Here is a 1153433-nt window from a genome sequence, read left to right on the forward strand (position 1 = left end):
ACTGGCTGAGGCAGGCTTGGCCTATAGGATGATTAAAACATGCTGGTCGGCCAACTCAGTGGCCACTTGCCCCTTCAGGACATTCCAGGGGAGAAACGCTCTTTGGAAAGCAAGGGATCAGATTATTGTGACCCCAGAACCTAGCTACTCTGCACTTTAGGATATAAATGTAATCCTTAGACTGTTAGAATCATGGTAAAGGAATGACTTCCTATCTCGCAAAAAGCTAACCGGTAAACTATCAATTTTACTACGTCTTGTACCATGTAAGCACCCCTTCGATGTGAGAGCTTTGGATAACACTACCAGAATGTTTTAATGGTCTTTTACCATTTCCAGAAGAACTAAATTTAATACAAGGATAGTGCAGTATCCAGTTTTTCTTTATACTTGGAGCAATTCTAATGCTAAGGCAGCCATACAGAATATCATCTTGGGCGAGACAGAGGTTTCTTTTGATGCTCCAGCTATATACTATACATGTGTTTGAGTTAGCTGCATAGGCTTACAACTTTTGACATTCTGAATGATAATGGATAGGAGTTGATCTGGTGCCCGTGCTCAAATTACTTACAATTCCTAGCATTGTAAGAGCATTATTTGCTATTTTGCACTTGTTGTGAGGATTTCCACTTGGTACAGGGAATGACTGCTGTGTCCGGGCGATGACCAATGAGAAGCCTCTAACTTATTTTTCCTTGAAGCAGTTGCCCTAGACCAGCATATTAGGGATACTGGTACGTTTTGGAAACATGTTGCTAGGGCAGGTAAAAGCATGACAAGATTATGTTTGTAATACCCCTAAAATCACTTGCTGATACTTTGATCTCCTAATTTTTAGGTCTTGCTCATCGACAGTTTTAGTTGTCTCATGTTGAAGACCTATTGTTTCTAATATAATACACAGAGTGGGCTACGAGTCAGTGTCTTGCTCATGATTGCATGGCTTGTTATTTCAGAACCATAAGCCTGGTGGAGGGGCGTGTCTTTGCATGCTTCCCCCCCCCCTCTCTACCCGTTCCCTCAAGGCTGTTTTTTTATTCTGCCCATCCCTGCTTTTAACATTTTATTCTCGTATTTTTTTTAATTTACATGGGTGCGGCAGCTACAAATTGCTGTTGGGCTACTTAATCCATGCCATATATAAGGACACAGCAGCAACTCCGTTACTGATCCGCTCGCTTTTTTTGCTTTATTCTAGCACGCTCACTTTTTGTTTTAGGTATTTAATTTACTGTTTGAAAATGTTAGTCTGCCACCTTCGACCGATGAATTAAACTTAAGGTAAATTGCAAAAGGTACAGTAGTGTGTTATGACACAAACACCGGCAGACATCTTGGAACACATTTTCTTTGACCATCTTGTAATGATGGTTTTTACTGTAGCATATGCAGGTGTCAGAACATCACAATGAACTTGCAGGCCACAGCAGCTGTCTTGAAATGGTGGTTTCGCTCAGTCACCTGTAGGAGCAAATATATTGTGATGTCAAGCGGCATGCATATACCACAACATCGAAGAACAGAGTTTTCTACAAAAAAATGCATTTCAAGATGGCCACGCTGGCGTGGAAATGCATTTTACCATCAAGACGCATATGCATGCATCAGTGGTCAAGGTAAAAGCAAATAAGCATTGGCAAAGACACCAACATCATGCATATTTCAAATACAAAATAGATTAGCTTTGCTAATGATTGCTTTTATTGGAGTTGGGAGTTAAATTAGGTCACCAAGAAGAACCGTATAAAAGCTTGTCCTATTTCTCCCAACTTGAAGAACCAAATGCAATAGCATGGGTCTAATACGTTACGATGGTAAAAGTGCCACCTCCAACCATAACATTTAACATAAACATCTTTTGGGGAATTTGCCAACAAAATGTAGATATTTCCTTCCTTCCCTCGTGTAACGCGTTTTACAGTATTTTCTACTTGCACTTTTATTTAAACTTCACTAAGTCAACAAAGTTGGCAAAGATCTATAAACAAGCACTGGTAAGATCAAGAAGTCTAGCAGGGGGCATCGATTTGCCACGAAACATGGCAAATGCATTTAGTTGAGCTCCGGCATATTGTATTGTAAAGCAACAAGCAATGGAGGGCCACATTAGAGCTTGGCAGAGCAGACACTGAACCTAGGTTGTCCAGTCAACACTTTCATGAGCCGGATGAGCGAAGCGGTCCTATCAGTAGGGCACTCCTGGCCTACAGTGGAGACTACAACGATGGACCAATAACCATGCAATGGGACTGGAGAGCCTGTGCTGCTTCATGAGGCTTTCAAAGCAGCATACAGGAGAAGGAGCAGGTGTGCAGAGACAAGGCCCCTGCGGAGTGAGCTGAAGGTCAAGAGTACCTGGTGGCCTGGACAGCATCAAGCCATACTGGGGTGGGGGGGAAAGAGGGGATGCCAGCAGACCAACCCAACATGAGGAGTGCAGCCTGGTCACAACTACCATATATTGGGAGACCCAGTTTGAAGCAGGGTATCAAAGGGAGCATGCAGTGGGGGAGAGCTAGGCATCCGATCAGCCCAGCAGTACTTGAACACCTAAAATACCATTGAGTGCCATGGGGTGTATAGAGTGGTAGGAGGGGTACTGCTCATTTGTCTAACCTCACAGCGCCAACAGGAGGCCCTGTTCATGGTAGCCGTCTGTCACCTTGCATGTGACACCTCTGCATGGCCTGAAGGTTTCCCAGACTACTGGAGATCATCTTCGCCACCCTCCAACCCCCCTCACACAATGTGACTATTAGTAGGCCAGGTGGAGTAGCCTGGACAGTTTTCACCTTCCATGATGCTCGTGGTAGCGTGTACCTGGGAGACTTACGCTGTTGCATGCACTGCTGTCCAATTGGTTCATGATTGAGAGGGCCATGGAGTGCTGGCTAAGTCTACCCCACCTGGCACCATGCCCAGACGAATAGTGCCCAAGATTCTCAACTACAGATACAGAGACAATATCATTTAGAATTCACTTTAGGAGAGGTACTTGATTGTCGGATCTGGGAAGGTCATGATCTTCCCAGACTGCACATTAGCGGTCCAGCACCACAGAGCTAACTTCACTGTGGTGAAACACAAACTGTGAGAGATTAGCCTTTGATATGCGCTCCTCTTCCTTGTTAGGCTAAAGCTCATGTCCAAACAGAAGGCACTTTTCTGTATGTATTTTGTATGTATGTATTTTAATGCTTGTTAAGCGCGACTGTCACCCAGAGGGTATCCTGGCGCTGAGATCAATTCAGCCATCTGGTGTACGCTTAGACTGCTCTTGGAAAGAGATATGTTTTGAGATCCCTTTTAAACGAGACCAGATCTTGTCTGCTCCTCAGTGTCAGAGGTAGGGTGTTCCACATTGAGGCGGCTGTGAAACCAAAAGCACGGCCGCCCATTCTCACTCTATTTATCCTCGGAATTCTCACTAGGAACGCCGAAGCGGATCGCAAAGGTCTGGCGGCCTGGTACCACGAGAAGAGATTTTGCAGTGGTATTGGTCCTTGACCATGCAGAGCTCCAAAAATCAGGCATAGAGCCTTATAGGAGATCCTCTGCTGGACCGGTAACCAATGCAGGTCAGCCAAAGCTCCAGAGGAGGAAGCCGAGCATGGAAGGGACAAAGCTAATTTAGCCGCCATATTTTGAATCCTTTGTAACTTAAGGATCAAGGTCTTTGGAGCTCCCAGAAGTAGTGCGTTGCAGGAGTCCAGCCTACTGAGAATGGTACTACGCACTACTTCTGCTCTAGCTTCCCGAGGAAGAAGCGGCAATATCTTCCGAAGAGCACGGAGCAAACCCATACAAGTCCCTACAGTCCTGTTTACCGAGACGTCAAGTTGTAAATTTGATTCGAATACGACTCCCAAGTTGCGAGCCGATTCTGCAGCCTCCACCGAGCCTGGTATGGAAGTAGGCCAAAAGTCTTCCGGCAAGGGACGAGGGAGTCGGTCTAAGGAGCAGTGCAATATCTCCGTCTTTGCGCCATTGAATTGGAGTGAGTTGGCTTGCAACCACTCTGCTGTGGCCGACATACACTGATGAAAAGCGTCCCTCGAAACTGCCTCAGAACCCTCAAAAGAAAATATCAGTTGAGTATCATCGGCATAGTTAATGACTTGTATGCCAAATGACTTTATTAGTTGTATCAAGGGTTGGAGGTACAGATTAAAAAGAATCGGACTTATCGCAGAACCCTGGGGGACACCTTGATTCACCTGACGTATGTCAGAACGAAAAGGTGGTAATGCTACTGCCTGTTGTCTATTGGCGAGATATGATGTTAACCAGGATAGAGCCAAGCCAGTTATTCCCGCATTACAGAGGCGGCCCAGTAAGATCTCATGGCTCACCGTGTCGAACGCGGCTGACATGTCAAGCAGCACTAAAAATGCTGACTTGCCCCTGTCGACACGCGTTCACAGATCGTTCAGCACGGTGACCAGAGCAGTCTCAGTACCATGGGCCGGTCTGAAGCCAAATTGGCTGCGTCCAGACAGGAGTTGGTTTCCAGGAAGTTGGCCAAGGCTCTCGTAACCCACTTCTCTAAGATTTTTATCGCGAATGGCAAGAGCGAAATAGGCCTATAATTGGCTGGGCAAAGGGGGTCCAAGGTAGCCTTTTTTAACAAAGGTGTTACAATTGCCAACTTCCAACAGTCTGGAACAGATGCAGTAACCAACGATTGGCAACAGATTAGGTGTAGCGGGGGAAACAACTCGCCATGGAAGGCCTTCCAAATCTTATGCGGCAAGAGGTCTAAAGGTGAGCCTGAGGATACACAGTTGGCCAGAGCACAAAACTCCTCCAATGAGGGGATAGGGAAACTTGGCAACTGACAGGTCCTCTCCTTGTTCTTACTCTCCTCGGGTACCGGATGAGCAAGGGATACAGAGGGAGAGGACAGGGATGGTATATGCTGTCTGGACCCTTCAAGTCCCTTCAGAATATTCCTAATTTTGTAATCAAAAGCGAGGGCTAAGGAGTCGCAAAGCTCCTGAGACACAAGGATGGAAGGTACAGCACATGAGGGGTTGAATAAGCTCTTTACCAGTTTGAACAAGGTCTGCGATTTATTAGATGCTTTTGCCAAAGACTCTTCCAAAAATCTAGCTTTAGCATTTCTTAGCTGGAGCTTATATTCCAATAGAGTAGCTTTATAAGCAGCCCTGTCCTGCTCTGTATACCCTCTCCTCCATGTGCGTTCCGCCTGTTTACAGCGAAGCTTGGACTGGCCAAGTTCCTCAGTGAACCAGCCGTTATAGTCCCTCTGGGTCTGTCCCTCACTTTCCGTAGAGGTGCTACCTCATCCAGAGATGTCAGAATTTGCTGACAGAGGGCAGCGTAGCTCTTATCTACACTGTCCTCCATTTTCTTTACCACTCTAGAGGAAGTATTGGATTGGATTGAAAAGTATGAGGCAACAAACCCTGCGGAGAGGGATGATATTTCACAGCGGTCGTGGACCCGAACTGAAGTACAGAGATTGAGCAAAGGCTGTAGGAGGCTTTGCCGTCCAGAGCCTACCTTAACCTAGCAGGCCCTCCAACAGCAGAGGGAGTACGTAGCAGCAGTTGGGTCCTTCAGATGATCACCGTCTTCAGACAACATGGGTAGATTGGGGCCACATACACCGGAATCAGAGTCTGATACCAGCAACACCTAAACGATTATACTGATCATTAAGCCACAATCATTAGAATAATTTATTTAAGCACCTCATCCTCCACAGCAGATGGCGGTCAGCGAGCCAGTAGACTAGTCGTCATCAGGATTATTAATGGACATGCATTATCCTTTCATTATACCTACAGATTTGCAACCAGGTGGCTCTACGTACAGCATGGCCCCTGTAGCAAACTTCAAACGGCCTTGGGTCTCGCCCGGGCAGAGTAAAGAGCAGCTTGGCATCACTGGACCCTTTTCACAGCTATCTGACCACACTGCCAGCCCTATACCCACCTTGATCTCAGCCGAAGACCAGTTATTATCTCACTGTGTGCCGATGACCTGCTTCTCTAACTTAGAAATGCTGAGGCCAATATGGTTGACGTCACCAGAGAGCTGGGCAAGTTTGGCAACATATCGGGACTGCGGATGAATTGTAACAAATTCAGCATTTTTGCACTGCGCCCGTGGGCCCCAGTTGCGTGGGACTGAACCACAGCTATCCTTCTGCAATAGGAACAAAATACCTTTAGCTACTTGGGGATATGGATATATTATGCCCAAATGGATATCATCAGGTAGAGGGCGGTAGTAGCCCTCCAATCGCAGGTCACCATTTGGCGTTCTCTTCCATTATCAACATTGGGCAGGATAGCGGTGGCCAAAATGGTCATGTTACTTAGACTGCTCCATTATTACACAACATTACCGTATATACTTCCTCAAAAACATTTTAGAGAACTAGACAGTCAACTGATGGATCTAATTGGGAACAGAAGCTGCCCAAGAGAGACCATAGCCACACTGAAACGGCATGTGAATTGAGGGGTGATAGATTTAAGCTCTACTACCTCTCGGCCCAGACCCAATGGCTCTCTTGGTGGTTAGCCGGCTTAAACCTATAGGAGGTTGGCAGGGATACAGACAGGACTACGGTCCCTTCCTGTGTGACTGGGTGGGTCCTACACCACTCAAGACCACTCAATGCACAACTTAGGCTTTTAAGAGAGGCATAGCAGTGCTACTGGTGGATCCTAGTTCAGAAAACCACCATAGTGCCCTACACCCAACATCCTGCTCGCTTTACTATCCACACTCATCCCTACCCTGAGCAGGCTGACAACAGTCTGGTGGTCCCAGACTGGCTTGAAGACAGTTGGAAACCTCTTTGAAAACGGGGTGGTCTCGCCCTTTGACTCCCTATGGAACAGCTCTAGCTTCCGCCCCGGGGAGTTTGACCCGATGGATGCTCCGGGCCCAGATGAATAAGCTCTGGCACACCATCACCACCACCACTAAACCACAAATGCACACATATATGCAAACATTGTTTAGCATAGGCCCGGGGTGCTGATTACATGCTTCTACAGATCATTTACGTCCCTTCATGGCTCCCACCTGACTAAACTATGGTGGGAAAGAGACCTAAGAATCTCAGTGGATGATAAACATGGGACAAAATACTGGAAAACCCTTGGTAGGTATCCCAGAATACCAAATTACAACAAATTCAGTACTTTTAACTCCACAGAGCAAATTTACCCCCTCACTTGTCCTCTCTGCCGAGCGTCCGCCACAGACTTTTTCCACATGATGTGGAAGTGCCCCAAAGTAGCACGGTTTTGGCAAGGGGCCTAGACAATTACGAGAAATGTCACAGGGAGAGATGGCTATACCAGCCCAGAATACTGCCTCGTGGGCCTCGCACCATGACAAGAGCGAGTGAAAGCAGCCATTAAGCTCATGGACCTCTTGCTGATCTTAGCAAAATGTGTCATCCCGGTGCAGTGGAAATCCTCCACGGGCCCCCTCATGACAATGATTAACAGTTGTTAGCTGAATCCTTCGCCTGCAAAAGTACGGCCTTGCATAGGGAAGAGGTACAAGGCCTCTGCAAGTTCCCTGTTGATAATGGCTGGGGTGGGGTAGAATAGCCTGATGTCTCTCTGAGAACATATTTATGCATTTAGTACAAGACATGGCTGGGCAGTTCGGGCTGGACTGTTCCCATGAGGCACAGGGTTAGACTGATTTGCATATAGCCATGTCTGAACTGGGGTGGCTGAGTGGGCTGGAGAATGGTGATGGATTAAACCCAGATCAGTAGACTGGGGGTGAGTGTTTGATTTGCTCAAACGCTCCGTCCATCATCCCCTTTTGTATCGCTTTGTTCGCCCTAAGTGTGGCAGGGTATGCTCAGACGTGAGTCCCTTGCTCACTTGGCCACTGGATTCAAGATAGCCTGGCTGATGAGGATTATGAATCCGAAACCGGTCCCAGGATGCTTGTTTCCGGTCCAGGGAAGACATGGCTTGGCAGTTCGGGCTGGACTGTTCCCATGAGGCACAGGGTCAGACTGATTTGCATATAGCCATGTCTGAACTGGGGTGGCCGAGTGGGCTGGAGAATGGTGATGGATTAAACCCAGATCAGTTGACTGGGTGTGAGTGTTTGATTTGCTCAAACGCTCCGTCCATCATCCCCTTTTGTATCAAGAGAGACCCTAGCCACACTGAAACGGCATGTGAATTGAGGGGTGATAGATTTAAGCTCTACTACCTCTCGGCCCAGACCCAATGGCTCTCTTGGTGGTTAGCCGGCTTAAACCTATAGGAGGTTGGCAGCGATACAGACAGGACTACGGTCACTTCCTGTGTGACTGGGTGGGTCCTACACCACTCAAGACCACTCAATGCACAACTTAGGCTTTTAAGAGTGGCATAGCAGTGCTACTGGTGGATCCTAGTTCAGAAAACCACCATAGTGCCCTACACCCAACATCCTGCTCGCTTTGCTATCCACACTCATCCCTACCCTGAGCAGGCTGACAACAGTCTGGTGGTCCCAGACTGGCTTGAAGACAGTTGGAAACCTCTTTGAAAACGGGGTGGTCTCGCCCTTTGACTCCCTATGAAACAGCTCTAGCTTCCGCCCCGGGGAGTTTGACCCGATGGATGCTCCGGGCCCAGATGAATAAGCTCTGGCACACCATCACCACCACTAAACCACAAATGCACACATATATGCAAACATTGTTTAGCATAGGCCCTGGGTGCTGATTACATGCTTCTACAGATCATTTACGTCCCTTCATGACTCCCACCTGACTAAACTATGTTGGGAAAGAGACCCAAGAAACCCAGTGGATGATAAACATGGGACAAAATACTGGAAAACCCTTGGTAGGTATCCCAGAATATCAAATTACAACAAATTCAGTAGTCCTCTCTGCCGAGCGTCCGCCACAGATTTTTTCCACATGATGTGGAAGTGCCCCAAAGTAGCACGGTTTTGGCAAGGGGCCTAGACAATTACGAGGAATGTCACAGGGAGAGATGGCTATACCAGCCCAGAATACTGCCTCGTGGGCCTCGCACCATAACAAGAGCGGGTGAAAGCAGCCATTAAGCTCCTGGACCTCTTGCAGATCTTAGCGAAATGTGTCATCCCGGTGCAGTGGAAATCCTCCACGGGCCCCCTGGTGACATAATGTTTAACAGTTGTTAGCTGAATCCTTGGCCTGCAAAAGTACGGCCTTGCATAGGGAAGAGGTACAAGGCCTCTGCAAGTTCCCGGTTGATAATGGGTGGGGTAGAATAGCCTGATGTCTCTCTGAGAACATATTTATGCAATTAGTACAAGCACTTGATAGTAACTAAACCAGTAAGGCCCTACTTAGAGACTAGCAAGGATTATCAGAGTGCAAACATTTAACCTTAAGAGCTTGTCAGCTGGGGTAACCAATACCAAAACCCTTGTCTGACAAGGGAATCTGTGATATCCAATGTAACAAAATACATGTGTACATACAGCCCTGCAGCTTTTGAATGTAAAGCTTCATAATAAACAGTTTATATCTATACCATCTGACATAACTTTTCCCAAAGTCCCAATGAGGTCTATAGCTTTTATAGCTAGCTTTTCACCATAGTGAACTCGAGCTGCTATGTTTAGCATAACGTTCCCACAATGCAACCACCAGATATGCAATTAGAAAATTACAAAAATGTCCAAAGCTACAGTAGGCAAACCAATACACATTCCCTCCTAGAATGGCTTAGCATTGCTTATCAATTTGTAAGTCTTTTACGCCAGGGTTTATTAGAAGTAGCAATCACCAAACTCCTTGCCTAATACAGTGATCTGTCAGATTCTATGTAACTAAATACCAGTCTCTGGCCTTTAGCACAGTGTAATATAACAAGAATCCACAATTAAAACACCTATTGGCTTTAACATAGACGTTTCACAATACATAAGTCTGGGTGCCGAATTTGTCATAATACGTTTTCAGAATAAGCAGATCAAACCCATGGCACTGAAATAATTTTTAACAATTAACCATTAAAGCCAATAACTTCTATCACTGGCTTGTCACCATAATCAACTTGGGCCGATTGTACTGCACATTTAGTGGGAAATTCAGTCATAAATTACAAATAAGTACAAAAATACAGTTGATGAAACAATATATTACACGTCTCACAAACATCAAACAAAAATAATCACATTGCCATTGCATACATTTAACACCCAAAGGGTGTGGGGGGAGAACCAACACCAAATCACTGTCTACTATGGTGATCTGTGGTATTCCATGTGATAAAATATCCCTCTACAGACATTTAACACAGTCATAACATGCCACCATTAATGTCTATTGGCATTAACGTACGCTTGTCACAATTATGTCAGGCCCAAGTCATTTTTTGTACATTTCCATAACAAATAGATCAGCCTTATCGCATCTGAAATAACTTTTCAGAATGAATTAATCTTGCAGCCTTTATCATTAGCTTGTCACTATAATCAGTTCAGGTCAACTGTATGGTGTACAATCCATAAACCATTTGGCATACAGTCATAACATTACAAATGTCTAAAAAACGGACACTTTGCAAAACAACGTACAGCCCCTCCAAAAAGAAGCTAACAAGGATGATCAACCCCTCTCCGTTCAGAATTGTCAGAGGGGATAACCAACACCAAGACCCTTGTCTACCACAGTAGCCTTTGATAGTCCATGTAACAAAATACCGTTCAACAGGCTTTAACACAGAGTAAATAGCAATGTACCCCAACATGCCTATTGGCTTTAAAATGTGCCTCTCATAATAAACACAACAAGCCAACTGTCTTCTAATGGGTTTTCATAATAAATGGATCAGGTTATATCCCTGATCATTGGCTTTTCGCCATAACCATCTCACCCTGCTGTACGGAGCTTAAGCTTTCCCACAAGGAAAAACGTGTAAAACAAGCACTCTCTCAGCGGAAGCACACAACTTCTGCCCAATCAAAGGCTGAAATCAAGGTGATCAATATGTGGGCTAAAAGTTATTTTTCTGTTGATCGCGTAAGGATGCTGGAGTCCAGCTGTGAACAGCATGTTTAATGCAATAGGCTGTTTTACTCCAATATCTTTGATCCTCGTAAAAAAAAAAAAAAAAAAAAAATTACTGGGCGCCAGGCACTAGATCAAGGAGCTGAAGAAAGACTCTCACCCTCTACTGAAACGTACTAACTGCATTGCAACACTGCAAGGACAAGATAAAAGATTACGCTCAGGCTCAAACTGAAACAATCAAGGTTAAAGTGGTTATGTGGGAAGACTGACACCAGTCAACGAAAATATGTCCTGGAAATTCAGAGAAAGTGTTGCACTTACAATTTTACTGGATTAACAACTAATTCTGTGTTCTGGAGTAGCTTGCTACTGGTCATAAAGCACTTCTGAAAGGGCAGTTAGTAACTCCATAAAATGCAATTACAATACAATGTAAATTAATGTGGTTGTTGCTTTACTGCAACTTAAAGGAAATGTGTTCGCCTAACTATTCCAAACAGCACAAATGTTCAGGAAAAAAGGCAACCAGCGCAGTTGGAATTATTCGAACATCAGTCATTCTATTTACTTCAAAATGCAGTCGGAGAAAGAAAGCAAACAAAACACACGTAGCCTCTTACCCTCACAGTATCCATCCTTCTATTTCCTACCTCCTCTATTCCAATTTCCACCCCACTTATAGAAACATTTTATCCACTGAAACACAGCTAGCATTGTAACATTGTAACGTCTATGGCAGTAGCCAAAGCCTGAAACCAAATAATCTCCTCTTCATAGAAAATGAATTGGAAAAGCCGAATGTGGGTACGGAAATGGTTTGGCCATTTTGCTGATGCTGGGAAAATATAACGGAAACCCTTTTTAGTAATTCCACCTCACTCAGTTGAAAAAAAAGCTATTTTCTCACTACAAAAGTTAGTGCCATCATGGCATTTGGACACTGTTATTACAAGATGATTTTTGGGATAATCAAAGAGGCCACATAAAGAAAAACAGTTTATTCGGGGGGTGCTGGTGATTCCTGCCAACGCTGCCCCGCAACAGCCGCAGATAATAACATCCCCAAAACTTGTGCTGCCACCACCCTCCCCCTGGCTATGCCACTGACTGTGCCTGGAGTGGTGAAAAGCTTTTGTTAATTTTCAGCTCGATGTGTAAGACACGGTTCTATCCTATGCTTGGAAAACTCTGCTAGAGAAATAGACAGGTCAGGTGAGCAGATTCAGATTGTCAGTGGTGTTGTAGGGTGCTCCATATAAAGGAGCTGCTCTTCTGCCTATACTTGGGGCCTACGCAGAGTTCCCTGCTTCCTTTTTTGCATCATTTAAGCGGCACTCTAAGCAAGGCTATTGTGTTGAGATATCTATATATATGCAAACATACAATTATATTCATTACCATTTTTTACTATCCCTGTGCATTTTGAAATGTTTCCAGGTTACATTAATCCACAAACAATCACCCTAATGTGTACAATCACTTCTCAAAAGAAGCCTCGCTAGTGATAAAAAATAAAAAAAAGAGACTCCGGGGAGAGCGGGACGACCAAGTAGGTTCAGAGGCAGCAGGTTACCCATGACAAATGTGTGACTACAGGGGTATGATCCCCCCCTACTCCAATGTGGCATTTTTTTTTTTATTCATCATCATCAGGTATAACATTTAGGAATACCTTTCATTATACCATTGTTTCACAAAACTTCTACGATAAAATCATACAGAAAAGAATGTACAGTAGATCTCAGCATGGTTGATCAACATAAAGTAATCGCCAACCAAGCTATCTGGATAAGACCGAAACAAAACAGCTCTCGATTATGCCCCTTTTTAGCCATTTTCGAGCCTCTGTTTCCATTCTGCTACAGGGGCCCATATCCGTTTCCCCAATTTCTTTGTCTTCCAGCCCTTTTTGTCATATAACGGTTTCTCTAGTACATATACCGCTAATAACCGTGATAACCATTGTTGGAATGTTGGCGGATTTGGGTCTTTCCACAGTGTTGCGATGCATAGCCGACTTAAAGTCATCACTAGGTACATAAACTCATACTGAGGGATTTCTACACTGTCCCTGGTTACCCCTAGAACCATAACTTTGTTTGTTAAACTGTGGCATTTATAAATTCCCCAGCAGGGAAGCAAAACCCACTGAGGCCATTTGACGAGGCTAGTAGTATCTCACTTTGCATGTATGAAAATAACAGTGCATGTTTTGAACCAGGGCAGTGTGTTTATTCTGTCCTGATTAAAGCATGGGGCCCCAGTGTCCATAATTAAAGGGCTGAAAGATCTCGACTAAGAGTTAAGGGCCGCATGACTATTATATCTTAACTTCCGTTCGTTGTAAGTTAATTTTAAGCATACCCAAACAATTGTTAATAAAGGTTGTTTTTAGGTATATTTTATCTTTTCAGGTAACCCCGTTAGGATAAATATTCAGAGGGCTCCCTGAAACATGGTCGAGCCCATCATGGTTTTAAGGGACCAGGATATACCGGATAATGAAACATGCCTTTACTGGAGTGGGTGAGGGTCTATCAAAAAATACGGGAATTGCCCTTTTTCTTCACTAGTGAGGCTTCTTTGAGGAGTTGCTGTGTAAGGTTTAGGCATGGGATACTCTATTGTTATTGTTGGTTAGAATAGAGAGTGTATCCACCTTTCCTGCAATTCAAAGTTATCTCTTCCTGTCCCGGGAGTAGGATACAGTTGGATTCTGCCAAAGGTTGATTTATTTGTACATACATTAATCCACAGCCCGTATTACCTTTTCTTTGCACCCAAAAGAAACTTATTTCTTGTGATTCGAAAAAGAAAAAAAAGTTTATGTACCTATACTATACATATACATCTGCCAGGAAGCACCCAAAATGTTCTATTAAAAACAAACCCAATAGAAAAATGAACTGAGTTTCAATTTTTTATTTCAAGCATAGGGGCGATATGCATGTTTCTTTGGGGGGTTTTTGGAGCATTTTTTTAAAATACTGCTGCATCAACTTGCAAAGTCCAGACTACATTGCTCTTTCTGTGGACACCCACTGTCAGCTCTGGTCTCCCAATCCCCAGTAAGCTCTACATTTGAGGTGCTGAGCTTAGATGCCTGTGGGCAGGTTGCGTTGGTTTGGTATGGGAAAACTCAGGCATAATGGTGATGAGATGAGGGTGGTAGTGGAGAACATTGCCCAGGCCAATAAAAATTCAAGAAAGATGTGCCACCCGGCTCAAAGACAGTGCTAGAGGTTTATTCAAAATAAGTAAAAGAAGATGTATGCCTTCGTGAGAGGTCTTTAGTGAGGAGTGCATTTGATGTACATGGTACTCATAACATAATCAATGTTACAGCAAAGCTATTGCTGAACACTAATGATGATAGTTATCGAAGAAATTAGTGCAGACCAATCGGAGGGACAATTCTGCTACACAGAGGAGAGAAGTAATTAAAAACAGGAAAGTATGCGTTCTTTTAAAAACGTCAGTTTTAAACAGTGCTATTGGATGTAACCCCACATTTCCTCTAAGATTTTTCAGTTTTTCCATTTTTTTCACAGGCAATCAATCTTATATCATTAAAAGGGCACATCATTAGAACCAAAATAAAACCACACAAAATAGTTGGTTGCCCCCCTGCCTCCCAATTCAACTTATTAAGTAGGCACTTGTTCAGAGAAACAAGACAGAACATTTTTCAACAGGTCAAGTACTAGAATACCAGTTTCAACAAAATTGCTCAGCAAGTACCTTTTCTTTTTTTCATTAACATTTCTATAGTGAGGTTACCATACCCTTTTGGATGTTGAGAGTTGTTACATAAAATGGACTTAGGAAGGGTACACATGTGACTTGAAACATCGACATAAGATTACTCAATTACAATCTGGCTACCATAGTGCTTTACATAAAGAGGACAGGTTACAGAAAACCCGTACAAGAGATAGCTTGTATGACAAGAGCATGGGCAGTACTAGACTAACAATCAAAATTTAACACAACATTCAAACAGAAGAAGAAACGCTATTGCAAATTAATGAAATGAGGTGATTTCAGTATAAAATAAAATAATCAAATGATGGCTAACTAAGTATCCAGAAACACAGAGCCTTAAGCCAGCAGTTCTTAACCTTTTAACTTCTGTGGACCCTCACACAATCATTACTGGAACCCGAGGACCCCCACTGAATCACTATTGGAATAAGGGGACCTCCACTGAGTCATTACTGGTAGATGGGGACCACAACCTAAGCAATTACAATGATTTGTCAGGTAAAACAATACACACAAATAAGAAAATATTCATCAAACAAGTACACAAATTAAGAAATATTTTATTTAATTCACAAATATATATATATAAAAAATTATTGGTAAGGTTGTAGCTTTTCTAAAAAGGCCACCTACTGTCCTTACTATATTTAGTTTGATGCACTTGCACTGCTCCTTGAAATCAATTTGCGGACACAAACTTAAATTTAAGAATCCAAAATCAAATTTCTTCAAGTATAAAGAAAGTTCAATTCAGATTTGGCTTCTTTACATACACTTTAGTAATCAGTTATTATTTAATTTTCTTAGCAGTACCAGACCCTCTAGCAGGCGTCACAGACCACCAGGGGCCTGTGGACCACAGGTTAAGAACCGCTGCTTAAGCCAGTCGTCTGTCACACACACTTAAATACTGAAGCCCTATCTGCTAGGGTGGTTGAAAGCGGTAAAGAATAAGTCAATCAGAGAAATGCTCCTTTGACTTTTGAAGATCTGAACAGGAGTAAGGCATTTCCTCGAACTTAAAACCTTACGCAAAAGACGATGCTGTAAGCAAAACTGAAGGTTATCATCCATGGGGCAACACCAAAGTGACAAAGGCAGGCCTGGCCCTAGAGGTCATTAAGATTGTATAGACTAATAGTACAAGTTTGTAAATCTTGCTCCATTTCACACTTCGCTGCCTGGGTAGCCGTACTCCTAGCACCTGACGCCCTTGCAAGTGCTAGGTGCTACTTGGTTTGCCCTAGGCCTCGCCTCTTAGGTTCAAAATCATATTCATCATTCACCCTCTCACTCTAATGTGGTCCACTGGTCGGGAATTCAGCTAGAGACACAATTTACTCTGCGTGGGTTCTAAGTAAAGTGATAGCCAAGATACCCAACAGGAAAACACCACTGTAATTGTGCAATTACAGTAGCAATACTCCTGCCTAACAGCAGAGAAACTGTGGCAGAAGGGGATTGGTCCAACTTTAAATGTCTTCAAGCTTCTAACATGCAACCTAAAGCATTTACTGTCAGACTGTATTGCACATTAAGAATCAATGTACCAAAATGTTCCAATCTCAAACCGTACGTAGAGAATTGCAGTGAGTTTCGGTGCGCATATCTTTTACCAAACAAAGCGTCCTGGAAAAAACTAGCTTAGAATGCTTAGTCTCGAAACCTTCAGTTACTTACACAGCTTATTTGCAATTTCACCGACCATAAATAAGCTGGACACTAACAGTTCAGCACGTCCCTTTCGAGCGGTTTCCATAGCATGGCCGTGCTCAGCAGTAGCAATGCTTCACAATAAAGAAAGAACTCTTTCTGCAAAGTTCGCTTCTAAGTAAGCTGGGAATGTGGCTTTCACCCCATGACATCGGTGGGAAACTCTTACAGTACTAAGAAAACTGCTCAAATAAGTGCTCGACTGATGACGTGCAAACAGAAGGGCTGCGTTGATCAAGAATTCAAGTACTGCACGTTTCTGGGAAGAGCAAGTAATGCACACATTTCCCAACTAATGCTATCTATGTATGTGTAAACTTCCCAAGGGTTGGTCATACATACAAATAATTACACAGAAACTGTATGCAGAGGGGGATCACAGGTCTATTATCCTGTCCAAAGGCTCATTTCACTTGTACTTTGGCAATTTTTTTTAACAAAAAAAGTGCAATTTTTCCTATAGCACAATAGCACACACAAGAACGCACCTTGAAGCATGAACTATCATCACTACCATGCCAGACTTCATTTGTGCTGCTCGAGAACCTCTCTAAATGTCTTCTCACAACCCTCTATTATAGATGCACACATTTGTTTAGGTCCATAATATCTGCCATACTCCACCCTGAGTATTTAATATGCTGAAAGCTTCCACTGGAGGCACCACAAAGCACAGTGTCCAAGCACTTGAAAAATGGAGGTGAGACCGAATATTTAATGAAATGTTGTGGAAACCACAGGGTTGTAACAAGTACCTACTGTACAGTCTTATCGAAACAAGGTCTCTGCACGGCTACAGAATAGAACTAGTTTGTCCTACAAGGGAGTTATGCCTGTTGACACCTTCAGTAATTCGGTTTAGAGCATATTATTGATCCACAACAGAAGTCATTTCGTTCCTAACTAAGAGGTTTAATACTGCTCAGCAGTCTAAGTTTATATTGCACATTTAGGATCACCTTGTGAATTTGATCCTCCAAGGAGTCTCATAGGATACCCAGAGTTTACGTTTTCAAAAACGTACCGTTGAAATGATTGACTGCAAATTACTGAGAACAAGCCCCAGATATAATATATTGCCCTAGGAAGTCGCAATTAGGAAACTTTATCATCTGAATTTTTCTCATCACTCGGTTAGTGTTCATCCATGTCGGAGAGAGCTGTGATTGTTTGTGGGTGTTATCACTTGTATTGATCGTGTTAAACAACTCGCTGACCATCACCATAGTAGGTTGAATCCCATACACAGGCAAAAGGAGGTTACAAAGAGTTAAAACATTCAACCTGAAAAGTAGACAATATTCTAACTGCATTTGTAAATGTACTTGTATTTAAATACCGCATACTACCCCTGACGAGGCATTAAAGGGCTTTTCGGGAGTAGCACCCTACTCTGGAACCCAAAGTTGATTAGTGGTGGGTTAGTATAGGTAAATCCAAGTTGCTAATTCGTGCAGTGGACATTTGAGTCTGTTAATTGGATTGAATATGATAAAAGGAGGGGCAGAGAAAGGAGGGGTCTCGAAAGGGTTATTAGGGAGATCATAACAGTAAAATGAGGTTTGGATGAGTCAAGGGAGGGATAGAGGAGGGAAGTCTAGAAAGGTTATTAGGGAGAGGATAGTACAATGAGGTTTGGGAAAAGTCAGAGAGTGGGGGTAAGGGATATATTGAAAGATGTACAGAATGAGACAGTAATGAATTAGAGAGAGTTGAAGGTCTTTAAAAAAAATGAAATTCTTCCTTTCTACCGTAGGAGTTGAAGTAGGAGATTGCTCCATGTCATCCACTGATCAACGGCTCGGAGGCAACTGAAGATACTGGAGTATCCAATGTCTGTGGGTCTTTCCAGTTTAAGACGTATTTGAGCGTCATCTGCATAGTCATAGCATGTCAACTGAAATTTATTGGTCATTGCCAGTAATGATTTCAAGTAGATGTTGAAAAGCATGGGTGAGATTGAGGTACCAGAATCGATTCCTGATCACGTAGTATTGATAATCGATATGTTAGGATTAGCATGGTGTCACTAAACTCACACTGTAGACATGCATAATTAGTATTTACGGTATTTACTTTCACTTAGCTTCACACCACGTTACGCTATATGAATACCATATTATGGCCTTCTTTAATATCGTACATGCACAGGCCTTATTCTCCCTTAGCTCTAAAGCCCTGCTCTTGGGAAAGAAACCAACTGTTGCAGAAACTGCTGTTTCAGCTCGGTAGCCTCGGCAAGGTCGTAGTTAGCCGAGGAAGGGCCGATGAGCACATTCCGGGAGGGGTGCAGGGTGGTTTGTCTCTGAGAAGACAGAAGGGAGTCACCCGTCTGACCTTGCTGCCTGAGCGAAATCAGGAGCTCTTTGTGTGCCTTATATGGGTTTTCCTATTACTGTACTAGCTTGTACCAATTTGTATTTTTCCATGTTAGGCCATGCCGGTGCCAACGCAATTGTATATATGTGATGTGCTGACAATGTGCCAGCAGTCTTCTTGGCGGACCTTTTGGGTTAGGTCGCAAGGAGCTCCTCTGGCAGAGTTTGTGTTTGTCTAATAAACGCTTGAACCTTCTACACTGCCGACCGACTGCTTATTGGTAATGGTAAGGGGACTTGGTAATGTAATGATTATTGTTGGGAGGGGATCATATAATTTTCGGTACTTCAGTTGGCGACTCCGCCGGGACTCCGCGTTGGGGTCGTCCCTGTGTAGCCACAGGCGACATCGAAAGGGGTCCTCTTGATCGGGAGAGTTGCAGACCAGACGCATAAGAAATTGGGGTTTTGCTCTGCCCTCCCGGTCCGGAGGGCTTCAGCTGCTAGTAACCCCACGCCGGAGTCCTTCGGGTGCAACCCGAGAACCTGCAGCGCTGATATTGGGCAAACGTCGGCAGTGAAGAACGTTCCGGCAAACCTGCGTGCACCAGGTGAGTGTTGTGTCTCGTTATATGTTGAATTGCATATGCAGGTTTAGATAGCGGGATCTAAGCATTTGGTGGCCCATGGTCACGGAGAAACTCTGACTTTGCATTAGTTGTCACAGAGAGGATCTGGTCGGAGGTTCGACGGGGGCAGTGTGGAACTGCACGTGCGAACGCTCTGGGTACACTAAAGATAAGGATTATACGCCTAGGGGAACTGCGGTTCCTGCTCGGCCGGACTGTTCTCGGGAAAGCCGATGGTTGAGATTGGGTAGCACCCGGACAAATCTGGAGCGGCGCTTAAACGCGGGCTTAGCCAGAACAGTTCGGGAGGTGAACCATGAATGCTGTCGGATGGCCTGTAGACCGGTCTGTGGTTTAAAACCTGTGTAACTATCTTTAGGCAGTCTGAGGACGAGACTGTTGTTGGACGTGTTTTTGCAGCCTTTTGAATAAATTAGCAGAAGAGTTCTCCACAAGTGGGAGCCGACGGGCTCCACTTTTTGATTACAATTGCTGGAATTTATGTGTTACGTTTTACGTTTGTCTGATGTATAAGGAAAATACGGATGTGAGGATGATGGGTGTCATGGCCATGAGAATGAAAGCACAAGGATAACGTGATATTTAATTTTGTTGAATTTGTACTAACGGAGAAATTCCTTTTCAGCCAGAAACGAGATAATACGATATGCCGTGCCTTAGCAAATTGTGTTTTGGTTGTGTCCGTAGCGACGAGGGGAGGTTAGACGAGAGTCAGCCGACCCCACCAGAGGGGACACCTAGCCACGATATGTATTGTAAGCATGGTATTGGCCCCCTCATCTTTAACTCTTTGTGGCATAAATACACTAAGGACAATATAGAATTACAGTGGCCAAAAACCGGGTCTTTCGAAGAAAAAAAACTGGCATATTTACAAGAACGTCTTTTTATTAAACGCAGCCGGCAGTCGATGTTCGACACCCTTAACAAATGGCAGAAAGAAGCAAAGAGACGACGCATTCGATCTGAAAAATTAATGAAGATAGAGCAGGGACAGACTATCACTCAGAAGGCTATCGCATATGATAAAAATAAGGTAGAACGAAATATCGAAATTGCAGATAGGCGATTTAAACTTCAGGTAGACCAATGTTATGTAGCCAGAGAAGGGGCGGAAGATGAGATCGAGGAATTGTTAAATGCAAGGCCTCCCCCACCATATGCCCCGGAGCGCATATACCCTGCAATACCTGTCCAGCCAGAAGCTAGACCACGGGCATCTGCGCCCGAGGAACGGGGCTCCGTTACCCATGAACAAAATAACGGTGTTTCCTCTCCTCAAGGTGGGGCCTTGGTTACGCTTGTCCCCGAGTCTACACAACTGATCACATCCCCTCAGACGCACTTGAGTCTCCCTATGCCGGAGATATCTTCCCCCCGAGTTTGTATTACACCCAGGGGGTTTGACCAGACCCCGAGGGGAGCTGTAGGGGGCCTAGATAGCAAGCGATTGTTCACTAGAGCATCTGTAGAATATGGCGAAAAAGAAGCATTAGGAGACCAGGCTATCAAGTGGGTACGGAATGAAGTGTATACCCTGATTGACATATGGAGTACTGTGAAGGATTTAGAGCCGGTCATGCAACAACATGTGCTATACGAGATGTCTAATTCGCTTATTGGGTCTTGGGAAATAAACTTTAGGGACGGGACAGCCCCCCAGATCCTGTATACTATCAGAGATTGGGCCCATAAATTTAGCCTAACACCGGAAGAAGTATTTAAGAATATAGACACTTTGGTACAATATCGCGACAGATTATTCTTGAAAAGTCCACAGTGGACTACGCAGCACCCTATGCGAGAAGTACATCCAGTCTATCATCCCGAGATCCCCGAACAACGAGATGGTAATCAGGCGATCATACGACAAGGGGTGGCGGCTCGGTTCCAGGAACAGTGGGTTTATACCCCATGGAAAAGAAGTGAAGTACTGGCGTTGAAATCACAGCTGCCAGATCCCCGAAAGAATCCTACTGCGTACTACAAAGAATTGACTGAAGCAGCTGCGTCCGCTGTAATGACTTTAGCCGATGTTGAATTGTTCTTTGGACTACTAGTACCGGTTGATATATGGCGACAGGTGCACGATTCTAATCATGCTGAATTTGGTGGCACGTGGGAGGAGTTAAGGGGCTGGGACCAGGATCGCAAACCGGGGGACAAACCGAGAGTAGAAATAACTTCCCTTCCAGTGAAAATAATAGCTTTCATGCATACCCTGATACCACCCCGAAAAGTTGACTGGGACAAGCTGTCCGCGTGTAGACAAAAGAAAGATGAAAGTGTGTCTGACTTCTTCACCAGGTTCGAAGAGGTTTTCATTGATTTTAGTGGGCAAGATTTGGCCACAGAAGGGGGCACAAGGTTGTTCGTTAACAGGTTCGTTACGAACCTGGCTCCGGAAATTTCAGCCCGACTAGAGGCAGCAGAAAGTACCTGGACTACCTCTTCCCCGTCGGTAATCCTAAGTATGGCCCAGTACTATGAGCATAGAGAAAATGAAAATAAGGATAAGGTGGATAAAAGGGCTAAGGATTTGAAGACTCGAGTCTTGTTACAGCAAGTGGTTCGAGGGCAAGGAGGAGGTAGGGGTAGTCGGGGCTCGATGACGAGAGGGGCGGGGACTGGCAGGGGTTCAGGGGGAGCCCCGTCAATAGGCATCAACCAGTGTTCCTATTGTAGAGAGGAGGGACACTGGAAGGCTCAGTGTCCATACTTGGCCGCCCAGAACGCAGCGATTCGTGGACGAGGTAGAGGACGAGGGGGCCCCGACCGAGGTGATATGCACAGAGACGAGCACAGAGACGATCAACAAGGCAGGTCAGAAAGGAATCATTTTGATAATCCCCAACGCAGACAATACTACCATGGTGACTATGCCGAAGGGGATGATGATGAATATGCCCCAGCATAGGATAGCCAGGGACAGAGGGGGGGCCATGTGTCAATTCCGGTCAATCAGAGGGGACCCTACATCAAAGGGGAAGTGTTGGGGACATCTGAAAATTTTCTAATTGACACAGGAGCAATGAACAGTTCCGTTGCTCGATCATTGGTTCCAGGGGCAGCTCTGTCCGGGCAAAACAATGTTTCGGTGGGTTTTTCCGGAGTCCCCGTTGTAAGCCCCATCTCTAAACCTATCCCCTTTACGATTGGTCCAGCCACTATGGACACTCCTTTCTTATTGACATCGAATTGTGGAGAGAATCTGTTGGGATTGGATATGCTGAAAAGATTGAATGCTACTATACATTGTTCTGCGGATGGGGTCTATTTAACTATACGTCCCTCTGTAACACCTGTTAAACAATGTTTTACGAAAAATGAACGACTCCCACCGGAGTTCGATGGCGTCCCAACCTCCCTTTGGGCGATAGGGGACGCAGATGTGGGTAAACTGGACATACCCCCAGTTCACATCACGTTGAAGCAAGGCGCAAAACTACCACGCATCCCACAGTACAAAATAGCACCGGCGGGGGAACGGGCTTTATTGCACATCATCCAGGAACTGATTGACAAAGGGGTTGTAGAAGAAACAAACGCCAATATTTGCAATAGCCCGATCCTCCCGATTTTGAAAAGGAACCATGACCAAGGGGAGATGGGTGCTGCCTATCGTTTTGTGATTGATTTGCGATCCGTTAACAAAATTGTGGTACCACAGTATCCTGTGGTGACCGATATCACTACCATTCTCACCATGATCCCTCCGACTGCACAGTATTTTTCGGTCATTGACCTGAAAAATGCTTTCTTCAGCATTCCTATCCACCCTGATAGCAGACAGATCTTCGGATTTTCAATATCCGGTCGCAGCTTCCGCTTCTGTCGCGCTCCTCAAGGCTACACTGAAAGTCCGAGTATATATAGCCAGGCTCTAAAGGCTCTGTTGGATGACTTAGAATTGCCGGATGGCAATGTCCTCTTGCAATATGTAGATGACTTACTCATTGCATCTGACACAGAGGATGGATGTAAAAAAGCTACGGTTAAATTGTTGCACCATTTGGCTGTCAAGGGGAACAAGGTATCCTTATCTAAATTTCAGTATTGTCGAAAGGAGGTGACCTACTTAGGTCATCTCTTATCGAAGGAGGGTAGACGACTAACACCTGAACGTATTGCTACCATTTCTAACATGTCTGTACCTTGCACGCAGCGTGAAGTCCGCGCTTTTCTTGGCATCACATCTTACTGTCGCCAATGGATACCTAATTTTTCACTTCTGGCTAAACCTTTGTTGCATTTGACTACCAAAGATGTGCATGAACCCCTACCCTGGACGGATGAATGTCAGCTCTCTTTTGACTCTCTAAAAACTGCTTTATGCTCTGCCCCTGTTCTGGGTACTCCAGATTATCGTAAACCTTTTTGTACTATATGTACACGAGGTCGACGGTTGTTCATTATCTGTTTTAACGCAGGCCTTTGGAGGTAAGCAAAGACCGTGCGCCTATTTATCAGCAACATTGGATAATGTTGCAAGAGCACTTCCTAGCTGTCTGAGAGCTACGGCTGCAGTAGCGGTGGCCATCCGGCAGTCAGAAGGACTCGTTTTAAATTCCAATTTGACTGTAATGGTGCCGCATGCAGTAGACACCTTGCTAAATAAAACAAAAACGCAGCATCTTACGAGTGCACGCCTTACTGGGTATGAGCGGACATTATTTGCACCACATATTACGATTACTCGATGCGCAACACTGAACCCAGCCACATTGTTACCACTCCATACGAGTGAACAGGACACTAATTTACATGATTGCATATATCGCACAGAGGAAGAGACCAAGGGTAGAATTGACCTCACAGACACACCCTTAGATCAACCCCAGGGAGAGCTATATGTGGATGGTTCCTGTTTCAAACTAACAGATGGCACAACGACAGCTGCATATGCGATCACGACCCTGAAAACAGTTGTTGAAACACTCAGACTACCCCACCGATCAGCCCAAGCCGCTGAACTTATGGCCTTGTTACGAGCCTGTGAGCTGAGTGAGGGACTAGAGGTCAACATCTACACGGACAGCCAATACGCCTTCGGCGTAGCCCATAGTTTTGGGCGGCTGTGGAAAGAAAGGGGCTTCCTTACTTCACACGATCAGAGAATACAGAATGGACAGCTGGTTTTGAGGTTGTTGGATGCTCTCACTCTCCCGAAGAAAGTGGCTATCATCAAATGTAGTGCTCACAAAGCGATTGTGGATGAGGTGGGAGAAGGCAATGCTTTTGCAGACCAGGTGGCCAAGCAGACAGCTCAGTCGCTGATGTCACCCATGTACGTCCATTCCTCTACTAGATGGGTGGGGGGAGACTGTGGATTATTTGATAATACTATGGAAAGTGTGAGAATACTACAGAAGGAAGCCACCTCAGCGGAATTAGAGAAATGGGAACAAGAGATAGGGAGATTGGATGAAAATAATTGTTGGATCGACTTGACTGAAAAGCAAAGATGGCTACTGCCCAATGCATTAGTACAGGCTGTGGTAACAATGGCACACGGACCAGCACACATAGGAGCAAAAGGTATCTGTGGGCTCTTAGATCCAGTTTGGAATAATCCGAATATCCAACGGACGGCTGTCCGTTTGGTCCAATATTGCATGGTCTGCTTGCAGCATAATCCAGGAAAAGGAGAAACTGTTTTGGCCGGGAATTTCGCACCACCTGCATTGCCTTTTGAAGTGCTCCAAATGGATTATATTCATATGGACCGCGTCAATAATCTCAAATATGTACTGGTTGTAGTCTGTGCATTTAGCAAATGGGTTGAGGCATACCCTACTAAGGAGAACACAGCATTGGCAACTGCAAAAGCTCTCCTGAAAGAGTTTGTGCCTCGCTTCGGATTGCCTCGCTTGATCTGGTCGGACAACGGGCAACATTTCCATGGGGCCCTTGTGCGGCATATCTGTGAGGGCTTACACATACAACAAAAGTTTCATGCTGCCCGACACCCCCAATCAGCAGGGCTCGTGGAGAAGTACAATGGCATTCTAAAATTGAAAATGGCAAAAATAAAGGAGAGCACGGGGTTGAACTGGCCTGACACTTTACCTCTAGCCCTTATGTCTTTACGTGTCACCCCGCACTCACGTTCGGGTCTCTCTCCATATGAGATACTGTTTGGGAGGCCTGCTAACGTGTGGGGGGTACCTCGACCTCGTTCTTTTGCAGATATTGAATATCCTATGTTGATTGATTACCTGTATGCTTTGACTAAAGACCTTCGTTCTGTTCATCAGCAGGTAGCTTCTGTACTGCAGCCACTGCCAGAGGGCCCCAGTCATCGTTTGCAGCCCGGCCAGTGGGTACTGATAAAAAGGTTCGAGCGGGACACCAGCTTGGCTCCTAGATGGTCTGAACCACGACAGATTTTGTTGGCCACCCGGACAGCTGTAAGAGTGGTTGGCCGTAAGCACTGGATTCATGTTTCGCATCTGAAACGGCTACCACTTCCACTCCCTGGTGAGCGGTCACGTCCAGGGGAAATTCTAACACAGGAAACTGAAAGAGCTGATGCATTCGTGCCCTTTTCTGACGCCTGCGGAATAGAGCGTGGGCCACAGGAGGGATCGGCGAGATCAGATGACTTGGTCTCCACTGAAGTTGCGAGTGAACGGGCAACGGCTCTAAATCCTGTTGCAAGTACCCCAGACGACCAAACATCACAAGTACGGAAAGCCCCGGGTGTGCTCTTTTCTGACCCCGAAGTGTTGGGTCGTGAGCGATACAATCTTCGGCCCAGAAGGCCGACACACGGCGCCTCAGACCACATTGTCAGGAGATAGGGAAGGACTTCATTGCATAAGATAGGGTTTGCTAGACTACAGGTCTGGGCGCTGAGCAAGACACTGGACTGAACTCGTTGAGAGCTGGAACTTTTGATCATTGCGCTCTGTTCAGAAAGAAGATTCTGTTCAAACAGATACGGCTTCTACTTTGGAATAGGGATACGAGTCTGCCTGTGAGACTCTGACGGACGCAGGAACGAAGAAACCCTCTGGCAGGTCGGACTGCTAGGCCTATTTCTGGACTTTTAGCTAGCAATGTACCCTTTTGGTCGTGTAATCCTAGAAGAAGAGTTTCCTATTGCGCCTAGACGCATACCTTTTTATGAGCCAATGTTTTCCACATGGACCACGAAGGTCAAAATAGCTTTTGTTGTAACTATAACTGTTATAGTAGCTGTGTTCATAAGTCTGTTTGTATACCTAGAACATAAATACCCATTACAAAAGTTTTTGCCCACTACTGCCGCACCTCCCGAACATTTCCTGTTTACCCTAGCGCCCCACAAAGAAAGACATCGCCAAAAATATGCTAAAAATGTATTCATAGAAATGTTGCATCAGACGCACAATGTTACTAACACCACGGATTGTTGGGTTTGTGGACTCCTGCCTACTGTGGTGCGCAATCATGATCTATTTCTCTCCCGCCCTCTGTCTTATCTAGGTAGTTGTGAAGCATGGTACAAACTGTTTCTGGCGATATACCGGCATGGGAGTGAGCATTTTAGGGATCTTGATGTCAATGAGCATAATATTATTCTTGATTATGTTCGAACGCACTATGCTTATAATAGAACAGGACATGGGAATCAGGTGATAATTGACCCACAAGGTTGTATACAGCTGTATTTAGCGGAAATGAACAAAACTTGGTTACAAGATGAACTGTATGATTTTAAAGACTTTAATGCCACTCAATACTTTCAGATTTTCATCGAACGAAATGTTACCAGAGACCGCACTGTACCCATCCCTATTTTGAATGTTTCTGCAGGATTTTGTGTGCAAGGGATAGGTAAGGTACAAATGGGGAATAGCATCTGCAATTATACCTATCGACTGCGAAAACGTATTAGCCCCCCTTTGATTACTCCCCACAATGTGTACTTCGTGTGTGGGGAACATGCATACACTTGGCTACCACGAAACTGGGGGGGACGCTGTTATCTGTCCTTTCTGTTTCCCCCTGTTTATATGGCTCCCTCCAACTATCATAAAACGCATCAGTTATACCCGATGCGGTCGTATCATGGGAATACAGCCGCTCCAATCACAAGCACACCGGTAGCAAGCTTCACCGAGGTGACCTCGAGCCATTCCCGTAGTACACTCTTACACAGATCACGTAGACAGTTCGATATGACTGAAGTTGATCAGACAGATACTTCATTGCAGCAATTTACGGATTTCAGCAAGGGTCTACTACCCTTTTGGGGGCCTATTTTCAATAGTAGGGAAATTAGGAGATTGTCTAGAATAGTGGAGAATGTCATTAATATCACTACTGATATTTTAACAAACTTAACGGTGGAAATTCAGGCTACTCGGCTCGTAGCGCTTCAAAATCGAATGGTTCTAGACGTTATCTTAGCTGATCGGGGTGGGGCATGCCGCGTCATCGGCAGTTCTTGTTGTGTATATATTCCTGACTCCGCCCCCTCCGTCCATCTAGCCATCCAGAAGCTGCATCGCATTGCCTCTGAAATGCATGTTGACAATGGGTCCTGGTCATTGTCAGGTTGGTTTTGGGGACTTCTGGCCACGTGGGGATGGAAGTTAATGTTAATTTTAGGAGGAGCTGCTGCCATCATTTTTACGTGCTGTGTCTTGATGCAGTGTGGTCCCGCCTGCTGTTCTTACTGTGCTTCCCGTATCACCACTCTGTGTGTCCCATCCCCTATCGCTGTTAAAGCCCAAATGCTGCAGAAAGAGGTACATGATATGATGGCCATCGATGAAGAAATATTCGAGGAGTAGATGTCTGTTGTCATTTAGCGCCACCACGCTAAAAGGAGGGTTTGAGGTACCAGAATCGATTCCTGATCACGTAGTATTGATAATCGATATGTTAGGATTAGCATGGTGTCACTAAACTCACACTGTAGACATGCATAATTAGTATTTACGGTATTTACTTTCACTTAGCTTCACACCACGTTACGCTATATGAATACCATATTATGGCCTTCTTTAATATCGTACATGCACAGGCCTTATTCTCCCTTAGCTCTAAAGCCCTGCTCTTGGGAAAGAAACCAACTGTTGCAGAAACTGCTGTTTCAGCTCGGTAGCCTCGGCAAGGTCGTAGTTAGCCGAGGATAAGCACATTCCGGGAGGGGTGCAGGGTGGTTTGTCTCTGAGAAGACAGAAGGGAGTCACCCGTCTGACCTTGCTGCCTGAGCGAAATCAGGAGCTCTTTGTGTGCCTTATATGGGTTTTCCTATTACTGTACTAGCTTGTACCAATTTGTATTTTTCCATGTTAGGCCATGCCGGTGCCAACGCAATTGTATATATGTGATGTGCTGACAATGTGCCAGCAGTCTTCTTGGCGGACCTTTTGGGTTAGGTCGCAAGGAGCTCCTCTGGCAGAGTTTGTGTTTGTCTAATAAACGCTTGAACCTTCTACACTGCCGACCGACTGCTTATTGGTAATGGTAAGGGGACTTGGTAATGTAATGATTATTGTTGGGAGGGGATCATATAATTTTCGGTACTTCAAGATGATAGTGCTTTGAGGGAGCACTGGTTTAGTGAAGTACAGTTTGGATGAGAAAGGGGAAGTTTTTATTTGTTTGCAGATTAAATGAAGTTTTGAAGTAACTCCAGTGGTGTCCTGCACCAGTAACTTTAGTTAACCTGCAAATAAATGCTTGCCCGCTGATTTAAAAAAGTTTTAGACCGCCTTACACAATCACTGATCCATCCTGCTGGCATCAGTGCGGTTCTCGGTCACACCACAGACCATACTTGGTGGCCCCTGGACAAAAGATTGCGAGTACCCATGTATTAGAGTGTCATGGTCAACTGTGTCAAAGTCAGCTGAAAGGTCCAAGAGAAGTACTACAGTGACCCTGTTGTGGGCTACTGTGTTTTTAAGGTCATCCCATATGGCGATGAGGGCAAATTCTGTTCCTCTTGCTGGGTGGAATCCTAATCGGAAAGTATGGAGTTGTATTCAATGAATTGTGACATCTGAGTGAAAGCCACTTAAACAATTTGCCCAGGAAAGATCCATTTTGCACGATTTTGGCTCTGACTTGGCTTTACAGTTAAAGGTATCGACTAGAAACTCTTCCTTAACCTCCCACACAGCACTTGCATCACACCATACCTCTGGGAACTCACTGGCTCCTGATACATAAACGTGCCCAAATCAAACTCCTCACATACACATTCAGGAAATTACACAACTCAGGCCCCACCTATCTGAACAGTCGGATCTCTTTTCACCAACCACCCACACACACACCTGCGCTCCGCAGGGCTCCTACTCGCACACAATTTGCACATAACAGAACAAGATCAGGAGGAAGGAAAACTTACTCTTACATCACTCCTAGAGCATGGAACTACCCCCACTCCACATCAGAGCTGTCTCCTCTCTTCTTCAATTCCACACAGAGCTGAAGACCTGGCTTTTCAATTAGCCAACATATTATAGGCAGGGATAGGCACACATACCTGCTTAGCACCAGGATACCCTCATAGGAGATACTCCAACTTACAAAATACACATAATACAACAACATAACAGTGAGGATGAGTGCGGACTAATCGTTCAAATATTAAGTGGCATAGCGAAGAGAAGTTTTAATAAATACTGGTCCCATTTTAGGACACATTTCTAAGTTTGGAATTTTTTTTATATTGAAAGACGGATGCTTATGGTCTCCCGACAGGTCAAGGTAACTTATTTATGTACATTAAGAGTTTAAAAGCAAATATTATATTGAAGCAACATTTCTTTTGTTTATAAAACTAACAAAAGAGAAAAGAAGAGCACAATTACAGTCTTTTTAAATAGAAAAAATATATGATGCATCATATTTTTTATTTATTTCAGTGATAATTGGGCTTTAAGTACATAGACTGTGCAGGTCAATAGCCTTTAGGGGTCTAGAAAGGCGGGAGTAAGCTGTGCAACCCCATAAATCTTATGGAACGAGACAAGAAAATGCGGACCCTGGTGAATGAAGCTGAGGGAGGAGGTGAGCAAGCTTTACAGAGGAGTAAAATTAGTAGCCTAGAAAAAAGTTTTAAGTAGGAGTCCCAGAAGATGTATCCTGTCCTTTAATTCATCCCCCAGAATGTTATTTATTTGGGTATGAGAAGGACATCCATATCTAAGCCATGCTTAATTTGTGCAGGATGTTGCAGGTGGCCAGAACAGTCACTCATTTTTGGGGAGCAGGACATTATTAGACTTTGACCAAGAGGTAAACGGAGAAAGAAAGGCAGAAAAGGAAGAAAGAATAAGACAGATAGGAACAAAGGGCCTTATTACGATGAAAGTGGGACCGCCACCGTCAGCCTGTCGGTGGTCGTCCCACTATCATCGTAATACTGATTACCGCTCGCCACATTTGGATCGCGGGAGGATGGTTGTCGGTCAGAGAGACAGACCGCCACAGATCCGAGGGGCTCAAGGAGCCCATCAGTTGACTTGTATCCCTACAGCAGTGGCGGTGCCTGCCAGGCACCACCGTAGGGATTACAATGCCACTTCACGCCGGCCATTTCATGGCCATTTACCAGTCATGAAAATGGCAGGCGGAAAGGGGCATACCCCCCCTTCCTCCTTGGCCCTCCTAAATGGCCCCTTGTGGGCACCTATGGTGCGGCCGAACATATTCCTGCACCGTGCGGCAGGCACCACATGGTGCCTGCCACATAGTGCAGGGATATGCACGGGGTGCATATTTTGTACTGCGGCATGTGCTGCAGCCAGCAGCTCCCGCCGCAATACAAAATATACACGTGGTTGCATCATGATTCAGGGTGCGGGACCACCGACAGCTTGTCGTGCGGTCCAGTTTCCCACCAGGATGGCTGTCTGACGCAAGTTCTACCGCCATCCTAATCATGCCCTAAGTGACAACTGGAGAAAGTCTGGATGGGAAAGAACTGGCTAGAGTGAAATAAAGAGACTGGAAGTGTAGGGTGCTGGCAGAAAGATGCTTTAGATGGATTTATAAATTAGGCAACCAGGGTATTCAGCAACCCTGGCATTCTGCAGTACTGGCATTGAATTACTAAGGACAACACTGGGCCCGAGCACATATTTTTAAATTATTTATTAGTTTATTCTACAATTTCTTCACTGTAGAAAACAATGGCGAAGGTAGCAGTTCCAAAAAATACAGAAACGCATGGAAAAAGAAAAATAACAAACATTGGCAAAACCAATAGCTCTGGTGTTGGCTGTTGACCTTTCAGCAATGCCTTGTATGAAAGCCTTGTCTTACAGGCTAAATACATGTATTTTATGCAAAAGTACACATTGCACCAATATAGTCCCTGGCACATAAGGAGACAACTTGCTGTGCAGATGTGCACATTGTGCAACAGCACAATGCTGTCACTCAGTTAGGTAAGCTAATGGCTTAAGTGGGATGACCCTGCGACCCATGCTATAGTTTGTAGAAGTAAAATATGAATGACACTAGAGCAGACCAATGGATGAAGAGGGCAGACGGAAAGCCATGTAAATGTATGTACAGTTTATATTTCTTTGAATTACCAGTGCTTTAAATGGGCATCTACTGTCAGGTACAGAGTACCTGCGCTTCTTTGATTTGACAATGAGAATATCTGCACTTTTTATCACTACAGTAATAAATTCAATGGGAGAGTACCAGCACTTCACACGAGAAAATTGGGATTCTATGAACAGAGAGTACATACAAATGTCTCTAACCTGAATAATAACCATTTATAACAAAATAATGCATCTTCACCGTACTCCCTAACCTAATATCCTAACCTAACTAGCTCTGTCTAAACTAACACACTCAAACAACCGTAGACTGACTGAACAAAGCAAAACTAAAAAATATATATATTTATTGAAAATATTTTTAAGCACAAAATTCCTAGAATAACGTGTACTGCAGCTTCTTCAACTGCGCATCACACTCTATGATATAACTAAATTACTAATAATAACTGTACTTACTCTAAAAGTGGGTTCCGAAGTAACGTACTAGTTCTAGAAAAGCACTTTAACGCCTTATCAGTGGCATTAAGTGCTATATAAATGCCATTACAATATAACATCTATTCTTCCCCCCCCCATACCCACTCCCACTGCTTGACAGCAACTCTCTGCAAGCTGACGTCGTCACCTTCGTACCAGCTATGCATCTTCTTGCTAGGAAAAGTTCACAGACCCAGAAGAAATAAGATGTCACATACCAAGTCCAGAGGAGTCTGTAAGAATGAAAATGGTTGGGATCGTACACGTATAGAAAGTGTGTAATGTCATTGAATAAATCCAAACCATAACTACAATTGAAAATATTATGATTCTACGTGTAGGGTAAGCAAATAAACCAATAACTTAAAACTCACGCAGATCTCAATCATTTCAGTGTTTTGCAAATAGGAATTTCAGATTCACTCAGATTCCGAATTATCTGGAAGAGGAAAGATTCCACCAAATTAACCCTCTAATGGTTATGAAATATTTGAATGGCTGAAATTATTCTATTTTGAAAATCCAGTACATAAAAACTTGTGGTAGCATAAGCACACCTCAAAAAATCCAATCGCATAGACAATGTTAGGCCTGGGTGGTAAATTCCGTACCGCTCGCGGAATTTGGGTAATATCGCATTCCGTGGAGAATGCGGAATTGCCAAAAATTCTGCCAAACTCCAGAGTTTTTTGCTTGTTTGCGCTTTCAAAATGCGTGTTTGCATGATATTTTTCCCCCCGAGCACGCAAACAGCGTTTGCGAAGAGGAAAAAAGCATGGCGAATGGGCGGAACAAAGCATCGCGAATGGGCGGAACTAGCAATTCCACGTGTTCGCAGAACTTTTGCATGCTCGCGGAGATTTTTTACCTTTTCGCGGTGCAATGCTTAGCGTGACTAAACAAATTCCACCCACCCCTAGACAATGTATCATCTGCGTAATTATGGATGTACAACATTTGCCACATAAATTGCTCTAAATTGAATATTTCAACAAAAAATAGGTTTCATGATCAAGCTGGTCGGAAATGATCAAGAACAATCAGACACTTATGTTAATATATCTGCAACAGGTGAAAAGAATGCTTTATTCCTTTTTCTGAACTTCTGTTAAGGTCAATAGTCATTCATTGCTAACGATTGGGTCTCTAGTTCTCTGGAGGTTTGTGTAATTAGGGGTCAAATATTGGTGTAAAGTAGAAACTTACTTCACTGAAAGAGGGCTCAAATAAGGTAACCATCTCGTACTATTGTAACTCAGGTGACTTTCTGGAGATCCCCTACTTCTATGACAAAATCAGCAATAGAAAAAGCAAAGCAAGCTGACTGCAGTAAAGCAAAACCCTGCAGGTCTGCATATTTCTGGAGATAGGCTATATATTATATTTAAGAAGTGGAGTTTACTCATTCGCAAAGAATTCAAATGAATACAAAGCAAGATTTCCTTATGCTCGGAATGCTATTTTTAACAAGGTATAACGTGACTTTTGCTTTTGGGGATGAACAAACAAAATGCATCAATACATGTACTTATCGACGGCCTTATTTCATCCTACTCGGACAGTAAGTGCCATCCATTATAGCCATGCCACAATTGGATTCACACATAATGTAGACACTTTAAAATGGGTATCTAAATCAAAGTCTCTCTCCAAAGCAGCCCTGTCAACGTCCTCTGAGGCATTTGGTCTGATGAAAGACATGGGATTAAGAAAAGAAGCAGGGAACCAGTTTAGCTTCTAACAAAAGTGAAGAAAATATGTAAACACAGGCGGGGACAACCTTGAAAGGTGATAATGGAGCTACAAATTCAGGAGAGTCAGCTGTCTGTATAAAATTAAAAGCAAAACACTACTCTGTACAGCAGTGCACCTAAAAGCAACAGTCAAGTGTGCACCAAGGATGCATTACCAAGTACCGTCAAGCAGGGGGTTTTCTGGATGATTTATGCAGATCTGTTAATACTCGGCCGGGAGTCGAATCCAGCTTCAACGCAGAATGAGTATTGAAAGGTAAAATCCTGTATTGGTCCATATTTCTATGAAACTTTAGTAAATATAGAGCATGTGCACCGTTGATAAGCAGACATATAGTTTTAGACCCATACCATCAATAACATGGTGTACGAACAGTCTGTTTTCTTGGCAGAGAGAGAGTCTAGGATTTGAATATCCCGGCAACCACGGTCAGTTTTCAAAGAGAAGAAACCCTGCATGAGTAATAAACACAAAAACAAAAAAATTTGATCAAGGTCAGTCGTGATCAAAATATCTAAATGTGTTTGTCCCCTTTGTAATATTGCCAAATTTCTGAACGAGAACCTTGACAGAAGGAGCGGCATGCCCCATTGACTATACAGCTTTTCCGCAATCCTTGGACTGATCCTGGCTAAACTACGAATAGCCATCAGCTGGCTGAGCCCAACAGCTCATTGGATGGCTGAATGATTTGAAGGAATGGGCTGGGGTTGAGGAAGCACACATGAAAAAGGTGAGGCCATTGCGCATGACCTAACTGACGGTGCTGCGGTTGTCTCCACTACTGTGATGAGTGACCGTGACGAAGAACCTATTCAGCCATCACACTCCCAGACTACAGTGTGGGAATGATGAATTGCTTGGTAGGATTGATATTGCTAATTAAAGTTGGGAATCGCTACAGGGTTAATGTTGGTTGCTTTGAAATGTTGGGCAACCTTTGGAACGCAGACCTTGTAAAGACCAGAGCATGGTATTGGGGGGAGGGGGTTAAATACATTGGCTTATGGGGATTTTAGAGATTGTGTAACACCAAATGCTGTACAGTCATTTGAATGCAAGGAGATGACAATAGCCTGGAAGACCCACACAGCGATCTTGCTCATATTGTAGGGTGCTATGTTGCTGGTTATGGATTTGATGACTGGCAATACTGTGCATGCTCTAGATATGTATAATGCCGTAATCCAAATAAAAGTGTTTTTGTTAAAGAAAAAGTATACAGCTTTTCCACAAAATCTGATTTGATAACGAGTCACAGAAGCTGGGCCACTTGAAATGGGCAACCTATGCAGAAACCTGCAAGGTGCACCCCCATTAGCGCATCAATATGACCTTTACATTAAGGGATTAAGGCAAATGAAGAGGCAGGAAGTCAGAATAAATGGTCGTGGATCTATTTCCGAAACACAAATACATCACTGGGAACAGTGTAGGGTTTTACCAGTTGCACTAGGTCATAATCAAAAGTAGCCTCAGAACATGACTTTTCCATTATGAACAACTATTTGAGAAGACTTTTCAGTAGGGAAAGCCATAAGCTGGAATTAGGGGACACATATTTAGTGCTACATATAGAGTAGTAAAAAAAAACTGATCAGACAAAGCCCCTACCCAATTCACACAGCTTCTCCCCAAAAAATGTTTAGGGGAGGAAATGCTGATTTACAAGTCAAGCACCCCTGTAAAAAGTGCATCTTTCCTCCTAGGACAGCTCTGATCAGTCAAGGGGATGCAAATGCAAACCTCAAGACCCAAGATCAACTATACAACATCTCCAAAAGACAGATTCGGATTAGAAGGATTACCCTAAAGTGGGCTCAAGATGGTGCATTATCAGCTCATTTGGAGTACGATAGGGCATAAATGCTAAATAAGCCTTGAAAAAGGATGAGCCTATGCTTGCATCACTACCCTCAGTGGGAATACTTGAAGTGGCTACTCGCTACTCAGTCAAGAACACTTTCAGCACACTGTGAATAATGGAAAATGACTTGTTTTGTTAGATATTGTTGGGAAGGTAACTAGACACAAATATGTTGGAGGGTAGGTAATCAAAATGTATAGTATTATACGGAAATATTGTTCTCAGTTCATTAAAATGCCTAAGAAAGCACCTAGCTGAGCTTTGGTTCGATTAACAAAGTTACATGGGTTATCAATCTTGGCTCAACTTATGTTCATATATTTTGTTGTTTGAGAAAAATTGAGCACTAGAAAATATAAAGAAAGAAGATAGGCGAGGCAACACACAATAACAAACCAGAAGTTGTAATAAACGAAGTGCCACGGACAGACGGGAGTGTGACCACTTCTGTGTTCCCAGGGCATTTTGGTGCAACAAAGGGTCTACAGATACTTGCACGCGCCTCCGGTAATACAAATTGTGCTGGCCCTCCCTGTGTACCAGCAAGATCTCAAGGGTAAGTTCCATCATTTGCATGAATGGCGTGCCCCTGGGACTGTGCCATATTACAGAGGGAAAGGAGTCATCAGAAGTGCCGCTTTAAAGGTGGAAAGTGGGTCCCATGAGCCCACTCCATCCAGGCATCCTCCTGCAGGCAAGTGTTGTCACTCACTGCACCCACCTACAGGGGAATCTCTGCCCTCTTTTAAATGCAGGCCTACAGTAGACTTCAAACAGCCATTCATTTAATGCGCTGCACAGGGCAGTGGCAAGTTTGCAGCACCGCTGGGGACAGCACATTTATTGTAATATGGCACGCTGCTCTGGATCTGCAACTTGTGCACCAAGTTAAAGGTGTGCCATGACACGGACCGAATAAGTGCACCTTCTCTGTAATACAGACCTCAGAGTCTAAATAAAGAGGCATCCACAAAAGAAGGGCAAGTGACCAAGACCATAACCTGTTTCCAAATGAACAAAACATAAAAAAGCAGTACATTGACATTGACATTCATTGCATGCGGACATGGATTCAGGTGCATTTAAAGCTTAGTGGTGCAGTGGCAACTAATGGACATGTCACCTTCACATCTTTCTCATGAGTAGTTTTAAGACCTAAACTCAGCATTGTTTTGTGGCCTCACTCCAGCTATCACATTATGACGTGCCGAGGATGCTAATCATTTATACTTTGTCACCCGCTACTGGATCTCCCTCAGATAAGTTGATCAAGTCATCTCCACTATATTTGTTTTAGCCATCAAAAAAAGCTAAAAACATTCCTAATATCTTTTGGTTTGCGCTGGGGATGCTTAAGGGTTAGATATGTCCACCGTTTTATTACAGTACACCATATCAATAGCCCACATTCGGAAATATCAGCCATCTGGCATTTACCCAACAATAGTGCTATTCACAATAGTAACAAATTTAACCTTGGGATTACAGTGATAATATAAGTATTTGTTTTAAATTCCACAAATTTGAGGCAGCTCATAGTAGTGTGTCAAATGTGGGCATATGTAGGTCCTTCGGTCATACAAAGAAGATGCAGTTATTACTTAGGACCCAAGCAGTTCGGCTTTGCCTTTATCCAAAACCACGAATTTCGAAAGGCAGGAACACTTTGATGCAACAGCTGCGAGGATTGTGCCAAGACTGCAACTTCAAGGGACTGCATGCGTTGCTTTATCTGAATATTAGGAAGACTTCTCCCCAACCACTTTAGAAAATACATTTTGGGTGCAGTTTCTGGTTGCACCCCAGGTGGTCTTCATCAAGTTATCTTCTCAAAATCTGCCGAACCTTGTAATTCTTGAATATTTAGTCATTGCTCCTAATCAAAAACGCTCACACCCCTCTGTAGAAGTAATTTAGGATTCTGTAACGTGTTCATGCTTTGGATGCGCCATGCCATGCTTTCATCTGGCTCTGTACTGTAGCAGTGGCATAATCGGGGGTGGGGGTGCTCAACAGGCCTGATAACTTTTTTAAATTCCCAATTCTCTAAGAATGCAAGTTGCAAGTATCACAAAGTCATAGGTAAATGTGATTTGTACATGTAACTACTGAACAACCATTCGACAACAAGCTTAAGGCAGTTCCAGTGTTGTGACGACAATGTAAAACTTGTAGCGCATTTGCAATCTTACATTTTATTGCCAGCATGTTTTATGATCCTCTGTATGCTTTGCGCGGTAGTCAAACAAAACGAATACACAAAACAAGAAAATGAAACACCCGAATGAAGCAAGGCTCCTCCATCGGTCAATACACAAAACCTAGATGCAACCACTCCTTTTATCAACAAATACGTAATGCGCGAAAGATGACTAAGACATTTCCACATTTTCGAATACCAGGTGCACAGGAATGGGATAAATGGTCAAGTATTATGCTTTGATGTAGCAGAGCACAACAAAGCAACAAAAATGTCATTTATAAACATATTTGTTTACTAAGGCGTTTTGTAAAGTGCTAATTCTCATTTTACAATAACAGATGCACTGAGAAGTATGAAAGAAAAAAAAACTTGATAAATAGTAGGCCGCGAGTCCAGACCGAATAAGTGAATACCACAAACTAGCATTACTTACAGACCTTAAAACTAGTATTGCATAGCATTATGCAGATAAATGGCCTTTGCAGGCAATCCAAGGGGTGTTGTATTTGCCTCTGGCCATCTACAATGTATTTCTGCTTCGAGGGAGCTTCCTTTCGGTCATTCAGCCAGGCTCCATAAGTGCTGTAATCACAAAAGGATCATATGTACAAATAGGCTCCTCCACATCACCAGTCTTTGTTGCGTTAGTAAACTCGAATGATGACAGAACAGGGCTGTGGTTAAGTGTTTAAACCCAATGTACCTCACCTGTGCAAGAGCTTCTCTTTGAAATTCCTTTATTCAGAGGTTGTGTTTATCCACTCCTTTGAGTCAGCAAGGAATGACAGCCAAAACTACCTCAAGGACCTTTTAGTGGCTAGGTGAGGAAGAGGACAGGACTAAAGTTAAGCAGGCAGAGGACTAGTTAATTTTGGTGTTAATATTGCTAAAATCGATGCCAATGTTTTTACTGATACATTCATACGTAAAAATGAAATAGCATCTCTGACATCGAATTCACCCATGATAAACTCTCCATCAACCCAGACTCAGAAATACGTGGTCAGACAGGCGCTGAGACTTAGGCCCGAGGTTACTGACTGGCAGGTTACTGACTGGCAGGTCACAGGTGGGGTGCCACATAGCGGCAGACAAACTTGTGAAAAGGAAACTCAGGTCAATCCCCCAGATAAGCGCAGCGACACCACAATGGTCCAGGAGATTGGCACCAATAAAGCACATCTGGCCGTAGGGGAGCCCGCTTTTCCAAAAAAATCTTTCATTCAGATGTCACATAAAAATTAGGAACACACAGCCAATCAGTTCACAGCACATACAGCACACGCAGGGATCACATGTCTCTCATGCCGGACATCTGAACATTTTACCCACTGGCCTCCATTGTGTCCACGCAAGGTCAAAGTCCACCTACATTTGTTATCAGGGGCATTATTTAAGACTCTAAATGCAAAGGCCCGCGTTCTTTTACCAAACAAAGGTTGACTGAAGCACTTTACGATACCCACAGAAATGTATGAAACCTTATCCAGATTGATCGTGCTTTGAGACAGTCAACTGACACTATGTGAGGGGCTATTTTAATGAGGTCCCTTCCACAAGAAGCCAGTTTCCAACTATTAATCTAGAGAACTGCAGATGAGGAAATGTTCTTTTAAAAGCAGGTTCTACGTCACGGGGTGCTTACTCTATGTTTGTTGCATCCTGATGAGGCTCAAACAAGCATTCTAAAAAGTACTTCAGTGCACCACTATTTCAGATCCAAAATGATGCTGCGTTGCTCTTAACTCAAATTTCACAAGCTCGGCATCTACCCCCTGCCCTGGTGAAAAACTAAATAAAAAAGGTTATTCCTGGATTAAACATCACAAGGCATTAATTTCAAGGCATTCAATGATGAACGTAGTGCCCATTGAGGAGCAATTACAAAGTTCACAGTGCACATCTACAGCACATGAAAAAGCACCACTAAGCTTGTTCAAGAAGGAATGCGCTTTATGTAATAATGCACGTTCTGGCTGGACGTTCTCTTAAATCTAAGGAACCACTTCAATAATAATTTTGTAATATTCCTTACTCTCGCAAAATGTTTTTAACTTCCCAGATCAGCATGCTGTTACCCTTCAGAACTTTACAAAAGTAGGACTTTTAGCCACCTCCTTTCCTAGGGCCGCTATCTCCAGGGATGACCTATAAAAAAGGGATATGCTTTATCAACTTCCTGAAACGTTATCAACACACTTGGATGCAATTCTGCAAGGGAATATGACTAGTAGGTAAGGGAGAGAACTGATAATCAGAGTAATGCATATTACGGGTATCAATCAAAGAGTTAAGCTTTTTGCAAGAAAAACAGGCACTGGATTGGGCACGTCCCTCCTTCAGGTGCCCTGCTAGTGTGTAAGAGCCCAATAGACTGAGGAAAGTAATTACTTATAAATTCTTCAGGAGTTAGGGAAAGTCTGCCTGCCTCACGATGCAACAGCACTTCAATAAGAAACAACGGAGATAAGAAAGGGGATGAGGAAAAGATTTTATTATATCCCCATGGTCACAAACTGATGTAGGTCATGTGATTTAAGGGTACAGACTACTGTCCCTCAATCTTTTTGCTACGATGGCCCGCAATCCATACTGGCGGAACCACAACTTCGGTTTGTGAATTGGCCTTTTTAACAGCGTTAACAAGTCCAAGAGTTTCTTAAGAAAATCGGAACAGGGAATTGAAGGTTAAATCTGTATAGTCTGTGAACAAAAGTCCTTGGCAGCAGGAAGGTGAAAAAAGCTACACTGTTGTGCTCAGACTCGTCCTCTGCCAAAGAACAGCACGTGTGACCCACTGATGGACACTGCAAAACTCGCACCCTTTTGCTCAACTCCAGAGTTTATCGTAGCTCGTTATTAACTCCTGGGGGCGGCTTAGTTTGCATGAGTAAAATGATGCACACACAAAAAAAACAAAATATCCTGAAATATTTAACCCTCTTAGAGAATGTGAGTTTAAATAATGGTGAAATATCATCGATCAGTGTTTTAACCATTAAAGTTAAGGGCATGAAATCAGGGGCTGGTGGGGGCCTGTTTAAATGTCCGTTTTTAATGGACATTTAATCACTACTGGGTAGGAGACCCGGCCCACTTAAAGCCCTGCAAATAATATAGGTCTCCCAATTAGACGATGTGCATCGAAGGTGTATGTAACAACTATGAAGCAGTGTTTACGTTACTCCCTAATGGAAATTAACCATGATGCTGGTCTTATGTCAAGACTTAAAGATGGGTAGCTCATGAGATGCATGAACAGCGACAACTGCAACACAGTTAATTGCTTCCTTCTTCCGCCGAAAAAGGTGGAAGAGTCAAAATACAGCCTTAATTCAACAGCAACCAGTTGCCATAAGTTTTACAAACATAAAACATTGTGTCTCCCAATATTTGTTGTCGGACAACCAAGCAACTTGAGACGAAAAATGTTCGCACAGTTCATTTATCACATTAGGAATCGGCACACAAATGAACAATCTCGAGAAAAGTAAATGTAAAAAAAAAAAAACACTTTTAATTAAACAAGTAATTACATCACACCTGTGCCAACATTTATTTTAGGGAGGTGACCCCAATTGGCTGTCTCCCAGGAAATTTCTTAACATGAAACGGAAATGCTATGGGCCTCCAAGAGAAACCCTGCTAATTCCAAAAACAGCTGTTCTGGGAAAAACTCGGAAATCTTCCCGTTGCAGTATGCCTTTTCAGATGTAACGTGGAAATATAGTCACTTGCAGTGGTTGCAGAAGCCCTAAAATGAACTCTGCATAAGGCAATATTTCATTATATTAGCTGCTGCAAACAATCGTGAGTTATTTCATCGTTCTGCCTCGTGGCACTATCAGTTCTTCCACCTAAAAGGTCATTTCAGAAAAAAACATATGTTGCCCCTTATTTGCTATTTCAGCGAGATAACAACGGACATATTCTGTCTGTACTATAGAAGAAAAGGCATACTGGGTTGATGCCAGTATGAAATACTAGCACTCGGGGCCAACTGTGACAGATAACTAATCTGGCCAGCGCCACATACTGCTGTCCTCACTCCTGATATTCAGCCGCGCGCCTCTTCGCGTCACATTGTCTGTCAGCCACACTCACTAAGCCCCGGATCTCTCAAATTGGATGCGTCGGAGGATCTTCAATCCCCTCTTGGCAGTGTGCCCCCTTAATCCACGCCCCACTCGGTACAGGATTCAAAATAACAAATGAAAAGACAGAGCCAAACAAAGAACCAACTTTTTTCCAAATGAAATATCGGATTGGTCATTCAATGCAATGTGCTTTTTGGTACTAGGGCACGAATTGCCCTCTTGTAACAATTTTCAATAGTTTATTAGAGTAAATACACTCAAAATGACCAGAAACAGTAAAAGAAATAAATAGTAAATAGGACTGCCAACACTTTTTAGGATTAAATTCTGCCTACTAGGGTTTATTATATTCGAAAATTAGTACACATTGTGTTGGATAGTGTGTATCTATAAGTAATGATTAATTACAACACTAAACAGGTGATAGTAACAGTTAGCTAGCACACCTGTCTTCTATGATTTCTTTATTGTTGGAAAATATTGGCTCCTTTTTTCATAAAATTTCTTTGAAACAATAGATGACGCAGATTGTCATAAAAACATCAATTGTGACGAGCAAAAAAATTACAATTGGTCCCGACTACTTAAATAAATTGCTACCTCAGCAACATATGAAAGTTCCTGATGCACAGTGGCTCAAAGCAAAAAGCGGTCTTTAAAACCGATTTGGTTAAAACAGGTTGTTTTATGCAAGCTGTCGGTTTAACCGCTTTTGCCACATACAAGTGACTATATCTGGACTGTGAAAATAGGGTAACTCGAATACTTGCGTTAAAGATGCTCGAATCTCAACTGCAGACTTTACTTGCTTGCAAAACGAACCAGAAAATGGAAACAACAAACGGTGTCAAGACCTGCAACAAGGTCAGCCTAGTTTGAAAAACAGACAAATGGAGGCCCTGTGCCAGCAGCGCTGAGGTTAGTAAACTTCCTGCGTCAAATCCAAAAACAAATCTCTACCAAATTTTAAGCAATTCAGTTAAAAGCTAGGATCTGCTTAAAATTACCTGGCTGATAATCGCTACCTGAAAAAGGAAGAACCAGAAAAAAATGTAAATGCTAATAACGCTTTTTTATTGCTTTTCGACGATTTTCACTACAAAAAATAAATATTCTGCAAACTAGATTTAAAATTGCGTATATTCTGCTTATGGTGGGCGCTGGGAGGATAAATGTTCAGTTTTGACGGTCCTATCTCAGCTTCCCAAATGTCTCTTTTGACACATATCTTTTGGGGACAGATTTAGAAAGAGTTTTTGAAGTTGCAAACCCTCCAATTCTGTACAATACAGGGTTTTTAAACCTGTTCTAAAACCATTTTGAGTTTCAGAAACTATTTTTCAAATATTTCTTTTCTTTACTCGGTTCATAGGTAAAAACCATAAAAGCATGTATTCAATAATACATTTAAGTAATATTATATATAAGTTTAAAAATAGCAGATAACAAGCACAGGAAAACTTCACATTTCAAACAAATTCAAGACCAAATACCTGATATCGTTGGCCAAAGTGCAACCAATACAATAAAAAGACATGCATTGATGTAAAAATCATGTCAGCTACAAAGATAGTGACTAGGCAGAAGGGCACACTTCGTAAAAGAAATCACACCTAGGTGCAAAGTGGAAAGCTTCCGCAAAAATTAAAGTGCTGGGATATGTGTAGTAACAGAGGCACCTTTAAGGAGCAGAATTAAAAAACCTTTGAGTAAAACAGTAATAAAACTTGCCGAAGAAAACGAAATGTGGCAGAGTTTGCAAGGAGTGTGTTAGATTTGGGGGTCTCTAGTTGGCCTAGGTAGGTACCTGTGACAAATAGGGAACCTTGCATCTAGTCAGGGTAAGGGATACACTCCTAAAATAAGCCCTGCTCACCCCCTTGGGAGCTTGGCACGAGCAGACAGGCTTATCTCAGAGGCAGTCTGTAAAGCATTTGTGAACAAATACAGTAATCAAGTGACAACACTACAGATGGACGCCACACAAGTTGGATATTAAAAATAAGTATATTTTATATAGATTTAACACAAGACCACAAACTACAAAAATCCACAATACTGTACTAAACATGGTATAATTAGCTTAGTTCTCTTTAGATTTTAAAATGCGACACTTTGAGTCAATGTACCTGAAAATGCGTAACACAAAACAACAAAAGTGTTGCAGGGAAGGTGAGGCGTTGGTTCCTTACACGCAAGAACGGTGATGCGTTGGTTCCCTACTGCTGCGTAGGGGACAGTGATGTGTCGGTTTTTCTCTGCAAGGGGAGGTGATGCGTCAGTTTCTTACTGCGCTTCCGTGGCGATGCAGCGAGCAACGCCGTGATGCGATGAAGATTTGGTGCAAAGAAATAAAGAGGTTGTCTTCTTCTTGGTGCGATACGATGCGGACCGCGACATGCCCTGCAACACGCTTCCCGGTGAAGCGGCGGCGTCTGCTGTGACATCGATCCTCTTCTCCGGCGATGCGAGGCGCTTCAGGGGCTCTGCGATGGCTCAGCGGTTCTTGGGGACCGGGACAGGCCCTGCAACAAGCTTCCCGGTGATGCTGCGGCATCTGCTGTGACGTCGATCATCTTCTCCGGCGATGCGAGGAACTCTCGTGTTGTGAAGCAACAGCAGCAGTTTGGCATCTAGCTTCTTGCTCGCGCTTCCAGCTCCTTGCGATGCGCAGTTCCTCAAAAAGTCCACCCCAACTGCAGGCACTTCTAAACTCTTGGGGAGCTAGTGGGGGAAGTCCGTTGTTCCTGAGACTTCAGCAGGAGGCAAGCTCTTTTCTCAAGCCCTTGGAGATCCTTACAAGTTGATGAAAGTACTCAAAGTTCCTCTCTCCTTTCTTTGGCAGTCAGGCAACCACTGCAGGCCAATCCCCCAAGCAGCACTTCAGCTTAGGGATAGTCGCGCCTCAGTCTCTCTGGTTCCACTCCTCAGCCAAGGTTTCTTCTTGTCCAAAGGGATATAATTCTCTGGGGTCAGGGTCCCCTCTTTTATACACAGTTTCGCTTTGTTCTCTGAAGGCAGAGGCACCTTTGCCTAGTCCAAACCAGTTCTGGTCAGTCCTGGAGCACTCCGTTTACATGACTCCTTTCCTTTCACAGTGCAGGGCAGAGACATCAGATGCACCACAGGAAGTGGAGCCAGCATTGTGGAGTTAAGGCACAGCCCTATTCAGGTCCCAGGTGCAACTCCTCCCACCTAGATGCAGATCTCTCTATTCAGCCTGTGCTGACTCACCCTGTCTCCTGGAATCCCCCAGCCCCTGTCACTCAACTCCAGACACGGAATACACAACCTAGCAGAGGCAGGTTTGGCTGGTTAGACACGAAAATACCTACTTTCTAAAAAGTGGCATTTTCAAACACAGAATGTTAAAACCAACTTCACTAAAAGATGTATTTTATCATTCTGAGTTCAGGCATACTAAACTTGAATTTCTACCTAGTTCCCCGAGTCAGTTAGGGTTAAAAGATGTAATAATCAAACTGCCCGTTCTGGCCTAAAGGGGATAGGTAGCCTTGCAATAGTGAAAAACGAAAATGGCTGTAATTCACTATTAGGACATGCCACATACATCAGGGCTTGTGCCACCTTATACTTACAATGCACTCTGCCCTTGGGCCCACCATAGGGGTGTGATGAAAAAAAGGGTGGTTTAGGGACTGGCAAGTGGGTGCACTTGCCCTGTCAGCATGGCAGTACCAGACTGCACACAGGCTCCGCAATGGCAGACCTGAGACACAGGCTTACAGGCTGCTTCTGTGGGTGGCACAACCAGTGCTGCAAGCCCACCAGCAGCATTTGGTTCACAAGCCCTGGGAACACTCAGTGCACTGTACTAGGGTCTGACAAGTAAACCAAACAAGCCAATCATGGAATCACTAATCCAAACATCAATTTACAATAGGGAGAGCATATGCACTTTAGCACTTATCAGCAGTGGTAAAGAGCCCAGAGTCATAAAACAGTCAACAACAGGTCAGAAAAAATATAGGAGGAAGGCAAAAAGTTCAGGGATGACCCGGCAAAAAGTTCAGGGATAACCCTGCAAAAGGGCCAAGTCCAAAGAGCGGTTGTCACAGGGACAAACCAAGATAGAATTAGGATCCTACTGGGAAAACAATGAGATTGGAGAGAAGGCCCAGGTTCTCGGATAAAAGCCAGTGGGCGGCAGAGGACTTGCCAAGATAGAGGCACAGCATAATCCTGTGCTGCGGCTAAAACAGCAAGATAGTGACCAATGTAGAAGTGAGCAGAAGGTGCAGGTGGTGGAGCAAAACCCCACCCTGACCTAAAAAGATATTGTGAAGACAACGGCTGGCGCAGGCTCAGAGAGCACAAGAGCATGTCGGTGGTAAAAGGAATTCACAGAGCTAAAGGTTGGGCGCTCTCTGCAGCTCCGCAGTGCTGAGCATCACTGGATTTAGCACCAGTGGGAAGTGCTGATGTGGGTGGCCCCACACAATTTGCCTTGATCAAAGTGAGAGGGTGTGCTTGGCCTGCGTCAGAGGACAGACACATTGACCTGCTATGGGGGCAATCCCAGGAGCAGGGCTCAGCTGGAGAGTGGCAGAGCAGATTACGGGTTTGAGGAACTGAAAGCCTGGGAGGCAGGACTAGTGAATGCCACTGCAGTACAACACAGCCAAAAAGGTACCAGCATTGCTCGAGCTGGCGGAAGTCAATGACAGGCAACAGCATGGGAAAATCCAGGGCAACCAATCCACACCCAACCAAGAGTCCTACTGGATAACAAATGCACCTGCGGCAGAGGATAGGGTGGGGAGGGGGGGGCGGGAGGGGGAGGGGATGGCTGACATGCTCGACCATATCCTGGTGGCTATCTAGGATACTGGAACTATGATGAACGGCCAAAATGGATACAATGGCAATCTAATTCGCTGAGGGCAGACAAAAAGAAAACGGCGGACAGCACATAGCAGAGGCTAAACTGAAGCTTACCATTGTAGAGCTGAAATCTTGATAATTAAACAGTAACAAAATAAAAACACATGCGCGCGCACACACACACACGAGATAAACCACTTCACAGAGTACTCTGCCGAAGAGTAAGAAGGGAAGGTCAGGTGAGACTTCCAGAGAGGAAAGATTCATCATAAAAATGCATGTGTTATAAAAACAGAATTAAATAGAATACAAATCTTCTATACATACTAAAAGACATCAATCAAAAGCAAGGTGTCCAAATAGCAAGATATAGTGAAATGGTGTCCTGAGAGGGGTGGCTTTTAAAGATGACCAATTATACATTTGACACGACTAATCCAGATTGCCATTAGGAATTTGGCAATCCAGAACACCACAATAAGATTTGTATCTGTCTGCAGTATTCTGAACACCTCCTGGTGCTTACTGATTTCCAGGTTCCTACAAGGAGGGCTTTCCATTTACCTCGGGACGGTCTATACAAGGGACAAAAAAATACAACATGCTTAGCCTTTTCGCCGCGGTGCGAATTCTGTTGCGGCACGGGTGGGGCTAGGGGGTGGTGTGGCGCTCTCGTACTTAGGATGGCTCCACGCCGTCATAAGTCACGGGTAGCGTGTGCTCATGATGGGGTGGAGCCGTCATGACCCCGCCCACTCACTAATTCGCCCGTACAGGGGGGGAATCAGTGCCGCGTGGGCAGAGCGCCAGTTGCATGACGGCTCCATGCCGTCATGAGCACACGCCGCCGGTGACTTATGACGGCGTGGAGCGGTCATGAGCACGGAAGCGGTTAAGTGTCTAAGGTACTCGTTAGCAACAGGTACAATGCTCATTCACCATATCCATATCTTTATGCCACTTCCTTCTAAAAGCATGTATGCGTAGACAACATACCTAAACTTTAGATATAGCTTCCTTGCTAGTGGTGGGACAATCCTATTAATGGTACTCTCATACAATGGAGTTGGTTTAAAATCCCCGTTGAAGTTCACCTTCTGAGCTCACAACATGTTTGGGCTTCCTGCCAGGGAGAGGTAACACCTCTTCCAGCCTCAGGCTCCTTTTGCGTCCTTTACTGGGTCTCGTTCACACCTCTCCCCAGGCAGGCAGTAGGCAGTTTCATAGCCAGTCACAATAAATGGCCAGTGGAAAATAGGGGCAACAGAGTGCAAACTTTCTAAAGTTGTGATGGACTCGGACCTCTCTTCAGGGTCACCCCCAAACTTTTTACCTTCACTGTACTGTTTTCTGCACCAGTTATTTTTTGGCTTTTAGCACAGCTAACCAGTGCTAAAGTGCTTGTGCTCTCTCCTTTAAACATAGTAAAATTAGCTTATGCCCAATCAGCACATTTAATTTACTTGAAAATTTATTTATTCAAAGTTTTATATAGCGCGAACAAGATCCTTACAGATATCAGAGCGCTTCACAATGACAGGGTAGGGGCAGTAGGAATGAACAGAGGTAATGGGAGCAGTGTAGTAGTCACTAACATGAGAGGAAAATAATAACATACATAAAACATATCAATATACAGTACGGTAAACAAGTAATATAACACGGCACAGGTCATTGATCCAACTACAGAGGTGTTCAGGTACAGGCAATGCAGAGTCCCTGATCCAGCACCTATAAGGTTCAGGAGATCTTGGCCAGAAGGATGGTTTTCACCTCTTTCTTGAAGAGTGCAGTGGAGGAGATACGCCTGGTTTCAGGAGGGAGCGCATTCCAGATCCTGGGTGCCATTCCTGAGAAGGAGCGCTTGTAAGTTTTCTCTTTCCGGAATCTACGGGGTTTCAGGAGTAGATTTTTTGAGCTTCTATTGGATCTCGAACCTCCTGATATAGACAACTTTTGAGCGAGGTAGTTGGGTGCATTGTGGTGTACGGCCGCGTGTGTCATAACTGCAATTTTTAGTTGTATTCTGGCTTCAAAAGGCAGCCATTTTAGGGACTTTAAGTCTGGTGAGATATGCAAATGTTTTCTTGAGCCAGTAATGAGTCTTGCGGCAGCGTTCAGGGAGGCTCTTAAGGGTGCTGTTGTGGATAGCGGGAGTGCGCTGAGGGCCACAATTCCGTAGTCTATTCGAGGGATGACTAACGCTTGTACAGCAGTTTGGAAGTCTTCAGCAGGGAGGAAGGGTTTAATTTTCCTCAGTGTGTTGATTTGGAAATTAGCTGCTTTTGTGGCTTTGCTGACGTGCTGCTGCATGTTGAGCTTGGCGTCCAGTGTGATGCCTAGGGATTTCGCTGAGTCCACGATGGTGGGTTGGACATTGAATGCTGTTAGGCTGTTGAGCCATGTTTGGGTGGTGGAAATTTTCGCTGGGGGTGAGATGAGAAGGAACTCAGTTTTCAGAGCATTAAGTTTGAGGTGATTATCGGCTAGCCAAGATTGAGTGTTGATAAGCGTGGAATTCAGATGTTTGATATCTTCCGGAGATTGAAGCTTTAGGTACAGTTGTGTGTCGTCTGCGTACATATGGAATTGGACATTGGAAGCTTGGAGCAAGGTGGCGAGCGGTTCCATGACGAGGTTGAACAATGTGGGGGAGAGGGAGGATCCTTGTGGAACACCTAGATCTGCAGGCACAGGTGAAGATAGCACATTGTCGATCTTGAACTTCTGAGACCGGTTGTGAAGGAAGGACGAAAACCATTTGAGAACAGTTCCCGATAGACCCATTCTAGTGCTTAGCAGCTCCAGCAAGTTCTCATGTTTGACCGTGTCAAATGCTGACGAGAGGTCAAGAAGGATGAGGAGGCAGGACTCATTGCGATCAAGAATTTGGAGGGCGTCATCAATTATGTGTGTCATAGCTGTTTCCGTGCTATGTTTCGCTCGGAAGCCTGATTGATGAGAGTTGAGGAGGTCAAATTGGTCAATGTGTCTTGTTAGTTGGAGTTGGACACATTTCTCCAGCAGTTTGGCCAGGGTGGGGATATTGGTGATGGGCCGGTAGTTGTTTAGGTCAGACGGATCAGCTGTAGGTTTCTTGAGTATAGGCGTGACTTGCCCCACCTTGAGCGAGTCTGGAATGAGGCCTTGTTGCAGGGAGCAGTTGATGATTTTGGTCCAGAGAGGGAGGAGCAAGGGGATGAAGTCTTTTACAGCATTCGCAGGTAGAGGGTCTGTGAGGTGATTAGAGGGCTTCAAGGTGCAGAGCAGTTTGTGTATTGTTTCTTCCAAGTAGGTATCGAAGTACAGCCAAGATGCCATGTTTTTAGGTTGAGTGTTAGCCATTCTGGTGTGGTTGGGGAATCGGCTTACATCCATGATGAGGTCATTTCTTATGTTGTCAGTCTTTAGCTTAAAGAAAGCAGAGAAGTCTTCACAGTGTGGTGTGTCGCTTGTTGTGCTATTTGATTGTAAGGGTTGTGCCTTTGTTTGGGTCTTGATTAGTTCGAACAGTTTTCTTGGCCTGTTTTTTGCTTGGTCCAACTGGCGGCTGAAGAAGTCCAACTTTGTGCGCTTTATTTTCCTGAAGTAGGCATTTCTCTTGTTTTTAAGCCTTTTAAGGTGCAGTGCTGAAGGGTCCGATCTCCAGGTGCGCTCTGCCATTCGCATCGAACGCCTGTCGTCATTGAGTCTGTCGTCATACCAGGGGTTAGAAGTTTTGGTGGAGATTCTCTTCAGTTGCAGTGGGGCGACTTCATTGACTAATGTATTCATAGATTCAAGGTAGTGGTCAGTCAGTGATTGGACATCCGAGGCACCTGAAGGGGGAAGGAGGAGATTGCCGATGTGGGGAGGCAGAGTGGAGGGGTTGAGATTCTTCATGTCCCTTTTCCATGTTTTGGATTGGATTGGTTGAGCCGGGTTAGGTTTAACTTTTTCATTGATAAAGAAGGTGATGATGTGGTGATCTGACCAGTCGCAGGGTAGAATCGTCTCCAATTGTGTAGAGTTCTCTTTGGCAATGATGAGATCAAGTATCGAGCCTTTGTCGTGTGTTGGTCTATCGCATAATTGGGTAAGGTCAAGCGCATTAAGGAAAGTTTTGAGACTATTCACCACTGTGTCTTTCTGATCGTTCCAGTGGAGATTGAAGTCACCCAGGTAGACTTGGGTGGTCTGCCGACCGGCATTGGAAGTGAACATGTCCATGAGTTGTTGGGTGAATATGAGATTGTCACCAGGCGGGTGATAGATGATATGTAAAGCACAAACTTGTTTGCCCTCGCTGGTGATGTCGAGGCAGAGGAGTTCACAGGAGGAGAGGGAGGGGGAGGTGACTTTAGTAACGGAGAGGTTGCTCCTAAAAATGCATGCAATTCCCCCGCCCGTCTTGTCTGAAGACCTGTCTAGCCTAATGATGCGATAGTTAGGGGGGACTAGTATGTCCAAAATCGGGGTAGAGGCTTCAGTGAGCCAAGTTTCTGTTAGAATGGCTAGGTCCAGATCCCTAGCTGAGACGAGATCAGCGATGTCGGAGGAGTGTCTCTGGGCCGATCTGCAGTTGAGTAGGATGCATTTGAGTTTGGGAGAGAGAAGGGTGGTCGAGCTTTCTAGAGTGAGGGGAACTTTTCTGAGGTTGTTAGGGACGGAACCTCTGTTGAGTGTTGGGAGCCTCAGAGGGTTTGTAAGAATTGTGGGTATGGGGATGTGTGTGCTGGATATGTGTTTTACCGGACCTGGGCCATAAGAGCGTAGGAGAGAGCATAGGTCGCGTTCCGACAGTGGGTTGAGGACACGGCGGGGGCGGTGGGAGTTGTTGCGAACGGGGATAGTCGGCCAGCGCGGATGTCGTTGGAGGCGAGGGTATGAAGGGCGGGTGCGTCCTTTGTAGGGTAGAGGGATGATGGGAGGTAGACTGGGCTGTGCTGAGAGAAGGTCTTTGATTGCGTGGACGTCTTTTTTGATTTGTAGAATATCCTCTTTGACTTGTTGGAGGGTGGTTAAAGTCAGGTCAGGAGGTGCATTGGGGATGGCGTAGGTGGTGAGAGCCATTGGTGAATGGTTGTGTAGTGAGCTGGAAAGCGGGCAGGGTATCGAAGGGGGGGATATACTAGCGTTGTTGGAATGTTCTGCGGTGCATATGGATGGGATGGCATTGAAAGAGTGGGCGTGTTTGTGGGCGGGGGGTGTGGGTGAAGTAGGCGGTGAAGGCGGTGGGTGGGAGGCATAGGTAGTGCCGTCAGTGGGAGAGGGTGCCGGTGAGTGGAAGAGTGAGTGAAGGCTGAAGACAGTGGGGGAGACAGGAGGGTAGTGAGGGCTGAGAATAGGTGGCGGGAGAGAGGGGGATGCTAAGGTAGGGAAGGTGGTATGTTCTGTGTGTTTTGTTGGGAGGGTGTGAGTGTCGTGGGCGGGAGTGGGGAGGGAGCTGGGGGGGGGGGGGGAAGAGGTGTCCGCCGTGGGGGGTATGGGAGGGGGGGTGTATAAACTCCGAATGGTGATGTTATCAGATGGTGGCGTGTTGTGAGTGAGAGTTGTTCTGTCAGGTGTGAGAGTGTCGTGGGTGAGAGTGGGGAGGGAGCTGGGGAGTAGAGGCGTCTGTCGTGGGGGGGATGGGAGGGGGGGTGGATAAACTCCGAGCGGTGGTGTGTTCAGGTGGCGTGTTGCGGGTGCGGGTTGTTATGTCAGGGAGGGGAGGGATAGGGGGGATATGGGTGGGGGTAAAAGGGATCATGTTAGAGGGGCGGTTAGTATAAGAGGTGGCGACATTTGTGTCTGTCCTTGGGGAGAGTGGGGCGTTGACAGCAAGTGGGCCATTTACTGGGGTGCTGGGGGTGTCTGTCCTTGGGGAGTGTGGGGTGTTAACAGCAGGTGGGCCATTTACTGGGGTGCTGGGGGTTGAGGTGTTGTAGGTGGGGGCAGCGACGTCAGGGGTGATAGTGTTGGTGGAGATCTGGGTGGGGGACCGCAGCTTGGAGAGGTGCTCTTTTGAACTTGGGGAACAGGTTGTCTAGTAGTTCCAGGTTCTTGTCCGTGGATTGAATTAGGACAATCCCGTTATTATAGATAGTAATGGTAGTCCTGCCAGGGAAGAGGTGGGAAGGTGTGATAGAGAGAGTTAGGCCATGGGTTGTTTTCCTGGTGGAGGAGACGGTGAGTAGGGTTAGGAACGCTTTTCTCCATTGGGCTCTGCGTGAGGTGTGGAAGATGATATCGGTATTCAGGGCTCCATTGCCGGGTGAGAAGTAGGTGTCGGCAAAGGGTGTTTCAGGGTGCGACCTCAAGAAGTTATGTTTAAAACGTTATGTGGCTTTTTTGGTGAGGGTCGAAGGGTAGTTAATTCTGAAAGTGTGCTTGCCGTTGAGCTCCATTTTTTAAAAAGGCTGTGATGTTGGGTGTAGGAGATAGGGCGACAGTAAAAACTGACAGCCGTAAGTTAGAGGGCAGAGGAGTGACACTAGTGAGTGACCAAAAGTATAAGAGGTAGAAGTCAGTGCATCCAGGAACAAACTATCACAAACTCGCACAAACAGTGCGAAGGTGCAGCTTACATAATGTATCCTATATGCGAGGTAGCAGTCAGCTTACACCATGTACAAAATATGAGAGGTAGAACAGGTTAGGTGGAATCAAATTTACACATCAGAATGTAAGAGGTGGCAACGTTGTAGTCTAGGTGTAGAGAGTGGCTGGGAGTTGGCGTTGGGAGTGGGAGGAAAGACAACAATAAAACTGTCAGTCGTAGGTTACAGGGCACAGGAGTGACACTAGTGAGCGGCCAAAAGTAGCCAAAAAGAAATAAAATAAAATATAAGGGTAGCAATCGGTGCAATCTGGGAACAAACACTGTGTAGGAGCAGCTTGCAATAGTTCACAAAGTACAATATCTGAGAGGTAGCAATCAGCTTACATCATGTACAATATATGAGAGGTAGCAACCAATTAGGTGGAACCATATTGACACATCATAGTGTAGGAGGTAGCAACGGTGTATTCCAGGTGTAGAAAGAGGCTGGGTGCAGCTGACAATATTAACGAAATATATGAGGTAATAATTAGTGCTTCATGGTGATAACAGTGGGATGGGAGCAGCTTACCAGACTGAAACCGCCGAATGAGGTAGCGATCATTGAATAATGTGGATAAAAGTGAGATGGGTGCCGCTTGCAACATAGACAGTATACAAATATGAATAAAATACTAGTGAATTACTGGAGCCAATATACCTGCAAACAGATGGCTGCAATAAACAAACAAATATGACAACAATAAACAAACAGATATGACATTAGTAAGCAGCCTGTAAAATATGATATATATAATCCCTAGTAAGGTGATACTACCTGTACCCAGAGCCAGCCTGCAAATTAAAAACTACCAGTGTGCCTGCAACAGTTAATGTGCAATCCACTTAATTAGCCTTTTTAAAACATATCTCAGGCCTGCCATCGCAGCTTGTGTGTGCAGTTTTAAACTGTCATTTCAACCAGGCAAAATATTTCTTGCAAGGCCAAAACCTTCCTTTGTAATACATATAAGTCAACCCTAGGGTAGGCTCTAAACAGCCTACAAGGCTGGGTGCAGTGCATTAAAAAAAAAGTTGGACATGTATTTCTAACTTTTACATTTCCTGATTGTGAAAAACTCTTTCATTTGTTTTTCACTACTGTAAGGTCTGCTTCCCCCGTAAGATAATGTTGGGCTACCTTATTACATTTAATAAGTGATAACTTTCGTTTGGGAGCAGGTAGGAAATGTCGAGTTTGGTCTCTAAAGAATTGTAATTTAAAACCCTCTTTAATAGCAAATTTGGGTCTATGTCATAATTCTGAGAAAGTCACTTTTAGAAAGTTGCCATTTTATTGTCCAAACCATTTGGAGCCTGCAGCCTGTATCACAAAACTAGGTGTTGCTGGCAGTTGGTCTTGGTGTATTACTTCCAGACAGTGAGAAAAAGAGGTAATAGGTGTTGGGAGGACAGGCCATATCGGACTTGATAGGGGGGTGGAGCTGTCACCTACCACACATGACCATCACAGAGGCTCTGCCTTAGCACACACAATTTTACACTAGTCATTTGAGCCCTTAAACAAGCTAGGGACAGGGCAGGAAGCAATTAAATTCCAAACACCTTTGGGTAGACCTCTATAAATGACTCCTACTTCAAAGTGGGCACCAGGTATAAATATCTGACTAAACTCTTCAGTACACGTGTGGACCTGTGGAAGACTCAAGACTGCTGTGCTGCTTTGCAGCAAGAAGGACTGCTACGCTACTACTCTGTTGCAGTGCTGCTGAGAGAGAAGGACTGGACCTACATCTTGAACTTAGGACCACCAGAGTTTCTCCAAAAGCTAGATGGCTGGCCTCCTGATCAGACCCTGAGAAAACAGTCCAATCACCTTGAACCCAGCACCTGGACTGCTATGCATCTTGCCCCCAAGTGGTACCACCCGGTCCTGGCAATAACACCAGCACCTCGAGGGGAAGAAATTATGTAATATATTTATTACCTACTGGCGGTCGCCAGTAGGCAGTTATAGTTAGGACCTATTTTCCATAGGAAATCTGCAACATTCTATTTGGAATAACTTTGGCGCCGGTTGATGAATCTTCGCAAAATTTTCAAAACGAATTATCAGCTCTGGTCCGCTCCTATCCTGAAAGTTTCGGGATGATTCGTGCCGTGGGTGCCTAGAAAAAAGGGGAGTCCCAAAACATGTTTTCTCCATGCAATTTTCCATAGGACCTTTTGTCGTAGCTACAGCCCGAACTGCTGAATTGATTTATACCAAATTTGGCAAAGAGGTAGTCCTCAGTTCAGACTCGTACCTTTGGCTTAAATGGTGTCAATCTGTTCAGTAGTTCCTGGGAAATTGACAGTTAAAATCATTTATATATCTATGGCCGCGGTCGATCCGCGCACCCTGAGCGCAGCATGAGTGCAGCATAAGCACACCCTTCCGATCACGCGCTGAAAGCTAATTGGCTGTCAAGATTCGAAACCAGGAACTGTTGGCAGCCATTTTGTGCCTCGGTAGATGCGAGACTGAAGAAGTCAGTGCAACAAGTGTGAAAACGTACAAAGGGGGCGGGTAGAAATATTCTGATCCTCTAGACCTGTTTAGGGGACCCCCAGGGCTCAAAATTAAACATTTTTTTTAAACGGCAGGAGAGCTCAGGGTGTGGGATTTTGCAGTCAAAAAAAAAATATATATATAACTGGGCTTCTTTTATAAATAGCCCCCGGGGGGCCAAATCCTGGGGCAAATCTGAAAATGTATGGGCCCCCTAGTCCCGGGGGGGCTGCAGGGGGGGCTCTAAGGCCTCCCCTGCAAAATTTGTGGTGAGGGGGCCTCAACGACCCCCCCAAGCCCCGGGGACCACCACCCCGGGGCTTTCTGTATGGTGGGAGTGGGGCTGCGTGGCCCCCCTCCTGGAGCCCTCGAAGGCCCTGGGGACCGGCACGCCCCAGGGCCGGCTCCTGCAGTGTCCTGTGGTACCTACCCCCGTGACACTGCTGTTTGCTATGAGAGAGCGGGAGTCTCGCGGCTCCCGCCCTCCCATAGCAAACTTGGTTTGGATTTTGAAAGAGAGCAGGGAAATCTGTTCTCTCTTTCAAAATCCAAACCAGATTGCTTTTCCACATGGAGAGCTGCATGTTAGCAGCTCCACACGTGGAAAAGCAATGCCGGCTCGCAAACGCATAGAAGTTGTGCACCAAACGCGCTGGAATCGCGCCCCCCTCAGATTATGAGTCGTGCATCCAACACGTGCATACTAGGCCGCACTCAGCTCCGCGCTCGACTTATAATTTTACCGTAAAAAAATAGCCCCCATCAGTAATTTCGAATATCCTCGGGGACCCCATCCCCTGGGGCTTATAAAAAACGTTGTGGATCGTGGGGCCACCACGGCGCGCCGGCTCCCCGCGTCTTTCGGGAGCCAGCATTTCTTTTCCACGCGGGGAGCTGCTAACATGCATGTGGAAAAGCAATCTGGTTTGGATTATATTTATTAAGGGAAAATTCAGTAGTCAAAAGCCATTACCCACCAGTGCGGTCTGTCCGGACCACGCATCGTAATGCTATTACAACAAAACGTTTACATCGTATATTCCATTACAATGTATGTTATTACAATGCATGCCATTACAACGCTTATTAAATTACAACGCATGCCATTACAACGCATTTTTTTTTTTAATGAAAATAAGTATTCGCTTTAAAATTAATGCTTAGTTATTATTGTATAATATACAATTTAGTTTAATAATGCATTAGTGGAATTAGTTAAAACAATACTCTGGTATAAATTAAAATACTCGATAAATAAATGAGAGTACCTCTTGCACGGGATGCAGGGAAAATAGGGGTTTTGGGTGGGGTAGTGTATTCAAATCAAGACAAGAACTATAAAAAAAGATTATAAATATTAGATAAATAAATGTAAGAAAACACGGATTAATTGAATTATACTAATTAATACTAGGGTATGAATTAAAATAGTCGAAGAATAGAAGAGTATCTCTGGCACGGGATGCAGGGAAAATAGGGGTTGTGTATTAAAATGTAGGCAGGAACTATAAATAAAGAATATAAATATTAGTTACAGTAATGTATGAAAACACTGATTAATGGAATGAAATAAATTAATACTCTGGTATGAATTAGAATACTCGAAGATTAACAGAGTATCTCTGGCAGAGGATGCAGTGAAAATAGGGTTTTGGGTGGTGAAGAGTATTTAAAAAAGTTAGAAAAAAAGGCAGTTAATAGAATAATAAGTCAGAAAAAAAGGGGAATGAATGTAAATCCTCCTATAAAAAAAGAGAGTAGCCTATAGAAATGCTTTTATAAGAAAAATGAGTTTAAATAAAGCATTTTGGAAATTATTCGAAAGTTAAAAAGTATGGAAAGAGGCACGTTTACATAAACACGTGACATACTAAAACAGTGGAAATGAGAGCACTTGTCAACTGAAAAACGTGAGTTAAAAGAGGTAGGAGCAATAAATTGATCCCAAAGAGTGTTAACAAACAAAAAAGTATGCAAACCAAACCCGTGGGATGATTAGTTTCGTTTCAGAGAATCAATAAGGGTGAAGAAACTACGAGGAAGGTAATGATACGGGGCTGCAGAAGCATCTTGAGAATATCTTTCATTTCTTCAGGAGGGAACATATTGTTAATGTATATTTAAAAATGCATAAAACATTATGTCCCCTCCAGAGGAGTTGGATGAATTACGACGGAGTAAGGAAAGAATATCGAAGAGAGGTAAATTATGTGAAATGGTATATGTTTGATATTTTTAAAAAGAAAGCAAAAATATTTAAATGATTATAGAATGTATTATGTTTAAGTTTAAATGGAATATAATAACGAGTTAAAGAAAGAACCATTACAAGAAATATAGGTGAATTAAGGAATTACTTCATTCAAGGTAATGATTCGGAGCGATGGTATCATCTTGAGTTTATCTTTCATTTCCATAGATGGAACATATTGTTAATGTATAATTTAATTTACATTCAACTTCATGATCCCTCAAGTGGAGTTGGATGACTTTCAACAGAGGATTTGAAAGAATAATAAATATTTTTTTAAGAATGCAAGTATATTATAATGATTGGAAAATTTACTATAAATACACTATTGACGCAAAAAGGAAATACTTTGGAATAAAGGAGAATACTCTTTATCTTCTAGAGTGATAATGGGTTAAAAGTATTGATATTGAGTAGTGCTTTTACCAATTTTCACTCGTAAAGAACAGGAGATTATCTTCGCAAGCACTTTTTTTGAAAAAAATAATATAATTGTGCCTTCAAATGTTAATTAATAATGCTTTTCTTTTTTAAATAGGATTGTTAAATGTAATAATGAAATGTACATAAAAAAGGAAAGATGAAGTAGTGAGGGAGTGTTTGTCGTAGCACTCCTATTCTACCTTATCTGAAAGTAAAAAAAGCCCAATGATTTAAATAAAGATGACGGGGCAACACTTATATAATGTAAACATAAGGAATGAGTGCTTATGATAAAATAAAATAAAAAAAGTGGTCCAACGTGTAATACCAATGAATGAAAAAAAGATTTTGCAACTCACCCATGTGATGATTTAAAAAGACTCAATAAAAATATTTGTAAAACTTGTGTATTTTTCTTTCAAGGATGGTTGAAAGAATTATACATTTAATGAAATGGCACAGTACACCAGGCTAAAGGAGAAAGGTTGGCACAATTATGATAGAATAGAAATTAGAAAAACATTTCTAAATACCTTCACAGTCAACAAACTTGTAAGCAGAGTAGACAGTACAAGTTAAAAATACCCTACCACAACTTGTTTTTTAAAACGCATTGTAAAATAAAGTGCATTTCAAAGTGGCTTTGTACATGGTGAGGGTATCATAGGGTCACATATAAAAAAACAAGGCAATCAACATTAGGCTCAGGAAGCTACAGTTAAGCACACAACAGCCAATGAAATGGACGGGCCATCACAGAGCTTGCGATGGGAGCAACTGTATAATGGCGTAGAGCACGTGCGCCCCGTCTTTTTTATTGGTAGGGTCACGTGTGTAGTAACACATGTGATGGCTGGGTGTGGTGTGGGTGTGTACCAAGCATGAGGGAGTGTGTGTATGCCGTTCTGACAACTAGACCTGGAACTAAGAAATCAGTACAATGGAAATCTGGGCAATGTTGCATTTTAGTTTTTTCCTGGAAGCGTAAGCGGAGTGGGCTGGCCGGTGTATATAATTGTGTAAGTGAGTGAATGGAAGTATGATTAATTATTTCATGAGTACGTAGGATGACTGCATAACCAACTAGGATGACTGCTGATGTGTCAATGTCTATATATGTGTATAAGTGCATTTCATAGTGTTCTATTAATTAGTGACTGCATGTATAAGTGATTCTGTTGTTGAATGGGTAGTTGTGTGTGTAAACGTAGGAATCAGTGAGTGGGTATGTAGTAACTGGTATTGTTGTGTCATTGGTTTCAAATATGGTACTCTGTATTTTACAGTGAGTGATAAAAGGTTATACTAGTGTATGACGAGGTGTATCAGATTGTCACGTGGATGATGTCATCAGTGATGTCATCAGTGATGCCACTGACCATGTCATGAATGATGTAATATGTGACATCATCAGCAGTGCATTGCAGGCGCATGAGTTATAGTTAGCAGAACTAACTATAACGGAGGAATTTCAATGGTTTTGTATGAGTGAAATGTCCAGTTAACTATAACACCCCTGAAAACTATGTTTTTTTCAGTGAATTTCTAAGGTTTTTAAATGATAATTCCTAACTATAACCTGCTTGAAACCTATGGTTATTCTGCGATGGGTGTTCCAGTGAATCAATTCTTGGTAATTCAAATCTTGTCCTTTCATAACACTGTTTCAACAAGTGATCGGTAGGCACGCGTAGCTCGGGTTGGATAACCACTTGGCCAGTATATTAGGCGGTGGGGATTTCAATGTGGAACGTTGCAAGGCTTATGGTCAGGTTTACCCTTTGTAATCTCTATACTGGGGCTAAACAGTCAATGTAGCAGAGCAGTTATGGTCTTAGACTCTGAAGTTTAAGTGTTCAATTACTGGTGTTTCTATAGTTAAAAACTGGGAAAACATAAAAAAAATATATATATATTTAAAAAGAGAAAAATAATAATGATAGAATGCAGCACTCCTTCAGTTCTCGTGCCAAGACATTTTTACCTGGCTTTGTTCCACCTGTGCAGATCGGTTATATCCTGGCTCGGGCTACTCATGCCAAGGTGTAATGCACTTCTAACCTTGTTGCAGAGCCACATTCAATCTCATTAGAGCAACTCATGGCGATCAATTTTAACATGCCCTTTCTCTCTGTTTCGCGTAGTAGGGTGCTCGGGGAACAGCATCTAATCATGCGCTTTTTCTAGGTATGTGACACCCGTTTTAGATCATGGTCCAAAAGCGAGTTCGTCTCCTAGGGCACCACAGCCACGCAAAAAGAATTTCGGTTACTCAGCGAACTCTGGAAGGTGGCAAAGACACATGGAACTGGATGGACCCTGCAGATGTTGTCCCAAGGTCCCAAGAAGGAGCACAACAGGTTGCTCCCCTACCTAAGCAGCAAAAAAAGGTCCTGGCGTGCTACAGAGTGGCCCTTCCAGAACCCCTGCAAGCAAGGGTGGGCGTACATTCAATGTCTGAGCCAGCAGGTGAGGAAGGGAGTCAGCAGGCCATCCCCCAGCAGTTTACTGTGAAACCCTGGTGACCAAGCTCAGCACAAAGTGGGGGAGTTGTTGGGCAGAGAAGTGGGGTCCATTTTAGCACAGCATATAGCGAGGGTGTTCCTCAGTTAGGAGCAGCACCTGCAGTATCACAGCCACTTAGGGGGCTCCCATGCAACACACCTTCCCCCATCTTTAAGCACAGCCATGTTCAAACCAGTGGCCTCTGCAGCACACATTGGGGGGGACAGCGGTGGTACATCCCAGTGGTCAATTCCTACTGCCCCATAGCACAATTAAATGGCTTTGCTGCTCAAGTATGGTCCAATCTTGGGTGGCAACCACCCCACTCACCGCTGGCGCCTGCACGTCACAAGCTGCTTACTGGCAGCTTACCCTCAAGAACTGGGTGACATGGTTTTCTATTTACTCAGCGATCCAGTCGGAAAAGTTCCCGGCAGTGGTCCCACCAACATTCCACTCAGAACACACACACAGGCTGAGCAGCTAGAGAAAGGGTAACATAAGAGAATAAAACAACATGGAAGAATACTATATATCCCTATTGAATAAAAGAATAACTGAAGCAAACATAAAACTATAAGGATGAGAGAAAACTATAAACACTAAATCAATGCAAGAATTTATATACAAAAAGATAGGGCAATCATAAATAGTTCAAAACCCAGGGATGAGAGCAAAACCAACTCACATAAGGGATAGAAATAAACAAAATGAGTAAAGCCCAGACCCAGGGATGATGGAAGCACCACACCACGAGAGGGTACGGAACTAAACACAAGAGGAAAGATGGATATAGAATTCCCAATCCATCCCCTTCCTCCAATAATAAAAAATAAAAAACGTAAAAATGTAGATTCTCCATGTAAGGAGATTAGCCATGAGAACAAAAGGGACTAAAAACCCAATGTCCTATCCCAAAAATAAAGGAGGGACAACGTGTAAAATAATATGTGCTCTTCATGTAGAGACAAGTCACGTGAACAGAAGGAAATGAAAACCCACTGTCTTGCCCCAAACTAAAATAAGGCACTCCAATGTAAAATCATGTGCCCTCTCATGTAGGAAGGCAAGTAATGTGGACAGAAGGGACTTAAACCCAACGTCCTGCCCTTACCCTAAGCCGCAGCTTTCCAAACTGTTCATGTTGGGGGACACACTTTTTGGAGATGCATCATTTTGGGACACAGGAAGGCAGTGTCGCGAGCAAGCGTAGCGTAGCGAGCCCGAAACACCTAAAGGGAGTTCGAGGGGTTCTCACTCACTCTGTGTCTCTCTGTCTCCCTCCTCCCTCTGTCACCCTCCTCTGTCTACCGCTCTCTGTCTCCTTCTGTTTCCGTCCCTCCCTCTCTGTTTCCCTCCCTCTCTGTTTCCCTCCCTCTCTGTTTCCCTCCCTCTCTGTTTCCCTCCCTCTCTGTTTCCCTCCCTCTCTGTTTCCCTCCCTCTCTGTTTCCCTCCCTCTCCGTTTCCCTCCCTCTCCGTTTCCCTCCCTCTCCGTCTCTGTCTCTGTCTCTGCCTCCATCTGTCTGTCTGTCTGTCCCTGTCTGTCTGTCTGTCTGTCCCTGTCTGTCTGTCTGTCTGTCCCTATCTCCCTCTCTCCCTCTCTTTGTCTCCTTCTCCATCACTGTCTGTCTCTGCCTCTGCCTCTGCCGGTCTGCCCCTGTCTCTGCCTCTGCCTCTATTTGTCGGTCTGTCCCTGTCTGTCTCTATCTCTGTCTGTCTCTATCTCTGTCTGTCTCTATCTCTGTCTGTCTCTATCTCTGTCTGTCTCTATCTCTGTCTGTCTCTATCTCTGTCTGTCTCTATCTCTGTCTGTCTCTATCTCTGTCTGTCTCTATCTCTGTCTGTCTCTCTGTCGCCCTCACTCTCTCGCTGTCTCCCTCCCTCTCTATCTCTCTCCCTCCGTCTCACTCACTGTCTCCCTCTATCTCTCTCCCTCCCCTTCCGTCTCACTCACTGTCTCCCTCCCTCTATCTCTCTCCCTCCCCCTCCGTCTCACTCACTGTATCCCTCTATCTCTCTCTCTCTCTCTCTGTCTACCTCTCTCTCTGTCTCCCTTCCTCTCTTTGCCTCGGTCTTCCTCCCTCATGTCTTCCTCCCTCATGTCTGTCTCCCTCATGTCTGTCTCCCTCATGTCTGTGTGCCTCCCTCTGTGTGCCTCCCTCTATCGCCCTCTGTCTCCCTCCCTCGGTCACCCTTCTCCCTCCCTCTGTCTCCCTCCCTCGCTCTGTCTGTCTCCCTCCCTCGCTCTGTCTGTCTGTCTCCCTCCCTCGCTCTGTCTGTCTGTCTCCCTCCCTCGCTCTGTCTGTCTCCCTCCCTCGCTCTGTCTGTCTCCCTCCCTCCCTCGCTCTGTCTGTCTCCCTCCCTCCCTCGCTCTGTCTGTCTCCCTCCCTCGCTCTGTCTCCCTCGCTCTGTCTCCCTCGCTCTGTCTCCCTCGCTCTGTCTCCCTCGCTCTGTCTCCTTCCCTCTGCCTGTCACCCTCTGTCACCTCACCCCAGCTTACAGGTATCTATATCATAGATTACTTCGACTCCAAATTCTCCTCTTTAAAACGCGTTCACTCACCCACCCTCTTCTGAGACCTGACAAGCATCCCTCAAGTGCATTTCTAGGTAAATAAACACCCCAGCCAAATTCATATTTTAGTGCTTCACCACTGACATAGCACCTTCCTCAAGGACCTGGATTCCAACTTTATAACAACCCGCTCTCATCCGCCCCATACTGTGTTTGGTGGCTTCATCTTGGATCGTAACAGACCACACTATTCATCTACTCTTACTGGACAACTCAATATCCAGAACACACAGGCTGCCCTCACATTTTCAAGGAAATATTTTCAATATCATACTAATCCTTAATCCACCCCCTCACCCAATATAAAGTCCTCTCATCTGACCGCTCCTTAACTCACATGCTTTATGCTTGTGAACATATGCACCCGAGTACTTCGCAGGTCTTTAAAAGACCATTTACATGTTAATGGAGCTTTAATGTGAATCGTGGGCCCCCATTGAGCAGAGTGTCTCGGAGTCCGCGCTGCTACAGCAGACTCAGAGACACTCTTTCAAAGGAATGCCTCTTAATTAGCAGTAGTTATGTGCTAAGGGCCCCATCATCCTGCGACACACCCATCACTTGCAGGCGACACAGTACTGTGTCGGGACACACAGTTTGGAAAGCTCTGCCCTAAGCAAAGGAAAACGTGTACGTGAATGAAGACAAGAGGGACTAATACCCAATGTCCAGCCCTTGCCAACCCAACAGGGACAACCAGAATGTTAAAAAAAAATTAAAACCCTGTGCAGCGCAAGGAGTCTTATGCACATAGGGATCCACCCCTGCAACAAAACCTCGTGCAGCGCAAGGCTTCTTATGCACGCAGGGACCCACCCCTGCAACAAAACCTTGTGCAGCACAAGGCGTCTTATGCACGCAGGGACCCACCCCTACAACAAAACCTTGTGCAGCGCAAGGCGTCTTATGCGCACAGGGATACACCCCTGCAACAAAAACCCAATAATCAACCCCAAAATTAGGTCACAAAATGTAGAACAGGGGGGAAAAAACAAAAACGTACCCCCCATGTAGGGCCAACCCTCATGTAAGGGAGAACTTAAGGGGCTCTGAAAAGGGACTGTAACCCCATGTCGACCCACATTAAAGGGACATTATGAACACAATCCACAAAAAGTGTGGTTACGCAACCATTACACATGCATGTAACCCACATAAGAAAATGACTAAAGTGTAAAAACATTCACTTTGTAGCAAAGTAAGAGGATGTCCAATAAACAAAAGATCACTTTGGCAGCATAGGAACAGTCTATTCAGAAACCATGTGCAAATATGAAAACTACAATTGGTGGATCCTCAGCTTTGTAGATGACACGGCGACAGACATAAACATGTAGAAATATACCTTTTCTTCACAAATCAGAGCGGAGCAGTCACAGGAGCAGCCTGCTAGCTGCTCAGCCCCATTCACCAACTGTCACTCCTCATCCAGTCACCCAGGCATTCTACACATAGCCCACACACCAACATTCCACTCAGAACACACACACACAGGCTGAGCAGCTAGGCAAAGGGTAACATAGGAGAATAAAACAACATGGAAGAATACTACATATTAAGTTCAGGCAAATTAAGCCAGTCCGGCTGGAGAGGGCTTGGGATCAAAGGGAAATCAACATCTGGCATTCAGAGATTAACATGCCCTGGCAGACACAAAACCCCCACAGCCCTTTTGGTCTGAAAAGAGTGCAGGGGACAAAATCCAGGTGTGCTGGCAATATAAGAAGAATGAATGCAACAGAGTGTCCTCCTGCAAATTCAAACACCTGTGCTCCTTTTGCAGGAACCAAGGTCACTCGGAGCACGTGCTTCAAGAAGCAGGGAAGACCAAGAGAGCAGCACTCCCCAAAAAGCTGTTGTCCTCACCCAGCCTAGGAAGATTCCCATGCCCATTAATTTGCACGTGCTCGCTCACCTTCTTGGCAAATCTAAATCTAGGCAAGGCGCTCATCGGTTATATCATGGCTTCAAGAACAGGTTCCGTATTCCATCCAGCGCCCCACCCCATCTCCAGTATCCCCCTATAACCAGTTGTCAGAGTTGCGACATCCTGTGCTTGTTAGCAATAAATCTTGAAAGAGGTGTGGGCAGAGAGGCTGGCCGACCCTTTGAGTAAGCCCCATGCAAGGATCTGGTGAGTTCCCCACTGGGTCTGGTCCCCAAGAAGGAACCAGGGAAATTCTGCTTGATTCATAACCGATGGTTTTTGACAGGTCCTCGGTTAATGAGAGTTTGAACCCACAGCTCTGCATCATGAGGTATATCACTTTTAATGAGGCAATCCTCAAGCTGCCAAGGTTGGGGAGGGCCACCTTCCACCTCTTGTCAGAGCACCCGGATGAAACTCGCTTGCTGGGCTTAACTTTGAAGTAAACTACTTTGTTGACCTCTGCATGCAGAGGGGGTGTACAAACGCTTGCTCCATGTTTGAGACCTTCAGTAGGTTCTCGGGAGTGGGCATTTAAGGAGCTAGTGGCATCCCAGGATGTGGTACACTACCTGAATGATTTTTTCTTCTCGGGCCCCTCTGGCTTCCAAGCATGTGAAAAAGCCCTGCTAGGCTTCAGACAGCTGGCACTGTCCCTGGGTGTTCTGCTAGCAGAGGAAAGAAATGAGGGCCGGTTTACTTGGATTGCTTTCCTGGTCATTGAGATATATTTAGTGGCCTGGGTGTGTAGGCTCTCGCAGGACACATTTTCAACATTTATGGCATCAATTGAAGCACACCTTTTGTACCGCTTTGTGCGCCATAAGTTGGCAGGGTATGCTCAGACGCGAGTCCCTTGCTCACTTTGCCACTGGATTCAAGCAAGCCTGGCTGAAGACGGCTGTAATGCCAGAAACCGGTCCAAGGAAGGCATGGCTTGGCAGTTTGGGCTGGACTGTTCCCATGAGGCACAGGGTCAGAATGATTTGCATATGGCCCTGTCTGAACTGGGGTGGCAGAGTGGGCTAAAGAACGATGATGGATTAAACCCAGATCTGTTGACTGGGTGGGAGTGTTTGATTGGTTCAGATGCTCCGTCCATCACCACCCCCTTTTGTACCGCTTTGTTTGCCATAAGTTGGCAGGGTATGCTCAGACGTGAGTCCCTTGGCTCACTTTGCCATTGGATTCAAGCAAGCCTGGCTGAAGACGGCTGTAATGCCAGAAACCGGTGCTAGGAAGCTTGTTTCCGGTCCAGGGAAGGCATGGCTTGGCAGTTCGGGCTGGACTGTTCCCATGAGGCACAGGGTCAGACTGATTTGCATATGGCCATGTCTGAACTGGGATGGCAGAGTGGGCTAAAGAACGGTGATGGATCAAACCCAGATCTGTTGACTGGGTGTGAGTGTTTGATTGGTTCAGATGCTCCGTCCATCACCACCCCCTTTTGTACCGCTTTGCTTGTCAATGTGTTCTATTATGCAGGGATGCCCTAGGTGGAACTCTGGGGACAGTGCAAGTTAGGGCCTGCTGCCACAATGAGCACAGGAGATTTCACTACAATGTATGTGTTCTTGATGAATTCTGCAATGTATATCTAATGTAAATACTTTATTTTGTCTAATATAACCTTCTGGCTTATTGCATCTAATTATCTTTTACCTGACTTTAAGAAATGTCTTGATGATGCTTAAGTTTGATGACCAAAGTTTAATGTGAAGTTGTGAATAAAAGACAATGCTGTAGACGAACCACAAATCTGCTCTGTCGCTAAGGGTGATCATAGGGGTGCGTTGGGTAGTGGGCGAATCACATATAAACATATTATTCCAATACATAACATGTACAATTCAAACTAGCATCAAAGAAAAGCTCTGCAAGCCAGAAGGCACAAGCACCAATCAACAACATTGCTCTAAAGAAATAAACCTAAGCATGAACTTAAATGAGGTGATCAAATCATCAGTTCGATTGCCAATCGTGGTACAGGAAGGAGTAACGTTATAAAAAAAAACACACATTCAAATGTGAAATCACAAACGCATATTTATTTTGGAAAAGCAATTTTCCCATTAGAAATGTCTCATCAGTTTTTGACTGAGCAGTTTGTCCTGAATGAGATTAAATTCGTGCAGCAACCCCAAGCACTTTAAAAAAACAAATTAAACTGATCATACTGCCCTCCTCGCAAACAATTGGGTAGCAATAACTGCAGCGTGTAGTTTGCATAGTGTGCACGCCTGCATTACTCAGTAAACATTGCGTGCCACGTAAGAGTGGTGGAAGAACTGCACGTTCTGTTGAGTGACTTGATCCTTTTATCTCCTAATTATCCTAATGGCATGTGTCTCAAGAAACAGCACTGCTGCTGGAAGCAGCTGTCAGATGCCTGTGATGAGGAGGAACGGTAGGTGAATTCAATTTTTAAAGAGATGCTGAAGAAAGATGCACGGAAATGGTTAACGGAGACCAGCACTGACACTCACAGCAGCTTCTCTTGACCTTGGGCTATTAATTTAAAATATCTAAAATAACCCTTTAGGTTTTCATTTGAATTTTCAACATTTAGCAGTTATTTGCGAAGCATTTACCTTATGACACGAATTTATCAGCTGAGTCCCCAATAGACATTGTACATGTAGAAAATGAGAGCAGATTTTTGCAGCAAGCATATCTAACCTGCCTATAGAGCAAGAAAATTACCTTCCCACAATGCTTTGCTTCACAGGCCCACCACTAAGTATCCACATGACATCCTAGCAGGGCCAGATAAAGACATCCAGATTCTCTAGGCTTGCCAGTTCTCGTACCTCTTCCTTCAGTGACAACCTTTAGCACTGCCAAACATTAAGAAAGGTGAACAAGGACTAGCTCAAAATCTCCCATGCTAAAGGTCCACGTGCTTATTAATCACTTCGGGGCATATTAACAAGGACTGGCGATAACATTATCGCCGCTTTAGCGCGAAAAGAGGCAATAATTTTATCGCCATATCATCAAGGACACGCTATTGCGTGTTTCCTTGACTTAGCGCCTGTTTCCAGCACGCCTAACTTCACATCTCTAATGAGATGCAAAGTGGGCGTCCCTGGGCGAACCCCTGACGGATAACCTTATAAAATATCGCAAAATGTACATCACGATATTTACAAGGAGATCCACGCATTTTTGCAGACGTTAGTTTTTAACGTCTGCAAAAATGCGGACTTGCCTATACCTAACAATGGGGGAGGATTATGCTGATACGACCACACGGTCGTATCAGCAAGGTTATCGCTGTTTTCCATGGAACATCGCTGGAAAACAAGCAATGTTCCATGGAAAACACCGCTATTGCTGGATTATTATCGCCATTGCGCTATGCGTTGTTAAGACAGCGATAGCATGGCGATAATTGCCAGCGATAGCCGGTGATAAAAAGAGCTCGCTAAGAGCGGCCAACGATAAATATCGCTGACGCTTGATAATATGCACCCTGTTCCCCACTAAAGAGCTGAAATGTCAGAGGCATTAACAACATCAACACAGTAAACAAACAACACTTTGGAGGATCGAAAAGGTGGTGGGTGAGGATTACTTAGGTGCTGGTGCCAAAAGTAGAATAAATTCCTCTTCACATCCTATTTTAGAGGTGTCTGTTTTTAGGTCGACCTCTGCCAATGTGCTTGCGCATTGCAGATGTCGATCTACTGTAGCTGAAACAAACTCTTTAAACCAAGCGCGGATTCGGATTACATGCAGTTCATGTGCCCGTGCACGCGCTTCAGCCCCGCCACAGCAATGCCGAGAGAGCTTCACACTTCAAAGGTTTCCTCCCACCCTTCCGACTAAAGGCATTCAGCGTGAATTTTCCCCAGCGCGCAATGCCGAGGGCTTGTTGTTTTTACCAGCATCCTTCTATGCCACATGCCTGGTTTTGTACAGCGTGCGTGACACTGCAATTGCAGTTGAAAGGACCCTTTCTTAACTATACCGTCGCTGTTCTTCCCATGTGTGCATGCATCGAGCCATTCAGAAATGCTAACAGCAATTCTTTAATGGCAAAACAAAAAAATAGAAACTGCCTCACGCAGTTATATAATGATGTCCGCGTAGCTTTTCGGGAGAAACTGAGTGAGTTCGATTAAAAAAAAAGCCCAGTTTTGTATTCTTCCGACGGGTTCCCTTATTTCTGTTAATAGCATTAGCTGACGTGTAACGTGTGTGATTCACTTTCATACGTATTATACGGTAGATTAAGCACCTTGGTGAAGGGGGGGCAGCTGAAACAATGTTGATGTATGTGTCGAGAAGTACTGTTGCTAGAACATGCTTATAAATAACCCTTGTTTAAACAAACAGGAGCTAAAATGTCAGGAGCATAAATTATCCATGAGGTTAGTGTTTTGCAGTCACTTTTCTTTTAACTCGTGTTCACTGCAGTCTGGGCAATATATCCTTTCCCCTTGTTAGTAAACGTAGCAGTTCTGTGGAAAAACGTGTACACAAAACAGGCTTTAGCGTCCATGACACTTGCCTGAAGCGTACATATTCCTGGAACGAGAAGTAGCCTGCGGCATCTTTAAATCTGTAGGGTTCTATGCGTCGAGAAGACCGGTTGGCATTTCAGTAAAAAACGCACATGATCTGTCCCACTGCTCAGTTGTTTGTTCTCCAGTTAACATGCCACCTTTCTTAATTCAAATTCAAGATGTGCGAGGCCATACTAACTTATTAAATATTCATTCCAAGATGGTCCAAGATGGTCTGTCCTAGTTTTTTATTTAGGACCGGTACATTGGATTAGATTTAGACGTACAGAGAGCCCTTTATCGTTTAACATTCTATTTTTTTTTTTTTTTAGAATGGCATTTTATGTAACGAGGCAACTGATCATGCAGGTTTTATGCTAACTCTGGATGATTTGCAGGTAGATGTATATAAGTGAGCAAAGCGTTTTCTCTAGTTGGTTTCTTTAGTCACTTTCATATGTTTGGGCTATAGCTGTACATCTTAAAAGGTGAAGTCTGTGTAGCCTTGGTGTCACAGACTTTAATACTGCCATAATCACATTGGCCATCTGTGAGGAAGCGCCAACATCGGACCCCCAGACGGACCTGTTTCCCCCTTACCTTCTACCGTCTTCCTTTCTCTGTTTTCAGAGCATCCCCGAGTACTGTACCTTTAAGACCCCAGATCTATCGCATCACGTGACGGAGTCACATGACCGGGACTGGTTCAAAGGTGGAGACGAGGAAAGAGGAAGCCGTTCGCCAGGACCCATCGTGGAGATAAGCCGGGAGGAGGAGAAGCGAGTCAGAACCTTCCTTGTGCCAGCCCGGACCGACGGTGAGCCGAGAACCGAAGAGCCCGCCCAGCGAGAAGAACCGGAAGAGAGAAGAAACGGGCAGCCAGACCCAACCTGGTACCGCGCAGAAGCCAGCCACGGCCCAGGAGGGACGTGGCTAAACAAGGTACGGGCCGCTTTGGGTTTCGCTGGGGCAGCGTAACTGGGGAGTCTAATGGGGGGGGAGGGGGTGAAGGGAGAGCAAAGCCTTAGCCTAGAACGGAGCCTGAGAGTCACTGCGGCATAGCGCTCACATAATACTGGTGAAGGTTGCGGTGTACGTATTAAGTCCTCCCTCACTTTGTCACCCCCCCCGGCTTCCCGCGTCAGTCCCTACAGTTCCGGAGTCCTTTCTAAGACCCGTTTTCTTTTCTTTCATGTCCCGAGCCACCGGCCTGACCATTGGGAGCAGAACAGGAACACTTCCGGACACAGACTGCATACACCAACACAAGGGAAGAAAGAACACCTGTCCTACAGTTCCCAGAAGTCCCTCTGTTAAAGCCTACGGATCCCAGAATTCCTTGTGTTAAGCCAAAAATAAAAACACACTCCTTAAACCACTCTTCTCTGGTCCTGGTCTGCTTCTCCACCGCGCCACACCATCCTACCAATGCTGTTCGTGCCATAGGGCAGTTAAAAAGAGCATAAATCATCTAGCATAGTAGTGCTGTCTGTGGAGGACTTTAAGGATCTTGTGAAAGGTATGCCATCATGTACGTAATGCTTACATTCGTCCTTTTAGGAGTCAAATACATTGTATAAGCCTTGAATTATTTTCGCCCGTCTGAAACTAAAACTCCGCTACATTTCATGTCTTACTTACTGGACTGAAAATATAATGCAACCCTGGTTCAATGCCCTCCGAGTCGCTGCCTCATTCAGAACAGGAAGCATTTTCATTAATCAGCAACTATGCTCCAGGAATAAAGCAGTATAGGTGACCAAATGTATTGCTTTTACTAAGTAATTTTATTTATTTCTCCACGTAGTTGAAGTCTGTTTCAGCGCTCTCACAAATATCACAACAGCGTAACAGCAGGTACAGAAGTGTTCGTATAGTGCTTGCGGTAGCCCCTCTGCGACGGCTACCACATAGTGCCAGTATATGGAGCCCTTTCCCGGCACTTAGTTATATTGGGTACTAAATGTTCGAAAGGCAGGTAATATCAACCATTAAAGCAATGCGCACACACGTTCCCGCTAAAGTTTTTATTCACACCGACGCCTTTAAAAGTATGAAATATGATTAGCAAAGAGAGTGCGGAAGAAGGAGTGCCTGTGTGACAGAATCAATTAGTCCGGGCCATTAGAATTATGCGATTCTGTGCCTGCACCGTTTTCCTCATAACTGTGGATTTGCTGCATCTACCACATAATCCATCACATGATTCATAATCTGCATGTTTTAACAAAAAAAAGCGTTTCTAGTTCAAACAGATCAAAAGTTACTTAAAACGTTGCAACGTGTTCCTTCGCAAAAGTTAACAGGTAATTTCTCAGTTGCTAATTGCTCCATTTGGTTACTAAGCAGGTACTATTGAGGTGAAATATTTTCCCATACAGTGTTACGATGAGTAAAAGTTGCAAAATAATGAAATAATACCAACACAAAAAGAGCTGCCTTATCCTACATAATTTTCCTAACCTTGCTGGATAATTTTATCCTCACCGACTGCATAATTTTGTCCTCACCGACTGCATAATTTTGTCCTCACCGGCTGCATAATTCCAGTAGCCCTTCCATTAGGTTAAAGTACAACCCAGCATCACTCAGCGCCACCACATCATCACTCAGCAGCGCCACTCAGCAGCGCCACTCAGCAGCAGCACCACTCAGCAGCAGCACCACTCAGCAGCAGCACCACTCAGCAGCAGCACCACTCAGCAGCAGCACCACTCAGCAGCAGCACCACTCAGCAGCAGCACCACTCAGCAGCAGCACCACTCAGCAGCAGCACCACTCAGCAGCAGCACCACTCAGCAGCAGCACCACTCAGCAGCAGCACCACTCAGCAGCAGCACCACTCAGCAGCACCACTCAGCAGCACCACTCAGCAGCACCACTCAGCAGCACCACTCAGCAGCACCACTCAGCAGCACCACTCAGCAGCACCACTCAGCAGCACCACAGCACCACTCAGCAACACCACAGCACCACTCAGCAACACCTCAGCAACACCACAGCACCACTCAGCAACACCACAGCATCACTCAGCAACACCCCAGCATCACTCAGCGCAACCCCAGCATCACTCAGCGCAACCCCAGCATCACTCAGCGCAACCCCAGCATCACTCAGCGCAGCCCCAGCATCACTCAGCGCAGCCCCAGCATCACTCAGCGCAGCCCCAGCATCACTCAGCGCAGCCCCAGCATCACTCAGCGCAGCCCCAGCATCACTCAGCGCAGCCCCAGCATCACTCAGCGCAGCCCCAGCATCACTCAGCGCAGCCCCAGCATCACTCAGCGCAGCCCCAGCATCACTCAGCGCAGCCCCAGCATCACTCAGCGCAGCCCCAGCATCACTCAGCGCAGCCCCAGCATCACTCAGCGCAGCCCCAGCATCACTCAGCGCAGCCCCAGCATCACTCAGCACCACCACAGATCCCTATAGTCTTGTGTGAATACCTCATGCATGCCCGGCTGTGTGTGTGTGTGTGTGTGTGTGTATGATGATGCCAGTTCCATCTCGTATGTGCATAGGTGGACTATCCCTGCTCTGTACCAACCAGGCAAGCAATCCTCCAATTTCCCTCCCTCTGTATGACCTTGAGCTATGTATTTCCGGTATGGAAAGGCATTCACTCTTTCTAAAGTTAGTGGTGTATTTTTCATGGTCTGCCAATACTCGAGCTCTAGCATTTGGGTTGTTTACCTCCTCTCTTTCAAGTTCATGGGTATTAGGATCCATGCACACTACACACTGCTGCACGCCTCACACTGCTGCACGCCTCACACCTCACACTGCTGCACGCCGCACGCCACACACTGCTGCACGCCACACACTGCTGCACGCCACACACTGCTGCACGCCACACACTGCTGCACGCCACACACTGCTGCACGCCACACACTGCTGCACGCCACACACTGCTGCACGCCACACACCGCTGCACGCCACACACCGCTGCACGCCACACACCGCTGCACGCCACACACCGCTGCACGCCACACACCGCTGCATGCCACACACCGCTGCACGCTGCAGGCCACACAATGCTGCACAGCTCACACAACTATCGCCCTCACTCTATCGCCCGCACTCCATCTGTCTATCGCCCGCACTCCATCTGTCTATCGCCCGCACTCCATCTGTCTATCGCCATCATTCTATTGATCGCCCTCACTCTATTTATCTATCTATCTATTTATCTATCTATCGCCCTCACTCTATTTATCTATCTATCGCCCTCACTCCATCGCACCACAGCATCACTCAGGGGCACCACAGCATCACTCAGGGGCACCACAGCATCACTCAGGGGCACCACAGCATCACTCAGGGGCACCACAGCTTCACTCAGGGGCACCACAGCTTCACTCAGGGGCACCACAGCTTCACTTAGGGGCACCACAGCATCACTTAGGGGCACCACAGAATCAGTCTGTGCAACCATTCAACAACAACTGGTTCAAATATGTTCTCTCAATGTTTCAAGCTTTATTACAAATGTCACAAAAAGATGTTAATATTTCACTTCTTTTCTTGGACTTTCGTCACAATAAAATACACTGAACATAATCGTCACAAAAGTTATTTACAAAAGTTTAAGCTATTGCCATTATAAATTACAATAACTTTTATATAATTATTTAAAAAAATTAAAAGCCATTGTTATTTGTAATCAATACATCTAAGTAACTTAAATACAAAACATGTTGCATTACAAATGGTATAGGTGTCACATTTGCAAAAGTTAAAAGTATTGGCATTGTAAATGACAAAGCTATTAATTTCGCTTTTTTCAAACTCAACACATTAATAAAAAATGTGTCATTTACAAGACCAATTGCTCAAACTTTCCTAATGCGAGACCTATTCCATTGCAAATGCTTGTTTTACAACTGGCAAGCAATGACTGTGGTCTGCTTCAAGCATTCGCCTCACACTTTTAAAGAAAAAAATCCCAGGTGTTTTATCATTTGTAAGGCGCTAATGTTTTCCTCAACTTTTTCTGCATAAAAGTACTTTTATGTTGCCAAAGTTGGCTAACAAAGGTATACGACATCTTTAAAGTTATAATATGTGCCAAACGAGATATGTACAGTATACACTGTGTTAGGGAATATTTCTGTTCTGCCATCATGTTATATACAACCTACAGAGAACCTGTTTGTTTAAATGTGTATGGATTTGGTAGCTGCACATTTTTCATACTTTACAACTTTTTGTAAACACCCGCCTGCACTTTTGAAATCAGCAAGTATCACTATGCAACCTTTCAAAAGTATAAAACTTGGTATTTTCAAATCTACCTAAAAACACAAAGTTCATCCACATAAGGTGTACGTACTTCTCTGGGTGTTGGTATTTTTGTTTTGCTTTATGATACTTAAACAAGTTTTTTCTTTTAGTACTATTGTATTACAGTTTTTAAATCCACAGTGGAGGCGTTATCATACAAACTTTCTGTGGAGGAAGTGTAATAATTGGATCTGATATTGCTTTATATGGTATTGCATTTCGTCTCTTATGAAAAACACAAAAGAATTAGCCTAGGAAAATGAATGAAAGAGCGGACACTCCAACAGGCTGAAGAATTCAAAACTTGCTTTCTCAGATTAAGGGTCTTGTTCGAAAAATACTAGACAGAAGCTCGACTGCTTCATTGGAGCCCACCCTCTCTTGTTGCCCTTCTCTTTAATTCACTGTATATTATTAGTTATTGGGTACTCTGAAGTACCCGAAAGGAAACAGACAAGGGTGCAGGAAACTCACTATAAATCAATAAATGTACTGGGAACACCAAAATCCAACAGATTCATCTGGACTGAAGCTCCACGCACAGGACACGAGCCATCACAAAAAAGCAATAGCCACGTTTACAGCACCAAAGCACCGGTTTACTTTTTAACCCTATTCAATCCAGTGGCTATGCTGCAAAGCTGGCCAGTGTCACGACTCCCGCTCATCCCTGGGCTTCAACCCTACAAAAATAAAATAAGGTTGATTCCCTTGCCTCGTATTGGATCAGCTAGTGTAAGAGTCCCTTTGCAGGTTAGGTGTGGCTTGCAGAGAAACACAATAGCAATTAATTCACAGACATTCCACATCAGCGCACTCTGGGTATCATGGGCGCCCGGGATAACTATGCACCTGCTCGCATGCGAGAGTTTTCAGCAAGAAAGCATTGGGTGCAGCATCCTAAGGTACAAATGGGATAGCTTCAGAGCTCTGCGCCAGAGGCATCACAAAAGGCAGCCGTTGTCTCAGGTCACTCCTTACCCGCTGCCCAGAAGCAACAGAGGACATGGGAACAAGGGACAGACAGGGCGTGTGAGGGGACAAGGCGGGGTCCAAAGAGAGCCCAAGTGTAAGCTTTTCAGCCTGTCCCTCAAGTCGAGGATACTAGAATTTGAATGTACTGGGGGCTGAGTTCAGTCCGAGGCGCCGGTGTGTAAAAGCGGTGGTATCTGCACGTGTTCTAAAGCAATTCATTATACTTGCCTAGGGGATACTGAAAACAAAATGTGCATACCATGACGTTCACTCTTTCTTTCGCGTGTGAATCTCGTGCATTTTATTTTTAAGTCTTACACAAAATACAAATGGGTTGTAAGAATGTTACAGAAACCGTTAGGTTGTGCATTCTTTTACACTGGTCAACGGTGGCTGAGCAGTAACGGGCTGGGTAGGGTGACTCCTAACTCTGGGAGCCCAGGGCGGCGCATTCGCCCCTCGGGGGTGAAGCAGGAGTGGGGCAACAGAACATCAGCATCTCTCAAATCCTGGGGACCACTTAAGACAGGAACACTAGACACACCCTTCAGGCGCACACTGTGGCAGCTCCGGTGTGGGGCTGTGCTGATGCCTCACCTTCTGAGAGTCCATTGCGGCGGACACCGGGCTCCACAGGGTCCTCCAGTGACTTGGGTAAGTGACTTCAGCTGGGTGAGGACTGAGGAGCGGCGGCCGAGGGCCTGTCACCCCGCCCCGCCCTCTGCTGCTGTCACACAGTCCCTCCGCCCTCAGGGCCGGGAGTCAGTAACAGGAAAGAAGGACTATAAAGTTAGACGCGCGGGGGGGGGGGGGCGGTAGGCGGAGTTGAGACTCGGGGGACTCGATTCAGTTGAAGGCGGCCATTGCAAAAAAAGGGTTTTTCTTACAATGATCTGCCAAATCAATCCCACGTAATTACTATTATCGTTTCAATTACTAACTAACTACTAATAAATTTAGACGGTCATCATATATTCACAATGTATTGATGTAGCTTTGTTTAACGCTAACCTCAAGTTTACCAGCTTAATGACAATTAATATTCACACGCTATACTCATGTACCTTATTTTCAGGGCTTAGCTCCTGTTGCATTGTACAGGTGACAAATACAACCTGGTTTCTGTCTTTACGTTCTGCTTATCACTGAAGACGAGCAAAATAGTGCTACACGTTAAATAGACATAGAGAGAGGACCACTGACCGATCTGCCATAGTCTCCGCCGAGATAGGCAACGGAGGCCGCCATCTTGCAAGTGTCATATCAGTTTGCTTTTGTTTTAGTAACACCTGTCACACTAATTTGTTTCCCACCAGGGGAACAAGCCCGAAAATTAATAGTCACTATATTTTGAATGTACCCCAGAAAATATTTTCAAGGTCAGCCTTTTCTTCGCAAACCTACGAAGAGCATCTTCGTTTGCATAACGGTTTTGAAAGCTGTGTTTGGTTTCGAATTCCCCTTCACTGAAAAGTAACTCTATTCTGTTTTACAATCATACGGGCAGTCGTACTCCTGGACCCTCGAAACTTAGCTCCATTTGAGTGGCTATTTAGTTCTAGTTGTGAGACTTTATTGATTAGTGCGCCCCCAAGTGACATTGAGAGGCACGGACAGCCGTTCAGGGCGTGGCAGCAATGAAGCATTTCTACTAAATACAAATAGGAAACTGAAGTCTGGTTGCTAGGCTTTATTGGCGGACACACGTCGATACTTTTACATAAACAGTTTTTCTGTATCGTTAGGTTTGTCTGCATTTACAAAGCAAATCAGTTTGGAGATACAATAACAACTAACCGCAAACATGCCAGCACTCTAAACTTGCTGCTCTACTGTCTGAGTAAATGGGGACATTTAATTCCCCTGGGCTTTTTCCACAAATCTATCTTCTAGGGGCTTCCTAGGGGTAACAAATGTACCGTTTCTTACCTCTTGTATTTTGTTTGCTCACAATTGTCACTTTTGCCTCATGTAACTTAACGTTTGCTTTTGTGTAATTTGTTCTCATGTATCATTACTGTTCCTATTGTGCAGTTCGGTTAAAGTCCGCGCTATATAAAAACGCATAAATAAATAAATAAACATCTGCATGTATGAATAAACATACATGCCAATATTTTAGATAAGGATAGTGGGAGAATTAAAAAAAGACGTATGGAAGCAGAGGCAATTTCAGGCAGGAGACAGCAAAAACAAAGCCATTTTTGATAAAAAAAATGTGTGTCTCTGTCGTACACGTTGTACTTGTTGTGGGGCAAAAGGTTATGCTTCCAGTATGTTTTCCCTTTCCTTTAGGTAGCGTCACTCAGTGTCACCATAGAATGTTCAGAGTGTATTTAAGTGACGTCACTGTGATCTGTGTGACAGATGACAGCTGACGCCCGTGGTGACTGCTAGCTACACCCGCTCCCAGCGGGCCCTTGTACTTAATAAATCTTATTGTTGACAACTCTTATTCTCATGTCATGTTGTCACACTACAATTGGCGACGAGGACTGGTGGAACAAGGGCCTGCAGAAGTAAATCGGTGGATCAGAAAAATTGAGTGACTAAGCTTGTGATTGGACCGAGGAGCAATAAAGTTAAACTGAGTGAGTACACTGCGGAATATGGTGAGCGCTGGTCGAATAAAATTTTTTAACGAGGAAACAGCTTAACGCGAAGAATATCGGCAGCGCGTAAAATAAATGATAAGACTTAATTACGCTAAACAAGCCGTATGGAAGGAATGAGCATGTCGACAGAGAAATTGAATTAAAAAGTGACAGCTTTTAAATCCACCGCTGTACCTGTGAGATCGATTGTGTATAACTTCAGTTATCGGTGCGCTTCGGTGTCAAGGCAACAGTTGAGGCGTCTTTCAGTTACCTCAGCTGTGCCGCGTGAAGCATGCCGGGAGCATAAGCTGATTGGTCCAGGACAACGCACGTCACCGTGCGGGTACAGCGTGCGGCCATTTTGGAAATTGACTAACTAAACTTAGTCGAGTGAAAAGAGCTTGGAACACGCAACTAAAACATCGCGTTTGTAAAAGCATAGGATCTGCAAGCAAAAGAATCATCGCGTTTAGTTAGGCAAGGGGCCTACAAGTAAACAAGACAAAACTCAAGTAAGCAAGGCGAAAAGTGAAGCGTATAAGCAATAAACGCGAGGCAATCCTAATATTAAATTTGCAGTGAGGTGAAAAGTTAACTAAACATATTGTGAGTAACATGGCCGAAAGCAATAACATATGCGCACCTCCTCGGTTCCTGGATGAGCCTGGTAAGCCCACAATGAAGTGGAAAAAGTGGGTGAGGGCATTTGAATATTACATCGTTTCAATAGATGGGAAAGCCTTTGATGCAGAAAGGAAATGTTCTTTGTTGTTTGGACTGTTGGGAAAAGCGGGTCAGGACATTTTTGACAGCCTGCCCGAATATGAGAGTCCACCTGGAACATTTGTGCCATTAAATGAGTATCAGGAAGCACTGAAAAGGTTAGAAAGGCAGTTTGATGAGGAGAACAATATTATGGTTGCTAGACATAAATTTGCCCAAAGGAAACAACAGGAAGGGGAGGCTATTGAAGACTACGTTGCATGTCTAAGGGTTCTGGCAGTAGAATGTGAATATGAGGAGATGACAGATGTGTACAAAAAGAGACCAAATTGTTTTTTATTGCTACACAAAGAAGGTGCAGGAAAGGCTCTTAGCATGCAAAAGACCGACCTTACAGGAAGTCATAGACATTGCAAGGGGTATAGAAAGGTCTCTAATTTCCACTAAAGAGTTATCTTCAACGGGGAATAACACTAATGTATTTTATTTACAGGAAAAGAAGAAGGTTGATGGTAAGGCGTATGACAAGAGTATGAGTGAAAGGAAGGTGGGAGGTAAGCAGTTGTGCTGTTTCAGATGTGGATCAAATGAGCACTTAGCTGATTTTAAAAATGGTCCTGCAATTGGTAAAAAATGCATTAAATGTAAAAGATATGGTCACTATTCCACCTTGTGTAAAACCAAAAGAATGAATAACAGTATGGGTATAAGTACTGTAGGCAATTTTGATGAGGAAATGTGCGCGAATATAGTTTTATATGTTGAAATAGAGGAAGGAAGGATAAAAGGTCCTGTCAGTGATGTGAAAATTGGTGAGGTTGAACTAAAATTTACTGCAGATTCAGGTGCGCCCATAACGACTATATCTGACACTCTTTTTGAAGAAAAATGGAAAGGTATACAACTGACAGAATCTGATATAAACCCGAAAGCATTTGGAGAAAAGGATATAAATATGCTGGGATATTTAGTTGACACTGTAACTTTCAAGGGAAGAGTAATTGAAACAAATATTTATGTTGCAGAGAAAGGAAGGATACTAGTAGGATGGAGAGATCTGGCCCAACTAGGGGTGATACTGGTACCTGGGGCTAAGGATCCAGTGATTTTGAGAGAGGAATGGATGAACAGCATATGTATAGAGAAAAGAGAAGAAGATTTAGAAACAGTTTTTGGAAAACACAAGGAAGTGTTCAAAAATGAAATTGGTTGTGTGAAGGGGTTCAACCATGACATCAAACTAAAGGAGGGTGCTATACCAAGTAAGCACAAAGTAAGATCAATACCATTATCCATAAGGAAAGAGTTGAGGGAAGTGCTCGAAAAATTAAAGGAAGAAGGTGTGATTGAAGAAGCAGAAGAATCTGAATGGGTTTCTGCAATTGTAGTATCAAAGAAGAAAAAGACAGGGGATATTAGGTTGTGTGTAGACCTGAGGTCGCTTAATAAAAACATTATTGTAAATTGCCATCCCCTGCCCAAAATCACAGACATTCTTCAGTCAACATCAGGTTCTAAATATTTTTCACTGATCGATTTAAGAGCCGCATATCATCAGGTGTGTCTGTCAGAAAGGTCTAAGAAATTGACAACTTTCATCACGCCGTTTGGAGCGTTCAGGTATGTGAGGCTTCCCTTTGGCCTGGCATCATCTTCAGGGGTTTTCCAGAAACTCATGGATGTCTTGTTTGGGAAAATGAAAGGGGTGGAAGCCTTTCAAGATGACATTCTTTTACATTCAAAAACTGAACAAGAGCACATAAAGTTGACTGGAATGGTTCTAGATGTATTGGAGAAGAAAGGCATGACAGTCTCAAAGGATAAGTGTAAATTCATGACAAAGGAGATTGAGTACCTAGGGCATGTCCTAACAGCTGAAGGTATCTTGCCTAAAGATGATTTAGTATGTGCAATAAGGGAGGCCCCGGAACCAAGAAACAAGGAAACCCTCAAGTCGTTCCTTGGCCTCAGTGAATATTATGCAAAGTTCATACAGAGATATGCGGAAAAGGTGGAACCTCTCAGGAGACTGCTGAAAAAGAACGTAGCATATGAATGGGAGGATGAACAAATTAAAGCATTCAGGTTAGTCAAGGAGGAAATAGCGAATGCACCTGCACTGAAACCTTATGACCCACAACTGGACAATGTAGTGACTGTAGATGCAAGCAATGAGGGAATAGGTGCTGTGTTCTGCCAGAGAAAAGGAAGTGAAGAGAACACAGTTGCTTTTATTTCCAGGAAGCTTAATGTCACAGAGGTCCACTACAGCACAATTGAACGTGAGACTTTAGCTTGTGTGTGGGCAGTGCATAAACTGAAAGACTATTTGTGGGGGAAGAGCTTCACACTTGTAACCGACCACAAACCATTAGTATATATGATGGATGGTAAGGGTAGAGGTAATGGAAACGCAAGCTCTAGATTGATTAGACTGATGTCTAAACTCCAGGAATTTAATTTCAAGATTGAGCACATAAAAGGAGGAAAAAACAGTAGAGCGGACTGCTTATCGAGGTTGCCAATAAAGGAACAAAAAGTGGAGGAACAAGACGACACGGAATGCGTAGTAGCGCACATTGATGCCACTGTTATGTGCGAAGGTTCGATATCGGACAAAGAATGGGATGAAAGTATGAAAAAAGATGCCATCTTGTCCAAAGTGAAAAAGTATATACAAACCAGTTGGCCACATATAAGAAATCTCCCAAATGAACTTAGGTCTTACCAGCAGGTGAGCGATGAACTGACACTGGAGAATAACTACTTAAAGAGAGGAGAAGTTTTTGTGCCGCCATTTGAGCTCAGACAAAAGATCATAAAAATGGCTCACAGAGGGCATCCTGGCACCACAGCCACAAAAAACGTTCTAAGGATGCACTATTGGTGGCCAGGTGTGGACAGCGAAATTAGGAGTCATGTAGACAAATGCGAGGAATGCTTAAAATCAGATAAACATTGGAGAATTGAAAAGAATGAACTGCAGAAGGTGGAGATTCCTGATGGGCCCTGGGCCAAAGTAGCAATTGACTTTGCAGGGCCTTTCAACATTTTGCCTGACGCATGCAGGTACCTAATAGTTTTGACAGACTACTATACTAAGTGGGTGTGCTACAAGTTTGTAAATGTAGTTACAACTGAAGTGGTCATAACATTTCTTGAAAAAGTGTTTGAAAGTGAAGGACAGCCAAAGGTCATGGTGTCGGACAATGGTTCACAACTGATATCACGAATGATGATCGAGTTCTTGGAAAGACATGGAATTGTACAGGAAAAAACACCCCTATACAGTCCAAAGAGCAATGGCCAAGTCGAGAGAATAAACAGATTCTTTAAAGAAGGAATCCAAATGGCCATTGCAAATGATATGGATGTAAAAGTATTTATGAAGGAAAAGATCAATGCGTATAACAATACGCCAAAAGATGCAACTGGGTATACACCGTTTTTTCTAATGAGGGGAAGAGAATGTAACAATATCATGACACCAAAAATAGGTGGTTGGAAAGGAGCAACAGTTGAAGCAAGAGAAGTGTGTGAAAAAGAACTCAAGGTAAAGGAGAACATAGAATATAAACAATTGAAAAACAAGGTGTATTCCGATAAGATAAACAGAGCTAAAGACAAAAGCATAGCACCTGGAGACTGGGTGTTAGTAAAGAAACCTGGCTTGATAAGCAAAGGAGAGTCTAAACTCAGTAAACCCATGAAAATTGGTAGGGCGTCAGGTGGTGCAGTATTCATAGAAGGGGAAGGATGGCGCAGTAAAGACGATGTGGTAAGACTCAAACATGGGCAAGAGAAAATAATAATGAAGAATATGGAAGAAGGAGATGTAAGTCTGAATGAAAGTGTCCTGGAATGGGACGACATGTCTAATGGCACAGAACAGTTGCACATCAGTGTCAGCCCAGGATGTTCCATGACATTGGGAGACAGTTCTAGAAGTTGTTCTGTGGATAATGGGAACATTGTGTTGACTCAGGAAGACTCTATCTTAGAAAACAATATAGAGGGAACTGGATCTAAGGTAACAGGCATGAGGTACACTGGAATAAATCTCACTGGGGGTTTGTCTTCCAGAGGGGGCAGAGTTATCAACTTGCCTACAAGGTTTAAGGACTATGTTATGGAATAAACTCATGTTATGTTTTTTGATGGAGAAAGGGAGATGTCGTACACGTTGTACTTGTTGTGGGGCAAAAGGTTATGCTTCCAGTATGTTTTCCCTTTCCTTTAGGTAGCGTCACTCAGTGTCACCATAGAATGTTCAGAGTGTATTTAAGTGACGTCACTGTGATCTGTGTGACAGATGACAGCTGACGCCCGTGGTGACTGCCAGCTACACCCGCTCCCAGCGGGCCCTTGTACTTAATAAATCTTATTGTTGACAACTCTTATTCTCATGTCATGTTGTCACACTACAGTCTCCTGCCTGAATCGGGTCTATTGGCATGTATGAAGGACAACCGCTTGTTGGGACGGAACAGTCCTCTTCATGGTAAAAGACTGTACCCCTGCCGTGAGTGCCCACTGTATTGTTGTCTGGATCCCTAATGCTGATTTTTATTGTCATAGGCAAACGCAGATCATGCTTGTTCACCATGACATAGGCCTATGTCAATGATTGCATCTTGGACTGGCGTAGCTGCCAAGGTTTCAGATTGCTATGTGTGACATTTTAATATTTTAAGAGTAATTATGAGTGACATTTCAATGACTATGAGTGACACTGTCTCGTGAGCAAAATTAAGCAATGAAGAGGAGGGAAACAATAATTCAGAAATTGCACACATTTGAGGAACGAGAAACTAAGTTAACTGCTGCAAAAAGTAAGAAATATAAACGACTTCCATTGATCAGACTAGCTAAAATTGTAGAAATTAGATAAAGCAGCTTGGAAGTGGTTCAAAATGTCATTATAATCAGCTGAATGACTTGCAGTCTCACTCAACAGCCACCAGTGACCTGAGCTGTAATGCAACTGAAAACCAAAGCAGAGACATACTGTGTGAGTGACAGGGGCACAGGCAAACTCAGAATAAGTCTAGAATGGAGTGGTAGGCACACTTCACACACAGAACTGGGTAAGCTGTCAGGTATGTTTGCACTGACTGTTTTCATGAGTTTAAATGGTTAAAGTTCTCTGCAGTTTAAGATGCCCTAATAAATCAAAAGTAATCCGTAGCATTTAATTGGACGTCCTGAATAAACACGGCACAGTGTATTCTACTTCATAAGAAGCTCTAATAAATATTGGTTCGGTAAAGGAGTGGGGTATGCTTTGCTGTGCTAGCTGCCCTGACCCGGGCAGACTGAGTTTCTGAATAAGTGAAGATCCGCTGTGGCCTTCATGTGCTGCCTCTTATCTCTTTTCCTCTACTCGTGAGGAAGAGAGTGACGATCTGAACAAACAAGGAGGCCCAATGAGGGGGTGGGTGGGGGGGCTCCTTTACCAAGCAATATAAAAAAAAACTTTCCAGTCGCTCTAGAGCTCTGTGGCCTCTCCCAAGGCTTCACCAAGGAGAGATAACCGAGATGCGCCGGAAGAGCTGCACGTGGGGGCTCAGGCCAGCATCTTAACTTAGCGCGCACAGGCTCTCTCTCCCACTGTCCACGAACATGAGATGATAGCAAAGTTTCACTGACCTCACAGAGGAAGGGTCCTCCACCTCCAGTCTGTCCAGGCGGCCCCAGTGTCACCGACTTCTTTCCATCGGCTACAGTAAAATATTGCATGATTTAATGGGGGGCGGAAATAACAATTTGCACGTTGTGCCCGAGCCGATGCAAGCTGGCGGACGGTGCCGTAATTATAAATAGTGCTCCCTTTAACCATGAACATCATGCCGTGCAGACCACAAACTATAGAGCCGCATCGAGCGCCCAAAATAAACTGCGCGCGCTTCCACAGTCACTGAGTCAGTGACGTCCCGCCGCGATGACATCAGCCAGTAAGACCCGAGGAGCGGCAGTGATTCAGCCAAGATACAGCCTGCTGGAGCAGCGCGCATAAGCCACGGGATGCGTGCTGCCACAGACTCTCAGTTTAAATCAGGCTTGACAGTCCCTCAGGCTAGTGACATCCTCAAATACTGGTAATTCACTCAGCTTTTAAATACGCTGATTTGCGTGACAATCCTTTCACATGCGGTAATGCGGTAATGAAACTTAAAATGCGTTAGTGTCACTCTGGATGTGTGACACTTGGCAGGGCTGGACTGGGAGGGGCACCCAAAGTGCCACACTCGTAGTGGTAGAAGTTCAGGAGCTAAGCAGCACAAACGCGGAATTGCCAGCATACTGTTTAGTGATCAGTAGGAGTGAACAGGTCCTTTTCACCCTGGGTCACTGGAGTGAGGCCTATCGGCTTATTCACCTTTTTAAAATTCAGCTGCTGTGTGCTTAATTTACTCTTGGCTTACATCAGGTAATGTAGAGTGCTGTGCAGCGCAGGAGTAGTGACTGTGCTAGAGATATGTGTGTCTGAGAAGGGTACAGTACCGGGATCAAGGGTGCAACTGGACCCGAACTTCGGGGGGAGGCTAACACACCCAGCCAGGGCTGGCCCTAGCACTGGTCACACAAGGAGCAACAGTCTTTTTTGGCGCCCACTCACCCATTTCCTCCTTCTCCATGAATTCCCTCACTACCCCTCACCAACAATGCACCTCATCTCTCTACTTTTATATTTTAGCAATGGTCCTTAGAAAAACACATACATGACAGGAAATCAAATATGGACAAAAATGGGCACTATATTCCGTAATGTCCAGCCGGACACCGAATTTAATCAGATAAATACATTTTCATCATTTTGCAAGAACAACAAACAATAGAGTGGAACCCAGTCATGCATCCAATACAGAAAACAAAGAACAAATATACAAACAGTAAGATTTTCAGGCAAAAGACAACGGAGGTTTTGATTCAATTAGAAAATTTGACAAGCTAGCCATAATAGTATTCACATTAATATTACACAATGGTTTAATGTGTGGAACTATTTAATAGGTCGACGACGTTGTAATCCCTTTCAAAGGATAATGGAATCATCATCAGGATGGTTCAATTACAAGCCTGAGTATGAAAACACTCCTGTGGAGAGAGAGGGGGGGGGGGGAGACAGAGAGATCTATAGTAAGAAAGTAGAAACGCTTGCTTAAAGCCTCGATAATCGCTGGGACCATGCAGTTTGTGAATTCAGTGGGGTTGAGATTTTCTGCTGTGACCCATACGTGAATGCATGGGCGAGTGAGATAGCAGTACAAGTAAATATACGTAAGCTACAGAATACACTGAATAGGCAAATAAAGATCAATATTGGCGGTGAATAAAATGCTGGTATCCGCAGCAGTGTGAAAAAAAGACAATGGGCTTGTGCAGCAACCGATGCTGGAGACAGTGATGTGTTGAGAAGGAGTGAATCATATAACCATGCAGCGTTTCCAAAGGTCAACTTAGTGCTAAAGAGGTGAGTGATTAACAATTACTCGATTAGCCGTGCCTGCTAGGTCGTGATCGAGTAAATACAGGGATTGTATCAACCTAAGAACAGCGTAGGCCATGGGTACTCACAAACGTTCTCTCGGGGGCCAAATTTACAGTGTGGTTTGTGGCCGAGGGCCGCACTGGTGGGGGCGGGTCAGTGGGGGAGGGGCGGGACTAGAGCAGCAAAGAAAAACTGAACATGAGGTGCAACACAGGCCCTTGCAACAGACGCCTTCGTCTACTGAGCCACCAGATCTGGCATACACATCTCTCACACTCACACACTCACACACACACTCACTCACTCTCTGTCTCCCTCCCTCTTTCTGCCTTTGTCTCACTCTGTCTGTCTGTCTCCCTCCCTCCCTCTCTCTCCCTCTGTCTGTCTGTCTCCCTCCCTCTCTCTCCCTCTGTCTCACTCTCTCTGTCTCCCTCCCTCTCTCTCCCTCTGTCTCACTCTGTCTGTCTGTCTCCCTCCGTCTCTGTCTCCCTCCGTCTCTGTCTCCTCCTCTCTGTCTCCTCCTCTCTGTCCCTCTGTCCCCGTCTCTATCTCTGTCTGTCTCTGCCTCTATCTGTCTCTGTCTGTCTGTTTCTGCCCCTATCGGTCTCTGCCCCCATCGGTCTCTGCCCCTATCGGTCTCTGCCCTATCAGTCTCTGCCCCTATCTGTCTCTGCCCCTATCGGTCTCTGCCCCTATCGGTCTCCGCCCCTATCGGTCTCCGCCCCTATTGGTCTCCGCCGCTGTCAGTCTGTCCCTGTCTCTGCCTCTATCTGCCCCAGCCTCTATCTGCCCCTACCTCTATCTGTCTCTGCCCCTATCTGTCTCTGCCCCTATCTGTCTCTGCCCCTCTCTGTCACTGACCCTCTCTGTCTCTGCCCCTATCTGTCTCTGCCTCTATCTGTCTCTGCCACTCTGCCCCTATCTGCCCCTGCCTCTATCTGTCTCTGCCTTTGTCTCTGCCACTCTGCCCCTATCTGCCCCTGCCTCTATCTGTCTCTGTCTCTATATGTCTCTGTCTCTCTATGTCTCTGCCCCTATCTGTCTCTGCCCCTATCTGTCTCTGCCCCTGTATGCCTCTGCACCTGTCTGCCCCTGCCACTGTCTGTCCCTGTCTGCCTCTGCCCCTGTCTGTCTCTTCCCCTGTTTGTCTCTCCGGCAGTGCACACATACTGTGTCTACACGTCCCCGTCACCAGCCCAGAGTCAGCCCCCCACCTTAATGTAAAAGCCAGCTCGTTTTCTTTCAGAATGTGCTGCTTTGTAGGGTTTGTGTCCCACCACTTGGCCTGGGGGTCACAGCTGTCACGGCACCCCCGAGAAGTCAGATCAAAGCCCCCTTGGCGCCAGTCACCGGAGTACTTCACAGGCCTTTAAAAGACCATTTAATTGTTAATGAGACCTTGTTGTATTTGACCTCTTCTTAGCGCCCCTGCATCTCCACTCTATGCCTGAAATCACCCGGCCCCCATAAATCAACAGGGGCGGTGTTCGCAAGATACTTTACTAAAAAATAAATATAACACAGGTACATGTCTGCAAGGTCCGCGGGCCGCACAGGAAGGCTTGCCGGGCCGCTGACGGCCCGCGGGCCGTACTATGAGTACCCGTGGCGTAGGCTCAAACATTACACATCCGGTAAAGGCGATAAAAACCGAATGGGACAGGGGTGCCTGCTGAGGAAAAGCGGAAGGTGTCAGGTAACCTGTTATAGTGAAATGGAAAAATGCCTCGGTATAAGCACTGGCCTCATCTCTCTACAGCACCTTTCTGATAAAAAAAAAAATTTTTTTGCACTCTTCCTAGATTACTCACACTCAGTTCTGTGATCTGCATGGTACACGTTCTTTGTAGCAGGTACATTAACCCTATGCACTGTGTGGGTGGCTGGAGTGCCCATGTAAGTGCACGGTGAGCGATGCGACAATGTGACAGTAGGGTGAGAGGAGTGACTGCAGGGTGAGTGAGGTGACCATATGAATTTAGGTGCGAATGTATGTGCAGAAGGGAACGAATGAATACATGGTTAGTGATGGACTTGTTTGAGTGAGATTGCAGATTGAGCAGTGAGAGGGACAGGTAAGTAAAGTGTCACATGAGTGCAGGGTGAGTAGTGTGCTCATGTGACTGCAGGGTGAGGTACAGGGTGAACAGCTCAAGTGCATTGTGAGTGCAGAGTGATCACTGTGAGTGCAGGGTGAGTGGGTGAATGGTGTGAGTGCATTGTGACAGCTGTGAGCATAAAAGTGAAGGACGAGAATGAGGAGTGATTTGTCTGAATGCAGGGTGCATTCACACACACGTGAAGTAACTCAGCATGTTATTGACGGCGGCGTAGGGTTTCAGATATGAGTTAAACTATTGCTATTATGGCATTAATAAGGGAGCAAGGGTGGAGGAAATAAATAATGTGTTGATCCTGCAACAAACTTCCAGTATTATGCTTAGGGTTGCCAGCTTATTATTGTGATGTTCCAGACAGTACAAAAGTAAGCAGTCACCTAAAGCTCTATTTTCCGCACTTATCTGTGTATACTTCAAACAGCAAATATAAATAGAAAGCACTTTTAATTGTGTCTAGGGCTGTCTGATTGTTCCATGACTGATAATTAAAGGGAACAAAGACAGAAAAGTCACATTACAAATGAATACATACTTTTTTTATTTATAACCCTATTTAGTGTCAAGACGAGGTCTTTGCGGGCTCTTTAAACAATACATGGCTGGCATTTTTCTTTTGGCAACCCTACTTTGAATTCCTTTTCATGAAATGCATTCTCACTCTATGGCAGTAAATGAAAAATACAATTGTAAGGAATAGGCAGAGTGGGGGCCCAGGGGTTACTGGAGTGAGAGAAAAAAAACTACGCCTCGGCAACCAGTTTACAAAGGTATGTAAATATGCAAATGGTCTTTAACTTGGGCGTGCCGGAGATAAGACTCCAGACACTGCCCAGCCGAGATCACAGCAGCTCAAGCTGCAGCAGCGCAGTCTGAGACACACAACTGGGGGGAGGGGGGGTGTAGTGTAGTTCCTATTATCCCAATAGGCTCTGCGCATTGGAATAATACCTTCAATAGTATAGGCCTAGACCAGACGTTAACTAGGTCTTCTATTCTCGATATTAGACTTAAAGTTTTGGGTTTGCCAGCTAGCTCAGAGTTCACTAGAAACGTTCTCGAATAGGCAAGGAGGGGTTGAACCTCCCTGGATAGACAAGAAGGGATTTCGTTTCTGACAACCATAGAACATGACAACTTTGCTCTCCCCTAATCAAGAGTGTATCTCTAGAGTCATGTGAAAACAAAAGACAACTTATTTTACTCAGTCAGTACGTGCATTCTTAGTCTCACCAGATTGTAGAGAAAAGGAAGAGACCGGCGTGTTCAATAAAAGATGTTATTTATTGATCAGTCTCTTTTCTCATACAAGAGAAATGGATCGATATTATCGCAATACTTATGGTTAAGTAAAGTGCATACAATAAAAGCAGAAGTATAAAATAATACTGTAAAAACATTTATATGGTTTCTAAGCCATAAGGTGGTTTAAAATGGATAAAATAGATACATACACATATACATTTGACTAATCGTACTCAACTGGTGTTTCTAACTACGCCTACCCCGGTGTACCTGACCTAAGCCTAATACGTGGGCGGGAATAGAAAGTAGCAGTTTAAGTTAAGTTTGTTTTGCCAAGTGACTGACTCAAGAATTCTCTGCAAGGGGTTATTCAGTTCTGTACCTTGAATCTAGGATGAATGAGGGATGGTATCTCTCGTCTCTGGTCTCGATATTCCAGGCTGCCTGCGAGGGCTACCCGGAAGCGCCGGAGCTGGATTTCTCGGCAGGAGAAAGCAGCGTCTCGTTCTCAGCGCGTCAGGAAGGCGGGGCTGCGCCAGCGGGGTCTGCTCTGCTCTGGGCTTCGGCAAGTCTGGCTGCTCCGATCTCGTCACCACCGCGTGTGTTTGCTTAAGGCAATACCGGTAATATTTATACCTGTAAGGTGCCGAGATTGACGTAAGGATGGACATAGATACGTCAATAAGGATGTCATACGACTTGGTCGTTAGCACATTCTTTTGCTGAAGTTCTCGATGAAATCAAAACAATGGCCGCAGGGTTTTTCCCAGGTTGTCATAGGTTTGATTTGTTTTGAGAACTCTGTATGCCTTATCAGGGGCTGGAGGAATATCGCTTGTCTAATTAGATGGCAAGCGTTATGACCTAATCAGATAACACGTTCCTGTGCTGTAGTGTGGCTTAATCAGATAACGGTTTCTGCATCATGGGATGGCTGCTAGTTAACTTGTTAACCAGAACAGGGTCAGGAATAGGGGGATCGATACAGAACCTATAAGAATACATCACACCCACTCCACGCTAACTATGGCCATGTTTACGAATCTAGGCATAGTAAAACATACTGTAGAGTATCGTGTATACCTTACCACCCCAAAATACATATAATGCATTTCGAATAATGTAATATACGGAAATAATATTCACATGTACTATATGCACTCAAGCTGTAGCATAATGCTAAAGTAATCACGCATATGTATACATTATTTCTAAATGGTATATGAGAATTTACACATGAAATGGCTCTTAATACAGAAGAAAAAAGGTTCAAGACCATTCCATCACAGAATAAAAATAATTATGAACATACCAGCGGGCAGCTAATGTCTATAAAGTTTCTAAAAATAGGAAATTTTAGTTCTCTAAGAATAGTTTTTACTTTAAGCAGAAGATAAGTGTCCCGAAAAATCGTAAAAATATTTTGGGGCTGCTGAAAAAATCGCTGTCCGTGAACTGGAGGGAAAATTGTTCATGTAATTTTATCATTAAAGTTGAAGGCCAAATTCAGGGTGTTTGGAACGCCGTGTGCTAGCTTGCTCAAAAGTCTCTATTTCTGCTCTGGTGAGAACATCATATCATTTAGACTGTCGAAAAAGCTGTCAACAGCTTCCTGGGAGAGTTCCACTAACTCGGAAAAAGATGTAACCATGCATTCGTGCGCATGATTGTCTCCATTGACGTTTTGATTAGTATTGCTGACAGAAGGTCGTACCTGATCGATGCTGCTTTCATCTTGAACTCCACTACCCCTTAATCGTAGTGGTGAAGTTTCCACGAATGCCGTCATCAGGATTGGCAGCCGTTGAGGGCAGCACAAAGCATGAGCCGTTATTGGACTCAACAATGTTTCTGCATCCATTGGCGCATCTGATTGTAGCGTCAGACAGGTGTCCAACACGCATTCTTCTCCGCACAGCAAGCACCTTAATACAGGTAAAACACATCGATGCCACATTGGTCGAAATGAAAGAAACCAAGTCATGTTCAGGTCTCTAAGCCGGGATAGTCCCAGGATTTTTGATATCCGGTCCCGGTATCCAATGGCTCGGATTGTTTCTTCCCTTGTCGCAGGTGTTTTGTCTGTGACATGGTCTGCCATAACGAAATATTAGGACCAAGAATAGGATTCCTGCAAGTAGTCCCAAAATGAGGGGAAGTCCGCCAAAAATCGAATGGACGAAGTCTGGAAAAATACCAAGTATGGCTTTGAATGGTGTTAATGTCATTGAAAATACTGTCTTAAATACTTTTGAGACTCCACTGGTATCAGAAATATTTAAGATTTCATTCAGGATTTCCGCGAAATGTATGGGGGAATTAGTTGATAACAATGAGTGAATCTCTGCAGTCGTCCTTGCGACTAGGAGATCATACGTTTCTTTTGATGACGTGAGTCTGGTCGGCGTCTGAAGAAGCACTGTTTTCATTCTGCTTAAAGTATCTATTCGAATAGAAGTAATTTTTAAGTTAGGCCATGCCCTTGCCTCCCTGTCTGGAAAGGAGCTGGGGAACAATGAGTGTCCACAGCACATGACCTTCGCAGTCGTAGTTACGAGATAAGGAGTCCCGGGCATAAGACTACAACATCTGCGATCCACAATTAGAATGTAACTCCCGTTATAGAGTCTTTTAAGGAATGGTTCTATCTCCGTTGCAGGTGTGCCTAGCTGGTGACATGAAAGGTTATTTGAGTTCCCTTCACAGGCTCCATGCAAACTAATTCCATTACACAGAAGTGTACCGCTTAGTGACATCGCACAATTATTGCTTCAATCAAAGGAGAGAGTAAGGGAGTTTGTTCACTCAGAGGTGAACTAGAGATCACTCCTATTCCCCTGGGAGGAAATGTATCAAAACAATGAGAGGAGTATCCCCTATGAATTTGAAGAACAGACGTATCTGGAGGGCAGGATTTTGGCAAGAAGGAGAAAATTCATCCTGCCCTCCAGATACGTCTGTTCTTCAACTTCATAGGGGATACTCCTCTCATTGTTTTTGATACATTTCCTCCCAGGGGAATAGGAGTGATCTCTAGTTCACCTCTGAGTGAACAAACTCCCTTACTCTCTCCTTTGATTGAAGCATTCCTGGCAGCGCACAGCTGCGAGAGTTTTTTACAGCGGTTTTTACACTGTCTTTTATTCCTTATCACCGTAATTTCTGAGAAACACTCCTGCAGCCAGCATGGCCGAATACACAGGACTCACATACTCTACTGATGAGATAGACTCCATCATGAGTGATCTCAATGTCTTTGCAGACGCCAACATCAGTAACACTATATCCCAAACCTGCGAATGGGAAAAACTAACGGAAATGAAACGGAACCGTATCAGGACAATCCTGCATGGGACAATATTAAAGGAATATGTTACCAACAAGATAGCACCCAAGGGTCTCTTGGTTACCAACGCCCCACGTATCTTCCTAGACGACCCCGAATTTAGAAAAGATTGGGCACTCATCGCCTGGCATTGTACCCACGATTGGATAATACTAATTCTAAAAACGGCCATACGGCTGTCAGAAAAAATCCAAGTGGAGATCCAAGTTACCGAGTCACAAATTAAAGCAAGTATCACCGGGTACAAAAAAAAGCTAGATGATTTAAACAAGGAAATAACTGAATACAGAGAAAACCTGACCCAACAAAAGGTCCCAAAATTTCAGAAAGATCTGAAAAAATTCTCTTTTGTAAAAGTTTACCCGTACTCGGACCCTGATTTCAAAGCCACGGGAGTCCCGGACCAGGACTCAGATGTATCGAGCAACACCTCCAACAGCTCAAATAACAGCGGGAGCTCGAACAGCGGGACTCCAAGACAAAGACAACAAGGGGGCTACAGAGGGAACTTCAAGTGGCCACAATTCAACCACCCCCCTCAACATCCATTCCAACAACCGTTGATGCATCCTTACCAACCCCCTCCACAGTACCCAATGTTTGGTTGGCAACCACCCTTCCAACAGTTCCCCTTCCAACAAAACCAGTTCCGCCCTCCTTTTCAGAACAGAGGCAGGCGCGGAAGGGGACGCAACAGACGAGGGAACAACGTCCATTGGGAGGAGGAAGACACAACGGGCAGCGTAACCAGGAGCAAATCGGGAGCAAACAAAGCAGGCCCCAGCACAGCGAGGAGCTAGTGACCAACTTATCTTCGCATATACTGACAACCACATAATCCAATGTACTAAATAAGGGTCTAGGTTTCGTGCCCACTGCAGCCTTAGACAAGTTCAAATTACACTGCGAGCTGGCCTCTTTCTTTCGGAAACTTAAACTGAAAGCATACTTTGAAAAAATCGCCACCACTGATTCTGATGAAATTCAGAATGAAACGGGTCTCAGATTGCGGTCTACCTTCACGCCCCCGCCACACTCGATCCCGGTGGAAATCAACACCTTCGAGCAAGCTGTGTTCAATGACATCGAAGCACTAGCAGTCACCAAACAATACCATAACAACAGCCAATTGGAGAACAAAGCCATAGCTGACCTGAAAAACGATGACTCGATCATAATAAAACCAGCCGACAAGGGAGGGGGGCTGGTTATAATGAATAAGACCGACTACGACACCGAATGCCAACGTTTGCTGGGGGACACCACAAACTACAGAAGGCTAACAGCCGACCCCACTACAGATCGAAGGATGGAAATAACCAACATGGTGGAAGCAGCAGAGGCGGCAGGACACATTTCCAAACAAGAAGCGGACTACCTCTGTAAAACAGAGGGTAAGATCCCCTACTTCTATGTGGTCCCTAAAATGCACAAAGGCAAGATCCCTCCACCTGGCAGACCAATCGTGTCAGGCATAGGTTCGCTCTTGGAACCTTTATCACGCTTCTGTGACCACTTTCTTAAAACAATTGTACAAAATACTGCAACTTACCTGAGGGACACCAAAAGCCTATTGACAATGTTGGCAGATATCAGGATTGAACCGGACCACATCCTTGTAAGTCTAGATATAGAGAGCCTCTATACTAATATACCCCAAGACGCCACCATTACTGTACTAAAACAAACATTGGACAATTCCACATGGGAGTATAGAACACCCAAAGAGTTCATCATAGAGTGTGCAACCCTTGCCCTCAAAAGAAACTTTTTTGAACATGACGGCAACCTATATCTCCAAACAGGCGGGACATCTATGGGCAGTGTTTTTGCCCCCAGTGTGGCGGGCCTCTACGTGTATGATTTTGAGAAAAAGCATGTCATAACCAGCAACAACCCCTACAGCAATCACATCAAATTTTGGAGACGGTACATAGACTACGTCTTCACGATCTGGCAAGGACCTCAAGAAACTCTAATGGAATTTATCACGTGGCTAAACACCTGTGACCCAAACCTACGGTTCACACATTGTGTTGATAGAGACAAAATGGTCTTTCTTGACATTGAGATCGAAAGAGACAATGACAGGCTCAAGACAAAAACCCACTTCAAGCCTACGGCCAAAAACAATCTGCTGAGATTTGACAGTTTCCATCCCCGCCCCCTGAGGGAGAATCTACCCTATGGCCAGTATCTCAGGCTTAGGAGAAACTGCAGCGAACTAAAGGACTATAAAACCCAGGCAGAAGACCTAACGAATAAACTAACAATCCGGGGATACCCTGAAAAAATCACTAAGAGATGCCAGAAAAGGGCCAGAAACCAACCGCGACAAGCTCTACTAGAGGACATACCTAAACGAGAAGGGGAGATTCCACTCACATGTGTCACCACATACAACGCGGTGTCCAATCAGGTGAGCAAAAGCATTAGAAAACATTGGGCTATACTGCGCACGGGAAATCATAAGTGGGACAAGCCACTTTTTTCCTACAAAAAGGCTCGCAGCCTAAAAGACACTTTGGTCAACACCAGACACAAAACGACGATGGCAACAACCCAACAAACCATTACCAACGCATGGGGTTTACCCCCAGTAACAGGACACTCCAGATGTGGTGACTGCAGTGTTTGCCACCTCACTAACAACACAAAAACTTTGAACCTTGAACAAGGGAAAATCTGGCAACAAAGATCACACACAAACTGCAACAGCACGTTTGTCATCTATCTGATCCTATGCAGCTGTGACAAACCCTATGTTGGGATGACTACTAGAAAAGTCAAACAACGAATAGCAGAACATCGAAGTACAATCCGTTGCAAGAAGACCAACACCAGGCTCACTGACCATTTCCTCACAGCACATCACACTCCCAACGATATGAGATGGACAGTGATTGAGCAAATCCAACCAGGCCCTAATGCACAAGCCCGTCTGTTTGAAAAGGAGCAGCGATGGATCTATCGTCTGTCCTCTCATAAAATTGGGCTGAACGATAATATTCCGTGGAATTCTGTGCTAAAATGAAATACCCCCGCCCAATGTCGACCTGACCAGTGACAAGGAACACTCCGAACGCATATATGCAACTAGAAGTGTCTAGCATCTGTCCATGCCTTGTATTACCGGGCAAATGTTATAGTGTGCCCCATCATGCAATATGACTAGACCATCGCCACATGTGCTGTCCCATTGCTCACCCCGATGCATAATGTGCCTCTGGCCCACGCGCCACAACACATCTATGTGTGAATGCCTCCACATGACCTAATCCTTATACATACTCAATGGCAGCCTCATTGAACTCAACACTGAGACTTGTCCTTTGACGACCCTACACCGGTCAACAATCCAGTGTCTGCTCCTCCTATTTGCTATAATAAGCATTCCACTTCTTAATCACCAGCCTTGGTAATTTTACTGCCTCCTTGCCCTCATGCTCCGATCCCCGTTTCACGAGTAATTCCCTGAGCCACGCTGTTTACCATTAGCTCCGCGGCTCCACCTATCCCGCTCTGTGGCATCATGCTACCTAACCTCCCTACTGTTTACAAACGGTAACCTAGCTACCGCGAGCACGTCACTGCGCACTGCGAGCCACGCCCCTGACTCAGCCCTGGCCGCGCCCCATCCCGGAAACGGCCAACTCCTTATTACCGCGACCTGCTGCCGGCGTAACCCACTAGCCGAGCAGAGGACGCTAGGAGTAGGTCTGAGCTGATCTTGTTGGCCTGTAACTGTAAGTAGATATTCTCTGTCAGTGCCCCGGTACACATTTATGTACCGGGCCAACGAGGGAGCCGCCCCCCATTGTCAGGGCTCACTGAGCTGTACAGAGGTTTAAAACGCTCGCGCTTTCTTTAATCTTTCAGAATATGTTACGTGTAAGGCATTTAACCTACGCCCTGCCCGTTGAAGCCCTGTGAGCTCATAATCGAGTAAGCCTCCATTTATACCATTTGAGCTCTAGTTTGTTCCTCATTGTTACGTGTGTGTTCGTTTTGTATGTACACTTATTGTTATTCACTCTCACGTGTGGGTCAGATGCTGTCAAATGGTTATAGCACTACCGAGATACCGATATGCCTTATGTCACCCCACTGCATATTCACCAACCATGGCAGAGCTACCGCAGGTATCCTCTATCCTGCTAGGAGCACAGGCATCACGTGATATCCACAATTCAGCTCAAGTTGGCATGCTTTAACCAATACTGGCACTCAAAATACTGAATGATTAGACTCAGATATGCCGCATTCACATCGCATGCAACCCGTGTGTACCATTAATTGGCACAGATGTTGATTAGTATCTCACCCCATCACCACGGTATCAAGATATTTGGAGATCTACCCCTTTTGGCACCATATATTATCCCACTGAGACACTGCACGACGTTACAGGAGAGTAAGTTAACATTGAATCTGATCATTTTTACCCTCCCTTTCTTTCCTTACAGGTCTCTTTTTCACTCTTTCATCTGCTCACTTATTTTAATGAGCAGTATACACCACTGGCCGTTTTGCCAGTAGGTACACAGGGGATCAAGGTACGGGTGTGCTTTTTAGGGAGCACACACCCCCTGTCCACCTGTTCTTCTGGTCCTGATGAATACCGGGCGATTGCCCTTAAGGTAGAAACATGTTGACCACTCAACACATATAGAGATCCTTTTGGCCGTAACTTCCCTCCCAGGATCTCGCCAGTATTTTTTAAACATTGTTCAGTTGCTCTACAATTAAAACTATATTTTTGAGTACAACCAGGACAATTTTTAACACTTTTTTTCACATTTACAGTCACAACCCGCGCCACTGTAGTACAGGTGTCGCAGCACACCTCGGTGTCGCTAGGACGCCAAGGTGGACCCCGATGATGAAGCATGTCACCACTAGGTTGGTGAGTGAGGGATTTTAAACAAAAGGAGGAATTTTCTCCTTCTTGCCAAAATCCTGCCCTCCAGATACGTCTGTTCTTCAACTTCATAGGGGATACTCCTCTCATTGTTTTTGATACATCGCACAATTATTGCCACTAAGAAACACTTTCTGTCCTTTATTACTGACACATGCATGTGAATAGGGCAAGTTCCATGTTGTCTTAATGTACCCTTTTCCCAATTTTTCGTACATGCCAGCCTGTATATATTTTTGGCAGTATTGAAACCTGAAGGTTGATATTGGAATATTAATGATCCCATGTATTATCCATTCACTGACAGGTCGTTCTGACATTGTCACTGGTAATCGCTCGAGTTTCTCAATGCTCAGGATTGTATAATCAGCACCCTTTTGTGCCATACTGATTTGTTTATCAGTAAGGTTAAAGATATTGAATAGTGACGTCGTGTTGATTAAACGCCAAGGCACATAGCCTGAACGCAGATTTTGTAACGTCCAGCCAAGCTGTACAATAGAACGCAATTGAGACTGACCGTGTTGTAACAACAGTAAGTCTTGCGATATTATGTCGATTGCTGAAGACACAATGCTGTCCAAAGAAAAAATTCTGGAGGACAGAGTCATTAACCCATTGTCCACTACAGAAAGTGATTTTTCCAAATTAATACGGTCAATTTCCCGTATACTTTCTGCTGTCTCAATTTGAGTTACCTTCCAGGCCTCGTTGTAAGCTGCATATATAGAGGCTGCTATGAAGCGTTTTTGACGCTGTTTGCGCGGTCCCATAATGAAATCACGCAAGTCAGCACCATCAGTAAGTAAAGTTAGGTGTTGCTTAATTTCTGTCAGTGTGGAAGTTTGTAGCCATTGAAGGCATAATTTGCCCACACTGTAGGTGGTTATTATCCCTGGGTGTTGTCTTTGGGAATATCTAGGGTCTGGCCTGGTCAATTTGAACCCCTGTTTTTTGTTCAGGAATCTGTCTTGACAGTTATTAGTATCTGTGGGCCAGATCAACCACTGTTTCCAATCAGGATGTGTTCTGTTTTGGTTTAATATATAGTTTACGTCTATCTCTTCATCTGTAGAGCTATTGCTGTCCATTGTTGGCTTTGGAATAGACGGTTTATTTAAGTCTTTGATTTTGGCTAAGCCAAGACAGGTGGTTTGTTGAACAGTGTCATTTAAAAATATAATTTGTTCTGGGATCATGCAGGCTCTAAACAATGATTCTATACCTTGTACTTGCCATTCTTTTGTACCCCAAACACTTTTAACTTCAACATTTTTGTCCCAATAATCAAAACCAAAAGTATTCATTTGTTCAAAAAATGACTCTGAATATATCAATTTCGTGTTTGTTAGCATGGTCTTTGTCCCTGTCTTATTTGACAATTTGAAATAAAATGTTTCAGCATTACTTGTGTTAAACCCTGAAAAGTATGAATATTTGTCGTAAAAGGTTCTTGAGCTTCCTTTTGGAGGGGTTGCACAATGTTCCCATTGATTATAATTTAAAACATTTCTAGGTTGTGCAGATTTATGTAGAAAATGGTTACCATAGTGGTTGTAACAGTACATACTATCATAATTAGTCGAACCCTGCAAATAATCATGTTTGGTAAATTTAGCAGACATCACTAAGTCAGACATCATATTATTTATACTTTCAAAGTCCCAATCATCAGCAAATGAGCTTGTTTTTACAAAGTCACTCAACGAGATCTTAATTTGGTGTGGATATTTCAGGATCTCAACCGGACCATAAATTTCGTAGTCAGTATTGTCCCATGCTACCCCACCCGGTATAGGATTGGCTGTGAAGTTGACTGAAGAAAGTTCTCTTTTCTCGACGTGTGAAGATGTGTGTGGTTTGAGGATCAAGTTGATTTTCTGACTTGCTGTGTCCATTTTAGCATATTTTCCCTCAATGAAGCGTCCCAAAGTTAGTACCATGATGAGCCAAAGTATGAGGATAAATGCACCAAAGCCCACCCAAAATTCAATCCATGGAGAAATCAGATATGTTTCTTTCAGCTGTTTCAAAAGTTCTTTAGCTTTATCTTTAAAGGTTTTTGTTGATGGCTGTGTTTTTGATTCACTTAGGTCTTCAGAGGAATCATCGAAGTTTATGAAGTAGCCGGATGCAGTTCTGTCAATTGTTCCAATTGCTTCAGGATTACTGTTTCTTGCATATTCGTTTGTTACTTCATTGTAGGTTGGTGTGTCTCTACTAAATGTTTTTATTTGGGTTTTCAGAGGTTTAAGTTCCAATGCATTGTTGCATAGTCCTTGTTGTTCTTCTGTAGGCGTTTCGAAAGTGATTAGCCTCTTAGTTTGGACCTCTGTATTGGTAGCAAATCTTGGTGTTCTACTACTTATCGGGAGTCCACTTGGCCTACTGTTTGTTATCGGCCACATGATTGTGGTTTTACCAGGTCGATGGATACAACTTGGTTCTCCTTTTTACCAGCAAGCGGCGGTAGTACAACTGATCTTGTCCCGTTAATAGACAAGACAGGAACTGCTTTTCTGTAAGAAGGCCCAAATTCCTTCTTTACCGCGATCTTTTCTCTGACTAGATCCCCGACTTTTGGAATCCAGACAGGTCTTGCTGGGACAGGTGGTGGTTCTTCAGTGGTTGTTGGCTGCTGTTTCAACTTTATGTTGCTCAGGTCTTTTCTTGTTTTGTTTAAGTCCTGCAAAATAGCCAAACGATCTTTGATATCAAAGCTTTTTTCCTTTACCACTGAAGTCTGACTGTCAAGATCTAAGACTAACATCCTAGTTCCAAACAATAATTCGTACGGACTGAATCCCTTCAGAGAATTTCTTGGCAGGTTATTTAGACTACGTTGGACACTTATTAGATGTTTGACCCACCCAGCTCCCGAACCTAATACCCTTTCCGTTATAGATAGCTTTATGCCTTGGTTTTTTCTTTACACCATCCCGTATCCCTCAGGAAGGAAGTGAGAAGAATCCCGCTGTGCTATGCTCATTTAGCCATGTTTCCCCACAGGCTTGAGGGCTAAAGTGAAAACATTGGTCAAACGTAGCATGCTCCTAGCGTATATGCCATTTAGACTCGCAAATCTTTGTATAACAGTCCAGACGTCAGCCGAGTGCTGGGGATCTACATTATAAGTGGAAACTAGCCTGTATATGTTAATCGGACGCTCTGCTTTTTACTGCTGATCCTTTCTGGAGTAAAACGCCACGGTAGTATACCGTTTCTCTCGCCACTGCGATCTCTGTTGCAGTCCGGGCATTTTTTTACAAAAATATGATGCTGCAGGCTCATGCCTGGCCACCAGTACACTGATTGTAATTCTTCCAGAGAATCTTTTAGTTTGAGGTGTCTGAGACCCTCGCCCATATGTGCGTCTGCAATTAACAAAGTTCTCCTGTCCATGTTTGGAATTACTCTATCCCCCACTCCAGGGATTCGAGCAAAAGGGACGGAGTTTGCATCGATTATGTATGTATAATTGAGTGGATAGTTGATCGGTAGCGCTGAGCAGTCGCCTTTTGATGACGTTTTTACCGCCAGCATAGTTTCACCGTCAATGTATTTCATTGTACGCTTTTTTCTAGCTACGGAAGCCGATTTAGTTGCTACCGCTGTGGCGGTCTCAGCCAATGAATTCCCTGCAACGTGAACGCCATCACGTTGATGACTCAGTGAGTGTATCACGTGAGTCTTTGGTTGTTCTTTTTGTAAAAGAACTATTTGTTCCCAAAGCAGTTTTTGCTTTATTGTTGCACCTGTGTCATCTTTGTAACCGTTTTGAATCCATTTCTGCAAATCGCTGTTATATGATTTGACGCAGTAATACGAATCGGACACTATAAGTGTCGGGAATTCGCGATCTGCATTATCTAGCGCCATTTTCAATGCTATTATTTCAGTCTGCTGTTCTGAATTAGTTTCTACTGAGTGTGTTTTTGTTAATAGAGGTCTTAGTTTACCTCCGCGCCACACTTCTTTTGTGATCTCACACGTGGGGTTGTATGCTTGTTCTCCCCAAACTGAGGGTTGAGCATGTCCGTCTGTATAGATTACACAAGCGTACTGTCGTAAGGGCAGAATGTCGATTGGCAGAGGGAATGTTCTTTCATATTCTAGATTTTTCAATTCTTTTAATTCTGGATCAAAGTAGTATTTTACTTTGTCCGTTGTAATTGAATTCACCCATTGTATCCATTCCGGATTCAATGCAGTTGTTGGTAAATTACACGGTGTTGTTAATGCCTCAAAGGCTGATTCTGCTGTTCTGACTGTGGTGTGTCTACCGTCAGCTTTATCTTTTTCTCTAGCTATTGCGGTTTGAACTGCATGAACAATGTTTTCTTTAATGCTGAATTTCTTTTCAGCTTCTGTGTACAAGTGTTATTTGAATGCAATTGGTACCTTTTCTCCCTCGTTAGAGGTCAGGTATGTGAATCCGCATCTTCCTGGGATGACTCGAATCACAAGATTGCGTGTGTTATCACGTGTTTCTAATTTTGTTTTAATTAACATGTCTGTTTGTAAGGATCTCAAAATTTCTGTGTGTATTTGAGTCCAATTGGTTCTTTTAAAATCTGGTTTTATTAGATCATAAAGGGGTTTGACCCTTTCTGCGTAATTTGCAATGTATGTTCTTCCGAAATTTAGGAAGCCTAGAATTGACTGTAGGTTTTTTAGTGTTCTAGGTGCTTGGAGTACGGCACATTTCTCTAGGAAATTGTCAGCCAGGCTTTTGCCTTCACTTGATAATTCATATCCTAAGAACAGGACTGTTAGATGGGCAATTCTAGATTTTTTAAAGTTGAATTTGTAACCCTCTGCTGCGAACCCAAGTATTATGGTGTTCACTCTCTTCAAGTGAGTATCCAAGTCATCATCTGTTAGGTATATGTCGTCGACATAAGATAATGCTTCGTCATCATATGTTTGTAGTAACTCTGTTACTCTCGCTGAGAATAATCCTGGGCTGTTCTTGAACCCTTGGGGTAACCGACAGAATTGTTTTTGAGCGCCATTTATTGAGAACGCAGACAAATATCTGCTCTCTGGTGCTATATTTTGACAAAAGAATCCATTAGAGATGTCTAATGTTGTTTTGTATTTTTTGCGCACTATGTTATTCATTAGTGCTGCACTATGCAAGTTTTGCACTGCAAAAGTTTTGCAACATGAGTTAAGGTGTCTGTAATCCAAAACTAGACGATATGAATTGTCTGGTTTGGAAACAGGAAACAAAGGGTTGTTCATTTGTGAGGTGCAAGTTTCAATCACCCCCTGGTATTCTAGTTGATCTAGGATTTCTTTTACCTGTTTTTTAGCTTCTTGCTTAATTGGGTACTGTCTTTGTGCAGTAGGTTGTGATTTTAACTGGATTTTGTGAGGAGGAGAGTCCTCATCCCATCCTACGTGATTTTTATATAAAGCAGGAGCTTGAGCTACTGCCCACTTTCTAGCAAGTGTGTATTTTTTATGTATTGGGATATGATTTGAGAAGGCAGGCATTATTATTTCTTCTCCATGAGGGCAGTCCCTGACAAACTCTGGTGGCCAGTCTTTTTCAGCTAGAAGGATGTCATAGCCCTTGGAGAGATTATCCCAAAATAGTCCCCTTATTTTTCTAGTCTTATCCCCTTCTATACGTAAAGTTATTTCATATATTTTGTGAGGTTTGCTAACTCTGGTGTCTGCAGTTTCCACTTGAAGATATTCATTCGTGTCCACTGTCTCCAGATGATTCATAAGGACTTTGCGAGCTATGCTCACTTCTGCTGCGCTGTCTAGCATTGTCTGAGCCCATTCTCCGTTTTTCAGTTGTGTCCTCAGTATTCTCGGCATTGTTAACTACTTTAATACTGGCTACCTTCTTTTTTGGAAATTGTAATTTCTTATTTGGATGAGCAGGTTCCTTGTCTTTGGACTTGACGTGCCCTTCCCTGGGTTCCGATCGTCCTCTTCTTTCCGATTTCTGCGAGGAAGTCTGAAAAGATTGAGAGGGACGTGTATCAAAATCTTGATATCTATCCGGTTTCTTTATATTATCCCTATTTCTAAGGTTGTATTTTTTCACAGAGGGCTCACTTTGGGGAGACCTAGGTCCTTGGTCCGGAGATTTTTCTCTCCGCCGAGGAGACCTTCCTCTGGACTGGAAATTTCTTTTCTTTTGGATAGGATTGTTTGTTTCCATCCCAGTTCTTCTTTTGACTGTTTAGATTATTTTTAATAAATATTTTTTCAGGACTTTCAATCAGTTGGGGTTTTTACTGGTATTCCACCTAAACTATCTCTACCTAGTTCCTCATAGGATTTTTCTATAATTCTGGCAATTTCAGCTGGTTGGTCTGCTATATCTGTTTCTTTTAACCTTTGGCGGATCGCCACGTTTGCTGCTTCTCCCTATTGGCTAGTAATATAGCCGAGACCTGCTTGAAGTCTTTCAGTAATTTCATACCAAGAGTTAAAGCGGGTTCTGGACCGTATTCGTCTTGAATTTGTTTTAGCACATCTGGTATTACCGAGATGGATGGTACACCATGCGTTTTTGTGTAAATGGAAGCAAAGACTGTACCCCAAGTGTCACAGTCCTCCACGTGTGGTGCGATTCCCATTGGAAGACAGATAGTCAGAATCCTGTGTTTATACACCGCCTCTATTTGGGTGATTTTTTGTGCTAACCAGAATGGTATTTGTTCCCTTTTAGCTGGTACTTTACCTAGGCAGGAATGTGTTATTTGTGTTCCCCTGATGAGGGGTCAGCTGTGGAATTTTAATTGCTGGTTGGATTGTTGAAGTCCGCATTACATATTGGACTAATTGTCTATGTACTTTTATTAATTGTATTAGTTGTATTAGAAGATCTGCTGCAGACATTCTTTCGATGTCTGGATGTGGTGTGTATCCGGCTAGGACCGGCCACGTTGCTCCTGGTCTACCTAATGGACCGAGCCTGGTGATGTGATTGTTGTGTTTTAGGGCGCCATTAAACAAGAGCAGGTGCTCTTGAAATTTAAGTGGTACTTCCACCTCCTCGAAAGGAGTGTATTCTTCAGGAGGTTCCTCTGTTTTGTAATGGTGGAAGTACTTTGTTACAGCGTTTGCTGCTGGAAAGTTTATCCATGAATAGAATACCTCTGTCTGCCGATATTCGTGTGCCTCTATTACGAATATGACTGTGCCACCTCTAGGTGTCAGTCCATTTTCTATAAGTTTTAAAGTTATAGATTTTCTTATGTTGACCGGGATGTGTATTAAATCCGGGTCTGCTTCTTGCATAGTATTATCAGCTGCTACGAGTTCAGCTGCTACTCTAGCTATCTCTCTTTCTTCTTCAGTGTCTGACATTCTACTGTCAGGAAGGTTATTTTGTTTGTTTGCAGATCAGGTTTCTTTGGAAACAAAGATTAGATGCACAATATTTTGGAACAGTGTATCCTTCAACGTTGACTTAAACCAAGAACCATATATAGGAGTTTCTTCCTGCGAGGTTTGGCGGATATGACCTTTCACCCACTCCAGACGTCTTTGGAGTATTATGGGAAAAAAAGGGGTCTGAGTGAAAAAGCACGACTGAGTTACTCTAATGTCTTGCGTTAGTTTTATCGCCTTTCCAAACGTTTGGGCGCCATGTAGTGTAGTTCCTATTATCCCAATAGGCTCTGCGCATTGGAATAATACCTTCAATAGTATAGGCCTAGACCAGACGTTAACTAGGTCTTCTATTGTCGATATTAGACTTAAAGTTTTGGGTTTGCCAGCTAGCTCAGAGTTCACTAGAAACTTTCTCGAATAGGCAAGGAGGGGTTGAACCTCCCTGGATAGACAAGAAGGGATTTAGTTTCTGACAACCATAGAACATGACAACTTTGCTCTCCCCTAATCAAGAGTGTATCTCTAGAGTCGTGTGAAAACAAAAGACAACTTATTTTACTCAGTCAGTACGTGCATTCTTAGTCTCACCAGATTGTAGAGAAAAGGAAGAGACGGGCGTGTTCAATAAAAGATGTTATTTATTGATCAGTCTCTTTTCTCATACAAGAGAAATGGATCGATATTATCGCAATACTTATGGTTAAGTAAAGTGCATACAATAAAAGCAGAAGTATAAAATAATACTGTAAAAACATTTATATGGTTTCTAAGCCATAAGGTGGTTTAAAATGGATAAAATAGATACATACACATATACATTTGACTAATCGTACTCAACTGGTGTTTCTAACTACGCCTACCCCGGTGTACCTGACCTAAGCCTAATACGTGGGCGGGAATAGAAAGTAGCAGTTTAAGTTAAGTTTGTTTTGCCAAGTGACTGACTCAAGAATTCTCTGCAAGGGGTTATTCAGTTCTGTACCTTGAATCTAGGATGAATGAGGGATGGTATCTCTCGTCTCTGGTCTCGATATTCCAGGCTGCCTGCGAGGGCTACCCGGAAGCACCGGAGCTGGATTTCTCGGCAGGAGAAAGCAGCGTCTCATTCTCAGCGCGTCAGGAAGGCGGGGCTGCGCCAGCGGGGTCTGCTCTGCTCTGGGCTTCGGCAAGTCTGGCTGCTCCGATCTCGTCACCACCGCGTGTGTTTGCTTAAGGCAATACCGGTAATATTTATACCTGTAAGGTGCCGAGATTGACGTAAGGATGGACATAGATACGTCAATAAGGATGTCATACGACTTGGTCGTTAGCACATTCTTTTGCTGAAGTTCTCGATGAAATTAAAACAATGGCCGCAGGGTTTTTCCCAGGTTGTCATAGGTTTGATTTGTTTTGAGAACTCCGTATGCCTTATCAGGGGCTGGAGGAATATCGCTTGTCTAATTAGATGGCAAGCGTTATGACCTAATCAGATAACACGTTCCTGTGCCGTAGTGTGGCTTAATCAGATAACGGTTTCTGCATCATGGGATGGCTGCTAGTTAACTTGTTAACCAGAACAGGGTCAGGAATAGGGGGATCGATACAGAACCTATAAGAATACATCACAGGGGAGTGCTGAAGCCCTTTTAGCCCTATGGGCGTGGCGTGCCTGACAGGGATAGAGCAGTGCTGTGCAGTACATGTATGGTTATTGCATGTACTTAGTGTTTGTATGCCTGAGAGGAATACATTACATAAGAGATGCAATGCTACGCTGTGCATGCAAAATGAAAGCATGTGCTAGGTGTATGTGTGTTGCACAAGTGCAATACAATGAAGAGTGAAGTGTTGTGCAGCATGCACATGGTGAGTATGTGCGCTGAAAGTGTGTGTGTTTGTAAATAGTACACCCTGGTACAATACAGAGAGGCTGCAGTACTGAACAGTGCACACAGGTGTGTGTGCTGAATGTATGTGTATCTGTAGTGTATAAACAAAATGAATCCACTTTTTAGTATGGAAAGGTTTCCCTACGATGGTTGGGATCACCAAAGTTGTTAAAATACCCCTCACACACCAACAGGCCCCTTGGTGTCATGCTTCATCATTGGGGTCTTGGCACCCCTCTTCAGGATGCGGCGTGCTGCGACCTACCATTACGCGGGAGCACTTATAAACGACTATGTGTGGTGTGTGTGAGGATTTTTGTTTTATGTGTGTGAGTGGTGAGGTTATCGGCGAGTGATGTTAAAAAGTGCCTGGCTCGTGGGGTGAACACAAAAAACTTTAATGAGCCCCCGGGCTGGCGCTGAGGCACTCTCAACGGAGCCGCGTATGGGGCAGTCAGGAGGCATTCTCTCGCAGACCTCGTAGCGAACCAGCACGAGTAACCCCTACGTTTCCTAAGGCTCATGAGGCATTGGATTCAATACAAAAACAGTCAGCTATTAAGCGACAAAAACGAAAAATCTGTAGGTACATTGCATAACCTGCACTATATCTCACTTTTTGTAAATAACACTTTTTTTAAAGTAGAGAAACGTGAGTAAGGTGGGGATTTGTGTACCCCAGTCCTGAAGAAGGAGTTCCAACTACGAAACATGTTGACACACACACACACAGGAGGTGATGCACATTGCCCTGCAAATCCTACCTCCTCTCTCTCACCCTTTTAACACGCCAGCCCGGGGGCCCATTAAAGTTTTTTGTGTTCACACCACGAGCCAGGCACTTTTTAACAGATTTTACCAAGTGTTACTCCTTCGAGCGGGAAGATTAAGCTAGTCCCTTGTCTTCTGCATTCCCCTTCACTAACTTTCCCGCTTGATCTTATTCCTGGCATGCACCTGGGTGGACACATTCTAACAAGATTGTGGCAGGTGTCTTCACCTTGTCTGCCGCCAGAGGAATCCACCAGTCTTCACTCCAGGTCTTCTCGTCGTCGTCCTACTCACCGCCCTGCAAGTCCTCTTCTTCTAGTGTCTCTTTAACATGCTCTCCACTTCTGTTGCAGCTATTGGCATTATGTCCTCTTCTCTTTAGAACGTTCCCCTCCTCTTCCTCTGGATGTTGCGTTTGATGTATCGCTATCTCCTAAAACAAATGAAAGCTCTACTGGCATCCAGTATCAGTATTCTTCCCCTTACGATTTTATTGTTCCTCTCTGGATCTGGTCATTCAGTGCAATTCAAAATCAAATAACATTTCAGAATTAAACGTCAAGCACATTAGGTTTTACAATAAAGACTGACAAGTATTATAATGAGAAATATGAAGGTTCATTAAAAAATGAAGACATTACAGAAAGAAAAATCAATGGCAAAGAGTTATCCAGTTAGTCATTTGTCATATAAAAGCATGAAGCTCAGAATAAAATGTAATGTATGGGATAGCAGAACAGAGTATAAGTCAGCTCAAGTAAAGTCATAAATCAGAGGTCAGACCAATAGTATTGCCTTCTAAGGGAAACATCCTTAACAACTACTCCGGAACAACGAGTTCCGGAGTCATGCAAGCCGAACAAGGACTTGCACAAACAATGATTTATCCTGAACCACGCATGTGCGTGGTTCAGGCTAAGACAGTCTAGTGTTCGTGCAGGTCGCAGTTCAGAGGAGTGTCGGACAGGAACAGGTAAGAGGGGTTCGTGGGTGGAGGGGGGTTTGCGGTAGTTTTTAGGGGGTGGGATGGGATCAAGTTCGTTTTTAGGGAGTGGGGGGTTTGAGTTCGTTTTATGGGGCTGGGAGGGTTTGTGTAAGTTTTAAGGGGGTGGGAGGGTTTGTGTAAGTTTTTAGGGGGTGGGAGAGGTTTGAGTTCGTTTTTAGGGAGTGGGAGGGGTTCGAGTTAGTTTTTAGGGGGTGGGGATACAGGTTAGTATTTAGGGGGTGGGAGGGGTTCAAGTTAGATTTTAGGGGGTGGGAGTTTGAGTTATTTTTTAGGGGTTGGGGGTACAGGTTAATATTTAGGGGGTGTTATGGGTTCAAGTTAGTTTTTAGTGGGTGGGGGTTCGGGGTAGTTTTTAAGGGGAGGGGGAATTTGGTGTGGGTTTAAGGGGTAGTATTTAGGGGTAGTTTTATGGGGTTGGGAGGAGGTTGATTTGAATGTAGTGGTTGATTGTGGAGTTTGTGGTTCAGTAAGTCGTGGTAAAATAGTTATTGGTTTGGTTTTGGTCGTTGTTTAGCCTTCGTGGTCCAGGCACCTGTGATTTTGTAGGTAGTTGTTTTGTCATACAATCACCTTCTAAAGGTCAGAGGACAGTGAACACAACACCCTCAGTATTGGGTTCTTCTTACAATGAAAAATGTAAAGGAATCTCTACATGAATACAATTACATTAGGTCCTCACACATTAAACAAATCAGATTGAAGAATGAACATTACAATTTCTCAATGAGTAAATAAATGAATTAAAACAATTTTAAAGCACACAGCTACTACAGTAGTGTCCTGGCGATAAGGGAAAGGAAAAAGGGGAATCTACCAACTTAAAGGTTAGCTGTTTCCAGAAGGTGGTTTCATCTGGGATACACCTGAGTTGGAGGGGGAGCTCGTTCCAGTGCTTGGCCACCAAAACAGAACAGGCCGAACCACAAACCTTCTTTCGCTTAGTTTGTTGAATGACTAGCTGCCGGGCAGCCTGCAAGTGTAAGGCCATGTGTGGGCAGTATTCTTGTAACCTGTTTGTCAAATATTTAGGACCTGCCTTGTCAAAAACTTGGAAAGCAATGGTAAAGGCTTTGAAAATAATCATTTTCCTCACTGGTAGTGAGTGCAGTTGGTTGCGTTAATAAGACATGAGACACATTTAGCGAGTTTCTACAAAAGGTGGATTGATGTATTCTGCACAAATTGCAGCCGATGGATTAAGTAATCCAGAACCAAAAGATACAGAACATTGACAAAATCTAATCTGTAAAGGGTCTGGGCTCGGACTACTTATTTCCGAGCTTCCCCAACAGAACAATCAAGACATTTTCTTAACATTCAGAGTGTTCAACAGGAGACCTTTACAACTGCTGGGAAAATGCACCACTAAATTATTTGCCACCTCCGTTGGGGGAGGAGGCAGTGAGCAGCTGCTCAGCCAGGCACCCGACCAACTGGGAAGAGGTTGAGGGCTAAAGTGCAGGATCTCAGTTTTGTCCAGCTTACATTGTAGGCAGTTGGCTCTGAGCTACCTCATCACCACCACAATGCAGGCTGAGAAATTTTCTTTGGCTCATAGGTCATCAATAGCTGGGTGTCATTTGCATTTGAAGTCACATTATTCAGTTCGTCCCACAGATTCACATAATGCACTTCCCATCCCAGCGCTCCTGCGACACCTTATTAATCAGCACAAAAATCACTATATTGATTGTTAAGTTTTCATGGGAATCACATTGTGGTCGTGTTGGAAATGGCCCTTTTTTCAGAGTTATCGGCAGACTTTTTGCTTCGTCCTCCTATTTTTTCCTGGCCTGTTTGTGTTGGTTTTAGGACTCTGGGCACGTTACCACTGCTAATCAGTGCTAAAGTGCATATGCTCTCTGTGTAAATTGTTATGGATTGGTGTTTCCATGACTGGATATTTGATTTACTTGTTAGTTCCTAGTAAAGGCCACTGAGTGTGCCAGGGCCTGTAAATCAAATGCTACTAGTGGGCCTGCAGCACTGATTGTCCACCCATGCGTGTAGCCCTAAAAAGGTAACTCAGATCTGCCATTGCAGAGTCTGCGCACAGTTTGTAACTGCCATGTCGACTTGGCCAGTGCACACACTTGCCAGTCCCTAACCTTCCCTTTTCTTACATGTCAGGCACCCCTAAGGAAGGCCCAAGGTACCCCTGTGGGCACGGTGCAGTGTTTGTGAAAGGTAGGACATGCCCTGGTGTGTGTGGCATGTCCTGATAGTGAATTACAGCCCATTTAGTTTTTCCCTATTGCAAGGCTACCTCTTCCCCATAGGACAGAATGGGAAGTTTGTTTATAACATCTTATAAACATAACAGGCACTGGGAACTAGGTAGGAAAATAAATGTTAGTACGCCTGAACTCATAATCTAAAGATGCATCTTTTAGTGAAGGTGATTTTTACATTCTGCTTTTGAAAATACCACTTTTAGAAAGTAGGAATTTTCTTGCTCAGTTATCCCGTGTGCTTCTGCTGGAATGTGGATTGCCTGTCTGGGTTTTGGATGACAGAAGGCTGGGGAGCAGGAGTGGCTCCAGATAGTCTAGGTAGGGTCAGGAAAAGGCTGAATAGACCTGGGCTGCAATGGGGATGGGGGAGATTTTCTTGAACCTCAAAGGGCCTGGTCTACCTCTGACAATGCCCTCTCCACCTCCTGCCAGGAATTCACACCAGAGAAGGCAGAACTGGTTCTGGCTGAGCACAGACACTCTCTGCCTAAGAGATCAAAGGATTTTGGGATATAAATAATGGGGGCTGTGAGGAGGAACTACCACTTTGCTGTGTGCTTTGCTGTGTTGGCCTGCAGTGGCTACTTCTGTCTTGGGCAGTGAAAGGACTGGACTGAACTTTCTGCAATCTACTTTTGTGAGTTTCTCCAAGGGCTTGAGGTAGAGCTTGCCCCCTGTTCAAGAAGTCTCAGGAACAGCAAAGACTTCAAGCTCTTCTGCCATCAGCACTGGGGACTGTGTGTTTTGTGCTGCAACAGAAGAAAAGCAACCCGACGACGTCTACGACGCCGCTGCCGACTCCGTGTTCTGAAGGCACCGCAGAGGGCACTGCCGCAATGCCGCAGTGCGATCCTGGTCTCACCGATGACGCCTGCTGATGCCGCCACTGAGCCGCTCCTCGCACTGCGACCTGTGGGCACCACTCTCTGCACCGCCTCACTTCACGACGGCACTTTGGCACCACAGAGCGCACCGCTGCAATGCCGCACCACGCCCTTGGTCTCACCGACGACGCCTGCTGATGCTGCCACCGGGCTGCTGCTCGCAACGCGGCATGTGGGGACCGCACTCCGGACCGCCTCGCTTCACGACAACGCCTTGGCCTCCCACATGATGCCGCTCCATGCCGAAATCTACAGCGCTGCTTGCACCGTGGTTCGAGGACACCGCTTGTAAAGTTACATGATGCACAACCCTCATCCCGCACCGCTGCCTTGGCCTACCAATGCCGGCGCGATCGACTCCAGTTCATCAGCCGACTACAGCACTTCAGCAACAACGACACCGCTACTTGCACCGAGACCTGCCAGCAACGTGACGATCACCGCCTTCATCTCTCACTGCGATGCTGGTCTCACCGACAATGCCATCTGATGCCGCCATCGAGCCGCTGCTCGCACTGCGACCTCAGGGCACAGCACGCCGCCCCGCTGCACTTCGCACCACAGCACAGTACATCTGCTGACGCCAGCGCTCCAGACTCCAACAGAGAGGAGATCGACCTGCAACGTGTGTGATTTCAAGGGCCACGATGACTCCTGCACCGACCTCCGGAACTGACGGTTGCGGACACCATGTTTTCAGAACCTCAACGAGAGCTCCCCGACGCCCTGCATTTCTAAAAGGTACTGTTTGCGGGTCTTCCCGACACCGAAGCTGGCCCGCGAAGCCTCGGTCAGCCGGAACTGTTTGGAGTTGTCTGCTCACATTGCCATGATAGCCCCGGGCGGAGTTATCAACATCAAGGAACTATTTTTAAAGCATATTTTGTTAACTGTGGACTTTTTATTACTGTATTGTGGATTTTTATCGTTTTTGGTCTTGTCTTAAGTATATAAAAATATTGAATATTTTTCTAAACTGGTGTGGTGTCCTTTTCTAGTGCTTACACTGTATTACTGTTGGTTATGTGCAAATGCTTTACACACTGCCTCTAAGATAAACCTGACTGCTCGTGCCAAGCAACCAAGGGGGTGAGCAGGGGTCATTTTAGGAGTGTAACTCCCTTATCCTGACTAGAGTGGTGGTTTCTGCCTGGCTGTGGCACATGCCCTACCCTGCCAAAAATCCCATTTCCAACAGGTCGCAATAGAGGAGTGTGAGAAATTGGGGTACTTGTTTTTTTTAATTAATTGTTTTTATTAGTTACAGCAAATCATGTGCATAACAGGACATTACTTTACAACTTACACGAATGTCAGACCTGGACAGTTATCACACAGCAGTTATACATTACATCGTCTCTACCCTTTCCGTACTTTTTCGCTTTTCCAATTCCACCGTTGGGGACACCACAATATCCCCCGATATGTATTCCAGCTTGACCATTTCCGGTCCCATTTCTTGGGGCACCCCCTCGCTACGAAGACCTCCGTTTCCGCCAACATGCACCTGTCAAACTCATTCGTCCAAACAATGGACGCTTGGTATGGTTGCTCCTCCCACCCTTTCGCTATCTCCCGTTTTACCAGCGTATAGCCAAGCGTCGTAAACTGTTGCTCCACTTCCGTCAGATCAGTTGCCTCCCAAATATTCAACAAACCCAGTCGTGGCATCAGGACAATCTCCTTATGCAGGGCTTTATGCATGTGTCCCGAGGCCCCCTCCCACAGGGCACGTAACCCAGGGAAGCTCCACAGTGTGTGATAAAATGTAGCCTGTTGGCCACATCCTCTCAGACAAAGATCCTCCGATCTAGCACCTATTTTAACCAGAGTCTGTCCCGTCATATACGAGCAGTGCAGTATCCGAAGTTGGATCAACCTAAAGTTTTGCGTGATAGCAGCCTACCGAGGGGACATCAGGGCCTCCTGCCACTCCTCATCGCTAATCAGTCCTATATCCTCCTGCCACCTTTCCCTGAGTCTTGGAAAAGCATCCGGAAGGTTGTTGCATAATTTCTTGTATGTGAGAGAAATGGCTTTTGAGTGCAAAGGCCCGTCTAACAACCTATCGTCGAGCGGTGAAGACTCTGGTATGTCTGTGAAAGACGAGAAGGCTTCCTTAAGGGCATGGCGAATCTGGAGGTGTCTATACGTTTCTCCTTGAGCTTGTTGATATTATTTCTGGAGTTCCTCAAATGTGAGTATAGCCCCTTTTTTGACCAAATCTTTTACTACAGAGATACCTATAAGATCCCACTTGTCGAACCCGGGCTGGTGACACAGCATACCCAGTTTCTGCGTATACCAGAGTGGAACAACCTTAGTAAGGATGCCAGCCCATCCCAGGTGAGAGTTCACTGTCCGCCAGATCTCCAATGTTTGTAGGGAAGGCCCAAAGTATCGCCCCTTGTTCTTCTTGTCGTTGACATATAGAGCCCTCAAATATCCGGATCGATCAGTTTGATAGCGGTCAAGAACATATGCGGGGTCTTCCAGAGGGCGATATATCCATCGATTGACCGTCATTAGTTGTGCTGCCCAAAAGTAGAGTTGTAAGTCGGGGAGCGCAATGCCTCCATCATACCAACTCTTCGGTAGCTTCTTTTGTGCCACACTTGGGGCCCTCCCATCCCACAATAGCGTACGGACCTCCCATTCCACCGTTTTGAAATATGAATCCGGGACTTTATAAGGGTCATTTTGAAGGATATACAAGAAGCGAGGGAGTGCCAGCGTTTTAAAAAGCGCCGCCCGGCCAATCAGAGAGAGCGGGAGGGATCGCCAATGCTTCACGTGGAGGGGCTAAATTAGAGCTGTAGAACAGATTGTGATTCAACGTAACATACACCCCTAAGTATCCAAACCCATCTTTCTCCATCACTATGGAGCAGCCCGGCGGAAGCCTGGGGACCTGTCCCCACAACATATACAACACAGACTTGTTCCAGTTAATCGCATATCCTGAGTATTTGACGAAATTCATAAAGATGTCGAGCACTACTAATATTGATTTATATGGGGAAGCCAAGAATAACAGTATATCATCCGCATATAGAGATATGCGGTCCTCTACGTCATCCGCCCACCTCATCCCCCATACCATGACATCTCGGTGTATGCAAGCTGCAAGGGGTTCCAACTGAAGGCCAAATATCAACGGGGACAGAGGAATTGGGCTACTTGTTGACTGGGGTGTGAGTCCTGGTCAAGCAGCAACCACAATTCTTGTCAAGGTGAGACACAAGCCAACCCTAAATTAACCTGTACTCAACCCTATGGTAGCTTGGCACAGACCAGTCTGGCTTATCTTAGAGGCAATATGTAAATCATTTGTGCAACACTACAAACAGTAAAACTGTGAAAATACTACGCAGAAAGTTGCCACACCAAGTTAGGAAAATAGAACAGAATGTAATAAATAAAACAAGAGCAAAACAACAAAAATCTAATCAGCAGAACTGGAGATATGATTTTTAAAGTCAATATAGCACCTTAAAGGCATAAAGTGCCAACTTGGGATATCTGGTCACGCTGGACCGGGTCAAAGTTCAGGCCGACCATGATAGAGCATAGGTCGGATACAGTCTCAGCTAAGTCCCGCTGAAGTTTTATACTCTCAAGTTTTGTGCCAAGAGTCTCGATCGTGTTGGAGAGGGTGGCGAAGAGCAAGGAGAGTGTGGCGGGTGGTGGTGGGCTATGTATGAAGAGCAGGCTGGGCATTGCGGACGGCCAGGCTGGTGCTTCGCATTGGCTGGAAATTTGGTATCCTGTCAGGAAAACAAAGAGCAGCAAAGAAAGTTGCCAGATATCCTATTATTGCATGATCAAGTTCAAAACGGACAGTTGAATACAAGGTTGGACTCCGAGCAGAACCCTGAAAGAGATCGAAAAAGGTACATTGGAGAAATGAAGATCCCTTTTTAACTAAGAGGAGGCCCATGGAAGCCATCTGTGCTGGAGGGAAGAACACAACACACAACCGTGACCTCCACCTTGACATGAAGGGAGAGACAACTGCTGAGGCCCTACCACTCCTTGGCCTGCCATGACCCACAGGAGAGTTGTGACTGCCCAGGTGTGTCTGTGGTTGGACTTGGGCTAAGAGAAGTTGAATCATTGAAAGTGGCAGGGTAAGAAGTTGTGCAGTTTTCGCTTGTTTTCGCACTTCTGAGTTCATTACGGGACAGTTTATTTTTCTCTTTTGTAATGCGCCAACTGTTCCCGTTTTCCTAAAGGGAAGGAGGAAAAAAAGCAAGGAAACAAAAGGCTCGAGAAAGCTTGAAAGCTGCAACAGGAACATTAGTAAATGGAACAAAAAAACTGAGGAAAGTTTAAAAGGCAAGGAATGAATAAGAAGCAGGGGTACAAGGGTGCCACATGAAAAGGCTGAAGAGAGCTTAAGAGATGTAGACAAATAGGATAGAGAATGAGGAATAGAGAAGGGACAGTTGTTCCTTGTTAGAAAGAATATTTTTTCCCTTTTCCCTTATTTTAATACTTACTTTGTTTACTTCAAGGGTTTTGACATGGGACGGGCAGCTGGAACGGTACATCTGAGTCAAACCCAAAAGGGAGGAATAGGAGAAGAAACCATGCAATCTGTTTAGCCCATAAGAACCCCTATACGTCATGTGACTCTGCGCCTTATCTGGGAACCCATGCTGCCGAGGCCCCAGTCACTCAAACGCGGTTCTTGGCCAAAAGAGTGGAACTCCCCTCCCTGTTGGAGAGGTTGAGATGCCTAAATTACAAGGCGCACTCTGCCTGCACGCACATCACAGCGGACGGTGTGGGCTGCCTGTTGACCTGGCTTGTCCGTCAGGATGATGCCCGATCACCCATTGCCGCAATCCGCTCTCCTGGTGCCAATCTAGTGTATACTCAAGTTGAGATACTCTGCAAAGTTAGACATCATTATCAGGGGCTAAACAAATTCATAGCTTTGTCCTCCCCAGCAGAAATACAGCAGTACCTAGCATTGGTTGGTCTCCCTCGTCTTACCCCGGAGCAAAGACTGGAATTGGATGAACCGATAGCCGCAGAAGAAATACATGCCGGGATTCTCTCCCTGGCGATGGGAAAGACCCCCGGTACTGATGGTCTTCCAATAGAGTTTTACAAAGCCTATGCCACCCTATTGGTGCCTCAGTTACAAATGGTATAGGACAATGCGCTCTCGGATTCCTGCCTCTCAGCCTCGCAACAGGAGACACTCTTAGTCTCCCTCCCTAAACCGGACAGGGACGTAACTGAGCTAGTGTTATATAGACCGCTGGCAATGCTTAACACAGACTACAAAATCTTAGCCAGTAGTATCGCGGCCAGGCTGGCTCCCTTGGTCCCTTCACTTGTGCACCCTGGCGAAAACAGTTTCATACTATCCCGCAACACTTCTCTAAACATGCAGCGGTGCTTTACACTTCAAGAGTACACGCCCCAGGTATTGCCTGATTCGGGTACCTTGTCCTGGACCTGGAAGAAGCTTTTGACTCACTCGATTGGCGCTATTTATTCTCGGTCCTCCACCAATATGGGTTCGGGGAACGGTTCATACAGTTAATGCGGTTGCTATACATGGATCCCCTTGTCAGGGTCCGCATCGGACAACAGATATCTGAGCCCATTCCCATTGGCACCAGGCAGAACTGCCCGCTCTCGCCTATGCTGTTTTCATTGGTGTCACCAACGCGTAGGCAGGAGGGGGTTTGGGAGTAGGGAATGAGTTCTAGGCCAATGAAGTCTTTGTGAGTTCTTTTATTCTTAAACAAAAAAAATACAAACATCCATCTGATGTATTTGGGTGGAAGGATCTGTTGTTCCGGTAATCTGGGAAGGGAGGTGTTTTTGCCCGGTCCTGGAATTATACACAGCTTCGGTGCCTCAGGCCAAGGATTCCCCGATGTTTCTCCGGCAACAACCAAAGGAAAAAAGAACAGATGCCACATTGTTACTTTCGGGTCCAGACTCTAAGTGTGGAAAGAGGGGGCGGGGTGTGAGGGTTCACCAGGGGCTACCACCATGTCTATACGAAAACGGAAACTGCCAGAATGAGGCGGGAGTGTGTAAAAAGAAAACAAAACACAGACACAGTCCCGTGACCTCCCTCAACGACTCCTACCCGGTCCCTCCCCGTGAAAATGCAAACTGCAGTATGCGGTCCCGTACCTTGTCCAGCCACACTTCTCCTGAAGTGTGGCGGGGCGAATCGCGATGTCGTTGGCCTCCTGGCTTCTCGGTCCTCCGGGTTCCAGGATCTTCGGTTTCTTCCTCCGTCTTCCTGTTCGTCTCGGGGGGATCATTTCTCAGCTCCAATGTCCAAACGCTAGTTCTTCCACCGGTTGTCGCACCGCTGTCTTCCTGCTTCGGTCTTTTGTCCGCCTCCTTTGTACCTGATTGGCTGACGGCTGCTGACGTCATAGGGGATACCTCCGCCCCCAGGGAAGCTCAGGCCACGTTAAAGTGGCAGTACTGGTCCTGTGGACGGGGTGGAAAGGAACACTCATTAAAGTCCTCACCCTGTCCCTGTCCAGCAGTGCCCCCGTGACAATTGGCAATAGAGCTATTAGCAGAGGAGCTGAGAAAAAGGGGTGGGGAATGGGGAATCCCCTTAGGAGATGGCATACACATCATGTCTCTGTATGTAGACAACCTGCTCCTATACCTGAGAGACATCCATAACGTCCCGGTTGCAGTTTCGGAGATCCTACTGCGGTTTGCCCAGCTGTCGAGACTTGAGGTTAGTTGGAGGAAGTCTTGCCTATATCCTTTCAATCCTCATACGCAGGAGCCAGGACTTATAGTCAACGGGGAAAACATACAATGGCAACTGACCTCCTTACGGTATTTAGGTATTCACATCTACCAAACCACCGAGGACATCATTGATGGCAACTTCATCATAAGATCTATCAGATCTCAGATGAGGTTCTGGCGGACTCTTCCGCTGCCTGTTACAGGCCGCATTGCGCTTCTAAAAATGATTGTGTTGCCCATGTTGCTATACTATTTGGCAATCTGCCAGTATACTTCCAAGCAAAAACTTATCGCGAGCTAGAGCAATACATAAGGGAGTTCATTTGGAATGGAGCAAAACACAGGGTGGCATTACGGAAACTGTACGCACTGGTGGAGCATGGTGGAATAGCCGTCCCCAATCTGGAGCTCTACTACCTAGCCTCCTAATTACAGTGGGTATCGAAGTGGCTGGCGTGCCTGTGGCTGGAGGACACTGCGACTTTATCCCCAGCATTGACGCTGACTAACATATATCATCTATTCCACCCCGCAACTAGGGTGCCCACGCCGAGGCCTTAGCTACTGGCTATGGCCCACTGCTGTTACATGCGCAGTCTGTACCTTATTCGGGGGATGGCCCCATATGCGCCGGTGCTCCCACTGCACAGCGCCCCAGGGAGCAGGGTAGTTACCTCGGGGACAGACCAAGTGTCATGGCACGCAGCAGGGATACAAACGATGGGTGACTTATTCGAAGATGGAAAGTTGCTGACATATGAGGGCCTATCACAGGGATCAGACATTCCTCCAGGTCAGTTCCTACTATACAACTCGCTAGTAGCCTCACTGACACGGGTCTGGGGAAACCTAGATACTGAATCCCGACAACATCTGGTAATACAATATTTACATGTGATGGAGTCAGGCAGTCTGGTTGACTGAGGTATTGTTGGTACACTTGTGGGACCCGCTTGTCTTCCTGCGGGGAAAGTAGGAGATGGATAGAGGGAATCCCTGGACGGTCACATAATGGGACAGCGTTCTGGCCAGTGCTACACATATACCACGGAATACTAGGTTCCACCTTATTAAGTGCTATACCATCCACAGGGAATACCTCTCCCCCGATAATTTAAGTAGGTACTTTCAAATGAGCTCTGCGGCCTGTCCCTGATGTGGCCTGGGTGGTGCCGGTATCCTACACATGCTGCAGTCATGCAAAGCTCTGTTTGAATACTGGCGGGAAGTAACTTCCTGCCTAGCCACATGTACAGAATGAACAAAACTACACTCCTGGGAAGAATGTATATTATGTTTGTTCCCAAGATCCAAGAGCTAGAAAGTAAAGTCCAGGTTCCTGGATTTGGGTCTGGTCACAGCTAGGCGATTAATTACACTCAGGTGGAAACACCAACTCCCTCCCCATCATTAGGCATGCAAACAGTCTCTCTTAGTATAGGCGCACGCGGAAAGCACAGCACTGAACAGGGAAGATGCCTTGGAGCTCAGAAAATACCCCATAGCAAAACATTGGACTCCATATTAGGGGCATTACAATGCATCACTCACCCGTAGGATGAGGACTCCACAGAAGGGGACACTGGATTGGAATAGAGATGGGGATACCAGGACCTCTTGCGGGTATTTCTTTTATGAGTGGTTGGGCAGAGGGCACTTCACCAGGGACTGACGATTAAAAACAAACGGGGCGATACAGTGGGCAACGGGTCGATACAGTGGGCAGTTTGGGAAAAGATTCTGCAACTTTGCAAGGTTTACTTTGTATTTGTTTAATAACACAATATATCTGGCAAGTAATTCCACAGTGGGTTTGACACCGGTCAGGCTACTACAGCTTGGAAATGATAGCTTACTCGTTATTCATCAGAAGTTTGACATTCAGCCTCTATTCCTGAAATGCATGAAATATATCTCTCAATGGACCAATGCATTGCTGGGCATTAGTCTGCCCCACACCCATTCTAAATGTCTATATTTTGTCCTCTGGTATTTACTATTAATGTCAATATTCATTTAATCAGCTTCATTTATTATACCAATGCATGAAAAATAATACATAAAATGCCAATAAAGAAATTTTTTTTTAAAAATGAGACTCTGTGGGTTTTCTTGGATACATTTATGACTAACCGTGCCTACAAATTATTTTTGTTTGGGGAAAGAAACAAATAGGCAGGCTCTATAGAGAGAAACAAGACTGGTTTCATACCATAATTTCTGGTGAAGCTATCCCCAACATCTAGGCACCCTTTTCAATATGGGCTAGTAAAGAAGGGGAAGGCATTTTGTTAAGAGAAGATTTTGTGAATGATATGTGCAGATATGGTGGGACATATTTTCTATTTAGAAGTGTCAGAGAGCTAGCAGAAAGGTTTTTGGTGAAATGATTTGACGATGCCAGGAGAATGCATGGTAGGTTCCCTGGCCAAGGCCAAAGCATCACTTGTGCTTCATTTGCATGAGGGTATAGACCATTTGGAGGTCAACATGGTTTGGCTGGGTTTTTCTCCCAGCAACAGAGATCACGGGCATGATCTAACAAAGGGGATCGAAAGGTGGGCGACCATTCTGCAGCACACATAGAAAGTGGAATATGCCTCTAAGGGTTGTTTTTGTGCAGGAAGGGTCAAATAAACCCGCTGTAAAGCCAGTACCCTTGCACTATGGTGACCGTCCTGACTCTGTTGGATACGGTCGCTCCCTCCTGCCCTGCTCTTTCCTGAACGCTGGCTGGGTATCGTTAGCGCTGCTACAGTGCCTACATTGATTGAAGCATTATTTTACTGCGCCTCTGCTCGATAGAATTTGCTGTATTTCGTTAGCGCTGTGAGAGTGCCTACACTGATTGAAGCATTATTTTACAGTGCCTTGCTCGTTAGAAATAGCGCTTTGTTTGTCTGCTTGACTGTTCTGCGCCCCGCTACTCACCACAGAATAACTAATTTACTCTATCTCCCCAACCCGGTCGGCTATTCCCTTTGAACCGCCATTACCTGTGTTGTTGTTGTTGTGACCGGAGCCCGCCCCCTACACCACGCACCCGCCTCCCAGCAGCTCCTCCCTCGCCCCTCCCCCTCCACTATCCATATATGATGGATGCATTAGCGCGCAGCGGTCACGCGCAGCGGTCGCTCCCCATTCGCGCCGAAGGTGCGCCAAAGGTAAGCCCGTCTACGCCCGTCCGCGCCCGGACCGCGCCCAGCGCCAGACCCCTTGGCCCTCGCCCCACCCGCATTACATACGACGCCACCACCCTCTTAGCCCTAAACCCCGGCCGTCTCCCCAACTGCGTCCAAGCCGCTCCTGGACACACCCATGGACCCTTCTCTTGCTACTCCTGCAAGTTCGACGGCACCAAATCCAACTCCTCATCCACCAACACCAAACAGAGACCTGACACCAACCACCTAAAATGCATCCTGCTAAACACCCGCTCGATCCACAGACACGCCATCGACCTCTGGAATCTACTAGACACCATCTCACCGGACGTCGCCTTCCTAACGGAAACATGGATGAATGCCTCTTCAGCCCCAGACATCACCATTGCCATCCCGGAAGGATACAAGATCATCCGTAAGGACCGCATCAAGAAAACAGGAGGAGGCATCGCTATCGTCCATAAGAACTCCATCCGCATCTCAACCAGCTCAGACGTCTACCTTGCCAGCGCCGAACACCTCCACTTCCAGATCCACACCGACCCCAAGACCACACTCAGAGGCACACTCCTCTACCGGCCCCCAGGACCCCGTGCACAATTCAGTGACGACATCATTGACTTTATAACCCCACACGCCCTCCCCTCCGAGGACTACATCCTATTGGGAGACCTCAATTTTCACATGGAAAAGAGCAATGACAGCAGCGCCACCACCCTTCTGGACAATCTCGCCAACCTCGGACTCAAACAACTTGTCACTACCCCCACCCACATTGCAGGGCACACACTAGACCCTATCTTCACCTCCAGCAAACATGTCTCATTCAGTCACACCACAGCTCTTCATTGGACGGACCACAGCTGCGTTCACTTTATCTACAATAAGACCACAATCCACAACCATCCTTAACCCACCCTGCGAAGAAATTGGAACAAAATCACCATCGACCAGATCTCCTCATCGCTTCTTCTAAACCCCCCCGCCCACTCCTCAAACCCCGACCAAGCAGCCATTAACCTCACCCAATGGCTATCCAACAGCGCCGACATCCTAGCACCGTTGAAAAAACGTCAAATAAAACTAGGCAGCAAAAACGCCTCCTGGTTCAACGATGATCTTAAGAAATCGAAGAAACTCTGTCGCTCCCTCGAGAAGGCCTGGAAAAAAGACCCAAACACCAACACCAGAGACGCCTTCAAAAACGCCACCCGCACACACCACCAACTTATCCGGTCTGCCAAGAAAGCCGCATTCAAAGACCGACTAGACAACAACGCCCACAACAGCTAGGAATTATTCAACATCGTCAAAGAATTTACCAACCCATCAGCCAACTCCAACGACATCAACCCCTCCCAAGCCCTCTGCGACTCCCTAGCTTCCTTCTTCCACAACAAAATCGCAGACATCCACAACAGCTTCGACAACCGACCCGAAGACCAACCCACCCAACCTCCTGCAGGACCTTCACCCCCCTTGAACGTCCTTAACGACTGGAACCCAATATCCACTGAGGACACCATCCGCCTGATGAACTCCATCCACTCAGGATCCCCAACTGACCCATGCCCTCACCACATCTTCAACAAAGCAGACTCCATCATAGCACCACACCTCCGAGATGTCATCAACTGCTCCCTCAACTCCGCCACCTTCCCGGAAAGCTGGAAACACGCAGAACTCAGCGCCCTTCTGAAAAAACCCACAGCTGACCCCACCGAACTCAAAAACTACCGCCCCATCTCGCTTCTTCCATTCCCGGCCAAAGTCATCGAGAAAGCTGTCAACAACCAGCTCACCGCCTTCCTCGAAACCAACAAATCCCTCGACTCCTCACAGTCCGGCTTCCGAGCCAAACACAGCACTGAGACCGCACTTATCGCAGCAACAGACGACATTCGAACTCTACTGGACAACGGAGACACAGTCGCCCTCATCCTCCTCGACCTCTCCGCTGCCTTCGACACAGTCTGTCATAGCACCCTTCTACAGCGCCTCAGAAACGTCGGAATCCAAGGAAAAGCACTGGAATGGATCACCTCGTTCCTCACCGGAAGAACCCAGAGAGTCCGCCTCCCACCATTCAAGTCAGTGGCCTCTGAAGTCATCTGCGGCGTGCCACAAGGATCGTCACTCAGTCCCACCCTCTTCAACGTATACATGAGCCGCCTCGCGGCCATCGCCCGCCAACACAATCTCAACATCATCTCCTACGCTGACGACACTCAACTGATCCTCTCACTCACCAAAGACCCTAACACCGCCAAAACCAACCTACATGAAGGAATGAAAGAAGTAGCCGAGTGGATGAAGCACAGCCGTCTGAAACTGAACTCAGACAAAACAGAAGTCCTCATTTTAGGCACCTACCCCTCCGCCTGGGATGACTCTTGGTGGCCAACTGCCCTAGGAAAAGCACCCATCCCAACTGACCACGCTCGGAACCTGGGCGTCATCCTGGACTCCTCACTCTCGATGACCAGACAAGTCAACGCCGTTTCATCATCTTGCTTCAACATTCTTCGCATGCTCAAAAAAACATTTCGCTGGATCCCCACCGAAACTAGAAAAACGGTCACCCACGCACTGGTCACGAGCCGCCTAGACTACGGAAACACCCTATACGCCGGTACCACCGCAAAACTCCAGAAAAAACTCCAACGCATCCAGAACGCTTCAGCCAGGCTCATACTAGACATCCCGCGTAAAGAACACATCTCTGGTCACCTGAAAAACCTCCACTGGCTCCCCGTAAATAAGAGGATTACTTTCCGCCTCCTAACCCACGCACACAAAGCACTTTACGAACTTGGACCCGTATGCCTCAACTCACGACTGTCCTTCTACACCCCCTCCCGTCAGCTACGATCCTCCAACCAAGCCCTTGCCACTGTACCTCGCATCAACAAAACCACCATGGGAGGTAGATCCTTCTCCTACCTGGCAGCTAAAACTTGGAACTCTCTTCCCACTCACCTCCGCCTTACTCAGAACCACCTAGCATTCAGAAAGCAACTTAAAACTTGGATATTCGAAAAGTAAGTCCCCATCCTTCCTCAAGCGCCTTGAGACCCTATGGGTATGTAGCGCGCTATATAAATCTCTTGACTTGACTTGACTTGACTTGACTTTGACGCTAGGCAGCACAAAGTGCACCAGTACAAGAAGAGAGAGAAGAAATGCTCCATATCTCTGTAAATATGGAGCATTTTCCTCTCTCCCTTTCACACAACAAGCACTCCTGCTGTTACATATTGTAACAAAGACTATTTTTTATCTAAACTTCTATGTTCCCCAACTTTGACAAGATGGGTTAAAGAAATGATGAAAGAGGCTAGTGTGGATGTACAGCAGTTTTGAGCGCATTCTGTGTAAGGTGCTGTGGCAAGCAAGGTTGTGTTCGTGGGTGGCATCCTGGGTGATATCTTCAATTCAGCGGATTGACCAGGTAACTACCCATTTAAAAGGTTTGACTTTAAAACTATTAATAGTGCTGTGGAAAATGTTATGGTTAAGCTTTGAACATGCACGGGATTGCCCACTCTGCCTTGGCATAGAGTGCAGATTTTTTACAGCACTGATGGGAAGAAAATAAGGATTTTATTAAAGACACAGAAGCTATTATTATCTAATATCATCTCTATCATCTCATTTCCTCCTAATAATTTGTATATTTCTTTTGCGTCTATGCTGCTCACGTTTAAGAAGAGAAGAAGAAGAATGTTTGATTAGAGTTTTGGGGAATTTGGAAGACTTGGTTTTCGAGCAAGGCGCTTCAGTGTTGGGGAAGTACAGTGAAGACTGTTTATTCTCAGCACGAAAAGAAGGAAGATGGTTGCGGGTTCCCTGCTTTTCTGCATGTTCTAGCTCTTTACGGTTTTTATTTTACACATGAGAATTTAATCTATGTTGCTGCTGTGTATGAAAGCAGTAAAGGAGGTATGCAGAATATTAGCCCCATGTTTCAATAAAATCCTGATTGTCTTACCACCAAGGCTGTGGAAAATCTGCATTATATTCCCCTATTTAATCTTGTAACTTTACATGTCTTGGATTTCATGTATTGTGCATTCCTGTATGGTGTATTTTCATGGTGTGTCTGTTTTATCTGGTAGAACACTCTGTGGCCGTCATAAATCTCGTTCACACTATCCAAAGCCAAAAAGAAAATAGTAAATAAATATATAGTTACAAGTTTAAATTACATGTATTAAAAGGTCATTTGTGAGTGCAAAGTCCAATATTCCAATTCAAAGAATTTGATTCGAACAACATTTTTACCCAGGCAAGTAATTTATTAGAATGGAAAATCTGCAAGGTCGGCATATTTTCGTGCTAAAATGAGACCATTAACACCTTGGCTGCTAGGGGGTTTTCCCGCTGGGCGCTGAATCCTCCATTTTCCCATTGTTCATGACAAGGTCAACTCGTCATAAGCACAGGGCAGGTAAAACCCATGACGAGTTGACCTTGTCATTAGCACTGGAGGCAGCTAACATTCACAAACCCGAAACTTTGCGCATATTTGAAAACTTAATGATTTTCATACTCAGTTTACACAAGTAAAATGAGTGTAAAGTGCATTTGAATGGTACACAAGCACACCCATATTTAATGGAGCTGTGGTGGACGAAATATCGCCACAGCCCAAATATTACACTGTTAAGAAAGAAAAAAACGTGTAAAATGCCCTTGCATCCTGAATGTAAACATTCTACAGCTTTGGGGTAAGTCGTATGCATGGGTCTTATAGGAGTCGCAGCTATGAGACCTGGCTTCTCCTTTGTGACCCCTGGCATTACCCTTGAGACCTCTTGCTCAGCTTTCGTCAGAGAGGCATAGCAGGGGGCGTGGAGGTTGGTTTTTCCTGGGCGGTGCGAGTTTTGGGGCTGCCGACCCCCTCTTACCTGCGGGCGTCGCTGTGCGGCAGATGCAGGGACTATTGTTTGGAGGATTTTGCAAATAGTATTTCTCTGTGGTTTACTGTAAAGGGGCATACAGTGAAAAGAAATAGCGCCTCTCTCTTAATCAGCCATATTTCGCTAACATTAAATCGCTTTAAGAATTCTAGAATGTTGCTTTGTTTGATGACATTTGCAGTGCTTTTGAGATCCATTGTGACACCATTCACTGCAAGCCCCTTTAAATGTTTATGTGGGTCAATGTGCTGACAAAAGAGGCAAAGAATGTGTAATTTCCAGTAATGTCCCCAAGGTTAAAAGTTGGCTGTCACTTCCTGTGATGTTGTTGTGGTCTAAGGTAATGCAGGTTCACTTCCTGTGATATGCATTGGGAGTCATTGTCACAGTCTTCTGACCTGTGATGTCACTTTCAACACCACTGGCATTTTGGTGAATTGATGTGCATATATTTCCATGTGCAGCTCTAAAGAACTTTGAGAATCTGGTAGGGACAGTAAATATGCATTTATTTTAGTAGAAAGTCTATGATGTGGAGATGTTTGGAAGTCTGATTCATTGTTAATCAGGCCCAGGGGGCTCTCACTTAGGCTTACCTATGTAGATTTCACTATTTACCACTAGATGTCCCCAGCCCACTTTTATAGAGCAATACTAAGAGGGGAATTCTTCGTGCAGATTCTAAGCATACATGTAACCCTTTTCTCTTTTATTAAATATTCCAGCACTTTTGTGGTGTACCAAATAGACCCGATCCCTCCAGATTCGTGAGGCTGTCTCAACTCCTAGCAAAACTTTGCAAACATAAACGTGGCAAAAGAGTGTATACTTCAATTTAATATCAAGAAAAATTGGCTGTAGCCATATGTAATATAGTAACATAGCTTGATCTGTGTATGCAAATTCCCAAGGCACCTTATGTTGTTTTCTTAGGTTTTTGTAGATGTATATGGTATGTTTCTTCACTTGTACCTTCCACCTCTATCATTTTCCCACCCGCCCCTTCCTCAGTAATTTTGTACTCATAAACGAAGACCCAGAATCTACTTAAAGGGAATGTGGTGGGGAAATTAAAATTAAGACATCTCATAATCTGTCAGAAGTTCCGGGTTATACCTCCATTTTCAGCAGGACTATGGGTGAGCTGTAAATGGCTGCTCTCTGTCAGAAGTGGCATAGTGGTTGAAAAATGACACACTGTAGTGCGGCCCGAGAAACTGGCACCAGCTGGGACTTTTGCAAAATTGCACTCATCACCTTTGTGATTTTTGCAATTCAATTCCCTAAAGGCAGGGTCCTGGAATAATGCGATTGTGCGGCATCGACGATTTTTGCATAATTATAGATTTGCCACATTTGCAACATAATTCATCATCTGGTGCATAATCTGCAGATGTTAAAAACAAAGAAAAAAATGTTCTACCTCAAACGGTTCAAAATGTCCTAAAAAATTCAGCGACACGGGTTGCAGTGCAGTGGAAGCCCTTTAGCAAAGCTGCACTAGTCACCTTTCTGTTGCTTATTGCTACATTTGGGTATTAAACGGGTACTAATGGGGTGCAACTAATTCCCAGACAGTTTTACCAAGTTAAAAAAGAATGAAATAAGGAAGTAATACTATTACAAAATGTGCCGCATTATGCCGCATAATTGGCCTTTTCTTGCCACATAATTTAATCAACCTTGCAGCATAATTTAGCCTTCTTCGGCCGCTTAATTCCAGTGGCCCTGCCTAAAGGTAAGGGGTATGTTCAAACAAGGTTCTCGCACTTCCTGTGCCATAGGAATCAAATATAACTCATTGATGAGGGTTAACAAGGCTGAAACTTTTCTGGGGTAGTTTGTGTTCCTGTTTGGCAGGCAGGACCGTTACTACTGGAGTATGATCATGACTGTGTTGTGTATGGCCGGTCTACTTCTCAAGTAGCATATTTCTTAAAACAGTGGATTGGAATCTGACGCAGGGCAGTGACATACTTTTGTTAGCATGGCAGACCGGACATCAAAGACTTTCTTGCGAATTTCTCACTTCGCCAAACTCTTCAGAATTTCTCACTTTTTTTTATTTTTATGTTTTAGAGTTTTATATAGTGCAAACTTGACCCGAAAGTATCGAGTATGAGAGCGCTTTACATGAGCACCAGTTTCGTTACAGATCGACACATTCATTTTTGTTATGCGTGGGGAGATTACGTGATTAGCCCAGAATCACAGGAAGTTGAGCGTCCCTGCCGAGACCCGAACCCGGCTCCCCAGATTCGAGGTCGACTGCTCTAGCCATAAGGCTACATCCTCTCCCCAAACTCTTGTGAATTTCTCCCTTCCCCAAACTTTTGCTAAATTCTCACTTCACCAAACTGTAAATCAGGCCCTTAATGTTTGTGCTGCTTGTCTTCTATGTCTTTCTTCTGAATGTATGTCTTCTCACCTCCTTTTTTCATGCATGGTTGAACCCTGTAAGACTGTAAATATTTAAGTTTGTGGGAATAAATATATGACCTTTCTCTTATGCAAATTATGAATCTAATCTTCTTGCCTCCTTCCTCGACCAACGGAAGCAAAGGGTCAAGCTAGGCGAGCATATGTCATCTGTCAAGGCCGTGAAGTGTGGGGTCCCTCAGGGCTCCTCACTGAGCCCGACGCTCTTTAACATTTATGTCGCTCCTCTCGCCAAGCTTATAAGATCCTTTGGGCTGGAAGTTCTTTCCTACGCCGACGACACACAGATTATGGCCTCCATCTCCCAATCTGTGAGCTCCACTGCGCATAATTTCAAAAACTGCATGGAGTCGGTCGCCGGATGGATGGTCAAGAACTTCCTTAAACTGAATGGCGAGAAAACGGAGGTCCTTGTTTTTGGGGGAAAAAGTGAAATTTGGTCCTTGGACTGGTGGCCGTCTGCTCTTGGGGCTTGCCCTGTGCCGACGTTCTCTGCCCGCAATCTTGGGATCATTTTGGATACTTCCCTCTCCCTGGGCAAGCAGGTTAGTAGGACTGTGTCCACCTGTTGCAATGCCCTGAGGATCCTTAGAAAGATCACTCATTATCTCTCCCCTGGGGCACGCAAACAGGTGGCAATAGCAGTCATTGCCTCCAGACTTGACTACTGCAATGCCCTTTACCTCGGCATTAGCAGCGGTCTTATCCAGCGCCTCCAGACCGTTCAGAACGCGGCTGCCCGGTTTGTTGTAGGTGCCCCTAAACGTTCCTCGGGCACTTCCATCAGAAAAGACCTGCACTGGCTTCCTATGCAGGCAAGGATCAATTTCAAGGCCCTATGCCTTAGTCATCGTGCCCTGAATCAATCTGGACCGGAGGCAATTCGTGCCCTTGTGGCCCACTACGTCCCCAGTAGAACATTGCGCTCATCCAGCAAAGGCCTACTCACTGTCCCCCGTATTGCCAAAGCCAGATGGGGTGGAAGGTCTTTTCGCTTCCTTGCGCCCAGACTCTGGAATACGCTCCCCAATGACCTCAAGGGGATCTCTTCTCATATACATTTTCGTAAGGCACTCAAGACGTGGCTATTTCAAGAAGCCTATCTCTAACTCTTCCCTGGCTGATATCTGAGCATTCTGGTTTTCCATCCTCAGCGCCTTGATGCCTCCGGGTTTAGTTGCGCTCTTTGCATATAAATTTCCTTTAATAATAAAGTAACATTATCACAACACACTAATAATGGCTACATATAAAACAGCTATCCTTCGAATTTATGTTTGTGTCTCCCAGTTTGTGCTGCAACTCCGGCTTGAAACCCATGCCTGGTTCCTTGGTCTCACTGTTGGGCAAGAGTTTATCGTTTCATTGCTTTCAGCGTCAGTGTCAATTGACTGCACATGGTATTTGTTCTTGGATCCTGTCTATGGAGGCTTATAGCTCTTTTGACCTTGGTCCATGCCAGGTCCAAAAACATGACTCTAATGCTTGGTTGCAGCATCACGTTTGAATGCATAACAGAAGGGATCACTAAAGCCAATAGATTTTCAAAGACCAAATGTATTTTTGCACTGCTCAATGGTGCGCACATTGTAGAAGCATCCAAGGAAGTCTAGGTGCTTGCATTGGTTTGATATCCACTAAGGTGGCATCTTTTCTCTGAACTTTCCTTTCATCCACACTTACCAGAGACGATCCGAAGTGGTTCATTTGAATGAGGACCCACTGTTCCCTGCACTAAGCTGTGGAGGGAAAAATTACTTTCTTCACTTGTCCCCTTTTGTTTTCACCGAACAGAGAAGTTCACAGATGCAGTAGAATGTGGGTGTTATCTTCAATTCATTCCTCAATTTTTCCCCAGGTTCCCCTTATTGTCAAATCTTGCTATTTTTAGTGTTTCAACAGTCGCAAAACGAAATCTTTTGTATGCCTTTTGCTTTTTGAAACTTCAGCTTCTCGCTCTTGTCCTGTATAAGCTCAATTACTGCTCTTCTCTGTATGTGGGCCTTTCTTAAGATCTCACTACTCCTCTGCAGTCTCTGTTCCTACACACTCCTCTGCTTTTTCTTAAGTATAACAATTATGATGGTTACCTATTTTCTTTCGATGTAATTTTCTTTTTGCTATGTATTGCCATTAAATGTTATCACTTTCTCGTCCTCTCCCTATTTGCCCACCCTTATCTTTCCTTATGTTCTCACCTATACCCTATGTTCTACTTCTGCCTCATTGCTAGCCACCCCTCAATCTTATGTTATGTTAAACGAATGTATAAAGCACAACGGTTACCCAAGGGTGTCCTGGCACTAGCTTGATACATCAATGGACAGAGGGAGGGATATGACGAGGTTTGGCCTAGTTTTTAAAAACGAGTAAACACAAAGAGTAGTGGAGGGCCTTAGGGGAGATTGTTTTTATAGACCTACTGGTGCCTTGTCCCCCAACTAGACAGTAAAACACGCGAAAGGTACCAGAAGTCTGAATTCGTTGGTGTACTTGATTGGAACCTATAAAGTGTCCCCTCTGGAAGACAAAACCAAAAGGTTAATGTACAAGAACAGCATTAGCAAGGCGTTAATGTGGAGAAACACAGGAGAACAAGATACATAATACTAAACTAGAAAGTGTCCCCATCAGCCCACTCAATAGTGGAACTTCGTCATCTGGGTTTTGTGATTGAGATAGTGGTGTCCAGTATGCCCTTCCTCGGGACAAACCCGGGGCTAGCAGATCTTGGACCCCACGGTTGACCCTCAACCAAAGAAGATGACCGAGTATAGGCTAGAGGAGCAAAGTTGCAGTGCTCAAAATTTGTGAAAAAAGGAAAAGAAAAGAAATATAATCCAAGTGTCTAAAAATACCTATCTTGATGTCATAAGAAAACTTTATTGGGTCTGTCCATCAAGGTGGTATGGTTAAAAGCAGAGTGATAGTAGCATGCAAGGATTTGCTATTCACCATGAGTGTAATCTGGTCAACATGTTTCAGCCTTTATAGGCTTTTGTCAGGACCTATGATGCACTACTGCAACACTTACTTAACGTGCTGTGAAAGACAATCTACAGAACATATCCAATTTCTCAATGAAAAAATTGGTGTATCTTCTCCTGTATAGACGATAAGGAAACAAAAACAAGAACAAAGAAGTAAAAGTTAAAGTGTCCTCAAAGACTGTCATGTGTATTCATAAAGTATTTGTCACATGATGTTCATCTCACCCAAATCGTAGGGAGGAAAGACCTCACCTCACCTGGCAACTGCTCAGGGTAAAGGAGGCCACGCACTGAAAAAATTAGAGCATTGGTATTAATTCATTTTAAATTTGGACTAAATAATCCAAAGAGTATTTCAACAGTGATACAAGGGGGCAGTCCAGGGGGTCAGGGGCAGGATGACACTCCTGACATAAAAGTAAAGTTAGCTCATCTCAAGGTGATTAGCAGCTTGCTTGAGTTTGGAGCAGTCGACTGAATCTGGCTAAGCTGCGGTGAATTTCCCTTTGAGAAAAGTACTTTACTGTTAGTGATTGATTATGTCCATGAAAGTCTAGATCATTTTAAACCAAAAAGAAGAAAGGGGGAGTCATATAAGGGAGAATGGTTATCTCTTTAGCAATGAAAAGGAAGTGCTGCTTTGCAATCCTCTCTATTATCTGGGGACTACGAGTCATTCAGCAGGTCGACCTCGCATCGCCTCGCATACACAGCGCGCTCTTACCTCTCCGTCGTTGCCTCGGTCCTGGAACTGAGCCGAGGGGGAGGTAGAGACGCTGTATCGTTCGAATTACGTGTATCACCATAGCGAACCAAAACCGGACGTCTGCAGAGCGGACAATTTGCCGCGTCTGCATTGGTGATACATGTAATTCGAACGATATGATTGGCTGATATCTTTCAACTACAGAGCCAATCACTGAATCACCAAAGACGGTTCTCCCTCTGGTCCGCAGCGTCTGTATAACTGTTTGTACCATACACAGCGTCTCTACCTCCCCCTCGGCTCAGTTCCAGGACCGAGGCAACGACGGAGAGGTAAGAGCGCGCTGTGTATGCGAGGCGATGCGAGGTCGACCTGCTGAATGACTCGTAGTCCCCAGATAATAGAGAGGATTGCAAAGCAGCACTTCCTTTTCATTGCTAAAGAGATAACCATTCTCCCTTATATGACTCCCCCTTTCTTCTTTTTGGTTTAAAATGATCTAGACTTTCATGGACATAATCAATCACTAACAGTAAAGTACTTTTCTCAAAGGGAAATTCACCGCAGCTTAGCCAGATTCAGTCGACTGCTCCAAACTCAAGTAAGCTGCTAATCACCTTGAGATGAGCTAACTTTACTTTTATGTCAGGAGTGTCATCCTGCCCCTGACCCCCTGGACTGCCCCCTTGTATCACTGTTGAAATACTCTTTGGATTATTTAGTCCAAATATTAAAATGAATTAATACCAATGCTCTAATTTTTTCAGTGCGTGGCCTCCTTTACCCTGAGCAGTTGCCAGGTGAGGTGAGGTCTTTCCTCCCTACGATTTGGGTGAGTTGAACATCATGTGACAAATACTTTATGAATACACATGACAGTCTTTGAGGACACTTTAACTTTTACTTCTTTGTTCTTGTTTTTGTTTCCTTATCGTCTATACAGGAGAAGATACACCAATTTTTTCATTGAGAAATTGGATATGTTCTGTAGATTGTCTTTCACAGCACGTTAAGTAAGTGTTGCAGTAGTGCATCATAGGTCCTGACAAAAGCCTATAAAGGCTGAAACATGTTGACCAGATTACACTCATGGTGAATAGCAAATCCTTGCATGCTACTATCACTCTGCTTTTAACCATACCACCTTGATGGACAGACCCAATAAAGTTTTCTTATGACATCAAGATAGGTATTTTTAGACACTTGGATTATATTTCTTTTCTTTTCCTTTTTTCACAAATTTTGAGCACTGCAACTTTGCCCCTCTAGCCTATACTCGGTCATCTTCTTTGGTTGAGGGTCAACCGTGGGGTCCAAGATCTGCTAGCCCCGGGTTTGTCCCGAGGAAGGGCATACTGGACACCACTATCTCAATCACAAAACCCAGATGACGAAGTTCCACTATTGAGTGGGCTGATGGGGACACTTTCTAGTTTAGTATTATGTATCTTGTTCTCCTGTTTTTCTCCACATTAACGCCTTGCTAATGCTGTTCTTGTACATTAACCTTTTGGTTTTGTCTTCCAGAGGGGACACTTTATAGGTTCCAATCAAGTACACCAACGAATTCAGACTTCTGGTACCTTTCGCTAGTTTTTAAAAAGCCATGTTTTCAAAGCTTTCCTTAAAGTGATCAAAGCAGGAGAGGATTGGATGTGAAAGGGAAGTTGATTCCAGGCATTGGCAGTACAGATGACTCTGCTTCTGCCGCCCCAAGTAGCTTGATTAAATTTAGGGAGTTAGGAACGTACCATTTGAAGCTCTACTTGCGATAACGAGGGCCACAGTCATGTAGTGCCTTGAAGGCAGTGCAAAGAGCCTTGAAATTAATATGCTGCCTGATCGGAAGCCAGTGGAGCTTTCTGACTTTGTTTTTTACAGACTAGAACTTATCTATATGCCTGTTAAAAGACTGGCTGCAGCATTTTGCAGCAGTTGCAATTTATTCAGATGCTGTTGCTCCATATTGATATATTGACTATTACAATTGTCAAGTTTTGACAAGCTGAGGGAGATTACTACTATTTATTTACATTTGCTGGGTAGTAAGTGTAGTATATTTTGTATCTTCCTTAGTGTAACAAAAGTGGATGACGTCACTGCATTCACCTGCTCCCCAAAAGTGAGTCTATTGTCCATTAGGACTCTAAATGTTTGACTTTTTTGACCTCTGTCTGTAGGACCCTGATTGGTCTGGCCACCACATAGGAGACATAGGGATCAATTCCATCACACCTTTTTCCATTTCCTGTCTTTTGAACTACTGGCTCCCTTGCTGTGGAACTGACTGTCTCTACCCGTCAGATTGGCTCCTACTTTGTCCCTGTTTAAATCTCTGTTGAACAGTGCTTAATTTGAGCCAGTGGTTTCCAGTGATTGGCACTGGCACTTAATTGTCAGTATCAGTGCTTGTGACAGTCTGCCTCAAGGTGGCGTTGTCCGGCTACTTTAGAGATGACCACAACAACAATTATTAATTCTTTATACATTAAAAATAACTATTACCTGCCGTCCAAGCCAATCTCATAGCTTTAGGGGCCTAAAATAGTCCAGGTTGTCACACTTGTAGGAGTGTGATGTTAGTAGTTGTGTTCTACTATCAGTGGCAGCATGGCAGGCCAATGTGTGGTGCAAGCTGCAGTGGCCTCCTGATGACAACCCTGACACTTATCTTTTTTTACTAATTAAACACTGCTGTTGAAAGACCACTTATTGTCAACTTGTTCTACTTCTCAAACGTAGCTGTGTCCGTCCTGATCAGTATTTCAATTATATTGTCTCTGCTTTTAGACAGTGCTTTAGATAAAGTGCCATAGTATTAATAATATATATTTGTAAAGCGCAAACATATTGCTCCTTAAGGTTTTAAAGCGCTGGGGGCCGTCGGGGAGATTAAGTGAGCTATTGCCCAGAGTCACATGATGTTGAGCAGCCCCCAGCGATCGAACCGTGACACCCCGTGGTCCAGAGTCCGCTGCTCTGGCCGCTGCGCCACACTTCTCCCTATAATACATGTAATAAGGTACACCCTGCCGTACATGCTAAGATATTGAAAGTCACCTAGGAGTTCTATGATAATATTGATTAACAAGGCCCTTATAGGGCCATGGAACTCCAAGGTGACTTGCAGTATTTTTTTAACGTAGGTCAGAGGGTATTTTCTTCCTTATTTTATGCATGGCCACGCCATCGCTCTTACTACAAACCTCATAAATCCTTGGGGTCTCGCCCTTTCCTGAGAAAGTTGCTGACATGAAAAAGACAAACAAAATATGTTGTGCGAAATTAAACACAACAATATAGTAGGTAGTAATTAGTTGCATGAACTTATTAAAATCTGTTTTATGTCAATCAGTTTTTAAAAAGTGCTCAGAATGAGTAGTAACATTGAGATGCTTTCTTTCTGATAATGAATTATGTGCAAAAAATTAACACGTTACCATACATTTCTCCTTTCTGCTGAGCACGGTTATTTTAGAGAAAGAGACAATAAGAAAGTGAAACCACTTTTCGACTGAAATAAGGAAATTCGAGACATGTTTTTGTACTAGAATTGCAGGCTTCCATGTATTATAAATAAACAAGTAAGATAGTGTGAAGCGTGTTTATACATCACGGTTCTCTCATTTCCTTCTAACAATGGGCAAATGGGGTTGCCTATGTAATAAAATTGAATTTTACAATTGAATGTTTAGACTGGCGATCAACAGTAGATACTGGGAAACTGAGAAATAGAAACAGAAAATGATCTGACCCAACTCAAGCACATTGGAAGTAGACAGTGGCCAAAGCAACACCAGGATTAAAATATTGTTGTGGAAAACCAAAAAGAATATAACACATTCATGTAATAATAACTTATAGCGCTACTGCTGTTTACAAGCGCTCAATACCAGATGGCAGGCCACTGTTACCCACCCCTGGTGCTCAGTTTACCGACTTTCGGTTGGAAGGCTGAACCGGGATTTGAACATGTGACAACCGTTCTGTTGGAGTGGCGAACTTTTAGCTCATTGTTGTGACGTCCTTCTGGTTTAATAACGATAAAATGATGTAAAAAAAAGTGCCTGAGATCCTTTAGAGAAGAATCAGGATGCGTTACCCCAACATAAGTATGAATTTCCGAAAAATGAATAATATTTCGCCAAAAGAGACCCGGCTGAAAGTGTCATTATTGCCAATAAGCACATTTTTTACCATATTTAAAAATATTTTCATTTGTTTTCTGCATTGCTGAGTTTGACCAAACGGTGTAAGCCTACACAGTCCTCACATGATCCGCTGCGCCTATTTCTACAAGCTCTTGAATTCCGAAAAACGGAGCTTTTGGCTGAACATAAAGGGGTCGGGTGCACAAACATGTGTAAATGTATGTATTGCAGACTCATGTACAATTTGCACTGATTTCCACAGGTAGCTGATGCACAAAATTTAAGAGGAGTAAACATGAAAGCACATTTTTCTCCTTGTCCACAATGTGTAGTTCAGCAGTGTATCCACCTAGGCCCATGCACGTGGCAGTACTGTGCAAAAGCACACTCCTTTCATCGGAAAACGTTCCCCTGTGGAAAAAAAACGTCTTCCCATGCATTCTCCTGTAACACTGAGGCTGACCTTGCCGTTGCCCACAGTTGAGAGACAGAGGCTCCAGCTGTTTCACAGGTAAATATACCCGCATTTCCAAGGTGCAAAACATCCTGGAAACTGTTGTTGAGTAACCACAACGTTACATGTTAGTTTGTATGCACATTGCCAACATCCCCCAGGTGAGGATAGGTATTGGGGGTCCTCACGGGGAGCACTCGGAGGAGACCTCTCAATCCGTTCCAATAAAATGGGATAACATCTGGTCCCATAGTGGGGCAAAGGGGTGGCAGCAGAGACCACTGGCTTCCTCCCTATGCAGCGTTGTCACCTCAGCCTCCGTCCGGCGTACCATCGCCGCTCTCCAGATCGCAGCTCTGGGGGCAGGGGGGGATAATGTTGTCCCACTTTTCCATCGCATGGTCACAGAGTGCTTCACCAGGGCTAGGGCAGGGGCCAGTTCGATGGATCGAGCCTCCATTGCGCTGATCTCCCAAGTACCCAAAGGTGGACAACCAATCAATCAATCAGAGTACTTGTAAAGCGCGCTATTTACCCATGAGGGTCTCAAGGCGCTGAGGGAAGGGGGTGCCGCTACTGCTTGAAGAGCCAGGTCTTGAGGAGTCTTCTGAAGGCGAGTAGGTCTTGGGTCTGCCGTAGGTGGGTAGGGAGGGTGTTCCAGGTCTTGCCGGCGAGGTAGGAGAAGGATCTGCCGCCGGAGGTTGTTCGTTGGATGCGGGGGACATCGGCGAGGGCGAGGCTGGCGGAGCGGAGCTGGCGGGTCGGGGTGTAGAAGTTGAGTCTGCTGTTCAGGTAGGCTGGTCCGGCGTTGTGGAGTGCTTTGTGTGCGTGGGTGAGGAGCTTGAAGGTTATCCTCTTGTCGACGGGGAGCCAATGTAGGTCTCTCAGGTGGGGGGTGATGTGGCTGTGGCGGGGGACATTGACGATCAGTTGGGCGGAGGTGTTTTGGATGCGTTGTAGTCGTCGTAGGTGTTTGGCTGGGATTCCCTGGTCCAGTCTGCTGCTGAGGGCCTGTGTCACCGTTCTTCTTGTTTCGGTCAGGATCCACTTGTAGAGCATGCGGAGGGTGTTGTAGCAGGAGGAGGAGACGGGGTTGACCTGTTTAGACATGGAGAGGGAGGAGTCGAGGATGAATCCTAGGTTGCGTGCATGGTCGGTGGGTGTCGGTGCTGTTCCCAGTGTGGTCGGCCACCAGGAGTCCTCCCAGGCTGAGGGGGTGGGTCTGAGGATGAGTATCTCCATCTTGTCCGAGTTCAGCTTCAGATGGCTGTTTTGCATCCAGTCGGCGACGGCCTTCATTCCCTCGTGGAGATTCGTTTTGGTGGTGTGCGGGTCCTTGGTGAGGGAGAGGATGAGTTGGGTGTCGTCGGCGTAGGAGATGATGTTGAGGTTGTGTTGGCGGGCCACTTGTGCGAGGGGGGCCATGTAGATGTTGAACATCGTTGGGCTGAGGGATGAGCCCTGGGGGACGCCGCAGATGATGTTGGTGGCCTCGGATCGGAAGGGCAGGAGGCGGACGCTCTGGGTTCTGCCAGAGAGGAAGGACGTGGTCCAGTCAAGGGCCTTCTCTTGGATTCCGCCTTCTAGGAGGCGTGCCTTTAGAGTGCGATGACAGACCACGTCGAAGGCGGCTGACAGGTCCAGGAGGATAAGGGCTGATGTTTCGCCGTTGTGTAGTTGGCGCCTAATGTCGTCTGTGGCGGCGATGAGGGCTGTCTCGGTACTGTGGTTTCGACTGAACCCGGACTGGGACGGGTCCAAGACGTTGTTGTCTTCCAGGTGGTGGGCCAGTTGCATGTTGACTATTTTCTCGATGACCTTCACTGGGAACGGGAGCAGGGAGATGGGCCGGAAGTTCTTGAGGTCCTTGGGGTCCGCCTTGGGCTTCTTGAGGAGGGCGTTGATTTCAGTGTATTTCCAGCTTTCCGAGAATGTCGCTGTTTCGAAGGAGATGTTGATGACCTTCCGTAGTTGGGGTGCGATGGCAGCGTCAGCTTTATTGAATACGTGGTGTGGGCACGGGTCTGATGGAGATCCTGAGTGGATGGAGTTCATGACCTTGCGTGTCTCGTCGCCATTGATGTTGGTCCAGAAGATCAGGCGGTTGGCGCTGGTGGTGTTCACAGGGGGGGTGGGGTCTGGCGTAGTCGGGGTGGTCATGGTGTTGAAGCTGTCATGGATGTCAGCGATCTTGCGGTGGAAGAAGATGGCTAGTGAGTTGCACAGTTCTTGTGAGGGCGGTATGTCGTTGGCGTTGGCGCTGGGGTTGGAGAGTTCCTTTACGATGCTGAAGAGCTCTTTGCTGTCGTGTGCGTTGTTATCTAGGCAGTCTTTGAAGGAGGATCTCTTGGCTATTCTGATGAGGTGGTGATATCTGCGAGTGGCATCCTTGTGGGCTGCGTGGTTGTCCGGAGTGCGTTCGTGGAGCCATACCTTCTCCAGTTTCCGGCAGGCACGTTTCGAGGTCTGCAGCTCATCGGTGAACCAGGTGGCTCTCTTCCTGGCGTGATTGTTGGAGGGCTTCTTGAGTGGGGCGAGGGTGTTGGCGCAGTCGTCGATCCACTGTCTGAGGTTGCGGGCTGCGGCGTCTGGGTTGGTGGGGTTGGTGGGTGGGTTCTGGGCGAGGGTGGTGATCAGCTGGTCTTCGGTGACTTTGCTCCAGTAGCAGCAAGGCAGCTGTTGGCTGCGGTGTTGCGTGGTTGGTTTGTTGAAGATGAAATGGATGCAGCAGTGGTCAGTCCAGTGGAGTTCGGTGGTGTAGTCGAAGGCGACATGGGTGCCTGTGGAGAAGATGGGGTCCAGTGTGTGGCCAGCGGCGTGGGTGGGTGAGGTGACGAGTTGTCGGAGGCCGAGGTTGGCGAGGTTGTCGATCAGTGGGGCGGAGTTGGCGTCATTGTTGCGTAGGCTATGTCCAAGTGGACGTCCTGCCAAAATTGGGTAATTTGCGGGCAATCACAGAGAATGTGCTGATGGTCAGCCCCTGTAGCCCGCATTTGGCACAAGTGTCCGGGCTATTGGCATGATGCGGTGGATTCACTGCGGGACAGGTATGCTCTATGTAGGATATAGGATTGGGTTATTTACAGCCTGGCATTGCAGGAGATCTTGTGTGGGTACATCAGTGCTCTCTGCCAGTCCTTGCCATGTAGAGTCTAACCTTCGTGCTTTTGTATTCTGCTTGAGCATTTTTTTTGCTTTTTAAAGTTTCTAGGAAGAAGCTATCTTAGTGTTAAGGATTATTTAGGTGGCAGCAACCAAAGCATAAGAAATGAAAGTGGTTTTTGATATATGTAACAGGTAAAACATTTTTTAAAAACGCGCCCTTTCTGCAGAGTCAACACAGATTGGTGCTTTATGTTGCTAAACTCGTTTTTTGCTGGCCATAGAATTCGATGCACTTTACCCCTGCTAACCAGCAGTAAGGTGCTTGGTAAGTGCTTGAGCTCTCCTCTCTAAACTTGTTAAAATTGGTATACACCAGGCTGGCACATTTAATTAATTTACTTGTAAATCCCGAGGTTATGGTACTGCATGTAAATTAAATACTGTTAGTGGTCTGCAGCACACATTGTGCCACCCACTGAAGAAGCACTATAAAATATGCCTCCAGGTCTCCACCTGCAGCCTGGGTATGCAGTTTTAAACTGCCAATTCGACCTGGCAAAATTTTGCCAGGCCAAAAGCTTCCTTTTTAATAGTTACGAGTCATCCCTTACTCTGGGCCCTAAATACCCATAGTAGAAAAAGTCAATGGGATAACCCTGTGTCCCTCAGAACCTGGGCAAACATACAATAAACTACAAATGGTCCTGTTGGGTGGAGCAATTACTTTGAAATCATATAGTATTAATCATGGAAAAACATGGTTGATAAGAACAATACATTTCTTATTTGATTTGGAATGGAACTAAAATGGCAAGCAAGATTTTTTGGATATGAACATTATTTTTTACTTTTTACATTTTTTCCCCTAAGAATAATAAATGGCTGTCACAATTCAATAGGCAGCAAATGACATCAGTGACAAGGAGTAAAGTGAATGGGATGACAAGGTGACATAAGTGACTGGGTGAGATATCTACATGAGTGATACTAAACATACAATTATATACACAATAAACTGGAGAGTCGGGTGTGTCTTATACAATTCTAAATATAGTATTTCCGGTGGACATTAAATGCTTTTTTTCTGAAAGCCAGTAAACCTAAAGGACATAGACCAAAAAGGTATGTCGACATTTCGACACTGGTAAGTGCGCAAATGGGAAGCGTCACAGCAGGTCTTCTTCAGGACAGGCAGACAACGGAGATAGACAGCAGAGTACAGACACTCTCACAACGGAGTGAGTGCTGGAAATGAATTCGCCATAAGTCAATGTCCTTTAGTGTGGAGGTTCATTTACTGAGGGCATAGCAAGGAAGTACAATAACTATCCATGCTAGAAATGTTGAGTTTCCCTGCGATGTATCCAAGCGGCAGAGACCCAGTCCATCCAGTACGATTTGCCCACATTAGAAGACACTTCATCATTATGTAAAAGTAATAAGAATCTAAGAGCAGGTCTGCATTGATATAGGCCATAACAGTACTTTTTTAAAATAGGGGTTAAAAGTAACTTGAATTATTGCAAGTAAAATTTGCAAAAAAAGAAAAAATGAAGCATAGTCTGTTTAGAAACATCATCACACCTGCAAGATATGGAATCAAGATGCTTTGTATAGCCCAGGGGAAAGTATAACATGTATTTAACAGTCCCTGTTCTAAAACAAAACAAAACAAAAGTGAACATTCCCATCTGCTAAAAGCAGTCCATATATAATTGGTGATGTTGTTAGTGTCATATAAGTCCAACTATCTTATGACCATTGGACATGTCTGTACACTCTTAAGACCCTGGGACTCCTCGAGCTTGGAAAAAGCCTCCGTTTAATTAGTGAAACACAGGGCGTGGATCCCAGAAAAAAATATACGACTATAAACGGTATTAACATAACCAATCCAGGATATTTATAAACCTTTATCCAGGGAGAGGCAGTCTGGTAATATGTCTCTTGTTAGGGCGGACTCAGGGTTTTTCCATATTGATAACCAGAGCAGGGTTGGCTGGACACGGACCAAGTCTTCCAGGTTTCACAGCCCCAGTTCTTCATGATTTATGTAATTGGCAGCAGAGATGGTGTTATATTTCATAGGGTACCCCAGTATAAGCTTGAGTAGTCCCCTAACCCCTCACCTACATTTGCCGTACCATTACACTACATAACAGGTTTTGGTATTGACCTTTTACCTAGTTAAGTGTTGCATAAAAGTCGTGTGGTTTTGAAATTCTTTTGCTCTTTTAGAAAGAAGGCTGTGGGTTGGTGTTAACACTTACTATACGAAGGACTTATTATGGCTCATTAAGGTAATTCTCAGTTTTCCACATTTTCTATTGTAACAGGGAGGTTTTTGCAGTAATATTATTGTTATTTCTAGGTGCTATGAATATAGTTAAATCTCCGGTACATTGACTAGACTACCATGTTCTTTCCAGTTTACTTAGCTTTTTCCTTTTTTCCAGCAGATCATTAGAGAATGAAGGACGTGTTGAAACTTTGTAGCTCTTTATAGGTTTTATCAGACTATCTTGTTTATTGCAAATTGGATCACTTCATTGTAAGTGTATAAGGCAGAATTTACCTCTACATAACATTTAAGTACCAGAGGGTCAAGTTTGGTAGCTTATGTTTGAATGGATTCTGACATTGTATTTGGTATTCTTTTCAGTGTGCTTTCATTGTCCTGTAACCAGAATTTACATCAAATGAGTCAGTAAAACGATAACACCATTCTTCTTTAATATGCTTGATTTGTTCGACTTTCTTGAGGTTGGTAATTGGTAGGTCAAGTGTTCTGTCTTTAATGCGCATAGAATAAGAGAGCAACTGTTTATGGTTATTTAAGTCTAAAGCTTTTAAAAAATTGCCTGCAATTTGGTTCATGGTTTTTCTCCAGAAAGTCCTGCCATTTATTTGTCTTCCATAGAGAGTTTGCTTAGATGTGTTGGAATAGTTTAACTTCTCAATAAAGGCTTTTTATGACTTGACTTAGAAAGGATGGTAAATTTAGTGTAAGTTGATGGCCTCATTGTCTGAAATATTTCATGCAATTCTTGTAGATTTGAAATGACGTAGGAATGGGTGTTTACTGTTTTGTTTACAAGGATGTTGTGGGGGATTAGATCACTTCTCTTCTAAACCTTTTCTATATGTTTGATCTAATGACCTAATACCTGTGAGCAATACCAAGATGCCAATAGTCTCCCGCAAATTGCCAGGAGGCGCATTTGCAGAGTGGTGGAGAAAAGAGGCATAGCCTCTGACAACCTCTCAGCCATCCCACTGTGTGGGACTTACTGGAGGTAACACGAGGGGTAGTTGGCGTCCAAGGACCCTCAAGAGCCTAGGTGACTTCATCCTCCAACTAGTAGTTGACCAGGATGCGTGTTTGCAGCACAGTGGTAGAAGGGAGCAGGGCCTTCAGCGACTTCCGCGTAAAACATTTCTTTTTTCAATTTATTAAAGATGGGAGGTCGCATGACCAGTTGAGATATACTGGGCCCCAGGGGAGTGTGTCCCCCGGGGCCGAAATTGGCCCAGGGAGGGGGCTGTTCGGACCCCCTCTCCATGTTAAAAATAAATTAAATAAAAAGCCGGTCACCGGGGCCGAGGGGACTTCATCCCCCAACTAGTAGTGCACCTTTAGCGACTTGCCTGGTTGTTTTTGTTTTTTAAATGTTGTTTTCAATTTATTAGGGGAGGGAACGTGTATGACGAGTTGAGGAATCCCGAGCCATGGGGTCCCCAGGGCCGAAATTGACCCAGGGAGGGGGGCCACGCGGCTCCCCTCCCTTATTAGAAATTGGTCGGGCCCTTGGGGATGGGGTTGTGCATGTTATAAAGTGGCTCAGTTTTTAGCTTAGCTGTGGTATTATGAAATGCTACAGACAACGCATTAGGGCCCTATGTTTTCCCTAACTGTAGTTGCATTAAGGCCATCCCAAATTCCTCCATCATTATCTCTTCTTTCAGGGTCAACTTCTCCTCTTTGGTGAAGTGTCAGGTAGGACAGTCTGATACCAATTTCAACAGTTCTATTTGGTTACCTATAATTTCTGAAATGTAGACGTTCTGAAAGTAATCTGTGAACACTTCTATGACATCAATATCTCTCTCTCTACCCTCTGCCATTATGTGCGTTGACTTCAATTCTCTTCTACTACACCTGGCCAACAGCTTTTCAGCCTAATCTTTTCAGGTCATTAGGCACCATGGAGCAGGGTACCAGGCCCTGAATTGTTTCTCATTCCGCTTATACCCAGTTACCATGAGGGGTGAGTAATCAGAGATTCTCCTGGCTGTGCGTTTTGTATCTATGAAGTATTGGCTGTTACCTCTGGTGTAAGGAAGTAGTTGACAGAGTAAAAATTGTGGGCCCCTGCGTAACAGAAGAAGCATCTTTCAGTGATGTGCAATCAATCAATCAACCAATCAATGTACTTGTAGAGTGCGCTATTTACCCGTGAGGGTCGCAAGGCGCTGAGGAGAGGGGGGGGGGGAGTGCTGCTACCGCTCGCAAAGCCAGGTCTTGAGGAGTCTTCTGAAGGTGAGTAGGTCTTGGGTCTGCCGTATGTGGGTAGGGAGGGTGTTCCAGGTCTTGGTGGCGAGGTAGGAGAAAGATCTGCAACCGGAGGTCGTTCGTTGGATGCGGGGGACAGCGGCGAGGGCGTGGCCGGCGGAGCGGAGCGGAGCTGGCGGGTGGGGGTGTGGAAGCTGAGTCCGCTGTTCAGGTAGGGATGTCCGGCGTTGTGGAGTGCTTTGTGTGCGTGGGTGAGGAGCTTGAAGGTGATCCTCTTGTCGACGGGGAGCCAGTGTAGGTCTCTTAGATGGGGGGTGATGTGGCTGTGGCGGGGGGTGCTGACGATCAGTCGGACGGAGGTGTTTTGGATGTGTTGTAGTCGTCGTAGGTGTTTGGCTGCGATTCCTGCGTAGAGTGCGTTTCCGTAGTCCAGTCTGCTGCTGACGAGGGCCTGTTTCACTGTTCTTCTTGTTTCGGTCGGGATCCACTTGTAGATCCTGCAGAGCATGCGGAGGGTGTTGTAGCAGGAGGAGGAGACAGCGTTGACCTGTTTAGACATGGAGAGGGAGGAGTTGAGGATGAATCCTAGATTGCGTGCATGGTCGGTGGGTGTTGGTGCTGTTCCCAGTGCGGTCGGCCACCAGGAGTCGTCCCAGGCTGAGGGGGTGGATCCGAGGATGAGGACCTCCGTCTTGTCCGAGTTCAGCTTCAGACGGCTGCTCCTCATCCAGTCGGTGATGGCCTTCATTCCCTCATGGAGGTTGGTTTTGGCGGTGTGTGGGTCCTTGGTGAGAGAGAGGATGAGCTGGGTGTCGACGGCGTAGGAGATGATGTTGAGGTTGTGATGGTGGGCCACTAGTGCGAGGGGGGCCATATAGACATTGAACAGCATCGGGCTGAGGGATGAGCCCTGGGGGACGCCGCAGATGATGTCAGTGGCTTCAGATCGGAAGGGTGGGAGGCGGACGCTCTGGGTTCTGCCGGTGAGGAAGGACGTGGTCCAGTCGAGGGCCTTCTCTTGGATTCCGGCTTCTAGGAGGTGTGTCTTTAGAGTGCGATGGCAGACTGTGTCGAAGGCTGCTGACAGATCCAGGAGGATGAGGGCTGATGTCACCGTTGTCTAGTTGGCGCCTGATGTCGTTTGTGTCGGCGATGAGGGCTGTTTCGGTGCTGTGGTTTTGTCTGAATCAGGACTGAGACGGGTCCAAGATGTTGTTGTCTTCCAGGTGGCGGGCCAGTTGCATGTTGACGATTTTCTCGATGACCTTTGCCGGGAACGGGAGCAGGGAGATGGCCCGGAAGTTCTTGAGTTCCTTGGCGTCTGCTTTGGGCTTCTTGAGGAGGGCGTTGATTTTGGCGTGCTTCCAGCTTTCAGGGAATGTCGCTTTTTCAAAGGAGATGTTGATGACCTTCCGTAGTTGGGGGTGCGATGGCTGCGTCTGCTTTCTTGATTACGTGGTGTGGGCACGGGTCAGACGGAGATCCTGAGTGGATGGATTTCATGACCTTGCGTGTCTCGCCGTTGTTGACGTTGGACCAGGAGGCAGGCGGTTGGCACTGGTGGTGTTCACAGGGGAGGTGGAGTCTGGCGTAGTTGGGGCGGTCGTGGTGTTGAAGCTCTCGTGGATGTCAGCGATCTTGCGGTGGAAGAAGATGGCTAGTGAGTCGCACAGTTCTTGTGAGGGCAGGATGTCGTTGGCGTTGGCGCTGGGGTTGGAGAGTTCCTTTACGATGCTGAAGAGCTCTTTGCTGTTGTGCGCGTTGTTGTCCAAGCGGTCTTTGAAGGAGGATCTCTTGGCTAGTCTGATGAGGTGGTGGTGTCTGCGGGTGGCGTCCTTGTGGGCTGCGTAGTTGTCCGGTGTGAGTTCGTGTTGCCATGTCTTCTCCAGTTTACGGCATGCGCGTTTGGAGGACTGGGGCTCGTTGGTGAACCATGTGGCTCTCTGGTTGGTGTGGCTGTTGGAGGGTTTCTTGAGCGGGGCGAGGGTGTTGGCGCAGTCGTCAATCCACTGTCTGAGGTTGTGGGCTGCGGCGTCAGAGTTGGTGGGGTCGGTGGGTGGGTTCTTGGCGAGGGAGGTGAGCAGCTGGTCTTTGGTGACTTTTCTCCAGCAGCGGCGAGGCAGCTGTTGGGTGCGATGGTGCGTGGTTGGTTTCTTGAAGGTGAAGTGGATGCAGCGGTGATCGGTCCAGTGAAGTTTGGTGGTGTGGTCGAAGGTGACGTGGGTGCCTGTGGAGAAGGTGGGGTCAAGCGTGTGGCCGGTGGTGTGGGTGGGTGTGGTGATGAGTTGTCTGAGGCCGAGGTTGGTGAGGTTATCGATCAGGGTGGCGGATTTGGCATCATTGTTGTTCTCGAGGTGGAAGTTCAGGTCCCCGAGGAGGATGTAGTTTGTGGAGGTGAGTGTGTGGGTGCTGGCGAGGTTGGCGATGGAGTCGCTGAACTGAGCCCAGGGTCCGGGGGGTCTGTAGATGAGTGTTCCTCTGAGGGTGTTGTTGGGGTCGATGTGGATCCGGAAGTGCAAATGTTCGGCGGTGTTGAGGGTGTCGTCTGCGTGGGTGGCGAATTTGTGGGTTGACTTGTGGATTATGGCTATTCCTCCTCCGATTCCATTGGCGCGATCCCTGAGGGTGATCTTGTAGCTGTCTGGGATGCGATGTCAGGCGCAGAGGAGTCATTCCACCAGGTCTCTGTCAGGAAGGCCACGTCTAGGGCGGAGGTGTCGAGCAGATCCCAGAGCTTGACGGCGTGTTTGCGTGCGGAGCGGGAGTTGAGGAGTATGCAGCGGAGGTAGTTGGGTCCAGTCCTTGGAGGTTTGGTGTTTCTGTCGCAGGTGAAGCTACAGGTGCGGCAGGAGAAGGGTCCGTGGGTCCGTTTTGGGGTGGCCTGGAAGCAGGTGCAGTTTCGGCCGTCGTTGAGTGCGTGGATGGTGCTGGCGTCGTAGTGGATTCTGATGTTGTGGCATTCACGGGGTGCAGGGGTTCTGGTGCTGGGCGCGGTCCAGGCGCAGACGGGTGCAGACGGGCTTGCCTTTGGTGCGCCAGCGGCGCGCCCGATTTGCCCAGCCGCTTCTCAGCATGCATATGAGGATGCTTGGGAGGAAGGAGCAGCTGGGAGGCGGGAGCGGGGAGGCCATTGGGTGTGCTGGGGGGCGGGGCCGCAGGGAGGCAGCGGTAGGAAGGCTGGGACGGGAGCGGTGGGGGGCGCGGGGGAAAAACTGGAGCGCAGGGCGAGAGAAGCCCAGGGACCAGGAGGCGGCAGCAGGGGCACAGGAATCAGCCGGTCAACGGGTGACGAGTGGCGGTGTGGGGCGACTTGCCTGCAAGCAGGGTCAAAGGTCGCTCCCGCTGCCGTCACTTGGCCTGTATTTCAGGAGTCCTGGGAGGGAGGAGCAGCTGGGAGGCGGGAGCGGGGAGCCAATGTGTGTGCTGGGGGGCGGGGCCGCAGGGAGGCAGCGGCGGGACGGTTGGGTCGGGAGCGGTGAGGGGCGGGGGGGGAAAAACTGGCACACAGGGTGAGGGAAGCCCAGGGACCAGGAGGCGGCATCAGGAGCACAGGAATCAGCCGGCCAACGGGTGACGAGTGGGCGGTGTGGGGGCGACCTGCCTGCAAGCAGGGTCAAAGGTCGCTCCCGCTGCCGTCACTCGGCCTGTATTTCAGGAGTCCTGGGAGGGAGGAGCAGCTGGGAGGCGGGAGCGGGTAGGCCAATGTGTGTGCTGGGGGCGGGGCCGCAGGGAGGCAGCGGCGGGAAGGTTGGGTCGGGAGCGGTGGGGGGCGGGGAGAAAAACTGGCACACAGGGCGAGGGAAGCCCAGGGATCAGGAGGCGGCATCAGGGGCACAGGAATCAGCCGGTCAACGGGTGACGAGTGGGCGGTGTGGGGGCGACCTGCTTGCAAGCAGGGTCAAAGGTCGCTCCCACTGCCGTCACTCGGCCTGTATTTCAGGAGGCTTGGGAGGGAGGAGCAGCTGGGAGGCCAATGGGTGTGCTGGCGGGCGGGGCCGCAGGGAGGCAGCAGCGGGAAGGCTGGGACAGAAGCGGTGGGGGGCGCGGGGGAAAAACTGGCACGCAGGGCGAGGGAAGCCCAGGGACCAGGAGGCGGCAGCAGGGGCACAGGAATCAGCCGGTCAACGGGTGACGAGTGGCGGTGTGGGGCGACCTGCCTGCAAGCATCTCCTTTTGTCAAGCATAGGGATTGGGCAAATTCCTCAAGCTTAGTGTAAGTTTTACATGACAATTGCTTTGGGTTAGCTTTGTCCTGTGTATTCATTACCAAATTAAACTCAACGTCCACCAACGGCACGGCCAATGGAAGGTCCGCCATTAGTGTTCCCAGGATTTGTAGTGCATCACCCTGTATGCCTGGGGGTACCTAGGCATTAATCGGGAGTATTTGTTCCTCTTCCTAAGTCCCCAGGGCTACAGTATATTTTCCCACACTGTTTGTCCAAATTTGGTGTGGGTGGAATGGCACTGACTTCATAAGTGTTGCCGATCCAGTAGTGTACTCCGAGTGGCACTGCACCGTATATTTCTCCCTTGAAAGCCAATGGCACTGGTTACCTCTGCCCTGATTTTATATTCTCATATGACACGGTGCATTTCCTGGAAGTACAGTATGTTGCCCTTATGCCTAGAATACATCCTTTGTAGTGACCCTCTGTTTCATTAATTAGCTAGGCCACTGATGTCCACATCAGCTGTGTCAGCGAAGGTGCCATTTTAAGGGACAATAACCAGTTAAATCGATTTCCCTATAGTGGAGGGTCAGCCTAATTCGCCCCCTGCTCTTCTCCATCAATGTTGCTACTAGTCTCACAGGCAGCCTATAATAGTGAACTACCCCTTGCCCTACAGCATCATGCAGTGGACCTCAAAGTACCCAATGCACCACCTGCCTTTTGGCCGAACATTGAGCAATTTAGCTTTACTACCTTACAGTTTTTTTGTCAAGCCCCTGTGTGCTAATGTTGCATGCCTTCTCAGGGAAAGTCCATTGCTGATCATCCCTATCCCTGCCAAGCCTTTGTTTTAAATTGTTCAGCTTGCCATGCAGCCAGTCTCGCCCTCCTAGTGACTCTGACTGGGCCCAGACAAAGGCCAGACTAAGGCTGCAGACAGTGTTTGGCTCTCATCCAAATAAAGTGGGCTGTCTTCACCAGATAGCCATTCCTGATGTCTGGGGTCCCTCCTTCGGTCAAGACGTGGTCCGGTTGCGTCTCCGCTCTGATCACCTCTATGTACTCGGAGCACCATGGTTCCATACACTCCGCTAACAACTCCTTGCTAGGTTTCTAGGTATTGGTGCAACCTGCTGTTGTGCACTGTACGTGGCACCCTATTCAGAAGGCGCCACTGCCCCACAGCTCCAGTTACTCTCACGCTTTGTCTGGATTCTACAAAAGTTGCTCTTTGCCCCAATGTAGAACTTTGAGTTTCAGTGGATACATAAGCATATATCTCAAGCTAAGTGCTCTGAGCTTTTGTTTCACAACTTCAATCTGCGAGGCCCCTGTACACGTGTCATGTAGTTTGGAAAAATCTGAATTGAGAGACCCTCATACTTTGGAATGACTGATTTCCTGACATGTTGTAAGATAGTTTGTCGGTCTCTGTGGTTGAATGGTCTACCTATGATGGCCCTAAGAGGAGCCCTACACAGCGCCCTACACAGCACCCTCCTGAGTGCCTTTAGATTGCGAAGAACTAGATAGTCCCCTATGTTTAGTGGAGTTCAGGATCCAGTTCTATAGGAATGACTCTGCAGACACTACTGCTGCCCTTTCTAGGCACCCTATGAACCTTAGATGTTTCTCCTTGGCTGGCCCAGTGTGTCTTCAGTGCGTCCTTCCACGGTATGTGTCCAGCTTGTCAGGGATCTAGCTTATTCCTGCAGCTGTTTCAATTCACTTTGTAGGTGTTGTGCAGACTCCTTTGTAGCTTGCACTCTCTGACACCTTTCTGATATCTGCTCAGATTCACCTTCATGGAGACGGTGTCCATATTAATCTCCAATGCTGTCCTGGAGGTGTGCGTTGCCAACATTATGTCTCTTGCTGTAGATTTCATTCAATTTCCCCCTGCTTCCCTTGTTCCATCTTATGGGTCCGTCAGGTCTTGCCTAACCCCTCAGTATATTGATGCACGTTATTGTTCTGAGAGTGTTTGCCATTTGTCTTCGTTCATCACTGCCTTTATCGTTCACCTTGCTAGGCAAGTTCCACAACACTTTTCTAGCTGGGTTGGAGCATGGCTTAATGTCCTCATAAATTACTTTTGTATTTTACTCCTCCCTGGTGGGTGGATGCTAAGTACTCCTCAGTCCGATCACAGCACCACTGACACAACAGTGCTTTTCTGCAACCAGATGCTGTGCATGAGGCAGCCTATCTTGTGGTCCTCCAAAGGGTTATCAGTTTCATATCCTGTTTTGGCTTTCATTTTGTAGCCCTCTGGTGTATTGTCACTCTGAGCCTGCTCAGCTAGGTTGTTGGGGTACAGGCCCCGCGCCGATCTTCCGTACCAACCCTGCCCGCTGACCCAGGCTCTGATCTTAATATTGTGGTAGAGGGGGGTTGGAGTGAACCAGGGGCTGATCCTCTTCTGCCTCCTTGCTCTTTGACTGTAGCATTACCTTTCTCTGGGGGTTCTTCTGCCCACGGTCTTCAAGTACCATATGTCTCCAAGCATTCGCCTGCAGTCAGGACGATCAGCCTGGGTGAGGCTAGCTTCCTGACCTCAGTTGTCTACTGTTTCTATGAGCATGCAGGGCACACTGTCCCTCCCTATGGGGTCAAAATGCCAACTCCTTCTTTTGTAGGCCTCAGGTCTGAGCAGCCATCTTAGATTCTCCATTGTTCAGCTCTTTCCCTCCGCCCACTCGCCACATCTTCTGTATATCTCTTCCCACCGCTGGGGACTGGACGGCAGACAGGCAAGGACACCAGCGGGAAGACATACAACACTCCAACAGTAGTCCCAGTCTCCGGCCTCCATGCTGTTTGCTATCCAAAGGATCCGCTGGGGTAGGGGCCAGGGGTTGGCTCCCTCCTTTTCGTTTTACACAGCTCTTGGACAGCTCCTCTTTCAATGTGCACAGGTAGTCAATCAATCAGGGGTTTGTAAAGCGCTCTACTCACCCCTGAGGGTCTCAAGGCGCTATGTTAATTAGGTATTATAACACCTGCTGTAGAAATCAGTGAGGATGTCCTACATCAAGTGCCAATGCTGTAGGAGATTGCTTCAGTGGGCTCAGAGAACCTCACCAGTACACGTCTCATCTCCATCCTTTCAGGGCTTTCCAGAAATGTCCGCCGTGGGTTCCAGCTAGCCAGCATCATTCCAGAGATATCCACAATATAACATGAATTACCACACTTGTGGCAGGTATCGGCCCCATCAATCTAAATATGCAGTATTTAAAAAAAGGTTTATAAGAATTTCCCCCCAAAATATCACCCCTTAACAGTAGAATATCTGGAATCCAAAAGCACCGGATAATGCTACACAGATACTTACATCTCAAAGTGCCTCATAATGCATCACTTACGCAACAAATTTGTGTTGTACAATACGTTTCGGCCCCATATTGCAAACCGAGAGTAAATCTGAATCTAAAGATGCGTCTTAAAACATTAACCACCATGAACAGAATAAAAGAGAGCATCTTTCATTGGCATAGGTGTGTCAAAATAGGCTTGTTTTCGTTTCTGTAGAGCAGACAAGACCTGAGGTTATCAGAGCACTCCACATAAGAACAGTTACAGTACATAAGCAATTAGGGTTCTTTAGTTAAAAGGTACTGAGAAGGGAGAGGCTGTAGGTGGGACACTAAGGATTTCCATGGGAGCCATCATCTGAACAGTTACACTTGGATGAAGGGCTGCTTAAGGAGGAAGGGTGGTTCCTTCCTTAAGAGCTGCAGTCCTGGAGCTTGCCATATTTATGTGCACAGGGATTTCTAGATTCTCAGGTGAAGTCTTGGTGGCTTTTTCTCTCCACACAACAGGTTCAGGGAGGAATGCTTGCAATAAGTCTAACCGCTGCCAATCACTCGGTTAGACCTGTTTTATTGCCCACTAGGCCTCAGATTAGACCCAGCCATATCCAAATCAATATTGGTCCTACTCCAATAGGAATAGCCCACCATTGACTACCAGGCACATCCTCTCTGAATCGAAACACAGGCAACCCAAGACTGGTGTCAGCCTGATTGGGCCTTTTCAGTCGGGTGTAGCTCGGTTCCAGTGGCACAGTGAGTAAAAGAACTATGTTTGGGCATACCCATGGCTAGTTAGGGCATGACATCAAACATATAAAGGGTGATGGGAGTAAGCCTGCAATATGCCTAATCACTGGCATGGGCTCAGTAGCATTGCAAACCATTGCTCTTTTGCCCACCAGGCTACCTCAGACTGGACCCAGCTTTACACATTTTCACACCATTTCCTTTCATTCCAGTGAAGTTGCTGCTTCAAGTATCAGGTTATCCAGTGAAGACACTGATCGTATTTGCCAAGTATATAGCAGGGTACTCGCGTTTATATCCTTATAGAATATGCAGTGGACTCTGAAGGTGATGTGCTCTTGTAGAGGTCTTTGAGGGTGGTGAATTCTTTCAAACGTCCTAAATTGGAAGACACTGGTTAGAAGCCTTGTGCCATCCTACTCCCCACCGTCTAATTCTGATTGGCCCAGTATATTTTCCTGTACAGGAGACTCATGCCACAAGCGTTTTGATTGGTCCAGTCCACACACTTGGGCAATTGTTCACTAACAGAGTACGAGATTATGCAGTTCTAGAGGAATACACCCAAAGTGGTACCCCATTTATCATGGGCGACTACCATTCCAATCTCTAGTAATGTTGCCCCTGGCAAAATGTTGGTAATTGTTAGCATTTTTAGAATACGTGGTATAATTGTGGTAACTCATATCATGTTGTGGGCATCTCTGGAATTACCCTGGGTATCTGTAGCATACTGTAAGCATTTCTGACAAAACTGATACTTTCAAAAAATAATGGGGATATTCCCTCGAATATTAGAGTTACTCCCGGCATGTAATTGTAAAACATGACATGTAAGACAATTTTGTTCACGTAGGGGCAGTTACAGATGATGTAAACGGAGGTTTTTGGGAGTAATACAAACAAACATGAGCATTTCATAACAAATAGTGTTTGCCCATGTAAAGTACCAAAAGCTTTTGCTGTGGGCTTTATTTTCACAGAATAATTAGCTAGAATCACAAAATGTGCACAGGTTCAGATTATGACATACTTATGCTAGAAGACAAAGTGACTGCATTTCATAATAGATTTCAAACTGCCATTTAACTTATCAAATAAGGTGAGTTCAGTGAAATTATTGCTGACGCTTCCATGGCGACACAGGGCACTTGCTGATACTTCTCGACTTGTGTGCAGTCATTTCATCATCTATTTTGAGAGATCTGGTTGTACCATTACCTCTATGCCTATATAGATAGGCAAGTAAGTGGTAGCACTGCTTTTCTTTATAAGCCTTTATATCGTAGTTCTTCTGTCAGTGGTCTGGCATTTTGTGAACTTTACAACTTTTTTTCCACCACACCCTTTCCAAATAGATTCTCATTCATAACATAAGATTGAGGACTTTCTTGGAAGGAGCAAAATAAAAATGTGAAAGGAAGTACGTAGTAGTGAAGAAACATGCTATACAGATCATGTAATTGATATATCTTATGAAATTACATACCTATGGCTTTTTATCAAATTTCTAGGGTAACTTTGCTGACAAAATCATCATTTTGCAGCCACCATTTTTTGAAAGTTTTTGTGAGAGGGTGAACTCCCCCATCACCTCAGTGGAAAATCAACTATTTTTGGCAGAGCCTTCTATCACAACCCGTGATATTTTAGTTAGTTTTAAGGAACAAAGGGGCATATTACCAAGCTATAGAGATAATTATCGGCAAGCTTGGTTAGCGGGTATAAAAATATCACCGCGCTCCGGCGATTTTTACCGCTGAGATACCTTGATATTATCAAGGTTTATCTCAAAAGCGGTAAAAATCGTGGGAAATGCATGAATATCGCTGTAAAATCAGCGGTTGCAATAAGTCTAACCGCTGCCAATCACTCGGTTAGACCTGTTTTATTGCCCACTAGGCCCCCAGCCATATCCAAATCAATATTGGTCCTACTCCAATAGGAATAGCCCACCATGAACTGCGAGGCCACGTCCTCTCTGAGTCGAAACACAGGCAACCCAAGACTGGTGTCAGCCTGATTGGGCCTTTTCAGTCGGGTGTAGCTCGGTTCCAGTGGCACAGTGAGTAAAAGAACTATGTTTGGGCATACCCATGGCTAGTTAGGGCATGACATCAAACATATAAAGGGTGATGGGAGTAAGCCTGCAATATGCCTAATCACTGGCATGGGCTCAGTAGCATTGCAAACCATTGCTCTTTTGCCCACCAGGCTACCTCAGACTGGACCCAGCTTTACACATTTTCACACCATTTCCTTTCATTCCAGTGAAGTTGCTGCTTCAAGTATCAGGTTATCCAGTGAAGACACTGATCGTATTTGCCAAGTATATAGCAGGGTACTCGAGTTTATATCCTTATAGAATATGCAGTGGACTCTGAAGGTGATGTGCTCTTGTAGAGGTCTTTGAGGGTGGTGAATTCTTTCAAACGTCCTAAATTGGAAGACACTGGTTAGAAGCCTTGTGCCATCCTACTCCCCACCGTCTAATTCTGATTGGCCCAGTATGTTTTCCTGTACAGGAGACTCATGCCACAAGCGTTTTGATTGGTCCAGTCCACACACTTGGGCAATTGTTCACTAACAGAGTACGAGATTATGCAGTTCTAGAGGAATACACCCAAAGTGGTACCCCATTTATCATGGGCGTCTACCATTCCAATCTCTAGTAATGTTACCCCTGGCAAAATGTTGGTAATTGTTAGCATTTTTAGAATACGTGGTATAATTGTGGTAACTCATATCATGTTGTGGGCATCTCTGGAATTACCCTGGGTATCTGTAGCATACTGTAAGCATTTCTGACAAAACTGATACTTTCAAAAAATAATGGGGATATTCCCTCGAATATTAGAGTTACTCCCGGCATGTAATTGTAAAACATGACATGTAAGACAATTTTGTTCACGTAGGGGCAGTTACAGATGATGTAAACTGAGGTTTTTGGGAGTAATACAAACAAACATGAGCATTTCATAACAAATAGTGTTTGCCCATGTAAAGTACCAAAAGCTTTTGCTGTGGGCTGTTGTGATGTTAGCGACTGTTTCCAGTCGCTAACATCTTGGCACGCCCACTACGCATGTCATTAGCGATAATTATCGCTGACATGCATAGTGGGCCCCTAAATGCCCGCTATCGCCTATTAGCTGTCGCTAACTGGTGTTAGCGACAGCTAGGTAATAGGACGATTAAATTATCGCCGCTTTAGCAGGAAAAATTCCCGCTAAAGCGGCGATAAGGCCCTTGGTAATATGCCCCAAAGTGCTGTAAAATACACTACTTGCCCCCCAGAGGTGGCGGGGAGTTTAAGGGGAGTACAGTTAAGAGCCACAAAAACATCCTTGAATAAAGTCAAGCTTGTTTGCTTACTCGTGCAATTTGAGGGAGGGTATTTACACCCCCACCACAATTAATTCATCAGCTGGTTCTTGTACATTGGAACACTGTAAACGTCTCAGTGGTGGAAAAACTGTGCCTACTGCTGGACAGGATATATCAGCACCATCGTAAACATGAAAATGTGTCAGTGTAGGCAGTGTATCATGGGCCTTGGTGCAAGGAAGGATATAGGCCCGATGCCCCCTGTTTGAACTGTAAAATCCAGCATTAATAAGGATTCAGCAGACACTTCAAGCCTCGGGGCTCCGGCGTCACTACACATGCTTCACCAATAGAAATTAGGCCTTGAATGCTGGAATATCATAGTATGGTGTAAAACAAAATCGAGGAAAATTGGAAGAGCTCTAGGCACCTCTTATTTTGTAACAGATGCACATTGTTGGTAAGTCATGCATACTTTGCTCAGTTCATGAAATGGAAAATTAGAAGTGCAGGTACTCTATACCATGCTTTTGAGAAGTGCAGGTACTCTCCCTCCGAAAACAAATAAGTGTTAAGTACTCCTCAATGCCGAGCCATTAAAAGCACTGAACTCACAGCTTTTTGAGAACGCCCTACTGAAATATTGGAACAGCTCCCTATTGCTCCTTCAGAACTGACTATGACACCTATGGCTTTTAGCACGTATATATGAAAAATTGTAATGTGAAATGCACCCTTTGGCGCAAATCTCACTGCATCCCTAAACAACATCTACACGCTCTCCGTGCTTACAGTGGGACTGGTATGAACATTTGGTTTTAATTTACGATTTATTTATTGATTGCTTTAACATGGCTTCCCACTCAGACTTTGGATACGGGCAAAATGTGCAACTAAACCTCAAACCACATCAGATCAATTTTTCTGATGTAGGAAAGTAAATACATTCTCAACACAAGGTGGCACTACAGTCAAGATTGTGTAGTAGACGCGCCCTGCTTTTAAAGAAGAAACGCCATGTATGTTTACAGTAATCTTTAATTTACAAATTGTCGAAGCATTGCCGAACGTGCGATTTATTTATGTAATTGGTATGGCATTTTGTAGAGCTGATTTATGCTTGTAGGAAAGTGGAATATTATATAGTGAGGCTGCATTTTGTAATACTTTCACAATGCACCAAAAATGGTCCTTGGATTCACACTAATAATTACTTAGCTTAGTCCTTTTAGTGTGGCAAACATTCTTACTACAGGAACATGTGTTAAGCATTTCAGAGTAGTGACACAACTCGAAATATATTAGACATCGGTTTATAAAAAAAATAAGCAGTTTTTTATATTAATTTAGACACCAAAAAGAAGTAAATTGGATAAGTATAATCAGAGTTATGGATTTTTAAAGGAAAAATAGATCAGGGCAAATCAATACTACAGAACTTTAGCATTGCGGTCAACGTACTGGCAAAAAGCACCAGTGACAATCGATCACTTGCAAGTCGAGTTGCGTGGAGCCCACTGGGGGTTAAGGTGATGCAGATCCCAGGACCAGGCCACAACAGTCAGTTGAATTTTACCTGGCTCGTAGGGCATGCGAGCAGAGTGGCTCTGGCTTTCCCTGGTGCTGAAGCGGGAGCTGCCGGGGAGCTGGTTTTACCGCTTAGATGGTGAGTAAATGGGTGCAAAAAGCAGGCAACGGGATCACTGCTGTGGTCATGTGAAGGTGCTGGGCAGTTCACTTATGTTGTAGTACAGCTAGTGATAGCCAGACTGGCCACCAAGAAGTCTTGGCAGCAGTAAGGTCAGCAACAAGTTGTTTCGACGTCCGCAGGTCCAGGAGAAAAATGTAGCCACCTGGAACTTGCTGGAGTTCAGGACTACATTTCCCACAATGCACTAGACCATCTTCTTTTGGGCGATCCAATGGGCAGCTATTATTTGGTTCCAGGGCTTTTTTTTTACCTGTGGACTGCAGGGGACGACTGCCACTATACCAAGGGAGTCTGGAGTTGGCTTTGGCTCTCAAAATGGTCCCTCTGTCTGGTGGAACTAGTCTTTGGTCAGGGACAAGTCGCAATCATGCAGTATCAGGATGGCTGGCACAGGTGCAGAGTATCACACCTTTGTTTTGTGCAGGACCTGTTGTCACAGACTCGGGCCTCTTCTTTATCCTCTTGCAATTTGAGTCAGAACTGAGGTTCTGGTGCCAGGGGTGCCCCTTAAATCATTATGGACATGCTCAACAACTAGGGATGCCAAACTCTGAGCCTTGCCTGGAGCCACAAAGAGGACTTCGGCCTAGTCGTTCCTAATCTTCTTGAGAACTCTGGGTAGTAGTGGTATTGGCAGAAAGGCGTACAGGAGGCCGGAGCGCCACTCAAGACAAAAAGATTCTCTGAGTAAGAGCCTCCTTAGAAACTCCAGCACATAGAATGGATTACATTGTATATTCTTGGCGATGACGAGCAGATCTAACCAAGGCTCTCCCCACTGCTGAAAAAATCCCTGCATCCCCTCTGCTTGAAGATGCCACTCAAGAGCACGCAAGGTGTTGAGCCACCAGGGAAATGTCCCGACTTTCCAGCCATGTCCAGAGATGCAGGGCCTCTTGACAGAGTGTCCACAACTCCATCTCACCCTGTTTGTTGGAGTACCACATGGGAGTGGTGTTGACCATGAACACCTGCATTCGCCTTCTCTTGATAGAGGGTAGAACGTTTTTCAATGCCAACCCGATCGCTTGGAGCTCCAACATATAGATGTGGAGTTCAGGTTCTGCCACAGACCAGCGTCCTCTGATCTCCAACTTTACCAGATGGCAGTCCCAGCCCAGGAGTGATGAGTCTGTCAGTACCATCCGATCTGGTTGGGGAAGGGCGAGAGGTCTGCCGCTGACCCAATCACATTTTGTCATTTACCACTGCAGATCTTTTGCAGTGCCCTCTCAGAATTCGACCATGTCAGAGAGATTTCCTTGATGCTGCATCCAATGTAACTTCAAGACCTACTGCAGAGCCCTCGTATGCCACTGGACATGCATCATAAGCAGGATGCAGGAGTCCATGAGGCCCAGCAGCCTCACACTCAGTCAGTCTAACCAAAATCCTGGATAGAGGCTGAAACGTCCATATCATAACCTGAATATCCTGGGCTTGCCGCTCGGAGAATAAGCCAGAAACTGCAGTGTGTCCAGAATAGCTCAGATCAAAGGGAATGTCTGAGAAGGGATCATGTGTGACTACAACACATTGATAGTGAACTCCAGCCAGTGCAGTAGGCCCGCCGCAGTCTGGAGGTGAGAGATGACCATCTGGGGTGAGACCACCTCCAACAGCCAGTTGTCAAGATAGGGGAAGATTGGCACCCCTGATCTCCGCAGATGAGCTGAAACCACTGCCAGCACCATGGTTAACACCAGAGGGGCGCTGGTGAGGCCAAAAAGAAGCACAGTGAATTGGAAGTGCTTGTGGTTCACTATGAACTGCAGGTAATGTCTGTGGGAAAGATAGGAAAGTGGAGTATACGTCCTGCAAGTCCAACGCCATTATCCAGCCTTCATGGTCGAGGGCAGACAGGACTTGAGCGAGCGTGAGCATTTTGAATTTCTCCTCCGTCCTTTTTGGGCAACAAAGTAGCAAGAAAGACAACCACAACCTACTTCTAATGTCGGCACCCTCTCTATGGCCCCCTTGACCAAGAGAGAGAGTAATGAGATGTGTTCATCTGTTGGCCATTTGTATGTGGGTGGCATGGTGGGAGGTAGTGAAAACGGGGAGGGAAGCGGCAGATGTAATTGACTTCCAGTGGTGCAGATGTTGTATTCTGCCTCCCGGGGGGAGCCCATGATGGTCAGAGGGCAACCTAAAGGGGCTTGGAGGCAATAGTGGCTGCGAGGGAAGGGAGCACGGGGTGGACTGGCCCGACCTGGTTACCTGACACACTAGGCCTGTGGGTGCTGCATCCTCAGCCACGCAAAGATGAAGGCGGCCGGTCAGTTGGAGATGCAGCTGGAAGCCCCTTCCGTGATCATGAAAGGAGTGGAAGGCAGACAGTGGTTGGCAAGTGGTCATGGAAAGGCCCAAGGACCTGGATGTAGCCCTGCTGTCCCTGAAGCACTCCAGCGTTGAGTTCAAAGAGACTGGAGCCATTAAAGGGACTGTCTATGAATGAGCTCTGGGAAACCACAGAAAAGCCAGTTGTGCTCAGCCAGAAATGAGGGTGTGAGGCCACTGACGATGAAACCACTCTGCCTAGCTAGTCGGCCGTATACAGCCAACAGCATACGGTGAACTTAGCTGCATCTCTGTAATTAGCAACAGCTTGAGAGAGTATGGCTCGGCCTCTTCCAAGCCCATAGGCAGCAACTGAGCAAATGCATCCCAGAGAGAGTGGGCTTACCAGCCCAAAAGGCACACATTGTTCACCAAATACAGTGCAAGGCTGGTGGAAGAGAACATCATCTTCCTTAAGGTATACAGCCTGTTGGATTCCCTGTCCAAGGGAGCGGAAGTTAATGCACCAGGTTTTAACTTGGAAGTGGAGGCTTAAACCACCAAACTCTGCGTGGTAGGGTGTGTTGTGAGGAAAATGAGGTCCCCGTGGCGCGGCAATGGTGGTGGGAAAACAACTTATTCACAGGAGCTCCATGACTTGAACCAGGCCTCAAGCAGGACATCTGAGGGCTTCTCTAAACAGTGTAGCACCTCAGTGAAGACTGACACAGTAGGCAGCTGAAGGTTTAGGACTTCAGTCGCCCTACACCAACAAAGCGAATGAGGCTCCTTCCTCTGTAGCCAGGGTAGGAGGAGGAACCAATCCAGTATCTGCAGAAGTATGAAGACCACTACCATCCACCAGATCCTGACACTAGGTGTCCTCAGTGACATTTAGTGGCTGGTATTTATCATGCGCCAGTGTCCTTCCTCTGTAGCCAGGATAGGAGGAGGAACCAAGCCAGGATCTGCAGAGGTATGAAGCCCACTACCATCCACCAGATCCTGACACTAGGTGTCCTCAGTGACATTTAGTGGCTGGTATTTATCACGCGCCAGTGTCCCCTCCCAGTCATCCACAAGTCCTAGCCCTAAGGAACAGGGCACAGGTTCCGACCTGGGTGTTCTGCCTCCAGTTGGCGCTGAGAATCTATGTCGGATTATGCCCATCCGTCTCTGTATCGGAGATGAGTACGGTGACTGCGCTGCCGGTGGGCACCATCGTCAGTGGAGCTAATACTAGGGAAGGTCGAGGTGGCTCGACAAGAACTGCTCTGAATTGATTCATGGATGCAAGGGGCACCAGGTGTTGAACCTGCTAATGGAAGACCAGTATGGCCCTCTCCCAAGCCTGCAGTGCCAGAGGGCGCTCCAGTGGGATGGACAGCCCAAATATGAGGTGCATGGCCTCTTAAAATTCATCAAGTTAAGACAGCAACCACACACAGGAGAGGCTGGACGAAGTGGAGAGCTGAAAAAAGGACTCGCACACTCCTTGGCGCTATACTGGCAATGGAACTATAACTGAAGCAGACTCTGGAGCAGGGGGAGCTGTTATCCTCCCTGGACTTACCGCTCCCAAACGTGCAAGTACTGTTCATGGGGTTGGGTAGTAAGCACTCTGCTCAGTTGGGGTGGCGGGCAGTTTTGAGTCTGCAGGGCAGGGAGGCAGGGAGGGGTTCGGGGAGGGTGGGATTGTTCTATGTTTATTTTAACAATGTTTTTTTTAGGTATTCACACACGGACAGCAATGTTGAAACATGGCTCATGGAGCATGATTCTTATTTTATCCTAACTGAGGGCGTCAAAAAGGATGGGAGTGGCGGGAATGTCATCCAACAATATAAGGCGGACTTAACCTTTGAGGGCCACTGATACAATGCGGCCTCCTCTCTCACTACTGATATGGAATGTGAGGGGTCTAGGAGACAAGATAAAGAGAGGGGTAGTTTTGCAGAATAGCAAGAGAACGGGTGCAGCGGTGGTATTGCTGCAAGAAACACACCTCACCGGTACAGCCAATAAAGCGATGGATAGATGGGGATACAAAATGATGGACCACTCAGAATTTACGTCGGGCTCCCGTGGGGTAGGCATACTAATGAAAAAGCAGTTCCCATTGATAGTGCTTAGTACTAAAACGGACGCACAAGGGAGATTTGCTGCGATCAGTGCGCAGTGGGAGGGACGTCCCCTTAACATTGTCTCAGTCTACATTCCCCCGGCACTACATACTGTGGCTCTGCCGGACCTCAGTGACTTCCTACTTAACCTTCCAGAGGGAGAACTCCTTATCGGTGGGGATTTTAACACGACATTGCATGATACCTTGGACAGATTCCCGGGGAGGGTGGGGACATCTGGGGGGTCGCGCATGCAGAGTTTTCTGGACGCAGTGGGCCTAATAGATCTTGGGAGATGACACCATCCCACAGAACACCAATTTACGTATCATTCCGGGGTGCACAACAGCCTCACTAGGATTGATTACTTCTTCGGCTCCTTGGAAAGCCTACAGAATCTAGACAGTATAGAAATCAGACCCCGGGGCATCTCCAACCTTTCCCCACTCTTACTTCAGTACACATATCACCAGCATGCGCGCCGCAGGGTGTACCCAATTCGCCCTGAATATTTACAAATACCACACATTAGGAGAGAGCTTAAAAAAGGGATTGACCAATATTTCACTGAAAACGTGGGCTCGGTAACGTCCCCTGCAACCCTCTGGGAGGCCTTTAAAACAGTGTTAAGGGGTAGAGCCATCTCTTCTATAGCTGTACATAAACAGAAGGGGCAGGCAGACTTGCGCAGCTTGAATCAGACCTATGTGTAGCAGAGGACTCTCACGCTAGAAATCCCACCCCTGCTACAGCTGCTGAACTCAGGCGCCGGCAGCTCCGATATAAGGAACATCACACCACACTATCTAAGCAACAGATACAAGCCACGCGCCATAAGATATATGAGGTCGGCGATAAAGCAGGGAAGTTATTAGCCTGGTTAGACAGAAGGGAAAAGAGTGACAGATGGATAACGCAGCTCCGTACTGGAGTGGGAGACATTACAACTGATCCACACACGATAGTGGACGTGTTGGCACATCACTTCCAAACAATTTACTCTTCTGACTCGGCCATGACCGAGGAAGAGGCACTGACTTACATCCAAGACCTACATATGCCCAAACTGACCCCAGAAGCGGCAACCGAATTGGAGAAAGGTCTGACGATTGACAAATTTACGGTGGCAATGAGGGCACTGCAGTGGGGCAAGGCGGTGGGACCGAACGGGATCCCGGTTGAAGTATATAAAAGTGCAGCTGAACACCTGGCGCCTCACATGCTCAATATGTTCTTAGATAGTTTGGAAAAGGGTGAATTACCCCCAGACCAGCGCACGGCCACAATCGTAGCAATTTTAAAACCCAGTAAGCCAGCGGAGAACTGTACCTCGTACCGACCCATTTCACTTATGAATGCTGAAGCAAAAATCCTGGCAAAACTGTTAGCTAACCGAATCACGCCACACCTCACAACTCTCATACACCCAGACCAATCCGGCTTCATGCCGGGTAGGAACACGGCATTGGCCATGGAGCATGTCACTGCTAATTGTCACATGACTTTCCTCTGGCAGGGGGCACGCGTCAGAGCTGCCCGCTGTCGCCGTTACTTTTTGCCTTGGTCCTCAAGCCTCTGGCAGCATGGCTGCGGTGGGAACCAATGATCAAGGACCTTAAATGGGCGGACGACTGGGAGGACCGAGTGTCCCTCTACGCCGATGACCTATTGCTTTATTTGACCAACCCGAGGCGCTCTATATTGACCCTCCTAGATGTATGTGCGGCCTATGGTAAGGCTTCGGGATACACCATTAACTGGTCAAAATCCATCCTCTATGTGCTTCATGGCCCTCCGCCACTCCTCCCTGACGGCTGTCCGCTTACGATGGCCGGCAGCTCGTTCAAATACCTGGGGATTAATGTCACTGCCGATGCTAGGGAATTCTACACTAAAAACCTGCAGCCCCCGCTAGAACGGCTCAAAAGAGATGTGCGCCACTGGGAGACGCTGCCGCTCACTTTGTTGGGAAAGGCGGCACTTTTCAAAATGATGGCATTGCCCCGCTTCCTTTATGTTCTGGAAAACGCCCCGTATCAGGTGCAGCCTCCCTACTTCAAAGCCATTAAAGCACAGGTCTCTAGTCTCCTATGGGGTAACAAACCGCCACGCATAGCTCAGGTCAAGTTGGTGAGGGGATGGTACGATGGTGGAATGGCACTGCCTGATATCCAACTCTACTACTGGGCAGCGCAGCTTAAGGTAATTAATCACTGGCTACACGTCCCACACTCAGACCCAGAGTATAAGGCAGACAGGGCACAACTCGGCACAAGCACCATGCTCTCTCCCCTCTATGACAAGAACTTAGCGCTAACAATGTTCGGTCCCCTAAGGCATACGCTGATGCTATGGCATGCTGCACAGACAAAACTGGGGTGGAGGGGAGTACTGACGCAACTTACTCCGTTATGGTATAACAAAAAACTGGGAAAGCTCCGAAACAGTAAGGGCTTCGCCCATTGGGATGACGTAGGGATATCTACAGTGGGTGAAATGTGGCGGGGTGGAGAAGTGGTATCGTTTGAACGTCTCCAGCAATTATATGATATGGCGCCCTCCGAACACTACAGATACATACAGATCCGACATGCCCTGATGTCGGTGATTCCTCCCGGCTCTGATATTCCGGAAGCATCCCCTATGGAGGATAGACTACTGACAGATGTTATGTATAAGAAAGCTACATCATACACATATCAGAAATTGATAAACAACTTACCCGACCCCACGGGCCTGCTCAAAGTCAAGTGGACACAAGAAGTAGGGGAGATGGATGAATCCGAGTGGCAGGAAGCGTTGGCATCCCCGAGGGAGGCGGGAGTACCCTCACGTATCAGATTGGTACAATTAAAAACTTTGCACCGTTCATACTACATTAGACTAGTCTTACACAAGATGCAGTGAATAGAACACCCCTTTTGTCTCAGAGGGTGTGGAGATGAAGGAACATACTACCATACGATATGGGACTGTCCCAGAATAACCGCATACTGGACCCAGGTAACGCGCACTATGTCTCAGGTACAGAAGGTCTCGCTTGTGCCTGACCCACGTAGATGTTTGTTAAATATATGGGAGCCCAATGATCTTACATGCCACGGGCAAACTTGGGTCACGTTCGGTATGATGAAAGCTAAGAGAAACATAGCACAGAAGTGGGGCGCAGTGGGGGTGCCTTCCCTCTCAGCATGGAGCATAAACATGGATGAGGCTATGATAACGGAACGGGCAGTGTTTACTAATAGAGGGTGCCCCAAAAAGTGGTCTAAAATTTGGGGAGCTTGGAATGATTACAGAGGGGGTATTTGTGATCCACCTGCGGACAACGGAAGTGATGGCTCAGATGGGGATTGGGAATGAGGGATGGGGGGAGGTGGAGATGACCGGAGGGCCACTGATAGACAATCTAAGGGATAAAATATGTGTAATAATTGCATAAATATATAATGATGTATTAGGATATGCTCCAAAAATGCCGTAAGTACAATTGTTACAACTTGCTGAAGTGACGAAAACAATAAAAATGTTTTTTTTTAAAAAACAAGTTAGGAGGGGTCGCTCAGACTCCTGGAAACTTGGAGATGGCCCCACCTCAGCCTCAACCGCAGAACCAGGCCTCAAATGCCGACACTCCCTCGACGACTTCGACGGATGGGGCAAAGTCGAAGACCTCCTTGACTTCTTGTTATTCCTTTTGAGGGACTTACTCAAACGGCAGGATGACTTTGACTGCGATGAGCAGCGCTTTGAATAGCTTTGCGACTGATCCTGGAACCTTCCCCTCGATTGAGATCGAGACCGTTGCTCCATCGCATGTCAAGCAGCAAGAAGCTTGAGGCACCGCTCCCTCAAGGCCTTGGGGTACATGATACAACAATCGATGCAGGCCTTGGCGTCATGGCTGCTCGCAAGGCACCAAAAATAGATGAGCTGTGGGTCTGTCATCAACATTTGCTGGTGACAGGCACCACAGGGCTTGAAACCAGATTTCCTTGTGGTAATCCCTACCACACCAGGAGACAAAGTCACAAAAAGTTGTTGAGAAAAAGTAGATAAAGAGTCAGTCAAAAAAGACTAGGGATAACTCTTCTCCGGTACAGCGCTGACCTGCGCAGAAAGAAATTAATGGATGTCAGCTCGCTGGGGTGGTGCAGATATAGGCACTGCGCACGTCACTTCCGGCACTGATGACGCAGCTCGGAGCCCAACACCACCACCTACCGGCACACAGGGATAATGCTTATAAAAAATCTCCGGATTCTGTCAGATGCCTGGGGATAATTCTAACGAAAGGAATCTATGGCTAGAAGTCACTATAAAATACAGGCTAAATCCCTTAGGGTCTAGTTTGGTACGGAACGCTGTGAACCAGTGGAGTATGAGGGCCATGTCTGGTACTAAACAGTGAAGAGCCAGTGTTGAGACTGCATACTGAAGGCACTGTGCTAGCACTGCAGGGTAAGGGCACCGTTCTAAACCTTCATTCGGGGAGCCCAGTGCTGGCCCACCTTGGTAAATGGGTAATTGCTGGCAAAGCATGCTTAGGGTCCTCCTGAAGAGGTGGTGGCCACAGACCACTGGTAATACTTGCAGTGAAGTGGATGGCACACTCCTGGAGGTGTTTCCTGAGACTGGGCAGGGGCCAACTGCATGACTGCTTCACTTGTCTGCTAACATACAGAGCCTAGTCTAGTGTTAAACAGTCCCTCGGCTGAAAAACAAGTGCCCAAGCTTCCCATCAAATGAGCACAGGTCAAGCTATGTGGAGAGAGCTAGGACTAGCTAGGAAACTATTAAGTCAATAATAGTTCGACTCACTCAGTCTCTGGTGGTGACTGGATAATTTAAGCAACCACATGATTGACTGCAGTGCCGGAAATAAAAAAACAAATGTACTCTGGGATCCCATAATTTGGACCTCAAGGCGTGGTGGCAGAAAATGTGAGGAGTTACGAAGGGCAGAGCCATGAAAAGCAGAATCTGACTTCAACTCATACATTTATTAAAAACTCTGCCGCACTGAAATTGGCAATAAGGGCAAATGTGACAGTAAATCTGTTCTGGCGTAAATAATGACATGAAATGAAATACCAGTATTTGTAAAGCGCACAGCTACCTCCGAAGTGGTGTCCCGGCGCTGGGGGCCGTCGTGAACATTAGGCGAGCTATTGCCAAAAGTCATATGGTGCTGGGCTAACCTGCCACCGGCACCGGGGATCGAACCACGAACCCCGTAGACCGGAGTCAGGCACCCTGGCCGCTTCGCCACATCTCTTTCACGCGTACTTAATCGGTCACAAACAGGCTGACTTTTAAAATATTTTTATGGGATTTCAATCAATCAATCAAGGATTTATAAAGCTCAGCAAACCATCTGTAAGGGTCTCAAGGCATTGGAGTTGCTAGCTGCTTCGTGGTGACATGTTCATTAGAACAGTCAGGTCTTGAGTCATTTCGTGAATCGCTGGAGCGATGACGCGATCCTGAGGTGCAGGGGAACGTCGTTCCAAGTTTTGGCCACCAGGTGTGAGGAGGAGTGTCCTCCGCTGTTACCTCGGCAGATCTAGGGGGGTGTCTTTCTGGACAGCGGATCGTAGATGTTTGTTCGGTTGCTGGAAGGTCATGCGTTTGTAGATATATGCTGGTCCTTCGTTGTGCAGGGCTTTGTATGGGTGGGTCAACATCTTGAACTGGCACCTCTTCTGGATTGGGAGCCAGTGTAGCTTCTTGAGGAGGGTTCTTGCTGCAGAGATCTTTGCATGCCGAGCAATTTTCAGATTATAACAATAATAGTACAATAACTCTGGTGGTTCATGCACATGCTGAGAAGTTTTTTTATCTTGGCACAGTTTTGACTCATAATAAAACACCATACATGGTTAATGTACTTGTTGCAGAGCACAATGTGTAACATGTAGGTCATAGATTTGTTTTTTGTTTTGTTGTTGCTTGCAGCTCACAAGTAACAATGTTAATATAGTTCAGTGAGCTATTAACCAACATCAAGGTGCTGCATACAAGCTGCAATGTATAGGGTGAGAACTTTATTGGTTTTTCTCAATCTTTCGTTATTTCAAAGTAGCTAAAAGGGTTATTGTGGGTAGTAATCTAGTCTTATCAATACAGACAACTCCAACTACTGCATTACATCCTAAATCTGAACTTTGGGGGGTTCCAGTTCAAGCACTTCTACCATATAATGCCTGCTGTTGTGTAACTCTTACACCTTGTAACCTTCATTGACGTATGTAACATTTCCTATACATTGATTTACATACTTGTATGATTCATTCTCTGTATAACGTGTGTAATGTAAAGTGATATGACACTCTACACTGAGATGAGTAGGGCTATTAGATAAATTAAATAATACATCCATAAGTGCTATTTAATTTGTGTAATTCCCACACAGACACACATCTGACATTCTTACAGGGCATGCACGTCTCTTATCTACAGGGGTTGAACAAAGTAAAAAACATACCTCCAAATAAGAGTGTCTTGTATGGGTGATGACAAGCTGAGTACCTTTGTTTCCCTCCATGGCACTGGAATCTAGGTCTTAGGCTCCAGAAAGCTCTCAGCCAGGATGGGATGCCAACAAAAGAAGTGTTGATGGCCCTTTTAGGCTTTTTTAGGCTTTTGTATTGGGCCCAGCTGAAGCGAAAATAAGAAATCCACCCTCGCAGATTGCTTTTTGGAAAGCAAAGCAGACAATGTGCAAGTGCTGCTGAATGTATTCAGCATCATTTACAGCTAGATCCCGCTCATCTAATCCACCGATTGGCTATCAAAGCCGCTTTCAGTTTAGTTCAACAGCTTTAAAATTAAGGACAAACACTGTGTGTAATAAGAACATTTATGGACAACGGACATTGGTCAGAAATCAAGGACAGTCCGTGTAAATAATGGACAGGTGGCCACCCTAGGTTACTGTTTAAATAAGTGAAACATTCAACACAACACAGTTGTAGGAGTACTAATCAGTGAAAAAATGGAGGTGCTTCAGACTCCTGCCGGCGGTATGGCCATAATTCCTACTGGTGTCATCCATGGACCGCATGAAGTAGACAGAGCAGTATTTTAAAAGACAAAAGGCCACAGGTCTATTGCACACCTATGTTATAACATGTCGTTCCCTAATTGTCCTTTCTAGTTCTTTATTACTATGGATTTTCAGGGTAACTTCAAAATGGCTCATGCCCAAGATGCACCCACCATGCACTCCCACCAGGAGTTAGAAAGAATGACTTCAGCTCTAATTTAATCAAGGAACATGGGCCCCTTGCTCCTTGGTTAGGTTGTTGAGATATCGCGTGATTTGAAGTAAATTTATTCCAGGAGGGAAGGCAGCTTAACAACGACCCAGCTGGCCGTCAACCATCCTTTCCAGAATGCCCCTCATAGAATCCTCCCACGACATTCCCTATTACACATTCTCCATTCTAAGAAGAACACCACAGTAGTCAGCTTGGCCTTGATTGGGTTTCAGAGGGTTGCGCACATTCATGGGTCCCAGTGCCACTACACCAATGATAGCTATACTGTTCTTCCAAACTGGAATTGCCACTATAATGAAAGAGTCTACCATGAAAGGCAGGAGCTGCAGAACAGCTCAAGTTTTAACATGCTTTAGCTGAATTTCCAGAATGGCCAAATCCAGAGTCTTAGAAACAGATAAGACAGTTTTCTTATCACCATTTGGCTCACCATTAATTGCGTCATTCAACTTTAGTGTTCAAGGAACACATATAAATCAGTAAGCACGAATACAATAAAAGCATGTATGTTTCAGGTAATGTTATTTGCAGAAAGCAAACTTATTGGTTAATGCTCACAAAAATGGATGAAAAAGAAATGAGGAATAAAATGTCAGAAAAGCTCTTATGGTTGTTTAGAATGAACCTTTAAAGTATATCTACTTGGTAAACAAGTTACTTGGTAACAACCTTTCTGGTACAGACTATCTAGCCTCAGATTTCTCACCTTTTCGTTATTCCCAGGTGTCAGACTAGATCTGAAAACTTTTCAGCAGTACATCTGTGCACCAGTAGGTGCCACTGTCCAGCCCCGCATTAACGCTGTTCCACTATGTGCAGACCATTTATAGGTGCCATTCCCACCTGTTGACGTCAGTTGTATTCAGGACTGTTTGGGTCCCCAGGTGCACAGCCTTATAGCAAACTGAATGTGACCAGTGTGAAGATTCCTAGGCTTGGAATCTTATTAATGGACAAAGTCCAATCACAGGATAGGGAGGATGAGAGAAACAGTTTTGAATCAACGGCTAGGTAGTCTATACCTGAAGGAGCTTTACCAAAGGTAAGTAATTTGTTCTTCTGATAGAAGCATAAACACTTCTAGCCTCAGATTCTTCATCGTTTAAATACATACAAAGCAATACCTATTCTGAGGTGGGTCTGTGACTGAACCTAAACCAGAAAGTCCTAACGGAACAAGCTGGCAATATGCCCCTCTCAGCGAACCGGACTGCCCAGACAATAGTGTTTCTTGAAGGTATGGATGTATTCCACATAGCTGCCTGGCAAATGTCCAGGACAGAGACTCCACGTGCTAATGCATTGGTTGCAGCATTGGATCTAGTAGAATGAGCACGCAACTGTAGGAAGGTGGAATCTGACTGCATGGTTGCCCCCTTTTGTTTCCTGGTGTTTTGATGGTTTTTGACTTCGTTTGGCTGGGATCCTGCTAATCAGGGCCCCAGCCTAGCTGCTTCCTCTATAAAATGATTACATGTACTTTAGGTACACTCCAGATTGGTTACTGGGTTACCCTTGTGAGTCCCTAGTATATGATACCTTAGGTACTAAGGGCATATGTATCCCAGAGGCCTACCAGGGGCTGAAGCATGTATTATGCCACCACTCGGAAGCCTTCCAAAATGGCACCACAGGTCTGCTACTGCAGCCTGAGTAAGGTGGTGCATGCACCCCTTACTAAGATATAGGTTACCTATATCTACCTTTAATTACTGACACATATAAACCTATAAGTCACTCCTATTGCAGGCCTTATCAATCCTGAAGGCAGAGTGCTTGGTTTTGTGTGAGATCGTGCCTATGCATGAGCAGAACCCCTCTGCAGCTTTCGGAATCTATTCTCTGTAGCTGCTCTGTGATGCAGCCAGACCATATACTCTTAAGTGCATTATAACCTCGCGGTAAATGCTAACTTTGGAATGGCTGCATGTAAACATGTTGTCTTTGGTGTCAAACACTTTGGAATGCTACCCCCCACCAGTCCTGGTGGCGGGGGTAGAATTCCACCCTTCTAGAGGGAGAGACATATACACACTGACCTAACCGGTAATAGTTTAAAAGAGCCCTGGCATCACAAAATGGATGCAGCAGCCACATACAAGGGACTGACCTGCTGCTGGACGAAACTCCAGCAGGGGAGTACTGAACAATAGGTTTCCTGTCACAGGGAGTTGTAACCACCTCCCAGACAGGCTTTGGTGTATTGGGCTGGGTGGGTGCATTCAGAGAATGCTATTCAGACCGTGCTGGGGGCACACTTGGTGTCCTTGTGCATATCCCAGTTCAAACCGGTTGCAGTGGCACTCAGCCCCTGTTCTGGCACGAAACTGGACAACGGAAATGGGTGTCACCACCCCTCTTCCCAGACCCTCCCATAGGTGGGTCCCCAGAGTATGTCCAACCTCCTTTCTTAGTATAAGTATGGGACCTCTGTCCTTAGGACTTCAGATTACACCTGGACAAAACTCTGATACATATATCCTGGAACTTCGACATTCTACACGACTAGAAGAGGGAAGAATCGCCCTTGGGGTCAAGGAGTGACTCCCCTGTTCAAACAGACACCAAAGAATCATCTTGCCGGTCTGCATTTCCAAGGCTCCCGCCGGACTCCGAAGTATTTGCGACTCAGGACATGGACTTCCAGACTTCTCAGAGTCCGACACAAGATTCCAGCAAAGCTGAGACCCGCAACGCTCACAAGTGACGTTGGACCGGAACTCCTGGACAATCAATCAATCAATCAATCAATCAAGGACATTTATAGAGCGCACTACTTACCCGGAGGGTCTCAAGGCGCTTGGGGGGGGGGGGGGGTGCTGCTACTGCTCGAACAGCCAGGTCTTGAGCTTCTTCCTGAAGGAGAGGTGGTCTTGGGTCAGGCGCAGGTCGGGAGGGAGGGAGTTCCAGGTCTTGGCGGCCAGGTGGGAGAAGGACCTTCCTCTTGTTGCCGTTCTTCGGATGCGGGGGACGGCGGCGAGGGCGTGACTGGCTGATCGGAGGTGGCGTTTGGGAGCGTAGAAGTTGATGCGGTTGTTGAGGTAGCTCGGGCCTTGATCGTGTAGGGCTTTGTGTGCGTGGGTGAGGAGACGGAAGGTGATTCTCTTGTTGACGGGGAGCCAGTGCAGGTCTCTCAGATGTCTGGAGATGTGGCTGCGTCGGGGGATGTCGAGGATGAGTCTGGCTGAGGCGTTCTGGATCCGCTGGAGTCTCTTCTGGAGCTTGGCGGTGGTTCCGGCGTAGAGGGCGTTGCCGTAGTCCAGTCGGCTGGTGACGAGGGCCTGGGTGACCGTCTTCCTGGTCTCGGTGGGGATCCACCGGAAGATCTTCCGTAGCATGAGCAGGATGTTGAAGCATGACGAGGAGACGGCGTTGACTTGTCTGGTCATGGAGAGGGAGGAGTCCAGGATGAAGCCCAGGTTGCGTGCGTGGTCTGTCGGTGTGGGTGCGGTGCCCAGGGCGGGGGGCCACCAGGAGTCGTCCCAGGCGGAGGGCGAGGAGCCCAGGATGAGGACACTGTGCACATTTGCTAGTGCATCCACTTCCCAAGCTTTTCCGAAGTTGTGCATTGGGCTACTTGTAGTCTAAGCCCCGAGCATCATCTGCACCGAAGATTGTGGGCCTACACTCCACGAGTGTTCCGTGAGCCCGCTTCTAGCATTTCTGCCTGAGGCCCCTTCGCGATCCCTGGTCTGTCGACTGGTGGGTCTCCCCGAAGGTAACACTTCTTTCCTTTGGGCTTCCCTGGTTGCTCCAAACGTGCCCTGACCCCACCAAGGGGTGAGTCCATCAGACCTTGCTGGTCTGCACCGACTACAATCTCTGCTTTCTGCATGGGTTGCTGTTGCCAAGGCTTGTTGGGACCAATCCAGAAAGCAACACCGCAGCACTCGACATCCTTTGTGGGACAGCTAGAATCCAGCACCTGGTTGTCATCAACGCCTCCTGGTCCTCGTGGCTGAAGTGTCAAGCTTCACCTTCTTCACCTGAAATTACCTGACATCGGTGGGCATCCGCTCATCGCCTTCCTGGTCACTGGCAAGTGACCCAGACTCCGTCCCCTCTGCTTTCAGGTTTTTCACATCTCCGATCCACCCGAACACTTTTCACTTGGTCACCAGCAGCACTTTGCAGCAGCTCGCCATTGAAATCTGCGACGAAATCCGAAGCAAAAAGACACCTATGCACCCCACTTCCCTGGGTGAGGTAACTCAAGTACTCTGGTGCTCCCGTGGGTTTTGACTCTACAACCTCCTAGTTCTAAAGGGGTTTGCTCCAAATCCTCTTCTAAGTGTCCTTAATCTTTACATTTCCAACGCGACTTTCCCCATAGAGGTTAATGGTGATTTGCGGCTGTGTTAATGGTGATTCCCGTGGGTCCCCTGTGTCACTACCTTGGGTGGTTCCTGATGACCCCAGCAGTTCTAAACGCTCTAAGCCTTGTATCTATGTCAGTCTTGGTTCTTATACCACTTTCTTAATATATGGTTTGGTACACCCCTAGGGCTCAACGTATATTGTGCTAATTTACTGTGTGCTATTTAAGTTTACTGAATGTACTTTTGCCTCTAGCCTCAAAGAGACAAGAGCGATGTGTTTAGAATAAATACATATATTTGATATATATACCTGGTGTGGTTTTCCTTTCATTTGGTCATTCGTGAGATTATAGACTGGTAAAACATGCTGCTTTACATTCCTTCAAGACTTAGCCTAAAGGCTGCTCTCCACAGCTACCACTAGGATAGCTTTCTATATAGGTTGTCTTTAAACCTACCATCAATAAGGGTTGTTTGGACTGGTGCAAGGTGCCCACTAGACTAGTGGACAGCATATGCCAGGCCAACTTCTCACAGCAACCTTTCCAGAAGCTGAGTTTTTAGCCAGTGCGTAGCAGATCTTAATGCAGAGCACAATACAGCGGAAGATGGTTCTCTTTTGCACAGCCTTGCCTTTTATTTTGTACGAGAGACCCCACAAAGAGATCATCGTCTACCCAGTGTTCTTTGGTATAATCATTATAAAAAGCTTAGAGCTCTCTTGGAGTCCAAACAGTGGAGTCTCTCCTTCTCCTTAGAGGAGAGAGGCAGAGCATAAAATGACAGCAAGGTGATATTGTGGCCAATGTGGAACTGTATCAAAACTTTAAGACAAGAAAAATGCTAGTGTCCACAAAACCAGCTAGTCTGGGAAGAAGGTGGTGTACGGTGGATTGACACAGAGCTTGAAGCACACTCACATTGTGCAGACGCTATGGCAATGAGAAAGATTCGCTTGAGGGTGAGAAACAAATATTGGAATACTTTCAAGAAGTGCGTAACAACTGGACATTTAAATAAGGAAGGCTGATCTGGCAACAGCAGGAAAGCCGAAAGAGAGGCCGAGACCCTGACGGCGGTTGGGTTGGAGAAGCCCAAAGAAAAGAAGGCCTACCGTCCGTTCCAGAGACGGTGCAGGGCTCAGGGCAGAGGGCGAGGGCAGGCTTCGGGACAGCAGCAGCAACAACAGGAGCAGGTCCGGAGGCCCTTCCAGAAGCGCCAGAAGGGTAGAGGCGGCCAGCAGTCCTCTACAGCGAACAAAGGCCCGGCTGGGTCTCGACCCTGAGCGGTTACTTCCCCTACATCCGTTACCCGCTCCGGTGGGGGGAAGCCTTCAATTTTTTCTGGCAGAGTGGAGAAAAATTACTCAGGACAAGTGGGTGCTGAATATTGTTTGCGATGGATACAGTCTTCGGTTCACCAGCCCGCCTCCATCAATTCCACCAGGTGGAGGCCGATATCCTGTTAAGGAAAAGGGCGATAGAAGACGTACCTCTGTCTCAAAGAGGAAGAGGTCTGTACTTCCGGTTCTTCCTGGTTCGCAAAAAGGACAAGAACGAGTTCAGGCCCATTCTGAATTTGCGGCAAGCAAACAAGTGGATTCGCAGGGAGAAGTTTCGCATGCTGTCGTTGCATCAGATTTATCCTCAGCTGCAACAGGGAGACTGGCTATGTGCTATAGACCTACAGGATGCGTACTTCCATGTGCCCATTGCACACAAACACAGGAAGTTCCTGCGATTCCAAGTCGGCGCCAATCATTATCAGTACACAGTACTGCCATTCGGACTGAAGTCTGCACCCAGAACATTCTCGAAGTGCATGGCAGTGGTAGGTGCCCACCTAAGGAAGAACAAGGTGTTTGTCTACCCGTACCTGGACGATTGGTTGATCAAGGCCTCCTCCTTCTCGGAAGCTCAAGCACACTTCCAGAAGACGTGCGTTCTCTTGAACAAGCTGGGGTTGCACATTAACATGTCCAAGTCGGTCCCGACTCCGGTCCAGTGCATACAGTACTTGGGAGCCTCCATCAATACGCTGTCAGCAGGCGTGTCTCCTTTGGAGAAGCGACGATTATCACTCCTTTGGAAGGCTCAGGCTCTTATGACCACTCCATCTACAACAGTGAGGACGGTGTCTTCTCTACTGGGATCGATGGCCTCTTGTATCTTTCTCACGCCACACGCACGGCTGCACATGAGACCATTGCAGGAGTGCTTGGAGGATCAGTGGGATCAGAGGAAAGGATCTTGGGACGACAGGATACGGCTGTCTCTGCATGCTCTTCAGTCTCTGAAGTGGTGGTGTTCGGCGGAGAATCTCCTGAGAGGGGTTCCCTTCCACAAGGACATTCCCACGCAGACTATCGTGACAGATGCGTCTCTTCACGGCTGGGGGGCGCACTTCAGAGACTTACAGATTCAAGGGACGCGGTCCCAGACGGAGTCCACGTACCACATCAATTTCCTGGAACTCAGAGCTGTTCACTTGGCGCTGAAGGCCTTTCTTCCGTCCTTCCAGACCAACTCTCTGCTTGTGCAAACGGACAATACGACCACGATGTATTACCTCAACAAGCAGGGAGGCTCGAGATGGCGCACCCTGTCGCAGGAGGCGCAGGCGATCTGGCACTGGCTTCTAGCCAGAGGACTGACGATAACGGCTACCCATCTACCAGGTGTGCAGAATGTTCAGGCAGACGCACTGAGCAGACTGATTCAGGAAAACCACGAGTGGGTCATAAACGACGAAGTACTAGGAGAAGTCTTCGCAAGGTGGGGGACTCCAAACGTAGATCTGTTTGCCACCGCCGAAAACAGCAAATGCCGAGACTTCACCTCCAGGTACTACCAGCCAGGGACGCTGGGGAATGCGTTATGGATCAACTGGTCGAACAGCTTTCTGTACGCTTTTCCACCCATTCCCCTGATTCCGACGGTGCTCATCAAGCTGTCCCGGTCCAGGGCGCGGATGATCCTGATTGCCCCGGAATGGCCCAGGCAGTGGTGGTTCACGGACCTGCTTCACCGGTCTCTCCTTCCTCACATACGGCTGCCGTGCAGGCCGGACCTTCTCACGAAGTTCGGGGGGCAGATGTTGCACCTCAACCTCTCGACTTTGAGTTTGGCGGCATGGCTCCTGAGATAGTGCAATATGGCCATTTGAATCTACCTGAAGATTGCATGGACATACTGAAGGAGGCTGAGCGACCTTCCACTCGGACTTCCTATGCTTACAAGTGGAAGAGGTTTTGCATCTGGTGCAAGTCCAAGAACTATGACCCAACAACGTGTAAGGAAGATGTCATCCTTCCGTATCTTCTACATTTGACGCAGTCTGGCCTTAATGTCCATTCCATTAAGGTTCATCTTGCTGCGCTGACTGCCTACAGGAAATGCCCTTCACAGACTTCCTTCTTTCAGATCCCTGTGATCAAAGATTTTTTGGAAGGCTTGAAGAAAGTGTTCCCTCCTGTCCAGCTTCCTTCGCCTTCATAGGAATTGAATGTGGTGCTGTCCAGATTGATGAAGGAGCCTTTTGAACCTATTCATAAGGCTTCGTTGCAGCACCTGTCCTGGAAGGCGGCGTTCCTCGTGGCCATTACATCGGCCCGCAGGGTGAGTGAAATTCAGGCGTTGTGTTGCCAAGAACCTTATACTGTATTTCATGCTGCTAAGGTTGTTATGCGTACTCACCCTAAATTTCTTCCAAAGGTTATATCTGACTTTCATGTGAACCAGACCATAACTTTACCTACCTTTTTTCAGAACCCTTTCTCTCCAGCGGAAAGGTCCCTGCATTCCCTGGATGTTAGGAGGGTGTTGAAATTGTCTCTGGATAAAACCAAGGATATCCGTAGGTCAGACCAATTGTTTATCAATTATGGGTCAGTCAGGACGGGTCTTGCTACCTCTAAACAGTCCATCTCTCAGTGGATTGTGTCCTGTATACAATTGTGTTACCAAAAGGATAATAAGACCTTAGGAGGTAAGCCTAAGGCTCATTCCACCAGGGTCAAAGCTGCCTCGACTGCTTTGCTCCGTAATGTTCCAATTGCAGAGATCTGCAAGGCGGCCACTTGGAAGTCGGTCCATACCTTTGCTAAGCATTACTGTCTGGACACGGATGCTAGGGCAGATGCTCAGGTTGGGCAGGCTTCACTGCGAAATCTGTTCGCACAGTAGTGGTGTTTTTTCTCTTTCTCCACCGCCGCTTTGGTGTGGGGATGGGCTTGCCATTCTATTCACTAGATTATGACTATACACAGAGATCCCCTACTACAGAAGGAGCAGTTTCTGTCCTGTAACTCCAGTTCTGTAGTAGGGGTATCTCTGTTATAGTCATAAGCGCCCGCCCTCCTCCCCGGTGGAGAGAGATGTTCATGTAAGGAATGCTACAGGTCTGGCGTGTTCTGCCTTCAAAAAGAACTGAAAGTAAAAGGGACCTGCAGTGCATTCCGGGATACTGTGAAGTTCTGGAAAGTTCTCTTAAAGGCACAGTATCCTGTTCTGAGCCACATAATGGCAGCCTATGGGGCTTGTCTGTCCATGTCTTCCTCTCTATCATTCCAGAGGGTTTTTGCTGTTAAAGCAAGGGAAATCCGGACAGGCTTTGCTGTGTGTGGATTTTTGGTGGAATTTCTAGTTGAAGTACTGGACAGTGTAGCCTGTGGATATAGGCTGCATTATCGGTCTTTAATTCTCTCTTAAGTGTCTGTGCAGTTCTGCATTTTTCGACACCTTAAGAGATTATTTTTGATTGCTCTGGGGTCCACGCACATGGGCGGGACTATTCACTAGATTAGGACTATAACATAATAATAATAATAATCCACATTTGTAAAGCGCACAATCACCCGTAAGGGTCTCTAGGCGCTGGGGGGCCGTCGGGAAGATTAAGCGAGCTATTGCCCAGAGTCACATGGTGCTGGGCTAACCTGCCGCCGGAGCCGGGGATCGAACCCTGATCCCCAGATTCCAGCGTCAGTCGCCCTGGCCGCGGCGCCACACCTCTCCCTCATACAGAGATCAGAGATCCCCTACTACAGAAGTATGATTTTTGTACTTCAGGGAAAGGTGACATGGTTTTAGAAATGATTTACGGAGTAGCGCTGCAAGAAGGCACACTTTATAAAACAATTGATTTTCGAAACACCATGTTTAAAGTTCCATCATGTTACTTGAAATACAAATACATTGATTTCTTTAGAAATAACAGGTCACTGCATGAAAATAAACCCAGTTGTGCTCTGTAAAGATTTAACGGAAGGGGTGCCAATATACACCCCTCTTAGCCCCGTGTTTATCTTTATTTGTGATATGCTCGTCATCTATTTTTTGCCACTGCCCCGTTCATAGTGTAAAGTTGTTTTATACCTCTTAAAAGAGAAGATGGAATATCTTGCTTCACTGTTTTTGACCAGAGAATATTTATTTTATGAAATGCCTGTGAGTAATCCAATATACAAAGAAGAGGCCCGATTCACCAGCTGCATTTTGTAGTACATAAATTAGTTCAGCAGTATTACGACTTACTACAAAAGGGAATCCACAATCCTGCAAGTGTAAATTTCCACCTATCAGTTTGTATAATTTATTTCTGAATCTTTAGACTCAGAGCAACTGACAATTAATGATAACCCGTACTTGGAACCAGTGTTCTCTCTAAACGTATTTCTCCATGTGCAGCAAGAGACTGTATGTGTGCACACTTCTCTCATCCATGTGCAAAACTAAACTACATAATGGCACTGGGTCAGCAACTTATTCCTTTCAGGCTATGCTTAGTGTGGGGTTCGGCACAGGAGAGATGTCCCTCAGCCATGTATTTTTGTACAAAATGATGACATTTTAAAATACTTTTATCCAAATTAGTTATAAAAAGAGGATATCTTTTAAACACATAGATTGACACATGGTATAAGAGTGCACAATTTAAATGGCCTTGCTTTATTGTCGCAGACATTTTTTAGCTCTCACCCCAGAAAAGATATTAGCCTTTTATTATTAGTTGCCCAGTAAATGGTCCAGATTTTCCCCATTCCCAGAGTTACCCATAGTAGGAGTACCAGTAATTCTGGAAATGGTGACTAAGCGGCCCATTATATATCACACACTGTGAATTATGTGTCTTTAATATTTAATAGCGGCGGGAGACTGTATGATGCCCTTAGCCATCAATAAAGAATCATCTCTAGGCACTGGAGTTTCCTGGTTTCTTTTTTTTCTCTTTTTTTAAAGACAATCATATAGTCATGTGATATTTTTTGGATGATTTAGGTACCAAACATTTTAGGACTCTGCTTCAACAGTCCAGGCACACACTTGGCATAACTTTAGCTCGGATCTCACTGTGAATTTGTTGGCTCAACCATCCTTAGGAAGGGAAGAAGTATAACGAGAGACTGGCCTTGTTAGGAATTGTAAACTCTGAAAGATGAGAAGAAACAAGCAGAACGGGCCTGGACAGGACCACCAAAGACTAGAAAACACCATAGAGGGAGAGAAAAGCAAAGAAAGACAAACAGAAGACCTGTAAATCCTATGGAAACGAAGAGCAAAACAGGTGTGGCCTGCTTAGGACTTATCTAGCTGCAATGAAATATGACAAAAGTAGGACTGGCCTGCCTCCTTTTAATCGTTTCCTCCCTTCCTTTTTCCCTCTGCCCTTTATCATTCTTTAAAATAATTACTTATGTTTTATATAGTGGTACCTACCATATGGATAGTGTTTGTAAGTGCTGTAAATTCCAATGTATGGAACTCCCATTGCTTTTTTCTTGCCTTTATGGGACTGCTCTCTTATAACAAGACAGTGTTCTCTACTGTATTGCTAGTAGTAATTTTAAAACACATACACTTTGGTGAGTGTGTATACCTCTACACTGCTGCTTATGCCTTTGTTTCTCAGCTGAACACCAGTGACAGTGTACTCAGTGATACGAGAGGGAACGTTTTTTGACGCATTAAACAGTCTCTTATCTCCAGGCAGCAATCAAAATATTAATTGTCCATCATTTTCCACGGACTTCCACTAGGGTGAACATCTGTTTGGTTTTATATTGGCATGATCGTTATTTTAATGTCTTTGCCGGTACAATAATAAAAAATAAAACAATCCCCGTATGAGTACATACTTTAAACAGTAAATGTAAGAAGGAAATAAAGTTGCTTTGAGTGGCAGTCCACCATACTGCTCCGGAGGCTGTCCTTTAAATATCTGGGGATTTGGATCGCCCTTCTTCCTGGGATGGGCTGGTCCATCAAAGTGGCCCCCCTGGTTAAGAGGGCGAAGGAGGACCTCCGTACATGGAGGGCACTGCCTTTGAACACCCTGAGGAGGGTCACCTTGTTTAAAATGATGATCCTCCCCAGGTTCCTCTACATCCTCTAGAAGACCCCCTTCTGTTACTCCAAGGTCTGGTTCAGAGAGCTGGACAGTCTCGTCACGAAGTTCCTCTGGAGTGGTGGTAGGACCCGGGTGACTTTGTCTGTCTCTCGGATTCCTTCTTACGATGGGGGCATGGGAATGAAACACCTATATCTGTATTTCCTAGCGGTACGCCTACCAGTGATACACGATTGGTTCAATGGGGGTTGGTCGGACCCGGCCTACAGGCTTGAGCTGAGCAAAATGGGGATAACGGGCGTCCAAGCCATGCTATACGGGGATCCCATTCCGACCCGACTCCCTGAGGTGATGTGCTCAGTGCTCTTGGCACGGCGGGCATCGCTCCGGCACACGGGGTGGAAGGGTAGGTTGACCCAGTGCACCCCCCTGTGGCAGGGGGCCTGGCTTCGCGAAGTCAGTGGGCTGCAAGGTTTTAATTAGTGGGACCTTATTGGTATCTCCCAATTAGGGGACGTGTGGGGAAAAGGCCAGATGCTGCCAGGAGCTCCAAACCTGTTACTCTTTTCACACCCCTCCCAACACTACAAATATCTACAGTTGAGACATGCCCTCCTCACACACATTACAGGTGGTATGAGGCTCCCTGAATACAGCCCCTCTGAGGCTCAGACGCTGATGGGTGACTTGGGCAGGGGGGGTCTCACGAATTTACCGTACTCTAGTCTAGAACACCCCCACATCGCTGGGCAAGTTGAGGGATCAATGGGTAGAATGGGTAGGTCCTCTTGACGATGTGGACTGGCGAGACGCCCTTATGGCCCCCAGAATAGTCACTGTCTCCGCCAAACTCAAGCTGATTCAGTTATACTACCTACATGCAGCGTATCTCATCCCCTTGAGCCTGCACCAAGCGGGGTTGCGCCCAGATGCGGCCTGCGCCCGATGCCAACATGTCCCAGCCGACTTCCTCCACATGGTTTGGTTGTGCCCCCGCTGGGGGCAGTACTGGGGGTCCATTGAGGGAGAGTTAACGGAGGTGTTACACTGGGAGGTTCCCCATGACCTGCAACACTCCTTGTTGGTAATCACCGATGGGTTGGATGGGTCTAGGTCTGACAAGTTGTTTTACAACACAGCTATGATGGTGGCCAAATGGGACATTGCGGCGGCCTGGTTAAACCCTCATCCTCCTGCCCTGGAGAATTGTCGAAGAGGGGTGGACTGGTGTGCAACCCAGGAGAGAGCTATGTACACAGCGAAGGGGCGTGCTACGAAATTCCGTAGAGTGTGGGGGAAGTGGTTGGGGGTGCTCGAGGGACCTGATTGACACGACTCCAATTTTTGCTAGGGTTTTTAAAAGGATCTTGATTGTGGGGTATAATGATGCAATGAATGTATTTCTGGGGTATAATGATGCAATGAATGTATTTCTATCTATGATTTCCATGATCTGGCTGATTTGTTGTTCTTTCTCTATTTTCAAAATAAATAAAATTTGCTTATCAAAAAAAGAAGGAAATAGTGTAAAATGTGTTATACAGCTGTTCTAGTGATCGCTAACTAAACATTAAAGGAAAGAAAGACGGAAAGGCCATGTTAAAAATGTATAGATCATTTCATTTAAGGTTATACTTAGGAATCGTGTCTGGGCCTTTGCAGAATCTTAAAACGTGAACAGGCGACTATATTGTTTTCTCTGGGAAAGGGAGCAAACCTAACCTCCACCCCTTTGCTGATGAAATTGAAGTAAAATTAGACCCAGAAATGCATGAAGAACGCACTAGTTCTCAAAACAAATTAAGGAAAATTAACTGGTTGGAAAACAAACTTTTCTTTCTTTCATTCCTTTACCCACGTTCCTATCTGGCACCTATATCTCCCAAAAACAATGTATACGTTTAAACCCGCGCGCCTCAGTCAGCATTTTGATTCTCAGTATAGAAGGTGAAAAACATTGTTTACATTCAAAGGTCTTGTCTGCAGTGGATGATGACAGAGACATCAGTCTGAAGGACTATTAATCATGCCCTTTGCTTTCCCCTGCTCTCGGCACAGGAGGGAGGGAAAGGCTAGTCTCACCAACACTTCAAACGGGAAACTGGATAAGGACGATGACACGATGATTTTCAACAAGCTTAGTAGATGTGTATGCGCGCTCAATGAATTGGAATGTGCGGTACTTGAATAGGAGCTGCGCAGACGACCAGGCACGCACTTTAGAGGGAACATAGCTTGGAACCCTATTATTCTTTTTTCTTTTTGTTAAGAAAGCTTTATTGAAAAAAGCAAAAGAGCAGGGTACCGAATTATAATAATAGTCATAAAACACAGATGCAGAGGATAAAAAAAGATACATGAGAAACAAAGGATGAAAACTTGATATATCATACCTTATCAAGAATACCAATGTTAAGAGCAGAAATAGATAAAAGTGTACCATAATAAGTTAGCATTTTTACTTTAATTTGTTTAAAAAGATTAGAGGGGATAAAAGAAAAGAAAAGAAGGAAGAAAGAAAGAAGAGAAAAAGGAAGAGGCGAAGGGCAGAAAGACAAGGGAAGAAGAAATAAATAAAAGTGTACCATAATAACTTAGCATTTTGACTTTAATTTTTAAAAAAAAGATTAGAGAGGGGATAAAAGAAAAGAAAAGGAGGAAGAAATAAGAGAGAAAAAGAAAGAGGTGAAGGGAAGAAAGACAAAGGAAGAAGAAATAGATAAAAGTGTACCATAATAACTTAGCATTTTGAATTAAATTTTTTTAAAAAAAGATTAGAGAGGGGATAAAAGAAAAGAAGGAAGAAATAAGAGAAAAAGAAAGAGGTGAAGAAAGACAAAGGAAGAAGGAAGATTATCCCTATTATTCTGACAAGTCCGCTCCACAGAATGGGTTTGGGAATGGACATGCGGAATCTAAGGTTAGAGGGAGTATACCCTAGAAAGAGCCTTACCAAAGGCATTAACTTGTTCTTTTGCTGCTTGGCACGTCAATTACAGGAACAACTATTCCAAAGGCCGTAATAGCGGCCTTTGCTCTGGTGGAATAAGCCCTCACAGCACTTTATGTTGTACAAATCAATGCACACCTTGATGCAGAGATCAATCCATCAATACAAGGTCTACTTTCCTTTCTTTGCACCAGTGAACCAAACGAATAGTTGGCCATCCTGATGGTACTTCCTAATCCTTTCAATATAGAAACCAAGTGCCTGTTTGGGGTCCAAACTGTGTAATCTTTCCTCCTCCTTAGAGAGATAAGATGGAGAAAAAATTTGGGGAGCACAGTAGCCTGTCACACATGGAAGGGCAATGCAATCATCGGGAGAAAGAATGCCTGAATCCGAAGCACTAGTTTGTCATCATGGTACAACAGAATGTATGTTGGATGCACATTTAGTAAGCCTGAAGCTCACTGACACGCTGTGCTTAAGTGATTGAAATAAGGAATACTATTTTAAGTATAAATATTCTCAGAGTGTAATGTTTCATTAAGCATGCACAACAGAAAAGTATGAACCAAATTAAGGTCCCACTGTGGCATATCAGAGGGCAAAGGAGGAAACATTTACATAAAGGGTTTAAAAAAAACACATCACAAGGGGTGAATTAAACCAAAAGAGCTGATACAGCAAATGCAGAAAGGGCAGAAAAGATGACCCTAAAAAGTGCCATCAGCAAGACTACGCCAGGCCAAAGTACAACAAACAAGTGAACATCAGATCATGTAGCTTGAAGGTAGTCAGGGTGTTGGTTTTGGCACCAGGCCCAGCGGCCTGAGAACATAGACTTCATATAAGGCCTGTGAACCACCAAGATCACATCCACAAACTTTGCCGGCAAATCGAAACCATTCTCCTGGTTCCACTCACTCTTCACGCATGGTGGTGTTGATTGTGGATGTTTAGGTGCAGGACCCACCCATACTAACGGGACTGTATGGTCTTCTAAAAAAGAAGTCAGATTGTAGGGCACAGGCTCAGTTTCAACAGGTCGGAACACCAACTCTCCGGCCCAGTTCGGCACTATTAGGCTGAGCTGCACACAGTCCAGTTTGACCTTTGTCAGACTCAGCGTAACAGGCAGCAGCAGTGGAACTGCTTAAAGGAATCTAGAGTCCCAGCGATGACAGAATAAGTCTCCCATATAACTTGAATAAGAAATTCTAAGGTGCAAAATGCCTGACAATGTATGTTCATGGTGGTAGAGAAAAGATATTATCGATGTGCCCTAATGGGAGAAGACACCATATGCCACCTCCAGGTGCAAACACCACTTGTGATCAGCAAAATTAAGCTGAATGAGAAGCATCCACAGACTTTATTTTTATTTATGCCTGGATTCACTTCGAATTATCTGTCGGTTTCCTGAATCATTTGCGCTCTGATATCCTTCAGGATCTGGTTCGCGCTATATAAAACTTTATAAATAAATACATTTCTACTCGACATAGGGTACAACTTTACTGTTATTTCAAGGTGAATTATTCACTTCATCCCATTCCAGAGATTCCACTCACCTGAATCTTCCTGACCAGTGAAGATCTTTCTGGCAGCCTGAACTCAGGGAGGGACGCCTAGGAATACTTCCCATTTGCTGGGCTGTCTTTTGTCCTGAAGAAGTCCCGCTCTGACACCATACTAGAGCATTATGATGGTCGAAACGTCGATGATAACATATGGCTCAGTCTTAACAAATCTTTGGGTGTACACTAATGAGCGGCCCGGTACAACCAGAGATATTGACTTTGCTGTTGTTGTTCTGACCATTATTCAACCTGTACACATTTGTATATAGCTTCACTCTTGTATATATTCACTGGGCACCTATTGTCACTTTACAGTTATGCCTCACCTTGACAGCCCTTGAAAATGTATTTTTAACATTTTGAAAAAATCAAAAATAGAAAATAATAATTTTTGCAAACAATTTGGAGTTTCTTTTGTTGTATTTTGTGTTCCAATATTCATTTTGTTGCGCGCTGTGATTCAGCCCACTTTTACTCTCCGGTATATTGGTTAAGCAGAGAGTTTATTTATTTGAAAGTTTTATATAGCGCGAACAAGACCCTTGCAAGCGCTTTACATGTCAGATGTTAGAAACAAGTATAAGCCTAGCGAAGTACAAGTATAGGTGATTCAGATACAAGGTGCTCCATAAAACATACTAGTAATTAAAATACATTATTAAGTAAGTAAGTCACATGAGTTTAGCCATTAGAATTGCTTTCACTTCTTTTTTGAAGGAGGCAATGGAATGGTTCAGTGTTGTTTCTGTGGAGAGAGCATTCCAGATCTTGGAAGCCATTCCAGAGAAGGTTCGGTTGTAAGGTTTTTTCTTGGCAAATCGTTGTGGTTTCAGTAGAAGATTCCTGGAGCTTCTAGTTGTATAAAATTAGGTAACAAGATTCATCGTCATTTGCAATGTAATTGTTTTTCTCCCCGACAGAACCACTGTAGCTTTACTTATACTTACCCAGGTTGTGAGGGATACAGGGTTTCCCCATTGTATCTTTATGAAGGCTATGTTAGTTTGCCATTATGTTAAAATCTCCTGGCAAGCAACTGAGTACAAGGGAAATTCTTTGAGGGGCCAACCACTGCCACAGATACAACGTTGTAGATAGAGAGCTTGAGACCCCCCACTATCCTGTTTGTTGCAGCACCACATGGCAGTCGTGGTGTCCTCCAGGACCTAGACTGATATGCTTTTGATGGAAAGCAGAAAGGCGCAGAGGGCAAGGCAAATCGCTTGCAGCTCTAGAAGAATGATAAGGTGCAATTGTTGCACGTATGACTAGAGGTTTCTGACGATCTTAGAATTTAATTTACTCCCTGGCCCAGATACAACACAAATGTCACAACTGCGAGCTCCAGTGGAGGGTAGAGAAAATTGTCATATGTCAGGTCGACTTCTCCCGGGCTGCCATTTCCGAGATATGGATGTGATATGAATGTGATCTGCAAAGCGCGTCCAATATTGGGCCTACTGCAGAGCTTGCATATGCTTGCAAGCATTAGGCACTAACAGGTTGCATGAGGCCAGTCTACCAAGCCTCAGAGCCATCCAATAGAGAACAAAGGCTCATGCTAAAAACATCAGATTCATCTCTCAAATGTCCTGGACTCGTTGCGGGCGTCCGAAATGCCCTCCAAACCACTGTCCATGACAGATCCTGTGAAGGGATCTGCTGTATGGGATGAATATTAGACTTTTGTACCTGGATAGAAAAGCCTACAGTGGACAGTGTGGCTCAATGGTTAGAGCTGCAGACCCTGATGCAGAGGTCTAGCCCGGGACCAGAGTTCAATTCCCCGCCTCGCAGGTCTTGGGCTCAAAATTCCACGGACCTGATAATTCTCGACTCGGTGCCTATTCCAATCATGGAGTCCCACTCTGCAACTCTGGGCAATAGCTTGCTTAATCTCCACAACGGCCCCCACAATGCTAAGGATGCCTGGCCTCCACCTTGGGGGTTCCCAGGAGTGGACACCTCACAGGGAAAGCCAGGATGGGTTCCACAGCGGTATTCGTACAAGCGCCTTGAGACCCTTGCGGGTGAGTAGTGCGCTATACAAGTATCAATTTACAGCAACAAAACAGTAGATTGTAGGGGTTCCAAGACTAGGTCTGGAACTAGTCTTCGAATTAGAGGAATATATGCATCATCCCGGACCTGTGAAGAAGGGTCATGCCCCCCAACATCACCTTTGAGAGGGGGGAGGTATACTTGATTGGCAGGACTGTAACTTGATAATGCTCACCCCAGACCATGAACCAGAGGTAATACCTGTGAGACTTCCATATTGGTAGATCATAGTATGCATTCTGCAAATTCAAGGACACCATCCAATCAATGGATTCCAGGGCCAACAGGACCTGGGCTAACGTGAGCATCTTAAATGTTCCCTTCCTAAGGAATGTGTTCTGCAGTCTAAGATATAAGACAGGGTTATACTCAGTCTTTCATAGGGACCAGAAAGAAACATGAGTATCTGCCTGTACCCACTGGTTCAGTTTCAATCTCAGTTGCACCCTTGAGTCGCTGAGACCAAATCTCTGCAGCAGCACGATTCTCCATCACAGAGGCGCAAACGGAGGTTGGGTGGAGGAAATGAGGCCAAGTGTAACCCTCTTGAACAACTGGAAGGATCCATTGGTCTGATGTAATTGTGCACTAGTAGGGCCACCAAAAACAAAAAGCCATGCCCTTCTGGCACCAGGTGACTTGACGAGGGTAAAGTCGCTTGGCAGCACCTGCAGCAGATGAGGAAGTAGAGGAATGCCGGCCTTCGTGCTCATAATGGCTTCTGACACCACTCCCTTTATTGGATCAGTGAGAGGGCTGCGTGAGCTGCCGCAGTCATTATGTTAGGGCCTCCTAAAATGGCACAGAATTTTCTGTGCTGGTGGCAAAACAGGCAAATGGAAGCTCTCAGCCCCAGAGAGCACGCAGCTTCCTCCTGTTGTTGAAGCACTCCAGCGCAGAATGCTTTTAACTGAAAACCCTGATCCATCAACTATTAACTATGCTAGGGCATCCCCAGAAAATCCAGTTCTCATTCAGGAGGGTCTTGGAATAACCAAGCTGGTGCCCACAGCATGGGCCACACAGTCTTCAGCATCTAGGTAACCCGGCAAGTCGTTCCTGGCTGCATTCAGACGGTCATGCACGGTCTGTGCAAATTAATTCCTGAAGTTTTGCAGCAGAGTGGACAAAATAGCACTTGCCATAGCCCCATAGGAATGCCTGTATTCGCTCAAAAAGCACTCCACATTCAAAGAGTGAATAACCAACAAAGCAGAGAACACATGTCCCCCTAAGGCAGCAACTACTTGGAAAGTCCAGAGTTATTCAAGGAAACGTGTAAAGGTTACTCGCAGAAGCCTGAATGACCAGGACACACAGTCTGTGTCAAAAAAACAGGTGGGTCTCCAGGAGCAGGCCTTTGCTGGGCGGGTGACTCACTGCCAGACCAGAACAAGGCTTAGACAAAGCCACCGCTAACCATCCATCAATGAATGGAAGTAAGGGTTGGAAGCAGACAGTCCGGTTTGCAAGATATCAGTCAGTAAGCTGGTTTTAGTGTACTTAGTAGGCAGCTGCAAGTCCAGGATCTCTGCAGCCTTGCTAATTACCACTACAAAGGAACCATTCGCCTCTGTAGAAGGACCCGAATTGGTAAAAAGATAATCGTTCACTGTGCCTACGGGAAGGCCTTGCCACTCCAAAGATAAAACAGGAGAAAACGAGATAATGTACCTCGAAGTGGGTCAATATGTCAGACGTCTCACCAGGCCACAAACCTAGCCCGTTGGCTAGAGAAGAAAGATGTCATAAAAGGGCTGCTAAGATCACAACCACTAGCGGCAAATTAAAACCACTCAGGAGATTCCACTCAATCTCCACGCATGAAGGTGTAGATTGTCGACCTCAACTCGCAAAATACAGTTGTAATTAGATGCAGCAGAACCATTGTTTATTATTAATAACTCCCTTTGGTCAACCGCATTTTTTTTCCCACTTTTTCTAGCTTTTAAATTGAATGTCCCATTCTTTTTAAATGTAGACAATCCATTAACCATGCCTCTAGGATGCAAATATTATGATGTATAAAATCCCGGTGGATTCAGTTGTGTTGCATACTTTTTCTTAAATCCTACAATATTCCAGGGTAACATGCATACCACATATTTATTTAACCTGGAGCATTATAACCTATCGAAGGTAGATAGGTGGATTTGGTAGATGCTACTGTTTGCTTGAAACAAAGCATCTGCTAGCCAGTCCCATTCTCGCTTTGATTGATGGCCCCTTCTTACAGTTTTAAGCACTTCATGCCTGTGCCCACCTGAAGGGGGTTTTGTGTTTTGCTTTGGGATGTAATTGGTGTGTAAGTGGGGTCAGAGCCTAGAGTATTTCTCAACAAGAAACAAGGTTACCTTCTTTCTCCATTCCTCTGATGCAGCGGATCCCAGTAATAAGACATATGGTTATGTCTGTACAGGTCATTGGCACATACATGTTTCATCAGAATTCTAATATCTTCTGCTCAATGAGAATTAAGTTAAGCACGAACTAACCGAGGATCAGAGGCGTATTGGTCCCTAATGTGCCTTAATGAGGTTGTCGTCCTGTATGCAACGGTTCTGTATGATTATGTGCAGAAAACAAGGACCCCCTGAAATAATAGGTACAACAAGTCCTAGGTCAGGGAAAAACAGCGTGCTAAATAACAACCATGGCACTTGATTCAGGAATTCTATCTGATCAAATCAATAAAAATAAAGAAGAAAAGTGGAGGTCTGTACTCAAAATTTATTGTTAACTTTGTCTAAAAATATGACATACAGGACATACGTAATAATTATCAGTTTACACAATTTCCAATTACTCATAAAAAACATAAAACACCCTTATTATACAAAAAAATGAAAACGAATCACAATTTTAAATTTTTTTACAGCAATTAATTGAAATATTAAAAAGGTGGCATAACAAATGGTTCTCTACGCGCGTTTCGGCGACCAGCGCCTTCTTCTTGAGTAGCCACGTATCACACGTTCTTAGTCAAATTCTGTTTTTATTGGACGATCATGCGAAGGGATTCTAGTTTGATAGTGATGAAAAGGTTTTTATCAGCGGTGCAGCATTCGTGTGCCTTGCTCCCAGTCGAATTAACTCCAGAAGTAATCTTTTAGTATCGGACAGAATAAAAGAAATTTTTCCACATCAGGAAGATTTCCCATCTACAATTTATGCATCGTGCTCACTAATTTTTAAGTACTGGAGAAGCTACCAAATACGCTATTAATCATACACACTGGGAAGCGAGGCAGGATTCCTTGTCTAAGTTCAGACAGAATCTGTGAGAGTGCCAAGAACAGACACTTTTTGCAACAGAGATACATGAAGCTGTCCATTTATATAAATTCAGTTTATCCTTTTCATCACTATCAAACTAGAATCCCTTCGCATGATCGTCCAATAAAAACAGAATTTGACTAAGAACGTGTGATACGTGGCTACTCAAGAAGAAGGCGCTGGTCGCCGAAACGCGCGTAGAGAACCATTTGTTATGCCACCTTTTTAATATTTCAATTAATTGCTGTAAAACATTTTAAAATTGTGATTCGTTTTCATTTTTTTGTATAATAAGGATGTTTTATGTTTTTTATGAGTAATTGGAAATTGTGTAAACTGATAATTATTACGTATGTCCTGTATGTCTTATTTTTAGACAAAGTTAACAATAAATTTTGAGTACAGACCTCCACTTTTCTTCTTTATTTTTATTGATTCGATCAGATAGAATTCCTGAATCAAGTGCCATGGTTGTTATTTAGCACACGGTTCTGTATGATGCCACAATTGGGGGGAAATGTTTATGTTTTATTTGCATACTCAAAAATAAAGTTTATATATAAAAAAAACAGTTAAGCACGAACTGTAAACCCCAACGTGTCTCGTTGATTCTACTAATCCAAACCCATCTGAATTAACAAATTCTATTTATATTAAATTATTGGATGAAGAACAGTTGGTTATTTTGGCCAGTAGCGTTAACATCTCTGTGCAATGTACAGTATAATGACCACCCAGTGATATATAAAAAGGTATACAAATTAGAATTGTGCTTCCTTCAGCTCTGTTTTGGTAAAATACATTTGAGCCGCTAGCCTAACTCTCCTTTTTAGGGCTCGGGCCTACGTCACACTGCGTAGCAGTGTGGGCGTGGCCCAAGAGTCCTTTTCTTAGGGCCTCCGAAAACCTACCTAACAAATTCCTGGCTGCTCGTGCTTTTTCGTCTTTTTTTTTGCCAGCTGCATTTCAATTGGCCTTCTCGTGCGTGTGTTTTTGGAAGAGAGCACGCAATAGGCCATAAGCGGTAGAGTAGCTCCGCCTATGGCATATTGCGTGCGGTCACGCGCACCAGAGGGCCATATTTCTGCAATTATCGCGGCTGTCAGGCCCGCGGTAATTGAAGACAGATGCTGGGCTATCTGGCTGCAGCCTTCTGCGGCTCGCCCAGCTCTAAAAAGGGAACCTCCCTCCCTCCCCGAACAGGGAAGTTGGCTTGTATGATTGCGTATTTCAAGAAAGACCTTAACGGCTTTCTTGTTTGTAACCTCGCCTGGCACGTTTTGAAACGAGCAGTTTATTTTTTATCTTTATGTAGTCAAGTTGGACTTGGTAAAATGCACCAGCCATGAGGTGGAAGAAGCTTATTCTTCAAGCTTAAAAGCGTTGCTTTTTCTCTTCACTACATAAACTGCCTTTTGGACAAGAATATTTTTATCCGTGATTAACGAGGTTTATACGAGTCGGAGCACTGTCATTCCCGAGTGACGAAACGAAACCGCCAAAGTCCCGCCACACAACGCTCATGTGTCCCGTCCGAAGTGCCAGCCTGTCACACACGTGCAGATAACCATCACTCGCATTAACCTGAGACTGTATGCCGTACTGTTGCCCATCACCTCCCCAATCTTTCCGTCCTTTCCGAAATAGCAGACGGTAGTCATCTTGCCTACACGTCGCGAATATTTAAGCCTGTCCCCGTCTAGTCCGTAACTAAGTCGTTTCTTGGGAAACTCCACCTAAAACCAATGAGTGATTGATTCACGTTATGCTGTACCATGCGAGTATCCGACTCTAAGAGGGCTGACCAGACACAGGCACGTGCGGACTCGACAGCAAATGAGCACTTCGGAATTAGGAACGGCACACTAGAATTGGCTGGTGTGCACCCCACACCTCCAATACTTGGCCACTTTACACATTAGCAGCACTGCCCCCTCCGTGACACTTCTTGAATACACTCAGCCTTGTGATTGGCTGTTTTACGATCAGGATGTGCTAATAATACAGACATACGAGTAGTGACTCCCGTTCAAAGAATAAATGAGAAACGGACGACGGGGCGGACATGAACCTGAATTCACAGACGTCAGTGTAAGTAGCGGAGAGGTGGCCACTGCACCGCTTATTGGTGGACAGTGTTGTAAAACTTGCTTAAGCATAATGATTTGCAAAGCCTATCAAAGATCTGGTGCAGTTGCTTAGATTTGTACTTCTGTGAACAGTTCGAGGAGTTAATGTGAGATTGTGCTGTTGAGTGCAGAGTGCTGTGTCCTGTTGAGTGCAGAGTGCAGAATGCTTTTGAGGGCAGAGTGCTGTTGAGGGCAGAGTGCTGTGTGCTGTTGAGTGCAGTGTGATGTGTGCTGTTGAGTGCAGAGTGCTGTTGAGTGCAGAGTGCAGAAAGCTGTTGAGTGCAGAGTGCTGTTGAGGGCGGAGTGCTGTTGAGTGCTGTTGAGGGCAGAGTGCTGTTGAGTGCTGTTGAGGGCAGAGTGCTGTTGAGGGCAGAGTGCTGTGTGCTGTTGAGTGCTGTGTGCTGTTGAGGGCATAGTGTTGTTGAGGGCAGAGTGCTGTTGAGTGCAGAGTGACTGTTCCAGAGAGAGCAGGGTATGCTTGTGCGCTTACATGGTGCACTGACACACAGGAGCTAAAACAAAGAACAGCTGAACACGTGTGTTGGGAGCTTCATTGAGGCAGCCGGCCCTCTGTGAGGGAAGCAGCAAGGAGGGGACGCCTCAACCAATCAAGCGCAACTACTCACAACCTACTGTACGATTACAACACAGGCCAAAGGGCAGTGCTAGGTCTTTTCGCATTACGTAGGGTAAGCAGTGTGTGAGTGTGTAGTGTGAGCAGTGTGTGAGCATGCAGGGTGAGCAGTGTGTGAGTATGCAGGGTTAACAGTGTGTGAGCGTGCAGGGTGAACATTGTGTAAGCGTGCAAGGTGAGCAGTGTGTGAGTGTGTAGGGTGAGCAGTGTGTGAGTGTGTAGGGTGAGCAGTGTGTGTAGGGTGAGCAGTGTGTGAGTGTGTAGGGTGAGCAGTGTGTGTGTGTGTGTAGGGTGAGCAGTGTGTGAGTGTGCAGGGTGAGCAGTGTGTGAGTGTGCAGGGTGAGCAGTTTCGGTATTTCTGAAGCCTAACATCACTAGCTCAAAACTGGTTGATTCCTTACTCATAGCTGTTCTGATCAGTGCACACCTTTACCAGAGGACGCATATAGTTATGTTTTTAATTTTCACAACATTTTTTAGATTTATGTGGTTTTACAAACTCTATCTCACCTGCTCCATCTCTGCTAGTCTATACAAAAATGATGGTAATACATGAAGGAAAGTAGGATCTGTGGTTCTGAAATTCTCAAACCTGTCTGCATTTTAATCTTGCCCTTACGTAGGCCAGTGCTGTGGGCCCAACGAACAAGTGGTTTTCGTGCATATATTAATTTGGGTTTCTCTGTCTCTGAATGAACTGCAGAGAGTAACCTTTTTTTCACCTGGAACTGACCTTTTGTAAAACTAAGTTTCACTAGCTGATGGTTGACTGAGTTTTCCAATTACTGATTAGGACCTTGTTAACCATTAAGTTTCCTTGATCTTAAACAACATCTAAATGTTTTCTTTTCTTAAAGACTTTCTCTTCTGAAACTTGGGTTTTTGCTATGTGTCGTGACTGCCATCTAGTGTTGCTTTCTATGTAGGCTTCAGAAGTTAGTTTGTGAGCCAAGCAATCTGACCTGTTGTGAATCACATATACACATTAACCAGGGATTTTCTTCGTGCGCTGGAGTTAATTTTAGAAGCTGGCCTTTCACCTAGGAATTGACCCTGCCAAGCCAATTTCCCTGCAAGATCGTTATTTACTTTTTCCAATCACTATTCAAGACATTTGTTAACTTTTAAAGTTTCTTTACGTCTTTGTTAATCTTGCATATTATCTGAAACTACTTTTTTTATTGTTCCTTCATTTCATGGGTTACGCTTTCAATTAAAGGTTTGTGTGGGCTTTTCAGATTAATATTTTAGATATGCCTAAATATTAACTTGTGGGTTGGGACACTGTAAAATGAGCTTTACTGTATGATGCTGTGTGATGTCATGTACTTTCTATTGGTTGAATTTTGGTGCAGGGGTGTGCATTTTAAATGTACCTTTTTTTGTGTATAAATAGGGATGTCTCGCCTTAGTAAAATTGAGCAGTTTCTTGAGTTGTACATCGTGCTGTATTACTGGGATTTCTGCTACTAGCTGCAGCTAATAAATATAATCTCTGACACCACCAAGAAGTATTCCGTGTCTCTGTATACCAAGGCAAGGGAACCTAGAGGACTCTGGGCGTGTCCCTGACGCCGCTGGGTACTTGTTAACCCGGTTCTTCAGTTGGCGCCCAACGTGGGGCTCGACTTCAGTGGTACCGGTCCAAGCCCGAAGTTTGCGAGGAGCCACGTGAGGAAATTCTGGAGGAGGGCCCCCACTTCATCGACCCCTGCATGTCGGCGTGGACCAAAGGACTTTTCTGCGAGGCTTCCCGCTTTCCAACGGCTGCGAAGGACTGCTGCCCTGACTGTCGCCTTGTCTTGGACCCTCCGATTGATGTCTGTAAAGCGAGACGATAGACGGTCTTCTGGTGGCGTGACAGATATTTAGTTAAGTATAAGTGGGTCGCTCCCATGACTTTGTCTGGTTACTTGGTTTTGATTTGATTGGTTTTGATTTGGCTGCTGCAGTATCCAAAGCCGAAGGGCTTGTATATTTACAAAGTATATCATTTTTTTTGATTCCCTTTGAAGTTTGAAACCAGACTAGTGAGCAAGATGCCTAGTTTTGGTAAAATTGGTAATTGGTTTGTTTGTGGTAGTAACAGGGATTCCCGATTGGAGGATTCATGTCCGATACCTCCGGTTGGAACTCCGACTTATGAATTGTACTCAAAACATGGAGTAGGCCCTATTACTTATAATGAAGTATGGGTCCGCTACACTAAAAAAGATGGTGTTTTACAATGGCCCCCACATGGTAGTTTTGAAACAGAGATTTTAGACAATCTAGAAATTAAGCTATTTAAGAAGAAAGCCCGGCCGGCAATGTTTGACTCTTTCCGCCTTTGGCGTAAGGAAGCCAAACAGAGAGAAATTAAGCAAGCAAAGAGAGATAGGAAAGATAAAAATATGTCAGTACTACAAGGGTATACACCCATTACAACGCATTTTTTACAACGCACTACCATTACAACGGAACTTTTACAACGCAAATACCATTACAACGCATTTATTTACAACGCATGTTTTTACAACGCAGGTACTTTTACAACGCATACCATTACAACGTAAGTATTGGTAAGTATATAATTATATTTAAAATGTTATATGTTAGGTTTTTTTAAAAGGGGTATTTTTAGGGTTCAGGGTCAGTTTTGGGTTTTTGGGTAAAGGGGTATTTTTAGGGTTGAGGGTCAGTTTTGGGTTTTTGGGTAAAGGGGTATTTTTAGGGTTCAGGGTCAGTTTTGGGTTTTTGGGTAAAGGGGTATTTTTAGGGTTCAGGGTCAGTTTTGGGTTTTTGGGTAAAGGGGTATTTTTAGGGTTCAGGGTCAGTTTTCAGTTTTTGGGTAAAGGGGTATTTTTAGGGTTCAGGGTCAGTTTTCAGTTTTTGGGTAAAGGGGTATTTTTAGGGTTCAGGGTCAGTTTTCAGTTTTTGGGTAAAGGGGTATTTTTAGGGTTCAGGGTCAGTTTTCAGTTTTTGGGTAAAGGGGTATTTTTTGGGTTCAGGGTCAGTTTTGGGTTTTTGGGTAAAGGGGTATTTTTAGGGTTCAGGGTCAGTTTTGGGTTTTTGGGTAAAGGGGTATTTTTAGGGTTCAGGGTCAGTTTTCAGTTTTTGGGTAAAGGGGTATTTTTAGAGTTCAGGGTCAGTTTTGAGTTCTTGGGTAAAGGGGTATTTTTAGGGTTTAGGGTCAGTTTTCAGTTTTTGGGTAAAGGGGTATTTTTTGGGTTCAGGGTCAGTTTTGGGTTTTTGGGGTACAGGGATACAGGGTAAAAATAAAATAAAATTAAATTTAAATTAATTTAATTAAATGAAATTAAATGAAATTAAATTAAATTAAATACATTTACATTAAATTATATTAATTTTAAATAATATACAATTAAAAAATATATATATACTTACCAATACTTACGTTGTAATGGTATGCGTTGTAAAGGTACCTGCGTTGTAAAAAAATGCGTTGTAAATACATGCGTTGTAATAGTATTTGCGTTGTAAAAGTCCCGTTGTAACGGTATGCGTTGTAAAAGTATGCGTTTTAACGTCATACATCCACTACAAGCTGCTAGACAGTTTAAGGAAGATGGAGAAGAGCGTGCGAGTGAAGTCTTAGATAGACAGCGTTGCATGGCCATAGATAAATGTTATCCGGCCTTGCCGTCTTCTCCTCCGAAAGTGATGGAAGACCCTGAAAAAGATCCTTTGATCTCTCATTTACTGAGATTGCCTCCTCCCTATGTGCAGGGTGCTACTGCGCCTCAATTACCCCCGGTTGTTCCACCCTTTGTTGTTCAACCTCCTGCTGTTGTTCAGCCACCCGCTGCTCCACAGATGGTTTTGCCTCCTCCTGCGCAGCCCATTCTAGGGTCGCCAGTTTTGTTATCAGCTTTGCCTCAAACTCCTTTGCCTTCTGCTTCTGCATCTTCGATTTCTACTGTTCTTGTTCCTACACCTTCCTTGCCTCAGAATACTTATTCTCCTGTTCTTATGTCTGCTTCTTCTCCTTCTGTTCGAAAACGAATGACAGAGACTGTTTCTAATTTGTTGTCACCATTGTTTGGGTCACTGAATATGACCCCTGTTTCGGAACGTAAGCAGAGTCGTAGTCAGTTTCCTAGTTCTGAAGAACGGACAGTGTTGGATTTGTTGGCTCGTAGGTGGATTTTAAATGCTTCGAGGTATAATTTGCCAGCAGTTATGGATGTTTTCTTTCAGGGGGAACCGCCTAAGCAACGGTATGTTTTTGATGTAATGTGTACTTTTCTGCATCAGGAATGGGAAGATAATGAGTTGGGTCCGATTCCGCAGGATGTGCTCGATGTTCAGTCAGATTTTGCCAAAGGGATGATAGTGGAATCTGATGTTACAGATGCCGTAGAGACAATACTTGCTTTCAGATCTAGACTTCTGCCTCAGACATTGTATGAACCTGATTCCTCTGTTAGGAGGAAAGTGAAACAGTACCCTATGAGAGAAGTTCCTCCAGTATGGAAAGAAGCAGTTCAGGCTAATGTAAATCAGGGTATTGTTGCCGCTCCGGCTCATTTTCAGCGAGTATGGGTACATGTCCCTTGGAAGAGAGCAGAGGTCTTGGCTCTTAAGCAGACCTTACCTGACCCTCGTACGAATCCTGCTGGTTATTACAAGGAGTTGTCCCAGACAGTTGAAGCGTGTATTATGAATTTAGCTGACATCGATATGTTGATGGGTAATGTAGTCCCTCAACCCTTGTGGGCGAAGATTCGTCATGAGAATCATGCTGCTGAATTAGGTGATACCTGGGCGAATATTGTTGCTGCAGATGGTAGACAGGAGGGAGGTGCTAAACCTGAACCTCTAGTTTCAGAATGACCAGGTAGAATTATTAATCTGATGAAAACGATGATGCCCGCTTTACGAGTGAATTGGGATAAGTTAGCAGCATGTAAGCAGAAGAAAGACGAGAGTGTATCTGATTTCTTCACTAGGTTTGAAGAGACGTTTATTGATCATAGTGGTCAGGATATGAGTACGGAGGGTGGTCAAAGGTTGTTTGTGGATAAATTTGTCTTTAATTTGCTTCCTGAACTTTCTAATAAGTTAAAGGACTCTGAGAGTTCATGGGCTGTCTCTTCTTCGGCCCAGATATTGGCTACTGCACAATATTACGAGAATAGGGATAAAGATGAGAAGGATAAAGTGGAGAAAAAAACTAGAGTTAAAGACAAAAGTTCTTTTGCAGCAAGCTTATCCGCCTCGTCAGAATCAGCCTCAGTTTCAGCAACCTCCACAATTTCAGAGATTGTTACAGAAGCCCGAGCCTTATGTACAGCGATTCTTTCCTGGCCCTAATCAGTGTGCTTATTGCAGAGAGGAAGGTCATTACAAGAACAGTTGCCCGGCTTTGTTACAGCGTGCGAATGGTGTATCTGGTCAAAGAGGTCGTGGTAGTTTTCAGCAAGCTCCTAGGGGCAGGGGACGTGGTGTGATCCCTCAGACTGAGCGTTCCTCTTCCCTACAGAATTCTGCAAATTATTTTGACAGACAGAATGTTCCGAGTGGTCAGTCTGCCCAGTATTATGTTGAGGATTACTATGTCGAAGGTGAGAGTTCTGGTTATAATGATAACTAGGACAGCCAAGGACAAAGTGAGGGAGTAGTGTCAGTTCCAGTAGACCAGAGTGGACCTTATGTTGAAGTGAATACATCAGGTGTGGTAGAACCTTTTCTTTTGGATACTGGTGCGATGAAGAGTTCTATTATGCACTCTAAACTTCCTGGCGCACCTTTGTCTGGCTTGACCAATGTTTCAGTAGGATTTTCAGGCGCCCCAGTTCGTAATCCGGTTTCTAGTCCTTTTTCCCTTTCGATTGGCCCTTGTGAATTGGAAGCTCCACTTATTTTAACGACTGGTTGTGGTGAGAACCTGTTGGGTTTGGACTTGCTGAAAAGATTGTATGCAACATTACATTGTTCTCCTTCAGGAGTACAACTTACCCTTGGTAGGAAAGTGATTTCTCCAATGTATTTGTCTAAGGATTGTTTGCCACTGGAATTACGTTCGCTTCCTGATACACTTTGGGCTACAGGTCCAAATGATGTTGGTCTTTTGCAAATTCCACCTTATGTTGTCACACTTAAATCGAATGCTAGGCTACCTCGTATTCCCCAATACAAGATCTCGAGTGATGGTGAGAGAGCTCTTTTAGCGATTGTTTATGATCTGGTTGAGAAGGGTGTAGTTGAGGAAACGAGAGGTAATGTTTGTAATAGTCCTGTTTTGCCTATCCTTAAACGTACTGATGCTTCTCAGCCACCTGTGTACCGGTTTGTGATTGACCTTCGAGAGGTAAACAAGATAGTCGTGCCACAGTTTCCTGTGGTACCTGATATCACTGCTTTGTTGACTTTGATTCCTGCTTCGGCAGCTTGGTTTTCTGTCATCGATTTGAAGAATGCTTTCTTCAGTATTCCTATTGCTGAGGAGAGCAGGGATATTTTTGGCTTCTCATTAGGAGGCCGAAGCTTCCGGTTTAAGAGAGCTCCCCAAGGTTATTGTGAAAGTCCCTCCATCTATAGTCAGGCGTTGAAAACTCAGCTTGATGGTTTTGTGTTACCTGTTGGTCCTACTCTTATTCAGTACGTTGATGACTTGTTGGTTACTGCTGATGATGAACAGATTTGTAAAGAGGCTACTCTTTCTTTGTTGCGGTATTTGTCTGACCTTCATCATAAAGTGTCACCTTCAAAGTTACAGTATTGTCGCCAAGAAGTGACCTACTTAGGTCATCTCTTGTCGAAGGAGGGAAGGAGATTGACCCCAGAACGAATTCAAGCGATTGTGCAAATGAATGTACCATCCACACAGAGAGAAGTGCGTGCCTTTTTAGGTATTACATCGTATTGTAGACAGTGGATCCCCAATTTTTCACTGTTGGCGAAACCTTTGTTAGCATTGACTCTGAAAGATACTCCGCATCCTCTTCCTTGGTCTGACGAATGTCAGAAAAGTTTTTCTGAACTACGTGATGCATTGTGTTCGGCTCCTGTGTTGGGTACTCCAGACTATTGTTAAAGCTGAGTCGGGTCGGGGACAATCGATATTTGCCCGGCGGTATTGCCTCTGTGGCCCTCTAGTTATTTAATCAATGAAGAGGCAGGCGCTGGAGACTGGAAGGCAGGAAACAAGGTTTTTATTCTCTCCGGAGGAGAACACCACAAAACGGGCAGAAGGTATCGTCCTGAGGTGCTCTACCTACATTTCTGAGACCTGGCCTCTTATACACTGTTTTATGACTTTATTGCAGATTACATATTCATGTTAAAGCTTTGATGTATGGAAAAGACATTCCCGGAACTCCCCTTTGGGCCCGTTCCCACACACATTTACAGTTGAAGTCCCCACCCTAGTCGCAACAGGTGATGAGTATCGCGCAGCTGGGTATTCCGCCGATTCACGGAATGTGGGGGGTTTGATCGGGTCTCATGGAGTGGGGGCTTTGATCAACCCGGGGATCCTTTGATGGGGGAAGCTTTCTATTGTACGGGGAGGGGCAAGGAATGGTATCGGCAGAGCTGGGTGTCGGCCTGGGAACGGGGAAGACAAACGGGCACACGGGGAGAAAAGGGGGTTTGCAGCTAAGGGCCGGGGATCATGAAAGGGAAGAAGGGAGGTGTCGCGCTGGGAACAGGATGAGGGCCTGGGGCAGAACAGCGCCGAAGAGGGGTTTATGGTTCAAGGCAGGTGCAAGCAGGGGGTTGGTCAGCGTGCAGGCTTAGTGAGGGCGAAGGGCTATATCAGGGGCCAGCGGCATGCAAAAGGGTTCGCTCTGATCAGGGAATCTTAAAATGGCGGGTGCGCACGACAAAAGTGTGGCATCAGGGGAAGAGGCAAGATGGCGCAGATAATGTTCACCAAACCGTACTAATTTTCAACAGTCCTCCCTTTAACATATCCAAGACATCTTGCTGGTTCATTTTCTACTCGGTTCTATTGTGGTGGGCATGAGAAAGAAAACGGTAGGAACCCTAGATGGAAAGAGTTGTAAACAATACAATTTAACATTTCTAGTTTTGGGAGGTGGACCTATTTGATAAACTTTGATCAATTTGCTTAGCAGGAAAGTCATAGGAATGCAATACAAAAACGATTCTGTAGCGAGAGCAGCAAGTACATTTCATAACGTGGACTGGTAGGTTATCACATATATCAGATTCGGATTGGAGCATGATCAATACAATGGCGGCTGGGAGAGAAATGAGGCATAGCGGAAACGGCGATTGAGGATGTCAAATGTTTGAAGTTAACGAGTTCTCAGTGTTCTTTGTTGTCTTTCGTTGGCGCTGTGGAGCACCGGCGGTGGAGTTACAAGTCCAGCTCTATTCTAAGTTCTGCGTTGCAGGGCACGACCCTTTCCTCGCGTTTCTGGTCGGAAAGGTCCTTTTCGCCCTGTGTCCTTTGGGGTGATTGTCAGAAAGTTCAGATGGAAGAAGAGCGTACAAAACAGTCCATAGGGTAGGTCGGAGAAAAAGGGGGATGGAGCAAGGCCAAATTAGGAACAAACTAGGGGAACGAGAGACTTCAGATGGGCGGGCTCATGACCGAGTCTAGAGAGCGGGGACCTTTTGGCACACATTCGAACATAGAGCGGGGGCATCAGGTTAGCCCTTTCTTCTCACTTTGCTGGAGGTAGTGCCTCGTCCTGTAGCTCTGTTCTGTCGCGGTCTCGCCTTGGCCCATGTCATAGGTGTTCCATAGTCTGCAGTCAGGCCTCGTGCTCCCACATCCGGTCCTTCTCTCTCCTGACAGTCGTACCCTTAAACGAGTTTGAAAAGACAGTCTTTAGAGAATTTGCAGAGGAAGGTAATCACAAAAGTCTATTTCTCTCCCAGCTTCAGATAGAAATGAAAACGTCCGTTATTTTAGGGATCACAACTAACATATAAATGACCGATGACGGGTCTGTTGGAGGTACTATGGCTTTCCTTCATAATTATTTATTACAGTTTCGACAGTTTATCTGATGGGGACCCACCTTCATAAGACGGGCTTGACAAAGATATGCCGTTCTCTAGGGATTTATATTTACCAAGGGTACTGTGTGCTATCAACATGGTACTAAACAGATATTTTGCTGAGGGACGAACATAGGCTAAACAGTTCTTTTTATCAATGCGTCCTGTTTTTCAACTAAACATTTTTCACTTTCGGCAGGGTTCATTTCAACGATTTCTTCACTTTGGTCTAGTCTTTTAACCTTGTAACACATCATTCTGGTTCCTACGTAGCTTCCTACGGCCTGAGTACTTAGTCAGAAAAGACAGGGGTTTTATGGGAAACAACTAGGGTCATAGAAACTTGTGGTAAGGGTGTAAATCGACCCATTCCTCACAACCGGGAATGAGGGGTAGTTTCATAACTCCATTTTGGAGCGGCTGATACAGGGGATGTAACAGGGGTGATCATTTTTCCTGTTTGGGTATTGCGACAATTCGGGACGGGGAGGGTCGCGTATTCTGAGGTCCTTGTTTTATACCATAGGAGCCGTTGACATGTAGTTCCCTTATTACGGGCCAGATTAGGGGACCTCTGTCGTCTTACCTGTCCTTTCCCTTACGGCCCAACCTCGGCTCATTGACTTCTAGCGGAAAAGGAGAGGTAATGACACGGTCTCAGGGTGATTGTATTAAAGACAAGTTTTTGTGCAAATACTGACGGTATTTGAAGCCAATTAGGTGGTGCGCTAGGGGTGGCAGTCTGCCAATTTCGGGGCTAATCGCTCGGAAGAGTGGGAGTGCAAAAATAGAGAGAGAGAGAAAGAGAGAGAGAGAGAGCGAGAGCGAGAGAGAGAGAGAGCGAGAGAGAGAGAGAGAGAGAGAGAGAGAGAGAGAGAGAGAGAGAGAGAGAGAGAGTGCAACGGCAGGCTAAATAGTACACGTGCAATCAGAGAGGGTGGCAGTGTATTCAAGAAAGGCTATTTAGTGCATTACACAGTAAAGGACATTCACGGGTCTGCGTTAGAATCTTGTAATCATGCAGTTTGAGCATTAGACAGGGTAGAGGGGACGTGCTTTGAGAAAGGGAAAGAAGAAAGGAGGTACCATTTTGTCGCACTTTCTCGCATTCTCGGTCCTTCGACCAGTTGGGTCAGTGCCTCGGTCACACACACACATTCTCTCATAGTTTCGCATCATACGTGACATGGGTTCATTCGTCCGGTCTGGTTTAAGGGTGATCACTTTTTATCGGGTCGTGCTAATTTTTCGGGTTTGTTCGATACGTGAGTAGCTTGCAGGCGTGCTTAGGCACCACCTTGCGGCGCTAGTCTGCTTCGTGTATTAGACATGGCAAGGCTTCAGATCTTCGCCACACCTCGGCTGTAATCTCTGATGTAACCTGCAGAGGGAGGGAAAAAAAAGGGGGAGGGGAGGGAACAGCATTCGCGCATATTTAAATACATGTATCCAAGAGTCCTTTACTCACCTCTTACTCGTCTTCCCTCCTCGGGGCAGAGTCCCCGGGGTTATGGTTTCTGGAGTCGGGGGGGGGGGGCAGTGTGTCCATATAGGTCGTGTGCGGGGAAACGTGAAAAGGAAACCAGAGATGCCTAGTGCGAGGTATCCAGTCAAAGGATGTATCTCACTATCGGGATCCATAAACCTCCTTCAACGCTGTGGCGTTCTAAGGTTCTTCGGTTCTTGGGTCAGCCCCGTTCCCTGATACCTTGGAACGTTGTACTTTATAACATTTACATCATTTCATTTCACCCTCCTTTTACATTCCCTCATTTACACCGTTCGTTTTACCCATTCTTGGAAGTCAAGGTCTTCCTCCACGCGAGAGTTCATGAGTCAGTCGCGTACTTTGAAGGCAGAGTGTCGTGTTGTCGATCCGACCTGTCCTCCAGGGCTGGGCAACCATCTTCTTTCAACCTTAAAGAGAGAGCAGAGTAGGGTGCACAGAAAAGAACTTTCCCACCGATCCCACATTTTTAAAATAAAGCATGCAATACCCGTCCATAGTTTCGAAAACCTTTATTTCTCAGAATCATTTCAGTACGTGGATGATGAGGGTGCAGTCGTATTTGGTCGGACATGGTAACGGCTAAAGCGCGTACGGTGGGAGTGTCGTCTTGCGGCAATAAATACATTGGAAAGTTTTATTCATTCATTTGTAAGAAACTAAAACGTCTATTAATTGGCTGGGGGTTCGGGGGCATTTATGTTCATAATTTAGAAGCATAATCATAATAGTTGCAATCAGATTTCCTATATGCATACCGTATGTGTGCGTCGTAAATGAGGTTATACATCAGCTATAAAAAAATATAATACCGTACATTTGCAAATCAACATTTTTAACGGGACCCTTTCACACTGTTCGTCGAGTGAGCTCTCCTTGTCTTTTCTAGCCAAGTGTACAAAGGATCATATAAAGTCTCAGAACATCACGTTTATATTAGTGCGAAGGAACACCACGAGGTGTTCGCAAGTTCCTCTTGATACCGGCGCCATTTTGGGCGGGGCCGGCTCAGTCCGGAAGTAGCATCAGGGGGAAATGTTTCCCATTACTGGCAGTTGGACCAGAGTCCTTTTCGGCAGTTCTAGAATTCATGCTAACAGAAGGAGTGGCAATGTCATGTTTGTTTCGTTGGCGGTCAAGGCAGCCGTCCCTTACCGGAAACCTGCGGAGGCCGAAGGTTCCGCCGGGGACCTTTGTAGGATCTTCAAGGCTGCGGAGATGCTGTCGGAGATGGGGGCTCGTGCCCCAGTGGGCAAATGTCCGAGTTATATTGTTGGTCAAAGTTACTCTAGTGGCCGGGGCCCGCCTTCCAGCGGACCCAGACGCCATTTTGAGGCCCTACAGGGGCCACTCTCGTCGAGTTTGCAAGAGTGGAAGAGATCCTTCGGAGTGAAAGGAAGAGGTCTCTGTTGTGTGAAGGCGGGACGTTCGGCTGGGGTGCAGCTGTGATGCCCCCACCTGAGGGGGGGCAGAAGGTAGACTCGTTCGCGCCGTCTCCTTCTCCCGGTGCACTCCATGCTGCTCTTTTTCATCGCCCCGCATGAAGGTCTCTCCACATCCGGTGTTCCCCAAGTCTTGTGCTCAGTGCTGTTGGAGTATGGCCACCTGTGGCGCGCATTCGGCGCGGCACGAGTATCGGTGCAGTCATTGCAGGTTCGGTGTTCCGAAAATATGGCCACCATTGCACGTTCGGTGCTGCGCAAATACTGGGGTGCCACCATGGTGTGTTCGGTGCTGTGCAAGTATTGGCACCATCGCCTGACTGGGGGTGTTCGGCGTTGGGCCGGGGGCTGGGAGACCTCCTATCGGTGGAGGTGGGAGAGGTTCGTCCGCGTCGCCTCTCCCTCCCAGCCCGACCTGGACGCATTCCTGCAGGGGTATGGACAGGGCATCTGCCGCCCGGAGCTGCTGCGGCTGTCGCGGAGGAGAAAAGGAAGAGGTGCCTCGCTCTTCTCTGGACATGTGGCGGGACTACTTAAGTCTATCCAGGCCCGTTGCGGCTGGGTCGAGGAGGCATGTGGCGGGACTACCGGCAACTACCCAGGGCCGTTGCGGCTGGACTCCGCTGGCCCCTGCCTCTCCTCCGGCTTCCCGATATGTTAAGATTTCCTGACCAAGAGTTGGCAGCGGGGCCCGCCTTATATGGGTTGCCGCTGGTTGGGCGTAGCCGTAACCCTGCCCTACTTTGGAAGGTTCCAGAATGGGGGGGGGGGGCGAATGTTCTGTTTGACTTTCATTTTCTACAGTTTACCGTTATTATTTCTTGTTTGCTGTGTTAAATTAAAAGTTCAAGTTCATCAATGGTCTACGGATTTTGTTGTACCATTTCTTTCTTTCCAGGTTGCTTTTATGCTAAGTTTCTGCTTAACAGAGGTTGAGTAACACGGAAACATGTGTAGAGGGATGACGCAGATTCATACATTACATACACACAAACTCAGACGGGGGGGGGGGACAGTACAAGCACGACATACAAAGACCCAAGACGAATATAAAACAGTTATTGGTCATAATTATCTCTTTCCGTCTGTGCATTTTAAAGCGAGGCTGGGTTCCCGTCTTGACGTTGCCCGACCTAGGAGAACTTGAGCATGCCGCTGAAATTGTCCTGGCGAAATCTGTGCCATCGGGCATAATCAAACGTGGTGGTTCTATCTGGTCTGTCTATGTAAGTCGGGTTCTTCTTTGTCTCGCGCTTTTTCTCATACTGCCGATCTGTCGTTCCTGTCGGCCCTTTGCCTTTACTCACGCTCAGTAGAGTCGGGCATTGGGCTTTCCAGTGTCCGACATATCTACAAAAAGCGCATTGGTCTGGCCCTAAGTCTGGTCGTCTTTTGCGTAGTGTCGGGGGATAACTTGTGGGTAGCGGTGTCCTGGGGTTGTCCTGTCGGTATATTTCTCTACTTGATTTGTCCTCGTTTTTTCTCTGTCGTTGCATAGCCTCTCTGCGCCACATACCGAGACTGTCGAGCATAATAGGCATTGTCTTATTATTTCGAAGGGCTATTTCTAACGTTTCTATTTTATCAAGGTCAAAGGATCCTGCCAGTGGCCACTGTTTGTCTTGACTTTCTTTGGTATACCTGTGCCACAATTTATTATAGGCTATGGTAACTAATCCATAGTTTATGAACATGTCCTTATTAGGGGTGCCTTCTAGTGGAGCTATATGGTCCACCTCTAATACACGGTCCGGGCTGAACCAATTATCAATCAATGGGGAGAAGACAGACATGACGGCTCGTAACGAGGGACTAATAAGTCAGCAGTGCCTATCTTATCACTAGGTGCAAAGACTAGACAGAATATTCCTATTCTACGTTGTTTGCAGGCAGTGAATACCTCATGAACAAAAATAAAAAAAGAGTAACCAAGAACGCGGAACAATCAAGCAATTAATAAATAAATAAATAGGATAGAAAAAGGACAATGGGGAGAGTAAGTAGGGCGCAAAAGTCTGCGTCCTCTACCCTTTCACTAACCGCAAAGAGGAAGCTGTTGTTTCCGGTTTGCAGACAGAGAATCTCCAGAAGACAATCTGTGACCAGTAGTTCGGGGTTAAAGAACCCAGTTAATCAGTGAGGGAGTGGGGAGTCTCCCAAAAACCGTTAAGAAATAATAGAGTCAGTGGGGGAGAAAGATAGGCGCGACGGTTACGTTACCTATCCTTCACCGTTTGCAAAAGAGAAGGAGCCTACTGTTTCTCCGTGTGCAGACAGTGAATCTCCAAATAGGTCAAACAAAGAGTAATACTAGTATTTTATAAATAATCAAGCAATCAAACAATCAAGCAATCATTTCGCAACTTGTCGTGATTACACGACCTTACCCGGACCATGTGGACAGTTTCTTGTCTTCCGAATCCAGCGCCCGTTCGTCCTCTTTTTCTCGTATTTCTCACGGCACTCCTAATGGTTCCCAGTCAGGACCGTAGATCACTCGAGAGAGGTCTGTTCGGAACTAGTGAAGTTCGGATGATCGGCTGCCAGACGAGGGTCTATTGGGCAAGAGCTCTCCCGATCGTTGCAGTCGTTCACTCTGTCGTCGGGACCTCTCCCACTGGATCCACGAGTCGCTGATGGGCCCCACGCTTGGGACGCCAATTGTTAAAGCTGAGTCGGGTCGGGGACAATCGATATTTGCCCGGCGGTATTGCCTCTGTGGCCCTCTAGTTATTTAATCAATGAAGAGGCAGGCGCTGGAGACTGGAAGGCAGGAAACAAGGTTTTTATTCTCTCCGGAGGAGAACACCACAAAACGGGCAGAAGGTATCGTCCTGAGGTGCTCTACCTACATTTCTGAGACCTGGCCTCTTATACACTGTTTTATGACTTTATTGCAGATTACATATTCATGTTAAAGCTTTGATGTATGGAAAAGACATTCCCGGAACTCCCCTTTGGGCCCGTTCCCACACACATTTACAGTTGAAGTCCCCACCCTAGTCGCAACAGGTGATGAGTATCGCGCAGCTGGGTATTCCGCCGATTCACGGAATGTGGGGGGTTTGATCGGGTCTCATGGAGTGGGGGCTTTGATCAACCCGGGGATCCTTTGATGGGGGAAGCTTTCTATTGTACGGGGAGGGGCAAGGAATGGTATCGGCAGAGCTGGGTGTCGGCCTGGGAACGGGGAAGACAAACGGGCACACGGGGAGAAAAGGGGGTTTGCAGCTAAGGGCCGGGGATCATGAAAGGGAAGAAGGGAGGTGTCGCGCTGGGAACAGGATGAGGGCCTGGGGCAGAACAGCGCCGAAGAGGGGTTTATGGTTCAAGGCAGGTGCAAGCAGGGGGTTGGTCAGCGTGCAGGCTTAGTGAGGGCGAAGGGCTATATCAGGGGCCAGCGGCATGCAAAAGGGTTCGCTCTGATCAGGGAATCTTAAAATGGCGGGTGCGCACGACAAAAGTGTGGCATCAGGGGAAGAGGCAAGATGGCGCAGATAATGTTCACCAAACCGTACTAATTTTCAACACTATAGTAAGCCTTTCACGTTGTACGTGCACGAGAGAGAAGGTTGTGCGTTGTCAGGGTTGACACAGACGTTTGGGGACAAGCAACGTCCATGCGCGTATTTCTCCTCTACGTTAGACCCAGTTGCTAAGGCGTTGCCGAGTTGTCTGAGAGCTACAGCTGCAGCGGCTGTTTCTATCCGACAGTCTGCTGGTTTGGTATTGGACAATATGTTGATTGTAATGGTCCCACATGCAGTGGATACCTTATTAAACAGGACTAAGACACAGCACCTTACTAGTGCACGTCTTTCAGGTTACGAGCTGACACTGTTGGCTAGCCATGTTCACATCAAACGATGTAATGTGCTGAATCCAGCCACGTTGTTACCGATCTCTACAGAGACGGATCCTCAAGAAAAGCATGATTGTTTTCTTCGTACAGAGGAAGAAACGAAAGCTAGAGTTGACCTAAGGGATACTCCCCTTACGAATGTTGATGGTACCCTATGGGTGGATGGTTCGTGTTTTAAGCTTCCGAATGGTGAAACGACTGCAGCGTATGCTATTACAACTTTACATACAGTTGTTGAGACAGCACGCATACCACAGAATTCTGCGCAAGCAGCAGAATTACTTGCCTTGACTAGAGCGTGTGTGTTGTCAGAAGGAAAGCGAGTGAATGTTTACACCGACAGCCAGTACGCGTTTGGAGTTGCCCATAGTTTTGGGCGTTTGTGGAGAGAGCGTGGGTTCCTTACTTCGCACGGAACCAAAATACAGCATGGGCAGTTGGTGAATGAACTTTTGGAATCTCTCACTCTCCCGAAGCAGATTGCAATTGTGAAGTGTAGTGCGCATAAGAAAGTTGTGGACGATGTTGGTCGAGGGAATGCGTTTGCGGATGAAGTTGCGAAGGAAACGGCGAAAGACATGATGAGCCGTATGTATGTTGCAGGCCCAGCTAATTGGGTTATGGCTGGTGGAATGTGTGAAGACACAATAGAAAGTGTGAAAATGATTCAGGCTGAAGCGACTGAGAAAGAAGTGAGTATTTGGAGAGAAACTACGGGTATGTTGGATTCAACAGGTTGTTGGGTTGAGTTGTCAGAACACCAGCGATGGCTGTTGCCGGATGCGTATGTGCTCCCAGTGGTTACAATGGCTCATGGAATGGCCCACATAAGTTCGAAGGGAATATGCAAGTTGTTGGCTCCAGTTTGGCAGAATGCTGGAATCCCGAAATGTGCAGAGAACGTGGTGAAACATTGTATGATTTGTTTGAAGTATAATCCTGGTAAGGGAACTCCAACTCCAGCTGGTCATTTTGCTCCTCCTACGTATCCGTTTGAGGTGATACAGCTAGATTATATACATATGGAGAGATGCAACAATTTGAAGTATGTCCTTGTGGTTGTTTGTGCCTTTTCCAGGTGGATAGAGGCCTACCCCCTAAAGGATAATACTGCCTTGTCTACAGCCAAGGTTTTGCTGAGAGAGTACTTCCCTAGGTATGGTTTGCCAAGAATCGTATGGTCGGACAATGGGAGTGAATTTGTGGGTCAAATCATGAAGAAAGTATGTGCTGGATTAGGAATAAATCAGAAGTTCCATGCAGCGAATCACCCCCAGTCTGCTGGACTTGTTGAATGTTACAATGGTACCTTGAAGCTGAAATTAGCTAAGGTTCAAGCAAGCACTGGCCTTACATGGCCGGATGCCTTGCCGTTGGCTCTTTTGTCAACAAGGACGACTGTGCATTCTCGAGTGGGACTTAGTCCGTATGAAATTGTGTTTGGTCGTCCTGCGAATGTTTGGGGTGTGCCTCGTCCTAAAGAATACAGCAGTATTGAGTACCCTATGTTGGTGGATTACTTACATGACTTGACTGCTAAATTACGTGTTCTCCACCAACAGGTCTATGACAGTCTACCAACAGCAACTGCGGATCCAGGACACACAATTCAACCCGGCGACTACATTCTTACGAAGAATTTTCAACGAACAAAGAATCTGGAGCCGAGGTGGACTGGACCGCATTTAGTTTTGTTAGTGACTCGAACTGCTGTTAGAGTAGCTGGCAAGAAAAACTGGGTGCATGCCACCCATACAAAAAAAGGTTCCATTGCCCTTACCATATGACAAGTGGGTGAGGGAAGGTATAGCCGATTCTGAATGTGAAAAAACTCCTAGGTTTGTTCCTTTTAGTGATGCTCATTTGACATGGACACGGTCAGAACGCGAGGATGACAATGTGCTACAAGAAGCTGTTCCTCCACGTTTAAGATTGGACAATACCGAATCTGAACTTTTGTTTACCGACCAAAGTGTGCAGACTAAATCACGTTACAACCTCCGATCTCGAAATAAATAAAGGGACTTTGAACATTACATTTTTTTTTCTCTCCCACACTGAGACCAAAAAGAGACAATTTCTTCAAGTATTTTGTATTTGAATTTAGTTTTTCTTTTTCTCTTGCTTTTTCTGAAATTGTATTATGGTTTTCTGTTAAATTTTTGATAGGTTACCATTTGCCAGTTGCAGGGTCATGTAGGAGTACCAACGGTTCAGTTTGTGACCTGAGTAGTGGCAGTAGGTCTGCAGGACTTGCAGTGTCCCTATGACCTGCTAATAATCACAGCTGAAGTACTCTATCAAGATTGCGTGAGCGACATTAGAAAATGGAGATTGTATTGAGGAATGACGATAAAAAGCAAGAGATGAAAAACCGATATTACAGAATGTTGTTCTCTAAGTGTGGTATAGCTTTATCTATTTTAATACTTTTATGTATTCTATTAGCTACTATATTCTGGTTTGTTTCTCCTACACAATTGACGTCTGCACCAACTGCTCAACCTACTCTTTCTTTTTCTACTGTTTCTTCACATGAGTTTCATACGTTACACCTGAACATGAACAGACACGAAGATCAGAATTTGTGAACAATTCGTTTATACAGATGTTGCATCAGCATCAGCTAGTCATAAATACCACGAATTGTTGGGTGTGTGGTCTTATGCCACATACTACAGATAAGGGAATGCCATATTTGGTTTTGCCTTTTTCGCCTAACGGGTCAGTTTGGGCACTCCAATCAATGTTTATCTATGCGAATGAAGCCTCTCCTGTACGTTCCGTCAAAGACAATGCAAGTAATAATGCCTTGATACGGGGAATAGTTGATATGATTAGAGATATCGATGCGTATAACGCTATCCCTAGAGATGAGGTGCGAGCATATGTTGGTTGGAATAAGACGACATATAGAGTTAGCTTGACGGAGAAAGAAAGACAGCGAAGGTCCCCTCCTATTTGGATTGTACCCCACCGAGGTCATCTTTGTTTGCAAGGCAATGGTCAGAATCCGAGAGCTCAGCTTGGTAAGAGTGTGTGTGTTCACACATACGTTTATACGTCCCAGAAATCCCCTCCGTTCGTGCCAGCTAAAGGCACGTATTTTGTTTGTCATGATAGAGCATACACATGGTTGCCATCTGATTTTTCTGGCACATGTTATGTGGCATTTTTGCTTCCCCCTACATACACTGCTGTTTTCGACTACCATAAGACAAGATATGGTAGAGGTGTAATCGATGCGAAAGATACTGTCGCACAAGAAGCTGGAGACTTCTTTAAGGGTTTCCTACCCTTTTGGGGTCCTATGGCTAATAGTAGGAATATTCGTCAGCTTACGAGAGTGGTTGAGGCCACTATAAATGAGACTGCAGGTGCCCTTAGCAATATTACAGCTGAGCTTCAAGCGGATCGCCTTATGACATTACAGAACCGTTTTGTTTTAGATATTATACTTGCAGATAGAGGTGGGGTATGCAAATTGATTAGATCTAGTTGCTGCGTTTTCATACCAGATAATGCCCAGACAGTGTACCAAGCCATCTCTAGACTACATAAGATCTCTGAGTCTATTCATGTGGACGAAGGAGACTGGTCATTGATGGGATGGTTATGGGAGTCGTTGTCCAAATGGGGATGGAAGATTCTGACGTTCCTTGGTATGGCGTTAGCTATCCTTTTCTCGTGTTGTTTATGCATCCAGTGTGGTCCCACCATTTGTAGTCTTTGTGCTATGATCTGTGTGAGAAGACCAGTTCCGAGAGAAGTGAAGGATAATAAGATGATGTTACAGCAACACCTTGATGACCTGATGAGAATAGATATAGACCTAGATTCAGATTGACATGAGTTTAGGTTATTGCCTACGTAATGGCAAAAGGAGGGTCTGTGGTTCTGAAATTCTCAAACCTGTCTGCATTTTAATCTTGCCCTTACGTAGGCCAGTGCTGTGGGCCCAACGAACAAGTGGCTTTTCGTGCATATATTAATTTGGGTTTCTCTGTCTCTGAATGAACTGCAGAGAGTAACCTTTTTTTCACCTGGAACTGACCTTTTGTAAAACTAAGTTTCACTAGCTGATGGTTGACTGAGTTTTCCAATTACTGATTAGGACCTTGTTAACCATTGAGTTTCCTTGATCTTAAACAACATCTAAATGTTTTCTTTTCTTAAAGACTTTCTCTTCTGAAACTTGGGTTTTTGCTATGTGTCGTGACTGCCATCTAGTGTTGCTTTCTATGTAGGCTTCAGAAGTTAGTTTGTGAGCCAAGCAATCTGACCTGTTGTGAATCACATGTACACATTAACCAGGGATTTTCTTCGTGCGCTGGAGTTAATTTTAGAAGCTGGCCTTTCACCTAGGAATTGACCCTGCCAAGCCAATTTCCCTGCAAGATCGTTATTTACTTTTTCCAGTCTTTGTTAATCTTGCATATTATCTGAAACTACTTTTTTTTATTGTTCCTTCATTTCATGGGTTACGCTTTCAATTAAAGGTTTGTGTGGGCTTTTCAGATTAATATTTTAGATATGCCTAAATATTAACTTGTGGGTTGGGACACTGTAAAATGAGCTTTACTGTATGATGCTGTGTGATGTCATGTACTTTCTATTGGTTGAATTTTGGTGCAGGGGTGTGCATTTTAAATGTACCTTTTTGTGTATAAATAGGGATGTCTCGCCTTAGTAAAATTGAGCAGTTTCTTGAGTTGTACATCGTGCTGTATTACTGGGATTTCTGCTACTAGCTGCAGCTAATAAATATAATCTCTGACTCCACCAAGAAGTATTCCGTGTCTCTGTATACCAAGGCAAGGGAACCTAGAGGACTCTGGGCGTGTCCCTGACGCCGCTGGGTACTTGAAAACCCGGTTCTTCAGATCTTTCTGGCACAGATACCCCACTTATTGCCTGATGTCGGTGTGTTTTGACTGTAGTTCACTGGGATGCTGCTAATCAGGACCCCAGTGGCAGTGCTCCCGCCTCTAAATTCTATGATAAGTACTTTGTACACCTCACAATTGACATACTAGGGTACCAAGTCCCTAGTATATGGTAATGAGGTAACCAGGGCACTGGTTCACCAGGGGTCGCCATTGGGCTGCAGCACGAATTGGGTCACCCATGGTAGCCCAAGCAAACTGTGTCTGCAGATCTGCCATTGCAGTCTGTGTGAAATGGTGCATGCACCTTTCACTTTAGATATAAGGTTGTCCTTATATCCCGGTCACTGTACTTTTAACCTATAAGTCACACCTAACGTAGTACCTTCAGTCCACAGGCAGGATGCACAGTTTTAAGGGTGTGGGTACCCCTGCACGAGCAGAGGTATCCCTACAAACCCCAGACTTAATTCTCTGGGCTTAGTAAGTGCGGGGCAGCCATTAGAAGGTATGTAGTGGACACTGGGAAGTCGAGATGTCCAACAACATAGTGGTTGCTCCGAAACTGGTCATATTTGGTATCATGTTGGAATCATGCTATTACACCTATTCCAGTGTATGTTACATGATACCATGTACTGGGGGGCTCCTTAGAGGACCCCCAATACCTACCTGCGCAGCCTTATAGGGTCTGCCTGCTAGTCTGCGGTGCTGCTGACCCTAGACAGTGTCCCCCCCACCCCCCCCCTCCTGCTGATTAGCTTAACTCGGGCAGGGGAAGCTGAACAAAGGATTTCCTCTCCTTTAGAATTAGGTAGGTGGTGGTGCTTCCGAGTGCAACCAGTCTGCATTGAAGTGCACATTTGGGGCCAGAGGTACGACCCTTACATTTTGCTACTCACAAATTGCGTTCTTTTGCAACTTGCAAAATGCAATGTACAACAGTGTCACAGACACTGTTAGAAATTCCCAAAGGGGTCAAAAATTGCATGCCGCATCAATATTCATGAGGCAGGCGCAATGTACGACCCCATTGGGAATGGCTAGCAGTCCCAGGGATTGTGGCCTGCTGGGGTCAGCAGACCACCATGTCTGGGACTGCTTTTTAAATAAAGCATTATTTTAATTTTAAATGCAGCCTGCTATCCTTAAAGGAAAACGGGATGCATTTATAAAATCGAAAAATGAAACTTTTCAGTTTCATTTTTTAAGAGCAGGCAGTGGTCCCTGTGACTAATGCCTGTTCTTAAAAAATATTTGCGCTCACACTCACAAACGGGGAAGGGGACCCCTTGCCATTTGCGAGTGGTTTACCACCTCCTTGAAGGAAGTGGCAAACTGCGAGTGTTTTGTAGCCACAAATGCGGTTGCAAAACAATAGTACATAGCAGTGAGTCTTGCTATTAGGCCCCTTCCTAATAGCGAGAGTTGCAAACGCTATTTTGTTAGTCAGTTACTCGCAAAATAGCGTTTGTATATGCAGCTACCCTTTTTTGCGATGGCAAACGGGCCGATCTCCCGTTTGCAAGTGCAAAAAAGGGTCGTACATCCTTGCACTAACCAGTTTTGTCCAGTTCAGGAGCCCTTGGGTCCCGCTCAGGCGCAAAACTACACAAAGGATAGGGAAGTGTCCACCTCCTCCCTAATGAGGTGCCCCGAACTCCTCCAGGTGGCCAATGGATTCTGCCATGTTGAATCCTGGCTCCTGGGAGCATCTGACTAGCTAAGACAGCTGAGTAGCATCCCTGACCCCATCTGATAGATGGGTCACGAGAGAAGAGGTCCGTCCCCTTTTTAGGGTTACTTAAGGGCTCCCTTGAGATTTGTCCCAGCAACTCCAAGACCTGACTGCCTGCCGTCTGAAGACTGTTCCAAGACTCTTCTGATAGTGGACACTGGAAGTCTGCTGTTCGTCAAGCCAGGACCTACAACAAGACTGCTCTTGTGGGAAAAGTCCTGTTGCAGCATTGTTCCTGTGCTTCAAGTTCAGCAACTCCGTGTTCGTGCGTCCTCCAGTCACCAAGCCTGCATCCAAACAAGAAGGATTCTCCCTTGGAGTGAAGGAATCCCTTCCCTGCATCCGCAGATACCTCTACGTCTATGACCGGTTTGCTGATCATGTTGTCCCATGGACATTGCCTGGCTCTGCATCACAAGTGGTGGTTTGTTGCTTCTCTAGAGGCCTGACCAGTCTTCAATGCAACTTGAGCGACTGTAATCCCTCTCCAGCCGACGTGAACCGCCTCCCTGTGCACAAAGTCGGTTTGCCACTGCCAAGGCTTGTTGGCTCTCTCCACAAAAGATCTTCAAGAAGCCCCAGCCTCAAGCATTGCCAGCTCCAAGAACGACGTGCCGCCTGCATCGTGGGTCTTCACCTCCTGTGTGCTGTTGAGGCTTCTCTGCGACTCCCTGGGCCTACTGCCAGAGGGTCTTCAAGGGGGCTCAATTGATTCCTACTGGCTCTAATGCGTGCAGAGGGCCAGGCCCGACTTACCCTTGCAGGCTCAGTCCCACAGACCTTCCTCGTCTGCAACACAGCATCTTCTCCCGCAGACCGGTGTTTGTGTTTGCCAAGGCTTGCTGGTGGTCCTTCAGGCCACTGACCTTCCTGTACTCGTCAACCGGCATGGGAAGGCTCGTGGATGGCTCCTGTATCATCGTCCGGGCTCCACAACTGCTGCTTCAACCTCACTGTCCTATAGCAAGAACCTACGACGAGGGCTGGTATTGTGCTCCTGGTCACCTTTGGTTAGTTTGGACTCTGTCCCCTCTGCTTTCAGGTTCTTCTCGTCTGGATCCCACGTCCTGGTTCCACCAGTCTGGTCCATGAGACTCTGTAGCTGCTGTTTTTCCACGATCCTCCATTGGCGTCTACGGGCATTCGCGACACCACTTCATCCCTATGCACCCTAGCTCCCTAGTGTAGGTATGCTGGTTTCCTGGGTATCCACGGGTGAAGTGGCTCTCTACCCTTCCTTGATCCAAGTGGTTCCGTCTGTGTCCTTTGGAAAGAGTCCTAGAACAGTAAAAATCCAACTGTGACTTACCTTGTGTTATACTATGGATGTTTGACCCGGTGTAACTACTCCGCACCTGGGCGCCTTGTGGTCCCTGGGTACTAACATTTGGTGGCTCCGTGCTTCCCCTGGAGTCCTCCATCTTTGGGTGCAATTCCCATTTTAGTAACCTTTTTACATTCCACTATTTTAGTATACTATTTGGTCCGCCCAGTAGGGTCCTATGTGTTTTTCTATGCTACTGAAGTTTTTCTTGTGTGCATTTGATATCTCCGATTAGGAGATTATACCAAGTTAGTGTCTAGTGTGTGTTTAATAAATACAAAGTATTTTTATACTCGCCTGGTGTTTTTTCTTGTGTGAAAGCCTGCTGACGGACTATAGTGGTAAATGCACCCGCTTTGCACCCTCGTGAATAAGCCTTAACTGCTCTACACAGCTATGCCTTGAAAGCTTTGCTTTTCCGGGAACTAAACGTTATTACTAAGGGTTGCCTTGACTCAGTGCATGGTGCCCCACCATAGGTGGACACCATATACTGAGCCATCCTCCTGCAATACAATGTCTCAAACTGGGGTCATTAGGTAATCAAAGAGAACTGCTGGGATTAAATTTCAGTTACGTGTATTTGATCATAATATGGGTCACAACTTCTTAATGTTTCTGGAAATGCACAAAAAGAGCAAGTTACTTTCCTTTGGTAACACTTTTTTCTGGTGGATGCTCTAAACTATTCACATATTTATTAGTTTCATTCACAAACTCACCTGTGCCCTCAGACTCGGAGCCCATCGAACTGAACAAACCAGTCTACAGAATCCTAAATTGGGATTTTTTTAATGGGAAAGACCATACCACAGTATGGGGAGGTGGATAGGGAAGAGGAGATGAGGAATCTGCAGTTAGATAGTGTATCCACCAGAAAGAGAGTTACAGTAGGTAAATAACTTGTTCTTCTGATGGATACTTAAAACCACAGAATAACCACCTTGAGAATAGATACCAAAGCAGTACCTCCCAAGGTCATGGGTGTGTGGAATGGCTAAGACTAAAGAATGTTCCAGGACAGAGCAGGAAACATGCCTACTGTGAGGGACATGGCTGTCGAAGTAGTATTGCTTAGTGAACATAGGAACTGGTGCCCATGTACCAGCCTGACTGATATGCACGACAGGCAGTCCGTGTGCTGATGCACTAGTAGCAGCCTTAGTTCTGGTGGAGGGATTTCTGCTTAGACTATCTAGATGTGGCTTCTCAGCCAATGAATAGCAGAGTTTAATACAGCGGACTATCCAATGAGATATGGTTCATTTCTGCACCCCTTGCAGGTCCTCGTTCCAGAGAATCCAACAAAGAGCTGATCGTTCACCTGATGTTCCGTGGTGTAAAACCGGAGTACTCCCTTGAGGTCCAAACAATGGAGTCTCTCTTTCAAAGCATCAGGTGGAGCAAAGAAGGCGTAAAGGGTGATGGATTGTCCAACATGAAAAGGAGTCATCACCTTCGGGAAGAATGCAGCTTAAGTCGTTAACACCAGGTTGCCCAGAAAAGAGGCTGTATAGGCACGCTAGATCAAAAGTGTCTGAAGTTCACTCACTCAGCATTTGGATGTTACCAGAACCAGAAAGCCTCCATGCAATAGACAACTGTGCATGGATTCAAAAGGTGTATACATAAAAAAGTGAGAACAAATTTAAGTCCCAATGTGGCATCCAAACAAATGTTGGTGGAAACATATGCTGTAAACAATTTCGTAAATAAATCACTACAGATTTGAATAAGGATGGCTAGTCCTGTAAACAGAAAAAAGGCTTAACAGGCCAAAAGGTAACCCTTAACTGTGCCCAGAGTAAGACCTTGCTGGTCCAAAAACAGATACAACATATTTGTCTGCCACAGGTTCCAACTGGTGGAGGCTACCACAGCAAACCACAAATTTGTTCCAGGACCCTGCATACAAAGATTTCGTTGAAGGGTGCCTGGATGCCAAAATGACTGCAACAACCTCAGGAGGAAGATGGAAGATCAAAGGGGATCGACCTTTGCCGCTCAGTATTAGGCTTGGAGATGCAGGTATTGCAGGCTCGCCTACTATACCTTACTCTGCAGCTTTGACAGAAGATCCTCCAAAATGACAGGCTTACTACAGGATGAATGCTCAAGCCGAGAAGTTCTGGGTTCCACACTTCCTGGCAATTCAGGTGCCAATAGGATGACTTGGGCCCAGTTTTTCCCGATCTGCATCAAAACTCTGGGCAGCAACGGGAAGGCATACAGGACTCTCTTGTGCCACTCTAGGCGCAATGAGCCTTAGAGAGAATGCATTCTTGGGAACTACAGTGTGCAAAGGTCCCGATAATGCACAATCCCAGCTGTGACAAAGCGATCAAGCAATTGTTCCCCCTCAATTGTCAGAAGATGACATGTGCCACCTCTGGGTGTAACTGCCATTTGTGATCGGCTAGGCATTGAGTTAATCCCCTCTGGTGTTTGAAGATCTCATCAGGTGATGTAAATCCAGGAAAATCCTCTGAAGATTTAGCCAGCTACAGAAGCAATGGGCCTCTTGGCTCAGGACACAGGACTCTGTCCCACCCAGCTTGTTGCAATACCACATGGCAATAGTGTAGCCCCAGCCGTCCCTTGATGGAAGCGAGAAAGGCCCTCCGCACCAAGCCAATCCCCACAACTCCAGCAAACTGATGTGGAGTAAGGTCTTCCACTGATCTCCACCTTTCCCAGGCAACTTACCCAACGCAGAAGAGATCCACCCTTCACCACTGTCAACTCTGAGTTGGGAAGGGGGTCCATTTGCAAGTGAGCAGACACCAATGCATATCCTTTGCAGTCCCCTACAACACCTGAAGGGAATCTGATAGGTTCCCTTGGTGTTGAGCCCACTGAAACTTCAGTTCACACTGCCAAGCTCTTATGTGATATCTGGCACGGTCGCTGAGCAGGATGCTGGTTGTCCAAAAGTCTCAAAGCCATCCTTACTGAGAACCACAACAGAGGCTGGAACATCTGGATCATGGCCCAAATGTCCTGGACCCATTTATTTATTTATTGAGTTTATAAAGCGCGACAGCTACCCAGAAGGGTTTCCTGGCGCTAAAAGGCAAAGAACAACAAAGCACTAGCAGAACAGAGATTATTGATTAAAGAGCCGGGTTTTGACGGCTCTGCGGAAGCGAGCATGACAGTTCTCAACGATAATGTCAAGGGGGAGAGAGTTCCAGAGTTTAGGCCCTAAGCACGAAAAGGAGCTGCCACCAATTCTAGATAGTCTGTGCTTAGGTACGCAAAATACATTTTGTTTGGAAGAACGGAGAGAGCGAGAAGGAGTGTAGATTTTGACAAGGGACTGCAAATAGGGGGGAGCATTGCCGGTCTTGATCCTATGCATGTAGCTCAAAGCCTTAAACTTTACGCGACTCTCAACTCTGAGCCAATGAAGCTCACGGAGGCGTTCTGTGATGTGGTCAGTTTTCCGGCAGCCACAGAGAAGACGGGCGGCGGCATTTTGAGCCAGTTGGAGACGACGCGTGACTGCCTTGGTTGCCTCCAGGTAGAGTATGTTGCCATAGTCCAACCGGGAGGTCACCAAGGCGTTCACTACGGACCTCTGGGTGTCGGACGGCAGCATCCAAAAGATTTTTCTCAGCCAGCGCAGGATGGTGAAACAGGTGGCTGCTACTTTGTTGGCCTGACATTTCATTGTTAGACCATTATCTATGATCACACCCAGGTTGCGCACATGCTCTGAAGGAGATGGAAGTGAGCCCATTCCAACTGGCCAATGCCTAGAGCTCCAGAGATCAGGATTTTTCCCAAGGACCAGGACCTCAGTCTTCCCACCGTTTAGTTTGAGCAAGTTGAGATTCATCCAATCGGATATCTCACTAAGACCAATTTGCAGGGGAGAGGTCGAGGCTTGGTCAGATAGGGATAGAGAAAAAACGATTTGAGAGTCGTCGGCGTAAGTGTATAAAGTCAGCCCAGAGCGTATCGCGATATGAGCCATTGGAGTAACATAGAGATTAAAAAGGAGGGGGCTCAAAATCGAGCCCTGTGGCACACCATAGGGAGAAGAATAAGTTTTGGAGGAGGAGGAGTGAGAAAAAATTTGGAAAGTCCGGTCCGTCAAAAACTATGCCAACCAGTCCAGGGCTGTGCCACCGATACCTATGGCAGCAAGGGATCTGAGGAGTATGTTGTGGGAAACAGTGTCAAAAGCTGCACTGAGATCGAGCAATATCAGTGCAACTGTATCACCTCGATCCAACAAGAAACAAAGGTTTTCTGTGACGCCAAGGAGTGTGGTTTCGGTGGAAAAACGAGGACGGAAAACGGACTGGGAGGACTGCAATAAGTTATTTGCCGCCACAAACTGAGACAAATGTTGGTGGATGTGCTTCTCTAAGACTTTGGAGAAGGCTGGCAGCAAAGAAATAGGGCGGAAGTTGGAAAGGATCTTGGGGTCAGCAGTAGGCTTTTTCAGCAATGGGGTGACCATTGCATGCTTCCAGCAAGCAGGGACAATGGCAGTGTTAAGTGACTGATTAAGTGTAGTGCAAATCATAGAAAGCTGAGGGGTATCCAATAAGCGCAACATTGGAATGGGCAAAGGATCAATCGGAGAGCCCGATTTCATCCTATACAAAATGTCAAGAAGAGTTGTAGGGTGAAGATCAGGCCAAGACAAAAGTGAGGCAGGAGAGGAAATAGGAGGATAGCTAGAGTCCCAGGAATTGATGGGCAATATAACAGGGGTGTTGCTACCTCTTTGGGCAGAAATATCTTGGTCAATTTTATCTATTTTCGTGAAGAAAAACTGGGCAAGTTCATCACATTTACTACTAGATAGGGGTGGGAGTTTGGCTGTGGTCTGAGAGCCGGCAAGATTTTTAACCACACTAAAAAGTACTTTAAAACCATAACTGAAGCAGTAAATAAGTCTAGAGACATACTTGGCCCTAGTCAGGGCACAAGCTTTATGGTAGTGCTTCAACTCGTTTTTATATATGAGACCTGCCGATGGGGAATAATCCCTTCTCCAAGTACGTTCAAGTTTTTTACAACGAGATTTATACGCTTTTAGTGCATCGTTGTACCAAGGTGCAGGTGTTTTATGAGTTGTCACCTTCTTATGAGAAGAAGGAAGGCAAATATCAATGGCTTCAAGAAGCCAGGAATTGACAGTACTGGCAGCTGTTTCTATACCAACTGAGTTGAATAAGCTGGTAGGTAAGTGAGTGGCAAGAACTTTGTTATGAAAGGCAATGTCCAGCTTTTTCCAGTCTCTTTTGCTAGTCATCGATGGAGCTCTACAGTAAGGCAGTGCTTCAGTGGCAGTAAACATGAATTTAATTAGGTAATGATCGGACCACATGACAGGTAGAGCAGGAGAGCAGTGTAAGTGAGAGATATTGGAAAAAATGGGGTCAAGATAATGGCCACCACTGTGTGTAGGGCCCCAATTATGTGAAGTGATGTTCATGGACTAAAAGTCGGCAATTAAATTGCTGCTTATGCTGTTCTTAGGATCCTACAATTGAACATTAAAGTCTCCAACAACCAAGAAATTGCTGGAAGTTGTAAGAACCGAGGCTATATAGTCAGAAAGCTGTATCGACCAGGCGTTCGCAGGGCCAGGAGTCCAGTAAGAGTGGCCCTAGGATGAAGGGCAAGCTTAAGAAACGCTGCCTCACAATTGCTTAAAGTGACAGGGTCAAGTTGGCATTGGTGTGGATAAAAGAATCGAAAGTGCAGCGTATTCAGGATGGCTTCGATGAAGGAGAGCCTCTGCAAAGGAGTCAGGTGTGACTTAGTTTGACTGAGAATCCCAGCGGGAGGCTTGCCGTTGTCTGGGGGTGGTACACAACTAACTGTGGCAATCCTGAAATCAACAGCCAGTTGTCAAGCTAGGAGGGAGACTAGTTACGTAACCTCCGAAGATGGACTGCAACCACTGCCATTACCTTTGTGAACACCCAAGCAGCTGGTGAGGCTGAAATATGCACACGGAAAAGTAACAGTGCTTATGGCCCACCTTGAACTGTAGGTAGTGTCTGTAGGCCTGCAGTATGGGGATATAAAAGTATGTGTCCAGCAGGCTTAGCATGACAATTTGGAGCAAATCACTTCACAGAGAGGAGAAAGGGGAAGCGCTCTGGACCTGTGGCTGAAGCTGACATCTGTGAGCATAGGCGGGGCTTCGTTTATCAATACCAAGCAGAACAACATCAATGTGGAGTAGCAAGGTGCGACCAGAGTGCAGGAGCACTTCTTTTTGAGTATTCCGGATCCAGTCTTGCACAAGGTAAGGAGTCTGCAGTTAAAAGCATCCATCAGAAATTCATCATTATCGGTACCATAGAAGTGATCTACTTCTTGAACCCACTGTTTTAATATACACACCATCTTGGACAACCCATATACCTGGAAATCCCTACTACTACATTATGTACCAACAGTTATTACAAGAACGTATTGCTTGGCAAGAAGCACAACATTTAGAGCAGATTAAAACATAGAATTAGCAAGGTGTGGTCACTTGGCTGAACTTTCACACATGTACAGCAACCAGAATATTGGAAACGAACTGCCCAGTCTGGTATTTTGAGGGAAGGGGTTGACTACTTAACAGCACCGTTAAATAGAAGCAGGCCATTACCTCAAACCACTTCCGTTGTCGTAATTTAGCAGCGATTAGATTAAGCATTAGCAGAAGACATCCTGTATTTAGAGACTATCTTGTCTTTCTATGGAATCCATTTTGTATTTGGCAGCCATTTTAGATGGCCATGTGCTCACCATGTACTCAGTCCTATCTTGCTGTTCTCTGCTCGGTATATTTAGCCTCTTCCTCCTACTTTGCACATGCTCAGTTGTGCTTGCAGCTGCTAATATTCTGTAACTGTCAGGATGTGCTTGCTAGCATTGGCAACACTGTTAGCTCCTCCTACTTGTCGACTGTGCATTTTCTGTATGACCATCTATGTGTGTAACTCTTCTTATGTGCACTTGTACTGCCCTTTTTTAGCCCCTGTGAGGGTATATAAGAGATACTGTGGCCTTCAGTCCTCAGACCATCTCATACAGAGTGCTGCGGCTTCTGTGTGACATGGCCTCACTTGTTGTAATTTAATAAATATGTTTCTCTTGATTACAGATTCTGGGCCAACTTTTTCATGCTGCTTTAAAGGATCAGGTGTTAGTGCAAACCCCCGAGATGGGATTTTTGATTTCCTTCATTTGGCGCGCCAACTTGGGGCTCATCAGAGCGGTGACTATCTGAAGGAGCGGTCACGAGACAGAAGTTTACTGAGGAAGACAAGGCAGGATTCTACTAAAGGAGGTACCACTTCTGGGGGTTCTTAGTCTCTGTAGCCCAGTCTACTTCTGATCTTACTGATTTTTGATCCTCCACATGATGGCACCCCTGACTGAGAACATTTCTGGCGTGAATATTTTAAAAGAAAAGACTGTTAGGTCATTCAAAACTTGGCAGATAGAATCTGGACGCTCGTGCTTGGTAAGAACCATTGTATGGTAATTACTGTGAGCTTATGGTAGCCAGTGACTCGCAAGGCAGTTTTAGGATACGCTTGCTGTGGCTTATGGATATGGATATGGATATGTATGGATGATCGATCATATTTATGATATGGATTATGTGATATATGCGTTGCAACACATGTAGGCAGGTAATGTGGAGATGTTTCTCCATATATGGTTATGAGCGGCGCAATGATTAAGTGCCATTTTAGATTATGATAATGCATATTTTGCATTATGTTTGTTTGCATGCCTGTTCCAAACTCACATGTAAAATGTGTAGTTTTATGAGAGGTACCATAGTGAGATATGAATTGAATTAGCCGGCTTCCCCTAGAGGGAAAACTTAAAATAGGTTTTAGGTATGAAAACATATTTCTTCCTTGGTGAAATTTTTCCCCAGGGAATTTAAATATGCCCATAATACACATGAGGATCCTTTGTTCTCTGCAATTTTATGAATGAAGATATGCAGAGCGGTTTTTGGTGTTCTGCCAGCCTGAATTAGTGAATTGAGAGTATTTCACTTCAGTTTTTAGAATACTGTTGAGAATAGGGTTTCTCCTTGTAAATATGACTTACAACTGGAATTTACACAGGTGGTTTGGATGCAGTCTGTTTTGTTTCTGGCTTTAGTGTTGACCCATGGTTTAAAAGGTGTGTTTAAATGTCTAGCTGGTTTGTGGGTTTTTCCCCATTCATGTAACTTTTGCTTGTACATTGCGTTGTCGCTATTTACGAAACATGGCTAAAGCGCGCTGTATTGTGTGTCTTTTGTGTTTTACCCCTTTTCTGTTTATGTCTGTACTGAGCTCAAATGTATTTTTGTGGTTATTTTTGATGTTTTCAGTCTGTTCAACATACTGTTAGATTAATTAATATTGGATAAAAATTCGATAGAAATTCAGGAGTGACCTATGTGATGTGCTAACATAACTATATGTTGCTCTTTAAAGTTATAGGGTAAGGAATAGCGCATATGTACAACTGTTAAATGTTTAAGGGATGAAACTAAAAATTCTTATTCACTAGGAATATTAAAGGCCTATAGCAGAAAAATGAAATTGTGTGTTTTTGTAGACGACACTCTCATAACATGTTTACTCCTATACATCGCATTAGATGTTAACGGACAAAACAGTTTAGCTGGAGTGAGTTTTTCTGAACTTAAAATATGTATTCTTAAACACGCATTTCAAAGCTTGGAATGTCTGTTTTTAGTAAGGCTGCCTCCAGGAAATTTAACACTGGGTAGGGCCTGCCGTCAAGGGCACAGCTGTTATTTTCGCAGGCCTCGTTTATTTAGCCAGGACTTCTTCCTTAGTTAAACGTGCAACTTTGCATTTCAGAGTGTTATTTTGGAAGCAAGGTTTACAAAAATAAGGTTAATTATTTGTATCACAGACAGACATTTCAATTTCGGTTTTCCTTCTCTTTTAGCATTTTTCTCGTCAGCACATGTCTGGCTCTGTTGCTAAAATCATTGTCCTTTTCAAACAAAAGTGGCGTGAAGTTGTCGTATATTTAAAATTGAGCTTATGTACTTAGGCTTGTGAATAGTTGCTCTAAAAACATAAGCAAGGGGCAGATTTATGATAGGGATGCAGCTTGGTTTTAAATATAGGATTATTACAAAAACGAAATATGGAGAGTAATTTTTAATTATGACATAAAAAAATTCTTTTTGAAAAAAATAAGGGCTTTTTAAAATCGTTTTTTGATATTCATAAAGCTTAATACTCATACTGTGACCTCCTAGCATTATAATTTAATTTAAGTTGTGCAGTACTGCATAATGAGGACATTTATGTATGGGACCTTCACTTGGCGCAGGCGTAAGAAGTCATTTTTTTTAAAGATCTATATGAGATATGTCTAAGTCTGATTTCTGCAATCTGTAAAGAACAATCTGAGGATGATTAATATGTAACACAAGTATAGGTTATTTATTTTTAAGTACCTCAAATTGCAAAAACGATATTGAGTTAAATAGACCATTTTAAAAGGCTTTCTTGCCATTTAAACTAGTTTTATAATGCCTTAGGCTTCAGTGAATGCATACATTCAAGTATAATACAAATGCGCACGTTTGCTTTTTCATAGCTTAGTGAGTCAATGTGCCCAGCGCAGAGGCTTATGTTTAATATCAGGGTTGAAAGTTTTGACTTCAGCGGGCCTACTGAGCCATTCATTCATTTAAGGTTGATAAAATGTGTAACATTGCATGGCACAGTGACACACATTTATTCTGAAGCTGGTATGGTGTGTTATGTTCCATAAATTATTCACAGGCTCTGAGAATAAATAAATTGTAGTTCTCTAAAAGAAGTAATATATTTAAAATGTCTTTTTTTAAATAGGGTTGATTATTGCACAGACTTGCAGAGACTTATTGTCTTTGTCAGTTTCCCAGGGAGGTTACAAGAAAGCTTGGTGCTCCAGCCAGATTTTGACCTTTAGGTCAGTGTGGTGGGGGCTTAGGAGTATGTGACAACAAATGGTGAAATGATTGCTTGGAAAAGCGTCACGCAAAGGAGCCATTCACGTCGACATTTGAAGAGTGCATTCCTGACACGGCTTTTTATAAACAGCAGGGCCTAAACTGGGGGGTTGGTGTAAGGGACACGCAGAGGCTGTGAAAGAGTTATTGCTTAAGATATTTTGTACATTTACAAAAGCTGGGTGGTTCCACTTGAGATTTTGCGTGTTATGTGAAGTATTGGCTGTATGATGAAACAAAGATGTGTTTTTATGACTTCTTTGAAATGAATTATCTGTGCATTTTCATGTTTTTTGCATTTCTTCCATGAATTTTCCCTGCTTTTCCTGTGTGTCTGACGCGACACAGTAAGTTATATTTGACAGCTGATCTTCCCTGACTGCTTGATCTGCTGTCAAAGGGGTGAGGATGGATTAAAAGAAGGTGTTATTTAGGTATAAGTCTGACAAAATTAAAATGGGCCCGAATGTTTTTTTTTTATGTTATTGGAGTGTTTATTGTGCAGAAAGTGCATGAAATGGTGTTGCATGCTATTGTGTTTTTTCTGTGCTTAGGTATACAGCAAAGTATATCTGATGGCTTGGCATGACATGTCCTATATTATGTATGTTTGTGATCCATGTTGGTGCTTTTGTAAGTTTTGCTGTGTTGTGAAGGGATGACATGACGATGTATATCCTTTGAGCAACATTGGTTAAAACTTGTTAAGTGGTAAAACTTGCTGATACTAAATTATGATATATGATATTGTTATATTGTGAGCAAGAACAGACAGCACTTCACCAAGTGCATGCCTATGTGGTTATAATATATACAGCAAAGTGTGTCACCTTTACTCACGTTACTGCTCTTTTCCCTTAAGGAAAAGGCAGCCTCACATTTATATTTCCTTGATTGGACCTAAGGAAGCAATTATAGATCTGTGACTCTTATGCAAGGTGACCTAATTTCTATATAGTATTAGTTAAATGATGTTCTGTCTTAAAAGGAAACCAGGTTTCATTTTCCCCGAGAAAGGAAGGAATGGGATCACTAGCTGAGATTACCGTAGATGGTGTAGTGGCCAGCGGTAGAGTTATAATATGTGTACTATTTTTGACTTTTTTGTATCACCCATGCTCTTGGCATTATGTCACAAACTTGATTGTCACCCAAGTCATTTTTTTGTCCTTCCTATAGATTTTTCTTTTGCTGCTTCTCCCCTGATTGATGTCACATTGTGCCTAGTTTTTGGGGATTTTAGCTGTGTTCTAGTCCTATTTTCTTTTTCGTTTTTCTTTCACCATTTAGAGGTTTACATTTCCAGACTACAGTGATGTATCAGGTTCCTCTATAATATGTGTAATTCCCTTTTGTATGACCAAACTGGTTTTCAAAATTTCTTTAGGCCTACTCTGATGTTTTCTAGTCTGACTGTTAGGGTAGTGATAGATTATAGTAAGATCAGTTGTCCACCTCAATAGGAGATACTTTCACGTGTATTTAGTATGACAAATTCAAATGCCTATTCTAATTTGGTTTTTAGTTCTTTTCCCTGCTGCTTTAATTTTTGGTGGGATCAGATGTGTCCTAATCATAGAAATACCAGGACTCTAGTTCTTGTCTGTTGTTTCTACATTGCTATTAGCTTTTGTATTGTATAGTCCACCTGACGTACAATTAGTCTACATGTCCCTGATAATCTGTATTATGTGATTTCTCTTTTTGAGGTGTTCTAGATAAGGAATTTAGGAACACCTGCACTTAATAATTGAGGAAAGTGTGCTTACCCCCTTAGACAATGCCACTATGTGTGAAGACATCCATTATGTAGTTGTCTACCTTTAGATGGATGAGGGTATGCTCTCACATGGAAACCCAATTGAAGAGGCTAGAGGTGCTGTTTTGCCTACTACCTTTTGTCTCTGAAGTCCCATGGTGTATGGCCACTCCTTTGAAGATTGCAGGCCACCTGCTTGCAAATCCCCTGCAATGAATTGTTTTTTGTATACTTGCCAATATGTCCAGCCTGTGTTTTTCTTTACTCTCACATAGATAGATGGAAGTGGTTCTTGGGTGCCTTGCTAATATATGGGGCATCCCAAGACTAGGAAGTATTTTCTAACACTCTGTTGATAGACTGTTTCTGTGCCTTGTCTAAAGACAATTTGTTCTGTCCACCAATAGATATTTGCTGCTGTACAAACCACTACCAGAGGGGCCCGGACATCAGATTCAGCCTGGGGAGTCAGCGTCAGCACCAGTGCAGCTTGAAATCAAAGTGAAGGTAACCAGCACAAGCATTGCTGGCAACTAGGACCTCAGTGAAGGCGGAAGCCCTGTGATTAAGTGTGTACCCCTGCCACTGTTTTGAGCGAAAGACGGGGTCACAAATCAGAAAGGAGAAATCGTGGATCATGCCCAGCTGAGAGTCACAGACCGACCAGAATGGCAAGGAGGTTTTGCTTGAGGTGACCCCTTCTGAAACAAGGGTTGCTTCAGAGATCCTAGAATCAGGCCTCTGATTTCTGGTCCTAAAGTGAATACAAGTTTGCACCTTTGTTTGTTGGTCAAGAGATACCTGGGTACACTGGATGCAAATGTGTAGCCCCAACGAATGAGCAGTGCGCCAGCAGAGCAATATAGGAGATAGGGAAGGACTTGAGATTAGGGTTCAAGTGCTGTGTCTCTGGTGCCTGTTAGATTGAAGTGAAGAGAAGTGGTGCACTGTTTGAGACACTGGACAGGATCGCTAAGAGCATTTGCCTGTTGGGTGACTGCCCTATCCTGAAAGAAGAGACGTTTTTTCCTTGAAACTGGACTGTGATTCTTGAGTTGCGAGTTGTGCAGCTCCACCGTGGAAACAACAAGAGCCTGCCTGTGAGGCTCAAACGGACACAGGGAGAAGACTCCCCCTCTGGTTGGTTGTACAACGGCTTCAATTTCCCCAAGGACTTCCTCTTTTTTGTCAATAATGTATCCCTTTAGTTGTCCCATTTTTGAAGAGCAGTCCTTTGCAGCTCTTGGTCCTAATTCCTATGGCCCTGTGTGGTCCTCCTGGTCCCAGATATGCTTGATGTTCTAGCCCTCATAAAAGGAAAATGTAACAGTCAATTGGAAAATGTTTTTATTAGATATGAGCTGTTAGCTGTTCTGAAATTTAAAATGAATAGTCACTGAAATGCATAGGAGCCCTGAAAATGTCTACTAGATGATTTTAGGATTTGCTTTAGCTTAGGCCAAGAAAAATGATAATTCTGTTTATAATAGTGGCCATTGCTTTCTCCTACTGTCTGTATGTTTATTATGATCCAATGCCCGTTTTTCTTGGATTTCTGCTGATACCCTTAGTGAAATGTTTAGACTGGAAAATGCTCCCCTAGGAATAAATTAGGATATTGATAAATTGTGAAAATGAATGTACAAATATTTTCTATGTTCTTACTGGATCATGGGAATGTCTTCAGCTAATGCTGAAAGGGTCGTCTGTCGTAATTTAGCAGCGATTAGATTAAGCATTAGCAGAAGACATCCTGTATTTAGAGACTATCTTGTCTTTCTATGGAATCCATTTTGTATTTGGCAGCCATTTTAGATGGCCATGTGCTCACCATGTACTCAGTCCTATCTTGCTGTTCTCTGCTCGGTATATTTAGCCTCTTCCTCCTACTTTGCACATGCTCAGTTGTGCTTGCAGCTGCTAATATTCTGTAACTGTCAGGATGTGCTTGCTAGCATTGGCAACACTGTTAGCTCCTCCTACTTGTCGACTGTGCATTTTCTGTATGACCATCTATGTGTGTAACTCTTCTTATGTGCACTTGTACTGCCCTTTTTTAGCCCCTGTGAGGGTATATAAGAGATACTGTGGCCTTCAGTCCTCAGACCATCTCATACAGAGTGCTGCGGCTTCTGTGTGACATGGCCTCACTTGTTGTAATTTAATAAATATGTTTCTCTTGATTACAGATTCTGTGCCAACTTTTTCATGCTGCTTTAAAGGATCAGGTGTTAGTGCAAACCCCTGAGATGGGATTTTTGATTTCCTTCACCGTGCCAGTCCTCCACTTGTGCGGCACCAGATACACAGGACATTGGGGGACATACAATTTCAAAATCTGCATTTTGATTGTTTAGCTCTGAGTTTCAAGCTGATAAATCCCCCTTGAGTGAGTCTAGAGAACCTGGACCGCACATGAGACTCTGCCACGGGGACAAGAGTTAGAAGACTGATGTGGCAGAAGCAACCATGGTAGAAACCAGATGTTGGAGCAGGGCATGTCCAAGGTGTCTATGGCAGGACAGACAATGCAGTTTTGCGGGTAGAATATGGTGAAAGTTAGGATAAGCTGAGCATGCTAATGGAATTGGGAGGGACAGCAGAGTGTGACTTAGAGGTACGGTGCTGAGAGCTAGGTCGGGTACTACAACTGATGGAGTTGGGTAGGGCAGGACACGACAACACTGGGGCAACAGGTCAGTAGATAAACAGGGACTTCATAATCATCATCAGTGCTTCATCCAATGACCTAGTTGTTTATGCGCACTCCAGTATGCCTTGTTTGTAATGTAGAACCCAATAAATTATAATGACCAAAAGTACAAACATGTCTGTCAGCTAAAGAAGACCTCACTGAAGATGCTTTACAGTTGCAGATGGATCATCTCAGAATGTGCATGTTTAGTGTGTAGCACACAGCAATGGATGGCTGTTTTGCTCTGGAGTCGGTTTGGGCAACTACAGGAACCCAACTACACTATGCATCTTCAGACTAAATAACAATCTGAGTTCTGCTTAGTGTGGAAAGGATTTACATTGTCATCATCAGGAGGAAAGGTTTTCACTGGCAGCATTTGCTCCAAGGGCCACCACTGATCTGTTCTGGTCTAGCTCCCATGTCTCTCTCTTTCCAGAAACCAGACTATGTTAGGAAAATTCAATTTGTAATCACTTGCCTAAAAGTTATTCCCCTTTAAAACAAAGGCTCTCCCTTTTGCATGACGTTGTTTGGCAGCCTTTCATGGAACACAGGTAGCTGTCTTAGGATCTGATTTTTTTCTCGACAATACATTTTCATCTACTTTAAAATGTGATGCCGTACAAGGAAATACTACAAGACAATTTCAAAGTGGTTTAAAGGGAACTAGAGTATTCGGAGTAGGAATGGTATCCTTCAAATTCCGACAGTGGAGAGGTTCATGTGTTGCTTGTATTATTTTCTATGCCTGCACAGCAGTAAGATTCAGGGAGGTCACTCATTATCCACAGCCTAGTAACCAATACTTCTGCGAAGCAGAAACTTCCTGAGTTTTTTCCATTTATAGTCACTCACAGGCATGCTCAGCATGGGTGGATGGAAAAAATACGCAGCAGCACATTGAAGAATAACAACCACCAAGGAATCAATCTTGAACAACGTTTCCATACAAAAATGTTTTATTTGTCACATAAAAAAATCTATACATTTTGTAGGCTAAAATACAGTTCGCTTCAGTACGCTGAGAAACAGTAAGTCTGTAGAGAAAGTCTTAATAGAGCAGTACTGATCACTTTTTTATTTACATTTCGTATTACAAAACGTTTTAACTTCTTAAACGATACCACCATTTTAACTAATTCCATTGGAAAAACGTACAGAATGCTCTCAGCACAAAAAATACAGTCAGATCTATCAGCAGTGGCCTCAACACCTTCTAAGACATTCAGTGCAAATACACATGTGAGAACCACAGGACGGTAAATCCTGCAGGGCGGTAATGGCGGTTATGTCTGTCATGGAAAGCCTGTTTTTATACTGCAGCAAGATATGAACTTTGACAAATTTATGCAACACCATAAGCTTGTTTCAACCCTGCACCACTGTGCACAGCTATGATATTAGGATCATCACAGTTGATGAACCCATGACAATTATAAAAATGGTCTGCAGTGTAAAAAAAAAAAAAAAAAGAAAAGCATTAGAACCGCACAGCAATTTTTATATCTAGAAGTTTCCTGTTTTTTATAAGAAGTGCTCAATTTTGGGGGCATCAAACCAGCAAAACATGGTATGGTCATTTTGCAAAATGGATCACGTCTTCATATATGAATCTGAAATCGGGACCATTCATTTCTGAAAATAAAATGCAATATTTGTACTAACTCTGTTGTTCCAATAACTATGTCAACACTAGCATCATACAGAATTCTTCCACAGAATGACTCCACTGAAAGGAACCTTTGAACATTAGAGGGAAGATATAGCAACCATGTGTATTTACTGGAGTATAAGGAATTATGTTGTTGTTGCGAAGTTATTATTGTTTTTTTTTTTTTAAATAATGGTCTTGTAGAACGAGAACAAGCATTACTATGAGTTTCCACAGTATGGGTAGGTGATACAAAACTGCACAGTTGGGAATTAAGAGGTGGCCGATGGAAATGCTTCTGAGCATCCTCTATCATGGATTAACTTTTAAACACATTTTTAATCAAACCAATGTGGTTGGGCTCCGGGACAAGTGCATGTAATCACTCACTTTCCCCATATCAGGCACCTACCGATTGGCCTGTGTGCATAGCATACGATGTGAAACATCACGTGATTTCACAGAAAAGAAAGTAACAGTATCACATAAGTTAAATTTGAACTGTACAATCTAGCCATATAAAAAGTGGACCATCATTATCTTAAATAGTTTAAAAACAAAAACACGGAATTACTTGGTGAACCGTTACAAAATGTGTCCGTGCTATGCCACATCATACAGAATGCGGTACCAAAGTCAGTTCCTGTGTGGAGATAAGTAAAAACAAAAATTTAAAAAACACGTGCTCCCTTTCTCAGAAGTAACACAATGATGCTTAAGTAATAAAAAGCGAGCAGGAGCCACCAGTTCCTGTCAAAGGCTTGGCCAGAGATGCTCAATGTGGTCTTAAAATGGATTTTCTACGGTGCAGCACCATGTTGTGGAAGCAAATCCTTCAGCATTGTAAAGATGACTTAGATCTGAGTTGACGAGTCAATAAAATCCCTTCAAGACAAACAGTTTATCCACAAATCAAAAGCTTTTGAGCACAGACTGATGGAAGTAAAATAAAAATAAGAATAAAAAAAGTTTGTTTGTTTGGCTGTCCCACATCACCGGAACATCGTTGCCACTATTTACTCTTGTTCGACGTGCACACTATCTGCACATGGTCCCGTTGATCTTTATTGTCAGCTCATTGTGCAGAAGCACGAAGCTGTGCTCTTGTGGTTTGCCCAGTTTAGGATGAAGATGCCTCATGCAGCAGTAAATCAACACACACAGAAGGGAATCACATTCACAGAACAGCAGTATCCTATCGCCAAATGTGTACAAGATGGTGCAGCATGGTTAATGTAGAGCAGCTGAGGTGCAAGACCATTCACCTTTTTCCATGTCAAGGGATTGTCGTTGGCTCATGCTTGGCCATTCTCTGCTTGGGTAACCAGTCTTGCTTAGTCTTCATTAAACTGAGTCTGACCAAGAGGTGATGGCAACATGGCGCCTGCGCAGTGCTGGCCATCAGAATAGTCATAACGTATCAAAGCATTTGTTTATAGATTTCTGATATCCTTTCAGGAAAAGTAACAGTAAGGAAGCGCTCACCTCCTCAGCTCTTATATGTGAACCTTCGACTGTCTCAACAGGGGAAAAAAGTATTGCTACAGGTTTGTTCATACTTATTTAACCATGAGGAATTTCCAGCCCAAGAAAGATCCAGGATTCGGTCCCAAAAGATTTGGAAAATTAAGCTTGTTGGACAATATGTAGAAATAAAAGTATAACCTGTAGTTAGCACAACAATGAGACAAGGTTAGATAGTCAATTCATCTTTGCATTAAGATTGCTGCTTACATCTAGTGACAAAAAAATAAAAAATCAATAAAAAAGATTAGTGTTAAAAACTGTTGGACTAGATGAAAAAGTAGTATCTTTTGCGTTTTATCGCTGGGTCTCTCCTAGAACAATTGGTTCCACATCCTTATTTCAGTCTCATAATATGTCCTACTTTCGCATCTCTTACGAGTAGGACCTGTCAAAAGACTATTATACATGGAAATAAGTCATGAAATACAGCAAGCATGAACTACATGAACTGCTGCGATAGCAAAGAGGTTTTTTTCAGCATCTATCCACTAACCTTAGAAACAAGGGTGTTTACTTTTGGTTATCCTTGATCTGCCCCAAAACCAGTGAATGGCTATGAATTGCTGTTACCTTCAAGAAGTATCACTGCTCATATTTTTATCGTGTTGGCTAGGTTCTGACACAAAAGTAGTATTCATACTTTTCTTCTTGCAAAGAGGCCTCTGTAGTACTCCCGGGACTTCAGGAGTAACACACAACTACTAAAAAAGGGGTGTGAACCATTCTCTAAACAGGCAATAACATTCATGTATATTAAGGGACTGTTCAAAGGGACTTGCTAATTTAGCCCATTAAAGGTTCATATTAGTTAAGTGGTTTCTGCTGTTTGCTTCATCAGTTAATTCCATCTAACAGTAGCCACTTCTGCCACATAGAGAAAAATAAATTGGAGCATTCTCTTGTAGGACCCACTACCACTCTGCGCATATATATCACCCTAAAAGCACTGCTACAGTTGTTGTTGTTGACTTTGCTTAATTAAACATGATGGTCTCCTAATGCCAAAAAGAAAAAAAACATTGTGTGACCTTTAATCTCCATGCATGACTAAGCCTTTGCAGAAAAATGTGAGATGATTTTAATATTAAAATGTTGAAAACTGAACTAAGGCCTTAGATAAGGATCAACAGACAGTTCAAAATATCACACGCACAAGACAAGGAGTGACTGGGAACGACTCTCTTAATATAATCTTGTAAACGTCAATGGGCAGGCACATAAAATCAAGAATGCGCTAATGCCAGAGGACACACCAATCCTATATGAAACCTTCTTAACTGGTTAACATGTCACTTCTTTAGGAATATGTACAGCTGTTACAAGCAGGTTTCTGTAGGGGCTCAAGCGGCAAGGGGATAATGATCTGCAAATTGAGTTCACGCCACAAAAAACATGGACAGACTGTCTGTGATGGTTGTTTGGGGTGGGGGGTAGAATTTAAACTTTCTGATGCATGTCATTTTAGGCAGCTAAATCCAACTTCACAACTAAAAAAGATACAAAAACTGCAAGGGTTGTGGACTCATGGATGGGCCAGCCTGTGGAGGGTAACACCTGGAGACGCACAACAGTTCTCTTTCTGCTCCGGGAAGTATGGTTACCTCTTGCGTATTGACTATTTATACATCCCCAAGAGGGCCTCCAATCTGGTGTTGCTCAACGAGTGGGCATTGTCTCTACAAGATGAGTCTGCCTACAGAATTGATGGGGGCATTATATGGATTAAAGTGTATACCTGATAATGATCTATTGAAGATCCCCCTCCATTACACTGCACTGAGTCCATGATCACAGTCAGGCTGGTCTGGAAAGCAGAAACAAGATCGATAGGCTGGGAGGGCAGGATAGGATAAGATGATAGAACCCCACCTCGCAAAGACTGCTATAACCTGAACGACGTTATATAAAAGACATAAGAAGACCTGGAAGCATCATTTGGTCTACATAGGATCCAAATCTTTAAATATCTACTCAGACATGCCCTGCACAAATTTAGGGAGTGTCTTTTGGACGTGCAGGAGTGCTCCCCTCCTGGAAATAGAGTACTAGCAGAGACCATGCTGATGAAGGCAAAAGCACCAATCTACAGAAGACTGATCAATAACGCTACCGACTGCAAGGGACCAGTTAGGGATAACTGGACAGGAGACCTGTGGAGTTTAGACAACTTTGAATGGGGATGGAGATGTGAACAACCAGAACAGTTGTCATGAAGGCAGGTTTTCACCAGGTACATCTTAAGTACCACATTCAGCATACTACACATATACACAACTGAAAGCCTTAGTTTCATTCGACTAGATCCGTCGCAGATAATGTGGATACAGGGATGACTATGGGCACATATGGTGGGAATATCTACGAATCAAGGTGTTTTGGAGGAGGGTATGCCCACAGCATATCTGGATAGATGACGCTGCAATTTTCAAGGAAGGCAAAACAATGAAACTGAGCAAGAAGTACGGCTCATGATAATAATTTACCAAAAATGACACACTCACTATGCTTATTTTTATATTGTGTGGGCTCGCTTGGCCCCTTAACATCTTTGGTGCATAAGTAAATATCTGTGGTAGTTGGTTATCCCATCCACCATACTATAAGTGCTTTAGGATATGCATTTGTGTAAGGGCAATTTATCCTAATGCACTTGTAAGAGGATGAACGGGATATCCAAACTCTAAATCAAGCCCCTACTTTTTTCAAATCCATTATTTTCTTCAGGGCTGCAAACTGACAGATTAACAAATCACTACCTGTATTTGAGGTATTCTGCAGGTATATTCTGCTTCATTCAGTCAAACGGTCCCTAAAACGCAATGGTCTGGTTTGTGGACATTTTCATTGCGTCTATGTCCTGATGAAAGTCCACTACATTGATGTTTAGGACTGAAATGTTTAAAAAAATAGTTTGAGTTGTCTGAAATATGCAACTGAAGACACATTTAAAAAAAATCCATGAGAGGTAACTACATCACCTACCCAGCTACAATTCCTTAATTATTTTCTGTTTTGGTCCACGAATAATATTCACTGCTTGTAGCTTAGTTTGGTTTATAACCTCTACCCACTCTCTCTCTGATGAGGTTGGATTTGAACTCGGGGCTGGTCGAGTAGATCATGCGTTCTCTTTAGCCGTTTATGCCAGCAACAATCTGAAAAGCTTAAATAAATCTGGCAGGATAAAGTACATTTGTGCAACTGATCCCAGACCTGATTTTTGCTGCGCATCTTTGGGAACAGGAGGACACAGAAGAAAATAGCAACAAATCTGTGGGGGTGTAGACTTGAGCATAGTTTCGCCACAAACTAGTGAAGAACAAACAACAATACATATTTTCTAACTAAGCCCCAACTGATGTTCACCTGTGATTTCTGTTTTCAAGAGCAAAGTTTATCCAGCTTTCTTACTCTGGATTTGTAATCTGTGAACTTTGCCTCATGCACATTATACCAAAACCTCTTTCTGGACCCAATTTTTACAGGAAGTTCCCAAACGACAAAAAGCTTCAATTTTAGGTTATAGTGTTCTACGTGTCATTTGATCCAGTTACATTTGGTTAACATGGATCACCATTATAAAATTATGACATTGTCCACAATTTTGTGCGAAAAACTGTGGCATTCAAAAGAAGTATTTTCAGTTATCTGCGAAATAAAAAACACAGCATAACAATGGTAATGTCACATGTAGTGTCACCCGTATGAAGAGATCACATGATTAACCAATGCCAAAAGAGGATCAAAACCCTGGTTTGTGATGTTGACAATTTTAGTTTGATTGTGTTGGAATGTCAGGGGGTTCCATGGCGGCTAGGTGAGATTCAAGCAGAACTTGTCCCAGAGGCCTAGAAAAGAAAGTCACATGACACAGGTTTAGAAACATTCCTTCCAAAGAACAGAGAACAACTGATGTCACAGACGGGAGCAGATTGAAAACACACACACAGCCCACGTAAAATTTCTACCCATTTTGAGTTTGGGTCAGACCGAGCCTGTAAATTTTAAATGCGCGACTGCTGGCATTCGTTAACTTGTGGACTAGATGTTTTTTCAGGGCAATGTTTTTAAGTCTAAATAGAGAACCGTTTAATTTGAGGGTAAATTTCTCGGACATTGTGAATTAAGTGATCTATCAAAAGATTTAATTTAAAATAACATTTGTAAAGTTACTGGATTTATTTTTATGAACACCAAAAGTTAATTTTTATTTTTATTTGGAATGCCTACTCATATTAAGGTGCGATTTTCCTTTTTGGTTGGAATGTATTCTGTAGAATTGCATTGTAGTGCTGTATTACAGTTGATGTGTCCAGATACGGTTGTATATAACTGTATGGCACTGTAGAAGTATAGCTAGTTGCAATTAAAGAGGAAAATCTTTCCCCCAAAAAAATTACCTATTTTAACCACTCAACCTCTCAGTTGTTTCAATGCTTTGAGAAGAATTTGGAAAGGAGCTTCACTGTTCTACTTTGGTGAGAGATCAAAGTGACTAATTCCCCGATATGTGGAGTTAAGACATTTAGGGTCTGATTTAGATCTTGGCGGATGGGATACTCCATCATAAACATGACAAATATCCCATCCGCTATATTACAAGTTCCACAGGATATAATGGAATTATAATAGGGCAGACCGGATATCCGTTACGTTTGTGACGGAGTAACCCGGTCCGCCAAGATCGTAATCAGGTGCTTATATTTTAGAAATCCTTAAATTATTTTTTATAAATTATACTTGTGGGTCATTTAACTTCTCCAGATGCAAAACAATTTTGTTCTGTGGCACATCACGAAGCCAACATCATAAATGAGCCATAATACTTTTCAACGAACTAGTTAAGTACCACAGATGGAAAGATCTAGGAGTCCTGAAAATGCACAAATGGTGCAACCTGACAGAAATAGGTCTTCGGTCATGTACAGGGCGAGCTTGCATATCACCAAGACCATTAACACTGTCTGAAAACTGGGGAATATGAGTGTAAGTCACCATGGAATGTTTGGTCCCAATGTCAGTATCTCTTAGTCATGGTGGATTAATTCTGCCATTTATGGAGGTTCTGGCTCTACCCCACAACTCAGCAGAAGTATTTATTTCTAAGGTGATTTAGAAAATGCACCTTAATAGCACATCTTCATCTACAGGAATATTATAAAAAGGGAGTTATGGTAGGTTTGGTTACAGCACAGAAGCAGGAAAATCTCCAAGTCAAATATGTACAGAAGTACATGTAAAATTAATATCTTAGATGAGTGCATAGTTTACATGTGCTAACCTCACTAAATAAACCTACATCGTAAATAGTGCCTACAGTCACGGTCATCCGACAAAGGACTTAATTTAAGGTGACGGTAGCCCAATAGCTCCCATCCTTACAGTCAAAACAACTCAAAATCACTATAAAGAATTGAGTTACATTTCCAGCACATGTTTTAAGGACTGTGGAAGTTGTTTTTCTCAATGATTTAGGTTACAACTTTATATGAAGCCTTTCTTCCCTAGAATGTAGCTTGACAGTTATGACTAATTAAAGCATTCTTTAAAACAGTCAACATGCAAAAAAGCTTACTGCAATATGTATCCAATTGATTGTTCTAGTGAAATTCAATCTTCTCAAGAAAGAATCAAGTCCCATGCTGAGATATGAAATTCCCCCAACCGCCTTAAACCCTGGTCATCATAACAAGGCACACTAATCTTTCTCACTTTCGCACCTGGTGTCACTGCTTTCCTGTAGTAAAGCAGCAACTCATCATCAAAGCTGAAAAAGCGTCCCGTACAAAAGTGCCTTTCTCAAGACCACCGGAGCGTGTTTTATCTGTATGGTTTGATGCAACTCTTCACGAAACAAGGAAGAACAGAAAAAATAAGCAAGGAAGAACAGAAAAAAATGAACAAGGAGAGAACATAGAAAACTGAAGCAAGAACACAATATCAACAAAAGCGCGTTTGGTACAGATGGAAGAGAAATATGTTTCCAGTCAACTGAAGGAAGACCACGTTTCAGTCCACATAAAGACGTGCAATGCATTTTTGCTAGGAGGGTTATTGGTTAATAACATGACAGACCTTTTCCTCATAAGGGATTTCTTTTTGCTATGAGTGTTAAGAAATCTCTATTGAAGTCTGTTTTATGTTACAACAAAAATATCAATCATTATTTCTTATTTTCAACAATTCTTTATATTTTTATAAATTCTCAAAATGAACTGCCAAAATCATAACTTTTTGGGAACAAAATAGATGGCGTCTGCATATGCTGAAATAAGGGCTTATAAACCATCTTGCTGCAAATTTAAGAACAACGTGGCTCCTTTCAGCTGACTTTTACAGGAGATGGTCTTAGCTGTGATACAAACTCTGCCGTCCAGATGATTGGCAAGCAAACACATAGAAAAAGCAGAAAGTCTTGAGTGATGCAGAGAGCAAAGACATCACCCGAAGCCACCCAATCAGTGAAGACAGAGAGAGGTAGAAAGTAAAAATGAAATTCCTGGAGGACGGCCAGTTGGTGGTCCGCACCTACCATCGGTTTCAACTCTCTGCCTTCTGCTCCACTACCTCGGCTGTTATCTTTCATCGATTTTCTACTGCTCTCTACAAATTCCTGAAAATCAAAAACAGGTAATTCAAGCAAATTCAGTTTTACCAATTTATTAAAGAAATGTATTTAACATATATTTTTAAACATCTCTTGTCACAGCCATGGACTTTTCCTGGCCCACAAAAGTTCAACTTTCCATTAGCAGCTTGAATAAGGAAAATGCTACTTACCAGTATGCATCTGTTCTTGGCATGTAGAGCTGCAGATTCTTACACCGTGCATTAGATCACCACCTGGTGGTGGGCTCGGATGATTGCATGTTGTTGTAGTCTTGGAAAAAGTCTTTGTAGTCACTAGATAGGTGACTCCTCCCTTGGACGATAGTGCGCATGGGCATCTGCTCCATCCTTAGATTGTTTTTCGCCATAATGGGAAATGATGTAGTTTGTAGAAATGAAGAAGGGATGTCCATGCGTGTATATCTAATTAAGATAGAACTGGAACAGATACAGGCCCCGGGGTGGATAGAGGGCGTGTAAGAATCTTCAGCTCTACATGCCAAGAACAGATGCATACTGGTAAGTAGCATTTTCTGTTCAAGGCATACGAGCTGCAGATCTTACACTATGCATCGATTGTACAGTTTGTCTCCCCTAGCCATGGTCACCATCTGTTGCAGTAGTTTGAAAGAGGGTTTTGAGGGCTGCTTGGCCTACTGCAGCTTGCTGCTTAGCTTGCACATCAACACAATAATGTTGCTGCCTTGCAGATGTCTTCTAGGGGGATATTCCCTAAGAAAGCCACGGAGGCTCCTAGTTTACGTGTGGAGTGCGCTCTAGGAGGAACTGTTAATGTGCGTTTTGCCTTGTGATAGCATATTTGTATACATTTCACAATCCACCTTGCAATTCCTGATTTAGAAATGGAGTTGCCTTTATGTGGTGGAGAGAAAGCTACAAACAGTTGCTTTGTTTTATAAAAGGATTTGGTCCTATAAATGTAATAGAGAAGAGCTCTTTTTACATCTAGTGTGTGTAGAGCTCTTTCTGCTACAGAGTCTGGGTTTTGAAAAAACACTGGTAACTCTACTGATTGATTTAGATAAAAAGGAGTAATTACTTTAGGAAGGAATTTAGGATTAGTACGTAGAACAACCTTGTTACGGTGTAATTGTAAAAATGGTTCTTGTATAGTAAAAGCTTGAATCTCACTAACTCTTCTAAGAGAGGTAATAGCAATAAGGAAAGCTGTTTTCCATGTGAGAAATTGCAGTTCACACTTATGTAAAGGTTCAAAAGGGGGTCCCAGGGAGAGGTGTGGCGCCGCGGCCAGGGCGACTGACGCTGGAATCTGGGGATCAGGGTTCGATCCCCGGCTCCGGCGTCAGGTTAGCCCAGCACCATGCGACTCTGGGCAATAGCTTGCTTAATCTTCCCGACGGCCCCCAGCGCCTAGAGACCCTAACGGGTGATTGTGCGCTATACAAATGTGGATTATTATTATTATTATATGAGCCTTGTAAGCACAATGTTTAGGTTCCACACTGGAGATGGTGGTAACCTAGGAGGAATGATTCTCTTTAATCCTTCCATAAAAGCTTTGATTGCAGGTACTCTAAATAACGACATATGTTGTCTGTTTTGTAGATATGCTGCAATGGCTGCAAGATGTAAACGTATAGATGAATATGCTAGATTACATCTTTGAAAATGGAGAAGGTAACAGATGATATTTTGGATGGAAGCATCTAGAGGATCGATTTCATTGTTAGTGCAGTAAATGGCAAATCTCTTCCATTTTGCAGCATAGCAAGCTCTAGTAGTAGGTCTTCTGGCTTCTTTAATTATATTCATGAAGTCTGGTGGCAGGTTAAGGTAACCAAACTCTAAGACTTCAGGAGCCAGATCGCCAGATTCAGTTGACTTGTATTTGGATGCCTGATGTCTCCATGGTTCTGCGTTAGCATTGATGGTGTCAGACACAGTCTTTGGTGTGGAACTAGAGAGCGTTCTAGCAGTGTGGTGAACCACGTTTGGCGTGCCCATGTGGGAGCTACCAGGATCAGTTTGAGAGACTGTTGTCTGAGCTTGCATACCACTAGTGGTATTAGTGGGGTTGGCGGAAAAGCATACGCAAATCTTCCTGACCAGTTCATCCATATCGCATTGCCCTTGGACAACGGGTGTGGAAACCTGGCAGCGAAGGTTGGGCATTTTGCGTTCTCGTGTGTGGCAAACAGGTCTATGTCTGGATGACCCCACTTGTGAAAGAATGGTTGAAGAACTTGCAGATGTAGTTCCCATTCGTGAATCTGTTGTGTCTATCGACTTAACAGATCGGCTATCTGATTGTGAACTCCTGGAAGGTGTTCTGCAAGCAGATATATTTTTTGTGGAATGGCCCATCTCCAAATCTTTTGTGCCAGCTGGGACAGTTGCATGGAATGTGTGCCTCCTTGTTTCTGTATGTAGTACATGACTGTCATGTGGCATGTCCGGATTAAGACAGCTTTGTTTTGTATGTGTACTTGGAAGGACTTTAGTGCCAGGAAAATCGCCAGCAACTCTAGGTGATTGATGTGAAGCACCTTTTGTTGAGCAGTCCATCTTCCCTGAGTTGTGTGGTGGAGCAGATGTGCTCCCCATCCTGTCAGGGATGCGTCTGTTGTCAGTACTATCTGTGGAACAGGCTCGAGGAACGGCCGCCCTCTGGACAAGTTTTTGGTGTTCCACCACTGTAGAGAGCGATGTGTGCGGCTGTCCACCAACACCAGGTCTGTCAAGTGTCCTTGAGCCCGATTCCACTAATGTGCTAGAAATTCCTGCAATGGACGCATTTGCAGTCTTGCATATGGTACATTAAAAATGCCTATTAGTTGCATGAACACTCTGGCTGGGAGAGAGTGTTGGTTTTGAAACCTTGTGATTAAGGCTTGAATGCTCTGCATCCTGACTGGACTGGGATAAGCTAGAGCTGTATTGGTGTTTACGGTAGCCCCTAGGTATTGATGTACATGAGAGGGCTGTAGATGTGACTTGGTGTGGTTTATTGTAAAACCCAAGTTGTGCAGTGTCTGAATTGTGTGAGATGTGTGTTGAACACACTGGTTGAATGACTTGGCCTTTATGAGCCAATCGTCTAAGTATGGGAAGACATGGATCTGTTGTCTTCTGAGATGTGCTGCTACTACTGCTAAGCACTTTGTGAACACTCTTGGTGCTGTTGTTACCCTGAATGGAAGGACTTTAAATTGATAGTGATGTCCTTGTAGCACAAACCTGAGATACTTCCTGTGAGAAGGATGTATGGGAATGTGAAAGTAGGCGTTTTTGAGGTCTAGTGTAGTGAGGAAATCGCCTTGTTGCTATAATGAGAGCACTTGTTGTAAAGTGATCATGTGAAAATGATCTGAGTGTATATACAGATTGATAGGCCTCAAATCTAGAATTGGTCTTAGTGTCCCATCCTTTTTGGGTATTAGGAAGTAGAGTGAGTAGACCCCTGTTCCTTGATGTTGCAATGGAACTAGCTCTACTGCATCTTTTTGTAGCAATGAGAGAACCTGTTGTTGGAGCAGCGTTAGATGTTCTGTGGACATTGGACGCTGTCTGGGTGGTATATTTGGAGGGGAAGCTGTAAGCTCTAGGCAGTAACCATATTGGATAATCGGTTTTACCCACTTGTCTGTTGTGATGGAATTCCAGACAGGTAGGAGCTGTGTTAATCTCCCCCCTACAGGAGTGGTATGCTGTTGGGGCAGCTGAAGGAAGTCACTGTTTAGTGGTGGAAGAGGATCGATTGTTGTTGTTACCTCGACCTCTTCCCTTATTGTTATTACCTCTGAAGCCTCCTCTAAAGTATCCTTTATTAGAGGATGCTTGTGTATTAGTTTTAAAGGAAGCTGAATTGTCTGCTCCAGCTTGTTTGGAGCCTCCTCTGTAAAAGGAGCAACGAAAGGAGCCTCTTGCTTGGGTGGACTGCAAAGCTCCCATAGACTTGGCTGTATCAGTGTCTTTTTTCATTTTTTCAAGAGCTGTGTTTACTTCTGGACCAAACAACTGCTGTTGGTTGAATGGTTGATTTAAGATAGTAGTCGGTACTTCTTGCCTAAATCCTGAAATGCGTAGCCACGCGTGACGTCTAAGAAGGACACTGGTGTTTATGGCCCTGGATGCAGTATCTACTACATCTAGTGCGCATTTGATGGAAGCATTAGATATAAGCTTACCCTCTTGTATGAGGTCATCTCTGCTTGTGCCTTATATTGATCAGGTAGATGTAAGAGCTTCTCTAGCTGATCATAGAGAGCCCTGTCATATCTTTCTAGTAGGGCCTATGTGTTAGCAATGCGCCATGCATTACTAGCTTGGGCAGCTATTCTTTTTTCCTGAAGCATCTATGATTTTGGATTCTTTATCAGGAGATGGTGCTTCTCCTGATGTTTGTGAGTTTGCTCTTTTCCTAGTTTTGAAACTACTAGCGAGTCTAAGGGTAGCTGTCCCTTAATGTAAGCAGGATCTCCAGGAGCTGGTCTGTACTTTTTTCTACCCTTGGGTTTATGATTCTAGCTCGTACAGGATCTTTAAACACTTCTGGGGCATGTTTAATAACTCCTTTAATCATTGGCAGTATTTGTACAGATTTTTGGGAATGTACAAAAGTGTCTAGTAAAAAATCCTCTTCTGCCTCATCTGAATGCATGGTGACATTGTGATAGATGGCAGCCCTTTTAATCAAGTGTCCAAACCCAATATTGTCTTCTGGAGGAGAAGGTTTAGATGGATATATATGTGGGTCAGGAATATCTGGTATATCCTGTGGGTTTGGATACTCCCAGTCTGGTGAACCTGTTGGATAGGGAAAAGGATCATCTGGGTCTTTCCCTCCCCAATGCTATACTGATCAGCATCAGCATCCTGAGGAGGTGTATGTGTGGAGAATGAAGAGGAGAATTTTGAGGTGAAATGTTTAAAGGGAGAGCAGGAGCGGGAGATACAGGAGAAGAAGGGTGTATAGGAGATGTGGCAGAGTCCTTCTTCTTGACAGGCACTGGAGGTGTAGATGCTGTATCTGACTTCCTCTTCCTGTGTGGTGTGATGGAAACATGTCCTGTTTCTGGGTCTATGTAGATCCCCCTTTGCAGAGGATCAGGTCTGAAAAGCTCTTTTTCTTCAGACATTGCTTTCGGCACCAATTTTTTCGGCTCCGGGCCTGGTTTCTGTTTGTCTTTAGCCTTAGGAGTTGTTGTATAGTCCTGTGGCGTACTTTTTGGCACCAAAGGTATTGTTTTTGGAGTTGAGGCCTGTTTGAGGGCTTGGAGGCATTGGAAACAGATTTAGTGGGTTTTGGCACTGAAGATTTTGAGGTGGAAGCAGGTATTATTGCTTTCGGTGCGGTATTGTCTTTAGGAGTCGACGGTTTCTGGGTCTTTATCGGAACCGGGACTTCTTTTGGTTTCGGTGCCAAGGGAGCTGGGCGTATCGGCACGTGCGATTTGCTCGGCATGGAGCTACCGGAAGGCTTTAATATTTTCTTCGGAGCCGGGCTCGATGGCGGGGCTTTCGAAGCAATGTCTCGGTCTCGACTGGGCCCCGAAGGCAGAGTTTTGACCTTAGCCTTTGGTTTAGGTGGTTGGGTTGGGGTAGGGGCAGTTGTACTCGCGCGTTGACCTGATGGTATGGAGTCATCGGAGTCGTCTGCCTCAGATACGATCTGTAGATCATCGGAATCTTCCTCGGGGGCACATGGACCTTCGTCGCAGATATCCACCGGTTCCGGAGCTGATCTCTGCATGTCGCATCGATGGGCCCTCCGATCTCGAATGGTCTTCTTGGATCGAAAGGACGCACAAGCTGTGCAGCTCGACTCGTCGTGTTTAGGTGATAAACACAGGTTACAAACCTCGTGATGGTCGCTGTGTGGAAATTTGGCTCCACACCCGGGGCATCTTTTGAACGGTGTCCTTTCCATGAGGTGTAGACCTCACCACGTGGGTAGGCCCGACGGCCCGCGTCGACGACCGGAATCGAAGTGATGAGGTTGAGTCTATGTATATTTGAGTAAAAGTTTGTTTTTAGGAAGTTTTGCGCGTCGAAGTCTTCGAAAAGTCGATTTTCGGAGCGGAAAAGTTGCAGCCGAACCCAGTGGCGGAAAAAAACAATCTAAGGATCAGCCGATGCCCATGCACACTATCGTCCAAGGGAGGAGTCACCTATCTCGTGACTACAAGACTTCTTCCAAGACGACAACAACATGCAATCATTCGAGCCCAACACCAGGTGGCGATCTAATGCACAGTGTAAGATCTGCAGCTCATATGCCTCAAACCTAACTTTACTCTTGCTGGTACTTACATGAGCACCCACGGAGTAGACCCCACTTACAATATAGACTAGGATTTTTGGTGTTTATTTTGTTTATATTATAGTGTGCAGGTCTGACACCCAGGGACAAAGGACTTCTTTACACAGCAAAGGGACCTGGGTCCCAAACAACGCTTGGAAACACAGAAGCACACAATCTATTACGTAGCTCAAACCATATAGACAAGGAGAAGTGATCATAATTAAAAGAGTACGCCCCATGCAATGTTTTTATAAGGCTCCCTGAATGCTCAATACAACATCCCTCCCATAGGGGAAACACTTGTTTGGATGGAATGCTTGAATGATGGACTACTATGTCTAAATTTCTGAAGAGAGAAAACACACCATGTTTTAATACACCAGTCACTGTTTGTTTTTACAATATGGATGGACTATGGAAGATTCTAATAAAACATATTGAGATAGAACTTTGGACCACATGTCACCATAGCGGAGGGATTTTCTTGTGTGACAAACTTAGCCCTGAAGAAGTTCCATTATAGAAAAGAAATGAAACATGTTGGCTGTTTTTATTTCAAATGGAATGAAGAATAAAGCAAAGCTTTAAATAGAACATGGGGCTCTTGGCTTGAATTCTGCATGTCACATACCGAATGAGTGCACTTGAAAGTACTTATTTAAAAGAGTATGGTGAGAAGGCAGCACATTACATCACCCAAAAAAGAAGTGAAAGCAGGCAGGGTTGGTTCAGGTCAATTAAGTTAACAAGGTGGAAATCGGTATTGTGCTTGCCAATGAGGACCTCGACGAGTTACTTAAATGACAAGTAGTCTCTCAAAGTCTTGGGAAGGGGACTCAGTCCTGTTAAAGGTTCCTGATTTACCTCAGCGCTTTGTAATCGCTGTTACTATTTGTACTGTTAATGTTAACCACAATACCGTGCAGTGCTGACTCTCTGCTACAAAGCTTCACTTTCAAGCTTGGCATTAGTCAGCAAGAATTAGCCTACTCAGCACTGAAAAGCTCATGTTTGTATTAATTTGAAGGCTGAACATTCTCGGTCTCGCAAGTTTCTTCCACACCTGCTACACCCTCTTTATTTCAATTTGTGCCAGGAAATCTCCATTGGAGCCTTGTGTGTAAGGATCTTTATATGTGTTTATGAATATTTGTGGTTTAGCATTTTATGCTCAGAGGATGCAAGTGGGAATTGTTGTCGCACAGCTCTACTATTCAGACCATAACATTAATAAACTTGCTCAGACCACAAGTAGGAATGTGAGCAGATTGCCTGCGCCACTCCAGAGTGTTAAAGCAGAGGCTAATTTTTGGGCGGTACTCCCCACTGTGACTCTTCAACACCTTTATCTGTGCTCTAGAAGACATCTAGAAACATAAATCATGGAATCATAAACAATGTATCCCAGATAGGTGCTCTAGCGGAGACGACCTTGTGAGGAGGCGGGGGATACAACATTGGCAGTATATCAGTACAGAGGAAATAACTAAGCTTAGATAACAAAAGGTCATTTGTAGCCATCCTCTTCCAGTTAACACCATGGGCAAGTTTTCCTATCCTACTTTTTAAAACCCACGCTAAGTGGAGGGCTTCTACAGGGCTTCTTTCTTAAAACTGTGATATTGGTGCGAGCAAACAAGGAGTACACTCTTTACATAAATCCAGACTTCATATCATCTTTAACATCCAACATGTATCTCTCTTGGAGCAATGTTTGCCTGTTGCTTCAGCAAAGAGGCAGTTCCTCAATCTTCAACAGCAACATGGCACCACAAGTGCTTCAACACACTTGGAATAACAACCAGATCTAACAACTTCTTTGTACAGTAGTATCGTGAAAATACAAAACCAATCTCATTTTAGATGCCTATTTCTCACACTGTCACCATCATGGTCTATTTCTAAATGCCAAAGGACCAAGCCAATGTTTCTACATTGTATCAGTCTCTATGTTAAAAATTACACGCTGGGTCTATATATTTTGTCAAAAGGTTAACTTTCAAGAAACAAATAATATGATTGAGGTTTGGGTGGGAAGGAAAGCAGCCGCAACCAGAGAGCTGGACAACCATAAAGGGATAGCTGAAAAAAGGTAGACTACATTCCATAATTTGCTCATGCTAAGAGGAAGACATGCACAAGTTAAATCTCACAATGACTTTAAAATGCAGATGGGGCACATAGTAAGGATAAATTACTCGGATTATAGGTCATTGTGAATAGGCATTTCAATAAGGGACAATATGAGTAAGCTACCAGAGGTTTGTTTTCCAATCCATTTCAAGGAGCAATAGAAGAGGCAATTGATGATTCTATGTCAGGACCGGAGGCTTCAGATTATGCTTTTCCTTCTTCGCTGTTGAATATGTACCAAAAACACAGCAGCCCAGAAAAGCTCCACAGAAAAATGCTTGTAAATCCAAAACACAGGAAAAAGCATTTAAAACAATAAACAAAATGACTTCAACAAAATCAACTACAAATCCCATCATTCCATAATAGTCCGAGTAATATCAGTCCTTCCATAGTGTCCATGACCAGTAGATAGGGTGTCCATCTTGTGTCTTCTTCCCCTTTCTTCGCTGCTTCGCAGCCAGTTAAGTGCTTGTTTCCTTGCTCTGCATGACATTGTGTTTTTATGATTTATCTGGTGTTTATGCATGACGGTGCATCTGTTTGTGCTTTCTGGGGGGGGGGGGGGGGCTCTGATGTTCCTCGACATTTGTATGCCGTTTTTCCTTTTCAGAGCCCTTTCGTGATCGCGGGGACGTTTTTCCTTCCTTTTCGCGATTTCCAAGTGACAGCCGCGGCTTTGATTCCAGCCACTAGGGGGAGCCCGTCCGTCTCTCTGATCCCAGCGCAGCTTTCCTCACAGTTCGGAAGCCGCACTGAGGACAGAGACACTTCGGTGCCTTGCCCGCCGCCTCACCTGTACGCCCTCGCTGTGGGGGTCTGTATTGCCCTGATTTCTACACCCGGAAGGGTCTGTGTAGCGGTATTACCGCGTTGCCGCCTGCGGGCGTTTTGTAGCACTCGATTGCGGTTTTTACCGCGTGTGGGCCCAGTGTTGGTTTTTACAAGGCCTTGCAGGGTCCCTTAAGGAGCGCACGTAGGGGGGCGGCAGTGACCAAGTCCTTGGTGAGGGTCTGTGTGTTCAGGGGTTGGTGCTGCCCTAATTCTGGTTTCCAGCCAGGCATTGATCTTTGCGGGCCTCAGACCTGTCCATAAGTTGGTGCTTTAGAGCTTGGGCACTGTTTTCCCTCTTTTTTCCCCGGGGTCTTAGGGTTCCCCTATTGACATGGAAGGGGAGTACTATGAAGAGGAGGAAGAATCCCATCACTATCTTAATGATGAGGAATTCTAGAACGCAGTGGATAGTTCTATCTACCGCTGCGTTACAGACATTGTAGGCCCAATGGAGGAACGCCTCTCCACTCGGATAGTGGAGGAGTGCGCCATAGCGCAGGTGCATTTAGGGGCCCCTGGGTCGGAACCGGGTCCATCTGAGGGAGATCCACCTGCTCCTAAGCGACCTTGCAAGGAGGGGAGTTCGGGGGGGGGGGGGAGGGGGGCGCAGGGTGTGGATAGGGATGCCTTTGAGCATCTGCGTGATGCTTTTCTGGCGAAGGCAACCAACCCCACCCCTGCGCCACCACCTGCATCAGCCCCGTCTTTGGGCACGGCTCCTTCTTCCCCGGGGGGACTGTCTCCGGTTGATTCTGACGACGATGAGGGTTCTGTGGGCTCTTGGCGTCCGTCCGGCTCCGCCGCCGAGTTGCCCCAGGACAGCTCGGGCATGTTAGACCCGGACGATATTATTCATCCGCGGTCAGCTGCTTGGGTGCCCGGGGACAAGGTGGCGAAGTTTGTGGCGGGACGCCTCCGGAAACCCTTGGGGAATGAAGCGAGAAGCTGCCTGCGGTGAGAGTGCCCACGCCCGACGTTAGAGGGAAAAGTCGCCCAGACACCGGAGCTAGATGCCAAGATGGCTACCTTTATGGCTAAGTTTGTTAAAGATCCGCGCAAAGGCATAGACAGGTCCTGGCGTAGCTGCCAGGACAAGTTGCTGGACGCCATAGGTCCTATTACTAAGATTCTGGACATGGCGGAGGAGGCAAAAGGTGTCAGGGGCAACCATATCTCCCGAGGTTTTGTCCAATTGGGCGCAAAGAATTGTCATATTTCTGGGGAATGCCAATTGCACGCTCTCGACGGAACGTAGGCGTTCCCTCTTGATCAAATTGGACCCGAAGTTAGGTGATTTGGCCTCCTTGGAGGCAGGGGCTGTTGCCCAAGGGGGCCTGTTCGGGGATCCCTTCATAAAAGAATTGGGCAAGTTTGTTTCAACTTTTACATCTCTTGACAAGGCCCAATCCAGTATCAAGCGAGTGTTTCAACAGCGTTTTTCCCGGGGGGGCGGTCGCGGTAGGGGCCACGCGACCGGCCGTGGCGGTCAAAATTTTGCCAATAAGGGGCAAGCCTCCGGAAGAGGTCAGTATAATACCTCAGCCAGCTACACAAACTTCTACCCTACGAGAGGCCAACGCTTCAGGGGGCGAGGCGGCTTCAAGACCAACGCCGGCAATAACAACCCCAACGGTAAGTCTAATATCGCCGGACCAGGTTCAAATTGGCGGCCGACTAGCGGCCTTCCCAGAGGCTTGGGCGGCAATTACTGCCGACGCATGGGTCCTTCAGACCGTGCGCGGTTTTCATATAGAATTTTACGATTAACCCCATCAGAGGAACCCCCCTCGCCCTATAGTTTTTTCCTTGGCCGATGCGCAGTTGATCGACGAGGAGGTCTCAGAGCTGCTCCGCAAAGGGGCCGTCTGTCAATCAACTCGCCATCCCTCGGGTTTTCTCAGCAATATCTTCCTTGTGGAGAAAACGGATGGGGGCAAACGGCCAGTCATCAACCTCCGGGAGTTCAATGGCTGGTTGACTTATCGTCATTTCAAGATGGAGGGGATCCATCTCCTTCTGGATGTGCTCCTTCAGAACGACTGGATGGTTCGTTTGGACCTGAAGGACGCTTACCTGGTGATCCCTATCCATCCACCGCATCGTCGGTTTCTTCAGTTCGTCTGGGACGGTCAGGTGTTCGAGTTCACCGCCCTTCCGTTCTGACTTTCCTCCGCCCCCTGGTGCTTCACCAAGCTCCTGCACCCGGTGGTGGAGGTTCTGCGGAGCCAAGGTATCAGGATGCTTGTTTATTTGGACGACATCCTCTTGATGGCTCAGTGCCCCGAGAAGCTAAACATTCAGCTTCAAAAGACGGTATCCTTGTTACAGGGGCTGGGTTTTGTCATCAACGGAGACAAGTCAATGCTTTCCCCGTCCCAAAGGGTGGTCTTTCTCGGCTTCGTCGTGGACTCACTCAAAGCCTCTTTGAGTCTTCCGTCCAGGAAGGTGGCCAAGATTCGGCATGTGTTACGGCAAACGATGGCAAAATCACACTCTTCCCGGCGGCAGATCGCCAGGGTGGTGGGACTACTGTCCTCTTCCATTCAGGCGATCTTCCCGGGACCCCTCCATTACCGGGCCCTTCAACGCCTCAAGGCGCATCATCTCAGGCGCGGCTTATCGTACGATCAGTTGGTTCCCCTTACAGAGGAGGTGAAAGGGGAAATGGCTTGGTGGCTCGCTCATATGGAGGCCTGGAACGGCCGGGCGATCTTCGGTGCGGCACCGGATCTGGTGATAGAGTCAGATGCCAGCAGGTCGGGCTGGGGCGCCCGCTGCGGAGAATTCTCCACAGGCGGCGCCTGGTCGTCCGAAGAGCAGGAGTTGCACATAAATTGCTAGGAGCTCCTGGCGGGGTCCTTTGCGATTCGTTGCTGGACCAGGGACTCGGCGAGCTCATGTGTTCTCCTGAGGATGGACAACGTCTCAGCCGTCCGATATGTCAATCACTTGGGCGGCCCAATGTTTCTTTGTTTTTGAAATTCTGGTTTTAAATTGTTATGGTTTTAACTAACTAAACAATAAACTTTGATTTGATTTGATCACTGGCGAATCTAGCAAAGGATTTTTGGGACTATTTTCTAGCCCACCATGTATCCGTGACGGCGGAATACTTGCCGGGCCGGGCAAATCAGGTGGCCGATTGGCACTCCAGGCATCTTCGGGATTCCAGTGCTTGGCAACTAGATGTGCGATTGTTCCAGCGGCTGAACGATCTTTGGGGGCCGTTCTCAGTGGACCTGTTTGCGTCCCGTTTGGATTACCAGCTCCCACTATTCTTCAGTTGGAGGCCGGATCCTCTAGCGGAAGCCACAGACGCTTTTCTCCAAGATTGGAGTCGGGAGAGTGCTTATGCGTTCCCGCCCTTTGCAATGATCGTCCGGATGGTGGCCCAGATTCGCCGCCAGGGGGCGGAGGTGGTGGCGGTGACGCCCGTTTGAAGATATCAAGTTTGGTTTCCAGTTCTTCTGGAACTTTCTTGGGATTCTCCAATCCTACTCTCCCAGGTTCCTCATCTTCTCCTCAATCCGGAGGGGGAACCGCACCATCTTCTAACGCAGGGAGCTCTCTGCCTCATGGTGTGGCGGCCTTTCGAGATCAACTGAGGATCTCTTATCAAAGGCATGGGCACCCAGCACCGCGAAAAGATATCGATCCGCTTGGACCGAGTGGGTGCGTTGGTATTTTCGACGGGATTTGGATCCCTTGGTCGCAGGCGTCGTACTAATTCTGAATTTTTTGGCAGAACTGGCCTCCGATGGCCTGGCGTATCGCACCATCAACGCAATGAGTTCTGCGATCTCAGCGGCTCATGAGCCGGTGGAAGGAGCCCCTGTTGGGGAACATCCTTTCGTATGTAGGCTCTTGCGCGGGGTTAGGCTGTCATTACCCCCGGAACCACGGTATTCCGTTCTTTGGGATGTCAATCTCGTTCTAAATCTCTTCCTTTTATGGCAACCAAACAAGTATCTTTCTTTGAAGGAATTGTCTGCAAAATTGGCCATGCTTTTGTGTTTGGTGTCTTGTCGGAGGGTTTCGGATGTGCGGGCCCTCGACATTTCAGCGAGAGTTTTCTCTCTCGATGGTGTGACCTTTACGGTGGGCCGTCGTACTAAGTCCGCTTCTCGGACGATTTCTTATCCGGCCTTTGTAGATGCACCCAAATTGTGCGTAGTGCAATGCCTCAAGGCGTATGAGGAAATGACAACAGAACTCCACCCTCCGGGCGAAAGACAATTGCTCATCGCTTTGCGAAAGCCACACAAGGCTGTCTCCTCCCCCACTATTACTAGGTGGGTGCGTTGGGTGTTACAAGAAGCAGGCATTGATGTGAAGCAATTCGGAGCTCACTCAGCTAGAGGAGCGATGGCTTCCAAGGCTTTTTCTTTGGGTGCTCGGCTGGAGGACCTGATGCGTGTGGCGGATTGGTCCTCGGATTCCACGTTTAAAAGGTTTTATTTCAAGCCGGTGGTGGACATTGCGCATTTGGTTGTAAGTAAGCTTTGAACTAGCATAATCTGAAGCCTCCGGTCCTGACATAGAATCGAAATTTGCCTAGCATAGTAACGGTAAGTTTCAATTCTATTAAGGACACGGAGGCGAGGATTATCCCTCCCAGGACTTCCTGGGGTAAGATTCCCGCCCGTACTTCAGTAAGTAACCAGGTTTTGGTTTCTATTATGTTTTCATTGTTACAGTAGTACTTGTTTTACAGTGTTTGAACTGTTCGGCTGAACTGATTCTTGTTTTTAGGCGTGAGGTTTTTGTGTACTACGCTTACGCTATTGTGTCTCTTCCGCTAGGGAATGAGGGTTCCAAGCAAGACTGATGTGATGTCGGCATGACTCGCGCGAAGAAAGAGGGAGACGACACAAGATGGACACTCTATCTAATGGTCATGGACACTATGGAAGGACTGATATTACTCGGACTATGATGGGATTTGTAGTTGATTTTGTTGAAGTCATTTTGTTTATTGTTTGAAATGCTTTTTCCTGTGTTTTGGATATACAAGCATTTTTCTGTGGAGCTTTTCTGGGCTGCTGTGTTTTTGGTACATATTAAACAGCGAAGAAGGAAAAGCATAATCCTCGCCTCCGTGTCCTTAATAGAATTGAAACTTACCGTTACTATGCTAGGCAAATTTCGATTCTAATGTATTTGGCTTGAGAGCTATAAAAGGTGCGGACAGTGCTGAAAACAAAAAGTTCATTGTTGTAAACCAGAAACTTTCCCGAGCCTAAAACATTTGAAGATGAGCATGCTTGAGCCTTACTGAATTACTTTACACACAATACATCAGGAAAATGTAAACGTTGACTAGAGTCCAAGATAAGTATGCTACCTCACTGAGCAGAGGAACATTGTCACGCAACCCTTGCTGGCACAGGGACTCGAAATAGCAATTAGTTTTAGTGCCGCCCTTCAAGTGACCATTTTGTAAACAGGCCCTTACTTGCCAGTCCTGCTAATCTCTGTATGCAGATCATGACAGACCTAAGTACATAGTCCAATTCAACACAGACTCAGCCTCTTCGTCAATGTTAAGCAGAGCATTTCCCTGAAACGACTGCTGCTGATGTGTTGGCATAGACTAAGTGATTTCTGAATGATTAACAAATATGGGTAATTTGCAGCATTCATTCCAAACACAGGAGCACAAAGCAAAGCATCAGATGTTTACCATTCACACACACAAAGGTGAGATGAGACGTTTCAAAGTTCCCAGATATATTTATGAAAGAAAAGAAGGAGCAAATCTAACATGGCAGCTAAGTTCAGCATTAGAACGGCAAGAGTAAACACAGGACTGTCTGAATCGGGCAATACATATCCAGCAACATTGAAGATTCACCGTCTAATCAGGTCACCACCTGCACAAGACCAGCTAAATATTTTTTTTTCATTAGTATGTGGACCACAAAGAGACATATGTATTATAGATTTGAATTGATACTTTCCTCATGACAATTTGGAGCACACACAGTGCTCTTGCAGAAAGATGTCACTCCAGGCTTATTGAAATGGCAGACGGTGTGATAAAGCACACTTTTACTAGGTGAAGCAAAAATGCGATTGATGGAATACTTGGATGAATCTTAGCAACTAGTAACAGCTCGGGCTGTATTCCAGTCATTCGTTTTTCACATATAATACAACTCTAGATAGTGTCCCCCTCACTTTTGCAAATCAGTACTGACCAGGCTCCTCATGGGTAGAGTCCATCAAAAATGCCAGGCAAGCTCTCCTATTTGACATCAATAAGGCATAGCTTGAGTCCTACAACACTATGAGCACAGGACCCATTTTAGGCCAATACCCATCACACTTAGAGTGTCAACTACGACAAACATCAAGGTGATGATTTGAATGCTCGAATTAATCTCAGCCACAGGCGATCGCTCATGGCTGCATTGCAGTCCACTTTTTTTCACCCACCATACCACACGACAGAGGTGTCCACAATGGGCAAAGACACAATGGGTAGGAAGGCTACCTAGAGTGACTGCCATTAGTTGGACTATTTGCAAGCATTCCTCCCAACACCTCTGTGTGATTTAAGTGGCCAATGATATGCCGAGACGTAATCCCTTACTCATTGTATCATAGGATCTGATCTAACCTGACTGTAAAGGCCTAATAAGACCGAAACCTATTTTGGGCTGCTTGCAGTTCGTTCTGGACCGGGCCCCGACTGGTCAATTTCAATGATGAGCAGGGCCAGCACTTATGTACATAAGGTGGATCTCTCAAGAGTTGCACAATGGGCGAAAAATGATGAGTTTGAATCCTACTCAGTGATTGCCAGTAGTTAAACTATTTGAAAGCATTCCTACATTCAAGGTTTGAATGTTCAATGTAAATTTTATTCGGGATGTTTCACTTTTAGGCTTCAATAGTTCTACATTTTCCACATTGAAAACAAGCATACCCACAAATTCTACTTGTACCTCAAGTTTAAAGTGAAATCATTACAGTCTCAGGTCATAGGCACTTTTATCATCTCCTAATAGTATACAAAATGAGGATGCCGTCAAAACTTTAATATGCTATAGACACAATAAATATTAAGCAATGGCACTTTATGCATAAGGTGGAGAGGAAGATTCATCTTACTATTGGCTCTTTAAATTTCATGGTCTCAATAGATGTTTTACAGCTAGAAACAGGATCGATGAGCACTTACATAAGAGAACTAGCCACCATTCTATGATGGTATCGCTGTATTCTGCAAGCAAACGAAAGTCCCTAGGGAGTCTCAAGGCAACGGAATGGCTCTTCAACTATAAAGGCCTCTTTGTTTTTTAACTAATGTTTTATCTGCACTTCAGCACTTTTGCCTGACTAGAACAGACATTCAGAATGAGTTATGTCCAACTCAAACTTTTTTTAAAGCTTGCCATGGCAACATTATCGCTGGATGATGATATGGTTATATGTAGTGTGAAACCTCGTTTCCAGTGTGTCACCCAATCATGTCAGGCAAGAGTTCCTCAATGTATTTGAACTGGAACCTGGAACACACGGTGCAAAAGTGTATATTGCTTGCAGGTTGAAATATTTACCATTAAAAACTGTGACAGATGCATGGCAGGATGTAGTTTGGGAGGAAGGAACTTGCACTTTATGTTATAATGGTGTTCAGACTATCGAACATGTTATATTTGTCTGTCCCGTTTTAAGGGTCTACCAACAAAGATTTTTAACACAATTCTTTTAAAAATATGTAATTACAACCACTAAAGCTGCTATGGAGATGATCAATTGTCCTGTCAATGAATTGATATGCTGTAATATTTTTACATTTTTTTTGCTCCTTCTTCTTCGTATTAATTGATGCATTTTACATATTGTAGAAAATCTCATTGCCAGATCTAAATCTCTAATAAAAAAAACCTTGATGAAAATTGACTGGTGTAAATCCTAGTCAGAGTGATTTCCAGTAGTTAAACTCTTTGAACGCATTCCTCCATTCAAAGTTTGAATGTTTAATGTAACTTTTACTAGGGACGATTCACTTTTATGCTTTAATAGCTCCAAATTTTCCCCAGTGAAAACAAGCATAACCACAAATTCTACCTGTACTTCAATTTTAGAGTGAAATCCTTTTAGGAATGGCAACGGTATGAGGAGCATAAGGAGAAGGGTGGTGTACAGATGATTGTGGGGAATGTATCAACAGCCCTTTATAGTGAGTGGTCCTACACTACTCTTCATAATTCTCATTGCAATGATAATGAATGATATGTATGTAATAAGTGAAATAGCACGTACCATGAGAATTTTATCCATGTAGAATTCTTTGCCAGGACTGCCGTCATTGTACTTGGTGTCGATGGCGAAGCAAAGGAAAAGGACATCGACGACCATCTCGTAGATGGACAGGAAGCAGTGGGCGACCAGGAAGGCAAAAAGGCAGACGATGATGAGCGGCAGTACCCACACAGTGTAGTCGCGCTGGTAGTTCAGCAGCATAACCCCTGCTAATCCAGTGCTGCATACTATCAGAATCTGGAGGAAGGAGTCAAACATGATTGGGAATTAATACAGTGAACTTATCAAAAACATCAATATCATTCTTGATAAGGAACACCAGATTTAATAGGATATTGGTGTTTACAATTAAAGATGGTTTTTGCTCTTTAAAATACTGAATTACTCCTTCTGTGCCCTCCACATGGCTAGCTATATCTATATTGTCATAGCTCTGGTGGGGACACTGTGCCCACCACCCTATTTCCTGTACAGCCCACACCTGGTTCTGAATCCATGATCGACCCACTGCCAGGTGTGCCTACCACCTAAAATGTAATGTTTTTTTCTACCCAAAGTAACAGTCTTTCATTAGAACAGCTTTGTAGTGCGGTTAGCTGACCAGATGAGAACAAGGGGAAATGGACAGGAAAACATTTGAGACTTGTACAAAACACCTCTCGAATTTGCATATATTATGTTCAAACTAACATTGTAGCATACTGAGTATATCACAGCTTCCACAAGAAACAGGTCAACAACATTTGGAACCACAATCTCCGAACACACCACCAACATCAAGTCCAATTTTCCCAACTGCATGACAGACTACATCGCCGACTGGATGAAGGACAACTTCCTGAAGCTCAACTCGGACAAGACAGAGGTACTGATTTTCAGAAACAAAAGCTCCTCTTGGGATGCATCTTGGTGACCCTAAGAACTTGAACCTACAGCTACCACCACTGACCACGCTAGGAACCTAGGCATCATTCTGAACAACAAGTTAAACAGGTCAGCTCCGTCACCTCCTCCTGCTTCTTCATCCTCCACATGCTTCATAAGATATTCAAATGGCTACCCCGAGGCTCAAGAGACACCATCACCCAGGCCCTCATCTCGAGCCGACTGGACTAAGGCAACACTCTCTACGCAGGGATCGCAGCTCACCTCCTCCGGCTACTGACCATACAGAACGCCAAAATCAGTCTCATCCTGGATCTCTCTGATGAACCCAAATCTCACCCTACCCAAGGCAACTCCACTGGCTCCCCTGCAGAGGAAAGATGTCAGTTCAAGCTACTAACCCATGCATACAAGGCCCTACACAACTGCAGACCCGCCTACTTGAACCACAGCCTGAACTTCAATCAGCCCACCAGACAACTCTGTTCCGTGTCTCTTTCTGTTTCCGCGTCTCTTTCTCTAACCCTCACCCCCAGCATCCGACATAGCAGATGCTGACACAGCTCCTTCTCCAACCTAGCAGCAAAGACATGGAATGAACTACACTTTCATCTAAGGACCTCCACATCTCTTTCAGAGTTCCGAAAGTCCCTGAAGACCTGGCTATTTGGCTAATCTTACTGCCAGCACCTGGATACCCTCAAGGGTGAAAAGAAGCGCTCTACAAATCTACTGACAGATTGATTGATTGAGAGGGCATTACATAAGTGGTTATTTGACTATCACAGGATCCCAAATTCTTGGGATGCACCCTAAATTAAGGAAATCATGTGAAGCATAGGAGTGGAAAAAGGTACACACAACCTTCAGCTTACGAATCTGATGCTTAAAAAGTTTTTAATGATAACTTATGGGAGCAATGTATACTAAACGTATTTATTATATTGCAATTGTATTTGTTCCTTGCAATGCATTCTGTAATAAGTGACAACAGTCAACACCCTACATATTAACGTATTTCTTCTGACTAGACTGTCTTCCTAATACCCCACATCCCTAACCCTTTGTGACAGACTTAATAGTCAGAATGTTTTGCTTACCTTGCCAAGAAATAGCACAAAATCTCCAACAGTATTGATGGTGGCCACCCGCAACACATTCTCCACCAGGATGACAAAGGCATCCTTAGCTGATGTGCAGAAGTTGGTGCTGTTGATGGCGGTGGCCGTATATGCATTCTGGAATAAATATTAGCCCATTGTTAGACACACCGGAACATGGTAAGAATATCCAAGTGGACTTGTGGCGTTTCAGTCCAGTAAGCAAATAATTTACAAATGGGAACCAATTGTTGTAAACATCAAACCACAATATTGGACCATTAAATGAGATATGCAACATATAATAAGAGTAAATTAAAGATCGGGACAAGTAATTTTTTTTTCCTTTTCACATACTAGCACCGCCATGGGCCTTCTTCTCTGCAGGGAAGAATATGCAGCAATGGAAATCCTTTATTGTTCAGTTTTCAAACAATTACTGTACAAAATTAAAAGTCACACACATCAAATTTAAAACCAATTTGTCGTGGACACTCACAAGAACCACAATAAGAATTCATTAGTTCTGGTCCAAATTGCCAGATTTTTTAAATTCAATTGGTTGACAAAAAAGCCATCATTTAGCAACAATGTAATTCCTAATAAAAATCCTCAACTCTGACAAGTTATTTACGATTGAGAACATGCGTATTGCAAAACTTGTACTACAATATTCTCATATTTTTTTTCACTAGCAAATTATTGAATCAATTCATATATGTAAGTGTACAAAAACAGTTGGATCAAACATCAAAATTAACCAGCAATCAAGCAGCAAAATATGCTACGAACACAAATGTATCAACAGGCGTGCAATAATGTACTGTCGTCATCTAGAAATGGGACACCAAAATATACAAATCTGAAGTTACCCAGTTAAATAATAAAAAGCTGAAGCCTTGCAGATACCTATTAGCATTTTGCAGTCTTACCTGATTTAAGTAACTGAGGCACTTTTCAAGGCACCATAGGCAGCAGATGCAGGATTTCAGCATGCAACGGGCGCATGCGTTTTCCTAGAGATAACATAACATTTATAATCAGTAAAAAAGATAAATGCAAAAAAAAAATCACAAATGAGTGTGATAAATCAACGACTGCATAACTGCGTTGCTCATGGTCCTTTATACTGTTTCTGAACGAAACATCAAGCTATATACTTCCAGCCAGCATACTTTATCGAACTGCTAGACGAGAGAATTACAGTGTGTATTTAGCTCTGTTAATCAAGGTTTCATTTCCAGCGCCTTGAGACCCTCAAGGGTGAGTAGGGCGCTTTAAACCCCCTTATTGATTGATTTCCTTAACTAGTGTTCAACAGAAAATGTCCGGTACATGGTTCACAGCAGTCTGGTGTAGTCCTTCCTGACTGGTAAAATATCTATTTTGGATTTTTGACAGGCACAAAAGAATCCATCATAAACCTAATGAAGGAGTACCCCTCTAACCGTACTCTTTTGAGGCTAAGATCTGAAGTCTCAGCGCTAGAGTAACCACCCTGAGCAATAAGCACTAGAGAACTATGGATGCCGCTCTTGAACTACAGTAAGACTGTTAATCTTTGAAACACAAGGAAGTGTATGAAGAAGCATTCGCAAATAGTTAATCAACGAGGCACCTTGGGCATTTCATGGGCATCGTTCAGTGATTTGGCATTGCCCCTGGTGGAAATGAGATATTTCACAGATTTTAAAACACCTAATGGGAGACAACAAGACCACAAATTATAAAATACGCTCAATCGGTTTGCCGCTAAATCGATTACTCTGAGATCAGTTGATAATGGCTGGGTGTATTGATAGAGGAGCTACAGGAGATTAGGTATTTTTATGTTATAGGTGTACAATTTATAATCTTTGAAATGAGGTAAGGACAATACACAGAAATATAATAAATGGGATTAAGGCAAAATGCATATGATTTATAGTCGGCTGTGCTCAAGAGGAGTCATGCAGAGGATGGGAAATAAAGGAAGGTTCATTAGAAAGAAAAGAAGGAACAACATTTGGTAGTTTAAAATCAAGGACATTTTTTAAGGGAATACAGAAAAGGCTTTTGGGGCTGCATGCAACTGGAGGATGCAAAACTGCAGAAAGAACAATGTATTTACTTTTGAGACAGTGCTATTTGGCAGTACTTTTGATAAGCATCAGAATTAGGATAAGAGTGTGCGGGGGGAGTATTTCCTTTGGGGTGCATCCTTTTCCAAAGTTCATCAAAGCAGGTCTAAAAGGAGACATTGAGAAATCAAAGTTACTTTGAAAGTACATCTGCACTCAGATTTAAATGGATGAACTAAGCCGAGGCTCACTCTTATCCTCCCTCTGGCACGATGGGATAAATCAATTTCTCGGAGCCCAAGGACTCTCTGGAACCACCATGCAGATAGTATTGCTGACAAATGTGAAAAAGGTTTTTGAGGTTAACCCCCCACTCCAGAAAGGCGACCCATGATTGAAACTATCCAGAACTGGCCTAATGAATTATAATCTCCTAGCTTAGTTGAGCACTAGGCTGACATACATAGGCGAATAAAGACTTGCAGTTACACAACCATACTGCATAAAGTGGGTTTGGTACAAAACAATTTTGGATCAGTGACAGGGCAGACACCTGCAAATGTTTCACGATGCAGAAATCTGGTAGGGGTCCCCGATTTCTATAATAAATCAAAACTGAGTTTTGAAAATTTAGAAAATCTCTGGAACCTATTAGTACGTTCAAAGCAAAGAAACCCCATGCTCAATTTAAATCTGGGTAATTATCACTAGACTGTCATTGGGGAATACAAATGAACTGAAAAGGCCCAGCTTTAATAACACCAGGATTGAGTGACTAGATTACATATCAAAGATAAACACGTTGTATCCCGAGCAAATTAAAACAATCGTTTTATACAAATCAGTGATCCAAAATGAAACATCGTAATCCAAATAAGTGTCAATCTTCTTCTTTAATGTTCACAACAGCATCCTTTTGAGTTCTAGCCAACACGTGTTTCGTCTAATTAGTAGTATATGCATACAGACTTCATCAGGGCAACATATGTATTATAATACTGGCAACACCACTGACTACCAGTTCCAAGTGGCGCGTTAAAAATAAAGCCAAAGTTCAAAGTAGACTCCACGAAGAAGTAGCACTTCAGGTTTAAAAGTTATCGATACCCACGTCAGGGCATAATCAGGTCACGCAATCGAGTAAATTCCGTGTTTCAAATGCGGGCGGCAGCACGAGTACGGCACAGTAGTGGTGTTGTATTATGTTTCTCCACCGCCGCTTTGGTGTGGGGATGGGCTTGCCATTCTATTCACTAGATTATGACTATACACAGAGATCCCCTACTACAGAAGGAGTAGTTTTTGTCCTGTAACTCCAGTTCTGTAGTAGGGGCATCTCTGTTATAGTCATAAGCGCCCGCCCTCCTCCCGGTGGAGAAAGATGTTCATGTTCGGAATGCTACAGGTCTCGCGTTATACGCCTTCAAAAAGAACTGAAAGTAAATGGAACCTGCAGAGCATTCTGGGATACCAGGAAAGTTCTGGAAAGTTTTCTTAAAGGCACGGTATCCCTTTTTGAGCCACATAATGGCAGCCTATGGGGCTTGTCTGTCCTCCCATTCCTCTCTATCATTCCAGAGGCTTTGTTGGTAAATGGGGAAGTTTTTCTCTATGAAGAAAACTTGACAGGCTGTGCTGTTTGTGGTTGTGGTGGAATGTCTAGTTGAAGTACTGGACAGTGTAGCCTGTGGATATAGGCTGCATTATCTGTCTTTAAATTCGCTCTTAAGTGTCTTGCAGGACTGCAATTTTAGACAGCTTGAGAGATTATTTTTGATTGCTCCGGGGTCCACGCTCATGAGCGGGACTATTCACTAGATTATGACTATACACAAAGATCCTGTATTTTTAATCAACAAAATTGGACACTTGTAACACTGCTCAACCTTTGGTTCAGTGTAGATAAGGAAACCCTCAAAGAAGTCAATGTTTTGGTGGAATTGCGGTATATTTGTTTCATCCGCCCCTCATTGACATTCACGCAGTTATCATAGGGTTATTCCTATTTGTGTGTACTGCTTGCCTCATCCAGAGGCACCTCCAGTCTCGAGTGCAGTGTCCAGAGACAAAAAGGATTTACCCACAGAAGAAGGTGAAAAAGAAATAAACAAATTACTTTAAAAAATGAAAAAAGTGCCAGATAAATGTATTGCAGGGCAGGTTTCCATTGGTTAAAAAAGATTTATATATACTAGATTTAGGCCGAGTTACTGGGCCATGTAGTATTGCAAAGTGAAGGTTGTCGACATGTTTCAGCTCTCTGGGCCAGAAGGTCTATAGAGCTTTCGTCAGGACTTACAAAATAAGATAGACATACAGTTTACACATAGAATACTACTCACACATCTTGTGCGGTATTCCCTTTCTCATAATGATTTTATGAGAAGTATGCTCTTCATAATCTGCTGTGTAAGAGTACACTGCTTCCAACGGGGGACCACTTCTTAATAATGGAGAGCCGCGTGGATGCTACGTTCTAGCCTTGTGCTGACTCTGCCCCCGGAGTAGTATATATAAATCTTTTTTAACCAATGGAAACCTGCCCTCCCTGTTGATTAACCGTATACACAAAGATCCCCCTACTACAGAACTTATTGTACTTAGTCCAAAGGGAGGACTCTTGATATTAGTAGCATCAGACCTCAGTAGAAATCTGTGCAAAAGACCTTAAAAACTTGTAAATCTACTTATACATTATGAAAATCCACGAAGCTTAGCCAATGCCAGGGTTGCTCTGCTACCAGAGTATGTGCTCCGGCAACAATTGGGAATTTTCTTGGCATCATAATATAATTCATAATTTCTCCAAATGGTCCTAAACCTTCAGTCTTTTTGAGATACTCCTAAATTAGGGCCAGGTGACCAAGAATATTTTACACTACTGGTGTTTAACTATTGGACCACACACGGCCCTCTGGTTTTAGTCCACATTTTACAGTATATTGCTTTAAAGCAGTCAGTGTTGATTGAATTATAGAAAACACTTATGCTATTAGTCAGTTTCACTTAGACGCTAGTTGGTTGTGTAAGGAAATATACTCACAAGATTAAAAGAAGGCCCTAACATCATTAAGCAACTACCGCGTAATTATTTTTAGCAATGTGTCAGACACTGAGGCTTTGTTTAAACCTTTATTTAAATAAATATAACAGGCATCATAATAGGCAGCCACACCACAGACAACACATGACTCCTGCGCTTCATCATCGATGGCTGCATTGATTTGTTCTCCTGGTGCACAAGTCTTGTAAGACCTGTACAAACATATACGATTGCATCAACTAGAGCATTTCCCTGTCTGGCATGAATTCGGGTTCATATGAAGCACTTATTTCTCCCACAATGAATATTTCATGGGGTGGGAAACTTATTTTATAAAATAATATTTAATCTGCAATACTAAACGGTGATTGTCAAAAATTATGAAATTATAGTACAATTAACTACACCAGCAATTGTTTGGACTGCTGAAAAACTGAAAACAATTGCCTGGGCTGCAGGAAAGAGAAACACTTGGATTTTCATTTCTAAGTCTCGCCTACATACCACTTTTTTATTGTCTGTTGTCAATGAGCTATTGTGGACAATATCAATACTTACTTTTTGCTTTTGGCCACCCCATTGCTTACCACTGGTTGACTTTCTTACCACTGATTTGCTTGCTTCAGATTTGACCCCTTCCATTAATTTTTTTTTAGTTTGTTCCCCAGAACATAGCTTCTTTACCATTCTTTTGACTGGTTGGCTGTATCCTTCTCACAGTAAAGGAACTACTATTTTCTTTTGACTTTAGCACTCCATGAGAATGCTTGTTTTTATACCGTCGTCACTATGTGCTGATTTCCTCTTTATATACCCACCTTTCACGTTCTCCAGGTTGTCCTTCCCACTTATACCCTTCCCTTCACACTCTCCTCAGCTTTTTGCTCTTTTTATTCTTGTAAAAGTTTTTTTGTAACCCCCCCCCACTTCTCTGCATCTCCCTCCACTCCGCTCCAAGTTATTCTCGCTGCTTTGAAGGCCTTTACCTACCCCCTACCTACTCCATCGCATTTTAGTGTCTTAATAATAGGTTCACAATATATTTGCCAGTTTCTACAGACCGTGTGTTCTGGACCGGCCTTCAACTCTCATGGCTTTGGTACACAAATGCTGTAATTTATTAGAATTAGTGAACTTATGACAACAGGCTAAAACATGCACCAATAATAATTAGACCAAGTATTTGGTTGATGCATCCATCATAACCAATGTCAATTAGACTGAGTGATCTCTACTATACAGTCTAATAGTATTTCAGATGCATCCATCAAAATGTACCAGTTTGGTGACTTGGTCAAACTCGGCTCCCCAGTAAACATAACATTTGCAAATACACCCCAAACCAACACCAAAATGTGACTTGGTGTATAGGTAAAGGACTAAATGTCAGGAGTCTTTCCTACCTTCATACACACTGATGAAAATCTTTAGTATGCTCATTCTGCTAACCGTAAATCACTAAATATTCAATCTAGACATCGCAAAGAACTGAAAGACAACTGCGCTTACAGCATGCATGATACAAAAACCTTCTTTCCAACAGCATCTCATGGGTGGCCAGTGTCTCAAGAGTGAACCAGAAAACCGTGAGCCACTTAGCCTATTCTCTTACTTTTCCTTTGAGTTGGCTGTGAATGTACATCAGGATCATTCGTGGGACCTTCACCAGTGTTATTATGAAGGCTCCCTTCGCCACTGTGCCAAGATGGTAACGAAGAAGGCGGTTGACGGAGCCCAGGATAGGCATGAACGGCAGATGACTTTTATCCCTGCAGAAACAAATCATACACAAATGGTTACAAGTGCTACAGACAAAAACACCTAAAGAGAAAGTGGGCTACAGACAGATTTGTCATCTGGGCAGTAAAAGCTTCTGAACCAGTGAATGTTGTGCCTAAAAACAATAACTGTTGAAAGTTAAACTATGAATCAATGTAACAATTAAAAATAAAAATAAATGGTGAGCGTCCTACTCATTCCCAAGCACCAATCTCAGGATCAAGTCTTTCTGGGCACACATCTTGAACATCTAGCCTTAACCCACAATTCAACCTATTTGCACTGTACAAAAATCACAAAAACTAAAGCAGTATGTAATTTTTTTAATTTCTTTTTATTTTTCAAAAACCTTTATTTGTTCCAAGTGATTACACAGCCCAAATCGCCTACAACGATATGGCCGGCGTCAAATATTGATAGATTAGCTAGTAAATGTAAATGTGTTGGACTTGTAAAGCGCACAGCTGCCCGTGAGCGTCCCGGCGCCGAGGACCGCTGGGGAACCCGTCCTGGCTTTCCCTGTGAGATGGTCCCTTCTGGGTATCTCCAAGGTGAAACCAAGCATCCCCGGCTCTGTGGGGGGCCGTTGTAGAGATGAGGCAAGCTTAATGCCCAGAATTGCCGAGTGTGATCCCTGGTTAGAGTAGGCACCGAGGCGAGAATTGTCGAGTCCACTGACCCTGGTCCACGACCCTGCCGCGTCAGGAATTGAACCCTGGTCCCGGGCCGTTCTCTGCTTCCGGGTCTGCCGCCTCTAACTAGTGAGCCACACCTCTCCACGACTCATGGGTGACAGTAGTTCGCTATAATGTTCCGTTTGAGTGCAACAGTAAAGTATGTCTCGCGCCCAGCGTGTAACTGTAGGCAGTGGTCCCCTCATCCAGCAGAGCGCCAGCACTCGTCGCGCTATCAGTAACCCCATATCAGCCAGACATCGGATCGCCACCGGAAGACCCCTTGAGTATCCTATGAGGGCCAACGCAGGATCTGGAGAGAACTCCACCTCTAAAATCTCGCTCATTTCTGTGAAAATTTTCGTCCAGTAGTCCTGTATGCCCATGCTAAATGGAGAAAGTCTGCAATTGGCTACTGGCATCTCTCGTATGCCGCAGACTGGCGGAGGCCGTACCTGTGCAGTCTCTCAGGAGTATAATATACCCTTTGAAGGAATTTGCAATGTATCAACCTGTGCTTTCCGTTCAGTGAGATTTTCCTGGTGCTAAGGCAACAGTAGAGCCACATTGCATCGTCAATTGTTACCGCTAAATCCCTCTGCCAGGCCACTCTGGCCCTCATGAGCCGATGCTCTCCATGGGACTGAGCAATCCTGTATAAATTGGTCACAAGTTTGCGTGAGGATTCCGTTGTTATCACATATGTTAACTCCGGGACCTCCGGGGGTTCCGCCAGGTCCGGCCCCAGTAGCTCCAGAAATGCGCTACGGAGTCTATGGTATTGGAACCTGTGCAGCAATGTCAGGTCTCCCCTATCGCCCACCATCACCTGTTCCCATGTTTTTACCGTGCCGTCTTTAAAAAATTCACCTGCCAAGTGTATGCCGAGGTGTTGCAAAGTGCGCACTACTCCCTGTTCACGCACAGGGGGCAACCACACTGTCCAGTCCACTGGCATTAGAGGCGAGTAGAGCAATACGCTCCCAGTGCCTCGACAGTAGGGAGTGCCACGCATGATTAGTAGCCGTGCTCGAATCTAGAATACCCGTCCTGCGGTCCAAAGGTTGGAACACCGCCACCGGAAGAGCAAGGGGCTCCACGAACAGTGCCTCCATAATCACGTGCGGGATACGTTGTTCCCCATGCACCCAGGTATGCAAGTGCGCTGCTTGTGCCGCACGATAGTAGAGTTCAATATCAGGGGCTCCAAGGCCTCCCATGCTATAAGGTAATGTAAGGGTTGTCCATTTACTCTGGGTTGTTTACCCGCCCATGCGAGGTGAATCAGCAGTTGCGTTAAATGCTGGAAAAAAGCCTTCGACAGCACCACTGGAATTGCGCTAAACAGAAAGAGGAGCTAGGCAAAACGACCATTTTCATTATGGCTATTCGCCCCATGAGCGAGAGAGGGATCTTATTCCAGACAGCTATGTCATCTTCCAGTTTGCTAATCGCCACTCCGTAGTTTCTCTAAGAAGCAGCTCTGGGTCTGTGTGTAGACGTACACCTAGGTATCTGACAGGGTCCTCAGTCCACTGCAGAGGGTATTCCATATCAAACCTCTGGGTGACAGGCATCAGGGGGAATGCCAACAACTTTGTCCAGTTTACCTTGAAGCCCGACAAAGCGCCGAAGTGGACTACCTCTCTTAGCATTGGCGAAAGGTTATTCTCAGGGTCATGTACATATAGCAACGTATCGTCCGCGTACATGGAGACAACTATATTATATGTGGGGAAGCGGATACCCTCTCGGCTTATAGTAGAGCGCCCCCAACATTTGAAGGAACGGTTCGCCCAGTCCCATTCTCCGCAGCACTTGTCTCAGGAAGGGCCACTCGACCGAATCGAACGCCTTCTCCATATCGAGGAAGACAGCAATAGCCTTCGTATCCTGTTTGACATGCTGCATCGCACCCAACACTGTGCGAATATTATAGACAAGGTTCCTGTTAGGGATAAAGCCCGCCTGCTCCGGCGCACCAAAGTAGGTGCCTGTAATGCCAATCGTGTCGCTAAGACTTTAGCATATAGCTTGGTGTCCACATTAATCAAGGAAAGAGGCCTGTAGGAGCTGCATTCATCATGCGTCTTCCCAGGTTTCAGTATCGTAACTAATAAGGCTTCTCGCATAGACTGTGGCATACTGCCCTCTACACATATGTCATCAAACAATGTTAATAAATGGGGGGATCAGTTGTTCCCTGAAGGCTTTATAGAATACCACCGTAAGCCCATCAATTCCTGTTTTTCTGCCAGTTCTCATTGACATCAATGCCTCTGCTATCTCATCCTTTTCTATAGGGTGCATCAAGAATTCTCTATGGGCGTTTGAGAGCACAGGCAGTTCTATGTGCTCCAAATAGTCTTGGATCTCATCAGTTAAGTCGCCGCACTGCGAAGAGTAAAGGTCAGAGTAGAAACTTCGGAACTTGTTTGCTATTCTACATTCGTCCGTAACGACCTAGTCACCGTCAGTTTTTAACTCAGTCACCTGCTGTTTTCCTCTCCTGCCCTTCAATATATTGGCCAGAGCCGAGCTAGGTCTCCCGCCTTCCCCATAAGTGCGTGCTGTGGCGTGGCGTATTTGCCCATATGCTTAACTTCCCTATCCGCTTCCTCGTGGTATTCTGTAAGAAGGGACTTCATTTCTTCTTCAACTACTGGATCTGTGCCCCTCAGTTGCCTCTCTTCCAATTTCACCAAGCGACTCTCCAGGTCAGATAGTCTCTGCCGAATGGATTTAAGGACACTGGAATGTTTGGACATGGCGATCCCGCGTATATAAACCTTAAACGCTTCCCATAGTGTCTGGAAACTGTCGACCGATCCCACGTTAGTATAAAAAAAGACGTCTATCGCCTCCGCAATCTCACCCCTGAATAAAGGGCCCAGGAGCGAGTACGGCGGGAAACGCCATGTAAAGGGGGGATGGTCTTCACTGGAGTCACAAGGACAAGTAACAGCGGTGAATGATCTGACAATGTACGCGGCAATATCGTACACTCTCTTACCCGGTCCATCACGCTGGAGGAGGCCAGCCAGTAGTTTATTCTAGTATGAATTGCGTGAAAGGCAGAATAATGTGTGTATCCCCCTTGTGCCGGGTATCCGATCCTCCACACATCCTCCAGGCCCAGCCTTAGAATTTGCGTGTTGAGCAGCTGCGCTGCCGCAGAAGGCCTGCGCTGAGGTCCTGCAGATCTATCCAACACTGGATCTAGCACTAAATTAAAATCTCCTCCCCACAAAATGTTTGCAGTGTCTTGCTTACTAACAAGGTCTACTAGAGATTGGTAAAATGCCGGGGAATCATAATTTGGGCCATATGTGTTAACAACGATAAAGTCCATCCCCTTCCCCTTGCAGCGTGCAATCACAAATCTCCCCTCCGCATCCACACTTAAAGAGGTTGAGGTGAATCTCGACTTGGGATTCACCCAGATCAGAACCCCTCTGGCATGTGTCGTAAAGCCTGCTGCCACTACATTCCCCTCTAGACATTTACTGTGTAACATTCTACTGGTGAGTGGCAAATGCGTCTCCGGTAGGAGAGCTATATCCACTTTCTGTCTCTGTAGATAGGCAATCACCTTCCGCAGCTTACGGAAGTCATGAAGTCCTCTTACATTCCATGTTAGTGCACAAACTGTTACCGAGTTATCGTGGTCCCCCCCTGTCAGGCGCAGTCAGTGCAGGCATGAGTGTGATAGTGTGTTACTGTGTGATATACGTGTGGACCCATCAAAGCCAGTGTGTGGTAACAGCATGCAACCCCTCCCCCCGATCCCCATTCAAAACTGAACTCAACAACCATAGCCTCCCCCCTCCCACAGCAGACCCCCCCCCCCTAACTGGGCCTTGCAGAAAGCGATATCCTCCCTCCCTCCCCCTTCCCCTGCCCCAATCAAAAAAGTCTCCTTGGAGACCGTTAGGGTGCAGTGCACGCGGGGGACGAGGTTACCTGGCCGTCTGCTCTGGGATCGCCTTCGCTACCGCCCGCATCAGGGTATAATAAGCACCAGAGTGGTTATACTGAAGTTCACACATGTTACTACGACCCAAGTGACTTAATAGTTAAACATCGTATTCTGTGGTATCAATATTCCCTAGGCACATTGCAGTCCGGCTAACTTTCTTCTTCTGGGGCCCACCTGCAAAGTAGTAATAGCCCCTGCGGTGGGAAAAAACACACCCCAGTCTAAACAAAAACAGGCCGCTAGCACAGCAACAAGAGTAACAATGCCCCAAACGAGCTTCAGCAATCCCACCCAGCAGCCAAAGTCTCTTGGTGGCGCCACACAGTTTCAGCGTCTATCTGCAGGCCCATCATCTTACCAACTCCTGCAGACCTAAAGTATCAGGCAGTCAATCTTGTTTCTCCAGCTGACTCTCCCCTTCCACAGCCTCCGTAGAAATATTCATCTCCAAGGGGTGTTCCTTTGACCAGTCCTTCAATGCATGTTTCAATGCCTTGGGGTCAGTAAACAGGTGCGAGTGTCCTTAAAACGCAGTTTCGCCGGATACAGCATGGCATAATCCAGGCCCAGGTCTCTCAGTTGTCTTTTGAATGGAGCAAAGTGCTTATGGGCTTCCTGCACTTTGGCAGTAAAATCTGGATAGAGCGAGATTTCCGAGCCCTCATATTGCAGTGATTTCCTCTCCCTAGCTTGTCTCGGAGCCGCATCCCGGTCCCTATAATTCAATGGTTTTGCAATAATGGGGCGAGGGGCGGCCCTCGGGCGCGGACGCAGGCCCAGCGACCTGTGCGCTCGCTCCACGACAAACATCGGCGAAAAAGTTTCCGTTCCAAGGAGGGTGGTTAGTAGCTTCTCAATGAAGTGTTCCATATTCCGAGTCTGTGTCATCTCCGGAAGACCAGTTATTCGGAGGTTGCATCGCCGCGACCGGGCCTCCAAGTCCTCCTTTTTGTTCTGCAGGTTCTGCATTAGCTTGTCCAGCCTTTTATGGTCCGAGTCGAGCTCAGTTTGCGCCTCCTCTGCCTCCGTCAGCCGCCTTTCGGACATATCGAGGCATTCCGCATGTTTGTCTATGCGTTCCGCCATTCTATAGGTGAGTGCGTCCATCTTTGATCCTAACGACGCAATGCTGGCTTGGAGGCCTTTCTCCATTGCAAGGAGCATGGTCTTAATGTCCGCACCACCCGCCATCTCGTCTTCCTCCCGCTCCACTGACTGGTCTGTTCCTGTGGGGCCCAGTGATCTCGACCGCCGCTGGTCAAATGTAAGTTTACTCTGTATCGTATCACCTTTGCCCATTATGCTGCGGGTATTGTCAATGCAGTTATTGGAATCCGACTGCCACAAACCGCCAAGTGATAAATCAGCCCGCGGTCCCCTGCGCAAATATCTTCTAGGCTGTTCTTTCGTCAGTTCAGGCTTAGTCCATTGACATGGCTCTATCGCGATCCTCTCACACTAGCCGTACAATATAAGACAATGCACGCCAGGTGGTCAGTTGTTGGTAGGCCAGATATCCACCGGCCCCCGGGGGCACCACCTCCTAGAGGTCGGTGCAGGGCAATCCAGGTGCTCTCCGCCGCTGCAGGCCACGGAGCCCAGGATGACCTTCAGTATGTGTGGGGGGAGGGGTGGGCCCCCCTCGAGCTAGTCCCCACGTACTCTCCCTCTGTGGTCACACTCTCACCCGGGTCGCCGCAACCGCGCGGGGCATAGCCCGGGACCCAGCAGTACGCCGGCCCGGCCACGTGCAGCAGCTTCATCGGTGTCAAGGGCCCCCAGCCCCCCCAGTGTATAGCTAGCAGGCCGCATTGTCTCGGCACAGGCTCACCGTCTCCCAGTGGGTCACTCCCGGCGGTGCCTCAGGTCCTCCGGGCTTTTTCCTTCGCTTCACCAGGGGCTCTCCCCGCCCCAGGCAGCATCAATGTCACTTCGGGGGCCGCAGTATCCCAGGCCTCCGACCGCCGCGTCGCAGTCTCTTGTCGCACCGGATATTTATTCCCAGTCCTCAAGGATAGGGGGTGCCCCGGACGCGTCTCCCGCTCCGCCACTCTAATCCCCACGTCGCTTCCTTCAGGAGAGGCCTCTGCTGTTTACGCTGCGGGGGGCCCAGGCGCCGAGCCCCGGGTCGCGGCCTGACGTCTGCCGCACGCAGAGTGACGTCGCCCGGGCTGCAATACTGCCACAGACCGCGGCTCAGGGGCCCAGCTCGCCGCCGACGCCCCGTCTCCGGAATCTCCCCTTGTCCGTGAGGGATCCGGCGTCAGGAGGCGTCGCGGAACTCACTGATCTCTCCGTAACATCCGGAGCGGTGCGAGGGTTAAAGTTCGCCTCTCTGGCGCAGGATAAGTGCAGGATTGTGAAGATGCGGGCAGGAGCCTCGGGACTAGGCAGCCATCTTCGCCGGTGGCAGGCTCCGCCCCAACTAAAGCAGTATGTTATAGTAAGTACCTGTTAAGTGTTAAACTGCTACCTCAATATTCAAGGGAAATGCACAGGTTCATAGGCACCAATCAATCATGTCAGTTGGCTAACCAATGTGCAGTTACCTTCCTTCTCTCATGGTAAACTTAGTTTTGAGTTCCAGCACCAAGGAAGTAAGCTCTGTTTCAAATGAAGGGGCCATCCTAGTATAGGAACCCAGCAACGTCTTCCAGGTTGATAAAGCAGGGCAGACCAAGCAACTGTTATTCCCCTGCAATTCTGCCTTTATTATTGCATGAAAAAGTGGAGAACCACACTTTCTGGAACTAGTGAGGGAGGAGCTGTTCTGCACTCCTGAAAAAATGCCTAGGAAACAGGTAAACCTTCGGAACTTGAGGGCAGGCAAGGAAGTGCCTCTTGAGAAAAGGCAAGAAAGGCTCAAAACATCTCTGCTGGCACTCATCAGCAATTTTGGCTTGCTCCAGCGAGGACTATGAGCTGCGGGTTGTCCTCAATCTAAACACTATCCATATTATCTACAGGAATTGGAAATCTCTCCCACTCCCTGGGACCGTTCACTGTGGACAGGTGTGCCACAATGCAGAAGCATTAAATGAAGTGCTACTGAAGGATGGGAAGAACTGATCTTCCAATGGTGTAACTTATTAAAACGATCGCTAATAACCGAGAGTCGCAAACTAGGAGGAAGGAGCTGCTTTGATGGACCGGAAGGGACAGCCTGTACTGGGGAGAGGTGTGTACTGGATTGCAAGTTAGTAGGGATTTCAGTCTAGGTACGGAGTGTATGAGGTAAGTCCTTATGTGAAAGACTTGGTGTCTTATCTGAGACTGTCTCAAAAAGGCTGAACACCACAAATGTTGCCATAGTCTAGGCTTGTCAATGAGATATTGTTGGTTGTTCATGAGTACAAATGCTAAAACAGTAGGTGAAATCAAATATTTTGGATGTGCTGGTAATTGAGAAACCGGAAAACATTAAAGCATGTAGTAGAAGCTAAATGTTCTTATGATCCTCGATAATAATCTCCAATTCCTAAATGACCCAGTGGTTATTTCTCAAAAGATTTCACTTCATAAAATTAAAGCACATGTAGTATGTGAGGGAATGGTGAAACACTCAAATAGCAGGCAGCTACAATTTTATATAAACAATGCTGACATTCAAGTAAGAGATAGAACATACATCACCATCTATCTGGGGACCCAAAGAGCAGATCAAATAAATAGATTGATTTCAAATTAATATACGGAATAAATACAATTAAAATAATTTAAATCAGCTTTGTCTCTGAAGAGAAAAACATTTTTATTCGGAAGTAAACAATGTTCACAGGCTTTGTATAGTCACTGAAAGAGAAGTGAGACAATATTTAAAGTGGGCTGTCCGACTGCCCCAAGCTCTATGCTACGGTGAGTAGAAGCATATTGTGACTGACAAATTAATTGACAAATGGAAAAAGCCCTCTGACCAAAAGCACTTCTAATTAGGTATATTACGTACAGATTTTTGGAATATCAAATATTTGGCAAGAGGACTAAAGCTTTTTTAAAGACTAGAACCGAAAAACACAGTAAATGAGATTCAAGTAACCATAAATTAATTGCTTTGTAGGTTTCAGAAGGCAAAACTTTCACCAGACGACTTCTAGAAAAACTAGAAGTCTGGGCAAAGAAATAACCTCTTAATTTCAACCTGGTTGTTAGACTCTTGACAAGATCTTCACCCTCCTTTCACTGGTCAAAAGAAAGTTAATTCCGGCCTTAACAATAAGCTAATTATGGCTTGTTAACTATAGTTCCGCATTCAACTGGGATGATTGTGTGTAGATCTGGTGCACTTTTCAGGTCTTGGCATTGAGGAATCAATATTAAGTCTAATCGTACGATTTCACACTGAAATGTATGTTCGGACAAAAATAACATCTGATGGCAGACTCGCACCCAAAACAACTAACAGTCTCAGACAGGGATACATCTTGGCTCCTGTGTACTTTTGCTTATTTGTCTCTGGCCTATATACATCGGACCAAAAAGAACACTTATCCACCTAAACTGGTCCCACACCAGATCGCCAATTTAACATATGTGGACGACCTAACTTTGCAATCAACTTCCCCAAATGGCCAACAGAGACTTCCCAGCAACCTAGCCTACTACATTAACTTGAACTTTGTACAAATAAATATTTCATAAACAAAACTTCACAAAAACAAAGTAGATCTTAAGTATAAAATAAATAAAAAATGTATTAATTGGTTTACCTCGTGTAAATTACCTAGGCAGGACGATGTAAAACACGTGACATTATCAAACAGATGCAGACACATGACAAGAGGACTGAAACGGTTTCTCTGCTCAAATGGTGACCATACCATCTCAGTGGCTCCAACTGCATTTTCAACTAAAGTTGATCCCGTAATGTCATAGTATGTCATTTTTTGCCAGCTGTCGAAGTAACATTTTAGGCATAATTCAGATAATCTGAGTGCAGCAATTATTAATTATTCACCAATCCACTTAAGAACACCAAATACACCTAGAAATAAACCTTATGGCAGGCTCTGTAACTAGCAACAAATACTACTAGTCCTATTACAGAGCCTGTGCCGGAGCTGCCCCTATGACCCTTAAAGCTGTACTTTTTAGATGCTGGTTCAAGTCAGGGAATAACCTTTTTTTCTTGCCATAAAACCATGATCGACCGACTACTGGAACAATCAAAGTAGCAAGCTAAGAAACATTGCAGACTTTATACAATCTTAGGTGGAAAAAGTGTTTCAAGAAAAATACGTAACAATGGCAATTCAAGTTAGATCTAAATAAATCGATACTGAACTAAGGATCAGACTACCTATTACCAACATAGATTACTGGCAGACTTTCCCATTTTACATCTTCTATGGAAGTTCTTCTAAAAAACGTAACCTTTTTAGCTTACGATTAGCGAGCATCTCTACTTTGAATTTAGTGGTTCCTTGACAGAACCCTTACACAAAAGGGCCTTTCTAGCCGCTCTATTACATGCACAGACACAGTTGACCACTTAATCTCCCCTGCATTGCAAGAACTTTCCAAAAAACGTATCTGCACCTAGTGACAGTTTCTGTTTTAGGGCTATTGAGTTGTGCCCCTCTGAAATTTCGACATCTCTTCTGCAAAAAATATTAAATACGTTGACGATTTATTTAGATACAATGTCAGATAGTATCTCTAAGTAAATCAATGTATTTAAGTCTGGGCTGCCTGTCCCAGGCTGTTTGCCCTGCCTCACTCTGCACAAGGAGCTGGAATTCAGGCAGTTAATCAACTTTCTTCAATTTGACACAGGACACAGGTCTTACCTTTCTAAAGCCCTTCAGTGCCATGGAAGTCTTTGGCGATACCTACTGTAGGCTAGCGGCGCGGCCATCACAGTTTCGGGCATTGCATCCCTGCATGAGGCAGGATGTCATTGACAGGCATAGATTCCACCCTTTCCCATTGTCACAGGTTAGGATTTGATGTGAGCACGGTAACTGAGATTTGGTGCTTTGTCCTTGGTAATTGTAAGTGTTAATACTAAACTTGTATCAGTTATATTATCCTCAGACACCTGGTCAATCGGAACTCCCCCACTGTGACGACACCTCAGGGCGTGGCTGGATGTTGCTGGCCCATTAAGAAGTGGAGCTGCTGTATTTGGTCCCCAGCGAAATTGATCCAAACGTTGTGCATGGATTCCCTGGCTAAGTTGACCTAATGTCCTCAGCTTTTGAGGGAGTCAATCTCAAAGGGATAAGAAATGTGTGCATATAGTGTCCTGATTTGTGGAATACCAGAAAATGCCCCGAGTATGCATGTCTCGAATATGGTGTGCATACTAAATGGTTATTCAGGTCCGGATTTATGTAAATTGAGCAGCACAATGGTCCGATAATGTTTTATCCCTATTTTTTGATTTTAAGGACAGTTAGTACTGCTAGATGTTAGATGCAAGATGTTTGTGGCTGCGTAATTCTGGGGTTCTGGCTCAGTCATATAGCATTAAAACAGACTTTGAAATGGTCCCGTTAGGCACTATATTCATGCCCTTAACATAATGCCAAAAACACTGATTTATAAACAATAAATGTTAAAATATTAAGGTAAGGTATGTCAGCGATTTAGCTCCTGTTTCTATTTCACTTGTTTTACCTAATCTTGTATTCCCTAAGAGTGTTAGCTAATGCCATCATGTTGCGTTTGTGTTTTGCATCTATTTACTCTTGTATTGTGTCTACTTTGAACCGCGTTGCACCAGGTATTTAGGACGGGCCACAATTAAGAGCTCTGGCACTGAGGCTGAAGACAGTGCAAGATTCTCACAGTGCCTGTCAGTAGGTTAGCCTCTCTGCAGAGCACACAGAGCAGTGGTTAGGAATTCCAGTTGCAACTGAAATTCTGTGCAAATGTGTGTGAAAGGCATGCAGAGTTAAAATGTTGACAAGGCAAAAGTAAAAGAAAATTAAGTGCTTACACGTGAGTGAACGCAGTCTATGTTTGGGGCTGTGAAGTGAAGGAGATTCGTGGAAGTGCAGTCAGGAGAGAGTGAAAATAGGGCGCTAAAGCGGAAAGAGATGAGGTTTAAAATATGCAGAGGGAGGAGATGTTGAAAGAAAAAGGACTAACACGTCTAACAAAGAGCACTTAACTGAAAACCAATACTCTTTTCCACAGTTCTCAATAGCATTTAATTCACGGTCTCACAATTTCAGATTTGAAAGATTTTCAATATTATTTGCAACAAAATCATAATTTGTACTCCTTTATCTTGAGCAGCTAATATTGCAAAGCCAAAAGTCTTGGCAGGTTTTAGTTGTATAGTTCAAGTTCAAGTTCAGGCATTTGTAAAGCGCACTACTCACCCAGAGGGTCTCAAGGCGCTAGGGGGAGGGGTTCATTATTTGTCAAATAGCCAAGTTTTAAGTTCTTTTCTGAAGGAGATGTGGTTCTGAGTAAGGCGGAGGCTGGTGGGGAGTGAGTTCCAGGTCTTGGCAGCCAGGAAGGAGAAGGATCTGCCACCCATGGTGGATTTCCGGATGCGCGGGACTGCGGCGAGGGCTTGATTGGACGATCTTAGTTGGCGGGTGGGTTTGTAGAAGGACAGTCGAGTATTGAGGCATTCGGGTCCTAGATTGTAGAGGGCCTTGTGTGCGTGGGTGAGAAGGTGAAAGGTAATTCTTTTGTTGACGGGAAGCCAGTGGAGGTCTTTTAGATGTCCGGTGATGTGATCTTGGCGCGGGATGTCTAATATGAGTCTCGCTGACGCGTTCTGGATGCGCTGGAGTTTTTTCTGTAGTTTTGTTGTGATTCCGGCGTAAAGAGTGTTACCATAGTCCAGTCGACTCGTGACCAATGCGTGGGTGACAGTCTTTCTTGTCTCGAGGGGGATCCAACGGAAGATCTTTTTGAGAATGCGAAGTACGTTGAAGCAAGAGGACGAGACGGCGTTGACTTGTCTGGACATCGAGAGAGAGGAGTCTAGGATGAAGCCAAGGTTACGAGCATGGTCTGTGGGTGTGGGTGCTGTGCCCAGAGCGGAAGGCCACCAGGAGTCGTCCCAAGCTGAGGGGGAAGATCCTAGTATGAGCACTTCCGTTTTGTCTGAGTTGAGTTTTAGGCGGCTCTGGTTCATCCATTCGGCTACTTCTTTCATGCCTTCGTGAAGATTGGTTTTGGCGGTCTTGGGGTCTTTGGTGAGGGAAAGGATTAGCTGGGTGTCGTCGGCGTAGGAGATGATGTTGAGGTTGTGTTGACGCGCGATGGAGGCGAGAGGACTCATGTAGACGTTGAAGAGGGTGGGACTAAGTGAGGATCCTTGAGGTACGCCGCAGATGACTTCGGTGGCCTCCGAGTAGAATGGGGGAAGTTGGACACTTTGCGTTCTTCCAGCGAGGAATGAGATGATCCAGTTCAGGGCTTTTCCTTGTATACCGATGTTGCTGAGGCGTTGTATAAGGGTGTTGTGGCAGACTGTGTCGAAAGCGGCGGAAAGGTCGAGTAGGATGAGGGCCACTGTTTCTCCGTTGTCCAGGAGTGCTCGGATGTCGTCAGTCGCTGCTATGAGGGCGGTTTCGGTGCTGTGTTTGGCTCGAAACCCGGATTGAGATGGATCAAGGGAGTTGTTGGATTCAAGGAAGGCGGCGAGCTGGCTGTTGACGGCTTTCTCGATGACTTTGGCCGGGAATGGGAGGAGGGATATGGGTCGGTAGTTTTTAAGTTCAGAGGGGTCTGCTGTGGGTTTCTTCAGGAGGGCGCTGAGTTCGGCGTGTTTCCAGCTTTCTGGAAAGGTGGCAGAGTCGAACGAGCAGTTTATGACATCGCGAAGATGGGGTGCGATGATGGAGTCAGCTTTGTTGAAGATGTGGTGGGGGCAGGGGTCAGAAGGCGAGCCAGAGTGGATTGAGTTCATGAGGCGAGTGGTGTCTTCAGTGGTGATTGGGTTCCAGGCGCTGAGGTTGTTAGTTGGCGGAGTAGGATCTGAGGGGGGTGGGGAGGGTTGGACGCTGGGAGCATTCTTGAAGCTGTTGTGGATGTCGGCAATTTTGTTGTAGAAGAAGGAGGATAACGCATCGCAGAGGTCTTGGGAGGGGGTGATGTCGTTAGATGCTGCGGTGGGGTTGGTGAATTCTTTGACGATGTTGAAGAGTTCCTTGCTGTTATGAGTGTTTTTGTCGAGACGGTCCTTGAGTGCTGATTTCTTGGCGGATCGAATCAGTTGGTGGTGTTTGCGAGTGGCTGTCTTGAGGGAGTCCATGTTGTCTGAGGTAGGGTTTTTTCTCCAAATCTTCTCCGGGGTGCGGCATAGATTTTTGGACTTTTTAAGTTCCTCATTGAACCAGGGAGCCTTTTTGTTGGCTGATTTCATCTGGTGCTTTTTCAGGGGTGCTAATTCGTCAGCACTGTGGGTAATCCATTGCCTAAGGTTGGTGGCCGCTTGGTCTGGGTCCATTGAGAGGGTGGGAGGGTTTTTGTTGAGTGAAGTGAGGAGTTGGTCGATGGTGATTTTGTTCCAGTTTCTTCAAGGAATAGGTTGTGGACGGTTGTGGGTCAGGGTGGTTTTGTAGCTGAAGTGAACACAGCTGTGATCCGTCCAGTGGAGAGCTGTAGTACGATCGAAGGAGATATGCTTGCTGGAGGTGAAGATAGGGTAGAGCGTGTGTCCGGCTGTGTGGGTGGGGGTGTCAACAAGTTGTTTGAGTCCGAGATTGGCCAGGTTGTCCAGAAGGGTGGTGGTGTTGCTGTCGTGTTTGTTTTCAAGGTGGTAGTTGAGGTCACCTAAAAGAATGTAGTTCTTGGAGGCGAGGGCATGTGTGCTGACGAAGTCCGTGATGTCATCGCTGAATTGAGTTCGGGTGCCTGGAGGCCTGTAGATGAGGGTGCCTCTAAGTGTGGTTCTGGGGTCGGTGTGGATCTGAAAGTGGAGATGTTCGGCGGTTGCAAGATTGTCGTCGGAGCTGGTTGTTATTTTGATGGTGTTTCTGTGGATGATGGCGATGCCTCCACCTGTTTGATTGGTGCGGTCTTTTCGGATAATCTTGTAAGTGTCTGGTATGGCTATGGCGATGTCGGGAGCTGATGATGCGTTCATCCATGTTTCAGTAAGGAAGGCGATGTCCGGTGACGTAGTGTCGATTAGGTCCCAGAGTTCTGTTGCGTGTCTGTGGACCGAGCGGGTGTTGACCATGATGCACTTTAGGTGGTTAGAGTCGGAGTTTAGTTTGGAGGTTGTGGATTTGGTGAAAGTTCTGAAGCAGTTGAACTTGCAGGAGAGGCAGGCGAATGGGCCGTGGGTGCGTCCTGGAGTAGCTTCGCAGCATAGTGGTGTACGTCCGGGGTTGAGGGCGAGGAGCGTAGCGGTATCGTATGTGATTCTGGAGGGTTGGGAGCGGCGGGGACCAGGGGGTAAGGCACTGGGCGCGGTCCAGGCGCGGACGGGCGCAGACGGGCTTACCTTTGGCGCACCTTCGGCGCGCATGGGGCGCCACCGCTGCGCGTGACCGCTGCGCGGATATGCATCTGTCATAAGTGGATGGTGGAAAGGGGAGGGGCGAGGGAGGGTCAGTAGGGAAGGCGGGAGCGGGGTGGAGACCCGGGCAGGGCGAGACAATAACAACAAACAACAAAATGGCCGGCGGCCCTACACGGAGTTGTACAATACTTAATCAAATGTCACAGTGCAATACGACGCTTATAATAATGCAAGCCAGCAATTCAAATGCCCAATTACAGTGAGAGCAGCGGGGGTGCGCTAACAAGATGCAAAGCAATAAAGCAAAATCAGCAATATCGGTCACTGCAGCGGGGGTGCGCTATTAATATTCAAATAAGCAACACAAGATCGGCAATATCGGTCACTGCAGCGGGGGTGCGCTATTAATATTCAAATGTGCAATACAAATTCGGCAATGTCAATAGATCAGCGGATGTGCGCTAAGATACCAGGCTGTGAGGTGAGGCGAGGCAGGTCAGGGAGCTGCATGGTGGAGCGACCGCGTCAGCAGATAGCAGGGCGGTCACAGCGCGAGCTGCAGAGAGCGACTCAGATAGTCTTAGTGGGAGGGAGGGTCAGCAGGGAAGGCGGGAGCGGGGTGGAGACCCGGGCAGGGCGAGACGATAACAACAAACAACAAAATGGCCGGCGGCCCTACACGGAGTTGTACAATACTTAATCAAATGTCACAGTGCAATACGACGCTTATAATAATGCAAGCCAGCAATTCAAATGCCCAATTACAGTGAGAGCAGCGGGGGTGCGCTAACAAGATGCAAAGCAATAAAGCAAAATCGGCAAGATCGGTCACTGCAGCGGGGGTGCGCTATTAATATTCAAATAAGCAACACAAGATCGGCAATATCGGTCACTGCAGCGGGGGTGCGCTATTAATATTCAAATGAGCAATACAAATTCGGCAATGTCAATAGATCAGCGGAGGTGCGCTAAGATACCAGGCTGTGAGGTGAGGCGAGGCAGGTCAAGGAGCAGCGTGGTGGAGCGACCGCGTCAGCAGATAGATAGTATGTCAGTTGTTGAGTTATATATCCGAGTACAATAACAGAAAACTCAGAAAGACACCAAAATACCAGTCAGGTGACACTAAGGAAATCACAGAAATGTAATTTACATGTTTAAGCCACGTTCCTTGTAGAGATGCTCACTTCTTTCATCCCACTTAAAGCCCTATCTGTGCATATGTCTATATGACTGACTGCAGCCAGCAGGCGTGGGTGCTTCCCCAAGCCCTGTTAGAGCATTTTCTTACAAAGTCGATGCTGCACGCAGGTCAAGGCATCAGGCAAGCACACACTTTAAAGGGCATGAAGTTGTCGCACTGTACACTTTGTACATTACAGCAACTGTTGAATATGTTAATGCAGTAAGATATGGGGCAGTTTTTAATGTGTTTAAATACTTCAAGACTACACGTTCACAATTGCTTTATAAATTTTCTTCCCTTTTCAATAAATTCTTAATTAAAATTTGCTTTCAAATAGAGCATTTTCCAATACTTTTAAAAAACTTTTTCTTGGGGTGGACTCCACCGAAGCCCACGTTTGTTCATTGAGCTTCCTCGCTACATAAAAGTCATACCCGACTTTAATGCACAACTATTTTCAAATGTCACCATCCGCCACTGCCAGCACCTAATATTAAAGAAAGAAGGAATATGCTACTCACCAGTATGCATCTGTTCTTGGCATGTAGGGCTGCTGATATTCACATCTTATGCATAGATCGCCGCCTAGTGTTGGGTCCGGATGATTGCACATTGTTGTCCTGGAAGAGTCTTCGAAGTATCACGAGATAGGTGGCTCCTCCCCTGGACTACAGTGCGCATGGGCATCCTCTCCATCCTCAGATTGTTTTTCGCCATCGTGGCAGGGATGGAGTATGATACAGTAAGTGATGTCCATGCTAGAGAGTAATTTTGAATGCTACAGCTGCTACAGGCACCGGGGAGGAGGGAGGGCGATGTGAATATCAGCAGCCCTACATGCCAAGAACAGATGCATACTGGTAAGTAGCATATTCCGATCGAGGCATGTGGGCTGCTGAATTCACATCTTATGCAAATGTCACCATCCACCACTGCCAGCACCTAATATTAAAGAAAGAACTATAAATACAGCTGCCAGCACTATGTTTCTCTGGTAGAAAAAATAATCAAATTATCAATTGCTTTATTAAGTGCTGGCAGATTACTGTGTAGAGACTAGACAAAGCACGCTTGCTGGAACGTGAATTGGAAACCTACCTGTGTGTTCGCATAAAAAAAAACTGGGCTGAGTAATGACCAATACAAACTTGGTCTTCGGTGGAAATAGTCAACTTGTAATTTCAGTTAGGAATTTTAGACTGTTTTAATATTTTTACATCACCAAGAGAAAAATCAAGATCACATTTAAACTTGCTTTTCATTCTTCCCTTTTTTAAAAAAAATGTGTATTGTGATTTTAATCAGACACTAGAAAAGTATTACTTGCTAATTGTTCAAACCTTTGCTGTTCATTAGTCAACATCATATTTATATTATATTTTTTGAGCATTGGGGCCGATGATCACTCTAAATAATGGTATAACGAGAACACAAATAGAAGGAAAAGGGTCTGAACTGAAATTAACATTCATATCAGGACAATTTCAAAGCAAACTGCTTAAGAAAGAGTGGCACGTCTCAGCCTTCCTGGCTTTCCTCATAAGTATTCCAAGCTCATTGTTAGAACGTTAGTAAACACCGCGCGTGCCTCTGGTGCACTTAATGATGTCCTTTCTTTAGTTTTTTGCATGCAAATAGCAACCAGTGCATGAACAAAGGTTATTTATGTAAGCCGCTAACATGAGGTCAAAAGAACAAAGTAGGAGGAAATTGTTCACAGCACTGCAGTGGACCCAAAAGGTTCTATGAATTAGAAAAATACCACATTACTTTCAGATTCGTGCTCCTCAAACACCATAAATTATCATTTTGAGAGAGCTGCCATACTATGTCAAGCAAGATCATAAGAAGTCCAGAAAAAAGATACTTCCAACTTTCGAGAACTCCCAGGTACAACTCTAGAACCCCTGTCTCCAGACCTCAAGGCATTCCAACTGTATTCTACTGCGGTCTTAAAACCTACTGACTTTACAAGCACATGCAAGTGCGGTGCAATTTTCATGAATGGCATTTTTGTTAACTTAGGCTTCCGTTCCAGCTCAGGAAAAAGAATTAAGAGTTAGTCAGAATTTGGGCTAGTTTGGTGCTGTAGCGGAAGGAGGATGGTTTCTAAATTGTATCCATAAAGGATGTGGTAGTCAACACCAAAAGGGATTTTGCAACAATTTTAGAGGTTTTTAATACTGTACTAAATACCAACTTTGATCAAAATCCCACAAATAGAAACAAGACCAGGCAAGTCAACTGGCTTTGCCATACTTTCTGTTTTAGGTTAGATGGCTGCTGTGAATGCGTATGCATGCAGCCACAACAGCCATCTCTGAAAATGATTTCTAAAATGTAAAATAAAATGATTTCAAAGATGACTGCCACAGATGCACGCACACCCATTGTGGCCATCTTTGAACACATTTAATTTGCACATCCTGTGATAAGAGATTGGTAGTGGTGTTCCCCAATGGGGAGTAACCGCACCTTCACGTTTAAACAGTAGAAAGAAAATTGTATTAGAACTATAGTTACATAAGATAAATGTGATCAAAACAGAGTGCTATGAGGACCACTGTCACTCACTACCCGGGGTGACAAATGCCAATCTAAAGGACTAGCAAAAACAAGCATACAAACAAAGGGGTCTAACAAGCACAATCCTAAATACAGTATAAGGCAAGTGACTTATTAATCACACTCGTTGCAAATCTTGAAGTTGGCAAAGGTATAGATAATATCTTCAACAGGTCTTCTTTTCTAAATAGGATATCGAAGCCAAAGTCCTTTTGTGTTCATCATTCCATTTATTCAAGAATCATCAAAGGAAACAGCAAAACATCAAAGGAAACATGTGGTATCGGATATCTGCAGACAGACTAGCTGGTGTGCATCCCACAAGAACCGTGGTAATCACTGACAAGTAGTTGGTAACCACAAATAAAATATGGCAGCGTCGAGTACCATACAATATAGTGTAGCTGGTAAAACGATATCAGAAGTATAGATGCAGCGCCGAACTGTTATTTGTAAAAGCAATATCCGATACCACATTTACACATCCTGTTCAGAGACGGCCACCATTGATGCAGAAACAACCATAGCAGCCATCTTTAAACGGGTTTTATAAAAATAAATAAAATATGCACCCATGTGTTTGCTTACATGGGTTGGTGACTAAAAATTTGCAAGGAGGGCTAAGAAGGCAGTGGATGCTTGGTGTCAGGACTGAAAGGGGACAGTGAAAGCAGGGGGCTTGCCAAGAAGTGGAAGAAAGAGGGGGACAAAAGATTCTTTCTCATTCACTGCAATGCAAGGTGTGACATCAGCAGGGGAAATATGATCACCAATCATAAGGCTGCGTGACCTAAATTCTCCTAAGTGCTACAACCACAAAAATAGGGAGGAAAGCCATCATATCTGGAGCAGGGAAGTGAGATAGATACAAAATACATCCTGTTATGTCAAGGTACTGAGCCAAAGCACACAATGAAGTTATAGTCGATGAGATGGTAACCACTGAGAACGAGGTGCCCATTGACAATGAAGTTAAGGGCTGCTGCCCTTGGAAGATGATTTTGACAGGAAATACATCAGAACATCTGCTGCAGCAGGTTTTTCATGTCACTTCTGCTGGTAAAGGGTCAAAATGCTGGGTGGTTGAATCAAGAGAAGAGGTCTGCTTTTTTGTAACAGATATTTTATTCTACATGGGCTTCCTTGGTGAACTTTTTTAAGGACCTCCTAGTGTTTCCCTTTTATACCTTTGCAGTGAAGTTGCTAGTGGGTCACTTGTCGCCTAATCATCCCCTCAGGATGGGACAGCCTCAGAAGTGGGAGAATCTCTTCTGCCCTTGTAGTAATGAGGCTAGAAGTTTGTCTCAGTCATGGAGGGGCTTTAAAGAGAAAGTCTTACAGATATTGCATTTAGACGCCTTAGGTTTTGGATGAAGGCTGCAAGTGACGTGGTGGTGTCCCTGAGTGATGTGGTGGTGTCCCTGAGTCATGTGGTGGTGTCCCTGGGTGATGTGGTGGTGCCCCTGAGTGGTGTCCCTGAGTGATGTGGTGGTGTCCCCGAGTGATGTGGTGGTGTCCCCGAGTGATGTGGTGGTGTCCCCGAGTGATGTGGTGGTGTCCCTGAGTGATGTGGTGGTGTTCCTGAGTGATGTGGTGGTGTCCCTGAGTGATGTGGTGGTGCCCCTCAGTGGTGCCCCTGAGAGATGTGGTGGTGCCCCTGAGTGATGTGGGTGTCCCAGAGTGATGTGGGTGTCCCAGAGTGATGTGGTGGTGTCCCCGAGTAATGTGGTGGTGTCCCCGAGTAATGTGGTGGTGCCCCCGAGTGACGTAGTGGTGCCCCCGAGTGACGTGGTGGTTCCCCTGAGTGACGTGGTGGTTCCCCTGAGTGACGTGGTGGTTCCCCTGAGTGATGTGGTGTTGCCCCTGAGTGATGTGGATGATGTTCCGGAGTGATGTGGATGATGTTCCGGAGTGATGTGGTGGTGTTCCGGAGTGATGTGGTGGTGTCCCAGAGTGATGTGGTGGTGTCCCAGAGTGAAGTATTCTCTTAATAGACCTGTAAACAAAACCCTCGTTATGTATATAACATTGATTAACAAAGCATGGGATGTGTTATGAAGAGAGAGGAGTAGGCACAGATCAATACTGCAATGATTTTCTTAGCCAAGAATGGAAGTATGTCTGCGAGACGAAGAAAGAGTGGTAAATTGGATGAGGAAGATAAATGAATAGGAGACAGGAACAGTAAGCGTGGGAGAGGCGAGGTAGAGAGGAAAGAGGAGGAGGGGCCGAGATCCAAGATAAGCGAGGGAGGAGGTTGGAGATAGGCCAAAATTCATAGGAGTAAAAGCAGCGAGCAACAGAAGTGAGCCTGTATGGAAGAGAAGAGTCAGGGTAAACAATATGAAACAACAAGATTGAAAGCGAGAGAGAGGGGAAGAAACAGAGGTAAGGAGAGAGAGAGCTGGATGAAGACCAGACCATGAAAACAAGTAAATAAATAAAGGCTCACAAGAGCGAGGCCAGCAAGTTCGGGAGCGCATTCCTTTGAAGTCTGATGGGGGGGGGGGAGCGGCTTCCTTTGAAGTCTAATGCCGAGGCTCAGACAAATGGTGGTGTGCGAGCGGGAGCGGCTTCCTTTCAAGTCTGATTGGGGGGGGGGGGGCGAGGAGCAAATGGTGAGCGCGTGCCCGGCGCACATGCACTGGCCATAATCCGCATTCCAAAGCCCTCCGGCAGGCATTCCTAGAGCCCCTACATAAGTCTCGCCGGCGCAATGCGCAAGCGCATTGGCTCAGCGAGACCTAAAAACGATTCTCGTGCTCAGCTGCTCCAGACAGACATTCCCAGACCAATAAAGATCATTAGCAGAGAGAGGCTTGGCCCATTTAGCCTATCAGCACACGTTCTTCTCAACCACTCAGATATAGGCTTACATGTAGCTGCTTCCTGAGTGGATATTTTTTCTGCGTGATTGTCCGGCGCCCCGCTTTTGTGAAGCTGGCAGGATGGATTTATTTATTTTGTACAGTGATACTGGTAGTACAACAGGGGAGACAAAGTTATGCTCAATAACAGTGGGGGCAAATACCCCCTGAGTGTCTGGCGGTCTGCTACAGGCATATAAACACTCTCTTTAGTAGGTGGGAGTTAGGATTTTCATTATGAACCAGCAGCTGCCTTTCGTTTCAAATGCATCACTGGTGGCGACGAGGCGGTTATGTGTGAATGGAACTCCCTGGATCTGGCAGTTCGTCGAACAATGCGTGGAAAATCCGTAGGACTGTTGGAGCGTTGTTGTGGGGTTCGTTTCCATTGTGTGCTTCCTCCTTGCTGTGTTACCATAAGTGTCAAACTCTCAACATTCTTTCTCGCGCTTGACACGTCTTGGATCGTCAGGAATGCATTTTGTTAGTTGAAGGTGTGTGCCACGTCACTTCGGTGAATACTGGATGATCTTGTAATTTAGGGTTCGTGGTTTGAACAAAAAAAATGTATGTTTTATAACAGTGTGTTTGTAGACAGTCATGGCCGTGGGGTATTATTGATTCGATTTCCAGCTTGCTCCTCAATTTCCCATTTGTCCCTGGTATGCAGTCGTTTGTGTTCGGTTATGCATTTTGAGTAAAACAAATTATCCCCCCGTGCTGGACCACTATTATCAATATATTTGATACCTAAACTCATTCATTCAAAAGAGATGCCGAGCCAAAAAAATTGATTTACTTAGAATGAATATTGGACATGTACATCAAGTCATATTGAAAATGTTATCAAAAATAGGCCAAACCTTCCTTTTGAAAATGTTAAGTACGAAAAATAATGGTTTTGTTTTGAGTCGTAGCACACAGATGCCATTTCGTTCTGTTGCCATGGGCTGCTGAAAGCTCCTCGGCAATGCAGAGAAACATTACACCGTTAATATGTGCACGTCTTCCTACAAAGTATTTCTTTATTTAGGGCATAATAATTTTACAAAGCGATGCAATGTTTTAGGATAGTCAATCTATTTATACCCCCTTGAAATAACTGCTGATTTGAGAATAGTGTCTGTGATATAAAAGTTAGTGTACGCGAAAAGTATTGCAAAACCTTTTGATTGCAGGGAAGGTATACTTTTTCCAACTCTGTTCCGCCATAGAGGCTTTTGTTTCTTGCTGCAGTTGCTTCGTGCCCTAGTGAATTTGTGATGTTAGTGTTATTGTATTGTCTTTGCATTTACATAGCACTTTAGAGTCCCTTGTGGTGCCCAAAGTGTGTTTAAGGTAGACAATTAAGTAACTGCTCTATTTATCATTCACGGTTGAAAGTACATTGGTTATGATTTTCAGAATAAGATGCATGCATGGTGTTGCGGGATGTATGGCATGACAAATTGTAACAAGCACTGGCATAGCCAATAGGTCTCGCTTTTGGGACCTTAGAAGTATTTAGTTATGCAGCACAATATCCTTGGTGCAACAACATCAACAGTTGCAGGGCTAAACACTTATAAGGTCCCAAAGGCGAGACCTATTGGCTATGCCAATGCTTGTTTAATAGGTAGCCAATGGTGTTTATAATCTACTGCCGCAGCCCCTTGACAGCTCTCACACTACTAGGAGGCAATAGGGGATTATCCGCAGCCGGCAGCTACGGGTAAGAGGGAATGTCATAATGCAATTTTCGGGCTAGCTACCATCATGCTTTGCTCATCAAGGCACGCATATCCATGTCTTGTTATGCCATTCAGGGCAGTGCACAGATACGACTCACCAGTGAGTGTGTTCTAGCTCTTGTTTGCCAACCCTGACGTGCAGGGGTGTGCAGTGAGCTAGTGTCCAGTATTTTAGGTAATGAGTCTGCGCCACCAAATAAGATAGGTAAATGTTGGGTAACCCAAGCCCACCTCACTGATTAGGGAGTGCCAACACTTCCCAGCACATACAAGGTTGGCCCCCATGCCATATCCGACGCAATCGCCAGTAAAAGTGATGCAGGAAATGCACAGGGATGTTAGTGAACTGATATAAAAGCTAAGGTAATATCACCATCTTTATGAAGAAGATCCTCCCAAAGAGGGGCAACGGAAGCTGAATCCACCTCTCGGTACTCAACTCAATTTAGTCGATGGTGTACCATAATTACTGTACATCAGGTCATCCGCATCCAGGGTGACCAAGATCCCAAGGTATTTCACCCCTTCAGGGCTCTATCTCAGAGTGTTCTAGTGTGGGTTCCTTACAAGTGTCAGTGAGAGGGAATACCTCTGATTTTCACAAATCAATTTGTAGCCTAGAGTAGCCCCCAAAGTGAAACATTCCTCGGACAAGAGGAGCTAGATTAATCTCCGGCTTCCTCACATACAGGATAACATTGTCAGTATGCAAGGAGATTATCAGTTATGTATTGCCCAGGGATAGTCCGCGATGCAAATGCAACTCTTGAATGAAGCAAGCTAAAGGCTCTATAGCCAGTGCAAAGATAAGAGAGGACACACCTGCCAAGTGCCCCAGCCGACAGTGAACAAAGTAGAGTGTAAGTGTAGTGAAGGTATTGTAGTGTTTATTAAGCGATAAAATGTAGGGCCCTATACCCAGTCAACGAAGGACCTTACTCAAACAACCAGTATAGTGAATCAAATGCTTTCTCAGCATCTAGTAGTACAGCGCTCGAGGGAAGCGGAGGATCTACTATGTAATATAGCCGTTAAATGTACGGAGGTTGAATGAGGTAGATAATTGGGGGATGAAGCCTGACTGGTTGGGTGATGAAGCCAGACTGGTCGGATAAGCCTAAGAATTGCATTAATGGTTGTAGTCTCTGAGAGAGGATTTTTGCAAATATCTTACTGTCTGTGTTGAGCAGGCAAATGGGGCGATATGAGGAGCACTCAGTGGGTTCGTTGTTGGGCTTGATAAATACTGTTATAGTTGCCTCCATTGAAGAGTGCAGAAGGCTCCACGATTCAATGTCTGCAGTATACATATCAAGGAGTTTGGGGGACAGTATATCAATATACGATTTATAAAATTCAATAAGTAGACCATCGCCACCTGGAGCCTTGCCACTAGGGAGACTAATTATGGCCCTCTTAATCTTATGACCCTCTTAATATCCTCAGGGGTAATGGGAGAGTTCAAAAGTTCCCTAACTTCACAATCCCGCCAGGTAAGTGAACCCTGATCAAGGTACCAGCCTGGTCCGCTTGAGATGTGCATGCATAAAAGTCCTCATAGAAGTGCGAGAAGTCTGCCAGGATAATGGTGGGCTCAGTGGTGATGTCCCCTCCTGTTCAATGAATGCTGCACATACCTACACCTCCCGTCGCACCTGGCGATCCAGGCCAGCGTTCTGTCTTCTCTATCACCCTCACCATGTGCCAGGTACAGCACTTTGCCTTAAGCTCGTCTCTGAATTCCTGCACCGTGTCCTGAAGCTGCGCTAAAAGGGACTTTTCTGATCTAAGACATAGCTGTTTTTGAAGTTCTTGAGCCAAGTTTCCAAGAGTGAGAGGTGCCTGGGTATCGATTGTAGCACTGATGTGCATTCAGCAATACATACACCTTGAATGTACACCTTGAAAGCCTCCCAGGTCGTAGCTACAGTGGTCACAGAATTCTCGTTGAGTTGGAAATACTCCAAAATAGCCTCCCTGATTTTGGTGCAAAAGACTTGATCTAGCAATTCTGTGCCTTTCAGCCACCATGAGTAGAACAGTGTAGGGGGGCTTGGATGGCTGAAAGTGAGCTGCATTGGGAGGCGAGTGATCAGATAGGCTATTAGGGAGTATGACTATATCCCAAGTCTGCGGCATCAGCTTGTCTGAAATGAGCCACTTATCCAGCCCAGAAAAGGGCCAGTGTACTGGGGAATGAAAAGTATACTCTGCAGCTCTGGAGTGAAGAAACCGCCAAGCGTCAACTAGGGCGTATGTCAGCATAATGTATGGGAGGGCGAGACTTTCACGCAAGTCTGACTGCAAAGCTGCAGTTGATCTATCGAGGGGCGAGGGGCGAGGGAAAAGTGCGGTTAAAATCCTACACCAAATTGCTGGCCATTCCCTATATTTCGAACTGAGTTGTAATACGCTATCAAAGAAGTCCGGGTCATCAACATTTGTGCCACAGACATTAATAGCCAAGTTCCAGCGGCCATTCAGTACTCCAGCCATCACCATGCCGGCCGAATCCTATTGACTCTCCACCTGGAAGAAACTGTAGGAGTATAGCCACCCTTCAGGAGTAAGTGTAGTAGGAGGAGAAATAGCAGCGTGCTTTCCTTGACGTAGCAAAAGTCGCCTAGTCATTGGGTTGCAATGGGATTGCTGAAGAAGGGTGATGTCGATATGATGCTGGGCCAGGTACACCGCTACCCACCTGGCCTTGCTAGGGTTGTTCAGTTCTCTAACATTCCATGTTGTTAGGTTAACCATCAGTGTGTATATCAAGTGTAGTGGGGATGCTTAGGAAGCAACGCCATGACCCCATGAGACCACGATTTATCTGTATGCAATGATGGTGTTTTGATATATCTATTTATGCCTATGTCATGAGATAACCGCGTAATGTAAAAGTCCTTAACAAACAACCCTCTCCCCCCCCCCCCACCACCGAGTCAACCCCAATTGTTGGTGAATCTCCTAGACATCTTGTAAGGGATCACAAACAAGTAAGAAAAAACTGTAGGGCTGAGCAGCCCTGGGGTACATGGCTTCAAGAGTGTGGGTGCCAAGGGAGCAGATCCCTGAGTGGTGTCTCAGTACGTTAATTAGTGGTGTATTGGTAACCTCACAGCACATGGGTAGCGTCAGGCTCAACTTTAGTCGCAATCAATGATACCCAAATTAGCCAGGTTGTCCCATTTCAGCATAACGTCCACCAGTCTGCAGCTATATCCTTTCTAACTATATCACAGACATCAACAGCATACAAGCTAACTGCAGAAACTCAGTTTGAAAAACATGACAGAACTATACATCACACAGATCAATAGTGACCAATAATCAAATGCAGACATCAATCATTATTGCTGAGAACAGTGGTGCTCTGCCGCCAGTCTCCCACACATAGCCGATGAGGTAGAAGGAGACTCTCCCTGCCTCGATTTGATAAAAGTCTAGGGCAGTACTGGGATGGGTAAAGAAATGTTCCCTTTAAATTCAAGACACAGCCTAGCGGAAAAACAGCATGGAATACTTAAGAGACAGACCGTGCAAGATCTTGACCTCCATAAAGAAACACCAAGCTTCTTGGACGTTTGGTGGGAAGCCAAGGTAAAAAGAAATCCCAGAGACTTTGTAGCATACTTCAGGCGTGTCTCTGTTGAGTTGCAGTATAAATTCCCTGTCCTTATAGTGCAGCAATCGTGCAGTGATGGGGCTTGGATTTTGGCCAAGCTTAGGTGCCAGCATGCGATGCACACTTTCTACAACAAAAGCAGTGGAGAACCCATCACCGCCAAAGAGAGTTGCCAACAGTTTCTAAAAAAAAGTCCTCCATATTGTTACCGCTTGTAGATTCAGGGATCCCTAGGATCCAGACGTTATTTCTCCGCGACCTGCCCTCCAAATCAGTGTCCTTTGCTTTAATGTCCTTGAGCTCACGCAGGGCCAAGGTCAGGTCACTCTCCATTGCGCAGTGGGCATCTTCTAGATCAGAGATACTGGTCTCTGATTGCACGGCCTTAGTGTCTTGATGGTCCACTCGCTGGTGAAAATTATCAAGCTGGGCAGATAACATGCCTATCTTTAGGTTAATATATTTTAAACTCCGACTTTGTTAATCATTACAGCCATATGTACACCTTCTAGCTCTTGACCGTTGAGGGCTCGTTGCTCCATTGGCACTGTGGATTTGTGCTTATCAATGTAATTTGGCCTGTCGTTGGTCTGGCTTAAACATCGTAGTGGAGATGGCAGGAAAATTAAACCCTAGTGCAGATCCCAGGGGGTCTTTTTCAAGACAGGAGTGGGGGGGGGGGGGGGGGGGGGGGGGGGAGAAGGGAGTTATAGCTTTTTGACAGTTTCTAGTGTCCAAGCCGGGGACTCTCAGCCTGAACTTGTACAGCACAAGGGCTGGTGTATCCGAAGTCTGGGATGACGTAGGAAAATGACGGCGGTGTGGTTACTCATCCGTCCGCTGTTGATGAATCTATGCTACTTCTGTCTTGAAAAAGGCCCGCCGTTACCACCGATTGGGGCACCTTAGGGTCAAAACGCCACTTATGCTGACAATCTACCCATGTACTGTATGACATCAATGAATGATGTAATTCTGATAAAAAGATACAGTACAAACCAGTCGATTTTATGACTTATTTGCTAAATTATAAATTTCTGAAGAAAGTGTGTGCAGGAGAGCTTCTGCCCTAGATTGCATGCGCTAGCAGTGTCAAAAGTAATTTTGTTTTACCCAACAGAACCAATTGTTTGTTTAACCCCTATCAATTCAGAGCCTTACTCGTTTTTATAAAAGTAATTTTCTCTTTTGAATGTGTCATGGTGAGTATTGCCAGTTTTGTTCAGCTACTGGTTATTTAATACATAGGCTGCCTGGCAGGGGCGGATTGGCATTGCGGGCACTCGGGCATGGGACGAAGGGTCGGTGTCTCAGTGCACTCTGTGGGCCGGTTTCTCCCCCCTTTACCAGTCCACAGAGAGCACTGACAGGGAGAATAAAGCAGCTTCCCTGCGCGGTCGGCCGTTCAGCAATGATCAGCTGTGGCCTCTCCTTGACCCCCTGCCCTCCCGAGCAATCATGCTGATAGTGGGCTGGGTAGAGTTGATTGTGTGCCAGAATCGGCCTCCCAGGGGGCCAGGTGTTGCTCAGGCCTATGAGCCATTTTCACCTCGGCCCCCTTGGGGCTCACGCAGCCCAGAAACAGTGCTTGCATTAGTCCTCGCCCACAGCCCTTCTCATTCAGGGCGTAGTGGGCAAAGAAGAATGGGTCTCACTATGGGGGCCAGGTGATGTGGGCAACCCACACCATCTTCACCTTAGCCCTCCCATCCCCATGGATGGCTCAGAACCTGTGTTTTTGCTTTAGCCCCTCTCCTGTCACGCCATTGCACCGAGGCAGTTAAGGCCTGGGGAGGGTTGAGTAATTTACAAATAGCTGGGGCCTCCATGTTTTTCAGGTGCTCCTGCACTGGAGGGCTGGGGAATCATTTTTTGAGAGAAAGGAGTCTCGCCCTTTCCAGGTGCTCCTGCACTGGAGAGCTGGGGAATAATTTTTTGAGAGAAAGTGGCCTCACTGTTTTTCAGGTGCTCCTGCACTGGAGGGCTGGGGAATCATTTTTTGAGAGAAAGGGGCTTCGCTGTTATCAGGTGCTCCTGCGCTGGAGGGCTAGGGAATCATTTTTTAAGAGTAAGAGACCTCGCAGTTTTGAGATGCTCCTGTGCTTGAGGGCTGGGGAATATTTTTTTAAGAGAAATGGGTCTCGCAGTTTTTCAGGTGCTCCTGCGCTGGAGGGCGAGGAATAATTTTGTAATAGAAAGGGGCCTCGCTGTTTTCAGATGCTCCTGCGCTGGAGGGCTGGGAATAATTTGGTAATAGAAAGGGGCCTGGCTGTTTTTCAGGTGCTCAGCTTGTAGGACATGATCCCCTTGGCCCTGTGTCCTTCTCAAGAACAATATCCTTCCACTTACATTCCTTGTGTGTTTCATGAAAGGGCACGCCGCAAATGTGGGCCACGCCTCGCGAATGTGGGCCACGCCCCGCAAATATGGGCCACTTTTTCGTCAGTTCCCGGGCCAAATTGTGATCCCAATCCGACCCTGCTGCCTGGTCCATACCCTTTAAGCCACTAGAGAGGTTTCTACCTACCACTTCAGTCACAGCAAACAGACCGTAAACTTGATGGCCCAATGCCACAATATAATCCAATTTAATGGACCTGGATGATGGTTGTACAACTGAATATCGTGCCCAAGAACATCGACATACAAGAATATTGTGGACAGAGAATTGAGGGACAAAATATCGAAAGAAAAGTGCATGTAGGTAAGTATAGATTTGCTATTCCGAACTCAACATCTACATACTTTGAAAATATATGCATCACCAATGTCCATATATATGTACATATATGCAGAGTTCGGTATAGAAAATCTAAACTTACTGTTTGATATTTTGGATTTGATATTTGTCTTACATATTTGCATGCCTCAATATTCTGGATTCGAAATTTAGGATGCACACCCTGACTGATGAATCATTGTTCTGAAATCACGGTCTACTTCTCTTTGACCTTACATGGTGCTGAAATCATAGTTTAGTTCTATTTGACATCACATGATGCTTTCACAGATGGTTCAAGAAATACAAGTCAAAGCATGTATTGTGCACAACATTGTTCCTTGTCGGTAGCCAAAGGAGGTAGTGATGAAAGATCAGACTGTTTTGTGAGGGTCTTACCTGGTGAAGTAGTACGTCACTACAGCCCCAGCAATCGCCATCTGCTGGCAGGCCAGAATGAATTCGCTGATCCATACGAGACCCACCAAGTGGTACCACCACATGTACTGCAGCGGTCCTGCCACCTTGAACTCCACATAGCCTCGGTCATTCCTCACAGGGTCACCTGACGAAGAACAATCAATCACGAATTAAGGTGAACAGAAGGATAGAAAATACTAGTTTTAAATACAAGCCCCCTCGCCCACTTTAAGAGGCTGAACTTTACAGCTGGACATTCATGGAATAGGTTTTACTTGGCTATACCACACCATCTGGATTATCAACATTCTAATGACGCATGCATCTGGCTGAAACAGATAAAGATTGCAACTTTGCCAACAGACAAAGGGGCTCTGTGCAATAAGCACTTTGACCAATCTGCATCAAAATGCTTCTCAAGTTTACCACCATTCCACAGTTGCCACAACGCAGATAATTTAGCAGTCCAGATCACGGGAGTCGAACAAAAGAATCAATGGCAGTGGATTCTTAATACCAGCCAGCACCTCTGTTTTGTTTGCACAGTAGTCAAATGTAAACAATTTGTTTTAGGCGTGCTTCATGCCACTACACCATGCCATCCGCAGTGCTAGTTGTTATATTCAGAATCCTCTATATATAAACAATATTACAAAGAAAATAGCAGAGCACCACCAGTACAAGTATATATTTGACTTAAAGTAGTCAAGAAAATTATTTAATATACAAAATTAGACAACATGTAACACTTTGTTCAGCGTGTAAGTCTTTGCTCCTAATGCCCAGTTGTGTAGCAATGATACAGCCGACACGTGTTTCGTCGTAATTAACTACTTTTTCAAGGCTGTTGAACACATAATATAGTTGGATTTCAGTTATATTACATTTCAAAACAACTGCATAAACAATATCTTGTTCTAAAAATCATTTTTAAGTGCTAAAAAACCTTAAACGTCGGCTGTATCATTGCTACGACAACTGGGCATTAGGAGCAAAGACTTACACGCTGAACAAAGTGTTATATGTTGTCTAATTTTGTATATTAAATAATTTTCTTGACTACTTTAAGTCAAATATATACTTGTACTGGTTGTGCTCTTCTATTTTCTTTGTCAGATCAAGGGAGTAGCCAGAAAAATAAAAGACTCACAACTTCGAACCATCTATACCTATAAATGTGCAAGTAGAGTGAGTGACACCAACTCTTCCTATGAAGTGGCATGGGAATTGTACCTTTGAGTAAAATGTGTTCAAATTGGTGCAACATTACAAATCTTACATTAGAATTTAAAGGAATTTGGCCATAAAACACACATTTACCAGTACTGGCTTATTTCTCTCATGTATACATTCCATCTTCTTTCTTTCTTTTTATACTTTCCTTCCTTCTTTCTATCATTTTTCCTTTGTTTTTATGCATATCTGATTTTTTCTACCTTTCTTTTATTCCATCTATTCTGCTCTCATTCCATCGGACCTTTTTCTAGTTTTCAATCTTTTTCAATATTTTTATTCATATCATGCTTATGTTGTTCCTTCACACCATCTTTTCATCTTTTCTGTTTGCATTCCTTCCATTAATTATTTGATCTCGTCTTTCTTTCAGTCGCCCATCCTTTTGTCTCATTTCTTTATTTCAGAATATTTTACTGCCTTCCCCTTTTCTCGACTTTCATTTTCTCATTTATTTCGTTGTACCTTCCCTTTCTTCTTTCCACCCTTTTTCTTCTTTGACTCTTTTCCATCTTTTTTTCCCAATTCCCATGTACTTTTGAACTCTTTTCGGAATTCTTCTTTGTCCTTCGTTCGTTATTTCCAATTTACTTTCTTTCCTTTAGGCAGTTTCACTTCATTTGCCTCTATCTTATGTTTTCTTTGCCGTTTTAATATTTTTCTTTCTCTCTGTCCCCCTTTCTCCTTCTGACTTAGGTTGACCTGCGAGCCCGAGATAAAAGTTAAGAAGGGTCATAAAACAATAGAATCTGTTTCTGTAGAATCCAGTATAGCGGGTGGTGAACTACGCCCATGGTCCAGATAACACCATTATCAGATCCAAATGTTGTGAAGCAAAATAATTAGTAAATGCCATGATCACTGTGTGTCAAACAACTCACGTTAGGATGCTGTGTAAAGCGATTTCACACTTTCAAATTAAAACTAATACTATGAATATCAACAGCAAAATCAACTCAATGCTTCTGACTCTTTTAATATAAAAACTAATGTTCACATTTGCACTCCATCTCTGGCACGTTTCAGAAGACATGACTGGATTTATCCTATCTAGTGGTGAAGATATCCTGGGTGAGGGACATTACACCTGCAATTGATTCACAGTAGTTACAGCATTCAGATATGCTCACCTTTCACTATAGGGTATCATGGTGCTAATGATCTTAAACATACCACTCATTCACCGAAAACAAGATCTGATTGTTAAACTTGCCTAAAACAACTTTTTACAGAAATAAGTAAATTCATTTTGTGCTTGTCCAAAACAGTTACAGAGAACTGAGATATGGCACTGTGCCAGAGTTAAAAATTCATAGTTGCAGACAGCTTAGACTACTGCTACATTTGGTTTAGTTTGGGAGTTGAAACTAAACTGCGTAGTAAGAAATATGCTACTTACCCTGTATCTATCTATTCGTAGCATGTAGTGTTGCAAATTCCAATGCTCTGCAAAGTCCTGGCATCTAGTGTTGGGCTCCGGTGTGTGCAACTTGTTTTTCCTCGAATAAGTCTTTTGAGTCACGAGGTATAGTGACTTCTCTTCTGACTGGTAATGCGCATGGGCAGCTGCTCCATTGTTTGACTGTTTTTCGCAGAGCAGGTGAGGATGAGAATGGAGCATAGAAAAGAAAAGGGCAATGGCCATGCAAAAAGATAGGAGGACTTCTGCAACACTCAAAGACATTCGGGTAAATGGGTGGGTGCATGTGAATCTAGAGCACTAAATCCCATGAACAGATGCTTACAGGTTAACATATACCGTTGGTGGCATATGTGGCTGTAGATACACATGTTCAACATAAACTGTAAAGCGGTGGCTAGCCTGATGATGTTGCAGAGAACTGAGAAAGAATATGTAACACAACTTGGCCGACTTTCGCTTGTTGGCGTGCTAAGACTTTCACAAAGTAGTATCAGGTAAACATGCATATAGTGGACAAGGTAGCTGCTTTAAAAATGTCAGCTATGGGGATTTTGACAAGGAAGGCTATACAGCCCCCTTCTTGTGGGTGGAGTGTGTCCTGGGTGGGTAGGCAGATGCCTTTTGGCCTTTGTGTACTAAGTACGAATGCACTTGCTGGACCCACTTTAGAAAGAGTACAGCCTTTATGTAGTTTAGTGAAAGCAACAAAGAGTTGCTCACTTTTACAAAAGAGCTTGGTCCAGTCAATGTAAATACAGGAGGGCCCGCTTAGCATCTAGTGTATGAGTGTATGATGGGCCCTCTCTGCCACAAAGTCTGGCTGCTGGAAGCAAACTGGTAGCTCAATGGTTTGATTAAGATGGAAGGGGATACTAGCTTTGGGGAACATTTTGGATTAGTCCTAAAGATGACTATCAATGTGACCCTGAAAGAAGAGCTCCTCTAATGTAAGAGCTAGGAGCTCGCTCACACCCCCAAAGAAGTGATAGCAACGAGGAAGGCAACCTTCAATGAGAGTAACTGTAAGGAGAGGCACAAGAGAGGGACTCAAAATGAGGGCATGTGAGTCGAGTTAGGACTACATTGAGGTTCCAAACAGGGGCTGGAGGCACCCTGGATGAAACAACCCATTTGAGTCTTTCCATTAAAGCTTTGATGACGGGGACTCTGAATAAGGAAGAGTGCTCCCTGTTTTATAAGTAAGCTGCAATTGCAGCCAAATGTAGGTGCAAGCAAGGCCTGATGGCTGAAGATGAAGAAGGTAACAGACTGTCATAGACTGACTGAGTCACTCAATGTGTTTGGAAAGGCAGCAGTGGCAAACCTTTTCCATGTTGCCACATATGAGGTCAGTTTGGTAGGCCTACAGACCTCTTTAAGGATAGACAAGCATTCCGAAAACAGATGCAAGTAACCAAGCTCTAAGGGCTCAGGAGCCAAATTGAGCTGCCTGCTGTTCGTATGCCTGATGATGACTTAGTTCTGCGTGAGATCTGGCCAGTTGGGCAGTTTCTCAAGGGGAACTACAGACAGGTCTAGAACAGTTGTGAACCAGGGTTGTCTGGCCCAAGTAGGATCCACCAGGGTGAGGCTGAGGGACATTTGCAGAAGCTTCCAAACCACATTCTGTAGGAGTAGGACAGGAAGAAAAGAGTATCCCTGACAAGTTCATCCACAATGCATTGCCCATGAACTGTGGGAACCTGGAGGAGAAGCTTTGGCATTTGTGAATAGGTCTAACTGAAACCCCCAACAACAGAAGTATGGAAGTAGAAACAAAGGGTTGAGTCCTCACTCATGGACTTGTTCCCCCTACCCTGCTTAGTAGGTCAGCAAAATTGTCCACTCCTGGTATGCACTTTGCAAGCAAATGTATCTTGTGGCGAAGTGCCCAATGCCTAATGTTCTGGGCCGCCACCGACAGCTGTGGAGTGTGTGTACTTTCTGAAGGAAAAAAGTTGACGTCATGTTGTATGTTTTGATGAGGACTACCTTGTGTTGGACCCGGCGTTAGAAGGCCTTGAATGCTAGCTGGTTGGCCAGCAGCTCTAAGTGATTGATACGGAAACAACGTTGATGTCATATGGTGGAGATGCGCCCTCCATCCTGTGAAGCCAGAGACACAGAGCAAGCATGGCTTTTAAGAAGGCCACTAGAGTTGATACCTTTAGCCAAAGTATCAGCAGTGTCAATGGCACACCTGAAAGCGGTGTCTGATATTAATTTACCCTCAGAGAAGAGCTGATGGCCACACTGTCTGTATTTCTCTGGGAGGTGCTGGAGAAGTCCCTCCAACTCATCCCAGTGGGCCTTATCATAGCAAGAGAGCAAGCCGACTGAATTAGCAATCCTCCATTGCGAGGCCAATTGCGCAGCAACTTTCTTGACTGCTGCATTCATTTTCTTACTCTCTTTATCTGGTGGAGTTATGTTATGTTAGATTATATTTGTAAAGCGCCAATCACCAAAAGGTCTCTAGGCGCTTGAAGCATGGACCAAGAGCCCGGAAATCCCTTAATCCCGCTGATACTCAGTACACAGTAAGGTGGATTTATCCATATGCCTCAGTAAACAAGATGGTTTTGAGTTTCCGCCTGAACGGAAGAAGGGTGGTTTCCCTGCGCATACTATCCGGTAGCTTGTTCCAGATCTGGGGAATCACAACTGAGAAAGCCCGCCCCCCCCAATGTTGCTCTGTTAAAGTGCAGGCAGACCAGCAAGCTAGACTCAGATGACCCGAGACAACGTGCGGGCACGTAGGGCTTCAAGGGATCTTTGATGTAATTGGGCGCTACTCCATATTGTGCTTTATGTGCAATGCACAGACCCTTGAACCTGACCCTGTGCTTGATTGGGAGCCAGTGTAGCTGTTGTGGCAGGGGGTGGCATGTGCTCTTCTTGGCAGTTTAAAGATCAGCCTTGCTGCATCATTTAAAACAATCTGAAGTTTCTCCAGGAGTTTGTCAGGAAGCCCTGTGTATACTGCGTTACCATAGTCCAGGAGTGGCATCGCCAGTTCCTTGGGCATTGGTATGCTTATGGGGTGTGTGAGTCACCAGAGAATCCAGTAGGAGTTGTCTGCTGATGTGGGATGGGTCGGTAGGGAGGGTTTGTATTTTGTAGCCACCTTTTTTTATCTACCTTTGGTGTAACCCCCCTAGTGGTTTTCTTGGTGGTGTCAAGTGAAGTTTTAGGCAATCCCTTGCAAATATGCAGAAACTGCAGGGTGCGCTCAGTGGTGGACAGCGTCTCTATCAGGAAGTCATTGTCTTTCTGGACGGTATGCAGATCAACCTTGTGGAAGGTGGCAACCATGGGAACCACCTCAGGTAAGAAGTAGTGTATCATGAGGGGAGGATTTGCCGGGATAGAGATCTGGAACCCTGTCCCTCAGGGGAATCATCATTGTGGTCGTCCCAGGGGTCGTCTCTAGGGTCAGGATAAGAGCGGCTCTCATGGAATTCAACAAGGTACTAGCGGCTGTTACCTCCATAAAAGGAATGTGGCAAGCCCTGTGGAGAAAGTGACGGCAGTCGCTTATATGGTGATGGCACCCGAGGAGGCGGTGGGGGTAGAGGAGGAGGAGGAGGTGGAGGTAGAGGAGGAGAAGGAGCTGGGGACTAACTTGAAGTTGGCTAGTGCACCTGTCCTGATGTCTCCTGTTCTTGAGAGGAGGCGGAGGCTCCAAGGAAAGCTGTTCCTTGAAAGTCAGTTTCCATCTTCTTGAAATAGCATTTTGCACCTTAGGTGGCAGTTTGTCGAGATCTTTACTGTCTGTGGATGGATAGTCTCTTGTTGTGCGTCCAGCTCTCCCTGGAGACGCTCAGAGATCAGCATCTCCATATCCTCTGACACTACCGATGACAGGGATTTGGCACCGAACGACTATTTCAAAGGGGTCTTTTGGTTTGTCAGCGGCGGATGATGCTTAGGAGCTGAAGACGTTTTCAATGCCGTTTGGTGTGTCTGCATTGATGGAGCAGTCAGCATTGAAGAAGGCAGAGGTTTGCGAGGCAGCTTTGGCACTGGTGTGTTGTTTGTTATTGGCTCTGAGGTTTTTTGTTGGTGCCAATTAGGGCCTGCAGGCAGCGGTGGACTGGAGGCCCATTGACTGGAATTGAGGCCTGATCAACACGGAAGGGTCGCTCGGCCTGTGAAGGAAGACAGTGTGCAGCCACAGGGAGGGTATACTCATGGTGCGCCTCCAGATCCAACTGCTCCTCAGTCTCGGACTCCAATTGGAAGCTAGCCTTGTGGTCTTCAGAAGGGCCAGCCTTTGGCTCCTCCTTAACATCCCTTTCCCCAAAGGTGTTGGGGGTGTCATCTCCTTCATGGCTCTACATTATGCGTCGAGCAAGGTTTCGATCCTGTTGATACTGCAGGGCCTTCTTGGAGCGAAAGGCAGGCTGAACACAAACATGCAGCCTCATTGTGATCAGGGGAAAAGAGAGGTTGCAGGCCTTTTGGCGATTGGTCCAAGGAAACAGAGTGACACTGGGGGCAGTATTGGAAGGGAGACCTTTCCATCACTGTGTGATCATCAGGGACAAGAGGAACCAAAGACGAGGTACTAAGGCCCACGAGGGGTAGGGCCCCAAGAAGCGACATCGAAAGAAACGCTGTCATCGAAGGCAGACAGACGCGGAGACCAGGGGAATTCAAATGGAGTAAGTATTTTCCATGCCAACGGGAGAGGACAGGTGGAAGAAGTCTGATGATGAATACCTCAGCCTGTGACCCAGAATTGGTAATAAGTCTGAACCTGACGGCAGAAAAAAACAATCTAACAATGGAGCTGATGCCATGGGCATTACCAGTCAGATGAAGTGTCATTACACCATGTGACTCAAAAAAGTTCTTAGACAAAAAAACGATTTGAACACGTCTGAGCCCAACACTTAATGGCAGGAGTATGCAGAGCATGTGATCTTCAGCTGCACGTCACTAACCTACATTTTCTTATGGTAATTCTTTTTAAAAGCATGAACTGTTTATGTTCCAGAGACATGTTTTTTAATATAATGTTTTTTCTACTACAGCCTTTTCCATTTCAACGGATGGTAACAAACAGGTGTCAGAGTAACACAACTGAATTGTATTTAATTAATCAACTTTAAAGAGATGAAAGACTTAGTGGTCTTGCTGGCATTCAAAATTGTAAGTGGCCAACCCACACATCTGCAGCAAAAGCTGAGGAAAACAAGTGATGAGTGGGTTACTTATCAGACACTGGTAATTAGTCTGGATTGCAATCCAGTCCATAATTTTTCCCATTATGCCACCTCTGACCAGAGCCAGCCATATCCAAATTAATATAGACCCTTCTGCAATAGGACAGTCCAGCTTGAACAGACAGGACTGGTCTTGTATGAACAGGAACGTAAGCAAGCCCAGACTGGTCTTGGCCTACTTGGACCTCAGCAGAAGGTAGCTTGAGTCCTATGGTACAGGCGCAGAAGACCAGGCCTGGCAGTTTTGGCTTGACAGTTCTTGCAGGTACAGTACTGAGACTGATTTGCTTATGGCAGTTCTCTATCTAGAGTGCATTGAGGGAGAAAATTATGAATTGGAATGTACGCCCAATTAAAATACAAGTGGATGAGATGAAGTCAAGCTTTCCATCCAGCACCTAGTTTGCTGCAGTTGAATGCCCAAAGACAGGCGGGTATGTCCAGACATGGATCCTGTGCTCACTGTGCCACAGGACTCAGCTATACCTCCATGACAAGGCCTAAGGAAAATGAAACGGACATGTGGTAGCTCATGTTCCCGTCTGAAGGGGACCTAGCCTGGCAGTTCAAGATGGGCTGTCCCTATTAGAGTAGGGCCAAGACAAATTTGCATATGGCAGGTCTCTCTACAGTAGAATCATGGGTAAAAACATAGCATTTGAATGCAACCTGAGTGATTGTCAGTAGCTGAGGGTATTTCAAGCAATCCAGGCATCACATTGTTAGCTGTTGCAGCAAACAATGAATTTTTAAAGCCATCATTTGTATTTCTAGTAATACGCTAGTCTGAGATTTTATTCATACCGTGGTAAGACACTGCCAAAAGTAACATGCTTTGAATGTTTCTCTTCAATTGCAAACCAATACAGGACACAAAAGACAAAGCAGCATCAGATGGTTACCCCGCCACTCTATTTAATTCAATACCCAATTGAGGTAATCCAGGGCTGACAATTCGAGTTGCAAATATGGACGATATCATGGTTGGAAGCAGTGGATAAAGGAATAACTTAGGAGCAAACAATCTACTCAGCGTCAGGGTGATTTTAGAGAATGAGACCCTACCTGCGGTTCCGAGAAGAAGCAGCACCATGATCCAGTAAACCCAAAAGAGGATCAGAGCCAAAAAAGTCCAAAAAGGCTGGAAGACTAGCAGTGGAAGATGGATGAAGACCTTCCCGGCCACGTGAAACAAGGCAATTGTGAGAGCCACTCGTTTGCGCATCACAAACATAATCAACAAAAGAATAACCTGAAAGATGGAACAAAAGAAGGGAAATTATAATTTCAGACTGCAAGACCTTTTTTATACATCAGTTGCTGGTAACAAAGTGACAACTTGCATGTACGTTCTGGTGATGAGCCGGAATGTCAATAGGATCCTGGCTCTTCAGAATACAGTCTTGAGGGGATTAAGGAATGCTAAATGATTGAGCAGGAACACTGTTCAATGGTTCATAAATCTAGGGTTGACCAAATGCTGTAGATATATTGCTGAATCTAAATATTTTAAAATGTTACTGAGAATATCCACACCAAGAAGTACCTGCCACACATATTTCAGTGTAATCTTTTAGCAGCCTTAAAAGAAAAGTGCCAGAACCTATAAGACACCAAACATAATGCAAAAATCAACACTTGCCTAAGGAAACACAAACATACATCATCTACAAAAAATAAATGCATAAAACGCATTATAAGGACAATTGTTTTCAGCCTGATGAATCTATTTTAAATTATTGTACAGTGAGGTAGTCTATGATGAGGCTTAACAAAAATGGGGTAACTCTGTGCCCCTCAGAACCTGGGTATTAGTGGTTAAACAAACAAATGGTTCTGTTGGGTAGGACAAATTGCTTTGAGAAATGCTAATATATGCAAATGAAACAACAATAAGAACTCTCTGATACACATAGGCAATTGAGAAATTAATGCTCAAGCCGAAAACACAAAATAAATGATATAGCCAGGTATTGAATTCATAAGTGTTTATATTTAGAATTCAATTTTGTTCATGCTGAATTACTTCATTCAGTGAAAAAACAATGAAATAACAATCGGTACAAAGTACGACCATCACACATAAATACAGTTCAGTGACAGTTGGTGAAAGAAGTGCTCAAGTGCTGTGGTATATATACAGTGAAAATGAATAAATACAATTATATACATGGGTGATAGATAGGACAACAATTAATTGATCTCCAATGAATCCTGGTGTATTGTAGAGGAGTTATGGAGTGTTCTGGACCTGATTAGAGCGTCGACGTTTCGATCCTATTGCGCCCCAGTTGGTGGTCGCTGCGGGTCTTTATCAAGACAGGATGCGGCCGCTAACAGTATGGATCAGGAATAACGATTAGCCTGATGTGCTGCCACTCATTTGCTGGTCATATCCGTCGTAGAGACGATCGGATAACACTTGGTCCAAAGCGACTTGGTCCAAAGCGACTCCCAGTCGCTTTGGACCAAGTGTTATCCGATCGTCTCTACGACGGATATGACCAGCAAATGAGTGGCAGCACATCAGGCTAATCGTTATTCCTGATCCATACTGTCACCGACCGCATCCTGTCTTGATAAAGACCCGCAGCGACCACCAACTGGGGCGCAATAGGGTCGAAACGTCAACGCTCTCATTATGTCCAGAACACTCCATGACTCCTCTAAAATACACCAGGATTCATTGGAGATCAATTAATTGTTGGCCTATCTATCACCCGTGTATATAATTGTATTTATTCATTTTCACTGTATATATACCACAGCACTTGAGCACTTCTTTCACCAACTGTCACTGAATTGTATTTATGTGTGATGGTCGTACTTTGTACCGATTGTTCTTTCATTGTTTTTTCACTGAAAGAAGTAATTCAGCATGAACAAAATTGAATTCTAAATATAAACACTTATGAATTCAATACCTGGCTATATCATTTATTTTGTGTTTTCGGCTTGAGCATTAATTTCTCAATTGCCTATGTGTATCAGAGAGTTCTTATTGTTGTTTCATTTGCATATATTAGCATGTACTAGTCTATGATGAGGACATATTCTGAAAGGCAAGTGGTGTTAATCAAATTCAGAAGGCAGTTTTTTTTTCTTCTGTGACTGAGCATATTATATCTGCACCAGTGGGATGTTTGGATACACCTATAAAAATAAGCTACTTAACTTTGGTAACGTTCTTTCTGATGGACATGACAGTTTATGCAGATTTTTTTGTATGGCAGATGCCAAATTGAATCAATTTTTATCCCCACAATAACATATCACAAACATTAGTGCTACGGAACTAGGACAGTGAAAGTGATATCAGAGGCATATATAATGCACCAAGGGTGCCACTGATGTAATTTCTGCCCCAGTTTATACACGCTTCATAGAGGATAAGGACGCAGAGGGTGGATCCAGAGTAAAAAAGAAAAATAAAGCAAGAAGAGTACAACATGCATCCTCAAGAGGGCCAACAGGAGGGCAATCAGGGATCTGCTGGAGTCATTATATCCATCAGAAGAAATATCCAAATGTAAGCAACAGATTCTGCAAATGATCCCCCGAACAAGCAGTGCTTAAGGTCTTATTTTCAATATAGATCAATAAACTTTGAAGCACCGGTCTCCTTTGCAGTTTGTCCAGCTCATTCAGACAGTAGTGCTTAACAAAATAATGCATAGGCCCAGGCTGCTTCCTAACAAGAGGCATTAGATTGGAACTCCTAAGATGTGGTAAATACGTTGCACCTCAAAGAAATATGTTAGTGAATCTAACTAATAACCAATTGGCATTCGTAGCTCAAATGCTAATGTGTTGGAGACACATTTCTGGCTATGATGCATCTATGTCCTAGCTTTCTGGAGAAAGAAGTGAGGACATAAAAGGTGGGACTGAGTGAGCTGTTCAATACTTTCCGGACACCTACTACGACACTGTAGAGGTGGACTTAGGTGTGTCCCAAGTCTCTTAATTGCAGGGGAACAGGGACTCTCTGAAAGGAATAACGGGTCCATAGGTTTGGTTACCCACCAGAATTTCTTTAAGCAGAGAGGACTCTGGCTGTTCTTAGGACCCAGGGATCTCCAAGGTTTTCGCTACATGCTTAATGACAACTGAAAAGTGGGCCTTACTCCAGATATATAACCCTCGAACTTGCAAATTTAAAGGCTGGTGTCAGTCTGTAGAAGAGGAAGCAAAGCATTCACTCAGCAACGATCATCCTCAACCCTATGGATTACCACATTTTCAAATTGCAAAGAGTCAGACCTAAAAAGGTGGTTTATCCATGCAAGAGAAACCTGCTTTGAAATTAGATTGTTTGAAATACTCAGAGGATCTTTTCCTGGAAGAACAGAGTGAGGACTGTTTTCAACATCAGGACCGACTTGCCTAAAGCCTGAAATGGTATGGATGCCACCGCCCAAGCAGCTTATATCAGTGTTGAAGAGGAAGGAACCACCAGGGAAGTGGAAGCCAAGGCCATATCCTTTGAATTCTAAGGGGACTTTGCCAGAGTTGGGGCCAAAATCACTGATAGTGCAGAGAAAATCAAAGGTGTTTTCGGCATAAAGAACATCTGTTGACCTGCAAGAGTGAGCTGCGGGTGATTCTTCTGAAATACAGCTATCATGGCTTTCTAGAAGACTTCAATCTATGCCTAAGACGTTACAATTAAGAAACAAGCGTACTTGTCCTTCAACAAGGCAAGGATGGGTTTAGAATCGTGCAACCTGATGGCGCTGGGATACATTAGCACACTCAAATCACAGATGACACCTTGTGCGAGAGGCTTAAAAACGATGTAATATTTATGAGATGAGATTAGGTGTGCAAATCGCTGAATTACAAGTACAAATACCTGGTCTGTCTTCAAAATTTGTGATTTTACATTTGCAAACGGAGTTGACATGTAAAATTACAGTGTCATTGTGTATCTCGAGAATTGTTTGAGAACTTATAATAAAATCCTCCAAATTAAGGGGTAACCCTACAGCAGTACCCTGAGCCCAAGAAGCCAGCAGTATTTTAGTACATGCTTGGTTGCCTGTCTGCTCCATGTACTGATTTGAAGAGGGTGTGGCCTGTTATGAGGAAGTTTTCAGATCCATTCATTCATCTTAACCTGATATTGGTCGAGATTCACACATTATTTCATGTATGAATTATCCTGAAAATTAGGGAGCACTTCACATCACCAGATCATGGTGAATGAAACACGCTAAGGACAACATAAGGTGATCATTGAATACAAATGTTAGGAGAAGAGAACTGCAACAAAGGGGAGGAGAGCTAAAATCCCACACAAAAAACCATAACAAGCGTTTTTTAAATCCCTCCCGCAGTCGCGGTACTCTCTTTAAATCATGCATTTAAGACTTTGATCCATACAGAGACACAAAAAAGAAAATATAAAGCACTGTGATCTACAAACAGTAGGACTGAAGACGAGACAAGAAGAGTCACCTGCTAGTTTTCTACTAGTGAATGAGAAAGGTTTCCAATTCTATGTGCTATATAAAATCGGGAAAATAATAAGAGAAACGGGCCAGAAAAAACACAAAACACTGCATACACTTCACCAATGCCATAGTACCATACCTTACCTTTGAATATATCACTACAATTCCTGCATCAACTGAAAGCACATACTTCTGCTCCTCTTATAGTAAAAAAAAAAAAAAAGAGGGAAAATGCCAGAGAAAAGTGTACAAAGTGTATCTGTGAAATGTATTGCGGAATCAGAAAATGGATGAATGGAAATGCTCGAACGAATCTGAACCACTAGTAAATTCCATTCTGTCGTTTTAGCCATGCTGAACATCAGCCACAATGGTGTACAACATGGCTCTACATACTGGCGAAGCCAATAGCTCTTGCATAGGCGAGGCCTATTGGCTTTGCCAATGCTTGTTAAACTCACCTGTTCTATAATACAGAAGACACAAACAAATGAAACTCCAGTTTTCCCCTGACCCCAAAAGGGGCAACCTGCACCCAAATGCTTCACAACTTCTCTTATGAACGAGAACACAACCCCATCAGTCGGCAAGTCTCGGCGTCATCATGTAAGAATACAGAAATAGGCCTGTCTTCCTCAATCACTGAGCACAAGGAAGAAGGCAAAGGAAAAGTACCATCTTCTCCTTACTGCACTAGATACCAACCAGCACGACTACAAACACTTACAGTGAAGACAGTGGCAGCAATGGCATAGATCAAAAGAGCCTGAAGGTTGTCGGTGGCGATCTGAAGCTGATCTGGAGGAAGTGCGTTATTGAAGGTTTTTTTATTATCTGCGTACAGCCACCACAGAACACCTGTGCCTCCTGAACAGGAAAGAGAAAGAAAGGAAGGTCAATCGTGTCTACTTTATATAGGTTTAAATAGTTTATAGCATAAGTAACACAAAATATCAACAAAATAAATATCACTTACAGATTGTTTTCATTATCACTATTACCCCAAAACCATGTCCAAAATAAATATTTCAGTACCTCACAACTTAGCTTCTCCCACATCACTTGATCACATTTTTTGCCTAACACATGTGCACACAGCGGTACACTTACTAGCCAATGAAATTACGGTTTACACGAATTGCTGCTACTACACGTCATATTTTGTCGGATGCTTACATTGAAATTACATATCACTGAGGAGATTGTGTATTTGCGAATTTTTATTGATGAAACTGCTATATTTTTAACACTGTACTTAGTACATTCTGTGCAGATTTAAGGATTTCTTGATCTGAGATTTATAGCTATAATCTCAGGCCAAACTAATTCAAATTGTTTTTCAACTGTTGGCTCCCTGATTCTTCTGCTCGGAGTCAGACTGGCCTATAGGGTAATATGGCAGTGCCAGAAAGGATGGTCTAATTGATCAGAGTAAGGCCTTTTTTTGGGGCATTTTATTGTTTGACACACCAGTTTTTACTGTTGATTTCCCTGATTTTACCACAGACATTGCCTGAAGCAAGATCAAATACAGTATCTAACCCCACCGAGCAAAACACCTATTCAGAGCGTCCTTTAAAGTTCAAAACTGCCCCGATTTTCAATTATTGGCACCTTTTTTAGCTATCCGATTTGCTCCTGGGGGCCACTTTTTTCGATGCCCAGACCTATTTTTATATTTTGAAAAGTAAAAAATCACTTACCTGTGTATGGCAATTGCCTCTCCTCCATCCTCTTCTGTTCCTGATGCCTGGCAGTACACCGGCTCCCCCCCCCCTACAAGTCAATCACGACGTGGCTGTCATGGTGATAATAGTATTACCAGCATGACAGCAGTGTCCTGATTGGTCTGAGCAGCCTGGTTTGCCGCTCAGACATTGCCTGGAACTGTTCTGCACTTTGCTGTGCAACACAGCCGGGTGGAGAGATGCTAAGTGCTCATAATGGTTTGGCCATCAAACGACAGCCGTCAAAAACTGGCATGCGCACTTATGGTGTCCATCACTACTCCTTCCTGCTGGCTACTGGTGTCCGTCAGCATAGCACAGCCCGGCCCCAGCGCTGAAAAATAAAATGATAATAACATTGTGTTATTAGTATTTTTATTTTTCCTTTTAGCACTGCTCAGAGAGCAGTAGGGTGACACTACTCCACCGTAACAGAGGAGCCATCACTGTCTTTCACTCAGCCGCTCGACTTTCTGATATGGACGAGTAAGATATTTGACAATTTATAGAAAATGTATCATCATTTTAGAATTCTAGAGTACTAACTGTAATTTTTATGGCAAAATGTCACCCAGCCTTTTGTTAGTTTATTGCAGTCTTCTCTATAGGAACATATTTCAATTCTACAGCTATTATAGCAACAAGGCATTCAGATGTGCCACGTTTTTGCTCATAAAATAGAATGTTAGAGGTCTAGTTGTCTACAGGAACTCTATGGTGAAGCAGCTGTAGAACATCATAGCATCAGCTGACATGCTGCTGCTCCTGTGGGAAACACATGTTTTCCTCAACATGTCAGACTTAATTCTCACATTGCTGAGGAAGATATTTGTAAATTTATGGAAAATGCGTCCTCATTTTACCTTCCGGAACACTTCTCATCTTGTCCACGAAAAAAATCACGTGAGAAAAAGATGTTCACTCAAACATGATTCATAAAATCCGAGCAGAGGGTCAGCATTTCCACATAGTGTAATCACCCTAGAGCTCATCTCAATACTTAAAACTTTGTGCGTCACCACCAACAACGAATCTAGGATTTATATCGTAACTAAAATACGTTATCACCGTATCTACTGCTACCTTTTTGTAAACTTCAAAACCAGGCTTTCACTAAAATGCATTTCAATAGAACAACAAGCATTGGTATAGCCAATAGGGCTCGCCCTTGGGACCTTTTAAGTGTTTAGGCATTGAGCACATGCAGAAACAGGAGGAAGGACTCGGACAGCGATAGGGGTGGGGGGAGGGAGAGAGCAGGAGGCAGAGAAAAAAAAGGAGAGTTAGAGGAAGAAAGAGGAAAGGAAAAGAAAGGTCCTGTAAGATCGTGTGAAGAAACATGCAAATTAGTGACATCCCTCCTGAGTTGGCGAGCAAACAAGGACAAATTAAACTCACCCTTGGTTAGTAGGTCTCACCAGGCCTCAGTCGTGTTTCCCTACACTGGACAGGCTCTGCCAGGTAAGCATCTGCAAAGTGTCCATGCCCTGCTGATACCATATTAACATAAAGATGAATAAGCCGTGGTTGCAACCAAGCTACTCCCCCTTTATGCACAGCCCCGGATGAGGCGGGTTTGAAACTGAGCTCTGCCACAACCGGAGCATAACCCCATAATCCAACCAGTAATCCATTGGAGTAAGTGAGTACGAGGCAAAGAAAGCCCCTGGTATATCTGAGAAACCGGCAGACCCGGAGTGAGGTTTGCGAAGGGACCACTCAGCAGGGGAAAAACCAAAGCCTAAAGAGACAGCGTCATTGCCATTGCCGGAGGGGAAGATTAAGTAATTTGCCCAGAATCACAGGATGTTGAACCAACGCCGAGACTTGAACCTGGTTCCAAAGGTAGGAACTCGGCAGCTCTAGTCATTACAACACATCCTCTCCCCTCTTTCATGGTTAGTATTTGGTTCTGTTTTAGGCGGCGCTAACAGGAGAAATGGGCTGGTGCAAGCTACCCCCTGACAGGAGGTACAAAGGACTTTTTTTTTTTATAAATTAACCACTGCTGTGGGGAGTAACTTCTCATGGATGAATGAACTGAATATGGCGCTTTGACATATAGAAGCTTCATTATGGCATCTGCTATTTATACCTGGCTGGTGATTGCCGACTTCAGGGTTGTTGTGACACCGGCTCTTTAAGGCTACTCCTGTGTGAGATGCTGCTGTAAGCCACCCTGACGAGGGACGAGCATCACTGCGAAAGGTATACTCTTTATTGCTGTTACACAGCCTCATGGGGCAGTTTGATGCCTGTTAAAGCTTGGTGACCGCTTTCCCACTGCGGTGTCCTTGAATCCTTAGCATCGGGGTGGTAATGGAACGTTGTATTCGTTAACATACGATATGAAGAGCATTTATGAAACGTTTCTTTACAGCAGTAGGTCTCCCAGCACTTTATAGCAGATGTTTAATTCTACACGGTGCAACTGTACTCATTTTATAGTCCTCGGGGAGTGAAAGGCAGGGTTATAACCTGTCACCATAGAGTGCGGGGAGGGGGCATGGGATGTATTAACCAAGCGAGACATTATACCCTTGCAATATAACACCGGGCGTCGTCACTACTAGGGGCTGCGCCTCTAAAGGGGAAGCTGGGGTCTCGGCCAGCTTCTCCGCGTGTCCCTGCTCCCACCGCCTGCAGGTTGGGCTTACCTGCAATGTCTCAATCGAGACTAGCGGAGCTTAGCTAAGGACGGGGCTGCACTCCTGTCTCTCACGTCCTGGAATGACCCTGAGAGACACATTCAACCGGTGCAGACTCCAGCCCAGGAATGAAGCATATGGAGCCTGCGCGCTCTCGCGGACGGTGACCTCATCGCGGCATTACGTGCTGGGGAATTAACCACATCCTTAGACCTGACTTAGAGGGCCAGTGAAAGAAGTTCTCCATAAAGCACGCCAGCATAAGCGCGCCCGTGCACATCTCTTTACAGGGCGGACAGAAGATGTGCACGCGGGGACTGGCTTTACTGGCGGCGCAAAAATAGTCCACTGAGTATCACGCTCCCTGTAAAGGGGCCAATACCCTCATGCACATCTTCTGTCTCGTTTGTCTCCCCGCGTGCATGCTGGAATCGTATCGATTCCAAAAGGCCTGTCATGGGAGGGCAGCGCATGCGCTGTTTTTGCCAGGCCGAGACATAAAAACAGGGCATCTGACTACTAAAAAAAAAATCCAACAACTGAGCTTTTTGTACCCTTCCATTCAAATACTTCCATGAAAAGCATAATAACAAACAGCTTTGTGAATTTAAACCAAATTTTAACGGTCTGATTTGCAACAGAAATATTAACCAAGGAGGAAGGCACTCCCACGTTTGTGGTGGAGTAGGGCCTGCTGCTTTGCCTCTGGATCTCTGACTACACCCTGGTGGTCATGAACTACCTGTGAGTGTCCTTCCCTTTTAATAACATTGCTTAAATAGTACTCCTATGCTAAAAGTGCTCGGTGAGTTTAGCACTGAGCTAGAAATAATTCCAATGGACTCTCTCTCTTTCACTGTAGCACTCAATGAAACCTTATTAAAACTTAACAGGCTTGTACAATTGCATAGGTGTATCGAACACCTAATTTGGCAGTGGAGAAACTTGGTTGTTAAACTTAATTTACCACTTTATCTTAAATGCTAAAAACGTGGGGTTCCTTGAACACCTTCATAGAAACGTTTTTGACCAGTCCCCACACAAAGGGACTATTATTAAACCACCTTCATATGCATTGCAGAGGTCACTTGCCTGATCTATTTTTTTGTTTTGTTTATACCTCTGGCTAATTTATTCACAGATGTTGCTTTAACACTTACCTGGTTGGTTAATTTTGACCTTCCCTGTAGGATTCTAAGGCCACGTAACCTGCCTTCGCATAAAGTTACCATGTCAAAAGCTAGGAACTCAAAGAAAAGAATGTAGCCCAGTTTAATTAGCCTCTTATACAGGAGTCAACACAAATGTAGACAATAATTCTATCGCTAGTGCTTCCATGTACCCTTTTCAATTTACTGAAGCTCTGCCTCATGTCTTATATAAGCTCCCTCCTTTTCAGGCAGGCTCAGAGATTCATTCCTTCACACATGTTAACAACCCAGGTTTGTCCCAAGATCTTGCCAAATTGAAACCAACTGTTAACTAGAAAGGGCCTTGCTATCTACAGAAGATCCAACAAAAATATTCTCTCACTATATAGTCAACAGAAATCTTATTATAGTACTCAAACTGCACCGCCAGACAACACCTCTCAGACTTTTTAGATTGGTTTCTGATATCTACCAATCCTCAGATTACAACCTTCTCAACATCGGTCAAAAGAAACGTGCAATGCCCTCTCTGGACTCTTTTGGAAAAGGTGGCAGGCATCTGGAATTGCCTGAAAACTTGGTCTTAAAGCCCGCAGGCTGGAAGTGGAAGGTGGTAGGGTCAGAGCACTAGTTGTATTCAACCTTTCAGCAGCCTTTGACATCACCACCTCCTGATGCACATATTGCATGATATTGGCTGCCATGGTAACCCAAATGGTGTCAATGAACCTTTACACATCTTATGTGAGCAAGCTAAAGTGAGAAACCTTCAAGGGGCCATACATTCACCTTTATTGTTCATGATGTACGTACCTGTGGCTGTACAATTAGACAAGCGTAATATATGAGCTAATACACTTGTTACTCTACAAGCTTTGGCCCCAAACTGACTACTGTTCCCGCCCAATGCCATTAGCCATGACCAAGGAAGTGACAAAAGTAGGCCCTTTCTGTTTGTCCACAATACCTCTTATTCAAAGCCAACTATAACACTTTATGACTCTAGTAAATGAGACCAATATGCTGTTAATATGATGGAAAAGCAATAAAAATTAGTTTAAAAAAGATTCTAGCCCAACTATTCCTAGACACTTTACATTTATTGTGGCTTTGAGATAAATTTGGAATATGTATAATGAACATTTGTAATCATATCTCACACAATTCACTCGGTCTTGTCTTCAAATTAGCCTACAGATGGAAGATGACAAATCAAGCAACATCTCAGCACAATTCAGAACACTTCCTTTTTGACTTTATTGAGGGCTTCCTGTGCTTTCCATCACCTCAATTGATGGTGGAGGACTTTACTGGGGTCTCATAGAACCTTTGTCTCTCTACAGCCTTTGAGCTACAGCAACAAGACCCCTTCCTGTTCTCCCAGGTCACTTGTATCCCAAGGGAAGTTCTCACTCCATTCTCTGGGAGCACAACTGCAGTGTGCTTCCATGCTCTAGGAGCCATTTGCCTGGATAGAGGCATGGGAGTGAAAAGGGTGTCTCTCCGTTGGTGGAACTCTGGTTCCAGGCATAGGCAGGAGGTGAGTTAATAGGGTGTTGCCCCTTCATGCAAGAATCCACGTCAAATTGTGCTGCGTGATCTAAAGGCACTGTACTTGACTATCTTGCCTCTAAACTCAACATACCTGTAGGCACCCACACAGCTCTGAGCACATTACTGGCTGGGCTGGAAATGTAAAAACGTCATAAAACATGCAAGCCAACATGCTTTTGTTGTGTAGACTAAATGCTGGAACAACCTTTCTTTGCACATCAATGTCCCTCTTTTGTTGATACAATTCAGGAAAGGTCCCAAATCACGCCTCTTTACAAGCTTCTTACAATCCTAGTCTGTAGTCTTGACCCCTCCCCACCTCACACCACTGTGATGCTGATCCCTCCTGCATTTATTTACTCCTACAGTCCTCAGTTCACATTGTAATGGACCTTCTGTATTCTCACATGTTGGCTCTGTAATCTGATGCTAAATTAGGCACTGCTACCAGAGTCAGATAATTTGCAGAAAATAAAGGACAGATGGTGCGAAGATGCTTACTTTGAAAATAAAAATGGTGATGGTTCTAAAATTAAAAACAGGTTTGTAAGTTGATGGAATATTGGACATGCTCACCAACTTGATAAGCGACCGATGGGATTGTGAATTGGCTTTCCTTTTTGAGCCAAAACTTTTGACTGACTTTTTAGCCCTGTTAAGTTGAACTCAAGAGGTGTCCATCCACATCTGGATTGTGCACAGAAAGTCTAGCAGCAGCGTCATTCGTGACTATAATATAAAATTAGGCGCTATCAGGATAAAACCTCTATACTAATGCACTGATATTGCAAATAGATGCATTAAAGCATTCCACATAGATACATATATGATTGCCATTGCATGGTGCAGACACCATGACTTTTGATTCAATAGTTTGTCTCTGTTGTGTCTTTAACACAGGATGGGAATCTTGGCACCCCAAAAAATATATAAATGTATTTTTGGCACAGTGAGAAGCCAATCTAAGTCCTGCCTTCACCATTTTGGGTAAAATGCTGACAGACATTGCTGACAAATGTTAAGTTGAATTTCATGCACAGAGGCCATACCCAAGAAGGAAAATGAATCGATGAAATTAGAGGAAACACAGAAATGTTGACATGGTGACAAGCATAGATAAAGAGGAACCCAACATATGGAAGCTGGAGTATTTGCATAGACTAGTGGGACTCTCCAGAGACTTGGGGAATACCAATGCTACCTGGAAAGTGCCTTTTTTAGACAAAACACTCTGCTGTCATAACTGAAACTGCAGCAGAATTGAAAATTAAATGCACAAGTACACGCATGCTGTGAATTAAAGACAAAGTATTCCCGACCAACAGAAGCGTCATCATCACTCGATATAACGAGGCCTGGGTGGAATTTCAATTACGTAAAGTAAAAGAGTAACGTGGAATTTGCGATAATAATGCAAATACGCCCAGATTCAGCAATTTTAAGTAATTTTGTGGGGATAAAATTCTACAGCAAGGACATATATAGCGACTGCAAGTGGCTGCTCGGACTGCGTTTATGCTCTGTTGCATTTAGTGCTATTTTCTTCACAACCATTTTGGACACCAGGGTACATTTTGTGCTAAGAAACTAGCTCTAAGAAACTAGTGCTTTGCGCTGGGAGCAAGTTGGGGGTGGTGAAGGGTAGATTCCACCCCAAGTGTACATTTAGCACGCACCAACTCGCAATTCATGTTCTGTTGCATTTAGAGCTATTTCTTTGCGCAAAAAGCATCCTCTCGTCCATTTTTGACATGAGGGGGCATTTTTGCTCTAAGGAAATAGCACTGAAAGCAGAATTGTTCCTCTTGAGAAATTCTGACTAATCTTGCTGAATTTTTGGGTAATTCTGCACAATTACGCTACATTAAATTATGCGAGTTACGCCCGGCCCTACAGATTACTCTTTGTAACCAAACATTTTATTTAACAAAAACATCTGTACAAAACAAAAATGCTTGATTTGTCCAGCAAATTTGGAGTCCTGAATTGATCTGTAAAAATCCACACTGGCATATTTAATATAAACTCATCCTCATTCAGTAAAAAACATGAAAAAAGTTCAAGGCTTCCATAAATTCCCACTAGCACCACAAACACTGGCCATGCCACCAGCCCATTCCTTTTGCCAACCACCCCTTAACATCTCTTCCACAAACTGCCCTAGGATCATTCAACCCCAAATCCCCTCAATGGTCCTTCCCACAAACCCAACACGTCAGATTTCAGCACTTTAATTCGTCCTATAAACCTTGTCAATACCTCAAATCGTCTCTTTGAGCCCTTCATTCAGAATCACCTTTGCATTTTTTATACAGCCATGGTGTAGATTTGCCTCTCTACTGGCCCCGCCCAGTGCTTACCTTGTTCTGCAGCTTCCCAAAGGCCATTCTAAAGCTCCCGCCCAGTGAACACACACGCTGCTAAATAAATATTACCACCTCCTACGTGTAATTTAGAAAAGACAGCGATCCTCCATTAAAAAAGAAGCTGTGTTGCACTTCTCCATTTCCAAATACCCATCTCCCTACCACACAAACATTTTGTGATACGGTCTTTCTCTGGCAAACCTAAACAGAATTTTCTGCAGCAACAGCCATATGTTCTGCCATGATTGTTTATTTTGTATCACAATGATGAGTATGGTTTTTAACAAAGACTGTGTCTACTGCATGGCATCATGTTCCCGGGAACCTATTTGCATTCTTAGGTTTTCCAAAACACTGCAATCCGGTTCTTACGACAAGTTAGTGCAATGGAGGAGAACTTGACAACAGCTTAGAGAATGTATTATTTTGTTAAATACATTTGCAGAAGTAGATACAGTGTTTTGGCAACAGGAAATGAAACTAAAACCCTACCAATGAGCATGCTTATCAACCTGAGCCCTCCTTGTATCCTGAATGCATCAGTTATACGAGCTCCTGCCTGGTCCGGCCTAACAGCACAGGCTGCTGACCAGAGCAGTGAAAAAATTTACAATGTCCCTAAGGTCAGGAATACCTGAAGGGGGTACACACCCACAATTGAATCCTCACTGTACTAATATGATTCATAGACACAGCCACCAGGTACCTCAAATAGCGTTTGCCTGAGTTACATCAAGTAAAATATATACCAATTTTCATGCAGCAATATGGAACACTCTAAACACACAAAAAAATTATTTTCAGTGACAGGTTAAAGACACTACAACACGAGCAAAGTTTTCTAGGAATTTTTTTTCATAGATTTATTACAATCAAGTTAAAACAATTTATGTAGTTTTAAAATACATCATATTTAAACACTTTTTATACAATTATTGCACAATACATTAAAAATGTTCATGAGAACACAAGTCGACGCAGCGTTTCAGTTAAAAAACCTTCCTCAGGACAATTTCTAAAGAGGAAACAGATAATTACTATACAATAATGGAACATATGCATATTGTCTAAACATTATTTATCTAATGATGTCACTGTCACGGATTGTATAAAAAAGAAAGAGTTGTTCCTATCATGAATTTTATCCAAGAAGAGTTGTCCATTCTATGGGCCACAGCTTCCAATTCCCACTGGACTGTATCACTAAGCATTCCTAAATTTTTATTACAGGTCAAACATTCCGAAATTAACAATTTCTAACACATGACGATATTTATATTTACATTGTAATTATGGTGAAACATACTTTGTACTGGTGGTTGTGTCAATCCTCACATGGACAAGTGGACAAGCTAGAGAGTTACTTGTGTATCATGGAATATTCAAAAGTTATATTAACTTTTATGGTCGTCATTCTATCTACGACAATTTGTATGCCAGGGATATCTTACCTCAAGATGCATATAACTATCGTACTTCAGATATTCATTCTGAGGTCTGTTACTTTAAAGACGAGAGGGGTATCCTGTTTTTTGGTCCACACTCAAACTACATACATCCCTATTGTTCCATGAGGGTATAGTAGTAGTTGATATTATCTATGGAGTACAACGAGATAGGGAAACAGAATACATTAAAAGCGACCCAACACCTTCTCATAATTTTATTACTTAAAGACTATTTGTGGGCACAGTATACCTTCTTATCAGGTCTGTCAATCTTTTACTGTGCCGGAGGGGCCACCGAATGGTATATGTACACTGAAAATAGAATATAAAAGAGACTATGATAACTATATAAATTGTATTTCTAAATATAAACAAATTGGCTATCTATGACTATTGTTTATAGCTCAACTCATGTTTATATTTTATTTTTTATTTCAAGTCCCTCTGTTGTATTTGATCATACAATCACCTGTGTCACTATGGCAGTTAGTCTCGTATAAAAGTTAATCTTCAATGCTAATGGTTCCAAAATATTCATTGTTGATTGTTCTATGTGTTCAGTATACCTAATGCTAAATATAAGAGAAAGAATACTCACCCTACAAATTAAACACTGTCACGTGTTAAGTTTTTATACTGAACACATCAAATACAACAGAGGGACTTGAAATAAAAAATAAAATAAAATATAAACATGAGTTGAGCCATAAACAATAGTCATAGATAGCCAATTTGTTTATATTTAGAAATACAATTTATATCATAAGTATGAATTTATCAATTTGCAGACACTGAGAACGTGGAGATTAAATTTAGCCGACGAAGCATATCTAGCACGCGGTTACAGCGACTTCTCAAGTAGTCCATTTGGTGAGTTCCACAAATTCCGGGACCGTTGCATACCTATTATCCAAACTAAATTATACATAACAGTTATCATAGTCTCTTTTATATTCTATTTTCAGTGTACATATACCATTCGGTGGCCCCTCCGGCACAGTAAAAGATTGACAGACCTGATAAGAAGGTATACTGTGCCCACAAATAGTCTTTAAGTAATAAAATTATGAGAAGGTGTTGGGTCACTTTTAATGTATTCTGTTTCCCTATCTCGTTGTACTCCATAGATAATATCAACTACTACTATACCCTCATGGAACAATAGGGATGTATGTAGTTTGAGTGTGGACCAAAAAACAGGATACCACTCTCGTCTTTAAAGTAACAGACCTCAGAATGAATATCTGAAGTACGATAGTTATATGCATCTTGAGGTAAGATATCCCTGGCATACAAATTGTCGTAGATAGAATGACGACCATAAAAGTTAATATAACTTTTGAATATTCCATGATACACAAGTAACTCTCTAGCTTGTCCACTTGTCCATGTGAGGATTGACACAACCACCAGTACAAAGTATGTTTCACCATAATTACAATGTAAATATAAATATCGTCATGTGTTAGAAATTGTTAATTTCGGAATGTTTGACCTGTAATAAAAATTTAGGAATGCTTAGTGATACAGTCCAGTGGGAATTGGAAACTGTGGCCCATAGAATGAACAACTCTTCTTGGATAAAATTCATGATAGGAACAACTCTTTCTTTTTTATACAATCCGTGACAGTGACATCATTAGATAAATAATGTTTAGACAATACGCATATGTTCCATTATTGTATAGTAATTATGTGTTTCCTTTTTAGAAATTGTCCTGAGGAAGGTTTTTTAACCGAAACGCTGCGTCGACTTGTGTTCTCATGAACATTTTTAATGTAGTGTGCAATAATTGTATAAAAAGTGTTTAAATATGATGTATTTTATAACTACATAAATTGTTTTAACTTGATTGTAATAAATCTATGAAAATTTTTTCCAAGAAAACTTTGCTCGTGTTGTAGTGTCTTTAACCTGTCACTGAAAATAATTGTTTTGTGTGTTTAGAGTGTTCCATATTGCTGCATGAAAATTGGTATATATTTTACTTGATGTAACTCAGGCAAACGCTATTTGAGGTACCTGGTGGCTGTGTCTATGAATCATATTAGTACAGTGAGGATTCAATTGTGGGTGTGTACCCCCTTCAGGTATTCCTGACCTTAGGGACATTGTAAATTTTTTCACTGCTTTCCCCTGGTCCCAGATCGTATCTCAGGGGGCCTCCTATACTTTCTTCGTGCTGACCAGAGCAGCCAGTAAGGAAACCAAGAGCGAGGTTTTGAGGGCTTCACTAGGCTAGAAGTTGAATTAGCCAAACCTTCAGCACCCTCTGTTGGGCTCACAACCTAACACAGTTTCCTTTGCCCTTTTTAAGAAACTAAGCATCTGAGGAAATAAGGTAGTTTCAGTACTCTCTCTTGCCTCCTTCGTTTCTTTCAGTTTGTGAACACACAGATAAATCTATGTAGTACGGAAAGGACACATGATAGGATTGGCTCTTGGCAATGTGGAGATGAGAAGAAAGCATTCCATTGACTCCTAGAGACATTCACTCATGCCTCCCTATCATCTCCTCAACATGACTAAGATCAGACGTATCTGATTTCTCTCACCATTACCCGCACTATAACTTCCAGACTTCCACTTCCTTCCAACTCCAACCAATACCTCCCCTGCTACATCCATTGCTGACAGTAAGTCAGCTGCCTAGGCCCGCTACTGAAAATTAAGTACTGCTCAGCCCAAAGTGGAACTGTTTTTATTGAAGACCACTCCACAGTGTCTTCTCAAATCCTCAGTTAAGGTGCCTCTTTTTCATCCTCTCCACTCTCCTCCTCAGCAACCTATAGCAACCTTAAAGGTAGAAAGCACAATACAAGTGAGCAAAATATTATTTTCATAAAGCGAAGCCCTTTCTGTGTAAGACAAAAGTGCGTACAATCTTTATTAGAGTGACGCATTATTTCTTGTTGCATATTACTGTATCCCTCAACATTCCATGTATACGGTAACTATGATACATACGAAAAGAAAACATGAACACTTCCTTATTCTCTTCTCCATTATCTTCAACTGGACTAGGCTTTTTCATGTTTTCGTTTTTGATGAATCATAGTTACCCAGTACGTGGTATTCCATGGCGTACTCTAATGCGGAACAAGAAACAAAGCCTCATCTGTATGTTCAAAGTAAACCATTATATTGTTCCACAAAAAGCTATGCTACAGCTGGGCAAGTGTTTTTATAGTTTTATCGATGAACAGAAGGCAGCCATCTTGTTCTGAACATTACTGAGAGATCTGGACAATGTAGTCCTTTTTTCTTTTAAATGTATTACACGATGCTAAAAGGGTAACGACACAGCTTGAAATACAGTAGATGTCACTAAGGTATTACTTACCAATTGATCCCAGTATGACCAAAATTGTTATGATCCAGACGAGGACTCTAGAAATATACCTGATTATTACCATCAAGATCATTGATAAAACTGCAAAGAAAAATAAAAGAAGAAAAAGGTTCAGCGCCAGTAGAAGAGGCACACAAAGTGAGCACACTTGTATCATGGTCTAGAGCATTCAACAACCCCATTCTAAAGATTACTAGCCTTCACTGCGTAGGATATGCATTTACATGATAATGAATGATTTGGGCATTAAAAACAGAGTAAACGAAGAAATACTTTGGTGACAAATCCAGCTGATCAATAACAAACTTTCTATAGTTGATAGAGCTACCAGTACAATGGAGTTTGGACTAATAATGAACTCTTTTGGTAAAATTCGTATTTACAATTTTGGCCTAATGACAATGTGTTATACTGGTGTATAATGAAGTTTACTGGTTTCAATTGCTATTGGTTTTGAAGTAGAACATGTTCTCCTAGTTTCATCATCACTTATTTTTTATTTGCCTGAAAACTTGTAGGCCACAGGAGGGTCCAGGGAAAACCATGTGTAATGGGTCAACTTGAATAAGTACCGGGGCAGATATTCCTTTCTCAAGCTATATATATGTACAGTAAAATCTGGATATTATTGGTCCACTTTGAATCCCAACTAGAAATTCTGGTTTGTACAGGACACAAAGCAATCTTTAAGGTCCATTCATCAGTGATGTGAACAGGCCATATGCGCCAGCTAGGGCATTCATATATAACCTCACAGAACTTTGGGACGTTCTCATATTCAGAAGGAAAGGGGATTTGGCATTCTCAGTTCAGGCCTAGCGAGTTTGGAACAATTTGCAGTTGAATCCCAGGGTGAATGAACAGCATTTGCCGATATGAAAGGAAAGAAACAGAAAACTTGCCAATCCGAAGTGTAACATTCTCTAGTTGGCAGTGTTGACCTGTTATGGGTGTTTTTTTCCAAATAAATTGATGTCTTGGAGTTAAGAACCTCTATTCCAACAAAACATAAGAAAGAACTTTAGCAGAGAACTGATCCAAAAATGTAGTGTTCGAACAGTTAGAGGAAGTTTTAAAATCTGTTTAATGATCTTGCCCCAAATACTGGGTTGTGCAAGTCACAGGATGGCATTGGTCACATTGAGCTCTACGTGGTGGGATTTGGCTGTGTATCGCCCACCTCCAGGAGTATGTGCAACACACCCTGATGTAACTGTCCAAAAGCAGAGAGCCCTAGACTGGAATCCTTCAATGGTGGATGCAGAAAGGCAGTACATCGGCAAACTGCTGGGCCAGCTCTACTAATTAAGAGCCAGTGCAGAAACCGTGCCTAAAGGGGGAACTAGCAATTCAGCGTTTATTGTGACTTTACACTGTTAAGTTATGATTCACTTTAAGGGGAGGTAACCAAAGCCACTTACTGGAACTTAGCCTGTGTGATGCACGTGCTGGTAAATGTATATAAACGTATAGCTCCAAAACAAGGAATCGCTAGTTTTAAGCAACCACCAAAAATGTCTAATTCCAGTATGAATATTAAAGCACAATACAGAGCGAGACAGTGAACGGGTTAGTTGATAAGTTTACTTTTAGATCAGGCGACTCTATAAAGGGTGACAAATACCTGTAATGTTGACATTTCGTTGCAGCACACCATTAATGCATCCCTTCTAAACACCTGCTACCCCAAAATGAGATCTCTTTGAAGAACAGGCAGTGCGTACAAACACAAATACTAAAACCATCAAAGTATTTGTATTATCTTCTGTATAAGTGCACCGATTAGGTACCGAACTCAGGGGGTTAAGGTGGTGACAGAGTAGGACTGGCAAACTGATTCTAGCTCACCCATCGATGGCAGCAATTAATCACACTCCTCTGAATGGACACGTGCATCAGCTTTCGCAGAAGATTTCCTTCTATTTTTCTACTTGAAAGGAAATTATTTATTTGTATTATAAACAGTTCCGTCCCAATCATTGGCTCTTCAGACCAATCATATTTTTTAGCAGTTAATGATTTTCTACAAAGATTAGTGCAGACCACCTCCAATCATGGATTCCTATGCTTCGGAGCGTTGTTTGGGGAACATGGACCCTGTTCATACAGATCAGATAAGTGGGACATTCATAAGAGGCTCCTTCGTAGGATGCCTGCATCAGATTAAAGTCATGGACCGACTACTGATGAGATGTGTGGTGTACCCTGGTGCCAACTACAGATAGTCAAGCGCGAGTTTGTACTGGGTGCAGAAGGATCAAGCTACTGAATGAAGTTCAGTAACTCTAAAGTTCCCGACTTGGTAATTGCCTGTCCTATTCCCCAGGCGCTAGACCTATAAGATTATCATAACAACTCTCCGGCACATTATACCACTTGGTCTATAAACCACATGTACCCAATTTCTAAATTTCCTTTGCTGGGGAAGACAGGCCGTGCCTCAGGTGCCCTATGTTGCTTGATTCCAAATCAGTACGATGAAAGCATTTCTTAGGGGCCGACATTCAAGTGTAAGAAGGATCCATGCTGCTAGAATATGGACCAAAGTAAGCAGCCTGGAGTCTGGAATCAAGATGTGGCTACAACCACCACTTCTTTCAGGTATTGCAGAACTTCCGTTCGAGGCAGCTATACTTCTACAACGAAGGCCTGTTATCAAAGATCCTTTTCGATCGATTTGGTACACGTGAATCTCAGTTGAACATGTAGCGCTGTCTAAGTGCTTGTAAACTCTGGCTGAGATTAAGAAGAGATCACAAGGAAAGATTGATTTTCTGTAACTCAAGTTAATATAAATGACCATATAGGTTTTCATGTGCTCCCTGTACGTTTATGAATGTGATTAGCCCAGGGTGCTCCCTGTATTGCAATCAGAGAGGATTTTGAAGAGTGGTTGAGGTGTTAGAAAGGTGACATCAGGTGTTGCTCATGGTAGGTAAACCTGCCCTACCATATAAAGTTAATCCTTGCAGCATTAGTATGTCTGAATGAATAGTCTGAAAATATATTTCCCCCTAACAGAGTGCAATAAGTCCATAACTCATTCTTTGACACTGCCTGTAGAAGATTTGTGGTCCATTTGCAAGGTTCTCCATTAGGCTTTAGCATTATGATTGCTCAGGCCTACACAAGGGATCAGCTACTTTTTGAGCTAATTTCTTTCAAATTTGTGCCATTTTATATAGTGTAACCCTGCAGCCTGAATCACATGCAGGAGCTTTTGCAGACAAACAGAAAGACCTTCATTCAGCATAGTTTGATACACATGGGAACTGTTATTTTGAAATCCGGACGGCATGTGTTTCGCAGTAGAAAGAGCCAGTTGTAGCATAGTCCCATGGGTAATAAAGCAAGGAATCGCATGGTCTGGTTCTGAAATAACTAGGCAGTGGATTAATTACGCAATTTAATTTGAAAACTAATGGGGGCTGAAGAAAGGAAATGTAAAATGTTACTCACCTGTAACCATGGGTTTGAGCTTATTCTAATGTGGATTCACAAAATGTGCACTCTCTTGCCATCCAGTGTTGGGTCCACCATATTACATCTTTTCTAAAAATTATTACGTTAAAGCGTCAGGCATGACAAAACATAGGAAATTATGTAATGGAGTTGAAAATTGTTAAACAACCACAAGTACTCCCTAATCTATGGTGCCCCTGTTTTTAATGATTTTTAACCATATTACATATGTACAAGGAGAAGATTTAACAATTTATCCGGTCCCTCAGCTGATACTGGAGTGCTCTAATGAATGTAATTGGACTCTGGATGTTATTGTCATTTTCAGGATTATCCCAGATTTTTGGGAGAAAAGAACTTCAACACAAACAAGAGCATGGACTATTTCAGCTATGGGTTTGAAGAATAGCTGTTTATGGAATTAAGATAATACTATGGTGAAAGTGTTTTGTTTAGGTTTCAATATTTGTTTAAGTTAACTTTTTGGTGATCATTTACTCCAGGATTAACCAAGATGTTCTGTGAACTTGTCAACTGTTTGTAGACTACCGAAAGATTAACTGAGCCTGAGGAGGCCATCGTTTTTTTTAAAAATCAATAGTGTTGTTTCTGATGAGGAAACGGAGTCTGAGGCGCCCGCTAAAGGGGAACAGGAGAGTTTTGCCCAATGAAGAATCCGACTCAATTGACAGAGAATGTGCTAATGTTAGGATAAACATACTTGTTAGTTTCCTTTTAGTTCTGGAAATGACAAAAACTGGGAACGTCTATAGGATGGAGGTTTGGGGGAGGTGGTGTAAACACAGAATCAAAGGGGTGCAGGATGAAATAGATTTGTTCAGTAGAACAGAAAAATGTCAAGGGATACAGTTTGTTTGATGGTTTCGAACACTAACTTTTTAAAATTATATCAGTGAACGTATGCTCAGTGGATAATGTGTTTTTTTTTGTCAGGGCTGCAGCCCTCTTTATAAGGATTCAGATGGACCAAACTATTCTGGATTAGACACTTTCAACTACTGAAGTTCTCTCTATAGAAAACTGAAACCTAGAGCAGTAATTGCATTGAATAAAATGATTGAACAGTTAATTTACAAAATCGGTCATGGAAGTTGAGATTGGTCTTCTGGGATGCATCTAATGACTGGGGAGCAAGACACACTTAGTTGACAGGACAGAAATCATGATTCCAGAGCCTCAATTAACTTGTATGTATGTATGTATGTATGTATGTATGTATGGGGTCCGCAGCATGGAAGAACTTTACCATTCTATTGCTTGAGGGGTGCACAGGGGTAAAAACCTACTCCTGGATTACAATTAAATTCACATACGCGTTTCACAGTGGAACACCACCACTATACATCTGAAACCAGTGTTGCACAATTAATAAATTATAGATCTTAAATAAACTCCTGGTAGTGCAATTCTAGAATTGTGGCTAAGAAAAAGCTTGTGAAAGATGTCTGTTTTCATAGGTTCAATGCCAAGTATATGCTGCCATTTCCCCAATACAAACATTCCTTTATTAGTAGGCCAACAACAATCTAAAAACATGTTTCTGATGGTTCCAGTTACTACTGCCTTTGTATGTACTGTGGTTAAAAGCATATTAACAGTCTCCTAATGCAGTTCTAAGCGATAAACTAAGAATCAGAAAATACCATTACCTAGCGAAAACAAGCAAAGTCCCACAATAATTTCTTTGCTGGTCATTACTCCACTAATCAGCCTGTGAAGGACACTATTGTCACTGACAAAAGTGATCAGGGCTTCTGCAAACTTGGCATAGCAGGAAATGTTCACAGGAGCACAGCGATGGAAGAATGGGATAGGTGCACTGGTGACACAAGAAAAAAAAAACAAAATCAGAAAAAAAATTACTCTGGTGTAGTATAAAATGCCACATCAAAGACACACAGATGAAAGGCGGAGAGGGTGGGGTGGGGGCGTGCTCCACATGCTTAACAACAGTGCACTGGTGCTATGCAGTCGAGTTTGGACTGATCCTACCGCCCAGAGGCAATACTTCACTTTTGGTCTCTATCCCATTTTTATATATAAAAGCCAGAGATCTGGTGTTGCACTGAACATCTTGGAAAATGGATTTCAATGTTTAATGATTCAGGACAAACTCACATTAGTTAGTAAAAAAAAAAAAGAATAATTTTCACTTCAACATTCTGGTGCATTTGGAGACTGCTTTAGAAAGAGAAGCCAGAGTGTGTATTGATAGTGTTGGCAATTAGGTGCTGCTGAGGTGTGTGTGTGCAGTAAAGTTCTTGTGTACATTTTGGGAAGGAGTTTACTGCATGTGGCAGTTGTGAGATGCCTAGGCATTTCCAAACTGCAAACAAGAGAACTTCTATTTTTGAAAGACATGCCTTACCTTAATCGGGTCACGCTTCCAGGCCCATTTAGAGCACCTTGGTAAGGGCTAAATTATCCAAAAATTAAATGTTTAACATTTCAGGCCCTGGTAAGGGCTAAAATGTTCAATAATTACATTTTTAACATTTCAGGCATTATATAGCTCTTTATCAGTTATGCATCAGTTCACAGATATCCCAATGAATGGCTATCACTAGCAGAATGCTGGTGGTAATGTTGAGCAAAAATCTGTGAAAAAAGGTACAATACAGTATGTGAAGTTTTTGCACCCATTATATCATACCATCAGTGTTTAATATGAGCTGGCGGTTGCAGGTGGGGCAGAGAGGCCCTTGTGTTTGAGGACCAGCGGGAAAAGACAGAAAAACAGTGACAAAGGAAGAAAGCAAAAGCTTAGTAAAGGAGCAGGGAGTGTCTTGTGGTGGATTAAAGAGGCATGATGTGGAATCAGAATACCCTCGCTCGGTATTCTGTGCCAGTGTCAGCCAAGTGCATATGAGCAAAACTTTGGGTCCGACACACTGTTTTTACAAATTAAGCACTGCAACCATTTACAAATCTTTATGCCGAAACTAGAAATCCTATGGCAACAGCACACTTACTTGAGGTGGATTGGAGATATTTATGACTACATTTATTTTTTCCACATTTTAGATCATTGCAGGAAAGAGAATCGGTTCCTACACATTCTGAGCATTTGTTTTCTGACTTTTAAGAGTAAAAGGATTCTAACATCTTTAACAACGTTCTAATGCTTTTTAGTGTGATGAATTCTGAACTACGGATTCTACTTTTATTCTTTATGACTTCAAACATATCTCTTTCATGTGAAAGAGCAAGACACCAATGATTTAAGTGATGATTTTGTCACCATGTATTATAAGAAATAGAAGTCCCTCTGCTGTATATTAAAAGAAAATTTCAAGTTATCTCGGAGTACAATGTCCATATAAAGGGAACTTGGTCTTCAGATCATTCCTTTATATAGTCACCGAACATCTTGAGGATTTGTAATAGCTTTATAATGTATGGCAGAGGGCACCCGATACCAGATATAATTGTAATGTAACATTCTTATTGCAGCCTAGTAGTGATGTCAAAACTAGCCTGCAATAAGAATATCACTTGAGGATTATTCCACAATGAAAAAGGGACATCTGATAGGACCAAATGTGAAGCAAAGCATGATGCAGGCGTTTAAGTAACAGGATGAGGGCAAACTCTCAAGCATGTTTTTGAGTGAGGGGCTCACCCTCCCCAAAACATTCCCAAGGGATTGGGACAATGGCAGAATGAAGGTGGTATGTGCCATGGAGGTGAATGAAGAGATGAAAAAGCTTAGATACTGGAAAGGTGTGTGCAACAAACATGTTAAAAAGTGTTGAGAATGCATGGGAAACACTGGCACACCTCACCCCATTCCCTGCACCTTATCAACAAATACAAACGCGATTACCTTCCTCTCACAATATATATATATATATATAAATGTAATCTTTTGTGTATTCAGGTGGTAATTTTACACTTGTACTTCTTCAATGAAACACGTGTTCATCAATTAGAGATATGCAAAGACTGGCTATCCACCTTTTAAAACACAAGTTACATACACTGCAGTAGGTGGGGGCCTTTAGTCAACATTTATATACACCTCAGTAACATCAATATTGGTGATAAAAAGTCAGCTTGTCAACCCAGCCTACAGTTCCTTAGCCCCCTGGGTCTTTTCTGTTAGTCCACAATGAATACAGTAGAGCCAGTCACCAGTTTCACGAGTGTGTGGGCCGTAGGATGCAAGATAATCAGAGGAACAAACATGGAGGGGTTGCAACCTGAAGGTTCACTTTTCCAGAAGGACAGCCCCCGGCGTAGGCAACAGCAAACAGTTCATAGAAAGAGATCCCTAGTTGAATGAGCAAGAATCATGTAGTCGAAAACAGTATTTTCATACAAAACATAGTCACTAACAAGGAAGCGCCGGAGGGACTCGGCAGCGGTTACTCACTTCAAGGAGTTTCCACGACGGACACGTGATCTTTGACACGTTGTCTTTTGATGCTCGATGGTACGATTACCACAGTCGAGCAAAAGGTCCTCACTAAAATATGGAGGATTGAGAATTGAGACCCAACTACGTACCCTGACGAAGTTGCCAATGACAAGGCAATGAAACATGTCGGTCCAGTTACAATGAATCAATGGTATTAATCTAACCATTTTTTAATAGTGAAGTTTGGCAGCACCAGAATAAAATCGACCCAGCCAGCCAAACCTCACTTGTTTTATATTTGTTGGTTGTAGGCACTTGGTATCTCTTTCTTAACACCTTTTTCTTTCCTACAAGGTTGTGGATGTGTACACTCCTTATCTGTCTCTATCGATTCTCTTATGTGCACATCTTTTTTGCACATACTTCATCCTCTCAGCAAGGAAAGTAACCGATGATGAGAAGTGGGTATACCGGTAATTATCAAACCGGGAACCCCCTCGGGTGTTACGTCCGTGAGGTACTTTCCTTGCTTTCTCACATATTTTCTTTGTGGGTGTAGCTGTACACAGTTTTTTACGTTTTAAGGTATGGTCTGACCTGTAACACAAGATTGATTAATTTTACCTAGGTGAGCCAATAAAAGATATGGCCCCAGTAGTTACAGGGCTTTGTGACTTTAACCATGCAGGCTGATTAGGGCTCTTTGTTTCATAGTTGTTGAGTGGGGGGCTGCCCTATATTGCCTTTCCTCCCCCTGTCATCCCTGTTTGATTGATGCATTTTGGGAAGTAACAGGTTGTTGCATTCAATCAGAAAGCCGCAACAGAAAATAGTTTTGCACTCTGGACTGGGTGTTTTAAAAGGATGCAATGAAGTAAATATCGTACTTCACTGGGTTTGCTGTAAGCACAGCAGGTGGAAGTGTTTTACAGGCGGTGGAAGGTAAAGTCATATTTTTTTCCTTCTGTAAAGTAGTCCACAGCGATTTGCTCGAGCATCAATCTGAAGCATTTTCTGTCAGGAATCGAAAAACGATGCCCCACATGCGATTTTCAGTAATTCCTCATTGAATATTCATGGATTGCTGGCACTGGAGAGCATTTCCAACCATCTTAAATTGATCAGGACACTCCTGCGGGCTCTCTCACCATCTCACTTACTTTAGGTAGCCGCAAATTGAGAAGAAAACACACAAAGTAGGAAGTTCATTTGAGGTATTTTAGGGACTGCGAAGATTACCAACTCTCATGATTTGCCCCAGGCGCCACAGATGGATGGCGGGAGACTGCTTGATCATTAGTTTGTCATCCGTCTATGCCAGGCACAGATGGGTATGGACCCCTCTCGGCAGTCGGTAGGGGTGCCTTGAATCACAAGTGTTGAGTGTGTCCTCTGAAAGAACAAACATTAAGGTATCCTGATATTTTCACTTCTGCTTCCTCACTCCTTGATGCAGAAGAATTCAAAATGTACAAGTGCAATGTGTGTGCTATCCTAGGAAAAATACAGGTTTGCGTTCACATTTATCTTACAGATACACGAGCGCTTTTAGCTTATAGGAAGCCCCTCATTTCACATACATCTTTTCTTGGCAATCAAGCCAGGAATTATGGTAATTAGCAAAGTGTCAGTGATCTAGATGTATTTACAAATTACAACGAGGTATGTAATTGTATATCTGGATCTTTTTAAATACAGGTAAGCAGCGTTTTTATTATGCGAGTGAACTCAGATTATTATCTGACACACAGTTCACAAAGTTTTCAGCTTCTTTCTACTCTGCACCCTAGCGTTGTTTAACCTGCAAATTAGCAATAATCCGTCACGATTGCAAGCTGATTTGAAAACCAAGGAGTTGCTTTGGGCAAGTTTGCTTGAAAATCGGTTGCAAGCAAAGACCTATGCACACCTATGGGAGCCGAACCCTAATATTTACCTGCACCCCAATATTTTGATCACCCCAAAATCTACTTCCAGAAGCTTGGTCCAGACCCCTTGATCTGGCGCTAGGAGTCACCAAATCAGGCTGAACAAACTGCAGAGTAGATTAATAAGTGATGGGGCTCACTCAATAACTGAGTTCTAGATAGACAAAAAGTTAAAGAGTTTAATACAACATTTCAAAATGGAAATATGGAAAACAGCAAAGCAATACCAAGAAGACTCCGATTCAGAGTACACGGTCAAAAATCAAAAATTATCTCAAGTCCCAATAAGATGTAAAAAGTCAAAGACCTAAAGTGTCAGATTCTTATGAAACACTGACAGCTTCTCTAGGGGAAAAGGAAAAGTCTCTGGCTCACATCCAAAACAAGGGTTTTTATACACGCTGTACATACAAGTAATAAGCAAAAAGTGCAACTTCAGCATAGCATGACTAGCGAGAACACATTGGACAAATCAGAATTATGATGGTCATCAAAACTATTACAACACTCAGTAGCCTGGTCACTGTGTGACGTGGCCTGGTACACGGGAGGGAATGGGCCACCTGGGGATGGTTTCAACTTTTTAAAGTGATCAGTTCCATCTTAAGGAGAAGCACGTTTGGAAGGCAGACACGGGAAGGCTACTGTCTCTTGGCACGCAGAGGTGCGGCTTTGGAAGACACTAACAACAGGCCTCAGTTGTTTTACGAAGGTGTATTTAGTACTACCTACAGTTACCTTCAACCCATGCACTGGCCTTGATGCCTATCTCGCCGTTACCATACTGGCGAAGGCACTTAGTAGCACAGGGACAAGTCATCACTGGAATATTTCTCACTTTCGTTTTTACATTGTGTTCGGTAAGAAGCTTTCTCAAATTTGCTCAAAAATGCACCTTTACCCACTCCTTTTTCAAAGTTTTATCGGGGGAGAACCCCCTCCCGAATGCCAGTCGAGCTCGGTTACTACGCTTGCTCGCCACACTCACTCGTCACAGTGCACTCAGCTGCAACTTTTACACCCTACCATTTTCAAATGTCACCAGCCGCCACTTAGCACCCTTGAAAATCCACCAGATTCAACTTGGCACCCTTGAAAATCCACCAGATCAAACAAAATAGCAAAAAGGCTCCTTGGTTCAACGATGACCTTAAGAAATCCAAGAAGTTATGTCGTACCCTCGAGAAAACATGGAGAAAAAACCCAACCACTAACAACCTGACCACCTTCAAAGACGCCACCCGCAAACACCACCAACTGATCCGATCCACCAAGAAATCAGCATTCAAGGATCGACTTGACAACAACACCCACAACAGCAAAGAATAATTCAACATCGTCAGAGAATTTACCAACCCCACCGCCGGCACCAACGACATCACCCCCTCCCAAGACCTCTGCGACTCCCTATCCTCTTTCTTCCAACACAAAATCGCCGACATTCATAACAGCTTTGGAAACCTGTCTGAAGGACAACCCACTCCACCCACCTCTGAACCAAAACAGCACTCTCACAACCTTTGCGCCTGGAACCCAATCACGACTGAAGACACCATCCGCCTGATGAACTCCATCCACTCTGGATCGCCAACCGACCCATGTCCCCACCACATTTTCAACAAAGCAGACTCCATCATCGCACCCCATCTTCGCGATGTCATCAACTGCTCCTTCAACTCTGCTACCTTCCCAGAAAGCTGGAAACATGCCGAACTCAGCGCCCTTCTGAAGAAACCCACAGCGGACCCCTCTGAACTTAAGAACTACCGCCCCATCTCACTCCTCCCCTTCCCGGCCAAAGTCATCGAGAAAGCCGTCAACAGTCAGCTCGCCGCCTTCCTTGAATCCAACAATTCTCTGGACCCCTCACAGTCCGGCTTCCGAGCCAAACACAGCACCGAAACCACCCTCATCGCTGCTACAGACGACATCCGAACGCTACTGGACAACGGGGAAACAGTTGCCCTCATCCTACTTGACCTCTCCGCCGCCTTCGACACAGTCTGTCATAGCACCCTCATACATCGCCACAGCAACATCGGAATACAAGGAAAAGTGTTGGACTGGATCATCTCGTTCCTCGACGGAAGAACCCAAAGAGTCCGCCTCCCCCCATTCAAATCAGAGGCAACCGAAGTCATCTGCGGCGTACCACAAGGATCATCACTCAGTCCCACCCTCTTCAATGTGTACATGAGTCCTCTCGCATCCATCGCGAGACAACACAACCTCAACATCATCTCCTACGCTGATGACACCCAGCTGATCCTCTCCCTCACCAAAGATCCTAACACCGCCAAAACCAATCTACACGAAGGAATAAAAGAAGTAGCCGTATGGATGAAGAACAGTCGCTTAAAACTAAACTCGGACAAAACGGAAGTCCTCTTATTAGGATCATCCCCCTCTGCATAGAACGACTCATGGTGGCCACCGGCTCTGGGCACAGCACCCATACCTACAGATCACGCACGTAACCTGGGCTTCATCCTAGACTCCTCCCTATCGATGACCAGACAAGTTAACGCCGTCTCATCATCATGCTTCAACATCCTACGCATGCTCAAAAAAATATTCCGCTGGATCCCCACCGAAACAAGAAAGTCAGTCACCCACGCACTAGTCACTAGCCGACTAGATTATGGAAACACCCTCTACGCCGGAACTACAGCCAAACTACAGAAAAAACTCCAACGCATCCAAAACGCCTCAGCCAGACTCATACTGGACATCCCCCGCCAAGCTCACATTTCCGGTCATCTGAAAAATCTCCACTGGCTTCCCGTCAACAAGAGAATAACTTTCCGTCTCCTCACCCACGCACACAAGGCCCTCTACGACCTAGGACCCGAATGTCTCAACAAACGACTATCCTTTTACACACCCACCCACCAACTACGTTCATCCAATCAAGCGCTCGCCACAATCCCGCGCATCAATAGATCCACCATGGGAGGAAGATCTTTCTCCTACTCAGCGGCCAAAACCTGGAATTTTCTCCCCACTCACCTCCGCCTCAGACAGAACCACCTCTCCTTCAGAAAGCAGCTAAAAACCTGGCTTTTCAATATATGATACACCCACCCTCACTGAAGCGCCTTGAGACCCTCTGGGTGAGTAGTGCGCTATACAAATCTCTGAACTTGAACTTGAACACTGCGAATTATGGCCCGCACCCTCCCCACCTCCTTCTGAGAAAGCCCTTGGCTGAAGCATTCATTTGCAGAGGGAGATGCACTGTGGGAAAACTGGGAACCAGGCACATGTTCAGAGAAATGCAGGTATTGACAGGAAATCGAAGGGGGGGGGCCAAACTACAGCCACCCGCTCACCTCTCATTTGGATAGGAAGGAAAGGAGAGCAACAGTCTACTTGGAAACATATGACAGGATCATCACAGGTTAGAATGCAACCATTGACACTAAGCTCTGAAGTAGTGAGTTTAGCACCGACCACACACACCGTCAATCATTTTTAGTTATAGACTGCCTATCTCAGCGTCACTCAAATGACACACCTCAAAATGATGAAAGGCTACAGCAGCACTGCATCAAGCATCCAGTGTCTTGGGAGACGGCCGTCCGTGCTCTGCCGTGTTCAGCATGCAGACATCTGGGAGCCAGCTTCCGGCTGCCGGAAATCTGCATGGTGAACATGGCAGAGCACAGACGGCTGTCTCTCGAAGACTTTGAATGCTTGAAAATTGCCCCCTATTTCTGATTTCAATCTATGTTGAATTATATTGCATTACTCGTATAAGTGTGATGCCCATTTCCTAGATTCTGAGCGCTCAAGTGGGGCTATAATACAACTTTCACGACGGAGTCAAATCGTTTTAGCGCCTGTAACTTATTTTGGTATGTAAATAACTGTTCTATGCTGTAGAGTTTGCATTGCATATTATATGGCCTGCTTTTGAGAGGCTGGCACAAAGTATTTTATTCTAACAAAACTGAGGGAAAAAAGACTTGAGAGCCATGTGGTGCTTCACCTTAATGAGCAGTGCAACAAATGACCCTGACGCGAATGAGCTGCATGCTGTGTTATCACTCATGTAAATCACAGCGGTCCAGTTATGTATAAGGTGCATAAGCGGAGTAGTGCATAAGGTGGGTAGCACCAGCACTCCACGTTAACGATCATGATCATTATGGAGGCCAGAGATTAGAGCCTTGTTCTCTGGTGGGTTCTGCACCTAACCTTGTGAGCATGCTCCCCTCAGACATCCATGAGTCTACAACAGAATCTGCAATGCCCTACAATATTCGGACTCCCAGCAACCCTTAATAAACTAGCATAGCCATATTCACTCATCTATGTATTGTGCTGATAACATTGTCACTTCCTTTTTTTTTTATTTCCGTAATTTTTTATTGTAGAAAAAATATATATTTACATGGAGCATAACATATACATGGGTGAAAAAAAAAGAGAAAAGGAAGAAGGAAAACGCCCGCGAGGGGGGGGGGGGTTGGGCGGAGGTGGACTTGTTCGTTCCCTGCTTCCAGTCTCATTGGAGTTCGTCCAAATCCCGTCGTTCGAGCGCGGCTTGTCCTTCTGTTCCCCGTCCCCAAGTTGCATTGATTGTCCTTCTCTGTCCCACACCCCAGCCGCAAGCGGAAGAGATAGATAGAGGAGATAGAAGAAGAAGAGGAGGAGCGTTGCGCTTCCCTGGTGTGTGCCTTATCTGGAGGTCTGCTGCACGGCTGCTGTTAGTGGGTGGCTGACATTGCTGCCTATGGTGGTTTGTGTGATGAGAGGTAATTGTCTAGGGACTCCCACATGCTTGACTGCCTGTGTGTTTTGGGTGAGTGTTTCGCTGTGATGGTGTCCGCCCCCCTTAGGAAAGTGACCCAGTTGAGCCATGCTTTAGGTGTGGCTTTCCCTGTGTCTTTCCAATTGTACAGAACTGTTTTAACTGCTGCTGTCAGCAGAAGATCTGTGAGGTCGCGGTCTTCTTTGGTTGTTATTGAGGGGGATGTGAACCCCAGTGCCAGGCTGTGAAAGTCTAGTTGCATGGTGGCCCCTCTGATCTCGTTTATCAGTGTTTCTATTGTGTTCCAGAAGGTTCTAACTTTGGAGCAGTGGAAGAGTAGGTGTGCAAGGTCTCCCTTTTCTTTGTTACAGTTCCAGCAGCAATCGCTGTCGCGGATACCCATGGATGACAGGCGGGCGGGGGTCCAGTATGCCTTGTGTATGAGCCAGAATTTAGTCTGGTTTAGAGTTGCGGTCACCTTTCCCCTGGAGGTGGACCTCCATAGCTCCGCCCTTTCCTTCTCACTCAGTGCTCTGCCCACTAGTGTGACCCAGTACGTGTTGACCTTATCGTTCAGTTTGGTGGATTTTGGGCATAGGGCTTTGTAGAGGTGTGCGACTTGGTGTCCTAATTTGTTGAGGTTAATGGCATATTGTATGAGAGATGGTGTTAGTCCGTTCAGGTTTGCCTTCCTTATAGCTACCTTAATCTTCAGGAAGTTGTGCAACTATATGCTCTCTAGATTGTGTTCAACCTTGAGTGTGTCGAAGGTTGCGTTTGTGCCTTGTTTCAGTAGGTCGCTAGTCGTTGTGATGCCGTGTTTATACCATGTGTGCATGTTTAAAGTCTTGTCCCTGTATTTTATATTGGGGTTGAACCATATGGATTCAAAACTTTTTTTTTATGCTTGTCCCCATTAGCTTGTCTATGCCTAGGAGAGCTTTCTTTGTGCTGCTTAGGATGGGGTTTTCTTTGGTTGCTGGGTGGCGGGTGGCTGTAAGTAGGGCGATGGGGTTCATTCCTTTCAGTAGTTCGCTCTCCAGTGTTAAGCCACGCCGGAGTATATTCTGTGCTTGGTGCAAGCCAGTATAGACCCTGTCTTGCTATGCACGCTGTTTGGAATCTTCTGAAGTTCGTAATGTTTAGGCCTCCCTGGTCTTTTGTCAGCCTGAGCTTGTTTAGGCTTATTCTGGGCTTTTTCCCCCTCCACAGAAAGGTATTCAGCATTTTGTCTAGTCTCTTGTGGAAGACTTCTGTATTTATCAATGGTAGCATGTTCAGCATGTAATTCACCATTGGTGTGAGCATCATTTTAATCGTTTCTACTCTGCCCCACCACGTGGTGAATTTGGGAGACCAGCCCTCCACTCTCTCCTTTATTTTGTGTAGTATGGCTTGTTCATTGTGTTCTAGTGTAGATCTAAGATCTCTTTCGAAGAGGAGGCCAAGGTATTTGATGGGTTTCTGTTGCCAGGTTAGGCCAGACTGGCTTAGTACCGTCTTAGTGGTGTGAACGTTCAGAGGCTTACACTCGGATTTGTCCCTGTTTAGTTTATATCCCGAGACCTGGGCGTATTGCTCTATCGTTTCCATCAGTGCCTTGATTGATTTTTCTGGGTCTTCGGTGATTATTAGCACATCGTCTGCATATGCCGCTAGCTTGAAAGTTTCTCCCTCTACTGGTATACCCTTTAAGTCTGTATTGGCTCTAATCATGTTTAGGAGGGGTTCTATTGCTAACAGGAACAGGGCTGGCGATAGTGGGCACCCTTGTCTGGTCCCCCTGCCTAGATGGAGTATTTGTGAAGTCCCTCCGTTTAGTACGACTCGTGCTTTGGGGGCATTGTAGAGGGCCATCACCATCTTCCTATAGTTGGGTCCAAACCCGAATTTCAGCATGCACTGGTCTAGGAAGGGCCAGGACACTCTGTCGAAAGCTTTCTCAGCGTCAAGGGCTATCATGACCGCTGCGTTGCTGCTCTTGGAGGAGTGATTTATTATGTGGCATAGCAGTCTTGTGTTGTCATGGGACATTCTGTTCCTAAGGTACCCTACTTGTGAGCAGTGTATGAGCTTGGGTAGGTAAGCGTTTAGTCTGGTTGCTAGAATTTTGGCATAGATTTTACAGTCTACGTTGATGAGTGAGATTGGTCTGAAGTTCTTTGCTTCGTTTGTGTCTTTACCCTCCTTCGGTATTACTATTATATTGGCTTCCGCGATGGTCGGGGTCATGCGTCCTTGCTGGACACATTTTGTGTATACCTCCTTCATTGTGGGTCTAAGAATGTGTAGGTACTGCTTGTAGAAGCCGGCCGTGAAGCCGTCTGGTCCTGGTGCCTTGTTGTCCTTGAGACTCGCTGTGGCTCTCCCTATCTCATCCTCTGTTATGTTCAGTTCTAGGGTGTCTCGCTCCTTATCTGATAGCGTTGGTGTGGCTATGCTTGCTAGGAGTTCTTTGCCCCCATCCCCCCGTAGGGTTTCATACCTTGTGTAGAGTTCCTCATAGAAGTCTTTGAAAACCTCCAGGATCTCTTTGTTTGCAGTCTGGGATTTATTGTTCTGGTCTTTGATGGCCTCTATTGAATGCTGTTTCTGTTTCCCTTTGAGGTAAGATGCCAGGTTTTTCCCTGCTTTGTTTGCTGTACACAGTTTGATACCTTTGTATTTATTTATCCAGGTGCCTGCCCTCTCACTCAGGATTTTGTTTAGTTCGTATTTGCGTTTGGTTAGGTTTGTGAGGGTGTTCCTGTCCTCAAGGTTAGCTATGTGGCCGTTTTCTAGGTTTTTAATTTCTTTTTCCAGTTCGGCGATTTTTTTGTTCCTGTCTTTGTTTATCCTCCCTTTTATGCCCATGACTGTCCCTCTGACGGTGGCCTTTAAGGCATCCCATAGTAGGTCTCTGTCTGTCTCGGGGGTGTCATTAATTGCCAGGTATTCTTTTATCGCTGTTTCTATCTCCGCCCTGGTTGAGGTGTCGCTAAGCAGATTGTCGTCAAAGCGCCATCTGCGGGTCGGCTTCTCATTGTGTTTCCCTGATAGGGTCAGGCTTATGTGTGAGTGATCTGAGATGCTCCGGGGGCCGATTTCCGTGTGGTCTATGAGGTGGGTGTGCGTGTCAGATATGAGGATGTGATCTATCCTGCTGTAGGAGTTGTGAGGGGTCGAGTAGAAAGTGTACTCTCTGGCGTCCGGGTTTTGGAGACGCCATGGGTCCCTGAGGTTGAGTTTGGAGCAGAGGTTTTTCAGGATGTTCCCCTTGTGTGACCTATGGCTCTGTCTGTGCGGGTGCTTGTCAATGGCTGGGTCCAGGACCTGGTTCATATCTCCTGCAACCACCAGGAGCTCTCCTAGTGGCAGGGTGTGTAGCTGTGCTCCTACCTTGTCCCAGAAGTCCCTGTCTTCGGTGTTGGGACCGTATATATTGGCCACGTGTATCGTTTCTCCGGCTCTCCTTAGACTCGTTACTAAAATTCTGCCTTCTGTGTCTGCCTGCGTGTTCACTAGTGTTAGCTTTGACTTCTTACTTGTGAAAGTGACCACCCCGTTCTTTATGTTCTGTGCTGCTGACCCCCATACTTCGCCTATCCAGCTAGTCTTGAGGCGCTCAATATCCTCTGATTCTAATCTTGTTTCTTGCAATACGTAAATATCGCTTTTGAGTTTCCTCAGGTATTCTAGTACTTTCCTTCTTTTCACTGGGCTGTTGAGGCCTTTAACGTTTAAGGATACTATCTTGATATCAGTTGAGAGGTTGGTATGCGGGTTGTGTGTCTTCTGTAATGGCGTGTCTTTGGCGATCTGTGTGGCCTTGGAAACCGTGGGGCCCAGTGGCTCCCTCTCCCTACTCTTTGGCTAGCTTGTGCACTGTTGTGCTTGTGCCTGTGCTTGCTGCTCCTAGTTGAAAGTGTGGAAGAATGAAAGATAGAGTGGTAGAGATAGAAAAGAAGAGTGACCCCATGTGTGTGCTCCCCGCCCCCCCTGCCCTCTGTGTGCACCCCTTCCCCTCCCTCCCCCTCCCCCCCTTACTTGCTGAGTGAGGGTGCGACGACAAAGTTCCTTTTGCTCCGCAACCTCCCTGAGGTAGAGTTTGTGCGTTGTCCATGGTAGAGTTCTGAATGAGGAAAAGAAAAAAGCGTCCTTCTTGTTGGATTGGATGTTCTCGTTTGGTCTTTCTCACTATTGAGGTAGATTCTTCCAAGCATGTAAACGTTGCTGTTTTGGCGGCAGGCTTCTCTCTTAGTGACGACAGGCCAGGGATCAGCTGTGCTGCTACTTAGTGTACCGTCCGTGCGGTGGCCGTCACTTGGGAGAGTTGCTCGCCTGAGGTAGTCATTTTGTCTTGTTGTTCCGGGCGGTCTTTACTCCGACTGGGCAGCAGCGTCCGGTGAGGCACTTCTTTTGGCTGCTCCTGGGGGTTTTGTATCCATCTCTTCCGTCGGTGGCTTTTGCATGTAGCGTCTCAGGTCTTCTGGGTTCTCAAATGTCATTGTTCTCAGTTTGTCTGTAATCCTGAAACAGGCCGGGCCTGCAAAACTGAAACTGATGCCCTTTTTGCGCAGTGCCTCCCTGAGAGCTAGGAAGCCTTTCCTAGTCTCGACCGTTTGTTTTGAGTAGTCTTGGGTCAGTACGATCTTGCTGCCCACCCATGTCAGGTTCTGATTCTTCCTGGCAAAAGCGAAGATGGCATCGGTGTGGGATGTTCGCAGTGGGTTGCATATTATAGGTCTGGGACCCTTTCCCGTTGTTGGTTTCCCTGCCGGCACTCTGTACGCCTTTTACACTTCAAACCTCCTGTCAAAGCTTATACCTGTTAGCTTGGGATCATGTCTTCAAGCATGTTTGCACACGAGCCCGCTGTATCCTCCATTCCTTCTGGCACTCCTAGGATCCTCACATTGCCTCTTCTGGCCCTGTCATCCTGCTCCGCAAGTTGTCTTTGTATGGCTTTCGTGGCTTTTTGACATTCCGCTATTACTTTGGAGTTCTCTGCGGTTACATCCTCCACGGAGCTGATGCGGCCTTCTGCTGCTTCCATTCTCATGTTGGTGCTATGCAGGTCGGCCCTGATTGCTGCCAGTTCGAGATGCATGTTGTCTATCTTTAGTTTGGTTTCCTTAGTCACTGCGTTCCCTTCGTTAATCTTCCTGAGGATTGTCTCTAGGGTTGTTGTTTCGCATTTTGTCTTCAAAGGGGAGTCCGGGGTCTCTTTCTTTGCTTTTTTCGGGTCCCCTGCTGTTTTGCCTTCGTTGTTAGCCATTGTTCCGATCCCTCTTCTCGATAAGATGCTGCCCAGGCGCCCTTCTTTTTGAGCGTAGGTTGGGTTGATCGTTGGGGTTGTCCTGGGGGGTGGTCCGCTGCGTGGGTTCTATACCTACTTGGTTCTCTGATGTGCCTTTTTCGTGTCTTGGCCTTTGGTCCTGCCAGCGTGTGCTTCGTCTCGTTCGCAGCCAGAGCCGGCTGCCCTTATCGAGACGCAGGTCCTCCCTCTGCTTGGCTCTGGGCTATTTGCTCATGGCTCTGTAGGCTGTTTGTGGCACTTGACTGTCCGACCTCTTGCTCTTGGGGGCTGGTTACTGGTGGGCCAGGGCGGCGTGCGACCGCAAGCGCGTGTTCGTGTGTTCGCTTGCCTTGGTCAATTGGCGCACCTTCCTCTCAGCGTGCCTCCAGTCCCTGCCCCTTGCACGTCCCCCCTCCTTCGCTGGACTCTCCCAGCGCTGTTTCCTTCTGTGGTCGGGCCTACTTTTGGCGTGCCCGTGCGGTGACCTTTCTTCGCTTCCCTGCCTCCGCGCTGTCCCCTCTCGCCCTTAGCGGTTAGCTTGCTGTTTACGCTGGGCTGCTGAGCATGGAGGCGGCGCACGGAGCTCCTCTCCGTGCTCCCTTATCCCCTTGGGCGTTCTCCACTTCCGGCGCTAGCTGTTTACTTGCTTCCCTGTTTCCGGTAATGGCGGCGCCCTAGCGCGAGGTTGGTTTCGCTTTCGCCGGTCTTCGCTCTGATGGTGTTTTTAATGCGCTGGTAGATCAACTGCCGGCTTGGGGCCCTCGCTCTGCTCAGCGAGCCTCTCCGTGAGCCTTCCGGTGAGCTCTCCGCTCACGCGCCAGCCCCGTTGCTCCTCCGTTTCCAGTCGCTCTCCCTCCCCTCTGCCTCTCCCATCTCCCACGCTCGTACTTGCCGGCTGTTGTGCTGTGGGAGCCCGGTGGGGGGTGTTGGTACCTGGCTAGCCTCCTGTCCTTCTCTCCCCTTGTCTCTGTTCGGTGTCCGCAGTGGGGTTTCTTTTCTTTCTTTACTCGCTGGCCGCCATTTTGTGGTCCGCTCGTCTTGCTGGGGTCCGGGGGCTTCGAGGTCAGATCTCTCGGTTAGCACTGTTCCCTTTCCCGCGATTCTTCATTCCGCTTGTAGCCTTGCTCTTCCCATGTGCGAAACTCGTTCTTTTGGTCAGAACAAACTTGTTTGGCGGGTGGTTATGGCCGTAGTTCGCCTCAGGGGTGCGGAGCGAGTGGACTCAGACGACCGTCCACATTGCCGTCCAAGCCACGCCCACCATAACATTGCCACTTCCAACCACTCTTTGTAGATAGTCCTCAAATTCCAAGGAAGACAGAAGCCATACTCCGAGGATCTTGAAATGTCATTAACCTGGAAAGCGCTAAACGTGAAGTGCTTCTCATCCCAGTGCAAAACATTTCCCCTCAGTTGCTTCTTTTTTGTGTTTAAAATGTGTATTTCAATTCATTCTCATATTCTGAATAATATGTTGAAACAAAGGTTCACTGTGTTCCTTAGGAAGGGAGTGAATCCAGCACAGAAGGTGTTTTCCAAGAGGTTTGTAGGAGCTTAACAAGCGACGCAGTGGAGGCTGCTTCCTGCTCACCGATATCCATACTAATATAATAAAGAGAGAGACCAAACCTTTGAGGCGGGTAAGCTCCGGAACCACAGCGCCAACCGGAGCGCCGCATGCAGCCTTGGAAAGGTGCGGCAAAGCAGATGGACATAGGATATACACCGGCGCAACATATACTTTTGGAGGGGACAAAGCACGTTGTGTGACAAAATAGTCCGTTGGAAGCCTGCGTGTGCGTACGTTTGGAGTGTGTGAATAGCGTTCTATCACGGCGGCTGAGTACGCCGTCGGGTGACGTTTGGAGCGTGTGAATAGCGTTCTATCGCGGCGGCTGAGTACGCCGTCGGGTGACACTGACGTGGCGTGTGGCGTCTCAGTGCATCACGCCGTGTTGTGGATGCAGAGCCCAGGCATGATATGCGCGGCAGGACGGCAAGAGGCACATATCGCTGGGGCAGACTGTGAGGCAGAACTTCAGAGCAGGTACACACGCGTCGGCGCCTGCACATATCGCTGGGGCGCATTCTAATTGCAGACATGTCTGTCATACCCGGACAACATCAGGACGGGCAACTAGTCCTATATACAGGACAGTAAGTGTGGGCCCACATAATCTGTAAATCCCGTACCTTCTGCACATTAATCCTGAGCACAAGCCTAGCTTACTGTGCTGTAAATTCACGATATCCAATGATTTTGTTTTTGCTCTCTCCCAGAGTTCAATTCTTATTACTCTGAGGGAAAAGGCATACAATCTCCCTCTTCTTGTCTTTGTAGAACTTGTCAGTGAGGTCTGTGTTCTTCCTGCAGAATGAACAGGCTCAGCACCAGCACCTTACCATAGGAAAGTGTGAGAAACTGGGTTGTTGGTTGAGGAGGGTGTGAGCCCTTCTCAAGCAACAGCCACAATCCTCACCAGGGCGAACCACAGTCACTAAATGATCCTGTGCTTAACCCACTGGTAGCTTTTTGTGTCCCTGTAACTAGGACCAGGAGGCTAGCTGACTAGTCCTTGGAGTCACTCATGTAGACTGGGATGAAGGAAGCCGGTCCGGACTTCCTTCTAAGACAGCATGGCAGTCATCTGGCAGCAAGGCAGTCCTTCTGTAGTACCCACAGGTCCAGGAGTGTACTGAAGAGTGGGTCTGAGGGTCCCATTTTTTATAAATTTTTGAAGTGGAACTTCTTTCTGGAATTCTCCCTACAACATATACACAGAAGTGTCTAGAATGCCCTTCCTCCCTGCCCCGGTCCCAGTCTGTTTGAGAGCATAATAGTCTAGTTCGAAGTTCTCTGTGAGTTTGCTGGGGCAGTGCCTTTGAGAAGTTCATGTGTGGTAGGTGACAGCTCTGCCCACCACCCCCACATCCTGCCTTGGATGGGCTATCCTGCATACACACAGTCCCTCTATTGTGTAACTGTCTGGAAGGAATACACAAAGGCCAACTACCAACTACATCGAGGCATGTGACCCAGGTTTCAGGCACCAAATGCTTAGGACAGGAAAATGCAACATTTCGAAAAATGGCATATTGAGTATTGTGATTTCCTGTATAGGGCCTACCCTAGGGATGACATATGTATTAAAAACGAAGGCTTAGGCCTGGCAAAATGGTTATTTTTCCCGGTCGAAATGGCAGCTTAAAACTGCACACAAAGGCTGCAATGGCAGGCCCTTAGAATAAAATAAAAGATTACTTAAGTGGGTGGCAAAATAGATGCTGCAGGCCCACTCGAAGCATTTACTTTACCAGCCCTGGGTGTATGGCATACCACTTCACGAGGGACTTGCAAGTAAACTAAATCTGCCAATTGGGTGCAAGACAAATTTACCATATTCAAAGGAGAGAGAAAAAAAGCACATTAGCACTGGTTAGCAGTGGTAAAAGTGCACAGAGTCCTAAAGCCAACAAAAACATATCCAAAAACAGGAGGGGTGTAGGCAAAACGTTTGGGGGTGACCCTACAGAGAGGGCCAGGTCCAACAGGAAGTATCTTATCCCAAACTCCCACGGGCTGCCTGACAGGCACCTTAAAAAGTGTTTGTAGGATTGTCTCACAAGTATGACTGAGAGTAAGTCAGCCAATCGCTTCTTGCAACAAGAAAACAATTGTTTTGGGGAAGATTTTATGAGAAGTCTCCAATAAGTGTGTTCTTGTTTATACGTCCATACATTTTGATTGGGTTTCCATAATAAACATGAAGCTAAATGAGGTTGGGGTGCTAATTAAGTGTACCAAATACTCTAGTGCTCGTGTACTTTAGAGTGGGTGGCGGGGTTTAGCTGGTAGGCCCAGGAACTGCCTTTCACATATTCCTGTCTGTAGCCTTCTCTCTGAAATCATGACATTCACTGAAAGCACTAATGGAGGAATATCAAGGTTACAAAACCTGAATACAAGTATATTCAGTGCATACAGAAGAACACAGTTAAAAATAAATGTATGCGCCTGACATTTACCATGGCAAGATATGTTGTTCGACACAATCTTAAGAACTTCAGATCTGTGAATCAGATGACAGAAATACGCGGGAATGAACCAAGAGCTGTGGAGCATATTTTCTGATCCCAATTAACAGCTCTTACATTTATACACGGAGAGGCAGCAGCTGTGGTTTCCATAACCTACTGGCACATGTAAAGGAATAACCCTATAACCAAGTAGCAGAGATCTTGTGATCACAAACTAGGCAAAGTAAAAGAAAAAAGTAGGAACGCAAAAAGCTAGTTGCTGGAGTATATCAGGACCTGCCCAATATCCTTATTATCTTGTTAACCAGCCTTTTTAACCCATTGTCTTACACCCTTCACCTAGGATAGGGCGGCAACATTCTGTGCATTCCATTCTGCAGTGTGACATAACTGCAACATGCTTCTGTAGCTTTTCTGGTAAACAAGGTGTTACTGATAAACCGAACCCGGCTGTAACAACATTTTTCTTTGCCAGTAATGGTAATAAAAGCATGCATACTGGTTTGTGGCCATACTGAGAGGCGATGAGTGTTATTTTATAGCCTGGACGACATTTAAGGCTTCCTGAAGCATAATCCTTAATGCGATTACCACTCCGTCGTAAAAAAAATAAACTAATCCTCTGCAGTCAGCAAATACTTAACAGGCAAGCAGTAAACGCCAGCCAACATTTTTCTTTTTTAGGTCTCGGGCAGACAGCGCATGCGGTCTTGAAGAGACATGTTCTGCTTAATCTGTGGGCTTTCCATTATCTGTTTCATATCTGTCACCATTTGTCCCTGGCATGCATGCTGTAATTGCATAGACACGTTTCTCTTGTGCGAAATGATTTAACTGTTTGCGTCTCACCTTGTTGCTGCTCATTTCATAGGGCTGGACTCTATTTCTTTAAATTGTCCCGTTGGGACACTTTCTCACTTTTTCTGCATTCACTGGTGAAGTGTTTCTGTGGAACATTGTTGCTTAACTTGAATTCTCTTCAAATGAACCAGGCTTAGTCTTGATGTCCTCAGTGTCCATGGCAAAAGTAATCCTTATAATGTGGGTGCTGATACAATGTATTTCCTCATGTTCGCTACTGTAATCCAGGCTAACACTGTGATTCTTTGTTTTTTGTGCAGTTTTACATAGCCTCAACACCACCCAAAGGTAGTGAAGCACTTTATATTAGCACTAGTTACTTTTTTGGTACAGTTTTTATAGTGCCAACACCACCTATTGGAGTGCTTTACATTAGCACATTTTCCTTTAAATAAATAAAAAAAAGACATTCATTTTTGTAGGCACAAGGAGATTAAGTGATTTGCCTAAAATCTAGAATGTTAAGCAGATGTCGAAACTTAAAACCAGTTTACCAGCTCCCTAGTCAGCCGCTCTGGCCCCTACCCCACATCATCTTCTTAGCTTCTGCGTCAGTTCCACATTTTGTGATTACGGATAAACCACTTAATCTTCCAATTTCTAAACACAACAAGCATTGGTAAAGACGGTAGGTTTCCCCTGTGCGGAATCTATTGTTTTTAGGTCTCTGCTAGATATGCTGTCTCGAAGAAACGTCTTGGGTTCTACCTGTGCACCTACAGGCCGCCAATCTCCTACCATTGGTAAACTTTAGAGTGACTCATTTTCTTTGATGCCATTAGACAGGGCGTGCGGGCGTCATGCCCTCTTGTGTTTTGCTCCCCCATAGTGCATGAACCAAGTACATGACTCCATACACTGCTACCTGTTTACAAAGCTATTTTTTCTTGGTTTTCAAGCACTCCATAGGAGTTCTTTTGTTTTCAGATCATCTCCCTAGTACACATACCACTAAAATTTATGTACGTGTACATAAACGAATGCACTTCTTAGAAAGGTGTTAAAACACGAACAACACTTGTTAATGAATTTTTTTGCATGGTCCGTCTTGCCATAGTACAAACACGTGCCAAAGGTATTGGAGCTCTTTAAGTGCTCACCAGTTACATCCCACAATGACACATTCTTTTTGCCGCTGATCCTGCTTCAATTAAAGCATTTTTTTATTCCTTCATTGTTGCTTCTTCCTGCCCTCTCTGGTCATTGCTAGCCCATCTCCCCATCGCCTTCTGCTTCCCTGCTTGACCCATCCCCCCACTGCCTCCCTTGTTGTTGCTGCTTTTATTTCTTTGTATGATCCGATGGTATTGGAGCACTCGTTCCGTCCTCCGTCTTGCCATAGTCTCCCCTATACACATACACACATACCACTAAAATGCATGCGCGCGTACAGGTAATGTAATGTAAATTAGTTTTATATACTGTGATTATACTATGCTTGATTTGTATGTAACTACACATCATTGGCCATATGTCTATGTATCTGCGATAGGTTGATTCTATTATCCGTGATTTTTATGGAACTGTAGGTTACTTACCATATGCCCATGTATCTGCGATATTTACCTTGTAAAGCGCTCTAATACCCGCAAGGTCCTTGTTCGCGCTATATAAAACCTTCAAATAAATAAATAAATAAATAAATATAGCACACAAATACCCCAGGGTGTCTTAACGCTGGCGGTTAGACGTCAAATAAGAAGCAGTAAAGCAGGAGCTGGGCGACTGCACTTAACTAAAAGATTCAGTAAAGAGCCTGGTCTTCAATTGCTTCCTGAATGCTCAAAAGCTGGGTTGGCAGTGTAGAGTTAAAGGTAGAGAATTCCAGACTTTCCACGCACAAATAGAGAACGTCCTTCCACCCCATCTTGCTTTATTTATTCTGAGGACAATTATCATTTTAGCTGCGCCGGATCTTAAGTGCCTATTGGGGGTGTACCAAGTAAACAGATTCTGAAAGTAGACAGGACCAGCCCGGTGAAGCGCTTTATGTACCAGGCAAAGTGCCTTGAAGATGATCCTCTTCCTGACAAGTAGCCAGTGCACGCCTTGCAGCGACTGGGAGATCAATGCAAACGTAGGAATTTTAAGAAGCATTTCGGTCACTGCATTCTGTAAGGATTGATGCTCTTTCAGCTGTTGTTTCTTGGTGGCCAAGTATAGGGCATTACAGTAATCAATCTTGGAGTTAACGAGTGCTACCATCACTGTCTTTTGTAAGTTCTGAGGAATGAATGGGAAGATCTTCTTAAGGACCCTAAGCAAAAAAAAGCCTGAAGAGGTGATTTGATTTGTTCTGAGATGCCCAGTTTAGTGTCAAAGATGACACCCAGGTTTCTCACTTTTTGCACTGGCAGCGTGCCGAGATCAGAGGGCCACCATGACGAGTTCCAGAAGGTCGTGTCCCTTCCAAAGAGCAGGACCTCAGTTTTTTCTGAGTTCAACTTTAGGCAATTCCTCTGCATCCAGCTTGCAACGCGAGTCATGCAGTTACGAAAATAATTTGCCTCCTTTTTGACGTCTGGTGATATAGATACCACAATTTGCGTATCATCGGCATAAGAGAACACTGCAAGACCATAGTTACGGATGAGATTGATCAAGGGGGTAACAGATGTTAAAAAAGTGTGGGGCTAAGAGATGAGCCGTAAGGCACCCCACAGGGGAGAAAGAAAGGAGCAGAACTAACTTCTCCCATCTCCACTAGCTGTTGCCTGTCACTTAGAAACGAGCTCAGCAAAGCCAGAGCGGAGTCCTGAAAGACAAGCACTGGAGCTGATTTATCAAAAGCATTTGATGGACCATGTCAAAAGCGGCAGAAATATAGAATAAAATCAATGCAGCTTTGCCTCCCTTGTCGATCACCATCTTCAGATCTTCCGATGTAACTACCAGAGCAGATTCAGTACAGTGGTTGAATCTGAAACCGAACTGTGAGGGATCAAGAAGCTGATTTTCATCCAGGAAGGATAACATTTCCTCATCCATCACCTTTTCTAATAACTTTTCTGGAAGGGGGAGGCAAGATATAGGCATGTAACTCTTTGCCTCTTTAGGGTCCAACTAAGGTTATTTCACCAGAGGCAGGATGGAGGCCTTTTTCCATATACTCGGGAACTGCCCGGCATGGTAGGGGTCTGAAGGAGCTCCTGATTTAATGGACTTACTAAGATTAATCAACTTTTCTTCGGTGAATGGGATGAACTTCCACATTTTTTTAATATCTGGGGTCTTATGGACTTCTAATGGGCCCAGCTCTTCTGTCAGGGTTGAAACCCCTCCTATATTCCCGGTCTTCTGAGTGAGATTAAAGTTTTGAAAAATAGAGGCGACTTTGCTCTGGAAGAATTCCGCCATCTTATCACAAAAAGATTGGTCAGGGTTGAAAGTGTTGCTGTTACACCAGTTTGACAAAGACTTGACGGTTTTCAACAGTTCCCCAGTGGAATTTTTTGCTGAGCTAATCCTTTCCATGAAGTGTTTGGACTTTGCAGCTCTAATTAGTTCCTTACACTTTGCCAGTAGTTTTTTATATTTAATCTTTTGCTCTTGACAATACTCACTTCTCCACCTGCGCTCTTGGGATCTACATTTCATCTGCAAAGCTTTTAATTCTTGTGAGTACCAGGGGGCTGATGGCTTTTTCCTGTAACACTTTATTAATTTTTCTGCCACCGGTCTAAGAACTGCTGGTTCTAGTCAATGTGAATAGTTGGTCGCTGCAATATCCACGTTTTTGTCTAAAACTGGGTTCCAGTTTGAAAGAGTATCCTTCAGCTCGTCAACATTAGGCTTTTTCCAGGGTCGCACCTTAAGGTTCTAAGTGCATTTGTGAGGGGCCGTTGTTGGGGGGAACCTTGAGATCATACTAGGGGCAGGACCATATCCACTCTTACATCTTGATTATTTGTGAATACTTCTTCCAATGTGTGGTTAGCCTGGTGGGTAGGTTTCTCTATTAGCTACTTTAAGTCAAAGCTCTTGAGATTGTCCACCAGGTGATTTGTGTCGCGATTATTTGTGAGTTCTAAGTGAAAGTTAAAATTGCCCACAATAGTAAAACTGGAATAATTGACACATGATTCAATAAAGTCCTGGATCTACTGGGTTAACTTGCCCCTGGGCCTGGTGGCTGAAATATCAATAGTCCCCGAAAAGCTGAAGTATTATTCAGTTTCAAATTGAAACTAAGTGCTTCACAATCAAGGGGGAAGACGTGCTGGAAGTTAGCTCTGATCAAATTAAGATAGGCAATTGCGATTCCCACGCCCTTTTTATCTGCTCGATCCAGTCTTTCGATGTTATAGCTCACTGGGCTCCCAATTTTAAAATCTGGTTCTGAGTAATTTTCTGCCAAGGTCTCTGTGAGGAATATAATGTCAGGTTTGTGTTGGCACATAAAGTCAACAAACACATATTTGTTTTTAATGAGAGTCCTCATGTTGAGCCCTATACAAGTAACCTCCCTCCCTGGGATCAGCCTCTCTGTTGACTCTGCCGGGGTTGTCATGAGAATGGTAGCGCCGTATGGGATGTAGGGGTCTTTCTTAAATGTAAAATTTGACATTTAAAATAATCAGAATTAATGTTCCAGTTATGGGTCTGGCAGAGATTACTCTTGCCAGTCCGGTTGATACCAAAAGGGGTTCTCTGGGCTAGGTATGCCTTGTAAAAGACGCAGGTGGTCTGGCGCTGCCCAATGCATGGACAGGAGCAGACAGGCTTGCCTTTGACACGCCAGCGGCACGCGTTTGGGTCTGCTCCGATTTTTATATCCTGACCTCAGTAATGGCAGCAGGCGAATATTAAATGCGGGAGTGAGGCTTTTACCCTTTGGCTTTCTCAATGAAAATGGGCGAGCCCACGGCAGACCGGAAAGCCAAAGGTCCAGTGAAAGGAGTGCAAAGAGAATAATGCTGCTCAAAAAGTTAAGTAAAGAGACCCCATCAATCAGAAAAAGTAATAAGTAATAAAACATGAAAACGGATATTGTTAAAATATTTAAGAATCTGGGTCCGACCTCGCTGTGTCTAAAGATCACCGCTGCGCGCCCGGGTCTACATCGATTTTTATAACCTGAAGCACGGTACGTTAGACCGCTGACCCCAGTAATTGCAGCGGGCGAGGATTGAATGCGGAAGTGAGGATCTCCTCTTTTGCTTTCTCCGCGCAAACGGGCGACCTCGCGACAGACGGGAAAGCCAAAGGTCCTGTGAGAGGAGCTAAATAGCAGATGTGCTGCTAGACAACATAGCTAAAAGACATTCGCATTGACAAAGTCAATAGCTCGGGTATTGCTGAGATCTAGTAGCTTTACCAATGCTTGTTATTAGAGGTCTCCTTACACTGAAACAGGTCCCTTGTCTTAGTTTACAGTTCAGTCGGAGGAATGATAATCACCTTTGCAAAGGCTACCATCAGTGAGATTTACTTTTATGGGCCTGGCACATCCAGGTCTAAAGTATGGTAGTGCTGGATGATTAGAAGTTGCAGAGGCAGACCCAATCAATCCACTCCTCACACCACAATATTGTTAGGGGCTAGCAAAATGGTGTCAATCCTTCAATAGACTTGCACTGGGAGACTCCTGCAGAAAAAGATGCTTGGAAAGATAGCCTTTCATTCCAAATTGTACGTAAATCTATGAATATTTATATTTTGGGTGCAGTCTGAGTCGAGCACCTCCTTCCTCAAAAATTCACCTTCAAGCACTACAACCCTTCAGATCGACAAGCAAATCATGGTGAATTGCCTACCTGCAAAACAAGCATTTGCAATGCACTAGGGCTCGCATTTACACGTGTTTAAGCTATTGGCATTGTAAATGACAATGCCTTTTATTTATGTTTTAAACTAAAACATAAATAAAAGGCATTATCAATTACAATGCCTATAGCTCAGACTTGTGTAAATGCGAGACCTATGGCATTGCAAATGTTTGTTTAATGAGCTCATGGTTGATTGTTTTGTGTGCGAGGGAGCATGTACAGTGTGGCAGAGATATCTTATGAGATAAAAGGTAATCTCTTTGCCGTATTATTTGGTAAATGAATTTTGGAGAAATGGCTTGCGGCTTGGTATTTGCAGTGATATAGAAAACAGAGCAAGATGATGGACGGAGTGATGAAACTTTTCAACTTCTCACCCCCAGTCACAGATCTGGGTTGAATCCATCATTGTTCTTAAGCTCACTTTGCCACCCCAGTTTGGACCCAGTCATATGCAAATCAGTCTTGACCCTGTGCCTCATGGGAACAGTGCAGCCCAAACTTCCAAGCCAGGTCCTCCCTGCACCGGAAAACAGGCATCCTGGGACCGGTTTCGGGGTTTCACTCCCCATCAGCCAGGCTAGCTTGACTCAGGTGGCACAGTGTGCAGTGTTATAACGTGCCCTATGTCTAAGTTCAAGTTGTACATGACATCTTCTGTTGGGTTATGTTGGCTACCGTGGTTAATGCTATATTATGAGGTGTAGTTGCATGGGTGTTCATCGAAGGAGAAAATGGTGTGGGTACAGTGTGTGCAAAAGCGCACTGAGTGAAAGGAGATTGAGGCACGCAACAGAAATCGAGACGTATGAGACATCATAAGTCAGTTTACTTGACCTGCAGTAATGGTGATGAGGAGAGTGGGGGGGGGGGGAGAGAGAGGGAGCGAGAGAGAGAGAGCGAGAGAATGAGAGAATATGAGAGGTATATTAGAAATGTGAAATTCGTGAATAACAAATTGAAGCGTTGCCATAGAAATGCAAGAGGAGAAACGAGTGAATTTGAGCTTCCTTTAAGTAACACCCCAAGAAACAAGCTGGCTCCGTGGAGTCAACGGGGGCAGTTGAAGGTGTGTCATTAAACTGAAACCAAGGGTAGCATATTTCGGCCGCGCTGTGTCTCCACAGCATGAAGTGATGAGATAAGGTTTGCTGTTTTGCAGAGAACGCATAGAACTGCCACGGGGAGGAAAAATCCTTCCCAGAATTCAAAATGATTTGGGGCAGGCTAAGGGGAGTAATCATCATGGTGAAGGCGCTAAGGCCGAGCTGAAGTCTAAGCAGTGGCTAGGGCCATGCAGGCAGTGAGATGGGCAGAGTCACTGCGTTCCGGCAGTCATGCTCCTCTCTCAGCTTCCTCGAAAAGGAGCCCACACTCCCTAGAATTCTTTCCTGCCGACATAGGACCTGTAGCTGCCACTAGAGGCCGCTCTGTCTCCATGGAGCCGCCTAATACACGGAGGTGATCAGACCGGTGTCTCCAGCAAGGAAGATAAAGGGTCAGATTTCACCGTGTCAGACCCCAGCAACGTCTTACAACCCGCTTCTCTTAGTTTTAAAGCACTAGTTGCATGGGGGAGAAGAGACTGAAGAAATTTCGCCCTGTTGACTAATTAAAACGAGCTCTTATAAGAGATTTACGGACGGGTCGGACGCGGGAACCACACGAGGTGAGGAACAAGCGCGCGGTGGGAGCGTGCCGAGTTCATGTTTTGAAGGGGAGGGAGGGAAAGTGAAAGCGCGCCATGCGCGCGCTGTGTTGACGCGGGGACACTCGTACGGAGTGCACATCTCCTGTACGCGCGTGCACTTCTCTTGTCTCCCTTCCAGCACCAAAGCGGGAACAATAGAGTCTCGCTAGCGAAGCAGCGCATGCGCTGCGTTCGCACGCGAGACCTAAAAAAGGTATACGGAAGTCAGAAGGAAAGGGTCTGTAATTCTTTTTTAAGGATTATTTGCTTTGTAGCAGCAGATTTGTGGTTGCCGCAGATGGAGAACTTGTTAGAGGTTGTATTACAGAAAGCACCCACTTAGGCATAACCGGCATTTGCACAGATTTTAGCACCACCAGCCTACTTGATGATTTAAGAAGGCGACACAGACACCTGCGTGGCTCCCTCTGTAATATGAATCGAACAAGCACATATTTTGCTCCTGTGGCTTCTTAAGTGTGTGATACCAAGCAAATGAGGGAATCCTTTTGTCGCTGTGCCCATAAGTCTTGTGACACCATGGACACAAGAACAACAAACCAAGATTCCAAGTGACAGTGCATGGCCATCTCAATCACTTTCCAAGGCACATTGTGTCCCAAATTACCTACCACCCAACAGGGAAGTACGGTCATGGTCCTAGTAACAGCACTGACTCTAGGTAGATATTTGCTGATACTGCTTTTGGAATCACCAGCAGCCTGTTCAGTGCCTACCAGGAAATTCCTAGCTACACCAAACAGAATGCTGGGTCCATATCTTCAAAAACAAGTTGTATGATGCGAGAAAACGTTTACACAAACACTTCACGTCCACACAGCAACTTACAGTTGGCAGGGTCTTATGAAAACAAGCAGATGTGAGCACCGCAACCGTACCTCTTTGGCACTGGGAGCTTGGGGCACAGCTCAGAGGCCCTCTGGTCTGAGGTGTACTGATACGGCGTCAGTTCATAATCACAAAGGAGAGATCCTGAAAAGGAAAATTGTGTCATTACTTGTACAATATTTAGAGAAGGTACAGCTTTATTCATCTTGCATCAACAATGTTTAAAAAAGCAACCTACACTCAAGAGAAAAAATATTTAATAACATTGATAACAATATTTTAAATGAGTGAGAAATTCTATAGTTGGCTGGCCGACGTTTACATATGTGGGACAACAAGGGTAGACAAGAGGTGGTTAGCTAAACTGGGGCGCTGGTCGTATGACTCTGCAAATCATGAAGCTTAAAAAAAAAACATGTTGAGATGCAGCGGGTCTGCAAGGGGAGCCAATGGTTTTCCATCAGTATGGGCTCTCCATACCTTCCTAGTGAGGCTCACACTGTACATATATCTTTATGTATATCCATACAAAGTGGGCAATATGACAAATGTTGGATAACACTGTGTTCCATCATGTTCTGCAGCTAGTTTCTGTGGCCCATGTGGTATGTAGCGTCTCGCGGAGGCATTTTGCGCTGTACCCAGCACGTTGATGTCTCCGACCTGTTAGCATGTAAGGCATTGTTTAATTGTGGTTCCATGATCGGGTTCAGAACGATGCGTGCCAGGACTCTGTGAACTTTTGTCAGTTGGCAGGATATGGAGATTGAGATCGTCTCAAGAGGTTTTTACAGATATAGGAGAAGCATATTGTAGTTAAGCCCTCAGAATAACATTGTCCATACGCATAGATAGTAGTAAATTTACTTTGTTCCAAACCCTGCTAGGGATCCACAGCAAAACAGCTTTCCCAGAAGAATGACCCCCAACATTCCTATTGCCTCTTATGAATATACAGAATCTAGAACATGGAACCACACCAGTATACGTTCTACACATTAACCCTTTGACAAGATACTACACATATACATTTCTACTGGTTAACAGTATGTTTTTAGAATGCAGACAAAGGGACTTCATCTTTACTTAAGAGTGCTTGCTATGACCAATGTACCATGCCATCTCGACTAGGATAATGCATGGTACCTTGGACTTCCAGTCAACCCACTTACTACGCAAGCTCCTAGGAAGCTGCTTCCAAATCTAATCTCAAGAGATTATTTAGTCTAATAACCATCTGAATTTCACTGGCTCCCAGCAGAATAATCTTAAAAACACTGTGCAAATCCAGAAAATGGCACTCAAAAACATTTTAAAGTCTGTTTCCTCACTCCACTATCTCACACTTCCTAAGACTATTTTGCTTAATAATAAAAACCCAACCACAGACATATTGACAACTTCTTCAGACACCCAGACTTTTGAAAAGCCAAAACATGACCCTTTACTGCATACTTAGGTTAACAATCAAGCTTTTACTGACCTAACAGTCTTCCAGTCACCACAACATAAGCACCAGGAATAGACCATCAGCAATAGGCCATTCTCACGATCAACAAATAACAGAAACTTCACATATTCCTTCTGCTCTTAGGTTATTATGACCAAACATTCTAGAACCTGCACTTGAATATAGCCAATAGGAATATTCATATCAGGCGGAACAAGTTTCCCAGAGCACCAGAGTTCTCTAAAAGAAATTAGGACATTACAAATTTAATTTGGTGGCGTCTGATCGCCTAAGATATGCAAAATCAAGTACAAAACTAAATGGAATGATACAGGTTGTGAATAGGCTGCATTTGGACCATAGACGTTCCTTGTTGGAGAGGTGCGGGAGAAAGCATTACATCTTTTAGGTATAGGCTGACCCAACCCAGTTTAGCACAAATGCACTCACAGGATATGAGCAGTGGTTGTCGATTTCACCACCTAACCGCTCCCTAAGCCACAATTTTTCACTCAAAAAAGAGTGTAATGGTAAACGCTGACACTAGTTATATTCCCATTCGTATGTCTGAACAGCTTACAGAGCTGTACTTCGAGGCTGAAGGAGACTCATACGCACTTTACTATTGTGTATGCACTAGGCCAGTGGTTCCCAAACGTTTTAGAACCGCAAATCACTTTTTAGAATGACAAACTTACGCATCCTACTGACCTTTAATGCCTGTAAATACTGCATGGTGTGATGGTGCATTGTCCTTTACAGACAGCACATTTTCCATTAAAATGGCCGCTCACTTTGCACAGACATCCAGTTTTACGGATAATAAACTATATAGCATACAGCACTCAAATGATAATGTACAGAAATTGGGTTTCTGTGAATATCATTTGTGCATCACCAATTAAAGCGGCTTTGTTAAGATCCTTTTAAAATCTGTTTCCTGCACCCTACAGATTTATAAAAAAATATTAATCTTTATTTTAGCTTTCCTAACTGCTGAATGCATACAGTTCATTTACAGGTATTTACATTTTATTGTGCATTGCAAAAAACACAACCCAAGATTGTCCCATAATTCACTTTATAAACTGCTCTCACTTTGCAGTCAAAAAAAGAAAAGTAAAACCAATCCCAAGAATGGCACTTTTCCACAGTCTAGAGATTGACTCAACCTAGCGATTTTTAACTGCGTATTGTTAATAAAGTATATTGTAGTAGGGTCTATTTGAAGCTAGTGTAAATAGTGCATTTTATGTCTCTCTAAACACTGTTTTAATGACTACTTGCAATGTGTGATATTTTTTGGATATGTTGACATCAGAATACACAGTTCTAATACTTATCAAACAAAGTTAGTGACTGAAAAGGAGTCTTTAGTTTTTTCTCAAATCGGTGGTAGGTGTGGCTAGTTTCAAATTTGGCAGGCGCTAGTTCCAGAGTCTAGAACTGTGGCTGGAATAGGTTTGTCTCCTTGTTCTACATTCTCTTCTGTTGATCTCTAGTTCAGACAAGGCGGCGCTCCATGTGGAGCAGAGTGGGTCACAAAGACAAGGCCTCAAACAGCAGAGTGAAAGTTAGCAGCTGTCAAAAAATGATGCTGAAGTTGCTTGGTTGAACTTGCACTGCCAGAGTAGTTTTGGTCATATAATCCTTCATGGTCCCGTTGAAGTCTACTTAAAAGCTCAACCATTCTTCGCAGTTATTAAGCAAGTGAGATAAGCTCCCTAGATACAAATCAAGGAGGCATTCTTGGAACAGGACATGTTGTGGAGCAACATTAATGAGGGTAAACAATTTTAAGATGACTTAGTGTATAGTAGGCATATGCCATTCCATGCCATGTCCAGATGGTGTTGAGGCATGTTTGTTGTGAACTAGTGGCACATTGAAATGGCGTTAACGGTTGTCAGCATATTAAGACCACATAATTGTTAGAGAGCAGGGCCCCAGGGGTTCTATGCAGAGATTAAAGATCACAGGTGACAGTAATGCAGTCTGGGAGATTCTACAAGCAACAACTGGAGCTGAAGGATTTGGATGCCTCCATCTGGATGAATTTGTTCTATCAAGCAGTGATCTCCACTGCTAGCAATCCTAAGGGACAACCACCTAGATAGCGCTGTAGTAGAAGAATGTCGATTCTTAAAGGTTTACAGAATAAAGAATCACAATTGTATTAAAGACAAGGAGGCCAGCATTATGCATAGACTTTTAATTACTTCGTTCTGAGCAGCAAATGTTTTAAGTTTCAACAATAGAACTCAAACTGCATCACAAAGTAAAACTGAACTCTCAAGTCCATAGAATTCCCCCCATGTTCCCTATTCTTCCTCTTTTGTTTGTCTTTCCCCAACCTATCCTCTTCTTCTGATGTCTCATATGGTCATCTCTTTACTGATCTGAAAGATACACCCAACACAAACTGCCAAAACAGTAATATAACATTTTCATTCTTTACAGTACACTTTCCATTAAAGTCGATCCCACCTCTCCTCTACTTACCTGTGAGGGTGTGATGGGAAAATGATAGCCTCCTTGTCTTTAATAAAACTGTGATTCTTTATATAGTGAACCTTTAAGAATCAATATTTTATGGCAAGACAGAAGGCCAACATCATGCATATTCAAAGTTTCTCAAAGCATAGTGTGAAACTTGATCTCTTGGTCTAAAATAGATGCTTTTATACGTATCTGCATTAGACCATTCCGCTGCCTTCATAATGTCATCCAACTTTACCCAACATAAAGGTTTTACTTTCCATGGCACCCCTTACCGAGTGAGCTGTAAATTTAGCCATATCTATACCTGCCTCCTTCATAGCAGGCTTCACCCATCTTACAATGGTGGCATTCGTGACCTCATGATATGGTTTAAGATACAAAATCAGTAATTGATCCATTCCTGCACTCCTTTTCTCCAATATACGTCACTCATATTCTCAAATATATTTAACTACACATAACTTAGGCTAATCATCTAAACTTTGAGAAAAAATTGATGTAGACATGGTTTTCGTTCTTTTTAAAACCTTAAACAGAACTTCCATTGGTTGATAATACCTGTTCGTCACTTCCAAAGCCCCCAAATCCACCACCCTTATAAAGGATATTAAACACAACAAAGTCGTTAACTTTCAGGACATCTCTCTTATACCCAGATACTTATTACTAGGCCAATCTTAAAATAATTGAAACACTAAATCTATGTCCCAAAGTGACTGATACTTAGGTTTCAGTCCTCTCTTCAACCTTATTCCTTTCATCACACTACAAATTAAAGGTATCTTGGTTCAAGATGCCTTGAACCAAGGAATATCCTGCTGCAACTGCTGAGCAAGGACAATTGACTGTTCTGTAAGCCAGACCCTTATCAAAAAATTCTGCAAAACAATTTGCAACCTTCATCTCATCAGCCTCCACTGGACCCAAGTCACTTGCCAAGCACCAACGTAACCAGACTCCCCATGCACTTCTGTATCTTTTCTTAGTCCCTGGGGCCCAAGACTCGTCAATCAACCCTGCAGCTGACTCCGAAAGTCCTGTGAATCTTCCTGATTCCCTGAGATTTTTCCAAACTAGAAGGTTGAGCAAACCCAAAAGAACTAATGGATGCTTTCTCTTTTCTACACCTTTTACCAATCCCTTATTGGACCTTATTAAAGAAGGACTCTCTATAGCTAACTCAAAAGCAGTTAGGAACCATGCCTGAGTCTTTTAAAACAGCGTCACTAAGACAATCCTGACATTTGGCTTCTGCACTGCAGCAAAACCCGCTGAATCGTAGAGAAAGGGATAAACGCATAGGCTTTCATCTCTGACCAATCCTGCATAAACGCATCCAATGCGACTGACCCCAAATCCGGTTTCCAACTGAAATATTCTAGTAATTGGAAGGTCAACCTGGTTGCGAAGAGGCCCACATCTAGCGGACAGTTGTATGATAGAAGCACGAATGGCTAAACCACATGTGCCTTTACCACATTGCCCCAACAACGAATGCACCTTAACGCCGGATTCATTTACCATGCATGCCTTTACCACGCAATTTTGTGGTGAGGACATGATTGGTAAAGGGATATGTGTGGTTAAGATCACATCCCTGCCCGTCTGCCCGCCCTGAGCGCTAAAACCCAGCCCCACGAACTAAAAACTACCCTGACCCGCCCTTGAGCCTTAAACCTGTCCCGAAGTCTGAAAACTATCCTTTTTTACCCTGAGCTCTAAAACCTGCACTATAAACACCCCCCCCCCCCGAGCCCTACAAACTACCCCCAAGCTCCCAAAACCGGGCCCCAGTCCAACTTACCAGACCACGTCCTCTCCCAATCCTTCCTCTTCTTGTGCCCGCCCATCTGCTCTTCTAGACCATGCACTGCCTTAACCACGCATATACCTTGTTTAGGCATATGCATGGTTAAGGCAAGCGTGGTTCCACTTGCTGGTAAATGGCACGCATTTAAAGGCCGTTTGCCCAAGTGGAACCAGAACATTTCGAATCTTTTGGAAAAGACTGGCTTCCAATTTCTAATCGCTGACATCTGTCTGGTTCCTCAAATACCAATCAGCCATCATATTGTGCATTTCCGGAAAATACTCCCCTCTGAAACCAATTTTATATTGCAGACAAAAATCCCACATTTCTGTCTCTAAGTCAGCCAATCTCTTTGACCTGCACCCTCCTAGCTTGTTTCTAGAAGTCACTGCTGTCACATTGTCCATGTTCAACAAGACTAATGTTCCATGCAAGTGTTTGAAACTGTGCAGGGCAAACAAACCTGCTTTTAACTCTAGATAACTGATAAGGTATGTCCTCCCTAACATATTCCAAATGCCAATGGTCTCCTGACCTGAGCAAATTGCCCCCCCCCGATCCTGACAAACTGGCATCTTTTTCCAGAACAAAGTCTGGGCTTCTTCCAAAAATTGCACGCCCATTCCATGCTTCCAGATTCTCCATCCACCATCTCAACTCTTCCTTTGCTTCCGTATTCAGTGTCACATTGTCCCCATACCATAAGCCTCCTGCCAAGGTACCTCTCTTCAACCTCTGTAAAGCTCTGTTATGTAAGTCCAATAACACGCACCAAATCACTTAAATTTTTGTCTTCTTTCGTCATCACTTTCATTACCTCCTCCTTTATTTTCTTTATCTTCCTTAGCGGAAGTTGTAACTGGCTCTTCAGTGTATCCATCACAAAACCCAAGAACTCCAACATTTGACTTGGAATAAACACAGACTTCTCTACATGGACTATGAATCCTAGTCATTCCAAAAAGTCTCATCATCAGAGGCTCCCTCATCTCTTTATTTTGACTCATTATCAAAATATCGAGCTAGATATATGATCTCACACATTTTTCTCTCAAATAACCTACCACTGGTCTCAATATATTTGTAAAACACCAAGGTGCCGGTGACAGGAGTAGGATATACCGGTAGGATACACTCCTAACGGTGTATCGTGAAAAAGTTCACCTTCCTCCGGTTGATCATCTCCGTCACTTTCTGCCAAGTCATCTCTGATTGTGACTATTGGCGGGGAACACATTTTTTGCACTGCAGGTGTAGACTATGCTACTGGTGCTTGAGTCTGAGCCACTGGAGCGGATGGAGTAGGGGCATTAGCCTCAGGGAAGCAACGGTAGTAATCGTCAATCATATGATGTAAATCTGTTACTAGTGATAAAGGCATTGATATAGCTTCTTCCCTTTCTTCAGCCTGTTGCTCCTCTTCCTCGTAGTCACAAGGCTCCTGAAATGATTCATACCTCATCGACTTGGTCTGAGTACTATCTTTAAAGGAGTATACTTCCTCCTCATCCGTCTCTTGACTCTTGATCTGCAACTGGGATGGACTATACACCACCCCTGAAGATTCTTCATCGACCGAATCCTGCATTTCTAGTAAGTTTGATGGAGGTAGCGGAGATATCTTCGTCCATGCTGTGAACTCAGAAGACTTTCCTACCGTCGACGGACCCGTCGACGAGTGAAAAGATCTGATAGAGATCAAGGTCTTTGACTTCGGAGATTTAAAAGCCTACGTCGACGGAGCCGCCGTCGACGGGATGCGTATGGTCGTCGACGAGGTCATCAACGGGATTGCCGTCAACGGTACCGTCATCGATTGTTTCGTCGACGGAGAAGTAGCCAGCCCTGTTGACGGAGTCGTCGACGGCGTAGATTTGGTACCCGTCGTCGACGCTATAGTCGTCGTCGAAATAGTAGTCGTCGACGTCTTCACAGAGGTTACAGATGGAGACACCATAGTTCTGGTCGGCGGAGCACAAGACACTCCTCTATGACCTGAGGATTTCTTCAGAGGAGTTTGGGGAAGAGAATAAGTCTCTTTTCCCTTGGTTTTCAGCTTTTTAGTATCCACAGATTCTTCTGGATTTGAAGATTTCCTCTTTTTAGAAGGTTGGCTTGTGGATTCCTCCTCTGACTCAGAATCTGAGGTGGCCTTCTTCTGAAGCCTCAACAGAAGGCGTGCCTCTCGATCCCTCAATGTTTTAGCAGAAAAGGTTCCGCAGTGTTTGCAGTCCTTAGCTACATGTTTGGGGTGATCGCAATATAAGCAGTCCTTATGTGGATCCTCTGAAAAAAGCCTAGCTTTTCCACAGGATCTGCAGGGCCTGAATAGCCTCTTTTTAGAGCTTTCAGCCATTATACGGTACAAGATGAATCACAGTACCTTAAATCCAGTAGAGAATTCAGCAGTTGGAAAAGTCAAAAGCTCACACAGGACAAACTGAGCAGAGCTCAGGGGGACTCCTTTCTCACACGTAGGCGGTTGGAAATCTGAGGTAGGAGAGATCTGCTGGGGAGTGTGATGTCAGGGCTTGCTGCTGATTGGCTGAGTTTTGGACCAAACAACAAGGAGGTCTGATTACCAAATAATTCCTTCCCTATGGGGTTTTCTATGCAGTTTCAATACTGGAGAAAGTAAGAAACTAACATAAGCGATCGAAAGTGGCGCCTATATGGGCCCACATGTTATTTCCGGAGTAGAGCAACATCCGTGCAGAGAAACACAAAACTACCTTCTGGTGCGCAGAGGTATTGCTGAAAAGTTTCTGGATCCAGTCCGACACCTGGGAAGTATCAAAAGGTGAGGAATCTGCAGCTAGAAGTCTATCAGAAACAGAAAGCGCATGCACATTTATTGTACTCCGACGCAATCACAGTTTCACAAGATATAACACCAAACTGCAGTAATAATAATAATTTTAATAATCCACATTTGTATAGCGCACAATCCCCAGATGAGTCGGTGCAATATGCCATTTAAAGGTCTTGATCAAATTTATTGCAAGAGGAGAAATATACATTTTTCAAAAAACTAAGCTAAATAATTGACTCCAAAGACTTGGCTAAAGCTTCTTTTGAGCAGAAAACATACTATTGAAGCACCATCAAATTAGCTGATCCCATATGAAATGTATCCCTTCAGCAACAAAACAACTAGATCAGGCATTCAAAAGAATCATGTCTGAGCTGTTTTGTGACAAACGGTCTTTATTATCAGAACAGTCATTTTCATAAATATGAAAGAATACATCTAGCTGACAGATATTGATCTGTTGTTGTACTTAGCTGGCACACAACAAATTGCTACCCTCCGGGTACCTTTTAGGCAGCGTTGGCTTTTCGTCAGACAGAGTGCCAAATAAAACACAATGTAACAACAACTCCACACAGGCAATGTCGCCATTCCACACACATTTAAAGGCAAACTCAGGTAATACAAAAACTAAGAATTACTACTGCAGTGTCCCACATTTATACAATTGAAAAAAACATTTGAAGTCTAATTAAAGAGGTTGCAACTGAAGCCCACCTTACAACCCTCCACTTTTATGTTCAACGCCTAACTCGATCAAGGGGCACAAACTTCTCATGATTTACAGTACTCGGAAGTAACCGTAATGGTAAAGATCATTTTTGAAAACTTTCAAAATAATAAACAAGCTGAAAAAGTGCTAGTATATCTTGGGCTGGAGCTTGGTAATATTAAAAACAGACAGTACATGTGCAGTAATAGTTACTAATTGGTGGAGCGCTGTTTTTCGAACTAATGACAACTAAAAACAAGCACATTTATTTATTTAAACTGTACTTTATTGGTTTTCAGGATTGACAATCCACAATACCCATTTACAGACCTGCTAATTAAAACAAAAATTTCACTGAGGAGGGGCGGAGCCTCATGCCTAGAAATACCTAGGAGGCACTTTTGGCCCAACCCCCACCCTTCATAAATAAAAAATAAAAAAAGCACCAAAGCTTGATAAGGCTGGTGTCAATGTCCTGGTGTGTTTTCACATCTCTCAATGGACGTCAGCAGTTCAAGGCCTCTGAAAACGAGATGGAAATCCAATGTTTATAGTGGATTATAGCTGGTTTCCCTGCCATCGAGTGATATTGATTCCTCACCAGGTTACCATGTGAAGTGAGCCAACATCAAGTGTCACATGGTGGCAGTGTGTTGGTTGGCTGGTCTGCACTTATTCTCAAATAACCAAACAAGAACACCCTTCGCCACCCCCCCCCCACCACTAACTGAGACATATAAACGCTGAGAGTATCAAGCAATAGTGAACATTTGCTGTCGTTTCAGAACAAAGGCAAAAACAACAGAACAAAGAGCAGGGCTTACAGTAGACACAGTGCGAGGACTATAATCCATCCAAGCAGATGCTTTACATCAGTCTCAGTGAAGACTGAAACTGGGTACAAAGCAACAGTAGCCTACCCCCGACAGATAGTCCACCAGTGGGTGCCACTGGGCTTCAAATTTGGTGCTCAAATCATTCAAATCCCACATCAGCTTTCCAGTCGCCAGCACTGACCACAGTTTAGTGGCCCATTCCTGCATTGAAGGCAGATTTGCTGTTTTCCAGTGGAAAGCCAATCACTGCTTGAATGCAAGGATCAATTTCATGGCTATTCTCCGGTCAATCAAACATATCTTTAATTTCGCAGGGCCCGATTCCCTGTATAGTTACAATCAGGTCCATTCTAATCAGATAAACGAGCACCCCTTCTATATGACTTAGGATCTCCTTCCAAAACACTGTCACAGCTTCACCCAGGGTGGGGAGCAGGCGGCTGCCCAGTTTCCCAGGTGCATAGCCCAATGGCATAGCTGAAAGTATTGGCGGCGTTCCCCTTCCCACACCTTAAACTTCTTCTTGCACATACTGAAAGATGTAATCCCCCCCCCCGTAAACAGAGCTTTGAGCATTCTGCACACCACCCTCCTCAGACCAATTCTTGAACTCCTGCCCCTCCACCCTGGTGAGAAATCAGGACGGTCAAACAGAGGTGTGCATGGGGATGGGAAAGTTAATAGTGTGTTCCCTTTCGAAACCCTACACCATTCCAGATCTTCAGTGGTTGGTGCAGCACCCCAGAGACATAACAGACTGAAGCTCTAGCTGGCTTCAGCAGCCAGGGATTTGCCCAGGGAGCCTGGTCCATAACCACCACGTCCATTTGTACCCAGTGTCTTGATTTTCTCCCTGGTCCACCTAAAGGTTGTCATTCTAGTGAGTTGGTCCTTCATGGTCTCGGAGAGTCCCCCCAACCTGGAACTACGATTTGCTGAGAATAATTTTGCAGTCTGAGCACTGGCTCTAGAGGTCAATACGTTTCAGTGTATTGGGGATAGAGATGACCGGTTCTACTACTGTCAATCACATATCATCTGGGGAAATGTGCACTTTGTGCATGTCCCCCTTACCCCCAAAAGGCATGCCTGAAATACCCGAATCTTGACTTATGCACGCTGCCAAGGGCTAGATGACCAGGGCAAAAAGTAAGGGTGGCAGCAGGCACCCTTGTCACGTGCCCCTACATAAGTCCAACGGCCCCAGCACCTAGAGACCCTAACGGGTGATTGTGCGCTTTACAAATGTGGATATTTATTTATTTATTTGATGACATCTGCCATAACACCTTTGACCAGGACTCTAGTTGTTGGGACTCTGGTAATTAGCTCCTATCCAGGTTGGCATGCAGTGCGCCAGGTCGATCGCCTCCAGTAAAAAGCGCAAGAAAAACTACCCAACAAAGCCAAATGCCTTCTCTGCATCGAGCAACAAGACGGCCATCGGGATCTTCCTGAAATTAGGATGCTGTATAAGGTGCAACACCCTTCTGATATTATCAGCTGCCTGCCAATGTGGAATAAAACCTGACTGGTCATGGTGGATGACAAAGGGTAGATGGGGCAGGAGCCTAATCATGAGAATGTTTGTGAAAATGTTGGTGTCTGTATTAAACAGTGCAAGTGGCTGGTAGCTATCAGGCTTTCCTGCTTTATGCATTATTGTTTTGGTGGCCTCGTACATCGTGGGAGTCACCCTTTTAGCACTTAGGAATGAGATGTAGAGGTCTTCCAGTGGGGGCACCAGGTCAGATTTAAAGTGTTTACAACCACATTTTTAGACAGAAATGATTTATTGGTGTGTCTTCTTGGGCAGCCGCTACACCAATGTTGGCTTAAGACCCTGGTACAGTAAACTAATTCTCCAAATATTCAGATTCTGTGCTGTTACTTAGGCAGTTAACCAAAAGCTTGAATATTCAATGGCATCAAATTCCAGGTTTATAATGGTAACGATCCTCTTGTTTAATGTCGTACTAGGCCAGAACCAAGAGTTGCTGGTAAGCCAACTGCAGGGCCTTTGCAGCCATTGCAGGTGGCATTCCTAATTCCTATTTAACATTTTATTATAGCTAGTGGCCAGAACCCATGCAGAGCAGATGTTACTATTTATTTATTTATTTATTTTTAAGGTTTTATAGAGCGCGAACTTGACCCGTAAGGGTATCAGAGCGCTTTACATAGTCAACGGTAGTATAGAGCGTAGTATATCATAGGACCTGTACATCGAAGAGCTTACAGCAATTGAGGGGTCATAAGGTAGGCAGGAGCATCCAACAATACTATACATTTAGGGAAGGAGAGATTGTACAACGGGGCATTTTACAGAAAGCAAGAGACATACAATTGGCCGGAGGTCACACAAGTACTGTACAATGTCGCAGGATGAGGCAATAGTCTCTAGGGTAGCTGAGGAGCAGGTTTAGCCAAGGAATTTACCCATGAGGAAGGATTTGGTCTCTTTTTTGAAGCGTGCAAGGGAGCCATGGTCATTCCCTGGGGACGAAGCCCTTCTGGTTGGCCTCTGACGCACTGGTTCTTCCACTGGGGACTCTTTCCCCCTCCCAACCCTCCATCTGGACTTCTGTACCCTCCCAACTGGAGCGGTACTGCCAGATACCAGAACTACTGGAGCTCTGCTTACAGAGTCTCCACGGTCTCTAGATACTGGGAGATCCTCCTCAAATGGCCTACAAGTACAGCCTAGGCCCTTGACCTGGTGTTCCCTTAAGAAACCATCCAGGCCCTGAGACTGGGTTTCGGGTACCCTGGGACAGATCCCACACTCACTCCTCCTCCTCTGAGACAGGACGTGATCCCCTACACCCTTCCCAATACACTGAGGCCTAGCTGGGCTACACTGAACCCCTTCCATCACACAGGACTGGAAGTTACCTGAGCCACTCTTGTTGAAATCACTCCCCAATGCTGCTTCAGACCCTCTGGAATCCACCAAAGGGTCAGCCTCCAATGTGAGCTCCCTGGGGTCAGAGAACTCACTCTCAAACAGGTGTTGGCATAGCTCTGGAAAACAGGGACTTAAAATATGCTCTCCCAGAATTGGATCACACAGCCCCCTACAAGGGTCAACCAAACTATCCTTCACCTCACCATCCAGTGCTTCACACCCATACTCCACATCACTCTCTTGAGACTGGCAAGATAGTATCTGACTGTCTCTGTCCCACAACCCAAACTCTTCTGGGCGGTCTCCATACTCACATTCCAGGACTTCAACTATGGGGGAATCCCTCCCACCACTAGGACTGTGAACCCCTGCGCCAGTCACCCTATTCCCTTCAGAGACGCTGCGCACTACTGGAGCTACCTCATGCCCTTGAACCTCCTGGTGTATGTCAACCCACTCCAAGTCAGGTGCCACATCTCTGGGTGTGTGTACTACTCTCTCAGCACTAGATACCTGAATGTTGCTGCCACCATCTGAGCTGGACTCCACCTCCAACTCAGCAAAGCTCACTTCCTGAGCTGCACACTTTTACTTTTTAGCTAAGGCTCGCTCAATTTCCTTGCACTCTCGGTCTAGCTGCCTCAGCCTCCGGTCACGAGCACGAATCCGATTCCTTTCTTCACGAGCCAACATTTCCCAAAATCTTTCCTCCTCAGGCTGGGGATTCTCCTCCTCAGATTCCTCCTCAGAGTCATCTGTTAGTGTTACTTCCCAGCGCAGCATTCCATAGCGATACAGGACTGCCTCAAGATCCTTCCTGGTAGATCACTTCTCCACAGGCAGCCCCCTCTCCTTGCAAAATACTTTTAGCTCCCCTATCTTGTAGATGTACAGGTGAAAAAAGTTGACTTCCATTTTGACAAGGCCCAACAGGTGCAACAACTAACCAGAGTTCCAAAAACCAAATTCCAAAGGGAAACAGGGAAAAATAGTACTTGGTTGCGTTATGGTCTGAACTCACTACGTGTTGATCAATAATTACTATACATAAACCATAAATGCACATTCAAAATCCTTTCCGCTGCCACCAACGTTAGATTTGGGGGTCTCTGATTGGCACAGGTATGCACTTATGACAAACAGGGACCCTCTCCTCTAGTCAGGGTAACGGACTTACTCCTTAAAAAATAACCCCTGCTCACCCTCTAGGTAGTGTGGCGCGAGCAGACCAGGCTAATCTTCAGGGCGTTAGTTGAGTTAAGCATTTATGACCATATACAGTAATAAGAATCACCCACCACAAATGGACACCAGGCTGTGCTTTATAAAAACATGTATGCTTTATATAAATATAGGTAACTCTTATGCAGACATATGACAAGACCATAAATAACGTGTAGTCTCTGATGCACACAATACTGTAATATTAAAACAAGTTTTCTTGTAAGTAAGCTTAAGTTCAGGGTTGCGTAACTCCCAGGTACTGGGATGGCCCTCTGCTAGTGAAAAAGGACTGGAGAGCATTTATCAAACAAATGGACTCTCTGGTCCCCGATGGGCACCCGTGGGTGCGATGCACAACAGTACCTGGTTGCTTGGGGGGCAAGTGCGGGCAAAAGGAGATGTTCCTCTGCAGTTTCCGTAGGGATGTCCGGCTGTAGAGAGGCGCCGCGGTGCGGGGTGTCCTAGCGGGACTTCGTGAGGCACTGTGGAGGGAGCGACTCGTAGGCGATCCTTGGTAACAAGCCCAGATCCTCGGAGGCGACAATGCGGCACGATGCGTGCAGCGCGGCCTCGGGGGGGTGTCACTCAGTACGGGGCAGTGCGCTGTGAGATGTATGCACCATACCCTCGTGGAGGAAGCACCAAGGCTGGAGTTTACATAGGCGGCTTACGCGCCGTATCTCTTCTTGCGGGCGGAATCCCCGGGGCGGCAGTGCGGCACATAGCGGCCCTGTACAGACCGTACCGGGCGGCTTCACTCGTGCGGCGCGGCCCCGGGTGGCGGAGACACAGTGCGATGGAGTACGCTTCAAGCGTGCGATGGAGTACGCTTCAAGCGTACGCGTCGTACCTCTGTTCCCTGAAGCGGCGGTCGGCACGTTAGCAGAGATTATGTGACGTACTCGGTATCTTCACCTTCGGTGCGGCTTCGGGGGCTATGGAAACCCTAGTCTATGCTTTTAACACCCTTGCCTTCAAAGCATTTCCATATCGAGAGGTACCGCCCTAAATCGACACACAGTAGTAAATGTCAAATGCGCTGCTTTGATGCTAACATGTTAAGCGACAGTTGCAATTCTTAAATTGACCACGCACCTTTCTACCTGTGCAAATCTTTCATAAAAGACAATGTAAAGAACCCACGCTATCAGGTATTCACTGCTCCTCCGAGTGGCCCGCAATATATGTTTTTAGAAGAAATTTCACACCTATAATCAAGGCTGGAGGTATTCGTGAACACACAGACTCAAAACATCTACTTTTTAGCTTTAATGCTTCCCAGTCAGTGTCAAGATTAATGCCATCATCTAAAGTAATTCAATACACATCAATACAAATTTGCAATTTTTTAAAAAGACAAAACTCAAGTAGGATGTCCACTATTAGACTAACTAATACTCTGACTGCCAGCTTACAAGCTCACACCTGTCCCTTTGTCAGAAAGGTGGAGATACCTCACTGTCAGAGGAGTGACTTGGGCGACTCCCATCAGAGGAGGGACTTGGGCGACTCCCATCAGAGGAGGGACATGGACGACTCCCCACAGAGCAGGGACATGGACGACTCCCCACAGAGGAGGGACTAGGGCGACTCCCCACAGAGGAGGGACTAGGGCGACTCCCCACAGAGGAGGGACTTGGGCGACTCCCCACAGAGGAGGGACTTGGGCGACTCCCCACAGAGGAGGGACTTGGGCGACTCCCCACAGAGGAGGGACTTGGGCGACTCCCCACAGAGGAGGGACTTGGGCGACTCCCCACAGAGGAGGGACTTGGGCGACTCCCCACAGAGGAGGGACTTGGGCGACTCCCCACAGAGGAGGGACTTGGGCGACTCCCCACAGAGGAGGGACTTGGGCGACTCCCCACAGAGGAGGGACTTGGGCGACTCCCCACCTAGGAGGGACTTGGGTGACTCCCCACAGAGGAGGGACTAGGACGACTCCCCACAGAGGAGGGACTAGGACGACTCCCCACAGAGGAGGGACTAGGCCCTCAGAGGAGGGACTAGGACGACTCCCCTCAGAGGAGGGATTAGGACGACTCCCCTCAGAGGAGGACGACTCCCCTCAGAGGAGGACGACTCCCCTCAGAGGAGGGACTTGGACGACTCCCCTCAGAGGAGGGACTTGGACGACTCCCCTCAGAGGAGGACGACTCCCCTCAGAGGAGGGACTTGGACGACTCCCCTCAGAGAAGGGACTTGGACGACTCCCCTCAGAGAAGGGACTTGGACGACTCCCCTCAGAGAAGGGACTTGGGCGAGTCCCATCAGAGGAGGGACTTGGGCGAGTCCCATCAGAGGAGGGACTTGGGCGAGTCCCATCAGAGGAGGGACTTGGGCGAGTCCCATCAGAGGAGGGACTTGGGCGAGTCCCATCAGAGGAGGGACTTGGACGACTCCCATCAGAGCAGTGACTTGGGCGACTCCCCACAGAGGAGGGACTAGGACGACTCCCCACAGAGGAGGGACTAGGACGACTCCCCACAGAGGAGGGACTAGGACGACTCCCAACAGAGGAGGGACTAGGCCCTCAGAGGAGGGACTAGGACGACTCCCCTCAGAGGAGGGATTAGGACGACTCCCCTCAGAGGAGGACGACTCCCCTCAGAGGAGGGACTTGGACGACTCCCCTCAGAGGAGGGACTTGGACGACTCCCCTCAGAGGAGGACGACTCCCCTCAGAGGAGGGACTTGGACGACTCCCCTCAGAGAAGGGACTTGGACGACTCCCCTCAGAGAAGGGACTTGGACGACTCCCCTCAGAGAAGGGACTTGGGCGAGTCCCATCAGAGGAGGGACTTGGGCGAGTCCCATCAGAGGAGGGACTTGGGCGAGTCCCATCAGAGGAGGGACTTGGGCGAGTCCCATCAGAGGAGGGACTTGGGCGAGTCCCATCAGAGGAGGGACTTGGACGACTCCCATCAGAGCAGTGACTTGGGCGACTACCCACAGAGGAGTAACCTGGGCGACTACCCACAGAGGAGTGACCTGGGCGACTACCCACAGAGATGAGTGACTTGGGCGACTACCCACAGAGATGAGTGACTTGGGCGACTACCCACAGAGATGAGTGACTTGGGCGACTCCCCACAGTGGAGTGACTTGGGTGACTCCCCACAGTGGAGCGACCTGGGCGACTACCCACAGAGGAGTGACCTGGGCGACTACCCACAGAAGAGTGACCTGGGCGACTACCCACAGAAGAGTGACCTGGGCGACTACCCACAGAAGAGTGACCTGGGCGACTACCCAGAGATGAGTGACTTGGGCGACTCCCCACAGAGATGAGTGACTTGGGCGACTCCCCACAGTGGAGTGACTTGGGGGCGACTCCCCACAGTGGAGGGACCTGGGCGACTCCCCACAGTGGAGGGACCTGGGCGACTCCCCACAGTGGAGGGACCTGGGCGACTCCCCACAGTGGAGGGACCTGGGCGACTCCCCACAGTGGAGGGACCTGGGCGACTACCCAGAGATGAGTGACTTGGGCGACTCCCCACAGAGATGAGTGACTTGGGCGACTCCCCACAGAGATGAGTGACTTGGGCGACTCCCCACAGAGATGAGTGACTTGGGCGACTCCCCACAGAGATAAGTGACTTGGGCGACTCCCCACAGAGATGAGTGACTTGGGCGACTCCCCACAGAGATGAGTGACTTGGGCGACTCCCCACAGTGGAGTGACTTGGGCGACTCCCCACAGTGGAGTGACTTGGGCGACTCCCCACAGTGGAGTGACTTGGGCGACTCCCCACAGTGGAGTGACTTGGGCGACTCCCCACAGTGGAGTGACCCGGGCGACTCCCCACAGTGGAGTGACCCGGGCGACTCCCCACAGTGGAGGGACCCGGGCGACTCCCCACAGTGGAGGGACCCGGGCGACTCCCCACAGTGGAGGGACCCGGGCGACTCCCCACAGTGGAGGGACCCGGGCGACTCCCCACAGTGGAGGGACCCGGGCGACTCCCTTCAGAGGAGGGACCTGGGCAATTCCCATCAGAGGAGGGACTTGGGCGACTCCCATCAGAGGAGGAACCTGGACGACACCCATCAGAGGAGGGACTTGGACGACTCCCCAAAGAGGAGGGACTTGGACGACTCCCCAAAGAGGAGGGACTTGGACGACTCCCCAAAGAGGAGGGACTTGTACGACTCCCCAAAGAGGAGGGACTTGGACGACTCCCCAAAGAGGAGGGACTTGGACGACTCCCCAAATAGGGGGGACTTGGACGACTCCCCAAAGAGGAGGGACTTGGGCGACTCCGCATAGAGGAGGGACTTGGGCGACTCCGCATAGAGGAGGGACTTGGGCGACTCCCCAAAGAGGAGGGACTTGGGCGACTCCGCATAGAGGAGGGACTTGGGCGACTCCGCATAGAGGAGGGACTTGGGCGACTCCGCATAGAGGAGGGACTTGGGCGACTCCGCATAGAGGAGGGACTTGGGCGACTCCGCATAGAGGAGGGACTTGGGCGACTCCGCATAGAGGAGGGACTTGGGCGACTCCGCATAGAGGAGGGACTTGGGCGACTCCGCATAGAGGAGGGACTTGGGCGACTCCGCATAGAGGAGGGACTTGGGCGACTCCGCATAGAGGAGGGACTTGGGCGACTCCGCATAGAGGAGGGACTTGGGCGACTCCGCATAGAGGAGGGACTTGGGCGACTCCGCATAGAGGAGGGACTTGGGCGACTCCCCAAAGAGGAGGGACTTGGACGACTCCCCAAAGAGGAGGGACTTGGACGACTCCCCAAAGAGGAGGGACTTGGACGACTCCCCAAAGAGGAGGGACTTGGACGACTCCCCAAAGAGGAGGGACTTGGACGACTCCCCAAAGAGGAGGAGGGACTTGGACGACTCCCCAAAGAGGAGGAGGGACTTGGACGACTCCCCAAAGAGGAGGGACTTGGAAGACTCCCATCAGATGACTAAGTTGGATGACCGCTATGATTGATTTGGCCGAAATGAATCAGATGAATGATTTCCACTTAGGGCATTTAATACATCCTCTGTAATTATTAGTGTGCCAGCTTGCTTCAGGAGATCTCTAGCCATATGATGACCCATGCACAGGTGGATGAGCCACAGTCATCATCTTCAAACAACGCATCCCAGTGTGCTCATGGCTGACCAGTACAGTACAGTCCAAGACAGAATAATCACAGCTTTCGGTTTTTTACACTCATGTCAATCCTATGCCAACGATTAGGAAAACTAGGCCAATAAATAAGTCGATAACCTTTTAAGTCACCTCAGTAAGTAGTAATTTCACAGCTTGGCACCTAAGCCCAGAGAGTTTTACAAGAAAGGGATAATACCCTACACACTGCTATGAAAGCAGGAGTGTGACTAACACACACTACAACCATGCTAAGACGTCACAAACTACGCTCTTGAATGCCTCCGTTTTACGCATTTACCACAACAAAGACATGCATGACAAAAACTGTCTCATGTTATAATGTGTGCATTTGGTTTCGATAGACAAAATATACCTTTATATCATTTTAAAGGAACACATTTGATCATATTCTTGAAAATGCAGTTAAACTAAATATAGGTCTTATACCAGAATGGCTGCGAACTGACACGTAATTTAATTAAATACTTCTGCACGTGCGAAATGGACGTAACTAGGAGTACGGAACGTCCTCCTTTGAAGTGAAACTACCTGTTCCTCTGCACGTCAGTGACGCAGTGATATTAACTCGGCACCATGCTGCTGCCAGTGCTTATCTGTAAAAGAATAAGAATTCTTGGGACTGAATGTTCTCTCTTCTGAGAGAGCCGCTGGCACTGAGAATTTAGGGGTCACCGAATGAATACAACCTATTATCAGCAGGAAGTCAATGGATACATCACAATCAGCCATAAAAAAATCAGCGACAACTATTGCAAGCGAAAGAGTGACCTGGACAGCACGACTCTATTTAATCCCATTTTTATCCACACCATTCACTCCCTGCCCCTTTATCGCACTCTTGCAGTTTCTTTTTCATCGCTGTCGACTTCCTTGAGCACTGGTTTTCCTGTTTCTCTTACTTTTTCGTTCCACCTTTCCTGCATGCGTCTCTCTTGTTCTGGGACACAGACTTGCAGCCTGATTCATCATTCTCCCGTTTTGCGAGCCCCTAATAGCGATTCATAAGGAATCGCTATTAAGGACTTGCAAAACGGGATTCATGTAGAAATTGCATATAGAAATGCGATTCCTACACATTCCTTATTTGCGATTAGCAAATAACTCCCCATGCATTCCTATGGGCCTACAGGCCCATAGGAATGAATGGGGAGTTATTCCTTATTTGCGATTAGCAATTAGCTAATCGCAAATAAGAATGCGATTTCAAGGGTGCAGGGGTGTCCAAAGGACACCCTGTAGCACCCCTGAAATGTAATCTACATTGGTGTTGCGCACACACATGTCCAAAGGACATGTCTGTGTGTAACATGCAACTTAGAAAAATGCATTTAAATGCATTTTTCTAAGTTTTCGCTATTTACCACGAGCTTTGACCTCGTGGTAAATAGCGGTCCTAAATTACGAATTCGTAATTTTTTTATGTTTCATGAATAGCATTTAAGGAATCTCTAATAGAGATTCCTTAAATGCTAATCCTCGCAATTTAGCGAATTCTTTATTAGCGATTTTTGCATTTGGGATGATGAATCCCAAATGCAAAAATTGCACTCGCAAAGGGCCAGATTTTCAGAATCTGGCCCTTTTGCGAGCGCATTTCGCTTGATGAATCAGGCTGTAAATGACGTGAAATCTGCGAGTCCCACCCGCAACCACCGGCTCAAATTAAGGACTGACTCTGCCCGTGCTCCCACACCATTAACAACCTTGTTACAAGTGGAATGCAAAACAGCCCGATATTCCCCTCCCATGGGAATCATCAATAACTCCAGAGACAAGGTAATACCGTGGCATTATTTGTGGTACCCCAAGGTTACCCTAAAAAAGAATTACCAGTGAATCAGGAATTATTACCCCCCTCAGGGTAATCGCCCATTTTCCCCCAGAGTTTAACCTACACACTTTGGCTGCTTTTAGTAAATCTGGCTACCAGCCCCATCGGTATCAGCATGGGATTTGTAATGGCACCCTACATGCATTCACCATCTTCCGCTTCACAAGGTGCATTGTAGGTAGGAAGGGTTGCGGTCACCTTTAAACAGGTCATGTACACCGACATTATATTTTCTAACACGCCTGGAATTTAAACAAATGATCAGCAAGAGGAAGGAATCGCTCTGGAACTGCACTGGCCTTGTATTAGGGAATGCTATCCTATCCCAGAAAAAAATACAATTGTATAGAACCCAGAGCAGAGGAACACACTTTTTATCACCCTTCACAGTCTTAGCAATCAATCATGAGTACATTTCTGCATTCAGATAAAATAATAATTTGGCTAATTAGAAATCAGGGCTTTGGGATATCTGTTGCTAGGATAAAATAATAATTTGGCAAATTAGAAATCAGGGCTTTGGGATATCTGTTGCTAGGGTCCCATCCAAGTTTGCCAGGGAGTTGTAAAGTAGGGAACTTCAGTCGGTGCCCCCGAATAGCTGGTTTTTAGGTCGAGCCTAGGCAGCGTAGGAGCTGCTCTGTGAGGCATGCTGTACTCGGGTATGGACTTAATCTCCACCCATCTTATCAATTGGATCCTGTTGCTGTCCTTTCTAAATGGTTGCTTCTTATTCTTTAATAGGATTGTTTGTCCCTCTTTAGTACGCCTTGTCTGCATTTGTAATCTACCATGAGGACTGGACTTTTTACTTCTGTAGTTACACAGTATGTTTATTTTGTCCGGGAACACTATTTTCTTTAATTATTTTTGTGCTGCTGCAGACACAACTTTCCTGCAAGGGTTTTAAGATGTGTTCGAGGCACCTTCCGGTTCGAGAACAGCAGCCACTTAATTATTTTGTTATGCGCAGCTACCAAATGAACACAAACTCACTAATGGCGCCCGTGGCTTGTAGCCCCTCATCTCCGCCCCCGCCCCTGAGCACCGCACTTCACATTGCTAGCACGACTTTCGCTTTAAGACTAACAACATGGGCGCCCGCTTTCTTTGCCACCAATACACATAACAAGCATTTGCAATGCAATAGGTCTCGCATTTTTGAAACTTTGGCCTATTGGTATTGTAAATGACAATGCCTTTTATTACTGCAGGTTTTTTAAACAAAAAAAATGCATTGTCATTTACAATGCCAGTAGCTTAAAATTTCACTAAAGCGAGACCTACTGCATTGGAAATGCTTGATGTGATTATAATTGGGCTATGAAAGGTTCTTACATTAAGCATTGTGCTGATGAGCCGGGACTTCACTTGGTGTGTTGGTAAATGATTTACAAATCTTTGTACTAGTCCAAGTAAAGAATGAACTGCCCAATGTACAATAGGTTTGAAGAACCTGTGCTTAACAAGAGACACACCAAGTAAAGTTGCCACTGGTGATAATCTCTCTTTAGAGAGACTCTCTGAAGATCATTTAGAGATGAGAAAAGGCCTGTCTGGACACTACTTTGGTCCCCACTCATATATATTATGATCCATTGTTGTATCTGAAAGCAGAAATAGTTACTATGGGACAACATCTCCACTCCAGGCTCTTTACACAGCGAAGACTGCATTTACACACTCCACAAACTAGATCCTATGAGTTGGAACCCCTTCAAAAACAGGAAATGAATACAATTCTATTTTCTGAAACCAACATCACCCACTGGTATTTGCAATTGAAGGATGGCGACCCTAGGTATCTAACCCTAGGCCACCATCATTACACTTGTCAACTGTGGGCTTGCCACAAGAAAACTCCCTCTGACCCTCACACAGGCCACCATTACACCTCTTCTGGAGAACACGGCATATACCCAGATAGTCCAGCCTAGGTCAGTCCTATTTTGCACCTACAAGCCTTGCTAAGGTCCTCAAAACAGATATCACCAGAGACCCCGCAAAGCCCAAAAATAGCCCCACACCCTAGCCCTGAGCAAAAAGGAATTGATGAGGTCCCGCTGCAGAATGTGAAGGGGGCAGCAGAGTCTCTCATATCTCATAGATGTTCATTGGCTTTGTGCTGAAAGGGGGCACCCTGAAGGGTTGGGGCCTATGCTGAGGGCTCCACATCTGGTGCAGTGGTCTTTGTTACGCCATTGTATTCTACAATCCGCTCAACCAAAGGAGATCTACTGGATTCTGTCACTGACAAAAATCAGTGGATGTTTGATTTCTAGATATCATTTGCAAACATCACGTTAAAGCTGTGATAGCAAGTGTCTCACCTCACCTCCATTTATAATGGAGGAACCTCCACCTGCAGAATCTTCCACAGTGAATCGTTGTGGTCCTAGCTGTTGTAAACTCAAAACTGGATTTTTGCAACAGCTTGTACAACAGATGCCAGCAAAAATTACGCAAAAACTCCAAAATGGTCCACCCAGAACTACACAGCTCATATCCTCAGGTTGCACCATTTAGGTCATAAAATGCCTGTACAGAAGAATCAGTATCAGCTCCCAATAAGGGAGCGGTTGAAATGCAAAATCTTGTGTGTGGTCCAGACAGTTCTACATGGACAGCACCTGGCACTTCGTCTAGGCCTTCTGGCAATATCAAGGACCAAACTACGGTCAGCCTCTATGAACTTTACTATTCTTTTAGCCAAATGAAAACAATTGTACAGTATATCCTTCAGCAATGAACGGCAACATTATATGGAATTTACAGTTCAGAAAAATATGGCTTCAACCCCCGGCAGCGCGATGAAGAAAGCCACATCCTCCTGTTGCCAAAAGTAGTTGATGGACTGATGCCTACAATAGATCACCATTCATATTCTGATAATTTGATGGTGATATATGCATATGAGTGAGAATACAAGACCTCGGATCCATGAGGTTGATTGGGGTTCTGAGGTCACCAAGGTGAGGCTGCAAAGGAATTTGAAGGGTTCTAAATGGATCTGGTCTTAGGAACACATTTCTGTGATCAGATAGGTAGTGTTGGATATGCTTCATTCATCCTCAACTTCCTTCCTGTGTGAAAGGATTTATATATCGTCCTTCCTGCAAATCTCTGTGACCACCAGCATATCTGCTTTGTGTAAATACAGATCCGCCAACTTCACTATGAGAAAAGGGGTGGAGCCTTTGAGGAAGAGGGGCTTTGAGCAGGGTTGGATTGGGATTAAAAATCAGCCCGGGCACGCTAAATAAAAGTGGCCCACATTTGCATATTGACTTAACGCAAAACACTGCTTTGGTGAATTTTTTAAAAAAAAGGGGGTAAAAAAAATACATGGATTAGTTTACACTGGTGAAGCACCTGAAAACAAGTGAGGCCACTTCTGCTAAGGCCCCTTGCCCCCGCTCAATATGCATATATTATTGGCCGGCTCAGTGAGTGAAAGGGAGCGACACCTCTGCCCGTTGAATAAAGGAGGTAACGGACGCCCATGTGCCTCCAGAAAGGCCACTCAGGCACCCACTGGGCCGCTGGTGGTATCCGAACAACGCAGAAACCTCCCAAATCTGCCCCCCCAGACTGCTCAAAAAAGCAGCCCACCGCTGGAACTGGACACCGGCCCCTCGGGCATTGCCCAAGTGCCCGCGTTACCAATCCCACCCTGGCTTTGTGCAATACACATTTTGAGGCACTTCTACTCACCGCCACCCCACGTAAAAAAAAAAAAAAAACTTCTGAGGCTGTAGCTGATGTTTTAAAGGGTTCTCGAAGCCCAGAATGGACATCAGTCGGGTGTGAAGAGCCTCCAAGCAGGACCTGGAAACCCACTCTCTGCAGGAGTTTCCGACTTGGTTTGTGTTTCTCATTTGCAATTTTGCCTTTCACCGGGAGACTGTATGAAGGGAGCCAATATCTTGGGACACACGGTGGCATCCTTCGAGTAGTAAAGTCTGTAAATAGGTAAACAGACCATGATACTGAACTTTTAGCTCGATGATCTCCATGCAGTATCCACCCACAAACTACTGATGCTTCAAAAAAAAAATATAACATTTAAAAAGACCTTTTTTTTTTAAAGAAGTCACTTGATTGTGTACTGATTTTTTTTCCTCCAGAAAGTTGCAGCCATATACATTTCCCAACGAAACAGGACTTGCCAAGAAAGCCTTCACACTGTTGTCACAACATTTCACATTCCAGGTACCGTGTGATATTCAGAAGTGCCTTGCAGTCATGAAACTCGTACGTGCGAACATAATTTACAAGCAGCTGCTGGAAAGCACATCTACAGAACGCACAAGACACTATGAGCAAATAAAGAAGCGGGGGATGCTATTTTATGTGGTCTTCAAATTTATTTTTGATTTTTTACACAAACGATGCACATTTCGGAATAAAAAAACAACATTACGGCTTCTTTGCTTTCTTTTTGTTTTTATGTATCTTACAACAGATAACACTTTTGTAAGATGATCTGTATGACCTATGGTCAGGGGCGCAACTAGAGCAAAATTTCGGGGAGGGAGGGGTGGAGACTAACACTTTCTGCAATGTGTCTCCTTGTATAATGTAAATGGTGCTCATGCAAGAGTGCCTCAATACCTTCGGGTGGAGTTCGAGCTATAAAAAACTGCAAAAAAAAACAAAGCTTAAGGTTACTTTTCAGGAAGTGCGTTCTCACACTGTGGCAACCAAGATCATTTACAACTTTAAGGAATAGGCAGAGTGGAGATGCAGGAGCTCTAGGAACAGGTGAAAAATCAACACAGCCTTGTTATCAAGTAAATGGTCTTTTAAAGAACTGTGAAATACTCGGGTGCGGCTGCGATAAGGTGCAGGCCAGCCAGCTCACAGCAGCTCAAGAAGTGTGAGAGTGTGTGTGAGAGTGAGTGTGTGTGAGAGTGAGTGTGAGTGTGTGAGAGTGAGTGTGTGTGAGAGAGTGTGTGAGAGAGTGTGTGAGAGAGTGTGTGAGAGAGTGTGTGAGAGAGTGTGTGTGTGAGAGAGAGAGAGAGAGAGAGAGAGAGAGAGAGAGAGAGAGAGAGAGAGAGTGAGTGAGTGAGTGAGTGAGTGAGTGTGTGTGTGTGTGTGTGTGTGTGTGTGTGTTGCGATAAGGTGCAGGCCAGCCAGCCCACAGCAGCTCAAGGAGTGTGTGTATGTATGTGTGTGAGAGTGTGAGTGTGTGTGAGTGTGAGTGTGTGTGAGTGCGCGTGTGTGTGAGTGTGTGTGTGTGTGTGCGAGTGCGCGCGTGTGTGTGTGTTTGTAGGCTGTCTCATCCCGGGCTGACACACGCGACGGGGGTGAGGGGCTGAAGCCCTTCGAACCCTATGTGCGTTGTGCTCCTGCCTATGGTGCATACATACACCTGAAAAGGCTTATCGCTGTGTGCTTCAGACAATATACAGTATGGGGGAAGCCCGTGTAATTAAATGGATCTCTAGGGCCTTCAATCAACAATTGGGCCTCACCCACCAAACACTGCGGGATCAATACTAAGCCGATACACTCGGACCACTACATGACAAGATGGACAAAGATCCTAGCGTAAGGCGCAATTTAAGCTGCTTCAATTCCATACTCTTCACAGCTTATGTCCCCTACATGATCTGGGCCTGAACCTCACTGTAACTCTCCTGGGACTGGGTCACACCAACTCTAACTCAGGGCCATCGGATGTGAAGTTCAAAATACACGTGAGATCTGCATATTGGGTCTTCACCCACACCCTAAATATGACACCGCATTAAGCAGGTTTGTAGACCTGGCTGTATTTTTAACGCGCTGCACGATTACCATAAACTAGAATATTACCTCACTCATCGACTGTAGGCTGCCACCAAGCAGCAGCCATGGGTAAACATCAAGAGTGGACACCTCCACAGAGAATAATGGGAAGACCTGAGGAAGAATGTCATAGCCCAAATCTGGGACACTAGCTCGAGGCTTTTCAATCTGATAATAAAAACAAGCATCTGCAATCCAATACGTCTCGCATTTACGTGAGGTTGAGCTTTTGGCATTGTAAATGGCAATGCCTTTTATTTATGTTTTGATTTTTAAAGCATAAATAAAAGGCATTGTCGTTTTCAATACAAATAGCTGAAATTCTCCCAAATGCGAGACATATTGCATTCCAAATGCTTGTTTAAAAGTGTGTGTGTGAGGGTGGGGGGGTTGCAAACAGAAGGTAGCAGAAGGAACACAGACGGGTAGTGTGTGGGGAAGCAAAAAACTGAGGGTGTGGGGAAGCAAAAATGATAGCGCAGTGGCACAGAGGGCATATTTATTTATTTTGTTTTTCTTTTTTGGATCCATTTAACAGAGGAACAAATTGAGAAAAGACAGTAAGAGCCCTTTCTTGAAGTCACGGTTTTTAGCAAGGGAGCGGAGGAGCAAACCTAAAATATTCACGTTTAACATAGATGTTTGTTCAGAAAATAAATACAACAGATCTAGCGGAATTTGCATCAGGCACCTTTGACCTCCCTAAAGGCATTGCTGAGTTGCCCCCTTCTGTCTCCCTTGGCCCCTGAAGAGCTTCCCGTTTTCTACGAGCCAATCAAGCCAGTGGTCACAACTGCGCATGAGAGACCCTCCTGCAGTAAGAGAAACTCATTAAAGAAAATTGTGTTTAGAGAACGAAGAAGACGTACCGTGTAACAACCGTAGTAAAAGGGCCAGTCCTCATGGGAGGTTACAAATTAAGACAAGACGGTACTAAGGAGGGATTAACAAGCCTATTAGCAAATCAGAAGCCAGCATTTACAAAGGACAATTACAAAAGCCAATGACAAATATGGGCGGAGAGTGGGCAGGGCTACAAGTACATATTCCAATACAGAATGGCTCACAGAGCAGCGCGTGCGCTGCCCAGGCTCGACCAAAGGATGGACCAAATTGATCCCCGGACACATTTCAGTGCCTACATTCATTTTTCAGATATTTTTATTTTCACACCACTATTCACATGGTATTTTATGACTGACACTGTAAAGCTGTGCAGTACTCCTATGTTGGCCATGCAAAACCTAAGTGGAGGGACATCAAGCTTGATGACGGAACTAAATTTATGACTACCTTGCTACGGGGCAAATTGCGCAATCTCAACTATTCAGACGAAGGATTGGGGAGGGACGAAAACGTTTAATATATTTATAGCACATTTATATGTTGAAAGAAAACGTTATGATATAGGGTATCAATATACTAAAATATACTAATGTGCAATAGGCTCAGTATTGTATAACTGGCAATTTGCAACTTATATGACTGGCTAAGTATTGTAAAACGCCTTTAATGCCCGTGCCAATAAAAACATATTTTGAAAAAGGTGTGCGCAGCACAGATGACATTATGATTACCATACAACGTCACAGACTGGGGGACAAGATTAGCCATCTTATTTTCTTTTTTACCCAACGTAATTATGACCTCTTGTATGTCATTCTTTGATCTCAGGTCCCATACATGTTCTCCATGATCCTTAATTTTTTGGAAACTCTGCGAACACTTCCTCCCCTCCAGGCTACCTTTCCTGCTTTCGTGCCTATGTCAATGCGTTGAAGCCACAGTTCCACAGTCTGCATTTTTGGCACCTCAGTGCTTCAAAATATCTTTTGCAACCACCCAGCACAGGCAGGAAAAAAACACATTGTCTTGAGCCTTGAAAGTGAGTGCTCACTCTGAATCCCCCAATATGACACTTTTGGCGCAAACTTGAACAGCACTTCTCTGATATTCCTTTCATTACATTCCCAGCGCTTCTTACCTTAGTTACACTCTCAAAGCCCATGCATGAGGATACCTTCTTCCATGCTACATTTGATGCGGGAGTCCGAAGGGGACAGGCTTATTTTGTAAAGTCAGCTACCATGATAATAAGCCCTGTGTAGCATTTTCAACTGAATGAATTTGAAGTTTCTCCCGATGGCAACTTCGCCTGGGTGCCAAAGTGCATCTCCCTAATCATCACTGTATCTCTTCCAAGTCTCTATGCCATTTGTCTCTAAGTTGTTGTAGGTGGTCAGGGATGTTACTGAGAATTGCTTAGTATAAGGGCAACAATGTTCCTTTTGCTATTCTTCGCGGAGCAGTCGTCCTTCCAGCGAGGACCCCTCACCAGGAATCTCCGTCCAGTTTTCCTTAGTGTCTGAAGGCCGTGCATCAGTTACAAGTACTTTTTTGTTGTGAAGAACAGAGTTAATATTCTTCTTCAAGCTGTGTGATGCTTATTATTAATTTCCCTCTCCATAGTGTTTTTTTTAAAGTCCTAATTTTATCCGACCCTGTAGCCGCTGTTATCTTCCAGACATTTATCCCTACTCTGGTGCTACGTTATAATAGCCCTATACTGCTGACATTTTACGAGTCATAGAATAATTATTTTTCTTCTGTTTCTTCTCAGTTAAGTACACTGGGTGGGTATTCCAGACCATAGAATTCCCCAGTTGTTAACCACAGCAGCCAAAGAGGCTCAGTGGTATCCGACATTGCGCATTGCTATCCCTCCCATAAATGTTGTTCTTAAGAGTTGATAGCATTATTCGTGGATTACCAAGATACCACAGCAGTTGTCTCAGTTCACCCTCAGTTCCTTAAAGAACGGATTCATGAGATAGAATGGGGTATTTTGTTACATAGGGTAGGGTGGTGGTGAGAATTTTGAAGAGTGTTGCTCTTCCCTGCAGGGACAGTAGTTATGCCCGCCGGGGTAATGTCCCCTCCCTTAGACTATCTAGGATAGGCTTCAGGTTCTGAGAAGTCTGTGGCTAGCGAGGGGTCGATAGCAAGGTCCTGAAGCATCCTCTTTCCCCCTTGGTTTGGACAAGATCAATTCATCACATCTGGGCCCTAACAAGTGTAGATTTTGGCCAGTTAACTTTTTATCTCAGTATTATTTGGAACTCGTCAAACTCCTTCATCAAAATTGGTATGGTGGTTTGTGGTTGCTTTTTATATATGAGGATGTTGACCATGTCTGTCCTCCCTTTCATATCGCAGCATGAAGCCTTGAATTTTCCTACAGTCTCATTCAACAAGCCAAGGGTTCCACTGTCAGGGCAGAAAGGACGATGGGGCATAGGGTATCCTTGTCTCATTCCCTTTTCATTGTACCGTGCCATTCACCCTTATCACCAGTACTGGGTGGCCATACAGGAGCTACACCCATGCCCAGAATTACGGGCCTATGCCGACCTTTGTGTTAGCCGGTAGAGGTATCCCTATTTGATGGAATTAAATGCCTTTTTGGCGTTGAGCAATCGTATCACTTTTGGTTCTTCCCCCACTCCTCATCTTTACAGTCAAATCTGTACACTCTGATTATTTATTCTGGTGGATCGCCTCAGGATAAGAACCATTTGACCTAGGTGTACCATTTTAAGGATAACTCTTACTAGTCCGTTTGCCAGTTTACTGGCTAATATTTTGGTGTTTAGGCGGGAAATAGGTTGGTAGAAGGAACACTAATTTTTTGCATTACCCTCTTTAAGTATCATCACAATTGCCAAGAACAAAAAATAAAAAGGAAGTTATGACGTTATATGCTGTATCGTTGTCATTTTTTTAATTGTAAAATGAAAAAAAAGTTTAAAAAAAAAATCATCATTACAATTGTTGCTTTTCAAAGATTGTGTTTAAGCATTCCGATCGCCTTGCTTCCTTAACCCGTTGGCTGCTGCCGTCGGCCAACGGTCGTCGCGAGCACTACCTTGGTAGTGCTGCGCACGTCCGTTGGCCAACGCTGCCCCACCCATTTTTCGAACGTTCAGCACTGGAGCTGAACGTTCGACGCAGCCAACAGTTTAAACATGAAGAGAGGATAATCTCTTGTATAATTTTTCTGGTATACCATTCAGAACTGGGGTTGTTCCTGAGCCCAGCTGTTTGGATGCCTTTTCTACTTCGTCCTGCTCTATGGTCTATCCAATTCTGCCTCTGTTTCACTCATCAGTTTTAGCATGTCTGTGTAGTGGAACAGGGATAGGTGGTCAGTCTCTTTTCCATTCCTATCCTTGTCTACAGATCAGCATAAAAGTCTGCAAACGTTTGGTCTATTTTCTTGACCTCTTGAATCTCCCATCCTCACTTTTTTTTAAATGCTGGTGTCCATGTCAGACCATCTTCCTTTCTAATTAGCCAGCTATGAAGCCCATGATTAATAAATCCTTTGTTGAGTGCTTGGGTATCAAGTCTTGGCTCCAGTGTTTACATGGGTCTTATAATTCTCTCTCTTACATTCAACTTTTTTCAGTGTGAGCGGATCATTACTGACGGTGTGCGTCTCTTCAAGCTAATTTAATTAATATCGCATGGTTCTCACCTTTTCTAATTTCTATTTTTTCTTAACATGGTCTATGATATCGCCTACCTCTCTCATTACTGCTTTAATTCTTTCCCAAAATATCTCAGCCTACTCTATTTAACCTTTGGGCATTTCAAAGTATAACTTGCTGGAATTGCATAATGTCTCCATCATCTTTTTGGCATTGAGATCCTCATAGTGATGGATATCAGTGTCACTTCCATTGACTTGGAAAGGATGAAAAGTGAATGTACTTTTCCGTGAATAGAACATGTGACCTTTAGGACCACATATCTAACACAGCGAGCACCAAATTACCAAAAGAGAATTTTGAAATCACTTTTTGATTATTACAAGGGTGATATTACTTCAGTCATCTCAGGTTAGCTCCTGGATGTTTTATTTCTGTTAGCCCCCTACGTTATTTCTGTTATTGGACAACTGGATGCCCTGATGTGTCATCTACAAGGCACCAACAAACAGCAAGCTACCCTACCTGCCTCAAAAAACATCACAAACTCCAGTAGTCAATGCAACATATAATGAAATGACAATAACAGATTAGAAATGAATAGCTGCAAAAAGGAATAGACCTAAACAAATATCGTAATTAGGATTGGCTAACAGCATTTAAAATAAAATCCCTCCACTGAACTCTAAATTCTCCGATCCTCCTGCTCTCAAAACAAACGTTTCCAAATAACAGTTTTGTGGCACTCTGCCTCCACAATACTGAACCACAGTGCTTGATTGCTACTCAGGTGGCTACATTTGCTGGCTGCTGCGACGATTTGAGAATAAGTTGGCGTACTAAATGAGTAGCCCATGTCAGATGTTTGGCGAAAAAAAACGGACTGAGCACGTCCTCTCCTTTACCACGGGCCTTAACAACATACACCACCGGCAGAAAGGACTATAGTGGAAATGAAATATGGGAGGAAATTCAATATCACTAGCTCTACAGAAATACCACCAACATAAGGGTAAAGGAAATGCCTAAAATCCTAAAAATAGACAGCACTCAACGCCACCAAGTCTTCCCTGAAAAGGCAGATGCCTTACAGCACAACCATTCAGTTACACAATGGTAGAATATAGCAAATGACTGGAACAACATTCACACCTTCAACCATCACGAAATCAAGAAACCCAGCTCCAGGCAGAGCAAGTGGGCAATCGCAACTCACAGTCCATTACCATTCAACTGCTCCGAATGTGCTTAGGGGCAGGATCAACATGAAGCGTCAAACGTCCAAGGTGGGTCAAAATCATGCTAAGCTCTATAGAGCCACTCTCCTCGCTGTCTTTGATTTCCTAATGACAACTGGGCCACAGTGATGCACCACTAGCACGGGCACCGTTATTTTGCTGTGTGCTCACCTGTTGGGACAGGAATGTGCTCTGCACAGTGGATTCGCATATACACCTGCCCTGAGGGCCCCACTGCATGTGAAAAGGGTAACCTCAATTATTCTGGCCCTGGTGTTAACGCTAATCAAATGTATGCACAGAAACCTAGGCCTGTCCCTGACAATACAAGGCTCATGAAAGGTCATGTGACCTGGTGGGGGCCACCAAGCATGACAACATGGCGGATTACTGTCCCTGTCTTGGGAATATCACATAAGTAGAGGCAACATATGTGTTTTGTAAAGCCTTAATATGCCCTACTAACCATACTAGAACAAAGTTCCGCTGCAATGTGAAACGCAGGTCCTTGCACGCTGACCTCTCTCATGTTTACGTTGAGTGTGTATGCACTTAGCACACGTGTCTGTAGAATTCAGTGTATGGGTGAGTGAGTACTGAAGAAAGTGGTATTAATTTCCTATGCCACTGACTGTAGCATGGCACAAGATGGAGGGTGAGTATAGCTTTCCCAGACAGTGGAAGTGCATTGCCTGCATTCTTGTGACTGGAGCGTGGAGACCTTGGCACCAAAGTGAGGAGGATGAGAAAAGGGCAACCTTTAGAAACTTCATGAAGACTTTGTTAGAAAAAGGCGGCTGATTAGTTCTACCTAAGTTATGGTATTTAGTAGAAGTGGAGGGAGGGACCACAGTTTTGATTGTTCAAGGTGAGGACGTTTTTACGCCAGGCCTACCTTTTTGTCTGTCTGATTACTGGTACCGAAAATCTGACCGCTAGATGCGGAAAGCTCACACTTCACTGTGTCCATGTGGTGGGTGCTCCTCCTTAGACACAGTTCCAGCGCTATCTCCTTTCAGAAGCACTACTTAATCCGAAGGCTGTTACTGGAGAGCAGCCTGAGAAGACACTTGAAAGAGAGCCAGCCCAACATGGTTCTGAAGTTTGAGAAAGGGGATTCACATCCTCAGTCTGGAAAATGTGTATAAAGAGATTGAAACCAGCCCACTTTTATTCATGTCTCAAGTTCTTCTTCACCAAGGAAGGGAGAGCTCCACAGAGCTGCTGTGTAACCTAGGTAGAGATGTGGGGACATCACATGAAGCCAGCACTTTCGTCCATGGGAGCTTGGGGGTCTGCCTGAAGTGCATATTAGTGTGCCTGCATATTGAAAGGGTGGAGTGTGCCTGAATGCTGATGGGATAAGAGGAGTGCCTTGCCCTGCAGGATGAGAGGCCCATGTGTAAGGAACTACTGAACTGGAATGCACATTAAAGATGTGAAAGAACTGCACCTGAGCCCAATTCCCACAGACAGGTGGGGCGGTAATAGCAGGAAATGTAACACTAGCAGGAGAAGGAGTGTTAGAAGGAGTGAACTGTGAAAAGTACTTCAATGATAAAACACAGCATTCTGAAACCCTGCAGTCATATACATTAAACTGTGCAGTATTTAGTTTTGATGTGGATTTATAAAGTACTTAATTTATTTTTCACAAAGATAAACACTTGGCAAGGCATTACTTCATTGCAATCTTTTCAGTTCCTGCCACTACAGTACTTCCCTGAGAAGCCTGCGACTGCTCGCCCTCTGCCAAATAGTTGTGGTCCAGTAGCCTATGTCTGCCCTGTGCCCCCACCTAACAGGGCGTGAGGTAATTACACTTCAGTGATGTTTTCAGCCCATAGGTATCAAAGATATTTGGGCCCCAAGAATTAAACACAGATCCAGATTATTTGACTGTCTATGGCATTGTTAGCATTAGAGATGAACTTGGCAGATTGTCGCTGGTCATTCCAGAAGAGCAACACATTAGGGTGAGGAAAAGGGAGGCATGTAGAGAGACTTATGCATTAGAAACCACAAAGATTTTGGTACTACAGCAGCACATCCCACAAAAACCTTATTTGTGTACTGCTGTCCCTGTTATATTTGCGTCATCCAACAGCTTTAAGCTTGCTATTTTGACACAATCTCTACTGCACCCACATGTCGTGTTCCGAACCGAAGTCGTTGAGCTTTGGGGTACTCCAAGGGTCAGCACGGAGTACGACACTCTTTAATGTTTATATGGCTCTCTTGGCGATCCTTGTTGAATCGTTCAGAGTTTGAAATTGATTGGGACCCAACCTGGGAGTGAAGTTGGACAGCTCAGCTACCTTTGCCCCCCAGGTAGCGAGTGTTGTCAGTGTCTGATTCAGGCTTCTAAAAAAGTTCCTATACCCTTCCCTACCCCGCAGCGAAAAACAGTGATCTAAGAATGGATCACCTCAAGGCTGGATTACGCCAACTTCCTTTATTTAGATCTAGCAGCCTAACTTCTGAAAAGACTACAGCATGCTGTGGAGCGTCTTCTTTTAAAGCTGCCCAGAAGAACTTACATCCAACCTCACTTGAGAAAACTTCATTGGCGCCCCCATCAAAGGGTGAGGGTTAAAGGATTCTTGACACAAAACCTTTTATCACTCTGGGTCCAAGATCTATCTAAAAAGATCATTCCCTATCTCCCACCTAGTTCACTCCGCTCCTCTAATTCTCTTCAGGTGGTGATCCCCAACTTTAGAAGGAAAAGATCGGGTGGCAGCTCCTACTCTTACCTAGCCGCCAAGATTCCAATGCTCTTTCACAGCAGTTGTGGGCAGCTGAGGATATCTCCGTTTTTAAAAGATTGCTCCAAACCTGGCATTTCAGTTCTGCTTTTCAAACTACATGACACACAAGGATCTGTAGCCAATATAGCGCCAGGACACTAAGAGTGGCTGCCGTGCTGTATAAATACCCCAGATAGATAGTAGGGGTGTGAATCTGCGAAACACGTAAAGCCCTCATGATATAAACCTCAGGACGCAATATTACTAATAAATCTTTACAACGAATGCACTAAAAACCCTCAACACATCTCCAAAAACAAGAAGTAAAAATCAGCAAACTGTTTTGACGATTTCCCCCAAAATGAATGGTGGTATTATTATAAATCTTCAAGAAATTCGACTATGCGGGAAACAGAGTGGAACCACATCAATTCATGGCTTTATGTTAAAATGATACCACAAACCGGTAGAAGGTTTATAGCAACTGTGTTACTGCTGGCAAAAGTGTAGGGTAGCCATACACTGGGAGGAGGGAGGGGGTGATGTGCATACCTAAGAAAGATGATTGGATAAGGGACTTGATCATGTGTAATAAACAGTATGAGATATGTACCGAATTACAGCCCTTAGCTTGCAGGCCCAAGAATATATGGGATCCGCTCTAATGAATTCCTGGCACAAGAGGCGGGGCCACGAGGTGGGTCTCAGGAACATTTACGGATCTGGAGGATTCGGTTATTAATAACAGACATTTGTAGAGCACAACGTTTACCTTGAAGTTACCCTGATGCTATAGCATCTTCACCTGGACTTTCACACAGCACAGTAGTAGCTAAATTTCCCTTGTAGCAACACTGGTCCCGTTACCTTAAATGCCTTATATACTACACACATTGATTTAAAGAACAATCCTCTCTTCCACTGGAAGCCAGTGGAGCTCTCTGTGTGGCTAAGGAAGAGTCATTTTGTTTGAATATTTTTTATTTTTATTTTGCATTTCGTGCATGGGGTTACATGAGAATTACAAAGAAAACAGCAATCGTGTTAATCAGTACACTTATTGTTCCTTATCTATATCCGTCCCTTATACCCAACAAGAGGAAGAAATATGGCAAATATATCAAACATGGCTGTGTAAGGATATCCATAAACATCAACAGTTTTCTGTAATAATCACCATTGCCACATGGAACCTGTAAAGCAAACAAGCGGGTTAAGGCACCTTTTTCTACAAACAGGCAATATGGGCGCAGTTTAGAGCCCTTATGGTCAAACAGATACACCTCCAACAGACTTGATCGGGTACACTCCGACTAAAAGGCGCCATCACAGCCAGAAAGTGTGTTGTGGCAAATGAGGCCTGGGCATTTTGAGTCTCGTCCATCGTACTGCAATGTCCCCGTTCCCAATGGTGTGCCTCCCGTTCATTGCCCAAGTAAAGCACACTAGCCTCTGGGTGCCGCAATGTATCAGCATATCGCAATCCGCAGAAGCGGCCATCGAGCGGGGCCCAGAAGGATCTATGGCTGAGCCAATATTCAATACCTTTCATTCAGAAAAAAGAACCATGGAACCGAAACTCATAAAAGCAAACGGGAGATAACACGGGTAAGCACGGGTGTGTATGAGTCTCCATCAACAGTGTAAATCGGCCAGTGTGACGGTACATTGTCACGACGGGAGCGGGGAGGGGGGGGGGAGCACCACTGGAGTCGCATTGCTCAGGGCTACGCAGGTGTGTCTGTGTGAGTGCCTGTCAGTAAGATCTACCTCCCCGTGAGAGTACAAGTGCGGACATATCACAAGGGGCGGTCTCCTGCCTTAGTGTTATTACTGAAGTGGTAAGTAAAGAGACGTGTGCCTAAATGATACCTCTCTGTAAACACGCCCGGTGGTGGCTGAGGAAGAGTCATATCTTGATTTGTTCAATGCTAACTTTGCTGTAGCTGTTTGAACCTATACAGTCTCTTAATCAAGTAGTCAGGTGCTCACAGAAGAAGTGCACTACAGTAATCTATTCTGCACAAAATTGTTCATTGGACTACTGCCTTCTCATTGGCTGAGGAAATAATGGCTGGGTCCAAAGAGGGGTGCCATAGTGAGCAAAAGGACAATGAATTAAACACAGATCTCTTGACTGGGGGTGAGTGTTTTAAATGTTTCAGCACTCTGGCTATCATCTTGTTGTGTTTGTTCTGTTTGCCCTTAGTGGCCAAGGTATGCCCAGACGTGGGTCCCTTGCTCGCGGTGCCACTGGCTTCAAGCTTGCCTGGCTGATGAGGTGGTGATACTCCCAAACCTGTCCCAGGATGCCTGTTTCCAGTCCAGGGAGGACCAGGCCTGACAGTTCAGTGTGGACTGTTCCCATGAGGAGCAGGGTCAAGAGTGACTTGCATAAGGCGAAGTTAAAACTCTGTGACATAGTGAGAAAATCTCTTGACTGTGGGTGAGTGGTTGAAAAGTTTCAGCACTCCGTCCATCATCGTTGTGTTTGCTGAGGCAATAATGGAACATTTTTACTGAGGTTCCTTAGTATACCAAATCATGCAGCTGCTATTTTATTGATATGAGTTTTCAACTAGCAATTTCATGTAGGCAGGTATTGGGTTCTTCAAAGGGGTTGTGGCTACTTTTGTTGAGGGACAGAATTAGCCGCTTATCAGCATAATGCAAAAAGGAGATCCCATAGGATATAATCAGGGTCAGCAAAAGACGTAAATATATATTGAAAAGAATAGGGCTCAAAGCTGATTCCTGTGGTACCTCTAGTTCTATTTTCTTAAACTTGGAACAAAAAGAAGGGAGTGAGATTGGTTGGTATTTTTCCGACAGGTATGATCCAATCCATTCCAGAAAGGATCCCTCCACTCCTATCTCTAAGTCTGAGTAACAGTATTTGGTAGTTGACAGTGTCAAAAAACATCTGTCAGATCTAATAATTTCAGAACTGCTGTTTGGCCTCTGTCAACCGCCATCCTCAATTCGCCCATGCTCAAAAATAAAGCAGAGTCTGTACCATGCGCTGGTCTAAAACAATTCTGTTCAATCTTCAAAATATTGTGATTTTCCAGATAGTTTGCAAATATGTTGCTGATATACTTTACCAATATTTTAGCCAGATAGGGAGGTTGAGGAATAGGGCGATAGTTATTAGGGTCATTTACATCAGCAGTTGACTTCAATAACGAAATGGCCATAGCTTTCTTCCAGGTCTCTGGTACAATGCTTGTCCTCAGAGATTGATTACAAACTTAATAGGCTTGGAAATAGTTCTTCCTCTCTCTCTTTCCACACATATGGAGGTAACGGGTCAAGCAGGGAGCCAGAGGAAATGGTCAGGGACAAAGCTTTCAAATCCTAAACTTTCATCAGTTATATTCTATATATTATATTAGTTTTCTACTAATTGCGATATACCGTCTCCTCATCTATAAGTAGATCATTGACGAGTGGGTCATTGTTTATATCTTCTAAGAAGAAGTCAATTGCATTCTTAACGTATTCGGACAGGCTATCACACAGCTACTGTGAGGAGTTCACATACTGTTTTGTACAGTCTGGCTTTGCTAAGTTATTTACCACACTAAATATTCTTTGGGGAGTTATTTGTAGCTTCTGTGATTATTTTATTGTATTAATTTTCTTTAGCTTTCCTAATTTTATTTTTGAAATTATAGGTAGGTAAGCCCTCTGCCATTGTTTTTTTAATTTCTTACATTTACTTTTACTTCCTTAAAGGATATCCGTAAACCATGGCTCTGACGGTTTCCGTCACTGAATCACATTTTCCAGGTATTATCTTAGCTAAGGATTCCTTGATTGCTTCCTGTAGGTATTCATAGTTCTTGTCCACTGTTGCCACTTCCTGGAAGCAAATTAAATGATCAAATATCTTTCAACTTTCTTTGTTTGCATAAGGTTCTACATTGGACTACCTTTTTAGCAATTACCTCCTCCTCCTCCAATACTTTGGACTACGCCATTTCAAAGGTTACTAATACATGATCTGACCAACTTAAAGGGATCAGGTTTTCTACTATAATTAGGTTGGTAGGGGCAAATATCAAATCAAGGGTGTGCCCCAGATGAATTGGGCATGTTACCAATTGTTCTAAACCTAAAATCTCACATGACTTTAGGATTTCTCTACCCTCGGTGAGTGGAGAGTCTTCGGCCCAGATAGGAAAGTCCCCTAATACAAAGACATTGTTGTGAGTTAGTGCAAGATTTGTAGTCCGTTTCGGTTGAATGCAATTATTTTTGGGCCTAGGTTGCGTGTAGCATAGAATTCCTGTGGCAGACGTTCCTTTTTTTAAAGATAATTACCACTTAACTTCCTCTTACTTCTACTAGAGTAGAGGGTGACATGCTTTAAAACCTGCAGAGCAAGTAGCCACCAGGTCCATCTCGTATTCTGATGGAATCCAAGCCTTCGTAATAAAGAGAATATCCCAATCAGTTGATTCTAGAAGAACTATAATTCCACTGCGTGCCAAATGTAATCTTCTCTACCGCTTCCTTTACATTTGGCAATGTTGTACTTGTAAATACCTTGCACTCCACGTTTTCTCCCCACATTCATCCTTAGCTATCCTTAGCCTGAGGATTATTAACTCCTTACTCGTATATGGAATTCAATCCTGTTGCCGGTTTCCACTAGTACCAAAACCGACAGCATGGCTGGCACTGTTCGCGGTTGGTGTACGGACGGATGCAGACTGGCTTGCCTTTGTTGCGCCCGCTGCACGCAGTATCGCCAGCTTGCTTCCTTTATACCCCTCCTTCAAGTCCACAACAACTAGACCACTCACCACTGTGACAGAAATGGTGGCAGTCAAGTTGTTTCGGTCCCAAAACAAGGTAGCTGACAGCTTTATTTTATTTTTTTCTTAACTGCTTTTCCCCAATTTTGCTTTTAAAAAGCAGTATTTTCGTTTTGAAACAGATTTGTCTAAAAAACAGTAATTCCCCCCTATTCCCTGTGCAAAGCAGAGCTGTAAATGCATTACTACATGACAAATGTAACTGATTTATATAAGTCATACCACCAATAAGGTGCACCAATTGCAGCTAGAACAATGTGCGTGCAAGTAATGGGTAGCATATACAGGCTGGGAAAATAAAGGTTTGAGTGATAGACGATTGCACCTTTTTTTACTAATGTTTTGGGAGCCCTAATGGGAAACTATTGTGGTGTTGTAATGACATCATCTACCTCGAACCTTGGTCTATGCTGTGTCCACGATGAACTCTGTACTTTGTAATCTGTAACTTGCAATAAAAAATTTAATTAAAAAACAAAATTCATGTTTGCTTATTGCGCGTTGAAGCTCTTTATGCCAGGCAGATCACTAATGTCTTCAGTGCAGTATGAGGATGCTCTCTAGTAGCTGGATAAACTATCTTCTCCCAGCTTATATCCTTATTGGCCATATCGCGTCTCTTGTATAAGCGCACAGGACAAGCTGGGCTAGCAAACTTAAGAATCGTAACATAGCTGTAGAAACAAGTTGGTCATTATTGTCCAACAGGGTATGGAATCCCATCCAATTTTTACGCCGTTAATGTACGTACACATTTCTGAAAACAGCGAGGGCCATTAATAGCATGAAAGGAGATAAACCTTAGAAAGTGCTTGCGAACATCATTTGGCAGCAACAGTTTGGGCTAACTGAACTTCCATCCTCCTGCCATTATGTCACAGTTCCTTGAATATTTTTTCGTGAACTGGAAAGCTACATGTAATGGCAGGCAATCATAATGGAACCCTGGTTTTATTTATTTATTTTAAATCAACATGCATACCAATTGTTCACTTCTTGTGCCCTCCCCCAACACTGTCCTTCCCTAAACTCATCACACCAGTCTCTCTCTGGTCACTGTTCAAAAGTCTTTGAAGAAGCGTCTTCATTTCCACGGCCTTGAAATTTTTTACCTGGACTCCTTGTAAATGAGTGAGCTATAAATACTTTAAGATTTTTGTGACTTTTCAATCAACCAGTGGGTTTTTGTAGAGCGCAGCTTGTCACCCCGGGTATCTCCAGGCGCTGGGTTTCTGTGAGCCTCAGTTGAAGAGCCAAATCTTGAGCTTTTTATGAAGTCTTCAAGTGATGGGGAGGTGCGTAGGATGAGCAAGGCGTTGTTCCAGAACTTGGTTCCGAGGTAGGAGAAGGAACGCCCACAGCAGCGGCTAAGACGGATGCGGGAAACATGAGCCAGAGTGAGGGGGAGGAGGAGGGAAATCTATGGTTGGCGGTGTAACATCATGCAGTTGTTGATGTAGGCGGGTCTGTGATTGTTGAGGGACTTGAAGGCATGTGTGAGGACTTAAAAGAGGCATCTTTGTTGGACAGTAAGCCAGTGGAGAGCTTTGAGGTGAGGGGTGATGCTGGTTCTTTTGGGGAGGTTGAGGACGAGTCTTGCTGTTGAGCTTTGGATGGTCTGGAGGCAGTTTAGGAGCTATTTGGTGGTTCCTGCGTAGAGTGCATTGCCGTAATCAAGGCGTGTGGAGACGAGGGCTTGGGAGACCATCTTCCTGGAAGAGATGGGATCCATCAGAAGATGTTGCGGAGCATGCGGAGGGTTTGGAAGCAGACAAAGGAGACAGCATTGATCTGTTGCCTCATGGTCAGTTGGCTGTCCAGGACAATTTCAAGGTTGAGTGCGTGGTCGGTGGGGGTTGGTGCAGGGCTGAGTGCGGTAGGCCACCACATTTCATTCTAGGGGATAAACTTGTTTCCTAAGATGAGATCTCCACTTTATCCAAGTTGAGGCAATGTCGGACATGGTGTTTAGGAAATTTGACAAACAGGCGGGAACCATCGAAGGTCATGTAAATCAGTGAATACTGATTATCTCCAGAGAACACAGTGGAACTTAACTAGGCATAACAAAGCAGTTCCACAGTAGAAGCCATGGCTCTAACCAGGGAGTCCATGGTGTACAGTCCGCACTGGCTGGCAAACGTCTACACATCCCTGCCGCCCACCAAAGCCTGTTTGGGGCAGGCACGGCCTTCCATGGGTAGCATGGGAAGCAACTGTGCAACTGAATCCCACAATTCCAAGGACTATTGGCCTAAGAGGCATGTGATGTTCATGAACCACAGGGTAAGTCTGGTGGCAGAAAAGATGTGCTTCCCAAAGGTGTTCAGCTTCTTGGATTCCCTATCCAGTGGTGTGGTGGGGAATGCGCTTGGGGAAGCCTTTGGGCTCTCATGGGAGGGATGCTGGGCGAGGAAGGCTGGGTCTCCAGGGGCAAGATGGTGCTGACAGGCATACAATTGGTGTACAGGAGTCCTTATGCAAGGTTTTACCCAGGCCCCAAGGAGCACGTCGGTGAGGCCTTCATTAAAAAGGAGCTTGGGTTCAGAAGCACCTCTGTCAAAACACTGGCCTTGATCTTGAAAGCCATCAGCTGGAGATCGAGAACCTCTGCTGCCCTGCGCATCAGGGTAAAAGATGCACTTTTCGCCGAATCCTCTTGCAGGCGGGTAAAATATGGCAGAGTCTGGGAAGGCATCCAGGCCTCTGGCTTCACCCAGCTCTTCAGACCAATTATCATCAGGGTCCACCAGGACCTCCTCATATCCTCCTTTAAGAGGGCATGGTCTGTCAAGGGCTGGAAACTACAGGGGATGTGGTGGCATCAACGGCACCTGGCATCAACGTTGAGAGGCGCCAGGTCAGCAATGATAATCGTCTCGCCGGAGATTGAGCTGGGAGGGACACAGCTGGGGTGGAAAAAGGCACCTGTGGTGGTGCTGGTCAGGATCCGGGGACAATCCAAAGGTCCTGGCTGGCTTTGAGGGCGGATCCGCCGACAGTAACCCAGCAGGGATATCTTTGTGCCCAAAGCTGCTCCAGAGGGAGTCGGTGGCCCAGAGATAGCATGCATGATGTCATTAAATTCTTTGAGTTGGGAGGACTTCAGGCCTGTCACAGGGAACCTCAAGGTAGTGGGGAGCGAGCCCTGACACTACCTCAGAAGGTGGACTGCGGGAGTGGCCTGGGCTTGGAAGCACGATGTAGAGATACAGGAGACAAACAGTGCTTCGATTAGTTTTTGGATTTACCCAACTTCGACAAGATCATGGTGGAGCAGGAAGACAATAGATAGTGAGATCCGCTCTGGGAACAGTCCAGTGGTCTTACACGGGATGGAAAACAGGATCGGGAGTGGCATGGAGCCGTCTTTTGCAAACACACAGAGATGATGGGCGGAGCACTAAAACTTTTCAGATACTCACTCCCAGTCACAGATCTGGGTTAAATCCATCATTCTTCTTTAGCTCACTTCGCCACCCCAGTTCAGACACAGCCATATGCAAATCAGTCTTGACTCCTTGCCTCATGGGAACAGTCCAGCCTGAACTGCCAAGCCATGTCTTCCCTGGACCGGAAACAAGCATCCTGGGACCGGTTTCGGGATAACCACCCTCATCAGCCAGGCTAGCTTGAATCCAGTGGCAAAGTGGGCCTTCTTTTGCCATGCCGACAAGCTTCATCGCCTACTGTTGCATCACGGTCGGGTGCATCGACTTGCACTTGAAAGTGTCCCGACCCCACGCACAAACCAAGTGAGAATCTTATACAGACATCGGCATGTGGCACATAACAAAAAAAACTAATATCAGCAGGCTGGGGTGGTGCCCTCACAGGCACCGCTAAATCACTTCCGACACAGATGCGGAGTCTAACGGTGCCACCTACCAGTGCGCAGAGGTACTGTTCAAGATTGTCAGTCTGACGCCTGGGGAATATTCTAAGGTAAGAAATCTGTGGTTAGAAGTCTCTATCAGAATTACGTTTTCAAAATCCCCTCCATGCTCAATAGGAATGTGTATTACAGGGAACCATGCAGAAGAAGAAGGTGAAATATGCAAGTTTAAAATACAAACCTTCCGTTCAACTCTGGTAGACTATGGTTTAGTCATTAAAATGCATGGGGCTGTAGTACAGGTCTCACAGTGATCTTTAACAAGCATTTGCAATGCAATAGGTCTCGCATTTACGCAAGTTTGAGCTATTGACATTGCAAATGACAATGCCTTTTATTTTTGTTTTTATTTTTAAAACATAAATAAAAGGCATTGTCATTTGCAAGGCCAATAGCTTAAACTTGTGTGAATGCAAGACCTATTGCACCTTTTTGTGTCTGATCCCACCCTGGTCCCTGGATAGTTGAGAGCAGTAATCTTTGCAAACGCACACTGCACTTGAAAGATCTACGTAGGTTTAACGCCATGAATTTGGTCCTTGCTTTATTTGTGGACGCGCATGTTCTCTCTACAGAAGTGTGAAAAACGATTTAATAAACCCCACTAGTACTGTACAAATATGATTTAATCTCCCCCTGGAATGGATCCGAGTGAACCTGGTTATAGCGGGCGGAATTCCCTTTTCTGGAGGTGATTAACTCACATGTTTACTACCTACCTCTGTGAGCTGGGGTGGGGTTTGGCGGGTGTTGGGTGCTTGGAGGGGTGATGAGATGGAATCGAAGGGTGCGACTGATAGCGTTGGGTATGGGTAGGGAAGGGGAAAGGGTACCGGGGTGGTGGAGCGTGATGTCCCACCCCCATTGCTCAAAAAATTGTCTTCGCTCACCCGGGAAATCGGAGTGTGTGAACATATTCCCACTCTTGATGGGCGGAGTACAATCCCATACAGTAATCCCACTCTGCTCTGCTAGTAATTGACCCTCAAAGGTTCGGCGTGTCATTTAAATTATCTTGTAGCTATGCTACAATCTGATTTATGTAAATTATAAACAAACAGGGGGGTTCGAATCTGAAGAATTCCGATTTTCGCGTCCCCTGTCCATACACGTGGACCTGCCTTATGAAAAGCTTCTGGTAACAACAACTGTGTTCTGACATCTGGTGCAACATTTCATTTTTTTGATTGTAGTTAGCTTTTGATTTTAATAATTTGCGATTTGGAACTGCTGCCAAATAATTCTTCTTCTTTTGATGGCAGTGAAGTTCTTTCGGGCCTCATTTATGCTTTTATTTGGAGTTAAAACCTTTGTTCATTAGAAATGTCACAGTGTCTAATGGAAGATCGCTAGTCATGTTTGCTTCCTTAGAATGTTTCCCATGACCCTTTCTCTTTTCCATGTGTGAGCCTTTCTTTTATCTATTTATTTGGGTATCAGAGCGCTTTACATAGCACCAGTTGCATTACATGAGGACACATTCATTTTTTGTGAGGCACAGGGAGATTAAGGGATTTGCCCAGAATCACAGGATGTTCAGCGTCGTTGCCGAGACTCAAACCCAGTTCCCCAGATTCGAGGTCCATCGCCCTAGCCATTAGGCCAACTCCTCTCCACTGAAGCTAGACTGTCGGCATAGCTGCCAACTTTGTAAATAACTTCCAATTATGTTTAGTTATGTAAATTTATCTTATACAGTGATTGATAACTGATGCCACGGGGCCTCTGGTAAAGGTTTTAATGTTCCAACCCGTCTAAAATGAATACACTCTATAAAACATATCCATAGTACTGCAATGCTCATTTATTTATCTTGTACATTCCCAGGATGAAAGCGGGAGGGCACGGCCTCCTCCGACCAGAAGTGTCTTCGCCCTCGGCCCTGTCCCGCATCCATGCTCGGTTCTGCTCAGTCGAGACTGATGGCTCTCCGAACTAGGATGAGTGACAGGAGCTCACTGCTCACTGACCATAGATCCGTAAAGGTCGCTGCCAGGGCCTAAGCAGGGCTACCCGGGGCCCAGCGGAGTAGTCCACTGTGTTATCTGATTTGTATTTGCAGCACAAAGTACACACTGCAGATTCTGAATTCGCCCCTGGCTGGTAACTCACCCACGGCCCCTCACCAGTCTAACATACCCACCACATACTATGTTAAAATAAGCACAGCATACACTGAACATTCCTGGTAGAACAGTCCCACGCGTGTTCACAGCAATGTTATGGCGGCCAGTCTAGTGTCCCTTTTCTCCCTCTGATGCTTGTTTCCTGTCTGTGACATTCCGGGGAGCTCAGTCTCTCCGGCTCCTTCACACACTGACTCCCACAGTGCGCACAGCATGTGAGGCACCCCAGAGGAGCAGAGGGCCACCTTCTGTTTTCACTCACCACTCTCCCTGGCCCGTCTTTTCAGGCGACGGAAATCAATTTCCTGCCGGTTTAACCGTGGAGCACTCAGTCAATTCCTCTCTGAGTGACTGCAATAATGGTGTGAAACTTTTTTCTCTAACGTGTACAGGGCAGAGGCATCTATCAAACCATGCTTCCGAATTCTGGCTCACAACACCGGCTTTGAAATCCTTGCGACGAGGCAACACGAAAAACAAGTTAGGTTATGAAAAAAACTCACCGCCGCAGCCCGGCTTGAACAGGAAGCCAGGCAACCTGTGTTGGGACGGGGGCGGGGCTGCAAAAATACAGGAAGCTGACGGGAGCCTACCCTGCGCTCTTGTGCCCGCAAAGCCATCTGGAAGATTTGCGTGTCAGCTAGCGGGGCTCCCGTGCTCGTGGAGAGCCCCTCCTGCTGCCGAGAAAGACCCGCTGGCTGCTGAGGGAGAGAGGGACACGCGAAAAGAACCCGGTGAGTGGGGTGTGAGGGGGGGATGTGTGCGCGCGCGTGTGTGTGCGAGTGTCTGTGTGTGCGCGTGTGTGTGTATGCGTGTATATGTGCGTGTGTAAAAAGAGCCCGATGACTGGTGTGGGGGGGGGGGGTGAGGGGATGTGTGCGCGAGTGTGTGTGTGTGTGTGCTTGCACGTGCGTGTGTCTCTGTGTGCTGTAGGAGCTAAGGCAGACAGGAGATGGTGAACGCGCGCGCGACCTGATCCGATTACGGCAGGCGGTGCGTGCACATCTCTTGTCTCCCTTAGCTCCTTGTAAGCAGAACCGGTCACAATAGGACTCACAGAGACATCGCTTCGCGATCGTCGCAGGTGCGAGACCTAAAACTGTAGCTTTTTACTAATATACATTTATCTTTCAAACCTTGATGGAGTGCAAAGAAGAGTCTGTTATTTAAGGTTCAGTTCAAAGAGAAAAGTTGGAGATGAGAAAGGGCAAAGACCTATGGAAAGAACTGCCAGGCCAGGGCCTGATCAGAACTCCGATCAGAACTCTCAACATATCATTTTATGGTAACAGACCTAATTGTGTCAGTTGTGAATATTTACTAGAAGACCAAGTTCAATGTCTAAGCAAACGCAGATTACCGCAGAAAGTGCACGGCATCACTGAAAGTCAATAATCCAACAGTAACTGAGGGCAAATAAAAAAGAAGGTATTTAACTGTTTTTTTAATACATGTATTCGCCAGAGCCAAAGATATTTATAGGCTGAAAGCAAAGCAATTATTCAGATAGCGAATAATGGTTTGTTTTGATAGTTTTATTGAAAGAACTGAAGCGAGAAGAAATGAAGTATAAAAGCATGCAGGAGCAACAATTACTGTGCTTAATATTATGGATGAAGTCTTCTTGGCCAGGAAGGTTTCAGAATTTTGCATAAATAGTGACATTATTTAACAGCAACACAGAAATGTAATTAAACACTAGGCAAGGACTGCATTAATTACAAGCAACTGTCAAAAGCTTACAATAAGAAGATTGTTCATATATGTGTAACGAATGTATAAACAGAAGAGGAACGTCAAATTCTAAAGCAGACTGAATTGTTTACCTGTGTCTGTATATTTTAAATGATGCATTGCCTTCATGAAACATTATCCATCCCTTACAGTGACTAAAAGCAAACATAGTGGAGGCACCACAGTGAATTTTAAATGACTTCTTGGGCATATGATATACTACACAGACATTCTCACAATACAAGCCAAGTTATTCAAGAGCTCTAGTTCGCTTATGTTTCGAATACCAAGAGAGTGCCTTACTCCTGTAATAGGGGGAGGGGTGAGGGAGGGACAGAGAAACAAGCAACATCATCGATGACAGGAGAAGAAACAACAAAAGTACCTCAATCCCAGCATGAACAGCGGAGGGACACTAATCAAAAAGAAGCAATCTGTACTTTGTCCATGCTCCACCAAAGGCAGAAACAAACGAAGAGAAAGTGAAATCAGCCAGCGCTAACTAATCAAGAGCCAGGAAATAAGAGTGACAATGAAGCCAACGAATGGTAAACATGGGTGGCTCCAAGCTCCCTTTTAGTTCATACTAGGTCATGGAAGTGACAGCACATGCGAGGTCTCAGGGAAGACCAAAATAAAATAAAATAAAATTGTACACCAACTTATGACTCCAGCAAGGCTCGAATCACACATCTCATAGAAAAAAAGGAACATACTGGCCCGTAACGCCAGTCTTCGGCTGCCTCTGTAGACGATCATAATCATAATTAGACTGTTTAACTACAGGGCCACCTACACAATCCTGGATGCCAAAAGACAAATGAATAATGTGACACAGTTCTCAGACTCTTTCCGGACTTTACATCATATAACTCTTTCACATGGGGGGAGGGGGAACACATGTAGCGGCAGGTCAGTTAACAAGACTCAAATTAAAGAACAGACAGTACAAACAATAAATCAATATCCAATTCAATAATCGTTTTGATAGGAGAAAAAATGATTTTATTTTTAACTCTACACATGCAAAGGTAAACAACATTCAGAAGCAATACCACAATCAATCTTGAGGTCAGGGCTTTAGTAGTTATCGGGCAAGTCCCTGTTCGACCCTCATTTGTGAAACATGCTCGGTGTTATTCCCCAATTACTGGTGCTGCATTCAGGGTATGCAAACTATTAAGCCGTACTCAAGAGATCTCCCTTTGACTCTTTAGGAATTAGTCAAAAGTGTCTATGGTGCTGCAGCACCGTTTGCATGAATTCCCCTTGGGCCCCAAAGGACCAGTTCCAGTCTTACCTGTTCCGGCGATTCAGCAGTGCAGAGACTCCCCTCTCCTGGAGCATTTATGAGTCTGGATCCTGTATGGCGAAGTCGGGTCAATGCAGCAGCACCCGACGGGGCAGTCTCCCTCTGTCAATCAGCGCTGCTGGTCTGTTCCAGTGATCGGAGCTGCTCCTTTTCGGTGAACACGAATGGCAAATTGCCCCCCTCCACCGCCCCTCCAACAAAAGGAGGTCTTTCTGTAGCCTCCGGCTCCCAAATGGAGCTCCAAGGAGGGTGTGGTGTTTTTGGCTGATTCTCGGTGAACCTCGGGGACTCTGTCAGGAGCAGATCACAGCATGCGGGCTCGACCCGCTGGTCACAGCAATATTCTTTGATCCAGATGATGACCAGAACCCTAGGCCAAAGTGGCACAGGCAGACCCTCGTGGCAAACAGGGTTGCAGAGGTAATCGCGATCCAGGCACACATTCTCCTTATGCGATTACTCTCACTATGGTGGCCCCTTAAGTCAAAAAGGGTTGCTGATTTTGGCAATCACAAGTCCTGTGATTCTTGCTCAAAACCAGTTCATCTGTGACCCCCTCTGACACATGGGGTCACTGCGGTGCAGTTGTGCAACGTGATGCTTTCTGCCCAACGCTTTGGATACAGCTCAGAACAAGGCAGCCTTGTCCTGCCATACGAGGGTTGCAGAGCCGATGTTGCACACGAGTAGCAGTCTGATCGGTGCATAGCCTCACACCGTGCTCAGGGATTCCTTGTGCAGGGCTCCCACGAGGACCTCACTCCCTCCCATGCTCCAGCAGGCCTTGGTCCAACAGTCGTGGTCACAAGTAGAAGTCTTGCATAACTTTCCCTTCTCACACAGATTGGCTGCTTGGCGGATGACACATTTTTGGGGACTCCACCCCCCCCCCCCCATCTTATGGTCCTTTTCTAGACACCAATTGTGATTTAGGGTCTGAGCCTTTAAAATTTAACGTGGGGTTCTGCATCTTTTGAAGTGGACACTTTCTCTTTCGTCTTTCTCATGAAAGATGTCTATCACAGCAGGCAAGATTCTGAAGCCGAGTATCCTCCAACACAATTCAGGTAGTGACCAGAGTTCACACCTGGATGTCAGCCACAGTGATATGTTAATCCCAGAAACCCCCTCAGCCCCACTATTTATGATTCCCTTATTAGTTACCTTCCTGAGATGATGCCGAGCCCCTTCCTTGAGATTAATCACTGATTCAAACACCAGTTTTTTTGAAGTGTAAAGGGAGTCTCTATCCTTTCCCTACAGTGTGTTTCCCCACCCAGATAACAGGAATGCAGCAATACACATATCTATATGGGGGGTTTCCTATCCTCCTCATGTCTTCACCAGGCAGGCCTGGGCCCCCCAAAATGGAACCCAGGGTCCTCCATATAATGTATCACTGCAAGCACACTTAGTGCTTATTCACAGCACACTTTTGGACCAGCACTGTTACCTCCATGCATTATACCCTTACATGTACAAATGCATCGAGTACACATACTCAATCTACGCGCAATGGTCAAAACTGAAGCTTTTCTCTATTTAACCAGAGTGTGTTATTTACAAACACATACACTGCAAGAACACACTCTTCATGTGCGCACTGCAAAATACTTAACCCTTCATGTATTGTACTTCCGGTAAGCACACATGCACCCAGCACATGCTTTCATTGTGCATGCACTGCCCAGCACTACATCTTTCATTTCATGTACTCATCACAGGCATACATACACTCAGCACATGTCCTAATCTCACATGTACTACACAGTACTGCTCTAGCACTCTTTTGTACTCTTCCCAGGTACACATTGAACCAAGCACAATAACTATTCCAACGCTATGCAACACTACACATCTACCTGATGTATGCAAAGGTGAGTTAAGCACACAGCAGTGGAATCTTTAAAAGGTGAGTGAGGTTGTAGGCCTCAATCTAGTGGACATGGTCAAAAGGTTGTGTTCACTACAACTTATCCCTACAAGGTATGCTGCCACTACCACGTTCATACAACTAAACTCCCGGTGAAGGCTTCATCCTTCCATCACTATGAGAGTAGCACTTTGGGCACCCCTCCCAGTACAACAAGACCGCAGTCTGGAGACATGCTTATGCCATGGCGCACATGCATGATCCATGTTTGCCTATGAGGACAAAAAAAAATCTGCATTAGGAATCCAGACAAAAGGACAGTTGGGCACTCAGTGAAGGGGTACACATCTTTACCATACAAAGGACTTTTCTGTCCCAACACAATCCCAAAATATGCAATCCTCATTCAAATGAAGGCTTGTAGTAGATAAAAGACTTCTTCACTGATCCACAAACTGCTGTACTGTTTTCCCAAGAGATGACCCAGAATTGAGACACTGTGCATATTGCTCGGAACACAGACATAGTGCTTACAAAAAGCACTGAGCACTAATCCTGGGAAGAAGTAGGGCTGACAGAACCCCAAAAAGGAATTAAGGCATCAATTCTGATGGGGAAAAAAGATAATTATCCAGTTCTGCCATCTCTAACTTCACCAACAACAGGCATTCCAGAACATTCCTCCATTTGGTAATGTCTACTTGGGTTTTAAGACCTATTGTGTCATCATTCTCTGGATGGCCCCTTCACAATAAACAAGGTATCTGGGGTGTTTACAGTGTTATGGCAATTTTTGGTGACTTTCTTTTGTATACTTATGATCAATGCACAGGGGTCACTGGGGTATTTACAGTACTAGCTTGTGCAGATTTGTGCAATATGGCGACACCCCAACAAATTATCCAACCACCACCATTTTTATCTCGTCCAGGGAAACCAACCAGTAAGTTGTCACATTGGCTAAGACTTTTTGCTTCAGGTGTGGTTCTAGGACCCACATCAGTAATTTTACGGGGTGTCCAGCCATGGGGAAGTGCTGTTTGTTCTTTAAAAAAAAAATCGACATTTTTAGTCAGTGTGTAGGAGTAATAAGAACACAATTAGAATTAGAAGTGCGGATACTGAAATCAATACATGTACAGAGTCTGTCAATAATGTGTTAACCATAGAGTGTAACTCGATTTCTACATCATTTAAGGCTCCCACGTGTGAGGAGGTGGTTGATGGTATCATGTTACAGGTTATGGAAGATTCAGGATCTCCAATCACCATCCTGAGGGATACTACATTTTTTGTGCACTGGACAAGATTGTCGACACCTACTGCATCACAAAGCATTTGGCTAGAAAGACATTGAGATGCTGGCTTTTTTCATATCCAAAGTGGGTTGTATAGGTAGAGAAACAGTCTCAAAGATCTATGAAGCTGGTAAAGAGAAACCATTTTGGGGTGGCAGGATCTGGCAAAGATGGGTTTGTTGTTGAAACTTGGTGCTGATGTCCTAATCGTTTTAGGATATTTGCCTGCGGACTATGCCTGTAGCGTAGTTGTTCCTGTAAAAGATATACTGTGTGAGTTCAGTGTGAAAGGTTTCTAGCATTGCCTTAGGCTCAAACCACAAGCTCAACCGTTAGTTCACAAGTTAAGACTGGTCCCCTTGAAGTGTCAGAGGAGTTAAAACTCACATTACAAAATCTGTGTTCACAAGGTATAATTGAATCTTGTAATTCATCACTCTGGTTTGCACCAAACGTGGTCGCACGCAAGAGGTCTGGGGAGATCAGGCTCAGCACTGACTTGAAGAGTTTGAATGCTAACATACTTGTGGATTGTCATCCTTTTTCTAGGATTCAGGAGCTGTTAGCCAACCTAGGCAGTTGTTTTCATTGATTGATTTAAGGTCAGTGTACCACCAGGTGGCTCTGGCAAAGGAGTCACAGGAGTTGACTATATTTGTCATAATGTTCTGTGCGTACAAATAGGTTGCCGTTCGGTCTGGGGTCCGTCACCGGTGTATTTCATGGACAATCTATTCGGCAATCTCAGTGGTGTACAAGTCTATCAGGACAACATTCTGACACCATGGAGGAGCGCAATAGCATTTTTAAACAAGTACTACTCATTGTAACAAAGGGACATGACGATCAGAGAGAATAAATGTAAGTTTGCTACAAGTGAGTTAGAATACCTAGGCCATACTATTTCAGCACCTGGAATCAAACCTAAATGTTCTCTCATCAGGGTCATTAAAGAAGCAGAAGCATCCCCTGACAAGGATGCTTTGGGCTCCTTTCTCTGTCTTGTTGAGTACTATACTAGGTTTGTACCAAGGGACGCGCAAGCTGTAGAATCTTTGCTAAGAAAAGGTAAAAAATGTCTGATCAGCAGACAGAAAGAGCGCATTCAATGTTGTCAAAGTTCTCAATGAGATGGCCCGTGCGTTAAGTGCCTTTCAGGGAGGTTAATCCTCTATTATCACCGTAGATGTCAGCCAGAGGGTTTGGGACCTGTTTTAAGCCAGAAAGTGTCAAGAAAAAAACATACAGTGGCATTTGCGTCTAGATCACTCAAATAGTATAAGAAGCAATATAGGACCATTGAACGTGAGGCTCTAGCCTGTGTTTAGGCAATTCATAAGTTCACGTATGCATGGGGCTGAACATTTGAATTGACTACAGATCACAAGTCTTTGGTCCATATTTTCATGGTGGGTTCAGGCAATAATGTGTCAGCCAGACTTACCAGGATGGTATCAAAGCTTCAAGAATTTGTGTTTGTATGGGCGTGGCTAGCGCCCGAAGAAGATGGCGGTGCTTCCCTAGCTCTCCCGGACGGCAGAGGAGGCGGCGTTCCTACGTTCCTAGCGTGACCCACCACGACATGTGAATATATCTCGCTGACGGTAATGGCGTAGGAACATCTTCAGACTCGGAGGATTCGATTTTTGGAACTTTTACCGAACTGTTTCATGCCTTTTATGCCAAGTAAGTGTGGCGCGCCGTTCTTGCTTTCACTGCCGCCATTTTGTATATACCGCTGACGGGGCTTTGCTCCAACGCGGTATTTTCATTCCTCACGCGTCACTCTGCCTCCTCAAATTTGACCTGCATACTTCTTCATTCCCCTTCAAATGGGCGTTTCCTCTATTAATCTTCTGCCTGCAACCTCATATCCTGCTGCTCTATAATGTTGAAGTGACTGCCGCTTTTATGTGACACAACGCTGAGGGAGCTCCCACTCCTAAGCGGACCACACTACTTTATGGTTCAGCACCACTGCTGGTTTTTAGGGCTCGGCCTCCGTCACCACGAAGTGGGGCGGAGCTCCGAGCTCCTATTGTAAAAGAAAAAAAGTGTCTTTAGGGGTCAGGGCAGCCACATTCCTTAGTGCGCGAGCTTTTTTATGGCATGTTCTTAGTGATTCGTCTTCGCTGTGCTGTCTTTTTAGTAGCCTTGACGCCATAGGCTATATTTAATTTCCGTCCGCCATTGTTGGCATTTTCATGGCATTTTCTGTGTGGTTACGCGCACGGCAGACTATTAATCTTAATTAGGAGCTGTCAGAGTGCCCGTGTAATGCAATCCAGATGGTGGGAGCGCGTTCACCATTCAGCATTGCATTGCATGTATCAGGCGCGCGTGTAACATGTACCTTTCGCGCACGGCAGTCCATTAATTTTTATTAGGAGCTGTCAGGGTGCTCCTCCAAATGCAATCCAGATGGTGGGAGCACGTTCACCATTCAGCATTGCATTGCATGTATTATGAGGGCAGGAGGCCTTTTGTTTCTGTCAACATACTTTCCTCTCTTCATTTACGTTACTAATTTCACATTCTTTGAAAAGTACACTTTTGTTGTGTTATGACTTATCTAAAATGTTAAAGAAACATTACATCGCCTATCCTGCCGTTAACATAAACTTAATAGCTGGCTTGGAACTTTATACATGTCTTTCACTATTTTTTATTAAGAATCTTTTGCATTTTGCAAAGTTATTTGAGTAGCCTTGGGCAATGTGTCCCACTCAGCATCCACATGCTAACACAGAACAATAAATTGGCAGGGCAGGCATAATTCCGTATGCACAGTGTCATCTGATATGAGCACAGTAATCAATTAGTGGCTAACCTATGGTAGAACACTTGTGGTGGCTAGCCTTTTCAGAGCCATTCTGCACACAGGCTGCACTAACCCAACTCCAGGCATAAAGGTGGGCACCAGCATGCAGACATTAAGGGGCACATTTATGAAGGCCTTGTGCCGCCGGTGCGTCACTTTTTCCCATGTTAAAAATGACGCACCGGCGGCGCAAGGCCTTCATAAATCTTCCCCTAAGTTTACACTTAATTTCAAATCCTTTGCCCTCCTCCCATCGTAGCATATTGCGTAAAAAGGAAACCTCGACGCCTGTAAGAGCAGATTTACCTCAGTCATTAATTCATGTATACATTTTTTCTTTTATAAAGCAGGCAAATTCAACGTAGATTCAGGAAGTTTAGATCCATGCCATATTTTTAGGATAAGAACTTACTAAGTAAATCGTTTGCATTTAGATCAGTTACATTTATATTTATTTTATATGGATGTCATCAAAATCTGACGTGTATCCGACTCCAAACTGATCTATAATGGCTTCCTCTGACATACATTAAATATATTAACCATGTATATATCAAACTCCACAAACTGAACTGCTTATTCGTGCTTAATTAAAAGCTGTTACCCAACAGAACACATTATTTTATTTTAAACCTGTGCACCTAGACATAGAGTAGTGAGTTCAGAGTAGTGAGTGCAGAGTAGTGAGTGCAGAGTAGTGAGTGCAGAGTGCAGAGTAGTGAGTGCAGAGTAGTGAGTGCAGAGTGCAGAGTAGTGAGTGCAGAGTAGTGAGTGCAGAGTAGTGAGTGCAGAGTAGTGAGTGCAGAGTAGTGAGTGCAGAGTAGTAAGTAGTGAGTGCAGAGTAGTAAGTAGTGAGTGCAGAGTAGTGAGTAGTGAGTGTAGAGTAGTGAGTGTAGAGTAGTGAGTGTAGAGTAGTGAGTAGTGAGTGCAGAGTAGTGAGTAGTGAGTGTAGAGTAGTGAGTGTAGAGTAGTGAGTGTAGAGTAGTGAGTAGTGAGTGCAGAGTAGTGAGTAGTGAGTGCAGAGTAGTGAGTAGTGAGTGCAGAGTAGTGAGTGCAGAGTAGTGAGTGCAGAGTAGTGAGTGCAGAGTAGTAAGTAGTGAGTGCAGAGCAGTGAGTGCAGAGCAGTGAGTGCAGAGTAGTGAGTAGTGAGTGCAGAGTAGTGAGTGCAGAGTAGTGAGTAGTGAGTGCAGAGTAGTGAGTAGTGAGTGCAGAGTAGTGAGTAGTGAGTGCAGAGCAGTGAGTGCAGAGCAGTGAGTGCAGAGCAGTGAGTGCAGAGTAGTGAGTGCAGAGTAGTGAGTGCAGAGCAGTGAGTAGTGAGTGCAGAGTAGTGAGTAGTGAGTGCAGAGTAGTGAGTAGTGAGTGCAGAGTAGTGAGTAGTGAGTGCAGAGTAGTGAGTAGTGAGTGCAGAGTAGTGAGTGCAGAGTAGTGAGTGCAGAGTAGTGATTGCAGAGTAGTGAGTAGTGAGTGCAGAGTAGTGAGTAGTGAGTGCAGAGTAGTGAGTAGTGAGTGCAGAGTAGAGTAGTGAGTAGAGAGTAGAGTAGTGAGTAGAGTAGTGAGTAGAGTAGTGAGTAGAGTAGTGAGTGCAGAGTAGTGAGTGCAGAGTAGTGAGTGCAGAGTAGTGAGTGCAGAGTAGTGAGTGCAGAGTGCAGAGTAGTGAGTGCAGAGTAGTGAGTGCAGAGTAGTGAGTGCAGAGTAGTGAGTGCAGAGTGCAGAGTAGTGAGTGCAGAGTAGTGAGTGCAGAGTAGTGAGTGCAGAGTAGTGAGTGCAGGGTAGTGAGTGCAGAGTAGTGAGTGCAGAGTAGTGAGTGCAGAGTAGTGAGTGCAAAGTAGTGAGTGCAGAGTAGTGAGTGCAGAGTAGTGAGTGCAGAGTAGTGAGTAGTGAGTGGAGAGTAGTGAGTAGTGAGTGCAGAGTAGTGAGTAGTGAGTGCAGAGTAGTGAGTAGTGAGTGCAGAGTAGTGAGTGCAGAGTAGTGAGTGCAGAGTAGTGAGTGCAGAGTGCAGAGCAGTGAGTGCAGAGCAGTGAGTGCAGAGCAGTGAGTGCAGAGTAGTGAGTGCAGAGTAGTGAGTGCAGAGTAGTGAGTGCAGAGTAGTGAGTAGTGAGTGCAGAGTAGTGAGTAGTGAGTGCAGAGTAGTGAGTAGTGAGTGCAGAGTAGTGAGTGCAGAGTAGTGAGTGCAGAGTAGTGAGTGCAGAGTAGTGAGTGCAGAGTAGTGAGTAGTGAGTGCAGAGCAGTGAGTAGTGAGTGCAGAGTAGTGAGTAGTGAGTGCAGAGTAGTGAGTGCAGAGTAGTGAGTGCAGAGTAGTGAGTAGTGAGTGCAGAGTAGTGAGTGCAGAGTAGTGAGTGCAGAGTAGTGAGTAGTGAGTGCAGAGTAGTGAGTAGTGAGTGCAGAGTAGTGAGTAGTGAGTACAGAGTGCAGAGCAGTGAGTGCTGTTGAGTGCAGAGTGTTGAGTGCAGAGTGCTGTGTGCTGTTGAGTGCAGAGTGCTGTGTGCTGTTGAGTGCAGAGTGCTGTGTATTGGCAATGTAAATGACAATGCCATTTATTTATGATTTAAAGAAAAAAAAAGAAATGTCATGAGCAATGCCAATAGCTCTACCTTTAATGATGCCAAGACCATTGCATTGTAAATGCTTGTTTTTTTGGGCATCGTTTTCCTACACAGTGATTTTTTCTTTAATGAGGCTGTGGGCTACAGAGCATTCATGACGTTTTTGCTCATGTGTTTTTCATTTTTCCTCAAATGAACTGCATTTTTCAATTGCTCCCTGCTACAGGCTCATACGACTATCATTCCTGACAGCGGTGTATGCTCGAATGGTCTCTAAACACTGTTGAACACTTCTCCCCAATTCCTTCAATGGATTCCTGGACCGCATACAGCCAACATATCCAGCATACTCAATACAATAACTGATTACTAACTTTCCGTTGTGTCATTATACTAACTTTTATGCCTTCGGAGGTGGTTGCTTTACCTCTTGATACCTGCTCTCATGGTTTTAATACCTATTTGTGGCTATCGTTCTTTTTTGTGACAGGATGTACATGGCGTAATTTGTATCTAGTATCTTATTATCAATCTAGTATTGATGCTTTTATGACATGTCTCTTTCCTCTGATCTCTTTACCTGCTAATCTCTTTTCCAGATATGTTTATTTACTTATACCATTTATGCTTACAATACTTGGCTGCATATGTATAACATGGTTTCTTCTTGTTAGAATCTGCGCCTCATATGCCTTTGAATTCACTGACTCTGCACCTGTGGCACTTCTGCCATAGTTTTGGCCTATGACCTCTGTTGTTTTACTTACCATATGTTTACGGTGTCTTCTACACTAGATAGACCTACTTAGTTTGTTAACTGATTGTAATACTATTCTAGTAGTTGTGAATTGTGATTTCACTGCTTTTTTCCTATATTTTTTGAACTGCTCACCTTCTTTATAGGAAGGTTATCTAAGGATTTACATAAACCATCTCCCTCTTCGCGTAAATTCTTAATTCACACGAGCTCTCGATATCAGCGTCTCACAATGGAGGACTCACTTGACGCATCACCTAAAAGTTCATCAACATCCTCTGCTACGTCAACGTCTTGTGCTAATAAGGGCTCCATCAAAAGGACCCTCCTTCTCCTCCCAAGCAGCCTAGTTCGGTTACAATGGATATTCTATTAGATGAAATTAGGGCCTTGCGCCCTTTTATTGAGGAAACTAAAACCACACTCCAAATGCTCTCTTAGAAGTGGTCAAAAGTCGACGAACGTGTCACCCTTTGGAACAAAATGTTGCTTCTCTCAACTCTTCTGCATCCAAGGTAGACCCACTATGTGCACAGGTTTCAGCTCTCCATAAGCAAATCGAAAATTTGGAAAACAGAAACAGAAGAAACAACCTATGCATTTATGGTCTTCTGGAAGGTTCAGAAGGCTCCGACCCGCCTTTTTCAAATCTTTCTTACCAAAAGTTCTTCAATTACCAGAAAGTACCACTCTTAATATACAGAGAGCACACCATCTGGGCCCTCCTCCTAATGCGTTGTCTGCTTCTGCCGCCAAAAAACCGAGGGGTGTTATCATCTACTTCCTTGAATACACTGATTTGCTTAAAATGTTGTCAATTGCCAGAGCCATGAATCGAATTACCTGGTCAGGAAATCCTCTCTTCTTCTCACAAGCCTGTGCTAAATCTACTGCAGACCGACGCAAAGAGTTTCTATCTCTCCGACCACAGCTTCGCTCCATGGGAGCACGTTTTGGGCTATTTCATCCTTGCCTTTTCAAAGTGACTCTCAATAATAAAACCACCACTTATGATGACCCATTAAAGCTGAAGAGCTTTCTTTACTCTGACACTGTTGTCACAATGGATATTGCCTCTACATCGAGCTCTAAGTAACTTCTTTTTGCTGATGGTTCTTGACCTTGCTGAGCTCACAGTTGTTGTTTATGATTGTTACTTATAAGAAATGTCTCACGATGTACACTTAATCTATTTCTTTGCTCACTAATGTTGTTATTCATTGTTCTTTTCTTCCTCCATACAGGTTTCCCTCCTACGTGTTATCTCCTTCCCTTATGTCTTTGGAGTCCGTTGGGGCCGTTTTCCCCTCCCGCCCTCCTTCCTGAGCTTTGGACCCGTCATTGTTCTATGTGGCCTCCATCCTCCCACCCCTTGTATGTTTTGGACGTTATGCAAGTTGATTACTCCTTCCATTATCTTATTTTATTATGTCTTCTTTTTCCTTCTCTGTCTCTTTCTTTCCTCATGTATCTTCTTTGACCATCATTTCAGCTTCACATTCTCCTCTGTTCTACCTCTTTTTCATATTCTTCAATTGGTATCTTCTTACTTTCCCTTTCTTCTCTTTTCCTCCTTCTTCATCTATTCTCCGTTATTTCTTATCACATACAGTTTGAATATTGCTGAATACAGCCTTTATCTTTTATGATATTGTTTTAACTGGCCTTTAATGTATATTCACAGTTTTCTTGTATGCCTCTAAAAATTATATCTTGGAATGTCAGGGGTTTACATTCGCCTATTAAGAGACAGAGAGCTTTAACACATCTTTCAAAACTTGGTGCTGATATTGCATGTATACAAGAATCACATTTGTCTGCCGAAGAATCAATCAAACTAAAGAGAGGTTGGGTGGGGGAGGTTCTTTTTTCCCCTGGGTGATCGTAAACTAAATGGCGTCCTCACTCTGTTTAGGAAATCCCTCTCAGTTAAGATAATAACACATTCTACAGACCAAATAGGAAGATGGGTTCATGTTAAATTCAAAGTAGACAATGTCCCTATTTCCCTTTTGAATCTTTATGCTGCTACGACTGGTGACGCCTCCTTCTGGACCTCCCTGGCTCCACACATTACGCAGCACTATGACGATAATTTCATATTAGCAGGCGACTGTAACGAGGTTTGTGACCCTTGTTTAGACAGGCACTCCTCTAGTCCATTCATACCTCATAAGTCTCATAAATCTTTCACACAAATCATTACTCAATATAAACTTATTGATGCATGGAGGCTATGTAACCCTTCTTTGAGAGAATATTCCTTTTACTCACCAACACATCACACTCAATCACGGCTAGATTATATTTTCCTTTCTCATTACCTCTCCCAATCACTTATAGCTGCGGATATTGGATCCATTTTGATCTCCTATCACGCTCCCGTCACTGTACATTTGGATGTACTGCAAAAACCCACACTTAGTCGTAAATGGCGCTTTAATAATTCTCTACTTCTGGACTCGGTTTTTACAAATTCCTTTACCTCTTTCTTGCAGGAATATTTTCTTTTAAATCAAACAGACGCTGTTTCTTTTCCTGTTGTCTGGGATGCATTCAAGGCGTCAGCTAGGGACTTCATTCTCAGATATGTTTCTCACAAGCGGAAAAAAGCGCAACAAATTTCCAATGGCCTGTTGTCCAAAATCAAACGCCTAGAACGTTCTTACTATTCATCTAAGTTGAACGAATCCTTATCTGAACTTATTCAAACTAAATTTCAATTTAATAAAGAAACTACAAATAATGCTTCCAACTTCCTGTTAAGATCTAGTGCTGAATTTTACGGTGGCCAGAACAAAGCTGGGAAATTGCTGGCCAATTACCTAAAGGTCAAACAGAATAAACTTAATATAGTCTCTATTTATGACCAAGCTCACTCACTGAAACGCAATGATGATGAGATTCTAAATGAATTCCTTCACTTTTACGAATCACTATACTCTTCTGAAACTCTTTCCTCTGATACATGCTTATCTCAATTTCTCTCCAAAATCCAACGTTCCCCGAAGACCGTCCTGATCTTTCATCATTGGAGACTGACCTTACACAGAAAGAACTTCTTGCTGCATTGAAGACTCTTAAAAAAGACAAGGCTCCTGGACCGGACGGCTTTACGGTAGAATTTTTCACCCACTTCTCGCATTTACTTATTCCTAAATTGCATATGCTTCGGTCAAACTTTTTACAATCAGGTACCTCTTCGGGCTCTTTCTCAGATGCTCTTATATGCCTCATTCCTAAGGAGGGTGAAGATGCGCAATTCTGCAAGAATTACCGACCCATCTCCTTGGTTAATATTGACTACAAATTTTTTTCTAAAGCTTTGGCCCTACGCTTGGAATCCTTGCTCCCTGACTTATTGGGTAAGGAACAATCTGGCTTCGTTAAAGGTAGACTGCTTACGGACAATACTCGTTTGTTTTTTGACATCCTTTCTAAGACCTCACATTCCTCTCATCCTCTGGCAGCCATAGCCCTCGACGCAGAGAGAGCGTTCGATAGAGTTGAATGGCCCCATCTCTTTCGTACATATGATTGGTTTGGTTTTGGCCCAAAAAGCTCCACTTTAATTTCTATTTTGTATTCCCTTCCTAGAGCAGCGGTTTAGGCGAATGGTGGCATTTCTCCATATTTTTCTCTTGGTAGAGGAGTACGGCAAGGATGTCCACTTTCTCCCTTTCTCTTTAATCTTGCCCTAGAACCATTTTTGTTAAGACTACGCCAAAACGACAAATTTCACGGCTTTAATTTTCAGAAAACTGAAGTCAAAATGGCAGCTTATGCTGCTGATGTTTTATTATTCTTATCTCAACCCCAATTATCTCTTCCTGCCTTCTTAGATGAGGTTAACTCTTTTGCGTATGTCTCGGGATACAAATTGAATAAAGACAAATGTGAAATTCTGCCTCTCACCAAATACACTTTTAAAACTGATTTTGCAAATTCGGGTTTTACATGGAATCCCAAATCCATCAAATATCTTGGTCTTCACTTCACACCTTCTCTTTCCGGTACAGTTGCTTGTTGCATGGATGATTGCTTACAAAGATTAACTACCCTGACTACGAAATGGCACCCTTTATATTTTTCTTGGTGGGGTAGGTTGGACACTATTAAAATAATGCTTTCACCTATAGTCCTCTACACGATCTCCAATATTCCACTATCCATTCCTTTAAAGCATTTTAAGAAAATTAATTCTATCTTGTCTGCTTTTTTATGGGGTCACAGAAAATCACGGATGTCCATTTCAAGACTAATTCGGCCTAAAACAGAAGGTGGGGTTAATTTTCCTGATTTTCTCATATATCATAGGTCTTTCTTACTAAACCAAGCGTTAAGATGGTTTTACGAACCTTCCGCGAATTACCCCCTTTGGACTACTCTTGAACAATCATATATTTCTCCATTTTCTTTTAAGGAATATCTTTCCTTTTCTCGTAAAACACAATCCTTGTCTACCCCTATTCTTAAGTACACTCCTAAGCTTCTTCCACCCCCTCTTTGCCTTCATTCTTTGACCATCCTATCTGGCATAATACTTCTATTTTAATAAATAATAAGCCAATTTTTTGGAAATCCTGGAGACAATGCGGCCTTATTTGGGTACACCAGCTCTACAATCAAACTCAAGATCAAACTATCTCCTTCTCACAGGCTGCTACCGCCTTTCATCTTCCACCTAGTTTTTGTTCAAAATTTCTTAAGTTGTTACAGACACTACAACAAGCTCACACTAATCACATTACTTCCTCCTCTGCTCCTTGTCCTGAACCTACACATGTAACTGCCTTGCGACCCTTATTACTCCATGATGCTAGCGCTTCCAAGATTTATAAACTCCTAAATAGTCCATCTGCTCCAAGAATCAAAACCAAGACTGAAACTGCTTGGGAGGAGGATTTGACAGTTTCTTGGACTGTGGAACTTTGGAATAAACTTTGGCTCAAGCTACGCAATATGTATACAATCGACTCCTATTGTCGCCACTTGCTCTTAGCACAAGACACCCTGACACCTCAGACAAATGCTGGACCTGCTCCTCACCACGTGCAGACTTACTTCACTTACTTTTTAAATGCACTCTCATCCATCAGTTTTGGACAAAAGTGTGGTCTCAAATTAACTATTTTTTCTTCTGAACATACTTTCTCTCTTACTCATATTTTCTTAGGCAGTGTTTCTCATATTTGGGCAGTTTGTGACTTTAACACTAAAATAATAGACTTGCTATTAGCAGTGGCTTTCCAACAATAACTACTAATTGGAAAGACCTCACCAAGTTATCATATCAGGCGTGGTGGTATGCCATTTGCTATAATCATTGTCTAGATACGACTTTTGTCTATCCACTCCATTTAGCACCAAAAGGAAGAGATCTTTGGGACCCAGTTACGTTATTCATCGATGCCAGTGCTGGACGCTCTCTCTCTCTCAAACCCCCCTCCAGCAAGAAGTACCTAAACCCCCATGACTTCCCTCAAGTTGATACGTTTTAACTTTATCTATTATATGTCACTCCCCATTTTAAATCTGCTTAATTCCTCATTATTTACTACCAGTTTTTTATGGCATATTGTTATGTTTTTTCCATACTGATTTATATGCTTGCCAATTTTAATTGCTGTACTGTATGTTCTCTCTTATTAATTTTTTAACTATCTCTTACACATTGTTAACTTACTTATATCAATAAACTTACCTTGAACTTTAAGAATTTGTGTTTGAGATTAAGCATGTTCCAGGAGGCAAAACCTTTTGTGCAGACTGTTTGTCACGCATGCCAATTGAGGATACTAATGATGATTGTGTTTTAGATGATTATGTATATGTAGGGGGTGTGGATTCTGTCAGCGGGGCGTACAGTGCACGTCTGAGTGGTTGACTGCTTGTCAGAGTGATGTAATAAGATCAAGGACTCTGTTGTCCAAGGATGGCCCAAGAAGAGATATCTGGTTGGGGAATTTAGGTCACTTGGCCAAGTGGAAGAGGAACGATCAGTGGAGAATGGTTTACTTTTAAGAGGGGACTTGCATGTGCCTACCATTAAACTGCATGAGACTATCATCACACCGGCACATCAAGGTCACCTAGGTGCTACTAAGACCATCATGATGATTAGACAGTATTACTGGTGGCCAGGTACTGATGCAGAAGTTAGATTTCAGATTGACAAATGTCCAGAATGCTTGTTATCTGATAAAACACTGGAGGGTGCATAATACCCTATTACATCCTGTGTGCATGTGAGAAATGGGGCCTAGATTTCAATGGGTCATACATCCTATCACCAGACAACATGAGGTACTTGGTTCTGATTGTGGATTACTACTCAAAGTGGGTGTACTTTTCTTTTGTTAAATCACTAGACACAAATTCGCCAAAAGAGTTCTTGGAACAGGTGTTTAACTTACCAGAAGCGTTAATACCAACAAAGGTACACATTTAACCTCTGAGCGCATGTCTAAGTATTTTAGAAAACATGATATCACACATCTGCAAGTAGCTTTGTATTCTCATTCTTCTAATATGCTAGTAGAGAGAGGTAACAGAATTATCAAGAAGGGGGTACAAATTGCTTTAGCAGCTAATCTGGATGTGAAATTATTTCTAAAACAGAAGATGTGGTGGTATAATACTACACCACACTGTACTACATGTGTGACACCATTTTTCTTGCTTAGGGGCATTAGTGCTCACATTACTCTTTCCCATCTGGCTGGAGAAACAAATTGAGAGTGTTGAATCTAAAGGTGCTGCGAATAAATAGGAGGTTGTTTCAAAGGTTATTGCTAACCAGATTAATATGAAATAGAATTTTGACAAAAAAGACAACAACACAACAGATCCTGGTTGGATATAAATGAAGGTGACTAGGTACTGATCAAACGTCCAGTCAAAGTAAGGAAGGGCGAGTCTATTTACTAAACTCCTGTCAGAGTGGTAAAGCCTGGCAAGGGTGCTGCGTTATTTGAAGGCAAGGGGCGATGAATAAACGCCAGCTGGTGAAACTATCTGATCAATAGGCCAACATCATACTGAGAAAACTTAGACATGTGGTGGAATCTGATTGGGCAGCTTGGGTACAACCCACGTTGGTTACCTTGGATGAGTGTGAGCATGCTGAACCGGTTATGGATGAGTCTTTAATTCGATCTAGTTCTGCTGTCGTAATTCGATCTAATTCCGCTGTGGTACATTGGAGACCAGGGCCACATGTCATGCCAGAGTACTTTCCTGGCTTTGTGATGTATTCATCTAAAATATATTATTTGTGTCTTTTGGGGGTGAGGGGGGGTCTCTTATTTGTGTTGTTTTTAAGGGGGAAGGTGGTGTAATGAATATGTACATGTCTGTCACATAGTTTATCAATGCACAGGCAACAAACAAGTAGTTATTTTGAAGCGCATTCTCACGCTTTGTTATTTATTGTAGTGGAACGTATTTGAGTGCCTCAGGTGCCCTGCCAGCGGTGAGTATGGATTCCACTTACAGTTGCAGCGTTTACTGCTGGTATCCCTGCTGGTCAGTTGCAGTGCGCCGTGGGCTTTAGAACAAGGAATAAACAACTTTGTGTGCACATTCACGAGTCCGCCATTTATTACAATGAGTCAGTGCCTTTGTTCCTCACCCTAAGGCCACCTGATGGAGTCACTGAGAGTAACTAATGGAGACCTCGCTCTTTGTTGGTTGCTCCCCTCTTTCGACCGTTACTGCAGCAGACTCTTGGACCACATAATGCCACCCCCTCTCATTTGATTTGATTTATGGAATATAGGGCACCAGTAGGCCCATTATGCTCTCTATCCATCTAGTGGTCCATTAGCAGTGAAAGTTTTAGCTGCTGGATGCCAAGAATGTTCTGGAATCTGTTGAGTAGGACTGTTTACCAACCAATATGCTTTTTTTGAATAAACAAACTCCTAATAGTTCTATACTATGCATCCTCGGCCCCAAAAGTGATGCATGTGCACAAACAACAAGGTGATGGACGGAATGCTTGAATTAATCTCAGCCACTGATAATCGCTTAGGGCCGCCGCATCCCACTCCATTGTCTTTTGCCCACCATGCCACCTCAGTTTGCACCCAGCCATATGCAAATCAGTCTTGACCCTGTTCCTCATGGGAACAGTCCAGCCCGAACTGCCAGACCAGTTCCTCCCTGAAGCAGAACACAAGCAACCTTGGACCGGGTTTTGCCCTAGTTAGGGCTCTTCAGGCAGGTACTGCTTGGCTCCAGTGGCACAGTTAGCCCGGGACCCCCATCTCTGCTTTCCCAGCACACTTAGAGCCGCAATTGCAAAAACAACAAGGTGATGGATGGAAAGACCCAAGGCACTGTCCTTAGAACAGCTGTTCTTGAAGTACTCCAGGGGCTGAGTCCACCTGGTCTCCAAAGAGACGAGAACATCAAAGGGCATGTCCAGAAGTGAAGTTTGTAATCCCCTGAAAAAACAGTTGTCCTCAGCCAGATGTGGCACTGTAAGGCTAATGACAAAGAAACAGCTCTGCCCAACGAGTCAGTTGTGTCCAACCCACATCTGATCCTGAACTTAGCTGTGTCTCTCCTGTTAGCTACAGCTAGGGAGAATATGATCCGTTCCTCCCCTGGGACTATATGCAGCATTGTCTCTATTCATGGCTGGAACGTCATGGCATATCTATCCCTGGTGGTTCCACATCGAATCCCAAAGGGAATGGGAGTAACAGCCCAAATGGCATGCAAGTGTTCTTAGACCGCAATGCCAGGCTGGCGGAAGAAAACATTTTCTTACCCAAGGAGTCCCGTCTTTTGGCTTCCCTATCCAGTGGTGTTTAGGTAATGCACCAGGATTTATTAGGGAAGTGGAGGCTTGCACCACCAAACTCTCTGCAATGAGGTGCTGGACGAGGAACGAGGGGTCCCCTCGGGCTGGGCAATAGTGGCCGCAAATTGTCCTGTTCACAGGCACCCCTGTGCAGACCCTGGACCAGACCCCGAGCAAGACGTTCGTTAAGGCTTCATTAAATGAGAGAAGTGGTACTGAAGGGATGACTCCTGGCTGAAGCACCTCCATCAAGTTGTTAGTCTTGACAACCACAGAGGGCAACTGAAAGAGCAGGACCTCATCTGCACTACTCACCACCATAGCAAATGTGCAAACCTACTCCATAACCACGGTAGGAGGAGAGACCAAGCCAGTATATGGGGAGGTATCCAGTCTAGTGACATCTGCCAATTCCTCACACAAGTCCATATCAGGGTCTAGGGGCAGGTATTCTTCAGGGTGCAGTGGCCCCTCCCAATCTTTCCCAAGTCCAAGCCCATAGGAACAGGGCTCATGCTGGAGGGAATGGTCTACTTGGCGCAGGAGTAAGACAGCGCCCCTTCAGCTCTGTGTCAGAGTCAGGGAGAAGAATGGTAACAGCAGTGGGATTGGCACCAGGGAAGGTCGAGGTGGCATGACCGTCACCAGTACAAATCCATCTGTTGATCCATTGTCCCGACTGGCGCAGAGGGTGGAACTGCCATCGAGGAACCCCGCCGCTGAACCCGCAGGGCCAGAGAGCTCTCCAGCGAGGACAGGCCACCCAAATATGAGGTGCATGGATTCTCAGGATTCTTGGACTTGGGGGAGGGAGTCACTCCAGCTCCCAGAAACTCAGGTGGGGTGGAGACGTCCAGGCACAGGTTCAAACGCGGAGCCAGGCCTCTAGTCACAACACTCCCTCGTCATGTCAGGTGACTTCGACAGATGAGGGTAAGTCGAAGACCTCTTCGATTACTTGCTTTTCTTTTTTTTGTGGGACTTACCAGAGTGAGACTACTGTGATGAAGATTAATGGTTCCACGACCAATCTTGGGACCTTTCTCTCAACCTGTATCAAGACCTTTACGGCGTTGCACATCGAGCAGCAAGGAGCATGAGGGATCACTTCCTCAAGGTCTTGGGGTGCATGTCGCAGTTACTGATGCATGTTTAACATTATGGTCACACTCAAAGCACCAAAGAGAGATGACAGGCCACACCTGTCACCAACATCTGTAGGTGACAGGTGTGGCCGGGCTTAAATCTAGCCTTCCTTGTTAACATCCCTGCCACACCTGAAAAAACTTCAACAGTTGAAAAAGGGCAGTAAATAAATCACATGGGGTAGCTCTCTCTAGGTCTGCGCTGACTAGCGTGGCAAGTAAAGTGATGTCAGCCCACTGGGAGGCACCTATAAAGGTACCATGCACGTCACATTCGGCAGCGACGACACCACACGGAGCCAAATGATGCCATATGCCGGCGTACAGGGGTACTGCTCAATAAAAAATTCTGAATCTAGTCTGATGCCTGAGAATAATAAGTTCAGGAATCTGCAGCAAGAAGTCTCTTTCAGATTACATATATACAGGTTTGACCATGAGGAGAATAAATGTACCTTTCACAATAACAGTTAAGTTATACATGGGGCGAACAATGTAGTTCAAGAATAGCCAGAATAAAGCAAAACTTTCTGGATATCGGTATAAAATTATGTTACATGCACTGAACCTAAATGGAACTCAATTGTCTAGTCAGCAGGCATCCAAAAAAATCTAACTTTATCCGGTTTTGCTGTACCTACTTAGGACAATCCGATGTATAATAATTAATTAGTCCATCCAGCAATAATAAAAGGGAGAACTATGAACCACCTTTTAGCGCGGATTCATCGTACACCACTATCTCTTGTCAACAGTTAAGAAGGACTAGTCTTTTCTCTGTGTAACCCAACATAAACTGCTAAAAGGAAATTTGCTTTCACAACCACAGACCAGTATATTGTACTGTTTTGTATTCAAGCTTCTAGTGCCTGTTACAAGTACAAGGGTGGCCCTGAAGCGCTGTGCCTCACCTATCTTGTCTGTTTTGTACCAGTCCTCTGCTTAGGAGTATGGTCAGAAGAGTGTAGGTTTATGGAGTGACCAATGTGAGAAGCACCGGATGCTGTGAGTGATTGAAAGAGTGTTGCTCCAGTCTTTATTGCTGTGGACCTGGACCTCCATTAGGCTTTTCAATGTGAAGAGTGACAATGATGATAAGAAAGTACTTTATTAGTACATACCCCTAATTAGCTATCAAGCTAAAAGCTTGTAAATAAAACTCTTCTTCCATTTTAGGTTATCTGGGTAATGCATTTTTTCTTGAACCATCTCCTATGTGCAGTACCTGGATCGTCTCTTGTTGCATGGTGAAGCTCATATAGAAAGAGGTGACTTCTAGGTATACACTACTCTCCAGAATTTCAAATGATTAAAGAGCTTTCTTATTCAAATTGGGAGTGCCACGTTTGGCAGCCTGTACCGAATAGGTCCAATCCACCCACGCAAAAATGTTGGTACCCGGAAATGGTCAATACAACTGATGCTTTTGATCTGAGCCTCCAAGTTAAATGTTGGGTTTGAACTATGTCTTGATTTTTGAGCAATACTAAGGGCCTTATAGGAAATATGTCTGATGTCAGAAGCCAGACAAAAGATTTTGGAGCTGGTGAATTGTGGTCTCATCTATGTTCCAAGTTGAAGGAGGAGTCTGGCAGTATCCTGGATCCATTGTAGCCAGAGTCTGGAAGTAATGACCTGAATCCATTTTAGCAGGAATCTCGCAGTAGTAGCATGACCCCATTGTAGTTGCTCAGGAGTGACATTGGAGCGCTGAGGTATACTCTTTTGGCACAGTACATGAGGGGTTAGTTTACATATTAATATAGATATCGATGCATTTGTCGACAAAAATTATCTTTTGTCCTTATGAATAGAATCACCCGTTCTGAACTCTACATCTACCTCGGTACACAAGTATGATGTCAGGCAGTCCCTGAGGCTTAGGCCCGGGATTACGGATTGATGGGCCAGAATTGAGAGGGTGCATAGCTGGCAGGCAAAAACCCAGGCAGGAAACTTTTGATCAATTCCACAGATTGTCACAGGGACATTACAATGGTCAGGGGAGCTCACAGCAATAAAGCACACATGGCACGTGGGGGTACTCGCTCCATAAAGTCAAATGCCACAAGAGTTAGGAACACATAGCCAATCAGGGCATAACACATGTTCTAATCATGTGCTCCCCATGATGGACATCTGGACACATTCACCAATGGCCACAGTGTGTCCGTGCATATCAAGACCCACTCCTGTAGTAACCATTGAACATTAATGTAGGACCCTAAAGGCAGTAACCAACATGCCTCACCCTACATGGTATGTCGGACACCTTTTATTGCTGTTGTAATATTGCATACAAACAAACCTCAAACTTGATGTAAATTGAGACAGCCATTATAGCTAGTACCCATAACTGTTCTCCTGGCCTAACTGTTTAGTAAAAAAAAAAACCAAAAAAACCTGGAGGAGGGTGGGTGCACACCGCCTCGCATCCCAGCACTCAATTTGCCCCGATGCATCATAGTAAATGCAGATGACCTTCAGTAGAGAGCAACACATTCTTTTTGGGGGTGCAGGATGAATCTGTTGCTCTCTACTGAAGAAGGACAACTATCCTGAAACACGTGTCTAGAGATACACAGCACTGGCTGCATCAGCAAGGGTGAAAAACTAAAGACTGACACAGAATTACGTGTTTTCATGCACTGCAATTACTATGATGCATCGGGGCAAACTGAGTGCTGGAATGTGAGGCAGTGTACGCCCACCCTCTTCCTGCTTGAAAAGGCTCCCTTGAGTTGACGAGCTCTAGTTAATGCACCTACGCCCAGCGAGTGGTACAGAGACTTGAGAAGACTTTGGGCACCATTTCCAGCACCCCCCAAAAAGAACGTGTTGCTCACTACTGGAGAAGGACAACTATCCTGAAACATGAGTCCAGAGATACACAGCACTGGCTGCACCAACAAGTGTGAAAAACTAAAGCCTGACACCTAATTAAGCATGCACTGCATTTACTATGATGCATCGGGGCAAACTGAGTGCTGGGATGTGAGGCAGGGTGAGCCCACCCTCCTGTAATACAAAAAAACTATTCCTGCTTTGCCAAACGCCTCTTCTGTTTTTTAAAGAAATCTGATTCGCACAACATACGACCCAGCTCCACAGTAATTACAAGCTTCCTAACCTTACTGGTATAAGTCAGGGCATGGTTCACGTTCTTAGTGCCACTGCGTGCAAGGACTGAAGGTGGACCATTTTCTGCAGGCTAGGATTTCTATTTTGGTGTGTTGAGTTTCGGTGGTTCATTGACACCCAGCTGTCCATTGCTAAAAGGCTGGTGCCGGCAGTGGGGTATAGTGAATTGCCTTGGCATGAGATGCTGAAGAAACAGAACAGGTTTGTTGAAGGTACAAAAAGGGTTGCCATGCCTTATTAGGAATGCCCGTTAAGCTGTCGCTCCAGAACTCTCACCTTGGCCAACAAGCTAAAGTTGTGCCTCCAAGATGCGAGGCAACAATAGGACTTAACATTGCACAGGTACAAAGGGAAGACAGGAAAAGAAGGAAAGAGGGTGGGATGGAAAGCAAATGGAAACCACTAACTTGGTAATGATAGGGTGTTACATCATATCCCTCTTTTGTCAAAATCAGTTTATAAAGTAATCTTTGTACATGCCACGTGGTTCCATATTACATGACCTGTGGCAATCCAACATTTCTAATTTTTGTCAACCTTTTACTTGAATCGGTCAAGATATCCTTTCCTTCCACTTCCAAAGGAACCTGTCTGCAACAATCAATAAAAGATGCACCACTGGGCATGGGTGTCATTTAGAGAGTCGACAGAGATCGCAGCTGTGACCCCAGTAGGTTACTTGTGATCACTTCCTTCATGAAGAATAGCAAATAATGGTTTCTTGCAGTGCTTAAAGCTGCACAACGCTGGTATTTCTCTCGCTTTTTTTTTTTGGGTGATTTTCTAAAATCATGTTCTGGCTGCCCATTTCAGAGGCAAGACAAACAGTGGGAGCACTGCCCCGATTCTAGCTTGAACTGGCATTAGCACACTTCCATCTGGGCAAAGGAAACCCTGGTGTCACGTCTTCTGCCTGTCATGATTAACTTAAGCCGATGGGGTCAGTCATGCAGGAGTGTGCTGAAAGAAAGCATGAGGCAGCAGCGGAGAGGCAGCAGCGGAGGGGCAGCATGATCCCAGCAAACTCGAGCTGCTCAACTTCATTTTGGTTAATTGGGGGTGGCATCTCTACAAACAGGTGAGAGGGGCTAAGTGCACCCTTATCTGAGCGTGCCAGGTACACAAAGATAGGCTAGGAGCACTCCTGTAATAGGTGCTATGTTTATGATAGTGATACACGTCTAGTTGCACACAGTTATAAGGGGCAAGGTGTACACAGGAGAAGCTCACAGGTTAGGTGTGACTGGGTGCTCACAACTGAGCATGTTGTTTATGCGCACACACCTCTAAGATGGAACACTGGTCCCTGAGAGTTTGGTTCACACAGGTAAAACATGGCTGGGTGCTTAGGCTTAGAATTAAAAAAAAATTAGATGTATATGATGTTCACATAAAAAAAACACAAGAAACTGATATGAATGCAAATCATTTAGACTGTCAGTGGTTATCCTAACGATCTGGCATAGATCTAGCCATTCTGGATCGATTGTGGATATTCCTGATGTATATACAATAAATCCACTATAATTGTCAATATTCACAAGCAAGGTGTTTGCAACATAAATGAGCGATTAAACTAAATGCTCTTTCCCAAATAGGCAAGTTTCCTGTGCACGCAGTCAATTGTGTTGGGAATGGCAAAGGACAAGAAACTGTGTGTGAGCCGTGTCTGCATTTTTTGGTGCCCTGTAGTATCTTGAAGGAATGGAACAAGTCATGGAGTAATGTATAATACAATTTAATTGAATAAAGGGAAAAGCAGGAACGAAGGAAACAAGCAGCTCAAGTGTAGCTGACTGCACATCCAATTGGATCATAACATTCTTTAGAACAACAAGCACAGAGATTACATATACAACGTTCTATAACTAAGCATTCTATAATTACATGTACAGTGTTCCTACAACATATCCCATAAAAGAAATGCCATCACTACACATCCCCTTTTCTTAACAAATTTAACAAAAGAGCAAAAGAAAGAACCCAAAAGAAATAAAACACAATAAAATCAAAAACGAACGTAATCTTGAAATTTCTTAGGCGTGATTACACGTCTTCCACCCCTAGTGGATTTGTTAACAACCTCACCATCAGAAACAACCACACCTTCCCCGAATGTAGACTCCTGTCTTGGTAAATGAACCTGAGAACCATCATGATAAAATTCACTACCGGCATGGTTGTCAACTCCCATATCACTAGAGGAAGAATCCACCAAAACACCACCATGTGCAGGGAGAGGATCTACCGGAACTAGATCTTGCATTTGACTCTCTACAGAAACTCCAGACTCATCCCCTTTCTCCAAATTCGGTAAAACTTCCAACCACCAGTAGTTTCTTTCCTTAGCACAAGCATCCTTTTTAATAACTGTAGACTTACCAGACAAAGCAATACGATTCAAATGATGTATGGTACCATCATCCAATTCAACCGTGTTCCTCATAACTCTGGTAAGAACCCTTGGGCTGGAAAACTTAGACTCTAATTTTCCAGACTTCCTACTAGACTTGACTCTAACACATTGTCCCACTTTGACACTCACTTCTCTGGTACCATGTTTCGTGTCAAAGTACAATTTATTCTTATCTTGCGAATTAATGATGGCTTGTTTAACAAGATCAGGATCCCATTCATACTTTTTACTCCTGCCAATCCATCCTGGATTTAATCTACAATGAGGAAACCTACCTCTCATCAATCCAAAAGGACTCTCTCCAATAGTATCATGAACAGTGACCCTATAAGACCAAATGAATTTGTTAAGTTCATCATCCCAATTCTTATTTCCCTTCTTTGCCAATTGCAAAAGACCTTTCAAAACTCTGTTCATTCTTTCCACCACAGAATTCCCTCTAGGATGATACAGGGCTGTAAACCTTTGTTCAATCCCTGTATAACACAAAAATTTCTTCATAAGTTCAGACTTAAACTGCACACCATTATCAGTTAAAATTGAAACTGGAAAACCTTCCCTTAAAAAACACTTGTCCAAAAAATTGATCACCACTTGTGTGTTAACACTAGTGACTACCTCAACTTCAATCGACCTTGAAAACAAATCCACAAGAACCAAAATGTACTTTGAAATGCCATCTTGCCAAATCACAGGACCCATTATATCAAACGCAACATGCTCCTAAGGTAAATTTGGACAACCTAACGAAGACATAGGAGGATTAAGAGTTGTTTGTGATTTGTCTGCACTCTCACATTGGATACAGTGTCGAACATGTCTTTCAATATCCAGATCCACCCTGGGCCACCAGTACAAAATGTTAATATTCCTTTTGGTGCGAGAAATACCTTGATGTCCCTCATGACCCAAAATTACAATACTGTCTCTTATGCCTATAGGAGGTACAATTTTCCCAGCTCTACACAAAAATGCACCATCAACACTTAACTCATCACGGACCTCCCAAAAAGGTCTTAATTTAGGATCCAATTTACAATCCTTACTCCAACCTTGAATGACTCTGTCTTTTACAGTCTGTAGAAGTTCATCCTTTATATTCTCTTCATCCCACTTGTCCTTAGACAAACCAGGAGTATCAGTAAAGACTGCAGCTACACACATATCATTCCAAGGATCAGGATCGACCTCTTTGAGAGGCAAAGGAAGCCTACTGAGGAAATCTGCAATTACATTTTTAGCCCCCGGAACATATTGCACGTCATAAACAAAATCCTGAATCCTCATTGACATTCTTGCAATCCTCGCAGATGCTTTGGATAAACCCTCCGTGGTGAGCAATTTTGTTAACGGTTTGTGGTCTGATCTCAGCAAAAAACCTCTTTCCCCAAATGAACTTCCTAAAATGTTCCATGGCCCATACACATGCTAATGTCTCCCGCTCTATTACTGAATACTTTGCCTCAGCAGGAGACAACGAGTGGGATGCAAATGCAATGACCACTTCACCTCCTTTTTCTGAGATCCGAGATAATACACCCCCCAAACCTGTCCCACTGGCATCAGTCGTGACAATATTCTCTGCACGAGGATCAAAACCCTGCAGTGCAGGTGCATTCGCAATTGCATTCTTGATGCAATCAAAAGATTTCTGACAGCCCTCATTCCAAAGAAAAGGAACCTTGTTTTTCATTAGTAACCGCATCTCATAAGTCTTCTGCGGAAAATTACAAACAAATTTCCCATAAAACTCGGCCAAACCCAAGAATGAACGCAAATCATCCTTTGATTTGGGAGCAGGGGCATTGAGAATAGCTTCCACTAAGGAACTTTTAGGTTTAATACCATCGCCTCCAATTTCATGGCCTAAGTATGTGACCGACCTTTCTGAGAACTTACTTTTGGTACCCTCCGCTACCAAACCATTGCTCTTAAGAATAGACAAAACCTCTCTTAATAAAATATTATGCTGGGCTTTGTCCTTCCCCATAATCAATATGTCGTCTTGAAAAAACACAACATCTTTGATATGGCCAAATAGATTAGACATAAGCCTTTGAAAAACGGCCGCAGCCGATGCCAATCCAAAAGGCATACGTCTAAACCTATAACACCCGAATGGTGTACAAAAGGAAGTAAACTGCCTGCTATTTTTGTCCAGCACCACTTGATACGCCGCAGAAAGGTCCAACGTTGAGAACCATCTTGCACCACGTGTCAAGGCAAGCATTTCATCTATTCTAGGCAGTGGAAACTGGTCAAACAAGATGTTATTGTTCGGATACCTAAGATCCACACATAAACGGGCCTACCATTGGACTTACGGGCTACGAGCAATGGAGAAACCCATTCGGCAGCTTCTATAGGCTCAATAACCTTGTTAGCAAGCATCTTGTCAAACTCGCCTTTGACTTCATCCCTGACAATGAAAGGGATGTTCCTAGCCTTATGAACTTTAGGACATGCCCCCGCCTTCAAGCGAATTTGATGAGTGAAGCCTTTTAATTTACCCATGCGACTCTCAAATACTTCCGGAAACTCCTTTAAGACCCACTTCTTAGTGTCTACACTTTCACAAGAAACCAGTACCTGCTCCTTGCTATTGGGATTAAGAATTATGTCTAACATCTTCTGGTCCTTCCATCCCAAAACTGAAGGCCCTTCCTTGGATATGTACAGTTTACCAGTGCATTGTCTTTCCTTAAAGCGGAAGATTAAAGTTCTATATCCTAACATTTCTATGCTTTTACCAGTGTAACCTTCAGCCGAAATGTCATTTGGTTCCAACCATTCTCTTATGCTGTTGACAAATTTACTCCTCCAGACATGCTGTGACACAATTGTAAAAGGTGAACCAGAATCAGCGGCTAATTGTATCATAACCCCTCCCAATGAAATGTGAAACAAAGGTTTAGAAGAGACATCGCTAGTGATATTCAGTACTACTTTCTTCAATTGTACCAAATTCACTTGCAAATCCGTGTCACTTGAGGATGAGGAGGAGTCTTGTACATACGCAACTTTACCTTTAGAAGGTTTCTTGCTTTTACGATTACAAACCCTAGAAAAATGGCCAACCAAACCACATTCTATGCATTTTGCAGCTTTTGCAGGACATCTATCATACGTAGCAGAATGAGAATAACTGCCACATCTGTAACAAATCACAGTGCTAAACTTTTTCTGCCCTTCATTACTCTTCTTATCAGGAAAAATCATTTTCTTTTTCTTGAATTTTTGTTGCTTTTATACCCCACTTTCAGTAATTTCCCAAAAACTTCTTCAGGACCTTTTTTGTCTTGAGAAAGAGTGACCTTATATCCCATCCTCGTCGCCAAAAACTGTAGTATCTTGAAGGAATGGAACAAGTCATGGAGTAATGTATAATCCAATTTAATTGAATAAAGGGAAAAGCAGGAACGAAGGAAACAAGCAGCTCAAGTGTAGCTGACTGCACATCCAATTGGATCATAACATTCTTTAGAACAACAAGCACAGAGATTACATATACAACGTTCTATAACTAAGCATTCTATAATTACATGTACAGTGTTCCTACAACACATTCCATAAAAGAATATGCCATCACTACATGCCCCCACCCCCGCACACTTCTTTTGGGGCTAGGCAGGTGCAGACTTTGTGCAGAATGATTATGATAAAGGCAGGCTGCGTAAGTGTACCACCGAGGGCCAGCCACCAATTAGAGATAATCTTATGAAACATCACTGGTCATATGGAGTTGTGCCCGGATGAGTATATGTTGGTTTTGCGCAGGCAAGTGGTGCTTTTCCCTGGGCTTTTGTGGCTGTAGCAGGGCATCAGAAGTTATGTTTTGACATATGTTAGCTGTGACTAAACAAGTAACTGTTGGTCAGACAATGTAAGCAGTACCTGGGGATTTTAGTCTTTGTGTGAACATTTGAAGATGCATTTAGGACTATGCCAATAGACTGCGGAGCCCCAGGAATAGGATTATTATATGACGGTCTTTTCATAGCTGTGCCCCTTGGTATTTTAAAACCGCATGCTTGTAAATTATGTGGTTGGTAAAAAAAGTACCATTTTAGCTATAATTTATTTTTTATTACTTACTGAAGGTTTGTTGCCTTTTTTTTAACCTTTGGTGATGTTATTTCCAGTAATGCCACAAGGGCTTTATAGTGACTCGTGATGTTACCTAGGTCACGGTTTTATGCGGTCCCTTTCTGTGATGTAGTTGGGTGTGGGTGGGGGAGGCATCAGATGCAGCACTCTGCTATTCCCGGCGTTTTGGTGAGTAAAAGTCCATATCCACTGGGCCTCCTGTTGTGGTTGCATTCTATGGCAGAGTTCAGTGACATATTCATGTTCTACTTTATGACCAGTTCATGTTCTATTATAAGGTTCCAGCTAAGTACTGCTTCTGGACCTAGGACACATGTTTCCTGCATTTGGATTTACTTATTAAAACAAAGGTTTTCAAATACAACTGCGTGGATACTGGATTATGTACCAATAATTTTGGCAACGAGCGGAGGACTTCCTACAAACTCTGCACCCATTGGATTATAAGCATTATTTTTTGTTTTCCTTGTGGTGTGAAGCACAAGTTACTACTTGTGTAACAACATATCTGTAAGAGACATTAGTTAGTGATAGATTCCTTACCTTAGAATATTCCCCAGGCGTCAGACTGGATCCGGAAAGTTTTGCTTAGCAGTACCCCTGCGCATCGGTGGTTGGGGTTGTGCGGCTTCGCATCCGTCACTAGCGTTGTAAGCGCCGAGATGACGTCACGGAGACTACTTAGGTGCTTCCATGCACGCTGACGTCAGTTCTGTACACGACTTTCCGCGCCGAAACGCAGAGCCATACAAGATACTGACCAGTGGTGCATAAAACGAAGGCCCTAAAAGGGGATGACCTTAACCCTAGTAATCAATTTGCAGAATGGGGAGGATGGGTGGGGCGGTAAGGAATCTATCACAAACTAATGTCTCTTACAGATATATCGTTACACAAGTAGTAACTTGTGCATCTGACAGAGACACGTTAGTGATAGATTCCTTACCTTAGAACAGATACCCCAGCAATACCAACCCCGGTGGTGGGTCTGCAAACAAGATCAGAAAGTCACGGAGCACAGAACGGCCAAAGAAGCCGTCTCTCCGAACCTGACTGTCAAGGCAGGGGTGCTTTGTAAACGTGTGCAGCGAGGCCCACGAAGCTGCCTGACAAATGTCCTGCAAGGGAACGCCGCATCCCAAGGCAGTAGTAGCTGCAGTTACCCTAGTCGAATGAGCACGCATCCCCACAGGAGGCTCTTTCTTGGCCAAGGAGTAACATGCTTTGAGGCACAGAACAACCCACGGGAGATGGTTCGTTTGTGCACAGCCCAACCCTCTTTGGCACCCATTTAACTAACAAAAAGCTGATCATCCACCCAGAACTGGTGTATACGCTGCAGATAGAATGCGAGCGCACGTTTTGGGTCCAAACGGTGGAGAGACTCTTCTTCCCTTGAAGGATTCGGAAAGAAGGTGAGCAAAGTGATGGTCTGCCCGATGTGGAAGGGCGTGGCAACCTTTGACAGAAAAGAAGGACGGGTCCTTAAAACCACCTTGTCCGGATGAATAGAAAGGAAAGGAGGTTTGGAAGAAAGGGCCTGGAGCTCACTCACTCTTCTGGCAGAGGTGATAGCAACCAGGAAAGCCGTCTTTAACATGAGAAGACGTAAGGGACAGTTATGAAGGGGCTCAAAGGGAGCGCACATCAGAAAAGTCAAGACAAGATTTAAGTCCCACTAAGGCATCATGAAGGGTACGGGTGGAAACGAATGCCTAACGCCCTTAAGAAAACGGTTAACAACCGGGGACTTAAAAAGAGAAGGCTGATCTGGAAGCTGTAGAAAGGCGGAGATGGGCGAAAGATTACCTTTGATAGTACCCAGAGCAAAGCCCTGCTGGGCCAAAGAGAAGGAACAGAAGAACCTCAGAAAGAGGGGCAGAAAGGGGATCCACAGCCTTTGCTGCGCACCATGCCACAAATCTGTTCCACCTGCATGCGTATACCGTTTTGGTGGAGGGACGCCTGGCTGCCAGAATGACATTACTGACTTCGGGAGGAAAATCGAAAGGGGTCAATTGTCGCCGCTCAATCTCCACGCATGGAGGTGGAGGCTGGACAGGTTCGGGTGGAGGACCGTCCCCAGCTGCTGAGACAGAAGATCCTCCCGAAGAGGCAGATGGATCGGGTGATCGATGCTCATACTAAGTAGCTCGTGATACCATACCCTTCGAGCCCAGTCCGGAGCCACAAGAATGACTTGAGCCTGATCTTCAGCACTCTGGGCAGAAGTGGTATAGGTGGAAAGGTGTACAACAGACCGCAACTCCACTCGTGACGAAAAGCGTCTCCGAGCGAGTGCCGCCTTGGAAATTCCAACGTGCCGAACAGATGACATAGCGAGTTCTCTTCGGTGTCGAATAGATCTAACCAAGGCTCTCCCCACTGCAGAAAGAGACCTTGCGCCACGTCCAAGTTCAGATGCCATTCGTGATCCACCATGCACCGGCGTCCTAGTTCGTCTGCCCTGGCGTTCAGAGAACCGGCCAGGTGTTGAACCACCAAGAAAATGCCTTGATGTTCCAGCCATGCCCAGAGGCGCAAAGCCACATTGTTGCACTACCACATGGAGGTGGTGTTGTCCGTGAACACCTGCATTACACTTTCCCGGACAGAGGGAAGGAATGCCTTCACAGCAAGTCAGATCGCCCGCAGCTCCTTAAGGTTGATATGGAGCCGGGACTCCGCCGGAGACCAGAGGCCTCTGATCTCCACCTCTCCCATGTTGGCTCCCCATCCCAGGAGGAACGCATCCGTCACCACTGTGTGCTCCGGTTGGGGAAGGGAGAGGAATCTGCCACTGACCCAATCATGATTCATGAGCCACCACTACAACTGTCGTGCAGCGCCCTCTGAGATCTGGACGCGATCGGACAGGTCGCTGTGATGCTGTGCCACTGGAACTTCAGGTCCCACTGCAGAGCCCGCATATGCCATCTGGCATGCGTCACCAGCAGGATACAGAAGGCCATCAGGCCCAGGAGCCGGAGGGCCAGCCTGACAGAAACCCAGGATAGAGGCTGAAAGAGCAGAATCATAGCCTGAATATCCCGGACCCGCTGCTCGGGAGGATAAACCCGAAACAGCGTTGAATCCAGAACTGCTCCGATGAAGGGGAGCTTCTGAGAGGGACTCAGGTGCGACTTCAGCACATTGATGGGGAACCCAAGCAAATGCAAGAGGTCGGCCGTAGTCTGGAGGTGGGAGACGACTGCCTGGGGCGAGCCCGCCTTCAACAGCTAGTCGTTGGGGTAGGGGAAGACTGACACCCCTGACCTGCGCAGATGAGCTGCGACCACCGCCATCACTTTCGTGAACACCCGAGGGGCACTGGTAAGGCCGAAGGGGAGCACGACAAACTGAAAATACTCCTGGCCCACCGTGAACCGCAGGTAGCGCCGGTGGCCCGGCAGGACAGGGATGTGAAAATATGAGTCCTGCAAGTCCAACGCCACCATCCAGTCGCCATGGTCTAGGGCAGTCAGGACCACAGCCACATGTCAGCATCTTGAACTTCTCCTTCCGGAGGAAGCGGTTGACGTCCCAGAGGTCCAAGATGGGGCGCAGGCCTCCCTACTCCTTCTTGGGTACAAGAAAGTAGTGGAAATAACAACCACTCCATACTTCCAGACCGGGAACGCGCTCGATGGCCACCTTGGCCAGGATGGCCGAGACTTCCTGGGGAGAAGAGTCAAATGATCTCCCGACATGCTGTGGTACCGAGGTGGCATGACCAGAGGGAAGGACAGAAAGGGGAATGCGTAACCGTGGCTTATTATCTGCAGCACCCACTTGTCTGATGTAATTTTGCGCCAGTGGTGGAGGAGGTGGCGGATCCTGCCACCCACCGGCGTCGGGTGCTCCTTGAAGCTCGGATTAGGAAGACTTTGAGGCAGAAGCAGCGGGGGTGGAAGTGGACTGACCCGCGCGCTGGTTTCCAGACCCGTCCCCTGCGGAATCAACGGCCGTGGCGAGACTGGTTCTGCACAGGCTTGCTGGAAGAGCGTGCCTTGGTGCCCCTGCCCTGGCCACGAAAGGAACGAAACCCAGGCGTGGCAGGGTTCTTTGTGGAAAGACCCAAAGACTTGGCCGTGACCCGAGAGTCTTTAAAGCCCTCCAGGGCATTGTCGGCCTTATCGTCAAAGAGGCGGGAGCCATGAAAGGGCATGTCAATGAGGGAACTCTGGACATCGTGTGAGAAACCAGTGAAACGCAACCAGGCGTGGCGCCGCAACGCCACAGTCTTAGACATCGCCCTGCCCAACGAATCAGCGGTGTCCAAACCACACCGGATTGCAAACTTCGCCGCATCCTTACCCTCTGCAATTGCTTGGGAAAGGACAGCCTGGACCCCCTCAGAACACTGAGGCAAGACCTGAGTTACAGAATCCCACACCGCGCTGGAGTAACGGCCCAACAAGCAGACCGTGTTAACCGACCGCAACCCCATGCTGGCTGAGGAGAACATTCTCTTGCCAAATTGGTCAAGACTTTTAGAGTTCTTATCCGGCGGAGCCATGGGAAAGGCACTCTGCGATGTCGAGGCCTGAATGACTAGGCTCTCAGGCGTGTGGTGAGTGGTCAAGAAGGCGGGATCACCAGGAGCCGGGCGGTGACGCCAGGTGACGTTTTTATCCACCGGCGCCCCATTGTCCGGCCGCAACCAAGTGCCCAAGAGGGCCTCATTGAAAGGGCGCAGCGGCTCCGACGACGCAGACGCCGTCTGGAGCACCTGCGTAAGGAGGTTGGTTTTAAGGGCCACGATAGGGAGGTCGAGATTGAGATCCTCCGCAGCCCGACCCAGCACTACGGTGTAGGACGCACCCTCCTCCATAGTAGGTGGAGGAGAGGCAAACTCCAGGTCAGAAGACACAAAGTTCACCCACATCTTCAAGATCCACCCAATCTTGCTCGGAGTCACACTGCCGGGCAAGGGGTTCCTCAGATCCGTCCCAGTCCTCGTCCGGCTTCGGTGTAGAGGGAGCCGGTCGCGGCAGCAGGGCCAGAGCCGGAGAAGGGACAAGCGGCGTCGGGAATGGCGCCGGCAGGGGCTGAGCCGGAGCCGTATCCCAATTCGGATCCCAGGTCGGAACAAAATAGTCCGGGGCAGGGGTGGGATAAACGGTACGCAGTGCGGCGCCTGGGGCAGAGCCAAGGGCGGCTCCGGAGCCAGCGGCGCTGCACCTTGTGGCGCCGGGGCCAGAGCCAGCGGCGCAGGATCCTGTGGCGCCGGTGGCGGAGCAGCCGTGCCAACAGGATCTGGACACGGGACCGCGGGCCCGAAGATGCGCCAGCGGGAGCCCGGGGCCTAAAAAGGGAGTCCATGGCAGCAGGAAACTCTTGCATCTGTTCGGGAGTCGCAGACAGACCCAGGTAGAGCGGGTAGGCCGCGGGACTCCCTGGCTTCAGAGGAACCTCAGGGGCGGAGCTCCTGTCCCCCTCGTCAGCCTCCGGGAAGCAACGGGGGGGACGTCTTAGAGCAAACACGCTTCTTCAACTTCTTTTTATGGCGTTGCTCACCGGAATCTGAAGGCGAAGACTTCGAGCCCGAGGAGCGACACCTCCGGTCCCGCGAGCGGTCCCGTGAACGGCCCCTAGACCCGGAGTGGCGGTGAGAGGAATGCTGGACCTCCAGCAACTTCTGGGGCTGCTCCCGCAAGGCCTTCGGGGCCATGGCTCGAAATTCTCGACAGTCCCAGGAGTCATGGTCGGTCTTCAGGCAGTAGAGGCACCCATCGTAGGGGTGCGTCACCTACATGTTACCGGCACGACCCACAAAACTTAAATCCGGGCATCTCTACGTGCACCAGGAGACAAGAGGAGACAAAAAATCTCAAAAGAGAAGTCAAAAAATAAATGAGGTACGTGCTCAATCCGGATCTGCGCTTTTGGCGCGGAAAAAGAAAGAACTGACGTCATCGCGCATGGGTGGCACCTAAGTAGTCTCCGTGGCGTCATCTCGGCGCTTAGGACGCCAGTGACGGACGCGGAGCTGCACGACGCCACCTACTGACGCGCAGGGGTACCTCTAAGCAAACTTTCCGGATCCAGTCTGACGCTATTCTAGGGTAAGGAATCTATCACTAACGTGTCTCTTTCTGATTTTTACCATATTGAGACTTTGGCAGCTGAATGTTACTGTGGGAAGATTCCTGGGATTTCAACCATCAAGGCGCATTGCTTTTGGAGAAGATTTTTGGTACAACTTGGGATCTACCGATCCGTTGTACTCGCCGTTTTTTTTTATTGAACAGTACAGCGGTTGGGCATAAGTTGGGGGCCGCGTCATTCAAAGTCTGCTCGAGCGTCATCACGCCTTTTGGATGTTTTCAATTCAAACAAATGCCATTTGGCCTTGCTTCAGCTGCGGCTGTATTCCTAAGACTAACGCACACATTGATTGGAAAGAAAAATGGTATATTGTTTTTTCAAGATGACATTTTAATCTTTGGGGAGGATAAAATCAAGCATGATGAGAAATTGCATAAAGTGTTGGGAATCTTAGAAAGCAAGGGACTGACAATTGAGTTTAGCAAGTTCAAGTTTGCAGAAAGAAGTGTGTCTTATTTGGGCCATGTGATTAGTGAAGATGGTGTTAAGCCTAAACAGGCTTTGATACATGTTATAACAAGAGCACTGTCTCTCACGAGTAAGGATGAGGTAAGGTCTTTCCTCGGAATGGTTGAATATTGTGCCAAATGTATTCCTAACTTTTCTGAGAGGGTGTTCAATATCAGACAACTTTTCAAGAAACATGCAAAATCTTGCTGGGATTCCCTGTGTGGAGAAAAATTCCAATACATTAAGGAATTTTGGGAAAAAGTACCATGCTTGAACAGTTTTGACCCCAATTGGATCGTTTTATCACAGTTGATGCTAGCAACAAGGGTCTTATGGCAGTTCTCACTCAAAGGGATGGACAGGGCAAGGAAAACATCATCCTGTTTGCATCCAGGTCTCTATCCCCCTCAGAGGAGAAGTATCCCATCATAGATAGGGAGGCATTAGCGTGTGCATGTGCTTGATCACTTCAGAGCTTTTATTTGGGGAAGGTATGTTGTCATTTGCAGTGATCATAAACCACTCAAATTCAAATTCAAAAGATCTTTATTCGGTTATTCAAACAAACAACCATAAAAGCACAATTCAATAGACAATTTTTTTAAAAAAAAGGTTAAAACAATCTAAAGCTCTCTTCCAAAATTAAAAAACCCCAATTCATCATATACAATACAGTGTTAAAAACAATTTAAAACATTTAACCATCCATGCTGTTTCTAAATTTTAGTGCTAATTTTAAAAAAACGGTTACATATAAAGTACAATCGTGGGTTAGCAGCTGTAAATAACAAAGTGCAGGTCTAACCTGTGTAAAATTCATATTTTTGAGCAGGGGCTTTAGGTAGAGCCTCCGAGGTATGGCATAATAAGGGCAAATAAATAAAAAGTGCACCAGGTCCTGCGGAGACACATTGTCGCAGCCGCAGGACGGTAGCACTTGTCCTCGGTGGCTCCCCTTGGGAACAGCAAGAAGTAAATGAAAAAAGACGGAACCTTGTTAGCAAAAATCTATCAAAGCCCGACAATGGCCAAGACAGATACGGTTCCATACTAGGTGTAGATTTTATTACAACATATTTACGGACACTGCTTTTATTCAGTTCCACCTCCTCTCGGTACAGATACCGAGAAAGGAAAAAAAATTTCCTCACATATGCAACATCAGATCTGCTAATGGAATCAGGTCTTATAAAGAGCTCAGGACGCCCCAATTCTGAGAAGCGGTCTTTCATATATTTGAGCCACGGGATTTTGTGCATATTGTCCCACGATAAGGCTTCTCTCAGAAGTTGGTGATTAAGTGGCAGCTTTTTATTTAGCCAACTGTTTAGCCAGCAGATTAGAGGTCGTAGGGCTACAGTATCGCTTAAAAAGGGGACGCCCAGTTCTTCATGCACTATAAAACTAGCCGTTCCCCTTGGGACCCCTAGCATTTGTTTTAGGAAATTATTTTCTGCTACCGCCAATTCATTGATTGCCGTGTGCCCCCAGAGCTCACTCCCATAACAGGCTAACGCCACACTTTTTGCCTGATAAATATTTAGCAGTGCAGCATTTGGGCGATTGCCCATTTTCCTAGCAAAGCTAAAGATGGCCGCGTTAGCCCGAGTTAACACCCCCCTTTTCCTTTGTACTGCAGGACCCCAATTCAACTGGTTATCGAACAAGACACCCAGATATGAAAAAGTTTTTGTAGTTGGGATCTTCTCCCCATTAACATAAAATGAGAATGTCTTTTTGTGGCCCTTCCCTACGTTCATCACAAAGGATTTTGTGTTTGTTAATGGCGAGATCTCGGGATTTCATGAAGCTGTAAAAGGAGTCAAGTAACAGTTGAAGCCCTTTTGTGGAACTTGCCAACAAAACGGCGTCGTCCGCATAGAGTAAGACGGGTAGACCTTTGCGCCCAACAAAGGGATAGTCTGCTCCATTGTTTAAAAGGTTCTCCTCCAAATTGTTAATATATAAATTAAAAAGGAACGGAGCTAAAATACAGCCCTGTCGGACTCCCCGGTGCACCCCGAAATCCCTTGTTACCTTTAACTCTTGGGAGTAGCGTACATTTGCTCTTGTGTCCTGATGCAAATCTGCCAACAAATTAACTAGATTTTGCTCCACACCCATGTGGCCCATGGCCTCCCAAAGCTTAGCCCGATTGACACAGTCGAAGGCTGATGTGAGGTCCATAAAAGCCATGTGTATTGTCCCCTGACGTGCCAAAGTGTATTTTCCCAGGACCATATACAAATTGAGACACTGTGAGATGGTGGAATGGGCCTGGCCTGAAACCGTATTGGATCGGGGAAATTATGTTATGCTCTTCCGCCCAAGTTGTTAATCTGTTCAAGATTACCCCCCCCCCCCCCCGCTACTTTGACCACAGAATCGATTAAAGATATTGGTCTGTAACAGGACGTACTATTACGGTCCCCTTTCTTGAACACGGGAACTATCGTGGAAACTACCCATGACCTGGGGCATCCAGATACAGCGGCTGCATCAAGCACAGCAGTAAGGACAGGCGCCCACAGTGATGTACATGACTTAAAAAGGTCCGGGAGCAAACCGTCGGGCCCCGGAGCTTTATTACTTGTTAAGCCCTTGATTCCCTTTTCAACCTCATTAATAGAAAAGCACGGGGGTTATTTTCTAAAACACCATTTTTAAATTCTGCTTGTGGTAGGTTACTATTAAAAATAGAGCTAAAGTGAGAGACCCACTCTTCCTCTGGTATGTTAGAGCCTACAGCGGAGTTACCTGTTAATTCAAAAAGAGGTTTATTTATGATTTCCCAAAACTTTGCACTATTTCCAAGGATTTTGGGATCTAACAGGTTTTTCCAAATTGAGGCCTTCACTTCTGATTTGCGTTTCGCTAGGGCCTTGTTATAATGGGTGCGTGATGCCCTGATTCTTGCCAGGTCTCTAGGCCTGGCCTTTAAGGCCGCCTTTAAATCGCGACTTGCCTTGGAGCAAGAATGATCAAACCATTTCGGGCCACTGCGAGCCGGCCCCGTGCAGGGCACGGTTAACATTGCCCCAACTTTAGAAATGATACCGTCAAAAGCGGAAAGGATCTCCAGGGGTGGAGGTGCCAAAGACACACAAAGAGATAACTCAGGGCCACACGTGTTATTAAATAATTCGTATAAGTGGCTCGAGTTTACCATTGCCCACTTTAGACGACGTTTGCCATCAGTACATTTTAGGACGCCACCATCTAACCTCTTCTTCGCGATTCAAGTATCACACCACCCAGTTGAATACAAACTGGATTGTGGTCGCTATGTTGGTTCTCCTGAATTTTAAAGTCCAAGATAGAGGTACCAAGGTCACCAGAGAGAAGTATATGGTCGATGTAGGAACCCCCTGAATTACCTATATAAGTGGGTACATCATGGAGGGTATGGTCAGCCACCTCAGACATGGCCGAGGTTAGATTGAATTCATTCAGGAGGTCGTTCAACAAGTTACCCCGCCTTGTGTGATCAAAATGAAAGCCTCTCTGTCTGTGGCAACCCAGTGAACCCATTACAGTATCCCCTGGGTTCCCACAGGGGTGTGCGCTGAAGTCCCCTACAATGAGTATTTGGTGTGGGAGGCTTTCCATGTTACTCCTAAGAAAATTACCCAGATCCATGAGTCTACACTCGCCATTATGATTTACGGCATTGTAAAAATCTATCAGGGTTAGTGAATCTTTCCCTTTCTTAACCAACAGCACTTGGATATCAGTGTTACGGAAGGAGTACCTTGTGACTGTGCATATTAATGCTAGATCAATAAACACAGCCAAGCCCCCTTTGGCTCTACCGCTACGTGACGGCTCCGCAGATACAAAGAAACTTTTATACCCTTCTATGGATGAATCATTCCCGACCAGCCATGTCTCTTGGAGACATACCACTGCAAAAGATCTTATAAAGGTTACCCAGGTCCGATCACTAATTTTGCCTTCCAGCCCAGCGATATTCCAGGAGATTATATTGAGTCTAGGGGTCGGCGATTCAGTAGGGGCCATCACACATGCGGCTAAAGCTGTTTCTGGGGGAGCCACAAGACTCGTTTCAGTGCTGACCCCTGCGATTATATTTGCTTTAATATCGTCTCTCTGGATAGTTTTTGACACTTGAGTGGGTTCGCAGGTTGTTACGAGGTGTACTTTATCTAGGCCTCTGTGATTCAGGGGGATGTTATCTGCCACTAGTTGCCCTAAATGGGGCTCAGCCACGTCAGTTGCCCTAGCTGGGTTATCTATGAATGGAATAGTCATATCCCGTGCAGCGGTTAGAAAAACCGGATCTACCTTCATTTGTTCCCTGTATGCTATCCCACTTCGTAATTGAGAGGAATTGTAACTGTCGGGGAGCGGAGTCTATGCACAAAGTAAATCCACTGCTTCAAGGTCTCCCTGAGAGTGGAAGGCATTAAATCGATTAAAAATAGGAACCCTGTATAGATTATCAAGGAAATCGTGGTACCTATTTTCATGGGTATAGTTTTGGTACAGATTACCATTAGTCCTGTATTGATAATCGTAGCGATCATAAAACCCGCTTTCCTTTGTATAATGTTGGGGCTTATTTCTTTGAGTCAATGTGGTTGGTGGGTAAAAGTAACTGAGTTCGACAGTTTGAATCCTACTTTCTAGATCGCCTTCACTCCAGCCACTGATATAGCTTACCACGCACCAACTTTAAAATTTATGATGACGCAATCGCCATCTGAGACCTTGTTTCTCTGGCCCACCCAATTTACCCTTCTAACATTAAGTATTTGGCCGTTTAGGTGTGAGGGAATTGGTCTATATTTGGTTAACCAATGGCTGACTTTATTTTTTAGTTCACTATGATTTTCCAATTTCCCCTCTCCTAGTGATGGTACACCTATCATGACCACGGTAAAAGGGTGGGATTCAGGGGGTAGATCTATGCGCACATTCTTATTAACAGGTCTTGGTCTTTTGGGTTGCTCTAGCTGACTGTTGATAACAGTAGTGGACGAGCCCTCTGCCGCCCACTCACTCCCATCCCCCCCATTTCCGTTTTCTGCTACTGCTTCCCTTGGCTGTACATCTAGAGGGTGCAACACGACCCTGCTTTCGCCTCAATTGTTTTGAGGCTCCTTGTGATTTCTATCTGGAGGTATCTGTGTCTGTATCTGTTTAGCTGACTTACGTGTATCCAATACAGCATCTTGGGTGTTTTTGTTGTTTGGTGAGTCCGATGGTTTAACATTATGTTTATGTTGAGGCTGTGGTTTAAGGGGTTGGATACATTTTGTCAAAATGTCATTTGTGAGGAAGAGTCCGCCCTTACCCGGAATACGCAGATGCATCCGTGGTGTCAGCAAAGTCCCATGGAACTACAACGCCCATGTTCGTCTCCTGTGTTTCCACAGGAGGATGCCGGTCATCGGTTTGACCCGGAAGTCCAACCCCCATACCCCCGGAAGGGAGAAAGGAGAGCCAATGATAAGTGCGCCGGGTCGGGACACTAAGGAGAACGCGGAAGGAGAAGGAGAGCGAGGTTGTGCGACGGAACAGAAGAGAGAAGACGCGGGACCCGGTGGAGAAGACGCGGGACCCGGTGGAGAAGACGCGGGACCCAACTTGGAGAATTCCGAAGCGCCGGACGACGTCGAGGAAAGCTGGTCGGAGGATTGGTGGTGTCCGGAGGAGGCTGGAAGGCGGCCGTAACTCGGAGGAGAGTTACGGCGGGGTCGGTGAGTGTAACCGACTCGGGGACACAGAGGGAGGGGGAGGAAGAAGATATAGCGGGAGGGTAGAGCACCACGGGACATCACGCAGAATCTGTGTACTATACTATGTATACCTGGAAATAGACTACACGGCCAAACACATGTGGTTCTCTCTTCCTTAGGCACTTAAGCTCCCCATCCCCACGTTCATGTTAAAAGTCTTCCCTAGGCACTTAATTTCACCATTCCCTCGAACCTGTATTAAGAAAGGAAAATTCGGTGCCATCCTATAACTGTGCTAATCCCTGCAAAGTCACAACGGTGTGGTGAAGGGAAAAGAAACCCTATGTAAAAAGAATTCCATTCTGACAATACCCCTATTTTGTCTATCTCTATCCTTCTATGAGCCTCCGGAAAAACCATCCCGGTCCAGAAGAACCAGAGGGCAAGAAAACAACTTTGCAAGCCTCAAGTTCCTCCGGCTCATCTCAGGAATCGTCAGAGGAAGAAGAAATCCGAACTCCCCAATCCTTTCCACTTCCCCTTTCTATTAATAAACCTATTTCTAAACCATTATTGCAGCCTTCACGCCTGTTTATCAAGCCAGCACTCCCACATCGTTATTTTGCTGTTGTGCTACTTCTAGTTTCTCCAGTTTCTCCCTTATTATTTTTATCCTTTCATGAATGGGGAGCATGAGAGACCTCATTAGGTGTTCCATTTTTTCCATGAGTGTCTTCACACCAGTAGAATTATCACAGACCTGGTTTGCTAATTCGGTGGTGTCTTGCTCTGTGAGTCCCTGTGTGTGTACTATCTGGTTTTGGGCTGTTATTGTATTAGGTTGTGGCACCCTGTGGATAATCCTCTGTGTATGGCTCGTGCTTCTCCTCTGCCCGGGTCTAGGTTTGTGCCATGCAATCTTCGGTTTTGCCCTGGGTTTACTGGCAGCCCTCTTAGTTCTTCAGGGTGACAAATTATCTGTGTACTCTTTCCCTCTCGAGCCCTCATTTGGGGGGCTCCCTTTATCAGATGAAGTACAAACTTCATTAGAGATGCAATCGACAGTCCCTTTAGAGATGCAATCGACAGTCCCTTCTTCTCCGTCTAACGCATGAATGAGGTTGGAGGGTTCTACATTTAACTGCAGGCTAGGAGTCAATGACAACCTGCTTTCCCTGTTGTCAAACTTGGGTGGTAAGGTTTGATCTAACGTAATTATCTGGTTGCTATCTATTTTTGGGAGACCTGCGAATGATTGCATGAGGATAGAATCCTGTGAGAACACGGTAGTATTAGAGGTATTAACATGCGTAGTGATTTGAGTTGACCGATTGGCTAAACACATGCTTGGAGGTAAGGAGAGGCGCCTCTCCGTATTCTCAATCGCATTGACCACTACACCTATTCTCTTTTGAAGCATTCTATCAATTGCGGTGAGAGTTGGTAATGGGGTGGTGACTTGCGCCTTTTTCCTAGAGGTGGATCTGGTCGACATTGGCGTATTTTTAGACTTATCCATGTTATGTTATAATTCCTTGGCACGGCTACAAGTATAGTGTACAGTACCCCCCTTAGATACAGTTATAATACAAACACAAGATGTAGACGTGCAAATAAATGGCAAAACAAATGTCGAAAAATGGAAAAGTCAAAAGTCACCTTGAGCGCTGTTACGGGGGGGACAACTAAGGGGGAGTGGCCCAGCCCGGCCTCCTCGAGCCTCTGAGGGCCCGCCCTGTGCCTGGGCTTGGCCCGCGCGCGGTCCCGAGACGCGGGAGATGAGCGGAATTTAAAGCGCCTTCAGGTGCGCGGGTGGAGGTGGCGGCTTGACCGCAGGTGTACCTGGGTGATGAAGTACGAGCCTTCCACACACATCGGCCGCAGGGCTGACAGCTGCGGCGGCGGGAAGGCTGCTACAGGTTTGTTGGGGGGCCACGGGACACCAGGAGAAGTCCAGATTCAGCAAAAAATGCCCCAGAAATGCGCGAGCTGCACTACTCATTACGTTGCTCACTACAGAAGGTAGTTTGTCTGCATCAGCGAGATTGGCCAGGTTGTCTATGAGGATGAAGGACTAGGTCTACAGTATAGTATATGTTCCAGGGAAGGAAATTTAATTGCTGTTTGTTTATCCAGGTTACCTAATCCGTTAGAGGTGGGGTGTGAGGATGATAAATGGAAAGACTTCAAGGTAGCATTAATACAGGATTCTGGTTTGCCGGCCATTGAGCATAAAGTTTGGGAGGATAAGCACTTGGCGGACAAGGTCCTAAGCGAAATCTTAAGGTACATGTCTGAGGATTGGCCCAAGAAGGAATTGTCTGAGGAATGTGGAGCTTTCAGAGAAATTAGAACAGAACTATCTGTGAACAAGGATATCGTGTTTAGAGTTTGCAGTTTAATTCCACTGGTGGGTTTATGAAGCTGGATATTGGAGTTTTGCCACCAAGGACACTTTGGCGTAGTGAGAACGAAGAATGTGGTTAAGGAGTCCTTCTGGAGGACTTGTGTTGACAAAGCTGTAGAGAGGTGTGTTCGCAGTTGTGTTGTTTGCTCTGTCTCAGAGAAAACCTGAAGTACATTGAGACCTCCTATGTCGGAAGTTGATATTCCTAATCAGCCATGGCAGAATATTGCCATTGTTCTGATGGATCCAGGTGGTGAGTTGCAGGAGTATGTAATTGTGTTGATTGACTTATTGTCTAAGTGGCCAGTAGTGGATGTTATGGAAAAAGTGACACCACCAGAGTACTAGAATTTTTGGATAAAACTTTTTGGTCAGAGGGTATTCCTGCCACCCTTTTGAGCGATAATGGTGTGCAGTTTACTTCTTTGGCAGCCAAAACATATTTTTGCCAAAGTTGGGGGTCAAACACAAAACTACAGCACTTTACAATCCTAGCGGAAATGGCACAGTCGAGAGGTTTAACGTGCGGTTAAAGGTGTAATTCAAACAGCAGTTACCAAAGGAGTAGATTGGAAATTAGCTGTCAAGAAAGCTATGTGGGCGTATAGAATTACCAAGAATGATCTGGCAGGGTTATCTCTATTCGTGATGATGAGATGTAGATCTCCTATGTGTAAATTCGATCCTGGTTGGTTATGTGACACTACTGTTTTGGAGTGGTCGTCTGGAGTGGTGAAGGAAGAAAATCAACAAAGGAGTAAAGAGTATTATGATTTCCGTAACAATGTCAAATTAGTTCATGTAGAAGTTGATGATTGGGTTAGAATTAAAAAAAACCTGTTCAAGTTGCCAAGGACAAAAGGACATTTTTTGAACCATAAAAAATTACTGAGGTTCTTAGAAATGCTGTCCGTTTAGAGAATGGAAGAGTATGGAATTGGAAATGTGTCGCCTTGTGTAAGAAGAGGCAAATGAAATTAGAAAAAATAATAGACCCCCTTTGGTCTTCCGATATCAGTGAGATTAGTGTACAAAATGATGGCAGGAGTAATCTTGTGGGCGATAGTACCGATGTGGTGGATGGCAGAGTAGATGATGGCATGCAGTATGGAGCTGCTTGTAAAGAGTGGCAGGAAAAGGAATTTGCCTGCATGGTTAAAGGACTTTGTAGTGGCTTAACGTTTTTTGTTTTGTTGTGTAAGGGGGTGGGGTGGTAGTTAGACACATATTTAGTTTGTTTATAAGGAGGGGTATGTGTTGGGGTTGCATTCTCTTCCAGAGTGCAGTGACACATTCATGTTCTACTGTATGACCTGTTCATGTTCTATTGTAAGGATCCAGCTCAGTACTGTTGCGGCTGCTGGACCTGGTACACCAGTTTCCTGTATGTGTATTTACTTATTAAAAATGAAGCTTTGCAACGACTACTGCGTGGATACTGGACTATGTAACACAACACCTCCATATAGAGACTCACTATCCAAGTTCACAGGGCCACTCTCATAGCCCTTGCAGCTCCAGCAGGGGAGGGAGGCGGTCAACCCTTGAAAGGGCCCACATCCTTCAGAGAGGCCACATTCCACCTAAGGCCAATGAACGCCTGTCAGATATGGGAGACTGGGGTCCCCATCATTTAATCTCTCACAACATGGGAGTTATTCAACCATTTCTATGCTGAACGGTAAATCCATTCACGCACTCAACTAGATGGGCCTCTTTGAAATTGATTCCATCCATTTAGTTACTTGGACACTTCGCTCCCCCTTCATCAGGTACTATGACCCTTATATCGGTGGCAGTGTATTTGGCATCATGTCTTTTCTTAGTGACTTGTTGCTACTGAAAGTTACTAAGCACACTGCACTGCATTAACTGACCTTACATCAGGAGCCCCGTATCACAAATTCATGTTAAACAGTAGCTACAGAATTCCCGACTCTAACCATGCCCAACATTCTAAAGCTGCATGAGCAACGAACAATGGCATGTGCCAGTGCGCGAGGCCCAAGGGAAACAGCACTAAACCAAGTAATGGCCCATAAAAGCATGCCACTAAACGGAGTCATCTTCATTTGTAGGCTTTTCCAGGTTCGTTTGGTGCTTTGCATTCTCGCCTGAAACTCCTGGCAGGGTTAGATCAAAAGAAGGCAGTTATGCCCCACTATCACAGGTACCAAAAAGGTGGATTCCCTCTATTCTTTGGGGACCACTGTTTGTAACATCAATTTTTTGGGTGAAGGGGGGGGGAGTGGGGGAGTCAAAACAACACAGGAGAGGGCAGGGGTGGGAAAGCAACACTGAGGGTGCAAGTGGGGATAAGCAACTGAGAAAAGCACTTGGCCGACAGATAACATGCGGGGTGAGAAGAATATGAGCTCAACCCTTCGAAAACACATGCACTCTCAAGAGTGTGATTAACAGAAAAAAAGAGTGCTTTAAAAGCAAGCAGTGGAAGCAAAGACGCCAGCATTTCACAGCAACGGTAAAGAGGCAATGCTCCATGGGAAGGAGTACCATAAAATAGACAAGCTAAGACACAAAGAAGAAGCTGCAAATGAGTGATAGGAAAGCCAACTAATTGTAAGCAGTGGACGGGCTCCAAGCCTCTTTATGTACCTGATTAGACACAATAAGCCTTGCAACAGACTGTGGCTGCGCGGGGTAGTAGGTTCGACCTAAAAAGACGTCTTTGGCATACTGACTATTGTGTGAAAAACAACAGTTGATGGACAGAATGCAGAACAATGTCATACATTCACCCCAGTACAGAGATCTGGGCCTAAATCCATCGTTTTTTTGCACTCCACACCAACCCAGTTCAGACATGGCCATATGCAAATCAGCCTTGACCCTGTGCCTCATGGGAACAGTCCAGCCCGAACTGCCAAGAAATGTCTTTCCTGGACCGGGATCAAGCATCCTAGGACCGGTTTCTGGCTATCAGCCGTCTTCAGCCAGGATAGCTTGACTCCAGTGGTGTGGAGAGCACCGGTCCTCGGAAGCTTGTTTCCGGTCCAGGGAAGGCATGGCTTGGCAGTTAGGGCTGGACTGTTCCCATGAGGCACAGGGTCAGACTGATTTGCATATAGCCATGTCTGAACTGGGGTGGCAGAGTGGGCTAAAGAACGGTGATGGATCAAACCCAGATCTTTTGACTGGGTGTGAGTGTTTGATTGGTTCAGATGCTCCGTCCATCACCACCCCCTTTTGTACCGCTTTGGCCGCCATAAGTGTGGCAGGGTATGCTCAGACGTGAGTCCCTTGCTCACTTTGCCACTGGATTCAAGCAAGCCGGGCTGAAGACGGCTGTAATGCCAGAAACCGGTCCTCGGAAGCTTGTTTCCGGTCCAGGGAAGGCATGGCTTGGCAGTTCGGGCTGGACTGTTCCCATGAGGCACAGGGTCAGACTGATTTGCATATAGCCATGTCTGAACTGGGGTGGCAGAGTGGGCTAAAGAACGGTGATGGATCAAACCCAGATCTTTTGACTGGGTGTAAGTGTTTGATTGGTTCAGATGCTCCGTCCATCACCACCCCCTTTTGTACCGACTATTGTGTGACAGCATGTAGCCCAGAATGCTGAAAAAGCAGAATGGCTGTAGGGCTGTCAGAAGGAACGGCTGAAGGGAAGGTCAAAATAGAAAAGGTGGTGGGAAGAGTAGGGAAATTTGTACAGTTAAGTAAAGGGAAGGGTCACCACTTTGGCTATTTGGCAGAAAATGGTGGAACACTGACTGAGTTAGAATACAAATTGGTTACTAACACAATATTTCCATTATACCATTATTATAGACACTGATCCTGGTGAGAAAGAAAATACCATGTTTTAGGACAAACTGATGTCCCTTAATCTGCTGCACAAAAATCAGTGAACTTCCCTGTAAATTATTAACTTAACAAAGAGTTAAAGAAAATCAATGGCCATGATTTAACGTTTGCAACATTTTGACAACATAGAAGATCATCCAGAATGTATGCATTAACAATGCTAAATAAATTATTGATTTCATAAATCATATATTTGACCAATGCAATAACAACACATAGGCAATCTGTTGACAGAACTTATGTCAGCTTGGAACTGCTCAGCAGTAGCAATGTTAACCGACCAATAACAATCGTTATAAAAGGGCAGCTATTCAGCCATTTCTACCTACAGATATTTCATGGGAGGGACTGGGAGAAATAAAGAGGTTGGATGAAAGGGCTGGGGTGAGGGAGAGAAAGAGGCTGGCAAATAAAGGCATGGGAGAAGAAGAGGGTGGATGGAGAGAAGATGGGTAAAAAGGGTGGAGAGAGAGTGGGTTGGGAGAGAGCATGAGGAATAAAGGACCCGAGTAGTGAGGCAATCTTATAATCAAGGCGATAAGTAATGCTTCAATGTCACATGTGAGGTTATGAGTATCATTGGTGGTGGATGTGCTGCCATTGGGGTGTGTAAGAGAAAGTTATTTGAGTACCTAAACTCAGTTTAGGTAGTCACTGCTGATGGCAAAACCCTAATTCTGCTTCCCAGGTAACAGATTTGCCAATGTTACCCTCTAAAATGTGGTTCACAAAACACAAACAACAGCCAGTATGATTAATGTCTGCATTAATACATTTATAGTTAGTGGAGGGCTTGAGAACAACAAATTTTACCGAAGGCTAAAGAAATATCTAAAAAAGGCAGCACATGCTGCCCACCAGGAAACAGCAGGACTCAGGCCCTACACATATGGGATGGAGTTGCAAATGGGATGGAATTTAATACAGACTTGGAGCAAAAATACTACAACCGATCATTAAGATTTGTGTGCAACTCCAACTCCTGACACTGTAGGATCTCCAGTACCATCATTGTGCTCACAACACTTCCCACCAGGCCATGCCACACACTAAAGTACCATTGCACACAGAGAGAACCAACCTGCATCCAACACAGCACAAGCAAGCCAAGGTACCCATCACCAATAAAAGCTATTCCTTCCTATCCCCATCATTGCGGTCACAACATTTACCACCAGGCCATGCCATACGAAAATTAGTTACTTACCTGTAACTGTAGTTCTCCAGCATTGGTATATTTCATAGATTCACATGCTTGAATCAATCCCCATTGTCGAAGTGGGATTCCCACTGTAACATAATAAAGCAATGTGTATCACTACAATAGGACATAATGGGAATGAACCATAGGTGTTATAGCCTATACAAGTCCTTTTTTTAAAAGGACCAAACTATAAACTGTAGCCAAACCGGTGACAGCACCCTCTAGAATACTACCAAGAGAGGCTGAATCCATCTAGCACAAGTGGACTACATTAGTCTTAGAAAGAAAGGAGAGCCTCTCAGGCGAGGAGGGTGAATCACATGTTAATCTATGAAAAATCTAAGAAAGATACCAATACTGGAGAACTACAGTTACAAGTAAGTAACTAATTTTCTTCTCCAGTATTGAATCTTTCATGGATTCACATGTCTGAATCAGAATAGTTATCATTAAACCATGATAACATAATAGCACAGCAGACATTGGGAAAGAAAGGTATAAAAGGCTCACCTTTTTAAACAGATGTAATAATACTGCTTGTCCCACAGCTGCATCAGTCTTGTCAGCCACATACAGGCCATAATGCCTCGCAACCGTGCGCCATGTTGCTGTACGGCAGATGTGCTGGATGGGCACACTAGCAAAAAGAGGTGGAGACAGCTCTGATGCAGTGGGCTTTGACTTTGTCTTGCAATGGGTTTCATGCTGTCTGTGCCAAAATTGAATGGTGGATGTAATCCATCTGGCAATGGTCTGTTTAAATTCTGGGAGACACTTTCGCTGGTCTCCATATGCCACAAATAACTGATCCACCTTGTAGATTTGATGGGTCCTATGTAAATATAATTTGAGACAACTTTTGACGTCTAAAGAATGCAATCACTTTTCTGCAAGTTTGAGGATTTGGGAAGAATGGCAGTAGTACTACTGGCTCCTTCAAGTGGAAGCCAAATGTACCATTGTGATAGACTTATAATTGGTCCGAAGTATTACACTGTCTGATTTGAATTGAAGGAAAGGTTAGATTCAATGAGATCAGAGAAAAAGCATAAGCACAAATCCCTGACCATCTCATCAAAAACGCATCCCCCCACGATCTCTACTGTGGATGCCAACTTGCAAAGAATTAAAAAAAATTGTTGTCCCTTGTCGCAAACAAGCCCAAGTTTGGCTTGCCCAAACAATGGAACACGTTTTCTAGAATGTTTTGCTCAAGCTCCCAGTTCGGGGCAGGTGATATGGGTTTTGGTCGGCCAGGATGTTTGAAACTTCTGAGATGCTCTGCTTTGAGCGTTATCTGGTGTTGAAGAGACCAATTCCAGATTTCTTGAGCTTGAAGAGATAGTGCTCTTGAGAGTGTTCCTTCTTGCTTGTTGATATAAAACATGCTGGTGGTATGTCAGTACGAATTAGCACCAATTGCTGTGCTATCTTGGGGAGAAAATATTTTAATGCCAAGGCAATGACTTTCACTTCCAGCAGATTGATGTATATTTTTGCTTGTTTGGAATCCCACTTAACGCAGATTTTTAGGACTTCGAGTTGAGAACCCCAAAATTCCAGGGATGCATCCGTTATGACATACTCTGGGATTTGTGCCAGATATGATAGACCACTGGATAGATTTGATGTTTATGTCCACTGTATCATGGCTTTTTTCACTGTTGGAGTTATTTGAATGACATCGAACCCCAGGGCCTGCAGCCAAAGTTTGTCAAATTCCACGTGAAGTGGACGCATCTGTAGATGGCAATTCAGAATGAAAGGGTTGCAAGAGGAAATCATTCCGAGGAGCGATTTGTAAATACAGACAGAAACTGAATTTTTTGCAGCCAATTTCTGTGCTAGCAGTCAAATCTTTATCTGCCTGTCTTGGGATGCCAAGGCCTTGTTCTGGACAATGTCTAGGAATCCTCCCAAGAACGTCAATGTTGTTTTCAGATTTAAATGAGATTTCTGATGTTTGACTGTGAGACCTAGTCTGTTGAATAATGAGAGATATGTTGCCGAGGCCTTTGCGGCTTGCTGATGTGTGGGTGCTTTTATCAGCCAGTTGTCCAGATATGGTAAGATCTGAACTCCACTCTGTCTGAGACAGGCCACCACTGGAGTGAACATCTTAGTGAAAATGTGTGCAGTACCTCATATTTCCCCCCTCTTCTCCGTCTTCATTTGTGAAAAAGCATTGTCAGCTGGGGGGTTAGCAAGTGTATCACCCAATGTTGGTATAGGGGTTGCAAGTGTACCTGTATTAGGGTATAATCGGTATAGATGTACAATGATACTCTGATGGATTTAACCATTAAGAATGATATGTATTAAGTTGTGCGCTGTTCTATATTGTAACTATTGTCCTGTATGTTTTTAAACTTTGATAATACACATTTGATACATGTGTTTCTTTTTCTTATATGTGTCTTTTTATATGTGTGATTTATATTATATGTATTTATGTTTAACTTTCAGCCCTGAGGAAGCTCCCTGTACGGGAGAGAAACGCGTTGGCTGATCAACTCTTTTTTGTATATGATGAAACCAATGGACTACTGCACTCAACAAATTTTTGTATAAATTAATAAAAAAAAGGACTTTGGAAAAATAACCTGCTTGTTCTGGACTTCATATTTGTGCGTCCCCACCCAAGTTTAAAAAGGGGTTGCAAGTGTTGTAAACAATAGGGATGACCGTGGGAACGGTGTGCGAATTTAAGGAGATGGCATTGGTTTTGGTGTTTGTGGCATTGGAGTTGCAATCGCAGATGTTGGAAATCTGCAGTAGTAGTCTTGGAGCATACTTTGTAAACTGCTCACTAGTGGTATAGGCATCTGAATGGATGTTTCTTGTTGATCATTAACTGAATACTCTTCCTGGTATTGTTCTGAGTGTTTTCCAGAAGTATAGTAGTGTTCCTCTTAATACTGCTAGGCATCGTCATCCAGCCATTTCACCTGAACCTTAGACAAACTATGAGCCACTCCAAAGGGGCCCCCATCATCAGTCATCATCATCATCATCATCCAATAGCTGCTCAGGATGGTAGGGCAACACTTTGCTTGAGAGTATGTGGGCTGGAAGAATTGTCTCTGTAGTCAATTTATCCTTTGCATGCATTAAAGACAGTGGGAGAAATGCTGTTTTTAAGGAAATCTTTGTTATCGACGTCGTCCATTTTTCCGTCGTCAACTGTTTTCTCGTCGACGAGTCCTTCATCGACGGAGCCTTCGTCAACTGTATCATCGTCAATGGCATCCTTGTTGACGGATCCGACAGACTGTTCCTTCGTCGGCGATAGTCCTATCGACAGCTGTGATGTCGGCGTTATAGGGTGTTGCGTTGGTGGTGACGGTCACTGACTAACCTTTTCTTTGACAGCAAGTCTACCGTTGTCGCTGGTGGAACTGGTCGATGGCTGTTTTAATATTCTTGCTGTTATGATTGTCGTCGATGACAGTGGTGAAGAGGAGATGATCATAACCGATGAAGCTGTAGTAAAACGTCGATGTTGAGGTAGTCGTCATTGTTGGCGCTGTCGTCAACAGCACAGTCATCGATGAGAATATGAATGTAGAACTTTGAGTCATCTTGAGAGACTTGATTGTCGTCGATAAAGACTTTGAGGCTTGTTTGGACTGAGCTTCTTTAAGGGAAGGAGCATTAGGTTCTGAATGAACCTTTTCTGGAGATTTTTCTTTTTTTGAGGCTTCTAATGCCTCTTTAAGTGAGGAGATTATCACAGGCTCAGAAAATGGCTCAGAGGAAACGTTTTCAGTAGATCTATCGCGTTTGTGAGATGTTGCAGTCTTTGAAGACTGATCACTGTCCTACTCATACAAGAGGCACTCAGTCTTTCATTTTTGGAGCTGTATTAAAAGTCTACCTTCCTTGTCTTTCAATGTTTTCTGAGAAAAGATGCAACAGATTCTGCAGTCTCTCACCTTATGTACGAGATGGAGGCAATATATGTATTCTTTATGTGGGTTATCCAAGTGCAGCCTCTTTTTCACACAAGTTACACAAGATCTGAATAATCCATTTTTGTTTGGATGTGACATGCTGATCCAGTCAGAATATCTGTAGATATTTGCAGAAAATAACTTTCAGGAAAAAAATCTTCTCAAGAGCTTAGAGAAAATAGTATATTGATCTGAGCTCAAGGAGACGGTCAGAACACGACATACGGTAGAAAATGAGAGGGATCCCACCTCTTTTGGGAGTATTCTAGAGGGTGCTGTCGCTGGATTGACTAAAGTGTATACTTTAGCGCTTTAAAATAAAAGGCTATAAAAACTATCTTTCATTGTCATTATGACCTATTGTAGTGTTACACATTGCTTTATTAAGGTACCGCGGGACTCCCACTTCGACAACGAGGAATGATTAGAGGATGTGAATTTATTAAAGATCCAATACTGGAGAAACTAAAGTACCATTGAACACAGAGAACCAACGTGCATCCAACATAGGCAAGCCAAGGTACCCATCAAACCATCAGCAATAAAAGCTATTCATTCCTATCGAATGTGCTATAACCATTAAAAACAATCAGGAAAAGTCTTTGTTCTCATTCCGGTTCAATAGAAAAATCATGCTATCAAAGGTCAATGAACTTGACACATTCACCTAATGGAGGAATGGATATATACAGATATTACTGGTTTATTCACCACAATCTAAATCAGACTGCAAACCTCAGACAGCGATGCAAGGCCAGACCAATCGCAGAATGTGCACTATATAAATGCCTCCAACATACAATAACATCAGATGTCACAATCAAGTTTTCACACTGCAACACAGTTTGCATTTGAAATTAATTTTGAATATGATTTGTATGGGGCGCACATGTACTTTTAATATTTATAGATACCCCTGAGGAAGGTCTGAAGTTAGACCAAAATGCATTGGGTGAAAATATGCAGGAGGAATGGAGACAGATGACATGTCTGGGTATAGGCCCGGATGGGCAATTCCAGTGTCATTTACAGTGCTTGAAAAAGTTGTTTTCCATTTCCTTGACGTAACGGATAAAACTGGATGAACTATGCAAATAAAATTTGGATGAACTTTGACAAAATTGTTGGGTATGTGTAAATATTTTGCAAATGTGCAAAAGGCTGTGCAACTCACTGTGACACGAAAACTTGTGTGTCACAATTTTGGGATGATTATTTCAACACACACTTTTGGAACGGAGCGTGAATGAGTGTATGCACGCCAAACTTGAATTCGAGCAAAGGAGCGAAGTTTGGAAAAAACAGGAGTGCTTCAGCCCCCTTGCAGTGATTATAGTAACCACGCTCCACTTCTGAATGCACCCACGTGGATGAATTGCGATTAAACTGGCAACAAAAATACAAGGTTTCTTCAAGGATTCTTCCTAACAGATGTCATCTGGACAGAATAAGACATCGAAACAAAGACATTTCAGACTATACGAATCATGGAGGCATTTTTATTTTTATTTTTGATTACAAAGGTGTTTTACAAAGGGATTGAATGATGTTTATATAAGGAGTACGCGACATTTTTTTACCACCACGGTTTAAGTTCATTGGTTGAAAGATCAGGGGGGTTGAACGATTATGGTGATTGCACGCAGGGTGGAGCTGGGAAATCACATGACAGGAGTGATTACAGGTGGGGCTGAAGACGTTCGATTTAAAAGAGGGGATTTCCTGAGATGACGGGATATTAAAAATGGTGGTTCAGCCGGGAGGTTGTGCGGTCAAGACGACAAAGATACTGCAGGTGAAAATTGGGCAGGCAGGGATATAATAAACGGGAAGTTGGAGTTGGTAAATTGGAGAGATTATATCTCGAGGGAGGGTGTTTGAGACATAGGGAACGGGGAGTTGGGGCATGAGTGAGATGGGCGGTATAATTGGGAGGTTGAAAACTGTAGCGTGTGGGGATTGAAACGATGGGTATTTTGCTTGGGACACGGAGGAGTTTTGAGTTAATATCACACTGGTAACCTTGAAGGAAGGGGCTGCAGGGGGATATATGGATGGGCACGTCTTTTTACAAAGGCTGGTTTATATTATGTGACATAGAGCAACACAAAGTTTGCGTTTGAAATTAATTTTGATTATGATTTGTATGGGACTGACGTGTACTTTTTTTTTTTAAAACAGATTTTATTCGTCAAGTGGCACATATCAAGCAGCACCCTGCAATCCAGAGGCAACTGCACAAACATTGCAACAAATTCACATTTGCCCCTGACTGTTCGGTTCAAAGTCTTTCAGCGCCCCAGGAACTTCTGCCCCAAAAACAGGAGCATGTAAAAAATAAACCCGCCCATACCCCCAACTCCCCCCTCACCCAACTCCCCCCGAAATCCCCCCCCCAGTCACACAAGTCCACAGTTCCATATTCACAGTTATGCAAAATAGCCATATACAGTAAGGCACTCACGGTCCACCCCACCAACCCATTGGTACAGTTCTTAGTATCCATATGCAGTCTCCCCCTAGCCCGGCAGTAACTACTCATCCGCCACAGGGGGGTTACAGTCACAATCCCCGATATTCTGCCCACCTGTTCCAGATTTTATAGTGCTTGCGTGGATACCCCCTTGCCACAAAAATAGGCTGCTCCATGCCCATGCAAAAATCAAGACCATGTTTCCAGACCGCCACCGACGGTGCCCTCGTCGCTTTCCATGCCTGTGCAATATCTCGCTTTGCTAAGGTGAGCCCTAACAAGAGGTGTAGTTTGCATCTGTTGCCACCCACCCCCTCCATTACGTGTAAAAGGGCCAGCTGCAGTGTGCGGGCTAGCTCCCACCCCAGGACCTCCGAGAGGCATGCAAAGACCCCCCCAAAAGCACTCTAGTGAGGTACAGTGCCAGATCGTGTGGATAAATGTGCCATCCACCCGATTGCAGTGCAAACAGATCGGTGAGGAAATCATCCCCGCCCGCCAGAGGCGCATCCTAGTAAAGTAAACCCTGTGAAGGTATTTAAATTTGACTAGACGAAGTCGCATTGCAATGGTGGCCCCCCGTGGGGACGCAAGTGCCTCCTCCTCCAACACACCCACATCAGCCTCCCAATCCCCCCGAAGCTTCTGAAGTGTCGGGGAGCAATGCCTCACTGGGGGTTGGTATATGCACGAAATCTTCCTGTTTCCCAGATCACCCATAAAAAGTTTTGCCTTTATTGGACGGAACTCTGGGATGTCCTCCAGACCCCGTAAACTGGGGGATAGCGCGTGTCTCAACTGTAGGTATTGATAGAACTGTGCCGGCTGCAATTGGTATTCCTCCCGTAGATTCCGAAAGGACTTAATAGTGTTATCAGCCCTGACGTGTACTTTTAATATTTATAGATACCCTTGAGGAAGGTCTGAAGTTAGACCGAAATACATTGGGTGAAAATATGCAGGAGGAATGGAGACCGATTACGTGCCTGGGTATAGGCCCGGATGGGCAATTCCAGTGTCATTTACAATGCTTGAAAAAGTTGTTTTCCATTTCCTTGACGTAACGGATAAAACTGGATGAACTATGCAAATAAAATTTGGTTGAACTTTGACAAAATTGATGAGTTCGCAAATGTGCAAAAGGCTGTGCAAAAGGCTGTGCAACTCAGTGTGACACGAAAACTTGTGTGTCACCATTCTGGGACAATCAAGTTTTCACAGTTGGGAATGGGAAGATTACGTATAACCACTGAATGAAATACGTGCCAACTCCAAATGACACCCTGTGGTCTTAGATACCTACCCAGAATTATGTTTTCATATTTTAAGAAATTAAAAGTAGCATAAAAACTGAAGAACTGCTTAAGCGGCATGACTCGTGTTCAGACTTCGAGACATTTAAAAGGCCTAGTTTAGAGACCAGGGAACATTCAAAATTTTGTGATAGGACTAGGGTGCAAAAGATTGGCTACACTTCAGGACAATAGCAAAGGAACATTTTTGTTAAAAAATTATATAATTGATATATTAGGTCAAACCTAAGATTTTCTATTTGCTCAGTAGACTAAATATTAGTGAGTGAACTCCACGGAACACTCTCTATGACTTCTACGTGGATACCAGCGGGCGCCTTAAGTACTATAACATCTGTATTTGTAAAGTGCACATTCACTCTGAAGGGTATCTTGGCGCGGAATAACAGATGGTTATTGTTACCCGACTCAATGGTATTCATTTTATTCACCTTCGAAGGATGAAAGGATGAGTGGACCCACCAGGATTTGAACCTGTGGCCATGTGATCGGACGCAGGCCCCTACAGTGGATACATTAGTCCACTGAGACACCAGACCCGGCATTGTTAAGCTATAATAAAACACCCATGGAACCTGTGGGTCCAGAGGTGTCTGCAGGGTGGCCATGACCCAATTACTCATAGGGAGTATCACATACAGCAATTGAAACTAATTATTTTAGAATTTCACTTGAGGGTTACATCCATTTTGTTGAGGAATCTTGGCTCGGTCACAAAGTGCAATCACGAAAATACCCAATGTGCAATCACGTGGAAACAGACATAACCCAACTTTGTGGCTTACCGTTGGTCTCAGCAAATTTCTGAACATCAGATAATGTTTTTAGTTCTTCTCCCGGACACGCCGACACACACAAAGCAACAGACTTGATCTTTCGATGAACCAGGTCCAAATTGCAGGGATCCAAGAAGAAGACATTTCTACAAACACAATTATAGAATACAGGGTAAGGAAAACAGTTAAGTGGGTCACAGATACAAAAGAAGCTAACTCACAATTCAGCCTGAACAAGCATGACAGACCATGGAAGAGTGAGCGAATATTGCTCCTAAAAAGCACTGGTACAACAAATACCACAAAGGAAGAGTAGCCCATGACACCTGGTCCTGTGTGCCCCTCCCCTTGCGCTGCTGCCCAGCTCACGAGGAAGGATTTAGCCTCCAACCCTCTATTTTATCCTCTAGTGAGGTAAAAGTACTTTAGCTTCCTGTTTTTTTGTTATTTGGTTACGTTACATTATTTTATGGTTATTACTGCGATTGTTGTAATGCTTTTACCACCCCCGCCCACTCCCGCTGCTTTCCTACTACCTGCTTTCCCACCTCTGGGACAGCCCCTCCCACCTCCCACGACTACTTATGGAGGCCGTTGCACGGCTCAATTGAGTAGCCCTTGTCCTGTGCGCCACTCCCCCAGGGCTGCTGGCTAGCTCGACGAGGAAGGACTACACTCCCAGCCCACAAAGCCTCCTGTTCGGTCCCCGCTGTCGGGTGACTGCTTGCCGCCACATTCCTTTTGACCCCAGGCTGCCAGGACTTTTCTGTTATTTGTGTTACTTGGGGACATTACATTATTTCTTGTTTATTACTGCGATTGTTGTAATACTTTTACCGCCCGCCTCTTCCTGCCGTTTACCCACTTCCTGTCTCCCAGACGGGCCCTCCCATGTCTACATATTGAGGATGCTGTGCGGCCATTGGCAAGCCCATCTGTGCCTTCCGGGCCGGGACGATGCCCAGCGCCAGGCACCCTGCCCCTCGTACTCCCACAGATACTCAGACACAGATCTCCGTGCCCTGGATGCAACAACTGCTGCCTTGCCTCTACACGGGTCCTTTTTCCTGCGTCAGATGCTAGTTTACTGCCACTCTAGGACTGACTGCCATCACAGCAACCAATGCAAAGCCATCCCCACAGACCGCAACACCCCCCAGAACAACTTGGCTGCCTCCTGATCAACGCTAGCTCACTATGCAAACATGCCACCAAAGTCTGGGACACCATCTGCACTCTTGCCCCAATGTGACCTTCATCACAGGGACCGACTCACCCAAGCATCCACCCCAAACATCACCACCGCATCACCCATTGGCTAGAAGATAAACACTGCAACCGCATCAACAGGCATGGAGGCAGCATCGCCATCATACATAAAGAAACAGTCGTCTGCACCACCACCGACAACAAGACCAGGCCGATCATAGAACACGTGAACCTTCCAGTGCCGCACAGACGACAAACCCACCATCAAACGTACCCTCGCCTACAGATCCCCAGGACCATGAACCAGTCTCAGCAACACAATAGCTGAATTCATCACCCCGCTCGCCATCTAATACAAATACTTCGTACTTTTGGGAGACCTCAACTTCCACCTTGACAACCCCACCAATACAAACTCCACCAACCTCCTGGAAAGACTGGACAACATTGGCATCAAGCAGCTGGTCAAAGATCCCATGCACAAAGCAGGACACACGCTGGGCCATATTTCACGACCAGTAACAGAATCAGGTATAGCCACACCCCGGAACTCACCTGGTCAGACCACTCCATTGTACACTTCACTATTGCCGGACATCCCTGCACCCCCCCCAACGGCCAATGCGCCCTGTTCTACAGCTGGACAAAGGTCACTCAGCACCAATGGACAGAAGCCCTCAGTAATACCTAGTCCACCTTCACCACAGACCTGAACCAGGCGGAGAGAGAACTTAAACGCCTTGATCACTTAGCACGTCGAAACGCAGATGTCCTGACAAACCGGATCGAGACCAGCACCAACCAAACTAAGGAACTCTTCACCATTGTCAGAAAATTCATCTGCCTGTCAGCCAACAAAAACTCCTCGTAGGACCTCTGGGACGCCCTCGCTGACCACTTGCACAACAAGATAGCAATTATCTACAAAAACTTCGAACCTCAACCCACCGACCTCCTCAGCATCCCATTGACCACTGCCACTGACCAGCCCCATATCACATGAGAGCAGCTCAGTACACCCAACACAAATACGCTAATGAACTCCATACACTCTGGAGTACCCACCGACTTATGCCCCCACCAACTTTTCAACCTTGGAAGAGACCAAATTAGCCGCCAGATCACCACCATCCTCAACATCTCCATCGCCACAGCCACCTTTACCAACTCCTGGAAAGATGCAGAAGTCAGACAAACTCTGTGCAGACCCCAAAAAAGCTCCAGAACTACCGTCCCATCTCACTACTCCAGTTTCCCGCTTAAGTCCTGGAAAAGGCCATTAACCTCCAACTCACTGAACACCTGAAGAGAATCAACCTGCTGGATCCTTCCCAATCAGGATTCAGAGCCAATCACAGCACCGAGACAGCCCTGATTGCTGCAACAGGCGACATCCGCACCCTATTTGACAGAGGAGAATCAGCCACCCTGAACCTGCTTGACCTTACGCAGGCTTGACACAGTCTCCAACCACACACTCATCGACTGACTAAATCAGATCGGAATCACAGACACGTTCAATTGGATGGCACTCTTTCTCATGGGGCACACCCAGAAGATCTATCTCCCTCCCTTCACCTCTCAACCAAAGCACACGACCTGCAGCATCCCTCAAGCCTCGTTCCAAGCCTCTTCAACATCTACATGACACCACTTGCGAACATCATCTGAACCCACAAAATCAACATCGTCTCCTACCTCGACAACACCCAGCTCGTCCTCTTACTCTCAGCTGACCCTGCCACAATGAATACCAACTTCCACAACTGCATGAGTAACGTCTCAGCATAGATGAAGAACAACTGCCTGAAGCTCAACATGGAAAAGATGGAAGTACTGATCTTCGGCAGATATCTCCCTCTGGAACGACTCTTGGTGGCCATCAGAAGTCAAACCCACCCCCACCCAGAAAGATTATGCCCGCAACCTCAACATCATCCTGGACAGCGAACTCTCAATGAAACAGCAGGTCAACGCTGTCTCAACTTTGATCCACACACTTCGCATGCTCCACAAATTCGTCAAGTGGCTCCCCATCAGCACCAGGAAAATTGTAACGCTGGCCCTCATCACCAGCCGGCTGCACTACGGCAACACACTCTATGCAGGCACTACCACCGAACTCATGAGCAGCTCCAGACGATCCAAAACTCAACCTGCCTAAGAGGACCCACTTCACCCTGCCCCTGAAAGACCTCCACTGGTTCCCCATCCAGAGAAGATGCCAATTCAAGCTCCTGACCCATGCTGACAAAGCCCTCAACGACCAAGGACCCACTGACTGAATTTCCATCTTCCACCCAGAAACCTTGCTCCGCTCACCTCACCCTCGCACAGATATCACTCATCCGCCTCACCAGAGTATGCTCCTTCAACCACCTTGCTACCAAGTCTTCAAACACCGTTACTCCCCACCTCCACACTTAACCCTCGCTGACACTTCAGGAAGGGACTCAAGACATTGCTCTCCGACTGTCACTACAGCAGAGTGCCTGGATACTCTCTCAGGTGATAAGCAGCGCCATACAAATACTGCCTGATTGACTGATTGTTTAAAAGGCATTTTATGAATTGTTGTGTGTCTTTCCCTCTGATGTCAGGATGGGAGCATAAGCGAATATCTGCACTGAAACATGTTGATGGATTCCTGGAAGGAATTGGTCAGAACAAGCTCTATCTCTTGAAGGAAAAAACAGCTTATGTGCCCTAAACATTTAATACATCAAGACAATTTGACTTCATACACAATTGGTGGATTTCTGTCTCAAGCTTTTTGAACAGACTTGAACGCAACTAGACCAAAGGACTAAGGAAACTCTGATAGAGCTCTCATGAGGCAAGATTTTATCATGCTGCATCAACAAACTTGGGAAAATGAAAACGTGATGGGTAGATTTCTTGAATAATTCTCTTTCAGTGGTAATTACTCTTGGCCGCAATTCAGTCAATTATTTCCATGTCACCTCATGCAGATAACGGACACATCCAAATCAGAAATAGTCCTGCCCAAACAGGAACAGTCCCTCCCGAAGTGTACAGACTTGCAAACAAATATATTCACAGATCACCGTCTGTGTTTCACTTTTGTTTTAAAATGTTATGATGCATGTATGAATGGCTTTTACTACTGTAATTTGGTGACTATTCTTTTAACTGGTGAACAAATAAGACTGATTGCCTCCCAATACAAATATGCAAAAGATGGACAGAATCCACTCCTCCCTTTTTCTCAGATTGGCTGACTTCAGTGGTGGCGACCTCTAAGCTGGATCTAGCCAGTGGAAAGAAGGCAGCATTTTGGGACTTGTTGCAGTTAAGATTGGGTTCAGATTTAACACATTTAAAAAAAAAAAATCTCTTTTGAGTCCCATGATTATGCTGCCTTGATACTCTTCGGACTAAGTCGGTTACTCCCAGTCTCTTTTGGAAGTATTATGACGAATGTCATCAAGCTCATTTGAACTTTGCTGAAGAGTCATCTCATCTGATTTCATTAGCACCCAAGTCAGTCATGATACCTGTTGGCGGGTCTTCCCCTTGGTTTCTACTTCCAATTGCCTACTTTTCCAGCTTGCTGAGTAGAGGTATAGACAGCTTGAGTGCGAAGTGTAGTGAGGTTGGTGGCGAATGAGGATACAAAAAAAACAACAAAAAAAAACGAATTGCCTCCATCCTGTGAAAAGGCAATTACTTGGTTTCAACTCCGTTAGTACCAAATATGATTGAATCAACATTACATTAAATATAAAATACGTCACAACTTAACCCCTTCCATGCTCATGACGAGCTCGGGCTCGTCATGCAGTACAGTGCTCCTGTGCTCATGACGAGCTGAGCTCGTCATGACCACACCCGTTTTTATTGCTGTCCAGCAAAGCAGGGGAATCGCTCTAGCAGCGATGCGGTTAAAGAACATAATCAAATAGCCTGTTGAAAAGTGAAAACAACCAAATAAATGTTCAATTAAAGAGTAACACAAGAGAAAAAAAGACCCTAGTGAGAATGGATCTATGCCCAGGATTGTAGTCAAAATATTTACTACTGACAAAGCTGCATTTTATTTTTAAACGAGGCTGAGGGTCTACCTACTTGGAGGAACTATCACTGCTGTGTCTCACTCCAGAAGACAGTGAGGCACTGGGGGCAACAGTGAATAAACAAGGATTGTTAGTTGCAATAAAGGCCCTAAAAAACACAAAAATGCCATGAGCCGTTGGCCTCCCAGCAGTTTAACAAGTATTTCCCAGACACTCGTATAAATTATTGATGATATGCAACGAGGCATTAGAGAAGCAGAACTTCCAGTCAATGAGGGAGACCTTAATAGTGGTAATTCCAAAGCCAGGAAAGGATCCCACAAAGGCGGGATCATACAGAGCCCTCTCTATGCTAAATGTGGACCATAACCTCCTCAGTCATGTGCTGGTGGCAAGGCTGCTACCCCAATTCCCAAAGATAATACACTATGATCAAGGAAGGTCCATTCCCTAGAGGAACACAGTACGCAACCTACGAAGGCTTGCGCATGTTATGCATGTGCCAGAATTACCCTAAGAGCTATACACTTTCGCCTTTTTAGATATTGAGCAGGCCGTTGATTCTTTGTGATGGGAATGTGTGTGGCAGGTACTCTATAAGATGGACATAGGATTCTAGTTTGTGAACTGGACTAATTTACCAAATACAAATCCATATGCGAGTGTGTGTATGGGACATGTCTTAGCAGAGATAGCCTTACAGTGCGGCATCAGATAGGGATGCCCCCTGTCCCCATTAATTTTCACTATCGCAATTGAACCATTGGCCTGTCACTTTATAGTTTCATTGTACGCTGATGATGCTATGGTTTACCTGAGAGAGCCAGATCTATCTGTCCCAATACTGCTAAACGTGCTAAGAGAGTTCTGGGAATTCTCAGGCCTACAGATTAAGAAAACCAAGTCACTCCCATTTCCGCTTGGTTAGCTCACAGGATTGCCTGTGGAGCAGCTGCTAAGGTCCAATACTTAGGGATATATATCACGCCTGGCATACCTGGCAGCTCAATTACAACATGCTGTACACTGGCTAGAAGGGGAGCTCAACTGGGAGAGGTCCCTGCTGAGTGGCACTTACGATGGACACCAACTTGGTATACCCTTGATGCGAGTGGGAGTGGAGGCTACCTCATGATTTTCCCTATTTGATTTGCCTGCTGACCAGGTTGTGGGAACGGGCAGTGCATATAAAGCGGGCATCCAATCTGCCTGACCTAGACATCTGGATTAAAAGTCCTTTTGAACAGATTACTTGGCTTATGTCTGTTGAGAAATGGCTGGAGGGGGGGAGGAACTTGTCTGATGCTGTCATCAGACAATCCCCCCCTGTGATGTATTCCTATAGGTCCTGAATCGATCCCCCTATTCCTGACCCTATTCTGGTTAGTAAACTAACAAGTTAACTAGTAATCAGCCCATGAGGCAGAAAATCCCCATGATGCAGATACCGTTATCTGACGCAGTCACACTACGGCACAGGAACGTGTTATCTGATTAGGTCATAACGCTTGCGATCTAATTAGACAAGCGATATTCCTCCAGCCCCTGATAAGGCATACGGAGTTCTCATAACAAATCAAACCTATGACAACCTGGGCAAAACCCTGCGGCCATTGTTTTGATTTCACCGAGAACTTCAGTAAAAGAATGTGCTAACGAGCAAGTCGTATGACATCCTTATTGACGTATCTATGTCCATCCTTACGTCAATCTCGGCACCTTAAAGGTATAAATATTACCGATATTGCCCTATGCAAACACACGCGTGGTGACGAGACGGAGCAGCCATACTTGCCGAAGCGAAGAGCAGAGCAGACCCCGCTGGCGCAGCCCCGCCTTCCTGACGCGCTGCTTTCTCCTGCCGAGAATTCCAGCCCCGGCGTTTCTGGGCAGCCCTCGCAGGCAGCCTGGAATATCAAGACCAGAGAGAGAGATACCATCCCTCATTCATCCTAACTTCCAGGTACAGAACTGAATAACCCCTCACAGAGAATTCTTTAGTTATTCACTTGGCAAAAACAAACTTAACTTAAACTGTAACTTTCTATTCCCGCCCACGTATTAGGCTTAGGTCAGGTACACGGGGTAGGCGTATTTAGAAACACCAGTTGAGTACGTTTAGTCAAATGTATATGTGTATGTAATATATTTTATTCATTTTAAAACATCATATGGCTTAGAAACCATATCAATGTTTTTACAGTATTATTTTATACTATTGCTTTTAATGTATGCACTTTACTTAACTATAAGTATTGCAATAATATCGATCCATTTCTCTTGTATGAGAAAAGAGACTGATCAATAAATAACACCTTTTTATTGAACACGCCCGTCTCTTCCTTTTCTCTACATTCTGATGAGACTAAGAATGCACGTACTGACTGAGTAAAATAAATTGCCTTTTGTTCACACGACTCTCGAGATATACTCTTGATTAGGGGAGAGCAAAGTTGTCATGTTCTATGGTTGTCAGAAACTAAATCCCTTCTTGTCTAATCAGGGGAGTTAATTCTTTCCTGAACATTCGAGAAAGTTTCTAGTGAACTCTGAGCTAAGCTGGCAAACCCAAAACTTTAAGTCTAGTATCGACAGTAGTAGACCTAGTTAACGTCTGGTCTAGGCCTTTACTATTGTAGGTATTATTCCAATGCGCAGAGCCTATTGGGATGATAGGAACTACACTACATGGCGCCCAACGCGTTTGGAAAGGGCGATAAAACTAACGTAAGACATTTAGAGTAACTCAGTCGTGCTCTCTCACTCAGACCCCTTTTCCCATAATACTCCAAAGACGTCTGGAGTGGGTGAAAGGTAATATCCGCCAGACCTCGCAGGAGGGAACTCCTATGTATGGTTCTTGGTATAGTCAACGTTGAAGGATACACAGTTCCAAAATATTGTGCATCTAATCTTTGTTTCCACAAGAAACCTGATCTGCAAACAAACAAAATAACCTTTTGGACAGTAAAATGTCAGACAATGAGGATGAAAGAGAGGCAGTTAGATTAGCAACTGAACTCGCAGCAGCTGACGCTACCATGCAGGCAGCAGACGAGGATATAATACTCATCCCGGTCATCAAAAGGAGATCTATAACTTTAAAACTTATAGAAAATGGACTGACACCTAGAGGTGGCACAGTCATATTCGTAATTGAGGCACACGAATATCGGCAGACAGAGGTATACTATTCATGGATACATTTTCCAGCAGCAAATGCTGTAACAAAGTACTTCCACAATTACAAAATAGAGGAACCTCCTGAAACGTACACTCCTTTCGAGGAGGTGGAAGTACCACTCAAATTTCAAGAGCACCTGCTCTTATTTGATGGCGCCCTAAAACATAACAATCACATCACCAGGCTCGGTCCTTTAGGTAGACCAGGAGCAACGTGGCCGGTCCTAGCCGGATACACACCACATCCAGACATCGAAGGGATGTCTGCAGCAGAGCTGTTAACACAGCTAAAACAATTAATAAAAATACATAGACAATTAGTCCAATATGTGATGCGGACTTCAACAATTCAGCCAGCGATTAAACTTCCACAGCTGACCCCTCACCAGGGGAACACAAATAAAATTACACCACAGAACATCCAGTCCTGTCTAGGGAAAGTACCGGCTAAACGGGAACAAATACCATTCTGGTTGGCACAGAAAATCACCCAAATAGAGGCGGTGTTTCCTGACAACACCCCATTAGAAAAACACAGGATTCTGACTGTCTCCCAATGGGAATCGCACCACACATAGAGGACTGTGACACTTGGGGTACAGTCTTTGCTTCCATCTACACAAAAACGCACGGTGTTCCATCCATTTCGGTAATACCAGATGTGCTAAAACAAATTCAAGATGAATATGGTCCAGAACCCGCTTTAACTCTTGGTATGAAATTACTGAAAGACTTCAAGCAGGTCTCGGCTATACTATTAGCCAACATAAAAGGAGAAGCAGCAAACGTGGCGATCCGCCAGAGGTTAAAAGAGACAGATATAGCAGACCAACCAGCTGAAATAGCCAGAATCATAGAAAAATCCTATGAGGAACTAGGCAGAGATAGTTTAGGTGGGATACCAGTAAAACCACAACTGATTGAAAGTCCTGAAAAAATATTTTATAACAATAAATCTACATCACCAAAAAAGAACTGGGATGGAAACAAACAATCCAATCCTAAAGAAAAGAAATTCCAGTCCAGAGGAAGGTCTCCTAGGCGAAGAGAAAAATCTCCGAACCAGAGACACAGGTCACCACAAAGTGACCCCTCTGGGAATAGATATAACCTTAGAAATAGGGATAATATAAAAAAGCCTGATAGATATCAAGACATTGATACACGTCCCTCTCAATCTTTTCAGACTTCCTCGCAGAAATCGGAAAGAAGAGGACGATCAGAACAAAGAGAAGAGCACGCCAAGTCCAAAGACAAGGAACCTGCTCAGCTAAAAAAGAAATTACAATTTCCAAAAAAGAAGGTAGCCAGTATCAAGGTAGTTAACAATGCCGAGAATACTGAGGACACAACTGAAAAACGGGGAATGGGCTCAGACAATGCTAGACAGCGCAGCAGAAGTGAGCATAGCTCGCAAAGTCCTTATGAATCATCTGGAGACAGTGGACACGAATGAATATCTTCAAGTGGAAACTGCAGACACCAGAGTTAGCAAACCTCACAAAATATACGAAATAACATTGCATATAGAGGGAGATAAGACTAGGAAAATAAGGGGACTATTTTGGGATAATCTCTCCAAGGGCTATGATATCCTTCTAGCTGAAAAAGACTGGCCACCAGAGTTTGTAAGGGAGTGCCCTCATGGCGAAGAAGTAATTATGCCTGCCTTCTCAAATCATATTCCAATTCATAAAAAGTACACACTTGCCAGGAAATGGGCAGTGGCTCTAGCTCCTGCTTTATATAAAAATCACGTGGGATGGGATGAGGACTCTCCTCCTCACAAAATCCAGTTAAAATCACAACCTACTGCACAAAGACAGTACCCAATTAAGCAAGAAGCTAAAAAACAGGTAAATGAAATACTAGATCAGCTAGAATACCAGGGGGTGATTGAAACTTGCACCTCACAAATGAACAACCCTTTGTTTCCGGTCTCCAAACAAGACAATTCATATCGTCTAGTTTTGGATTACCGACACCTTAACACATGTTGCAAAACTTTTGCAGTGCAAAACTCACACAGTGCTGCACTAATGAATAACATAGTGCGCAAAAAATACAAAACAACCTTGGACATCTCTAATGGATTCTTTTGTCAAAACATAGCACCAGAGAGCAGATATTTAACTGCATTTTCGATAAATGGCACTCAAAAACAATTCTGTCGGTTAGCCCAGGGGTACAAGAACAGCCCGGGAGTATTCTCAGCGAGAGTAACAGAATTACTACAACTATATGACGATGAAGCATTATCTTATGTCGATGACATTTACTTAACAGATGATGACTTGGAGACTCACTTGAAGAGAGTGAACACCATAATACTTGGGTTCGCAGCAGAGGGTTACAAATTCAACTTTAAAAAATCTAGAATTGCCCATCTGACAGTCCTATTCTTAGGATATGAGTTATCAAGTATAGCTTGGCTGACAATTTTCCAGAACTAGAAGAGTTGAAAATCTAGAATATGAAAGAATATTCCCTCTGCCAATCGATATTCTGCCTTTACGACATTACGCCTGTGTAATTTATACAGACGGACATGCTCAACCTCCCGTTTGGGGAGAACAAGCATACAACCCCACATGTGGGATTACAAAAGAAGTGTGGCGCGGAGGTAAACTAAAACCTCTATTAACAAAAACACACTCAGTAGAAACTAATTCAGAACAACAAACTGAGATAGTAGCTTTGAAAATGGCGCTAGATAATGCGGATCGCGAATTCCCGACACTTATAGTGTCAGATTCATATTACTGCGTCAAATCATATAACAAGGATTTGCAGACATGGATTCAAAACGGTTACAAAGATGACACAGATGCAACAATAAAGCAGAAACTGCTCTGGGAACAAATAGCTCTTTTAAAAAAAGAACTACCAAAGACTCACGTGACACACTCACTGAGTCATCAGCGTGATGGCGTTCACGTTGCAGGGAATTCATTGGCTGAAACAGCCACAGCGGCAGCAACTAAATCGGCTCCCGTAGTTCGAAAAAAGCGTACATTAAAATACATTGACGGTGAAACAGTGCTGGCAGTGAAAACGTCATCTAAAGGCGACTGCTCAGCGTTACCGATCAATTATCCACTCAATTATACATACTTAATCGATGCAAACTCCGTCCATTTTGCTCGAATCCCTGGAGTGGGGGATAGGGTGATTCCAAACATGGACAGGAGAAACTTGTTGATCGCAGACGCACATATGGGCGAGGGTCTCAGACACCTCAAACTAAAAGATTCTCTGAAAGAATTACAATCACGGTACTGGTGGCCAGGCATGAGTCTGCGTCACACCATGTTTGTAAAAAACTGCCCAAACTGCAACAGAGATCGCAGTGGGGAGAGAAACAGTTTAATACCTCATCGTTTTACTCCGGAAAAAATCAAGAGTAAAAAGGAAGGGTTGCGGTTAACATATACAGGCTAGTTTCCACTTATAATGTAGATCACCAGCACTCGGCTGACGTCCGGACTGTTATACAAAGATTTGCGAGTCTATATGGCATATACGCTAAGAGCATGCTACGTTTGACCATTGTCTTCACTCTAGCACTCCAGCCTGAGGGAAAACATGACCAAATGAGCATAGTCCAGCGGGAATCTTCTCACTTCCTTCCTGAGGGTACGGGATGGTGTAAAGAAAAAACCAAGGCATAAAGCAATCTATAGCGGAAAGGGTATTAGGTTCGGGAGCTGGGTGGGTCAAACATCTAATAAGTGTCCAACGTAGTCTAAATAACTTGCCAAGAAATTCTCTGAAGGGATTCAGTGCGTACGAATTATTATTTGGAACTAGGATGATGATCTCTGACATTGATAGTCAGACTTCAGTGGTGAAAGAAAAAAGCTTTGATATCAAAGACCGTTTGGCTATTTTGCAGGACTTAAACAAAACAAGAAAAGACCTGAGCAACATAAAGTTGAAACAACAGCCAACAACCACTGAAGAACCACCACCTGTCCCAGCAAGACCTGTCTGGATTCCAAAAGTCGGGGATCTAGTCAGGGAGAAGATCGCGGTAAAGAAGGAATTTGGGCCTTCTTACAGAAAAGCAGTTCCTGTCTTGTCTGTCAACGGGACAAGATCAGTTGTACTACCGCCACTTGCTGGAAAAAAGGAGAACCGAGTTGTATCAATCGACCTGGTAAAATCACAACATGTGGCCGATAACAAACAGTAGGCCAAGTGGACTCCCAATAAGTAGCAGAACACCTAGGTTTGCTACCAGTACAGAGGTCCTAACGAAAAGGCTCATCACATTCGAAACGCCTACAGAAGAACAACAAGGACTATGCAACAATGCAATAGAACTCAGACCTCTGAAAACCCAAATAAAAACATTTAGCAGGGACACACCAATCTATAATGAAGTACCAAGTGAAAATGCAAGAAAAAGAAATCCTGAACCAATTGGAACAATTGACAGAACTGCATCTGGCTACTTCATAAACTTCGATGATTCCTCTGAAGGCTTCAGTGAATCAAAAACACAGCCATCATCAAAAACCTTTAAAGATAAAGCTAAAGAACTTTTGAAACAACTGAAAGAAACATATCTGATTTCTCCATGGATTGAATTTTGGGTGGGTTTTGGTGCATTTATCCTCATACTTTGGCTCATCATGGTACTAACTTTGGGACGCTTCATTGAGGGAAAATATGCTAAAATGGACACAGCAAGTCAGAAAATCAACTTGATCCTCAAACCACACACATCTTCACACGTCGAGAAAAGAGAACTTTCTTCAGCCAACTTCACAGCCAATCCGATACCTGGTGGGGTAGCCTGGGACAACACTGACTATGAAATTTATGGTCCGGTCGAAATCCTGAAATATCCACACCAAATTAAGATCTCATTGAGTGACTTTGCAAAACCAAGCTCATTTGCTGATGATTGGGACTTCGAAAGCATTAATAATATAATGTCTGACTTAGTAATGTCTGCTAAATTTACCAAACATGATTATTTGCAGGGTTCTACAAATTATGATAGTATGTACTGTTATAACCATTATGGTAACCATTTTCTACATAAATCTGCACAGCCTAGAAATGTTTTAAATTATAATCAATGGGAACATTGTGCAACCCCTCCCAAAGGAAGCTCAAGAACCTTCTATGACAAATATTCATACTTTTCAGGTTTTAACACAAGTAATGCTGAAGCATTCTATTTTAAATTGTCTAAGAAGACAGGAACCAAGACCATGATAACCAACACAATATTGATTTATTCAGACTCATTTTTTGAAAAATTGAATACCTTTGGTTTTGATTATTGGGACAAAAATGTTGAATTGAAAAGTGTTTGGGGTACAAAAGATTGGCAAGTACAGGGTATAGAAGCTTTGTTTAGAGCCTGCATGATCCCAGAACAAATGATATTTTTAAATGACACTGTTCAACAAACCACCTGTCTTGGCCTAGCCAAAATCAAAGATTTAATTAAACCGTCTATTCCAAAACCAACAATGTTTAGCAACACTTCTACAGATGAAGAGATAAACGTAAACCATATATTAAACCAAAACAGAACACATCCTGATTGGAAACAGTGGTTGATCTGGCCCACAGATACTAATAACTGTCAAGACAGATTCCTGAATAAAACACAGGGGTTCAAAATGACCAGGCCAGACCCTAGATATCCCCAAAGACATCACCCAGGGATAATAACCACCTACAGTGTGGGCAAATTATGCCTTCAATGGCTGCAAACTTCCACACTGGCAGAAATTAAGCAACACCTAACTTTACTTACTGATGGTGCTGACTTGCGTGATTTCATAATGGGACCACGCAAACAGCGTCAAAAACGTTTCATAGCAGCCTCTGTATATGCAGCATACAATGAGGCCTGGAAGGTTACTCAAATTGAAACAGCAGAGAGAATACGGGAAATTGACCGTATTAATTTGGAAAAATCACTTTCTGTAGTGGACAATGGGTTAATGACTCTGTCCTCCAGAATTTTTTCTTTGGACAGCATTGTGTCTTCAGCAATCGACATATTATCGCAGGACTTACTGTTATTACAACACGGTCAGTCACAATTGCGTTCTATTGTACAGCTTGGCTGGACGTTACAAAATCTGCGTTCAGGCTATGTGCCTTGGCGTTTAATCAACACAACGTCACTATTCCAAATCTTTAACCTTACTGATAGACAAATCAGTATGGCGCAAAGGGGTGCTGATTATACAATCCTGAGCATTGAGAAACGTGAGAGATTACCAATGACAATGTCAGAACGACCTGTCAGTGAATGGATAATACATGGGATAATTAATATTCCAATATCAACCTTCAGGTTTCAATACTGCCAAAAATATATACAGGCTGGCATGTATGAAAAATAAGGAAAAGGGTACATTAAAACAATATGGAACCTGCCCTATTCACATGCATGTGTCAGTAATAAAGGACAGAAAGTGTTTCTTAGTGGCAATAATTGTGCGATGTCACTAAGTGGCACACTTCTGTGTAACGGTATTAGTTTGCATGGAGCCTGTGAAGGGAATTCATACAACCTTTCATGTCACCAGCAAGGCGCACCTGCAACAGAAATAGAACCATTCTTTCAAAGACTCTATAATGGGAGTTACATTCTAATTGTAGACCGCAGATGTTGTAGTCTTATGCCCGGGACTCCTTATCTAGTAACTACGACTGCGAAGGTCAAGTGCTGTGGACGCTCGTTGTTCCCCAGCTCCTTTCCAGACAGGGAGGCAAGGGCATGGCCCAATTTGAAAATTACTTCTATTCGAATTGATACTTTAAGCAGAATGAAAACAGTGCTTCTTCAGACGCCTACAAGGCTCACGTCATCAAAAGAAACGTATGATCTCCAAGTCGCAAGGACGACTGCAGAGATACATTCATTGTTATCAACTAATTCCCCCATACATTTCGCGGAAATTCTAAATGAAATCTTAAATATTTCTGATACCAATGGGATCTCAAAGGTATTTAAGACAGTATTTTCGATGGCATTAACACCATTCAAAGCCATACTGGGTATTTTTCCAGATTTCGTCCATTCGATTTTTGGCGGACTTCCCCTGATCTTGGGACTAATTGCAGGAATCCTATTCTTAGTCCTTATTTTTCGTTATGGCAACCCATGTCACAGACAAAACTCTTGCGACAAGGGAAGAAACAATCCTAGCCATTGGATACCGGGACCGGATATCAAAAATCCTGGGACTCTCCCGGCTTAGAGACCTAAATATGACTTGGTTTCTATCATTTCGACCAATGTGGCAAAGATGTGTTTTACCTGTATTAAGGTGTCTGCTATGCGGAGAAGAATGCGTGTTAGACACCTGTCTGACGCTACAATCGGATGCGCCAATGGATGCAGAAACATTGTTGAGCCCGATCAAGGTTCATGCTTTGTGCTGCCCTCAAAGGCTACCAATCCTGATGACGGCATTCGTGGAAGCTTCACCACTACGATTGATGGGTAGTGAAGTTCAAGATGAAAGCAGCATCGAACAGGTACGACCTTCTGTCAGCAATGCAAATCAGAATGTCAATGGAGACAATCATGCGCACGAATGCATGATTACACCTATTTCCGAGTTAGTGGAACTTTCCCAGGAAGCTGTTGACAGTTTTTTCGAAAGCCTAAATGATATGATGTTCTCACCAGAGCAGAAATAGAGACTTTTGAACAAGCTCGCACACGGCGTTCCCTGAATTCGGCCTTCAACTTTAAAAATAAAGTCACATGAACAATCTTTCCTCCAGTTCACGGACAGCAATTTTTCAGCAGCCCCAAAATATTTTTTCATATTTTTCGGGACACTATTTTCTGCTTAAAGTAAGAACTATTCTTAAAGAACTAAGGTTTCTAAATTTTAGATAGCTTATAGACATAGCTTATAGACATTAGCTGCCCGCAGGTATGTTCACAAATACTTTATTATGTGATGGAATGGCTTCGAACTTTTTTTCTGTATTAAGAGCCATTTCATGTGTAATTCTCATATACCAAATAGCAATAATGTATACAAATGCGATTACTTTGGCATAATTATACAGCTTGAGTGCATACAATACATATGACTGCAATTTTTTCCGTATATTTGAAAAATTTCAAAATGCATTTATGTATTTTGGGGTGGTAAGGTATACACTATACTCTATAGTATGTTGTACTATGTTATACTATGCATAGATTAGTAAATATGACCATAGTTAGCGTGGAGTGGGTGTGATGTATTCCTATAGGTCCTGAATCGATCCCCCTATTCCTGACCCTATTCTGGTTAGTAAACTAACAAGTTAACTAGTAATCAGCCCATGAGGCAGAAAATCCCCATGATGCAGATACCGTTATCTGACGCAGTCATACTACGGCACAGGAACCTGTTATCTGATTAGGTCATAACGCTTGCGATCTAATTAGACAAGCGATATTCCTCCAGCCCCTGATAAGGCATACGGAGTTCTCATAACAAATCAAACCTATGACAACCTGGGCAAAACCCTGCGGCCATTGTTTTGATTTCACCGAGAACTTCAGTAAAAGAATGTGCTAACGAGCAAGTCGTATGACATCCTTATTGACGTATCTATGTCCATCCTTACGTCAATCTCGGCACCTTAAAGGTATAAATATTACCGATATTGCCCTATGCAAACACACGCGTGGTGACGAGACGGAGCAGCCATACTTGCCGAAGCGAAGAGCAGAGCAGACCCCGCTGGCGCAGCCCCGCCTTCCTGACGCGCTGCTTTCTCCTGCCGAGAATTCCAGCCCCGGCGTTTCTGGGCAGCCCTCGCAGGCAGCCTGGAATATCAAGACCAGAGAGAGAGATACCATCCCTCATTCATCCTAACTTCCAGGTACAGAACTGAATAACCCCTCACAGAGAATTCTTTAGTTATTCACTTGGCAAAAACAAACTTAACTTAAACTGTAACTTTCTATTCCCGCCCACGTATTAGGCTTAGGTCAGGTACACGGGGTAGGCGTATTTAGAAACACCAGTTGAGTACGTTTAGTCAAATGTATATGTGTATGTAATATATTTTATTCATTTTAAAACATCATATGGCTTAGAAACCATATCAATGTTTTTACAGTATTATTTTATACTATTGCTTTTAATGTATGCACTTTACTTAACTATAAGTATTGCAATAATATCGATCCATTTCTCTTGTATGAGAAAAGAGACTGATCAATAAATAACACCTTTTTATTGAACACGCCCGTCTCTTCCTTTTACTCTACATTCTGATGAGACTAAGAATGCACGTACTGACTGAGTAAAATAAATTGCCTTTTGTTCACACGACTCTCGAGATATACTCTTGATTAGGGGAGAGCAAAGTTGTCATGTTCTATGGTTGTCAGAAACTAAATCCCTTCTTGTCTAATCAGGGGAGTTAATTCTTTCCTGAACATTCGAGAAAGTTTCTAGTGAACTCTGAGCTAAGCTGGCAAACCCAAAACTTTAAGTCTAGTATCGACAGTAGTAGACCTAGTTAACGTCTGGTCTAGGCCTTTACTATTGTAGGTATTATTCCAATGCGCAGAGCCTATTGGGATGATAGGAACTACACTACACCCCCCCCCCCCCCCCCCCCCCCCCAAGATCGGTCCAAGGTGCATGCAGGGGTTCAGGGAGTAACGGTGAGTGCTAGGTTCAAACAGATACAGTATAATATTCTACATAGGACCTACCTACCCCCCAAATAGCTGCACATTATATATGCATGCAGAGATGGGCGCTGTCACTGGTTAGAGATCCTGACGCAGCTTAAGCGTGCAACGGCATGGAATGTCCCGCACAATCGATAAATGTTTGCTAGGGCTTCTCCCAGAAAACCCAAATCAGCAATTGAGTAGACACTTTAATGTATCAGGCCTTATGGTGGCGAAAAGGCACATAGCAATACACTGGATAGGCCACCAGCCCCCGACTAGGGAGGCCTGGGATAAAGACCTGCTGGAATGGGCAGGAGCAGAAGAGCGCATATGGGAAGGACCAGGAAAGATGATAAGGCACAGGATGCTCTTACTCACCTGGAGTGCAATGATTCAGGCACTGCTGGAGCCCCCTGGGCAGACTCCACCTGCACTCGACCAGTTAAATAGTTAATGTGGACAAGGGATGGATCTGCTGGGAACCATGGCCTTAGCCTATAACACAGATGCACATGTGCACACCGTCACAAAACACTAAAGACTGAGAAGGGAGTTTCTCAAGAGCTAAGAACTAGTACCTACATGAAAGCCTCGGGGGTGGGGGGGCGGCTAAGGAGTTAATTGGAATAGTTGTCTGGCAAGACTGTTCATTTACCTTTTACTAATGCATGCTGCGTTGTCATATTTTATCCTACATGAAAATAATAATTACCAATAAAATACAAATAAAGGAAATAACAGATATATATTGAAATGGCAATTCTGCAATTACAGGATTGTATTCTCATTACAACAAAAGGGATCATCAGGATCAGTGTTTTAAAAAATCCTTGAAACAAATAAACAGGGGATAGACAGATAAAACCAACAAAAACGATCAAGTGAGGCAGTGTCTCATGTAAATGGACAGTCGAACTGTCTCAAGTATCGAAGAGACAGCATACACAAAGGAGGGACAACCAATTCGGTTTTGGGCATCAGGATCTAAACAGCATATTACAATATTTTACAGTGGGTTGGATCTGCTAATCCAGAAGGTTTACAGAATCCTCCTGACTGGTTATGGGTAGTAAATGTGTAATCATTTCTTTCTTCTTGCTACTATGTGAGTATTAGTAGCATAGAACCTTGAATTCATGGTGGCCAGTTGTCATCTTTAACATGACTGCAGAAGGCAATAAGAATTTTGTCCCATAGACGGGCTATTAAGGATTTTCTCAGCTCCTTTTCTCTTCTGTATGTTGAGTGGTACTTTCTGCCTCGACCCAGTGCTGCATAGCCTTAATTAAGTCATCTAGTTGGGGATCCAGGGGTAGGAGCCTTCCATTCCATTGATATGGCTCTGTGTGCTATTTTTAGAACAAGATCTACGATTCTGGATTCAGCGCTGCTCTTTTTAGAGCATTCAAACAGCCCTAGGATGCTATTGCGGTTAGTGTATCGGTGACCACCTTCTAGAACCAGTCCTTGGACTATCTGTAGTATTTTTACATGATGTTTTATTCCCTATGTTTCTCTGTCCTAGCTGCTCAGCCTGTGTGTGTGTCTTCTGTATGGAATGCTGGTGAGTGGACCTTGAGTAGAATGCCTGGGTGACTGGATGAGGAATGACAGTTGGTGAGAGGGGTGAGCAGCTAGCAGGCTGCTCCTGGTGGGGCTGTTGTTTTTGATGACTTACCTGTTGATAAGGACTTACTGATGTTACCTGTGAATAAACCTACTTGGATTACAAGTTACAGCGTGTCATCCTTTCTACACTATCCCACAAAATGTTTAAGAACCCGGCCTGCACAAAATGATACCGTAGGCACGTCAGACATCCAAGAGTAAAGTTTGCTAAGGTTGCTCCTGGTCAGATACGCCCTATGCAAAAGGCTGAATTATATATATTTGATTCTGACATTCAGAGGCTAAGCTGGGGCCCACTTCCATTCATCATTATTGAATCTTCTACCAACGTCAGTTTTCCATCTCTCATGGAGGGAAGTTAGGTGTGCTGCACTAGGTCCAAGTAAAGATTCTTCTATCCAATTGAATAGTTTTCCATCTGTCTGCATAGTGCAGTGTCTGTATTAATGAGTGTGTTTGAAGTTCACCATCAGTTACCTGCCAAGAATCGCACACACTGCCTTAGACAGTCTTTCATGTTCTCACTGAGTAGCTCACCTACAGTTCCCACGTTTTCACCTTTCAGCAGTTCCTCTGATGTGTAAAACCATGTCTAAGTCAGAATGCCTACCAAAGGGATAGCAGGGGCGTAAGGAATGACGTGTGGCATTTAGGAGGAGAGTGGTGAAGATGAAAGATGTTGTTCAGAAGCCCCTCTTGTATCAAGGGTGGCAGGAAACCTGTTTACAACTAGTGTCACCCACCAAGACACCGGGCCTTCCCTATGGAGCTGGGCCACCAAAAAGTATAGTTTTAAATTGGGGGACCTCAAAGCCCCCCCTGCTCGGTTTGATGTTTCATCTTCAAAAACGCAATGCTCACGCACACATACCCGCTGTCTCAGTGATGCTGACTAGGGGTGGGCGGAATTTGCGTAGTCGCACTACGCAAAGCTCCACGAAATGTTAAAAAATCTCAACGAGCACGCAAAAGTTCAGCGAACACGCAGACTTGCTACTTCCGCCCGTTCGCAATGCTTTTTTCCTGTTTGCGAACGCTGTTTGTGTACTCGTGCAGAAATCTCGCTAGCACACATTTTGAAATCGCGAACAAGCAAATAATTCCACAAAGCCGCGGATCACGGAATTTTTGGCAATTCTGCGTTCTCCGCGGAATGCGAAATTACCCAAATTCCGGAAATTCCACAAGCGGAACAGAACTTCTCGCCCAGGCCTAATGCTGACCCCCTTGCTTACCTTTTCTTCTCTCCCCTGATGTTTTATCCCCTCAGTTCTCTTCCCCACCAGCCCATGGTTGTCTGTGGCTTTATGTGTTAAAACTTTTCTTCGTTGAACAGATTTGAACCATAAAAAGATTGCACAGCAACAGGACTAGCTCTTAAGACAATTTTCTGGAGCGACGGGAGGTTAGCAAAGTAGTATAAAAGTAGAAGCATTACAATTTTAGATAATTCTATTCTTAGCACCACTCACACATCCTCTCCCCACCAATGGTTTTTCCCTGGTTTCCTTCTAGAAGGTCAGGCTCAGCTGTATATTGTGCATCTTTAAGAGTGGAATGTTGTTTGCTCACGTTTTATGTCACCTCTGCCTAGGTCAACTGTGTTCCTTGCTCTACCTTGGCTGGTGGGAAATATACTGGATTTTCAGTGCAGATACTCCTGCTGCAAATTCTTCTGGACCTGGACAATCCACTACACATTGAACCTAATATCCCTTATGAACCTTAAGCATATTGTCAGTATAGAATGGCATTGCATTGACTGCCCCAGTTAATGGTATCCCCCATTATGTCACTCACAATCTAGCTGCGAATGGTTCCATGGCTAGAGAAAATAGTAGGGGAAAGGTGTGGGCAACCCTGCCTCGTGCCTTTGCCCACCTCATATGAAGGGGAAATGTGTTTGCCCAGTCTTGCAGTAGACAAAGGCCTAGCATATAATAGTTTAACCCATTAGATCATGTTCCTGCCAGTTCCAAACTTCGTTATTCCAGAGAACACGTATTGCCAACTAACAGCAGAGAATGCAGCATAGGGACACTGATGGGGACCTCCCCCAGAACACGAAACAATTGCCTCACATTTTGGCATGTGCTACAGACTGAGACTATATGTATTAATCTGGTAAATCTTGGCCGTATTTTATAATCTATGATTTTGTTGGCAATTTAGTACTCCGTATTATATATAGCTAATAAGCTGTAAGGTGGTTTCATCCTGGCTTAAGTAATGACACTATTAGGACTTCACTAGTAGTGGTAGGCAGGTAACCAGTCTCCTATGCAAACACCCACAGCAGCTAGCCTCAGGGCTAATTGGAGGCATACATAATGTAGAATTCAAGTGTGAGGGCATCCAAACCTGGGGTTTACACAGGAGCAATCCGAACATCTCTTGAGTAGCTAATGGGCCCTCCTATGCTCAGGGATCACTACAAGAATATTAGGATTCCTCAGGAAGGTTTCTAATATTCCAGCAGCAGTATCACCAGTATTATATTACACCTTGAGGTAGTAATTGAAGAACTTTGACGGCGACAAAAGTAGAGGAAAAACAAGGAGTAGTTAGTTTCTTCCACCAGAACAAGTACATAAATAATAAGGAGATAAAAGTGAGCATGCTTAGTGAAAGAAAAAGAACCCTCAGGCACCAACAGAAAGTCGGTAGCCAGTTGTCTTCATTGGGTTCTTGTTGGGAAATTAGTATCAAAAAGTGTGATAAGCTAAAGTGAATTAAAAGGAGTGTGGTCTACTCCCCAAACCGAAACATTCTTTTAATAAGAGGGTAGCTCTAACTCCATTAAAATCAGTGATAGCGGACGTATAAATGGTTGTATTAATTTGAACCATAAAGTCCTATGAATTAGTCAGAAAGAAAGAAAGAAAAAGTGGGTCGACATGTTTCTGCTTGTGAGCCAATAGTCGGCTCAGCATTCGTCAGGACCAAAGAAGTCCTCACTCCGCGGTTGACGCACGCTAAGGCGCCAGACCCAAGGGTGTGGGACATAAAACTATACAACCTTATGTGTAATAGTTGCACAGGTATTGTCTCCTATGGCCTCTCCGGATTTCAGGAGACAGGGAATTAGTCAATCGGCAGTGCAGGTGCCCCATAGGCTTGTGGCAGGGGGAATCCTTCACGCCCAGTGTATTTGCTACTGGGCGACTGCCCGGCGTAAACACCTATAGCGTCCACATCCACAGCCTGCAACAAACAGGTACAGGCTGTGGATGTGGACGCTATAGGTGTTTACGGCGGGCAGTCGCCCAGTAGCAAATACACTGGGCGTGAAGGATTCCCCCTGCCACAAGCCTATGGGGCACCTGCACTGCTGATTGACTAATTCCCTGTCTCCCAAAATCCGGAGAGGCCATAGGAGACAATACCTGTGCACCTATTACACATAAGGTTGTATAGTTTTATGTCCCACACCCTTGGGTCTGGCGCCTTAGCGTGCGTCAACCGCGGAGTGAGGACTTCTTTGGTCCTGACGAATGCTGAGCCGACCATTGGCTCACTAGCAGAAACATGTCGACCCACTTTTTCTTTCTTTCTTTCTGACTAATTCATAGGACTTTATGGTTCAAATTAATACAACCATTTATACGTCCGCTATCACTGATTTTAATGGAGTTAGAGCTATCCTCTTATTAAAAGAATGTTTCGGTTTGGGGAGTAGACCACACTCCTTTTAATTCACTTTAGCTTATCACACTTTTTGATACTAATTTCCCAACAAGAACCCAATGAAGACAACTGGCTACCGACTTTCTGTTGGTGCCTGAGGGTTCTTTTTCTTTCACTAAGCATGCTCACTTTTATCTCCTTATTTATGTACTTGTTCTGGTGGTAGAAACTAACTACTACTTGTTTTTCCTCTACTTTTGTCGCCGTCTAAGTTTACATTGTCACTCTTCTGTTGATTGATATACATTATTGCTAAGGGGTACAAGAGTGACTTTTTGACCCTTTCTCTCTTGTTGATTGCAAGTAATTGAAGAACGTCAAGTTAATTTCCTTGGAGAAGCCTAGAATGGTGTCTGGAGCTACCATGATTGAAGTTATGGGATTAACCGAGAAATCTGGTTAAATTAGTTTTACCAGTAAACTGCCTAATGTGTCCCCTTCTATATCCGTTTGACACGTAAGAGGAGTATTCTATGCATCTCAGCCTTTCAATCAAAGTGGCAGGGTTCTCTTATTGCTAATTGTGTGGGGTCAAGCATGGCTTTGCTTTCTAGGTAAATAAAGGAGTCCACCACCACCAAGAAATTCTCTTTCTATAGTTTTACAGGCCCCAACAATCATGTGATTTCAGTGGTTCTGATGATTGCCTTAAAGACATCCCATTCCACCAGGGGCTACAAAGCTGGTACCTTATTATCAATAAAATATTGTTGATGGCCTCCCCTATTGACCTTTTAAAAGCTGGGTACCAGAGTGTGCAGTATGGCATCCGTCGTGTAGGCATAGTTACTCTGCCCCACTGAATAAACATTTCTAGCGAATTCTGGTCAAAGATTGGTCTCCACATATTTTTTTGTTGAAATGCAGCCTATAAGGACGTTGAACAGAGTAGTATGCGGTCCAACCTCACAAGCAAATCATGCGCTGATAAAAAGTAATAATGCGCCCTGACTCCGAAGTGATGAATATAATGATGGGAAATGGGGCAGTGCCTGACTTTGGAATAAGGGAGGATCTTGAATCTAAAGCCCAGAAACCCAAGCATTTACAAAATAGAAAATAAGAATAAGTAGAATCTTTGCAACATAGGTAAGGGAGGGAAGGGAGAATTTCTATTTTACTTACATAATGTGGAAAATACCTGTATTAATACTGAGATAGTGAAAAAATACAAATGTTGAACAATAAGTAAAAACGCACAGTAAATTCAAAACAACAAAATAAAACGGGAATAAGATGCCGAATAACATGTATATTAACCATTTTAAATGTAATTAAAATATGATGGTCAGGGTCACAAAAATGAAAAGAAGAATCAATGGGTTGAATCAGAATATATAATTAAACACTTGAAATTATTTTCAATTAAATATGATGGCAGGGTGATAGAGTGGGATTACAGTGTTTATCTCTGCCTTGTAAAAAATCAAAATAAGGAATGTGACAAAAAATAAGCGCCTACCCTAGAACAGTATTTCAGCCTTTTCTCGTTTTTAGAGCCATGATTTGTGGTAAAAGTTTCAACATTTTGGAGTCACAGGAATACACTTCAGCAGTCTTTGTTTTCACTTATTACCTCACCTCTACACATTTTATGGAAACAAACAAAGATGTTGGTATGGTCCATCACTGTCACGTAGATTCGTAATCCACATTTAATAGGATATTGTGGAGATGCTACTGTCATAGATCAGAACTACTCTCTCCAGAAACAGCAGAATAAATTACACTTATGTGGAGATCACAAACTACGTCAACGTTGATATGGAGCGATCTGTCCACCCTGAGCAGAGAGAGTTGGCCCCAAAAGAATCCATCATTTCTCGAAATGAAATCTAATGAATCTGCTACGTTAAGAGGAGTTGAATTGCTTTCTTTTCTCCCCTGAGGCGGAAGCCGGGGGCCCTCTACGCTATCCCTGTTGCCCACGGGCATTTAATAAATCGATTTGCCGGAATTATTTTTAAAACTTTGTAAATATTTTAACCTGCTCATTTTTATTGGCACTCACCCCTGACCCCTCGGTGGGAGAATTACATCGTACCGAGGCCCCTCGCAGCCGTTTCTTGACCGGGACAGCCGATTCAGGTGCTGACGCCGGAAGGCTAGGAGGGGGGACGCCATCTTGGGGGGAGGAATAGGGTAGCGGTCCAGCAGTAGGACGCTTTCCGCCCGCCCAGTTTACTTAAGGGACGTCTTGGCATGGTAGCTTAGAATTGCTTTCTTTTCTCCCCTGAGGCGGAAGCCGGGGGCCCTCTACGCTATTCCTGTTGCCCACGGGCATTTAATAAATCGATTTGCCGGAATTATTTTTAAAACTTTGTAAATATTTTAATCTGCTCATTTTTATTGGCACTCACCCCTGACCCCTCGGTGGGAGAATTACATCGTAACGAGGCCCCTCGCAGCCGTTTCTTGACCGGGACAGCCGATTCAGGTGCTGACGCCGGAAGGCTAGGAGGGGGGACGCCATCTTGGGGGGAGGAATAGGGTAGCGGTCCAGCAGTAGGACGCTTCACGCCCTCCTCTACAGAGGATAAAAGATGACGTTTTCCCGACCGCGCAGCGAGCGGGCGTGCCAAAGGCAAGCCCGTCTGCGCCCGTCCGCGCCTGGACCGGGCCTAGGGCCATCCCCCCTGCATCGCAGCCATCAGAACCCAGGTATTATAGCGTGGAAACCCTTCACAGTTTGAGGCCTCTAGAACCTGGTTGCTGTTCGAACTCCTTTTATGCCCTGGAGCTACCAGTGTCTTGCCCAAGGTGTAAAAGGATCCTTAAACCAATGCAGCCCCAGGAAGCGAAGCAGGACTACTGCATGCTATTGTTGAACTGTAGATCTCTTCCGAAACATAAGACAGAACTCGCTCTTCTGTTGGAAGAACGCATGCCAGATGCAGTCTTTCTCACAGAGACATGGCTTACGACGGACTCTGACCCCGATATAGTGGCAGCCCTTCCCCCAGGTTTTCAAATTACGCGGCAGGATCGCCTCGAGGGGAGAGGAGGAGGCCTAGCCATCATATATAAAGAACAATATCACTGTCGAGTCATCCCTGAATCAATTCCAGACTGCGAGAGTCTAGCTTTCAGTCTGGAATTTTCCCCTAATAACTGCTTTTCTGGTACTGTTGTATATCACCCTCCCGGCCCCTCTAAACAGTTCCACAGCCATCTTCCAACGGTCCTAGCAGAACGAGCCAGAATTGCCTCTAATTTTACTTTGCTAGTTGACCTTAATTTTCATTTTGATGACACCTTGGACTATACTGCTATGTCACTTATAGATGACCTAGCGGCAATACAGCTAGTCCAGCGAGTCAAGGCTCCCACCCATATCAAAGGTCACTTGCTGGACCCAGTGTTTAGTAATTGTACAGAGATCGCGGTGGGATTGCCAATTTCCCTCCCTTGCACCGATCTATTGGTGCCTCTCACTTGGACTATACCCAAGGTAGCACCCCCTAGATCCATTGTAAGGAGGGCTAGAAGCTGGGCCAAACTACCAGTCGAGTTATGGACCAGTAGACTTAAGATGGGCCAGCCCTCCTACGACGAGGATCCATGTGTAGCCAACCAGGAATTCGAAGACTGGATTGCACAGTCTATCGATGTCACTCTACCCCTTAGCAAAATTACAGTGAAACGTTCTCAAAAAACCGCCCCCTGGTTCTCAGAGCTTCTTAGGGATAAAAAACGCCAATGTAGGAAAATGGAAAGACGTTGGCGTTTAGGCTACGCACTGGACGATAAAGCCCAATATAGAGAGGCAATTAAAATCTATAAAGCTGAGGTCAAATCTGCGCAATCTATATACTTTGCTGATAAAATTATACAAGCTAAGTCCAAGACTAAGGAGATCTTCCAAATAATGAAGAAGTTGACCAAACCCCCCTCTTCCGTCATGCATTTGGATAGATCCATAGCCCATTGCAACAACTTGGCAGAATTCTTTTCACAGAAAGTCACCCAAGTCTATTCTTCTCTATAGCACCTCGGACCATAGCCCAGGACCAGACAAGTTGGGAGGATACACCATCCCAATCTCCTATCACGTTAGACCACTTCCCGCCATTAGACCCTGAATCTTTAGCTTCCATCGCTAGCAAAGTAAAATCTGGATCTCCATGTGATCCAGGACCCCCAGAAATCATGATGCTGGCACCTCAGGTTATTTTGCCGACCATCTTGAACCTTCTAAATGCCTCCATCACTTCTTGTTGTGTGCCGCATGCCTGGAAGCGGGCCATGGTGCGTGCTCTGCTAAAAAAAACGTCTCTGGACCCCGGTGACTTCAGTAGTTATCGCCCTATTTCTCTGCTCCCTTGGGTAAGCAAAGTTCTCGAGAGGCACATCAATGTCCATCTGATGCATTTCCTCGAGAACAACCAACTCTTAGATGCTACCCAGACGGGCTTTAGACCCAGGCACGGGACAGAGACTGCCCTACTGGCAGTCACCGAGGCAGCCAGAAAGATCTTGGATCAGGGAGGGTCAGTGGCAGTGATCCTCCTTGATCTAAGCGCGGCATTCGACACGGTCAGCCATGACATCTTGCTGGGACGCCTGTCGAGTGTCGGAATAGTTGGCGGAGCATGGCTATGGCTCAAATCCTTTTTGAGCGATAGGTCTTTCCAAATCTTTGATGGGGATTTGGTATCCTCAAGCAGGCCCCTGAAGTGTGGAGTCCCGCAGGGTTCCTCCTTAAGCCCTGCGCTTTTTAACATCTACATGAGACCACTGGCTGAGGTTGTTCGTCCATTTGGCATTAAGATCATATCCTATGCGGACGACACTCAGCTAGTGGTCTCCTTGGCGCAGGAGCCGGGCTCACCATCCCCAGGTGGTCTGGCAAAATGCTTAGAGGAGGTGAAGGGATGGATGACTTCCTCTCTTCTTAAGCTGAATGGGGACAAAACGGAGTTGATGCTCCTGGGTCCAACTAACTCCATTTCTGTCAACCCCTTGTGGCCCTCATGTCTTGGTACCCCCCCAACACCCAGAGACAATATAAAAAGCCTTGGGGTTTGGTTGGAAAGTCTCTTTCTTTTAATACTCAGGCCACCAAACTTGCGGCCACTTGCTTTGGCCTCCTAAAGTTCTTCCTCTTCTTCCGATGGAGGCCAAGCAGGTGGCCATTCAGAATTTGATTCAGTCCCGCTTGGATTCTAACAACGTTCTCTATCTTGGCGCTCCAGAATATACATTGCGCAAGCTTCAGATTGTGCAAAATTGTGCGGCTCGCACCGTGCTCCAGCTGCCGCGCAGGCTGTCAGCCAAACCTGGTCTGAACAGCCTGCACTGGCTCCCAGTGCGACAAAGAATCGCCTTTAAGGCATTATGTATATTCCACCAAGCTTTCTGGGACACGGGCCCGGCCATTACTCGGGACCTAGCAAGACAGTACCAACCTGGCAGAATCCTTCGTTCTAGCCAGGCATGTAATGCTACAGTCCCCAGAATAAAAAAGGCAAGAGCTGGCGGCAGGATGTTTAGTTACAACGCCGCCAAGCTGTGGAATTCACTCCCATTTCAACTTCGATCTAACACAAACCTTTCCACCTTTCGGAAACAGCTGAAGACTTTTCTGTTTAACGCTTCTTTCTAAACTTCTTTTCTGCCTTTTTAAGCAATTTTACAGCGCTTGGACGCCCCAGGGCAGCAACCGCGCTTTATAAGTTGACATTTCATTTAATTTTATTCATTTCAGTTAGTTGTCCAACCGGCACCTGCATCTTGTGGGATAGAACTATGTCCATAGATGCAAATATGGATATCTCTGTAACTGTAATGTCTAGTAATGAATTTCGAATTGTTCTACAATCAGTGCACCCTCTTCAGCTACAAGAAATGGCCCATAAGCTTGTGGAGTGAAGCAAGCTGCCTTTTGGCCAGAGATAGAAGACAGTGGCACTATATTGGCAAGATACACGTCTAGAACGGTGAAGGTGTAAGCTTCTTGTGATACAAAAGCTCTTGTGCAGCTTCTCAACCCAATGACACTTCTTGGTGCCCGATTTCTTCTGGAGCAGTTTAGTTTCTCAGTGAATCCTCAAGTAGATTCTCCAGTTAGCTGGGCCTTGTGCAAGTCTTCCTGTGGATCAGGCTAGCTCCTCCCGCAAGGTCCTTCTGGTGTCCAGCTTGTTGGCTGACCACATCCTTATGGCCCAGTCTCTGATGCTCTGGATTGAGATCATGGCCCAAACCTTACGGTTCAAGACTCTGTAGTATTCCCTACTTCTCAATACCAAACACTAATGCGCAGCAAGGTCCACATTCAGTACTTCTGTGGCTTCTATCTTAGGGACTGTGAAGAGACATGTTTTTTGGCTACCAGCTATTCCCCTCCTCGAATGATATGTACATATGTTTGCAGAATAAATAAGTATTTTCGATCCCTGTGTACAGATGATCTTTAACAGCATATGTATGAGAGACAGTGGTGGAGTAATCACAACAGCAAACTTCAGATCAAAGGGAACACACAAAGTGCCCTCAGTCAGAACAGCAGCCACAGACCAGTTACAAGTTTTTTTCCCCTACCCCATGACTGGTGTACATATCAACCATGATTTGTCGGTGTGAGAAGTTGGCCTGATGTATGATGTCTCCAATTCTGGGGGCACCTTATATCAGTCCAAACAATCCCTTATGGTGATGGTTGTAAGTCAACCTTATAGACAAGCTATCCTAGGGGTAGCATGGACTAAGCAGCCTTAAAGGCTTAGCTTCAAAGGGCGAGTAAAGCGAGCTGTTTTACCATATACAATCCTGTAATACCAAATGAAAGGACACCACACAAGTTATATATTATCAAAATATATGTATTTATTCTTAGAATAATCCCCACTACTCTTTATGAGCAATGAAGCACAAGCGTTTAAATAAAAGCACAGTTAAACATAGACAAGTTGCACGTTTTGGATGAGGCCGGTGGCCACTCAAACCATATATCAAAAAAGTGGTATAACAATCACTAATCGATCAGGGGTAAGGCCTAGGGCCTTGGGAATCGCTTGGACTACGATGCACTAACAGCAGTTAGGGCGGGAGTAGCCCGCGGAATTCGGGTGCAGTGCAGAAAGCACAGGCATGCACCAATGCAAAGTCAATGGTGCGTAAAAGTTATCGAGTTACAGTTTTAAGAGTCTTCCGACTGGACTAGAAGGACAAAACTTTAGACTTAGACACTAGAGGTGTAAAACACTACAGGAGCACCGGCGTTCAAGAGTTACCTCACCCACAGGATGCGGGTGCACAGGTGCAAAGGTGTGTCGGGTTTCGTCACGAAGATCTAGAGTGCCTGGAGATGAAGATGCTGCAGGCGTCCAGAAGAGAAGTGTCCGGTGCAATCCAAGGGTGGATCGAAGTTGTAGAGTACCTGAAAGCAGAGGGGACAGAGTCTGGGTCACTAGCCAGTGACCAGGAAGGAACCAGGCAATGTCGGGCGCAATCAGGATGATGTCGTGTAGCTTCTCTCCGCTGCCACGTGGTCTCTGGGGCACTTGGGATGTCCTGGGGTGAATCACGAGCTGTCCCACGAAGGCTCTCGCTGTCGGCGATGTCGGCTTCAAAATCGGAGTCAACAGGCCCTGGCAAATGCAACCCACGCAGGATTCAAAGATGGCTTAACCCTCGGACCAGCAAGGTCTGAGCGGGTGCTCCTTTTCAGGGGAGCTGGTGCTAGTCTGGAGCAACCAGACTAGCTGTGTAAATTCAAGGTTTCGTCGGTACTGGGGCCACTAGCAAGGGGTAAGCGACCGGACCAACGCGTCGAGCAGAATGATGCAAAAGGGCCCCACGCAGCACTCGTCGAGTGTGGAGGGGTGAGCTTCGGTGCACAAGCTGCTCGGGGCTGGAGCTTCTCAGACTACAATGCACAGCTTCGAGGGGGCCTCGGATGCTGCACAGTCAGCGCTTCGTTGTTTCTCCAAGATGGCCGCTCCCACGCTTCAGGTCGCCTCCACGGGTCTCAGCTCTGCAGGGACTGTGGATCGGGCTGTTAGAAGGCAGGCACGCTGGGTCTTGTCGATCTCTGTCGCTCGAGTTCCGGCGGGAACTGCAACAAAGCAAACTTCGAGGTGCTGGATGGTGCCTGTTTGCACAGGGTGGTCACTCTTTGACCACAAGGGAGATTCTTCAGTCTTCCACGAGGAGTGGGATGTTGAAGGGTCCAGAGTTTCGTTTCATAAGTTTCAGTCAGGATAATCTGATGTGCATTGGCACTGCTCCCACCTATATTCCGAATCTGGGGGCTGGACTACCTGCTAGGTCCCTCCTATGGGTAGAACCTGGGAAGGGGGTGGTTACACCCTTTTCCCTTTGTCCAGTTTCGCGCCAGGACTGGGGCTGGATGGCCCCAGAACCGGTTTGACTGAAATCTGCCCAGGGACACCTTGTGCGCCCCAGGCAGTGTCTAGTTTCATTCAACCCTCCCTGCTACAATCCACTATCTCCTGTCTGGGGTGGTGTGACACCTCCCTGTGACAGGAAACCCTTTGTCCAGGCGTCCTCTGCCGAGTTTCGGTCAGCAGCAGGAGGCCAGACATGTGTCTGTGGCAGCAGCATCCATTTTGTGATGCTGGGGCTCTGATTAGGATTAACCGCATTTGAGTAAAGTAACATGCCTTCTCCCTCTAGCAGGGGGGAATGCTATCCTCATCATCAGGACTGGTGAGGGGATAGTATTCCAATGTGTATGACACCAAACACGACATGTCTTGATAAAGCCAAACCAAAGTTACAATAACCGCTAGGATTATAATGCACTTAAGAGTATATGGTATGGCAGTATCACTGGAACAGCATTAAGGAATTGGTCCCAACACTGCAGTCAGGCTCAGCTCATGCTAGAGCACCATCTCACATCAAACCAAGCACTCTGCCTCCAGGACTGTAAAGGCCTGCCATAGGAGTGACTGATAGGTATAGATGTGTCCAGATATAGGTTTAGACATAGGTATACTACATCTAAGCAAGGGGTGAGTACACCACCTTGCGCCAGCTGTGGGAACAGCCAGTTGTGTCGATTTAAGTACCAGCCAGGGGTGGCAAAAGATATGCTGCAGCCCCTTGTAGGCCTTGGATGCACCTATGCCCTTGGCACCTATAGTGCACTGGATAGGGGCTGACAAGGTGTCCAGTACCAAATTGGTTATGTACCTATAGTACATGTCTGTGAATTTAGAGAGAGCAGATGGCCTGGGGCCCTGAATAGCAGGGTCCCAGGCCAACTAAGTCAAAAACCAGCTAAACACAAGACAAAAAATCTGGGGTAACAATAGTCAGGTATCCACCTTCCTACAGTCGGCAACTAGTTTTCTTTCTCAAACTGAGAAGGATATCATCAATGACTATCAATGTCCTCTGGCGTTACAGGAGGCAGCTTTGATTCTGTGAAAACGTCACTGTACAGCACCTGATTGTGTCAATTTTAAGGAGAAGAAACTACCTGGATGTCTGTCGTCTAGAAGTGTAGCGATATCGCGAACACTGCCAGGATGTCAGAGGAAATGCTGCCAGGATAGGCGTGCACTACACCTAGACGAGTGCATCGGTGTTACTTGATTGTAATCAATGTGATTCGCATAAGTAGAAGCATAAATAAAAACAACACGAAACACCGACCAATAATGGTGCGCTTGTGAAGCGGCAAACAAAATAGCATAGTGTGCTGAGATCCAGGGAAGAACAATTAGAGTCGTCTATGCATGCAAACAGAGAACTAGAAATAAGGCATGACCCAGATGTATAAACTAATTTAAACAGCTGTTGGAAATTCACTCAACATGGCAATTTACGGAAAAAAGCAATACATAATAAAACAAGAGTGGTGTGTTTGAAGCAATAAAGGACATTTCATATAAAGCATAATGACAAACAGAATGTTTGCCAGCATCAGCACCTCCATACCTTCTACCATTTGTACTTGTACACCAACATAAAGTGGTGCCAATAGTTAACGTCTTTTTGGCCACTACAGGGTACTCCGAACTAGAAAGGGAACATTGAAAAGAGGGTTTTTAAGCTTATGTAGAAGCCATCGGAGGGGACATTTATTGATAAGTGAAAACTAGGATTGCTAAATCCCTGTGTACGGCAAAGGGACGCCAAGTCTTAAAACATTTGCCAACATTTGTCACCATTTTGGTGGCTGAGGAAGCATGAGAAAACTTGGATGAATACGAAGAAGCATTCTGCCAAATGGATGCAAATTACAGCAAAACAGCAAATTAAATAGTGGTCAGGCATAAGGTTTTAGATAGAGGGCAAATGCTAGAAGAACCAGTCGGTTCTTTCCTTTCTGCCTCGAGAGCTTTAGCAGCCACATGTAATTATAGACCATTTAATGACAATCTGATTAGTGGGTCAACTCATTCTCAAGATCTCTTACTTAAAACGTCACAACAATTTACTATTGACAGAAAAGCCGACTTTGGACAAGGGCATTCAAATAGCAAGGCAATTGGAAACAACATCTCAAAGGACAAAACAGCTCACGCAGAATGACAGTAAGTCAGACAGTATAAAAGGAAAGACAGGCCACCAAACCATAGTTAAACAAAAAGTGAACTCCAAAATAAAAAAGAGATGCACTTTATAGATGACTTAGATGGGCACGTAGAAATTGGTAAAAACCAATCCCAAAATTAGACAAATATTTTAGAAATGTAGGGGCAAAAAAACAATGCCTGTGTGAGCAAAGGTTAATCAGAAAATGAGTGGTGTGAGCAAAAATGAAACCCAAAGATGGACTTTTGGTGGCCAGGTTTAGGTTGTAGTGTGGAGGAAAAAGTAAGTAAGTTCCAGCCTAGCCGGAGTGTGAAGGGATCAGTTGCAATGTAATGCAAGGTATCCGTGCGAGGTAGTTGAATTACCTGAGCGGCACAGAAGAACATTGTGCTAGACATTTCAGGACAACCCGAAGTTCTTGTAGCCTCTCCCAAGCATACCTTAGTAGTAGTGGTGGGTCTGGTTTTCGCAACAGACAGGTGAAATTTGTTTGCCAGGTGAACACAAAAGAGATAATAAAGTCCCTTAAAGAGTTTGTTTATGAGGGACTCAGTAATTGGTCATAGACAATGGTGTTCAATTAATTTCAGAGGATGGAGTTTTTTTGTGTTTTTTTTTTTAAGGTATCATTGAATAAAAAGTGAGAATATCTGTATACTTTCAGTAGAGCACTGCTATGGTAGGAATGACGGATCAGTGTGTTGAAGGAGGGTTTCTACCTAGCTCTGAATAGCTTTGAACATGAAAGATTCGGTAGGCATATCACATAAAACCTGGCGAGTGTTCTCCATTCAAGAGAAATGGAGGCAGGTAAGCAAGCACAGATCAAAAACAACTGAGTGGAGAAGAAAAATTGAACCAAGGGGTGTACAACATAGTTTTTCGAAGAAAGGAGGTGTTCAAAGCTGGAGATGTGGACAGAACAAAGCTTGGAAAAAACGAATTTAGGGGTTTTCACGGTTTTCTGGTTTACTGACAGTTTGTATGGATAGGTAGGTATGTTGCGGAATTATTAGATGGAAATAAGTGGTACAAGAGTAAATTTATGAATCTTCCAACATGGGGGAGCGGGGAAGATGGAGACCAAGGACTGGTAAAGAAAGATATAACAGATTTTACTAATGAAGCAAGGGAGAAGCGAGCTTTGCAACCTTCAAGATGGATGGAAGAGTATGAATGTTGAAGTGCACTATTTTACCACCAACTGAGGGAACATAGTGGAATCGAGTGAAATATTGGTATATGTTATTGCAATGATATACTCTATTTAAACAGCTGCCCATCTATTCATGTTGCTGCTGCAACCAAGATTATGCATGTTACAGAAGTGTTGTATATAGTTCTTAATAGCTGTGCAATTATACATACAACTTGTATACAAATGGATAATCACATAAGTTATGTTTTGTATAAGGTAAGGAGGTGTGTGTGATTCTATAATGGAACTGTAACTGGGGTTCCAAGCTGAAGGGACTGTGGGAGAGACATCCACACATGTGAGTTTCCAGCAGTTCCCCATATCATATGGTAAGTATATATGGTAAGACAATACATATTAATTGCCATCCCCGTGTACTAAGGGATCCTTCAGCATCCCCTTGCAGCAAAAGCAAATCCCACAGATTCAGAGTTTATGGTTGGAAATGCCGTACTCCTGCGTCCTATCTGGTCACAAAGCACAAGTTACTTACCTTCGGTAACGATATATCTGTAAGAAACAGTAGTTAATATTAGATTCCTTACCTTAGAATATCCCCAGGCGACAGACTGTATCCGGAAAATTTTGCGTATCAGTACCCCTGCGCGTAGGTAGGCGTCGTCTGCGGCTCCGCGTCCGTCGTCGCGTCGGGAGCACTTAGACGCCGCCCTCTCACGCTGACGTCAGTTCTTATACACAGCTTTTCCGCGCCAGAAACGCAGAGCCATGATAAAAACCAACACTGGTGCCATAAAAACTAGGGCCCTGAAAGGGGATGACCTTAACCCTAGATATCGGTTCGCAGAACTGGGAGGATGGGTGGGGCGGTAAGGAATCTAAGACTAACTACTGTTTCTTACAGATATATCGTTACCGGAGGTAAGTAACTTGTGCATCTGAAAGAAACAGGTTAGTATTAGATTCCTTACCTTAGAATAGATACCTCAGCAATACCAATCCCGGGGGTGGGTCTGCGAACCAATGATCACACCAGAAAGTCCTGGAGAACGGAACGGCCGAAAAAGTCATCTCTCCGGTCTTGGCTGTCCAGGCAGTAGTGTCTTGCGAACGTATGCAGCAAGACACTAGAGGGGTTGGCCTAATGGCTAAGGCGCTCGACCTCGGACCTGGGGATCTGGGTTCGAGTCTCGGTAACGACGCCAAAAACCCCCTGTGATTCTGGGCAAATCACTTAATCTCCCGTGCCTAAAATGAAAGTGTGTCCTCATGTAACGTAACTAGTGCTATGTAAAGCGCTCTGATAACTGATTCGGTTCGGTTCTAGTTCGCGCTATATAAAACTCTGCAAAAAAAAAAAAAAAAAGGCCCACGTAGCTGCCTGACAGATGTCCTGCAAGCGGGACTGCCCGAACCAGGGCAGTAGTAGCCGCCGTGGCTCGAGTAGAATGGGCAGGAGGCTCCTTTTTAGCCAGAGAGTAAGAAGCCTTGATGCACAAGACGACACATCAAGAAATGGTCCATTTCTGCACCGCCCGTCCCTTCTTAGCGCCCACGTAATCAACAAAGAGTTGGTCATCCACCCGGAATTGGCGTGTGCGATCCAGATAATACGCACGTTTTGTGGTCCAGACGGTGGAGCCTCTCTTCCTCTTTCGAGGGATGCGGAGGCGGAAAGAAGGTGGGCAAGGTGATGGACTGCCCGATGTGGAAGGCTGTGACTACCTTGGGCAGGAAAGAGGGTCACGTCCGCAACACAACTTTGTCCGGATGGACAGAAAGGAAGGGAGGTTGAGAAGAAAGAGCCTGGAGCTCACTCACTCTCCTGGCAGAGGTGATGGCAACCAGGAATGCAGTCTTAAGAGTAAGGAGACGAAGAGGACAGTTATGAAGTGGCTCGAACCAGCGCACATCAGATAAGTCAAAACAAGGTTCAAGTCCCCCTGAGGCATCACGAATGGAACAGGAGGAAACATATGAGTGATGCCCTTCAAAAACCTATTTACAACCGGGGACTTGAACAAAGAGGGCTGATCAGGGAGCCTTAAGAAGGCGGAAATGGCAGTAAGGTAGCCCTTTAGAGTGCCACAGCAGAGCCCTATTGTGCAAGAGAAAGAAGAAAGAGGAGAACCTCTGAAAGAGGGGCAGAAAGGGGATCCACAGCCATTGCTGTGCACCATGCCCCAAATTTGTTCCACCTGCAGGCGTATACCGATTTTGTGGAGGGACGCCTGGCTGCCTGAATCACGTTACAGACTTCAGGAGGCAAGTCAAATGGCCTCAACTGCCGCTGCTCAATCTCCATGCATTTAAGTGGAGACTGGACAGGTTCGGGTGGAGGACCGTCCCCTGCAGCTGCGACAGAAGGTCCTCCTGAAGAGATAGATGAATCGGGGGATCGACTGACATGCTGAGTAGCTCGGGATACCAGTATCTTCGTGCCCAGTCCGGAGCCACAAGGATGACTTGGGCCCGGTCGCTCCTTATCTTCTTCAGCACTCTGGGCAGAAGTGGTATAGGCGGAAAGGCGTAGAACAGACCGCAACTCCACTTGCGATGAAAAGCGTCTCCGAGCGAGTGCCGCCTTGTAAATTCCAATGCGCAGAACTGATGACATTGCACGTTCTCTTCTGTGGCGAATAGATCTAACCAAGGCTCTCCCCACTGCTGAAAGAGGCCTTGCGCTACGTCCGAGTTCAGACGCCATTCGTGATCCATCATGCACCGATGGCTGAGTTCATCCGCCCTGGCATTCAGAAAACCTGCCAGGTGTTGAACCACCAGGGTCACGCCCTGATGTTCCAGCCACTGCCAGAGGTGCAGAGCCTCCTGGCAAAGGGTCCACGACCCCACCCCGCCCTGTTTGTTGCAGTACCACATGGCGGTGGTGTTGTCCGTGAACACCTGCACTACACTCCCCCGGACAGAGGAGAGGAATGCCTTCAGTGCAAGCTGGATGGCCTGCAGCTACAGAAGGTCGATGTGGAGCCGAGACTCCGCCGGAGACCAGAGGCCTCTGATCTCCGCCTCTCCCATGTGGCCCTCCCAGTCCTGGAGGGACGCGTCCGTCACAACTACGTGCTCCGGTTGGGGTAGGGAGAGGGATCTGCCGCTGACCCAAACGCGGTCCGTGAGCCACCACTGCAACTGTCTTGCAGTGCCCTCCGAGATCAAGACATGGTTGGACAAGTTGCCCTGATGCTGGGCTCACTGAAACTTCAGGTCCCACTGCAGAGCCCGCATACGCCACCTGGCGTGATGCACCAGAAGGATGCAGGAGGCCATCAGCCCCAGAAGCCGCAGAGTCAACCTGACCGAGACTCGGGATAAAGGCTGAAAGATCGGAATCAGAGCCTGAATATCCCGAACCCGCTGTTCGGGAGGATAAACCCGAAACTGCGCCGAGTCTAGAACCGTTCCGATGAAGAGGAGCTTCTGAGAGGGACACAGGTGCGACTTCGGCACATTGATGGAGAACCCCAGCAGGTGCAGGAGGTCGGCCGTAGTCTGGAGGTGGCGGATGACTGTCTGGGGCGAGCCTGCCTTTAACAAGCAGTCGTCGAGGTAGGGGAAGACTGAAACCCGTAACCTGCACATATGAGCTGCGACCACCGCCATCACTTTCGTGAACACCCGTGGGGCGCTGGTAAGGCCGAAGGGGAGCACGGTAAACTGAAAGTGCTCATGGCCTACCGTAAACCGCAGGTAACACCGGTGGGCTGGCAGGAAGGGGATGTGGAAATAGGCGTCCTGCAAGTCCAACGCTACCATCCAGTCTCCTGGGTGTAGGGCAGCTAAGACCTGAGCCAAAGTCAGCATCTTGAACTTCTCCTTCCGGAGGAAGCCGTTGAAGTTCCGGAGGTCCAAGATAGGGCGTAGGCCCCCTTTGCCCTTCTTGGAAACCAGAAAGTAGTGGGAGTAACAACCACACCCTACTTCTGGCCCAGGAACGCGCTCGATGGCCCCCTTGGCCAAGAGGGCTGTAACTTCCTCTTGCAGAAGTTGCAAGTGATCCCCCGACACGCCTGGTACTGCGGTGGCATGGCTGGAGGGGTCGCCACGAAGGGGAGGGAGTAGCCCCTTCGGACGATTTGCAGCACCCACCTGTCCGATGTGATGAAGCGCCAGTGGAGGTGATGATGGCGAACCCTGCCCCCCACTGGCGTCAAATGGGTCTGAAAGCTCGGACTAGAAAGGCTTTGAGACGGATACTGGGGGGGTGGATGTGGACTGGCCACGCCATTGTCCCCTGTTACCGCCGCAACGGTAACCACGTCCGCCACTGCGCTGAATGTTAGTCTGCGGCCCGTGGCTGGCAGGACGTGTGGGAGCACCCCTTCCATGGCCATGAAAGGAGCGCAGGGCAGAAGATTGCTGGCGCGGGCCGACAGGCCCAAGGACTTGGCTGTAGCCCTGGAGTCCTTAAAGCATTCCAACGCATGATCTGCCTTGCCACCGAAGAGGTGGCTGCCATCGAACGGCATGTTCATAAGGGTGTTTTGGACATCGGCCGAAAAGTTGGCGGACCTCAGCCAGGCATGGCGGTGAACCGCCAGAGATGTTGAAATCACACTTCCTAGCGAGTCCGTGGTATCCAGTCCACATCTGATAGAGTACCGCGCTGCGCCCCTTCCCTCCGCAAGGGCTTGAGCGAGTTTCGCCCGGGCTCCCTCCAGGCACTCAGGCAGCACGGCCGCAACCGCATCCCACAGAGAGTGTGTGTAACGGCCCAAGAGGCACGCGGTGCTGACTGACCGCAACCCCAAATTAAGGGAGGAGAACATCTTCTTTCCGAACTGTTCATACCTCTTGGATTCCCGATCTGGTGGTGCCGTCGGGAATGCGGATTGGGAGGTAGAGGCCTGGATAACCAGACTCTCGGGGTGGGGTGGGTGGACAAGAAACTAGGGTCGCCCGGAGCTGGGCGGTGGTGCCTAGCGACGTTCCTATCTACAGGAGGGCCTGTAGTGGGCCTGGACCAAGTGCCCAACAGGACGTCTGTGAGAGCCTCATTAAATGGCAGTAAAGGCTCTGGGGAGCTTACCTGCGGTTTAAGGACCTCTGTGAGGATGTTGGACCTCACTGTTGCAACGGGGAGCTCAAGAGCCAAGGCCTTGGCTGCCCTCATCAGCACCACACTATACGCTGCCCCCTCCTCCGTAGCCACGGTAGGAGGGGAGACAAAACCAGTGTCTGGGGAGGTATCCAGGCCACGGGCTTCCCCTAGTTCCTGTGTCCAGTACTCATATGACTGGCACTCACGTGCCAGGGGGTCCTCAGACCCCCCCCCAGTCTCCCTCGTCGTCCATGTCCTGAAATTCAGGGATACAGGATGGACCCAGATCCTCGAAGAATTGCTCTTCGTCGAGCGACGCTGCTCCGACGCCGGATCCGGACCGAGGGTTGGACCAGGGACGGCGTCGTCCGAGGTTGGCGCCGGGGGTGACACCTAGGGGTCGACGCCGGCGGGGTCGTACGGTCGACCAGCGGCAAACCAGATCTGGAACCGGATCCAGTGGGGCCTTGCAGCGTCCGGACCGAAGTCACCGACGGCACCGGGGCCGAAGCACCCGACGGTGCCGGGGCCGAAGCACCCGGCCAGCTTGGGCTCCCAGTCGGTTCCGCTGGGCCCGAAGGCTCCGCGGAACCCGACGGAGGAGAGAGCGACCTCATGGCCATGAGGAAGGCATTGATCTCCTCCGGCGTAGTGTTCTGCCCAGGGACCGGCGGGTATGGAGCAGGCCACGAAGCCTGCGGCTCCGGCGGAGCTGCGTGGGCGGTGTCACCCGAACCAGAAGAGCGATGTCGCCTCTTCGACTTCTTGTGCCTCTTACCTGAGGACTTGGAGCCCGACGAGTGGTGTCGACTCGCCGAGCTGTGATGACTACGGCCCCGGAACCGGTCAGTCAACCAGCGCGGGGCCGACTACCGGAGCTCGAGGCGCTTGCGGGACCGCTCCTGCCTAGCCTTCGACGTCAAGGCCCGGCAGTCGGGGCACGATTTGTCATGGTGGGCGTGCCCTAGGCAATGTAGGCACCGGCGGTGGGGGTCGGTAACCGACATCAGTCGGTTGCAGTCGGCACAGGGCTTGAACCCAGGCATCCCTACCGGCACCGATGGAGTCGTAGACTCGAAACGGATCCAAAAATGACCGAAAAAGCATAGTCAAAAGGTGACTAAAGGGTACCACTTTCTCCGGACCTGCGAATGCTGGTGCGGAAAAAACAAAAAATGACGTCAGCGCGCGAGGGCGGCGTCTAAGTACTCCAATGACGTCATCCAGGCGCCAACGACGCCGGACGAGGAGCCGCAGACGACGCCTACCGACACGCAGGGGTACTGCTACGCAAAATTTTCCGGATCCAGTCTGACGCCTGGGGAATTTTCTAAGGTAAGGAATCTAATACTAACCTATTTCTTTCAGATAATTATTATTATTATTATTATTTATATTGCGCAACAGCTACCCGAAAGGGTTTCCCGGTGCATATGATGAAGCCGTAACATGATGGATCATGGGAAATTTATTTATCGAACAGCCAAGTTTTCAGCGATTTACGAAAACTGGAATAGCTTATTTCATTCCTAAGTGAAATATGGAGGGAATTCCAGTATGATGGTCCTAGGTATGCGAAGGATTTCCCTCCAACGCGAGCTAGCTTGTATTTTGGGACCGCAAAACGTCCATGGGAGGCTGATCTAAGATTTCTTGATGGGATGTAGGGTGTGGCCAGGGAGCAAAGGTAATTGGGGGCTGTCCCAGATTTAATTTTATACATGTAATTAAGTGCTTTAAATTTTACTCGATTTTCTATGGTTAGCCAGTGCAGTTTCCGTCGGAAAATGGAGATAGATTCTTTTTTTGGCACTTTGCATAGAAGTCTAACTGCTGCATTTTGGGCCATCTGTAGTTTATGCGTGATTTGTTTGTTTGAGCCCATATATAGAATGTTTCCGTAGTCAAGCCGGGAGGTGATTAAGGCGTTGACTATAGTGTTATTTGTTGTTTCCGGTAACGTCCAGCAGATTTTCCTTAGCCACTTGAAGGAGGGTAGGGCTACAGCTATATCTGGCCCTGAGCTCTCATGGAGCCAGGTTTCTGTCAGAAAGACCGCATCCGGTTGGTCGTTTAGGAGTAGATCGAAAATATTTGCTTAGTGTTTGGGGAGTGAGCGGCAGTTTATGCTCGTCATGGTGTAAGTTTTAGGCCGGGGGGTTACTTGTGAATTGATAGATGTAGGGATGAGGTGAAATCCGCAGTGAGTGCAGAGAAAAGGATCAGAGATAGTGAGAGTTTTGATACAGTTGGACGTTAGCGATTTATTATTAAGGGCTTTCAGAGAATCGGAGTCATATTTGCGAGTCCCTATATTGCTCGCTCGTTGTTGTATAGGTGGATTGGTTATTTTTGCCTTCGTTATTTTTGTGCCAGGGGTACTGGCCCTAGGCACGGGCCAGGCGCGGACAGGTGCAGACAGGTGCAGACAGGTGCAGACAGGTGCAGACAGGTGCAGACAGGTGCAGACAGGTGCAGACGGGCTTGCCTTGCGTCTGCTGCGCGTACACTCAAGGGTGTCCATTTATCCTAACTGCGCCCAACAACTAGCCAGCTTTCCGCTCCGAATACCTCTAAGATGGCGGCGGTTTTCTGCACCAGTCCCCAGTGTTGCCTAGCGTCCCCTGATCTGCTCCTAGTCGACAGAATCAGGAATGTTTAGTAGCAACTGTGCAAATTAAAATATCGCGTGGGGTTTAGCAAAGAAACATGTAACACAAAAATAATTCTAAGTGAGGTTTTTAAAAACACAACCTCCCGGCTTCCGCCTCAGGAGTTACTGGCTTGGTGGTGATTAGGTAGGGAAATGAAACAGGGTGTCTTTTATCCTAATTGTGCCCAACAACTAGCCCGCTGCCCGCTCCGAATACCACTAAGATGGCGGCGGTTTTCGGCGGAAGTCCCCGGTGTTGCCTAGCGTCCCCTGATCTGCTCCTAGTCAACAGAATCAGGAATGTTTAGTGGCAACTGTGCAAATTAAAATATCGCGTGGGGTTTAGCAAAGAAACATGCAACACAAAAATAATTCTAAGTGAGGTTTTTAAAAACACAACCTCCCGGCTTCCGCCTCAGGAGTTACTGGCTTGGTGATGATTGCACAACCAGTGTTTTGTAAACAAAAACAAGACTAAGGAAGTCTACGGGGGTCTTGTGCTTTCAGTTAGTGGGATATGATGAATTTAAGAAATGACTGAAATAGTAGATAAAGTAAATAAAAATTACAACAACAAAAATACTGACTGACCTAAAAAATTTAATCAAGGACAACATACCACTCTATATGTGCTGGTGAAGAAAATTAAGGGCGCTCATGGTCTCCTGACCACACTTCAAAATGGGCTGATTCGCAAAAGTATGTTACACTTTAGAGAACATTTCCACTTACTTTGTAGTAAATTTACTACTTAAAGTATACATTAACTTCAAGTGTAAACTTAATACAAAAGTGTAAGATACATGTTTCCATCCCAAGAGTAATGTAACTGGCTTACTCTTGAATGGTGGGTGATATCCCTCCCTGAACCACTCTTACCCCCACCTATTCCTATCCCCTTTAGGATTAAGTCTGGCTCTTTTACCACCCATTCCACTGTGTCTTCCATATTAACGACTAATGTCTATACTTCAACGTGTGGAGATTCAACAGTCGGGGAAGAGAACACCGCACATATAAGTATAGGCCAAACCAACACTGCCTAGTACTACACAATGTACTACAAAGTGCAGTTTGTGCATCAGGCCTTAATCTTTGAACAGTTCCATTGTTGGCCAAAAAGTGGTGATGTTCTAACATAGCGGGAACACAGGAAAGTTGAATGGCTTCAATAAAGAACCCCAAATTGTATTTCCCAGGCGAACCAACTTACCAGAGTGTAGGCTCCATACTTCTCAATTAAACATACTTGGCATTACATCTAGAACTTGGTGGCGGGTTCTAAGGCCCACCACAGAACAAGAGTGATGTATGTGCCTGGACAGAACAATGTACACCAGAATAAAGTCCACTCACTTGCGCGTGGTTTGGTCTAGGCCACTGTTGAAAACATGTTCTAATTTTGTATTTTTCTGACCACAGATATTCCCATAACTGTCATATCCTGATACCAGTCTTGAAGCTGCTCCAGTAGCTATCGAAAAGCCACATATGAACCCCTACCAAAAGAGAAAAAAAAAAGTGTTAATGATATGATATAAGAGCTTTTGTATAAACCACGGCACAAAATAAGAGTGCAAAAAGAAACGCAACACAGTAACATTGATGTTTACAGGCCAACAGGAACACTTGTGTTATGCACGCGACAAGGGACTCTAGACAGTTTTTGAAAGAGGAGCAGATTTGGAAGAGTAATTAAACATTCAAGGTATGCTTATGTAAAGCAGTCATTAAATCAGACTGGGTTCTGCAAGGGATATTTCTACATGGCAATGTCCTTTCCTTATGGGAGTGGTGTTTACCCTCCTGCTAATATGATTATTTGTCACCTACAACAGAAATTAAATTATCTGCCACCAATACACAAATGCTAGTTCAATTTAGGATGAGAGAGAGAAGGATTTGAATTAGAGGTACAGCTGAGTAGCAAATTTGAATTTATGAGTTTTTGTGGATGGGTTATAAGATTGCCTTCCTATTTTCTAACCAACGGACATAAATCTGGTAAAAATAGAAGGCATCTCTGAAAGTGTAGCAATAACATGTGGTATGAATCAGGGCTCCGTATTAACACAAACTCTGACTAGTTCCTTAAATGGGTAAGTTCAATACTGCAGGGGTCAGGAATGTCAACTCATTAATATGCAGATGAGATACAAATATATCTTAAACCTTTGTGCGTAAATTATATTATCACTCCTTGATTCATCCTCATGAAACTACGATACCGATACCTGACTGACAATTTTTTTGATACTGAATCCCCTAAAAGACTGCATTTCTTCTCATTACCACCGAACATAAAAACAGTGTTGACCAAGCAATTATTGAACTCCAAGTGGAAGATATTTCTCCATCACTTTGCTCCACAGTAAGTCAATATGATGTACATTTAACCCCATATGTATGCTCACCCCACTTATTAACAGATGAAACCCAATTGCCAAATTGAGGACAGCTGCTAATATCCTGATCATGTATCAAGTGGATTTTGGTAATGTTGTTGTAGCAGGTGTACCTCAATCCTCTTGTTCTCTTAAGACTAATTTGAACTCCACAGCAAGACTTGCATTGTCCACGAGGAAATACGGTTTTATTTATTTCATTCTGAAGTATCTGCATTGGTTAAAATCAGATTTAAAACTTTCTGAATCAATTACAAAGCGATTCTTCGACATAAAGCACCTTATTTAGGCAAGCTGCTTACCATACATAGCAGACAACAATGTCTAGGGGGCAAGACCCACTATCTGGAACTACAAAGATTCCAAACAACTGATAATCAACTAGAACTTGCCTTTTCAACTAGAATTCTCCTTCAAGAATTGGTAGAACTTATCTTTTTAGCTTCACTTTAACTAACCAAATGTTTAGGATGTTTATTACCATTGTGAAACCATATAATGACTATCTTACTACTACAATGCTCTTTGCTCCATGTAACATGCACCAGTGCCAAATGACATAGTGACATCACTACTGTCGGCGTAACAACTTTTAACTCGGTTTCTCAAAGTATTGTGCTCCTGCTTCTTGCAAAACACATAAATGCCACGTTTGATGCAGACGAGCTTATGAAAACGATTAAAAGAATAACATTTTATTAAAAAGTATAAGAACAAGAACGTATCAAATAAAACTACTTTCTTAACACTCTAATGTATAATAAGCAGCCACTGCTGTGTGGTCGCATGTAAACTTACAGCACTGTTTGAACTTTTGGTACACCTACATCACAAACAGCAGAAGGCCCATAAGAGAAAATGTCCTGTAGATGGGAACGGACTAGCTAGTGAACAAAAGCACTGATCATTCTGATGCTGTACTGCACACACTGGCGACTACAATGGTGTAAGACACACCTGTTAACTGCAGCAGCCAGTCTAAGGGCCACGTACCCCCACCTTTTTCCGGACATAAATAGTGTCTGTGAAGCTGGGGAAAGGTCAGTCAGACAGAAACTCTTTATCTTAAGGTCAGGCAGCCAGGTGCTCTACATGTGCTAAATGCACAAGCACCTGGCTGCCCGTGCTGAACTTTGCCGGTCTGAAGATGTCACAGCTCCTTGCAAAGCACCTTAATGCCCACCTCCTCATGACGAGTGGGAGATTCGACCTGGTTGAAGTTTTAAGTCTTGAAGTGCCCAGGGCTGAGTGTCTATCAGTGACACATCATCACATAGTGGCGCGTGGGCTCAGCAACTTTCAATGACCTTCTCCCACTCCGTGACGCGGTAGGAACTGCCGCCTTCGCTGATTGGCGGACCTAAGGTCAGCCAACAAGAGATGGCAGCAGTCCCAACACTCCTGGAATCTCCAAGGCTTCCCTCCAGCAGGGCCGGACTGGCCGTAGTGGGCACCGGGCAATCCCCCGGTGCGCCGCAGGGGTGGGGGGCTGGTTTGGGGCTGGTTTGGGGCACCAGACGCTGCAGAAGGTAAGTGTTCTGTTTTTATTTAATATATAGTGAGTGTGTGATATCAGTGAGTGTGCGATTGGGTGTGAGTATGCATGAGTGCCCCCCCCTGAAGCTCCTAAGCTCCAATTATCGACCGCCACTGCTGATTAAAATACTACAGCATTCCTCCGTCAGTTTTCAAATGCTGCTCTGGCATTACTATATCAAACAAATTGGAGGTACCCCTGTGATTTATGGCAGGGAGGGGGGTCTTAACAATAGAAAAAGGTAAACGCCCCTGACTCTTAGAGTAGCAGATTGGAAATAGCTAGATTAATATTAGTAGACCTGGTCTAGCTTCGGGGGGACAATTCCCTATATCATCATACAAAGGACTGAACTACACACTAGGCAAAGTGAACAGCTGAACCGAAAATTAATAAAATTAAACACACAGATGAATATACCAGTCAAGCGATTTATGTCATGTTAAAAATGATCATGGAATTTATTGTTTACCTCCCACTTGGGTTACAATCTAAAAGAATAACACACATATAATTAAAAACACCACCTAACGTGGTCATATAAAAAATGCAATCAACAAGTCAAAGTTACAAAAACAGTCGACGCAGCGTTTCGGTGTTTTTTTCTTGTTTGACACCTTCTTCAGGACCTTAAAACATTTGACTCCAATTTCTCTAAAAGTAAATGAGAGCATTTTAGTATTTATATTTGTTGTGTAGGTTCATCTCATTTGCCTAGTTTTACGCTACTTATTGCTTTATGCAAATATCATTGTGCTAGACCACTTGCCTGGAGTACCAGAGCTTTTTTTTGTATACCAAGAAAAACAGTTAACAGATAACAAGTATAGAGGTCCTACATGAGGTTCTCATTTTAAGTAATCAAAACCTTCCATTGTTTTATTTTACTGAATGCATCACTTTTTAAATTTTTAGATGCAGCTTTTTCATCGTACCTTTCTTTTAAACTTGATTCCTTTCAAATGGTTGCTGCACGTACTATGCGTTGCTCAGGTATTTCATGTATCCTTGAGCTACATAAATCATAAACACAAAAGCCACGATTCAGTCACCCATTCTCATATATTCTACATTTCTAGAAATATAAGCAGTAACGAGTTACCTCTCATTATAGAGATATACTCTTATAACTGCACGGAGGAGCCACTGTTGATAATAAAAAAAACTTCTTATAGTCTTTGGGCCTGGAAAGTTAAAAACCTTTTGTCAAAAATCTTTTATGTATACTGGCCTTTCCACGTATTATCTTATTAACCCCGGGATACAATATACTGACCTTTTTCAGATTCTGGCCCATTCTTTAATGGAAACTATTCATGTTAGTTTCTATGCTTCTTGCCCTTTGTCCAAATGTTCTCCTCGTTTGGATGAAAAAACCGATCTGCGATAGAAAAAACCACAACGGGTTTGTTTCTAATATCTATGGTACTGTTAAAGCATGTATATATGCCGTATTGCAGGATTCAAAATGAAGGGGTCATTCTCAATATGTAGATAAACAGTGATTTAAAGCGGTTCCATAGATTCCGATAACCACCGGTTTCTGTATCATCCCCTTATACCTATTCTCCTCAAAAACTGGGCTGATCTCACAGTCTCTATCAAAAGGATTTTTCTGGTGTATTGTTTAAAACTTAAAGTTTGGATACTACAGACATGTAAGCGTCAACACCCAAAAGTGGGTTTTGTCTTGTCATTACGCACAGGACCTAGGGCTAAACCTCACCTTATATTCGGAATTCGGCCTCGCTGCTCCTCCGTGTACCCGTCTTCCTGGAAATTTGAAGAGTACCGCATATGCGCGCCACTGGCATTTTTATAGGTCGAGAACCCATAGTGACCCGGAAGAGATTCGGTTATTTGTAATACCGCAGTTTAATACTCACAAATGAATCGAACGATTCATATTTTTGATATCGCCCCGTTATTCGGTGTCAATATACGTTGTTAAAATGCGATATTCATCTTAGTTCGGAAAAAACGGGCATAATTGAACCGGAAGTAAACGACCTCGGTTGCCGCAAAATCTAAATTATTTTCCTATTTATTGTGAAATAAATAGGAAAATAATTTAGATTTTGCGGCGATATCAAAAATATGAATCGTTCGATTCATTTGTGAGTATTAAACTGCGGTATTACAAATAACCGAATCTCTTCCGGGTCACTATGGGTTCTCGACCTATAAAAATGCCAGTGGCGCGCATATGCGGTACTCTTCAAATTTCCAGGAAGACGGGTACACGGAGGAGCAGGGAGGCCGAATTCCGAATATAAGGTGAGGTTTAGCCCTAGGCCCTGTGCGTAATGACAAGACAAAACCCACTTTTGGGTGTTGACGCTTACATGTCTGTAGTATCCAAACTTTAAGTTTTAAACAATACGCCAGAAAAATCCTTTTGATAGAGACTGTGAGATCAGCCCAGTTTTTGAGGAGAATAGGTATAAGGGGATGATACAGAAACCGGTGGTTATCGGAATCTATGGAACCGCTTTAAATCACTGTTTATCTACATATTGAGAATGACCCCTTCATTTTGAATCCTGCAATACGGCATATATACATGCTTTAACAGTACCATAGATCTTAGAAACAAAGCCGTTGTGGTTTTTTCTATCGCAGATCGTTTTTTTCATCCAAACGAGGAGAACATTTGGACAAAGGGCAAGAAGCATAGAAACTAACATGAATAGTTTCCATTAAAGAATGGGCCAGAATCTGAAAAAGGTCAGTATATTGTATCCCGGGGTTAATAAGATAATACGTGGAAAGGCCAGTATACATAAAAGATTTGTGACAAAAGGTTTTTAACTTTCCAGGCCCAAAGACTATAAGAAGTTTCTTTTATTATCAACGGTGGCTCCTCCGTGCAGTTATACGAGTATATCTCTATAATGAGAGGTAAATCGTTACTGCTTATATTTCTAGAAATGTAGAATATATGAGAATGGGTGACTGAATCGTGGCTTTTGTGTTTATGATTTATGTAGCTCAAGGATACATGAAATACCTGAGCAACGCATAGTACGTGCAGCAACCATTTGAAAGGAATCAAGTTTAAAAGAAAGGTATGATGAAAAAGCTGCATCTAAAAATTTAAAAAGTGATGCATTCAGTAAAATAAAACAATGGAAGGTTTTGATTACTTAAAATGAGAACCTCATGTAGGACCTCTATACTTGTTATCTGTTAACTGTTTTTCTTGGTATACAAAAAAAAGCTCTGGTATTTCAGGCAAGTGGTCTAGCACAATGATATTTGCATAAAGCAATAAGTAGCGTAAAACTAGGCAAATGAGATGAACCTACACAACAAATATAAATACTAAAATGCTCTCATTTACTTTTAGAGAAATTGGAGTCAAATGTTTTAAGGTCCTGAAGAAGGTGTCAAAAAAGAAAAAAAGCACCGAAACGCTGCAGACTGTTTTTGTAACTTTGACTTGTTGATTGCATTTTTTATATGACCACGTTAGGTGGTGTTTTTAATTATATGTGTGTTATTCTTTTAGATTGTAACCCAAGTGGGAGGTAAACAATAAATTCCATGATCATTTTTAACATGACATAAATCGCTTGACTGGTATATTCATCTGTGTGTTTAATTTTATTAATTTTCGGTTCAGCTGTTCACTTTGCCTAGTGTGTAGTTCAGTCCTTTGTATGATGATATAGGGAATTGTCCCCCCGAAGCTAGACCAGGTCTACTAATATTAATCTAGCTATTTCCAATCTGCTACTCTAAGAGTCAGGGGCGTTTACCTTTTTCTATTGCTCTGGCATTACTGCCAGTACACTCTGTAGAAGCACATGGGAAGAAGGAGGGGCGATGTTATAAACTCATTATACGGCATAGTTTCATAAAGATTTAAAAAAACAATTGCCTATCAAGACTTTATAGTAGAAAGAGCACGCATTCAAACTGCAACCCATACAAAACCAAACAAATCAATAGTGCATTAATGAATAACTTATACAGCATTGCTGTTTAATAATGATGTCTGGAATACAGTGTAGGGTTCAAATGGGGGCACTCAAAGAAATAACCATTGTGGCACTACTTTAGAACCTGGGAAATATGTGAAATCTATTTTTATATACCCTACTAACTTATGGGAGGTGTTTTTCCTTTCATTTTTTGTAAATGAAAGAAAGCTATTTTATTGTATAATTCTGTGCAAAACCTCATTTGCTCAACTATTGTAAACATTACAATTCATTACAGATCACAAATTTAAATATAGATACAAATAAATGTTACATAGCACAAATACATAATGGGAAGAGTTAAAAAGACACAATCATCACTCTTTGAAAGTAGTATGTTGTCACTGTGCATTTCTGAATCAATATTTCATGTACACTTGTTCAGTGCAAGGCTAATTATAGGGGGGGAAATGGTCTATGCCTTTTGGTTACCTACATTATTTTATCTACCTTCTTGAGGACTAAAACTCTCAATGATCTTCTGGTAATCAATGTGATGAACTCATTTTACAACTGCACCAATTAAAACATTTTATAGGCTCAACTTCTCACTGTATCCTTAATGTGTCATTTGGGCATTAAACTGTTCAGGGCTTGTGTTTCGAGTCGTGTGGGGAGAATTAGAAACACCGTAAGTCACTACCTAACTAGAGATGTCAAAAATGTATATGGGCCAACAAATTTTAATTGGCCATAACTCCATTGTAGTACCACTCAGACTGAATTGGTCCAAAGGGCAGATATCATCCCAATTTCCACTTCAATATAAAACTGAATTATGAATGATGTTACCAAGTCTCTTCAGCTTGTAAGGAGTATTATATAGGATGCATCATGACAAGCCCCTCCAACGGCGTTATTCAAAGACCAATCTTCTGTATGTCCGCGTTGACTAAGCTTACTCAACACAATCCGGACAACTGCCCAGCCACCTACCCTCCCTATACCTCTGGAGCTGAAACTAGGTCTTGCCTTTAAGTTTCCTAGTTTACATGCTGCAGCCTGACTCAAACCACCACTGGCTTTCAACTGCAACTCAAATCTTTCTTTATGTATGCAAGTTAAGGCAAATTCTCGGCCTCAGTGACTTCCCTGAGCCCTCTTCCTTTCCAAAATGGTTGACTCACAGATGGATAATTATAGTTTCATACAATAAGTGCGGCTTAAATCAACTAACATAGAACACAGCGACACAGTGAGGAAAGGTCAACCATGTCTCCATTGCTGGACTCAATAGTTACTCCGGATTGCTTTCAATGCTTGATTTAAAGTGCTGTGTAAGGTGAAAATAGTGACTAGGGGGACACTCAACTGTACAAAGGGATAGTTTAATGCGTGAAACAGTTTCTTTGTTCTATGGGGAGAACATCCCTAACAAACACAAATTCAATATTATAATCCCTTAAAATTGTCAGTATTGGTTTCAATTCATTATTTTTAAAAAGAATTTGGGGACACCGCGTTTGTGATTTTTGGCCGATGTGGCTAAACGGCCTTTAGAAGTGAATAGTTTATTTTCCAGAGTAAAGATTATTTGTGGGGCAAAACTCTCAAAATCATAACTAATATTACAGAACCCTTTCGATGCTTAACGTGTAAACCTTTCTAACATGCTTGCCGTGTAATTCTCTCTAACATGTCAAAAAAAATGTTGTTATCCATTACTTAAAGTGTTGTCAAAACAAAACGGTTATGTTATTTGGTTTGTTCAGGGTACAACAGCCCCAACCATTGTTTAAGTATAACAGCTGTGTAAGAGTAGGACTAGAAATAATTACATTTTGAGAGGGGAAGTGTAATTCCCCTGCATTACCGTCTTCCTGTCCTTCGCCACAGTGGTCTGAGGGTTACCGCTTTGCTCCGGCAACAATTGTATTCAGCCAGCCAGCTACTCAGAGATATCTATGCAGCCTGCACTGTGGGTCTGGGAAGGTCATGGGGAAGAGGTAATTTCTCAGCAGCCCTCCACTCTTGAGTGGTATGTGCCGAGACAATAAGGGAGAGAAGGTTAGCCACACATCTGAAGAAGGAAGCTGGTGCTCAGGTGGAGATCGAGTCTCTGTCCAGTCGCTACTCCCAGTAGCTTCCTGGGCCAAGACTGATTTCTATTCAGGTCTCTGGTTTGGGAGAAGCCCAAAAAACATAGAACAGTTCTACCTTACAAGAAGTGTGAACTAAGAAATAGGACAGGGAAACTAACCGAGATTGATTTACTTTGGGGTGGTATCAGATTCCATCATAATACTTCCCTCTGGGCCTAGGGGGGGAGATGCAGGATAAATGGGGCGCGGGGCAAGAATAGTGAGGGGGAGATAGTGTTTTAGGAGGTCTTGAGCACTACTGTCACCGCTGGCAGACACCTTGGTAAAAGGACAGAAAGAGCACAGCAACCAGAACTCACTCTGGCATTTTTGGGGCACTGAAGATCCTCAGACAATATGTTGCATTCACCCACACAAAATGTGCAGTTTTGCTGCTTTTAGAATGTTTACTGCTTTTCCATACTCCTTAGCGTTCTGTTTGCTACACGGATTCTACTAGTCCATCTATCCATCCATCCATCCCTTATGCCACATGTTCTCAGTCCTCCAGGAAGCCCCCTTTCCCCACAACAGGGCACAATTTGTTGTGTCCTCTTCAGCAACTACAGTGCCTCTGTTCATCTAACGTATTTGCCATTACAGGGGAATCTTTCCTCAGCCTCTAAGGACGCCATCTTCCTCCAAAACAAGCCAGTTGCATGCTACCAAGCCTAGACGATTGTACCAAAGTGCATTCTAAAACAGGGCTTACTTTATTGGACTGGGACATTTTTATTTATATTCTAGGTTGCCAAGTGTTTCAGTGGTACAGGACTGATTATGGTATTGTACCACTTCACACATCACAGGTGTCATGCAAGGTTCATATGACAATCTCTTGGCCAAAAAGATTTTCTGAGCCAAGAGGTTGAGGGGGAATTACCTCACAAACATCCATCAAGATGAGAACCCCTGTACATCCACCCCCTTTTCTTGGAGGCACTCATCTCCCCTGTTCCAATATAGCCTAATCTATCTTGATTCATGCTACCATTCACTTCCCTGGGCCAATGAGCCTCTGTGCAACATGTGTGGTAGAACGCATGTTCCACACAGAGGAAAAGAGATGGACAGGTGAGAGGACAAAATGGTACCAAAACCTGACTGGACAGTACTGACAAGGGGAAAGAGGGAGGTGCATGGTTTTAAATGGTCAAGAAGTCAGAGCCAGGGATGGACAGTCATATGGAAGGGATGGGAAGGGTGTAGGATTGACAACTGGAATGAAGTGTGAGGGGCAATGCAGGACTATGACCAAGAGGCCAGGGCAGGAAGTGGCCAGCAAGCAAGAGTTGGTGGGGCAAAACTGACATTTGGAGAGGAAAGTTGGAGGTCACACAGGTCTGACAAGTGATGTAGGGCAAGGAGAGACTAGGCAAAGTGGACACTGGGCCAAAAGTGAAGAAGAGGTAGATTCATAGCCATATCCCACACATCTGGGAACTCTTTTTTTTTTGCACCACAAGAGGAGACTGTGAAAAACTACTTATAAAGGAGTTTTATCTGTGGTGAAAACATTTAATGAAAGCAAGACTACTAAAAGCACCACCGTGTTTACAACTGATGAAACGACATGGCATGCCCGATAGGAAGCAAGACGATTTACTCGCACCAGGACTTGGCAGGAGGAAAGATATCTGAATATGGAGCAACATTTTCTAGTTTCTATCACATACCTAATGAGGAAGCTCCATTTATTATCAGGAATGTCCCTACAGCAAAAGCGTAAAGAAGCAGAACTTAATAAATTATGCATGTCTTAATGAAAAAACAACCCAAGTCAGGCACGAGTCCGCTGGGACTTTTTATGCAGAAGAGAGGGAACTAGGCCAACTGTGTGCATGCGCCAATCCAGGAATTAATGACTGCAACTGGGATTCCAGGACACTTGGGTTCCCCCCTTGCAGGAGAATATGTTATTTGAAGAAATATGCATTAACCCAAGTATGATGGTTGCAACTATCAGTGTGAAGTCTCGGTTTTTTTTTTATCATACCTTCCTTAACATGCAATGAAATCTTTTTCCTAAGGCTGAGTAGCGGGAATGAAAGGTGCAGATACATTAGGGAGATGCTGTGAGTTTGGAGGGGTGGGATCGCGTCGGTAATAGGGGTTTAAACCCTATCTCTTTTTGGTGCTGTGATTTTCTTCTGGTGTGGCGTAGTGATTGGTACTTGCGACATTCATTAATGCCGATTCGTTTGGAGGCGAACAGATGAGCAAGAGACAAGGGTGTGCGACTGGAAACAGGATTTGTTTCCGGATTATGAAAAGGTATGCAAGTGGCAAACTTCATAAATGGAGTATAGTTGCGGTCTGTGAATAGGTAATCCGCTGTTTTGTGTTAACTATTTTTATTAATCTATAAAAAAAAAACAATAGACAAAATCAAGCAGGCAGTGGGAGCCAGGGCATTTGAGAAAACAGGTGAGAGAGTGTAGCTTAGTGTGTTAGAGCCACACCAAAGTTCAAACTAGCATTGGTAATGCATCGTTTTCGCCTATGTAATGAAGAAAGAGCAGTTTTCAGCAGTCATGTCCGGGAGAAGGAAAGAACTCCCTGACAGAAAACATGGGAGTGGAGAGGATGTGGCGCAGCGGCCAGAGCCACCGACTGAAGAGCTGGGTATCCTGGGTCAAGTCTGTGCAGGTACGGCGCAACATCCTGTGATTCTATGCAAATCACTTAATTTCTCCTGGTGATAGATTGTTATATAAATATGATGCAATAGTAAAAGACAAAACTTTATGAAAATATAGTTCCACCAAAGCAGATATTAACAGTATTTCGGCAGCGGGAACTGATAAGAGAAGCAGAGGAGGTACAAGCATTGATAAAAGGAAAATATGCTACAGCCAATTGAAATGGAAGAACGGTAAGTGTCACGCAAAAAAAACCAATGAGAAGACAGGAAAGAGCGGAGGTGAGATGCAAGTTTATATTAAAAACGGAAAAGTATGCATATCTCAAGAAGAATAAATATATTTAATCACATTGTTGCAAGGTGTCATTGGTCTACCGCCCCTCCCCCCAAAATATGATTATCACACATCCTAACTTCCTTGTTAGCCCAGTGTTGCATGTAGTTAGCCAGCCTGTTGTCTATCCTCACCCTAGCAGTCTCAGACACAAGCAACAGCCAGTATAATTACAGCAGCACGAGCCATAGGATGGACTAGTCTTCTGTAGCCAATTTATAGCTAGGCTCCCATGGTGAGAAGCAGGAAGGGAGTCACAAATCTACAGCATACCTTTCTCTTTTTACGCTTCGGATTTAAACCCAGAACACACTGTTTCAGTGAGAAACCCATCAAATCCTCCACAGCAAACTTTAACTGGGTTACCACAATTTTCAAACACATAGCTACCATCTTGCTCTACTAAACAATATGCAAAAAAATAACTTGATATTTTGGCCAATTATGCATGAGAGATGTGTAACATCTCACATGGATACTGGAACCCCTGATCTGCGCAGGTGAGCTGCGACCACCGTCATCACTTTCGTGAACACCCGAGGGGCACTGGTAAGGCCAAAGAGGAGCACAGTGAATTGAAAATGCTCGTGGCCTACCGTGAACCGTTGGAAACGCCTTTGGGCTGGCAGGACGGGGATGTGGAAATAGGTGTCCTGCAAGTCCAATGTTACCATCCAGTCTCCAGGATCGAGGGCAGAGAGGACCTGAGTGAACGTGATCATTTTTAACTTCTCCTTCCGGAGGAAGCAGATGAGGGCCCGAGGTCTAAGATAGGACACAGGCCTTTGTCCTTCTTGGGTACCAGAAAGTAGTGGGAATAGCAACCAAGACCTAGTTCTCGCACAGGGACCCATTCAATAGCTCCCTTGGCCAAGAGAGCTGTAACTTCCTGGCGGAGAAGGGCCAAGTGATCCCCTGACATGCGTTGGAGTGCTGGTGGCATGGAGGGAGGAGTAGTCTCGAAAGGGAGGGAGAAGCCCCTTCGGACTATCTGCAAAACCCACCTGTTCGACGTGATGTTGTGCCAGTGGGGGAGGTGATGGCGAATCCTGCCTCTGGTGGCCCTGAAAGGTGGGATTAGGACGCTTTGGAGGCAGCTGCAGGGGGTGTATGGGTGGATTTGCCCACCCGCTGGCCCCCAGACCCATGTCGCTGGGTCCCACGTCCGCGGCCACGCATAGACTGGATAGCTTGCGTGGACAACAAAAAAGAAGGAGGTTCCCCGTTGGGTTTTTGTGATGCTGGCAGGAAAGGAGGGGTTAATCAAACGAAAAAGAAAAGTATATACCCTGCCAGAGCATATGTCTAGGTCCTACAAGAGGATAGCTTGCATTGCCCTGTGGTTCGATTGGGTGGAATGTGGTGGGGCACCCCTTCCGTAGCCACGAAAGGGGTGAAAGGCAGACTGCGTGGGGCGAAAGGTTGCTGCAAGGCCCAAGGATCTGGCTGTAGCCCTAGAATCTTTGAAGAGCTGGAGAGCCGAGTCCGTCTTGTCACCAAACAGGCGACAGCCATCAAAGGGCATGTCCCAAAGGCTGATTGGACATCCTCCAAAAAACTAGACGTCCTCAACCAGGCGTAGCGCCTCATGGCTACTGACGTGAAAACCGTTATGCCCAGTGAGTCTGCGGTATGCAGGCCATACCTGATGGGGAACTTGGCTGTGTCTCAACCCACAGCAACTATGTGGGTGAGCACGGCCAGGGCCTCCTCTGGGCACTGTAGCAGCACTTGCGCAACCGTATCCCACACCGTATGGGTACCCCGGCCCAAGATTCAGAAAAGGGGGTGGTGATGAACAGAGTGCCTGAATTAAGCAGACCACTCTTACCCAGTCCAAAGATCAGGGCTTGATCCATCACCATTTTTTAACTCACTGCACCATCCCAGCTCAGAACTTGGCTATATGCAAATTAGTCTGTTCCTGTCCCAGTGCATGATGGGAACAGGGCAAACCAAACTACCAAGCCAATTCTTATACTGGGAAGGAAACAAGCTTCCGGGGACCGGTTTCTGCCATTTCAGGCGTCGTCGGCCCGGCTTGCTTGAATCCTGATGGTGCAATGAGCAAGGGACTCACATCTGAGTATACCCTTCCACGCTTATGGTGGACAAAATGATTCAGAAAAGGGGGTGGTGATGAACAGGGTGCCTGAATTAAGCAGACCACTCTTACCCAGTCCAAAGATCAGGGCTTGATCCATCACCATTTTTTAAACTCACTGCACCATCCCAGCTCAGAACTTGGCTATATGCAAATTAGTCTGTTCCTGTCCCAGTGCATGATGGGAACAGGGCAAACCAAACTACCAAGCCAATTCTTATACTGGGAAGGAACCAAGCTTCCGGGGACCGGTTTCTGCCATTTCAGGCGTCGTCGGCCCGGCTTGCTTGAATCCTGATGGTGCAATGAGCAAGGGACTCACATCTGAGTATACCCTTCCACGCTTATGGTGGACAAAATGATTCAGAAAAGGGGGTGGTGATGAACAGAGTGCCTGAATTAAGCAGACCACTCTTACCCAGTCCAAAGATCAGGGCTTGATCCATCACCATTTTTTAACTCACTGCACCATCCCAGCTCAGAACTTGGCTATATGCAAATTAGTCTGTTCCTGTCCCATTGCATGATGGGAACAGGGCAAACCAAACTACCAAGCCAATTCTTATACTGGGAAGGAAACAAGCTTCCGGGGACCGGTTTCTGCCATTTCAGGCGTCGTCGGCCCGGCTTGCTTGAATCCTGATGGTGCAATGAGCAAGGGACTCACATCTCAGTATACCCTTCCACGCTTGCTGCAAGGCCCAAGGATCTGGCTGTAGCCCTAGAATCTTTGAAGAGCTGGAGAGCTGAGTCCGTCTTGTCACCAAACAGGCGACGGCCATCAAAGGGCATGTCCCAAAGGCTGATTGGACATCCTCCAAAAAACTAGACGTCCTCAACCAGGCGTAGCGCCTCATGGCTACTGACGTGAAAACCGTTATGCCCAGTGAGTCTGCGGTATGCAGGCCATACCTGATGGGGAACTTGGCTGTGTCTCAACCCACAGCAACTATGTGGGTGAGCACGGCCAGGGCCTCCTCTGGGCACTGTAGCAGCACTTGCGCAACCGTATCCCACACCGTATGGGTACCCCGGCCCAAGAGGCATGCAGTGTCCACTGACCGAAGCCCTAAGCAGGCGGAAGAACATCTTCTTCCCAAGGTGGTACAGCTTCTTGGATTCCCTATCTGGGGGAGCAATAGTGAATGTGCCTTTCGAGGACGAGGCTTGGACCACCAAGCTCTTGGGGGGTTGGGTGTTGGGAGAGGAAAAGTGGGTCGCCTGGGGCCGGGCGGTGGCGTCGGACAATCATCCTGTTCACAGTAGCCCCTGTGCTTGGCTTGGACCAAGTGTCCAGAAGGATATCTGCGAGTGCTTCATTAAAAGGCAGTAGGGGGTTTTAAGAGGCTGCTGCTGGCTGAAGCACCTATCCGGAGGTTAGTCCTGACTGTCACTGTAGGAAGCTCGAGGCCCAAGGCATCAGCTACCCTATGCAACACCACTGCATACAAAGCTCGCTCCTTCCTCTGTAGCCACGGTGGGGGGAGGGGTAGAGGGGGAGGTGAGAGGGTGGGGGGAGAGCATGCCAAGGTCTCAAAGTTACTGGCATCACCCAACTCCTCTCGCCAGTCCGGCTCTCAAGCTGGTCCGCTAAAGGGTTAATGGACCCCTCCCAGTCTTCCTCAACCCTCCTCTGGCTGCCACCCAGGGTGAACAGTGGTACAAAATTACTCTCTGGCATCGGCAAGGTCCAGCACCGGGTCCAAGTCGGGGGAGAGGCCGAAGTCGACGCCGGTTAGGGGCACAGTCGGGGGCGTTGCCACTGGAAACGGCGACGGGGAAGGTACCATGACGTCGACTGGCGACGATACGGATCCAGGCTTGGATCCTCAGGGGGCCTGCCGGTGCCACCAAAGGCCCAGGGCCCTCAGCCAAGTCCATGGGGCCCGAAGGTGCGCCTGTGGAGTCAGGCTGTTCAAAAATGCTGTGAAGCACTTCGTAAAAAGCTCGAAGCTGGGCAGGGGACGCTCCAGCTCTGGCAAAGGGAGGGAAGCGCTGAGCCATCAGAGGAGTGGGCTCCGAAGACAGAGCTGGGAAGCGATGACGCTCCGGGTCCCACGTCGCGTCAGCTGATGGACGGAGAGAAGGTGAAGAGCGATGATGCTTCTTTGCCATCTTCTTGTGCTTTGACTTACCGATGAGTGTGAAGATTCCAAAGACGAGTGGTGGTGGCTCTGCAACCGGTCCCGAGACCTCCCTCTCGACCGGGACCTAGAAGGACACATAGTTGACTGCTGTGCCTCCGAGAGCTTTCAGGATGGCTCCCGCAAAGACTTCGGATTCATGACCGGCAGTCGGAGCGCAACTTTGGGTCGTGGTAACGCTCCAAGCACCAGAGACATATGAGGTGCAGATCAGTAACTGACATCAGCTTTTGACAAGAGTCACAAGGCTTAAAATCGGTCCGACGATGAGACATCTCTCTTGCACTAGGAGTCTAAGACTGAAAAAAGATGTTGACAAAAGTTGAAAAAGTGTAGTAAAAAATTACTAAGGGGCACGCTTTCCAAATCTGCGCTGGCTGGCACGGACAAAGAAATAACTGACGTCAGCACGCAGGGGCGGCAAGGAAGTAGACACTGCGACATCATCCCGGCGACCATGACGCAGACGACGGGCGCGACTTAGACCGAGGCCACCTATCTACGCGCAGGGGGACTGCTTTGAAAAAATTCTCTGGATCCAGTCTGACGCCTCGGTGTAATTCAAAAGGTAAGGAATCTAGAACTACAGTCTCTTTCAGATCTATGTAACACAGACATCTGTCTGTGACATTCCCGACAAGGCTTAAAACCAATCGGTTTACAAAGGGACATGTCCCTAACACATTGGGAGCAATAACTCAAAAAAGTCAACAAAAAGTCAACAAAGCTAGTGAAACAAGCACTGGCGTTGCCAATAGGTCTCGCAGTAGGAAAGTTGGAGCTATTGGTTTTGTAAATGACAAAGCCTTTTATGTTTTTAAAATGAAAACAAAAATAAAAGGCATTGTTATTTGCAATTGTAATGTAATGTAATTTTGGGCCCTATAAGTATTTAGTTATGCAGCAGAATATCCTTGGTGCAACAACACCAACTGTTGCATGGCTAAACAATTATAAGGTGCCAAATGCTTGACCTATTGGCTATGCCAATGCTTGTTAATCTTGTTAACTATCCACTCCCAAGCTGCGTGGCACCACATCCAGGTTTGAATCTTTCAGTCTCTTTGCTCTGTTGCATTTGTACGCAATCTAGCGAGTTCTAAGTAGCCACCTCCCTCTCCTCTTTAAAACTTCACTCATAGTGCACCTCACTTTAATCAAATGGGTGGAATGCTGCTTATTGAGGGCGACCCCTACACAAAGAGAGCCCTGGCACAAAACAAGGAAAAAATACATTGTAAAAGTGTGCTACACAAAAGAAGGGAAGGGAGGGAACGGAAGAAGGTAGATAGATGTGATAGGAAGAAATAGAGAAGAAGGAAGAAAGAAATAGGGGACGAAGAGAAAGAAACACAAGCCAAAGAAATAGGAGTAGGAAACAAAAAAGAATGAAATAAACAGAAAAATAAAGAAACAGATGGAGGGGGAAAAAGGAAGAAGAAAAAAAGGAGAGGTGAAAAGGGAGGGAAAGGTGGAAAGGCAAGAAGATGGAAGTGTGAGAAATAGAGAGAACGCTGATGTCGTACAAGTTCTTGAGACACCCTCTCCTCAGCACCTTTCTGGTAAACTCTGTCGGAGGAATGAGGAAGCGAGCGGCGTGCTGAGTGCTGCACTCGAAGCATGCAGGGTAACAGTGTGAGGAGCAGAACTGAGGAGAGACCGACAGGCAGGCACAAATGAGCGACAGACAGGCACAGAGGAGCGGCTGCACGGAGAGAGGAGAAACGATAGGGGGGGACAGCAGTAGAGAGGAGACACAGGGGCCGAGGATAGACAGACAGGAGTGACAGATACAGTGGGGGAGAGATGGGGCACAACGAGAAGCACACATGAGAAAGAGGCACAGAGGAGAATAGATAAGGGGGTGAGCCACAGAAGAGGGCAGCAGAGAGGCAGCCGAAGCCGAGAGTAACATGGAGAACAGACGGACACGGGGAGAAACGATAGGGGGGGACAGCAGTGGAGAGGAGACACAGGGGCCGAGGATAGACAGACAGGAGTGACAGATACAGTGGGGGAGAGATGGGGCAGAACGAGAAGCACACATGAGAAAGAGGCACAGAGGAGAATAGATAAGGGGGTGACCCACAGAAGAGGGCAGCAGAGAGGCAGCCGAAGCCGAGAGTAACATGGAGAACAGACAGACACGAAAAGGAATAAATAACAAGCATAGCTAGAGAGCAGCGGAGTGATCGAGGATAGACAGCCACAGAAGAGGGCAGCAGAGAGGCAGCCGAAGCCGAGAGTAACATGGAGAACAGACGGACACGAAAAGGAATAAATAACAAGCATAGCTAGAGAGCAGCGGAGTGATCAAGGATAGACAGCCACAGAAGAGGGCAGCAGAGAGGCATCCGAAGCCGAGAGTAACATGGAGAACAGACGGACACGAAAAGGAATAAATAACAAGCATAGCTAGAGAGCAGCGGAGTGATCGAGGATAGACAGCGAGATAGGCAAAAAGCTTTCAATAAAGAGCGGCCGGGAAACTGAAAGTACGGCCGGCCAGCCATGAATAATTAGGGGAGGAGAAGCCGCAGAGCACACGCTGGGAGAAGCCCTTTGATGTGGTGGCGGCCGTGAACAAAATGCAATTAGGAGGGAGGGAGGGAGGCTGATGCGCGTGCTTGTTTGGTCACGTGATTCACGTGAACTCAAAGAAAACCGCACCAAAAAGCCCTTGGTTTCACGAGGATTTTGAGCACTTGAATTCTCTCCATTCCTTCGGAATGGAAAAGGCGAGACCTAAAAATGACCAAGGTAGTTCTACAGATCCACGCTGTTGGGCAGAAATAAACAAACTGATGTCAGTGCGCAGGGGTGGCACAAATATGGGCACCGCAACATCACTTCTGATGCAGACAGAGCAGATCGATGCCACCTACTGGTACTGATCACATCAGTAACCTGGGAGATATTTTACAGTGAGTAATAAATGAGACCAAACAATACCAGCCAAAACAAAATCACAGGAGGAGCAGAACTCATGTCAAAAAGGTTTCTCACAGACAGCCTACACGCAGCTATTCATCGAAAAAAGGCAACATATCACCAAGTTTTTTGCTCATAGAGACCTGCTGAAATTAAATGTCTCTTACTTTATTTCTTCCTTCCTTCCTTCAGCAAGTTCCACCAAGACAGAGATATGAATCAGTAATCTTCTCTGAGAACACCATGTATTGGGACTACAAAATATAGATTACGAGTTTCATTGTATCATATTGTTCACCTCTGGTTGGACTTCTAAAGTCACATGTCCATTTCTAGCGAAATTCAACACAGAGAGCTTTATTGCCCAAAGTGAGTATTTGGTTACAGATTCGGCCACAAGAGGGTAGCTGCCCTCCTCACATACAAAGATAAGAGGAATACAGTGGTGCTTGAAGAATCCTGGAACAGCAGGGCACTTTCTATTCTACCACCCCAGCTGTGCAAAGTCATTTCTGGCTACTCAACTTAGTCACTCTGGAGCAAACAGAACTTACTTAATCACCCTCCTTGCCTCACCAATCCTGACAGATCACTGGCCAGCATCCTCTCTGGAGGAGTCTCATGCCACACTAGAGCTTCCACCACCTCTTGAAAGGAGGACTGTCCACATCTAAGTCACACCTTATGTCCTTCTCAAAGGCATCAGTCTGGTTGACAATCTGGTTCTCATCTTTTAGTTCCTCTCTTGCAAACATACCACAGCTCTCCTCATACTTGCCACTGAAGAAGTACAACACGCAAGAAGAAAATCAACATTATCTTTCTCTCTCCCTATCTTGAATGATCCATGTCGAGAGAGTATGTGCTATAACACCAATACCATATTCCCAAGTACTCTCTTATTTGCTGCAGACTCCAAATACTTATTCAGGTATGCATCTGAGTCGAGGTCTCCAATACTCTCTCAAAACGTGTGGCGAGCCTGCAACTTCCATTTCCTTCTCAACATCACATTGCATAAATACTTTGGAATCACATCTTTTAACCCTCCTGCAGAGTTGTATATTATGTGCCAGCAACCCCAGGAATAGGGCACTATCCAAGCATCACTCTGTTTAACAAAATCAGCTCCAGAATATCAGCAACCTCATCCCCAGGGGCCCAAGTCTGCCGACAAAGAAGAGAAACAGCTATCCACTTCTCTGGAAAAGATGAGGAATGTCACCACCTCAGGACATATGCAAACTAAACGAAGGATCTTAATTCCAAATATGGACTTAAGGTGGTAGGATAAAGTATATTCACTGAAGTAGACGGAGTATAGACACCACTTGGGGAAAACGTAATATCCTCCATATATCTCATTTTGTACTAGTGGTCATTAGCAGGAAAAATATAATTACTAAATGAAAGAAGTAGACAACTGTGGATTACACAAAAGAATGGACTGATTAAATTCCCATGATACTTAACAGAAACAAAACTTAACACATGTCGAGACTTTAGGTATGACCGAAGTTGGGTGGATGAGGTCACTTCTATACTCGGATCTACTTTTATTTGTAGACTAGCAGCCCGTCCCGACGTTGTCCGGGTATGAAATAGAATGTGTGTAATGTGTGTATTCAGATACGGTCATTCGTGTGTTCCCCAGCTTGAGGCCCAGCTGCAGCCCTGGTTGATGGTAGCAGGCGCGTGTCCCCCCGCTTGAGGCCCAGCTGCAGCCCTGGTTCATGTTAGCAGGCGCATGTAATTAGTGTAGTGATCCGCCGCCTGAGCCTGGCTACAGCCCAGGCTAATGTTAGCAGGCGCTTGTAATTTGGTTTAATGTGATAGTTCAGTAACAGCGCGCATGAGAGGCTGCAGAATTTCCCCCGTAGACTCACTCAGTCGCGTGTGCCCCCGCTTCAGGGCCAGCGGCGACCGTCTAACAATTAGAATTGTGTCAGTCTTGAATGATTGTTTCCCGCTGTTCTTATTTCTTTATGACCCACACCGACGCTCTTCGGCCCGAGTGCTTTTTAGACGCACCCAGGTCAAGCCACACACTGCGTTCGGCCCTTTCAGATGCACTGAGGCCAAGGCACAAACTGCATTCGGCACCCCCAGTATGTGTGAGACAACGGGCAGTCCCCCAAGGGAGTCTTGCGAGTGGTTACTTACCAAGCTTCGAGGTGAACGCCTTTGTGACGCCCCCAGCACACGGCCAGCGCAGACGATCTGATTAATGTACGACCCAGATGGCATGAAGTGAGGAACATAGCACACGCCCCCAGCGTTTGTCACGCCCCCAGTGTGCCCCTTGATGCAGCGCAGTTGCGGAATTGGCGCTTCACATGGCATGAAGGGCGGACACACGCCCACAGCATGGACACACGCCCACAGCGTTTGTCACGGCCCCAGCGTGTCACGCCCCCAGTGTGCCCCTTGATGCGGCGCAATTACGACTCACATGGCATGAAGGGCGGAACGTACCACACGCCCCCAGAGTTTGTCACGCCCCCAGCAGAACGCAGACACGCCCACAAGGGACTACTTTGCTCGCACGGTTCTTTTACCTTTTAAATATATATGGTGGCCGTCTGCATAGCCTATGTCCTTCTGCTGCAACTGATCTTTTCAACGCTGTATTGGGTGTTGTGATTGGTGCTGTGGTTACTGAGATTACCCGCCTCAAAGGTTTGGGCTCTCTCTTTATAATATTAGTATATGGATTGGTACCCCTTGGTTCCTTTTTGCCAGAATTTGCAGCGCTCTCTCGCCGGTTTGTATATCCCCGCGGCAGAACCACGCCACAATTAAATCCACAACCAATTCCCCCAGCTGGGAGAACGGGACGAACTCGCGTTTGTCTTCACTCATGTGCTTTTTTATTTAATCCTCACAGCATGGAGTTTCTCAAGGAGGCAGGCACAAATCTACGCGTTTCGGGATAGCATATCCCTTGTACACGATCAATTTGGCTCCAGGCTCTCAGTCTCAATATAGTGAGTCACATTATTACATCATTTCCTGTTTGATGTTATTTTGGCCCTCGGCCTTCTGGATGATGTCGTTTTTGAAATTTGTTTAAAACATTTTTTTATCCGTCTGCATAGCCTATGTCCTTCTGCTGCAACTGCCCTTTCCAACGCTGTATTGGGTGTTGTGATTGGTGCTGTGGTTACTGAGATTACCCGCCTCAAAGGTTTGGGCTCTCTCTTTATAATATTAGTATGGATATGGATGACGTGGTGTGTTTTTATACATATTCTTCCATGATCTTACGGATGGCTGGCTTCCGATAAAACTGCTCCAAATCAGTCATCTTTCCCTTAATTTGCTGCACTCTCATTTTAAAAGAAAGTAATGTAATTCTGGAGGAAAATTTCTTGAATGATCTAGCTGAACTTTAAGACGCATTGCAGTGGACTCTAAATTTCTCTTTTAGGCACAGCCGCACTGTTTTAAGTAGGGGCCCTTCTACTATCCCCATGCATAATGCAAAATATGCCTATCTTGTTCCAGAAGTCTTTTATTAGCCTAGATGGTGCAGTGGATCCTTAGTCAGGGTATTTACGACAGCTGTATTGCCCCGACACTTGTGTAGATACACTGGGCCATGAAGCTAGCGGTGCTGTGCGACTGGGCTTTTTCGTTGCAAGAGAAGCCGTTGGTGCATATGGATAGAAATGTGTTAAGGGAGAAGGGCTATCCTAGGGGCCTTTAAGAGAGAAAGGTGCCAGAAAAGTTTCAGGTACTATTAAAAGTGTAGTATAGGCCTGGAGTTGGGCACAGACAGGATGGGATGGAAGGAAATAGTTTCCTTTGTAATGTCGCAAACAAACACAGCCATTTCCCCAGCAAAAACATGCAGGGTTCAGAAGATAAGATATGGATGGATAAATGTAGTGGGTAATGTATGGAAGCAGGAAAATGTTAAAACATTCAAGGCCCCCCAAGAGCTGTGTTTGCCTCTGCAGAGTCTAAGGTTTCATATATACAGTTGAGACAAGCTCTGGGAAAATAATCAGATATGTTTCGCGTAATTAGACCGTTCATCTTTGCGGTTTGTGGACTGAACCTCTTCTCAAAATGTGTTCATGGATATAGTTAGAAGTCTAGAGGAATATTAACAAGTTTGACCAATCTGCTGTTAGACGTATCCATCACAATATCCCAGATGCACTGGGAAAACAGAATGTACATAGGCAGTCTGATCTCAGCCCACCAGATGATACAGATTGGATCCATGCTAAAATCTCCATTAGAGAGGGTGCCAATAAATTGGAGTTCTTTCTAGCATAGTTGGAAATACATAATTGAAGTACACACCTGCACCTCCTAGGAGTTGGCAAGTGGATAATAAATGTTTGTAGGGCTCCAGATGAGAGGGAATAATTTTCTGACACACCTGGGTAATATTCTTTAATGAACTTTTGCTAACTCTCTTTTTGGTGGATACTAAATCTAACCACGGATTGCTCCTCAGGTGCCAAACTGGATCAGAAAGATTTTCCAGCATAGCTCCTACATGCCAGTAGGTGGCATCATGCGACTCCACTCCCTCCAGGAAGTAACAGCTGGAGTCGTATATAGGCTCCAACCTCCTCCAGCTGAACGTGGAGTATTCGGGTTTGGAGTCCTTAAACTATTCGTTCATGCCAGTGTGCAGATCTCAAATGTGGGACCTTTCTAAAATGGAAATAAGTCCATTCCACAGAACAGAGTGATGGGGTGATAGCGAGGAATCAGCAGTTAGACAGAGTAACCACCATAAAGAGAATTATCGAAAGTAAGTAACTACTTCTTCTGATGGATATTTCTAACTATAGATTCCTCGCTTTGAGAACAGATACCAAAACAATACCTCTGTAGGTGATGGGCTGTGGAATGACTTGTACTAAAACGTCCTGCAGGACTGAATGGCCGAAATGCTTTTCCTATCCAACCCGTGTATCAAGGCAATAGTGCTTCATGATCGTGTGCAGGGATGGTCTTCAGTCTGATCGATTTAAAAGTTGAGCACTCTTTTTGGCTCCAAGCAGTGGGGCACAGAACATTGGAAGAGGGATGGGCTTTCCAATGTGAAAGGGAGTCACACTTTCAGCAGAAAGGCAGTTCTAGTCCTCAGCACCAATTTGTCTAGGAAGAAGCTGGTGTAGAGTGGGTGGGTAGCTGATCTTACCCGATCTGCGTGCAGCCTTCAACACGGTCTCCCATGCGATTTTGCTCCGACTACTCAGGGAGATCGGGTCAGTGTTAAGGCATGGGCCTGGTTTGCTTCTTTCCTATCCGATCGCTCTTTTCAGACCCAAGCCACTCCCTACATGTCCAGTACTTATCCCCCCAGCAGTGGTGTCCTCCAAGGCTCTGCTCTGAGCCCCATGTTGTTTAACATGTACGTCCGCCCTTTGGCCCTCCTGGCCAAAGCCCGGAAGATCAATATGATATCGTACGCGGATGACACGCAACTGTTATTCACTTTCACCAATAACCCAGCCCAAGGCTAACTTAAATTCCTCGAAGATGTCTTGGCCATCTCTGATTGGATGGTGGAAAACTGCCTCCAACTTAATTCTTCAAAAACTGAGGTGCTTCTGGTTGGCCGGGATCCCCATAAATGGGACGACCAGTGGTGGCCCGCTGCACTAGGCACTCCACCCCAACCGAAAAGCAAAGTTAAGAATCTAGGGGTCCTGATGGACAATCCCCTCTCGTTCGAGCTCCACGCCAAAAAAGTGGCAGGTACATGCTTTGGCTACCTGCACGGTCTGAAACCCATTCTGGTTTTTTTTTTACGCTTCTACCCGACAAATGATCATTCAATCGGTGGTTCGGTCACGTCTTGACTACTGTAATGGACTGCTACTGGGTGTAAATAAAACTGTCACAAAGAGACTTCAAAGGGAGCAAAATGCGGCTGCCCGTATTCTTTTCGCCCTACCTAAGCATTGTCACACCTCCCATCTCCTGTACCGCCTACACTGGCTGCCTATCGAACAGAAAATTCAGTTCAAAACTCTTTGCACCACTCACAAGATCCTACATGGCCAGGGCCCGCAGATACTGCAGGGGCTCTGCACATCATATGTCCCAACGCAAGTTCTGCGCTCGGCAGATCTGCATCTAGGGTGCGCGGGAGGGGCGCTAGTTTAGGTTCCTGGCCCCAGTACACAAGATCATTGGGCATTCAGAAAACAGATCAAAACCTGGCTGTTTTCATCCATCTAGCACATGATGTGTGGCTTACTGCGCTCTTGTCCACTAAGCCTTTAGAAACAGATAATACCTGGCTGTCTTTCCATCTGGCTTGCAACATTCACCTCGGTCACCCGTCCTCGAGCGCTGGGACGCCCCGTTTTTGGGGCAGCCATACGCTATACAAGCACTCATAACATAACATAACATAACATAACATAGAGCCGTTGGACTGAGAGATTGAAGTCCACTCATGCAATGAGCAGAGGTAAGTGCAATCAGAAAGACCATGTTCAGGGTCAGGAGACGCAGGGGAGAGCTGTGTACGGCTCAAAAGGGGTACACATAAGCATGCACTGAAGCTTCAAGAAAGGTTTACGAGTAAATATTTGGACCAAACATTTGAGAAAAACATCACTACAGATAATTTAAATAAAGACAGCTGGTCTGGTAAATGCAACAAAAAAACCAAACATCTGAAATGGCAAGCAGATAACCTTTAACATTGGCCAGTACTAGTCCTCGCTAGGCAAAATGCAAAACAAATATGTTATGGTTGTTACACCAAGCCACAAACCTGGCCCATTATCCAGCATAAGCAGACTTGTTAGAAGGATCCCTTGCTGCCAAGAGGTAGATCGAATGCAGTCAACAGTTGCGGCTCAATCTCCATGCATGTAGGTGTGGATTGCACATGCCAGTGTGCAGGACACCTTGCCCTGCTAAAGCAACAGAAGATCCTCCCGATACGGCAGCCTGATCAGAGGACAGAGACGTTCATGCCTGAAGTTCCTCGTACCACTGTCTCTGGCTCAATCTGGGGCCACTAGAAATACTTCAGCCCAATCATTCCTGATCTTCGGAACTCTTGACAGTGGCAGGAAGGCATTTGGGAGCCCTATGCTCCCCTCTAGGTGGAATGTGACAGAGAGTGTAAGACTTTGGAACTCAAGCTTGCAAAACTATTGACAAAGCGTTTTCTCAGCAGTGGTCAGGTGATTGAGCCAGGGTTCTCGCCACTGCTTGAAGATGCCCTGCAACACATGCACTGTTGTTTCAATATCAATATCTCATGGCCCCTGATGTTGTCCTTGAGGACCTGAACTAGCCTCCCCTTGGTGGATGGCAGAATGGCTTTCAATGCCAAGAGAATTACCTACAACTCCAACAAGTTGATATGAAGACGGGGTGCTGCCAGAGATCAGAGTCCTCTAATCTTCACATCTCTTATGTGACCTCCGCACCTCAGCAGTGATGCATCTTTTAACACCATCGGCTCAGGGTGAGGGAAGGATAGGGGTCTGCCCTGGTCCAACTATGGCAAAGCAGTCACCACTGCAGATCACTTGCTGTATCATCAGGGCTCGACAAATCCTAAAAATGGTACTAGTCCTGCAGGTCTAGTATCATGGAAAATCCCCTCGACCTGACTCCAACCCACTTGACCTCCGTCTCTGAAAACGGAGCAAAAGTGACAAGATAACAAGATTTAAAGACATGTTTATTGCTCATTTCCTTTGTGAGCAATAAAAATGCCTTTAAATCGTGTTATCTTGTCACTTTTGCTCTGTTTTTAAAGGCAGAGGACAAAAGTTAGTTTGATTTCCTACTCGCCAGAAAGGGCGAGTAGGACCTAAAAATAGCTCGTCCTCATCCATTCTCCCTCACAAATGCGAGCGGGCGAGTGGATTTGTCGAGCCCTGATCATCCGAAACCTGGATGGAATTTGACAGGGTCCCTTGGTGTTGGACCCACTAAGACTTCAGATCCCACTGAAGAGCCCGCATGTGCCATCTGGCAGGATAGACTAGCAGGATGCAGGAGCTCAGTAGGTCAAGAAGCCTCAGAACTATGCTCACGGAGACCCTGGACTAAACTTGCTGATCCAGAGGGAAGTCCTGAAAGTGCAATGCATTCAGGGTGGCTCAGATGAAAGGGAGCCTCTGTGAACGAGTCAAGATGACGGTCATATTGATTGTGAACCCCAGCGATGTAAGGAGGTTCACTGTCATCTAGAGGTGGTCCACAACTGACTGTGAAGAACCCGCATTCAGCAAACAGTCTTAAGGTAGGGGAACGAGGGGTGCTCCCAACCTCCGAAAGGTACACCATCACCTTCGTGAACCGACCAAGGGCTGCTGCAGAGTCAAAAAGGCAGCATGGCAAACTGAAAATGCTTGTGGTCTACCTTAAATTTCAGATACCGCCTGTGGGTCTGCAGGACGAGAATACATAAATAAGTGTCCTGTAGTTCCAATGCCACCATTCAGTTTCCTGGACCTAGGGCAGATAGAACCTGGGCCGGTGTGAGCATCCTGAATTTGTCCTTCATCAAGATGAAATTGAGAGGTTGAAGATCTAAAAAAGAGCAAAGGCCTTCACCCTTTTTTGGCATAAGGAAATAATAGGATTTCCCATCTCAGAGGCCAGGACCCTCTCTATGGCACCTCTCTCTAAAAGAGCCTGAACTTCCTGCAGCAAAATTGACAACTGATCTATCGAAAACTGCTATGATGCGATTGGAAAATGCAGCAGGGTGGGAAGGAATGGCAGAGTGCAGCCCTGTGGGACTAACTGCAGGATTCACCTTTCAGATATTATGACTTGTCACCTGTGGAAAAATAATTGATAATGACTAATACAGGGTGCTGCTAAGGGCAAACCAAAGCAGCTTGCAGTCTGCTGGCGGAGGGGCCTGGGAGCTTCGCTATCCCTGCAGATCTGGGCATTGTCTCCTGGAAACCTTACCCTAATCCCAAAAGGACACTGATGCTCGTTGTTGGAATGGTGGGCCTTGACGCTGTTTGAAGGTAAAACCCCTAGCAATGCCTCAAAAGGGCAAAATGTTTGGGGATATTGGCTTGCTGGTGTAGAGAGATCGAGGGAGCTCGCAGTGGCTCAACTCTCTTTGAGGCGCTCATGGGCAGTCAGCCATCACGCCAAAGAGGTGAGATCCATCATAAGACATATCCATGACTGATACCTGAACTTCGCCAGAGAAGTCCATGAATCTCATCCACACATGGTGCCAAAGCACCACGCTAGGGACGACTGCTCCGTCTAATGAGCCGGTCGTGTCCCGGTCTGACCAGATGACATAACTGGCTGCATCATGAACATCTTGAATGGTTTGTGCCAAATTGGTGCAGAAATCTTCTGGGACTGCTGATAAGATGTTCCTGTCTGTGCTTCATAATGCACGACAGTCCCTTTCCAGTAAACATCTGGTGCTGACTCTCCTGAGGGTGAAGCTAGTAGAAGGCAACGCTAACAGAAGAACAAATCTTCCCAAATGCCTCGATTCTTTTCGACACTGAAGAGTCCACATGCACTAGCAGGTGTGAGGCACCAACAGGATGCATGATGCTAAGAGACTGCAAAGCTGCAGAACCATCAAGGCCAAAACAGAAGCTCTTGCTTGAAACATTGAGAACACTGTCTGAATGTCACCAACTTGTTACGTTAGCGGTAAGTCTTTTGGGCAACTGTGACAAGAATGGTCCAGACACAGGGAAGTCTCTGCATTGGCTGAAGATGAGTTTTAGGACAGTTGATGGAAAACCCCACGGTGGACAGTAATGAAACCATTGTCTATAGGTGGCCCGAGACTAGCTGCAGTGAATCCACCTTCAGCAACTAGGATTTGGCAATGCAGGAGGGTAGTACAAAATGAATTGTGGTTAACCCTGCTAGTGGAGGCCTGTACCACTAAGCACACTGAAGTAGGATGCTGACTTAGGAAGCATGATCACCCAAAGCGGGTATATGACGGTGAGCCCCCTGTCTGTTTACATGTGGGCAACAGCAGTGTTTAACCCAAGTGTCCATGAGGATTCAGATGTGGACTGAGAAATGTCAAGGTTGAACCACACCTGTGAACGTTTTTTTTACCTCAATGGAGGCAACTGCAAATCTAAGACTTCAGCTGCCTGTCTAATGACCAAGGTGACTGACGCAGACTGTTCTGTGGAAGGACCAGGGTACATAAACCAGTCATGTTGAAACAGTGCCAGAAGGAGCATGTGCTCGAGGCAGAGATTGTTATAGTTCAGAGTCGGAACAAACAATGGGATCTATGTCCTCTGACATCTGTGGCGTCAGTGTCAGTGTAGATGCAACAAGACCGGGAATGGATCTTGGTGCTGGGTGTGGAATCCACCCCGGAGTCTGAGCTGACCCAGATGCGGTTTCAGGAGGCACACATGATGACCCACCAACGGAAAACCAAGTGATGGCCTCTGCAAATCAATGGGGTCTGAAAGCACAGTGGAGAGAGCTAGTAGGGTACCAAAGAGGAGGACCATGGCCACATGAAACACCCAATCTGTTGTTGCATCGCCGCTGAACCCAGGAATTCAGGGGAGGAATTGGCTCCACAGGTCATGTTGATGTCCTCACAATTTCTCAGATGGATAGTAGCAAGACTCACTTAGACTTCCAGTCTCATCCCTGGACCTGACGACCCAGAGCAGTATAAAAGTTTCTAACTGCATATTCCTTTCCTTTAGAATAGATACCATAGCAGTATCTCACTATGTTGTGGGTCTGGACTCAGACCAAAAAGAGCCCTTCCTACTGGCCAGGATGTTTGTACTGATGCCCATGCTGCAACCTGGTAGATATCCAACACATTTTCAAAAGAGTGACTAAATGCACACCAGTCTTCTTGTTTCTTAATACTTCCATTTCTTATGTCGAATTTTTATTCTGTTTGCGTGCTATCCGGGTTTACTGTGGTCCGCCCTGTACCACTTGAACTTGACTAGGTTTCCGAGGGAGCGAAGTCTCACTCCTGAACCGAATGCACAGCGTGCGTCGCTCAAAAAGCAATACAATTCCTTCGTTATTTTCAAAATATTTTTTCATTTATTGTCAATTTTTTTTCATGGTTTTTCAGGTTGTTTATCCATCTTATTTGTCACAAGGCAGACGTTTCATGCATCATGAATTTCTAAATGAGACCGCTATGCCACTCCGGGCCTTTTGCTGCCACACGAAATATATACATGAACTTTTCTCAATTGTAATCATGAATCATATATCCAATGCATTTCGGGCTCTGTTATCGCCCTTCATCAGGGATTCGCTGTAAATATTTAAAAAGAGCAATGTTAGACCCTATTAAACCTGGTGTTTACCTTTCAAAACTACATACATCCCTCCCATTGCATTCACTCCGTAACTCGCGCTTTCCCGCTATTAATATTCTGTGATGTAAGCGCTAATATTACAGCGGGTGGGCGGGGCATTCACCTGAAATGTGTAAGCGAGGTTTGGAGGTAAGGCAGGACATTAGCTTAAATATTCAAATTGGGTCCAGGGAGATTTCTCAGAAGAGAAGGAGTCCATAGAAGTGCATTCTGGGAGTTGTAGGACTAGTGTTCACTAAAGCTCGAACGATTGGGAGATTGAAAGGGAAGGGGAGGTCACAGGGGATTGTGGGAGATAAGAAAGGCACGCAGGAGGCACAGTGTAGTAACCTTTTGGAGACGGCAAAGAGCCTCATGGGGAAACTGAGTCATCTTGAATCAAGGAACGCGCTGTTAAAGTGGTTATGATTGTACGAGTAGGAAGGGTAAAAGTCTTGCAGGGGAACGACGTTCGGGCTAACAAAAAGACTGGGACAGCCGGGGCCTTAAAATAGGCAGAAGTTGACCGCCGTCTCACTGGGACGTCCTGCAATATCGCCCCCGCCACGCGTGGGGGACAGTGGAAGGAAATGCAAGAGGAAAATCGCTACCTTACATACGCACCCCCCTGGGACCTGGCGCATACCCGGTAAAGGAGGACTGTCCCACATCCCGCACTGGCGAGAAACGGCCGTCAAGAGATCCGGAGGCTACGGTCGGAACGAAAATACCACAAATCGCAGAAAGAACCTGAGGATACGGCCGCGGACACAGCAATGGCGGGCAGGGGCCCTAGGCAGACCTCAACTCAGGCCAAACTTGATAAATTCGCATATGACAAGAGCAACCCTCCCCAGATGGAATCGCGCAACTCCACAGGGAAAACACAAGACGAAGAAGGGACTAAAAAGTCGACGTTGGAAGACGTAAAGCGTGCTCTAACACAGGTACAAACCACGGTGGGATCTACGGCTACAGAGGTCACCCTGATCAGAGCAGACCTCCAGAAAATGAACGAGAGAGTGAAACAAGTGGAAGTGGTGACGAAATCCTTGGTGGAAGACGTGTCAGAACTACAGGCAGCAATGGAGAAGATGGTGGCCGAAAACAAATCCCTCAGAGACAAGCTGGATGACCAAGAAGGGCGCTCGAGGAGGAACAACGTTAGAATACTAGGGGTCCCGGAATCAGAAGGTAAAGGGGCGATGGACCTCTATGTGGAGGACCGGATTAAAACACACCTGCAACCCAAGGGCCTCTCCCATTTCTTTTCAGTGGAAAGGGCCCACCGAGTGCCCGGTGGGACACCAAAGCCCGGGGCTTCTCCTAGACCAATCCTAGCAAGACTTTTCAATTTTCGCGACCGGGACTCCATCGTCCATGCGGCGAGGGTGGCTCCAGCAATCCGCATACAGAACTCAACGGTCGCCTTTTTCCCGGATTATACTGCTGAAGTGGCGCGCCGGAGGAGAACCTTCTTGGATGTTAAGAGTGCGCTGAGGGCGAAGGAATTGCCATATTCCATGCTTTTCCCGGCGCGTCTTCGAGTGGTGGCTGAGGACAAGGTCTGGTTCTTTGACACACCGGAGATGGCCCGGGACTGGTTGGAGGGATGGAGACCCACTGGCCACCATCGCCACACAAACAGACATGACCGGAATCACCGAGACGATGCTCGAGCGGGATCCCAATCGTCTGGAAGAGGGGAAGTGAATAGGTCGCCGACGCTAGAAAGCCGAGGAGCGGAAGGGGGAGCTGAATGATGACTCTGAGGTGTCACTCACACTGTTGTCCGTTAGACGACTCTGCTGAATGGACACGCCTGGACACTGGCCTGGGGAGCTCGGAGGTGGGCAGGGATGTTGCCTGCTCCGGAGGATACTCCACCCCAGCGCGCAAGTACACTGTTAAAGGGATGGGCTATGCACTCTGCTAAGTTGGGGAGGCGGGCGGTTGAATGCCCGTTTAGCAGGGAGGCAGGGGGGGGGGGGTGGGGAGGGGTTGTTCAGAAGTTGTTGAAGTTCAACGATTAAGGCCTACATATGTAACAGAAAACATGGATGGCCTAGGCCAAGCGCGGGGTGGGTACGCCCCGAGAATGACCTCCGATATGCACTATCAAAGCTATAGGTCAACACATGCAAGACACGCAAACCCAAACACCTGAGGAGGGGATGCTGAGATCACGAGTGGTGCCTCTCCGCCTCATGTTATGGAATGTGAGAGGGCTGGGAGATAAGATAAAGAGGGGGTTGGTGATGAATGCGGTAAGAAGGCAGGAGACGCCCCTGGTGCTCCCCCAGGAAACACACCTCACGGGGAACACGACAAAGGCCCTTGATAGGAAGGGTTACAAAATGGCGGTGCATTCGGAGTTTACTACGGGGTCCAGGGGCACGAGCATATTGGTAAAGAAGTCAACTCAATTCATAACATTAAGCACTAAGATAGACACACAGGGTTGCTTCGCAGCACTCCAGGGGCAGTGGGAGGGGAGACTCCTGAACGTGGTATCGGTATATGTTCCTCCGGCACTGCACTCGTTCACACTTCCAGCATTAGGAGAATTCCTGTTGGGCCTACCCGAGGGAGACATCATAATCGGAGGGGACTTTAACGCAGCGATAGATTCCCTCATAGATAGGTTCCCGGCAGTACCCCAAACAGGGGGCCCCTCACAGATACAGAGATTTTTGACCGCCATGGGACTAGTCGACTTATGGCGCTACACACACCCTGCCGCGAAGCAGTATACTTATCATTCTACAGTGCACAATAGCCTATCACGAATTGACTACTTTTTAGCACTGGGTGAAGGCATACAGCATGTAGATACAGTTGACATCCACCCTAGAGGGATATCAGATCACTCCCCGGTCACACTCACACTATCCACACAGGAGAAAACACGCAGGCGAATATACCCACTGCATGCATCCTATCTCAAAGTACCCAAGATCCGCAAGACGCTTAAAACAACGACATCGCACTATTTTGCAGAAAACACCGAGTCAGTTCAGTCATCCGCTACCCTGTGGGAAGCATATAAGACGGTGTTAAGAGGGCAGGCCATAACCTCCATAACGGGCCATAAGAGAGAACGACAGCGTGAATTATCCAAGTTGGAACTAGCACTACACACTGCGACTGTGGCACATGAGGCGAACCCTACATCAGATACGTCCCAGGCCCTGCTCGTAAAGCAACAGCTACTTAGGGAACACGTAAGGCAGCAGACAGTGTCCCAGATAACGGACACGACACACAGAGTCTCCGATATAGGAGACAAAGCAGGGAAAATGCTGGCCTGGCTGGACAGGAGGGGAGGTAACGCCAGGGGGATTCAACGTATTAGTGACAAACAAGGGACGGTACTCACGAGCCCAGAAGAGATAGTGGAGACCCTAGCTGAATATTTTGAAGGGGTGTACACACCAGAAACTATAGTATCAGCGGAATCGGCACGCGTAGCGCTGAGAAGCATCCCCCTTCAGACACTCACGCTGGAAGCGGCAACGGAACTGGAGGCGGATATCACAGAAGAGGAAATACAAAGGGCGATTCACGACATCAAACCGGGAAAGGCGTCTGGACCAAATGGTATTCCGATAGAGTGGTACCAGGCAGCGGCGGAGGGACTTAGTGGCCCCCTGTTGGCTATGTACGCAGAAAGCCTAGACCGGGGCATACTTCCGTTAGATCAACGGGTAGCAACCATCGTTGCAATCCCCAAACCTGGGAAAGAACCGGGAGAGTGTGCGTCATATCGCCCTATCTCCCTTCTCAATGCTGAGGTTAAAATCTTAGCTAAACTTCTCGCCACCCGACTAATGGCCCACCTACCACACCTTATCCACCCAGATCAGTCAGGCTTTATGCCACATAGAAATACCGCCCTCAATCTACGAAGGACACATAACGTATTGGCTAGAGCGGACAAATTGTCGGATAAGGCGGTTATACTGGCACTTGACGCCAAAATGGCGTTCGACATGGTAGAATGGCAGTACCTGTTCGAAGTCCTAGCACATATGGGTATTGGCCCGAAGTTCGTGGCCTGGGTCCGGTTGCTGTACACTGAACCGGAAGCACGAGTGGTGGCTAACGGCCACATATCCCGAACATTCCAGCTGGGGAGGGGAACCCGTCAGGGATGCCCCCTGTCGCCATTGCTCTTTGCGATCGCGCTGGAACCATTAGCGGCCCGAATACGCACCACCCCGCTACTGAAAGGGATCACCTGGTCAGACGGATGGGAAGACCGCCTGTCGCTGTACGCAGATGACATGCTGGTGTATCTGGCAGATCCGGAACGGAGTATACCGGCACTGTTGACACTATGCGACGAGCAGGGGAAGATATCGGGGTACACCTTGAACTGGAACAAATCTGAAATGTACGTGCTGCACGGTCCAAACCCCACTCTGTGCAACAACTGCCCTCTTAAAATAGCGGGATCCTCTTTCCGGTACCTAGGTATACACGTCACGAAAAATCCAGCGGAGTTCTTTCAGAAGAACCTAGCACCGCTGGTTGACAGCCTGAAACAGAACGTTAAATTCTGGCCGGCGCTGCCACTGACACGGTTGGGCAGAGCGGCGCTTTATAAGATGGTGTCCTTGCCCCGATTTTTGTATATCTTAGAAAATACACCATACCCGGTCGACACGAGGTACTTTGGAAAGGTGTCCGCCTTGATGGCAGGCCTCATGTGGAACAACCGACCGGCACGGATAGCGCAGGCCAAACTACACAGGGGGTGGTATGATTGTGGGATTGCTCTGCCGAATCTGCAACTCTATTACTGGGCCGCCCAACTAAAACCCATCAACCAGTGGCTACATGTACCTCAGGAGGACCCTGCTTATAGAGCAGACAGAGAGCAACTGGGCACCAACACTATACTGGCACCTCTGTATGATCAAAGGAAAGTACACTCACTCGTGGGGCCCACAAAACTTACGGCATCGTTGTGGCATACGGCGCAGGCATAACTGGGGTGGAAGGGGAAACTCACACAACTCACCCCTCTGTGGGACGCAAAGGCCCTAGGTAACCTGAGGCGTAGCAAGGGGTTCACGTTATGGGATAACATAGGTCTGTCCACAGTGGGAGATCTGTGGGACAAAGATACGGTGATCCCCTTCGATCAGCTGCGACGACAGTACGAGCTGAGACCCACGGAACTATACAGATACATACAAGTGCGGCACGCCCTGCTGTCGGCCATTCCTAGTGGCACGAAAATCCCGGAGGCGTCACCCCTGGAGGACCGCCTCCTCACGGATTATATGCAGGAACGAGCGACATCACTCACATATCGCAAACTTCTAAATAATTTGATAGACCCCACCCTAAAACTAAAAGCCAAATGGGAGGAGGATGTGGGAGACCTAGACGAATCTGAATGGAACGAGGCACTAGCATCACCTAAAGAGGTGGGCATATTGGCGAATGGACAGGGTCATGATAATAGAAAGGACAGTATTGAATATGCTACTTACCAGTGTGCATCTGTTCTTGGCATGTAGGGCTGCTAACATTCATATCTGATGCATAGATCGCCGCCTAGTGTTGGGTCCGGATGATTGCACATTGTTGTCCTGGAAGAGTCTTCGAAGTATCACGAGATAGGTGGCTCCTCCCCTGGACTACAGTGCGCATGGGCATCGACTCCATCCCCAGATTGTTTTTAGCCATTGTGGCAGAGATGGAGTGAAATAGTGTAAAGGATGTCCATGCTAATGATGAATGCAAGAGAGTATCTGCAGCCGCTACGGGCACCGGGGAGGAGGGCGGGCGATATGAATGTTAGCAGCCCTACATGCCAAGAACAGATGCACACTGGTAAGTAGCATATTCAGTTCGAGGCATGTGGGCTGCTAAATTCATATCTGATGCATAGAATACATAGCAGTCCCTCCATTAACGGCGGTTGCCCGTGCCAGCTGCAGAAGTCTGAAAGAGTGTCTTGAGAACAGCCTGTCCTACAGCTGCTTGCTGCTTGGAATGCACATCGACACAGTAATGTTTGGTAAATGTGTGTGGTGTAGACCATGTGGCTGCTCTACAAATGTCTTCCAAAGGAATGTTTCCGAGGAAAGCCATGGAGGCCCCCAACTTGCGTGTGGAGTGCGCCTTTGGGGGTATTGTTAAAGTACGCTTAGCCTTTTGATAACAGATTTGAATGCACTTAACAATCCATCTGGCTATTCCTGCTTTGGAAATGGGGTTGCCTTTGTGCGGTGCTGAGAAGGCAACAAAAAGTTGTTGTGTTTTCCTAAAGTGTTGTGTTCTGTCAATGTAGTACATCAACGCCCTCCTAACGTCCAATGTATGAAGCATTCTTTCCGCTACTGTTTGTGGGTTTTGGAAGAATGCGGGCAGGTCAATAGTTTGGTTGATATGAAACTGTGACACCACCTTAGGAAGGAATTTGGGGTTGGTGCGGAGCACTACCCTATTGGAATGTATTTGGATGAATGGCTCTTGGATTGTGAGCGCTTGCAGCTCACTAACACGTCTGAGCGATGTAATAGCAATGAGAAAAGCCACTTTCCATGTTAAGAACGGAATCTCACATGAATGTAGAGGCTCAAAAGGTGGGCCCATCAGCCTAGTGAAGACTACATTGAGGTTCCACACTGGAGCTGGTGGTGTTCTTGGAGGAATGACTCGCTTCAGGCCCTCGAGGAAGGCTTTAATGGCAGGCACCCTGAAAACAGAGAGATGCTGCCTATTCTGGAGATAAGCCGCTATGGCGGATAAATGTATCCGAATGGAAGCGTACGCTAGATTGCATTTGTAAAGATGTAACAAATAGCAGATGATGTTAGGAATGGATGCATCTAGCGGGTTGATATTGTGGTCCGTACAGTAAATGACAAACCGCTTCCATTTTGCTGCATAGCAAGCCCTGGTAGTGGGCTTTGTTGCCTCCCGGATGAGGTCCATGCATTCTGGAGGCAGGTTGAGGTAGCCAAATTCTAAGACCTCAGGAGCCAGATCGCCAGATTGAGCTGTTGCGGATCTGGATGCTGAATGTCGCCATGGTTCTGCGTCAAGAGCCTGGATGTGAGATGCAGCCTTTGATGCGGTACCACGGAAAGTTCTAGAAACGTGGTGTACCATGGTTGGCGTGCCCATGTTGGAGCAACTAGGATGAGAGTCATCGAGTGTTGCTTTAGCTTTCTTGCCACCAGCGGAATGAGAGGCGCTGGGGGAAAAGCGTACGCAAATTTGCCGGACCAGTTCATCCATATCGCATTCCCTTGCGATTCTGGGTGAGGGAACCTGGCGGCAAAGCTTTGGCATTTCGCGTTTTCCCTTGTGGCAAACAGGTCTATCTCTGGATGACCCCACTGCTGGAAGTACGGGTGGAGTACTGATGGATGTATCTCCCACTCGTGCATTTGATGGCTGTATCTGCTGAGCAGGTCGGCCATTTGATTGTCCTTGCCTGGGAGGTGTTCCGCCATGAGGAAAATGTTCCTCTGAATGGCCCACTTCCACATGCTCTGAGCCAGATGAGACAGCTGTGGCGAGTGAGTACCTCCCTGCTTTTGGATGTAGTACATGGCTGTCATGTTGTCCGTCCGGATCAACACGACTTTGTTGCACAGATGTACTTTGAAGGACTTTAGTGCCATGAAGATTGCCATCAATTCCAGGTAGTTGATGTGCAACTTCTGCTGCTGGGTGGACCACAGTCCCTGCACAGTGTAGTGGAGCACATGAGCTCCCCACCCTTGGAGAGATGCGTCCGTCGTTAGGATAATCTGTGGCAGTGGCTCTTGGAACGGTCGTCCCTTGCAAAGGTTGTGTGGATTCCACCAATGCAGAGAGTTGTATGCCCGACCGGTCACCAACACTAGGTCTGTCAGTTGTCCCTGAGCCTGTGTCCACTGATTTGCCAAGCACTCCTGGAGCGGACGCATGTGCAACCTCGCGTGCGGGACTATGAAGATGCAGGAGGCCATCATGCCTATCAACTGCATGAACACTCTCGCTGGTAGGGAGTGTTGCGGTCTGAACCTTTGGATCAGCGATTGAATGCTGTTGATCCTGACTGGGTTTGGTTGAGCCACAGCAGTCAGGGTGTTTATTGTCGCGCCTAGATACTGCCGCACATGGGCTGGTTGAAGGTGCGACTTTGGGTAGTTTAGCGAGAACCCCAGACTGTGAAGGAGGTGAATAGTGTGGGACATGTCCGCGGCGCACTGTTGTTCCGTCTTTGCTTGAACAAGCCAGTCGTCTAGGTACGGGTAGACATGTATGTTCTGCCTCCTGAGGTGCGCCGACACTGTCGCCAGACACTTTGTAAACACTCTGGGGGCAGTAGTCACCCCGAAGGGTAGGACTTTGAACTGATAGTGCCTGTTTTGAATAGTGAACCTGAGGTATTTTCTGTGGGATGGGTGGAGTGGGATGTGGAAATAAGCATCCTTGAGGTCCAAGGTTGCTAGGAAGTCCCCTTGGTTTAGCAGGGGAAGAATCTGTTGCAGTGTCAGCATGTGAAAGTGTTCTGACAGTATATACATGTTGAGGGGGCGTAGATCCAGAATGGGTCTGAGGGATCCGTCCTTTTTTGGGATGAGGAAGTACAGGGAATAGACTCCTGTTTCTTACTCCTCCACTGGTACGATTTCGATTGCGCCTTTTTGCAGCATCACCACAACTTCCTGCTGCAATAAGTGCAAATGCTCTGCCGACATAGGACGGTGTCTTGGGGGAATGTTGGGAGGAGTGGATGTTAACTCCAAACAATAACCGTACTGGATACGTTTTCTCACCCACCTGTCTGTGGTGATGGACGTCCAGACTGGCAGGAACTGCTGGAGTCTCCCCCGGACAGGTGTTGGATGGTTGGGGGGCAGTGACAGAGAGTCACTGTTTGTTGGCGGCAGAGGAACGGGAGTTGTTGTTCCTTCTGCCCCTGCCTTTGGCACTGTTACCTCTGTAACCCCCTCTACCCTGCTTGGGGTACGAGGATTGTGTACCACTCTTTGCGAATTGTGTTTGTTGACCCAAGTGTCCTCTGGTAACACCACGTGCTCCTGAGCGACGAAAAGTGTTTCCCCTGAACTGTTGAGACTGAAGCGCCCCCATGGACTTAGCAGTCTCATTGTCCTTTTTAATCTTTTCAAGGGTGGTGTCAACATCTGGACCAAACAGTCTGTCAGGATTGACGGGCTGGTTGAGTATTGTTGTTTGAATGTCGGGTTTAAATCCAGATATGCGAAGCCATGCTTGTCGTCTTAACATGACGCTAGTGTTAATTCCCCTAGCCGCTGTATCTGCCACATCAAGTGTACACTTTATTGCTGCGTTTGAGATAAGCTTTCCCTCTTGTATGAGCATTTCGGCTGCTTCCTTAAACTCATCAGGTAGGTGTTGAAGGAGCTGTTCTAGGGTGTCGTAATGCGCCCTATCGTATCGTGCCAATAGTGCCTGCGTGTTTGCTATACGCCAGACATTGGCAGCCTGCGCAGCCACCCTTTTGCCGGATGCCTCAAGCACTTTCGACTCCTTGTCTGGGGGAGGAGCTTTACCCGTTGTTTGGGAGTTTGCCCTTTTGCGGGCATTGGCGACCACCAACGAATCCAGAGGCAACTGTCCCCGAATATATGCAGGGTCTCCAGGTGCCGGCCTGTATTTCTTTTCGATACGTGGGTTCACCACTCTCGCCCTGGTAGGTTCCTTAAAGATCTCTGGGGCATGTCTAAGGACACCTTTGAGCATAGGAAGTATTTTAACTGTTCTTTCTGAGACAGAGAAAGTGTTAAACAAAAAGTCTTCCACCACCGGGTCAGCATGCATGTCCACATCATGATTTGCAGCTGCCCGCTCTATCAAAGCATTAAATGCCGCTGAATCCTCTGTTGGTGATGTACGTGCCCCAAAACCCTGTGGATCTTGTACCACCTGATGTCCACCTTGGTCCCCAGTGTCGTCATATGAGTCCTGTTGAACATAAGGGTCATTGTCAACTGGGAAATTGTACTGGTCATCTTGGTCATCATCCTCTCTGCCTGATTGGTTGGGGGAAGGTGATGGACTCCTTCTTGGTGGTGGTAGAATAGGTTCAACAAGGGCAGGAATGTCCTGTGCCAGCCTTTTCTTTTTTAGTGGAATGACATAAGATTCCAGTGGTTGGGAAGTGATTTTTCTTTTGTAGAGGGTCAATTTCCCCGTTTGGGCATCGATGTAATGCTCAGATTGTTCATCTTCGGTTTGATGTCGATCCAGGCGGCTTTTTTGCGTTGAAGGATCCGATGTGTTAGCGATTTGTGGCACCGATCTGGGTGCAAATGCCTTTGGTGCCACCTTAGGTGGCAGAGTGTAGAGAAGCTTTGTTGAGGTTTTTGGAGGTGTGTCCACCGATTTCGGAGCCGACGGCGCGGGAGCCGTTGACGACAAAGTCTTCTCCCGAATACGTCTGAGAGAGTCGGTGACCTGCTTTGTGAAGGAAGCAGAGGGTTTCGTAACCGACGGCCGATGTTCGGCAGCGTCGGAGTCCCTTGGTGTCGACGAGCTGCCCGTTGACGAATCTTCGGCTCTAACGGGTCGCGGCTCCGTTGTAGCCGTTGGCACCGACGCTGTTGCCGCAGATCCGGCGTCCTTGTGCCGATCCGTAGTGCCTCCGGCCTTCGGGTCGTGGCTTTTTGTCGATTTTGATTCGACCGAGCGTTTACTTGTAGGCGCCGTGGTGGCGTCCGAAGGCGTGGCAACAGTCTTGGAGGTCCGCGCCGGAGCAACCGTGCTCGACATTTGATGGACGGCCTTCTTAGAGGATGAGTCTTTGGGCACCTTTTGCGGCGCTGTCGACTCGACAGCCTTCTTCGACTTCTGTGGGCCGGAGGGCGACGGAGTCGATGAAGGAGCAGGCTTCGATATTTTTTGTTGGATGTCGGCCATTTTAGGCGTGGTCGAATACGATGGTTTCGGTTTCGTTTGGACTTCAGCCATCTTTGGTTCCGTTGAGTCCGAAGGTTTCGGTTTCGATACGTGCAATGGCGGCTCCGCTTGAGTGTCCGTGGCCGGGCCAGAAGGCGAGGCCGGGGATAGCGGTGCAGGGTCGTGGGTAAGGCCGAGCGGCGATCCCGTGACCTGAGCCTGAGTTATGTACATTTCGGGGCATAGCTCTTCCTCTGAGCTATCTTCCGCGGCCCCATAAACTTCTTCGTCGTCCCCTACCTCCTCGACGTATTCAAGGTCTTGGCCCTGTTCCTCGACATGTTCTTCGGGATCGGCTTGGACCTCCGTCGATGGCGGTGAAATCTGAAGATGATGGCTACTGCCTTCATCTGCGGGGTCTTCGAATATGTCTTCGGGTGCCGGAGCCGCTCGCTGGGCCTCGAGGCGCGCCGCGCGCCGATGCTTGAGCGTCTTCTTTGACCTGAACTTAGAGCAGGCGATGCAGTTATCCTCGTTGTGGTCCGGCGAGAGGCATTTATTACAGACCGGATGCACGTCGATATGTGGATATTTGGATCCACAGACGGGGCAGAACTTGAACGGGCTCCGCTCCATGTTAAGTTCGTCGGGGTCTTGCTGCGACGAGAGGGCCTCGATGTCTGAAGAGTTAACGGACTCCGCAGAATTCCGGCTCAGAGAGTCGGACGATGCTCGAGACCGTACGCAAACAATACCGACGCAGGTAACGAAGGCCTTTTGGCCTTAAGAACAAAGTTTTTCGGTTCCGACACGGAGACGTCGAAACCACATCCGAACCCAATGGCGGAAAAAAACAATCTGGGGATGGAGTCGATGCCCATGCGAACTGTAGTCCAGGGGAGGAGCCACCTATCTCGTGATACTTCGAAGACTCTTCCAGGACAACAATGTGCAATCATCCGGACCCAACACTAGGCGGCGATCTATGCATCAGATATGAATTTAGCAGCCCACATGCCTCGAACACACTGTTAGAGCTTGCCCACGCAAATGGACCAAGATATGGACCCCATGGAATGTATTCAGGGGGGATATATGTGAACCATTAGATGAGGAAGACACGTTGACATCAGATGAAGAGGGGGAGGAAGACTAGGGTGGAAGAGGGAGGCGGAGGTACTAGGGACCCTAGCTCATACCTCGATGCGGAAGAAGGGACAGGAGACAGAGGGGCGGAATGATCCGTAACACTTGATTGTAGTGGAGAACTACCCTACCGTCTATGAAAACAGAAACAGCAAACCAAATGGTCTTGGAGCTGCGTGCGTAAAACAGACACATGATATTTAGAACCGGACTAGGACTATCACAGCCGTTCCATGTAGAATTGATGACCGTATGTGGTAACTTCATGTTCATGTTTATTGTTACAAAATATAAAAATAGACCTAAATGAATATACACTCTGATAATGAACCACCTGCAAAAATGAAAATGTGACGCCGCCGCACCTTCGGGTTGGCGGCTCATGGGCTGTGTAATATTTAACGTAAAAGGTACGAGGGGTATGGTGGCGGCCGGCCCCAGAGGTTGTAGGCCAGAAGCTGTGTGAAATGCGCAAATAAATAATAAAGGTCTTAAAAAAAAAAAAAAGACTGGGACAAGTACACTGGGTGTTTAAATCAGGAGGAAGGAAAGTACTGCGGCTGATGTTGATTGTGATGTTGGGAGGGGCACAGTTCACTGAGGTAAGGGATGCGTAAGCGGGAAAGCACGAGTTACGGAGTGAATGCAATGGGAGGGATGTATGTAGTTTTGAAAGGCAAACACCAGGTTTAATAGGTTCTAACATTGCTCTTTTTAAATATTTACAGCGAATCCCTGATGAAGGGCGATAACGGAGCCCGAAATGCATTGGATATATGATTCATGATTACAATTGAGAAAAGTTCATGTATATATTTCGTGTGGCAGCAAAAGGCCCGGAGTGGCATAGCGGTCTCATTTAGAAATTCATGATGCATGGAACGTCTGCCTTGTGACAAATAAGATGGATAAACAACCTTAAAAACCATGAAAAGAAATTGACAATAAATGAAAAAATATTTTGAAAATAACGAAGGAATTGTATTGCTTTTTGAGCGACGCACGTTGTGCATTCGGTTCAGGAGTGAGACTTCTCTCCCTCGGAAACCTAAATATCCAACACAGACACCCCTCACACAAATGCATTTGACATGTGGCATAGTGGTGGGGGCTCAGAGGCCTTCAGGGGATTGTTTTCTGGTCAGTGCTTAGCAGATTTTGATACAGAGGACTATCCACCTTGACATGATCCTCTTTTGTACAGCTTTTCCTGTCTTTGCTTCAAAGGAAACACACAAGGCTGATCATTAACACAATGGTCCTTTGCACGATATCTGTAAAAGTACAGAGCCCTCTGAGGGTCAAGACTATGGTGTCTCTCCTCCTCTTTCGAGGGGTGAGGCAGAGCAAAAACGACTGCCCAGCATGGAAGGTTGTCAAACCTTTGGTAGGAAGGTCACTCTAGTTCTCAGTACCAATCTATCATTGTAGATGGTGGTGTAGGGTACAGAAAGGACCAGTAGCATAATCCCTCGATGTGCTGACATAATTGCAATGAGGAAGACGGTCTTTAGAATCAAGAGCTATACAGAATAGCTATATATTTGCTCGAAGGATGTACGCATGAGGAACCAGAAGACCAAATTCAAGTCTCACTGTGCCATAACAACTACTTGGGGGAGCAAGGGAGTCAAACCTTTTATGAAAAGCAAGACAACATTCGCTTTCCGAAGGTATCAATTCTTTTTCATCTCTGTCCAGAAAACTGGTCGCAAAGCAATTCAGTTAGAGCTTACTTATAGGTGCCTGAAACCTGGGTGAAGGACGGTAGATTAGGAAGCCCAGGTCACAAGGAGCCGGCCTATGTCACCTACCCCCAAGTCGACGGGCTGGGGGCATGAATGTGACTTTGACAAAGTCATATAAGGACATCAGTAAGGGCTTTACCGCAAGTTGGAAATGATTCAGATTAGGCTGGTCTTAGTTCAGCAATCGCAGTCAACACTTGTGTCTTTGTCTAAGTAGTGGACAATTGGATGTCTAGAGCTTTAGCTGCTCTCCGAACCACCACAGCAACAAAGGAACTTTATTCCATTGGTGGTCAATGTGGTGAGTTTAGCTCTGTTTCAGGAGATGTTTCTAGCGTACTAGCATTCTGGAGGTCTAAACACAAGGGATCATCAGTATAATAAGGGGGAAGTTAGTCGTCTCCCTCCCCCCATCATCATCAGTTTGCTGAGTGACATTTGGTAACTCTTGCACTGTATCCCGCTGTTCTGAGATCGCTTTGCAGTATGCTCTCTTTTATGGCTTGCTCAAACATATTTACTTAGGGCTTAGTTATTATCGCTGCTGTTCTCTAATGAAACTCGTGGGCAGACCAATAGGTCCTGGACCTTTACCGTTCAATGTAGTTTCAGTGCTAATCCACCTCCTCTTCCGTCATTTGTGCTTCTAATACCTAAAGAATATATTCATATTGTCTTTAGAAACCGTTAGCCTGGATGTGTAGAATGATTGGTGTCATGCGGTTAATGTCTGCGACACTACTTTGTTTGCTGTTATTAGTCTACCACCTTTTGATCTTACAGTCTGTATGGGGTTTGAGGTGTCCTCTTTCTTTTTGAGCTATGCCAGCAGTTTCTTGGTTTTGCGGTCTACCTCATATAACCATCTTTTCAGTTACTGTATTGCCTGCAGACCTCGTCCATGAGGAGCAACTTATACTAATCTCTTTGTGCCTGAAGCTGCCTATTTGTTGATGATTTCAGTTTTTTTGCAACGATTTGTTCAATGTCTGTTACCCATTTATTAAGACCTTCCCAGTCGTTTTCCATTTTCTATCCTTATCTATTGTTTTTAGGTCTCGCCTGGCGTTGCAGCGTGTATGCGCTGCTCGCTCTGTGAGGGTTTCTTGGAATCAATACGGTTTCAGAAGTCGCGTCTCTGCTCCGCCTGTAATTTTCATTGGTGTGCGTTGTTTGTCGTCAGTGATTATGCAGAACATTGTTTGTTGATTGTACCGGTGGGTTTTTAGTCCCTCCTGGTTACCACCCTGTCCTCTTTTGGCCATGCCCACCGGGACTGGATGTTTTATTGGCCATTCCACTTACTTTTTTGTAATAATTTTTAAAGCAGTTAGTGTGTGTGCGCTTTTTTTTTTTAAGTAGGCGGGAAGGCCGGTTAGCCTAAGCACTTAGAAGAACCATCACCGTGTTACTAAGTGCTATGGACATATTGCATCACTGTTGTTGAACGTCATTCCTTTCTATGTTCACTTATAATCATTATAATAACAATATTTATTACTAAGGGTGAAATAGTAAAATGTAAATATTGCCTCCAGGATTCGAGGCGCTGTCAGTCACAGGAGGAAATGTGTTTACACTCTGCCTGAAACCCCCGATAGGACGAGGCTGCTTTTTATTCCGTATTAAACCAGCACTTTGATTCCCCACTCTCTGACATGCTGTTATTTAACCAACACTTCGGAGTCGTGAAACAATTGGCGGCATTGCCCCTCCCGCCCCCAGCCCGCCGCCTCCCAGCACAAACACACACAACGCTTTTAGTGATGTAGCTGGGGATTGTTATCCGAGCGGTGTCAGCAAGGAGCCTTGTTCTCTGTGACAAATGAGATGCCGCTGTGATAATACCTGAGCGTTCTGGTGGCGCCCCTCCTGCAGCAGGGTGGGGGATGTGACTGGCTTGCAGACTCACTCTGGCTCATTTGAAAGAGGGGTGGGGGAAGGGGGTTTCTTCATTATATGGAGGTGGGCCCAGGGGGTGCCGCAGTCTGTGAAGGGTTGGCAGAGAGGGGCTTTTTATGTAACACTGAGACTTCATTGACACACAAATCACAGTATCTGCTGTCCTTGGGGTGAAAGGTGTGGGGGAGGGGACGTGGGGGCTCTGCTGTACTATTTTGGGCACGTTTAAGACATTGGGCGAGTGGTTGGTGTGTTTTAGATATTGTTTCCATCATTTCAGATGTGAACCCACACATCACTGGCTGCTGCGCCCAGGTGAGACATGACAAAGGCACGGCTGTGTCGGGGTGTCTAAGCCTAAAACACACCACTTCAGCTGAAATGTATGCTGAAGGAATACTGGCCTCCTAGCAGTATGAAAACCCCAGGATGGCGGTCTGTCGCCCCCTTCTGCTACCAGACTAGCCATCACGGGAAGGGAGCAGCCCAGGTTGTTTACCCCAAGACCCCGCTATCCTCAGTCCCCCCGCTCCCACTACTAATAAATGTAGTATTTTTCACAAAAGTAGGCTTAGCATCGTTTTCTTCTGATATACGCTTGATAAGGCAGATAACCTTAGCTGCCACAAGGGGTCACTGACACCATTAAACTAGAGGAGGGCCCCACATCCAGTTGGTGACCTCAGCCCCACAAAAGCTGCTCACAGGGATGTTTGCAGTAATGGGTGAATTCCTAACCACAGTGGTGGTGAAAGGGCATTCGGCATTTTGATGCTACATTAGGGGGATTCTCATGAGACTATTTGGGGCCAAGTGGGTAAAATCTTCAAAACTGATAGTGTTTCATTTGTGTAAATTTACAGGCCTTCGTGCGTATATTGCCCCTCGGTAAAGGCATATGTGGGAGAGAGGAACATAGCACTAGGCGGAGGAGGGAGCCATCAGGAAAACATGCACTCTCGGAGAGAGCTGAAACAAAATGAAACCAGCATTGAAAATGCAATAGGTCTAGCCTTTGATTAAGTTAAAGCCATTTGCTTTGCTAATTGTATAGTATTCTAGCATTGCATTATTTAGTGTATATTTGTGATATGTTGTAGTTGTATGTAGTTAGAATTGTTTTGTTAGCTGTGTAGTAGTTTAAAGCATAGCGTTAGTAGGAAAAGAGCATTGTTTCATATTTGGGAGGTGAATGAATAGAAGAATAGTATGTGTGTACATTTCGCATAGTGAGGATTACAATAGCATGAGGCAGACGTAAGGGGTGAGAGGAGAGCAAATATAAGCACATATCACAAATATACACTAAATAATGCAAAGATAGAATACAATACCATTAGCAAAGCAAATGGCTTTAACTTAATCAAAGGCGAGACCTATTGCATTTTCAATGCTTTTTTATATTGGGGACACACTAATGACCGTTTGAATGCCTCCTAGGGTGAGGCTGCACTATCTACTGGTCCTGTATTCTCTTCAAAGTAATGCTTTTAAGCCGGTTTGATCTCTTCTGCACGCTTCTTGTCTGTTAGGAACCAAGCGTCTAAGCTCCAATTGATGACTCTTCGGTTTTGGGGATTCCAATATCGCCAATACTGGCGAGTAATCAGATATACCTCTTGACATGTAGGCAGTCTATGTAAACCTATGTGAAGAAGATTGCCAACAGTATTCTCCTGAATATTAGGAACATGCTTTTTTGTAGGGTTTAGTGAATGCTGTTCACATGAAAAAAAATGTGTGCAGGTGAATCACTCAACACCTATGCAATTCTTTTGCATCAAACACCTTATAGGTTTCTAAACAAGGGCTCTCTAGGAAAAATGCCTTTTAGTAGGGGCAAATGAAAGCGAGCAGGAGAGAATTTGTTTAGCAAGTGTGCTGTTTAGGGTAGGGAATGAGTGGTAGATGGTTGCCGGCTAGTGCAACAGCCTAGCCTTTTCCTCTCCCCTTCGTTCTTGCACCACTGCCAGTAGAGAACGTGCACACCTTTCTTCAGGAGACCCTTACCTGAAAACTATAAGAAGTAGCCGACAGGGCCCCGGGCCTCTAAAAGTCTAACCGATCCGAGTCAAGACAGTCAATTGTCTGGCACTGCCTGACATGACAAAAAGGTTCTAGTTGCCTTTTAGTCACAACATTCAATTTTTTTCAGTTTCATTCACTTTACCCTTTAGTGTAAACAGTCCCTAAAAGGTGCTTCCTCTTTTCTTTTTTTACAATTAAGGTAAGTTGTACTTCACAGAATGAGATTTGCTAGGATTTGATCCATTCTGGAATTATACCGCAAGGCAATGAAGAGCATAACACTTTCTTCATTTAGCCCTATTTAAATGTTACTTCACAAGGAAACCTTAATACCACCAGCCTCCTGCTTGCCCCAAGCGGAATAAAACATCGCCCAAGGTACATTTTGTTCCAGAAGCGGCCATTTATGTTAATACTTCTTGCAAGCCGCTAACTGTCCATGCGGCGTGTTGCTTCTTTTCACTCCCGATGTTGCAGTTCAGAGAATATGCTCCTCAATCAATAACTATTGCTTTTTTTTACTTCCGGAGTAAGTCATTTAATAAAAACCTATCTACATGTAACTAAAGGTTAGCAGGCTGACCGTATTCTACAGCTGCATGCTGTGCCTATCTTCCCATCTAGTTATTAGGCTTCGAAAAGGTTCTTCTGGCCATCATCCCCAGCTGGGCCTAGATGAAGTCTACCTGAAAGCCTCAAGGCCCCACAGGAGGGGAACCATCTTCACATTTCTGCTATGTAAATGTAAATGGATACTTGTATAGCGCACTACTCACCCGCAAGGGTCTCAAGGCGCTTGTACGAATACCGCTGTGGAACCCATCCTGGCTCTCCCTGTGAGGTGTCCACTCCTGGGCACCCCCAAGGTGGAGGCCAGGCATCCTTAGCGTTGTGGGGGCCGTTGTGGAGATTAAGCAAGCTATTGCCCAGAGTTGCAGAGTGGGACTCCATGATTGGAATAGGCACCGAGGCGAGAATTATCAGGTCCGTGGAAATTTTTATTTTATTTTTTAGCCCAAGACGCGCCGAGGCGGGGAATTGAACCCTGGTCCCGGACTAGACCTCTGCACCAGGGTCTGCCGCTCTAACCATTGAGCCACACTTCTCCTTCAGGTTCAGAGGGAGTCCCACATATTTTATACTCATCCCAAAGTTCAGAGCGGGGGGCATGATGCAGGGGGGGATCACAACATTTCAGGGGGCCTTCAAACAGACAAGCGGCCCCACTCAGCCCAAGGCCAATTAATATTTTTGAGATATGGGGTCCCATTATATTCTGCAAGCGGGCCACATCCTTTTGCGTCATGCCACTGGTTCAGGGGGTAGTTACTGAGGACTACTGGACTGAAAAGAAATAGGAGCCCAGGAACTTTTGATACAAACTATCTTCCAAAAAAGTGGCAGACTTGAGCTTAGGGACAAGCTTCAAAATACAACAAGTAAGGCGGAATTTATGAGAAAGAATAATGGTTAACAATGTTAAAAGGATGATCTCACTTGGGAAACATAGAAATAAGGTATCCAAAAGTGAGCAAGCGAAGAGCCCATGAAACGTAGTATAGATACTCATCACTCAGTTCAGTGCTTAGTCTAAGTACAGCCAGTACCTTTGAAGAGGCAAAGCCTAACTCATAACAAACCGATGAGCTGATTTTTAAATACAACATAAAGGAAATATCCCCCTAACCTGCCCCCAACCGTGTTGTCCATCCTACACACTACCAGATCTCTATCTGTATAGCTAAACTGATCAATTATACATGAAGACATTTGCCAGCACGTCACTCTCTGAAGACTGGAGGCGAGGAGCTGTTTTCATTCCCCTGATATAAATCAGTTGGAAGAAACAGAAACTGTCCTTTTTTATAAGAGAGTGTGGTCTAGTTGTTGGGAAGCAACATTAGACCTATTAAACAAGCAATGGCAAAGCCAGACGATTCTTGAACGATGAAGGCTGTCGCCGCCTAGATGAACAGCTGCCTACAGCTTAACTCAGAGAAGACCACCCTTCCACCTGGGATGACTCCTGGTGGCCCACAGCACTTGGAACCTTCCCCACACCCAGAGGCCACGTGTGGAGCCTCAGCATCATCCTGAGCTTCTCGCTCACCATGAGCCCCCAGATCAATGCCGTCTCATCGCCCTGCTTCCACATGATACGCCTGCTCCAAAAGATCTTCAAATGGATCCCCACAGAGTCCAGAAAGACGGTCACCCACGCACTTGACAGCAGCATAATTGACTACAGCAATGCACTCTATGCAGGCATCACCCAGAAACTCCACAAAAAAACTGCAGGACATCCAGAACGCCTCCGCCAGGCTCATCTTCAGCATCACCTGCCGTAGCCACATCACCAGCCACCTAAGAGACCTCCCTTGGCTCCCAGTCAACGAAAAGAATCATCTTCAAGCTCCTCATACACACCTACAAAGCACTTCATGCTGCTGGACCTGCGTACCTCAACCACCACCTAACTTTCCACATGCCCACCAGCGACCTCCGCTCCACCCAACTGGCCCTGGCTACCGTCCCACGTAGCCGCAAGACCACACCCGAAGGAAGATCCTTCTACTATCTCACAGTAAAGACCTGGAACACCCTGCCTCTCCACCTCAGGCAATCACCATCACTACCTCAATTCAGGAAGGACCTCAAGATCTGGCTCTTTGACTGAACCACAGCCCCTTTGACGGACCTGCAGCCCCCTCCCCTCACCTCCCCCCTGTGCATTCAGACCCTTGCAGGTGAGTAGTCGCGCTTTACAAGCCATTGATTGATTGATTGATCGATCATTGTGCTAATTTTCTAACTTTTACTTTTAGCCATGCTGCACAGCCCTAATGCTGTACAACGTGGCTAAAATACATTGGCAAAGCCAATAACTCTAGAAAAGGTGAGACATACTGGCTTCTGGCTGTGGAAATGCTTGCTATAATTTATACGTCAGCCCTAGGAGAGGCCTTAGTAGCCCATAGGGCAGGGTGCCAAATATTAAACAGAGGGGCATATTTGCTACTGTATCAAAAGCCCTGACAGTGAGAAATTGAAATTGTTGTTTTCACTGTGGCAAGGATGGTGGTCCTACTAAAATCGGGTTTCACTAGCCCAGCTGCTAAGTGCTGAATTCCATTTAGGACCACCAAACAAAAAAAAAGTACTTACTCCAAGTTATTAAATTATTGTGCTGCTAAGTGCTGAATTCCATTTAGGACCACCAAACATAGTACTTACTCCAAGTTATTAAATTATTGTAACATTAGACCCCAGTTAATGCTGAAGTCAGATTTAAAGTAACTTTTAATGGAAAGGTGACTTTAGAGACACCAGCCCCAAAGTTCTCTTAGCTGTTTCTGATTAACTACAGTAATTGTTCCATGAGACACCTGCTGCCCCAATAGGAGGTGTGAAGCACTTCCATTAACAGAGATCAAATCACACTTTAGCTTGTCTGCTCCTTTATGTAGGTAGACAGGCTTGCGTTTCCTCCAGAGGGGAAAACCCATTGTCGACTCTGTCTTCCAGGAGGCATGGCTAATTATACTGGACACACATCAAGGGTGTGCTCATCGTTTAACCCAGGGAGTAATGGTCCCAACATTTTGGATTTGTAATGATAAATGTTCTGTGGGACAGTTTAGTACCAATCCCACAGGAAATGTGTTACAGTGGGTAGGGTTGCCCTGTGGCAATTGCAGCCCCATTGGCTAGAGAGTCCTCCAAACCCACAAAATTGAAATTAGCAAAAAAATGGCAACCTTGGCTTCCAGTCTCAGAACACTGCTAAACTAATAAAGTGCAAAAAGGGAGACTGCACCTGATGAACCAAGAAAGGACTTCAAAAATAGACTACTTTTGAATGCATGGCGAGGGAGCCTATTTGTGCCAAGGACCAATGAGTGGACTCCAAGGGCTAGTTGGCTTGCTTCTTGATAAGCTTCAGAAACACAAAAGCTAAGGAATCCTGCACCTGTGAAATGCCCAGCTGACTTAGTAGCCACTGGAGTTGCCCTAAACTCAGCTAGTGCAGCCTGTGAGACTGAGTTCTACCCCTCATGAGACGGCCTCCGACCAAGGTCCTGGACCCTTGGCAGGTTCTAGTGTATGCTCTTTGTGTCCAAAGACCTGCAACTTGTGACCATAAGACAAAAGATGATTGTGAGGCTCAGGATCGTAACTCAGACTACTTCTACTTACCAGTTTGAAACTAGAATTTAACGCTGCTGAGAACCAAGGCACTCACTGGACCTCTGGACTTAACCTGTTCATCGACGCCGACCTCGATGCTGGCCTCAAGCTAAAGAGGACCGACCTGACTTTTGGAAGAAGGGGCCCCTCCATACAGAAAACACTTACTAGACGTAGGGAAAATAACACTATAGGGAAAAAAATCTAGGCAAGTGTACACAATAAAAAGTGTATACGGGCAACACAACAATTACATTATACATGTCAATGTGCAATGCTTACAAGTCTTAGACATGACAATGTTGTTTTTTGATATAGAAAAACTTTTTACATTTTTATTTCCTTTATCAAAAGTTATATCATAGTGAATAATTAATATTATTAAAACCATCAATACATTATTAGAGATGGTCACAACATTCCCTGCATGGAACACATGATAGAAAAGAAAAAGAATATATATGCACATTGTCTTGTTTACCCGTAATTCTTTATAAAAAATAGTGACGTCTTTAAACAGATCATCCTAATTATGTAGGTTAAGTACGGTGGGATTGAAAGAGGTGCTTTTAAATAGTGTACCATACGAGAGTATGTATGGTGTGAAATAAAGATTAGTGTACTTATTCAGAATAGTCCCCAAAGGTTTCCTTGGTCAGAAAAAAACTTGAAAATGTAAAGAAACTAAACAGAATAGGGTGAATGAAAACTTTATAGCGCTCTCTGTCTTAAGTTTAAGGCTTATGAAGGGTTCCTTATTCACGCACTATACATAAGCCTATAATGATTATGCAAGGCAGTTGGTGTCCCATTCTAGCCCAGGGATCCGAATCACAGGAGTAAAGTAGAAGTGGCCAAGCTACCAGACACTATGTCGTAGATTACCACGATGAATAATGCCACTCTCACAGTAAAGATCTGATGAAAAAGCTTCCTGTCCATAATGGAGGTTAAACAGAGAGAATAACCATCGTTAAAAAGAAATTGTTAAAAACTATCAAGTGGGGTTCAAGAATAGCCACTGCGGCCTATATTACCTTGATTTTATATTAGGGGGTTCTTCATATGAAGAACGTTTTCGGTAGCTGTACAATGGTAAAGAAATGTATATGGAGGCCGCATGCAATTAATTCCAAGTAAGGTTTGTGAATATACTGCCAGAAACAAAGACAGAAAGAATATCAGATGATCTAGTGATGAAAGTTAGTGTGGTTAAGAGCTCGATGTATATCGGTATGTATCTACCGGGCAACATTGAATGTTTTAAATGGTTTCTTGTTTTCGGAACGATCTATGGGATGTCAAGCATGTAATCCCACATACATCTCAATATTGATGAAATGGTGTAGGTAACTATTTGAGAAGCGATGGTTCATACCGGTTTCACAATTGAACAAGGAGAGCCATCGTTAAGGCATACAGCATTCTTTTATCTAGAATGATATGTTGTTTATACGATAATTCCTTGATTTGGGGGTTCTATTGTGCCTGAATAGTACTGTTCTAAGTACTGCTACTTGCCAGTTTGAAACTAGAATTTAACGCTGCAGAGAACCAAGGCTCTCACCGGACCTCTGGCCTTAACCTGTCCATCGACATCGAACTCAATGCTGGCCTCAAGCTGCAAAGGACCGACCTGAGGTCGTAGAGAAAAAGAACCAGAAAAGTTTCAAAGTGTGAAGGTAAAATCTTGACCTTGATCAAACCAGTGGCCGCATCAGACCCAGAGTTTCATCGTGGTTGGCCTGAAACTTTGACTTTGCCCTGCACTATTGCGTATGAGGCTCATAGATTAGTACTAAGAGTGAAAAGCAGTGATTAACCATACGTTTTTTGTTGTTTTGTTATTTATTTATTTAAAGATAAGAATAGATACTATTTTCATAAATTGAAGTGGGATTTTATTGTGTTGTGTTTGCTTCTTATTACCTGTTTTGGTACTGGTACTGATACATGCTTTACACTTGTTTTCCTTTGAGTCAAGTCTGCCTGCTCTGTGCCACAGCTACCCAGGACTGAGTATGATTCGATTTAAAGAAACCTAACTGCATGTGATATGGAATAGTGACATTATTACATTATGAGGTCTGACAACCTCACCAACTAATAATCCAATAACTGAGTCACTTTGAGTATCTTGCCATCTTGGACCTCTATCTATCACACTGATTTGAGTTCAGATAAGAGTAATTGAGCCAGTCCCTGGGTATCAGCCTCATGGTTAAGATTAACAACAGGCAGGTAATGCTGGACACCTGATCTTATTGCATCAACTAGCATTATTTGGCACAGATGACCATGGCTTGACTGAAGGACAGTCCCTGTATTTGTGAATCTGGCACCCTAGATGTACAGTACATCAAGTCACAACACAGAATCAGAGTGGGAAGTCCATAGTATCTCTGAGTGTTCTTCTCACTTAGAAAGTGTCTTCCGATGAAGGAATGGATGTCTCCTGAAGGACTCAAGACCTCTAAGCCACAACCTGTCAACCTCTGTGGGTCCACTGCATCCACATTAAGTACTTCTCCAATAACAGAATGTGCACTTCGTCCGTATGCTTCCATAATGCGGACATCCTATGCCTAGCTAGCAGAAGGCTTAAAAGGCTACAAGGGCAGCCCATAAATCAATGGGAAACAGGGATAAATTATATTTTATCTGCAACAATGGTTCTCATTGGTATCATTCAGGCAGAACATAAATATCTGAGAACAAATAACCTTACTGCAATTAACTCGTAAGAGACCACAACCGTGTAAACGGAAATAGTTTATGAGTTTATATGAAACACAAAACAGAGAATTTACAGAAACACGTACCAAAATAGTGAAATGAGACCCCAATGCCAAGCCCGTAACCATACAACATACAGCAAACATGTACCACAGAATAGGAAAAGGGCTAATCAATTGGCTGATCCACAAGATGACTTTAGCAGTCCATGAAATAACTAATCCTTAAATTATTAGTTTGTTACTCCTTTGTCTAAACAACGTTTTGGCCCATACTAGAAACAATGGATCATAACGGGACTGTTAAGATGTGATGACATCTGTAACAAGGATAAAACTAGTAAGGGAGTGGAGTGTGGTGGTCCACCCAAAAACTAGATTCCAGGATACTGGGGAGGATGTTACCCGGGGTTCCTAAGTAGGACAGCGGGCACCAGATGACCCAAATGTAACGGTGTCATCTCAGTGTAATGGTGAGGAACACTAACGTAGGGGCATCGACCACCTGGAAGCACCAATTAGATCTATGCTGGGCGGTGGTGGGCTGTGGAAGGTCAAATCTCACTGCCCTCTGACATCCTGCTCGCAGTATTAGTAGGGATGGTTCCCGCCTTGTCTGTAGTATCTGAGCACCGTCTCCCCCGCCGTGCTCATATCTCAAACCTGCTGCAGCTCATTTTGTCTGTTTTTACCGCTCATTGCATAAGGGCTCTCTATTTTGTCAGAAGGGAGCGAGATTTGCCTTCCACAGCCTCATATAAATCTAATGGGAACTTCCTGGATGTTGGTGTCCCGTGTAGGTACCTTCTCATCTTTTTCCACTTAAAGGTTCCCAATGAAACCTGAAAAGCATTTTACCCTAGACCTGTAACCTTGCCCCTTGGCATCCCCATCCAACTGCTTGTATTTGAACCTTTCTGTGATACTAACATGAGCATTTCATTTCTGTACAACACCCTCAACCCTACTTGTACTTTCCTACTTCTAATCCTTGGGTTATTTCACTCTTCTCCCGCCCCCTCCCATTGCTTAGTACAATGTCTGGTATTGAAAGGGTAGCTCAATGCAGATTGATGGGTCAGAAGCTCTCATATGCAATTAAGGCATTACACCATTTCCATCCAGTTGCTAACTTGTGAGTTATAAATATTGGAGCCATAACTTCTGCCCTTTAGGGGTAAATATGATCGCAGGATCAATATTTTCCTATTTCATTCCAGCTCCAATTTTCCTTTCTTCTCGAATAAGGTTGCAATGTTTAATTCTTTCTAGTCTGGTCATTGCAGTCTCTTGAAAGATCTAGTTTGACTTTTGTCAAGGACTTTGCGTCTTAATAGTTATTGTAAATATGTCTCTGCTCTTGTGTGTTCGAATTTGTTATTATTTCTCAAAAGCACCATCTTTTGTCTCCTGTCAAGCATGAAAAGTCAAATCTAAAGAAAAATCCTTTCTGTACGAGTCCTTGTCTCAGTCCCACTTTCGCGCCCCTTTTCAGTCTCATCCATGTCGTCTCGGTCTGACAATGAGAAGAATGTTCCTCCTAAAGATTTTGGATTATAGCCAGTTGACAGTGAGACTTACTTAGGCCTCACATCTACGGTTATCTTTTTGGATTTTGATCTATGTATATCCTTATTCGGTGGCTGACTGGTCACAGTCTGTGGATAAACAGGCCTTTGTCGTTTTAACTATTTTCCTTGTAGCATCGTACCACAGTATCTTTTTTTTAAATCCCGGTTTATATATTTTTATGCTGTGCCATAACTAGATCAAATGTGACTGCCCGATGAGGAAGAACAGGTAGTGTTTTTTTAAAGATCTTTTATTGCTACAGAAATGTTGGCACTAAACAGCTTAATTCAGTTTCAATTCATTTTATTAGATTTTACCTTACAAGGTTTAGCCATTCCCAGCATGTCAGCATTCACGAGGGAGTCTTTTGTAGTGTCTGAAGAACCATCAGGCGTTGGAATGGCAGCTCTGTTTCTATACTAACTCGTTAAGTGGCAAATGATCATCTGATGGGGTGACTCCGGCATCCACAACTGCCAGGTTTCTGTTATCATGAGTCCTGCAAACACTGACCCTCAAGTCTCCATGATTCACACCTAGCAGGAATAGCCCCCACTCACTTCTCCAGGAGGACTTACGTGCAATATTGCAAGGCAATTCTGCATATGGCCCAGTTAAACAAGATGATCTGGTTTCTGGTGTTGTTTCTTTTGTTTAATCACTTCAATGGCAATCACTGTTGGGGGTGGGGGCTCACAACAGCATGGCCGATCTTCTCCCAATTATGAATTTGAATATTGCCACTTACATTTCTTTTTAAGGGCACTTTCTATTTCTCCCAGCAATTCTATGTTCTAATTCTAGAACTCTTTGTCAGAACTGTCCAACAATTCTCTCGTGAATGCCCAGGTGTTTTCAGGCAAGGTTGAAAAAGTTACAATGTTTAAGTTCTGAAGGTTGTTCTACTACTTTGTGTTGTACTCCCCGAAAACAGCATTCAGCTAGACACTGAGCGAATTGTATAGAACTGGGAGGTGCAGCACTGTAGTTTCTTACCCACTTATCCTGTGGGACACATATCAGGAGATCTTTGGGCTATAAATGCTTCTTATGTAGTAGCCTCAGTGACATTAAAAATTACCTTAATGCATTTCCTGGCATCCCGAGGCTGCAAACCACCAGCACACTGACAGTGTCAGAAGACCATGCAAGTTTGTGTAGAGCCAACAGTCAGCCGAGTGACTCACTAACGCCATTCCAACCTTTGGCTGTACGTGCTGTGTGGAAGAGCTCAGGAATCCAGGCATATGCATGACCCCCAAGGAGCGGTAGGGGCACTGTTCTGTATCGCTGGCATCTGAAGTGTCTCACCAAGGCTCTTGCTCCCCTAGTGATCCAGACACTACTGTTGAGGTTTCCGCAAGGATCACAGTGGTAAAGGTGTCATCAGCAGTACCGACAACCTCTACTTAACCCAGGAAACAGCAGAGAAGACGTCCACAGCTAGTGGGGACTATTCTAGACGTGAAGGAAGAAATCAGGCACCATCATTTCAATCTTTTTTCGCCATGGCACAATCAGGTTCTCCGATTATTCTCAGCTGCAATACCTCTGCTCTGGATCAGAGTTTTAGCCCATTTGTGACAAGTTAGCTGCGGCAAGCAGAGAGCCTTAGGCAGCCACTGTCTCTCATGCCACCATCTTGCTTCCGTCAAGAACTAGATCTCCCATAAATCGAAACGAATCAGCTTGTCCTTCAGGGACTCGCTCCCCATGGGTATGTTACGCATACTACTTTGACGCGAGAAACCAAATGGTTCAAGGAAAAATTTCTGACTAAGAGGCATTTAATAAATCATAAACACTGCCTAAATTAATTTAATTTCAGCATTATATACAGTGTGCAGTTTTACTCAAACAATATCTTGAATTAATGGAAAACAGTGGGTTTGACCTATGCGGAAAGTTAAGCAACCAACCCTCACATTAAACAATATCACAATGGAACCTCGACGGGACACCGACGGGACAATAGAAACAGTAGCATAATTCATCATTCTGCAGGAGGCCAGCAGCACTGCCCATGCCAGCATGTATCTGTACAATGAATTACTACATCATCCCAGGGGAATTGCATCACTAATTAATGCAACTTCGATCAAGTGCTGATGTCACCGTCATTTGTACATGATTTATCAGCAGTGGTGAATCACTAAAAGCAATTCCTTCAGAAAACAAATTAACAAAAGCCCCAAGGACCAGGAGTCCAGAGGACTAAAACGTGTGGCTTTTCAAACAGCAGTTAATAAACATAACAAGCACTGGCAAAGCCATTAGGTTTCTGCTTTGGGACCGACAGGCTTTGCTAATGGTTTTTATCCAGTATGGGTAAAGAGGGAAAAAGAAATGGCCTTTGAAACGGTCGGCTGTATCACTGGTAGGTATGCACGCCTGTGAAATGACGTGCACACTTTTTTCTTTGTAGTTACCGATTTGAGTCGGATAGGTGACAACAACAAAAAACGTGAAAGCTTTTTTTTTTTTAAGTGTGTGGCAGTAGCAGCATGGGGTACGAGTGGAGGAAGCAACACAGAGGGTGCAGTGGGGGAGCAACAAGAACAGAGCGAGCGGGGGAATGTAACATAGATTAATAGAGTTGGGGGAGCAAACAGTGGACCACTGGGGGAAGCAAAAGGGCGAGCCATGCTGCATTGAGGTACGTCTTAGCAGCTCCACCCATTTCCCGCCCCTCTTTCCAATTTGCTACTGTTTTTGCCCTTCGGAAATCATTGCTTTTCATTTGTGAAAAGGCTTAGTAGTCCCTCCTTGTCTGCATTTGTACCTCCCATAACGACTGACCTTTTACTTGTGGCGTTACACGGTCTGCTTTTATAACTCAGTGAGCACTATTTTCTTTAATCATTGCCTCCTCCAGGCCACGGGGGTACTTAAATCATGCAATGGGATTTCAATTTATAGTATGTGACTGCATAGACAACGATCATTTGAACGCACCAACGATTCTTTCGTATCATTCACTAAAGAAACTTTTTAAAGAAAGGAATACTGTAGCACTGTTTTAAGTTAATGTGAACGATTATTTCTTACATTATAAATAATCTATTTTACCCGTCAAACAGTAGCTTTTAGCTCAATGCTGAGTTAATTTGTGTCTCTTCCCTCTGACCTTGCTGTTAGGCACCTCTGCTATGCAGATGTTTACCTCAAAGTGTTATACTCATATCACCCTGGCCTTTTTGTTACAAAATTGTTTACCATTCAAAGATGGCTGTTTTATTTGCATTGGCAGACCATTAGCCAGGCGCCACGGTCCTTATTATTTCTTGGTTTCCAACATGCGGTACAATTATTTTGCATACTCCACTGTTTGTGTGCGTGCCAGTGTTGATGCGGCGGCAGAAGTAGACTCACAGACAAATGATGTAAACATAAGCGAAAGATCCATCTGTCAAAACATCTGGACCAATATGTCTCATAAGACTTTCACCCAGTATGCTGTGTTCACTTTTTACTGTGTAGTATTCAAATAAGTCTTTAGCGCTCTAACTAGGGACTATTCAATAAAAGTATATTTAATAACAGAAGCATCCAAAGGGTGCGGGATCACACTAAAAGGAAAATCTGTGCTGTTGTAATGCTCAGCGTGAAGCCCACTTCAGGGACACAGCTCTTTCTGTTGTATTTTTTTAATTTTTAACTTTAATGTTAAGTGATGCGCCCCCCCTTCAAGGACAATGCGCTCTCTGTTTCAGCTTTCCAATGCAATAGGTCTCGCAATTGCGAGATTTAGAGTTACTGGTATTGTAAATGGCAATGCCTTTTGATGGTTTAAAAAACCTGCAATAATAAAAGGCATTGTCATTTACAATACCAATAGGTCAAAGTTTCTAAAATGGGAGACATATTGCATTTCACATGCTTGTTTAGAAATGTAGGTGCTGAGAACCGGCCCACTTAAACCACTGGCTGATGAGAAAGAGAGAAAGAAAGAGAGGAAGAGAGAAAGAGAGGAAGAGAGGAAGAGAGAAAGAGAGAAAGAGTGTTCATGAGATACATAACTGCATTTTTATACCACGAAATACATTAGAACGAAAAACTGTATTTCAAAGCGAATCACAAAGTATGGGAAATATTTCACAGGTCCTGTAAAATATTGATACCATCATCATTATCATGGCAGTCCTCAAACCATCCTGCATTCTTTTTTCATTGGCAGGACTCTCAGGATTATGCAGCATGGAGGACCCACTCTATGTGGTAGCGTTATATAAATTAGGCGTTAAAAAAGCAAATTATCCAGCACCTTCTCTAGCAGTATTATTGTCCTCCATTTAAGGCAAAAACATTTTGAGATAGCTGCAAGTCTGTGAGAACTATGTGGGAAATGCTGCAGACAAAAAAAGTCACACAATTGTTTTCTGTACGAGATAACAAATTTAACGTGTGATGATTCACCACATCTTGACCTGTAAAATACATAGTCTAACTTGCATTATAATGCTGGCACTCCACAGAAGTGTAGTATACACCAAACCGTTAATTACATGAGGTAAGAGAACAAAATACTCCTAGATGAAGCCAAAGAAATGGTGATAATATTCCTTGCGGGCAGCTGGAATAACTCCAACTTTGAGAGTTACTTGTTAGGTCTCAGGTTTTGCTGAGGTTCCAGTTTATAGAGACCGCAGACGTGTTTCAGTGAACCACCTCCAGGAAAACTCTGGAACACAGTGGCAGCATGAGAAGAGAACCCTGAAATGAATGGTATTTCTGGTGCATTGCCCAGATTCCACAGAACAGAGAAGCATTGAGTTATGTGAGTTATTCCCTTGTGTGCCTGAGAGTATTAGAGGACGGTCGAGTGAGACAAAGACTGTGATTGGTGGATGTTGGAAAAAAAAAAAGCAAAGATCCTACTTCTCCGTCAGAACATTCACTGCAACTTGTCACCACAATCACAGGGAAGAAAGATGTGCTAAAGCAGATAGTATGTCTCATCAAGGCAAACAAGCATTAGGAATGCATTAGGCCTCGGGTTTGTTTTAAGTTAGAGATAATGGCATTGTAAATGGCAATGTGTTTTAGGCACTCTGCACTACCACTCTGCACTACCACTCTGCACTACCACTCTGCACTACCACTCTGCACTACCACTCTGCACTACCACTCTGCACTACCACTCTGCACTACCACTCTGCACTACCACTCTGCACTCTGCACTACCGCTCTGCACTCTGCACTACCGCTCTGCACTACCGCTCTGCACTCTGCACTACCGCTCTGCACTACCGCTCTGCACTCTGCACTACCGCTCTGCACTACCGCTCTGCACTAGCACTCTGCACTACCGCTCTGCACTAGCGCTCTGCACTAGCGCTCTGCACTAGCGCTCTGCACTAGCGCTCTGCACTAGCGCTCTGCACTACCGCTCTGCACTAGCGCTCTGCACTAGCGCTCTGCACTAGCGCTCTGCACTAGCGCTCTGCACTACCGCTCTGCACTACCGCTCTGCACTACCGCTCTGCACTACCGCTCTGCACTACCGCTCTGCACTACCGCTCTGCACTACCAATCTGCACTACCAATCTGCACTCTGCACTACCGCTCTGCACTACCAATCTGCACTCTGCACTACCGCTCTGCACTACCGCTCTGCACTACCGCTCTGCACTACCACTCTGCACTACCACTCTGCCCTCTGCACTACCGCTCTGCACTACCACTCTGCCCTCTGCACTACCGCTCTGCACTACCGCTCTGCACTACCACTCTGCCCTCTGCACTACCGCTCTGCACTACCACTCTGCACTACCACTCTGCCCTCTGCACTACCACTCTGCCCTCTGCACTACCACTCTGCCCTCTGCACTACCACTCTGCCCTCTGCACTACCACTCTGCCCTCTGCACTACCACTCTGCACTCTGCACTACCACTCTGCACTACCGCTCTGCACTACCGCTCTGCACTCTGCACTACCGCTCTGCACTACCGCTCTGCACTACCGCTCTGCACTCTGCACTACCGCTCTGCACTCTGCACTACCGCTCTGCACTACCGCTCTGCGCTCTGCACTACCGCTCTGCGCTCTGCGCTACCACTCTGCACTACCGCTCTGCACTACCGCTCTGCGCTCTGCACTACCGCTCTGCGCTCTGCACTACCGCTCTGCGCTCTGCTCTGCGCTCTGCACTACCACTCTGCACTACCACTCTGCACTACCACTCTGCACTACCACTCTGCACTACCACTCTGCACTACCACTCTGCACTACCACTCTGCACTACCACTCTGCACTACCACTCTGCACTACCACTCTGCACTACCACTCTGCACTACCACTCTGCACTACCACTCTGCACTACCACTCTGCACTACCACTCTGCACTACCACTCTGCACTACCACTCTGCACTACCACTCTGCACTACCACTCTGCACTACCACTCTGCACTACCACTCTGCACTACCACTCTGCACTACCACTCTGCACTACCACTCTGCACTACCACTCTGCACTACCAAACTGCACTACCAATCTGCACTCTGCACTACCACTCTGCACTACCACTCTGCACTCTGCACTACCACTCTGCACTACCACTCTGCACTACCACTCTGCACTACCACTCCCACTCTGCACTACCACTCTGCACTCTGCACTACCACTCTGCACTCGCACTCTGCACTACCACTCGCACTCTGCACTACCACTCCCACTCTGCACTACCACTCCCACTCTGCACTACCACTCCCACTCTGCACTACCACTCCCACTCTGCACTACCACTCCCACTCTGCACTACCACTCTGCACTACCACTACCACTCTGCACTACCACTACCACTCTGCACTACCACTACCACTCTGCACTCCCACTCTGCACTACCACTCCCACTCTGCACTCCCACTACCACTCTGCACTCCCACTCTGCACTCCCACTACCACTCTGCACTCCCACTCTGCACTACCACTCCCACTCTGCACTCCCACTACCACTCTGCACTACCACTCTGCACTACCACTCTGCACTACCACTCTGCACTACCACTCTGCACTACCACTCTGCACTACCACTCTGCACTACCACTCTGCACTCTGCACTACCACTCTGCCCTCTGCACTACCACTCTGCACTCTGCACTACCACTCTGCACTCTGCACTACCACTCTGCACTCTGCACTACCACTCTGCACTACCGCTCTGCACTACCGCTCTGCACTCTGCACTACCGCTCTGCACTACCACTCTGCACTCTGCACTACCGCTCTGCACTACCACTCTGCACTCTGCACTACCGCTCTGCACTACCACTCTGCACTACCGCTCTGCACTACCGCTCTGCACTCTGCACTACCGCTCTGCACTACCACTCTGCACTCTGCACTACCGCTCTGCACTACCACTCTGCACTCTGCACTACCGCTCTGCACTACCACTCTGCACTACCACTCTGCACTACCACTCTGCACTCTGCACTACCACTCTGCACTCTGCACTACCACTCTGCACTACCACTCTGCACTACCACTCTGCACTACCACTCTGCACTACCACTCTGCACTCGCCAGCATACACGGCGGACTCGTGGAAAATTAATGAAGTGACCTAGAGGGTGAGGATGGGATACTCCGCTACCATTGAGTTCGTAGAAGAACAAGATTACATACGAAAAACAAGCAGCACAGAAAGCATCACTTTCGCGATCGCAATTGTTTAAACAAGCAGCACAGAAAGCATCACTTTTGCGATCGCAATTGTTTAAACAAGCAGCACAGAAAGAGATCACTTTCGCGATCGCAATTGTTTAAAAAAACAAGATCTGATGCATGTGATTCTCTACATTGCTGGCCGGCTGTTCATGCGCGCACACAGAGCTGAAGGGAAAAAAAACACAGCAGTGCACACGCTCCCAGCACCATCTGCCATCAATTACCGGCACCTCGGACAGCTGGTAATTGAGGATTTATGTATTCTTCTGCGCGTGTCCGAACACTTTATGCAGGAAGTGGACATTGACAAATTCCTAAGTCCTATGGCGTGCTGCCTTACTTAAACACAGCCTTGCCTGGACCAATTACCATGCACATGGCAAAATACCACACGCAAAAACCGCGCGCTTTCTGGAATGTGGCAGCCCGGACCCCTTTCAGAATTCTTTTTTTTTTCTAATACATAAGAGCCTGCGTGGCGCGTTTCATTAAACGGGCGGGGCCGTGACGGAACCGTTTCGTCACAAGCACAGCTCACCCGCGAGCCGTGACGGAACGGTTCTGTCACCAGCGCAGGTGAGCCACGTGCCCGCCCGCGACTGTTAGCGCTGCGGCGGAATAGCCGCCACAGCGAAGGAGTTAATTTATAATTTACATACCAAGTATTTTCAATGCTCGCCTTGTGCATGGGCTCTTAGAGCCAGAGCCGACCCTTGGTTCGGCTCTCCTTGTTAATTTGTTGGCTAGCCCACCTCTACTGCTACCGCCCACACTTCATGAATCAAAGTTCACTCTTGCTATGGATATTTTCAGGGTCTCAAGTGGAAAATCAGAGAGGGACAGAAGTTAAATAAAATGGCGACCCTCACTAGGCTTTGACAAGGAGAGAGACCAAGGTAATATCAAGTCAAGAACTGCTTATTAAACGGAAGCATCAAAAGGGCAATAACTGCAAACTGATAACTTTAAATGTCAGCGCAGGGGTTCAGGTTTTAATTAAATGTCTGGTCTCTTGTTTCTATGCACGATTTGACAATGAAGACTTCGCCTAAAAGCAACCCCTTTATGTTATGGGAAAAAACGATCAAGCATTGCGCTAAAGCCAACGAGAAACCCATCAGGGATAAAGCAGCTGGCAACTTAAGTCTGCCCGTATTAAATCATCCCTTTGAACGACTTCAATCCATGAATGATTTGCACTAGAAGAAGCTCCTTCGGTGTAATTTTTTCTAAGACTGAAATGAATGGTAAAGTGGATTTTGAATCCACTGAGAGTAGTGCAAATGGAGTCAGTGCTTAGTGTTGAACCCTGAGACCTTACGAGAGGACGAAGAGAACTTACTTTACGGTGTTGTGTTTTTTGTGGCATGATGTTTTCTTTTTCCTAATTCTAACCCTAGTGAGACTCCAGACTGTCAACTTCGTAAACTTAGCCTCTTGCTCTAGAACATGAGTACTCACAAACGTTACCTCTGGGACCGAAAGTATAGTCTGGTTTGTATCCAAGGGCCGCATCGATGCGCCGGCAGGTGGGGGCGGGGTTAGGTGAGGCGGGACTACTAGAGTAAAAAAAAAAAAATCCCCACTTTTCAAAACATTACTTGACAATGCTATATTTCAAAAGCAGATGCAACTATAAAGCTACAGGGAGATGGCAAGAGGGTTGGTTAAGTCTGTACTATAGCGTAATGTTGCATGTATTCACTTGCATTGGTTCCCCTCTTCTCTGCGCCTACTTTGACTTTCATGCATTCAGAATTATTTATTGCACCATGGTCGGCAATGGGCAAAATGCTCATGCACACTCACGTACACACACAAGCATGCACACAAACTTTCATAGACATGAAATTGTGTATATGCACACATCCACTCACTTACAAACACAAAATTTGAGGCCGTTTTTTTTTTTACACTTCATTCCCACTGCCAGGGGCTGCATCTCCCCTCCTAAGCATTTTAAGATCTATACATTTCCTAATGGAGTGGTTAGCAGGCGTGCAATGCCCGTAGGGTGAAAAGGGCCCTCCTGAGTGTCTCAGCCCGGGCTGGTGCAGCGGGAGCTGCTGTGGGCTCCGCTGGGCAGTGTCTGCAGTTTTATCTCCGGCACGCCTGAGTTGTTCACAGGTCTTTAAAGACCATTTAAATATGTACATTACTTTGTAAACTGGTTACCTAGATTTCGTTTTTTTTTTCTAGTTCCATTCCCCTTACATTTGCCTTACATTTGTATTTTACATTTACTGCTGTAGTGTTCCATGGAATCTCATGAAAAGTAATATAAAGTAGGGTTGCCAGAAGAAAAATGCCAGCCACGTGTTTAAAGAGTCTGCAAAGACCTTGTCTTGACACTAAATAGGGTTATAAATAAAAAAGTATGTATTCATTTGTAATGTGACTTTTCTGTCTTTGCTCCTTTTAATTATCAGCCATGGATACTTCAGGCAGCCCTAGGACAGAATTAAAAGGGATTTCTATTTATATTTGCTGTTCGAAGTATGAACAGATAAGTGTTGAAATACGACTTTAGGTGACTGCTTATTTTTGTACCGTCTGTGACATCAAAATAATGAGCTGGCAACCCTAATCATAAGACTGGAAGTTTGTTGCAGGATCAGCACATTATTTATTTCCTCCACCCTCCACCCTCGATCCCTGATTCATGCCATAATAGCAATAGTTTAACATGTATCTTAAACCCTACGCTGCCGTCAATAACATGCTGAGTTACTTCAAGTGTCTGGGAATGCACCCTGCATTCAGACAAAGGTCCGTGGTCCACCTACGAAGGTCTGTCGGGCCAATGGAGGCCGCGTGCCGTACTAGGAGAACCACGGCTCTAGAAAGTAAGGGTATTGTGCAGCCCCGTTGGGCATGTGGGGGCATACACATACATGAATCCACGTGGTCTTGCCTCAAAGCAAGGCATTCTTAAAGATGCTTTTGTATACAAATTACGCCGCTAGGGTAAAACACAGGAAGAACAATGCTCTATAGTGTTGTTTAATAATGGTCACATTTTTTAACATCTCTTTCACCTCTAACCATGTAAGGACATTACAGACAAAAATGGCGGCACTTAAGTGACAAAAGTAACCAGAATTTTAAAAAAACCGCACACAGAAATGTAATTTTTATCCTCTCCTTATATAAAATACGTTAAAAAGGCAGCAAAGACTGAAATGTAATCTTTTTTTTATTTTTTTTATTTCAAATCATTTTTATTGAAGTAAAAGAAACCAAAAGAAACACAGTACAATAATTCTTCCGTTACATAAATGACTGATTCAGTTAGTGATGTACAATTACACAAAAGCAAAGAATATAAAGTGTAAAATAAGACAATGCTTGCAAGTTGAAGTACAGGTACATACATAACGTTCAGTGCGTGGAGGTAGAGGCATAGGGTCCATGGGAGTACAACTAGCGCATTTTCAAATACTACAGGGGGAACGTGACAGTATCAACAGTGACTGCCTCAGGGAGGCTTATAGTGAAATGAGGAGGCGTCCAATGATTTCCACAGTTTCTTATTTGTCGGCCTCCATGTAGATGCCTGAAGTGCCGGATTGTTAGCACCCCTCAGGAATGATAACCACTCCTGCCAGATTTTGAAGTTCACCTCATTTGCATTTTTCCACTTGCACAGAACCACCTTACAGGCCAATGTAAGCATTAAATCCAGAAGCAGGCGGTCCTGATCATTTGACAACTGCGGGTCAAGGGCTCCTAAGATCACATATACAAAGGTCCGTGCAGGTTTGATCTTGAAAACGTAAGAAATGCAGTCGAATATTTTATCCCAGTATGCTCCTAGAGCGGGACAGTGAAATAACATGTGAGCAAGATCTCCCGGACCTGACTGGCAGTTCCAGCATGTTGGTGAATCTCTTAATTTACATTTAAAGAGTTTATCCGGAGTCCAGAACGCCCGGTTTGTAAGCATGTATTTTGTTTGGAATAGGATGGGAGATACTTTATGGGTAAGAGCAGCCTTATGGATTATTTCCCAGTCAAAACATATTCCCGTTGAGTTCGGTTCAGCCTCCCATTTCAATTCCACCTTTCTATGAGCTTTCGGGGGTAGAGGTAACAACAATTTATAAACCCTAGAGACGAAGTGACCCGCATACATAAGTCGAGGGAGATGGATTATTAACCAAGGGGTATAGGGAGAGAAGTTACGAGCGGTTAGAGCAGCTTTGATTTTCAAGAACTCATAAAATTCCATCGGAGTAAGGTCATATTTCTGTTGTAAGGTCGAGAACGGGATTGGGTCTTTACCGTCATACAGATCCTTTGCTAAGTTAATGCCCTTCCCGGACCATGATTCCCAGCATAGTCTATCAACGTTATGCTTAAGATAGGGGTTTCTCCACAGGGACATGAAAGATGACTTAGTGAATGTTAACCTTGTTTTGTGTGTGAGGTCAAGTCTAAGTAGAGCCCTTCTAGTATTTAGGATTATATATTTGGAGTGTGGTAAATGTTTTAGGTCCATAGTGAGTAAGGATGCAAGAGGGGCATGATCCACTAATGATTCCTCAATATTGATCCATATCGGTGTATAGATTGGGGATTTTGTCAACCATAGGGCACCTTGTTTGCAGAGGAATGCTGTCTGGTAGTTCCTGAAAGAGGGCAGGCCCAGGCCGCCTTTATCTTTCGCCAATTGCAGCTTTTTTAACGCAATCCTGGCTTTCTTGCCACGCCACAGAAAGTTACCAAACAGTTTGTCTACTCTAGCAATAAAGTTGTCCGAAAACGACATAGGGAGCATGCTAGCCAGATAATTGACCAACGGAGTAGTCATCATCTTGAGCGTCTCCGCTCTGCCCCACCAGGAGATGAACTTCGGTGACCACCCTTCCAATAGTGTAGCTGTTTTCTTTAAAGTTAGTTCCTCATTTATCTTCAGAGTGGAAATCAGGTCTTTATCGAAGTCCAACCCCAGATATTTAAAACAGTGAGGCTGCCAGGTAAGACCAGAGTCCCCAATGATACCTTTGTCCCCTATGCTGTTCAGGAGTTTCACCTCCGTTTTATCTTTATTGAGCTTGTAACCAGATACCTTGGAGAATTCCTCGATATCAGCCATAAGTGCAGGAATTGCTTCATCAGCTCTCTATGATAAGACAAGCACATCATCCGCGTATGCCGTTAATTTAACCGTACAGTCACCAAATGGAATGCCAGCTATATTAGAGTCATTCCTTATATGATACAAGAACGGTTCGATCGCTAGCAAGAACAATGAGGGAGATAGGGGGCATCCCTGTCTCGTGCCCTGCTTTAGACAGAAGGAGGAGGAAAAGGAACCGCCAGCTCGAACCCTTGCTGAGGGGCAGCAGTATAAGGACATTACCAATCTTGTGAAGGTGTCTCCCAGGTTGTATTTATGTAGGACTGCTTCGAGGAAGGACCAATCTACCTTGTCGAAGGCTTTTTCGGCATCCAACGTTATAGCTACTGTGGGTGTGTCTATTAATTTCGCCTTTTCTAATACATGTGCTAGAATCCTCGTGTTGTCGCTGGATAGCCTATTTTTAAGGAACCCTGCTTGTGACGGATGAACTAATTGGGGAAGGACCTTCTGAAGGCGGGCAGAGAGTATCATAGCCAAGATCTTACAATCTATATTAATCAATGATATAGGTCTGTAATTTTTCGGGAGCGAAGGGTCTTTACCCTCCTTAGGGAGTACTGCAATGATCGCTTCTGCCAGAGTGCCTCCGACCTCACCTGAGTTATTTATTTCCTGAAATAGACGCAAAAGGGGCTCAACTAAAAGGGAGGAGAAGGTTTTGTAGAATTTTGCCGTGAAGCCATCCGGACCCGGGGCCTTCCCTGTCTTCAGATTTTTAATTGCATTCTCTATTTCTACAGCATCAATTGGGCAGTTAAGACTAACCTGGTCCTCGGCAGAGAGCTGTGGGAGAACACATTCATCCAAATACGCCTTCGTCTTGTTTCCCTCCACCGTGTCATTTTTTGCATACAGATCTTCATAAAATACTTTGAATACGTCTGCTATTTTATCCGGTTCCGAATGTAACTCCCCTAAGGCATCTTTAATGACACTGATAGAATTCTTCTGAACCTTAAACTTCAGATACGAAGCTAGACTCTTACCAGCCTTATTAGAATCACATAGCATAAACCTCCTTTTCTTATCAAGCCAAACCCCCGCCCTTTCACTAACTATTTTATTATATTCATATTTTTTATTCGCCAAGGCATGAAGAGACATGTCATCCCTATCCTGTAGATGTTTACTTTCCAAAGATATAATTTCCTTCTCTAGGGTCTCCAGATTTGCGTGGTAATCCCTGTTCATTGCTGATCTGATTTTGATGCACACACCCCTTATAGTGCTTTTCAATGCCTCCCACCTGATAAGATCAGTCGTGTCCCCCTCTTTGTTATCCTGCAGATAGGAAGAGATCGCAGCTAGCAATGTGGCCCTATGTTGCTCCTTTTCCAGGATTTCGTCATTCAGGCGCCAGGACGTCTGACGAGAGGAGGGTTTAACATTAGCTATGGATAAGGAGATGCATGAATGATCAGACATTACACGTGGTTCTATTGTAGTAGACTCTATTCTAGGGACCCCGTTCTGAGACATGAGGATGTAATCGATTCGAGAATACGAATCGTGTGGCGAGGAGTAAAAAGTGTAGTCCCTCTCCGTGGGGTTCTGAAGCCTCCATGTGTCTACCAGGTGAAAGCGTGGACATAAATTAAGGAAAGCTTTATGTGATTTATTTGATGTGAAGGGACAATGGGAATCTCTATCTAGAGTGGCATCCATCGGAAGATTGAAATCCCCGGCCAATATGTGAACAGCATCATCGGGGATATTTTCAACGTGCTTATTCAGATCCTCCCAGAATTTGAGGTCACTGGTATTAGGAGCATAGATATTCGTGACATAAAACTCTGTTCTGTCTCTGCTCAGTTTGGCTGTGACCCACCTCCCATCTACACTCGCCTCAGAGGACAAAAGTTCTACCTTAGATTTCTTTGCAACCAGTATCAGAACGCCATTCTTTTTATTCACAGCTTCTGCACCCACAACCTCATTATAGAACTTATTTCTCAGGTGGTAAAATTGCTTAGCCTCAAGCTTCGTCTCCTGCAATAACACAATGTCACCTCTCAATCTCCGTATGTAGTCCAGGATCTTCTGTCTCTTGACAGGTTGGTTTAGACCTTTAACATTAAGAGATAATATTTTCAGTCGATCAACATTACACACTCCCAACGGAGTACCGATTGCATTATGTGACATCATTAGAACTTATTTTCATAGTTATAATTATATCTCTCACATAATACAAACCGCAGTATGTTAGAGTGAAAACGCTCTTAGTTCTATAGGACCCACAAGCGTGGAAACAGAGCCCACCACCTGACCCACCACCAAGCATCAAATCAGGAAAGACTATGCAAGCACAAAAGGACAAAATTAAAAAACATAGAACACACAGCCCGACCCAAAATCCCCTCACCCCCCCACCCTCCCCACCCCAACTGTATGTAGCAGGCATGGTGACTGGAAAGAGACTGCGTTAGCACTGCATCTTCCCCGTGCACGTATACATACTTAGAAGATTGTGGAACAAGGAACTGGTACAACATGCTTATAACAGGCTTATAAACGACCGTTAAGTAAGGCAACAAAGGTACGCCAATGCCCAGGGGGCCCCCTCAAGAAAAGAAGCGTGATAGTCATGTAGTCCTGCGGACCATATGGTGAAGTACGAAACAACAACATGACCAACCATCGTAGTCCTACCCGTAACCACCAGATAGGCGTGATAACCTGTAGTCAGAATTACATTACTGAGTCACATTATGCTAACATGCAATAATAGAGACAATCTTCGCAGCTAAAGAGCAACAACGGATGCACCACCACCAGATGCACCACCACCAGGTAGGTGTGATACCCTGTAGGCAGAATTACATTACTGAATCACATTATGCTAATAGGCAATAATAGAGACATTCTTCACAGCTAAAGAGCAACAACGGGTCCACTCATCTCAAAGGACACTTAATGAGAAGAGAACTTATGCAGAACCTAGAGCATTCAAACCCTCCCCACAAGAGAGAGGGCAACACATATGGAAGTTGCATGGAATGCGTGAGCAAAGCACAATCACTTGTATCCTGAGGCCGAGGCCTGATCCTCTGAATCCTCGGGTTTATTTGTTTCCATGTCCAAGTCTTCAGGACCATCCAGCATACGTTTCAATTTCAGTGGGTCAGAAAAGATGTGCGGAGAGCCTTGGATAATCACACGGTACTTTGCTGGGCCCATAAACCCATACTGGAAACCCCTTTTCTTCAACTGCGGTCGGAGTGCCAAGAACGCCTTCCTCACGTCCACCGTTTCCTTACTATAGTCCTGTGAGATGTAAATTTTGGCAGATTTCCACAGAATATGTTTTTTTTTCCGCATAAAGCTCAGAATCTGCTCTACATGCTGGTAGCGTAGTGGCTTACACACAATAGCTCTAGGGCCTTTCTGATTCTTGTTCATTCTGCCCGGCACTCTGTGGGCCCTATCAAATTCCAGCGTGCGATCAAAGGTCATGTTAGTCGATTGGGTGAACCATGATTCCAAAAAGGCCACACAGCTCTCATGTTGATCCTCCGAACCTTCCGGAATTCCAAAAATTCGTAGGTTTCCTCTCCTATTCCTGTCCTCCAACTCAGCTAGTTTCCGCATTGTTTGGTCAGCAGCTATACATAGGCGTTTAATGGCATTGCCTGACTTAACCTCCATGTCCTCGAGTCTGCTAATCCTTGATTCTGCTTCAACCAGCTTTGCATTGGTGTCGTGGTTGTCTTGCCTGATCGCCGCCACTTCTTCTTTGGTTGCTCTAGCCAGATCTCTCACTTCATCAAGTCTGTTTAGTATCAGCTCTACCGGGTCTGGATTGCCTTTTCCCGCCTTGTTGGGTGAGTTCGGGTTCTCGTATTTAAGCCTCTTCAAGCTTTTCGCTATCTCTTTGTTGTCCGCCATTTCAGCTCACGTCCCCTACGGGGTGCTTGCCTTCGATTCTTCCAAGGGCACCTTCTTCGAGCCAGGTATATTCAAGTATACATATATTTATGGGACTACCAAGGGCCGTTGTTCACTCTACCTATGTGCCACCTGTATGGTATCCATCATGCGCATGTAAGGTCCTGCACGAGTATAGACATGCACTCAGCTCGTCTGATGTGTTATTTTAAATTGCGTTCTGGGCGGCTGAATAGCGTAGCTCTGTGATGTATCCTCGAAGTAGTGTGACAACCCACATAGGGGCAAGACCCAACATCCACTGAATTTCAATCCACAGGCCACCAGGAGTAGCGCAGGACACCTTCACAAATTTATAAGCCCCCATGCAGCGCCTTACAACATTTATTCATCAAGGCAGTCTCTGTCATCATGTGTCTGACCTGCAATTCAGTGGCGCTCCCTAGCGTAGGTATCTGCTTCTGCACCGAATTCACTCAGACCGATATTGCCACTAACTTGAAAAATGCATATGCACCAGTCGTTATTGCTTGGATGAGCGCTAATGAAATGGGTGCTCAAGCTTCCTTATTTCCTTCCACAGCACGCATAGTTCACAGGCAGCACTTCAAGCAAAGATTGTAAGATATTAGGCAGAGACTGTCGTGTTGATCGCCAGCTGCGTGCATCATGTGTCTCTCACTAGCTGACGGAGAGGTACAGAAACTCCCGTTTTAAAAAGCAGGAGCCGCCATTTTGTGGTCGCGGGTAGCGCGGGCAGCGTCAGTGATTCCACACGGGTCTAGTGTCCCATAAAGTCGATCGTATTACTCACGATTCCTCCCTGCTCATCTTTAGACCCGCTGCTCCCCGCTCTCATTCTTATGTCCGATGGGCTCCCTGGTTCCCTCCGACAGCGATCAGCGGAGCTACGCGGTCTCCACGCGGTCTCCTCGTCCGCTTCAGACACTGCAGTCACCGGCGGGAAACATACGAGGCGGTCGAAACACCCCTTCCCGTCCTCAGATTTCCATGCGCGAGCCCTCTAAATGCTCCTTTCACATTCCGGTTGTCGAATCAATGACCTGTGGTGGTGTCGGAGCAGTGAGACACGTCCCCCATTCAATTTTCGATCACGGCACGGGCAGAGGGAATCACAGCGCCGCCATCTCTCTCGGCGTCCAAACCACGCCCCCGACTGAAATGTAATCTTGAGGGTATTTTGCATTGTGTACTAGTTCTAGGATATCGCAGGCGTATGTGCACTCTTATCTTAAGTTAATCCGGGGCTGTGAGGTAACATGGAAAAAACATGTTCAGTGTGTAACTACATAAGCATGAGCAATTGCCGTTCAACCCAGCAAGTTTTACTAAATTATTTAAGACCACCCTTGGTTTGTTGCGTCAAGAAGGGGAGAAGTCAAATAAATGTTGAAAGTTCAGTTGCTTGCTGAAGGTTGGGTTTGAGAGCGGGCGTACAAATGCCGAACTTTGTCTGATGCTAGATGCATTCTAGAATGCTGTTGGTACTACTTTGTGAACACAAACACACAAAGCTAACATATCTGGCTTTAATATGGGAACGCATGCAACCGTACTTGTGTTTGCATGTGTTAGCGCACTGGCTTTGCTTGCACCATTAGACCAACAGGGATTTAAAACCAGAGGTGCGGGAACAATTTTCAGAGGGGGGGTGTACTGCTATTAGTGTTGTGAAAAACCCAAGTAAGTATCACACAAAGAACAAGTGTAGCAAATGAGCCAAGCCCACTTAGCAGGAGAGTGGTACTGGTGTGTGCTATGTAGCCGGTGGAACCTTTTGGCAATATTGTCGCAAACGTAGTTTGTTAACTGACAGCACATTTTCCATTGAAAAGGCCACTACTTTCACAGTGATATGCAATATGGCTGATAAAACGTAGCACACAAATGATGTGTGAAAAATGAGTTTCGGCAAATATTTGTAATTTGCAGATCACCAACTGTCTGGATTTGTTAAGAGTCTAAGATTTTTTTTTGTTTGTTTCCATCGGTACTTCAGAATTACATTTGTACTTAAATGCTGATATATTTTTGAATATTTGTGTAGTTAATTTACAAAACTTTTACCCTCAGTAACCTAGCAAGTTTGTCAGATTGTTCACCTTACAAAATGTGCTAACTTCGGAGTTAGAGTGTGGTAAACACCGATCGCCTTGTTAAAAGAAAAGCAACAATGTGCCAGAAGACACAGTCTGACATTTGACCGATTTCTGAACACGCTACAACTGTGTCACGATAAGATTTTTAAAAAGTACAGGCATTGGTATTGCTAATTCACCTTCTGAACTCCAGCAGTTCTTGCAGCCCCTATATTTAAAACTATTTTTATGGTCTCTGAGCCTGCTTGGTGAGACTCATTTCATTTTTATAGGTCACTCCTCTTAACCGCTAAAATGTTTTGAATATGCTAAAATGTTTTGAATATGCTTTTGCCAATAGTGCAGATCTGCACTACAAGACAACTACTGGGGTGCTGCAGGTTTGAAGTTCTAGACTGCAATCATTCACTAAAACAAACTCTGCAATGGCCTTCGTCTCCGCATGCCTTAGTTGCCCCAACTGCAGACATTGGTGGCGCCTAAAAACTGGGTACAGGGAATTATTGACAAGAACAACTTTAGTATTCTGGTAACATATGGGAAAATTATATGGGAAAATTATATTATATTTTTTCTGTTTCTGTTATTAGTTTGTAGTCCTTTAGATGGTCTTTTAGATAATTATTGTAACTTGCTTTCCCACCTGTTTGTGTTCCTTGTAGGAGAGGCTGGATGGGCTGCATGTGAATCCAGAAAAATTTCCAAGCTGCAAAACGACTCCTTCTGGTAAGTAACCATTTTGTTTTGCAGCTTGAATCCTTTTCTGGATTCAAATGCTATGCATCAGACTAAGCAGCGGTTTCTCCCATCTGGTGAAGGCTGTGGTAAGAGGAAGACTTTGCGGACAAGTGTTGAAATACTTTGTTAGAAATGGGAATTCTGGCTAGCTGAAACTTGCGAGGCAGAAACCACCACTCTAGTCAAAATAAGGGAGTTACACTTCTAAAATAACTCCTGCTCACCCCCTTAGTAGCCTGGCACGAGCAGTCAGGCTGATCTTAGAGGCAGTGTGTAAAGCATTTGCACATAACCAACAGTGTACGCACTACAAAAGGACACCACACCTGTGAAAAATATCCAATTTTTATATACTTAAGACAAAACCAAATATGATAAAAATCCACAATACTATACTTCCAAACACTCACTTATCAAAATATGCTTGTAAAAATAGTTCCTTAATGTCGATAGCTCCGTCCGGGGCTATCACAGCCTCGTGAGCAACAAATCCAAAAACAGTTCTGGCTGACCGCGGGGTCGCAGGTCAACTATGGTGTCGGGAAGACCCGCAAACAGTACCTTTCAGAGATGCAGGTCGATGGCGCCCTTGAAGTCACACGCGTTGGAGGTCAAGCTCCTTTCTGATGGGATGTGGAGCGCTGGCTCCAATAGGCGTTGAGTGCTGTGGTGTGAAGCGCAGTGGTACAGCATGCGGTGCCCCCCAGGTTGCGGTGTGAGCAGCGGCTCGGAAGCGGCGTCAGATGGAGTTGTCGGTGAGACCAGGGTCGCGGTGCGAGATGGAGGCGGTGCTTGTCATGGTGCTAGCAGGTCACGGTACAAGTAGCGGTGTTGTCGTTGCTGAAGCACTGTCATCGGCTGACGAGCTGGAGTCGGTGGCGCCGGCAGGCCAAGGCTGCGGTGTGGGATGAGGGCGGTGTGTCGTGTAACTCACAAGCGGTGCCCCCGAACCACAGTGCAGGCAGCGGCGGCGATTTTGGCGGGAAGTGGTGGTGTCAGGAAGGCCACAGCGTCATTATGTAACGAGGCGGTGCAGAGTGCGGTGCCCACAGGTCGCGGTGCGAGCAGCGATCCGGTGATGGCGTCAGCAGGCATCGTCGTTGAGGCCAGGGTCACGGTACGGCGTTGCGGCGGTGCCTTCAGGTTGTGGTGCGAGCAGCGGCTCAGTGATGGCATCAGCAAGCGCCATCGGTGAGACCAGGGTCGCGGTATGGCGTGTCTGCGGTGCCAAAGCATCGCCGTGAAGCAAGGCAGTGCGGAGTTCGGTGCCCTCAGGTCACGGTGCGAGCAACGGCTCGGTGATGGCGTCAGCAGGCGTCGCCGGTAAGACCAGGGTCGCAGTGCGGCGTGCCCTCTGCGGTGCTTTTAGGACACTATTTCGGCAGGGTAGTCGTAGGTGTCATCGAGGGGCGTACTTCGGGTTGCAGCACTAAACACACAGTCCCCAGTGCTGTGGGTCGAAGAACCTGAAGTCTTTGCTGTTCCTCACACTTCGTGAACAGGGGGCTCTACCTCAAGCCCTTGCAGAAAGTCCAGTCCAGGCCTTTCACTGCCCAAGACAGAAGCGGCCACTGCAGGTCAGCCAGCAAAGCAATCGTTCCTTTCGCAGCTTCTCCGGCGCTGCTTCTTGGCAGTCTTCTTGTTCCAGAGGAGTTCTCGCGTTCAGGGGTCTGGGACCAAGCATTTGTATCTAAAACTCCTTTAATCTTTCAAGCAGAGGGTGTCTGTGTCCGGCCAGAACCAGTTGGACTGTCTCTAGTGTAAATTCCTGGCAGGGGGTGGAGACTGCTTTGTCAGAGGCAGACCTGCCCTTTGAGGTGCAAGGAGATTCTCTCCCTCTTCCCCCATCGTAACCCAGGTCCGTTTAGCCCTTTCCTGACCTACCTAGACTATCAGGAGCCACCCCGCTCCTCCGCCATCTGTCGTCCCAAAAACCAGACAGGCAATCCACATTCCAGCAGTGGCACACGGGATGACCGAGCAAAATAATACCCACTTTCTAAAACTGGCCTTTATGAACTCAGAATGAAAAGGGCACCTTTTCTAAAGGCTGTGTCTTGAGACGCTGAGTTCAGGCATACCAAAACTTCATTCACTTATACCTTTTTCTTACTTACGTACGTGGGTGGTATAATCCGTGCTGCAGGCCCACGAGCAGCGGTGGACTCACAAGCCCCAGCACCCGCAGTGCCCGTTACTGGGGGCTGACAAGTAAGTCGCACATCCAGTCGTAACACAATTTACCACAGGAGCACCAGCTTTTTACCACTAATCAGCAGTGCGAAAAGCGCGCAGAAACGTTATACCAGCAAAAACAGAATCAAAACCGGGAGGGCAGAAAGCAAAAAACGCAGGGGAAACACGCCAAGTCTAACATACTTTCTGTCCTATTTGTGCCTCCTTATTCATTTTTGTATCCACACAGTATTGTTTGGTAAATGTGTGTGGTGATGCCCATGTGGCAGCTGCACATATAGTGTCAATGGGCATATTTGCCATAAATGCCAGGGCTGCTCCCTTCTTTCTAGTGGGGTGAGCTGTTCGTTGTGCCCTTAATTTCTTGTTAGCGGTGGCATAGCATAACTGGATGGTTTGGACAATCCATCGTGAAATAGTTGCCTCTGTGACAGGCGTTCCTCCGTTGATATGTGCGTAGGCAACAAACAACTGTTTGGATTTGTGTGTTTGTTCCGTTCTCTGTAGGTAATACAGTAATGCGCTCCTTACATCCAGGGGATGGAGGCTTCTTTCTCCCTTCATTTTTAGATTTTTGAAGAAGACTGGGAGGAGAATATTTTGATCTAAGTAGTGCTTGGATACCACCTTTGGCAGGAACTGTGTGTTTGTTTTTAAAATAACGTTGTCCTTGTGGATTTGCACGTATGGTTCCTGTATGGTTAATGCTTGTAGCTCACTTACTCTCCATAAGGATGCAATGGCAATGAGAAATGCTGTTTTTTTGTCAAAATAATTTTTATTGCAATTTTGTCAAAAAAGTCAGACTAAAGGCACAATCCGCCATCATGCCCTCACAGGGGTATCCACTATGCAAAGCTCGCCGCTCACAACTACCGGCATGTATAGATGTACGAGACCAACAATCCCCAACATGCCCCAGCTGCGGCCATAAGTACGAGGAGTTCAGCTTCGAGGTGGCCGGTATGCAGTTTCAATGTCCGACGCGGCGAGGGAGCACCCGAGACAGCGTTTCCTCACAAATGTCACTGTGCTGCTAGTAGCTCATCAGCCAACTCCCCCGAACAAGTGATAGTATATGCCAGCAGTAGGTGGGCCCCCATGAGGCTCCAAGACTCAAAGCTGTGTAGTACACCAAGAGTCAATTAAGAAATACAAAATAAACTCAAACAACCCCCCCTCCCTCAACTCGCTCATCCCTCCCTCCCTCCCCACCCTCCCCAGTGGTGTTGCTGCAGCATAGTAGGATCTTGACTACCTAAATTACCTCAAAGTTGGAACAGATGCATAGCCCGAACTGTGGGTGGGCAAACCGCAGAGTGTAGACCTTTCGAGAGGAAGGAGACAAGGGGTCCCCATCGGAATGCAAAGTTCTTATAGTCCTCCCGGGATATATCAGACATGCGCTCTAGGCTCAACAGGTGCCATAAGGACATCGCCGGTGCCACTTTCTGCTTCCAAGCTGCCGCAATTACCAGTTTAGCAGCCCCCAGGCAGAGCCACATAATTCTCTTGTCGGCCCTGGTCTGATGTTCCAGCAAGGGGTCCCTAATGCCTAGTAGAGCCTCAGTCATAGAAACCGGGACAGGGTATCCCAGGATGGTCTTGATCTGCGCCAGGATCTCCTCCCAAAAGGGCCGAATGGAGGGGCAGTCCCACCAGATGTGTTGGAAGTCCCCCAAGAGGCCACATCCCCTCCAGCAGCGATCAGAAGTGCCGGGGAAGATTTTAGCAAGCTTGGATGGGTACAGGTACCAGTCTGACATCACTTTCAAGTGGGCCTCCCTGAGAGCAGTGGAGCGGTTTAATTTGAAGATATCGGACCACAGGTGAGTCCAGTCTGTCTCAGAAATATCGTGCTGGGCCATCCCCTCCCACCAAGCCATGTATCGTGGGCGCGGTGCAATGTCTGTGGATAGTAGGAGCTTGTAGATGACCGATATAGCCCCTTTCATAGATTTATGTTTAATGAGAAGTGATTCGAATGCTGTGAGCGGCCTGGTGGCACCCTCCCTAACCCGTGGATCGAGGGCCCAGTGTAACAGCTGTGCGTGGTGGAATCTCTCCTGGCTTCCCACACCATAGTCTCTCATGCAGTTCTCGAACGTGAGAGGGTCAAAATTATGAAATAAGTGTGTCAGTGCGAGGCAACCCCCCTCTCTCCATGCGTTAAAGGGCCCTTCTGGGAGCGCCGGAGGGAATAGGGAGGAAAAGTGGATGGGGTGAACGGTGATGGGAAGGACGTCCATCCTTCTCGCGTTGCTACCGTGTCCCATACTTTAAGAGTGGTGCGAGTCGGGGTACTGAGGTATGCGTTGAGGGGCCTGTCCCTTTTCTCACGCCATATCAGGTCCCAAATCGTACGACCCGCTATGCTGCGATCCATATGGAGCCAGTGCTTCTCCGACTCCTTCTGAGACCATTCGATCATGATGCGTAGCTGGGCCGCCTCATAGTAGAGCTTAAGGTCAGGGAGACCCGCCCCCCCTCCCTCTGTGGGTGCCGAAGCATGGAAAAAGCGAATCGAGCCCGCCCTCCTTGCCAGACAAAGTGCAGGATCATAGTTTTCGCTCGTTTGAAGAAGTCTTCCCCCAGCTCAATGGGAAGAGCCTGAAACAGATATAGCAGCTTGGGGAGCAGCGTCATCTTTACAGCGTGTATGCGCCCCAGCCAGGAGAGAAAGAGCGGCTTCCATCTCGTGAGGTCCGCTTGGATGCGGGAAAGCAGTGGGGGGAAGTTAGCTGCGTATAATTTCTCCAGGGAAGGCGTCAGTTGCACCCCCAGGTATGTAATGGAAGAGGTCGCCCACGCAAAGGGCGTTACGGATCGGAGCCGCTCGGAGTCCGCGCGGGAGAGGGTTAGATTAAGTATATGGGATTTAGTCAGGTTAATCTTAAAGCCCGCTGCTCTCTCAAAGGAATGAAGTACTTCCTGCAGGAGCGGAAGTGAAACCGCTGGGTTAGCTAAGGAGAGGAGGACATCGTCCGCAAAGAGGGAGATCTTATGCGACTCCCCGGTGAATGGGAGACCCTCAATCCCCCGATGTTCCCGTATTGCTATGGCCAGGAGCTCAATGCTAAGGGCAAACAACAGAGGGGACAGGGGGCAGCCCTGTCTGGTCCCCCTGGAGTGGTAAAAAGAGGCAGATTGTACGCCGTTTACGGAGACTCTAGATGTTGGACGTCTGTAGTTGGCCTGAAGCATTCGTATAAATGTATGGGAAAAGCCAAAGGCTCCCAGCGTGGTCCACAGGAAATTCCAATCCACCCGGTCGAATGCTTTCTCGGCTTCCAGGCCGACCAGGACCGCTAGGATATTAAACCTGTTGGCTTTTTCGATCAGATGGATGATGCGTCGGGTATTATCATGCGTTTGGCGCCCTTGTATGAAGCCAGACTGGTCCGGATGAATAATGAGCGGCATGAGAGCAGCCAGGCGCTTGGCCAGAATGGAAGAGTATAGCTTCGCGTCGATGCTCAGGAGAGCGATGGGCCGATAGGAGGAGCAGCAAGTGGCGTCCTTACCTGGTTTGGGTATTACCGAAATGACCGCTTCCGCCATTGAGGCAGGAGTGTCACCCTCCGAGGCCATCTTATTAAAGAGTCGGACCAGGTGGTGACCAATGTCCGCCAAAAACGTCTTATAGAAGACCGCAGTATACCCGTCTACACCAGGTGCTTTATGGGGTTTCAATGACGTAATGGCTAATTGCACCTCCTCCAGAGTGATAGGCGCAACTAGGGTTGCATTCCATTCCTGGGAGACCTGAGGAATCGGTAGATCCTTGAGGAAGGCCTGTTGTTGGGTCGAGGAAAGGGCGTCCGCTGTGTACAGCGCGCCATAGAAAGCTCCAAAGAGTCCCGCCTTGTCTTCATCCCTGTGTAGTAGCTGCCCCATCCTGTCCTGAATACCCCCAATGTATTCCCTCTCCCTTTTGTCCCTCAGTTGCCTGGCTAGATGTTTCCCGACCTTGTTGCCCTGAGTGTAGGAGAGGTTGCGCAGCTTGAGCAGGGTGAATTCCGCCCTATTATTATATATGGCTCGCAGTTTGCCCCTGAGTGCTGTCAGAGCGCGGAATGTTTGCCTAGTGGGTGCAAGTTTATGGGTCCGTTCCATGGCCTCCAATGCCTCCTCCAAGCCCTCCCTCTCCTTTGCCCTCTGTTTGTTTAGCGCTGAGTTAAGGGCCATGCATTTGCCTCGCAACACCGCCTTGAAGGCATCCCAGATAACGTACTCAGATGTCTCTTCAGGGCTATTCAGGGAGAAGAATTCCTTGATAGCGTCCCTTAGCTTTGTAACCGACTCCCTGTCTCTCGTCAGGGCCTCAGGGAAGTACCATCGGGCCGGCCGAGGAGTCTGACCCAGCCACGAGAGACAGACTGTGTACACTCCGTGGTCAGAGACAGAGATGGGCAACATCTTGGCATCTTGGAGGACGCCCTGCAGGGACTGACTCAAAAAGATGTAGTCTAGTCGTGAATACGACCTGTGTACGTGTGAATAGAAGGAGTAATCTCATGTGAGGGGGTATAAAGCACGCCAAGTGTCCAAGAGACCCATATCCCCCATGTGCGTCTGGATGGACTCAGAGAAGGTACCCATGTCGGAACGACGTGTGTGTGTGCTATCTAGCGTGGGATGCCAGACCAAGTTAAAGTCGCCCAGAAGGAAGAGTGGGCCCTCCGCAAAGTCGGTCACCCTCCCCAGCAGTGAAGTCAAGAAAGCTTTTTTCCCCGTATTGGGAGCATAAATTACTACAAAGGTGCATAGCTTGCCCCTCAGATGGCCCTTAAGCATTAGCCACCTTCCTTCTTTATCGCAGAGTGTGGCGGTGGGTTGAATTGGGCGTTGGAGCTAAAGGCGAGGGCTACTCCCTTCTGCTTAGTGGAAGATGATGCCTTATAAATGAGTGAGTATTTTTTGTGTTTAAGGCAGTGGTCCTCAGTTCTCAACAGATGGGTTTCCTGCAGGGCTACTATATCTAAGTGATGGTCCAGAATGTACTTCCAGACTTTCTGGCGTTTCTGCGGTGAGTTAAGGCCTTTGACGTTCCAGGTCCCTATAGTCAGTGGCATGATAAAGCAAAACCAGGTGTTCCCGCTATAGAGTCTAATCCCCGGTCCAAGCTGTCCCCCGGCATAGTCCCATCGTTCCACCCCTCCCGCGTCGGCCCCCCTCCACCCGCAACAACGACAAAACTCCCCCCTCCCTGTACCACAGCATCAAGATTCAGCCGCCCCATCCCCACCCCCGCAGGCCACCACCCGTCCCCCAAGGAGCCTTCTGCAAGAGGTAAAATCGTGTGCACAACACCCCTCCCCCCCTCCCCATGAACACCCCCCAGAATTAACAAAAACAAACTGTGGAACAGAAATTTCCTGTATGGTAACATCAATCCAGGCCCGTGTAAAGTCTGTCCAGGCCTGCAAAACAGGGAAAAGTGGACGGGTTGTGTGGCAATGACGGCTCGACGGCTCGAGACCCCCGCCCCGTCCCCAAATCTTATCGCCATACTTAGCTAAACATGACCTTCATTCCAGGTGTTCAGGAGTCCGCACCAGAGTCTTTGGCAACTTCATGTATCGCAGCCGCCTTCCCCTGTGCCACTGTTTCTGGATTCGGCTTGAGGTTGATCTTGGCGGGGCATCTTCTGCGCACTTGCTGCCAGCTGTCGTTTGTCACTCGAGGGGACCTAGACAGGGCCCCCGACGTCTGTGCCTCCTTCTCCTCGACTTGTTGGGCTTCTTCGAGGGGAAGGCCTAGGAGGGCACAAGTGTCCTGTAGAGATCGCAGTTGGTGGAGGGCCCCATTCCACCGAAAGATCAACGGGGTGCCCCCATGAGTATTGAACTCCCTCCTTGCGCAGGAAAGCGGTGACCAGTTTGAAGGACCGTCGCTTCTGCAGGGTGATAGCGGAAAGGTCTTGAAAAAGTTCCACCTCGTGGCCTTTAAATTGAAGGGGTTGTTTTTGGCGGGCTGCTTTCAGAATGCGTTCTTTGAGGGGGAAATCCGGCAGAAAAGCCAAAATGTCCGGCGGGGGGCCACGCGCTCGACGAGCTGGTCCCACCCGGTGGGCCCTATCAATGCGTATGACAAAGTTTTCGTCCTCGTCGAGCGCAGTGTGGAACAGGGCCTGCAGATACCCCGTCATATCATCCCCTTCTGCCGTGGATGGTACATTGCGGACCCGGATGTTATTCCGCCTCGAACGGTTTTCGAGGTCCTCTGTGTGAGCTTGTAGCTCAGTCTGTTGTTTGTTGAGTCGGATAATTTCCTGCCTTAGATGTTCCACCTCTTCACTTCTGGCTTGCCCCTCGAGTTCAGTGGAGGCCACTCTTTCCCCAAGGTCGTCGACGTCTCGGCGTAGTTCTTTGTAGTCCCCCGCCATTTCTTGCCTGAGGGTTTGGATATCATCTTTAAGGGAGGCGAAGAGGGTCTCCATAAACGCCTTGGTCGCCGGTGCGTCCCTCTCATCGTGATCCTTCCCCCTGGCAGGGGGCGCCTGAGCCGGCTTGTCAGGGCTTTTGTCGCCCTTAGCGGGGCCCTTGGACATCATATCGGGTATGGTGCGGTTCCCCTTGCGGTTAGAGGACGCCATCCTGTCCTCGTTGGGGAGGCCTGACGCGGTGCTTGGCGCGAATCCGACCCAGGAATAGTAAGCGCACTCCGGTCAAGGGCCTCGTGACTCTTGTGCGGCACTCCCGTAGTGATGTGAAGCCCCTCTCAGTGCAGTCCGAGGAGGCCACCCGCACCCCCCCCATCCTCTCAAGCGCCTACCACTCCGCAGGCATGTGCTATGGGCCCTCCAGGTTCTCCCAGGTCCGTTGCCGCCCCTGTCGCTTGGGTCTCCCCCGGGGGCTCGATAGCCGCCCCCCGAACTTTCCCGCAATCCACGGGGGCACCGCTGGCTCAGCGCCCCAATCTGGCCAAGAAGCCACCCCCGTCGGCTTCAGAGCGGCGCCACCGCCCTCGTGACTTCCTCAGCTAACGCCGGTCTCCAGGCGCGGGGGAGCTCGATAGACGTCCCCCGTGGGGTTGCTCAGCACTTGCCTGCGGTAGCTCACTGTCGTGTTTCCGCCCTCGGGACACCGCCCTCGGCTGGCTCGTCGTCGCCGCACAGGCCCAAGCCGGGACCTTGCGTACTGCTTCCGGCCGCCTCCGTAGGGGCCTCCGTCCGCGGACCGCTGCTCCGGGCTCCGCGGCCGAACAGCGGAGATCGATCCTTCCGAGCCCGCACCCCAGTCAGCGGGACCCTCGGTGCCGCAGTCAGGGCTCGTAGACGTGGGGGAGGGCTGCTTTCACCGTCTCTTTGTGAGAGCTCACCCGCAGCACCTCCGCGCTTTGCTCGGCCGCCGCTCACTCCACCGCCTCGGCGGTCACTTCACCGTCTTCCAGGCGGTCGCGGGGTCTCCAGCTGCCCCAGGGGTGTCCAGGGAGCCTCCAGGTACTTTTGCTGGTGGTACCGGGGAGATCGGGTCGCTTATAGGGACGATTCAGGGATCGGGGACGGGGAGCCTCCGGAGAACACGTCCAGCTAAGCCGCCATCTTGGCCACGCCCCCGAAATGCTGTTTTTAAAGCGATGCGTTTGAGTTCTGCTTTATGCATGGGCTCAAAGGTTTTTGCCATCAGTTGTGTGAGCACTGTATTTAGACTCCACATGGGCACTGGAGCTGTTCTAGGGAGAGCAATTCTTTTAGATCCTTCTAGGAATCGTTTTATGACAGGCCTTGTGAAAAAGCTTTTGCATGTCTTTCCCCTGAAGTATGCTACGGCAGCGAGGTGCACCGTTATGCTTGAGTAGATGATGTGACTCAAGGAGATGAACAATAGTTACTTACCTGTAAACAGGTGGTTCTCCAGTATTGGTGTCTTTCATAGATTCACATGCCTGAATCATTCCCCGTCGTCGGAGTAGGAGTCCCACGGTATATAAAAAAGCAATAATATGCCATAAAATATATAGCAAATATCAGAAATACCAAACCAGAATGTTCTCCCCAGAGGCTCAGGCTCTCAGATTTTCTACCGCACGTCGTGTGAATGGAGTCTCCCTGAGCTCTGCTCAGTTTTTTCTTCAAGACTAGTATGAAATGCGTTACTTACCTGTAACAGCAGTTATCCAGTATTGGTGTCTTTCATGGATTCACATGCCTGAATCATTCCCCGTCGTCGAGACGGGAGCCTCCGGTACATAAAAAAGTAATGTCCTATAGACATACATAGAGAAAATAGGCCTAAGGGCCTCCCCTTAGTAGCCTTTCTTAGTCCTTATGTAAAAAGGACCAAACTCTCCCAGTCAGCCAATCAGCTCCGACCTCCCTCTAGAACCTTCCTGGGAGGAGCCTCAGTCCCTCAGATTTTCGTACGCACCCAGCTAGGTAGGCGTAATGTTGTCAGAGAGGGATGTGAGTCCTTCCCGGGGAGGCGGGAGGGTTGCATGTGAATCCATGAAAGACACCAATACTGGATAACTGCTGTTACAGGTAAGTAACGCATTTCTTATCCAGTATTAGGGGTGTCTTTCATGGATTCACATGCCTGAATCAGAATAGTTAGCAGTCAGATATGCACATTTGTGATGTAAATCAGTTCTGCAGTCATGTTAGACAATGCATATAACATCACATATAGTATCACAAGAGCAAGGAATGTGCATACCTGGATGGCGGGAAGTAGGAAGGCTCACCTCACTGAAAGAGATGGCGAAGCACCGCTTGACCCACTGCCATATCCTACTGAAGTTCGATATCCAGGCAGTAGTGGCTGGAGAAAGTGTGCGGTGACTTCCAGGTCGCCGCTCTGCCAATGTCCAAGATTGGCACCCCCGCGAAGAGTGCTGCTGACGTGGACATCGTCCTGGTGGAATGTGCAGTGACCTGATCAGTCAAAGGCCGTCCGGCCTGGTCATGGCAGAATGCAATCGTTGATGAGATCCATCTTGAGATGCTTTGTTTCGTGAGGGACAGGCCCATTCTTGGTCTGCTGTATGTCACGAACAGTTGTGAAGAGTTTCTGAAAGTCTTAGACTTATCTAGGTAGAACCTGAGACATCTAGGTAGAACCTGAGACATCTTTGAGATCTAAAGAATGTAGAGCCCTTCCTGCTGCGGTTGAAGGGTTCGCAAAGAAAGGTTGAAGGATTATTGGCCCATTGAGATGAAAGGCTGAAGGCACCTTTGGAATGAATTTTGGGTTCGGTCTCAGCACCATGCTAGCATTCCTGAACTGCATGTGCGGTTCCGAATGGACTAGCAGAAAAACTGCATGTGCGGTTCCTGAATGGACAGAGCTTGGAGCTCGCTCACTCTTCTGGATAGAAAACCGCCTGTAGCCCACTGACTCTTAGTGGGGATTGTTCACGAGACATACTTTGGGTCAGCTCCGTGTACTGGTTGAACGGATGTTTCATGAGCTTGGTAAGAACCACATTGAGATGCCAGGAGGTGGCAACATCCTTACTGGCGGGAAAGATCTATATAAACGTTTCAGAACTTGCTTAAGCAACCCGCTTGACCATAGCGATGGGCTCGTTTGAATTCTTTTATAACGAGATAGCACTGTTAAATGTACTGTAATGGATAGATAAGGCAATATTTGCACCAGTGATGTGGAGAAAAGCCTATTGCTGCGGTCGACACCGCAGACACAAAGCGCTTCCCTTTCCAGGAATATGTTCATGTGCTATCCGCACTTGCTCTGGCAAGAATGTCTACAGTCCTGTGGATTATTCCGATTGTGGAACTCTGAACTCAGTCTTGTGTCAGGGGTCAGGCGACCAACCAGAGAGACTTCAGACCCTGATGTCGAACTGCATTATCGATCATAGTAGCAGAGATAGATACTGCCGCCGGTGGATCGGCGGCTACAGGGATAGGTGGTGGAGTTCTGTGAACCAATGTCGCCTCGGCCCAATTGGGGCTATTAAAATCAGAATACAAGGCTCCACCAACCGTGTCTTGAGGACAATGGGAGCATCGGGAATGGTGGAAAGGCCTACGCAAAGACATTGCGCCATGCGGTTGGAAATGCGGTCCCTAGCCAATTACGGAAGTGTGGGCATCCGGCTTTCATTCACGTCGCAATTAGATCCATTTGCGGCGTGTTTTATCTGGAGAAGATGGGGCCAATGATTTGTTGGTCCAGCTCCCTGTTACAATGGTTTCTGCCTGCTGAGCGCATAGGTGAGCCCATTGTTCGTCTTATTCTTGGTAGGCAATCTTGAAGGCCCAGGAAGACCGTCAGCAGTTCAGGCAGATTGATATGTAGTGTCTTCTCCATAGGAGACTACCTTCCGCATTTTGTGACGACGTGAGGAACCGCCGGAAGTAGGAGTGACAAGCCTTGAGACAGTTTTTGAGAGGATATTCCTCATTGTAGGACTCCGGCCATGTGAGGATTCTCTTTTATGTGGCAAGATGACCCTGTAGATTGTAACCACTGCTTCGATAGCGCCTCTTGTAGAGGTCTCGTTCGTAGTTGAGAGCGAGGAACCAGGAGGATACACTATCACTCTCTGATGGGAAAACCTTTGCTGACCGTGTGGCCAGGGTTATACCTAGGAAACTGATGTACCTAGGAAACTGATGTAGTGAGAAGGTTTCAGGACCGAATTTTCCTGATTGAGGATGAGATCCAGCATCGAAAACTGAACAGGCGTTGGGAGACCTGGACACGTCTTTTAAGGATGAAGCCTTGAGCAGGCAGTCCTTCAGATACCGAAGACTTGGTGTCCTAGTTATGTCGCTCCCAGGGAACTGTATTTCGTGAATATGTGTGGTGCAGACTTGAGCTCGAAAGGCAGAACGCGGAACCGTAAATGTCTGCCCACTACTGCAAATCGTAAATACTTTTAGCGATTCCTGTGAAGTGGGATATGGAAGTAAACGTCCTGTTTGCTGGACCTCATGGATTACCATGCGAAACAACTGCCTCTTTTAGGAGGGTGTTGAAGTCTCTGAAGCCCAAGGTTGGTCTCCTCCTCCTATCTGTTTTCTGGATTTAAAAAGGAAGCGGGAACAAAAAAAACCTTTTCCCTTATGAGGAGGAGGTACTCTCGCTACAGCTCCTTTGAGGAGGAGGAACACTCGCTATAGCTCCTTTCTACAGCATAATCCAGACGTAGATGCAGCAGTATATCTTGATAGCTCCGCTGCCCGTTCCATGAGAAGACAATTTCTCAGAAGATGGGTGCTTGTTTCGCTATTGTCGGCGACTGAAGGCATTGTGGTCTACTCTGGCCTGAAGAGCAGGAAGATTGGAAATGATAATTTCCTTTGAGGGAAGACCTTCTTCTTCCTCCCGTTGTACTAAAGGACTGGTTCATATACTGAAGAGTGTCCAAAGCTCTCGCATTGTCTGTTTCGTTAACTTTTCGTGCCAATAGTGACTGGCCCTCATCTGGCCCGTCCACAAACGTTGTTTGCACCTCAGGACGGAAAGGGCCCTCCTTGGATCCGCAAGACTGCAGGTCCAGCCACTTGCGGAACCCTGTCATAGCGATATTCCTCGCGCAGTCTATGGTTTAACGCCAATGCCTCGCCTCAGCGGAATCCACCTAACTTCCTCTTCGGATGAGTCTGGTAATTCCGGCTGGTATGGGGCCAGTGTGCCCACAATGTTCCATGCTAGCGTACCAAGAGCGCTAGAACGTTCACAGAGGAAAACCTGTTCGTAAGGTTGTCCACTCTTAGACCCTCCTTATCAGGAGGAGGTGACAACGGGGCCGAAGGATCCCTGGAGTTTTTCTAGGCCGCCTGTGGCACTACGGAGTCCGGCTTAGAAAGTTCCTGTTAAGCACGCCGGTGCTGTATCTGGCGCCTTATACTTCTTCTCCAACAGAGGGATCACCAGTGATACAGAGGAGGGGTACTACCGGACCCTTACCTCTTCTGACTATAGGTAATGGATAACCCGTATCGATCTTACTGCCTTCTTGTAGGGTTCTTTGAAGACGTACAAGAAGCAGGCCTGTTCCTGAGAGGTCATGGAGATCTTAAAACGTTGAGCAGCTCTCCACACCACCTTAGAAGAGATTCCAGAGTGGTGGAGTTCCTTCTTCGTCGATGAATCCGTCGACGAGGTAGCCGTCATAGACTATGCCATCGTAGACGCGCAGTCATAGATGACCATACCCCCTTAAAAGAGATGACAGACTCGGTGGATCTCCTCCTTCGTTGACGAGTTCGTCGACAAGATGTCCGTCAGAGAGTATGCCGTCGTAGACGAGCAGTCATAGATGAGGCCGTCGTAGACTACTCGTAGACAAGGCCGTCGACGCCGTCGTAGACTAGCCTTCGTAGCTGAGTCCGTCGTAGATGAGGTCATCATAGACTAGACCATCCTAGACGAGGCTATCGTAGACGAGTCCCTCGTAGACTAGGCCATCGTAGACGAGGCCCACGTAGACGAGGCCCGCGTAGATGAGGCCATCTTAGAGAAGGCCCTGGTCGACCAGACAGGCTGTCATAGACGATGTCTTCAATGACTATGCCGCCGTAGACGAGTCCTCGAAGATGAGCCTACGTAGATGAGGCTATCGTCGATACCGTAGACAGGGCGTCGTAGGCGAGCAGTCGACTCCTTAGACTAGCCCTTGTAGACGAGGCCGTCATGGACTAGGCCGTCGTAGACTAGGACATCGTAGACTAGGCCATCGAGCACTAGGCCTTCGTAGACGACTAGACCATCGATCAGTAGGCCTCCATAGAGTAGGCCAGTAGACTAGGACATCGTAGACTATAGATTAGGCCATTGTAGACTAGGTCCTCATAGAACAGGCACTGTAGACTAGGCCCTGTAGACGCTGTAGACAGGCTGCCGTGGACGGGCTGCCGTAGACAGGCTGTCATAGACGCGCCCACTAAAATGCGCCTTCGTAGATGAGGCCATGCGCCTTCATAGATGAGGCCATCATCGTAGATGAGGCCATCATCGAAACCGTAGACAGGCCGTAGACATGCCGATTAGTCTTCGAGATGAAGCCCTCATTGATACCGTAGACAGGCCTTCGTTCCGAGAGGCTGTCGTCGATGGTTGCGTCGGCGACGTCGATGGTCTCGTCGTCGACGGCGATGGTCTTGACGTCGACGGTCTTGACGTCGACGGTCTCGCCGTCGACTGCCTCGTCGTCGACGGTCCTCGCTGACTTCGACTGCCTGGTCGTCGACGGTCCACGCTGACGTCGACGGCCCTCGCCGTCGACTGTCCTCGCCGTCGACGGTCCTCGCCGTCGACGGTCCTCGCCGTCGTCGACGGTGCTCGCCGTCGTCGACGGTGCTCGTCGTCGACGGTGCTCGTCGTCGTCGACGTCGACGGTGCTCGTCGTCGTCGACGGTGCTCGTCGTCGTCAACGGTCCTCGCCGTCGTCGACGGTTTTGAAGTCGACGTCCATGGTGTCGTCGACGGCCTCGTCGTCGACGTCGATGTCCTCGTCGACGACGCTCCAATTGTCGACGTCGACGGTGTCGCCGTCGACGTCTATGGTCTCGTCGTCGACGTCATCGTCGACGCTGTCGTCGTTGTCGACGCTCACATTGCAATGATGATGGTTTTGACGTCGATGGCTGCTTAGGCTGTACCTCAGGAGGTATAGACGACGCCTTTCTGAACGATCCTATGACCAGAGGAGGGGATATAGACGGCTCATACGTCGTCTATGTTGTCCGATAGTTCTCCAAAGCAAGTCCTTTACTCTCCTTTCCCACAGAGTGGGGAGATCCTTGAAGGACTGCGCCCGGAAGACCCTTGAGCGGTCTTTTTTGGGGCCTTCTCAGGATGGTACCCTGAGGAATGAGTCTGAGGAGATTCTCTATTGAGGTCTCCTGGACTTTGAGGGCAACACCTCAGTGCAGTAACTGGAGAAATAAATAACCTCCTTTCTGGCCTTAACCATATTAACAGCCTCTGTTCACGACCCTTCAAAAGTCACTTGAAAAAGCAACATACCTTGTAGCCTTTGGTCTGTGAGTGTGAGGAACCGAGCAGAGCCACCTCTTGGAACAAGAAGGGCAGGCTCCCAACAGAATTCTTCAGTTCTTTCCCTTGTTAAACCTTCTTTAAAGAAAGTATTTGAAGATACAGAATGTATTTGAAGATAATCCATAGTAGAAAAGCCAAATTAAGTGAAAAAAAAACACAGAATCTGAGCAGAGCTCAGAGGAGACTCCCTTAGCACAACGTGCGGTAGAAAATCTGAGGGACTGAGGCTCCTCCCAGGAAGGTTCTAGAGGGAGGTCGGAGCTGATTGGCTGACTGGGAGAGTTTGGTCCTTTTTACATAAGGACTAAGAAAGGCTACTAAGGGGAGGCCCTTAGGCCTATTTTCTCTATGTATGTCTATAGGACATTACTTTTTTATGTACCGGAGGCTCCCGTCTCGACGACGGGGAATGATTCAGGCATGTGAATCCATGAAAGACACCCCTAATACTGGATAATTTCTTCAGACTTTTCAAATGTCTACTTCTAAATCACTGTTCAGGTCCTGTGATTCTTGTGGAAAACTTAGGTTATTCAAAGAAGATCCCCACAAGAAATGTTTATATTGCCTTTATCCTGACCATAAGGCAAAGGAGTGCAAGATCTGCCGGACCTTTCCCCCTAAGACCATCAGGGACAGAGAAGGACGACTGCTGTTGTGGCTTAACAGACTAAAAGACAAGGACGACCCTTTGTCTGAGGTAGGAAGCATTGCCTCTGGTTCTTCTCGTATTTCCAGTAAGAGGAAGGCTGGAGATGAAGTGTCATCTCCCAGGGCGAAAGTGGCAAAAGAGGCCCAACCTTCTCTGGATTCTTCTGGACCTAGTGTTTCAAAGAAGCTTCTTCCATCTGTTAGGATGGATAGTGCGTCCGCTAAGAAGACTGGGAAATCTACAGTTCCCAAGAAATCTTCACAGTCTATGCCTCCTCAGTTGCCACCTTTGACAATGTCAACGTCAAAAAAGGATTGTGTTTCCTCTCATGTGGCTACGTCTACCACCTGCACTATGACTTTCTCATCTCCTCAACCAGCTCTAGTGATGTCTTCAGCTTCTTCTCCTACGCTGGTTCATGTTCAGATAAGGCCTATCTCGTCGTCGAAGATAGTCCCGTCGACGACGGCTAAGGTACCGTCGACGAGTTCCTCATCTAATATCCTAGTGTCGACGGGCAGTTCCCCGTCGACGATGAAAATGGTGCCGTCGACGATGCTCTCGTCGACGAAGCTCTCGTCGACGGTGTTACCGTCGACGACGAAATCCTTGTCGACGGCTAAATCAACGTCGACGAAGCTACAGTCGACGACCCCGTCGACGAAGCTACCGTCGACGACCCCGTCCACGAAGTTACCGTCGACGACCCCGTCGACGAAGATATCATCCAGACAGTCGTCGACGACGAAGATAGAGCAACCGTCGACGATGGTTCTGTCGACGAAGAAAAAGGTTCCGCATCAAGAGACAGGTTCGTCGATGACGGAGGTGCATCCGTCGACGCCACCATTGTCAAGCTGCACTGCTTTACAAGTCTGGTCAGCACACCCATCTGGAATACCGTTGCCCTCACCTGCAACTACAGCTACGCTGTTGAAGAAACGGGCTGATAATGAGGTCATCCCTTCTACGCTCGTAGTGCCAGAGAAACTTTTGGATTCTGATGAAGAGGGTTCTTATGAGGATGAGAATTTTGGAGTGGCCAGAAGTCCGTCTGACCTCCGGATTAAGATTCAGGACGGTGATACGGAAGAAGATATACAAGAAACAGAGCCTTTGTCACAGGAGAACAGGCCCGCTTCCGGCATGCCAATGCCTGAGGAATTATTTCGCAATTTGCAATTCATGCTCAGCGACTACTATAGGCGTTTTCCGCCTTCAGAGTCAGGTGATTCTCGGGTGTCTATGCCAAGGCCTAAAACAGCGACGCCGCTTTCAAAGCAGACACTGCCAGTTGGATCTGAGCCACTGGAACAAGGACGTACAGCATTGCCTGTGTCTGAAGTCATAGCTCCTCAAACAGGGGATGAGGAGTACTCTGGTAATGAGGACCAGGAGGAAGGAGAATTGGATAATAAGTCGGAATCGTCGGAGTATGAGGATTACAATGCAAACAACCCTCTCCGGCAGAACCTACAACATCTGAGTCACCTCCTGTGGACATTGCCTCATTCCACAAGATCATGGATAGGGCAACAAAGAGGTTCTTGATACCTATGGAGTAGAAACAAGATGAATGCTTCTTATATGACTTCAAGTCTTCGCAACAGAAACAGAGTTGGACCATTCCAATTATTGAGTTCATATGGAAGGAAGGACTGAAGATCATGTCCAAACCTAATTCTTTACCAGGGGTGCTCCCAAGAGTGGATAAAAAATATAGGGCGCCTAATTCAGCTCCAGCATGCCTCATTGGGCAAGCGAAAGCAGACTCTGTGGTAGCACAGGCAGCGCAAAAGAGATCTTCTAATCCATCAGCTCAGGTTTCTGTGCCGCCAGACAAAGACGGGAAACGTCTTGATTCAATCAGGAAAAAAGTTTCTACAATTGCAGCTACGACTATTAAATTCGCAAACTCTCTGGCCATATTAGGCAGATATGAGAGGCAGATGTGGTCGGACATCTTGCCGTATGTGGACAAACTTCCTGAGCCAGATCGAGCGGAAGCAAAGAAAATCCTTCAAGAAGGAGAGTGCGTCTCATCTGAGATGATTGATGCTGCAGTGGACGTGGCTGCCACAGGTTTTCGCCAGCTAGCAGGTGCAGCTGTTCTCAGGAGACAAGGATGGTTGAGAGCAATATCTTTTAGACAGGAGGTCCAAACAAGGATTATAGATATGGCTTATGATGTAGAGCATTTATTTGGAAAGCATGTAGACGATGCGCTGGAAGCCATCAAGAAGGATACGGATACAGCACATTCGCTGGGCACACTACAATACAGGAAGTCTTCCTTTCGTGGAACAAGAGGAAGAGGGAATTTCTCTAATAGAGGAAATTATAACCAACAGCGCTCCTATACTTCCAACCAGGGAAACCAAAGATACCAGCCATATCGTCAACAGACTTACGGACAAAGAAGGGGAAATTTTTCTCAGTCTAGAGGAAAATCCAATTATCGTGGAAGAGACAGTAAAAAGTGAGAGACGCATCCTGCCGCCACTTTGCCCCAACCCGAACCAAATTGGAGGAAAAATATCCCAAAATTACTTAAATTGGTCCAAGATTACCACGGACAAATGGGTTTTAGATGTGGTGGCCAGAGGTCACATTTTGGAATTCGTAAAAACTCCTCCAAATTGTCCCCCAAGAGGACCTCCTCCAACACATCTCAAGGAGCTGTTTGCCCAGATCAATATTATGATTCGAAAAGGAGCAATAGAGAGGGTTCCTCATCATCAAAAAGGGAAAGGTTTTTACTCAAGATTTTTCCTTATTCGCAAGAAGTCGGGGGAATGGCGACCCATCCTCGACCTGCGTGCCCTCAACAAATTTCTCAAAAAACTGTCATTCAGGATGTTAACACTGCAGGAAATCCTCCATTTTCTTTCGGCGGGAGAGTTTATGGCAACACTCGACCTTCAAGACGCATACTTCCATGTTCCAATTTTTCCCAGGCAACGGAAGTTTCTAAGGTTCAGAGTGGCAGGCAGGGACTTCCAGTTCAGGGTTCTTCCCTTTGGACTTCGTTCAGCCCCCAGAGTATTCACAAAGATGCTGGCCCCGGTGGCAGCCCACCTTCGATTGCAGTCAATACAGATATATCCGTATCTAGACGATTGCCTTATCAAGGCCAGTTCTTTCAACATGGCAAAAACTCACATTCAAAAGACTCTGTCACTGATACAAGACCTGGGTTTCACAGTGAACTTCCAGAAATCACGCCTGACGCCAGCAAGGAGAAAGACTTTCTTGGGAGCGACATTAGACACCAAGCTCGCCCAAGTATTTATCTCAAAGGAGAGACAGGAAAAGATACAACGGCTGGCTGCTGCACTGTTGTTAAAAAGCTGCGTTTCAGTGCGCATGTTCAAGTCCTTCATGGGAATGATTTCTTCCTGCATTCTTCTCACCCCCAATTGTCGTCTTCTAATGAGGCCCCTGCAGGAGGAGCTCAGTCACCAGTGGATTCAGGTGTCAGGGTCCTTCGAGGATATCATAAACATAACACCAAGAATGCGAGAAGCGATTCAATGGTGGAGCCAAGGTTGCAACATACAAGTGGGATGCTCTTTCCTCACGGAAGTGCCCCAGGTTCATAGTAACAACAGACGCGTCAATGACAGGATGGGGTGCACACCTCCAGGGCATGACGGTCAGCGGCAAATGGGACAAGATCCAAATGAAATGGCACATAAACAGGCTCGAATTGCACGCCATCTTTCTAGCCCTGAAATCCTTTCAGGCGACCCTAGAAGGTGCCACAGTCTTGATCCGGACAGACAACACCACCTGCATGCATTATCTAAACAAGCAGGGGGGCACGAGATCAGCCCGGCTGTCGCACCAGGCACAAGAGATTTGGAATTGGGCCCTGACTCACAATATCCATCTGTCAGCTGTCCATGTCCCGGGAGTCGCGAATGTGTTAGCGGGCTCTCTCAGCAGATCCGCGGGTTGCACTCACGAGTGGGAACTACATCAACCATCTCTAGACCGCATCTTTCAGACATGGGGGCATCCGGATCTGGACTTGTTTGCGACGCATCAGAACCGGAAATGCCCATACTTTGCAAGCTGGGTTCCCCACAAGGACTCATGCGGGGATGCCCTTTCGATGAGTTGGTATCAAATATTCGCTTACGCTTTTCCACCGATACCACTGATACCGAAAGTCCTCAAGAAGATGAAGAAGCAACCATGCCGGTTGATCCGGATTGCTCCACGATGGCCCAGACAATACTGGTTCACCGAGCTGCTCCTTCTCTCGGAATGCAATCCGATCCAACTTCCTCGCATTCCGAATCTTCTCTCTACCCACAAGGGCAAGGTGTATCATCCGGACCCGAACTTGCTGAAATTGTCGGCTTGGCTCCTCAGCACATGGAATTTGCACACTTAAACATTCCGCAGGATTGCCAGGAGGTGCTGGCGAAGCCAGAGCTCCATCTACGATCAAAACCTACAGACTTAAGTGGAAACGTTTCTGTGCATGGTGCCAGTCTAATGGTCTTCATCCCATTCATGCCAAGCCAGAGCAAATTCTACCATTCTTTTTGCACTTGGCCAGATTGGGTTTGGCACATTCTACTCTTAAGGTCTTCCTAGCTGCCATTTCTAGATATCGTCAAGATGGATCAAATTCTTTGTATTCTGTACGGATTATACAACAGTTTTTCAAAGGATTGTTTCGTATGTTTCCGCCTGTGCGGAAACCTCCTCCTACATGGCATCTGAATGTCGTACTAACTCAGCTCATGCGTCACCCTTTCGAACCGATCCATAAGGTGGACCTGAAATTTGTGACATGGAAAGTGTCGCTGTTACTAGCTTTAACATCTGCTAGAAGGGTTAGCGATATTCAGGCTTTCACATCTAGATCACCTTTCATCCAATTTAACACTGACTCGGTAGTACTGCGTACTAATCCAACGTACATGCCAAAAGTGCCTTTGGATTTTCATTTAAATGAGCCGGTTGTCCTCAGGACTTTCTTTCCAGCCCCGCAGTCTCCAGCTGAACGAACACTGCATTCGCTGGATATTAGGAGATGCCTCAAATTTTACCTCTCAAGAACATCTACCATCCGCAAGACGGACCAGCTGTTCGTGGCTTATGGACGGTAGCGCCAGGGCTGTGCAGTTTCAAAACAGACCATTGCTAGATGGGTCTCCTCTACAATTGGAATTTGTCATCAACAAGCCGGTAGGCCCTTACAGGCCTTGCCAAGAGCGCATTCTACAAGGGCGGTTAGCTCTTCCACTGCCCTTTTTGCTGGTGTGCCGCTTCGACAGATCTGCAGAGCTGCTACGTGGTCTAGCAGGCACACTTTTACTAGACATTACTGTCTAGATTCAGCAGACGATGCAGATGCTTCGGTTGGAATAGCAGTGCTGCGTAATCTTTTCAAATAAGGTGAGCCTCTGTTTCCACCTCCTCTTTTATGCTCTTTAGACGTTTTGTCAGATGTTGATGATTTTTGTTTTACATGTATACTGTGTATATATATATATATATATATATGCCATTCTGACGTCTACGAGCATTATGTTGGGAGTATTGCTTACTATTCTGATTCTGGCATGTGAATCTATGAAAGACACCCCTAATACTGGAGAAGAACAATAGTTACTTACCTGTAAACAGGTGGTTCTCCAGTATTGGTGTCTTTCATAGATTCACATGCAACCCGCCCACCTCCCCCCAGAGACTCACTCGGACATTATGGAGTTTCACTCCTGTGCAGAAAATCTGAGAGCTTGAGCCTCTGGGGAGAACATTCTGGTGGGTGCTGTCGCCTGATTGGCTGCAGTTTGGACTAACACATAATGACTAAGATAGTCACGAGTGGGGAAGTTTTTTGTACTGTAGCTGGTGCTACTTACTTCCTGGTTTGGTATTTCTGATATTTGCTATATATTTTATGGCATATTATTGCTTTTTTATATACCGTGGGACTCCTACTCCGACGACGGGGAATGATTCAGGCATGTGAATCTATGAACCCCCTAATACTGGAGAAGAGTTAGATATATGATCACTGCTTCTTGTTTATCGATTGAGTTCATTTGATTGTTAGCTGTGCACCAGGTGGTGTATCGCTTCCATTTTGCGGCATGGCATTTTCTTATTGTTTGTTTCCTTGCCTCCTTTAGGATTTCCATTGTTCGTTGAGGCAGGTTGGGGTGACCAAATGCTTCGTATTCAGATGCCAAGCCGTTAGATGTAGTGTTGTTGGTGCCGGATGAAAGATTTGGCCCTGTTGCATTGTCAATAGGTCTTTGCCTATTATGATTTTGATTATTTGTCCCCTGGGCAGTTCTAGCAGACTTGAGTACCATGTCAGTCTTGACCACTGTGGACTCCGGTGTAGACTGGAAACTAATGTAGTATGCCTGCAGGTAGCACAGTCAATGTGTAATTGATCCTATTGCAGGGAAGGAAATGGACAACCTGGCTGCTGCTTGAATTATAAAATACAGGAATAATCATGGTTTCGTGCACCCCTCTGGACCCAGGTGCAACTGTACCTGCTGCACCAATGGAAGTTACGCACCGGAGGTGTCTCCAAAGTTGTAGCCCCTGTTTAGGCCTGGATTAAGAAATCATATTGCATTCTTGATACTATGACACATTTAGGTTTATTGTTTCATAACCTTTTCACAAAACTCTTTTTCAGTGACATTTACATGATGAATAATGACTGACTTCAATGGCTTCAGATGAGGAAATTCCCCCGTGGGAAGGCAGCGGATGCTTGCTGGCAGCAGGCTGACGTTCGCATTATGACTGATGTTCTCAGCTTGCTCTTGAACTCATCAGCAGCATACCGGTTAAAAGAGAAGGTCAAGGATGACTCAGCCTTTCATCTGATTTCATTAGAAGTGGGATAATTAAACAGGCAGTTGTGATCGCGAGTAATCGTTAAACCTGCCCCATGAGGGTGCGTTACCGTAAAGAAGACCCTTTGGATAAAATATCTGGCTGATATGTTGGCCTTCTTGGTGCTGTCCGTGTACTCTGTACTTGAAACCGAAATACACAACAATGCCAGAGCATGAAGTAAAACCAACAAACAGGATTTTAATCTGTGCCGTGGACTTTAAACAAGAGCAGGTAAGGAGGGGTGTTCCGCTTTTCTCCACTCTGTGCTTACCTTTTGCCTCCTTGCAAACGTAAGTACAGCCCAATCTCTGTAGAAAATCAAAGTAGTACTAACCAACTAAGTGGGCTAGATCATGAAATACCACAAAGGGAACTGCAGAGCTGTTCAAAGCCAACCGCATACTGAAACCATAAAACTGCAAGTCTGTCTCTCGCACTTCATCATCCAACACACTGCCACATGCTGCGTCCCCCAACCAATCCCCCGGTGCGCCGCACGGGTGGAGGCCGGTTTTGGGTCCCTGGGGGCCGATTTTATTTCAGGGCCGTTTTTGCAGCAAAATCGGCCCTGTAACAAAATCAGCCGAAAACCAGCCCTGGCAAAGAGCTCGCCGCCCCCCCCCCCTCCCCCCGGAGGCGGGGGGAGGGGGGGGCGGCGGGGACCGACCGAGCACTTTGCCAGGGCCGGTTTTGGTTCCCAGTCCGGCCCTGCCCACATGATCACCGCACTTCAGTGGCCATCACACATGACATGGAAACACTTCCCACATAGGTTCAAAATAAAGACAACTTTCTTCCAAACACACACCCTACTAGGTGTAGCGTGCTACCAATCTAGGCAAGCACTTCGGTGCCTCACACAGGGGTAGTAAGCCTCTATATAAAGTCTACAATACTATACATGGTAAAGGAGGCCGTGTGTCAGCCATATGGACCAGTGACAGGGTTCACTGCAGTGGACTTGCCACAGGAGGGTCTTAGACCTGCCAATTCGCATGGTGCCATCCTGTGTCAAACAATATCGGCACCCTTCACACAGACACCAGCTTAAGAGCAGATACTACACAGTGGCAGGAAAGACTAGCTGGACACAAATCCACAGATTAGGTTTCCAGCTCAATTTTGGAGGTTCTGAACAGATGATGTGAAAACACCACAGGATACTAGCGGTAGCCATAGCAAGCTTTTCTGTTTCCTGGAGGGAGAGGTTAGTGGGCACAGAAGTGCCTCTCAGATACTGTAATAATTATTTTTAGTTTATTGGTCACAGAGGATATTATGTTGTGCAATAACATTTTGGAAAAAAAATTCTGAAGGTATGTGCAGGAATTCCAACGAGGCAGAAGAAGCAGGTAATCACAGAGGCTACAAAAATTGTGCCCCGGGGATGATGATTTCAGATATGCGGGGAGGCACACTGCCACAGTAGCGAGGAGGAGTGGGATCCGCCAGTGCTAGAGGCATGGCTTTCCTGCAACGCCCAGCCAACAGATGTGTGCCTGTGATCCCGAGTATGCAACAGAATTGAATGCGACACACACTTAAAATAAGTCCTTGTGTATTGCAATGTTTGCACTTTCTACGGGGCAGAACGATACACGGAACAGCCAATGGCATGATTTAAGAGACAGATACTGCTCCTGGTAGAGTGAAAGCCCACTCCAGGTGTCCTAGGTGTATCAACGCAGACCTTACAAATTCTCTAAAAAACAAGGAAGGGAACTTCTTTATCAATACTGCATATTCCACATGCCTTCGGAAGTGACAACTGCATTAGTAATATACTAGAGCACAGCTGGTTTCCATGAAGACTATTTATAGTTTCGGCCCTAATAACTATTAGTCGTCTGACATGCCGAATGTTATGGCTTGTGATGAGCGGTTAGCAGAGAATGGGCTGGTCAAGCAAGTCACCTGGAGCTTAGCTATAAACTGTACATTTAGGATATGGAATTTCCTTGTTGCATGTTTGCGTTGTGTTAATGAAACCTATGTCGACGCAATACAATAATGGTCAATGGACAAGTTATTGGGGACGTAAAGCTATTAAAATAAGCATTAACAAAATCAATATTTTTGACTAATGGAGAGAGCATGTGAATAGAAACACAACATTCATACAAATATTCACAAGCAATACACATACATGCAGATCAAGCAAGATATCCGCAGATATCTATGCCTACTCGGAGCAACAGAAATTAGGCTTCCGTGAGCAAAGACCTTTAAATCACTCGTAAATGTAAATGTAAATGTTTACTTGTAAAGCGCACTGTTACTCCATCTCGGAGTGTCCTGGCGCTGTATACCGCTGGGGAACCCATCCGGGCTTTCCCTGTGAGATGGTCCCTCATGGGCACCCCCAAGGTGAAGCCAGGCATCCCCGGTGCTGATAGGGCCGTTGTGGAGATTAGGCAAGCTATTGCCCAGAGTTGCAGAGTGGGACCCATGGTTTAGCTTAGGCACCTAGGCAAGAATTATCGAGTCCGCGGACATTGACCCAAGACCCTGCCGCGACGGGAATTGAACCCTGGTCCCGGGCCGACCTCTGCTTCAGGGTCTGCTGCTTCTAACCAGTGAGCCACACTTCTCCACACTTCTTGTGAACAACGGCCCCATGATTGTCGTCCGAGCACACAGTCCATCAGAATCCCTCTAGGATGGCTGTATGTAGCGCACTATTTGTTCTACCTATAGCATAAAGCTGCACAGCGCTAGGGGTGAGAGGGTTGTGGAAAGCACAATGAAGAGGGGGACTGCAGAAGGAACCTTGTGAATGGCATGATCTTCCCCGAATGTCTGCATCTCCCTGAAAGGAGCAAAAGCGTGCAATCCACTCCCAAGCATCAGATCAACAAGAAGAATAAAGAGAAAGGGAGCAGGCAAAGAAAGGATGGGTTAAACAGGAGGTGAGGCAGAAATGAAAGGGGAAAGCAAACAGTGTGAGGAATTGAGCCTGACTAAGAGAATACCAGAAACCCTTGTACACAGACTCACAACGCAGAAGCCTAGACACACATGGAGATCAAATATACAGCTACACATGCATACCCACAAAATGCAGGCAGTCAAACATACCCACGTAGGCACACAAAGGGACAAATAGTTATTGAGAAATGAATGGATTAAAGCCATGTAAGAATCATATTCACTTAATCTTCTGTAACTTTACTGGGAAATGAGATTTGAGATATAGGAAATGGTGGTATTAACACCTATTAAATCATTGGCCTTTTCCTGGAGAAATGACTTCTACTGGAAAATGGAATACTGTAGAATCCATAGGAAATATTCTGATGCATGTCCTCGCCGCTTGGTGATTGGAAATAGTGGTGTGTGTGAAATATTTAGCTGAAAAAGCAAAATCCACCTTTTTAGGTCTAGCTGAAGCTAACTTTAGCTGTTTGAGACACCTCATGCCATGAAAACTTTACGGGTGCATTGGCAATGCCAATAGGTCTAACTTATAACTGAAAGTGGCACTGGTGAATATGCACACTCAATAGCACATCTTTTATGCAATCTGTCACTCATCCTTCTCACTCATTGTGGCATTCACCTACTCAATCATCCACAATCAATGCACACAAACCCAACAAGCAAATGAAAATAATGAAAGTAGAAAAAAAGGAAAAATGGTGAGGCATATGCTGGCAATAAAAAAGCTAAAATTGTACTACATAGTGAGTGCCAACTTGGTATAGTATTATGCACTGTACAGCATTGTAGTAGTGATCCAAGATTGCGGACATTGTATTGTAATTGTATTGTAATTGCATTTATATAGCTCTTACTACCCTTGACGAGGTGTCAAAGCCCTTTTTTCGACACTCCGGAACCCAAGAAGGATTAGTGTTGAATTAGTATAGTGAAATACGAAAGCAATTTGAGTGGTGGATAGGTTAGTCAGTTATTTGGATTCAGAAGGATAGCGGAGGGATAGAAGAGGGAAAAAGGTTTGCATTTATATAGTGCTTGCTACCCCTAATGAGATTTTATGAAGCTCTTTTTTCAGCGAGTAGCCCGCTACTCGCAACCCATAAAGGGTTAGTCGTGAATTAGTATAGTGAAATATGAAATTTGACAAGTGGACATGTTAGTATGTTATTTTTTTTAAAGTATAGTGGAGGGATAGAGAAGAGTGAAAGATTTAGATTTTTTTTGGAAGTCATAGGAGTAGTGGGAGGCTTGGGATGAATAAAAAGGGATGAGGAGGGGAAGAGTCAGAAGGAAGAGTTTAGAAAGGCTTGTTTTGGGGGATCAGCATAGTAAAAAAAAGGTACATGGAAGGTATAGAGATGCATAAAGGAAATAAGTATAAGTAGATTATAGATGCATTCGATAAACACTGGTTTTCAAGTGTTGTACTTAAAAAAATAATTTTACATATATAGGTACATATCTATAGTACAAACAGATGCTTATTCCCAGAGGGATATGCTATATCTTTGTTTGAGTATGGTGCTTATGTGGGGAAGAGCCAATTCGTGAGTAGCTTTCTGAAGATAAGGTGGATGTTGGTGGATCTTAAGTTGGGGGTAAAGAGTTCCATATTTTGGCTGCTTGAATAGAGAAGGACGTGCCACCCATGTTTTTTTTCTTGCATCTTGGGATTTTAAAGCGAGATGCCACTCTAGGGCGGAGGTTCCTATAATGAACGTGTATAGTGATTTTATTACTGATGAAGAGCAGTCCCATTCCATGTATCGCTTGTGGGCGATACAAAGCAGCTTGGACGTGGATCTTCTGGCAACCGGTAACCAATGCAGGGCCTTCAAGGCAAGGGAAATGTGTTCGTGTGGTTTGATATACCAAAGTAGTCTGGCAGCCGAGTTCTGAATCGGTTGTAGTCTTTTCATAGTCGTTAAAGGTGATCCGTGGTAGAGACTATTGAAGTAATCAAGTTTGGACATAACAAGGGAGATGGCAGCTTGGACTTTGTGTGGAAATCACAAATGGGGAAAGATTTGTCGCAGAGTTTTTATAGTAGCAAAGCTTGATCTGGCTAGTTTCTCCTCTTGGGCATTCATCGATAGTTTGGAGCCCATGGTCATTCCGAGATTTCTTACTTCCCTCGATATTTTAGGCGGTGGTCCCAGTTCATCAGGCCAGATGGCAAGCGGGTCATAATGTTTCCAATCGCCATACGCATGTAATTCCGTTTTGGAAACATTAAATTTGAGATGGCTCCACATTATCCATTTATCTACTGCTCTGACAATTGATAATTGATTAGTTTCCAATGTCTTTGGGGCTTTCCAGTTGAATGAGTATTTACGTGTCATCTGCATGGTTATAACACGTGAGGTGAAATTGATTGCTCAGTACCGGTAATGACTTCATGTAGATGTCGAAAAACATGAGAGAGATGATAGAGCCTTGAGGGACCCCAGCTTTTGTGGAGTATGGTTTGGACGAGAAAGGTAGGGTATGGATGACATTAGTTCTGTTTCGAAGGTAGGAAGTGATCCAGTCTAAGCAGTCCCTTCTGTGACGGCTTCGTAGAGTCTTTGTACGAGAGTTTCATGGTCAACCATGTCAAAGGCAAGAGAGAATTCCAAGAGAAGTAGTGCAACAACCCCATTGCAGTCAACTGTGTTCTTCAGGTCATCCCAGATGGCAAGGAGGGCAGATTCTGTGCCTCTTCCCGGACGGAATCCCGTTTGGAAGTCTGAAAGTATAGCATTGTCTTCAATGAATTGTGACATCTGGGCGAACGCTGCTCTTTCTATCAGTTTGCCCAAGAAATGTCCATTTGTAATGGGTCTGTAGTTGTCAGCGTTCAGTGGGTCCAAGTTTGTTTTCTTCAGTAAAGGACGTATGTATGACTTTTTGAGTTCTTCTGGAAATATTCTGGTAGTTAAGGAATCGTTGATAATTCTTCCTACTGGATTGGCAGCAGAGGTTGTTAACCCCTTCCACGCTGATGACGAGCTGGGCTCGTCATGAGGTAGCCTCCTGCTACGCTGATGACGAGCCCAGCTCGTCATGTAACATGCGCTTTCGGAAAAACTCCGCGTACGAGCGGAATTCCGCCCGCACGCATGCGGTTAAAAGAATTGTCTTGAAAGTTTGCTACATGGAACTCTTAAAAGTATTAGCCATTTTGGATCAGTAGGTCAATTAAACACTATGCATTTTACTATCCCAATATGGTCACTAACAGAGCAAAAGAGCCCAAATTTGAAGCGGCCCATGGTGACCCATTGCTCCATGATGTGTGCTGTTATGTAAAGAATATGACTAACATTCAAATGGACCAGTGGCTGAAAATCGCTGACCCAAGCCTCCTCTATGCATGAGTATCAATGTATGTACTTTTTTACTTTTATTAATACGAAAGCTCAGCAGACATCTAATGAGGTCAGATCATACCAAAAAAGTGCCTTAAAACACACACAGCCAAGCACTATGAAGAACACATACAAATATATGCAACATGTCAGTTAGTAAAACAATATACAACCCTTCGTAAGAGGATCCAGCGAGTATTTTTACAGTGGAATGTTTCTACCGTAGGGTTTGTCTGAGGAGGTAACCAACACCAAAACGCTTGCCTGTAATTGTACAGGTAAGACAAAATACCGGTCTACAGGGTTAACAGAATGTAGAGTATTTTTACAGTGCAATGTTTCTACCATAGGGTTTGTCTGAGGAGGTAACCAACACCAAAACGCTTGCCTGTAATTGTACAGATAAGGCAAAATACCGGTCTACAGGCATAACAGAATGTATAATAATCCACCCGTAAAGCCTTCTGATCTATAATGCGCTTTTAACCATAAATAAGTCAGGCCTACTGCTTTGTTGTACATTTTTAAAATAAACAGATCAGACCTATGGAATCAGAAACAACTTTTATCAATGAACCCATGAGTCCTATGGCCTTTATTATTGGTTTGTCTCTATTGAGATGGAAAAGTCCCCTGCCTGGATGACCCAGTTGCATGGATAACTGGATTCCTAGTACTGATATTAGGTCTTGGGTGAACACAGATCATGTGTGCACGGGGTGACCTAGGCCTGTCTAATGGTAATGAGGTCTTGTTGTAAGAGAGGGGCACTCAATAAGCTACCTGGTTTCGCTATAGGGGAGATGGGCCGTGGATTCCCTCCTTGGTCGTCACCTACCCAGTCGGTCTTTAGACAGACTTCCTTTCATCTCTACGGTTGTCTCTTCCCTTATCCTCACTTTCTCACCTCCCCTACCCCCCACTACTTTTCTCTCTCCTTTCTCTCGCTCCTGACTCGCTCCTCCTCACGGACTGAGTGGTCGCTCCCTGTGTCCCTGGCTGACACCTGGTATCGTAGCGCTGCTCTGCTTAAGAATCACTTTTAAACCTGCATTTGTTTTCGCCTGCTGTGTGCCTTGTTTAGCGCTTTGTCTAATTAGCGCTCTAGCTATTCAATTTTGCTGTTTCCTAACATTGTTTGCGCGTTTGCCAATAGCGCTCCGCTCTGCTCCTCCCCCCGCCTCCATTTTGTTTGTTTGTTGTCGTCCTCGTGTGCCCGACCCGCCTCCCAGCTGAGCCGCCCTCCCACTGACTTAATATAGCGCTCCTCGCCCTGTAGACGCTGTGACTCGCTCCTCCTCACGGACTGAGTGGTCGCTCCCTGTGTCCCTGGCTGACACCTGGTATCGTAGCGCTGCTCTGCTTAAGAATCACTTTTAAACCTGCATTTGTTTTCGCCTGCTGTGTGCCTTGTTTAGCGCTTTGTCTAATTAGCGCTCTAGCTATTCAATTTTGCTGTTTCCTAACATTGTTTGCGCGTTTGCCAATAGCGCTCCGCTCTGCTCCTCCCCGCCTCCATTTTGTTTGTTTGTTGTCGTCCTCGTGTGCCCGACCCGCCTCCCAGCTGAGCCGCCCTCGCCCCTCCCCCTCCACTATCCATATATGACAGTTCTTCCCGCGCGCAGCGTTCACGCGCAGCGACCGCGCCCAATCCGCGCCGAAGGTGCGCCAAAGGTAAGCCCGTCTACGCCCGTCCGCGCCAAGACCGCGCCCAGCGCCAGACCCCCTGCCCCTCGCGCTGCCCAGCCCTCCCGCATCACCTACGATGCCGCCACCCTCCTAGCCCTTAACCCCGGCCGCGCCCCCAACTGCGTCCAAGCCGCTCCCATGGTCCTTTCTCTTGCCACTCCTGCAAATTCATCGGCACCGACAACATCTCCGCTACAACCACACCACAGATTCCCGACCCCAACCACCTACAATGCATCCTGCTCAACACCCGCTCGGTCCATAGGCATGCCATTGACCTCTGGAATCTACTAGACACCATCTCTCCAGACATCGCCTTCCTTACAGAAACATGGATGAACGCTTCCTCCGCCCCAGACATCACCATTGCCATCCCTGAAGACTATAAGATCACACACAAGGACCGTACCAGCCACACAGGAGGAGGAATCGCTATCGTCCATAAAAAATCAATCCACATCTCAACCAGCTCTGACGTCAACCTCGCCAACTCTGAACACCTTCACTTCCAGATCCACATCGACCCCAAGACCACACTCAGAGGCACCCTCCTTTACAGACCACCAGGACCCCGCGCAAAGTTCAGTGAAGACATCACGGACTTCATCACTCCACACGCGCTCCCCTCCAAAGATTACATCCTTCTGGGAGACCTCAACTTTCACCTTGAAAATAACAACGACCGCAACACCACCACCCTCTTGGACAACCTCGCCAACCTCGGACTTAAACAACTGGTCACTTCCCCCACCCACATAGCAGGTCACACACTCGACCCCATCTTCACCTCCAGCAATCATGTCTCCTTCAGCCACACCACGGATCTCCTCTGGACTGACCACAGCTGCGTTCACTTCACCTACAACAAGCCGAAACCCACCAACCACCTCCAACCAACTCTGCAAAGAAACTGGAACAAAATCACCATCGACCAGATCTCCTCATCACTCCTTCTAAACACCCCAGCCCACTCTTCTAACCCAGACCAAGCCGCCGCCAACTTCACCCTATGGTTATCCAACACCGCCGACATCCTAGCATCACTGAAAAAACGTCAACGCAAACCTGGCAGCAAGAAGGCCTCATGGTTCAACGATGATCTTAAGAAGTCCAAGAAACTCTGCCGCTCCCTTGAAAAGGCCTGGAAAAAAGACCCAACCACTAGCACCAAGGACGCCTTCAAAAACGCCACCCGCACACACCACCAACTAATCCGAAAGGCCAAGAAAACAGCATTCAAGGATCGACTAGACAACAACGCCCACAACAGCAAGGAACTTTTCAACATCGTCAAGGAATTCACCAACCCCTCGGCCAACTCCAACGACATCACCCCGTCTCAAGCCCTCTGCGACTCCCTAGCTCTATTCTTCCACAACAAAATTGCAGACATCCACAACAGCTTCGACAACCAACCCGGAGACCAACCCACCCAACCTCATGCTGAACATTCCCCCCCCCTCGAACACTCTTAACGACTGGAACCCAATCTCCACTGAGGACACCATCCGCCTGATGAACTCTATCCACTCAGGATCCCCCACAGACCCATGCCCTCACCACATCTTTAACAAAGCAGACTCCGTCATAGCACCGCACCTCCGAGACGTCATCAACTGCTCCTTCAACTCCGCCACCTTCCCGGAAAGCTGGAAACACGCTGAACTCACCGCCCTTCTGAAAAACCCCACAGCGGACCCCACCGAACTCAAAAACTACCGCCCCATATCGCTCCTTCCTTTCCCAGCCAAAGTCATCGAGAAAGCTGTCAACAACCAACTCGCCGCTTTCCTCGAAGCCAACAAATCCCTCGACTCCTCACAATCTGGCTTCCGAGCAAAACACAGCACTGAGACCGCCCTCATCGCAGCAACAGACGACATTCGAACCCTACTGGACAATGGAGACACAGTCGCCCTCATCCTCCTCGACCTCTCTGCAGCCTTCGACACAGTCTGCCACAGCACCCTTTTACAACGCCTCAGAAACATCGGAATACAAGGAAAAGCACTCGAATGGATCACCTCGTTCCTCACCGGAAGAACCCAGAGAGTCCGCCTTCCACCATTCAAGTCCGAAGCCACTGAAGTCATCTGTGGCGTACCACAAGGATCCTCACTCAGTCCCACCCTCTTCAACGTATACATGAGCCCACTCGCGGCCATCGCTCGCCAACACAACCTCAACATCATCTCCTACGCGGATGACACTCAACTGATCCTTTCTCTCACCAATGACCCCAGCACCGCCAAAACAAACCTACACGAAGGAATGAAAGAAGTTGCCGAATGGATGAAACAAAGCCGTCTGAAACTGAACTCAGATAAAACAGAAGTCCTCATCTTAGGTACATCCCCCTCTGCATGGGACGACTCTTGGTGGCCGGAAGCCCTTGGAAAAGCACCCACCCCGACAGACCACGCACGGAACCTAGGCGTTATCCTGGACTCTTCTCTCTCAATGAACAGACAAGTCAACGCCGTATCCTCATCCTGCTTCAACATTCTTCGCATGCTCAAAAAAACATTTCGCTGGATCCCCACCGAAACCAGAAAAACAGTCACCCATGCTCTGGTCACGAGCCGACTGGACTACGGAAACACCCTCTACGCAGGTACTACCGCTAAACTCCAGAAGAAACTCCAACGAATCCAAAACGCCTCAGCCAGGATCATATTAGACATCCCGCGTAACGAACACATCTCTGGCCACCTGAAAGACCTCCACTGGCTACCCGTCAATAAGAGGATCACTTTCCGACTGTTAACCCACGCACACAAATCACTCTACGACATCGGACCAGAATGCCTCAACTCACGACTGTCCTTCTACACCCCCTCCCGCCAACTACGTTCTTCCAGCCAAGCCCTCGCCACTGTACCCCGCATCAACAAGACCACCATGGGAGGCAGATCCTTCTCATACCTGGCAGCTAAAACATGGAACTCACTCCCCACCTACCTTCGCCTTACCCAGAACCACCTAGCATTTAGAAAGCAACTTAAAACGTGGATATTTGACAAGTAATCCTCCTCCCCTCCCTAAGCGCCTTGAGACCCTCTGGGTATGTAGTGCGCTATATAAATTCTCTGACTTGACTTGACTCTCCTCTCCTAACGTTTTGCTGATTGTTTGATGTAATGTGTAACTGTTCTTTTTCTGTTATATTGTTGAACAACATTGTTGCACTTCCTTTCGTCTCTCCTGTCATTTCCTCCTGCATCCTTCCTCTATCTCTGTTTCTCCTTCTCTCCCCTCTCAATGTATTGAGACTGAACTATTTTGTCTGATGCCCGATGGAGCTACCTGGTTTAGCTATAGGGGAGATGGGCCGTGGATTCCCTCCTTGGTCGTCACCTGCCCAGTCAGTCTTTAGGCAGACTTCTTTTTCGTCTCCCCTTATTGTCTCTTCCCTTATCCTCCCTTTCTCACCTCCCCAGCCCCCCCACTACTTTTCTCTCTCCTTTCTTTCCTCTCCTAATTGTATTGCCTATTTTTTTTAATGTATTGTGTAATTGTAGAACTTTTTCTGTTACATTGTTGATTCTCATGTAAAGCGCTCCGATACCTTCGGGTCTAGCCAGCGCTATATAGAAAACTCTTTAAATAAAATAAAATAAATAAATAAAATAAATCCATAGAGAGAACAGGCCTTTTGAGCCGGGTCCCTCGAAGGACTCATGTAAAGTTCAGCTGTTGTGCACTTAACACATCCTTGGCCTACATAGTGAAGTGTGTGTAGCACAGTGCAGCAAATGAAACTAGTGTGCGTGCTGGGTTGTATGTGTGCCTTTGTAGAGTACATATCTTGGAGGCCTGTGGATTCAATTTTGAAAGCCCACGGCGTGGAAATGTTAGTAGAGGTGAGGACTTCAATCCACCAGATGGAAGATGTGGATTGCTGACATTCCTGAAGGCTGGGATGCGAACACACATTGGAGTAAGTGAAGCAGGGCATCCTCTGTACACAATAAAAGGCCTCTTTGACTTCAGGAAAAGTTACTGGTCAGTGGTGTCCGGTCTCATTGTAAAGCGAGATGGTGGGTCTGATCAGGTTAACAGTGTAGAGACCCGGAATCCTGATAGTGGGGAATGCCTTTGAACCTTTATGAGGCATATTTCAGTGGAAGTTGACAGCCAGACTTGATCCCTGGCTAATCCGTTCGCCTGTGTTGTGGGTCAATTAGAACTGGAGCCGCTTCTGCGGTGGCAGACTGTCCCTTTGATAAATGAGAGAACAGGGGAGATTACACTTCAATGTAGTTAACACCCACAACAGCAATATCATAGGACCAGACACTAAATCACATCAGTCCCTGGATTTGGACTATAAAGGGGAGAGCGTTAGTCCCACAAACAGTTCAACAGTTCTGTTCAACAGGGAAAAAGATCCCCAAGACTTCTAGATGCTGGAACCAGGCTAGTGACTAAGGTCTGCTAGTCCCCCTGCTGGGTGAGGTGGCATCACCCAGTAAATCAAGACCACTTGCCTTCAGCCTGGAGCATCAGCCTTCTGCATGTCTGCAAAGATCAATGGACCCTGTAAGGATGAGGAAAGTGTCTGGAGGGAACAATGCCCAGTGAGTATCCTGCCAAGTGGATCCCTGTGACTACTGCACACAGGAGGTCAGCAAGCCCCATGTGCCAGGAGGGGGCCATAGTGAAACAAGGGTAGTACTAGTAACTCAGGATCCACAGTAGGTCAGGCCCCAGGGCAGAAGGAGTAAAAGGCCACAACCCCTAAGGTTGGGCCCAGCAGCCTGTGCTTGCCCCGTATTTTCTGAAAGAGGTTCCGACAGTCACAATAATCAACTTAGGCCTATTTTATGGAGCAAATGTGTTCCCCGGGGAAAACCGTCAGGCCTACAGTTACAATGTATTACTCCTCCTAAAAAGGTATACCTGGTATGACCCTGCAAATCTTCGGTCCCAGCGTCTGTCAGAGTGGGTACAAACACCTTGCAGACTACAGTTAGCGGTGATATTTCTTGTACCAAAGTGCTTTCTACATGTTATAATGATATGTAATAATAAGCCACACTTTAAAGCCTATTGAAGTTAACATATGCTTCTCAGGAAATAAGTCCGGCTTATTGCCTTAGTCGTAAATTTCAAATTAAAAAGATGAGACCTATGACATTCAACATTACGTTTTTTCGTAAAATGCAAAGTAAAAATATATATATATGACAAAAAAAAACATAACGTTTTCCAAGTAGCCAATTATCCCTATATGCTTGATTAGTAGATTGTCACCATAAACAACTCAGGCCTACTGTACTGAGCATAAGCTTTTCCACAAAGCAAAACAAGCACTCTTTCAGTGGAGCACAGACCTTCAGACCAATAAAAAGCTTTCAGGGAAGATCAACATGTTCACTTGGGGCGTAAGGCCATCTCTCAGTGCTATGTTTTAACACTCTTTTTATGGTGATCAAATAAGTTCTGGCAACAACAGCACAGTGAAGCTAAACCTAAAAATGTAATAAGTATCTTTGGGTGCCTTCAGCTGGTGGCCCTCATGTGTTTCTCCTACTTTGCCATTGTGTGGTTGGGCAGGCCATCAAGTTAATTAAAGTTCATGGAAGGTTACGTAGTCCCATTACTATTCCCATTAGGTTCGAGCAGTGGGCTTCAGGAAGTAGTCCTACACACCTTCTCTCTCACTCCCCATCACTTTATCCTGGTCTCCCTGTCCTCGTTTGTTCCACCACTCACTTTCCCACTGTCGTCATCCCCACCTCCTTCCTGTCCTCACTTGCCTTCATTTTCACTTTCCTTCTCTGTTTCACCTTGAAATTTCACTTTCCCACTTATCACTTTTCCCTCTGCACATAGCCCTGCTGTATCAGTCTCTGCATGCCCGTCACTCTCAGAATCTTTGCTCTCCTGATTGGCACGTTGTTTCCCTGTAGACGTCCCTCAACCAGTCTGTTCCAACGCATTTTGGTTTCCTCGCCCCATGCACTGATTGCCCTATACTCTGATCACAAAATAAGTTTCAGAAAACAGCTATAGATATGTTCTAGATTTCCAACAGAGATAGTGTTTTCTACATACAAATGACAGGTAATACCCATCAGCATTAGGGAGACATCTTCCAGAAAATACAAGCGTTGCACTGATTTGGCGTGTTGGAAACAAAGCATAGTCACATTTTTGCATTGCTTATATCCACTTTCAACACAAGGTGATATTCAAGGACATTAGGCCTGTTCACAATTCTCCGATAGCCTGAGATTATGGGGGCAACGGTGGACACCTGTGGGACCTCTAATAATGACCCAGTTTCTGCAGCCCATATACTACAAGAGCTTTTGTCTGACTCAATCGACCACTAGTAAGATCTTAAGGTGCAACAGCCCACCTCCAGAAAGTGCTGATTGACGTGTTTCAAACCTTTGGCGGCATATGCAAGTACCACATTTGCCTAAGGCTTTCTTTTTTCATTTTCAACTTTCAAATTGATTAAATCGTGTGACCTTGCGAGGTGCAGAATGCAAGAAGCGTAATGAGCAGGTCTGAGCATGCAATACAAACAAGGTTTTCCAAAGTCAACAGGTCTTGCTTGCCAGATCACTGACTTTGGCAATTCACGTTTAAGAAAAGCAAGACCAAATGGTTGGCTTGCCTGCTGCTTTTGCTACCACAAATTGTGGTTCTGTAACCTATTGACTACCCTCAGCAATCTGGATGGTCTGCCAGCTGAAAAAAGGAATGGTTGAAAGGCTGGCCAATCACATTGTTTCATCAATATGATTGGGCACCATAAGAGCCAATCCGTGTAGGGCCCACAATTGGGCCATTCAGTTTGTTTACCATCAGCCAATCCAAATAACTGTAGGACAAATAGCGCAGATCTCACATGCAGACTGGTAATCTTGCAGCAGCATGTGGGCCGCCGGATTACCCCCTGCCGTTTTTTTTATTTATAAATCTGTGACAAGTAGATTCCTTGATAAAGGAGTAAACAAAAAGGCAACAGTGATTTCTCAGTTGCACATCCATCTCAATTTGAGCACTGTGATATGAATCCAACAGTGGTGCTCTAACACTATAACACAACTGTTGTCACAGTGTGTAGAACTGAACCCTAGAAACTTCCCAGGCCAGTTATTCACAGAAAGTACAGAATAGCAGATCACTCACCACGTATAAATCCCTGCTGCCATAATAGTCTAAGTCCGTAGTTTATCAGCCACTAAGTTATAGTTGTTTGATGGCATTTTTAACCTAGCATGGTCCTAGCCTGCTCTTTTTTTTCATTCATAATAAAGTTCGTTTTAATGATTTATGTATCACACCAATCAGCCTTGAGAAATTCCTATAAAGGACGAAAAACATGTCACCTGAGATCATCCATGAGGAACTAACAGCAACACATCTACAAAGCGCCACTAAACAAGTGTAACTGTAACAAAAGGAGTTAACAGCAATATATATATATACTTATCGTCATCAAACAAAGCGGCAACTTCACTCCAAAAGGTGTTTGACAATGTCCAATTCAAAGTAGCGAGGTTTGGCAAAAATTGAGGCTGCCAGAAATCAAAGCAAGCCAGAACGGCCACAAATTTTTTAGTCACAGTAGAATATGGTATAAATAGGCAAATTATGATTCTTTTTTTTTTTTTTTTTTAAACAAAATTGGAATGGCATGGGTTGAGCCCTGACAGTAAGTAGAAGGATCAAGGAGTTGGTAAGTTCAATAAAAACTCCTGCCTGTGTTCTGACGGGGCTCTTGAAAAAAAGAAGAATTTGTGACCCGACTGTATTTTATATCACTACACAAAAGATATTAATGCAATTATGATAGTTCACCGTCAGGAAAGTATGCACTGATAATAAGACAGAGGCTGTTATCTACAGACTACATAAGGAGGTATTGTGAAACTGAGGATGTATATGAGGCGGTAGATGGAAAAGAACACTGTCCCACAGTGAAGAAGCAAGTTTGGGAATAAAATTGATCTTAAGTGATAGCGTTAAAACAAACAGTAGAGCGCTGTGACCTAGTGGCTATCTTCAGGCTTATTTCAGTACATTAAAATTATGGTTTGTAGTGCAAGCCTTTTTACTGGAATCTAGGCTGACGCCAAAATCCCACTGATTGAATAAGAGAAGCTTCTTGATAACCAAATTGTCTTCTCCAGAGATTCACTACTATTTGAAAATGAAATCTACCCGCCGCTACTAAAGCGCATCAGAGCAGAGGGAGACATCGCAAACCAGAAAAGCAACCAAAGCAAAAATAAAAAAATGCTATGAAAGACACCCACCATCTCTGATGTGCATATTTTTCCACAACAATTACTGGTTAAACAATGCATGATACATAATCACACTGAAATTATTAGTACGCATGTTACATACAAAAAACTGGACTTTATCCAGTAACTTTCATATGTTGTGTGGCTTTAGATTGACAATATCTACTTCCTTTCAGGCCTTCCTTTCCTCACTCCCAAATCACAGCCTTGAGCAAATGGGAAAGAAAGCCAGGAGGGAGACCGTTGATTGGTATAAGCAAGGACTGATGCCCAGCACTGCATTATCTTTACAGATCCACATCAAGTCTGTTAGGGCATGGGGCAGGAAGACACAGTAGATGGAAAGTGTGACTTTTTGACTTACCATGCCAACGCAGAACAGGATGAACAGTAGCAGCCATGGTAGGTCTGTGCAGCTGTGCTCCTCAAGAGGCTTCCAATCTCGTTTGGAACTCTGGGGAGAGGAAATAAAGGTCAAAGGTCATTCTGAGTGCCAAGGGCTCTCTGCACCATTATAGAACAAATTAAATTTTAGCTTCAACATTTAAGTTTTGAAAACAATGATGGTAGAAGAGATTGAAAAGTATTAATAACTAATAAAAATAAGTTGGGTTAAGACATTTACAAGATCCAGCTTTTAAAACCCGCTTTTGAAGGCTGGGCACTTTGATTCACTGCCCAAAAGCAGGGGTCAGCTATGGTTAAAGAACACTGCAATCAAACTGAGAAAGCGTCTCACTGCTAAGGTGGATGATTACATTTCACTATTATTGTGGTTCACAGAAAAACTCATTGGATGAACTGCAGAAAGCTAGAGTTTTTGGTCATGATCCTTGATGTAGACTGAGGTTCTTCAAAATGTGAGTCTTTTGTACTCGAGTTGCCTTACCAGGGAACGGTGCATCAGTGTAGGTGAAGCTGCTCCCTAGCCCTATATCAGAATAAACTGGGGTACCCTAGAAATGTGCCCCCTAATTGTGTCAACAATGAAGGAATGACAGGCAAGACTCATTTGTGGTTGATAAGCAATAAAAAGAATCAACAAGTCAGAGAAATGAAAAAGCCATCAGTCTTCAGATGAAAGGGGAAATAGTCAGTAATTTGAATTCAGGCTCCTTTTGACTCCCTTATCTCTGCCTCTGCACATGCCATGGTCCTTTAACTTTTAGGGATTAAGAGTCCACTTGGGACACTTTGAGGTACTTGGAAGCAGGGGCGTTATTATCAGTGGGGCCGAGGGGCATAACAACAACAGCGCCTCGAGCTCTGGGAGGAGACCTAAATAACCGTGCTGAAGTTCTGAATGTGAATGAGCGTAAAAAAAAAAGACTTCATTATGATTTTTCGTACCACATTTGCAGTGTGTTCAAAGACATAAGTCAAATGTCACTCTAGTATTCTGATAAACTACTATTTTTTCTTTTAAAAAGGAGACTAGTGTTTATTTTTCTTTCACTTACTTCAAAGTGAACTATGTGAAAACCTTGCTGCTGTGTAAAGAAAGGCTGCAGGATGTTGTTTTCTTCTACACAAAACAAAATTTAAAGAACAATAAATAAACAGTACAAATATTTCTAAATAAATAAAAACAAAGGCACAAATGAAGTGAGTTTTTTTCACCAAATTCTGAAGAGTGATGGAAACAAAGATTTTTATGGGGTCAAAGCAAATTAAGACCCTTTACTTGGTGATGCCCAAATGACAAATATTCGTTTAAACCCAATTTCCACACAATGTTTGTGCACCGTATAGTTATATCAGTAACATTGTATGTCTATGCAAATGTTGTTGTCTTTACAATGGAAAATATGCCGTCTGTAAATGATTGTGCTTACCAAACCATGATTTAGTAATATATTTGCGATGGTGTGCTCCTACAGACCACACCCTACCACTTTTCTGCTGAACGAGCTAGGCTCAATTGTTACACATGTTCTTTGTGTGATGCTGGGATTTTTCAGAATCCCGATGACTCCAGTGATGTGAAACAGATGGCAGCAGCGCCAGTCTGAAAAGTGTCCCAGCATCACTGCCTACTAGGGCCGCTGGGAGCATGCTCTTAGTTCTGTCAGATTCCGTCAGCTGTAGGAGTCAGACTCTGAGCAGCAGAACCTACTGAAGCACCTGCGGGGGCACAACGAAGGCCTCATTGTGCCCACACTGAATTTCTGAGGAGTGCACATGCTCCTTTTTGTAAGGACAAAGCGCGCCATTCGGCTCTGGCTGTCTCACGCCATCAGAGGTCAAAGAACAAGTTATGGCCGTGCTGCTAGGTGGCTTCTGAAGACAAGACAGTCATAGTGATCACTGGGTTTAGCCTTACGGGTGTAGGGCAGACAATGGCAGTTAGTAAAAGAGAATAGCTTACTTAGGACAGAGTGTTGTAACTGGGAAAATTAATGATCCGAGGGTTTCTTTCATTCCAAGCTTAACAAATGCACAGGTAACTTTCAACAACCTTTTGGGGTATTTAATGCACAATTCTTCCTTACTGAAACCATATGTAGGAATAGTTATCCTTCTGAGACCAATGGCAACCGGCCAGCATCTCAGAAAACAGGACACAGCTGTGGAGAGAGGTGGATCTCGAGTAACTGTTACACACATTACAGTGGTAGGGACAAATGAGCCAACAAATTAACAGGTAGAGCAGAGTTAAGGGTCTGTCTTGGCTCTAACAGCGAAGGCACGTACTAAACCATGAGGATATTGGGCATGGAAATCGTGCAACAAATATGCATAAATATGATAAAGTGTCTTCAAAACAGGATATTTCTTTGACAAGCGTTTCATCTTAGTACATTAAATTATAGCACTGCATTAAGAGACTTTATTAAAACTGATAGTTTTTAAACATGACCCAAGAACCTTCATACCCTTAACTCCTAATGACAATACCACTAGTAAACTAAGAGGCAAATCAATTGTCATGCGCACCCCATATGTGGACTACATTCTTATTTTACAAAGAGAACCATTATAGACCATTAAGTCAAACACAATAGAGATTTTGTACACCTCTCAGCACACCTCCTCATGTATTCCAAGGTTTTCCCAAGTGCAGTACTGAAAAAATAGGAGGCACAATAAAATAAAATTGCCTAGGATCACACAATTTGGTCAAGCTGCCAGTCAGGATTGATCCCAGGTTTTCTGGCCTCACATTGTTTAATTCAGCCACTATATTGGTATCCCTTTCTCACGGCTGTTTGTCATCAAAGTTTAACGCTTTCTTTTTCATTCTTGGTGTATGAGGTTTAAGCGTGGAAGCAGGCAGAAGCCACAAGGACATCAAGCTGAATCAGAGCTTAGAATCCAGCTCGAGCCTTCAGTGGCTCACCTACGTAGTGTTCTGGAACTAAAGGACACTCTGTCTGAGATCCACAAACCTGAATTCCTCTTCACTGGTTGTTGTGTTCTACTGTTCAATTTCGCCAGAAGAAAGAAAAGTAGGCAAAAAACCTTTGTGATACACTTTGACCGGCAGTGTATTGCAGATTATTCATTTGAAGAGACTTGAGACACGTTTTCTTTAAATGTGGGGTTTGCTTTGACCATTTATGGGTAATGCACTGCGCTTAATGTGCTTACCGGTCTCTGGAGTGAGGTGAGTTTTCTATTGAATGGAGCATTCCATCTTCTACGTGCCACAGGAGTGTTGCTGGCGTAGACACATGCTGTAAGTGCACCTAACAAGCTCCACCGCCTCTAGGAATTCATTGACGTTTCTGTATGCAGCAGCGGCCATCTTAACTGTTTGGGATACTCCCTGTGGCTTTCTATCAATAGACCAACATTCTTCATACAGTGCTCGGTGACTGGCACACCAACGCCATTTTCAAACACATGCGTACTCTAAGGAAATTTCTCAGGTCTACGCCCGTCTACACAGTGATGGGCACATTGCAGTATCTACTGATTTTGAAGGTATTTGTGAAAGTGGTGATAGACACACTTTGTACCTGTATACTTTATAAAGTCAATACCTACTATGAATACTATAAGTATCTAACTGTTTTAGGGCAGGATTTTTTGTGAGATGTTTTTTGTTTTTTTCTTTACTTATTTCTATATATATTTTCCTCTCGAGTTAAATTTGTGCTTTGTTGGTGTTCATGTCTACATCTAAAAATGAGGTTCAGCCTGTCCAATTTCTACCGAATCCCGGTATAATCTATGACATGAAGAAAGTGTTTGCGCAATTCTAAAAACAACTTGGTGGCTATTGATGCTTCAAAATACAATGCCACCCATCGCACAGCACTTTTATTCAACCATTTAGTGAAGACTGGCCAGTCAGTTTTTGACAATCTTCGACCTGTAACAGCACCATCAGCTGACAAATCTGGAATGTGTATTTGGAAGCTCTAGCTCGAGTGGCTACACAAAATTCTGACGAGCCATCAGTAATGTTGGAGAGACATAACTTTAAGAGAGAGCAACTTGTAGAAGAGACAGTAGAAGATTATCAAGCAGTTTTGAGAGTTCTGGCAGCAAATTGTGAATTTGGTACCAATTTAGATGTGTATTTGCCAGACCAACTGGTTTTTAATTGCTCCAACAAAAACAATTCAAGAGCAGATTTTGAAGTGTAAAAAATCCCTTGTTGAATGAGGTTATGGACATCTCTGATGTCTTCCAAAATTTTGTCTGAAGAGGTTAAAAAGTAGTGTAAAGGATGGTGCTGTGTCTGAAAAGGATGCTGCAGAAGTGTCTGCTATTGCCAATAAGAACAAACCTAGGAAGGTTGTAGAAAAGCAATTTTCTGGTGCATGTTATAGGCGCGGTTCAAAGTTTCACATGGGTAATAGCTTATCCTGTCCTGCACAGGAAAAGCGGTGCAACAATTGCAGAAAGTGTAGGCACTTTCAAGGTGTGTCGCTCAGCCAAAACTAAAGCTAAAGTTAGTCAGTTGAATATGGATGAAGAAAGTATGTGTGACACTCAATGTTTTGCTTATTGTGGATATCAATAGTGTTACTACATCTCGTAGGAAAAGCACAGGACATATGTGTGAAGTTATAATTGGTTTAGTCAATTTAGGAATTATGACAGATTCCGGCTCTCCCATCACCGTTCTCTCTGATTTAATATTTGCAAAATTTGTGGTCTAACCAACTTTTGAAACAAGCTGATGTGAATCCAAAAGTGTTTGGATATTATGTTACCTGCGGGCTAAGATTACTTCTATCCCACACAAAAGTCATTTAGGCATTATTTACATAGACCGCAAAGAGAGTGAAACAGCACTAGTGGTAATCTGGTATTAATGGTCAACAAATTCAACGTTTTACTTAATAAAAAATACAAAATATATACACACACTAACATATTGCAAAAAACATTTGCAAAGCCAATAGTCCCCAAAGAGGAGACCAAATGGCTTTGCTGATGTTGGTTTTCACTGCATGGGCATGAATATACTCAAGAGGAATAATTTCCATTAACACACACCACTCTGGAAGGCAAGAAACAACCCTGTGAGCAATCAGTGCTTCCAAACCCTGTATGTTTTCAGTTAGAACACATGCAACAATTAGCTTGATTTCATAAAGGTCTATTTTTCAATTGAAATCAAATCCAAGAGTTCTCCATACATCCAGGTTATGTAGATTCTCTGCATCCAACATCCAAGGGGTACTCGGAACGAGCACAAGAAAACAATTCTCATTAACGACGTGGAACTCCTGAAAACGTTTAGCAAGGAGTAGAACATATAAATCATGAGGTCAAATTTGTCTTGATCAAAAAGAAAAAAAATATGCATCATTCAACAGGGAATATTTACTGCTCTTCATGTAAGAGTTTGATTGAGGCAATCATCAGCAAGAAGGTCATTTTCATCACACTAGTTAAATATCGCAGGGTCAAAGGATCAGATCAACTTTAAGCCAGCACTGATGAAACTACATTCGAATCCCATACAGAATGGGGTCCACAAAGGAGTGGTACAAGGTTGGCCAAACCAATCAAAATGCTATTTAGGAAGACAATTCTGTAAAGAGAACATTCCTTTTCAATGCTCCAGTAAGCAGCAATATATGCTAAATAGGACCTCCAACACTAGGTCAGAAGCACACTGCTCAAAGCAACTTTTCTTGGATAATTTTCTTAGCAAGGGCCCAAAGAAGAGTCCAAGTTTCTTACATGCTTTCAGGAAAATGGTGGATTGTGGCTTAACTGCCTGGAGGATGCCCAAGTTCTCAAAAAACTCTCTTTTGTGTCCATAGAGTAGCAGCTCTTAAACGGTGTGGCCAATTTCAGCACTGGAAGGCAATGGTGAAACATCAAACTTCCATGCTACAAGAACACAGACTTTCTGAATGATTAATTTATCTAGAAGACTCAATTTATAGACAAGCCTACAATATTTCAAGAGGAAAGGATCGCATTTTGGTTAAACGAAGTATATTGTGGTTGTGTTGTGGACTTAGGCAGTTTCTTTTTTTTTTTTAAAGGAAATAGTGAGATTGGAGTGATGCTAACCTGGTGAGGCGTAAAAGTTGCATGTGTCACAGTAACCCAGTGTTCAACAAGACAATAGGGGCTTGGGTGGCAGCCAACCTCAGGAGGTATTCTCCCCTGTCACCCCCCCACACCCCTGTATTTTGGGCGGGTGGTATGGCCAATAGGGTTGAAAAACTGGGACTGGTTAAAGACAGGCAGGGGTGGGGCCAAGAGGACATTTTGGGGCTTGAGTAGGGTCCCCAGCCACCATTTTGTATAAGGTGGCTGAGAGTACAGGCAGGGCAAAAGTGACGCCCGCCTGCCTTCCCCCTGTAATGAGGAGTGGGGGCCTTTTCATGTGGGATAATCTAAATGGACCAGGTGCACAAGGAGGGAGATGTGTAAGATACTGTTGCTGGTGGGGCAGGTGCAGAGTGAGGCAGAATTGCAGGAAGTTTTCATGATTAAAAAACTTTGATTGAGAGTTGGGTTAGGCAAAGTAGTTGGGCGGCAGAGGCGTAGCGCGGGCGGGCCGTAGATGGGGTTGCCCCGGGGCAAAATTCTTAGGGGTGCAGAATTTTCAACGAAAGAAATTCGTACTACCAATTTTTTTTCTTTTAAAATCTCGCAGCAGGAAGTGTGTAACAAAGAGGCCAACACGCCTGAGAATTCCAAGATGTCTACTATGGTGTTCTCCGCGGACGACTTCAGCAGCATACCAGTTGGGCCCAATGACGTCAGGCATAGGGCACCGCTGCAGGAGAAAGGGGAAGCGCACAAAATGGGGAGAGAAAGACCAACAGGACAGAGTGCTGCAGGAGAGGAGGACTCCCGAGCTGATGACATCCAGAGTGAGGTGCTATCTTTACCAGCTAAAACCAGAATGGAGGAAGAGAGGAGCAACACAGCTGATGACCGAGTTACGGACAATTTCTTCAGCGGTCCCGGGACACAGGAAGAAGGTGAAGACCCAGAATCCACGGCCCAGGAGGGTGATGGCCAAAGGCAAGTCTCCGGTAGGGCAGGAAGCATCTTGGACTGGTGGGCAGGACAACGCTCACGGTAGGGCATGTGTGAACCCTTGCACCTCACTTGTTTTGTTGCCACTTGTACATGGCACTGGGTAATCTGAGAACAGTGACAGGCACTAGAGAAAGGGGGATTGATCCCTCCGGCAACCATGAACTGAAAATCACAAAATGCTAATGGTTCACGGGTTATGGGGTTCAATATTTGCCTTGCCTCAGGTGCTGGTAACACACGCTATACCGCTGGGAAGTTAACAATTGTGGAAGACAGGAAGCTGCTGGTTGAAAATTATTAAATACTTTACGTTTTGAGTACAGTGACGACAACCTGAGTTGGGGAAGTTTATGGGTGGTACTTAGAGGTGAGGGAGGGTGTGGAGTAGATGAATAAAGATGTTTAAAGAGGAGTTATAGTTTGGTACAGCATGGCTGCCTGGGGAATACGTTAAAATGTAATGTGCACCCGCTTCATTAAAATGTCCCTTTTCCACACTAGATCTGTTGTCGGTGTGCTGTGCTGCTGTGCCCTCTTGCTCAATTGCAAACAGAGGAGCTAGGACGGTGTATGTTTATACAGTTTCTGTAGTGCCCTCTGTGAAAATTAGACTTTAATTATTTTGATAGTATTATGTAGCGCAAACATGACCAGAGGGCTTAACAGGTATACAGATAGCAGAGCAATAACCTCATATTCGGGAAAAATACAGGATAAAGTAGTGATCAGAGTTGAAGGGTAAGCTTACATTGTTCAGAGAGCAGAGATTAACCAATATGAGCAGAATTAACTTAGTGAAGAAAACTGCAGGATCATGTAGTGTTGAGAAAAGTGGGGGTAGTGTCAGGAATGTGAAGTCGAAAAAAACCAGTTTGACTGTATGCCGTAGTCATGCAGAAAATAGAGGCGTCGGGATGGGTATCGTAGGCTCAAGGAAGAAATCTGTTCAGAAGGAGTGCTTGGTCTTCTTTCTTGAAGGATACAGTTGAGGGATTTAATCTGATTTCATGGGGCAAGGAGTTCCAAATTCTCAGAGCAATCCCAGAGAAAGAACGGTTGTAGGTTTTTTTTCTCCGCGGAATCTCAGTGGTTTCAGAGGTAAGGATTTAGAGCTTTTGAATGATCTGGAGCCACCAGAGAGTTCTAGTTTCAGGGCAAGATATCTAGGGGTATTGAAGTGGAGAGCTTTGTGTGTCAGGCAGGCATTTCTGAGCTGGATTCTAGCTTATTAATGTAGCTAGTTTAGAAATTTCATATTGGGATGATGTGGTTGTTTCTTTTTTGAGCTAGTGATGAGCCTAGCAGCAGCGTTGAGTGAAGCTTTCAGGGGAGCCAGTGTTGATCTGGGCAATCCAGAGAGGGTTACACTTCCAAAGTCTAACCTGGAAATCACCAGGGCTTGCACTGCATGATTGAAATCGTGGGGGTGGGGGGGGGGGGGGGGGGGTTGTTGAAGGGTTTTAATTTCCTAAGAATGTTCATTTGGTGATTCGCTCCTTTGGCGGAGGCACTGATTTGTTTCTGCATGTTGAGGTTCTTGTCGAGAGTTAATCCCACAGTCAGTGACTTGTGGGATGCAGTTGAGGGCAGTAAGATACATCAGCCAGTCTTTAATTACAGGTGACTGGTTAGTTTAAGGCTCAATAAATTCCGATGGGGAATTATAGATCTCTCTTTGTGAACCAAAAGGGCCCTCTTGAATGTTTCTAGCACTGAAAGATATGTAGGCGCCTCGAGAAATTAAATAAATAGAAACGGTGATCACAGCCCCATCGGCCACTCACTCTCACGAGGTGCCTTCATTATACGACAAACGTGAAATGAGTACAATAACCGTCTAGCATTTCAAGGTTGCCTTGAAGAGTCTTTTAAATGTCAACACGATGCCCTTTCCTATTTCGTTTGTTTCGAGAACGCTGATAGACTTGGCAGGGAGCCGGGCACTGTTCAATCAAAGGTTCCGGTTGGTTGAACAAAGCCAATCACACCTTTCACCTGGGTCTTAAAAAAAAAAAAAGAATTGACGTCACAGTTCAGCAAATGTCTTAGGGACATTCATAATTGTGTTTACTTCCGCCATTTACTGATAGTTTAAGAGCCCCTATCAACTCCACCTGTTCTATTTTCATTATCCAGGCCTTTGCTGCTGCAGACGTTTTTGCTGCAGGTAGGAAGGGTTTGCTCGGTTCAACTAGTCTGTACTGCTTTGCAGGAGAGCACGAAGCCTTAATAATCACACTAGTCTTTTTTAGATACTTTCACAGCACTTATACAAATGTATAAATATTTCTCGCACTTGGATTCGTCAGTCTTTTGAAAAAGAAGTTACCTTGTAGGAACAAACAAAGCAGCACTTTGTTTTATTTATAACTGCATTGTCAGGAGTTCCTTTTGAACGGAAACTTAAGCCTCACACGTTCGCCTCCTCTCAGGCATATACAAGAAATCTGGAATAACGGGTTTAAGTCAGCCATTTGTCTGCATCTCACGTTTCACATACAATGCAAAAAAAATGCAGCCTTTTATTTTTTATGTGCAGTCCCATGATAAATGCGTCTTCTCCACTATCTGTTGTATGCACTACACTCCGCTCACAAAATTAAAGCAACACCATTACATCTTTGAATATTTTGTGAGCGCGGTCTCATTTTTTTGTTTGTTTAGCTAATAAACGAATCTTCTGAAGCTTTCCCACACGTTTAGTAAAATCTACCTCAAAAAGGTATGCAAAGTATGCCTGCTCCTTTTTCGGACAAGTTTCGATGAAATTCCAAGCAGCTTAATTTAAATTCATACCTTTTACTCTTGCACTATTACTGCTCATCAACGGATTTACAGAGACATTACGAATGAATGGTGTGCTTAGGAAAACCAAAACCGAATATACTACTGAAACAGTGTGACCAAATTTAGAAAAACTGTAAAGAAAAAACACCAAAAAAAACGATATATATATATATACATACACACACAAGTTCGAGATTTTGGCTGAAATAAATTAACTTGCCTCTCAATGCTGGGTTCGTGTTTCTGTTCGCCGTGAAGCGGACTAGCCGACTCGGAAGTGCGGAGACATTGGATGGAGATATATATATATATATATATATTCACTGAAAAAAACATAGGTTTCACACATGTTATAGTTAGCTGGACATTTCACTCATACAAAACCATTGAAATTCCCCCGTTATAGTTAATTCAGCTAACTATAACTCGCGCGCCCGCAATGCACTGCTGATGACGTCACATATTACATCACTCATGACATGGTCAGTGACATCACTCATGACATCTCAAATGACATCACTCATGACATCACTGATGACATCATCCAGTGAATGTGTGTCTTTCTGAAAAATAAATATGTTTTATATATGTATATCTAAAGGTCGATGGAAGAAAAAATGTGTAAATAAGTGTCTAAATGGATGTTTTTTTGTAAAAATGATTGTATAACTGACTTATTAAGTGTATCTTAGTGAATACATGTATTAGCAAGTAATGTTTAAATATGAAAATATCTGTATCAGTGCCTCACTTTGTGTATAAGTGGCTGCATGGGTTGGTGACTAGCTACATGAGTGTCGATATGGGTTATTGTTTGGTTTTTAGAGTATCAGTATAAGTGTCTGTATGGTTTGGTGGGGGGTATTACTTACCGCATAGATGCATGAATGGGTGACTCACTGTTTGTATGTGTTCTTGAAGCAAGCATGTGTGCAGGACTGTGTGGGTGGATGAGTGTGTGTATGGGTGTGTTAGTGAGTGACTGTCTCAATAGTATCTTTATGAGTAACTACATATGTGTTAAACTAGTATATGTGAGTATTGATGTATATAAGTGAGTATATGTGAGAGCGAGAGATTGTAAGAGTTCCTGTATAAATAAGTATGTGTTTCTATAAGTGATTGTTTAAGAGAGTAAGTATGTGTACGATTCTGTAGAAGTAAGTGTAGTGGTGGGTGTATAGCTGTATATGCAAGTAAATGTATGTTTGATAGTTTATTTGAATGTGTGAGTTTGTGTGTGAGTAACTCTATAGATGAGTGTCCGTGTGTAATAAGATGTATAGGTGTATGAGTACATATGATGAGTGAGTGCATGTATGAGTGCCTATATAGAACTGTTAGTGAATGACTGGATGTGTATGTAGATTTTGGAATTACTGAATAGGTTGTTCTAACTGGAATTGGTATCTCCATTTTTTTGAAAATTTTAGTTTCTATTTTTGAATGTGTGTATCAAGGATTAAATTACGATGAGAGGAGGTCTGCCACTCTTTCACAGGGATGTCATCAGTGACAATCATTTGAGATGTCATCAGTGATGACATGAGTGATGTCACTGACCATGTCATGATTAATGTAATATGTGACGTCATCAGCAGTGCATTGCGGGCGCGCGAGTTATAGTTAGCTGAATTAACTATAACGGGGGAATTTCAATGGTTTTGTATGAGTGAAATGTCCAGCTAACTATAACATGTGAAATTTCTAAGGTTTTTTAAATGCTAATTTTTAACTATACCTGTTGGACTAGTTGCCCCCTAGGGGACCTTTGGATTGAACAGGAATTAATTCCCCAACTTAAAACGAGCCTCAGGGCATGTTTGCACTCACATCAACTCAAGCCCCGCCCCTACCTTCACCACTGTGCTAACGCGCCCTGTAGAGTGTTCTAAGTTGGGGGATTAAGTCCCCTTGCATACTGGGGGTCCCTGGGGGCCAACTAGCCCAACAGGAATCTCCAGTATGCGCCAGGGGGCTGCATTGCAGAGCGGTGTAATGAGGCCACGCCCCTTTTGACACCTCTCTGCAATGCAGCCCCCGGGCGCGTTTTCAGAGAGGGAACTAATTCCCCTTGCATACTGGGGGTCCATGGGGGCCAACTAGCCCACCAGGAACCTCCAGTATGCGCCAGGGGGCTGCATTGCAGAGAGGTGTAATGAGGCCACCCTCCTTTTTACACCTCTCTGGCACGTTTGCAAAGGGGGAACCAATTCCCCTTGCATACTGTGGGTCCATGGGGGCCAACTAGCCCACCTGGAAACTATAGTATGCACCAGTGGGCTGCGTTGCTTTGCCCCGGGGGTGGTGGTCCCCGGGGCAGTGTGGGGGGGATTGGGGCGCCCCCACACTTTTTTCACTATGCCCCCGGGATTTGGTCCCCCTGGCGGGTAATTTGAAAAAAAGCAGACCGGGTTTAAAAAAAAAAAATTGGGTCCTTGTGGGACCACCTGAGCAGGCCTAGGGGGTCAAGCTGTTTCTACCCTGCCCCCTTTTTGCGTTCTACACGTATGTTTTTCTGCTTTCTTGTGCCTCGGTCTACCGAGCACAAGATGGCTGCCAACACTTCCTGGTTTGGAGTGTTCACAGCCAATGAGCATGCAGCTCGTACTCGGAAAGGTACTCGTACCCCACAATTTATCCCCCCAAAAAATTGGTGGGGGGCCTTGGGGCCCCTTGTGGGACCCCCTGAGCAGGCCTAGGGGGTCAGGGTGTTTCTACCCGGCCCCCTTTTTGCGTTCTACACGTATGTTTTTCTGCTTTCTTGTGCCTCAGTCTACCGAGGCACAAGATGGCTGCCAACACTTTCTGGTTTGGAGTGTTGACAGACAGTTGACAGCCAATTAGCATTCAGCTCGTGAACGGGAAGGTACAGAGTACAGTAAGCTTACCGTATGCACCTCTAGATATACTTTTGATTTTACTTTTCTCAGGAACTACTGAACGGATTTACACCATTTAACAAAAAGGCACATCTACGAACAGAACTCTACCTTTTTGCCAAGTTTGGTGTAATTCCTTTCAGCTGTTCGGGCTGTAGCCCCGGCTAAAGGTCCTATGGGAAATTGCATGGGGAAAACACGTTTTGGGACCCCCCTTTTTTCTCGGCCCCCGCTTCACGAATCACCCCCAAACTTTCAGGGAAGGAGCGGAGAAGGCCATCTTCTTGGAGAAATTCGCGAAGATTCGTCCACCGGCGTCAAAGTTATTCCAAATAGAATGTTGCGGATTTCCTATGGAAACTAGGTTTTAACTATAACTACCTACTTGCGACCGCCAGTAGGATACGTGTGTGTGTGTGTGTATATGTATATATATATATATATATATATATATATATATATATATATATATATATACACATATACATATATATATATATACACACACACACACATATATGCTCCGTGGGGCATTGTCCAAGAATTGAGCATCACTCGACAGGAAGTAGCTTTACCCCAACAGCTTGTATTGGTATGGGCGTGCGCGGGCAGAGACAATTAACAGCACCTGACTCTCACCGACGCGTTTCATTAAGTCACTTCATCATGGGCTTATAGTCATATATATATATTTTTTATTATTATTATTTTTTAAAGAACACAGGGTCAGAAATAGCCAAGTAGCCCACTGGCTTGGAGAGGGGGCAGGTATGTCACAGGCTCAGAGACTGGTAGAGATCTCACAGGGTAAGAGACAGGCAAATAAGCAGAGGGACGAGTCAGCAGTACGATCACTTAATGGTAGACTGAACACATGCTGAGAAGTGGGGAAGTGGCACGTAAATTCAGGAATGGAACCGTGACAAGTTCAGCGGGGAGGGAAGAGCCTGCAGGCCCAGGGATGGGATCGGAACAGGAGCTCAGAGGTGGATTGGAAGGGCAAAGTGCTTGTAAAGAACCCACTGGGCCCAGGGGTGGGCAAAAAGAACACAGGTAACATCCTGGATCAGCAAGACCCAAACTCTAATGGACTTACCTTGGCAAGCTAATGGAAAGGGCAGCATTTCAATAGAGCTCAAAATTCATAGAAGGAAATTCTTTTTTCTCAGACTACCAAATTGGATTCCACACCGGAAGAGGGCCCGAATTACTCCTAGTGGCAATGTGGCATGACCTAAAAAAGATTTGCGGATATCTCACTGTGTGGTAAACACCAACTCAGGGCTTTAAGTGGGCTGGGTCCTGGTGGGGCTCAGAACCAGCAGTTTTAAAAAGTAGGTGCAAGACGGCTCCCTATTGGTCTCTCCATTTTTGCCCTCATTCTTAGGGTGAAAAAATCTTAACTCCGCACCAGTACCACTCGTCATTGCCTTTGAGGTAACTTCTAAGAGACTGGATATAGTTCTTTCACTGTTCCATCATTTCAAAATGGAAGCATTTTCAATACAATATACAACGAAGCCAAAGTTGTTGCTAATTTTATCTCATGCAACTAACAACCATCTGCAAAGCCAATAGTCCGGACTTGTTTTTTGTGTAATGTTACTTGTTGTGTATGGATATCTGGATGCAATGACAGAAGCAAAAAAATACCAGATGGGCAGCACACTATACTAAGCACAGATTATTAGCGTTGGTGTTTTAAGCCACGCCCTTAATTACATTGGCCACGCCCCTTTGAGAGAAACCCCCCTCGTACTTTTTTTTTATCCGACTTGGAGCCCTGCACCTACTCCCTCTTGCCGGTGTTTGCCACTTGGTGATTGACACTTTAAAACAAATGTTATTATTTTTGGGGGTGGGCCCTCCGCTCGGTATTCATGCTCCATTTAACAACCTATTGACAGGCATTTCCCCATCTACAACTACATCACTATTTTATTAGGCGCTGCAGTTCAGGCAGGAACAGCGCATCCAAAGTTCGCATCCCATTTAAACACAGCTGATAAAAACAGCTACCTGCCTTAATACTTTTAGATCTTTCAGCAACTTTTAATGCCATAAAACCATAATTCACAGATTCAAAGAGATTGGAATTCGAGGCACCATCCTTGCTTGGATCTCTTCCTGATTACACAACAGCCAAACATGATTCACATTACCCCAAGCTTATCAATATATTATAAGACAAAAACAGGAGCTCTACAATGATTTATCATATCATCTCTACTTTTCAATATTTAAATTAAACCATTACCACAACTAATCAACCGTTTTAAACGTGCCTGCTACAATTATACAGATGAGACACAAATCTCAAATTAGAAAACCCTAAGGACATTGGAGAATGCTGGATTAAAAATTGCCTCATAGCCCCAGAACAATAGGTGACATGGAGCCACCTCAAACTAAATGCTTGAAAACTGAAATATTGGGAACAAAAGGGGTTAGGTCCTTTATGTGGTGAGGGCTAGACCTAATAACAATAGTAAACAACACAAAATGCCCAAACCACAGTTACTCAATACAATTTTTTGATATAGGGTAAGAAACACTTTATTATCGCCTCCCTGGACCCCATTATTTTGTGTCAATCATTTTGTATTTTCTATAATTTGAAAAAATTGCTGACAGAAAAAAGACATTGATTGCAAATATTTACAAGGCTGGACTAATGTTAGCAAACATTAAAGGCAAAGACTATTTACACATTTAGAAATCATTAGAACACACAATAGAAAATATTCTCACATCAGACATTATTGAAAAAATAATAATACAAACATATCAATTACGAACAACAAAAAGCTAACAAACAATGAATGAGAGAAACTAGGGGTTGGGAAGATAAATGATTTAATATCTTGTATATTTTAGTGCTGGACCAGCCGGTCCTAGCTTTAGTGCAACAGTAATACTTTATATCTCCCAACCAATACTGCCGACGCGTTTCTAGACCAGACTGGAGTCACTGGTCTGTCATCAGGGCTGTATGTATCTTGTATCTGTGGGATACAAAGCAATGTTTTGCTTAATCTAGTGTGTGGGCTCCTTTTTATCATACAGTAGCTGTAATGTCGGTGTGCGCTACATACCAAGGCTGCTCAGTGTTGAATTTCAGATCGGGTCTTTTGGGGGTCTGTTTAAATGAAATAACGTGGCCAAGCAGAGAAGCCTAAAAGACAAAAAATACCTTGGCATGACAACCCGAAAGATTTGGTTAAGAATGAAGAAACAGCAAAGCACCATTAGATGTAGGAAGACATCCATTTGTCTAGCGAAACATTACCAGTATGCATCTGTTCTTGGCATGTAGGGCTGCTAACATTCATATATTTTGCATAGATCGCCGCCTAGTGTTGGGTCCGGATGATCGCACCTTGTTGTCCTGGAAGAGTCTTCGAAGTATCCTGAGATAGGTGGCTCCTCCCCTGGACTACAGTGCGCATGGGCATCGGCTCCATCCCCAGATTGTTTTTAGCCATTGTGGCAGAGATGGAGTGAAAAGTGTAAAGGATGTCCATGCTAATGATTGAATGCAAGAGTATGTCTGCAGCTGCGACAGGCACCGGGGAGGAGGGTGGGCGATATGAATGTTAGCAGCCCTACATGCCAAGAACAGATGCATACTGGTAAGTAGCATATTCAGTTCGAGGCATGTGGGCTGCTAAATTCATATCTTTTGCATAGAATATATAGCAGTCCCTCCATTAGTGGCGGTTGCCCGTGCCAGCTGCAGAAACCTGAAAGAGTGTCTTGAGAACAGCCTGTCCAACAGCTGCTTGCTGTTTGGAATGCACATCAACACAGTAGTGTTTTGTAAAGGTATGCGGTGTAACCCATGTGGCTGCTCTGCAAATGTCTTCCAAAGGAATGTTCCCTAGGAAAGCCATGGATGCCCCCAATTTGCGTGTGGAGTGCGCCCTTGGGGGTATTGTTAAGGTACGTTTAGCCTTTTGATAGCAGACTTGTATGCACTTAACAATCCACCTGGCTATTCCTGCTTTGGAAATAGGGTTGCCCTTGTGCTGTGGCGAGAAGGCAACGAAAAGTTGTTTTGTTTTCCTAAAGTGTTGTGTCCTGTCAATATAGTACATCAACGCCCTCCTAACGTCCAAAGTATGGAGCATTCTTTCCGCCACTGTTTGTGGGTTTTGGAAGAATGCGGGCAGGTCAATAGTTTGGTTGAGATGAAACTGTGACACCACCTTCGGAAGGAATTTGGGGTTAGTGCGTAGTACCACCCTATTTGGATGAATTTGTATGAATGGCTCTTGGATTGTGAGCGCTTGCAGCTCACTGACACGTCTTAGTGACGTAATAGCAATAAGGAAAGCCACTTTCCATGTTAGGAACTGGAGTTCACACGAGTGCAGTGACTCAAAAGGTGGTCCCATCAGCCTGGTGAGGACCACATTGAGGTTCCACACCGGAGCTGGCGGTGTTCTCGGGGGAATGACTTGTTTCAGACCTTCAAGGAAGGCTTTAATGGCAGGCACTCTGAAGACAGAGAGATGTTGCCTGTTCTGAAGATAAGCTGCAATGGCGGATAGATGTATCCGAATGGAAGCGTACGCTAGATTGCACTTGTAAAGATGTAACAGATAGCAAATGATGTTAGGGATAGATGCATCTAGCGGGTTTATGTTATTGGCTGTACAGTGAATGACGAAACGCTTCCATTTTGCAGCATAGCATGCTCTGGTAGTCGGCTTCCTTGCCTCCTTGATGATGTCCATGCATTCTGGAGGTAGGTGAAGGTAGCCAAACTCTAGGACTTCAGGAGCCAGATCGCCAGGTTGAGCTGTTGCGGATCTGGATGCTGAATGTCTCCATGGTTCTGCGTTAAGAGCTTGGGTGTTAGGCGCAGCCTTTGATGCGGCACCACTGAGAGTTCCAGAAACGTGGTGTACCATGGTTGGCGTGCCCACGTTGGAGCAACTAGGATGAGCGTCATCGAGTGCTGCCTTAGCTTTCTTGCCACCAGCGGTATTAGAGGTGCTGGTGGAAAAGCGTACGCAAATTTGCCTGACCAGTTCATCCATATCGCATTCCCCTGCGACTGTGGGTGAGGGAACCTGGCGGCAAAGTGTTGTCATTTTGCGTTTTCGCTTGTGGCAAACAGGTCTATCTGTGGATGACCCCACTGCTGGAAGTACGGGCGGAGTACTGATGGATGTAACTCCCACTCGTGCATTTGATGGCTGTATCTGCTGAGCAGATCCGCCATCTGATTGTCCTTGCCCGGGAGGTGTTCTGCCATGAGGAAAATGTTCCGCTGAATGGCCCACTTCCACATGCTCTGAGCCAGATGAGACAGCTGCGGCGAGTGGGTGCCTCCCTGCTTTTGAATGTAGTACATCGCTGTCATGTTGTCCGTCCGGACTAACACTACCTTGTTGCACAGATGTACATTGAAGGACTTGAGCGCCATGAAGATTGCCATCAGTTCCAGATAGTTGATGTGCATCTTCTGTTGCTGCGTCGTCCATAGTCCCTGCACTGTGTAAGTGAGCAGATGAGCTCCCCATCCCTGGAGAGATGCGTCCGTTGTCAGGATAATCTGTGGCACTGGCTCCTGGAACAGTCGGCCCTTGCAAAGGTTGTGTGGATTCCACCAATGCAGAGAGTTGTACGCCCGACTGGTAACCAACACTAGGTCTGTCATTCGTCCTTGAGCCTGTGTCCACTGATTTGCTAAGCACTCCTGGAGCGGACGCATATGTAACCTTGCGTGAGGGACTATGAAGATGCAGGAGGCCATCATGCCTATCAACTGCATGAACACTCTCGCTGGAAGCGAGTGTTGTGGTCTGAACCTTTGGATTAGAGACTGTATGCTGTCTATCCTGACCTTGTTTGGCTGAGCCATAGCTGTCAGGGTATTTATTGTCGCACCCAGAAACTGCCGTACATGTGCTGGTTGAAGGTGCGACTTTGGGTAGTTCAGCGAGAAGCCCAGATTGTGAAGGAGGTGAATGGTATTCGACATGTCCGCGGCGCACTGTTGTTCCGACTTGGCTTGAACGAGCCAGTCGTCTAGGTAGGGGTAGACATGGATGTTCTGCCTCCTGAGGTGCGCCGCTACCGTCGCCAGACACTTGGTAAACACTCTGGGGGCGGTGGTCACTCCGAAGGGTAGGACTTTGAACTGATAATGCCTGCCTTGGATAGTGAACCTGAGATACTTTCTGTGGGACGGGTGTAGTGGTATGTGGAAATAAGCATCCTTGAGGTCTAAGGTTGCTAGGAAGTCTCCTTGGTTCAGCAAGGGAAAAATCTGTTGCAGTGTGAGCATATGGAAATGTTCTGACAGTATATACAGGTTGAGGGGGCGCAGATCTTGAATGGGTCTGAGAGATCCGTCCTTCTTTGGAATAAGGAAGTACAGGGAATAGACCCCTGTGCCTTCCTCCTCCACTGGCACGAGCTCTATTGCGCCTTTTTGCAGCATCACCACTACTTTTTGCTGCAATAAGTGCAAGTGCTCTGCGGACATAGGCCGTTGCTTTGGTGGAATGTTGGGTGGAGTGGACGTTAACTCTAGACAATAACCGTACTGGACAAGTTGTCTTACCCACCTGTCTGTGGTGATGTTTGTCCAGACTGGCAGGAACTGCTGGAGTCTCCCCCCGACAGGTGTTAAATGGTCGGGGAGCAGTGACAGAGAGTCACTGTTTGTTTGGGGCAGAGGAACGGGAGTTGTTGTTTCCTCTGCCACGTCCCCTGGTGCTGTTTCCTCGATAACCTCCTTTATTCTGCTTGGGGTACGAAGACTGTGCTCCACCTTTAGTGAACTGTGATTGTTGACCCATCTGCCCTCTGGTGACCTCACGTGCACCTGAGCGACGAAAAGTGTTGCCCCGGAATTGTTGTGACTGAAGGGCCCCCATAGACTTAGCCGTTTCGTTGTCTTTCTTAATCTTTTCGAGGGTGGTGTCAACATCAGGACCAAACAGTCTATCAGGATTGACGGGCTGATTGAGTATGGTTGTTTGAATGTCTGGTTTAAACCCTGATATGCGTAGCCACGCTTGTCGTCTTAGCATGACGCTAGTGTTAATAGCCCTAGCTGCTGTGTCTGCGGCATAAAGTGCACACTTTATTGCTGCGTTGGAGATGAGTTTTCCCTCCTCTATGAGCAGTTTGGTACCCTCTTGAAACTGTGTAGGCAGGTGTTGTAAAAGTTGCTCTAGGGTGTCGTAATGCGCCCTATCGTAACGTGCCAATAGCGCCTGTGTATTTGCAATACGCCAGAAATTGGCAGCCTGCGCAGCTATTCTTTTGCCCCCTGCCTCAAGCACTTTGGACTCCTTGTCTGGGGGAGGAGCTTCACCAGTCGTTTGGGAGTTGGCCCGTTTGCAGGCATTTGCGACCACTAGAGAGTCAAGAGGCAACTGTCCCCGAATATATGCGGGGTCAGCAGGTGCCGGTCTGTATTTCTTCTCGATGCGTGGGTTGACCACTCTCGCTCTGGTAGGCTCCTTAAAGATCTCTGCAGCATGTTTAAGGACCCCTTTCAGCATAGGAAGTGTCTTGACTGTTCTTTCAGAGACAGAGAAAGTGTCAAATAGAAAGTCTTCCTCCACTGGGTCAGCGTGCATGTCCACGTCATGATTAGCAGCTGCCCGTTCGATTAATGCATGAAATCCTGCAGAATCCTCTGTTGGGGATGCCCGTGCACTGAAAAGCTGTGGGTCTTGCCCCACAGGTTGGTGTCCCTGGTCACCAGCGTCATCATAGGAATCCTGTTGTGCATCAGGGTCATTGATGGGAAATTATATTGGTCATCTAGTCCCTCCTCCTCTCCCCCAGAGTGGTCGGGGGAAGGTGTTGGACTTCTCCTAGGCGGAGGCTGGATAGGTTCAACTAGGGCAGGAATGTCCTGTGTAGGCCTTTTCTTCTTCAGTGGAATAATAAAGGAGTCCACTGGCGGGGAAGTGATCTTCCTCTTATAAAGGGTCAGCCTGCCAGTGTCTGCGTCGATAAAACGCTCAGATTCGTCTCCTGAGTCGTGTTGTTGACCCGAGAGGCCGCTAGACGTTGAAGATTCTGATGTCTTCGGTGCCGTCTTTGGGGCAAAGGCTTTCGGGGCTTCCTTCGGCGGCAGAATATACAAGAGCTTGGCAGTAGGCTTTACAGGCACGTCCAGTGTCTTCTGGTGCAACGGCGCGGAAGCCGATGTCGCAGTAGCCTTCTCACGAATCCGTTGCAATGAACTGACGATTTGTGATGCTCCACCCGCCGAGGCACCTGGCGCCGACGAGGAGTCCGCCAGCGGGCCGCCGCCCCCGACTTTCTGGGGCACTTTTGGAGGCTTAGACGTCGATGCCGCAGCTTTAGGCACGGAGTCCTTGGGCCTATGAGCCGAGCCTCCGCTCATGGATCCGAGGGATTTCGTAGACTCCGCCTCGACGATGCGTCCGGCTAACGGTGCCCCTGTCGGCACCGAGTGTTTATCGACGACTTTTGCGGACTTAGTCTGTGCCGCTCCGGTCGACCCTTGACGGACGACCTTCTTTGAGGACGCATCCCCCTCCGATAACTTCGGCACTGTTGAGTCACCAGTCTTCTTCGGCTTCAGTGGCCCGGAGGCCGACGGAGCCGATGAGGTAACAGGCTTTGGCGTCTTAGATGGAACGTCCGCCATCTTAGGTGCACTCGAATCCGGTGGTTTCGGTTTCGATTTGACGTCGGCCATTTTAGGTGCAGTCGATACCGTTGGTTTCAGTTTCGGTTTCGATATGGGCTGCGTAGCCCCCGCAGGTGTGTCCGTGGCCGGGCGTGAAGGCGGGGCCGTGGCTTGCGGTGCAGGGTCTTGGGTAAGGCCGAGAGGCGATCCCGTGACCTGAGCCTGATCCGTATAACTGTCGGGGCATAGCTCATCCCCTGAGCTATCTTCCGCGGCCCCATAAACTTCTTCGACGTCCCCTACCTCGTCGACGTATTCAAGGTCTTGTTCTATGGCCCCGTCGTCTTCGTCGGGAGCAGCTTCGACCTCCGTCGCAGGTGGTGAGATTTGAAGATGATGGCTTAGGCTCTCGTCTTCTGGGTCGTCGAAGATGTTATCGGGTGCCGGTGCCGCTCGCTGGGCCTCGAGGCGCACCGCGCGCCGAAGCTTGAGCGTTTTCTTCGACCGGAACTTGGAGCAGGCTTTGCAGTTCTGCTCGTTATGGTCCGGCGAGAGGCATTTATTGCAGACCGGGTGCACGTCGATATGTGGGTATTTGGACCCACAGACGGGACAGTATTTAAACGGGCTCCGGTCCATGTTGAAAAAGTCGCGGTCTTGCTGCGATGAGAAGGCCTCGATGTCCGAAGAGTAACTCGACTCCGCAGATTCCGCCTCAAAGAGACGGGAGAAACTCGAGACCGCACGCAAACAATACCGACGTAGGTAACGAAGGTCTTTTGACCTTAAAGAAGTAAGTTTTCTCGGTTCCGACAGAGAGACGTCGAGACCGCATCCGAACCCAATGGCGGAAAAAAACAATCTGGGGATGGAGCCGATGCCCATGCGCACTGTAGTCCAGGGGAGGAGCCACCTATCTCAGGATACTTCGAAGACTCTTCCAGGACAACAAGGTGCGATCATCCGGACCCAACACTAGGCGGCGATCTATGCAAAAGATATGAATTTAGCAGCCCACATGACTCGAACACAGCATACGGAGATTGAACCACAGTGGGTTATACTGGAGGACGTAGGATACAGACCAGGAACTGACATGAGCAGAATCCTGCTCTAGAGGGAACAGCGGTATGTGTATTGGTTGAAGACCCATATAGACAGCCTGAACTATGACATTCCATGGTTACAAATATAAGTCCCTCCCTCACACTGAACCAGTATTACCACAAGCTACCCCGTTAAGTAACAAATGCGCAAAAAGCTCACCTTGGCCATGTGACTATTTAAGAAGACTTTTCTATATTTTGCTTTATCTCCATATACAATATATATATATCCCGCCCCCCCCCCCCCCACCAATTGCTTGCACCCTTGATCTGGACATTCCATGCAGTTTGGAGGCATCTGAACCTTTAGCGCCTCCACCATACCAGTATGGATCCAGGAAAGATTTGTAATAAGGAGTAGCATATATATATATATATATATATATATTATAGCTCTTGCTTGATCCGAAGTACTAGGAATCACTCGAACTACATCAAAGGCTCCAAGCAACAGCCTTTATTCAAAAGGTATGGAAAACATGCTTCGGCAGGATCCTTTTAGCAGTCACACGCCAGCCTGACGCGTTTCGATAATTCTCCTCAGAGGTTTGTGGCGGATGAAGTGCACTGCCTTACTTCCCGTTTTTCTCCTCTCATGGCGCACACCTGTTTTGGTACTGCGCTGCGGTTTATGGGAATTGTAGTGCCGTTTAAATGTGCAATGTTCTGCTGGCTTCGTTTCAAGGCCCTGGATGGGCCCCCGCCTCCGATGTTTTCCTAAATCCTGTGTGATGTAGCTCCGAAAATGGGCTGGCAGGATGACAGTCCACACGGCTCCCAAGTTACCAGGATGGTGCATTCCCGACGGCTCGGCTGCCGTTTTAACATTATAGCTCTTGCTTGATCCGAAGTACTAGGAACCACTCGAACTACATCAAAGGCTCCAAGCAACAGCCTTTATTCAAAAGGTATGGAAAACATGCTTCGGCAGGATCCTTTTAGCAGTCACACGCCAGCCTGACGCGTTTCGATAATTCTCCTCAGAGGCGGGGGCCCATCCAGGGCCTTGAAACGAAGCCAGCAGAACATTGCACATTTAAACGGCACTACAATTCCCATAAACCGCAGCGCAGTACCAAAACAGGTGTGCGCCATGAGAGGAGAAAAACGGGAAGTAAGGCAGTGCACTTCATCCGCCACAAGCCTCTGAGGAGAATTATCGAAACGCGTCAGGCTGGCGTGTGACTGCTAAAAGGATCCTGCCGAAGCATGTTTTCCATACCTTTTGAATAAAGGCTGTTGCTTGGAGCCTTTGATGTAGTTCGAGTGATTCCTAGTACTTCGGATCAAGCAAGAGCTATAATGTTAAAACGGCAGCCGAGCCGTCGGGAATGCACCATCCTGGTAACTTGGGAGCCGTGTGGACTGTCATCCTGCCAGCCCATTTTCGGAGCTACATCACACAGGATTTAGGAAAACATCGGAGGCGGGGGCCCATCCAGGGCCTTGAAACGAAGCCAGCAGAACATTGCACATTTAAACGGCACTACAATTCCCATAAACCGCAGCGCAGTACCAAAACAGGTGTGCGCCATGAGAGGAGAAAAACGGGAAGTAAGGCAGTGCACTTCATCCGCCACAAGCCTCTGAGGAGAATTATCGAAACGCGTCAGGCTGGCGTGTGACTGCTAAAAGGATCCTGCCGAAGCATGTTTTCCATACCTTTTGAATAAAGGCTGTTGCTTGGAGCCTTTGATGTAGTTCGAGTGATTCCTAGTACTTCGGATCAAGCAAGAGATATATATATATATATATATATATATAGATATATATATATATATATATATACTAAATGCCCTCTAAAGGAATTAAATAGCCAGTAATCCTCAATACACACATGGTTGATATTCCTCCCTTGGTATTTGTCATATGGCTTAAAGCCAAAATCTGTTAAATCACTCTATAAATAGTTAACAGAGTCACCGGTGTGTAGAAATCTTACATTCATGGTGGTCAAGAAACCTTACATTCATGTGGGCTATATAATTATTGTGGTGTCAATATGCATACACATAATTAGACGTGGCCGAAATCTGACTGGTCGTAGGAACTCTGTAGCTTTAGCAAACGGCCCCGTGAAATACCCAAATGCGTTACAAATAAACAATAATTTATAAAGGACTAAATGGTTCTAGAATTAGGCACGTTGCGCGTAAAGAGATGAAAAGGTCTCCCTGGAGGAGGGAATATATTGAACCCTTGAGGGATACGCATATGTGGCAGTGTAGGCAGTGCTTTAAATGGGAAAAAATAAGTGCAGGTACTCATCAATTTAAGCAGTGAATGGAGGAGGGCCAATTGTGGGCGGGATAGAGGCGGAGCTTGGAGGCAGGCATTTAATGGTAGCCACATTTTCTTAGTGCCAATTGTGCTTGATTATACAGAAATAGTTCTATCTGTAGAGTATTTGGTTTTTCTTCCCATGTGCAATAGGTTATATTTATTATTGTTGGGAATGTTATACCAATGCATATTGTCTCTGAGCCTAGGCACATATGAAACATAAAAGTCATTTGCCCAGAATCACAGGATGTTGAGCTGAAGCTGGGACTTAAACCTATTTCCATAGTTCCTTATTAGGCAGCTCCGACCCTAACAATACATCCTCTCAATGTTCCTATCTGGGAAAGATGCCTGACAGTCTATTCAAAGATTACCCGCCCACCAAGGCCTGAAAGACACTGGAGCGAAGGTGCTAACCACAGGCACACAGCAAGGCCACTTCACTAACTCTCCCCCTTTCCCAGCAAACTATAGCTTCAGGGCGCTAGCCCGGACAAGCAGGGAAGAAAAGCAGAGAGACCCTTGGGCACCATCCCATCGCCCAATGTCTGCCTTCCCAATCTGATGCTGGGTAGTGTGTGAAATCTCCCCCACCCCACCCCTCCTCGCAGACTTGTGCTGAGAGGTGCATTGATCTTGGGTGTCAAGCTGTAATTATATTTGTGGGGTAGGAGATAGGCTCAGAATTCCACACCTACAGTGTGATTGACTGGGCAGGGTCTGATTGGACCCTTCACTTTTATTCACAGAGGGGCGCAGGGCATCCACAACCCTAAACAGCCCTTAAATTATGCAAATGAGCCGATGCGGGATGCTCAGCAGCGGCTGCATTAAGAGGTGTACATTGCCCCTCCCTCCATTCTGCCTTCTCTTTTTCAGTAGCAGCTGAGCAGAGCACTTTCTGCACAGCAGCACAGCCCCCAATGCCATTGAGTCTGCCCTGCCTGACTTTCCCCTAAGAGTACCGGTACTGTCCTTGGTGAAGGAAAAGTGCCGGTACTCAAAGGGAGAAAAATAAAATGTGCTGGTACTCCGTACCGCCCATTTAAAGCACTGAGTGTAGGATAATACTATATTTCCCCAGTGGAAAAGTTTGTCCCTCTGCCAGACGTCACTAATCAGGCGCCACTTCCGCACAGATCCTTTTAGAACATCAGCATGCCGCAACCGCGGTAATGTCAGGAGAAGGCCTGTGAACACACCATAGGGGATGCTGTGAGGGTGACCTTTGACAAAGTAAGTCGCTATGTGGAAAAGTGGGTCTATTATCTTGCCATTCACTCTACCATTTTATGATTCACTCTACCATGTTGTGCTTTAACTTTCATGACTGACTTTCTCTCTGTATCACGAACACTCTGGAGCTCCACTTTTGACCTGTTACATTCCTGCACGGACACTCTGTTCGTGCTTTGGCCTGCCACAAACTGACCAGTCCATGTTCAACCAGTCGGACAGAGTTTTTCAGATGTTTATCGTCCTCACCCTGTACATTACGCCCTGCAGGCGTCCATCAACAGGCCTATCCCTGCTTGCTGTGTAATCATACCGCTCACCTGTGCCTTGCAGTGGTAAACAGCTAAATATGTGTGGACTTAATTCTATAATCATGCTTTACGCCTACACCCTGCAGGGGCCTCACCGTTACCTGTGCTTATCAGATTAACCTTTGATTAACATGTAATCATGCTATGCCTTGCAGTACCAATTAATCAGTGACCTCTGTGTACTCTGTAATTATAATGTATTGCCAATATCCCGCGAAAGCCCCCAAAGGCTACTCACCTGCTGATTCTCCAGATTGACTATTTGTTTAGGAATGCAATAAAGTATTGTTGGTACAACTACCTTACATGCCTGGGGGAGGATAAAGGGTATATAAGCTGTAAAGTAAGACCATTCTGCAGACTGCCTCCTCAGACAGCTATGGGTGTCTGTTGATGCCTCTCCATCTCATGAGATTGTAATAAATATCCTCTCTCTCTGGCTCCAGCGTTGGTCTCAGTTTGTATTCCGGACCCCCGTGGACTATAGGGTGACCCTGACACCTTTGGTGGTGTGCCAAAAGACCCCCAAATCCACAATTGCCACCCACACGTGGGGCCGATCAGAGACGCGATTGCCCGGTTATGGGGTCCCGACGAGGAAGTTGAACGGACGGTGGTGGACCGGCCTACGCGAAAAAGACCCTCGTCTTCGTAGCTACCACTCGACCTTCACTACATCCGAAAAGACCCCCGCAAGTGGCTCCAGTCCTGACTCGGGCCCTCGATAGACTTGGACGATCTTTGCAGTTAAGAGACCACCTGGAGAACGAGACAAAAGTTTCTGGTAGGGTCGCTGATTTGCGACACCTTTTTGTTTATACTTAGTTTTGGATGTCTGGTTTAGTTTAATTTCACTCTTTGCAAAGATTGAAGATAAAACGGGTAGTGTGGACTTTTTGTCAGAATTTTGAAATTTGTAGAAATATTATTTAAGATAACATAGAAAAGCATGCCCGTACTTGGTAAATACGCTTGATAAGGTTGTTGATGACACCTTTTTATGGTATTCTAGTTATCCAGACTTGTTATTTCGCTATTTGCAAATAACGAAATTTAAGCGGGTAAAGTGGACTATTTGTCCAATTTTCTGAAATTTGTAGACACATTTTTAAGAAACTAGAAAAACATGCCAGAGTTTAGTAAATTTGCACGATGGTTAGGTTGTTGTATATCTCGATCGAGGGTGCTAGAAGATAGTCAGCCAGCTCCCCCGGAAAGTACCTCAAGTAAGGATATGTACATAAAATACGATATTTCTCCCATAATGTATAATTCATCATGGCATAAATACACATCCAAGGATAAAGAGACTCAGTGGCCCATATATGGTTCTTTTGAATCTCTCAAAATTAATGCTGTAAAAATACAGCTCTTTAAAAGAAGGCCGCGACAAGCTATGTTTGACGCCCTAGGCCAATGGAAAAAGGAAGGAGCTGAAAGAGAGAGAAGGGCTCAGGCAAGGTTACAGAAAGAGGCTAGAAAAAGCAATAAAGAGAATTTAATAGAATTACAACAGGAAAAAGTTGCATCCAACCTTGCGTGTACAGACAGACAACACAAGTTGAATATGTCTGGTCAGTATCCTGTGCGTCATACACCACTAGCGCGAGCAGACCCCCATGAAGAGGAGCTTCTCCTCCATCCATTACCACCACCATAACATGTCCCTCCCCATCCTATCCGACGGCCGGCCGATGGAAATGTACCCTCCGAAAATGCCCAACCCCTACCTCCTGATCCCACTGCCCCTCCCGCTCAATCTGACCCCGAGACCACATCTTCTGCTCGATCACACACACCCCGCATCACATCTGCACAGAAAAAGGCCTTTGATGGTCTAATTCGCACCTGCCTGGAGGATCTTTTAACCTCTAGCCAGATCCGTGCTATCTATGAGGCTTAAGCACCACCTCAAAAGGGATACTTCCTACAACAATTTGCTTATGAAATATTCTCTCTTTATGAGAAACGCCACGAAGTGACACCAGCAGACCATGTTAGAGGATTGTATCTTAAGTTGACAGAGGGGAGAGAAAGTGCTGAGGAAAGCAACAGTTTGTTATCGCTCGTGCTACAAATGATGGAGGGTCTAAGGAGAGACCAGGAGGAAGAGGAAAAACCACTAGTAAAGGAGGGTGCGACTGGAGGTCATATGGCACCAATAAGGGAAGCAGCTCCAGTTTTTGTCTCCGCTCGGGGGGCAGGTACTGCTGAGGGACTGGATAGTCCAGATGCCAAAAGTAGGACGTTATATAATTGGGTGTTCACTCCGTGGCTTCGAGCTGACATCTAAGCTTTCAAAAAGGACTTGCCTGACCCCCGGAAGAATCCTACGGGATTCTACGAAGGGTTGGGCACGGTTATTACTACTTATACAATGACACTGACTGACATAGATCAGTTCCTTGGGTTAATTCTGCCCCCAGATATTTGGAGACCGATAAGGAAAGTTGATGATGAGGCCTTGTTCAAGCATAAGTGGGAAGATTTGACAACAATGGATAGGGATAGAAAACCAGGTGAAAGGCCTGCAGAAGCTATTTTAGAGCTGTCAGGTAATATAGTAAAAATATTGAAGGCCACAATTCCAGCTAGGAAGATAGATTGGACAGCTATCACTGCTCGTAAACAAAAAGCTGAGGAAACTACATCCGACTACTTCTCCCGCCTCAGCCAGGTGTTTATTAACTATAGTGGACAGGACGCCAAGACTGAGACAGGTCGACACTTACTAGTTCAGACTTTTGTTTAAGGATTGTTGCCACCCATCTCCACAAAGTTACAGAGTAGCGAAAGAACGTGCCTGCTGCAACACCCACACAGATCTTGACTATGGCCCAATATTATGAACGTTTGCAGAATAAGATAGAGGAAGAAAAAGATAAGAAAAGAAAAGAACTCAAAGAAAAAGTAATGCTTTCCCAAATAAGCATTAGAGGGGGAGGAAACGGTAGAGGTCCGCAGTATAATTATATACCAGCAACTACTGCAACACACCCACCCCCACGTCAACTGGCCCAGGACCAATGCGCGTATTGTTAAGAAACAAGCCACTGGCGCACAGATTGTCCTCTTTTACAGCAAAATATAATGTGTTGGGGAAGGGGATTGAGTAGAGGTAGAGGAAGAGTCCTACCCTCCAACAGACAACGCTCCAATGTCTTCGATAACAATAGACAGGCTTTTGAACACGATTTTTCTGGCGACCACTTCCCAGACAATGAATTTGCATGAGACAGCCAGGGACAGGGAAAGGAACTAGTGGAACTTCCAGTTGATCAATCGGGCCCCTATGTCACAGCTTCAGTGGTTGGAACTCAGGGAAAATTTTGGTCGACACAGGGGCCTCTAGAAGTGCCCTCTCACATAAGTTTATTCCTAGGACGCCCCTGTCTGGCTTATCGGTCACATCTATAGGATATGCGGCACGCCCTCCACCAACCCCTTTTCTACTGAGGTGCCCCTGGACATACAGGGGAACGCAGTGATGGCCTATTTTCTGCTCTCCCCAAACTGCCTAGACAATTTGATGGGCATTGATCTCTTAAAGCATTTCAGAGCCACCATTCGCTGTCCGAGTCATACTGTTTGATAACGATTGCCCTCTTAGTTATGAATCCCACCTTTATTGTCTCACCAATTCCGAACAGCAGGATTTGTCCCAGCTACCTGACACCCTGTGGGCCATCACGGACACCGACGTAGGGGAGATTGTGATGGATCCTGTTCACATAACAGTAAAACAGAACGTACCTCTTCCCCGCCTCCCTCAGTATAAAATTTCTGCAGACGGCGAAAAGGCTCTCATGACTATAGTACAGGATATAATTGCAGCTGGGGTAGTTGAGGAAGTTCAGTCTAACATTTGCAATAGCCCCATCCTTCCAGTTTTGAAACGTACGTCCACTTCTGAGAAAATATACCGTTTTGTCATTAACCTCTGCGCAATTAACAAAATAGTGGTCCCACAATATCCTGTGGTCTCTGACATAACTATATTGACAATGATCTCCTCAACTGCTACCACCTTTACAGTTATTGACCTAAAAAATTCCTTCTTCTCCATTCCAATACATCCTGATTCACGCTATCTTTTTGGTTTCACCATAAAAAATAGATTGTACAGATTCTGTCGGGTTCCTCAAGGGTATACTGAAAGCCCTAGTATCTACAGCCAGGCCCTTAAACAACAGCTCAACCAGATACAGTTACCACCCGGCGCTGTTCTCATCCAATATGTCGATTACATTCTGTTGGCTGCAGACACTCCGGCACTGGCTCGCACTGCCTCTCTTACTACACTATGCTTTTTGGCATCACAGGGCCATAAGGTATCCAAGAATAAGCTACAGTATTGTATACAGCAGGTGACCTACCTCGGCCATCTGCTGTCTAAGGAGGGACATACTCCCACACCTGACCGCATCCAAACAATACTACACCTTTCCTCTCCCACCACCCAAATGTTTGTGCACGAATAGGACTCACTTCCTTTTGTCGCCAATGGATACCAAATGTTTCCCTCATAGTTAAGCCACTCCTTGCTTTGCTCACAAAAGATACACACACATACACCTCTTCCTTGGACACATGAACACGACCAAGCCTTTCAAGACTTACGCTACGCTCTTTGCTGTGCACCAGTGTTGGGCAAACCCGACTACTCTAAACCCTTCTGCCTCTACACCCATGAGCGCTCAGGATGTGCTCTCTCAGTCCTGACCCAAATTCACGGCACCAAACAACGCCCATGCGCTTACTTTTCAGCCACCCTAGACCCTGTGGCCAGAGGTCTGCCCTCCTGCCTTAGAACAGTTGCAGCAGCGGCCGTCTCTATCCGACAAAGTGAAGGGATTGTGTTGTGATCTAGATTGACGGTATTAGTTCAACACGCAATCGACATATTACTGAATCAGACAAAGACACAACATCTCACTAGTGCACACTAACAGGATACAAACTTACGCTGTTAGCACCCCATATCACGCTGCAGAGATGTGCGACCCTGAACCCTGCCACACTCCTGCCCACACCAGATTCTGACATCCCAGACATACCGAATGACTGCCTCTTTCGAACAGAAGAACAGACTAAGGGACGGCTAGACTTAAAAGACACCACTCTCACAGAACAGGATGGGCGATTATGGGTGGACGGGTCTTGTATTAAACTATTAAACAGTACCACATCTGCTGCCTATGCCATCATCACTACCAACACCATTGTTGAGACTGCACGCATTCCTCAGAAATCGGCGCAGGCCGCAGAACTTATAGATCTCACTCGCGCTTGTATCCTTAGCAAGGATCTCGCTGTCACCATTTATACCGACAGCCAGTAAGCCTTTGGCGTAGCCCAGAGTTTTGGTATCCTGTGGAAGGAGAGAGGGTTCTTAACATCTCATGGTACGCCCATTCAGCATGGTGACTTAGTCACTGCATTGCTACAAGCCTTGACACTACCCAGAACATTAGCTATTGTTAAATGCAAAGCACACAAGAAGGTCACAGACGAAATAGGGTTAGGAAATGCTTTTGCTGATGAGACAGCCCAGGCTACTGCATAGGAAAGAATACATACCCTGATGTACATAGTAAAATCCCAAGCAGAGATATGACAGGATGTTAGACAACAGATCAGGGACATCCAGTCCACTGCCACCTGTGAAGACCTTCAAACATGGGAGAAGGAGGGCATGCTTGATGGAGAAAATTGTTGGCGATCCAAAGATGCAAAACTTTGGAAATTACCAAATGCTTATCTCCTCCCATTGTTGAACATGACTCATTTGCCAGCACACACCAATGCTGCCACCATGACTAAAATATTACAGGAAGTGTGGGATAACAACCAACTCCGGTCTACTGCCTCCAGGTTGGTCCAACAGTGTTTGGTTTGTCTCCGCTACAATGTAGGTATAGGTACTCGGGTACCACGAGCAGGATATGCCATCCCTACATCACCTTTTGAAGTCCTGCAGATGGATTATATCTAAATGGAACTATGCAACAACCTTAAATATGTTTTAGTGGTTTTTTGCGCATTCAGCAAATGGGTGGAAGCTTACCCGGTCAGAGACAACACTGCCCTAACCACCGCCAAAATATTGCTTAAGGAATTCTTTCCCCGCTACGGCCTTTGCCGGGTCCTATGGCGAGACAGTGGGAGTCACTTCATTGGCGAAATAGTCAAGCATATACTATCAGAATTAGGGGTTCAACAAAAATGTCACGCCGTCTTCCACCCCCAATCAGCAGGCCTAGTGGAAAGATACAATGCCACGATCAAATCCAAACTAGCCAAAATAGTAGAAACTACACCACTGGCCCTTCTATCAATAACATCTGTCCTGCATTCCCGCACCTCATTGACTCCATATGAGGGGGTCTTTGGACGCCCAATGAACATCTGGGGCGCACCCCCTGCTACCACATTGTCTGATTCCCCTTGTCAATTATTGAGTGATTATTTGTCCGTATTTACACAAACTTTGTCTTCCATTCATCAGCATGTCCAGGAACCATTGCCTGATCGATCCACTGGGCCGGGACACGCCATCCTGCCCGGGGATTATGTGCTGGTGAAAAACCTTGCCCGCATAAAGACGCTGGAACTCCGGTGGAAAGGACCCCTGCTAGTCCTGCTGACCACCAGAATAGCCCTGCGAGTGGAAGGCAAGAAATCCTGGATCCACGCCGTACACTGCCGGAGGGTCCCCAGCATCACTCAAACCGATCCCACCTTGTCCACCTACAAGGAAGTTTTGACGTGCAACACTCCTGTGTGTGGTCTCCCAGAACCAGAACTGGAATTGTTAAAAGATAACACCATGAGAACTAAAGAAAGATACAATCTCCACCCATGCACGGCCTCTGGGGCTCCAGCAACCGGGCAGGGGAGGTGAGCCAAAAGTTGCAGGGCGGTAGTATTATCTGGAAGGGTGGATTGGTGTTCCAGGGTAGCAGGGTACTGAGAAGCCTAGCCAGGAGAAGCAACCACCAGCTACCGGCGTTACGTAGGGCTCACCTTCACTCTCCAACAGCTGTAGGGCCCCAAAAGAAGACTGATTATGACCGACAATGAAACAATTAAACTTTCTAACAAGAAGATAGCACTATGTAACAAACTGCATAATAACAGGTCAATAGTTTTAACGACAGTTCTCCTTCTCACTATTAACTTCGCCATCCTCTTCTGGATCATAGAGGAAGGGGCACCAGCCAAGGATACCATATTGCCCACTGATGCCACGCCTCCTGAACACTCCCATGTCTCCTTGTCCCCAGATCACAGAATTAGGCGACAAGAGTTTTGGAACAACCCCTTCATCCAAATGTTTAATCAACACAATGAGGTATTGAATAAAACGAACTGTTGGGTCTGTGGTCTCCTGCCTCACTCCACAGAGAATAACATACCCTTCCTACCTTACTCTTACTCTATACATGCCTCTTGTGCTGCCTGGATGTCGCTCATCATGGGCGCCCATCGGTCCAGCAGCCTTGCCGACATCACTCTCCAACAATTGCAAGATGAGATCTGGCAGGACAAAACGGGCAATGCTGTTTTCCCAAAGAACAGTTCTACAAGCATGTCTAAGGACAAGAAGGAGGAAATGCTGGTATTCGACTCTACCAGTAGAATACGCTGTTCCAGCTTCAAAACAAGGACACCCGCCAAGCGGACACCACTGCTAGCTTTTGTTCGCATTTCTGGACTAATGTGTATCAGAGGCTTGGGAATTGAGTACGTTGGGGACAGCTCTTGTGCCATGACAATGACTCTGAATACGACATCTCCACCGCCCCTTGTTGCCTCCCCAAACACCTACTTTGTGTGCAGAACAAAGGCGTACACTTGGCTTCACGAGAACTGGGGAGGCACATGTTACATAGCTTTCCTCCTCCCCCTGTCTACATTGATTCTCCTCTTCATCATCGCGCCCGCTGCAGCGACAATGTGGCCGAACAAACAGACACAATTTCTCAACAATTCCTGGATGCCATGAAGGGCATACTTCCCTTCTGGGGACCAATGGCAAATAGTGGAGCCATTCGCCACCTCACCAGAGTCCTGGAAGCCACCGTCAACATCACAGCTGGTATTCTGGCCAACAATACTGCAGAGCTCCAAGCGGTACGCCTCGTCACTCTTCAAAACCGCATGGTCCTCGATGTCATCCTAGCTGACCGCGGAGAAGCATGTTGCATTATTGGCACCAGCTGTTGGTGGTATGTTTCGGATCATTCATCATCTGTCTACGAGGCTATTTCCACACTCCATCGAATAGCGTCCGACCTTCATCAAGATACAGGCTCATGGTCTCTTGGATATGGCAACTCCTACTGAAATGGTGATGGAAGGTCCTAATGATTATCCTAGTACCTCTTGCACTGATCTTCTTCTGCTGTCTTTGCCTTCAATGTGGCCCCCCACTCTGTGGCATATGTGCAAATGCTATCAAACCAGTCCCCATGAATGCCTGTGTCAAAAACGACAAGATAATGACTGAACGGGAGACACAGTTATTGATGAACATTTTAATTGACTGAAAATGGTTTCGCTCATGGCGAAAGGAGGGACTGAGGAAAAGTGGGTCTATTATCTTGCCATGTACTCCACCATTTTGTGATTCACTCTACCATGTTGTGCTTTAACCTTCATGACTGACTTTCTCTCTGTATCAAGAACAGTCTGGAGCTCCACTTTTGAACTGTTACATTCCTGCACGGACACTCTGTTCGTGCTTTGGCCTGCCACAAACTGACCAGCCCATGCTCAACCAGTCGGACAGGGAGTTTCTCAGATGTTTATTGTCCTCACCCTGTACATTACGCCCTGCAGGCGTCCATCAACAGGCCTATCCCTGCTTGCTGTGTAATCATACCTCTCACCTGGGCCCTGCAGTTGTAAACAGCTAAATATTTGTGGACTCAATTGTATAAACATGCTTTTCACCTACACCCTGCAGGGGCCTCCCCGTTACCTGTGCTTATCAGATTAAGCTTTGTTTAACATGTAATCATGCTATATCCTGCAGTACCAATTAATCAGAGTGACCTCTGTGTACTCTGTAATTATAATGTTTTCCCCATATCCTGTGAAAGCCCCCAAAGGCTACTCATCTGCTGATTCTCCAGATTGACTATTTGTTTAGCATGTTAATGCAATAAAGTTTTATTGGTACAACTCCCTTACATGCCTGGGGCAGGATAAAGGGTATATAAGCTGTAAAGTAAGACCATTCTGCAGACTGCCTCCTCAAACAGCTATGGGTGTCTGTTGTTGATGTCTCTCCATCTCATGAGATTGTAATAAATATCCTTTCTCTCTGGCTCCAGCATTGGTCTCAGTTTGTATTCCGGACCCCCGTGGACTATAGGGTGACCCTGACACCTTTGGTGGTCTGCCAAAAGACCCCCAAATCCACAGCTAAGGAAGCAGATCCTTTCCCTTCCCGACCGCCCCTTTACCAATATGAATGTTTAACTTTATATGCATGTTATTTTGTACCCGGTTCCGGCTATAGTGTGTGGCCATAAGGCCCCCTCTCCGCTCCTACATGAACTGAATTGAATTATGCATTTCTAGAGTGCACAGTTACTCACAAAGAGTGTCCCGGCGCTGATAAGCATGCCCAAAGATGAGCGAACCGGGGATAGAAGCCATTGTTCCTTGCAAACATCTGAATAAAAATGTCTTCAATTCCCCCATAAATTTTGCTTCTTCTGGTATATGTCTGAAGTAATCTGGGAGTTGATTCCATAGATTCGCTGCTAAAACCTTGAAGGAAGCACCCCTCCTCCGCTGTTTCAAAAAGTGCGAGGACACAATAAAACCAGCTGAGCTTGTCCACAGTAATCTCCCTGGGCAGTAAGCCTTGATGCGCTCCTTTAGGTACCTAGGTCCCTTATCGCAGAAAGCTTGATGCGTTAGGATCAGAGCTTTATAACTAATTCGCTGACAAACTGGCAGCCAGTGAAGTTTGGCTCGATCCGCTGAGAACGATGTGCATTTCACAATTTTGTATAGGAAACAGAAAGCCATATTCTGCATGGCCTGTAGGTGCTGGATCAGATATTCCCGGAGACCAAGATACAGGACATTAGCAAAATCCAACCTGGATAAAATTAGTGATCTAACCACTGGGAGTGCCCTTCTATATACCAGATGCTGCTCGGTGTGAAAGCTAAAAATTGTCTGTTCTTAAATTTAGACTGGAGCTATCACAAACGTACTAGATTCAAGGTACTCTGTGCTGCATATAAAGTATGGAAAGCAATTAAGAAGATGTATGTGTTCGAAAAAATATCTTGGTATACACCTCTGGCTGCAACAACTTTTTTTCCAAGTGTATTTTGGGATCGGATCGTATATAATTGGAGATCCAACGGTATCACTCTGGCTGGGGATCTTTTTTCGGAAGAGGGTCTCAAATCATTTGATCAACTCAGGGAGCAATATCATCTGCCCCGGGCGGATTTTTTTAAATACTTGCAAATCAGGAACTATCTTCTGAACATGTGCGGTAACATTCAACCTAATCTTTTGATAGAAGTGAATAGAAAGGCTGCAAGAATTGGTACATTATATTCACTCATGCTTAGAACGAAGCCTAATGAATTGGAGGAGCAAAACCGTAAATGGGAGCATAGATTAGGACTTCCGGATATACAATTAGAGGCTTCTATTGAATTAGCTACACAATTATTTCTGTCTGCTAAATTAACCGCGCAGTATTATAAAACCGCCTTTAACTGTACTATTCACCGGATACAATTTCCAAATGGGGTGGTGACCAAGAGGGGAAATGTTTTCGCTGTGGTAACCCCGCCGCTGATGTTGTACATATTTTTTATGCGTGTCCATCATTAAGTAGATTACTGGAGCAGCTGGATAAGTTTTTAACAGAAATACTAGGAGCGCCTATTCATTTGTTACCAGTGCAGATTTTGTTAGGGGAAGAGATGGGGGCTGCGGCTGAAGCAATACCTAGTAAGAATGTATATTTATTTTTTTTAGCTACAGCTGTGCTAAGATTATGCATAGCTTCTGATTGGCTACAAAAGGAACCCAAAACATGTGTGGCCTGGAGGGCAAGGTTTCTCTCTATGTTTAATATGGAGTACAGTTTATATGCTCTCAAAGGGCGGCGTAAAAAAAAATTGGGCGTGCAAACTTGGGGTGCAGTTTTTACTTATTTGGATGCAGATATTTAAATTTTGATTATACGTGTCCTTTGCTGCTTGCTTCTCTTTTTCTCTTTCTCCTATTCTTATTTTTCGCTCTTATTTTTCTCTATTTTCTGTATGAAGTTTGTAACTGTTAGTAGCTTCTTGTTATTATGCCGCAAGTGATCAATCTGATTTCTGTTTACTCATGTATTTTCAATAAAAATATTTTTTTTTAAAAAGAAGATTGCTCTTTGCAAACCTACAAGCCCGTCGAACCATGTAGGATCTGCCTTCTGAGGGGGTTCTTAAGTGAGAGAGGATTAGTAAAGAAACTCATTTTCAATTTCTCAAACCATTTGGAGTGAGCATCCATAATCATGTCAGGAGCTTGCTCTAAGTTAGCAGTGTAGAACAAAATGGGAACTAGGTCTTCATAAAGTAAGCCATACTTTGACTCCCTGTTCATAATGCTCCCCCATGTAATTCTTCTCTGATTATTACTGACTGAAAGGACACCTCCAGGCAACTGTGGAGTCCTACTTCTCCCTTTGCCGGTTCCACAAAGGGAGAGGCGAAGAGAGAAGTGGTCACTTATTTCTAGGCAGGACTTCCATATCCATAAGATTTCCCCAGAATTGGACATCTAGTAAAAATATGCCAATTCGTCTCTGATAGATATTTAATTTATAAGGGAGACACATCTCCAAATCAGATTAGGTTCTACCATTACAAGCCCTCAGAAGGTAACTGATACAAAGATCATTTACAAGGCAACCCATGGAAGCGAGGTTAAGATTGGACTTCACATTTGGGGATATCCCAATATTGGGCTTCCTCTTTTATTTTTTTTTATAGTGCCAATTTTTTAAAGCATACGTTAATTTCCCAAGCCACAATCACAACTGCTTCTTCCCCACGGTAAAATAGAAATAAAGTAATTCAAAAGATGAAGGACAGGGGAATCAGCTGCATTGTCCCAGGGGCCAACCCAGGCCTCAGCTGAAGGATGCTACTCAACACCACAGGAGCCTCAAACGTATTCCTCAAGATTACAATATATAGCATCAGACATATGCAATAACCATTGACTCTTTAAAATTATGCATGAAAGGAAACATAATTTCACTCTTTGTTAGGGAAAGCAGAAACTTCAATCTACGCCACATGCTAATTTCTTCTACATACACCATCTGCCGCATCACATGGTTGCTGCCTTCCGCCTCTATGTGCACCTTCCCTAGTACATAATGTATCTCCAAACTTCCTTCTGATCCATCTGCCCACTTTCACAAATCGTTTGCATAAACATACAAATGCCGTACCACCCATGACTATCCAATTCTGCTACTGTAATACACTAAACCTTTAATTTATAGATTTACATTAATAAACTCTTAATTTATACTATCATATTGAATCGAATCCAAAATTAATTTCAAGCTCAAATAATCTTAAGTGTTGTGCATCACATGGTGTCATCTAAATCCCTTAATAATCGTTAACACGCACTCTAGCATTAGCTTTCAATTCACATTAATTCTAGACTAATGCATGAAATGGCTTTCATTTGAACTAAATTGCCTACGGAATGACCACTGACCCTCAGCTTTTCAAGTAGTGTCTATCGACTGAAAAAGCACTTCAGTGCCTTGACAGGGATAGGAAGCGCTATATAAATGCATCTACAAGGCAATACAATACAATACAATACATGCTCAGAGATGGGCAAGTAGCTCACAGTCTCAGAGATGGACAAGCAGCACATTGACACAGGGGTAGACTGCTATGGCATAGGCTCAGAGGTGGCCTGAACACATGCTAAGTAGGAAGGAAGCATTTAAGCTCAAGATAGGGATAGAGACAGGCACAGGAGTGTGGAGACAGGCTCAGAGGTGGGCAGTCAGCAGATCAACTGATGGCGAGCAGAGAACACACCAACTTGAGGGACTTATTGACTTGTGCATTAATATATATTAGATAGGCAGGCAGTAAACTATCAGTATCGGGAAAACAAATGAAATAAGAGCATGTATATTAATTTAACTCTGGTGGGTGGTAATATACACAGGTGAAACTGGAGGGGGACAAATAGCGTGAGATGCTGGGTGTTTGCTGAAACTTGGGGTAGTATATTAGGGCCTTGAGGTCATTCATGGACTAGTTTTTTAAGATTGGTAAACTTTGACTTTGGACACAAAAACTCAAGTTATTGGTTTCCTGAAGTTCTAGTAGAGATCTGAAGCTTCACCACATTTTCCTGCGTCATCAGATGTCTCTGAATCATGGAATGACATTGGAATTTTTGACCCGGTGGATAGCGGGGTAGCAGGAAAGGTTCCCATGGTTTTTTCAGTGTGTATCTTTTCTTAAAGCTTTATTTTGATCACCCTCCGATGCCGGTTCACCCCTCTATCTTACACCACTTGCTTTACAAGATGGTAGATAGAGGGTGCGTTCCAGCTGTGATTCATGGAGCACATGAGGATTTAGGGCAGAAGGGCTAAAAGGTGACAAACAGAAGGGAAATCCCTAGACTGAGAAGTCACTGGCATTTACACTCCATTATCGCAAACTAAAACTCTCAGTACTTGAAAGTCCAATGTGGCTAAAGTCCACCCCACCGCTTCACCTACGCAGCACACGGACAATGCTGTCAGTAACTAATCTATTGGATTATTTACTTCAGGGCACTGGAGATGCCACTCCACCACCACTGTTGATGCCCACAGGAATTACATCAAAAGAAGAAGCTACTGGTGCCAAAGCTACTGAAGACAGTAGCAGCTTTGCCAGAACACATGAAGCTAGATCACAGGTACAACACACAAGCCACTCCTGCAAAGCAATACTCCCCCACACACTTCTGCCCTTGAGGGCCTGCCTCAACTCCATTGGATGGTTTGATGCGAAGTCTGGAAATTTTAAGGGGCTTGGACCAGGAGATACATCTCAGGAGATGGAAGGTGCAAAGACTGCATGATACCACCTCCTCCGGTTTCTCTCTGCTGCAAGCTTTTTGCTCCTCATGAGTTCTGGAAGCGCTTCTGTTGTAGGCAGCAGACGGGAGCAGTATGTCTCCCATTGCAGGTGCTCCCCATATTACAGGGCTCAGCATCTGCGACTCATTTCCAAGTACAAATGTTTGTGCAAAGCACTTAACATCTGCACTCCAAAGCCAGTCTGCATTAGGACACCGCCTCTAGGTGCTTCTGATCTCCTAAACCTTTAAGCAGCAGGCGTTTTCCCAAAACTTTGTGCAGACTTTTCACTTGAACTGTTCGCTAAGTTGAGGGGTCTGCTAAGGAGCCCTTTGGGAACTGAAACATTTAGGTCTAGAGAGGAGGAACTCAATGATGAATGAAGGATGTCACTAAGTGGGTAAGACTTTCTGGACTTAAGTAAAGTGTCAAGGTCCATTGTTGGTTAGTTAAAGAGCACTGAAAAACTATATAGGTGTTCTACCAAACATGTTTTTCTTTTTTCTTTCACCTGGTTACATTAGGATTGATTTAAAGATTTTTAAGTGCCTTATCTCCATTTATGCCTGTCTTTTAAGCTCTACTGACAGCTACACAAAATCTGCCATTTTCGGCTGTCTCGCACTGGCACTGAATGGGCATTGTGCAAGCCGCCAGTATCCTCACTTCCTACCCCAAACAATAGAGGTGACAAAAATGTAATTGGAGCCTCTAAGTCATTCAGGCTTCTCTACAGCTATATTAAAACTGCTACCTAATTTCCGGCCTGCACTGTCGATACCTCTATTTTTAATAGTATTACAGACAAGGTCAATCCAGTCTAGCTAGAAATGAAACATGCTAGCCACCGAGGGGGCGTGGCCAAGAGCATGACCGGGTAAGACGTGCCCGATATCGGCTCCGGCGAGCGCCAGTGATCCTGCTGTAATCCTGGGCCATAAGGGCTTGCACTAATTACCATTCATCACTCCTGAGGTCCAGAACCCCTCTGGCTGAGTACGGTCTGAGAAGAAACCGCCGAGATCCGTCTTTTCGGGCCAAAACGGCGCGAGCTAGAAGACCGCGGAAGATCCAAAATGGCGGCTGCCGTCCCCGTCCGAGCCCCGGAATAAGGTCCTGGAGGGGCGGCTGGAGGAGAATAGGAGACGGGCTTGAACCGCCGCTTGGGCTGCCGGACGGCGGTGTGGAGCTCCACCAGCAGGAGAGACAGACGACCTCCTCCCCCCGAGCGTCCAGGTGAGCCGACCCGATCGCGGCCCGGAGGGTACCGGAACGGCGGCAGCTGAGGCCGAGCAGAGAGACCTGGGACCAGCGGGGGTCCGCCACTCTGGCGATCCGAGGAGGGCCTTAGCCAGTGGTCGTGTGGCGTTCCTGGAGGGCTCGAACATGGGTGGCAGGTGAGAGCGGCTGAGGGAGCGGCTGGAGGTACGGCGGGGCGGCGATACCCTGAACTGGACGGCACACCCGGGAAGGCTCGCGCTGCGGGGGGGACAAGAAGACACACGCAGAAGCCGCCGGGATCCACCGCATTAGACCGGGACTCCCGGCTCCCCCGCCGGTGGGAAGAGTGGGAGGCCTGAGACGCGGGCTGAGCTGCGGGGCCTGAGGCCCACCCCCCGGGGACGGAGAGCGCGAGGCTGCGACCTGGACGTGGGGCCCTGTGGCGCTAGCTGCCTAATCACGGCCCTGGAGGCTCCCCTCCACCATCCTCTCCAGTTCACCTTGGGAGACGGACCGAGTAGAGGGGGAGCACACAAGACACCCGTGGCCTGACCCCCTGGAAGTGCATAGCGGCGCTGCCCTCATCGGACAAAACACAATCCGCCACTGTAAGGGGGCCCACACGCTGGAGGACGTATCTCGGGGTTCATTCAGCCTGACACCAGGACCCCTGGAACGCAAGGATAGACCATCTTGACCGCTGGTGCCCGGGTCTGCCGCCTGTGCTTAACCTATTTAACAATGACCAGAGACAAAGCACCTAAACCGCCTAGGCAGGCCAAAATGGACACACTTACCACGCAGCACCACCCACCGGCCCCGGACACCCAGCTGCGTAGAGGGGACATGGAGACCCTCCTAAACGCCATTAGGGATTCGCAACAGGCACTGGAGGGGAAAATAGGGGAGGTCAGCACGGAGGTGTCACTCCTGCGCCAGGACATGAGAAATATGGCGGCTAGGGTGACCAAAACTGAGACAAGAATTAGCGAGGCGGAAGATGGAATGCGAGACCTCAGGGGAAACCCCACGACGCTCCACAACACCACTAAAGACCTGCAATGGAGGGTGTACGATGCCGAAAATAGGGCACAATGGAACAACCTCCGCTTTGTAGGATTTAGAGAGGGAATTGAGGGGTCGAACATGGCGGCCTTCCTATACAAGTGGCTCCGGACCACCTTCTCTGTGGAAAAGTTTTCCGCCTGTTTCGTGATAGAACGGGCGCACAGGGCACTGCAAGTAAGACCCCCTCTGGGCGAGGCGCCACGCACGATCATAGCCCGCTTCCTGAACTTCCTCGATAGGGACATGATCCTTCAAGAAGCAAGAAAACTGAGGGACATCAAAATTGACAATTCACGCATCATGATCTTTCCAGATTACAGCAGAGAAGTGCAAGCTAACAGGAAATCCTGCCTATCGGTTAAGGCTAAACTACGAGAAAAAGGCATTCAATACATGCTACTTTTCCCAGCCAAGCTTAAAGTAATCTACAGAGACAAAGCGCACTTCTTCCAGTCCCCAGAAGCGGCTTGGGAATGGCTCGAGGAGCGCCCGATCCTCAAACGGACGGAGGAAAGGAGAAGGAGAAAGACCCCCCCGGGTCAACCCCCGATCCAGCAGGGAGCGGAGCAGGGCACGACCTTGCGACCACGGGATGCCACGGGACATTGGAGGAGTGCAACTACCCTGGTCCGTCGGAACAAACAGAACGCCTGATGCTGGTTGAAGACCAAGCTTTGAATACGCAGCCCAGATTGCGCTCCAACTCCGTGCCGCTCATCACGACACCTGACGGTAATGCGGACCTGGAATTGCAAAAGAGTATGTCAGAGGACGAAAGGAGTGTGGATGACGAAGAACATAGCACGACCTCCACGCATCCCTTGGTAGCAGAGATTGCCGCAATGGAGCACGACACCAACACGGAACACTCGCAAGCTGAAATACCAGACTCACATTCATGAATCAGAGGCACAGCCTGAATGGACATAACCTGCCCGTCAGAGCTGATCGAGAAGAGACACACACACCCCCTCTTCCTTCCTTTCTTCCTATTTTCTCCCTTTCTCTTCACGCCTCGCACCTTCTATTGCCCTTCCTTCTTATCCCCACTCATCTCTTTCTTTACGTTCTTGTCGGCTGTCCGACAGCGCCTGAACTGGTGTCCGTTTCACGGGACTTTGGTTTTATAAAGTTTGGGGACGCACGGCAGAAGTCCTGTTGACACTGTAGTGTGAAGGGTCACGACCATGGGTGAGCGACAGGCCACACCTGCTACAGTGAGGGGCCGACGCCGGCTGGAGCCAGAGTCCCAACGGAGGGGGGGTGGGGCGGGGAGGGGTCCGGGTGGGATATGGTTAGTTCGTTCAGAAATGTTGTAATGTTCAAATGGGTTTTCAGAAGGTGAAGTCATGTTCAAAGCTGTAAATGCATGGGTTGCCAGAAGACCGCTACTGACACAAAGCCAGAGTACAAATGCCCCCCCCCCCCCCGACATCACCAGATGGACAACACCTGGTGGCCCCCTATACGGTATACACCTGGAATGTGAATGGCCTGGAAGACCGCATCAAGAGGAGTTTGGTACAGGCACACATTAAACGGATCCACCCTGATATAGTGCTCCTACAGGAGACTCATCTCCGTGGGAATAGGTGTGGTTTCCTGGGAAGAAAGCCCTACACCGTCCTGGCGCACGCGGGATACACGACAGGGTCCAGAGGGGTGGCTATTTTAATAAAGAGGTCCCCACCCTTCCAGATTCAGCGTACATGGGCAGATGAGCAGGGCACGTATGTAGGAGTCAATGGGAGGTGGGTAAGGACTGAACTCACAATTATATGAGTGTATGCCGCACCTCAGCTCCAAGCCAGGACCTTAAAGGGTGTCACGACATAATGCTTGAAACCCCGAACGCTACACTAGTGATAGGTGGGGACTTTAATGACGTAATGTGCATAGAGGTTGACAGGACCGGGAACTCCACAAGAACTGGGACCGAAACACAAACTGCGAGATTCGCTCACTCCCTGGGCCTTGTGGATGTCTGGAGGGCAGCGCACCCGCGAGACGCCTGCTTCTCCTACTTCTCAGGGGCACATCAGGTGTATTCTAGATTAGACTACATTTTCGTCACGCTGGGTGTCAGGGGACAGATCAGAAGGGCGGAATATCGAGCCCGTGGTCTATCTGATCACTCACCGCTGGAAGTTAGTATAGGCAGGGATAGAGCTGGACCCAGAGGTGAATGGTGCCTCCCGGCGTGGGAATTGCAAAATAAAGAATTACGCCAGGGCCTTAGGGCTGACACAAAAATGTACTTCAATGAAAACACGGGTTCGGTCCAATCAGGGGTGGTAGTCTGGGAAGCATACAAAACAGTCCTTAGGGACCGGGCGCAAAACAGACTATCCTGGGCCAAGTAAAAGGAAAGGGAGGAGATGGACGAATGCGAAGCCCAGATCCTCGGCCTTGAAAATATGTGCCTGACCCAACAGACTGACCAATATGAGCGTCGCCTGAGAGACGCCCAACTTAACTATAGGGCCTTAGCGACCCAAGAGGCAAAGACGCATAGATTAGCCACGCTCCACAGGTTGTATGATGTTAGTGACTAGTCGGGAAAACTGTTGGCATGGCTCAGCCGCAGGGAAATGGAAGCTCGCTGGGTCGAATCAGTTACGGACGAGACGGGCAAGCCGGTGTGCCTAGACGAAGGGATAGCAGAGGCGTTTGTCACCTATTATGGTGCCTTTTATAAAGTCCGGGAGCAACGGGAGACCCCAGACATACTGGAGTACCTGGAGGCGGTAGAAGTGCCTCAACTATCAAAGGAAAAGAGTGACAGTCTAGAAACCGACCTTTCACTTGAAGAAATCCGTCAGGCTATAACCAGGCTGAAACCCGGTAAAACACCGGGACCAAATGGCCTACTGGCATAATTTTTTAAGCTGGGATCAGACTTGCTGGCCCCACACCTCCCATCTCTTTTTAGGGGCGCATTGGAGGAGGGGACCCTTCCCCCAGATCTGCGTAGGGCAACCATAGTCCCCATATACAAAGTTGGGAAGCCGCCAATGGACTGCGCCTCATACCGTCCTATTTCCCTCCTAAATATAGAAGCAAAGATCCTAGCGACGGTACTGTCCTTACGTAAGACAGGTCATCACTGAGGTGATAGACATGGATCAAACGGGTTTCATGCCCGGAAGGGCGACCCGGATGAACCTGCGCAGAACCCATAATTGGATGATGGAGGCGATGGCTCGCGAGCAACCCCATCTCCTCCTTTCCCTAGACGCCGAAAAGGCGTTTGACGCGGTCCACTGGCCGTTTCCTGAGGCCACACTGACGAGATTTGGATTTGGGCTGGAGTTTAGGAAATGGGTGCGCCTGCTATACACGGCCCCAGTGGCGCGCATGAGGGTGAACGGTCGGCTGTCCCGGGAGTTCGCAATACAGAGGGGAATCCAACAGGGGTGCCCACTCTCCCCGCTCCTCTTCGCTCTCACTATTGAAGTGGTAGCTTGTGTGGTGCAGCAACGTCCGGACATACGAGGATTTCGTATGTCGGCGGCAGACGTCGCAGAGGAAAAAATTTCCCTGTACACGGACGACATACTCCTATACGTTACTGACCCCGAATCTACCCTCCCTGCTCTTTTTGAAGCACTGAGCACGTACGGCACGTATTCAGGATATACCATCAATTGGCACAAATCTGTTATATTCAGTCCCAAATCGGGATACAATTGGCCCTCCCTGCCCCACACCCTACAGGTAGCAACCCATGTCTTTCGGTACCTGGGGGTCTACTTAACACCAGACAGACAACGGTTGTATAAGGAGAATATACACTGTATCCTTCTAGCCTTTAAAGAGGACGCCCAACGCTGGAAGACACTTCCCCTAACCATACTAGGCCAAGCGGCCATGTTCAAAATGATCACGCTCCCGAAATTCCTATACGCTCTCCAAAATGAGTATTTCCCCCTCGCGCAGCAGGTATTCCAAGCAATCAATACGGAACTGCGGTCTCTATTGTGGCTAGGCAAACAGCCCTGAGTTGCCCTCACTACGCTGTGCCGCAATCAGTACAATGGGGGAATATCTCTTCCAGACATGGAGGCGTACTACCGAGCAACGCATCTCACCCCAATTTCGGACTGGCTTCACGCAGAAACAACTTATCCTACCTATAGGCTAGAACAATATAAAATGGGGAAGCATACTCCACTGTATTACCTGTATGGGGGGAAAGAGGCGCACGGGATTGCTCCCGGCCACCCAGACGACTATTGCACTGTGGCACAGTGTGCACAGGACCATGGGTTGGAACCATACACCCACGAAACAGCCCACACTATGGCACTGCACGTGGCTACGCAAGCTGCATAAACTGCGCGGCTTTCAAGCATGGGACAACCTGGGCATATCCACCCTGGGAGATGTAATGACAGCCACCTCCCTCAAAACGTTTCAAACGCTACAATCAGATTTCGGGCTCAGCACCACACAACACTATAAGTACCTACAATTGAAACACGCTTGGAATGCGGAAGGCCCCTCTCCTCCCCTTTGCGAGAGTATGCGCCGCTAAAGGGACGTTTGCTACAGGAACACCTACAAGAACAGGCAGTGTCATACACCTATAGAACCCTGATTAATAATTCCCCGGACTGCTTGACTAAATTGAGGGAGACCTGGGAAAGTAATGTGGGAACCTTTGACACCACGGACTGGGAATCGGCACTAATGCATCCCCGGGAAGTGGCAATCAAGTCCAGACTCAGACTGATACAATATAAAATCCTACATCGGATCTACTACGACAGGGCCCGGCTGCACAGGATGGGTAGAGCGGGGGACCCGTGTTGTTTAAGATGTGGACATGAGCGAGGAGACTTCTATCATACTATATGGGACTGCCCCCAGATTCAGACATACTGGGAGAAGGTGACAATGGAATTGGGAAAGGTACTGAACACAACCCTGCCACTTGACCCAAAATGTATCCTTCTAGGTATACCGGGGGATGTGGATCTGAGTCGTCCCCACTTCATCTTCACAGCCCTGGCCCTAGTGGTGGCCAAAAGAGACGTTGCCAGGAGGTGGGGCTCTGCACAGGGACCACAAGTGGAGGAGTGGAAGACGGGGATGGACTTATACATGGCAGCGGAGAGGGTCACGTATAAAGCTAGGGGCTGCCCCCAAAAATTTAAAATAGTGTGGGGTAAATGGAGAACGTACTACGGCATAGATGGGGAGATAGACCACCAGTCGCAGGGAGATGGACAGGCGCCGTAAGAACATGGGGCGGGATGGAGACAAATCTTACTAACCGGCAAGAGGGATGGCGGGACCAAGACACGAATGAGGTGGCGAATGAGGCGGGAAGGGGTAATGATAGACGAACATTAAATGGAACTCCTATTGTATGGTGGGGGTTGGATGGTGATGTAATGTACTCAGCGCAATGGACAGACTTTAATGCAAACCCTGATTGATTATGGTTTGTTATGCACGATGCAGGAAAAATCAATAAAAATATTTCTCCAAAAAAAAAAAAACATGCTAGCCACCCTCTTTAAAAAGAGTGATTGAAATGGAAAATAAGATGTTTGCCAAATATTTGTTGAATAAGTGGTCTTAGATGAGAGAAGGAATGTGTTAATATTTCATTATAACGGGCTTCAAAATGGGTGTGATGTAGTTGCCAAAATAACTCGAAAATACTAACGGCCATTTTACATTTGGCAGAGGAGGCCTTAGTAAAAGTCATCCCAAACTCTGCCAACTTGCTTTGTAGATTACTGCTAAGCATTCAAACGTTTAGATCAGAACCCTTGGAAGAGCACATTAAAATAATTAGGCATTGTTGAGTGTTCCTAAGGCAACTGGTATAATTTCACACAAGAACGTGGTCCAGGTTCACTAGGTAGCTGATGATGCACTCTCTACAGAGAACCTCTTCAGGACATAAACAAGGGTGCGTTCTCACCTCTTTGCTTTTTTGACGATTTATGTCCACTTTGCAGGACACTTTTTTACCCTACACCCATCTCCTGGATTAGATGGGCATCAAGTTCAGTTGATTATACATGCTGAAGACCTTGAGATTTGCCAGTAGGAGTGCTGTGAATGAAATGCAAGGCAAGTTCTTTGGCAGGGTCAGTTTAACAAAAATTGGCATTTTGGAAAACTTTTGTGTGTCCAAAAGCTAAGACTATCAAGACTCGAACTGACCCAGACACGGTATTAAAAAATGTTAATGCAGTGAGAAAGTGTTAAGGCTGTGTGCATAGTTGGTGCCCTAAAACGATTACATACAAGCTATGGATGTCATAATATGAAACCAGAGGAGGATGCCATTTCAGGCAAAGATCATTTTAAGCACAGATAATCTCAGGCCTTTTCTTTAGTATCCCTGGATGTAGTTTAGAAGTAAGGGTTCAACTTGATCATATGGGAACCCTAGCTGTAAAGAAGTTATTAAACTAAGAGTTTCAACCTCACAGGCTCATCTTCAGTCAAAACTCGGCCTCGTTAAACCCAGAGTTCTGGAAATTCTTGGTTTATAATCAATGTAACAAATGTACTAACTTTTTGGAGGTTGATATGCAAGACATCAGGTTTTTACTCAGTCATTTTTATGGACTCCAATATGTTAAAACTTGAATGTACTATGATAAAATCCTCAGAGAACTAATAGCATGCTCACTCTCTTTGGTCACTTTCCATTGAAGGAAAATGCGCTGGGTAGGGGAGATCCTGTATAGCAGTGGATCTGATGTTGTTTACTCCTCTCTTCCCCATTCTTTTCTCTCCACCCGACTGTTTCTATGTAGTGGATGGAGGGAGAGTGGGCATTGGAATCAGTGTGCTCAAGATACAGCTTCTGAAGACTTCAGACTGAACAGTAATTTGAAATGTCCTGGGCTGCAAATTCAGGTGGGATGAGACCGCTAGTCCAACAAATAAGTGGGGCTACCAAGCAGGATTTGGTATTGGTGGAGGACTAAAAACGTCAACAATTTAAAGAGGGCCACCATGTTAAATGTAATCTTTCAAGCAAGACAAGATACTTATTTTTAGGGAATGGATTACTTCATATTCCGATCTTTTAATTTAAAAGTTCATTGGGACGCGAGAGTGAGAATCTTCTGCTAAAAACTAGATGTTGTTAACAAGTATATGAGACACTGGTTCATATATTATTTTGTGCAGTCTTCTGGAGTGGCGGAGCATCTATTTGGGAAAAATAACTTCCTGAATTTTGGATGCATACTTTCATGCGGCCCTTAAAAGTGAATACAAAGTTTTCAGAAAATTAGCCAAATGCTTAACATATCTGTCGCTCCTCCGCACTGGGCTCTTATTTTAACTTGAATATATTTCTGATGGAATTACCTATTGTTGCCATCAAAAATATATTCATGTTAAAACAATTATATCACACTATCTTTTAAGCGTTTTCTCTCATCGCCGCTGAACGTAGGAAGCCATTACTAATGTAATTTCAGCTCTTGCTATACTGCGGAAATTTTTGATTGACTGCAGTATACGGGGACTAATTTCATTTTATTGTATGTTTTTGTAAACTATTTATGGAAAATGTGATGAGAAATAGAACCATTCAAATGATCAGCACCAACCTATGATGCAAATTTGTATACATCCACAGGATCAAATTATAGTTGTTCCTGCAGGTGCAAGCCCTCAGCACTGTCAGAGACCTTCTTAATCCAATTACATTGCTCCAAGCTGTACCACTTATTGGGGTGAAAGCGTAAGGCATCTGTATTTTGAGTGCAAGTTTTCATTTCACCCAACGTATCCAATGGAAATTCTCAGCCCCCTGCACAGTCTGAGAACCTTTCCACTGTAACAAACTGACACCTTTCTGTGACAGTAGCATCGCCAGCAAAAGCGGCAAGTTTACTACAACACAAATGCAGCACGTTCCTGACCCTCATGCATGAACGTCCCATGTAAGACAACATCCATCCTACTAGGTACCTTCTGATCATACATTCGAACCCAGATTCCAAAACCTAGCAGTAACCTAGAACATCAACTAGGCCACACAATGGGCAACTATAAGCTATACACTGGTAAGTAATAAAATATGGTGTACAAGGTTCGGTCAATCCGTGTCCTGGGTTTACCTTTTCAGGACCGCAGTTTTGACCATGTCAAAACACTGGGAACCTGATGGAAGCGCCAGCATAAGTCGTGCAGCCGGCTTAATGAGCGAGGAACGGCGTTATCAGTTTTCACCGAGGAAGCCCTAATTAGGACTTTGTGAGGTACTATTAGCCTTGCATTCAGTTAATATTCTGATCAAATACCATAGGAGTAGGACATTATTCATCTCCTACATTTTATTCTAGGTCCTGAAGAAAGCCTCGAGATGCCACAGGGGCACTCCAAGGGGCTGAAACATGTCGACCACCTTTTTAACGACTCCTAATAAGTTCCTCTTTGCACAACACTGTTTTTATACTGTCCATACACACCAAACTGAATAAAGCCACAGTTTAGGCTGTGTGAGGATCACCTTTTTAAACCAACTCACATCACCTGAGCACTTACACTTGGCACCTATACCTGATCACTACTGTAATAACCAGTTCCCTCCAGGTGGAGGAAGCATACAAAAAGAGACCCAATGATGATGCTGTCACGTATCTGATACAGGCGGAGAATCAAGATAAACCGCCACAGGACCGGGCTATGTAAATGAGGGTTTTTTAAGAACTGAAGGTTTGAACACCCGTGCCCTGGTTAAAGGTACAAGTGATCCATTCCCCACTGATTATGATAAACACTGGTGCACTCAGACTGCAGCCATTTGCTTATATAACTTCTGTCCCATGTTTATTCTATGGACTTCACCCGTGCTAGTTAAAAGGAAAGACGATCAATAGGAGAAAGTCTGCCCTTGTCATTTAAGTTTATACCTCAAGGAATGTTCCACACTGCCCAATACACTGAACCAAGAGGTATTTTCTGGCACCACAGAAAAGGTGTTATTTGCTACACTACACAATCAGGGTGCAAATAAGATACCAAGTGGGAATTTAGTTTTCAATGATTTTTATTAATCGACAAAAGCAGTTCCTGATTTACAGTTATTCCCGCCTTACAGGTTTCCCTGTAAAAAAAGAAAAAAAGACGAACAAAAGAAACACTTACAATTTTATACATTTTAATCTCTCCAAACGGAATAAATCAAAGCTACAGATCCCACAAACTGGAAAACGGGATGGAACAGCAGGATAGGTCTGGAACAGCTTGGGGAGAAGTAAAAGTCAAAAAAGGGGGCGGAGGGTAGTGAAAAATGAGGACACAACGAAAAGAATCCACTATTGCTGTAAACCGAAGGTCCGTCCATACTCAAATCCCTTTTCCTGTGGGGCTTCTCATGTAGGAATAATTATCAGGCTGACACCACCAGCATTTAGAAATGTATTTTATAACTTTGGAAGTTGAAGAAAGGATTGTGCCACTACTGTATTTACACATACCTGTTTTACCATCCATTTCCACCTTAATACGGGCTGGTAACTACACCGATGATAGAACTACCAGGGCCAGCAGCTCCCACCTGACTCTCTACAGCTCGTTCTTCATGAGTGACATTACTCAAATCTGGGGCAAGTAAGATCAGCTTTCCCTCGATTTGTAGGCAGTGCCTCAAAACTGCTGTTTTTTTCTAATATATCAACTGAAGGTCAACATCCCAAAGTGTCACCATAACTGTGCCTCTGCACTTTCCATCCTAGGAGTCCAGCAAACCAGAGAAGAGCCAAGAGGCCTTTATAGTCATAAACTAAGCTTGAATTACTCAAATACTAGTTTCAAAACTATTTCATAAACCTAATCATTTTGTCCAAAGCATTAGCTTCTCAGTTTTTTTAACAATATAAGCATTTTCATCATGAAATAAAAACAATGTATTTGTATAAATAAAGCCAGGGCCCTGAACAGTTTGCCATTTTCAAGTAAAAAGAGTATGTTTGCCAATAAACATCAAATCTGGTCAAGGTCACTTAGCAATCACATGCCTGCTGTTGCACATTAACAGATTTGATGTGTGCGTGTCTTCATCATCAAATAAGTATACCCAACATAAACAGTGACTCATCACAATTATGCTAGGGATAGCCAGAATTATGTCAAGAATGCTAAGTGCCATGTCAAGAAAGGACCACTATCAGCAGAGATGTCACCAAGAGTACCTCACCATGTCATGGATGGGCCACTAATAGTCAGGGAGAGTCCGCGTGTCAGCAGGCAACCAATATGCCTGAATGGCCATTAGGCAGTGACAGCCAGCAGGTCACCAAGACGGCTCCAACATATAATGAATGGGCCACCATTACGCAGGTCAATATGCATGTCGTCAGACCACCACTATGTTGTGAAAGGGCCACATACAGGGATAGCTAGCACATAATTAAGAATAATGTTTCAAATTTGTCAAGGAAGATCCACGATTGTAAGCATCTCACCCAATATTGACCCAATATTCCATGCACACAGTGTCCATCAGTAGACTCTACCCACCATCACTGAACTTTTAGAATAAGAATAAAGACTTGTTTATGTACTGCTTTTAACTGCAGTTGTTACTATTCCCAAGTGCTGTTTATCGGAGGTGTTACTGTTACCTAATGTACAGGTTCTTAATTGACTAACCCCAGTAGGATGAAAGGCAGACATTTCAGGGCTTCTGGCCTGCTGGCCACACTATATGTCGGCAACTATCGCTAAACTCACTGTGGGATCTTGCTAGCTTACAAGTAAAAATATTATGACCGAGCGAATATAATATCTGCTGGCTTACACTACCTCTGAGAAACTGATAAAATAAAGAACAGCATCAAGGGCTAGATGTACAAACATTAGAAATAACCATTTCCTTGTTGACAGTCTCTCCAAATCACAATTTGGAAATTGGCATTCCAAATTTATAAACCTTTATATTTTCACACAGTGATTCCTAGTGGGTCGCAAATTCACCTACCTCATGAATATTAATGATAGATCACAATTTTTTGCGACCCATTAGAATCACAGCCATCATAGAGATGGTGGCATGCTGGATTCAGCAGACCACCATGCCTGAGATTGCAATTAAATAAAGCAATTTTTTTCTAAAGAAATGCGGACTGTTTTCCTTAAAGGAAAACTGGATGCGTTTCAAAAAAGAAAATTAAACACTTAAGTTTCATTTTTCTTTTAAGATCAGACAGTGGTCTATTGGCTCACAGCCTGATCTTAAAAAATATTTCTTTTTACATTTTCGAAGTGTTAGGGTTACCCTGGGGACCCCTTACCATTTACGAATTGGGTTACAACCAATATGGAATTGCTGATAAACTATTACTGTTGTGAAAATGGACTTTGGTCGCAAAGCAATAAAATATTCCATTTCAATTCGGTATTTGGGATGGACGCCCTCAACATGCCCTATTCAAATACCGAATTGGTATACATTCGCAATCCCAAATAGCAATTCAGTAACATATCACCGGGTCGCAATTTGCAATTAATACATAAAAAAAATGCTGTTCAGACCATTTGTGAATGCAAATAGGTTTGCTGCATCTGGCCTTTGCTCTATGATGCTTAGTGCCATCCATTTTATGACGTTCTGACAGATGAAAAGGTTCCCGGCACCCTACATCCCTGAAAAATGCATAAATAACTTTCTAGATGTGAAAAAAGACCTTTAATATCCTGTTGAACAGTGTGCACAGAAGGAACGTGGAATTTGAAATTAAGGACAAATAAGGAAGACGGGGTCGGCTTGCCAAACTTTGGCCAAGCCTGTAGATCTCTGGAAAATGCAAATTACCTTACTGAGCTCATTAAGCAGTCTGAGCGAGTCAGGGGCAGTGCTTAATTTGTGCCCGTGTTTTCAGCTGCTCAGCACCAGCACTTATTTTTGACAGTCCACCACACTGACACGATTTGTCTTTTTTAGAGCAGAGCATCTCAGCAACAGATTTTAGATATTCTATATATGTTAAAATACATTTTTTTAAACTTGCTCACCCAGACCATCCATTCTCACAGCTTTAGGTGACATGGGATTGTCTAAATTGTCACATTTGTCAGAGTACGGTGGACAGCAGGTTTTGTTGACAATAGCAGCGCTAGCTGGGGCAGTAGGTGGTGCAAGCTGCACCCTGGGGCCCAGGCTTTTGGTTTTTTTTTTAACTTAAACACTGATCAGGTCAGAGAAGTTACTGTTACACAAACGGCTGAGAGAGTACTTCACAAGAGCATGAATGTCACAGTGGGATTTAATAGCTATCAGTTTATACAAGAGGGTAGTCCATGAATGAATCACTGTCACTCAAGAGATTGCCCATATTGCTGGCATATTGACCCGGTTAGTTGCATGAACATCCTATAATACCTTGCAAATCTGAGATCTGAAAATCTGCACACCCATGCCACCCGTTCTCAGTCCAAAGTGCGGATTCCATTTTTTTTTAAATCATTGTCACTGCAAGCCATTACATTTTATCAATGTCGCTACATTACAACCACTTCCAAGTATCTATCGAGCCGTATTGCTTTACTTTAAGAACATGTTCAACTTTAGAACCTCTAGCACATCGGATTCGGACCAGGCATGGCAAAGAAAGCCCCATTACCTAACCTGTACTCCCGGAGGTGTGAACGTCACTGAAAGCTCGAGCTGGAAGCCTGGCTCTGGTTCAGCTCGAGTTTCTCTTAGAAGCTCGAGCCCAAAATGAGCCAACCTTTCACGGGAGGTGATGTGGCCTAGTGGCTACAGCTGCTGACCATGCAAAATGGGGAACCAAGTGTGAATGCCGGCACATAGTGTGTGTCTGTTGTAAAACGCTTTTATGTCCTTGGGCAAAGTTCATGTTATGGAAAACTACCTGAAGTGAACTGTGGATTGTGCCCGTTACCCAAACTCTGATCTCACCCTCCAAGAATTAAGGACAAAGCATTCACCTTTGATGGCAGAAAGATACCCCTTGAATGGCAGAAGTGCGCGGTTTGAAACTGGAAAATATGGATTCAGTCCCAGCTTCCCTGAACGACCAAATTGTGTGGTCGGAGGCAGATAGCCTACAATGTTTCTTCATCTATAATAAGATTCTAGGCCACATGTAGGATGCACATGACAACTAACTTGCCTCCTCTTAGTTTAATAATAGCATTTTAATTGGGGCAGGAATGTTTCTCAGTGCATGGTTAAAAACTCTCCCTTTTAATAATAAATACTTCTTAATGCAGAGATACAGTGTGATATATATACCATGGGTAAACTGTTCATTTATTATAGAAATACATTTTTTTATTTTATTTTGAAGACGCCATTTTGTATCCTAGCATAATGTTTGAAGCATAATTTACATGCCAAATATGTTAAAGGCTATTCTTGTGCAAGGGCTCTTAGAACCAGAGCAGACCGTCGGCTTGGCTTGGCTCGCCCATCTCTAGTGTGCTCTGCGTGAAAGTAGAGGAGCACTAGAAGGAAGGTGCTCTCTTGTTAAAGCCACTTACTCGTGGGGAGCTGCCTCCACGCTCATGTTGTGGCGTTTGTGGTGCTGGTTTACGGTCAAGGCAAGACTTCAACAATTTGAGCAGAGGCTTGTGATAGGGTACACTGCTATTCACACAGACTTTGAGGATTTACGGCTCCTGCAAGCATACGTGACATGGCACTCTCTCCTGCGTCATAAAATGAGGTTACTCAGGTCACACCTGCATACATTCAGAAAGGCACACATACTGTCTGTCACACACGCACTTCCTCTTGCGAGCACACATACACAATAAATAAAATAAACTAGCAAAACCTTGAAAAACAGCTCCACTACCCCCGACCCAGCTTGGAAAACAACTTTCACTTTTCTAGGCCTGGTCCGAGCTTTTTCCCGAGCTGAAAGTCACACCATCTCTACTGCGGTTTCTTATAGGGCACAAGGGCTACTGATAAGTTCCCGAGCACGCATGCATAATACTGACGGAGACAGAGGAGCCCCCTTTGCTGCAGACATGATATTGCAAATATTACATGCAAGCTTGTTCGTTTTTAGGTCTCGGCCTGCGTAGGCTGCACTTGCGCAGTCTCGCTGCCAAGAGTTTATGTTTCTAGAGTAGGGAGGTAAACGAGCCAGCTCTTCTCCATTGGCTGGCTTCCTAAACGGCGGCCAGCTATTGGAGAAGAGCTCTGCCTGTCACTCAAAGCCCCATCGTTTCGGATTGAGGGGCGTGTTTTTTGCTGTCCTTTCTCTCTGTGACGTCATCCGTCACTCAACAAAAAACACGGCCCCCAGTCTGAAAAGGACAGGGCTTATCCGCAGCTGCCACCATTTTGCTTGTTATTTTCACCCAATGCTTGTTGTAACATTTCTCTCATGTAACGTAACTGGTTCAGTTGTACAGCGCTCTGACACCTTCGGGTAAAGTCCGCACTATATAAACATCCATTAAAAAAGAATAAATGCTACCGGGTCAGAGATTTGCTATGACGTATATTGTTGTCTCAGATTCTAAGCTCATCCTAGGAACCTCTGTTCCCAGAACTAGATGTGCTCGGCTCGCGTGGAGGGAGGAGCAGCGGACCAAGCACTCCCGCACTTCCTGTCTCCAATGCAGAGGTCTGTGTAGAGGTGAACGGGCAGAAGATCGAAGGGGGCGGCCTGGGCCCCGTGCAGGATGAATGCAGCCAAGGCGACGGTAAGGATGAGGGCCCAGGCGAGGGGAATGTGGAAGAGATGCAGCATGTGAGGGCGGCTAGGCAGGCAGGCGCGTGCTGTGCGGGCTCTCAGTGGGATTTGGAGAGCGGTAACTGCTGCTTAGGAGGCAGACCTCGGGTGAACATGGATGACAGCAATCAGGGCTCTGCAGCAGATCTTCACGTCCACGTTATGTTAAAATGCATGAGAAGCTGCCGCCGGTGCCTCGTCGACAAACCTGCGACAACTAGCGCGAGGGTAAACTTGTTAAAAAAATGTGCATTATGCCGCATACTTTGCCATTTCTTGCCACGCTCACTCCCTCGCGCATTTGTCACTCCCCCGCCCCTCTCTATTGCAGTAGGACTCCGTGTCATAGGATCGAGAGCGGCGCACAGTTAGCAGGCTTGTTTTACTTTCCCAGCCACCCCTCTGTACTGCCCCAAACATCCTTCCACGAGACTCACCCTGCACCCAGTACTCTCTCAGCATTCCGTTGTACCCCGCTTTTCTCCTCAGTTCGCCTGAAAGCACCCCTACACACGGCCTCTGTCTGTGTCACGATTAACATGCGCTGCCTTTTACTTACCCAGTACTCTGCCTGCACACCCGTGTACCTCGTTATCCCCGTAACACTGCACTCCGTACTCCCCCAGGTTGTAACCCATACCTCCGCCCTCCCTGTGCCCCATACCTATGCACCACCTGTGCCCCATAGCTCCGCCCTCCCTGTGCCCCATACCTCCGCACTCCCCTGTGCCCCATACCTCCGCATTCACCTGTGCCCCATACCTCCGCACTCCCCTGTGCCCCATACCTATGCACGCTCTGTATCCCTACCTCCGCACTTCATTGTATTCCATACATCCGTACTCCCATGTGCCCCATACCTCCGCACGCCCCTGTGTCTATACCTCTGCAGTCCCGTGTCTCTACCGCCTCACTTCTCTGTGCCCCATACCTACGTGCCCCTCTATGTCCAATACCTCCGTATCCCCGTGTCTCATACCTCCGCACTCCTCCGTGCCCTGTACCTCCAGTGAGTGCTCTCTTTTCTTGCCTCTGCCCCCCCGTTTGTGCTCCGCTGTGATTATTGTTCTGCCCTCTGTTCCCTCGTTGCGATTGTTTTTCTGCCCTCTGTTCCCTCGTTGCGATTGTTTTTCTGCCCTCTGTTCCCTCGTTTTTCTGCCCTGTTTTGTGCTCGATTGCCTCTGTTCCCTCGTTGTGATTGTTTTTCTGCCCTCTCCTCCCTCGTTGTGATTCTGCCCTCTGTTCCCTCGTTGTGATTGTTTTTTTGCCCTCTGTTCCCTCATTGTGATTGTTTTTTTGCCCTCTGTTCCCTCATTGTGATTGTTTTTTTGCCCTCTGTTCCCTCATTGTGATTGTTTTTTTGCCCTCTGTTCCCTCATTGCGATTGTTTTTTTGCCCTCTGTTCCCTCATTGTGATTGTTTTTCTGCCCTCTATCACCTCATTGTGATTGTTTTTCTGCCCTGTGTGTGGCTGTGTGTGTCTGTGTGTGTCTGTGTGTGTCTGTGTGTGTCTGTGTGTGTCTGTGTGTGTCTGTGTGTGTCTGTGTGTGTCTGTGTGTGTCTGTGTGTGTCTGTGTGTGTGTGTCTGTGTGTGTGTGTCTGTGTGTGTGTGGCTGTGTGTGTGTGGCTGTGTGTGTGTGGCTGTGTGTGTGTGGCTGTGTGTGTGTGGCTGTGTGTGTGTGGCTGTGTGTGTGTGGCTGTGTGTGTGTGTGTGGCTCTGCCTGTGTGTGGCTCTGCCTGTGTGTGGCTCTGCCTGTGTGTGGCTCTGCCTGTGTGTGGCTCTGCCTGTGTGTGGCTCTGCCTGTGTGTGGCTCTGCCTGTGTGTGGCTCTGCCTGTGTGTGGCTCTGCCTGTGTGTGGCTCTGCATGTGTGTGGCTCTGCATGTGTGTGTGTGTGTGTGTGTGTGTGGCTCTGCATGTGTGTGTGTGGCTCTGCGTGTGTGTGTGTGTGCGGCTCTGCCTGTGTGGCTCTGCCTCTGTGTGTGTGTGTGCGGCTCTGTGTGTGTGTGTGTGGCTCTGTGTGTGTTTGGCTATGTGTGTGTGTGTGTGTGTTTGTGGCTCTGTGTGTGTGGCTCTGTGTGTGTGTGGCTCTGTGTGGGTAGCTTTTTTTGTAGATGGCTCTATGTGTGGGTGGCTCTGTCTGTGTGAGGGTGGCTCTGTGTGGGTGGCTGTGTGTGTGTGGGTGGGTGGCTCTATGTGAATGACTGTGGGTGGCTCTGTGTGGGTGGCTCTGTATGTGGGTGCAAATGAAATAGGTCTCGCATTTGCGAGTGATTAAGCTATTGGCATTGTAAATGACAATGCCATTTATTTATATGTTTTAAAAACAAAAACAAATAAAAATAATGTCATGAGCAATGCCAATAGCTCTAACTTTAACAATGCAGAGACCATTGCATTGTAAATGCTTATTTTCTATATAGCTGTGATAGAGCAGATAGTTAAAAGAGAGAGGAGAGGCAGAGGTGGAAGCTTCTCACAAGAGGTGGCAGAAGAAATGCTTGGAATTTGTGTAACCACAGGCAATCGCTCTGGGTAGCATCCCAACCCATCGTTCCTTTACTCACTATGCCACCTTAGTCTGGACGCAGACATAAGCAAATCAGTCTTGACCCGGCTCCAGAGGTGGCATGGTGAGCATAAGAACGATGGGTTGCGGAGCGACTGCAAGTGATTATACAAATGGCCGGCATTTCTCCCATCCCTTTGTGTGTGTGTCCTGGCAGCTTCCCGAACAACACAACGTTTGCAAATCCATCGAAAAACAAACAAAGCATTGCCAAAAGGCCAATGCCAAGTCCAGACCTATTGCTTTGCCAATACTTGTTTATTTTTTGTGCAGTTTGCTTAAAGGATGAGAGGTGTTGGTATATCCACATGCACATCAGAGATATAACAATGCACTGTGATCTACATAGAATTCATAATCGTTGAACTAAATGATTTTGCTTTTACAAGGTCCTCTCTATAGCAATAGTTTAGCCTTGTAGCACAAAACTATAAGAAAAGTATTTTGGTTCTTTTCATAATAGTATAAACGTATAAAACATTTTGAACAAAAAAACTTGTTTGGCTGAAATCAGATGCCGGTGCACAGACAGCAGGTTTAGAATTTTTAGGCGCAATTCTTCATGGCACATTCCGGTCTTATATGGTAGCAGTGGCATAACTAAAAATCTAAATCATGCCTATGAGCCATGTATTAAACATTCTCTGGTTGTGTGGAACTTATGTAACTATAACACATTCTTTAGTAAGCAAAGTTAATATTTCCATTCATTTTGGGCTAATTGTATTCCTTAAAAACATGGTGTGTAACAGGCAGGTGTTTGCTTCCACACAGATCTGCTTCTGGGTGGGTTTTATTCTATTCTGGTTTAGTAACAGTGATGCTAATCCTTTGATAATTTCTCCATTATTGGTGAAATAAAGCAATAATTTCGCCAATACCGCCTTAACTTTTTTAATGAAATACGCTTTACAGATCTGTTATGATACTCCGCCTTTACTTTTAAGATTAAATACTATTTACGGATGTATTTATTATATTACTAGACATAAAATATTAAATAGTATACAGTTGTGGGTTCCATAGCAGGGAGCATTTCACGTCCACTTGCTTGAAAAAAAAGAAACAAAACATCATTTTGGGCCTTGAAAGTGAGCAGTGTTGTTTAATTAAAGACCGTGGGACTCGTCTCCAATTTCCCAGAATATACCACCAATCTCCTCCAATAAAGACAACAAGCATTTACAATGCAATGGTTTCGCCTTTTGAAAAGTTTGAGCTATTGGCATTGTAAATGACAACATTTTTATTTATGTGTTGGTTTTGGAAATAAATAAATAAACGGCAGTGTCATTTACAATGCCAATAGCTTAATCTGAACTTGAACTGAAAGGGTCAAAATAAACACCATTTTAAATAGTTACTTCAGAGACGAGCACTTACACACGTTGACCTTCCAGGCACCTGGATCTCATATTTTACCATTGGCCACCACTGTGTACTTAATATATTTGATCCCATAGTTGGAAAAACATGTGGTTGTGATAACTTTTGCAGTAAAACTCCACTGAGCTACATTACCAACTTAGAGAGCTAGGAGGCAAAGTTCTACTTGAGAGGCTCCGAGGCTGCGTGAACTCTGCTTGCACAACGACCCTTCCTATTAATTCGGCTCACGGAAAGGCAAGCCCTGAAATAATTATTAGGAGTTATTGTTTTTTTGTTTTTTTACCCCCAATAATAGAGGTCTTCATTGGCCATACAAAACAACTTCGTATCTCCCAAATCACGCATTAAAGTACTAAACATCGCATATGGGATCAGTGTGAGGGAGGAGTTAATGTGAGGGTACTGGCACTCTTTTAGGAGCAAACAGATATTACGGTAGTGCTTACCAGCACGTCTGTATTTCCATTTAAAAGCAGGGTGGTGATTACAAGCAGTGCCATTGGGTGAATCTCCTTTTTTATTGGACCAACCCGGTTATCTGAGGACTTGAGCTGTTTTCCACATTCTGCTATAAAGTGTCTGTCCATTTCCAGACAGAGGGATCAAGCCCTGGTGCGATGCACCCCCACAGGCAGGAGGCTGGTGTTTGTGCGCACCCGCTCGTACAGGAGACTTCCTGATTTCCGATGCGACCCTTATCAGGGAGCTCCTGGCGCAGCGCCGAGAAGCTTCAGGCCGGCGGGAGACAGGGCAAGTCGCCACCCGAGCACAACCTCGGACCATTAGCATCCCCCGTGAGATTCAGCATCCCTCCTTTCACCCCGTACCTTGCTGAACACCTCCAGGTCATCGTCCTCGTCAAAGTCCAACGCATCAGTGCACAGGGGCAACGTGGCAGGTAGGGCTCCCGGAGGCTGGGCTGGGACGTGGTGGCGCGAGGGAGATGGGGGCGCTCCCCCCCAGTAGGTTCAACTCGCTGGACCTCGGGCCGGCTGACATGGCCCCGGGCAGCGACTTCAGTCGCCCAGAGAGCGATTCTGGCGGCTGCCTTCCAGCGCGATGTAAGCCGTGCAGTGAGCTTGTGTTTTTTCTCCGTATTTGGAGTGACGCCGGTTAGGCTTTATGTTTACTACTGTATGTTTTTTGTGACGTCGCTAGCTCGGATGGGCGCCATATATTTGGGGTGGACGCAGATCGGTACGGGATGTGAAACGATATATATTGGGTGTGAGAGGCGCTGGGTGATGGATCTGTTACGTGTGCGTTTCAAATGCAGGCACATATTGTGTTTTGTGGAATTGCAGCAGGCATGACTCGTGCGGGATTTCAAGTTTCATTTCACGGGAAATGGCAGCGCGAGGGCAGTTTCCTGGGGAGAACGGAACATCTCGAGCATCCGCTCAGCCCCAGCTCCATGAAAAAATGGCGGCCGCAAACATCAGGCAAAAAAAAAAAAAAGAAGTAAACACCCACTGCCGCATGACGCACGAAAATGGACGGAGAGGGAAAAAAAAAGAAAAAAAACGTCGGAACGCCCACGAATCCTCTCGCACAATGACGGACGCCTCTCTCTTCCAATGGCTAGCCTTCATTTATGGAGCTAGCCAATGGAAGACAGAGGCTGGACAGCCACCACATACTGTTCTCAAAAGATTTTGCCTGCGCGAAACGCTGCTGCGCAGCTGTTCGCCAGTCGAAACCTTAAAAGGGAGCAAATTTAAAAAGCATTACAGAATGAATACACTGTGTTGGACAGTCTTGACCCCTGTACCCTGGAGTTTCCCCACACAGTGTTCAAAACTAGAGATAAATGCTAAGTAAGCTGAGGAAATAACAGTTTTAAGACTGGTTGGGCTCTATCAGGCACACACTGGGCTGGAAAGGAGGATGCTCTACAGAGCATATCTGCCCCTGAGCTAATGTGCTGCCTGACCAACCAGTGCCAACATGGCTGACATTCTGTACAAGCCTCCGGCTGAGTCACAATTCAGCAATTGCAATCACCTCCACTAATAGCCATGGCTCCTGCCCAATTTCCATGATTTGGTACAAGTGCTACTTCAATGGGCTCTTTCCCACACACCTGGACAGTTATCCTCGGCTTACAAAGCACTGACTTAGTCACAAAACGGAGACTTAACCTAGGTCTCCTACTTTTTGGGATTTGGAGGTAATTTCCACCAAACAATGCATAGTCAACAGAATTTGTGGCATCCACATCTCAATTTATTAGTTTTGAGCTGTGGCTATGTAGAGATGCATGCATGAAAAATTGCCATGAGCTCAGTGCAAGAGGACTCTTGTATGCTGAGCAGACTGTACAAAAGGCGCAGACGCGTGTCCTCAAGGAGCACAAACAGAATAGTTCTACCCTTTTCTCTTAACAACAAAAGTGTTCCAGTGGGAAACACTGGAGACATAAATGAATGCTTTTATAACAGCATGCTAGCCTCAGCTTTCTCAACGTGGAAGCCACGGTTATTGTGGTTTACTCTGCAAAGCCTTCAATCCTGGTCTGCAGAGTGCTCTGAATCGATTCACGTTAGACACACTTGGCAGGCATTTTTACTGGAATGTCACAGCAGGTTAGTGGTTTTCCAACAGAGTTAAACTGCCTGGGTCCGCACTTGCAGACAGGCATTACTACATAAAACAACCTGTGATTTAAATTGGGCTTCCCAAGCCTAATGAAATGGCTGCCATAGAACAATGACTGCTATGGAAGGCAATAGGCCTGCCTTCTGGGGCCAATCCCCCATTGGAAACCGACTCAGTGCAAAAGTATGCAGGGGAGCATCAAGCAACTGTGTATGAAATGCATAACAAATAAGGGATTGTTTAGTAGGTATGTGCATGCATCTTGTGAAAATGATAACTGGATAGGATTAACTCGAAGACCTGCACAGTCCACCTCAACCACAGCAGTGACGTCAAACAAAACAAGCATTGGAAATGCAATAGGTCTCGCATTAGAAAAGTTGTAGTTATTGGTCTTGTAAATGACATATTTTATTTATTTGTTGGTTTTTAAAATTGCTAAATTGATGGCTTTGTCATTTACAATGCCAATAGTTATAACTTTCGCGAATGTGACACCTATAGCATTTGGAATGCAACATGTTTTGTATTTACGTCACTTAGATGGCAGCTCTGGTCGTTAGGCCACATCTCTAGAGAGCAGGAGAGTGCAGCAGGGGAGAGAAGCACACCAATGCAATAGGTCTCGCATTAGGAAAGTTTGAGCTATTGGTATTGTAAAGGACACATTTTTTATTTATGTGCTTGTTTTGAAAATAGCGAAATTAATAGCTTTGTTATTTACAATGGCAATAGTTTTATCTTTCGCAAATGTGACACCTATTGTAACACAATATGTGTTGTGAGGGTGAGTGAGGGTGAGGGGTTGAGGGTGAGTGAGGGTGAGGGGTTGAGGGTGAGTGAGGGTGAGGGTGAGGGGTTGAGGGTGAGTGAGGGTGAGGGTGAGGGGTTGAGGGTGAGGGGTTGAGGGTGAGTGAGGGTGAGTGAGGGTGAGGGTGAGGGGTTGAGGGTGAGTGAGGGTGAGGGGTTGAGGGTGAGTGAGGGCGAGGGGTTGAGGGTGAGGGTGAGTGAGGGTGAGGGGTTGAGGGTGAGTGAGGGTGAGGGTGAGTGAGGGTGAGGGTGAGGGGTTGAGGGTGAGTGAGAGTGAGGGTGAGGGTGAGTGAGAGTGAGGGTGAGTGAGGGGTTGAGGGTGAGTGAGGGGTTGAGGGTGAGTGAGGGGTTGAGGGTGAGTGGGGGTTGAGGGTGAGTGGGGGTTGAGGGTGAGTGGGGGTTGAGGGTGAGTGGGGGGTGAGTGAGGGTGAGTGAGGGTGAGTGAGGGTGAGTGAGGGTGAGTGAGGGTGAGTGAGGGTGAGTGAGGGTGAGGGTGAGTGAGGGTGGGTGGGTGAGGGTGGGTGAGGGTGGGTGAGGGTGGGTGAGGGTGGGTGAGGGTGAGTGAGGGTGAGGGTGAGTGAGGGTGAGTGAGGGTGAGTGAGGGTGAGGGTGATTGAGGGTGAGTGAGGGTGAGTGAGGGTGAGTGAGGGTGAGTGAGGGTGAGTGAGGGTGAGTGAGGGTGAGTGAGGGTGAGTGAGGGTGAGTGAGGGTGAGTGAGGGTGAGTGAGGGTGAGTGAGGGTGAGTGGTTGAGGGTGAGTGAGGGTGAGGGGTTGAGGGTGAGTGAGGGTGAGGGGTTGAGGGTGAGTGAGGGTGAGGGTGAGTGAGGGGTTGAGGGTGAGTGAGGGTGAGGGTGAGTGAGGGTGAGTGAGGGTGAGGGGTTGAGGGTGAGGGGTTGAGGGTGAGTGAGGGTGAGGGTGAGTGAGGGTGAGGGGTTGAGGGTGAGTGAGGGTGAGGGTGAGTGAGGGTGAGGGGTTGAGGGTGAGTGAGGGTGAGGGTGAGTGAGGGTGAGGGGTTGAGGGTGAGTGAGGGTGAGGGTGAGTGAGGGTGAGGGGTTGAGGGTGAGTGAGGGTGAGTGAGAGTGAGGGTGAGTGAGGGTGAGTGAGGGTGAGTGAGGGGTTTAGGGTGAGGGGTTGAGGGTGAGTGAGGGTGAGGGGTTGAGGGTGAGGGGTTGAGGGTGAGTGAGGGTGAGGGGTTGAGGGTGAGTGAGGGTGAGGGTGAGGGGTTGAGGGTGAGTGAGGGTGAGGGTGAGTGAGGGTGAGGGTGAGGGGCTGAGGGTGAGTGAGGGTGAGTGAGGGTGAGGGTGAGTGAGGGTGGGTGAGGGTGAGTGAGGGTGAGTGAGGGTGAGTGAGGGTGAGTGAGGGTGAGTGAGGGTGAGTGAGGGTGAGTGAGGGTGAGGGTGAGCGAGGGTGAGGGTGAGGGTGAGGGTGAGGGTGAGCGAGGGTGAGGGTGGGTGAGGGTGAGCGAGGGTGAGGGTGAGTGAGGGTGAGGGTGAGTGAGGGTGAGGGTGAGTGAGGGTGAGGGTGAGTGAGGGTGAGTGAGGGTGAGTGAGGGTGAGTGAGGGTGAGTGAGGGTGAGTGAGGGTGAGTGAGGGTGAGGGTGAGTGAGGGTGAGGGGTTGAGGGTGAGGGGTTGAGGGTGGGTGAGGGGTTGAGGGTGAGTGAGGGGTTGAGGGTGAGGGGTTGAGGGTGAGGGGTTGAGGGTGAGTGAGGGTGAGTGAGGGTGAGGGGTTGAGGGTGAGTGAGGGTGAGGGGTTGAGGGTGAGTGAGGGTGAGGGGTTGAGGGTGAGTGAGGGTGAGGGGTTGTGAGGGTGGGTGAGGGGTTGTGAGGGTGAGTGAGGGTGAGGGTGAGTGAGGGTGAGGGGTTGAGGGTGAGTGAGGGTGAGGGTGAGTGAGGGTGAGTGAGGGTGAGGGGTTGAGGGTGGGTGAGGGTGAGTGAGGGTGAGGGGTTGAGGGTGAGTGAGGGTGAGGGTGAGTGAGGGTGAGGGTGAGTGAGGGTGAGGGGTTGAGGGTGAGTGAGGGTGAGTGAGGGTGAGGGGTTGAGGGTGAGGGGTTGAGGGTGAGGGGTTGAGGGTGAGGGGTTGAGGGTGAGTGAGGGTGAGTGAGGGTGAGTGAGGGTGAGGGGTTGAGGGTGAGGGTGAGTGAGGGGTTGGGTGAGGGTGAGTGAGGGTGAGGGGGTGAGGGTGAGTGAGGGTGAGGGGTTGAGGGTGGGTGAGGGTGAGGGGTTGAGGGTGAGACAGACAGAGCAGACGGCGCAAACACACACAGGAGGCTGCACGTACGGCAATCGCAGAAGGCTCACGCACACAGCGTGCATAAGGTATACCTACATAGCAGATGACGAAGTGAATGTACACACAAACTGTGCCTACAACAGTAAATGCATTCCTTTAGAGAACACACACTTAGAGTATACAAAACATGGCGCACGCCTGCGGGCATAGTCACAAATAGGCACCCATACAGTCTGCGAGTACAGCAGACGCATGCACACAGCAGAAGGCAGCCTGCATAGAAAGACACGAGTGGAGCGCACACGCAGGGACATTCACAGCGTCCACATGCACAGAGCGGGGTCACAGCTGACGCGGCGCTCGTGCAGGATACAACACACATGATTGAAGAGAGAGACAACTTGGAGGAATGCTTGTAGGTGTGTGTGTAGACGATGAGGGTGTGAAGCAGCAGGAATTTAATCTCCTATTTTTTTATATGAAATGTTGAGTTGCCCATAAAACCGTGTCTTGTTAAAAGGGTTATAAAAATAGTTATGATTAAAATCCGTGACTCGCTCAGTTTTCTGATTGACATTGTATCAGCTGGGATAGATAGTCAAAGCTGTCTAGTAGAAACTTCCAGTAAATTAGTATCGGGAGAGGCGGCATAACATGATTATTCGCTCTGCATAGGAGCTCTTTAGATGATGCAGTCTAATAAAAAAAATAGAGGTTTGCCAATGACATTTTGCTCCAAATTCAAAGATACAGCTAACTGCTGATTTACCTTAATCAGTGACACGGTGAAGCATGAACGCATGCGGTAATGACGGAGATGCAGTTCTTGACCCGAGTTACAGTTTCACGTTTCTTACTGGGGGTTGTTTTGCAACTTTACAGATTGGAATAATAATAATCCACTTTGCTGAACAATATAACATGTGAATTCACCACGAACCTATTGCAACTCGGTGTAAAAAGATAAAATCCCAAATCAAGACACACGTATTGTTGCAAAAGGTGGTGTGAAGCAGCAGGAAAAGACAGCACCAACCCTAACGAAAACGAGTCAAAAGAAACACGAGAGACGGCGGAGGGCATTGCTGTGGGGAGGGGGGAGGAGAAATGCGACACGGCGGGCAGGGGAGGGGGCGGAGCGGGTAAAAAAAAAAACAAGACGGAGAGAAGGCAGAGAAGGGGAGGGGGGTGGAGAAATGCGACACGGCGGGCAGGGGAGGGGGCGGAGCGGGTAGAGCGGCATGTGGGTGTGAAGCAGCCTGGGCCTTTGAAGTGAAGCTAAGCTTCACTTCAAAAGGTGTGGGAGGAATGCGGCTGAGGGAACAGACGGCGATTTGGTGATGTGCACGCACATTTTAGGTCAATGCGCAAGCGCATTGACCTAAAAGCCACGGGCACAGCACCAAATCGCCGCAGTTAGGTAAACTTTGTTTAAAGCCCTATAGTCTCGCTCTGCTCAATGCGCATGCGCATTGACAGGCGAGACCTAAAAATCACTTCTTAAGTACCTGCTTAGAAATACTGCATTACTTGGTGTCCTCTCACTTGATGACATTACCTTCCTTGGACTCAATCTGGAGAAAACAACATCATCTTCCTACATTACTGCCATGAATTCAACAAAGAATGGCTAAAGGAACTATAATGCGACGGTTAGTAACCTAATTGGGTACCTAAATGTACACTTTTCACTCTCAGGGCCGTCATACATTTAGCTGCTCGCCTGGTCTCCAACACCCGAAAATAGGACTACATCACCCCAGTACCAAGATGTGCACTGGCTCGCCACAGAGGCCACAATGAAATTCAGATTAGCCTGCAGAACATTTAAATCGATTCATTTTCCAAGCTCAAATAATTTACCATCCATCATATTAAAACAAATCTAAAAAGCAGGCACATCTTGAGACCAGAGTTCTAAAATTTGAAAACAGTCTAATCATTCACAATCCCTTTCCAGAGTAGTTCCACGCATCTGGAACTCTACCTGAAGAGATGAGATGCAATGAGGCCCTCCTAACTTTCCTCAAAAAACTAAAATCATTTCTACTCAACAGCTACTTGAAATAATCCCTGTAGTTATATTGCCCTGCATCTATCTGCAGCACATACGGCACTCAAAAAAGGCAATGATATTCATCATCACATTGCAACTAAAAAAATAATAATATTGGGGCTATTAGGTATCACACTTCATTCCTCATTAATCAAGGCACCTATTGATTCTTTGAAATGGGAATTCCTTCACCACCTACCTGCAATCTTCACAGAACAATACATCAGGGTTGAGCACTCCACACCAGTCATTACGAACACCACAGAAGCCTTATTACAAATATAGAGAAAATGTAGGTTTAAAATGTCCAAATGTACATGTATGTCATTATGGCACAACCAAAAACCCAACAATTTATGACAAAACATGTTTTTTTCAATTTTCTCAGAGGACTGGTCATTCAAAGGCATATCAATGATCAAAGACCTGTGTACACCGACTTCCCCTGTTAAATTTGCAGAAATTCAACACAAGTTCAATCCTCAAAAGATATACTTCTACACATGTGTCAGACAAGAAGCTTAGATTTCAAAGCTATATCGACTAGCCTCATTGTAGCTGCCCACTGAATATACATCAGTTCTTTAACCTGGGCAATGAAGCCTGTAAGCAAACTCTTGTCTCCGAGTAAATCAAAATGGCACATTCATCTCTGCTTGCTACTTTCTCAAGAGGCATGAAACAGCCATCTAGCTCATCAAAAATCTCCCATGCTCTGGCTAAGTGTATGGTCTGGTCAAATCATAGAGCTTGATGGATCTGGGCAGATTACCCAAATTAGGAGTGCTTATACTAGTGCCAGGCGATCTTTACAGTATAGCAATGTACATTTGTTTACCTATTATAAATAGATATTCCATCATGTATAAATGGGAAGCTGAACATTTGCCAGTTCCTGGACTTAAACCATGACGCACTGACCCTTCACCTACTATGAGAAATGCAAGATTTACTTCTCGCTGACCTCCTGTTAGCAATATGTGTTAAACCAATCTTATCACAATGAAAGCCTGTAGAATGTCGTTTGAAAGCAGGTGGCCCTGGCTTTGTTAATAAGATGTGCAGACAGCACGATTCTTACGGTCTCACAACTACACAGTACCTCTAAGATCATTATGAGTCATGTTCGATCTCTAGTAACTACAAACATTGGCAAAGCCACAAGGTCTGGTTTAAATGAGCGAACACATGCAGTGTTAGCACATTAGAGTGAGACACACAGAAAGAAGCCAGCAGGAGTTGACAGAGGGGTCTATAGTTATAAAGTGCTTCCTTGTCCAGTTCAATGCAAGTACTTCCAAGAAGGTGAAAGTATACACCTAAAACAGCCAGTAGCATTATGTGAGAGATGAACACTGCATTGGAAAGAGCCAAGATGTGATTGGCAATGTCACTGGCCAATGGCTATAATCGGCTGGGCGAAGAAAGCCAATGGTGGAAATGGGTAGCCCTAAAGCCTACTCAATGTATTCGGTTAGCCACAGATCTGTTTGACAGCAGTGCTGACCCAGACCTAAAAAAAGAGGATATACCTTGCACAGTTTGCTGTGCTCGTACGTTCATGCAGAATTTGTATATTTATATTGAGATTGTTTTATTCTTTTCACTGTTTACGCTGGGTACATTATCTTAATTACGGAATACAACATCGCTGATCCTTTTGCAAACTTATGTTCGAATCATGGACACCTCCCACGATCTTCTTAACGGGATTCTATTTCTGAAAGGGATTCTATTTGGTACAGGCTACCTATGACATGTAAATCCGGTGAATTAAAATGTGCAATTTACCCATATGTTTGCCTAGGTTCACTGAAAATTCAATAAAACTCATTTGAATTAAAAAAAAAAAAATCTTGGTTGAAAATTTGCAGACTGAAATGCAACTCTCTGGAATTTCCTTCAACACCACAGGCACAGCACAAACATGCTTCCTTTCAGAACACTACTGAAATAATTGAGGTTTTATTATTCTTCAGGACAGTTATATCCTCATGGCCCTCTAATATGGTGTCATCAATTTGTAAAGTATATCCATTTTGTGCTTAGTAGTTTCACATAGTGCCAACATGCAGCTGTATACTGCTTCAGAGTGCTACAAGGGATTGTGAATAAACTGAAAACAAAATAAAAAAAATTAAAAGCATTATCCAGTCATAAACAGAACCTCATTAAGTAGGAATTAGCTCCCAAATTCAAGCCTACTACCGTTTACAATTTGATAGCGAACACCAAACACCGTCCTCTGACCCAAGGCCCACTCACGCCTCTGCAGATGATTTTCTAGACTGTGCTTTTTCATGTCATGTGGACTAGCACCTCCTCAGAGGGATAATGCTTGAAGAATTCAGCAGTTCGTCACCATGTTGATGGCCATAGGTACTCCTCTGCCACTCACATTCTAACATTTGATGATCTGTACCTACGCAGATTTTAGCCCAGACCTTCAAATCTAGGGCTCCTCGCTTGTGGCTGCGTGATCACCTATCCCCTCTCCAAAGGCAGGCACGGATCTGTATTTATCAATACTGGACCACAGGACCCTGCCTCAACTGCTCTGCATTTAGGTCAGTAAAGAGATACAGAATACAGACACGCCAAATATTCCCATCCAGAGTAACAAGAGGTGCTTCAGGCAAACCAGAGGCAAACAGGGTAACATCACCTCTTGGAACAAAGGTGTGATCTGATTAATGAAAGCCTTCATTCTATACACTATACACAGTGCATCTCAAAGTGACTAGAACTTTCATGTCACTGGCTAATGCCTGGGGACAGGAAACCGATATCCCCACACATGGCATCCTCCAAATCTCCACCTTCCAGCCAACTACAAGGTACAAATGCACCACCAATGAGCTTCGCGAGCAGATCGACGCAATATGTAAATACAATACAGACGGTATATATAAATACCAATCAAATACGATACAAGTCACGGTAAAGCACGGATCTGAAGAACATGGCCTTGAGAAAGAGTGGAGATGCTGCTAGCAGTCATTTAAGGGCGCATAATTCCATTAACCGCCCGAGTGATGTGGAACGTCGGCAGGTACCGCACAAGAGAAGGGCGCGCGCCGCCGTCACGCGGGGTTCAGGGCTCTGCGTGCCTTGTTTGCATTGCCGAGGCAGGTCTGTCAAACGCGGTTACTGGCAGCAGCAGCTCAGAGGTTCAGCAACGGCTAATCGGCACCGCTGGGCCCAATTATGAGCTGGAGAGGCGGGAAGGGAAAGCGCGCAGATCAGGAGGAGGCTCGGCTCTTACTGGCAGGGACGGGTTAATCACCGAGTGAGCGCGGTGACACGGGCGACCGAAGCCGCAAAATACACGGGGAAGAAAAAGAGACGCACAGAGACACTCCCAACCGCAGGTCAACTTCGGCGCTTTTTCGTTAAAATAATTATACCCAGTGTTCATTTTTGAGATGCTCCTTTGACACAGACTATTAGTTCTACAATGGGTGACAGAGCTCCGCCATGTTTTCAGCAGCGCGTGCTACTGGGACTGTGCGATTAGCACGAGGCATTATATGACAGTATCACCGAGGCAAGAAGCTTAACGTCAGCCACGGACTTACTCCTTGTAAGGCAATTCGAACCCTTTTTGACCCTGCCTGCAACAGCTTACCTGTCACTTTATCAGGCTCTGTGTATACTGCCCCATGCAATAGCAAGTGCTTGCCCACTCCCTACAACACAGGGTGATCAGGAAACTCCATGTCACCGGGACACCACTTTTTTTTATTCATGCACTTTAATTTGTTTGTTTTGTGTTTTTATTCATATCACATGAGTTGGTCCAAAAAAAACTGCCACTAAGAATGGCAGGGGCAAAGTAAGTAATGTAACACACCTAAATCAAGGCAGAGGGGCTAAAAATGAGTATACCACACTCCCAGCGGGCTTGCTTATGGTAGGTCATGTATATAATTGGTTCCAATAAGCCCTGTTCCTGCCCTCGACCATAAGAGACATTTGGCCCAAGAATGTGGGTCCCTAACCATGGCGCCAAGAGTAAGAGCTAACCAAAAACTTAAAACTAATGGCAAAACAATTTTCTGGGCGGGGTATCCAAAGGGATATTGATTATCAAAGACCTGGGTGTGCTCATTTCCCCTTTAAACTTTGCAGAAAGGTAATGCAAATTCAGTCTTCGAAACAAACATCTACAGATTCCTCAAACTAAAAGCTCTGTTTTTAAAGATATACTGACTTGCCTCACTGGAACTGTCCACTGTACTTATCAGTTCCTTAACCTAGGGCCTGTAGAACGAGAGCCAGGCTTTAGGGTTAGCCGGATTTCCAATTTACGAAACAGGCAGCATTTCAGTGCCAGGGAACGAGGGCTTGGAACCAGGCTGCAGTACCTGCAGCTATCATGGGACCTGATGACACAACAACAAGCTATTTTCAGAGACCACAGCGTTCATGTTGTGCTGTTCCTTGCCCTCCTCATAGTTTGCTGAGCACGGCTTTGATACATTGCTGTGAAGCAGTGGTCTGGGTAACTCTGACAGGATCTCAGGAGAGACGGATGCTGTCCTGTGTAAATTTCTCTGAAGGGTGTGGATAAGCAAGCATGCCATTCTTCAGAGAGGTTCTAGACACAAGAGGAAAGAAATGGTGGCAGTGGAACTTAAGAAACAGCCAGCACCTCCACTATGTTTGCATTAATGTCAGTTAGTGACCATCTCTTTTCAGGCGTGCTCTATGTCTTCATACCGTGCCACCCACAGTATCACCTAATACATTACAGAATCCTCTGTACGTATTAAACTATTTACAAACATAGACAGAGCACAACACCAAATAAGTGAACAGCTGATTGAACCTCTTATCCTGTTTCTGGACCATTGTATTCAGAACACGTGTGTTTTGACCAATCAAATTTGATAATCTCGAGTTATTGAACTGAAATTTCCTAAAAGCCTTGAAAAAGTCACGAACGGCGACGAAACACGTGTCGGCTGTAGCTGTATCAAAATTGCATTTATGGAACAACTGTCATGAAGATTGTATGCTGAACAGAACGTATTACTGAATTTTGTATTGAATTAATTTTGCTGGTTGGGATCATTCAGCTGTTTACTTATTTTGTGTTGTGCTCTGTCTATGTTTGTAAGGGTTCTAGACACAGAAGCTTTTTCTCTCCAGCTCCCTCTTGCTTCACTTCACCCAAAAGCGTCAACTATGATTTTGCTTTGGCCTCATTTATCTGACTTGTATTGTATTATAATTGCATTATATAGCGCTTACTACCCCTGACAAGGCGTCAAAGTGCTTTTTTGGCGAGTAGTACGCTACTCCGGAGCCCATACATCAGAGAGGGACAGGAAGAATCACATGTGACAGAATTGTGGAGAGGGAAAGTTAAGCACAGTGTCTACACCTCATCTGCTTGACAGGGAGAGCAGATAACATCTAGACAGGCCAGCAGGGGCATTTCTGGAGCACCACAACCCGCTAAGAGCACATACAGAGCTCTTGCAGGTTTCAGGGGTGATAACAGGGGGTCTGCTCGAACTTAAAGCAACAAGAAGTTGTTCTCTGTGGCCACCCTTGAAGCCTGCTGATTTGTCCCAACCATATTCCCCTTTTTGATGAATTTCACTTCAAATGATTTTAGCTTACTTTCTTTGAGTATGCATTATTAGATTAGTTATTACTTATATGAATAATGTCTGTGGTCTTTTTTTTTGTAATTTCGTTAAATGACACATTTTGCTGTGGTTCTGGGTTAGCTTGTTGCAGGGGCTAGCACTGTTAGAACCTTACCTGATTCCAAGGTGTTGTTTTTTAATCATAGAAAAGGTAATAAACAAATCGACCCTTATGTGGACAATGTTACCCTGTTCTGCACGCAAAAAAAAGAAAGTTTAACTTAAGCCTGCTACGTGAAGTTAAATACAGCCATGCTGCGAGCACTTAAGAATAACAAGCATTGGCATAGCCAATAGGCCTGTCCTTTGGGGCCTTATAGGTGTTCAGCCATGAAGCACATTATCTTGGGTGCTGCGCTGCCAGGGATTGAATAGTTAGACACTAGGTCATGCGTCCGATTTAGGAATGTATGCTTGCATTAGTAAACATTTATGGACACATTCCAAGGCTTTTTAACGTACAACGAGAAGTGCCTCGATGCAAGTCAACAGCACTATAACATTCTGTATGCGGCCATCTGGAAGCGGTTTCCTTGACAAATATTACAAAAAACGGAGCATGCACCACTACCCCCACAGTCCATGCTAATTTATGACAATGAGGTATCCTTTATAATAAACACGTTTTATGAAATAATCCGTCATACTCTGTGCAGTATCATAACTAAAGAATAATCAAGGTCTGTCGAAGTAATATCTTAAATTAATTACCACGAGAAAAATATACAACAAAATATATAATTATGAATATATTCCACTGTCTTCAGTGTACTTCGAAAACTGTCACTATTACAAAGGTTTGGGGCATACAGGAGCAAAATTAGCAGTAAAGAAAAGACAGAGCATTCTGAGGAAGTCAGATGAACTGGTGATGGTCTAAATACCCAGTTTCCATTCAGCATTTCCACGCAGTCATTTTCACATAAACCCACTGAAATGTTTTTTAGTTCCTGCTCTGGCACAGCTTGAAATCCCTTGCCACTATAACAGTTTTTCTGTGCCATCTTTCTCTGAACAAGACTGGTTGGGACACTGGTTTGATAAATGAGCAATACAACTCATTTGTTAAGTAGCTTCTAAAAGTCTTTTGTGGAAAGAAACAGATGTGGCTGCACATGGGTGCCAGCCAACATAATTAAAGTATTAGAAAAGGTGTTTTGCAAGTTAAAATATTTGCAATTAAATTTTTTAAGTTGTCTTTTTTCTTTCTTCATTCGTACTGGAGGACAAACACTGAAACGAGAGAAAAGCTTTACCTTAGTTGGGAGGCGGATGTCTGTACCCGAGAGCAGCGTATTTATGCTTTCCAGCTTCTTAATATAGTGACAAGAATTTAAAAGTTGTTACAGTTCCTCAAAGTATTTTAACAGGGATGGATCAAAGTCTAAATCAGCCCTGTCGTGTCAGGAATCTTTGTAAATCGAAGCGATCTCCCTGGCTGATAAATGAATATAGTGTAATTATTACTGGCTTCATGGTACATGCGTACAACAAGAAATACACATCACCAAACCAGAGCCAAGAGACAGCGTAAATGTGAAACAGGCTTTCCAAACATGGTCCGATAACATAAAACCCTAAATATCTCCAAGATCTTTCTTCGCTATCCATAGCCACGGCGTGTCATGGACCAGCTGGACTCCTTTGGGTGAACAGCCCAGAACTGTATGGAAAGTAAGCACGCACTTTGACGGCTCTACAAGGCCATACAAGTGGCAGATATATGCTTATATAATTATACCAGAAAAACAAACAAACGTAATACATGCCTGAAAAACGCACCAAATCCTTATCTAGCACAACTCCTAATCCCTCCTATGGTTTAAACAACGCTGAAAATTCTAGAACATTTGCTCTCAGGTGACTTTTTAAATTTTATATATGGCAAATTACAAAATATCCATATTCTTGCGATACAGGCAATAACATTGGCTACATGCGTTACATTCAAAACCATGCGCAAATATATGAAGCGTTGCACATTTTCCAAATAAAAGGGAAATGGCTGTGATTAGTCATGCTTCTCGGAGGGGCTCAGTCTAAAGAAAACTATAGTTGTCTCCAAAAAACCTCTAGCATTTCAAAGACATGCTAGAATCATTTAATCAAGTTTAGTTGAGCGATTTGTATGCGGATATATAAGGATAAAACGAAATCTACCGTCCCACTCATACTATATATGCACATAGGGAAACAGTAAACCCAAGTGGGACTGGCCTCCCAGACGTGTCTTGCAATTGGCAGTCAGCAGTAAAACTTCCCTCAGACCTCTAAACTCGCCCTCATTTGTGGGGGTGTCTCCTATGGTAGGGTCGCAGAAGCCTGAGACGTGACAAGTACTGTGGTGTGGAAGGCAGTTGGTGGGGGAGGAGTGTGAAGGGGAGAAGAGGTGGGCCTGGGCAGGAGTCTGAAAATTGAGCCTTGGTCCTCGAGGCACTGTATAGATTAAGTCACAACATATGTACAAACATGCCTTGTCGCGCTATATAAATGCAATGTATTTTATATGTAAACACAGGGCTCAGGTTACTGTGTAGTATAGAGTAACCAGCTCTAAAAGTGTTTTATAATGTAATCTACAAGCAGAATAGTGAATGTGAAAGTGTCTGTTGCAGCGCACCCTGGTCAGAGTAAAGGTTTCACTTTACACGATACATTGCTGAATCCGATGCCTAGAGGTGTCTATTGAGGCCTCAACTTTATACGGATACCGATAGCATAATATAAATTGGTGATAGCTGAGTGAGCTGAACGCGCTTCACAAAGAGCTGTCCAACCTGCGTATTACTGATTGAAACCATGTAGGATAGCTGGGAGTGAGGCATTCAGTGAGCAGATCACCCCTGTTGCAGCAGCTCCGCTCGGAGCACAACAGCTGGTCTTTTCCGGCTACAGCCAGGGAGGAAATTAAAGGGGGCATTGGAAAGAGTTAAAGGAGAAGCGGAGCATGATGATTGTTAAAGGGGCAGCCACCGGCCATTCAGATGAGTAGAAAGAGAAGGACACGCTGACGTTCTAATTTGTTCAGACATGAAGTGCTTGAAGCACTGCTTACAAATTGCCTCGAAAGCAACAAGGTCTGCCCGTGACCCCGCGTGTTCATGACTTGTTAAGGGAACGCCCTTCCCATGTACTCAGAGGACGCTCAGGAAAACAAAAAGTGAATAAGGTGTTAAGGGTGGGTGCATGGTGGGAGGGTGACTTGGTGAGGGAAGCAGAGATAAAATTCTAAATTCAGAGCTGCCAACTTTGGAAATGGGAAGCCAGGTTCGAGTCCCGGCGTCAACTCTCTCCGCGCGTAAAAAAACAACTAGAAAACGTCCGTTTCAATCCAAGAAGCAGTTAATATAAAAGTACAATAATATGAAACATGAAGCATGGCGCCGAGCCACGAGGGCTCCAAAAGCAGATCATGAATTAAAGTTCGTTTACACACAGCTACATTTTGGTTAACAAATGCTGTCAGCTTAGCGCGTTTCACAACCACGAGCCAAGAAAAAAAATAGTGCGCCAAAATGAACCTATATAGACAGGAGGGAACGTGTACATGTAAGAGGGCCAGTAGCCATGGAAGGGACCCAACCACAAGGAAGGACAAAAGACAGCCAATGCACCACTGAAAAGCTAGGTTTTCAGAATGGCACACAAAAGAACCAATTAAAAACTAAGGGCGTGCTCAAAGCCCTCAGTTGAGATACAAAATGTCTCCAAGACAGCGCAAGCGCACTGCTGCCTAGGCTAGACCTGAAAAATTGGTTAAATGTCTACAGACTTTTCGGAAATCACTTCGAGTTTAACATTGTAGGTAAGAGATTGCAACTTAAGTACCTGTAAAGATAAAAGGTGCCAGTCATGCACAGGAACCTGCCTAAGAATTCCTGGACAAACTTTACGGAATTGGTACACGCCCAAACACAATGTAAGGATTCACACAGAAAAATCCCAGCATTAGAAAATGTGCTCAGACTGCACTTTTATCTTTTATATTATTTTATTGCAAGGTTTTCCTCATGTGGGTTCTACACCACCAGTTCAAGGTCTCCCTTTTGTTCTAAAATCGCACCTACGAGGACTTGTACCTCTTCTAAGTTTTCTTTCTCCATGCTCGTTTGTCGTTATTATTCACTGGTTCCTGCCTTCTCCCTCTATTCACTACTTTGTTTAGATTTTTTCACCACTTTCTGTTTTAGATTTTTAGACTCCACACCAATTATTCACTCTTTGGTTTATCTTTCAGCAGGACAAGTGGCAAAGCCCATCCCATCATGCCCTGCACCACTTCAGCTCCTGAAAACTTCATTGAAGAAGAACGTTCTTCGGACTTCCAATTTGTGGGAGTCACAAAATTTATAAAAATTTATTTTTTTAAAGTTTGTACAGCGCATATATCAAGATCCCTCTGCTAACACAGACAAATGTATGAAACACAATTGGGAGGGGGGAGCTGCAGTGGGAATTACAATAAGGGAAAGGCCTGTTTGGGACCTAGAGAAGTAATTCTGAGGCCCTAAGGATTAAAACAAGTGTTGGCAAATCCAACAAGTCTGGTTTATGCAAGATCTATTGGCTTTGTCGATTTGTTCTTGCAATGTGGTACAGAAGCGCAGCTGCTGTGCAGCATGGCTGGAAGTAAAAAAAGAAATAAAGTGGTATGACGTTGCCAGTGATGAGTCAGACTTATTTTGGTTCTTATTTTAGCCGTGCTCCACTACAACACAGCTAAAAAAAAAAACACATTGAGAAAGCCAATAGACTTCACATAGAAAAGACCTACTGGCTTCCTCAATGCCTGCTTTTCCTGGTGAGAGGAAATGGGGCAAGTGGCAAAGTGGGAGAGGGCGGGAAAACCAAGAACAAGGGGGGTGGGCAAGCAAGAACACGTTTGGGTGTCCGGGATTACAAATGGGCAAGAAAATATGGGGTAAGCAACGACGCCAGGTCAAATAATGTGATAACAACAATGGAGCAACAAAAATGTGGAGTAGGAAAGGGGAGACACCCTGAAAACACAGGCATACTACAACCCCCCCAAAAAAAGGTACATCTGATAGCACTTGAACAGTGGATAGACAGTGGGTGGCGAAACAAAGCAGTACTTGGGCCATGCTCCGGGGGAAGGAAAAAATACACAAAGATTAAGTGAAGTCAGCACGAAAGAGAAGCAATGAAATGAGAGTAACGATGAAGCCAACCAATAGTAAGCAACAGGCGAGATCTAATAAAGTGATATCAATGAGGTATAATCTATGGAATTGTTAACTTCATGTTCCCCAATTTGGGGAATGTTGATCATTCTATAACATTTAGTAAAATATCAAGAGATTGCGTCATCTGGGATGGACAGTGGATTTTTGGTGTGCCATCAGCCCCTAAAGTAAATTTAGCACTACACCTTTGCCCCAAAGGTGTAGTGCTAAATTTCCTTTTCACTGTGATAGATTTCAAAGAATGATTCTGGAAAGTATATTCAAAACAGAATTCAGGTGGGTCATCCTTAATTAGAGGTGGGCGAGTCAACGAATTAACAGGGAGAGGAGCCAAGCCAGAGCACAGCCAAGGATCTGGCTTGGATCTTAGAACCCGTGCACAAGCTGAACCCTGAATATATTTGCTACGTAAAATATACAAACACCACGTAAAATATAATCAAGTCTATTCAAATTTTAAAAAGTGTATTTATTTGACATATAGAAGCTTTGACATATTTTAGCACTGCACTGAGAGACCTTCTTGTTAAAAGTGACAGTTTTGTACAACTGGTAATCTGAACTCCCATACTTTAAAGTGCCTTCATGCACGAAAATGAGGACACAAAAAGTTTGGTGAAACAAAATATTGGCCTAAGATCACACAATTCACGCGGAGAAGCCACAAATTATCAAAGTTTACTGGTTTTACTGTGTACAAATCAGCCAGTAAATGGGGGTCTATTTGTCTTTCCTTATGTTAAGATTTTGTTTTTACCTCTTAGTGCACTTTTGAAAATGAAGCGCAAACTCGACCTGAAGGTATTGGAGCACTCTATATGAACACCAGTTACAGTACATAAGGGCACGTGCATTGTTTATAGGCAGGGGGAGAATAAGTGCTTTGCCCTGCATCACAGGATGTTAAGCCCACGCCCGAACCCGTTTTCCCAGTTGGCAGCTCTGACCATAACACCACATCCTGTGTAGAGGGAGAGAGGCAGGAAAAAACCTCATGAAAGCTCGGCTCGAAATTCCATCATGACCTCGAGCTGAGCCAGAGCCAGGCTTCAGACTCAAACCTACCTTGAGCTTTCAGTGGCTTGCCCGCCTCCATTCTTATTGGCACATGGTATAATATGCTTTAAAAATGCAATTTGATAATTTGGTACACCAGTAATCAAATATAAATGAAAAGGCATCACTCGTATACTTTTTGTGCACCCCTGTTGAATTTATGTCTGTAAGAGAAGGCCACGTGTGCTTACAAATTAAGAGTTTCTTATTCAACAATCTATATGCAAATATGAAATGAGGCAGTCCTAAATTTAGGGTTAGGAGTGGAAATGGAGGTGTATAAGACATGTAAGCAAAATCCATTGAAGAAGAATACACTTAAGTTTTAAAGTATTCACAGATTTTATTTATGGCATTTCCCACCCTCGAAAGACATATTTATTTTTCAAAACAAAGGCAAGTTGTTTCTCCACTGGGGAAAAAAGGAAAACGTTTTTTGAAGAAAAGCAGCAGTGAAGCAATACAGATTGCATACCAGCTGCACACATTTCCATCTGTATGATTTTGTGAATCCCCAGAAACTTTAAATCTATTGGGAAAAAAATGGAAGAGCAGACTTGTCAGTTTAAAAAACAATTCACAGTGAGGAGGGTGCGGGGCACTGGAAGTGGAGGAACCTCGTGCCAAACACTACCTCCCAATGAGGCATTTCTGTACCCTGCTCCCTCGAATCCTCTTCCTAAATTTTTTTTAAATAATAATAATAATAATGATAATAAAAGCTTGGTGAGGCTACTACTGCCGATGTCCTAGCGAGTTTTCACACCCCTTAATGAACATCAGCTATCCAAGTCCTTCAAAAACAGCTGGAAACTCACTGTTTGCAATGGTTTCCAGCTGTTTTCTCTACCACTATGTGATATTGGTTCCTAACCGGGTGAGCATGTGAAGGGAGTCGGTATTGTGCAACACGCGATGGAGCTGTGTGATCTGGCAGGTCTGTAGGAGATCTATGTAAATGTGTAGAGTTTACACTTTGTCAAGTATTTGAATTGGCCGCCAGACCTGGACGAATGGAAACAGAATATGGACTGGTGCTAAGTAGCTGAAAAACAGATTAATGAAAGCAGAGGGTACCCAAAAAAGTATACAAGTTCTGGCACCAATGGTCAGTGACATCACCGATACCTTGAAATTTGTGGGCAAAAAGTTCCAACTGGGGACAAAAGGAAAGCAGAGACAACTGGCATACATATGGTGCTCCAAGTAAACTACTGTACCTCAATGCTGGACTGTTTATAATTTGCTACGAATTTTCAATTTAAAAAATGTGTCAATCTTACAGACCACTCTTCGTCACCTTATAAAGCACAACTGGGTGTACGCTCTTTGGTACACGTTGTAATATTGTTCCAAATTAGTCACATGCTAAAGAGAAGCGTGTTGAGGAAAAACACAAATGTAAACTTGCTATACTAAGCAGTGAAGAAATCAAGAAAACCCATCAGCTTTGTTTGTCATGCTTTAATGGCAGACATATACCGCGAGATTCTATCTAGTATATTTAGGACTGCCTTATGTAAGCTTAATTCCTGAAAGTCTTCCTGAGCAAGTAATTAACAAATGTACAAATGCTACAGATGACAGGCACTGCATTGTCGCTGGAGGGCTGTGCATGCCTATGTACAGAGCGACTTCAAAGCAAGTATACTTGAATGTTGGTCAGCTAAGTGAATATTTAACTTATCAAGCAAGCAGAAAAAAAAATTACAAGGCGAGACCTCTTCTTTTGACAGTTTATGTGATCTGATTTGGGATCTCAGCTTGAACTAGCCACTTCATCCAAGTTAAAGTGTGTTTACTTCTCAGTCAAGAGTCTCACTTGGAGGTTAGTCTCACAGACCAATGGATACAGCAGTTGAGATAAAACACTAATTAGTGGCACAAACATAGCATGCGGTTAGTGTCCTAATACAGGAGGGTAAAGCAGAATTGTAGACTGAAGCACATAGGATACTCCAAGTGTAAGCAAAAAAGAGAAAATAATCTACCAAAACAACCTAAACGGCTGGGCTTCCTCAAAACTCAAAACACCATTAGATAACCAAAACCAATGACCCAAGAAGAAATTGTTCGCCTTTGCAGAATTAAATTCCAGTGGACTGTAAATACCAATTCCAGCTGATTCACGATTCTCTTCTAATCAACTTAGAATAGGTATGCAGTCAAGCACAAGATTTCTACCAACCTGGCTTTGACATCTTTTCTTGGACAACAAATCATGATATCGATAACTGCTGAAGTACTGACAACTATGATTGCTCCATTCATAGCAATGAATGGCAGTCCTTTCCTTTTTCATCCCAGGACCAATCTCAAACTCTTGCAACTAGGCAAGTCTTTATACTCGCCATTAGTCTTTTTCAGGCATCAATCTTTAGAGACAAAATAAAACTCCTGCTTCCCATTTCTCATGGTACAAAGTGGTTATTCCAATGGTTTAAGTGAGCTTTTCCTACACCCCCCTGCTAAGAAACCCACGTTACATCCTGAACACTCAAATTACTTTTCATTGAAATTGCTCTATAGTCTCAGATACGCTAGAAACATCCTTGGACCAAAATTACTATTCTTCCACCCAGCATTCGCCCAAGTCTCCAGATAAATATAGTACCACTCTTGTGTTGGTAGGCATAGTGCCCGCAATGGGAAATGGACCAAAACACAACATGGGTCGGGGCTTGCATGGCTCACATGGGGCTTTTTTACCCAGAATCCCTTAAAACGTCAACGTTTGGTATAAAACACAATTTTTTCTCAAATTTATGTTACTGAAAGTTCTGGATTCTGCAGGGAGTCCCATATTTCCTACTAACCTAAGTTGTCAAATGTCCCCTGATATGAACGGTACCTCACTTGTGTGGGTGGGCCAAGAGACTGCGACACAAAAGGCCCAAAAACACTAGCTTGAGAGATGAGCAATAGGGTTAGCTGTGGTATTTGGGGTTGTGCTGTGGCGCCACCCATGCGAACCTACGAATCACAGACATTTTTTTAAAACTAGTCATCCAGCGAATTACAGGGTGGTGTGCCTTGCGTGGATCCCATGAGGTTTTCTTACCCACAATGCTCTGTAAACAAACTTTGCCTGAAATCATGCATTTTCCTTACATTTCTTTGGTGGAATCTCCTGGAATCTGCAGGAATCCACAAAATCCCCACAGCCCAGCGTAACCCCACATATGCAGGGACAAATAAGCTGCACCACTTGTGTGGTTGTGCCTAGTGCCAGCGACAGGAATGGATCAAACCAAGGTAAATGGGAGCCCTTGACTCCTATTGACCTCGGTTTAATCCCTCCAGTGTGGGCGCTAGGCACAACCACACATGTAGTGCAGCCTTTTTTAATCTGCACCAGTGCAGGTGCCAGCCAATGGCCAACAACCGCACTGGGGAGGTAGTACCCACCCACACCCAACTAGTTAATGTCATGCAATCATGTGGTACATGCCCCATGAGAGCTAAACTCTTCTGAATTGCCTTTGGAATCACACTAGTTTACAAAGGATATCTTTCACAACTTTTGAAATTTGATTACTAATGGATTAGTTAAGACTGAAGGAGCATTAGTCCCATGAGCAAGGTTTTCGTGTACCAGCAATATCCAAACACGTTAAAACCAACATCAAATCCTTCATACTAGTAACTTAATCTGAAATGCAGTTGCACACAAAATGACGGTAGTTTGCATGAAAAATGTCCAGTTACTTCTTTGTACCTTAGTGCGCCATTCATCCAGTAGATGAAATTACAACTTTCTTGTGGCTTGATATGGAATGCCTCTTCTCATGCAGAATACTTACTAGAACAAAGGGCATGTGTATGACAGGGTTTTACGCATTCTCTGTCTGTGGAGAAATGTGTTGGTACATAAGGACCTAGATTTGTTGCAGATACCACTTCTGTTTAAAACACTTGTAAATGGAATGGAACTACTTTGTGTGCGTGTGTAGTAGCAGACCGTGAAAGGGTAGAATGCAGTCACACTGAAATTAGCGAATGGTTTAAGTGGACTGACCCGTTGTCCCATTCTGTAAACCTCCCTGGGCAGAGGAAAAATGTGAATGACAATGGAAGAGCAATGGTGAAGAGTGCCAGCTAAAGCACTTATATTATAATTTATGTAAAATCTAGCGGTCTTGGTAAGGGAAAGACCTACAAGTCTAAAATACGGCACAGCCAGAATGTAACCCACAAAGGGAAACATGGACGCTAGATTTGATAATACCCATTGAACACAAGAAATGTGGCACATGTATAGCACTTAAAAAAATTAACAAATCCAAATTAAATTGGGAGGAATCATTTAAATAAACAATGTCCACAGCTTCACACAGGTAATCTTACATTTCAAAGCAAGCATCTGTATGCTAACATAATGTTAAGTTGATATAAATGTCCAACATATCCTTCAACTTATTACTCTCACACACAGCATACAATCATTTAGAGTTCTCTGGAAATGCTTAACACTAGCACTGTGAATACCTTTAGTAATTATTTTGAGCTTAGTCAAAGGAGCAGGTGCTCTCAACAACAAATGTTCATTAAGAGCCCATTATATAACATAACATACCATGTGTATTTGTAAAGCACAAGTTTGCACATGTGCATTTTGGCGCAGAATAACAACGGTTTATTGTTACCCAACTCAATGGTACTCATTTTATCAACCTCAAGATAATGAAAGGCTGAGTGGACCCACATGGATTTGAACCTGTGACCATAAGGTCAAACACAAGCCCCTACAGTGGGCGCATTAGTACACTAAGCCACCAGACCAGGCTATTATAAGGCAAATATAGTAAAGCAAAAACTTTATTTGACCTTCTCTGCTCTAGGTTCTCAATGCTTTGTAATGCAATCGCATCACCCGAAGTTGATGGCACGGCTGGGATTTGTGAAAGCTTTTTGGCCACACCACACTTGTGCTTGTAATGGAACATAAGCAGAATTTAAATACATTCATACAAAAAGACAAATGGCTTTTGCAACTCCACATCACCACGAGCTACGCCATTATCAAAATGAAAATGGGATGTGCGTTTTGAGCAGCACTTGATAACTTCACCTACACCAGAGTCCGTCGGGAGACATTTAAACAGACTGCTACAATGGCACAGACAGTGTCATCTTATGAGTTTTGGAGGTCTTAGAAAAGATACATCTCGGGACAGAAAGCCACACACGGCGATAGTGGATATATTGTCGCACTTCAAATGAGGTATTATCAGACACTGGTACAAGTTGGATAATTTTTCTTCTTCACATGGGTGTACTGAACACCAAAAAGTCTAATAGGTGCCACTCAGGGTAAGATACCCAACTACCCAGAGTATCGGTAGGAACAAGGCACAGAGTGACTTGTTCAAAATGCACAAGAGACAGAACCCCAGCACTCTAAATATTTCAGGGTACTGTGATAAGACCCTGTGGAGGTTGTCGATGCGACCCCAGCAGCCCGTGTCCGTCTGTTTCCCGCAACACTCCAGAGTGTGGCGTGATTCAGTACCCTGAAATACTGCGAGTTATTTTGTCTCCAGATCAAGCCAAAGGGAAATAAATACTACAATTTTGAATGGTCTTACTATGATATTTTAACGATCTGGACCTTTATCTGTCGGATGACAATTATAACGTACACCTTAATTTGGTCCTAGTGAATTTTCCGTTAGCAACTTTACAAAATGGTTAAAATTTGAGTTTCAATATCTAATGAAAAACCAGTTAAGGAGATAATCATTTGACAGTTTTGCGAGTATTTGCTGCCCATCAAATATTTGAACTCAAACCTCAGTACCCAGGACACAAAAAGAAAAGAAAGTATCTAGCATTTATCACGAGTGAGCTTCTTTAGTCTGTCCGCTTAAAGTTTCGAATAAGGACAAAAGATTCTCCATATTTCGAGACATCAGAGCCAAAACAAGAGCAATTTCTCAGGCTCCTGTGTTACTACGATTCAAGCCTTGAGGAAATCACGGTGGTGACGAAACGCGCATTGGCTGTTTTCGTACTACAAAGACAAAGAACCGGAATTCTAAGCACATCATAGAACTTGTCCTTTGTGAATGTTAAGACTTTGGAAATGAAATTTACCTGTTTTTGAGGAAATAAATCACTGTTCAACTATCTAATCCAGTTTTCCATATAATACCTGTGACAGAAAGTTTTTCTAATCATTTGATGGTGTTCTCATTGCTGTAGAAATTTATTTGTAAATTGTACACGGAAATATTTAGAGTGCCGGGGTTCTGTCTCTTATACATCTCGGGACACCTCTGTATGCAACAAATGAGAATTATACTACCCGGGTCCTGCTAATTCAAGTCTGTACGATGGCAAAAAACACTAAATTATATTTTAGACTTTAACAAGGTCACAGAAAAACTGTTGAAATAGGTCTTGCCTAGAACCTCAAATATCCTCAGGTTGACACTGGGCAGAGAGACAGGGTCATAGGTAGCAGAGTGGGACAGTGGTTTAAGTAGAGAAATAGAATAGACCGGGATCAAACAGAGAGAAAGATCACTTTCCCAGTGTCCCCATGGAAGGTGTTGGCCTTGGGCAATTGTCCACTTTACCCCTGCCTTAAAATGTCAATGGGCACGGATTATAGATCACCCAGTTTTACACACAATATGGCTAACAAGGGGGGCATTATGTCACGTAAGAAATCCACCCGCTGAAAAAAGCGAGACTTTGCAAACACGATACAGCACTAGGAGGTTATCAGCATGCAACATAAATTCAAACTTCTCGGCTTAAAAGAAGGCAGTGCCACACCGAGTGCTGCTAAGCATTGTACCATAATTTAACCCAGCGATAAAAATGACACCTCGAAATCCGCTTGTGAAATAAGGTATGAAAAAATCAAATGGTAGAGCAGACGGCCTAAAGAGACCCTCATTATTTTTCACAATTTCAGGAATAGAATTTTTTTTCAGCCACATTACAAACGGACTAAAGTGTTTTTAAACATGATAAATTAAAAAAAATGTTTCACTTAATGAGACATTATAATTGGGTGTTGAAATTAGATCAAAACTAATGTTTAAAAAGAAGAGGGATGAATTACGGCAATTAGAGTTTACTGAGCTGACTTTAACTTATGCCCCCGCTATGCACTGCTTATGGCCCCTCATATTACATCACTTATGACATGTTAAATGACATCTTTTTACATCACTGATGTCATCACTAATACCACCGTAGTCATATACAGCATAGAGTTTCTGAGTGTAAACATGTGGGTCCATAGCATGGAGATAGTGTAAGCCTTGGAGGCAAGTCGAACTGTCCATGTTGAAAGTTATATGGTGTACCGTTTACAAATCACTATAGTTTGGGGTGCAAGCGTTACTGTTAAATAAGCTAAATGCTGAGCAAATCTGATGGGGTTGCAGAGGTATGTTTCAAAGTAGGTTGAGGCTTAAAGCCTAAGCCAGTTCCAAAAGATCTTTGAGAAGGCTAAAGCTTCTGTTGGCAAAGAATTATTCATTAGTAGATCTCTGAGCACATGCCTATGTTAAATAGTTGTTATACAGTACTATGGACAAATTCTATTTAGTAAGGATGTTTATTAGGTGTAGCTGTTTAGTTCCAGGCCTGCATCAAACCCCACCATGGGAGCCCAATCCTCCACTGAGCATGGCCTGTGGCTGTGCAGAGAAAGGGGTGGGCTTCCCAAACCCCTACTGATGCCCATCCCTTCTGCTGACACCCAACCCCCAATTTGTTATTTATTTTCTGGGTGGGTACTGAGGTATTCCAGCAATATCCACCAATGAACTGTACAGGCTTTCATGGTACCACAGTAGCATGGTCCATGGTACTTCACCGGAGGGGCCCACTGGGTCCCGCAGTAGTACCCCACTGCTTGCAGCATGAATTGTTTGTTTGTTTTTAATTTAATTGGATGGGTGGGGCGAGGGGGAAGAGGGCAGTGCGTCCCTAATGTCCCCTTGCATTTAAAACAAATTTCAGGACATGGTTACCAAGTCATGTAAAGACATCCACAACATATTCTTTTGAATGGCAGCCAGTAAATTAGATCACTCGATAGCGTTGGGCCAGTCCACAGTACTAAAATAGCAACCAAGAGAAAAAGCCTCCTCTGCCAATCAGAAGGCTTTATTTCTTTCACTTTTCTATATATAGAGCACCAGCCGCTGCTTCCAACTCACTGTAGGCTCCCAACCACCGTGCGAGTTTGGGTTTGAGAGACGATGCCAGATTGGACATGGGGCATGACATATTAAAAACCAACAGTCTAAAAGCACAGAAAAACCTTTGTTTAACATATCCTAATACCTCCGTATCAGGATAAATGGTTCAAGTATTTAGGTGGCCTCGCATCTAGCAAAAGTGATTCTGTATCTTTGCTGACCGTTGAGTGTTTAAAGGGCCCTTCAACCCTACTTCATGATATTATATTTGCAGAACCCTTCTCATAATGTCTCATTTAAAAGGACACAACACGAAATATATAACAACTTTTGCAATATGAAAGACGGAACTCTGGGAGAATGTGTTACTGCCATTTCACAATGCACTTCGATGCATGGAGCAATATATATATATTTTTACGGGCTCGGCGACGTCACCACGAAGTGGGGAGGAGCTGCGAGCCGTATTGTAGCGAGTTTCTGGCTCATGCTGGATAAATTCTTTTTTGCTCGTGCATTTGCAGTGCTTAATTTTGTAATCTGAATGGTGATTGGTCCTCGCAGTGGTGTTTTTTTTAGTAGTCTTGATGCAATAGGGCATATGTAATGTTCTTCCGCCATTTTTGGCATTTTCTGTGCAGTTTCGCGCACGGCAGACCATTAATTTTAATTAGGAGCTGTCAGGGTGCCCTTTTAATGCAATCCAGATGGTGGGAGCGCGTTCACCATTCTGCATTGCATGTATAGGGCGCGCGTTCGTCTGCAGCCTTTTTGTGGCTGAAAAAGAGGCAGTATTTAAATACAGATTACCAAAGCTAGCAGCACAAAAGGTACGAATATCACATAATTGGAAGAAATAAATATAGCGAATATGTTGCAGGTCCTCTTAAATTTGCTATTAAACAAAAACTTTGAAGGGACTTATGTTTGGGACAATATGCTGCCGATTTTTTTTAATGGATCCTTGCCTTAGTGGGAAAACAAAGCTTCGAATCTGTTTTCCCCGTGTCCATGAAGCATGAGGCCAGGGAAGAGGGCAGGAATGTGACACTACTCTGACAAGATGAGATAAGAAGTAATTAACAGAAAACAGATGTCCTCTTCACTTTTATGAGGCCAAGAGTGTTTGAGAGTAGGCTTCAGTGGCAGGCAGCGGCTGCTTGCAGACCCAAGAAGGATGATGAGACAGATCAGCCCTGCAGATTAGATCAGCACAGATCAGGCTTCAGTGCCAGGCAGCGGCTGCTTGCAGACTCAAGAAGGATGAAGACACAGAGCAGCCCTGCATATTAGATCAGCACAGACCCAAGAAGGATGATGAGACAGATCAGCCCTGCAGATTAGATCAGCACAGATCAGGCTTCAGTGCCAGGCAGCGGCTGCTTGCAGACCCAAGAAGGATGAAGACACAGAGCAGCCCTGCATATTAGATCAGCACAGATCGGCTGTGCGGCGTGTGCGTGTCTGCCGTGAAGGGAACTAGGCTTCAGTGCCAGGCAGCGGCAGGTTGCAGACCCAAGAAGGATGAAGACACAGAGCAGCCCTGCAGATTAGATCAGCACAGATCGGCAGTGCCGCGTGTGCGTGTCTGCCGTGAAGGGAACTAGGCTTCAGTGCCAGGCAGCGGCTGCTTGCAGACCCAAGAAGGATGAAGACACAGAGCAGCCCTGCATATTAGATCAGCACAGATCGGCAGTGCGGCGTGTGCGTGTCTGCCGTGCTGCTGTGAAGGGAACTAGGCTTCAGTGGCAGGCAGCGGCTGCTTGCAGACCCAAGAAGGATGATGAGACAGATCAGCCCTGCAGATTAGATCAGCACAGATCAGGCTTCAGTGCCAGGCAGTGGCTGCTTGCAGACCCAAGAAGGATGAAGACACAGAGCAGCCCTGCATATTAGATCAGCACAGATCGGCAGTGCAGCGTGTGCGTGTCTGCCGTGCTGCTGTGAAGGGAACTAGGCTTCAGTGGCAGGTAGCGGCTGCCTGCAGACCCAAGAAGGATGATGAGACAGAGCAGCCCTGCAGATTAGATCAGCACAGATCAGGCTTCAGTGCCAGGCAGCGGCTGCTTGCAGACCCAAGAAGGATGAAGACACAGAGCAGCCCTGCATATTAGATCAGCACAGATCGGCAGTGCGGCATGGCATATTAGATCAGCACAGATCGGCAGTGCGGCGTGTGCGTGTCTGCCGTGGTGCTGTGAAGGGAAGTAGGCTTCAGTGGCAGGCAGCGGCTGCCTGCAGACCCAAGAAGGATGATGAGACAGAGCAGCCCTGCAGATTAGATTAGCACAGATCAGGCTTCAGAGCCAGGCAGCGGCTAGTTGCAGACCCAAGAAGGATGAAGACACAGAGCAGCCCTGCATATTAGATCAGCACAGATCGGCAGTGCGGCATGGCATATTAGATCAGCACAGATCAGGTTTCAGTGCCAGGCAGCGGCTGCTTGCAGACCCAAGAAGGATGAAGATACAGAGCAGCCCTGCATATTAGATCAGCACAGATCAGGCTTCAGTGCCAGGCAGCGGCAGGTTGCAGACCCAAGAAGGATGAAGACACAGAGCAGCCCTGCAGATTAGATCAGCACAGATCGGCAGTGCCGCGTGTGCGTGTCTGCCGTGAAGGGGACTAGGCTTCAGTGCCAGGCAGCGGCTAGTTGCAGACCCAAGAAGGATGAAGACACAGAGCAGCCCTGCATATTAGATCAGCACAGATCAGCAGTGCAGCGTGTGCGTGTCTGCCGTGCTGCTGTGAAGGGAACTAGGCTTCAGTGGCAGGTAGCGGCTGCCTGCAGACCCAAGAAGGATGATGAGACAGAGCAGCCCTGCAGATTAGATCAGCACAGATCAGGCTTCAGTGCCAGGCAGCGGCTGCTTGCAGACCCAAGAAGGATGAAGACACAGAGCAGCCCTGCAGATTAGATCAGCACAGATCGGCAGTGCGGCGTGTGCGTGTCTGCGTGAGTGCAGAGTGGCAGTGAGTGCAGAGTGACAGTGAGTGCAGAGTGACAGTGAGTGCAGAGTGACAGTGAGTGCAGAGTGACAGTGACTGCAGAGTGACAGTAGAGTGCAGAGTGACATTAGAGTGACCCTTATTGCAGAGTGACACTGATTGCAGAGTGACACTGATTGCAGAGTGACACTGATTGCAGAGTGACACTGATTGCAGAGTGACACTGATTGCAGAGTGACACTGATTGCAGAGTAACAGTGACTGCAGAGTAACAGTGACTGCAGAGTAACAGTGACTGCAGAGTAACAGTGACTGCAGTTTGTGAGTGTGCAGCGTGAACAGTGTGTAAGTGTGCAGGTTGCACAGTGTGTAAGTGTGCAGGGTGCACAGTGTGTAAGTGTGCAGGGTGCACATTGTGTGAGTGTGCAAGATGAGTGTGCAGGATGAACAGTGTGTAACTATGCAGGGTGAACAGTGTGAGTGTTCAGTGTGAGCAGTGTGTGAATGTGTAGGGGCAGTGTGTGAGTGTGCAGGAAACAAACACTCAAACTACGTCCACCACACACATAAGACCACACACACCTTAGAGTGGTACAAAAGGGGGTGGTGATGGACGGAGCATCTGAATCAATCAAACACTCACACCCAGTCAAAAGATCTGGGTTTAATCCATCACCGTTCTTTAGCCCACTCTGCCACCCCAGTTCAGACATGGCTATATGCAAATCTTTCTGACCCTGTCACACCATACACACACACATACACCACACACACATACCACACACACACACACACACCACACACACACCATATACACATACCACACACACATACCACACACACATACCACACACACATACCACACACCACACACACATACCACACACACACACCACACACACATACCACACACACACACACCACTCTCTCACCACCACAGACTCATCACCACAGACTCACCCCCACAGACTCACCACCACAGACTCACCCCCACAGACTCACCCCCACAGACTCACCCCCACAGACTCACCCCCACAGACTCACCCCCACAGACTCACCCCCACAGACTCACCCCCACAGACTCACCCCCACAGACTCACCCCCACAGACTCACCCCCACAGACTCACCCCCACAGACTCACCCCCACAGACTCACCCCCACAGACTCACCACTACAAACACAAACACACACACAAACACACACAACAACATAACACCAGCCATCAGTGCACCCTTTCACCAGGGCCAAACACCACCAGCCATCAATGCACTTTTTCACCAAGCACAAACACCATCAGGCGTACAACACCAGGCAGCCGTCAGTGCATTCTTTTACAAGGCGCACTCACCAGCAACCGTCAGTGCACTCTTTCACCAAACACACACACCATCAGCCATCTGTGCACTGTTTTACTAAGTACACATCCACCAGCCGTCAGTGCACCCTTCCACTAGGCACACACACCTCCAGGCGCCAGTGCACTTTTCCACCAAACACACACACCACCAGCCATCAGTGCACGCATCAATTGTTAACGCATCCACAATTAACTTTTGTAGCAATCGCAGTATGGTACACTTTACTTTTAAACATATTCATCTAAAGCACAGCATGACACCATTGGTAAAATTACAATCCAACTCACATAATACCACTACACACCACATGCACACTCTCCATCACACATGGCGAAAAGACATTGCCATTTACAATGCCATTAGCTCAAAATCAAATAAATCCGAGCCCGATTGCATTTCTAATGCTTGTTTACTATGGCACAAGTCTATTTACGTTTGTTTCTCCCCTTGAACTGCGCCCTCTGGGCAGCAAAGGAAACCAGAAACCTCAGAATCGTCATAGACAACAAGCTCACAATGAGATCCACCTGCTTATTCACTCTGCACATGCTCTGCAAGATCTTCAAATGGCTACCCCTGCATACTAGACACACAATAACATAGGCACTCATCACCAGCCGACTGGACTATGGCAACGCGCTCTACATAGAATGGCCACACACCTCCTACACAAACTTCAAACTATACAGAACACTGCAGCCAGACTCATCCATTACCTTCCCCGATGATCCCACATCACACCCCACCTTAGACAACTCCACTGGCTCTCAATACAGAAGAGATGCCAATTCAAGATACTGACACAATGCTCTACAAAACCAAGGACCCACCTACATTAACCATCACCTGCACTTCCACAAACCGTCAAGAAATTACGCGCAGCCTCTCTGTCACTTGTCTACACTCCTCACATCTACCGAAGCAGAGGAAGCGCCTCCTCCTACATAGGATCAAAGACCTGGAACATTCTTCCCACAAAGCTCAGGACTATCACCTTACTTCCTGATTTCAGAAAAGAACTCAAGACCTGGCTGTTCGAATGAGCCTCCCGGGACCTGAAAGCGCCTGGATACCCTTTTGAGTGATTAGCAGTGCTATATAAATCCAGATGGATTGATTGAAGGGTGGGGAGTACACTGGAAGGTCAAATTTACTATTTTAACTCCAGCTGTAGAATATCTGGGTAAAGTACAACATTCCCCAAAACATTCCAGGAGGGATATTTCCTATTCTATCACCAGTCCTGGAATATTTTGGAGAAAGTTAAAAACTCTCCAAGAATTATATAAATGAGTTGAGATGTAGTCATTTTGCATTGCGGAAAGTGTTGCCCTAGGGTCACAGCTGAAGGCTTCCCTAACTTTTTTGGGACCTGCTAAATGGCATGTACTAAAGCTAAAAGCTTAGTTTGTATCGGTGTCCCTTCATGACCAATAAGTGAAATGCAAACAATAATAATCCCGTATTGGGTAATACAAAGAAATCTACTAAACATTTACAGCTGGAATCACAAAGCGAAGCCGTAAACATACATTCATACATGAACTTCATGGCACAGGTGTTTGGTACTTCTTGCAATTCCCAAAACATATCATGCACGTCAGGAAAGAGGTGTCAGTCACCTAATCTCAGGCATACTCTAGGCATGTCATGACTTGGTTAGATTGTTGGTATTTCTCCAATGAGGACTTTTACGCACAGTACAATTCTGTTTTGGTGAAAGGTAATGATTTACACATGGAGAAAACTCCACCTCGGAACTCTATGTATGTTTTGTCCCCTCCCACTATGGACAGGTGATCATCTGCGACCATGTCTAGGGTTTCTCTGTCAGTTTCTCTTATTCTTTTGTTATGGTCTTTCTTCCTTTAACTCTCTTCGTAGATCTAAAACGTTGCTCCTGACTCTTTTTGCCTGCAGTTCTTATTCTCATTGACATTAAACATCACTCATTTTTCACCCATCTTTCTTTCCTTTGTCTACAGTGTGTTTGGATAACAGCCTCACATCCATCCCTTTCGCTCATTCGTAGCCAATATTAACTTCTTGCAGGTTGTTTCAAATATCCAACTGCCCAGTATTTTTGCAATTTAATAAATGTATGGTTTCTTCCCCCTCATTCCTTTTTAGGTCGAGCGTAGCGAAGGGACCTCTAGTATACTTTAGTATACCTTGTAAATGGGACAGGGGAGGTGCACGCGCTTTCCCTCGCTGATTTCACCTTGTGGGCGCGCACGCCCAGGCCGGCGCCGTGCACATCCCCTGTCCCACTTTCACTGCAAGTCAGCCTCTCGCGCGCACACACACACACACACAGCCACACTCACGCATGCACACACACATACAAACAAGCACATACAGGCGCAGGCACACACGCGCACACAGACACACATACCGCCGCCGCCGCCCCCACCCCGCCCCACTTACCGCGTCAGCGGACTCAGCCGCCACTCCTGACACCGAGACTCGCGTTCCTTAACGTGAAACGCAAAGCTCTTGTTCTTTTCAGGCAGCATAATACCCTTGTACAGTGCATACTCTGAACTGAGCCACGTTCAAGTATTTATAACGGGGCACAATAAATGGCTCTGGAGTTGAGGCTGGGGGCAATGCGAGTTTCTCACGGTGCCTGTCAGTGGGTAAGAAGGGAGTTCACATCCAAACCTTGGCCTCATTGCAAAGCCCAAAGAACAATGGTCACGTATTCCAGTTGCACTGTGATTCTTTTCAAATGTGTGTGATGAGGTAAAAAGTTGTAAAACTATTGACAAGGTGAATTTAAAAGAAAATACAGTGCTTACAGGTGAGTATGTGTGTTTTGCGGCGGTGAAGAAGGTCTTCGGGTATGCGTGATAAACGTGCGTGTGTGTGTTTATGTATACATGTTTCAATCTTTCGCTCTATTGCTCTCTCACTGCATCTGTTATCTATTTTATCTGCTATTCCTAATGAGTATATCCCAACTAATGTAACAGTTGTCACACATAAACTGAGTAATGGAAACACATTTGTTTGCTTGGATAATGTGAACGTTGCTTTGGCTGATAATGGAGTGAAGTTGTTGGATTTCATGAATTCCGGCAACTCTGTCACCTCCAGGGCTTGGTTTGCAAGCACTCGGCATCCAGCGTTTGCCCCACCCTGGAGCCCGAGTGATCCGCATGGCAGCTCCAGCCCGCGTGCAGCTGACAGCCCCGCTGGTGGATGCAACAGCTGCACTCAGCTGCCGAAGCTCCAAAAAAGGTTGAGGCTCATGCCGGTGGCTGTAGTTTCAGGCTTGGCACGTGGACCACAAAGCCTTTTGCCAACTTGTGCTACCGTCACACATCGCCTTACTAGTTACACTGGGTTTTATTTATTTATTTATTTATTATGCAACTTATACCCCGCAGACTAAACCCGAAGGTATCAAGGCGCCTACCAAAGGAGATCAAAATGCAGGGCACAACTACAAATACGCTTGTACATAGAGACGTGTTTTGAGGGCAGATCTGAAAGTCTGTAGGGAGGGGAGGGACCTTAATTCTAGCGGAAGAGCATTCCACCATTTTGGAGCCAGATGGGAAAAAGCCTTCCCACCCCATCTGGCTTTCCGAATACGCGGGACACAAAGAAGAAGTCGATTTGAGGAGCGGAGGTTCCTGCCAGGATTATAATGAGACAGGATAGATCCAATACCTGTAGGGCTACTTTTCGCCAAAGCCTTGTAAACCATGCACATGGATTTAAAGACTATCCGCTCCTCAATCGGAAGCCAATGAAGCTGCTTCCTGGCCAAAGTGGCCGAGGAACGACGAGGTAGATCAAGGACAAATCTGGCTGCCGCATTCTGGACTACCTGCAAGCACTGCAGCTGGCTCTTGTTCAATCCTGCATACAGCGCATTGCAATAGTCCAAGCGGGAGCCCAGGAGGGCAACAGCAAGTTGCCTTCTTGCCTGCAAGGAAAGGTAGTGCCTAATTTTCCTTAGTATGTGGATGATGCCCCAACAGGTAGATACAGTCCTATTAACCTGTTGACACATACCAAGGATAGGATCAATCATGACCCCGAGATTTTTAGCCAAAGAAGTGGGATTAGGGCAGGCACCCAATGAGTCAGGCCACCACTCCATAGACCAGATCTCTTCCTTTCCTCCAAACACCATCACCTCGGTCTTCTCCCCATTTAATTTCAGTGAATTGTGAATCATCCACTGGCTGACAGCCTCCATACAAGATCTAAAATTGGAGGCTGTCAGCTCGGTTGACTGGGAGAGAGAGACGAGGATCTGGGTATCATCCGCATAGGAAACTACCTCCATCCCAAAAGATCTAATTAGTCTGGCAAGGGGGGTCACATAGATGTTAAAAAGGGTGGGACTGAGCGCCGACCCCTGAGGGACCCCACATTGCACAGACAGGGATGGAGATAGGAATTTTCCCAGCATTACCCTCTGCTCTCTATGATCGAGAAAAGAGGAGAGGAGCCCCAGGGCTGCCCCCTGGACCCCAATCTCACCCAATCGAGATGTTAATACACGGGGAGAAAGGGTATCGAAGGCAGCCGTGAGGTTCAAAAGGATCAGGAGGGAGGTCTGACCCCCATCCACACTCGTGCGGATGGAATCGAGCACCAGGGTGAGGGCAGACTCGGTGCTATGTTCCCTCCTAAACCCATGCTGGGAAGGATCCAAGCAGCCCGAACTCTCCACAAAGGCTGCAAGATGCCTATTTAGATAAGCCTCTAACATCTTCGCGGGAGCCGGGAGCAGTGAGATGGGGCGAAAGTTCTTTAAAACCCCAGGATCAAGGGAGGGTTTCTTAAGCAGTGGTTTTACCACAGCATTTTTCCACTGCTGCGGAAAAGTACCCTCCCTCATCGCCCTATTCATGATGTCAACCAAAGGGGGTAAGAGAGATCCTCTACACTGCTTCAGGATCTTTAGAGGGCAGGCGTCAAGCGGCGACCCAGACTTAGTTTTGTTAAGCAACATCTCTAGATCTTGTAGAGAAAGAGGAGGAAAGGATTCCAGGCATCCGGCCAAAGGAAGCTCTACCGAGGAAGCGTCCAAGACCACTGTGGCCGGTGGCTCAGCAGTTGATAATCTCTGTGACTCCAAAGCAGTATAGATGTCCGATATTTTAGACTGAAAGAAGAGAGCTATGTCATTGCAGAGCTCCTGAGATGAAATTACAGGATCGGGGACCTGACCAGTCCCACCCTGACCATGGTTTTCCATGCCTTCTCTAGTTATGATCCGTGACAGGGGTGCAGAGCGGACCCTGCACACCAAGAGCTCATTACAAACAGTGTTACTTTTCTATTTTTAACTCCAGAAGCACGTAAGATGTATTTAGAAGGAACCGCCAGGGGCAGGCCTGCCCTTTGATGCCCATCGCGCTTTCCCAGCTTGGGGACGTTCCAGTTTTTGGAATTTGTTGCCTACTGTAAGTATTGGATTACTGGATTCATTGACAGCCCAGCCTTGTGCTAGAAAGGAGACATTATTTCATCTTTGTTGACTCGCTCCAGTTGGGGGTACTACTAACGAAATGTAAGCCTGGCATGGTACGCATCGTGCAGCAAACTGGACAGAAAAAAGTATTCTCTGCTCATGCAAATGCACCCCGGGTGGATTACATGTTTAGTACTGGCCAGGTAAACTCCACACACGCCAACTGAGAGGATACCAAGTGTAAACAAGCATTTGCAATGCAATAGGTCTCGCATTTGTGAGATTTTGTGCTATTAGCTTTGTAAATGACAATGCATTTTATTTATATGTTAAAAAAACAATAATAAAAGGCATTGTCATTTACAATGCCAATAGCACAAAATCTCGCAAATGCGAGACCTAATGCATTGCAAATGCTTGTTTTTCGTCTTTTCTATGTACCCTTTCCTGCTGTACTCTCCTTCATCTTTTTTCTTTGGGTTTCCTTCATTTACCTGATATTTCTTCTCTTCCGTTTCTCTTTTTCTAGCTCCGTCTCGTTTTCATAGTTTCCAATTACTTTCATCCCTTTGTCTGTTAATTCACTATTTTCTCCCTTCCATAGCCTGCCTACGCCGCCTTTGCCCAAAAGAAGCAATGGGCTGTATGCCAGTGTATACACATGTACATTTGTGGGGACAGACCAATCTATTCCTTGCATCCCCGGAAATTTGGAATCACTGTATGAAGTGTGCTCGTGGCTCAGGGGAAGGTGGAAATTAATGCGAACAAGGCGAAAGGGCAGGGTTTTATCGAGTAGCGTACCTTCCATACGGTGGTCTTTCACTGGAACAACAGGAACAGCTTACGAAGACCACTGTGCAGCCCACGTGCACGGTGTACAGAGAAAGGAGTGCAACAGCAAACAGGTGTACACACACTCACCGGTTGACACCTGTGTCGTCCTCGTGGCAGGCACTCTGCTCGCACGTGACCAAGGGGATTGAGAAGATTCGAAATGAATCCCTCTCCACGTGCTCACGGCTCTTCCGCTATCCATTGGAGGAGCGTCCCGCCACTCACAGCACCGAGCAATCCCTGCACAGTGTGTTCTTGTGCAGCAGCTGGAAAGCATTCTTTTCTAATCTGCAGGCGAGTCGGTGCCTTTATTACTTCAGGGGCTAGCAGAACCCGAGCCTCCCCCAGATTGGACGGGCCCGTCCGGCTGTGTAGCGAGAACTGAACTCGGGAACTCCCCCTCCCTTTAGGGCCCGGACTGATTTTTAAGTCCTCAGACTTTGACCCACATAAAAGGAAAGACATGCAGAAAGGAGATTAAGAGGGAGTGAATGACAAGAAAAACGCTATAAAGTGATAAACTAAAGTTAAAAAGAACTCGCAAGATTGAGGAAAAAACAGGATGTATAGACAGTGGTGGAAGTAAGAAGCACGAGGGAGAATCGTGACTAGACAGTCTTGTATGCGACAACCTTGGCATTCTACTGTGGCGACGGAGAGCGCATGAGAAACAACTGAGGACACGCAGTTAGTTATTTGATTTAATATACTTTATGTACACTAAAGCCATACCTCCAAATCTTTCTGGAACTGATAAAAATGCATAAAATCTCACTAAACTGGTAATTTAGGGCCCGCTTTCCGCACGGAGGCATTCTCGGATAATCTGCCACGGTGTCTGGAGGAGCAGAGGCAACTTATTTTTAGTTGAAACACGCCAGAAGCCACTTCCGCAGTCCGGCCTCGAAGACTTCCCCACCCTTGACAAACAGCCCGACATTCCCTTCTACCAGTCCCTTCTCTGAGGTTCCACATTTGCCGCATATTACAGCACAGCATGTGCAGACACTTCGAGTGTAAACAAGGATGACTGAAAATAAACCAGACGTAATCCGCAGCAGGAGCTTGCAGCATTTTTCTGCCAATGTGAAATGTTTCCACATCTTAAAAGCTACAGTGGCAGTATTTAATAAATGCTAATGTGGACTGAATGCCACAATTGAATAAGCACATTAGCTTAAACACGGCCCCATACGTGAATTACAACACAATTTGAATAGTTCACAAACATACTAAGTCCAATCAAGAGCACGTGTCCTTAGGCTATAGTAAAACTATAATCAGAATTCAGCAGTACAATATTTATTTTAAGTCCACCGATTTAAGCGTCACCTGGGCTGTGAGCAGATGAAACAAGAAGTGACCTTAAAAAGACCACTGCCCTTACAAAGGCAGGTATTCCCATTCGAGGAATTCCAAGTTTGCGCTGCTCGAGTGGTCTTTCACACACAGAACACAAAGGTGGATAAGCACTAGTTGTGCAATATAGAAATCCTCCACACTTGTAAGATCAAAGTATCTTGTGCTTATTTCAACAAAAACACAGCAGGATGCTTTCAACACCTCTATACTGCTGGCTCAATCCTCTGTAGACCGAGTGACGTCAAGCAATTAACCTGGGATCTGCCAGTCCCTCATCTCTCATGAAACAGAAGCCCCTAGAACTATACTTTTCTCACTTCGCCCACCAAAACCTCCCTTCATGAACTTCCCCATCTAGTGATTTTCCACAGCTCTGCCAGTTCTCCCACGACTACTTTGGCAATGGTGCATAATAAATGTAATTATCAGTCACTGATCAGGAAAACACAAATCATCCATTTATAATTTCTCTCTTCATTAAAATGAATGCCATTGTCAAAGAGATTAAACCAATGTTGATGGATTTTAGCTGAGATAGACCCACCGCAAATAGACACATTTTCAATCACCACACAAACCAAGAGTAGTCAAACCACGATCCAAGTTAACCGCATGCGTGCGGTAGGATTTCCGCCCGTACGCTGGGTTTTAGGGATTCGCACTTTACATGACGAGCTGGGCTCGTCATGAGCGTGCGAGGAGGCTACCTCATGACGAGCCCAGCTCGTCATCAGCGTCGAAGGGGTTAAGCACCTGATCGCACATGCTGTGCCAAGAATCAAATTTGGTCCACAACCAAATAGACGGAGATAACAATTCTCTCCTGATGATGTGTCTGATGTATTAGATTAGAATATCATGCTTTCTCTAATGATATCACAAAATGATCCTCGTGATCTCTTGCTTATGCTCAAATTCCTACTGTCTCAGGCCACCAACATTTGAGTTCCAAGAGAAATATTAATTACAAAAATGTCATTATTACTTTAGAACCCTTCCCTACTCCCATTCACAAGATTATATATTTCTCCCTTTGTGGACTTTTGCACAATTTGAAGAAGAATGGCGGCTGAGCATAGGTTAGGTAGCAGACACCATCACCTCACAGAAACCTCCTAGAAACATGGTTAAATCATGCATTACAGAGCATTATGGAGATGCTTCACCCACCTGCACCACAATTCGCCTCAACTAGGTTGGAAATACTGGAAGATACAAAAGGATTGAAATACACACAAATAAATGTAGCACCTAGTCACGAAGGCAAATAAGAATACACTGGGACTGTCATAATATACTTTGTAAATGTAGGTAAAATATTAAATGGAATAGTGGGTACTGGTTACAAAGAATGAGGCTTGAGAATTTGAGGCACAGAATAGTCATAGTAGTAGAGAGTGCAGTCTGGTTTACCAGTCAGGGGCTCAGTCCAAGAGGAGTGAAGAAAGGGCTGGTATGGAACCACTGAACCTGAGCAGATGTGAAATGTTAAGAAGAACGGAGATGTAAGATAGGAATGTAGACATATATAAAGAAACACAAAGAAAAGCTAGTTTACAATGTGCACTTGTTGAAAAAGGTGTAGAGAAGAGAACCTAGGAACATGATTGGATCACATGCACAGGTGTGGAATTTAATAACGTATCTACTTGTACATGGGACAGTGTGCTTTATAAATCTACTTGTCCTAGAACAAAATTCAATTCTATTGTAAGACAACATATTCCTAGAAGAGCTGAATTTGAGATGCAAATTTAACTTTTTAGCCGTATCCCTCCCGCTTTCTTCAAAACAACCCAAATGAATGCTGCACCAAATTTACCCATGAGAAAACACCTTTCTGAACTTAATCTCCAAAGAGGGTGTCTTCCAAGTTGATGAGCATATATCGGTGGATTGGTCCAAACAGCTTCAGATTGCTTTCTCCCTCTTTTTTTTCCTTTTTACAAAATCCAAGGTTACACACCTCTCAAAATTACAGCCTTGAGTTCGGAAGATAAAAACACACTAATCTGGTTTCAAGTCATTCTGCTAGAATATAGCGTATTCAAACCAACTTGAAAGTAATTCCGTTACCATCTGAAATGTTAATCAGTCTTGCTCTTTTTAAGATTAAATAACAATGAAATCTGATAATGGCTCCTCGCATAATGGTTTGTTCAATTCAAATCCCTAAGATCCATGAAATGGAAACGGCACTATAAACCCTTAAAAGCACTTACTGCAGAACCTATGCTCAGAAACACTCTTTCCACATCGTTATATATATATAAACAAGTAAACAAACCCAGCCAATAATTATTTTAAAATTTAAAGTAGCAACAATCTAACTCCTTCACACAGTTCCTCCATTCCGGACCCTTAAGTCAAATGTAAAGAGCTTGCAAAGATCTTTGAGGCAAAGTAAAAAAAAAAAAAACACAGTTTGAACACTAGGTCCATTCTTTAACCACCTTAAACTGAACAACCACTAGAGTTACTTTGAAATGAAATCTAAAAGCTTGTCTTGACTGGGACCAGAGAAAATCTAAAACGAAGTATTTCTCTGACCATATTCCTGTTAACTTACAAAGGACATAAGATATCACCTGGTGCCTACAGGACAGAACTGGTGACTACATCACTTTTGCCGAGGCCCTCTTTCCCGGCTGCCTCAAATTCAGACAGGTGAAGCCAATACCAAAAATCCCACCGCAAACCTGGAAGACCTCAATAACTTCAGATCTGTAGCAGGCTTGTAGCTAAGGATTTAGAGAGTGGTGCATACACAACAACTTAAACATCCCATTCTGGATAATGACTTATGATCTGGTTTTAGACCTGATTGCAGCACAGTCAGCCATGCCACAAATAATGGATGATGCTCTTCTAGTCATGAACACTGGAGAATCCTGTCTTCTGAAACTCCTAAACATGTCAGCTGCTTTCAACACAATGAATCAAACGTTCTGCTCAATATACCAGGAGAACACAGACAGATAAAAAAAAGTATAAAAACTATTTACTTGGTTACTTTACTGAGCCTAAAAGATGATAAAAATCAGCAATTGGCTCATACAAACACCATGTTCTACAGTGGCATCATGAACGCAACACGGCCTCTATTTCACCTCAACCTTGATCCGCTTCTTGAGTTAATCTGTGACCATAGGCTGATGACACCCAGTTATACTAAATTCTATTCTCTTTGATGATAACCAAAACTTTGCCATAATACTTAAGAATATCCAAGGCTGGATGCCTTTCCGCCATCTAAAACTTAATCTCTTTTTTAAAAAAAAATATTTTTATTATTGCAAGATAAGACATACAACATGATAAAACAAATATAAAAATCATATAACAATAAACTGACATAGTATTAGCTTTGTATTGGATTTTAAAGTATTCAAGAAGGTCAACAGATAGGGTAAGAAACCAAATGAAAAGAAAAAAGGAAAAGTTCTCAGAGAGAGTAAATAGTCTACTATAGATGAAAATTCCTACTTTTATAATTCAAAAAAATGTTTCCAAATCTTTTCTTTTTTAATAAAGGCTTTTGGGCCTCTATGTTTAGCTAATGTAAGTTCCATAATTTTTATTTCGCTAACCAAAGCGCACCATTCTGCAACGTTTGGAGGGTCCTTAGATATCCATGTCCTAGCTATAACTAATCTTGCACATGCAAACAGTATGGTTATGAGATCTTTATTGAGATAGTTGAGTTCTTGAATATCTAGTAAAACTAAGTGTGCAGAGAGTGCCGGAGTTGCTATCTCTTTAATTCTTAAAATTTCCATTATTCCGTTCCAATAAATAGATAATGCGGGGCAGGAAAATAACATATGTTCAATTCTGGCAGCATATAGGTTACATTTAGAACATTTAGTTTTATCTGTTGTAGAGTTCCCCTGAGTCCAGGTAGAGATTCTTTGTGGCGTATAATAAAGTTCTGTAATTGTTCTATAGGATTGCAGTCTGAGATTGGAAGAGTGTACTATATTATTTAAATGAGATAGTGCAAATGCAATCTGTGTAGGGTTTATGTCCAGATTAAGTCTACCAGTCCATTTTGATGCAATTGTATTCGTATTATCGCTTTTGCCCTTAATTAAGTGTTGATAACCCAGTTTTATTAGTGATTTAATTTTATCTGAATATATACACTCTAGTAAGTCTGATTGAGTAACTTCCTTTATTTTCATTTTGCTATAAAAGAAATCTCTTATTTGTCTATATTTAAAGTGCATATCATTAGTTATGCCGTTTGTTATTTTCAGGTTTTCAAAATCTAACATGCCATTTGATCCATAGAGATCCCCCAATGTGATTATTCCATGGCTAGCCCAACGATTTCCAGTCCCATCCGAGAAGATATCAGGGAGACCAGGATTATTCCAGAGTCTAAGTTCGGCATTAAAAAATGAGCTCTTGTCAATGAGCAAAATTTTATCCCAAATTTTTATGATGTGCTTGGCAGTCTTGAATTTGACCCGTTTAAAGTAATTCGGATCGTGTGAGCGAAGTAGGAATTGTTTACATTCAGAGCCTAACATATATTGATGAAAAAATAAAGGAGTTTCATTTTTTATTAAGCTCCTTATTCGACCAAAGAAAGTGGCTAAAAAATACAGATAAAAATCCGGAAAAACAAGTCCCCCTTTAAATGTTGGCAATTTCAAAAATGTAATAGCCCTTCGTGCTTTTTTGTACCCCCATAGAAAACTGCTACATATACCATCTAGTTTTTAAAAAAAAAGTTTCTTCGGTTGAAGTGGTATAGCCCTAAATAAGTAAAGTAATTTAGGTAATATTTTCATTTTGATCAAATTAAGTCGTCCTAATAAACTAAGAGGTATTTTATGCCATATTTTAAGACTTATGGTAGTTTCTTTTAGAAAAGCTTCATAGTTCATTTCTAATATTTTTCCCACATTAGCAGCTAGTTTAATTCCTAGATATATAGCAGTTTGGCAGATATCATAGATAGGTTCATCAGGGGTATAGTTAAAAATTTGTGTTTTGCTCACATTGAGTTTGTACCCTGATACTTTTCCATAATTTTCCGCTTCATTGATGATCCCTGGCATAGCTTTATTTATGTCCGTTGTGTATATTGCGATATCATCAGCAAAGGCAGTTAATTTGAGGGATTTGCCCCCATGATTGACTGGGATGATATTAGCCTGATCATTTAATGCATTTAGAAAGGGTTCGAGAGAGAGAGCAAAAAGTAATGGGGATAGGGGGCACCCTTGCCTTGTTCCTCTTCCTATCTTAAAACAGACTGAGTCTTTGCCTCCGTAACTTATCTTGGCCAGTGGTTCATCGTATAGGGAGCTTGCCCATTCCAAATAAGAACCCGATATTCCCATTTTCTTTAAGACTTCCCACAAGTATTCCCACCCCACTCGGTCAAATGCCTTTTCCGCATCTAACATAATCATACCGAGTGGGGTGCGAGTTATTTCCGCCACATCGAAGGCTGTAATAGACGTATTAACATGAGTGGTGGTGTCTCTACCCATTACAAAACCATGCTGTTGTAGGTTAACCATATCTGGCATTGTGAGGGCTAAGCGGTTGGCGAGGATTTTAGAGAACATTTTGGCATCTGAATTGAGCAAAGAAATTGGGCGATAAGATCCACACTCTTTTTCAGGTTTTCCCTTTTTGAGAAAAAAAATTATTTTAGCAATTTTCCAAGATGTTGGTGCCTGTTTGGATAGAAGAATTGAGTTTATCACTTTTTCTAATAATGGTAGTAGTTCTTGGGCACAAGATTTATATATTTCTAAAGGCAAACAATCTTCTCCAACCGCCTTCCCTAAAGGTAGATTATCAATAGCACGTTTTATTTCAGCTAAAGTTATTTTTGAATTTAATTGTTGGAGAACTTCTATATTTGGCACCCTATGTGTTGTTAAATATTTATTGAGGTATTGTGATATTGCGGTTTTAGAAGGTGTAGTTTCGGGTTTTGGCTTTTTTATCCGCAGTTTTATAAGCAAGTACTTTGCCTATGCGATCACCGCCTTCGTATTGAGCAAACTTATATTTGTGTATTTTAGCACTATATCTTTCTCGTAGAGTTTTTTTTAGTCCTGCTTGTAAATCGACTAGTTTTAGTCTGATCTCCTCAATATCATTTTTTGAATGTCGTGTTGCGTCAGCAAGTTGTAGTTCAGTATCTAATATAGTAGAAATAATTCTCTTGTTAGCTCTACGACTCTCTGCGTTTGACCTAAGTATATATTGTTGAGCAAACCCCCTAATGCTACATTTACAAGTATCCCATACGATGTTAATATTAGTAGAGTTAATATTTAACAAGATGAACTCTTGTATATGTTTATTTAATAGTGCTACGAATCTTGTATCAGCCAGTAGGTATCTTGGGAATGTGAAATTTCGTGGTTCTTTTTTTTGGTCTTTTATTACAAATTCGAGTAGCAGGGGATTATGATCTGAAGCGATTTTTGGGCAGATTTCAATTTCGCAATTGTCTACTATTTGGTCCGATGCCCATATCATGTCTATTCTAGAGCAAGATCTGTGTGGTGCAGAATAATAGGTATAACCTGCTATCAGGGGATGTTTAGACCGCCATAGATCTCTCAGATTGTTTAATCTTGCTAATTCTACAATTGCTGAACGAACTTTATACATTCTTTTGGAGTTGCTTTGCCCTGTAGAGTCTACTTTATAATCAATAACACAATTAAAGTCCCCAGCAATTATACTTTCTCCCTCCCATTCAAGTAGCTCTAAACTCAATTCTTCAAATGTTTTGGGATCATCAATGTTCGGTCCATATACTACACATAAAACAAATTTTTTGTTATCACCTTGCATCTGTGCTATTGCCCACCTGCCCCGAGCATCTGAAGCAGTTTTGATAGTATCAAATCGAGTTCCTCTTTGTTTTAAAATAGCTACCCCTCTAATGGTCTCATTTAGCGTGGAGCATACAACCAATTGATATCCTATCTGAGAAAGCAGCTTTCTATCCTGATATTTAATGTGAGTTTCTGAAAGAAGTACAAAATTAGGATTGTACATTTTAATTTCTTCTTGTACTAAGTTCCTTTTGTTTTTACTATTTAAACCATCTACATTCCAACTTAGCAAACTTAATTTGAGCATTTTGATATCGAAGTGTTTCTCCAGTGTAGTTGGTTCCCCTCTGTCGATACCTTCTTTTTTTTAGCTACGTATTTGCTAGTGTTCTTTAAAACATAGTCGAATCTTGCAATCAATTTTTCCCACATTTTTTCCCCCCACCTTTTACCACCCCCTCCCTTACAAGAACCCCCCCCCCACCCTCGCACCCTCACGTCCCTTAGGGGGGAGCACCCCTCTATCTTCTGCTGCCGCTGGATGGGCAGCGTATTGAAGGAGCTTACATGAGAGGCTGCCCCTACCACATCATATGTATATCTATATTTGACCACACCTAGAAAAAGAAAGAAATATATAAGCCCACGCTCAAAAGAAAAAGAATGACGGTAATAGGAAATGAGATATTAGGGTAAAGAGATATACAAGCCAAAAGTTATTTGAATGTTATATCAGAAAGAGCGGTCAAAAAAAAAACAAAAAAAAAGAAAAAGGAGTAGTATCATTATTATTAAGTTCTAGTTTTCTAGTTTTCTAGTTCAGTTATTCTCTTTTTCTTTTTCTTTTTCCTTTTCCTTTTCAAAGCTTGTTCTGCCACAGAGAAATCAGTAAAAAAAGCCACTTGACCATTATGTATAACCTTGAGACGTGCAGGCTCTTGGAGATAAGCCATGCATCCTAATTTTTTGAAAGCGTCTATCATTTTTCTAAGTTCCCAACGTCTATCCATTGTGCCTTTGCTTAGGTCAGATTTCACAAAAAACGTAAGGTTGTCAACAGTTATAGGATTGTTTGGTCTGGCTTTAAATGAGACGGCTTGTCTCAATAGGAAATTCCCAAAATAAATCAAAAATGGTCTGGGGAATTTACTGTTTTTGTTTTTTTGAAACAAAGGCAGCCTATGTACTCTCTGTAACTGGGAGTCCCAATCCCAATCTGAACGGTCGCTGAAGGCTCTTTGAAATAATTTCACCACGAACCCTCTCGGGTCGGTCCCCTCCATTCCTTCTGGAATTCCAAATAGTCTAAGATTTTGTCTCCGTGCCCGATTTTCCAAATCCTCAACTTTAGCTTCTAATTTGGAAACCCTTGATGCATTTTCTTTAACAGTTGAGTCAGTCTTACTGGCACCTTCTTCCACTTCTACTAAACGTTGTTTAATGTCCTCTATATCCTTTGTCACTCCGCCAAGGCCTTGGCAGATATCTCTCATACAGTCTTGTAACTTGGTATTGTCTTCTCTCAACTGCAAATATTGCTGCTGACTCTCCATTCTTTGGGCCAGAAGAGTTTGCATAATTGATTCCATTGATATATTGTTTGATGTTGTTTTTGAAGGGTTCTGTGATATTATCGTCTCGTGTGCCTGTGTAGATATCGATGTATGACCCACCGATAAAATTGAGTGTGGGGGGTCCGTATTTGTTTTGTCTACTAGCTCATCCCTGACTTCCAGTGGGCAAATATTTATATTTGATTCCTCAGTCGCTATATTTAGCGTTTCAAGCTGATCTCCTACATTGCCCATTGAGTTTCCCACTGACAAGGGTTTAGTTCGTTTTAAACTTGATATTATACAGTCCGAGTCTTCGCTTATCCTCTTGGGGTTATCAACTGTGACTTCATAGTCGATACCCACAAATTCATTGACCTCAAGATTGTCAGTAAAAGTAGGGGTAGGAATTGGGGTTGTTGTCAAGGAGGCCCCTTCTCTGTTCGCATTATTTAGATCAGCGCCAATTTTGCGTATGGAGGTTATTATTTCCTGGTTCGCATATGATGATTTCTTTGTAGGGTCCGTTATGGAGTCTATAACGCTTGTTTTATTTCCCCCCTGAGAGCTATGCACATCTTCGGGACTTGTGCCCGAAAGTCTTAAAGCCATGTTCTTGACACCACCCTTTGCCTCCATCCATCTTCTCAATGGGCTATCATCAATTAGGCGACTTTTCTTATTTCCAGCTGGTTCTCTAATTACTGATTTAAGAGCATGATTTTTTGGTTTGGTTTTAACCTTCATTTTAGTTTTCCTTGAGACGGTTGATTTACTAGAAAGAGTTTTGAGAGTATCATCTATTTCCTCTTCATCAGTTAGTTCCTCATACTCTAAATTAGAGTCTTCATCTGTTAATTCCGTAATTTCTTGGTCTAGGCCGTCTCCAGCCTTTTTCCCCTTCATTTTCATTTTGTTCGTCTGTAAGTTGGAGTTTGTGTTTAGTTCCACAATATCCGCCCCCTTTTTTAACATTGTATTTTGTAATTGCTTTTGGCTTGCATTCATCGCGTTCACTGCAGATACTCCTTCTTCACCAATTATCTCCAAATCAGTTTCATTTTCTTTTAGTGTGGTGCCCCCAGTACTCGACTGATTTTCTAGAGAGAGGGTTTCTATATTGGCTCTAGGGAGCTTATCTGAGCTCTTGCTTCCGCTCTTAACTTCAAACTTCTCAGCAGAGAGTATATTGGTAGCTAGTGGAGCTTCATTCATATTAGTAGCCGTTTCTTTATTTTTGTCTGTATTCTCTTTGAGTTTAGATTTTGCTACTATCTCAGGCTCAGACTCCTTACACGTTCCTTTATTGCTGATCTGCACAAGCTTCGGGTCAGAACCCAAAGTTACTTCAATTGTATCGGCAGTTTTTGGTTTAGTATTTTTATTTTTCCCACCATTATTACTCCCAGTGGCTAGTTTAAGTTTCATTGAGCGCTCAACTTGCGCCCCATTAATATCGCCTGTCGCTGCAGCTGTCGCCATCATACCTGTGTTTGCTTGTCTCAGTGTTTGGCAAATCTTCCGGCTCCTTGCAGACCTCGATGACATCAGCTCCTCCGGCTCCTCCGACACCAAACACTTCGGCGTCGGTAGTGTTGAACGCAGCGTCAGGTGAGCGCTCAGCTGTGAGGAAGGCAGGGAGGGTCCAGAGCACGCCCCACTAACCAGCCTCTCGGTTGTGCGGGTAAGATTAGCCCTTGCGTGAGTCCAGGAGCGGAGCAAACCGTTACTGTGAAAAAGCAAGACCCGAAGCATTGATTCCTGGCGTGTGGTAAAACGAAGTGAATTCGGTAATGGAGCGATGCTGAAGCAGTGTCTGGAACGGTAAATTCCGTATTCAACTCTCCGAAATTCTCCGAAGTCTGTTAACTTTCTTGCTGTACACCCTCTCTATTTTCTTTTCTTTAGCGGCTTTCAAAATCAGCCGATTAGGTGTGTTGCCGGTGAGTCGAGGCTAATCGTGGCAGAGCAGCCCCATGAAGCGACCTTCACTCGGCGGTATCAGCCCGCCATCTTGACTCCTCCCTCCTAAAACTTAATCTCAAAAAGATGTCCTACGGATCCCCTCATCACTTGTCAGTTTACCATCCAATCTTGGGAACTTGCTTTCTCAATTCTAAAGACCAAACCAGATTCTCAAGGACTTCCGAAAATGCTCCTCACCTATCAAGGTTGCTCTATACGATGCAACATATATAGTCACCAACAGTTAATGTTTTCACTAGAACGCGCCTGTCCAAAGCAATTTCATGACCTTTTCAACAATCCACTTCCAAATGTAATCCTTTAATTAGCGTTTTAATAATTTATAACCTTTAATGTACAAAAATAATTAACAAGCTTAACTCTTGCAAAAAAATGCATCGCATTGCTCTGAATTTCCTCACACATGGCATATGTCAACTATGTCCAACTGTAATTAATTTACACCCTTCCAAAAAGTTACTGTATCGAAATATCAACCCCACACTCCTGCCTTTATGTTTTTAAATAAATAATTACTTTTTACTATGGGCACCAATCTGATGTTGCACGTTTCTTCATTCCACGCACTGAACACTCTTTTCCCACGTTTGTAAATGTTTCTTTACTGTAGCAAACAGTGGCATATGTAAAAATACATTTCCTATTTATTTCTGAATAGCGTTGAGGTGCCCTCTTGACCGGATCAGTGCTTAATAAAAAAAAAAAAAAACAATAAATACCTCCTTCTGGTTTTTCTACACTCGTCTACAAAGTACCCTTTCCTAGTGTGCCATCCTCCTGTTCATACCCCACCAAAAAACAAAAATCAGCTTTGCTGCTCCCAGAACATTAGAGAAGGATCAATGGTGCCCTGTGCATGGCATCAACACACTATTACTAGGGCACCACCCTGTATTTGCAAGCTGGTCCTCCTTTGCCCTTGGCTCTAACAGACTCTATGGCGGGACAAGTGGTGAGGGCATAGCGGCATTGGGTACACAGGTAGTGTCCTGACACAACACAGAAGCCTCTAATGTCAGGTCCTGATGCAACACAGAAGCCTCTAATGTCGGCACCTGTGTTATCAGCAAGATTCTGTTTTTAATCCTGACACCGGGTAGCGTAATTAAAGTTGCAGCAGAGCAAACCCCATATTTAATTTTAAATCACTCACGTTATAGCACTGCACATTTTCATAACACACCAGGCTCACATAGGGTGTTATTGCAGCTGCTAACCTTGCAATAAAACATCCCTGAGATCCTCCCTCCAAGCGAGGGGGTTGTAGCCTATGTAGAGACTAGGTCTCTCACGTGAGGAGGCACCCCTATGATGAAGCATGACACCTCTGGTGTGTGAGGGGAACCGTCCTAAAAAGGAATTCCCCTGTTGAATGTAAAAGTACACTCCGCTCTCCGCTGAATAACCCCCCTAGCTAACTGGACCCAGGCACCTTTATTGTGATATTATACAAGTATTAGCGACAGGAGTAGAACATTGTGTTCTCTATTAATGTTACCACAAATCCATCTACAACTTTGTTCGATATGGATTCCACAGAATGCCATTATACAAAATAATTCTGCCAACAGTTCACAACTGATATAATGTCACACAATTTACAGTTTTTAAAAGAAGGGCATCTTACGTTTATAGCCAGTCAGGGGTGCAAGCTAATGGGCACTCCCTGGTTCTTTCCCATTCCAACACAGGACAATTTTTGGTAGACACCTTCTAGTGGTGGGAAGCAGCCTCTTCCTTCCATTATAAAGCGAGGGCAATCTAGCTGACACGCAGCAGTGGGTTAAGCCAGTTACTGACTGTTTACTATTATCTGTGTGTTGCTGGGGGTTGATTTGGTTTGATTTGATTCAATGTTTATATAGCGCGAACTGTCACCCTACGGGTATTCTGGCGCTTCTGACTGAAGAGGGAGACCTTAGTGGAAAAGAAGGTCGGGCAGAGTGTGTAGGAGGCGGAGATCTATTTTAGGCTCTTTCGGAATTCTAACAGGGTGTCTGCTTGTCTCAAATTCAGGGGAAGTTCATTCCACAGGCAGGCATCAACCACATTGAATTCCCTCCCTCCTGCCCTCGCCCGTTTGAACCTGGAGACCAACAGAAGGCCGGCACTAGAGGAGCAGAGGTGCCTCTTGGGTTGGTACCACATGAACTTTTCCTGCAAGGGGATTGGTCCCAGCAGGGTTGTGGACAGTTAATCATTTTTGCTATTTGAACTAATTTTCATAACTTTAAAAACAAGGCAGCATTTTACAATTTTCAAAAAAGGGCATCTTTCGTTTATAGTCGGGGTGCAAACTGTTGAAAATGACCTGGTTCGTTGTCATGCCATCATAGAGGCGCCATTTTTGGTTGACGCGGCAGACGCACCGTGGGGTGAGGCAAAGGCAAGCCCATCTGGACCCGGATTGAATCCAGCGCCAGCCATTCTACCGTTGAGCGGGTCTTGCATCCAATGGTGCAGGCATATTCTAGGGATGAGCGTTTTCTGGCTCAAAAATCCCCTATTATCCCAGTTTGCACCCACAGGTTTAACTTATGCGGGGCCCTTAACTTGGAGGCAGTAACTAAATGTCCAGCTAGCGATGAATGGTCTAGTGGAGGATGAGGGTCAGCATGTGGCTATGCAGAGCTTCACGGTTATGATTTGCTTGATTAATTGCAGTTCCCTTCCCCAGAAATCTTTTAAGATTAGTAATCTGCTTGAAGAGGATAACCTGGAAGCTGTATTCCTGGCGGAAACATGGCTTACCGAACCATCTGCACCGGGCATTGCTTTAGCCATTCCGCAGGGGTTCATTATTCAGTCATTGGTAGGACTGAGAAAATAAGCAGAGGCATAGCGGTAGCACATCGAGATACTTTTTGTTGCTCAATTGACAAACATTGCAATCATAGAAGGTCTTTCCTTCTCCACTGTTGTGGATCTCTCTTTCAAGTTGATTGGGACCCTGATTTACAGACCTCCGAACATCGCTAATGAGTCCCTCATTCTACTTGTCAACTTGGCAGGTCTACTCTCCATACTGCACTCAAACTTCCTGTTACTAGGAGACATTAACCTTCATACTGATGACTTAAGCAGCTCACTGGCCAAACACATTTTGAATACCTTCTTAGAGGGTTTCAACCTGGAGCAACATGTGCATGAACCCACCCATTGGGTGGGACACATTTTAGATCTAATTTTCTCATACTCTTTGAATTGCCACACCAGTCATGCCCTTAAGCTTACATGGTCTGATCACTTCTTTGTTTTTTTAAAGATAGTTATCAGTAGGTCCATGCATCAGCAGTCTACTTAATGTCAGATCTCAGAGCTGCAGTTAACTGAGGCGCTCTTATTAAACTGTTGGACTCTGTGGATTTTGATCTTGCTAAGGTTAATAACTTGGTTTCCGCTGCCCTTGACCTTATTGTACCATTAAAAAAGGTTACATTGAGGGGAATCTAGACCTTCTGCACCCTTGTTCTTGCCTGCCTTAGGAGTGGAAAGGTTGCAATGTAAACGGCTTGAGTGGATTTGGAGGTGAGGGTATGATCAGGAGGCGAATGTTAAGTACAACAGCTACTTGATGAATATCCGTAAAGCTTCTTGTAAGGATCGTAAGAAGTTCATCTCTTCTTCGATTTCATCTGCCTCTAATAAGTCTCAGGAACTTTTTAATTTGGTCAACTTATTTATGTCTCCCAGGACTACAGAATTCTGGTTGACTCCATCAGTTAGCTTATGCAATGACCTCTCTAATTTCTCATTTAATAAACTCGAAGATGTACGATCAATTCCCGACCCAGAGGTCGCCGACACCGATCATGGATAAGGTTTATTCCTCCAACCCGCTACTGTCCAAGTTCAAACCTATCTCACTGTAGGATTCTCTGTCCACACTAGCCAACACCAAGTCAGGCTCGCCTCTTGATCAATGTCCCCCCAACATTCTGAAATTGGCAACTCCACTTGTTAATCCCATCATGCACAATCTGATGAACTTCTCCCTGGAGTCTGCGGTTGTGCAGGTGAGTTGAAAGAAGGCCCTCTTGCTTTCTTTCTTGAAGGAGCCTAATGCGGACCTTAAGGTGCTTATCAACTTTAGGCTTATTTCTCTTTTACTAGCTGTAGCCAAAATTATGGAGAAGTGATTAACCAACAACTCTCCTATTTTATGCAATCCAACCACCTCCTACACGATAACCTTGATCGGAACTCCATGGCAATGGTTGTGTTACTGGATCTATCTTCCGCTTTCGATATAGTATTGCACTTGATCCTTCTTAACAGGCTGTGGAATGTCGGAGTCCAAGACCAGGCAATGGCTTGGCTTAAATCCTACCTGGAAGGCAGGTCACAGGTGGTTTCCTTGTCCCTTTGGTCTCAACTTCTTAACCACTTGACTATGGGATGTCCCATTGTCCATCCCTTTTTAATGTATGCGCCTCTCGCTAGCCAGATGGAAGCTTGGGCTGTACGTGTAATTTCTTATGCTGACGATACTCAGCTGCTACTGGCTTTCCAGAAAAAAATAAAAATCGGTGGAAGTGCTACATGCCTTTAAGCATTGTTGGAAGGCGGTTTGGGAATGGATGAATGGCAATTGTCTTAAATTGATCTTTGAAAAAACAAATTCTTTTGGCACCAGCAAGAACCCAGATTCTAATAACTGGTAGCCCCGGAACTTGGACCCGTCATACCCTCTTCATATGTAAGAAACTCTGGTTTTAAATGTGACTCTAATTTATCTTTTGAACCACAGGTTAAGGCTGTTTCTGCCAGTTGCTTTTTCATTTTGAAATCACTTGGAAAAATGCTTCAACTAGTTCCTGAACCGAACCGCAAGACCACTGGGCATTCTCTGGTTACACCCAAACTGAACTATGCGAACTGTCTGTGTCTAAGTTTGCCATTCTATCTGCTATATCGTCTGCCGATCATCCAAAATGCTGCAGCACAATTTAAACTGAAGGTTCAGGCAGGCCTATCAGTTTCTGCCTACCTGAGTTAACTGTACTGGCTGCCTATCATCAGTATCCATACCAAATTTAAAGCATTCATTTATGTTTACCGAGCCTTTCATCTGAAAGGTCCCCTGTATCTGAGGAGAAGACTGAAAGTGTACTGCCAGAGCAGAACCTTGTGATCCAATGCTGCTTTACTCTAAAAATCTTAAAGGGAATTCTCCCTTTTATCCTTACAGAGCTGCAGAAAACAGTCACTATGGCTTTAGTAATCCCAAATCAGAGTACTGCAACAGTGTACGTGGGCATGCAGCAATGCCTAACAAAAAAACTACAGATTCTTCAAAACGTGGCAGCCCTAGTACTAATGAAACTCCCCAAGTTTAGTACAGTCTTACAAACTATTATCAATCTGCATTGGTAACTAGTGAGTGAAAGGATCACGTTTAAAGCCTTGTGTTGGGCCCATAATGCTCTACACAAGTTTGGTCTTGTCTTCTTCCAAACATTTTTCCAGTGGCAGGGACCTACTCGTAATTTGTGTTCTAGCTTTGCGAGAAAGGTGACAATCCCCAGAATGAAAAAAGGCTTGTTGGGAGGCCGAAGCTTCCACTACTCCACATGCAAATGGTGGCATGCTCTGCCTGGCCATCTCAGAGCTCAGCTAAATCTATCAAAATTCAAGAAGCAGCAGGAAACTTAGCTCTATGCTCCAACTGCTAATTAGGATCCCCGCTCTGTCATTTTAGAACCCTGACTGGTATTTGCATGCTCTACACACTATTACTTACTTATGCAAGTTGCAAGGGTGCACGTTCCTACTGCGTTGCCCTCAGACCCCTCTAAATCAACTTTTCGGAAACATCTGAAGACTTTCCTCTTTGTTGGAAAGGCTTCGGCTCCGAGATTCTGGATAGTTTAGTTCATTCTGTTAAACTGCAACTAGCGCCAGGATGCTTACTTAGAAGCAGCTGTGCGCTTTATAAATGTATTGTATTGTATTACATTGTATTGTATAATCAGTTAACTGTACCTGGTTGTGATGTAACGGAGTCTGTATAGCTTTCCATCACCTCACATAGGTTTCCCCAGACCTGAAGGAAGTAGTAGAAAAAGCTACTATCAAAACTCTTTGGTTTGGGGTGGGTGGAAGTGGATGTTGAGAATGGGGATGGCACTTGTGGGTTGTTTCAGAAATGTTTGAGAGAGTTGTGGCATAAGGGTTGACGAAAGACACAAGGTACTTTTTCTGTGCTATCCGATTTCTTTGTGATGCCTCGACTCACCACTTACCTTATTATTAGGTACAGACTGGGGGTACTGAAAAGGCACGGGGAAGCCTTATACAACCTAAAAGTGTACATCCGTAAGAACCAATACGGGCCAGATTGCCGCATAGAGGTTCTGAGTGACAGACATCTCATACAGCTCTTTTTAGGTCTCGCAGAACTAGCGCTGGAGGGCGTATGCACTCCTCGCTCTGCGAGGCTTATTGTAATCGACAACATTTCTGTAGTGGACTTGTAGCCACGCCCATCTGTTTGATTAGCTGGCGTCATTGTTTATGCTAAACGCTGGCTCGTAATTGGAAATCATTCTTCTTGGTTACCGCCCTGTCGCCTTTTTTGCCAGCCCATCCGGACTGGATCGTGTACTGGCGGCGTTATTCTGTCTCCTTTGTTTAGTCGTGTGAGCACTTTTTTTCCATTAGGGGCTTTGGAAATGGTGCTGCGTGTTTATTTTTGCATTGCGCTTTTACTTTAAGTGAAAGCGGGATCCAAATATAAACAAGCGGCTGCCTTTGCGCAATGGCGACAGCTCGTCCGTGTTATTTATTTATTTATTGTACTTGTTCTTCGTTTGTTGATACTTCAGTCCGCTATATGAAAACACAAATAAATAAATGGGTCCATGTTTTACTCATCAGCTGTGTTGGTGGTGCGCAAAGAGGGTCAGGACAAATAGGGGGCGCAGGCCCTGTCTCACCCCGAGACGTCCCTACCTGCCCATCTCCAGTCTGTTGTTCTCTTTCTGTTCTCGGTGCCTCTGTGTTTCTCTGTGGGTTGATGCCCTCTCACTGTCGCTCTCACAGACACGCATACATACTCTCTGCTTCTTGTTCCCTTTGTTGTCCTTCTCTTTCTTCTACCTGACCCGGCGTCTTTCTCTCCACATATGTTAATGTTTTAGATTTATAAAGCGCATGGCTGCCCAAAGGCTTCCCAGCGCTAAGAGATACTATTTTCGAACTCTGATCGGCAGCGCCTACAAGGGAAAAAACAGAGTTTTAAGGCATTTCATAAAAGAGGTTTCATTAGGTAGGGTTCTGACATCAGATGGGAGGGCATTCCACATCCTTGGCACCAGATGGGCAAAAGATCTGCCTCCCCACCTAGCTCTTTTGACTCGGAGTCCTGAGAAGCTGTTGCTGTGCCAACCTTAAATGCCTGGTCGGGGTTTACTTGAACAACAGTTGTCTAAGTTTAAGTGGGCTTTTGTTGTTGACAGCCCTATAGGCCAGGCAGAGGGACTTAAACTTTATTCTTGTCTCAACCGGCGTAAATGTTTTAGTAAGTCTTTAGCTGCGGTTGGGAATTTTTTGTAAAAGTCTCGCTACTGCATTTTGCAGTACCTGGAGTCTCTTTGTTACATATTTAGGCGCACCCACTTCAAGTGAGTTTCCGTAGTCCAGGCGCAACACTATAAGAGATTGAATGACCTTTTTTCAGGTGCTCCTTAACCTCCTCAATTATTTTCCTTAACATTTTCAGGAGAGAAAAACATATTCCTGACAGCTTCCTAGGTTGACAGTCCATCATGAGTGAGTTTTCTAGACAGACCCCAGGATTGTTTACGGCTAATTTGGGGGTGGGCGGGTTTCCCATACTTTGGAGCCACTGTGTCATAGGTGCCTGGATAGTAGGATTTCCTAGCATCATAATCACTGTTTTTTCGCCATTTAATTTCAGATCGCTATTTGACATCAAGTTTACTACTCTCTCAAGGCATTTAGCCATCTGCTGGTTTGTGTTATCTGTTAGGAATACTATCAGTTGGATGTCATCAGCATATGACACCACTGAGATGCCAGATTCCTGTACTATGTGAGCCAGCTTTCGTACATAAACATTAAATAATGTAGGGCTAAGGCTGTCGGACATCGCATGTAATTGGGAAGTGATCTGAAAAACAGTTCCCCTCCATAACTTGGAAGGATCTGTCCTCCAAGAAAGAAGCCAGCCAATCAAAGGCTATGCCTTGGACTCCTGCTTCCCTTAGTCTTTCTATTAAGGTGGTATGGTCTACAGTGTCGAATGCTGTACTAAGATCTAATAGGAGGATGGCAGCCGATCCACCCTCATCCAATAATGCCTTTAGCTCCTCTGCAACCACCAATAATGCCGATTCTGTACTGTGAGAGGTTCTGAAACCCATCCGAGTGGGATGCAATGTGCCATTCATTTCCAGAAAATTTGTCAAGGTATTGTTGACATGCTTCTCTAACAGTTTGCTAATGAACGGCAAGATGGCGATATGACGCAGATTGCTGAGGACAGTGGGGTCCATATTGGCTTTTTTTTTTTTTTAAGTGGCCTAATGACCGCATGCTTCCAAGATTTAGGGAGTGAAGCCGTATCTAAAGATACATTGAGCAGCTCCGTTATGGAAGGTAAAATGGTCTCCAATGCTTTGGCTAGGATACCCCCCCCCCACCATTTCCTTGTCCCCTCTTGTAATTGTGAGACACTTATTATAAGGAGCTTCTCTCAGTCGCAGTCAGTCCCAAACCCCACTCTCCTTCATTTTGCTGAGTGGATTCTCTGAGAAGATAACCGTCACCGCAATATCCAACCCCACACTTAACTTGAACCCTCCCCACAACCCTTCCCCAGAGGCAGGGCCGGGGCCTGGCATCACAAATGGGACATATATTGCACACAAAAAAATATGTTGGGTGATTTGAACACAGACACTGTGGCACTGCTGCATTAAAGCAGAGACAAACCTCTACCTCCGCCACTCAAATAAATGCAAGCCCTCAAGGTGTGATTAAACTGGGGAGCCATGTAAAGGAACGGTGCTAGGCATTTTCAGTACGCGAGGGGGAGTCCCGTCCTTGAAATGATGAAGGGTGGAGCCAGCCCTCCTTGGATCCAAACATGTGACTCGTGCATTATAAGCACATATTTAAATAAAGGCACGGCCCGTCCAGGCAATCTTTCAAGAAGCACTGGAGAATAAACCCCAATGCTGACACTGGGGCGACCAAGAAGCGCCGCCATGTTGTGTTATTGCCTCACATCAACGCATCTAAAATCTGGAGGCCTCTTTTGACCAATCAACAGCTTCTCAGTCAACAAGGCAACTGTTTTTCCTCTACAGCATATTTTTCTTTGAATTTATTTTGACAAAATCTGCAGTGTTTTCGCTTAAAACCCCAAGTGGGTTATTTGGGGGCAGACACAGGAAACGCTGGCGGTTGGGGTTAACCATGACAGCGGCGCTGGACTTCCGCATGAGACTGCGGCACAGAAACCAAACAAACAGAAAAAAAGAAAATCCGGAGCCGGTATGTTTTAGATGCAATGGAATGATGGCTCTGGTATTTTATGGGCCAGTGGAAAGTCTACGTGCCCCGAAGGTGGAAAGTGAGACCCAAAAAAAAATTTTTTTTTTAATTTAACATTTAAAAAAAAAAATATATAAGAAATCGGTAAAAGATCCTGGCGTCGTTTATGCTGAACGCTGGTCCGTAATTGGAAATCATTCTTCTTTGTTACCGCCCTGTCGCCTTTTACGCCGGCCCATCCGGACTGGATCGGGGACTGGCGGCGTTATAGTGTCTCCTTTGTTTAGTCGTGTAAGCACTTTTTTTCCATTACCGGCTTTGGAAATGACGGTGCGTGTTTATTTTTGCATCGCGCTTCCACTTAAAGTGAAAGCGCAATGCAAATATAAACAAGCGGCTGCCTTTGCGCTATGGCGACAGCTCGTGCGCTATATGAAAACAAATAAATAAACAAGCTTTTGCAATGCAATAGGTCTCGTATTTATGCGAGTTTGAGCTACTGGCACTGTAAACGGCAATGCCTTTTATTTATGTTTTCGTTTTCAAAACATAAATAAAAGGCATTGTCATTCACAATGCCAGTAGCTTAAACTCGCGTAAATGCGAGACCTATTGCATTGCAAATGCTTGTTGTCTTAAAGTCACCCACAGTCAATTAAAACTGTCTAAATACTTTCAGGCCTACTGGGACATTCAGACCCCACAAATCTTTACTGTCCTTCAACTTTACATATTCCTTGCAACGCCTTCTACTGCTTCGCAAATGCTTCAAAATAGACTTTGAAAAAGGATAATCCATTTACATTCCTCCAACACTGCCCAGTTTCATCCAACCACACCCTGTCTGTGAATAAAAATTTCTATAAAGTTACTGGTAACCTCATGAATCATTATCAACAAAAAATTGCTTTGTTAAGTTAAGCTCCGTGATAATATTTTCAAAAACAAGTCAGCCTCAGCGTGCGCTTAACAAATGGAGCATTATTTCGTGAAAACAGAAGACACCACCTGTTCAGATGCAGCCCAGTTTCCAACAATCCCTGCTGCTGTGCTTAGCTCATTTTGCATTCATTGGGGCACCAAGCGCTCAGTGAGCCGGATTTAAGTCATTTAACCAGCAGTATAGTGTAATTCATACATGCAAAACTTTAAAAAAGCATCACTGCAAGAGTTCTACAAACACTTGCAGCCATGACCTGTTTGGATCAGCACATATTTTTCCATCCCAAAGTTCAAATTTGCAAGAATGGGAGGTAGATCCTTTGCTGTCATAGGGCCCACACTTTGGAACAAACTCCCCCCCCATATCCGGAAAGAAGACAGGTATAACATCTTCAGAAAACAGCTAAAGACCTGGCTCTTCCAGAAATAATCCACCATCCTTTACCTTCCTCCATAAACTTGCTTCAATTCTGTCATCGGCGCCGGGAAACCCTTGTTGGGTAGCTGCGCGCCATACAAATGCAAAAAATAAATAAAAATAAATAAATAAATATGTAATCCTATGGAAACTAACACGTCAAAGAGTATATATTACCGGTTATTCGTTGGTATAGTAACCTTATAACAGGGTCTGTCGAGTAGCTTGGGGGCTACTGGTAGCTCTCCGCCTACCTGGGAGTAGCTACCCTAAGTGCAGCCCAACCTAAAGAGTGAAAAGCTTTTGTTTGGTTGAATTAGGTAGGTTTCAAACATTTTAAACCACATATTTAAAAAGTAAAATGTGTGCCAAAAATCAACTTTGGGGCAAGGGAATATTTCTAGAGAGGATGCCAAAACTCACGGAATGCAGCAGTTCACGTGCAGATATTAAAGTCTGGTGAGAATAAATGTTGTGGCAGCTTTAAACTGTTGACAAAGGCGAAAGGCACCCTATTAATTCTCATTCAGAACTTTGGCTGGCTTTCACAGCCTGAAAAATATCGGTTCTGTGGATGTTTGCAGTCTCGCTATAACTTATCTGACCAACTTAAAAATTGTTCAACAATGTCACATCACTTTTTTTTGTTAATTCTGCATAAGTTTCAAACAGTGCATAGGTATACAGCATCCAACGAACACGGGGCACACTGATCACAAAGATACGCAGATTAAAATATATATATAGAGAGATACTGTCCTAAATAGTCCGCTGCATAGAGAATAGAGTAAAGGGGAGGGGAAACTGGGGACAAAGGGAACAAGCATTTGCAATGCAATAGGTCTCGCATTATTTAAGTTTAAGCTACTAGTACTGTAAATGGCAATGTTTTTATTTTTATTTATGCGCTATTTTAATTTTCTTTGCATAAAAAGGTGAATGCGCAGCATAAGAATATTCATTCTATGTTAAGCCAAGTGATGGAACACACATGGCTATAACCCGATCTATGCAAACCGAGACCTCGATGCTCATAGATTAGACATTCAGGATTCTAGGCGCAATGTTTTACTTGCGGTTACTTTCACTTTAAACCCTTGATTTGTTTCTTGGATATTTGATTCATATTACATAATTCTAGCGACATTCCAAAGTCCACCAATAAAAGCAGTTGTCGACTAATAGATAAACATTACAAAGAGCAGCTTTTTAAAATTCCCAATCTTGCAGATGAGCGCATTTTTAAAAAAGCTATTTGAAGACAAAAAAACGTTGGCACAAAATAATGCGCACTTACCCACAGAGATTCGTAACTCGTTTCCATTCAATTTACTGAAGGCGACATTCTACCGAACACTTTACTGCACCGTTCTGCATAATCTTTTCAACAACCATATCCAACTAAGTACATTTTCATTGATTGATGAGGTGTGCATAGAGGGCGTAGCTACAGCCGGGTATATGGGTTAGCGTGTGCCCTGTGCAAAAACTCACCGCCGCAGCCCGGCTCGAACAGGAAGCCAGGCAACCTGTGTTGGGACGGGGGCGGGGCCGCAAAAAGACAGGAAGCAGACGGGAGCCTACCCCGCGCTCCTGTGCCAGTCAGCCGGAAGATTGCCGGAAGATTTGCGTGTCAGCTAGCGGGGCTCCTGTGCTCGTGGAGAGCCCCGCGTGCTGCTGAGGATGACCCGCTGCCTGCCGCTGCCTGCCGAAGGAGAGAGGGAAGGAGAGAGGGACACACGAAAAGAACTCGGTGAGTGGGGTGTGAGGGGGGGAGGGGACATGTGCGCGCGTGTGTGTCTGTGTGTGTGCCTGTGTGTGCGTGTGTGCCTGTGCGTGCGTCTGTGCGTGTGTATGTATGCATGCATGCGTGCGTGTGTAAAAAAATCCGATGACTGGTGGGGGGGGTTGCAAAGTGAAAGTAAGCAGCGCGTGTGTATGTGCGCATGCGTGAGTGCTGTGTATGCGTGTGCCTGTGATGTGCGCATGCGTGAATGTTGGTGCGCGTGCAAGCAGCTGAATCCAGCCGGGGAGAAGCGCGTGACAGTTTTTTGTCCGTCATTCCCCCGTGTCAGCTCGCTATAAGTCTCCGACCCTGGACGCATCCTTCGGATGCGAATTCCAGGGCGAGACCTAAAAACAGTCACTCAACTGAGTCATGCTATAATATTCACGATCAAGGTAGCCTATATAGCAAGACCCATATCATGCAGTGAGTTACAAAATAAAAATGATTAAACAGTTTAAGACAGCTTATTATTACACAGCATCTAATGGAGCTGAAGGCCCAGCCTCTGCATTGACTCGACCATTCTCCGCAGCGTCCACTCAGGCATTAAGGTATATTTTAAGAGGGTGCCAGATATCTGTAGGTCGGCAGAGTATGGGCATGAGTTTCTAGAAGGCAGTGAGCTGTTCCTGGCAGTGCGCTGCGTCACAGTTGCAAGGCGCACTGCATATCAACCCCATCACAACACCCTGCACTTGGCAAGCAAGAGGATCGCCGTCAATTTACTTATCTCGGGCGGCACCTCTGCACAACTCTAGGGTAGTGCTCGAGTGGTTGACCCGTGATGTCATCTATCATTGCAAATACTGAAGCACAATAATCAAACATTCCTGGGCAGTCCTAAAGCAAGGTGTATGAAGCTGTTGATAGGGAAAGAGCAACGTATACATCGTGCGTCTGTACCCAGGCCCATCCCTTAACAGTTTCTCAGGGGTGTGGTAAAGTTAGTGGATGATTTTAAAATGAATAGGAAGAGGAGATAGTTGGGGGAAAGCGTGCATGCCTGGGCACAGCGGTAGCGCCATGTTCATATGTAATGGGGGGGGGGTGTTATGTCTATATCCCATGTGCTCGGCTCATTGGAGTATGTATGGGTGCAGAGTTATGCATCTCAGCGTACAGTCGCGTTAAGAGCTTTCGGGGAGATGGGATAGCCAGGGATGCCTTGAGCACTTGAAATGTAAGTGGAGCAGCTGGAAATCAGGCATGGGTCGCAGCGCATAGTTGATGATATGTAAAAGTTAGTATCATCACCTTGTAGGTTTGCTTCGGTGAGAGAAAGTTGCTGGCAGGGTAAATTGCAAAAAACACAGTTGATGGACAGAATGTAGAACAATGTCATACATTCACCCCAGTACAAGGATCTGGGCCTAAATCCATCGTTTTTTTGCACTCCACACCACCCTGGGTTAGACACTGGCTATATGCAAATCAGCTCTGACCCTGTGCCTCCTGGGAACAGTCCAGTCCGAACTACCAAGCCATGTCTTTCCCAGAGCGGAATCAAGCATCCAAGGACCGGTTTCTGGCTATCAGCCTTCATCAGCCTGGATAGCTTGACTCCAGTGGTGTGGAGAGCCTGGGACTCACATCTGAGTATACCCAGCCCACTCGGGGTGAAAATTGCAAAAAACACAGTTGATGGACAGAATGTAGAACAATGGCATACATTCACCCCAGTACAAGGATCTGGGCCTAAATCCATCCTTTTGGTAAATTGAGCCCATAGATGTAAAGTGTAGTTTGCATAATCTAGAGAATGTGCCAGGTTTGCGCGTGATGGGGTAAGAAGGATGCCCAATGAGCGGCAGAGATGGAGCAATGTGATGCTCAACCCTTGCCCTGCGCCTGAGCTGGTTCCATGCCCATGCCCATACTGTACATGCTACAGTGTCAATCTGTGCTTGCGGACGTGTAGGGCCATAAACATTGCCATCTGGAAAGGGCAGGGCACTGTGTGATCAGATTCAGGGGCTTTGTGGGCAAGGAACTGCGTTGGGAAGAGCCATTAATGGACAAAGTGGGCTTGAGCACTAAAGTAATACAAGTCCATATCTGGGGCACCCAAGCCACCTTGCTTAAAGAGAAGTATCATGCTCTCCCACGCAATGCACTGTTGTCCACCCATCCATGCCAAGGATACAAGGCGCGTTCTAAGCTGTCAGCGGAAGTGAAGTGGCAAGAGAAGCTTTAAGTTAATGAAGAGGTAAAAAAAAGTAGGCAGTATTATCATTTTCACTATGGCTAAGCAGCCTGTCAGGGACAAGGAAAGTCGCTTCCAGCCTTCAACTCTCTCATCTAGCAATGCAAACAGTCGTCCATAGTTGAACTTCCATAAGCAGTCAATATCTCTACTGAGCCACACCCCAGATACTTAAAAGGGCCATCTGTCCAGGCAAGTGGGAATTCCGAAGTGACTGGGGACATCTCGTCTGTCAGTGGGAAAATAAGCGACTTCACCCAGTTTATCTCAATACCCGACAGACCTCCGAATCTGGTGAATACCCTGATGAGAGGGTTTAAATGTATAAGCATATAGCGATACTAAAATTCTGCAAGGAGTAAATGCGAGTCCGTGGTGAGCATGATGTTGGCGAAGCCAGGCCGCAAGCGGCTCCATAGTGATTGCAAAAAGTATGGGAGACAAGGGGTACCCTTTGTCACTGCAAAGGGGACTGAGATTCTACCGTTTACACACAAATTGGGTAACCATTTGAGAATAGAGCAGACCAATTAGTTTAATGAATGTGGGGCTCTGTCCTAGGTGTGTCATTAAGGCGAAGAGGTATGGCCATTCAAGAGAATTGAACGCATTAGAGGCATCCAAGAATACACCCGCCGCACAAGGCTGGGTCAATGGCGTGGAACTTTGCAAAGAAGATGCACAAGTTGTGGGATGTGGACCTGCCAGATACAAAGCCTGCCTGATTGGGCCTCACCACGGTTAGCAGTTGTGAAAGGAGGCATGAGGCAATAAAGTTTGGCTCAGATCTTGGTGTCTGTATTAATCATGGCGAGCTGGCAATATGAATCGCAGAGATGGGGATCTTTGCCTGGTCTAAAAATTGTTACAATGAGTGCTTCGCGCACAGAGGGAAGACTCCACATGAGCGAGAGATTCTTCATATGTGGGGCAAGCAGGGGGGGGGGGGGATTTTATTTATAGAAAGCAGTGGTGAGGCCGTCAAGGCCAGGTGCCCCATCTGCATACAAAGCACTGATAACCCTGATAATCTCTTTGGCTGTGAAAGGTTCATCCAGATATTCTCTGTGACCACCTTTTATTCATAGAAGTTGGAAGATCTAAGGGAACAGGGCATTGGCGAGTCTGATACAGGGATGGGAAGAAGAAAAAACCTCACAAATAAATAGATAAACCACCTTAGCTTCTTGTACAGCCTCCGTACCAGTGTGCACTTGGGAGCAATCGTCATGTATCTAAGATGTAATCGCTCGCCCATGGTTTACGAAGAAGCTGAGCAAAAGACTTGCTTGGTCTATCACCCTCTCTGAAACATCTTGCTTTTGCCTCCCTAATGTGGTAGTGCTTTTCTCGCCCTGCAGCCTCCTCGTATTCCGATAGCCAGCTCAGAATGGATGTAAGTTTGGGGATGTCTTGACAGTAAAAAAAACATAAGTTCAAATTCTCTAATTTTTTTCTCTAGACACACAAGGTGGCGACGTGAGGCACGGAGCACCCCCGCCTGCTTTGTAATGCATGCTCCTCGAATGTCAACCTTGAATGCTTCCCAGAGGGAAGACCGCAATATCTCGGCGTTCTTGTGTGCAAAATATTCTACTACTGCTGTCCCTATATGTTCCTGGAACACCTGATCTCGCAGGGGTCCTGTTGTAAGTTTCCACATGAAAGCATGGGGGCGTAACGGGGGAAACTGTCCAGAAGTAACAACTCCAGTAGAACAGAAGCATGATTAGAGTGCGTCCACTGTAAATGGGAGATCTTGTCTGTCCAAGCCAGCACATTCCGCTATGCCAACCAATAATCTATTCATGACCACAAAGCGTGAGCCGTTGTTATGAAAGTACTCTCTATCTGGTCAGCGTGTCGGAAGCGCCAAAGGTCGGTCAGGTCAAAATCATCCATGATGAGTCACAGCTAAGCCGCTGCACGAGGGGGAGGACGTCTAAAGTTGCTAGATCTGTCCATCTCCAGATTAAGCACTATATAAAATCCCCTCCCCATAGAATCGCTTCAGGACCTACTGTCCCAGTCAACCGTCATACTTCAGCAAAGAATTGAGGGTCGTCTGTGTTGGGGCCGTAGATGGAGAGAAGTTTGACTGGGTGGTCTTGTAGAATACCAGAAAGGAGAACACATATGCCGAGAGTATCACATATGGCACAACACATGCACCATGGTAGCCCCCTCCTAATGAGAATCGCCACTCCCCGGCTGTAGTTAGAGTAAAAGGCTACATGCATTTCCCTACCCTATCCGGATCGCAGCTGTGCAAGAGTCCCCTCAGTGAGGTGTAGTTCTTGTAAAAAGAAGATATCTATGGAGTGTATCAGTAGATATGCATAGACCTGGTGTGCCTTGCGATGGTCATTAAGGTCCCTGATATTCCAGGTTACAGCTTTAATTGATCGCATGATAGTTCAGTATTTGGATAAAGAAGCAATGAGCACCTTCCTCTAAATGGCTATTAGGAGTATAGACTGAGTGACATTCAGAAAGAAAGCAACATATTTATCAGCCAAGGAGGCAACTTCTAACACCCATAATAAACAGACACACCCACCACCCACTTTGCCCCCCCAAATGGACCAAATGCACAATCCCCTCCCTACTAGCAAACCCCAACAATATTGAGATTGTACATTTCTGGGAATCATCCCATAGGGGCAAACTAGGAGACCTGTTCCCTAACCTACTACTAGTAGCTGGGTTGCTGGAGATATTGAACATGGAGACACCGCAGATCACCGGTGCGTTAGGAAATCCTGCTGTTTGGCAACTATGGCTGAAATCAGAATCCAGGCTGCTGCCAAATGAGGTGACAATAGGCAAGACTTCTGTATTATCAACTGTCTTAGTTCCCGGTCCAGGCGAAGGAGAAAGGCTCCAGCAGGCATTTCCAGGCACGGTGGTCCACTGTGTGCACAGTACCGGGGAGGGTTATCCCAGATCTCCCCAGCCAGCTAGGAAATCAGGGCTTAATCACTTCCGTTAAGATGTGCCTCATCCTGCTCTCAGTCTCTAATGGGAGAACCAACTGCCTCAGAAGGATGCTTTTGGCGAACTTGGAAGCCTTCTTGGGGTTTGTGAAGATGAGAGTTTTGCCAGCATGAGATATTTGCAGTATATAGAAGTGAGTAGCTTGCGTCCATGCGTTGAAGGGCACACTTGATCGGCAGGAAGTGTCTGCGCGCAGACTGCACGGACATCGTGAATTCCAGGAACATAGAAATCTCAGTTCCCTTGTAATGCAGAGGTCTCCTCTCCCTCGCAAGACGCAAGGCAGTGTCCCTGTCCTGGTAATTTAATACTTGGGCAATGATGGGGCATGGCAGAGTTTCAGGAGGCGGCCTAGGGCCAAGAGACCTATTTGCCCTTTCAACTGTAAATATGGGAGATTGTTCGGGACTGAAGAATGTGTGCAGCATGTCCTCCACAAAGTCTTCCATTCTACTAGTTTCTGTCGACTCCGGTACACCAATAATTTGCAGATTGTTCCATTGGATCGAGCTTCTAAATCTTCATTCTTATTACGCATTACCTAAAGTACCTTTTTCATGCACAGAAGCTTTTCCCTGTCCAAGCAATGTTCGTCTTCAGCATCAGATGTGCGTAGTTCCAGTTGATCAATGCGATCGTTGTGTTTATTGACCTTCTCTTTCAGCCGATCAAACCTGCCAGCAAGAAGATAAATTTTGGGGTTGATTGCCGTTAAGCTCTGCTTCAAGTCTAAGAACATTGTACGGATGTCAAGGTCCGGGGATGGGCCTTCCGCCTCCAGTAGCGCCCCCCCTACGCGTCTCCAGAGAGCAGTTCCCTGGCACGTGTTTGTCGCTGGTTGACAAAAGAGAGTTTGGAATGTTTGGTGTCAGCTTTCCCTATCCTCTCAGGTGGGACACACCTGGTGCGGAGAAGCTCAACTAACCACTCAGGTACAATTCCACAGGTAAAGACAGCACCATCATCAGTGGGAGATTAGTGGTTGTCACGGAGCATAGGCCTGTATTGTAGGACTGGGCTACATCCACCACGTCGCTTCTAGTGGGGTTGGGCAGCCACTTAATAATAGCTCACATACAGCTGAGTATCATGTAGATCCAGGGCAGCGTTCGGAATCCGCCACACGCTGAATGGTCACAGGGGGTACGCGAAGGTCAAGAATAAGTTCAACTGAAGTGAACGGGAACAATACAGATCCAGCAGTTGAGGTAGTGTCTTACTGTGCAGAGCCAGGTGAGGCATAAGTTTGCAGTCATCTAGGGTGAGTTAGGCCTGGTCAGCTAAATACCACCACACATCAATATGAGGGGGGCATGAGCAGGTCCACAAGTGTCACTCTGCCGCATTAAGACCAGGCCGGCGGTTGGCAGAGCACTAGCTCAATCGTGGAAAACAGAGCCAAGTGGAGGGGAGCACATGCTATAGGCTGATTAGTGTGCTCTGAGCCTTGAGAGGGAAGAGAGATTGGGTCAGGTGCTACGGTCAATGAGGGCTATAATGCGCAGCAGCCGCTGCTCTCCTCGTGTAGTAGATCGTATTATATCCTTTAAGGCCAATGCCCTCTCCACAGCTGTTCTAGAAAACACAGTCCCCACTGGGTGCCGCTAGACCCCATACAGTGTCGCTCATTTGTTTTATAGGCCACTTCGCAAGACTGTTTTTGCAGCCAAATCTCCCGAGCCTCGTAGAGCACTTGCCACACTGCAGTCCGCCCAGGTCTCAGAACTTCCCCAGTCACTCTCCGGTGATTCAGAGCGGGCCGGGAAATCTGAGGTGAAGCGCCACCAGGATTAGTCTCCCTGCAGAAGATCTACGCCTCTGTACGGTCCCCATGAGTCTCGAAGGGTCCAGGCACTCCACGAACCACCAAGTGATCGCAGCAAAAGGACGACAGCGGGCATCGGGCTGGCATAAACCCAGTCTCCGGCAGGTCAATCACGCTGGGGCCACCACTCACTCGAGTTCCACGGAGGAAGGCAGCCGACCAAGCCATGTCCGTAGAGTGGCCACCGTAAGCCCAAATCCGGTGGGACCGCAGAGGTCAATATGGCCCAGGCCTGAGCTGCACTGCAATCCCTGCGCTGCACCCGTTGATCCAATTCAGTAGCTACAGCAATTGTCAGACTCAGCTCACAGAAGGGGGCTGCAATAATATAAGTCCAGGGGTGCCCGATGCCCTCAATTTGTTGGAATAAATAGCGGGTTGTCATCTCTGGCAGAGCCTCAGTTGAGTGCAGAACTTTGCGGCTGGGCTCTTTAGCGCCCCCATATTACATCTCATTAACCTCCAAAATCAAGAAGATATGCGAGAGGTCTTGAGGTGGCTAAACTACTGTAAATGCAAGCAGGGCTAAAGAAAAGGATTAACATCATCCAAACCAGTGACTGACACTGTCATAATCTGCCTGAGAATGGATAATTCGCTTGAGAATGTCTTTCTTACGCAGTCGCTCCGACTGCGTAAAAAAAAAAAGCAGATAAATATATACATCAATATTATAAAAAAAATGTGTCAAATCTGTTTTTATTGTTTTAAGTTTACACTTAATCATAACAGGCATCTCATATATAAGCTTACAAATCAACATTTTAAATCTTTGGACCTCATTTCTAAGCAGATCGCCTGTCATTGTGTGCAAAGCAGTAGCATGGCATGGTATCCTAAAGGAACTAGCTCCCACTGGGTTGTAGCAGGTGTTTTTTGCGACACGACAGGCTAACGCCCAACGTAAATATCTTAACTATAGAAAGAAAAAATATTGAGTGCAGGCTTACCACAGCCCACCAAACCTTCACAATAAAGAGCATGCACTCAGCCTCATGTTACAAAATGAAAATCTCTTCCTCCCACGACTCCTCCTTTCGGCATAAGAGCACCATCGTGCATATTTAAATATACAAAATGATGTATTGTCAGGATTAGAAGGCGGGAGAGCGTCGGAGCTCCCGGTGCTTCCCAGGCAGACGCAGCAGGTGCCAAAAACGCAATGGGACTGCAATGCTGCTGGTGGCAGGCGTCCAGGGAATCCTGGCTACTGTCTTGAACGGTGGCCATGTAACTTGTGAGAGTGAAGGGGAAAGGTGAGAAAACTTACGCAAGACGCAGGCAGCAGGACTGCCAGGAAACAAGCACAACTTCAGGGGGCAGATGGTCAAGACAAGCACTGAGCAGCAGTCATCATAAACAGTACATGATTCCAGTTCCCACGGGGGGAGGAAGGGATTAGGGGTATCAATAACAAACCTGTTCATGGTCTGCCACAGAAATACACAGCAAACAGCACCCAGATTAAACACCCTAATTGAAACACATTGTACTAATGAAACCGAGACCACATTTCTTGTCAACAAACGTAACCTCTCCGCAACAGCCGCCCGGAAAAAACACATATGTGGGCTGGCACAGTTAAAAAAAATATGCAATTTAGGAGCCTCGTGCCCCTCCCTGGTGTGACCCATAGGATCTTCAAAATACACCTTCTAGAAGAATCACTGGTCGTTTCCCAATTAAAGCTCAAGGCAAAAAACAGTAAACGTCTGTTGCATTTTTGGTACACCCACGAAATCAGAAGCGCTCACCTGCGTGCTGCCACAGCATCCCATTGTTGTGTTTCCTCTTTTCGGGCTGTGCTGTTTCTCTTTGGCTTGAAATTATAAAATAATCCTTTGGGGAGGCTGGGGAGGGGTGGGGAAAGGCACAAAACCAAAACAAAACTAGCGTGTGGCGGGGAAAGGAGGGGCAGGGGAGGAGGAGAAGGAGGAAGTCAAATTGCCAACAGGAGGAAATAGTACCAGCGAGTCTTCAAAAAGAACCCTCCTCCTTCTCCTTCCTCCTCCTCCAAGGGATGCAGGAAAGAAGCTATTCGGGAGGGCAGAAAATAAACTAGAGCGCCACCTGGTGGCTTGACGTGGAAGTACTCCCCTGCCATCTTGAGGCTGGTGCAGATTCACAGCAATTGTGTCTCGCAGCAATGAGATATGTCATAATAAAAATACAGATGTTACCCTGTACTTTACTTTTAAAAATGTAAATATGTTTAATGCCTGATATTTGCTATATTGCGACTTCCTTTCTACCACCCTTCGCTGTACGTTCCTCGCACACAGCGTCAGCCAGTGACTGCATGTTTAAAACGTTGTAGCAGTCTGCTATTTAAGCAAAATATTCTTAAACTGTGAATATTTGTTTATTGTTTTCTGTAGCGTGAACTTCACCCGTTTATTTTTCAAAGCCCTGAACGTTGAAGTTTGCTATAAAAATAAATGATAATAGCAACTGTAGCACTGTGTAATGTATGCTCTTGTGCAGGGCATGAGTGTGTGTGTGTGGGGGGGAGGTACACGCAGGTACACGGCGTCCACCCACTATTTTCACAGGTTGGACGCGGTCCCTCCTGCCAGGAAGTAGGGCCCCACATAAATATGTTGAACTTGTCCTAGTGTGAGACACCATGACAGGTTAAGCAGTATAAGTGCAAAAAAGCGTGGAGGCAGCATCAGGAATGGAGTCACAGATTAGCCAATGTATTATGTTTCAATATTCTTTATTTTTCTTTATATATTCAAAATAGGACAACAGCCAATGCGTTTCGTTCCTAATATGGGAACTTCATCAGGGCGAATGGGACCCAACCGCAGCAGGTCTCGGAGGCTATTGGCACAGGACTTGATACCTTTGGGACTGAAAGATTGAGCTGCTCAACATTTAGTCAGCTGTGGGGCCGTTAGCTCATTTTTTAAGCAGCATAAGTGTTAAAAAGCACAAATGCAAAGCAAGAGAATCTATCCGGACTCTTCAACGATGTTATATCTGTTCCTTTAATGGATACTCGAACCACACACAACATAAGGCGATGAGAAAATGCAGCCAGCGCGTTTCGCCCTGAATAGGGCTTCCTCAGGGCTGCAAGCATAACATAAATACAATCAAATAGCCTATCAATAACAAGATACACACACAGCATAATCATTAACATAACATATTTTTTTCTTAAAACATGCCATGATTCTCATTGTTAGCATAAGTGGAATTCATGTCTCCATGTGATACTTTTTAACAGTGATTTTTGAGTATGCAATTTTGCACTGTATTGTACTCCAACATAGATACAATACTCAAAAATACCTACAAGTGAAAAGAGCCAGAAAGAAAAGGAGAAAGCTCCCAAACACCCAGTGAGGTCTTGAAAGAATTCGAAGGAAGAGCCCAGCAAATAAACCAGCGTCGTACAAGGAACCTCAAGTGAAAACCATCTAATCAAGTAAAAAAATATGATACCCACAAATTAAGTCTTAATAAAATAAAATAAACACAGACATATATAGGTATGTTGTACACCCACTAGTGTCCACCATTAAATCAGAAACCACAACTCAGATTGATCCTCACCAATAGTCAAAAGTACTCCAATATGGAAGGTTATCAGGAATAAAGCCAGATTGTTACAATGTCCAAGATAGCTACAAGAAGAAACACACCTAATATCTGTGACTTGGCCTAAGTCCATACAGTAACTTAGCGATCGATTCTTATCCTTAAAGGAGCATCACAGTACTTTACCTCAAAATAATGAAGTTCAATTCCTGAAATTAATTCAGTCCCGGTCACACTCTTTCATTTGTACCCAAGTTTTCGTAAAGTCCGTAATTGCTACAATAAAATACATTCAGTAGAGAGGCTCAACAGACAAACATTTATTATCGAACGGGACACTGACTACCATTACCTCAAATCGTTTAAGTTGGATTCCAGAATATGAGGTCAAATCCAGTTCATGGTCTTTGTATTCAGACAGACTGTTGAGTGCTCACCATGATAGGTGAGGCGTCTATAACTGTAAAGAAATATAAAATATTGCAATAAAAATATTGCTAATTGTCGACTGTTGCCATAACCTAAGTATCAAAATGGTCGGAAAAGTCACTCCTATATGTCCACACTACACCATCTCAACTGTTTCAAAACATATCCCCAACCGTTTGGGACAGACCATCATACCATGACATTGCTCCTAATGTATTTATTATTTTCCTCAAGAATTAATGTATATGTTAAAAAAAACTATATATCACGCATCAACCACCTCATTAAAGTAAAAATGATTCGACTCACATATTCTCATATTGCACACGTACACAATGATGTCCATTTTGTAAGAACACCCACTGGACATCCTCACGATACCCCATTAACCGTAAAGACCGCCACGGCGTAATTATTAATAGAATGCAAGCTTATCCCGTCCTCACAATGACCAGCCAGTGAGCGGTTAAGGGTTTCGTAAGATAAAACCGCAGTTGCTACAGCGCTCTCATATCCATTAATAGTTAGTCAGCGTACTCACATAAACTAACATAAGTACAGCATGGCCTCGCCTGAGCTCAATATCTAACCGCATCGTTCAACATACTATTTATATTTATTTATAAATAGCGCAGTTATCATGCATGCTCCCGCTGCCATCTACAATACATGTTTCGGACATTCACTTACTTTTTAGGTTTCGACCTGGCGATCTGCGCAAGCAGTTCGCGCAGGTGAAATCTTTTGTTTACCATATAGACTATTGGAACGTCCCCCACCTCCCATTGGCTAGCTCCATAAATGGAGAGTGGAGAGTGCATAGGGAGTGGAGAGTGCATAGGGAGTGGAGAGTGCATAGGGAGTGGAGAGTGCATAGGGAGTGGAGAGTGCATAGTGCATAGGGACTGCAGAGCGCATAGGGAGTGCATAGGGAGTGGAGAGTGCATAGGGAGTGGAGAGTGCATAGGGAGTGGAGAGTGCATAGGGAGTGGAGAGTGCATAGGGAGTGGAGAGTGCATAGGGAGTGCAGAGTGGAGAGTGGAGAGTGCATAGGGAGTGCAGAGTGGAGAGTGCATAGGGAGTGCATAGGGAGTGCAGAGTGCATAGGGAGTGCAGAGTGCATAGGGAGTGCAGAGTGGAGAGTGCATAGGGAGTGCAGAGTGCATAAGGAGTGGAGAGTGCATAGGGAGTGGAGAGTGCATAGGGAGTGCGGAGTGGAGAGTGCATAGGGAGTGCAGAGTGGAGAGTGCATAGGGAGTGGAGAGTGCATAGGGAGTGGAGAGTGCATAGGGAGTGGAGAGTGCATAGGGAGTGGAGAGTGCATAGGGAGTGGAGAGTGCATAGGGAGTGGAGAGTGCATAGGGAGTGCAGAGTGCAGAGTGCATAGGGAGTGCAGAGTGGAGAGTGCATAGGGAGTGGAGAGTGGAGAGTGCATAGGGAGTGGAGAGTGCATAGGGAGTGGAGAGTGCATAGGGAGTGGAGAGTGCATAGGGAGTGGAGAGTGGAGAGTGCATAGGGAGTGGAGAGTGCAGAGTGCATAGGGAGTGGAGAGTGGAGAGTGCATGGAGAGTGGAGAGTGCATAGGGAGTGGAGAGTGGAGAGTGCATAGGGAGTGGAGAGTGCAGAGTGCATAGGGAGTGGAGAGTGGAGAGTGCATGGAGAGTGGAGAGTGCATAGGGAGTGGAGAGTGCATGGAGAGTGCAGAGTGCATAGGGAGTGGAGAGTGCAGAGTGCATAGGGAGTGGAGAGTGCAGAGTGCATAGGGAGTGGAGAGTGCAGAGTGCATAAGGAGTGGAGAGTGCAGAGTGCATAGGGAGTGGAGAGTGGAGAGTGCATAGGGAGTGGAGAGTGGAGAGTGCATAGGGAGTGGAGAGTGCAGAGTGCATAGGGAGTGGAGAGTGCAGAGTGCATAGGGAGTGGAGAGTGGAGAGTGCATGGAGAGTGGAGAGTGGAGAGTGCGTGGAGAGTGGAGAGTGCATAGGGAGTGGAGAGTGCATGGAGAGTGCAGAGTGCATAGGGAGTGGAGAGTGCAGAGTGCATAGGGAGTGGAGAGTGCAGAGTGCATAGGGAGTGGAGAGTGCAGAGTGCATAGGGAGTGGAGAGTGCAGAGTGCATAGAGAGTGCAGAGTGCATAGAGAGTGCAGAGTGCATAGAGAGTGCAGAGTGCATGGAGAGTGCATAGGGAGTGCACAGGGAGTGGAGAGTGCACAGGGAGTGGAGAGTGCACAGGGAGTGGAGAGTGCATAGGGAGTGGAGAGTGCATAGGGAGTGCAGAGTGGAGAGTGCATAAGGGAGTGCAGAGTGGAGAGTGCATAGGGAGTGCAGAGTGGAGAGTGCATAGGGAGTGGAGAGTGCATAGGGAGTGGAGAGTGCATAGGGAGTGGAGAGTGCATAGGGAGTGGAGAGTGCATAGTGCATAGGGACTGCAGAGGGCATAGGGAGTGCATAGGGAGTGGAGAGTGCATAGGGAGTGGAGAGTGCATAGGGAGTGGAGAGTGCATAGGGAGTGGAGAGTGCATAGGGAGTGGAGAGTGCATAGGGAGTGGAAAGTGCATAGGGAGTGGAGAGTGCATAGGGAGTGGAGAGTGCATAGGAAGTGCAGAGTGGAGAGTGGAGAGTGCATAGGGAGTGCAGAGTGGAGAGTGCATAGGGAGTGCAGAGTGCATAGGGAGTGCAGAGTGCATAGGGAGTGCAGAGTGGAGAGTGCATAGGGAGTGCAGAGTGCATAGGGAGTGGAGAGTGCATAGGGAGTGCAGAGTGGAGAGTGCATAGGGAGTGGAGAGTGCATAGGGAGTGCGGAGTGGAGAGTGCATAGGGAGTGCAGAGTGGAGAGTGCATAGGGAGTGGAGAGTGCATAGGGAGTGGAGAGTGCATAGGGAGTGGAGAGTGCATAGGGAGTGGAGAGTGCATAGGGAGTGGAGAGTGCATAGGGAGTGGAGAGAGCATATAGAGTGGAGAGTGCATAGGGAGTGGAGAGTGCATAGGTAGTGCAGAGTGCAGAGTGCATAGGGAGTGCAGAGTGGAGAGTGCATAGGGAGTGCAGAGTGGAGAGTGCATAGGGAGTGCAGAGTGCATAAGGAGTGGAGAGTGCATAGGGAGTGCAGAGTGGAGAGTGCATAGGGAGTGGAGAGTGCATAGGGAGTGCGGAGTGGAGAGTGCATAGGGAGTGCAGAGTGGAGAGTGCATAGGGAGTGGAGAGTGCATAGGGAGTGGAGAGTGCATAGGGAGTGGAGAGTGCATAGGGAGTGGAGAGTGCATAGGGAGTGGAGAGTGCATAGGGAGTGGAGAGTGCATAGGGAGTGCAGAGTGCATAGGGAGTGCAGAGTGGAGAGTGCATAGGGAGTGGAGAGTGCATAGGGAGTGGAGAGTGCATAGGGAGTGGAGAGTGGAGAGTCCATAGGGAGTGGAGAGTGGAGAGTGCATAGGGAGTGGAGAGTGCAGAGTGCATAGGGAGTGGAGAGTGGAGAGTGCATGGAGAGTGGAGAGTGCATAGGGAGTGGAGAGTGGAGAGTGCATAGGGAGTGGAGAGTGCAGAGTGCATAGGGAGTGGAGAGTGGAGAGTGCATGGAGAGTGGAGAGTGCATAGGGAGTGGAGAGTGCATGGAGAGTGCAGAGTGCATAGGGAGTGGAGAGTGCAGAGTGCATAGGGAGTGGAGAGTGCAGAGTGCATAGGGAGTGGAGAGTGCAGAGTGCATAGGGAGTGGAGAGTGCAGAGTGCATAGGGAGTGGAGAGTGCAGAGTGCATAGGGAGTGGAGAGTCCAGAGTGCATAGGGAGTGGAGAGTGGAGAGTGCATAGGGAGTGGAGAGTGGAGAGTGCATAGGGAGTGGAGAGTGCAGAGTGCATAGGGAGTGGAGAGTGGAGAGTGCATGGAGAGTGGAGAGTGCATAGGGAGTGGAGAGTGCATGGAGAGTGCAGAGTGCATAGGGAGTGGAGAGTGCAGAGTGCATAGGGAGTGGAGAGTGCAGAGTGCATAGGGAGTGGAGAGTGCAGAGTGCATAGGGAGTGGAGAGTGCAGAGTGCATAGGGAGTGGAGAGTGCAGAGTGCATAGGGAGTGGAGAGTGCAGAGTGCATAGAGAGTGCAGAGTGCATAGAGAGTGCAGAGTGCATAGAGAGTGCAGAGTGCATGGAGAGTGCATAGGGAGTGCACAGGGAGTGGAGAGTGCACAGGGAGTGGAGAGTGCACAGGGAGTGGAGAGTGCATAGGGAGTGGAGAGTGCATAGGGAGTGCAGAGTGGAGAGTGCATAAGGGAGTGCAGAGTGGAGAGTGCATAGGGAGTGCAGAGTGGAGAGTGCATAGGGAGTGGAGAGTGCATAGGGAGTGGAGAGTGCATAGTGCATAGGGACTGCAGAGGGCATAGGGAGTGGAGAGTGCATAGGGAGTGGAGAGTGCATAGGGAGTGGAGAGTGCATAGGGAGTGGAGAGTGCATAGGGAGTGGAGAGTGGATAGGGAGTGGAGAGTGCATAGGGAGTGGAGAGTGCATAGGGAGTGGAGAGTGCATAGGGAGTGCAGAGTGGAGAGTGGAGAGTGCATAGGGAGTGCAGAGTGGAGAGTGCATAGGGAGTGCATAGGGAGTGCAGAGTGCATAGGGAGTGCAGAGTGCATAGGGAGTGCAGAGTGGAGAGTGCATAGGGAGTGCAGAGTGCATAGGGAGTGGAGAGTGCATAGGGAGTGCAGAGTGGAGAGTGCATAGGGAGTGGAGAGTGCATAGGGAGTGCGGAGTGGAGAGTGCATAGGGAGTGCAGAGTGGAGAGTGCATAGGGAGTGGAGAGTGCATAGGGAGTGGAGAGTGCATAGGGAGTGGAGAGTGCATAGGGAGTGGAGAGAGCATAGGGAGTGGAGAGTGCATAGGGAGTGGAGAGTGCATAGGGAGTGGAGAGTGCATAGGGAGTGCAGAGTGCAGAGTGCATAGGGAGTGCAGAGTGGAGAGTGCATAGGGAGTGGAGAGTGGAGAGTGCATAGGGAGTGGAGAGTGCATAGGGAGTGGAGAGTGGAGAGTGCATAGGGAGTGGAGAGTGGAGAGTGCATAGGGAGTGGAGAGTGCAGAGTGCATAGGGAGTGGAGAGTGGAGAGTGCATGGAGAGTGGAGAGTGCATAGGGAGTGGAGAGTGGAGAGTGCATAGGGAGTGGAGAGTGCAGAGTGCATAGGGAGTGGAGAGTGCAGAGTGCATAGGGAGTGGAGAGTGCATGGAGAGTGCAGAGTGCATAGGGAGTGGAGAGTGCAGAGTGCATAGGGAGTGGAGAGTGCAGAGTGCATAGGGAGTGGAGAGTGCAGAGTGCATAGGGAGTGGAGAGTGCAGAGTGCATAAGGAGTGGAGAGTGGAGAGTGCATAGGGAGTGGAGAGTGGAGAGTGCATAGGGAGTGGAGAGTGCAGAGTGCATAGGGAGTGGAGAGTGGAGAGTGCATGGAGAGTGGAGAGTGCATAGGGAGTGGAGAGTGCATAGGGAGTGGAGAGTGCATGGAGAGTGCAGAGTGCATAGGGAGTGGAGAGTGCAGAGTGCATAGGGAGTGGAGAGTGCAGAGTGCATAGGGAGTGGAGAGTGCAGAGTGCATAGGGAGTGGAGAGTGCAGAGTGCATAGGGAGTGGAGAGTGCAGAGTGCATAGAGAGTGCAGAGTGCATAGAGAGTGCAGAGTGCATAGAGAGTGCAGAGTGCATGGAGAGTGCATAGGGAGTGCACAGGGAGTGGAGAGTGCACAGGGAGTGGAGAGTGCACAGGGAGTGGAGAGTGCACAGGGAGTGGAGAGTGCACAGGGAGTGGAGAGTGCATAGGGAGTGGAGAGTGCATAGGGAGTGCAGAGTGGAGAGTGCATAAGGGAGTGCAGAGTGGAGAGTGCATAGGGAGTGCAGAGTGGAGAGTGCATAGGGAGTGGAGAGTGCATAGGGAGTGGAGAGTGCATAGGGAGTGGAGAGTGCATAGGGAGTGGAGAGTGCATAGTGCATAGGGACTGCAGAGGGCATAGGGAGTGCATAGGGAGTGGAGAGTGCATAGGGAGTGGAGAGTGCATAGGGAGTGGAGAGTGCAAAGGGAGTGGAGAGTGCATAGGGAGTGGAGAGTGCATAGGGAGTGGAGAGTGCATAGGGAGTGGAGAGTGCATAGGGAGTGCAGAGTGGAGAGTGAATAGGGAGTGCAGAGTGGAGAGTGCATAGGGAGTGCATAGGGAGTGCAGAGTGCATAGGGAGTGCAGAGTGCATAGGGAGTGCAGAGTGGAGAGTGCATAGGGAGTGCAGAGTGCATAGGGAGTGGAGAGTGCATAGGGAGTGCAGAGTGGAGAGTGCATAGGGAGTGGAGAGTGCATAGGGAGTGCGGAGTGGAGAGTGCATAGGGAGTGCAGAGTGGAGAGTGCATAGGGAGTGGAGAGTGCATAGGGAGTGGAGAGTGCATAGGGAGTGGAGAGTGCATAGGGAGTGGAGAGTGCATAGGGAGTGGAGAGTGCATAGGGAGTGGAGAGTGCATAGGGAGTGGAGAGTGCATAGGGAGTGGAGAGTGCATAGGGAGTGGAGAGTGCATAGGGAGTGCAGAGTGCAGAGTGCATAGGGAGTGCAGAGTGGAGAGTGCATAGGGAGTGGAGAGTGGAGAGTGCATAGGGAGTGGAGAGTGCATAGGGAGTGGAGAGTGGAGAGTGCATAGGGAGTGGAGAGTGGAGAGTGCATAGGGAGTGGAGAGTGCAGAGTGCATAGGGAGTGGAGAGTGGAGAGTGCATGGAGAGTGGAGAGTGCATAGGGAGTGGAGAGTGGAGAGTGCATAGGGAGTGGAGAGTGCAGAGTGCATAGGGAGTGGAGAGTGGAGAGTGCATGGAGAGTGGAGAGTGCATAGGGAGTGGAGAGTGCATGGAGAGTGGAGAGTGCATAGGGAGTGGAGAGTGCATGGAGAGTGCAGAGTGCATAGGGAGTGGAGAGTGCAGAGTGCATAGGGAGTGGAGAGTGCAGAGTGCATAGGGAGTGGAGAGTGCAGAGTGCATAGGGAGTGGAGAGTGCAGAGTGCATAGGGAGTGGAGAGTGCAGAGTGCATAGGGAGTGGAGAGTGGAGAGTGCATAGGGAGTGGAGAGTGCATAGGGAGTGGAGAGTGCATAGGGAGTGGAGAGTGCATAGGGAGTGGAGAGTGCATAGGGAGTGGAGAGTGCATAGGGAGTGGAGAGTGCATAGGGAGTGGAGAGTGCACAGGGAGTGGAGAGTGCATAGGGAGTGGAGAGTGCATAGGGAGTGGAGAGTGCATAGGGAGTGCAGAGTGCAGAGTGCATAGGGAGTGCAGAGTGGAGAGTGCATAGGGAGTGCAGAGTGCATAGGGAGTGCATAGGGAGTGGAGAGTGCATAGGGAGTGGAGAGTGCATAGGGAGTGGAGAGTGCATAGGGAGTGGAGAGTGCATAGGGAGTGCAGAGTGCATAGGGAGTGCAGAGTGCAGAGTGCATAGGGAGTGCAGAGTGGAGAGTGCATAGGGAGTGGAGAGTGGAGAGTGCATAGGGAGTGGAGAGTGCATAGGGAGTGGAGAGTGGAGAGTGCATAGGGAGTGGAGAGTGGAGAGTGCATAGGGAGTGGAGAGTGCAGAGTGCATAGGGAGTGGAGAGTGGAGAGTGCATGGAGAGTGGAGAGTGCATTGGGAGTGGAGAGTGGAGAGTGCATAGGGAGTGGAGAGTGCAGAGTGCATAGGGAGTGGAGAGTGGAGAGTGCATGGAGAGTGGAGAGTGCATAGGGAGTGGAGAGTGCATGGAGAGTGCAGAGTGCATAGGGAGTGGAGAGTGCAGAGTGCATAGGGAGTGGAGAGTGCAGAGTGCATAGGGAGTGGAGAGTGCAGAGTGCATAGGGAGTGGAGAGTGCAGAGTGCATAGGGAGTGGAGAGTGCAGAGTGCATAGGGAGTGGAGAGTGCAGAGTGCATAGGGAGTGGAGAGTGGAGAGTGCATAGGGAGTGGAGAGTGCAGAGTGCATAGGGAGTGGAGAGTGGAGAGTGCATGGAGAGTGGAGAGTGCATAGGGAGTGGAGAGTGCATGGAGAGTGCAGAGTGCATAGGGAGTGGAGAGTGCAGAGTGCATAGGGAGTGGAGAGTGCAGAGTGCATAGGGAGTGGAGAGTGCAGAGTGCATAGGGAGTGGAGAGTGCAGAGTGCATAGGGAGTGGAGAGTGCAGAGTGCATAGAGAGTGCATAGTGCATAGAGAGTGCAGAGTGCATAGAGAGTGCAGAGTGCATGGAGAGTGCATAGGGAGTGCACAGGGAGTGGAGAGTGCACAGGGAGTGGAGAGTGCACAGGGAGTGGAGAGTGCACAGGGAGTGGAGAGTGCACAGGGAGTGGAGAGTGCACAGGGAGTGGAGAGTGCATAGGGAGTGGAGAGTGCATAGGGAGTGCAGAGTGGAGAGTGCATAAGGGAGTGCAGAGTGGAGAGTGCATAGGGAGTGCAGAGTGGAGAGTGCATAGGGAGTGGAGAGTGCATAGGGAGTGGAGAGTGCATAGGGAGTGGAGAGTGCATAGGGAGTGGAGAGTGCATAGTGCATAGGGACTGCAGAGGGCATAGGGAGTGCATAGGGAGTGGAGAGTGCATAGGGAGTGGAGAGTGCATAGGGAGTGGAGAGTGCATAGGGAGTGGAGAGTGCATAGGGAGTGCAGAGTGGAGAGTGGAGAGTGCATAGGGAGTGCAGAGTGGAGAGTGCATAGGGAGTGCATAGGGAGTGCAGAGTGCATAGGGAGTGCAGAGTGCATAGGGAGTGCAGAGTGGAGAGTGCATAGGGAGTGCAGAGTGCATAGGGAGTGGAGAGTGCATAGGGAGTGCAGAGTGAGGACCCTGAGGGTCGGCCGGATACCGAGGGAGAGATCCCCGAGGGGGACCGTCTCCGGCGATCGTACAGACAAGTACCCTCCCTCCCCACAAACAGGCACCACACCAAGTCGAGTTCAAGGCTTTATATAAGGTTCTTAAGGCAAGGATATCAGCGATACAGGATAACTTGGACCCGGGGGTCCTCTCACTTCTAGTCTCTGTAGGGAAAGGGGGTAGCGGGACAGTCTTAGTACCGGATCGGTACAGGTGGTGGTAAAAGGCGAGCTCACAATCCTCGAGCTGGAGGGTCTCGGGGTCGGGCCGCGGCAGCGCCAGCAGGCCAAGGTGATAGTCTCATAAAGCAGAGGGCCGCGGCAGCGCCAGCAGGCCAAGTCGATGGTTTCACGAGGCAGAGGGCCGCGGCAGCGCCAGCAGGCCAAGATGGTTTCACGAGGCAGAGGGCCGCGGCAGCGCCAGCAGGCCAAGACGATGGTTTCACGAGGCAGAGGGCCGCGGCAGCGCCAGCAGGCCAAGACGATGGTTTCACGAGGCAGAGGGCCGCGGCAGCGCCAGCAGGCCAAGATGGTGGTTTCACGAGGCAGAGGGCCGCGGCAGCGCCAGCAGGCCAAGATGGTTTCACGAGGCAGAGGGCCGCGGCAGCGCCAGCAGGCCAAGTCACGGATGAGTTCTTCTCGGGTCTCTCGACTCCAGGTACAACTGCCTTCCTGGTCTGGTCCTGCCCCAGTTATAGGTCTGGTCCCCTTTGATGTCCGGACCCTCGCGCCTGGGGGCCGGGAGGTCCGGGATGAGGGAGTCCAGACACCCAGCAGGGGGGTGGAGCCAGCGCCCAGGCGGCCTGGGGTGATCGACACCTGGCGGAGGAGAGCCGTTGACGATTCCTTCTCCCATTGACTCGCCAAGTGGTCACTCTGCCTCCTGGGGGGAGGTTGGTGCCTCGATGTCGGGCCCGGCCGGGCCCAGGGTGAGGGTCGAGTTGAGGCCACGCGGCCTCGTGCTGCAGTGCCCCAAGATGGCGGCCGGGTCGATGTCGTGGGGTAGATGGTGACCCGGGCCAGCTGGGTCCGGAGCTGGTGTCTTGTAGTGGAGGGATTGCAGGGTACTTCGGGTGGTCGTTGGTGGACTCTGGCTGGGGATGCAGGGAGAGCCAGGGTCCTGGTCCCATTGCGGGGAGGGGGTACAGCTCGAACATGCGGCCTGTCCAACATGCGTCCCCCCCAGCTGAAGGCGGGGAGAGTCAGCCATCTTCCTGGGGACTCTCCTCGCTGAGGCGGAAAAAGCGTGACAGGCCGTCGGCGTTGGCGTGGTCCTGGCCTGGACGATGTTCCACCGTGAAGTCCATCCCCTGCAGGGAGATGGACCAGCGCAACAGCTTCGGGTTCTCCCCCCGCATTTGCATCAGCCATTGCAGGGGTCGGTGGTCTGTTTGCACCCGGAAGTGGGTGCCGAAGAGGTATGGCCGGAGCTTCTTGAGTGCCCAGACTACGGCGAAGGCCTCCCTCTCAATGGTGCTCCAGCGCTGTTCTCGGGGCAAGAGGCGTCTGCTGATGAAGACCACCGGATGGTCGACCCCTTCGGCGTTGAGTTGGGAGAGGACGGCCCCCACACCATGATCGGAGGCGTCCGTCTGCACAATGAATTCCCGGCTGTAGTCGGGAGCCTGGAGCACGGGGGCCGTGCACATGGCGGTCTTTAGCTTCTCGAAGGCTGATTGGCAGCCCGGGGTCCAGTTGACGGTTTTGGGGCTCTTTTTGGAGGTGAGCTCTGTGAGGGGCCCCACGATGCTGCCATAGTCCTTCACGAACCGCCGGTAGTATCCGGTGAGCCCCAGGAAGGCCCGGACCTCCGTTTGGCTCGTAGGGGGTTGCCAGGCCTGGATGGCAGCAATCTTGAGTTGGAGAGGGGCCACCAGCCCGCTTCCCACTTGGTGTCCCAGGTAGGTCACGGACCCTTGGCCAACTTGGCACTTGCTGGCCTTGATGGTGAGCCCGGCTTGCTGGAGGGCGAGTAGAACCTCCCGCAGGTGGCGGAGGTGGTCGGTCCACTGGTGGCTGTACACAGCAATGTCGTCCAGGTAGGCGGCGCTGAAGTCTTCCAGGCCCGCCAGTACCTGGTTTACCAGCCGTTGGAACGTTGCCGGGGCGTTTTTCATGCCGAAGGGCATGACTTTAAAGTGGTAGTGCCCGTCTGGGGTAGAGAAGGCGGATCGTTCTTGGGCCCTAGGGGTGAGGCCGATCTGCCAGTAGCCCGCTGTTAAGTCGAAGATGCTCAGGTAGCGGGCGGCCCCCATCCGGTCAATTAGCTCATCTGCCCGGGGGATGGGATGAGCGTCGGTCCGGGTAACTGCATTCAGCCCTCGATAGTCCACGCAGAACCGGAGCTCAGGGGCAACGCCCGGGGCAGCTGCCTTGGGAACCAGGACGACTGGGCTCGCCCAGGGACTGTCTGAGGGTTCGATCACTCCTAGGGTCAGCATCTTGGACACCTCGGTCTGGATGCAGGCTCGTACCCGGTCTGGTACGCGGTATGCTCGGTGTCGAATAGGAGGGCTGTCCCCGGTGTCCACATCGTGGAGGCACCAGGGGGTGACTCCGGGGGTGAGGGAGAACAGGGAGGCGAACTGCCTCAGGAGCGTTTGGCAGTCTTGGCGTTGCTCCGGGGACAGGGCCTCGGAGAGCTGGACCCCTTCCACTGAGCCATCCTGCTCGAAGGCCCTCAGTAAGTCCGGAAGGGGTTCGGAGTCTTCTTCTGTCCCAGTATCGGTAGCCATTAGGAGGCTGAGTTCGGATCGCACAAAATGGGGTTTGAGCCTGTTGGCATGGAGGACCCGTAGGGGGTTCCGGGCAGTCTCCATGTCGATTAAATAGGTGACGGGCCCCTTGCGTTCGATTACCTTGAAGGGCCCGGACCATCTGTCTTGGAGGGCACAGGGCTCCACCGGGGACATCACCCAGACCTGTTGTCCAGGTTCGAACTCAATGGAGGACGTGTGCTGATCGTACCACCTCTTCATGTCCTCCTGACTGGCCTCGAGGTTGGCTTTGGCGGTGTCTCGGAACCGCCGGGTCTGGTTGCGGAGAGCCAGGAGATACCGGTAGATGTCCGGGGGAGTTTTCTGGGGAGGCTGCTCCCAACCTTCCTTGACTAGGCTGAGGGGGCCCCGGACGGGGTGTCCGTACAGTAGTTCAAAGGGGCTGAAGCCGAGGGACTTCTGCGGGACCTCCCGATAGGCAAACAGGAGGCATGGCAGCAGTACGTCCCACTGGCGTCGAAGGGGTTCTTCTAGACCCATAATCATCCCCTTGAGGGTGCGGTTGAATCTCTCGACCAGTCCGTTTCCTTGCGGGTGATAGGGGGTCGTGAATTTGTAGGTGACCCCGCATTGCTGCCAGAGGGACTTCATATATCTGGAGATAAAGTTCGTGCCCCTGTCACTGACGACCTCCCGGGGGAACCCCACCCGGGAGAAGATCCCCATCAGGGCCCGGCCCACCACGGGGGCCGTCACAGTCCGAAGAGGGATGGCCTCGGGATAGCGGGTGGCGTGGTCTACCAGGACCAGGATGAACCGGTGTCCTTGGGCTGTTCGAGGGTCGAGGGGCCCCACAATGTCTATTCCCACTCGTTCAAACGGGGTGGTGACGACAGGAAAGGGTTGTAATGGTGCTTTGATTTTTCGGCCACTTTTCCCGCTGGCCTGGCAGGTGGGGCAGGCCTTGCAGTGGTTGGTGACATCCTTCCGCATGTGGGGCCAGAAAAAATGGGTCACCAGTCGGTCGTAGGTTTTATCCTGCCCCAGGTGTCCGGCAAGGGGGACATCGTGGGCTAAGTTCAGGAGGAAGTCTCGGAAGCGAAGGGGCACCACCAGCACCCGACTGGCCCCTAGTTCTGCAATTTTCTGCTCGCTGTAGAGCAGGTCTTGGTCCCAGTAGATCCAGTGGGCCCCCGAGGTATCCCCGGTGCTCTGGGCCAGGGCTTGCTGCCGGAGTCCTTCGGGAGAAGGACAGGTTTGTTGCTCGGCCCGGAATTGTTCCTGCGTGGGGCCTCCCTCCTGCCGCCATTGTGCCAGGTCAGGGACGTCCCGAAGCTGGTCGGGTCCTTCTTCGGTTTGGGTCAAGGGAATGGCTTCTGGGGCGGCCTCCTCTGGGATGAGCGCGGGAGGAGGTTCTGGCCACTCGGGCTCTTCTGGGCTGGGGACCGCGCGGGCGGTCATGGACCGGGTCGTGACGCAGACCCATTCGGGGAGGCCAAGCATCCCCAGGTGCTCCCTCCGTTCGACAGCTGCCCAGGGAGAGCTTTCAAGGTCGTTTCCTAGGAGGCAGTCCACGGGGGCATCATCGCGGACAGTTACTGTTAACATCCCTGTTACTCCTCCCCACTCGAAGGGGACGCAGGCCATGTGGCATAGGCTTTCGGAGTTGTCGGCTGATCGAACAGGGCAAAGAATGTTCGGCAAGATTTGGTCTGGAGTGACGAGGTGGCGTCGGACCGCCGTTACACTGGCCCCGGTGTCGCGGAGGGCTTCCGCCCGGCGGCCATTGATGTTGACCCATTGACCGTACTTCTGTGTGTTGGCGGGAAGGGGGGCCCGCGGAATCATGTCTCTCTCCCCTAAGCAGACCAGTGCCATGGCGGCGGGTGCCCATTCAGAGGGATCGGTCTCGTACTCCTCTTGGTCTTCCGGGATTATTTCTTCCCCTAGGGCCGCCGCTGCAACTTGGCGGGGAGTAGTGTTCGGATTCTTTGGGCAGTTGGGATCACTGGCGTAGTGGCCGGGTCGCTGGCACCTGTGGCACGTAATGTTGGCCTGGAAACCGGCCCGGACGGCAGGGCTTCCCCGGCCAACCGGGGTCGAGGGGTTTCTGGGGGGTGACGAGGGGCCGGGGTCTCTCCCCCGACCCTGACTTCCTCCTCCCCTCGGGGGCGATACGATCTGGATACTTCGCTGGGTGCGCTCCGGCCAACTCGGGTGCTTTCCCACCGGTCGGCTTCGGCGGCGAGTTGTCGAGGGTCGGTTAGCTTGCTGTCCAGGAGGTGTTGCCGGAGCTCCACGAAGCAGTTGTTCGACAGGTGTTCCCATACGATAAGGTCAAAGAGTTGGTCGTAGGTGGTTACTTTGTTGCCCTTGATCCACCCCTCGAAGGCTCGGCTAAAAAAGTTCACGTACTCCACCCAAGTTGTACCCGGAATCCGTTTGCAGTCGCGGAACCGTTGGCGGTACATCTCAGGTGTGAGCCCGTATCGAGTGAGGAGGGCGGCCTTCATGTGGTCGTAGGAGGTCATCAGCTGGTCCGGGAGTTGCAGCAGGGCGTCCCGCCCTTCGTTGACAAACCTCCCCCATAATCCGGCTCCCCAATCGCTTCGGGGAATCCGGTGGGAGGTCATTGCCACCTCATAGGCTTTAAACCACTGCTGGATATCATCGTTCTTGTGGTATTCCCGGATGACATCTTTGGGGATGTGAACCTTGGGTTCGGTCGAGGCAGACGGGGTCGGTCGTTCGGGGAGCCCGAGGTCTTTATTCTGTTTCTGAATCTCCAGTGCTTTGAGATTGCGCTCATGTTCGTATTCTAGTCTCTTTTCCTCTAGCTCCCTCTGTCTTTGCTTGTCTTCCCGCTCTTCCCTGAGTCGTAAGTGTTCCAGGGTTATTTTTTGTTCTGCCAGCTTGAGTTCCCCATCCAAGCGAAGTCGGGCAAGTTCTAATTCGTGGAGTCTGGTTTTTTCTCTTTCTCGGATCTCTTCCAGGGAGAGATCCGTTCTTTCTTTAGTTGGTGCGGGGCTCGTTTCGGTTGTTTGTGTTCGGGGTACGGCCGTACCCGTTTCTGCCCAAGCTTCTAGGGCTCGTTTGAAGTCTTCCTTTGTGCTAAGACCTGTGGTTGGAAGTCCAAGTTCTATGCAATATTGCTTCAGTTCCCGGTGGTTGTAGTCTTCCAATTTTTCCATCTGAAATTTTTCCGTTGTTCCGCTCTCTATTGACATGGTTGTTGTGTGTGGTGGGGCGAGTGACTTTCTGTACGATTATGCGTAGGTTCGGATCCCGTCGCTGGCCACCAATGTTAGACGGGGACCCTGAGGGTCGGCCGGATACCGAGGGAGAGATCCCCGAGGGGGACCGTCTCCGGCGATCGTACAGACAAGTACCCTCCCCACAAACAGGCACCACACCAAGTCGAGTTCAAGGCTTTATATAAGGTTCTTAAGGCAAGGATATCAGCGATACAGGATAACTTGGACCCGGGGGTCCTCTCACTTCTAGTCTCTGTAGGGAAAGGGGGTAGCGGGACAGTCTTAGTACCGGATCGGTACAGGTGGTGGTAAAAGGCGAGCTCACAATCCTCGAGCTGGAGGGTCTCGGGGTCGGGCCGCGGCAGCGCCAGCAGGCCAAGGTGATAGTCTCATAAAGCAGAGGGCCGCGGCAGCGCCAGCAGGCCAAGTCGATGGTTTCACGAGGCAGAGGGCCGCGGCAGCGCCAGCAGGCCAAGATGGTTTCACGAGGCAGAGGGCCGCGGCAGCGCCAGCAGGCCAAGACGATGGTTTCACGAGGCAGAGGGCCGCGGCAGCGCCAGCAGGCCAAGACGATGGTTTCACGAGGCAGAGGGCCGTGGCAGCGCCAGCAGGCCAAGATGGTGGTTTCACGAGGCAGAGGGCCGCGGCAGCGCCAGCAGGCCAAGATGGTTTCACGAGGCAGAGGGCCGCGGCAGCGCCAGCAGGCCAAGTCACGGATGAGTTCTTCTCGGGTCTCTCGACTCCAGGATACAACTGCCTTCCTGGTCTGGTCCTGCCCCAGTTATAGGTCTGGTCCCCTTTGATGTCCGGACCCTCGCGCCTGGGGGCCGGGAGGTCCGGGATGAGGGAGTCCAGACACCCAGCAGGGGGGTGGAGCCAGCGCCCAGGCGGCCTGGGGTGATCGACACCTGGCGGAGGAGAGCCGTTGACGATTCCTTCTCCCATTGACTCGCCAAGTGGTCACTCTGCCTCCTGGGGGGAGGTTGGTGCCTCGATGTCGGGCCCGGCCGGGCCCAGGGTGAGGGTCGAGTTGAGGCCACGCGGCCTCGTGCTGCAGTGCCCCAAGATGGCGGCCGGGTCGATGTCGTGGGGTAGATGGTGACCCGGGCCAGCTGGGTCCGGAGCTGGTGTCTTGTAGTGGAGGGATTGCAGGGTACTTCGGGTGGTCGTTGGTGGACTCTGGCTGGGGATGCAGGGAGAGCCAGGGTCCTGGTCCCATTGCGGGGAGGGGGTACAGCTCGAACATGCGGCCTGTCCAACACATAGGGAGTGGAGAGTGCATAGGGAGTGGAGAGTGCATAGGGAGTGGAGAGTGCATAGGGAGTGGAGAGTGCATAGGGAGTGGAGAGTGCATAGGGAGTGGAGAGTGCATAGGGAGTGCAGAGTGCAGAGTGCATAGGGAGTGCAGAGTGGAGAGTGCATAGGGAGTGGAGAGTGGAGAGTGCATAGGGAGTGGAGAGTGCATAGGGAGTGGAGAGTGGAGAGTGCATAGGGAGTGGAGAGTGGAGAGTGCATAGGGAGTGGAGAGTGCAGAGTGCATAGGGAGTGGAGAGTGGAGAGTGCATGGAGAGTGGAGAGTGCATAGGGAGTGGAGAGTGGAGAGTGCATAGGGAGTGGAGAGTGCAGAGTGCATAGGGAGTGGAGAGTGGAGAGTGCATGGAGAGTGGAGAGTGCATAGGGAGTGGAGAGTGCATGGAGAGTGGAGAGTGCATAGGGAGTGGAGAGTGCATGGAGAGTGCAGAGTGCATAGGGAGTGGAGAGTGCAGAGTGCATAGGGAGTGGAGAGTGCAGAGTGCATAGGGAGTGGAGAGTGCAGAGTGCATAGGGAGTGGAGAGTGCAGAGTGCATAGGGAGTGGAGAGTGGAGAGTGCATAGGGAGTGGAGAGTGCATAGGGAGTGGAGAGTGCATAGGGAGTGGAGAGTGCATAGGGAGTGGAGAGTGCATAGGGAGTGGAGAGTGCATAGGGAGTGGAGAGTGCACAGGGAGTGGAGAGTGCATAGGGAGTGGAGAGTGCATAGGGAGTGGAGAGTGCATAGGGAGTGCAGAGTGCAGAGTGCATAGGGAGTGCAGAGTGGAGAGTGCATAGGGAGTGCAGAGTGCATAGGGAGTGGAGAGTGCACAGGGAGTGGAGAGTGCATAGGGAGTGGAGAGTGCATAGGGAGTGGAGAGTGCATAGGGAGTGCAGAGTGCATAGGGAGTGCAGAGTGCAGAGTGCATAGGGAGTGCAGAGTGGAGAGTGCATAGGGAGTGGAGAGTGGAGAGTGCATAGGGAGTGGAGAGTGCATAGGGAGTGGAGAGTGGAGAGTGCATAGGGAGTGGAGAGTGGAGAGTGCATAGGGAGTGGAGAGTGCAGAGTGCATAGGGAGTGGAGAGTGGAGAGTGCATGGAGAGTGGAGAGTGCATAGGGAGTGGAGAGTGGAGAGTGCATAGGGAGTGGAGAGTGCAGAGTGCATAGGGAGTGGAGAGTGGAGAGTGCATGGAGAGTGGAGAGTGCATAGGGAGTGGAGAGTGCATGGAGAGTGCAGAGTGCATAGGGAGTGGAGAGTGCAGAGTGCATAGGGAGTGGAGAGTGCAGAGTGCATAGGGAGTGGAGAGTGCAGAGTGCATAGGGAGTGGAGAGTGCAGAGTGCATAGGGAGTGGAGAGTGCAGAGTGCATAGGGAGTGGAGAGTGCAGAGTGCATAGGGAGTGGAGAGTGGAGAGTGCATAGGGAGTGGAGAGTGCAGAGTGCATAGGGAGTGGAGAGTGGAGAGTGCATGGAGAGTGGAGAGTGCATAGGGAGTGGAGAGTGCATGGAGAGTGCAGAGTGCATAGGGAGTGGAGAGTGCAGAGTGCATAGGAGTGGAGAGTGCAGAGTGCATAGGGAGTGGAGAGTGCAGAGTGCATAGGGAGTGGAGAGTGCAGAGTGCATAGGGAGTGGAGAGTGCAGAGTGCATAGGGAGTGGAGAGTGCAGAGTGCATAGAGAGTGCAGAGTGCATAGAGAGTGCAGAGTGCATAGAGAGTGCAGAGTGCATGGAGAGTGCATAGGGAGTGCACAGGGAGTGGAGAGTGCACAGGGAGTGGAGAGTGCACAGGGAGTGGAGAGTGCACAGGGAGTGGAGAGTGCACAGGGAGTGGAGAGTACACAGGGAGTGGAGAGTGCATAGGGAGTGGAGAGTGCATAGGGAGTGCAGAGTGGAGAGTGCATAAGGGAGTGCAGAGTGGAGAGTGCATAGGGAGTGCAGAGTGGAGAGTGCATAGGGAGTGGAGAGTGCATAGGGAGTGGAGAGTGCATAGGGAGTGGAGAGTGCATAGGGAGTGGAGAGTGCATAGTGCATAGGGACTGCAGAGGGCATAGGGAGTGCATAGGGAGTGGAGAGTGCATAGGGAGTGGAGAGTGCATAGGGAGTGGAGAGTGCATAGGGAGTGGAGAGTGCATAGGGAGTGCAGAGTGGAGAGTGGAGAGTGCATAGGGAGTGCAGAGTGGAGAGTGCATAGGGAGTGCATAGGGAGTGCAGAGTGCATAGGGAGTGCAGAGTGCATAGGGAGTGCAGAGTGGAGAGTGCATAGGGAGTGCAGAGTGCATAGGGGAGTGGAGAGTGCATAGGGAGTGCAGAGTGAGGAGTGCGTAGGGAGTGGAGAGTGCATAGGGAGTGCGGAGTGGAGAGTGCATAGGGAGTGCAGAGTGGAGAGTGCATAGGGAGTGGAGAGTGCATAGGGAGTGGAGAGTGCATAGGGAGTGGAGAGGCATAGGGAGTGGAGAGTGCATAGGGAGTGGAGAGTGCATAGGGAGTGGAGAGTGCATAGGGAGTGCAGAGTGCATAGGGAGTGCAGAGTGGAGAGTGCGTAGGGAGTGGAGAGTGGAGAGTGCATAGGGAGTGGAGAGTGCATAGGGAGTGGAGAGTGGAGAGTGCATAGGGAGTGGAGAGTGGAGAGTGCATAGGGAGTGGAGAGTGCAGAGTGCATAGGGAGTGGAGAGTGGAGAGTGCATGGAGAGTGGGAGTGCATAGGTAGTGGAGAGTGGAGAGTGCATAGGGAGTGGAGAGTGCAGAGTGCATAGGGAGTGGAGAGGTGGAGAGTGCATGGAGAGTGGAGAGTGCATAGGGAGTGGAGAGTGCATGGAGAGTGCAGAGTGCATAGGGAGTGGAGAGTGCAGAGTGCATAGGGAGTGGAGAGTGCAGAGTGCATAGGGAGTGGAGAGTGCAGAGTGCATAGGGAGTGGAGAGTGCAGAGTGCATAGGGAGTGGAGAGTGGAGAGTGCATAGGGAGTGGAGAGTGCATAGGGAGTGGAGAGTGCATAGGGAGTGGAGAGTGCATAGGGAGTGGAAAGTGCATAGGGAGTGGAGAGTGCATAGGGAGTGGAGAGTGCATAGGGAGTGGAGAGTGCACAGGGAGTGGAGAGTGCATAGGGAGTGGAGAGTGCATAGGGAGTGGAGAGTGCATAGGGAGTGCAGAGTGCATAGGGAGTGCAGAGTGCATAGGGAGTGCAGAGTGGAGAGTGCATAGGGAGTGCAGAGTGCATAGGGAGTGCATAGGGAGTGGAGAGTGCATAGGGAGTGGAGAGTGCATAGGGAGTGGAGAGTGCATAGGGAGTGGAGAGTGCATAGGGAGTGGAGAGTGCATAGGGAGTGGAGAGTGCATAGGGAGTGCAGAGTGCATAGGGAGTGCAGAGTGCATAGGGAGTGCAGAGTGCATAGGGAGTGCAGAGTGCATAGGGAGTGGAGAGTGGAGAGTGCATAGGGAGTGGAGAGTGCATGGAGAGTGGAGAGTGCATAGGGAGTGGAGAGTGCATAGGGAGTGGAGAGTGGAGAGTGCATAGGGAGTGGAGAGTGGAGAGTGCATAGGGAGTGGAGAGTGGAGAGTGCATAGGGAGTGGAGAGTGCAGAGTGCATAGGGAGTGGAGAGTGGAGAGTGCATGGAGAGTGGAGAGTGCATAGGGAGTGGAGAGTGCAGAGTGCATAGGGAGTGCAGAGTGCATAGGGAGTGGAGAGTGCAGAGTGCATAGGGAGTGGAGAGTGCAGAGTGCATAGGGAGTGGAGAGTGCATAGGGAGTGGAGAGTGCATAGGGAGTGGAGAGTGCATAGGGAGTGGAGAGTGCATAGGGAGTGGAGAGTGCATAGGGAGTGGGAGAGTGCATAGGGAGTGCAGAGTGCATAGGGAGTGGAGAGTGCATAGGGAGTGCATAGGGAGTGCAGAGTGCATAGGGAGTGCAGAGTGCATAGGGAGTGCAGAGTGCATAGGGATTGCAGAGTGCAGAGTGCATAGGGAGTGGAGAGTGCATAGGGAGTGCAGAGTGCAGAGTGCATAGGGAGTGCAGAGTGCATAGGGAGTGCAGAGTGCATAGGGAGTGCAGAGTGGATAGGGAGTGCAGAGTGGAGAGTGCATAGGGAGTGGAGAGTGCATAGGGAGTGGAGAGTGCATAGGGAGTGGAGAGTGCATAGGGAGTGGAGAGTGCATAGGGAGTGGAGAGTGCATAGGGAGTGGAGAGTGCATAGGGAGTGGAGAGTGCATAGGGAGTGGAGAGTGCATAGGGAGTGCAGAGTGGAGAGTGGAGAGTGCATAGGGAGTGGAGAGTGGAGAGTGCATAGGGAGTGGAGAGTGCAGAGTGCATAGGGAGTGGAGAGTGGAGAGTGCATAGGGAGTGGAGAGTGGAGAGTGCATAGGGAGTGGAGAGTGCAGAGTGCATAGGGAGTGGAGAGTGGAGAGTGCATGGAGAGTGGAGAGTGCATAGGGAGTGGAGAGTGCAGAGTGCATAGGGAGTGCAGAGTGCATAGGGAGTGGAGAGTGCAGAGTGCATAGGGAGTGGAGAGTGCAGAGTGCATAGGGAGTGGAGAGTGCATAGGGAGTGGAGAGTGCATAGGGAGTGGAGAGTGCATAGGGAGTGGAGAGTGCATAGGGAGTGGAGAGTGCATAGGGAGTGGAGAGTGCATAGGGAGTGGAGAGTGCATAGGGAGTGCAGAGTGCATAGGGAGTGGAGAGTGCATAGGGAGTGCATAGGAGTGCAGAGTGCATAGGGAGTGCAGAGTGCATAGGGAGTGCAGAGTGCATAGGGAGTGCAGAGTGCAGAGTGCATAGGGAGTGGAGAGTGCATAGGGAGTGCAGAGTGCAGAGTGCATAGGGAGTGCAGAGTGCATAGGGAGTGCAGAGTGCATAGGGAGTGCAGAGTGGATAGGGAGTGCAGAGTGGAGAGTGCATAGGGAGTGGAGAGTGCATAGGGAGTGGAGAGTGCATAGGGAGTGGAGAGTGCATAGGGAGTGGAGAGTGCATAGGGAGTGGAGAGTGCATAGGGAGTGGAGAGTGCATAGGGAGTGGAGAGTGCATAGGGAGTGCAGAGTGGAGAGTGGAGAGTGCATAGGGAGTGCAGAGTGGAGAGTGCATAGGGAGTGCATAGGGAGTGCAGAGTGCATAGGGAGTGCAGAGTGCATAGGGAGTGCAGAGTGGAGAGTGCATAGGGAGTGCAGAGTGCATAGGGAGTGGAGAGTGCATAGGGAGTGCAGAGTGGAGAGTGCATAGGGAGTGGAGAGTGCATAGGGAGTGCAGAGTGGAGAGTGCATAGGGAGTGCGGAGTGGAGAGTGCATAGGGAGTGCAGAGTGGAGAGTGCATAGGGAGTGGAGAGTGCATAGGGAGTGGAGAGTGCATAGGGAGTGGAGAGTGCATAGGGAGTGGAGAGTGCATAGGGAGTGGAGAGTGCATAGGGAGTGGAGAGTGCATAGGGAGTGGAGAGTGCATAGGGAGTGGAGAGTGCATAGGGAGTGCAGAGTGCAGAGTGCATAGGGAGTGCAGAGTGGAGAGTGCATAGGGAGTGCAGAGTGCATAGGGAGTGCAGAGTGGAGAGTGCATAGGGAGTGGAGAGTGCATAGGGAGTGGAGAGTGCATAGGGAGTGGAGAGTGCAGAGTGCATGGAGAGTGGAGAGTGCATAGGGAGTGGAGAGTGGAGAGTGCATAGGGGAGTGGAGAGTGGAGAGTGCATAGGGAGTGGAGAGTGGAGAGTGCATAGGGAGTGGAGAGTGCAGAGTGCATAGGGAGTGGAGAGTGGAGAGTGCATGGAGAGTGGAGAGTGCATAGGGAGTGGAGAGTGCAGAGTGCATAGGGAGTGGAGAGTGCAGAGTGCATAGGGAGTGGAGAGTGCAGAGTGCATAGGGAGTGGAGAGTGCATAGGGAGTGGAGAGTGCATAGGGAGTGGAGAGTGCATAGGGAGTGGAGAGTGCATAGGGAGTGCAGAGTGCATAGGGAGTGGAGAGTGCATAGGGAGTGCATAGGGAGTGCAGAGTGCATAGGGAGTGGAGAGTGCATAGGGAGTGGAGAGTGCATAGGGAGTGGAGAGTGCAGAGTGCATAGGGAGTGGAGAGTGCAGAGTGCATAGGGAGTGGAGAGTGCAGAGTGCAGAGTGCATAGGGAGTGGAGAGTGCATAGGGAGTGGAGAGTGCATAGGGAGTGCAGAGTGCATAGGGAGTGGAGAGTGCATAGGGAGTGCATAGGGAGTGCAGAGTGCATAGGGAGTGGAGAGTGCATAGGGAGTGGAGAGTGCATAGGGAGTGGAGAGTGCATAGGGAGTGGAGAGTGCATAGGGAGTGCAGAGTGCATAGGGAGTGCAGAGTGCATAGGGAGTGGAGAGTGCATAGGGAGTGGAGAGTGCATAGGGAGTGGAGAGTGGAGAGTGCATAGGGAGTGGAGAGTGGAGAGTGCATAGGGAGTGGAGAGTGCAGAGTGCATGGAGAGTGGAGAGTGCATAGGGAGTGGAGAGTGGAGAGTGCATAGGGAGTGGAGAGTGGAGAGTGCATAGGGAGTGGAGAGTGGAGAGTGCATAGGGAGTGGAGAGTGCAGAGTGCATGGAGAGTGGAGAGTGGAGAGTGCATGGAGAGTGGAGAGTGCATAGGGAGTGGAGAGTGCAGAGTGCATAGGGAGTGGAGAGTGCAGAGTGCATAGGGAGTGGAGAGTGCAGAGTGCATAGGGAGTGGAGAGTGCAGAGTGCATAGGGAGTGGAGAGTGCATAGGGAGTGGAGAGTGCATAGGGAGTGCAGAGTGCATAGGGAGTGGAGAGTGCATAGGGAGTGCATAGGGAGTGGAGAGTGCATAGGGAGTGGAGAGTGCATAGGGAGTGCAGAGTGCATAGGGAGTGGAGAGTGCATAGGGAGTGCAGAGTGCAGAGTGCATAGGGAGTGGAGAGTGCATAGGGAGTGCAGAGTGCAGAGTGCATAGGGAGTGCAGAGTGCATAGGGAGTGCAGAGTGCATAGGGAGTGCAGAGTGCATAGGGAGTGCAGAGTGGATAGGGAGTGCAGAGTGGAGAGTGCATAGGGAGTGCAGAGTGCATAGGGAGTGGAGAGTGCATAGGGAGTGCAGAGTGCAGAGTGCATAGGGAGTGCAGAGTGCATAGGGAGTGGAGAGTGCATAGGGAGTGGAGAGTGCATAGGGAGTGCAGAGTGCATAGGGAGTGCAGAGTGCATAGGGAGTGGAGAGTGCAGAGTGCATAGGGAGTGGAGAGTGCATAGGGAGTGGAGAGTGCATAGGGAGTGGAGAGTGGAGAGTGCATAGGGAGTGGAGAGTGCAGAGTGCATGGAGAGTGGAGAATGCATAGGGAGTGGAGAGTGGAGAGTGCATAGGGAGTGGAGAGTGGAGAGTGCATAGGGAGTGGAGAGTGGAGAGTGCATAGGGAGTGGAGAGTGGAGAGTGCATAGGGAGTGGAGAGTGCAGAGTGCATAGGGAGTGGAGAGTGGAGAGTGCATGGAGAGTGGAGAGTGCATAGGGAGTGGAGAGTGCAGAGTGCATAGGGAGTGGAGAGTGCAGAGTGCATAGGGAGTGGAGAGTGCAGAGTGCATAGGGAGTGGAGAGTGCATAGGGAGTGGAGAGTGCATAGGGAGTGCAGAGTGCATAGGGAGTGGAGAGTGCATAGGGAGTGCATAGGGAGTGGAGAGTGCATAGGGAGTGGAGAGTGCATAGGGAGTGCAGAGTGCATAGGGAGTGGAGAGTGCATAGGGAGTGCAGAGTGCAGAGTGCATAGGGAGTGGAGAGTGCATAGGGAGTGCAGAGTGCAGAGTGCATAGGGAGTGCAGAGTGCATAGGGAGTGCAGAGTGCATAGGGAGTGCAGAGTGCATAGGGAGTGCAGAGTGGATAGGGAGTGCAGAGTGGAGAGTGCATAGGGAGTGCAGAGTGCATAGGGAGTGGAGAGTGCATAGGGAGTGCAGAGTGCAGAGTGCATAGGGAGTGGAGAGTGCATAGGGAGTGGAGAGTGCATAGGGAGTGGAGAGTGCATAGGGAGTGGAGAGTGCATAGGGAGTGGAGAGTGCATAGGGAGTGGAGAGTGCATAGGGAGTGCAGAGTGCATAGGGAGTGGAGAGTGCATAGGGAGTGCAGAGTGCAGAGTGCATAGGGAGTGGAGAGTGCATAGGGAGTGGAGAGTGCATAGGGAGTGGAGAGTGCATAGGGAGTGGAGAGTGCATAGGGAGTGGAGAGTGCATAGGGAGTGGAGAGTGCATAGGGAGTGCAGAGTGGAGAGTGCATAGGGAGTGGAGAGTGCATAGGGAGTGGAGAGTGCATAGGGAGTGCAGAGTGCATAGGGAGTGTTGTTTTGATTCCATTAGAACACAGCTGAAAACAATGATTTGTAGATAAAAACTCTAGTCCCACTAAATCTTGGAAGTGCTTATTCACACACACACATGCATGCACGCACATATGCAAACACACTCTCTCTCCCTCAACAGGTGCACTACCCTGCTCACAAGCACGGACAGCAAGCGTCGCCTTAATGTGCCACCCCAGCACGGTTTAACCCCCTCAGCTGTCAATTGGCCGTCTGTCACGTGACATCTGCAGACCAGACTCTGAATTTCTTCAGTGAAATCCAGTAGGGTACAATAGGTCTTACATTTGCAAGAGATTAAGCTGTTGGCAATGTAAATGACAATGCCATTTATTTATCTGTTTTCAAAACCAACACATAAATAAAAATTTTGTCATTTACAATGCCAATAGCTCTAACTTTGGCAAAGGCGAAACCGTTGCATTGTAAATGCTTGTTTCATTTTGATAGAAGTCACTCCATAAACACAACTCGGAAGACGCGGTATCTTTCCACCCGCCGCCGAACTGAAAAGGCTAAAGGTAAAATGCCACGAATAACATGGCTCTTTAAACCAACCATATGGTTCTTTATCACTACGTACTCGATTCACGTACGTGACCTGGAAGATATTCCCACTGCGCAAAACTTTATTGTTTGCATTCTGTAACAGACGGGTAATTTGTGACAACATTCAACTTTATTGTAGTTTCCCGTGACCAGCCTCACAAAGCCCTAGTGTCCCCTAGCACCTCACGCATAAAAATAGTTATCCAAACATCATACCAAAACCACCTGCAATTAAAACCCATTCAAATACTAATTTTAATAAAAGAATACGTTTTGTCAATTCAAAGGTGTTATTCATTAACCATGGTAGATTTCACACACAGTTCAGTGGCCGTCGATACTAATTCCACATTCCATCATATCGCATCATATTCTGCTCACATCCACATTTCTACCATTACTATGCCAGTATTTGACCGAAACATAGGAGCCTCCCCATCTTACGGGGCATCCATGCACATATCGAGTATGCTCCAGGACAACGAAATTCCGCGCACAGTGTTCATTTTTTGTGCAGTCTAACGATATCTCATACTCCCTTACTGCCAGAGACGCAAACCCAAATACTCTTTTTGGCGAGTTCTAGATAATTTTAATCCAAAGTTTAATCAAATTTACTCCCATGGCTATATCACTATATAAAACACTGTCTATTTTAAACAGAAAGATAGAGAGGGAAAAAGAGAAAAAGTAAAGCCACGATTGGGTGAATGCTAAAACTAGTGTTCCAAGGTATTAAAAAAATCAGGTTGTGGTTACACCAATCGATACTTCATTTCCACAACATAAGTGATTTAGAAGTCAAATTATGATTACACATATCAATTCTTCATTATTACAGCATACGCGACAATAAACTTAATATTGCTGCATATGCAACTTTTTCACTGCAACACCGCATTCAATGTATATACTAAAACACAAGATTAGGCCTGATTTACTTTTGGTCATCTCTGATAAACCTTACAGTTTAAAAACAAAACATATGTACATCGCATAATGATGGAGTCAAAAGGGGAAACACCGCCTAACTTATATCCCAAATCATGAATGTAATAGACAGATTAGGGGATGTTGTTTGATCTATCAGAAGGGTAAACAGATCATCTTCAATAAAACATACACTCCAGTGGACATACAGAAATACTTGGTTAGTGTAAACAAATTACAGTCTACCTAAATTTCCACAATACTTGTATGGCATTGTTGAGTCATGTCAGTACGAGGTAATCATCACAGCAGATAATGCATTTAATTGTCCGAGTTTAGCCCAGATGTCACTGCCCTTAATTTACAGATCCAAAGTTCCTCCAGCTGTCTCAGGCGTAACTCTCTGTTCCCCCCTCCTATCTGAAGGGACATAATTAATCGCATGAAACTTGAAGTTGACTTTTGGGATGTCAGAGTCACAGATATGGGCCCCAAGGGCGTTAGTACTGTCATTCCTTAAACATGCTCCTCTATGTTCTTGGATACGCACTCGCAGTTGCCTCACTGTACTGCCAACATATATTTTTGAACAAGTGAACATAGATCACAAATGTGGATTGACAATTCATAAATTGTTTCACCACCTGTGTGTATTTGCTGTTATATGTAAAGCACAAGGTTTTATTCATGCACATGTGGCACACATTGCAATTTCCACAGGTAAAAAAGCCCCTTGGACGCCTGACAATGAATGTGGGTGAAAAGTGCACTTGAGTGATACACTACTCAAACTAACCCAATATGTGTGCTATGTTGGAATAAAGCCTGCTAAGCATTTACAATACAATAATGAAAGTGGCCTAGCCCCTGTCTGGCTGCTAGGACTCCAACACGCAATTACGAATTTATACAATTTTCAGGTTTAGCAATTTAATGCATCTTAGATCAAATACATCGACATGATCATCATATTGTTACAGAAATAATTCAATATATAAACATAAATTTAAACGAAATACAAATACATAAGTAATCAGATTACTTATGTATTTGTATTTCGTTTAAATTTATGTTTATATATTGAATTATCTCTGTAACAATATGATGATCATGTCGATGTATTTGATCTAAGATGCATTAAATTGCTAAACCTGAAAATTGTATAAATTCGTTGTTGCGCGTTGGAGTCCTAGCAGCCAGACAGGGGCTAGGCCACTTTCATTCTTGGACGCCTGAGCCATGTCCCAATGGTGATGGTCTGATTACCGTCCAGCTTGGACATAATACCTCCCTCAAGGTTCCAGATCTTTTATAAGTGATTGTAGGTTTATCACTCAGCAGGGAACCAACACCTGGAGCTCCCTTAAGAGTTTTTCAATGTCTATGTAATATTTTGAAAAGAATTGATTTAACTCTGAATGTGTATTGATGAATGCAAAGCGTTCTTTATTGGGGACCGCCTTATTGTCTTTTGCTTTGAGTGTGTCTGTTCTCTTAACACATCTAACCTGTTTCAATGCTTGGTTAAGATCTTGATCCCTATAAGCCCTACTTTTAAGGCGTTGTAAGGATCCTGGCGCTTTTTTTTCAAATTGTATGTCATCACTACAATTTCTACAAACCCGTATCAATTCTCCAGAAGGTAAAGCACGTGTGGTACTAGCTGAGTGGGCACTATTAAAATGCAACGTACTGTCCACAGCACTTTCTTTTCTCTATATAGTGCTATGCAATTTACCATGCTCAACATACAGTTCCAAATTCAAGAATTGAAATTTTGGCATTGGACCTATTTATGGTGTAGCGTACATTAAATGAGTTTTGATTTAAATATTCAAAATATTTTAACAGGTTGATTTCAGAACCTGTCCAGATCATAAAAACATCATCTATGTAACGCCCCCAAAAAAGAACATCTTTTGTCCACAATCCAGCATGATGAGACCAAATATAGATTTTCTCGAACCACTCCATGAATGAATTCGGACAGGAAGGCGCAAATTTTGATCCCATCGCTGTACCCTATTGTTGATGGTACCAATCTTGATTAAATAGAAAAAAATTGTTACTTAAAATTAAGTCAATCATTTCTAAGATCATGCCATTATGTTCCAAGAAACTCTCTCTTCTGGTCGATAAGAAGTGGTCAATTGCCATCTGACCAAACTCCTTCTTAATGCATGTATAAAGAGACTCCACATTGTGTATCAATTTTTTTACTTGATTAGATGGTTTTGACTTGAGGTTCCTTGTACGACACTGGTTTCTTTGCTGGGCTCTTTCTTCAAATTCTTTCAAGATCTCACTGGGTGTTTGGGAGCTTTCTCCTATTCTTTTCGGCTCTTGTCACTTATAGGTATTTTTGAGTATTGTATCTATGTTGAAGTACAATAAAGTGCAAAATTGCATATTCAAAAATCGCTGTTAAAAAGTATCACATGGAAACATGAATTCCACTTATGGTAACAATGAGAATCATGGCATTTTTTAAGAAAAAAATCTTTTATGTTAATGCTTATGCTGTGTGTGTATCTTGTTATCGATTGGCTATTTGATTGTATTTATGTTATGCTTGCAGCCCTGAGGAAGCCCTATTCAGGGCTAAAAGCGTTGCCTGCATTTTCTCATCGCCTTACGTCGTGTGTGGTTCAAGTATCTATTAAAGGATCAGATATTACATCATTAAAGAGTCCGGATAGATTCTCTTGCTTTTCATTTATGCTTTTAACACCTATGTTGCCTCTTTGTGCTTTTCTTTGTGTATTATAGTGTTGTGGTCCTTTGGCAGTGGACCAAGGAGGTGGGCAACAGTGACCGTGTGCATTTTTGGAAACAGTGTATAGCTAGGTAGTGCAGTTTGATCATCCCTTACTGCCATATTTCCTTTTTTTCACAGGTTCAGCAGCTCCAGCACGTTGTCTGCTTTTCTTTTCCAGCAGCAATGTGCAGGTAGCGAGGGGGCTTTTTCACCTCCAGCCAGGCTGACGTTAAGGGGCCATCAGGTCTCCTTTTTTTATATCTTGACTGGAAGCAGCCTGGAACCTCACACTCAAATGTAAATGCCACACAGGGAAACAAAGGCACAAAGTTTACGATTTCTTCACAGGTACTTAAGAGAGGCATGCTTTTGCCTTTGTTCTGTCCCTGTATATAATTGCAGACACTGTAAGGCTGTCAGATGGGGTGGTCTGTCCCACTATTTATACAAATAATTTAAATAGCATTATTTTATTTCTTTTAACGCGCAATGTCGTGACGTCATAGTTTGTGTCATGACGTCACTTGCATAGTGTCTGACTTGGTCAGTCCCCCCACTTCTTTTTATAGGACTTGTGCCCTGCTCTTATGGCATGTAAGCCTTATTTTGCACTGGTGGCGATTTAGGCAGCCAGGTAAATAGTGAATTTTTGCTGCTATTTACCTGACCGCTGGATAAATAGTAGAGATTATTAACAAAGTAGTTGGGGGGGCTAACAAAAGCAGGGAAACTCTACTATTTACCCTGCAGCTGGCTTAAAAAATAGAGATTCTGTACTACTTGGCCAAAGACCGTGCGAATAACAAGGATGCTTCACTATTTACCTGGCTACTGGTTGAATAGCAGACATTACATACTGTTGCACCATCAGTCATGCAAATAGCAAATAAACGTTACTATTTACCCATCCTGTGGCTAAATATCAAACATTATTTACTGTTTGGCCATCAAACGAACAAATAGCAGAGAACCTTCCCTATTCGCTTGGCCAGTGGATAAATAGCACATGTACTATTTGGCCAGTGGTTGTGAAAATTGCAAAGAAATTTCACTCTTTACTTGGATGCTTTAAGAATAGCAGACATTAGGTACAATTTGTCCAACAGCCATGCTTATGGCAAATAAACTTGATTATCTACCTGGCCAAATAGAAGGTATTATATATATTTATTTTGCCAGTGACCTGGCAAAAACCAAATACATTTCACTGTTTACCAAGCTGCTGGTTAAATAGCAGAAATCATATACTGTTTGGCCAGAAAGCTTGCGTGCTTCATGTAAGTTCGCCATGGTTGCCATGCGACTTCCTATTCGTCATGGAAACAAAAAGAATTGAGTATTCCAGAAGAGGCATACATTTCCCTGTGTTCGGATAATCAACATGTTGCAGCCATGCCACTCTTGATGGAAGTGGCCAACCACAGGAACCAATTTACTATCTATACAAGAAAGGGCAGCTAAATAGATCTGCCCCTGCACCCTTTGCTACGCAAAAGAATGTGAGGAGGTGATTTATTTACAGCACATGCAACACATACTTAAGAAAGGCAGACTACCCCATATTGTCTAGCCAGAACTTATGATATATATTGTGTGGTCCTGATGAAGGTGGTCCTCGTTTTGGATACTACCGAAACATACATCAACTGAATGTTGGAAAACACCAGCTCACAACAAAAAATACCCCTGAATTTAATCTAATATGTATGGGAGATCAGGCTGGGGCATGAATGTGAGATTGTAATGTGAATGTGCATGTGTGAGGTATGAAGTATAGAGTCAGTGTAGATATGGGGTAATATATAGTAAAATTTGGTGATGTAAAATGTGTAAATGTTAATGAACAATACATTGGGTCTTTGTTATGTATAAACATGTATATCTTTTGATAAAATTGTAAACTATGTGTTGATAATTGCTTAGATAAAACAAATGAGTTCGCAGACATCGCAGACTTCATCAGCCCACACCCCCTCCCCTCCGCTGACTACATCCTCCTAGGGGACCTCAACTTCCACCTGGAGAACAACAAGGACAACAACACCACCACCCTGCTGGACAACCTCGCTAACCTCGGCCTCAAGCAACTGGTGAACACCCCCACCCACTACGCCGGCCACACGCTTGACCCCGTCTTCTCCTCCAGCAAGCACATCTCCTTCAGCCACTCCACCGGACTCCATTGGACAGACCACAGCTGCGTCCACTTCAGTTTCAGAAGAACCACGACCCACCACCACCCGCAACAGGCTCCTCGCCGGAGCTGGAGCAAGATCACCGCCGAGCAGCTCACCGCCTCCCTCAGCCAGAACCCTCCCGCCAGCACAACGGACCCCAACGAAGCAGCCAGCAACCTCACACAGTGGCTGACCACCTGCGCCGATGACCTCGCACCACTAAAGAACCCTCCCAACAGGCCCGGCAGCAAGAAAGCCCCCTGGTTCACCGACGAACTCAAGGACTCCAAGAAGAACTGCCGCACCCTCGAGAAAGCCTGGCGCCATGACCAGACCACAGACAACATGACCGCCCTCAAGCACGCCACCCGCAAGCACCACCAGCTGATCCGCACCACCAAGAAGAAGGCATTCAAAGAACGACTGGACAACAACGCCCACGACAGCAAGGAACTCTTCAGCATCATCAAAGAGCTCTCCAACCCCAGCGCCGGAAACAACGACATCACTCCTTCGCAAGACCTCTGCGACTCACTCGCCTCGTTCTTTCACCGCAAGATCGCCGACATACACAACAGCTTCGGCGGACCAAACACGCACCCAACCACCGAACCAACGACCCCCACCACCACCCTCTGCAACTGGACCCCGGTCAGCACCGAAGACACCACTCGCACGATGAACACCATCCACTCCGGATCACCAACCTACCCCTGCCCCCACCAAGTCTTCAACAAGGCCGACTCCATCATCGCACCCCATCTCCGGGACATCATCAACACCTCCTTCCACACCGCCACCTTCCTGGAAAGCTGGAAGCACGCCGAGCTCAGCGCCCTCCTGAAGAAACCAACAGCGGACCCCACCGACCTCAGGAACTTCTGCCCCATCTCGCTCCTCCCTTTTCCCGCCAAACTCATCGAGAAGACCGTCAACAGACAGCTCGCCGCCTTCCTCGAGACGAATGGATCCCTCGACCCCTCGCAGTCCGGTTTCTGAGCCAACCACAGCACCGAGACCGCCCTGATCGCAGCCACCGATGACATCAGATCCCTGCTCGACAACGGGGAAACAGCAGCCCTCATCCTCCTGGACCTCTCCGCAGCGTTCAACACTGTCTGCCACCGCACCCTAGTACAGCGCCTCAGCAACATCGGAATCCAAGAAAAGGCACTGGAGTGGATCATCTCGTTCCTCGCCGGAAGAACCCAGAGAGTCCGCCTCCCCCCGTTCAGATCCGAGGCCACCTAAGTCATCTGCGGCGTACCACAAGGATCATCACTCAGCCCAACCCTCTTCAACGTCTACATGAGCCCCCTCGCAGCCATCGCACGCCAACACAACCTCAACATTATCTCCTACGCCGACGACACTCAGTTGATCCTCTACCTCACCAACGACCCCGCCACCGCCAGAACCAGCCTACACGAAGGGATGAAAGACGTCGCCGAGTGGATGAAGAACAGCCGCCTGAAACTGAACTCAGACAAGACGGAAGTCCTCATCCTGGGATCATCGCCCTCTGCCTGGGATGACTCCTGGTGGCCCCCTGCACTGGGCACCACTCCCAAGCCAACGGACCACGCACGCAACCTGGGCTGGATCCTGGACTTCTCCCTCTCGATGACCAGACCAGTCAACACCGTCTCCTCATCATGCTTCAACACCCTGCGCATGCTCCGTAAGATCTTCCGATGGATCCCCACCGAGACTAAGGAGACCGTCACCCAGGCACTCGACACCAGCCAACTGGACTACGGGAACACCATCTACGCCGGAACCACAGCCAAACTTCAGAAAAGCATCCAACGCATCCAGAACGCCTCCGCACGACTCGTCCTGGACATCCCCCGACACAGCCACATCTCCGACCACCTGAGAGACCTGCACTGGCTCCCTGTCAGCAAGAGGATCACGTTCAGGCTCCTCACCCACGCACACAAGGCTCTACATGACCTGGGCCCCAAGTACCTCAACGACCGCCTGACCTTCTACACACCCACCCGCCAGCTACGATCGAGCAGCTTCGCCCTCACCGCCGTACCATGCATCCGCAAAGCCACCGCCGGAGGAAGATCCTTCTCCTACCTGGCAGCCAAGACTTGGAACTCCCTCCCCATCTACCTTCGGCTGACCCAGGACCATCTCTCCTTCAGGAAGCAACTCAAGACCTGGCTGCTCGAGCAGTAACGGACCCCTCTCCCCCAGCGCCTTGAGACCCTTCCGGGTGAGTAGCGCGCTATACAAATGCTATGATTGATTGATTGAGTTTAGATAGCAAGTTTAGATAAAAATGATCATACATTTTAATATAAACATATAGACTCTGTTGTATATAGCATTAGCTGGTTTCAAGACATTAGGCATTAAGAGCCAGTCCTGAGAGCATACATGTCAAGTGGGAATCTATGCTCAATTTTTATCATATACTCTTTGGCCAGCAAACATGCAGAAAGAAAAGAAGCTTCATTATTCATCTGGCAGCTGGTTAAATAGCGGACAGTATGCACAATTTGGCCATATAAAAGTCAACTGTCCCAAGGTCAGCAACGACAACACATCTGTCTCAAGATAAACACCAACAAGACAGAAGTAGTGATCTTCGACAAAGACACCTCCTCATGGGACTCCAACTAATTGCCGGCCGAACTCGAATCCATATCAACACCCAGAAGCTATGCCAGGAACCTTGGAATCATCATCAATAGCAACCAGGACAAGACTGTATAATGCAGTCACTGCATACTGCTCCCACACCCTTAAGATGCTACGGAAGATCTTCAAATGGCTCTCAAGCAAGACCAGAAAAAAAGTGACTCATGCCCTAGCATCAGCAAGTTGGACTACAGTAAATCTCTCTATGTTGGGACCACCAATCGACTCACCAGACAACTATAAGCCATTCAGAACTCACCAGACAGACTCATCCTCAATCTCCCACACGCAACTCACATCATACCACACTTCAAGGAGCTCCATCGAATCCCTAAACACAAAAGCGCTCATTTAAAACTCTTCAAACATATATTTAAGGCACTGCACAACTTAGGCCCCACCTACCTGAACAGTCGTATCGCCTTTCATCAACCATCCAGACACCTCCACCCTGCAGGACTCCTACTCGCACACATCACTTGCATACATAGAACCAGATGGGGAAGACCGGCACTCTCTTACATCACTCCTAAAATGGAATGACCTCCAACTCCACATCAGAGCCTCCTCTATTCTCGAACTCCGCAGGAAGCCAAAGAACAGGCTTTTCAATTAATCAACCTACCCTAGCAAGGGCTAGGCACACACACATGGGTAGTGCCAGTATACCCTTGCAGGTGATAATGTGCTTTACAATTACACATAACCGAACAACATAACATAACAGCCAGGCAAACAGTAGAGAAACTTCATTGTTCACACAGCTCCTGCCTAGACAAGTGAAATTATATATTATTATGGACAGCATAGATTTCAACAGGTACTTAGCACCAGGTAGAACTGCAAATAAGGAGTGAACACAGTTGGCACACATCCCCTTATGAAAGTTAGAGCTAAAGCAGGTTTAAATGCAATTTGAACCCAAACAGCATAACCTAAATTTCTAATGGTCCCAATAGCCATAGAGGAGAATGTTTTTTGATGTTTCCAAGTTCATTTGTAAGACATGGCACTGAATGACACTCCACTAAACTGAGGTCCAAGACACAGCAACATGGGAGGCCAATTGTGAAATTGTCACATACTCTACAAATGTACCTACCTTTTACATTTGCCTGAAGAGGTAACTCATGATACAGAGGATTAGATCCTTTGGAATACGAGGTTAAGCTGTTTACTCTGTTACAGCTATATACTCACTCCTACTCACAAAATCACGGGAATGTACCAGATCCAGATAAAGGGTTATCAAAAGGATCCAAGTGATCAGAAAACCTCTTTTTCTGTCCTGGGTTTTACGGGACCAAATCAGTGCACTTGGGAATAAGTAGTTCTGGTTCAGTTCAATTAAATTAAACTAATCAGACTAAACACTTGAAAACATTGGTTTGTAAAAGGAGAGGCAGAGCTGGAAAATCTGTATGTGAGTGACATTGTGCAGTCTGATGATTAAGCAGTTTTTATTGGGTTTTATTAACTTTACACATTAGTAGTTATAGCAGGATAAAAATAAAAACAGGTAGTAATTTACAGACACAATACAATTTCAGTACATGAAAGAAATCAATTTTCTGTACCTGTACGAACAATAGGCTAATAGTAAATTGAACTGGTTCATAATAATGTAAAATGTCAGAGTCCTTCAGCTATGTGCTGCCATGCAAAAATTGTCTCCCTATGTGTCCTAGAAGGATGAGTGGGACCCAATGAAAAATGGGGATGAGTTGCAGAACTTGGAAAAAAAAACAGGGAAGTACGAGCGATAATTGTGAGAAAGTGAGTTCCTGTTGCAGTACCCCCCCCCCCCCACACTTTTTGCCTGATACCCGATGCACTTTTCCTAGGTGTGCCCTGGGTCCCTGCCAATCAGGCACCCAGGGCCTGTGTTTCTTCCCTAAAAACTATACTAAAGCCTAAACCCAATTGGCATCTCTGGCCACATATCAGCCCCTGGTAAATGGTACCCCAGGTAACCAGGGCATTGTGACCAGAGAAGACCCCTAAGGGCTGCAGCACTTATTGTGCCGCCGTAAGGGGCCCTGTACCTTGACACCCACACACTGCCTTTTCAGGCTTAGTGTCTAGGTGCAGAACTAAACAAAGAGTCGACATGGCACACATCCCTGTGTGTCATGCCCACAATCCCACTGCCCTTGGATACCTCAGCCACCCCTCTAGCTGGGTGCCCTATGCCAGTGGTGTGGGCACGGGTGCATAAGCCCTGTGCCCCTACAGTACCCAGGGCCATTACTGGGCATTGTAAGTACAGTGATGCCATTAAGAGTATATGGTGCTGGGAGGTTGTCACTACGAACTCCACAGCCCCATAATGGCTACACTGAACACTGACAAGTTTGATATCAAACTTCTCAGCACATTAAACCCACACTGATGCCAGTGTGGGATTTAATGTAAAGTGCACTACAGAGGGCATCTTAGAGATGCCCCCTGACACCTAACCTACAATCTACGTCTGGGCTGAGTGGCTGCAGAGGCTGCCACACAGCAGACATGTTGCTGGACCCCTGGGTGGAGAGCCCCCGCTCTCCTGGGCCTGCAACAATGCACATCCTGGGCGAGGTGCTATGTCTCCTCCCCCAGGATGGACAGGGGGAAGCTTCAAAGGCATGCCGCCTCTGAGAGCTTCTCCAGGCCATTTGCTGTACTCAGCAACTGGCCCCCACCCATTCTACCCCCACTCTGGCGGGAAGACTGGCGGGAAAAACTACGTCAGGAAGGGGGGTTGCCAACCTTTTCCAACTCCACCCCTCAGGTGGAGGAGGCGAGGTGAAGCGAGGTGAAGCACGACCCCCGGCTCCGCCCATCCTGTAGATGGGGAGCCCTGCCAAATCCCAGCTAGGCCCCTGCCCCCCTCCCACAGGAGAGGAGCAGGCTACGGGGTGTACTCACCCCAGACAGAGACCCATTGGTCCCTGCCCTTGCCCTACCTGTAACGCCCCTAAATTTAGTATTTAGGGGCTCCCTGAACCTTCCTTCCTCAGATCCAGATACTGAAACACGAAAGAAGAACAAGAAACATAAAGACCTGCCGTGCAGCTGCTAAGAAGAGGAAGACACCAACTGATTTGGCCCCAGCCCTACCGGCCTGTCAACCCTCGAACCTGCTCCTGCTAAACCCCGGCGTCTCCAGTGGTCAGCAACCTCAAAAACCCCGGAGTACCTGACTGCCTTGTGACTCTGACTACCTGGGTCTCCCACGAGCAGTGACACTGCTCAAAGCAAGTAACATGCCCTGGCATCAGCCCGGAACCGCAAACCCTGCACACTCTGCACCCGCCAAACCTGGCCTGTGCTGGAGTGAACCAAGACCCTGAGGACATCCCCCCGGTGATTCTGACTCAGAATCCAGTGCCCAAGGACCCTCCTCGACGACTGCAGCCTCAGGACAAAGGACCCCTCCGACCGCGACCAGCAGGGGGTAAGATTTCCTGACCTCAAAAGACACCCCTGCACCCGGCGCCCCACAGCCCCCTGTGCCCAACTCCTGGGTGCCTACCTATCCTCCAAGATCCCAACTTACCCCTGGAACTGTTGGTCGCTCCTGAAGATCCACCATCCCCGAGCCTGCAGCCTTTGTTCCCTTTTCAAGATCCTCATTGGATAACATTGAGCGCCCGACGGCTCAAAAGTACCCTGCACCCAGACGCCTGAGTGCCCCTGGCAGTGCAACCTGTACCCTATTCTACTTCCCCATTTGCCTTGAGCAACTGACCAGGAGCCCAGCTCCCACAGCCGCGTGGCCTGCTAGCCAGCAGCCACCAACCGAAGGCCCCCTGCCTCTCATTGGATAACATTGGGCCTAACTACTTCTGCACCCGGCCGCCCCTGTGCCACTGAGGGTGTACTAACTGTACCTACCTGATGCTGGGGGACCCCTGAGTCTTAGCCCAGAACCTTAACTTCACCAGTCGAGTACTCACCTGAAAACCGATGGCTCACTTTCCTGCCATTGGATAACATTGACAGGTTTGACTCGAAAAACTTTTAAGTGTGAAGTTTTGAAGCTTTAAAATGTTCACCTAAAATCAGCCAAATAACGAATTTCGAATTACTCACCTGTGATCAGGAGAGAAGTCAGTACTGTACCTTGTAGCCCAATACTGACCCGCAAAAGTAATCCGTACCGGGTTTACTAGTAATCTGTATTTTCTCCATAGGAACCCCTTGTTTGCTTTTCTATGAAATTTCTTCTAAGTGTCTACTTTTGAAAACTTGAAATATTCTTTAAAAATCATACGAAATACTGAAACGCAATTACCTACCTCTTTTAAGTTAAGATCCCAGTGCTGGCCACAGGAGACCAGTGCTGGATTACAAAAGTAACGCGATCGTACTTTACCTGCAACCTGAATTTTCTCCAATTGAATAACATTGTCAGATTGACATTGAAAAGTTTATTAGTACGAACTTTTAAAACAGCTTTATATTCATGAAAATTCACTACAGTAACTAAAACGTTTTTGCTAATCTGGTTTCAGCTTAGACCCCAGGAGTGAATCTAGGATCTGGTCCTGGGACTCCTAAAGTAATCTGTATACTAATCAACTGTACTTACATGTGGAAAACTCATTGAGCTCAATGCTATAGTGTGTTTTAGAATTGTGGTGCTTACTGTCAATACTGTATTAATGGTGTGCACAAACTTTATTGCACCTTTGCAAAGTAATTACCCGAGAGTACTCATAATGAGAAAAGTATATTTTTATAACTGTTGGTTCTAAAAATAAAACAACTATATCTGTGGATATAAAAACAATTGGCCTGGAGCCAGTCCTTGAGTGTGTGAAACCTTTTGCTGACTGAGTGTGTACAACAAATGCTTTACACTGTCCTCTGGTACTGCCTTACTGCTCGACCAAGCTACCACTTTGGAGAGTAAGGTCAGTTCTGACTTTAACCTCTGTTATACCTTTGGGGTTTGTGGACTCTATACACACTGTACTACCTTATTGTCCAGTATATATAGAGCCACTTTCTCACAATAATGGTATAATGCTTAGCATATTATGAGGTAGAGGAGGATAGCCGGGGACCTGAGGCCTTTAAATTTGGCCCGGTTGAGGGAGAGATGTCCTCTTCAGCCAGTTCGTTGTACTGAATTAGCATAGAATCCCAGGAAGTGGCTGTAGGGCGCCGGAGTATACACAGGGCTTTCTCCCAATGGAGAGCTTTCTGCCTCTCATCTAAGTAGTGCCTTGCGCCACTGGGCGAGAGACGGGGTGTTGGACTTTCCAGTGCATCATTAGCAAATGCTTGGACAACAGGAGGGCGAGATTGGTGACACGCACCCGAACCCTGGACCATATTATCAAGAAAGGGCGATACATTATCGCCGCTTTTATCGGCAGTCAACTGCCACTTAAGCGGCGATAATGGGCTTGATAATATGCCCTTGTGAAGTCCCATAGAAGCCCAAGTTAACACCAGAACCTGGGCTTCTATGGGAATTCACAAGGGCATATTATCAAGCCCATTATCGCAGTTGTAGCGGCAGTTTCCTGCCAATAAAAGCGGCGATAATGTATTGCACTTTCTTGATAATATGGCTCCCGTGATTTATTTTGTCTGTGAAAAATAGCGAACACCCATTACAACGATGTTCTCACTTCGCGGTGCCATCACAGCGCGATTTTCACATCGCGGGAACCTTTACATCGCACCCCTGAACAACTCAATCTCTTGCATCGCGGTGTCCTTCACGTAGCATGCTATTACTACGTAAGTCCGTGTAAGTAAATAGCGTACTATATGTATAGATTTTTGGAAAAGAAATATATAGAAAAATAAAGTCGTACTATTCAGGGGCGGCTCTAGGCTCATGGCGGCCCTGGGCAGGGAGCGTAGGTAGGGGGCCCCGGAGGAACGCAGGTGCGGAGGCCAGTGAAGAGGGGGAGGTCAGGGTGTTTGGAAGTGGAACAGAGCCGGAGGCCGCCAAATCCCTGTCAGGGGCCGCCATGCAAATATGTATCCATCCTCAGAGGATTATTATATTAAGGATATATATTGGCGTGGCGGCCCCTGGGGTTTGGTGGCCCTGTGCAGGGGCACATCTTGCACATGCCTAAGGCCGCCCCTGTACTATTAGTACTTAGTAGTGGTTGCAAAGGGCTCCAGTGATGAGAGCGAAGCAACGATCAATGACACAACAGGGCCGAAAACCAGCAAAGACCTGACATGTCAAAACAGTGTGTCCCCCGGAATCAGAGGAAATGAGGGACATATCCTCACCTACCGCACCAGCACGAAGAAACGAGACTCTACAGTGCTGTCTAAACACCCACAAAATACCCCCTACTTTACAAACAGAAAAGAGCAGCATCGCAGTGAGCTGAACTGAGATGAAACCCCTGAAGTAAGAGAGACGTGGGGTGGACAAAAAATGACAGGGTGGTAGACATCGGACAGACAGACGGACGGGTGGTTACATTAATAGGCAGACGGATAGACGGATGGATCGACAGACACACACAGGTTGAAAGGAACATAGTTAAATGGACACACAGGTTAAGGTGTAGATAGACGGTCAGACAGACAGACAGAAAAGGAGAGGGCAGGTAGGGGCGAAGTTATCAGAAGACATATGGATGAAGTAGTCTCAGTCAGTTGTAAACACAGGGGCTCTCAGGGTGACAAGTGTCCCCGAGTTGGCATAAACTGAAGGTCCCTGTGATCCACGCGCAGCCGGAAGTGTCAGTAAAAGGACGTGCTACCTGTGACCGGGGTCCTAAAGGTTGCATGGACAAATAATGGATGGATGGATGTGTGAAAGGGTGGGTGGATGAATGATGGATGGCTGTGCGAATGGGTGGATGGATGAAGAATGGATGAATGTGTGAAAGGGTGGGCGGATACATGATGGATGGATGGATGAAAGGGTGAGTGGGTGGATGAATGATGGATGGATGGCTGTGTGAAAGGGTGGATGAAGGATGGATGGATGGATGGGTGAAAGGGTGGATGGATGAATGATGGATGGCTGTGTGAAAGGGTGGATGGATGAAGGATGGATGGATGTGTGAAAGGGTGGGTGGATGAATGATGGATGGATGCATAGATGAAAGGGTGGGTGGGTTAATGAATGAATGATGGATGGATGGCTGTGTGGAAGGGTGGATGAATGATGGATGGATGGATGGATGGGTGAAAGGGTGGATGGATGAATGATGGATGGCTGTGTGAAAGGGTGGATGGAGGATGGATGGATGGATGAAAGGGTGGATGGATGAAGGATGGATGTATGGATGGAAGGATGAAAGGATGGATGAAGGATGGCTGGATGGATGTGTGAAAGGGTGGGTGGATGAATGATGGACGGATGTGTGAAAAGGTGGGTGGATGAATGATGGATGGATGGATAGATGAAAGGGTGGGTGGGTGGATGAATGAATGATGGATGGATGGCTGTGTGAAAGGGTGGATGGATGAATGAAAGGGTGGATGGATGAACGATGGATGTATGGATGGAAGGATGAAAGGGTGGATGGATGAAGGATGGTTGGATGGGTGTGAAAGGGTGGGTGGATGAATGATGATGGATGGCTGTGTGAAAGGGTGGATGAAGGATGAATGGATGGGTGGGTGAAAGGGTGGATGGATGAATGATGGATGGCTGTGTGAAAGGGTGGATGAAGGATGGATGGATGGATGGGTGAAAGGGTGGATGGATGAATGATGGATGACTGTGTGAAAGGGTGGATGGATGAATGTGTGAAAGGGTGGGTGGATGAATGATGGATGGATGGATAGATGAAACGGTGGGTGGGTGGATGAATGAATGATGGATGGATGGCTGTGTGGAAGGGTGGATGAGTGATGGATGGATGGATGGGTGAAAGGGTGGATGGATGAATGATGGATGGCTGTGTGAAAGGGTGGATGGAGGATGGATGGATGAAAGGGTGGATGGATGAAGGATGGATGTATGGATGGAAGGATGAAAGGGTGGATGGATGAAGGATGGCTGGATGGATGTGTGAAAGGGTGGGTGGATGAATGATGGATGGATGTGTGAAAAGGTGGGTGGATGAATGATGGATGGATGGATAGATGAAAGGGTGGGTGGGTGGATGAATGAATGATGGATGGATGGCTGTGTGAAAGGGTGGATGAAGGATGGATGGATGAATGAAAGGGTGGATGGATGAACGATGGATGTATGGATGGAAGGATGAAAGGGTGGATGGATGAAGGATGGTTGGATGGGTGTGAAAGGGTGGGTGGATGAATGATGGATGGATGGCTGTGTGAAAGGGTGGATGAAGGATGAATGGATGGGTGGGTGAAAGGGTGGATGGCTGAATGATGGATGGCTGTGTGAAAGGGTGGATGGAAGAATGATGGATGGGTGAAAGGGTGGATGGATGAATGATGGATGGCTGTGTGAAAGGGTGGATGGAAGAATGATGGATGGGTGAAAGGGTGGATGGATGAATGATGGAAGGCTTTGAAAACAGAACGGAGAGGAGACAGTATGCAATGCAGAGTTAAGGGACGAGGCCAGCAATCACTGGGTGACAGCTGGGCTGGCTCTCAAACAAACCTTTTAAATAGGAAGCATTCATTTGGAGAAACCGTTAATGTCCTGCAATGTTCTGCAGGGGATTCTCAACTTGATAGATTAGAGGAGAACAGTACAGAGAACAAATGGTACAGAAACAAATCTGGACCGATTTCCATGTTTCTTTACAAAGAGATGTTTTGAAGCGCCATACTTAAACCCATATAAGAGCATAAATAAAAATAAAACTGGATAAAAACTGTAACCGTCGTGCAAGAAAGAAAACGGGTCAGGAAGATGGGATTACTGCCATGTACTGTATTAAACTTAATTACACGCTTACATAGTTCCATCATATGAGAACGTAAGACTAATTTTTAAAGGAGAAATAGCCATTCTCCATTCAGAACGATATAGGGGTTCAAGTAATTTGGTAAAGCCTTACTATTTTATACGGAACTGGAAGTTAACCAACTTGTTATGTCAAATGTACTATTAACTAATAGATCCGCTGGAAACTGAAACTTGGAGGACTCTTATTCAGTTTATTTTTTACTTACCAGGGGGTGAGAGAGCCCGAGTTAAGTTCTCAATGAGCTACGGGAATGGCGACCTGCTAATCTGTATGTAAAAACTGGACATCAGCTGTTGCTAACTGAGGTATAGGATTGGCTGCTGAGAAATCGACAACATGGTCTCGTGAAATAGACAATCAATAAGGGAAGGCGTCATCAGTGCAGCCTTAGTGCTCGTGGCAAACAAAAAACATAGCGAAAGTGAACTCTTTAGCACGACGAATGCAGATTTACAACAAAGATAAGTGTCAGTAAAAGGACGCGTTACCTGTGGCTGGGGTCCTGTCAGCTTCTCCTGGGGGGCAGTCGGCGACAGAGAGCCTGTCACCAATGATGGATTATTTTATTTTATTTTATTTATGCGTTTTTATATAGCGCGGACTTTACCCGAAGGTGTCAGAGCGCTTCACAATAGGAACAGAACTGATACATGAGAACATTACAAGTGAACAAATTACAAAAGCAAACGCTAAGTTACATGAGGCAAAAGTGACAAACGTGAGCAAACAAATACAAGAGGTAGCAAACGGTGCATTACAGGAGGAAAAAGTGACATGTGTGCAGGTTACAAAAGCGTATAAAGTACAAGTAGAGGTAAAATACTGCAATACATGGCAGACACTCAAACACAAGAACAAACGTTACGTAGGCAATGGTGTCCCTTGTGCAAGTATCGAAAGCAAACAAGAGGTTACAAACAGTGTGTTATAAAAGAAAAGTGACGTGTGCATGTTACAAAAGAGTACCAAACACAGGTAAAAGGGTAATACTGCAATAAATGGCAGACCCTCAAATCACAAGAACACACCGAGGGTCAAGCCAGAGAGCCCCCGTCCAGCAGCCTCCGCAGGGCTCCCTGCTCCTCTTTCATATTTACCGCTTCTTCTACGTCTCTTTCAACCTCCCGGCCCCTGGCCCCCGGACCCCGGCCACAGGTAACACATCCTTCTACTACCACTTATCCTTGTTGTAAATCTGCATTCGTCGTGCTAAAGAGTTCACTTTCAAACTCATTACAGGTAGTTTATGAGCCAAAACGAGAAACCCTTACACATTGTAATGGCGTGCGATCTTTCGGTATGCATCCTAATTGCATTTGCTATAGGCTAAACAACATTGGCGTTGAAATGGCATGCTGTGGAAAAACGTGCGAAGTAAGAGTCATTGCGATGTGGAGGCTGCATGCTAAAAACGCGCATTGTAACGGTTGGCGATGTACTGTCATACATCCATTGTGTTCCAATAATTTGCTATGCTGGGGCAGGACTGTGTGCCGGAGGTCAGCAACCTGGGTGAAACATCTAGGACAAGTAAAGTTGGCTGCAGGGAACATACGATTAAGTTGCGAGGGTATAAGATAGGCCCTGTGATGGATCATATATTGGATGTTTTTAAAAAGGAGCATTCCTTGAAACAGTCTTAATGGACTCCAGGGCTCGAGGCTTGTCAGATCCTCCCCTCAGAGGCAACAAATGTGTTCCCTGATAGCTTTGTATAGACATGTGATGAGATGGCGTCCTCCCCCCATGAGGTTTAGAGTATGTATCACTGCATGGGTAGGCGGTTATTCATCTAGTGCTCCCCATAATGGTCGGAGTGCCACCAGCATTTTCCCATATGCTGATAACTGTGCCGGGGGAATATTATGGTCCTGACGAATTTACCCGAATGTAATGATCATGGCATCTTGGGAAAGGTCTCCCACCGTTTCAAAGGAGTGTGCATGCCATTCTGACAGCTGCACATCCATTAGCGGATCTAGAGGGCCCCAGTAGGCACTGGAGGGGAATCATGGTAGAGTATGGGGTGATTTTACTTGTGAGCTGGAACACCCTAATTAGACATTTACGGGCGACCCACCTGTGGAGGAACGAGGAGCAATGTATCATGATAGTGGGGCGTAAGAGCTGGCGTATTATATAGGAGGGGAGAGGACCGTCTCCTGTTCTTGTCTTGTAAAGGTTTGTTTATGCCAGCCATCGGGATAACCAGTATAGCTGTGTCACTAGATAGTGCATTTCAAAGGATGGCACTCCAAGCCGATTCTGATCCATCGGCAGCAGTAGTTTTTGAAGAGCCACACTCTCCTCCCTTCATTCCACAACACGACCCCCAACAATTGATCCAAATCACAGAAAAAGCTGCGTTTGGAGAACAATGGAACATTTACAAAATAATATAGGAGCCGGGGGAGGAGGATCTTTTTAGAAAGTGCTATCCTGCCTGTGAGTGCATGCGGAAGCTGTTGCCAGAAGCAGATTTGGGATTGAAGGGTTATGTAGTCACGTTTCAGGTAACCCTCAAACAGATCTTTTTGGGATTGGTATAAACGAGCCTCTATATAATGGACCACAGTTGTCCTCCTGGCTAGGGGAGTATCACCCACTTCAATTACCAGAGGAGGGCATTGCTGCGCCATTGGAAGGTGCATGATTTCCCCCAGTTCACTCGGAGGCCAGCTATTTCCTCAAAGTCTTGGAAAGTAGTCAATATTAAGGACATGTCTGCTGAAGCATCTTGGATATATATTAACAAGTCATCCACATAGAGCAACACAACGTGTGGTTCCATCTAGAGGGATTCCCCACTGTTGTCCCTCCAAGCGTAGGCGATGAGCCATGCGGCTCCATGATGATTGTGAATATGATAGGTAAGAGAGGGCAGGCCTGAAATGTGCTACAACATATTGGAAAGGGAGACGAAATCGAGCGACCAATGCGCACCCTAAATGATGGGTTTTGTGTACAACAGCTTTGTGTAGGTCAGAAATCATTGGCCCAGGCCTGCTGCCTGTACAACCTTGAAGAGGTACTCCCAAGACAAAGGATCAAAGGTCTTCTCGAGGTCCAAAAGGAAGCATGTTGCCTGCGGTTAACGCAGTGAGACTTGAGCCATTACATGGAAGAGATGCCTAATATTATTAGACGTGTTGCATCCTGGTACAAATCCATTTTGGTCAGGATGAATGAGGGCAGTAAGTACACTCAAGTATCGATTCACTAGGATTTTGCAGAGCATTTTATAGTCAGCACCCAATATGGCCACCGGGCGATAGGAGGAGATGCGCGTGGACTCCGTATCAGGCTTCAGCAGGGATACTAGAAGAGACTCCTGGAGGGAGGCTGGGAGTACGCTGGTGATTAGAACTACATTGCACACCTCAACTAAACGTGGAGCCATACTGACTGAGAACCGATCACAGTATTCAGTTGGAGACCCATCTAGCCCAGGGATCTTATTACGAGCTAGTTCATGTATTGCTTCCTTAACCTTAGCCAGAATAATGAGTTTGTCTAACTCCTCTCATAGCAAAGCGTTAATGGTGGGCAGGGGTAGGGGTGTTATGAAACGTCTTATTGTGCCAAGGGGTGAGGTGGGAGGTGCCCTGTATAGCTTGGCATAGTATGAACTAAATGCTTGTAATATAGTTGATTGGGATCTCAAAATTGGACCCGTGGCAGGGGCGATTTCTGTGATTGAGAAATATTTATTTCCTGTTGGGCCAACCATACCAGTATACGGCTGGGTTTGTCCCCTGCAGCGAGAATGTGGGCTGTGTATTTAGTGAAATTATAACAGCGGAGGTGTTCTACTAAGGTAGATTGTTACTTCTTGATGACAATCAGCGCATGGTGCGTCATGTCAATAAGGAGGGGGCGGTTATCCAATGCGAACACTGCCTCATCCGCATCTCGGAGGGCCCTGGTCAATCTCTGCGAACCCCAACTATGTTTTGAACACTGAAGCCCCTAGAAATCACTTTAAAGGAATCCCATTTGACAGTACAGCTGGTGGCTATGCCATGATTTTCCTGAAAGTCCTGGGCTATGTGGGTTCAATGGGTATCACAAAATTTTGAGTTATCTAGCGTATCTTTGGATAACCTACAGATAGGAACTGGTGGGTGAGGAGTACCCCACTCAATGTCCACTATATATGGAGCATGGTCTGATATCACACGGCTCAGGTAGAAGATATGGAACTAACTCCTAAAAACACTAAAGAGGTCTAAGTGGACGTACAGATTATGTGGGGCCGAATATTGCAGGTAAAGACGTGGGTGTGGATTATGGGCTCTCCATGCATTGAGAAGGGACCACTGTTGAACCCATCCAGAGAACTGTCTGGAGTGTTAATGAGCTGGGGCATGAAGAAGTGGGGGGATGGGAACAGTCAAGAGAAACATCCACTACGTTGTTATAATTGCCACCCAGTATCCATGGGATACCTACCCATTGAGCTAGGACTCTTGATAGAGTCGTCCAGAATGTCCACATTTTTACATGGGTGAAACATTACCAACATACTGTAACAGCTGGAAACACTGTGTGCTCGTCTTGCAACTGCCTATAATAATTATTGGCAAACTCCAATTTCCCAAACCGCTCTCTATGAATGCACCGCTGTGTCAATGGGTGATTTCATTTGCCAGCTGGAGCACGTGTGGAAATTCATCTTCAGTATCCCAGAATACGCCGCAGTATAGCCTCATGCGCCTGCAATAGTCTATTGATGCACGTTCTAGTCTTTTACCAATGTCACTGTTTGTCATCAGTGTTGCTTGCACCTCCCGGTCCTCTGCAATCTAATGATGACGCACACACTGCCCTAGAGGTTCGGCGAACAGCGCGAGGCATATTTTAGTGTCTCCCAGTAGATGGCATGGGATCTCGCCACACGCAGCGCATGCTCACTACAACAAATGTTTGTCAAAGGATTACAGGCTGCTCCATAAGGTTCGCGCTTTAACCATCTTCACATGGGGTAAGCCTATTGTGCGATTTTAACACTAAATGCACCCTAATTGTGCCCGTGGATGCATAGTGTAGTATGCCACAGGACTGTGTGGCCTATATTATCCCAAATCGGTGGTGGCTTCAAAAACTTGGTGGGATCCTCCCAGGGGTCCAGGGAGTGTTGCATGTTTTGATACTTGAAAATTATGTTCGCTCTAACATTAAATAATACTCTATCACATCAAATGATTGCTTGTACAATACCTTGGAACATAGTTTTACAACTCTCCCGAAAATCACACTACCCACCATAATTTCTATGACTTCGTAAAAGGGGACTCTCATGAGGCTGTCTGGCACAAGCCTTTTCTGCACCTGGTAAGGGAAGGCCACAAAATCTGTCCTATTTAGCTGGATAGTGGCACTTCAGAATCACATAGGAGTTCATCAAGAAGGGCAAGGACAGATTCATCTCGCTCTGATTTTGATATTGGCATTGGTATACCATTGATCTGCAAGTTATTTCCCACAATCCTCCCATTCTTCTTTTTATCAAGTAGTAGGATACTATGGGATTTTAGCTCCTCAAATTTAAACTATAATGCATTTTGTCCATTGAACAGTTTAGCAGCTTTCGTAACCGGACTCTCCACTTTCCTCTCCATAACTTTAACACCCTTGCCCATGTCAGTGTTCGACTTGGCCACATCATCCCTCATAGAACGCAAGCCATTTTTAGGTCATAGTTAAGTTCCGGCAGCACAGTACAAAAAGAGACACTGGATATAGCCACACACCTGGTTGCAGAACTGGATTTAATCTACCTACATGTTGAGATCTAAAAGTGATAGAGCGCTTTCATATAATTATAGTTGAAACTTTGAGGTTTTAACTTGAAGTGTTGCCTGTGATCTATGAGCTGACACTGTCCATTTTTCCACTCTCTGTGTTTCTTCTGAGAAGCAATACAATTAAGGTCCCATATAATAATTGAATATTTATCTGTGTTACAATAAGCTTGCTTACCAACAAGAACTACCTTCAATATTACAAAATAACTTTTTGTGCTTAGTGTTTAGGTGACAATTGCATGACTGTGACATGAAAGCATTTGTTAGTTTTGCATATTTAGTTTCTTACCCTGTCATACATGCATTTGTTATATATGATATCAACAATACAACAATATGTATGTGCTAATATACTTCCATGAAAGTTTTTAAAAGTTCATAATCCATACAATTGATTCCTGAGGTGTAAGCAATGCAACAAAGTTCATAATCCCTGTGAACGGCTTCTTTATAAATAAACAAGTGCTATAGAGTTTCTGTCCCCTATGGATGACTATGTATTTATGAAGCAAACCAGTACAAGTCATTTCTTGCAAGATACTTCTCAAGTTCCCAGATATCTTTGCCGACTTCACCGAAAAAAGGATAACAGGAGTCCAACAACAATTCCTGGTTGAAGTAACGATGTATCACGATTGCATAGCAAGGAAGCTATGGATCAAGAGGAACTTATACTGTGTGGTTCAAGATGGTCATCACCTTTTGCAAGTCTCATGAGAATCCAATTGGCAAATGGCACATGTAGTCCTTCTTGTTTCTGCTCTGGTGTTTTCCTGAAACATGTTTTTCTAACAGGCAAGGCTTCGGTCTGGGCTGTGCCCAGACTCTGCACACCCTTGCATCCCCCTGTGCTCCTGAAGATATCCATGCTCGCGAGCATGACAGTGGGGCATCTGCATCTTTCACAGCCTCAAGCGAGCAGTAACATTTTTAGGGAGCTGGACATAGCAGACAACCCATAGCATTTGAGGCATCACACAGGGCTCATCAGAGCTGCTGATATCGCTGATTGGGTATTGCAGGGAGAAAAAATAGGCAGCACCCCCACCCCACCCCACCTTTATCAAGAGCGATCAGCCAGAAATCCGCTGTCCAATTTCAGAATGTCAGCACCACAAAGCAGCAATAAGCAGAGGCCGGGCTCAATGGGAGGCACTCAGTATCATCACAATGTTTACACAGAGCATAAACTAGTTATTGAAACTATGTACAGCAGGAGTCTCCAATAGGTGGATCTCGAGCTTCCAGTAGCTCATAGTTTGCCTTTGAGTAGATCCCTGCCTCTGAGTTGAGTTTGACAGTAGGCAGGTGTCTCCCAGCTGATGCTGCATTTTTGAACTCCTGTCTTGCGAGGCAGAGGAAGGTGACAGGAGGAGAACGCAGCCCACCGTCTTCTTAAAAAACAATCCTCTGCTGCTGCCTGGAAAGAAGCCTGGACATGTCTCAGATCAGAGCACACAGGGGCATATTACCAAGGGGGGCGATAGACAATTATCGCCGATTTAGCGGCCGTTTTCGGCCGCTAAGCGGCGATAATTCTATTGCCCTTTTAGCAAGCTGTCGCTAACTAATGTTAGCAACAGCTTCTAGGCGATAGCGAGCGGTTTGGGGCCCGCTTTGCATGTCGATTCAGAAAAGGGGGTGGTGATGGACAGAGCATCTGAGTTAAACAGAACACTCATACCCAGTCAAAAGATCAGGGCTTGATCCATCACCGTTTTTTAGCTCACTACACCATCCCAGTTCAGAACCTGGCTATATGCAAATTAGTCTGACCCTGGCCCAGTATATCATGGGAACAGGGCAGACCAAACTACCAAGCCAATTCTTTACTGGAAATGAAACAAGCTTCCGGGGACCGGTTTCTGGCATTGCAGCCGTCTTTGGCCCGGCTTGCTTGAATCCTAATGGTGCAGTGAGCAAGGGACTCACATCTGAGCATACCCTGCCACTCCTATAGTGGCCAAAACGATTCAGAAAAGGGGGCGGTGATGGACAGAGCATCTGAGTTAAACAGAACACTCATACCCAGTCAAAAGATCAGGGCTTGATCCATCACCGTTTTTTAGCTCACTACACCATCCCAGTTCAGAACCTGGCTATATGCAAATTAGTCTGACCCTGGCCCAGTGCATCATGGGAACAGGGCAGACCAAACTACCAAGCCAATTCTTTACTGGAAAGGAAACAAGCTTCCGGGGACCGGTTTCTGGCATTGCAGCCGTCTTCGACCCGGCTTGCTTGAATCCTAATGGTGCAGTGAGCAAGGGACTCACATCTGAGCATACCCTGCCACTCCTATAGTGGCCAAAACGATTCAGAAAATGGGGTGGTGATGGACAGAGCATCTGAGTTAAACAGAACACTCATACCCAGTCAAAAGATCAGGGCTTGATCCATCACCGTTTTTTAGCTCACTACACCATCCCAGTTCAGAACCTGGCTATATGCAAATTAGTCTGACCCTGGCCCAGTGCATCATGGGAACAGGGCAGACCAAACTACCAAGCCAATTCTTTACTGGAAAGGAAACAAGCTTCCGGGGACCGGTTTCTGGCATTGCAGCCGTCTTCGGCCCGGCTTGCTTGAATCCTAATGGTGCAGTGAGCAAGGGACTCATATCTGAGCATACCCTGCCACTCCTATAGTGGCCAAAACGATTCAGAAAAGGGGGTGGTGATGGACAGAGCATCTGAGTTAAACAGAACACTCATACCCAGTCAAAAGATCAGGGCTTGATCCATCACCGTTTTTTAGCTCACTACACCATCCCAGTTCAGAACCTGGCTATATGCAAATTAGTCTGACCCTGGCCCAGTGCATCTTGGGAACAGGGCAGACCAAACTACCAAGCCAATTCTTTACTGGAAAGGAAACAAGCTTCCGGGACCGGTTTCTGGCATTGCAGCCGTCTTCGGCCCGGCTTGCTTGAATCCTAATGGTGCAGTGAGCAAGGAACTCACATCTGAGCATACCCTGCCACTCCTATAGTGGCCAAAACGATTCAGAAAAGGGGGTGGTGATGGACAGAGCATCTGAGTTAAACAGAACACTCACACCCAGTCAAAAGATCAGGGCTTGATCCATCACCGTTTTTTAGCTCACTACACCATCCCAGTTCAGAACCTGGCTAAATGCAAATTAGTCTGACCCTGGCCCAGTGCATCATGGGAACAGGGCAGACCAAACTACCAAGCCAATTCTTTACTGGAAAGGAAACAAGCTTCCGGGGACCGGTTTCTGGCATTGCAGCCGTCTTCGGCCCGGCTTGCTTGAATCCTAATGGTGCAGTGAGCAAGGGACTCACATCTGAGCATACCCTGCCACTCCTATAGTGGCCAAAACGATTCAGAAAAGGGGGTGGTGATGGACAGAGCATCTGAGTTAAACAGAACACTCATACCCAGTCAAAAGATCAGGGCTTGATCCATCACCGTTTTTTAGCTCACTACACCATCCCAGTTCAGAACCTGACTATATGCAAATTAGTCTGACCCTGGCCCAGTGCATCATGGGAACAGGGCAGACCAAACTACCAAGCCAATTCTTTACTGGAAAGGAAACAAGCTTCCGGGGAGCGGTTTCTGGCATTGCAGCCGTCTTCGGCCCGGCTTGCTTGAATCCTAATGGTGCAGTGAGCAAGGGACTCACATCTGAGCATACCCTGCCACTCCTATAGTGGCCAAAACGATTCAGAAAAGGGGGTGGTGATGGACAGAGCATCTGAGTTAAACAGAACACTCATACCCAGTCAAAAGATCAGGGCTTGATCCATCACCGTTTTTTAGCTCACCACACCATCCCAGTTCAGAACCTGGCTATATGCAAATTAGTCTGACCCTGGCCCAGTGCATCATGGGAACAGGGCAGACCAAACTACCAAGCCAATTCTTTACTGGAAAGGAAACAAGCTTCCGGGGACCGGTTTCTGGCAGCGATGACATGCAAAGTGGGCGTACCCAACCCGTTAGCGACTGAAAGCAGTCGATAACGTCGCTATCGCCTATTAACAAGGCAGGCGTAGCGTTGGAAATAAGCGCGAATATCTCCAAAAACTAACGCCTGCTCAGACCAGTTCTTAGCCATGTTATCCAATGGGAGGTAGATAACATGGCTAAGAGCATTTTGTCGCTAATGTGTGAATATCGCTGTATTCTCAGCAATATGCTAATGCGTGAATATCGCTGTATTCTCAGCAATAGTCACGCTATCGCCTGAAAATGTATCGCTTTGGAGATAAACGTTGCTAATAGCACGTTATCGCAGCGATATTTTCCAGCGATGCTTAGCGATAAAAAATTCGTTGCTAAGCCTAGTTAGCGATAAATATTGGTAATCATTGGTAATACGCCCCACAGTTTGTAAACTTCCATCCTGATAAATATTGCCTCTAAGAACCTTTGTTTCTTTCAAGTCAACGTAAAATATGTGGAGGGTTATAGTGCTGTATTAAAGATACGTTTTCAGATTTGCACTACACTGACTTTTTTCTTTTTTTGTCCCTTTTATCCTATCTTCCTTTCTCTCGTTTTCTTGTTTTTCTCACTTCCTCTCTTTCCTTCTCTTCTTTCTCTTTATTTCACTTGTTCCTTCTCGTTTGTTTTCCTTTCTCTCCTTTTTGCTGTTTATTTCTTTCTCCCCCCCTTTTATTCTTTCCTTCCTCTTGCGCCTCTTTTCTTGCTGTACATTATGCCTCTTTCTTTGTTGCCTTTCTTTTCCGTTTTTGTTTTTCTTTTGCTCCACCCTATCATCTATCTTTTGTTTGTGTCTTGCTTTTCCTCATTTTTCTTCTCTCCTATATTTATTGTTTGCTTTCTTTCTCTTGTCCTTTCCCTTGCGTTGTCTCTGTCTCACATTTGTTCCTTCACTTTTCAGTCATTCTCCCTGTACCACCTTTTCTGCTTCATTCATCCTTTCCATTCCATCTATTTCCCTCAATTTTTCCTTTTTTTCTCCCATTCGGTCTTTTTTCCTTTTCCTGTCTCCTTCATTCATTTTTGTTTCCTATCTCATGTATTCCTTTGCCCCTTCTTTCCTTTTCCTCCTGCCTTCCTTCCTTCTTTCTCTCTATTATCAATCTGAATCTTTTCGTCCTTTCTATTATTCCTTTCTCAACTTCCATCCGCCTTTCTTCCGCTTCCTTCCTTCTTTCCTTCTTGCCTCCCTTCCTTCCTCCTGAACACTGTTCATTCCTCCACACTCCATTTTTTCTTCCTTCCTCTCTTTTTCTTCTCTTTTGTTTTTTCTTCCATTTCACCATTTTCACATTGTTTTCTTTCTTTTCTGATTTGTCTTATTTCCTTTCTTCTCACTTTTCTATTTTTCTTTCTTTCTTTTCTCCATTCTTTGTTATTGTTTTCTCTTTCATTTCTTAAAGAGTGCCTAATTCATTAATTGAGTTTAATCTTTGCCTCAACTGTATACCCGCAGCCATTGGGACGGCTGCAGAGATATGTCTCCATGCAGAGCGCTATGAAGTATACATGTATATATTGACAATGGTCATTATTAACGGTGGAATGTATATGTTAAAACAAGTATTAGTAAATGCATTAGGTTTTGCCTATGAAATTCAAGTATTCAAGTATTTTTATTTAATATGATTTAGACCACTACTGAGGTCAACAAATAGTTTAAAATATGATTTGTTAAAGAAGAGTTAAAATATATCTACTTTACATTTTTTTAAAGAAACTCTTTGAAAATGTAAACAAATGATGACAGACATTTCAACAGGTGGTGATTGACAAAGCATTATAAGACCTTCTTCTATCACACAGATCGCAAATACCTGTAGTATTATCACAGTCATTCCATTTAGACGTAAAAACCTTTAACGGTAAGATCCATAACCCCAATAAGATAATACAACTTTGGACCCTGTGAACTAAAGTAAAGCATAAATATCCTTGCTGGGATTTATATTCTACAGTTTCTGCATATTATGATTAATAATACATTTTTTATATAGTTTTAGCTTGGTGAGCATTTGTGCAATATAATTTAAAGGAACTCCGTAAAAGTGTTATAACTTGTGCTTTAAGCAAGGCAATATATTGTGCAGTAATAGGTGGTAAGGCACTGGTGTACATGACACTGAGAACAACACAGCATTCCCCCACCCGCCACCATTGACTTACTATCTCTACTTAACAATCAAGTTAAACAGCATCTTACATGATGCACCAGCAAACTAATCACACAAGATGAAGTATGGTATGTCCAGTTAGAGAGTAGCATGGCTCCCGTTCGGAGCACCAGTACCATTATCAGAAGATCAGCAAAAAATATTGGCCCAGTCTACACCTCATGGAGATCGCAACCATGGTAACAGGCCAATGAGCAGCACTGGATGACCCACAGCACAAGGAGATAGCTGCAGCGTTCGAAAAGCCTCACGCGCTGGCACATGGCTGTGGAAGAAGCTCGAGCATGACCAGGGAGCATGTGGAGAAATAAAGAGCAGCAAAGTGAAAAGGACCCAAGAGGAGAATTGTGCAGACTAGAAGCAGCGCCGAGAAGCATTGCGATGAAGTTTATGAGGATGGATGGCAGACAGTTGCAGCATGACAAGGAGAATTGACATCACAGGAAAGATCTGCAGCAGGTGGAAGCAAAGCCTTCCATGTAATCCATTACAGGTAATGATTAGAGGACAGGACATTGGAAAGAAAAAACTGACAAGGAACAACAGAAATCAGGGAACAGAGGCAGACAAAGTAATATGAAAAATGGCATTGGGAAGACCACAATGGAAAAGGAATGCTACAAACTAATGAACTTAAAATTTTAAAGGGATTGGCCTGTCCATGGTAGTAGAAAAATACAACTTATAGTAACACTCGACAGCAAGCGGTACAATTCAAAGCACATGTTCTTTCGAGGAACTGCTAGAGTCAAAGAACCAAAAGCCCCCAGGTATAACTCAATATTACTTCTTATGGGGGACCATAGCAATTTACTTTTAAGAAAGCACTTGTATCTGAAGCTCACATTTGTAGTGAGGCAGGCAAGATGTTGTAGCCTAAGTTCCAACGCTGACTTGCCCCCAACCTAGTTAATTTATTTTGCCAGTGAAGTGCTGTAGTATACGTTATGCGAGCTTAGAGGTTTTTGTCCTACTAAAGGTTGAAGACACCACGTCGGTTGTTGCAGAGGAGCTTGAGCTGATTGGAGGAGGCTTCAGCACCAAAGGTGTTGCAGTTTGTGGACAAGGGCAGGGTCTCAAGCTCTGGCAGCCAGTATAGTTAAGGCTGTTAGAACGTGTTGTGGACCGCAATCAAGTGAACCATCTCTCACAACACTACGGGGCATATTACCAAGGGGGGCGATAGACAATTATCGACGATTTAGCGGCCGTTTTCGGCCGCTAAGCGGCGATAATTCTATCGCCCTATTAGCAAGCTGTCGCTAACTGATGTTAGCGACAGCTTTTAGGCAATAGCGAGCGGTTTGGGGCCCTCTTTGCCTGTCAGAGATGTTTATCGCTAATGACATGCAAAGTGGGCGTACCCAACCCGTTAGCGGCTGAAAGCAGTCGATAATATCGCTATCGCCTATTAACAAGGCAGGCGCAGCGTTGGAAATATTCGCGCTTAGCGTGAATATCTCCAAAAACTAACGCCTGCTCAGACCAGTTCTTAGCCATGTTATCCAATGGGAGGTGGATAACATGGCTAAGAGCATTTTGTCGCTAATACGTGAATATCGCTGTATTCTCAGCGATATTCACGCTATTGCCGGAAAATTTATCGCTTTGTAGATAAAAGTTGCTAATAGCACGTTATCTCAGCGATATTTTACGGCGATGCTTTGCGATAAAAAATTCGTTACTAAGCCTAGTTAGCGATAAATATCGCTAATCGTTGGTAATATGCCCCTACATTTCCTTTGTTATGTTTGTAGGGTCTGGTTACAGACAGTTTTAGCTTGGTGGAAGGCTCCGATAACTACACACAGCATACAACTGCAAACAACACCACAACAGACACTACCCAACATAACAGTGCATCATACAACATACAGAAAGGGGATCGGGTGGATTTTTGCTCTTCTCAAATAATAAATAATAATAATAATAATAATAATAACAATAATAATAAATAATAATAATAATAATAAATCCACATTTCAATCCATAATTCCTTTTATTTGACATGTATTGCGTGTATTCTATTTGTTCTGTTAGCAGTGCACCCTGAACGAACCTCGGTGTATTAAAGGACATTGATAAGCATCCTTAAACGCGATCAGCGAACGGTGGTATGTGGTTGAATATTGAAAGAGAAAACCCCGTGCTGAGGTATGGAGCTCAGGAGGCCCGGAGGACCTTTATTGCCTTTCTCGGTGATTTTTCATGGTCGGATTTATTAAACATGCCCTCTGCCACCATCTGCTGGCCATCCTTTGTAAGGCATTGGCTTTCTGTCGCCACTGCTAGGTTAAGAGGAACCTTCCTTCTCCATAGGTATACAAGTAGTTTTCTAATGGTTTGAAACGAGGCTAAATCCTCTCACAGAATTCACTATGCCAGCTGCTCCGCAAGAGGTCAAGGACAATCACGTTGCAAAGCACTCGAATTTAACATGACTGGAAAAGCTGCAAAACAAAGAGAAATCTGAAACTACAACATTGCTTGTTCCTTATCTTGGATAGCGGTACATGCTTAATCACGGTGGTGCAATCAAGGACTAATCGGTGGGGGTGAGGGGTGGGGTCAGGGGCAACAGAGGGATAACATATGCGGGTATAATTTAAAAGAATAGAAAGAAATAAAGAAAAACATTGGCGGGGGAACAAAGCAAGAGCAGGATGGTGGAAGTAATCCAGACAGTGACACGAAGTGAAAGAAGAATGTGAATGTGCACGCCAAGTTGTTTTTGGGGTGTTCGATTAGGGGGCCTCTAGTTGGCACAGGTAGGAACTTGTGACAAATAGGGACCCTCGCCTCTAGTCAGGATAAGGGGATTACACTCCTAAAATAACCCCTGCTCACCCCCTTGGTAGCTTGGCACAAGCAGACAGGCTCTATCTCAGAGGCGTTGTGTTAAGCATTTGTGACCACATACAGTAACCCAGTGACAACACTACAGATGGACACCACACAAGGTTTTATATAAAAAATAGGTACACTTTATATAGAGTTACCACAAAACCATAAACGCCAAAAATACACAATACTATTACTTTAGGATGGTAGATTTTAGCTTAGTTCAGTTCAGTTCTTAGATGCGACACTTTGCATCAATATCCCCTAGGTTGCGTTGCGCTTCCACGACAAGCAATGTCGCAGCGATGGGAATGCGGCAAAGTTCAGATACAAAGAAATCAAGACGTGAAGATCTTCCAGATGCGGCACGCTTCTCGGAGATGTGAGAAGTTCCCGGGTCGATGCGTGGCCTGCTGCGGTGACACCCTTACGATGCGACGGCAGCAGCTCCAGCGGCAACACTCTTCTCCCACGATGCGTGAAGCTTCCGCTCGATGCGACAACTACAGCTGCGACATCCACGATGCGACAGCAGCAGCTCGGACGGCGGGGCGCTTCTCAGGGATGCGAGGTGCTCTTCGTCAATGCGGTGCAGTGTGACAGTTCCAGCGGCGATACCATCCTTCGGAGTTGCGACGGCAGGCTCAGCGACGGCGACACGCTCCGACCTCGTTGCGAGATTCTTCTCTTGATGCGGTGCAATGCGACAGCTACAGCGGTGACACCCTCCTTCGGAGTTGCGACAGCAGCAGCAGCGACGGTGACACGCTTCCTCTTCATTGCGGCACGCTTCTCTCCGATGCGGTGCAGTGCGACAGTTCAAGCGGCGACACCCTCCTTCCGAGTTGCGACGGCAGGCACAGCGACGGCGACACACTTCTTCTCGTTGAGTCGCGCTTCCAGCTCCTTGTGACACGCAGTTTCTCAGAAGGTCCAAAACAGCAGCAGGCACTTCCAAAAGAACTCTGGGGAGTTGGGAGGGTGACGTCTGTTGTCCCTGAAACTTCAGCAGGAGGCAAGCTCTTTTCCAAGTCCTTGGAGATCCTACACAAGTTGAAAGCAAAGTAAACAAAGTTCCTTTCTCCTTCCTTTGGCAGTACGGCAACCACTGAAGGCCAATCTCCCAAGCAGCACTTCAGCTTGGGAAAAGTCTCTCCTCAGTTTCTTCAGGTTCCTCTCCTCAGTAAAGGTTTCTTCTTGTAGTCCAAAAGTGATCTAATTTCTTGGGATCAGGGTCCCAATATTTATACCCCAAAATCCTTTGTTCTCTGAGGGGAGAGGGGCCTTTGCCCAGTCCAAATCAGTTCTGAAGCACTCTGTTTACCAGACAGGTGGAGTCAGTATTGTGGAAGGCAAGTACAGTCCTGAAGCACTTTGTTTACAGGACTCCTTCTCTTCTTTCAGTGTGCATGGCAGAGACATCAGCCGCTCCCCAGGGGGGTGGAGCCAGCATTGTGGAAGGCAGGCACAGCCCTATTCAAGGTTCAGGTGCAACTCCTCCCTCCCATCTAGATGCAGATCTCTCTATTCACCACTGGGTGACTCAGCCTGTCTTTTGGAATCCCCCAGCCCTGTTACTCACAAAACCAGACAAAGGAATACACAACCTAGCAGAGGCAGGTTTGAATGGTTAGACAAGCAAATACCTACTTTCTAAAAGTGGTATTTGCAAGCACAGAATGTTAAAACCAACTTCAACCTGAGCCATTGGACAATGACTCTCTGTTTTGTCGGCGGCAACAACTCAGCAAAATGCATGTGGGATGATCTGCTCTTGAGACACCAGGTGACACCTGACAGCTGTCACACTGGCTCCTGTATCTCTAAGAGCCTCCACCTTTTGGCCATTGATGGTCACTCGCTGCCTGTATTTCTTAGTGTTCCTGGGCAGCTGAGCTTCTGAGACCATCTCACAGTCTCCTAAAGAGACTACGGTCATCTGTGCGGGACCCCCCGCCCACCTTGGACATCAATCTCCTCCCCCAAGGCTACACTAGCCATCTGCCGGGACGGAGCACCAGTGGGTGCTGGTTTACTAAACAGGCGGCACCTGGTATTATTCACCTTATGGCCCAGGTCCCCACACTTGTAACATTTATGGGGTCCCTGTGGAACAGGACTACCTGTCGGGATCCCTTGCTTTCTCTCAGGGGGAGGCTGAGAACCTTTCCCCTGGTTCCCTTGGGAATTACTTTGGGGCCCTTTGCGGAACTCCTTCTGTTTACCCTTGTCCCCTCACTCTTCTGCTGGGGACCCTGCCCACCTTTGGCTGAGTCTCCCACATGACCATTGTGGACCCGGGTGCTCACCCAGCGGTCCGCCTCCTCAGCAAGGGTTAGTCAGCTTGCTATCAATCAGATGCTGGCACAGCTCTGGAAAACAATTATGAGACAAGTGCTCCCATGCAATCAAATCAAAGAGACCTTAAAAATCATTAGCCTTTTCGACGCTCATGACGAGCTGAGCTCGTCATGAGCCACGGCGCTCCGGTGCTCATGACGAGCTCAGCTCGTCATGGGCCGTGGAACGCTCAGGTGCGGGGAGAATTCCCCCGCTGTGCTGAGTGTTCCACGGGAGCCAATGCAGCTGTGACGAGCTCAGCTCGTCATGAACACAGGAGCGCCGTAGCTCATGATGAGCTGAGCTCGTCATGAGCATGGGGGCACTGTGCGCGCCCCCTCCCCCCAGCACAGCAGGGGTATAACCCCCACAGCGAAGGGGTTAACCTTGCTGCCCTTTACCCAACCATCCAATGCTCTGTAAAAGAAAGCGACATATTCAACCCAAGAACTGTTTTCTAACTTTTTGCATTTCCTGAAGCTCTGCCTGTAGAGCTCAGGAGTCAAACCATATCTAGACATCAATGCATCTTGTATGTGGCTGTATGAATTGTGGACTTCAGAAGGCAAGTCTAACAATGTGTCCCGCCCCTCACTAAGGAACCTTCCCCACAACCCCGCTCCCCAATCTCTCTCAGGGACCCGGTGGGAAGACATGGCTACCTCATTGGCTCTGAACCACTGACCAATATCATCATTTTTGTAAAACTCTTTCACCATATCCTTGGGAATATACACTTTACTTTCTGTATGTACTGACGATATACTGCCACCAGAGGGAGTAACTTCTAAACTTTTGGTTTTAAATTTTAACTCCCTCAAAACTTTTCATGCTCAAACTGCATTTTCTTTTCCTCTATGTCTAACCTTCTATTTTCTAATTTGAGCTGCCTATTCACCTTGAACTTGGTCATCTCCATTTCATGCCTTCTTGATCTCTCTCTGTCCTCCAACTCCTCTGGAGACAGACTCTTGTTAGAAGTATTGCTACATGCAGGGGAAGGTGCTCTCCTTCCTTCTAAGCCAAATGGCTTCCTGTTGTACAACTGCCTGGTCATCCCCCTCCTCAATTTCACGGGTTTTCCTTGCTTCTATCCAGTCCCTCAGCGCCTTGAAGAATTCTTCTTTCTTGGTGCATCCAACAGTGGCAACCTTGAATTTCTTGCAGAAGTACTTCAGATGCTTTACTTTGTAGCTTTCCAATGTCTCTTCTTCCCATTCAAGATCAATTGAGGCTACGGATTCTGCTTTCTCTACTACAACTGAATCAGGCATCTTTCAAAAATAGAACAAAAATCCAAAAAGGAATCTACCAAATAGTATGTGGTACCGTTATGGTCTGCACTCACTAAGTAGTGTTCACCATTCACTGTACATGAGTCACAAATGCAAATCCAGAATCCCTTCCGCTGACCAACAATGTTAGATTTGGGGGTCTCTAGTTGGCACAATAGGGACAACTAGGGACCCTCGCCTCTAGTCAGGATAAGGGGATTACACTCCTAAAATAAACCCTGCTCACCCCATTGGTAGCTTGACACGAGCAGACAGGCTTTATCTCAGAGGAGTTATGTTAAGCATTTGTGACCACATACAGTAACCTAGTGACAACACTACAGATGGACACCACACAAGGTTTTATATAACAAATAAGTATACTTTATATAGAGTTACCACAAGACCATAAACGACAAAAATACACAATACTATTACTTTAAGATGGTAGATTTTAGATTAGATCAGTTCAGTTCTTAGATGCGACACTTTGCGTCAATGTACCTTAGATTGCGTTGCACTTCCACGACAAGCAATGTCACAGTGATGGGAATGCGGCAAAGTTCAGATATAAAGAAATAAAGACGTGAAGATCTTCCAGATGTGGCACGCTTCTCGGGGATGCGAGAAGTTCCCGGTTCGATGCGTGGCCTGCAGCAGCGACACCCTTATGATGCAATGGCAGCAGCTCCAGCGGCGACACTCTTCTTCCACGATGCGTGAATCTTCCACTCGATGCGACAACTACAGCGGCGACATCCATGATACGACGGCAGCAGCTCCGACGGCGGCGCACTTCTCAGGGATGCAAGGTGCTCTTCGTCGATGCGGTGCAGCGCAACAGTTCCAGCGGCGACACCCTCCTTCGGAGTTGCGACGGCAGGCTCAGCGATGGCGACACGCTCCGACCTCGTTGCGAGATTCTTCTCTTGATGCGGTGCAATGCGACAGCTACAGCTGCGACACCCTCCTTCGGAGTTGCGAGGGCAGCAGCAGCGACACGCTTCCTCTTCGTTGTGGCACGCTTCTCTCCGATGCGGTGCAGTGCGACAGTTCCAGCGGCAACACCTTCTTTCGGAGTTGCGATGGCAGGCACAGCGACGGCGACACGCTTCTTCTCGTTGAGTCGCGCTTCCAGCTCCTTGCGACACGTAGTTCCTCAGAAGGCCCAAAAAAGCAGCAGGCACTTCCAAAAGAACTCTGGGCAGCTGAGGGTTGAAGTCTGTTGTCCCTGAGACTTCAGCAGGAGGCAAGCTCTTTTCCAAGCCCTTGGAGATCCTTCACAAGTTGAAAGTAAAGTACACAAAGTTCCTTTCTCCTTCCTTTGGCAGTAAGGCAACCACTGCAGGCCAATCCCCCAAGCAGCACTTGAGCTTAGGAATAGTCTCTCCTCAGTTTCTTCAGGTTCCTCTCCTCAGTAAAGGTTTTTTCTTGTAGTCCAAAAGTCCAAAGTGATCTAATTTCATGGGATCAGGGTCCCAATATTCATACCCCAAAATCCTTTGTTCTCTGAGGGGAGAGGGGCCTTTGCCCAGTCCAAACCAGTTCTGAAGCACTCTGTTTACCAGCCTTCTCCTTTCCTTTCACAGTGCAGGGCAGGCACATTAGACGCCCCACAGGAGGTGGAGCCAGCATTGTGGAAGGCAAGTACAGTCCTGGAGCACTTTGTTTACAGGACTCCTTCTCTTCTTTCAGTGTGCAGGGCAGACACACAACCTAGCAGAGGCAGATTTGAATGGTTAGACAAGCAAATACCTACTTTCTAAAAGTGGTATTTGCAAACACAGAATGTTAAAACATACTTCACTAAACAATATATTTGATCATTCTGAGTTCAGGCACACTAAACTCGAATTTCTATCATGTTCTCTGAGACAGTTAGGATTATAAGCATGTAATAATTTAACAGCCCATTCTGGCCTATGGAGAACAGGTAGCCTTGCAATAGTGAAAAACGAAAATGGCTGTAATTCACTATTAGGACATGCCACACACACCAGGGCTTGTCCTACCTTATACTTACAATGCACCCTGCCCTTGGGCCTACCATAGGGGTGACTGATATAAAGAAAAGGGAAGTTTTAGAGACTGGCAAGTGGGTGCACTTGTCCAGTCAGCATGCCAGTACCAGACTGCACATAGGCTCTTAGGGCCCGATTCACAGAACTAACTTAAGACAAAATCCTAAACTTACTACCATTTTCGTATTCAGAGAAGGCACTTACTCATTTTGGTATTCACAGAAGACACTTACTCATTTCGGTATTCACAGAAGCTAGGAGTCCTAACTTTAGGACCTTTAAATGCCTTCTGTGAATACCGAAAGTCCTAAAGTTAGGATTTTCTCAGTTTAGGAGTAGTAAAGTTAGGACTCCTAACTTTAGGACTCCTAAATGCCTTCTGTGAATACCGAAAGTCTTAAAATTAGGATTTTTCTCAATTTAGTAGTAGTAAAGTTAGGACTCCTAACTTTAGGACTCCTAAATGCCTTCTGTGAATACCGAAAGTCTTAAAATTAGGATTTTTCTCAATTTAGTAGTAGTAAAGTTAGGACTCCTAACTTTAGGACTCCTCAATGCCTTCTGTGAATACTGAAAGTCTTAAAATTAAGATTTTTCTCAATAGTTAGGACTCCTAACTTTAGGACTCCTAAATGCCTTCTGTGAATACCGAAAGTCTTAAAATTAGGATTTTTCTCAGTTTAGTAGTAGTAAAGTTGAGAAAAATCAAAATTTTAAGACTTTCGGTATTCACAGAAGGCATTTAGGAGTCTTAAAGTTAGGAGTCCTAACTTTACTACTACTAAATTGAGAAAAATCCTAATTTTAAGACTTTCGGTATTCACAGAAGGCATTTAAGAGTCCTAAAGTTAGGACTCCTAACTTTACTACTACTAAATTGAGAAAAATCCAAATTTTAAGACTTTCGGTATTCACAGAAGGCATTTAAGAGTCCTAAAGTTAGGACTCCTAACTTCTGTGAATACCAAAATGAGTAAGTGCCCTCTGTGAATACCAAAATGGTAGTAAGTTTAGGATTTTGTCTTAAGTTAGTTCTGTGAATCGGGCCCTGAAATGGCAGACCTTAGATACATTTTACAAGGCTGCTTCTGTGGGTGGCACAACCAGTGCTGCAAGCCCACCAGCAGCATTTGGATTTACACGCCCTGGGCACACTCAGTGCACTAGAACAGGGTCTGACAAGTAAACCAAATAGCCACACATGGAACCACTGATTAATACATCAATTTGCAATAGGGAGCACTTGCACTGTGGCACTGAGTAGCAGTGGCACAGTGCCCAAAGCATCTAATACCAACAAAAATACATGAGGCAACAGCAAAAATGGAAGAGAGACCCACGTCAATGGTGCCAGGTCTAACATGGGGTCTACTTAAAAATGAAAAAAAAATATTGTGAGGGAAACAAAGGAAGAGCAGGGAGGGGGATGTTATACAGACAGTGAGGGTGAAGTGAAAGTGAAAGTAGCACACAGGGAGAGCAAGAAGACACTTGCAGTCCCAGGAAGTGCAGAAAGTAAAATAAATGAAAAATTAGTTCCCGGCATGCAAACAGGGATGTATGACATTACAACGCATGCTTTTACCACGCATGCCTTTACATCGCAGTTTTTACAACACATGCTGTTACAACGCATAGCGCTAAGGGGTGCTGGATAGTGAATAGTTTAATTTACTATTCCAACTCCAGTCCCAGTGGATAGTAGGGAAGATGTTGGATAGTAAATTAAATCCATTCCCTATCCTAGAGCGCCCCCCAGCGCAATGCGTTGTAATGACATGCGTTGTAATAGTTGCATCGTAAAGGCACTGCGTGGTAAAAGTTGCGTTGTAAAGGATGTTCCCCGCAAACAGCATCATCAATGGTAGGATACCAGTCAACCAATCAGAAACCGCTGAGGCCAAAATCCTCCTGGGAGAGACATACACAAGAAGGCCATCCATCCACTCAAGAGGAGACAACTGAGAGAGACAACAAAGCCATCCAATCAAGAGCAAGTAGGACCCAAAGCCCACTATATGTATACTGGAAACTGCAGGCCTGGCAAGCAGACAGCTAAGAGACCTAAACACGAATTTAAAAAGTGGAGTTCTTGCCTTAGTGCTCAGAATAAAATCAGAAGAGGCATCTATGTTCTTTCACTTTTTAGATCTGGGCCATACAGAAAAAAGTTGGGTCTAGTTTGCCACGCAAACAAAGCAACCTTAAAAAAACACAGGTTAAAAAGACTAGTATGTAAAACATTAAATAGTTTTTTTTAACATTCACTCAACACGATCAGAACATAAAGTGTAAATACAATGCATTCATTCTCCAGTGATAATACTTAGGTGACTGTGACCTGTGAAGCTATTTCCATTAGATAAATCTCAAGCCCAGATACTGTTTATGACAAAACTAAACTTATTAACTTGACTTAACGCAAATAAAGTACAAGTCTCTACATGATTATGAAGAGATGACTTGATATTAGATTACTATGAAACCTTGATAGTGGTCTGTGAGACACATAAGAATTACTTTCCTATGTCTAATTGTTACCTGATGAAAACATTTGTTTATAGAATTCCAGGAACAATGTGTTGAAGCACAGATCGCCTGTGGGAGCTAATGATTAAATTCTTCTACAGATAAAAAGTTGCAGTGATACTTTATAGTACATAGAACCTTAGAAGAACTCAGTTTGGGCTACGCTACAATGGGCAAGTTTTTCCATTCAGACCGAAAACAACAGGTTTCGGCAGAAATTAGATTAGACGTGGCTAGGTATTACTGCATCCTGCATCTTATTCCCTATTCAGGGCCCAAAATTTGTATTGGACCAGTAATGATGAGATAACACCACCCAGTTATGCTGATACTGACTTTAGTGTTCCCCTACATTGGTTGGTGGGCCACTACAATGGGGCCCTTAGAGCAAAATTATTTTACTTCTCTCTGACAGAAGGTGATGTAGGAACCCAAACGTGTGGACCCTAAAGAAAAGTACAGATCAGCTATGTCACTCTTATATACTACATCAAATTTGTTTTTCTAATAAATAAAGTATAAAAGGTGAACCTCAAATTTATATGCATAAAGGATGGATATTTAACAAGTTGATCATTTTTAGGGACAACCTATTTATAATCATATTTCTTTAGAGTTCTTGAATGAAATTGAAAGTACATATGAGCCAGGTCAGCCTACCAAAGGGAGCCAAAAAAAGATACAGAGGAGTGCATTTGCTCTGCACTGCAAGTGGCATGGTGGGTGAAAAATTATGGATTGGGAAGCAGCCGCAAGTGATTGCCAGTGGCTGACATTAATTAAAGCATTCGATCCATCACTTTGTTTTTGATGCTTTAATTGAGACGGTATGTCCAGGCTTGGGTCTTGTGCTCACTATGCCACTGGAACCAAGTTATGCTTGGTTGATGAACCCTAATAAGGGCGAAACTTGTCCTGGGTTGCTGGTGTTCCGGCACAGGGAGGACCTGGCCTGGCAGTTTAGGCTGGATTGTTCTTTGTTCCCATTGGAGCAAGGTCAAGACTGATTTGCATTGTCAGTCCCAAACTCAGTTGGCTGAGAATAATTAAAGCATTCCATAAATCACCTTGTTTGTGATGTCGTAAGGGTGACAGATATGCTAAGGTGTGGGTCCCATGCCCACTGTGCTACTGGTGCCAAGCTAGCTATACCTGTCTGATGAGACCTTATAAGGGTGAAACCACCTTGGGTTGCTTTTGTTCTGGTTGTGGAAAAACATGGTCTGGCAGTTCGGGCTGAACTGTCCACATTGGAGCAGGGTCAAATCTGATTTGCATATGACTGGTTCCAAACTGAGGTGGCATAGTGGGTGAAAAATGATGGATTGGGATGGAGCCCAAGCGATTGCCAGTGGCTGAGATTAATTCAATCATTCCATCCATCCCCTTGTTTTGGATGCCCTAAGTATGCTGGGTATGCTCAGACGTGGGTCCTGTGCTCGCTATGCCACTGTAACAAAGCTATACCTGGGTGATGAGCCCCATTAAAGGTAAAGTCGGTCCTGGGTTGCTTGTGGTCTGATTTAGGGATCACCTGACCTGTCAGTTTGTGCTGGACTGTTTCTCATTGGAGCAGGGTCGAAAACTTATGTACATATGGCTGGACCCAAACTGAGGTGGCATATGGGCAAAAAACTATGGATTGGGATGCGGCCCGAGTGATTGTCAGTGGCTGAGATTAATCAAAGTATTCCATCAATCACCTTGTTTGTGGTGCTCTAAGTATCCCGGGTATGCCCAGGTGTGAGTCCTGTGCTTACAGTGCCACTGGAACTGAGCTATATCTGGCTGATGAGTCCCAATAAGGGCAACATTGGTCCTGGTTTACTTGTGTTCTGGTTCAGAGAAGGCTCTGCCTGGTAGTTCGGGCTGAACTGTTCCCACTGGAACAGGATCAAGGCTTATTTTCATATGGCTGAGTCCAAACTGTTTTTGTCCAAAATAAAATTAATTAGATGTGGCCTGAGCGATTGCCAGTGGCTTAGATTAATTCAAGCATTCAATCCACCCCCTTCTTTTGGGTACCCCAAGTGTTCACTGTGCCACTGGAACCAACTACATCTGGCTGATGAGCCCTCTTAAGGGTGAAACCGGTCCTAGGATGCTTGTGTCGCATTTGAGGGAGTACCTGGCCTGGCAGTTCAGGCTGGAGTGTTCCCATGAGTAGTTGAGTCAAGACTGATTTGCATATGGCTGCGTCCAAACTGAGGTGGCATGGTGGGTGAAAAAGGATTGATTGATATGCGACCTGAGAGATTGCCAGTGGCTGAGATTAATTCAAGCATTCCATCCTTCACCTTGTTTATGATGTCCTAACTGTAATGGGTATATCCGAGGTTGGTCCTGTGTTCACTGTATCACTGGAACCAAGCTATACCTCGCTGATGTGCCCTCAGAAGGTCCTGGGTTGCTTGTGTTTTGGTTCAGGGAGGACTTGGCAGTTTGGGCTGAAATGTTGCCATTGGAGCAGGATCAAGACTGCATAGTAAAAGGATGTACTGAAATGTGGCCCAAGCAATTGCCAATGGCTGAGATTCATTTAGGCACTCCACCATCATCTTCTTTTTGATGCCCTATATTTTTGGGAAAGCTAGGATGAGCTGTATTTTTCTGGTGTAAATAATGACATTCAGATGTCTGATCTAATCATTCCCTTTGTCGTTTGATGTTTATGGTCTTTTATCGCAGTCGCACAGAATTTACACTCAGTTGTACACTGTAGACATTTGGTTCATCACAGGATAAACTTGGGTGTATGCTGTAGACATCTAATTTAAGTCATCTGATGTTCAAGATATTTCATCACAGTACGCATTCCGTTGTACATTGTAATCATTTGGTTTATTACAGGATGAACTCAGTTGTACATTGTAGACATTTGGTTTATCACAGAAGGCACTCAGTTGCTCACTGTAGACATTTAGGGCCAGTTTTATCAGTCTTCCAAGCAGCGCAATGTAGCAAGCCACCTTGCTGTGATTGGCTGCGGGAAAAGGCAGGAATGCGCCGTATTTACCATTATACACACATTCCTGTTCTTTCCTAGCGATGGCAAACGTTTGTCTGCCTAGCGCCAATGCAGGCACCCTTGCGTCATGGTCCAAGGATGCCTGTGTTGCAGACAGGATTGTTTTTGTGCAGGAAGTGACGCCTTCCTGCACAGATACATTCCTGAGAGCATTTTCCTCTTTCTACATGTGCAGCAGAATGCGGGGGCCTTTGTTAAGCCACTCCGCTCCTTGAGTGCTCATCTTCCCTGATCTTGACTGTATGTATGCGCCCTTTCTGGTGCATTGCAGATTCTCTTGCCATCCAAGCCTTTGCCAAATCCATAGCAGCGGATTCTCCGTGATCCCGCCAGTGCTTGAGTAGTGTTGGCCACCAGGACCCTGAGCCTGTAAGGACCTTGACTTGATGCTGCAGATAGGGGGGCATACAAGTACCCTGCAATCAAGACGCTGCAGGAGGTATAATCAGTCCATATAATAGTCCTCTCTTCAGTGTCACCGGAGTACTGAGGCCTGCACCATCTGGCATTACTGTTAAACACAAGCAGATATGCACTATTGGATGATCCTGTACTCAAGCAAGAAGCAACTAAGATCATCAATGTAGAGTGCTGAGGGGTTAACATGGTCCAAACAAAGCAGTCCTATGATCAAGCAATCAATAAAATACTCCAAGTGCTAGGGTTCTTATGTTGTCACCTACTTCTAAAATTAAATCAAAGGTGGTAGTCTCTCTGCTACCAGCTCTACTATTAGAATTCTCCCTGATGCTACTACAGAGCTCCACATTGTGAGCCCAACTGTCCTAATATTATGACAACCATGTGAGCCCAGCACTTTCCCCAACACTGCATTCATTTATTACGAAATCTTGCAGGACTGCAAATAGTGGTAATTTGTGGTTAACTGTAAACCTCTCTGGTTACCAGGTGGAAACATGGGTCTGGTACCTCAAATTCCTGGCCTAGCATTACACATTTATTCGCCTTACACAATACCATTCATTAATCTTAGAAGTCACTTAGGGGCATATCAGCAAGGGCAGTATCGCCGCTTTAGCTGCACTTTATGCTGCTAAAACGCGAATATTTTTAACGCCCTATCAGCAAGCTGTCGCTAACAACTGTTAGCGACAGCTTTATGATTAAAGCAACCGTTTTGGCTGCCGCTTTGCCTGTCAGCAATATTTATTGCTAATGACATGCAAAGGAGGCGTTCCCAACTTGAAAGCGACTGAAAACAGTCGCAAATACACCTTCCACTTATTACCAAGTCCCGCGAAGCGATAAAAAAACACATGCTAACCGCGTTTTTCGCTGGATTTTAACACCTGCTACAATCCTGACTTAAGTGGTACAAAAGGGGGTGGTGATGGACGGAGCATCTGAACCAATCAAACACTCACACCCAGTCAACAGATCTGGGTTTAATCCATCACCGTTCTTTAACCCACTCTGCCACCCCAGTTCAGACATGGCCATATGCAAATCAGTCTGACCCTGTGCCTCATAGGAACAGTCAAGCCCGAACCGCCAAGCCATGCCTTCCCAGGACCGGAAACAAGCTTCCGAGGACCGGTTTCTGGCATTTCAGCCGTCTTCAGCCCGGCTTGCTTGAATCCAGTGGCAAATCCTGACTTAGCCATAGTTTTCTAAGGGAGGTGGATTCTACGGCTGAATCCTGCCTATTAGAGATGTTTTCCTTAGCGAACGGAATTCATCACTGGAATTCCTGCGTTATTGCTGGAGAATCGCCGCTATCGCTGGTTTATTATCGCCTTGGAGATAAACGTTGATAATAACGCGTTATCTCCGCGATGTAAACCAGCGATAGCCGGCTATAAAAAATACAGCACTAAGCGCGCTTTGCGATAATCATCGTAAGTCCTTGCTAATATGGCCCTTAGTGTAATTGGCACTTACTAAGAGTACAATTCCAAAACAGTTCAAAACTATTCGTAAAGAAACACAGCTATTGGCGTTACTGGAACTATCACATGCATAAACTTGGCCCCAAGGAATTTTGGCGTTTTACATGAGCACCAGATTACATTACACAAGGTCAGATTTGTATATTTTTCAAGCACGAGGAGATTAAGTGCTCTGCCCAGAATGGCAGGATGTTGAGCCAACGGTGGTACTTAAACCTGGTTCTCCAGTTCCTCACTTGACAACTAAGGCTGTAGGCCACATCTTCTCACCAAGTCAATGCACTAAGACGAATAACAACATGATTCCCGAAGACAATGCTGTAAGTAAGCAAGGCTGTAGGAAATGTGCTTTGAGAGCGACAGAGACAAGCAAGCATTGGCAAAGCCAATACGTCTCGCCTATACAAGATCTATTGGACTTGTCAATGTTTTTTAGCAGTGTTGCATAGCAGAGCGACCGCTGGACAACATGGTTGAAAGTAAAGAAAAGAAACACTATGAATAGGCCAGCCGTGACCGTGTCATAGCACTTATATTTTCTTCACTTTTAGCCATGTTGCACAGCAGCGCGGTGCTGTGCAACATGGCAGAAAGTGCTTTGGCTCTTCTAGCATTGACCGCGTAATGGCACTTTAATTTTCGTTACGTAAAGCCATGTTGAAGGTAAAAAAAATAAAATGCTCTGATGTGGCCATAGCACTTTTTATGGTGGCGTGGCAGCTGCCGGGAATGGGGAAGCGATGATGGGGATGAGGGGCGGGCAAGCATGGACATGGGAGGCAGACGGGATATGGTTACATCTATGACAGAAGGGGAGAGGCAAGGAATTATGTGGGAAGCAGCAACAGGGGTCAAGGGGAAGGGGTGTCAGTGGATGGACAAGCAAGGAGGAGGCAAGCAGCGACGGGAGGGGGTGGTGAGAGGGACGGGGCAAGCAACCATGGAATGTGGGTGGGGTAGGAGGAGCAAGTAGTGGTGGTCTGAAAAATGATGCACTTTTATGGAGTGCATCGCTAGAAAATAAAAAAGGTACCTCTGCGAGCATGCAGGCAGTAGAAGGACACTGGCTGCAATTGGGAAACTGTCCTTGGTCCATGCTCCATGGAACCCAACATACATAGGGAAAAACTGGGAAGCCGGAGGTACTGATCAATGACAGGCAAGGAAATGAGAGTGACGTGGACTCCAACCAATAGTATGTAAAGGTAAGTAATAGGTGGGCTCCATGCCCTTTTTGAGTTTTTTTTTATTTACATGAGGCTCTTGAATGACAATTCATGAGCTGTCCAAGTGAGACCTAAAAAGAAGGTCGGCTGGAATTCCAGTGTCATTTAGAAGTTATATGGGAGATGACTCTCACAACTTGAGCCATGGCCAGAAACGAATTCTATATCTATTTCAAGGCTGAGGAAAAAAGGAGGGCAAGGAAGTTTCACCTGATGTTCATTGACCCAATCAAACAACTCACACAACTTTATTGAGCTGCGACTTTCAACATCCAGAATCAAATTGAAGAAAACATAAGATGTGTTGGGTCTAACCTGACAGAACAATCCCAAAGAAGCATGGTGGATGAAAAATATAAACATGTTTGGCATGCGCCAACACAGCAGTCCAAAAACAGAGACAGGTGTGGCACGTCACATAAATGAGATACCACCCTCCACAGTTCCATTGTGTCCTTAGCACCAGATCTAAAATATGGACCTATCAATAGACAGAAACAATCGTCAAGCTTAATCACCATTTTTACATGCCACAGGAGTCTAGATTGCTGGAAAAAAACTCCTCTTTGGAGTGCAATTGGCTACAGATGAGTTTTAAGAAGAGATCAGCACAATGCTTCATCTACAGCAAAGATATGGTTATCATTGGGCCTACACTGACTGAACATGATAATGCAAAAGCACATTATGAAGCACACCCACTTTAAAATAATGACTTGTTTTATTTAAAGAAGCACATATGTATTTCATGTTATTATTACCTTTTTTCACGCATTTATTGAGCGTGGGCATGGTCAAAGGCAACAGAGTACTTCTAAGGAATCCATATAGTAAGTTATATAGAAAAAACACCCACTACACTAGATGCAAAAGGGCATATTAAAATTATGTGGCGAAGTCTTTAATGAAAAATGTATAGAGTCCGAATATGATTAGGTGGTCACGCTCACCAACGTGGCATGGAAAATATTACAGCCATTATTATGCTAAGGTGATACATTCCAGTCTGTGCATATAGAGGAGTTTGTGCCAGGACTGGAATTCAAAATTTTGAGATAGTTTTTGTGCATTTTGAGATAGTTATCATGCCCCTTGCCTGGCAGCTTTTGTCAGATAAATTCTGGCAAAACATATTTGGAGAAAAAGAGCAGCAAAAATGGAAAGCGCGTGGATTTTAGGCTGTATGTATGCCTAATTTCCAGGCAATAACTTTGAAGCTTATATCCGTATTCAGAGGGCATGGTAATGCCTCAGCCCATTATGGCCCACTTGTAATCAGGCCCTGTATGCCATCTCCCTTCAAGACAAACAACTAGAATACCGAGAATCAAGTGCCTCCTGCCAGATGAATGATTTAAGTAATTTTGGGGATTAATGGATAACTCCAGAATTAATCCCCAAATATAGCAACCAACATGGTCAGCGACTAGCTGCCGCCTCCCCCCCCAACCGGCACCCAACACCCAGAAACGCGGACACGAGACTTCTTTACTTTTTGGAAGGCGGGCGCTAGTCGCCCGGCCGTATTTATTAAGATATGAAATTAAAAAAGGTTTTAATTGCATGATCAACAATTTATACAAAAATCAGCAGGACATTAGATACAAGTTTTTTGTCAACAAGTTTGAGAGCCTGACCTTAACAAAAACTCTAATACATGTTGTTTCCTAACCGAGTCTAACATCCTCATCTTGATTTTTGTACATTTCTGGCCATATGGCAAGGTCACTACCGGTGTCAGGTCCTACAAGCTGCGCCTCCCCTAGAGACGTGCGCATGCGCAGTGTTACCCCGGGAATTGCCCGGTCTACGCCCTGAACTCCATTTACCCACTGAAGGAGGGCCTTTACTCTGCGCCATCCGGTGACGTCATGAGTCCACGCGCGCGGGGTGGCTACCAGCCTAAGGAAAGCGTGAACTACTCCTACCCGCGCTCCTTTGCAGCATCAATTACCTTGCCCCTGGAGTTCTAGGAGTGGCCCGCAGGCCCCTCCCCCTGGGCGGGAACCTCCATAGGATGATGCCCGCCCCCTCAGACCTCAAATATGTGCTCACCGATAATGACCTTACCGCCACAGGCCAGCATTGTTAACCGACGATCTGGCCTCCCCCTGCCTTGACCTACCCTAGAAAGTTCTCACTTTAGCAAAACCTTTCAACCAGGCCCTGACATTATCAGACCAAAGGACCCTTCCTTCCTCCGTCAAATGGACTCCCCTCACCAGGTAGAATTATGCACCTCAAAATACACCCATGTTGGATCGTCTGCAACCGAGGGGGGCTTGAAATAATTTGTCCCACTGTGTGTCGATCCTCTTTATCGAGTGATTCAACGCCCTGACCGAGTCCGCCCCTCGCCCCTGCCACCACGGGATAAGTTGAGACCCTACTACTGTGCCACCCGGGCAAGTCCTGAAGACCCACCCACAGTGGAGATGAACTCATCAATGAGTATTCGCCTCCCAAGTTTGGCCAAGTCAGTCCCCCCTAGGTGAAGTATCACCACTGACGGGGGGTCGGGCTGCTGAGCTAAGAGTCCCTGAAAGAAGTTCCTGAACTGACCAAGGCACAGTCCCCCAAACCAACTCTTCCCTGTCCCGCGTCCAGCCTGTTGCTTGTGCTGGCACATTGTAGCACCTCCACTTCTGGTGATGAGTTCCTCCCCTGCGTCACAGGTTTGAGAAACTGCCAGAACCAGGAAAAGACCAAGAAAACCTGGGTGACAATTCCCACTTCCACCTTAGGGAATGGGTAGCACTTACACCTGCCCGCAATACTTGGGGCCTTGGTGTCCTCTTTCTCGACGTATGCTTCCCTTTTGACGTCCACCCGCTGCTGATGTTGCGGTGTGGAGCACCCCTCCGATATCCGCCCTGGACCCAGCCGTGACTGACGTAAGCGTCCCTTGAGCTGTCCACCTGTTGCAGCTGTTGTGATGTGGAGCACTCCAGATGTCCACCATGGACCCGGCCATACATAAGTGGAAAAGATAAACACAAACCATTAGTGTTTCTGGCGATAACTGCTGTACACGTGCTAGTCTTACATTGCCATCACTTGCTAAGTTTTAGATAAGAGTAGCGCCAGCTGCATACTCATTGACACTTCCGACTGTAAGCGTAAAGCATAGCCTCAGTTTGTGTCCCATGTAGTGTGACCGAATTAGTGTTACGGAGAGTGCCCTGTAGAATGGCCTTTTCATTAGGAATAATATCCCGTGCGCAGTACAGTGACCCAGTGGCAGTGCCACAATATCCCGTATGCAGTACATTGACCCAATGGCAATGCCATGGCACATTTATGGCTACTAAAAATTCCGCTGTAGACCAGGACATCACCTCCTATTCCTTATTTTCCACCCACGCCTTTAGGCCATAGGGTCTATGCTAGAAAAGGCCAGACTGTTTGCCAGTGCAGCATCTAGGGCTCTAGGCCCTGTCTCTATGCCATTTGTTGTTCCCCTACCTCTTTACTTATATATGGCTTTGGTACACCCCTAAAGCTCAATGTATCTGGTGCTAAATTACTGTGTGCTATATAGGTTTACAGACTGTAATTATTCGCCTCTAATCTCATTATAGGCTCCACGTATACTGTGCCAATGTACTTGTGTGTTAAATAGGTTCACTGACTGTAATGTCATGCGATTAGCCTCGTAAAGGAACTAAACGATGTGTATTTGTTATACCCTGTTCTCTTTCCATTTACTCATTCATGAAATTATAGACTGGTAAAACAAGCCGCTCTACATTCCTTCAAGACTTAGCCTGAAGGCTGCACGCGATACAGCTACCACTAGGATAGCTTTCTAATAATGTTGACTTTAACCTATCATGAAGGGTCGTTTGGACTGGTGCAATGTCCCCCCTTGAATACTGAACAGCGCCTCAGATGTTGATTACCTCACAATGAAATAGGTCCCTTGCTTGGCTTTCTGCTTTGGCTTGCAAAGGAATGTTGGACCTGGGAAACTGGCTTTCACAGTCTCGACAAGCCCTACCCTTAGATGTGCGTTAATCCCCAGGAGGACCCCAAGAGAAGGGGGTATACCTTATTCGTGAATAGTTCCACGATTGTTCTAACTATCCCCTCAGCAGACACCAATCATTGTAATTCTAGAGTGTCAAATTTGACTTAAGTCACTGGCCGTTCCTTGCGTGAGATAAATAAGCCGGCAAGTGCCTGGAGGACATCAATAAAGAAGCCCAGGAATTTCACAAAACAAACTGTGTCTAGCTCAAACCGTTCAGAAGTTACAAAATTGCAGCAATAGATGTTGCCTTGCCATCAAAGGACCTAGCTGTTGCTTATTGCTATATTGAAGTGTTACAGCCCGTACTAATGAGATGGAACCTGTGCACAGACATGGGAAAACAATGTCGGAGTTATATTATCAGTATCAACAGTTCTAGTTCAGCATGTTTGTCAATATAAACACTTACTAGCATTTTTGAATGTTAGGCAACCCAAAACAAAGACTGTGCTCTCTTAGTAACATGTATATACAACTTTTAGCACATACCCACACAACCCAAAACATTTCGTTCCTGAGGGAGGGTTGAGGATGGGAACACGAGGGAGGGTTGTGGATGAAAACACAAGCCTATGGTCGCCGCTGACCATGGTCTCATAGTGTGCTTTACTCCGGAACACCAGTGATGTATAATTACCTGATCCGGTCTAGACATGGTCAGCTTCCTACAAAACCTTCCAATAATCGCCCATCCTAATAAGCGATTTATTATGCCCTGCCTCTAAGTAGATTTTCTACTTTATGACCATTCCCAGCAGCCAAACTCCACATTTGTAATGCTTTTGTGTAGCGCTCGTGCAGTCTAGATGGCTTCAGAGCGCTTACTGTACCGGTCTGGCCAGCAGCAGTCGTGGCCATGGCCTAATATACACCCTCGGATGCAAGTAAGTTAACAGGAGTGTCTGGTGCTGGAAGAAAGAGGCATGTGGTGAAATCAAGACAACACTACCTTAGTGTCAAACTCAAAGCCGTCGAGGCGGCCGCTTGTTGTGGGGACTATGTTTTGTTTGGACGCACGAGGAAAATTGAAAACTTATAAAGGTAGTGTGTCAAAACTGAAAAGTGCCCTAGGGAATACTTAAAATGGGAATACTTCGTGTGAGAAACAATACTAAAGTCAACCCTACCATGCTGGAACTAACACATCTCTGGTCGGCCAATAAAGAGTGCTGTCAGTGCTTATTTAGAGTGGAGCAGTTAGTATAGTTCAGCTGCAGCAAGTCTATTCTAAAAACAGGCTTTGTGCTTATAGCATGGCCTGCATAATTTATGAGGCCGATGTGTTCAGTGTTAAGTTGCACACTGCCTTTCCTCCTAGGGCAATTAGACGACATGTTCAGATGGAAAGGGTTCCTCGTAAGACAAACATGCTGATTCTTGGACATCATGGATCAAATGACTTATAATAAGGCACCGCAGTTGCTTTGAATAGCAAAAGCCACAGACTGATGCAAAGGGAATTAGGTTAGCAAAGTCAACCAGTCTGACCAATGTTGATGATACGCAGATATCACAGATTAATGGGATATAAAACTACTGAATACATACAATATTTTGTCCCTACTCATACGTTCAGATTTGCAAAAAATGTTGCAGTGCTATGTGAAAATCAGCTCTGAATTGTAGAAGGAACCAGCTACTGAACCTCACTGCTTGGTCCATGCCATTGTCTGTGCCTGAACCCGGTGAGTGTGCATGCGCAATATTGAGAGCATTGACATAGAAAATAACACTGGAACAAAATACACATTGCAGCAAAGGGTATACCACGCTAATGGGAAGGTCTTCCATATTTACAGCATGTGAAACTAAACAATCGCAAGTGAGCCCAGATCCTGGACTAGAAGTTTGGTGACAACCCCCACCTAACATGTTTATTACTCTCGCAAAAAATCTCAACAGTCTCCAGCTGTGTCACTAAATACTGCGTGTATGTTTACAAATCAATGTCGCACTAGTCGCCAGCAGTTAATTTTGGTTACGTATTGACCTACTCCCCTGCTGCTTGATAATAACAGGGCACGGAATGGGACTGCGAGAAGCCTAAGTTTCATGGCTAATAGCCACAGTATCATGCGTGAAGTTATGACACACATCAGCTTGCAGGGACATGCCGTACAATGCATCTGCGATTTCCAACGCAATTGCAAATCAAACAAATATATTGGCACCAAATGGGCTTAAAAAATAAAAGTGTGCTGTTATAAGGCAAAAAAGGCTTGGAGTGCATTGCACTGTGTTTGCCCATGCCTTTGCATCTTGGCGTTACAAGTGTAGTCCACTTTGCCAATGGAGTGTTTTTGGGTGGGAGGGTCCCTTAGAGTGTGCTCGTATTTTGCAACCTTCAGCTTTAGTCAATTGACCAGAGTGCCTGTGGGTGGAGGCGATACTTCACACATTATTGTGGCATTAAAAGAAGCGCGTTACAACTTCTTGCAAGCAGGTGCATGGTGCCCATGACAGACCGCCCCAATCAGAGTGATGTGCAATGATAATCTTTTAACAAATGGGCTACAGGTGGACGTCATTTTTAAGGGTGGGGAAGATAAAGACATCCCAAAATAACATACACCTCTTCCCTCTCAAAGTGTCCACGTCTCTCCTTTTATTATGGATACTTTACTAAAACTTTGTTTTCGTAAAACAACAGAATGCATTATGGGTGTGGTGGTTGGTTTGCTTCAACGGACTAATCTCAACAAACAGCTCTGCTTTTGTAGCTGAAATGCCCGTAATCAGCTTTCGTGATACCCTGCAGCGAGAGGGCCACCTTGCCGTACACTTCAAGATTGCATAACTACATTGTAATTATGAGTGCTTTATATAAAAACAACAAATTTAATAGGTGCAGCAGTTTCTGCTTTTGTATTACTATAAAAGTGTTGACATCACCCCCATCCGCTATGCAGAAGGCAAACTCAGCACATTCATGCTCTAAGCATCCCACCAGCTTGAGCAGGCATGGCTCCTCATACAGTCCCCTCGTCCACTCAGTTACATTAATGAAACTAAACGTGTTCGGCCTGAATGTAAATTGTATCCAGGTTTCCATTATAGTTGGCTGGCGGTGGGAAGAGAGCAACGAACCACGCTCATCTGAAGGGGGGGGGGGCTCTTGGCCCCCCCCCGCCCGCATGGCGGCGCGGCGACCGCCCCCTCCTCCGTGCCTCTCGGTGTAGAGCCAAACCGCCTGAATTCAGCCCCACCATTACCTTCCTACTGGTCACTTATTAATCGCTGCAGAGCTGTGCTAAACAGCATGAAAGTGCAACAACGAGCTATCTTGTCAACCGTAAGCTTGTACTGCATCAGCTATCAGATGGCTTTACATAGCACCAGTTACGTCACATGAGGACACATTCATTGCGTTAGGCACAGTGAGATTAAGTGGATTTAGCATAATCACACCTTATTTAAAAACTGACCTGCTTCATAAAATAATCAAGCTTTCCCACACAATATTAACAGAGTGTGGCCTCCACCTAAGACACAGAATCAGTTTACTTTAACAAAAGCCCCCGAATGGTCTCCCATTCGTCTGCTGCCGAAGCAGACCCTGTTTCGCTCCGTGAAACGTACCTTGCGCCCGACAGGTCTTGCCAACCCTGGTCGAACGATGAACGCTCGCTCCCTGTGCCCCTAGCTCCATCGCCCACAGAACACCGCTCGGCTGGGATCGGACCCTCAAATGCAGTCGCCGATCGTGCGCTCCTGCTCCCTTCGTTCGTTGTGGGTTCCGACCGCCCCTGCTTCGCTCCGAGGAAGTTTAACCTGAACAAAAGGCAAGAGAAGAATTAACAAAGAAGCCCCGTGCGCGGGGCACACGGTGCTGTGGGGGAGCGTCCAGGGACAAGGGGGTCTCCTGGGCGCTCCCCACCTCTTTATTCTCAAGGGGCCAGGCAGGGGGGGGCACGCCCCCCCCGGCCCGCCCCTTCTGTAGCCCGCCCCCCCTGACCCGGACCTTCTTCCTGGTATCCGGGTCAGGGAGGCCGCCGGCCAATCGGTGGTGGGTCGCGCCCACCAGGGCCCGCCCCCACCACCGAGAGGCACAAAAGGAGAAAGGGGGTGAGACGGTCGCCGCGTCGCCATGCGTGCGGGGGGGCCGAGGGCCCCCCCTTTTCATTTGGTGGCAACCCTGTTCATTCATTCGAAGCTCGTTCAAGAACCCTAAGTGCTGGGAGGTGAACATGATGGTGGTTGATGACGTTTTTTCCACATACCAACCTACTTTAAGAGCTCCTCGATGAAAATATGAAATGTATACAAACTGATAGAGATGAAAGCCACAGACGTGAGACTTGATAATCCCTTTTACAGTAGTCTTGCGCCCAGGGCTACGATCGGGCACATGCCGTTCTGTAGCAGAAACAAGCAGATGTAGGCCAGAATCCTGAATACTTGACCCTTGAGCAGTCAGTGGCTACTCTGCAATATCTGAGATGGGGCCAGGGCCGCAGGGGCTCTCCAGTTGGAGAACTAAATTGTCCATTTCTGCACTTGACTTTCCAACTGTAGATAGTTTGTACAGTCAAGGCTCACTCAGGCCATTCCTGTGACCATATTTATGAACCCAGTTGCATTGCACTTGCACCATGCAACATAGTACATGCGCAACACAACTCAAAAATTTGATTTATGAAGCCACGCGAATCCACTTTCCGTGGCCATGAGTGGCTTCATTAATCAGGAGCAACGCAACGGAGCAAATTTGTTGCGTTGCGTTGCGTTACTCTGCCACAAGAAAGCTTTCCAAGGGCGTTGTGTGGGTGTTCCCACGCTTCTCCCATGTTTTTTTACGCAATCCCAGATTTACCAGAACTCATAGGTCTGGGAATGGGCAAAAAAGATACGCCTTCTCAGCGGAGGTGTAACGAGGAGAAATATCTTTATTTCTCCTCATTACTTCCTCATTCTATGTGTGCTGCATTCTACAGCACACGTAGAAAGAGGAATATGCCTCTCAAGGTTGTTTTTGTGCAGGAAGCTGCCTCTTCCTGCACAAAAACAATCCTGCATGTAATGGAGGCACCCTTGCATCATGGCACAGAACTCTCCCTATTGAAAAGTATAGGAAAAATTGACAACGTTTAATAATAAAAAAAATATGTATATAAAAATATTTTGATGTAAAATATAAATGTAACTTCGTTTAAAATGATTATTTGTAGCATATATCTAATAAAATAAAAAGTTACATGACATTAATTCATCAAAACAAATGTTTATAAAAAAATTCAATATATTAATTTATGCTCTAAATCTTAATTTTTAAACACCATGTTAGAAACTCCCATTCTAAATAGCATTTTTACTTTAAAAGTAAACACCTGTTTCGGTACCTGTGAGTGGCCATGGCATATATGCCTGTTTTGTGACCTGTAGGCAGCCGCGGCTGGTCCATTGGGGCTGAGCGGCCACACCCCTCTCACCTTTTGCCCCTCACGAACAGTGTCTGTCAGGATGGGCAAAGGTCGGCCTGACAGACACTGTTCATTTTCAGGTCAAGCAGCCAGGAGCTAGACAAGCACCGAATGTGCAAGCTTCTGGCTGTCTGAGATGAACTTTGGAGGGCTGAGAATGTCACAGCTCCTGTGGGCGTGACCTCCTCAGCTCAGCAAAGGTCCTTGAGGCCCTCCTCCTCAGTGACGAGCGGTAGAGTCACTCATTGCCTCGCACCTGAAGCGCCCAGGATTGAGTGTCAAACAGTGACACTTCATCACAGAGTGGGGTCAGCAATTTCACTGACCCCATCCCACTCTGTTACGACATAGCGAATGCTGCCTTCCCTCATTCGCTGGCCTTAGGGTAGGCATCAGTCCCAAGCCTCCTGGAACCTCCGAGGCAGAGCTGCACATCAGTGGGATTTTTTTCTTATTAATATTTTGTGCGTGCGTGTTTGTTTGAATATTTAGTAATGAGTGTTGTGAATGTATGTGCGTGAATGCATGGCTATAAGTGTGTATGTGTACGTGTGTGTCCCGTCTGCCCCCCTCCCTCCTAAAATTACCGGTCACCACTGCATGCAGAGCTTTATTAACCTTGGAAGTGTAGTTTGTGAAAAGCAATGGTCTCATTTTACTCTGGTGTGTGTTTATACTAGCATGTCCATCTCTAAACCCCTCCTCAAATTTCTCTTAAACCCCTCCCACAAGAGAAGAAGAGAAGAAGAATTCTTTATTTGTTTTTTTACAACCATAAAAATTAAAACTTTAAAATATATTACAATATAAGTTAATAACAAATTTTACGATAAAATACATCATTATATCTGGAACCCCTCCCACCTTGTAGTAATTATTCCTCTTTTTCCTATCATTCCCACTAGTCACTCCCACATTTTCACCTGAAATCTACTTCTGAGTGCAGAGATCCCTCGACCATCGTGGTGATCCATCTGCAGAAAAGACAGGTGGGGCAGAGGTCTGGACGCATAGATTGGTGAATGGCCTTTTGTAGTACTTTAGAAATACCACTGTTGTACTACTTCACATACTACAAAACACGGTTAGTGAATGGGCCCTGATTTCTTATCTCTGCCTCCTATAACAATTCCCAAGAGTCAGGAACGCAGAACACCTTCCATAGTCTATACAGACTGGTGGATTGCTATGCATATCAATGTTTGTACTGTACATGATGTATCATAGCTATCTCCAGTGAATTACTGCCGGGACAGAGGATGCTGTGAGGCTGAACAGTCCTCTCTGCTATAATAACTATATGGCTATCAAGGGACTAAAAGCGACTGCGGTGGATGTTTTATTTTGTCAGACAGTGTGAGGAGACACATATCCTGGATGTGAGACAAAAATACATTCTTTTATTGCTTGACTAAGTTCTAATGGCAGGGAAGAAGGGGGTGGGAGGGAGGGGGAATGAGAGGGAAAGAGAGCAAGAGGCAGCCAAACAGAGAGATGGGGAAGAGCCAACATAAGACAGGCAGACATATCGTATTGTATTGTATTGTAATTGCATTTATATAGCGCTTACTACCCCTGACGAGGCGTCAAAGCGCTTTTTCAGCGAGTAGCGCGCTACTCCGGGACTCATAGACGATTAATGTTGAATTACTATAGTGAAACATGCAAGTACATTTTAAGTGGTGGATAGGTTAGTCAGTTATTTGGATTTGGAATGATAGCAGAAGGATAGAGGAGGAAAAAGGTTTGTATTTATATAGCGCTTGTTGACGCACGCTATTCATGAAGCCCATAAAGGATTAGTGGTGAATTAATATGGTGAAACATGAGAGTAATTTTAGTGGTGGATATGTTAGTCAGTTATTTGGATTGAGAAGGGTTGGGAAGGGGTAGAAGAGGAAAAAGGTTTGCATTTATATAGCACTTTTAACCCTGGTGGGGAGTTGAGACTCTTTATTGGCGAGTAGCATGCTGCTCTGGAACCCAATAAAGGATTAATGGTTAATTAGTATAGTTGAATTTGGAATTTGAGAAGTGAACATGTTAAATGGAAGGAGAATGAAAGAGAAAGCGAGTAAGACAAAGAGAAATGGGGATAGATTGAGAAACAGAGAAAGAGAGAAAATGAGAGAGAGAAAGTGGTAAAGAATGACAAAGAAAAAAGGCTGAATGAAAGTGAAGGGGCAAGCGAGAAAGAGGGGGGAGAAAGGTGTAAACAAAAGGAGGGTAATAGAAAAAGAAGAAGCGGAGGGGGAGAGTGCGAAGAGTGAATGACATTTAAAAAGGAGAATTATAGAAAAATATAGAGGGAAAGAGAGATTAAAGAGTGAACAAGACTGTTTCTATTTTAACTACTGTAAGAGTCTTTTCTGTCCTCAGAAAAAAAAAGGATGAATCTAATGACGCCAATCTTGGCATGAAAGTAGAACTTTATTCAGAGAAGTGTCTTTGCTTAAACACATTTTATAGAGTTTAGGAAATCTACATTACAAAAGTGTGTCACATTCAACTGGAAGGGTTAAAAAGTAAAGCTATCTGGCCAGTTAGGGGCCCATTAGGATGTTGAGCGGATTGCCCCCGCCAGGCTGGCGGTGGTCACTGCCAGCCTTTGAGGGGCAATCCGCCCGACATCCGCATTCGAATTCCCCCCGCCATATTAGTATGGCGGGGTGGACCTCGGCGGACGGAAAGACTGTCCGCCGCTTTTCCGCCCCGGTCACCTTGCAGCCGGGGCGGTAAAGGATTAATATGGTGGCAGTGTCTATCAGACACCGCCAGCCATATTACAATGGGCTAAGGCATGCGGTCTTCACTCTGGGAGCCCCCTGTGGGCCCCCAGAGTGAAGGAGAGGTGGGGGGTTACCTGTGGTACCCCCCTGCATTTGCATAAACAAAGCGTCAGGCACCGCGCGGTGCCTGCCGCTTTGTTTATGCAAATGTAAAAGTGCATTTTTAGGATTGTGGCGGGCGGTGCTGAGAGCACCGTCCGCCACAACGCTAAAAATACAGGATGCGCCCTCCACAGTGGCGGACGCATCCTAATACCACCCGCGGGACCCCCGCCCTTATGGCGGGCGATCTCGATTACCGATGGGATGGCGGGCGGACTAAGTCCGCCCGCCATCCTAATGGACCCCTTAGTCTATGACTGGTTCACAATCCTGAGTTTATGGACCATCTGCTACTAATTAAATGTGTTTAGATGAGGGAACTTTTTGCTTGTCATCCATTTCTGGTTAAGATTGGCTGGCTGCAACCTGGAGAAAACCAGAGCAAGGGATGATTGCCTGTGGTGGGGTGGGTGCAGGGCCTGGTACGGCACAACAGCAATGCAAACCATAACTCACAATGCATTGCTTATGGCCTCACAATATTTATACCATTGAGTAACAGCATTGCAAAACACAATGTAATGAAATAAAAACACACATTCAAGGAGGAGTGGGTAACCTCGGTCCAGAGAGTAAACAAAATGGGCAGAGAGGGGACACAAAGCAAGAGGCCAGGCTTCTGGGATATTTAGGAGAAGAAATATAATATAAGGAATTAGCTGGACAAGGAATAGGAACGATGTCCAATGATTACGCAATACAGTAATAATCCACAAATAGGGCTTTTTTTGCTGGTGGCTCCAGAAAACTGCCCCATTTGTGTTTGATGGAACTAACGGGATAGGATGACAGGGGTCTTTCGGAGTGAAGGGCCAACCAGAACCAGAACTAACTCAAGGCGGCACAGAGAGAAGTGAGACCCATGAAATCTCCTCCAACCCTGTTTATTGCATAAATGAGGGGGGAAAATTACATCAGATGCTTGTACATGACATCAGACACACACACACACACCTTCAGGCACACATGCATGCTAGCAGACCTGGACAGGCCTTACAAAAAAGGGAATAGGCTGATGTGTAGTGGCCACAATTGTGTGCTTTTATTTCAAGTTTTGGTGTTCCTGACGTACATTGTTGGTTGCAGTTATTGTTTAGAATGTTCTTTAATGGTTGGTGACTGAAGCGTGGGAGCTAATGTAGTGAACATTTTAAAGGGTAACAAAATAAAACATTTGATCCTTAAACCCTCAAAGTCCATTTTTCCCCTCAGTATTCTCTATGCCCTTCTACTGCTCATCAACTCTGTGTAAAAAACGTTGTGTGAGACAACAGAAGGGGGCGGGGCTAGAAAAGCAGGGCCTCGTGGACAGGAACAGTGACAGATGACCCAGAACATTGTTAGCAAAAGTAAACATGGTGAAGGGGCAGGTGCCAGCTGCCTTTTCCTCCTTGACCCACATCAAATCTGCCCAGGAGTCTTATTTGCAATGACAAGAAGGGGAGCTGGCTAGGTGTCCTAGATATCTTTGATCTCCAAACATCTTTAAGATGAAGGAGAACCAGGACACCTTACAGATGGACCACCACCATGTTGCCTGTGCAGGTCAGGGCCAACGCTAGGCATGGGCAGCTGCCCAGGGCCTCGCACCTGCTCAAATCTGCAGGGCCCCGCACCAGAGCACTGCCTTTTTAAAGGCATCAGTGTTACGAGCTACAGGTGGGCAGATTCCTCCCTGGGGTCTTGCAGCTGTGGTGCAGCAATGTGAGGCCCTATGGATGGGCACCCACTCTCCTGGGTCCCTTAGCTATGTGCTGAAAAGGCAAAATTATCACTCCATCCCCCCTGGCAGCTGCCAGTTCCAATGAAAATATTTTAATCGCCCTTTATTTTCTGCCAGACTTGCTTTGCTGCCCACCCTCCCTCGGCCTAATCACTCCATCTGTGTGACAACAGCAATTAGCACCATACTTGAAGGTGCTTGAAGTGTGAACGGTGCCCTTCCCCTGTATGAATGTAAATCAAGTTATCCTACAGGGCTTCCAATAAACGAAAGAATGACCTCCATTGTGACATCACATCACAATGGGCACTGCTCACCAGGTATGAAGGGAAAGGGAGAGAAGAGCAGAGAATGGAGGAAGAGGCGATTTGTTTTTACAATTTTATTGTTATTTTTGTACAAGCAGAATTAAAAAAACATTAGCTCTAGCGGTGTCTTTTTTCATTTGTGTGATTTACGAGAAACGAAGAAATAATACATGATTGAGGCAGTAACATAGCAAGCAGAGATGGGCTTGAAGGGGTGGGAATGAAAGGGAGATTGCCTTTTGTTATATCTAATGTTTCTACCTTACATCTTCCCTGTTTCTCTGCCTCTGCTGTTCAGCCAGTGTGAGTGGAATGTTAGTGTGAATGTGATGTCACTGGAATGTTTGGTATGCTGTGGGTGAGACTGTCAGTTGGATCCTGGGCTGAGCAGCAGAGAGGCTGCTCCTGTTGGGGCTCATATTACATATCCACTGGAAAACCTATCTGAACATCTAAGATCAATAAACGTATCATCTATAACCTAACCACAACTACTGGAACTCCTTACCTATGACACAACACCTTTGCTGAATGGGGGGCCCCTAGTGAACTGGGGCTCCCCATAAGTTTTGGGGACCCATCCGCTCCGCAGAGGCAAAGGGCATGCATTATACCCCTACACAAAAGGTAAAACAAGATAAGAAGGGAGAGAACTGTAATGAATAGCAGCACATGTAGGAGAGAGGCCGATCTTAGAGGGGGAGAACCAGCAAAATAAGGGTAGAGGTAAGAGAGAAGAAACAGAGTAGAGCATGGAGGGGAGAGACAGATGTAAAGGAGGCAGAATCAATGAAAAAAAGATGAAGCTGAAGGGAAAGATGAAAAGTAAAAGGCAGTGCTTGGATAGGAGAGGTAAACTATCAGGAGAATTTAAATGGTGAGTAGAGGAAATGGTATGGGGTGGATATAAGAGGGCAGGACTTTGACGAGCTTGACGAGGTATGCAGGACAGAGGAAGATGTTAAAGAGGTAGACGCAGTGAGAGTAGGTTAGAGGCTTGCGAGAGATGAGAGGAAGTGTATAGCAGGGAGGTGAGGGGTGGATGTAAGAGAGGCAGAATCAGTGAGAAAGGTAAGAGACAGTAGGAGACATGAGGTGAAGTATAGAACATGGAAGGGAGAAGTGGATTTAAGAGAGGCACAATGAGGCAAGGTAACAGGCTGGGGCTAGGTACAGGGGAGAGGTGGATGTAAAGGGGATAGACCAGCAATACAAGTTAGGAGTCTGTAGGGAGAGATGAGAGGTGATGGGCAGTACATGGATGGGAGATTTAGATAGATGGAAGATATAGATGTAAAAGAACTATTAGGAGGCCTTAAGCAGAGAAGAGAGAAGGAATGGGGAGGGCAGAATCAGTGAGAAAACGAAGAGGGAGGGTGAGAGACATGGTGAGGTGTAGAGTGTGGAGGAAAGAGGGGATGTATGAGGGCCCAAATCATAAAGTGAATGCGACAAAGCCTGTGGAAATGGAGGTAAGAGGAGCAGCATGTTATGTTATGTTATACTGTTTTATAGAGCGCACATCCCAGTGCTAACAGAGGCAGATCGGGAGACAACTAAAGAGTAACAAATGGGCCTAAAGCAGAGGGAAGAAGTGTGTCTTGATAGCCTTATGAAATACCAGGTAGTTATTCATGCTGCGAATTTGTAATGGTAAAGCATTCCAAAGTTTGGATGCCAACGAGCAAAAGGAGGCCCGCCAGCAAGCACCCTCCTCATCATAGGAACAACCACAAAATGCTGATTCATCGATCGGAGTTGGCGAGTGGGTATGTAAGGTGAGAGCAGATTGGTCAGAATTCCAGGAGAGGAGGACTTCAGAATTTTAAAAGCAATATATAGGGACTTGAACTCCACACGTCTGGCCACCGGCAACCAATGCAGTCTGCGAATAGCACTGGAAGTAGGAAGGTCAAGAAGAGTTCTAGCCGCTGCATCCTGGACCCTCTGCAGTCTCAGAATGTCTGTCTTATTGGTCCCCAAATAGAGTGAACTAGCATAATCCAATCTAGATAGAATGGATGCCTGAATGATGACCTGCCTGATAGAAGGATCAAAAAACCCTAACAGAGGTTTGACCCCTCGTAGTATTCCAAAGCAAGTCGCTGCCACCTTCTTAGTTTGAACCTGAAAGCTGAGGGGCGAGTCCACCCAGACACCCAGATTCTTTACCACCTCTTTAGGGGTAGGTGCACAGCCCAGGTTTGTAGGCCACCAGCGCCCGCTCCACAGCTCTGAGTCCCACCCAACCAACAGAACCTCAGACTTGATGGTGTTGAGCTGCAGGCAGTTGGCCAACATCTACTCAGTGATAACTGAGAGATCACTCTGGAACTTGGAAGAGTCCTGCACGGAGTTGTCAGAGAGTGCCACTATCAGCTGTGTATCATCAGCATACAACACTATTGTCAACGCCCTGCTTCCTGGCCACTGCTGCTAATGGTTGGACGTACAGATTGTATAGTGTGGGGGTCAATGCTGAGCCCTGTGGCACCCCTTGTTTAATGGTGGGAGTCAGGGAGGAGAAAGGGGGGGCCGTAACCGGAAAGGTCCACTCAGAGAGGAAAGAAGTGAACGAATTCAGGGCAGAACCCACAATACCTGCCTCCTCCAACCTTTGCAGCAGGATCTGGTGGGAGACCGTATCAAATGCGGCACTGAGATCTAATAAATTCAGTGCTGAAGTACGTCCCTCATCCAGTGTGACCCTCAGATGTTCAGTCACTGCTAGGAGAGCAGACTCCGTGCTGTGCCCCCGGCGAAAGCTGTTCTGAGAAGGGTCTAGGATGTTGTTATCTTCCAAGAAACCTGTCAGAATGGAATTGGCATAGGTCTCAGCGATCTTGGATACTCATGGCAGTAGTGATATGGGACGAATATTTTCCGGTTTGGCAGGGGGACCACCCTTGCTTGCTTCCAGTACCTAGGGACGACTGCCTTAGACAGTGACAGGTTGATCACCTGGCTCAGAGGTGTAAGGAGCACAGAGAGAGATTTCATAAATAACTCTGGCTTAAGGGGATCAGCAGGGGAGCCCGATTTGACCTTGCTGCATAACCTACGCAACTCATCCTGGGAAATGAACGGAAAAGGAGCGAAAGTATACATAGCATCAGAACTAAGAACAGGGTCAGAACAATAAACAACCTGAGGAAATGTGTTGTAGATGTTTTCCACCTTCTTAACAAAGAAGGTGGCAAGAGCCTCGCATTGCTCATACGATGACATCAGAGGTACTGTGGGTGATCCTGCACATTTGAGATCTTTAAGAATAGAAAAATACTTTTAGCAGGGTTGCTACTATTCCTGATCTCCTCAGCAAAATAATCTGCCCATACTGACTGGATAGCCCTGTGATAGCTCTTGATGGCTGCCTGGTAGTACCCTTTTGAAGTCAGATCATAATCGCATCTCCACAGCCACTCCAACCTTTTACACGCTTTACGCATACTAGCTAGCGTATCATTATACCAAGGGCTCGACTTGAAATTGCGGCATTTGGACCACTTAGCAGGAATAAGTGAGTCCAATGACTGAAGAATCCAGTCCGAATGATACCGTTAGAGGCTGTGGAAGAAGTGATAAGTGCAGTACATTAAGAGTACAGCATGAAGAGGAAAGGTGATGAGAAAGGAGAGGTGAAGAGTGAGGGCAGGGAACGGAGATTTGAATGAAAGAGGGACAGGACCAGAAAAAGAAGGTGAGAGGCTGGGTGGAATGATGAGATGTAAAGGGTAGAGCATGGTGGATTTATGACTGGCAGAACCAGAGAGAGAATGTGAGAGGCTTGCAGATAAATGAGACATTGAGAGATGAGCATTTAGGTTGAGGTAGATATAAGAGGGGTCAAACCAGCCAAAGAAGGTAATAGACTGGGCAAGAGGTGAAGTGGAAAGTACAGCATAGAGAGGATCGGTAGTTTTCTGTAGGCATAATCAGTAAAACAAAAAGTAAGAGGGTGGAGGAGATGTAAAAATGTCTTTTAACTAGTGTGCTGCTACTGTAGAAACAGAAAAAATCATAAGACCCAAAATCAACCTCCATCACAACCACCTGAGTGAGATAAAGAAAATGTGTTTAACGTGCACGGGAGACTCAGTTGGGTGCTGAGTGCTTGAATAAGCAGAAATAAAACACAAGCATTTATAGTCACAAACCACAACATTTTATTATAATTTGTCTGCATAACAGGTCATGTCTAGGCCTATCCCGACAGGTGGTAAAGAAACATTTGTGCTTAGAAACTTAGAGTACATCGGTACCCAAGAATAAGTTAGAAACCACCCTACGTGTACGTGACAAGTCCTCTGTATCTAAAGCCAGACAGTTAACTATTACATTTACACCCAAATGCAATCACAATGGTCTACATTAGCTGATGTGGCTGAATACACTTTTGAGGCCTACAGTTGCATGTTGCAAGCAGGCAGAATGCAGTAACATGAAAATGTACTCTTTGTGCAAGCCTTGCAATGTGTCCATTACATGCAACTAACTAAAAGCAAAGTGCAAACTCTTATTTAAGACGGTCACATGAGATCAAGCAATTAATACATTGTATATTATTCCCATACTCATTGAGTCATCTTAATGTCAAATTATACAAAATGGATGTGACCATTGTTATCTATACTTAGCTTCCACATTCCCGCCCTTTTGATAAACAATGATGATGCCATTTTCAGGCATACTCATACATTTTAAAATTTATATTTTTCTCCGTCTTGCTCACCAACAGTTGTTGGCAGATATGTGCAGACATAACAATTTAGCACATTAATTTCTTATATTAGAAATGTACCTTTTGAACATTTTTGTTCTCTGCATAATTTTCCCAATTTGTTCACTTATTGCTTTCTTGCTCTGCCAACCGTACCCAGACATCTTTATCAATGGCTATTTGTTAATTTTGGTACGGTATCTCTGTGTCATTTAAGCAGTATCTCAGGGCCAGTACTAAGTATAGCAATGTGTTCAGAATATACTATAAGGAGCGTAGTCAGTATAATGGCAGCAATGGCAGTTAATATTGCTAGTAGTACCCATGGTCTTTTTCTCTCATTGTTCTGAAAGTCTTGAGGCATTGTTCCAGTCGTTGGTACGTGTGGCTAGTGTAACTAGGTGGAAGAATGTCTTATCTTCTGTTGCACCTTCACTCTTTTCAAAAGTCTGCTGAGGAATAATGCAGAGCCTCAGTGATGATACCTGTAAACAGAAAAGTAATCGTTGGCGCCCTTCTTCAAGTAATTTGAGAGGTTAACAAGCACTTCTATTACTTAGGCACTTTCAATATGAAGAAAACAAAGGGATGAGGAAGGTAAAGATGTCTTGTTATCACGGCTTGTTGACTGAGGGGTTGGGGCATTGATTTTCCAGACGTCTTTAGTTGATGTATCGTTGGTACCCACTTGCACCCTCTTCCTTTCTCTGGTGTGTTCAGCACGAGCAACCCTTCAGGATGAACTGGGGGCACCTTTCTCACTTGGTACGTTTCGTGGAACGCACGTTGTAACGAGGCTGTCCTTGATATAATGCAGGGGAAGGGACTTGAGACTCCTGTGGTGGCAGCGGAATTAGTGCTTTCTTTGTATGAGAGCCAAGGATCCGGTAGTCAGGCCCTCACACTTGACTGCTGTTGCTGTTGTCAAAAGGACCGGATATGGCCCCTTCCACCGATGCTGGAGACAGCGCAATCTGGTGTGGGCTTTTATCCAAACACAATCCCCTGGCTGGAAGCCGTGGGCTGCTGGTGTCTCTGCTTCAGGAAGGGCCTACAGCACCTGACGATGTTAGTCTTTTGTAGTATTGAAGAAGCAGATCATTAGATACGGACAGATGGATAATAGACATGTGGCCTGGAATGCCCATTGGCCATTCGAATACTATTTCATGTGTCACTCTGTCTAAGGCGCTTCTCATGGACAACAGAGCAAGTGATAGTGTATCAATCCAGGTCAGTTCAGTCGATGCACAAATCTTCCCTAACTTATTTTCCAACACTCCGATCTTTCTCTCAACAGCGCCCGTTTCTGGTGGATGATAGGCACAAAGTGGTTTCTGGGTAGCCACTAGCCCCTTGTACAACCCTTCAATCACAGGTGAGATGAACTTTGGTCCATTGTTATACCTCAACTGCATAGGTACTTAAAAGCGTGGAATGAATTCTTTCAGGAGGTGTTTGGCAACAGTCTGTGCATTGCAGTTCTTGGAAGGGTATGCCTCTGTCCATTTGCTGTGTAACACTACTCATAAACAACTTGTGAGTAGGGGGCATGTCAATGAAGACCATCCAAAGACTCTTGAAGGGACTATGAGGGGAAGGGGAGTGTCCTAGGGCAGTGGAATTACTTTTTCCAGCATTGGATTGGACACAAACTGTGCATTGTTTACTTAAGCATTCAGCCTGTTGGCGGAATTTACTATTATACCAGCCATGGGAAAATGGTCTGATCATTTCATCACATCCTACATGGACCATGAAAAATTCAGGCCATTGGATCAAGCATTATCATTGGTAAACATATTTTTCCATCTAGGCCTATCCATATTCCCTCTTTTGTTTGCCTACATCCCCCCTTTTCCCATTTTCCTTTTCTTCCACCCCGCCCTTTGTTGAATATACTTTCTACCGTAGTACATATATGGAGTAGATGGAATTTGAACCATTGCGTTCTCATAACCAGTTAATGCTAATCTTTCTTTTTTTCGCTTCTGCATCAATTAATTCATGACCTTGTGATACATAGTCTTTGGAGGAAGTGTGTTCAGCACATTCTGACAATTGCATCTTTTTAGTAACAGGGCTTGCAATAGCTCTGCTATTAATGGGGCATGGAATATGTTGGCCAGCTGAAGTGAGGAATCCCCTCATTACCCACAGCTGGTCAAAATCATGAGCCACCCAAAATGCATATTGGCTGTCTGCATAGATGTTCACTATTCTTCCTTCAGCCAGTCTACGTGCTCTTGGTAAAGCAATATGTTCTGCGGCTTAAGCACTTTTGAATGTTGTTAAACATGCCCCCTTCCAGTACATTTCTAGCCGTGTCCACTGTGTAAGAATTTTGCAGTGAGCCTGTGCTATTGCTGATGCATAAACCATAAGCAACCAGATCTCCATCTCCCTCTCCACCGGGGAAAGGTGTGTCTTTTAAATCAGGGCATACATTTGAATACTTATCTGTGTCTAGCACACATGGACTATTCTTTACCAAACACTCCTTGTCTTTGACCCATTGCTTGGTGAGAAATCAGTAGTGGCACAATGTGTGGGCCAAATTTTCAGAAACATAAATCACATTTGCACCAGTGGAGCTTCCTAACCAGATATGAGAGGGTGAAAACGTTTATCATTAAGCACATGCAGGCAAACATTTTCGAACATAGGAAGCTTCTCTGTAACAGTAACACTTTTCGGAATCAAAATACCCATAAAACATATTTGCAATCACTTCTAAAGACTGCACCTGTAAACTAAAAGACATTTTAAATCTGTAGACATTGTATCCTGAAAACATTATAATTATAATACGAAACACAGTTATTCAATGCAATCAATCAATCAATCAATCAATCAATCAGGGGATTGTAAGAGCGCTACTCACACGTGAGGGTCTCAAGGCGCTGGATGTGGGCTCAAGTCCATCGCACCCCACCTGAAAGACCTGCACTGACTCCCCGTCAACTAGAGGATCACCTTCAAGCTCCTCACCCACGCACACAAGGCACTCCACGACACCGGACCAGCATACCTCAACAGATGTCTCACCTTCTACACCCCCAACCACCAGCTCCACTCTGCCGACCTCTCCCTCGCCACCATCCCCCGCATCCGAAGTGCGACCTCCGGTGTCAGATCGTTCTCCCACCTTGCCGCCGATACCTGGAACATCCACCCCATCCTCCAATGGCAGACCCAGGACCTGCTAACCTTTAGAAGACTACTCAAGACCTGGCTTTTCAAGCAGTAGCAGCATCCCCCCCCAGCACCTTTAGACCCCCACGGGTGAGTAGTGCGCTTTACAAATGTTCTGATTTATTGATGGATTGATCCGTTTAGCCGAATAGCCACGTCTTGAGAGTCTTCCTGCAGGTGTTCAGGTAGGGAGCACGTCTGATGTCTGCCGGTAGCTCGTTGCAGGTCTTGGCCGCAATCTGAGAGAAGGATCTTCCACCTGCTCTGGCTCTGTGGTTGCGCGGGGCTTCGGCCAGTGTGAGATTGGAAGATCGGAGGTTTCTTTAGGGTACGTGGAAGTTGATTCTGTCGTTGAGTTATTTGGGTCCGTTGTTGTGTAGGCATTTGTAGGCACACTATCCTTCTACATTTTCATGTACTCATTACTAAACATCAATATATTAACATAATATTACTCAAGTCAAAAAAGCTTTATTTCAGCTACACAGCCATAAAAGCACATACGATTATAGCATTACATGTATTATAAAAGCTTATTGTACACAAAAATTACACAATTAAAAATAATTCAGAATATCCTTAAAATAGAAATGCTACAGTACAAGTTTATAGAATGTTTTCTGACTCAACTACTGCTCATCACCCTATTGTTTAACAGCCTTAGGTGTAAATCATTACCTAGTAATCTATGAAAATATTTTTAAAAAACCTTAAAAAAAGAGTTACAGTGTATATATGATAAAAAGAATAAAATAACTCAGCAAGGAAGGATTTCAAACAGTTTTTCCAGTTTAAAGAAATGTGCAAACTTAGCTTAGCAGCATAATTAATGGGTGAGCAATGTGCAAACTTAGCTTAGCAGCATAATTAATGGGTGAGCACAGTTAGATTATTTCCAAACTCTTTTTTCTTTATAATACCCCTACATGTACACCACATTGTAAATAAAAACCTAGAAGTAGCAAATACAAATAGTGGGTCTGTCTCATATTTTAGTAATCTAGAGGCCTCAGTATGGTGTCTAATCCCCACATTTCTGCAGAGCTGAAGCACCCACTTGGACCTTGGCCTACTGTAGGCTGGAAAAAAGAGAAGAAGATGAAGTGCAGTTTCTTCGGTCGAAGTACACCCTGGGCAGTGTAGTTTAATGGCTCCCTTCCATTCCTTTGTGAGCGCTCGGAGCGGGAGCACCCCATGTCTAAATTGTAAATACAATTTCTTTGCCATAAATGGTTGAATACTATCCAAGCCAGTTCTAGCTTGTATTGCTGTTTGACATCCAGAAACCTGGAGGTCAGACTGCATGAGCTAATGCACTGCGATAGTTGGGCAAATGTGTGTTCTTTATAGGCAAGGAATAAGGACTTTTTGGGAATGGAGGGACAGGTCTCTTCAGGTGTCAACCACATATTCGCCCTCCTCAGTGCTTGGCATGTGTTAATAATGTGGGACAGCCATGGTATATTGCCTGATCCCAAAATGGTCATAACATCCTTTAAGTCTTCCTGAAGGTGTTCAGGGAGGGGGAGTGTCTGATGTCTGCCGGTAACTCATTCCAGGTCTAGGCCGCAATCTGAGAGAAGGATCTTCCGCATGCTCTGGCTCTGTGGATGCGCGGGGCTTCAGCCAGTGTGAGATTGGAAGATCGGAGGTTTCTTTTGGGTATGTGGAAGTTGATTTTGTCGTTGAGTCATTTGGGTCCGTTGTTGTGTAGGCACTTGTAGGCACACTATCCTTCTACATTTGCATATACTCATTACTAAACAACAATATATTAACATAATATTACTACTTATTATCCATCCTTGGTAGTCCCTGGCAAATGCACTGCATCAAAATGCATTTTAGTGCACCTTACAATTTGTTATAATAATATTTTCTGCAACTTAGAACCTAGCAAAATTTTTGAATAACACAAGTCCATTTTCATGGTCATTGGAGCTTGTGTGTGGGGAGGGAATTGTTGTATGTGAGGTGGTGGTCTGTGAATGTGTTATACTACATTATGTGGAAAGCAAGCCAGTTGCCTAACTTGACCAAATTGTGTGATACTGGGCATGTTATCTGCCTCCTTATCTGAACTTTTTTTTTTTTTACACTCAGTCGTTGCAGTAAACACCAACCTTCTGCTGTTCAGGGGTCTGGATGCCACAGGCTGGAGGGTCGAATGTGGCTCCCGGGCTGCACGTTCACTATGAGGGCAGAGGCTCTTTATGTATATCCCCTATAAAACGTAACATGAAACAAGACATAATGAAACAAAACGAACATCTCTTCACTGACGTTCTGCATCTGCAAATGTAAATGTTAGGAAACAAACTGTGGCACCAAACTTATTCAAGCGCATATATATACAAAATAACACTTCTTCTTCGTTTATTGTTAATGGACTTTAAACAAACTATAAGTTGTGACAGTATTCAATCGTCCTATTTTAATATTATGCATTTAAGTATTTGCACTCCTTTCCATTCTCTGCCGCAAAGAATACATTATTTATTTGCTTAAGCCGACTGTGTGTTTCAGTTCTGTTCATAGTCACAGGAAACGGTTGGTGTGTGTGGTTTGGTCTTGGCGCAATGGCCAGAGTCTGTGGCCAGCCAGGATCATTATTTCAAAGGCGGCCCAAAATAATACATTATTAACCCTTCAACATATCATTATATTAAAGGCCTGGCTGGACAGAACATTTCTCAATGCATCCATATCCTAGAGTCTTAATAACTTCATGGGTCTGCCAATCATGTGCCTCCATCATTACTCTCCCGTCTTCTCTATGTATTTCTGGAAACATGCCGAGTAGATGACGCAAAGTCTGTTCCTGACTTTCCCGGTCTACGGCATTACCAGTAGTGCTGGGTGTGTCATGATACAATAATTGTTGTATTTGTGACTGAAATACGTTGACATTCAGTCCATGTATAAATATCCTAAATGTTCGTATTTTTGTTACTATTTCTCTAATTTCACCCATTATTTTTTCAGAACCCCCAGTAAGATCGACCCTGTTTAGACTTTCCTGTGTTGTGTTGTATGCAGCATACATATTCTCTTCTAAATTGCTAATCTCAGTGCCTGATCCTCTGCCATATTGCACATAAAGGCCAAAAAAATAAACGCGTGTTATATTTCATACCACCATATGCGTGGTATAGTATTTCAATCAACTGCTCTTTTGAGCAGACATGCACGGGCCAATCACTCTCTTTAGTTTTGGGGTCAGTCAATTTGTCAAACAACATTGAGAAAACAATGTCATTGGTCCTGGTGAGTAACTGTTGCTGATCACGTGGGGGCATATTATCTAGGGATGGTGATAAATAACACAAAGCGCGCTTATCGTTTTTTTATTTATTGCCGTCCATCGCTGGAATTTATCGCCCTGGTAACGCGTTATTGACAACGCATTACTCCAGGGAGAGAAAAATTCCAGCAATAGCTGGGAAATCACAGTTTTGCAGGGAACGGCAGTGGTTTTCCAGCGATGTTCCCTGCAAAACAGCGATAACCTTGCTGATACAAGCCACAGGGACGTACTAGCATAATCCATCATAATGTTAGGGATAGGTAAGTCTGCATTTTAGCTGACGTTAGTTTTTGGGAGAAAACAGTGGTTTTCTCCAAAAACAAACGTCTGCTAAAATGCTGGGGCAGCCGTGTAAATATTGCGATGTGCACCTCAGCAATATTTGCAAGGTTGTACTGCCCAGTTACGCCCACTTTGCATCTCATTAGAGATACAAAGCGAGGCGTAAATGTAAATGTAAAAGCGAGGCGTCGGTAACAAGGCTGCTAACATGCGCTAATGCATGTTAGCACTGCCTTGTTAATAGGGCGAAAACATTATTTTCGCTTTTATGGCTTTTAAAGCCAAAAAGCGGAGATAAGGCCCTTGATAATAAGCCCCTTAGTCTATACCTCTCCCTTCTCCCTTTCCTCTTTACTATTGTCAAACCATACTTATATATTTCCCATTTTCGTACTTTAGTTGCTATCAGCATAATGATGCTATTAAGAGCGGATACCGTTAGTGTGGGCAGGATTTGTTGGTTATCAAATTTTTTTAAGCCAGGAAATACTCATTATTATTTACGGTGGTACCTCAATTTCTTCTTGTGAACATTGGCAGATGATATCACGCAGTGCTTGTCCTGTATTGACCAAGGGTATGTGTGCAGTATGAAACATTTTACATAATGTTACTCTATTTTTTAAGTCATAGAAGTTATGTTCAGGTAGATGTAGGAATCACCTCTTTAACCATTGTTGTAGGAACTCCTCACTCTCCCTATCCATGCCTCCACCTTCTGCATGTGTTATACTATGTACCCCTTGCTCCACCTGCTGGACATAAGGTGGAGTGGTCCACTGAAGTGGTGTCTCTGCCAACGTGGATAGGGACAGGTGTCCATTTGATGGCCTTGTTGGTGGCAATTGAAACAAGTTGCACCACTCTTGGCCCTCCCCCTCGTTCTTTCCACTGTAGACTGGTCCCTTCTTCTCATTTTACCCTGTATATTGTTATCTGCAATGCTATTTATCCCTGGCCATCCTCCTCCCACCATTTGGCTGTAACTTCCGTGACCAGGTCTATTATTTGCTTGCAGGTATTCCTGCCAGCGGGCCAATAATGGCGTTGTCGAAGCACAGAGTCCACATGCATAACTGGTGGTGTCCTGTACGAGAGATGGTAATATATTATAGCTATAATCAGATATATTTTCCTCTGTTAAATCTTGTGATCTGAACTGGCCCAAATGGCACCTGAGTAAGAATGTGATTTGAACTGAACGAACTTTCTCAATATACATGACAAGATTTGCGTAGAAATGAAGAGATGGTGTACATTCCTCACCCCCAATGAAAACCTTGTGATCTAGCATGTATGGGATGCATCTTTGATGTAGCATATCCACTTTCATCCTCATCTCCCTTGCTGTATGGTCCGACTGGGCTAAGAACTTGTGATTGAATAGACCATGGTGCATCTACTAATCCTCCCTCACATACTTTTAGCGCATTATCACAGCCCATGGCCGTGTTCTGTTCTTGGCCTATCAGTCCCTCATTTATCTGCTGCAGGGACAGTGTGTTCTTTTCTTCTTCTGTAGCTATTACGAATGAGAAGCACTGACCATCCTCAGGGGATGAGGCATGTATTGGTGCTCTGTCCATTGTACCTTCCATGGTGTATTGCATGGTGCAGTGTTACCTCTCCTTTTGCACTGCATTGCCTTTTTTTCAAACAACGTCCTCAGTCTTTAGACTTATTTATTTAATCTTATTCAATGACTTTCACAATCTTTTATAGTGTCCACAATGTTCAAATTTTACAACTTCCCAAAAACGAGTTCCACACCATATCTACCATTCCCCTCCTTTCAGGAGAATAATCACGGTCACAAAATAGATATCGTAATCTAAAAAACCCCACAATATTTAGTGCTTTGTCATGTTTGTATCCCATCTTTGCAAAAGATAGGAAACAGCAATGCAAGTGTGTTACTTGTAAGTCACTCGTACACCAATTATTACTCTTTGGGCGGTCATTCACAAAAGAGGACTCACCGGGGGATTTGGGGAATTTGGCGTGCAGGGCGCAGTCAGCGCTATCATCCTTGCTGGCAGCTGGTCCCCCCCGCCGCCGCGACCGGAACTACATGCGGCCGCCGAGCAGGGGGACCACAACCCCCACAAACCTTTGCTTCCTTTGCTCCGCCCCCTCCCGCCCACTGACGCGCCCGGACGGCGCAGAAAAAGACAGAACCCCATCTGGGGAGCGGGCGGTCATTCACAAAAGAGGACTCACCGGGGGATTTGGGGAATTTGGCGTGCAGGGCGCAGTCGGCGCTATCATCCTTGCTGGCAGCTGGTCCCCCCCGCTGCCGCGACCGGAACTACACGCGGCCGCCGAGCGGGGGGACCACAACCCCCACAAACCTTTGCTTCCTTTGCTCCGCCCCCTCCCGCCCACTGACGCGCCCGGAAGGCGCAGAAAAAGACAGAACCCCATCTGGGGAGCGGACGGTCATTCACAAAAGAGGACTCACCGGGGATTTGGGGAATTTGCCGTGCAGGGCGCTGTCGGCGCTATTATCCTTGCTGGCAGCTGGTCCCCCCCGCTGCCGCGACCGGAACTACACGCGGCCGCCGAGCGAGGGGACCACAACCCCCACAAACCTTTGCTTCCTTTGCTCCGCCCCCTCCCGCCCACTGACGCGCCCGGAAGGCACAGAAAAAGGCAGAACCCCTTCCGCGTCGTGGGACGCGCGCGGGTGACGCCAGGCGAAGCCCGGGCAAAGGGCGGGCCCTCTGTGGCCCTCAGAGGCCCAAAGAGGACGGGACGGGGCCACCCCCCTTGGCTCATCGTCATAAAGAGGTAAAGAAAGACACTTGCTTCCTTTGGTTCACCGCTTACTGACTTTGCCCTTCTCAAAGTACATTCTCCCTTCCGAGGCGTAAGATTCGCTGTTAACTGTTCTGATACCCACAAATCACACTATGACTCGTAAGAGGGACAGTTCAACTTTGCCCATTGCTAGAGAAACTGACAAAGGGGTATCTCCCCAGCCCACACAAATAGTAGACACAGAGTACGCCTTTGCATGGTTAGATGACTTAAACATCCTCTGTAAACCCAAACATGTCCTAGTGGATCTGCCGCTTCCTGCTGGAAGCTCCTGTGTATTACCTGATACAGTTAGCCCCCTGCAACCCATCTCTTCATCCAAAAAAGACAACACAGAAAATACCCAAAGGATAGTATCCCCCCAATTGCCATCTGTTAAAAGGAAACATAGTGGGGTTGACTACATTGGGAATCCATCAAAACTTCAAAAATTGTGTTCTAGCACCATAGCACCAGTCAGCAATTCTTCCAAGACTCCCGAGGCTGCCGAGAAATTAGTCGTTCCAGCTCCTCCCCCACAGCTGGATTTACTATCCCTTATTGAACAACTGGTCAGCTCTATTATATCACCACTAATAGAACAAATAAACATATTAGGGGACAGGCTGACTTGAATGGAGGAAACCATCAAATCTAACTTGCTAGCCAATAAATGTAATAATTGCTTTATAAACTCAAATTGTTCCCACCCATCTACTACTCCCAATGACCCCAAGCCAATTACGCAACAGAAAAGGGCTCTAACCCAATCAATAGTCCCTAACGCACCAGCCTCAATAGCCCAGAAAACTTTATTAAAACCCCTTTTGCCACAGATGATTGCCCCTAGAGCACAGTATAAAAAAGCTACCCCTATCCAACTCCCTCCGGAGGCAGCTCCTTTTGTATGTGTCCTCGCGGGAGTTCCATTACTTACACCTGGGAAAACTGAGAGACAACATGACTTGTTGAACAAGGTCAAAATTTTGGTTGGCAAAAAATAGACCCCTGCCATCAAACCTCGAGGGTACAATACTGAGTGTCAGAAGGGTGGGCTGGCTGGGTTCCTTCCCAAAAGACATTCATGGTGACCTAGTACTCGTTAGATTTAGGCAGAGAGACATTGTCCCATACCTGCGTACCTGTGCACCCCAAGTGGGTAACGGCCCAATCTCCGTCTGGGATCTGCATGATTTTTACCCCAGAATGCCGTGCATCCCCACATCCAGCCTAAAAGTAGGCTGCAACATGATATTGGGCAGAGGACTCCAACTACCGAGCGGCCGTAGCCTACCCACCTATACCAGACAGGAATCATTGTTTTATAGTCCCAAGTATTGGAACCCCTATTAATTACTGTCTGATTTAAACTTAACCTGAGAAAAGTATGCTATAATTAAGATATTTATCTCCACAGGCTGGGCAAAAACTTTTTAACTTCTTATATTATGTATTATTGTATGTATGTTTTTACTTGTAAACTGATTTTTAACTGTACGCTTTTATGATTTTAAACCAAAATCGAATAAAGCAATACTGACTGATACTCTTTGTAAGTGTATGTGGGAAGGAGTCACCTGTCCCTATTGCGGTAGACAAACACAGACACACTTTGATACAGTGACACCGAAGGTAGTCAGCAAACTATTTCTGGTTGCTCATTCCTGAGGTGTGGGGGTATGGATAACAGATACGTTCAACTAATCATGCAGCGATCAAGCAGCCAGCTGAGCTTTGTTGAATGTAGTGGAGAGAGCGCCGTTCATCAGACAACGTGACATGAAATGGCATTTGCTACAAGTTAACCGAAAATATTCATAGACAGCAAGAAAAGAGACAGAGGTAGAGGTAGATATTTCTTCCCTTACTTTCTCTTTGAGCCAGGTAGACCACCAGAGGTGCGGCTGAATAACATTTGTAGAATCACGTAAAAGGTGAGACAAAAACAGGTGAACTCTGCACTTATCCAGGCACACACATGTAGCACAAATGGCCGGGGTCTATCCCTAAATGGTGCGAAGTTACCCGAGCACCTGTTCCCGGTGTGTTATTTAATCCCAAAGTAGTGCGAGTGTAATCATAAGGAGAGCTAGAATCTGTCATTTCTTAAGTAGCAGTGCACAGACATAGGGTAATGTGCAATATAAAAACGATTTGAAAATGTCTATTTGAGCAGTCTAGCAGCATTATTGTATGAAAATGGCAACATAAATTGGTGTCATCGTGTCAAAGTCAGATCAGTCAAAAATGTAGATGTTCAGTCAAATTGGATAACTGATGAACACAGGTATTAACAACAAAAATCACAAAAATCAAGAAACCTATTAATTCTAACGAAGGAAAACAATAAATTACTTATCCCTCCCCTGTGTGAAACAAGGCGTTTACCCCCCTCCTTTTCTCAGCATCCGACACCTTCCACCCCTGGGGCCAGTGAATGTCCGCAGGCAAGACAGGAAACTGCATAATTTCACCCTCCTTGAAGCATCAGTAGTGCTGTGCTGCCTATGTTTAGGGAATTACTGCGTGGTCAAGTAAAAAATACGAATGTTTGCCTTCGCCGAACCCCAGTGGTGCAGGTGACGGTGCAGCAAGTATAATCCAAGTACAAAGCACATCAGCAAGGAGCGAGGTGAACCCTGAATCATAGATGGCGAGAGAATACCAGAGGAGTATCTGCAGTTACAACCCCTTGCACCACTGGGTGTGCTCAAACTGCAACAGAACCCGTGGGCCCACTTCCCAGAATTCGCACTGAATCCTCCTACCCTGCTCCCACCGAGCAGGGTCCATGGACTAATCAGTCTGGTTGGAGCGCCACTGGCTGCCTAGAAACACAAATGGAACCCTAATCTAAATTCTGAATGAAGCACCAGCTGCAAACAGTCCACACAACTAACTAACATGTAAATCTGGAGAGGATGCTAATTACCAACCCTCCGCCAGTCCCTCCAACCAAGGTCCTAATGGGGCTCGTCAGCCCACTCTTATCTGAGTTTCCTCAGAACTCCGGCTAGCCAATAGTGTGTGCTCTAGCTGCGACTGCACCCTAATCTTAACTTTTCTGACCCCTCAGGAACAAACAGATGCAGGTCCTCTTTGGATCAGAAAAGAAAGTGTGGCAAAGAACGCCCACTCACAGGGCACTAAAAAGAATACACACAGCCACTGTGGAAACATAGGCAGCAGGTGGAGTGAACAGAGAAAAAATATAAAATAGCGGCAAAATCTTATCAAGGAGTTGAACAGCCAGTGCTGAGTGGAGCATCCCCCCACCCCCCTATGAGAGTCACCGCAAGCAGGAGGAGCAGCTTTTTGCCCACTCTGAACCATCCTCATAGTGTCACTGCGGGATGAAACAGGGTCTGGTGGCAGAAATCTGCCCTCTCATAGGGGGGCCTAGAAGCGAAGGTCAGCAGCTGATGGCCAAGGCTCAAGGGACAGCATTCTTCACCAAATGTAGAAATGGAAAAAATATCTAAGACCCAAAATCAAACTCCGTCACAACCACCTCAGTGAGATAAAGAAAATGTATTTAACGTGCACGGAAGCCTCAGTTGGGTGCTGAGTGCTCGAATAAGCAGAAGTAAAACACAAGCATTTATAGTCACAAACCACAACATTTCATTATAATTTATCTGCGTAACAGGTCCTGTCTAGGCCCTCAGGTGGTGAAGAAACATTTTGTGCTCGGAAGCTTAGAGTACATCGTTACTCAAGAATACGTTGGAAACCACCCTATGCGTACGTGACAAGTCCCCTGTATCTAAAGCCAGACAGTCATCTATTACATTTACGCCCAAATGCAATCACAATGGTCTACATTAGCTGATGTGGCAGAATACACTTTTGAGGCCTACAGGGCCTGTTGCAAACAGGCAGAATACAGTAACATGGATATGTACTCTTTGTGCAAGCCTTGCCATGTGTCGCGTTACAAGCAACTTACTAAAAGCAAAGTGCAAACTCTTATTTAAGACTGTCACATGAGATCAAGCAATTCATATGTTGAATATAATTCCCAACATCATTGAATTATCAGTGTCAAATTATACAAAATGGAATCCACCATTGTTATCTAAACTTAGCTTCCACACTACATACATTGAGCCTTCTGCCACCAGTTGCAATTGCCTGCCTCTTTATTTTCCATGTAGACAATTGGCTTAGTTTTGAGATGTGTGTCTTATTTTCCTTTTGATCTTGAACCATCCTGTATGTTCCTGCAGAATTTCAGCCTGCTCTGTTTGCACTCTTATTCCTCTTGACCTTTTAAAAAAAATGTAGCTCCCAGTGGAACCTTTTTGCCCATATCCTGACTGGACATCTAGAGATCTTAGCTCATGCCCTGCTGCCTGGCCTCAGAAAACGGTGGTGAGGGGATACCACAGGTCCACCAGGGAAACACAAGCCCGGCATGACAAAGCATACTGCAACAAAATATTGTGCAGGCACAATTCCTTGAAGTAAGGCCTGCGGGCAAGCAGACCAGGATGTATGGGAGGGATTGTATAGAAGGGAGTCGGATGCCTCAGCCCCAGTATTGACAGACCTTTTTTAGGACTGTCACGTACATCTTCCCAGGCTGCTTGAGTCTCCCTATACTGAGCTGGCTACCTGCCCTGCGGTGAGGCTGAGATCAGGAAGAGTCGAGCCTCTGGTGGAGCCCTGCTCCGACACTGCTAAACTCATCTGGACACCGGAGTTGAGACTGCGTGATCTGGCCGATGGGGGAGTTCCAGGCCGGCCTGGACGTTATTACTCTGTCTTGGAATTTTAGTAATGCACTAATCTGGAAACAATTAGTGCATCAAAGTAAAAATATCAGTTTTAAAGAGAACTAGGCCTAGCTTTTCCATCAAATTGTATTAATGTATTGTATTTCCTCATAACAGAGCTTTAAAATATTTGTACTTATTCTATTAGGGTTTTAATGTGTATTGTTAGCTATTTTACAGATGTCCACACTAGATAAGTAGCTTCTTACAAAGCTGTTTCAACAATGGCAGAAAATGAATGGCCAATTGAAGTCACTTCCTGTGATATTCCATCTTATGCAATTTAGAGGGGCATCGCATGTTCTGGTTCTGCCCGGAGCCTGACAAATCTTGGGACTGACCCTGGTGCAGGAGAAAGCTGGCCTGGTGTTCCTTGGTTTGACAATTTGCATCCCACCAAGACCAAAGACAGATGACAACTGGTCCAGCACTCCAGCCTAAATTGTGAACAGGACAGCTGCATAGCTGGCAAATGTCTGAGGCCAACTTCATTTTCCACAAAAGACAGGTAGTAATGAAGATGCCGGGACAAGTGTCTGCTGTCATGATCCTCAGAGGGTTGTGCCTTTTTGCAGCCCAAGGTGGCTGACAGCTGGTTCGGCACCATGGTAAAAGGCCAGTTAGAAACTGTCATCTGCCTTCACCCTCCTTGGCTCATTACTTTGGAAAACAGAGGTGGTACTGTTTAGATAGACTGGAGAGGGCTGGTCCAAGGACTGGTGGCAGGAGAAGCTGGGTCCTGCTACTGAGCCTGAAATTCTAGTATAAAATCTGGGGGTTTTAAATTGATAACAAGTTGTCTTTTTGTCCCCAGATTTTGTCTGTAGTAGGCACATGCTTCTCTCTGATCAGGGCTCTGAGGAAGGCGCTAGAGTTCCTTCCGTTTGATATTCGAAAAACAATTGCACATGCAACAATAACACAGAGCATCAACTATGCCAATGTCCTGTATTTAGATCTTCCTAACTATTTAGTCAACTGACCACAGATAATGGAAATTGCTGCTGCTAGGCTGATCTTGATCCAGCGGCCTATAGGAAATATGCCATAAGCAACGCTACCCAACTTCACGATACTCACCAAAAATTATTTACAAGCCCATAAACTAACATGACATATTTTGACCAACTGAATCATGTGACCTAATTAACCTATTCACAAATTATATACATTTATATACAGCTGCAGTAGAACAAATTCATCACACCTTAACAAACCCTACGATTAATTAAGCCACTGTGGCAAATAGATCTGCTAATGGTAACCTAAACCCATGAAATAACAAGGCCAGCTTGTTTTTTCAAAGAATGTATTTATTAACATATAATTTTAGAAAGTGAATTAGAATCTTTTATTTAAAGCATTTTATTAAAGATTTTGCAAAATGGGTAAAGACAGTTTCAAGTAAGATTTCAAAGCATAATTCAAATAGAAAATAGCAGTTTGGCATCATCTAAATTCTAAGTTCCTGGCTACACTTGCTCTATTAAAAATAAAGGGTAAAAGTCTTTAAGCCCTAGGTTCTTACGTGCTCCAAGAGAAGTCCGTCAGCACGACACACCCATCTAAGGTCAGCAAGCAGCAGCACTCTCTTCCCCGGGAGAAGAGTTTTCATACCTTTCTACGCTAAACTAATCTAAGAAAACTTATATTTTTCTGCTCAAGTCAGAGTCTGATTGGCTGTCAAGTGACAGGCCATCATGTCACTGCATTCTTTAGAACCTTAGTTCCGTCTCTTTCTTAGAGTCCATTGTCCTTTGCTTTTCGAATTGCGAGGCTTCCTCCAGTTTGCAACATTATAATAACAGGGTTCATAACTTCCTCGACTTGTCATTCTCCTCTGCCGGTTCCTGGCCTCGGTCTTGATTGACTAAAGAACAGTCAGCTCATCACGTTTCATTTTTCATCACGTCAATAAGTTTGGCAGAGAAATCATTTTTCCTCACAGGAATCTTTGCTTTCTCCGAGCAGAACTTTTGCCAACTGCGAAAACACTAGGCCTCAAAACGCCTTCACGTTAACTAGTGTATAAACAAACATAAAAGAATAATTAATGCAAGAAATATAGTTCGTTCTGTTACCCACCCACCATTGCTAATAATTAACCCATTAGTCTATATTACCTAGCAGAAGCAAACAAATAAAGCAGCATTTGTATCTACCATTCTTCATTTAGTCCAGCAGGATTCTCCGCATACCTGTATAAAATAAAAAGACACCACATACACAAAAGCATACATAAAATAGGCACATGCCATTATTTGAACAGCCGCAATTAATAAGACAATAGACAAACAAACAAGGTTAGTAAATTATTTTTAAAACGTACTTGCTGCAACATAGAGCACATAATGCTAAACCCGTATATTTGTGAATGCATCTTTATTCTAGGTTGATTTAGTAAACACACAACACACATCATCATTAATATTATTAATTAATTATGGAAGTATAACTTCACGAGCTGAAATGAATGCATTTCTGAAACTCGCTCCATCAACTCCCTCATCTGGTGATTTCCAAATCACCACACCACACCCAAAATTTTAACAAATTTTATCTACGATGAACATGATTTGATTTCACTGGGTTAGTATTTCTAAAGACTTGTTTCAGCTGTATCTTTGCAACTATCATATTGAGCTCTACGAAACTCCTCCAGCTCTACTTCCCTCTCCTGTTCCTTTCTGATTTTGTAAATTCTTCTCTTTTCCTTCATGTACTTTTTCCTCTTATGTAACATGCAACTGATCTTCAACAAGACTATCACAATAATTATTACAAATAAAGGTGTTAGAATCTTGCCAAGAACTGAACCACCAATCTCTTGAAACCAGGTTTTGATAGCCTGAAATCTTTTGGAAAGACGTTCTGAAAAATCATCTTCTTCTAAGGGAACTATTTCCGAATGCATCTCTGTGATGTTTTTAATGTGCATTTCAATATTTCTACTTTCGTCTGGGATATATGTACAGCAATGCTGAACATGTAAAATGCCACAGACTCCTCCCTCTTTTGCTAGGAGTATGTCCAGGGCAAGACGGTTTTGCATTACCATCGATCTAATTGCAATGACCTCGGTATCCACTAATTGGAAACCACCAGCTGTGTCAGTTGACAATCTGTCAACTATTGTGGACAATTTTCTGATTCTACCTGCATTCAGGGTAATACCCACTAAAGGTATCACTGCCTCAAAAATGTCTCCCAAAATTTCTGAGAAACTTTCTCTTTTATACCTATTTACATGATTACTAATTTCAAATGAGCCCTCTGTATTTCTGTCAACATGAAATATCTTTGGAAAAACAAGACCAACAAAACACGTCCCATACCAATGGTCTGGGAGGTTATAATAGGCTTTGTCTCCGCAAACAAAATAAATTCCAGGAAAAATTGGGTCTTTACCACCTTTGAATCCCCAACCCCCCATGATTTGGTAAGTGTCCTCACAATTACTAGCACCCACAAAATAATTGTCAAAAAGTGTATTATCTCTTCTAATGCAAAGCTTACCACTAATTGGTTTGTCTATGTGAATTGCAACATTGTCAAAAGATTTGCCTTCAAATTTTTCATCCTCCTTCTGCCAAAACTTGGATTTGGTCTGTTTGACCATCTCATTCCTTTTATAGATTGCCATTCTCTCCTCAACTAGGTTCAGGAAAGTCTTTTCCTCAGCTCTCAATTTGCAGGTTAAATTATTTCTGTAAGCATATTCATAGGTAAGTTCGTTAATAACTAAAAAGAATTCCCTCATCTGTTTAGCTTGTTTGTGTTTATTTAAAGCTTTCTCAATTTTCAGGTTAGCAAAAATCTCATCGTAATTGGAGTAGTAATACTCTAAACGACCAGTCTGATAAAATAAGCTAGCTATCACACTGCAGGTCATGCCATAAGTAAGAGGAAGCATATTGTATGTCACTCCCTCAGAAACAGAAGCAGGTAACTTTACACAAATATAACAATCTTTGACACCCATAACCCTAACATACTCTCCCAATAGCCTTGAAAATGTATTGCTAGAAAAATCACCAACAGACCTATCTTGATGAGCCTCTGATCTGTGATCGATAACTTTGTTAGCTTTGTTTGTTGCACTATGTTTGTCTTGACTAACTGAAGCTTTGCTTGTCATATTGACTTTGTACATCTCCTTATCGATCCCGAAAGGAAAGATGACAGCTAAAACTAACCAGAGCAGAATTAACACGAGCATACATATCAGAGTCATCTTACAGCAATTTTTAAAAATGGAACATTTCGAGGTACTACGCTTCAGAACAACAGGCATTTTTACTAGCCTTATCTCAGAAAAGAAAACAAAAATTGAAAAATATGTCTAAAGGTAAAACCTAAAATTTAAACAGCCCCCTTTTAAAATTTATTATTATTTTTTTTTCAAAACCCTCTAACAACTTTCCTTCGACCTTGCGTCACAAGCTATTTACCAACTAAACACAATTTCTTCGACCTTGTGTCACCTAACACAATTTCTTCAGCCTTATGCCAAAAACAGAAACCTAAATTCTAACAGATTAGTATTTCAATAATTTTCACTATTGTCCTCAATCTCCTCCTGACTGCTACTATGTATCTCAACTACAGGTGGAATGATAATGTAAGCCCACTCAGGAGACTTACATTTTTGGTTTGGCCTCAAAATTCTCTTTGTTTTTCTAGAGACAACTTCTATTTTCTTTCCTACTTCTGCTTTCTTTTCGTAGTCTCCCTGACTACTTATCTCATTCACCTGTTTTTTCGACCTGTTTATCAATCTGAATCTCAGACCTCCGTTTTCACTTGGCCAGTTATCACCTTTTCTTGGTAATTTCTTCTTTGGCTCAGTCACATTCAATTCTGTTCTCCAAGATCTCTTTCTCAATCTCCCTATTTGAGAATTTTCATCACTTTCTCCAGAATCACTGTCAGAAACTTCAATTCTTGACTCAGGTACTTCTCTACTCGGCAGCCTCACTCCGTTAGGAACTCTACTTTCACAACTGGTACTTGGCAATTCGTTTTCTTCTTCAATTACCTTCAACTTCCCAGTTTCAGATTTCTTGTTCCTGCTTTCAGAGCTTCTTTTCTGCTTTTCAATACTCTCCTGGTCTTGTTTCTGAACTTGATCAGACTCTTCTGCTTCTTCCGCTTCTTTTTCAGATTCTTCCGCTATTTCACCTTCTAGCAGATCTTCATCATCCTCAGAGTCCACAACAATGACTTCTAAATCTTTTTCAGTCAAATCTCCATTCACAGATGTATTTTCCAGATGTCGACCTTCCTGTCGATCTTCAGAATCTGGATTTTCTTCAGCTTCTTCTTCAGAATCTGAATCATCTGTTGTATCACTCTCTTCATCAGAGTTTTCAGGTGTAGGCATAGGAATAGTATGACTGGGATGAATCCACCGTTTTATTCCTCTACACTTAACTGCATTTGTTGTCACAAGTATCACCTGTCTCGGTTTCTGCCACCTCGGCACTAGACAGTTCCTTCTCCGGTGAACTTTTGTTCTCACCCAATCTCCAGGTCTCAGATCATGCGTTTGCACTTTGTCTCTTGACTGTACTTCAGTTCCCACCTGATTAGACACAGAAGTCACGACATCAAACAGCTTCTTACAGTATTCCAAAATTGCACTGTCATTAATGCTCAATAGTTCTCCTACTGGTATAAATGCTTCTGCCCATGAGAATATCATGAGGACCTAAACCTGTCTTTTTATCTGGTGTACTCCTTAGGGTCATCAAAACAAGTGGTAGAGCATCTGTCCATTTTATACCTGTAGCTAGACACATTTTCCCTATTCTGTTCTTGATTGTTCCATTTATTTGCTCCACAACTCCAGATGCCTCTGGTCTGTATGCACAGTGCAGCTTCTGCTCAATGTGTAATGCTTCACAAATTAATTTCAACAGTCTGGTATCAAAATGACCTCCTCTATCACTCTCAATAGTCACAGGGAATCCGTATCTTGGTATAATCTCTCTCAAAAGCAGTTTTGCTACAGTAATTGAATCACTGTGATGTGTGGGGAATGCTTCTACCCATCTTGAAAACAAACAGACAATTACCAAAACATATTTTAGCCTGTTGTGTTTGGGCATCTCAATGAAATCCATCTGTAATCTTGTGAAAGGACCACCCTCCCGTCCTATGGTTCCCGTTCCCACAACCGTCTTTCTGTTTGGGTTCATTTGTTGGCAAGTCAAACATCTCTGACAGAGAGATTCTGCAATCGTTCTGAATTTGGTATTAAACCAAGTTTCTTTGAAAAGCCTAATCATTGAATCTCTTCCAATATGACCTGGGCCATGGTACATTCTGGCCATGTCAGCAATCATGCAATTTGGTAAAACTACCCTGCCATCTTTGTAAGTCCAAACTCCATCCTCATCTCGTTGTCTACATTCTGCTTTCAACCATGTGTTTTTCTCTTCATCATCAGCTTCATCCTGCCATGTTTCAACTATTGATGTTAGCATTAGTGAATTCAAAACATATTCATCATTTTTCTCCTGATTAAGTGCAAAATTGTTTCTTGCACAATATTTTGCAATTTCATCTGCGTAAGCATTTCCTTTGGTGATAAAATCCTCACCTTTCTGATGAGCAGCACATTTTACTACTGCAATTTCCTTTGGCAACTGTATGCCATCAATCAATCTTTTGATAAATGTTGCGTTTCTGATTGGTGAACCTGCTGATGTCATGTAGCCTCTCTGAGACCAGAGTTGTCCATAATCATGCACAACTCCATACCCATACTGGCCATCCGTTATTATGGTAATTCTCATGTCTTTTGCTCTTTCACATGCACGAATTAAAGCAATCAATTCAGCCACCTGTGCTGAACGAATTCCTTCAAGACATGATGCTTCCACAACATCTGCAACTGTGCAGACTGAATAGGCTGCCCTTAAAACGCCTCCTTCTGATCTCACACAGGAACCATCTACAAAGTAGACATGATCTGAAACAGGCAAAGGTATATCTTTAATGTCCTGCCTTGGCTTGGTACAGTATTCCAAAACATCCAAGCACTCATGATCCGCATCATTTTCATCTCCAATTTCTGTTACAGTACCATCAGGCAACAATGTGGAAGGATTTAGATTCACACATCTTGCTATTGAAACATTATCTGATCCCAGAATAGTTTTCTCATACTTCGTGAGTCTATTGCTAGTCAAATGTTGAGTTTTGCTCCTTGTAAGGAGAATCTCAACTGAATGAGGTACATAGACCTTTACAGGAAATCCCATTATGATTCCTTCACTTTGTTCAAGACTCACACTAGTTGCTGCAACTGCTTTTAAGCATCCTGGTAATGCTTTTGCAACTGGATCAAGGACTGCTGAGAAGTAGGCAATAGGTTTCCTTAAATTTCCGTGTCTCTGAATCAACACAGACAATGCACATCCCTCTCTTTCACTGCAATACAGCTCAAAGTTTTTCTCATAGTCTGGCATAACCAGAGCTGGAGCTTCACACAAACTTCTTTTTAATTTTTCAAAAGCCTCCAACTCAGTTTCAGTAAGGACAATTGGATCTTTTATGTCTGATTTTGTCAGTCTCTGCAGTGGCTTCGCAATTACTGAGAATCCACTAATCCATTGACGACAGTAACCAACCATTCCCAGAAACATTCTGACCTGTCTTAGTGTTTTTGGAGGTTGCATTCCCTGAATCATTTTAATTCTCTCAGTAGTCACCTGTCTGACTCCTTTTGCAATTCTATGACCAAGGTATTTTACTTCCTGTTTACAAAACTGCAATTTTGCAGGAGACACTTTATGTCCCTCATCTGCCAAATGATTCAAAAGAGTAATTGTATCTGTAACACAGTTTTCTCTTGTTTTTGCTGCCACTAAAAGGTCGTCAATATACTGTACCAGGGTTGATCGACCTGGTAAATCTAGATCTTCCAAAGATTTCTTTAACAGCTCATTAAAGATAGAAGGACTCTCTGTATACCCTTGAAGAATTCTGCACCATGCTAGGGTCCTACTCTGGAACCTGAACGCAAAGATTTCCTGGCTTTCTGGATGCAATGGAACAGTAAAGAACGCATTGCAAAGATCAATGACAGTATACCATTCTGCATCATGTGGAATCTGATAAAGAATGACTGCAGGATTTGGAACAACTGGACAACAAGGAACAACAATTTGGTTAACCTTTCTCAAATCCTGAACAATTCTGTATGTTCCGTTTGGCTTTTTGATCCCCATAATCGGTGAATTACAAGGACTGCTCTCAATTTCTAATAAAACACCTTGTTTAATGAATTTCTCAATCACAGGAATAACACCCTCAATTGTTTCAGCTTTCATTTTATACTGTGGAATGTTTGGAAAATCTATTCCCTGCTTCACTGTGATTTTAACTGGATCCACATGTTTCATCAAACCCATCTCGTTTCCTGTTAGATCCCAAATTTCAGCTTTGACTGTCTCTTTTAATTTATCAGGCAAATTTTCTTTATCAAATACAGGAAATAGTCCTGCTTCTTCTGCTTCAACCATTAACATTGTTAATTTGCACAGCCCATCTTCCTCCATGGTTTGTAATTCAATTCCTTCTGGTGAGCAATATATTCTGCAATTCATCTTGCATAATATATCTCTCCCCAATAAGTTTACAGGACTGCTGTTGCAAACTACAAATCTGTGTTTATCTTTAAAATTGCCAATTTCCACTTTCACAGGTTCTGTCAGATCTGTTTTAATTTGCTGATTACTTACACCGACTACTTGGATGGAATCCCCAGAGAGAGGCAGGTTTTCAATTTCCACTGATCTAACAGTGGAACGGGTAGCACCAGTGTCCACAAGAAAAGTGATTTCTACATCATTCACTTTACCATTTACATATGGACCAGACTGGTCAACCTCAAGGGTGGCTCCAATTACACACTCTTCCCCCTCTCTCGGGCACCGTCAGAAGCAGTCATCAGAATCGCTTCCTTGGTTTCCTGTTATCAAAAATTGTCCCGATGCATTTTGCACATTTGGCCTTTGACCTCTTATTACCTGATCACCTCTGCTGAATCCAGTGTTTGAATTAAACCTCTGACCACCCCCGCAGTTTGGAAAAGGAGGCTGTGGAATCTGACTCTGCTGTTGCACTAACTGTCGCTGTAGCTGTTGCTGAAGACTCAAGTCGTTTAACTGTCGCTGTAGCTGTTGCTGCCGATCCACATCACTCTGCATCTGTGGATTTAATGATGCATTTTTAAAATTTCTGGGCGGGTTTTTACACTCGCGTTTCCAGTGTCCAATTTCCCCCGCAATTAAAGCAAGGTAATTTCTGTTTTAACTCCTCAATGTTGACATAAAATTTTGGCTTGTTAAAATTATTTTTAAACTTTCCCTGACCCTGATTTTGATTCTGATTCTGAACAAAATTTACATTTTTATTCTCAAGGCTTGCAATTTGATGTTCAGCCACCTTCACTTGTGCCCACATTGCCTTTTCCTTTAATTTCTTTTGTTTTACTTCCAATTCATCACTGCAGTATTTTGCCTTTCTCAAAATATCATCAACTGAATTTGACTGCCATCCAACAATATTATTCCTGATCATTTCTCCAATTTCTGGTTTAAGATCATAAACAATTCTGTAAATAAAGTGGCTCATATCCTTTTCATCTAATTTTTCATAGCCACTGTACTGCTTAAAAACCAGTAGTAACCTTTCATAGAATGAATGAACTGACTCTTTTGGTTCCTGGTTCGTTCTGTCTATTTTTACCCAATCAACTTCTTTTGGGGCTATTTTCTTTTTCAACCAGTAAATCACTTTGTCATACAGATCCATGACCTCTGATGCTGGAGCACCTGTCTCTTTATTTCGCTCCAGTTCCACTTTTGGCCAACTCACAGCAATTTTACATTCTGTCCAAAGATCTGATGGGACAACTATGTCAAAACATCCATCCAGATCAATCCACAGAACTTTCGAAACTTTGATAAATCTGTCTACGCGCCGATACCTTTCCACAGGCTTCTCCCTCGGCCGAGGAAAATCATTTGTAAAAAGTAAAATATCCTGTCTTGACCATGGGACATGAACATATCCACCACCAGCAATTTCCCTCATTGGAAGCTGTCTAGATAGTTTTTCTAACCTTTCGTCTTCCTTCTTTTTGGTCCACTTCACTCTCCATTTACTCAGATCACCTAACCTTTTGATGTACACAATCAGCTCTTTTATGTGCGTGATTCTTCCCATTGTATTGAAGTTCCCAACGTCCTTCTCAGTAAAATCTAATCTGTAATGTCTTCCAAAATTTTTCTGTTTACTCAAATCAAAATCCAACTCTGCAGCTAATTCGTCCAACTGATCATATTTATTTTTTGTTTTCCATTGAATGCTTTTGCTGATGAACAGGAGTTCATCATCTCGATAATACTTCAAACTGTCAGGACCAATTGTGCCAATTATTAACTCCTCTAAATCTGCTTTTAATTTTGCAACATCAAGTTTTGAATTAGACTCTGCTTTTTCTGAAGTTTCAGCATCAGATTCTGCACCCATTGGTGTTCCGTTTAAAGAACCTTGATTAAAAGTTAAATCAGGCATTTTTGTTTTCTCACGATGTATTTCAGTTAAATCCGAATAAAACTTTTCAGCCACTTTCTGAATTTCTGCATTTAATGGAATTGTCAAACCTGGTTGTTTAATTTCTCCTTTATCAAAAACAGGCTGGACAGGACCAATTGTTACTGGAACTGTCACCGCTTCCATGCCCTTTGATAACTGCCGAATTAATTCCTCTTTTGATCGTAAATAGTCTGATGTATTTGCAACTTCCTCATCTCTCCCAGTTCCCATTGAATTTCTAGGAGCTTCTCTTCCCATTGGGGTTTCAGGAAAATGTCTACTCTCATCATAGACACTAGAAGGAGTTTCAAAAGATTCACAATTATTCGGGTACAATCTGGGTGATTCTTCATTTAAAGGAGGTGCACTCGATGTGGTCCTTGGAGAAACCATTGGAGTGGACCATGAACAAGCTGGTTTTAATGGGGCCTGCTTTTTATTTGTGGTATAAATCTCTTCTAAAACTGCATCTTCCGATTCACTTTCTACAACAGCGTTATTTTTCTTTTGAGTACTCTTTTCACCTGGTATTCCAGAAACCATTTCTCTTATTACATAAAGACCCTCACACATGTCTGCCTGTCTCCACACACGCATTCTATCCTCATGTGTTTCTCGTTTGTAAATCGATGTTTTAGGAGGTCTAACTAAACCATTTGCTTCCTTCTTAAGTTGAAACATCTCATCCTCCCATTCAACTAATGCTTCAAATTGTGTCGGTCTAGGCTTTGGTACAAGAGCGGTCATATTTTCTCTTAAGTTTCTCAAAATCCTCATGTTAAATGAACCATCTTCCGGCCAAGCTAAAACTCCGTCATCTTTAGTGTAATATTTCCAAACATCAAACCATAGGCAGGTATGATAACCATATTCACCTTCCATATACGCTGCAGGTGTTTTGTACTTATGAAGTAATTTTCCACCTCGCGTTTCAATTTTCTTATCGGTGAAATAAAATTTTTAAATATTTGAAATAAATATTTTTACAAGAAAGTTTTCTCAACTTTCTTGTAAAAATAACTCATTTTTAAATCAAATCTGCTTAGTTGAAAACGTTCGTAATTATTTCCTGGTTGTTCCGCAACACTAGCCAATCCGTGCGCGAAACACACCAACAGACCAATGAGGTTCGAGCTACGTCACCACCTTGCTCAACCAGTAAGAACAGAGCTTTCCGCAAAAGCCAATCAGCGTCTAGCTCGTCAAAATCACGTGAGCCAATCAGAGTACTAGCTGTGACGTATGTTACCCAATCACAGCGCGGACGCGTGACGTACACAGCCGCTGCGGTTTCTCGAGTCTCACTCCCAGCACTCACCCCTCCTTCACAAAAACTTTTCACAGCGCCATTTTAAGAACGTCTTTTTCAATGAAACTCAATTAATAACGACAAAAAGAACAAACCATTTGTCTGTTTCTCTAAAATAAAGTGACAGTTTTTACAGACATGCAAGAATTCTTTTGCGTGGAATAGACGACGCTACTCTCACAGAATATACATTTGCCGATAAAGTAAACTTTTACTCGACCCTTCAAACAAGCAATAGCGAACGCATTTCCCTCTGAATGCACATAAAGTAGCAATTCAAAGTTTAACTCGAACGAAATTACAGAATCATTTACGCACTTTCAAACGGAAAGTTACCCTGATTACACATACGTGAAATCCTGGCAGGACTTTAACCAGCCTCAGAAATCCAGAACCGCTAGCAAAATAAACGACGTTATCCTACCCTTCACACAAGCTCGAATATATTCTATTACTCTTTTCACAGTGAGTTTTAGAACGGGCTCTCTGTCCCTATACTCAAAGCCAAAATTTCATAGATAATCCTCACTATACATGTATTCAAACTATCACACCTAGATCCCTAACACGTGCTGTATGACCACAACACTTGTGATACAAAGTAATACCACTATTCTGAAACAGATCAAATGCACTGTGTAACTTCACTTCTCGTCACACCACTCTGTACCGGTACAACTAGGATTTTCCACACTGCAGGAAAAAACCTTTCGACTACATGTAACACAAGTGAACAAACTCAACATATGTTAAACATCGATCCTATGTAACTACCATATAGCATGTTGGTTACCATAGCAACCATATCTCTGCTACCAGGAAATTGATCCAGCGGCCTATAGGAAATATGCCATAAGCAACGCTACCCAACTTCACGATACTCACCAAAAATTATTTACAAGCCCATAAACTAACATGACATATTTTGACCAACTGAATCATGTGACCTAATTAACCTATTCACAAATTATATACATTTATATACATACAGCTGCAGTAGAACAAATTCATCACACCTTAACAAACCCTACGATTAATTAAGCCACTGTGGCGAATAGATCTGCTAATGGCAACCTAAACCCATGAAATAACAAGGTCAGCTTGTTTTTTCAAAGAATGTATTTATTAACATATAATTTTAGAAAGTGCATTAGAATCTTTTATTTAAAGCATTTTATTAAAGATTTTTCAAAATGGGTAAAGACAGTTTCAAGTAAGATTTAAAAGCATAATTCAAATAGAAAATAGCAGTTTGGCATCATCTAAATTCTAAGTTCCTGGCTACACTTGCTCTATTAAAAATAAAGGGTAAAAGTCTTTAAGCCCTAGGTTCTTACGTGCTCCAAGAGAAGTCCGTCAGCACGACACACCCATCTAAAGTCAGCAAGCAGCAGCACTCTCTACCCCGGGGGAAGAGTTTTTATACCTTTCTACGCTAAACTAATCTAAGAAAACTTATATTTTTCTGCTCAAGTCAGAGTCTGATTGGCTGTCAAGTGACAGGCCATCATGTCACTGCATTCTTTAGTACCTTAGTTCCGTCTCTTTCTTAGAGTCCATTGTCCTTTGCTTTTCGAATTGCGAGGCTTTCTCCAATTTGCAACATTATAATAACAGGGTTCATAACTTCCTCGACTTGTCATTCTCCTCTGCCGGTTCCTGGCCTTGGCCTTGCTTGACTAAAGAACAGTCAGCTCATCACGTTTCATTTTTCATCACGTCAATAAGTTTGGCAGAGAAATAATTTTTCCTCACAGGACTCTTTGCTTTCTCCGAGAAGAACTTTTGCCAACTGCGAAAGCACTAGGCCTCAAAACGCCTTCACGTTAACTAGTGTATAAACAAACATAAAAGAATAATTAATGCAAGAAATATAGTTCGTTCTGTTACCCACCCACCATTGCTAATAATTAACCCATTAGTCTATATTACCTAGCAGAAGCAAACAAATAAAGCAGCATTTGTATCTACCATTCTTCATTTAGTCCAGCAGGATTCTCCGCATACCTGTATAAAATAAAAAAACACCACATACACAAAAGCATACATAAAATAGGCACATGCCATTATTTGAACAGCCGCAATTAATAAGACAATAGACAAACAAACAAGGTTAGTAAATTATTTTTAAAACGTACTTGCTGCAACATAGAGCACATAATGTTAAACCCGTATATTCGTGAATGCATCTTTATTCTAGGTTGATTTAGTAAACACACAACACACATCATCATTAATATTATTAATTAATTATGGAAGTATAACTTCACGAGCTGAAATGAATGCATTTCTGAAACTCGCTCCATCAATCCCACAGATTCCATGCAAACAGCTCATAGCCCACAGCCTCAGTGGCAGGATCCTGGTAAGGAAATAGATTCTCTTCAAATCACTGGTAATAGCCCATCGTGCCTTTTACACATCTATCACGAAATAACTTAGTAGCAGGCTTAGCCATTAACAGCCAGCATGATTATTGACATCATCAGATGTTCTCTTGTTGAAGATTCCCGGGTAAGGCTTTCTAGTGTAGCTGGCTGGTCATTCACATTCTTAGCCTCTGTGGCTTGGAACGGTCTTCCCCTTTCTTTGCATCAAACAGCTGAGGCAAGTCAGTTTAAGTCACAACTCAAAACATGGTTATTTAATGATTAATGCCTGGTTTTCCCTGTGCTTCGCACAATGGTAGCTGATAGGGAACATTGGCGGGGGCGAGAAGGTGGTGTTTAGAAATAAATAAGAAGACTAACCTGCTCATCGACGGTCACCAGCTGCAGCCTCGTCTTCGTCCTCACTGTTCTCCTGGTTCCCGACAGCACCCAGGCTCCCCTAAGCCAATCACAACCTTGTTGTCACAATGACAGCAGCATTGTGACTAGTCTGAGCACCATGGTTCAGCGCTCAAATGGGGACTGGCATCCTGTGCCTGTTCTCCACCCAGGCTGTGCGTTACAGCCCGGTGGAGAATATACTAAGTGCGCATGACGGTTTGGCCAGCCCAAGACGGCCAGCTAAACCGTCATGCAAACTTAAGGTGCAGCAACCACTCCTCTTCCCTCTGGCGTCACAGGAGCCAAACCCCTCCCTAACCTGGCTGCAAGATACAAAAAATAAAATGATAATAACTTATGTTATTATCATTTTTATTTTCCTTTAACACTGCTCCGAGAACTTTGGGCCAACGCTCCTCCGCCTTTGCGGAAAAGCCGCCACTTGCTTCTATTGCTGGGACACCCTGTGGACATCTGTAATCTTTAGAAATTTCATCTGATTAAATCGGGGAATGATCAGTGATCCAAATAAATATGTATGAGGAATGTATAAAAACCTAATAAACTACGTTTTGAGATTAAAAGAATAAGAAGGACTGAGGCACCTAATAGCTGCCCTGGCATGTGGTTTGCATTTGCAAATAAGGAAATTAGCCAGCTGTGTGCCGTGCCCAGCCTCCTTGACAGCTGACAGTTCCCCCAGCAAATAGTTCACAATAGCAAAGAGGCTGTGGGGGGAGTTCTCAGCTGCTGAACCTATATAAAAGACATATAGCTATAAAAACCAAGGCAACTCACTGACACAATTACACAAGAAGGTTGACAGAGGTTAATGGAGGCTGTGGCACAAATCTTAAAACGGCAGTTTTGTTTATACCTTTACCTAATCTCCCATCCCCTACTTACAAATTTAACACCCACCACGCCATCACTTGTGAAAAGCGGATATATGTTCAAAAAATGTGAAACAATTTTGTAAGGGCATTGGGTGGTATGGTGAGCATTGTTGAAGTACAAAGGAGAAACTTATGGCTAAGTTGAAGTTCCGAATGAAAAGTCATTTCTTTATTTCCTCAAACGTTTGATGAACTGTACAACATTTGGCAGGTGATTTTCTAGCATACTGAATTCACGAATCTTGTGAAACCAGCGAATTCAATGGAGAGGAAAAATAAATGGGATTTCTTATTCAAGCAAGCACACTCCTCTAAAGTTCAAATCTTCTTGACAGAACTTTCGAGTTTCCAACTGCCAAGATATACACAAGTATAAACCCTTTTAAGTTCTCTCAACTTTTTTTTGTAATGCTCAATTCTCAAAAACTACTGGACAGATTTCTACACACACACACCATGAAAATCATGTTTTCTTAGTAAATTTCTTCTTTCGTGTCATGTTTGATGTAATTGTGCTCTGTGGATTTTGCTGTGCCCGTATGCAAAAATTCGTATGGTGGCTACAATTGATAAAACTTTTTTTTATACAAATCATATTCACTGGACCCACTGCTTCATAACTGTGGGGTGTGCCGAAAGTGACCACTGCTCACAGCCAAAGGACGTGCACAGTGGGTTCTGTGGATTCACAGTTTTGGCGGTTTAATGCAGTAGCAGCTGCTATCGATCAGGAGTGGTGGGGCGGGGATTTGTGCGGGACTGAACGGAAAAAATTGAAAAAAACCCTTTTCTGTCCTCTTCTTCCTGTCTACGCCAGCTGCAGAAAGAAGCAGAAAGCCCCTCGGCTACCAGCCTCCTCATAACCAATCGCAAAGCGGCAAAGCAGTGTTGACATTGGTCTGAGCGTGTAACCACGGCGCTCAGACAGGGACTCAGGAGACTTTGCATGTTCCTCACCGGGCTCTAATGCAGTTTGGTGGGGAAAATGCAAAGTGTGCAGGACTGTTGGCCGGCTCAAGAGGTCCTGCCAAACAGTTGTGCGCACTTAGGGAGTGCAAACCACTCCTCTCTCTGCTCTGGCCAGCCCCACCCCACCCGAGAGCCACTCACTTAAAATGATAATAATGATACATTATTATTATTTTATTTTTCCTATTTAAGTCAGTGGGGCGACACTCCACCACCTTAGCGGAGGAGCCGCCACTGGGTTAATGAAGAAAATAAAAACGGTGGGAGCTGGGAACACCCAAAGGCTCAGCGCAACTGTCCCGGAATATGTACCTCTCACTCTGTGCACTTAGAGAAGGAGGCAGCTGGGCACAGCGGATCACTTTGACATGTTGGGCGAGGGCATGAACCGTGAACTGGGGGTGAAGAAGTTATAGTTGTATTGTTCACCATAAATGCTGAATGTCTGTGGGTTGGCAGTTTTTTGCATTTAAACTATAACATGCCTTTAACTGGCTGCTTCTAGAGGAATTTCAATGTTTCCTTAAATACACCTCATTTTCTTTTCTGAGTGAAGAGCCATATCTTACCTCTGCAATTTGGAAGAACATGCCACACTCAGGGACAAATGATATTTACAATATTTCTTTTTATTTCCATGACTATTTTCTGCTCTGTAAATTCCTTGCATCAATCAGGATCACAAAAACATTATTTCCCAGTATATGTGCACCAGTTCTTACCACTATGTTTTATAGAGTGCATGTCTGATATTGGTGCTGTCGTTTACTACTTATGGGTGAACATGCATAGTCACACTAATAGGCTGTGTGGACCTAGTACTACCTCTTGACTCTGAGAAGTTCAAGCCTCAAACCGAAGAAGGTGGGCTACAGTACATTTAGTACGCACAGTACACACAGAGCGCTGGAACAATTTTCAAGGTGGTTACCACGCAGTGCCTTTACGACGCAACTTTTACAACGCAAACCATTACAACGCATTGCGCTGGGGGGCGCTCTGGGATAGGGAATAGATTTAATTTACTATCCAACACCTTCCCTACTATCCACGGGGACTGGAGTTGGAATAGTAAATTAAACTATTCACTATCCAGCACCCCAAAGCGCTATGCTTTGCAAAGGCATGCGTTGTAAATACCGCGTTGTAAAGGCATGCGTGGTAAAAGCATGCGTTGTAATGTCATACATCCGCTAGCCCTAAATGTTGTCTACTACTTTGAGAGCACCACACAGTCAGTAGCAGAGCTGGAGTTCAGTGGATGATCTAGCTAAGCATTTTGGACAGCCTTTTCTCTAATATGTAGCTAAATATAGTGTGTTAAGGTAATGTAACTTATAGATGATGAACATCAAAATGGCTTCTGTGCTCACTTTCTTCATATGGAACTCATTTTTGACTGGGGGAGCACAAGGTCTTCATCTCTTTATGTGAAATGTGGTGTCTCAACATTAATGGGCACTCTACTATGAGCCTTCAACCTTCAAGGTTCTAGCTCAGCTCCAACAGTGACTGGTCAATCAAATATGTGAGATAGAGTCACATAGTATCAGCCAGATGGAGACATAAATTTGTTTTATTATTTCTAGCACTCGATCTCTGGCACCCTTGAAGGACTAAGAGCGGACTTTTAACACACAGTTGATGGGCTATAAATGGAGAATTAGTTCAGTGGGATAACGTACCTGATTTGAAGTCAGATCATTCTTTCAATAACAGAGACAAAGAATACTATCTTACTTCACAAACTCACATAACACACAATACACTAAAGCAATATGGGATGTCAACATCACAAAGCTAAAAGAAACACAATTAACTTTCATTAAGAGCAAAGTGCTCAATTAAGAGATGCACTCAAATAGTAGAAATAACATATCCACTAGCCTAAAGATGTCAATTTAGCAGCAAAAATGGCTCATGAGAAGTGCCATCAAGGTATTGCTCGCTAGTATACATTTTTACCTTCAGATTTACCCTTTATGGTTTTGAAGGATGATTTATGAAGGACATAGCACAATTGTACCTTGCCACGAATGTGGTAAATTGTATAATAAAAGCAGTTTACAATGATACTTTTAATGCATGCAAACTGTGATATGTCACATTTTTCACAGCACTTTAAGAAAGTGACAATATGTGACATGTATACAGGGGCGGCTCCTCAGGTAAGGCGGAGGAGCATCGCCCCACTGCTCAGAGCAGAGAAAAGGGAAAAAAATGATAATAACATTGTTTTTATCATTTTATTTTTCAGGGCTATGGGGCTGGGTTAGTGCGGGCGGGGTAGGGCTGGTGCCAATACACATATTTCTCTTCGTTGCGCCTCACTGGTGAAGACATAGTGTTTTTTCTGCACATTCCCATGTTTACATGACTTTGTAAATCTGAGAATGCACTAAACAGCATGGGTAGATGCATGGGAATGCCCATGCTCCACCCATGGAAAGTCTTTCCAACGCAAGATAATGCAAGTCAGCACTATGCGTTGGCTTGCGTTACTTTGTATTTACTAAACCACACAAGACCATGCAAAGTGATGCAACCCGACACAAAATCTTAGTAAATCTTTCCCTGAGTATTTTTAGAGAGTGGCACATTTTTATATGTATTCAGTGGTGTGTTTTGTGTGTTTTAGTGTTTTTTCAGGTGTCATGGTATTTCTTTGTTGTTTAGTACTTTGAACAGAGACAATTTGGTATTGGTACAACCCTTGGTGCTGATTTGGTTGCTTGAAAGTTTGCTGTTGGTGCTTTTATGGGTTTTATTTTGTATTTGTCATTTTCGGTGTTTGGCCTTGGGATTTAATGTTCAGTACCTGGTGATACTCTACCTCATTTACATTACAACACACCAATGTCATGTGGTAGTAATATGTTGCTATCTTCTGTCAGTATATTTTGATGTTGGAGAGTGAGATAGTGCAATCTATATGGCTTTGGCAGTCTGTTGGTTGCACGTGAAACTATTCATGGGGCGTCTTTTATATTTGGTATGCTGGCGTCGTTCACTGTGACATAATGACTAAGGGGGTCATTACGATGACCGCCATCGTTGCGGAATTGGAGCCAACCGACAAGTAGGTGGTGGTCCCACCCACCAGATTAGCATGTGACTACCATGTAGGCAGTTGTAAACATCCCTTTACAATTGCTGCTTGTGCTGCGGCCTGGAAATGGGCTGCAGCACAAGCCACAATTGAATAAGGGATGTTTTTAAACATCCATTCACTGTGTGCCAAGCACCATGTGGTGTCTGGCAGATGGTTTATGGATGTTTGGGGGCGCTGTATGTGCCCCCCAGGTCACATAGCAGTGGCCTAGGGGGGACAGGGGCCCCCAAACTACCTTTCTGGCTGCCTGTTCATTACTGTGGGACCGCCATGAACAGGCAGTTGGAAAGGGATGTCCTTATCTCTATGGAGATGCCTATGCAGGCACCACCCCCATTCGAGGGATTGGGAATCATACCGACGTCCAGGCAGGATCTTTGATCCTGTCAGAGGCGATGGTCCTACCCCCCACCTCTACGGTCCCACCGGCTGCATCGTTAAGCAGCGGTCGGGCCGATGCCCTAGATGGTGGGCGGACCACCACCGACGGCCGGTCTGTGGCGGTCCGCTCATCATTGTAATGAGGGCCTAAGTGTTGTGCTCATGACTTCAAGCCGTGCTATAAGATCTGAGGGATTTTTTTCACTCAGCCAACCACCAAGAACTCAGTTCACATTGGAATAATGCATGGGTAACGTTCCTTGCTCAACAACCACTACCAGCTGGTCCTGATAGGATGCTCAAAATCATAGAAAGTCCATTTCCTGTGGAGTAGCCCAGGGGTCCATCAAGTCCTTCATCATTCCATCATCCTCATCCTCTACATGGAACCTTGGTAAACCTTGTCACATCAGTAACATCAAGAACCATCAATATGCAAATGATGTGCAACCTTACCTGCAATTTCAACTGCTTAAGAAAGTCAGTGGCTCACATACTTCCTTAATTTTATTTAGAATTTCGAGCTCAGCAGCTACCTACCCTTAACCCAACCAAGGCAAAATTCATTTGGGTTGTCAACATTAACAAACAACCAAATATTGAAGCCTTTCTCTGCAAAATTCACCTGAATAGGTTTCCCCAAAACATGTATCAATGCAAAATCACTTGGTTTTACTTTCCAGATAAACTCTCTTACAAAGTCACATTACCAGGGATGTCAAGACAGCATTATACCTGCTTACCCTCCTGAGAGAAGTAAACCCCTTTCACTCAGACTTCAACTTCAGAACAACAGTCCAAGCTGTAGCCCTTTGGATTCTGGACTGCGGCAACACCATACTCTATGGCAGTGGTTCCTAAACTTTTTAGAACCACAACCCACTTTTTAGAACAACAAGCTTTTGCCACCCACCTACATTTAATGGACAGGAGGTGGGCGGTTTCTAAATGTAACTAAAGCATTGTGTGGTGTCTCATTGTCATTTACAGACAGCATATTTTCCACTGAAATGGCCACTAAGTTTGAACAGAAATACAGTTTTACTAATAAAACTATATTAAATACAAATGCTAATGTGTGGAAATCGGTTTTATGTGAATACTTGTCATTTGTGCATTTTGTTGTGATTCTAATAAAATCTCTGTTTTCAGCAGACTTCAGAATTACAAAAAAAAGTGCTTCATTTTTGCTTTCCTAATTGCTGGATGCATACAGTTCATATACATTTAGTTGTGTATTGCAAAAAACAACATCCTACATTGTCACATAATTCACTTTAAAAACTCCTCTCACTTGGAAGTCAGAAAAAAAGGTAATCACTAATCCCACTGTGAAAAGCATAGAGCACTGGGAACAGTACGCTAAACGAGCTCCGGATAGAGGACTTAGTCCGCCTACAGATAATTAATGTCACATACAGGAGAGGACAGGAGCTGTGCCTTTGATAACTTGTCTGCCCTACCGTTTATGTTTGGTTATTCTCACATTTAAATTTGGTTGTTGCTGTGAAGACAAAAAAGAAATCGGACCTATACTTATTTGATGTATTCATGCGAAATAGGTACAAACTTTGTTTCATAACGCCGCCGGACCCCTGGGATGACGGCAAAGGAGCTGTGTTAATCTGACGGTTCTTGCGTTACATTTGATTGTGTCGCGGCCGGCCCTTGGGGTTGTAGGCTACACGCTGTGTAAGATTGGAAATGTACAATAAAGGTCTTTAAAAAAAACCAAAAGAAAAAGCATTGAGCAGCCTGACAGTTGACCTCTGTCTTTGAATCACTGGCAAATGTGACAAGTTAAACACAGACTTTAAAGGAATCTTTACTTATTGCATGCGATCCACCAGGGGGTCGTGACCCCTAGTTTGGGCAACACTGCCCTATAGTTTACCTGACAATACACTGACACCCTTGAAAGGAAGCCTACATAAAGTTGCACGTCTCATCAAAGACCTAAAGAAGTTCAACTATATTGTCCCCAGCATAAAAGAAGTGTACAGGCTCCCCTCCAAGCCTACATGATCTTCAAGACCATCTGCATCACTTACAAGACCCACAAAAATGGCACCCCTGTATACCAGGTCAAGAACATAAACAACTCAGATAGACCCCATAGGCTAGGACATCAGCAGAATAGAAAATATTGAAAAAAGACAAAACCATAGATGGGCCTTCTCCAACCACGTGCTCAGGATTCAGAACAATAATCAGAACCCCTACTTTCCTGCAATTCAGAAAGCATCTGAAGCCACAACTCTTCAGAGAACTCTTCATGATGAAACAAGAGGGACAAACACCCAGACATACTCCACCTCTCGTAAATGATCCTGAACTATATCTCTCTATGTGCACTTTACAACTACCCATTGACACAGTCATACATATATATATTTCTGACTCTTCAAACCAATTTTCGGTCATATATTCATTTCAGGGTCAATCAATAGACTGTGGCTCACCATATTTCTTGCTGCTGAGATTTAGAGCGGTTACTTCAAAAACAACAATGATGGACAGAATGTGGATCAATGTCACACATTCACCCCAGTCAAAAGATCTGGGCCCAAATCCATCGTTTTTCCACTCCACACCACCCTGGGTTAGACAATGGCGATATGCAAATCAGCGCTGACCCTGTGCCCCATGGGAACAGTCCAGTCCGAACTACAAAAGCCATGTCCTTCCCAGAACGGAAACAAGCATCCGAGGACCGGCCCGGTTTGCTTATCGCCATTGTCTAACCCAGGGTGGTGTGGAGTGCAAAAAAACGATGGATTTGGGCCCAGATCTTTTGACTGGGGGAGTGTGTGACATTGATCCACATTCAGTCCATCACTTGTTGTTTTTGCAATTGCCGCCCTAAGTGCGCTGGGGATGCCCAGACGTGGGTCCCAGGCACTCCACACCACTGGAATCAAGCTAGCCGGGCTGAAGAGAGGTGTTACCTCGAAACCGGTCCGGTCCTCGGATGCTTGTTTCCGTTCTGGGAAGGACATGGCTTTTGTAGTTCGGACTGGACTGTTCCCATGGGGCAACAGGGTCAGAGCTGATTTGCATATCGCCATTGTCTAACCCAGGGTGGTGTGGAGTGCAAAAAAACGATGGATTTGGGCCCAGATCTTTTGACTGGGGGAGTGTGTGACATTGATCCACATTCAGTCCATCACTTGTTGTTTTTGCAATTGCCGCCCTAAGTGCGCTGGGGATGCCCAGACGTGGGTCCCAGGCACTCCACACCACTGGAATCAAGCTAGCCGGGCTGAAGAGAGGTGTTACCTCGAAACCGGTCCGGTCCTCGGATGCTTGTTTCCGTTCTGGGAAGGACATGGCTTTTGTAGTTCGGACTGGACTGTTCCCATGGGGCAACAGGGTCAGAGCTGATTTGCATATCGCCATTGTCTAACCCAGGGTGGTGTGGAGTGCAAAAAAACGATGGATTTGGGCCCAGATCTTTTGACTGGGGGAGTGTGTGACATTGATCCACATTCAGTCCATCACTTGTTGTTTTTGCAATTGCCGCCCTAAGTGCGCTGGGGATGCCCAGACGTGGGTCCCAGGCACTCCACACCACTGGAATCAAGCTAGCCGGCCTGAAGAGAGGTGTTACCTCGAAACCGGTCCGGTCCTCGGATGCTTGTTTCCGTTCTGGGAAGGACATGGCTTTTGTAGTTCGGACTGGACTGTTCCCATGGGGCAACAGGGTCAGAGCTGATTTGCATATCGCCATTGTCTAACCCAGGGTGGTGTGGAGTGCAAAAAAACGATGGATTTGGGCCCAGATCTTTTGACTGGGGGAGTGTGTGACATTGATCCACATTCAGTCCATCACTTGTTGTTTTTGCAATTGCCGCCCTAAGTGCGCTGGGGATGCCCAGACGTGGGTCCCAGGCACTCCACACCACTGGAATCAAGCTAGCCGGGCTGAAGAGAGGTGTTACCTCGAAACCGGTCCGGTCCTCGGATGCTTGTTTCCGTTCTGGGAAGGACATGGCTTTTGTAGTTCGGACTGGACTGTTCCCATGGGGCAACAGGGTCAGAGCTGATTTGCATATCGCCATTGTCTAACCCAGGGTGGTGTGGAGTGCAAAAAAACGATGGATTTGGGCCCAGATCTTTTGACTGGGGGAGTGTGTGACATTGATCCACATTCAGTCCATCACTTGTTGTTTTTGCAATTGCCGCCCTAAGTGCGCTGGGGATGCCCAGACGTGGGTCCCAGGCACTCCACACCACTGGAATCAAGCTAGCCGGGCTGAGGAGAGGTGTTACCTCGAAACCGGTCCGGTCCTCGGATGCTTGTTTCCGTTCTGGGAAGGACATGGCTTTTGTAGTTCGGACTGGACTGTTCCCATGGGGCAACAGGGTCAGAGCTGATTTGCATATCGCCATTGTCTAACCCAGGGTGGTGTGGAGTGCAAAAAAACGATGGATTTGGGCCCAGATCTTTTGACTGGGGGAGTGTGTGACATTGATCCACATTCAGTCCATCACTTGTTGTTTTTGCAATTGCCGCCCTAAGTGCGCTGGGGATGCCCAGACATGGGTCCCAGGCACTCCACACCACTGGAATCAAGCTAGCCGGGCTGAAGAGAGGTGTTACCTCGAAACCGGTCCGGTCCTCGGATGCTTGTTTCCGTTCTGGGAAGGACATGGCTTTTGTAGTTCGGACTGGACTGTTCCCATGGGGCAACAGGGTCAGAGCTGATTTGCATATCGCCATTGTCTAACCCAGGGTGGTGTGGAGTGCAAAAAAACGATGGATTTGGGCCCAGATCTTTTGACTGGGGGAGTGTGTGACATTGATCCACATTCAGTCCATCACTTGTTGTTTTTGCAATTGCCGCCCTAAGTGCGCTGGGGATGCCCAGACGTGGGTCCCAGGCACTCCACACCACTGGAATCAAGCTAGCCGGGCTGAAGAGAGGTGTTACCTCGAAACCGGTCCGGTCCTCGGATGCTTGTTTCCGTTCTGGGAAGGACATGGCTTTTGTAGTTCGGACTGGACTGTTCCCATGGGGCAACAGGGTCAGAGCTGATTTGCATATCGCCATTGTCTAACCCAGGGTGGTGTGGAGTGCAAAAAAACGATGGATTTGGGCCCAGATCTTTTGACTGGGGGAGTGTGTGACATTGATCCACATTCAGTCCATCACTTGTTGTTTTTGCAATTGCCGCCCTAAGTGCGCTGGGGATGCCCAGACGTGGGTCCCAGGCACTCCACACCACTGGAATCAAGCTAGCCGGGCTGAAGAGAGGTGTTACCTCGAAACCGGTCCGGTCCTCGGATGCTTGTTTCCGTTCTGGGAAGGACATGGCTTTTGTAGTTCGGACTGGACTGTTCCCATGGGGCAACAGGGTCAGAGCTGATTTGCATATCGCCATTGTCTAACCCAGGGTGGTGTGGAGTGCAAAAAAACGATGGATTTGGGCCCAGATCTTTTGACTGGGGGAGTGTGTGACATTGATCCACATTCAGTCCATCACTTGTTGTTTTTGCAATTGCCGCCCTAAGTGCGCTGGGGATGCCCAGACGTGGGTCCCAGGCACTCCACACCACTGGAATCAAGCTAGCCGGGCTGAAGAGAGGTGTTACCTCGAAACCGGTCCGGTCCTCGGATGCTTGTTTCCGTTCTGGGAAGGACATGGCTTTTGTAGTTCGGACTGGACTGTCCCGATGGGGCAACAGGGTCAGAGCTGATTTGCATATCGCCATTGTCTAACCCAGGGTGGTGTGGAGTGCAAAAAAACGATGGATTTGGGCCCAGATCTTTTGACTGGGGGAGTGTGTGACATTGATCCACATTCAGTCCATCACTTGTTGTTTTTGCAATTGCCGCCCTAAGTGCGCTGGGGATGCCCAGACGTGGGTCCCAGGCACTCCACACCACTGGAATCAAGCTAGCCGGGCTGAAGAGAGGTGTTACCTCGAAACCGGTCCGGTCCTCGGATGCTTGTTTCCGTTCTGGGAAGGACATGGCTTTTGTAGTTCGGACTGGACTGTTCCCATGGGGCAACAGGGTCAGAGCTGATTTGCATATCGCCATTGTCTAACCCAGGGTGGTGTGGAGTGCAAAAAAACGATGGATTTGGGCCCAGATCTTTTGACTGGGGGAGTGTGTGACATTGATCCACATTCAGTCCATCACTTGTTGTTTTTGCAGCTGAGATTTAGCTCAGCACTTGTCAGTTGGCCAATACTCCATCCAATAACACACTTACCTTACCTTACCCCTCTTCAAGATTGTGAGTACATCACATCCTGCTGTCTCTTCCACACTGTGCCGTCTGATCCCCTTCCTTCACTAATGGTGAATGTAAGCCCAAATGACCAGAATAAAATATAACCAACAAGTAAGTTTGTTTATTAGGTCGTGCCTATGGCAGCGCGCATGGTCTGCATAGGAAATCGACCTCTTGGAATCACTTCAGCTTATGTAGAAGCTCGTGCGTGTGGTGCTCACATGCGATTGGCCTTTGCGTTTGGCTTTAGTACGCAATTGGCCAAAGGCGTGTGGAGGTCCCAGCTTCTTGTGAAATGTTTGCTCTCAGAGCGTTTTGCTCTCGGGAGCCAGCAGCGGCACGCAGGAGGCATCTGTTTTTAATTAGCGTGCCTGCGCTTGTCTCCCACGAAGTGTCTCTCCCCCCTCGTGCAGTCCGTGGTTTTCGGGCTTTCACTTTCCCAGAAGTTGAGAACGAACGAACGAACTCGAGAAGGAAAGCCACAAACAGGGGACAAATTGCACAGCACACCTGATAACACACATTTTACTATGTCAAAACCAAAAGTCTGCCCTGTGCCCTTGAATGGGCGGATATATCAACCAACACATTCGTGCCCGCCTCCGGTCAGACATGCTATGGCCATCCCGAGTAGGTTTCTGTGCACTTCCATGCGCTCTCTGCTTAAACTTCTGCCTGCTCTTACACTGGGGTTGCAGCTAGGAGCATGCAGAGTCCGTGATGTTAGTGTGTACCCCAGCAAACGCAGGTAGGTGCCGACGGGTACAGAAATTAGGATGTTGCGCATGCTCAGCAAAAGAAAGCAAAGAGTAGCATCACTTTGTGAGGCAGTAAAATCTGTCCATCTCTGCTGCCTGAGACAGTGTCCATAGGGACATTTTAAAAGTGTGCGCGGGACATCTTAAAAGTGTGTGCAGGATCTCTACAGTCTTTGATTGCCTGTTGACCGAGCATAGGGACATCTTAAAAGAGCGTGTGGGGCCTCCTTTACAGTCTTTGATATACTGCTATAGAATGCACACATTTTAAGCTGTCTCCCTCGTGTAGTCGCTCCCCACATTCCTGTTGCCTGACTGCTTGTCCGTAACCCTGCCCCTCGCTCGCGCTCGCCTGCGTGCTTCTCCCCTTATTGCTTCCACTAGCCTCCGTCCTCTGTGCTGCTTTCCTAATTTCTAGTGCTGCTTTCGCTCCTGCCACGCCCTGTTGCTTTTTACGCCCCCAGCCTTTCCTGTTGCTTCTGCATGCCCACCTCCCCCCGTGTTGCTTCAACGTTTGTCCTCTCCCCCATGCCCCCATGTTGCTTTGCCGTTTGCCCACTAATGTCCTCCATGTTGGTCTGATGTTCCCACCACCTTCCGTGAAGCTGCTTCCACTCCCTATGTCTTAAAAACATGCGTTTGCTCGTTTTATTTTATTTTTAGTTACTAATTCAACTCAGATTAGAAGGGAAAAAGAAAAAAAAGCATCTGCAACATATTCTAGATGCGCATGAGTGGTGTGGGCAACTGCATCAAAGGCTTTTTTTTTTCTTTAGTCGCGTGGTGGATGCTGTACAACTTGGCTAAAAACCACTGGCAAAGCCAACGGGTCACACATGCGAGACATATTGGCTTTGCCAGTGCTTGTTGTTCTACTTGTCAATGATTTTTAGGGCTTACATTACCCTCTGAGCTGCTATTTATGCAGACAGATACAATGAGAGGTGCTTATGGACAGAAGGGTTATCCCCCCATTTTGCATGAAATAGAGTAAAATGCTGTTAGATTAATTTAGGACAGTGAGGTACTCTGACGATCACAGTTAGTGCGGGGCGCTTCCTCCATGATACTTAAAATCAGTTTTAGAGCCTTCCATGAGCCTCTGCTGTCCATGCTCTGCGGGACAGGTCAATCAAGTTTATAGGTAGAGGCGAAGAAATTTGAAAAGAGTTTAGGTAAGGATGTATATCCCTTATGGAGGGGGGGCGGGGCGTGCTGGGGCGTGCTGGACGTTACTTCCTATTAAAGGGCAGCCCAGAGAGACAAAGGTGAGAAGTGTTGAGGGAAGATTCAGAGCAAGAATTGTGCTTTTGGACCACACGCTGACAGGTCGGGCGCTTTGTATGCTTCCATTGATAAGGCCACCAGACACAGTAGACATAGTCCTGGGTGCCAGTTAGTCAAGTAAAGTTTATTGTAATAATCAGACAGATTATAATAAAAATAGGCACTCGTAGTAATAAAATTCTAAAAACTGTTTTATAAAAAGTTGGCTAAAATAAGCTAAGCACAATTTTATAACAATTTAAGCTAAGTCTAACTTTTTTTGTTAATTTAGTAATACAGTTATTAGTTTTGACAGTGAAACATATCTAACAGCCTCTAATATTGATATTATTTTGCATCAATAAAAAGTTTTTGCAAATAAGATCTTCTTAGGTATAGGAGTTTTAGATAAATCCATGATATGTGCATGAGGCTTGTCTCTTTATAACCACAAAGTCGGCAGGCACTCATACGTTGCAACAACCGATTCCAGGACCTCTCAAATTCATAGACAGGTATATAGAGTACTACCTTTTTGTTGTACCTTGCAAACTAGAGCTAATAAATTCCTGATGTATCAACAGGTAGGAATCAAGTACCCGGTCCATATGTTTGTAATTTTTTAATGTGGCAAGATCTTTCAGTGAATAAGGCCTTCTATAAGATACTTTTCCCTGCTCATCGGTTTAGTTTAACCAGAGTCTCAAAGTCTAGTATATTATGTGCTTTAATTACCTTGTTTAGTGATAAAAGGTTTCTTATCATAATGTGATTTTTTTAAGTTCCAATTAAATTAAAGATTTTAAGGTTGTAGCATCTCCCCAAACACTATGGGGAGATGCTACAACCAGTAAGGTAATTGATTGTGTCCCCCCAATGTGGAGTGATAATAAAGATTTTAGGTTCATCTCCAGGCTAATAATACAATGAGGGTCACCTGTTCGAAGTTGTAAAAGTTGGTGGATGCTTAGCATGTAGGTTTTGTTGAGATCAGTTATAGTCTGACCATTTAGGTCAGGCAATGCGTAAAGTAACAAGGAACTCAGTTTCATTCTTAATGCTTTTAAAGTGAATTGATTGCTCTACCTTCAAATTGTTTAGCAAATCTCATGATTGATTTAGTAGTAATGGTGGATTTGACTTTTCTAGTTGAGAGATGCTTAGTCCAGGACAGCGTAGTCTCAATCGAAACTTCAAAGTAGTCCTATTGATTGACTATTTCAATTGTGGTGTTGCCTAATGCCCATGATGTTTTCTTACTCTTCCTTCTGAACAGTATTATCTTAGTTATTGATTGGCTAGCTGTTAATTAGTGAGGTTGAAATCATTTAATCAGCGTAATTGGTGTTGTAAGCCTATCGGTGTTTGCGAAAGTATCAACATATCACCGGCATAAGCCAAATGTATGATCCTTTGCATTTACCAACTATGGGAGCATTCATGTAGTGAGTTAAGGAACCTGGACAAATCGACTATGTACAGAGAAAACAGAAGTGGAGCCAAAATGCAGCCTTCTTTAAATCCCTTCTCAGTGTGCATTTTCGTTGACAAACCATTATCAGTAGTAAGCCTTATGTAAAGCCAAGTATTAGTGTGAAGTTCAATTAGAAAGTGCAGAAGTGTTGAGTCAATTCCCCATTTTCCGAGCTTTTGGCTCAATCATTGGCGATCAACCTTGTCAAAGGCTGTGGAATAATCGACGAAGCAGGCACACAGAACTGCTTTATTTTTTTTGCGATTTTTTGCACCAGAAGTGACACTGCAATTACATTATGGGTGGTGGAGCAGCCCAAACGGAAACCAGTTTGAGTTAGTGGTATTAAGCGCTGATTTGTCGCCCATTTCACCAGGTTTTTTAATAAGAATTTTGCAAAATGTATCCCTTTGAAATCCAGGAACACAATTATTTGTTAATTTCTCGCATCTTGCTTTGAACCCTTTGTGTGTATAGCAGGCTCCAGGAGTTTTTATTTTGGTGGCCCAAGGGTGCATTTGGTTGGGCCACTGCGGGCTCGATTTGTCGCATATATGACTGGGCAGGCCTGCTTCAGGGCCCTCCTTTATCTCTTCTTAGTCTTACAAGGCCCAGTAAAACACACTCTTTTCCAAATCTCTTTCTATATATCCTCACTCTCAAAAAGTGTTTGTTCCATGTAATGGTACTTTGATGGGAAGAGGAGGTTTCTGAGGTCGGAGTATCAGGCAAGTGACACTGCTCGGGCTCCCTCTGTGCGAGCCTTCAGGGAGAATCCCTCTTCATTAATACCTCCACTGCAACGCACTCACTCCCTTACAGGCTTGATTATCCACTACTCCTCTCCAGTGCACCTTATCTCACAGCTGACCTTGGGCCGCAGCCCCATATCAGGCATCATCAGGCTCCAATTTCATTTTTCCTGGTAAAAACATTAGTAAAATCACCTTCAAACTTAAAACATTGAATATAGCAGTAAATATAATTAGCATGCACTTTAAAGTATGTTCCCCAGTAGCCCTTATGACCCGACTGCTAATTAAATAAACAAAAACAGAAAGGCCATGACAGGGCTTTAGAGCTAATGAGAAAGACTTTTTTGGCACCACAACAATCACCTCTTTCTCCGTAAATACCTTTACTACCACCTTTTAACAGTGCCCCTCATCCCTCCATGCCCCCCTATTGACCTCCTAATCGGATCCCCTCACTGCCACATGCCACAAGTGCCCCTCATTTCCCCATAGCCCCTCCCCCTCATGATCTCCTCCTCGGATTACCTCACTGCCACCCTCCACCAGTGCCCTTCATCTCTCTGTAGCTCCTCCCCCTCATGACCTCCTCCTCAGACTCCCGCACTACCACCCTCCACCAGTGCCCCTCATCTCTCCCTAGCTCCCCCTCCACCCATGACCTCTTTCTCGGATTCCCTCACTGTAACTCTCCAACAGTGCCCCTCATTGCTCCATAGCCCCTCCCACTACCTCCTCCTCAGATTCCCTCACTGCCACCCTCGAGCAGTGCCCCTCATTTTTACATAGCCCCTCTCTCATATGCATTTTATTTGTGGTATAGCGCTACACATATCAGTGTAGTGTGTGTCAGTACTTTACACCACGCACACATTATACAGAGACAATGAATCATACAAGTATGTAAATCAGTCTACAGGAAATGTCACATAAGCAAATGAGGATTACAAGGTGTAGGAATCACATGTCATCCATACTGGTGGGCAGTATATTTTAGAGGGTTTGGTCTGGGGAAACACAACCTTAGGATTTAAAGCGTACTCCATGGGGGTCAGCTTTACTGATAAAAAAGTATATCTGCCCAAAAATACTAATTTTAGCAACATTAGAATAATGAAAGACTCTGGAAGTTCTAACTATATCACAAAATAAAAAAAACAAAGTTCTAACTATACCATTCATGTTTGTATGCAGCTCTTTGATGACAGTTTATTGGTCACTGTCCTATGTTAGGATTGTAACTTCTGAACTGCAAATAACACAAGGATCTCTGTGACAAATGCAGTAACCTACTGAGCTTCCATATAAAATACAGTTCATCTGCATTTAAAAAATACTAACAGACAAATGATTGCTCTTCAGCAGGATCATTAATCACCAGCGTTCACTGGGCATTTTGTATTGTCTTATTGTTGTCCTGCATCAGCCATGATAATGATAAAAACTGTTCAAATGAAGCACACACGAAGTATGTGTCCTGCTGGGCCTGTGCAGATTTAAAAAAGCAAAACAAATAGTAACACATTCTCTTACCTACTCCATAAAACAAACTTTGGGTCACAGCCTGATGTGATAAGCAGCTGCAGGGGTCAGGAAAGGTGAATAGGAATAAACAAACTTATTTTCTCCTCCACTGCATAGAAAAAGAAATATCCACACAGCAGAACTGTAGGCAAAGGTGACCGTTGTCAAAGAAAGGATTTGTCCCCTTTCGCCATGTGGAGATGAAAGGATGAAAAAATAAACAAAGCCTCGTTAACATATCAGTGGTCTTTTAAAGACGTGTGAAGTACTCGGGTGCGGCTGTGATAATCTCAAAAACTGTCTGTGAGTGTGTGCGCCCGGGAAGCTGTCTCAGCCTGGGCGCACACCCACAGACAGCCCTTTGAGCCCAATGCCGTTGCGCGCCTGCCTTCAAGCCCTCACTGCGAGGGCCAAGGCTCCTGTTTGGGTGGGCCAGGCTCATGTTTGGGTGGATCCACAATTGGAGCATAGAGGGAAGAAAGGACAGGGTCGCCCGCCACTCAAAAGTTATAGAACAAACAAAAAGACCCTATCCATGGACGTCAACAGGAGTCAGTTACAAAGGAGATAGAACAGTCTATGTGTACTGATAACTACTCCAGAACCCTACAAGTTGTGTGGGGATAATTTCGCTGCACTGCGCCCAAATTCATAAAAAACCCAAACTTTCCTTGGCAGAAACAACGAACAACAGTTTGTCAGAAAAAACGTGAGTTCCTACCTTCACTTAGCTCTTGGCTTTCGTGGTAGCTCTTCAGGGTGGGTAAGACGAGGCGCTCCTGAAGAGCTACCACGAAAGCCAAGAGCTAAGTGAAGGTAGGAACTCACGTTTGGAGTATCCCTACATCTCTCCCAACCCTGAGGCGGCCGGTATGAGCAACATGGTGGTCTCTGGTTAACAAAGAACAAGTGTCCAAAAGTGGAGTGGCAGCATATAGTGCAGCCCTGATGAAACTGCCTAAAAGTATATGGCAGTGAAACATGTCGGCACTGGTATTAGGTAATGGTACGCATGATTAGCTACCAGCCTTTTTAGTGGTACAGCATAACATTTTTTTCCCTAAGAATAAAGTTGGTTAAGGGAATTAGATGCTGTGTTTTATGCACTTATTTATGTTGTGTGTTTGTCACTAGCAGATGCTTTCTGCTTTCCACCCTTTGTTACACATTTTGGTTGTTTGTTTTTGGACACTATTTTCTCTCTTTCTTTGAGAATCAAGTGACTACCGATAATGAGACAGGGGCTTGTCTGGAAATTACATACCAGTTACCCCGTTGGTGGTGTTTCCGTGAGGTGTCACTTGGTTTTCACACATTTTTTCTAAGGAGAACTTGATCCAACACCGTGAGTGTGGATCTGTGTCATAGACCTAGGTGGGTCTGACAAACTGTTGTTCGTTGTTTCTGCCAAGGAAATTTTGGGTTTTTTATGAATTTGGGTGCAGTGCAGCGAAATTATCCCCACACAACTTGTAGGGTTCTGGAGTAGTTATCAGTACACATAGACTGTTCTATCTCCCTTGTAACTGACTCCTGTTGACGTCCATGGATAGGGTCTTTTTGTTTGTTCTATAATCATGTTTTGGTGGGCCTGGCCCACCAGACCCACCTGCTCGAACCGGCCCTGGTGTATAGGCTGCACATCTGCACCTTTCCATGACCGGCACCTCAGTGGAAGCTACTTTTGAAAAAAAATGAACTCCAGAATGGAACATCAAGGAGGATATGTAGAAGGAAGTGGAGGAGAAAGGCATTAGCCTTCCTGGCTTAACGCCTCTCTCCTACAATTGTGAAACACAAGGCTGCACCATATTTACAAGAATCTAGTGCAGTCGTGCATTTCCCCCTGCGATGGCGCTAAGTTTAGCAACCTAGGGGCAGATTTACAAGCCCCCTGCGCCACTTTTGCATCACTTTTCCCATGTTAAAAATGACGCAAAAGCAGCGCAAGGGCCTTGTAAATAAGCCCCTTAGTACCAACGCAGGCACCCTTGCACCATAGTTCAAGGGTTTCTGCATGCAGGGGAGGGTTGTTTATGTGTAGGAAGATGTCCCTTCCTGCACATAAAAAATCCTAGAAATGCCGTTCTGTCACTTTCATGCGTGCTGCTTCATGCAGCACACATGAAAGTGACAAAATGACAATTCTTTTTAAAGATGTTGATGTACAGGAAGGGACACCTTCCTGTACATAAACAATCCATGATATTTTGTTTTTTACATGTCTGGTGCCCAAGGCAGTACACATAAAAAAAAGCAAAAACGAGGAGAAATAATGCATTTCTCCTCTTTTTGCCAACTTAAGACCAGGATTTACCTGGTCTTAATTTTGGTACTGGCTTCTATGTACACCACCCCTTGTACATAGGAGGCAGCGTAACAAACAATGGGTGTTGGGGTGGAACGCCCACCGCAACACCCACACCCACTGCCCACCCCTTGCACGCTAATTATAGCATGAAAGCGGGCCTTATATACAAGGCAGCGTTAAGCCACGTTAAGTGGCTTAGTCCTGCCTTGTATATAAGGCGCAGCGCCTATCGCCACCACAACGTCGCTAAAAGTGATGCTGTGGTTTCGATAGGGGCTTGTACATATGCCCCCAAGTTTGACGAAGTCGATCGAAATACCATTTGGTTCTTCAGATTTTGAAGAGATGTGAACTTTTAATTAGATCTGCTATCTCCTCCTAAGTTATTTTTAAAGCTGTTGAGTGAGCATCTCCGCATCATTGTGGGGTGGTAATGTTTGATGTGTAAACAGCCTTTATGTGTGACTCCCAGTTATCATTTGAGATGAACAATTCATTTGGACATTGGAAAATCCCTGTTTCCTGCCCAATTAGAGTCCAAAACACTTTCTCATTATGAGTAGTAATCACATGCGTCAGCTTGGTCCAGACTTTTTCTTGATTATCCCGCTTTACTCCTGTTATTCTGTCCCTAAGCGAGATCTTCAAGTTCCTAATTTCAGTATCACATTCCTCGGCGTATGGTTGCTTCAGTGTGAGTCGCAAACTCTTACGATATATCCTTTTTGCATTTTCTATTTCCTGAGCAGAGGAGCCACTGTCATGTTATTTTGGTCTCTGCCCACCTGGTGGTTTCACCGTTAAGTGATCTAGGAAACTCTCTGTTATTTGTTGCTTGATTTGAATCCAACCTCTATTGTGCGTGTTAATAGGAGGAACATACCTTTAAAATTAGCAATGTTGTCCATAAGCTCCTCATTCCATATGACCTTCTTTGAGCTCACTACAATCATATGATTATGGTTTACAGTTTTCCTCATTATGAACTGATCAAATTTGAGGTAAAATATCATCTTCTGGGGATCACTTTCAATCCTCGTTACCATTTCGAAACTCTTACACATGTGAAAATTGATATAGTGAATAATGGTATAATCAATTGTGATCTGTTGTTTTAGCAGGTCGTTGTTTGCCAGCCTGCCATTTAGTGATCTATAACCTGGATCATACAAGATTTATAGGTAAATCTATTTAATGGAGTAAATTGCTTATTCTTCGGATCTACATATGTATAAGGGATATTGTAAACTGAGTTGGGGTCCTCAAAAATTGGAGTCTGTGATGCTGGTTGCAAGAGATTTTGATTAAAGTCCCCGGTTATAATAAGTATCTGACTGTACTTCCCTAAAAGAGAAACAAGTCTGCCGGAGATCTGTAGTATTTGTCCTCTAGCAGATCCCGGGGAGACATAAACGTTAATAATGAAGAGTTTTTAAGGATTGCAATGCTTTAACAGGACTGCTATTATGTAGTTAGTAGTAAGTTTGAGTCCAACACTCTTCAAATTAAGATTGTTACTTATCATGGTCAGTACCCCCAGTCACTAGACCTTCCCAAAACATTCTTCCTTGCTAAAATTTCATGAGTGGAGAAGTTTGGTGCGTGCAGAAAAGTTAGAAGACTTCCATGTTTCCCACTACACGATGTTCATTGAAGAAGTGGATCAATTTTTCGCCAGTTAAATTTAGATGTCGGTCTAGGCCTGTAACCTTCCAGGAGATTATGGATCACTCGCCAGGATAGTCATTGGTGCTTCTGATACCATAAGTTATACTGCTTGGTGCCTGAAATTAGCAGTGGGTTTTGTACACAAGATTTCCCTGGCAATAGTATTGATCTCTCACATGATGTTAATGCATCAGTTGCAATCCTTAGGTTTGCAAACGGTATAGAGGAATCAGGTTCTTTGTAATTTGGAGCGATTTGTAATGGGGTGATTGAGAGTACTGAATACCGTTTTCAACTTCTGCAACCATGGTCTTCCAGCGAATGTATGATGTTGCAACGCATACATGTACAATGCATGCCTTTACAATACAGTTTTTACATCGCAACATCCTTTACAATGCATTCTTTTATGTAGCATGCCATTACATCTCATTTTCAGAAACTACCTTTACAACGCATACCATTACAATGCATACCACTGCATTTAAGGTAAGGATTGGATAGTATGGGTTAATAATTACTATTCTAACTCCAGTGAGTGCAACAGTAGGGTAAGTGTTGGATAGTGTAGGTGTAACAATTACTTTTTTAACTCCAGTGAGTACAACAGTAGGGTAAGTGTTGGATAGTGTAAGGGTACTATGCGTTGTAATGGTATGCGTTGTAATGACTTGCGATGTAATGCCTACGTTGTAGTGAAATTGATTGTAATGACATCCATTGTAGTGACATGCAATGTAATGGCTGCGTTGTAATGACATGCTATGTAAAGGATGTTGCGATGTAATGACTGCTATGTAAAGGAAGTGCGATGTAATGACTGCATTGTAAAGGTTGTTTCTCTCCCCCGGCCTGCAAGATCTTTGCAACAAGCCCATATTTTTTAGACCATGGGTTGCATTTGCGGAGATCGTGCTGGTGATTTCTCCACCACCATTGTTTTCAAATTTTGAAGAAAGTACACATTTAACAAAGTTGTGAATTCAGCGTATTTTAGCTCTTCAAAAATTTCTTTTTTCTGTTGAATAGTTTTTATTATTAATATTTTAAAAAGATAAAAACAGTTAGGTACAGTTCATACTGATACCAATATGAAAGATAAGAAAAGATCCACAAGTTCATCAGAATATGACAATAATAGCCAATAAATTGCCACAACTCATATCACGTAAAACAAGAATAAAAATCAAGAAACAGAGTGGCATTAGTGAATCATAGGAACCCATGAGTGGCATCATTATTTAGAAAACAGAAAGATAAAGGAGAAAAAGAAAAGGGAAGAGGACAGAAGACAGAAAAGAGAAAAGAAGAAAGAAGAAAGAAGAAAAAAGGAAAAGGAAGGATCTCCCTGGATGGCGCAGCAAAGCAAAACACTACAGACACCAGTCAGTCAGACGTCACAAAGGGATATTGATCGACCAACCCCCTTGAGGCCAAATCCATATAGGTATCTAAAGTTCTCCAAACATTAAAAGAAATAGTGGGAGTGAGTTGAGCCCTATCCACAGAGGTGTGTGCACTTCTCAAGGAGGATACCCATGCCCACCATGTGTGGTAAGAAACGGAAGCAAAAGACTTCCACTCCATAAGAATCACCTTAACAGCCACAGTCAATAAAAGATCTAACAATTGCATATCTAAGGTATCTAACGGCAGAGGTGCCTGGGAAGCCCAGGGTCCCAATAAGACCATAGGAAAAGAAAGAGTAAATTTAATTTGAAAAATTAACATGAGATGTTTATGAATACGATCCCAAAAGGGTTGGAGAAGTGAACAATGAAAGAACATATGTGGATAGTCACCAACCTCCAATCCGCAACTCCAACATAAACCATCATCCTTTATATGAAGAGAACAAAGCCGCTTAGGAGTCCAATGAAGAAGGTTTATGGAGAAAAATTTGGATTGAAATAAAGAAGGAGCAATTTTATTGCGCAGAGAGAACATACCTATCAATTGCCAAGTGTCCGACGACACGTGCTCCGTTATCTCCGTACCAAAGTGACGGGACCATTTTTGCTGTGCAATAGTGCATGAATCTGAAGATGTTGAGGACAAAAATTTATAGATGCGTGAAGCAATGTGACCAGACTTGAGCCACAAAGATAGTAAAGACACCAAAGGGGAGTTAGGAACAAGACACACTTTGGCAAGAGCGACTTTAATTTTCAAGAAAGTGTAAAAATCCAGATTAGAGAGTGAAAATTGCCGAGCTAAAGAAGAAAAGGGTAACGGGTCGTCATTGGAATTATAAAGATGCCGTACCAACGTGATACCTTTGGCGGACCAATATTGAATGAGTGGGGATCAATAAGAACCTTTATGCGAGGATTACGCCATAAAGACGACCACCTAGATTTATGAATCGGAGTTGCCAATCTCCGATCGACCAATTTAACAGCTGCAATGGTGTCCAATATAATAGCACGAGAAAAAAGAATAGATAATGAAGACGTGGTTAAAAATGAGGAGACCGGAAGAGGAGAAGAGAGGGCCTGTTCGATGCACATTCAAGAAGGGGTATGTCCAGGAAGTGAGGAAAACCACAACGCTCCTTGAGAGGCTAAAAAAGCAACCTGATACTTCCCCCAATCTGGGAAATTACAGCCACCCATATCATAGGGTTTCCTCAAGGATTTATATGCAATTCGAGCTCTCTTGTCATTCCAAAGAAATGAGGAAGTGATAGAATCAATCTCACGAAAAAAGGAAGAAGAGAGATTCAACGGGAGCATAGACGAAATAAAGTTAACAATAGGAGTGACCATCATTTTTAAAGTTTGGATTCGGCCTCACCAAGAAATGTGTTTAGGAGACCAAGTCTCTAAAAGATGACAGCTTTAATTAAGGTCTGTGTCTCATTATAAGCCACGGTATCCGATAAAGTACTACAAAACCAGACCCCTAAGTATTTGAGCTGTTTAGATTGCCATTTGAAACCCGCAGAACCCATATGTGCCGGAAAACAATAAGCATTAAGGGGAAACATCTCCGTCTTGTCTCTGTTTAGAGTATAACCAGAGACCTTAGAAAAAAGGGCAATCGTATCTGTGATCGCAGGAATAGCTGAAACAATATCGTCAGAAAAAATAAGGACATCATCTGCGTACGCCGCTGATTTTAGGCACTGTGAACCAAACGTAAAACCCTTAATGTCTGGATGAAGATCAATTAGTCTCAGAAGCGGATCGATAGCAAGTAAAAACAAAAGCGGGGACAGGGGGCAACCCTGACGAGTACCTTGACGAAGACTAAAAAACTCAGAGGTAATTTACTCTAATATTCGCTTGAGGGTGGGCATAAAGAGACATCACCATATTAACAAAGGAGTCCCCAAGATTGTGAGCACGAAGAACGGCTGGTAAAAAAGGCCAAGAGACCTTGTCAAAAGCCTTCTCGGCGTCAAGGGCTAAAGCTGCAGCAGGAAGCGTGGATCGTTTAGCTGCCCCCAAAATATGGCAAAAGGTACGAATGTTGTCCCTAGCAAGCCGACCTTTGACAAACCCAGTCTGTGATGGATGAACCAGAGAAGGGATATAGGACTCCAAACGTTTAGCCAGAATTTTGGCATAAATTTTCGCCTCCATATTAAGGAGGGAAATAGGACGAAAGTTTTTAGGGTCCATGATATACTTCCCCTCCTTAGGGATAACCACAATAGTAGCATCCACCGCTGTACCGGAAACCGCACCACGTTGAATGAATGCATCAAAAAGGGTTTTTAGGCGAGGGACCATGAAAGGGAGAAAAGTTTTATAAAACAGAATGGGAAAGCCATCAGGTCCCGGAGCCTTGCCAGAATGAGTAGCCTTGATAGCAAGAGTAATTTCCTCAGTTGTAATTGAGGTACCTAGCTTCTCCCCAACTTCCTCAGAAACAGAGTGAATAGGAATAGTGCTTAATAACTCCTGACAAGCCTCCAAGGACGATGGATTAGTAGGAGTATATAAATGATCATAAAAATCACGAAAGACCGCAAGGATCTCCTTGGTCTGAATTTTTTTTACGCCGGATCTATCAGAGATAGAAGAAATTTGAGACGATTTAGAACCAGAGTCCTGGAACTTCAACGTGGCTGCTAAAACCTTACCAGCACGATTTTTTAACAACAACCGTTTAGACTTTTGTGCTTGAACACCAATATGAGCCCGCTTAGTGACAAGAGCATTATATGAATATTTTAGATTTTTAATAGATTGTAAAATTTGTGAATCTTTCGTTTGACGAAAAAGGAGTTCATTACGTTTAATACTGGCCGCTAAATCAGAAAGTTCCTTCTTAATGGCAGCATTCCTCTGTGCCATGACTTTAATGATGTAACCGCGAAGAGTACATTTAAAGGCGTCCCACAAAACCACTGGAAAATCAACGGACCCTTCATTAACAGAAAAAAACTGTTCAATTTCGGTTTGCAAGGCACTGACCGCAGCGTCATCATAAAGAATTTCCGTATTTAACTTCCATGAAGGGGAGGATTTCTTAGGGGCGAGCCCCGAGAGGGAGAAGGAAACCGCCGCATGGTCTGAGACAAGAATAGGATGAATGTACGGTGAAGACGAAGATTGTAGCAAAGACGAAAGAACCTAGAGGTAATCAATACGAGAGAAACTAGAATGAGGAGAGGAAAAGAAAGAAAAATCACTGCCAGTAGGGTTATGAAGACGCCAGACATCATGAAGATTAGCGGAAGAGCACATGTGTAATAAGTGTTTGTGAGCTCTAGGAGGGCGAAAAGAAAAAGTAGAGTTTCTATTCAACAGAGGATCCAACGGCAAATTAAAGTCACCACCCACTATTAAATTACCATTATGAGGCGTTCAGGAAAGTAATTTAGTGATATTCTGCCAGAAAAGAGGATCATCATTATTTGGAGCATAAATATTCAAAGCATAAAGATCATGAATACCATCAGACAATCTAGATAAAATCCAACGACCCTCAGAGTCATGGTCAGAAGAAAGGATCGATAAGCCAGAATTTTTAGAAATAAGGGTGATCACACCATTACGTTTACCAAGAGCATCAGAGCATACTACATCCATAACCCAGCCATTCCGCAACCACAGAGCCTCTTTATGGGATAACTTTGTCTCTTGCAAAAAGACCAGATCCGAAGACAAAGATTTGCAATAATCTAAAATTTTAGCCCTCTTAACCGGATGATTCAAACCCTTAACATTAAGGGAAACTACATTTAAGCCAGGCATAGACGCACAGAAAGAAGACACCACATAAGGAAGACAGATGGACGGAAAAACAGAACACCACTATCTGACACAAAGTAGAGAAACACCACCAGGAGATCCAAGAGAAAAGAGAAAAAAGAAAGAGGAGAAGAGAGGGAAAGAGAAGGAAAGAAAAGAAGAAAAAAGAATGGAAAAAGAGAGAAAAAGAGACCCGCCAGGGTCGGTCTATGGGAGACCCGACTCATACCAGGGGGAACATGGAGAGGGAAACAAAAGACCATCAGGAAAAAGAACAGTAAAGAAAGCAATAGATCCCAAACTGGAGAAAAGGAAACAGCAAGCAATGAGCGTAGAACAAAATAAGTGAACCCAATAACATACTTGAAATCGGGAAATGAAAGTTACACAAAAGAGGCCCAGAATAACCAAATCCGAGCAATGATCGTAAACAAAAGACTTAAAAATACAATACAATATAAGACATAGCAAATAAAAAGCGCTTGAATAAAAGCTAAACTGAGATAACAGGATCTTAGCTACATGGCAACAATTAAATGGCAAAAAACCATGAATGCAATACAAAGAGCCAGAAAAGTAAATATAAAAAGCAAAAGATGGTGCAAAACAAGAAACTATCAAAATATAATAAAAAGGCAGTAATACATGGTATGTAGATAGAGGTAAGAAAAACAAGACATATGTAAATTGTAAAATTAAGCAGCTAAAATGAGAAGCAATATTAGATATCAACAGGAATAACATTTGCAGGGTGAAAAACACAGAGCGAAAATATAGACAAAATACCACCAAGTGACAAAAAGAAATACTAGCCAGGGAGCCATAAAATAGGTACAATAAAGGCAAATATAGAAAAAGAAACCATATGAATAAACATAAAGAGGAAAACTGACACAACGGACCGAACGGCTTGACAAAAACAAACAGAGCAACCTACGCCAAGAAAAGGGAAGATCACCGCACGGCAAAGTACAGAATCGAAAGATAACAAAAGTAGAGAAAAAGAAAAATACAATCTGAAACAAAGATCGGCAGATATGAGATACATGAACAAGGAGCCATAAATCGCCCACCACAAAGAGAATAATCAAGAAAGACAAAATGGCCACAGACAAATACCGGGAAAAAGTAAATAAATACCAATAACAAGACAAGCCAGAGCTGATGAGAGACAGACAAATCAATCGGAAATCGAATAGCAACCAGTGAACAACATGTGGAGCAAAAAGACAATGACATATGTCAAACAGCAAGACGCACTAGACCACGAGGACCAATAATGGCAAAAAAATTCAAAACGCAGAAGAACCAGGAAAATACCAAAGGTGGGAAAAATACAATACGAAACAGGTATCGGAAGATGTGAGACGCATGAGCGAGGAACCAAAAAGCGCCCACAACAAGGAGGATAATCAAGAAAGTCAAAATGGACACAGACAAATATCGGGAAAAGGGGATAAATACCAATAACAAGTTAAAGTAAAACAGACAAGTGACAAACAACTCATTTGAAAAACGAGTAGCAACCAGTAATCAACATATGGAACGAAAAAACAAAGGCATATGCGAAACGACAAGACTCACTAAACCACGTGAAACAACAGAGACAAAAATTCAAGTCCCAGAAGAGCCAGGAGCTGAAGAAGAATCCATATGAGACTCAAGTTGGTTATCCAAAAAAGAGGAAAGATCAGCAGGTTCATCAAAAATCCGATAGCGGCCTTTGAAAGTGATACGAAACTTGGATGGACCAGCAAAGGAAAAGGGAATATGCATGTCCAAACGACGTTTCCGCAGATTGAGAAATCCTTTCCTTCGAATTACAGTGTCTCTGGCAAAATTCTGGGAGATAGTAATCCGATGGCCCTCCCAAGACACCGACTTGACTTTCCTCATATGGGCCAAAATCTGTTCTGAATGCTGATGGCGCAGTGGTTTAAGGATTACTGCTCTGGGAGAAGTGGAGTTTTTAGGCTTGAATGCAGGTACCCAATGAGCTCTCTCAATTTCAAAGTTTTTTGAAAGGAGATTTGTAGGGTAGAAGGAATCCATTTGGAGAGGAATCGATCATTGAGGAAGCGGACTGCTCTGCATCTTCAGGAAGGCCAAAAAACCGCAGGTTGCTCCTCCGATTACGATCCTCCTGCTCTGTAAGGTCTCTACGTAAGGCCACCATCGAACGTTCTAGCTGGAGAAGAGATCTCGAATGCTGGTGAGAAGAGTCCTCCACCACTCTGATACGAGATTCAGCATTCGTAACTCTGACAGATAAGGCTTTAAAGTCATTCCTGATAGCAGCCACCTCTACTTGCAATAAGTCGGTTTTAGTTTTAGTAGACTGCGCAATATCATGGACGGCATTGAGACGCGTCAGAATAGCATCCAAAGTGGAGTTAGTATCCTTCTGAGAGGACTCCGGAGAGGGGGACTGCTGCTTAGAACTTTTCAGTGCCCCTTTAGAGTCTTTCGCCGTAGAGGAAGGCCCCGTGGTGTCCGCCATAGGAACCGGCCACAGTAGACAGCTCAAAAACACCACCACTAAAGGCACTTGACGCAAAGTAAATGAGCAAGGGCCAGGAATCACACAAACTAATAATTCACCAACTGCCATTGATAAAAAACACCAGAAGTGTAGACTATGGCCGGTACACCAGCGCACAAATTGGCGGAGCAAAGCAGCTGGAGTAGAAAAAGAAGCGAAAAAGACCCTAGAGCGCCAAAAAAAAAGTTTGCTACATTGCAACCAACCTAGCAATCAGGTCACAAAGCACGAGCCCCTCAGGGAAGCCAGAGAGCCCTCATAAAAAGGTCGAATGAGGTGAGAAAGGCAGTCAGTAATCCATAAAAAGTAGCAAGCAGAAATAGCGTCAGGTATGCATAAAGCGACTGCAGAGGACCATCAAAATAAAAAAATAATAAATGTCACCTCAATATATCTGTCTGAGCATGTTGCGCTGGAAGGCAAGGGTCTTGTCTCACAGAAAACGAGCGACGCCACCGCCAAAACAAAATGGCGGCCGCTCACTGAAGTGCTGAGAATGAAGACTGCAATTGAAAAAAAAGGCAGTTCCAGGCGCCGGAAACTGTGGCAATAAACATGAAAGCGTCCACGGCACCTTCCGACATCACATGGCAGCAGCAGGATATGAAATATTCACGAACGGGATCATAAGAATGACCCGGCCGTCTCCGTTTCCCTGGAGCTCAAGCGTGGCACACCATGTCGAAGCGCCGCGCAAGCCACGCCCCGTGCTCTTCAAAAAATTTTAATAGCTGCAGTATATTTGACAGTTGAATATATCTTAGTGTGCTTCTGATGTATACATTGGTGTAAAGTCTATTTTGTGTGTCTCCTGGTTGGTGTACTGGTCATCTCGTCTGTTTGTACTATTGACTATGTTTAATTCACTTAAGGCTGCAGAATATCCTTGTGGCACCTCTGCGTGGTCCATGCGTTGTTTTAGAGAGGGGAGGGTGCTTCCTGTGGGTCTGGCATCCCAGCGCCTATGATCCAGTGGCTCAGTACCACGCAGGGCATTATTTGTATCTGTTACAACGTGAGTATCAGACTTTCAAAGTAATAAAACATTTGCTAGCATTGCAACATTATCCATTATGAGGCTCAGTATCTCAGTACAAAGGGGAACCCATCTTATCTTGATCACAAGCTAAATGGACTCCGAATTTCAACATTTCGTTGTAAGAAGTAGGATGATGTATTGCTGATGTAACTTTGTCTCATGGGAATAATGTAATGGGCGCCATCATGTCCCTCGTGATGAGGACTTCCATGTTTATGGCAGAAGTTGTTAAATGAGTCTCTGTAGAATTAAAATTGGTCTGTTGAATATGGGAACATTTTCAAAACTTGGTTAAGAGTGTTGTTTGAACATCTCCTTTTTAAGTATGTGCATTCTTTAAGTCTTTTTAATTTTTCAAACAAAGTTTGCTTATATAAGGTACAACATCCTCTGGACTTCCTTTATTGACTGATAATATCTGAGATAACGTACCTATGTGCAATGTTGGTGATTGCTGAAGCAGGGTCTGGCATTCTCAGAATCTTGTTTATCGTGTTTAATTAGTTCGCCACTCATGCCTTCCATTTCACTGCCTACTATGGGGCATATTATCAAGCAGGGCATTAAAAATTATCGCCGTTTTAGCTGCAGAAAACTGCCGCTAAAGCGGCGATAATGGGCTTGATAATATGGCCTTGTGAATTCCAATAGAAATCCATGTTCTGGTGTGAACATGGGCTTCTATTGGAATTCTGCAGGGCATATTATCTAGCCCATTATCACCGCTTTAGCGGCAGTTATCTTTCGCTAAAACTGCAATAATTTTACCGCCCTGCTTGATAATATGCCCCTATGTTCTTACGGCCCTGATTACCCGTTTTATCGGAACGCCCACTTCCGGATTTGGGATAGCCGATAACTTTGTCGCATCATGTTACCATGCCTTGCTCTTCATAGGCAGTAGCTGTAGCCGGCCGACTACGTCATCCAATCATGTAAATTGTTTGAAGTAGTTACCAATTTGTTAAGACCTTGTTTTATTGTGGATATAAGTTTGGTTTTTTCAGTAGCACAAACTCCCTATTACTTTGTTTTAGTAAAATAACCTACTTTGCCAGTAGCAATGGTTGATTAGATAACATGTCTGACGTTTCGTATTACTAGTGGCCCCCGTTACTGCTAGCACTGGGTAGGTAGGGGCCTTACTTCCAGATTATTTAATAAATGCTCGGTCTGTTTATAGTCAATTATATATTGTTTACTTCCACATTAGTTAACGAACCTGTTCCATGTTCCCTGAATTTTCCAAGCCCTGCAGTTGTTCCAAAGGTATTGAATTATCAAATAAAATTAATCATGATTTCGAAAGAATCATAGTCTCCCCAGAATCCAACATATCTGTATTTATTGAATTCTCACGCTCATAGATATGTGGCATAAGGGCTGCTGACTTTGGAGCTGGGGAACCAGGTTCGAGTTCGAGCCAAAACTAAATCAATAAATAAAATTCCTTTGTGTTTCGCAACTGGTGCTCACGTAAAGTGCTCCTATACCTTCGGGTCGAGTTCGCGCTATATAAAACTGCAAAAAAAAGTGTGTTTCTATGTTTTCTGTAATTTCGAAGGTCTCTGTGATGACGCTCTCTCCTTCTAAAATATTCTTAGCGGAAATGGGTATAGATATTTGTTATAATCTAAAGGAAGTACAAAGATAGCCATATGGTAAGTTACAAGAGTAGGTTTATTATGCTTAGTTACAGGTTATTATGATGGTAAGTAAGTAACAGAAAGCCCCACCAGGAGCAGCATCCTTCCTGCTCAGCCCACACACTCCAACTGTCTCTCTCTCAACCACACCAGGCACTCCAGCATTCCAACCCTCACATTCAAACTGGCTGAGCAGCAGAGAATAGGTAACTAAGGGAAAGGATGTAAAGTAACAATTCAAGTCTCAACACAATTTCCTCTATCGTAGCTATTACACGTGTGGTCTTATTAACAGATTCAGGTTCTGATTTTGTGGGAGCCTCCCTCGTAAACTACTTGTAATGGCCCTGAGCTGGAATAAGAGCTCTGGGAATGGCTTCTCGTTTTGTTTATTCTTTTTAGGTATTCGCATATCAGTTTCTGCCTGGTACCGAGTTTGGTAGGCTTTGAGGATTCCTCCTTTTTCCTGCAGCATTTATATTACAAAGCTGAAGCATATCATTTTGAGCTCCGTCTGCAACTGCTAACTGCGACATGAGCTTCTCAGGAGTACCTGTGCACCTATTTAGTATTCCAGGATGTTATCCAATGTACCATGGGCCATGGTGCAAGTATGGAAACGGGCCATCTAGCTGCTGTTTGAATTGTAAAACACAGCAATAATCAGGGTTGAGTGCCCGGGTGCCACTGCAACTGCTGCGCCATTTCCTTCTCACCCCTGATTAGTATCCATTCCTGCTTCCCTTTTTTGCCATTGCTTGCCACTACTTTTGTGCAGTGTGCACGGAGGTCCACACTGATGGCAGCGGAGGCTTTCGGTAAGTGCAGTTTGTGGTGGAGGTTGTGTGGGGTGGCTGGGGTGTGGAGTGGGTTGGCAGGAGGGGGCCTTGGACTCACGTTAGTAGGGTCAGGGCTCTGATCTTCTTTGTACTTTGGAAAACTTTTATACACTATACCCCACATGCATCAAGCGATTTTGGAGTCGCAAGCGGTGCGAATCGGAAAAATTGGCCGTTTGCGATTCCAAAATCACTTTTTGGGATGCATGAAACAATTTTTAAAAAATCGCAATTTTTTGCAATTCCTAAAAATGCGATTGCATTTAAGGAATCGCATTTGTGTGATTCCTTAAATGCAATGCATGAATGTTTAAAAAAAATGCGAATTCACAAATAGGAGGAGCAAATTAACACGAGGTTGACCCTCGTGTTAATTTCCGAAATCTTTAAAAAATGCTCAAAAAAGCAATTTTGAAAGTGTCATGTTACACACACACATGTCCTTTGGACATGTGTGTGTGAAACTTGCACTTAAAAAAACTTTTCAAGGGTGCAGGGGGGGGTCCTTTGGACCCCCCTCAGCACCCTTGAAATGCATTAAGAAATTGCGATTCGCAAAATGAAAATCGCAAAAAGTTAATGCCTTCCCATTGATTCCTATGGGCCTCTAGGCCCATAGGAATCAATGTAATGCCATTCCTTAATTGCGATTCGCAATTAAGGAATCGCAAATACAGAATATTAAGAAATCTCAAAAACTTTTTAGATTTCTTGATGCATAGGATTTTGCAATTCCTAAAATGCGATTCCTTAATTTTCGCAATTTAGGAATTGCAAAATCCTACAATGATGCATGTGGCCGTATTTCCCTCACCAGGAAGAAGTAACATTGATTATAAAATTGATTATAAAATTGTCAGATATAATTCTAAACACCTTATTGACAGTTCACTGGCAGTTGCGGGTATTAAGATCAAGAGTAGAGAGAAGAAAGAAGTCAATGATGAGGAGTTGTGTGGCTAAAATAACGATCAATGGGGGCCCATCATAAAGTGTCAGAGGGATGTGTCATAAACTGATGCTGTTGAGTGAAGTACACGACACAGTCTCGAAGAAAAATGATGGTCTGCACCTGCAAAAAAATAGACTGAAGAGGACAACGCTGGGTAGGTCCATGAAACCGCCCCTGAAAAAGACGACTGCGGACCAGGAGAAGAAGCAGATGACCGCTCACTGCGTGCCTTTAAATTACTCACACTTGCAGAAAGTGACCGGGAACTGAGTGACTAAGTGACAATGTAACCTCATGCATTGCATAAGAGCAAACTATATTTGTTAGACACCTAATTATGAGTATGATGCTGGTATCACAACAGCCTGCTGATATAATAATGATCTCATCAGGATGTATCAATGTGACCATATATGCATTTTATGCAAACACTGAGTAATGCCATCCAAAGATATGTAACTAATGTTTTCTTCATATATACATATATATATATTTTGGTTTTACACTAATGTTGGATAGGTCTATCCAAAAGGGAGGATTGTTGCAAAATATATATGTATATCCATTTAAATTTATATGTATCCACTCACACTAACATGAGGCCCAGAGCTCTGAAGGGTTTCCTTTCTAACCTTGACTGGACAAGCTTCCAGCAGCTATTCTGAATCAGCCTTAGAGGTCACTTTGCTTGTCCTGATGTCATCATAAGTTTCCTTATCTGGTTGTGCAAGTTGCTTACACAGTGCCGAGCCAGCCTTTCCGGTCTGCCCATATCTAGCCATTTATAATTGGCATGTTACACATCCCTGTTAGGGAGAATCAAAAAAGGGGATGGAAGAGGTGGTGCTGGTAGGCACCGAGGTGGGCACGTCCTCCTCTTGTCAAAGTTTTAGTAATCACAAAGGTCCACCTCGGAGAGGTTTATTGTGCATCCTGTTGGTGTTGGAATACACATGATGTGTTAAAATACCCCTCACACACCAAAAGGGCCCTTGGTGTCATGCTTCATCATCGGGGTCTTCCCGCTCGTCTACCGAACGGGGCAGTGCTGCGACAAGCGACTACGCTGGAGCACCTTTTGAGTGAAGGTGCTATGTGAGTGAGTGGGAGTGAGTGTCAGTAGGGTCAGGGGTGATATGGTGATATTTAAAAAATACCTGGCCTAGTGTAAAGAAAAAGTATTTATTAAGCACTGGCTGGTATTATTAAAAAACGTGATGTTGGAAAGATTAAGCTGGTTAGTGTGCTAGCTTTCCTGTGCGGGTCAACATGTTTCGGGGCACCATGCCCCTTCGTCAGGACCGGGGTCAGATCCCCCTGTCACTCACTAGATGTTTTGCCACAGTGCGTGTACGTACCCTAAACTGTAAGGTAGTAATTTTTATCAATGTGTATTTATATTTTATACACCCTAGCTAGTACTGGTATGCTTGGTTGTATGCTAGGTTTGTAGGGGATCAATGCCCCATGAGCCAAAACTGAACAGACGGGTAATTGGAGGTCCAATAAACCTCCAGCCTCGTGGTGCTTCCTCCTCTGTTCGTGGCTTCCGTGATTGATCTTTCCGACATCACGTTTTTTAATAATACCAGCCAGTGCTTAATAAATACTTTTTCTTTACACTAGGCCAGGTATTTTTTAAATATCACCATATCACCATATCACCCCTGACCCTACTGACACTCACTCCCACTCACTCACATAGCACCTTCACTCAAAAGGTGCTCCAGCGTAGTCGCTTGTCGCAGCACTGCCCCGTTCGGTAGACGAGCGGGAAGACCCCGATGATGAAGCATGACACCAAGGGCCCTTTTGGTGTGTGAGGGGTATTTTAACACATCATGTGTATTCCAACACCAACAGGATGCACAATAAACCTCTCCGAGGTGGACCTTTGTGATTACTAACACATCCCTGTTAGCCATATTTAGCTCGGTGCCTTATTCTAGTTCCGCTGACATGGCATTACTAAACTATATATCATCCAGAAACCAGCCACTCTGGGAAGAAGCGGTCTGAGAGCCCCTAAGGCAGGAGACCTGACTTCTTCCTTGCTAATTAGCAATGATGCATGCTTTTGGTACCAATAAATAAATTTCACTCTGTTTCTGAGCAAACCTGCTATGTCTGGTGAGTTTCATTCATTTTCTCCTGGCAGGGGGTGCCAGTATTTCCCCATCAATCATGACCTAAAACGCTTTTTATATAGATCAAGGGTTATGTTAACCAAAGCTATCCAAAATAACTTCCAAGGATATTGCCCTGGTTTCCTTCCCAAAGCCTACTAAATCTGTACTAAATTGGCCAAATATTATGGAACATGTTCCCTCGAAGTTTATTGCAGAGAAAGTACTTAAGCCTATAGGTGACCTCCAACGTACCGGCCATAATGTATATGTAAAATTCCTACCAAGTTTCACCGACAACCATTTTGTGACTGAAGCTAATCAGGTGCTTCCTCTAGGAATATGGAGGGAAGCTGAGGTAAAACAAAACTCGCACGGAGAACTCTAGTTATAAGGATATGGGGTTATATAGAATTCTAATAACTAAATCCGAGCATGGAAGACAAGTTTGTACCAATCATTAGGATCCTGCCTTGAAGAATGAATATGATTGGAACTGGGTTGCTGTGGCAATCAGTTTTGGGAATGAGGTCACAAGACCAATCATCATTTTGGAAAAGGAAGATTTTGGGCTTGATTATGAGTTTAGCAGTGCAGAAGCAGTCCCGCCACGTCAAGACCCCGCTCCCGAACCGCCAAACCCGTCTGCGCACCACCTGCCAGATTATGACTTTTTCAGACACTGGTGGGTGGTTCTTTGTCATTCCCATGGCGGTGCCTATGAAATAGGCACTGCAATGGGAACGTCAAAAGCAGTACCTGCACGGCATGACCTGGTGCAGTCCATGCCATCAGGTACTGGGGTGCATGCACACAGGGGGGGCACAACATGGGCCTCCTACATGCACCCCATGGCTCAGCGGCAACAGGGGGCCCTGGAGGGCCCCCTTTGTTTCCTCTCCGCAAACCGTTTTCACAGAATAGGAACTGCCATGAAAACCGTGGCGGAGAGGAAACTGGTAATATGCTTGGAGGGACTGTGGCGGTCCCACCAAGCATATTGTGGCTGCAAGACCATTGTGCCACCGCCAGTGATCCCTGATCCCTGGCGGTTGCGGTGGTGAAATGGTGGTCGGGCTGCCCTAGTTATAATAGGGCAGTCAGAAGACCGCCACCGCAATGCCACCATGAGTCTGGCGGTCCATGGACCACCAGGCTCATAATCAGACCCTTTGTTTTTATAGCTCTACTGAAAATTCAGGAAACTGACGATGTATTATTAGATGGTTTATAATCTGAAAGCAGTTAAGGGAGAACATGATCATCCTGCATGCGGGCTAGCAGTCCTAATTGCGGTAAGATACAAAGTAAAAGGTGTAGGAATATTCAGTGAATTTATAAACTTCTTAACTATCACAATATCAGGTTTCAAGACCCTGATGACATTGTTTGCATACCTCTAGTATAGTTTAAATAATGGTAAATATATACTTCTCCCCCCAATAAATGCAAAGATAAACAATTAATAAGTATGGTAGACATCCTGGAGAAAATCACTTTGAAATATCCAAAGGTACCAATTCTCCTGTTCGGGTACTTTAACTTAAACATTTCCAGCCAATCCACAAGGAATGATTTCCAATCAGAATACGAAAATGCATTGGTATTCCGGGCCAGATCCTAACATCAAATCCTGGAGAAGGTAAAGGTAGAAAACTGGGAATAATCTTGGGGAGTCTGAATATAACAAAGGGAGGAACAAAGGACCTCATCTGGTGAAACAAACTTTTGATAATTGGAAGTCGTCTTCAAGTATTGACTATGCCATAATTTCATCTCAAGACTTTGACTTGGTAAAATACCTGGAAATTGTAGAGTCAATAGGCAGTGACCATAAGCTCCTTCTGCTATCATTTAACAGTTTTGCAAAAAATCAGGGGTAGTTGGAAGAACAGCCATTCAATACTGTAAAAGAACAAGGACGGCTAGATTAAAAACACAAACAATAAAAAAGAGCTGTGACCTTCTGAGAAAATATCAAGAGAAAACCCCTACTGTGATTTTAGAGGAATATGAAAAATATAGCAGTTCAGTGAGATACCATATCTAAGGCCTTTAATCATAGAAAATGTCCCAAGGGAAAATAACGGTCCACTAGGGAGCAGGGAAACTCTGAATTAAATAAGAAAATAAAGGAGGCTTTAAAATTGGACATAGCTAACAGAGATGCCCTAATCCAACAATATAGGAAGGAGTTCAGAAAGGAGACAAGCATTGGAAATGCAATAGGTCTCGCATTAGGAACGTTTGAGCTATTGTTATTGTAAATGGCAATTTTTTTATTTCTGTGTTATTTTTGAAAATAGCTGAATTAATAGCTTTGTCATTTACAATGCCAATAGTTATAACTTTCGCAAATGTGACACCTATACCATTTGTAATGCAATATATGTTGTATTTACGTGACTTATATGTATTGCTATTACAAATAACAATGGCTTTTAATGTTTTTAAATAATTAATACTTAAATAAAAGTTATTGTAATTTATAATAGCAATAGCTTAAACTTTTGTAAATAACTTTTGTGAAGATTATGTTCAGTGTATTTTATTGTGACGAAAATCCAAGAACAGAAGTGAAATATTAACATATTTTTGTGACATTTGTAATAAAGCTTGAAACATTGAGAGAACATATTTGAACCAGTGATGCTGTGGTGGTGCTGAGTGATGCTGTGGTTGCACTGAGTGGTGCTGTGGTGGTGCAGAGTGGTGCTGTGGTGGTGCTGCTGAGTGATGTTGTGGTGGTGCTGAGTGGTGCTGTGGTGGTGGTGCTGAGTGATAATGTGGTGGTGCTGAGTGATAATGTGGTGGTGCTGAGTGGTGCTGTGGTGGTGCTGAGTGATGTGGTGGTGCTGAGTGATAATGTGGTGGTGAGTGATAATGTGGTGGTGCTGAGTGATAATGTGGTTGTGCTGAGTGATGCTGGGGTAGCACTGAGTGATGATGTGGTGATGCAGAGGGCAGAAAGGCACAAAAAACGAGTCTAACAGAGGGCAGAAAAACAAGGGAAAAACGAGTCTAACAGAGGGCAGAAGGGCACAAAAACAAGTCTACAGGGGGCAGAAAGGCACAAAAAACGAGTCTAACAGAGGGCAGAAAGGCACAAAAACCGAGTCTAACAGAGGGCAGAAAGGCACAAAAACCGAGTCTAACAGAGGGCACAAAGGCACAAAAAACGAGTCTAACAGAGGGCATAAGGGCAGAAAAAAAAGGGAAAAACGAGTCTAGCAGAGGGCAGAAAGGCACAAAAACCGATTCTAACAGAGGGCACAAAGGCACAAAAAACGAGTCTAACAGAGGGCATAAGGGCAGAAAAAAAAGAGAAAATGTGATGCTGTGGTGGTGCTGAGTGGTGCTGTGGTGGTGCTGAGTGGTGCTGTGGTGGTGCTGAGTGGTGCTGAGTGGTGCTGAGTGGTGCTGTGGTGGTGCTGAATGATGCTGTGGTGGTGCTGAGTGGTGCTGTGGTGGTGCTGAGTGGTGCTGTGGTGGTGCTGAGTGGTGCTGTGGTGGTGCTGAGTGATAATGTGCTGGTGCTGAGTGATAATGTGCGGGTGCTGAGTGGTGCTGTGGTAGTGCAGAGTGGTGCTGAGTGGTGCTGTGGTGGTGCTGAGTGATAATGTGGTGGTGCTGAGTGATAATGTGGTGGTGCTGAGTGATGCTGGGGTAGCGCTGAGTGGTGCTGTGATGGTGCTGAGTGATACTGTGGTGGTGCTGAGTGATGCTGGGGTGGTACTGAGTGATGCTTTGGTGGTGCTGAGTGGTGCTGTGGTGGTGCTGAGTGATAATGTGGTGGTGCTGAGTGATAATGTGGTGGTGCTGAGTGATGCTGTGGTGGTGCTGAGTGATGCTGTGGTGGAGCTGAGTGATGCTGGGGTGGTGCTGAGTGATGCTGGGGTGGCGCTGAGTGATGCTGGGGTGGCACTGAGTGATGCCTGGGGTGGCACTGAGTGATGCTGGGGTGGCGCTGGGTGATGCTGGGGTGGCGCTGAGTGATAATGTGGTGGTGCTGAGTGATAATGTGGTGGTGCTGAGTGATAATGTGGTGGTGCTGAGTGATGCTTGGGTAGCGCTGAGTGATGATGTGGTGATGCGGAGGGCAGAAAGGCACAAAAAACGAGTCTAACAGAGGGCAGAAGGGCAGAAAAACAAGGGAAAACGAGTCTAACAGAGGGCAGAAGGGCACAAAAAATGAGTCTAACAGGGGGCAGAAAGGCACAAAAAAAACGAACGAAATGAAAGTGGTGTGCTCAGTGCTCAAAAATAAAAAGACTAAATAAGGTCAAAAAGAATATAAATGTGCAGTATGGTTTAAACATGCTTGGAACAACTGAAAGTTGCTCGTTGGGTGTTTTAACCAGCAGTGCCGAATAATTAAGCGATGCTGTAGACACGTTAAAAAATTAACAAATATAAAGCAAAGAACGAAATGATTCACGTGTTCGGTGATCATTGAACAAGTAAAACTGGCGCGCAGACGTGCATCCTACCAAAGTGACCGCAGTTCCATGCGGTGAAAGTTTAAATTTGTGCCTGTGATCAAATCAACGAACAGGAATTAGACGAACTAGTGCACAAGTTCAATGGTGATTAAAAAAACAATAGAAAAACCACGTACAACAAACGCGCACACGTGCAGCGTTCTGAAGTGACCACGGTTCCATGCAGTAACGAGAGTGAATCCGTACCTGTGAAAAACTCAGAATTGAGCGTCCTCAGTGTTCGCGGTGTGAAAAGATTGAAAAAATAATACCCTGGAAGTAAATAGTGAACAAAACCGGAAGTAGACTACCGAGTGCAATAGACACTATAAACCGACTGTGAGAGAAAGAAGTTCCAGTGTGTCAATCCAAAATGAGCGAGAATACCCAACATGGAACAATAAAGTTTTCAATCTGTGAACAAATCATCCGGTGCCTGAATACGAAAATTAAAAAGCTAGTGTAACTGACAAAACAATAGGAAAAGATGAGTAAAGATGCCGAAAAGCATGGATAGACCAGCAGTAGAAAAGTAGAGGAGCGGCTACGCTATCACGTGTATTAAGATAGTGTATGAATTAAAAAACAAGCATTGGCATAGTAATTAGTTATTTAGCACAATAATCTTGGTGCAACTACATCAACTGTTGCGTGGCTAAACACTTATAAGGTCCTAAAGGCGAGACCTATTGGCTATGCCAATGCTTGGTGTGGTTATGTGTGTTGTTGTGTGTGGTTGTGAGTGTGTGTGTGTTGTTGTGTGTGTGTGTTGTGTGTGTGTGTGGGTGTGTGTGTGTGGTTGTGTGCGTGTGTGGTTGTGTGCGTGTGTGGTTGTGTGCGTGTGTGGTTGTGTGTGTGGTTGTTGTGTGGGTGTGGGTGTGAGTGTGAGTGTGGGTGTGTGTGTGGATGTGTGGTTGTGTTACTGAAAGAGGATGGATGACTCTGGCGGCTTTGTGGCACAGTGGCGCCTGTGGTCTGTTCTCAGCTAACAGTTGCTAATTAAGCATTGTAGCTGTGGAACTAAAACACTGACACCGAAATGTGCATTAAAAGAGTTTAAAACATTATTATTTTTCCTAAATGAAGCTTAAGCACACAGTTGATTTAATCTTAAATACATATTTTATGTATTAAAAAGTGGCACAGAAAAATATTTATTTCACGGCGAAGGAACATGCAAGGTTTTTAAGTGCTCTAATGGTGCCATCGGGTGTGAGGACGCAAAGTAAATGTGCGCAGTGTGCGGGTGGAAGCGTTTTTGTTGTGTGTGAGGCAGATCGAAGTAAGGGCAAAGGAGTTAGAACAATTAATTGTTCTAACATGCACTTTTTGGGATGTGTGGTAAAATAAAAAGACTTTCATTTCTTATGGACATTGCGCCATGTTATTTCTATGTGCATACATTTTCACACAATAGTAAAGGCGACATAATGGTGTGCTTATTTAAAGCTGTGTTAGGGGGAAGAGGGCTAACATGGCGGCCAGACTGAGGGGTGAGCACATTTAGCAGTAGTTTTAGTATGAGGTTATTTTTTTCCCCAAAAATACGCTTAAGCACACAGTTGCTTTAACATTTAATACATATTGTATGTATTAAAAACTGGCACAGAGGCATATTAATGTAACTGCGAAGGAAATGCAAGGCTTGTAAGTGCTCTAATGGTACCATCGGGTGTGAGAACGCAAAGTAAATGTGGGCAGTGGGAAAGTGGAAGCGTTTTTTTTTATGTGAGGCGGATAGAAGTAAGGACAGAGTAAGAACAAATAATTGTTCGCACAAGCATTTTTTTTGATTTGTGGTACAATAAAAATCTGAAATTATTTATGGACATTGCGATATTTTTTTGTATGTTCACAAATGTGCAGATAACAGTAAACGCTACATAATTGTGCGCTTATTTAAAGCTGTGTTAGGGGGAGGAGGGCTAACATGGCAGACAGGCTGAGGGGTGAGCACATGTAGCGGGAGATTTAGTAAAAGGCTGAGGGTGGCACTAAACCCTGTTTACACACACGATGGCAAGGTGTTTTTAATGTTAGTGGCGAAGCTGCAATTAATTTTTCTTTTTAACAAAGCACTTAACTGCGGTCCTAATCTGCGCGTGCGTGTGTATTAAAGAGAGTGAAGACATCGGCGAGGCAAACGGGGGTGCGAGGGGGGAGCGATATATAGTGTGAACTGGACCTGATGGCATTAAACACTTTACAAGTGCAATATTTTAAAATGCAGCATAATTGTGTTATCGTACGTGCTGCAGAGATGCCTTAGTGTGTACCGGGAAATGTGCGATTGTATCGTTTTTACCCTGCTGAATAAAGTTACGAATATTTGCATGTGAAACTGAGGACCCGACCAAAGTAGACACATTTTTATGTTATTGGCGAAGCTGCAAGTAATTCAATTTTTTTTAAAGCGCTTAACTGTGGTTCTAATCTGTACATGCGTGTTTATTAAAGAGAGTGAAGACATCTGCGAGGCAAACGAGGGTACCAGGGGTGAACTGTACCAATGTTGTAAATATATTGGACGAATGCAGTAGGTGGTTTTTCTGTGGGGTATGTTCTGCGTGTTTTCTTTAAATCAAAATGTAAAAGCGCTAGCATTTGCATTTTGCGAACTGTATCTGAAGGCATTGAAGCGCTTTGAACGCGTACCAGTTTATAATGCATGCCCTGTGTATTTTTTATTTAAATTAACGAAGACAAACTTTAATTAAAGCAGATGTCTGTGTGTGGCTTTTTTTCCTCTCTTGTGCCTTGGGTTTGTTTCCTTTAAACACGTGAATTCCCCGAAACATTCATTAAGTAGGATAGTTCTGTATCGATTCACCCTGTAGCACCGGCTGTCTGTTTCCAGCAGAGAGGAAGGAGCTAAAGAAGCAGGATGCACGCGCTGTTTCTGAAAAGGAGGTGTTACTGAAAGAGGAGGGCTTTGTCAGCCTGGTGGCACAGTGGCGCCTGTTGTCTGTTCTCAGCTAACAGTTGCTAATTAAGCATTGTAGCTGTGGAAGTAAAACACGGACACCGAAATGTGCATTAAAAGAGTGTAAAACATTATTTAAGTAAAAAAGTTAGCCAAAACACACAATTTCTTTAACGTTAGTTTGCAAAAAAATTAAACGGCTACAACTGATCACGCGCGAAAGTTAAATTAAATGCCAGAACAAATGCCGGAACTGAAGGAGGACAGGTAGCTGTTTAATTATTTTGCAAACTATGTTTAATCTTCAGCATTTGCTAACTGGCCAGCGTTTTCACTCTCCTCCCTCTGACCCGGCTTTTAATAACCACATCATTGAGTAGCGTTTCCTTTATTTTATTCCATTATTGTGCTTAAACAAAATACATGATGCAATGTCCATAACATAACAGTGGCCGTGTGCAAATAAAGAAAGTGACATTAAATGCGAGTGTGGGAGGACGCAACTAAAAGCTGACAACAACAAAGAGAGACGGGTTAGGAAAGGGAGAGTTATAGTAAAAAAAATGTAAACTTTACATCCAAATAAAATAAAATATTTGTTTTCTACCTTTAACAAGCATGAACCAGATGCGGCCAGTGATTGTTCATGCAGTGAGCTACAGGACCCTTTTATGGTGTATTTAAGAGGCATTAGTTAAAGAAAATTGCAGATGGCACCGGGACACCAATGTGAGCTTCTCTGCAATTCCACACTGGCTGCACCTACAACCAGTGATTAAACAACACACACGAGAGGTAGGAGATTGGGATGAAAACATGCAGCGCACGAAGAGGGCGGAGATGGAGGGATGAAACATCGACACAGGAAGAGCGCGTGGGGATGCGATTAAAGAACAACATGAGAGAAGTCGGGGCAATGATTAAAGAAAGACAAGGGAGGGGCCATGATTAAACAACACACAAGGGAACAGAAACGAGACGGCCTGGCGGTCGTCAAAGTGAAAGTACGGTCGGGCAATGATTAAACAAGGGAGGGGGCATGATTAAACAACACACAAGGGAACAGAAACGAGAGAGACGGCCTGGCGGCCGTCAGAATGAAAGTACGGTCGGGGCAATGATTAAAGAAAGACAAGGGAGAGGGCATGATTAAACAACACACAAGGGAACAGAAACGAGAGAGACAGCCTGGCGGCCGTAAAAGTGAAAGTACGGCCAGCCGGCCGTGGGCAGTGAATAAATTAGGGGAGGAGAAATGCCTGAGGCAGAGCGCACGCTGGGGGATGCCTGTGGGAGGGAGGCTGGTGGCTTTGATGTGCACGCGCTTTTTAGGTCAATGCGCTTGCGTATTGGGCTTGCTTTTCATGGGCACAGCATCAAATCGCCCGATGGTTAAGCTCTGGTTAAGCCCCATTATCTCTCGCAAGCTCAATGCGCAAGCGCATTGACAGGCGAGACCTAATAAAAATGATTACCTGGACAGGGAATGAAATAGTATGGCTGAATGTTATAGCAGCTTTACTTAAAGGAAGATAAAAGTGATTTTAGGACTCTGTGGAAATATTTTTGGGATCAGCGAGTAGACCAGTATTATCCCTGGTGAGTGAGGAAGAGAGGATTAAGTGTATAACAGAACTATATAGGGACAAATTCCAATAAGAACTGTGCCCGCACGGAGATACCTATAGACCTAATGCCAAAAGAGAACTGATTTGGGGTATACCTCCCCGATTCCAAAGGTGAGTGGAATCGAGGAAATCATAAAAAACGTAAAAGTTTGCGCTAAAAAGGCATAGATGGACAATGTCTGCTGATATACTAAAGCTTAACCCTAACCTGTGGGCGGAACTGTTGACCCCAGTGTTTGCAGCCGTAAGAAGTGGCCAAGAAATACCAGAATCCTGGAATGAAAGCATACTGCTTCCGATTTATAAAAAGGTCCCTCGTGAGTTATAGCATGATCACCCTGTTGGATATACTGAGGACAATCTATACTAAACACCAATTACTAGCAATGGAATCATGAGTTGTTAAGGACAACGAGCTCCCGATGGCACAGGTAGGCTTTACGAGAGGACATTTGATGGAGGATAGTTGCCTGATATTGAAACTGTTGACCGAATATTATAAGTTTATGATTATGAGGAACAAAGCTTTATCAAGGAAAATACACACATCGAATAGTTTAAGGCAAGGGTGTATACTAGCCCCCCTCCTTTTCTCCATATATATCGCAGATGCACCTACAAAATTAAGGCAGGTTCGTGCATTCCTGTCAAAACTGGGAGGAGAGTTTATGTTTTCACTGTTTTATGCAGACAACACAGTTTTATTAGATCTCACTCAGGTGAGCCTGCAAAGGCAACTAGACAAATTTCGGCGTATAGCGCAGAAAACTATTTGATTATCAGCGCTTGTAAAACTAAAGTGATAGTATTCTCTAGCAAAAACATCCAGAAAATTTGCCAGAAGTGGTGGTTGAATGGAGCCCAACTGGAGGTAGTAAACTTCTTTTTAGATACAATCCTAATTTTAAACCTCATATTGACCAACAGGAATTAAGATCAAAAGCGGTGGCCAGCCCATTACAAGGAATGGATCTGGAATTGAGGCATATAAACATATCATATAATTTGGAAATAACTAATTTGCTACTGTATGGTTGCAAAACCCTTCTAGAGAAAGACTTACCTGCCTTTCGGTAATAGAAATTAATATCTGGAAAAGATGGGTAGGCCACTTTAGAGGCACAGTAAATAGCGCTTGGAAGATTGAGCTGGGGCTGACTAACATAGCACTTAAATACCAGTAAAGGACTCTTAATTACTACACTTGTCTTACCAACTTTGCCCAGGGACCATTGAGGCACCTAATTAAATGTCATCTCTTGTTGGATAAAACAGCTACATGGACTGTAAACCTTCACAAAATCACAGAAAGGTCAGATACAGCAGTGACCAGAAGCATAGGTATTATAACAGCTGTCTTCACATCTAACATGGGCTTCGATTGGAATTCATAGAGCATATTATCAAGCCCATTATCGCCGCTTTATCTGCAGTTTCCTGCCGATAAAAGCGGCGATAATGTAACGCCCTTACTTGATAATATGCCCCATAGTTTATTGTGATTGTCCCACCTATTCATTTTCTGCACAACTTTTGCCGCAGAGAAGAAAAATGTATTTCTTCCAGTTTTTAGAGGCCTACAAGTTCAAAGTGCAAAGGAATTAATCAAGATTATTCTTAATTGTAATAACGTGAGATTGTGTCATTGAGTGGTGAAATGTTTAGATATTGTGTGAAAAAGCGTGGATTATTTGCTGGTAATAGGAATATGTATATAAGATTGGGTATATCTGGATATTATACTATGCTGGCCTCACGTTTTTCTATGAGCGACGGGATTAATAACCTTCTTTCCTTGTTCTGCTGAGTGTGTTCAGGCATTTGCACTTGAACTTGTCTAAATGATACATAGAAGTTGTAGCTTATGGGAAATTCCTACTGTATATCCACATGTATTCATTTCTTAATCTTTTGCTTGTAATGCCCTGTTATTTAATTAATGTTAATATTACGGGTCTTCTGTTGGGTCCCGGTCCTGAAGTTATGTAGAAAACAGAGTATAAAGTATAGAAGATCATGAGTGAAATTTTTTTTAATGAAGTTTGTTCATAAATGGGGGTGTGGTTGGGCTACATGTTGTAACTATAACATCTTATTTAATTGTGTTTGAGTAATATGTATATTGTATTAGCATGTTTTAATTATAATAATGGATTGAGGAGTGGTGTATTGATTGTATTGCCTCGTTGGCAAGATATCAAACAAATAAACAAATATATGAAATAAATGACACACAGGTACCAGGCAAATGCTGGAGAGGTTTTGGAGAGAAAGGTACACTATCCATTATCACGCGGCACTGCAGCAAAACAAGAGGGGCTTTGGGCAGAGTTTAGAAGACATATCTCAAATCACAGGCTTTTCGGTGACATGATCTGTCCCTAGCATTATGGTGTGAATGCCCAGGCGATCTGGTCTTCAGGAAAATGGACTAGGGAAATGATCTTAACATTTTATAGAGGAGGAAACTGACACTTTGGGGGATTCTACTGCACCTGCCGTTTCCGCTTTTGTGACCCTACCTGCGCCCCTGCTGGGAGAAGCAACCGGAGTCCCTTATTCCCCTTACTGCCGCACAGCCGCCGCCTCCGGTCTTCCCTTGCCGCCGCTGCTTTTTACAAACTTAGCGTGGCCGCAGAGGGGGGGGGAACGTGAAGGCGGGACTACAACTCGCGGCTGTCCTTGCGGCCGGAAGCCGCTTTCAGTGTAATACGCGCCAGGAGACGCTTAAAACTGAGCTACATCCTCCGCGTCGCTGGAGCGTCCCTGGAGAATCCCGGGACAAGGGCGGGGCCGTCAGCGGCCGTCCAAGGCCAGACGAGGCTGGGCTGGGCCATTCCCCTTTCATCTGCTCCCTGGGACAATGATAGCAAGCTTTCAGCAGCCTCTCATTTACTCTAAGTAAATAGGGTTTCTAGTTTTGTTTTACATTGAGTGGACTCTGGTATTTCTCATCTATTCCCTATACTTATTCCTATTACTGTACTGCTGATGCAAGCATTTGAATAATGACATCTTGTCCCAGTAAGGGGAGGAACTCTCTGGTGGGCGGCTCGGTTAGAAGGACACTAGACAACTTTATCACTTGGGCTGCAACGGTGCTGGAACGGGAGCCATCACCGAGCGACGCCTCTCTTTAGAACCCCTCTATGCTAAGCGCTCATCTCTGGGACACATTCAGCATGTAATAACACCTCCACCCAAGGCTACACCGATAGACCCAACGGTGATATTAGTGTTCCCCTGCTATTGCGGGACACAATAGCATCACCTGAATTAATTGGGGACAGTAATATATATGATTTGAACACAGTTTCTTCATCTGAAACTTCATTAGAGGTACATATATCTAAATCTCCTCTTAAGCATACCAAGAGAAAGAAAACATATAAAAAAACGATTTCATCAGGGCAGATAACTAAAAAAGAAAGCGTGGGGAAAATGGGCAAAAGGGCAGATGTAAAGACACACCCAAAAATGCCCCAAGTATCTTAAAGAGCCCTATGATAGCTGCAAGGAAGACCATGCAGGACCATTTTCAGCCATTGGTTCCCCCTCTCCCAGATTTAATGGCAAATATTGAGCAACTGGTAAAATCCTTAATATTACCGTTAGTGGAGAGGGTGAAAAAAATCGCAGAACAATTGTTGTCCCTTGAAATTTTAACTACCGCCAATATAGAATCAACTAGGGAATTAACCACTCATCTCCTGAAACAGCCCACACAGGATGCCACCACAGGGCCCAAACTAATCAATCCAATGATCATTCAGGATCCTCCACCTACTACTAAAGATAATAGTCTGGTACCTAGGATTACAGTGGAAGCTCAAACAACACACACGGGACATAGCACTGGAGGGCAAGTTAATACAGTTAATACATCAGATAACCCCCAAGGAAACATTACCAACACGCGGCCATTCAATAAGAACCAGAGGGGAATGATACAACAAATTGACTTGCCCCCCGAGGCAGTACCCTATGTATTGGCACTCACTGGAGTCCCGGGATTATTGGCTGGGAAAACAGAAAGTTATTACGAACTTAAAAACAATGTAGTACATTGGTTGCGGCTAAATAGGCCATAGCCCCCTAACATTGACGGTGAAATCCTTCACGTGAGAAGATTAGGATGGGTGGGGCATAGACCAAAGGATATTGAGGGAGATGTTATTATTGTTAATTTTAGGGACTGCCGGGCAATCACACACATTGTAGACTGGTATATTGATCGGGGTGGGAAAGGAATAACGACGCACGATTTAAGTTATTTTTATCCCCGCTCCTTACTGTCTAACCTGCCAAAACCCCGCCCTTTAAATTTGGTCAACATAGATGCCCCTCATTTTAATATCCCTACTTTTAATCGTTTTTCTGTTTTCTCCGGCCTGGAAGGAGTGGATTGACTCCCTAATTCGATTTTCAGGGACAGTTTTTCCCCTAATCATGCACTAATGCAAGCGACATCTTATGTCGCAGCTGATGGTAAAATGACTATCCAAATGGCCCCTACTAACTTACCCATGGAAACAATACTCAGCAAGGGATTTTCTTTAAAGCCAAACAGCCGGGCTAAGTTAGCCCGCACAAAACCCAATGATAAGGTTATACCTACCATTCTCGATTCAGAAATGACCTCAGGTATCCCGAGTGTCTATTCGGGGAATAAGCAATTGAGTGAGGTATGTGAAACGGTACAATATTGTATAGGGTCAGGCCAGACATCTCTTAAATCACATGATCCCCAGGATTATGTCCCTGTTAATATGCAGGTATTAAACACAGGCTCAGATGCTTTTATAATAACTTCTGTGTCTAACCACTCAAATAGGTTATCCTTAATTAATAGAATAAACAACACAGAGGAGTACCACCAATGAGAATTCACCAGTTGCTGTAGGGGTGAATGGTTTTCGTAAGGTGGAGAAAAACTCTTTTTATTAGAAACCCCTCACTCATCACCTAGTGATGACATGCTTCATCATCGGGGTCCACCCTAATGACCTAGCGCCATCAGGGTGTGCTTCGACACCTGATTACAGTGGAGCAGGTTTTTGAGTGGTGGTGCGTGAAAAAATGAAAGGTAAGTGTGTTAAAAATTGTCCTGGTTTGAACTTAAAAAATAAAGATTTTTTATTGGTAAGCAACTGGACAATGTTAAAATCGTGGCGAGATAAAATAAGGGCAGTGATGAGCCCGTGTATCTCTAGGGTTTATGTGTTGGGTCTACATGTTTCAACCTTAGCGGTTATGGTCAACCAGGTTTTCGTCAGGACCTCAAAACCAAGTTGGTGGATGGTCTGCGTCCCCTAAAAGACGCACCCAATCCTACCACATGGGACCACTGGATGGCAAAAATGTGCCCGTGGTTTAAGCTCGCTCCACACTGGGTGAGCTGTAGAAAAATTGTTTAAAACACCTGTAAAAGAAAATGCGAACATTTGTCACAAATTGAGCGTATTTACAAGCCTGTAACGTAGTGCAGTGCTTTCAACGTTGTGTCTGCATGCTGTCACACCCCGTTACATGGTGAATTCAATGGTAGCATCATACGTCTAGTGTTACCGCTGTCAGGCTCTACTCCAGCATACTTCTAGAGGAGGGAAGTGATAGTGAACAATGTGGGGCTGTGAAATTACCCACAACTTGCACACAGAAAGGGTGTTGTGATTATTATTCTATTCACAACTTACACGCAGTACAATGAGTCATCCCCGCGTGATACTAGCTCGCATACTGACTAGTTGGTGCGAGGCTATATCCATATGGATAGTGCATGCATTGTCAAAGTCAACTGTACAACACAGAACAAAAAACAAACACAGTACAGACACATGACTGACACAGAATATATATAATCAAGGCTCACTCTCAGTGGAGTGTTCAAGGACTTCATGGGGCAGGGGAGGTTACCCTCGAAAATAAACGTATTCTGTAAAGGAATGGTATTATAAAACAAGATATTAATGCGGGCGAAAAATGGCTTATGCGCATCAAAATCGTGTCCTGTGTGCGCTCGTGAAGGCGCTAGTTGAAAAGACACGGCCTCAGGGAAAGAGGGGTCCTCTACTTACAGTTTGATGCCGAGGGACTCAGCTTGTAACCTACTGCCTGCACCGCCCCGTTAGTAATGGGCTCGGTGAAGGCGGGAGTAGATAAGCTGCAAACGCTTCCGTGATGGGCGTGGTTAAGCCCCGATCACGTGTGCGGGAGCCCGGCAGAGGCACTGGGACGGTGGCCTCATTAGATCAAAATGCGAACTGCATTATCGAGAGTTCGAATCCCGGGCTGGAGGCTAAAGCGGATGACGAACTCAGAGTTACTATATTGATAAAAATCAGAGGGCTAACGCATTTAGATTATATAATAACCACTAGCTAAATCCACTATCCAAATGTCAGTGATTGACTCATAATCAGAGTAAGTACCCAGACAGTTAAAGGGTGTTCTGAATTAGGAACCCTCAATGTGGGATTGTGGACGCAGCCTAATTACGCGGCTAAGACTACCAGGGAGATTGGTAAAAAGCCTTGGCTGATCATCATTATAGGGGTGTCAGGCCACTCAAATATGTACATATTCGCAGAAAGATATACAGCCCATTGGGTGGTCATAGGTAGGCAAAATGTTGTTGCAAAGACAGTAGGTGGCATCAGAGTACTGAGGCCCAGGTTACAACAGATGACGAACTCAGAGTTACCACATTGATGGTAGTCAAAGGGCTGAAACATTAAGTGTTTAAATAGTAACCACTAACTCAATTCACTGTCCAATTGTCAGTGATTGACTCATAATCAGAGCGAGTAACCAGACAGCTAGGGGGTGTTCGGAAATAGGAAACCCAGTAAAACCCCCCCCATGTGGGATTGTAGATGCAGCCTAATTACATGGCTATGTTTACCGGGGAGATTGGTAAAAGCCTTGGCTGATCAACAATAAAAGGGTGCCAGGCCATATTAATTTGTACATATTTACAGAGGGATATATAAGCCAGTCGGGGGTCATAGGTAGGCAAGATGTTGCTTCAAGGGCAGTGGGTAGCATCAGAGTACTGAGGCCAAAGGGATATTATCAGAGTACTGAGGCCCAAGGGATATTATCATTAAGGCCAGTGATATGAGTAGAGAGTCTATAGACCCAACGTTGTTCTTTTTCGTGTAGTACTTTTTGGGAGTTGGGTCCATTTGGAATCTGCTCGATGATGGTCCATCTCATATCGTTTGGTGTGTGGCTCGCACTCAGGAAATGGTCTGTTAACTTGGTGGCGTTCTTTCTGCAGCGTATTGTGCTGCGATGCTCGCAGATACGCTGTTTGACCTTCCTGGTCGTCATACCGATGTAGTTCTTGCCACAAGTGCACGTAATCATGTACACAACGTTGGTGCTGTTGCAATTCGTGTGTTTGCGCTGTTCCCACACTTTGCCTTCTTCAAGATTTAATGTTTTCGTGTTCTCCGTCAGATGGCATACACTACAGTCCCCACATTTGAAGTGCCCAGTGATTGGTGGCAGGTTCCATAGTCCGGTAATGCTAGAGTTTGGGTTGCTGGTTGCAGTTTTCGGCCTTGTGTTGACAAGGCTGTCTTTTAGACTTGATGCTTTCTTGTAGGAAAACAACGGTTTTTCCCATTTTAGTGTGCCTGTGTTGAGGATTTTCCAGTGTTTGTTGATGCTCTTGCTCACCCTGTTTGATATGGTGTTATACGTTGTGACACACGTGAGAGGTATTGAATCGTTCTGGGCCATACTATCTTCAAGTAGGGCTTCCCGAGGTTGATTCCTTGCTCTCTTTTGGCACTTTTCAATTACTCCGTTGGGATATCCTCTTTTTTGCAATTTACAGGTCAGGTCTTTAGCTTGAATTTTATAATCTGATAGTTTGCTACAATTCCTCCGAAGTCTCAGATATTGGCCATATGGAAGGTTTTCTCTGAGCGAGCGGGGATGGAAACTCTCGTACCTGAGTAAATTGTTTTTCGCAGTGGGCTTAAAGTGTGTTTTGGTTGTCAATTCATGCCCCTCTTTCTTGATTTCTATGTCCAAGAAGATCATATGTTGTTTATCAAAGGTGTGGGTAAATCTGAGGTGTGGATCTTGAGTATTGATCCAGATGATAAAGTCTCTGAGTGTTATCTCAGGCCCTTGCCAGATTGCCAAGACGTCGTCAATATAACGACGCCAGAATTTGATATGATCTCTGTAAGGGTTCTCTTGTGTCAGGATGTGCCTCTCTTCGAAGTTATGGACATATAGTCCGGCTATGCTCGGAGCAAAGACACTGCCCATAGATGTGCCACCTGTTTGGAGGTACAGGGAGCCCTCGTATTCAAAATAGTTACGTTTCAGTGCGAGCGTGGCACACTGTAGGATGAATGTTTTCGGTGTTTGGTATTCCCAACTGTTATTATCCAAGATAGTCTGCAGGACATCTAGGGTGGCATCCTGAGGAATGCTCGTATAGAGGCTCTCAATATCAAAACTGAGTAGAATGGTTTCATCATCTACTTGTACGTTGTTCAGGAGTGTTAGCAGGTTTTTGGTATCCTTGAGGTATGTTGGTGTGGATTGTACGATAGGTTTTAAAAAGAAATCACAGAACCTAGAGAGAGGTTCCAAGAGTGAACCAATCCCTGACACGATCGGTCTTCCTGGGGGGGGAGTTTTCCCTTTGTGCATTTTCGGCAAAGTGTAAAAATACGGGATTTTTCCTTCCGTTTTGCAGAGGTAATCCGCTTCCTGTTTTGAAATTGCACCAGAGGCCTCAGTTGTCTCAATAAGTTCCAGTATTTCTGCTCTCAGTTCCTCAGTAGGGTCTCTCGGTAGGGGCTGGTAACTCTTAATGTCACTAAGTAGCCTCCTGCATTCAGTGTCATAGTCCCTTTTATTCATGACAACCAGGCCGCCGCCCTTGTCAGCAGGTTTTATTGTGACCGAGTTGTCATTCTTTAGTTGCATTATCGCTTCTCGTTCTGCCCTGCTGTTGTTTTCAAACTGTCTAATTTCCCTCATTTCTTCAATGTCTTTGAACACGGCCTGTTCAAAAGTATGGACTTCCACAGGGATAGTGTGTGGTGGTGGTGTGAACTTCGACTTAATTTTAAGGCCTGTTTCGTTTGGTGTTTCATCAGTTTCATTACTTGGATGTTTTTCAAAAAATGCTTTGAGTTTCAACTTGCGAAAAAAATTGGCCAGTTCACAATGGAGTTTGAACTTGTCCAGATGACTTGTAGGTACAAAACCAAGGCCCTTGTTGAGCACTTTGGTTTCCGTTTCAGTGAGAATTCTTGAAGAGAGGTTGGTGACTAGTTCGTCTTGTTGCTTGGTCCCGGTTTGCTCATTCCTGCTCTGCTCCTGGTGTGGTTGCCCACTGAGTCCTCGTCTTCCCACTGCACATTGTTCCCGGTTCTCTTCCGACCTCTTCCGCGCCTGCCTCTGTTCTGAAAAGGAGGGCGGTACTGGCTGGGTGGAAAAAAGTGCGGTTGAAATGGCGGTTGCCATCCATACATGGGAAATGATTGATCTGGCATGAATGGTGTAGGGAAAGGAGGTTGATTATATTGTGGCCATTGATAATGGCCTCGAAATCCTCCTCTTTGTCGTTGTCTTTGGTTTCCATTTCCTGAGCCACCGCTGTTACTGGAGCTGTTGGACGTGTTGCTGGATACATCAGAGTCCTGATCCGGTCCTGTGGAGGCTTTGTAGTCAGCATCTGAATAGGGATAGGCTTTTACAAAGGAAAAGCGTTTCAGATCCTTTTGGAACTTTTGTACCTTCTGTTGGGTAAGGTTGTCCCTATATTCATTCATCTCTTTGTTGAGATCATCTAGTTTCTTTTTATATCCCGTGATGCTAGTTTTTATCTGTGCTTCGGTCACCTGTATTTCGATTTGGATTTTTTCAGAGAGGCGTAGGGCAGTCTTGAGGATCAACATGATCCAATCATGGGTACAATGCCATGCGATACGTGCCCAGTCTCTTCGGAATTCATGGTCATCCAGGAAGATGCGGGGGGCATTAGAAACTAGTAAGCCTTTTGGTGCCATTTGGTTCGTCACATACTCCTTCAGTATAGTGCCGTGTAGGATGGTTCTGATTCTGTTCTTTTTCATTTCTGTCAATTTGTCCCAATCTGATGTCTGGGATATTGTACTACTTATGTTCGCATCTGCAAATGCCGCAAGATTGCCCATGATGGAGTCAATTTCATCAGTAGAGTACGTTAAGCCTTGGGTGTCTGCCATGGTCAGTTGCCGTGTCCTTTTCTCCGTGTAGACAGTACAGAGGACAGTGCTGCTATTTAATAACTCTCACAGCTGTGCGCTGCCAAGATATACAAAAACAATAGAGAGAGCAAGGATTGTGTTCACCAGAGTGAATGGGGAGTACTCCTGTACCCCTGGATACAATAGTAGAATAAACAACACAGAGGAGTACCACCAATGAGAATTCACCAGTTGCTGTAGGGGTGAATGGTTTTCGTAAGGTGGAGAAAAACTCTTTTTATTAGAAACCCCTCACTCATCACCTAGTGATGACATGCGTCATCATCGGGGTCCACCCTAATGACCTAGCGCCTTCAGGGTGTGCTTCGACACCTGATTACAGTGGAGCAGGTTTTTGAGTGGTGGTGCGTGAAAAAATGAAAGGTAAGTGTGTTAAAAATTGTCCTGGTTTGAACTTAAAAAATAAAGATTTTTTATTGGTAAGCAACTGGACAATGTTAAAATCGTGGCGAGATAAAATAAGGGCAGTGATGAGCCCGTGTATCTCTAGGGTTTATGTGTTGGGTCTACATGTTTCAACCATAGCGGTTATGGTCAACCAGGTTTTCGTCAGGACCTCAAAACCAAGTTGGTGGATGGTCTGCGTCCCCTAAAAGACGCACCCAATCCTACCACATGGGACCACTGGATGGCAAAAATGTGCCCGTGGTTTAAGCTCGCTCCACACTGGGTGAGCTGTAGAAAAATTGTTTAAAACACCTGTAAAAGAAAATGCGAACATTTGTCACAAATTGAGCGTATTTACAAGCCTGTAACGTAGTGCAGTGCTTTCAACGTTGTGTCTGCATGCTGTCACACCCCGTTACATGGTGAATTCAATGGTAGCATCATACGTCTAGTGTTACCGCTGTCAGGCTCTACTCCAGCATACTTCTAGAGGAGGGAAGTGATAGTGAACAATGTGGGGCTGTGAAATTACCCACAACTTGCACACAGAAAGGGTGTTGTGATTATTATTCTATTCACAACTTACACGCAGTACAATGAGTCATCCCCGCGTGATACTAGCTCGCATACTGACTAGTTGGTGCGAGGCTATATCCATATGGATAGTGCATGCATTGTCAAAGTCAACTATACAACACAGAACAAAAAACAAACACAGTACAGACACATGACTGACACAGAATATATATAATCAAGGCTCACTCTCAGTGGAGTGTTCAAGGACTTCATGGGGCAGGGGAGGTTACCCTCGAAAATAAACGTATTCTGTAAAGGAATGGTATTATAAAACAAGATATTAATGCGGGCGAAAAATGGCTTATGCGCATCAAAATCGTGTCCTGTGTGCGCTCGTGAAGGCGCTAGTTGAAAAGACACGGCCTCAGGAAAAGAGGGGTCCTCTACTTATCCAGTATTAGGGTATCTTTCATAGATTCACATGCCTGAATCATTCCCCGTCGTCGAGGCGGGAGTCCCACGGTAAATAAAATATATAATAGCAGTGCCTAAAATTTCTTGTAGTAGGCTGGAAAAGCCTAAAGGCCTAACTAGGCCTCAAAACTTAGCAGCCTATCTACATCATTATGTAAAAAGACCTGAAATATTAGCCTCAGCCAATCAGCTGTCCTCACCCTCTAGAACCTTCCCTGCTCAGGCAGTTCTCCTCAGATTTTCACCGCACTTCGTGTGTAAGGGAGTCTCCCTGAGTGCCTACTCAGTTTTTTGGATTTTCAAGCTTAAAATGTCTGAAAGGAAAGCTCTTTTCAAACCCTGTGGAACCTGCTTCAAGAAGAGAGTCCATGTGGATGACAAGCACTCGGATTGTATTTATTGTCTACACCCTTCACATGTGGTGAAGGAATGTAGAATTTGCCGTACCTTCCCTCAGAAAACCATCAGGGATAGGGAGGCAAGGGTTCTTTTGTGGCTGAAGTCTTCATCCACTGATGAGGAGGACAAAGCCTCAACTTCTAGCAAGAGAGCTAGATCCACGGACAATGCTTCTCCTGAGAGAAAGAAAATGTTGAAATCCTCTCAGAAAGCTTCAGAACCCTCTAAGAGTGCATCGGCTTCTTCACATGTGAGTACTACCCAGACCAAAACTTTAACTCTGGTGTCTGTACCTACCACTACTTGGACTTCTACCTCCTCTTCTACTTCTGTGGTTACCACTTCAGCTATCACTTCACCTTTGATGTCTGTTCCACCTTTGATATCAAAAACCAAGTCACAGTCTTTGAAATCCTTCTCTACGAAGGCTCCATCGTCTAAAACGTCTGCTCCGTCGACGACCGCACGGCCGTCGTCGACGAAAACATTGTCTCCAAAAGATTCGTCGTCAAAGACATCATCGACGACCTCGTCGACGAAGATCTCGTCGACGAAGACGCCAACATCAGACACGTCGACGACGGCGTCGTCGACGAGAGCACCATCGACGACCCCGACGACGAAGGGATCGTCGACGAAGACACCATCGACGGCCCCGTCGACGAGGGACTCGTCGACGAAGACACCATCGACGGCCCCGTCGACGAGGGACTCGTCGACGAAGATACCATCGACGGCCCCGTCGACGAGGGACCCGTCGACGAAGATACCATCGACGGTCCCGTCGACGAGGGACCCGTCGACGAAGATACCATCGACGGTCCCGTCGACGAGGGACCCGTCGACGAAGACGCCGGCGACGGTCTCGACGACGAGGGACCCGCCGATGACGGCCTCGTCGATGACGGCGTTATCGACACTCTCGACATCGAAGGACTCGTCAATGACAATACCTTTGACGGCCTCGTCGACGGCAAAATCTTTAGCGTTGGCAGCGCCGTCGACGGAGAATCCGTTTACTGGGGCTTCTGCTCATCGGCTGCACGGTTCCCCGCCAGCAAAGATACAATTCACTCATTTCCAAATGAAAACTTACAAAAGGCAGGATTATTCACATATATCTCCGCTCTTGCCATCGCACATTTTGGAGACATACCTGCAAGGAGAGTCAGAAGAAGGAGAAGAGGATGATGACCCCTTTGGGATTGCCTGTCACCCTTCTCAATTGCATATTAAACTTCAAGAGGATGATGAAGAGGAGTTTCAGGAGCAATATACGCATGACGTCTACTCCACTCCATATCAGTCACCTCGTTCTAGACTTCCTCGGTCTGAGGACACAACACATTTGCCTACTTCCTTAATACAGGACTTGCAAGCTATGTTGGCAGATTATCGACAGAGATTTCCACCCACTGAGGGTGCGCCCGCTGGGTCATCTGTTCCGGCTACTGTGCCACGACCTCCGTCGCCAAGAGCTCCTTTGTCTCCACAGCCACGTACTTCACCAATTCCTCAGGTTGTGGACAGTTCGTCCTCTGATGGTGACGAAAGTAGAGAGGAGGGAGAATTACCGGATAACACTCCAGTGGACCCTTGGGAGGATTATGTCATCCCTACACCTTCTCCGCCTCCTCCCCGTCCTTCAGACTCTCCGCCTGAAGATATTGGGGGTTTTCACAATATTATGCAGAGAGCTGCTAATAGATTTCAATTGGTTGTCACAGTTGAGCAGTCGGACTGCTTTTTACATGACTTTAAGGAAGGGTATCGGAGAGTGATCAGAGCCATACCTATTATTGACTATATATGGAAGGAAGGCCTCAATATAATGAAAACACCAGCCTCCATTCCAGCAGTTTTACAAAGGATTGATAAAAAGTATCGAGCACCATCCGATACACCTGCTTGTTTGATCGGCCATCCTCGACCAGATTCGGTCATTTCTCAGGCGGCGCAGCAAAAGTCCAAGAATCCTTCTGCTCCCATCTCAACGCCACCTGACAAGGAGAGAAGAAGGCTTGACGCCATTGGGAAGAAATTTTCTGCAAACGCAGCAGCATCCATTAAAGCAGCTAATTCCTTAGCTATCCTGGCTCGATATGACAGGCAAATGTGGTCTGAGCTCTCGGAATATCTTGAGCTGATCCCGGAGGATCAACAGATGGATGTACGCAGAATTGTGCAGGAAGGTGAAAGGGCGGCCTCAGAAATTATTGATTGCGCCCTAGACATTTCTAATACCAACTTTCGACAACTGGCTGGAGCAATTGTCCTTAGACGTCAAGGTTGGCTCAAGGCTACCACCTTTAGACCTGAGGTCCAAACCAAGATCTTGGACATGTCTTTCGATGGTGAGTCCTTGTTTGGAAAGCACATTGATGACGCTTTATTGGCTATTAAAACCGATACCGATACAGCGAAATCTCTGGGAACCCTGCAATACCAGAGGGGGTCCTTTAGAGGTGCAAGAGGTCGTGGTTACTCCTCCAGAGGAAATTATTCAAACCAACAAAATCGACAGTATCAATCTTCCTACAACAAACCATACTACCAATCTTCTAACCGGCAGCCTGCTTCTGGTTCTTTCTCTCGGCAAGGAGGACAACGGCGCTCAGGCAATCAAAGGAGAGATTCTAACAAGCGCCAATGAGCTTTGCCGGATGTCGGCCACTCCTCTTTCCCTTCCCGTGGGCGCCAAGATTTCCGCCTTTTACCATCAATGGAGGAAGATAACTTCAGATCAGTGGGTCCTGGATTTGGTCAGCAAGGGACACACTTTGGAGTTTTTGCAGAAGCCTCCAACAACGCCGCCCAGGGGTCCCCCTCCCCCTCGCCTGCGCTTACTCTTCAAAGAAGCCTTAAAGATGCTACACAAGAACGCAATAGAACTAGTCCATCCTTCTCAGAAAGGGCTGGGCTTTTATTCACGTTTCTTCCTTGTGGAGAAAAATTCAGAAGAGTGGCGTCCAATATTGGACCTGCGCAAACTCAACAAATATCTAAAGAAACAGAGTTTCCGCATGGTAACGTTGAAGGACATTCTGAATTGTCTAAACGAAGGAGACTTTCTGGCTTCTCTGGATATGCAAGACGCATATTTTCACATCCCTATTCACCCCAACCACCGCAAATTCCTAAGATTTCAAGTGGCCGGCGTCCATTTCCAATTCAAAGTCCTCCCATTCGGCCTCAAATCGGCCCCCAGAATCTTCACGAAATGCCTAGCTCCAGTGGCTGCAATGTTGAGGTCCCTGGGACTCCAGGTGTTCCCATACCTCGACGACTGGCTGTTAAAGGGTCCCACCAGTCATTCGACCATGGAGGCAGTCAACAAAACACTTTCACTGTTCTCGAACCTAGGATTGACCCTCAATTCTCAAAAATCTCAGCTCCACCCTCATCAACGACTGACTTTTCTGGGTGCAGTCTTGGACACATGCCAGTGCAAGGCATACTTGACACAGGAGCGTCAAAACAAGCTTGTCAAACTGGCAAAACAAATATCCGCAAAAAAGTCACTTTCAGTTCGGATGTATGCTTCCCTTCTGGGGATGTGTTCAGCTGCGATCAATCTCATTCCTATGGCAAGACTCAGAATGAGACCGTTGCAGGAAGAGTTGCTTCGTCAGTGGAAGCAGGTCGAAGGATCATTCGACGACCGCATCAAAGTCACTGTCAAAATGAAACAGGCTCTTCTCTGGTGGTCGAAGACACACAACTTGTCGCAGGGCCTCACCTTCCTCCAAGAGATTCCGGACTACACTCTGACTACGGATGCGTCCATGGAAGGTTGGGGAGGTCACCTTCAGGACCTTCAAATCCAGGGAAGATGGTCTCATCAGTACCAACAGATGCACATCAACATATTGGAACTCAGGGCCATTTTTCTTTCCCTACAAGCTTTCCTACCGAGGATCGTGAATTCGTCCGTCCTGGTGCGCACGGACAATACCACCAGCATGTTCTACATAAACAAACAGGGAGGAACGAAATCTCTTACCCTGTCACTGCAAGCTCAGGAAATGTGGGAATGGGCCTTACAGCACAACATATCCCTCAAAGCAGAGCATGTTCAAGGGATTCGAAACTCTCTAGCAGACAGTCTCAGCAGAACTTTTGTGGACTGTCACGAATGGGAACTCGAACAACATCAAGTAGACATAGTCTTTCGCCTTTGGGGGAGACCAACGCTGGATTTGTTTGCCACGCAGCAAAACAGCAAGTGCCTGTTTTATGCCAGCAGGTTCCCAGGACGGGGGTCAAGAGGAAACGCCCTCCTCATGAGATGGACCGGAATGTTTGCGTACGCTTATCCTCCGATTCCGCTCATTCCGAAAGTCCTGCAAAAGATGAAGAGGGAACACTGCACTCTCATTCTCATTGCTCCACGTTGGCCGAGACAATATTGGTTTCAAGAGCTTCTCCTGCTGTCTCAACAGCCTCTGTTTCGGCTCAAACCGACTATATCGATGCTGACAAGAGAGGACGGTCAGATTCAACATCCAGATCCTCAATCGCTGCACTTGCACGCTTGGCTCCTGATTTCCTAGAGTTCAAAGACCTAAACATTCCCTCGGAATGCAGGAAAATCTTGTCGCAAGCACGTGCACAAAGTACCATCAAAACATACCGTTTCAAGTGGAAGAGGTTTTGTTCATGGTGTGGAGATAATGATGTTCATCCGCTGCAGGCTCCTCCTGAAGCCATCCTTCCATACCTGCTTTCTCTGGCTAAATCAGGTCTAGCTTTTTCTTCCATTAAAGTACATCTGGCAGCAATCTCCAGATTCAGGAAGCATTCCAACAAACCATCCTTATGTTCTTCCACCTTGATCAAACAATTCCTTAAAGGTCTCTTCAGAGTTTTTCCTCCAGTTCGTCCTCCTCCTCCGGAATGGGATCTTAATGTAGTCCTTTCCCAACTTCTTAAAAGGCCCTTTGAACCAATCCATAAAGCGGAACTGAAATTTCTGACTTGGAAAGTTGCAATTCTGTTGGCTCTTACTTCTGCTCGCAGAGTTAGTGAAATACAGGCGTTCACTATTACTCCCCCTTTTCTGCAGTTCTCTAAGGACTTTGTTACACTTAGGACCAACCCTAAATTCATTCCTAAAGTGCCAACTCAATTCCACATTATTCAACCGGTCAAACTTAGAACCCTTTTCCCGGATCCGAAAACTCCTGCAGAAAGGGTTTTACATTCTCTAGATGTCAAAAGATGTCTGAAATTCTATCTGCAAAAGACAAAAGAAATGCGTAAATCTACACAACTGTTTGTTGCCTATGGAAGACCCACCTTCGGTCAAGCTGTCACAAAAGCAACTATTGCCAGGTGGTTGTCCTCCACAATTACCTTCTGTCACGACAAGGCCAATAGACCTTTATCAAGGAAGGTCAAAGCTCATTCAAAGCTCATTCCACGAGAACAGTGTCGACCTTCAAGGGCAGTGGGTAGCATCAGAGTACTGAGGCCAAAGGGATATTATCAGAGTACTGAGGCCCAAGGGATATTATCATTAAGGCCAGTGATATGAGTAGAGAGTCTATAGACCCAACGTTTTTCTTTTTCGTGTAGTACTTTTTGGGAGTTGGGATTCGAACTCTCGATAATGCAGTTCGCATTTTGATCTAATGAGGCCACCGTCCCAGTGCCTCTGCCGGGCTCCCGCGCACGTGATCGGGGCTTAACCACGCCCATCACGGAAGCGTTTGCAGCTTATCTACTCCCGCCTTCACCGAGCCCATTACTAACGGGGCGGTGCAGGCAGTAGGTTACAAGCTGAGTCCCTCGGCATCAAACTGTAAGTAGAGGACCCCTCTTTCCCTGAGGCCGTGTCTTTTCAACTAGCGCCTTCACGAGCGCACACAGGACACGATTTTGATGCGCATAAGCCATTTTTCGCCCGCATTAATATCTTGTTTTATAATACCATTCCTTTACAGAATACGTTTATTTTCGAGGGTAACCTCCCCTGCCCCATGAAGTCCTTGAACACTCCACTGAGAGTGAGCCTTGATTATATATATTCTGTGTCAGTCATGTGTCTGTACTGTGTTTGTTTTTTGTTCTGTGTTGTACAGTTGACTTTGACAATGCATGCACTATCCATATGGATATAGCCTCGCACCAACTAGTCAGTATGCGAGCTAGTATCACGCGGGGATGACTCATTGTACTGCGTGTAAGTTGTGAATAGAATAATAATCACAACACCCTTTCTGTGTGCAAGTTGTGGGTAATTTCACAGCCCCACATTGTTCACTATCACTTCCCTCCTCTAGAAGTATGCTGGAGTAGAGCCTGACAGCGGTAACACTAGACGTATGATGCTACCATTGAATTCACCGTGTAACGGGGTGTGACAGCATGCAGACACAACGTTGAAAGCACTGCACTACGTTACAGGCTTGTAAATACGCTCAATTTGTGACAAATGTTCGCATTTTCTTTTACAGGTGTTTTAAACAATTTTTCTACAGCTCACCCAGTGTGGAGCGAGCTTAAACCACGGGCACATTTTTGCCATCCAGTGGTCCCATGTGGTAGGATTGGGTGCGTCTTTTAGGGGACGCAGACCATCCACCAACTTGGTTTTGAGGTCCTGACGAAAACCTGGTTGACCATAACCGCTAAGGTTGAAACATGTAGACCCAACACATAAACCCTAGAGATACACGGGCTCATCACTGCCCTTATTTTATCTCGCCACGATTTTAACATTGTCCAGTTGCTTACCAATAAAAAATCTTTATTTTTTAAGTTCAAACCAGGACAATTTTTAACACACTTACCTTTCATTTTTTCACGCACCACCACTCAAAAACCTGCTCCACTGTAATCAGGTGTCGAAGCACACCCTGATGGCGCTAGGTCATTAGGGTGGACCCCGATGATGAAGCATGTCATCACTAGGTGATGAGTGAGGGGTTTCTAATAAAAAGAGTTTTTCTCCACCTTACGAAAACCATTCACCCCTACAGCAACTGGTGAATTCTCATTGGTGGTACTCCTCTGTGTTGTTTATTCTACTATTGTATCCAGGGGTACAGGAGTACTCCCCGTTCACTCTGGTGAACACAATCCTTGCTCTCTCTATTGTTTTTGTATATCTTGGCAGCGCACAGCTGTGAGAGTTATTAAATAGCAGCACTGTCCTCTGTACTGTCTACACGGAGAAAAGGACACGGCAACTGACCATGGCAGACACCCAAGGCTTAACGTACTCTACTGATGAAATTGACTCCATCATGGGCAATCTTGCGGCATTTGCAGATGCGAACATAAGTAGTACAATATCCCAGACATCAGATTGGGACAAATTGACAGAAATGAAAAAGAACAGAATCAGAACCATCCTACACGGCACTATACTGAAGGAGTATGTGACGAACCAAATGGCACCAAAAGGCTTACTAGTTTCTAATGCCCCCCGCATCTTCCTGGATGACCATGAATTCCGAAGAGACTGGGCACGTATCGCATGGCATTGTACCCATGATTGGATCATGTTGATCCTCAAGACTGCCCTACGCCTCTCTGAAAAAATCCAAATCGAAATACAGGTGACCGAAGCACAGATAAAAACTAGCATCACGGGATATAAAAAGAAACTAGATGATCTCAACAAAGAGATGAATGAATATAGGGACAACCTTACCCAACAGAAGGTACAAAAGTTCCAAAAGGATCTGAAACGCTTTTCCTTTGTAAAAGCCTATCCCTATTCAGATGCTGACTACAAAGCCTCCACAGGACCGGATCAGGACTCTGATGTATCCAGCAACACGTCCAACAGCTCCAGTAACAGCGGTGGCTCAGGAAATGGAAACCAAAGACAACGACAAAGAGGAGGATTTCGAGGCCATTATCAATGGCCACAATATAATCAACCTCCTTTCCCTACACCATTCATGCCAGATCAATCATTTCCCATGTATGGATGGCAACCGCCATTTCAACCGCACTTTTTTCCACCCAGCCAGTACCGCCCTCCTTTTCAGAACAGAGGCAGGCGCGGAAGAGGTCGGAAGAGAACCGGGAACAATGTGCAGTGGGAAGACGAGGACTCAGTGGGCAACCACACCAGGAGCAGAGCAGGAATGAGCAAACCGGGACCAAGCAACAAGACGAACTAGTCACCAACCTCTCTTCAAGAATTCTCACTGAAACGGAAACCAAAGTGCTCAACAAGGGCCTTGGTTTTGTACCTACAAGTCATCTGGACAAGTTCAAACTCCATTGTGAACTGGCCAATTTTTTTCGCAAGTTGAAACTCAAAGCATTTTTTGAAAAACATCCAAGTAATGAAACTGATGAAACACCAAACGAAACAGGCCTTAAAATTAAGTCGAAGTTCACACCACCACCACACACTATCCCTGTGGAAGTCCATACTTTTGAACAGGCCGTGTTCAAAGACATTGAAGAAATGAGGGAAATTAGACAGTTTGAAAACAACAGCAGGGCAGAACGAGAAGCGATAATGCAACTAAAGAATGACAACTCGGTCACAATAAAACCTGCTGACAAGGGCGGCGGCCTGGTTGTCATGAATAAAAGGGACTATGACACTGAATGCAGGAGGCTACTTAGTAACATTAAGAGTTACCAGCCCCTACCGAGAGACCCTACTGAGGAACTGAGAGCAGAAATACTGGAACTTGTTGAGACAACTGAGGCCTCTGGTGCAATTTCAAAACAGGAAGCGGATTACCTCTGCAAAACGGAAGGAAAAATCCCGTATTTTTACACTTTGCCGAAAATGCACAAAGGGAAAACTCCCCCCCCAGGAAGACCGATCGTGTCAGGGATTGGTTCACTCTTGGAACCTCTCTCTAGGTTCTGTGATTTCTTTTTAAAACCTATCGTACAATCCACACCAACATACCTCAAGGATACCAAAAACCTGCTAACACTCCTGAACAACGTACAAGTAGATGATGAAACCATTCTACTCAGTTTTGATATTGAGAGCCTCTATACGAGCATTCCTCAGGATGCCACCCTAGATGTCCTGCAGACTATCTTGGATAATAACAGTTGGGAATACCAAACACCGAAAACATTCATCCTACAGTGTGCCACTCTCGCACTGAAACGTAACTATTTTGAATACGAGGGCTCCCTGTACCTCCAAACAGGTGGCACATCTATGGGCAGTGTCTTTGCTCCGAGCATAGCCGGACTATATGTCCATAACTTCGAAGAGAGGCACATCCTGACACAAGAGAACCCTTACAGAGATCATATCAAATTCTGGCGTCGTTATATTGACGACGTCTTGGCAATCTGGCAAGGGCCTGAGGAAACACTCAGAGACTTTATCATCTGGATCAATACTCAAGATCCACACCTCAGATTTACCCACACCTTTGATAAACAACATATGATCTTCTTGGACATAGAAATCAAGAAAGAGGGGCATGAATTGACAACCAAAACACACTTTAAGCCCACTGCGAAAAACAATTTACTCAGGTACGAGAGTTTCCATCCCCGCTCGCTCAGAGAAAACCTTCCATATGGCCAATATCTGAGACTTCGGAGGAATTGTAGCAAACTATCAGATTATAAAATTCAAGCTAAAGACCTGACCTGTAAATTGCAAAAAAGAGGATATCCCAACGGAGTAATTGAAAAGTGCCAAAAGAGAGCAAGGAATCAACCTCGGGAAGCCCTACTTGAAGATAGTATGGCCCAGAACGATTCAATACCTCTCACGTGTGTCACAACGTATAACACCATATCAAACAGGGTGAGCAAGAGCATCAACAAACACTGGAAAATCCTCAACACAGGCACACTAAAATGGGAAAAACCGTTGTTTTCCTACAAGAAAGCATCAAGTCTAAAAGACAGCCTTGTCAACACAAGGCCGAAAACTGCAACCAGCAACCCAAACTCTAGCATTACCGGACTATGGAACCTGCCACCAATCACTGGGCACTTCAAATGTGGGGACTGTAGTGTATGCCATCTGACGGAGAACACGAAAACATTAAATCTTGAAGAAGGCAAAGTGTGGGAACAGCGCAAACACACGAATTGCAACAGCACCAGCGTTGTGTACATGATTACGTGCACTTGTGGCAAGAACTACATCGGTATGACGACCAGGAAGGTCAAACAGCGTATCTGCGAGCATCGCAGCACAATACGCTGCAGAAAGAACGCCACCAAGTTAACAGACCATTTCCTGAGTGCGAGCCACACACCAAACGATATGAGATGGACCATCATCGAGCAGATTCCAAATGGACCCAACTCCCAAAAAGTACTACACGAAAAAGAACAACGTTGGGTCTATAGACTCTCTACTCATATCACTGGCCTTAATGATAATATCCCTTGGGCCTCAGTACTCTGATAATATCCCTTTGGCCTCAGTACTCTGATGCTACCCACTGCCCTTGAAGCAACATCTTGCCTACCTATGACCCCCGACTGGCCTATATATCCCTCTGTAAATATGTACAAATTAACATGGCCTGGCACCCTTTTATTGTTGATCAGCCAAGGCTTTTACCAATCTCCCCGGTAAACATAGCCATGTAATTAGGCTGCATCTACAATCCCACATGGGGGGGTTTTACTGGGGTTCCTATTTCCGAACACCCCCTAGCTGTCTGGTTACTCGCTCTGATTATGAGTCAATCACTGACAATTGGACAGTGAATTGAGTTAGTGGTTACTATTTAAACACTTAATGTTTCAGCCCTTTGACTACCATCAATGTGGTAACTCTGAGTTCGTCATCTGTTGTAACCTGGGCCTCAGTACTCTGATGCCACCTACTGTCTTTGCAACAACATTTTGCCTACCTATGACCACCCAATGGGCTGTATATCTTTCTGCGAATATGTACATATTTGAGTGGCCTGACACCCCTATAATGATGATCAGCCAAGGCTTTTTACCAATCTCCCTGGTAGTCTTAGCCGCGTAATTAGGCTGCGTCCACAATCCCACATTGAGGGTTCCTAATTCAGAACACCCTTTAACTGTCTGGGTACTTACTCTGATTATGAGTCAATCACTGACATTTGGATAGTGGATTTAGCTAGTGGTTATTATATAATCTAATTGCGTTAGCCCTCTGATTTTTATCAATATAGTAACTCTGAGTTCGTCATCCGCTTTAGCCTCCAGCCCGGGATTCGAACTCTCGATAATGCAGTTCGCATTTTGATCTAATGAGGCCACCGTCCCAGTGCCTCTGCCGGGCTCCCGCGCACGTGATCGGGGCTTAACCACGCCCATCACGGAAGCGTTTGCAGCTTATCTACTCCCGCCTTCACCGAGCCCATTACTAACGGGGCGGTGCAGGCAGTAGGTTACAAGCTGAGTCCCTCGGCATCAAACTGTAAGTAGAGGACCCCTCTTTCCCTGAGGCCGTGTCTTTTCAACTAGCGCCTTCACGAGCGCACACAGGACACGATTTTGATGCGCATAAGCCATTTTTCGCCCGCATTAATATCTTGTTTTATAATACCATTCCTTTACAGAATACGTTTATTTTCGAGGGTAACCTCCCCTGCCCCATGAAGTCCTTGAACACTCCACTGAGAGTGAGCCTTGATTATATATATTCTGTGTCAGTCATGTGTCTGTACTGTGTTTGTTTTTTGTTCTGTGTTGTACAGTTGACTTTGACAATGCATGCACTATCCATATGGATATAGCCTCGCACCAACTAGTCAGTATGCGAGCTAGTATCACGCGGGGATGACTCATTGTACTGCGTGTAAGTTGTGAATAGAATAATAATCACAACACCCTTTCTGTGTGCAAGTTGTGGGTAATTTCACAGCCCCACATTGTTCACTATCACTTCCCTCCTCTAGAAGTATGCTGGAGTAGAGCCTGACAGCGGTAACACTAGACGTATGATGCTACCATTGAATTCACCATGTAACGGGGTGTGACAGCATGCAGACACAACGTTGAAAGCACTGCACTACGTTACAGGCTTGTAAATACGCTCAATTTGTGACAAATGTTCGCATTTTCTTTTACAGGTGTTTTAAACAATTTTTCTACAGCTCACCCAGTGTGGAGCGAGCTTAAACCACGGGCACATTTTTGCCATCCAGTGGTCCCATGTGGTAGGATTGGGTGCGTCTTTTAGGGGACGCAGACCATCCACCAACTTGGTTTTGAGGTCCTGACGAAAACCTGGTTGACCATAACCGCTAAGGTTGAAACATGTAGACCCAACACATAAACCCTAGAGATACACGGGCTCATCACTGCCCTTATTTTATCTCGCCACGATTTTAACATTGTCCAGTTGCTTACCAATAAAAAATCTTTATTTTTTAAGTTCAAACCAGGACAATTTTTAACACACTTACCTTTCATTTTTTCACGCACCACCACTCAAAAACCTGCTCCACTGTAATCAGGTGTCGAAGCACACCCTGATGGCGCTAGGTCATTAGGGTGGACCCCGATGATGAAGCATGTCATCACTAGGTGATGAGTGAGGGGTTTCTAATAAAAAGAGTTTTTCTCCACCTTACGAAAACCATTCACCCCTACAGCAACTGGTGAATTCTCATTGGTGGTACTCCTCTGTGTTGTTTATTCTACTATTGTATCCAGGGGTACAGGAGTACTCCCCGTTCACTCTGGTGAACACAATCCTTGCTCTCTCTATTGTTTTTGTATATCCTTAATTAATACCTCTTTAATTCAGCCACCTAGTACTGGAATGGCATCTGATCTATCCGTTATTCCCTTTATGGTCAGTAGGGAAGGACCAATATCCAGCACAAACGGTACTGCTATTACCAACAATGAGGGACAGTATGACAACTTACTATCATGGAACGTGGCGGGTCTTTCTGACAAATCCACTAATCCTATATGGTTAGAAATTGTTACCCGCTATAGTATTGTCTGCCTACAGGAAACGTGGACAACCAGCGAGATTCATCTCTTGGGGTATAAGACCCTACATGTATCGGCTATCCCTACCTTACATGGTAGAAATAAGGGGGGGCTATGGACGTATATTTCAACAAAGTGCGGTTCAACGCACGTAAAGCATACCTGGACGGAATTTTACCAAATTATCGCCCTTACTTGGGGGGTCTTGAAAAATCTTATCCTGGTAAACTTCTACAATAACATCCCAAGCCTTTCCATGGAAACAGTTTTTAAAAATCTCAGGGCAAATCTAACCAAAATAGAGGAGCAGACGGAAGCAGACACGGCATTTATCTGGGTAGGGGATTTCAACTGCCCCTTGTGCCCTCGGAGCAGGCTGGGAGTTTGTGGTCTGGGTAACTGCAAGGAAGATGCGCCTACTCACTTTGCGCATACGAAAGTTGGGGACCTTCTTAATAGCTTAATTGCCCACTTTGATCTTTAGTTTGCCAATGTACTGTGTTCTCCACCCAAGCCCTTCCAACCAACTTACAATGGGAGAGGCTGTCATTCTACCATCGATTACATATTCCTATCAGTCAGGTATGCTGGGATAATACATAATTGGGTCACACTGAATATCGGTTTAAGTGATCACTACCCGATCTCGGTGACTTTAAAACTAAAATCACATGTTCCATCTAATAAATTGAATACCTTTTTCCATAGCCCTCCATTTAAACTGGCTAGCACTAACGGATTTTATCTTAAATGGGAAAAAGTGGTGCCCATGGACTTTCTCCGTGTACTGGTCAAAAACACCTATGACGATATTCAGACTTGCCTCTCGATGCCAGAAGATCCCCTGGCAATCAGTAGCTCTTTTTAAAAAATCTCTCTTGAAATAAAAAGACTACTGGCCAGGGCGCCTAAAAAAGTACCCGCTTTTGGTCATGGTTGGTTTAATGAGAGTTGTACTTATGCCCTGAAAGCTCTAAAATTGGCCTTACATACCTCTCCAAGATCACAGGTGCGAATTTGGCAAGCCAGGCACGCATACCGCGTGGCCCTGACAACTAGGAAAAATCAAATGAAGAAGGATGCATGGTTGGCTCTTCAGGAGGCTTCTGACAATAGGGATAATACAGCCTTTTGGAAGGCTGTAAGTGCCCCTTTTTTGCACAACACACAGTCTCCCAAAATAGACCTAGTAATACCCATTGACATCTGGGTTAGACACATTGGAAGTCTATATGACAGGCTTGAGCCCACGGACCTGGGGGGCACACAGAAGCCCGTTGCTGGTCTACTCACAGGACAAAATACCAATAGTTCCTTTCCAATTGGTATCACATTTGAGTGCGAGGAGTTACTCATGGCTCTGAAGGAAAGCCCCTCGGGTAAGGCCCCGGGCCCGGACTGTGTACCGATTGATGTATTTAAATCACAGCCGGATCTCTGGGCCCCCTTGCTTACCAACGTCCTAAATGCCCTAAATAATTCTGGTTTCATTTCCACCTGGCCGGAGGCTATTGTAGTGCCGATTTTTTAAAAAGGGGACAGGAATGATACCTCCTGTTACCGCCCAATCGCACTGCTTGATGCCCTGATGAAAGCTGCCGGGAGGATAATATTACACAGAATCCAGGAGTGGACAGAAGAGCATGACGGTATTTCCAAATTACAATACGGTTTTAGACCGGGAAAAGGAACTATTGAACAAGGTTTAAATCTAGCCCAAATTATAGCAAAGTATACCCAGGCAAAAGGGGGAAACCTTTTTCTGACCTTTGTAGACTTGAGTTCTGCATTTGACTGCGTTGATCATGAACTACTCTGGGCAACGCTTTCTGAGATTGGTCTTGATGAACGCATTCTGCTATATATAAAGGAACTCTACAGGGGGGCAGGGGCGCGTGTCAGATTTGGTAGAGGGGGTGAATTATCAGACAAGTTCATGATCTGCAGGGGAGTGAGACAGGGGTGCATTCTTGCACCCCTGCTCTTCACTTTATATATAAACTCTGTCGGTCAACATCTTAATGAGGCTTACCATGATTATCCCACTATCAACGGGACCCCAATACCTATACTACCCTATGCGGATGACGCGGCCATTCTGTCACAAACCTGTGTGGGTCTACAAAGAGCAGTTGGAAAGTTCACTAATTTTATGAAACATAGAGGCTTACACGTAAACGTGTCAAAAACTTTTACTATGTCCTGTGGAAATGGGACTAGAAAGAAACAAAGCCCAATCTTCTTAAACGGAAGAAAGTTGGAGAACACAGATAGGTTTTCATACTTGGGTATTAACTTTGACAAAAAGGGCTCTTGGAAGGCCGCAGTGCAGGCAAGTGGAATTGCGTTTTCCAGGGCTATTGGCGCATTGATCAATTTCTCAAAGAAACTAGGAGGAAGACCGATTAGGTCTTTACTACAGCTCTATAAGGTCAAATGCATATCAACTGGCACTTCCGATCTGGGATTTGGGGGATTGAGCATGCAGATAATCTCCAATGCACTGAGAATTCTTTCCTTCGATACCTTTTGGCCGTTCCTCGTGGTACATCAACATACGTGGCACATAGTGAGATAGGCCTTATATACATTATGGATTTAATCAGTTCTGAACCAATATTGCTGTGGCATAATGTTTGGGCAAAGCAGGAGACCAGCTTGAATAGGGAAGGTATTAAATATTGTCTAAACCTGACCGGGTCGGACAACATTAAGTGGCTCAAATATGTGAGACTTATGCTCACTGATATAGGGCATCCTGAATTTTTCTCTAATCCATCAACCATGATAAAGATGCCCAGAGCCACTCTTAAAAAACTGGTTTTGCAGTACCTGGCGGGTAAGCGATGGTCTATAGAAAGGGGTAAGAGAATGGTAGTTGAGTATCAACTGTCCACCATCACAGAAGGGGTTCAACTGTACCTAACTTTAGTACCATTTCCTTATATGCGTACGCTTCTTACACGATTCCGTACTGAAACCCTTTTCAGATTAATAACTTTCCCATATTCCAATTGCTGGTCAAGAAATCTAGAAAATTGCCCATGCGACAATACCTCACCACAGTCAAATATCCATTGTATATTATTCTGCAGATACTACCATCTCCCAAGGGTAACTTTTTTGAAACCCCTATTTAAATCATGGGGTATACGAACCTGCAGAGCTGCTTATCGTAATTTGAAATCTCTCGAAAATGCCTATGTTATTGCAGATGTCTCTACCTATTTAAAAGCAATTGTTAGAGTCAGGGTTTCGATGCAACCCTAGTACAAATGAGGACCAGAATGAGTTGTAAATTTTATTATTTGCCTCTTTGTACCTGTTGACCCTGGCTTTGGAGCAAATGATCTGAATTTTTAATGGGTTTTACCATTTATATATCCTTTTAATGTAACCATTTGTTAAGTGGTATTTTACCTTTATATTTTTTATTGTAAAGTTAACTGCCTGCTTTTATGATATTATGTACACATATCGAATAAAGTTTTATTGAATTGACACTTTGGTTAAATCGGGCAAGGTGGACTCGACAACAGGAGTGGATTGGTACCACAGTCTGTTGTGTACTGGAAAGGCGAAAGATTCTCACAGCACCAGAGGCACAGAGAGATATTTATTGAACAGTGGAATGGTTTGCTAAATTTCGCTGCAGATGCCCTTAAAACACTCACCTGCCGAAAACCTCCCCAAGGCTCCATCGTTACTTGGCGCACTTGTTTATCACAGGGGAGGTAAAACTTAGATTACTATGGCACCCAGGGGTGATAAGCGCCATCTCTCCCTCCCACGGACAGAGGGCTCCCTGGGTATTCCCCCGCCATACTACACATGCAGGAGGGCCAGTGGAAACCTCGTAGTCCCTACTGGGTGCTACCTCTACCTGTGAATTGGGGTGGTGAGGGGTAAACTTCCATCCATCCACCCTGCCAGCCAATTTACAGAATATTGACCACTGCCGACGAATGAGCAAGGTTATCATCACCTGAAGATGTTTGAGGGTCTTCAAGAATGTTTGTTATTTTTCAAAACAACATTTTCCTGCCATTGATACCCCTACAATCCCTTGAATTGAGCAATATATGTTACTGCCTCGACATCACCCCAAGTATCAGATAGGGTACAGATAGATGTGTGATGTAAGGGCAAAGCCCCTTCTGTAATGCTTGGCGGATTATAGACACCTTGTTGATCAAACTCCCTAAAGTGATTACAGTGGACAGGCGATCTCCCAAAGTTGGGTTGGGGGAAAAGAGTGGGTAGATTGGGAGAGAAGTGGGTAACTATTTTGAAAGATGCATTTGGATGTTTCCAGCACTATAGGCTAGCATAAGGGTCGCAGACTTTTTTTTATGGACTCTTCTTTACATTTCAAAGAGTAGCTGCCTATTACACCTTGCTTTTAGAACACATGGGTATGCTTAAAATACAAAATACAAAATTGTTGGAACTTTCTCAGGAGTCTCAGGCAGTAAGGAGCCACTGAGTGATTCAGAACTCTTTACCATTGGTGTCCCAAGGTGCAACCCTGGTTTTGGACCCAAACATGATCACCAAGTACACACCTTTTAGCACTTGATCCTTAGCGCGATAGAGTCGAGCAGTCCAAGGCTTACTCAGGCAGGTGGGTGGGGTTGGAGAAAGAGTAATCGCAAACATTTTGCCGGGGACAAAAGACTTGTTTGCGATATGACCGAGGGCTGCATTGATGCCAGCAACGTGGGGTTCCTGATCGTGTAAGGTGAGCACAGGAAAGTGAAGCAGGTTCATGGTATGGACAGTGAGTCATGGACATACTTTGAGGGTGAAATCATATCCTTCTATGCCTTTGTTCCCCTCAATTGCCATTATGTGATCGAGGTGGGTGAGCCAGAAAAGGCTCGAGCCACGATTAAGCCAAATGCATGACTCAGCTTGAGGTTCTCTTGGATCCTTGAGCTCAAAACAAGCCAAGCCTTCATGTGGCTTCCGTCAGCCACACACACTTTTCCGCAGGTTGGATGTAGACTAAATGGGAAAAGTTCCCTTCAGCAGACCAGCTTTCATATGCTTTGGTTTGTTTGAGACAGCAAAGTTACAACCCTTTCAATGAAGATGGTGATCATCTTAGAAATCCCCTGAACAGTCACTGGATGGCAGAACACTTCAGTGACATTTTTTTATCAACCACACTGATTTATCATAAGTGGAAAATAACGTTTCTCCTAAAATATGATTCTAGGATGCATGGCCTTAGATAATGGGATGGATTATCAGACTAAAAACATTGGTCTGGTGGCATTATCGATGGCGATAACGAACTTGAAGCTGTTGGAACATATTTAACAATGTTTTTACTTTCTTTTTTCATGTTGTGTAATAGCTATTGCGAACTGTGCGTTAGCCCTTTTCTGTTTGCTAGGGTTTGTGTGGATTACATTTTTTATTTCCCTTTGAACACCAAGTCCTAAATCATTAACAACTATACGCAAAATCTCAAATTGGACAACCCAGTACAGTAACAAGCTAAGCAGACTATATCAAATAAAATACCGCAAAGGACCTGCAGAGCTGGTCAAAGCTACCAGCAAACTGAAAACCATAAAACTGTGGGTCTGTCTCTCACAAATCATCCAACACAGCTGCTGCGAGCTGCATTCGATAACATGATAAATGCACCTCGGTGGTCATCGCGTACAACATGGCAACACTTCCCACATAGGATCAAAATAAAAACAAAATCCTTCAAACTACACACCCTACATGGTGTAGCATGCTGTTCTTTTAGGTAAGTGCTTCAGCCGCCCACATAGGGCTAGTGAACGATATATAAATGCTGCAATACCAAATAATATATGCTATAACCTCATGCTCCAAGAGTTAAAGACAAAGCTTTCATTTTGATATAAAGCATGAGAAGGAAAGAGAAACCCATCTAATTGCACAATGTGAAGCCAGAAAACCTAGGGGAACACTTGTGCAAACACAGTGATCTTACCCAATTGTTTTATTTCACTTTGCCTCATTTTTCTTCATTACTGCATATGCTAGAACCTTGAAATACATGAGTTCAGGATGTGCGCTGTACAAAACCTTCTCTTGTGTTTGATTTAATAAACTACAATGTTATTCCAAGTATGATAACTACCGAGGCCACCCAGAGGATGCACATGAAAATTACTTGCCTCTTACAGCCTGATTCATGAAAAAGGAATTCTGCGATTCTCAAATAGCGATTTACAGCGAATCGCAATTTGAAAATCGCAGATCGGCATTCATCATAGTTAGCGAGAAAATAAAGCGATTCGCACACGGCCGCAAAAAGCGTTAGCGAATAACTAAAATCGCAGGAAATTCACAATTACCCTCAAAATCCGTGTCGATTTAGCGATCTCGCTAAAAGCGAGATCGCTAATTGCGAGATTGCAAAATGCGATCTCGCAAGTAGCGAGATCGCAAAAACGGGAAGTCACATTTCGAGCACAGTGATGACATCACAACCAGGAAGCAGGCAGTTCCCACCCCCATTCAGAACTGTGAGGCTGATCTCGAGGCTGCAGCTGAACAGAGCTCCTTCCAGGACACCTCCAAACTTGCAAATCCAACCCATTTGTGACTGCAGCAATGCCAGAGGAGCCAGCACCAGGGCCCAGTGACACCGGGCGCAAGAGGAAGCTCAAGTTCTCTGAGCAGGAGTTGGAGCACCTGATTGAGGGAGTGGTTGATAACCACTCCAAACTATTTGGGAAGGACTCCAGGAGGGTGCCGGAGGTGGAGAGACGTCCAATCTGGCTTGGGATAGCTGCTAAAGTGAACGCTGTGGGCGTGACACACAGGTCACTGGAGGAGCTGAAAAAGAGGTGGTACAAACTCCGAGGTCGTGCCAAGGAGAGGGTGGCAGAGAGGCTGGGCGAGACCCAGGCTACTGGGGGCGGAGATCCTACAGTCCCTCCCAACACCCCCATGGAGGACCGCGTGGAGGACACTCTGGAGCCAGAGGCGTGCATAGGGGTCGTCAATCTGGACTCATCCCGACCCAGCCAAGACAGCCAAGGTAAGTGGCATGCGACTGCGACCCTGTCCCCTAACAATGGCCATGGCCCTATAGCCTCCCATATTCATCCCAAGTCATGCAAACCATGCACATTAGGTCATGGCCAAAAGCATTGTGGGACATGTAGTCTGCCCACAATGTACAAGAACCCCAATGCAGCCTCACATGTCCCAAAGTACGCAATGCCAAAGCCAGGCAGGGAATGTCATCCAGCATGCATGTAGCAACAGCACGTGTGACAGATACATGCAATTCATGTACGTCCAATTCCCCTCACAGGTGGCGCTGACAACAGCAGTGACAGCGACATGTTGCTTATTGACGAGGCACGAGAGGATGCAGAGGAGGTGCCAACACCGACACTTCCTGCACCATCAGGCGCAGCACCTCTCCCCGCAGCCAGGGCAACACCAACTGCGCCAGCACCATCAGGCGCAGCACCTCTCCCCGCAGCCAGGGCAAGACCAACTGCGCCAGCACCATCCGGCGCTGCACCTTTGACAACCACAACTCCACCACCAGCTGGACCATCTACATCTGGTGCAGCTACTGTGGTGACAGTGCGCACACCCACTGTGGGCAGCCAGCAGAGCAGGCATGGCAGGGCTCGCCAGCAGAACACAGCACGCAGCGGCAGGAGGGGGATGGCTGTGCGCGTGCCAGGCCTGAGCATTGAGCGCCGGATGCTACGCATACACCAACTGCAGGCACGACGGCAAGGGGCTATTCAACTGCAGCTAAACAACATTGGCAGCAATGTGGCCAATGTGGGCAAGAGGATTGAGCGCATGACGACAGCCATGGAGGCTTATATCGCAGCGCAACTCCACCCGCCACCGCCACCGGCAGCTTCTTACGCGGCTGTCAGCCTACACCCGCTCTAACTATATAATCGGGAATGCCACCTCCCAGCTCTCACGACGGTCCCTGGCGCAGCAGCAGCAGTTGATCCAATGCGTTGAGGATGTTGGACGAGTGTTGGAGCAGGTCACCACTGCCGTGCTGGCACTCCATCCTACTGGGCCAGGCAATGTGGGGGGGGACGACACCAGTGAGGGCACCTCCAGTGTCAGCAGCCTGTCTGCCTCACTGGTTGGCGTGTTACGCCGCAGCACCAGGCCCACTGCAGGGACACGTGCCGTCCCAGAGGAAGAGCCAGAGAGGCGTTTGGGTGCTGCGCGCCGGAGGCGCAATTGAGTTTCATGTACATTGGCTGGGACATGCTGCTGATAGAAGCATGTCCAGTGTTTTGTTAGGAGCAGTATGGCGCAATACTGCTAGAATTTGATGAATGGAGACATAACATTATTATTGTGCATTTAACAATAATATTTATTCCTGCATCATACATCGGCCTCCTGTCATTATTTCCATTGGCATGCAATTGTGATTTGTTGGGTGAGGGGAGTGGGTGCACTAGAAACTGTTCATTGTGATGTGGTTGCGGCGTCTGTGTCCTTCAGCTGGGTTCTCCCCGCGTGCATGACGCACATGTGCAGGTGGCCGGTCGTCCCCTTCCGACTCACTGCCAGAGATCTCTACAGGTATCCGGCGCTTGGTAGCAATGTTGTGTAGTATTGCACACACAGCCACAATGCGGCAGCACACATCAGGACTGTAGTACATGGCCCCACCAGTCTTGTGCAGTATGCGGAATCTGCTTTTCAGTAGCCCAAATCTCCGCTCAATGCAATTCCTTGTGCGTATGTGTGCTACATTGTAACGCCGTTGCGTCGCAGGGTTGAGGTATGGGGTGAGGAGGTATTCACGGAGGGCGTAGCCACTGTCACCTGCATGAGAGGAGCAGAGGGTGAGTGCCTGTGCAGCGCAGATACTACACCACAGTGTGACATTGTGGGGCAAGTGTACTTACCAAGTAGGTGTCCTTCACCAATGTCTCCCCTGGCCAGTCGTGTGTGGAGGCCGCTGTGCCGGAATATGAAGGAGTCATGTGTACTCCCCGGGTACTGTGCCACAATGTCCGTGATGTATGTCTTAGCATTGCAGACCATCTGGATGTTGAGGGAGTGGTAGGACTTGCGATTGCGGTACATGTACTCCGTTGCAGCTGGTGGGCAGATGTGGATGTGAGTACAGTCAATGCATCCTATCACATGTGGGAACTGCGCAACATTGTAGAATTGCTGCTTGGTCACATCCAAATCCTGTTGGCTGGTGGGAAATTTGATGTGCTGGTGTAGCTGGGTCAGCATTGCGTCAAGGAAACTCCGTAGGCAGCGGGACATGGTGGGCTGGGATATCCCCCCAGCAGCCGCAACTATCCCCTGGAAGCTCCCGGAGGCCAGGAGGTGCAGGCTACACAATACCTGGACATGTGTAGGCACGGCATTGGTCCGCCTTGTTGGGTGCTGCATCAGGGGGTCAAGGTCCTGTATTGGCTTGATAATCATTGCCCCATTCAGGCGGTACTTTGCATATATTTGCTCTCTGGTTTGGCCCAGCAGGGTGACCCGCTGGCGGAATATCCTCTCCTGGATTCTGCGTCTCCTCCGTGCTGCTAGCTGTAGCCTTCGCCGCCTGACCACCATGTACAGTCCTGGCATTGTGAGACTCCTAATGCTGCTGCTGCATCTCCTTATGTGTGTTTGGTCAGGCCTGCACGCCTGTTACTGATTGGGCAACGGTTTTTCGAAAAAAAAATTCCATGGCTTTGATGGTTACCACCTGCTTTGGGTTGTCCTTAATTTGCGCCTCGCAAACAGCGATTTTGTTTTTTTTCGCTATTTGCGAATTTTCATGATTACCGATTGCGATTGTATTGCGAATTCGCTATTTTATTACGATTCGCTAATGCTCTCCTGCCGGGATTCTGTGAATCTTTTAGCGAATTCGCTATTCTGTGGTGAATGCCGATTTTGTGAATTGCGCTCGCAATAGCTTTTTCGCAGCTATTGCGAGCGCAATTTCGCTTCATGAATCAGGCTGTTAGTTCACTAATTGCATTGTTGGCAGGGTGGGGAAGGCATGAATGTTTCTAAGTTCATGTTTAAAATTATGGCTTCAAATAAATGCCTCTCAATGCAGTGACATCAGATGTACTAAGGTGAAACTTTTGTGCACATTATTAAATACCCTTTTTTGATTTTTTATTAGCGTTTATCATATTTTTACGTTTTTTGCACAATGTCTTGAAAAATAAGCTTTTTCTAAAGGTAAGTTTTGCCAGACAACCTCTTTGTTTTTTCCTTTACTTTTGTTAACGCGTAAATAAATGCGTGTCCGTTTAACAGCTTTCTGAATGTTAGTGCTCTGTCAAGTAAACAGCAGCCCAGTGATGCTGTCGACCAGGGGGCCGCATGTAAAGGTTAGGAGGGCCGCAAGAGGCCTTGGGCCATACTTTGAGTATGCCTAGGTTAGATACTCAACTCCACAACAATAATCTTACACACACACACTCTCACACACACACATGAAAATGACATGCACATAATAAGCAGCAAGCAATAGCTCCTATGGCACTATTGGGTACAGTATCCACAGTATAATGGTGGGAAACCTCCTTTCAGGGTACAGTGCCTTGGTCCTTTACACTATCGGAGAATATCTGTGTCTTGTTGGGGTGGCTCTTGTCGTGTGGGTCTGTAGCCATGATAGGCTGGTCGTTCAGTCCCACTTAAGTATTCTCTTTTCCCACCCTTCGGGAACAATGGCACAGCCCCCTTTCTGTCTTGGTTGCAGAGTTTGTTGAGTTCCTGGCACAGACAATATCAATTCATGTAATTGTCAATGGAGGCAGAACCTCAGCAATTGTGTGCTCCTGGCACGCCCACCTTGCGGGGATCCGGTGGTCGGGCCTCAACCCAGCTGACGGGGATCAGGCTGAGCTGAGGCCTCCATCCTAGGTAAGTCACAGGATTGACAGCATAAATCCATGGACGTTGAGCTGAGTCACAAGGATTTTATCACTTGAGCTTTTCTTGGTCCCAATTAACTCCCCACCACCAAAAAAAAACATGTTCACACCCCTAGTTTTAGCAGTGACATTTCTTGGGTCATCTTATTTAACTTGGCACTCTGACTGCATCCAGCAGGCACAAATTGTCTTAGCACTTTGGTCATTCTTGGCACTCAGATAATTCATATGCTTCTTAATCCTGGAACTCTATCAGACACAGGTATCAAGGTCGCTGTTGCTGGGGAGACACGTCCAGTCCTCAGACCTCACTTGCAGTCTCCCAATGTGAGCGACATAATGGAACTTGAGGACGCCCCCCTGCAAAGTACATGCAGGGGGGCCCTAATGCTCTGGATCCAGTTTGGAGCTCTCAGGCCAGGGACCTGCCATTGCCGGAGGGGGTCCCCAGAGCGCGGGTCCCCCACGCAAAGCAGTGGCTGGGGCTTTTGTTACGCCATGGCCCGATGTAGGTTGTGCATCATGTCGCAGTAGTTGTGTTACTTCACCGGAACCCCTCACAGCCTTCGATTCTTCTGAGCAGTGTCTCCTCCATGCAACAGTACATCCAATGTCCCTCCTGAGCTGTAAAAACTCTCGCACTTGAAGTAGGATGCAGAAAGTCTCTCATGGAAGGCTTGCCAAGTCTTGCTCCAGTTGCTGGTCCTAAACCTGGCAACAGAAATTGGCAGTCAGAACCCCCACCCTCGAACTCCAATGATTTTCCCAGTCGTAATTGGGGTGGGGACCCAGCCTTCTGGTCAGGAAACCTTGGCTCTATGGCTGTAAGATTCTGTCCCATCTTTATACCCAAGTTGTAGACGGCCTTTGACTGTTCTAGCAGTTCAGTCCTGCGACTGGGCAGTTCAGTAATGCAAAGTTTGAGCATGATAGTGGGGCGAAATAGGAAGTCTCCAGGTAGGAGAGACCCACAAGGGCACAAAAGATATGCAGGCTATCCCACATTGTATCTGTTAATGTGTGTGTGGTAGGGATGGGAAAATTCTCCATAGGAACAATTGGGACCAAGGAAGTTTGAAGCACCAGGGATACCTCCCTAGTTTCAAAGGAACCCTCTTTCTCCTTTACTAATCAGTCTTTAATCTGACCCACTGTACTGCTGTCTGGATTGTGTATGAAATGTCCTGCAAATCACATCTGTGCCTGTACTCTCCTCATTCCACCATCTTAATTACCACTTATATTTTGCTTCACCCAAAATAGAAGTTTGTGTGGCCATCTTCAGAAGCACCACGCAAACTCCATGCAAACCACTATATGCATACAACATGGAAATACCACATCCATGTCCTTCATGGATGGGCAAAGGACCAGCTTACAGGGGAGTGCTGGACAATGTAAAAGTATTGGAGCTGCTAGTAGGTACACTACCTAACTGATGATAGGTGAAAAGGCCTGCTCTGCTTATTATAATAGGTTTTTCTGAAGCCACTGTCAGTCCACTACAGCCAGGGCCACTTGAATTATGCGGTTGGGGAGAATCAAATTATGTGGCAAGAAAAGGCAAATCACGTGGCGCATTTTGAAATAATATTACTTCATTATTTTGTAATTTTTAAGCTTGTTAGCAGTGGCTGGGCATTAGTTGTACCTCATTAGCACCAGTTTAACACCCAAATATAGCAATAAGCTATACAAAGGTGACCAGTCAATCTTTGCAAAGGGCCTTCCACTGTGCGGCAACTCATGTTGCTGTGTTTTTACTAACTTTTGAACCGTTCCAGCTAAGCAGACTATATCAAATAAAATACCGTAAAGGACCTGCAGAGCTGTTCAAAGCTACCAGCAAACTGAAAACCATAAAACTGTGGGTCTGTCTCTCACAAATCATCCAACACAGCTGCTGCGAGCCGCATTCGATAACATGATAAATGCACCTCGGTGGTCATCGCGTACAACATGGTAACACTTCCCACATAGGATCAAAATAAAAACAACATCCTTCAAACTACACACCCTACATGGTGTAGCATGCTACTCTTTTAGGTAAGTGCTTCAGCCGCCCACATAGGACTAGTGAACAATATATAAATGCTGCAATGCCAAATAATATATGCTATAACCTCATGCTCCAAGAGTTAAAGACAAAGCTTTCATTTTGATATAAAGCATGAGAAGGAAAGAGAAACCCATCTAATTGCACAATGTGAAGCCAGAAAACCTAGGAATAATCCAGGCTTCCCCACTTGTGCAAACACAGTGATCTTACGCAATTGTTTTATTACACTTTGCCTCATTTTTCTTCATTATTGCATATGCTAGAACCTTGAAATACATGACTTCAGGATGTGCGCTGTACAAAACCTTCTCTTGTGTTTGATTTAATAAACTACAATGTTATTCCAAGTATGATAACTACCCAGGCCACCCAGAGGATGCACATGAAAATTACTTGCCTCTTAGTTCACTAATTGCATTGTTGGCAGGGTGGGGAAGGCATGAATGTTTCTAAGTTCATGTTTAAAATTATGGCTTCAAATAAATGCCTCTCAATGCAGTGACATAATCAGATGTTCTATGGTGAAACTTTTGTGCACATTAATTAAATACCCCTTTTTTTATTTTTTAATAGAGTTTATCATATTTTTACGTTTTTTGCACAATGTCTTGAAAAATAAGCGTTTTCTAAAGATAGGTTTTGCCAGACACCCTCTTTGTTTTTTCCTTTACTTTTGGTAACGCCTAAATAAATGCTTGTCCGTTTAACAGCTTTCTGAATGTTAGTGCTCTGTCAAGTAAACAGCAGCCCAGTGATGGTGTCGACCAGGGGGCCACATGTAAAGGTTAGGAGGGCCGCAAGAGGCCTTGGGTCATACTTTGAGTATGCCTAGGTTTGATACTAAACTCCATGATATTAATCTTACACACACACTCTCACACACACACATGAAAATGACATGCACATAATAAGCAGCAAGCAATAGCTCCTATGGCACTATTGGGTACAGTATCCACAGTATAATGGTGGGAAACCTCCTTTCAGGGTACAGTGCCTTGGTCCTTTACACTATCGGAGAATATCTGTGTCTTGTTGGGGTAGCTCTTGTCGTGTGGGTCTGTAGCCATGATAGGCTGGTCGTTCAGTCCCACTTAAGTATCCTCTTTTCCCACCCTTCGGGAACAATGGCACAGTCCCCTTTCTGTCTTGGTTGCAGAGTGTGTTGAGTTCCTGGCACAGACAATATCAATTCATGTAATTGTCAATGGAGGCAGAACCTCAGCAAATGTGTGCTCCTGGCACGCCCACCCAGTGGCGTAACGAACCTTGAGGGGGCCCCCCTGCAGGGTACGTGAAGGGGCCCCCTCCGGACTCAATCTAGAGCTCCCCAGCAGAAGTGCGGTGCTGACGGGGCCCCTGGAGGGTGAGGGCCCCCCGCACCGCGGGGGCTGCAGGGGCCGGTATTAAGCCCCTGCGCCCACCTTGCGGAGATCTGGTGGTCGGGCCTCAGCCCAGCTGACGGGGATCATGCTGAGCCGAGGCCTCCATCCTAGGTAAGTCACAGGATTGACAGCATAAATCCATGGACGTTGAGCTGAGTCACAAGGATTTTATCACTTGAGTTTTTCTTGGTCCCAATTAACTCCCTCCCACCAAAAAAAACATGTTCACACCCCTAGTTTTATCAGTGACATTTCTTGGGTCATCTTATTTAACTTGGCACTCTGACTGCATCCAGTAGGCACAAATTGTCTTAGCACTTTGGTCATCCTTGGAGCTCAGATAATTCATATGCTGCTAAATCCTGGAACTCTATCAGACACAGGTATCAAGGTCACTGTTGCTGGGGAGACAAGTCCAGGCCTCAGACCTCACTTGCAGTCTCCTGATGTGAGCGACATTATGGAACTTGAGAACGCCCCCTGCAAAGTATGTGCAGGGGGGCCCTAATGCTCTGGATAGAGTTCGGAGCTCTCAGGCCAGGGACCTGCCATTGCCGGAGGGGGTCCCCAGAGCGCGGGCCCCCCACGCAAAGCAGTGGCTGGGGGGGGCTTTTGTTACGCCATTGCCCGATGTAGGTTGTGCACCATGTCGCAGTAGTTGTGTTACTTCACCGGAGCTCCTCACAGCCTTCAATTCTTCTGAGCAGTGTCTCCTTCATGCAACATGACATCAAATGTCCCTCCTGAGCTGTAAAAACTCTCGAACTTGAAGTAGGATGCAGAAAGTCCATCATGGAAGACTTGCCAAGTCTTGCTCCAGTTGCTAGTCCCAAACCTGGCAACAGAAATTGGCAGTCAGTACCCCCAACCTCAAACTCCCAGTCGTAATTGGGGTGGGGACCTAGCCTTCTGGTTAGGAAACCTTGGGTCTATGGCTGGAAGGTTCTGTCCCATCTTTATACCCAAGTTGTAGACAGTCTTTGATTGTTCTAGCAGTTCAGTCCTGCGACTGGGCAGTTCTGTAATGCAAAATTTGAACATGATAGAGGGGCGAAATAGGAAGTCTCCAGGTAGGAGAGACCCACAAGGGCACAAAAGATATGCAGGCTATCCCACATTGGTATCTGTTAATCTGTGTGTGATAGGGAGGGGTAATCCTTCAAAGAACAATTGGGACCAAGGAGGTTTGAAGCAGCAGGGATACCTCCAAGTTTCAAAGGAACCCTGCGTCTCCTTTACTAATCAGTCTTTAATCTGACCCACTGTACTGCCGTCTGGATTGTGTATGAAATTTCCTGCAAATCACATCTGTGCCTGTACTCTCCTCAGTCCACCATCTTAATTACCACTTATATTTTGCTTCGCACAAAATGGAAGCTTGTGTGGCCATCTTCAGAAGCACCACGCAACCTCCATGCAAACCTCTGTATGCATACAACATGAAAATATCACATCCATGTCCTTCATGGATGGGCAAAGGACCAGGTTACAGGGGACTACTGGACAATGTAAAAGTATTGGAGCTGCTAGTAGGCCCACTGCCTAGCTGATGATAGGTGAAAAGGCCTGCTCTGCTGATTATAATAGGTTTTTCTGAAGCCACTGTCAATCCACTACAACAAGGGCCACTGGAATTATGCGGTTGGGGAGAGTCAAATTATGTGGCAAGAAAAGTCAAATTATGTGGCAAGAAAAGGCAAATCATGTGGCGCATTTTGAAATAATATTACTTCATTATTTTGTCATTTTTAAGCTTGTTAGCAGTGGCTGGGCATTAGTTGTACTTCATTAGCACCAGTTTAACACCCAAATATAGCAATAGGCATAAGCTATACAAAGGTGACCAGTCAATCTTTGCAAAGGGCCTTCCACTGAGCGGCAACTCATGTTGCTGTGTTTTTACTAACTTTTGAACCGTTTGAGCTAGAAACTATTTTGTTTGTTAACATTTGCAGATTATGCAGTAAATGACAGATTATGTGGCAATTGTGGCGAATCTACAATTGTGATAAAATCCCCGCACAATCGAATAATTCCAGTGGCCCTGACTACACCCACTTAAACTCAATAGTTACCCTCACAAAAGGAGACTGCACTTGCTGTGCCTCTCTGACCTCAGAACTCCGCTCCAGGTCTCACTCCAAAGGACAAAAAGGCGTCAGTACATACATTTTTCATGTGTGCTGAGGTAGAGGTAAAAAATTAACAAAGCTTGCTATGGTAAACGTGAGGCAGAGGTGATACCCCTTCAGATCCAAGCAAGGGACCTTTCTACATTGCAACAAATACGCTTTCCTCTTTTAATTTTGATGTTTGAAATGTGGGTATTTTGGATATTCTTAATTTTGGATTGAAAACGTTCACCTAGATCACTCACTCATGTTTAACAAGTACATAACATCATCTTGAAAGGATGTCCAACAGACACGTTAACGATTTGATTTGTAAGGAGATGGAAGGAGGGGATGATATATAAAGATTGAAGACTACATTTATCACGATGGTGCTGTGAGATAAACAGTGAGGCAAATTGGTGCAAAGTCTTGAATTCAGATTTACTTTTCCAGGCAAATCTTGATTTCCATTGAAAGGTAGCTCTAAAGTAATACAAACGAGCACTTTTCATTCCTTTGTGCTCTTTGCGTCAAGAGGGCATACCATGGGTGGTACATGAGCGTTCTCATGCATCGCCCATCTTGCATTTGTGAAGTTCCTAGTGGGGTGACTTAGTCCTGATGAATATGGATACAGTGCACAAATCCTATGTGAGCTGAGAGAGAGAGAGGTGCACTTTGTCCAAGGCCCTGAATGTGGAAGCTTCTCATCTATGGCTGATGGCCAATCTTCTCTCATCGACCTGATGTACACTCCAGGCATACAGAACTTTCGGAGGCAAGTATTTTTTCCTCTTCTATTGACTTCTCCCAGAGACTGCCTATTTGTCAGAGGTTCTACTCTTGTTTACATCTAAGAAGAATGACCTCCAAGCCAGCGTACTGCTGCAGGGTTCATGACTCTCAGTTCTGGAGAGTACCCTCTCGATTCCTTGGTCGATGTTTTCCCCCATTATCCCTTCTCACCGTGGTGCTATCCTATCAAAAACCTGGGGCCTCATTTATGAAAAGTGACGCATCGCTGCATGAAAACAGCGATGCGTCACTTTTTACTGTGCTCTCTCTGCGACACTAACGATGCATCATATTTACAGTATGACGCATCATGTCGCAAGGGGATACAGATATGTCAGTATTCCTGACGTATCTGTAGGCGCAAAAGTGACTCATTGCTTGAGTGTGTCACAAAAGTGACGCAACTCCATCAATGTGTACTTTCACATGGGCAAGTCCCATATTGTTAGTGCTTGCGTCAGTCTTCTGCCTGCCATGAGGCAGGGGTAAGACTTTGATACATTAGCGTCCAAGAAATGGCGCAGTGAAATCTCATAGATTTCACTGCGTCACTTCTATGACTCTTTCTTGCGTCAAAACGCCCCCCATGCATACATTATACCTGGCGCAGGTATAATGTGGCACAGGGGTTTACAAAGTGACGCATCTACTTAGATGCGTCACTTTGTAAATATGGTGCAACAAGGCACATTTTGTACTCTGCTGGTGTGTCACAAAAAGTGACGGACCAGCGGCGTAAAAGTGACACAAGGGCTCATAAAAAAGCCCCCTGAAGCGTAGAGTTGGAGAGAACCTGGTTAACAGTCAAAGGTGCTCTGGTTTCTGCTACTTCATTGTATGGCAGCAGTGGCATAGCTAGACCTTTTGACGGCCGCAGGTGAGAGTGGGGAGGGGGGTGTGCTGCCGCCCCCAAAACTTGTGCCGACTGGTGCAGACTACACCCCCTTATTGCTACGCCCCTGTATGTCGGTACCTCCAGAACAGGTTTGGCTTTTGTTCTCAGACACTTCCGGTGACCTTTTCTGCTTTCCTATGCAATGTTTGGGATGAGACAGATTCTTTGGCTTACAAATCGGTTTACAATACCTGTGCTTGTTATTTATCTTTGTTATATATCTTTGAGTGAGGCCAGTCTATGATTGTTAAACATGCTTGAGAGATGATGGTCTGTAATGAGCATTACTTTGAGGCTTTCTTCTCCTCACCGCAGTCAAGCTTCTGTTGCTCCCTATTGCTCACTACAAAGTTAGGTTGAGTTACACTGCCTTGGTAGGCTACCCAGGTTTGATCGAGAGAACCCATTCTGGTGCACTCAAGTGGAAATTTAGGGCCAGATTTACAAAGGGCCTCCCCCCTCATGGCAGATGCCTCACAGTTGTGGCGGGGGCCCACAGTTGTGGTGGGACCACCGCACAGTAGTTATCCATTGCAGAGGTCCTAACACAGAGAGTGCAGACCCATTGTCCCCGCACCTGGGCCGGACTGGCCGTACCGGACATTTCCCTGGGAGGCTGGAAGGGTGGGGCCCGGTTTTGCAGTGGTGGGGGCTGGTTTTGTTACTGGGGGTTGCTTTTGTAGCAGTGCTGCAACATAGGCCTCCAGTAGCAAAATCCACAAACAATCATTTCCAGCCTCCCATGGAGAGGCAGTGCTTCCCAGAGGTTGGTCCAAGAAAATTGCCACAGAGCTGCTTTGGCTTCCCAGTCCAGGCCTAAACCCCCCTTCCCCACCCACACCCCCATCCCATGGTCTCCTCCTCCAAAGGCACATCCTGGAATAATTCAAACCCATTTCTTGGCAATTACGGCCATCTAGCACTCACATGAGGACAACTTTGTAAACATGTAGTTTACTCCTGTTGTAACCTAACGCTGACACCTTTTATTTTCACAATAGAAATATGCAACGTGTTAGTGTTGTAACTGCATATATGTAACTTGTTAGTGTGTTTAGTCAATCTTGTGTACCTTTTTCAACTTACCTGGTTCTTTTGTAAAGCGCTCTGGCACCTTTGGGTAAAGTTTGCGCTATATAAAACTGCATTAAATAAAATAAATAAATAAAATAAATGCCCTCCCCTCGCCACAACTGTAGGGCCTCCACCACGAGTGCGGAGACCCTTTGTGAAACGATCCGATGGAGAATTTGAAAAAAGATAATTTCAGTATATGATTTGTGGCAACGAGATGCCTGTCTCCAGAGTGGGTCACACTCAATTAAATATAAGGACCGTGTTTAAAAAAACAGCAGGGCTCAGTAAATGAAGATTACCATGATGAATCCGCGAATTTTCTCAGACGGGCCCAATTTAGGCACCAAAGCCGGAACGGCTGCTCTTTAATGTCTGCACATCACCAGGGTTTTAATACACTCTCTTTGGAAACCAATAAAGAAACAGTCAAACTGGAACCAATCACGTTAGAAAATAACGTGACTACACAAGAACGTATTGTTTTGCTCCCAGACAGCCTAGTACAGAAGTTTAACTAATGCGGAATCCGTAAAATAATATTTGACACATGCAATACTAATAATGAGCAAAAGAGGGCAGTGTTAGGCTACATCTGACTTTTAGTTTTGTTCTTTAGTTATTTTAGTTTGCTTAATCAGCACTTTTCCCTGGTAACTTTTTCTCTGTAGGAAGAAAAAAATGTCTCGGAGTTCTCTACAGGAACCGAAAAAAATGGGTATTAATAGACTGAGCTTATCTGACACCGTATAGTCTGCCTAGTGCCATTCCTCCCTTTTGTTCCACTGGAAACCTCGGTGAGATTGCGGCGCGCTCTAGAGTCAGCTGATCTGCTTGTTTATGACAAAGAGCTGAAATAGGCCAAAAGCACAGAACATGCAGACACATATTTGTTTATTTATTTTGACCTATATTTGTTTTTTAGAGTGCGCAATTAAGCTGTGCGTGTTTTAAGGCGCTGTACGTCATATGTTTTGAGTTTATTACAGTACATCATTATATTTGCATTATTTCAAATTGCAAACGTTGAGTTGTCTGTAGCGCACTATCAAGAAAGGAAAAATAAACAAAGAATGTGTGTGTGCGTGTGTGTGTGCGCGTACGTGTATATTTATATATGTATATATTTATGTACATATATATATATATATATATATATATACACACACGTACATACATGCATATATAGATATATATATAACCATCACTGTGTAGTTGTTAATAATTCAGAGTTTCAATAGGAAATTGATTTTTTGTTTGTTTAGGGGAAACCGGTGAGATCTGGCATATAGCGCCCGGATGAAATCACTCCCTGGCACCTGCCAGCGGTCCATAGCATATCCCGGGTCCCCTGGGGGCCCCTATATAACATGATTCACTGCCGCCAGTTGGAAAGCCCAATAATATTTCCGTAGATCCGAGGTACCGAGTTATCTGAACCCTATCGGCTAAACTTATATGGGGCATGCCTGCAGGATTACTAGCGGATCGCCCCTGAGGACGAAGAGCACTGATTTCGACCAGTTAATTGTGAAACCGGAATACCTTTCGAATATACTGTTACAACCGAAAGCAGAGAAAAACAGCCCCCAGTTAGTATTTGTCACCAAACACTCATATATCAACGAAAGGATCAGACAAACAGTCAATGCCAATTGGCATATACTAATTGCAAATATCCCCAAACAAGACAGATTACCCAGGCCCATCTTTGCGTATAGAAAGAATAAGACATTAAAAGATCATATAGTTAGATCAAGAATGGTCACCAAATGTGAACTAAGACAACAATCACTTTCAAACCTAAAACCTGTAGTGGGCAATTACAAATGTTCGACTTGCAAATCCTGCGCTTCAGCCATAGAAGGTACTAGTCTGACCTTCAACAAACAAACTATTGAACCAAGAGATCTGAATAACTGTAGAAGCACCAATGTAGTTTACCTTATCATTTGCCCGTGTGCCAAAGGCTACGTAGGTCAAACAGGTAGAGCTTTTAACGTCAGATTGACTGAGCACAGGTCAGCCATACGAACAAAAAAAGAGACAGCCCCTATGGTGAGCCATTTTTTGGAAGAAGGACACACACCAGAGAACATCACATGGTATATCCTAGAGAGAATACACCCAAGGGCAGGATATGATCAAGAGAAAATACGCAAAATGAGGGAGGTATATTGGATATATATCTTGGGGACAGCTACTAATGGACTTAATGCTGAAATCCCGTGGGATCAAGCCATTATATAAAAACTGTGAAATGTATGAACAATGACAACAAGAGGCAACAAGGAGCTGGGGAGCCAGTAGCAATGTATTGTTAATATGTGCCAAAATCATACTGAGATCAATAATATCAGATATCATTCATGAATGTTTGTATGTAAAATCTGGATCAGGCCATTATATAAAAACTGTGAAATGTATGAACAATGATAACAAGAGGCAACAAGGAGCTGGGGAGCCAGTAGTAATGTATTGTTAATATGTGCCATAATCACATTGAGACCAATAATAACAGATATCAAACATGAATGGTTGTATGTAAAAAACGATATGTGAAGTCTGTGCCTCAACGGTATTTAGATCTTACCCATCCGTTATTGTGTGTTATTTGTAACAACTTACATGTTAATATTGCATGCAGATGGAAGCGGTTCAACTCAGAGAGGGACATACTGTCTTGAGCTTATAACAATACGCACAAGAACAAATTTCAAAACAAACAATTTTTCGTCACATATTCACATCCCTAATCTAACCTACCCCGTCACTCATGCTTTCAACAGATAAAAACAGTTATAATACACTCGGGGGTGGTCTGTTATGTATAGTTGAACCCAGTCCACGGACCACAGGAACTAGGATAAGATGGCGGAGCCATTAGCCAAATACACCATACCTAAACAGGAAGTACAAGCTTAGACCAACACGTAGTCTCGTGAGACCACGCTTTACTCATTGACCCATGGCGCCAAACAGTTTGGTATTTATACACCTCATTAGAAGGGCAACTGTTGGACCGGCAGTCGGACTACATCGAGGACGACATTCAAATATACCAGGTATGCCACTGTCATCCCCGTAGATATAGGTGCGAACAGTTAGTTTGGTCCACCACGATCTAACTAACTAAGGATGTTTATACTGTCCCCTCTATGTCGCTACAGATAAGAACTCCACTAACCTGTAGCATCCAAGTTGGAAAACGAAAGCAGTTAAACAGACAAGTAGACCACGCGGTCAAGTATAGAAGAGGTTTAGACCAGCTTAAGGTAAGCGCCACGCTGATCTTTACCTGTATTCCATATCTTAATAACGGTCCAAATAGACAGCATGAGTGTCACCCTGTCCCCTCTTTGTTGTAACAGATAGGAAATCCTCCTATATGTAGCACCCAAGACGGAAAACGCGAGCAGTTATACAGCCAAACAGACCACGCGGGCAAATATAGAAGAGGTCTCAGACCAGTTTTTAGGTAAGCGCCACTTTGATCCATACATGAGCATCTCAGCCCAACAACGGTCCAAACAAACATCACAAGTGTTGCCCCGTTTTTCCAGTATAGATTCAAAATCCCCCACAAGAGTAATGCAGACTCAAGAAAGAAAATAAGGCAACAGGTGTGGTGGATCTGACAGGAAGTTAACAGGTAATTTCAACATATCGTGCCCATGAGAGATATATCACTAGGATATAAACGCAAGTAAAAAGACTTAGCCATAATTCTAATTTGTTTGCACAGCAGATAATATAAAACATCTGCGTTGAAACTAATAAGCCTGTAAGACGAAGATATACAGCACATAAAGAGCATTAGACAAGGTAATCTATCTAATGGAAAAATCAATCAACGCAAATGTTTTAGTCAGAGCGATAAAGTAATAAAGCTCTTTCTGTTCTATCTATACACAGAGACTTGGGCCCTCGCTTTTCATACAGAAGCATAAAACATACAGCTATTAAGAAGCCGTCTATTCCTATAACCAAGGTAATAACCTTTTTCTCCAGCCAATAACAACTATTGCCTCTCCTTAAGGTTAAAATTAAAATTATTTCAGTCCTATTGAATGTCCAAAGGTTAAGGGAGTTCCCTATTGATTAGATAAGCCAGACTTAGGCATAAGTCTAGTAGAGTAGCTACCATCTGCAAGCAATAACGAATACTGTGTAAACTCACATGAGTTAGAAAATGGGATTTAAAGATAAATGTACATAATGTACAGGATGAAGGTAACAAACGTATAGACATATGTAAATATAATTGTGTAGATAAATGTAAATATGGAAGTGCTCAGCTGTTGATGGCCCTCAGCTCACTTAGGAGTTTGCGTCAATGTAATAAGTATAAATACAATAAGTGTGTAATGCTTAAATAAAATGAAGAGAGGATAAGACATGTGTAATATATAAATGTATATAAGAGATACTAAAGTTATATTTTTTCATCACCTTTTAGCCACATTAACTGTAACAAAGAACAAAGCAGATTTCCTGAGGAAGGCAACGGCCGAAACGCGTTGAAGGAATTAATTTCTGCGTTTACATTCAGTTCTCATAACGATTAAGTGGTTATTTTTAAATCAAGCAATTATTTTTATGATAATTTTTCAAGATATTTGTACAGGAAAACGTTTATGGTAAATAAACAAAGTATATATATATGTGTAATAAGTAAAAATAATAAGAAAAAAACGTTAAAATAAACAAAATCAGATATTACTCTTAAATAAAATAAAAAAATGATATGAACAATAATTATATGAGTGAAGAATGATTTGTTGATAAAAACACATGTCTAAATCCCTTTCAGTTTAAGAATACACTAAACCCAGTGTGCACTTTTCTTTTCAAATAACAATACCTTTCGAATATAGCCAGCACATCCAGAAAACAGTCCAGGGAACCCCTAGGATTAGTAAGGTAGAGCAGGATGTCATCAGCGTACAAGGAGGTTTTGTCCTCACAGTCTAACGTCCACCGCAGGCCTCGTATCGCTGGGTCCCATCGAACCCTTGAGGCCAGGGGCTCCAAGGCCAAAGCAGAGAGAAGTGGGGACAAGGGACATCCCTGTCTCGTGCCTCTACTGAGGGGAAAGTCGTCAGATTTGCAATTATTCAAAACCACTCTGGCTAGGGGATTCGCATATAGCAGGCGTACCCAGTCAATAAACTCCGGTCCGAAGTCCAGCTTCGCCAACACCGCGAATAGGTAGGGCCACTCGACCCTGTCAAATGCCATGGTGGCATTTAGGGACACCAGCACTGCCGGTTCCTGTATCGCTGGGGTCCTGCCCAGTATCCTGTGTAACCTGCGCAAATTGAGGGCTGTATTCCGATGCGGCATGAAATCGATTGGTCCGGGTGTACCAAGGTGGTGACCACTTTTGCCAATCGCCTCGCGAGCAGCTTAGCCAGGATTTTGGGCCCGGCATTGAGCAGCAAGATAAGCCTATATGAGGAACAGAGCGTCCTGGGTTTACCCTCCTTGTGGATGACCACAATATTCGCCTCCCGTTGGTCATATGGGAGTTGACTCCTCTCTCTACTCTCTATAAACAAGGACCGGATAAACGGGGCGAGTTTATTAGCACTCAATTTATACAACTCTATAGGGATTCCGTTCGGGCCTGTAGTCTTCCCGGAGTGCACCCCTCTGATGGCCGAGGCCACCTCATCATCCGTGAGGGAGGACTCTAAATACTCCCGGTTTTTATCCCATAGCGTGGGCATCTGAATATCCCTGATCATTTCACTATGGTCCGCCCCAGAGTACCCACCCGCTGAGGTGTACACCCTGCTATAGTATTCAGCAAATTCATCCGCTATCGCTTGTGGGTCTGTGAGTATGGCGAAACCCGCTCCCTGCAGTTCCGGTACAAACCTCGATGCCCACTCTCCCTTCTCGAGCCACGCAATTAATTTACCAGCCTTATCTTCATGCTCATATATTCTGCTCTGACTGTCATCATATTGAGCTATACCCTTGTCTCTAGCAAGGCTTCTATATTTATCCTGTCGCAGTTTTAAGAGGTGTATACCCTCCGGAGTTGCCGCCCTAGGTACCTCCACATCCAACCTTATCACGTCTACCTCTGCCGTCCCCATTGCTGCTTGATGCTTCTTTTTCTTCCTCGCAACCAAAGATAGCACCTCCCCTCCCACGACGGTCATATAAGATTCCCACAGCGTCTGTGCCGAGTCCACAGCGCCCCCATTTTCCTGGAAATACCTCTCTGCGATCTTGACGATCTCTTTCTTGGTAGCAGAGTCTTTTAGGTGCCACGCGCTAATGGGAGCCACCCTACCTATCGCAGCTTGACCAACCTCCACCGGGAGCCAAATGGGAGAATGATCGGAGATCCCCCTCCCCGGGTGTCGCGTCTTCCTAACCGCGGCAGCCAGGGCCGCCGGTACCAATATGTAGTCTATTCTGGACAGGCTGTGGTGAGCGGCGGACACGTGTGTATAGTGTATCTCTGCCGGGTTACGTATCCTCCACCCATCCACAAGCCCTGTCGTTTCCAGAAAGTCGGGGAGCCACCTCTGCGCCGGCCTCAGTGTTCTGGGCGGGTGCCTGTCCATCGCTCCGTCCACTACCGCATTAAAGTCTACCCCCATCACCAGGAGGCCCAGAGGCAAAGTGAGGAAGACAGCACCCAAGTCTCGGAAAGTATCTGACTGAAGGCTCGGCAGGACATAAATAGACATGGAAGTGACTGTGGTCCCGTCACACTGCCCTGATACTCCAATATAGTGACCTCTCTGGTCCGACCATGTGGCTTGAATGGATAGGGGAAAGGACTTTCTCACTAAGACGTCACCCCCCTGGATCCCGTGGTAAACCCAGCATGTGCTGCTAACTAATAACCCCCTTTGTGCAGGACCATGCAACGATTGCCGATAAGGTGTGCCTCCTGCAATAGTACTACATCAGGGGAGTGTCGTCTAATCAACTGGTTAACCATTCCTCTCGTAATCCTATCCCCCAAACCGTTCACATTCCCGCTTAGCACTTTTATCCCCGATCCCAGACTAACATTTGACATTTAACCAGTATGGGCACAATACAATCACCACGTTGTCACCTGATGCAAAAGAAAAACAAAAAAGAGAAAAACACCTTGCAAACAATCCTGCATACAATGAAATCTCTGAACCAATCACCCCATCTGCTCCAAATCCCACTCCCCCTCCCTGCACTCCTGCATATGGCTGACGCCCATCCCCAACTCGCAGTGTGCCTGTCGCCCAATACCTGACTTACGAACTAACTAAAAGTAGTAACGAGGAGGAAAACTAGTACCCCACCTCCCCCCCCCCAACCCCTCCAAAGTACCTCCCTGAACTCCGGGGCAGTCCACAGCAATCTGTCAGTCTACAAAGCCTAATTAAGGAATTAGCTGCAGATCCGCCCCACCACCCGACTCTCCCAAACAATATGAAAATTCCTACGGCCTTCATAATTCCTGTTCCTGCAGTTCCTCTCCACCGCCGCGATCTCGTTCTTCCGGCCTGGCCAAGGGCCTCCTTTCTAGCCAGTCCGATGCCACCTCCGGATTGTCAAAAAAACAGGCCTTCCCAGTGATTTCCACATGCAGCCTAGCCGGAAACATCATGGCATACCTTAGTCCCTTTTCCCTGAGTTTCTTCTTCACCGGGAGGAAACTTTGCCTTTGCTTCTGTACCACCTGGGTAGAGTCCGGAAAGAAGGAGAGAGTTGCATTTTCGTATCGCAGCGGGGCCCCCGCACAAGCAGCCTGCAGAATCGTGTCTCTATCTTGTAGTGTAGTTCCTATTATCCCAATAGGCTCTGCGCATTGGAATAATACCTTCAATAGTATAGACCTAGGACGGAGGTTAACTAGGTCTTCTACTGACGATATTAGACTTAAAGTTTTGGGTTTGCCAGCTAGCTCAGAGTTCACTAGAAACTTTCTCGAATAGGCAAGGAGGAGTTTAACTTCCCTGGATAGACAAGAAGGGATTTAGTTCCTGACAACCATAGAACATGACAACTTTGCTCTCCCCTAATCAAGAGTGTATCTCTAGAGTCGTGTGAAAACAAAAGACAACTTATTTTACTCAGTCAGTTCAGTGCATTCTTAGTTTCACCAGATTGTAGAGAAAAGGAAGAGACGGGCGTGTTCAATAAAAGATGTTATTTATTGATCAGTCTCTTTTCTCGTACAAGAGAAATGAATCGATATTATTGCAATACTTATGGTTAAGTAAAGTGCATACAATAAAAGCAGAAGTATAAAATAATACTGTAAAAGCATTGATATGGTTTCTAAGCCATATGATATTTAAAATTGATAAAATAGATACATACATATATACATTTGACTAATCGTACTCAACTGGTGCTTCTAACTACGCCTACCCCAGTGTACCTGACCTAAGCCTAATACTTGGGCGGGAGTAGATAAGTAGCAGTTTAAGTTAAGTTTGTTTTGCCAAGTGACTGACTCAAGAATTCTCTGCAAGGGGTTATTCAGTTCTGTACCTGAGATCTAGAATGGTTGAGGGCTGGTATCTCTCGTCTCTGGTCTTGATATTCCAGCTGCCTGCGAGGGCTGCTTGGAAGCGCCGGAGCTGGATTTCTCGGCAGGAGAAAAGCAGCGTCTCGTTCTCAGCGCGTCAGGAAGGCGGGGCAGCGCCAGTGGGCTTCGCTGCGTGCTGGCCTCTTCGGCAAGTCTCGCTGCTCCGATCTCGTCACCACCTCGTGTGTTTGCTTAAGGCAATGTCGGTATTATTTATACCTGTAAGGTGCCGAGATTGACGTAAGGATGGACATAGATACGTCAATAAGGATGTCATACGAACTGGTCGTTAGCACATTCTTTACTGAAGTTCTCTGTGAAATCAAAACAATGGCCGTAGGGATTTTCCCAGGTTGTCATAGGTTTGATTTGTTTTGAGAACTCCGTATGCCTTATCAGGGGCTGGAGGAATAGCGTTTGTCTAATTAGATGGCATGCGTTATGACCTAATCAGATAACACGTTTCTGTGCCGTGGTGTGGCTTAATCAGATAACGGTTTTTGCACCGTGGGATGGCTGCTAGTTAATTATTAACCAGAACAGGGTCAGGAATAGGGGGATCGATACAGAACCTATAGGAATACATTACAATCTCGAAAGTTCAGGACTCTCGCAATCATGGGGCGGGGGGTGACCCAGGTCTGGGCCTCCCCCCCTGGCACTCGATGTGCGGGTTCAATTGTAAAAAAGTTGCTCAGTCCCTTGGGCTTAAGATGGTTAAGGACAATGTCTTCTACGAACAAGTCCGGCGCCGGGTCCTCCGATTTCTCGGGCACCCCAAGGATGCATATGTTGTTACACCTAGCTCTCCCCTCGTATTCATCGAGCTTCAGGTCTGTCGCATCACGGGAGGTCTTGAGGTCGCGCACCTTCTGCTGCAGCAACGCCATATCATCGATCAAACTAGCAGGCTTGATATCAAGCGATTGGACTTTCTCACTCGCCTTCGTAAGATCAGCCCGTGTCAGGTTGACCTCAATCGTGACTGTGTCCAATTTGTTGTCCAAGGATTCAATTTTTTCCCCCAGAGTAGATTGGACCCCATTTATGGCCTCCATGACGTCCAGTAGCGTAGTCTCAGGGGGGGAACCCAGCGAGTCCCCCCCGTCAATTGGGCCCTCTTCGATTCAGTAGGGGAGCCTTTAGGCATCGTGTAGAGGTCCAGCTTGTTGGATTGAATGTGCTTTGATCCTTTGGAAAACCTGGGCAAGGCCTTGTCTGCATCCAACTTTGTTGTCATCTGAGCGTCTACCAATCTCCGTTTCCCCCCGCAGATCACGACAACTCTCGTGGCCCGTCCGCTTGCCTTCCGGCTGCACTGTGCCACTGACTGGTCCATCGCGGTTCAAGAGGCAGGCCAACACACTTCCCCGCACCTCAGACAGTGAGTCGGGGCATAGATCACTGCACCAGCGACACCGGCTCTCTTTCAGGGTCCCCAACCAAGCGAAGGTCAATCTATCGCTGCAAGGGCTCACACCCCCATTCACAGGAGCATTCCTCCATTGCTTATTACAGGCCACATTGTGGGAGTTAAAAGGAGTAGTCCCGCTTGATCCAACTCTCCGTGGGCATGGCAGTAGTTTCACCGCTATAAAATGGCACCCGCTGCCTCCTGCGTTCAGCTCCGGGGCGTGACACGCGAAGACCCTGTAGAATTTCCTCTGGCACCGCTATGGCAATAATACATATGCTCCCCCACAGCTGACACCACTAGACTGCCTCACCACGTTGCTCCGCTACCTCTGCCGGGACCGGGAGCACTGGACCGGTTGCCTCACTTGGCCCAGCCGACCCATGCTCAGTACTCCTTTTGGCAGCCAGGTGCCTCCACGGCTTTCCACCACTCTTCAGCCCTCTTCTACATAAGCCACATGACCCCTGGTGTGCCACCGTGTCCCCCCAGCCCTCTACTCCACGGGCCACCATGGGCGGGCTGAATCAGCTTACCCTCCTCGGCTGCGAGGGCCTCCACCTCCGTCTCGCTGCCCTCCTGGGCCACCACAGATGTTTGCCCCCACCGGCGGACGTGGTCCCTCATGCCAGCTCGTCCCGCTCCGTTATCGCCTCAGAGCGGTGCGCCCGCATCACCTGGGGCACTGATCAGCACTCCGCCTCTGGCCGCTTTAAAACCAGGCAGGGCAGGCCCGCCCCACGATTCAGCTCCTCTGAGGGACGTTAAGGCAACACCAGTCGCCGACCGTGGATGGTGCAGTTGTGGGGCCGGACCAGCAACTTCCGGTTTCCGGCCCCGATGTTGACAGCCTCGAAGCCGGGCACCGCTCCCACTCCAGTCCCCAGCTCCGGAGGCAAGTAGGCCACAGGATTGCAGGCGGCGCAAATCAGGGCTTCGACGTCGGATCTGGTCCAGAGACACCCCAGGGAGCGCTGCTTCAACTCCGCCATCAGGTGGAGTGTTCAGGTAGTAGGGTTTATTTCAGGATATGTCCCGAGGAGTAAGGGGTCTACGGAGCCGGGATCTCACGTGGCCATCTTGGTCCCATGCGTGGCTCCTCCCACCACAACAAATTTAACGACACTTTCCTAACACTAAAGCGACGATAATTTGAACGCTGTCCTTGTAAATATGCCCCCAATATCGCGAGAAATACAGTCCAGTAAGCAGTGATGCCAGGGGAAGTGGTATCACTTCCCTATCTCAGTTGCGGGTGGCTCCCTTTACGCAGTGGACTCTCTCAGAGGGGTCTCTGGGACTCCAAGGCCTACATACTGGATTCTTTCCCAAAAAGAGGAGAGGGAGTGCTTTGGCAAGGGGTGCTATACCATACCTCAGCTGTGAGTGGCTCCATTGGCGCAGTGGACTCTCTCAGCGGGTTCGCTGAAACTCCAGAGTATAAATATTGGATCTTTCCCCAACAGACCCGAAGGAATCAGAGCACCTTACATGGGGAATAATAATGTTGCAATTTACATCAGTTAAAAATATACATAAGTATCAAGAAACGCATTTAAAGAACATAGGGGACAAGGTGAATGGAGCAAGGAAGGGTAAGGGGATAGGGTAAAGGGGTAGGAAGAAGATAGGACGTAGAGACGAGCGGAAAATCTGCCCAAGGTCCAGCTGGGTAGGTGACGGCAGGGGGGGGAGTCCACAAACCATCTCCTCTTTAGCTATATGGTAGCTCCACCGGGCATCAGCCAAATCGCTAGGTCTCCACAGTATGGGGTAAGTTCCGCAGGTTCAAGTCCTGATGTGTAGGCAAGTTAGGGGATAGGTTCAAGGTCTGGTCAATGTCCAATTATTGTCCCAGGGAAGTAAAACAACGTGTAGGGGGCCACTATGTAAGCCATCTTGGGGTCAGGCAGGGGACTGTACTGTACACTGGTACACTGGTGGCCATCCGAAGGTCAGGCATCTGGCAGTTATAGTTAATGTCCAGGACAGCGGCCGCCAGAGAATAACAAATCCAGCGTGCACACCATCACATGCACAGACATGCACAAGCACACACAAATGTGAGCAAACACTCTCATATGCGCACTGACGCACACACCCAAGCACGTAGTCAGAAAACATCCAGGGAACACAAGCACACCTAAAATCCCATGCTCTACTACAAAAACACCCAAATACATGCACACGCAAACATCGTCACATGCACAGACATGCACAAGCACACACAAATGCGCTCACTCCATCATACATGCAGACACGCACTCATACACAAGCACACATACAGAAACCTTCAAAAACACAGGCACACATACAATCACATGCTCCAGAACAAAAATACCCAAGGATGTACACACAAATACATGCACACACACACACACCATCACACGCACAACATGCACACGCACACACAAATGTGCGCACACAATCTCATATGCAAACAGAGGGCTCATACAAGTACATATATAGAAACATCCACACGCACAAGCACACATACAATCCCATGCTCTAATACAAAGACACTCAAATACATGCACACACCATCACACGCACAGACATAAGCACACATACAGAAATATCTGCTTGCACAAACACAAGCACACATAGAATCACATGCTCTAATACAAAAATACCCAAATACATGTCCACACATCACACGCACAGACATGCACAAGCACACAGAAATGTGAACATAGTCTTTCATACATGCACAGGCGCACACACACACACACGTGCGTCCACACACACCCCCTCATACATGCACAGATGCACACACAAAAGCACTTCCATGACACATTTCTCCAGGACTGCCGCAGCAATGGTGGCAAACAATGGCAGGTTTGGACAGAGTAATGAAAAGTTAGTTGTGCATGCAGGAATCGGTCGAGGCCACCTCGCATATTAAACATGCTTAAGTCTACATCAGGACAGATGTTAGGATCCAACATAATCTGCAATTAGCGAGAGTTTTGCTATCGGTCCTCAAATCCAGGGCCCCCTTTTAAATACAACGCTGTTGTCCTACCTCCCTCTTCCATGTTATATTGTCATAGGAACACCTACCTTGCCTCTGGAAATGCCTATGAAGCAAGCCCTTAGCAAACCGACTGCTAACATGCATTAATGCCTTTTAGCGTTACCTAGTAAATAGGGCGATATAATTTTCACCACAGTTTTGGCTTTTTTTTAAAACTGCAGCGAAATGGCACTTGTTAATATGCCCTCAAGCGTGCTATGACACAGCGGGAACCTCGACTCCTGCCCTGCCATAGCAAACAGCAGTGTCCCGGGGGTAGACACCCCGAGACACAGCAGGAGCCGCTCTTGGGGGGTGGTGTTCCCCAAGGCTTTCGACTGCTCCAGAATGGAGACCATGCGGCCCCCCTCCCAAAATATAAAAAGCGCCAGAGGGTGGTAATCCCCGGGACTTAGATGGGCCTTTGAGCTCCCTCACCCAGTTATTTTGTAGCACCGAGGAATAACGGTCCCTGGGATACAGGGCCCCTCTGGACCACCATCAAATGTAATATTTTAGACCCCAGGATTTGACAATCCCAGGTAGCTAATTTTTAAACAAGCACAGGAGCCCGCTCTTCGTTTTTATTTTTTTACGGCGGATCCATGCACCCAGCGCACATTTCTCTGTGTTGAGCAGGTCTAGAGGGTAAAATTATTTCTTACCTGCCCCGTTTATACATTTTGAACACTTTTTTCTAGATCCTCGCTTCTACCCAGGCACAAAATGGCAGCCAACACTTCCTGGTTTCGAATGTTGATAACCACTTGATAGCCAATTAGCAATCAGTGCATGATCGGGACGGTGCGCTTAGTGTGCGCGCAAGATGCGCGCATCCACCGAGGCCATAGATATATATGTACTTTTAATTGTCATTTTCTGAGGAACTACTGAACAAATTTACACCATATAAGCAAAAGGCATGAGTCTGAACCAAGGACTACAACTTTGCCAAATTTGGTGTAATTCCGTTCAGCCGTTCGGGCTGTAGCCGCGATGAACGGTACCTATGGAAAATTGCATGGGGAAAAACGTTTTGGGACCCCTCTTTTTTCTCAGCCCCTGCTTCACGAATCACCCTAAGACGTTCAGGATAGGACAGGACCAGAGCGCCCCACCAGTTTTTAAAATTTCGTGAAGATTCGTCAACCGGCGCCAAAGTTATTCCAAATAGAAGGTTGTGGATTTCCTATGGAAAGTAGGTCCTAACTATAAGTACCTACTGGCGATCGGCAGTAGGTAATATATATATTTATATATATAATATATTTTTTTAAGGGTTAATTAGTAACCAGGATTTGTGAGCTAAAGAATGATGATGGATTCAACCCACATCTGTGACTGGGGGTGAGTGTCTGAAAAGTTTCAGCACTCCGGCCATCATCTCCTTGTGTTTGCCCTGTTAGTTAAGAAACATGTTTTGAACAAGCACTTTTCAGCCAATTTGGACTTGAGTGTGTCAATGGTGAATGAAGAAAAAAATGAAGAGGAAACTAGTGATGTGTATGGTGTGGTGGGTAAATTCCATAAACAAGATAGCAGAAAAGAAATGTGGTACATTCTTAGATTACAGGTGTAGAAATGGATTTCCAGGGACATCTGGGTATTCTACCAGAATATTGTTGCCAGAATATCGCCTTCCTTGAATATGTTGTCCTAAATATAATTTAGAAAAAGATCTCCCCTCTCTAGTTGATAATGGAAAACCTACATCCAATGTGACAATATTTTTGCAGACAATACTTAGGACATATTATTTATGTCAGACGATATTTCTGCACATAATATTCTGACATATATCCAGAATCTTTTCTGAGATGTGCCGCCACTCATATGGAGTATAGAGTTTGTGGGTGAAAAATACACTTTGCGAAAGGGTTCAAGAATAAGAATAAAACAACCATGAATAAACCGAAGATGGCGCTTCGACGACAGTCTGCTCAATAACACCTAAAGAATACATAACAATAAACGACACCCCAGACACAGACAGAGGAGTCCTATGGGACGCTATGAAAGCCACCATAAGAGGGACTGTCATGACAATCAAGGGCAGGATGAACAAAGAAAGGAATAAAAAAATTGCAGACCTAGAAAAAGAAATCAAAAGCCTAGAAAACGGCCACATAGCCAACATAGAGGATAGGAACACCCTCTCAAGCCTAACCAAGCGGAAATACGAACTCAACAGAATCTTGAACGAGAGAGCAGGGACCTGGGTAAACAAATACAAATCAGTCAACTTGTGTACTGCAAACAAAGCAGGGAAAAACCTAGCATCCTACCTGAAAGGAAGACAGAAACAACACACGATTGGGGCCATTAAAGACAGACACAACAAGTCTCAAACTGCAAACAAGGACATTCTGGAAGTCTTTAGAGACTTCTACGAGAGGCTATACACAAGAGATGACACACTCAAAGTTGATGGAGGGGAAGAACTACTAAGCGGCATAGCTACCCCAACCCTATCAGAAAATGAAAGAGATGTACTCGACCTAGCCATAACAGAGGATGAAATAGGTAGAGCGACGGTCAGCCTGAAAGAGAACAAGGCACCGGGGCCAGACGGCTTTACGGCTGGCTTCTACAAGCAGTACCTACACATTCTCAAACCGACCATGCAAGAAGTATTCACGGGCTGTGTCCAGAACGGTCGCATGACACAGTCAATGGCAGAAGCAAATATTATAGTCATACCAAAGGAGGGCAAGGAGACTAGCGAGGCAAAGAATTTTAGACCAATCTCCCTCATAAACGTAGACTGTAAAATATACGCTAAAATACTGGCTACCAGACTGAATGCTTACCTACCGAAGCTCATACACAACTCCCAAGTAGGATACCTCAAAAACAGAATGTCCCACGACAACACAAGATTATTATGCCACATAATAAATCACTCCTCCAAAAGCAGCAACGCAGCTGTTATGATTGCCCTAGACGCGGAGAAAGCCTTTGATAGGGTGTCATGGCCATATTTGGATCACTGCCTGGGGAAATTTGGGCTTGGAGCCAACTTTAGAAAGATGGTTATGGCACTCTACAATAACGCAAAAGCAAGGGTGGTTGTAAACGGAGGCACATCAGAAATACTTAACCTGGGCAGGGGAACTAGACAAGGGTGCTCCCTCTCACCAGCACTTTTCCTGCTAGCGATAGAACCACTTATGACCATGATCAGAACCAATGAAGACATTGCAGGAATACCGGTAGGAGAGGAAAATTTTAAACTAGCGGCATTCGCAGATGACGTACTAATAGTCATGGAAGACCCAGAGAGATCCATCAAAGCACTAATGGATACAATAGAGCAATACGCCCAGGTCTCGGGCTACAAACTGAACAGGGATAAATCGGAATGCAAACCACTGAACATATACACAACAAAAATCATGCTAACATGGCAGCAGAAGCCCATAAAATATTTAGGCCTCCTCTTTGAGAGGGACCTAAAAGCCACACTAGAACACAACGAGCAAGCCACACTCCAGAAAATTAAGGACAGGGTAGAAGGGTGGTCTCCCAAATTCACGACGTGGTGGGGGAGAGTGGAAACGATTAAAATGATGTTGACACCAATGGTCAACTACATGCTGTGCATGCTGCCACTAATAAACACGGAAAACTTCCACAAAAGACTCGATAAAATGCTGAACAACTTCCTGTGAGGGAGAGAAAGCCCAGAATAAGTCTACGCAAGCTTAGATTGACAAAAGATCTGGGAGGCCTTAACTTAACAAATTTCAAAAGATTCCAGGAAGCGTGCATTGCCAGACAGGGGCTCCACTGGCTCGACCCGAGACCAGACTACACCCCGGCATGGCTCACACTAGAGCGGGGGCTGCTTAAAGGCATGAACCCCATTAGCCTTCTCACAGCCACCAAACATCCAGCGCTCAAGGATAACCCAGTCCTTAAGAATACAAAGATAGCGCTACTAAGGGTGGACAAACTATTGGAAACAAGCATAAGGAAGAGTCAACTCGAGTCAATCTGGCACAACCCTACAATAAAGTATAGGGACAAGACTCTGAACATGCCCTCCTGGTACAGACATGGAATATCAATGGCCAACGACCTTCAGAAACAAGGCACGCACCTCACTTTCGACGCACTAAGGGTAGAACACAACCTAGAGAGCATAGAACTATACAACTTCCTGAAGATCAAGGTAGCTATAAGGAAGGCAAACTTGAAGAGCCCAACACCTTCAATCATACATCACGCCGCCAAACTCAATACACTAGGACATCAAGTAGCACACCTTTACAGATCCTCAGTCCCAAATCAACCAAACTCAATGATAAAGTCATGAACTTTTGGGGTACAGTAGCAGGCAGGGGGCTAAGCGAGGGCGAGAAAGCTGACCTATGGAGATCCACAACTAGGAGAAAAGTAACTGCAACGTTAAACCAGACCAAATTCTGGCTAATACATAAAGCCTACTGGACACCAGCCCGCCTAGCAGGCATGGGGATCCGGGAGAGTGACTCATGCTGGAATTGCGGCAAAGGGGGGGGAACCTAGAACATCTACTCTACAGCTGTCCTAAGATTAGACAGTTCTGGGACAAAATTGAAGTGCTAATTAACGAGATTATAGGGGAAACATTCACATAGACTTCCAGAGCCTAGCGCTCGGGTTCACCTCCTCCGCAATCATGACTAAAGAGAACAGTGACTTAATCGATCTGTTGCTGACTGCAGCGGTCAAAATGGTTCTAAGTCATTGGAAAGATACAGCAAAAGCCACGCCGAAAGCTTGGCTTAATTGGATTACCTTTTTACGCGCGGCCGACAACATAACAGCGATACACACACCCAAGACACACAGGCAGTCGAACATGTGGGGCTCCCTAGATGACTACCTGGCATCGCACAAACCCCCATAGGCGTTGAAGCTGGATAATCCAGCCAGTCTTGTGCGCACAACGAGGTTACAACCAGCATCTGCTCCTTGATCTTTCCCTATCTCCTCTCTCCCGGGGTTGTGGTATATAAATAAATAATACCGGATCTATTTTTGAATGAATGAATGAATAACAGATAGCTCAATAAATAAGAGTCAAAATTCGAGGTAGTAGGAGTTTTGCAGGTTTATTACAGCATAAGGACAGGAACAGGACAACCTGCATAGGAATAGGATGACAGGGCCCAGCAGCTGCTGGGGCTGGATCTGGGATGAGCGCGCTGGCTTTCAATAACAAATACATGAGCATATATACATAACGCAAACACATAGCATTACATTGCAGTAGGCGTAGCAGTGGGTGGAGCAGAAGGCGTGACGCGAAACAGTCGCGAAAGATAAGGGGGAAAAATAGGTGTAACTGGGCGTATACATAGACATGTGATGCAAACGTAACGGAATATGTCATGAATGGGGCGGAAACCATGGAGGGGGCTACCTAAGGAGCCGGGACCTCTAATCTGATGGTGCGCGCAAACTGGCAATGACGTATTACTAGGAGAAGCTGGGGGCTATGAACTCTGTGCTAGGAGCAGAGACTAAAGTCTGGAGGGTCGGAGCGACATGTACCTAAACCCTATCTGGTATCTAATGTTTAGGGAACATGTTGATATAAACTAGAAGTCATGAGGGGAAAAGCTAACAGACTCTAAGGCTAGAGCATGCATTTATTCTACATGTAGTGCGTGATGAAGAATATTAAATGACCATTAAATACAGTATTTCTCTTAACATGGGGCCGAATAGGCTAGACAATGACGGAAACTATTGATGCAGTTCAGTAGCTTGGGAATGCAGAGAAGGAGGACTAAACTGATAGCTGGAATCATAACATAGTCTTGGCAGACTCAGAGGCAGAGCCAAGCTGCACCGGGCACTGCGAGGCAGGAAGTAAGTGAAAGGTCGAGGATACAGGTGGGGGCTGTATCGCTCCTCAGCGAGGCTTCAGGAGACAGGAGCTGAATCTGGTGTCCGGGCCCTGTTGAGGCCTAGAAACGGGGACTTTCAATGAATTAACGTGCACACTGAGAAACGTGGCAACATAACTTTACATAGGCCTGATATTCGTAGTATTCACGAGGACTGGAAACTGGCATACTAGAGGTGGACACAACTGTAATTGCGTCTTGAATCGGACATGGGGAATACATATGCATATTTAATCATGCACACATAACATATGATGGATGACACGTAGGGACACAGAACATGACAAAATTTACTTTTCCACATTCCCTCCTTGTCACTACGTTTCCATCAGGAAACATCAATATTCATGATGCCATCTATCATTTCATACAGTACCATTTGTTCATCTCGAATTGTCTTGGAACGAGATTTAGAACGGGGCTTGGGACTAGAAATACGAGAGGTAGCACACATGCCGCAAATCGCAGGGCCACATTGTATACAGAGGCAGCAGCTGAATATGATCGCTACTGCGATACCTAGAAAGGACAGGACTTTCCATCCCCAGGCGGAAATTATATTCCAGAACCAACCGGACCATGTCCAGGTGCCTGGATCTTGGTGTAACAGATGGGCAATTTTATGAAGTCTGGTTATAGCTGAATAAACAGACGGCGCGTTATTTGGAATGAAAATGCAGCAACTGGATCCGATGAGTCTACAGGCCCCGCCCCTATCGGCCAGTATGACGTCAAGGACGAGACGATTCTGGAGCACAACAATTCTCATAAAGGATTGCTCTTCGGTTAAGTTACCTAGAGCGGAGGCAGTCTCATCTACTACAGCTTCAAGGGTTCTTGTTAACCTACGGATTAGCTTACTATTTACAACTGTACCTAAATAAGGGAAAACACCTTTATCAATATCAATGAATTGCTCTGCAGCAGTTTCAGTATAGTCGACAATCGGGAGATTTCTCTTGTGTCTAGTATGTACTAGGTAGGAATTCCTATGGTAGTCAGGTGGGGCTAGAAAAACAGGTGGCAGTAGGAAGGCAATGTAACAGGTTCCCTCCCAATCGAGGGGCAGACGAACATATGCAGTTTGACCACAAACAAAATATGAATGACGTGAAGCTTTGAAAATAGATTTCCCACTGTCACTATACTTGACAACAGTAGTACAATCACTATGTCCTACATGTACAGAACCATTATTTCGGACACATAATTCGCCTTTGACTGGTAACACTGAAATAGCAGGTGAGTCTGGAGTAGTATCAGACTGAACATTCAGGACCATGAAATTCGACGAATAGTTACCTAAATTGTACACTTCATTTTCTAGATCTAAACCTGTTCTGTGGGGGGGACCATGCTTGTCTGGGAAACATGTGCTGTTAAGAAAAGACATATCTGTTGAGGATGACATTAACGTGGACCATGCTCCACACGAACCATTATGTGAAAATGGATAAGGAAAAAGTGGCAGAACTCCCTTTGACGTCTGGAAAGGGGGGAGTCGACCACACACCCAACAATTAGTGGCATTGCTGGTCTGGTGTGAATAATGTAACATGCGGATAAAAGTATTGTTACGCATAGCGAGGCGGTATGAATATTCATGAGGAGGCAGATCACTAAACGTGTGCTCTACTGTAACATTAGAATGCTTATTTACATGAGGAACTGGAAAACACAGATAAAATGCGTAACTAATGCAGGAAGTCAAAAGGCTGAGAAATAATATGAAACTTAGAAAAACGATACATCGGATTGAGTTTTGACTAACTCTCTCACTATGGGGGTCTATTTTATACATGTCAGAAACAGTCTAACCGTTTCACCTAGGGGAGGACTTAGACAATCAAACTGGCTGACTTATTTTACTAGACCGTAGCTTTTGCTTATACTCCTGCTGCGGAGTTTTCTCTAACAGGGGAGGGGTTGTGTCAATGTCATTTGCGGGACAGTCCTTAGGAACAATGTTTTGACAAGTTTTTAAATCCTGGGAAATGTTCTTGGAGACCGGCTTTAATCCGTAGAATTTCTTGACGTGCGAAAGGTGTACCCAGCCGCGGCGTCCTTCCAATTTCACGGCTGTACGGGTGGTGAGGAGGACCTGACGGGGCTCCTTCCAACGTGGCTCCAGCGGACTTGATCTGTCGAAGTTACGTACGAGGACCATGGAACCTGGAACGATTTCATGCGGGGCCACCTCGGTATTGTCTGGAAATGCGGCGGCAACCTGTGAACGACATGAGTTGAGGGCAGACATCAAGGAAGCTAGGTAATCTGTCAGCATATTACATGAAACATCAGTAATACTTCGGGGTCTAGGAGTACCCCACATATTTGGGGGGCGGCCGAAAACGACCTCATACGGGGACAGACCTGATCTGGAATGTACGACCATGCGCATATAAAATAAAGCGACTGGCAGAGCTACTAGCCAGTCCACACCTTTCTCTTTACATATTTTGGCAATTCGGATTTTCAGAGTCTGATTATGTCTCTCAACGAGACCGGCTGCTTCAGGATGGCGTACACAATGAAACTTCCACTGGTACCCTAACAACAGGGAAACGTGCTTCATTAACTCTGAGGAGAATGGCTGACCGTTATCAGAATATACGACTCTAGGGAGTCCATATCGAGGGAAGAATTCACGAACCAACTGCTTGGCAGTGGTCGCGGCTGTGTAATCTGGGACTGGATATGCTTCTGTCCATCTGGACAAAGCGCATACAACTACAAGAGTATACTTGAAACCTCGACATCGCTCCATCTGAATATAATCCATCTGGAGGACCTCAAAAGGGTGGTCAGGAGGCTGGAATCCCCCTTGTTCCACCGGGACACTTTTACCTGGATTAAACTGACAACATATCATACAGGTACGGACTTTCTGCTTGGCTGCAGCTCGTAAATGCTTGTTGAACCAAATGTTCTGGATACTGTCTAACATTGCTTTTTCTCCTAGATGTGCTGGACTATGTGCGGTATTAATGATAACTTGAACCATAGAGTCGGGGAGAAACCATGTGGTTCTTCCCTTCGTCACCCATCCTTGATCTGTCTGGACCCCTCCTTGTTCAGACCATTTCTTGATTTCATCGGGAGTAGCATGTAACTGGATATCTATGACATCCTGGGTGGGGTCCTTAACTGTCATACATGTAGTCAGATCTGGAGTATGTGTCATGTTAACTGGAATGTCTGGAGTCTGTGCTGTAAGCTTGGCTGTGCGATCTGCTAGATCATTACCTTGAGAAATAATATCAGTGACTTTCGTATGTGCTTTGCACTTCATGATAGCGATGGATGTCGGTAAATGTATTGCATCTAACAGAGCTTGGATAAGGAAACCATGCTGAATCTTGGTTCCATGAGAAGTCATGAAACCTCTCTCCTGCCAGAGCACTCCAAAGTCGCGAACGACTCCAAATGCGTAGCGTGAATCTGTGTAAATATTAACTTTCTTTTCCTTGGCGTGTATACAAGCTTGTGTCAGAGCAACTAGCTCTGCTGCTTGAGCGGACAGAGTGTCAATGCGGTGTGTCTCAATAACTTCAGTGTCAGTAGTCACTGCATACGCGGCAACTAAATCTCCTGTACTTGTTCTCATACATGAACCATCCACATAAAGTGTCAGGTCGGGATCTAGTAACGGAATGTCTGTCAGGTCTTGTCTTGGCTTTGTCGTAATGTTGACTACTTCCACACAATCATGTGTGGCAGAATTCGAAGTAACTGATGGTAACAGTGTAGCAGGGTTCAGGACGTTGCAGCGTCTGATTTCTATGTGTGGCTGGAACAGTGTCACTTCATAACCCGTTAAACGTGCAATTGTCAAGTGCTGTGTTTGTGTTCTATTTAAAAGAACTTCCACGGAGTGTGGAACTTGTACTGTCAGGGAGTGTCCTAAAACTATGGAATCACTTTGTCTGATAGCTAGTGCTGTGGCTGCAACTGACTTGAGGCACGCGGGCAAAGCCTGGGCGACTGGATCTAATGTGCTAGAAAAATAAGCACACGGCTTGTACTGTCCTGCTTGATCTTGTGTGAGAACAGATAATGCTGTACCTTCACGTTCTGTGACGAAAAGTGTAAAAGGCTTACTGTAGTTCGGTGTAGCTAGAACTGGAGCTTGACATAAAGCTTTCTTTAACTCGTTGAAACTAAGTGTATGTTCAGATGTCCAAGGGAGAACAGTCGATACGGCTGTCTCCTGTGTCGTTAACTGTATCAGTGGCTTGGCTAGAAACGCATACTGAGGAATCCATTGTCTGCAGTAAGAAGTAAGGCCAATAAAGGCACGTACCTCCTTCTGGGTCCTGGGCTGAGGAAGACTCGCTATCAACTGGATGCGATCGGGTGTCAACTGCCTACCCCTCTTGGACAGCAAGTGTCCTAAGTAAACCACTTGCTGGACACAGAATTGAAGCTTCGAAGGGGACACCTTGTGCCCCATCTCGGCTAGGAAATACAGAACCGTCAGTGACGCTCGCTCGCAGTCACGTTCAGAACGGGCTGTGATCAATAGATCATCGACATACTGGAGCAGGGCAGTGTCAGTTGGCATGTGAATATTGTCTAGTTGTCTCTTAAGTGCTTGACTGTAAATACTAGGACTTTCTGTGAAACCTTGAGGAGCTCGTGTAAACATATAGCTCCTTCCATTTAAACAAAATCCGAAAAGAAACTGGCTGTCTGGATGGATGGGAACACTAAAAAATGCATTCTTAAGATCGATTACTGTAAAGAACATGGCTTCGGAATCAATGGCTGTCAATAGGGAAGAGATATCTGGGACAACTGGGTACTGAGGAATAATACATTTGTTAAGTTCTCGTAAATCAATCACTAATCGATATACTGGGGGTGCATTTGGATCAGTACGTTTCATGACTGGAATGATCGGAGAATTACATACGTTGGAGTCAGTTTCTACAACTACTCCTTGAGCCATGAGCTCGTCAATAATTTTGGATAAGGCTGCTACAGCCTCAGGTGGCAATCTGTACTGTCTGATTCGTGGTAACACTACACCTGGCTTGAGAGTCACACGATAAGGTGTGATTTGCATATAACCTACATCAGTTGGACCTTGCGCCCATAGATGCTGTGGAACATTAGACAGTCTTGAATCAAAATCTCGTAATACATAGTGACCCTTAAAGTCACGTAGGAACAATCGTATTCCCTCTGGGGAACAGCATATAACTGCACCTAACTCTTTCAATGTCTTAATGCCTAACAGATTTTCTGGACATGACTTAGTAAGTAACAGATCAGTAGTGCGGGACAATGGACCTACTTCTAGAGTGACTGGCTTTGAAATCTCATTTACGATAGGTTTTCCTGAAAATCCAAGGGAAACATTTCTTGAGCCTGAGAGCGGAGCCCCTGGAACTTCGGCGTGACTAATTGTGGTCCTACTTGCCCCTGTATCAATCAAAAACTTTCTGTCTTTCCCTAATACTTGACTGTGAACATAGGGACCTTCTTGATCTACAGGTATCTCGATGAGAGGCAAGCCTACCTCCCTCTCTAGGCTGTTTCATGAATACTGCTGGTACTCTGGATACTCAGACTGTGCATACTGGTACATCTGCGATGTAACGTGCTGTGTTGCAGCGATAGGCTGCGGTGCTGTAACTGTATGTTGTGCATTCTGTGGCTGAGGAGTCTGTGAAACTTGTTCTTGTCGAGGCGGACGTGGTCTTTCTTTAGTCTTACCAGTAGCTATGTTATGTTTCAGAACTGTACACTCGTTTATGAAATGACCTGGCTGTTTACAATAATTGCAGTTCCCTTTAACGGGTGCTGCAGGATGACTGGCTTGATTCGGACCCCTCTTCTGACTGTCGTGAGGAACAGATTGTGCAACTAGCACTTTCATTTTCGTGTCTTTCATACGTTTTCTTTCATGTTCTTGTTCTTCTCTGATTCTATTCTGGTGATACTGGAGCATCTGGAGCATCTGGGACGGAGTATTAGCTTGCCAGGTACTTTCGACTTTCAGAACTCGGTTTTTAATTGGTGGACTTGAATTCTCGACTAATTTAGTAACGAAAAGGTGAGGGTACGACTCACTACTTGTCTTGAGACCACTGTTGATACTAAAGCACTTTTCAAACCTAGAATAAAAATCACTAATATCTTCTTCTTGTTTCTGTTTACAGGCTGAGATTGCATCCCAGTCTTCTTTTCTAGTTGTCAATAATCTGGGTAAAACTTGAATCAATAATTCTGGTAATTCTTTACATTTCTCTCCTAGACCAGTACCTGGTACACGTATCTTATCTTCTGCTTCTAGGACTGCCCAATCTATCTTTTTCTCTCCCACCTCCCATTCTTTCTCTTTGAGCTTTTCATACACCCCTGCGGGCAACAGAACCTTTAACATTTTAATGATATCTGGGTAAGTGTATTCTCCCATACGGAGCATGTCTTTTAATTCTCTATGGAACCCTGCTGGATCTTTGTCATGACAGGGAATTAATTTCTTCATCTCTAGAAGTTCCATCTTTGTGATTGGAGTGTATACAAACACTCGCTGCATTTCGCCACCCGCTCCTCTGACTGGGTGGACTTCTCGTAACGGATTCTGTCTGTCTATGTAGAATGATTTACTTTCTGGGGGTGAGACATGAACAAAATGCGGGTTCAAGAACGTTCTATATTTGTGACGCTGTTCTAGAATGACACTAATTAAATCGGTACCTAAACCTCTCCATCTGTACTGGAGTAACTCGTTCAGGATATCATGTAACGGGCCTGGATCAGAGTGCTGACCCTCATACAGTGTAATGAGGTGCTGGATCATATACATACCCACCAGTCGTTGCTCGGCTGGGGGCATTTTCAGAAACATTTGTGCCACTATTTCGTCCGGAAAAGTGGTAGAATCAGTAATCCATCGGACTGCTGACCGAACTATTTCTTGTTCATGCATAGTACTTAACTCACTGTAACCGATTCGTGATTTCAGAATGTGATCGGTAGCTTGGAATACTTGTTCTAGGGAACCTTGTTCTGGTGCTGAATGATGGGAAATTGGCTTGTGTTCTAGACGTAAATGGCGATCTGGAAATCTAGGTTTTCCTACATACGCTATTCTGGCGGTATTCTCATCGTCTTCTTCTTCAGGATCAGAGGTACTTTCTTTCTCGCTTACTTGTGCTGCTTTACGCTGTTCGTGTATCTTTATTATCTCTCTACGGATTTTCTTGTACATACTTTCCATGGCACCAATGGTATTGTGCTTTCCTTCGGCTATATTATCACTCCACTTTGTTAGAGTTTTCATTTCTTCCGGGTCTTTAGACGGATGATCCTGTTCTCTTATTAGACAGTTAATTAAGAACTTTAATATCATGCGCTGAATCTCGGCTTTCCTTTGAGACATGGCATCACTAATACTTTGTGGGTCATCCCCTGTACGGATGAAACGATATATTCTGTCTAGATCTTCTTTCATATTCGGTAGGGTGACTAGATACTCGGTCACTCTCCTTACGCGTACGGAATATAAAACCATATTAAACTCGCCTGGAACTGGGTCATAGACACATTCGCCAAGGGTTTGCCTGATCTCTGCAACAGACTTATTACTCTTAGGAGTACGCTGTGATGCTTGAGCATGTAATTCGAGTGCTGATAAACGCTTGTATGGCGGCGGGGTTTGAGGAAGACCTCCTCCTGCAGCCCCTAAACTAGAATCATCAACTGATGCTTTTCGTCCTGGCAGGGTGGGTAATTGTAACGTGGGCTGGACTTGTATGGCGGGCTGACCCGGGGGGGCTGTTAAGGGCACCCCGGTGTCTGGGGGAGCAGGAATTACCTGATTTACAGGGACTGGCGGAGCGCGGACAGGATTTACATATTCAGGGATTGTGTCGTCCAAATAGGACGAGATGAAAATATCAGCTGCGGTCGGTTTGTGACGTAGCTTGGTCGGAACTAACGGTGGCGGGAAATTACTAGATGCCTCCGGGGTCGCTTTTGGCAAGCCCTCGGCAAGAAGAGGATACATACCCTTAATGAGGGCATGCCTCTGTCTGTCTGACTGTTCGGCTTTGACTTGTTCACCTATCTCGATTAATTCTTTTTCTTGGGCTCGCTCTAAGGATTCTCTACTTAATTCTGATTTTCTGATTTCTTTTTCGGTTCTTTTATGAGCTTCTTTGCGCCATAGCTCGATGGCATCTTTCTGTGATTGTCTGGCTTTCTTTTTCCATAATGCTTCTTCTACTCGCATGATGCATTCGGCATCCCATGTACCCGATACGGGCCATCTATACTTTTCTTCTAACTGTTTGGTATACTCTACCCATAAATCTAGATACAATATGGCACTTATGCCATGTTTCTGATACATAAAGTGACCTGGACTGTCCCTAGGCGGGACGGGAACTGCTGCTTCCAGCAGACCCTTTCTAGTCTTTAACTGACGTAACTTGGAAAATATGGGCATGACTGAACTGTAATCTAGACACAATACAATACACAATGAACACGATACTTATATCCCATTCATACCACGACATTAAAATACATGAAAAACATTTAAAATAACAGTTCGAACAGAATACTACCTGGAAATACTGCGAACAGAACACTTGAAATTTTCTCGAGAACAGAAACTGACTAGAACAGGAACTAGATGCACTGCTGAAACAGTACGAAACTTACCGGTCTCTTAAAGAGACACGTCAGGACCCGCATCCACCGAAGTGGACACTTCGTTTGTGGGACTGTGTACCACCAACCCACAGACCAGAGTCAATTTAAATTGACCCTGTCTAGATACCACCCCAGTAACGGTACTCACCGGGCAGCAAGAACGGAAGGCCTCGGACTGGACTGCACTGCTACGACGATGACGACGAACTTCGGACTTCAGTTACGGGTGGACCTCCGGATACCTCGGACCTTGTACTCTTGGCTTGGGCTCTGGTCGGGACTCGCCGCGTTCCTCCACCGTCTCGTTTGGATGCTGGACCGCCTCCTCCGTCTTCTCCGTGGGCCTGAGGGATACTTGAGCAGAAATATCTGCCACTGCGCAGAAGAGTTCCGTCACGACTGCAGAGGGTCAGGGGGTCGGCGTGGCTTCACCGACGCGTGGGGAAAGGGCAAGTCCCTATTCGGGCGCCATTATGTGGTATATAAATAAATAATACCGGATCTATTTTTGAATGAATGAATGAATAACAGATAGCTCAATAAATAAGAGTCAAAATTCGAGGTAGTAGGAGTTTTGCAGGTTTATTACAGCATAAGGACAGGAACAGGACAACCTGCATAGGAATAGGATGACAGGGCCCAGCAGCTGCTGGGGCTGGATCTGGGATGAGCGCGCTGGCTTTCAATAACAAATACATGAGCATATATACATAACGCAAACACATAGCATTACATTGCAGTAGGCGTAGCAGTGGGTGGAGCAGAAGGCGTGACGCGAAACAGTCGCGAAAGATAAGGGGGAAAAATAGGTGTAACTGGGCGTATACATAGACATGTGATGCAAACGTAACGGAATATGTCATGAATGGGGCGGAAACCATGGAGGGGGCTACCTAAGGAGCCGGGACCTCTAATCTGATGGTGCGCGCAAACTGGCAATGACGTATTACTAGGAGAAGCTGGGGGCTATGAACTCTGTGCTAGGAGCAGAGACTAAAGTCTGGAGGGTCGGAGCGACATGTACCTAAACCCTATCTGGTATCTAATGTTTAGGGAACATGTTGATATAAACTAGAAGTCATGAGGGGAAAAGCTAACAGACTCTAAGGCTAGAGCATGCATTTATTCTACATGTAGTGCGTGATGAAGAATATTAAATGACCATTAAATACAGTATTTCTCTTAACATGGGGCCGAATAGGCTAGACAATGACGGAAACTATTGATGCAGTTCAGTAGCTTGGGAATGCAGAGAAGGAGGACTAAACTGATAGCTGGAATCATAACATAGTCTTGGCAGACTCAGAGGCAGAGCCAAGCTGCACCGGGCACTGCGAGGCAGGAAGTAAGTGAAAGGTCGAGGATACAGGTGGGGGCTGTATCGCTCCTCAGCGAGGCTTCAGGAGACAGGAGCTGAATCTGGTGTCCGGGCCCTGTTGAGGCCTAGAAACGGGGACTTTCAATGAATTAACGTGCACACTGAGAAACGTGGCAACATAACTTTACATAGGCCTGATATTCGTAGTATTCACGAGGACTGGAAACTGGCATACTAGAGGTGGACACAACTGTAATTGCGTCTTGAATCGGACATGGGGAATACATATGCATATTTAATCATGCACACATAACATATGATGGATGACACGTAGGGACACAGAACATGACAAAATTTACTTTTCCACAGGGTGAGGGTCCAAAGAGGTAACCCAAGCATAACGAAGGGGTGGAGAACGACATCGGAAACAGGAACTGGAAGACCGCAAATCGGACTTACGTCGAATAAGACTGGCAGCGAACATTTCGAACAGTTATGCCCCCCCCTGGGTTTTTCCTCTTTTCTCTTCTCTCTCTCCCTTTCTAATCTTCCTCTTTTCTTATCCATGTATACTGTATGCTCCATGTAAATATATATTTTCTACAATAAAAAAATTAATCAAAAAAACAAAAAAAAAAACAACCATGAATATAGCTGCACAAATGAGCAAAAGTGTACCTGTGGATGTGAATGAATGATGAATTTGGTATGAACAAATAGATGATTTTGTTTGTTAGCGAAGGTGATGGAGGAGGTAATAGAAATTCAAATAATTCAGAGCCACCATTGTGTTTGATTATAGGCTTGGTGGTAGAATGGGGGGTATGCAGACAATTCTTAACCATTAATTAAAGGTGGGGATTCTGATGGCTCTATAAAGTAGTAGGTTCTCGGTCTATGCTGTAAGAGAGACTGCTACTGCAGAATTACCCTTCACCCTGTTATCGGAGGAAGTCCTTCTTACTTTTGTAGGTCTCCTACATCTTAAGTGTGTTCTTAATGGTTAAAAAAGATCACAATATTAGTAAGAATTGGCAGGAGACAATGGGATTGTGAGGAAGAATGTACAACAGAAGACCTTCTACTCGCATAACAATTGTGATGTTGTGAACTGTGAAAGTTTAAGATGTAAACATAGGCACTTGGGTAAGAATATTGTTGGCAAGGGGAAGTCCAAAGGCCATATTTAGAATTTGGCAGGTATGATACTGTGTCAGAAATGTAGCAGATAACCAGTGCACAATATTACAAGTACATTATAGCCTACGGCACTTGTCATACAGTGGACAAAATATCCGTCATGTTGTGAAGGAGTAACCCATCCACTAAACTCTAAATATGACCCAAGGAAGGTTAGGCTTCTTAGAGTAGTACAAGCCAACAAGAGTAGTGGGATCACAAAAGATGGTAAATTTTGCAAAATGAAGAGGATTGTCAAGTATGAAGTTGTTGAATCTAAAGCGAAGATAATTTTCCCTGGATCTTGGATGAATGTAGAATGTTTGTCACAGTTCCTGAGTTTGCCTATTAAATATTTCTGTAAGAGATGTCAATAAAAACGCTGTGTCTGGATTTTTTTTGTAATGGCTTAGAAAACAATGGAACAAAAAAGTCAAACAGGTCATATGATTCCATTCATGACGAACCAAAGAGTACTGGGTGATATCATTATACCTTTTGTGTTAACAAAAGCTACCAAATGACTTAAGTATTGTGATTTCAAGATAGAATGTGACCAGGAGAAACAGAAGTTGGATGGTTGGCATTTATTAATGTGCCAACCAACCAGCACAGAACAGAATGCAGCAACAAGTCCTAACAAATAGGTTGGTGACTAATTAAAAAACAAGTTATGTGGCGCAGCTGCCAGAGCGGCTGACTCCAGAGCGCGAGGCTCATGGTTCGATCACCAGCGGCAGCTCAGCTCAGCATCATGCAACTCTGTGCAATAGCTCTCTTGGGACCAGATGTAGGTAAATACTATTTACCTATTCTTAAATACCGAATCACACCGATTCGGTATTTAAGAATAGGTAAATAGTATGTAGGAAATTTTTCGGTAAATTTTACCGAATCTGTAAATTTTGGTATTTACCGAATCGGTATTTACCGATTCGGTAATTGCCATTTATTCCTATGGGCCTCCAGGCCCATAGGAATGAATGGCAATTACCGAATCGGTAAATACCGATTCGGGTAAAAGGGGGAAAATACTGAAGGGTGGCAGGGTGTCACTTTGACACCCTGTTGCACCCCTCAATTGTGGAAAAGGAAAAAAAATGCTTTTTCAAAGGTTTTCATTATTTACCACCAACTTGTAGTTGGTGGTAAATAACGAATCCTTAACTGAGGAGTGCACTAACTTGAGTGCTCCCTACATCCTGGATTCGGTAATTTACCGAATCGGTATCTTAAGAATTCGGTATTTTACCGAATCCTTAAATTACCAATTCGGTAAAATACCGAATCCTACAAAAATGCCACCTACATCTAAAAAGCCCAATACCAGTCAGTAACGGCCGAAACTCGATAATTTCGGCCGTTACCGACCGGTATTGGGCAACCTACATCTGGCCCTACATCTCCCCGACGGCACCCTAGCGCCTGGATACTCTTAGGGGTGATAAGTTTGCGCTTTACAAATGTGGAATGATGATATTCACCATGACGTGCCTGAAAAGGAAGTCTGTCAGAAGCTCAACGAAATTCCCCAAATCTTTCAGTTTTGGGAACCTGGAGCGATCTTTGTTACTGATGACCACGTACGCTAAGATGGAGGAACAGAGCAAAGCAAAAATAAAATGATAATAACAGAACGTTATTATAATTTTATTTTTAGTCTGCCTTTAATGTTAGGGGGGCAGGGGGGGGGACTGGGCTTTCGTGACACCAGTAGAGGGAGGAGAGGTGGCTGCACCATTAGTGCGCATGATGGTTTGCCCGGCCATCTTGGGCCAGCCAAACCGTCATGCGCACTGTGCATGTTCTACACCTGCTATATTGTACAGCCTGGGTGGAGAACATGCATAGGCTCCCAGTCCCTCCCTGAGTGCCGAACCACTGCACTCAGACCAATCACAATGCATCTGTAAGGCAGCGTTGTGATTGCCTGGGAGAGACTCGGAGAGTTCACAGGCAGCAGGGGCGCTCACAAGTAAAACTTTTTTTTTTTCCTACTTCCCTTACCCCCACCCCCTGCCACCGTCCTCTGACAGCCGCCACTGACATCCAGCCTGCAGTATTAGGGGGATAACCCTTCTTATCACAGCCTTGTATACCTAGTGTGTACAGAGTTCACTGGCAGAAACTCAGCCACTCACCAAGAGCATTTGCAGAATGTATCCAATAACGAACTGTGTACCACATCCGGCTCCTTCTCTAAGGTGTAGTTACCTTGAGGAAAGTCTCCGATTTCCTCACCCTCCTACCTGACATCACAAGCAAATGAGAGGCATGCATCAAGTCCTAAGTTTACTTTCCATTCTCAGTTACTTCCAAAGGCCTAGTTGTCCATGAAGTAAGCACTGTTATCTGCCCAGCAAGTGAACCTGCAAGCAGAGTTGCTCCTGAGTCCAGCCCTCTATCGGTACATGTACATCTTATCTACCAGTACCCCAGTACCAGTGTGCAGGCCCTATCTACCAGTACCAGTGTGCAGATCACCAAACTCACCAGACCCAGCCCTGAGCCGGCTAGTCCTTGAATCAATTCATTATGTTAAGCAGTATCCCCCAGCCCCTCCAGCACACCCAATACCAGGGTCTCACAATCCAATCTGGTAAATAAAGCTGAATCAATCCTATAATGGCCCATGCACGCCTTACACTTGTGCTGCTCAGCCTGTGCTGTGCCTGGTTTGTGTAATGAAGCCTGAACGGCTGGAGTTGGTGCTGTACCAAGGGGCATATTTACAATAACTGGCGCATCCCTGCAAATCAGCAGGGATGCGCCAGTTATGGTGCGTCACAGCTTCGCCGTCATGGATGCGCCGCATTTACAATGTGGCGCACCATGTTGCAAAAACGGCACAGATGCGTGACGCATCTGTGCCGTAAAAGTGACGCATTGCTGGAGTTGCGTCGCAAGCGCGACGCAGCTCCAGCAATGCTCTGGGGGCCCTATCTAGTTAATGCTGCGTCAATCCTTACGCCTGCTTCAGGCAGGCGCAGGGTTTTGATGCAGCATGGGCCTAAAAGTGACTGAGTGAAATCTTGTAGATTTCACTCAGCCACTTTTAGGAGGCGTTCCTGCGCCGGAACGCCCCCCCCTGTACAGGAACGCCTACATGTGGCGCAGGGCATTACAACGTTGTAAGTATCCCTGCACCATGGAGCAGGATTTGCGCCACCGCTGCGTCACAAAAGTGACGCACCGGCGGCGTAAATGAGGCGCAAGGGGCTTGTAAATCTGCCCCCTAGTCTTTTGTATAATTTACGCTTGCAGCTCTGCTTTCTAGGCCGATAACTACTCTGAATGTGTGAAGGTCGCACTGACCTTCTGCACCTCAGTGGCGTATCAAGAGTGTCATCATAAGCCATAAAGTAAACAAGGAAAGTGGACCCGTTCCCTGGTAAAATAAAAAAATAAAAAAATAAAAAAACAGCAAACTGACGTGAATTGGGCCACTCAGCATGGCTGAATACTTATAAGGTCCCAAAAGCAAGACCTTTCGGCTATGCCAAGGCTTGTTTTCTGAAGGCTTCGGCCTGGGGCCCCAAACTTCAGTCAGAAACCGCAAGCAAAATTAAGATCCTATTTTCCAATGGGAAAGTTCTTACTGTAGATTTCTCTTCCTAACCACCTTAGATTGTTGTCTTATTAATACAACTACAACGATTCTAAAAGCAGCGGCTATCAGGTATGATTCACAGACGTCCACAATTTCCCTAGAACGGAGAGAGCTGTTTTATATGTCGCCTCGAAAAACGGATGCGTGGCTGTCCGACCTCCCCCCACCATACACTGCCTTCTGGCCCAGATCAGGTTTTTTGCTTTTAGATGTTTCAGCAAACCGTGCAGGAAAATGATAAGTCCGCATAAGTCCACATCCGGGGCCGGGCTGCTATCTGTTTATATTACGGAGGCCCTCGAGTAACAAATCCCCCTCACTCCAACCGCCCCCACCTCTCTTTTGAAATTAGCCTCGTCGACGTGTAGGTTTGCATTTACTGAAGCCAATAAACCTGCTAATTCGGGCTGAAAACTCCTTAGTTCTTGTTTTGGGTAAGTTACATTTTACATGGGTGGTGACCAATGACAATGGGTGTTTTATAGGTCTCCCTCCCCCAGCTAGTTACTCCGTGCAAACAGCTTTAACCTTTCACCTACTTCTTTCAGCTGGCTGTGCTCGCGCAGCACTCTGAGGAAAGCGCCCATGCTTTTAGTGTTTTCAACGAAAAACGGACATGTCAGGCCAAAACAATCGCCTGGGGAAGCATTCATTTCTTTGTAAGCATCGTTCGCCTTTAAACTCACACTGGCTACGTCAAGCGATGTTACAAAGATAGATAATGACTAAGGGGCATATTAGCAAGAAATAGCGATATTTATCGCTAAATGTGCTTAGCGCATTTTTTTTCTCGCTGCCTATCGCTGGATATGTTAGCGGAGAAAACCTGCTATTAGCAACGCTTTTCTCCATTGTGCTAAAATATCCAGCGATAGCGGCGAAATGCGTGAATATCGCTGGAAATCCAGCGATATTCACGCATAAACGCCAATGGGGACTTAACCTGAAAATCCACCTCCCATTGGATAAACAGGTAAGTCATGTTTTATAGCGATAATCGCGCTTACCGCGACTTTTTTAATCGCTATGCCTGCCTTGCTAATAGGCGATAGCTGTTTTAGCGTCTGCTTTCAGTCTCTAACAGTTTGGGTACGCCCACTTTGCATGTCATAAGCGATAAATAACACTAAACATGCAAAGCGGGCCCCAAACCGGTCGCTATCGCTTAAAAGCTGTCGCTAACTGCTGTTAGCGACAGCTTGCTAATAGGGCGATAAAAATATCGCCGCTTTAGTGGCAAAAAGTACAGCTAAAGCGGCGATATGGCCCTTGCTAATATGCCCCTATGTGACTGTCCCATCCATACCAAACACTATTTTCAGTTGCACATAATATGAGTTCTATGAATCACAATCAAGACATTTAAAAATGTGGGCACTCAGGTGTAATTTACCCCAAAAGCCAAGTGCAAAGTCGATCGTTTAACTGCTAATGTTTCAGTTACCTCTATGTGTCATTTCTCCTATGGCCATCTGTCGGAACCTCTAAAGTAGTAAATTAAAGAGCTGTTGCTGTCTATCTTCTTTTTATTCTTCTATTCTCTTCTATCCTTTATATATATATATATACTAGCAGCCCGTCCCAACGTTGTCCGGGAGCAATCATGGCTTAGGGCCCCCGCCCGCCCTGACGTTGTGCAGTATTATGCCTCTATGTTTACTTTGTACGCTTTTGTAACCTGCCCACGTCACTTTTTCCTCCTGTAATGCCCCGTTTGGTACCTTCTCCCGATTGTCATTTTAGCTTTAAGCTGACCGCTCCACTTTGTACGCTTTTGTAACCTGAACACGTTTCTTTTTCCTCCTTTAATGCCCCGTTTGGTACCTGCCCACGTCACTTTTTCCTCCTGTAATGCCCCGTTTGCTACCTTCTCCCGATTGTCATTTTAGCTTTCAGCTGACCGCTCCACTTTGTACGCTTTTGTAACCTGCACACGTTTCTTTTTCCGTTTGGTACCTGTGGCTCGCTCACCGCTCCTCTCCACCGCCGCTCCTCCCTCACGTTTGCTTTTCTCACTGCTTACTTGGCGCCCTACCTCATCCGCCGCTCACTGCTCCTCCCCGCCGCCGCTCCTCACTGCCTGTCCCCCGCTCATGTCCGCTGCTCCTCCGCTCGTCACTGCTCCTCCCCGCGCTGATCTCCGCCGCTCCTCGCGGTCGTGTACGCCGCTCCTAATGTAAGCACGCACGTCGCGGCCGGCGCTACTTTGAAGGGACAACTTTTTTTTAACTTATATTTTTTAAATAACGTATTTATTTTTAATTTATATAGCCTATGTCCATCTGCACACCCTGAGGATTACAACGATGTATCGGGTGTGTGGATTGGCGCTGTGGTTCCCGAGTTTACCCGCCTCAAAGCCTCAAAGTTCTTCCTTTATAATAGTAGTATAGATATATATATATATATTCTTCCTATTTTTCTTCTATATCTTTTTCTCTCCTCTCTTTTTTCTTTTTTTCCCCTTTCTCTCTTTTTTTTCTTTTTTGTCAAATTATTTGCTAATGTTTTCCCTTTTACATTAATTGTTATATTTTATGCATAATGTGTTATTTGCTTGATAATATTTTATCTTTTTCTGAAAACTCAATAGAAATTATTAAACAAATAGGTCTCCCAAAACATTGATTCCCCGAGCAGACCATCTGAGGGCCATGCCATCGTTGAAAATCCCCGGGAGGCCCGGGTTGCCCCATAGTTGCAATTTCGGATGGTAGAAAGAAGTATTACAATAGGCTAAAATATTAGCCCATATCTTAACAATATCTTTGGCGGTCTTGAATTTCACCCTCTTGTAATAGTTAGAGTCATTAGCTCGAAGTAAAAACATATTTGAGTCGGATTTTAGCAAAAAAGACTGAAAAAAAAAGGATCTTCATTATGTAGCAAGGATCGGAGACGTCTGACAAATGAAGACCAAAAATACAGCTTAACATCGGGAAAATTTAGGCCCCCCTTATCCGTACTATTTTTAAGGAATTTCATCGACCTTCTAGCTTTGTTGTACCCCCAAATAAAACTACTAAATATTCCGTCTAATTGCTTAAAAAAGAGCTATTTAGTGCTAGTGGAATGGAGCGAAAAAGGTATAAGAATTTAGGTAGTACCTTCATTTTGATGAGATTAATTCTGCCGATTAAATTCAAAGGCAATCTGTGCCACTTTTTTAGCAATAAAATAGTAGATTTAATTAGTTCATTATAGTTGATATCGTTTATTTCTCTTATTTTAGATGTAATTTTAACACCTAGGTATGTAGCAGTTTTGCAGATCTCAGGAACCCTTACCACTGGTGTATAATTAGCTATAATTTGTGTTTTGTGTATATTAAGCTTGTAGCCAGATACTTTGCCGAATTTACAAGCCTCAGTGGTGATCCCTTGTAGTGCCTTAATAATATCAGGAGAGTAAACAGCAATATCGTCGGCATATGCCGTAATTTTTAATACCTGTTCATTAGACCTGAAAGGTACGATTTGGGGTTGCGCCTGGAGGGCATGTAAAAATGGTTCAAGTGAAAGGGCAAATAATAAGGGTGATAGGGGGCAACCTTGTCGGGTGCCCCGAGAAATCATAAAGTCTGAGGATATCTGTCCCCCGTAACTAATATGAGCTGAGGGGTTATCATATAGTGCCTGTATCCATTTTAAGAAATGTCCACTAAACCCCATTTTAGTCATAACGTGCCAAAGATAGTCCCACCCCACTCGGTCAAAAGCCTTTTTGGCATCTAGCAAAATCATACCGAGTGGGATGGACTCAGTCTCAGCCAGATCAAACGCTGTTATAGCCATATTGACGTGGGTGGTAGTGTCTCTCCCAGTCACAAATCCATGTTGCTGTGGATTAACTATTTTGGGCAAAAGAGGGGCCAACCTAGTTGCTAAAATTTTCGCAAATATTTTTGCATCGGTGTTGATCAGAGAAATGGGTCTATATGACCCCCTCTCTTCCTTTGGTTTGCCTTTTTTAAGAAAGAATATTATTTTAGCTCTATTCCATGAATTGGGGGCCCTTCCGGTCATCCCGATGGATTGTATAACCTGTAATAGTAAGGGTACTAGTTCCCCTAAACAGATTTTATAGATCTCAAGAGGGATGGTATCTTCCCCTGCGGCTTTTCCTGGAGGTAGGGCAGCAATAGCCTGACATAGTTCTTGTCTAGTGATGTCTTCAGATAGTGGGTCTGTTTCCGAAATATCAACTAAAGTAATAGAAGTCTCATCTAGATAGTTCTTTATTATGATATAGTTCGGTGAAGATTCAGGAGTATACAGGGTCTTATAAAAATCCACAAATTGTTCCAATATATCGTGCGGTTGATCATATAGCCTATTATCAGATCCTCGGATATTAGCGATCAGCGAGCTGGCTCTATCTTCCGCAGCTTTGTAAGCCAATATTTTGCCAATTTTATCCCCGCCCTCATATTGTGCAAGGGTTTTTAAATTTTCACACGCTTCAAATTTTACATGACTTGCCGGAAACAATGAGATTTAAACACTTACAAATACAGGACTTTTTAATAAGGAAGAATAAAATACACAATATCCTAGATTGTGATATTTGGAACTGTTTATATTCTACTATAAACAAGCCAGTGATAAGTGAGGCTTACAAACACTTTTGCGCTTTCAAAACCGATGACTGTCCAAAACTAGCCGAAAAATGGAGCAGCAAAATGAGTCTAAACATAACACCCAAACAAATAACATGTTCTCTATCCAATATTAATAATTCCGTACGATCATCTAGCTTAAGGCTGCAACAGTTTAGAACAACCTGTATGTTATATTATACTCCGGAAAGGATTTCCAAGTGGTCCCCTAATAATATCCAAGGGGATCGTACTAAATGTCCTAAATGCTCCGCTGATGCAGCTGATCTGGAACACATGTTGTTTTCTTGCCCAATCTTAAAAGACTTTTGGGGGGGAGTACATAAAACGTTAGAAATTAAGAAGATCTTTCTACCCTCTCTTACTGCTCCAATAGTACTACTCGACATACATCCTGTCTCCAATCCCCAGTCTGCCCTGGTATCGATTCTTATATCCTGTGCCAAACTTATACTAGCTAGCTAGAGCATGGATTTGTCCCAATTCCCCTAACATCTGGGAATGGTGGTCATTAGTCAATGAAATCCACTCTATGGAGCTAGGGCTAGCAAAACTTAGAGGAACCCGCTCATTAAAAAAAATTGAGAAAATATGGGGTAACTTTATATGAAGGTCTACCTAACATTGCCTGTTGGATAGATACTTTGATTTTGTATATAACTATATTATTTTTGCTGTTATGCTTTCTGTTTGAACAAAATTAATTATGTTGTAACGTGTTCCAAATGGAAACTGAAACAAGCTCTCGTTAGAGAACAAGCTACATTTACTTTGCAAATAATTGTTTTTTTTATTATATGTACATTGATGTGTCTTCCTCATCAGTCTGTTAATAAAATAAAACTTGGAAATAAAAAAAAAAAAAAAGAAATTATTAAACAAAAAGAGCTGTTGCTGGGTATTGCACCCCTAAACCTTTCTGCAATTGCAAGTCAATTGACTGTGTTAGGAGTTTGTCATATCAGGAAAGTGGGCTGGGATATTTAAGGAATAAAACAAGGAAGGTAGCCCATTCCAAACGCAGGTCAGAAGTTTTTGCAAAGCCCGGCACAAAAACATCATCCCTGGCCCACTTATCATTATTTGGTTCCATTTAGTGTTTAAGCCAAGTTGGCTACCTTGCGTAAACAGGACTAACAAGTGCCCTGAAAAATGGGGGCCTGGGGAATAATCCCTGCTTTAACACAAGCCTTCCCCTTGTGACGGTCCTGCTTCCAAAGCTTCCGCTTGTGCCTCAGCTGTGTAATCATGACACTTTTTTCAGAATGGTGAAATTACATAGAACTTGCTTAAATTTCCCACCTGAGCGTTAGTAACTACTCCTAGAATGCCCAAATGTATGAAAGACCTAATTTTGGGCAATTGTCCAGAGGATGGTTGAAGTAGCCAGAAGGTAACTTCACAGACCAAACACTATCTCTCTAGTGTTCAAATACGAACAGAAACCTGATAGATTTCGCCTACTTCATCTGCTTGATTTAAATCAAAGGTAATAGAGTTAATTTTAGATATGATTTTGTTCTGAACCAAATTAACCCACACAATTGTGTCCGTGGGAGCATGTGTGCAATTTCAAACTTTTAAAATGAATTCACACATAACCTCTTTTTGGAGAACCCCATTCTGTGATACTTTTTAAAATTGACACAAGCCGCCATTAACGGCAAACTCTCATTGAGTAGTCTACAAAGAAAATGCAGTCTCCACAACCTTCCATCCTGCAGCTGTACTTTTAATACCAATTGCAGCGTTGCACCCGCAATAATGGAGACCATTGGTTGGCCAAGTGCCTTCTGTGGACATTACCCTCCCCCCCCCCCCAATTTATTCAAATCATCGATGTGGTCAAGAATTAATACAGAACTACTATAGGCGGTGTAGGAAGGTGGAAACTAACTATATGGTTACCCTAACCTTTTTCCTGGTGTTTTGCTGGTTTTCAACTTAGTTGGCCTGGGACCCTGCTATTCAGGGCCCCAGACTATCTGCTTTCTCTATAAAATGGATTCCATGTACTTTAGGTACATCCCAGATTGGTTACTAGGTCACCCTTGTGAGCCCCTGTATAGTGTACCATAGGTACCCAGGGCATAGGTGCACCCTAGGCCTACCAGGGGCTGCAGCATGTATTGTACCCTCTGCTTTCAGGTTCTTCACATCACCGATCCACCCTTGGATCCACAGGGACACGAAACCCGACATCAAAAGACACCTATGCACCCGGCTTCCGTGGGTGAGGTAACACGAGTACTCTGGTAGTCTCGGGGTATTGGCCCTCCTAGTGTCTAAGTCTAAAAGGTTTCCTTCCTAGTCCATCCGGAAGTGTCCTTATTTTGTAACTTTGTAACTTTTACGGACTCCATAGAAAGTAAATGGGAACCCGAGCCTGTATTTAGACACTGCACGCGGCTCCCGTGGGTCTCCTACTTCTTAACCTTTGGTTGCTTAGTGTAGCCCCAGCGATTCTACAACCCCTAGGCCTGCTTTCTAACTCTCACGTGATACTTATACCACTTTCTTAGTATATGGTTAGTGAGGCCCCTAGGGCATAACGTATACTGTGCAACTTATTGTGTATTGTGTATTAACTGTGTGACTTGTATTGTATTTTTACCTCTGACCTCATAAAGAGTGCAGAGAGGTTGTGTTTAGATTAAATACATATATATTTGATATATACCTTGTGTGGTGTCCTTTCATTTGGTATTCAAGGGATTATATATGGTAAAACAACTTGCTTAACTCGCCTACTGAAGTCTTAGCCTGAAGACTGCTGGTTCATGCTACCACTAGGATAGCTTTCTATAAGGTTGACTTTACAACCACCATCAATAAGGGTCGATTAGACTGGTGCAAGGTGCCAGGCTAACTTCTCACAGGCGGCAACAGGTATAATTTTTTCTTTCTACACCTTAATTAAATTTCTGAACACCGTTCACAAATTTAATAATTCTTATAGACATTGCTAGACAATGTACTTTTGAGCTAAAGTTACTGCAAAAAATGACACCAAGATAGTTTTATAGCTTGACCACATCCAACTTACAAGAGCCAAGCCCCCAACTTTAAGATAATCACCTTTTTTCCCAAAGATCATCACCTACGTTTGAGTTCACAAGTAAATAATTCTCCTTACAATATGACGCGAGGTCCTTGAATAGCCTGTGCATTACAATGGGCGTTTTATCCGAAATGACCAAAAAATCAACATGTAGAAATACATTCAACTTTCAGTATAAGACCATTTATGGGAACCACTTAGAACCTTTTAAAACACCAGGCAAATCAGACAAAAGCAGAGAAAACCAACGGGGGCCAAAACATAGTCCTGTTTTAGGCCGTTATTGATGTTAATTTTGTTTATTTTCCTCCTGTGATGTCCATAATCTCTCTTGTTCAGTTAATAATGGGCTATGTCGGCCGAATCTACACTATTAGCACAAGATTGCTGTAATGGATTTTGTTGTTTGCTGATTGCCAAATGTAGTAATGTCGATATAGCATGAGGATGCAAAAGTATGTTACCTGCATATACGAAACTGGATTTTACGTGCACTGTTACATTGAAAAAGTCAATAAAACTGTTTAAAAAAAATAATTAAAAAAAAATAATAATGTGCTATGTTTCTAACAGTTGCACCGGCTCAAAGGTGATAACCAAAACTAGCAACTTAGCCCACAAGCATGTTTGTTCAACTCTACTGAATGTGGCACGTAAGTTGACAATGCAGGCATATAAGAACATTACCTTCATCAGCATATGTTTCTTTAAAGTTTATTTTTCCATTTCTTAGCTCCACTCTGTACTGTTTTGTTATAGTATCTGAAATAAATGCATTGATAGACACCTGTCCCTGTCCATGATAGAAAATGACACCAACATTTGCTGTGCTAGTGCATCTGCAATGATAATGTTGGGCAGAGATATAGACTCTGAGCAATTCAGAACTGCTGTTTTGATGGGATAGAAAATCTGAGGCATATTCAACTTCAAACTCCACTATGCATGAGAGACAAGAAAGAGAAAAAAGCATTGGCATAGCCAATAGGTCTCGCCTTTGGGATCTTATAATTGGTTAGTCATGCAGCATATTATCCTGGGTGGGCTCAGACAATTCCAGCACAGAAAGTTGTGTTGAAAAGAAAGCCAGGGCAGGCTGGAGGTGTCACACTGGCACATCGCTACGTGCAGTTACAACCTGCATGGGAGAGGGAAAGTTGGGAGGGGCATGGAAGTTGGGTAGAGACAGGAAATGACTTAACAATTTAATTTAATTTAATTGTGGGTTTATATAGTGCTAGGAATCGACTCCCGGAGGAGTATCTCCACACTTCGACCGCTGGGGAACCCGTCCTGGCTCACCCTGAGAGATGGTCCCTGATGGGTATCTCTAAAGTGCGACCAAGCATCCCCGGCGGTCTGGGGGGGCCGTTGTGAAGATGAGGCAAGCTGATGCCCAGAGTTGCCGAGTGTGGTTTCTGACTAGAGTAGGCACCGAGGCGAGAATTATCGAGTCCGCTGACCCTGGTCCACGACCCTGCCGCGTCGGGAATCGAACCCTGGTCCCAGGCCGTTCTCTGCTTACGGGTCTGCCGCCTCTAACCAGTGAGCCACACTTCTCCACACAATGAGGGTGAGAGACAGCAGGAGGTGTTACTGGTGGACAAAACGGGAATGAAAGAGCTAAGGGACAGGAAGTGGGCAGAAATCAGTGAAGATGTTGGGTTGTTTGGATGCATGTGGCAAAACAGAAACGCCAGTTCTCGCGCAAGCTCACAGTTCACGCGCTGCCTTCCATTTAAAGCCCAGCCCCAGAAATTTGGTGAGAGCACAGTGTCCCGGTGCTATGGTCCACCTATAACTACATGTAACACACTTTAAATTTAAACGAGTGATAAAATATGAAGGCAAGCTTTAATTCTGAAAGTGGTTCAATACCCAAAATGGTTCATTATCGGGAGGAAAGATGCGGACTCCTGAAAGGTTCCACGAAGGAGGAGTGCAATAAGTAACATCAAGGATGGAACATGCCAATATCTGCGAGCCAGATATGAGATGGAATCGCCACATGGGCACACAACTCGTACGATCAATGACTGGGTCTCATAAGATACTAAAAGACCTAACAAAGAGAAACAACAAAGGGATCCCCTTAAGATAACAGCAAGATAAAAAGCGAAACAGAGGTGTACATATATAAAAACACACCTGCGAACAAAGGCTCTCACTACAAACGATATGACATAAAGAATGAAAGAAGGCGTTCATGCTACAAAATACACATTAGCTAATGCTAATCTCAACAATAGGCGGCCCACTCGGCATATTCAAAATATGAAGCTGGTATGGGCACGAACGGTGACTATAAACACAACACCAAGGGAGGGCCCCATATCACCTAACAGTGTTCAGCATTCACCATGGGGGATGGATTATTAGAAAGGCAGATATGAACATAAATAACATTAATCACAGAAATCCTCCGCAGAGCACCACCAAGCGGAATTACAATGTGGGTGAGATTAATATAAGCACAAAGACCCCTCAGGATAACAATGTCCCCTGCCAAACCTGAAAAAAAACAAAATAAGGCTATGAATGACAACAGGATCAGTAGCGGGCTTACCTCAAAAGGAGCAAGGCGTTCATGATAAAAAATACACATTAGCTAATGCTAATCTCAACAATAGGCGGCACACTCGGCATATTAAGAAATATGGAGCTGGTATGGGCATGAATGGTGACTATAAACACAGCACCAAGGGAGGGCCCCATATCACCTAATGGTTTTCAGCGTTTGCCATGGGGGATGGATTATCAGAGAGGCAGATAGGAACATAAGTAACATTAATCACAGATATCCTCCGCAGAGCACCGCCGAGCGGAATTACAATGGGGTGAGATCAATATACGCACAAAAGAGACGGTCGAGGACACAGGCAGGGTGGATTTTGAGCCAGGGCAGTGCGAGACAGAGACCGAACTGGTCTCAGAAGTACAGACAGTAACAGGCAGAAATGACTGAGCCAATCCAAGTTATACAGTGCAGGCAGTCACTAACAGAAGGCTTTTGTGTTCATTTGACTCCTTCTTTGACAATACGATGGCAGTTGGCTCTTAGGAAGACGCTGAACGATTGAAAGCTGAGTGCAGGATACCCTCTCGGAGCGTGAGGGCAGGCCCAGCTGTCACGAGACAGGGAGCAGGCATCATCAACAAGAGTGTGAGAGGGACTGAAGTAGCAAAGACCACACACAGCACTAGGTCAGCTGCTAGAGAGGGAAGGGAGCGTGACGCACCAGCAGCAGGAGAGCTCAAGGAGTGCGCAGTGACAGGCTATCTAAGCAGGAGAGACAGCCGCACAACGAAAACGGGTGATAGCACCAAAAGAGACGGTCGCGGGCACAGGCAGGGTGGATTTTGAGCCAGGGTAGTGTGAGACAGAGACCGAACTGGTCACAGAAGAACAGACAGTAACAGGCAGAAATGACTGAGCCAATCCAAGTTATACAGTGCAGGCAGTCACTAACGGAAGGCATTTGTGTTCATTAAGTCTTCTGCTGCTTTCTCCTCTTTTTAGTGCGGTTAAATACGGGAGGGACGACGCTTTGATCATAGATGAACGTAATGGTAAAATGCACTTTTAAGTTCACGCAAACCTTCACTTAGTAAACAAGTTCACATCATAACAAGCCCGCGAGTGGTGCGCGTGCCGGCGCCACAGCGAGCGATCTGTTTTCAATTATCGCGCACGCATCTGTGCACGATAATTGAAAACAGATGTGGCCTGTGAGGGTAACCGCAAGCAATAGGCCGTGGGCGGAGCAAAGGCGGGACATGCACCCGCCTTTGCCCAATTGCGTGCTGTCTTTCTTGGGAAGACGCACGCAAAGGCGAATAGCCTGTGAAGGAAAACAAACCACATGCACGAGCGTGTGGTGAGCTTTTGAAAGCCCTTTTACTGTTTACATAAAGTCTCTCCAGATCAGCGCATGCACGTTGCTACAGGCTCGACCTAAAAAGGACTATTTAAGCCAAGGTGCACACCTGAAAGACTTTGACGCTGGGTTGCAACCAGAGCACCGGATTATAGAGTACCCCAGTTGTTTGTCACGATTATAAAACAAAAACACAAGCATTTCTGAAACAATTTGCACCATGGATTTACATGTTTAATTTATTTAGGAATTTCCTGCATTTATGGTTCTGTTACAAGAATCCTGGGAATGTCAGTTTAGCAAATCATTAAAAAAAGTTGAGTCACTGTTAACCAGAGTATTTCCAAAGAGAACCCAACATTTCTGTCATATTTTTGCCCCATTGTTTTCACATCGGGTATTTTTCTTTAATAAAACAAGACATTTATCATAAATGCTGCTGTATACAAAGTTAAGTTTGCCTAAGGACAATTTTCTTTTCAAATGGTTAATGCTACTTTCTGATTAAACCTTTTACATAATTCATTGCTATTCTGACATGACTCACATTCACTAAATTATTTTCAGCGTAAAAGATATGAACATCAGACATTTGTGCATTTCTTTTTTTTAGAGCTATAAATATTTTCTGTTATAACCACTCGCTTGAAAATAAAACATGTCATTCTTCAATTACCTACCACTGTTGCTTCTAGAGAACAGAGTGAAGCATGCTTTGTAGGAGATGTCAGTAACATTTAGGCCTCTGTTAAAAGTGTCTGGTAAAATTCGGGCACCCCTGGAAACCACTGTTTGCAAAGGTGTTGGAATTATACATTTGTACATAAAATCCGAGAGTCAGATTACTTATCAGGTAAATTTAGCATGTCAAATCTTTCAAAATCTACTGGGTGAATAATGTCCCATAAATCCTAGAACATGCAACTTTTGGTGCATCAAGCAACTAATCTGCTTGTTATGCCCCATTTTCAGGTACATCTCCTAATAATAAATATTTATTTCATACAATGAACAGCAGCCCCATGGTGCGCTTTATGCTGGGTATAAATAATATTGTGCAGATGTAACCTGCTTCATAATAATAATGCATTAAGAGGCAGATTTACTAAGATTTTACGCCGTGCTAGTCACAAAAGCTAAACTTGTTTAGTGCTTGAAATTACATAAAAGTAACGCAAAGCAGATTACTTAGCGCAAAGGGAGGAGAACAATGGGTGGTGCATGGGTGCTCCCATGCAAACACCCAAGGTTTATGACGCTAAACCCAATTTACTAAATAAAGTAGACAGGGTTTAGCGTCACAAAATAGCGCACCCTCAACCAGGAGCTATGAAGGAGAAATGCTTTCTTTCTCCTTTATTTTCCGACTTCGCATGTGTGCTGCACTGTACAGCACACATAAAAGTGGAAAAATGTTTAAAAGTAGTCTAAGCATATTATTTTATACTGGAAGTGCATCCTTCCAGGGCAAAACCTAAGCTTGACTCAGGGAGACACCGTATGGTGCAAAGATGTCTCCATGGCGTAAATTTGGCACCCTCCTGCTCTCTCCTTCTCATGCAGTGCTGCATTTCCGTATTGGTAAATCTGGCCCTAACTATCGACAGCCGAGTTCATCTCCTATTATTCGCAGACTTTAAGCTTTTCTTTGACCTTGTGCAACGCTCCTTTGCCTTTTAGCTAGGTTCGCACTATAGAAATTCCATATACAAACATACATACATTTATTGGATGCAGTAAATAATCATAATGCAGTAAATAATGATGAATTATACAGGGCTCAAGGTTATTGAGTTTCCTGTGTGCTGTTCACATATTTTCATGGCAATTTCCCGGAACTCTCATCAGCACTGCGGGGTTGTATTGTATTTGGTTTAATTATTGTGCTTTAACAATTTACCCCAAGAAAAGAAAACAAGATAAAGAGATATTAACAAAATCACCATTAATAATTTATTTGAAGTCAGTATAAGCGATTTTTATAAAAAAAATTGGCGTTAAACTAGGCTAATATTGTCGCACATATTATGAAAATCATTAGTCATTTTATAATTCCATTTTTACATGTTTTTTGTCAAAAAGTGGTATGATAATATAAAATCACTCTTTTTTTGAATGCATACTCAATGTTCTGTTAATTGGAGTTAGTCACAAGAGGTAGACTCTGTTGAGTGGAGGTTCATCCAAGCGAACTCTCAACCTAACTGAGCGTGGCTAATGCCACTGATCCCGGGCTAGGAGGTGACTGGCAAATCGAGCACAGCTGTAGGGATTTTTTACCTGGACCTCTCAAAAGGAGACTGCCTAGGGGTTCTTCCCACTGAAGGTCTTTTCAGTTACTATCATGGGGTTACATGTTTAGCCTCAAGTTTCAGACATGTGTGGCCAGCAGATTGGCTGGAACCCCACTATCCCAGCTTCAGAGGGACATAGCGGCCTCACAAAGTCTGATCTCTTTGGCTGGAGTAGGTCGTCCTATTTTGCGGAAATGTTTGAACCATCTTTTCTAATTCTTGCAGTTGTAGAAATAACATTATTGAAAGTGGTGGTCGGTCCATAACCCTATAGTCTACACCAGTGGTTCCCAAACTTTTGACTCCTGAGGACCCCCACTGAATCACTACTGGAAGCCGGGGACCCCGAAGCAATTTGTACAATTTCAATTAAAAAAAATTAAAACAGTAATTCGCAAAAAATACACAGACAAGTACACATCACTCTGGGGGACACCACCACATCACTCAGGGACACCACCACATCACTCGGGGACACCACCACATCACTCAGGGACACCACCACATCACTCAGGGACACCACCACATCACTCAGGGACACCACCACATCACTTGGGGACACCACACATCACTCGGGGACAACACCACATCACTCGGGGACACCACCACATCACTCAGGGGTACCACCACATCACTCGGGGACACCACCACATCACTCGGGACACCACCACATCACTCTGGGGGACACCACCACATCACTCAGCCCAACCACATCATCCCTCAGCACCACAACAGCACTGTCCTTTCTTGCTACCAACAAGCATTGCCATAGCCAATAGGACTCGCATTAGGAAAGTGTAAGCTATTGGCTTTGTGAATAACAATGCTATTAATTTATATATTTTCAAAGCCAACACATATTAAAAATACATTACCAATAGCTAACAATTTCCTAATGCGAGACCTATTGCATTGTAAATGCTTGTTTAAATTCTTCTTATGCTGCGTGTGTCAGACTGGCCTGTAGGGAAACCCGGAGATAGAGAGACAGAACTGTGCTCCTAGTTGTTGAATGTCACTCCTAATTACAGACTTGATGCTTCTCACCGCGCTCGTGTATTTTCTTCATGATAAACCCACGTGTAAATGTGCAATAATGATCATTAACTCATTTTCTGTGGGCACGTTTAGTGTCGCTCCAGGGTACTGCACCGGGGACACTTGGGAGATGTCACGCTTTCCCACGTGTGGTGTGAGCATCTTGTTCCACAGGCTTGCTCTCAGTCCTATTACTGACTGTTGCATTTTTTAAAGAGAGAGAAGGTATGTAAAGCGCTCTGATACCTACGGGTAAAGCTAGCGATATATAACACTTTTAAAATTAAAATAAAATTAGGGCACAGGGAAGTCCCCTCCACAACGTTTACGAAAGTGCTATTCTTAACCTCTGACTCTGACTCTCAGCTGGATCAAACTGAGGAATGTGAAGAAAGTGGTTGTCTGTGGAAACTGCTACAGCGCATCAATCCTGAAGCCATGAAATCCTAGGCCTTCATTATATTAATTTATAGTCAAGTGTGCAGCAGATGAAAAGACAAAAAGTAAAGGGGAAGGGTCATCAGTAAAGAAGATTGTACCTGGAAATATACAGTTACTACTGGGTATGGTTTAAGAAGCTTTTGCAGTCAGCGAAAGGAAAGGAAAATATTAAAATACATTAATCATTTTAACTTCAGGGCAGTTGTGACAAGCGCACTTATTTACAAATATAATTACTCATCTGGTATGCTGTAGTCCTGAGTGGATGTGTCACAGATTTTCGGCTGCTTTCAAAAATACCCACACAAACAGGCACACACAAACACGCACACACAAACACGCACACACAAATTAAAAACTTACATGCAGTTCCAGCCTCCAATGCTCTTCTATCTCGCCACGCAGCTGCTTTCAGGGCAAATGGGGACTGATAGCAAAATGCCCTGGGCCTGGTCACAAACAGAACAGGAAACGCAATAAGGGCAATCACCCTTCAGCTTGCACCTATAGCTGAAGGGTGATTAACTGCTGTCTTGCTGCCCAGGCCCCAGGCGCCAGCAACATTCACACCTCTCTACTGTACTGTGCGCCTGGGTGCCAAATTGTATTGCAGTCTTGCTGTCCGGCGCCAAGTACATTCACACCTCATAAGCCTTTTGTTTTTTTACCGACGTTAGGCACTCAAGTCCTGCGGAAGCCCTGGGAATGTGTCACGGACCCCTGGGGGTCCGCGGACCACACTTTGGGAAACGCTGGTCTACACTAATTCTTTCTTAGGTGATGACTTGGTGTTCAATAGGTATCTCCAGCTTCGTGGATTCCTCTGTCGATGCAAAATCTTGACCAAGTCTGCATGCTTAAGAGCTATAGCCCTCTACAGTTTGCAATAGTTGGTTGACATCATAGAAAAACTGGATTGTGTCCTAAATGGAAAGCAGGGACTTGATCCCCGATAACTCTATGAACTGGACACTGAGGGCCTCATTTATGAGGAAGTCACAGAGTGCAGCCCAGCAAGTCACATTGCTGCTCTACACTGCGTGACAAGGAAGGGGCAGAAATGTGGTGTATTTAAGGCAATACGGTGCATTCCTGACCTTTCCCTTGTGGTGGTGCCCTTTTGGCAGCCTAGTGCCAACGCAGGTTGGTGCAAGGGTGCCTGTGTTGCATGCATGATAGTTTTTGTGCAGGCTGGGGCACCTTCCTGCTCCAAAACAATCCCGGGAGGCACATTCCTCTTTCAAGCAGCACACAGAAACAAGGAGAAATAGCAATATTTCTCCTTGTTACGCCTCCCCTGGGAAGGTGTTCGTTTTTGGAGCATCCCCAGGTCTACACGTTCTTGTAAATCTGGGGATGCATCAAAATCCATGGGAGGTGAGTGGGAACAGCCACGCAATGCCTATGGAAGGCCCACCCAGGGCAGAGTAACGCAGTGCAGCGATTTGCGCTGCATTGCATTACTCCAGATTTTTTAAGCCACTCAGAGCCACACAAAATGGCTTTGCGTGGTTTAAAAAATCTTGACTTAGACGCTTGCATCACACATGTATCATGTTGCATGGTGCAAACGTGACACAGCCCTCTCAGAAATTAGGCTCTGAGACTTTTAGCCCCCAAAAAGTGCACCACTGACTCTATTGGGGTAGGTCCATGTTTTTTTGGGTTGTGGGCTTTTGGGTGAAAAGATGTTTTTTACTTTTGACTGAAAACCCCACAGCTAGGTCTCCAGCTTGCTGAAATGTCACTCTTGAACCCAGAGACCATTGTTACAGAGGTCCAAATATATAATAGTTAGGTCATTGCATTGTATTTCCTTTATCTAACACGTCTGTCCCATTGACAGCAACTTAGTAAAAACTGCAGTACAACCGAAGTCTCTTGAAACCTTCAGAGTGTGCCCGAGCACAGTGCCGCAAGTACCTCTGGCCCTGTGGCCAAAATGATAGAAAATCTAGTGCTCAGAGAATAAGCACATTACAATGTTTTGGTGTCACATCGGGGACTTCAAAGGTGCAAGCAGCTTCTGGTTTTCAAGATGCATCATATTTAACATGTTCTGTTTACTTGTTATTTAAGTCTTGTTCTTATTTGAAGACATAGCATAACATTTGAATTTGTAAAGCAAGTGTTTACAGTTGGGTCTCTTGGGGCTAAAATAATAAATATTTCTTGTTACCCAAATCCAAGGTTCTCGTTTTTACCAACCTTCGAAGGATAAAAAGCTGACTGGACCCATCAGATTTTGAACCTGTGGCCATGAGACGAAACCCTATCAAACCTGTCCTGGACTCAAAAGCCCATCCTGACCCCCACCGTACAATTTATTCCCACACAACCCAATCACAACAAGGTACCACCCACCAGCGAGCCTCTCATCCCACCCAGATCCCAGATCCCGAGACCATGGTCCAACAAGAAGGTGAACGATAAGTGCTTTGAAAGACCCAGAAGAACAACATGTTCACTTTCCTCTCAGGAAGTGGCACACCTAACCTCTTCCTATGACGCCCCTGTGAATTCCTCCCCAAAATCCAAGATCCAAGTAATCACCGGATTTAGAAATGAGCGCCACCACCCCCTCCCCCGAGAAACCCTAGACTCCCAGCCCACCTAGCCTGCTTACCCAGAGCACAACCCACTGAGAACAGGAACAAAGAAGGGCACCTCATCAACTGCATGCTCCTTAACTGCAGATCTGCCACTAAACATGCAACCGAACTAGCAGAAGCCTTCCTCTCCCATGATTTAGACATTGCCTTCATCACAGAGACCTGGCTCAACAATCTCTCTTACCCCCGCTTGGACATGCTGGTGCCTCCTGGATTCTCAATGATCAATAAAGACAGACAAGGGAAAAGGGGTGGTGGCATAGCAATCATCCACAAGATCAACATCACTATCACGGAAACTACCTCATGTTCCTACAGATCCTTTGAATGTCTCTCAGTCATCATTAAAACGCACAATTCCAGGCCCATACTTGTACCACCCCCAAAGGCAACTCCTCGGAACTCGGGGTCCACCTTTCCGACTTAATTGCCCAATGCGCTCTAGGTAACTCTAACAACATAATCCTGGGTGACCTCAATCTTAGATGGAACGAAACACAAAACCCGCTCATTCAAACCCTAAACAACCTACTACTAGAAAACAATCTGACCCAACACTGCCTAGAAGAAACTCATCATTGAGGAGCAATCGTCAACGCAATTATCGCCAAAAGCAACGCAATCTCCATTGACCACACCCTCCCCATAGACCGGTCCGATCACCACATAGTTCTTTTCCATATTAACCAAGTGGGACAAACTCACCACCCCAAGCTAGACCCTCCCAAATGGGTCAGAAACACAACCCGGATCCCTCGAGTTGCCATACAAGAAAAACTCGGCTTGCTCCTCCCTAACACCACTGATCACCTCTCAACCACTGAACTCACCTCTCTTTACCACTCCAATCTGACGCTCACCCTGGACCACCTTGCCCCCTTGAAACTAAAAAAACCCAGGATTACTCCCTCCAGATCATGGTTCACTACCGACATCAATGAAGAAATAAGACTGCTAAAAACTGCAGAAATAATCTGGAGGTACAATCCCTCCGTCCTCCATCGCGCTCAACTCCTAGAAGTCCTCAGGTCCTACAAAAAACACATTAAAAACAAAAAGACAGCTTTCTTCTGCTCTCCTCTAGACACCGCAAAAAAACGACCCAAAGAGCTTTTCAATATCATCAGGAACCAAACCTCAAAGCCGGTGACATCCTCAACACTGGCATCCAAAGAACGTTGTGACAACTTCGCCAACTTTTTCAATGAAAAATTTGCCAAGATAGATCTCTCGCTTGGCTCAAAGCTCTCCCCCTCCATCGAGAACATAGCGTCTAAAAACCATGATAGCGACTCCTTGATTCCCCTAAAACACTGGTCCTCCTTCATTGGTGGCTGGTCATGCGCTGTGCTGGCTACAGTCATTCCTCTCAGAGAGATGCTTTCAGGTTCAGCAAGGGACTTGTCGCTCAGCAGAGACGCCATTAGATCAGGGAGTGCCTCAGGGCTCGGCTCTTAGCCCCACTCTTTTTAATCTTTATATGGCCTCTCTGGCAAAAGTGGTACAATCATTTGGGGTGGAATTGGTGTCGTACGCCGACGACACCCAGCTGCTGATCTCTTTATCGCAGAACTCCTCCAACACTCCTACCAACTTTAAATCCTGCATGCAGGCACTGGGAGAATGGATGGACTCCCATTGTTTAAAACTCAATGGTTCTAAAACAGAGGTGCTGGTGGTGGGGGGAAAAAGCGATAATTGGTCAGCTGAGTGGTGGCCTTCATGCTTGGGTCCTACTCCTACCCCCTGTGAGGAAGCAAAGAACTTGGGAATCTGGATGAATCCCTCCCTCTCGTATGATGGCCACATTAGGCGTCTTGTTAGCAAATGTTTTGGAGTTTTAAAGACCCTAAATAAAACTTTAGACCTATTGCCCCTTGCGGCCAGAAGGACTTTAACACAGGCACTGGTGACCTCGCGGTTGGACTATGAAAATGTACTGTTCCTGGGGGCAACCGAGGGTAGCCTGGGCCGCCTCCAAGTCATCCAGAACTCCGCCGCCAGGTTGGTGTTGAGAAGACCTAGGAGGGCCAATTCACAGAAGGCGCTGGATGCGCTTCATTGGTTGCCTGTGAAGAAACGGGTGCGTTTTAAGTGCCTACTCTTCTGTCATCGGATTGTCTGGGATAGGTCGCCCGCTTATTTAAAGGATCTAGTCAGCCGGTATGAACCCTCCAGGACCCTTCGTTCGGAGGGGACCGGACTGCTGACAGTCCCCAGGACGAGGAAGGCCAGAATAGGTGGTCGTTCTTTTTCGCTCCAGGCAGCTCAACAATGGAACAAACTTCCCTTGGCCTTGAGACTGGAGAGTAGTGAAGCGCGGTTTAGGGCCTTGCTGAAAACTCACTTATACACAGCATAGACCTCTGGATCTCTCTCTTGCTGGTTCACTGCTAGCTTTAGCGCGGGGACATGCCGTGATGGCATTACTGAGCGCTTTACAAGCTCTTTATTATTTATTATTATTATTATTCCCATCCAGGAAGCAGAGATAGTTAAATTAATCTCCAATGCTAAACCCTCATCACACGCCCTCGATCAGCTTCCCCTGCACCTGGCCAAAGACCTGAAGCTTGTCTATGGTGCAAGATCATTAACAGCTCTCTGAGCTCTGGAAGCGTTCCAGACTGCCTCAAAGTAGGCCAAGTTACACCTCTGTTGAAAAAGCCAGGGCTAGACACCGAGGACCTGAACAACTTCAGACCCGTTTCGAATCTACCTCTCCTATCCAAAATTCTGGCAAGATGTGTACTCCCTCAGCTGACCCAACACCTGGATAATATCAATCTCCTTGACCCCCATCAATCGGGCTTCAGAAAAGGCTGCGGTACCGAATCCGTAATCCTTAATGTCATAGATGATATCCTCAAATCACTGGACTCGGATCACTGCTGCCTTCTCATCCTTCTAGACTTATCGGCCGCGTTCGATCCAGTTGACCACAAATTGCTCATCAAGGTTCTGCAAGAAAGGGCTGGCCTTCAGGAGAGGGTCCTCCACTGGTTCTCTTCCTTTCTCCACAACTGCTCACAAAAAATTAAAATTGAAAATTTAGAGTCTGACCTCCACCCCTTCAACAGGGGTGTCCCCCAAGGATCAGTGCTATCCCCTCAGCTTTTCAACATTTACATGGAACCCCTCACCTCTCTGCTCAGGAAATCCAACATCCCTTTTCACTTATATGCTGACGATACGCAGCTTTATCTGGAAACCACCTCCATTGACGACATCCAGAGACTTAAAGACACGCTCAAGGAGCTGCAACTATGGCTCACAAATAATCACCTGAAACTCAACCAAGAGAAAACGGAAATACTCCTCATCTCCAACAAAAACGATAACCCCCAAATTGAAGAATGGCTCAAAGCCATTGAAACCCTCAATGATACCCTCGCCCTGGCGGATTCGGTAAAATCTCTAGGCATCACACTAGACTCGAAACTGGACATGAAAAAACATATTTCAAGATCTGCCAAAAGTGCCTTTCTCAACCTGAAACTACTTTACAAAATCAAACCCTTCCTCCCACCCAAGAACCTTCAACAAGCCACCCAAGCACTGGTACTCTCCAGAATTGACTATGGGATTGCAGCCCTAACCGGGACAGCAATATCACACCTCGCCCCCGTGAAGACAACATTCAACGCAGCAGTTAGGATGGTCACTGGAACCAGGAAATTCGATCACATCACTCCCGCTATCAGAGAACTTAAATGGCTCCCAATTGAGCTGCGAGCCAGCTTCAGACAGCCTGCCTCACACACAAAGCCCTGCACACAGGCAAACCTGAATACTTAGCCACCAAACTCAAAAGGGCCGGCCAGTCCAGAAGCCTCAGGAGCTCCAACACTATGCTACTCATCCCGCTGAAAACACGTAAGCAAAAAATAGCAGCCAAATCATTTGCTGGGAATGCCCCTAAAATCTGAAACTCCATTACCCCCCACATCAGAACGACCCCTTCGTTTCTAAAATTCAAGAACCTACTCAAAGTCCTCTTCCTCGAACGAATGATCTCGAGGGAGCCGATAACAACCAAAACAAATTAAAAAATATTTTCGCCGGCTCTCCTCCTCTCCTTAACTTAAAGACCGACGACACCGTCCCAAATCAAGAAACCTTTTTTTTTTGGACTCCTGTCATGACTGAACAATGAATCCGCTCAGGTGCTTGTCTGATCTGTCCTGCACCCTCCTGCCTCCCCTTTTCCCCTTCCCTTCTGAGGGCGTTTGTTACCCGGCCCGAACCCTCATGTTATATCAATTATCTGTACCGTCTATTTGCTCATAAGTGTACGTGTTGTGAAGCGCTCTGATACGCTCGGGTCCAGCTAGCGCTATATAAAACTCCTAAAATAAAAATAAAATAAAATAATGAGATCAAACACAGATTTCTGGATGGGATGTGTTAGTTCACTGAGCCACCAGACCCATCAGTGCCTGGATGTTGAATTTATTGATATTCTTTACTGTGTCATTTTATGTCTGAGCTTATTACCCCTTCCACATCCTAGAGTATGCCTTCACAGTGCCACTAGAGACTCAATCCCATACAAGCTCTGAATAGATAGTCCATTTGGAGGTGCTTTAGTGTTGTTGACCCTGCGAATCCCTGTCAAACAACAATACCCCACACAATTCTACCCAGCAACGACAAGCCATAAGAAAATGACTCGCTTCAGCCTCAACTATCTGCGGAGGTTCTTGGTCAGGTCCTGGTGTTGTGTGGTTCCTGGCTGCGAATCAACCTGAAGCTTCAAAGATATAGTTATTATGTTATCCTTTTAAGATTAGCTTCCGACTGTGCTTTCTTTGCCAACATACAGCTTCTAGGGAGATCGTTAAAGGTATAGCAGGCAGACCGTCAGCCCACTGGATTGACAGAGGCCCTGGCGTGGTGAGGAACCACCTGCCATGTTTAGACAACCATGCCTGATTGATGACAATCTTCTTGCTATGCCGAAAGTGCAACAGGCAGTGTGGCAGATACACTTTTAGCAAAGCTGAATGCTGAGCTGACCCCGTGTTTTCTCCCTCACACAGCACTTGTTTTAAGTTCCCACATAGGATTGACCATCTGATTTGTGAAAGGTGTTGACCCTCTGGGGTTGACTCATATATGGTCATGGGTTCACCGTGGTCAATTATTGATTCTCCACCATAAATGTGGTGGAAGAACTGATAGCCTGGTGTGGCAGAAGGAACTGACAATTTATGGCAGTTCCCCTGTCCAGTGAAACTCTAAAGGACCTATTGGAAATGGCCCTTTTTTCAGGGTTATCACCAAACTTTTTGCTTCTTCCTCCTATTTTAACTGACCTGTTCGTGTTGGTTTTAGGACTCTGGGAACTTTACCACTGCTAATCAGTGCTAAAATGCATATGCTCTCTGTGTAAATTGTGTTATGGATTGGTGTTTCCATGATTGGGTATTTGATTTACCTGTTAGTCCCTAGTAAAGTGCACTGAGTGTGCCAGGGCCTGTAAATCAAATGCTACTAGTGGGTCTGCAGCACTGATTGTGCCACCCACGTGAGTAGCCCTAAAAAGGTAACTGAGACCTGCCATCTCAGAGTCTGTGCGCAGTTTGTAACTGCCATGTCGACTTGGCCAGTACACACACTTACCAGTCCCTAAACCTTCCCTTTTCTGCATGTTAGTCACCCCTAAGGTCAGCCCAAGGTACCCCTGTGGGCAGGGTGCAGTGTATGTGAAAGGTAGGGCATGCCCTGGTATGTGTGGCATGTCCTGATAGTGAATGACAGTCCATTTCGTTTTTCACTATTGCAAGGCTACCTGTTCACCATAGGACAGAATGGGAAGTTTAGTTATAATATCTTATAAACATAACTGACCTCGGGAACTAGGTAGGAAAATAAAATGTATTATGCCTGAACTCAGAATCTAACAATGCATCTTTTAATAAAGGTGATTTTTACATTCTGTGTTTGAAAATACCACTTTTAGGAAGTAGGTACTTTCTTGCTCAGCCATCCCGTGTGCCTCTGCTGGAATCTGGATTGCCTGTCTGTGTTTTGGACGACAGATGGCTAGGAAGCAAGGGTGGCTCCCAATAGTCTAGGTAGGTCAGGAAAGGGCTGAATAGACCTGGGCTGCGATGGGGGAAGAGGGAGGAGATTTCCTTGCACCTCAAAGGGTCTGGTCTGGTCTGCCTCTGAGAATACCGTCTCCACCCCCTGCCGGGAAATCACACCAGAGAAGGCAGAACTGGTTCTGGCTGGGCACAGACACCCTCTGCCTAGAGGATCAAAGGATTTTTGGATACAAATGCTGGGGTCCAGACCTCTGAACTTTTAGAACTCTTTTGGAACAAGAAGACTGCCAAGAAGAAGAGCCGGAGAAGCTGTGAGGAGGAACTACCACTTTGCTGCGTGCTTTGCTGTGTTGGCCTGCAGTGGCTGCTTCTGTCTTGGGCAGTGAAAGGACTGGACTGAACTTTCTGCAATCTACTTTTGTGACTTTCTCCAAGGACTTGAGGTAGAGCTTGCCCACTGTTCAAGAAGTCTCAGGAACAGCAAAGACTTCAAAGTTCTTCTGCCCTGTGTGTTTTGTACTGCAACAGAAGAAAAGCAACCCGACGACGTCTACGGCGCCGTTGCCGACTCCGTGTCCTGAAGGCACCACCGCAACGCCGCACTGCGACCCTGGTCTCACCGACGCTGCCTGCTGACGCCGCCACCGAGCTGCTGCTTGCACTGCGACCTGTGGGCACCGCACTCTGCACCGCCTCCCTTCACAATGACACCTTGGCCTCCCCGACGATGACGCTCCACACCGAAATCGATGCCCCTACTTGCACCGTGGTTCGAGGGCAACGGTCATAAAGTTACATGTCGCACTGCCCTCATCCCGCATCGCAGCCTTGGCCTACCGACGCCAGTGCCATTGACTCCCGGTTGTGAGCCGATGATAGAGCTTCAGCAACAACGATGCCGCTACTTGCAACGTGACCTGCCAGCACCGTGACGAGCACCGCCTTCACCTCGCATAGCGACCTTGACCTCACCGACGACACCATCTGGCACCGCCACCGAGCCGCTGCTCGCACTGTGACCTGATTGCACCGCACGCCGCACCGCTGCACTTCGCACCGCAGCACCCCACGCCTACCGACGCCAGCACTCCTGATCCCAACAGGAAGGAGCTCGACCTGCAATGCAAGTGACTTCAAGGGCCTCGGGGTCCTAAATCTCTAACAGACACTGTTTGCGGGTCTTCCCGACACCGTAGCTGGTCCGCGACGCCGCGACCAGCCTGAACTGTTGGATTTGTTTGTTCATGATCCCGTGATAGCCCCGGACGGAGCTATCGACATCAAGGAACTGTTTTTAAAGCGTACTTTATTAACTGTAGATTTTTAAGTACTGTATTGCGGATTATTATCATTTTTGGTCTTGTATATAAAAATATTGGATATTTTTCTAAACTGGTGTGCTGTTCTTTTGTAGTGCTTTCACAGTATTACTGTTGGTTATGTGTAAATTCTTTACACACTGCCTCTAAGATAAGCCTGACTGCTCGCGCCAAGCTACCACAGGAGTGAGCAGGCGTTATTTTAGGAGTGTAACTCCCTTATCCTGACTAGAGTGGTGGTTTCTGCCTGGCTTTGGCACATGCCCTAGTCTGCTAAAAATCCCATTTCTAACAGGACCCCTATAGTCTTTCAAACCTGCTGAGCATGAAGTTAACCAATCAACAACCCTCACCTGTTCAGGCACAGGGCTGTAGAACAGGACTCAGCAGCCAATCACACACAGCAAAAAAACCTCTTTCATAATAATAACTCTGGACACATTCACACCTCTTGTTTGTATTCAAACGCTTCACTTACTAGGTTTAGAACATATAGCAAGAGCATCTGATCCCCATTCACAAACAAATCCCTTTGACAACTTAAATAATCTAAACAAGCAGCTGTCTAACAACCCTTACACTCTGTCTTGGTTGCTTTGGGCTTCTAGATTTGTTTTCCATAGTGTCATAAAATGGCCGTCTAGTGCCTGCGGAGCCACAGTGACACATTTACAAGAGGATCATTTATTTACTGGGAGATGAAAACGTAATGAAAACTGCATTTAGAGTAAACGAATGCTGTACTACACAATACTTCATCTTGGTAAAGATTAAGGGCCAGATGTATCAAGATATCCTTTTGCGATTCTCAAATACCGATTTTTAAGGAATCGCTATTTGAGAATTGCAAAATGGTATGTATGTTAAAATTCGCTATTTTTTAGCGATTTCTTTAAATTCCTTAATTGCGATTAGCAAATTGCTAATCGCAATTAAGGAATAATTTCCCATTCATTTCTATGGGCCAGGAGGCCCATAGGAATGGATGTGAAATTATTCTCAATTTGCGATTCGCAATTTGCTAATCGCAAATTGGGAATAATTTCAAGGGTGCAAGGGTGTCTTAAGGACACCCTGCTGCACCCCTGAAATTGACATGTGTGCGCATATGGCGTACATACATGCCCTAAGGGCATGTATGAGCGTCACATGCCACCTTTACAAATTGCAAAAAGTGCATTTGTAAAAGAATTCGCAAATTACCACCAACTACAAGTTGGTGGTAATTTGCGATTTCTTAGAGTGAAATCGCAAAACTTTCTTCTTTCTTACATACCATTTAAGGAATCGCTTTTTGCGATTCCTTAAATGGCAGCAAAAAATTAAGGAATCGCAAATTTTGCGATTCCTGAATTTTGCAATGCGATTTTTTTAATACATCGCATTTCCCGTTTTTTTGTCGCAAACGCTGCTATTTTACGATTCGCAGCGTTTGCGACAAAAAAAAAGCTTGATACATCTGCCCCCAAATGATTTTGTTAACTGACGTCAAAGACATTCTGTTTATTTCAGCGACCATTCAGTAAAATTAAAAACGTATCCCTAATTTACGTCCCAGACTGCAGCAATCTTTCTCCTTCTGGATTATTTGAAATGCTGACGGTGACCAGTCATTATTCTCTACTTAAAAACTGTTTCTGTACTTGGTGAGAACTGTACATTGCCAGTGCTTGTGATATAATGGACTGAGTCTTACATTGGTGTCTAAGAGCTGAAAGAATGAGGCATACATTATTCAGAGAATGGAAATGAATGCCTTCCTGAATAGCTCGTGTTGTTCAGAGTGAAATTCATATTTTCACACAGGCGAAAGTCCATCAGGGAAATATCTTGACTAATTCATTGGAATAAAAAACACTGTGGAACATTTACAGTATCTAGGACAGTCCTTCAGCCTGGAAATTGGCTGAGAATTGTATACTCACCTAGCCTGAAAGCTGTAACCACCACAAGTCCATATAGTATTCTTGACGTCATTACTTATAAAGCAGTAACAAATATCACAACTCACTGGGCAGAAAATCTGAAGGATCTCAGGGGACCAATCAACCATTAGAAGACAGGGCTGAACCATACCGGAAATGCAGGATGCCAACGAGGAGACCTTTCCGTTTCCTTCCCTCCGGAGCGCCGTGTGATCTCCAGCATCCGGCTCTAGCTTTTCGTTGGTCTCCTTTATTCGAAACACGTGATGAGCCTGTAATGGCATCAGAATATGTCGTTCATACTCTGTTTCCTACAAGCCATTGGCTTGCTTTATACTGTGCTTAATTTGTAAAAGAATAAGAGCTTGGACCCAAGGTTTTGCTCAGATACCTGCTGCCTGCGCTATCAAGTGTCAGGATGACGAATACAAAGGCTGTGTAGTCTTGATTCCACCTCATGTCTCTTTCATCCACCACCTGACACTGCCTGACCCTTTCTCTCATTGTTTTAGATCATTTTTTAGCCCTGCGTTCTTTCTTTGTCACTGTTTTTCTGTCTTTCTCCTTCTCCTTCGCTGTTCTCCCTTTTGTGGTTTTCTTTCTCTTGCTCTGGTCAAATGCTGATAAGGAAAAATAAGTGCCAGTCCCAAAAAATGAGTGCTTATGGGCCTCACCTGCAACCACCGGCTCAAATTAAGCACTGGACCTTATGTCATTAAAAACTGCATCTAGGAAAAAGATCAAAGCCACAGGATAGAGTAGGACTCTGAGTGATCCCGCCATGCACATTACTCGCGTAACGCTTACCATGTACATTACTTGTGTAGTGCTCACTACATTGAAATGGAGCAGGGTAATCAGCTAAAGATGGTTGGTTCACGGCTACATAAATGGATACATGTGGGATTTCGAGAGCATAAGATGCATCCTATTTAGCCCCTGATAAAAGGATTTTCCTACAATGCATTTGGGTGAAAGGGCATTGCTTTTAAAATTAAAAACTCCCTGCATTAAATCAATAGGGATTTGATGCATTTTGAATTTCGAAGTTTACGACAAGAGAACAATTGAGGTCATTCAGCGCTGGTGCGCAATAAAAGTTACAATGTTCTAAGTTTTAATTAGAGCCATCTTGGATTGATGGATTATGAGATGAGATTGCAAATCAGAGGAAAAAAGCATAGTCAAACATTCAATATATATTGGACGTTCTACAAAGCAGAGCTGTGCAGAGGATGACACACTTCAGAGAGTTTGAAGGGTCTAATTATTTATATACCTACTCTCAGGATATACTGCTGTAATGTTCCCAGGATTAAAAACAATAGTTTTCTTTTGTTAGTTTCTCGAATGATTAAAAATACTTGAATATGTGTGCTAACTATGACATTAGTCCAATCTCACAATGAGGTTGCCCCGATTAAACTAAGAGAGAGGAACTTATGCTGAAATACATGAGGTCTTTTGCTCACCAATATTCTCAAGAAATATCAAATGGCAGGTATCCTGTAGAATAAGTCGGTGAAGAGTTGAGTAAGAGAAGTGTATGCTATGAACAATGTCTTATCACTGCTGGCAAAATTCTCTTAGGTTATATTACAGGTTACAATGTGCTACTATGCCATGGAAAACCATCCACACCACAGAGTGAAAGAAACAACAACATTCCTTTGGTACACACGTCTATACAAACTCCTTAGCAATTCTGAAATCAATATCTTCAATTAGTTGGATTTTGAAAAATACATTTACTAAATGCTTGCAAGGCAAAAGAGACTTTCCCACCACAACCAGATTAGAATAAATGTGAAACAGTAATGAGTGCATCCTCCAAAAAATTCTTGTTTGGCTCTTCCCAAAGTTGTTTGGTCAATACTGGTATGGAGTATATCAATAAAAGACAAGTTCAAACGCAAAGTAATGTATTCCTCATTCTGTTTTTTTATTGTTCTTCCAAAATGACACTGTTATAGCCAAAACGTGTTTCGCCCTATCAAGACATGCAAGCCTAGGGCATTTTCAAGGCTGTGTTCTCTACAAGCAAATTCATTACTATAGGCTAGGTATCTTTAGTCATAGAGAGGACAAAATTCAGGTATATAGCTTCCAATAAACGTCAATGTTCTCCCTTAATCAGTCACTGTGACCCCGCTCACAATTTTTGGGTGGGCACACACTTTACTATTTCACATTTAATTCAAATTAGAGGTGTGGTTGGTCCTACCCTCATATGAGTCACCCGAGATCCTCCATACCTAAAAGTGGAAGTGCATAAAAGCGAGCTTTGATTGGAGGGCCTTGAATGAATGTACCAGAGTAGAATAAATACTGGCAACATAACAAAGCATTGCCCACTTCTAACACTGGTCCTACCCAGGCACGGCGGAATTTTTGTAAGGCTCTAATAATTTATATACCTATTCTCAGGACATACTGCTCTAATGTACCCAGGATTAAAAACAATAGTTTTCTTTTGTTAGTTTCTCGAATGATTAAAAATACTTGAAGGTGTGTGCTAACTATAGCATTAGGCCAATCTCACAATGAGATTGCCCTGATTAAACTAAGAGACAGGAACTTATGCTGAGATACATGAGGTATTTTGCTCACCAATATTCTCAAGAAATATCAAATGGCAGGTATCCTGCAGAATAAGTTGGTGAAGAGCAGAGTAAGAGAAATGTATGTTATGACCAATGTCTTATCACTGCAGGCAAAATTCTCTTAGGTTATATTACAGGTTACAATGTGCTACTATGCCATGGAAAACCATCCACACTGCATAGTGAAAGAAACAACAACATTCCTTTGGTACACACGTCTATACAAACTCCTTAGCAATTCTGAAATCACTATCTTCAATTAGTTGGATTTTGAAAAATACATTTACAAAATGCTTGCAAGGCAAAAGAGACTTTCCCACCACAACCAGATTAGAATAAATGTGAAACAGTAATGAGTGCGTCCTCCAAACAATTCTTGTTTGGTTCTTCCCAAAGTTGTTTGGTCAATACTGGTATGGAGTATATCAATAAAAGACAAGTTCAATCGCAAAGTAATGTATTCCTCTTTCCGTTTTTTTATTGTTCTTCCAAAATGACACTGTTATAGCCAAAACGTGTTTCGCCCTATCAAGACATGCAAGCCTAGGGCATTTTCAAGGCTGTGTTCTCTACAAGCAAATTCATTAGTATAGGCTAGGTATCTTTAGTCATAGAGAGGACAAAATTCAGGTATATAGCTTCCAATAAACGTCAATGTTCTCCCTTAATCAGTCACTACGGCCCCGCTCACAATTTTTGGGAGGACACACTCTTTACTATTTCACATTTAATTCAAATAAGAGGTGTGGTTGGTCCTACCCTCATATGAGTCACCCGAGATCCTCCATACATAAAAGTGGAAGTGCATAAAAGCGGGCATTGATTGGCGGGCCTTGAATGAATGTACCAGAGTAGAATAATTACTGGCAACATAACAAAGCATTGCTCACTTCTAACACTGGTCTTATGTCAGATAGCAGGCCATCGCGCCTGCATAAACTACGTTACCCAGCAACCCGGGGGTTTAAACTACCGTACCCAGAATCCCCGGCAGCACAGGATAATACGGGGCGGAGCCCGACAGCCGGGGCTCGTCATTCTGAATTTCAGAGGTAGCGGCCGCTCCTCTGTTTGGTTCCTGTTTGTTTCCGGTGATCAGCGCTGTTTTCCCCAAATGCGAAGGATGACGTCCTGACCGGTATTTGTATTACACGCGCTGGCCAGCGCGTTTTGCATGTGCTCATCACTGGAGTTCTTCGTGTCTGTATTGCCTCGCGGCTGCAAGGGACTTGTTTATTTAATGGTTCCCGAGGCTTGTTTGTTGCTGGCGCTGTGCACTATTAACAGCTGCATTACAAGCCACATTAGTTCTTGGCTACGATCAGTGGCGGAGTGTAGGGGGGGATTGTCGGACCTCCACACTACCGTCACGAACAGTGACATAGTTGTGCAAAATACTTTAAGGGGAATAACAAAATACCAAAGCGGATGACAGTAGTGATGGAACTACGTCATACCGTATTTGGTTTAACCTCCGTGTGAAGTTATGGTTAAGGAACTTTTCTCGCTATCGGTTGCTAAGGAGGAATTAAGCAACTCTCGAGAGGAGACTTGAATAACTTACAACATTGGATGCAGGTTTCCATTCGGTGCTATTGCTTGATTTATAAGGAACTATTTCTTTTGAGCTAGCTGATAGTTGGCTATGGGGTATGTTATCAGAGATAGCTAAGGGTTTTCTTACATTGATGGTGGTCATTGCTCATGTTTATACCTTTACTTTGTGTCCTACAGGATAGGAGGAAGGTTGAAGAATCAGCAGTTTGGTGTATGTACGCATACTTTACAGGTGAATCTACTGATGGTGCTGTAGTGAGACATTAATGAGTGTAGGGTTTAAGAATTGTAATAACCTTTGTAATTTTGTCTTACAGTTTCTTTTTCCCTGCTGCCCCTTCCTTCTCCTCTTTATTCTTTCGTTTTTTTTTCCCCTTTTGGGGTTTTTTCCCTCGCCGTATCGTCTGAACACCCTGTGTTTATACTTCAGGGTGTTCGGAGGGTCCGGAGGTGGAGCATTGTTGCTACGTGCGGATCCTGCGGAGTGCATTCCTGACAGAATCACGAGCCCAAGAATCTCACTCTGCCCGATCCGTATGTGGAAACAATGGCGTCCATGGAGGATGTGTTACATGCCTTAGTCTTGGTACAGCAGGAGTTGGCCTCCTCTAAAGCAGAGACCGCTGCTTTGAGGGAAAAAGTGGAACGTTTAAGCGTTAACCCTTTTAATGCTTCCGCCACGTCTTCTAACGTTCAAGTCACTGTGCCTCCGCCCATTCCACTGGCTACTCCTGAAAGGTTCTCAGGGGACCCTCGCCTCGTAAGGTACATGTGTTTATGACTCAGATCCTTATGCACTTCTCATGTAAACCCTCATCGTTTCCCACCAACCATTCCAGGGTGGCTTTTTTGATTTCATACCTGGTGGGGGATGCTGCAGATTGGGCGGTGCCGTTGGTTAAACGTGATGATGCCATTTTATCAGATTGGACCGCGTTTAAGACAGAGTTTGAAAGGGTTTTTGACCGGAGAGCTACGACTTTTAGTGCTGATCGGGAATTGCTAACTTTACGGCAGGGAAGAGGTGAACTTGTCACGTATTTAACTGCTTTCAATAGACTAGTGGCCGAAGCCGGATGGCCGGAGGAAAAAAGGATGTCCCTTTTTTATCAGGGGTTACATGATGACCTAAAAGACGTAGTGGCCCAGGTTGATCCTCAACCTACTTCTTTTGTTGATATGGTGAATTTGGTGTTACGGGTGGATAGTCGCTTGTCTGACAGAGGGAGTAACAGGAGAAGATGGGAAAGAGGGTTTTATGGTGGTGACAAAAACCAGCGTAAAGCGACGGGGGGGATCGAAAATCCTCCTTCTGAACCTATGGAGATAGGAGCGCTCAGAGCGCCTTTATCAAGAGATGAGAGGGAAGCAAGAAGAGTACAGGGCTTATGTATGTACTGTGAGAAGAAGGGACATTATGTTAGGGAATGCCCTTCTAAACTAAAGTCTTCAGGGAATGTCAGTAGGTTTAAAAGGGTTGCTGTATCCAAGACAGGACAGGAAGGTGAGCATAAAGAAGCGAACAATGCCAATGCAGAAGGGGGACATGAGTGGAAGCTCACATAATTGGCTTCTCTGGGTGGTGAGGAAACGGAGCCGCATTTGGTGATTGTCATGACGCTGGAACATGAACTAGAAAGGAATCAGGTATTGGTGATGGTAGATTCTGGGGCTACAGGTAATTTCGTGGATGAAGGATTGGTAAGACGTTTAGCCTTGCCTAGAGTCTCGAGGGAGAAGCCTGAGGTTGTGTTAGCGGTCGACGGGAAACCATTAACATCTGGTCAGATCACTGAAAGAACCGGCGAGTTGGGATTGTCATTGGTGTTACAAGGCTGTGTTCATTCCGAGGTTTTGTCTTTGAACATCATAGCTGCCCCCCCAGTACGAAGTCATCTTGGGTATGCCTTGGCTACGTAAACACAACCCTGTGGTGGATTGGCAGTCGAAAACGTTTCAGTTTTCGCCAGAGCACTGCAAGGACCATTTGACACCATGCGTGTCTGCCAATGTCACGGTATTAGCCACCCCATTTTTGGCAGCTATTGCTGTGGAGAAGAATGTCCTTTTACCTTTTGAGTACTTGGCCTATAGTGATGTGTTCAGCAAGGCTAAGGCAGAAACTCTACCCCTCACCGAGAATATGATTGCCGCATTGATTTAGTGGAGGGGGCTACTATACCATCTTGTAGAGTATATGCTTTGTCTGTACCCGAGACCACGCATCTAAAAGAGTATATAGAGCACTATTCTAGGTTGGGATTCATCCGTCCCTCCCGCTCTCCAGCTGCTTCTCCTCTTTTCTTCATAGCAAAGGCTAATGGTGACTTGAGAGCGTGTGTAGACTATCGCGTCTTGAACAAGAACACCATCCGCAATCGTTACCCTCTTCCCCTCATCTCGGTATTGCTTGATCAGGTTAGGGAAGCTAACATCTACACTCGTCTGGACCTACGTGGGGCGTACCACCTGGTCAGAGTAAGAGAGGGGGATGAGTGGAGGACGGCGTTCGAGACGCGATTTGGTCTGTACGAGTACTTGGTGATGCCTTTCGGGCTGTGTAATGCTCCAGCAGCATTCCAGTTTTTCATAAATGATGTTATGAAGGAATATGTGGATCGGTTTGTTGTGATGTACATTGATGACATCTTGATTTACTCCCAAGACGTATCCTGCCATCAACGCCATGTCTGCATGGTTTTGGAGAAACTAAAGGAACACAGTTTATTTGTGAAACTGAGTAAATGTGAGTTTGGGGTACAAGAGGTGGAATTCCTAGGAGTGAACCTTAGTCCCAACGGATTACAGATGTCCGAGAGAAAGGTACAGGCGGTGAGAGATTGGCCAGCCCCAAAGAATGTGAAGGAGGTGCAGACCTTTTTGGGGTTCGCCAATATTACCGTCGGTTTATCTCTCATTTTTCCATTACTGCTGTCCCCATTACCAGGTTGTTAAGGAAAGGGAAGCCATTTGTATGGACAGGGGAGGCAGAGGAAGCGTTTCAAAATCTAAAAAAGGCCTTCGTTACAGCTCCAGTGTTAGCTCATCCAGTTCTGGAACATCCATTCATAGTTGAGGCGGATGCTTCGGATGAGGCCATCGGTGCTGTTCTGTCACAGAGGGATGCACACACGGGTCAGCTGCATCCGGTTGCTTACCTATCATGTAAGTTGAGCTCGGCGGAGGTCAACTATTCCATTGCAGAAAAGGAACTACTGGCTATCAAGAAGGCTTTTCAGGAGTGGAGGCCTTACCTGTGGGGGGCTTGTCAGGCTGTGACGGTGTACACCGATCGTAGGAACCTTCAATACATGTCCTCCGCAAGGCATCTGACACAAAGGCAAATGAGGTGGATGTTGTTCTTTTCTGAGTACAACTTTGTGGTTACCTTTCGTCCTGGCTCTGAAAACAGGAAGGCAGATGCCCTTTCCAGACAGGTGTTTCCCACGAGGCCGCGGGATGAGGAGCAATCCATCATTCCTTCTACCAAGGTGGTGTGTGTGGTTAGAGCCGAGAAGTTTCTGGATGACATCAAAGGTTCCAGATCTTTGGGGTCTTGGGCCCAATGGGCGGCGGCCAAGTCAGGCCGGAAGGTGAGACAGGGCTTGCCTTTCCAGGGAGAGTGTCTATTCCTGCCGACTGAAGAGATTCGTAAGAAAGCCTTCAGATGGTGTCATGAAGCTCCGGCCGCAGGACATCCTGGGGTGACCAAGACTGTGAGCTTGCCCCGGAGACATTTCTGGTGGGAGTCCTTGGCTAAAGTCGCAAACCAGTGGGTAGTGAGGTGCGATACCTGCGCAAGAGCAAAAGGGGAAAACACCAAAAAGAAAGGTCTGTTGATGCCTATGCCCACACCAGAAAGGCCATGGCAGAACATAAGCTTAGATTTCATTACGGGTCTGTCTTCTGACCAGGGAAAGACCGCGGTGTTGGTGGTGGTGGACATTCTGACGAAGATGGGACACTTCATACCATGTGTGAACCTTCCCACTGCTAGCCAAACCGCTCAGTTATTGGCCTCTCATGTTATACGCTTGCATGGAATTCCAAGAGTCATAGTGTCTGATAGGGGGCCTCAATTCATCGCCCGTTTTTGGCGGATGTGGTGCAAGGCGTTGGGTATTGAGTCAGCGCTCTCTACCAGCTTCCATCCTCAGACTGATGGACAGACAGAAAGGTTGAACCAGACCTTAAAGAAGTATCTGCGCTGCTACTCCAAGGAAGCACACGAATCTTGGGTGGAATTGTTGTGGATGGCAGAGTTGGCATACAACAATGCGTGGCACAGTTCCATCGGCATGTCTCCCTTCAAAGCTAATTTTGGTTACGATGCCAACACATTGCCGATCACTATCCCTGCAGACCTAAGTAACCAGCCCTCTGTCAAAGAACATGTACAGATCCTAAGAAAGGTACATAAAGACGTGCAAAAACACTTGCTCAAAGCCAAAGAGGTATATAAACGATGGGAGGACAAACATCGAGCACCCGGTCCTCAGTTCAAAATTGGGGATAAGGTGTGGCTATCGACAAGGTACATCCGTTTCAGGTTGAGGAGCATATTCCATCCGCGTTTCATCGGTCCCTACCCTGTAGTGCGACGCATCAATCCAGTCGCATACAAGTTGAAGCTGCCTGCTGCATTGAGAATCCATCCTGTATTCCATGTGCAGTTGTTGAAGAGGGCCTTTACATCGCGTCGAATGGCGCCTCCTGCGATCGCTGGTGATGGGAATCTGGAGTATGAGGTGCGGTCTATCCGTGACTCCAAAGTCCGCAGGGGGGAGTTGTGGTATCTGGTCTCATGGAAGGGATATGGTCCCGTTGAAGATTCGTGGGAACCTGTGAGTAATATCAATGCTCCTAGGGCTGTCCGGTCTTTCCATTCCAGGTTTCCTGCGAAGCCTGGGCCTAGGAGGCGCTTGGGAGGAGGGCATACTGTCAGATAGCAGGCCATCGTGCCTGCATAAACTACGTTACCCAGCAACCCTGGGGTTTAAACTACCGTACCCAGAATCCCCGGCAGCACAGGATAATACGGGGCGGAGCCCGACAGCCGGGGCTCGTGATTCTGAATTTCGGAGGTAGCGGCCGCTCCTCTGTTTGGTTCCTGTTTGTTTCCGGTGATCAGCGCTGTTTTCCCCAAATGCGAAGGATGACGTCCTGACCGGTATTTGTATTACACGCGCTGGCCAGCGCGTTTTGCATGTGCTCATCACTGGAGTTCTTAGTGTCTGTATTGCCTCGCGGCTGCGAGGGACTTGTTTATTTAGTGGTTCCCGAGGCTTGTTTGTTGCTGGCGCTGTGCACTATTAACAGCTGCATTACAAGCCACATTAGTTCTTGGCTACGATCAGTGGCGGAGTGTAGGGGTGGATTGTCGGACCTCCACACTACCGTCACGAACAGTGACATAGTTGTGCAAAATACTTTAAGGGGAATAACAAAACACCAAAGCGGATGACAGTAGTGATGGAACTACGTCATACCGTATTTGGTTTAACCTCCGTGTGAAGTTATGGTTAAGGAACTTTTCTCGCTATCGGTTGCTAAGGAGGAATTAAGCAACTCTCGAGAGGAGACTTGAATAACTTACAACATTGGATGCTGGTTTCCATTCGGTGCTATTGCTTGATTTATAAGGAACTATTTCTTTTGAGCTAGCTGATAGTTGGCTATGGGGTATGTTATCAGAGATAGCTAAGGGTTTTCTTACATTGATGGTGGTCATTGCTCATGTTTATACCTTTACTTTGTGTCCTACAGGATAGGAGGAAGGTTGAAGAATCAGCAGTTTGGTGTATGTACGCATACTTTACAGGTGAATCTACTGATGGTGCTGTAGTGAGACATTAACCCCCCTTTACCCCCACCCTTTACCCCCACCCATTCTCAGCCCCCACTTCCTCCCACTAACTAATCACACAGAACACGCCACCTCCATCCACTCAACTCGACCCCATCTACAATCCCACTACCCCCCCAGTCTCACCCCCCATTACCCAACCTCCACCCCCGTCACCACTAATAAACGCCCATCCTCCACCCTGCACTCTACGCCCACCACCAATACTCTCATCCACACCACCAACCTCTCCCCTATGTCATCCACGCCTGACCCTCCCATCCCCACCTCCAACACATGTCCCATTGTGGACCACATTACGGCCTCCCTCCTCCAACTCAAAGAAGACATGTACATCATCAAACAACAACTACTCTGTCTATCACACTCCAGTCAACCCCCACCCAACACCCTCCACCAGATCAAACAAGACATTCACATCATCAAACAACTACTCAGCACACACCCCAGACACCACTCACGCGCCTCCACCATCACCTCCCCTCCCAACTGGTCCTCCACCCGGGCGGCGAACTCTCGCACTGGACTCCCACCGCACTGGACCTCAATCCCTGTTCTCAATCGTGAAAACCGCCCCCATCGCTCCTGCAACCCTCTCTCGGACCTAGACACAATCACCCTCCTCCGCTCCTATGACTCAGCTCCCCTTAGCAACACACCCGACACTCTCACTGCCATACCTACGATTCACTCCAATCCCCTTAGACCCCCCACACTGAACAACAGAGTCGCTATCCATAGTAACCTGAGTAAAGTCCCCCTCACTCTAGAACACCCTTCCACCCTCGACACACCCCGTCTCAAATGCACTCTCCTAAACTGCAGATCAGCCGCTAGACACTCCGCCGCTATCGCCGATCTCATCCTAAAATTGGATCTTGACCTAATCATCATGACTGAAACATGGCTAACAGAATCTTCTACACCTATAATGGACATTCTGGTTCCCCCCAACTACCACATCACTAGACTTGACAGGTCTGGCAATAAAAAAGGTGGCGGAATCGCATGTATATACAGGAGCAACCTCTCTGTCTTGAAAGTATCTTCCCCTTCCCTACCCTCCCCAACGTCCTGTGAATACATCAGCCTAGATATTATCAGTGAGGGCAAACCGATCTGCACTCTTCACGGCGTTTACCACCCACCCGGTGACAACCTCACCTTCTCCCAACAAATCATGGACATGATCTCAACCAACTCCGGGCGGCAACTCACACAAATATAACTTGGGTACTTCAACCTCCACTGGAACGATCATAATGATGCGGTGGTAAAAGGTCTGAAGAATTTCCTTAACGCCCTTGACCTTACACAAATTTGCAACAGTCCAACACACAAGAAAGGCTCTACCCTCGACCTTATCATCTCCAAAGAGGCCTCTATCCAACTCGAATCTATCCAACCCTGTGACTGGTCGGACCATCATATTATCACGTTCTTCATCAATGAAAAAGTTAAATTTAACCCTATTCAATCTGCCAGGCCCAAAGTCTGGAAAAGAGACATGAAAAAACTAAACTCAAACTCTCTGCCCCCCAACAGCTGCAACTTACTACTTCCTCCGGCTGGCGTTAAGGACGTCCAATCCTTGACTGATCACTATCTTAACAATATGACCGCAATAATTAATGAAGTCGCACCCTTGCAGCTAAAAAAAGCCACCACAAAAATCTCCAATCCCTGGTACGACGGGAGTCTCAATGACGATAGACGCGCCATGCGAATGGCAGAGCGTTCCTGGAGATCAGCTCCCTCTGCACTGAACCTAAAAAACCTGAAGAAAAAGAGAAATGCCTACTTCAGGAAAATAAAACGATCAAAATCAGACTTCTTCAGCCGTCAGCTCGACCAAGCCAAAAATCGTCCGAGAAAGCTGTTTGAGCTTATCCGAACACAAACCAAAGAACAACCCCAACCTCTCAACACTATGTGCGAAGCTCCCTCCTGCGAAGACTTCGCCTCTTTCTTTAACCAAAAAACTGACAACATAAAGAATGATCTCCTCATGGACGCAAGCCTCTATCCCAAACTCCACCGCATAACACCCACTAAACCAAAAAACAATGCAACCTGGTCAACCTTTGTCACCTACACGGAAGAAGAAATTGGCAAACTGCTCAGCACTCTGAAACCATCCAATCACCTCACGGACCCCCTTCCTGCTAACGCTGTCAAAGTCCTTACCCCGTCGCTCCTTCCACTCTGGACCAAAATCATTAACAGCTCACTTCAACAAGGGATCATTCCCGACTCCCTCAAAGTTGGACAAGTAACACCTTTGCTAAAGAAACCTACAGCCGACCCCTCTGACCTAAACAACTACCGTCCCATTACCAACATTCCGACTCTTGCCAAACTGCTGGAAAAATGCGCACAAATACAATTGACTAAACACATTACTCAATTTGATCTCCTCAACTCTCATCAATCAGGCTTCCGAGCTAATCACAGTACGGAAACTGCCATGATTCACATAATCGACGACGCCCTCCAAATCCTAGATCATAACGATACCTGCCTCCTCATCCTCCTTGATCTCTCCTCCGCATTTGACACCGTCAAACATGAGAGCTTACTCGAACTATTAAACACAAGAATGGGCCTATCTGGAACTGTGCTCAAATGGTTCACTTCCTTTTTGCATAACAGGTCGCAGAAATTCAAGAGCAACAACTTGATGTCCGCACCAAGACCTGTATCGCTAGGCGTACCACAAGGATCCTCCCTATCCCCAACTTTGTTCAACCTAGTTATGGAACCTCTCACCACCTTGCTGCAAGAATCCAATGTACACTTCCACATGTATGCTGATGACACCCAACTCTATCTCAAACTACAATCACCCAAAGACATCACGCTCTTGAACTCAACGATCAGAAGCACCCAATCTTGGTTGGCCGCTAATCATCTCAAACTCAATGCCCTTAAAACAGAGTTCCTTCTGATCTCACCTCCAGCGAAGATCACTACCGCACAAATGTGGCTTAAAGACCTAACGGCACTCAATGTTCAACCCACCATCGTGGACTCAGCGAAATCTTTGGGCATAACACTTGACACCAATCTCAGCATGCAGGAACACATCAACAAAGCAACTAAGGGAGCAAACTACCAAATCAACACCCTTAGGAAACTTAAACCTTTCCTTCCAGCCAAAGACTTCCAAACTGCGGTACAATCACTAGTCATACCTCGAATAGAATACGGCAGCACCGCCCTCTGCGGTCTCCCCCTAGCTACTACGGCACCCATAAGAGCCTCTCTAAACGCCGCAGCGAGACTTATCACTGGATCAAAAAAACACTCACACATTTCCCCTGACTTCAAATCACTGAACTGGCTGCCGTTTGAAGCCAGAATACACCTGAAAATCGCTTGCTTGACCCACAAGGCTGTCCACCTGAGCTCACCTAGATACCTCGCTCAGAAGCTGACGATTTCTGGAGGCTCCAGAAACACTAGAGGCACAAACAATCTTTTGCTAAAGCCTAAAAGATTCCGCAAGGAAAAAACCTATAAACGCTCTTTCTCAGGAATGGCTCCCAGGATTTGGAACTCGCTCCCCCCTGAAACAAGGCTCATCACCTCTACCATACTTTTCAAGAGAGAAGTAAAAGCGATCCTCATGGCTAAATACACTTGAACGACTACTGGGGAAAAACTACAAAGACTCGATACTCATCTGTACTACTTGTTCGAACCCTTGTATTTTTATTTTGACTTTGAAATTGACTTACTTGATTGTTTTATGATATCACTTCTATGTACTGTTAACATGATTGATGTATCTGCGTATACATGCTCCCCTCCTCTGTAAAGCGCTCTGATATCTGCGAAGATCTTGTTCGCGCTATATAAAACTTTCAAAATAAATAAATAAATAAATTAATGAGTGTAGGGTTTAAGAATTGTAATAACCTTTGTAATTTTGTCTTACAGTTTCTTTTTCCCTGCTGCCCCTTCCTTCTCCTCTTTATTCTTTCGTTTTTTTTTTCCCCTTTTGGGGTTTTTTCCCTCGCTGTATCGTCTGAACACCCTGTGTTTATACTTCAGGGTGTTCGGAGGGTCCGGAGGTGGAGCATTGTTGCTACGTGCGGATCCTGCGGAGTGCATTCCTGACATCTTACTCAGGCACGGCGGAAGTTTTTTTTTCGGTGCCTGGGACAAAACTCATGCTGGGCCCCCAAAGTGACTAGCACTTTTTTATAAGGTAAACAAATGTCCTCAGGAAAAAAAATATTTAACAACAAGGGGTGGTGATGGACAGAGTTTCTGAATTAAGCAGAATACTCTCACCCAGTCAAGAGATCAGGGCTAGATCCAACACCGTTTTTTAGCTCACTGCACCATCCCAGTTCAGAACCTGGCTATATGCAAATTTGTCTGTTCCTGTCCCAGTGCATGATGGGAACAGGGCAAACCAAACTACCAAGCCAATTCTTACACTGGGAAGGAAACAAGCTTCCGGGGACCGGTTTCTGGCATTTCAGCCGTCGTCGGCCCGGCTTGCTTGAATCCTGATGGTGCAATGAGCAAGGGACTCACATCTGAGTATACCCTTCCACGCTTAGGGTGGACAAAATATTTAACAAAAAGGGGTGGTGATGGACAGAGTTTCTGAATTAAGCAGAATACTCTCACCCAGTCAAGAGATCAGGGCTAGATCCAACACCGTTTTTTAGCTCACTGCACCATCCCAGTTCAGAACCTGGCTATATGCAAATTTGTCTGTTCCTGTCCCAGTGCATGATGGGAACAGGGCAAACCAAACTACCAAGCCAATTCTTACACTGGGAAGGAAACAAGCTTCCGGGGACCGGTTTCTGGCATTTCAGCCGTCGTCGGCCCGGCTTGCTTGAATCCTGATGGTGCAATGAGCAAGGGACTCACATCTGAGTATACCCTTCCACGCTTAGGGTGGACAAAATATTTAACAACAAGGGGTGGTGATGGACAGAGTTTCTGAATTAAGCAGAATACTCTCACCCAGTCAAGAGATCAGGGCTAGATCCAACACCGTTTTTTAGCTCACTGCACCATCCCAGTTCAGAACCTGGCTATATGCAAATTTGTCTGTTCCTGTCCCAGTGCATGATGGGAACAGGGCAAACCAAACTACCAAGCCAATTCTTACACTGGGAAGGAAACAAGCTTCCGGGGACCGGTTTCTGGCATTTCAGCCGTCGTCGGCCCGGCTTGCTTGAATCCTGATGGTGCAATGAGCAAGGGACTCACATCTGAGTATACCCTTCCACGCTTAGGGTGGACAAAATATTTAACAACAAGGGGTGGTGATGGACAGAGTTTCTGAATTAAGCAGAATACTCTCACCCAGTCAAGAGATCAGGGCTAGATCCAACACCGTTTTTTAGCTCACTGCACCATCCCAGTTCAGAACCTGGCTATATGCAAATTTGTCTGTTCCTGTCCCAGTGCATGATGGGAACAGGGCAAACCAAACTACCAAGCCAATTCTTACACTGGGAAGGAAACAAGCTTCCGGGGACCGGTTTCTGGCATTTCAGCCGTCGTCGGCCCGGCTTGCTTGAATCCTGATGGTGCAATGAGCAAGGGACTCACATCTGAGTATACCCTTCCACGCTTAGGGTGGACAAAATATTTAACAACAAGGGGTGGTGATGGACAGAGTTTCTGAATTAAGCAGAATACTCTCACCCAGTCAAGAGATCAGGGCTAGATCCAACACCGTTTTTAGCTCACTGCACCATCCCAGTTCAGAACCTGGCTATATGCAAATTTGTCTGTTCCTGTCCCAGTGCATGATGGGAACAGGGCAAACCAAACTACCAAGCCAATTCTTACACTGGGAAGGAAACAAGCTTCCGGGGACCGGTTTCTGGCATTTCAGCCGTCGTCGGCCCGGCTTGCTTGAATCCTGATGGTGCAATGAGCAAGGGACTCACATCTGAGTATACCCTTCCACGCTTAGGGTGGACAAAATATTTAACAACAAGGGGTGGTGATGGACAGAGTTTCTGAATTAAGCAGAATACTCTCACCCAGTCAAGAGATCAGGGCTAGATCCAACACCGTTTTTTAGCTCACTGCACCATCCCAGTTCAGAACCTGGCTATATGCAAATTTGTCTGTTCCTGTCCCAGTGCATGATGGGAACAGGGCAAACCAAACTACCAAGCCAATTCTTACACTGGGAAGGAAACAAGCTTCCGGGGACCGGTTTCTGGCATTTCAGCCGTCGTCGGCCCGGCTTGCTTGAATCCTGATGGTGCAATGAGCAAGGGACTCACATCTGAGTATACCCTTCCACGCTTAGGGTGGACAAAATATTTAACAACAAGGGGTGGTGATGGACAGAGTTTCTGAATTAAGCAGAATACTCTCACCCAGTCAAGAGATCAGGGCTAGATCCAACACCGTTTTTTAGCTCACTGCACCATCCCAGTTCAGAACCTGGCTATATGCAAATTTGTCTGTTCCTGTCCCAGTGCATGATGGGAACAGGGCAAACCAAACTACCAAGCCAATTCTTACACTGGGAAGGAAACAAGCTTCCGGGGACCGGTTTCTGGCATTTCAGCCGTCGTCGGCCCGGCTTGCTTGAATCCTGATGGTGCAATGAGCAAGGGACTCACATCTGAGTATACCCTTCCACGCTTAGGGTGGACAAAATATTTAACAACAAGGGGTGGTGATGGACAGAGTTTCTGAATTAAGCAGAATACTCTCACCCAGTCAAGAGATCAGGGCTAGATCCAACACCGTTTTTTAGCTCACTGCACCATCCCAGTTCAGAACCTGGCTATATGCAAATTTGTCTGTTCCTGTCCCAGTGCATGATGGGAACAGGGCAAACCAAACTACCAAGCCAATTCTTACACTGGGAAGGAAACAAGCTTCCGGGGACCGGTTTCTGGCATTTCAGCCGTCGTCGGCCCGGCTTGCTTGAATCCTGATGGTGCAATGAGCAAGGGACTCACATCTGAGTATACCCTTCCACGCTTAGGGTGGACAAAATATTTAACAACAAGGGGTGGTGATGGACAGAGTTTCTGAATTAAGCAGAATACTCTCACCCAGTCAAGAGATCAGGGCTAGATCCAACACCGTTTTTTAGCTCACTGCACCATCCCAGTTCAGAACCTGGCTATATGCAAATTTGTCTGTTCCTGTCCCAGTGCATGATGGGAACAGGGCAAACCAAACTACCAAGCCAATTCTTACACTGTGAAGGAAACAAGCTTCCGGGGACCGGTTTCTGGCATTTCAGCCGTCGTCGGCCCGGCTTGCTTGAATCCTGATGGTGCAATGAGCAAGGGACTCACATCTGAGTATACCCTTCCACGCTTAGGGTGGACAAAATATTTAACAACAAGGGGTGGTGATGGACAGAGTTTCTGAATTAAGCAGAATACTCTCACCCAGTCAAGAGATCAGGGCTAGATCCAACACCGTTTTTTAGCTCACTGCACCATCCCAGTTCAGAACCTGGCTATATGCAAATTTGTCTGTTCCTGTCCCAGTGCATGATGGGAACAGGGCAAACCAAACTACCAAGCCAATTCTTACACTGGGAAGGAAACAAGCTTCCGGGGACCGGTTTCTGGCATTTCAGCCGTCGTCGGCCCGGCTTGCTTGAATCCTGATGGTGCAATGACCCCCTTTTCTGTATTGTTTTTGGCCACTATAGGTGTGGCAGGGTATACTCAGACATGAGTCCCTTTCTCACTGCTCCATCAGGATTCAAGCAAGCCGGGCCGAAGAGGCTGAAATGCCAGAAACCGGTCCCCGGTAGCTTGTCTCCTTTCTGGTGAAGAATTGGCTTGGTAGTTTGGTCTGCCCTGTTCCCATGATGCACTGGGCCAGGGACAGACTAATTTGCATATAGCCAGGTTCTGAGCTGGGATGGGGCAGTGAGATAAATAACGGTGATGGATCAAGCCCTGATCTTTGGACTGGGTAAGAGTGGTCTGCTTAATTCAGACACTCTGTTCATCACCACCCCCTTTTCTGTATCGTTTTTGGCCACTATAGGTGTGGCAGGGTATACTCAGACATGAGTCCCTTTCTCACTGCTCCATCAGGATTCAAGCAAGCCGGGCCGAAGAGGCTGAAATGCCAGAAACCGGTCCCCGGTAGCTTGTCTCCTTTCTGGTGAAGAATTGGCTTGGTAGTTTGGTCTGCCCTGTTCCCATGATGCACTGGGCCAGGGACAGACTAATTTGCATATAGCCAGGTTCTGAGCTGGGATGGGGCAGTGAGATAAATAACGGTGATGGATCAAGCCCTGATCTTTGGACTGGGTAAGAGTGGTCTGCTTAATTCAGACACTCTGTTCATCACCACCCCCTTTTCTGTATCAGGAAAAAAAAAGCACAGCAGCTCCAGTATATGGAGCCATGAAGTTGCTTCTTCAGCCCTGAATAAACAGGTCAGGCTTGCTTCAAAATCTTTAACTAGATTTTGGGGCATAGCTATGGGACCCTGACATAGCATGTGCCTGGGGAATAACATACTCTCTGACTCTCCTTTGTAACGGCTCTGGTAATATTCCTTGTTAGTTTTTAGGCAGAGCTGATCTTTCATATGTCAGAAGTATCCCTGCTGGTTCGTCATTTAATTAAATCTTAGTTGATAGGCACATGATAGCAGTGGGCAAAGAAAACTGCCCAAAGTTGCACAGGTCACTGTGCACTGGACATAGGAAGGTAAAATACACTGAAATGATGTTCTTTGAAAGGGCAGAACATTATTGTATAACATTGTAAATGCATTTATACAACTATTACTTCCCTTGACGAGGTTGTTGAAGTGCTTAATGGTGAGTACCATGCTGCTCCATAACCCATGGTGAATGGTTAATTTAGTGGTTTTTGGTTAGTTAGTTTTCTCTTGTGTACTCAGAAGAAACCAATTCATGCATTATCCCAGTTTGTGATGCAATCAGGGGGAGTTAGATGTCATTTGTACAAGGGTATGGGATTATGTTAGTTTGTGTTAGTGATTGGGTGGGTGAATATTATCACCCCAAAGTTGACTATGGAAAGCAATTTATTCCTATTGTTAGATGTATAACAGGTAACATACACAGAAAGTGGCATACCATGCGTTCCATTTAAAAATAAAAATACAATAAAATATAATAAAAAAATAATAAAATCGAACCGCTCCAATGATATTGCCTACATGACTGCATGGATAAGATCCATAGATAAAAATAAATGGCATACCCAAGAGAATCCATTGACCGATATGGTCCCTACTAAGCATTAGGACGACTTGAGCCTAAGAAGCACAATAAATGTACCTAAGATGAAACATTGACTGAAGCAGATCTGGCATGAACGATACATAGGCCTAGATTTACTAAGGGTAGCGTGGGCACTGGTGCTGCGCTGCACACTTTTGAGCTGTCCGGTGGGCCTTTATAAAGGTAAGTAAATTGACCCAACATTTTGCATAGCTCTGTACCTCTTCAAAACCATGAGAGCGCCCAATAAAACATCAGTAAATAATCTTTGTAGTCTTTTTAGGATCTGTAAGACTGCCAGATTGTGAAAGCTATACGATCCTCCTGCCCAGATATGTATGTAACATGTAAATGTTCATCTGTTACACCACTCATTTATTGCAATCAATTAAGATACTTAGTTTTCTAATATAAATGAGAGAAGTGGCATTGTTTAACATATGTTATGCTAACTGTGTCCTAATTTGAGACACATTAACAAATTGATGGAAACCAGCTCACTTGTTCCACTCATGGAAAGTTAACCAAGGAGCTTTCTCAAGTTGTACTAAATTGAGTCACTGTTCTTTGTCCTACTGTTTTGAAATATAGGGTGCTCCCTTGTTATTCTCAATCAGTTTGAGTGTTCTGTCAGTGTCATCACATTTAACAGGACCAGAAGAATAAATGACTAGAGTATATTTCAATTGCATATACTTAGAAAGTTCGCTTATTTCAAGATGACACATGGTCATCATTTCCGCAAAGCCCTTGAGTACACCATCCCTCACCACATCTTTGAGGACACAAATTTACTTCCTACAGTCATTCCATCCTCTAAGCTTCACCATTTCTTACATGGGCTTTCCAAACAGACACAAAGAGGAATGTTCATTGTGTTGTTTTGTCCATGTTTGATCATTTAAATCTGCCATTTTTTGACTGCTTGTTGGAGCAAGATGAGCCTTCTGTTGTCTCCTCTCATCGGTAATTGAACATGTTCAGTCTGAAAGATCTAAAAAAGTAGTCATCTATGGTGTATATTAAACTACATTTAAATAATGCTCCCCCTTCTATATTTATACACTGTATTTTACATTACAGGTTAATACATATAGTTGATGCTTGTAGATATGTACCACAAGGAGTCTGGCAGTAGTTAGTACTCGTTTTTAGTTACTGGGGTATATTATAATGCGTATCTCAAAAGAAGTTAGGCCATTAATTAACTGTTTAATTGTAAATAGATGTGAATTGCTGCTTGTAGGTTGATTTTGTTACTTCTGGTCTAGCTTCTCCTATACATTTTGTGCAGGTGAAAAATACGTGTGGATTGTGATTTATGGCCAGTCCCCCATGAATCTTTGAATATCAGAATCACATATAATGATGGACCAACGTTATTTCATGAATTCCATTTAGATATTGGTAGTCAGTTATCAAAGTGGGGCTTTCTTTCTATGTAGTGTAGTTTTCATTTTGAGTTAAAGGAGACTGGTTTCATCAATTGAGTTGATTCTGGTTGTTGCCTTGTGCGTGCTGAGCTTCTTCAACTCAAGGATGAAGACTAGGTAAACAAAAGGGGATTGTTTATATTGAGTGCACTGGCAGCTGGCCTGCAACCAAATGTACACTCAAGTTCAAAATTGGCCACAATAGTCAGTTAAGTGAAAGCATATTTTCCTTTCAGGTGTGTCACGGGCGTATGGCAGACAGGCACAGAGGAACTGTTTGTATGAGGTGGGATTTGGGGTACAGACGGTTTCTGCCTAATCTGGGGCTCCTTCTGAACGTCTTGATGTATGGCATGTAACCTTAACAGTGCAAGACTATACCTTAAAAGTATCTCTGTGTAATCAACTCTCTGTGTTCTCACGCCCACCATACACAAAGTTGCCGTCAATGATGACAGTTCAGTTGTAATCAGTAATATTATCAATGACATGATTCATGACATCACTGATGATATGTCAAATGGCATCCCATCTGGTGCACCCACAAACAACATGTAGGGGGCTGCAAGGGTAGGGCCAGGACCCCCGCGGCTTCAGCTTTCTCCCCTCAAGGTGCCAGAGCCCGTGTAGCTGCCTCCTGGAGGGAGCAGCTATTTATGCTGCTCCCTCCGGGTGGGAGCAATAGCTTGTTCAGTTTCCCTGCCCGCGTTAGTGCGGCAAGGAAAAAGATCAAAAGTCTTCTCCCAGCTGTCGGAGGCATTTTTAAAGCTCCTGCCCGCAGGGAGCAGACTTTTTGTTTGCTCCTGTTTGGAGTGAGATTTGAAAATGCTTATGCCAGATGGGAGCAAACACAACTTTCCCTGCCTGTGCCAGTGCAGGATGGAGTCCTCTGGGCCATTAAAGGCTCAGGGAGTGGGTCTGTGCGGCCCCTCTCCCTTTTAATTTAAGTAGCAGCCCTGGTGGATGGGGTCCCTAGGGCCTTTTAAAGGCACAGGGAGGGGGTCTGTGCAGCCCCCTCCCCGTAATCAATACTTTGGGCCCGAGGGATGGGGCCCCCACAGCTGAATATGGCTCACAGGGTGGACCTGTGCCCCCTCCTCATATTCATTACATTGGTCCCCAGGGAATGGGGTCCCCAGGGTCAAATACAGATCGGGGAGGGGGGCAGTGCAGCTCCTGGCCATATTAATTAACTTGGGCCCAGTGATGGGGTCCCTGGGGCCAAATATGACTTGGAGAGGTGTGCCTCGCGCCACCCTCCCCTTAATTAAACAATGTGGCCCTGGGCTGCCTTTTTGGGTTGGTTTTGCCTCAATCCCACGGGTGTACCTCAAAGATTGCCTATTTTGTTTGGTTCCCAGAGGGGGTCCCTCTAGGTCCCATCCATAGGGCCTAGGCAAGCACGGTATCCCTTCCCTGCCCCCTTATCTGAATTTTTTTAAAGTTCAGGACAGGGGACTAAGCCATGTAATGGCTGCCACCAGCATTGTTCTCATGTTGCTAGCAGCCAATCAGAGATCTTGCTCTAGCCAGAGATGGCTCAAGGGGAAAAAAGCTCCCTGGCCCAACCAGAATGCTCTATTTTTTTAATTGGGTTTGAGGGACTCTCGCAGAGTACCTCAAACCCAACCATCCAGATATACAAATATTTTTAACCTTTATTTTTTTTTAAACTACTAAATGGATTTACACCAAATCACAGAAAGCAGAATCTGTGGGCCATGATCTGGGTTTTGCCAAATTTGGTGTCATTTTGCTCAGCAGTTTTTCCGGTAGCACTTCTTAGAGAAGTCTATGAAATATGCATGGGGATTTTGTGTTTTAGGACTGTCCTTGCATTTCGGTTCCTGTTTGATGGATCACCCCAAACACTGCATTCCCCAACTGTTCTCTAATGTATTCAGAAATACCAAAGGACCGGTCTTGGCGGCAGCAACATTGTCGGCAGGGCCGGACTGGCTGTGGTGGACACTGGGCGTTTCCCCGGTGGGCTGCTAGGGTGGTGGCGGACCCTGGTAACAAAATCGGCCAAAACCGGCCCGAGAAAACAGATCGGCTGCACCCCCACTTCCCTCTCCCGGGGGCTGGCTGAGTAGTTTTCCAGGGCTGGTGTTGGTTCCCAGTTTTGTCAGACGATTATACCAAACAATTCAAAATGGCCACTACTATCTCCAAATGTAAGAGTTCAAGGATTTCTGGGAAATGTAGTCAGCCTCCTCACATACAGCCAGATTCATCATCGGCATGTTTTGCGAGTCTGTAATAGCGAATAATAAGGAATCGCTATTACAGACTTGCTAATTGCTAATCGCAAATAAGGAATAACTCCCTAAAGGCCCATAGGAATGAATGGGAAGACATATCAATGTGCGAATCGCTAGTAGCGATTCGTATTTTGAATTTGCGATTTCAAGGGTGCAGGGGTATCCAAAGGACACCCTGTTGCACCCCTGAAATGACATTGGATGCAGGTGTTACGCACACACATGTCCTTGGGACATGTGTGTGTGTAACATGCAACTAAGAAAAATGCACTAAAGTGCTTTTTTCTAATTTTTCGCTATTTACCACGAAGTCAGACTTCGTGGTAAATAGCGCCCAAAAATTGCGAATTCGCAATTTAAAATTGGTTAATGAATTGCATTTATGGAATCTCAAATAGAGATTCCTTAAATGCAATTCCTCGCAAATATGCGATTTCGCAAATAGCGATTTTTGCATTTGGGATGATGAATCCCAAATGCAAAAATTGCGCTCGCAAAGGGCCAGATTCGCAGAATCTGGCCCTTTGCGAGCCAAATTTTCTTTCATGAATCTAGCTGATAGTGCATTCTGCAACGATGCAAAGCCTTTCATCAAGCAATGCTGTCTTGAGCACTGACAGGCTTTAAGCCATGTCTCCTGACACAATCTGATGTAAAACAAGGTAGGAGTTGGGCCTTTTAACCATTATCCGGTTGTTGAGAATTTTCAGAGTGGGCCTGAGATCGTCACTTGCAGTAAGAGACAGGTTATCTTTTAAACCCAAACTTCCACATGTGTACAGAGGTCAGGCTCCTGGATGATTTGGATGTCTGGGCTGTAATAATCAAGTCACTACAGGTGGTTAAAGAGATGTCTTCCATGTACGACACTTACCATGACACTTTTATCAGAGGGTGGCAATTTAGGTGGAGATGAATGACTGATTCGGAAACAGAAAAAAATGGATTCTAATTCCGGATCCTTGGATTGAGGGTTTGATCCTGTTTACATATCAGTTTTTTTTCCTGCGCTCACGTGTTGATGTCTGGGAAACTGAAGTTGTTAAAAAACAGGAAACCGCACATAATATGAATTTTATGTGAAAATTGGACATTTGAGAAAGGCAAGGTGCTTTGATATGGCAGTGTGGTACATAAACACCTATATATGATATGTTTACTGACGCTGTGGACACTGTCTCTATCCGAACCGGAATGGCCCGAAGAGAATAACACTCTTGAAAGGTTGAGCTGCTGATCATGTTGATGCAAGTCTGGGGCGGATGTGCGGGGGAGGATGCGTAGGCCTAAGAATGGCACGAGACGTTACCAGGTTCAGTGGGCATATAACTCTTTCAGATAATGTTTTCACGATGAAGGAAATAAAAAGATCCTGTCACTGGAGCAGCGATTTATATTCTGAGGCGGAGATGAGGTCATCAGAGGTCAGCGCAGAGTAAAAGAAGTTCCTGGTAATCATTGAACAATAGGCTATGTGACCAGGGGCACAACTAGGGGGTTGAGAGGGACTCCTCTGCTGCCGTTTACAAACAAGATCAAAACTTCTGAGCCAGGGTGGGGTTTAGACGGTATTTACTACGAACATTTTTTTGAAGAGGATTTAGACAAGAACATTATTGCATTAATCATATTGGTTGCATGCCTCAAAAGCGCGACGTGTCTTTTTTTGTTCAGAACGTTTTATTAAGTTTCAATGTGTTCTTATTTAAAATGTCTGCCTTTTTTGTATGACACACACGTGAAAACCGGACAGCTACTCACTCAGTGCTTGTGGGAAGACTGGGGTCTGCGATTTGTGGGGTTTCTTTTCGGATGGGGATCCCTATGGGGGAGGAATCATCTTGCCCAATGCTTAATTTGTGCCAGGACTCTTGTCAGAAGGCCACCTGTAGCTTGCACCACACATTGCCCTTGCCATGCTGCCAATGATAGTAACAACACAACTACTAACCATCAGACTCTTACAGGTGTAATATTTCGAACTATTCCAGGCCCCTAAAGCTATATGAATGACTAGGGTGGCAAGTAATAGTCATTTTAATGTAAATTGAATTAATAATAGACTTTTGTTGTGGTCATCTCTAATTCAGCCAGACAGCGGCACCTTGTGGCAGACTGTCGCAAGCGCCGGAGTTGACAATTAAGCGCCAGTGCTAAGCATCGAAAACCACGGACTCAAATTAAGCACTGACTCTTGCCTTAATAAATGTGGGTGAGCGGCTTGTTCCTTGCAGGGGTGCTTCATCCTGGGGGTCCTGTGGCAGTAAGGCGCTGCTGGTCAGTATGCTTGTACTGTCTTCAACCACCAGTGGCCCAGTACCCTAGGTATTATTGCACTAATTTGGAGGACAAGTTAACTTCCTCTTGTGCACCTGACTCTCCAATGGTACATGAGTTAAGCAGACAAGGCTCACTCTGGGAGGTAGAAAAAAGTCTGGAACTCTGTCGTTATTATGTACTGCCTTATCTTGCTATTTGTTTTTATTCATTCTGTGTACTCTCTGTAAAGCGCTCTGATACCCTACCCTGGGTCTGGTCCGCGCTATAGAAAACTAAAAAAATAAAATAAAATAAAATAAAAGAAATACAGATTGACACTTTATTGACACTCAATAAACCGATTAGGGTGAATTATTTTTTAACAAGAATAGATTGTAACTGTAATTGCATTTATATATTGCTTGCTACCCCATACGAGGCATTGAAGTGCTTTTTCAGTGAGTAGCACGCTACTCCAGAAACCAAGAAGGATTAGTGGTGAACAAGTCTAGGGAAATATTAAATTAATTTGAGCAGTGGACATGTTAGTCTGTTATTTGGATTGAAAAGGATAGTGGCGGGATAGAAGAGGGAAGGGTTTGCATTTATATAGCACTTGCTATCCCTGATGATGTGTTTAAGCGCTTTTCGGCAGGTATCACTCTACTCCGGATCCAAACAGGATTAGTGAGGAAATTAGTATAGGGGAATATGAAATTAATTTTGAACTGTGAACATGCAAGTTTGTTATTTGTATTGAAAAAGGATAGTAGAGGGATAGAAGAGGGAATGGATTGCTTTACATAGCGCTTGCTACTCCTGGTGAGGTGTTGAAGAGTTCTTTAATCAGAGGTAGGCGAAAGAGTGTGGTTAACATTAAGCACCAAATGAAAACATATGATCCTAGCACCTTGTGGTGCTAAGATACAACAGCAAACCGGTTTAAAGTGCTTATATTAAAGGTACTATAATGCCCAAAAACTATTGATTTAGTGCTTAATGTAATGCTGTGGAAATCTTCAGGTCTCAGCTCTTTACTATTTTTGATATACATGAATACAATGTCATTACACACAATGACATATGCAGGCCCGACCCCGGCAATACCAATAAATACAGTGTCGATGCATGGCAAAGAATGTGCTCACATAACAATGTCGATACCAGTAGAACAATATCAATGTATGCCATAATCTATGCACGCATAACAAGGCTAATATCAATAAAGACAATATTGATGTACGCTATGACAACTGCACATACAATACTGATGATGTCGATAAAAATGATATCCATGACCGCCATGTTAATTGTACAGCTTTTAATGTGCGCATCATTGCTGTCGGATTCACCCAAGATGACCTACCCATCAACCGTGAGTCAGAGATACGTGGACAGACAGGCCATGTGACCCAAACCCGAGCCTACCGATTGACAGGTCACAGGTGGGGTTACACTTAGCCCAAAGACAAACGCGCACCCAGGGAAAACACTGATCGATCCCACAGATAGGTAGTTATACCACAAACAGGTCAGAGGTAATTGACCCCAACAAAACATGTTTGGCGCAAAATACTATAAAGATAGATGCCACATACAGTTAGGAACACTCAGCCAATCAGGACACAGCAAACACCCGAACACGGAGTGATCACACACTCCCCATGCCGGACACCTGGACACATGCACACTGGCCCACATTAGCACTCCCCGCAGTCGAGAGCCACCTGTGCCCCCTTATCAGATGGTGTACATGTTTATGAATAGGTTAAGAATGCCAACTGATCTGATTGTACCTCACAATGGTATAAAAATGATCAGACAAAACTTCTGTACAATGAGAGACTTTCTTCAGATGCCACTCTGTCGATACTCTCCGGGTCGCTGCATTTAATGAAACCAACTTGTTCCTTTTTTACGAAACGTCTCTTGTCTTTTCATTTTTTAAGTAAATTCATATCTGAGCAACACTATGGCCAATGTTTTAGAAGGGTTATAGGGGCCAACAGAATGCTACAAATGTGTTTTGTGATGATATGTCTGCCCTTTATCATAGTTTCTCACTGGCTCTGGGCATAAGGGAGGTTGGTTCACTGGGTTTGAGCCAGGTGTCTCATAATTTACCACATATCTCCCAAAACCATTTCCCCAAAGCCAACTGCAATATCCAACCCGCACCAGTGATGTTTTCAGGTTAGCAAACAGAAAGTCAGCGTTCCAGTGCACAGTTAATGTGGCCACCAGTGATCTGTTGGCCAGCAACAGACACAGTTCAGGGGAACCAGTGCCATCTCCAAATAGTCCCAAAAGTAGATGTTTCAACATACCAGCTTCTAGAGCTCGGAATTGCTTTAGGTCACTGTGAGTAACTGTATTTGTAGAAGTAAGCATTCTTTTTGTGAATACCAAACTTGAACTATTTATTTTAAATCAAGCTAATTTCACCTCTGTGGTGAGTGAACACTGTATAGGTGTAAATGGTTTAGTGAAATGGGCTCTCCATTCGATATGCAAAAACTGGATCTGCCGAATGGCTCAAAACCAGAACTTTGTCTCTCTGAGTCTGCCTCACCCTCATTTCCAATCTCTTGGTAACCAGTCTCTCAGTGAACATCCCTTTCCTGTCTCCTCTGTCTCAAGCAAACCAGCTTGGGTCCTTCTATAACAGAAGCCTCCCACTTCAAGGCCAAGTGAAGGCATGTGCCTTACCTGCAATACATGAACCAAAGGCACTTTCCTAGTTCATTTTTAGTCTTCCTTTTACACAGCAAAAGGCCATACTGTCTGTATGACCTTGGCAATCAGTCACATGTAGAGCACCCAAATTAAATCACTAAAGAACACAGAAGCATTCATCTCGAACCACAGTAGATGTGCCTTCAAACAAACATACCAGTCCTGATTTGACCTGGCCTGTCTTCCATGTCTATGTGATTTTTCATACTTGAGTTTAAATGTTCCAAATTGGCTCACCCCAAAAGATGTCTTTGCACAGTACCCCATAAGTCCTATAGACAGCTGCTCAGGTGCTTACGTGTGAAATGTGCACTGCAGAACGTAACTGCTTCTTGGCAATACTACAGTTGCGGACTCTTGATGTGTCGAGGGTGTGTGTGGTTGCGCCCTCTTGATGCATCAATGCTGCATGTGGTTGCATTAACTTGGCTTGAAGTTTATTAATGGATAGAATCATTTTGTAGATTTTATACAATTTTAGAGCTGGAGCCCTGCAATTTATATTGTGATTATGAGCCGGACTTATGAACAGAGCTTTGGACTCTCCTACATGTGGAGATTTGCACAGTCCTGAAACTACAGTAGTGACCTGAACAGCATCAGTCTGTATTCACCACTTTAGAGTAGAACATTAAAGCATTAGTTGGTTGAGATTATCACTCAGGTACACAAATTATAACAATTTAAGCTTTAGAAATCAGACCAATCTTTCAGGTTACACGGTCCTTAATCAGACCCAGGCTTCACACAAGAACGCTAGACATCTTGTTACACAGGCTTAGGCAACAATCCGGCGATATCGCCCTTGCTAATATGCCCCTTTGTTCCTTACCTTGGCTTAGGGAAAGGAATAACTTGTACATTGTAGGAATCCTTCTTAAACTGCTTGTTGCAAATAAAGTGGATTTGCGTCTCCTCTCGTTAGTATCCTGCAGCAAGGCCATGCCTCAAACGCATGCTGGACCATCTCACCAACAAGAGCTTTGCCCCTGCATTTCACTATCCTTTGGCCCTGGCTCACAGGACAGCTTTCAGTCCCACCTCACATCATGGAGTCCATTGAAAGCTTCACTTTACCCTTCATCTCCATTCTGTGGGTACAACTTATTTAAGTGAGGGAGTTAACCCCATAACCCTTAAAAAAAAATACCCTATGCTTAGACTTTTCTCAGGAGGACTTTGATCCTTTTATCAAGCCCAGAAAAATATCTGGCGACTCCATGTTTGAATCTTATTGTGAGAAAATACATATATTTGTTCTAACGGTAACCCAATACAACTTTATTTATTTGATGGTTGGTTTGCTTGAGAGAATAGCTGTTTCGAGTTTCCTACATAGCGTTAGCGAGCTGGCAAGAAGAAATTCAAAAAGGGTGAGTCAGTACCGTCTGTGAATCTTCTTGATAGGAGCTGGTGGAGGTTGCGGCCGGGCTCAAGATTTGCTTTGCAGCCTGTCATGGAATAATGCGTGTCTTCTCTGCAGTACTGCTCAAGGTGCATTGAGAATGAATTGCCAAAGTCATGTTGATTTTGGATCAAATATGTGTGTCAGGAGGATATAATGCACTGTGAAGCTGGCTCATTGAAATTGCAAGCTATGTGGTGCTGGAACCCTGATCTTCCTTGAAGTACTTCCAAGTCATAGGATGTAAAAGTAGCCTTTCAGCATGGTTCATCTCGTTCTCTGTACGGGACACGCCCTGGAGGATCCTGGCTGTGCCTGACCTGTGATGTGTTGTGGTTTTGTAGAGAAAGAGTAAACCCTCCTAGGTCGTTTACTGAACTTTATAGATGCTGTTCATACTTAGTTATGGTTCAAAGACTTTACTTTGCTACACAGTTGTATTCTGATGCCTCACTGGAAACTAGGTTGCACCTAAAGTGTTGTACCTGGGCGTGGTAAATACTTATTTGCCTTTGTGAGGATCTAATATTCACCGACAGTGCTGGTAAGGTTCCAAGCTAGTAATCTACAATTTAGCAGAAGGCTTTCATCCAAATAGTTGGGTGCGCGATTGAACCTTGTGTGCTTAAGTCTCGACAAAGAGACATTGCCTTAAGCCTTCATCTTTTCACTGTTTTTAATAGGTCTTATAATGAACCTTTTCTTGTACCTACAGACACATGGACCAGTGGCGACTAACCTCTAGTATAAACAAACATATCCAATGTAAACAAGCAATCTAGTGACTTCTAACACCATATCCACCAGATAACTTAGCAGCCAGCAAACCATACTTCATTTGCATAATCTTCCACTTGGAATGAGAACTCAGAGAAAGAGAAATGAAAAAGGAGTAACTTCAAATTAAAACATACCTCAAATCATCCCCAGAGCGTGAACAATAACATTATTAGTGAGATGTGCCCACCTCACCCCTAGGGATCAGGGCATTAGATCAGTTTGATTAGACATTGGCAATCAATACTTTAAGTCTCTATCCCTAAAGGGAGTGGCTACTCTCCCTCTTTTCTGTTAATCAAGTCTTCAAACACTAAGCCACTGCCTCAACTTCTGAGAACAAGAACGGTTTCCTATTGTGCAACATTCCTAAATGGACCGGAGACAGGATAGAGCCTTGGGCCCCTACCTGGAGGAGTTCTACGAATCTCTTCTGCATCTTGTTTCTCTTGCCTAGTGATTCAGGATTGTGCTTCAGGAAAAATCAGGACCCTGTGACCCTGAAGGAACACTTCTTTTTTTGCGGTCTTCTTCTGCAAAATCTTTTATCAGCCCCTTTTCTCAAAGCACTTCCAGGACTCTACTGTGGTTTTTGATGTTGATCCTCCTGGTAGGCAGCCAAACCACCTGCTGCAGGTGGATGAGTCAATCGCCAGCCTCTGGATTCACCTCTGTTCTCAGGAATTACTGTCTCATCTCTCTCAAACCCTCTGAGAGTCCTCTACTGCATGCCACTACCAGTGGCGTAACGAAACCTGAGGGGGTCCTCCTGCAAAGTACATAGAGGGGGCCCCCTACCCACCTACCACTTTGCCACACCGCCCAAAAATCTGGTATATTTTTAATTGAAACCTCCAACATTTAACGAAATGCCTCTATATTTGCGTGCCCAAAGTTCTAATAAGAAAGTGAGAAACACTCTTAACATATACGCTAGGCCATTTGTAACATTATTGTCAAGAGCAGATTAACTTTAAACTTTGAAATACAACCCCAAACCTGCAATTTTGCAGACTTGACTGACAATATTCACAAGTAGTACACAAGATTTACCTCTGTATCCTGCCAACTCCAAGAGAAATAAACTTGGGTGAATTATGTGCATGTCACACACTTGTGTCTGTATGGGGTTGTGCATGAAAATACCCTTCCTATAGTATTTAAAATAACTGAGGAAGCAATTTCAATTCCTACCATCATGGCTTTATTAGTAAGCAGGACAAAAACAGGCAGGCAAACAAGGCGAAGGATGGAAACTGCTTGGATGCTTCAGAACATTGATGCAGATGTTTGTCTGTATTTATCATTTCTGTATTGTAAACAATTACAAGATTTAAGGTGCACATGCTATAGACCAGTGCTAACAACACCATAAATAACACATTTTGAAGGATAAAAGCAAACCATACTAGCAAGTACCTAATGACAGAGTCTATACTAACTGTAGCTGATGAAGCAAAGGAAAAAGTACAAATACATCCAAAGTGCATCATAAAACAATCATCAATAGAGCAATATACAAAACTCAAGGGTGTTTTGTAAAGCAAAATCCCCCTTTCTTCTTGCATCACAGTGAAAACACTTTCAAAGTGCATGATAAAAACAAGTCCAGCAGTATGCAGAAATGAAGCCAGGTTGGTCAAATAATTCCCCCTTTGGTTTGTGCATGAAGGTGCAAATATTTCAGAGTGACTTGTCAAATAATAACAAGCACAGCAGTATACAAATATCAAACCAGTTTAACCAGACTATGGACCTTTGATTTGTGCATGAAGGTTCAAATATTTCACAGTGACTTTTTAAACAATTACAAGAACAGCAGGCAGTAGCACACAAAAATCAAACCAGTTAATTCAACCAATGCCCCTTTGGTTTGTGCATATAGGTGCAAATATTTCAAAGTCAATCAATCAATCAATCACGGCATTTGTAAAGCGCGCTACTCACCCGGGAGGGTCTCAAGGCGCTGGGGGAGAGGGGTATGTTACTGCTCGAAGTGACTGGTTACACAATAACAAGCACAGCAGCATACAAAAATCAAACCAGTTAAGTCAACCAATGGTTGTGCATGAAGGTGCAAATTTTTTAAAGTGACTGTTAAAACAATAATAGGTACAGCATGCAGCAGCATACACAAATCCCTGTACTGTACTCTTCCCAGACACGCACACATCTAGAGTCACTACTCCTGCGCAGCCCCACACATCTACCTGAAGTAGGCCAAGGGTGAGTCAAGCACACTGAACTTTCAAAAAAGTGAGTGAGCCTGTAGGCCTCACTCCAATGACACAGGGTTAAAAGGACTTGTTCACTACTACTGATCACTACACAGTATGCTGCCACAACCGCCCTTGTGCTTCTTAACTCCTGGTGAGGAGGTAGCCTTCCAACACTATGAGGATAGCACTTTGGGTGCTCCTACTGGTCCAACAAGACCATGTTCCGTGGGACAGGCCTATGTCATGACACACCTGCATGATCTGTGCTCACCTATGACTAAAAAATCAGCAATAGGTATCCAGACAACTGAGCATGGGTGTATGTCTTTAAACATGCGGAGGACTTTTGATAGATAGATAGATAGATAGATAGATAGATAGATAGATAGATAGATAGATAGATAGATAGATAGGGATCTATGACAGAATATCGACAGACAAAATATCGACCTACAGAAACATCGATGCTGGAATATCGAAGGCAAGTATATCGACATCCTATCTACAACATGGTAAGTACAAAAATATCGAAACAAAAATATCGATGTTAAAAATATCGTAATTAAAAATATCATTTTATATCTGTTAAAATATAATGTGTAAAATAAAGTAAATTATACTTATAAATAAAATAAACATTGTTAAAAATATTTAGTAATGTTTAAAATTAATAAATTATAGATATATAATAATATAACATTAATTAAACTCATATGTAAAATATATATTATATATTTACTTAATAATACATTTTAATAATTACTTTAATTACTTATACATTATTTAAAAATATTATAAATTACAAATAGATCTCCACACATAAAATAATTACATAAAAAAGTGAATAATTATTTTTAATAAATTAAAAATATTAAATATACTCAAAAATAATAACATAATACATTATCTAAATTCATTCTAAATAATAAATAAAACTACTATTTAAAGTCCCAAAAAACTACAGTATTAAAAACATTGGATAGCGTAAAATGTAAAATTACTATTCCCACTCCAGAAAATGCAAAATTAGGGAAAACATTGTATAGCATAGAGATAAAAATTACTATTACCACTCCAGAGAGTGAAACAGTAAAGAAAACATTGGATAGCATAGGGGTAAAAATTAGTATTCCAACTCCAGTGAGTGCAACAGTAGGGAAAGGGCTGGATAGTGTAGGGGTAAAAATTACTATTCCAACTCCAGAGAGTGAAACAGTAGGGAAAGCGCTGGATAGCGTAGGGGTGAAATTTACTATTCCAACTCCAGTGAGTGCAACAGTAGGGAAAGCGCTGGATAGCGTAGGGTTAAAAAATACTATTCCAACTCCAGAGAGTGAAACAGTAGGGAAAGCGCTGGATAGCGTAGGGGTAAAAATTACTATTCCAACTCCAGAGAGTGCAACTGTAGGGAAAGCATTGGAAGCGTAGGGGTAATAATTACTATTCCCACTCCAGAGAGTGCAACAGTAGGGAAAGCCTTGGATAGCGTAGGGGTAAAAATTACTATTCCAACTCCAGAGAGTGAAACAGTAGGGAAAGCGCTGGATAGCGTAGGGGTAAAAATTAGTATTCCAACTCCAGAGAGTGCAACAGTAGGGAAAGCATTGGATAGCGGGCGGTTAAAAATTACTATTCCCACTCCAGAGAGTGCAAGAGTAGGGAAAGCGTTGGATAGCGTGAGGGTAAAAATTACTATTCCAACTCCAGAGAGTCAAACAGTAGGGAAAGCGCTGGATAGCGTAGGGGTAAAAATTACTATTCCAACTCCAGAGAGTGAAACAGTAGGGAAATCGCTGGATAGTGTATGGGTAAAAATTACTATTCCCACTCCAGAGAGTGCAACAGTAGGGAAAGCGTTGGATAACGTAGGGGTAAAAATGACTGTTCCCACTCCAGAGAGTGCAACAGTAGGGAAGGCGTTGGATAGCGTAGAGGTACAAACTACTATTCCAACTCCAGAGAGTGCAACAGTAGGGAAAGCGTTGGATAGCGCAGGGGTAAAAATTAGTATTCCCACTCCAGAGAATACAACAGTAACTAAAGCATTGGATACCATAAAAATTAAATATACCATACTTCGAAATAATTTTTATGTTTAAAATTATTAATATTTTATTTTTTAAATAACTAAACATCATTTAAAAATACCCATTAATATATAAAAAAATAGATTTGAATAAATAATTAACAATAAATTAACAATAAATATCAATTAATAAATAATAGTTACAAAATAATAAATTTTAAGCAATATAATACTGGGGAAAAAAAATATTATTAATAATTGTTTACCAATTAAAAACATTAAACAATAAATTTATTTGTATACCAAAAAAGACTTTTTATAACACATTATTTACCAATTATTTACAATTAATTGGCAATAAAAATTTTTTTAATTACCAAATAAATTAATTAATTACCAATTACAAAAATGAATTACAAATTGAATACATTAATTACCAATTACAAACATTAACTACCAATTACAAACATTAATTACCAATTAAATAAATTATTTACAAATATTAATTACCAATTAAACAATTAATTAACAATTAAAATTATTAATTGCCAATTAACAATTAATTAAAAATACATAAATTATCAATAACAATAAATAAAAATAATTCATTAATTAATTACAATTAAAATACTTCCCACCCAATTCCCCTATAAACCCACTACCCGCTACAGAACTTAAACGCAAAAATTAATTAAAATTAATTTATAATTCCTAAAAATTAATAATTAATTTAATATAATTAAATTCCCACCCTATTCCCCTATAAACCCACAACCCGCTCCGGTACTAAAACATAAAATTGACTTAAAAATAACATTATAAATATATAAAAATAGTTCACATATAACTTAAAACAATTAAAATACTTAACAAACATATTAAATACATACTAAAATACATAACAATAGTACAAATATCGATATTAGTAACATCAAAATTACTAACATCGATATATTTGATATCAATATTACTAACTTCCATATTACTTACATCGATATTAATAAAATTGATATTACTTATCTTAGTGTCGATATTCTGTCCAACGATATTCTGTCCAACGATATTCTTGACATCGATATTCTTTACCCTCGATATTTCGGACTCGATATTTGTGTAGGTCGATATTTACAACTCGATATTTTGACTGTGTACCAGATAGATAGATAGATAGATAGATATATTCTTTTGGGGGAAAAGGTAATTTTTATGCAATTATTATTATTATTTTTTTTTTGTTATGCAAGACTTTATTGATATTCTCAACAATATACATACGTGCGCCTACAACCCTGAGGCCGGCTGACACTTTCACATTTGAACTTGAAATATACAGGTGTCCGACCCACCCTCTGTGACTTAGAATCTGCGGATATGCCTTCCTTGTTGGGTTCTGTATGATTCCTGTACAGAGATGTGGTACCATCTTGCTTTTTTATTTTATACTAACAAAACTCAAATTGTGACTCAAGAGTAAAACATACGACATTTCTTCATCTCGCCGGTTACCCAATCTATCCTGCAGAGTATCCTACTTTTAAACAGTATGTGCATCCAATCCCCCTCCCAATGAGGCCCACTATATCGATCTATTTTGTAGCCCGGTCGTCCCATATTCACAACAACCTCACCAGTTATTGACCTCAAGCAATTAGTTATCATCCATCTCATCCTCAGAGCTATCAATGTCTTCTTCCAATAAAGGTTCGCAGATGTCCCCCCTGTACGTTTTCCAAGGCTGCCACACACCATTCCATTTGCGCGGGTTGGCTCTTATTTTATACACCGCCCGTTCTGTCACCATAAGCGCATCCATTTTTCTGCACCACTGTGTCAAGGTAGGGAGCTCCGCTGCCCCCCATTTCTGTGCAATGTCACGTTTGGCCGTCATGAGGCCTATTGTAGTCCATAGCCGGCCATAGTATGATAAATCATTAGGCCCCCACACATTCAGCAGGCACACACGGGGGTCAGGTGTCAGTGAGACCTCCAATGTCTGTGAGATGGTGCGCAGCACCCGCTGCCAGTAGCCCACAAGGGCCGGACAGCCCCAAATTGTATGTATGAATGTGCCCTCCTCTCCGCATCCCCTAAGACAGTGTGGGTCATCTACTCTCTGTAATTTGTGCAGTGTAGTTCTCGTGTAGTATATCCTATGTAGGATTTTCAGTTGTACCAGACGGAACCTAGCTGACACGCCAGCCTCACGCAGTGATGCCAGAGCTGCATTCCAGTTGGACTCGTCCATATCTCCTACGTCCTCCACCCATTTCTCCCTTAACTTCCCCAGCGGGTCGGGCAGGTTATTCAGCAATTTCCGGTGTGTCAGGGAGGTCGCGCCCTCCAGCATGAAGTCCGTAAGTAGGCGGTCCTCAAGCGGTGAGGACTCCGGGATTGACGTATCCGGCTGGATAGCTGCTTGTAGAGCGTGTCTAATTTGGACGTACCTAAACAATTCTGTAGGACCCAGATCATAGGACCCAGATCATAGCGCTGCTGGAGGTATGAGAATGGGACCACCCCCTCTCTTGACCACATATCTCCCACCGTCGAGATCCCTATGTTATACCATTGGGTGAAACCTTTACTACGTCGTAAGTGTCCCAGTGCTTTCGTGCCTCACAGCTTTGTTATGACTCCCCCCCATTTAAGTCTCGTCTGTGCTCTATACCACAGCGTTACTGTATGCTTGGTGGGTCCTGTTTTTTCGCTGCAATACCCTTGTGGTATAATGGTGCCAGTAAGCTATGTGTGCCGAGTTGGGCCCTGTCAGCCATGAATGCCGGGTCGTTCTGCGGGGCATGTAGCCATTGGTTGAGAATCTTAAGCTGTGTCGCCCAGTAGTATAATTGCATGTTTGGCAGGGCTATCCCGCCATCATACCAGCTCCTGTTGAGTTTTATGTGCGCTATACGGGCTGGTCGACCTCCCCATAATAAACCCGACATCACCGCCGTCACTTTTTGAAAATAACTCGGAGGTATTAGACTCGGTGTGTTCTCGAGTACGTAGAGGAAACGCGGCAGCGCCATCATTTTGAACAAGGCTGCTCTGCCCAGTAGCGTTAGTGGAAGCCCCTTCCAGTGTTTTACGTCATTACATAATCGAATGAGGGGAGGTTGTAAGTTGCACTCAAAAAATTCTGCAACCTCCTGGGTGACGTATATTCCTAGGTATTTAAAAGAGGTGGTAGCCACTGCCAGAGGGCAGGTCTCAGGAAGAGCCGGAAGCGGGCCCTTCAGTTCATAGATTGTCGACTTCGTCCAATTAATGGTGTAGCCAGACACCTGCCCATGTGTGTCACATAGTGCCAGGAGATTCGGGATACCCCTCTCGAGGTCCGTTAAGTAAATCAGCATGTCGTCAGCATACAGGGACACCCTATCTTCCCAGTTATCATTCCAACTAATTCCCAATGGCGTCTTTCTAATGGTAACTGCCAGCGGCTCTAGGACCAATGCAAGTAAGATGGGCGAGAGCGGGCACCCCTGCCTGGTTCCCCTTGCCAGGTGTATTTCACGGGATATGTGTCAGTTCGCCACCACTCGTGCCACGGGGTCAATGTATAGCAACCGTACCCAGGAAATAAAGTTGGGTCCGAACCCCGTGCGGTTCAGTACCGCAAACAGGTAGCTCCACTCCACCATATTGAATGCCATTTTGGCATCCAGTGACAGTATTGCCGCCGGCTCCGTCAGTAACGACGTTCTTGCCAGCACCCCATGCACTCTACAAAGGTTCAGTGCCGTACTTCTATGTGGCATAAAGCTCGACTGATCCGGATGGATCAATTGCTCCAAGTATGGCAACAGCCTGTTCGTTAACAATTTCGCCAGTATTTTAGCTTCTGCATTAAGGAGCGATATGGGCCTGTAGGACGTGCATTCGTTAGGTGGTTTGCCCGGCTTCAGAATAGCTACAATGGTCGCCATCCGCTGGTCAAGGGGCAACGTTCCTTTCTCCCTACTTTCCTCATACATCTTTAAAAGGGGGTCACTCAGGGATTCAGACATCGTTTTAAACCATTCAATGGGTATCCCGTTCGGGCCAAGAGCCTTACCCGATCGAGTCGCGTTGATAGCCGACTGAATCTCCTCAGTTGTCAAGTCGGAGTCAAGGTCGTCTGCTGCATCCGTCGTTAGTGTTTGTGTTTGCACGTCACGGAGGGCTTCCCTCGCTGTCTCCTCTGTCCCCACTACCGTCGGGGTGTACACCTCCTTAAAGTGATCGGCCAGTATGTCTACTATTTCTTCAGGCCGTGTGTGTAACTCCCCGTTTACATCAGATATTTGTAATATATTTCTGCTGCCCCCCTTCCTCTTATCCAACCATGCCAGGAGTTTACTCGCCTTGCCTCCTATGTCATAAACCCTGTGTGTGGTGGCTGCAATGTCTGCCACTGTCTGGCATCTCAGGTGATCATCGTGAAGGCGTTGGCGCAGCTGTAAGGAATGCAATGTGTCATTTGACGGGTCCGCCATATGGGCTGCGTTTGCTCTGTTGAGCTCCAATTCAAGCTCTGTGAACTCCCTCCCCTGAGTTCGCTTATAGTCTGTTATCATTGCGATGGCTTGCCCCCTAAGGACTGTCTTGTAAGGTTCCCACAGAACTGAAGGGGATTCGACCAAGGTCAGATTCTCCTCAAAATAGTGTCGGGTCGCCTTCTTTAGGTCCTTACTAATTGATGGTATTTTAAGATACCCTGGGTAGATCGGGTATATTCTCCTACGAGTCTTCTCTTGACTGGACAGTGTCAAAGTTAGCGGTGAATGGTCCGAGATACCTCTCGGTTTTATCTGCACGCCATCTATGGTAAGAAGACCACTTCCTAGTGTGAGGAAGTAATCAATTCTGGACAGGCTGTTGTGTGTTGCGGAGTAGTAGGTGTATTGCTGTTCTTCCGGGTGCATCTGACGCCAGATATCGACCAAACCCTGTGCCTCCAAGAAGCCACTGAATCTGTTTGGGCCAGCTACATGTGATCGTGCGGGGAACCTATCACGTGTGTTGTGCAGTACTGCATTAAAATCTCCTCCCACAATTAAATCGCCTTCCGGAAGCTCTAGTAGGAACCTGCCGAGGTCCGGCAATGCCACAGCGTGCAGTGCCGGTGGGACATAGACCGAGACTACGCTTAGCGGCCTGCCTTCCCACTCTCCGTGTACCGCCGCGAAGCGGCCCTGATCGTCTACCTTGGTGGACTGAGGTATGAATTGTGAGGACTTCCGTAACAATATGCCTGTCCCACGCGATCCCGAGGTAAACTCAGCATGCGCTATCATTTGGTAGCCCCGTCTGTCTAGTGCCTGTCGAGCCGTGCCCGCTAGATGTGTTTCCTGAAGAAGAACCAGGGCCGGGCCCAATCTCTTAATACTCTGAAGCACCAGTCCCCGTTTTATCTTGTCACCCAACCCCCTGACATTCCAGGACATGATCTGCAGTGGCACCACCGGGGCAGTCCGGCCTGCACCGTTTAAGGCGTTATCTTGTCGTGGGGCCACCATTCTACAATTGGAATTAGTGTACCTGTCGCTCTGTGGATGGATCTCCCAGGGGGGTGAACCCACCCAACCTCATGTGAGGCAATACGTCTGACCTGAAGTGAGGTAGATGCATGTGGTATAGTTACGCTTTCGCGTGTTGTCACTTCTTGCCTGTGATCCCCCGCAGTGATAGTATTGTGTTGTGTCGTGCTGTCTTGAGTCAAACCATTACCCTTGCTAATAAAACAGTCTGCAAAATTAACATCACCCCTTCCCGTAACTCCCCCCTCCCTGCCCCCCTGCTATACGGACTCAGAACTGCCCACCCCCCCAACTTAGCAGAGTGCTCGACCCATCCCAATACAATGTACTTGCGCGCTGGGGTGAAGGACTCTCCGGAGTCAGCGGCCTCTCTTCTCCTCCTTGGAGGCCCGCCGTCCAGTGTCCATTGGCAGTCCGTCAGGCAGGCAATACACTAGTCTCACTATAACTGTACCGGGAAGTCATTGTTCCTCGTTGTCTTCATCACCCACATTTTCTCTCAGTGGTGAATGTTCCCCCATCTCTCCTCCTGACGCTTGGGGACTCGGGCGATATCCATTGTCACGATTCTTTTGTGTTCTGTTAGACCGGCGAGGTTGAGTGGTCGGTCTCCAACCCTCCAGCCAGTCCTGCGCGGATTCCGGGGTGTCGAAGAACCATGTCTTATTTTCTGCCACTATCCGCAGCCTGGCCGGAAAGAGCATCGAGTATGGAATCTCCCTTGCTCTAAGTTCTTTCTTCACCTCGAAGAATGTCCTCCTTCTACGAGCGACATCCGCCGTATAGTCCGGGAAGAAGGCCAGCGTAGAATTCTGGATTCTGATGGGAGAGGAAACTCGGGCCGCCTGCAGGATGGCGTCCCTATCTCGGAAGTTGAACAGCCGTGCAACAATAGGCCGTGGGGCTGCTCCCGGTTTTGGTTGTCCTCCTGGGAGACGGTGTGCCCTATCCACGGAAAAGAATGTGGACAGTCCTTTCGGCTTTAGCTCATTTTTTATTCAGTCCTTCCACGTATAGGTCCATTGCCCTTATGCCTTCAGATTCCGGTACTCCAATTATGCGTACGTTGTTCCGCCTAGAACGCCCTTCTTGCTCGTCCAGCTTCTCCCGTAGTACCTTATTTTCTGTTGACATCCGTTCCACAGCCGACTGCAACTCCGACACATCTTCCACCAAGGACTTAGTCACAATCTCCATTGTGTTAACCTTCTCTGACATTTTATGGAAGTCCGCTCTAATCAACGTGATTTCGGTAGAGATCGAGCCCACAGTTGCCTGTACTTGTGCCAAGGCTTGCATCACATCATCCAGTGTTGCCTTCTTGCTCCCCGCTCCATCTACGGATTTGCCAGCCGGCGTTTTTCCGGCCGTCGGGGAGGAGGTGGTCTTGTCAAATGCATATTTCTCTATACGAGTCTGCGTGGTGCCACTCTTAGGGCCCTTACCAGCCATTCTGGTGGCCGCCCCGGCTTGTACCTTTTGCTATTAAGAGCCGCCCCTATGCGCGGTATTGTAAGGCTGGGCACTGTGAAAGTCACACTTATTCAGTACATAGACCCCCACTCCTTTATGGTGGTTCCCTTTTCCCCTACTTCCATTCGCGTTCCAACCGTGCCCTTCACACACTCCCAAGTGTTAAAGTTATGTCCTCTCCTTGTAAGCGCAATGCTGACCACTGCGCTCGTGCTGGTCTATTTGACAAGGGCCTTCTTCTGTATTACCCTGCCCCGAGTTAATGGCGATTCGAGGCCTGCGTGCTTCTGTCAGACCACTTTGATTGGGTGGGAGACTGTGCTCGTCTCACCTGTTCGCTGTGTCTCTCTCCTCGCCTTTTGGTCGCCCCCGGTTCCTGGGCTTGGGGTCTGCAGCGGCTGCCGGTTTGTAGGGCCGGTGTGGGACTGTCAGGGACTACGAGGTTCCAGAAGTGCTGTATACGTGTTAGGCGCCCTCTTGCGCCATCTCTCCATGAGCGGGATGAGCGGGGCTGAACTCACTATGCCAGCGTTCGTTTCTCCTGTGTGCAGTGTCTCTCTTAGTGCCTTATAAATGCCTTAGCCTTTGGATCGTAGGTTAGCCGTGATTGTAGGCTTGCAGGACTCATGCGGGTCAATCAGTAACTCCGCGACGGCAATGGTGCCCTCCAAATATCGGGCGGGGTTGAATTCAGTGGTGCGCCTCTGCCGCTACTCCTGCAGGATAGCCGCAGCACCGTAAATCAAGTGTGAGCCCCCGAGAATCAGCGGCTAGGTGCTGGCTCATTAGTCCTTCTCGGTGCCGGTTTCCCCACCGATGTTTCCGCGGGTTCCGGTGTGCAGCAGATGGCTCCCCCAGTATTCCGACGTTCCTTGCTCGGTTCCGCCGTCGGTGTGAGCGTAGGGAATGCGGGGGCTGACTTCACGCTCCGAGTTCGGGTTTTGCCCACCGGTGTCCGCCACCCGCAGCCGCTGCCTCTTCCCAGTCCAGGTCTTCCCTCCTTATTTCCCCGGGCACTCCGAAGGTATGCTGTGTTATCTTGAGTGCTGTGTGGCTCTTCGGGGTTCGACCATTGCCACTCCCGTTCGTACTCGGCGCTGTCTGGGTCTCACTCCGGCCGATCGGCGCAAGATGCCGGCCCTCTTTCTCGCCTTCAGTCGCCTTGGCAGCCCTTAATAGGCGCTCAACTCGGTTTGTTAGGGCCCTGATGGTCTGCCGCTTCTCTCCCTCAGTCGGTTCTTGGCTCCGCTGGCTTCGACAGGTGTGTTTTCCGGCGGTCGATTCTCTCTCCACGGTCCCAGGTACGGGCCGGGTGTTTCCGGTATGGTTCACCCTGGTCGGTGCCACTTCCTGCTGGGCTGCGCTGGGAGGACACTCCCCGGCCTCTCGCCGCCGCTCAGGCCACAATGGGGCTCTGTCAGAACTTTCCTCCCCGGTGTCGGATTTCCTTCTAGGTTGCCGCCGTCTGTTCCGCCCGGTCCTGGGCTTCGGGTCTCTCCTGCAGAGATCTAAATGTCGTCGGATTAGTGGCCGGATTTTAGGAGAGGCCGCCTCAACCACGGAGCCTGTCCTTTATGCTGCCGCCATCATCGGCCGCTAGCCACGCCCCCATTTTTATACAATTATTAAGGCATTTCATGCCAGGGTCAAGATCTTGATTGTAGGTTTCGAAAACCTCTCTCTGAAACCATAATAGTATAGGCAAATAGTTTATTACTCTTTTCCTCGAGCCGGAAGGTGGACATGGCACCATAAATTGAGGTAACACTTAGCTTTTCTATATCATCTCATCTTACTTTATTGTCTATTTTGAGTTTCTTCCTGCTAAAAAAGATCCACTAATATTTATCTTCAAGATTAAAATATTTTGCAATCTCTTTTGAATGCTAAAGTGGTATTTCTCACTATGGTTACACAAGCAGAACATGCAGCAGTTAAGGGTCATTGGGAAACCACTCAAGGGAAGCCAATTCAATATTTCACCAAAAATGGTGCAGAGGAAATTAATTGGTTTAAATCAAAGTAAACATTAGGCCCCCAATTACAAGTGGTTTGGATTAGGATGCCAGTATACCGTCTAGCCAGAAAGAGTGATTCCGGATGGTATATCCAGATTTAAATCCTACTGTTCTGAGTACTAGTCCATAGAATGTGAATTAACACATAAACTGGAAATTAGGTGGTCCAAAAAAAGCATATGGAGTCTCCCTTCTGTGGGTAACTCTGTTTCGATTCACCACCAGCTATTATGAGGTGATAAATGGGTGCAGGATCAGGTCAGCCTTTGTAGGGTGAGTAGGGCTACTGGGGGTATTAGAGGCAATGTGTTCAGATGTCGTAGGAGGGGACCAGAGAATGGTTTGTATTCTTGGGGCTGAATGCCAAGAGTAAGCCAGGAGTTTTCCTGGTTTATTAATGAAATTCGGAAGTAAACCAAGAGTAATGCGAGAATATGTCATACCTACTCGTAACAAACCTTTTATGAATCAGGCGGTGTGTGAATTGAGCTTCATGAGCCAATTCACAAAAGATTTGCAGGAAGTGGATGAGACTTACACTTATAGTACTCCTATCGTACTCATGAATAGTAGACATAAGGTAGACTGTTCGAAGCTTGCTCCTGCCTTGCTCACATAATTCAAGAATAAGCCAGGAGTACTACAAAATTGAGCCATAGCAAAAACTTAGGAGATATTGGCCTGTACCATCCACTGTGCAATGCCATTACACATTAAAAAGATCTGCAAAAGGTAAACTCGCAGACGCATTTTTCATCCTGGCTAGCTTTGTTGTAAGTGAAAAAATATATTGCTATGCTGTAAAAATGATTACACAATGCAGAGACATACTTTGCAGGATTGAAAGCTTTGCAGATGGAAAGAATTGGCATCCATATGCACTCTAACCCTTAAACCTGTTGTGCATCAAATGTCCTCTTTTGGCTGACACTATTACCCTATTCATTCTTTTTTTGTATTGTTTGAAAAATCGATATTACACTCAGAACTGAGACAAATCAATGACATGAGTGTCCAGACGTACTTTCAATGCTCAGTAAGTAATACAACTTAAATAAAGGGTCAGTAAATACAAAAATAAAGTAAAATGTGATTGATGGCCACAACAAACCACAAAACAAAAAACTGTATGGTCAAGCATTCCCCAAAAAGTACACACTCTCTATATTCAGAAATGTGTATGCATCCTAAAGGACCTTTAGTATGCCTAATATAATCCAGCCCATTGGAAGAAGTTTGCATAATTTTCCAAGCAAAGGTGACCTGATCCTTTCATGCTGTTCACAGTGCAGCTGAAATGACCCCAATAAATGAAGGAGGATTACCCAGACACTAAGGCAAACAACTGTGCATAGTACACATCTGGACATTTCCATAGCACACTCCATCTTTGCCTTTGGCGACATGTAGATCAAGCCTGGATTTCCAGCCAACATTTCCCAAGGCAGTTGATAAGTCTGGATGGGCAATCTTTATATGGAGGGTTAGTTAAGAGTTCAATTTTTTTTTTCATCCTGTAATATAGGATTGCTTTCAGTGTGCACAAGGTGAAACGGGGAACTGCATGCCGGACTCACATGATAGTATTGTAATTGTTTTATATAGCGCTTACTACCTCTGACGAGGCGTCAAAGTGCTTTTTCGGCGAGTATAATGTTACTCCAGGACCCATAAAGGATTAGTGTTGTATTAGTATAGTGAAATATGAAAGTAATTAAAGTGGTAGATAGGTTAGTCCGTTATTTGGATTCGGAAGAATAGCAGAAGAATAGAAGAGGAAAAAAGGTTTGTATTTATATAGCGCTTGTTACCCCTGATTGGGTGTTGAAGAACCTTTTGCTTTTTTGGGTGAGTAGCACTCTACTCTTGAACCCATAAGTATTAGTGTTGAATTAGTATAGTGAAATATGAAAGTAGTTTGAGTGGTGGATATGTAAGTCACTTATTTGGATTGGGAAGGGTTGGGGAGGGGTAGAAATGGGAAAAGGTTTGCAGTTATATAGCACTTGTGACCCTGATGGGGTGTTGAAGCGCTTTATTGGTGAGTAGCACGCTACTCCGAAACCCATAAAGGATTAGTGTTGAAGATTAGTATAGGGAAATATGAAAGTAGTTTGAGTGCTGGATGTGTTATTCAGGTGGATAGAGAAAGGAAGCAGAGGGATAGAAGAGGGAAAAGAGATTTGCATTTATATAATGCTTGCTTACCTCTGATGAGGAGATGAAGCACTCTTTTGGTGAGTAGCACACTACTCTGGGGCCCATAAGGGGTTAGAGGTGAGTTAGTATAGTGGAATATGAAATTTGTGGTGATAAAAGTATTTTAAAGCTTGTAGGGACAGTACTTAAATAGCAAATTAACATTCCAAATGAAAAAATAAACTTTGGAAGCTCAGAATTATCAAAAATACTAGGAACTCACTTAATTTGTTTTCTTAAGCATAAGTTTGCTGTCGATGTTTTGATTAATGTTCTCTGGGAAACATGACCTGGCATGGCATAGACCTTGACTGCCTTTTACACTCACCCAAGGCTTTTTTTATATTCATTTTATTGTTTGCAGTACTTGAGAGGCCCTCCCATCCAATGCTTAGAGCAGAGGTCTTCAAACTTTTGTCAGCTGAGCCCCCCCATCTAAACCTTTTTACATGTCGAGCCCCCGCCCACCACCACGACCTGACAAAAAGTTCTGGAAGCTGGTACTCTGCATTATTGATAACCATTCCCTCCTGCAGAGCCCAGGTGGTAAGGGCAAATAATATGAAATAAAGAGCTCCACTTCCAGTTTTGAGTAGCACCTGGAAACTGGAGTGCTTATAATTTTGTAATCTATTTATTGCAGGTTTATATAGTGCGAACATGACACAAAGGTATTGGAGCGCTTTACAGGAGCATCATTCACATTACACAAGCACATATTCATTTTCTGTAAGCACAGGGCGATAAAGTGATATTCCCAGAATCACAGGATGTTGAGCAGACACCAAGAATTGAACCTGGTTCCCCAGCTCCACAGTCATCAGCTCAGGCTATTGTGCCACATCCTTGCCCTAGACAAGATATCAGATTAAGCATTGGCAAAGCCAATAGGTCTCAGCAGTCAGATAGCTACAGACAATGGCAATGTAAGTGCATTTGTGTATGGCTCAGGGGCTGTTTTTATTGATACAAATGTATTACCACTGATTGTTGAGACCTATTAGCTTTTCCAATGCTTGTTTTAGAGGCAGCAGACATGTCTGGAGTTGTTCTCATTAAAGGCAGGTCCCTTTTGGAGGGGGGAGGAATTGCCTTTTCAGCACAGAGATGCAAGGGCTCAAAGACACATGTGTCTGTGTCTTTGAGCCCTCACATATGCACATCTATGCATGTGTGTGAAGCCCACACATGCACAGAGAGATTATCACAGTTCCTCGGCAGAGCAAAGCCCTCTTGCCTACACAGACGGATGTTCACAATCCCTCGGAGGAACCAAGGCAAACTCTCACTCTGGCACAGACTGTCAGGCTATGTTACAAATTGGTTGGGCAGGGGGTTATTGGCATATTAAGTTTTGTCACAAGAGGCAAATGGGAAGAGAGAGCCCAGACTGAGCGAGGGGGGAGCAGGTTAGAAACAGAAAAGTGAAGGAGAGACCCTAACAAAAAGCAAGAGGATGCAGCGTTGGCCCAGACTGAGGAAATAAACAGAAGGCTAAACGGTAGACATATTTTTGAAGTTGATGTTAAGACGGATTTTAGAACCCCATGGGTGTGAGTGGCAGGCGCGCAACGCCCATTGGGCTCAGCGCCCACCCTCCCGTCGTGTATGTCAGCCGGGCTGAGACTGCGTCCCGGGTGCACACACACAGCCTCACCTCAGTCCTTCACAGGTATTTAAAATACCATTTCCTTGTTAATGAGGCTTCGTTGTTTTTCACCCCTTCTAAGAGGCCCTGCATCTCCACTCTGCCTATTGGTGGAAGAATTAGCCTTCCACCACCGCCAACCTCCCACCCCCCCCCCCCGAATTTTGGCTCTAGTTGCGCTTCTGGTGAGTGGTGTATCAGGGGAGAAGAGATGGGCTAGTTTGACCATGTTAGGATGTAGTTATGTTACGTCAGTTTAGAATGTATGTCTAAACCCAAGGATGTTGTGTTTGTGCACTCAACTTGCTTCTGAAACAAAGACCTTTTCCACAAACAGCAAATCTTTCTGTAGTTGTTCTTTACCAGTGTGAACTTACGAGTTAGAACCCAGGTCTGCATGAGAACATCATGAATATTCATTGTGGATATCCAGAAAACAGGTATGGATTCTACTGTTTGTTTGATTAGCAAGGCCAACCCTAAAGCAGAAGCTAGGAGTAAATAGAACTGAATGAAGTAACAAAGCACTTAGGGGCACATGTACTACCATTTTTAGCAGTCGCAAATGGAGAACCTGGCCATTTGCAACTGCTAAAATGGCTTCCAGCATGTACTAACCCTATTTTGCGAGTCAGTAACCTATTACTGACTCGCACAATCGGGTTTGCGAGTTGGTATGAGGAAGGGGCGTGCCAAGGGCATCCCTTCCAAATATTGAGTCACAGGCATGTATGAATGTTCTGCGACCGGAATGCGGTCACAAAATATATATATTTTACTGACTCCATGAAAGAGGTGATAACCCATTTGCAAACAAGGGGTCCCCAAGGGACTCCTTCCCCTCTGTGAATATGAGGACCAACAATTTTTAAGCGCAGTCAGTGGTCCCATGGACAACTGCCTACTCTTTAAAAATGAAAAGGTAGCTTTTAATTTTTCTTTTTGAAATGCATCCCGTTTTCCTTTAAGAAAAACGGGCTGCATTTAAAATAAAATTGCTTTATTTAACAAGCATTGGCATAGCCAATAGGTCTCGCCTTTGGGACTTTATAAGTGTTTAGCCAGAGCATGTCTTTTCCACGTAGATGCCTTTACCACACATGCAATGTCTTCAAGCTATGTTGTAGAGCAGTGTGGCTGCTGTGCATCATGTTGAAAAGTTATAATAAAATGATACTGTGTCCACTTCTCATGCCACACATTAAACGCCTCCGCCCCTGAATGCATTCCCGCATACTCCCCCCTCTCTGCTGGTAACTGGTGCTCATGCAAAGCGCTCTGATGCCTTTGGGTCGAGTTTTTGCTGTATAAAACTAAAAAAAAAACATGTTGTGTTGTCACAAGTGCATTACAAGCCGCTAAAGATGATGATGACAAAATAATGACAATACTACTGCTATCGATGACAATAATGTGATAGTAATAATATTGCAGTTACTAACAATAATACTAATAAAACCGATGACAAACGGTTGCAGTGACAATCACCCCCCCTCCGCCCCCCCCCACACACACACGTGATTGTGAAAGGTTTTCCTTGTAACATAAAAAACACTTTTCTATTTTGGGGTTAACATCTCCTCCTCGCTCATAAATATTTGCATGAACAGCAGCGCCGGCCATTGATCAGGGCACTGTGTTATTTACCCAGCCACTTATTTAGTTCTGAATCTGCCTTATTTGCCTAAGCACAGTTTACCAAGCCCCCTTGAACTCCTGCAAGAGGGCAGCAAAGATTTGTTTGTCCTTCACAGTTGGCGACTCGTTGCAACAAGCGTTTTTTGACAGCTTAGAATTCTTTAAATGGTACTGTAGTAGAAAAGCTTTATTCGATTTTTGTAAAATAAAAAATCATAAAAGCATCAACATCAATAATCAAAACATATATAATACTATACAATACAAAAAATAAGTAACAGTATATGCAATGACTTTAAGAACATAATAGGTTTTTCCTTTTTAAAAAGACACTCTTTAAGAAATTAGTCATAGTTGCCACACAAAATTCATCATTTAGGAGCTGGAGATACAAGGCAATCCTACAGTGTCGCCATGAACCATATTTTTTCAAAAATGGTTTGATCCATCGAACTCTTTCATTGTGATAAAAACCACAAAAACAAATCACGTGCAGAGTGGATTGGGCAGATCTCCCATCGCACGGACAATTAATAAGTTTTTTGGACCAGTCATTAATTTGAGGAAAAGACACTAAGCGGAAAAAAATATCAAATCTGAATCTAGTGAGTAGGAATCTGTCAAAGCCCCTAGGACACCAGATCAGATAAGACTGCATATTATCTGAGGTGAGCAAAGAGTGGTGCCTATAAACCGAAACTTTGTTCAATTCTACCGCAAGCCTCAGAGATTCCAAATGAGCCCAACATTCTTTCTTTAGGGCAACCCTCGTAATCCTGCATAGCCCCCTCGGTTCATTATAATACTCGGATTTACCCATGTCAAGGCAAAACTTTCGAATATAAGTTAGCCAAGGTATTTTGTAAGAATTATCGAGGGCCATGACGTCGAGTATAATTTCTCTATTTAAAACCAACTCGGCTGCAGTCCAGACCCTATGCCATAAAAGTAATGGCTGCATCGCAATCTGGTCACTAATATGACGGACCCCCAGCTCAGCGTGGCAATTATACACTGCTACACTGGATGGGACAGCTAAAATGAACCTTAAAAAAGCATTTTCTACGAATTGTAATTCTCTAGAATCAAGAATACCCCAGACGCCTGCCCCATAAATCGCTGTACTTACACATTTGGCGGAATAAATCTTAAGTAAGATATCTGGAGGTCTTTTTCCCATTTTGTGCGAAAAGGCCATAAGAGCTGCTGTGGCCTTTTTAAAAGAAAGGATTCTACTCTTAAGTGCTGGACCCCAGTGTCTAGCAGCCTCCAGTACTACACCCAAATATGTAAAGGTTTTAGTGGTCAGTACTTTGTCCCTGCCAGCAGACAATTTGCAGGTTTTGGATTTTCCTCTGGTGCATACCATCGCAAAAGTTTTCTTTACATTTAGAGACAAGCCCCTAGATTCCATAAAATTAGTGTATGTGCCTAAAGCTAACTGCAGACCCCTCTCAGTTCTAGCCATGATAACGGCGTCGTCCGCGTATAGTAAGGACACCACTTGTTTGGAATTAATTCTAGGGGAATCGATAACTTTAGACGCCAGGACCTCTTCTAGATCGTTCGTGTAAAGATTAAAAAGAAGGGGCGCAAGGACGCACCCTTGCCTCACCCCTCGTTTCACATATAATGGTTTGTTGCATTCACCGCAGACACCAAATCTCACCCTAGCCCTAGCCCCAGCATATAGTTGTCTTAAAAAAGAGATTATGGTCTCGTCTATTTTGAGTTTTTCCAACACTTCCCATAGTCGATCGTGCCTAACACAATCGAAAGCGGCACTAAGATCGACAAATGCCGCATAAAGTTTTTCTGTCTTGGCCTATACATATTTACCTTGTAGGAGTGTAAAGTTTAAAACCTGCTCAACGGTGCCCATCCCTTCTCGGAAACCATATTGGACCTGGGATAGGACTCCTGCGTCTTCAACCCATGATGATAATCGGTTAAGGACGACCCTTCCCACGATCTTCATAAAAGAATCAAGAAGGGAGATGGGTCGATAGCACGAGGGACTCTCTCTATCTCCCTTCTTAAAAATGGGGACAATGATCGAATCAGACCAGGTTTTTGGAAGGCCCCACTCGCCACTTGCGTCCATAACTCTTTTCAGGATAGGGGACCATAAATCTACTGAATGTTTAAATAAATCAATAGGAACCCCATCAATTCCCGGGGCCTTACTTCCCTTACTCTGCTCTATAGCGGTGGTCATTTCACCAGTTGAGATTCCCAAGTTAACTTGGTTGGAGGTCCGAAATGCCTCACTGTCAATATCCTCCATATCAACTAATTTTAAGGTCTCCCCTGGATTATAGACTTCCGAGAAGAAGTAAATCCAGGAAGATTCACTAATAGCGACCTCAATCCTGGCGCTATTTGAGGTGTTAAAAAACGGTGCATTGACTGCGCGCCAAAATTGGGCGCTATCCTTAGATTGGGCTGCATGAACCAGATTGTTCCAGGCCTCCTGTTTAATGTTTTTCTTACAGTTACTTCTGGCCGATCGATAGATTTGTCTACAAAGAGCCACCTCTGCCGGGTCCCTCCTCTTATTGTGTAAAGCAGCCTTCAGAAGGGAATGTGCCTTAGAACAGGCTGCATCAAACCATGAATTAGTCGATGTACTGGAAGAAGAAACTCGCCCACACCGGGACAAACTATCTCTGATATTGTGTGAGATAATCCCAAAAGCTTTCAGCACAACCTCATTAGAGCTCTCTTCATCTAGACACCTCTCAATGTGGGCAAGAGATCCCCTGACGATCTTATTGTGCATAGCCTCTGCATCGTTACAACGCCATTTAATAGCATACCCGTTAGATCTAGGCATTTCACAGGTTTTCAACCATGACAGTCTTTCTATCAGGGAATTATGTTGAACCTGTGGGAATCTGATAGTAAAAGAGAGGGGAAGATGGTCACTAAACCCAACCGGATGGGTGGAAAAATCAAAGTACCATGAGGCATAACTTTCAGATGCCACAATGTAACCAATGATAGTGCCGTGGCCTCTCCCCACAAAGGTTGCACTAAAATCAACACAGGGAGTACATAATCTGTTTACAAAATTTAAATTAAAGGATGCCAACAATTCATTCAATTACTCTCCCCCATCATGATGAGAAAAGTGTGGGGTCGAGTCATCTACACCTGCCCCAGTAGGTCCACACCCCCCGGCTGCTAGATCACACAAATTGTGATTAAGATCCCCCCCACCAACAATGATACAATCCCTCCCCTTTGAAATAGAAGTACCCTGTAAGACCCTGCTCAATGAAAAGAGCGTATCAGTTAATAAACATTTGTTAGGGTTGTTATAAATGTTAAACAGAATAATATCAGCTTTGGCCGTCAACCGAATTGAAAGAATCTGGAAGTAACTTCCCTGGGTAATGAGCTTAATTTTAGCAGCACCCAAAAGGTTAGAGATGTATATACACAGCCCCCCACTGTTACGCCCACGTTTAGATGGAAGGGCCGCAACATGAAAAGTGCTATACCCGTTTAGATGGACAGGATCGGTAGACCAGGTTTCTTGGAAACACAGAATTCCAAATGCATTTACAAATTCAATCCAAGAGGTATCCAGAACCCTGTCCTTAATACCTGCAATGTTCCAATATAAAATGCTATAGTTGGGAGCTGTTAAACCATTGCAACATGCAATCAAGGGCACACTAGGCTGCCTAGCTGTTTTAACAGAGGGTACATCCACACTTGCAGTACCGGTGTTACAGATAATGGCTTCTAAGCCAGTAACATGTCCTTCTGGAGTTGCACAATCCGAGTCAGTACCAAGTTCCATACATGTCCATGAAACATTCTCAGTGATTGATCGTTTTTGTTGACCTACTAAGACGTCTAGGCCATTATTAGAAAAAGGAAAAATTGGGGGATGGCTCAGACAGGTCTGTACGGAAGGTTTTCCACTCAGTCAGTCAACTCCCTCCAAGTCACGCAGGCAATCATATCGGTTGTGGATTGGAACTTTGAACTGGTTAGTTGACCACGGGACAGATGGAGCATATGGACTATTAGGGTACTGATTTCAATTATCTGAATAAGCCTGACGGGCAGGATAGGCGGGAAATACAGACTGCGGTGTAATTAGGGGTCTGGAAGCATTGAAGTTGCCTTCTAGATGATGATAACGTGGTCTACTCATATGGTTGAATTGTGGGTTCCTTGGTGGTCTAAATAATCTATCCACGTTGGCAGTCCAAGTACTTGGCTTCCTGACCGGGCTTAACAAATCTCTAGGATAGAAGTAGAGCAAATCTCTTGGGATAATCGAGCTGCTTACCAAAGGGGAAGACCAATTCAAAATATAACTGGCCGCCCTTTTATCCTTAAAACTGCTTATGACAATGTCCCCTGAGATGTTTTTGGGGCTAGGGCCCAACCACGCAAGACGACGTACCATAAGTATTTCGCCATTAATGTGTGGAGGTAGGGGTCGGTTCTGAATTAGCCAGTGAATGGCTTTGTTCTTAAGTTGAAAATGGTCTTCCTTCTTTCCCTGTTCTAGGACTGGAACAGCCGACAGAATCACAACGAATGGGGCAGCCTCTGGGGGAAGGTTTACTCTATATCTTTTAGGTATACGAGTCTTAGCTGGATCGGCTACAACTAAAGGCTTAGTAGAGACACTTCCTAGGGTCAAACTCCCCCTAGTTACACTATCCATCTTATTGGGTACAGGTCCAGAGGATAAACCAGCAGATGACACAATATTACTAGGCTGTTTATCCAAAATCCGAGAGACCGGAGACTGGGTAACTTTACTTGAAGTAGGGGTGAGGGGTCTCACAGTGGGGCCCTTAGTGCTCGTTACAGGCCCCTTAATAACTTTCTCAATCTCCTCCAATTGCACGGTTATCCTCTTTAGCCTCTCAACCAGAGGCAAAGTAAAAGATCTAAACATTTTCTCAATACCCCCCATAAAGTCTATACCCTGCTGATCTAAAACAGGGGTGGAATTCGCAGGTGGGGGGGATGGATTTGAAGATAGCGTAGCTGACTTCTTCGTACAAAGGGAAGACACCACTTTATTCTTGGCTAAACCTGGTCCCTTTCTACGCCTTTTATTAGGCGGGGGACCGGGACGGCGGGGAGTATTCGCTTCATCCAGCCTAACATTAGTCTTAGGTGGTGGCTCAGTCATTATTCGCAAATCATCTTTCAGAAGTTCCACTTCGTCATGGATGCTAATTAACGAAGCGGAAAGATTAATAGTAGGATTTAGGGCGGACAAGGAGTTCGGGGATGTATCCCTATCTTGAAGTAAAAGGGGAATACTAGAGTCCAACGGGTGCTCAGGACTCATAGAGCCATCGGTTCTATCGGGTAGCAATGATGATGTGAGCAAGACAGGGCCCTGTGTGGATCTATTATTTTAATAAGTTCAATCGATCGACGCCTGTTAGCGCGCCGCTCTGCTAAGGCAAAGTCCCTGTCAGATGACAAGGCCGTTCTAAAAACAAAATTATCCAGAGTACCTTGTTGTTTGGTTCCCACCTCCTCAGATGGAATCGGGGTGGCTTGAGACATGTCCCTGGATAGATCAATCAAATCAACAAAGGGAACTCAGTGACTAAATTGCCATTCGCCTAAAACACACTATCACTGATAGCTGATAACCTAACAATCAACACAATACTGCTAAAAGGGAGGGAAACAAGGAAATGGCGAGACACCCCTCGTAAACGCTAGTAACAAAAAAAAAAGAAAAAAAAAGCAATAATGGGGCGCCCAGCCTCCTCTAGCCTCTGAGGGCCTCAGAGGGCCCGCCTTTGCCCGGGCTTAGCCCCGGGCACTCCCGCGCACTCCCGCGCTGCGGTATCCTCTATCAGTTATATAGAGCTAGGGCGGGGGGCGTTACCGGCAGGGAGAGCAGCCTCAGGTGTGACGAGCAGGGACTCCTGGGAAGTTGAGTCCCTGCTATGCTACTCGCAGCCCTGCCGGTGCCTGGAAACACAGTTGATATCAGTCCTGCAAGCCCCACAGCCCCACAGTTCCAAGTAACGAAGCGGGACCCGCGGAGCGGGTCCGGCAAGGCGTAGAGCGGATCCTGGTCACAAGGGCAATCAGCGACGATCCACTGTCCACAGGACGTTCCTTACAGAAGAGTTTCCCGCAGTCAGGTAGAACCAGCGGGATTTTAACAGGGCGGGGGGCGTTACCGGCAGGGAGAGCAGCCTCAGGTGTGACGAGCAGGGACTCCTGGGAAGTTGAGTCCCTGCTATGCTACTCGCAGCCCTGCCGGTGCCTGGAAACACAGTTGATATCAGTCCCGCAAGCCCCACAGCCCCACAGTTCCAAGTAACGAAGCGGGACCCGCGGAGCGGGTCCGGCAAGGCGTAGAGCGAATCCTGGTCACAAGGGCAATCAGCAACGATCCACTGTCCACAGGACGTTCCTTACAGAAGAGTTTCCCGCAGTCAGGTAGAACCAGCGGGATTTTAACAGGGCGGGGGGCGTTACCGGCAGGGAGAGCAGCCTCAGGTGTGACGAGCAGGGACTCCTGGGAAGTTGAGTCCCTGCTATGCTACTCGCAGCCCTGCCGGTGCCTGGAAACACAGTTGATATCAGTCCCGCAAGTCCCACAGCCCCACAGTTCCAAGTAACGAAGCGGGACCCGCGGAGCGGGTCCGGCAAGGCGTAGAGCGAATCCTGGTCAGAAGGGCAATCAGCGACGATCCACTGTCCACAGGACGTTCCTTACAGAAGAGTTTCCCGCAGTCAGGTAGAACCAGCGGGATTTTAACAGGGCGGGGGCGTTACCGGCAGGGAGAGCAGCCTCAGGTGTGACGAGCAGGGACTCCTGGGAAGTTGAGTCCCTGCTATGCTACTCGCAGCCTTGCCGGTGCCTGGAAACACAGTTGATATCAGTCCCGCAAGCCCCACAGCCCCACAGTTCCAAGTAACGATGCGGGACCCGCGGAGCGGGTCCGGCAAGGCGTAGAGCGAATCCTGGTCACAAGGGCAATCAGCGACGATCCACTGTCCACAGGACGTTCCTTACAGAAGAGTTTCCCGCAGTCAGGTAGAACCAGCGGGATTTTAACAGGGCGGGGGCGTTACCGGCAGGGAGAGCAGCCTCAGGTGTGACGAGCAGGGACTCCTGGGAAGTTGAGTCCCTGCTATGCTACTCGCAGCCCTGCCGGTGCCTGGAAACACAGTTGATATCAGTCCCGCAAGCCCCACAGCCCCACAGTTCCAAGTAACGAAGCGGGACCCGCGGAGCGGGTCCGGCAAGGCGTAGAGCGAATCCTGGTCACAAGGGCAATCAGCGACGATCCACTGTCCACAGGACGTTCCTTACAGAAGAGTTTCCCGCAGTCAGGTAGAACGAGCGGGATTTTAACAGGGCGGGGGGCGTTACCGGCAGGGAGAGCAGCCTCAGGTGTGACGAGCAGGGACTCCTGGGAAGTTGAGTCCCTGCTATGCTACTCGCAGCCCTGCCGGTGCCTGGAAACACAGTTGATATCAGTCCCGCAAGCCCCACAGCCCCACAGTTCCAAGTAACGAAGCAGGACCCGCGGAGCGGGTCCGGCAAGGCGTAGAGCGAATCCTGGTCACAAGGGCAATCAGTGACGATCCACTGTCCACAGGACGTTCCTTACAGAAGAGTTTCCCCGGTACTGTAATGTTGCAATTGCATTTATATAGCGCTTACTACTGAGGCGTTGAAGCGATTGTCTTCACACCTTGAGTAGCCCATAAGGGGCTCCTGAAATATGCGCATAAACACACAGCAGCTGGAGCTGGAGCATCAGCCCGGCTGAGACGCAGGACAGCGGGGGAATCAACAATGAAAGGTGAAGTGGTAGGGTGGAGTGCGCGCCCCCGCTGAGGGGATGCTGCACCCCCCCCGGGGGGGGGGGTGCCCCACAGTTTGAAGACCTATGGCTTAGAGGCTGGTGAAAGATGCATATGTTTTTTTGTTTTGCTTGCTGTGTGCATCACATGTACGATGTGGGTAAGAAAATGATGCGAGAGTGTAACTGCAAAAAATAAAAAGTGTTACTTTCCTAACATGCAGTTTTATATAGCACGAACTTGGCCCAGAGGCACTGGAGCACCTTACTTGAGCAACAAATGTTATGTTAAAATGTTATGTTATGTTAAAAATGTTTTATAAAGCACTCGTTCACTGATTGGCTTCATGGCGCCGGATCTAGGAGGTGCTCGTGCTGAAACGGTAATGGTTATTCATAGGCCTGGGTGTACAGCCAGGTTTTGAGGGATTTCATAAATTTCAGTAACTCGGAACTAGACCTAATATCCAAGGGGATACAAATAATACATTAGAGTCATTAACTTCCTTAGGTTCACGTAGATTAAGTGATTTGCCAGGATCACAGGATCATGTTGAGCTGTCGCTGTGACTTAAACCTTGTTTCCCAGTTTCAAAGTCAACCACTGCCACACCTGTCCCCGCTGACTGCAGTAATTGATGTCTTGCAGACAAAGAAGAAGAGCATAAACTAATTTATCACTGCCTGTTGCGTGTGAGAGGGACAAAAATAAACCGAGGAGCTCTCTTGCTGGCCTTCGCCATCCCCACCACTCCTCTACCCTGTGGCAGTCTCCTGCAAAGCAAGTGCTAATGGCTTCCCATCAGCTGCTCCTTGGGGCCTCATTCACACCTGGAGGATGCCAGACAGCAGGCACACCTCGTGCTGGGACAGATGGAGCAGCCCATTTTCATTCTGCCTCCGACATAGCCCCATTGGTCTGACTTCGCATGGATGGGTTCAGGCTCAGGATATGTTTGTTAAAGCTGTAACCAACACCAGCCTTTCTCGTTGCGCACTAGGGGTGGAGTCCTTGGTATGCAAATAAAATGTGCTAATCAAAGGAGGAAAGGATCACTTGTCCTGCTCAACCTTAGGTGTACAGGACTCACAAAGGGTGTCCCAGAAAAAAGACCCTCATGCACGTGATGGGTATGGTGGTTTCGAAGCGGTATATCTTGGTTCTCCGCTTATATATCACGTGTGTGCATAATCATTAGGTCTGTTTGGTTATGCAGCCTCCACCCGGAGGTTCTTACCCAAAGTTGGTGCAGTAGTGAGCCAGAAATAAAAAATGTTAAAAAAAACCAAAAAACAGAGATTCGCAACTTTATTCTGTCTGGATTTGGGTCTGGTAAACTCTATTTCAGTGCATCTTGGAAACTGGATAATGAGTGACAGTTGCACTTAGAGTCACGAAAATGGAAAAATAGAGGGGGGGGGGTTTTGTTAAAAATTGGTCGACATGTTTCTGCCTCTTTCGCCTGGATTCTAGGACTTACGGGCATTCATCAGGACCGTTAGTGAAAAAACGTGATGGGATATATAAATAAAGTGCTCAAATGGTGAAAGAGAAAGGTTATTGACCTGTTCCTTTGTTTTGGAGGTCTTATGGTACCTCGCGCAATTATTTTTCACGCTCCCTTCAGTTGGTGGAGCTCTTGGAATGGGCTATTGCGCCCGATCCTCAGCTTCCCTGTCTGTGCGCTGTGCTGCTCTCACCGAACCGGAAGTCTGGTTCGGTGAGAGCAGCACAGCGCACAGACAGGGAAGCTGAGGATCGGGCGCAATAGCCCATTCCAAGAGCTCCACCAACTGAAGGGAGCGTGAAAAATAATTGCGCGAGGTACCATAAGACCTCCAAAACAAAGGAACAGGTCAATAACCTTTTTCTTTCACCATTTGAGCACTTTATTTATATATCCCATCACGTTTTTTCACTAACGGTCCTGATGAATGCCCGTAAGTCCTAGAATCCAGGCGAAAGAGGCAGAAACATGTCGACCAATTTTTAACAAACCCCCCCCTCTATTTTTCCATTTTCATGACTCTAAGTGCAACTGTCACTCATTATCCAGTTTCCAAGATGCACTGAAATAGAGTTTACCAGACCCAAATCCAGACAGAATAAAGTTGCGAATCTCTGTTTTTTGTTTTTTTTTTAAACATTTTTTATTTCTGGCTCACTACTGCACCAACTTTGGGTAAGAACCTCCGGGTGGAGGCTGCATAACCAAACAGACCTAATGATTATGCACACACGTGATATATAAGCGGAGAACCAAGATATACTGCTTCGAAACCACCATACCCATCACGTGCATGAGGGTCTTTTTTCTGGGACACCCTTTGTGAGTCCTGTACACCTAAGGTTGAGCAGGACAAGTGATCCTTTCCTCCTTTGATTAGCATATATCTAGTTTGGAAAATGAATGGATCAACATTCCACCTCCCCCACTTTTGATTAGGAAATGCAAATAAAATGGCCCAACAACTGGCCTCGCTAGAGGCCAATCGGCCGATTGTCCACCTTATAAATCCGAGTCTCAGTCTGTGGTTTATGGGGTCTAATAAACGGAGTTAATTTGTATTATAGGCCCAGCGCTGAAACCCAAGCCACTTGCCATAAACAGGCAGAAACTTGAGAGGTAGGTGCTGAAGCCGAATAATTAACTGGAAAAAAAATTACATAATGAAGGTACACGCTGAATGAATATGAGCGGAGGTAAATGTGCCACATAACGCAAATCTTTACCAAAAACATTAAACAGGGGGTTTTTTTGTTTGCCAAACTGGTCAACGATTCTGTTGCACACCATAAAACGCTCTGTTCTTGCTTAACAACTTCCCCTTAAGAAGTGTCCCAAGAGGTTACAAAAAACCTAAAATCTTAGTCTGAGCACGAGACTGTCTTACAATAATGAATACACGTGGGCGCGGATTATTATTTTTTTTTGTTTTTTGTAATTCTTTATTTCAGTTTTTTTTAATTAATTTCCACAAGTACAAACTAAGTTCCTTTTTTTTTTTTTAAAGTTTATTGAAAAATAAAATACAACAACAACAGTCAAGGCATTAGATACAGTACAGTCGATCTTGTGTCCGCATAGAGTGTCACTCCAAATATTCAGGAAAAATCATACACTTATAATCCGTCGAGAGGGAGGGGGGCAGTGGGGAAACAGTGCAGCACTCATAGCATTAAACAGTACATGGAACGTCATTTAGGGGGACAAGGGGACATTAGGTAGTAAGGCTTGCGGGGGAGTACATATATTCCCACGATAGGCATTCCACTGAGACCAGATCCTGTTCCATTTCCTAGGTCTACCCCTAGCCAGATACACCGTTTTCTCCCTAAACATGCACCAATCCATGCCCTCCTTCCATGCCAATACCGTGGGCGACCTCTGGGAACCCCACAACTGTGCGATGTCACTCTTAGCTATCATGTTACCAAGGGACGCCCAACGGATCTGAGCAACAGTGTAATCATTCGGCTCCCACACGTTCAGCAGGCAGCGCCTAGCTTCAGGTAACAACGACACTCCTGTAACTCTCTCCATCACCGCATGCACTCGGGCCCAAAACCCCGCCACCGCCGAACACTCCCAAAGAATGTGAAGGAAGGTTCCAGGCATGCCACAACCACGCTTACACAACCCATCCAGGGAATAACCCATTCGCACCAGACTCGGACCAGTAACATATATACGGTGAAGGATCTTAAGTTGGACAAAGCGAAGACGGGCAGGAATAGCAGCCTCCTTGGGCGACGACAACGCGGATTGCCAGTCTTCGTCATCTAATTCCAATCCATCCTCAGTCCATACCGCTCTGAGACGCACAAGTAGATCAGCTCGATTATTGATCAGTTTTTTATAAATCAATGAAATCGTGCTGTCAGGGACATAACCGTCCAATATACGGTCCTCGAGAGGAGAGGACTCGGGGACATCTGTGCCCGCAGCAAAAACCAATAGCAAGGCATGACGCACCTGCACATATCTGAAACATTCCTTGTCTCCGAGCTAATATTCCGTCCTCAGCACCTCAAAGGTTTTAACATTTCCCTTGGTCCAGAGGTCACCCACTCTGCTGATACCAATCATGTCCCATTTCTCAAAACCTTCCGTTCTCCATAAGCAACCCAATCGTTCAGAGTCATACAACGGAGCCGCACGAGTCAACCTATCACTCCACCCCAAAGCCGCATTCGCATCTCGCCAAACTCGCACAGCAATCTTAGTGGGCCCAGTTAACGTCCTGCAAATCCCTTTGGAGTAAATCGCCCTACTATAATTCCCGCCCGGTAAAAGGTGTTTATCCATCTCGAAAGCAGGTGAGGGACCCGGTGCATAGGTTGCATGGTTAATCGCACTCAATTGAGAGGCCCAGTAGTAACGTTTGATGTCTGGGAGAGCGATGCCCCCATCGTACCAAGGGAGCGTAAGCTTGGGGAGAGCAATACGCGCGCGTCCGTCCCAAAACAAACAACGTTGTAGGCTCTCCACCTCCCGAAAAAACCCGGAGGGAATAGGGTCAAAGGAATTCTGAAGTGTGTACAAAAATCTCGGCAGCGACATCATCTTAAAAAGAGCAGCACGCCCGAGCGGTGACAGCCGTAACCGACGCCAGCGTGAGACATCAAGTTTCAGTCGCTGGAGCGGGGGAAGCAGGTTGCGCTTGTAGCGAACCACAGGATCCAGGGAGATATAGATCCCCAAATACTTGAACCCTGACTCAGTGACTTGGATCGGGAATCTGCGAGGCAGCGTAGGAAACCCTCCTGCTAGCACATAGACACAGGATTTCGTCCAATTAATAACAAGACCTGAGTTCTTCCCAAATGAAGTTAAAACGTCAAAAAGCGCATTCAGAGATTTCTGGGGGGATGTGAGGTACAAAAGGATGTCATCTGCATAAAGAGAAATACGATCCTCGAAGTCAGGAGTCCACCTAATGCCCTTTATCGAGGGCTCCCAGCGGAGCCACGCGGCCAGCGGTTCGAGCGCAAGGGCAAAAAGCAAGGGAGACAACGGGCAGCCCTGCCGAGTGCCCCGTCCAAGAGTAAAAATGCCAGATACCTTCCCATTAACCACCACCTGAGCCAGAGGCTTCTCATAAAGAAGTTTCACCCATGCAATGAATATAGGGCCACAACCAAATTTGGCGAGAGCCGCCCGGAGATAAGGCCATTCGATAGTATCAAAGGCCATAGTGGCGTCCAAGGAAGCCAAAATGGCCGGCTCAGAGAGGGTCCCGGCTCTCGCGAGAACTCCATGAAGCCGCCGAAGATTAAGGGCGGTGTTGCGATGCGGGATAAAACCGGATTGATCCGGATGGATCAAATTACCGATCACCTTAACCAAGCCGTTAGCTAACAATTTGGCTAAAATTTTTGGTTCGGCGTTTCAAAGGGAGATGGGCCTATAGGAGGGACAACGGTCGCGCGGCTTACCCTCCTTGTGTATTACCACGATAGAGGCCAGCCGTTGATCCGCGGGGAGGAAACCAGATTTCAGCACCTTAAGGAACATATCTCTCAGATAGGGCGCCATTTTGTCAGGCCGCAGTTTGTACAATTCAATAGGCAAACCATCGGGGCCCATAGCCTTACCAGAGCGAAGGGAGCAGATGGCCATCACTATTTCATCTGTCGTAAGCGGTGCGTCCATAAAATCCCTATCAACATCAGAGAGACAGGGCAATGCAATGTCACGCAATAACAACTGGGAATCCTCCTCGTCCCTATTGCAAACTGAGGAATACACAGTACGGAAATGATCCACAAAACAGTCAATGATTCCAGCAGGGTCAGTCACACATACTCCATCTGACCTTTCAATCACAGGAACTACACGATTCGCTCTTTCCTTCTTATCCAGCCACGCAAGCAATTTACCAGCCTTGTCACCCACGTCATACAGCCTACCCTGTTGCTCTCTGTCCATTACTTTAGCAGCATCGGTCACCAGGGCTTTATAATCAGATTGATTTAAGCTGAGGGATTGGAGTTTAGCACGGGTGACACCCGCCTTGAGGTCACTCTCAATGACAGATATATCAGCTTCAGTGCGTACCAGTTCCTCACATTTGGCCTTCTTGGCACCAGTAATTAACTACAAAGAATGTCCACGCATAACAGTCTTGAAAGCTTCCCACAATGACACAGATGATGAAACAGATCCCACATTATCGAGGAAGTAATGATCAATAGATTTTATCAGCTCCGAGCGGATCTTAGGATTCGGGAGATACCAGGGGTTGATGGGAGCAACCCTGCCCTCACTGCACACCCCAGCTTCCATAAAGAGCCACAAGGGGGAATGATCTGAAATGCCCCTGGGAAGGTGTCGGATTTCCCTGATAGAGGAGGATTGAGCCGCTGGCATTAGGAGATAATCAAGCCTGGAGAGGCTCCCGTGGGCTCCTGAATGGAAGGTATATTGTAACTGCACAGGATGCATCAGCCTCCAACTATCTACCAGCCCGAAAGTTTCCAAAAACCCACTCATCCATAACTGAGATTTAGCCAAGTCTCTGGAGGGTAACGGTCCGAGGAACCAGAGACGACAGAGTTAAAGTCCCCACCCAGGATTAAAAGACCTTTAGGAAGCCCTAGAACAACCCGTTCAATATCAGCAAAAGTGGAAGTCTGCAGGCCAGGGGGGACATAGATCATAAGTATGGAGAGCGTCTTCCCCTCCCATCTACCAGTGAGCGCGGCGTAGCGCCCCCTATCATCAAGTATTACGTCATCAATCTCAAAGGGGAGGGAAGACCGGATCAGGATACCCCTAGAGCCAGAAGTAAATCCGGAATGAGCAACCAAGCGATAGCCTCGTCTATTCATGGCTTGACAAGCGTTACCAATTAAGTGTGTCTCTTGCAGGAGGACAAAATCAGGAGAATGACGTCTCAAAAACTGTAGCACAACCCCTCGTTTTATCCTGTCCCCCAACCCGTTGACATTCCAAGACAGCAGTCTCAACTCACTACCCCCCATTCCCGAAGAGGTTGAAGAGCACACCCCACAAAGAACACATCCATCGAAGCAATAAAGAATACAATACGATGCCTTGCGAAAAAGAACAAACGAACAAACACCCCCCACCACCCCCCAACTTGAACACGTTACAACACCCCCCACCCTGCACCCCTGCATAAGACTCAATAGCCACCCCAACTTGCAGTGTGCCTGTCGCCCAGTCATTAAACTAATCTAAACAAAGAAACCTAGGAGGAGGAAAGAGTCCCAATTTACCCCCCGCCACCCCGGACCAATATTGAACAGGACATAAGAAGACCCAAATATGAGACTCAGCTGAAATACGAATGAAAAGTTCAGACATCGGGAACCACAGTGTCACTCCTGCTCCGGCAAACCACCCTTGGCACCACCAGGGTGCTCGGATCGATCATCCTTTTTTGGCAAAGAATCAAGCCAGTCACTGACACTCTCCGGGCGATCAAAGAAAAATGTCCGATCCTCATATTCGATCCGAAGTCTAGTTGGAAACAGCATGGCGTACTTAAGACCCAAGTCCCGTAGTCGCCGTTTCACACCCTGAAAACCCATTCTCTGCCTTTGAACCAAGTGAGTAAAATCCGGGTAGAAGTGAACGTAAGTATTCTCAAACTTCACTGGGCTGCTCACCCGAGAGGCCTGCCGGATAGCGTCTCTATCACGAAAGTGAAAAAGTTTTGCAATGATAGGTCTCGGTGGGGCACCCAGTTTCGGCTTTCCACCCGGAACTTGATGGGCTCGCTCAACGGCGAAGAATTTGCTGAGCCCAGAGGGGGCGAGATGATTCAAAACAAGATCTTCCACCAGTAGATCGATCGAAGAATGTTCATGGTTCTCAGGGACTCCAATAATGCGTACATTATTACGCCGTGCCCTATTTTCAAAATCCTCAAGCCGGTGCGCCATCAAGTCGTTCGAGGAACGTAGGTTGCCGACTTCAGTCTGTATGTCGTAGACGTCAGTATTTAGGCTGGAGGTCTTCAAATCTAAGGACTTGACCCTCTCATTAGTTTTCGCCAGGTCCGCTCTAATCAAAGTGATGTCGACGGCCACAGTGTCGATCTTCGAGGCAAGGGCCTCGTATTGCTGACCCATCGAAGCCTTCATGCCGGCGATGGCACTCATGACATCCTGTAGGGAGAGTTCAGGAGAAGCGGCAGATTCAGCTTCCGGATCTTCAGGAGTACGACCGGTACCACCGGGGGATCCCTCAGGATGGGTGTAACGATCCATAACATTGGTTTGAATCTGTCTCCCTCGGAGAGGCGTCTTAGTCTTGCGCTTCTCTGGGTCAGGTCTGGAGGCCATATTGAAGAGGGTGCCCCAAAGGGGCCCGCGAGACCTGGTGAAAATGGCCTTTTAAGGCGAGGCCAAAAGTCAGCAAAAGTGAGCCACAGTGGAAGAAATGCCAGATAAGTTGAAGGCAAAATGCTCACAAATGTAACACGTTGCGGAAGGGCGAAGCCAAGCCGGAGCAAGGGTAGATCTGAGCCGTTCTCCAATCGAATGAGGCCCGGAGTAGGAAAACGAAACCAAAAGTTGAGGTGAGGCCGTCCGGGGGAAACCCCTTCGGCCGATGTTATTCAACTACTCCACGGCTTTCTGGCTAAGAGAGCCCCCGGCCACGTCCTGGGGCAGGCCGCAAAAGTTGAAGTCGATGTAGCAGTGGTTCCCGACGTCCAAATGAAAATCTCGAAGAAGTTTCGAGATCAGCCTGAGCGCGTCTTCAAAAGCCCATCTTCGAAATCAGGATTTAATTCAGGATAATTGCGAAGGGCGGCGAGGGTCCCGGGAGCTCTGTGCTCACGCGACCATCTTGGATGATCGCGAAGCTCCTCCGGGCGTGGATTATTTGGGATAATACCACCCTTTTAACCGACAATATTCACTGCACACCATGCCAGAATGAATTGAGGAAGGCTTTTTACCTGAGGAGAGATAGAAGGAGACGTGACTTTATTTAGTTGCTTGCTGCAGGCTGCTTCGGTAGAGTCCATTGGGGGCAGGCTCAGACGGCTGGTGCCGTTGCATGTGCAATTCATACTGCGTGCATTACTTACCCTGCCCCTCCCTACAGACTACTGCTGATGGCGCGCACTCGGCGCACAAAATCTGAAGGTGCATCATCGCGGCAGCGCACGCCTATGCTCTGTCTCTGAGGCCAAGCATTTTAATAATGGCCTGTTTCTCGTGCAGAGCCAGCAATTGCAGTGCATGGGCAGCAGGCCATTGTCATTATTATAACACTCCTGCCCGAGTCGGAGACTGTGCCCAGCTGATACTGCCATGACAATCACTGACTGTGACTGCCCGTTATTATGTAAGGTTATTTATTGGTCCCAGAATCGAGCCAGTCTGCATTGTGCTGAGGGGGCCCCCCACACCACAGGGCGCTGAGGGGACCCCCCGCACCACGGGGGCTGCGGGGGCCTTTGTTATGCCCCTGGCCATCACATGCTCAAACTGGGCAAGTGCCTTCCATTTTTCAGGTGATTTACTCTCTATTTTCCAAACTAGAGCTGTACTCACTCTTCTCGACATTGATCACTGCATTCTACAGCGATTTACACTTGTCCTCGTATGCTACCATTCACTTATCCAGTTTTTGAAACGTGTCCATTTTCTCCATTGAAGCAAGGAGCACTCTTGCCCATGGTGGTATGCCCTCTAGGCTCTCTTCCAGATCAGGCTGTGCTTCCACCTATGCTGGAGCTCTCGTTTTAAAATAATAGCTCTGAGAATCTCACTTCCGAGCTGTTTTGAAGCTGACCCCCTGCCATCAATGGAAGCTTCCCATCTCTGGACACTCTGCATGGGCAATCTACTGCCTGCAGATGTCTTAGGTCCACCCTACTTTTATTCTCACTCTTCCCCATATGACATAGAACCTTGCCAGGGGACCAGGAGATCTCCAGCTGTTTGAGGTGCCAGCAATAAGCCAGTTCATCACCACTAGAGGAAGATGACAATCCCCTTGTAGATGGTCCTTGGCCCAACTGGTCACACAAACAGTTACTGACAGTTCAACAGCCAATCGCCCTTACTAGGAGCAGCACTTTTTTGAGGCCCTTTAGGTCTTCTCTCAGCAGGGACCATGTTGAATAACCGGGGCCGTGGGCAGGCTGCCTCTCCTTTGATATCTCTCCTTGTATTTCATTTTATTTGAGACAACAAAGGTCCTTAGGACAACCAAAATAGACACTAGAAAATGAAATTATAGACCACAATAGGTACTACAACCAGACTTCCACACCCGGCCGGTGAGGAATATTTAATTCATAGATAAAAAAGAATAGGGTGACCAACCTGTGGTCAATTATACACACTTGGGATAGGGTACAGTCCTGTACCTATCTTTACAAGGAAAGAAACAAAGTGAACAGGCAAGTAGTTTTGGAGCCAAAATGTCGCTTGTAGATTAGTGATCAATGCATACAAGTACCGACATACAGTATGTACAGATTAGTATACAAATAAATTTGTCTGAACTACTGTTTTAACCGTCAACGTTTCGATCCCCTGGCTCCTAATGAACCGGGATCATCATCAGGACTATTAAAATCAGTTGCCTGTGTTCTAAGAACGCCTGTAGAAATAAAGGAAACAAGAGAGACGGGGTAGAGAACATGAGAATCTCATATACAGTAGGAAAGCTTTTTTACATGTGTTCTTACAGTTTGCGTAGCGAGAATTACTTACATTGTACATGCTTGCATTCTTGGTCTCAGGGGTGGTGTTTGGGTTCGACGGGAGGAAATCGTGCCGTGATGTGAGGCAACTGAGTGGTCGGCCATGACACAAAAATTGATGTGATTACGTCAAAAAATCGGCTAGTGAGTGGATTTGGTGTTGTCCAAATCATGCTGATGTGCACTAATGTGGACCCGTGGTTTTGCACATAACGTGACAGGCGTGGGAGCAAGGTCATACAGACACGTATAGATGACACAAGCTTTGTGACTTAGGTGGCACGCACTTTAAACTAAACGTGTGCCCGCGACAGTTGCGACATGCACGACGGAAGGTCCCGTGAGGTGAGGTGACCGTGCCGGTTTGGGCGAACTGACTGGGATTTAGGGTGGACCCACCTGCCAGGTAATTGAGTTGCTTAATACTGGTCAGGTCTTGGAAGAGAGGAAAGGCAGCCGAGTGGTGCCGGTGCCTAGGGGGGGAGAGAAACAGCGTTATCTATGTGGCAATAATTGCCTGTGTCTCACGGAGCTGTGCTTGCGGCGCGGTTTACCTTATATCAGGGCTCAGAAGTGGAGCCTTAGCGGTGCGTGCTCTAGATGACACGTATTACTGCAAAGTTTTTACTCAGCCGAGTAAATAACGTCTTGTGGGTAGGGCGAGGCGAATGCAACGCCGAGGCCGCTGGAAAAAGAGGCAATAACGCGTCAGAGGGGGCCAAACAAATTAAGACAGGCTATAAACTATCAGAGGGGGCCAGACAGAAATTAAAATTGATCCTCCAGCAGTGAAAGCGCACTGGAAGGGGAGTCCTTACCTTTGGAATGCCGCGGGAGATGAGGCGGGGTGACGGCGAGACGCAGTGGTCTCTCTCCGTGTCTCGGCAGCGTGAGTCCGCTGACCGAATGTGTGGAGTACCGCCAGACTATAACATCCTATTGGGGTAATGGAAACCGAGAATGGACAGGCGTGCTGCGTTCAGAACGGTCGCCATCTTGGAGTGGGGAGGGGATAGTAATAGTGAAGGGACTAGTGTGCATGCTAGTCCGATGATCCGGTGGGAGAGAGATAAGGCTAGGCCATGGTGCACCGGTAAGAAAAGGTGAATAGAAGGATTGACGATATTTGTGATAGTGCCACATGCTCCCGGAGTGACCCCTGACCAAGGTTTAAAATCACAAAAACACACGACGAGTAATCCAATTACAATTAAAATTACCATAACATTCATTTGAATTACATGAGTGCAACATGATAGTATAATTGCTTCATGGATTGTTTTAGAGAGCGATTTCATATACATTTGGAAAACACTTTTTGCTTATCATTTGCTCAGCAATATTATATTTAATCATGTGAGCTCTATATTGAGAATTGAATATTCGTCCATTTCATACTTTCTTAGGTCAGAGTTCAGAGTGCTAGAGAGTCTTAATGATCATGAAATCAAAGGAGCGATGTCCAGTCCTCCATCCGATTTAGGCCATTCTTAATTGAGTCCAAAAGTATTATACATTTCAGTTCTTCTTTATTGAGGAGGCTGGTCATACTTCCTCCTCGTGGGGGTAACTTCAGTGCCTTAAGTATTGTCCAGCGAATATCATTCTCGTTGTGGTTTGCCTCAACAAAGTGCTCCACCAATGGTGCATTTGCGGTCTTGCATCTAATGCGGCTTCTGTGCTGGCAAATGCGTGTCTTGATTTTTTGTGAGGTTTGACCCACATATACTTTTTGGCATGGACACTGGATGAGGTATACAACATTGCTGGTGTTACAATTTGTTAAAGTATTACAGTGAAATTTAATGTTGTTGAACTCAAACGCTTTACCTTCAATAGTAAAATTACATACAATGCAGCCTCCACATTTTACATGTCCTACACAGGGGGACAGTCCCCACCTAGATTCAAGAGTGGATAATTGCGCAGGGCAGGGGAGGGCTGCTCTTACCAAATGATCTTTTAAGTTCTTACTTTTCTTGAAGGCAAAAAGAGGACGTTCGATCTTTAGAACGCCCGCATTGATGACTGGCCAGTGTTGTAGGATCATTTTCCTTAGTCTGTTAGATAGAGGGGAGAAGGTAGTGACACATGCTATTCTTTCCTGATCTTTTTTAGGATTTGGGACAAGTAGCGTCTCCCGTGGACGATACCAGGCCCTTTTAAGGGCTGTTTTGACAGTTTTTCTAGGGTAACCTCTGTCTTTGAGTTTGTTGGCTAGAATGGCACTTTCTTTGAAGTAGTCCTCCTTGTTGGAGCAATTTCTCCTGATTCTGAGGAACTGTGAGAAGGGTAGCGAGTCTCTCAGGGCCCTCGGATGATTGCTAGTGTATTCCAGCAGTGTGTTTCGTTCAGTGGGTTTCCTGAACAAACGGGTGAGCAATTCACCATCCCTGTGAAAAATCGTGAGATCCAAGAAATCAATGGAAGATTTATCACTGGAGGACGTGAAGTTCAGACCCGAACAGTTATTGTTCATCCAGTGCATGAAGTGGCGTAGAACATTGACGTCGAATTTCCATAGCATGAAGATGTCATCAATGTATCTACGCCACATGATGATACCGGTGAAAAATGGGTTAGCTGGTGTCAGCAAAAATTTGCTCCAAATCTGGCCATATTGTTTATGGACGAGATAGAGAGACAGGTAATTCTGACACCAGCTAACCCATTTTTCACCGGTATCATCATGTGGCGTAGATACATTGATGACATTTTCATGCTATGGAAATTCGACGTCAATGTTCTACGCCACTTCATGCACTGGATGAACAATAACTGTTCGGGTCTGAACTTCACGTCCTCCAGTGATAAATCTTCCATTGATTTCTTGGATCTCACGATTTTTCACAGGGATGGTGAATTGCTCACCCGTTTGTTCAGGAAACCCACTGAACGAAACACACTGCTGGAATACACTAGCAATCATCCGAGGGCCCTGAGAGACTCGCTACCCTTCTCACAGTTCCTCAGAATCAGGAGAAATTGCTCCAACAAGGAGGACTACTTCAAAGAAAGTGCCATTCTAGCCAACAAACTCAAAGACAGAGGTTACCCTAGAAAAACTGTCAAAACAGCCCTTAAAAGGGCCTGGTATCGTCCACGGGAGACGCTACTTGTCCCAAATCCTAAAAAAGATCAGGAAAGAATAGCATGTGTCACTACCTTCTCCCCTCTATCTAACAGACTAAGGAAAATGATCCTACAACACTGGCCAGTCATCAATGCGGGCGTTCTAAAGATCGAAAGTCCTCTTTTTGCCTTCAAGAAAAGTAAGAACTTAAAAGATCATTTGGTAAGAGCAGCCCTCCCCTGCCCTGCGCAATTATCCACTCTTGAATCTAGGTGGGGACTGTCCCCCTGTGTAGGACATGTAAAATGTGGAGGCTGCATTGTATGTAATTTTACTATTGAAGGTAAAGCGTTTGAGTTCAACAACATTAAATTTCACTGTAATACTTTAACAAATTGTAACACCAGCAATGTTGTATACCTCATCCAGTGTCCATGCCAAAAAGTATATGTGGGTCAAACCTCACAAAAAATCAAGACACGCATTTGCCAGCACAGAAGCCGCATTAGATGCAAGACCGCAAATGCACCATTGGTGGAGCACTTTGTTGAGGCAAACCACAACGAGAATGATATTCGCTGGACAATACTTAAGGCACTGAAGTTACCCCCACGAGGAGGAAGTATGACCAGCCTCCTCAATAAAGAAGAACTGAAATGTATAATACTTTTGGACTCAATTAAGAATGGCCTAAATCGGATGGAGGACTGGACATCGCTCCTTTGATTTCATGATCATTAAGACTCTCTAGCACTCTGAACTCTGACCTAAGAAAGTATGAAATGGACGAATATTCAATTCTCAATATAGAGCTCACATGATTAAATATAATATTGCTGAGCAAATGATAAGCAAAAAGTGTTTTCCAAATGTATATGAAATCGCTCTCTAAAACAATCCATGAAGCAATTATACTATCATGTTGCACTCATGTAATTCAAATGAATGTTATGGTAATTTTAATTGTAATTGGATTACTCGTCGTGTGTTTTTGTGATTTTAAACCTTGGTCAGGGGTCACTCCGGGAGCATGTGGCACTATCACAAATATCGTCAATCCTTCTATTCACCTTTTCTTACCGGTGCACCATGGCCTAGCCTTATCTCTCTCCCACCGGATCATCGGACTAGCATGCACACTAGTCCCTTCACTATTACTATCCCCTCCCCACTCCAAGATGGCGACCGTTCTGAACGCAGCACGCCTGTCCATTCTCGGTTTCCATTACCCCAATAGGATGTTATAGTCTGGCGGTACTCCACACATTCGGTCAGCGGACTCACGCTGCCGAGACACGGAGAGAGACCACTGCGTCTCGCCGTCACCCCGCCTCATCTCCCGCGGCATTCCAAAGGTAAGGACTCCCCTTCCAGTGCGCTTTCACTGCTGGAGGATCAATTTTAATTTCTGTCTGGCCCCCTCTGATAGTTTATAGCCTGTCTTAATTTGTTTGGCCCCCTCTGACGGGTTATTGCCTCTTTTTCCAGCAGCCTCGGCGTTGCATTCGCCTCGCCCTAGCCACAAGACGTTATTTACTCGGCTGAGTAAAAACTTTGCAGTAATACGTGTCATCTAGAGCACGCACCGCTAAGGCTCCACTTCTGAGCCCTGATATAAGGTAAACCGCGCCGCAAGCACAGCTCCGTGAGACACAGGCAATTATTGCCACATAGATAACGCTGTTTCTCTCCCCCCCTAGGCACCGGCACCACTCGGCTGCCTTTCCTCTCTTCCAAGACCTGACCAGTATTAAGCAACTCAATTACCTGGCAGGTGGGTCCACCCTAAATCCCAGTCAGTTCGCCCAAACCGGCACGGTCACCTCACCTCACGGGACCTTCCGTCGTGCATGTCGCAACTGTCGCGGGCACACGTTTAGTTTAAAGTGCGTGCCACCTAAGTCACAAAGCTTGTGTCATCTATACGTGTCTGTATGACCTTGCTCCCACGCCTGTCACGTTATGTGCAAAACCACGGGTCCACATTAGTGCACATCAGCATGATTTGGACAACACCAAATCCACTCACTAGCCGATTTTTTGACGTAATCACATCAATTTTTGTGTCATGGCCGACCACTCAGTTGCCTCACATCACGGCACGATTTCCTCCCGTCGAACCCAAACACCACCCCTGAGACCAAGAATGCAAGCATGTACAATGTAAGTAATTCTCGCTACGCAAACTGTAAGAACACATGTAAAAAAGCTTTCCTACTGTATATGAGATTCTCATGTTCTCTACCCCGTCTCTCTTGTTTCCTTTATTTCTACAGGCGTTCTTAGAACACAGGCAACTGATTTTAATAGTCCTGATGATGATCCCGGTTCATTAGGAGCCAGGGGATCGAAACGTTGACGGTTAAAACAGTAGTTCAGACAAATTTATTTGTATACTAATCTGTACATACTGTATGTCGGTACTTGTATGCATTGATCACTAATCTACAAGCGACATTTTGGCTCCAAAACTACTTGCCTGTTCACTTTGTTTCTTTCCTTGTAAAGATAGGTACAGGACTGTACCCTATCCCAAGTGTGTATAATTGACCACAGGTTGGTCACCCTATTCTTTTTTATCTATGAATTAAATATTCCTCACCCGGCCGGGTGTGGAAGTCTGGTTGTAGTACCTATTGTGGTCTATAATTTCATTTTCTAGTGTCTATTTTGGTTGTCCTAAGGACCTTTGTTGTCTCAAATAACTAGTTTCCCATGGTCCATAGGTATTCTTTGGGTTCCCTTGTTTAATTATAAAAAATCCTTGTATTTCATGACATTTCTTAGTTCTGCAGAACCCTCATCACTTTTCCCCTCCTCCAAGCCAGCAGATTCTCAGAGACCCAGCTACCAGAGGAAACAAGGTTGAATCGAGGGATGCAATGAAATGATTTGGACCCTGAACGGAGGGACATGGATGGTAAGTATCTGGCAAATTTGTCTGATAGATAACAGGAACCTAAGTCATGTAGCGATTTATAGACCATACAGCAGATCTTGAATTTAATCCGCTTCCGCACTGGGAGCCAAAGCAAATGTTGTAGAAGGGGGAGGGAGGCCGTTGTAGGAGGGGCACTGGCAACAAGGTGGGCCGCAGTGTTCTGGACTACCTGCAGTTTGTTTAAGGAGGCTTCATTGGCTGAAATCAGCAAAGCATTGCAGTAGTCCAGGCAGGTTAACGCTAGTGCCTGGATCATAGTTTTCCGCGTAGAGGAAGGTAAGAAGGGGAAGACTCTTCGAAGAAGACTAAGTGTATGGAAGCATGCCACCACAGTTGTGGAGACATGCTCCCTAGTGTTAGTTTCTGATCTATGTAAACTCCTAAGTTATTTACCACCTGTTTCGGAATAGGAGCAGGGCCTAGTTCCTCTGGCCACCAACTTGGAGACCACCTCACCACCGCTTCCCCAAAAAGCATAATTTCCGATTTTCCTGCATTGAGCTGGAGGAAGTTATCCATCATCCACTCACTCAGTGATGACTTTCATATTCCTCCGAGAAGGTGGCCTGAATGTTCGGATTGGTTTTGTCGAAGGAAAGTAGGAGCTGAGTATTGTCGGCGTAGGAGATTGGGATAAATCCTAAATTCCTCAGTACACCCGCCAAGGGAGTAACATAAATGTTAAATAGTGTGGGGCTCCAACAGGAGCCCTGGGGTACTCCCTTGTTCACTCTTGTGGTCTTTGAGCGAAAATGGCCCAGATTAATAGTCTGGGGTACTAACAGTCAGAAAGTTTGACAGCCATTTCAGAGCATTCCCTTGACGGCCGATGTCCCTAAGTCTCCTGAGTAGAGTCTGGTGGGACATGGTGTCAAATGTTGCTGATAAGGCAAGCAGCATCAGAAGTACTGCTTGACCCTTGACCAATGACATTCTAATGTTATCCGTAACCGCAACCACAGCAGACTCTGTGCTATGTTTGGGTTGGAAACCTGATTGAGAGAGATCGAGACAGTTCGAAATTTCGACAAATTTGGACAGGTCTTTATTAATATGCTTTTCCAGGAGCTTGCTCTGAAGAGGGAGCAATGAAATGCGGCGATAATTGAAAATGTCTTCCATTGGAACTTTAAGATTTTTCCGAATGGTTATAATCCGCGCAGCTTTCCACTCAAGAAGGAGACTGCCTTCTTTTAAAGAGCAGTTCAGGATTTAACAGATAGGGGCAGCGAGTTGCTTGGAGAGCAGAGAAGTGATCTTAGCAGGGATAATATCTAATGGGGACCCTGATTTGATTTCTTTTGTAGTGATTCTACCTCTTCGGGTGTTGGGCTGGGAAGTTCTCCAATGTCAGAGCATTAGAATTGGTCAGTGAATGGTCGGTAAAGGGACTTTTCTGTGAACCCCTAGCCACAGTGATTTTATTATAAATCATTTCGATTTTCTGGGTGAGGTGATTTGCTATGTTATCACATAAGATTTGAGATGGAGCCTCTTCATTGTTGCACTCCTTAGGGTTGGTAAGAGATTTTAGAATCTGATACATGGTTCTAGAGGTGTTCCCTGCTTGTTCTAGTTGCAGCACAATTTGAGTTTTGCGAGCGGTTTTTATGTGTTTGTGGTATTGGGTCAGCACTTGTTTGTATCTTTCTTTGTCCTGTGAATCTTGTGAAATGCTCCGGTGCCACTCAAGTTTTTTACAGTGACTTTTTCTGCCTGGAGGTTAGGAAAATACCACGTTGTCTGGGGGCGTCTTGTTGAATGAGGACACTCATTGTATCTTTTGGCCTTACTTTTTAAACATATGCCAGTGACACCCAGAGTCAAATTTGCTTTTGTTCATTAGCTGCCTGCATAAAAACTAAGGGCCAGATGTATCAAGATACACTTTTACGATTCTCAAATAGCCATTTTTAAGGAATCGCTATTTGAGAATTGCAAAATGGTATGTATGTAGAAATTTGCTATTTTTTAGCGATTTCTTAAAATTCCTTAATTGCGATTAGCAAATTGTTAATCGCAATAAAGGAATAATTTCCCATTCATTTCTATGGGCCAGGAGGCCCATAGGAATAAATGTGAAATTATTCTCAATTTGTGATTCGCAATTTGCTAATCGCAAATTGAGAATAATTTCAAGGGTGCAGGGGTGTCCAAAGGACACCCTGTTGCACCCCTTAAATAAGCATGGGTGCACATGTGGTGCACATACATGCCCTAAGGGCATGTATGTGCATCACATGGCACTTTGAAAAATGCTAAAATTGGCATTTTTCAAGAAATTCGCAAATTACCACCAACTTGAAGTTGGTGGTAATTTGCGATTCCTTAGGGACAATTAGCAATTTTTTTTTGCATCATACATTGCATTTAAGGAATCGCAAATTCTGCGATTCCTTGTACTTGCGTCTAACACGGCTACCGTGAATGACCGGGTTGAGCACAGTTGTTACTTGTAAAGACTTTACCATCGTCATTGATTCTTGATCTTTGCTATTTTTTGATGAGAAATAACTTTATTGTTTTTTGAAATGCATTTGTATTTTGAAACGCACTTGCTTACATTCTTTGATTTGATGTCGCTTTTTAAGTATCAATTTCACTCATTACTGACCATACATTTGTTTCTTCTAATTCCACTTTTAATTTCTACTTAACCTTACTTTTATTCTCTCCTTCAAAGTAACTTCACTGCTTCGATATAATTACATGTTTTAATATGGCCGCCACTAGAATTGAGACACGTTAGTCCCATTTCTATGACTATATACACACATAACATCACAGCGTTTAGTGATCACACGCTTCTGGAGAACGGAGCACGGTAACCGTGTTAGACGCGGGTACATTGAAGTTCCATTACGTAAGTGAAGCTATATCTTTGAAATATTAAAGCGGTTAACTCATGTTCACCTGCATGACAATGAGCACATAATTTTGGAACGCGTATCACAAATTTATTTATTTGAACAGGCACAGTCCATTTGACTATTTTCACCATTTGTCTCAGTTTGTCTATTTCTTATTTTTACTTGCTTTTGTAGTTTACTTCTTTAGTTAACGTTGGCTAACTTCACTTTCACATTCAGAATCGGACGTTCGACTGATCAGTTAGATACTATTGCTTACCGACAGGATTACACCTCGTTTATTTATTTTATTTTACTTTGGGTTTTTTATGGCACTCCCTTTTGGGCGTTCACATAAGTTATGGATTGTCACTTATGAACAGTTGACACACTAATTTTGAATTATTTCCACCTATCCTCATGTCTAATATACTTGATTCACAGAACCCAGTCCCCGATGAAGGCTTTCAATAGCCGAAATGCATTGGATAATATGCTGGGATTAAGAATGGATTGTTTCTTTTGAAGAATTGTTTCTTTTGAAGAATTCTGAAACTAACCATGAATATAGGTTGATACCTAATGGATTGATACAATAAAGTCATCTGGAAAACAGAACATTATATCGTTTTGGTTTTGAAAATTTGCAACCCAGTCAAAGGATTATGCTGTGACTAGGTGACGTCACCCAATCTAGGGGCACGCTATTGGTTCACAACTAAGGAGGCTGCCACATCACACTTATCAACAATATAGCTGCAGGATCTCTCACACCTGCATATAATCAAAATATAGGTTCCAGAAACTGACTTCTGAACGGCCATCACTCTTTGGGATGACTCTCTATCTTTGGGATGGCAGTAAGTTCCTGTGCACCTGCATCCCAAACACTCGTGTAGCATCACTGAGGAGCATCTGCATGATTGATAGGCCATCAAAAGTCTGAGGAAGTGTGGCCGGATGACGACCAAGTAAATATTCAATTGGCTTGAGTCAACCACGTCACATAAAGATTTGGTACATCGTCTTCAAGGCAATTACATCCAACATATGGCAGAAGAGTAGAGAGCCAAGGTGGTTGATGCCCTACATAGGTGTGCCAATGTTAGGCTTGAAAGCAAGAGTGCAAAACTTTCCTACCAGAAGATAGTCCTTCTGCTGTGCACCAAGGATCTGGTTCATCATCCTGACACAGACCATATTATACGATTTTGCTGTTTCTATTGAGCAAAAGTTTTGAACTATACAAGTATATAACACACAACCATACTGAACCTCTATTGACTTCTATTTTTACTCTTTGCTGCATTTTTCTCCTCATAACAATACTTGTGGGCTTAAATACAGGAACCCAAGTGAAGGAAGTGGTCCGATTCGGGTCACCCGGGTCACTAATGACCACCTCTCAGCCTCTATACTAAATGAAGAGTCGGTCAGCCAGTAGAGAATAGAAACCAATAACTGTTTGTTCAGATACACTCAGAGTGGAGCCCAGTTTGGCCATTCGCTAGGAGTGCTGCAGAGGGACTGAAATCAGCAAGCATAAAGATACATTATGTGTTTCTTAACTGGGCTAAAACACGGCCATAGTGGAATTTTCCAGGCAGGTGCTGCTAAGCAATGAAATACAAAAACAAACAATCTCAGCACTCATATCTTACACAAAGTTGCAAAGTTCAAGGTTGTTCCAGTTGGGCCCGTCACGAGACAAGTGGTAGCAGGCCTCTATCTAGTAAGAAAGGTATGCTCTAATATGAACAGTCGTTCATTAGTGAAGCAAAACCCAACACTGCAGAAACGAAACATAACTGAGGCCTTTGCTCTGAAACAGCAAAGGATTAGTTTCGATCATGATTCAAAATGGCACCTGAATCGAAAATGGTGCCGCAAATGCTAACTTACATAGAGCAATGCGCGAACATGAATGTTTCTATTCTAATAGACCCTCCTTTTAGCATGAGCTAAAACATTTTCTGACAGCAACAAGAAAAACATAAAACCATGAAGATGGCAGACCATGGATAAAGCACCTTATGACCATTCCATATTCTCGGTATCAGGAAAGGACACTGTAAGGAGGGAAGAAGTCTAAAAAACGCCCTCATCTATATTCATGAGGTCATCTATTTCTTTCTGTACCATAATTGCAGCATTGGTATCATGAATCAATATTTTCATTTTAGGAGGGAGAAGGGTGGTGCAATAAGAACAACAGAAGTGGAGGCACTGAATAAGAAAGCAGCAAAGAATCAATACTACAACAAGATAAATCACCGTTTCAAGAATCCAGCCCCAGCTGCCAAATAGGGACCAACTCAAATTCCTACTTTCCATTCCCATGACATTCTCAAGAGTATCCAAAATATGTTTGGTAATATTCTTTTCCATATTTTTAATCTCAACTACACACTGGTCTCCCACTACCGCGCATACCCCACCACTCAACAGCGCACCTAGTCTGCTCTGAATATATTTGCATACTTTCCAATTGAGTGATGTTGCATAGAGCTGCCACGGTAGTATTAGACAAAATCTGCAGCTTGCATCCAAAATATTCTCTGGCTTGCTCACCCTTGGCCATAGCAGTACCACTGAATGTAACTATGGAAGAGAGAATGTATCCAAAAGTGATCCCATCACTATAGTTATTGACCTCTATATCAGTCACTCCCTCACAGAATTCTTTCGTCAAAGTCCACTAAACCCAACAGATTTTAGGTTTAGCATATTTACAAGGTACACATATAGGCAACACCATCCCAAGAGAGACATCTTCGGTACCATTATGAACATTTGAATAGGTACCTTTGGACAAAAAATAAAACCCCAGATGTGCATAAAATGGTACTTCATAATCTACTGCAGCATGTCTGGTGTTCATTCCAAATGTACTCGGGTCTTTGTCGTTCACCAAGGGCATTGTATTTTTGTACAGTACTATTCCAGAACAATTGATATACAAAGAGGTGTCAGTACTATTCACGATTGGGCAGCAAGCAGGATAATAACCAGCCTCCTGGGTGACTACCAGTTCTTTATAATGCCAACCCACCAATGTGACATTCTGCTGTTCCATGTAGAAATTATCACAATAGGTATTGTTATCACAACCTGGATAACCCATCCCTAATGGCTTTCTATAATATAAACAGGGACCTGGATAACCAAAACCAAACACTCCCTTCACTTCTGTAAATTGCAGTAGACAAGTATATGTATAATTTACAAGTGACAATGGGTATGCAGTCCATAAACTAGTGACAGATTCAGTGGGGTAACAAGTGGTCCCTTCCACAAAGAATTTCTTATGGGGGTCTAGAAACACATTGCTCGGGGCTGTCCTTTTCTTTCTTGGTGGGGAAATAACTTTAACCTTGGTACGTAAAGGTAAATCCTGATCATTTTCCAAAACCCATGACACCCCACTTAATATTATTAAGAACAAAAACACAAGAGCAACACATGTCATTTTCTGTTTGCGGGTCCACACCATATTATGCTGGGCAACAAGAATCACTGGCTGCTCTTCCCCATTCTACCAAAGGGATGCATAATGAATGATGAAAAGAGGGCACAATGCAAAATAAATATACAAGTTCCCAGTGTCCATCAGAGCCTCACTGGTACAGACTCCTATTGTCCATCAATACGTTGGCACTCTTGAGTACTGGTGGTGGAGCTTGCTCTGTCCTAAGCTCGTATCCCACCTTGATTAGGATGGTTGACCTTCAGGGTATACTTCTATCTTCCCTATCGAATGTTCAAACAACTAAAATGAACACAAAAATACCTCACCAATCTCAGTTGTTGCCGATTGTACTATACTTTAGTACAACCTATTTTACACAGTCCATCCCTAATCTTTGTTCTCCTTAGATACAGTTTCCCTCAGCCGAGGGCGCAAATTGTACCTGGTCGCCCTAGGCACTGTATGATCAGTAAAAAAAAGCCCTTGGATAGTTTGTATTTCTGGAGGAACACCCTGGTTCAATACATCTGCATTTTCCTTATCCATCTGCATCCACGTTAGCTTGGCATCGCTGAATGGGACAAACCGAGACACCTGCTCAAACTCTGGGGGCCATATTATCAAGAAAGGGCAATACATTATCTGCGCTTTTATCGGCAGGAAACTGCCGATAAAGCGGCGATAAGGGGCTTGATAATATGCCCTTGTGAATTCCCATAGCAGCCAAGATTAACCCCAGAACCTGGGCTGCTATGGGAATTCACAAGGGCATATTATCAAGTTCATTACCGCCGCTTGATCGGCAGTTTCCTGCCGGTAAAAGCGGCGATCATGTATCGCCCTTTCTTGATAATATGGCCCTGAGTCCCTAATGGTGTCCTTAACCCACTGATCGTATGGTAGAGGTAAAGGAACCTTCCGACAGTGGGTTGCATGAATCCAGTTCTTACAGTCCTCAACCTTCACAGCAGTACGCGTCCCCAGTAGAACCTGTTCAAGCCCCCTCCAGCACGGCTCCACACCTTTCTTCCTCTGAAAGTTGCGCAGCACCACATAATCTCTGGGCTGGATATCGTGGCCAGGTCCCTCTGGTGTAGACTCACGCACCTGTTGGTGAATAGAACGTAAATTCTCTATTAACTGGCCAAGATAATCAAGCAATACAGTGTACTCAATGTCTGAAAATCAACGATGACACGGGACGCCCCAGACATTTCCTGGGCACTCCCAAAGACAACATCATAATGAGACAATCCTGTCCTAGGATGAGCTGTTGTTCTTTTTGACAAAAGTGCTAATGATAAAGCATTTTATCACTTTAACCCAGTAGTCTCTTGTATTTTTGCCAATTTCAGTTTGAGAGTGCCATTGTACTTCTCAACCAAACCCGCTGACTGTGGATGGTTAGCAGCATGGAATTTCTGCTTCACATGAAGACACTCACAAATCAATTGAATCACTTTTGCATTAAAATGACTTCTGTTGTCACTCCAGATAACTTGGGGCAAGCCGAAACGAGGAAAGAACTCCTTCAGGGGTACCTTTGCAGTCGTAATGGCTATATTGTCTATAGTGGGGTAAGCCTCAACCCATTTACTGAATGCACACACAACTACCAAAACATACTTAAGATTATTGCATCTCTCTAATTCAATATAGTCCATTTGAAGGACTTCAAAAGGAAGAGTGGGTGGTGCAAACTGACCAGGTGGTGTATGGGTACCCTTCCTAGGATTATGCATCATGCAGACCATACACTATTTTACCAAATGCACAGCTGTCTTAGAGATATTGTAATTTTGCCACACTGGGTCTAACAGCTTACAAATACCTTTTGCACTAATATGGGCTGGACCATGTGCCATGGTATCCACAGGAAGAACATATGCATCCGGCACCATCCATCTTTGCTTCCCTGATTTATCAATCCAACATCCTTCCTCATTTTACTGTGCTGTACTTTCCTGCCATTCTGCTAATTCTTCCAATGTGGCTTCACTTTGTATCTCCTTTAAACTCTCAAGGGTGTTCTCAAACATGACAACTTCAGGGACCCACCTAGCTGGACGGACCGGCTACAAACATACGTTTCATCTTTGTTTGGGCTGTGTGATCTGCGAAAGCATTCCCTCTACCTACGTCATCAGTAACCTTCCTGTGGGCACTACACTTGATTATAGCCAATTTCTTGGGGTGTGTTAAAGCAGACAAAAGCCTCGATTTGAGGTGCCCATGCTGAATCCTGGTGCCATGAGAAGTAAGGAACCCTCTCTCTGCCCAGAGTCGCCCACAATACTGCACGACCCCAAAGGCATACTGGCTGTCCATATAGATGTTGACAACTAGCCCCTCACTCAATTTGCAAGCTCGAATAAGAGCAGTGAGCTCAGCAGCTTGAGCCGACTGATAGGGGATCCATGATGTTTCTACCACCGTGCACAATGCAGCGATAGCATAAGATGCAGTTGTAGTGCCATCTGGTAACTTAAAACAAGAGCCATCGACACGTAGTTCCCCTTGGGGTTCAGATAAGGGAACATCAGTCAGGTCTACCCGTCCCTTTGGCGCCTCTTCCGTCTGGTAGATACAATCATGCTTATCGACTGCATCATTCTCAGAAGGGAGGGGTAGTAACACAGCTGGATTCAGAGTAGCACATCTTTTAATTGTAATATGTTTAGCAAACAACGTCAATTCATAGCCGGTAAGACATGCATTGGTGAGGTGCTGTGTCTTTCTCTTATTCAAAAGTGTATCCACAGCATGGGGTACCATTACTGTGAGGTCAGTATCAAGTACGACGCCAGCCGATTGTCTGATTGAAGTGGCCACAGAGCGACTGCTCTCAGACAACTCATTAGGGCCCTTGCAACTGAATCAAGTACAGCAGAGAAATAAGCACATGACCGTTGCTTATCCCCAAATTTTTGTGTTAGAACAGAAAGCGCCCAGCCAGCCATCTCGTGGACATAGTGCACAAACGGCTTGCCATAGTTAGGTGTACCAAGCACTGGAGCCAAACAAAGTTCAGTTTTCAATTGCTCAAAAGACTGCTGAGATTCAGGCGTCCAAGGCAAAGGCTCATGCACTTCTTTCTTTGTTAATGCAAGCAAAGGTTTGATTAATAACAAGTAATGTGGGATCCACTGGCGACAGTAGGAAGTGATACCTATAAAAGCATGCACATCTTTTTGAGTTTGTGTGATGGACATTTTAACAATTGTACTAATACACTCAGGGGTTACCCTCCTACCCTCTTTCGACAGTAGGTGACCTAAATAGGTGACCTCCTATCGACAATACTGACATTTAGAAAGGGAAACCTTATGTCCATTATGGGCCAAATGTGACAACAATTTAACTGTACTGTCTCTAAAACCCTGTTCCATATCGGAAGCTATGAAGAGATCACCAACATACTGCACCAATACATTACCTGAGGGAAGCGATAAGGAATCCAACTGACTTTTTAATGCTTGACTATAAATACTAGGACTTTCTGTATAGCCCTGAGGAGCGTGACAGAATCCAAAGCTCCTACCAGCCAGTGTGAACCCAAACACATATCTACTATCTGGATGGATAGGAATGCTAAAGTAGGCATTTTTCAAATGAATAACAGAGCAGTGGAAGGAATCATCGTCATAACCGCAGTAATATCAGGAACCACAGGGAATAGTGGAACCACTATCTTGTTAACTTCGCGCAGATCAATCACAAAACGATAAACATCATCAGCGTCCTCCGAGGAACCTGAGGGTGCCTTTTAAGTATCAGAAAAATAGGACTATTACAAATAATCCCTTTTGTATCAAATCCTAAATGATCTAAAGATGAGCACGTTCTCCTTTCCGCGGTATCTTATACTGAGGAATACGAGACAAAACAGCATTCTCTTTGACTTGCATAGAAACTGGTTGTATATGCAACAGTCCCACAACCGTGTCACCTGTGACCCATAAAGTGGGTAGGACATCAGCAAATCAGCTTGAAGGGGTGCATCCAGAGACAAACACAGTTTAGTAATCAAATCCGGACCCATGGTGATATAGACACTTGCAGGAGAACAATTGATTGTAGCATACAGCTTCTTCAACAAATACAAACCCATCAGATTCTCACCATAATTAGATATCAACAAAAATGGGCACTCCACAGTAAAAGGACCAACGGTTGATGCAAGGAGGCGGGAAATGGGGCTTACAACCGGTACACCTGAAAAACCTACCAAAACATTATTGTGGCCAGACAGGGCTGCCCCAGGGACCATATGGCGAGGAACAGAGCTCTTTGTTGCACCTGTGTCCACCAAAAATTCCATAGTCGAGCCTTGCAAATCCACTGTGACATAAGGACCACGCTGATCTACAGGTATCTGAACTGGTCCCTTTCCCTGTTCCTGGCTGCCCTAGGTATACAACATACCCATTGCCTCATCCATATCATAATCATCATGATAATACTGGCCATCACGAGGGTCATCAAAATAATTATTATCAGAATGACCCTGTGAAACTGTAACATTCTGAGCTCTCTCAGTCCCTCAACCTCTCCCAGCAGAACTGCGTCCTCTAAAAGCTGCCACTTTCCTTAAAAGGCCTGGGCACTGGCTACACCAATGACCTTCTTCCTTACAATAGGCACACTGATTTGGCCTCAATGGCGTTGTCGAAGGCTTTCTACCAGTATGTGGAAGCTGTCCGGAAGGACCTCCTTGTCCCCTGTTATTTCCCCAAAACACTTGCTGTAACAACACCTTCATCTTTAAACATTTATTTCTCTTATTAGTCTTATCCTTCTCCTCCTGATCTCGATGTTCATAGTACTGAGCCATATTCAGAATGACGGAGGGGGAAGAGTTGGCCCAAGTACTCTCAGACGCCTGTAAACGAGTCGCAATTTCAGGAAGATTAGAAACAAATCTATCAACAAACAATCGAACTCCCCCTCTATAGACATATCCTGCCCACTATAGTCCAAAAACGTATCTTCAAACTGGGTAAAGAAATCAGACATATTTTTATCCTTCATCTGTCGATAAGCCGTCAAATTATCCCAACTTTCCTTCCTGGGGGGAATAAGGGAATACATACATGTAATAATGCAGCCTGGCAAGGCAAATATCTCAGCTCGGGCTTATCATCTGGCTTCCTTTCCTGATCCCATCCTTTAATCATTTACCAACCAACTCCGCAACATGGCCTTGAGTATGAATATGTCTCCAAACATCAACCTGAACGAGAAGACCAAAGAACATTTCTATATCAGCAAGAGTCATTACAGTAGAAGAGGCAGCCTCTGTCAATTATAAGCTGTAGTATTCTTCCTAGGATCAGGTAAATGAGCCTTAAGGGCTAAAACCTCACTCCTATTCCATGGGATATAAACCTGTTGGTCCTGAAAACGGGCCACCACAGCCAGTCTTGTAACAGCACTGTGCTGATCTGTTAACTCATGTATTTCTGGATGATATATAAGATGCACCTCCCGCATCGGTAATTGATTTATCTGAGTAGGGCTCCTCTCATACAATCTACTTCTGTAAGCAACTAAAGTTGTAACATTCCCGAATACTTGGCCTGGCTTCAAGTCACTAACATACACACGGTCTCTAATATCAAATAGAATTTGTGGCGCCTCTGCCCCAATGTGTTGTTGCCAAGAAGTAATCAATGTAGTAGACATATGCTTAAGGGCATGTTGCTGTATAAAAGGTTCGAAGTCCCGCAAGACTTCCCAAACGTCCTCCACACTACAGATCGCATTACGAGCACACCGGGCAGCCTGGTCAGTTATTACTTGCTTGTCTTCGTCCCCACCCCAAATCGCACTAACGGGCCTGTTCGCTGCTTGAATTTCATCCAATGTCTATCCTCATAGCCAGGCACTGGCATCCCAACATTCAAAGATGTCAGGAATGAAAAACCATGGAAGGAAAAGCAACAAAAGTGACAGGTACAATCGTCGCTGGTACTTGCACCGGAGGAGAAACAACAGAATGCTGCTGGAGTCGAAACAGTAGATGCAGTGAGAGCTGCAGCTGCCAAAGATAGCGAGGACAGAAAAGGAATGGGGTAGTTGTAGCCAAAGCCGTAGAAACAACAGCTGTAGATACAGGAACAGCCAAAATAAATGTGACAGGCGGCTGTTACTGTAAAGAAATGACAGGATATATCCTCTGCGGGGCCTATGGGGCGGAGGTCGAGTATCTAGTAACTCCTCTACAACCGTATCATCATCTTCTTTGTTGAAATAAGACTTATCAATATGCAACCGAAATCTCCTATCCTCACATTCAATTCTAGACTCTTGCTTGTCTCCATCATATGACACAGGTTTCTGTGTCAGGGCCCGATTCACAGAACTGACTTAAGACAAAATCCTAAACTTACTACCATTTTCGTATTCACAGAAGGCACTTACTCATGTTGGTATTCACAGAAGACACTTACTCATTTCGGTATTCACAGAAGTTAGGAGTCCTAACTTTAGTACTCCTAAATGCCTTCTGTGAATACCGTAAGTCCTAAAGTTAGGATTTTTCTCAGTTTAGGAGTAGTAAGATTAGGACTCCTAACTTTAGAACTCCTAAGTGCCTTCTGTGAATACCGAAAGTCTTAAAATTAGGATTTTTCTCAGTTTAGTAGTAGTAAAGTTGAGAAAAATCCAAATGTTAAGACTTTCGGTATTCACAGAATGCATTAAGGAGTCCAAAAGTTAGGAGTCCTAACTTTACTACTACTAAATTGAGAAAAATCCAATGTTAAGACTTTCGGTATTCACAGAATGCATTTAGGAGTCCAAAAGTTAGGAGTCCTAACTTTACTACTACTAAATTGAGAAAAATCCTAACTTTAAGACTTTCTGTATTCACAGAAGGCATTTAGGAGTCCTAAAGTTAGGACTCCTAACTTCTGTGAATACCGAAATGAGTAAGTGCCTTCTGTGAATACCAAAATGAGTAAGTGCCTTCTGTGAATATCAAAATGGTAGTAAGTTTAGGATTTTGTCTTAAGTTAGTTCTGTGAATCGGGCCCTGATCAGTGTTTGCATTTTACCTTTCCGTGCACCTCTCTCCATCTTTAACCGTCTCTGTCTAGCCTACTTCTGAAAGTTGTGAGGCCGACAAATATGGACTGTCTACTTCTTTTCTTAAATAATTGCTCCTGTAGAAACCCCATTTTTTGTTCATCAAAAGTGCCTGTCAATGGCCACTGCAACTCAGCATTGTCCCTCGTATATTTGTGCCATAGTGTACTAAACATAATAGGACCAAGACCATGCTTCACATACATATCAAAATTAGGGCTGGCTTCAGGAGAAGCCAGTTGACCTTCTTCCAATCGACAACGACAACACAAATACAAGATTTTACTGAAACTATGCATTTTTGTATTTTTTTTATTTCTGTAATTTTTTATTGTAGAAAAAATATATATTTACATGGAGCATATCATACATGGGAGGAAAAGGAAAGAGATAGAGAAGAAAGGAAGAAAGAGAGAACGCCCGCGGGGGGGGGGGGTTGTTCGACTTGTTCATTTTCTGCTTCCAGTCTTATTGACGTTAGTCCAAAACTCGTCGTGCGTGCGCGGTTTGTCCCTTGGTTCCCCGTCCCGGGGTTGCGTTGATTGTCTTTCTCTGTCACGCCCCCGACCACAAGCGAAAGAGATAGATAGAGTAGATAGACGAGGAGGAATGGCGGCATCGCGCTTCCCTGGTGTGTGTCTTATTTGGAGGTCTGCTGCCCGGCTACTGTTAGTGGGTGGTTGGCCTTGCTGCCTATGGCGGCTTGTGTGATGAGAGGTACTTGTCTAGGGATTCCCACATGTTTGACTGCCTATGTGCTTTGGGTGAGTGTTGCGCTGTGATGGTGTCTGCCCCCCTTAGGAAAGTGACCCAGTTGAATCATGTCTTAGGTGCGGCTTTCCCTGTGTCTTTCCAATTATACAGAACCGTTTTGACTGCTGCTGACAGCAGAAGATCTGTGAGGTCTCTGTCTTCTTTGGTTGCTATTGAGGGGGATGTGAACCCCAGTGCCCCAGTTATTACTGAAACTGTGAAGGCAACACCAGAGAAAGAGACAGTAGGGTCAGAGAGATCTTCCAATCCCGAAAACAAAGAACAGGACCAGATACAAAGAGTAGAGTTGATGTCGCCACTACTCGGGCTGAATTTACGGGAAGAGGGTACCTCAGCACCTATCGAGTCACTTGCTGACCCACCACCTCAATCGAACACAAAACAGGAGTCTTATAGATCCGCACCCACAAATCCACTAATAACACCACCCAACAGTGATAATACTCGTGACCTCTCATATAACGTCGAAAGTGGAAATCAAACGAAGGATATAAAGGAAAGAACCGTGGGAGTGAGAACAAATCATTTACGGAGAAGAGCAAAATGCAAAACTTGGTCTAACAGGTCAATCCTCGTTAAGAAATCACCTTGAAACCTGAAAGAAATTAAGGAGCTCCTGAAAATAGTAAACAACCTGGGACAAGGCTCGCTGGAAATTTCAAAAGTAATTGATAAAATCTGGGAGATGACAGTAAGCACGCACGCAAAGGTCTCGCATATTCAGAATCTGGTACTATCCACACAAAGATGGAATGACGAGATGGCCCAGTCTCAGAAAAACAGGCTCAATAGACCAGATAGGACAAATCCCCTTTCAAATGAAGAAACCCTAGCCTTACTCCGAACATATGAACAACCGGTACCGGGGAGTGCTGAGAGAATCAAAACAGTACCAATAGATGCTAACAGAACATCCAGAAAGATTGATAGGAAAGCAATCCACCGCAACCTACAACATATCCAATTAACAGCAACGGAATCCGAAAATGGGAACCCCAGTAACTCTGAAAAACCTCTGAGTTGCCTTCTACTCAATTGTCGTTCGGCAACTAAACATGCTTCTGACATAGCAGCCCTCATCCTCAATAAGGAAATTGACCTAGCAATACTTACGGAAACGTGGTTCAATGAATCATCTTCGCCCGCCATTGATCTCTTAGTACCACCGCAATATAACATTGTGAGATTAGATAGGCTAAGGAAAGTAGGAGGAGGTATAGCCTGCATCCACCGATCAGAGATAGAAGTCAACCAAATCCAAGCCGACCCCCTTGAATCTTGTGAATACTTGGGTCTGAATATAAGATCATCAAGCAACCAGAAATGCAATCTGCATGCGTTTTACCATCCACCAGGAGATAACACAAAGTTTACAGAGCAACTAATAGAGATCATTACGACCAACTACGATTCTGATACCAACAACATTTTCTTGGGAGACTTTAATCTACACTGGGACGATGCAAATGACAAAACCGTTAACCTGCTTAAAGAGTTCCTCGCAGAACTAAACCTTACACAAGCATGCACCCAACCCACACATGCGCAAGGAGCGACTTTAGACTGGATTATTGCAAATAAGAATGAGACATCTATACTCGCTATTGATCCTTGTGATTGGTCGGACCATTACGCCATAACATTCGTGATTCCCTCAGTGAAAAAGGGTAGGACTGTACAACCCCCCAGGTCCAAAAAAGCGATACGAGATACTAAAGAGGCGAATATTGAGTTACTGGTTGAAAGGAGCGAGAAAGATTTAAAGTCACCTGACGACATGCAGAATGTAAACGAGTTGACTGATCACTACCTAACCTCAATTGGAAATATTGTCAATGACACAATGCCACTAAAAATTAAAAGAGTCGCAGAAAAATCAAAAAATCCTTGGTTCAATGGATCACTAAATGAGGAAAGACGCAAATTGAGAACGGCCGAAAGAAATTGGAGACGACACCCTTCCTCCCCTGAGCTAAAAGCACTCAGGACCACCAGAAGGCATTATAACAAAAGGATAATCAATTCCAAGAAAGAATATATAAGACCAGAACTTGACAATGCCAAAAACAGACCACGAAAACTCTTCGAGATCTTAAAACAACAATCAGACAAACTGGCCAAATCGGCACTAGAACATTCAAAGACTCCCTTAAGCGGCGAGGAATTCTCCGCATTCTTCACAGAAAAGACCAAATCGCTAGAGGTAGAGCTCTCAAATGCCGCGGCTATCCTCCCGACCCAACATATGCCGACAAATGCGGCCCCTATGACAACAGAGAGGATAAAGGCGAAAAATAAAGCGAATTGGGACACATTTGAATTATATGACCAGGTCGAGATCGCTAAAATACTCTCGGAAATTAGATCGAATAACCATTATCATGACCCTTTACCGGCAAAGTGTGTAAGAGAAATCAGTCACATCCTGGTCCCAATCTGGACCAAAATAATAAACGCGTCTCTTGCACAAGGGATCCTCCCAGACTGCCTAAAAACAGGACAAGTAGTGCCAATAATCAAAAAACCGACCGCAGACACAACAGATCCGAATAACTATTGTCCAGTAACCAACATCCCTTTATTGGCCAAACTTATTGAGAAATGCGTGCAGAGCCAATTGAATCAACACATCACCAAGTTCTCCTTACTAGACGAATGCCAATCAGGCTTTAGAGCAGGACATAGCACGGAAACAGCGATCCTGCACATTGTCGATGATGCGCTACAAGCCCTAGACCAAAAGCAAGCCTGCCTACTGATTCTTTTAGACCTTTCAGCTGCATTTGACACGGTAAATCACGAAGCATTATTGTCCAGACTACAGGACAGGATGGGATTGTCCGGAATTGTGCTGAAATGGTTTAATTCTTTCCTAAGCAACAGAACACAGCGATTCCTGGTTAATCAAACAATCTCACCCTCATGTCCTAATACAATTGGGGTCCCGCAAGGCTCAACGCTATCCCCAGATCTATTCAACCTATATGTCGAACCTCTTACAGACATTCTACGGAATTCACAGATTTCCTACCACATGTATGCAGACGACACGCAAATATACTTGAAGATTGCCAATCTTGAGGACATTGACCTAATGAATGAGACACTAAAGATGGCTCTGGAATGGTTAACGTATAACCATCTGAAACTTAATGCCCATAAAACAGAATTCTTGCTAATTTCACCACCAAGGAGCAACTCTGAAACAAAGGAATGGACCAAATGGCTGACGGCACTAAATTGCACCCCAACGCTAGTCAACTCAGCTAAATCACTAGGAATTACGTTAGATGAAAATCTCGACATGAAAGCCCATAATAATTCAATGGCGAAAAGTGCCCGCTTCCACCTGAGCTACTTAAGAAAATTAAAACCATTCATCTCGGAAGCAGACTTAAAATTGGCTATTCAATCACTAGTTATATCAAGGATCGAATATGGTTGCTCCACATTAGCCGGCCTACCAAAATCATCTACAGTACCTCTAAAAGCCTGTCTCAACGCAGCGGCAAGACTCATCACGGGGTCTAGGAAATTTGATCATATTTCTCCTCACTTGAAAGCACTAAATTGGCTACCTTACGAGGCTAGAATTCAAATGAGGATAGCATGCATTACCCACAAAGCGGTGCATTATAACACACCAAGATATCTAGCCAAGAAAATCAAGCTATCGGGAGGAAACAGACCAACCAGAAGTGCCAAGGAGTTATTGCTACGACCTGCCATCTTCCGAAAGAAAAAGTCGTATGATCGATCATTCTCTGGAGCTGCCCCTAGAGTCTGGAACTCTCTCCCCCCAAGCATCAGGAAGATTCAAAATATTGTTCAATTCAAACGGGAATTGAAAAGCCATATGTTAAGGATATACCTTGATTAGGGAAGCCAACGGAACTCTTGGTCGAATATTCTTAATCCGATGAAGGGCGGCCATCTTCATGAACGATATCATCGATGAGTGAATGTCTCCACCCACATACCTGAACTCAACTGTGTCCTCACTGCCATCTCCTACTAGATGAACCGATAACTATGTGATAGCAGAAACTATATAACCTCTACCTCTTATTTATCTGTATAGATAGGGATATAAGCTATGTCTTATCCACCTTTTACTGTTAATTGCACATGCGTTTGGAATATATATATTTATGCACCCCCCCTTAGCCATAAGTTCTTGTACCTCTTATAGGTTTTGTTCTATAATTCTATAATTGTTATTGTATTGCCAATGTGTAACCATTCTTGATGTTAAGCGCTCTGGTACCCACGGGTCTTATTCGCGCTATAGAAAACTCTATAATAAATAAATAATAAATAAATAAATAAATAGTGCCAGGCTGTGGAAGTCTAGTTGCAGGGTGGCCCCCGTGATCTTGTTTATCAGTGTTTCTATTGTGTTCCAGAAGGTTCTGACTTTGGAGCAGTGGAAGAGTAGGTGAGCCAGGTCACCCTTTTCTTTGTTGCAGTTCCAGCAGCGATCACTGTCGCGGATTCCCATAGCTGATAGGCGTGCGGGGGTCCAGTATGCCTTGTGTACGAGCCAGAATTTTGTCTGGTTTAGAGTTGTGGTAACCTTTCCCCTGGATGTGGACCTCCATAGTTCCGCCCTTTCCTTCTCGCTCAGTGCTCTGCCCACTAGTGTGCCCCAGTAGGTGTTAACCTTGTCATTCAGTTTTGTGGATTTTGGGCCTAGGGCTTTGTAGAGGTGTGCGACTTGGTGTCCTAATTTGTTGAGGTTGATGGCATATTGAAAGAGGGAGGGTGTTAGTCCGTTCAGGTTTGCCCTTCTTATAGCTACCTTAATCTTCAGGAAGTTGTACAGCTCTATGTTTCCTAGATTGTGTTCGGCCTTGAGTGTGTCGAATGTTGCATTTGTGCCTTGTTTCAGTAAGTCGCTAGTCGTTGTGATGCCGTGTTTATACCATGTGTGCATGTTTAAGGTCTTGTCTCTGTATTTTATTGTGGGGTTGTGCCATATGGATTCAAACCGTGTTCTTTTTATGCTTGTGCTCATTATCTTGTCTATGCCCAGGAGCGCTTTCCTTGTGCTGTTTAGGATGGCGTTTTCTTTTATTGCTGGGTGACGGGTGGCTGTGAGTAAGGCGATGGGGTTCATACCTTTCAGTAGTTCTCTCTCTAGTGTTAACCACGCCGGAGTGTATTCTGTGTTGGGAGCGAGCCAGTATAATCCATGTCTTGCTATGCATGCTGTCTGAAATCTTCTGAAGTTAGTTATGTTTAGGCCGCCCAGGTCTTTTGTCAGCCTGAGTTTGTTTAGGCTTATTCTGGGCTTTTTCCCCCTCCACAGAAAGCTGTTCAGCATTTTGTCTAGTCTCTTGTGGAAGTCTTCTGTATTTATCAATGGTAGCATGTTCAGCATGTAGTTCACCAAAGGTGTGAGCATCATTTTAATCGTCTCTACTCTACCCCACCACGTGGTACATTTGGGAGACCAGCTCTCCACTCTCTCCTTTATTTTGTGTAGTACGGCTTGCTCATTGTGTTCTAGTGTTGCTCTGAGGTCTCTTTCGAAGAGGAGGCCCAGGTATTTAATGGGTTTCTACTGCCAGGTTAGGCCGGATTGGCCTAGTACCGTCTTAGTGGTGTGGATGTTCAAGGGTTTGCACTCCGATTTGTCCCTGTTTAGTTTATATCCCGAGACCTGGGCGTACTTCTCTATCGTGTCCATCAGTGCTTTGATTGATCTCTCTGGGTCCTCTGTAATTATTAGCACATCGTCTGCATATGCCGCTATCTTGAAGGTTTCTCCCTCTACTGGTATGCCCTTTATGTCTGTGTTGGTTCTGATCATGTTTAGGAGGGGCTCTATAGCTAACAGGAACAGGGCTGGCGATAGTGGGCATCCTTGCATGGTGCCCCTTCCTAGATGCAGTACTTGTGAAGTCCCTCCGTTTAGTACAACTCATGCTTTGGGGGCACTGTAGAGGGCCAGCACCATCTTCCTATATTGCGGGCCGAACCCGAATTTCAGCACGCACTGGTCTAGGAAGGGCCAGGATACTCTGTCAAACGCCTTCTCGGCGTCCAGGGCTATCATGACCGCTGTATTGGTGCTCTTGGAGGAGTGATTTATTATATGGCATAGCAGTCTTGTGTTATCGTGGGACATTCTGTTCCTGAGGTACCCTACCTGTGAGCAGTGTATGAGCTTGGGTAGGTAGGCGTTCAGCCTGGTGGCTAGAATTTTGGCGTAAATTTTACAGTCTACGTTGATAAGTGATATTGGTCTGAAATTCTTTGCCTCAGTTGTGTCTTTACCCTCTTTCGGTATCACTATTATATTTGCTTCTGCCATAGTCGGAGTCATGCGTCCTTGCTGGACACATTTCGTGTAGACCTCTTTCATTGTGGGTCTTAGAATGTGTAGGTAGTGCTTATAGAAGCCGGCCGTGAAGCCATCTGGTCCTGGTGCCTTGTTGTCCTTGAGGGTCGCTGTGGCTCTCCCTATCTCATCCTCTGTTATGTTCATTTCTAAGGTGTCTCTCTCCTTATCTGATAGCATTTGTGTGGCAAGGCTTGCTAGGAGTTTTCCCCCCCGTCCCTCTGAAGGGTGTCATCCCTTGTATAGAGTTCCTCGTAGAAGTTTTTGAACACTTCCAGGATCTCTTTGTTTGCAGTCTGGGATTTGTTGTTTTTGTCTTTAATGGCCCCTATTGAATGCTGTTTCTGTTTCCCTTTGAGGTATGATGCCAGGTTTTTCCCCGCTTTGTTAGCTGTACATAGGTTGATGCCTTTGTATTTATTAATCCAGGTGCCCGCCCTTTCGCTCAGGATTCTGTTTAGTTCGTACTTGCGTTTGGTTAGGGTTGTGAGGGTGTTCCTATCTTCCAGATTAGCTATGTGGCCCCTCTCTAGACTTTTAATTTCTGTTTCCAGGTCAGCGATTTTTTTGTTCCTGTCTTTGTTTATCCTCCCTTTTATGCTCATTACTGTCCCTCTGATGGTGGCCTTTAAAGCATCCCATAACAGGTCTCTGTCTGTCTCGGGGGTGTCATTAATCCTCAGGTATTCTTTGATCGCTATTTCGATCTCTGCCCTGGTTGAGGTGTCGCTAAGCAGACTGTCGTCAAAGCGCCATCTGCGGGTCGGCCTCTCATGATGTTTCCCTGATAGGGTGGTGCTTATGTGTGAGTGATCTGAGATACTCCGAGGACCAATTTCCGTGTGGTCTATGAGGTGGGTGTGCATGTCAGATATGAGGATGTGGTCTATCCTGCTGTAGGAGTTGTGAGGGTTTGAGTAGAAAGTGTACTCTCTGGCGTCTGGGTTTTGGAGACGCCATGGGTCCCTGAGGTTGAGTTTGGCGCAGAGGTTTTTCAGGATGTTTCCCTTGTTTGACTTATGGCCCTGTCTGTGTGGGTGCTTGTCAATGGCTGGGTCTAGGACCTGGTTCATATCTCCCGCAACCACTAGGAGTTCTCCTAGCGGGAGGGTGTGTAGCTGCGTTTCTACCTTGTCCCAGAAGTCCCTGTCATCAGTGTTGGGGCCGTATATGTTGGCCACGTGTATCGTTTCTCCCGCTCTACCAAGACTCGTTACCAAAAATCTTCCTTCTCTGTCTGCCTGCGTGTTCACTAGTGTTAGTTTTGACTTCTTACTTGTGAAAGTGACCACCCCGTTCTTTTTGTTCTGTGCGGCTGATCCCCATATGTCGCCTATCCAGCTAGTCTTGAGGCGTGCAATATCCTCAGATTCTAGTCTAGATTCTTGCAGTACGTAGATATCGCCTTTGAGTTTCCTTAGGTACTCTAGTACTTTCCTTCTTTTCACTGGGCTGTTGAGGCCTTTGACGTTTAAGGATACTATCTTGACATCAGTTGAGAGGTTGGTGTGCGCATTGTGTGTCATCTGTGATGTCTCGTGCTTGGCAATCTATGTGGCTTTGGACGCCGCGAGGCCCAGTGGCTGCCCCTCCTTAGTCCCTGGCTGGCTTTTGTGTTGTTTTGCTTGTGCCTGTGCTTGTTGCTCCTCGTTGAAGGTGTGGAAGAGTGAAAGATAGAGTGGTAGAGATAGGAAAGAAGAGTGACCCCATGTGTGTGCTCCCAGCCCCCCCTGCCCTTCGTGTACCCCCTCCCCCCCTTACTTGCTGAGTGGGAGTGCGACGACAAAGTTCCTTTTGCTCCGCATCCTCCCTGAGGTAGAGTTTGTGTGTTGTCCATGGTAAAGTTCTCATTTGGTTCCGCGCTGTTGAGGTAGATTCTTGTGGGCGTGTAAACATATCTTGAGGTATTTGTTTCTTCCTTTTTGTCCCCGGTTGTCTTACTCCGACAGGGCTGCAGCATCCGGTGAAGCACTTCTTTTGGCTGCTCCTGGGGGTTTTGTATCCATCTCCTCCGTCGGTGGCTTTTGCATGTAGCGTCTCAGGTCTTCCGGGTTCTCAAATGTCATTGTTCTCATTTTGTCTGTGATCCTGAAGCGGGCCAGGCAAAACTGAAACTGATGCCTTTTTTGCGCAGTGCATCCCTGAGCGCTAGGAAGCTCTTCCTAGTCTTGACCATTTGTTTCGAATAGTCTTGGGTCAGTACTATCTTGCTGCCTTCCCATGACATGTTTTGATTCTTTCTGGCAAAGGCGAAGATGGCCTCGGTGTGGGATGTTCGCAGTGGGTTGCATATTATTGGTCTGGGGCCCCTCCCTGTTGTTGGCTTTCCTGCCGGCACTCTGTACGCCTTCTGCACCTCGAACCTCCTGTCGAAACTCATGCCTGTTAGCTTGGGGATCATGTCTTCAAGCATATTTGCACACGAGCCTGCCTTATCCTCCATTCCTTCTGGCACTCCTAGGATCCTCACATTTCCTCTTCTTGCCCTGTCATCCTGCTCCGCAAGTTGTTTTTGTATGGCTTTCGTTGCTTTTTGACATTCCGCTATTACTTTAGAGTTCTCTGTATTAGTGTCCTCCACTGAGCTGATGCGGCCTTCTACTGCTTCCATTCTCATGTTGGTGCTGTGCAGGTCGGCCCTGATTGCTGCCAGTTCGAGCTGCATGTTGTCTATCTTTAGTTTAGTTTCCTTAGCCACTGCGTTGCCTTCGTTAATCTTCCTGAGGATTGTCTCTAGGGTTGCCGTTTCGCCTTTTGTCTTCAGAGGAGATTCCGGCGTCTCTTTCTTTGCTTTTTTTGGGTCCCCTGCTATTTTCCCATCAATGTTGGCCATTGCTCCGATCCCTCTCCTTGACAGGATACTGCCCAGGCGCCCTTCTTTTTGAGCGTAGGTAGGGTTGATCGTGGGGGGCGCCCTGGGTGGGTGGTCTCCTGCGTAGGTTCTATACCTACTCGGTTCCCTTACTTGCCTTGTTCGTGTCTTGGCCTTAGGTCCTGCCAGCGTGTGCTATGTCTCGTCCGCAGCCGGGTTCGGCTGCCCTTGCTAAGACTGGCCTAGTTGCACGTGGCTCTGCGGGCTATTGCGGCTCTTGGCTGCTTGACCGCTGCTCTCAGGGGGTCCGTTGCTAGTGTGTCGGGGTGGTGTGTGCCTGCAGGCACATGTTCAAGAGTTCGCTTGTCTTGGTCTCCTCCTTTTGGCGTGTCTACTCCTGCCCGTTCCCCCCCTTCTTTTGCTGCCCGGCCTGGCTTGCTTGGCGTGCCTGTGCGGCGCCCCCTTCGCTCTGTCCCTTTTTGCCCCTGGCTTTTGGCTCACCTTCAGGCTCACCTTCGGGCTCGGCTGCTGTGTTGCTTGGCGCTGTGTGGCTGGGCGCGGAGGTGGCGCTGGGATCTTCCTCTCCGCTGCCTTTGTGCCAGTTCGGCGTGCTTGTGCAGCGGCAGCACTTCGCTCTGCCTCCCCCTGCCTTTAGCGTTTCACCTTTAGCTTGTCTGGGGTCCCTTTGGGCGTCCTCCAATTCCAATTCCGGTGCAGTCAGTTGCTTGCTTTCTCTTTCCCGGTTATGACACCGCCCATGCACGGGTCTGTTTCGCTTCCACTTTTCTCTGCACCGTCTTGCCTCCTTCTCCCACCAAGCTTGGCCTGCTTTTCGGCCTGGGCTATTGGGCACAGAGGTGGTGGAGGGAGCTTCTTTTCTGCGCTTCCTTGGGTGCTTCCTTGGGCGTTTCCTTTGGGCGTTCACCGCATCCGGCGCTCGTTGTTTACACGGCACCTATTTCCAGTGATGGCGGCTCCCGTGATGTAGGATTCAGGTACACTCCTGCCCACTTTTTATCTAATAGGGATTGTTCCATTTAGTACCCAATATAGTTACCCCCCGCTTTTCTTTGTATTCCAGTCCCTGGGCGATCAGATACAACGTGCCGGCTCATTTCAATCCCGGCCGTGATCCTCTGCGCGCAGGTGAGACCATCCACAGTGGCCTTCGTGCTCAGCTGCCCTCTCCCTCGTTTTTAATTGTACATTAATCGTGTAGTGTACTGTCCCTTATCTGCCTACCTCTCCTTCCCATCTCCCCCCCCACACCTGATCCAACCAGTTGAATGCCCCGCCATTCCTACCCTACCTAGTTCCCCTACCACTGTTGTTTCTAGTGGTCTAAAATTAATTTCTCTACCCACAGCACCCCTAATCGAGACAACCCTGTCCTGAAGATGGTCCACACTGACTAAGGACCGAAACGTCGTCGACTCCCCAGCGCAAATTTCAGGCGCATACTACTGTGACCCCAATTGTTTTTGTTGCAATTTCAGACTGTATTATAAAATTGTCACTGATTTTATGTCACTATTGAGCCACTTATTGTATATATTGCACTTTGCTCACTTTGCGCCGTCCGCCGCTGCACACGCTTGCACTTGAGTCGCCACCCTTCACTTGTACATACTGGGCACCAAGTCTTTCTTAGGGTTGTCACCCTGAAATATGGTATATGTGCTGTAGATTACTTTCTGTCTAAAAAAAATTGTTGCTTCAATATAAAATAACTAAAAAGTAAATTTTTTGCAAAAAACTATCTGAATAGGTGTCTCCTTCCAATACGTTATGTAATGCTTTTTGCATACAGTGAAAATTGTCTTGAAATTTACACCTCCTGGGATATTGTTCTACCTTTATATATAGGCGGCTCCCATGCAGCGCTGGTTTCGCTTTCGCCAGACTTCTGCTTGCTACGCCGGCTGAGCTAAGCCAGCTGCTTGTTCCGCTATTTCTCCTTAGCAGGCCGCCCCTCGAGTCCTCCGGTGAGCTCTCCGCTCGTGCGCCGACCCTCGCCGCTCCCCTGCTCCCAGTCACGCTCTTTTCTCTCGGCTCTCTCTCGTCCCTCACGCTTGCGCTTGCTGTTTTTTTTTGTGTTGTGGGAGCTTGCTGAGGGGTATGTACTGCAGTGGTGGCCTTCTGCTCCTCTCTCCTCTCGCCGCCGCTCGGCGTCCGCGGTGGGGTTCCTTTGTTTACTCACTGGTCGCCATTTTGTTTGCTCGTCTTGCGGGGCCTCGGGACTTCAGGGTCAAAACTCTTCGTTAGCGCCGTTCCTTTCCTTGCAATTCCTTGATCCGCTTGTGGGCATACTCTTCCCATGCGTGAAACTTGTTCTTTTGGTCAGAACAAACTTGTTTGGCTGGTCGTTTTGGCCTTAGTTCGCCTCAGGGCTGCGGAGCGAGTGGACTCAGACAACCGTCCACATTGCCGTCCAAGCCACGCCCCCGAAACTAGGCATTTAGGTGAGTTTGTTTTGGTTCTTTGTGAATATGGAACCATTTTGGTATGAATTTGGTATGGTCTGAGGACCGTTTTTGATAAAAGTATTTGCAACTACTTTGCTAGGTAAAAATAACAAACTCGTTTTTCTTTTTTTTTTTTAAACTAGGCATTTTAAAAAGAAAAACGAGTTCGTTATTTTTACCTAGCAAAGTAGTTGCAAATACTTTTATCAAAAACGGTCCTCAGACCATAACAAATTCATACCAAAATGGTTCCATATCCACAAAGAACCAAAACAAACTCACCTGATTTGAGTAGCACAATCAAACCAATTCTTCACTGCCAATTCTTCAGACCAAACGGTCAGATCCAATGGTTTTGACGTTCAGGACTCCGGTCCGGATGACCACTGGGCGAGGCACCGTCCCGCAGGATAGAAGGGGCAGCTGCGAGCAAATAATACTCTTCATGCAGGGATCCTTGAGCCGTCAGTCCGAAGATGTCCTCATCCTCCCCTCCGTCTATGGAAAGGGGATGGATCAATCACTCGAAGGAGTCCCTGTTCAGGCACCAACTGAAGGAAGTGGCCGATTCAGGTCATCCGGGTCACTAATGACCACCTCTCAGCCTTCCATACTAAATGAGGAGTTTGTCAGACAGTAGAGAATACAAACCAATAACTGTTTATTCATATGCACTCAGAGCGGAGCCCAGTCTGCCCAGTCGCTAGGAGTGCTGCAGAGGGACTGGAATCCGCAATCATAAAGATACATTATGTGTGTTTCGTAACTGGGCTAAAACACGCCCATAGTGGAATTTTCCGGGCAGGTGCTGCTAAGCAATGAAAAACAAAAAACCTATCTCAGCACTCATATCTTACACAAGTTGCAAAGTCCAAGGTTGTTCTGGTCGGGCCCGTCACCAGACAAGTGGGAGAGGGCCTCTATCTAGTAAGAAAGGTATGCACTAATATGAACAGTCTATTCATTAGTGAAGCAAAACCCAACACTGCAGAAACATGATCATGATTCAAAATGGCACCTGGATAGAAAATGGTTCAGCGAATGCTAACTTACATAGAGCAATGCGCGAACATGAAGATTTCTATTCTAACACAAGTACGTTATCTACTCAGACCGAGATGAGGGCAAAACTGACACCAAACAGATTGGCTTATTCTGGGTTCAGTGGTTAATCAGAATGTTGTCACTTATAGTGACTTCAGATTCTTAGATCAAACCAAATTTCTTTTAGACGTGGGGTTTTCTCCTGCACAAATGGAAAATAGTGTGGAAGCTGAATATGGGAGCTGGATACCTTGTGGTGTTACAAGTTAGGAAGGTCGAAACAGCCCAATATGCCTCATTCTGATTGGGGAAAATTAGGAGTTGGCGGGTAAAACTGCCAGCGTAATACAATAATCATGTGATAAACATAAATCCTCTAGCTGGTTTTCCCGAACATTGCTCCTCCAGCACTCTGATTTAGGGGATGAAAGGCATCTGAAAAGGGAGTAGTGGAAATAGAGAAAGAACTGCACTTAAAGAGCAGAAAAAGAAGGGACAGACATAGCTAAAGATACACAGTGGACATCATACTGGCAGATGGAGATGATACACTTTGACTCTGATGAACATTGACTGATAAAATGTTCTGCACCATCCACTTCTTCCTTTTGTTCATCTTCTTAAACTATTCTAGTTATTTCTTCTTCTCTTCCTGGTATCTTTTTAGATCGAGTCTGGACAGGGCATGCGCTGCTCTGCGAGACATGCTGTATTCAGGTAGGGAATTGATGCTCCGCCCACTCTCCACCCGTGTTTTTCATTGGCTTGTGTCATTGTCCACTGTAAACTGTGGTTGTTCGTTAGTCAATAGGTTTAGTTGTACCTCCTTAGTACCGCCTTGTCTCATTTCGTAACCTCCCATGGTGACACCCCCTGTTAGTGTGTTGTTACTCGGTAGGCTATTTTTTCAAACGGCTTTGTCCTGCCTTCTGTTGCAGCCAGGACATGCTCCCTCCTAAAGCTAGCACAGGGGCCCGAAGCACTTCCAATAGGTCTGGCATTTGCAAGAGTTTAAGCTATTGGCATTGTAAAGGACAATGCCTTTAATTTATCTGTTTTAAAAACAACACATAAATAAAAGGCATAGTCATTTACAATGCCAATAGCTCAAACTCTCCTAAATGCGAGACCTATTGCATTGCAAATGCTTGTTTTTCTTTGTTCCCACTTTAAGAATTGCTCTTAAGATTATTGTGAGGTACTTCTTTGAACTCCCTCATCATGTACTTTTATCATGACTCAATGTGGCCTTTATGTTAAATTATTTCAGTGTTGGAGTATTAGAACAAAGAAGCTTTTTCTAATTCCATATTTAACGCTGCATTTTTTACATTAGCTGTACAGACAATTTCAGGTTTTTTTCAGCTATCAGGTTTACGGTCTGTAGAGAACACTGTGTTTTCCAACATCCCTAATGGGTTGATAGCTGCGAAGAACTGCCACTCACAAGTGTTATTTTTGTACTAGTTTCAGTTGTTATCAGGTAAAACCTTGAATTGAAAGATATAAAAAGAAACAACATAAAATAGAAACTACTAATGGAAAACAAAAACTGATGTCAACAAGCCAAACATTGTCAATGGCCATTAATAAAACCATGATCAGCACCAATAAGTGTGGTTGTACTTACCCAAAGTAAAAAATAATGTAAATATTTTGATTGTCAATCAAAAAAATGTAATCAAGAAAATGGTTTTCAAAGTTAGTTTCTCGCATATTTTAGCTGCGAAGGGCACAACTCTGCTGCCTTAAAATAGATTAGTTGTGTTGCAACCTGTGGTTTTTCTTCACGAGTTTCCCTCATTTCCACCAAATCATAATTTTTCTTTTTGACACATTTTGCATCTGCACAGTGAGATTTCTGAGACAAACATCTTGCCGCCTGGAAACAGATAAGGCGCCTCCAAGTCCTGGCTAGAATTAATATTTCATGAAGGAGAAAAGAGACTGTTTGAGCAGTTTCGTGAAAATCCAACAACACTTACCTACCATTAGTCGTGCATAGCCTTTGGCAGCATTTGTTGGTTCGTGCTTTGTGATTTATTTCTACTTTTTCCTTAGTATACAGAGGCACAAGGCTAGTCCTTGAGCGACACAAAAACAATTTGTGTTTTAAGGAAAGCAAAATGAATATGTAGTAGATAATGGAACTGATTCGTATTAGAGTTAAATCCAATGTCATTGGTTATACGGAAAGCACACCTCTTTACATTGGTTGATAATTGCAACTGGGCTTCCTTTATTTAATTACAATCAATAGGACACGTTCGTATGTAGCAATTAGCTCCTATCCATCCACTCCTTCCATACGTATGATAAAGGGCATTATTTCCGCGTTGGTGCACAGAGTAGGATCTGTCGTGTGGCTGAGTACCTTTCCTTCACAGTAGCGGCTCCTCCGCTAAGGTGGAGGAGTGTTACCTCTCTGCTTTTTAGCCGTGAAGTTATGGAAAAATAGAATTATAGTAATTTGTGTTACTATCATTTTATTTTGTACTGATGTCTGGCAGGTTTGTGGGGTGGGCTGCCTTATTGACAGGAGCAGGGGAAAGGGTGAGCACACTGTAAGTGCGCATGAATGTTTGGCCGGCCGTCTCAGGCCGGCCAAACATTCATGCGCACTTTGCATATTCTCCACGCAGGCTGCATTATAGGCTGCGTGGAAACATGCCCCGCTCCCAGTCAGTTTCTGAATGCCAAACCACAGTGTTCACACCAATCACAACACTGAGTTGCAGCACTGTGATTGGCTGACTGGGAGCCTGGGAGTGCTTCCTGTTCTGGCCCGAGCGAGGAACTACGTGGAGAGATGCAGCGAAGAAGCGACGAGAAGGTACGTTGTTTTCTTATTTGTTTTATTTACTACCCGCATCTCCCGCAAGCCCGCCCCCCTGCCCCCGCCACCCCTCCCCTGCGATCTATGCCGGATGCTGCTGTACCTTCACCTTCCTGATGATACTTGGTCTGTCAAATTTAGAGATAACTGTTGGCACAGTGGTCATCTCTGTACCATGAAAGTAACTGCTAAACTGTTCCCTTCTAGGTATAAAACTTTTGTGGGTGGTTGACACCGGTTTTTACGGTTATTCACCAAGGGCCAGATGTAGCTCGCCAATTACCGGTCGGTAACGGCCGAGTTCGGCCGTTACCGACCGGTATTTGGGAATTGACATGTAGGGGGCATATTATTTACAGAATCGGTATATTTACCAATTCGGTAAATTTACAGAGTCGGTAAAATACCGAATCGGTAAATATACCGATTCTGTTAATCAATATGTAGGTGGCACTGTAATCAGTGCCACAGGCCCTTACCGAATCGTTATTTACCATGGAATACTATTCCATGGTAAATAACGAATTCCTGTGTACATGCACATCTGTGCATGTACACCTGTGCCATGTGGCACACAGACATGCCCTAAGAGCATGTCTGTGTGTCACATGGCACACAAGCCAGAGACAAGGGTGCAACAGGGTGTCAAAGTGACACCCTGTCCCCCTTGTAAATTCGGTATTTTTACCGATTCGGTAATTACCGAATCGGTATCTGCCATTGAATCCTATGGGCTTCAAGGCCCATAGGAATCAATGACAAATACCGATTCTGTAATTACAGATTCGGTAAATACCGAATCATACCGATTCGGTATTTTGACCGAATTTTTTACCTACATAGCAATTACCGAATAGTGAATACCGAATCTGTAAAATTCGGTATTTACCATTCGGTAATTTTCTATTACCTACATCTAGGCCCAAATGTTTAAACTTTTTTTGTTTTCTTCAGAACCAAACTGTTAGAAATTTGGGTTTATGGTTGGCAGTGACTTGCACCCTGTCTAAGTAGGGATCCTTCCTTCTAGTCTGGATAAGGGGATTACACACCTAAGATAAACCCTGCTCACCCCCTTGGTAGCATGGCACGAGCAGTCAGGCTTTTCTCAGAGGTAATGTGTAAAGTATTTGTAACGCACACAGTAACACAGTGAAAACACTACAAAATAGACAACACACCAGTTTAGAAAATAGCCAATATTAATCTTAAGAAATCAAGACCAAAACGACAAACACCCTACATACACAAGCAAAGATATGAATTTCTTAGGAATAAAGCAAAAATATAGTTCCTCAAAGTTGATAGTGCCAACCGGGTCTATTGCAGCGTTGTGACCAACAAATCCAACAGTTCAGCCTTACCTCGATGGAGTAGAGGGTTGGTTACGGTATCGGGACTGACCCGCAAACAGTACCATGAAGTTTAAGAGGCCTCGAAGACCTTGCGGCGAAGTGTAGCAGTGAGACATTGCTGGCATCGCGGGGCATCAGTGCTGCAAGTTGGCGCATTAGTCGGTGAGGCCTTGGAGTCACATGTGTTGCAGATCAAACTCCGTCGTACAGTCAAAGTCAGAAGCAATAACAACAGCAGTAGCGGGGCTGCGGTGTCGTCGCTGCCGGTGCATCGTGCACTTCACGATGTCTGTGGTTTTGTTGCAGGCAGCAGCGTGGTGTCGGTGCAGCGCTGTCTTCAGAGTCGATGGCACTGTCGTCAGCAGACTAGGGGCGGGTGTGACATCCAGAGTGGAGACCAAGGTTACAGTAAGGGCATTGGAGTCGGTTTTCACGCCGTTACGGGTGAAACCAGAGCTGCAGTGTTGTCGAAGCTGGTGTCCACTCCCAAGGTGCAGGCAGCAGCGTCGATGTCAGCAAGAAGAGTCGTTATTGGTGAGACCAGGGCTCACCCAGCGAGGGGTGACCATGGCATCGGTGCAGGCAGAGGAGTCAATGACGGTATTGGGAATCCTTTTCTTGCAGTTACAGCTCAGCAAACACCTCCAATGGCCCAGATCTGGGATTGGCACCCCTTGCCAGATTCAGGACACCCAGCAATGAAGGCCAGTTGTTGTACATGACGTCTTTGAAGGCCCTGACACTTAACAGGAGGCAAGCTCTGCCTCAAGCTCTTGGAGAATCTTCTTAAGCAGAATACCAATGCACGGTACCAGTGACGTCCTTTCCACTGCCCACAGACACAACTGGAGGCCCAACCAGCAAAGTAACACACAGCAAAGGGGCAGTACTCCTCCTGACAGCTCTTCAGCTCTTCTTCTTGGCAGGGTCCCCTTGGTCCAGAAGTGCTTTAAAATTCTGGGGTCAGAGTCCCGCCACTAATGCTATTTTCAGTCTTTGAAGTAGGGATAATTTAAATGATTTTTCTTTGTAGTGCACACGTTTTGTCCGGCCTGGTCTTGGCTCCAGACATACTCCAGGGGAGTGGAGACAGCATTGTGAGAGGCCAGGTACAGGCCTATTCAGGTGCAGGTGACAGCTCCTCCCACCACTCCAGCTCAGGAAGACCCATCAGCCTTATGATGGGCCATCAGGATATGCAGGGCACACCTCAGCTCCCTTTGTGTGACTGTCCAGAGTGAATGCACAAACATGCCCCTGTCAGCCTAAACCAGACGTTAATTCCACAGGCAGGCCGAAGCACAAGGATAGTTAAGCAAGAAAATGCCCACTTTCTAAAAGAGGTACAAAAGGTGGTGGTGATGGATGGAGCATCTGAACCAATCAAACACTCACACCCAGTCAACAGTTCTGGGTTTAATCCATCACCGTTCTTTAGCCCACTCTGCCACCCCAGTTCAGACATGGCCATATGCAAATCAGTCTGACCCTGTGCCTCATGGGAACAGTCCAGCCCGAACTGCCAAGCCATGCCTTCCCTGGACTGGAAACAAGCTTCCGAGGACCGGTTTCTGGCATTTCAGCCGTCTTCAGCCCGGCTTGCTTAAATCCAGTGGCAAAGTGAGCACACTGATTTGTACTCTCCTAATATTGGGACCTTTTGACATTGACTATAATACTGCTCTCTTTTTATTTTGTTAAAGTAGTCTACTCAAATTATATTTCCCCTCATTGAACAATGGCACGTGAAACTAGAAGCAAGGCCGCAGCTGGAGGGACAAAGCTGACAGGAACCCTCGATGATTTTATCGTACGCACAAATTCACTGATAGATCAGGGAATTTTGCTTATGGAGAGAAGGGTATCCCAGGATCTAGCATTTGCAAAGAGGTCATCCATGGGCCACATTTCAGAGGCTCGTAGTCCGGTAAACGCAATATCTTATCCGATCCCCTTGCAGATACATGCAGAGATCCATAATAATATTTGTACCCAGGCTGCACTTCAGGACTCTACCCCCAATGAATCCGAGGACCTGCCACCATCGGGAACTATTGTGATTGCTACACAAATAGATTCTCAGGTGGAAAGTAGCAATAATGAGTTGAGAGGGAAAAGGGAGGGAGCAATCCCAAAAAATAAGCTTACTAAAAATAATAATACTATCTCTAAGAAAATAAAATCGGTCATTGCACACAAACAGGGAGCCGACAGTAGTAGTAAAGAACAAGTGAAGGGAGCTTCCAGTGTGGGTACAGGGAAAGATGAGGTTGGGCCGAGAATAATGCCTTCGACTATTGATGATTCCATCCTAGATGATACTTTGACTGATATTTTTATTAACAGCACTACACCAAATAGTACAGGTATCAGTGGATAGGGAAGATCTGCTTTCTACACTGAAGACTCTTATTAAATCCTTGCTGTCTCCCCCGGAAAATAAACTCCTGGCAATAGAAACTCAATTAAATGTGTTACATAAGGATATAGAAGCTTTGTGCACGACCCGGGCTAAAAAAGCAACCCATTTAACCCTACCTGTAAATAAACCACAAACAACAGATAAGCCCCTGGCTGAGGTGAAAAAATCAGCTCCCAAAACACCATCGTTAAACCCCGGCCCGCCTGTAACAAGTAAATATTGCGTTAAATCCTCTTCGACTACTGAGGCTACCACAAATAAATCAGTCACCCCAAAAGTTCCCACCCAGAGTCCTGATAAAGCCCACCAAGTTAGGACTGAAAAATGTAGAAATATTAATTTACCACCAGAAGCTTGCCCGTATGTGATAATTCTAACTGGGGTTCCTGAATTGGCTTCCCAAGTCACGGAACCATTCTGGGCTCTTAAAAATAAGGTGCTTCATTGGTTAAATTCTAATCACCCCCTTCCAACAACAGCGTCTACTAACATCTTAATGGTACAGAGGGTTTCTTGGGTGGGGAAAACCAAAAAGAGAATTCAAGGAGACTGTGTGGTGGTAACCTTTGAAGATCCAAGAACAGTGGATCATATTTGCCTAGGAGCAAAGAAAAACAATGGAGCCTCAATTGTGGCAAGACCACTCTCTTACTTCTATTTGCCACCACAGCCAGTTGACAATAGATGGAGTTGGATGAGGGGCTCAAATAATTTCAGGGGAGGGTGGGGGCACGAAATGCTTGGGGATCCAATTCAAAATATTTGGGAGAGGGAGTAAATGATGGCTGGACTTCAATACAGCGAAGGGCTGGGAGAACACACTATGGTGACCGACAGCAACACACAGAATGGATGGGTCCACAATATGTTCCATTCACCATCCCCTGTTATAATCGGTTCAGTGAGCTAGAGGCCGTGGATTGACGCCCAGAACACAAAGAGGTTTTACAGTCCCCTCCATCTCCCACCACTCCTATTACATTAATGGATAGTAGAGGAAACCAGGCACCCCTTGACATAAGCATAAGAAAGGAAACTGATCAAAGGGCATTAAATGAAAAGGAAACTACTAACCTGACAAACATCTCATGGAGGGAGAATAAAAAATATAATGGAGTAGATACCAGGAATAATGGAAATCAAACCGCTATAGATTCTAACATCTCAAGAAACATTATACCTGTAAAACAGGGAAAGGAAACAGGAAATGTTGGCACGGTCCAAAATAAAGTTAGGTGCACTTTGATGTTTTGGAACGTGGCAGGTTTAAAATCGAAAACTACTAATCCCTCTTGGGAAACTGTCACAAATGGCCTGGATATCCTGGCCGTTCAAGAAACTTGGACTATAGATCCCATACATCTAAACGGCTATAAAACATTCTGTACACCGGCAGTAGGTGGTGACCATGGGAGAGCTAAGGGGGGCTTAACTACGTATCTCTCAAATAATTTAATGTATGAGAAGGTACGCTTTTATTCTAAATGTAATTTTTACCATAAATTGGCAATTGATATTAAAACAGGATCGCGCTTTGTCATTATACATTTTTATAATAATATCCCAGGTAATATGATTCGGAATGTTTTGAAAATGCTAGCTAATGACCTACAATGTGAAATAGACAGCCAGGAGAAGGAAGTAATGATTTTATGGGGGGTGGGGGGATTTTAATTGACCATTATGTGACAAGGGCCAAAAAGGCATTTGTGGATAAATGCTAGAGCAGGACATTAATCTCACACATTTTAATCATACTCAAACTGGGGATTTACTGAATGAATTATTATTTAATTATGACTTGGGTTTTGTAAATGAAATGACTCACCAACCGACACCATTTGCGCCAACTTTCATTGGGAGGGGAGCATCTTCAACTATTGATTTTAGCCTCTGCTCAAACGGCTACGGTTATAGGATAGATAGCTTCAAAATTATGGATGCACCAATTAGCGACCACTTACCCCAGATATTTGAAATTGAGAATCCTTTCTTGGCACGACGAAACGACCAGACCTCAGTACAGGCTGTGCCAGATGTGGCGCTAGGAAGGCAAAACGGGTATACATTAAAGTGGAGCAAGGTGGTACCGGAAGAATTCCTAAAAAAGTTGGTAAATACCTGTGCCGACAGCTTAAAAATTTGCTTGGACGAGGATTCCGATAGTGAAAGTATAATAGAACATTTTAACATCATTGCACTCACTATCAAAGAGAATCTGAAAGTAGCGCTAAGGAATGGGTATAAGAATACAAGATGGTTTGATAGTACTTGCACCAAGGCCCTTACAGATCTTAAACATGCAATTCACCAGGTGCCCCGAAACACTGATCAAATAAGACATCTACAGAAATGTTATAATCGGGCTTTGATAGATAGGAAGAATGCCATTAAAAGGGTGGCATGGGAAGAACTATGTGCAGCCTCACAATCCAAAGATACATCTGCCTTCTGGAGGGTGGTAAATGCCCCCTTATCATATGAAAAGACCAAAGCTCGCCTGGAAATCGCGATCAATGAGGATGAGTGGGTTGCACATTTTTCCACTCTCTACAAGCCCATAGATGAAACTGTAGATACAAAACTAAACTCAACACATGAGAAAGAAGACGAGGCCCAAAAACTGGTGGTAACTTTACCCGAGGTCTTAAAGAGTCTGGAAGCCACGAAGGGAAGTAAGGCGGCTGGCCCAGACGGGATCCCGGCAGAGTTGTATAAAGCCAACAGCGAATTCTGGGGCCCGATGCTTACACAACTTTTTAACGCAGCATTAGTAAGGGGACTAACTCCATCTTGGTTTACATCAATTATTGTACCCATATACAAGAAGGGAGACAGACAAAATTGTGCCTTTTATAGGCCAATATCCCTTCTTGACTCGTCTATAAAGATTTTTGGTAGAGTCATTTTAGCTAAATTACAAAACTGGGCAGAGGAGTTTGGGGTAATAAGTGACCTACAATTCGATTCTTAAGGGAGTTGTATTCAGGAGCCACTGCTAGTGTACGCTATGGAAAAGGGGGGGAATGTAGTAAGTCATTTGGTATAGGGCATGGCGTACGTCAGGGGTGCGTTTTGGCCCCCTTTTTATTTCTTATTTATATAAACGGCCTCGAAAATTGTTTGCTGCAAGAGTGTGTGGATATGCCCAAGGTTGGAAAAAGATCTATCCCTGCACTCTTGTATGCAGACGACGCTGTTTTAATGGCCCGTACCCTCATGGCCCTGCAAACTCTGATAACATCCTTCAACAAGTTTATGCTCAGCTTGGACTTAAAAATAAACTGTAGCAAGACTTTTTCAATGAATTGTGGCACACGCACCAAGAAGCGAATGAAAACCATGTATATAAATAATGCCCCTTTAGAAAGAATTTCTTCCTTCCCTTATTTATGGATCTTGTTGCATGAGACTGGCTCTTGGACAAGTGCGGTCAAGGTAAGAACGCTCCTGTTCTCTAAGACAAAAATGGCCTTAAAGAGTTACATAAGAAAATTGGGGAAAAAATTAATTAGGGAAATTTTAATTATTTATAATGCAAAGTGCGTTTTGGTGGCATTGTATGGAGCGGGTCTCTGGGGATACTTAAATATAAAATCACTTCAAACAGCTGAAAATAAATTCTTACGGCATATCCTGTCAATTCCAGAAAGTACAGCGACTTTTGTTTGTCATGCTGAGCTGGGGCTTCCGTATATCCCAGACATAATTAGAATACAGCCCGTTCTTCTCTGGCACAGGGTATGGACTGTAAATTAATGCGTATTAAATCGTGCCATACTCCAGGATGTGTTAAAACTTGGAAAAGTAAATGAATTTGAAAGGTTAAATTACATCAGAACGTTCCTGTTGGAAATGGACCGATTACAATATTATGATGACCCATCTACTATGGTACACATTCCTAGAAAAGCTCTGAAAAAATTATGTACGGAACACTTGAGCGGAAAAAGACTGTTAGAAGAGAATAAGAAAAAGACTGTTTCTTTACATCAGCTGATTTCAACCAGAGACAAATTACAGCCATGTCTAACCCTCCCTATGCCTAATTATGATAGATTTCTTTTAACACGTTTCAGAATTAATATTGTTTTTAGACTATTTGCCTTTCCTGAAATGAACTCTTGGTCAAATGAACTACCCGTATGTCCCTGTGATGAATTATCCACACAATCTAATATTCATTTTTTATTTTTTTGTAAATTTTATACTCTCCCTCGTAGGAGACTTATTGTCCCTATCCTAAAAGAGATGAATTTACATAGATGTTACCCAGCGTTTTTAGAATTGCCAAAAATGGACAATGTTTTTACTGTTGCTTCAATATCTGAGTATTTTAAAGAAGTTTTAAAATATCGGAAATCAGTTTGTTTGGATGTAATTTAAAAGTTTGTGTATTATGGATTCCATGAATTGCGATAACTTCTCCTATTATAAATAGCTGTGTTTATTAATCATTGTAAATGAATATTATCTGCTGCTTTTATGGATATTGATTTTTTAACCGAATAAAGTACTTTTTGAATTTGAATTTTGAATTTGAGTGGCATGGAGTGCATTGGCATAGAATGCAGTATGCAGGGTAGAGTGTCGTGGAGTTCAGTGGCGGAGAGTGTATTGTTGCAGGGTAGAGTGTCGTAAAGTGCAGTGGGTGTAGAGTAGTGTAGAGTGCATTGGTGTAGAGTTCAGTGTCATAGAGCAGAGTGGGGTAAAGAGCAGTAGTGTAAATCAAAGGGGCGCATGATAGAGTGCAGTGATGTAGAGTGCAAGGATTTAGATTAGAATGGCGTAGAGTGTAGAGGCATAGAGTAGAGTGTATAGAGTGCAGTGGCCTAGAGTTGATTGTTTCTGAGTATAGTGAAGTGGTGCAGAGTGGAGTGGTGCAGGGTAGAGTACAGTGGAATGGTGTAGAATAAAGGGGTGCAGTGGCATAACGTGCAGTTGTGCAGAGTAGATTAGGGTGGCATATAGTGGAATGGTGTAGAGTGCAGGGGCATAGAGAGAAGTGGAACATAGTTGAGTGCTTTGGTACAGAGCGCAGTGTTGCAGAGTGACTTTGAATGGAATTGTGCAGAGTAGAATGGAGTGGACTAGACTGGAGTGGTGTAGAGTGCAGTGGCAAAGAGTGCACTGGTATAGTGTAGAGTGGTGTGGAGTGCATTGCCACAGAGTAGAGTGGTGCAGAGTACATTGGCATAGAGTAAAGTGGTGCAGAGTAGAGGGGCTTAGAGTGAAGTGGTGTAGAGTGCAGTGGCTGGAGGGGTGCAGACGAGCGTGGAGTGGCAGAGAGTGGAATGTGCATAGTATGATAGTACACATCATTACAGACAACTCATTTCAATTGAAATGACCATTACATGTATACAGACATACAGTTTTACTAATAAAACTATACAGTGCACAAAAGATAATGTGTGCAAATAGCGTCACTTAGTGTATTGATCCTATCAAAGTATTTTTTCCAACATACTTTAGAATTAACAAAAAGTGTGCTTCATGTGTGCTTCCCGAATTCTGATATATTCTGAAATACTTGAACAGTTCATTTAAATGTTGCTGTGTGCTAGGAAAAAACACTTTTCTACCCCTAGTATCCAGCAAGATTGTCACATAAAGTCTCTTACTTTGAAATCAGAGTAAGAAAAGTGAACACCACACTTCCTGAGAAGACAGAGACTGACATTTGACCTCTGTCAGAAAATGTTACCAGATAAGAGCTATGGACCCGATTCACTAAGGTAATCTGAGATAAAATCCTCTCTTTACAACGTTTGGTATTCACAGAAGGCGTTTAGGAGTACTAAACTTTACCACTCCTAAACTGAGAAAAATCCTAACTTTACAGTTTTTGGTGTTCACAAAAGGCATGTCTTCTGTGAATACCGAAAGTCATCGTTACGTTTGTGAATCTGGCCCAAGGTGTACAGGCCTGTTGACAGAAAGGAGCCTTATGGAAGAATAGAAGGAGCGGTAGTGTGAAAAGGCGTTGCTCCTTGGGCTGGACAACCTAAAACAAATAAGCCAGCAAATAGAAAGCCAGAAAATGTGAGTTACAAACCACAAAGCCAATGGTAATTAACAGGCGTACTGCATTCCCAGTGAACCTTTCTGAATGTCCCCAGGATATCGTTAGGATTGGACATATAAAGTAATTACACTGTATATGCACCACAAAAAAATGGTGGACGGAATGCTGAACATTGTCAAATGCTCTCTCCCAATCACAGATATGGCTTAAATCCATTGTTTTTTTGCTCACCATGCCTCCATCGTTTGGACTCAGCCATATACAAATCAGTCTTGACCCTGCTCCCCAATAGAAAAGCGTAGCCCGAACTGCCAGGCCAGGCTCTCCCTGCACCAGAAAACAAGCATCCTGAGTCCGGTAAGTGCAGTCACATATATACCTTAAAAAAGGACAAATCTTTTAATTACAATCACGTCGGAGAGCAGAAATTAAGAACAAGATAAAACACAGGCAGTTTAAGGGGGTCGAGATATGCCCTGAAAACAAAGTTAAAGCACTTCCATGTAAGGCACAATGCTACAAATAAGATACGGTATGTCTAAAAATTCCCTATGGCTAAAGGCTTGGGCCTTATGAAATCTGAGGCTTAGTATGCACTTAGGCACTCTGTTTATTACAGCTTGTCAAGGGGCAGAGAACTCCAATAGATAAAGCTGCCTAGGGTACCTCTGTCTTTAGCTTTGGCAGAAAGGCTGAACAGCATGGTGAGGTTTTTCCATGGAGGCTAAAAATCAAAGGAAGTGGTTTTGATATCTAATTAATCCAAATAGCAAACATACAAAATGAACAGGGGTCTCAATCAATGTCCAAAGTTTGATAGTTGGGCTGTCAGTGGGCTAGTTTACAAAGTTCTCCAAGACTTAGGTCCGGGTGGAGTAGGTCTTTAAGTAGGAATGCAGGTTCTGCCATGCAAGGCGCCCTAAACAACTACAACTTTTTTGTTTTTAGGACCCAGTCTCAGTGAGCGCTGTCTCTAAGGCATTGCAATGATTTATGCAAAACACCTGATAATGACTGCAAAATGGAAGGTTAAGGGAATATTAATGTTTACCCTTGGAAGATCCGCTCCATGACGACAGTTGTAGGAATAAAAGTCAGGCGAGCTACTGTCCAATAACATTTGGACCATAGTACAATGCCTAGCGCATTGAACTTCACAAAAACACATTGCTGTTAACATTTGTGTGGCCGAACACATCATCATTGTAAATATAACCCTGTGCAATTTGTGTCAGTTTACGCAATGGACCGCAACTGATTGTCACGCTAATAAATGTGGGGCCTCATTTATGAAAAGTGATGCATCGCTGCGTGAAAACAGCGATGTGTCACTTTTCATTGCGCCCTCCTTGCGACATGCTGGATGCGTTATATTTACAGTATGACGCATCATGTCACAAGGAGTTACAGATACGTCAGTATTTCTGACATATCTGTAGGCGCAAAAATTACGAATTGCTGGAGTGTGTCACAAAAGTGACGCAACTCCATCAATGGGTCATTTTAAATGGGCAAGTCCCATTTCAAATGTGCCTGCGTGAGGTGTAAGAGATTGACATATTTGCATCCTAGAAGTGACACAGTGAAATCTCATAGATTTCACTGTGTCACTTCTACAAGGCTTACTTGCGTCAGAATGCCCATCCTGCACAGGTATAATGTGGCGCCGGGGTTTACAAAGTAACGTGTCTATCTAGGTGCATCACTTTGTAAATATGACGCAACATGGCGCACCAGCGGCACAAAAGTGACACAAGGGCTCATAAATAAGCCCCCTGGTATTTAGCTAATGGGACAATGAGGGTTCCAGCAGTAAGCACTGGCTCAAAGAAACCTTAAGCCCCCACCTCTGCAAAAAACAGTGAGGAGCCCCACTAACAGACTCATAGCAGTCTAGTCCCCCTAAGCCTACCTTCGCAAAGCATCACAGAGACTGGTTTAATGGGGGGGAAAAGAGCCAGTAATTACCGGGACAAGGAGATTTTAGTGAATGTTATCCTTCATCACTGGTAAAAGTTGTGAATAGGTGCTATTTAGTGCAATTGATAAATTAAAAACCCATGGGGTGCTTGACTTTATCGGGTTCAATAAATACTTAATACGCCTCTAGGGCACTCCTAGTCAGGGCTTAAATGCTGTATTTTCCTTTCACTTTCTCCTCTTTCACCTCCTCTCTCTCTGCTATTTTATCCACCTGTCTCTTTATAACTTTCTTTCACTCTCTTTCACACTTTCTCTCATTAAACTTTTTTATAGCCTGCATGTCTCTCTATCTAGCTGTCTCTTCTCTCTCTGGTGTCTCTTTATTTCCTCTCCATTCTCTCTCCTGTGCTCACATTCAGCTAATTTACTCACCTATCTCTTTATGACCTTGCTCCCACTCTCTCAGCTGTCTATTATTCACGTTTGCGTCTTTCTTACTCTCTTACTCCCTCTACAATCTTCATAGTGTTTTCTCTCCTGCACATTTCTCTTTTCCTGGTGGTTCATTTCCTATTTCGCTCTGTTCTTGCTCTCCCTCGTGTGTGAAGTCCCTCAGAGTCAAATGGGCGTCTTTTCCCAGGGTATTTCTATATTGCAACAATAAATAAATTAATGTTGGAACTTTGTTTCTTTCAGCAAAATGCCAAAAGCATCTCATGGAGCAGGCTTTTGACAGGCAGAAGGAATCGCTGTTCTTTATTTTGCCCAGCTGTTAGTAAGGACAAACCCTTCACAGCAATAAAAAAAAACACTAGGTTTTCTGATGTAACCCTCCCTCACCAGGGTTACCCGTTGGTGGCATGCTTCATCTTCGGGTCCATCCCATTCAGCTACGGAACGGAGCATGCTGCGACCTACGTGTTACTTGGAAGCACTTATTGGTGTATATTAACTGATGTAAAAACGATGAAAAAAATATGAGTGGGAGGGTCTTATGTTGAAAGTGATATTAAAAATACATTGCTAGTAGATAAAGTGATATTTATTCAGGCCTCTAGTTGGCATGATACCTCAATTGTTGTACTATTTTAGCTGCACACACTCTGCATCTTGAAATGCGCGTCCCGGGTGGAAATCCTAGGTCATTGTTCAGAGTCTTGGAATAAGTGTGACTTAAGGCTTCCCTCTCAACCAGAGGATCCATGATGCAAGATTTCGGCATTATGTATATTTACAAACTGTAACACCAAGTAGGTGCTGTGTACAGTGGCGGCTGGTGACATTTGAAAGCGGTGAAGCGTAAAATAATTGACACACTGCACTGTGGCGAACGAGCATAACGAGCGAGCCCGAACAACCCAGGGGGGTTTTAGGGAAGTTCTCTTCCCCCGAGAAAATGTTTGAAAAAGACTGGGCAAATGGTGCATTTTCAAGCAAATGTGAGAAATAAAAATAATAATAACACATTTAAATGACCTGACACATAAAGTCAAGTTGGAATAAAGTAATTAGAAGTAGAAATGAGAAGTAGACCTTAAAACATGCACAATAAATTACAGCCTCCCTCCCCTCCTCCAATCTTCTATCTGCATGTCAATGTTACACATATGATAGGTTATTATTCAATCCATTTACACCATTTTAATCCATGTAAATCACAATTGTTATTCAATGTTGTCTCAAAGTCTGATGAATGCAGCGTTTCTTATCAAGATACAGGGCTTCTTCCAAATAAACTGCTAAAAAATAAAATTTGCGAAACTACAGCCACTGCAGAAGTTCAAAATTTCAAGGTAAAAAAACATTAGTTTGACTGAGGTAACCAATTGTGATATGTTAGTACTTTGGATACTGGAAGGGACACTATATAAAATAAAGTTTTGACTAGAAAGAGCTGAACAAAGCCCTAACACGACTAGCATTTTTCTGGTAAGTTAACAGATGCTCAAGATTTTCTCGCTTGCGACTCAAACTAATGGTAAAGGAGTACACATCCATCCACATGACAAAGAACACTGTGGCCTCCAAGCAGAGAGAATATATAACCTTCAATGCAGCAGAAAGGGAGTGTTTTGTGGAATGACATTCTGTGCTTTATGATTTGGGCATAGCATCAAAACTCATCACCATGTACTCAACCTTTTTCCAATAATTAGGGCAAATAGCTTTTTAACAAGCAACTCCCCTCCCCGCCCTTAAATACACATTTCTGTTCAAGTTGTGAAAATTAAGGACATGATGTCTATGCTGCCATTACAGGCAGGAGGGAAACAGACCAAGAGCCTCCTTGGCTACCTCTCCAGTTTTAAGGCAACACAAGGACTGGACCGATCTGTGGCAGACAGAGTGAAAAACTCACTGTCTATTCTTCTTGGAAACTGATTTTTCCAGTAGTCACTTTCCTTGTATGCCATTGTGGGGTTATATGAGCCCACGCATGAAGTCTACAAAGGACTTGCAGGCGGGTTGGCGGCAGGGGCAGCAGCAGCCCGGCTCTCGGCTCAGAGACGCTTCTTTAGCAGCTTTTCTTGCTTACCTCCTCCTTCTCATCTCCTTCACCATGTCCTGGAACTTAGTGCTCCGCGGGTCAATAGTACTGCCAAAGGGTTCCTTGGCCTCGGTCATCAGTCTCTTGTGTCTGGCCTTCTCCTCCAACTGCTTTTCCAGGCACTCTCGCTTCTCTTGCTTCCAGTCCACCACCATCTGATCTGGGGTATCTTGGCCAAGCTGGCAGCGATCAGTTCTTCCCTCTCCCTTCTTGCTCTGGCCTTCTGCTCCTCCTGGATACGCTCCTGCAAGGAAGAAAACCACTCGCAATCCTCTTCTTGCAGTTCCTGGAGCTGAAGCGGGCTCGGCCATAGTACTTCAGGCCACACCCCTGATACATACCCATGTTGACCGTACAACCGCGCTTTGAAGTGCTGACCCTTTCTCCAGGGTCACACCGGATCCTCAGGGGGTACTCCACCAAGACCATGGCACCGGGCCGAGCTTGGTAACCTAGACGGTAAGAGGGCTGGAAGATTGTGAAGACACCGGCATAAGGACGTGAGCACTGCCATTTTGAAAAGGGCGGATGTAGCAACACAGCCATGGTACAGTGGGAAAAGGATGCAAATCACAATGCTGCAATGCCAGCGTTGTGATTGGTGCGGTGCAGGCATAAAGCGCCCCAGGCCGGGAGCCTAATCGGAGGCCCTTTTCTCAAGAAAAGGGAGAGTGCGCATGACTGCTTTGGCCGTCCCCAGGCCACCCAAAGCAGTCAGGGCCCAAAGCATTGGGCTAGCCACTTCCCCTCTGCCCTCGAGCAGGACCGCCCACTCGCCCTCCCACAACCAGGCACTTATGCGTTCTCGCAGTGCGCGAAGCACTGAAGCAGAAACATAAAGAAACATAAAATGGTAGTTTTACCATTTTATGTTTCTGCCACTTGCACTGCGAGAAAGCAGTGTGGCGACGCCCCTATGGAGGAGCCGCCACTGGCTGTGTATACATTTTTATATCCTTCGCATGTAGATTTTGTGCAGCTTAAACAGTACAACAGGATGGGTATCTGGGAGTTAGATCCTTGGTCGTGAAGAAAAGCCATGGGGACGGGCTTGAAACATGTTGACCTTCTAGAAAGGCAGGTACATTATCACCTGAACTTTTTACCTTCCCCCTTTTTAACCATACCGACAAGAGGCCTGAATATAGCACTTTACGTACCAGGCAGGTATTTTTAATCTCACTTTCCACATAAAACCTTTCCACTCTTATTTTTCATAATTTTTACATCATTTAATATACACCTATAAGTGCTCCTACCTAACACATAGGTTGTAGCATGCCTTGTTCAGCAGTGGAACGGGATAAACCCGATGATGAAGCATGCCACCAAGGGATAACCCTGGTGAGTGAGGGTTATATAAGAAAACCTAGTGGGATATTCGCAAGGACACAACTCCAAATTATCCCCACCGTAACGCAACAAATGTGAAGCTAGATTTAACACCCCATTCACAAGCTGGTGAAAACTGCAGACATTGCCAGTATTCCCGCGATAACTGCCCCAACATTTATCATCATGGTGGACACCACCAACTAACCCTAATGAGATGCAGAGTAGGTGTTCCCGTGCAAAAACACACGAAAAAACCACAATACCACTTTCACAACGAACTGCCAGATCCGCAATGCTAAACAAAAACAGGCGATAAGCCGCAGTTGCAGCAGGGCATTAACACCTGCTCATTGCTGGTGTAAAGCAGGACGACTACCTGCAGAATGAAAGGGAGTCCAGCCAAGAGCCACACCTGAAGACCCACAGATGCCATGGAGACAATGATCATGCAACGCGGATACCCATGAGGGCCACAACACCCACCGCAACCACCCAGGCCCCCCACCACCCGCAGGACCCGTCCCTCTCCCCCCCAGGAACACCACAGAGGCAGCGTACACAAAGACCCACATGAAACACACCTGCTGCCCACAGTCATGCAACTCATGACACTGCCAATGGGCACGCAGCACACCTACATCCAACATGACACACAACATGCCAACCGACCGGACACGACAAAACAACTCCATTGAGAATCCTGCCTTGGCATGCCCACAACCGAGCCATGGCATGGCACCACAGACACACAATAGCAGGATGTGAGGAGGGGCATGGAACAGACATGTGCGAGAGCGGCAAGTGACTAAGAAATGTGAACCTACCCAATGCCAGGTGTGGCGTGGAGGTGCCGGACAGACCCCAGAGTGCAATCTACGGATATGGCCATGTGGAGATCAACTGCTGGTGCACGGAGTGCAGTGGCCAGTGGACCCTACCATGTCCCCACAGGCTTTGGGGCAGAACGCGGAAATGTTGCACGTTACTCTCCCCTGTATGCTTAGTGGTTTGGTTGGACCTGCGTACGCCAGGCCTGCTTAGGGGTGTGAACAAAAAGCCGGTCACACAGGACTTGGTTCTCATTCGGAATGGACCACGTGTCAGTTAGGGCGGCACATCTCAGCCCGCCACCAGTCCTGCGCCGAGCGCAGCGGGGCATGTGCCCCTGAGCGCCTGCTGCACCCCGGGCCGCCGGTCTCCGAACCCACCATGCCTGCCCCAGCACACCAGCGAGGCTCCAATCACCTGCCTACACTGGCGTGTGTCAAAGAGGGCCCACCACTTGCCGGTGCAAACTCCAAGCACCAGTCCCACGACCTCTGCAGCCTCCGCAAACCATCGCTGGCCCACATTACTCATTTCCGTTTACATACTCCACCGGCGTCCTCTTCGGCCTCGTAGGCCCCACATATAGAACTGTGTCCTGAGTCCTGAATGGTAGTGTGCCCAAGTCCGTGGCAGCGGCCACAGCATCAGACCCCCTTCAATCAGTGAGGCATAATTCCATATGGCAGGCCTGGGACACGTGGTGCTGCTAACCCTGTTCAATGCAAGCCGGCGACACGTGGTTCCACTAACCCTGTTCAACACAAGCCGTCGACACGTGGTGCCACTAACCCTGTTCAATGCAAGCCGTCGATACATGATGCCACTAACCCTGTTCAATGCAAGCCGGCGACACGTGGTGCCACTGAACCTGAACTACGCAGCCCGGTGGGGCCATCCAACCTAAGCCGGCGACACTCTGTGAATGGCCCATGGTGACCGCTGCCTCAGGTCTACCTAGGTAACACACAATTTTGAATTCAGCCTTCATTCATTTATGGCTAACTTGATATCATTGTACAGGCCTCATTGCAGACTGCATCCCCTTTCAGCCCCGGTGCCACTAAGTCTATTTCCCGAGACCTATGACACATTCTAGTTGGACTCTGGTGGCGACTGAGTCCATGGACTTGGGGTTGTCGTCGCCATCATGTCAGTGATACTGACTTTGTGGTGAAAATTATGCCGTGGCGTTCCACTCCTCCATTTGCTGCTTCCGGACAGCCTCCACCCTCTGCATCATGCCCTGGAGGACACCTAACACTGTTCCCCGCAACCCTTCGCCACATACACCTCAGACATTGATGGGGACCCGCTCAGGTTACACGGCCCATCTGACTGCACTGCAAGTCACCGTCCCGTGGCGGTGTGCCTGGTCTGGCTGCAGTGCATCCGGGGCCACTGACTCTGTGCTGGTCACGTCCGGGACCCCTTCTCCTGAGATATTGGATGACCTCCGTGACG

General features: G+C 45.3%; 2 protein-coding genes and 1 pseudogene across 4 annotated transcripts in view; all 3 read right to left on the bottom strand.

The window, feature by feature from the left end:
* Nucleotides 1-77513, bottom strand: part of FSD1L (fibronectin type III and SPRY domain containing 1 like) — a 377078-nt gene extending 299565 nt beyond the window's left edge. For both annotated transcript variants that reach the window (XM_078676672.1, XM_078676671.1), the window contains exon 1: nucleotides 77355-77513. In XM_078676672.1, coding sequence (XP_078532798.1) covers nucleotides 77355-77369 — 15 coding nt within the window. In that variant the 5' untranslated portion in view covers nucleotides 77370-77513. The remainder of the gene's footprint in view (nucleotides 1-77354) is intronic.
* A 162115-nt stretch (nucleotides 77514-239628) lies between these two features.
* SLC44A1 (solute carrier family 44 member 1) lies at nucleotides 239629-761022 on the bottom strand. 2 transcript variants are annotated; one of them, XM_078676674.1, is made up of 16 exons: nucleotides 760854-761022; nucleotides 627878-627967; nucleotides 511651-511793; nucleotides 467506-467642; nucleotides 361025-361118; nucleotides 333096-333265; nucleotides 327955-328044; nucleotides 314444-314583; nucleotides 309326-309512; nucleotides 300353-300518; nucleotides 270010-270166; nucleotides 264227-264310; nucleotides 263295-263432; nucleotides 261310-261546; nucleotides 243706-243786; nucleotides 239629-241021 (listed from the first exon to the last, which is right to left on the bottom strand). In XM_078676674.1, exons 1-16 carry the CDS (start codon nucleotides 760875-760877, stop codon nucleotides 240998-241000), a joined length of 1962 nt encoding a protein of 653 aa, XP_078532800.1. In that variant the 5' UTR covers nucleotides 760878-761022; the 3' UTR covers nucleotides 239629-240997. The 2 variants fall into 2 exon arrangements, with proteins under 2 accessions (XP_078532800.1, XP_078532799.1); XM_078676673.1 differs by lacking the exon at nucleotides 239629-241021 and having other exon boundaries at nucleotides 243400-243786.
* A 388683-nt stretch (nucleotides 761023-1149705) lies between these two features.
* Nucleotides 1149706-1150323, bottom strand: LOC144820311 (large ribosomal subunit protein mL64-like; annotated as a pseudogene).
* Between the last annotated feature and the right edge of the window lie 3110 nt (nucleotides 1150324-1153433).

The sequence above is a fragment of the Lissotriton helveticus genome, chromosome 2_1 (genome assembly GCF_964261635.1).
Source record: "Lissotriton helveticus chromosome 2_1, aLisHel1.1, whole genome shotgun sequence".
In the NCBI taxonomy this organism is placed as follows: Eukaryota; Metazoa; Chordata; class Amphibia; order Caudata; family Salamandridae; genus Lissotriton; species Lissotriton helveticus.

Bases quoted from the DNA above. Each gene is read 5' to 3' on its own strand.
- SLC44A1 (XM_078676673.1), bottom strand. From the start codon at position 760,877: ATGGGATGCTGTGGCAGCACGCAG. The intron at 328,045-333,095 runs GTAATGGTATTT...TTTTCTTTGCAG, and splicing joins ACTTTGCTTGTTTTCGCTAG to TTTTATCAATGATCTTGATG. The intron at 309,513-314,443 runs GTAAGTGTTTGT...TCCATCTTTCAG, and splicing joins TTGCTGCCACTGTCTTCACT to GTTATTCTTTTGTTGATTAT.